Here is a 1,153,433-nt window from a genome sequence, read left to right as displayed (position 1 = left end):
GGTTGACCACAGAGATTGGTCTGCAGACAGGCCATGCATCCAACCTTTCGCAAGCAGCCAACCCTGTGCTACCCATGGCCTTCTGGTATGCTCAGCATGCAGTTGGTTTCATACATCCTGTAGGAAGAAATACATAGGGAGTACCAAATTGCCAGTACATAAAATAATAATGCAATACTTGAGAGTGATAGACAACAAGGAAAACACACACCCTGTAGCCTAAACGCTTTGGAAATTACATGAGCACAATAAAGCCAATTTAGATACTGTGTCATTGACGGAATTCCCCCAAATGTGCATGGAGGTGATAGGGAGAGAGCTTTACAAATATGTGAAAGTTGATACATACTAGAAGTAGAAGTAGATACTCCGTCACCTAATGGTTTGAACATTGACAAGGAAATGTATGTACACTTATCAAATGGAACTGAGCCACTACTGCTTTTTTATGTACAATTGTTTTTCACAATGTACAAAGTTTTCTAACTTTTTTTTCACACTTTAACTGCAATTTTCTATTCCTAGCCTTATATGGATAAGATCTTCACAGAATCAACAGATTGTAAACACAGCAATGAAAATCTACATGAAGGGACTATATCTTACAACCAGTTAAGCACTTTAGTGATTTTTTTCATGAGTACCAATATAATTTGCTCAGTAGGAGTCAAAGCGATCAGTTGGATATAGAGATTGTGCAAGTTGAATATCCCACATTGGCTTAATGTGAAAATAATCGATTGAGGATTCTATTGAGCAATAAGCAGTGTTTATGAACCATTATGTACGTAGTACAATTGATTAATCTCTCAATGCTTTTTAACTCTATTTATGTAGGTTGCGCATTCATGTGTTATTCAACATGGGTGATGTTGGTTTTTCTTGGCGTTTGTGAAATTAACTTTGTGAAAATGTATTTAAGGAAGATCTGACGCAAACTGTATTAATTCATGAGACTGTGAAAAAAACTAGAAAAATGATCAATTAGTCAATTCTGTTTAAGTTTTTGTTCTATTTTCAGTGTGGGAAAAAGCAAATGGTTTTGTATTTAAGAAAAACTCAACAAATCTTCCATTATTTTGAGATAGGCTATTGTGTAGCTGAAACGCCTGAATTTTTTGTATTTTTGAATAAATCAGAACAGGTTCTCTGGAACAGTGCTGACTCCTTCTTTGAGATGGATGGAAGAGAGGTGAATCTGTAGGTGGTTAGCAGACCTCAGCAACACTGTGCACCATCTCCGTTCTGGTTCAGTTTCAGGTATTTTTATATATTACCTAGTCGTGGTCACCAATTGGTAGTTATAGTTAGGTCTGCTCTTCAATAGGAAAATAGTTTTTTTGTGTTGCTAATAACTTTAGTATTGGTTGTTAAATCTCCATGAAGCTTTCCAAAAAGGTGCTACTTGTTAACTACTTTATGTGCAGCAAGTTTTGGGGTGATCCATCAAGTGAGGGCTGAAAAAAAAGATGGGCCCAAAACACAAAATCCCCATGCATTTTCCATAGACTTATTTAAGATGGCCGTCAGCAAAATCCGCTGAACAGAATGACACCAAATTCTGCAGGAAGTTAGATCTTGTTCTGCAGTTTGTTATTTTTGTGATTTGGTGCAAATCAATTTAGTAGTGTTTGAGAAATTAAGGGTAAAAAATAATTGTATATTTTGGCAGTTGGGCTCTCAAGAGTCTCAGAAACTCATGCAGGAGCTCCAAATTAAAAATAGAGCATTCCGATTGGCCCAAGAAGCGTTATTTCCCTTGGGCCATTTTGCTCCCAGGGGAGTCAGACTTCCCTTGTGGCCCCCATAAATACTATGGTGGATGCCCTGGGTGGGCACCAGGTAACCCACCTTTTGATTTGCCGGGCCACGTGGAATGTATCTGCCCCGATGTATCTATTACTGAAGGGTGCAACTCTTGGAAAAAACTAAGGCAAAAGTTTTTGAACTCGAACCCTAGGATAGTTGAACAGAGCAATCAAGTAGATTCTGGCCATGAAAGCATTGCACCTTTTTTGTTAGAGAGAAAATACATGTATTTTGCAAAATGTAATATGATTACCATATTACATGTTCCACCCTTTGAAATTTGTTGAGGCAATGACGATGAGTGTTTTATGTGAGGGTTCTAAGCACCTAGAAATTTACATCATTATACGTTTTTTACATCTGTAAAGAAATTGGGACTTTGAATCTGATATTGAGTTATTTTGAAATACTTTGCAGCTAAAATCCATTTAGGAAATATGACATTTGTGTGAAAGACCCTACCCCAGTGGACAAATAAAAACAATTAACAATTTAGGAAAACCTATAAAACATGTGAATGTTCATGCCATTGCACCACTTTGTTGACTACCTTTATTTTAAACCTGATACTGCAGCATGCTAATAAATAGTGATTTCTTATAGGTACAAATACCTAGCATCCTAAACCTAAGCCTGCACTGTTCCTGTGCCACAATATTGTTTTGAAATACGCTGTAAAGCCCACCAGATGTATCAAACATAGTCAGTGCATAATTTGTATTGAATAGCAACACAAGATATACAAAGAAATTCTGCAAATTGTTTACTGTTTCTCGTTTAGATGAGATGAGCAGTTGTGAATTGTAGCCAAATCATATTTGGTAGAAATCAAAAACAGCTGACATGTGTTTCATCAATAAGACTTTTTCAAGGCTAATTTGCATAAGGGAATAGAGTAGGATGATTAGCATTGAAACATATGATAGTATTCCTGAGAGCTGACTGCTGTGATGTACAGCCATGGTGTCAGTATGTGGCATCATATGGATGCTCTTTACCTTGATCATCATTAATGCAGTTTCCACTTTATATTGACTTATCGTAGAACATGATCAGCTACAACTAATAATCCTCTTATCTTACTGCTCTTTAGCCTCTAGTCGTTCTCTAAGTGCCCAGAAAGCATGCCTGGTAATAAAGCTGAAGACTGGTGGCAGAATGGCCAAGCCCCACACCCCATTATGATTCCTACTTTTTTCCATGATGGTCTATTGAGTTTTCTGCCCCACTGAATTGAGCGGCTAGGGAGTAAATGTCCCAATCTCCCTGAAAGCCAACCAGACTATCAGGATAAAAAGTGAGAAAGGGAACTTGGTAGGGAACTGGACTATCATAACATCAGATCCCACCCTTTGGGGTATTTCTGCCCCCAGGGAAGCCAGATTGGGGTGGGTGTTACCCCATTTCTGCCAGCCCATATGTCAAACTAGGCTATAAAATTCCAATTTCCTATAACTTTCTATGGGCAATGAATGCAGTATTCAGGAACTGGGAACCCTACCAAATCTGGGCATTTCTAAAACCTAGAGGCTGTGGGGGATCCAGGGAGGTTGTGTTTTGTGTGGATCTCTGTACATTTTCTTAACCAGATTTCCCTGCAAACATTAACAATATACTTAAAACACTCAATTTCCTCTGAAGATCCACTCCTAATGGCTGGCCATGTCTTGATCTCCGAACCCTATACCCTGAAGAATGGACCACCTGTTTACAGAGAACTCACTCCAGGCAGTGTTATGCCTCAGAAAATGGAGCACTTCTGATGGAGGAAATGCAAATGGCACCAAAAATCTCTGAATAGACTCAAAAGGTCTGGACCCTGCAGACAGGAGCAAGGCAAATATGATCTGAAAAAAATGGTTAGCAGATAGGAAACTAGTCAGGAGCAGAAAAAACATTGTGATGCAACCACCCCTAAATGCTCCCTACTAACATAAGGTCTGAAAGGAATGAGGAGAACCCAGGAAGTGATTCTGTCATCTTGGATTGAAAAACCTTAGCAAAGACAGCAATGATCGAATGCCAGCTTAGACTAAAATGTGCCACCAAGATGGTGCCAACCATCACAGGAGGCCGAAGAGGGCCACAGAAGCCAGAATGGTGCCTGCAGCCCCTGACAGCTGCACCCCATGCCAAGACACAATGCCCCTGAGATGGACCACTAACCCTGGGTAGGTAAGGTTTTCGCAGAACTCCTTGTCCCAAATGCTGCACTACTGAGGAGAGTAATAGATTGCTGCATAAGGGGAAAGCAGAGCTCCTAACACTCCACAGGTCATTGTTGCAACATTTCAGACTAGGGTTTGTTAAAACCCAGGGAACCATACCAATTATGGGCATTTCTGAAAACTAGTGACCGAGGAGAATCCACAGAGATTTGCTTGCATGGCTTCTACACATTTTCTTACCAAGAGTGCCCTGTGAACATTAAGGTATGAGCTAAAAATATTTTTTGCCTATATTTACATGATAGAAATCATCAGCATGTCTTTTGATTGAATGTTGTAACCATGTGCAGGTGGATCAAATGTACATCATAGGTATGGAACAAATCTTTAATCTTGTTTAGATCTGATTGGCACTATCTTATTGGATTATCCAAGGTAAGATGACTGTGCAGGATCAGAGGCAATATTGACGTCAAGAACGTATGAGGCAATATATCCCTACATATAGAATTTTGCCAACAAATAAGTGAGCATAGTCAATTAAATAAGCCTTAAGTCAAGAAATCCTGATTCCTGCAACTGAAATAACAGGATCCTTCTCTGGGATCTTACAGGCAACTATGCATTGGTAAACATCCTGCGATTATTATACCCAACCTATGAGGATTACTTCCTTTTTCTCTGCCCCCATGGAATTCAATTGTGTATTGATTATTATCTTGTTCATAAGGGCTACTACTTCACAAAACTCACTGATGTATTCTGGAAGCAGGCTTCGAGGACCACCACCTGTTTCTCCTAGATCCTGTTTTAAGAGTAATGTCACCTTCCCTACTTCGATGTGGAATGAAGGCATTCACCTATAAGCTGCCTAAGAGAAAGGAGCAGCTCCATTATCATATTCGGTCATACATTTCTTATGGGCAGCAGGCAAAGTGCATAGAGGGAGAGGATGATGCAGGAATGGAGTGCTGGCGGAGCATAGGGTCTGTACAGCCCTTTAATTTTTGAAGCTACAGACCCCCATTAACCGACTCTACAGAAGCAACTGAATCTTGCCAAAATACACCTGCATTTGTTCTTCACCATGGCAGCTAAAAAAAGCATTGAATAAACTTAACATACATGCAACCATAGGGAGAAGGTGGGAAGGCTGTTGGCCCCCCTCTGAGGACTTTCTGGTACCACTACACATAACTACTCTTAACTGGGTTCATGAGGGAGTTTTACAAGGGGGGAAAGAACCTCTTGACACACCACTTGACCCAAGCATTACAAGAGGCTGAGGTGAAAGGTACACTTGAGGGTATCCAATAAAGCTACTAAAACCCTTTTCTTTGAGGACATCATGACCCCATTGTGCCAGCTACTGCCAAGTCTCTTAACTTAATGCAGATCTAAAGATCATGGCTAAAATCCTGGTGAAGTGCCTCGATAAGGAGATCTTGCACTTTATTCAAGAATGACTAGTGGGGTTCATTCCATGCCATAGCTCCCGCATCTGCGGATGTTGTAACAACATTTATGGCTCACTATATAGACAATCTGACAGAGATCCTTAAATGAACAACTGTTTGACCAAGTGAAGGGCAGTGTTTTTTCCATGTCATGTCCCCCATAGATTTGGGTGAGGACATCAAGTTGTGCGTTTTGTATGATGTGCCCTCAGCAGCAGATATGTATGGACAATTTCTGTTGGAAGAATTCAAGATCGACCATGTGCAAATGTTTTACACCCAGAATATAAACACAGATCATGGAGGTATAGATGTTTGGATGTACAATGTCACCAAGACCCTCACAACTATGGAAAGGTTAAAGCATCAATAATTCTAACAGTTTGAAACATATTTCACAATTTCTCACAATGTGCCTTTTCCACGAACAAAATACAAACACAATACATTTTTACAGAGGAACAAGCTAACATTATGAATCAAGAAGAAAAACATCAAAGCACTCAAACATAGGCCCTCATTTTGACCCTGGTGGTCTCGCTATGAGACCGGCAAAGTCATAATGAGGGCCATAGTAATAACAGGGGCAGAGTGTCAACATTTTCATGTCAGAGACTAAGTCATTGCATTTTCAGATTAGTTCAGAAATTCATACACAATAGTAAATCACACATCTGCAACACTCTTATAGAACCTCTTATCCTCTTTCTTTGTGTAGGACCACCCTTTCAGCTTTGCTCCCAAACACATTATACACTTATGCCTACATGCATTCCATGCAAGGTAATTAGAGGAAGAAGTCGGGATATTAAGGGCTAGCTTGCTCTACTATACACTCTGTAGGGTATTCTGAACCACTGCCCACCTTTGGGTGCCACCTTGTCCTCAAAAAACTATCACAGCATGAACAAATGAATTTTTGCAAATGTGAAAAGCATAAATATGAACGTGCATTGCAAAATGATTGACATGGATAAGATCAAAAACCAGGAGAAAGAATGTATTGGTTGAAGAATTTGGGATACTTCAAACTAATAGCATATAAATAAAAGAATGTACCAAATAATTACAAAACGTTCTGATAATCATAATATGAGGTAAGCCAAAATATATGTCTAAAATATCAGTCAAGTTAAAATACATGGGGAAAAAAGACCCAATCAACAAGGACATTTAAAATTATTAGGAAATACATTTTCATAACACAACAAAAATAAAAATAACTTACTTTGTAAATTAAAGAAAAAAGTACCCTGGTTAAAAACATATCAAGCCTTCTCAGACACAATAATTTGATAGGGGAGGCAGCCAGGCCCTCTTCTTCAATAATGTCCAAGAGGACCAATGAAACAGTTGAAGTAACTTCAACAATTGCATTAGCTTCAAATAAAAGCAAACAAAATATGCATTAAAGACCATGCATGGAAGACCATAACAACCTATTTAACATTTTTTAAATAATGTAAAAAAGGCCAGAAAACTGTATAGATATAAAAAGAATCTGAATCATTCATAAAAGCAATAAATAACCTTGGCTCTATGGTTCAGGCAAGTTGACCACACAAAGGGTCATATTTATCAAAGTGTCACCCAACGCAGCAGTCAAAACGCTGCACTTCATTGCGTGGTATGAAGGGAGCAGGAGAGTTCCATATCTACAGAGATATGCCACTCTCCTCCCCGCTCTGTAGTGCTGGTGCAGAATTTTGCTGCTGTGCACCATGTACAAACCTTTGCTCCATACTGCAGGGCTATGTGTGAGAGACTATAATAGGTTTTGTACTGGAAGGTTTCCCTTCCAGTACAAAATATTCTCCTTAGATGTTTAAATATTTTCCAACCTTGTATGTGTGATGTAGAGTGCAGCACATATGCAAACCCGGAAAAGATATGAGAACTGAAACATTTCTCTTGTTAAAGCCTGCTTTCAAAATGCATTAATTTTTTATGAAAACCCTATCTCACATTTTGGGTGTTTACATTGACGTTAAGTAATGCAAAGCAGCTCTTCGTGCTACTTTGCGTTACTTTTAGGCAATTTCCAGCATGAAACATATTTTGCGCTGGAAAGTACATATTATTAAAAAGCATTTCATGCTGATTTGTCACTTTTGTGACACAAACACAGTGCAAAATGTTGGTAAGTCTGACCCCTTAGTAGGCCTAATAATTCTTTACCAATAGAATTTAAATACATCTTACGGAGATGAAAAAAAAATCAAACCTGTTTTAAGCCAGGCAAACTAAACTTACATGTTGCACATCTTGGATGTCTCAACCTCACAATATGCATTTTGGTAATTTCTAGGATTTCTTAAACACATAATCCATGTTAACTGTTCAAGGAAAGCAGATAACTCTCCCGTAAAACTAGATAATTTTGTTTCTACAGTTAGAGCTTCCCTAGATATATTCTTTCTTGCCATACATATGATACATGTGCCAGAACGTCAGTAGTGGGTGGGGAGGGGATGTTACAAAATGCCTCTTATGAGTATAAAACTACAAACATTGGTCAGATGAAATCAACCTTTGCCTTCACCGTACATGTGTGATGTGGGGTGGCTTCTATGACAGAATACTGAGGAAAACAATATTGAAATACACCATGTAATAAAAAAATCATTGACTACAAAAATATTGTGATCCTAACCTGAAAAAAAATTATGCAAACATTGACCACAAAAAAAAATGGAAAGTCTTTAATATTAAAAACTCAAATAAAGATACATGGAATAGTGTTACCAAAAATATTTAAAACTATAGTATCAACAACTTATAATTACTATTAGATAAAATAAAATGTTAATTAAAATACACTATATTAATCATTTTAAAAGAGTAATATATAAAAAAACTATAACATAATGATTTTAAAAGCTTAACACAGTATAAAATATTTCAAAATATTATTTAAAAATCTACTAAGACATATTTAAAATAAATGCATGATAAATTATGTTAAATCATTTCAATAAGATAAATACATTAATTGCTTTTATTCAAATAAACATGTTGGGCCTTGCCCTCTCTGCAGAGTACCTCCTAAACTGTTTGCCTTTTTCCTCCTATTTTTTTAATGAATTAGTTTGTGTTGACTGTAGGACTCACTGCAGTTTACAACTTCTATCCAGTGCTAAACTACTTTTGCTCTTCTCTAAAACCTGGTTACATTGGCTTATACAAATTGATATATTAAAATGTTAAATTTGCTTATAAGTTCTTAATAAAGTGTTACTACATGTACTCAGGGTCTTTAAATTAAATGCTCCTAGTGGCTTACAGCACTGATTGTGCCACCCATTTAGGTAGCCATGTCTCAGGCCTGCCATTTCAGCCTGTGTGTGCAGTTTTAAACTGCTATGTCAACCTGGCAAAGTAAACCTTTTGCCAGGCCCTAACATTTCTTTTTAATGCATATGCCACCCCTATGTTAGGCCCTGAATAGCCTCAAGGGCGGAGTGTAGTGTATATAAAAATATGTACTTTTTAAATTTGACATGTCCTGGAAGTTAAAAACTCTTAAATTTGTTTTCACTACTGCAAGGCCTATCTCTCCCAAAGGATCACATTGGAGTTGCCTTATTACATTTTATAAGTGTAATTTCCAGTGGGGAAGATGTTGGACCTGGCCCTTGTGGCAGGTTCATCCCCTGATTTTTTGCCTCCATCCTCTTTTTTTTCTGACATCTTGCTGCTATCTCTAAGACTCTGAGCACTTTATCACTGCTGATCAGTGCTAAAGTGTAGGTGCTCTCCCTTCATCTCCCCCACCAGGAACCCAGCCACCGCCAAGATACACCTGCACACCGGACTCCTCGACATCGCCAAATGGATGACAGCAAGCCACCTCAAACTTAACTCAAACAAAACAGAAATCATCATCTTCGGCCCCAACAAGACAGCATGGGATGACTCCTGGTGGCCCACCACCCTCGGACCACCGCCAACCCCCACCACCCATGCACGCAACCTTGGCATCGTTCTACACTCATCTCTCTCCATGGCCCAGCAAATCAACACCACATCGTCCTCCTGCTTCAACACCCTTTGCATGCTACGCAAGACTTTCAAATGGATTCCTTTAGAAACAAGAAAAATGGTCACCCATGCCCTCCTCAGCAGCAGACTGGACTACGGCAACGCCTTCTATGCAGGGACCACAGCCAAGCTTCAAAGAAAACTCAAGCGAATTCAAAACGCAGCCGCACGTCTCAAGCTCAACCTCCCTTGCCACGAACACATATCCACCTACCTCAGATCCCTACACTGGCTGCCCATCAGCAAAAGTATCATCTTCAAAGTCCTCGTCCACGCTCACAAAGCCCTCCACGACACTGGACCGGCCCACCTCAACGAACGAGTAAACTTCCACATACCAACTCGACAGCTCCGCTGACCTCGCCCTCGCTACAGTCCCCCGCATCCAATGCACCACCTCTGGCGGCAAATCCTTCCCCCACCTCGCAGCCAAGACCTGGAACTCCCTGCCCACCAACCTACGCAAGACCCAGGACCTCCTAACTTTCAGAAAGCACCTCATGGCTTTTTGAGCAGTAACCGGCAACCCCCCCCCAGCGCCTTGAGCCCCTAACGGGTGAGTAGTGAGCTTAAGAAATTGTTTGATTAAAGTTGGTATGATTGGCTTATACCTATTTGGCATATTTAATTTACGTGTAAGTCCCTCGTACAGTGGTATCTCTATACCCAGGGCCTGTAAATTAAATGCTACTAGCGTTTGTACAACACACACAGCACATGTGATGCACTATCCCCACCACAAAGGAAACACAACACCAAGTTATATGAAAATATACTGTATCATACACAACACAATTATTAAACCAAACACAACATGTCAATAATATCCTGCTACCCAAGCAGTTGCCAGAACTTTACAGATTAGTTACTCTGCAGAACCAGCAGTAGTCACAAATAACACACAGTTTACTTATTATTCTGCACCAGAAGCTGTAGTCAGGAAAAACATTACTACACAAATGCACTTGTCATTAGAGTGTTATGAATGTCTATACTAAGAGCAATATAAACATGTGGCAAGTCATCAAACATATCAGCATGTCATGCCCATTAGAGAAACATCAGACATCTTGAACATGTAACTCCCTTACCCTGACTAGAGTGGGTGGGTTCTGTCTGGCTTAGGTATACCCTGGCCAACCAGAAACCCCATTTCCAACAGAAGAGATGACCAGTTAATGTTTGGTATCTTTAGAATTGGAGTGAAAAGCCATATTTAGTGGTGACGTCAGTTTTTTATCACAATTTTAAAAATGCCACTTTTCAAAATTAGGCATTTTTCTTCCCTTCACCCTTTTGTTCCTACAGGCTGTCCTTGCTCACATCCTCCCAGACAGTAACACAATAGAGGATTAGGTGTGTCTGAGTGGTCTACCTGATGGCAAGATAGGGGGGCAGAGATGTACACAGCCCAACTTACACCTTAGTAGCCTGTCCTCTGCCTTCACACAAAGGGCCTAGCAACACTACATTGTCACTTCAGCCAGCTTGGAGCCATGGCAATGGAGACAGAAAATTCCATGTACATCAAGGCCAATGTCTAGAAGTTTCTCCAACCTTCTATAATCAGGGCACCAGGGAATAAAAGGACCTCAGACACCAACTTTTCAGTACAGTCATGGACGGAAAAAGATTGCTGTGCTGCTGAAAGGACTGCCAATCTGCTGGACTGCTAACCTGCTGCTGCATTGCAGTGTTGCTGCCTTTCTGCCCTGCTGCCCTGTTGCCAGGGGACAGAGAACTGGACCTGCAACTTCATCTTGAACACAGGACTACCAGAGTGACTCCAAGGGCTAGTCTGTTGGCCTTCTGATCTGAGTCTCAAGGACATAAAAGGCTCCTCAATGTCCCGCACCAGCACCTGCATCCAGCTGAAGTGAGTTCCTGACCCCCAAGTGGTGTCCCTCAGGTTCTCGACCCTTGGTGTGGCTCAGAGAGCTGACATCAAGCTTTTGGGCTCTTTGTGACCATAAACAGGCCCTTTTGTATCAAGACCACGCCACTTGCACCGAAATTCAGCATGGAGCATCACCAGCCTGTCTCATCACAGTGCAGCATTGGTTGCTTGTGGGGGCCCACTAATGTGAAGCTCCAGTCCACGGACCCTCGATGTCTGGACTGCTCTTCACACAGACAGCCTCCCATGAGATGACTCTCTTCTTGCTTCTCACAGCCCTCTTCAATGAGAATAGACCTCTTGGCACAAAAGCTGAAAAGGTAAAACTACAGAGGAACTAATTTGGGAGTTTATCAGACATGTGCTCCATTGTGGTCAGCTTGAACTTTTGACTTTGATCCAGTTGATTCTGACAAAATTGCCACAGTTGTTGCTTTATACTTTTTGGGCATTAGATATATTTACTTGAGTTAACTATATCTTGTGAATTTCAGAGGTTTTGATAATTTAAAATGGTATGTTTTAACTGACATTTTAACCAAATATAACATCCATTTAACCATTATTTCAGTGCCTTTCTAAGGCTTATTGCAATGCAAAATAAGATGTTACCACAATAACTATCTATAACAACATTTCAACCTTTGGTATTTCAGTGAGTATGTACTTTTTTATTGTAAAGTAATATTTTATTGCAATACATAATACAAATCTCTTATGGGCAGCCAACCCCACTGTGGGCATGGCCAGGCCCTACATCCAACATCTCACAGGCAAGCAACCCCATACCATGCACAGCCTTTGGGGTTGACCACAGAGATTGGTCTGCAGACAGGCCATGCATCCAACCTTTCGCAAGCAGCCAACCCTGTGCTACCCATGGCCTTCTGGTATGCTCAGCATGCAGTTGGTTTCATACATCCTGTAGGAAGAAATACATAGGGAGTACCAAATTGCCAGTACATAAAATAATAATGCAATACTTGAGAGTGATAGACAACAAGGAAAACACACACCCTGTAGCCTAAACGCTTTGGAAATTACATGAGCACAATAAAGCCAATTTAGATACTGTGTCATTGACGGAATTCCCCCAAATGTGCATGGAGGTGATAGGGAGAGAGCTTTACAAATATGTGAAAGTTGATACATACTAGAAGTAGAAGTAGATACTCAGTCACCTAATGGTTTGAACATTGACAAGGAAATGTATGTACACTTATCAAATGGAACTGAGCCACTACTGCTTTTTTATGTACAATTGTTTTTCACAATGTACAAAGTTTTCTAACTTTTTTTTCACACTTTAACTGCAATTTTCAATTCCTAGCCTTATATGGATAAGATCTTCACAGAATCAACAGATTGTAAACACAGCAATGAAAATGTACATGAAGGGACTGTATCTTACAACCAGTTAAGCACTTTAGTGATTTTTTTCATGAGTACCAATATAATTTGCTCAGTAGGAGTCAAAGCGATCAGTTGGATATAGGGATTGTGCAAGTTGAATATCCCACATTGGCTTAATGTGAAAATAATCGATTGAGGATTCTATTGGGCAATAAGCAGTGTTTATGAACCATTATGTACGTAGTACAATTGATTAATCTCTCAATGCTTTTTAACTCTATTTATGTAGGTTGCGCATTCATGTGTTATTCAACATGGGTGATGTTGGTTTTTCTTGGCGTTTGTGAAATTAACTTTGTAAAAATGTATTTAAGGAAGATCTGACGCAAACTGTATTAATTCATGAGACTGTGAAAAAAACTAGAAAAATGATCAATTAGTCAATTCTGTTTAAGTTTTTGTTCTATTTTCAGTGTGGGAAAAAGCAAATGGTTTTGTATTTAAGAAAAACTCAACAAATCTTCCATTATTTTGAGATAGGCTATTGTGTAGCTGAAACGCCTGAATTTTTTGTGTTTTTGAATAAATCAGAACAGGTTCTCTGGAAGAGTGCTGACTCCTTCTTTGAGATGGATGGAAGAGAGGTGAATCTGTAGGTGGTTAGCAGACCTCAGCAACACTGTGCACCATCTCCGTTCTGGTTCAGTTTCAGGTATTTTTATATATTACCTAGTCGTGGTCACCAATTGGTAGTTATAGTTAGGTCTGCTCTTCAATAGGAAAATATTTTTTTTGTGTTGCTAATAACTTTAGTATTGGTTCTTAAATCTCCATGAAACTATCCAAAAAGGTGCTACTTGTTAACTACTTTATGTGCAGCAAGTTTTGGGGTGATCCATCAAGTGAGGGCTGAGAAAAAAGATGGGCCCAAAACACAAAATCCCCATGCATTTTCCATAGACTTATTTAAGATGGCCGTCAGCAAAATCCGCTGAACAGAATGACACCAAATTCTGCAGGAAGCTAGATCTTGGTCTGCAGTTTGTTATTTTTGTGATTTGGTGCAAATCAATTTACTAGTGTTTGAGAAATTAAGGGTAAAAAATAATTGTATATTTTGGCAGTTGGGCTCTCAAGAGTCTCAGAAACTCATGCAGGAGCTCCAAATTAAAAATAGAGCATTCCGATTGGCCCAAGAAGCGTTATTTCCCTTGGGCCATTTTGCTCCCAGGGGAGTCAGACTTCCCTTGTGGCCCCCATAAATACTATGGTGGATGCCCTGGGTGGGCACCAGGTAACCCACCTTTTGATTTGCCGGGCCACGTGGAATGTATCTGCCCCGATGTATCTATTACTGAAGGGTGCAACTCTTGGAAAAAACTAAGGCAACAGTTTTTGAACTCGAACCCTAGGATAGTTGAACAGAGCAATCAAGTAGATTCTGGCCATGAAAGCATTGCACCTTTTTTGTTAGAGAGAAAATACATGTATTTTGCAAAATGTAATATGATTAACATATTACATGTTCCACCCTTTGAAATTTGTTGAGGCAATGACGATGAGTGTTTTATGTGAGGGTTCTAAGCACCTAGAAATTTACATCATTATACGTTTTTTACATCTGTAAAGAAATTGGGACTTTGAATCTGATATTGAGTTATTTTGAAATACTTTGCAGCTAAAATCCATTTAGGAAATATGACATTTGTGTGAAAGACCCTACCCCAGTGGACAAATAAAAACAATTAACAATTTAGGAAAACCTATAAAACATGTGAATGTTCATGCCATTGCACCACTTTGTTGACTACCTTTATTTTAAACCTGATACTGCAGCATGCTAATAAATAGTGATTTCTCATAGGTACAAATACCTAGCATCCTAAACCTAAGCCTGCACTGTTCCTGTGCCACAATATTGTTTTGAAATACGCTGAAAGGCCCACCAGATGTATCAAACATAGTCAGTGAATAATTTGTATTGAATAGCAACACAAGATATACAAAGAAATTCTGCAAATTGTTTACTGTTTCTCGTTTAGATGAGATGAGCAGTTGTGAATTGTAGCCAAATCATATTTGGTAGAAATCAAAAACAGCTGACATCTGTTTGATCAATAAGACTTTTTCAAGGCTAATTTGTTTGGATAATATATTAAAAGATGGCTGACATTTTTTGTGATGCATAAGGGAATAGAGTAGGATGATTAGCATTGAAACATATGATAGTATTCCTGAGAGCTGACTGCTGTGATGTACAGCCATGGTGTCAGTATGTGGCATCATATGGATGCTCTTTACCTTGATCATCATTAATACAGGTTCCACTTTATATTGACTTATCGTAGAACATGATCAGCTACAACTAATAATCCTCTTATCTTACTGCTCTTTAGCCTCTAGTCGTTCTCTAAGTGCCCAGAAAGCATGCCTGGTAATAAAGCTGAAGACTGGTGGCAGAATGGCCAAGCCCCACACCCCATTATGATTCCTACTTTTTTCCATGATGGTCTATTGAGTTTTCTGCCCCACTGAATTGAGCGGCTAGGGAGTAAATGTCCCAATCTCCCTGAAAGCCAACCAGACTATCAGGATAAAAAGTGAGAAAGGGAACTTGGTAGGGAACTGGACTATCATAACATCAGATCCCACCCTTTGGGGTATTTCTGCCCCCAGGGAAGCCAGATTGGGGTGGGTGTTACCCCATTTCTGCCAGCCCATATGTCAAACTAGGCTATAAAATTCCAATTTCCTATAACTTTCTATGGGCAATGAATGCAGTATTCAGGAACTGGGAACCCTACCAAATCTGGGCATTTCTAAAACCTAGAGGCTGTGGGGGATCCAGGGAGGCTGTGTTTTGTGTGGATCTCTGTACATTTTCTTAACCAGATTTCCCTGCAAACATTAACAATATACTTAAAACACTCAATTTCCTCTGAAGATCCACTCCTAATGGCTGGCCATGTCTTGATCTCCGAACCCTATACCCTGACGAATGGACCACCTGTTTACAGAGAACTCACTCCAGGCAGTGTTATGCCTCAGAAAATGGAGCACTTCTGATGAAGGAAATGCAAATGGCACCAAAAATCTCTGAATAGACTCAAAAGGTCTGGACCCTGCAGACAGGAGCAAGGCAAATATGATCTGAAAAAAATGGTTAGCAGATAGGAAACTAGTCAGGAGCAGAAAAAACATTGTGATGCAACCACCCCTAAATGCTCCCTACTAACATAAGGTCTGAAAGGAATGAGGAGAACCCAGGAAGTGATTCTGTCATCTTGGATTGAAAAACCTTAGCAAAGACAGCAATGATCGAATGCCAGCTTAGACTAAAATGTGCCACCAAGATGGTGCCCACCATCACAGGATGTCACGACTCACGTGCTGCTTGCGCCTGGAATTTGCAGATCTGGTGGCGTGAATCTTCAATGTTCGGCTTTGGCCCAAAAAGGGGCGACTCTTTCTGGTAGCCACGGTGCTGTAGGCAATGGAGACACCAAGAACAGACCGTGCCCTTCAGAAAGTAGCGCCAGAGGGAAAAACCCCTTCCAAAGGGGAAAAACCTCCAAACAGGAAAAGTCCTGGAGAAAAACAAGAACAAACAAACAGGAATCCAAAAGGAGCAAAATTCAGAAAACACAGAATGCTGAGTCCAAAACCAAAAGGCAAGGAAATCAGGAGCGAAGACACCAACTGAGCAGAAAGTGTTGCAGCGCAAGGAAAGAGGAAAAACACAGCCCTTATATACCAACAAACAGGAAGTGACCCACAGGAAGTAAAAGGACACCATCTTAGATAGGGAAACAATATATAGAACAGAATAGTAGAGGAACCATAGAGAATAGGGAACAAGGAATGCTGGGAAAGCACAGGAATCTGGGAAGGAGGAAAAGACATAAAGAAAGGCACACAACAGACTGCAAACAGAAGAAAGGACAAGGAAACGAAGAAAAACAGGTAAGAGGGTTCAGAGACCCCTGGGACAGTGAAAGGCAGAAGGAAGAACGAGGCCCCAAGCAAATCTGGGGCCTCGAAACGCGCAGGAGAGGCTGGGGGCGCGCCGCGTCTTAATAACGCGGTGCGCGGCCCGAGCCGAACGCCCGGCCGAAGTCGAGCTCTCGGCTCGCGCCGCACTGCGCGGCGCGACAGTAGGTCCCCCTCCCGAAGGCCCAGGTTTAAGAGGGAATAAACAGTGAAAGCGTTGAGTCAGGAGAGGAGCGTGAACGGAAGAGGCATCTTCCCATGAACATTCACTGAGAGGATAACCCTTCCAATGAATCAGATACTGAAGTCGTTTATGAAAAAGACGAGAGTCACAGATTTCCTGCACTTCATATTCAGGAGCATCATTCACAAGGACAGGAGGTGGACAAGGAAACTGACGTGAGTAAGGATCAGGCACATAAGGTTTAAGCTGAGAAACATGAAAAACCGGATGGATCTTCCATGTATGGGGTAAGTGAAGACGGACAGTGACAGGATTGACCAACTGGAGAATACGGAAAGGCCCATAGTAACGAGGTGTGAACTTGTTTTGAGAGAGACGTGAGGGCAAGAATTTGGAGGAGAGCCAGACTTTATCTTGCAGATGATAATTTGGATTGGTTGTACGTCTCTTGTCTGCAGCCTTCTTCATATACCTCTTGGTATGTAACAAATTAGATCGAATTAGTTTATGGAGTTGGAGAAGGCGTTTGGAGAAATAGTTAATAGCAGGTAGAGGAGAGTTGGATTGTGGAGAAGTAGGGAAAGAGGTAGGATGAAAACCATAGGAACAGAAAAAGGGAGTGACCTTGGAGGCACTATGGACTGAGTTATTGTAGGAAAATTCAGCTAAAGAGAGGTAAGTGCTCCAGTTACTTTGGGTAGAATTGCAAAAGCATCGAAGATATTGCTCTAGTCCTTGGTTCAGACGCTCAGTCTGTCCGTTGGTCTGAGGATGGAACCCTGAAGACAGGGCTCTATTCATATTCAGTGTTTTACAAAAATGCTTCCAAAATCGGGAGATGTACTGAGGTCCTCTATCAGAGATTATGGTATGTGGAAGTCCATGGAGACGGAAGACATGATCTATGAATATTTGACCTAGTTCTTGGGAAGTAGGCAGCTTTTTTAGGCCAGTGAAATGAGCCATCTTTGTGAAAGAATCCACTGTGACCATGATAACCCGGTTTCCTGCTGATGGTGGGAGCGAACACATAAAATCAGTAGAGATAGTATGCCATGGGGCCGATGGAACAGGCAAAGGTTGTAGTAATCCTGCCGGTCTGGTGTGAGGTATTTTGACTTGGGCACATATGGGACAGGCCTGAACGTATCTTTCCACATCCAGTTTCCAGGTAGGCCACCAAAAAAATCGTGAAAGTAATTCTTGTGTGGCCTTGATGCCTCTGTGACCAGCTACAGGGGAATCATGGCACATTTGTAATGCTTTCTTTTGCACCTTGTTTGTAGGGAGGAATATCAGGTCTTGGTAATAAAAATATCCTTGTCTTTTGTACAATAATGGTCTTAGTTCTTCTATGTCATGGTCCGATAGGTTGGCGTATTCTTGTTGTACTTCTTCCAGGAAAGACTGAGCCACTCCAATGATCTTACTGGGTTCTAGAAGATACTGGGATGAGGAAGGAGAACACTCTGGATATCGGTGAGACAGAGCATCAGCCAGAATGTTTTGAGATCCTGGAATATATGTAATATAAAAATCGTACTGACTGAAGAAAAAGGCCCAGCGGGCCTGACGACTATTCTGGCATACAAAATTTCTTAAACATTGTAAATTACGGTGGTCTGTCCTCACCTCAAATGGTTCCTTGGAACCCATCAGAAACTGCCTCCACTCAAGGCAGGCTGTTTTCAGAGCCAATAATTCCCTTTCAAGTACGGAATAATGTTGTTCAGCTGTGGAAAGGATATGAGACAAATAGAAAACAGGATGTTCAAGGCCATCATCCTCTTGTCGTTGGAGTAAGACAGCTCCGATGGCTCTCTCAGAAGCATCAGTTACTACTATAAATTGCTTGGTGGTATCTGGATGTCTTAAGATGGGGGCTTGGGTGAAGGCTCTCTTTAAGCTTTGAAAGGCTGCTTCAGCAGCCTCAGTCCAGACAAACCCCTTCTTTAAATTGTCCTTCTTTAAGGTGTGAGTTATGTGGCTAGTCTGACTGGCAAAGTCTAGAATGAATTGTCGATAGAAGTTTGCTAAACCTAGGAAACATTGTGTTTCTTTTATGGTAGAAGGAGAAGGCCACTCTAGGATAGCTTGTACCTTTTCTTGATCCATAGCTATGCCGGTGGGACTTAAATGATAGCCCAGATATTTGACTTCCGTTATGTCGAACTCACATTTCTCTGGTTTGCAAAATAGTTGATGATCACGAAGTCTTTGAAGAACTTGTTTCACATGGGAAGTATGGAGTTCAGGATTTCTAGAATAAATAAGAATGTCATCTAGGTAGATCACGACTGTCTGATTAAGTAGGTCTGAAAACACTGAGTCCATAAATCTCTGGAAGATTGCCGGGGCGTTAGTAAGACCAAACGGCATAACCCTATATTCAAAATGGCCAAATGGGGTCCTGAATGCTGTCTTCCATTCGTCGCCTTCTCTTATGCGTAAAAGGTGGTAGGCTCCTCGTAAATCCAATTTAGTAAAACGTTGGGCCCCTCTGATTGCTTCCAGTATGTCCCTGATGAGAGGCAAAGGATAACGATCCTTAATGGTGATTTTATTCAGACCTCGAAAATCCAGGCACGGATGAAGATCCTTAGTCTTCTTGGGCACAAAAAAGAGAGGGGCCCCAGCCGGAGACGACGATGGAACAATAAGACCACTCTGTATATTTTCGTCCAGATACTCCTTTAGAACTTCCCTTTCGGGTTCCGTGAGGGAGTACATCCTCCCAAAAGGAACAATTGTGCCGGGTTCTAATGGAATTGCACAATCATATTCTCGATGTGGAGGTAGCACAGGTTTTGACGGTTTTTGGAAAATATCCTGAAACTCCAAATAGTGGTCTGGGACCCCTTGGACCGTATTAATGGACATACCAGTGGCACCTTCAGTAGCTAAGGATCTTTTCGGAGACCAATACTTGTCGGAAGTAAAACAGTTCTCGTGACAAAATTGCGAAGACAAAGAGACTGTCCGGGTAACCCAATTTATATATGGGTTATGTCTAATGAGCCACGGAATTCCAAGAATGATGGTATGGTTAGGGGACGTAATAAGATCGAAGGAGATGTGTTCTTGATGGTTTCCCACCTGTAGACTTAACATCAGGGTAGTGGTGTCTACAGGACCAGAGGATATCAAAGATCCATCCACAGTGTGTACCTGTTCGGGTACTTCTTTTGCTTGAGTAGGAACTAGGTTAGCAGCAGCCCATGTCTTGTCCATGTATATACCACTAGCACCACAGTCTAGTAATGCCATAGTCTTTTCTTGACGACCGTCAGGAAGTTGTAACAGGACAGGAAAGATGAACAAGGCAGTTGTATTGTCATTAAAGGAGCTGATGGAAGGTATAGCTGTAGATCCCGTCCCCTCCCTTCTTACAGAGGACGGGAGGTGGCGTTTCCCGAAGGTCTGGACGGACGTACTGGACAGGTACGGAGTATGTGACCAGCAGAACCACAATACAGGCACAACCCTCTCTTGCGTCTGTCTTCTCGTTCACTAGCAGAGAGCGGACCTCGGGTAGTATCCACCTGCATGGGTTCCCCTTCGATGTCTCTAGCAGAAGTGCGAGGTTCCTCGGAACGCTGCAGGTATGCACGTGAGCTACTTGGCTGGGTAAACCCTCTACTCCTTTTCTTTTCCGATCTCCGTTCCTGAAGACGATATTCGATGGACAGTGCTTGATCCATCAGGCCACGAAGATCTTCCGCTCTGGTAGAATGCACTAGTTCATCCTTTATTTCTTCTTTGAGTCCTCTACGAAATAATGTTACCAGAGTACGTTCCACCCAAGTGGTCTCTGCCGCCAGCTGACGAAAACGGGTTATATATTGCAGGACGTCTTGGGAGCCTTGTTGGATGTCGCACAAGGCTTCTTCAGCGGAGGCTTCCAATCCAGGACGGCTAAACATTTGTTTGAAGCGACTCACAAAGGCGGAATAGTCTGACAATACAGGGTCGTCGGAGGACACCATCGGGGTTGCCCAGGCCAAGGCTGGGCCGGATAAGGCACTGATAAGGTAACCCACCTTGGTCTTGTCGTGGGAGAATTGAGTAGGTCGGAAGGCGAAATACACCGTTAAAGCATCCAAGAACTCGCGAAGCTTGGTTGGTTCACCAGAGAAACAAGGGGTAGAAGCGGAGATTGTCGGAACATCACTGGTGCGGAGGGCCAAAGCCTGTCGTAACGCAGCATTTTCATTACGCAGTTGTTGCAACTCCTGGGCTTGTTGCTGAATCGTGGTTAACAGAGATTGCTCCGGATCTGCAGCAGCCGCCACTGTATTATCCATGGTGTTTGAGGACGTCGGAATGGTTAGGCGCTGCAATCTGTCACGACTCACGTGCTGCTTGCGCCTGGAATTTGCAGATCTGGTGGTGTGAATCTTCAATGTTCGGCTTTGGCCCAAAAAGGGGCGACTCTTTCTGGTAGCCACGGTGCTGTAGGCAATGGAGACACCAAGAACAGACCGTGCCCTTCAGAAAGTAGCGCCAGAGGGAAAAACCCCTTCCAAAGGGGAAAAACCTCCAAACAGGAAAAGTCCTGGAGAAAAACAAGAACAAACAAACAGGAATCCAAAAGGAGCAAAATTCAGAAAACACAGAATGCTGAGTCCAAAACCAAAAGGCAAGGAAATCAGGAGCGAAGACACCAACTGAGCAGAAAGTGTTGCAGCGCAAGGAAAGAGGAAAAACACAGCCCTTATATACCAACAAACAGGAAGTGACCCACAGGAAGTAAAAGGACACCATCTTAGATAGGGAAACAATATATAGAACAGAATAGTAGAGGAACCATAGAGAATAGGGAACAAGGAATGCTGGGAAAGCACAGGAATCTGGGAAGGAGGAAAAGACATAAAGAAAGGCACACAACAGACTGCAAACAGAAGAAAGGACAAGGAAACGAAGAAAAACAGGTAAGAGGGTTCAGAGACCCCTGGGACAGTGAAAGGCAGAAGGAAGAACGAGGCCCCAAGCAAATCTGGGGCCTCGAAACGCGCAGGAGAGGCTGGGGGCGCGCCGCGTCTTAATAACGCGGTGCGCGGCCCGAGCCGAACGCCCGGCCGAAGTCGAGCTCTCGGCTCGCGCCGCACCGCGCGGCGCGACACAGGAGGCCGAAGAGGGCCACAGAAGCCAGCATGGTGCCTGCAGCCCCTGACAGCTGCACCCCATGCCAAGACACAATGCCCCTGAGATGGACCACTAACCCTGGGTAGGTAAGGCTTTCGCAGAACTCCTTGTCCCAAATGCTGCACTACTGAGGAGAGTAACAGATTGCTGCATAAGGGGAAAGCAGAGCTGCTAACACTCCACAGGTCATTGTTGCAACATTTCAGACTAGGTTTTGTTAACACCCAGGGAACCGTACCAATTATGGGCATTTCTGAAAACTAGTGACCGAGGAGAATCCACAGAGATTTGCTTGCATGGCTTCTACACATTTTCTTACCAAGAGTGCCCTGTGAACATTAAGGTATGAGCTAAAAATATTTTTTGCCTATATTTACATGATAGAAATCATCAGCATGTCTTTTGATTGAATGTTGTAACCATGTGCAGGTGGATCAAATGTACATCATAGGTATGGAACAAATCTTTAATCTTGTTTAGATCTGATTGGCACTATCTTATTGGATTATCCAAGGTAAGATGACTGTGCAGGATCAGAGGCAATATTGACGTCAAGAACGTATGAGGCAATATATCCCTACATATAGAATTTTGCCAACAAATAAGTGAGCATAGTCAATTAAATAAGCCTTAAGTCAAGAAAGCTCAAGTCCAGAAAATGTTTGAAACCACATAGGTTTTTCTGAATAGTTTAAGTGTCAAAATGCATGGTAAAATCAGTATAATATAACTAGCATAAGACTCCGTCAGATGCAGCAAAAAGTCTGACATAAAGTCAAGTGTCAAAGCGACATATTCTAAGTAGTAAAGAAGAGACAGACTGACAGGGGTCCACTGTTTATAGTTAGGGCAAACTAGACTTGGATCACCTCCTGTTTGTAGTCCTTATATAGCACAATACACAGGGCCATAATTACAAGAAAGTGGCATATCGCTAATGATGCACACTTTTCTTTGTGTCCCCCTTGCGTCCCTTAACGCAAGGGGGCCATACATACAATACTGCACACCATGGAGCATGTTAGGGAGAATAGCTCTATTGTAACGCTATACTGGATTAGCGTAAAAAACAAATGATGCTAATCCATTATAGTGTTAAGAGGCCCATTGAAATCAATAGGAGTCTCATTTTAACGGCTGCTTTCAGCAGGCGTAAAAAATGAAGCTAGAAGTGGCGCAATGGAATCTTGTAGATTCCAGTACGCTATTTTTAGCGACCCTCTAACATGGGGAATACCTCCTTTGCATACATCATGCATATGTTATGCATGATGTGGCGCAAAGGGTTTACAAGGTGGCACAAACCTAGTTAGATAGCGTCACATTTGCGGCAAACATTTTGCCTTGTAAATCTCGCCCAAAGTGTGTGCACGGAAGGTCAGAAATAAGGCTTAGGAGGTTTTTATAGTTTGCGTGTGATGGCTTTTAATGAATACATCTGAGTCACATATAATCATTTCATCCTTTACGTAGCGGGTAAACTAAGCGTCCCAACAAAATATTCTTTCCATCAGGTTAAGTAACCTTCTCCTTCTGTAGGTTGTTAAGCTTTGTGGTTATATCTTATTTAACAATCTCTTTTCATTTTACTTAGGTCCAGCAAGATGTTGCCACAGACTCCCCTCAAAAAAGTGGAGAACACCCATGTAAGTGTGGTATATAAAAAATCCTTATGCTTAAGCTTTGGAAAGTATGGAGGCAATCCCCTCTTACTGGTCCTCAGGTGTTCCACAATGTGCTGAAGCCCTATTTATGTTGTGTCTCATGCTCCTGTCACCAGTAAATATTTATCCCTTCTTTCTTTTTAGGTTTCCCTTGACGCTTTAGGTCAGGAAGGCCCACTTTGCCTCCCAAGTTCTCATCAACCCAACGCCTATTCCCCTAGACGTGATCTGACAGAAGGAGTACAGCACATCAGAACTCTTCCATCACCAATATCACCCTACAGAAATTCCACCTGATCATCCTCTTAGTATCTACAGCAGAGGACTAATGTAACACAGATATAAACATCATTGACAAAAGCTTTCCCATGATCCCCCATTTCCCTCAACAGTGGTCCATCGCAGTTCACTCACCCCGATAGCCACAACTCTCCAGAGTTGTAGCAGGCTGTCTGCATTCGTTGGACACAACCACCAGTCTTTGGGCCAGTCTTCTTCCCCCCTCTGTTGTAGTTTAGCAGCGATTAGATTAAGCATTAGCAGAAGACATCTTGTATTTAGTAACTATTGTGACCATTTCGCGGAATCCATTTTGTATTTATGGCAGCCATTTTCTCTGCCACATGCTGCCATGTGCTCACCATGGCTCTGTCCTTCCTTTTTGTTAACTACTCTTGAAAATCTGCCTAGTGACAAGTTATATTTAGCATCTCCCACTTCGCACATGCTCAGTAAGATCTGCAGCTGTTAGTCCTTGAAAACTGTCAGCTCCTCCTACCTGTCGACTGTGCATTTCCACATGACCTTACATGTATGCAAGTCTTGCTTCTATAATTGTACCACCTCCTTTTAGCCCCTGCGTGGGTATAAAAGGACCATGCTCTCTCAGTTCAGTGTGCTACTTCAAACATTACTGAAGGGTGCTGTTTGAACTGTAGTACCACCTCATGAGGTTAATAAACTTTGTCTTTTATTTCAGTTTCTGTGCCAACTTCTTCCTACATGGTCTGAGGACTTTGTGCAGAGAAAGGTGAACCCTTGCACTAGTAGGCCTTGCTGAGGCTTACTTCAACAAACTGGCGCCCGAACAGGGACTCATCGGTGACTCGGATGCCCAACGGATTGGTCGCGACGAAGGATTGGGATCTCGCTGCAGACGATCAATGCCTGAGTAGACCCGAGTCTTGGCAACCACGGCGTTTTCCCCTTCTTTCTGATTTGACCATCCAGGTGGCGCCGGTCCTCGACTGAGATCCTTTTTGTTCATTCGTCATGCAGTGACCATTTGGTCGATTTTAGAACTTGGCAGTTGGAACCTGGACACCCTGTGATTGGTAAGAGCCGCTTTACGGCACTTGCTGTGGGTTTTAGATGCCTTTGTTTGGTAATGTAGTTTAGCACTACTTACTGTGGCTCTCGTGTTTTGGGTGACTAGTCAATTTGTGTCCTTTGAATTGATATATAAATTGCAATTTATGTAGGCAGGTAATGAGGAGCATTTTCTCCAATTTAATTTTGATTTGAACGGCACCTTAAGTGCTACTTTGATTATAATATTGCATATTCTGCACTATTCTTTTGCATGCCTGTTTTTAGCGCACTTCGTAGGATGTGTTGCTTTTGTAATGGTACCAATTTGAGAATGGAAGAACCGCAACCGGCAGCCCCAGAGGGGACGCAAAATAGAGATATGTATGTTAAACATGGTCTTTCTTCTATAATGTACAGCACATTATGGAATAAATACACTCGTGCGGATCTTGAGTTACGTTGGCCTATGCATGGGTCATTTGATTTGCGAAAGATTTAGTATGTGGAAAAATGTATGTGTAAGCGAAAGTCTAGGCAAGATATGTTTGACTGTGTACGAATGTGGGAGAAAGAAGTGCGTGGACGAGTGAAGCGTGAGCAAGCCTTGCTTGAGAAAGAGCAGCCGAAGAATGTATAAGTGAAAGCATTGGAAATGAGAAAGAAAGAAATAAATGACTTAAAGGAGCTAGAAGAGAAAGAACGTAAATTACAGGTAACTGGCCAGTACACCGTTAGGCAACCTCTCTATCCTATCCTTAATAAACCACATGATGATTTATTGTTATTAGATCGCCCCCCACCTCCGTATGTCGTTCCTTCTGCCCCTCATGAGTTAGTTAAGGCCTCCAGTTCGGAGCAACAGAAGATGCGAGACAGTCGCTCTATGTTGCCTACTGACCGTGCGTCTGAGCTTAGATCTATTGCTCGTAAAACAATTCGTAGCGTTGTCTCTGCTTCTGAACTTTTAGACAACATGAAAGGGTGGACGGAAAAGGAGCAGCTATATTTTACTGAGGCATTTGGCTCAGAAGTTATTGAACTATATCAGAAATATTCTGATGAGTTAGAGCCCGATGAAGTAGCAGCTGATGATAAGCAAATGCATGATGGTGTTTTGTTTTCTCCCAGGTGGCTGATGCAATCAGGCGTTTGGTGAAATTATGTGTTACGGTAGTCCTCTTCCAAGAGGAGAAAAGGGCTGTGGACGTAGTTGCACGAACATCTCAGACCGGTGGGGTGCAAGCTTCCATCTTCGGAACAGATAAGACTATGATAGTTCACGCGAAACCAATGCGGGAGGCCGCGCCTTTGTATGTTCCTTCTAAAGGATTGGGTACAAGTGATGATAAAACTTCTGTTGATGCTAAGGGTTATTTTATTTATAATTGGGTGTATACTCCTTGGAACAGGGCAGATGTAATGGCACTTAAAACAGCATTACCTGACCCGTGGAAAAATCCAGCCGCCTTTTATGAGGAAGTTGAGGGAGCAATTAGTTCTTGTACTATGACTTTGGCTGACATTGATTTATTCGGATTGATATTACCGCCAGATATGTGGAGAACTGTTCGTAAAATTGATGATCGTGCAGTTTTTGGGGCGTCATGGAAAGAATTAGAACAGATGGACGGGGATAGGGAACCTGCGAAAAAGCCATATCAGTTGATTCTAGATCTTCCAAGAGCCATATTGGTTAAGTTAAAAATGATTATTCCCCCTAAAAAGATAGATTGGACTGTTTTAGCGTCTTGTAAGCAAAAGGAAGATGAATCGGTCTCTGATTTCTTTACACGCTTTGAAGAAGCATTTCATGATTTTAGCGGTCAGTTATTGTCAAATGATACGGGCAGACATTTGTTTGTCGATAAATATGTCGCAAATCTGTTACCAGGAATAGCTAGTCGTCTAAAAGCTAGTGAAAGTTCATGGACTACCTCTACTCCGGTTTCTCTTTTGACTATGGCTCAGTATTATGAACGTCAGGAATTAGAAGCAAAAGGTAGCGAGGATAAAAAGATTAAAGAATTAAAAACGAAGGTTATGTTGGCTCAAGCTTATGGTCTGCCTTTTAGAGGTAGTGATAGAGGTGGACGTGTATCTTATGGTTCTTCTTACACTCGTTCGAATTTGTCTGTTGATCAGTGTGCGTATTGTAAGAAATTTGGGCATTGGGCTGCCGATTGTCCAGCACTACGTGTTCAGCAGTGTTCACGTGGTCGGGGACAAATGAGAAATCGCTCAGGATATTCAGGACCTAGAAGAAGCACGAATGATCATGCTAGGGTTGATGTTAATGTACGAGGGCAAGATGGGTTTAACACTTTTGATAGACGGAACCAATACCAGATGTCTAACCATGTGCAGCCTGATTTCCAAGATTCTGCTTATGCATAGGATTGCTTAGGAAGGGGTAAGGAATCAGTTGAAGTTCCAGTAGATCTGAGGAGTCCCTATGTTACAGCACATGTTTTGGGTTCTACTGATCAGCTTCTGGTTGATACAGGACCTACTCGTAGCGCCTTGTCTAAACAATTGATTCCAAGGGCTCCCCTGTCTGGCTTAACCATTACATCGATAGGTTTCGATGGAACACCTTCCCCTAGCCCATTGTCACAACCACTTGCATTCCATGTTGATAAATGTATTGCTCCAAGTCCATTTTTGCTTTCTCCAAATACACAAGACAATATTGTGGGTCTTGATATGCTCAAGTATTTCAGGGCTACAATACTATGCTCTCCTGAAGGGGTGCGTGTTATTTTAAATGATAATCATCCTGTGATGGAAAGAGTTTGTCTTGTTAAAGAGGATATTGCATTAGCTTCACTCCCTAGTACTTTGTGGGCTACTTCAGATACTGATGTGGGACAAATGATTATTCCACCGGTACATATTAGTGTCAAGGAGGGAGCTGTATTGCCACGTTTGCCTCAATACAAAATTTCACAGGAGGGCGAAGAAGCACTCACACGAATTGTGCATGATCTAATTGGAGTTGGAGTTGTTGAGGAAGTTCTGTATAATGTTTGTAACACCCCGATTCTTCCTATTCTGAAAAAGGATACTGATACCAGGATTTACCAATTCATTATTGATTTACGAGAAGTCAATAAGATTGTGATACCACAATATCCTGTGGTATCTGACATCACAACACTTCTTACTTTGGTTCCCCCGACAGCAACTACGTTCTCTGTGATAGACTTGAAGAATGCTTTCTTTTCAATCCCTATTCATCCTGACAGCCGATATTTGTTTGGTTTTACTTTGAATAAACAATCATTTAGATTTTGCAGAGTTCCTCAAGGCTATACGGAGAGTCCGAGTATTTATAGTCAAGCATTAAAACAACAACTTGATTCTTTGGTTTGCCTGAAGGTGTGGCTCTCATACAATATGTCGATGATATTTTGTTGGCGGCTGATACCCCTGAGCAATGTGAAAAGTGCACTTTGTCCTTACTTTCTTTTCTTGCTTCACACCATCATAAAGTGTCACAAAAGAAATTGCAATATTGTAGACCAAAGGTAACCTATTTAGGTCACCTTTTGTCTAAGGAGGGCCGTGCACTTACATCAGATCGTATTCAAGCAATTTTAGACACACCAGTACCCTCTACTCAGAAAGATGTTCGTGCATTCCTTGGTCTTACTTCTTTTTAGGCAATGGATATTAGGGTTTTCACACATTGCCAAACCTTTGCTAGCACTTTTGACTAAAGATACTCCAATGCCCCTCCCATGGACAGATGAATGTGAGACTGCTTTCAGGCAGCTGCGACAAGCCCTTTGTTCAGCACCAGTGTTAGGTATTCCAGATTACATGAAGCCTTTTGCACTTTACGTACATGAGAAAGATGGATGTGCATTGTCAGTTTTAGTACAGACACATGGTGATAAGCAGCTTCCCTGTGCATATTTTTCAGCAGTACTTGATCCTGTCGCTCGAGCGTTGCCTGGGTGTTTTCGTTCAGTTGCCGCAACAGCTGTGTCAATACGTCAGAGTGAAGGGATCGTTTTGTCACATAAGCTGTTGGTGTTAGTACCCCATGCGGTTGATGCTCTTTTAAATCAAACAAAGACACAACATTTAACTAGCGCTCGTATAACAGGATATGAGTTGACATTGCTGGCTCCTCACATTACACTGAAGAGATATGCAACACTAAATCCAGCCACTTTGTTGCCATATCCGGTGACTCAGCCTCAGTCACAAGAAACACATGATTGTATATTCCTTACTGAAGAACAGACAAAGGGTTGTATTGATTTACAAGAAACTCCCCTTCCAGATGTAGACGGGGAACTGTGGGTTGATGGGTCTTGTTTGAAGTTGCCAGATGGTACGACCTCAGCTGCATATGCAACCACCACAATACACACGGTAGTGGAGACAGCTCGTATACCACAGAAGTCAGCTCAAGCAGCTGAACTAATAGCTTTGACACGAGCATGTGAGCTTAGTACTGACTTATGTGTGAACATTTATACAGACAGCCGCTATGCTTTTGGAGTGGCTCATGATTTTGGTTTGCTTTGGAAGAGGAGAGGTTTTCTCACATCCCACGGGATGCAGATAATGCACGGAGAATTAGTGCATAACCTCTTGACTGTATTGACATATCCAAAGAAACTAGCTATTGTGAAATGTAGTGCACACAAGAAAGTGACCGATAAGATAGGGCAAGGTAATGCTCTTGCAGATTGCGTAGCACGTGAGACTGCGATGCAGTGTAGTACTACTTCTATGTATGTAGTGAAGTCACAAGCTGAACATTGGCATAATGCTAGACAAGACGTATTAGATATACAGAAATCTGCTTCTGTGAAAGAACGTGAGCAATGGTCTGAAGAAGGAGAATTGGATGATGAGGGCTGTTGGCGGAATAAGCAGATGGATAAATGGAAATTGCCTATAGCTTTTGTACAACCTATGGTTCAGATGGCACATGCGCTGGCAAGTTTGGGAGCATCCAGAAATTTCCAGTACAGCTAAGAGAGTAGTACAGTCTTGTTTGATCTGTTTACAATACAATCCTGGAAAAGGGACACGTACTCCTGCGGGAGGGTTTGCTACACCAACTGCACCTTTTGAAGTTCTACAAATGGATTATATTCAGCTTGAACGCTGCAACAATTTAAAGTATATCTTGGTGGTGGTATGTGCCTTCAGTAAATGGATAGAGGCGTACCCCACAAAGGATAATACTACCATTACCACAGCAAAGGTGCTTTTGAAATAATTTTTCCCTAGGTTTGGTGTTTGCAGACTTTTATGGAATAATAACGGACCTCATTTTGTTGGGGAAGTTATTAAGTATGCCCTAAAGGGATTAGGGATCAAACAGAAGTTCCATGCGGTTTTCCACCCACAATCAGCAGGGTTGGTGGAAAGGTATAATGCTACCTTGAAGCTGAAGTTAGCGAAGATACAGGCTTCCACATCTTTAACTTGGCCGGATGCATTACCATTGGCATTATTGTCTATTAGGTCAGTGCCACACTCTCGACTCGGCCTTAGCCCGTATGAAGTGGTTTTCGGGAGGCCAATGAATATTTGGGGAGTTCCTAAGCCAAAATATGCATATGATGTACCTTGTGTCCTGATGAATGATTATTTGGCACAGTTAACCGACAATTTGGTTTCTATTCATCAACAGGTTTGAGAAGCACTTCCTGACAGATCTACAGGTGAAGGCCATGAACTCCGACCTGGTGACCAGGTGATGATTAAGTCCTTTGAAAGATCAAGCAGCTTGGAACCAAGGTGGCGAGGCACAGAACAGGTGCTCCTTGTGACAAGGACAGCAGTTCGAGTGACGAACCGAAAGAATTGGGTCCATAGTAATCACTGCAAGAGAGTGCTACCTACCTTGGTGGAACCTGCTGTGCTGACCGATCATCGAGAGATTTTGACTACGGAGAAAGGCCGTGATATATCACCTGACGAATCTGCAGAGGTCTTCCCGGACCATACGACTTCTGGAGTGTCGCAATATAATTTGAGACCGAGGAAAGAATCTGATTTTTTTTTTTTTTAACTGTTTGAGCTACCGCCATGGGTTAGTGAAACGGAGAGCCAATGTGGCAAGGGGGGTGGGGGGAATCAGCCATGCATTAGAGTAGTGACATCCGTCTTGGCCCGTGGTGAAGAAATCAGCGGCTGCCCAGGGATAAGAGCTCCAACAATTGTTTTTAATTCATTTCTAAAAGGGTCGATTATCACTGTTGCTAAAATGAATAACAAACTGATCATTAGTACTATGGGGTTTGTTGTTGTTTTGGTGGTTACAGCAACAATCACTTGGTTTGTTGAAAAGAAGGCTCCTGCTCGTGAGTTTTTTACTGCCACTGCTCCAGTACCAGAGGATCACTATTACTTTACACTTCCCTATCAGGAGCAGAAGCACGGTCAATCGTACTTCAATAATACTTTCATTTAGATGTTGCATCATACTCATAATGCTACAAATACTACTAACTGTTGGGTATGTGGAATGATACCTGCGCATCAAAAGAAAGGAGGAACACCTTTCATTCCTCTTCCTTTTTCACACAATGGTTCTTGTCAAGCTTGGTACACGCTTTTGTTTGCATCTGGAAAACGTACAGAGGGCGGACTTCTTTTTCGCCTTAATAAAGTATGCTACCAAGACAAAGATGGGTATCCCCAAGCCAAAAGAACTAAATGGGAATGGGAAGAGTATTTACCGGACAATGTTTCAATACCATACGTCTTCACAAATATACGAGACTCTGACAAGAAAGACAAATTTGTGATTTCTGTTACAAAAACTAAAGCAGATTTATGTATACGAAGCATTGGACGAATTCCAGTAGGGATAAGCGATTGTACCTTGATTTGAACTATTAAGGGTGTAAATAATAGTAGTTTTACAGCTTCACATAATATATATTTTGTTTGTGGTAACTATGGATATTACCAACTACCTGTTGGGTGGTCAGGTGTGTGTTATGTATCTTTTCTATTACCCCCTGTGTTTTTGGCCCCTGCATCATATCACCGAGATTTTAAACTGTTCAATGACATCGTTAAAAATAGATATAAAAGGGCAATAAGTACAAATGAGGTAGACCAAACGGATACTAGCCTGCAACAGTATGTGGATTTTAATTTAGGGTTATTCCCCTTTGTGGGTGCTGTGTTAAACAGTAGGAAAGTGAGACGATTGACTAGGGTTGTGCAAGCTGTTACCAATCAGGCAGCTCTGGCACTTAGGAATATTACTGAGGAGCTCCAAATTGCGAGGATTGTAGCGCTCCAAAATCGTATGGTACTAGATGTGATATTAGCTGACCGAGGTGGTGCATGTCGCATCATCAGTAGTAGTTGCTGTGTTTTTATTCCCGATCACTCACCTTCAGTATATGATGCAATATCTAAATTGCATAAAATTGCTGCATAAATCCCCACAGAGACTGGTACTTGGACTTTTTCTGGATGGTTTTGGGCTCTTGTTTCCGCCTGGGTCTGGAAACTACTGACTATCCTGTGTGTAATGATTGCAATATTTTTCACATGCTGTATCTGTATTCAGTGTGGTCCAATGTTCTGCTCCTTGTGTATTACTGCTTGTATGCCTACCAAAAGAAATATTACAGAAATTAAAGCACAACATATGTTAGATAAGAAAATAGCTGAAATGATGAGCATAACTATACAAGATGAATATTTAGATTATCCTAGAAAGACGAATGTCTTCAGCTAATGCTGAAAGGGTCGTCTGTTGTAGTTTAGCAGCAATTAGATTAAGCATTAGCAGAAGACATCTTGTATTTAGTAACTATTGTGAACATTTCGCGGAATCCATTTTGTATTCATGGCAGCCATTTTCTCTGCCACATGCTGCCATGTGCTCACCATGTGCTCTGTCCTACCTTTCTGTTAACTACTCTTGAAAATCTGACTAGTGACAAGTTATATTTAGCATCTCCCACTTCGCACATGCTCAGTAAGGTCTGCAGCTGTTAGTCCTTGAAAACTGTCAGCTCCTCCTACCTGTCGACTGTGCATTTCCACATGACCTTACATGTATGCAAGTCTTGCTTCTATAATTATACCACCTCCTTTTAGCCCCAGCGTGGGTATAAAAGGACCATGCTCTCTCAGTTCAGTGTGCTACTTCAAACATTACTGAAGGGTGCTGTTTGAACTGTAGTACCACCTCATGAGGTTAATAAACTTTGTCTTTTATTTCAGTTTCTGTGCCAACTTCTTCCTACATGGTCTGAGGACTTTGTGCAGAGAAAGGTGAACCCCTTGCACTAGTAGGCCTTGCTGAGGCTTACTTCAACACCTCTGCCTCCTTTCTGTTAGCATTGACATGGCTCACTTTCCACTTGCCAATTGCAGCTTGGGTGTTTCCTAGTTTGGCCCCGTCAACTGGTTTCCCAAATTGGATTTCTTACGAGATCTCTTCACATCCCTCTCAATGGTCCAGCGTCATTCCTCAGTCTTCCACGTCTCCCTCGTGGTTGTGTGTTCCAGTGTCCTCCTTCTGTGTCTCTTGCCCATCTTTTCTCCTCTTGGCTCTACCCTTTCCTCCTGTGTGCAGTAGTACTTTTTTAGTGTTTGAGGTTTTGTTTGCTTGCTTCCTGTCTCCTATCTTATTCGAACTCTGCTCTCTACTCTATTTTTAGATCTTCCTGCCTGCCTGGAGCTCCCTCCATGGAATCCTCATTTGGGTGACCAAGTGAGTGTGGGTACTGGCTCTCGACCCCCTCACACATTGAAAATCACATTGTCAGCATGAGCTGATTGTTTCATTAAAGAAACTGACAAATCAGAATACAGATTGTAAAGCTGCATCATTTAGCACCATCCCAACATCATATTCTTGAAATATATTCCCTTTTGACCTGATGTCATTGGATGTTAGTTATACTCAAAACAATGACAGACACATACTATTAATAGGCCTACAGTGGCACAGGCAGGAAGAACCTTAAATGTAGGAAAATACTTCCTCAGAGTTGTTGGAGAACAGCATGGCCATACAGAGCATTACAAAAGTGCACATTTTGTATGTGGTATGAGAGGAGAGAAATAAAACACAACTCATGGCTGTGTTAGGATTCAAGAAGGAGGTTAGGTATAGTTCGGGTCTATTTTGATCAATACAAATGAATATGAAGTGCAGTGCTTTGATTTAAATGTGAAAATTTTCTTAACGTAAGACACACATTTTATTAAACCAGAACATATCTCTCTCAACCCCCCTTTTGATTGATTAATCAATTATCAAAATGACAATCTTCATTCACAACATGTTTTATACCATCTTCTGGTTTTTGTCCCCCGATTCTTCTAAAGCATTAATCTCCTTATCAACCTAAGCCTTTATGGGGGTCATTCTGACCCTGGCGGTCACCGACCGCCAGGGCCAACGACCCCGGAAGCACCGCCAACAGGCTGGCGGTGCTTCCTGGGCCATTCTGACCGCGGCGGTAAAGCCGCGGTCAGAAAAGGGGAACCGGCGGTTTCCCGACGGTTTACCCCTGGCCTAGGGAATCCTCCATGGCGGCGCTGCTTGCAGCGCCGCCATGGGGATTCCGACCCCCTTCCCGCCATCCTGTTCCTGGCGGTTTTTACCGCCAGGAACAGGATGGCGGGAATGGGTGTCGTGGGGCCCCTGGGGGCCCCACAAAGATTTTCAGTGTCTGCTTTGCAGACACTGAAAATCGCGACGGGTGCCACTGCACCCGTCGCACCCCTGCAAATCCGCCGGCTCCATTCGGAGCCGGCTTCCTCTTTGCAGGGGCTTTCCCGCTGGGCCAGCGGGCGATCTTTTGGAGATCGCCCGCCAGCCCAGCGGGAAAGTTAGAATGACCGCCGCGGTCATTTGACCGCGGTGCGGTCTTTTGGCGGTCTCCGCCCGCCGGGCGGCGCCCGCCGCCCGCCGGGCGGCGCCCGCCGCCCGCCGGGGTCGGAATGACTCCCTATGTCTTTTGTCTCCTCTACTTCGACATCTTGTCTTTTTATTTGAAGACATTGCTGGTACCTTCTTCACAGATTGACAATTTGAATCCCTGTTAAAGCAGAGTACCCCAATACATTTCAGTAAAAGAATGAGGCCAGTTATACATAAAGAAATAATAATTAATGGGGATGCAGTTTCCTAAGAATAATATCAAATCATTCACCAACCTTTGTAAAACCCTCTTCAATGTCACCAAACTTCACACCAAGATATTCCCATAACCTACTCTTCAAGAAACATGAGATCACAAAATAGTTTTGTTCAGTTGTTAATAGATGTGTCCGATGTTTTGATTCCTTCTAATGGTATTGGCTAGAATGATATGAAAATTAGGAAGTTGTCTATTCTAGTACATTACATGGCTTCTAGTACTGCTGGAACACTAATTTGAATTAGTGAGCTTATGCAATCATTTGTCAGAGTCAACAGATCCTCGGGGTCTGCGCACGTTCCCAACACGTCCACCACTGAACAGCTGAAAGACTCAGATAGATAAATCACCGAGGCTAAGAGAGTTCAAGAGGGGAAGAGGGGATTTAGGAAGGGAACAGCTGGGAAGGAGACCTATAGTAAGAAAAAAGGTTACAATACACAATATGAAAATTATATCTCCTGAAAACAATATTAGACTATGATTTTAAGCATAGTCATTCTGAAAACGTGAATAATCTAATAATGAAGTTTTTAAATGACTAGGTTTCAAGATGGCCAGATACCTGTACTGGAATCAAGATTAATTAAATGAAAACTTTCTTATTCAAGCATTTTCTTTTACATGAGAATCAGAAACAATATTCTGACTACATTTTAAAATCTTTTAAGATTACATAATAGAAGCATACAGTATTACATTCAGAAACTCTGGCCTTTTGTGTTTTCTAGAAATGTATCAACACAGACTACACACTTTGCAGATATATATATTTATATATAATAAACACTATGGAAGAATTGTACTTCAATGCCTAGCATGACATGAGTTCAGGAAATAAATCACACACTTAGCAACTCGAATACTACCAAACAAATATCCTAGAATGGTAGCATACAATGAACAACATGAAATAGGCTCAATGAGAAAATTGCTCGTCTTACTGATTTAAATGTCACCATGCAAAAATGTCAAGAAATGGTTGCCCGTAATAATCAACAAGGTTTAAATCATCATAAAACGAATTGTATGTCTTTCCGATTCGTAAGCCTTCATGCAAATGTCAAGAAATGGTTGCGCGCCATAAATAACAAGCTTTAAAATTATCTAGAATGGAATTGCGCGTCTTGCCGATTCATAGCCTCCATGTAAATGTCAATAAATGGTAGCGCGTAATGAAACACAAGTTTTAAAGCTTCATAAAACGAATTGCTCGTCCTGCCGATTCGTAAGCGTCCATGTACAAGTTAAAAAACAATAGCGCGCAATGAAACGCAAGCTCTACACCTCTACAAAACGAATCGCGCGTCTTGCCGATTCACAAAACCTCCATGCAAGTATCACAAACACTCAAATGACTTCAAAGCAAGTTGTCAAATAAATAAACAATCAGACTCAAGAATACGAGAGTTCTGAAAATAAACGGTGTTGGGATAAACCCAACTACCGTCTTACCACCCAAGAACAAAATTCACCAATGAAGCATGAAAAGCAGAGGACTGGAAAATCAAATAGGCCACCGGGACAGGAACTCTGGAAATAGCTGCTGTTCTGCACCGGGACCTCTGAATAGTGAGCACTGGGAGTTGGGCTGGCTCTCCTTTTATAGAGTCTTGGCCCAGCCCTCAACCACGCCCAGGCATGCTGCAGGGAAGTCTCTGGAAGACCCTGGAAAGGGACCACACCCTAACACACTTTGAAAACCTGCAACAATACATTGCAAAGGAACAGTATTTGTAAGCATATTAAAAATCAGTCTTCAGGATTGAATTCTGCAATGCAAAAGGTTAAACCACAACTTATCAACAAAATGCATACATTACAGTGTTTTGAGAGTGCTGGGTTTTTGCATTCTAGTCGCCAATAGAGCGCGTAATATTCTGGTGTTGACAGCATGTGATGATTATGCAAAACTGTCTTGCATTGGATGTCATACTTGTGAGGGAAAGCTTAGTCTGTTGTGTGTTGAGGGTTCAACTGTGTTGTACCTTCATTCCTGATAATAACAAATTATTATTGACTACGTAGGCAATATCACCAATATTATTGTGATCTCATTCCCAAAATGTTTTGGTCAGTGGTTTGTTCCTGAAATTCACAATGTTCTATAATGTTGCTACAATGATAGAGAAAATGGGCCTTAAGACTATTCTTGTAGGACAAAGACAATTTTTTTGGGTTTCTAAATAAATCAGGCATAACCAAATCGTAGCATAATTTCCTTACATATGCCACCAATGAAATCTTTAGGCCTGATTTCAGACAATGAGACAAAATCAGTCTATTGAGGCTGTTTTCCCTCTTAGTTCATGCAGACAACCACAGTAGCAACAGGCGCAATCTAATGTTTTCCATGATATATAGCCTAGGCCCAACTCTTCATGACACGTGTAAGCTGAGGTACTATTGGATATAGCAAGTAACCTCCTCAAAAACCCATTCTTTAGTTTCTGCAAAGCATGGTAATCCCACACAGCCCAGAGGCCCACACCATAAATGACAAGTGAGAGACTTTTGGCTCTATAGACTGCCACCAATTCTTTGGGCGGTTTAATCTCCAGCTTGGAGGTGAAGGCAAAAATAGCCTCAATCATTTTTGTGAACTTAGCGTTCCTTGCCCTTTCAGGAGGATTCAGCTGCAGGGTTCATCAAATATAATCCCCAAAGTAGGAAAAGTTTGATACGGACGCAATCTTGGAGTTATTTACTTTGTAGGCCTTGTTCTTCAGCCTTTTGGGATTGTAAACTACAATATGAGATGCATTTTGGTTTATACTGAGATCAAAGTCAACCATAAATCTAGAACTCATGTCCGACAATCTCTGGAGCCCAACGGGGCCCTTGCAATGTGGACTTGATCATTGGTATAGAATAACATTGGGACAGAGAAAATACCTAAAGGAGGTGAATCTACAAAAAGAATGGCCATATCTTTCGTTAGAGCCATAACCAATGCTTGCACTTACCTCATTATGAAGCTGCCTGAGGAAACTAACATTATGTTTATCCACCCCCATGTTAGACATGATGTGACACAATGTAGTTCTATTTTCATGTTTAAATGAGGAATTCAGGTCCATAAATGCTAGATACAGACTACCCTGCTTGGAAGTGGAACACTTGCAGTTTAACAGATACAGATTAAGACATTGGTCAATAGCACAAAACCAGCACGACAACCAAACTCTGGCTCTGAGAGAATATGGTTCTCCTGTGCCTCTGTCTCAAGGGGCTATAATATTATGCTGCCATAATTGTAGCTATAGAGTCAGTTAAGAATATGGGTGGTAGCACTTGGGATCACATTTGCCCCCGTTCTTAAAAATGGGTACAATTGTAGCATTGAACTAGGATTGTAGAGGGGCTCAATTCACAAATGCCTTTAATGTGTTGGTCAGCAGAGGTCCACCGATAAACCCTAAAACAAGCCTGCAGGGATGCCATTGGCACTAGGTGCCTTGCCCCAAGGGCACCTGTTTAAGACCACAATCACATCTGTTTGTTCAACGTCCTTGCTTCAAAGATCCCCATCCATACTTGCAGTAAAAGGATCTGTAGTGGCAAAAGAAATGGAGTACAAATTCAACACGTATTTGCAATGCAATCGGTCTCCCTTTTATCAAAGTTAGAGCTCTTAGCATTGAAAATGGCATGTTTTTTAATGGTCCAGACTCCGTAGTTTGGGCACTTTGTAATGTTGCATGACCGATGACATGGAGGAAGTGAAATGCCTTATGATTTTAGAAAAGAATTCCATTGTCAGGTGTCTTGTGACAAAACCCAAGTACTAGAGAATAAATATGCCTTTAAGGAAGGTGCGTAGAATGGTACCATGAGTCATCGAGGACCATGTTGAGTTTAGATGTTAGGAATGCCAGTCCCACGAATTATTATTTACATCGCTGAACAATGTTTCTGGCTTAATGTGATAAGTCGTAGCAAGTGCTAATTTTATTACATTCATAAAACTAATGCTTTAGTTCTGGCTTCCCAAGCAAAGAAGGACGCCTAAAAACATCTTTGAAGACAGTCAGGGGAAATATCTGGTTTAGAATCACCCTGATTGGAAGGCAGATGGTGCCGGCAGTTTTAGATCAACCAATCCCACTGTTCCATATCTGACTATGTAACCCCACCACAGCAGGCTGCCCCCTGGTGGGTGGCTTTCTTTTGTGTGATCCCAATATGAGGGACTTATGTTCTACAGAGAGATTGTGGTCAGCTCGTGGCAGTTTCAAGTAAGATGAAAAAGGTGGGGAAAGGGTCACTAAACAGAAGGTGGCCAAAGAAGGGCAACTGGATATCCCATCCAAGAGGATGACATACATGATTAAGATGCAGCTTAGCACGTGAACTAGCTTCCTGCGCACCAGGTGCTACCTGACCAATATTTTGGTGCCTGTATTTGAGTTTTATAGTTTTACATTTAGACATGTCACAACAATGAATATATGCATAAACTAAACCAGGCCTATTGGTTTTGCCAGTCCTTATTAGCTGTAGTAGATTCATTTTAACCACATTGATGTGGTGAATAATTCAAATTGAAAATGTTTCAGAGCTGTAAATATGGGGCTGTGAATAAGTAGCTACCAGCAATTTCCCATTTCATTTCAAATAAACAGCTCAGTGACATTTGCCCTTCTAACTGCGGGCCTCTGTGTAGCTGGTGACAAATTTCCCTGATTACTCTGCCTTCCATGCTGGTGGTTGAAACACTGTTTGTATTGTACACTTCTACGCAGACAGATCTAGGTGAATGCAAATAAACACAGAGGAACTAGATGCATCTCTCGGCTCTGCTGAGATGACCGGAGGTTATCTTGTCCACGCAAGTGTACACTCTGCTGGTTTTGGTAAGCAGGGGTCAAGGAGCTCTAGAACGTGCTCCCAGTTTTGTCACCTTTTGCGCCTCAGGCAACCCCCTCCCCCCAAGTGAAAGAGCCACACCGTTGTGGCTGAGTGTGCAAGCAAGTTGTTTCTTTCCCTTTAAAAGTTCCTGCGCGTGACACTGGGATCTTAAGTGAGTTGAATTTCCGAAGCTAGCAGCAGGAGCAGCTGGAGCTGTATGAACCGGGATCGGGGAACGTTAGGATCAACTTGTGCCAGGGGTATGCAGGCCATAGATACCCCACTAATACAGCACTTATAATGGAGTTGTACTCTTTGGGGTCCGTCAACAGGTTGTACCGGAGGAGCACTCATCATAATGGTGCGGCTGCCATATGTAAACTGAAAGTGCGGTGTACCACGCTGCAACAATTAAAGGAGTTGGAATGCCTCATGCACTCCACGGAAACCTGCTGGAAGAGAGAGAAGAGGTGCAAGGACTAGAGCTGCTGACTTCGGAACTGAGGACCCAGGTTTGAGTCATGGTGTTGATTTAACATTGCTTAATCTCCCCAGTGCCTTAAAAAAAATATATATGTTTTGTGTAATGTAGCTGGTATCCACGTAAAGCTTCAGTAAAGCCTCCAAAGTTAAAACAAGTGATTAAATAAACAAGTGGGCCTTCACCCTTCCTCCCACCCACAGGGACTGCAGGCAGGCACACTCGGCTCCACAAACAGCAAATGTGACTGAGATAGCCTGATTTACAGCCTTGTTTACAGCACAGTGAAGATAAGCTGAGAACAAGAATACTCTGCAAATGAAAACTGAAGCTTCCCGGAACACAAGCAGGAAACAAAGAAAAAAAAGTCCCCTACAAAAGAGATAAACAGGACAAAGCATAATTATCCAGTAGTTGGTCGCTGCTCCCAAAGAGAAAAAGGAGGGACAAAGAGGCATGACTGACCACTAGCAAGGTAGGATTTTAAATGACACGGAAGCGAGCAAAGGAAATGGCTTTATGCCCAAAGTAAGTATACTAAAAGTATACAAGAGGTCATACGCTTAGGCTCAACCTAAAAAATGGGCATTGAGTTCTCAAAAGGGATCAGGGTTTTGATACCCGACTCAACTGAGTCCCTAAAATAGGAATGATTTACAGTCTTCCAGCAGGGGTGATTATTTCTATGAGAGCTAGCTGTAAGAAAGGACTCACAGGTGCCCAACCTAATTGTTTTCTCTCGGTTCCATTCCAGAGCTTTTTTATGCATTGCCCTGCAAACTGCTCTTAAATGATTACTAATAGATTTGAGCCTCTCAGCTTCAGGAAGAGTTCTCAAAAAGATGGTGCTACACATTTTTGATTCAGGAAAAAATTTACAAAAACATTGCAAGACAACAAAAATGTCAAAGGATGTTGCAGATATGTTACACCCTCTGGCACAGTTTGAAGAAATGTACAAATGTAACAAATTTTAACTCTGATATGTTTGCCTATTCTGACATCAAACTCTAGTAGACATTCTTCCTAAAGTTGCCTAAAATGTATCACTATGTGTTAACTTTGTGTCTGTTATGCCAGTATGTGGAGTGATTAACTCTTTACTTATATTTGTGGGAGAACCATAGCCAATTGACAAAAACGATTACAACTATTATTATCAAGACTAATAAAACTACATGTAATTTTGAGAAACATTTTTCATGTTTGCTTGGTAATTGCCATATGCATGCTATAAGTTCTAGAAATAAAATCAAACATCTAACCACTAAGGGCCACATGTAGCAAGTTCTGAATTTGCGATTCAGAAATTGCGAGTCGGTGCGACTCGCAATTTCCGAATCGCAAATTCGGATGCAGAACGGTGTCTCAGACACCGTCTGCGAGTCGCTATGGGGTCGTAAAGACCCACCTCATTAATATTAATGAGGTGAGTCGCATTTTGTGACCCCATAGCTAGTCCCTGCACTCACAGGGATGGTGGCCTGCTGAAGTCAGCAGACCTCCATGTCTGTGACTGCTTTTTCAATAAAGCAGTTTTATTTTTTATTTTGCAGCCCGTTTTCCTTAAAGGAAAACAAGTAGCAAAATAAAAAAATTACGAAACCATTTGGTTTCGGTTTTTCAGAGTAGGCAGTGGTCCATTGGACCACTGCCTGCTCTGAAAAAACCCTTTTTGGCAACATTCACAAAGGGGAAGGGGTCCCATGGGACCCCTTCCCTTTTGCGAATGGGTTACCACCAGTGTGACACTGGTGGTAACTGTGAATTGCTTTGTGACCGCATTCGCGGTCACAAAGCAATTTAGCATAGCGATGCGAGTCGCAAATAGGAAGGGGACACCCCTTCCTATTTGCGAGTCGCATTCACAATTTGCAAGTCGGTACCGACTCGCAAATTGTGAATGAGCATCGCATTCAGCATTTTGCATGGCTCAAACTGCGATTTTCGCAGTTTGCACCATGCAAAATGCATACTACATCTGGCCCTAAATCACTAAATTTAAAGGTACAAAATATAAACCTTAGTGGACTTAAACAAGCTGACATCCCCACACCTAAATATAGCCCTACAAATCTAAACATTTCATTAATTAATTACCTGTGTGACCTTTCCTTTTGAGTACAAATTCAGAACAACAATTTCTGATTATTGCCTTACGCTTCTGGAGTGGGATTTCTTCCATCTTGTCTTATCTTGTCTGATGACCCAGAAAGCTCAGGAGTTTCATGTACTTAACAGGGTGCAAGGCAATTATTCAAAGTTGATAATCTGGGAAGGAGCACTATAACTTGACTTTGCTTTGTGAGCAAAGCTATCTGGAGGTGAAGTTATTAACCTCACACAGTTTCACATGTGCAAAATAAAGTCTGCACAGCCTTACTTATTAATCATTCATGGCTGACTAGCAAAACCAGTTATTTGACATAATGTTATAGAACTGGGAAAACAAATGCTGAATATGGCTTTTGTAAAGACAATTCTCAATCAGAATACTAGAAGAAATTGAAGAATATCAGCTATGTAACATTGAAAATGCCTGTATATCAAACTACATGAAAATAAAACAATAGCATCAAAAATCATTATAAAATCATAAACAAAGAGGGTGTGAGAAAATACTGAAATCACCCTAAATGAAGAAAACATAGCTACCAGAAAAGCCATCAGAATATATGGCATTTAGAGGCTGAAAAATGTTTTTAGATGTTTTGGAGAAGAAATACTGATTGTGTTATTATTTTTATGTTTTCTTCATGCTTTTTTTTATTTTTTACTAGCTATGTTATTGTACACATTCAAATCTAAGGTGAATTTAAATGGTGAGACAAGTTCCATGCCTGCTGAAAATTCACAAAATGGAAAGATCTGCTTTTGAGGGTGATCATTTTTAGATTTTGCCTAGAAATTGCATCATGCTGAATTTCTGAAGTACTTCTGGCCTGGAAATCTTTGAACACTGCAATTAACTGGGTGTTCTTGAAGCTATGCTTTGTCTAAATACTATCTCTAAATACTTATTAGTTGTGCATTTGCTTTTTAGATTTTTTCAGTTTTTTTTTTCTCATGGTTCTGAATGTTCCATGAAGAAAACCCTTCAGTCACTTTCCCACCAATTTTGGGAATGTTCCCTGTCCATTGCAATCCTTAATATGGATTTACTACTGTCCATTACAAAACAAAGTATATTTGATTTTGGAGTTCTGTGGAGATCCACAAATAATAAACTACAAAGGAAAATGACATCAATACAATACTACTACAATACTACTACTACTGTCCTGGACGAGAGCAGATATGTCACAATATCAATGGTGGAAATGAGTTTGCCAAGAATTTATGAACAAAAACATCTCACCCTTAACCAACCCCACCAATGTGTTCTTGGAGAAATTTTGCTAAAACATAATATTACACCTTACTGGTATAATATTCTATGGGAAAAATCCTTTAATGCATGCAGATTCAGCAAAAGGATACCGTCCTAGGTGACTTTGTGTGCTCCACAAATACACATAACATATCACAACATAACATAACATAACAACATTACATAGCATTCGCTATTTCTAAATAGAAACCTTCAGCTTTCACTTTTAAGTTACAGTATTTTACATCTGAGTGTAACATTTGTACCTTTGTGAAGTGGTTACTTTACGTAATCCTTATTAAAATCCTGTCTTTGATTGTATCTTTGCCTCTGGTATCAATAGACAGCTGATGTCCATAGTAACACCCTGTCAAACTGAGACAAGAGTGTCCTATATATGTGACTCATACCTTCTTGATATTTAGTCTACTTCTCCAGGATGCTGTGTGTGTCCAAGTGGCACTACCCACTTGGCTTCCTCTGCATTTTGGAAATCAAAGGGGCGAAGACCACCAATGGAGGCACAGGCCCAATTAAAAAATATAGGACCTCATTTACAAGAATCTGACGCATCAGCTCCAATGTATTTACAGTACAGAAATCCATGGCACCCGTTTTCACAAAGACTTCAGAAATTCTGAAGCATCTGTGGTGCTAAACTGACACATTGCTTGACTGACATAAACAAAATGATGCTACTGAAGCAATGGGAGGAAGGTTGCCATAGAGAAAAGCCCTGCGTCAGTTTAATGCCTGCTTTGAGCAGGTGTTAAAATTCTGACACAGTGAAGTTGCAGAACGATGCAGTAAAATGTTGTACATTTCACTCTGCCAGTTCTGCATGGCTTTTCCCGAGGGAACGCCTACCTTGCATACATTATACCTGGCGCAGGTATAATGTGATGCAAGGCTTTACAAACTGACACATTGGGACCAATCCATAAGTGTGTAAAGGTGGAGCAGTGTAAAGCACTGCTTGTGCGACCGTTGCGTCAAAAATAAATGATGCAACAGTGGCGCAAATGCCTTGCAAATAAGGCCCATAGTCCTATAAGTAGGTGTGTCTAACTTCTGCCTTAGATTGGAAGCAAACGTAAATAACTAGACTGATGATTTTCAAAGCATTTTTGAAGAGTAATACAAGCGTACTGGGAGAAAACTTGAGCAAATAAGTCTTACTAATAGAAAATTATGAACAGATCAGACCTAATTCCAGTGCTACATTTGTGCTGGTAAATTGCAGATGGTGGACGCTGGGAATTATTTTAAGAACTAGAATTAATTTTTCTTCATCAAATTTTGACCCAGAACAAGAGAGAGAAAGGCAGAAAAGGGAGAATGAAACCGGAAGTCAAACACATCTTTACGAATCCAGTCCATGGTGTCAATTCACTCTGTTGGCATATTCTGGTTCGGTGACACATTACTGGTACAAGTGCCAAACCATGGAAAGAGCAAGTGCTAGATTTCACAGTACCTTTGTTGGCAAAGGATGGCGGAGGATAAAATCATTTTGAATTAGTCTATTTGTTTAAATATTTCCAATTCTTGCAGTATACTGAACCTTGATGGCTTTTAACTAATCAAGGATGACAGTCTACTCACAGTGGGGCATGCGGCTGCCACCTCATCATTATTCACTTTAAGGGATTCAAAAGGTTGTTGTGAAAATGGAACCTGGTTTATGGACTGTGTTGATGCGGAGAATGTTTATGTCAATTACATCCACTTCTCCTTTTTGTCTGAGTGCATCAAGAATTCGGTGAGCATAATCTGATAAATTGACAGAATCATTTGCGAAAGAGGTATCCATGCTATTTCGAGTCTTTTTCCAATATCGTCCAATATATACACGTGTATATAAATGACATAAGTAATTTAGAATAGGCGGGAAATAAATTAATTTCATATTTATTTACTTTTTCAGTTTTGCATATCTTTCTCAACAGAAGCATTTGCAAATGCTGCACATGCCATCATTTATCACTGCCAAATGTTTCTCTGGATTCAGACCAAATTAGATGTATTAGCGTTAGAATTGACCACTTATATTTCTACCCTTTCTTAACCGTACGAAACAAAACCTGATTCTATAAATTAAGTCCAGTAAACAAGAGTTTAACAACTGCATAGATTTCAAGAGGAGTAAAACATGTTTTTGCACATCCCCTGTCCATGTGTTGCAGTAATAATAGCAATTCCTCTCGTATTGTTAGCTTAACATCTTACATCTGGAGATGAAACATGTTTAATTTCAGTAAGACCTTATTCAGCTAGCAACAGACATTCTGGCTCCAACCTGGCAGCCTGCAATTTACGTGGACTGCTTTGCAGCCCCTGTAACCTAAAAAATGTGTGTACCAAAAAGATAAATAAATAATATATATATATATAAGCCTTTAGTTTGTAAAGAGAAACGTCTATTCCTCACCCCATGATAATTTATCAAGGACCTACAAACATGGCATAATTCAGACTAAATAGAGAGTGATTAATCAAGCAGATGATAGAGCGAACCGTGGTAACAATTTACCTGTGTTCGGACGCTCTTTAGGCCGATGGATCTTTTGACTAAGTGGGAACTCTCTGTACTCTTAATCGATCAATCGCATCAAATCAATAATCAATAACGTACATAAGCAATACCTTGATCAACATAACACTTAATGATTAATCCAGAATACATTTCGGCGAACCCTGACCTTTCAGTCAGGAATAACCACACCGGTTTATTGCAAAGTTAGTGAATTTATTTCCCTATATTAACAAAGCTAGCACAATATAAATGTGTCTCAACACCAAATGATAAACATAGATGAACATTAATAGCTGTCCATATCGTCGAAACAAGTGTAATCTATGTAGCATTTGAATCACAAGGCATTCGATAATAGCAATGCAAATCACTAATACGATAATCTGTAATGAACTAATCGCGTACATTTAGTCAGCATAACAAGATCTCAAATTGCATCGTGCAACATATGGAATCCTCATCTAACCTCAAATTAGCATCAGCATGTGGGACTTCATGCAAAACAATTTAGCAACATTAATTTAGAAAAAACTCCTAACTAGGGATCTTATCAAAATCAGCAGTTGGTTACCTAAAAGAAACACAATGCAATTTTACAATTTCCTTTCATATTTACCAATTACGATCAGCGTACAAGGAAGTCTTCGTCTCACAGGTACCGTTTCTCGATCAGCATGGGACGGGACAAAGGGGCAAGGGTGGACGGGGCAATCGCCTCACGGCGGCAAGTTAAGACTACTACTTCATGCAAAGGGACAAATCAAAGTTAAAGTCTCTAGGGCAAGAATCATTAAAGTCTCTTTCTCTCGACTAGAGAAAGCATCAAAGTCTCTCAAAATGGCATCGCAGCAAAGTGGGCCATAATAGCTACGAAGTCTGCAATATGACGGGATGTCCAATAATGGAGAGAGCTTTCCTCTTGTGCACCTGGGTTTTATAGGCAACAGTTTGAATCCAGTAGGGTCTCCATTGGAGGGTTCATAGGTTAGCTTCAAATTGTCCAATCAAAAACGACAGTTCTCAAGCTTTTACTTAAGCATACATTATCCTTGGAGATGGGTACGCAAATCGCAACATTGTCTCCCAATTAGCTCACTTTCAGAGCCTCCATTGTCCGCACCTGCAAGTCGACCTTGAATTAAAGAGAAAATATGCCATGCTGGCACGAAACTTTAAGATAAGCATGTGAACAGTTTCTGTGGAAAAGTACAGCTTCAGGCAGAAATACACGTTTAATAGCACATTGGAAAAATACGAGTATCTAAACCGTGAGACCAGGCCACTAGGCCAAAGCCTCCGCTAAAGTAATGCTAAGCTAACGCATTTCAAACAAGCAAATCGAAGCACACGTTTATGATTATGTCAGATTAGTGCAATTCTAATACACTACGTTATATAAAGCACGCGTATAATGTTGGCAAACTACTCTGAGGGCACATTTTGTCCCCGTACAATCTTTATTAGTTCGGTTAAAGTCACACATGATTATTTCACACTACGTTTATGCGTTAATAAATCAAAACCTTCATTTTCTGCTTCATCAATCCCTCCTCTGATGACTACTTGTCATCACACAAATTAAGCCCACAAATTTTATTCCATTAAAATTCTGTCAGTTCCCTTTTCCTTTTAGTTCCCCTAGTTTGTGCTTTGTATTCTTCTGCCATTCTTTTCATAATTTTCTCCTCCTTTCTTCTTTTAATTCTTTCCATAATCATTATTATTCCCCTTTTTATTCCCCAAATTCCAATTACACAAATTATCACTATTAAAATTCCCTCTATTATTTTTAGCAATATTCCATTCCAAATTCCCCCAATCCAATGTCCCACTGAAGCAAGTCCTTTTCCAACCTTCTCCCACACTCCTGGTTCTTTCAGTTCCTTCAAATCTGCACTTTCTTTTGTTAGATTTGCAAGCATAGTTTTAATTTTCACACTATTGTCGGGTATATAGGTACAACAGTGTCTTGCACCAAGCATTTTGCAAACACCTCCATCCTTTGCTAAAAGAATGTCTAAAGCAAGCCTATTTTGAAGAGTCATAGCTCTTTCCGCTGCAAGTTCAGCATCCATCAGGATTATAGCACCTGAAAACTTTGTCAACATGTTATCCACTATAGTAGACAACTTTCTTATTTTGATAGAATTCAGCACAACTCCCAATGAAGGAATCATGGCTCCAAATATATCACCTACCACAGCAGCTGCGGTCTCTCTTTTCTGGATACGATGGGATCCAGATGTCTTTTGAATCATCGATAGGTCATCCAGTTGATAAACCTTTGGGAACACTATACCCAAATAACATCTTCCCCACCATCCCTTTGGAAGACGATAATAGGCATTATACCCACAAATGTAATATACACCTGGAATGACAGGGTCAAGTCCGTCCATCATGAATGTCCATTTGGCCTTAAAGATAAACGTGTGTTTACACTCACTCGCCCCTACAAAAATGTTGTCATAATAAGATTCACCTCGATATATACAAAACTTCCCTACATGCCAAGCATCTAAAGCAATTTTCCCTTGTGTTTTTATTGCAGCAAAATCATAATTATCTACTGAAGTCCTCTTATGTAATTCCTTTTCTAATTTCGCCTTCATTTGAGCCCTTCTATCATCTGTGCGATCTAAAAAGCTAATTTCTACTGCAGAGAGTGAGCAGGTAAGATTTTCCCTATGAGCGTGAGCCGTTTCAAAAGGTAGCATCGGCTCGAAAAATTCCCTCATAATTTTAGCATCCCAATCTTTAGCAGTCTGGCTTAGCTGCGCTATTATAGGAACATAAGCAAAGGTAACATCATAATTTGAGTAAAAATACTGTATGTTAGTTTGACCATAAAACCTAGACATTACTATACTACATGTAATCCCGTATGTAAGAGGCATGTGGTGATATGTCACCCCTTCCTTTACTGATGTCGGTATCTGGGTACACACATAACAATCTTTCGCATCCATTGTCTCAACATATTCTGTTAGTAAGCGATAGAAAACATTATACGAAAGCTCTTTCCTTTCATGCAAGAGTCTCTCATCCAGTGCTAGCCTTTTCAATGCGGTTAGTTCAGTGACAGTAACAGGAGCAATAGTAGAAGCAGCAATAGTCTCATTCTCACCCTTTCCATGTATTCCAAGCACAATCTCGATTATTATTAGTACACATGTAACTACCAAGCCTATACACACATATTTACAATATTTCTTTCTATTGTTTTGCGTCATGATCTGTATAGAATCAGAGAGCTAGAAGCACTTATAAATGAAACTATTTAGCAATTCAGTTACAAAGCTGAGCGAGCGCAATGTTCACACCGTCTTCTTCAAGAGGCCAAGTCACTTATCGGTTAGCAGCATTTGTCTCAATTCGGCAATAACTCAGTCTTTATCGGTTTAGCAAATGTCTCATCTGGTTGTTTGTTTCACGTTAGATTGTAGCAAGCAATATCATTTATCACCCTTTCAATCAACACTGTCCATAAAACTTTTCTTTTCTATCGGTATTTCTTCCTCTTCTTCGTTCTCGATGCTTAGAGATACAAACTCGTCAGTCCAATCGTCATTGACTGCATATGCCCATTCTGTACCGGAATACCTTCTGTTCGGTATCCTTTTCCTTTTCAGTTTTGCTTCTCTTTTCGATTCTGCCTCACTGGTACTTTCCTCTTTTGTCAAGTCCTTTTCTTCACTCGAGGTTGGTACCACGACAGACACTTCTTTTCTTTTCTCTTTTACTTTTGGCCTTTCTCCGTCGTTCAAACCTTCTCCAGACCTTTGTTTAACTGGTGATATACTTAGTCTCCTCTTTGCACCATGTCCATTTGATGGACCTGCGACCTTTTCTGTAGAAGTTTGAACTTTTTCGTTCTGCTCTGCCTTGTCCCCTCCTTCAGGGGGATCGATCACGTTCTCTTTTTCTTTTTCTGTATCGTCTGTTTCTTGGAAAGCCCTCCTCTGATCAGGCTCTCCTGCTTTTTCACCTTTTTCGAGCCCTTCGTCACCGTTACTTTCGTCAGGCTCTGTATCACTTTCAGCTGCTTCAGGTTCCTTGTCACCTTCAGCTGCTTCAGGCTTTTTGCTACCCTCAGCTGCTTCAGGCTCTTTGTCACCTGCAGCTTCTTCGTCGCTGTCTGAACTTTCTCCTTGTCTTCCCCAAGTGAGTCGGACTCTTCGTTCTCCAATAATATCTCTTTTTCTCCTGCTGCTGCTTGTTCGCTTTCAGTTCGCTTTTGTTCTGTCTCAGCACTCGGCACTGTTTTATCAGGCACTGGCAATTTCAGCGCTTCAACTTCCTCATCTGTGGGACACAACACCTTCTTTGTGTGACTGGCGTGAATCCAGTTGGGAACCCCCGCACACTTCACAGCGGTAGTTGTCGTCAGGATCACTTGGAATGGGTCTTTCCAACGGGGTTCCAGACACGACTTCCTCACGTGCTTCTTTACCACGACCCAGTCACCTGCTTTCAGTGTGTGTCCTGGACCTTGGATCGGTGGCAAGGTGGTTGCTTCCACCTGGTGAGAGAAAGAGCGAACCACGTCAGCCAGACCTTTGCAGTAGTCTAACACCATATCATCTGTCATATTCAAAAGCGCGTTTGCGGGAACTGCAGGAAGTCTCATAGCCCTGCCCATGAGAATTTCGTGCGGAGACAATCCAGTCTTTCTATCAGGAGTGTTTCTCATTGACATTAGCACTAAGGGCAATGCGTCAGGCCATTTCAAATTTGTCGATGCACATATTTTCGCCATTCTCGATTTCAGCGTACCATTCATCTGCTCCACCAGTCCTGATGCTTCAGGGCGATAGCTACAGTGCAGCTTTTGCTCAATGTTCAGCGCTTCGCAAAGTAACTTTATCACCTCGTTGTTGAAGTGACTTCCCCTATCTGATTCTAAACGTGGTATCAACTCTCTCAATAATAGCTTTGCAACTGTAAGGCTGTCATTTCTACGTGTGGGGTATGCCTCAATCCAGTGACTAAAAATGCACACAATCACCAACACATATTTCAGACCTCCATGCACAGGCATCTCAATGAAGTCCATCTGCATACGACTAAAAGGACCGCTTGCCCTACCAATGTGGCTCGCGTTCACAACTGTTCCCTTTCCTGGGTTCATCTGCTGGCAAGTGACACATCGATGGCAAACTGCTTCTACAGCTTGACGAAATCTGGGGTTAAACCAATCAGTTTTGAACAATCTTATCATGGCATCTCTCCCTAGGTGAGCTTGCCCATGATAGAACCGCGCAAGCTGTGATAAGAGACTATTTGGCAAAACAAATTTTCCCTCATGTGAAACCCATAACTCGTCTTGTCTCTTTATACATTGTGATTTAATCCAGGAATCTCTTTCATCCTCCCTGACATTATTCTGTAGTGCTTTTAGTTCCTCTATTGTATCTACGACCTTCAAGGCAAATGCTTCAGCCGGTTCGAGTTCTGGCTCACTTATTGAGTTCCATTCATCTCTCAGTAATATACAGTTCACGGCACAAAATCTTGCGACTTGATCCGCATATGCATTTCCCAGAGAAACATAGTCCTGTCCTTTCGTGTGAGCACTGCACTTTACCACTGCAACTTCAGCTGGCACTTGAATGGCATGTAACAATTCCCTTATTCTTTCCCCGTTTTTCACTGGGGACCCTGAAGAAGTCAGGAAACCTCTCTGTGACCATAGTTGTCCGAAGTCATGCACAATCCCAAACCCGTATTGGCTATCAGTGTAAATGGTGACTTTCATCAATGCAGACAGTTGACATGCTCTGGTAAGGGCTACAAGTTCTGCTACTTGTGCAGAATAGACTCCTTGGAGCCATCCCGCTTCCAAGACCCCTGTTACAGTGCATACAGCGTATCCTGCTTTCAAAATCCCCATCCCGTCTCTTAGACATGATCCATCAACAAAAAGAATTTGGTCATTTTCATCAAGTTTAGTATCCTTGATGTCCGGTCGAGGTTTTGTGCAAAATTCAGTCACCTGAAGGCAGTCATGCTCGACGTCTTCAGCGTTCTCAATTTCAGCATTTTCTCCAGGAAGCAAGGTTGCTGGATTCAACGTAGTGCACCTTTTCAGCTGCACATTCGGTGAGCCCAGAATAATCGTTTCATACCTTGTGAGTCTTGCTCCGGTCATGTGTTGCGTTCGGGAGCGGGTCAAAAGTATCTCAACTGAGTGAGTGACCATGACTGTTACTGGGTGTCCCATCACTATTCCTTCACTCTGAGTGAGGCTGATACCAACTGCTGCTACGGCGCGCAAACACCCTGGGAGTGCTGCTGCGACCGGATCCAAAGTAGCTGAAAAATACGCTACTGGTCTGTTTACGCCACCATGGGCTTGAGTCAAGACAGACAAAGAACATGCATCACGTTCATGGCAAAACAGTGTGAAAGGCTTTGTGTAGTCAGGCATACCTAAAGCTGGAGCCCTACACATGCATTCTTTCAATTCAACAAAGGCATCCATCTCATCTCCTTTCAGCTCAATTTGATCCAAAGCATCCTTCTGGGTCAGTTTCAGTAAAGGCTTCGCTAGAGTCGAGAAGTTGGGAATCCACTGGCGACAGTAGCCCACCATTCCCAAGAACTTCCTCACCTCCTTTCTCGTCTTAGGCGGACTCATTTGAAGTACACTTGTAATCCTTTCCTTCATTATTCTCCGTGACCCTTTCTCTATCTGGTGACCCAAGTATTTCACTTTCTTCTGACGGAACTGCAATTTGGAAGGAGACACCTTGTGTCCGTTTCTTCCCAAATGGTTCAACAGGGCAATGGTATCGGCTGTGCAGCCACTTTCTGTCTTTGATGCAACCAGTAAGTCGTCAATGTACTGTACTAGGGTTGACTCGAATGGCAACTCTAACTCTTCCAGGTCTTTCTTTAGAATCTGATTGAATATCGACGGTGACTCAGAAAACCCTTGAGGAATTCGACACCAACTGTACACTCTGTCTAGGAATTTGAAACAAAAGAGAAATTGGCTGTCCTCATGAAGAGGCACAGAAAAGAATGCTTGTGACAAATCGATGACTGAGAACCACTCAGCATCGCAAGGGATCTGAAACATTATCACAGCTGGATTCGGTACAACAGGGCAGCATTTGACTATGATGTCATTTATTTTCCTCAAGTCCTGCACGAGTCGGACCTTTCCACTTGGCTTTATTAGTCCCATTATTGGTGAATTACATGGACTACTTAACACTTCTTTCAGTACTCCCTGCTTTACAAATTCGTCAATGAGTTGGGCAACTTTCATGAGGGTATCTTGTGGCATGTGGTATTGTGGGGTCTGGGGAAAGATCGCATTGGGCTTTACCGTCACTTTCACTGGTTCCACTCCTTTCATCAATCCCACCTCTTTCCCTGTCATGTCCCACACTTCCTTTCCGACTGTTTCTCGTAATTCTGCTGGAATATCTTCTTCAGTTATCATCGGGAAAAGACAAATCAGAGGATACTCTTCATCTACCGTTTCCATTTCATCCCCCTCTACACTGTCCTCTTCTTCCCCATCACTGCTCGTCTGGATTGTTATTCCTTCGTTCGAACACATGATCGAACATCCCAATTTGCACAATAGGTCTCTCCCTAACAGTGCTATTGGGCTTGAGTCACATATCACAAACTGATGTACCCCTTGATAGTTACCGATGCTGACTGGTACCGGATCTGTTATTGGGTTCGTCAGATGCCTGTTTGCTACTCCCACCACTTGAACTGTCCTCCCTGAGAGTGGCAAATCTGGTACTTCACTACTCTTAACAGTTGAACGTGTGGCTCCCGTGTCCACCAAGAATGAAACACGATGACCCATTACTCTTCCCTCTACGTACGGACCCTTTTGATCATCTTCTAAGGATGCTGCAAGCACACAATCTCCTTCTTCTTCTGAGCTTTCACTCTCCCATACATTGTTTATTCCACTCTCACTGTGTAATGGGAACTGTTGTATGGTGCCGTTTGTACTCATTACCTGACCCGAGACCTGTGGAGGAACCATCACTTGCTGCTGACTCATTGGTGCCAAAGGTATTTGCATTTGCTGATTAGGTACCATGGGTAACTGCTGTTGCATCGGCTGCATTTGCGTCATCTGCATACGGGGCATCTGCATCTGCTGCGGCTGCATAGGTTGTAATCCCTGCAATTGATTTACGGTCTGAAAATGTGGGTTTGGACCTCTCATTTTCGGTCCCCTCATTGTCTGAAATGCATTGACGTCATTGTTTTGCTGACCAACACCTACACCTGCACCTTCCTGCACCACCATCGGGCACTCGCGTTTCCAATGACCTACAATTCCGCACACGTGACACGGCATCACTTTCTTCATTGCCTGCACACCCGTTACAACAGTGTTCAAATCCGGACCATTATTCACAAAACCTCCTCTGCCTCTGCCTCTCGCCTGTGGCTGAAACGCCATGTTTCCCTGCAACTGCGGCTGCGGCTGCGGTACCTGCTGTTGGAACCCTTGCATCCCTTGCAAACCTTGCAGACCTTGCAAACCTGTCTGAGCTGCTTTAAGTTGCATCATCATCACCTTCTCTTTCAGCTTTTTCTGTTTCACTTCAATTTCGTCGCTACAGTATTTCGCATAAGTCAAGACCTCATCAATCGGTTTCGACTGCCAGCAAATCAAATGCGACTTTATCATCTGACTCATCTCTGGTCTCAACCCTTCCACAAATCTAAACACAAAATGAAGCATTTCCTTCGCCTCAATTGTTTCCGTGCCACTGTAATTCTTGAACGCCTTCAACAACCTCTCATAGTAACTATGAATCGATTCTTTAGCCTCTTGGGCAGTTCGATCAATCTTCTGCCAATCCACATTTTTCGCGGCAACCTTCGTCTTCAAATGCTCAATCACCTTATAGTACAAGCTCATCACCATAGGTGATGGTGCACCCGTCTCCCTGTCTCTTTCTGGTTCACTTGTCGGCCAACCTACAGCTCTTTTGCAATCCTCCCACAAATCTGCCGGAACCACGATCTCAAAGAGAGTGTTCAGGTCTTCCCAGAGACATTTTGCAAGCTTCACAAACCTATCAGTCTGTTGATACCATTCAATCGGCTTCTCTCTTAGTTTGGGAAAATCATCCGTAAATGACTGAATGTCGCTTCTGTGCCATGGCACATGTATTAATTTTCCCCCTGCTGTCTCCCTCATTGGTAACATGGTTACTGTCTCGCTGCTCTGCGCTCTTTTCTCGTTGTGCTCTGTAGCACTGTCCCTCCTCTTATCCTTCCTCTTTACCCACCTGCTTTCCCACTTGTCTAAGCACCTCCACACTTGGGCACTCTGCAACAATTCTCTAAGGTGTGCCTTCATGCCTGCTGACCTCATGTGTTCAAAATCTGTGGTCCCAAAATCCAACCTATAGCTCCTGCTCAAGTGTTTTGTCTTGCCTATGTCAATCCCGTTTCTGTCCGCTACTTCCTGCAAACTTTTATGTACCTTGTTCACTTCTTTCGTAATCTTTGGACATAGGTATCTCAGCTCTTCTTCCGTGTAGGACTCTAACCTATTCACACCCATGGTTCCTTCCACCAATTCTTGTGCTTCCATGTTCAACCTGACCCTATTCATATAGTCTTCTCCTTTCCCACTGGCTGAATTTTGTGTGGAGTTTAGACTGTTGAACCACTGTGTCAGCTGTTGCGCATTCACCCCCATCAGCGTGGCATTCACATCGACTGCCATCGATGGTTGAGGCAACTTTTCAGTATTCGATGTTAAGGGTATTATCAGTGGGGGGCTCGACCTCACCAGTGTTGACTGAGCACATATGGGACTAAACTCCATCAAGGATCCAGATCCATTTGGCTGAGCCGCTATCGGAGTTATCCCTGGAGTGCCCTCTATGCACCTCCTTTCGGTCCCATTCTGCAGCATCGATCCCTGACTGCTCATGCCTAAGTTAGGCTGACTATACAAAGGTACCGGTGGACCTACAGTAATGGGTAGTGATATCGCATCTGGGTTCTGTCCATTTCCCATGTTCTGAGGCATGTTCATCCCCATACTATGGGTCATCATTGCCGGCATGCCCATCTGACTCCCCGTCATCTGAGCATGTGCGTTTCCTCCCTGCATCTGCTTTTGAGGCATCATAAACTGAGTTGATTCAGCCTGTGTCATTGTTGGATTGTGACCATTCTGTACTCCCCTCACTGTTTGTTCTAGAACCATTCCTCCACTATTGTCACTGCTGTAGTACCCTGGCATCTGCGGTTGATAATTTTCTGTTGGTTTCATTATGGGCACATCTGGATATATTCTCCTAACCTGCGGTATCTGCGGGCTGAACAATAAACTCGGGTCCTTAGATCCCGATGACGCTCCTGAACTCTGGGTTTCACTGTTCTGTACCGATGCCGGAGGGGCAGAACTGGTACTTGGACCTTGTCCATTTTCCGCATAAGGTGGTGGACGGTCGTTCAGCAATTGCATTATCAACTCCTCATCCTCTAACTCCTCTTCTCTTCTCAACTTTTCCTCGTCCTCTCTATCCTTGGAACACCTCCTGTCTGTCTTACAGGTAGCTTTCTTACCTGTCTCCTCTTCCTCCTTAGTAATTGCGGGAAACAATTTTATTCCCTGCAATACATCTGACCTCCACACCTTCTGCGTATTATCCCACCTAGCATCCGCTAGTGTCTTTTCTACCTTCCTCATCCTTGTTTCAAACTTATTCTTCTGTTGCTGTCTAGCCATTAATTCCCAGATTGCTAGAGCCTCAAACTGTGCCGGCCTTGGAGGCACGATCATGTCGTACATCGTGAATCTCAAATTCTCTAGGATCCTTATATTGAATGTCCCATGTATCGGGAACGCTACGCTCCCATGTTTCTCTGTCAGTTTGTGCCATTGCTTTAGCCAAAGACACGGAGCTACCCCTTTTTCCTCCATTACAATGTAAGCTGGTGTGCCCTCGGGCGGCGTCTCCTCTCCTACGCTCGCTTTAATGTAAGACTCCCCCTTCATCGCACTCCTAAATGCTTTAAGGAATTTCATTTTCTCGCCTTTTATTTCACAAAGTTTATAATCAATAGGTCACTTTTTATTCCACAAAATTTGTAATCAATGGGTGACTTTAATTCCCGGAATACTCTTCACTTGCCTTTCCCTTTCCAATCGAGCCCCACGGACTGCGTCCAATCCGTGCGCGACCCTTCTCTCCAACCAACCTATCCCAGCGCGGCTCCTAGTGACGTCACACTCACACACACTGCGGCTGACAAAGCCTCGCGGCTAGTCTTCCTTCACTCAGCTCCTCCCGTAACAACTTCTTGCATGTATCGCGAGCTACCAAAAACTAAAACAGATCTGTCGGTTTACTACAGGAAGGGTAACACAATCGCTTCAGGACCTTAGGGACCTTTCACTAGCCTCGGCCGCTATTCCGTCTTTCTCAGTCCCCACATTCGCAAGCAAATCTGACCTGCAGACCTACTCTCAACTTGTCAATGATCTATTCTAGTGCACTTAGAATCTTGTCAAAGCCCGAAGTCGAAGTTTCTTTCACTCCCTAACACACGTACCGACTCGTTGACCACGCCCGATCAACCTACTAAACCGCCCAGACCACAACATGGATCAACATACTCCGGAGTCTCTTGACCTCGCAGGGCCCGTCTCAACAACAACAACCACGTGGACCTTTTTATGCACAAAGCGCCACACGCACATGAAGTTCGACGACTTCCCTACTCTCACACTCGGAGCCGCACCTCCGCTATCTCTATGAAGCTCGACGACTTCTCTACTTCTACACTCGGAGTCGCACCTCCGCTATCCTTTAAAAGAAAAAATCCTCGCAACCTTTTCACACACCCTGCGGCAATAAGCTGTGCAAGCGCAAAACCCTAACTTCACTCATACCATCACTAGTACCGCCAACGCTGTTTCCACACCTCCATTCTCTCCATTCGCAAGCTCCGAGATCCCGGGAAAGTCGCGGTGGACCTAGCCCATCATCATTCTGTCAATCTATTTTATCCAAGAAAAATCTAATTCAACTTCTCGAATGATGCCTCAAAATGCGTAACCGTTAATCCAACACCATGTACTCTAATAGTACAGGGTCCCAAAAGACGTAACCGTCCTCTGCTACCATCTACTGATAGAGCGAACCGTGGTAACAATTTACCTGTGTTCGGACGCTCTTTAGGCCGATGGATCTTTTGACTAAGTGGGAACTCTCTGTACTCTTAATCGATCAATCGCATCAAATCAATAATCAATAACGTACATAAGCAATACCTTGATCAACATAACACTTAATGATTAATCCAGAATACATTTCGGCGAACCCTGACCTTTCAGTCAGGAATAACCACACCAGTTTATTGCACAGTTAGTGAATTTATTTCCCTATATTAACAAAGCTAGCACAATATAAATGTGTCTCAACACCAAATGATAAACATAGATGAACATTAATAGCTGTCCATATCGTCGAAACAAGTGTAATCTATGTAGCATTTGAATCACAAGGCATTCGATAATAGCAATGCAAATCACTAATACGATAATCTGTAATGAACTAATCGCGTACATTTAGTCAGCATAACAAGATCTCAAATTGCATCGTGCAACATATGGAATCCTCATCTAACCTCAAATTAGCATCAGCATGTGGGACTTCATGCAAAACAATTTAGCAACATTAATTTAGAAAAAACTCCTAACTAGGGATCTTATCAAAATCAGCAGTTGGTTACCTAAAAGAAACACAATGCAATTTTACAATTTCCTTTCATATTTACCAATTACGATCAGCGTACAAGGAAGTCTTCGTCTCACAGGTACCGTTTCTCGATCAGCATGGGACGGGACAAAGGGGCAAGGGTGGACGGGGCAATCGCCTCACGGCGGCAAGTTAAGACTACTACTTCATGCAAAGGGACAAATCAAAGTTAAAGTCTCTAGGGCAAGAATCATTAAAGTCTCTTTCTCTCGACTAGAGAAAGCATCAAAGTCTCTCAAAATGGCGTCGCAGCAAAGTGGGCCATAATAGCTACGAAGTCTGCAATATGACGGGATGTCCAATAATGGAGAGAGCTTTCCTCTTGTGCACCTGGGTTTTATAGGCAACAGTTTGAATCCAGTAGGGTCTCCATTGGAGGGTTCATAGGTTAGCTTCAAATTGTCCAATCAAAAACGACAGTTCTCAAGCTTTTACTTAAGCATACATTATCCTTGGAGATGGGTACGCAAATCGCAACATTGTCTCCCAATTAGCTCACTTTCAGAGCCTCCATTGTCCGCACCTGCAAGTCGACCTTGAATTAAAGAGAAAATATGCCATGCTGGCACGAAACTTTAAGATAAGCATGTGAACAGTTTCTGTGGAAAAGTACAGCTTCAGGCAGAAATACACGTTTAATAGCACATTGGAAAAATACGAGTATCTAAACCGTGAGACCAGGCCACTAGGCCAAAGCCTCCGCTAAAGTAATGCTAAGCTAACGCATTTCAAACAAGCAAATCGAAGCACACGTTTATGATTATGTCAGATTAGTGCAATTCTAATACACTACGTTATATAAAGCACGCGTATAATGTTGGCAAACTACTCTGAGGGCACATTTTGTCCCCGTACAATCTTTATTAGTTCGGTTAAAGTCACACATGATTATTTCACACTACGTTTATGCGTTAATAAATCAAAACCTTCATTTTCTGCTTCATCACAGACAAAGACATTTTAAGGCTTTGGAAAAGTGGGCAATTGCCTAGGGTGCCAGCCTTCCAAGGGGCATCCTGGGAATGTTAACTTTCTCTCTAGCTCATCTATTTTTCCATCTCAACATTTAATGTATTATTCAATATTGTTTGGCATCCTGGGACTTGAACTTACAGAAAATGGGTAAAACCTGTTTTGGGCACGGGCTCCTAAATTATGTCTTGCCTGGGACCCCCGAAATCCTTAAGCTTACACTGACAAATGTGGGGTATTATTATACAAGAACGTTGCAGATGTTTGCCAGATAAGAAACGTTTAAGGACATCTCTTGGAGTCCTAGCGATCATAGGAAAGATTGGTTGTTAAAACAAGAGCGCACATTTACTATTGTCACGAACCAACAATTCCATTAATGTGTTGTCTCCAAAAATTCATAAGAACTGAACACCTTACCTCGGAGACCCCTGATGTTCTGTAAGGAATCAACTATGGAAACTGGGGCAGAATTTGTAGGTTTTTTCCTCTCAGCTACTAGTGAAGAAAATGTCCGCCCATCTATTAGACATCAATTTGAGTTTGATAAGAATAAAATTGATGATTAAAAAAAAACCTATGAGCTACAGACCTACAGACTGTTTGATAATTATTCCACAGTCTGCAACAATAAGAGCTATTGAAGAACTACTAAGAGTGGAAGAATGGTCCCACTACACCACTTTACAATTCAACTTAAATGTACTCATGTAAATGTACTCACAAAGCATGTCAGTTTGAGAAGGACTATTATTTACAGGACTGTTCCTGTTCCTCTTCCCTAAGCCTTGTGATATGTCCATTATTTTGAGATGAATAAAATCCACCCTGGATCAAACCTATTTGCTGCCAGGATGTATATCTGGCATAGACATATTGACGTCATCCTCATGATTTGGGACACTAGTGAAACAAAGATGGCAGATTGCTTGAACTGGCTAAACAGTGAAGATATCCATTTGAACTTCACATTCAATTTGAACAGATAAGATTATTTTTATAGCAGACCCAGAGATCTTTTGAATTTCAACAGTTATCACACCAAGAACTTACACGTAAGTCAATTTCTCAGAATCAGAAGAAAATGTTAGTTCTCAGCACAAGTTTGCGGCTGCCCTGGGGGAGTTCACTCATTGTAAAAGGTTTAACCTGGCACACCTGCTTAAAGGTCCTACGTGGCACAAACAAGGACAGTGCGCCCTATATATAAAACGGGCCCTGGTCTCCCTTTTTGGATATTAGGGTATTTCATCTGGCTTTTTGTTAATATCTGACTCTGGTATGCAAGACATATTGGAATACAGTAACACAAACAACAAACGTTTTCTGTGAGCAAAGTATGCAATGCACACATAATTATCAAAAATAGTAGGAGAATCTATATAGTAAATAGTCATCAATAGCTTAGATATATTCTGAAAATATGAAGCCCTCACCATTGGATAAAGCAAACAATTGTTGTAAACAACACTGATGGTCTTATCTGTAGTATGAAGAATCATGCTTTGCACAGTGAACTTGCAGAAACCAGAGTGAGACTTGCTGTGTCAGGGGACTCACGGATACTATTAGGGTTGGGATTCAGCTACCTGGTGCTGTTCATAGAATATGTTATCTCTGTAAACCAAGATTATGTTGAAGGTACATGGAGGAACGTTAGGCCATGTTTGCCTCCTGGGCACTTCTCTATAGATGTTGCAAAGTGAAAAAGTATTTAGAGTCTTCAGTAGAGAGTTCAATTTCCTGATATCGATGCTAGATGGATAATGAATAGATGTTCACAACAACAACAGGAGTACTTGGCTTCTTTAGGAACACCTCTCATGCACATTTCCTAAGAAAAACGAAAAACATGGCTGTACCTTTTTAACAATGGTATCCTGATGCAAGGCCATAACAAAGGTTCCCACAACCCCCATGATGGGAGGGCTCCCACATGGTTTACATTTCAGAGGGACCCCCACAGCTCTAGCTGACCACAAAGAAATAACATTTAAACATGTAACTTAACAGATGTTGTTGTTGCAGCAAAGTCATCTTAGGCAACAGATGCTTGAATTTCTAGGCCTTAGGTGGTTGAGGGGTGGGCCCCTTTCAGTGAGTGTGAAGCCCCTCCGGTATGCGGTGGAGATGAATATCTGCTGTTTTCATTCTGTGGTCCCAAGATGTCCAGCCTGGTCTGTTTAAGAGAGCAGGGAGACATGTCTCAGGATGAGGTTCACTGGACCACACACAGAAGACAAAGGGGAGGTGCAGGGAAACTTGCTTCCCAGACTTCTCTTTCACTTTATTTTAGCTTGATTTCCGTGTACCTGTTGGGCCAAAACAGAAAATGAAGTAAAGTAATTGTTTTGTGCTTTTGGAATGGACACAGATAGAAGTGAGCCTCAGTGGATTGTGGGGGTGGGAAGCATGCCCCACTCCCAAATTGCATTCTTTCTTTCTTCTGTCATATATTCCGTCAAAGCATCAGTTAATAATACTACAGAAGAGCCCACTCTTCACTTGTGTCTTATTTAGTGAGTGATAAAATGACATTGTAATATGAAGCAAAACTCTTCTTAACTGAGCCTGCTTAATGGGCCAGAGCTGAAGAGCATCTATCTTCCTAACAAGCCTATTGCCCTTTAATCGAAGCTGAGGTCCAGGGAGTACCCCATCCATATAGAAGCCCAAATTTGCTAGTGCTTTATGCTAGTTTGGCATCACTTTTGTGATGCATATCTGGCACAGTTTTAAGGTGGAATTTACTATCCAATGTAAATCAGGATCTGTGCTGAATAGTATCCCAAAGTAACAAAAACGTGTTATCTTCTGCTTTGTGTTACTTTGCATCAAGGCGGCATTCCAATGCAACCACCCAAAGGTTTTGATGCAAATCCCTATCTTTGAACATTGGTAGACAGGGATTTGCATCAAAATCTTACACATCTTTGAGGCAGGTGTAACAGTGTTATGTTATGCCTATTTGTTGATTACACTATCACCTGCAAGGGTATCTTGGTGCTAAGCCTGTGAATTGGCCTCATTCTGAGGTCTTGGGGAATCCACTTGAAGAGCCAAGTGTTGCTCTTCTTGCTGACCTCAAGTAGGGAGGAGAAGGTTCCGATGTGTAGTGGAAGGTAGTTCTATGCCTTAGGGGCCATGCATGAGAAGACTTGACCTCAGGCTCTATTTCCGTGTATGTGTGGGGTGTGTGCGAGTAGGCGTACAGCTGGACAGGGTTATCCGGACAGTTGATGGAAGGAGATACCAATCTTCAGGTGGTCCTGACCTGTGTTGTGTAGTGCTCTGAATGCGTGGGTGAAGAGTATGAACTGAGTGTAATTGTGTATTTGGACCCAGTGGAGCTCCTTAAGGTTTGGTGTCATGTAAATCCTCCATGACATTTTGAGAATGAGTCTAGCTGCTGAATTCTGGACGGTTTGTACTTGTCTGGTGAGTTATTTGGTTATGCTGGCATAGAGGGTGTTCCAGTAGTCCAGCCTGCTAGTGACGAGGGTGTAGGTAACAGATTTTCTGGTTTTATCAGGAGCCCTTTGAAGATTTTTCTTAGCATTCTCAAAGTGTGGAAGCAGGAAGCTGTGATGGTATTGACTTGTGCAAATATCTCCTTCTCATTGTAAATGATTATCTTGGGATCTTGAGGTTTATGGCGTGGGTGCTGGCAGTGGATTTGGGCCTGAGGTCAGCCGGATACCAAGTAGAGTCCCAGGTTGAGGTGCTTTTTTACAAAGATCAATACTTCTGTATTGTCGGTGATGAGTGCAAGACAGGTGGACGTCATCCAAGTGGTGACCTCAGTTATGCAGGCAATGAACTTGTTCCTTGTGTCAGGGTTTTATCTGAGGGGGACAGTATGAGTTGTGTGTCATCAGCATAAGAGAGGATGATGCTATTGTGGATGCATATGATGTTGGCTATTGGGGTCGTACGCTTGTTGAAGAGCTTGGGACTGAAGGATGAACCTTGAGTCATTCCACAGATGAGTATTTAGGTACTGCTCTGGATTAGATGTTGGTCAAACCCTATGGCAAGATTGGTTCAAGACTGTATTTCTGATTGTCTACAATTGGAAAATTCAAATAGGATTCCTTGTCTTATGTTTCTGCGAAACTCTTTTGAGAACCTAGGGCTTAGATACATGTTTGATGAACCCCATTTGTCAACTACAAACTCTAGGTGTGTTTTGAAGTCTACTTACTCCGAGCATATATCAGAGCTGAGATTTCACAGTTCCCTGAAATTGAAATCTTTTGATTCCTACTCTCGGATTGTGACTGTTCCATGCCTTGAACCCTATTTGACTTGGTTTTCAAGTTTTAGAATAATTTCTTTTTTAACACTTTTTAGACCTAATCTAATTCATTTTAAGGTAGCTTTCCCCAAACCATGTTTTTGGAAAAAGGACTTACCACTTTGTCCCTGTGACTCCAAATCAACTCAGAGTACCTTGCACTTTTTTCTTTTTTGCCCTTTATATGCTGCTCCTAGAGGGGCTTTTATTTTACCCACTTTATGTCTTCTTAGACCCATTCACTATAAGGAAGCTTTACTATATCTCCAGAGATTGTCAGATATCCAAATTTGTCACCATGTATTAGACTTTGTTACAGCCTCTTTAAGGATCAGGAAAAGGCCTACTCTTTTCTAAAAAATTTAAATGTACGTATAGTTTATCATTTTAAGCTAATATTTGTACTTTTCTGATTTTGTGATTTTAATCATGTCTAGTATATTTATTTGTCTATGTCAAGGGGTTTCAGATTGGATGCTCATGCAGTGTTTTTAGTAATGGTTTTTATGTTTTATTTTGTTATATATTATTTATAGATCGGTAAATGTGTTTTGGTTTGCACTTTTATGGCAATTGCCGAATAAAGTTATTTGACTGACTGAGTATTTAGGTATTTGGTGCTAAGGGTTCTTCCTGTGAAAAAGGAGCAGATTAACCTGACAGAAGGTCCTTGAGTCTGATGAGGTCGGGGCATTATACAATGTCAAAGGCTGCTCCGAGGTCCAGAAAAATCAGAGCCATGGTTTCTACTCTGTCCGAGATCGTGCATATGTTTTCTGTTACAGCAATGAGCAGACTGAGTGGAATCTAGGAGCTGGTGTTTAAATAGGTGGTTGGTGAGGCATCTGTTGATTAGTTTCTTTAAAACCTTTGCCTACCATGGAAGGAGGGAGATTGGCCTGCAGAGGGTGAGCTTGTTTGGGTCTGCCAAGGGTTCCTTGAGCAGGGCACTGACTGTGGCTTGTTTCCAAGCTTCCAGGAAGGTGTCTAGGTCAATCGAGGAGTTGAAGATCAGAGTGAGGGCTTCGCTGATGGGGGTAGGTCTCTTGATGAAGGCGTAGTAGGGGATGGGGTCAGACGGGTCCCTTGGGTCTCTTCCTTAGTGATGGTGGGCCACAAGTTTAGGGTCCATCATTTGTTTGAGATGCAGAGAATTGCTGGAAGGTCAAATGGGTCTAGCTGAGAGTCAAAGTCGCCATATATGGATGTGTTCTTGTGATAGAAGATGTCTTAAAGATTGTTACAGACGTCTTGAGAGGGGGTGATTGTCACAATTTTCTACTTGCCCACCACGAGGGGGCCGGATTGTGCAACTTTTTCAGTGCTCTAATAAACTTCCTGACATTAGGCATATCCTGACTTCCAGCCATTTGGATGCTATTTGGAAATTTGCATCCATTCCCAATCCATGCCGGATTTTGTGGAAACCAGTCTACTCATGCTCGGAAATCCAATACCTACAATCCCCTGATCACTGCTTCGTCTCCACTCCTGCAGGCCAAGGATGGGTGGAGGAATTTAGCACACCTGTGGCTGGCAGTTCGTAGCCTGCTCACTCCTGATGCATGTAATTACTGTGAGCTCTTTTAAGCCTCAACTCCTTTCAGTTCAGGGCTGGTCATTGTAGTTGTTTTCTGGTGGGACTGACCCTTGTTTCCTGAAGTTTCTGAGCCATAATTATTCCTTGTTCCTGTTCCAGAGCCTTAGTTATTCCTCCCTTGTTTCCTCAGCTTTTTATATTCTTATTTGTCTGAGTTTCTGAGCCCTAGTTATTCTTTGTTCCTGTTCCTGAGCCTTAGCTATTACTTATTTCTTGAAATAGCACATCCTACAGTGCTGCCTTGACTCCTGAGCCTTAGCTAATCCTTGTTCCTTGAACTATTTCTGCTTGTAGTGTTATCTTGTTTTCTTGATTCCTGAACCAGCACTTCTTGTGCTCCCTTGAAACCTCTCCTTATGTTTTTACCTTTCCCCAATCCTTACCTTTCTTCCCATTTTCCTTGTTTCAGTTCCTAGTTTGCTGTCTTCCCGCTGTCTTGCTTCTAGTTTCATTGTGTGTTTTTTACTTGCTTTCTGCTGAGTGTGCCCTTCGTTTTCCCTCTTTTCCTGTTCAGCACTCCTCTTTGCTAGCTCCTTATCTATTGTTGTTGTGTATTTAGTTCTACATCGCCTTGCATGTTTCTGTTTGATCACCAGGATCCCTGGGCTCAGGTGATAACCTAGGGGGTGTTTCTTGTACACTGTGAGTATTGTTGTTGAGTTACTTTTATGATATCACCATAGGTCTCAGCTCCACAGACCCTGCTTTTGCATGTATATCCAATATATGGGTATTAGCAGTCAGAATCTGTAACAGGAATTGTGTGTGAGGAACTTACTGAGCCTCAGTTCTACCATGTGAAGCTTCTGAGTGCTTTATCCCACAACATTTCCTTTATTGTTAATGTTGTTTCAAATATATATATATATATATATATATATATATATATATATATATATATATATAAACGTATGTATATGCTTATGCATATATATATATATATATATATATGCTGATTGATGATGGTGAATATTTTCTTGTGTTGTTGGTGCCAGTGTTGATGCGGTTTGCAAGGGCTGTGCATTTTGTTTTCTAGATTTGCTTGTGGGAGCATCTCAGGGTGGATTTGAACAAGTCTTCGCCCATGGAGTCTTAGTTCATTCTCAATCAATTAATCAATCAGTCATTTGTAAATTGAAACACTCTTATCCCTAGGGGTATCTGGGCGCTGCGTCTGTGTTGAAAACACAGTTCTTGAGTTGCTTTCTGTGACTGCTAGGGAGGGTGCTGTTCGGAGTTGGAGGGGGAGGTCATTCTAGTCTCTGGCGGCTATGAAGGAGAAAGTACAGCCCCTACAGTGGGTGCAATGGATGTGGGGGACGTGTGAGAACAAGTGAAGCAGAGCGCAGGTGTCTCAAGGGAAGATGGAAGCTCAGCCGGTGTTTGACGTAGGGCCATCCCAGTTTGTGGAGGGCTTGTAGGCATGTGCGAGTGTCTTGAACTGGCATCTTTTCAGGACAGGGAGCCAGTGAAGTTTCCTGAGGTGAGGAGTGATGTGGGTACAGTTGGGGAGGTTCAGGATGAGTCTAGCTGCCACATTCTGTATTGTCTGAGGTCTTTTGAGGAGCTGAGAGGGCATATAAGTGCAGAGCACATTGCCATAGTTGAGGCGGCTGGTGACAAGGGCTTGTGCGATGATCTTTCTGGTGTTTACTGGGATCCGTCTTAAGATCTTACAGAGCATGCAGAGGGTGTGGAAACAGGTGGGGGGGGGTGACTGCATTGACTTGTTGTTTCATTGTCAGCTGGCTATCCAAGATTATGCCGAGGTTGCAAGCATGGTCAGTCAGTGAGGGAGTGAGTCCAAGTTCTTTCGACTACCAGCTGTGGTCCCAAGTGGAGGTGTTCTTTACAAAGATCAGTACCTCGATTTTGTTGGGGTTCAATTTGAGACAGCTGTCTTTCATCAAGTCAGCTATGTTGGTCATGGCATTGGAGAAGTTAATTTTGGCTTTAGAGGGGTCTTTTGGTAAGCTAGAGGACGTGCTGGGTGTAGTCAGGTAGAAGATGATGGTGAGTCTATGGGCTGTGATGATGTACTCATGAAGATGTTGAACAGTGTGAGGCTGAGCGATGATCCTTGGGGCGCGCCACTCCAATTGTGCTCCAGTTGCTTTTCGTCCACCTGAGTTCTTTCAGCTTGTTTGAGTTTGTGCTCTTCTTTGTCTTAATTTCTCCTATTTTTTCCAACTTTGCATGTGTGCGGTAGTGGACTGCACATATTCAAAGTGGGGAAAGCCTTAAAGTATGGTCTTTGTACTGGAAGAGCTGCTTTCCAGTAAAGACGCCTATGCATTAGAAAATGTACACACACTGATGATATGGTGAAAGTGTGTGTGCATTGCTTCATGGGGGCCAAAAGTACCCCAGTGCTGCAAGGAGAGAAAAAGATAAAAGCACCATATCTTATTAAATATGCACATTGCTACTCTCATCCCTTGACACAAGGTTGCACAACAATTTGGTGCAGCATTGTCTTGCATCAAAAAATAGTAAATCAGAGGGCAGGACAGTGTAATATATAGTAAACAGTTTTTTATTTCGTTTCTTCTGCTACTGTTATTCATTTCCAAGAGAAGAGCCTTCATAAAACTTGACAAGAATAGTGACAGACAATATTTGTTAGGTGTGTCTGTTTATGTGCGCAGCCTGCATTGTCATTGGGGGGAAGGGGTCTTATGTTTCTTCAAAGCATTCAGTAAAAGTAATCACAATTTGTGCACTGACTTTTACCAAATGCAATGCTTTTTGCAAACCAACCTATGTTCAAATATGTTGGTTCACAAAATTCCATTCCTAGATGGTTGAAATTTGACCTTTTTTATTAATATGGATGTGGAAGGTATTAAATTGCAACCCACTACAAACTGCTGCCGTCATAGGCATAGTGGCCTGCTGGTGTCAGTAGACGTCCATATCTGTAATTGCTTTTAAATAAAGCAATCCTTTTTTTTAATTAAGCTGTTTTATTTAATGGAAAATGGGATGCAGAATAAAATATAAAAGTTTCAATAACCTTTTATTTAACCAGGAAGCATAGGTCAGAGGTATGACTACCTACTCCCTAAAACGTTTTTTACAACACTGACGTAGAAGACAGTTGCCCTACCTGTTTGCAAGTGGGTCACGACTGAAAAAGTGTCAAGAGCTCCAGTCCTAAACCAATGGTACATACCATTCGAAACTGCAAATTGGAATTTCTGTCCTAAATGAGGCCCTCTCGAATTGCAACTAGGTATGTAGTCACAAGCCTGTTTTGCAACCCGGTAACAAGCTGCCCAGAAGTTGAGGGTTCCCATGAGGAGACCAAGAAATTAGCCAAAATACAGCTAACGTTTGGGTTTTTGGGGAAAATGGGAAAAAGTGCTGAAGAAGAAAGCATGTGTTTTTTTTCCCTGCACATGGCATCAACAAAGGGTTTGTGGTGCTACAGTCACCATCTTCCCAGCTTTCAGGAACAGGCAGACTTGAATCAGAAAAACACATTTTTCAGCACAGTTTTGGCATTTTACTGGGTCATACCCCATTTCTACTATTTATTGTGCTTTCAGACTCCTTCCAGTTAGTGACAGAAATGGGTGTAAAACCAATGGTGGATCCTGAACAGCTATACATTTCTAAAAAGTAGACAAAATTCTAAATGCATCAAGGAGTCATTTGTGTAGATCCCTCTGGGTTTTCTTATAGAAAGTAACAGTTGAAAGAAAAAAACGATTGAAATTGAGTCGAAAAAAACAGCCATTTCTGTCTACATTTACTTCTGTAACTTTTTCCATCTATGGCAGATTTTTTAAAGCAATGTACCGTTGCATCTACTGTACCCTTCTGGATGCGGGGATATATAGGGCTTGTAGGTTCACCAAGAACCCAAAGTACCTAGAGTCAATAAATTAGCTGCACCTTGCAATGGATTTTCATTGTATACCGGGCAAACAGCAATTCATGTGGTAAAATATAAAGGGTAAAAAATAGGTATCAAGGAAAACTATGTATTTCCGAATTAGGCACAACACATGGAGTTTAGATCCAGTGGTTATTTGCACATCTCTGAATTTGGGGGTCCCCGTACAAGCATGTGAATTACAGGGCATTTCTCAAAATGACTTCTTTCTTACACACTGTCTTACATTTGGAAGGCATAAATGTAGAGAAATTATTGGCAATACACTTGTTCTTCTATTCTGTGTTCCCTGATAAAAATGGTAGTGCGCTTGGCGGGTAGGCCTAGTGCCGTGACAGGAACACCCCAAAACGCACCATGGACACATCACCTTTTTCCACGGAAAACTGACATATTTTTAGCAAAATACCTAGCTGTGGATTTTGGGCTGTGGCTCAGCAGGCACTCAGGGAAACCTAGCAAACCTACATATTTTTGGAAACTAGACACCTAGATAAATCCAGGATGGGGTGAGTTGTGGGGCTCTCATTGAGTTCTGTCACCCAGAATCATTTGCAAACCTCAAAATTGGGTTAAAAAACATTTTTTTCTCACATTTCAGTGCTGCCAATTTCTGGAAACTGAGATGAGCCACAAACTTCTTTCTACCCAGCATCTCTCCAAGTCTCCTGATACAAATGGTACCTCATTTGTCTGAGTAGACTTATGGCCCGTGACAGGAAATGCCCCAAAGCACAAAATGGACACATCAAATTTTTCCAATGAAAATGGATGTGTTATGCACAAAGTGACTAGCTATGGATTTTGGCCTCTAGCTCAGCCAGCACTTAGGGAAATCCAGGATGAGGTGACACATGGGGCTTTCACTGTGTTCTGTCACCCAGAATCCTTTGCAAACCTCAAAATGTGGATAAAAAGACTTTTTCCTCACATTTCAGTGCTGCAAAGGTCTGTAATCTGAGGGGAGCCACAAACTTCCTTCCACCCAGCATACCCCAAGTTTCCTGATAAAAAATAGTACATCACTTGTGTGGGTAGGCCTAGTATCTGCAGCAGGAAAGGGCCCAAAACACAAAATGGACACATCAAAATTATCTACTACAAAACAACCTGTTTTTGCAAGAGAGCACCTGCATTTTTAGTCCTGGGCTCGACAGCCATCTAGGGAAACCTACCAAACCTGGACATTTCTGAAAACTAGACACCGAAGGGAGTCTAGGGAGGTGTGACTTGTGTGCATCCCCCAGTGTTTCCTTACCCAGAATCCCTGCAAACCTAAAATTTAGCCACAAATTTCTGTGTGGGTCACCCTACCAGCACAAATTCCCTACCACCCAGTGTTCCCCTCTGTCTCCCGATAAAAATAATACCTCACTTGTGTAGGTGGGCCAAGTGCCTGTGACAGGGAAGGGCCAATACATGTAGAAATTGAGGGGGAACCAAAATGGGTCCAAAAGGGCAGTATTTTTTCAAATGTTTTTAGGTTGACAAGTGGGAAATTATTTTTATCGCTATAGATACAACAATGCTGGGTGGTAGGAAGTTTGTGCATTTCTGTGGATTCGGAAAGGTTCCACCACAAAAATGTAGAAAAAATGCGTGATTTTAAGCAAAGTTGGAGGTTTGCAGGGCATTATGGATAAGAAAATGGTGTGGGGTGCATGTGAAGGATACCACCCTGGACTCACCCAGATGTTTAGTTTTCATATGTGTCTAGGTCTGGTAGATTTTTCTAGGTGGCAGTGTGCAAAAGTCCAAAAAGTGCAGCAGCATACCATTCCAAGTGGGACGATACTGAGAGTTAGCCAAGCTCCCTTGGCCCACATGTAAAATCAAAACCTACAGAGTTGATAAAAGATTAATGCTGCGTCCGCATTCCGGTCGCAAAGCATTCATACGTGCCCCTGTGACACGCTCTTTGGAAAGGAAGCCTTTAACACATCCCTACCTTATACTAGCTCACAAACCCTATTTTGTAATGCAGTAATTGGTTACCAAATCGCAAAATAGGGTTGGTACATGTCAAAAGGTCATATAGCGGTCGCAAACAGACCAATTCTCCGCTTACGAATGCTAAAAAAAATTGTCCATGTGGCCCAATGAATTTTAACATACCCACTTTGTAGCTGCACTCATGAATATGCCTTGTGCCGTTATAATTGAACCGCATAGCACTTGAGCCTTTTCTAAGCGCAACAGTGCTCGGTGTTGCAGTTCATCGATTTTAAGGGTTGCAGCCTGGCATACTTTACAGAGATGTTAAATGCACACATCATATATGATATCTTCACCCTATCTCAGCATTTTACATAATACCATATTGAGTTCCGGAACAGGTCATTCTGTTTACTGTTATAAATGTGTTTGACATTTCAGGTCTCCAAAGTGCTGTTTGATAAAAAAAACTAGGACTGGTTGAAGGAGTAAGATTTATCATGCGATTTCTCTGCGGGATAGCACAGCTTTGTTTTCACTGGTTTTCTGATGTGCTGATGACCATCATGTATGTGTTTTTGTAGGGTATGGTCTGAGGCCACTTTACTGTACCTGTTGTTTCTTACATAGCTAATATTTATGCTTTTCATATTTTATGCAAATCAGGCTCATTTTCGCTTGCCGTCCCTGTTTGCGTGTGTGGTTTAGGTTGAAACTTCAGACGCTGGACAAGTTTCTTGTGAGGTACTATTTGCAGGCTGTGCTTTGTGCTGTACCTGTACTCTTTGTTCTGTTCATATGGCTTCCTTGTTCTCCTTTTTGTGCTCTGTCTGGTGCTCTGTACGCATGACTCTTTCAATGCCACACACACACACATGCCTCTGATCACAGCACTCAGGAAGAATATCGTTTATAAGCCTGGGCTGAGACTAGCCTTAATGCATAAGCACAGTGAGAACAAAACAGCGCAAGGGAAACTCAATTGAGGAATAAAAGAAGGGAGAGAAATAATGGGACAGTTAGGAATATATAGGGAACGAAAAGAAAGTGAGATGAAAGAGAAAAGGATAAAGAAATAAAATTAAAAGAAAGAAATGGAGGGAGAACCTTTTCAGGAGGAAACGTAAGCTATTTGGTAATAGCACAAAAACTGAGATGTGATAAGAAAAAGATGAAAATAATTTAAGCGGAACCACTAAATGAAATACACCAAACTGAAAAAGGGAACACTTTGCTAAGGGGAGAGGTAACGATGAAATGAAAGAAGGAACAAATATATATCTATCTATATATATATATATATTTTTTTTTAAATATATATATATTAAAGAAGGAATGTCTAAAAGAGAAAACGTGAAATCGAAAGAGAATTGGAAAAGGCAGAAAGGAATGATGGGCAGAGAAAGGGAAAAGTGAAAGAATGGTGCAGCCCGCGGAAGAGAGGATTTATAAAGGGGAGGCCAACACAAAACAGGTTGCAGACAGAGAAAGAGGAAGGTGATAATATTCGGTGCAAATCTAACGAGGAGGTAGGAGAGGCTGGCCAATGGCTTAAAAGGATTAGTATAGAGCCTTGAGGGGAAAGGGAGATGACAGTGATGGGGAACGTGTGTGTAGGATGCAAATAAAAAAGAGAGGTGAAAGTGAGCTTGAGTGAGATAGAGGGAACATTGGACCAAGTCGTACAACATGAGATAATGAGAAAGGAAGAGGTGAGAGAAACTGGAAACGAAGTGGTAGAAGAATGAAATAGGCAGTGGTAAGTGTGAAACAGAGATGAAGGTGAGAAGATTTGTGAGGCAGAAATGGAGTTGAGTTGACACTGAATGACTATGGTGAGAACATCAGTGATAAAATTAAAGGGGGTGATGAAGTGCGTAATAAAACGAAACGGTAACTACAGTAGAGATGAACAGTGGTAGAAATACAGGTTTAGGTGTAATGAAGACTGCATGGGGAAGGGCTGAGAGAATACTAGATGTGCAGGTGAGGTAAAATGAGTGAGAATGTGAGAGTGTAGTAAGGAAGTAGTGGCTCGACGCTGGGGTATTCAGAGGTTAGTGTGGGACAGAGATAGTTGTGACAGAATGCCAGCAAGTTTCTGGCTATGAGGCAAAGTGGGAGACGTACTATGATCGAGTCATAGGCGTATGGGCAAATAATCCCAGGTAGAATTGAGCTAAAAGTCGTCTTGCATGAAAATTACTGTGAGCTCATCTGTGCACTTATAGGTATGGGTTCGAAGCAACCATGAATTTTGAGGCTGGTCTCACCCCTGTTACTGACACGCCATTTAACATGTCATCAGTGATGTAATATGTGAAGTCATATGCAGTGCATAGTAGTGGCGCAAGTTATATGTTGCTCAGTAAACTATAATTGGTATATTTCATTTTTTTCTTTTTAAATTTGTTTACCTTATTTTGAATATCTAACTATAATGTCACTATAACCTTTGATTTGTTTAGTTCTTACCGTTTTGAACTAAAAATAAACACTGAAATTCAGAGTAATAAATAGCAGAGCTAATAATAACTTGTGCACCTACCATGCACTGCTTATGACCTCACATATAAGATCACTCATGACATTTTCTATGACATCATTTATGACATCAATGATGCCATCTCAAAGGACATCATTGATGACATCACTGATAACATCTCTGATTACATAATCGAATGAGTGTGCTTGTTTATTTTATAGTTTCTTAGTGGTTGGTAACTATCTCCCTGAGCCTCATTAGGCCCTGAGGACCCCATCCCCAGGGTCTTTGGGATATTAAAAGTGGAGGGGATCCCTACCCCCAGGCCCAGTTTTTATAAAAGGTAGCTGTCTGGGTGCCCACCCAGGGCACTTCCAATGCACACGTTGGGGGCTGCGTGGGAGGCCCTAGCCCCCCAGAGCCGCAGCTGGATCCCCGCAAGGTGCAGGAACTGACGTTGCGCATCAGTGCAGGCAGGGAAACAGAAAATTAGTCTGCTTCCAGCCTCCTGGAGTATATTTAAAGTTCCCGCTAGGTGGGAGTGGACATATTATAACTGTGGCTGCCTCCCTGCCGGGGCCATTACGAGTTTCCTTCTGGGTCAGTGGGCGGAAACAGCATTTTCTCTGGCTCGTAGCAGAGCAGGTGGCAATGCTGTAGTGCATAAGGTGCACTGAGCATTGCAACGGGGCTGGCAATGAGAGCTCCTGCACTGCCCATGTCAAGTGCATGGGCAGTGTAGGGGCACCCCTGGGGCACCCTGCACCCCATCTATCCCAGCCTTTTCATGACGGGGTTACCACCATGAAACCGTTGTGCTGCCCTGGCAAATTAGGGCCGCCATTTCCCCCAGACCGTTGTGTTGACAAAAATTGGCAATGCTGGTGGTTCGACTGCGGTGCTATCATTGCAGTCGTAATGTGGTGGTGTTGGACTGCCACACTGGGGGGGTACAACTGCCACCACAACCCTGGCAGTCATTAGACCATGAGGGTCTTAATGAGGGCTTTAGTGTTTGCTCCAATTTGGCAGGAGATTTGAAAATTCTTTGTATTACGACTTTGCTGATCTTCCATGAAGACCGCCAAAGCCACAGGCACCAGGAGATTGCCAGTGCTGGTGGTGTCCCGCCCACCATATTACGGGTACTGCAGGATTTCTGCCACGCTTTTGGCAGAAATCCGGCACTAGTCGTGCTGGCGGGTGGAGGTGCTCTAGTGGTTCCACCATTGGCCCGCACCACCAGTAGGACATCACCTGCCATATTATGGGCCATAATACAGCCTGGCGGTGTCCTGCTGGTGGGGCGCTGGCAGAGCGCTGCCGACGGTGGAATCGCCCCTTCCCGTTCCCTGCAGGACAACCTTCTCCCCAGAGCAGGTAAGGTGATCGTCTGACAGGGGGTGGGAAGATAGGGTTGTTGTGTGTGAATGTGTGGTGTCTGCTTGTGTGCATGAATGTGTGTATGCATGGTTGTATGCATGTCTGAATGTTGAAGTGAGTGCATGTCTGCATGTAAGTGAGTATGCGTGTGAGTATGTGTGTTTGGTTGGGTGTGAGTATGCGTACTTGAATGCATGTATGAATGTTGTTGTGAATGCGTGTATGGATGCATGTCTGAATGCGTGTATGAATCTTGTTGTGAATGCGTGTATGGATGCGTGTAACTGGATCTGTGCATGTAAGTGTAGGTGAATGGGTGTATGCATGGTGCATGTGGGTGTCTGTGTGCATGTATGCAGGGAGGGGGTGATGTGGCTGAAGAGGGGTGGGGAGGGGGGTCTTGTGCTTGCTGGGGGAATGGGGGAGCTGTCTACCAGTGACAGGGAAGAAATTACCTGTCACCGGTAGCCTTTCCGCCATGGTTTTTGTGACAGTGCTACCGCAGCAGAAACCATGGTGGAAAGCCGCCCTAATACAACCGGTGGTCTCTGACCGCAATGGCAGTATGAGTGGAGATGTGGCGGGTTGGCAGAGGCCAACCCGCCACACTCATAATGTGGCAGTCTGCATCGCCAGCCTGTTGGTGGTTGGACCATCACATTTACCCTGGCGGTCAAAAGACCACCAAAGTCACACAAAGTGGAGTTGTGTGACTTAATAAATGCCAAAATTTGTTTTGGTTGGGGCTGTGCTAGAAAGGTGAGACAACCCCAGAGCAAAATCATAGTAAACCTGGACACTAGAGTCAAATATGTATATTTATTAATTGTGTATTAAAATAATTAAGTTATGTAGACAATTAATTTTAAATAAAAGAATATACTCCCCCAGTTTCAGAAACAGCGGCTCTGACCGTTAGACCTCAACCCCTCTCTTACTTACTCTGGTATGGATGTGCTGCGACTATGGTTTCTTAAGCCCATCCATAGCCCTTCTCTTACCACTCCTTACTCCTCTCACAACCCCTCCCCTTCAGTTCATTAGCAAATATCTCCCCTTTCCAGCCACTTGCTCCCGTTCCTTTCATGTATTCTACTAAAACAGAGATGTAAATGTGTAGGGATTTTCGCAGTCAGGGTGACGATCTCTACAGAGAAGAGACTGAAGATCTTCACAGTCGAGTCAATGATCTTTGCATGTCGGTTTGTTAATAACATTTTGTAGTACATGAGTAGTATCATTGTAACACTACTAAGCGCACTGCAACATGCGGTTCGAGAATAGGCCCATATGTGTTTTCAAATTCTAAAGTTATCATATGTTTTTAAAAACATTTATCAATACATTGTAGCTCTGTCTTATGACAACTCTGATTGACCTCCAATTAAGAGAACAATTAAAAGCTTACAAAGTAATGTATGATAGAATTTGAATAATATAAAATACAAAGCTACAATACCTGTGGCTCCTAAATGAGCAGAAACATACCTTCTTGGTATCCACATTACTGAAATCTATTTGTAAAAGACACATTTGGACAGACTTTTTACTCTCTGTACAAGGAAGGAGCAGGAAGGAGAAATCTCCTTTTCTCTGGTACTAGTCAGGAACTGTAAAACTCCCCACAGGCAGTTCTCTCCTTCTGAGGGAAACATATCATTACTTGCCCTTTCATCTGTAAATTCTTTCCATTTGTTTTTTCTCTTTGATTGTACATCCCCGATAGCGTAAAGTTATGTTTGTGTACCTTTCATATTGTAACCCATTAACAAATGTGTGAAGTCCCTCAAACGTGTATTTGTGTCTCTTATCTTTTAATAAACATTTAATCGCTTCAGTGTAAAGAAACTATTCCATGCTGTAAGAAAACTGGTAGTTCTTTTATGTGATGTTGCAACAGTAAAAACAGCTTTCCCTCTACATCTCTGATATATGAGGAAACACAAAATCCATTCTCTTTGGCAGGTTGTCACCTTTTTTAGGCCCCATGGGCCGAGATGGGTTATACACAGACAACTTCTATTTATTTTGAAGCCTTATGTGTCTTTGGTTATGTTTGTGAGACATAGCTGTCTGATAGAAGTTGAAAGCACAAACCTTATTGGAAACCCTTAGCTAGAGAAACAGACAAGCAAAAATAGAGAGAAAAAGAGATACAGAGAGAAAGAGCCACTGAGAGAATGAGATAGAGAGTGACAAAGCAGATATATGGTGTCAATAGGCCTAGCGTAAGCAGACAAACATTACTGAATAAACATGCCAAGGAAGCAGTTCCACATGAAGTTGAATCTTCACTTCTTTTGTTAAGGTTAAGATGCCTCCCTTATCATTTTTCATCTAGATGGACATTCCATTGCCTAAACCTCAGCTGAATATCTTCTGATCCCCACCCCACTAAATTGAGTCAAGTGGTAGGCCTGCCTAATTAGACTCATTACAGAAGGGAACCATTTAAAAAATAAATAGAGGGACTATTAACATCTCAGCCAAACAGATGATGCTTCAGCACACATACAATGTTATAAAATATATTTTGATTGAAATGATTGAAATTAATCTTTTTTTCAAGTTGAAACCAATGTAGCTTGCTGCTGTCTTCTGCCTTGTAAAGATATTGCCTGAACCGTGTTGCCAGGCTAGCTTCTGCATTTGGACAACCTGCATCTTCCGGTGTAGTTTCCCAGAAATCCCTAAATACAGGGAATTTTAATAATCCTCCCTAGATTAATCAAAAGTATGTTATTATTATAAATCCTAATATGGGAGGTGGGGTATCATATATTCTTTTCTTCAGTGAGCCAATGATAAAATACTTAATCGTTTTAAGGGTATCATACCTTTTTTCTTCAGTGAGCCAATAATAAAATACCTCTTAGTTTTACCTAGTTTACTGGTGAGTGCATGGTTACATGCCTATCTATGTCTGTCTCTAGTTTTTTTCATCATGCCCCAACTATTAGAATAATGAAGGGATTGCGAGTAAGATGGTTGGTGAGTGAGGTTAACAACTCAACCATTTTAGTTCTTATTCTCCTCCCAGAAAAGAGGCCTACTGATGTCATGCCTTTTGTGAGGTCTGAAACTTTGGCGGCCTATTTATAAACTGCATTTTCTAGTGCATTGGTAGTGTTAACGCGTCCGTCTATGTTAATTTATACACATCAGGACTCGTTTTAGGCCGATGAATCTTTGGGCTCAGTGGTGAGACACCGTAGGACGAGATAACTGATCAATATATCAATCAATATGTCAATAACATTGTCAATAGTTAACACCAAAATATATCTTACTTTAGTCATTAATAAACCTTCGGCGCAATCATGACCTTTCAGTCACGAATAACCACACCTTAATGGAGTTTTATGAATTTTATTCCCTATTGATTACAATCTAATAGCAAAAGCATCAATCTCAAAACCAAGAAGCAAATAAACATAATCACAAAATGACAATCATAATACGCTTTCAATAATGCAAAGATCAGAAGCATAGACAATCAGATGACTATAAGCAGATCGTAGTACATAGAACCTTCTAGAGATATTAGTTCAGCATTGCACTATGTCAGTCATGTCAGTTTGTCAGTCGGGACGAATGTCTCATCTAACCTCTAATTAGCATTTGCATGTTGGGCTTCATGCAAAACAATTTTGAACACCAATTTGGAAAACATCTAACTAAGGTCTCTAATCAAAAACATACAGCAGTTGGTACCTAGAAAGAAAAGGCAAATGAATGCATTTCCATTATCAATGATTATATTTACCCTCCTCAGAATAGGACAGCGTACAGAATCAGTCTTCGTCTTCAGGACATCAGTTAGTTCACCATCAGTCTATCTAAGTTAGAGGCAAGGGACACTCTCCTCATAAGGAGGAAAGTGTAATGGGGCAGTCTATGGGCGAGGATGGTTTTTGTCTAAGTCTAAAATCACCAAATAAAGTGACAGAGTTTCTGGATGCAATCGATATCATTCCCTACCTAATGCTGCTTGTCTCTTGTGTCATGGGTTTTTAAACCTTTTTCGTAATACATTCCCCCAAAATTCTATTGGTCAGTCACTACACCCCACTATCGGTAGCCTATTAAATTATACATTAAGTAATGCATTTGTCATTTCATGATAATTCCCGAATTCCTAATTGGTCTTCATAATTGACGTTTTTCGTAGGTGGCACATCCGGGGTTACTTCATCGTCTTTGTACATATCAGGTCAAAAGTTCTCTTCTTCTCGCTTCACCGTCCTTGGAAGTGTCTATTATTGTTTCGAAGCACATATCTTTTATATGAAAGCTACTAGCATGCGGATGGGAGAGTTGGGTGATGTTGCAAACTAATAAGGGAAAAGAACAATCGCTGGGTCATGGTCTTTTGCAAGTCAGCACACTGGAGAAACAGAAAAATATGCTTTAATATGAGAGTTACACAGCTAGTTCTCGACTTACGCTAACTTAGGATATATGGTTCAAATGAATGCAGTTTTATACGTGTTAATGTGCTCAGTTAGGCAAACTATAAACGATTATTTCTTACAGTCGACATTAGTTTATACATCTGAACAATTCTCCACATTTATGAATACGCTTCAATGAATATTTTATTAATACAGCATTGTTAGACATAAGCATTTCACGTCTATAATATGTAATATTTAAACTACGCTCTCTCAGTCCCTCCTCTGATGACGCTCGTCATCACACAATCTTTTGATCTTAATTTTTCACCTTGCGCATAACACGCATTTCAACATCCTGCCCTTTATGTGAGCTTTCCCATATTTCATTGAACATTTTCTCTCTTTCACTTTCTTCATTTCTTTTTGTTCTTTTATCCTAATAAACAAATTAAAACAATTAATAGACCCATCATAATTTTTGCAAGTACCCCATTCCAAATGTTGGTAAACCAGCTTCCCACTCGGGCAATTCCTTTCCCAAATTTCTCCCAAACACCAAGTTCTTTTAGATCCTTTAGATCTGTACTATCTCAAGTAAGGTTAGTAAGCGTGCTTCTAATTCTCTTACTGTTATCTGGTACAAATGAACAGCAATGATGTTCATTAAGCATTTTGCACACACCTCCACTCTTTGCTAAAAGAATGTCTAAAGCAAGCCGGTTTTGAAGAGTCATAGCTCTTTCTGCAGCAAGTTCAGTATCCATCAGAAGTATAGCTCCTGTAAAATTTGTCAGCATGTTATCCACAATAGTAGACAACCTTTGAATTTTCATGGAATTTAAGATAACCCCTACTGATGGGATTATAGCTCCAAATATGTCACCAATGACAGCCGCCACTGATTCTCGTTTTTGTCTAGTATGTTGTAATTCAGACGTTTTAGGTATTTGTTTTAAGTCATCAATCTTATATATCTTTGGGAACACTATTCCCAAATAACATGTCCCATACCATCCCTTAGGAAGACGGTAATATGCATTTAACCCACAGATGTAATAGATTCCAGGAATCGCTGGGTCTTGTGCATTTAACATAAAGGTCCATTTACTCTGAAACAGAAACTCATGCCTACATTCACTCGTTCCCACAAACAAATTATCTTGATCAGATTTCGGTCTATATACACAAAGTCTACCTACATGCAATGCATCTATAGCTAATTTGCCTTGTGTTTTAATTGCAGTATAAGCCTAATCATTTGCATAAGTACGTTTTTCTAAGCCTTTTTCAAATTTTTCTTTCAGTGCTTTGCGTCTATCATCTGTGTGATCTAAAAAGCTTTTCTCTACAGGAGACAATAAGCAAGTCAAATTATTGCGATGTGCATAAGCAGTTCCAAATGTAAGTGTTGGCTCAAAAAATCCTCTAACTATTTTAATATCATGCTCTTTAGCTAACTTATTTAAGAACTCAATCACAGGCACAAAAGAAAACACAACATCCAAGTTTGAATAAAAGTATTGCACATGCTCTTGATCATAGAATCTTGTTAATAGCAAGCTGCAGCTAATTCCATAAGTAAGAGGGAGGCTATGATAAGTAACTCCCTCCTGCACAGATGAAGGAATATTAGTACACACATAACAGTCCTTCACATCCATAGTTTCCACATACTCATTTAATAAGCTATAGAAGATATTAGTAGAAAGTTCCCCCTTTGCATTAGTTCCCTCATGCAGATGTCTTGCATCTTGTTCAAATTTCTCCCACGGCAATAGTTTGTTAGCAGTAGTAGTAGTAGTCTTAGGTTTTGAAGTTGCATTAACAGTTTCACTCTCTCTCCATGGCATTCCTACAATCACTCCCACAATCATTATTGCACATACAACACCTATCATAAGTCCTAACCAACCACACACTTTACTTCCTTTGCTACTATAATCCATGTTTGTATAGAATCAGAATAGCAGTTCAACAATCAACTCTGAGAAGCAAACTCTTTCTGCATATTTTACAGCGTCTTCACTCACTCCAGGACCCTTTTCGTCAATTCAGGTTAGCAGCTTGTTGTAATCAGGTTTCTTTAAGTCAAATCCAGGTTTAATGTCTCTTTCCGGTAGTTTCTAAAGACCTTCTTTTTTTTTTTTTTCAGCTTTCATGATTTTCAAATTTTATCTCCGTTTTCTTGTTGTATATTGTTCAGGTACCGTAGTAGTGGCTTGGTACTTCTCGATCAAAGCAGAATGCTAAGAAATCTTGTTGCCATTCAGAGGTTGTAGCATATGCCCATTCAGGACCTGTATATCTTCTGTTTGCTATTCTCTTTCTCTTTAATTTTCGTTCACCTTGTTGTTCTCCTTCACTCAGATCATCTGCCTGTGAAGTATCGCTTTCCTCTATTATTGTCTTGTTTGCTATTTCTCTTATTCTAAGATGTGACTTGTCTGGCCAATTATCACCTCTGTGTGTTTTGTTTCGGTGTTTACCTCGTGATATGGTGTTTTCTCTTGATGGACCTGCAACTGGTTCAGAAGACTCGGATTCGTTTCGATTTGAATTCACCACTTCTCCTTCTCCAACGTCTTCAGGTTCTACACTGTATTCAGGCTCTGAATTGTATTCGTCTACTTCTGGGAGAACCTCTCCTTGTCTTAGTTCTCCTGCTGTCTCAACTGAGATAGGCACTCCGTCACTTCTCTCGAACTCACTGTCAGCTTGAGTGACAAGGCTGTTCTCAGTGCGCTCTCCTGTAGTCTCAGATCTTTCTTGACTAATCTCTGACTCTGAGACTTCTCCTCCATAAGTTGCTGTACCGGAATCTTCAAGTTCCTCTTCAACAGGACACGTTACCCTTTTTGTATGGCTGGCATGTATCCAGTTGGGAACCCCGGCACACTTCACAGCAGTAGTGGTTGTTAGTATTACTTGATATGGCCCCTTCCAACGCGGCTCAAGACACGATTTCCTCACGTGCTTCTTGACAACCACCGAATCTCCAGCTTGCAGAGAGTGTCCTGGTTCGCCGATTGGTGGTAACGTGTTAGCTTCCACCTGGTGAGAGAAAGAGCGAATCACGTCAGCCAAACTTTTGCAGTAATCCAACACCATATCATCTGTAATATTCACTAGTGCATTTGCAGGTACCGCCGGTAACCTCATTGCTCTGCCCATGAGGATTTCATTGGGGGACAGTCCCTTATTCTTATCTGGCGTGTTTCTCATAGACATCAGTACTAGAGGTAACGCATCTGGCCACTTCATGTTTATTGCTGCACACATTTTTGCTATTCTTGATTTTAAGGTACCATTCATCTGTTCAACTAATCCTGATGCTTCAGGGCGATAGCTACAATGCAACTTCTGCTCAATTTTGAGTGCGGCACACAGAAGTTTAATCACCTCATTGTCGAAGTGTCTTCCCCTATCTGATTCCATAGAAACCGGAAACCCGAACCTTGGTATTAATTCTCTGAGTAGTAGTTTTGCGACTGTAAGACTGTCATTCCTACGTGTGGGATATGCCTCAATCCAATGACTGAAAACACACACAATTACCAACACGTACTTCAATCCTCCACAAACAGGCATTTCAATGAAATCCATTTGCATTTTGTTAAATGGACCTCCAGCTCTTCCAATGTGGCTCAAAGTTACCACTGTTCCTTTTCCAGCGTTCATCTGTTGACAGATGATGCACCTGTGACAAGTAATTTCTGCGGCATGTCTGAATTTTGGATTGAACCAATCAATTTGAAAAGATCTGATCATGGCATCTCTTCCTAAATGCGCCTGCCCATGGTATAATCGGGCAAATTGTGACAGAAGACTATTTGGCAAAACCAATTTTCCTTCCTCTGAAACCCACATATCATCTGCTCTTTGTACACACTGCATTTTCAGCCAGGAACGTTTTTCTTCTTTGCTAGCATGGCTTTGTAATGTCTTTAATTCATCTAAGGTATCAACCACTCGTAATGCTAGGCTTAAGGTTGTGTCATTCTCAGGTTGTGGTAACAGTTCCCACTGCTCTTTAAATGATATACAGTTTAATGCACAGAATCTGGCAACTTGGTCTGCATAACCATTCCCCATTGACACAAAGGCCCTGATTCTGACCTTGGCGGACGGCGGAGGCCGTCCGCCAAGGTACCGCCGCCAAATGACCGCACCGCGGTCAGAAGACCTCGGCGGCCATTCAGACATTTCCTCTGGGCCGGCGGGCGCTCTCCAAAAGAGCGCCCGCCGGCCCAGAGGAAATGCCCCTGCAACGAGGACGCCGGCTCAGAATTGAGCCGGCGTAGTTGCAGGGGTGCGACAGGTGCAGTTGCACCCATCGCGTATTTCAGTGTCTGCAAGGCAGACACTGAAATACTTTGCGGGGCCCTCTTACGGGGGGCCCCTGCAGTGCCCATGCCATTGGCATGGGCACTGCAGGGGCCCCCAGGGGCCCCGCGGCACCCCCTACCGCCATCCTGTTCATGGCGGGTTTCCCGCCATGAACAGGATGGCGGTAGGGGGTGTCTGAATCCCCATGGCGGCGGAGCGCGCTCCGCCGCCATGGAGGATTCCCCCGAGCAGCGGAAAGTAGGCCGGAGACCGCCGACTTTCCGCTTCTGACCGCGGCTGAACCGCCGCGGTCAGAATGCTCGTGGGAGCACCGCCAGCCTGTTGGCGGTGCTCCCGTGGTCGGTGGCCCTGGCGGCCACCGGCCGCCAGGGTCAGAATGACCCCCAAAGTCTTGTAATCTGATGTGAGCACTGCACTTCACCACGGCAATTTCAAGAGGCAACTGAATTGCATGTAACAAATCTCTTATTTGTTCTCCATTTTTCACTGGTGAACCAGAGGATGTCATGAAACCCCTCTGAGACCAGAGTTGGCCAAAATCATGCACAATTCCAAATCCATATCTGCTGTCAGTATAGATTGTCACTTTCAAATTTACAGCAGCATGGCAGGCTTTTGTAAGAGCCATTAATTCTGCCACCTGTGCAGAAAATACTTTCTCGAGCCAAGAGGCCTCGATTATGCCAGATATGGTACATACTGCATAACCAGCTCTCAATGTTCCTGTTGAATCTCTTAGGCAGGACCCATCAACGAACATAATGCAATCGTTTTCTTTTAACTGGGTATCCTGTATGTCTGAACGAGGTTTGGTACAGAGCTCAGTCACTTCAAGACAATCATGCTCAAATTCTTCCCCATCTTTGATTTCTGTATTCTCATTGGGAAGTAGAGTTGCCGGGTTCAGCACAGTGCATCTTTTTAATGGAACATTTGGTGACCCCAAAATAATCGTCTCATATTTGGTAAGTCGTGCATTCGTCATGTGTTGCGTCTTAGTTCGTGTCAATAGAATTTCAACAGAATGTGGAACCAATACTGTCAAAGGGTATCCCATGACTATGCCTTCACATTGGAAAAGGCTTTGACCAACTGCTGCGACTGCTCGCAAACAACCCGGTAAGGCTGCTGCGACAGGGTCAAAAGTAGCTGAAAAATATGCTACAGGGCGATTTGCATCTCCGTGGACCTGTGTTAAAACAGACAAAGAACAAGCATCACGTTCATGACAGAACAACAGAAAAGGTTTCTCATAATCAGGCATTCCTAGTGCTGGAGCCCTGCACATGCACTCTTTCAGCTCTAAAAATGACTCATGCTCTCTTTTTGTCAAAGTGATTGTGTATGGTTCATCCTTGACCTCTTTCCCTGTCAATTTTGTTAAGGGCTTTGAAATGATCGAGAAGTTGGGTATCCACTGGCGACAGTAGCCTACCATTCCCAAGAACATCCTGACATCTCTCTTTGTTGTTGGGGGATTCATTTGTAGAACAGCTGTTATCCTCTCTTTTGATATTCTTCGGGACCCTTTCTCAATCACATGCCCTAAATATTTCACTGCTTTTTGACAGTATTGCAACTTCTTAGGTGACACCTTGTGTCCATTCTTTCCCAAATGATTTAACAATGCAATGGTATCATATTTACAGCTGTCTCTGGTTTTAGATGCAATCAGCAAATCATCAATGTACTGCACAAGAGTCGAATTGAAAGGCAGCACAAGTGGTTCCAAATCCTTCTTCAATATCTGATTGAAGATGGATGGTGACTCAGAAAACATCTGAGGAATTCTGCACCAACTGTACACCTTATCCAGGAATTTGAAACTGAACAAGAATTGGCTATCTTCGTGGAGAGGTATTGAAAAAAATGCCTGTGATAGGTCTACCACAGTAAACCATTCAGCATCACAAGGAACCTGGAACATTATTACCGCTGGGTTAGGTACCACAGGGCAGCATTTTATCACAATTTCGTTTATTTTTCTCAAATCCTGCACAATTTGAACCTTTCCACAGGGCTTCCTCAAACCCATAATAGGAGAGTTACACGGACTGCTCAGAACTTCTTTCAAAACTCCCTGTCTGAGAAAAACTGCAATTATCTGTGTCACTTCAATAAGGACATCCTGAGTCATATGGTATTGCGGTACTTGTGGGAACACTGCATTTGGCTTTATCTGCACCTTGACTGGCCCTACTCCCTTGATTAATCCGACCTCTTTTCCAGTCAAATCCCACACTTTCTCTGTTACAGACCCTTGTGGATCAGCAGGTAGATCGATCAAGGTAAACACTGGGAATAGAGTAATTAGAGGGTAATCTTCATTTGTCTCTCCTCCTTCTTCTATGAATTGACCCTCATCTCCTTCATCGTCACTGTTTGTCTGTACTTCTATTCCATCATTGGAACAGGTAATCGAACATTTAGTCTTACATAATAAGTCTCTCCCTAGTAAGGACACTGGGCTTGAGTCGCACACAACAAATCTATGCAGGCCTTGGAAGTTTCCAATTTCAACCTGCACTGGATCAGTAATCGGATTAGTCAGGTACTGGTTAGCCACCCCGACCACTCGTATGGTGCGTCCTGAAAGAGGTAATCTCGGTACTTCTGCACTGCGAACTGTGGAGCGTGTAGCTCCTGTGTCGACTAAAAATGAAACCTTATAGCCCATTACTTTTCCCTCTACATATGGGCCTCTCTGATCTACCTCTAAAGATGCTGCAAGCCTGCACTCTTCACTGTCTGAGCTGTCGTCTGACCAATCCCCATTCATGTCACTTTCACCTCTTAATGGGAATTGTTGTACAGTGTTGTTTTGGTTTGTTACCTGGCCTGTGACCTGCTGAGGAAGCGTCACCTGTTGCTGTCCCATCGGAGCTAGGGGTAACTGCATTTGCTGTCTAGGCACTATAGGGATCTGCTGTTGTATCGGTTGTGCTGACACTGTTTGGAAACGCGGCATTTGCATTTGCTGCATGGGTTGTACCCCTGGCATTTGCACCAAATTATTCTGAAAATTCGGGTTTTGGTGTCTCATTCTTGGACCTCGTGAACTTTGTAGTGTACCGGCATTAATGCTCTGCTGAACTGTACCATCCTGCACCATATTCGGACAATCCCGCTTCCAATGCCCCACGCCCCCGCACGCGTGACATGGTGACATCTTCTTTAATGCCTGACCGTCATTTTGAATAACAACATTATTCATGTCCGAACCACGGTTCACAAACCCTCGACCTCTACCTCTCGGCTGTGCCTGAAACACACCATTCATTTGCGGTTGTTGCTGTATCATTTGCTGAGTACCACTTCCCTGTATTCCAGCTTGTGCAGCTCTTATCTGCATCACCATCACTTTCTCCTTCAACTTCTTCTGCTTCAACTCAATCTCATCACTACAGTATTTCGCATACTGCAATACTTCATCAATCGGTTTTGCTTGCCAGCAAATCAAATGATTTTTAATCATCTGGCTGACCTCCGGTCTCAGCCCTTCGACGAACCTAAACACAAGATGGTTCATGTCCTTCGGCTCGATTGTCTCAGTACCACTGTAATGTTTGAATGCTTTCAACAATCTCTCATAATACGCATGTATTGATTCTTTAACCTCTTGAGAAGTCCGGTCGATTTTCTGCCAATCGGTCACTTTCGGCGACACCTTTTGTTTCAAAAACTCAATTACTTTATGATAGTATTTCATCACCTCTTCAGAAGGTGCTCCAGTTACCTTATCCCTTGCCGGCTCCTTTGTGGGCTAATCTACCCCTCTCTTACATTCGAGCCACAAATCTGGCGGAACAATGATTTCAAACAAAGTATTTAAGTCTTCCCAGAGACACTTTGCAAGCTTCACGAATCTATCTGGCTGTTGATGCCACTCGATCGGCTTTTCTCTTAACCTAGGATAATCATTCGTAAAGGACAAAATGTCTCCCCTAGACCAAGGCACATGCACTAAGACACCACCAGCTGTTTCCCTCATAGGTAGGATTTTCACTGTCTCTAAACTAGGTGTGGCTGTTGATTCATTAGACCCTGGGGTATCTCTTTTTCCCTTATCTCTTTTCTTTGCCCACCGGCCTTCCCATTTCTCTAGTGCTCCCCAAATTTGTGCACTTTGAAGCAACTCTTTTAAGTGTGTCTTCATGCCTGCGGATCTCATGTGTTCAAAATCTTTAGTGTCAAAATCTAATCTGTAGCTTCTTTTCAGGTGTTTCGTATTTCCGATATCGATATTGTATTTGTCTGCCAAATTCGTTAATCTCTGGTGTACTTTGCCTACCACTTTGGTAATCTTAGGGCATAAGTACCTCAATTCTGCCTCAGTGTATGATTCTAACCTATTCACTCCCATTGTTCCTTCCACCGACTCAGCAGCTTCTGTTCCTAATCGCACAAGATTCAAATATTCATCTTGTTTTTCCTTTTCAGGTTCAATTGTGGTCACTGTAGTCTTTTGTGAAGTACAAGTTTTCTCTAACCACTCATTTAACTGTTGTACTGTAAAACCTTGCAGTGAAATGTTCCCTGCATGTATCATTGGAGTGTGGGAGGTATTTGTACTCATAGTTTGGGGGGTCAAGACTCCCAACCCTGCTTGTCGCATTGTTTCAAGAGGTGCCCCTATGGGACTAAGATCCATTAAGGGTCTCGGTTGCTCGCATACCTGTCCTCCCTGGGCCATTATTTGTGGAGTTCTAATAGGCCCTCCTCTTATCACTTCATGAGTCATAACTCCCTGATCGCAGGTCTTTGTTTTCTCCTGTGCGTATAACGGTACTGGGGGACCGACAGTAATAGGTAGTGATATAGCAGCAGGTGTCTGACCTGGTCCCAAGCTTCTTGGAGCAGCAACACCATAGGTCTGTTCTAATGTACCCGGTACAGGTACTAACGGAGGTCCTGCTACAGGGCTATACCAAGGTATCAGCTGTGGCGGTTGTGACACTAGCTTTGGTGTTGATTCAATCTGTATTAGCCTTGGCTTAGTATATATCGGGTCTGGCGGCACCACCAAATTCGTAGTAGTCTCAAGCACTGGGACATCGGGGTAAATTCGTTTTATCTGCGGTGGAGGCTGCAACTGTATCGGCGAGTCTGGTGCAGTGTACACTGACACGATTCTGTATCAAGGGTGTATCGCTAGTCTGTGCCGTATCAGTAACTCTCTTTTCCTTTGTCTGGTTCCCAGGATCCAAGCTAGTACTTGGAGCATTGTCGTTCACCGCATACAGTGGCGGACGATCATGTAACAATCTATCCATAAACGCCTCATCATCTGAATCATCCTCTTCTTCCCAGGACCTTTTGTTCTCTTTGAATTTGCCTGAATCTTTGTCGGTTTTGCAAGAAACTTTCTTTCCCTGTGTCTCTTCTCCCTGTGTTATTGCCGGAAACAGCTTTAACCCATCTACTATTCCTCGTCTCCACATTTTGTTCTCACTGTCCCATCTAGCCTCTGCATAGGATTTTTCTGCCCTTGTCAGTCTTCTGTGAAACCTTTCTTGCCTATGTTTAAGAGCCATCAGGTCCCAAATCGCCAAAGCCTTGTATTGTGCCGGTCTCGGAGGTGGTTTCTGCGTACTTAACATCCACCTCAAATTTTCTAACACCTTTGGACTGAATGTCCCATGTTCTGGAAACGCTAGACACCCCTCTTTCTCTGTTAGTTTGCGCCATTGTTTCATCCATAAACAAGGTGCAACACCCTTTTCTTCCATAACTGTATAAGCTGGAGTACCCTCAGGTGGTGTAGGTTCCCCATCGGTTGCAACAATATATACGTCTCATTTCAAAGCGCTTTTGAATGCCTTAACAAAATTCATTTTGAAATTCTTTTATTTCGTATTTAATCAGAAAACGGCTTAGTTCCCAGGACACTCTTCACTTACCCTTTTCTCAACCTATTGCCTCTCACGGACGGTAACCAATCCGTGCGCGACCCCTCTCGGCATCTGACCTATCTCAGCACGGCACCACTGACGTCACACTCATACACACTGCAGCTGACAAAGTCCTGCGGTTTGTCCACACCTCACAACTCCTTACAACTCATACAAACTAATGCAAATTATTGCAAGCTCTTAAAATGACAATACAAATCTGCTGGTTTACTACAGGAAGGGTAACACATTCGCTTCAGAACTTTACAGAAATTTCACTTGAAGCCTCGGCCGCTACTCTCTCCTTCTCAGTTCCCACATACGCAAGCAGAATTTGACCTGCAAATCCTACTCTCGACTTGTCAATGACTCCTTCTAGTGCACTTTAGAACTTGTCAAATCTCCATCGAAGGTTTCACACATGCATTATAACTCAAACTCGACTTGTCAACCACACCCGATTGACCTATTAAACCGCACAAATTACAACATAACCACATTTATCATCATACTCCGGAGTCTTAGACCTCAATAGATCCGTATATAACAACCAACCACGTGGATAATTTTGAGCAATAAGCGCTGCATTTACATAAAGTACGCCGACTTCCCTACTCTCATACTGTGGAGTACGCCCACTCCTTCTAAACAACACTTATTTTGGCCTAAACACGCAAATTTTCACAACCACCTGCAAGATGCATAAGCTTAAGCAAGCGCAAAGACCCTAATCACACATACTATGGCGCCGAGAACATTCCCAACTCATTTAGGCAGGCTCCGAGATCCCGGGAAAGCCATGGCGAACCTAGCCACTCATTATCTCTCTAAATTGCATTATCACAGAAAAACAACAAATTAAACAATGAAACTCCGTCCTAGGGCCCCCAAGGGCCAAACCGTACTCTGCTACCAGAACTGTTAACGCGTCCGTCAATGTTAATTTATACACATCAGGACTCGTTTTAGGCCGATGAATCTTTGGGCTCAGTGGTGAGACACCGTAGGACGAGATAACTGATCAATATATCAATCAATATGTCAATAACATTGTCAATAGTTAACACCAAAATATATCTTACTTTAGTCATTAATAAACCTTTGGCGCAATCATGACCTTTCAGTCACGAATAACCACACCTTAATGGAGTTTTATGAATTTTATTCCCTATTGATTACAATCTAATAGCAAAAGCATCAATCTCAAAACCAAGAAGCAAATAAACATAATCACAAAATGACAATCATAATATGCTTTCAATAATGCAAAGATCACAAGCATAGACAATCAGATGACTATAAGCAGATCGTAGTACATAGAACCTTCTAGAGGTATTAGTTCAGCATTGCACTATGTCAGTCACGTCAGTTTGTCAGTCGGGACAAATGTCTCATCTAACCTGTAATTAGCATTGGCATGTTGGGCTTCATGCAAAACAATTTTGAACACCAATTTGGAAAACATCTAACTAAGGTCTCTAATCAAAAACATACAGCAGTTGGTACCTAGAAAGAAAAGGCAAATGAATGCATTTCCATTATCAATGATCATATATACCCTCCTTAGAATAGGACAGCGTACAGAATCAGTCTTCGTCTTCAGGACATCAGTTAGTTCACCATCAGTCTATCTAAGTTAGAGGCAAGGGACACTCTCCTCATAAGGAGGAAAGTGTAATGGGGCAGTCTATGGGCGAGGGTGGTTTTTGTCTAAGTCTCAAATCACCAAATAAAGTGACAGAGTTTCTGGATGCAATCGATATCATTCCCTACCTAATGCTGCTTGTCTCTTGTGTCATGGGTTTTTAAACCTTTTTCGTAATACATTCCCCCAAAATTCTATTGGTCAGTCACTACACCCCACTATCGGTAGCCTATTAAATTATACATTAAGTAATGCATTTGTCATTTCATGATAATTCCCTAATTCCTAATTGGTCTTCATAATTGACGTTTTTCGTAGGTGGCACATCCGGGGTTACTTCATCGTCTTTGTACATATCAGGTCTAGTTCTCTTTTTCTCGCTTCACCGTCCTTGGAAGTGTCTATTATTATTTCGAAGCACATATCTTTTATATGAAAGCTACTAGCATGCGGATGGGAGAGTTAGGTGATGTTGCAAACTAATAAGGGAAAAGAACAATCGCTGGGTCATGGTCTTTTGCAAGTCAGCACACTGGAGAAACAGAAAAATATGCTTTAATATGAGAGTTAAACAGCTAGTTCTCGACTTACGCTAACTTAGGATATATGGTTCCAATGAATGCAGTTTTATACGTGTTAATGTGCTCAGCTAGGCAAACTATAAACGATTATTTCTTACAGTCGACATTAGTTTATACATAAGAACAATTCTCCACATTTATGAATACGCTTCAATGAATATTTTATTAATACAGCATTGTTAGACATAAGCATTTCACGTCTATAATGTGTAATATTTAAACTACGCTCTCTCAGTAGTACCACTAAAGTTACTACAAAATGCTACAAGTGTAAATCTCCACTTCCACATCTCTTAACTTTAAAAAGAAGAGATCCACACATGCACGTCTATTACTTAGGAATACATGTGGGAGGAGCCAGATGTAGTGGCTGGGAAAGCGATATACATACTACTAAATGAGATGGGGTTAAGAAGGAGTAAGGATGGGTTTAGAGAGGGGTTTAAGGAGGAACCTCCACCCATCCACAAAAGAGTAAGCTCATGGATATTCACAAATTGCTTTTCTAAAGTTACAACAGCCACATCAGGACCAAATACAGTAGTAAATGAATCCACCTCTGAACTGGGTAAGTTCAGAACTGCACATGAACAACCCCTGGTACTGCAACACCCTCCTTAAACCCCCGGTTAGAGAGGGGTTTAAAGAGGAACTTCCACAAATCCGCAAAAGAGTAAGCTCATGGCTATTCACAACTGCATTTCTAAAGTTACGACAGCCAAATAAGGATCAAATACAGTAGTAAATTAATCCACCTCTGAACTGGGTAAGTTCAGGGCCACACATAAACAACCCCTGGTACTGCAACACCCTCCCTTAAACAAATAATGGAGTTATGGCATTAAAATAAATTCTTTCATGAAATAATGTTTCATTAATTTAAATTATTTCAAATAATTGAAAATATAAACAAATACAATTTAATGTAAAAATAGATATCCAAAAATAAATAACTCTTATTACTTAATTATATAAAAAATAACTTTTTGAATTTAGAAATGAACGTAACATTATTTTTTATTAAAATACAAAAAAAAATTTTTTAATTCATTCTTTACAAGAAATGAAAATCTTTATTTTTTATTTTACGTGGGTATTTATTTTTTATTTAAACTTTATTTTATTTTAAAAAATGATTCAACTGAATAATTAATTCATAATTAAGGGGCTATTACTATTTCATTTTTTTCTTTAGTTCTATATTTAACATGCATATATAAAATTAGCTTACATCAATATTGAACATAAAAAAATATTTTTCTGAAATGTAAATTAAGAAATAAATTGACACTCAAACAAAAAAAATATGTCTCTTTATTATGCATTAAAAGTAAAAGTAAAAGTAAAAGTGATGTATAGAATTAAATGCAGTTTCATTATGTTTAGAAAAATGTTCAAAACGTTTGATGAAATAGCTTTAACTGAAAACTTGATATGTTTTATTTTAGATATTTTTAAACATGAAATTATATTTATTATTAATTTTAACTATTTTAAATAATATAACCTCTATTTAACATAATTTTCTATTGGGTTTTATTTTAAGTACTGATCTTGTGATGCCGCAAAGACCAGCGGCGCCTCACTTACGGGTCGCAGTCAGATCGGCTGTCTGCGTCTCGGACAGCCAATTCTGCTGCAGTCCACTTTTTGGCTAAACTTTCCCTTTGGGCACTGTTTACGCTGCCCTCGCTCTTTACCCTCTTAAGTTCCTTACCTGTTCTTGCTATTTTCCTCTTCTCTTCTTTTTTCTTCCTTTTTTCTTTCCTTGCCTTAGCCATGTTTCTTCTTCCCAAGAGTCTTTGTTCCTTTCCCTGCTTGCTTTGCTCACTACCTTTCTATAATATGGCTATTTTTCCAATCACCTGAATGTGGTCTTTTCCAATCCAAGATGGTGTCTTCAATACTTCCTGCATGTCACTTCCTGCATGCCACTTCCTGTTAGTCAGTATATAGGCACAGTTGGTTTTCCGTTCCTTACGTTGCAAACACTTCCTTCGTGGTTGTACTCCTTGCTCCTGTATCCTGTGATTTTGGATTCCTCCTGTTCTTTTCCCACCTGCAGCCTGTCCCACTTCTTTTTTGTGCTTTTGTTCTCATTTTTTTCAGGAGTTTTTGATTCTGAGGTTTTTTACATATTGGGTTTTTTCCTCTGGGACTCCTTCTGGAAGTTACGGCCTGCTTGTTGTTTTATTATCAGCAGAACCGTGGCTACTGGAGAGGGTCGCCCCTACCTTGGTCAATCCAGAACAAGCAAGAAACCGAGTGGTGCCCAGAGACTGGCTGATTATAATGGTAAGAAGCATTCAAGTTGTGACAGACCGGCATGATTTTCTGTGGTTGGCCATGAGTGGTGCTGGACTTACTTCTGTTTCTTTTTTGGCAATAGTAATGAACACTTTTGTTTATTCTCTATTGAACTATACTGATAAAACATGTTGCCACAATGATTTCCTATCTGTTGATCACTGTTCAGTTTAGAAAAACAGATCATAAGAAAGAAAACAGTTCTCATTTTGATTGTTTAAAGTGCAATTGTGATTTGTGACCTGTCTTTCACTCTGGCTATTGCAGCAGGCATTGTGACTTCTCAACTCTACTATAGTACGTTGTTTCAGTTATGCAGCTATGTAATTTTCTTATTATAGGTGGATAGAGAAGTCACAACTCAAGTTGTGACTTCTCTAGTACTGAGTACTGAGGACTGAGCTATGTTATTTTCTTATTACAGGTGACAAGAGAAACGTTAGACCTGACAGCCTTAGGGTGGTCACCCTCCACTTTTTGCCTGCCTCCCTCCACTTTTTGGACACTGTTTTTGCTGGTTTTAGGACTCTGCGTACTTTAGCACTGCTAACCAGTGCTAAAGGGCATATGCTCTCTCTCTTAAAACATGGTGACATTAGATCATAACCAATTGGCTTATTTAATTTACTTATGAGTCCCTAGTAAAGTGCACTATATGTGCCCAGGGCCTGTAGATTAAATTCTACTAGTGCGCCTGCTGCACTGATTGTGCCAACCTCCTAAGTAGCCCCTTAACCATGTCTCAGGCCTACCATTGCAAGGCCTGTGTGTGCAGTTTCACTGCTAGTTCTACTTGGCATTTAAAAGTACTTGCCAAGCCTAAAATTCCCCTTTTTCTACATATGTCATCCCTAAGGTAGGCCCTAGGTAACCCATAGGGCAGGGTGCTGTGTAGACAAAAGGCAAGACATGTACCTGTGTAGTTTACATGTCCTGGTAGTGTAAAACTCCTAAATTTGTTTCACAATGCTGTGAGGCCTCCTCCTTTCATAGGCTAACATTAGGGCTACCCTCATATACTGTTTGAGTGGTTGATTCTGATCTGAAAGGGGTAACAAGGTCATATTTAGTATGGCCAGAATGGTAATACAAAATCCTGCTGACTGGTGAAGTTGGACTTAAAATTACTATATTAGGAATGCCACTTTTAGAAAGTGAGCATTTCTCTGCACTTAAATCCTCCTGTGCCTTACAATCCACGTCTGGCTAGGTTTATTTGACAGCTCCCTTATGCATTCACTCAGACAACCCCAAACACCGGATGCTCAGTCACACTTGCACTCATCTGCATACTGAATGGGTCTTCCTGGCCTGGGAGGGTGGAGGGCTGTTAGACCTGACAGCCTTAGGGTAGTCACCCCTAACTTTTTGCCTGCCTCCCTCCACTTTGTGGATACTGTTTTTGCTGGTTTTTAGACTCTGCGCACTTTACCACTGCTAACCAGTGCTAAAGTGCATATGCTCTCTCTCTGTAAACATGGTAACTTTGGATCATACCTGATTGAACTATTTAATCTACTTATAAGTCCCCAGTAAGGTGCACTCCAGGTGCCTAGGGCCTATAGATTAAATGCTACTAGTGGACCTGCAGCACGGATTGTGCCACCCACTTAAGTAGCCCCTTTTCCTTGTCTCAGGCCTACCATTGCTAGACCTGTGTGGGCAGTTTCACTGCCACCTCGACTTGGCATTTAAAAGTACCTGCCAAGCATAGAGCTCCCCTTTTTCTACATATAAGTCACCCTTAATGTGTGCCCTGGGTATCCCCTAGAGCAGGGTGCTGTGTAGGTAAAAGGCAGGACATGTACCTGTGTAGTTATATGTCCTGGTAGTGTAAAAAACCCTCAATTCGTTTTTGCACTACTGTGAGACCTGCTCCCTTCATAGGCTAACATTGGGGCTGCCCTCATACACTGTTGAAGTGGCAGCTGCTGATCTGAAAGGAGCAGGGAGGTCATATTTAGTATGGCCAGAATGGTAATACAAAATCCTACTGACTGGTGAAGTCGGATTTAATATTACTATCCTAGAAATGCCACTTTTAGAAAGTGAGCATTTCTTTGCACTTAAATCCTTCTGTGCCTTACAATCCACGTCTGGCTAGGTTTAGTTGACAGCTCCCTGTGCATTCACTCAGACACACCCCAAACACAGGGTACTCAGCCTCACTTGCATACATCTGCATTTTGAATGGGTCTTCCTGGGCTGGGAGGGTGGAGGGCCTACCCTCACACAAAGGACTGCCACACCCCCTACTGGGACCCTGGCAGACAGGGTTGAACTGAAAGGGGACCTGGTGCACTTCTTAGCCACTCTTTGAAGTCTCCCCCACTTCAAAGGCACATTTGGGTATAAAACAGGGCCTCTGCCCTACCTCATCAGACACTTGCTGGAGAAGAAACCTGAACCAGAAACTACATCCTGCCAAGAAGAACTGCCTGGCTGCTCAAAGGACTCACCTGTCTGCTTTCTACAAAGGACTGCTGTCTTGCTGTTGCCCTGCTGCCTTGCTGAACTCTTGTCTGGCTGTGAAAGTGCTCTCCAAGGGCTTGGATAGAGCTTGCCTCCTGTTCCCTGAAGTCTCAGGACCAAAAAGACTTCTTCCTTTCACTTGGACGCTCCGTGCGCCGAAAATTTCGACGCACAGCTTGTTTCGCGGCGAGAAAAACGCCGCACACCGACGCTGATCGACGCGACGCCCTCGGGACGATCGAGACTTCGACGCACAACCTCGCAAGGACAAAGCCGCCCGACTTTCCAGGAGAAATCGACGCGACGCCTACCGTGAGTGCGAAACTTTGACGCACGGCCTCGCAAGGACAACGCCGCCCGACTTCCAAGGAGAAATCGACGCGACGCCTGCCGTGAGACCAAACTTTCGACGCACGGCCTCACAAGGACAACGCCGCCCGACTTCCAAGGAGAAATCGACGCGACGCCTACCGTGAGATCGAAACTTCGACGCGCAGCCCCGCAGAATGACGCGCAGCCGGAAAACAAGCAGGAGAATCCACGCACAGACCCGGGACATCTGGTAATCCCCGCGATCCACAAAAAGAGACTGTCTGCGCGCCGGAAAACGACGCCCGACTTCCCCGCGTGGAAAAGAACGACGCAAGTCGGTGTGTGCTGAGAGGAAATCGACGCACACCCCCCTTTTTCCACGCATCTCTTCACCTGTGGCCCTCTGAGGAGATTTTCCACCAGAAACCAGGTACTTTGTGCTTGAAAGACACTTTAGTACATTCTAAAGACTTAAGACCCTTTATATCACTTTCCTGTGATAGTTCTACAATTTTCCATTGCATCTTTATTCTTTTTGACCTACAATTATCCTGATAAATATTATATATTTTTCTAAACCCTGTGTGGTGTATTTTTGTGGTGCTATATGGTGGTATTGTATGATTTATTGCACAAATACTTTACACATTGCCTTCTAAGTTAAGCCTGACTGCTCGTGCCAAGCTACCAGAGGGTGGGCACAGGATAATCTTGGATAGTGTGTGACTTACCCTGACTAGAGTGAGGGCTTTTGCTTGGACAGGGGATAACCTGACTGCCAACCAAAAACCCCATTTCTAACAAGGGCCTAACACTTACATGTCAAAGGACAGTAGCCTGCCCTCACACAAAGGACTGCCACACCCCCCTACTGGGACCCTTGCAGACAGGATGGAACTGAAAGGGGACTTTGTGCACTTCTAAGCCACTTTTGAAGTCTCCCCCACTTCAAAGGCACATTTGGGTATTTAAGCAGGGTCTCTGACCCTACCAACTCAGACACTTCTGGACAAGATACCACTGGAGAAGAAACCATGAACCAGAAACTGCAACCTGCCAAGAAGAACTGGCTGGCTTTCCAAAGGACTCACCTGACTGCTTTTCTGCAAAGGACTGCTGCCCTGCTGTTGCCCTGCTGCCTTGCTGTCCTCTGGCTCTGCTGAGAAGTTCTCTCCAAGGGCTTTGATAGAGCTTGCCTCCTGTTCTCTGAAGTCTCAGAACCAAAAAGACTTCATCTCTGCACAAGAACTGCTTGTGCGGCGAAAATCGGCGCACAGCCTGCAAGAAATGGCGCACAGCCTGCATCGCGGTGAGAAAATCACCGCACACCGAACTATGGAATGACGGAGCTCAGCTTCCTGAAGAGGAGATTGTCGCAGTGCCAGCATTGCGACCGAAAATTCAACGCACCGCCCACTGAATCGATGCAAAGCCGAACCGGAACGTCACAGCCCGACTTCCTGCGAGAAGAATCGACGCAGCAAATTTCCACGCATCGCCCACCAGATCGACGCAGCCCCTGTGACTCCATCCTGCACACCCAGGATTTCAACGCAACGTCCCCGGGGCATCCGAAAAACCCCAACCCAAAGAGGATCTCAGTCTACGCACGAGAAATCGTCGCAAAGCCTGCCCTGCGTGAAAATTCAACGACGCATCGCCTGTGTGCACCGGAAAAATCAATGCACACCTCCCTGTTTTTCACGCATCTCCCCCTCTGCGGTCCCTTGCAGAGAATTTGAATGCAAACCAGGTACTTTGTGCTTGCAAGAGACATTTGTTGCTTTTTAAAGACTAACGACTCCTTTTATCATTTTCTAATGTGAACAATCAAAGTGTACTTATCAAATCTTAATTGTTTTGACCTGCATTTAATCAGATAAATATTATATATTTTTCTAAACACTGTGTGGTGTATTTTTGTGGTGTTATACTGTGTTATTTCATGATTTATTGCACAAATACTTTACACATTGCCTTCTACGATAAGCCTGACTGCTCAGTGCCAAGCTACCAGACGGTGGGCTCAGGATAATTTGGATTGTGTGTGACTTACCCTGACTAGAGTGAGGGTCCTTGCTTGGACAGGGGTTCACCTGACTGCCAACCAAACACCCCATTTCTAACAAAGAGTCACAACTCAAGTTGTGACTTCTTCAGTAATGAGTACTGAGGAAACTAGTGATTGGTTTGTATAAGGGATTTCAGGCTTTCATGTAGCATTCTCACATACAAGAAAATTGATTACTGGCATGTTTTTAGTCTGAATAACAAAAGCATAATATGATCAAATAAAAACAATGTACACAAAGAAGCTGAGCTGAATGTCTCTAACAAACCATTATTAAGGTAAAACCAAAAACTAAAGTTTACAATCACTGCAGTGTCCTATAGACAATCAGCAGCCTCAAGAACTATTGATCAAGATTGAAAGAAATCCCCCCTGGTTTCTATGTACTTTTGCTTCATTGAAAACTTTTATTCTGTAGGTTTTCTGCTTGTTTAGGCTCTGTGTTCTTTGTGGCTTTCTAAATCAGCCCTGCATGTGCTCTAGGTTTATAAATGATGACACCTCCGTCTCTCAGAATTATGAGTCTATTCCACCTCATATTGAAATGCTGTCCGGGAGCTCAAGAGACAATCATATACTCATAACAGCTACATTGTGTATTAGCTGTACTTTGGAAGGAACCAGCAAATAATATATAATTATGGCTCAGAGAAGTGGAGCAAGTTGTCTCCTCCTGTGTGTGTTATGGCTGATAGTTTATTCTGCAGCCAATCTCGCCTAAAAGGAAAATAGTTTTACTGCGCATGATCCTTCTGTCTGTGATGCTAACTGACAGATCCTAAATTTCCCCCTGGTGGTTAGGTTTTCACTATGCATTGAGGACATATCTTGACTGGATTTTCGATAACTATTTCTAGCCATTAGTTATGATAATTTATAGTTTTTGTTTTTGTTAAGTAATTTATTTCTAAGTCATATTATGTGTGATACAGGGGACATAATATTGGTTTGTAAATATGTCAAGGGAGCAGGTGGCTTCCCCCAGAAATGGGCCTTGTATGAAGGAAGGAAAGCGATGCAGTGTTTAAGCTATGGACTGGGTACTGCTTTCAGCTGCCTGGCCTTTTCATGTCAGGGGTATAGATAGACTTTCTGGTTCATAAAATAATGATGTAACTTGCACCCACAGGTCTGCAATTTTACCTTTGGGCATATGTACAAATTCAGGCACTCAGGATAGTTTGTTGAAATAGACTTGGAAACTTGTGTCAGTTGAATGTTTACAAGGGCACTCCTTGGAACTCTGCACTATTGCTCACGAGGTTTTAACCAGTTTGTTGGCCAAATACTGCTGAGTAGGCAATTTGGATGTGGGCAAATTGCGAAAGTGGTATTACAGCTAATAGTGCATGGGCAAATATCATTGATGTGGGAATTAGTACCAGAAATGGCATTAGCATTTAACACTACGGTTCTGACCAGGACATAATTATTATGACTCACAGTGGTCCACTGGAGAGACATTTGAAGAGAAGAGAATGTTCTCAAGGCATGGACGTGGAGCCCAAAGGACAGTGTGAGAATATGTAAGAGGGGCTCAGACCAATCAGTTTAGGACTACTCAGTTAAAGAGGATTATTAACAAGACTATTAAAAGACCTTGTAGATTGGCACAACCTCTGGTACTACCAGAAGGTGCTGGACTTCCAATAAAAGTGTGGCTTGTGTTTATGGAGAGCTTTTCACTACTGAAGGTTAACCAATGTAACAATCCTATTTGGCAAGTCGGTAATAGGTTTGTGAGTCGCTATTTGGAATGGGTGTGCCAAGGGCGTCCCTTACTCATAGCAAGTCACAGGGGGAATATATGATTTATTGTGACTGTGAATGCAGTTGCAAAACAAACGCAGTTACCACCAACTTGACCCCTTCCCCTTTGTGAATGCATGCAAAAATATTTTTTCATAGCAGGCAGTGCTCCCACGGACCACTGTCGACTCTGAAAAAATGTAAAGAAAACTTTTCATTTTTTTCATTTGAAATGCATCCCATTTTCCTTGAAGGAAAATGGGATGCATTTTAAAAGAAAATGCTTTATTTAAAAAAAACAGTCACAGGCATGGTGGTCTGCTGTCCCCGGTAGGCCACCATCACTATCGGCAAATTGCATCTACCTCATGAATATTGATAAGGTAGGTCATTTGCGACCCCATTGGGAATCACAAACAGTGTTAAACACACTGTTAGACATCCAAGTTTGCAATTTCCTAATAGCAAATCGCTAACATTCGCTATCAGGAAATTGCAAACCCAAACCTACATACATCTGGCCCTTACATTCTACATACATATGGTCTGATAGTACTACATACTTATCAAAGAGAATATATTGGAGGTACAGAGGTTGAGTAGGAATGTAGAATTATTCACTCGTTGGAAGGGGAATGTAATCAGATTGAAACTGAAAAATGTGGGATTCAGGGGTGCACCTGCTTTTTGTACTGAACTACAAATCCTGCATCCTATGGGAAAATAAATATCGAGTGCCATTGATTTTAGATGGAAACAAAGTGCAGTTAAGAGTAAAGTTGTATCTAGACCATTTAATGAGGCAGTCTGAAATTTTGCCTGAGCAAGGAAAAATACCATCTTAAGGGTATGACACCCACAATATATATCTGGGATAGATAGAAAGGGCTAAAAAGTGTGAGATGTGGGAGAGGTACCTCAAAACACACATGCACTGTACCCCTGACTTTCACTGATTCCTATGTGCACCAACTTCATGGACTGCCCATCTTTTCACATATTAAAATGCAACAATTTCACAGCATTAGTAGCATATTTTGAAAAATTCAAGCTTTGTATCACAAGTTCAATGCAATATCATCAGAAGAAGCATAAGGATCAGCTATTACGTTCATGGCAATACATTTAAAACCAATAAGCACTGATACAGAATAAAGTAAATGTTGTAGAGGATAGGCTGCTGGACCTCTGACCACCTTGGGGGTGGGACCTTCGGTGTATTAGGCACTTCTGGCCTGGTTTGGGTCAAGTTATATAACACCACTGACTTTGGGCCTTTTGTCTAGCAATGCATCTCAGTTCCATTGACTTCTCTCTGCAATAATTTGTGACACTGTGTTAGTGTCCCACACATTTGTTGTGTTTCCCCCATCTCAGTTCCTTTATTTTCCCTCTTTGTCTTTTGTTGTTTCTCTGGAATTGACCAGCTGCAGTTATGGGTTTCAGATTCCTAGGCATCATGGAGAGCAATGTGTGTTTCTTTGTCATTATTAGCTCTTCGCTGATTCAGTTTAGTGTGCATGCTTATAGGTCTGGGTTATAAACTGCAATATTGCCTGCCGTTGTTGATACCTTTTGACTTACCTTACTTTTCCCACACACATATTGCTATGAGACTGAGTTGGCCATTCCTAGTTTAGCGGTAACCGGACCGTCACACCGGCGGGGGCTGTGAGACCAGACCGCCATATAATGAGTAAGGAGGTGAACCCAACGCAACACACACAACTTAGCTCCAGTACTACCACCGCTGATGAGAAGCAGCCGGCAGCAGTAGCCATCTTCAGGCTGGCAGGAACCAATGTCCCACCCACCATATTACCAGTCACCAAACCGCCAGGATATCCGGGGTGGGCCGACCGTGACGGAAATCTTGGCGGAAACAGAAAGTACAAAAGGAGATACTCACCTCCAGGTACACAGACGCGTCTGCGGCCGCATTGGCAAATGACCTGCAAGTCCACCCAGCATTGTATCTCGCCATACCCCTTCAGGGCCAGCGGCAACGATGAAGATGACAACCATAAGTACGCCTAGCACATAGTGGAGGAAATGGCAGTGATACACATCCACAGTTAACAGACACTCCCAGCACGGACAGCAAACACCCCATAATCACACAACGACAACTAGACCACAAACACTTCAATGCAGTAATGAACAGGCACGTTGTGAAACACCACATATCCACACACACAAAAAGCTCTGTCTAGAAATGATATACAATCAATATCAGTGCAGTGAACACACACATCCAAACAATGACACAGGTGACACATCACCTAAAACCAATATACAAAGGAATCCACAGAGGCAGCACCATACACACAAATGCACACAACACCCCATACAGTCCCACAAGCAAGCAGTCAGATACATTACAACATGCACCTGGCACAACCCATCTACCCAGCGCATGGAATAACACAGACACAACCCATACACAAACCTCACACACCGTTGCACACAGATGTCACACCACCATGCAGAAGGAAACCAGGGAAAGCATCTCATCTTGCCACTCAAAGCAATGTGGGCAGATGTAATAGAAAAAATACAATAAATATGAACTATATACAGAGGGTGCCAAATGGCACTTCCAACGTGCAGACCTGAACATGACACATAGGCCATCATTACAACCCTGGAGGTCGGTGATAAAGTGGTGGTAATACTGCCAACAGACTGGCCGTAACTACCGCCAAATTATGACCATGGCGGTGACAACTCAGATAGACAGCCACTTACCCACACTGACCGCCAGGGTGGAAACAACAGGCACCGCGGCAGTAGCCACCTACAGCCAGGCAGAAGTCAATGTTCCGCCCACCATATTGAGACCCTGGAAAGCATCACCTTTTCCGGGGCGGTACCAACAACATCAAAAGCCTGGTGGAAACACTGCACAGAAGGGAAAGGACTCACCTTTGGAGACACAGGCGGTCATTCTGACCGCCGCCGCCCGCCATGCGGTTACCGGCGGTCGCCGCCCGCCATGCGGTTACCGGCGTATGACCGCACCGCGGTCAAAAGACCGCGGCGGTCATTCCAACTTTCCCGCTGGGCCGGCGGGCGACCGCCAAAAGGCCGTCCGCCTGCCCAGCGGGAAAGCCCCTGCAACGAGGAAGCCGGCTCCGAATGGAGCCGGCGGAGTTGCAGGGGTTCGATGGGTGCAGTGGCACCCGTCGCGATTTTCACTGTCTGCAAAGCAGACAGTGAAAATCTTTGTGGGGCCCTGTTAGGGGGCCCCACAACACCCGTTCCCGCCATCCTGGTTCTGGCGGTGGACACCGCCAGAAACAGGCTGGCGGGAAGGTGGTCGGAATCCCCATTCCCTGGGCCAGGGGAAAACCGGCGGGAAACCGCTGGTTCCCCTTTTCTGACCGCGGCTTTATCGCCGCGGTCAGAATAGCCCAGGAAGCACCGCCAGCCTGTTGGCGGTGCTTCCGCCGCCCTCCGCCATGGCGGTCATGGACCGCCAGGGTCGGAATGACCCCCACAGTGAAGAACCACTCCGCCATGGAGCCCGAACTTCAAATATTCCCAATGATTTTCTACGTCCTGCTCCACCACTAACACCAACGACGGTAAAGGCGACCATGGTGAATACAGCCACCTAGCACACAGGGGAGGGAGGGAGGAAAAAGAGAGTGACATACACATGCAACACACACACCCCCACCCCCACCCCCTACACCATTCACACAATCAGCTGCAGTAATAAAACATATTAACCCCGTACCACTGAGGAATAATGCAAGAACAACAGGAATATGCAAAAGTCAGTGTAATAATAACAACACAGTAGAAATACGAAAATACAATGAAATGGTATACACATATGTACAGTTCAAGGGACACTGCCCAGTCCTCATTATGCGTGTGCCACAGGGCCACAGGCCATAGTCCAAGGCCCCACTTGTCACCTTCACCAACACGGAGAGAAAACTGCAGGGGCACCAGTTGGAAAATAGGCAGGCACCTCAGGGGGACGGGGAATGGGGGGGCACCTCAGCCCGCAGATGGAACAACACCAATGGTTCTGGAGGGGGCACATGACCTGTGCTTTGTCCTGGAGAGTGCAAGGCCACAGTCTCTCAACTGGGTGACTTGCCCACATGCTCTGGAGAGGGCAACATGCCCTGTGCTTGGTCCTGGGGAGTGCAAGGCCACAGTCTCTCAAGTGGGTGACTTGCCCATGCTCTGGAGGGGGCAACATGCCCTGTGCTCTGTCCTGGGGAGTGCAAGGCCAAGGTCTCTCAAGTGGGTGACTTGTCCACATGCTCTGGAGGGGGCAACATGCTCTCTGCTCGGTCCTGGGGAGTGCAAGGCCACAGCCTCTCAAGTGGGTGACTTGCCCACATGCTCTGGAGGGGGAAACATGCCTTGTGCTTGGTCCTGGGGCATGCAAGGCCACAGTCTCTCAGGTGGGTGTCTTACCCACTGGTTCTGGAGGGGGCATCATGCCCTGTGCTTCTGATTCTGGAGAGGATGGGGTTGGTTTCTGTCTTACCCACTGGTTCTGGAGGGGGCATCGTGCCCTGTGCTTTTGATCCTGGGGAGGCTGGGTTTGGTGGGTATCTTCCCCACTGGTTCTGGAGGGGGCATCATGCTCTGTGCTTCTGATCCTGGGGAGGCTAGGGTTGGTGGGTGTCTTACCCACTGGTTCTGGTGGGGGCATCGTGGTCTGTGCTATTGATCCTGGGGAGTGAAAAGTCACAGTATTTCAGTTGGGTGTCATACCCACATGATTTGCAGGGGGCAGGTCACACAGCAGCCCATGAAGGCAGGACTACATACCGTCTGTCGGCCGTGATGGCGGATCAGTGGTGGTGGTGCTGCTGCTGCTGCTGCTGGTGGTGGTGGGGGGAAGCTCCTGCCCATCCTCTGCAGCCTCAGGTGGCTGCCCACTGATGGTGGTGGTGCTGCTGCTGCTAGTGGTGGTGGGGGGAGGCTCCTGCCCATCCCCTGCAGCCTCGGACGGCTGCCCACTGGTGTTGGTGCTGCTGCTGCTGCTGCTGCTGCTGGTAGGGGGAAGCTCCTGCCTATCCCCTGCAGCCTTAGACTGCTGCCCACTGGTGGTGCTGCTGCTGGTGGTAGTGGTGGGTGGAAGCTCCTGCCCATCCCCTGCAGCATCGGATGGCAGACTACTGATTTTGGTGGTGCTGCTGCTGCTGCTGGTGGGGGGAAGCTCATGCTCATCCCCTGCAGCCTCGGACAGCTGCCCACTGGTGGTGGTGGTGCTGCTGCTGGTAGTGGTGGGGGGAGCTCCTGCCCATCCTTTGCAGCCTCGGATGGCTGCACAACCATGGTAGGTGGTGGGGGCTCCGTCTGAGTCCCTGCACCAGGCCTCTTGTCCTTCCTGCCTGCTGGTGCTGGCTCCTTGCCCTTCCTGGCAGCAGCTGGGGATGGCTCCTTGCCCTTCCTGGCAGCAGCTGGGGCTGGCTCCTTGCCATTCCTGGCAGCAGCTGGGGCTGGCTCCTTGCCCTTCCCAGCAGCAGCTGGGGCTGGCATCCTTTCCTTGAGGCTTCCTGGTGCCCTGGATCCTTTCCCACCATGGATGTGGAGACTACTGGGCCATGGACTGGGTGACTGAGGTGCTTGCCTGGGTTTTTGTCACCCAGGCCAGATGTGAAGGATGGGGGGAGGGGTAGGGAAGAGGTCAATGGTGGAGAGGAATAACTTCTTAGGGACATTGGGGTGGGAAGAGGCAGAAGGTTTGGGAGTGGAGAAAGAGAGAGTGGTTGTAGGAGGTGTCTGTCTACTGTGTTTGAGTGCAGGTGCATGGGCTGGATGCTGTTGCGAGGTGGATGGCTGTTGGGTGTCTGAGTGCTTGTGCTTGTGTACCTTGGGAGGGGGGACAGGCACAGTGGGAGAGGACACAGGGGATGTGCTCATGGCTGGTGTGGAGGTGTCTGCCATTGAGGTGTGTGTTCTGCTAGGTGTGGTGGTGATGCTGGTAGTGGATGAGGATGTATTGCACGCAGGTGTGAGTGTAGACGTAACTGGGAGGAGGTGGAGGAGGAGGAGGAGGGGGACACAGTGGAAATTGTGGATCTTGGTATGTTTCCATCTGGATGGTGTTTGTGGGATGATGTGTGGTGCTTGTGTTTGCCTGTGCCACGCTTGTGTTTTGTCCTGTGTGCATGCTCATCTGCCTGTGTGCTTGGGATACGTTGAGGTTGAGGGGAATGGGATTTGGAAGAGGACGTTGGAGGGGGGAGGGTGGAAAAAGGGACAATGGCTGCCATCAGAGAGGAGGCCAGAGCCTGGATTGATGTCTGTTGGGCCAACAAGCCAGTGTCAATGCCCTCCAGGAATGCATTAGTCTGTTGCATCTGGGCTACCAGCCCCTGGATGGCATTCACAATGGTTGACTGCCCTACAGAGATGGATCTCAGGAGGTCAATAACTTCCTCACTCAGGGCAGCAGGGCTAACTGGGGCAGGGTCTGAGGTGCCTGGGGCGAAGGAGATGCCCACCCTCCCGGGTGAACGGGCACGGGCAACTCGTTGAGGGGCTGGTGGAAGGGCGGTACTGGTACGGGGTGGTGGCTGTACCTGTAGCTGGGGTGGTCACAGAGGTGTACGCCACCACCAGGGAGCTTCCACCGGAGGAGGTATCTGTGTCCGAACTGTCCCCTCCTGTCTCTGCCGTGGTGCCCTCCATCCCACTGGTGCCCTCAGCGTCAGTGGAATCTGCCTCCATGGTGGGATGCAGCTACCTCTGTCGCCGGTGCCTCTGCTCCCCCGCCAGATGATGCTAATTCACATAAGGACAGGGTGACAAAAAGTAAGGAGGGCGAGAGACAAAGGATACACTGGGTCAATGGCTGCAGCAACACAACCGTTGGCCTACGCAGCACCCTCACACACAGGAAAGAGCCCTACGCAATATGCCATAGCACTACCAGAGAAACAGTGAGCAGCCAAGGCATAGGGAGGGGCACACAATGCCAAATGCAGCACACCTGGGCCCGACCAGTAGTGGACGCCTACGAGCTAGGTTGACATTTTTTCCCTTCTGAACCCTAGCCACCAGGGGCCCCACGCTGCAATGTCAGGCCTGGCCTAGGGGCACCCACTGACACACATCCCCCACCTGGGCACCCCCCTACCATGCGTATGTTGAAATAATTGGGCACTGTACTCACACCCTTGTGGCTGCTGTGATTCCCTCAAGAGCCCATCCAGGTCCGGATAGGCCACCGCCAGTATGCGGCCATCAGGGGGGGTCAGGGTTCGACGGACACCCGTTCCTTGTTGGGAGGCCATCTCCAGCTAGGCCTCCACCGTCTTCCGTGCCCAGCGTCTCAGGTCCTCCCACCGTTTCCGACAGTGTGTGCTCCGCCTGCTGTAGACCTCCAGGGTCTGCACGTCCTTGGCAATGGCACGCCATATGCCCTTCTTTTGATGGCTGCCGACCTGAAGAGAAATACACAGAAAATGGTACTTGTCAGACCCACCTGCCTGTTACACTTATGGCCCACCATACCCTTCAGGGAACATCCACCCACCCCTTCACATGAGGCCATCTCACACACCACTCCATGCATTCATACCACATGCATCGTGCTCACAGTGTACTCACCTGTTGGTCTGGAGGCCCATACAGCAGTCTGTACTGGGGTAGGACCCCATCCACCAGTCGCTCCAACTCCACTGAGGTGAAGGCAGGGGCCCTTTCCCCAGTCACACGAGCCATGGTAGGTTCCAGACACAGGTCACAGCAGCACATGCAGTGTAGGTCCTCTCCTATAGAAGGTCACGTAGCAAGTGAGTGATCAGATAGAAAATGGCGGTCACGTCTGTGGTGGTGCATACCGTCACCGTCGGCGTACATCACCATTGGCCACTGTACACCATAGGGCCCAATGTTAACCAATGAGGAGTTGCACAGAAGTTCCCGACCGCCTACCGCAATGGCGCTCAATGTCAGTGGAATTACCTCACTTTCACCTGTCCCTCCACACAGGACAGGTGGATGCCATTTCAGGGTGGGGGTGGCAGACCCTGGATAATAACAAGTCACAGTTCAAAATAGGACATACAGGACAAATACCACTTAACCATTACAAACTAACATCATGTGTTGTACTGTTGTGGCTCCGAAGTTCAGTTTTTTGACCGGCTCCTCACTCTTTTGTCCCTTAGACTGCAACCGCTGTGGATGAATAGGAGTTGGAGACATACCCCCATGTACAGACCCCTGATGTACTTGGCAACAATGGAGGACAGGCACATTATCCTCACCTATAGACTTGACAGAGCCACAATCACAGAGCTGTGTGTCCATCTGGAGCCTGACCTGATATCTGCTATCCACCACCCCACTGGTCCCTGATGGGCCACGTTGGTCATCCAGATCCAGGTGACCAGAGTTGCTGTCATCACTGTGGGCCTCTTCAGTTGGGGTACTGGATAGTGCTGGCACCTCTTCATCACTGACATTGGGTGGGATACTTGTGGGGATGTAAATGCAGTTTTATTGTTTCTGTCTGTGACATATTGTGCATCAGTGGGTTGCCCTCTTTGTTTGTATTTGCCCTGGCAGCTTTCACTTGTATACATTGGTGTATGGTGGGATGATTAGTTCTCTCTAGTGTGCATGCTTTAGTGATAGGTGTCCATGCAGGTCTGTGAGTGGTGTCCATGCATTGGTATGGCATGCAGGGCTTGGCATTGGGATGAGTAAGATGTGATGGTGGGGGGTCGGGGAGGTGGTGGAGTGATGGGAGTGAGGGGGAGGGTGGGGGTATGTGATGGCATGCAGGTAGGGGGGGTGATAGTAGTATAGAGCTCCTCCCATTTTGTTAGTTGTGGGGGAGGAGGTAGGGGTCCACCGCCAGTCCTCTGTACAGTGAGTTGGTGTCTTGCTGCAATGGAACGCACCTTCCCCCGTAGGTTGTTCCACCTCTTCCTGATGTTGTCCCTTGTTCTGGGGTGCTGTCCCATGGTGTTGACCCTGTCCACGTTCCTCTGCCATAGCTTCATCTTCCTAGCAATGGATATCTGCTGCACCCCTGCTCCAAATAGCTGAGGCTCTACCCGGATGATTTCCTCCACCATGACCCTTAGCTCCTCCACTGAGAATCTGGGGTGTCTTTGTGGTGCCATGGGTGTTGTGTGAGTTGTGTAGGTGAGGGTGTGTAGGGTGATGTGTTGGGGTGTGTGATGTGGGGAGCATGTGTTGTGTATAGGTGTAGGTGGTTTAGGCTCTGGTTTTGTCTGTAGTCGTGGTGTCTGTCTTGTGCCAATGGTTTGTATTCTCAAGCGGTTGTGGTTAATGTGGGTGTGTGTTTTAAAGTGGTGTGGGTGTGTGTGTGTGTGTGGTGTGTGTATGGGTGTCAGGTGTGTGTTATTTAGATTGACCAATGTAGTGTTGTTTTGTATGTGTGTGTGTATTTTGAGCACAGCTGTATGTACCATCAATGGTTTACTGCCATTGAATGTCTGCCATGGTGATTCGTGGGTCATAATGTGGTGGCCGTTGTTCTGTTGGTGTAACGGTGTGGGTTTTGATACCGCCAGTTTATCACTGACCTTTGGTGTGGCCGACTTGTGTCTGTGGCTGTATAGTGACGGATTGGTGTGTGTGTGTCATAATATGGTGAATGGATATCCGCCGCAGCGGCAGTATGTTGATGGCAGTCAGCATGGTGATAAGTGGGATTTACCGCCAATGTCATAATGTGGGCCATAGTCTACGTATCATGGCACCAACTTGACTCCTGACAGCAACTATGCCTCCACGTCATAGGGGCATCAAGTGGATATGCAGGCACCTCAGGGGTTTGAGGGTGGTTGTGCTGGGGGTGGCTTGGATTTGGAAGGGGTTTCTCTGTTTGGGCTTGGGAGGGAGGACTTTGGCTATGGGAGGGGTGGACTTTTTGCTGGGTGAAGGAGCAGGGGAAAACCCCGGAGGGGGCGCTAGAGGAATGGGAGGTGGAAGGGCATGGGAGGGGCAGGGGGACATGACAATTAGCGGTAACACAGGGTTGGACAAGACTAGGGAAGAGGTCAAGGGTGGCAAGGAAGACTGTTTTAGGTACACAGGAGAGGTCACATGAATGAAGAATGGGAGTGAAGGTAGAGGGAGTGCTCATGTGACATATTGGTGTGCTGTACGTGGATGCTGGTGCATGTAATGTGTGCATGTGTGTGATGGGTGTATGTTGGGTGGGTGAGTAGGTACCTGTGTATATCTTGGGAGGAGGGAGGTAGGGATGTAGGGAGAGGGAATGGAAGACATGTGAGTGAATGTTGGGGTGGTATGTGCAAGTGAGGTGGATATGCTGCAGGTGGCAGAGAAGGTGGTCGTGGTGAGTGCGAATGTGGTGTGTGGGGTGGGTGTCTGTGTCTGCTGTTGTGGTGATTGAGGGTATGATGGGAATGCTAGCAGGACCAGTGTGTGATGATGCAGTGTGGGACGTGTCTGTTGTTGTGTATGCAGATGTGTGTTGTGTGCATGCCTGTGGGTTCGTTTGTGGTGCTTATGTTTGTCTTTGCATACCTTGTCTATTGTAGTGGGTGTATGCTTGTCTGTAGGTGTGCCCTGGATGGGTGAATAGAGAGAGGTTGTGGATTGGGAACAGGTAGCTGGAGAGGGGGACAGAAGATTATGGGACAGTGGCTTCAATCAATGAGGAGGCCAGAGCCTGAAACAATCTCTGTAGGACTGATAAGACACCACGAATGCCTTCCAGATAGGCATTTGACTGCTGCATCTGGGATGCCAGTCCCTGGATGGCACTCACAAAGGTTGTCTGCCCCACAGAGATGGACCTCAGGAGGACAACAGCCTCCTCATTGACAGCAGCAGGCCTGACTGGGGCAGGAGTAGAGGTGCCTGTGGCGAAGGAGACGCCCACCCTCCTGGGTGAGCGGGTAAGGGCAACTGGGTGGGAAGCTACAGAGAGGGCAGTGCTGGAAGGGGGGTGGTGGACAAGGATAGTGCTGGGGTGGTCCCAGATGGGTCCGCCACCGCCAGGGAGCCACCATCGGAGGAGGAATGTGAATCAGATGTCAATCTCCCCCTTGGTGCTCCCCTAACCCTCCGTCCCACTGGTTCCCTTGGCGTTGCTGGCGCCAGCCTCCAGGGTCCCGTGGGCTGCTCCCCTTTCTCCTTCGCTAGATGATGCTAATGCATACAAAGACAGTGGTGGACAGACAAGGAGGATGGGAGCAAAAGAAAGGGAGCAAATGGTAAAAATCTACACATCCACTTCACATACAAACAATACACACATTTGCCCCTGTCGGGAAAACAAGAGTCCATATTGCAGTCATGAACAATAGAGTCCTGCAAGCCATATCCAAACTTATCACTGATCACCTCATCCCTACAGCATAGATACCTGATTAAAAACTCCTACATGCCAGTCAACTGGCTAATGGATTAATCCAACAATTGAATCCATTAACATACCCAACTACATGACCTATCTGACCTCAGAAGAACTGTGCACACAAACTAAACGACCGGTATGTGTGGATTGCATTAGGTACAGATGTCCATTGATATTACAATGATATCAATTGCAATGTAAACTAAACATACTTGTCAATACCCAAATACAGTGCCAACAAGATCACTTTGGACTACTACAGTATACGCAGAGATGGAGAATAAAGCCAGTAAAATGGCTGAACATTTGAGTAACATATGTCCAGTAGAATATGTGGGACAGTACCACCACTTATGTTCTTGCATGCTTTACATAGCTAACGAATCACACTCCAACGTGATTGGTGTGACAACCGGGACTGTACGATCCCCAAATTTCATCAGACCATGTAAATCCCAAGTCCAGTGAGGGTCATAATAGACAACCATGCAGAAGTCACCTTATAGTCTACACATACCCCCCTGTGGCTGCTGTGCTTCCCTCAAGCACCCGTCCAACTCTGGGTAGGCCACCGTCAGTATGAGAGCCATTGGGGGGGACAGGGTCTGATGGGCACCCATTCTGCGTTGGGAGGCCGTCCCCAGCTGAGCCTCTGCGGTCTTCCGGGCTCAGTGTCTCAGGTCCTCCCACCATTTCCTGCAGTAGATGCTCCACTGGCTATGGACCCCCAGGGTATGCACTTCTTTGGCTATGGCTCTCCACAACCATTTTTTCTGGTGGGCTCTGACCTGCATGGGAAACATTGAGAAAATGGAGGACATAATGTAAATGATACCAATACACCTGCAACGTTTGGCGACACACAACATACACAGCCCATGCACATTGCCAATATACCACACACATCATGTGCATGCAAAACCCCAAATCAGTCATCACATGCCAATGTGCGCACACATTCGCCATCAAACACCACCCGAAATGCGGGATAAAGGACGTTGTACTGACCTGTCGCTCTTGAGCCCCATACAGTCCCCATACAGGGTTAGGTCCCCTTCCACCAGTATATCGAGCTCCTCAGCTGTGAAGGCTGGGGCCCTATCCCCTGCAGTGCATGCCATTGTGGCTCCAAGATTCAGGACACAGCAGCACATGAAGTGGAGGTCTTCCTTGCCTGAATGCCAGGAGTCAAGTGAGCTTGGCCATACAAAATGGCCGACAGCACTGGCGCTGATCGTCATTGGTCCCAGTTTCCCATAGACGTCAATATTAACCAATGAGGAGTTGCACAGCAATTCCGACCGCCTTTCACCATGATGGCTGCCGCCGGCAGAATGGGGCCACTTCCATCTTTCTTATGCCTGCAGTGCAGGTGGATGCCATTTTAGTATGCTATGACTGTCATGGGTTCACACTGCGTCATTACCTGCATATCACCACAATATGATTCATGTAGGTTACATTTTGTGGACAATCACATATATAGTGGGTGTCAGGTTGACATCACCACACTTGTCACTACATATGTTTGTATTGACAATCTGTATGGTGGAAAACATGGAAAGTCTTCATTTATACATCACTACATGTCCTGTACATGTCCCTTGTCACAGGTATGGCATTATGTGGCATTGTCTGGGTAGGAATGGAGTGTGGAGTAGTGTGTCTTTCTGCAACATGTCAGCCAACTTACATGACAAATACTTCATGATTGCTGAATACCATACATGGTTCACAACATTATGCCCGGATTGTTGTTTGTCTCCCTGCCTAGATACTGAAAATGGAGTGATGAGGAATGCACCAGTTTACCGGCCCCTAGTAGATCTTGAAACCATGGAAGAGCATCACATCATCATGACCTATCAACTGAACTGTGTGTCCATCAGGAAATTGGTCACCCAGTTGGAGCCAGACCTCCTGCCGGCACTGAGAAATCCCCACGCCATCCCTTCAACAGTCCAGGTGTTGGCAGTCCTGCATTTTCTGGCCAGAGGCTCATTTCAGGTTACTGTGGGACCGTCTGCAGGGATGTCACAGCCCAAGTTTAGTAAGATGTTACAGGACATGCTGGATGCCCTACTCAAGCATGTGAACAGGTACATAAAGTTCCCACAACGTGCTGAATTGCCCACTGTTAAAGCAGCCTTCTACAATATATCTCATGTCCCACATGTAATAGGGGGCATTGATTGGACTCACATCACATTGGTACCTCCGAGGCTCAATGAACAGGTCTACAGAAACCAGAAGAGTAGACATTCGTTCAATGTACAAGTGGTGTGTCTTGCAGATGAGTACATCACACATGTAAAAGCAGAATTCCCTGGTTCAGTATATGATTCCTATGTCCTGAGGAACAGCAATGTCCCTGCATTGATGTTACAGCTACAGGGAGAAAGGGCCTGGCTAATAGGTATGTGTACTGCTCTCCATGTCAGACGTTTGATATCGCTCCCTACACAGTCTGCACTATGCCTAGCATTTGTACCTATCGTCATATCTCCTTTTCCACACAGGTGACTCGGATAACCCAACCTGCCCTGGCTCCTGACACCTGTTAGAAAGCCAACTACAGGAGGGAGAACAGATACAATGAGGCACATGGCCAGACAAGGCGGGTGATTGAGAAGACTTTCAGCCTCTTGAAAGATAGATTTTGTTGCCTCCATGTGTCCGGTGGTGCCCCACAATACGGACCAGGGAAAGTCTGCAATATCATTGTTGCATACTGCATGTTCCATAATCTGGCCCTCAGAAGGCATATCCCACAGTTGAAGAAGGGGGACATTGATGCTGGAGCAGTGGTTGAGGCTGGTGGCTCTGATACTGAGGAGGAGGTGGATGAGGCACATGGCAACAGGACTGACGTGATTCGTCACTACTTTAATTGATAAACAGGTATGTATGATTTGGATGTTATGTGCAGATGTACTATGTATTGTTAAAGCTAGTATGTACTCAGATTTTGCATGTATCAAGGTGTTCGGAAACTACTGCCTTCCATCTTGGTTTCTGACCCTGAAAGGTAGCTGACTTACCATGAGGGGTAGTGGAAATGCATTGCTGCTAATGACATGTGTGAAATGCTGGTGCCATAACAAAACATCCTTATGGTTGTACCAAAGGTTTTGGATCCTCAGTCTGACTGTTTGGGTAAATGTAAGGGACACTTATCAGTCTTGTCCTGCTGTGTAGGCCTATCATGCTGCATTGTCAGCTGCTGTGTGGCAACTACCTGTTCCTGACTATCTAAGGAGGTGATCGGTAGTGGATGTCACCTATGTGAAATCTTTACTTTACTACACATGTGTATGAGTGGTAATGCAGGCGCTTACATATGTAGCATCATAGCTGCTGGGGCAATTATCCTGTGTTTGTGTTCTACTGCTGTTGATGTATGGATATGGATTACATGCCTTACAACATTGAGCCTTATTCCATGTCATTTTCCCTCTTCAGGTCACATGTCTGTTTGCAAGGTGATTACGGATATGCCTGTTGGCACTCTTGCCACTGGATATTACTACAATATGGATGTACTTACACACCTGCTGTAGATTCCTACTACATCTGTCACTTTTACTTTCTTAGGAGTGCCATATGTGTATTTGATTGTTGCTTGTAAACAAAAATGCCACTTCAAACAATGAAGACACATGCACCATGGCTTGTGCTAATTGGTGTTTATTGAGTATTTCACATCACAGTCCAGAGGAGAGGGGACTTGGTTTAGGTGAAGATCAGAGTGGGTGCTCCAGGTGTATGTTTCACAGGTTCTATATCCATTAGACTTGGGATGATGGGAGCTTGGCATTCGACAGCCAACAGGTTGGCACACAAAGGTGACAGTTCAGGAGAGGGATCTCTTCCTGGTGGGGGGACTGCTCTTTGACTCGGGTCCTGCAGAATGTCTGGATGACTGGCCTCTTTTATGGGGGGTCCCTCAGCTGCTGGGGTAGGGGTGCTGGTGTCCTGTGGGTCATCCTGCTGGGCCTCCATTCTAGTAGCAGGTGCTGATGTAGAGGACAGTGGTGTTGTGTAACTACTGAATAGGGCCTGCTGTTGGGTGGAGGATGTACGCAGGATGGTGTTGAGTTATTTGAACGTCCCTAACATGGAGACTATGGTGGCACTGAGTACCTGCCTCTGCTACATCGCCTCCTGGTGGTATTCCCCCTGCAGCCTTTGGGACTCCTGCAAGGTGGTGAGTATCTGGCCCATCTCACCCTGGGATTGCTGGTAAGATCCCAGGACTCTAGAGACGGCCTCCTGGCCAGTTGTGTCCTGTTGCTGTCTCGTCCTTTGGCCCACGATTGCCCTCCCACTGGCCCTTGCCCCATGAGCCTGTGCCCCCTCCCACTGACACCAGGACCGTCATTCTCTTGGGATTGCAATGTTGACTCATGCCCCATGTACTATGGGCACACCTATGTTTGATGTGACCTTGGGACACAGGTTTGGGAAGTTGGGCTCTGCTGTGCAATGGATGCCACAGTGGAGGAGGTTGTTTCAGTTCTGGGCAGGGTGAGGCTGGTGGTGGTGGACTGAGCACTCATGCCTGATGGGCCAGGTGCGTCTACCCCATCCAGACAACCACGGGATTCCTCCTCTATTGGACCTGCTTCCAGGGCTGGAGTTTCTGACACTGGCATCCTCTGCTGTGTGGCAGTACTTGGGAGACCTGTGGAATGAGAGGTATTGGGTCACATGATGGTATTGTACAAGTGGTACACATTGTTGTATGCCATCATTGTCTGGATTTGCAGGTCAGTAATGGCATTAACAGTTATTAGACTACTGCTTGTGTTTGAATCAATAGAATGTTGCAATGGTCCTATTTTGATCAATAGTTGGTACTGGTCTTGCCACTGTCATTGCCATGTACTGATGTGCATTCCAATTTCTTTTTGGTGAAGGGGGTGACATGGCTTTACGTGCAGGTGCACAGATGTGAAGTGGATTTAGCAGTCATGCACGGGTAGGGAGTGTTGCATTGCGGTAGTTATAGTACTTGCTGCAGTGTGTGGAATCCATGCAGTAGGTGGGCCTGTGAGAGAATGGTGTTAGTAGGGAGCTGTGGCATGCAACAGTGGGTATTGGGTGCATGGTGAGTATGCTTACGTTAGGGTGGTGTGAGGGGGTGGTGGGGGTACATACTGTACAAGGGTACATGTTGGCCGGGGAGTGTAGTTGACTTACCAGTGTCCAGTCCACTAGGTATTCCCATCATCCCCTCTGGGTGTAGGATGGCCAAGACCTTCTCCTCCCACAATGATAATTTTGGGGAAGGTGGTGGGGGCCCACCACCAGTCTTCATGATGGCGATTTGGTGTCATGATGCCATGGCCCGTACCTTCTTCTGTAGGTCGTTCTACCTCTTCCTAATGTTCCCTTATGTGTTCACCCTGACAATGATCCTCTGCCATAAGTCAGTTTTCCGGGCTATGAATGTCTGCTGGACCTGTGCTCCAAACTGTTGTGGCTCCACTCTGACAATTTCGTCTACCATGATCCTCAGTTCCTCATCTGTGAATCATGTTTTTTTTTGTGGTGCCATGGTGGTTGTGTTGTGGGTAGTAGGGTGTGAGTTTGAGTGATAGGATGTGCGTGCGGTTTGCGGCGTTTGTGTGCAGTGGTGATGTGCATGTTGTGTTGCTCTTGATTTTGTGTGTTCTGTGTTCTGTGTTCAATGTGATGGTGTCTGTGATATCTAGGTGCAGTGCCATTTGTCAGTGTGCTCTTGCCTCACTATGACAGACTTTCTGGATGTGAATGATGCTGGCTATGTGTGGGGTGTGGTTTGTAGTGCTGTGGTCAGGTGTGTGTGGTGTGTGTATGTCTATCAGGTATTGGTATTGTCTAATGTGGTGCAGTGTTCTGGTGGAGGTGCCTTTTTGTCTGTGGCGGTTCGGACCCCCAATGATCGCCACCGTGCTAAGACCGCTATGCTGATTTGTGATTCGTGATTTGGAGGGCGGGATGTTGTTGGTGTGGCGGTGCTGGTGGTGCAGACGCCTCTTTCACGTCATCGTTCAGGCTGACGGTGTCCTTTTTTTGGTTGTTTTTTGCGGTGTTGTGTCGGTGACTTGTAATACTTTGGTCTTCAGACCGCCATCACTGGTGGTCTTACGCGTCCACTTACACGGTGGTCTTTACCGAAGTCAGAATGACCACCTGAGTAAATTTTCTACCTAGCTGTATCCTATATGCGAGTAGAGAGTCACCATGCCTGAACTATGATCCACACTTTAGGCCAGGTTTTACCCTCTCTGACCCTCAAAGTCCGCTATCTCTCTCTCACACAATTTCCTCTTTTCTCCTTCGTCCTTGAGAGGTGTCTGTCGAGGGAGTTGAGATTACCTGGGCTTCTATGCGAGTCCATGTCTCCCAAAGCAGTTACCTATTCTCCTACACACTCTGTTTGCTGTGGGTAATTTACAATGCTATATCTCTGTCCTTCCCTTTTTCCTCCATTTATTCCTCACTTGTTTTTTGTTAAATGCACTTCCAGTGGATGAGCTGATGTGAGCTTGCATATTCAGGTTTCTATCTAGAGTTAAGCAGGGGGATTCTGTAGTTTCAGCAGTGATCAGTGTGTCTTTGAGGGCATTTAGTGGGGTATAGTGGGGGTGAGCAGTGAGGAGCCAAGAAGAGTAGGAACTCTGTTTTCATAGTATCAGTTTGAGGTGATTATGTGCCAGCCAGGTTTATAGTCTCCCAAGAATGTAATTGAGGCTTCTGATATCATCACTGAAGGACACTTTTAGGTATAGTTGTGTGTCATCTGTGTGCATGTGATAATCTAGGTTCAAGAGTTTAAAAATCTCTGTTAGCGATTCCATGTATAGATTGAAAACTGTGCGGGGAGATACTCCTATCTTGATCGGATACATATTTGAGAATGAGGCTCCCAGTTTGATGCACTCTGAGATATTGTGGAGAAATGAGTTGAACCAAGTGAGAACATTATCTGTGACCCTGATTCTGTATTCGAGTAGCTGCAAAAGACAACCGTGAGCGATACTGTTGAACGTTGAGGATAGGTTGTGTGTTGTATCCAGGTCTGAAGCCCGACTAGGAGTCATCTCGTAGACTGAATTGTTCAAGATGTTGACATAGTTGTTTGTGGACACATATTTCCAACAATTATGTAAGGAAGGGGACACTGGATGAAGATGATTTAGATCTGTGGAATCAGTGTAATTTTTTTTCAAGAGAGGAGTCACTTGAGGGACCTTCAAGTAATCTGGGAAAAGCTTTGTGTTAGTGATGCATTCATAAATTTTGTCCAACTAAGGGAAACAAGTTGACTTAGATCCTTTATCATTGCAGTGGGTATAGCATCACTGAAATATGTTGTTGGCTTCATAGAACCAATGATCATGCAGATCTCGTCTTCATGGAGGGATTTGAATTTGTTCCACATTGCCTCAATTTATGGATTGGTGATGCTTAACAGACCTTACATATTTGTTGCGACTGAATTCTCCATATGCTCATGTTGCGCATTGATGTTTGGAAACTATGGCTTAATGTTGTTAGTAGTGATGAATGTGTCAATTTATAAATGTTCTCTTTGAAGAAGAATGCAAACGCATCACATTTCTCTGTGGAGTTGTCTGTGATGATATTGAGACTGGTGGAACTGATCTGATATTTGATAATTGCAAAAAGTTTGCATGGTAAGTTTTTAAGTGCATATAGTTGAGATCTGATAAAAGATGTCTTAGCAATCCATATGCTTTTGCTTTTTTGTAGGTGTTTTTTTTCTAGTAATTGTTGAAGGTGAGTGGTGGAAAGTTCGTTTTTCCAGAGCCTCAGTCACCTTCTTTCTTCATTAAGGCTCTGGGTGAACGAAGGCGGAGCTCCTGTTTTTTTTTGTCACTTGCGACAGAGTGAGGCTAATACCCCATTATCTCAGTCATTTTCTGATTGTAGTGATCATTCAGACCTTGCACACTCAGAAGATCATTTGAGGATGAGAGTTTGTTGTGACAGTGAGGTCAACTCTTCTATGATCATATTTCTTTTGTCTCTAGACCAGTGTTTGAATTTGTTTTCTTGACCCCTTGGTTTCTGTGTTTGCACAGTAGTGTGGAATAAAATTTGGTGATAGTCTGACCAGTCTGTAGGATTGATGACTTCTAAGTTTAGTATTGGCCCCTCTGTAATGTGTTGGCGTAGAACACGTTTGTACAAGGTTATGTGCATTAATGAAGTTCTTTAAAGTGGCATCCTGTGTGTCATCATTATTGTTCCAGTGGAGACTCAAGTCTCCTAGAAATATTGCGTTTGGGTGAAGTAGTGAGTGTACCATGATAGTTGTCCCCTGGTGGGTGGTAGAAGCTGTGAAATTTTGTAATTGATTTACCTGATGTGAGGACTTCTATCACCATGTATTCACACGTGGACAGCTCATCTACAGGGAAAGAGTTCAATTGCATTGAAAGTGTCCAGAAACGGGGGTGAATGAAATGTTAAGCTATGTTTCTGTCAGGAATTACACCCTAAGCTCATGTGACTTGACAGTTTCGGATTTGTCAGTCACATGTTTGGCTGCCAACTGCAGTTGTGTAACATGCACTTCCACATGTCATAGTTTTGTGGTATCATTTTCATAGTCCGGGATGAGAGGGATTGCATTTAGTTTCTCTGTTCCCATACTGCTTATTGAAGTTTGAACTGCATTTGGTGGTGAAAACTATGCTCAGTATGTGAGATGCTAGTGCTATTAGGTCCTCCCTTGAGAGCTGATTGAGAGATCTCCTTGGATGCTTCATGACATTGTGGAATGGTATGTTTGGCCATGGCTGGGTTGAAGAGTCAGTGTCTGAAGGGAAGTGTTTGTTGTGACTAAGAAATGGCCTTTGTAGCACTTTTCTTAAATTTATGATGAGCATGAAATATAAAATGTACATTTTTTTGTGACAGAAAAATATGAGTATCACCTCTCTTAAAAAATATACTTTAAATTATATATCAAAAGTCTAAGGGAGACGCTAACTGTTGAAACAATTGAGGAAATCAGCTTGTGGTGAACTCTAGGGTAAGGGATTGAAAGAGGTGAAGGCTCATATATATTGTGTGCAATTAGAGAAGATGCTTTTAATTCAATAAAGAACCACATACAAGCTTCCTATGTCCTGTTCACTGGTCGGAATAATTGCACATTTGGATATATTGTGCATGAGGTAGGGCCCACACCCTCATCTACATTGCCTAAACACAGTAAATGTGTTTACCATTATGTGTTTGCTTGTTCCTGAGTGCTAACAGCTAGGCAGGCAGAGTTCACATTCTGAAACATTGTGAGTGCTAATCTACTACACCAAGGGGTCTATTTATGAGACTGTGTTGTAGGCCAGCAAGTCACCTTGCTGTGCTGCCTTGTGTCAAAGGGAAAGAGGGAAGACGCAAATATTTATGATGCATTGTTCATCTATTTCCCCATCGAGGGCTTTCAGCCACCTATATAGATCTTACCAGACTTCTGTGAGTATCCCTTTGAATATTACACATACTGGTGGTTTTTTTACACACAGGTGCCTTCCTCTCCCCATAGTGTGGCTGGCAATACATGATTGAGAGTATCCCTCAGGTTAATTTTTGTTCTGATGAGACCCTGGTATTCATGAATGGGTTGAAACGCCATTGACGTTTGTAAAGACAGACCTCTGTGTTGTTCATTTCACATAGGAACTGTCCTATGTGGACATCTTGCATTGAAACATTATGGCTGTCTGAATACTGTGTACCAATATACCAATCATCTTACAATATTGGATACTTTTTCTTGCCTTTGGTTTTGTTTTGTTTCACTTGGGGTGCACCTATCACTATCTTATTACCTTTCCACTAAAAAGGTTTTTTCTTATTGCACTTATGAATAAAATTGTTTAATGTGGACTTCAAATATTGGTTGCTTTTCCTAATTATGACTCATGTTTGACAGAAAGAATACTGTCTTGATGGGAATAATTCTTGCATGATTAACTCTATGCAGAACTTTCTGCCTCAATTTATATCCAGCAAATTTTACATGAGCAGTGTTTTTTGCTATAGTATTTATATCCACGTTTGCATGAAGATTTGGGTTTCTCTTGTCCTCTACAGAGATAGGGCCAATGCAGGCACCCTTGCACCATGGTGCAAGGGTGTTGGCGTTGCATGCAGGATTGGTTTTGTGCAAGAAGGGTCATCTTACTGCACAAAACAAGATCTTCTAAATCTGGGGATGCATCAAAAAATCCTTGGGTGTTGCATGGAAACACACATGCAATGCCCATGGAATGCCTCCTTAGCATAGAATAAGGCAATGCAGTGATTTGTGCTGCCTTGCCTTACTCCATATTTATGAGGCCATTCAAAGCCACACAAAGTAACATGACGCAGCACAAAGGCCTCATAAATATGGGCCTAGGTTTAGTTTAACCATATTCCACTCCATTAATCAAGTGCCTAGGCTGTTAGAGAATGGATTATACTACCATTCCTCTTTTCTCAGAAGGAAACTTTGAACCTTAATCAACATGTAGGGGATGCTGAAATATAATGTCAGAAGCGTTAGTCTCCCAATGAGAACATACCGGAATTTGTAATGTCTCTTCATCCATAGAGATCAATGGCCAAAATTGTTTTCCTCGTTCAACAATTTTTATAGAATCTTTGCCAAAATCCAGATGCTTAAATTGTCACAGTTTCCGGCGGGTCTGATCAGGACTCTGGTTGGGACACCCCTTGGTCACAGAATATCCTAAAGAGGTAGTGTACTGGGGCAGAGGAGCAGGTAAGGCATACCGGGGAAAGGAAAGCTATGGACAGGCACACGAAACAGGAAAGTATAAGCAGAGCAACCCTTGTGTAAACAAATAGGAAACGGATGACTAATGGACAAACACACTGGGGTTGTACACAGGGTAGGGCTCAGAACATCCCACAGCAACAGGGAATGTCAATGCCTCTGTGCAGTTTGCTTTTACAGATACTCACCCCGCAAGCCCCATAGAAAGGAGGCAGCAGAAGTGATTCTGCCTCTGGACCCTTAGAGCATATACAAGGATAGTACTGACATACACTAGACAAGCTCTTGTGGGCCCAGCTGGAAACACAGTGGCAATTCCTGGAAAAACAGCAATAGCACACTGTCACTGTTAGGCACGAAAGACAACGTATAACACTAGACAAGGATGGGGGCTGGAATTGCCTTCTGGAGACCAGGAGCAAACCCCAGTACAAAGGAGGACACTTATACACTGGTGAAGACTGATAGAACACTTACCAGACACAAATACCCAAGAAGAAACTGAAACAGAAGGAACAAAGTAAGAGGCAGAGGCAAGAATTGGGACCAGACTCAGGCTGAAGGAAAGGCAGAAATAGGACTGGAAACAGGGCACAAACCTCTGGCTGGAACAAACAGAGACAGGAATGGGAAAACAGAGAGCAGGCTCTGGCTGGAACAAGCAAGGACAGGCCTGGAATACAGGCAGTAGGAATAAGCAGTAAACAGGACTGGGAAACAGAGAGCAGGTTCAGACTGTAACAAGGCAGGAACAGGACAGAGAAACAGGGAGCAGTCTCTGAAAGAAACAAACAGGTTCAAGGCTAAGAGATAGCGAGCAGACTCTGGCTGGAACAATCAGGAACAGGGCAGAGAAGTAACAGGTTCAAGCTGGAATAGAACAGGAACAAGACTGGAACACCACCCGATAAAGGGTCTGTAACACAAAGAAATGGAACTCCAAAGCAAGAGGATCGTGAAGAAATGGCTGCTTATAAGCGGTTCCAAGCTGCAGAAAACCCTAGGTGGAAGCACATGACCGGGCTGCACAGGAGAGGTCTCAGGTGTGTGTGTAGTTTCAGACACTCGCAAGTCCTGGAGGAGAGGATCCGGTGAAAAGGAGCAAATGGATTTCTCCCATAGAAAACAATGTAAACTGAATCCAGGCTTTCCTGACTACCAGTCTGTGCATTATGGGATTTGCAGTCCCAGGAACCAAATGTAATACTACAAAAGCATACCATCGCGAAAAGAGAAACAAACAGGAGTCAGCAAGGGACTATAGATAAGTGTTCAAGGTGATTCCCAGGCTTCCGACAGTCCCCTTACAGTGCCCCCTAGAAAAGGGACAACAGAGTTGTAACATACATTAAGTCATTTTCAGTATATGAAGAGGATTTATGTTTTTGCTAAGTAGCCTCACTGACAAAATTGAGCTAGAAGCCTAGGAATTATGTCAGCCCCATTCGAATTTGACATTGCTTTGAGAAGACCTGCTCCTATACTTGTGGCAATGTCTTAGTACATAGGTATTCCTGTAAGCCCAATTAAAGTTGGCTTGGCTCTCATAGTTGCGGGCTAAAATACCCACTAATTCCATGGTTGGTTACATAACATATCGGATATTTCAAATATACCCACTGTAAGAGCAGATTTATCATAAATATTCTTAAAGTTGAAAAGGATGGTGTCCCCAGATTAGCTTATGTTGGGGGTCCTAAAGCACCTTCTGAACTATCTGGTACATATTTACATGTTCAATCTAATTTTGGAATTGTATTCTTCTGCTTTCAATAGATATAGTCACTGCATCGGAAAGTGATGCATTTACAACTTTAAGCCAGTCTTGATCATTGCATTACACTAGATAGATTTCAATCCACAACAACACATTCCACATTCTTGTTGTCAATGGAAGAGTTGTACGTTTTATCTTGTGGACTAATTTGTAGAATTTTACATAGAATTATTCTTTGATGCAGTGCACAATAACATCCTAATTTCATTGTCCAATCTTTCCTTTTAAGAGGGACCAGCCAGTTAGGTCCTCCTCCATTGGTACTGGGTATAGGGTATCACAAGTGCAATCACAACCCTGGCAGGCAGACTCACAAGGGGACCGCCATCCCTGCCAGGAACATTGTTGTCAAGGGGATGACGGCGGTATTGGTTGTAGTCAGGCATCACCGCTGACTGACTGATTACAATCTTGTTCTTTACCAGCCATTTAATGGCAGTTTCCCCACCATTTAAAGGCTGGTGGAGAATAAGTTCAGGGGCCCCCCTGCCCAGCACCATCGAAAAGTGCACTGTCTGATTTGCAGACTGCGAGCATTCTGAGGGTGCTGGACAGCCCCCTCTGTGCTACGATGTGGCACTCGCCTCAATCAAGTGAGCTGAATGCTATATCGTAGCGCAGTTCTACCGGAGTGCAACATTGTAATATGCTCTGAGGGTTGCCACCGCTATGGCAGTAGCATCCTTCTGGCAAGTTACGTGGGCCCTTGGTGGGAGCGCCAAACACATAAAGAGGGGCTTAAACAGGTCCTGACTGATGCTATCCCAAGCATCACATTGTAGATGGGGGTAGTGTTACAAATTAACCTCCTGTTTGAAGCATGAGTCTCTCTTACCATTCAAACTTTACAAATGGTCTCAACTGTGTTATTTGCAATGTGAAGTGCTGGGAGCGTTCATAAAAAACACCTATTTTGTGCACTCTGGCAGCATTATGGGCTGATAACAAATACACTTCCATGTTCAATACCTGGCTTGCCTAAGAAAGTCATGCAGAATTTGTGGAAGGAGTAACCGATGCTGTTGAATATTGCAGAGAGATGGTGGTTTTAGGAATTGTCTTTGGTGTAATGTGCAAAATAAGCCATTTGCATTTTTAGCCAAATGACAAACCAGTCGAGCAACATTACAGGCATATCCAAAATGTATCAAACCTATGTGGCACTGATAGATCTGAATAAGGTACATGAGATATGATTGTGTTATATGGGAAATCTGTGCATAGTACCAGGCATGTCTAAACATTTGCAAATAATGTGTTGACTGTCCGTGATCTTCAGTGGACAACAGTATGACTTTCCTCTACTGAATCCCCTAAACTGTGGCACTTGTGAAGAGACAAATGTCCTATGCCTACAGTTCTTCACTGCCTGATGTCTGTGGACCCCCACTGAATTGCTACAGGAAGTCGGCGACCCGAACCACAAAGCAATACACAAAAATAAAGAAACAAATATGCATCAAACAAATATGTGCATTAGGAAATATTTTATTCAATTTAGGAACCAAAATGACACAAAATGTTACTTTTAAATTCCCTGAGTCTCCAACACAGAAATGGCAATCACATGCCGTTGGGTTTGAAGCTACCTTTTAAAGTTGCTCCAAAGTTAGTCCTGTTCAGGTTTTTGTTCTCTTTGTTCTTTTTCCTCAATGCTAGTTTGCCTTTGGTTCCTGTACGACATTGGGTTACTTGTTAAGGGGATGAAACCCTACTCAATCAGAAACCACAATCCTTGCCAGGGTGAAGTCACAAACAAACCCCTAATTAACCAGTGCTCAGCTCTCTGCTAGCTTGGCACTGGACAGTCAGGCTTAACTTAGAGGCAATGTGTAAAGTGTTTATGCATATTTCAAACATAAAAATAGTGAAAGCACAAGAAGAATCCATGCATTGTGATAGTGAACTGTCTTTCCACTGCAGGTGAGAACCCATCCCTGTATTGGGGACAAAACATTTGTGAAAGGGAGACCATCTGTTTTATGCAGTAGATCTATCTTTCACTATCAAAGTGGCAGTGAGTGACTGCAGCCGCCTGCAGGAAGTTGTCTGGAAGATCTATCAGATCTCCTTTCCCTATCCAATGGATGTCCTTGGAGGCAGATTGACGGTGCCACCTTTATGTGCAGCACAATAAGTTATTTTTGTATGGCCTTTGTTCCTGCCTCTATACTACAGTGAGAGATCAAAGGAAAATGATTCCCTAATTTGCACGAGGGCCACAATACTATTTACATGAGGGAAAGTCTGCTTTAGGATGTGTCAGTGCACAATTAGTGCTGGCATGATTTTTAATTCAGAATCAGATACACAAGCATCTGCTGCCTCTTCTGTAATCCCAAAGTACCTCTGAGGTGAAAAATGTGGGAGGCATGTGCCCATTTTGCCCCGAGACACTTTTGACAATGAGCCTCACTTATACATGGTAAGTTTCATGACTATGATAGGTCAAGAAGCTATTTTATTCTGAGTTTTATATTTGCACATTTTTGCAGGGGATTACCATGTTTTTCTAATTTGACAACTGGGTACAGCATTTTGGGTGCATAAATAAACCAGTGTTGTATTAATGAACAATGTATCATCCTCAAGAATGTGTTGCAATTCCTGTTGGAGAAGATCCTCCCATCTCATCATTTAACATGTTTTTGCTGAAAGTAACAGATGTTTGTCACATGATTGAGCTCCATAGACTTGTATTAGAAGAAAATTAGTATGAACTCTACTGAATTTCATGTACTTGAGCAGTAGGATCCAACTGCCTATTTTCTAAGGAGAGCTCTGGTCAGTTGAAATTACATGTTTTTAAATTATCTGTAGTGTTGTTTGATAATCTGCATTAAATGTATGTCAGACTGGAGGTATTCCTGATGTGTTTTATTTTGAACATCATGCAGAGCCTAAGAAGGGCGCCACTAGCCTAAGGATGGAAAGAAGTGTTGTGGGGGGAATTGTGTGGAAAAGGAGAAGAGTCTCTGATAACTACATGTCATGATGAAAGACAGAGAAATTGGATGGGCAAGCATTAAACCTGTCAGACTTAGCATAATCTTCCCCCAAACTTTTTGCGTTCTCATCTCCTGTGCTGCTTCATTAATTTTTATTGACCTTGGGATTCCTTGCACTTTATCAGCATTAACATTGCTAAAATGCTAGTGCTCACTCCCTAAAACATGATAAAATAGGCTTATACCTCATCGTCATATTTAATGTACTTATAAGTCCCTGGTATAGTGGTATACAATTTACCAAGGGCTGGTAAATTAAATGCTACTAATGAGTCCACAGTACCTAATATGCCACCCACTTTAAAACATGTCCAAGGCTGCTATTGCAGCATGGAGGCGGTGTTAAACTGCCAATTTAACTTGGCAAAAGAAACCCCTTGCCAGGCCTAAAACTCTTTTTTATTACATATAGATTACCCCTGAGCTATGTCATAAACAGGCCCCAGGGCAGGATGCATTGTATTTGAAAAGTTGTACATGTAGTTTTAAGTTTTACATGTCCTGGTAGTAAAAACATCCCACGTTAATTTTTTTCAACACTGTAAGGTCTAACCCTCCCATAGGTTAACATTGGGTCCCCTTGTTACATTTAATAAGTGGTAACTTTTGTTTGAGAGCAGGTACAAAGTTCATGTTTGGTGTCCAAGGAATTGTACCTTAAAATCCTATTTAATGTTAAAGTCAGATTTGAAGTCACAATTCTGAAAATTGCACTTTTAGAACATTGGCATTTTCTTGTCCAAACCATTTGGTGCCAGCAGCCTACTTCCTGGGTCACATGCCTAGGTGTAGTTGGCATTTGGTCTTTGGGTATTCACCCAAGAGAGTCACACAATAGAGGGACTGGGTGTTGGCAGGAACGGCCAGTCAAGCCAGATGGGGGCGGAGCTCTGCACATCCCCACTTACACTTCAAAGGCCATGTCTCAGCTCACACAAAAAAAACCTCACACTGGCTGATTGGCATGCAGACAGACTGGAAGCATGGCATGGAGATAGCAAGTTCCAGACACTTCTATGGGGTCAAAACCCCAGATGTTACGTCCACTTCAAAGCTGGCACCAGGTATACACAGAGGGCTCTCAGACCCACTCTTTAATGCCTGTGGCATGCTGTGTACTTAAGAGGACTTCCCTGCTGTGCCAAGATGACTTCCCTGCTACCTGGAGCCTGCCCTGTACCTTCAGAGGACTGCCATGCTGCTTGAGAATGGCTTTCTAGCTTGAACCCAAGACTGCCACAGTGACTCCAAGGGCTAGCCGGCTGGTCTTGTGATCAGAGCGGCAGGGACAGGAAAAGTTCCAACCATCATGAACCAGGACCCAGGCTCACCCTGAGTAAGTCCTAACCCTCCAAGTAGCACACCTCCAGTACTAAACCCTTGCCAGTGGTCCTAAAGATGCCCAAATAGCACAGATACAAACACTAGGACTTGAGACACTGGGACTGAGAATTGAGAGGAGACCAAGGACCTGCCCGCTTGCCAATCTGCCCAAGGGGCATTGCCGGTCAGCCTGACTTTCTGGAGGCTCCTGCAACCTTCTGCTCCACAGCAGCAAATCCTGTTCATTGGAAGAGTAACCAGCCTCATGGAGCCCATGTCATCTATACCCTGCAACAGTGTCCTGCCTGATTTTTTCAACTTCCATGAAAGGGAAATTTTCACCATGACTTTCTCCACACCCTTCCTGCTGCCTCCTCCTTGGACACATTCAGCTGCCTTTACCTTCTCAGATATTTTTCTTCACAAATTCATCCAAGTCAATTGGTAAATGGAGACCAGGCCCAATTCACTTCTTATATTCAAACTGCACTCCTTTGTAGATGGCCATACCTTTCTGGTCTCATGCAACTAGATGTCTGTGGTTGGATATCTGAGGCACTTGTTTTCACTTACTCTATTTTTCTAAATTGGTGTGGGAGTTTTCTTGTGCTGTGTTTCTACTTTATCCCTGTTTAAGTGCTGCATAAATACTTTACACATTTCCTCCAAGATAAGCCTAACTGCTTTTGTGCCAGGCTACCAGAGGTTTAAGCACAGGTTAATTTAGTGATGTTTTGTGGTTCATCCTGACAAGGATTGTGGATGTTGCTTGAGAAGGGCTCATGCCCCCCTCAACTGACAACCACATTTCTCACATTAAGAAAGAAAAAGTTGGAGTGAAAAAATTAAAGGAAAACAAAGCAGCTCATGGTCACCTCCAAATAGAAGAAGAAGAGAAACAATGGGTTCTGCCTAAGGACTGAAAAACAGAATGAAGACACAAGTGACAATTGAGCGAAGTTTGCATGTTTCAGAGAATTAACATAAATAGGAAGGAGTCATGGGTGGAATGTAGGTGAATATTAACATCTCAAAGAAGAAAGAAGGAGGAAACATGAAATGGTGAAAGATTTCTTAAAAGAAGCCAATATATTCATTGGAAAGTGTGGAGCGTACCAGATGGGGAGTTATCTGATCAGGAAGGAAATAAAAAACAGAAGATAAAAGGAGGCAAGGAAATATTCCAAAGAGAAGTACATATAAAGAGAAAGGGCCAGGGATAGAATATAGTTAAATGGAATGCTGAATAAGACCCGAGTTGAAGCTTGAGGTGGTTGGACAGGGGGTTTAGGAACAGGAATAAAAGTTGTTATTGAGAGCAGAATGATTACTAGTGGTAGATGGTGATATTGGGTCAGAGTAATTGAAGATGGAGTCTGAAGAAGATGTTGGGACCAGGAGCGGGTATGTGAAGCAGCAAATATGGGATTCTAGAGAGCAGTAGAGTTTCCAGAAGAAAAAATAAGAGGAAAAAACAGGTAAATAAAGTTAATGTATCGTCCAAATATAACAGGTTGAGAATGAGACCCCTAATACCAGATCCAATGAATTGTGCATAGCAAAGGATAGACAAATGAGTAGCAAAGATGTGGAAAAAATAGAAACAGTTCTCATGTTATGACAAACAACTGGAAATGTACATCTTAGTCCACCTGCCAGTTGGTCCTGAGAGGTACATACAGATGAACTAATGATGTCACACCCTTACACCCTTACACCTTTCATGAGAGTGCATGGATGAGGTGCATCATGGATTTTCTTCAAAGAACATTGTTGTTCCTCTAAGTGCCTGGTTGTGCTGATGAAGTCAAGCATCTAAAATGAACTGCCAATCAATAGAGCCAGAAAATATAGGTGTGACAACATCTAGGTATTGAAGGAAGTAGAATATGGGGGGGTCTTATCCCCAAACCAGTGCACACATTTGCAGAGGATGTCATGAAGGAGGTATAGCCTCAGCCAGCCAATGGAGAATCAGAGCCAGATGAAGTTTCAGATGCCACATGATGCTAGAGGTAGAACATCAATGCATTTAGGTCATTGGAATCGTGTGGGTCATTTGACCCTTCAGGTATATGGAGATAGGCTAACTGAGTCAGAGGGAGTCCTAGAGTGTGAAAATGTAACACCAGAAACATGGGGAAGCAGCAGCCAAGAATTGTCAACAGCATAGCATCCCCAGAATTCAGTGGGGTCATTCCCCGACTCCATTCACTGTATGCGTCAACAAAGTCAAATAGAGGCTCAGACTTTTACAGGGTTCTCCAATCAGTAGGTGCTGGAGGTACCATTGGAGGTCCCCAAAATAATTTCCAGGAATTGCAACATGTCTGGAAGGAGTCAAAATTTGATCAGCTTCACTACAATACAAAAGGCTCTACCTTTGAAGATTCACAAATGTTATTAAATTTGGTAATTGCCATCAGGCAAAGACTATATACTATGATCTGGAAAAGCCACAATGTGATTCAAATTCTGCATCTGTCCAGAGAAAGTGTATCTAGGCGATCTACTGCAGCCCTTGAAGGAAGCTTATTTTGAGAGATGAATGTTGATATAAAAAATACAGCTCTGTTTGAACTCAGCATTTTATAATTTAATGAGAAGCAGTTTTTTTGCTTTTTTCAAAGCATTACTTAGAACTAATTAGCAGTGTCCAGTTTTTGCATCTCCTGCAAGTTACTCAGAAAGAGTATGACAAACTTCAAACAGCGCTTCTCCCCAAAAACTTTTTGCCATGAACATCTTGAGCTGGAAACATGGCTGGGTCAAAATTGTACAACCTAGTCACATTAGAATGAATCTTTATTCCAAAAGCTCCTGCATCAGGTCATCGACTAATATGAGAGGCCAATGATGTTAGGTAGGAGGAGCAGGAAGAACTGAGTTGCTATTTAAGGGGATCTCTGTCTTGCCCTACACTTAGACTCAGACAAACACACCTCACGTCCCCATTTGTCACGTACATCAGGCACCCACTCCGAACCATTGAACAGAAACATAAGGTACCCATATCTTGTTCAAAAGAGTCAAACCCAAAACTTAAAGCATGATCACGATCAGGCCATCTCAAGGTATTTTGGCTCCATAGGCAAAGTAAATTTTTTATGCCAAACTCCCTCATTTCCTCACCCATGTCATTCAGGACCTGTCCAGGTAAACAACAGTGGACTTTGTGGCACATTTAGGTACCAAATGCATTTCCTAGGTAAATAAGTGTCCATGGGTGGCAAATGAGTCCTCCCATTTGCCTTCTAGGCATGGAAAGATGAATGTTGAAAAATTTGGTAACAGAGGAAATGAAGACTATTGCTACTTCTTTGGCCATGAAAATAGATACAAACTTTAACACAAATGTACAGAATTTTAAATGTAAAATACAGTTGGATAATTATAAGAGGGCCCTTGAGTGTAACCCCCTAAAATTAAATCTAAAAACTTTTAGAGCAGGCATTAGCCTAATGATGCAGGACTATTTTCCCGTAAACCTAGTACAATCTCATATTTGTTAAACCACAACCAATTATATTATTATTTTCTGCAAAGTAGCAGACCCCAAGCAAGAAATGCTGTGTACAGTAGGCAGCACCAAAGCTTCAACTTGCATGCATCTATGACAAGCATGTGCCCTATGCTATGTGAAAGCAGAATTTGACTGCCCTGGAGTGCCCTGAAAGAGATGTTTGTGTCACAATTTAACTAAATGTGAAATAAGTACATCCATCTTGTACGCAGTTTACACCGTTTCCCTTTGTATAAATAAGCTGTCTCCCTTCTCATAAATATAATAGTGTACTATAACAAATAAACAAGTTGTATGGCCAAGAAGTAATCAGCTTTCAATCTCCTCTATTCTTGGGCAAAGTAAATACTATAATCTAATTCAAATTCTGGACTTGTGCCAAATAAACCTGAAAGTGACTAATTCATCTATTTAATTGCATCTGACACTAAAGAGGTCAGGACAGATGATGGGCAATTTAGACATAGTACTGTGTGGGCAATTTAGACATTGTATTGTGTGTGTGTGTGTGTGTGTGTGTGTGTGTAAGCCTCTCTGCCTGTTGTGAAATGAGGGACTTCATTTACAAAAAAGGAACTGTAGAAATCGGTTATTATTTGAGATGGATAGAAGCCACACTCAAATAGTAAACACAACCTAGTCAGAGTGAATCACAAATGTCACAAAATAAACCTGTGCTTAACCTCTGGTAGCTTGCCACAGAAACACTGACGCTTAACTTACAGACTATGAGGGTCATTCTGACCCTGGCGGCCGGTGGCCGCCAGGGCCACCGACCACGGGAGCACCGCCAACAGGCTGGCGGTGCTCCAATGAGCATTCTGACCGCGGCGGTTCAGCCGCGGTCAGAAGCGGAAAGTCAGCGGTCTCCCGCTGACTTTCCGCTGCTCTTTGGAATCCTCCATGGCTGCGGAGCGCGCTCCGCAGCCATGAGGATTCTGACCCCCCCTACCGCCGTCCAGTTCATGGCGGGAAAGCCGCCATGAACAGGATGGCGGTAGGGGGGGGTCGCGGGGCCCCTGGGGGCCCCTGCCGTGCCCATGCCAATGGCATGGGCACGGCAGGGGCCCCCGTAAGAGGGCCCCGAAAAGTATTTCAGTGTCTGCCTTGCAGACACTGAAATACGCGACGGGTGCCACTGCACCCGTCGCACCTTCCCACTCCGCCGGCTCGATTACGAGCCGGCATCCTCGTGGGAAGGTCGTTTTCCCCTGGGCTGGCGGGCGGTTTTACTGGAACCGCCCGCCAGCCCAGGGGAAAACTCGTAATACCCGCCGCGGTCTTTTGACCGCGGCGCGGTAATTTGGAGGGCGGGATCCTGGCGGGCGGCCTCCGCCGCCCGCCAGGGTCATAATGAGGCCCTATGTGTGAAGTATTTGAGCAGCACACTAAGAGTGATAAAATGAAAGCACACTGTAAGAAATAACCCAAACCAATTTAGAAAAATAAAGGCCCTCATTGCAACCCAGGCAGTTGGTGTTAAAGTGGCGGTAATACAGCCAACAGGCTGGCGGTAATACCGCCAACAGGCTGGCGGTAACTACTGACAAATTATGACCATGGCGGAAAGATCTCCGATACACAGCCAATGTTCCACCCTGACCGCCAGGGCGGAAACAAGAGGCACCACGTCGGTAGCTGCCTTCAGCCAGGCAGAAATCAATGTTCCGTCCACCATATTAAGACACTGTAATCCGCCACCTTTTCCGGGATGGTACCAATGACATCAAAAGCCTGGTGGAAACTGAGCTCAGAATGGAAAGGACTCACTACTGGAGATACAGGGAACAACAACGCCGCCATGGAGCCCAAACTGCATGTCTTCCCCATGATCTTCTACGTGGTGCTCCACCAGGAACACCAACGCCGGCAAAGACGATGACTGTGAGTACAAACACCTAGCACACAAGGGAGTGAGGGAGGGAGGAAAAAGTGAGTCACACACACACGCACCCCCGCAACACCATACACACAATCAGCTGCATTACTAAAACATTTTTACCCCATACTCGGATGAATAATGCAAGGACAAAACGATTTTGAAAAACTGAATGTAATGAGAGCAACACATCAACATACCTAAGTTAGGCAAGATAATAGATATACATATGTACAGAAAAAGGGACACAGTCCAGTCCACAATGTTCTTAGGCCACATGGCCACAGGCCAAAGTCCAAGGGCACACATGTCACCTGCATCAACACGGAGAGAACACTGCAGGGGCATTAGTTGGTAAATAGGCAGGCATCTCAGTGGTTTTGGGGGTGGGGGGCCACCTCAGCCGGGAGATGGAACAAGACCACTGGTTCTGGAGGGGGCAACATGCCATGTGCTTGGTCCTAGGGAGTGCAAGGACACAGTCCCTCGAGTGGGTGACTTGCCCACTTGCTCTGGAGGGGGCAACATGCCCTGTGCTTGGTCCTGGGGAGTGCAAGGCCACAGTCTCTTGAGTGGGTGACTTGCCCACTTGCTCTGGAGGGGGCAACATGCCCTTTGCTTGGTCCTGGGGAATGCAAGACCACAGTCTCTTGAGTGGGTGACTTACCCACTGGTTCTGGAGGGGGCCTCGTGCCCTGTGCTCTTGATCCTCGGGAGTCTTGACTATGTGGGTGTCATACCCACTGGTTCTGGAGGGGGCCTTGTGCCCTGTGCTCTTGATCCTGGGGAGTATTAGCTATGTGGGTGTCTTACCCACTGGTTCTGGAGGGGGCAACATGCCCTGTGCTCTTGATCCTGGGGAGTGCAAGGTCACAGTCTCTCAGGTGGGTGTCATACCCACTGGATATGCAGGGGGCAGGCCGCACAGCAGCCCATGGAGGCAGGATTACATACCGTCTGCCCGCAGTGACAGCTGCTCACTGGAGGTGGTGGTGCTGCTGTTGCGGGGGGGGGGGCTCCTGCCCATCCCTTGCAATCTCGGACGGTTGCCCACTGGAGGTGGTAGTGCTGCTGGGGGGGGTGCTTCTGCTGATCCCCTGCAAACTCAGACAGCTGCACACCCATGGTTGGTGGTGGAGGCTCTGTCACAGTTCCTGCCCAGGGCCCCTTCCTCTTCCTGCCTGCTGGTGCAGGCTCCTTGCTCTTCCTGACAGCTGGGACAGGCTCCTTTCTCTTCTTAGCAGCTGCTGCAGGCTCCTTTGTCTTCCTGGCAGCTGGGGAAGGCTCCTTGCTCGTACTGGCAGCTGGGGTAGGCTCCTTGGTCTTTCTGGCTGCTGGGGCAGGCTCCTTTCCCTTGAGGCTGCCTTGTGCAGGCTCCTTCACCTTCAGGACATATGGCCTGGATCCTTTTCCACCACAAGTGGGTGTGGTGACGACTGGGCCTGTGGAGTGTGTGGCTGAGGTGCTTGGCTGGGTTCTTCCCACCCTGGCCATACATGCAGGAAGGGGGGCAGGGGTAGGGAAGAGGTCAATGGTGGATAGGAACAGTTTTTTAGGGACATTGGGGGGGAAGAGGGAGAAGTTGTTGGAGGTGTCTGTCTGCTGATTTTGGGTGCAGGTGCATGGGCTGGATGCTGTTGTGAGGTGGATGGCTGCTGGGTGTCTGAGTGCTTACGTTTGTGTGCCTTAGGGGGGGCAGACACAGTGGGAGAGGACACAGGGGAGGTGTGCATGGCTGTTGTGGAGGTGTCTGCCAGTGAGGTGTGTGTTCTGCTTGGTGTGGTGATGATGCAGGTAGTGGATGATGATGCAGTGCATGCAGGTGTGAGTGTAGACAGAACCGGGAGGGAGTTGGAGGAGGAGGAGGAGGAGGAGGGGGATACAGTGGAAAAAGTGGATGTTGATGTGTCTGCATCTGGATGGTGTTTGTGTGAGTGCCTGTGGGATGAAATGTGGTGCTTGTGTTTGCCTGTGCCACTCTTGTGTGTTGTCTTATGTTCATGCTCTTCTTCCTGTGTGCTTGGGATGGGTTGGGGTTGAGGGGAATGGGACTGGGAAGAGGAAGTTGGAGGGTGGAAACAGGGACAATGGCTTCCATCGGAGAGGAGGCCAGAGCCTGGATTGATCTCTGTTGGGCCGTCAAGCCAGTGTGAATGCCCTGCAGGAATGCATTAGTCTGTTGCATCTCAGCTGCCAGCCCCTGGATGGCATTCACAATAGTTGACTGCCCTAAAGAGATGGATCTCAGGAGGTCAATAGCCTCATCACGCAGGGCAGCAGGGCTTACTGGGGCAGGGCCTGAGGTGCCTGGAGTGAAGGAGATGCCCACCCTCCTCGGTGAGCGGGCACAGGCAACTCAACGAGGGGCTGCTGGAAGGGCGGTGCTGGTACTGGGGTGGCAGATGTACCTGTAGCTGGGCTGGTCACAGAGGTGTCCCACACCACCAGGGAGCTTCCATCGGAGGAGTTATCTGTGTCAGAACTGTCCCCTCCAGTCACCGCCGTTGTGCTCCCCTCGCCCTCCGTCCCACTGGTGCCCTCAGCGTCGGTGGATTCTGCCTCATGGGTCCTGCAGGATGCAGCTCCCTCCATCCTCAGTGCCTCTGCTCCTCTGCCAGATGATGCTAATGCACATAAGGACAGGGTGACAAAACAGTTAGTGGGGGAAGCGACAAAGGATACACTTGGTCAAAGGGCTGCAGCAACACCACCATTGGTGTACACAGCACCCTCACACACAGGGAACAGCCCTACGCAATATGCCATAGCACTACCAGAGAAAAGGTTAGCAGCCAAGGCATGGGGAGGGGCACACACCGCCAAATGCAGCACACCTAGGACCCACGCAGCCCTTACCAGTAGTGGATGCCTACGAGCTAGGTTGCAAAATTTTCCCTACTGAACCCTAGCCACCAGGGGACCTACGCTGCAATTTCAGGCCTGACCTAGGGGCACCCACTGACACACATCCCCCACCCGGATACCACCCTAATATACGTAATTTGCAATGATGGGCACTGTACTTACCCCATTGTGGTAGCTGTGATGCCCTCAATCACCCAATCAGCTCAGGATAGGTCACATCCAGTATGTCTGCCATCAGGGGGGGTCAGGGTTCGACGGGCACCCCTTCCTCGTTGGGAGGCCACCCCCTGCTGGGTCTCCACCGTCTTACGTGCCCAGCGTCTCAGGTCCTCCCACCGTTTCCGACAGTGGGTGGTCCACCTGCCGTACACCCCCAGGGTCTGCACGTCCTTGTTGATGGCACGCCATAGACCCTTCTTTTGATGGGCACTGACCTGCGGAGGCAACACACACAGGAAAATGGAATTAGCAAACAGTCCTGCCTGTTACACTTCTGGCCCACCATACCCCTTCACATCTCCATTTACACACACATGGCCTAGCACACAACCAATACGCTGCCCAGAGGACATCCACCCACCCCCCTTACACAAGGCCTTCACACACACCACTCCATGCATTCATGCCACATGCATCGTGCCCACAGTGTACTCACCTGTTGGTCTGGAGGCCCATACAGCCATCTGTACTGGGGTAGGACACCATCCACCAGTCTCTCCAACTCCGCAGAAGTGAAGGCAGGGGCCCTTTTACCAGTCACACAGGCCATGGTAGGTTCCAGACACAGGTCACAGGAGCACATGCAGTGTAGGTCCTCTCCTGTTGAAGATCAGGTAGGAAGTGAGGGATGAGATAGAAAAAGGCGGTCACATCCCCAGCAGTGCATACCGTCACCGCAGGCGTAGATCACCATTGGCCACTGTAACCCATAGGGCCCAATGTTAACCAATGAGGAGTTGCACAGTGGTTCCCGACCACCTCCCGCAACGGCACACAAAGTCAGCGGAATTAGCTCACTTCCACCTGCTCCTCCAAACAGGACAGGCGGACGCCATTTCATGGGGGAACAGGCCCTGGAAAATTGCTGTGTCACTGGTGAAATTAGGACATACCTACCCATTACAAGTTAACAGCATGCAAAGTTCTGTTGTTGCTCCATTGTTCAGTTTGTGACCGGCTCCTCACTCTTTTGCACCATAGATTGCTACCGCTGCAGATGAAGAGGAGATGGAGACATACCCCGTGTACAAACCTCTGGTGGACTTGGCTACAATGGAGGACAGGCACATTATCCTCACCGATAGACTTAACAGGAACACAATCACAAAGCTGTGTGGCCAATTGGATCCTGACCTGATATCTGCCATCCGTCACCCCACTGGGATCCCCCCTCTTGTGCAAGTTCTCCTAGTGCTCCATTTCCTGGCAACTGGTTCTTTCCAAGTGACAGTGGGCTTGGCAGCAGGAATGCCACAGCCAATGTTCTCCATAGTGTTAACAAGAGTGTTGTCTGCCCTGATTAAACACATGTGCAGCTACAGTGTATTTCCCCAGGTGGAAGATTTGGCCACCGTGAAGGCTGACTTCTATGCAATGGGACATATCCCCAACATAATTGGGGTGACTGATGGAACACATATTGCATTTGTCCCCCCCGTCAGAATGAACAGGTGTTTATCATTCGTAAGAATTTCCACTCTATGAATGTACAGATGGTGTGCTTGGCGGACCAGTACATCTCCCACGTCAATGCTAAGTATCCTGGGTCGGTGTATGATGCCTTTGTCCTGAGGAATAGCAGCATCCCAAATGTGATGGGCCAACTACAGAGGCACAGTGAGCGGCTAATAGGTGAGCCCTGGTTCCCACCCAGTATATGTTGATGCATGGGTATGGTTTATTTATTTATTTATTTAATTTATTTAATGCGTTTTTATATAGCGCGGACTTTACCCGAAGGTGTCAGAGCGCTTCACAATAGGCAAAGTAAAGATACAAGAGGAGAAGAATTACAAGTGAGCCTGTTACAAAAACAAGCGTTACATTACAAGAGGCAATCGTGATAATTGTGCACGTATCAAGAGCAAAAAATAAACGAGGTAGCAAACGATACGTTATGAGAGGAAAAAGTGACGTGTGCAGGTTACAAGAGCAAATAAAGTACGAATAGAGGTAAAAAAAAGTTGCAATCAATGGTAGACACTCAAAACACTAAAACAATAGTTACGTTAAATGAGGCAGTGGTGGCCGTTGTGCATGTATCAAAAGCAAACAATATATAAGAGGTAGCAAATGATACGTTGAAAAGGAAAGGTGCCGTGTGCATGTTACAAACGAGTACAAAATACAGATAGAGGTAAAATACTGCACTAAATGGCAGACACTCAAAACACAAAAACACCCTGGGAAGGCACTTCTATAGGCATGGAGAACAGAATATCCTATAATGGAAGGACTTCCTTCTGAAAACAGAGGGCTTGAATTAACTTTGGAAGTGTCTTTGAAGGAGGAGAGCTTTGAGGTCAGTTTTGAAGGCCTGGGAAGAGGTGGTGGTCCGAAGCTGAGGCGGAAGTGAGTTCCAGATTCTCACTGCGTTGCCTGAAAAGGATTGGGCCATCAATCTTTCCTTCTTGAAAATGGGAGGTTCAAGCAATAACTTTTCTGCATTACGTGATGGTCTGGAGCCCCCAGAGAGTTTCAGTTTATTCACCAGGTAGCGAGAGGAGGAGGAGTGCAAGGCTTTGTGGGTGATACATGCAGTTTTGTAGATAGATCTTGCCTCTATGGGAAGCCAACGGAGGGTGTATAAAATGGGTGTGATGTGGTCGCTTCTTTTGGCCCCATATATGAAACGAGCTGCTGAATGGAGAATAGACTTCAGGGGGGAAAGGTGGGATTTGGGAAGGCCAGTAAGAAGAGAGTTGCAGTAGTCCAATCTGGAGAGAACCAGCGCTTGGACCAGGGTTTTAAGGTCGTGCTCCGGGAAGAAGCGACGAATCCCCCAAAGAAGGCGCAGTTGGTGTCAAGCAGACTTTGCAATGGAGTTAATGTGGGAGAGTAGATTAAGTTTTTTGTCGAGAATGACAACAAGGGATTTTGCGCTCTCGACAATGATGGGCTTATTGTTCATTAGATTGATCTGATCCATCCATGTTTGCACTGGGGGATGAGAAAGGGAGGAGGAAAGGAGGAGGAATTCTGTTTTGGAGGGATTCAGGATCAGTTGATGAGTTACCATCCAGTTTTGAATGGAGTCGAGAGTAGAGCTAAGGAAGGAGAGATCGTGATTGGAGGCCACCTTAAGGTAAATCTGAGTGTCATCCGCATATAGATGATAGTGGATCCCGGATTTACTCAGCAGATTTCCCAACGGTTCTAAATAGAGATTGAACAGTGTGGGTGCAAGTATGGAGCCTTGAGGAACACCTTGACTGACTGCTACAGGAGCTGAAAGACTGTTTGCTATTTTGATCATTTGGGATCTATCAGAGAGGAAGGAGGCAAACCATTTGAGCACAGTGCCCTCCATGCCCATTCTCTGTTGAAGAGTGTTAAGGAGAGTGTTGTGATTGACAGTGTCAAAGGCTGCAGAAAGGTCAAGAAGAATTAGAAGACAAGACTCCCCTGAATCGAGTATCCGCAGCGCGTCATCAATCACTAGCAGCAGGGCTGTTTCAGTGCTGCAGTTTTGAATGAAGCCAGACTGGAAATTGTCAAGAAGATCATTTTCCTTGATATGGCGAGAGAGTTGTTTCGCTACACATTTTTCTGTGATTTTCGCAAGAAAGGGTAGGTTAGTGATGGGACGGTAGTTGTTGAGGTCGTTCGCATCAGCAGTGGGTTTTTTTAGCAGAGGGGTGACCTGCCCAGTTTTGAAGGACAAAGGAAGGGAGCCTTGACTGAGGGAGAGGTTGACCAGAGTGGTCCAGTAGGAAAGAGAATTAGTATAGAAGTCAATGGCAATGGTACTAGGGATGGGGTCAAGAGAATGGTTAGAGGGCTTTGTATCGAGGATGCATTTAAGGAGAGCATCGTCAGAGATGGGGTCAAAGTTTTGCCAAATGGTTAAGGATTTGCACTCCTTTGTGGGGGTAGGATGAATGACCTGATCTACAAGTGATTTTACCTTTTCGTCAAAGAATATAGCGAATTCCGCTGCTTTCTTTGTGGAATCTTCCAATTTGGAGGTTGGGGGAGAGCTGTTAGGGTTCTTGATGAGGTCGAATAGTTTTTTGGGTCTATTTTTGGCTGAGTCAAGGAGGGATTTGTAGTGCAACGCTTTTCCAAGGAAGATGAGATTGTGGTACTTGGATCTTGCTGAACGAAGCGTGGCCAAATTTTCAGTGGAGGGTGCTTGTCTCCATTGTTTCTCAAGGGCTCTTATGAACTTCCTTTCTTCATAGAGGGATTTGTTGAACCAAGGTGCTGAGGGAGTGGGCCTTTTCTTTTTGCTTTGGAGAGGAGCGACATTATTGATTTCGACTGCAAGGACTGTGAGGCATTGGGAGGTGAGTTCGTTGACATCTAGGTCCGGGTCTAGCCTTGGAAGTGATAGCAAGGCAGAATTACAGAGGGTACTGAGGTCAATATTTTTAGTGTCACGGAACCAGGAAGTAGCCCTCTTAGGCTGGCCCAGAGTTATAGAGTGTGATAGGTGAAGAGAGAATGGGATGAGGAGGTGGTCCGACCAGTCTACATGAATAGGGGTAGCGATAGTCAGCAAGCCTGCTTTAGAAATGACAAGGTCTAGGATTGAGCCTTTAGAGTGTGTTGTTTCTGTGCAGTGTTGGATAAGATCGTTTGCAGAGAGGAAGGTGGCCAGCAAATTCGCATTTGTGTCTTGAGGCGAGCCCCAGTGGACATTGAAGTCACCCACGAAGATCTGATTGTCACTTTGCGTGAATTGGTCGCTGATGTAGTCCGTGAGTTCCTCCATAAACGAAGGGCTGCTACCAGGCGGGTGGTAAATAGCATGGAATCTGAGAGGTGAGCGGTGGTGCAATTGAAGCTCAAGTGATAGGCATTCAAAAGTGTGGAAGGAGCTGTTAGGAAGAGCCTTAAGTTGAAGGGAGTTTCTAAAGATGACCGCAACACCTCCCCCCACTTTGTCAATTCTGTCATTTCTAAGTATAGAATAGCCTGTGGGTACAAGGAGATCAAACATAGAGTGAGAGGTATCGTTGAACCAGGTCTCTGTGAGGAAGAGCATGTCAATATTGTGCAGGTTGATGGTATCGGAGATTTCAAGTTTGTGTTTTATTGCAGATCTGCAGTTGTGGAGCAGACAGCGCAGCTCTGACGCAACTGTTTTGGTGACGGGGGCACTTGGGCTATGAGGGGTGATAGGGATATTGTGCTTATATGAGGGCGCTCGGGAGGATTTAGGTGGGCGAGTGGTTCTGACAGAGGAGATGGTCGGAATAGTGTAGATTACAGGGTTACTGGGAAGTGGAAGTGAAGGAAGGGTGGCGTTCGAGTGCTTGTGTGGATTTGCAGACGACTGGCTATGTTTAGCTATAGTGGGGTGTGGTGGTGAGGTGCATCTCGTGGAAGGGTGAGTGTTAGCCAAAGGAATTGAGGTGTGTGGAAAAGTCGAGATCGTGGAGCTTAAAACTAAAATGGTAGCTTCAAGTTGGGAGATGGCGGTGATTAGAGAGCCTAGCTTTTTTTCCAGAGAGAGTAAGGAAGAGCACGGCGTAATGGGTGGCTCGATGGAAACAGGAGGGGGTGCACTAGGCAGTGTACGGCAGGAAGAGGTGGGGTAACGGGAGGGGAGTAGGGGTATAGGGTTCAGAGGTGGGGAAAGGTTTAGGATGAGAGCAGGAGTTGGTGCACCAGGGGTGAGAGGAGAGTTGTCGTTGTTGGCGTTGCAAGAAGGATAGGAATTAAGGGCAGAACTAGGGGGCGATAGTAGAGGAGTGGGGCGGTGGGGCGATAGGAGAGGGGAGGAGTGTGAGGAGTCATAGGGATTAGGGAGGTATGAAAGGAAGGGGGGGAAGGGGGTTGGATAGGTCCTGGCAGCTAAGTGAGGTGGCTGTGATGGAGCGGGTATCGGGCAGAATGGGGGGGATTGGGAGAAAGGGAAGTTGAAGAAAGGAAGTGATTCTGCTCGGTCCGAGGGAGGGAAGGGGTTACCAGGGGAGGAAAGGGGGTAGCACAGCAGTGCTGGAGGAGAGTGGGGAGGGAGAGAGATGGAATGTATTTGCGGGGAAATCGGGGTACATAGTGAGGGGAGGAGTGGGCGGAAAAGCAGAGCGGAGGAGGGAACAAGGGGAGCGTAGGGAACATAGACAGGGGGAGAGGGCTGGAGGAGAGGTGGTCTAAGGAGGGGGGTGGCCGGAAGGGATAGGGGGGAGGAGATGAGAATGGAGTGCCGGGACGGTGCGGAATGGACGAGGAGCGTGTTAGCTAGAGGTAAGGCTGAAGTGAAGAGGGGAGGGGCAAACTGTGAGGGGGAAGAATGCGAGGGGAGGTCCGAGGGGAGAGAAGAGGGTCGACCTGTGCCTCCCCAGGGTGCAGCCTGTTGGAGAGTGGGGGGGTCAGGGGAGGAGAAAGGGAGTAATTGGTGGAGCTAGATGGAGAGTCAAGGGATAGCCCGGTCGCAGGGGAGGGGAGTAGGGAAGGGAAGAGGCGGTCAAAGAGAGAGAGCCCCCCATATCGACCATTGTAAAACTGATCGACAAAAAGGGAATCGGGGAAATATTCAATGGTGTTATGCTTGAAACGTTTTGTTGCAGCTTTAGACAGGTTAGAAGGGTAGATGATTTTGTAGCAATTAATTCCAGACTTAATTCGAGCGGTGGCCATGTTGGGAAATTGGGGAGGAGGAGGGTGGTGGGGAAAAGGGAAGGGTGTTACTAGGACGGTGGTGGTGATGAGAAGTATGAGGGCAAGAAGGGGGCACATAATCCATACGTCGGGAGAAGGAACCTGAGTTATTGTGGAGACAGGAAAGTGAGGCGATTAGGGATAGGTTGTTACTTCAGAACAGGGCTGATTCAACAAGATAGGACTGAAGGTGGAGTGGTGTAAGAGGAAAATCACTGTACTTATCATCCTGAGATATAAACCACATAAAGCACAGCATCACAATAGGTATCAGAGACATTGTATGCCCAAAATCTCAACAGTCTAATATTAGACACTTATCTCCTAAGTATCAGAAGCATTATGGGCAAAAAGCACAGGGTGGAACATAATTTCACTAGCATAACCCAAAGTATGCCAGAACCTCAAAATCATAAAACACAATTTAGAGGTAGCCAGAACAGGGTCTGAAAATCAAACTACCAGAAATACATTTCCTAGCACTACAAATACACAATGGGGCCTGGCGCCCTACAAACCACCAGGAACCCCTAGTCAGCTGGCCAACCCAAAGGGGCTCAAATGCCCTGTGTCCAGAATGTCGGGCTGCTGCCAATACAGCGAAAGACCAGCGTGTGTACTTGCGCAAACCTAAACGTTGCAACTGGCACTAAGTGCTGCACAGCTGTGAAGAAATGGTGCAAGGAGTGCATCTCACTCCTACCTCAGACAGAACTACCTCCAAATGCCCTAAGAGTCTAGAGGACTGTACTGCACGGCGTTGGCCCGTTTTACCCATTTTGCGGTGATGTGCATGTGCCAAATGTAGGTGGTTTCCCTACAGATCGTTGTAGTTTGCTCGAGTGATGGGGCAAGGTGTGGAGTTACTCTCAGAGCCCACAATCCATAGTGGGGGTCAGAAAGAAACTGGGTGGATCGCTTTTACTCTTGCTTTGGTCTTGATACCCCCCTCTTAGTGCAGAGTCTTGGAAATAGTCCCTGCTGGGATCTGGTTCGATTCAACTCCCCAGGTGATTCCCAGGACCAGGGGTGTTTCCATTATATTCCCAGAGGCTCTCACCTTAATGCTGCGTTTGTACAATCTTGTCTTCAGGTGCCCCCAGTGGTGCTCTGTCGGACCTCCGAGTAGGGGTCTCTAGAGTTAGTTTTCCAGGGGCCCCAAGTCAAGGGGCCTCGCCAGTTTTGTTCCTTGACCCCGATCAGGTCACCGGTGTTCCGCTTTCCTTCTCTCCGCAGGGTGTCAGAGGCAAGCACGGCTCACCTCAGCGGAGTGGGGCCAGCCGCTTCGGGTCCTCCCTGGGGACTCGTCTATTTTACGGGCTCCGTAGTCCCCGGGTGACGGCTCCAGCGCAGGAGGCTGGAGATGCGCCGGGGATCCAGCACCGAGCGCGGTGCAGGCAGCCCTTTCACTTCGCTCTATGCTTGCAACAAGTTTGCATGCAAAATGGCGGCCGCCATCTTGCGCCCTTCCATAGAACCGCTTTTCAATGATTCGGGGCCCGCAAAAGAAATTCTCGGGCACCGGGTCGCACGGTGAAGCGGTCGGAGGGGTCTCCGCGCCTTCCGCTCTCCATGAGCCTCCTTGACCCACACCTGTAGGGCTTCGCCTAGCTCGGGCGCAGATCAGCTACTCTTGCGGTGTCTCAAGGTGCGAGTATGTGCAGATCGCCTGTCTCCCGTGTGCCGGTGACTCCTGGCGGGCAGAGCTCGCACCCCTGGTGGAGGGCGCGCCTGGCCGGGCTCCGGGGCCGTGGGCACTAGCTGGAAGTTTTGGCTGCGGCGGTGTTGGGAAAGTTTGGAGCTGCGGGAGCCATGATGGGCCGGGGGCCGTGGACGGGCTGGGCGCTGCTAAAAGATCTTACATGTTATTCTTTATAAGCAAGAGACAACATTAGCATAACTCTTTTCCTATATTATGTTACAGACTTAGCAGTCCCATTCACACTATACGGCTGTCATCTCGTCCTTCAACGCTACCCTTCTTTTCCTCTACTCGTCCTCGGGTCAGCGCGCACTTGCCATGGTCGGAGCAAACCAGCCCCATACTGATAGAGCCGGGAGGCAGTACACCGGCAAGTGACGGGCAGGGGCAGTGCCGCAGGGGATGGGGAGGAGATAGGGTGGCGGGGAATACTAATAAAAATAAAATAAAGTTAGCTGAAGCCGTGGTCTGCCCGCCCGGGCTTCCCTGGGGCTGCACGGAGCCTCGGCTCGGGAGGGAGGGAGGGAGCCCGTGTGGGCCATATGGGATAGTGTGTGGCTAAATGTTGTCCCTCAAAATTTGCAAGTGACTCTGGTTACCCCAACCTATCACAGCTGCTGACCCCTGTGAGGAATGTCAGGACAAGGGCAGAAGAACATTATAATAAGGCACATGGGCGAACCCGAAGGATAATAGAAATGCCCTTCGGCCTCCTGAAGGCCAGGTTCCGGTGCCTCTTTTCCTATATTATGTTACAGACTTAGCAGTCCCATTCACACTATACGGCTGTCATCTCGTCCTTCAACGCTACCCTTCTTTTCCTCTACTCGTCCTCGGGTCAGCGCGCACTTGCCATGGTCGGAGCAAACCAGCCCCATACTGATAGAGCCGGGAGGCAGTACACCGGCAAGTGACGGGCAGGGGCAGTGCCGCAGGGGATGGGGAGGAGATAGGGTGGCGGGGAATATTAATAAAAATAAAATAAAGTTAGCTGAAGCCGTGGTCTGCCCGCCCGGGCTTCCCTGGGGCTGCACGGAGCCTCGGCTCGGGAGGGAGGGAGGGAGCCCGTGTGGGCCATATGGGATAGTGTGTGGCTAAATGTTGTCCCTCAAAATTTGCAAGTGACTCTGGTTACCCCAACCTATCACAGCTGCTGACCCCTGTGAGGAATGTCAGGACAAGGGCAGAAGAACATTATAATAAGGCACATGGGCGAACCCGAAGGATAATAGAAATGCCCTTCGGCCTCCTGAAGGCCAGGTTCCGGTGCCTCCATGTATCAGGTGGATCCCTGTGCTACTCACCCAAGAAGGTCTGCCAGATATGAGTGGCAGGCGGCATGTTGCACAACCTTGCCCTGAGACGCCATGTGCCTTTTCTGCAGGAGGAGGAGGCTGGAGATGCCTGTGTGGCAGCAGTGGACCCTGTGGATAGTGAGGATGAGGAGGCAGAGGATGAGGATGAGGACAACAGAACATCAGTGATCAGACAATACTTCCTATGACACACAGGTAGGACGGTGTTACTTCACATTTCAATGACATTTGTTTGAATTTCTGTGCCACTGGAATGCTGTTATTTCCCACTTCTATGCCCACTTACTGTACCCTCTTGCAAATCATTTTGCAGATTTTGGTGACCTCACACATGCTCCTGGTGTGATCACTGCAGCCAGCTACAGGTCATTAATCTATGCTCATTATCTGTACAGTAGAATTGCAATGTTTGTACCTGTTTAAATAAATACATACTTGAAAAACATGACACCAAACTTCTTTTTTTTTCCAAGGGTGTTTATCGAAGTGCTAAAATATTGAGGGGCAAGTGCAATGGGATGGGGTGATGATGGAGGAAAGTCCAGGGTATTGTTCCAGTCTGTTTGCAGCACAGGTGCATTGTCCAAGGGGACATAGGAAGGGAAGCAATGGCAGTTCAAGGTGGACAGGGTAACAGAGTGGGACACAAGGGTGACAATCAGGAGAGATTAATTTCCTGACGGGGGTCTTGGCAAGTGTCTCTGGCTTCTATCTGGATCGCAGGGAACATTTGCACGGTAGTTCTCCTTCTGCAGGGGGAGGGGTGCTGGTGGCCTGTGAGTCCTGTGGCAGGCCTATTGGCCACTAGCGGCAGTGGAGGTGGAAGGCTGTTCAGATGTCCGGCTAGTGGCAGGGACCCACTGTTGTGTGACTGCCTTCCTCATAATATTGGCCATGTCTGCCAGCACCCCTGCTATGGAGATCAGCGTGTTGTTGATGGCTTGCAAATCCTCCCTGATCACCTGGTACTGTCCCTTCTGCAGCCGCCTGTTCTCCTGCACATTGTCCAGGATCTGGCCCATCGTGTCCTGGGAATGTTGATATGCTTCCAGGATCTCTACAAGTGCCTCCTGGAGTGTCAGTTCCCTGGGCCTGTCATCCCCTGGGTGCACAGCAGTCGTCCCAGTGTCCCTGTTGGACTGTGCCTCTGTCCTCTGAACCGTGTGCCCACTGCCACTGACCCCAGGTCCCTAATTGTCTTGGGGTGAGGCGTGCCCTTGGGTCCCTGTAGAGGTTGACACACTGCTGACTGACGTGTGTTGGGGACAGAGGTATGGGTACTCTGGGTGGGTGCTGTGGAGGTGTTTCCTGATGGGGAGGCTCTGTGGTAGTGTCTGACTGGCCCTGGGTAACCGGCTGTCCAGAGGTCCCTGATGGGCCAGGTTGGTCATCCAGATCCAGAGTTGCTGTCATCACTGTGGGCCTCTTCAGTTGGGGGACTGAATATTGCTGGCACCTCCTCTCCACTGACATTGGCTGGGGTACCTGTGGGGATGTAAATGATGTGTTATGGTTTCTGTGTCTGACATAGTGTGCATCAGTGGCTTGCCCTCTTTGGTTGTATTTGCCCTGGCAGCTTTCACTTGTGTATGTTGGTATATGGTGGGATTGTTAGTTCTCTATGGTGTGCATGCTTTAGTGATGAGTGTCCATGCAGGGCTGTGAGGGGTGTCCATGCATTGTTAGAGAATGCAGGGCTTGGCATTAGGTTGAGTGAGATGTGATGGTGGGGTGTGTGGGGTGGAGTGGAGTGATGGGAGTGAGGGTGGGGGTATGTGATGGCATGCAGCTAGGGGGGGGAGTAGTAGTAGAGAGTTGACTTGCCAGAGTCCAGTCCTCCTCCGACTCCAGCCCGGCCCTCAGGATGCAAGACTGCCAAGACTTGCTCCTCCCATGCTGTTAGTTGTGGGGGAGGAGGTAGGGGTCCACCGCCAGTCCTCTGTACAGCCAGCTGGTGTCTTGCTACAATGGAACGTACCTTCCCGGTAGGTTGTTCCACCTCTTCCTGATGTCATCCCTAGTTCTTGGGTGCTGTCCCACGGCGTTGACCCTGTCCACGATTCTCCGTCACAGCTCTATCTTCCCAGCTATTGATATCTGCTGCACCTGTGCTCCAAATAGCTGTGGCTCTACCCTGATGATTTCCTCCACCACGACCCGTAGCTCCTCCTCTGTGAAGCGGGTTGTCTTTGTGGTGCCATGGGTGTTGTGTGAGGTGTGTAGGTGAGGGTGTGTTGGGTAATGTGTTGGGGTGTGTGAAGTGGAGTGTGTGAGTGGTATATAGGTGTGAGTGGTGTGTGGCTCTGGTTGTGTCTGTGGTCTTGATGTCTCTCTGGTGGAAATGGTTTGTAATGGTCAAGGGTTGTGGGTGGGTGTTTTATAGTGTTGTGGGTGTGGTGTGTGTATGAGTGTCAGATGTATATTGTTTGAATTGTCCAATGTGGTATTGTTTTGTTTGTGTGTGTCCATTTTGAGCGCAGCAGTATCTACCGCCAATGGTTTACCGCCATTGAATGTCGGCCGTGGTGATTCGTGGGTCATAATGTGATGGGCGTAGTTCTTTGGCGTAACGGTGTTGGTTTTGATACTGCCACTTTATCACTGACCTTTGGGCTTGCGGATTTGTGTATGTGGCTGAATACTGACAGATTGATGCATGTGTGTCATAATATGGTGAACGGATATCTGCGGCGGTAAGTTGGTGGCAGTCAGCGTGGCATAAGTGGGATTTACCGCCAATGTCATAATGAAGGCCAAAGTCTTTTATAATAAAATGACAGCAAAATAACAAAAAAACTCAATCAGTAGATCCTGCGATATGAATATTTAATGCTTCCAATGAAAATAGGTCCAAAACGAACAAAGCGTTGACTGCGGTCATCTGGTTGCACTGAACTGGGTCAAAGTCAAACATTCAGGCTGACCATGATGGAGCGCAGGTCAAGTGCAGTGACCAGGTTTGTCCCAATAAGGATTTTACCTTCTCTGAAGTCCACGGGAAGTTGCAACAGAGCTTTATATTGGTGGTCAATGTGAGGAGACTATTGTTGCCATTAGGAGCAGGTTGAGCGGTCACTTTTCTGTGTCAAGATTTGATTGCCCCAGGAGTTTTGCATTGGCCATTGACACTGACTGTTGGCATTGGAGCTGGTCTTGAAGCAGACTCGAAAAAACGGTTGTCGCTGAAGATTCACTTCGGCGGGTGTTGCAGTTGTTTCTCAAGCAATGCAAGGAGTCCATTTGTAGTCACATAGAGTCCAAAATTTTCTGGATTTTCACCTGGAACTCAGTACATGTGGCCTTGAGGAAGGAGGAGTACACTCTGATGCCAGACAAGGGTCCTGAAACATTAGGGGTACCACTGGGGATTTGGACTCACTCCAGCAGAGGCCACAGCAGGGTCAGGCATGTTCATTTGGTATTGCTCAGCTGAGCAATTGCAGGGAGGTCTCTGAAAACTTGTTGTGGCCCTGTAGCTCAAACAGGATGTCCGAAAACTGATTTTAATCAATTCTGGGGCCTGGCTCAGTGCAGACAGGTCCAGTGTTCCTTTTTCAGACAGCAGGACAGTCCTTCTCATGAAACATCCAGAGGTCCGGGGGTTTTCTTATGAGAGGTTCTGAAGATGCTGTTCTTGGGTGATGCCCCCTATGTATATTTTCCCAGTTTAGCTTCAAACTGTCTAGGGTAAGAAAGAACAGGCAGGCCTAGATGTGAGCTGCAGTTATTAATGTCAGGGCAGGCAGCCCTTAGAAGCCAGGAAGCGGTGAGCAAGTCCTGAGGTTACCTTTGAAGCTCAGGACGGCTGGTTATATCCCCCAAGGACATCCTGTTCAGCAGAGCAACATTTTGCCCAACATTCACAGACCTTTAGTCCCCATACCTGGAAGGAATAACATAAAATGAAAGGAGAGCAATTCACAGGCATGTGACACTGGGCACTGGCAAAAAGGCACATATGGTTTGGACAGAAAAATGCCAAGTTTCTAAAAGTGGCATATTCAGAATAGAAACTTAAAATCCAGCTTTACCGATAAAGATGATTTAAAGTTACATTTCATTTTAGTGGAAGAAGCATTTCTCTCCCTGTTACCAAACTGAAGTTATCACTTATTAGGTGTAATGAGATAACCCAGTTTTGGTCCATGGAAGAAACAACATTACAACATTGAAAAACAACTTTAGCAGTTTTTTCACTGTCAGGACATGAAAACCTGCAGTACCCATGTCCTAAATTTTAAGTACATTGCACCCTGCCTTAGTAGTGTTCAGGGTCTGTCATAGGCATGAATTTGAAGTTTTCAAAAGGTAGGTTTAGGTATAGCAAAAGGTTTGTTTTGTCAGGTTGAAATGGCAGTTTAAAGCATTTGACGATAGGCTGCGGTAGCAGGTGCAAGACGTTTCACATTGCTACATTAGTGGGTGGTACAATGAGTTCTACAGCCTACTAATAGCATTTTGTTTGCAGGCCCTGGGTACACATAGTGCCATATGCTAGTGAGTTATACGTAAATTGAATGTCCCAATTGGATGTATGCCAATTTTAAAAGGGAGAGCACAAGCACTTCACCACTGGTTAAAATAGACACCTCAAGTAATAACATCAAGCCTTGTCAGGGTAAGTCCTTAAATTCACTCAAATAACCAGAGCTCATCCCCATGATAGCGCAGAAAAGGTAGACTTAACTTAAAAGCTGTGTGAAAAGTATTTGTGCAGTACCAAAATAGTAATAAAGTCAAACAAAAGACAAGAATGATCCCAAACCAAAGTAGAAAAATAGAGTAAATTATATTGCATAAAATGACACAAAACAACACAAATCCAATATGGAGAACTGCAGTTATGCATTTGTGAAGTTTAAGGTTCAAAATAATATCAAAAAGCATTAAGCACCAACTGCAATCACCTGATTGTGCTTGACTGATACCTTGGTGCAAGTTAAAGCTGTGATGGCGCACTGGTTGGGTATAGAAACCAGGGTCAACCTGGTTGGAAGCTTTTTGGGGGGGCGTAGCCTCTGGAAGAGAAGTCAAAAATGTTCAGCAAGCGAGGAAGCAGTTGGAGGCCAAAGAGGGTTCAACATCATTGGATGGCTTCTGGGCAAGGCCTTGGTGAAACCATTGACTTATAATTGGAAAACTCAGAGCAGGAGAAATTTTAATTTTTCCATCACATAAGGATTCTCACCAGGTGGATGGATACTTTTGGCACCTTCACGTAGTGAAGATTGTAAAGTTTAGACTTCATACATTTTTGGACCTCAGATCCTTCCAGCAGTGCAAGGCTGCAGATTCTAACTGAAGAGGGAACCACAAGGCCAGATATCTTCTCCACAAGTTCCCACTGAATCCAATTTGCTGCTTCCAAGAGGACACAACCTGAATATTTGGCCCAGTAGCAACACATCTTCATCGTATTGGCTTGGTAGGTTGCTCAGGGTCCCAGCACGATGGGGAAAACACTTGAGGGTCAAGACTCACTCTTACAGATGCAGCAGCAGGGTATCACTCATGTTCAGCTGGAGCTCCTCAGTTGGGCAGCTGCAGAAAATACCTTGTGTATATTGTTGTGTCTACAGAGTGTGAACATGAGGTCAACTGTTTGACTCTTGGAATCCACCTTAGTGTCCTTGATACAGGAGAGAGCAATTCTAGTCTTCAAGGCTCTTCTCAGGTCTCAAACAGCAGGTCTACTCCTTTTCAGTTCTTTCACACAGCTAGAAAATATTCTGTGGAGGGGTCTGTGGGTGTCACAATTATGCCTCACACCAGCAAGTGGGTTGGGGTGACTCCTGGTCCATCCCTGTGCAATAGGATAAAACATGCCAGGGGCAATCCTACCCACTTTTGCTGAACTTCCCGTGTACCCTACTGTAAACAATCAAACAGTGCCCCTCTCTGTACTAATCCAAGATGGTGAAATCCTTCTCTCCGTGTTAAGAAACTGTGTGCCTACCCCACAGGTGTGGCCAAGGAAATAAGCAAACTCACCACTGTAGTTTTGCTAGACCAGGCCTGGGGCAGCTCTTCTCCCACTAGGATTGATGGCTCCCTGACTAGGGAACAAAGAAGGATCCTGCTCAGGTGTCAGCTAACAACTGCTTGTTACATGGTAAGCCTTTTTGAAATGTATCAATTTAGTGGGCACAACTCATATGGTCATCTGGCCAAAGGAATATATAATAGCACCTCCCAACACCCAAGGACTTTGTCTCATTTCTTCAGCCATAAGAGCTGTTCAGTTAAAAATATGAAGTGCTCACCACCATTTCCAACAGTAGCTTACCTGCGTGGCAGCCAAGCATTGGCCCAAAATCAACACAAAAGGGTGAGTTTTGAGTGGGTAATCTTGATCTGTCGATGTTGCTGTTTAGAGCCTTTTTTTATCGCTGGTACTAGGCCCACCCACACAAATAGGGTACCATTTTTGTTGGGAGACATTGGAGAATGTTGAGTGGCAGAACATTTTTGAGCCCTTAAAATTCTGAAACTTTCATTCACAGAAATGTGAAGAAAATATGTGTTTTTAGCCAAAGGTTGAGGTTTGCAAAGGCTTCTGTGTAAATAAAAACCTCATGAGATCCACTCGAGCCTGTGGAATGTCTGATTTGATAACTTTCCTTGAGTGACAGGTGAGCAAGAGTGCAAAATCCTTAGTTACTATGATCGTCAAACCAAAATATTTTTCTCTCAGATTTTTTTGATGTATTGGAGCATTTTGTTGAAGGTGGAAGTCCATCCATCTTTATGGGAAGAAGTGGTAGATTTGTGGATCTCCGTAGCTTTCACAGTTTTCTCTCACACACGTGTAAGGAAAATGGGTATTTTTTGCCAAAGTTTGACGTTTGCAAGGAAATCTGGAAAAGAAATGTCATGCTATTCACAAGAGTCCCTGGACTCCTCTGGGTGTTTTGGTGTCTTGGTTTCATTGGTTTGCCTGGCTGTCAGCTGAGCTAGGGCCCAAATACACAATTACCCACACTTTAAAAAAGGTTTGATTTTGCTGGTGAAATATGATGTCTCCAGATCCTGTTTTGGGAGGTGTTTTGTATCGCAGATGGTAGGTTTAGCCTCACAAGTAGGGTACTGTTTGTATAGGAAGACTTGTAGGAACAGAGAATAGCAGAACATGTGTTATTACCAATTGGATTTGTCTGCATTTGTGGCTTCCAAATATAAGCCTATGCACAAGAAAAAAGACATTTTGTAAAATCCCAAATTAATCACAATAGTATTGTTAACCCCAAATTCAACCCAAATTCAAAGGTGACCAAATTAGAACTGTTCTAAAACTCTGTAGCTTGAGTACATTTCAGAAATGCACAGGCTTTTCTTCATACTCATGTTTCATTTAATGAGTTTAATGGCTGACCCTTATTGATGGTGTTTGCCAAATGCTCAAATTGGTCCCCAGTCTTCCCCAATCGGGTCAATATCGGTTTCAAAATATCAGTAATTAAATTTCCTATGTTGGAATAAAACTCCTCCTGTGAGAGCGGAACCCTCCCTTAAGCCAAATGAATATCGTCAGAGTTCACCTCCTGGCTAGGGCTATGTGCACTTTTATGGGCAACAAGCTTTTGAGCTGTTGTTTCTTGGATTTAGTGACAGGCTTGACTCTTTTTCTTTTCCCATCCTTAGCTTTTGCGCTCACTTTCTCACTCTAATCCTGAGCCGAAGATTGGGGGCATTCGAGCAGATCTTTAGGAGAGTCATCAAGAATGACAATGGAGGGAAGTGGAACTATAGCTCGGAGTGCCTGTGTTGCCTGCCGAGCTTCTTCCTCACAACCCCCCTGTGTCATGTCTGTATCTGTATCAAGAACCAGATAGAAACAGCCTTCTCTCTGCATGTTCAATCTCTTTAGCGCTGCAGGGGACAGGGCTGCTTTCTCAATGCTCCTCCAAGCGCGATGCTGATGACAGTAGCCTTCCTGCCGCTACCCTGGATGGTCGCTGTAGTCCGCGAGGCCTCCGCTCTCTTCACTCACTTTCAGCGCATCCCGGATTGTTGGGGACTAGGCTGCTTTTACAATGCACCTCCCAGTGCGATGGTGATGTCAGCAGCCTTCCTGCGGCAACCCCGGCCGGTCCCTGTAGTCCATGGGGCCTGCGTTCTCTACACTCGCTGTCAGCCTTTCATTTATATTTTACCATATGAATTATTTTGTGGTCAGGAGACAATGAAAATCATTATAAGTTGCATCTCATTTGTTGACTCGGGCCTTCGTGTTTTTTTGGAGAATCCAAAAACTCTATATATCCCCACGACCAAAAGGGTCTATCGGATATAATAGTTTATTGCTTTTGTAAATCAATAATTAGGGCAAAACATTACAGATGAAACATTGCCACAAATGATTGTTTTTTTTGCCTTTCATTTTCAGCTTTTTTAATGTAATGATTAGCTTCCTTTGTAAAACCTTGAGGGAGCAACCACATGCTGAATTTAGAAACCTTATTCCATAACAAACAGAAAATAGGTTGAAAACAAAAAATATAGGAAACATCCACTACCTTCTTAGAAAAATGCAAAAAAGAGGAAAAATAATTTTCCAATACAACTTTATTTATTCCTAAATGGTTGAAAGATGGTAAACTGAGCATAGCAAACATTTTGTTGATGCCAGTTTTAGAAATAAAAGATACATTTTCTTGCACCACACTTTTTCCCCTATTTCTCTAAAACTCTGAAAAAATGTTGCTAAATATTGGCTATTTTCTCGTGTTCTCTCCATGCTGGAAAAAAAACACAAATTTGTTGTAGATACCATTTGTGAGAAAAGAACTATGAAGCTTTAGGCATGAACTAACCTAAACATCCATAAAAGCTCTTTGATCGGGGAGGAAAGGCGCAGAAGGCAAATATTACTATGAGGTTTTTGTATCAAAGGTGTATAAAAATGAAAAAAAAAGTCAGCAAATTGAATGGACAAGGGTCGTTGTCAAGCGTCATGCACAACAGAAAATAAAATACACTTGATTTCATAAAACAGACTTTATTCATGTCTAGTTACCATAGAAGCAAGACGGATAGGGTTTTTCATTTGCTGCATAGACAAATGTATTGTAATACAGTTTCATCCAACCTGTTTTGTTTATGAAAGTCTCCTAACTTTTTCATTGTGAAGAAAAAAGGAATGACATTTTTAAATAAGCTTCAGCTGAGCAGAAAGTGGAAGGGCTTTTTCATTGATTGGTGAATTTCTGCCTTTGGATGTGTGGATGTGTGAATGGATCAATATTAGAACATGTCAAAGGTTAGATAGATACATTCGTGATTCGTAGCAACCAGAACGGGTGCGGCGGCATCTGGGGGGAGGAAGGGGAATAAATAACAATTAAATAAAAATATAATAAAAAAACACTTACCTCCTCTGCCGTGCCACTCTTCTGTCCCTCATAGCTCCAGGCTGCAGGCACAGACTCCCAGCCTGCCCTGTGGCCAATCCTGACGCTGCTCAAAGCAGCATCAGGATTGGATGGGAGCGCCCAGCCAGGGTGCACCTAGGCAGACTGGGAGCCTGTGCATGCTCTCTCCAGCCCAGCAACCGCGTTGCTGGGCTGGAGAGAGCCTACTGTGCATGTGTGTTTGGCCAGCCTGAGACGGCCAGCCAAACACACATGTGCTCTGAGGGGAGTGCTCTGTGCACTTCCCTCCAGTGCTCGTCACCCCCAGTGACCCTCCCCTTTTCAAGAAAAGGATAATAAACACAGTTTATTATCATTTTCTTGAAAAGGTTTTGCAGGTGCCGCTGCTGGCGGGGGGAGGGGGGACAGGATGCTCCTCCACCCTAATGGAGGAGCCACCACTGGATAGATGCCTGTGCCTCGATGAACAAGTTAGTGGAAGGCTGAGTGCATAGACAAATTAGGGGTCAGAGACTGCATTGATAAAATAATGATTGGTTGAATAAGTGAGTAGGTAGATGGATGGTCCTAGGAATATATAAATATCTGAATAGAAAAATGGGTGACTGAGGGGCATATTTATACTTTTTCGCACAAAACTGCGCTAACGTAGTTTTGGGTGAAAAAGTATACCACTGGCTAGCGCCATTCCAAGATGCCGGTCGGGCGTCATGTTTATGGAATGATGGTAGCCGGTGGTAAGTCATAAAAAAGGACGATAGCTGGGTAGGGGAGGCATAGGGGGAACAGGAGGTTGTGCCTCAAATGATGATGCTAGTATGGGCAGAGGCATATAAAATGCCTCTAACCAGACTAGCGTCATCCTTTGACACACAAACCCAACGGACATGACTCCAGCCTTAGTAAAGACAGGAGCCATGCCCACCACCCCAATGACCATGCCCAGGGGACATGTGTCTCCTGGGCATGGCCATTGGCCCAGGGCCATGTAGGGGGGCCCATGTTAGGCCCCCCTATGGCACTTAAAAAAATAATAATATACTCACCTGTACTTACCTGACTTACCTGGGATGGGATCCCCCCATCCTCTGGTGTCCCTCTGGTGTGGGTGTCCCTGGGGCTAGGGGAGGGTACCTGTGGGCCCATTCCATGGTCTCTGACCATGGAAATAGGCTCACAGGTCCCCTAATGCCTGCTCTGACTCAGGCATTAAATAATTGCGTTAAGCAAGCTTAGCGCCATTATTTAAGGCCCCTACCCCCGTGCTTGATTTTAGCACAGGGGGGATAAATATGGTGCTCAGGCCATATCGTCATTGTTTGCCCGGGAAAGTCTACCTTGCATCTCATTGACGCTAGGTAGTTTCCTGCTAGCAAAAAATGGCCCATATTTATACTCTGTTTGCGCTGAATTAGCATCATTCTTTTTTACGCTAATTCAGCGCAAACTTAACTCCATATTTATATTCTGATGCTAGACCCATCTAGTGTCAAAATATTGGAGTTAACGTAATTTTGTGGATGCATGAAACATTCTTGCGTCAATGAGATGCAAGGTAGGCGTTCCCGTCCAAACAATTATTCAAAGCCCCTAGCGCCATATTTATGCACCCGGGCAAAAATGACGCACAGATAGGAAGCGGACCCAAAAAATGATGTTAACTCCGATTAGCATAAAATTTTAATGCATGTGTCAAACCAGGCGTTAAAATGATGCCCACACACCACTACTGAAGGAAAACAGCAATATTACAAACCCACCGGAGAAGATGGAAGTGCTACTGCTCCAGCTTGTGAGATGACAACAACAACAGCAATCACAACCACCACAACTTGGTCCACAAAGGCAACACAGAAGGTAGGAGAGAGCATTCAGAAACAGGACAACCCTCCATGACCTCAGAGAACAAGACATCATAAGGACATACAGACTCAACCGGTGAGCCATACCTCACCTGCTGCACCACAAACCACAGCCAGCCTGCAGACCACACACAATATACCACCTGTGACAAAGCTGCTAGCTGTCCTGCACATTCTGGCAAGTGCCTCATTTCAAACAACGAGTGCCCTGGTTGTTGGCGTGTCACAGCCATCATTCTCTGCGTTCCTGCCAAAGGTGTTAGACACAATAATCTCCCTGCCACCTGCCACATCAGCTTCCCAACACCCAGTAAAAGCAGCAGGAGATAAAACAGTGTATCTACCAATTTCATGGCTTTCCGCATGTGCTTGATGCAATTGACTGCATCCATGTCCAACTCATGCCACCTGCAGCAACAGAGCACGTACACGGGAATCGCAAGCACACGCATTCCATTAATGTGCAGGCCATAGTGCACCACCGGGGACTATTCACAAACATTGTGGCCAAGTATCCTGGCCTAGGTATCAGAAGCAATGGAAGAAGTTGGGCCTGCGTGGTACATCCATGATAATCTGTCCTGCCACTGCCATGGGGCCCAATCCCCACACAGGGTACACATGACCACACACATTGCATGGACACATCTGTGGAATGCACTTCAGTATGGATGAAAACATATGCAGCTAGGGCTGCAGGTCCACCACACAAAACCAACAACCATTGGTAAATACAATGAGTTAAATCAAACATTTGTGGTCAAAACATAATCTGGGTGCAATGCAGGCAGAGTGTGTCATACACAGTATGTACATATGTTGGCCACACACAATTCTCCATAAACTCCAAATCTAAAGACGGAGACAGTTGTCGGGTAACATTTCCCAGGTAGCATTGGTTCACACATCATCAACAATGCTTGAGCTGTGTATGTTGTTTTAAATATTATGCTCTGTATGACAACATCACACATCACATACAAAAACACAATACACAATCACAAACCAGAAATATGTAATTGTACTGACTGCCAAACATATGTGAATACACTGTTGTCACATATGCATATATATGCATGACGTTCAACTATTTGCATGCTGTTGACTCTGTAACACACACATTGGTGGAACAGACCGATCACACCCTCATCACATTGTTGCATGGACTACCACATGTGGCCATACCCAATATACCACACCGCAGCACAGTCCATATCATATGTATGTTCATTCAGGGTGCATCTAAGGACAATGGAAAATAAGCACACAATCAGGAATTGAATAAAAAAAAAAACAGTGGCACAAATGCGTCGAAAATGTCAGCAAATGCAAAGAAAATGACACATGGGCCTTTAGCATGAATTCTGCCTTCGCACTCCTCTCAATGATGATTTTCAGTGAATTCGACGCATAACAGTAATGCGTCAGTATAAACGAAGCACGTGCGTTATGCTTCTAAAAAAAACATGAACATGTCAAATACATCATATAAATATACGCATAACTGAAAATGTGACAGGAAGTGATGTGATGGGAAGGTAAATCCTGTCTGCATGCAGGGTACCGTGGGTGTAGTTCTCTTCACAGTCTGTGAATTTCTGACTGTGTGTTTGTGTTTTTGAGCTGGTGGTTGTGTCTTGGTTCCTTATTGTATCTTGTGGAGTCCCTCCAGTCGTGTTGTGTTAAATATTGTCTGCTTTTTGTCCCAGTATTTGTGATTTTGTGTGTTTCTTGTGTATATTTGTATTTGCGGCATGGGGTAAGGAGTACTGCATGCAATGCTTGTGGACAGGTTACATGCAACCAGAATGAAGTATTTCTGCGCCAATCTAGATATGGAGTTCACATGTCCAACCATGATACCAATGCAGGTCAGATGTCTGGTGAGTCAAGCACAGCCATCACAAAGTCACACATTTCAGGGGCCATGGCGATACCTGTGCCCAGGGATAGTGTCATGTATGAGATGCCAAGGCACCACCAGTCTAAAATTTTTCATGGATTGTGTCAACAAAGTTGGGCAATGCATGTATAGCACAACTTTGTCACAATCACAAACTGCCTCTAGGTGCCTTGCAGGAAAAGCTTAAGTATCTGAGTCAAATGTCTTGCAAAGCACCAGGGTGGTGTCATGTATTTATTGCACAACTCCCCCTTATACCATGTAATTCCATCTTCTATAGATTGCCCACATATGGTGGTAGCAGGGTGTGACACTACATGAGTCGCTGGCCCATTGTTAGTGTACAGATGTGTGTCTCTCACTCACCTGAGTGTCTGTGTCATCATGTGATCGTAGTGGTGTGTTTGTTGCACTGTTTTACACTAGGATAACTAGCTCACTTGTTTCAAATAGTACACACTGAAATATGTTGTCTACTAGTAGTGACTGTGATATGACACTAAGCATGGTTTACCATTATTATCTTACAGGTGGTCCTGCCCCCTACACGATCGGCGAGTTGGCGCAATGTGAGGACCCAGATGTATCCAGTAAGTGATAATGTGTGTCCTATGAAGTAATCCTGGGTTTGATGTGAGTGAGTCATGTGTGTTGCATACAATGCTAGATTTGAGAAGCTGTCCAATGATCAGACATCAAAGTAGGTTGGATGATGACAATGTGTCCCATTGAAAGGATCCTCATGCACCACCAGAGGGTCACTTCTTGTGAGGCTAGTGGTGCTCAATGGCCAGCAGTGTTTAAACAAGGTGATGACAAGCCACATGTAGGGCCATATGTGACTAAGAATGACAGAGTGCAACGCTGAGAGAATATTGGCAGTGGGGATACTCCTTTACTTTTTGTTTCATATGCTTGTGTCTCAGGGTCTTCCCTGAGTGCACAGTGAAAATTGTTTGTTGGCCTAGGGATTCCATCCTGCCTCCAAATCCCTCTCTTGACATGTTCATCACCTGTTCACAACTGAGCTGTTACATTGGCAGCAACAACACATCTACTTGTCTATGCATCTGCAATCCAGTGGACCTACCTCTCAAGGTGACTATGTATACTTCGTATTAGACATGTAGGTGTGGTAATTCAGCTGTCAGTGTTAGGGGCCTGTGTAGGAATGTTGGGCATTGTGACACGTCTGACAACAGCCTACATTTAAAATCTATCCTGCAAAACTGGCCAGTGGCAATGACAAATGAGGTTAAGTACCTCTGTTTTACACCAATGTGTTCTACTGGTACTCCCACCTGACAATATTGCACAATAACTGTTTCACAGCCATTCCTGCCGTATGTAGTGAGTGAAGCATACATGTGTTCTACATTTTTGACATACTCAGTGAATTGCTTGTGGGGGATAAGACCAGCATTGTTGGTTTCATGTAGGAACCTTGTGTGTAGATATGTGCCCCCATATTCCTGCACTCTTGTACTGACACTCTGTGACTAATGACATGGTTACACACATCACAATTCCTAAGAACAGTAGATTTGTCACAATAAACAAAGACATGCTGTTTGTGTAGGAGGTGTTTATTTACAAGTGTCGTAGTACAATATTTACAATGTCCAGGTCAGTGGCCCATTAGTTAAATTCACATAATTGTGACAAAACACAAGGCCAGGGTTGAGGGACATGTCAAGGGACATGCTTGGGTGAAGTGTCATTAAGTGAGCAGGAACATAATTAGAAAATGTGTAGGTGAGAGACAATGACAGTCCATAGCAGGCAGGTCAACAGTGTGTCTTTGAAGAGTGCACATATCCAACTGTTCTTACACTGGCATGATTTCAAGCACAGGACAAAGGAAAACACTGGCCATGTGGCATGGACTGTTGCTATTAGGAACTCTTAAGGGTGAAGATGATCTGTTCCATATCTTCATCCTCCGATGTGTGTGGTGTTTCCTCTGCCCTTGATGGTGGTGGTGGGGACATAGAGGTTGCCACACACACTTCAGTGGTTGGAGATGTGGACTCCCAATTCCTGGCAGCATATGGCATCACTGCAGCAAGGAGGAACTGCTGATTTTTTAGGATAGCAGCAACATCCCTGTGGTAGGCAGCCATGTCTGCCCTGAGGGAGGACACTTCCCGGTGCATTGAATCCAGCTTGTTCTCAATCACGCTGCTGCCACTTTAGGAGGGCAGTTGTTGTGGCCTCTCCCTCATAGCAGCAGCTATGTCCCTCAGACACTGCTGGACTCCATGCATTGGTGAGCGTGTGCCTCGTTTGGTTGCAGTCTGTTCATTGGCCGTAACGAGGCATGTGCACATACCCTCTAGGCTGGCTGCCATAGTCAGCATCCCCACCCGGACATCCTTGGCCAGCTCCCACTGGACTCCTGCCACTGTCCTCTCAAAGCTGGTTCCTGGGTCCCCGGAGTCCTCAGCTGAGGCAGTGCTGGCAGGTCGTATTATTGGGGTGTTGGGTGGGGCATCTGGGATGGCTGCTGCATTATTACTCCTCCCTGCAACTGGAGGTGGTGTCTGGAGGGATACAAGGACTTCTTGGAGGGTCTCTTGACTGATGGTTGTCAGCTGGTCATCCAGGTCATCGGGGTACTCCAGGACAGGCAGATCAGCAGGAGATTGTGTAAAATCAATCTTTCTGTATTGTGGCAGTTGATATGCAACGTAACTGACTTGCTATTGGACGCTCATTGTCATCTTGGTTCCCAAACATTGTTCCTGTACATCATGGTTACAGTCTATCAGCCCTTTGCCCCACCTGAGTGTCACATGAGGGGAAGCTCAGGTGGCGCAATTGGCTGCGTCATATCTACTAGGTGTGATGTATATCTTTTTTGTGGTTTGACACCATCTTGTCATTGTCAACCTTCCCTGTGCATCCATTTGCATGGTGGGCCTTGCAATATGTGTTGCAGTGCTCAAACTACAGCACCACACATGTCAATATGCCCCTGTCCCAGTCTTGCATGTTTCACATACACCCATGTGGTACGGAAACCTTGCACCACCCCAGGGATGGCATTGCCAGGACACTATGCTGTTGATAGCCTTTTAGAGCTCCTCATGTTAATGTATGTGTATGTGTGCTACATTGCACAGCACACATGGACATAGCATAGGTCATCTTCTGTCTGTGCAGGTAGGTGTGCCTTCCTACACACCTATGATCTCCCCCTCAATGCAGTCATACTTGCAGTATGATGCAAGAGATGCAGCATTGTGGCAGAGCAGCTATTTTTACACAGGCACAGGGGTAGACCCAGGGATGGCCAGTATGGGAATAATGTTTTGCTGTATGCATCATTATGTATGTGACAGTGCCTGTGGTAAATGAGTTAATGAATATAGCCAGTTAACGGGAGTTGAACTCAGGTCAGGGCCTCATTACAAGTGTGGCAGTCCTGACTGCCATTGTCTATATGACCACCACCAACAGTGCAGGTGGTAGTGGCAACTGTTGTCAATGGGGAATGCCCCATGGGCCAATGGCCTGGCAGGTTTCCAGCAGCTTACAGACTGGCAATGCCACCTGTCTTGTGACACCAGACCAGTATTACATTCACCGCTACACTCCAGGTCTGTTCCAGCTTTTCCACCAGCCTTTGCATGGCGGTGAAACCCTCATGCAAAGGTTAATGGTGATGTGGTGTGATGTGCCCATGGGTGCCCCTGCACTGCTCATGCACCTGGCATTGGCAGTAAAGGGGGTCCCATGCCCTGCCCCTTTGCCCTTTCCACTGCCTGATTTGCAGGGCTAAGTGCAGCGTATCCTGTCATGCCCAATGCACCCCAAGACTGCCACTGACTCTATTTGATCCATCAACAATGCTAAGTGCCCCACAGAGCTACCACGAGCAGACAGATTTTCACCCGCCATCCCAACGTATGACTCATAATGCCAGCCGCAAAGAGTACACTGCACTGGCAGTCTTACCAACACCGGACTTGCCCATGCACCATCCCCCGCCTGTCAATGTGGAATAATGTACCATTATGTTCACAGTCATACACCATGTGTTGTATATGTGTGTTTATTTCCCCATTCCTATGTGTCTCACATGGTTGTGTCAGGGTAGTTGTGAGCTCAGCCTGTAACTGCTGTGACCTACAGTTTGAGATCTGTGGTACATATTTTCTGTAGTGGCACATTTCTGTTCAGCATCATGATGTGTGCTTCCACACTACACCAGTTTAGTTTGTCTGGGTATTGGCATGTTTCCAGTGATACAGGACCAACCTGCTATTCCCCCAGTACCAACTCAAATTATTTTTCCCTACACCCAGTGGGCATCCTTACTGCATGATGGTGTGGTGGCTATCTTATGTGGATGTGTTGTCATTCTGCAGAGTGGTAGTGCCACCGGCAGATGTCTTGGTGCTGTTGGGATGGTTGCAATGAATTGTGTGCTGTGAGGTTGCAATTAATTGTGTGCTGTGTTTGGGCAATGAGGCAAGGCAGTTGCAAGGTGTTACTGCAAGGGACACCACCATGACATAACCCCAGGAATGAATGGTACTGACTGTCTACCTAGTCTCTGAAGTCTTGGTCATGTTGGTAGGTTTAATATGATTACATGCAAGGGATGTTGTGATGCCACGACCAGAGGCACAGTCATTATGCATGCCGTCCATCCCATGTGCTGCATGTGTACATATAGGTATTTAGGCCTGGCGACTGACATATGTCCAGGTTGTATATGTGTTGTGGTGCATGGCACTACCAAGACAATGGTACATGTGTAGCTTACATCAGCATGGTGCAACATGCTTCATGTGCAATGTGCCTCTATGCGTTCGTTTGACATGCATTGTGTGAGTCCGATGTGCCTCCCCCTTCTAGCACTTGACAATTTAGAATGAATGTCCCCCATGCAACTTACCCTGCATTTGTGGTGTTTCCTGGTAGTCTGTGCTGTACTGTCCTGCGATTCCACTGACCAGTTCCTCCGGAATGACCGCTGCAACCATCTCCTCCATCTCGTCCAAGTTCTCTTGTGGTGCTGGACTATCACCTCCAGTTTGCAGTGCTGCCTTCCTGTTTCTTGCCATTTTTTCCTTTGTCCTTCGCTTACAATCATGCAAGAGTTTCTTGCAATCTGTTATGGTTCTCCTCACCTCTGCCACACTGTTAATCTTGTCTACTATCTGCTGCCAGATTGCCTCTCTCCTGCCAATTGGCAATTTGAAGGTGATGATGACTTGATGTTGATGCTCTGTCAACTCTCACACCAGTATTTCATGCTCCTCTGCACTGAAACAACACTTTCTCTTTTTGTTCTCCCTCCTCTGGGTCTTTTCTGTGTCCTCCTGGCTGGTTCCTGGTTGATTGGGGTCACCCTGGGGTCTCTTCTGGCTTTCTGGCTCCATTTGGCCTCTCATTTGTACTGTTTTCTCTGTTAGCGTCTGTATTTGATGCTTATGCAGGTGAAAATGGTGCATTCTCGTTTTGTGACATGTTTACGTGTCGTAAGACGGGTTAGAGACATTTTTCCAGCATAAACGTAATTTTGCCTTATGACAAGGCACAATGGTTAACGTAATTTTGTTTTACTCTAACCTATTTTTAGCGCCACCCAGTGTCATAGTATAAATATGACGCCCGGGTGGTGTTAAAAAATGGCGCTAGTCAGCGCTAAACTTTTTGATCTAAAACTGCATTAGCGCAAATTTGCGTCAAAAAGTATAAGTCTGGGTCAATGACAAATGACAAATGATGCGAATTTGGCGCAAAGCAAGTATAAATATGGGGGCCTGTGTTTTCATGGCTGCAGAGACGTCGGACCACTCTTGCAGACTGAACCTAAGATACCAGTGATGATAGCTTTATAAAATGCCAAGAATTACCAATTATATGTCAGTGAAAGCATTATATGAAGTATGGGGCACCATTATTCCAAGTACATCCTAAATATTTGTCACTACTTAGCTTGTAAGACCTTTATGCAGGTGTGTTTAGCATTGTGCTTCTGTGGACCATGCCCATGTTTATGGACATTAGTGGGTGATTGTTAGTGTATGTGTAAATGGAGGAAGAGATTGGCCCGTATATTTATGGATGAATATGTCAATGCATTTATAGATATAATGAATGAATGAGTTAGGGCTTGAAGTGTGACTAGTTGGTATGAATGGCTACAGGATGGCAAGAGTTACAACCATTGTGCCAATGGAAGCATTATGAGGGACTGGTCACCAACATTGGTGTATGAACCATCTTAAGTGCGTGATTAATTAATGTGAAAAGAAGTGTATGGGAACTGGATGAAGGATGTATATATGAAGGAATGACTGAATAAGTGACAGCATTAATGTAAAGGTGAATGTCTATGTGAATGAACTGGGTGAGTGGGTGGGTCAATGATGACAAATTATACTATTTATGCTGTCAGAGGCCTCAGACAACCATACTGATAATGTTATAAAGATACCATGAATTACTACGATTATGCCAGTAAGCATATGTGATGAGACAGTTGTGCCAAGGGCACCTATAATGTGTCTAGAATCACCACCTATACCAGTGCAAGCATTACCCTAGAGTAGGCGTTCTTGTGCCACAATTATTTCAATATGCCCACATTATGGAATATGAGGAATCCCACTGGGGTGGACTGCACCTAAAAATGTGATAAACAAATTATATCCCTGCAGAGATTATGGCTATTATTTATCAAAAGAACCTTGTGCCTGGGACTCAAAGAAACAATGAGGATCTTTTAAAGACTAGTACCGGAGACTACTTTGATAAAAAATCCTAGCGATAAGAAGGTGGACGAAACACCCTACATGTCCCTGAGTTTCAAGGTGGGAGGAATTAATGAAGTTGTGGACTGCACACCAGTCCAAGCAAAGGGAGCAAACCTATTCCTAGACACCACAGGGTGCTCCTAGTGTCATTAGAGACAAAATGAGGAAGAAAAGACAAGCTGCATAGGAGTGCTGGAGGGTGAGCGTTGTGGCACTCCTGAAGGAAGGCCAGAAGAGGTAGTGAATGGCCAGGCTACCAGTGCTGTTTTAGCTATCCATCCCCTATGCTCAGAAGGATGTAGGCATAAAAAACACAGTAGAAACTACTATGGGCTCACAACACAGCTCTAGGACACAGCCAGCAAGGGCACAGCCTCCAACATACAAAGGGTAGGTCCTCTGGAGTAGAAAATCAGTTTTCCGGATGAGAGTTGCACTACTAGGACTAAAAAGAGGAAGCAGTTTTTTTTTCAAGAGGATGACTGGAAACCACTGACAGCTCTAGATAAGAGGATTGAATGGGAGTCAGACTTCTGGGAGTAAAAGAGTGAGAATGACTGAAAAGTTGAAGGTTAAGCCTCAAAGAGTTCTAGACGTCTGTCCTCACATCAAGGAAAGGTTAAAGGGTGGCTGAAAAATAACTAACGCCAGATTACTAGTGATGTCACTGAAAAATGGAGAGTGGGAATGAAAGTGTCTAATAAAAAAGGTAATAGAAGGATTGATACAAAATCTTAGATGGGCAACATCAAGACTTTGGAACAAATTGACCCTTTTGTTATATGCTCTCTTTTTACTGGCAAAAGGATATCCCAAACGTCAACTTCTTTTACACTATCTCAAGTGGAGAAGAAAGGTAAAATAAAACCTAAACAAATTGATACAATGGAAATGGAAAAAGCTACAGTAACAGCTAAGCAACCAAGTTTGAGGACCCGTTATGACTTTCCAGCTAGGCAAGTTTGAAGAACCATCATGGCTTTCCAGATGGGCTGAAGGGAGGAAACCAAGGTTTCCGACTGTCAGCCCAGCAGGAAAGAGGTGGCAGCGTTGTTTCCAGCTTGTAATCGAGCCAGTGGCAAGGCTGCCACCGCACAGGGCACCAGCACCCTCGTAATGTGCACTGTCTGCTGTACAGACAGTGGCCATTACAAGGGTGCTGGCAGAGGGACCCCTGCACTACCTATGCCACGGCCATGGGCAGTGTAATGTCCCCCTTGTGGCCCCCTGCATCTGTTCTCCGCCAGCCTTTTCATGGAGGTGAAACTGCCATAAAATGGCTGGTGGAGAGCCAGGTTGTAATAAGCAGGGAGGTGCTGCAGGGAGCAAGACTCTGGCTGATTGCAACCTGCCGGCAGCCCAGCGGGCTCACAATCCCACCAGAGACAGCAGTACCCGTAATGTGGCTGTCGAACCGCAACAGCAGCAATGGTCCAGACTGCCACCATGAGTCGTAATTAGGCTCATAATGTCCTCTGAAACTGACCTGTCTAAGGTGTTTACTGTCTCAGTAGTGAATAGTTTTTTTTAAAATGACGGAACCAGAAATCATTCAATTAAATAATGGTACAGAACCAGATGGAGGATCTTTTTTAACACTAACATGTTATGAAAAGGAGAAATGTGGTGAGACAGTCTTCATTCACTACGTACCTATGGGACAAAATACTCACTTTTATCCATACAACCTGGATCTGTTGCCTCTGTCAGCTCTCTTAAACAATGTTAGCAGAGTGTCATTGCAGGGATCATTCTGTCTGAATAATTCAGAAATACTCTTGAAAACAAGGTGGAAGCGCTAGGAAAAATGAACTAGATGCTAATCCTAAAATCTGCAAAGGAAGAATGAATATTTATTGATTTTTGATTTTATTTTATGTTGTGACAGAGGAACATCTGATTCAGCATGGGTATACTAGATCAAAGTACAAAAATACGTCCAGTGAACCTTTCAGTCTGGGATAATCCCCCTCTATCTAAATACCTTCTTGTTATTCTGTCTTGCCCTTTTCAACCCAGTATCTCATAATTCTGAAATTCAAACGAGCTTGTAAGTATGGACCTCAAACTTTTTCGTTGGGAATACCCCAGCTATCTTAAAGTAACTCACCTCTAACTTCACTGAATCTTAAATAATGTTCCTCCATTCATCAAAAGCTAATGAAGATTTAGCATATTTCTATCTCATCGCAATAAGTTTCTTAGCAAATGGAAGCCAGGTACAATGTGTTGTCTCTTGTGAACAATCTCTCTTTATACTGTATCCATAAAGCCACAAGAGCAGTTGTGTGATCAAGATCAATATGGATTTTACACATATGACGTTGATAAAATGTTATTAATAAATTAGTGGCATAGAAGTTAGCATATGGTGATTAATTAACCTGCATTTAAAAGCCTAACAGAGAAATAACAACATTTTTAAAATGTGCATGTTTGAATTATGGTGAACTATGTGGCCACCACTCATATTGTGCACCACATTTTAACATGAAAGTTTTGCATTCAAATTAAATGAAAGTACTAAAATGTGAGTTAACATTTAAGAATGGTTTATAAAATTGTAGATTACTAATTGAAGTATTAAAATGGATATGAATTACATGCATTTAGATTGAATTAATGGGTTTTATTAAAGTGAATTGCATGTATGTAGAAAAATAATTGCACATTTAAAATGAGCTCTAACATGTTATAAATGATGTTTGCAATGAACTACTTGATTTACATATATGAATTGTAAGGTGTGCAAAAAGTTTATTAATGTATAAATATGTATTTGGGCTTCTTAGCTTGACTAGGCCTGTAGAGATTCATTTTGCAGCAGTAATGGAAAATCACTTTTTTATTCTGTCCCCACTGACATGAATTTTTTTTCCTAGGCTGCTAATGTGATGTTGAATGTCCTATTGTGTCGAAGGCAAGAAACATGTTTTAGAATAACAATTTAACATTATGAGGGTCATTACAACATTGACGGTAAAAGCCGCTTACCGCCGTGCAGAATACCGCCAACACACCGCAGCGGCCGCGGAATTCCGCCACAGCCATTATGACCCACAGCTCGGAATCCGCCAAAATCTAGACACCCACACAAGTCCGCCACACCAAAGGTCAGTGATAAACTGGCGATAACAAAACCTCCACCGTCACACCAACAGGAATACGCCCACACTATCACGACCCACGAATCCACGCAGCGGTCTTTCAACCGCGGTATTCCATTGGCGGTACATACCGCCACGCTCAAAATACACACACATTTACAAAACACATCCACATTGGACAAATCGAAATACACACATCTGATACACATACACACACCACTCCCACACACCCAATACAATACAAAACACACACCCACATCACCCACAAACCCCTACGACAACAATTGCGACAGAAGGCCAGAGAGAGATACCACCAGAAACAACACTAGCATCCACAGGCACTCAACACCATCACTCACACAACATCCACGCACCTCACACAACACACCTCTAAATATCACCCCACACATCACAACACACCCCACCCCACACATCACCCACACCACCCCATGGCACCGCAAAGACACCCCAGGTTTTCTGAGGAGGAGCTCAGGGTCATGGTGGAGGAAATCATCCGGGTAGAGCCGCAGCTATTCGGCTCACAGGTGCAGCACACCACCATAGCTAGGAAGATGGAGCTATGGTGATAAATCGTGGACAGGGTCAACACAGTGGGACAGCACCCAAGAACTAGCGATGACATCAGGAAGAGGTGGAACGACCTACGGGGGAAGGTGCGTTCCGTGGTCTCAAGACATCAGATAGCGGTTCAGAGGACTGGCGGCAGACCCCCACCTCCTCTCCCAGAACTTACAACATGGGAGGAGCAGGTCTTGGCTATACTGCATCCTGAGGGCCTCGCAGGAGTAGCTGGAGGAATGGACTCTGGTAAGTCAAACCTTTAACTACCATATCCCCCACCCTACCTACATGCTATCACCTACCCCCACCCTCGCCCTCATCCCCATCACTCCAACTCCTCACACATGTCCCACCATCACAAACCACACATCCTAAACCCAAGCCCTGCATGCAACACCAAAGCATGGACACCCATCACCAAAGCATGGCCACTGCACATACCCATACACCCCCCTAAACCATTATCACAGAAGGTCCCACACAATAATGGAAGCACTGGGGTACATGGTCACCCACCCATTGCACACCATGGCACATACAGATGCAATAATCATGCCTTTACACCCCTGCAGGACCCCTACCCAACGTCACCGGACAGGAGGGTCCAGACATGTCCACTCCACCCACAGAAGAGGCCCACAGTGATGACAGCAGCTCTGTCCAACTGGATCTAGATGACCAGCCCGGCCCATCTGGGACCTCGGGACAGTCCGTTCCCCTCACACTGGCACAGGCAACTACAGAGCTTCCCCCCTCTGGAAACACCAGCACAGCACCCACCCAGCGGGCCTATACCTCTGTCCCCAGGACACGTCAAGCAGCAGTGTGTCCACCACTACAGGGAACCCAGGATAACCGACCACCCCAACAACACCAGGGACCTGGGGGCAGTGATAGTGGGCACACGGTTCAGGGGACAGAGGCCCAGGAAAACAGGGGAACTGGGAGGGCTGCTGTGTGACAGGGGGAGGACAGGCCCAGGGAACCCACTCTCTACGAGGCCCTCTCCAATATCATGGGAGCCTACCACCATTCCCAGGAGACGATGGCAATGGTACTGGCCAAGTTTCAGGAGACCAAGCGGCTCCAGGAGGAACAGTATTTGGGGTTCAGGGAGGAACTTAAATCCATCAATTCTACCCTGGGCACCATTGTAGGGGTGCTGAAGGAACTCGTCACCACCAGGAGGGACACTGTGGCACAACAAAGGGCCCCTGACACTAGCCTGGACGATGAACTGCCCACCCCCTCCGCCGGCGCTAGTGGGCAGGAGGCACTGCCACAGGACCACGACACCAGCACCTCACCCCTTGCAGATGGAGACTCACCCCGCAAGCGGTCCCTGAGATCCAGGACAAAGACAGAGAACAATGCCAAGACCCCGCCAAGAAATGAGACCACCCTGATTGTCATCCTTCTGTCCACTTTGTCACCCTGTCCATACTTAAACTGCCCTAGCTCCACTTCCTATGCCCCTTTGGACAATGCACCTGTGAGACTAATAGACTGGACTCTGCATTGGACATTCCTCCACCAACACCCCTGGCCATTTTACAACCCCCTCCACTATTTGACACTTAAATAAACACCCTTAAATCACAAAACAATCTGGAGTCAGTCTGTGCTTTCGAATATGTGTATTTGCAATAACTGTGGAAAAATGCTATATCCAATGTAATGTCAACATACCTATGTCACACAGCTCTAGTCCATGCGGAAACAAAGCAGCTCAGTGTCCATATACTGGGTGAAAATGACAGACAGTACAGAGGTAGAAGAATTAAATCAGATGTAGCAGGCAGTGTTGTCTTCTTACCTGTGTCTCACTGGAAGTATTGTTGGATCACCGTGTTCCTGTTGTCTATGTCCTCTTCTTCCTCTTCCTCGTCTTCACTGTCCACAGGCTCTACAGCTGCCACAACACCTCCATCTGGACCATCCTCCTGCAGAAAAGGCACCCGTCGTCGCAAAGCCAAGTTGTGAAGCAGGCCACGATGATCTGGCACACCTTCTTTGGTGAATAGAATAGGGAACCACCTGTCATATGGAGGCACCGGAACCTGGCCTTCAGGAGGCCGAAGGTCCTCTCTATAATCCTCCTAGTTCACCCATGGGCCTCATTGTAGCGTTCCTCTGCCCTTGTCCTGGGATTCTTCACTGGGGTCAGTAGCCATGACAGGTTGGGGTAACCAGAGTCACCTGCAAATGTCAAGGGACAACTGTTAGACACACACTAACTCTTAGGGACATCCCCAGAGCCAGACACCTAGTCACACTGTATTGGGTGCATGTCCTCACCTACTAGCCACACATGGTGCCTCTGGAGTTGCCCCATCAAATAAGGGGTGCTGCTATTCCGCAGAATGTAAGCGTCATGCACTGACCCAGGAACCATGACATTTACATGGGAGATGTACTAGTCGGCCTAACAATCCATCTGCACATTCATAGAATGGTAACTCTTCCGGTTTCTGTACACCTGTTCACTCCTGCATGGGGGGACCAAGGCCACATGTGTCCCATCAATGGCACCTATGATGTTGGGGATATGTCCCAGGGCATAGAAGTCACCTTTCACTGTAGGCAAATCCTCCACCCGAGGGAAAACGATGTAGCTGCGCATGTGTTTCAGCAGGGCAGACAACACTCTGGAAAACACGTTGGAGAACATAGGCTGGGACATCCCTGATGCAATGGCCACTGTTGTTTGAAAAGACCCACTTGCCAGGAAATGGAGTACTGACAGCACCTGCACTAGAGGGGGGATTCCTGTGGGATGGCGGATAGCTGCCATCAGGTCTGGCTCCAACTGGGCACACAGTTCCAGGATTGTGGTACTATCAAGTCTGTAGGTGACAATTACATGTCGCTCCTCCATTGTCGACAGGTCCACCAGTGGTCTGTACACCGGAAGATGTTGCCATCTCCTCACCTGCCCCAGCAGACGTGCTCTATGGATGAGAACAGCGATCAGAGGGTCAGCCAACACTGAGGTATGTAAACACAACTTAATAGGAAAATGTTTGAAAATCGACATATGGCTGTATTAGTGTTTAAGCAAGGCATAGAATGTGTGACGCAGTCAAAATTAATGCCATGTGGCCCCCTGAAATGGCGGCTGCCTGACCTGTAATGTGGGATAAGGGGATATGAGATAACTGCGCTGGCGTTGTACACCGTCGCGGTAGGCGGTCGAAGACTGCGGCGCAATCCTGCATTGGTTAACATTGGGCCCTATGCGTCCCAGGAGCCAATGACGATGTACGCCGGAGGTGACGGTCCGCACCGCCGCGGACGTGACTGCCATTTTCTGTCTGTTCAATCACTTGATACCTGATCTTCAACAGCAGAGGACCTACACTGCAAGTGCTGCTGTGACCTCAGTCTGGAAGAGACAATGGCTCGTGTGTCTGGGGAAAGGGCCCCTGCCTTCAGCACGGAGGAGTTGGAGAAACTAGTGGATCGGGTTCTCCCCCAGTACACGCTACTCTATGGTCCTCCAGACAAACAGGTGAGTACACTGTGAGCATGCTGTAAGGGCAATGCCTGTTTGGAGTGGTGTTGATGAAAGATGGGGGGGGAGAATGAGGCGTGCATGATACGACGGTGAGTGCATGTGCGTCATGGCAAGGGTAGGGATGCGGGCCAATGACTGTGACGGTGCGGACGGTTATATCTTCTCCTTATCCCCTGTATTATTCCTGTAGGTCAGCGCTCACCAGAAGAAGGATATTTGGCGTTCCATCACCAAGGAAGTCCGGACCCTGGGGGTCCACCACAGACAGAGCACCCACTGCCGGAAAAGATGGGAGGACATTCGCCGCTGGAGCAAGAAGACGGCGGAGGCCAAGCTGGGGATGGCCTCCCAACGTGGGAGGGGTGCCCGTCGCACCATGACCACCCTGATGTTCCGGATCCTGGCGGTGCCGAATCCAGAGTTGGATGGGCGCTTGAGGGCATCACAGCTGCCACCAGGGGGTGAGTACACTCTCATTCTGCTGATTCAGCGTGCACTGTAAGTGTCTGGGTGGGAGAGGTGGGCTGTGGGTTCCCCTATACCAGGGCGAGTTTAGTAGGCAAGGTCCCTTCTTAAGGCAGGTACTGTGGCACCCCACCCCACCTGTGTTCAGAGACTACTACACCTAGTCACTTCCATGTGTGCAGCAATCGGGCATAGGCCTTGTAACCCATGTCCCTGTGATTAATTAGGGAACTCTAAGTGCACGGCGTAGTGCAGGGGGCTTCTGTGTCTGTAGTGTCCGCCAACGGTAGCGGTATTGGATGCACTCAACATGTCTTTCTTCTGTCCCCCACCCCTCTTTTTGTGGTCTCCCTGTTCTTGCGTGCATGAGCATCATCAGGCGGAGGAGCAGTGCCACCGGAGCAGGAGGGAGCTGCATCCCACATGGCCCTGGAGGGTGGCACAACAGAGTCAGAAGCCACCAGTGGGACGGATGGTGTGGGGAGCTCCACGGCGGGGACAGGAGCTGAGACCAATGAGACTGACTCCTCCTCTGATGGGAGCTCCCTTGCGGTGGCGGGCCCCTCTGTGCCCCCCGCATCAACAGGTACAGCTGCCACCCCCCTACCAGCACCGCCCTCCCAGCAGCCCCTCAGCGTGTGCCCTGTGGCCGCTCACCCAGGAGGGTGGGCATCTCCTTCGCCCCAGGCACCTCAGCCCCTACCCCAGTCAGCCCTGCTGCCCTCAGTGAGGAGGCCATTGACCTCCTCAGGTCGCTCACTGTTGGGCAGTCTACCATTTTGAATGCCATCCAGGGTGTAGAGAGGCAGTTGCAACAGACCAATGCATACCTGGAGGGCATTCATTCTGGTCAGGCAGCCCAACAGCGAGCTTTTCAGACTCTGGCCTCAGCACTGATGGCAGCCATTCTCCCTGTCTCTAGCCTCCCCCCTCCAGCTTCCTCCACCCAGACCCAAACCCCTGTACCTTAGCCTATCCCAAGCACACCATCAGACAAGAATGCAACCACATCAACACACAAGGGAAGCTCAGGCAGACATAAGCACCACACATCCCACAGGCACTCACCCAAGCATCATACGCATGCAGACATACCAACAGCCACTGCCTCCACTGTGTCCCACTCCTCCTCGTCTCCCTCCTCCCTCCCAGTCTTGTCTCCACTCACATCTGCATGCACTACATCCTCAGCCACTACCCCATCACCAGCACACCCACCAGCACACCCCGCTCACGTGCAGTCACCACCCCCACTACCATTCACACATCCCCTGTGTCCTCTCCCAGTCTGTCTGTGAGCCCACCTCCCAAGGTACACAAACGCAGCCACACACCCATCCAACAGCCATCCACCTCATGACAGCCTCCAGCCCATGCACCTTCACCCAAAGTCAGCAAACGTACACCTCCTACAACCACTACCTTTTCCTCCACTCCCAAACCCCCTCCATCTACCCATCCCAGTGTGTCCCAAAAACTTTTCCTGTCCAACCTTGACCTCTTCCCCTCACCTCCCCCACCCCTTCAGTCTCCTAGGGCCCGCCTTTCCAGGTCCCAACCCAGCACCTCAGCCACAACATCTGCGGGAACAGTGGTGCCAGTAGTAACTGGCTTCTGGAGTGCGCCAGGCAGCAGGGCAGCCAATGTGCCAAGGAGCCAGACCATGGACAGTCCCTCACCTCAAAAGCACAAAAGGTTGGCCAGTGCCCGGCAGGAGAGAGGCAAAACATCTACCACCAAAGCCTCTCTCAGGGGTACAGTTGGGAGTGTGAAGACAGCTGCACCACCATCCAAGGTGGGGAAGGGGCACAGAAAAACAGGCAAGTCTGCGAAAACCTGCACGGCAGACAAGACCGCCACCAGCACCGCTGAACAGGACACCTCCGCCACAAGCACCGCTGCCAAGGACATCGCCGCCACTGCTGAACAGGACACCGCCGCCACAAGCACCGCTGAACAGGACACCTCCGCCACAAGCACCGCTGAATAGGACACCGCCGCCACAAGCACCGCTGCCAAGGACAGCACCGCTGAACAGGACAGCGCTGCCACAAGCACCGCTGCCAAGGACACCGCCGCCACAAGCACCGCTGAACAGGACACTGCCGCCACAAGCATGAACAGGACACTGCCGCCACAAGCACCGCTGAACAGGACACCACCGCCACAAGCACCGCAGGCCAATGAACACTGAAGCTTCCGACGCTACTGAGGCTGCCACGAGCAGGATGAATCACTCTGGGCACAAGGCCCCCTCCAGAACCAGTGGAGATTTACATCCACTACCTCTGTCCTTGGCAGGATGAAGCACTCTGGGCACAAAGCCCCCTCCAGAACCAGTGGAGTAAGGCATCCACTACCTCAGTCCTTGGCAGGATGAAGCACTCTGGGCACAAAGCCCCCTCCAGAACCAGTGGATTTAGATCTACTACCTCAGTCCTTGGCAGGATGAAGCATTCTGGGCACAAAGCCCCCTCCAGAACCAGTGGAGTAAGGCATCCACTACCTCTGTCCTTGGCAGGATGAAGCACTCTGGGCGCCAAGCCCCCTCCAGAACCAGTGGAGACTGTTATCCACTTGACAGACTGTGGCTTTGCACTCCCCAGGATGCAGCAGTGGGCAAACCACCCACTGGAGAGACTTGAGAGACTGTGGCTTTGCACTCCCCAGGATAAAGCAGTGTGCAAACCACCCACTGGAGAGACTTGAGAGACTGTGGCTTTGCACTCCCCAGGATAAAGCAGTGGGCAACCCACCCACTGGAAAGACTTGTGAGACTGTGGCTTTGCACTCCCCAGGATGCAGCAGTGGGCAACCCACCCACTGTAAAGACTTGTGAGACTGTGGCTTTGTACTCCCCAGGATGCAGCAGTGGGCAACCCACCCACTGGAAAGATTTGTGAGACTGTTGCTTTGCACTCCCCAGGATACAGCAGTGGGCATGGAGCCCCCTCGTGGATCTGGCGTTGTGTACTAATCTGGCTGAGGTGCCCCCCCTTTCCTTCCCCCTTAGGTGCCTGTTGTATTTCTATCTGATGCCCCAGCAGTGTTCTCTCCGTTTTGATCGGGTATTGAGTGTGGGCCTCGCCCATGCATTTTGGGCCCAGTGGTCCACGGACTATGATGGTGGAATACCTTGGACTTGTATTCTTGGTGTATATATTTGTTTATAGTGTAAATATATATATATTTATGTATTTTTGATTACTGTATTTGAATGGATTACAAACGTTCGACTCATTTCCTTTTGTCCTTGCATTCTTCCAGGAGGGGTTGGGGGTTGTTAATATAATGTATCAACATGTACTTGTGTGTGTGTTGTAGTGGGTGAGGGTGGAGGTGGGAGTGATGGTGTTGCATGTGTGTGACACTCTTTATTCCCTCCCCCCTCCCCTGTTTTGTAGGTGCAGTACTCACCGTGGTATTTGCCGCCGTCTTTGTGGTTCCTGGTAGAGGAGCAGGAAGATAAAGGCTGGGAGTATCTGGAGCTCGGGTTCCATGTCGTCCTGGTTCCTCGTGGGGTGTGTAGAGGTGAGCGTTTTCCCTTCCAAGTCCTGTTTCCGCCGTGTTTTTGTTCGCGGTGAATCCGCCCCGGAAAAGGTGGTGGATTGGACTGTTGTAATACAGTGGGGGTAACCTTGTCTTCCGCCTGTCTGTTGGCGGTTACCGCCGCGGTGTTTGCTTGTACCGCCGTGGCGGTCTGAGTGCTAAAGTGGCTGTCTATGTTGGTGGTTTCCGCCGCGGTCGTGATTCTATTATTTTTACCGCCAGCCTGTTGGCGGTTTTACCGCCGCTTTAACACCGACCGCCAGGGTTGTAATGACCCCCAATATGTTCTAGCTGTGGAACAAGACAGAAAGCTTGCAGTTCTCATGTGAAATACATTTTATTGTGTGTTGTGAGAAAGGATCTTAAGTAACAAATAATTAGAGAATGTAATATTTTGCATTAATGTGTGAAGTCACGAGATTGAACAATGAACTTTTGCTGAGATGTTCTGGAAAAGTAGCAGAATTGGTGGTGCCATCTCTAGCCACTGGATGCTGAAACTGACGTCCAAAGTGTGCCCACCTGAAGTACCAATCAAATGGATTGTGCATATTTTTATTAGTGAGGAATTTTGATTCTTCTCTTAGATTCCCTCCTTCCTTGAAGCTGTCCACTTCTGTATTAAGTCTGTTGTCACATTCCTATTCTTTAAGTACCAAAATTAGTGTTCTCATCTTAGTCTGACTGCCCTATTCTGTTATATGGTTCAGTACTAATAAGCCCAACTAATTCTGAATTGTTGATTCTGTCCTATGCGCAGCCCAGGTTCGGCATTGCCCTGATGTTGCTGTCAACTGATGCCAGAAGAAGGTGACCGTCCTGCCTGACGAACTGCTCTTGTCTGCTGTCCCATGAGAAGAGGTATAACTAAATGTGGTTTCTTGTTTTTCTTTAGTTAGTCACTTACACCAACATATTTCTAGTGAGTTGTCCTAGTTAGACGTTTTCCAAATTATTTATGCCTTTTTTTTCTTTTTGCTTTTGTTTGCATGTGTTAGCCCGTTCCCACACAAGCAGGCCAAATTCATGTTAGTGAGAGGAATGGCCCAGTTCTGAAATCTGAAATTGAATGTTGAACTGTATTTTTATGATTCACTGTTGTCACCATCATCTGCTTTGTAGTTTGATAATAGTGTGAATATTGTGTCTATATTATTCTTTTGGAGTGTTTAACAATATTGATGTTTAGTAATTGAAACATTTTCAGACGCTTTGGTCATCCTATGGTTTTCATGTATGCCTATAATTTAGTTTTGCGCACCATACATGTGAAATTGATTTTGGGATTCTAATAAAGCTTTGAAACTTTATTCGGTTTTGAGTTTCATTTAAAGTTAAATTGTTTTTGGTGCTTAGAATTAGTTATGGTATAATGTCATTGATCTGGGATTGAATGATTCTGCCTACTACACTCTTTGCCAAGTTCAAAGATTCAGTCGACCTCCATAGGTGAGATTCGTGATGGTCCCTCACCCGCGCTGGTGGTTGTTGAACTGGAACCTGGGAAGGAAAATCTTTTCCAGGCCCAGCACGCTCTCTCACATATCAGTTAAAAGTTCTTGAAATGTTTAATCTGGTCTCATTTAATAAGTGAACATATGTTCCTAAGTACTTATTTCGGTGCATATAAGACAATTAAGTCTAGAATTGGGGACCCAGGAGTTGATGTTCTCTGGAGTGTGGTATAACTTGAAAAAAGAAGGTACGCTATCAGTAGATAGTTAAAGCCATTTGAAAAAACATAGACTGAGGAGTTCCTCTCTTTTTTACAGAATGTTATTACTCTTTCAGGATGACATACAGTACCACATTCTTGTTTAACTTGTTGGGTGCCTTGGACGAGGTGATCTCGTCCAAGGCACCACTTTCCGGGTGCCTTGGACGAGATCACCTCGTCCTGCACCCAGGAGCCGGGGGGAGTGCTAGGGCTCCCCCCATGGGCCCCCCACCCACACCCCCCGGTCGTGGATGAAAGGGGAATCCCTTTCCCTTCCACCCCGCTCCCCCCACCACCCCCTGTGACGTCAGCGCGCGATCACGCGCTGACAATCGCAGAGGCCTCCTGCGATCGGAAGAGAAATGCAAAGCATTTCTCTTCTGATCACGTGGAGGAGGCCGGAGAGGCTTCAAAGGGAAGGAAATGAATTTCCTTCCCTTTGAAGTCTCTCTGAGCGTTTAAGCAGCCGGATTGCAAGCAATCCAGCTGCTAAAACGCCCACTAGACACCAGGGATTTATTTTTTATTTGGAAATTGGCATAAGAGAGTGAGCCCTTGGACAAGGGTCACTCCCAGGGGGGGCAGGCATTGTTTTTAAGGCCTTTTCTGCCCCCACTGGGGGCAGAAACCTCTAGGCACCAGGGATCATTTTTTTTTTTTTTAGAGGTGGGTCGCTCCCCTAGGGGGGGAATTATATGTAGGCCATTTCTGCCCACCGCTGAACACCTTGGGGGCAGATTGGCCTATTTTTATGAGACCACTAGACACCAGGGAGTTTTTTTGTTCTTCGTGAATTTCACGCAAGGGGAGCGACCCCTTAGGCAAGGGTCGTTCCCCTGGGGGGCAAATTTATTTTAGGCCATTTCTGCCCCCTGGGGGGCAGATCAGCCTATTTTGATTAGGCCAAAACACTAGGCACCAGGGACTTTTGTTGTTGTTGTTGTTTTACAGATGGTGAGCGACCCCTTAGGCAAGGGTCGCTCCCCTTGAGGGGCAAATTGTATTTAGGCCATTTCTGCCACCTTTGGGGGCAGATCAGCCGATTTTAGGTCAATCTGCCCCCTAAGAGGGCAGAAATCACTAGACACCGGGGATCTTTTTTTTTGCGCCAATGTCACGCAAGGGAAGCGACCCCGTAGGCAAGGGTCGCTCCCCAGGGGGTGGGACGGCGGGGTGCAAATTTATTATAGGGCATTTCTGCCTCCCGGGGGCAGATCGACCTATTGTTATTAGGCCGATCTGCCCCCAGGGGGGGGCAGAAACCTCTAGGCGCCAGGGCAACATTTTTTTGTGTGTTTTTTTTGTTTGTTCGTTTTTTTACAGATGGGCAGCAAATCATTAGGCAAGGGTCGCTCCCCTGGGGGCAAATTGTATTTAGACCATTTCTGCCCCCCTTGGGGGCAGATTGGCCAATTTTTGTTAGGCCAATCTGCCCCATGGGGGCAGAAACCACTTAGGCACCAGGGATTGGTGTGTGTGTCTGCGTGTGTTTTCTTTAGGGAGGCAGCCCCTTGGGTAAGGCTCTCTCCCCATGGGAGCACATTACTGTTGGCCATATCTGCCCCCCATTGGGGGCAGATGGGCCTATTTTTGGAAGGCCCATCTGCCCCAAGGGGGGGCAGAAAGCCCACAAGTTTTTTTCAAAAAATAAGAGGGTGGGGGTATGGCCATGCCCCCACCCCAAATAAATGGGCCAAAGTTGTTCTGCCCACTAGTGGGCAGATGGGGCAATTACTCCTGATCCACACCCCGGGGGGCAGAAAGTCTACTAGATGACCAGGGAATTTAAAAAAAACAAAAAAATATTGGTTTGGTGGCTACCAACCAGTTGGGCCTGGTTACGCCCCGCGTCAACTGAAGGCGGTAACAGTCTTTCAGCTCTCCCCCTGTTAGGGTTTGTACACAGCAAAGAGCATGTCCCCTCTCACTGCACTAGTGGGTTCTGTAATAGCTCCCTTTTAAACTTACTATTGAAAGCCTTTCTTGTTATCTCACCTTCCCCCCCCTCCCAGGCTTCTGTGTATGTTGTTTAATGTGCTGTTTTGTTTACACATTGGGCCTTGCTTTTACCAACGCTTCTTTAAAATACTCCTCCCTAGGCCATGTGTTAATCCAACTCATTTGTATAATAACTGAAACTCTGCACACCTTTCAAGAACATGTGCAGCATGTGAGGACCACACCCAGCTCTTCAAACCACACCCAGCTCTGCACACCTTCCAAGAACATGTGCAGCATGTGAGGACCACACCCAGCCCTTCAAACCACACCCAGCCCTGTCTATAAAAGGCATCCCCCGAGCCTCACCCAGTGCTTGTGCTCGTCTACCTCCCGCTTACCTGAGAACAGATCCCTCGGCGCTGGCACTCCTGCTCTTTACAGACTTTCATTGACTTCAATGGGCGCAGCTTCTGGCTCTTCCTTCTTCCGGTTTCCGGTTCCTCCTTGCTTCAGCCTCTCTCCTATGAGTAACCTGCAAAAGAGAAAGAAGACAAGGTTAGACTGATCAGTATCTCTTGCCAGCAACAAGTAAGTGCAAAACCTTTTATTACCTGAAAGAACTTTGACAACAATTTCTGGATTCCTGTATAGACAATTTGAAACGAAATACCTTCCACGAACATTGTGATTCAAACTCTTTGTTACAAGAATATTTTGCAGAACTTTGTGAAGCAAACATTGTTTTTTCTCATGGAACTTTTAAGAATCGAACAGTGGAAACTATTAACAGCAAGGCAAACAGTAAATCAAGGACTTGCACAAATTACATGCTGTATTTTGATGTAAAAGTACAGTATTTGTTTTATAAAAGATTCTGGAAATATGGGAAAAGTGAGTCTGCTATTGGGAATTTAGGCTTTAGTTATATTATGATGAATGTTTGATATTGGTAATTCTGATAACGGTATTTGTTTAATGTTTTAGAAGCTTTACAGTAATAGAAAACACATCCCAGAGCAGTAACACATTCCAAACCTGGAAACTAGAGACCAGGATCCAAGAGGTACTTTTAGAAGAGAATTTCTAATAAATAAAGGGATAGTCAGGAACCCATTTAGGAATAGGTTGCACTTATCTGTTCTTTGTTTATGTTTCATTAGGCACCAGTTTCTACAGAAGTCAGAAAGGGCCGCAGATTTGTGCAGCACTTCAACAGTGGAAACGCAAGAACGGTGTTGTCTCTCTTTTTTATTTTATCCACTTCCCCCCTTCCCTTGAGCTTCTGTTCTTAGTGCACTGTTTTAAAAACTAGTGTGCTGGAACAAGCAGTTTCAGGGTGGGGTCGGATTGTCTTCAACCTCCATCAGAACTGAACAAGAACTCAGGTGAGTTGGGCTTTGACACCCCCGCACTCAAAAACATCTTATCCCACAGCAAGCAAGAAGACATTTGATTATTTTGGGTTTTAGTTTGTCATTTGGGCCATGAGAACTTGGCTTACTCTCAAAATCGTCCCACTTGGAATGGTGAGGGCTGCACTTTATGGACTTTGGGACGCTGCCATGTAGAAAAATCCACAAGACCTAGACACATCTGAAAACTAAACATCTGGGTGATTCCAGGGTGGTGTGTTTCACATGCACCCCGCACCATTTTTGTACCCACAATACCCTGCAAACCTCCAACTTTGCTGGAAATCACACATTTTTCCCACGTTTTTGTGATGGAACCTTCCGGAATCTGCATTAATCCACAAAATTCCTACCACCCAGCATTGTCTCATCTATACCGATAAAAATTCTGCTGCACTTGTCAGCCTAAAAATGTTTTTTTGCAAACTGCCCATTTGGACCCCCTTTGTTTCCCCTCAATATCAACATGTTTTTGGCTCTTCCCTTTCACAAGCACTTGGCCCACCTACACAAATGAGGTATTATTTTTACCGGGAGACTGAGGGGAACATTGGGTGGTATGAAATGTGTCCCAGTGCGGTGATCCCACACAGAAATGTGGGAAAAATGTGATTTTTTAGCTAAATTTGAGGTTTGCTCAGGATTCTGGGTAACAAAACATTGGGGGATCCACGCAAGTCACACCTCACTGGACTCCCTCGGGTGTCCAGTTTTCAGAAATGTCTGGGTTTGGTAGGTTTCCCTAGAAGGCTGCTGAGCCCAGGACCAAAAACGCAGGTGCCCTCCTGCAAAAACAGCTAGCCATTTCCTTTCGTGGGTGCTAGCCCTACCCACACAAGTGAGGTACCATTTTTATCGGGAGACGTTGGGGAACGTTGGGTGGAAGGAAATTTAAGGCTCCTCTCAGATTCCAGAACTTTATGTCACCGAAATGAGAGGAAAAGGTGTTTTTTTGGTCAAATTTTGAGGTTTGCAAAGGATTCTGGGTAACAGAACCTGGTCAGAGCCCCACAAGTCACCCCATCTTGGATTCCCCTAGGTGTCTAGTTTTCGAAAATGCGCTTGTTTGCTAGGTTTCCCCAGGTGCTGACTGAGCAGGAGGCCAAAATACACAGGTAGGCACTTTGTAAAAAACACCTCTGTTTTCTGTGAAAAAATGTGATGTGTCCACGTTGTGTTTTGGGCCATTTCCTTTTGTGGGCACTAGGCCTACCCATACAAGTGAGGTACCATTTTTATCGGGAGACTTGGGGGAACGCTGGGTGGAAGGAAATTTGTGGCTCCTCTCAGATTCCAGAACTTTCTGTCACCAAAATGAGAGGGAAAAGTGTTTTTTTGGTCAAATTTTGAGGTTTGCAAAGGATTCTGGGTAACAGAACCTGGTCAGATCCCCACAAGTCACACCATCTTGGATTCCCCTAGGTGTCTGGTTTTCAAAAATGCACTGGTTTGCTGGGTTTCCCCAGGTGCCGGCTGAGCTAGAGGCCAAAATCCTCAGGTAGGCACTTTGTAAAAAACACCTCTGTTTTCTGTGAAAAAATGTGATGTGTCCACGTTGTGTTTTGGGCCATTTCCTTTCGTGGGCGCTAGGCCTACCCACACAAGTGAGGTACCATTTTTATCGGGAGACTTGGGGGAACGCTGTGTGGAAGGAAATTTGTGGCTCCTCTCAGATTCCAGAACTTTATGTCACTGAAATTAGAGGAAAAGGTGTTTTTTTGGTCACATTTTGAGGTTTGCAAAGGATTCTGGGTAACAGAACCTGGTCAGAGCCCCACAAGTCACCCCATCTTGGATTCCCCTAGGTGTCTACTTTTCAAAAATACGCTGGTTTGCTAGGTTCCCCATGTGCCGGCTGAGCTAGAGGCCAAAATCCACAGGTAGGCACTTTGTAAAAAACACCTCTGTTTTCTATGAAAAAATTTGATGTGTCCACGTTGTGTTTTGGGCCATTTCCTTTCGTTGGCACTAGGCCTACCCACACAAGTGAGATACCCTTTTTATTGGGAGACTTGGGGGAACGCTGGGTGGAAGGAAATTTGTGGCTCCTCTCAGATTCCAGAACTTTCTGTCACCTAAATGAGAGGAAAAAGTGTTTTTTTGGTCAAATTTTGAGGTATGCAAAGGATTCTGGGTAACAGAACCTGGTCAGATCCCCACAAATCACCCCATCTGGATTCCCCTTCGTGTCTAGTTTTCAAAAATGTGCTGGTTTGCAAGGTTTCCCCAGGTGCCGGCTGAACTAGAGGCCAAAATCCACAGGTAGGCACTTTGTAAAAAACACCTCTGTTTCTATGAAAATATGTGATGTGTCCACGTTGTGTTTTGGGCCATTTCCTTTCGTTGGCACTAGGCCTACCCACACAAGTGAGGTACCCTTTTTATTGGGAGACTTGGGGGAACACTGGGTGGAAGGAAATTTGTGGCTCCTCTCAGATTCCAGAACTTTCTGTCACCTAAATGAGAGGAAAAGGTGTTTTTTTGGTCAAATTTTGAGGTTTGCAAAGGATTCTGGGTAACAGAACCTGGTCAGATCCCCACAAATCACCCCATCTGGATTCCCCTTGGTGTCTAGTTTTCAAAAATGCGCTGGTTTGCAAGGTTTCCCCAGGTGACGGCTGAGCTAGAGGCCAAAATCCACAGGTAGGCACTTTGTAAAAAACACCTCTGTTTTCTGTGAAAAAATGTGATGTGTCCACGTTGTGTTGTGGACCATTTCCTTTCGTGGGCGCTAGGCCTACCCACACAAGTGAGGTACCATTTTTATCGGGAGACTTGGGGAAATGCTGGGTGGAAGGAAATTTGTGGCTCCTCTCAGATTCCAGAACTTTCTGTCACCGAAATGAGAGGAAAAAGTGTTTTTTTGGTCAAATTTTAAGGTTTGCAAAGGATTCTGGGTAACAGAACCTGGTCAGATCCCTACAAGTCACCCCATCTTGGATTTCCCTAGGTGTCTAGTTTTCACAAATGCGCTGGTTTGCTAGGTTTACGCAGGTGCCAGCTGAGCTAGAGGCCAAAATCCTCAGGTAGGCACTTTGTAAAAAACACCTCTGTTTTCTGTGAAAAAATGTGATGTGTCCACGTTGTGTTTTGGGCCATTTCCTTTTGTGGGCGCTGGGCCTACCCACAGAAGTGAGGTACCATTTTTATCGGGAGTCTTGGGGGAACGATGGGTGGAAGGAAATCTGTGGCTCCTCTCAGATTCCAGAACTTTATGTCACCGAAATGAGAGAGAAAAGGTGTTTTTTTGGTCAAATTTTGAGGTTTGCAAAGGATTCTGGGTAACATAAGCTGGTCAGAGCCCCACAAGTCACCCCATCTTAGATTCCCCTTGGTGTCTAGTTTTCAAAAATGCGCTGGTTTGCTAGGTTTCCCCAGGTGCCGGCTGAGCTACAGGCCAAAATACACAGGTAGGCACTTTGTAAAAAACACCTCTGTTTTCTGTGAAAAAATGTGATGTGTCCACGTTGTGTTTTGGGCCATTTCCTTTCGTGTGCGCTAGGCCTACCCACACAAGTGAGGTACCATTTTTATCGGGAGACTTGGGGGAACGCTGGGTGGAAGGAAATTTGTGGCTCCTCTGAGATTCCAGAACTTTCTGTCCCCAAAATGAGAGGGAAAAGTGTTTTTTTTGGTCAAATTTTGAGGTTTGCAAAGGATTCTGGGTAACAGAACCTGGTCAGATCCCCACAAGTCACCCCATCTTGGATTCCCCTAGGTGTCTAGTTTTCAAAAATGCACTGGTTTGCTAGGTTTCCCCAGGTGCCGGCTGAGCTAGAGGCCAAAATCCTCAGGTAGGCACTTTGTAAAAAACACCTCTGTTTTCTGTGAAAAAATGTGATGTGTCCACGTTCTGTTTTGGGCCATTTCCTTTCGTGGGCGCTAGGCCTACCCACACAAGTGAGGTACCATTTTTATCGGGAGACTTGGGGGAACACAGAATAGCAAAACAAGTGTTATTGCCCCTTGTCGTTCTTTCTACATTTTTTCCTTCCAAATGTAAGGCAGTGTGTAAAAAAGACGTCTATTTGAGAAATGCCCTGTAATTCACATGCTAGTGTGGGCTCCCCGGAATTCAGAGATGTGCAAATAACCACTGCTTCTCAACACCTTATCTTGTGGCCATTTTGGAAATACAAAGGTTTTCTTGATACCTATTTTTCACTTTTTATATTTCAGCAAAGGAATTGCTGTATACCCGGTATAGAATAAAAACCCATTGCAAGGTGCAGCTCATTCATTGGCTCTGGGTACCTAGAGTTCTTAATGAACCTACAAGCCCTATCCCGCAACTAGAAGCGTCCAGAAGACGTAACGGTATATTGCTTTCAAAAATCTGACTTTGCAGGAAAAAGTTACAGAGTAAAACGTGGAGAAAAATGGCTGTTTTTTTCACCTCAATTTCAATATTTTTTGATTTCAGCTGTTATTTTCTGTAGGAAACACTTGTAGGATCTACACAAATGACCCCTTGCTGAATTCAGAATTTTGTCTACTTTTCAGAAATGTTTAGCTGTCTGGGATCCAGCATTGGTTTCTCACCCATTTTGGTCACTAACTGGAAGGAGGCTGAAAGCACAAAAAATAGTAAAAATGGGGTATGTCCCAGTAAAATGTCAAAATTGTGTTGAAAAATGGGGTTTTCCAATTCAAGTCTGCCTCTTCCTGAAAGCTGGGAAGATGATGATCTTGCCACCTCAAACCCTTTGTTGATGCCATTTTCAGGGAAAAAACCACAAGCTGCCTTCTGCAGCCCTTTTTTCCCATTTTTTTGAAAAAAACAAAATTTTCACTGTATTTTGGCTAATTTCTTGGTCTCCTTCAGGGGAACCCACAAAGTCTGGGTACCTCTAGAATCACTAGGATGCTGAAAAAAAGGACGCAAATTTGGCGTGGGTAGCTTATGTGAACAAAACGTTATGAGGGCCTAGGCGCAAACTGCCCCAAATAGCCAAAAAAAGGCTTGGCACAGGAGGGGGAAAAGGCCTGGCAGCGAAGGGGTTAATCTTGTGCCACCAATCTGTTAATTGTAAGTTTTTAAAATTGTACCTTTCAAGGGTAAGATTTCCTATTGGGATATACATTATTTTCCTTTTAGTAAATTCCTCAGTGTATCATTCCTGCTCTTAGTCCATACGGAACACCCTTCCTGTAACTCTTTATTAGTTTTAGGGGGAATATAAATAGGGGTTAATTCATGTACCTAGAGAATATTCAGCAGTTTAGTCATTCTAACATATGTTTGGGTATACATTTGTAAAATTCGGAATTCTGTTTTCATAAAACAAATTTGGATGCGCACATTTAAAACAAACCCCTGCCATTGTGTTTTAATATTAGCTTGAATAGTTTATTATCTCAAACTTTCTCAAGGGAGAAAAGCATAAGCCATTCTATATACTCCAATGAAGCTGCAATAATATATTTCTCCAACTCAGGCAGGGCCCAGCCACCACTGAATATATTTTGTGACTGATCCTGCTTATCCTATTGGACCACTTTATTCTACAAAAGGTTCTATTCATCCTCTCAAAAAATCTTTTAGTTTGGACACATTGAATTGTTTGAAATAAAAAAAACATTGGGGAGGAAGGTCATCTTATTTATGTCAATTCGTCCAAATATTAAGAATGATTTATGATATTATTTTTGAATTTGAGTCATAATGTTTTTTCAATGAGATATAAGTCAATTTGTTTACTTTTACTGCCCAATTACTGACACTTCTAGATAATAGATATCATTATTCAGAATAATACAGTTAGGAGGCACAGACAAGCTTTCATTTTTGGGCCACATTTCAACAGTTCAGTTTGACAGTGATTTAATAAATAACCTGATACTGCTGAAAATTGTTAAATAATATTTTTTTGAATGTCAACTTTTTTGAGCATCCGGTGCCAGATATAGGATACCATCATCTGCATACAGTTTTATTTTACAAATGCCAGGCAAACAAATCTGTAAAGATTCATCTCTTTCACCTTTTGAGCAAATTTTGGGACCTTTTTGAGCACTGAGCACTTCTTGAGTTGGCAGTAAATTAATGTGTATAATTGCAGAAAGTGTGTGTTAGAAATCTCCCATTCTGCAGGGTTATCCCCAGACCTTTTGCCTTCCTCCTCCTCATTTTCTAACCTTGCTTTTGTAGACTTTAAATCTATGTGCACTTTACCACTGCTAACCAGTGATAAAGTGCTTGTGCTCTCTCCTTAACATGTGGTAGTATTGCCTAATCCACAATTGGCATGTTTAATTTACTTGTTAGTCTATAGTAAAGTGCACTATATGTTCCCAGGGCCTGTCAATTGAATGCTACTAGTGGGACTGCAGCAATGATAGTGCCACCAACTGCAATAATCTTTCAAACATGTCGTAGGACTGCTACTGCAGTTCCTGAGTAAGCAGGTTGTTACTGCCATTTCAAACTGGCAAGTGCACCCACTTACCAGGCCTAAACCTACCTTTTTATTTCATATGGATAACCTCTAAGATAGGCCCTAGTTAGTCCCAAGGACACTGTGCAGTGTATTTAAAACATTATCCTTGCAGTGAGAAACTGCTTAATTCGTCTTTTCCTACTGCAAGGCCTAGTTCTTCCATAGGTTAACATTGGGGTTACCTTGAAGCATCCTTTAAGTGTAACTTTCAATTGAGAAAAGAGGGAAATATATAGTTTGGTGTCTCCCAACTCACAATTTAAAATCTCAGCTTATAGTGAAGTTGGATTTTAAATTGTAAATTCTTCAAATGACACTTTTAGAAAGTTGGCATTTTCATCCCTTAACTATTCTGTACTTCTGCCAGTCTCTGAATACACGTCTGGGGTGGATGACAGCTGGGCTTTGTGCATTTCCTCCAGACAGTCACACACAATGGAAACTTATGAGTGACTTAATGGTCCTTAACTGCCCATTAACTAGCTTGGTGGGGGGGGGCGGAGTTTTGCACAGCCTCATTTACACCTGAATAGGGTTGTAAGTGGGAATAAAGCAGTATCTCTCCCCACCCAAAGGGCTGCATAATCCCTGTATGGTGTCTGGAGCCAGGGAAGGAAGGGCATGGTGATCTTCAAAGACCCTTTTGAAGTCTCCCCCCTTCAAAATCACATTTGGGTATAAGTACTGTGCCCCAAACCCTGCCAAATCAGAACTCTAATGGAACCAAGGAAGCAGGTAAATGCTGCAGCTATTTTCTATTTTCATCTGCTTTGTCCCCAGAGGAAGGGTTTCCCATTTCACAAAACAATACTATAATATGATGTGCACCTTGAATATTGACCTGAGTATGTCGAGGGGACACAATATTGAGGACAAAATACTGAAAACAAATTGACAGGTAAATCAATTTAGATTTTCTATACCTAACCGTCACATATGTGTAACTATGGGGCACATACAGCCTCAAGATATGTAAATGTAGAGTTATTAATACTAAATCTTTATTTTCGTAAATGCACTTAACTTTCCCAATCTTTTCGCTCAATATACTGTTCTCGATATTTTTGGATCACCCCAGTATTACAATATTTTGGGGGTCAAAATTCAGTAGTACAATCTATACTACCATTGATGTGTTATTTACTTTGTGCATATTGCCAATAATTGACTATTGGAGCAGCTTAAGCTTGGAATTACATGCCTGTATAATGGCCATCTTAAAAATGTGTGCAAAAAATTATACTGAGACAATTTGTTATTGTATTACCATTTCAGTGTCCAAATTGGACTTGCATTAGGTGGAGTTGAAACAAAAGTAATAGCCTGTACTTGAACCACAAACTGATCTGTATTGGCTAATGTGCTCTGCCTGTATACTCCTATTCAATGTGCATGTCTTTATCTACACTCCTCACTTCCTCTTGCCTTGAGCAAACTCAAGATCCAACTGACTTTCAAAGGGGTGATTAAGATTTTGGGGGTCATTATGACCCCAGCGGTCGGCGTTATTATGGAGGAAAGTAATGCTAACAGGTTGGAGGTACTTTCCTCCATATTATGACACTGACGGTTTGGCTGAAGCCAAACCGCCAATGTACCACACCGACCGCCACAGCAGTAATGACCGCCGGGCTGGAGACTTCAATCTCCAGCCTGGTGGCCATCACTTGCCAGCCTGCGGGATTATGACCCCGCCTACTGCCATGGTTTTCGTGGCATCCTTACTGCCACGAAAACCATGGCAGTAGACACTACCAGTGACAGGGAATCCCTTCCCTGTCACTGATAGGGGTCTTCCCAGCCCCCCTCCCCTCTCCTGGTTCCCCCCCATGCCCCCTTCCTCTCCAGACACCCCCTTCAAACACGCCCCTATTATCACACATGCACACATGCATGCACACACCCATTCCAACATACCCACATTCATCCACACATGCATACATCCATTCACACATGGGGTGGGGGTTGGGGGTGATTAGGGTTTAGGGGGGTGGGGAGTCAGGGTTTAGGTTTAAGGGGTGGGGTGGGGGCTGGGGTGGAAGCATGCTAGGTCGTGAATGCTGATTTGCTAATGCCTTTACCAGGAATGTGTTTACAACGGTAAAATCGTTGTAAACGCATTCGTGGTAAAGGCATTAGTGGTTAGAACGAGGTCGTTGTTCCGACCTCGTTGTTGAGCCACGGGTGGATTAGGCACCCGTGGTTCCGAGATATAACCACAAGGTGAGGGTGGTAGCTGTCATACTGGATATTCTTTTAGTGGTTAAATGTAAGTGAACTGTTACAAGTTCCTAACATGAGCATAGTTGGGTATCTTGTTGGCTAAACCATTAATAAACATCATCAGTAGCAAAACTAGGCTTACATCTTTTAATATAGAAACAGAAGCACCACTATTCAGTAGCCAATTTCTAAAACAATAAGTGTGAGTGCCCAAGTGTTTTCTTAGGACTCCACCGCCCACTTCCAATTCTAGCATGACCTGCTTCCACCACCAGCACGGCACACTACCACTACTGTTGCAGTCCACTTCAACTAGTAGGTTCTCCCATTTCCACTTCTGATACTGAATACTACCTACTTGGACCCAGGTTAAAGATTTTGAATCACTCACTACGTCTTTGCAAAGGTTAATATGACCCGGTGGGTGATGGTTCAGTTAGCAGCTGGTGCAGTGCCACCGGCCCCATGGTTGAAAGGGACCTCTTCACCCCATTTAACTCCTGAACTAAAGGTCAGTGGCCAAGGGAATTGCATTATGAAGCATGACACTACTGCAAACATTCTGAAAATAAAGATTTGCTGCACATCTACATTAGGAAAGTGGGTAGACATTTTTTTGGGGGTTACGGTTGATAGTCCTTTTTGTAACCTGCCTGGCAAGCTTGAGGCAAAGGCATTTAATGCAGTCACTGAAACGCAGTTGTACAGATACATCTGAGGAAAGCTGCTGTCAGAGAGAAATGGCATCAGTGACGATGCGGGTGACAGGTAACCTAGAATCACACTGCAGATAGGTTTTTGCCTAAGAAAAACGCAGGAAATGTTTCTGCTTTTTTACCTAATAGTTAACCCCTATGTGAAAAGGTGTGTCTGTGTGTGTATACTTATGTGTTTGTGTGTCTGTGTGTGTCTGGACAAGTGATTTGTGCAGTGCGATTTTCCAGTATATGTGTGTGGCTGTGTGATTGTGTCAGTTTGTGCAATTGATTGTTGCTTGTCTGTCTGTGCTTATGTCTATATGTATGGCCCTCGAACAGCAGCACCTCCTTGAAATCATAGCTTTTAGTTGTTACTATTAAGTCTGTCAGTTCTGCATCTCACATAATGTTAGGTGCTTTCATTACAAAAATGAAATGTTGTAAAACCCATATTTGACATGGAACTTTTAAATATGGCAAACTTTCATGGTCCCCTCTGAAATTTGGATCTTATCAAGACAATGGCAATCCCAAACTGCTCTGCGAAGTTTTATAAATGTTGGGAATTCTAGGATTATGCAATAAAAGACCAACCTATGCAGACATTTCTTTTTAATTCCCCATTATTGCCCCAAAAGAGATCTTGCCTCTTTAAGGAAGAACTGTGTTGGATTTCAAGAATTGGTAGCTTATATTATAAACACTTATTTTGCTTCCGTTGAAAATTTAACTGTTCAGTGTTGAGCTTTAATCACAAATGAGTATTGGATAAATTGCACTGAAAGAACTGGCAACTCACTTAGAATTAAAAAAGCATTAATAACATGTACATTCAGCAGGGATCTGAATAGATTATTGGACAAATTGCACTGAAACAACTATTAACTTGTTAGCATTGAGAAAAACATTGATGAAATGTAGACCCATTGGGGATTCGGGCCTCTATGGTTTACCAGGTAAATTTATCAAATCAGAATTAGACTATCAGACAAAAGACCTAATTTCTTTATTTAGACAGCTTATGTTCCTGGCTACATAATTTAAAAAAATGTTTTAACAGTATAATCCAGGTGCTTACTGGTTAATTGGTTTATTAGGTATTAAGACAAAAGCCTATGCTATGGTTCTTTTCGATGAATTGGAAGACCTGGTGGAGAAAAAGCACATAGTTCCTTTTAATCAAACAGGATTCAGGCCCAGGTGTAGATAACAATACTCTTATCATTGCTGGTATTTCAAGCATTTCAAAGTCAGGGGCACAACCTGTATGGATGTTACTTGATTACATGGGAGTCTTTCCTGGGTGGACTATTCTCTCCTGTTGATAAATTGACTGCCAGACACCCAGGTAAGAGGCATTGCCTCCCTCTACTTTGAGACCTGGGTGATTGTAAAGGTCGGGAATGGAAGCTGAGTCTCAATGGAGGACTAAATCAAGGCTTAGCCATGTCTAAAACCTTGGCAGTGGTCTTCAAAAGGTAAGATTATTTCCTTCGAGAAAAGGTCTAAATCAAATGTAATTTCTTCAGTATGCCGCAGACTTATTGATTTTGGATCATGTCCGATTTAGTTTACAGAGATCCTTGAATGAGTTGCACAAACAAAATTCATTGAAAACACTGGCAGGTAACAACTCAAAAACTATAACGTCCCTGTAGCCTTTGGTTTTTTTTAAAATGTAAAGTAATTTTAATTACTATACAGGGGCGGCTCCTCCGCTATGGCGGAGGAGAGTTACCCACTCACCCGCAACAGCAGCTGCAATGCATTCTGTTTTTACTGTAAAAGAGTCGGGACCATGGGTGTGACAGGGACAGAGGGGGAATGCACAGCACTTCTCCTCAGTGCGCATGTTTGTTTGGTCAGCCGTCTTGGGCGGGCCAAACGTACAGGCTCACCAGACTCTCTTCAGCCAAGCAACGCAATGCCAAGTTGGCAAGAGCAGGCAGAGGCTCCCACTCTGCCTTCGAGCACCCTGGCTGGGCGCTCCATCTGGTCCTAATGCTGCTTTCATGCTGCCAGTCGCATGAAAGCAGGTTAGGTTTGGACGCTGGCCATGTTGGGAGCCTGTGGCAATGCAAGTCCGGAGCTGAGCAGATCGGAACGGCACGGCAAAAAAGGTATGTTTTTTTATTATATTTTTTTGGTCAACCACCCCAACCGCGCCACCCTGTCCCTTTTCCTCATGCGAGCCACAACTGTTACTATATGTTAATCCAACCACTGTCGTACTGTGGGGCTTGGCCACAGGGGCCAACAAGTCTTCTAGGCTCCTCTCAGGTCACAGGTAGCAGGTGCAGTTCTCCTCTGTTCTTCTTCAGGTCAAGAAAGTGTTTTGAGTAGTGTACTGTGAGTGTCACATTAATGCCTGACACCAGCCCATGGGTGGGGTTGATTCTTGTCCCCTCTCTAAAAATTAAGTTAAAAGTTCCCGGGGTTTACGCCTACCTGCTTCTGCAGCACATCCTACGTGCCTACTCCAAACAATCCCGAAGTGCCCCTCTATGCCTAAATCCAAGATCGTGAAACCCTTCTTCACTTGTTTCCCATCTGTGTGCCCACTTCAGAAGTGTGGCCAAAGAAATTATCAACCTCTCCTTTGTTGTCACTCTAAACCAGTTCCAGGGGCAGCTCATCTTCCACTGGGATTAGATCCTGTCTGGCTGGGTGGCACAAAAGAAAGGCCCTGCTGAGGTGTCAGCTAACATTTGCCTGTAACAACGCAAGTGTCTCTGAAGTTAATTAAGTTCCTGGGCACAGCCCAGATGGTCATCCTTTTAGAAGCACACAACACCTCTCTATACCCAAGGCCTTTTTCTGATTTCTATAAGCAAGTTGACAACTCATCAAGGTAGTGATTCAGCTGCCATTTGACAGTTTGGCTCATGCAAATGAGCATCCAGTGGCTTTAGGCAGGGAAAAGGTAATGTTCTAAAAGTAACTTTTCCAAAATATGTATTACAAATCTGACTTTACCGGCGAAATGGTTTGTAATAAAGATCTAAAATCAAAAGTCCAGCAATGAGCTTTTTAGCTGCTTCCCTGTCAAAGAAAACATTATTAAATGTAATGATGCATTGCTGTGCATTGCTGTGCCTTCCGATGAAGAAGTCAACCTTGCAACAGTGAAAATAGTTTTTAGAGTCTTTTCACTATAAGAACATGTTAAATATTAAATCAATACATGTTTTATTTTTTAAATACCATGCACACATGTTCTGGGCAGCAAAGCCTACCTAAGGTAACTTATCAATATTTAAAAGGAAGTTTTAGGCCTGTCTAAAGAGGTTATTTTGATTGGTCATATTTTTAGTTTAAAGTTTAAAACTGCACAACCAGGTAAGTGTAGGACTGCAGTCATGTTTACACAGTCACTGAAGTGGGAGGCCAATGCATGCTGCAGCCCAGAGGTGACGATTAAATTACATGCACTTTATCACTGTTAGGCAGGGGTAAAAGGCACAGAGTTCTATAGCCAGAAAAGAATGGGGTTCAGCAAAAGGGCAAAAGGGAAAAGCATCCATGGTGACCATGTAGAAAGGCATAATTTCCAAAAGCAGTGATGTTGACAGGATATCAAAAAAAGGAGTTGGGTTAGACAGGGAGGTAGGTGTTAAAATGTCAGGGAAGAAGATAATTCCTATTTTATGTTATACCTTAATAAAGAGATGATTGTCAACGGATGCCAGCCCACTCAAGGGCAATCAGATAATAATGGTTGAATGTGAAGTGATGGTAGTTAAAGAGAAGAAGAACTGGGGTAATTTCTTGTTAGAAATGGGGTCTCTAGTTGGCAGTGGTTTGCACCTTGTTCAAGTAGGGACCCTCACTCTAGTCAGGGTAAGGGAGTCACACACCTAAGATAACCCCTGCTCACCCTCTTGGTAGCTTGGCACAACCAGTAAGGCTTATTTCAGAGGAAATTTGTAAAATATTTGTATACACACAGGCAGTAACACAGTGAAGACAACACAAAAGTACTCCACACAAGTTTAGAAAAATAGCCAATATTTATCTGAAAAAAACAAGACCAAAACAACAAAAATCCAACATACACAAGCAAAGCTACACATTTTCAAGGGTTAAACTTCATTATAGCGCTTAGAAACACAATAGCTCCAAGTGGGGCTATCATGACGTCATTGACAGAGTCGTTCCCAACAGTCTGATGCCACACGCACGGGAGTGCGGGCCGGTCATAGAGTCGCACGGACCCCCACATCCAGTACCTTTGAAAACAATGAAACAAAGACTTTGCATGGAGTTGGGGAGGTGAGGCATCGGTTCCTTACGGTTGCAGGGGAGGTGATGCAGCATCGGAGGCGAGCCATTGGTTCCTTGCGATTCGGCGAGGTCGATGCAGGGCCGTGCAGCATCGACTTTGCCGTGTTGCGATCACACCGTGGGGCCCCAGGTGCTGCAGCGGAGTCGGAGTTGGGGTGTCCTGAATGTTGGGGACATGGCACTCAGGACTGACGCTGTGGCAGGACTTCAGAGAAGCTGTAGCGGCATCAGGCCTGTGGCGTCAGTTGCAGTCTTTGAACTCAGCGGGCCCATGGTTTTGGTGCAGGCAGTGGGGCGGTGTGAGACAGCTGCGCCAGTTCCAAAGTTGCTCTGGAGTCGATGTACTTGGTTTATTGTCGGTTTCACCAGCTCTCACTTCCAAGGTCCCAGGAACTGGTTCTGGCACCATTTGGCAAGTCAGGACTCTCAGCAAGAAAGGCCCAGTGCTGGAAGATGAAATCTTTTGATGTCCCTAAGACTTCTTCCAGGAGGCAAGCTCAGTTCAAGCCCTTGGAGAACCTTGGAAAGCAGGATGTAGAAAGCAAAGTCCAATCCTTTCACTCCCAGGACAGACGCAGCAAGCAACAGGCCAGCACACCAAAGCAACAGGTAGGATGGCAGACCCTTTTACAGCATACAGTCCTTCTTCCTGACAGAATATCCTCAACCCATAACTGGTCTTAGAGGCCCAATACTTATACTCATGTTTGCCTTTGAAGAAGGCAAACTTCTAAGGAAAGCCTTTGTAGTGCACAACCCCCTGTCTCTCCTGCCCTGGCCACAGAGACACACTCCAGGGGGTTGGAGACTGCTTTGTGTAAGGGCAGGCACAGCCCTATTCAGGTGCAAGTGTCAGTTCCTCCCACCACTCTATCACAGGAAGACCCATAAGGAAATGCAAGGCACATCTCAGCCCCCTTTGCGTGACTGCCTATAGTGAATTCACAAACAGCCCAACTGTCATCCAGAGCCAGACGTGTATTCCACAGAGAGGCAGGGGCATAGATTGGTTAAGCAAGAAAATGCCCACTTTCTAAAAGTGACATTTTCAAACTTACAATCTAAAAACAAACTTCACCAAAAGATGTATTTTTAAATTGTGAGTTCAGAGACCCCAAACTCCAAATCTCTATCTGCTCTCCACAGCAATCTCCATGTTAACCTGTGGTATAGATAGGCCTTACAATAGTGAAACCCAAATTTAACAGTATTTCACTATCAGGACATATAAAACACACCGGTCCATGTCCTACCTTTTAACTACATTGCACCCTTCCCATGGGCTGCCTGGGGCCTACCTTAGAGGTCACTTACATGTAGTAAAAGGGAAGGTTTGGGCCTGACAACTTGGGGCACTTGCCAGGCCAAACTGGCAGTTCTAAAATGCCCACACAGACACTGCAGTGGCAGGTTTGAGATACATTTACAGGGCTGCCCATGTGGGTGGCACAATCAGTGATGCAGGCCCACTAGTAGCATTTGATTTACAGGCCCTGGCCACCTCTAATATGAGCTTACTAGTAAATCAGATATGCCAATCATGGATAAACTAATCACAAATACAATGTAGCCAGACAGCACTGGTCAGCAGTGATAAAGTGCCCAGAGTCCTAAAGCCAATATAAACAGATCAGAAACAATATGAGGAAGGAGGCGAAAGGTTTGGGGATGACCCTGCAAAAAAGCCCAAGTACACCATTTCCCAAACATGTCACAAAGATTTAAAAGGAAAAAAGGTGTCACCAAACGAAATGATGCATAGAAGTCAAAAGGAGTAAGACTGACCTTCAGTGACACCAACAGTTTAGGGAGTTAATTTTCATAGTGGAGCCCCAAGATGCAGAAACTGAAATGCCAGAAAGACAAAAAGAAAACCAATCTAGTGTGAGGCTGGTGAAGCAATGTTCAGCCAGTGGTATCCATTCTTTACAAAGGTCTATTACAATGTGAAGTATTCAATCACAAGAAAAACTGTCAAGAAGAATAAGGAGAAAAGATAAGTGGATTTGGTGGGCAGAGGTAAATATATTGGCCATGTAAATATATTGGCATAGACTGAATTCTGTAGAAGTTTATAAGAATGAATGTTGTGAGGTAATGAGTGGGGAATTTGGAAATACGTCATTCAAGTACTTTTGAAAAGAAAGGGAGTGTTGGAAAGTGGATTATTGGTAAGGGCAGGTAAGTACCTACACTTCGCAATTGGCCACTAACCTCCACTTAGGAGCAGTTAGGTCTCAATAAATTAAACCCAGCTCAACCCTTGGTAGCTTGGCAACAAGCGCCAAGGGTTCACTTAGGAGATCAGTGTGTAAAGCATTTAAAAATCACAAAACAGTAAATAAGTAAAACACAAAACACAATAGGAATCCAACACCAATGTATAACAATAGATCATATTGTTATCTTTAAAATGGCACAACAACTAGTAAAATCGGATAAGGAGAACCAGAGATGTGAATTTTTGAAGAATTCATTTTTTTTAGCGCATAGAAACAAAAAGCGCCAATCTGGTCATCTAGTAGCACCTCGACCGGGGCAAAGTTAAATTTTAAGGCTGACCGCGATGGAGCCCTGTTTGGCTACAGCAAGCGTGAGGCCTCGGTCAAAAGTTTACCTTTGGACTTAGTTTTTTTCTTGAAGATTTTCTTCAGTGGGATGAAGTTGCAAGTCCGAACCGACCTCCCTGGAGCCCTTCCTTGGATGCGCGTCACAGGAGACCTCAATGAAGATTTCTACATTTGGACTTAGATGATTTTTCGAGATGAAAATCCTTCGACCGTGTTAAACCTGAATCTTGATCCAACATCTCTGGAGCCCTCTTTGGATACAATGCGCAGGAGGTCCGGTCAACTTCCTATATTCGGACTTAGTCACTTTTTCTGAGATTTTCTTCAGCGGGACGAACCTATAAATCAGACTGGGTCGTGGTTGAGGCAAGCCAGCTATCGGGTCAGTCCCTCTATGGAGCTTTTTTCAAAACGTTACACAATCTTCTCCAAACTTCTGGATCTTCTTCCAGAAGGTCTTTTAGGAGTCCACTGCTCACCCCAAGATTCTAGAAGCTCTGAGTTGCTCCTTAAGAGTGCAGACTACAACTCCCAGAATTCACCTGGCTCACACTCCAAAATGGCCACTGGACAGTGGTCAGCTGGTCAGTTTCTTCAGGATCTGAGACAGGGGACTCTGGTTAGCAATTTTTTACCTGTAGCAAACAGGGTGTCCCTACTTGAACCAGCTGAAACCAGGCAAAGTCTTTTTTGTGGTGAAGCTAAAGTGTGCAGCTGGTGCAATCCTTCAGAGTGCAGTGTCCAGGTGTAGGCCTGGGGTCCAGCAGGGCAGTTTTTCTTTTTATGAGGTTCTTCCTTGTAGGGATCTGGTAGAGATCTGAGGTGTGAGTGCAGTTCTGCCATATTTATCCTTGCTCCTGGGTGTCCAAGGAAGGCAGGTACTTCCCCCTGTGATCACCACTTGCTGGGAAGTGTGGCAAAAATCAATCCCAGGGAGCAACATTCTTCAAAAATCCGACATGGCTAAAAGTTATTTTTGGAGGTTAAATCTGGCTGAGCCCACCCACTGGTGTGGCTAAAAATCCTAAACACACCCCTTTCCTGCCCTCTCCTAATCTATTCAAGAGGACACCTAATTATCTGTAGTTGCACGATGTGAGGGAGGTGCTGAGTTGCTCCAAATGCCCTTCCCTGCCTTTGACGACCAGTTTGGCAGCCACCCCCCTTATTTCTTCCCCATCTGCTGAGGCAGATCTCCTCCCCTGGGCACATCCTTTGTGTTCCACCCAGGCCACTTCACACCTCATCAAGTCAGCCTGGCCTGGCTGCCAGAGACTGACGAATCAGAGAAGGGCACTACAGAGATGAAGTTGGCAACTCTTTACCTGAACTAGTTATATTCAATCCAACAATTGTAAGTTCTGGGAATTATTATAACAATTAACTTGTTACCAAACTCGAGGTATCTGACACTTAAGGGGACTTTGTAAATGAAAATAAAGTCTTCCCCTTTTAGCATATGGAGGCCATTCACTACAGTGAGGGAAAAAGGGAAAACAAATTTGGCTATTTTACCTCACCAGGGCTTATAAAACTATTTTTATAAGGTCCCTGCTTATAGTTACATGGCACACAACCAAGGGGGACATAGGGTACACCTTAGGGGTGACTTGCATGTAACAAGTAAGGTAGTTTAAGACTTTGGGAGTACTTTTAATTCCAGAGTCGAATTTGCATATAACTTTAGTTTAAAAGCACCCAGCAAGGCAGGCCTGCCTTTAAAATAGCACAGGGCACCTCAGCAGTGCACTACCTATGCTGGGGTCCCCACACCTACAGGCCCTATCATATACTAGGGACTTGTAGGAAGGTTGACATTGCCAGTTATAATTAGCCTAATTTTCATATTCATTATACAGAGAGCATAGGCCCTGGAACTGGTTAGCAGTACCCAGGGCACCACCAGAGTCAGAAAGACACCAGCAAAAAGTGAAAAATGGGGGCAAAACGTTAGGGGGCCTCTGCAATCAGCCCTGTTTTCTCACACAGGGAGCTTAGAGATTGATTGGCAGCATGAATAAGAGATGTAGGTCCACAGTAAAAAAAGTGTGCTTAGATGCATGAGGGAATGTTTAAGTCTTATGCCAGACATGTGACAGTGATTTGATAGTTTCTTTCCTGAAAGTGTCAGAAGGAACTTTGTGTATTAATCCTAGGTATTATTTCCATGGGGAATGAGAGGAGGAAATGACAGAGTTGAAGCGAGTGAATGAAAGTACAGGAGTGATGTTAATTGGTGAGATGGAGCCACATCATGGAAAGGGTGGTTCTGATGGTATGTATCCCAATGAAAATTTAAAGTAGGGGTGTGTGAAATTTGAGTAAATTGCGTTTGTGTAATTACGTGGAAGTTTGGCAAAGTTGTTAAAATTATATTCAATTACATAAGATGAAAATTTGTCATTGGGCGCTATAGTTTGACTTGAAATGTGTCATTGAGTCAATTTTTGGTTTGAGGACACATTTAAACAAAATCACTGTGGACAACAGCAACTTGCGCTCTGTCATTCTTGTGCATTCATGGTATATTTATAACATGAAAAACGCGTAATTGTGTGAAATGGCACAATGGTATAATTTTAAGAATTTTGTGAAACAAGCGTAAATCAATATTACCAAACTTACAAATCATGCTGGTGTAATGTACATTTCACTCAAGCTTAACTGAATGTTGATGTCTCTGTGTCTAAGTGAGGAGATGATGATGAGCATGGGTAGGGAAACCTAGGCCCTGATTTATACTTTTTGGTGCAAAACTGCACCAACGCAGTTTTGCACCAAAACGTTTAGCACCAGTTTGCACCATTTCTGACCACAAGCCGGGCACCATATTTATGGAATGGTGCAAGCCGGTGCAAAGGGTAGGCTAGCGTAAAAAAAATGATGTTAGCCGGGTGGGGCTGGCGGTATGGAAGAAAGGGGTTTTGCACCAAAAAATAACGTTAGGGAGGTTAGAGTAAAAAAAATTAATCTAACCAGCCCAGCATCATTTTCTGACGCAAAACCATCCATACCGCATGACTCCTGTCTTAGAAAAGACAGGAGTCATGCCCACCACCCCAATGGCCACCACAGGGGACCAGGGTCCCCCGTGCATGGCCATTGCACCCAGTGCCATGTAGTGGGGCCGACTTCAGGGCCTTCAATGGCACTTTAAAAAAAAGAAAAATACTTAACTGTACTTACCTATACTTACCTGGGATGGGTCCCCCATCCTCTGCCGTCCCTCTGGTGTGGGTGGGGGTGTCCCTGGGGCCTGAGGAGGGCACCTGTGGGCTTATTCCATGGTGTTCCACCATGGAAATAGGCCCACAGTTCCCCTAACGCCTGCCCTGACCCAGGTGTTAAATAATGGTACAAAGCAAGCTTTGCACCATTATTTGACCCCTCCTCCCCCTATTTGTGAATTTAGCATGGGGGGATAAATATGGCGCTAAGGCCATAGAGTCATTTTTTTGCAAGGGAATGCCTACTTTTTATCTCATTGACTCAAAGTAGGTTTCCACGTCCAAAAAATGACTTTAACTCTATAAATTTGGTGCTTGATGGGTCTAGCACCAAAGTATAAATATAGAGTTCGTTTTGCACCGAATTTTCTTAAAACAATTACGCAAGTTTGGCGCAAAACAAGTATGAATTTGCCCCCTAATGTTCTAAGGGTGTGAGCAGGACATGTGGGAAGAGAAAAAATGGTGTTGGAAGTATGATCATTTAGCGAAGACATTATTTTTTTTTAATAGTTTTCCAGATGCCTGATAGTTTGTGCCTTATATTACTTATTTAGGAGTGAGCCCATTTCTGATTATAGAGAATCAACATATGTAGGCCACTAACTAAGGATGAAGGTGGAGATGGCACAATTGAAGCTACGGAAAGAATAATAAGAGGCCAAAGAGGTTGCTGAACTTCCCTATATTGGTAAGGAGGTAATGAGCTTGGCACTGAGACTGTTGTAAATGTGACCTAGAAATGCTATCATGAGATGCTTCCGGTTAGTTAGCGCTGGGTGTTAACTAGTGAGTGAGAGCTGAGAAATCTGCATCTTTAACCAGTAGATATTATGGTTGTGACTGCACTGTACCAAGAGTTACCGATGTGGTTGGGACGTTTTGATGACTAATTGTACTGTGTATAACAGGAAACTCTCTGACACATATCACAAAATCTTTTTTACTGGCGCTCTTTCATGTTCTTGGCTAAGGACAGTGTTAGGCAAAACCACATTTTACCACCGTATTATGAAAGCAGGTTCGGAAAGGTGGTTATTTATGACAATAATGTGCATATTTGTTACGTTGTATTCATTGCTACTGGTAAGGTGCAGTATTGTTTTTTTACTGTTATGTTTTTGTGCCACATTACTGCATTTTTTTGTAGTATGGTTGCCACCAATACCGATTGATCCAGCTCTTGAGTTATTTAAGACCCTAGATAGCTCAAAACTGTGTTAGAGACATGTCTTATAGTAGTACACCAAATGCATACTTTATGCATGTAGGACCAAAGTTCTATATATTTTACAGAACCAACTTTTTGTTAGTTGAGGCTCCCTGGCCCTACCTATGACAAATAATTTCGTTTGAAGTAACAGCTTAAGGTTAACATTGAACGTGGCTTAAGTACTGCGAGCATGGACCGAAATATCTTCCTTGCTTGTGAGGCGTTGTATCGATTGTGTTATCAACCACCAGGCAAGCAAAGAAATGAAGCGGTAATGCGAGGTGTTTTATCATATACTGAAAGGGAAGTAGAATGTCTTTACAGTCCATTCATTGCATTTTATACCTCCTAGATGTAGACTGTTATTTGTAGGTGTACAGAACAAAGCATTATCGATACAGAAACATTTTTATTGCCTCTTAATAGAGACAAACAGCTGCACTTTTGCAAATGGATTCTAAACATTAAAGTCACTCATTGATTGCAGGGCTGGTTTGACAATCTTTCTTCCACTAGAAATATGGTGCCCCAAATGTGTACATCATTTCCGTGACGGAAAACATAAAAGTATAAAAAAAAAGAAAAAAAGGAAACAAATTAGATAGAAATAAATATACTGAATGTTATTGGTAATGATGGAAAGAGAACAGGTCCCTTTGATGCTGTAAGTGCTGGCGAGCGAAAAATAGTTGGGGTAAGACAAATACCGACTGTGGTATTAACAGACGGATGCAAGTGACATGACACTTTAACTACATGTGCAGGAAAACATACAAGTGAAAAACCGAAGTGATACAGCGCACCAAATGCACAGTAGAAGTTGTAGTTTATTCGCTTCTCAAAATTACAATATTACAATTAAAAACAGACTATGTGTAAGTGCTGCACTCCTTCTTAAATAGAGTGATGATCCCTTGTGTGCGATTTGTAGAGCTGCTAGTTTCCCCACAGCATCTCCTTAGAGGCCGCAGGAACACATTTGTGGCCGCTGTAACTGAATTTTTGGTGGGAAAAGATGCTGGTGGTAATATTATTTCTTAGGCAAAAAAATATTTATAAAAACATCACTTGCAAGAACTGTGCATCCCACCAATGTCAAATTCAAATCTAGATGCAAAAAATCATCTGTTTACGTGATACAGTGAATACCACCGAAAAATTAAAACACGGCCAACACAAAACAGTTTAAGTGGTGCAGCTCTAAGTCACCAAACTTACGACGGAATCAGTGGCGTAGCTTGGTCTGTAAGATTGGGAAGGTGTGAGTGTCAGATTTTCCAATAATATGTTGAAATATATTAAACGACAAGCAGGGCCCATGGGGGGGTGAGGGGGTAACTTGAGGGACAAGTAGAAGAACACATTTGTAAGAGTACTTAGGGCCACATGTACGTAGCTTTTTCTTTGTCGCAAACGGCCCTATTTGCAGAATCGGGCCGTTTGCGACAAGAAAAAAGCATTTTAGTAATCAATTTATCGAATCACAAAATAGGTTTTGGAGTCGCAATTAGGAAGGGGCATTCCCTTCCTAATTGCAAGTTGCAGTGCGATGTAGGATTGTTTTGTGACCGTGAATGCGGTCACAAAACAATCGCAGTTAGTCCCAATTTCAAATTGGTGCTAACCCATTCGCAAACAGGATGGGGTCCCCATAGGACCACTTCCCCTTTGTGAATTGTGGCGAAAATACTTTTTTCAGAGCAGGCAGTGGTCTCACTGCCTGCTCTGAAAAAATGAAAAGAAAACTTTTAATTTTTGTTTTTGAAATGCATCCCGTTAAGGAAAATGGGCTGCATTTAAAAAAGAAAAGAAAAAAAAAAAACTGCTTTATTTAAAAGCAGTCACAGACATGGTGGTCTGCTGTCACCAGCAGGCCACCATCCCTGTGAGTGTGTCCATTCCCAATGGGGTCACAAATTGCGACCTACTTCATGAACATTAATGAGGTAGGTAATCTGCAGCCTCGTTGGGAATTGCAAACATTGTGAAGTACACTGTTGTATATGTGGTTTTACAACTTGCAAATGAGTCGCAAATTGTGAGTCGCAAATCTCGGGGTCGTAACATAATATTTGATAAATAACCAACATTTTTGAAGACTTTCAGAACAGAGAAAGGGAGAGAGCATGTCTGCGTTTTTGTCTGAGTATATGGAAAAATACCTTGTGAACTCCTACAGACACCTCACCATACCTCAAATAAAAGCTCCTGTACTCAACTATTTATCAGAAGATATACTTATTAGGGGAGTTTAACAAATCAAACCTCCCCCTGATGCTACGCCCGAACAAAATTATACCATTTTGACAAATTCAGGCTTTTTCTACAATGGAGGAAGACAGGGGACACCAGGCTCTCTATGCCCTAAATTAGGAGTGCCTTGTTGTTTTCTGATCCATGCACAAACATCTGTTTGGTCAGTTATTGCAATTACAAGTTACGTGAAGTATGCCACACCCATTAATTAGCAAGTGTTCGCACCCTCTGGCTAAATTTCAGCAGGTCAATACATAACAGGGAAAAGTGCTGGTAAATAGTGGCACATGTATAGATGGGCCCAAGTTTGCTATGATTTTGCATTAGGGTTGCATCATTTTTGTGGTGCAGCCCGACGCGAAATCCTTTTTGGCAATTACTGGGCCGAGCAAAGCCACTTTGCGTGGCTTTGCTCTCTTTTGTAAGTACAAAGTAACGCAACACAGCAAATAGTGAGATAGGTAGTCGTTACATGGGTGAAGATGGGCATTACCATGCATCCACCCTTGTAGTTTAATAGAAATCCAGATTTACAAAGACTTGTAAAGCTGGGATTCTGCCAGAATGATTCATCTAGCTGACAGAGGTGTAACGTGGAGAAAATCTTTATTTTTCATCATTACTTCCTCTTTCCATGTGTTAAGCATTCTGCAGCACACGTAGAAAGGATGGGAATATGTCTCTAAGGATTGTTTTCATGCAGGAAAGAACTTCATGCAGACACCCAGCGCTATGGTAAAAATGTGCCTGCATTAGCATTAGGCAGCACACAGTGCACCTATGAAAGGAGAGAGATGAAATCCTCCATATCTTCGCGAATATGGAGCATTTCTGCTCTCTCCCTTTCATGCAACGTACTTCACCTCGTTGCGTGAAATATTAGTAAATGTGCCCCTTGTTGTTCAGTCAAATTTTTAGATAAAAAATTGCAATATATTGCATTTATCTACACACTCTCACTGCACTTGGGCACTAATAATCAAAGCCTGAGAATGAAAATGCTAATGATTAAGAACAAAGCCACTGACAGGGCTTAATTTGAGCCAGTGGTTGCAAGTGGGCCCACTTGCACTTATTTTTGGGGACCGGCACTTATTTGTTCCTGATCAGACATTTACAGAGAAAAAGAGAGAGAATAACACACAAAGGGGAAAGAGAGAGGAAGTGAAAGAAAGAAAAACCATGACAAAGGGAGAAAGCAGGAAACTGCACTAGTGAGTCGAAGGGGAGTGGGGTGTCTGGTAGTAAATTAAAGAGGAATGAAGACTACACAGCCTTGTTATTTAGACATTTTATAGCGCTGACTGCGGGCTTCTGAGCAGAGCTTTGGGCACTTCCACTCATTCTTTTACGTATTAAGCACTGGGCACTGACTAATTGGCCAGCGTTGGAAAGTTGGCCCCACTAACACTACTTAAGTAAGGGTAAATTTGGGCTTGTACTGAAGGCCTAGATTACCAGAGGTGGTGAAAGGTAAATTTAGGCACAGTACAACGCAATCACAGATGCAATAAAGATGTGACGGCACAGCCTGTGGATACCAACCTTTTGACTTCTGTTGACCCCCACTTTATCATTACTGAAACCCGTTGACCCTTACTGAATCACTATTGGAATTTGGGGTCTCCCCTACACTGAGTCATTACTGGAAGCTGTGGACCTCAGCCTAATCATTGTCGATGATTTTAACCACAAAACAATACACAAAAAATACAGAAACAAGCATTCATCAAACACATACACAAATGATAGTACATTTTATTTAATTTCCAAACAAATATAAATAAAATACATAAAATAAATAATTTGAATAGAAATAGGGGCTTTGCTAAATTCAACTGAAGGCACACATTGTCCATACTATATTCTGTTTGATGTACCTGCACTGCTCCCACAAATCAATCTGAGAATACTAACTTAATTTTTAGCCTCCAATTTTAAATTCCTTTACATTTACTGTTTTAAAATGTTCAATTGTATATTTAACCTCTTTATTTATGTACACTTTATTAATCAGTTCATATTATTTAATTCTGTAGGCAGTCACGGACCAGCTGAGGAGGCTTTGTAGACCACCAGGTGTCCCCGGGCCAAAGTTTGGGAACCAATGATCTATAGCATCTTCATTTGTGTCTGCACACTGCCCTGGTGAATGACTAGCCTCTACATTACCAGGCCTTTAAGGAATATGAAGCCACTACATTACCAGTTCTTTAAGGATAATGAACCCAAAACACATTGAACTCTCAAATAGTTTATGTTGTTTCATGTTTGAATCATATTTCCTAGAGCTACTCTGCCATTAGTGAATTTCAACTTTTCGCTGCAAGGCTTACTTTGAAATACGTGTTCCTTGAATTGCTCATTAGACCTACATCCTGAGAAAGAGCCCAGGATTTTATTCTATACATCTGGCAGTTTCAGAAAAAAACTCAGTGAAATTTTAGCCTGCAAAAAAGGTTTGGTCTTAAGACGCTTACGTTCTGCTCAATCCAACAAAGCCAAATGAACATTCCCACATGCAATAGCCAGTATGTCTCCATGCCCAGTGCCAGTGAGCTGGTAATTGGTCTTATATGGGTGCATGGAATGTTCCCCATTCATGGTACATCCATTCAATGCACACCCAGTCGCTGTAGCTAGCTCTTGGTGATGTTTCTATCTAAAACCTATACTTGAAGTAAAACTCCATCATGTTGTCTAGGTATCTTCTTAGCTGTACCTTAATATCATGCAGTAAAAAGATGGGTCATTAGTTGAGATGGTGGCAAGCACACCTAAAGTAATAAGTCCCAAAATATTGTTAGGATAAACGCAGATTTTCATTGGCACAGATGAACATCATAAGGTCTTAGAAGCTGAAAAATCACACTTTTCCAAATTTCTGCAGCAGTTACTTTTGATCACTTATAAGGCTCCAAGGCCCTTGGGGATAGCATTTAGCAGCCAAGACTCAATGTAGCATCAACCACCAGCAAGGTCCAGTTCAGGTCCAATTGTAAGGGCAACTGGTCACTCCATGCCCCTGTAGCCTCCCAGGAGACCAGCCAACTGGCCCATGAAGTCCACCTATTGGTCGTGGGTACAAGTGTGAGCAGGTAAAGCCCTTTAGGTCTCCACAGAGGTAACAGTTAGCAAGTCCAGTCTTATTTCGTTCTTCTGTATTTATTCACCCATTTTCTTCTTGCCTGTGTCATTGACATTTTAGATCAACCCTCATGACAGCCATCCCAGTGATTAAGGGAATTTTAATATCTCACCATGGAGTGCCACAAGTGTTTGATGAGCTGGGGGTGACTCCTGGACACTCACTAACCAATGGTCAAGAAGTTGCCAAGGGCAAACCTTTTCCATTTTGCAGAACATCCTGTTTTCCTTACTGCAAACTATCTCACAGTGCGCTTATATTAGGGAAATCCAACCAGGCAGAACCCTTCTGCACCAGGAGGAGGCTGGTGGCCCAGCCATAGATGTGTCTAGGGAAATTAGGAACACCCTTTTCCTTAACCGCACCAAAGTGATTCTAGGATCATCTCCACCTCCCATTGGGGTGTAGCCAGGCTGGCTACAGTACCGTTGACCTTGGGTTCAAGGAACTGGTTTTTCCCAGGCCTCACTTTACAATTAACTATGAATGAGCAGGCTTCTTCCTGGTCCCTTCCACAGTAATGGAGTTCCTGGGCCCTCCACAACTTCCTTTCCTGAGAAAGGATGAGTCACATACCTAGGTCTTCCTGCCAAAAGGCTCAAGACACATTATCTACTCTAGGAGCAGTTTACACATCTCATGAAGTGGAAAGCACTGACCTTGCCATGGAGTTTTGTGTGTGAACATATTCGATATGTTCCTTGACCTCACCTCTATGAGGAGGACAGATTAGGGTTCAGTTTCAACCTGATGAATGCCTAGTGATCTCACGTGGCTTTAAAGAGAGGCTGTAACCTGTCAGCAAATAATCGCCACCTTCTAATTTTAAAGTTATCTGACCAATCATGAAGAAATAAATAATTCCTATAATTGATCAAGATAATTTTAATAGCATCTCCACTGATCCATCTCCACTGATCCTCCTACATATATAATATCAAGAGCTCGAATATCCATTTTGGTAGAGTCCATCCCAAATAAATTAGGATGGGAGGTCCGATGATAAAGCATGGCACAATTTCTGGGCGAAGACCCCAATAAACCTTTCAAAAGGATCATGATATATGACAACCTATTATGTTTGCCTCATCATTTGACACTAATTTGAAGAATTATTTAAACAACTCCAAATTATTTGCATTGTGCAAATACTGTTGAGGAACAAATGCATTTCGAACAAGCGTCTTACAAAATCATCCAATTTCTCGTACTCTGGGTGTTTCAGATTATTCCCTGTAAAATGAATGATAAATACTAATAATATTGTTTTCTTAATATTATTTAATAAAATGCTGTTAGAATGATAAGGCACATTGTTAATGTTTCAGTACACAAAATTATATTGTTGAATTGTTGACTAATCAAAATGACATCTGATGTTTTTTAAATTTACCATAAATGAAAATATACCAAATAAATACCTTTTTCATATACACCAATCTCAAACCAATAATTGTTGAACCCCAAAATATGTAGGAGGATATTTAGCTGCAATACTATTAATCAGTAGTTTAAATCAACAAGCACTTGGACAGTGATGAAGAAGTTATATTTTTTGTTGCAATACACCTGAGCAGCTGCTGCTGGTGGTACTAATTATTCTACACAACGCAGTAAACTATAAAACTTGTTACTGTTACTAAATGTTCTTTCCATTATATATTTGTGTAGGTGATCAGGTTTATGCTTTTCATCTACTGATGATGGCATTGGTCAACTATAAAAGTTTTGCAGAAAATAAATTACATTCTGCTTTTTGGAATATTGGAATATTTAAATCTTTAAATCCAGTTTTCTTTGTTTAGGTTATCTTAAAGAGGGCAGCAAATACACCAGAAATGGTGTACAAATTGTTTTTTGTCTAGCAACTCTTTATTACATAGGTATAGGCCCTTCCATCACTTGTGAGGACAATGATAAAGGGTACATTTCTGAAAAACATTATTTGCAAATAGATGCAGATACAATGGGGGTTAAATTAGGAGAAAATATATTAAAAATAATTCTTTAAGTGATGAAATAATATAAATCAGCCACTAAAAAGTGTTTTTAAAATTATTTATAAATTACTTGTCACCACTAATTTAACTTTGTTTATGCAATATACGGTTTACATTCACCTGAATTGATAGATTTTTATACTTTATAATTATTACTTAAGTGTAATTGCATAAATGCTACTTCTAATATTATACTAAGATTTATTTAAATAGCAGTTGTGTTGACAATTTTGTTTTGTTTTTATTATATTTTTAAATACATGTTTTCAAATTACCTAAATGTAAATAATTTAGTAGCATGTTTTTAGATTTTAGAATATTACTATTAGGTGTCCATATTTAAATTCCATCATCATTTAAAAAAAAACACTAGAATAAAAATTGTGAAACATATGATTTTTACTATATTATAAACAAAACATACCCCAAATATAATAATAATTTAAGCATTTTTAACACTTAATAATAAAAAATTCTCTATTTTTATAAATCCAAACTAAACCTATTAGGATACTTATACTAAACATTCCACTTTATAAAAATGTCACTCCTACATACCTATATATCACACCTATACCTAAATCTAAAATCACACACAAACAGCAATCTAAATATCTAAAACTGCAACAACCCTAATAAATTACATATAACAATTAACACATGCTATGACATTAGACCCATCTCTCATCAACTCATGTCTAACATCTTAACAAAGTTATTATGAAAAACACTATTCCAGCTATTGAAAAAGTAGAATCTATTCTAAAAGGGCACTCGCTTTCTCATCCCAAACAAAAACCCTGTGGATGTAAAAACAAAATAATAGGTGCATTTCAATTTGTTGGTCAATTATATGACGGACTTCTTGGCATCCTCAAGTAGGGTAGTGGAGCTGTTCCTGTGGATCTTGCTCATTTTGTTGCTCATTGACTCCTTCAAATAACTACTCAACCTTTTGAAGTCATTAGCCACTGCCTCTATCCAATTGTATGACACTTCTCTTATTGATTGATGGTTTCATTAGCTATCATTCATGTTTGCTATAAAAACTAAATTACCTGCATCCTGCTAATAATTATAACAAGATTTAAAATCAAATACTTAACATTTGTAACACTCATGCTTCCCGTTTTCAAAAACATAGATTAGCAGACTGAAATCCTTTTGTTTTTTTCAACTAATTGAGAACATTTTGTTTAGCAAATATTTTTCCACCGTGCAATGGGGTGAAGAAGTACATTGAATAAAGCAGACACATGCTTGTAGCAGAGCATGCATGATATGATAGCCTCATCAGGCCATTCATAATAGTCACTAATTATTATAAAGAATGTTACATTTCAGGTTCTAAAAGCATTTAAAACAATGATGGACTGCTAATTTAAATATATTCTTCTTATTTGTTAAACATTTCGAACATGTTTGTATACATGGACTATTGTGAAAATAGCAAAAAATTTAAGTGAATAATCCATGCATGTTTTACAGTTGTCTTCACCTATGCTGAGCTGATAAATGGATTAATCTAAAATCTAAAATCATAGTTTCATAGTTTTTCTTTTTACTAATTTATCCGTATACCTTATCTTCATGCTTGCAGAGTTCTAGCCCCGTACTGGGGCTGTCTTGGACATAAATGGTCACATCAAGACTGAAAAGTCTCCATTCCATTGCCTCCCACTATGACTTTCTGTGGCCCTTTATCACATTCTGCCATGCTTTTTGGTATTAGCTGCTTTCTTCCTTTGTCAAAGTTTTACCATCATTCTCTTCCCACTTCTCTTCTTTTTTTGTTTTTCTCTCTCTTGCTCTTGGCCAATGCCACATGAGGAAAAATAAGTGTTGTTCCCCACAAATGGGTGCCATTAGGCCCCCACCTGCAGCCATCAGCTGAAATTAGGCACTGTTTTAATTGGTGAGACAGCTGAGTATTGTGTCTGTCAAAAGTTTAATATTTAGCACAGTTCTGGCAGTGTTGTGTTTTTTGTGAATCGGAAGTTGTGATCTGACCACTTTGTTTGTTTGTTTCGAAGAAGTAGAGGCATATTGGGCCACTAGTTTAAAGTTCAGTTGCTATATACTATCCAAGATCCTAGTTCTCTAATGCTGTTGCCTTATTTAAATGGGAGTCTTTATGTTATCTCCATGATGCAGGCATTGGGCCATTTACTAAGATTTGAACTCAGCTCAGCTACCAAAGTTGCTGTACTTCAAACGAAGAGAGCAGAAAAGCGCCAGATCAACTAAGATGTAGAGCTGTTTCTCTTTCCCCCTGCTATTGCTTACTTTTGCTGCCTTGCACCACACACATACCCTTTCACCATAGTGCAAAGATGTGCATGTAACAACTGTCCTAAATTTGGTACTGGAAAGATGCACCTCCTCTGTAAAATATTATTTTACAACATTTTTCTCAGTCTGTACGTGTGCTGTATTTTACATTTTGATAAAAAAAACATCTTATCCCCTACGTTATGCCTGCATTGAGGAGCATCAACTTTTTGTGATACGCCATTCATACTTTTCTTTTTATCAGAGGGGGCTTTTAAAAAAAATCAATGTGGTTGAATAGGAAAGTCCCTTGTACATTCCTTCAACTCAAAGAAGTGCAAAACAGTACATAGCGCTGCTTGGTATTATTGTAGTGATTCTTTCCGAAGCAAAACAAATTTCTGCACTGGAAAGTCAATTCTAAAACAAAATTTTGCCCAGTTTACAACACTTTTGTTACAAAAACCCAGTTCATATTGTTAACAAATTGGGGCCACAGTGTTTTAACCTTGCATGCAGGTGCTGGTTATGTGGCAATGTGGCAATGTGCTGAAATCTGCCCCAGCAGATCATTCCTCTATGTTTGTTAACATCAGGTACCCATGTTATATAATAAACTATGGGGCATATTTATACTCCGTTTGCGCCGAATTTGCGTTGTTTTTTTCGACGCAAATTCGACGCAAAACTAACTCCATTTTTATACTTTGGCGTTAGACGCGTCTAGCGCCAAAGTTCATGGAGTTAGCGTCATTTTTTGGCGTGAACACCTTCCTTGCGTTAATGAGATGCAAGGTAGGCGTTCCCGTCTTAAAAAATGACTGCGATGCATATGCGTCGTATTTATACTCCCGGCAAAAATGACGCCCGGGAGTGGGCGGGACTAAAAAACCTGCATTTGCGCCGGATTTTAGCGCCTGGGTCAGGGCAGGCGTTAAGGGACCTGTGGGCTCAGAATGAGCCCAGAGGTGCCCTCCCAAGCCCCAGGGACACCCCCTGCCACCCTTGCCCACCCCAGGAGGACACCCAAGGATGGAGGGACCCATCCTAGGGAAGAAAAGGTAAGTTGTGGTAAGTATTTTTTTTAATTTTATTTTTGGCATAGGGGGGCCTGATTTGTGCCCCCCCTACATGCCACTATGCCCAATGACCATGCCCAGGGGACAGAAGTCCCCTGGGCATGGCCATTGGGCAAGGGGGCATGACTCCTGTCTTTGCTAAGACAGGAGTCATGTTAATGGCGTCTGGGCGCCCCAAAAAAATGGCGCAATTCGGGTTAAGACGATTTTTTTGCCTCAGCCTGACTTACCCCATTTTTGGACGCCCAAACGCCATTTTTCCCTACGCCGGCGCTGCCTGGTGTACGTGGTTTTTTTTCACTCACACCAGGCAGCGCCGGTCGGCTAACGCCATTCATTAAATACGGCGCCCGCATGGCGCTTCAGAATGGCGTTAGCCGGCGCTAATTTTTTTGGCACAAAACTGCGTTAGCGCAGTTTTGCGTCAAAAAGTATAAATATGGCCCTATATGACTATGGACAACATTGATTTACCAACCCTGTTGCCTGCACATTTCCAATGGCAAACATGTGAATTGTTGCAAAACCCTACCCTACTGTAATTGAAGGTGAAGCCTCTCAGCAGGCATTTTTGATGTAGTCGGGGAACACCACCTAGGATGTACAACAGAGCCAAGCATGCCTTAACCATGCATGCCTTTACTAGGCAGTCTTTAGCATGCATACACCATTGCTATGCTTGTCTTTCCATGCATACCTTTGCCACAACCATACATAAGAGTACATTTAAGGTACCATCAACTTGCATGCCTTTGCCACGCATACCTTTACTGCGTAAACCTTTGCCACACTTTCTCTAATAGGTAAAAATTACAATTGAGTGTATAATAATAATAAACTATATTTGCCAAAATGCATTAAAATATGCAGAAAAATATGTGCAGGAATAGAGAAAAAGCACTGCGTATATGTGTGCATCACAGCACAATGCAAAACAATTCTGAACTTCACAACAGTACACAATTAAAAAAAAAAACAATTTCTACACAAGGTCCCCAACCAAAAGGGTGGATAAAGTCTCCAGAGAAGGTAAAATATATAGAAAAATACTGACAATGTAATTATAGTTTTAGTAATGTATTTCTGTACTCAAAGCCACGGATTATAGCAATTATTTTACTGAAAATTGTAGTTAAACCTTACTAAATCCATGAAAACAGGCATCCAATGTTTTGTGATCAGTATACTGCCTTCGGAAGTGACACATGCATGGGAGGAAGCAGGAATACTATAGAGACACTATTCTAAACAATGCTATCTAGCTGTCATAGTAAGTATCAATATAAACACAAGTACACATTTTAGGAGAAATACACATTAAAGCTAAATAAAGTTAATAACAGCTTTTTTCTATTTTTTGAATTTATTAGCTATGGAATCTACCACACGTAGGAACAATGTGTAGAATGTTTTCATAACTGCATGTGAAAATAATTTTAGATGTGCTGAACTCTGCCTGGGGAACTACATATCCCAGGCTGCTCTTGGCTCCTGGAGGCAGCCATCTTTCCTGCCCAGCTGCTCATACTTGCTCCAACGATGAGAGCCACAGTGCGGGACGCGCACAGGACACGCATGGGGCGCGCCCATGCAAAGCCCAGGCCACAGGCGGGCCCGTCCATGCCCGTCAGAGCCTGAAGGAGGCTGGGCTGGGCCACCCCTCTAACATTTTCTTTTCTTTTAGGCTCCAGCTGTAGCTATTGAATTTTGGCAAAGGGCTATTGATCCAACAGGCCTTGCTGGGGCCTGTCTGTTTATTATTCTCAACAAATTGATATCGCATAAGGGTAAAAGAAAGGCGGCAAACAGCGGGTCAGGGACAGTGCAGAACAAAAAACGTAAAAACCGGAAGCGTGCAGCAGCTAATTGTGTGATGACAAGGATTGATAATTTTCTAGTCGAATGTGAAGAAATACTGAGCTCCCCTCCTGATAATGCCCCTCAAAAGGCTCAGGGTGTATGTTCTTCCATAAATTTGGGGGTTAAATGTATGTGTTTAAAGTACAAGACCTGCAGGGGTGTGCATATGAAGGGAAGGGGGGTGCAGGTCATGGTACTCACACTACACCAACGCGGGCAAATTAATCACCACTTGATGACAGTAATGTCCTGCTTCACAGTAATAATTTTAGTCCTCTAAGAGACATCCTAGACATACATGATGACCCAGTTGCTAATATTATAGCAGGCAAGACCCCCAATATGGCTGAGTTACAACATCTCTCTCATATACAAGATTTAAAGGCTGAGGTGGCTGATCTCAAATCTGTGGTATATACATTAATCTCTATGGTTAAGCAGATGACTCCATTGGCCATGATGACCCCCTTGGTTAGTGTCCATGGCCTTGTGCCCAGTTCCTGTGGTCCAGTATTTGTGTTGTCTAATTCTACCTTGCCAGCCCTAACAAGAGTTTAATCCCCATGCCTGACTCTGCTACTGCTAGTATGGTTCCTTGTGTGAAGAAAAGGCCAGCAGGTGGGAGGTTAGGGGATGTTTGCCGGGTTTCCAAATGTACATAGTGACATAGGCATAGTTAAGGAGCTAAGAAACTACTTCCAATCCTTGGGGCCTGTAGATAATGGTATCTCTAATTGCGCGAGAGGTTCTGTTTTTGATAGGCCCAAATTTAAAAACACTGTTTTGATGGCTAACATACCCAAGCTACACTCTGCTGCATCTAGAGATAGTGGAGAAGCCACCAAAAACAAGGCAATATTGGATACGTTATGTGAGAGGTTGTCGATCTGTGATCCATGAGGACATAATTAGGGCAGTCAGAAGACCAGATTCTGATACACAACATGATGTGATCAAGTTGATACTTAGGGACATGACCGAAGGTCTGGTGGCCCTAGATGCAAGAACATGTCCACCAAGGAACTCCTGTATCCAGTTTAAATACCTCAGGCTCCCTGTCCACCAGAACACTCATTCAGGGGGTAGCTTATCAGGTCTAAATGACAATGATTGACTCAGTATTTCTTCTGAGATTGCCCCAGTGCATTCATCAGTGGTTCCCACTTTGCATAATGTAGTTGGTCCTGGCATTAGTACTCTCTCTGCTCCTGCCCCTGAGTTTTGTTAGTCCCCCTTGCCAGACACTGCTAAATCAGTCAGCTAATTGCCCAGCCAATGGTGCCACAACCACATCTATGTTGCACCCGGCATCTCATAATGATGGGGTACGTTTTGTCTCCTGGAATGTGGCAGGTTTAAGTTCTACTATCTCCTCGCCAGCTTTTGACCAATTTATTGAGAATTACGATATCTGTCTTTTACAGGAAACATGGGCAGTGTACCCATTCTTTCGGTCTGGGCTTCTGAATTTCCATATTCCAGCACTTACTAGCAAGAGGGGTAGACACTCTGGTGGTCTAACCACATGGGTTCGAACAACATTAAACTGTTGTACATTACAGTTACCCATTGACTCTATTGACATATTAGGTATTCAGTTATCATGTTGGGCCATAGTCCGGAGTAATTATTATTATTAATATCTATGCAAGACGGATCAGGAGGGCTTGTCCTCCAGCACGCCCCACCTGCTGGAAGCGCTTCTTAGGCAGTGCCCCCGATATTCTAAAATCATTGTAGCAGGCGACTTCAATGTCACTTTCAAGCCTTTAGATTGGGATGATCTCGGCTCCACGTATGAGGAAGATTGGATGTGGGGTGTTCCATCCCTAGACATCCCTCCAATAAATTGGTGGTCCCAAGCAGCTGTGCAGTTAAAAGTGCTGATCATTCAAATTTGGGCTTAGAGCACTTAATGGCAGAACTAAAACAGATGCTAAGGGCTCTGATACGAATAATAAAACTAATCATACAAGCAGAATCAATTATTGCCTAGTTGATTTCAGATTATGGCCTTTGGTTGATGAGATGGCAGTTGTTGAGCGGATAGAGAGAAACCACAATCCACTCATTGTCCAGATGCTTTCCGTATGTGACCAAGGGCCAGATGCAGCAAACATTTGCGAGTCGCAAATGGCACGATTCGCTATTTGCGACCTTGCAAAATCCGAAATGAGTTGCAAAAATCCCATTTCTGAAGTGCAAATAGCGATGCAAGCCTTTACCGACTCGCAAAATTTGCGACCTGATTTTGCGACCCGCTAAGAGGAAGTCGCAAATTGCGAGTCGCAAACCATATGCAAAAGCCAGTCACAAATTGCTACTGGTCGCAAAAAGCCAATTTTGCACATCTAGATTACCACTGATTCAGAGCAGGTGGTAACCAGAGCCAAAGTATAAAAGGAGACCCAGAAGGCATCTGGGTTACTCAAAATGGCTGAACTGTACGTGATAGCATGGAGGAGGAGAGTCCAGGCCGCCCAGCAGAAGAGGAGGAGGCAGAGACAGGAGAGGATATACTGAACAGGCGGACACTATTTCAACAAACTGAGGAGGAGATTTATGAGAAATACAGACTGAGCAGTGCTGCAAATTTAGAATTAATTGAACTATTTAATCCGCAGACAGACAATGTGCGGCTGCGCCATCCCTACACATGTGCAAGTGGTATGCTCACTGCACCTCTTGGCCTCGGGTATCTCTCAGGGGGTGATTGCTGTGGCAGTTGGGGTATCCCAAAGTTCACTCTCACAATTCTTCAGATCATTCCTAGATGCCATACTCACACACATGTCCAGATATATATACCTACCAGGAATGAGGCATAAATTAACAGCACCAAGTTGGAATGCTACAGAATTGCCAACTTCCCCCATGTAATAGGGTGTGTGGACTGGACCCACATACAAATCTGCCCTCCTGCAAATCTGGAATATGTGTTCCGCAATAGGAAATGTACTCACTCTCTCAACATCCAGGTGGTATGTGATGCACATAATGTCATTACTGACATTGTAGCTACATTTCCAGGGAGTACACATGACTCATACATATTCAGGCACAGTGGGATACACCAGCGCCTAGAACGTGGGGAGTTTGGAGACGGATATCTATTAGGTATTGCTGAATGCACCCTGAAGCCTTACATACAGGTCACTGTGGAAACCATTCATGCCCTGCTAAAATTGCTTATTTTTGTCAAACAGGTGACAGTGCATATGCTCTGAGACCATGGATACTTACTCCGTACCTAACACCTGGCAATGAGAACGAGATGCGCTATAACAGTGCCCATCGGCGGACAAGAACTGTCATTGAGAGGATATTTGGCTTGTTAAAGGCAAGATTCAGGTGCCTCCACAAAAGTGGAGGTGCACTCCAGTATGCCTCAGAAACAGCATGCAAGATTGTCGACGCCTGTGCAATCCTACATAACATTGCCACCAGACGTGACCTACATCTCACCCCTGAAGACACAGACACGGAGGATGAGGAGCAGGAGCTACCACACCGACAGCCTGGGGATAGAAGCATCGCAAATCAAGGCAGACAGAGACGGAACCACATTGCAACCCAATACTTTGGCAGGTACGTGGCAACTGTCACCACACTCACTTATGTCAGACACACATAGCCCAGTTGTGCAGTGAAACAAACAAAACCTTTTTATCACTAAACTATACGGGAAAAGAATAGTGCTGTCTATCACAGTCTGTAATTGTCCAAATGTAATGAAGACACATTCATGTGCCTCATGTACAGTGTTGTCTGGTGGCTCACACCCTCCTCCTCGAGCGGCCAGCATGGCTCATCCCTTGTGGATTCCCTGACCCCTGCCGTGCACTACCACTCCGTAGCACACAGGACTCACTAGTAGACATGCTACTGATGGTTGACCCCTCCTCGCTGTCCTGAAGGGTCTCCCCTGTGCCCCTTGCAGCCTGCCTACTTTCCATAAGGTCCACCGCATGGCTGATGCGGCCAAGTCCTCACACCACGTCGCCATCAAAGTGCCCAAGTTCCACCTGTAGGCTGACTGTCCGTCTTGAGAGGCCTGTAGTATTGGTGGCAAGATGCCCAATTGATGCAGCCAGGTGGTCAAAACGTGCCGCTGTGTGGCGCTCCCTGCGCCTTGCATGTCCTCGGTCTGCCACTAGTTTAGTCACCAGTTGGCAGATGGCCTGTGTCAAATCCCCCAAATGTTCATTCATCCAGGTGAACTGACTGTTCACATCTGCCAGCCCATTGGTCATGCTGCTCTGCATCCTGTTGAGGGTTCTTGTGATTGTCCTTAATTGTCTATTTTGCAGGCGCTGACCATGGATGAGGGATGCCTCCAAGCCCGTGAAGACTGCTTCCCCTACCTCCTCCTGGGGCACCGACTGAACTCTGCACCGGCGTCTGCGCATTTGTCCAGCTGCTGGCTCTGATTGCCTCTCTGTGGGGCTGGGCCCTGGGGTTGTGTCAGCTGCCCCCATGTCCTGTGGTTGTTCCTCTATGGACCCTGGTGGTGTCCTGCTGGGCCAGCAATTTCATCAGCAGCCTCCTGCAGTGTCTCTGGCCCATACTCTCCTCCCTGCCTGGTGTCGCTGCTGGGGGTGTCTTGTGGGAGACCTGTGGGACATAGGGGATACACTGTCAGTCTCTCACACCTGTTTTATGCCTCATAATAAACATTTGCCTATATTCTGACTACTGTACTACATTGTCCATAATTCCCTATTCTAGAGGTTGCTAGACTGGAATGGAGCTAGTCTGGTGGTGCCTGCTGCTGTGTACTGGGAGAGTGTGTATACTACATTTGTGGGTGTCAAAGCATATGTCATGGTACTCACTTTTGGATGTCCCTGGCGCTGAACTGCCCAGTTCTCCCATGCCAATGACGGCCTCTGGCTCCAGGATCTGCTCAACCATGCTTTCCATGGCTGTGGGTGGTGGGACGGTGGATGGGCCTCCTCCGGTGCCCCTCATCTCCCTCAGGCACTCTGCTACCCTCTCCTTCATCCTGGAGCGCAGGTCATACCACTGTTTCCTAATTTCCTCAAGGGTGCGGTGGCTCACCCCTATGGCATTTATCTTATCCTGGATCTGCTGCCATATCATTTTCTTTTGAGTGACTGGGACACTCATAGTTGCCTTCCCAAAAAGTTCATCGTGGTGCAGGCAGCATTGTTCAGTCAGCACCTCCAGCTCTTTGTCTGAAAAGTTCACTTTCCTTTTCCTGCCAGCACTGCCTGTCTCCTTCATTGTAGCAGCAGCTCCTCTCTCCTGGGTGTGGCACAGCAGTTTGGAAAGGGTGTGGTCCTCCCTCCTCCCAGGTGTATTTGATGACTTCCTGGTTCTGATGTCATCACCAAGAGCCAGGAAGTGGGTTTTCAAACTGTTGTGCAGCACCTGCAGGCAATTTGCAAGTCAGTCGCAATTTGAGACACCCTTCTCGCAATTTGCAACCCCGCTTTTAGCGAGGTCGCAAATTGTGACCTCGCTAAAAGCGAAGGTCACAAATTGCGGTGCCACACCTATGCGACTCGCAAATTGGTGTTGCAAATATTTCTTGAATCTGATTTTGCGAGTCGGAAATAGCGATTCACTTGGAGTCGCTATTTCCGATTAGCAAATTTTTACCTACCTACATCTGGCCCCTATTGTCTGTGCCTTACACTCCCATTATACCACTAACGGACATTAGTATGACAAACGACAAAAGACATTTCAAATGCCATCAAGTAGTAGCCCAGTCTGATATTCTAAGTTCTGTTAATGCTATCTTGAGGTCTTGGCTGATACAACTCGAGGCAAACTCTACAACTAATGTACAATTGGTTGCATATCATGTTCTTTGCTTTGAAAGTATTGCGGTACATTTAATAGTAGGTGGTAACCCTGGTGGCAAAAGTCTCAAAGGGAAACATAATAAGGACATAAAGGGAAACATAAAGGGAAAAATAATAGGGACTGCCGGGCCTTAAACAAACAACTGATCAAATCTATCAAAATTAAGGATATAGCTTTTATCCACATAGCCAGAAAATCTTACAAGGCTGCCATCTGTAAAGCAACGCATATGCAGGATGAGAAATGGTGGGCTGCATTAAATGATGCTGCATCTGATAAGGATTGTGTAAGATTTCGGTCCTCGGTTGTGTGAGACCCTGATAATGGTGTGTTACGCGTAGAGACTAATGTTGCTCCATCAGAGTGGGTTAATCATTTCAATCAACTATACACTATGGATTGCTCTAGTGCGGTGTATGATCAGAAATGGACTGTTCCGAACTGGGCTGTTCCTGTCACCACTGATCAACCACTCAATTTTTCACCTCCACACTTGTTCACCCTTTCTGATGTTGTGCATTCATTAGGCACCCGTAAAGCGGGGTAGGACAGCTGGCCAAGATGGTGACCTGGCAGACTTATTTTTGACTGACATAGATGCCTGGTCTAGATGCATCCTTATTCTATCTAATGCAATAGGAGCAGGGGCTCCAATCCCTGACTGGTGAACGGGTGCTGTTGTTTAACCCATCCATAAAAAGGGTGATAGATCTCTGCCCTGTAATTATAGACCTATCAGTTTATTAGACTGTGTGCAAAAATATTCTGCCACTGCCTTCCGGGGAAGATCCAGGAATGGATATCTGACCATGACATTCTCAGCCCTCTGCAAACTGGGTTTCGTACAAAAATCTCCACTATTGACCAAGTCTTTAGATTCCTGCTCTCATACTGGAAAACTGTCTTAATTGGCAAAGGAAATCTTTATGTGACTTTCGTGGATCTAAAATCTGTGTTTGATTTAGTACATTGCACTAAGCTATGGGTGTAGGAGGCTGGCCTGGCTTATAGTGGGTACCTTGTGGTACTTACACCTTGTGCCAGGTCCAGTTATCCCTTATAAGTAGATTAGAAGTGTGTTCTAGCAGCTTAGGCTGATAGAGGTAGCTGTAGCAGAGCATCTTAGGCTGAACTAGGAGACATGCAAAGCTCCAACTATACCACTTATGTCACTTAGCACTGTTTCCTAAGAAACACAATACTCAGAGTTACTGTAGGAAGTTGGCTCTGTATGCACTATTTCAAAGTAAGGAATAGTATGCACAGAGTCCAAGGGTTCCCCTTAGAGGTAAGATAGTGGCAAAAAGAGATAATACTAATGCTCTATGTTGTGGTAGTGTGGTCGAGCAGTAGGCTTATCAAAGGAGTAGTGTTAAGCATTTGTTGTACATACACACAGGCAATAAATGAGGAACACACACTCAGAGACAAATCCAGCCAATAGGTTTTGTTATAGAAAAATATATTTTCTTAGTTTATTTTAAGAACCACAGGTTCAAATTCTACAGGTAAGTACTTTAGGAACTTTGAATCATTACATTAGCATGTATACTTTTTACATAAAACACAATAAGCTGTTTTAAAGGTGGACACAGTGCAATTTTCACAGTTCCTGGGGGAGGTAAAGTAATGTTAGTTTTAACAGGTAAGTAAGTCACTTACAGGTTTCACTTTTGGGTCCAAGGTAGCCCACCGTTGGGGGTTCAGAGCAACCCCAAAGTTATCACACCAGCAGCTCAGGGCTGGTCAGGTGCAAAGGTCAAAGAGGTGCCCAAACCACATAGGCTTCAATGGAGAGAAGGGGGTGCCCCGGTTCCGGTCTGCCAGCAGGTAAGTACCCGCGTCTTCGGAGGGCAGACCAGGGGGGTTTTGTAGGGCACCGGGGGGGACACAAGTCAGCACAAAAAGTACACCCTCAGCTGCTCGGGGGCGGCCGGGTGCAGTGTGCAAACATGCGTCGGGTTTCCAATGGTTTTCAATGGGAGATCAAGGGATCTCTTCAGCGTTGCAGGCAGGCAAGGGGGGGGCTCCTCGGGGTAGCCACCACCTGGGCAAGGGAGAGGACCTCCTGGGGGTCACTCCTGCACAGGAGTTCCGTTCCTTTAGTTGCTGGGGGCTGCGGGTGCAGGGTCTTTTCCAGCTGTCGGGAAATGGAGTTCAGGCAGTCGCGGTCAGGGGGAGCCTCGGGATTCCCTCTGCAGGCGTCGCTGTGGAGGCTCAGGGGGGACAACTTTGGTTACTCACGGACTCGCAGTCGCCAGAGGGTCCTCCCTGAGGTGTTGGTTCTCCACCAGTCGAGTCGGGGTCGCCGGGTGCAGTGTTGCAAGTCTCACGCTTCTTGCGGGGAGTTGCAGGGGTCTTTAAATCTGCTCTTTGAAACAAAGTTGCAGTTCTTTTGGAGCAGTGCCGCTGTCCTCGGGAGTTTCTTGTCTTTCTTGAAGCAGGGCAGTCCTCAGAGGATTCAGAGGTCGCTGGTCCCTTGGAAAGCGTTGCTGGAGCAGGTTTCTTTGGAAGGCATGAGACAGGCCGGTAAGTCTGGGGCCAAAGCAGTTGGTGTCTTCTGTTCTTCCTCTGCAGGGGTTTTTCAGCTCAGCAGTCTTCTTCTTCTTGTAGTTTCAGGAATCTAAATTCTTAGGTTCAGGGAAGCCCTTAAATACTAAATTTAAGGGCGTGTTTAGGTCTGGGGGGTTAGTAGCCAATGGCTACTAGCCCTGAGGGTGGCTACACCCTCTTTGTGTCTCCTCCCAAGGGGAGGGGGTCACATCCCTAATCCTATTGGGGAATCCTCCATCTGCAAGATGGAGGATTTCTAAAAGTTAGAGTCACTTCAGCTCAGGACACCTTAGGGGCTGTCCTGACTGGCCAGTGACTCCTCCTTGTTATTCTCATTATTTTCTCCGGCCTTGCCGCCAAAAGTGGGGGCCGTGGCCGGAGGGGGCGGGCAACTCCACTAGCTGGAGTGTCCTGCGGTGCTGGCACAAAGGGGTGAGCCTTTGAGGCTCACCGCCAGGTGTGACAGCTCCTGCCTGGGGGAGGTGTTAGCATCTCCACCCAGTGCATGCTTTGTTACTGGCCTCAGAGTGACAAAGGCACTCTCCCCATGGGGCCAGCAACATGTCTCGGTTGTGGCAGGCTGCTGGAACCAGTCAGCCTACACAGATAGTCGGTTAAGGTTTCAGGGGGTACCTCTAAGGTGCCCTCTGGGGTGTATTATACAATAAAATGTACACTGGCATCAGTGTGCATTTATTGTGCTGAGAAGTTTGATACCAAACTTCCCAGTTTTCAGTGTAGCCATTATGGTGCTGTGGAGTTCGTGTAAAACAGACTCCCAGACCATATACTCTTATGGCTACCCTGCACTTACAATGTCTAAGGTTTTGTTTAGACACTGTAGGGGCACAGTGCTCATGCACTTGTGCCCTCAGCTATGGTATAGTGCACCCTGCCTTAGGGCTGTAAGGCCTGCTAGAGGGGTGACTTATCTATACCTGCATAGGCAGTGAGAGGCTGGCATGGCACCCTGAGGGGAGTGCCATGTCGACTTACTCGTTTTGTTCTCACCAGCACACACAAGCTGGCAAGCAGGGTGTCTGTGCTGAGTGAGGGGTCTCCAGGGTGGCATAAGATATGCTGCAGCCCTTAGAGACCTTCCTTGGCATCAGGGCCCTTGGTACCAGGGGTACCATTTACAAGGGACTTATCTGGATGCCAGGGTGTGCCAATTGTGGATACAAAAGTACAGGTTAGGGAAAGAACACTGGTGATGGGGCCTGGTTAGCAGGCCTCAGCACACTTTCAATTCAAAACATAGCATCAGCAAAGGCAAAAAGTCAGGGGGTAACCATGCCAAGGAGGCATTTCCTTACAGTTACTAAAAATAAAGGTACTTTATTTTAGTGTCAATATGCCAAAAGTATCTCAGAGGATATACTCCCTTGGGAGGTAAGTAAAATACACAAAATATACACACAAACCAAAATCAGGTAAGTAAAACAGTTAGAAAAGTAGTGCAAACACTGTAGAACACAATAGAATGCAACAGGAGACAATAGGCCTAGGGGCAACACAAACCATATACTCCAAAAGTGGAATGCGAACCACGAATGGACCCCAGGACTAGTGTAGTGTGTAGAGGGTCGCTGGGAGTGTAAGAAAACACTAAGGGTGTCCAAGATACCCCATCCAAGACCCTGAAAAGTAGGAGTAAAGTTACCCTACTACCCCAGAAAGACAGTAAAGTCGAGAAGGGGATTCTGCAAAGGCAACAACTGACTGCAAAGAACTGAAGATGGATTCCTGGACCTGAGGACCTGTAAAGGAAGGGGACCAAGTCCAAGAGTCATGCAAGTGTCCAGTGGGGCCCACTAAACCCCGGATGAAGGTGCAAAAGGGCTGCCTCCGGGTGGAAGAAGCCGCAGATTCTACAACAACGGAAGGTGCTACGAACTTCTACTTTGGTCAGGAGATGTCCCATGGCGTGCTGGAGGACGCTGAGTTATTTCCATGTAGAAAGACCACAAACAAGCCTTGCTAGCTGCAAGAGTCACTGTTGAAGATTTTGGGTGCTGCCAGGGCCCAGGAGGGACCAGAAGGTTGCCCCTTGGAGGAGGAGACAAAGGGGGCACTCAGCAACACGCAGAGATCATGCAGAAGCAAGCAGCACCCGCGGAAGCACCTGAACAGGCATTCAGAAGATCTGAGCATGACGGTCGACTCAGCACAACAAAAGGGAGTCCCACGAAGTCGAAGTCCAACTCAGAGAGTTGGGCAATGCAGGACGGAGTGCTGGGGACCTGGGCTAGGCTGTGCATGAAGGAAGTCTTGCAAAAGTGCACAGAAGCCCTAGCAGCTGCAGTTCACGCAGTAAACAGGATTACTGTCTGGCGTGGGGAGGCAAGGACTTACCTCCACCAACTTTGGACAGAAGGGCCACTGGACTGTCAGGGACACTTGGATCCAGCTCCTGTGTTCCAGGGACCACGCTCGTCAGGATGAGAGGGGACCCAGAGGACCGGTGATGCAGAAGTTTGGTGCCTGCGTTGGCAGGGGGAAGATTCCGTCGACCCACGGGAGGTTTCTTCTTGGCTTCCAGTGCAGGGTGAAGACAGATAACCCTCAGAGCATGCACCACCAGGAAACAGTCGGGAAAGCCGGCAGGATGAGGCGCTACAATGTTGCTGGTAGTCTTCTTGCTACTTTGTTGCATTTTTGCAGGCGTCTTGGGGCAGTCAGCGGTTGATCCTTGGCAGAAGTCGAAGAGGGAAGTGCAGAGGAACTCTGGTGAGCTCTTGCATTCATCATCTGTTGAGATACCCACAGGAGAGACCCTAAATAGCCCTCAGAGGAGGATTGGCTACAGAGAAAGGTAAGCACCTATCACGAGGGGTCTCTGACGTCACCTGCTGAGGTGCCAAGATGGCAGAGGTCTGGGACACACTGGAGGAGCTCTGGGCACCTCCCCTTGGAGGTGCTGCTCAGGGGAGTGGTCACTTCCCTTTCCTTTGTCCAGTTTCGCGCCAGAGCAGGGCTGGGAGGATCCCTGAACCGGTGTAGACTAGCTTATGCAAGGAGGGCACCATCTGTGCCCTTCAAAGCATTTCCAGAGGCCTGGAGAGGCTACTCCTCTCAGGCCCTTCACACCTATTGCCAAAGGGAGAGGGTGTAACACCCTCTCTCAGAGGAAATCCTTTGTTCTGCCTTCCTGGGAATGGGCTGCCCAGGCCCCAGGGGGCAGAAACCTGTCTGAGGGTTGGCAGCAGCGGTAGCTGCAGAGAAAATCCCGGAAAGTTAGTTTGGCAGTACCGAGCTCTATGATGGAGCCCCGGGGATGCATGGAATTGTCCCCCCAACCCCATGATCCTGGACATGTTACATGGCCATGTTCGGATTTGCCATGGTGACGCTTCATATAGGTATTGACCTATATGTAGTGGACGTGTGTAATGGTGTCCCCTCACTCACAAAGCCCGGGGAAATTGCCCTGAACAATGTGGGGGCACCTTGGCTACTGCCAGGGTGCCCTCACACTAAGTAACTTTGCACCTAACCTTCACTAAGTGAAGGTTAGACATATAGGTGACTTATGAGTTACTTAAGTGTGTGTAAAATGGCTGTGAAATAACGTGGACGTTATTTCACTCTTAAGCGGCAGTGGCAGTCCTGTGTAAGAATTGTCTGAGCTTCCTATGGGTGGCAAAAGAAATGCTGCAGCCCATAGGGATCTCCTGGAACCCCAATACTCTGGGCACCTAGGTAACATATACTAGGGAATTATAAGGGTGTCCCAGTGTGCCAATCATCATTGGTAAAATTAGTCACTAGCCTGCAGAGAGAGCATAAACACTGAGGTTCTGATTAGCAGAACCTCAATGATACAGTTAGGCACCACACAGGGAACACATACAGGGCACACTTTATGAGCACTGGGGTCCTGGCTAGCAGGATCCCAGTGACACAGGCAAAAACCAACATATATACAAGAAAAATGGGGATAACATGCCAGGCAAGATGGTACTTTCCTACAGTGGGAAGTCCTTTTTGACTTGACAATGCCTCCCCACCTCCTTTCCTTACTTATACATCTCCATGAGGATACTTATGCATGCGTCAGCTGAGGGGATCAGGGGCAGCTTACTGACAAAATCCCAGTACAAAGGGGAGTATGACAGGGATGCATCCTTGCTCCAGCTTTATTTTCATTGTATATAAATGACATTGTCCCCTTTTTAGCTATGGTGGAGGCAGATGCACCATTAATAGGTGCACGAAAAGTTCCCTTATTATTGTTTGCAAACAACACTCTCTTAATCTCCAAGACCCCCAGTGATTTACAGAAACTCTTAAATCGACTGGATGAGTTCTGTCTCTCGCAGGGACTGGAGATCAATACCTCCAAAATGAAACTGATAATGTTCAACCCCCAAAAATCATACAAGGAGGCACGCCACTTGAAAAGGTGAAATCTTTTGGTTACCTTGGCTTAACAATATCTGAAAATTTGTCTTGGAAACACCATATCACCAAGGTGATGCTGAAGCAAAAACAGTACACTGGGGTTTTAGTCAAGGACTTTAGCACCTCATATGCCAAACCGATCTGCCCACATTTCAGATCTACGAGACTAAGGCTGTTAGTTCCACGTTATATGGTGTGGAGCTGTGGGGCTATGTCAAAGCTAAATAAATATCTACAGTCAAAAATACCTTTTTAAGGAAACTTGTTTCTCTACCATCAAGTACCCCCTGTTTCCTCTTTTCAAGGACCTGGGCATCAAGGGAATAGGCTCTAAAGCTCGTTTACGTCCTCTCCTGTTTTGGAGACAGCTCTGAACTACTCCGTAGCTTGCCTCATACACTGAAGCCCTCCAAGCCATAACAGAAGCTGATCGCTCTCTTAGTATCCCCTAGCTTAGATAGGTCGAGGCTTCACTGTATTCGCTTTGATGGTGCGAGCTCTGGGATTGCCCAACTACTGCCGCCTTTCCCTCAAAGCTTGATTTTAAAAATAAGTATTGGAAGATGGTATATTCTGAAGAACTGCATGTAGCAATCCATTCTAAGCTCTCTCATATTTTTATTGATCTGAATGATGCACATAGCTAAGAGGTATTTTGGGATATAATCATGACCCCCAAGGACAGGAAGCTGTACTTCCAATTCCGTGTAGGAACCCTACCATTAAGATCATTCACTAGCAGTTGGTCATGTCTCAGAAGTATGGTCTGTCCAGCTTGTAAGGCCCCTATTGAAAATGTGCCCCATGTATTTTCTGTCTGCCCCACCTATGTAATCCCTCGCAGGAAGTGACTTGCACCTGCCTGCTGGCTGCTGAGTGTCCATAGGTCTGCCACAGCTCTATGAATTCTTAAATCAGATACTGACCATGTTTTAGTTACTGCTGTCGCTAAATTTCTTGGAGCTACGTGGACCAATAGAGCAAAGATGTCATCTTCTTCATGTGGAGTTGCCTTGTATGGATCATTTTACAAAATTGTAGATTTCCTTCCCAGTAACGGACATGGATCAGCACATTTCATGGATGAATTCTTAATTAGTGTGTGTATCTCTAATACCAATGTGTGTTGGGCCAAAGAAGCTGTGCAGTGACTGTGTTGGATCTGTGGTCCAAAACTGCGAATTTGCAGTCAACTCTGTAGATCATCTAGGGAAGTGCTTCTCCTCTCAGTACTGTATTTGGTGTTGATCACTGAACAACCTAATGCATTTTGCACGGATTTATAACTTTTTAAAATCTCTTATGTACATCTTTTTATGTATATGGTGCCAGAATATTCTGTGCACAGTTTTATGTTTACGTTCTGGGCCCAGTAGTATTTATTATCAAATGTATTTTATCTTATTTTTTAATGTATATGAAATATGATGGTTTTCTTCATGTATGTTTTGTGCTTTTATGGTACTAGTTACCGAAATAACGCTTACTTGAATGAATGCATGAGTGATATTAGAAGTTACTTTGGAAATAACAAAACAAAAGATTGCAAAGCGTTGCAGATAATTTTCTCTTTTTCTTTTCACAAACAAAATGTATTCAAAGAAAGCATACAGTAACTGCATGAACCAAATATTTCTCCAACTTCAATAAGTGTACCTTGGGAAAAGTGCTGGACAGTACCTGGGGAGCAAAATTATTATTCTATCTCTGCCAAGTACTTACCTCAGAGGAGGTGCTGAACAGTGACAAGGAAGGACATTTAGGTGGTCATGATGACATTAGCGGTGACTGTTAAAGTGGCGGTAATATCGCCAATAGGCTAGCAGTAATTACTGCTAAATTAAGACCATGGCACCATCCGGCAGGGGGTTAACACCACGCACCACGGCGGCAGCCATCAACAGCCAGAGGGAAGCCAAGGTACCACCCACCACATTATGACACAGCAAACCGCTGCGATTTCCAGGCGGTAGCAACGCCATCAAAAGTCTGGGGGAAACACATCACAGAAGACCAAGGACTCACCAACAGAGACACAGAGAAGCTAAACGCCACCATGGAACCAGAACTTCAAGTCTTCCCGATGCTCTTCTACGCCATGCTCCCCTTGGAACACCAACGTCGATGAACACGACGACGGTGAGTACAGCCACCTAGCACAGAAGGGAGGGAGGGGAGAAAAGGAGAGTGACACATACACTCACAATACACACCATTCACACAGACACACTATACACACAACTAGCTGCAGACTGTAAACACACAGCATAATAATAGAAGTACTAGAGGTCGGAAGTACTGAAAAGATATTTGCAAGGCAAAAGCCACCATATGAACCAATTTTAGAACAAATAGACACAAACAATTGTCCAGAAAGGGCCAATGCTCAGTCCAAGGTCCATAAGGCCCACATGGCCACAGGGCACAGTCCAAGCCCCAACTTGATCCTGACTACGCACAAAACTGTGCAGGGGCAACATCACAAGATTGGACAGGCATCTGAGGGGGAAGAGGGGCAGGGGGGCACCTCAGCTGAAGTAGGGAACTTTCCCACTGATCCTGGAGGGGGCTCCATGCCCATTTCCCAATGCTGGGGAGTGCAAGGTCACAGTCACTGAGGTGGGGAACGTGCCCACTGATCCTGGAGGGGGCTTCATGGCCGTTTCCCAATGCTGGGGAGTGCAAGGTCACAGTCTCTGAGGTGGGGAACTTGCACACTTATCCTAGAGGGGGCTCCTTGTACAACAGTCCCTGGAGGGTGGCCTACATGCCCTCTGCTTGAGGCGAGGGCTGCTGTGTCACAGCTGTAGGTGAGGGCTGTATTGTCTCATCTGGGGGAGGTTTTACCTGGGCAGTCTCTGCTGGAGGTGAGGGCTGCTGTGTCCCCGCTGGAGGTGAGGGCTTCTTGCCTGTCATTGGTGGTTGAGTGGGAACCTTTTTTTGCATTGGTGGTTGAGTGGGAACCTTTTCTTGCATTGGTGGTTGAGTGGGAACCTTCACCCTACTGGCTGGAGGAGTGTGATCCTTCACTTTGCTGTATGGTGGAGTGGGATCCTTCCCTTTCCTGCATGGTGGAGTGGGATCCTTCCCTTTCCTGGATGGTGGAGTCACTGTCTTGCCTCCATGACTAGGAGATGCCTCCACTGTCCCCATGGACTTTTTGGCTGAGGTGTTGGGCTGGGTCATTGGGACCCTGCTCTTACGGGCAGGACAGGGGGAGGGGGAGGGAAGAGGTCAAGACGTGCAAGGAAAAGCTTCTTAGGGGCGTTGGGTCGGAAAGTGGAAGGAGGGATGGGAGTGGAGGTTGAGGGAGTGCTTTTTGGAGGAGTAGGTCTGCTGGACTTGGGTGCAGGTGCATGGGCAAAGTGCTAATGTGATCACTGTTGGGTGTCTGAGTGCCTGTGTTTGTGTCCTTTAGGAGGGGGGCAGGCAGGGTGAAAGAGGACACAGGTGACGCGTGGATGGATGTTGTGGAGGTGTCTGCTAGTGAGGTGTGTGTGCTGCTTCGTGTGGTGATACTGGTGGTGGCTGTTGAAGCAGTGCAGGCAGGTGTGAGTGTGGATGTGACTATGAGGGAGGTGGAGGAGGAGGAGGGGGAGACAGGGGAGGCAGTGGACGTGGATATGTGTGCAACTATCTGGTGTTTGTGTGAGCACTTGTGGACTGAAGTGTGGTGCTTTTGTTTGACTGTGCCACTCTTGTGTGATGTCTTGTGTGCATGCTCATTTGTATGTGTGCATTGGATGGGTTGGGCTTGAGGAGACTTGGACTGAGAAGTGGTAGTTGGAGGGGGACGGTAGAAACAGGGACTATGGCTGCCATCAGAGAGGAGGTAAACGCCTGAATTAATCTCTATTGGGCTGCCAATCCACCGTGGTAGCCTTCCAGGAATGCATTGCATTGCTGCATCTGGGATGCCAGCCCCTGGATGGCATTCACAGTGGTTGGCTGCCCTACAGAGATGGATCTCAGGAGGTCAATAGCCTCCTCACTCAGGGCAGCAGGGCTCACTGGGGCAGTGCCTGAGGTGCCTAGGGCGGAGGAGATGCCCACCCTCCTGGGTGAGCAGGCACGGTCAACTCTGTGAGGGGCTACTGGGAGGGTGGTGCTGGTACGGGGGTGGCGGCTGTACCTACTGCTTGGGTGGTCACAGAGGTGTCCACTACCACCAGGGAGCTTCCATCGGAGGAGGTATCTGAGTCTGTGTTGTCACCTCCTGTCTCCGCTGTGTTGCTCCCCTCACCCTCCATCCCACTGGTTCCCTCGCGTTGGTTGACTCTGCCTCCTGTGTCCCGTGGGATGCAGCTCCCTCTGTCGCCGGTGCCCCTGCTCCTCTGCCAGATAATGCTAATACACACATGAACAGGATGACAGAAGGAGAAAGAGGGGGAGGGATAGAAAGGGAGCACTGTGTCAATTACAGCACCAACACCACAGTTGGCATACACAGTACCGTCACACACAGGCATCAGGAATGAGCACTATGCATTGCACTGGCATTCGATTGGCTAGATGCCACAGCAAGATGAGGGCCAACCACTGCCAACTGCACCCCTCCTGGAACCCACAAAGCCCTGACTGAGATGGAATGCAACCAAGCTAGGTTACCTGCATTTGCTATACACCCATTACCGTTGAGCTGGATCACGCTGCAAACTCTGACCTGGCATTAAGACATTAAGAGGCACCCACTAACTCACACCCACCAGCCAGATCCCATGCAACCTACCAATTATTATAGTAACAACCACTATACTCACCCCCTTGTGGCTGCTGTGATGCCCTCAAGCGTCCATCCAGCTCTGGGTATGCCACCGCCAGTATGCGGGCCATCAGGGGGGGTCAGGTTCTGACAAGCACCCCTTCCTCGTTGGGAGTCCATCCCAGCTGGGCCTCTGCGGTCTTCCGTGCCCAGCGCCTCAGGTCCTCCCACCATTTCCTGCAGCGGGTGCTCCACCTGCTGTGGACCCCAAGGGTCTGCACCTCAATCGCGATGGCATGCCACAATCCCTTATTTTGATAGGCGCTGACCTGCAAAGGGAATGCAGACAGGAGGACACCATTACACATACAATCCAGCCTGTCACACATATGGCCCACAAATCCCATTTCCAACTCCATTGGCACACACATCCCCTGCGCCAACCATGTACACTACCAACAGACATCTCCCCCAAATGACACGATACCTGCACACACATCTCAATGCAACCTTCTCACATGCATCGTGCCCAAGGTGTACTCACCTGTTGGTGTGGAGGCCCATACAGCTGTCCATACTTGGATAGGACCCCATCCATCAAGTGCTCCAACTCCTCCGAAGTGAAGACAGGGGCCCTTTCCCCGGTCACACGGACCATTATAGGTTTCACACACAGGTCACAGCAGCACACGCAGTGTAGGTGTTCTCCTGTGGAAAGTCAGGAATCAAGTGAGGTTATAGACAGAAAATGGCGGTCACATCCGCGGCAGTGTACACCGTCATCGCCGCCGCTGATCCCCATTGGCCACTGTACTCCATAGAGACCCATATTAGCTAATGAAGAATTGCACAGCCATGCAAGACTGCCTTCCGCCACTATGACCAATGTCCGTGGAGTTACCTTACTTCCTCCTGTGCCTAGATACAGGACAGGCGGTTCTTCAAATTTTGATGGCCTACCATTGCGGATGAATAGGAGGAGAAGCCAAAACCCGTGTACATACCTCTTGTGGACTTGGCTACACTGGAGGACAGGCACATTATACTCACCTATAGACTGAATTGGGCCATAATCACAGAGCTGTGTGCACAATTCGAGCCTGACCTGATATCAGCTGTCCATCATCCCAGTGGGATCCCCCCTCTTGTGCAGGTTCTATCAGTGCTCCATTTCCTGGAAACTGGTTCTTTCCAAGTGACAGTGGGCTTGGCAGCAGGAATGTCACAGCCAATGTTCCTAATCATGCTGGGAAGGATATTGTCTGCCTTGGTGAAACACATGTGCAGCTACATTTCTTTCCCCCAGGTGGAAGATTTGGCCACTGTGGAGGCCGGATTCTATGCAGTATGACATATACCCAATATTATTGGGCCATTTACGGTACACATATTGAGTTTGTCCCCTCTGGCAGAATGAACAGGTGTTCAGGAATCTGAAGAGTTTCCACTCACTGAATGTGCAAATGGTGTGCCTGGCGGACCAGTACATCTCCCACATCACTGCAAAGTATCTGGGGTCAGTGCATGACGCCTTTGTTCAGAGGTATAACAGCATCACAAATCTGAAGGCCCAACTACAGAGGCACAATGTGTGGCTAATATGTGAGCTAGAGTCCCCACCCACTGTATGTCAGTGTATCCCTTCAAGTGTTATACCCATAGGATTCTATTTGGAATATGTGAGGAATGCCAGGACAGGGCCTGAGAACCGTTATAAAGATGCACCTGGGCGAACCAGGAGGATAATCAAGAGGACCTTCGGCCTCCTGAAGGCCAGGAACAGATGCCTGCATCTGACAGGTGGACCCCTGTGCCACTCACCCGAAAAGGTCTACCAGACAGTAGTGTCGTGCTGCATTTGCACAGCCTGGCCTTCAAACGACATGTGCCTTTTCTGCAGAAGGAGGGGGCTGGAGATGCCTCTGCGGCAGCAGTGGACCCTGAGGACAGTGAGGATGAGGAGGCAGAGAATGAGGATGTGGACAACAGAACATCAGTTATACTTCAATACTTCCAATGACACACAGGTGAGACAGTGCAACTGACCATTACTTTGACTATTGATGTTTTCTGTGTGGCTGTAGCATGAAGCCATTCATGTCCTTTGCATCGCAACGTACTGTCACCTATGGCTTGTCCTTCTACGGATGTTGGTGATATGACAACAGTGTCCTGATGTGTTTACTGCAGACAGCTACAGGTAATTATTTGCATGCTATCACAGTGTTCAGATAATTTGCACTAGATGTGACTGTTCCCATAAATGCACAATTTCAACACATAAAACAGTGTCACTCAAATGGTGTTCAAGGGTGTTTATTGTAGTGCAATGGAATGGGGTGATGGTAGGGGAAAGTACAGGGTATCGTTCCAGTCTGTTTGTAGCACAAATCCAGTATCCAAGGGGCCATAGGAAGGGGTGTAAAGGCAGTTCAAAGTGGACAAGGTGACAGGGTGAGACACAAGGGGGACATTTAGGAGGTTCTCATTTCCTGATGGTGGTCTTGGTCTTGGCAAGTGTCTCTGGCTTCTGTCTGGGTTGCAGGGAACGTTTGCGGGGTGGTTCACCTTCTGCAGGGGAAGGGGTGCTGGTGGCTTGTGGGTAGGGCTGTCCATGCAGGGCTTGGCACTGGGGAGAGTCATATGTGTAGGTGCAGTGTGTGGGATGGCGTGGAGTGATGGGAGTGAGGGTATGAGATGGCATGCAGTTATGGGGGTGATAAGTAGTAAATGTTGACTCACCAACGTCCAGTCCTCCGGCAATTCCAGTGAGCCCCTCAAGATGCAGTATAGCCAAGACTTGCTCCTCCCATGCTGTGAGCTGTGGGGGATGAGGTGGGGGGTCCACCGCCAGTACTCTGTATGGCGAGCTGGTGCCTTGCTGCGCTGGAACATACCTTCCCTGTAGGTCGTTCCACCTCTTCCTGATGTCATCCCTTGTTCTTGGACGCTCTCCCACGGCATTCACCCTGTCCACGATTCTCCTCTCCATCTTCCTGGCAATGGGTTTTTGCTGTACCTGTGCTCCAAACAGCTGTGGCTCTACCCTGACTATTTCCTCCACCATGACCCGCAACTCCTCATCTGTGAAATCGGGGTACCTTTGTGGGGACAGGGGTGTTGTGTGGTGTGTGTAAGTATGAGGGTGTTGGGTACTGTGGTTGGGTGTGCAACGTGGGGTGCGTGAGGGATGTATGGGTATATGTGTCTACTTGTTGCAGTGGTCTTGGTGTCAGTCTGGTGGCAATTATTTGTATTTGTTAAGGGTTGTGGGTAATGTGGGTGTATGTTTCATAGTGCTGTAGGTAGGTGGGTTTGGTGTGTGTATGAGTGTCAGATGTGTGTAATTGGTATTGGCCAATGTTGTGTAGTTTAGTATTTGGGTGGCCATTTTAAGCGCTGATGTGTACCGCCAATGGTTTACTGCCATTTAATGTCTGCTGTGGTGGTTTGTGGGTCATGATGTGGTGGGCGTTGTTCTGTTGGTGTAACAGTATGGGTGCTGATACCGACACTTTAGCACTGACCTTTGGACTGGAAGATTTGTGTATGTGGCAGTATTCTGTCGAATTGGTGTGTGTGTCTCATAATATGCAACATGGATATTCAGCACCGCTGTGGTATGTTGGTGGCTGTCAATGCGGCAGTTAGGAGGATTTACCGCCAATGCCATGATGAGGGCCTTACTCTTCTAACTCTGCCAAGTATTTACCTCTGGGAAGGTGTTGGACAGTGGCTTGAGAGGATAGATTTACTATTCTAATGCTGCCAAGCATTTACCTCAGGGGAAGAGATGGCCAGTGGCTGGGAGGGGAGAGATTTACTATTCTCACTCTGCCAAGTATGTACCTCAAAGGAAGGTGCTTGACAATGGCTGGGGAGCAGAATTACTATTCTAATTCAACTGAGTACTTACCTCAGGGAAGGTGCTTGACAGTGGATTTAGGCCCTCATTATAACATTGACAGTATATACTGCCTACTGCTGAGGCGACAGCCGGCAAAAGACTGTCGCCGCAGCTATCAGCCGTCTGCTGGATTATGAGCATAACCAGATTTCCGCCAGAAGGATGGTGAGAATCCGGCTGTGGTCATGCCAGCGGACGGCAGTAAGGTGGCGCTGCTGCCAGCAGCAGCGCCATACCAGTAGACCGCCGCAGACCATATCATGACCCATGATACAGCCTGGTGGTGTTCTGCTGGGGGATGCTGCTGCTGGCAGTAGCACCCATTCCGTCTCCTGCCGGAGGACCCCTTCACAAAAGCTAAGTCAGATGCTCCGATAGGGGAGGGGGGGTAGGGGCGTTGTGTTTGTGGGGGGGAGTATGTGTGTAAGTGCATGCATGTATGTGGGTGTGTGATGCGTGTTGTCTGTGTGTGTGTGTATGGTTGTGTGAGTGCATGTATGTTATGTTGTGTGCATGCATGTGTGCATGTATGTATGTCAGTGTGTGTGGCTGTGTGTGTGAATGGATGTATGCATGCGTGGATCAATGTGAGTATGAGCATGTGCATGCATGTATACGTTGGTGAGTGAAGGTGCGTGTATGTCAAGGGGGTCTGGAGAGGGAGGGGGGTTGGGGCAAACCTGGGGAGGGGAGAGGGGCAGGGAAGACCCCTATCAGTGACAAGGAAGTAATTCCCTGTCACTGATGGTGCCTCCCGCCATGGTTTTCGTGGCTGTAAGGTTGCCACAAAAACCATGGCGGTAGGCAGGGTCATAATCCTGCAGGTAGGCTAGTGATGACCGCCTGGCTGGAGACTGAAGTCTCCAGCCCGGCGGTCGTTACCACCATGGCGGATGGTGTGGAACATTGGCAGTTTGGCTTGAGCCAAATTGCCAATGTCGTAATATTGGGAAAAGTACCACCAGCCTTTTGGCAGTACTTTTCTCCATTTTACCGTCCGCTGGGGTCATAATGACCCCCTTAGTATGTTAAGTCCACCAAGTACTTACCTTAGGGAAAGTGATGGACAGTGCAGTGGGACAAAATTACTATTCTAACTCCACCAAGCACTTACCTCAGACAAGACGCTTGACAGTGGCTGGGTGGCAGATTTACAATTCCAAAATCATCAAGTACTTAACTCAGGAAAGGTTTCAGGAAAGTGACTGGAGGAGGTAGATTTACAATTCTAGATCTGGCAAATACTTACCTCAGGGTAGGTGCTGGACAGCGGCTGGGGTGCAAAAGTACTTACCTAGCTCTGCCAAATACTTACCTCATAGAAGGTGCTTGACAGTGGTGTGGGGTAGATTTACTATTCTAACTTTGCCAATACATACCTCCAGGAAGGGGCTTGACAGTGGCTGATAGGCAAAATTACAATTCTAACTCTGCAAAGTACTTACCTCAGGAAGTTGCTGGACAGTGGCTAGAGGGCAAAATTACTATTGGAACTCTACCAAGTACTTACCTCACGGAAGGTGCTTGACAGTGGCTGCTGGGTATATTTACTATTCTAACTTTGCCAAGTACTTACCTCAGGGAAGGTGCTTGTCAATGGCTGGGCGGCAGATTTACTATTCTAACTCCACCAAGTACTTACCTCAGGGAAGGTGCTGGACAATGGCTGTGGGGCAAAATTGCTATTCTAACTCATTCACGTTCATAGCTCAGAGAAGGTGCTTGACAGTGGCTGGGGTGCAGATTTACTATTCTAACTCCACCAAATACTTAACTCAGGGAAGGTGACAGACAATGACTGGATGGTAGATTTACTATTCTAACTTCGTCAAGCACTTACCTCTGGTAAGGTTCCTGATAGTGGCTCGGAGGAAAAATTACATTTCTAAATTCTGGGAACTTATCTCAGGAAGGTGATATAGAGTGTCTGGGGCAAAACTACTATGGTAACTCTGCCAATTACTTACTTCAAGGTAGTTGCTTGACAGTGGCTGAGAAGCAGATTTATGATTCTAACTCTGCCAAATAAGTACCACAGGGAAGTTGCTTGACAATGGCTGGGGGAGATTTAAAATTCTAACTTTACCAAGTACTTACCTCAGGGAAGGTGCTTGACAGTGTCTAGGAGGCAAAATTACTATTCTAAATCCGCTCAGTATTTCCCTCAAGAACGTGCTGGACATTGACTGGGGGTAAGTTTCAAGTTAAAGTTTATTTTTATTAGCAAGGTTAATTAAAACCATTGCAATTCAAACATACATTCTATATAAATACCTAAACATACTCATTAAGTAAACTAAAAACGCATAAAAATATGTTTTGCTTATTAGAAACTAGATCATGTCTTAGTGTTAAATTGAACGTGACTAAAACCTGCTCCACTAACTTTAACCCTGTTCTTGATCCTAAGTTCAGGATTTCCTTATTCCCGTGCTAAGTCACATTGCGTCCTAATTGTTAAAAGTAAGCTCAGGCAGTTTCCTAAAGTAAGTGACACAGGGCTATACCTATGACTAATTCTAACTAGAGTTAACTGTTTGGGAACCCTTTTATCATTGGCCGATAAACCATGTACTCTTGACTTACTGAACTTTATTCTCCATTTCTTTTTGGGCCTGTTCCATGAATTTGGTCCCTCGACAAGAAAACGGAATTGAAAGTCCGCTAAGCCAGCTGATTAACGCTGGCCTGCATGAACGTATGTTTAATGCCATGAAGTTATTTTTCAGTAATAATGTCCTAAGGTCTAGCAAAGCCAGGCACAAACAAAGAACATGTTCTAATGACTCTTGTCTATACCCACACAAGCGGCAAGACTGTGTCAGTGCTTGCTGTCTCCATAAAGGGACAATGTCTCTTGTTTCCACCATCCCAAATCGAAAAAGCATAAACTGGTGTTTCAACGACTGATTGAAGGATGCTGCTAAACATTCCTGAGCCCGTAAAGATTTGTATGATGTTATCACAGTCCGGGCATGTTGTCTTCTTGCCAGTTTTTGTTTGTCAGAAATTAGAGACTTCATCCTGGTGATGGTGTTTGCCTTCCGTTAAAACCCCGCTTTGCCCTGGCGCCGCTCCCAGGCTTCTCGCAGACCTAGCTCTTTAATACTTTTGTTTAAATGATGGCCCCCAGGTGCCTTTGTCATTGTGACACTGTTGCTTCTCGATTTCGATCCAACATAGGTTGTTGATAGTGCCGACCTCTGCTGCACGCATTCTACAGCATAATTTAGTAAAGACACATTTACTCTGATATTCATAGTTTTTCAGACCCAATTCTAAGCGTACCTGGGCTGGAGATGCTGATCGTGGTATCCGAAAAAACGATTCATAGGCCTTCGTCTGGAATTGGTTGAAAAAAACTGCTTCCTTACCCAGCATGATTTCGGCTCCATATGTAACTGTAGGGATTAGCCGTGCTGCCATGACAGAAAGCAGGTGAGTGTATGGCGGACGACTCAGTTTTTGTTTTAATACTTTAAAGCCTTAGGTCCGTGAGTGGGCTTTAGCTTGAGCAACAGCAAGCTGTGGTTTAAAAGTCAAAAGGCGATCCATGGTGAAACACAAATAATTGTATGTAGGGGCAACCTCCACCCAGGTTCCATTTAAGAACCATGAAAAAGATTTAAACCTCTTATCAACCAGGTGGACAACCTTAGTTTTGCTTAAATTCAGTTCCAGACTTTGAATTGCAATGTAAGTGTAAAATGCATCAATGCTGTGCTGTAGTCCGACTGGTGTTTAGCTAAGTAAAACTATGTCGTCTGCAAACTGTACCCATACAATTCCTTTCTTGGTCAGTACTGGCGGGTGGCTATTTATGGGTGCGAGAGCCTCAGCTATGTCTGCTAGGTATAAATCGAACAGCATGAAAGCCAGTATGCACCCTTGTTTTAATCTCTTTGCTGTTGAGATTCTATTGGTAAGATAGGCACCCTCCCTGATTTTTACTTGTGCCCAAGTACCTGTATACAAGTCCATCATTGTGTTCAGAAGGCTGTAGGGTAAGCCCCAACCTTTCAGTTTCTCCCATAAGTGGCTTCTTGACACACAATCGAAAGCAACCTTTAGGTCAATAAAACATGCAAATAACCTTTTGTTCTTAAGCCTGGCATTATTTCCCAACAGGGCCAGAGCTACCAGGTTGGTTGAGGCTCCCATACCAGCTCTGAAGCCTGTCTGGCATTTTGGGATTAGGGGGGTCATTCTGACTTTGGCGGGTGGTGGACGCCGCCCGCCAAAGTAACCCCGTCGAAAGACCGCTCCGCGGTCAAAAGACCGAGAGGGTCATTTCGACTTTCCCGCTGGGCTGGCGGGCGACCACCAAAAGGGCGCCCGCCGGCCCAGCGGGAAAGACCCTGCAACAATGAAGCCGGCTCCGAATGGAGCCGGCGGAGTTGCAGGGGTGCGACGGGTGCAGTTGCACCCTTCGCGATTTTCACTGTCTGCAAAGCAGACAGTGTAAACCTTTATGGGGCCCTGTTAGGGGGCCCCACGACACCCATTCCCGCCATCCTGTTTCTGGCGGTGTAAACCGCCAGAAACAGGCTGGCGGGAAGGGGGTCGGAATCCCCATGGCTGCGCTGCAAGCAGCGCCGCCATGGAGGATTCTCCGGGCCAGGGGAAATCCGGCGGGAATGTCACAGCCAATGTTCCTAATCATGCTGGGAAGGATATTGTCTGCCTTGGTGAAACACATGTGCAGCTACATTTCTTTCCCCCAGGTGGAAGATTTGGCCACTGTGGAGGCCGGATTCTATGCAGTATGACATATACCCAATATTATTGGGCCATTTACGGTACACATATTGAGTTTGTCCCCTCTGGCAGAATGAACAGGTGTTCAGGAATCTGAAGAGTTTCCACTCACTGAATGTGCAAATGGTGTGCCTGGCGGACCAGTACATCTCCCACATCACTGCAAAGTATCTGGGGTCAGTGCATGACGCCTTTGTTCAGAGGTATAACAGCATCACAAATCTGAAGGCCCAACTACAGAGGCACAATGTGTGGCTAATATGTGAGCTAGAGTCCCCACCCACTGTATGTCAGTGTATCCCTTCAAGTGTTATACCCATAGGATTCTATTTGGAATATGTGAGGAATGCCAGGACAGGGCCTGAGAACCGTTATAAAGATGCACCTGGGCGAACCAGGAGGATAATCAAGAGGACCTTCGGCCTCCTGAAGGCCAGGAACAGATGCCTGCATCTGACAGGTGGACCCCTGTGCCACTCACCCGAAAAGGTCTACCAGACAGTAGTGTCGTGCTGCATTTGCACAGCCTGGCCTTCAAACGACATGTGCCTTTTCTGCAGAAGGAGGGGGCTGGAGATGCCTCTGCGGCAGCAGTGGACCCTGAGGACAGTGAGGATGAGGAGGCAGAGAATGAGGATGTGGACAACAGAACATCAGTTATACTTCAATACTTCCAATGACACACAGGTGAGACAGTGCAACTGACCATTACTTTGACTATTGATGTTTTCTGTGTGGCTGTAGCATGAAGCCATTCATGTCCTTTGCATCGCAACGTACTGTCACCTATGGCTTGTCCTTCTACGGATGTTGGTGATATGACAACAGTGTCCTGATGTGTTTACTGCAGACAGCTACAGGTAATTATTTGCATGCTATCACAGTGTTCAGATAATTTGCACTAGATGTGACTGTTCCCATAAATGCACAATTTCAACACATAAAACAGTGTCACTCAAATGGTGTTCAAGGGTGTTTATTGTAGTGCAATGGAATGGGGTGATGGTAGGGGAAAGTACAGGGTATCGTTCCAGTCTGTTTGTAGCACAAATCCAGTATCCAAGGGGCCATAGGAAGGGGTGTAAAGGCAGTTCAAAGTGGACAAGGTGACAGGGTGAGACACAAGGGGGACATTTAGGAGGTTCTCATTTCCTGATGGTGGTCTTGGTCTTGGCAAGTGTCTCTGGCTTCTGTCTGGGTTGCAGGGAACGTTTGCGGGGTGGTTCACCTTCTGCAGGGGGAGGGGTGCTGGTGGCTTGTGGGTAGGGCTGTCCATGCAGGGCTTGGCACTGGGGAGAGTCATATGTGTAGGTGCAGTGTGTGGGATGGCGTGGAGTGATGGGAGTGAGGGTATGAGATGGCATGCAGTTATGGGGGTGATAAGTAGTAAATGTTGACTCACCAACGTCCAGTCCTCCGGCAATTCCAGTGAGCCCCTCAAGATGCAGTATAGCCAAGACTTGCTCCTCCCATGCTGTGAGCTGTGGGGGATGAGGTGGGGGGTCCACCGCCAGTACTCTGTATGGCGAGCTGGTGCCTTGCTGCGCTGGAACATACCTTCCCTGTAGGTCGTTCCACCTCTTCCTGATGTCATCCCTTGTTCTTGGACGCTCTCTCACGGCATTCACCCTGTCCACGATTCTCCTCTCCATCTTCCTGGCAATGGGTTTTTGCTGTACCTGTGCTCCAAACAGCTGTGGCTCTACCCTGACTATTTCCTCCACCATGACCCGCAACTCCTCATCTGTGAAATCGGGGTACCTTTGTGGGGACAGGGGTGTTGTGTGGTGTGTGTAAGTATGAGGGTGTTGGGTACTGTGGTTGGGTGTGCAACGTGGGGTGCGTGAGGGATGTATGGGTATATGTGTCTACTTGTTGCAGTGGTCTTGGTGTCAGTCTGGTGGCAATTATTTGTATTTGTTAAGGGTTGTGGGTAATGTGGGTGTATGTTTCATAGTGCTGTAGGTAGGTGGGTTTGGTGTGTGTATGAGTGTCAGATGTGTGTAATTGGTATTGGCCAATGTTGTGTAGTTTAGTATTTGGGTGGCCATTTTAAGCGCTGATGTGTACCGCCAATGGTTTACTGCCATTTAATGTCTGCTGTGGTGGTTTGTGGGTCATGATGTGGTGGGCGTTGTTCTGTTGGTGTAACAGTATGGGTGCTGATACCGACACTTTAGCACTGACCTTTGGACTGGAAGATTTGTGTATGTGGCAGTATTCTGTCGAATTGGTGTGTGTGTCTCATAATATGCAACATGGATATTCAGCACCGCTGTGGTATGTTGGTGGCTGTCAATGCGGCAGTTAGGAGGATTTACCGCCAATGCCATGATGAGGGCCTTACTCTTCTAACTCTGCCAAGTATTTACCTCTGGGAAGGTGTTGGACAGTGGCTTGAGAGGATAGATTTACTATTCTAATGCTGCCAAGCATTTACCTCAGGGGAAGAGATGGCCAGTGGCTGGGAGGGGAGAGATTTACTATTCTCACTCTGCCAAGTATGTACCTCAAAGGAAGGTGCTTGACAATGGCTGGGGAGCAGAATTACTATTCTAATTCAACTGAGTACTTACCTCAGGGAAGGTGCTTGACAGTGGATTTAGGCCCTCATTATAACATTGACAGTATATACTGCCTACTGCTGAGGCGACAGCCGGCAAAAGACTGTCGCCGCAGCTATCAGCCGTCTGCTGGATTATGAGCATAACCAGATTTCCGCCAGAAGGATGGTGAGAATCCGGCTGTGGTCATGCCAGCGGACGGCAGTAAGGTGGCGCTGCTGCCAGCAGCAGCGCCATACCAGTAGACCGCCGCAGACCATATCATGACCCATGATACAGCCTGGTGGTGTTCTGCTGGGGGATGCTGCTGCTGGCAGTAGCACCCATTCCGTCTCCTGCCGGAGGACCCCTTCACAAAAGCTAAGTCAGATGCTCCGATAGGGGAGGGGGGGTAGGGGCGTTGTGTTTGTGGGGGGGAGTATGTGTGTAAGTGCATGCATGTATGTGGGTGTGTGATGCGTGTTGTCTGTGTGTGTGTGTATGGTTGTGTGAGTGCATGTATGTTATGTTGTGTGCATGCATGTGTGCATGTATGTATGTCAGTGTGTGTGGCTGTGTGTGTGAATGGATGTATGCATGCGTGGATCAATGTGAGTATGAGCATGTGCATGCATGTATACGTTGGTGAGTGAAGGTGCGTGTATGTCAAGGGGGTCTGGAGAGGGAGGGGGGTTGGGGCAAACCTGGGGAGGGGAGAGGGGCAGGGAAGACCCCTATCAGTGACAAGGAAGTAATTCCCTGTCACTGATGGTGCCTCCCGCCATGGTTTTCGTGGCTGTAAGGTTGCCACAAAAACCATGGCGGTAGGCAGGGTCATAATCCTGCAGGTAGGCTAGTGATGACCGCCTGGCTGGAGACTGAAGTCTCCAGCCCGGCGGTCGTTACCACCATGGCGGATGGTGTGGAACATTGGCAGTTTGGCTTGAGCCAAATTGCCAATGTCGTAATATTGGGAAAAGTACCACCAGCCTTTTGGCAGTACTTTTCTCCATTTTACCGTCCGCTGGGGTCATAATGACCCCCTTAGTATGTTAAGTCCACCAAGTACTTACCTTAGGGAAAGTGATGGACAGTGCAGTGGGACAAAATTACTATTCTAACTCCACCAAGCACTTACCTCAGACAAGACGCTTGACAGTGGCTGGGTGGCAGATTTACAATTCCAAAATCATCAAGTACTTAACTCAGGAAAGGTTTCAGGAAAGTGACTGGAGGAGGTAGATTTACAATTCTAGATCTGGCAAATACTTACCTCAGGGTAGGTGCTGGACAGCGGCTGGGGTGCAAAAGTACTTACCTAGCTCTGCCAAATACTTACCTCATAGAAGGTGCTTGACAGTGGTGTGGGGTAGATTTACTATTCTAACTTTGCCAATACATACCTCCAGGAAGGGGCTTGACAGTGGCTGATAGGCAAAATTACAATTCTAACTCTGCAAAGTACTTACCTCAGGAAGTTGCTGGACAGTGGCTAGAGGGCAAAATTACTATTGGAACTCTACCAAGTACTTACCTCACGGAAGGTGCTTGACAGTGGCTGCTGGGTATATTTACTATTCTAACTTTGCCAAGTACTTACCTCAGGGAAGGTGCTTGTCAATGGCTGGGCGGCAGATTTACTATTCTAACTCCACCAAGTACTTACCTCAGGGAAGGTGCTGGACAATGGCTGTGGGGCAAAATTGCTATTCTAACTCATTCACGTTCATAGCTCAGAGAAGGTGCTTGACAGTGGCTGGGGTGCAGATTTACTATTCTAACTCCACCAAATACTTAACTCAGGGAAGGTGACAGACAATGACTGGATGGTAGATTTACTATTCTAACTTCGTCAAGCACTTACCTCTGGTAAGGTTCCTGATAGTGGCTCGGAGGAAAAATTACATTTCTAAATTCTGGGAACTTATCTCAGGAAGGTGATATAGAGTGTCTGGGGCAAAACTACTATGGTAACTCTGCCAATTACTTACTTCAAGGTAGTTGCTTGACAGTGGCTGAGAAGCAGATTTATGATTCTAACTCTGCCAAATAAGTACCACAGGGAAGTTGCTTGACAATGGCTGGGGGAGATTTAAAATTCTAACTTTACCAAGTACTTACCTCAGGGAAGGTGCTTGACAGTGTCTAGGAGGCAAAATTACTATTCTAAATCCGCTCAGTATTTCCCTCAAGAACGTGCTGGACATTGACTGGGGGTAAGTTTCAAGTTAAAGTTTATTTTTATTAGCAAGGTTAATTAAAACCATTGCAATTCAAACATACATTCTATATAAATACCTAAACATACTCATTAAGTAAACTAAAAACGCATAAAAATATGTTTTGCTTATTAGAAACTAGATCATGTCTTAGTGTTAAATTGAACGTGACTAAAACCTGCTCCACTAACTTTAACCCTGTTCTTGATCCTAAGTTCAGGATTTCCTTATTCCCGTGCTAAGTCACATTGCGTCCTAATTGTTAAAAGTAAGCTCAGGCAGTTTCCTAAAGTAAGTGACACAGGGCTATACCTATGACTAATTCTAACTAGAGTTAACTGTTTGGGAACCCTTTTATCATTGGCCGATAAACCATGTACTCTTGACTTACTGAACTTTATTCTCCATTTCTTTTTGGGCCTGTTCCATGAATTTGGTCCCTCGACAAGAAAACGGAATTGAAAGTCTGCTAAGCCAGCTGATTAACGCTGGCCTGCATGAACGTATGTTTAATGCCATGAAGTTATTTTTCAGTAATAATGTCCTAAGGTCTAGCAAAGCCAGGCACAAACAAAGAACATGTTCTAATGACTCTTGTCTATACCCACACAAGCGGCAAGACTGTGTCAGTGCTTGCTGTCTCCATAAAGGGACAATGTCTCTTGTTTCCACCATCCCAAATCGAAAAAGCATAAACTGGTGTTTCAACGACTGATTGAAGGATGCTGCTAAACATTCCTGAGCCCGTAAAGATTTGTATGATGTTATCACAGTCCGGGCATGTTGTCTTCTTGCCAGTTTTTGTTTGTCAGAAATTAGAGACTTCATCCTGGTGATGGTGTTTGCCTTCCGTTAAAACCCCGCTTTGCCCTGGCGCCGCTCCCAGGCTTCTCGCAGACCTAGCTCTTTAATACTTTTGTTTAAATGATGGCCCCCAGGTGCCTTTGTCATTGTGACACTGTTGCTTCTCGATTTCGATCCAACATAGGTTGTTGATAGTGCCGACCTCTGCTGCACGCATTCTACAGCATAATTTAGTAAAGACACATTTACTCTGATATTCATAGTTTTTCAGACCCAATTCTAAGCGTACCTGGGCTGGAGATGCTGATCGTGGTATCCGAAAAAACGATTCATAGGCCTTCGTCTGGAATTGGTTGAAAAAAACTGCTTCCTTACCCAGCATGATTTCGGCTCCATATGTAACTGTAGGGATTAGCCGTGCTGCCATGACAGAAAGCAGGTGAGTGTATGGCGGACGACTCAGTTTTTGTTTTAATACTTTAAAGCCTTAGGTCCGTGAGTGGGCTTTAGCTTGAGCAACAGCAAGCTGTGGTTTAAAAGTCAAAAGGCGATCCATGGTGAAACACAAATAATTGTATGTAGGGGCAACCTCCACCCAGGTTCCATTTAAGAACCATGAAAAAGATTTAAACCTCTTATCAACCAGGTGGACAACCTTAGTTTTGCTTAAATTCAGTTCCAGACTTTGAATTGCAATGTAAGTGTAAAATGCATCAATGCTGTGCTGTAGTCCGACTGGTGTTTAGCTAAGTAAAACTATGTCGTCTGCAAACTGTACCCATACAATTCCTTTCTTGGTCAGTACTGGCGGGTGGCTATTTATGGGTGCGAGAGCCTCAGCTATGTCTGCTAGGTATAAATCGAACAGCATGAAAGCCAGTATGCACCCTTGTTTTAATCTCTTTGCTGTTGAGATTCTATTGGTAAGATAGGCACCCTCCCTGATTTTTACTTGTGCCCAAGTACCTGTATACAAGTCCATCATTGTGTTCAGAAGGCTGTAGGGTAAGCCCCAACCTTTCAGTTTCTCCCATAAGTGGCTTCTTGACACACAATCGAAAGCAACCTTTAGGTCAATAAAACATGCAAATAACCTTTTGTTCTTAAGCCTGGCATTATTTCCCAACAGGGCCAGAGCTACCAGGTTGGTTGAGGCTCCCATACCAGCTCTGAAGCCTGTCTGGCATTTTGGGATTAGGGGGGTCATTCTGACTTTGGCGGGTGGTGGACGCCGCCCGCCAAAGTAACCCCGTCGAAAGACCGCTCCGCGGTCAAAAGACCGAGAGGGTCATTTCGACTTTCCCGCTGGGCTGGCGGGCGACCACCAAAAGGGCGCCCGCCGGCCCAGCGGGAAAGACCCTGCAACAATGAAGCCGGCTCCGAATGGAGCCGGCGGAGTTGCAGGGGTGCGACGGGTGCAGTTGCACCCTTCGCGATTTTCACTGTCTGCAAAGCAGACAGTGAAAACCTTTATGGGGCCCTGTTAGGGGGCCCCACGACACCCATTCCCGCCATCCTGTTTCTGGCGGTGTAAACCGCCAGAAACAGGCTGGCGGGAAGGGGGTCGGAATCCCCATGGCTGCGCTGCAAGCAGCGCCGCCATGGAGGATTCTCCGGGCCAGGGGAAATCCGGCGGGAAACCGCCGGATCTCCTTTTCTGACCGCGGCTTTACCGCCGCGGTCAGAATGGCCCTGGAAGCACCGCCAGCCTGTTGGCGGTGCTTCCGTGTCCCTCCAACCTGGCGGTCCATGACTGCCAGGGTTGGAATGAGGGCCTAGATGTCTTTCATAAATCCATTCCGCTAGTTGTTGCAATAGTCAGGCTGCATAGAGTTTTGCTTCCACATCTATCAGGGCTATTAGCTTGTAATTCGAGGGGGCTGCAGGATTCCCAGTTTTATATATTGGATGAATAATACTGCCCTTCCATGCATCTGGTAGCCCCATAGTGTCTTGAAGGTCGTTAAAGAGCAGCGCCAGATAGTGAGCCCAAAATGAAGGATCTCCTCTGAAAAGGGCATTTGTAATTCCGTTCTGGCCGGCTGCCCCTTCCAGTTTTAGTTTCTTAATAAGTCCTGTCAGTTTTTCGATATCTATATTTATTAAAATGTGTTTTTGTTCGTTATCAGATAGACAAGTCAATTTCCATTTTCACTCTAAAGACGAGGTTTGTCTTACTTAGGTTACCTCCCTGTGTGGCCTCCTCCTTCACATGGTGCTCTGGGAGTGAGTACATTGTTAGTACATGGGTTTCCCATGTGGCTGCGTCAATACCTGCATTCATTTGTCGATTTTTTTCCCTGATTTAGCCGATTTATCAATTCCCAGAACTTTTTGCTATTTTTCTGTTTGTTGGACATAAGAAGCTTAGTCCACAAATCCTCATGGTATCTCTGTTTTGCCGTCCAGCAATTTTTCATGTATTTGGCTCCTAAATCAGAAAGCCTGGTCTCCTGCCAGGAACAGGATGGCGGTAGGGGGTGCCGCGGGGCCCCTGGGGGCCCCGGCAGTGCCCATGCCAATGGCATGGGCACTGCAGGGGCCCCCGTAAGAGGGCCCCAAAAAGAATTTCAGTGTCTGCCTAGCAGACACTGAAATTCGCGACGGGTGCTACTGCACCCGTCGCACTCCAGCAACTCCGCCGGCTCCATTCGGAGCCGGCTTCATCGTTGCTGGGTCTTTCCCGCTGTGCTGGTGGGCGGCCTTTTGGCGGTCGCCCGCCAGCACAGCGGGAAAGCCAGAATGGCCGCCGCGGTCTTGTGACCGCAGTGCGGTCATTTGGCGGTAACCGCATGGCGGGCGGCGACCGCCGCCCGCCGCGGTTAGAATCACCGCCTTGGTTTTTCTGATTACGCAATATTTTGTTGTACCATGGCTTATCTGCTCTGCCACTCTTAACTTTGTTATTTTCCTCCATACCTGAGATTGGGAGGCATTGTTGGATGGTGAATTTGTTCATTAAAGAGTCACACAGGTGCTTCCAATCCGTCACCCGTTCTCCTAGAGGGTGCTCTTCTTTTTCCTGTTTCATAATGTTTCTTTGAGCTCTTCAGTTGTGCCTGCACAGCAATACACTTCTTCCATCACTTTCATCAGACCCGGCCCCTCCCATTTCAATTTTTTTATATCATAAGTCACAGGGGCAGAAATCATGGTATTAACGGGGGGAGCCAAATCCATTCATTCCAGACCTTAATGAGTTGTGGGAAGTGATCTCTCTCTGTGCGTTGTTGGATCCTATATGTTATGATCAGTGGCAGTGCGGTTTCGTTTAATAATGTAAAATCAATATTAGATTTTTTGGTACCACTTGAGAAGGTTACTTGTGCGGATGAAGTGTCCTCAGGGAGTGACATCAAGCACCGTAAACCTAGATTTCCAGGCCTTATATTCAGATGTGTTCCATTGGGTGGTTTTGTGTTGCCTTTTTTCAAATCTTGGTTAAAATCGCCAGACATGATGAAGATAGCATCCTTATGTTGCTTCTGCAGCATTTTTAAAATACTGATCAGTGTGTCTATATTTTTACTGTTTTGGGTTTTCTTTGGGTGAATATATACATTGATCAGTAGTAAAATTCTGTTATTGCCTAATGAAACCCGATGTTCCAGCTTTATTGGTAGCAGCCAATCGATTCCCAAGTCAATCTGTTTGATCAGCCAGTTGATTTTCGTAGAGCAGTATGTTATGAGGCCACCTTTGGGGTATCCATATCTTTGAGGTTGTTTTGCGGAGACATCCATTCCAGTGTATCCAGAGATTTGTATCGGCTCCTTACACCATGTTTCCTGAACCATGATGATTTCAAACTGCTGTAAAAAACTCAGAGCTGCCTCATCATTGACCAGGTTTTTTAGACCATGAGCATTCCAGGAGTATATGTGGATGTTTTCTGGCTGGGGGGTATAATTACTATGATAGCTCTGCCAAGTACTTACCTCAAGGAAAGTGCCTGACAGTGGCTGGGAGGCAGAATTCCTATTCTAACTCTGGCTAGTACCTTCCTCAGGGAAGATGCTTGAACTATATCTGGAGGGGCAAAATTACTATTGTAACTCCACCATGTACTTGACTCAGAGAAGGTGTTGGACAGTGACTGTGGGGCAGATTTATTATTCTAACTCCGCCAAGTACTTACCTCAGTGAAAGTGCTGGACAGTGGCTGGGGGCAAAATTAAAAAATGTATTCCTCCAAGTACTTACATCAGGGAAGGTGCTTGACAGTGGCTGGCAGATATTTTGCTATTCTAACATCACCAAGTACTTACCTCAGGGAAGGTGCTGGACAGTGGCTTGGGATCAGATTTACTTTTCTATGCCCACCAAGTATTCAGCTCACAGAAGGTGCTTGACTGTGCCTGGGGAATCAGATTTATCATTCTAACTCAGCTAGGTACTTACCTCAGGGAAGGTTGGTGACAACGGCTGGGGGGCAAAATTGCTATTTCAACTTCGTCAAGTAATTACGTAAGTGAAGGTGCTGGCCATTGGCTGGGGGCAAAATGACTATTTTAACTCTTCCAAGTACTTACCTCAGAGAAGATGCTTAAAAGTGCCTTGGGGGCAGATTTACTATTCTAACTCTGTCAAATAGACTGGGGGCAAATTTTGTCTATTAGCTCTGCTAAGTACTTAAGTCAGAGAAGGTGCTTGACAGCGGCTGGGGTCAGATAAACTATTCTAGCTCTGCCAAGTAATTACCTCCAGGAGGGAGCATGACAGTGGCTGAGGCATAAAATAACTATTTTAACTCTACCAAGTACTAACTAGAGGAAGGTGCTAGATAGTGGCTGAGAGATAGAATTACTATCAAAACTCCAAGTACTTACCTCAGGGAAGGTGCTTGACAGTGGCTATGAGGCAGATTTACTAATCTAACTCCACTAAGTACTTACCTCAGGGAAGGTGATGGGCTGTGGCTGGGTAGTGAAATTACTATTCTAACTCCACCAAGTACTTATCTCAGAGAAGATGCTTGACAGTGACTGGGGTGCAGATTTACTATTCTAACTCCACCAAGTACTTACGTCAGGAAGGGTCTTGACAGTGGCTGGGAAGCTACATTACTATTATAAGTCTGCCAAGTACTTACCTCAGGAAGGTGGTGGACAGTGACTTGGGGCAAAATTATTATTGTAACTCCAACAAGTATTTACCTCAAGGAAGGTGCTTGACAGTGGCTGGGAGGCAGATGTAGGGGCTCATTAAGAGTTTGACAGTCTGGGGACCTCTAAATTGGTGGTGGAGGATGGCCAAATTATGACACTGGCGGTGATGCAAACAGAATACAGCCAAAGCACCGCCAGTGTGGTCCGACTGCCACGGATGATTGAAGGCACCAGCAGGCCAGCGGAGATCAAGGTGGTCATTAAGAGTTTGGCGGTACGTGGAACGCCACAGTGGAGGTGGCAGTCTCACCACTGCAGTCCTGGTGATGACGACCGCCATATTATGAGCTTGGCGGTCTGGCCAACGATAAACAGCCACACTGCTGCCTGTCTCAACAGTCCTGCCAGTGCGGGTGGACAGTCGTGACCAGCGGTTGCCTTCTTCAGGCCCACCGGATTACGAGGCTGCACATGCCAGGGTTTGCACGGCAGTTGCCCCGCCACTAAAATCCTGGTGGTAACGCACCCCAGGACAGGAAAAACAAATTTCTGTCACATGCAACCACACCTCCACAACTACACACACCCATACCAACACACACTCATACGCACACACCCCAAACAGACACATCTCACTAACACTCCCCCCCATGCCAGTCATCCCACATACCTGTTAGGAAATCCACAGCAGACCACGTCATGGAGGACGTCAGGAGACATGTGAGGTAGTGGGCAGATGAAGACAGTGACGGCCACCGCACACAAGACCGTCACCGCCGGCCCCGTTCGTCATGGGCCCCAGTCCATCATAGGCAGCAATAGTACTCAATGGGTGGTTGCACGGCAGTGTGAAATGCCAATGGTTCATGGCCTTGCAGAGACCACTGTGCTGATTTGTGAAATGTAATATGGTGGGTGGAATGTTGTCAGCGTGGCAGTGTGGGTGGTGGGACCTCCTCTCTCCCGCCATTGTTTAGCCTTAAGGTGTTGGATTTGTGGCTGTTTTTTGGCAGTTTTGCGTTTGTGACTCGTAATACGTCTGTCTCATTTTCACCGCCATAGCAGTCTTTCACCGGCTGCCACCGCAGTGGTCTTACTAAAAGACGGCCAAACTCATAATGACCAGTCAAGTTTCCATTGAACTTATTATGATGTTGAACACTGTCAACATTTCCACAACCGTTGGACCACCACAGAAACTCAGGCATAAACGAACTGGATAAAAGGAGACACTCACCTCCAGGAAGCCATACATGTCCAGAGCTGCCATGGAACCACAACTAGACATCATCCTGCTGCTCCTGCTCCCTGAACAACAACGCAATCTTCACCGCCGACGATGGCAGCAACCGTAAGTATACACACTCAACTGTTACAGTTGTATATTGTGACAATTTTGTACAGTTACATAACATACTATAGGGAGAGGCCTGCAAGGGCAACACTAACATGCAACAGTACACTGACATGCACACTCACATACAACAACAGACACCCACACATACACAGCACACACACTGCTGCCAGCAAACACACATACAGCACACATCAAGAACACACAATTATGCATGACAAAACAGCACAGGCTCAGTCTCACACAATCCCACATAACATACCAACACGTCACAACAACTTCACAACAACTGCACACCATCTATTATTGAACCACTACTAATGACCTCTAAATGTATTGTGCTAGGTGACTTTAACTTTCACCTAGAGGATAAACTGGATAGTGCTTCTTGTATCTTTCTGGACATGATGACAAACTTTGCTGGGACCTTAAGGTTCTGCCAGCAACTCACTGGGCTGGGCATTCCCGGGACGGTATTTTTTCATGCCATGACAGTTTCACTCTTATGGAGAACTTAGCTCTCAACTGGTCTGTTCATCATCTGCTATCCTTCAAAGTGGCAGGGAGGGGGGAACTCACTCAAATCTCTCCTGCCGCCAAGATGGTCAGACAGTGGGGTAGAATTGGAGAGCAGATGTTTGTGAAGGTGCTGGAGAGTGGCTGGGGTCAGGAAAAGGGGCAGTATAGATCCTTGGTTGAAAGGTATGAGCATGGAATAAGAGCAGCAGTAGACTTGACGGTCCCCATGAGGAAGGCTAGACCTATGGGTAGTGGGAAAGGCTTAACTCCATAGTATACCAAGGAGCATATTAATCCCTGGGGGACAAAAGCACTGCACACACCCTCACATACTGCCCAAACAATACAGAAAGCACAAGCACCACACACACACAGATACTCACACACAACCAATGTCAGTCAGGAACAACTGAACCTTAGGAAATAAAAAGTTGGACAAAGCTATAACCAGAAAACCAACAACTGGTTGTTCTGAATACCTTTTTTTTTTAGAACAATTAGAAAAGTCCAAGGCCATTGGCCAGTCCAATATCAAAACAAACGGGTGTGCCAAAGGCACAATGTGGTTCTCCAACCTGACTCCTGATGATCAGAGGGCATTGATGGGGGGTTGGGCTTAGGTTTGGGAGGAGGTTTTGGGCTTTGTCTTGGAAGGATGGTGGTTTAGGCTTGGGGTAGGGTTGGGTCCTCTTGGGAGGGGTTGACTTCTTGGTGGAGGGAGGGGCATGGGTACAGCCAGGGGGCACAGGGGAGGGATGTGTTAGACTTGGCATCCTTGGCATGGTCTGTCCTAGCTTTTTGCCTCTGCTTCCCATGTTGTTTTTGTGTGTTGGACTCTGGTTTTGCTGTTTTGTTTGCTCTGGACACTTTACCACTGCTGACCAGTGCTAAAGTGTAAGTGTTCCCTGTGTAAATTATGTATGTAATTGGCTTTCCATGATTGGCATATTTGATTTACTAGAAAGTCTCTAGTAAAGTGCAGGAGCGGTGCCTAGGGCCTGTACATCAAATGCTACCAGTGGACCTGCAGCACTGATTGTGCCACCCACGAGTAGCTCTGTAAACATGGCTCAGACTTGCCACTGCAGTGTCTTTGTGTGCAGTTTTGAACTGCAAATTCGACCTGGCAAGTGTACCCACTTGCCAGGCCTAAAACTTCCCTTTTTCTACATGTAAGGCACCCCTAAGGTAGGCCTTAGGTAGCCCAATGGGCAGGGTGTAGTATGTATTAAAAGTGGGACATGTACTAATGTGTTTTACATGTCCTAACAGAGAGATACTGCAAAATTCGTTTTTCACTGTGCACAGCCTATCTCTCTCATAGGTTAACATGGGGGTTACCTTTAAATATTATTAAAGTGCAGATTCTCTTTGGGAGCTGATAGAAATGTGGAGTTTGGGGTCTCTGAACTCAAACACACAGGAACATCAAAGACTTCTCTCTGCCAGCACCTGGACTCTCTGCTGAGACTCCTGTCCTGCCAAGTGGTGCTCTAACCTGTCTCTTGGCCCTTGAAAGGTGAAGCTGGTGGACAAGGACAGAAATCAACACACAGACTGCCGCGTGGGGAAACTTTTGAAGCACCATCTGCAAGTTGGCTGATAAACAACGTGCTGCCGGCTTCGTGACTAAAATTGATGCTCCACCTGCATTGCGGCTGAGAGATCGATGCATTGACGCAGGAGAAACAGCATGCAACACAAGCTAGCGGTTGCTGATAATGACACAAGCCCCACGCAGCACAGTTTCCTGACACCGTGCAACCAGATTTCGAACGCAACATCGCTGGGAGTGAAAAATCAACACAAAGTCTGCCTGGACCCGAGGTGCCCATCTGGGGATTGACATATCGATCTCTTGCGGGAGAGAAAATGACACATGCTGTCCCGACCAGAGAAGCAATGACTCACGGTTGAATTTGTGAGTGAGAAATCGACGTATCTCTGGCCTTTTTTGACGCACGCTCGTCCTGTGGCTTTATTTTTTACACTAACCAGGTTCTTTCTGTAACAACAGCATTCTCACTGTTTTCTAAGGATTAAGGCCCTCATTATGACCCTGGCAGTGTGAAGACTGCCAGGGCCGCAGTGGCGGTCTCACTGCTGACGGGCCGGTGGTGAAGACCACTGCATTACGAGTGTGGCGGTTTGGCCTCTGCCAAACTGCTACATCTCCGCTGGTACCGCCAGGGTGGTAGGGCAGCTGGGCCAGAGGACAGCACCTCCGGGCCTGCTGTCCACTGAAGATCGCCACCGGTCTCATGAGTCAGCTTCCACCAGGGTTTCTTCAGCAGTAGCTCCTTCACGAGACTCTGGCGGAAAGGCTGCCAGTGACAGGAAATGTCTTTCCTGTTGTCAGCAGACAACTCCCCCAACTGCAATTACAATACCTCAGGTCCCCACTTCCATGACAGCACCCCCTCCCTCCTACTGTAATAGCACCCCCTTCCCCCGCCCTACCCACATACATGCACACACCCACACGCCCCCTACATACATGCATTCACCAACACTTACATACACGCATTCACCAACACTTATATACATTCATTCACCGACAGGCATACATACACTTATTCACCAACACACATACATACATTTATTCACCAACACGCATACACACTCATTCACTCGCACCAACATACATGCATTCACACTTACATTCACACATGCACTCACTTCAACAATCACACACGTATTCACACTTACATTCACACATGCATACACACGCAGACATACACCTACTCACACATGCACACACAACAACCCCTAACCTCCCTCCCCCCTGCCTTGTCGGACGATCAACTTACCTTCCACCTCCGGCAGTGCCCCACCATTAGGCGGGTGGAGCCCTATTGGCGTGGCAGTGACAGCAGTGGAACCGCCTCTGTGTCGCCGACCGCCAGAACAACTCCTGAAGGATTTCTGCCCAAATTGTGGATGAAATCCTTCAGTGGCTGTCTTCTGGCACCCGTGTCTTCAGCGGTCTGTGTAAAAGACCGCCGAAGTCGTAATGAGGGACTAAGACTCCTTCTCTTTAAAATTCATATCTTGACTTGTGTATGTTGGATTTTTGTTGTTCTGGTCTAGTTTGATTTAGATCAATAGTACCTATTTTTCTAAACTGGTGTGGTTTCCATTTTGTAGTGTTTTTACTTTATGACTATGTGTGTTGGTACAAATACATTGCTTCCGAAGTTAATCCTGCCTGCTTGTGTCAAGCTACCAATGGGGTGAGCAGGGGTTAACTAAAAGTAATTCTCCTTTACCCTAACTAGAGTAAGGGTCCTTGCTTGGACAGGGGTTAATCTGACTGCCAACCAAATGGAAACCGATGGAAGAGTGTAAACATGCAACTACTCTAATTCACAGAACCAAATGTTAGAAGATGAAAGAGTCTGAACACATGTCACCTACACATGTGCCAAGGGTAATGTAGGAAAGGATGATATATACCATGTGGACAAAGTCATCTAAGTCATTGTCTTCCTGAAAACAAATTATATCACTCATATAAGGGCCTAATAAGCTCAGAGCATTTACTTACACACAACCACAGGTAGTATATCTACTATTTCAAGACAATGGACACCTGCCATCTGCATGAAGGTGACATACTGTGCAATGTATCATGCAATAGTTCCATCAATAGCCAAATGACTGAGTGGCAACATCACTAAACACACATCAGACATGACACACCTTACAATTGTTTGGGAATAATCTACCATGACAGGTACACCTACCATGATGCAAGCCAAGTGCCTGACTACACATACCATACCACTCACATGTGTATGTCATCTACCACACCTCCACCACAATGGTGTCAGTGCAAGCATTAGGTTTCCATACAACAAAGACTCAGACCATATCCAAAATAGCAACAAAAAGAATATTAACAACTCTTTTCAATGTTGATTCATGATGGAACCTTTCAATGTAGACAGGATGTTGGCAAAAACAGTTAAGCTTGTAACTGTCAAGAATATGGCCTATTTATCATGCCTATAACACTATGGCTAAGGAAGTAGCTGTGTAGCCACATCCCACCTACAGAACATGAACATGGTACTAACATTCATAGCCCTGATAACAATGTATGGGATTCAATAGGAGTCTAGCAATACCTCCATGGTTACCAACATGCAGAATGTCCACTCAGATGACACATTCCGCAGGCTTATGTACATCCCCACTTACCAAGGGGTTTAATCTTGTAACATGTCTGAATGAGTCATGCAAGTATGGCATGTGAAATGTCAGATGGACATCACAGCCTCACGTGAAGCTGTCACCAATCAGAAACCTTTTGAAAAGTTGGAATGACTTTAAATCGTCCCACTCTATGTTGCACATAGACATGGATCAAGGGACACTGGAAGGGACAGAGGACAAATAAAAGGACAACTTACCAACATGACATTGGGAGTATTGACCCGTAGGTGGAAAGGAACAACCACCAGGGTATAAAAAGCTGTATAGTGCTACACATATTTGACATAGTCAGACGTGCATCAACATATGCATCTGTACACAGGGGACACCATAGGAGTGGAATATGTCCCTATACAAATTAGATTGTGCACACCTGTGTACCAATGTTGGGGACTGTCCATCAATGTGTTCCCTGGAGATCCTTGACCCTTTGCACTTCCTAAATTGTCACAGCTTTGAAATCTTCACATCATACACTAACCTATTAAAGGGAACAAAATGTGTCAAGTATATACTTACCCCCTTGTGGCTACTGTGCGGCCCTCAAACTCCCATCCAACTCTGGGTAGGCCACTGCCAATATGCGGGCTATAAGGGGGAGGGTGAAGGTCCAATGGGCAAACCGTCCTCATTGGGAGGACATCCCCAGCTAGGTCTCATTGGTCTTCCGGGCCTACCGTCTCCCACCACTTCCTACAGTGGGTGCTCTGCCAGCTGTGGACCCCCAGGGTCCACACTTTCTTGACAATGGCATGCCAAATCCCCTTTTTCCGATGGACATTGACCTGCATGGATGACACAGAGAAGAAGAGAAAGTCATGTCCACATTCACAATACAATGACAAGCAGGGTGAAAATACAAGTTAGTGTAACTAACCATCAACATCCCTTTAATGAGCATTGAACATCTGCAGCCAGGCCATGTGTGATGATGAGACAGGCATACAACATGCATATCCAGCACCAGCTGTCTCTTGAAACACGTGTCCAGACCATAAGCATATCTCTATACATGGTATATCTCTCCAATTCATTTTCACAACACATTTACTGATCATGTATTACAGTCTGAAGTTGGGTTGGGGTACATACATCACACACACTCTACTATGTCTCAGGACTTAAAATCTGTCAATACACATATGCACATGCATATTTACGCACACATTTTACCACAATCCTTCATTCCACCCCATTCCCTGGACATCATCAGACACTTAAACCTTAAAACATTGCACTTGCATTGCAATAACCTGTTTCTCTGGTGCACCATGGAGCTGTTCATACAGGGGTAGGACCTCCCCCAGAAACCTTTCAGGCTCCTGAGGGCAGAAGGGAGGGGCCCTGTCACCTGTAGGACGTAGCATGATTGCTCCCACAGGCAGAACACAGCGGCTCAGGTTGTGGCAGTCTTGCTATCAGCAGTGTTAGGAGTCAAGTGAGAGATGAAGTATGAGATGGCGGTCACGTCCGCCACGTAAAAGAGCGTCACCACCGGTGAACATCACCATTGACCCAAGACCACAAAAGACAGCAATATGTTCCAATTGCACTGTCCACCGTGATTGTCTCCACCCACCGACATACAACTTCTGCTGGTGAATTTAGGTCACTTCCTAATGTCCAGCACAGTAGATCAGGCAGCTGCCATTTTTAAGGCTCATATATGAACAGAAAACTATATTAAAGTTGTGTCACAAGCTGTGAAACATATCTACACCATTGTGTTCACTGCTGGCTTTGAGCAAACATTTTGCAATGTGCATGAATTATGTACAGGATGTCAAACTGAAGTACTGTATGAATTGTAACTGTAGTAGCATAGTCATTGGATCAATTACAATCTAACCTATGGTATATGTGTCCCATATATGTGCTACGTGCTACCAATGTTATTGTCACATTGACTGTCAGCGACATGCTTTCCCATTTCTGAAATATGATAGAGGTAAGGGGATGTGAATGCAGTAATAAGCCGTTATTTGACTAGGTATGTTCAGTGTACAAAGTTTCAAACATTTCATGTGGCATTTTAAAGCATATGTGACATAGCTATGATCATACCTATGATGTACAGAATGAGTGTTACACATACATTCTGGTTTTTTCCCACATAGTCACCCTGGCATGCGAAGAGTGAGAGAACCTTCAGTGCACCATCCACTAGCATACCTGCAGACCATGGAGATGTGCTAGGTAAGGATGAGAATGATGAGTATGATGCCGGCGACATCAGGGCAGATCTCATCAATCAATACTTCGTCTGACTTTAGGTATGTGATGTTATGTGATTAAAGTTACTCACTGGGGTACTGATGGGGATAGGAATGCTTGATAAGGGTCTTAGTATAATCATTAGACAGATCATGAGTCACTTCATAATACACAACTCTGATGTGCATGCAGAATGTGACATGGAGTAGTGTGCAGGTTTTTGATCACCATAGTCTTAATTTTCTCACAATGCACAGTCTGTCACCCTTGTATATGGGAATTGGCTGTATGATATTTTAGTTTCAATGCGGCCTATGGCTTATGTTTGTCATTAATACTTGCAGATTACTTCACAAGCTCATCCTCATTTGGAATATCTGACAGTGTCACAGGCAGGTAGAATTTGCTGACTGACAGGTGAAGTGAACATGGATTGTACCAGGTACTGTCAGGCCTGAGGTTTGTGGTGTGTGAGTTCCATGTCCAGACTGTCATGGCAGTGGGATGGTAGGGTCCTATTCCACTCAATATACCTGTATACACTGAATGTTTGTTCACTGGTGCCACGTGTGTGTTCATTTGTCTCCCAAATGTCATCCTGTGCTATCCATACCCTCAATCATTAGAATGGTTTGCATTGGTAATAAGTAACTTGTATGTAGCAGTCACTGTGTTTCCTCACTGCAGGCCACTGTGGATGTGTATCAAGACCGACATAGGTGAGTGGCATACCTACTGATACCTGACCATAGTAAGTGGAAGGTTCCATGACTGGGGGCATTTGTACCGACCTCTGTCTGTTTCATGGGGTATAGTCAATTGGGACAATATGAGATAAGGCTTTAGCTGATGATACATTGAAACAATATTTTTGACTGGTATACTGTAAGACTGACAAGTCCATAACTTCAGTAGTCTCTGGGGTGATAGTGTATCACACCTATGCTGATACACTGAAGTGAGCTGCAATACTTAACTGTGTGATCATTAGCATTCTCCAAAACTGTAGGTGGGAAATGTCCAATGATAGTGATCAGAGTTATGTCTATTATTATTAGTAAATGCAATTCTACCCAGATTAGACAGTACTTGTGAGATGGAACATTACAAAACTCTTATATTTGAGAGAAATTTCTTTGTGCAGGAGCTGTCATAGATGACAGTAAAATACGGTTGATAAGTGACTCTCATTCATGATCTGTGGATAAGTGGTATTTATTGCGGAGCGCACAGCTAAGTTAGTGAATTAGAGCAAATATAACAGGAAGGAAACTGTGAAGGGTTCTATCATGATGGTTGAAATCATCAGGGTAGCTGCTACCACAAATTAGGAACCACAAGTTCAGTGTTCTTGTACTATCGGCAAATGGGGATAGGTTTCAGAAAAGTCAACACAGTGTATCTGTGCCACACAAGGAGTACCCATCAGTAGAGGTTCACTTCGAGGCAGGGGTTTTGGTTTTGGCATCTGCTCTTCCTGGATGTTTTGGGGGATGTCCACGTTTGCAGTGTGGGTGGGGTCTTCAGCAGCAGAGGGTGTCTGAGGCATGCCCTTCCCCCTGGCAGGGCCTCCATTCCACTAGCAGCCATAGATGTAGAAGGGGCTAATTTCTCATTGCTAGTGGATGAGGCCAGCTGGTGTGTACTAAACCTACTCAGTGTGATATTCATGTCTCTCAGCACCCCTGCAATGGTAGACAAGTGTGCATTTTGGACCTGCCACTGCTGCATGATTTCCTGGTTGTTGTCCCTCTGCAGCTGCTTTAGCTCCCCCTACATGGCAGGTACCTGGCCCATCAAGACTTGGGAGATGGTGTCCTGGCCAGTTGTATCCCTAAGGGCCTCCATCCTCTGGCGCACGCCATCCCTCCCATGTACCCTACCCACACAAACCTGTGCCCCTAGGACAGTTTGCCCACTCCTCTGGTGCCATCATTGTCTGGGTTAACAACAGGAGACTCAGGTACCTGTACTGGGGGGCACAAGATGGTAGACATTGTCCTTGGATCACAGGTTTGAGGGTGAATGGTTGCCTGTGCTGTTGAAGCAACAGGGCTGGGATGAGTCAATGTGGGCAGGGTGAGGCTCACAGTTGTTGACTGACCAGGTGTCCCAGATGGGCCAGCTTCATCCTCAATCTCCACACATCCAGGGGTGTATTTCTCACTGAGTGCTTCATCCAGAGGAGCAGTGGCAGTCTTGGCTGTCCTTTCCATGGTGACATTGTGTTGGTTACTTACTTGTATGAGAAGTGGGACACACAGTTGCAGTAAGTGATGCAACAAGTGATATCAAAGTTTGACCTTAAGACATGCTAGGTGACATGCACACAAGGCCTTTACTTGATCCCCTGACATGACAATGACACCTACTTCCACATCTGGGTTAGGCCCATATGTGACATAGAGAAGTCCAATTGCATGCACCTTTCTACAGGATGTTGCAGTATCTTGGAGGTTAGATGGCTGTTCATTGATTCATATCTTGCCTGATCGATAACTTGACATTTTGAAGTGATCTCCAAGTTAGGTGTATAACATCATTGCGTCAACTGACAGCTGCACAAAGTGCTATGGTAACAGAGCTGGCCAAAAGTATAGGTGTAACCACTACTCCTGGACATCTGTATGGGTGTACTCCAGGTACATCCAGCTTCCTATATTGGTGCCCCCGCACATGAGTAAATGACATTGTCTGGATTTTGACTTCAAGGGCTGTTTAATAGGGAACACAGCTGTAGCTGTTTGTTGCCTTTTATAATACTGGGAGATGGCCATAGCATTGCTGTCATTGCCATGGGCTTTAGAATAGTGGAGGAGTCAGGTGGGTTGAATTGATTATTAGTTTCACGTGTCAGGCTATTTAACTAGTAGGACAATGTTTTGGTTTCCTTAATGGTTAGACAGTGCATACAGGTGAGTTTAGTTGACATGTGGCAGAAAAGAGTATTTGTACATTTGGACACAGGGATGGTGAGTGGGTTGGCTGTTAAGGTGGCCAAAGTTAATCACTGAGCATGTAGGACATTGCAGTATGGTGACAGTTGTCATATTGTGACTTACCCAACTCCAATCCCCCAGGTATTACTGTCAAGCCCTCAGGATGCTGGATGTCCAAGATCTTCTCCTCCCATGATGTGAATTGTGGGGGAGGAGGTGGGGGGCAACCACCAGTCTTGAGGACCGCCAGCTGGTGCCTGTCGGCCATGGAACGTACCCTCCCCCTGAGGTCGTTCCACCTCTTCCTGATGTCCTCCATTGTGCGTGGGTAGCTGCCTACAGAATTGTCCCTGTCGACTATTCTTTGCCACAGCTCCATTTTCATGGCTACAGATGTTTGCTGGACTTGTGCTTCAAATGGTTGTTTCTCATCCTGATGATTTCTTCCACCATGACCCTCAATTCATCATCTGTGAAACGGGGATGTTTTTGTGGGAACATGGTAGTGGTGGACGAGATGGTGAGGATTAATAAAATAAGTATGTGAATCAGTGGTGATGAGGTGTGGGTGCTGTGGGATGAGTGCTATGTGAAGTCTGTAGGGGGCCTATTCTATGGTTGTTAGATACTTTTTGTGCAGCCTCTATCTTGCGGTATATGGCGTTCTGGTTAAAAAGGATTGTGGGGTGTGAATGGGTGTGTTTTATAGTGCAGTGTGTAGGTGTGTCAGGTGTGTGGATGTGTGTCAGGTGTGGGGTTTTCAAACTATCTACTGTGGTGTGGTGTATTACTGTGGTGCAGCTGACCACCGCAGTTCACACCGCCATTGGTGTTCAGCCATGGAAGAACCGCTAACTTGATTTGTGGGTAGTAATGGGATCTGAGGTTTTTTGGTGGGCTGGCTGTGCTGGGGTGGGACCGCCTCTATCTCACACTCCAGACTAATGGTGATTTCAGACTTTTGGCTGTGTTTTGGCGGGCCTGGCTGTGTAACTTGTAATACGAGGATCTGTAAGGCCGCCAACATGGGGTCTTTTGTCCGCCGCCACCGCAGCAGTCTTACTGTTGGACTGGCAAACTCAAAATGAGGCCCTTAGTATTCTAAATCCACCAAGTAATTACCTAAGGAAAGGTGGGGGACATTGTCTTGTGGGTAACATTACTATTTTACTTTCTCTGAGTACTTAACTCAGGAAGATGCTGGACAGTGGTGAGGGGCAAAATTACTATTGTAAATCCACCAAATAATTATCTCAAGGAAGGTGCTTGACAGTGGCTGAGAGGCAGATTTACACCCTCAGTATGAGTTTAGCGATTCCACCACGGGACCACCAAACTTGTCGGGAGGATGTCACCGCCATGGCGGTGGCATACCCCGCCAAGCGTATTATAATGTTCCTGCCAGGATAGCCGGAGTAACATTGCAATACTCGTTCCTGACGGTCAGTCCGGCAGGAACAGTGTACAGAGATAGCACTCAGCTCCTTTAAAGGTACAGAGTGCTGTCTTGCAGCACAGAGGGGGCTGACCAGCACCCTCAGAATGTGCACTGTCTGCAAAGCGGAGAGTGGAAATTCTGAAGGTGCTGGACAGGAGGGCAACTTTACCAACTCAAATGGGTGATGGACGGAGTGTTGAACAGTGCAAACACTCTTCCCCCAGTCACAGATCTGGGTTTAATCCATCGTTCTTTTGCTCACCATGCCACCCCACTTTGAACACAGCCATATGCAAATCAGTCTTGACCCTGTTCCTCAAAGGAACAGTCCAGCCCGAACTGCCAAGCCAGATCCTCCCTAGACTGGAAACAAACATCCTGGGACCAGTTTCAGGGTATCACACTTCATCAGCCAGGCTAGCTTGAATCCAGTGGCACAGTGAGCAAGGGACCCACATCTGGGCATACCCTTCCCCCTTAGGACAACTTCATCAACTCAAAAGGATGATGGACAGAGTGTTGAACAATGCAAACACTCTCCTCCAGTCACAGATCTGGGTTTAATCCATCGTTCTTTTGCTCACCATGCCACCCCAGTTTGAACCCAGCCATATGCAAATCAGTCTTGACCCTGTTCCTCATAGGAACAGTCCAGCCCGAACTGCCAAGCCAGGTTGTTAGCCCTTTGAAGCCTGCTGCCAGGGCAGTGCACGTTCCTGGGGTTTTTGGCACCTCCACCCAGGAAGGGCTTTGTTCCACAAATCAGAGAGATGGATCTCTCCCCCAAGGTTTATAGATTGGGTGTCTAGATATGGAAGGCTGGATAGAACCAGTCAGATACCATGCCAGGGTAGTTAGCTTTTGAATGGGGTACCTGTAAGGTGACCCCGGGTACATTTAGGGATAACTCCAATACTGGAACCAGTTCCGATTGATCATTCTGAGTTGTTTGATACCAAACAACCCAGGGTTCAGAGTGGCCATTTTGTAGATGAGTAATCTATATTGATCAGTGTCCAGCACATGTATTAAAATGGCTGCTCTGTTTACTCACTATGTCCTAGGTTTGACAGGTATACAGTGGGGGCATATTGCTCATGCAGCTATGCCCTCACATATACATTGGTGCACCCTGCCTTAGGGCGCCCCGAGGGGTGTCTTATGCATAGTGTATGTAGTATATGGTGGAAAGGGCAGGGATTTCACAAATCATGTTTGAGAGAAAACAGTTTTCTCATGATTTTCCCGTAAAGGTTATGGAGAGTGCTTTGGGAACAAAAATGAGAGCATATGTTCTGTAAATTCACATTATCTTTCTCACGCATATTAGAATGAAGTCTCACATTCTCAGTAAAACATGCACTTCCAATAGAAACAGCCTGCCAGTTGATTTTCCTTGTGTTCTTCTCCAGCCTCCCAGAGTGTTCTAAAGAACAACTAGAGCACTAACAGTCTTAGTTATAACAAAAGTGTGGCACAGTTGAGGCCATCTTGATTGAACCAAACTGGTAAAACCTAAAACATTTAATTTAGGAAGGAACAAAATGAGGAGGTCCATGTTGTCATAGAAATTATGGTTAGTGCTGTAGAAAGTAAGCATATAATGGGGGTCATTCTGACCCCGGCGGGCGGCGGTTGCCGCCCGCCTGGAGGGAACCGCCATTTGGCCGCCCCGTGGTCAAAAGACCGCTGGGGCCATTCCAACTTTCCCGCTGGGCCAGCGGGCGCTACCTAAGGTAGCGCCAGCCGGCCCAGCGGGAAAGGGGCCTGCAACACTGAAGCCGGCTCCAAATGGAGCCGGTGGTGTTGCAGGTGTGTGACGGGTGCAGTTGCACCCGTCGCGTGGGCCCCTGCACTGCCCATGCCATTGGCATGGGCAGTGCAGGGGCCCCCAGGGGCCCCAGGACACCCGTTCCCGCCATCCTGTTCCTGGCGGTAAAAACCGCCAGAAACAGGGTGGCGGGAACACCATGGCGGATTTGGGCAACCAGGGGAAATCCGGCGGGAAACCGTCGGACCCGGTTTTCTGACCGCGGCTTTACCGCCGCGGTCAGAATAGCCCAGGAAGCACCGCCAGCCTGTTGGCGGTGCTTCCGTCACCCGCGGCCCTGGCGGTCTATGACCGCCAGGGTCGGAATGAGGGCCTATATCTTTTAATTGAGTTCTCAAATATCTTCCTCTTCTATTTCTTGAAAACATTCTGACATGTCACCTGAAACATGCACTTTCAACACCAGCAGCAGACTGTCAGTTAACTCCCTTATGCCAAAAGTGTGGCACATCCAACTGCCTTCTTGATGGAATTGAATTGGAACACTGAAAGCATTTTCTACTAAGGTACTGCAGTAAATGAGGAGATATGGGAGTTTCATAACAAAGAACTCTCCCAAGAAGGCCACCAGAGTAAAAATAGCCCAAATGTAGAACAAATATCACCTAAATGTAGCCGAAGTATAGCCCAATGACAGAAGTGTGCAAAACACGGAGGGCCTGATTTAGATATTGGCAGATGGGTTACTCCATCACAACGATGATGGTTATCCTATCAATTGAAATCTAAATCCCGTAGGAAATAAACATTTTGGCGGATGTAATATCAGTGACCATTGCGACGGACTATCCCATCCGCCAATATCTAAATCATGCCCTTCATTTTATTTGTTGCAGTTTTATATAGTGCAGACTTGCGCCGAAAGTACTGGATTGCTTTACATGAGCATCAGTTACATTACACAAGGACATATTCCTTTTCGGCTTTAGGAAATTATGTGATTTACCCAGAATCATAGTATGTAGAGCTGGTGCCAAAACGCGAACCTGGTTCCCCAGTTGCAAAGTCTGCAGCTCTTGCCGTAATGGCACATTCTCTCCCGAAGTGCAACATATAATCAAGTGATCAATTGGATAAAAAAAATCAACATAGCAAAGTATTTAAAAGTGCTTTGTCGCTTTTTCATAACACAGAAAATATGTCCTCATTTCGGTTTTTTAGAGCACTAACCATAATTTCTTTGGGAATAAGACCCTCATATTTTTACATTTTCTTAAGGTAATGCTTTAGGTATTACAGTTTTGATTATATCACAATGACGTCAGGTATGCTACACTTTTGTGATCAATATAGAATGTTAGCAAACAAAATGTTCATTAGAATACTCTGGGGAGGCAGATGTCAGGGGCACAGACTCGGATAATTGAGGGCAGGGTGGAGGGTGCAGAGGCAACAAGTTGACCACGTTGGGCAGGCGGGAAGGGCAGTGGCAGCACAACAGACTATGGAGGGCTTGAGAAAGGGGGGCAGGGGGGAACATACCAACCATGCACAACAGACAAAAGAGGCAGTGGCAATACAACAGATGATTGAGGGCAGAAGGGAGAGGCAGTGGCAGTACAACCATGCATGCCAATGGACCTGATTCTGGCAAGAAAATCCCTATGTTTTTAAACCCAAAAGAGCTGCCTGAAAGCTCCTTTTTTTCCAATGTAAGATAATGGGGAAAATCAATTCCTCAGGTTATTTTTCAAAATTTCCCTCTTTCCAAGTTCAAAATGTTGGCAAGTATAGTACACTGGATCACTGAGGGCAGGAGGACTGGGGTAGGGACATGCACTCAGATAACAAAGGGCAGGAGGGAGATGGGCAGGGGCACCAAACTGACCTTATAGGGCAGGCACAACTGACTTTACAGGACAGGCATCAGGGTTTGCAGCAGCATAATACATCACACAGGGCAAGCCGGGTGGCAGTGCAGCACGATAGATCATGGAAAGCAATAGGGAGGGGACAGGGCCATGAACATGGACAACAGAGTGCAGGGAGCAAAGAGGGGTAGAAAGCTGACCACATAGGGCAGGTGGGAGGGGCAGTGACAGCACAGAAGCCCATGCATGTCAAGCAGAAGGGTTTGTGGAGGCACAACGGTCATGGTGGGCAAGAGGGAGGGTGCAGGGACATGCACAAAGGACCATGGAGGACAAAGGGGATGGGTATGGGCTGGACACAGGCAAGAGAGGGCAGGGGAAGGGTCTTCACAAAAGACTATGTTGGGTAGGAAGGAGGAGCCGTTAAAGCACAAAAAAGCATAGAGGTCAGAAGGGAGTTGCAGCAAAATGGACTACAGAGGACAGGAAGGAGGGAGAGAGAGTTTGGGGCATGGAAGTCAGAGAGGCAGGGTAGAGGTGGCAAGGACATGTGGCAGCCATCTGACCATGCTAGGCAGGTGGGAAGAGCAGCCCAACAAAATAATCAGAGTAGGCAGAATGTAACTATGACTCCCACACTTGCCATGCACTGCTAATTACCCCTGATATTACATCACTCACGACATCTTCTATGACATCATTGATAACGTCAATGTAACATCCGCAGTAAAATTATTGATGAGAACATTTTGCACGGCGAGGGTGCGAGTTATAGTTACCTTAGGGCACAAGTTATAGTTACATGAAATAATACTTAATCTTCTGTGAATGTGACCTGTTTCTTCTCTGAACATCCTATTCAATAGCACCATATTGTCTCTTTGTTTTAGTGTGTGTGTTTGTTCAAGAAGCCCATGTGTGGGCCTGTACTTTTAGTTTTATTTGAAGCAATGGATTGCATCAGAAAGAAGAAGGATCTCATTCTCCATGCATTTTATGACCACAAGTGAGTCTTCCGGAGATTCCTAGATAAAGCAGATATCCTCCAGACATTTCAGTACTTATAGCATCATTAGACTTTTACTTTTTGAGTATCCTAATAATAAATGTACACTTAGGGGGTCATTCCAACCCTGGCGGTCGGTGTTAAACCTGCGGCCAAACCGCAAACAGGCTGGCGGGAAAAAAAATGGAATTCCGACCCTGGCGGAAACTGCCAACAGAGACCGCCACATTACCACACTGCCCGCCACGGCGGCACAAACAAACAGCGCGGCGGTCACCGCCAACAGACAGGCGGGAGACAATGTACCGCCGACTGTATCACAAGCTACCAATCCGCCACCTTTTCCGGGGCGGTAGCCCCGCCGATAAAAACACGGCGGAAACAGCCATTTCAAAGGGAAAACGCTCACCTCCATATACCCCACGAGGAATCAGGACAGCATGGAACCCGAACTCCACATACTCCCAGCGATAGTGTTCCTACTCCTCTACCAGGAGCACGAACGCCGGCGCAGAAGACAACGGTGAGTACTGCGCCTACGACACAGGGGAGGGGGAGAAGAACATATTACGGGTACACAAATATGCGACACACCCACCCTCACCCTCACCCACTACAACACACACATCAATGCGTAGCAACACATCAGAGTGACACCCCCCAAACCCCCCGGAATAATGCAAATACAAAAGGAAATTATTCTAAACATTGGAATATATTGTATAACTGGCTTAAAAATATATCTACACATCAAAAACTCTTATATACATAAATGTACAAGTCCGAGCATTGTAGCAGGCATTGTCCGTGGACCACTGGGCCCAAATCACATGGGCAAGGCCCACACAAGATACCTGACTCCAACGGAGAGAACACTGCAGGGGCATCAGATAGCAAAACTACAGGCACCTCAGGGGGAAGGGAAGGGGGGGCACCTCAGCCAGATGAGTGCACGATGCCAGATCCACGAGGGGTCTCCATGGCCACTGTTCAATCCTGGGGAGTGCAAAGCCACAGTCTCACAAGTCCAGACAGTGGGTGGGCTGGCCACTGTTACATCCTGGGGAATGCAAAGCCACAGTCTCTCAAGTCTCTACGGTGGGTGGGTTGCCCACTGGACCATCCTGTGGAGTGCAAAGCCACAGTCTCACAAGTCTCTACAGTGGGTGGTTTGCCCACTGGACCATCCTGGGGAGCGCAAAGCCACAGTCTCACAAGTGGATAACAGTCTCCACTGGTTCTGAAGGGGGCTTTGTGCCCAGAGTGCTTCGTGCAGCCCTGCCCGACACAGATGCGGGCCAGCCCCTGCCGCTCATGGGGCAGCGGTGCTTGAGTCGGCGGTGCCCAGTGCAGCGGTGTTTGAGATGAAGGGCCCAGTTCAGCGGTGCTTGAGACGGCGGTGCCCAGTTCAGCGGTGCTTGAGATGAAGGGCACAGTTCAGCGGTGCTTGAGACGGCGGTACCCAGTTCAGCGGTGCTTGAGATGAAGGGCCCAGTGCAGCGGTGCTTGAGATGAAGGGCCCAGTGCAGCGGTGCTTGAGATGAAGGGCCCAGTTCAGCGGTGCTTGAGACGGCAGTGCCCAGTTCAGCGGTGCTTGAGATGAAGGGCACAGTTCAGCGGTGCTTGAGACGGCGGTGCCCAGTGCAGCGGTGCTTGAGATGAAGGGCCCAGTGCAGCGGAGCTTGAGATGAAGGGCCCAGTTCAGCGGTGCTTGAGACGGCGGTGCCCAGTTCAGCGGTGCTTGAGATGAAGGGCACAGTTCAGCAGTGCTTGAAACGGCGGTGCCCAGTTCAGCGGTGCTTGAGATGAAGAGCCCAGTGCAGCGGTGCTTGAGATGAAGGGCCCAGTGCAGCGGTGCTTGAGATGAAGGGCCCAGTTCAGCGGTGCTTGAGACGGTGGTGCCCAGTTCAGCGGTGCTTGAGATGAAGGGCCCAGTGCAGCAGTGCTTGAGATGAAGGGCCCAGTTCAGCGGTGCTTGAGATGAAGGGCCCAGTGCAGCGGTGCTTGAGATGAAGGGCCCAGTGCAGCGGTGCTTGAGATGAAGGGCCCAGTTCAGCGGTGCTTGAGACGGCGGTGCCCAGTTCAGCGGTGCTTGAGACGGCGGTGCCCAGTGCAGCGGATCTGGCCATGGCGTGGAGGTCATTTGCCACCTGTCCTGTGGCTGGCGGAGCCTTCCTGCCCATCTGTCCTGTGGCTGGCGGGGCCCTCCTGGGCTGCAGTGCCGGGCCTGTTGGTGGCCTCCTGCCCACCTGTGATGGGGCTGGCGGGACCCTCCTGCCCACCTGGGATGGGGCTGGCGGGCCCTCCTGGCCAGCTGGGCTGATGGCGGTGTTGTCGGGCGTGCTGCACTTCCCAGCCTTCCCTGATCGCCTGTGTCCCTTCTCCACCTTGGGCGGTGTGCCAGCTGTCTCCACACTTCCTGCCGGAGCCATGGTAGGGGTTTTAGTCCCTGGTGTTTTCACCCTCTCGCGCCGGCCACTGCCTATCTTTGGATGTTTCTCCGGGGGTGGGCTGCCCGTGCCTTGGCTCCGTACTGAACTTGCTGCCCTGGAGAGTGGGGGACTCCACAGTCCATGGCAGACTGTCATGACAGGGCCCGGTTTTGTCATGGCTGAGGTGCTGACTGTAGTCCTATGACATGGACGGGGTGGGGGAGTTGGTGGAAGGAGGTTAAGTTTGGACAGGAAAAGCTTCTTAGGAGCAGTGGGACGGGTAGGTGTAGTGGGTATGGGAGTGGAGGAAGAGGTTGAGGTTGTAGGAGTTTGAAGTCTGGTGTCTTTGGGTGCAGGTGCTTGGGCTGGAGGCTGTTGTGAGGTGGATGGCTGTTGGGCGGGTGGCTGCCTGCGTTTGTGTATCTTGGAAGAGGGGGTCACAGACACACTGGGAGAGGACACAGGGGACGTGTAAATGGTAGTGGGGGTGGTGACTGCACGTGTGCGGGGGGTTCTGGTGTGTGTGCTGGTGATGGACGTAGTGGCTGAAGATGTTGTGCATGCAGGTGTGAGTGGAGACGTGACAGGGAGGGAGGAGGGAGACAAGGAGGAAGGGGACACAGTGGAGGCAGTGGGTGTTGGTATGTCTGTATGTGGATGTTGCTTGTGTGAATGCCTGTGTGATGTGTGGTGCTTATGTCTGCCTGAGCTTCCCTTGGGTGTTGAGGTGTGTGCAGGCTGGTCTGATGGTGTGTCAGGGATAGGCAGAGGTACAGGTGATAGGGTCTGGGTGGAGGAAGTTGGAGGGGGGAGGCTAGAGACAGGGACAATGGCTGCCATCAGTGCTGAGGCCAGAGTGTTGAACGATCGCTGTAGGGCAGCCTGACCAGAATGAATGCCCTCCAGGTATGCATCACTCTGGTGCACCTCTCTTTCGACACCCTGGATGGCATTCAAAATGGTAGACTGCCCAACAGTGAGCGTCCTCAGGAGGTCAATGACCTCCTCACTGAGGGCAGCAGGGGTGAATGGGGCAGGGCCTGAGGTGCCTGGGGCGAAGGAGATGCCCACCTTCCTGGGTGAGCGGGCAGGGGGCAAACGCTGAGGGGCTGCTGGGAGGGCGGTGCTGGTGCGGTGGGTGGCGGCTGTACCTGTTGTTGCGGGGGGCACAGATGTTGCCGCCACCCCAATGGAGCTCCCTTCAGAGGACAAGCCCATGTCGCTGATGTCTGCCCGAGTCCCCGCTGTGGAGCTCCCCTCGCCCTCCGTCCCACTGGTGAATTCGGAGTCCGTTGCATGGCCCTCCATGGCCATGTGGGATGCAGCTCCCTCGTGCTCCGATGCCACTTCTCCTCCGCCTGATGATGCAAATGCACACATGAACAGGAAGACCACAAAAAAGGGGGGGGGGAGAAAATAAAGACATGTTGAGTGCATGCATTGGCGACGCCGTTGGCAGACAGGACAGACACAGAAGCCCCCTGCACTACGCCGCGCACTTGGGGTCGACTACTCAATCCGTGGAACATGGTCTGCAAGCCTATGGATGACATCTGCACACATAGATGACACAGGGCCTTGATTAGCAGTACTTGGCACCCTACAGAGGTGGGGGGCGGGGGCACAGGGCCATGCCTTACGGAGGGGCCTAGCCTACAGAAATTGCCCTGGCCTAGGGATACCCACAGCCCTCCTCCCCCACCCAGACACCTCCACTGCGCGCTAAGTCACCAGGATGAGAGTGTACTCACCCCCTTGTGTCTGCTGTGATGTCCTCACGCGCCCATCCAAATCGGGGTAGGCCACCGCCAGGATCCGGGACTTCAGGGGGGTCAAAGTCCGACTGGCACCCCTCCCACGTTGGGAGGCCATCCCCAGCTGAGCCTCCGCCGTCTTCCTGCTCCAGCGTCGGATGTCCTCCCATCTCTTCCGGCAGTGGGTGCCCCGTCTGTGGTGGACCCCCAGGGTCTGGACGTCCTTGGCGATGGCATGCCAAATATCGATCTTCTGGTGGGCGCTGACCTATGGGAAATGTACAGGGGGGGAAAAATAGTCATCACCTTCTGCATGCTCAATGTGAGTGGCCCCCCATCCCTACCCTTGCCATGTGGCACATGCTCTCATCCGTCGTTTGATGCATGCCTCAATCGCTCCCCTCGCCACCATCTTTCATCCACCCCACACAACACAGGCATTGCCCACAAAGCATGGTCCCAGTGTACTTACCTGTTGGTCTGGAGGACCGTAGAGTAGCGCATACTGGGGGAGGACCCCATCCACAAGTTTCTCCAATTCCTGAGCAGTGAAGGCAGGGGCCCTTTCCCCAGTCGCATGAGCCATTGTCTCTTCCAGACCGAGGTCACAGCAGCACTTGCAGTGTAGGTCCTCTCCTGTCGAAGATCAGGTATCGAGTGATTAAGCTGATAAAAAATGGCGGTCACGCCCGCGGCGGTGCGTACCGCGGCGGTGCGTACCGCGACCGCCGGCACACATCGTCATTGGCTCCTGAGACCCATAGGGTTCAATGTTAACCAATGGTGCTTAGCGCCGCGGTCTTCGACCGCCTACCGCCACGGTGTGCCACGCCAGCGCATTTACCTCACATCCCATTGTCGCACTTCACAGGTCAGGCAGCCGCCATTTCAGGGGCTCCCATGGCTTTCTTTCTACTGCTTCACACATACCTAGGCCGTGCATCAACACTCATACAAGCCATTCAATGCATTGGGAATCGTGTTATGTGCAAGCTGTGGTTACGTACCTGTGGGTTGATTGACTCTGTGCTCGCTGTTGTCCTTCATAGGCACCGTCCGCTAGGACATGCGAGGAGATGGAGGAATCTTCCCGTGTACAGACCGCTGGTGGACCTGTCGACAATGGAGGAAAGGCATGTCATACTGACATACAGGCTTGACCGAGCCACTATCCATGAACTGTGTGCCCAGCTGGAGCCAGACCTGATGTCACCAATCCGCCAACCCACAGGGATCCCCCCTCTAGTGCAGGTGCTGTCAGTGCTCCATTTCTTTGAAAGTGAGTCATTTCAAACAACAGTGGCCATATCATCAGGGATGTCTCAGCCTATGTTTTCCAAGGTGTTGTCCAGAGTGTTGTCTGCCCTGCTGAAACACATGCGGAGCTACATCGTTTTCCCCGAGGTGGGGGATTTGCCTACAGTGAAGGGTGATTTCTATGCCCTTGGACATATCCCCAACATCATAGGTGCCATTGATGGGACACATGTGGCTTTGGTACCCCCCAGCAGGAGTGAACAGGTGTACAGAAACAGGAAGAGTTACCATTTGATGAATGTACAGATGGTGTGTTTGGCAGACCAGTACATCTCCCATGTTAATGCCAAGTTCCCTGGCTCAGTGCATGACGCGTACATCATGCGGAATAGCAGCATTCCTTACGTGATGGGTCAACTCCAGAGGCACCGTGTGTGGCTAATTGGTGACTCTGGTTACCCCAACCTGTCATGGCTACTGACCCCAGTGAGGAATCCCAGGACAAGGGCAGAGGAACGGTACAATAAGGCCCATGGGCGAACTAGGAGGGTGATCGAGCGGACCTTCGGCCTCCTGAAGGCCAGGTTCCGGTGCCTCCATATGACAGGTGGTTCTCTCTACTACTCACCAAAGAAGGTGTGACAGATCATCGTGGCCTGCTGTATGCTTCACAACCTGGCTTTGCGACACCAGGTGCCTTTTCTGCAGGAGGATGGTCCAGATGGTGGTATTGTAGCAGCTGTGGAGCCTGTGGAGAGTGAAGACGAGGAAGCCGAAGAGGACGACATAGACAACAGGAACACAGTAATACAGCAGTATTTTCAGTGACACACAGGTAAGAATCCACACCGGCATATTACATATACTTAACCACTACTACGTCTCTACTGTCTGTCCTTTTCCCCCAGTGTATGGTAACTGAGTTGTGACTTTCCCTTCCGATTTCAGAGATGTGGGCCCCACTGCGTGACATCTGCTTTGTTTCCCCATGGACTACAGCTGTGTGACAGTGGTATGTTGGCATCACAATGTATATATGCATTTTGGCACAGTAATGTCTAATATATTTGTACTAAATCACAGCCAGACTCCAGAATGTTTTGTGCAATAACTGTGTTTATTTCTGTGCTCTATATTGGTGGGTGGTTGCAAATCGGTGAGGGGTGATGGTGGAGGATTGTCCATGGCAGATTCCAGACTAGTATTATCACAGGTGCATTGTTCAAATGCCTGTGGAAAGTGGAGCATGGGCAGTTTAAGGATGGACAGGGTGACAATGTGGGACAGTGGGATGACAATCAGGGAGGTATCCTTTCCTGGCGGGGGTCTTGGCATCTTACTCTGTCTTCTTCCTGGATCTCAGGGCCCGCTTGCGGGGTGGTTCTCCTTCTGCAGGGGGTGGGGTGCTGGTGGCCTGTTGGTCCTGTGGCGGGGCCTCCTGTCCACTAGCGCCGGAAGAGGTGGTAGGCAGTTCTTGGTCCATGCTAGTGTCAGGGGCCCTTTGTGGTGCCACAGTATCCTGCAATGTGGTGACTACCTGATTCAGAGCCCCTACAATGGTGCCCAGGGCAGAACTGATGTTTCGTAGTTCCTCCCTGAAGCCCACATACTGTTCCTCCTGCAGAAGCTGGATCTCCTGAAACCTGTCCAGGACCGTCGCCATCGTCTCCTGAGAAGGATGGTAGGCTCCCATGATGGAGGAGAGGGCCTCGTGGAGAGTGGGTTCCCTTGGCCTGTCCGCCCCCTGTCGCACAGCAGCCCTCCCAGTTTCCCTGTTTCCCTGGGCCTCTGTCCCCTGGACCGTGTGCCCACTACCACTGCACCCAGGTCCCTGTTGTTGTTGGGGTGGTGTGTTAACCTGGGTGCCCTGTAGTGGTGGACACACCACTGATTGACGTGTCCTGGGGACAGAGGGATGGGCCCGCTGGGTGGGTGCTGTGCTGGTGTTCCCAGAGGGGTGAAGGTCTGCTGTGGCCTGTGGCTGTCTGAGGGGAACCGACTGTCCCGAGGTCCCCGATGGGTCGGGCTGGTCATCTAGATCCAGGTCGACAGAGGTGCCCTCCTCACTGTGGGCCTCTTCTGGGGGTGGAGTGGACATTTGTGGACCCTCCTGCGCGGTGACGTGGCGTTCGGGTCCTGCAGGGGTATAAAGGTATGGTTATTGCATCTGTGTGTGCCATAGCGTGCAATGGGTGGGTGCCCGTGTACCCCAGTGCTGGCATTCCTGTGTGGGGGCTTTTGTGACAGTGGTTTGGGGGGGATGGGTATGTGCAGTGGGCATGCTTTGGTGATGGGTGTCCATGGTTTGTGGTCGCATGCAGGACTTGGGGTTGGGATGGGTGGGTTGTGATGGTGAGACATTTGCAAGGAGTAGGTGTGATGGGGGTAAGGGTGGGGGTATGAGTTGGCATGCTGGTGGGGTGGGGGGGATGAAGTAGTGAAGATGAGACTTACCAGAGTCCATTCCTCCAGATACTCCTGCGAGGCCCTCAGGATGCAGGATGGCCAAGACCTGCTCCTCCCATGTTGTAAATTCTGGGGGAGGAGTTGGTGGACCGCCGCCAGTCCGCTCCACCGCGATGTTGTGCCTGGATACCATTGAACACACCTTCCCCCGTAGGTCGTTCCACCGCTTCCTGATGTCGTCCCTATTTCTTGGGTGCTGTCCCACTGCATTTACCCTGTCGACTATTCTGCTCCATAGCTCCATCTTCCTGGCAATGGTGGTGTGCTGCACCTGTGTCCCGAAGAGCTGTGGCTCTACCCGTACTATTTCCTCCACCATGACCCTGAGTTCATCCTCAGAAAACCTGGGGTGTCTTTGCGGTGCCATGGGGTGGTGTGGGTGATGTGTGGGGTGGATTGTGTGGTGCTAAGTGTGGTGATGTGTATTGGTGTGTTGTGTGAAGTGCGTGGTAATATTGGTGGGTGAAAGTAAAATGCGCGTCTGGGTGCTCGGATCTCTATTTCTCTGTGCGTGGTCCCGATTCTGGAGGAGTGGGGGTTTGAGGGTGATGTGGATGTGTGTTTTATATTTAATTGGGTGTGTGGGAGTGCTGTTTGTATGTGTATCAGGTGTGTGTATTTTGATTTGTCCAATGTGGTTGTGTTTTGTAAGTGTGTGTGTATTTTGAGCGTGGCGGTGTGTATCGCCAATAGAATACCGCGGTTGAAAGACCGCCACGTGGATTCGTGTGTCGTGATAGTGTGGGCGTATTTCTGTTGGCGTGACGGTGGAGGTTTGGTCATCGCCAGTTTCTCGCTGCCCTTTGGTGTGGCGGACTTTTGTGGATGTCTGTATTTTGGCGGTTTGCCTGTTGTGGGTCAGAATGACCGTGGCGATTTCCAGCGGCCGCGGCAGTATGTTGGCGGTCTTCTGACAGTGGTAAGCAGATTTTACCGCCAAGGTTGGAATGACCACCTTAATGTCCCTGCTCATCTAACATATCCATGGTTAATCCTTAATGTCAGTCATGGTCCCTAACTTCCTCCATGATAATATGTTCCCTGTTGTTGCCTACATGGGAGTGTATGTGACTGCTTGAGTCTCCCTCCTCCCTTGCTCCCTCTTTTGTCCCCAACCAAAAACAAAACATTCAACTTGCACATAGTCTTCCTACCAGGGAGTTCCATTTGTGGCTTATCCCACACTAGATGTTCTCCTTATTGTGCTTTATATTTGTGAGAAAGTAGCCTCTTTCTAGCCTGTTTGTCAGTGATTTATATTTTGTCACTGGGGTCCTGCTAGTCAGGTCCCCAGTGCTCATAGTTTGTGGCCTATATGTCAGTATGTTTCACTGTTTTGTCAGTATGCTTGACTATGTCACTGGAGTCCTGCTAATCAGAACTCCAGTTCTTATGCTCTCTCTGGTTCCAAGTTTGTACTTACATACGGGTAACCCAGTATTCCACTCCAAATGGGTATACTGGACCCCCCTTATAAGTCCCTAGCAAATGGTACCTAGGTACCCAGGGCATTGGGTTCCAGGAGATCCTTATAGGCTGCAGCATTTCTTTTGCCACCCATAAGGAGCTCATACAAACACTTCTTTAGGACTGCCATTGCACCCTGAGTGAAATAGTGTAAGCACTATTTCACAGCCATTTTCACTGCACCAGGTCACTTAGAAGTCACCTGTAAGTCAAGACTTCAGACCCTGAAGGCAGGGTGCAAAGTACCTGTGTATGAGGGCCCCCCTGCACTAGCAGAGGTGCCCCCACGTCATCCAGGCCACTTTTTCCAGAATTTGTGAGTGTGGGTACACCATTATAAGTGTGCACTACATATAGGTCAATACATATATGTAGCTTCACAATGGTAACCCCGAATATGGCCATGTGAGGTGTCTGGGAATTGTACCTCAAAACTGATTCCAGTATTGATTGCACAATCCCATGCAATCTGGGGGATCCACTATGGCCCCCCAGTACTGCCATACCAGTCTTCTGAGGTTTTCACTACAGCCCCAGGAGTGCCATCTCACAGACAGGCTTCTGCCCTCCTAGGACGTGAGCAGCTCAGTCCCAGGAAGGCAGAACAATGCATTTCCTTTAGGAGAGGGGTGTTACACCCTCTCCCTTTTGAAATAGGTGTTACAGGCATGAGAGGGGTATCCTCCCAGAGCCTCTGGACATGCTTTGAAGGGCACAGATGGTACCCTCCTTGCATAATCCAGTCTACACAGGTTCAGGGACACCCAGTCCCGTTTCTGGCACAAAACTGGATAAAGGAAATGGGAGTGACCACTCCCCTGTCCATCACTACCCCAGGGGTGGTGCCCAGGGCTCCTCCAGAGTGTCCCTGGGTCCTGCCATCTTGTTTTCAGGATGGTCAGGGATCTCTTGGAGAATCTGAGTGGCCAGTGCCAGCAGGTGACGTCGGAGACCACTCCTGATAGGTCCATGTCTGGTTAGGTGACCAATCCCCCTCTGAGGGCTATTTAGGGACTCTCCTGAGGGTGCTTCCTCAGATTCAGATTGCAAGACTCCAGCAGGAATCCTCTGCATCATTTACTTCATCTTCTACTGCCGGATCAACCGCTGACTGCTCCAGGAACTGTACAAAACTGCAATAAAGAAGCAAATACCATTTCTCTGACCTTGTAACTTCAGCTCCTGCCAGCAACTGCAACAGTTTCCAGGTTGTGCACGTTCCAAGGACTGCCTGTCTTCATCCTGCACCAGAAGAACCAAAGGAATCTCCCATGGATTGACAAAGTCACTTCCCTGTTTCAGCAGGTACCTCTCTGCAGTGACGACCGGTACTCTGAGTCCTCTCTCCTGACAACGAGTTTGGATCCTGGAACACAGGTGATGGACCGAAGTGACCCTGACTGTCCAAAGGTTCAGCTGTCCAAATTTGGTGGCGGTAAGATCTTGCCTCCCGTGCTGGATAGTAGCCCTTTTCACTTTGTTTTTTGCAGCTCCTAGGGTTTCTATGTGCTTTTCCAAGAATTCCTTTGTACACAGTCTAGCCCATGTCCCCTGCACTCTATCCTGTGACACTCAGCTCCCTGAGTTGTTCTCTGGCAGCATGGGATCCCTTTGTGTTGGCTGCAATGACTGCCATTTGCAACTCCTTTGTCCCCATGCTGTGGGACTCTTGTGCATGCTGCCTGGTCTTCTGAGGGGTCTCTGAGTTGCTTAGAGTCCCCTCTGTCTTCCACTTCTGGGTAGAGTCGACCTGATCCTTCCTGGTCCCAGGCAGAGTCATTTTCGGTGAAATGCGAGTTTTGCATTTACGAAGGCTTGTTGGCAGAATCCAGCAACGCAAACCGACTGAATTCATCCATCCAGTGTGGGACATCTTCTGCACCAACTAGGAACCTGCATTTATCTTCTTTGGTGCAATACTGACTTTGTCTTCTCACTGGTGGTTCTCCTTTTGCACCTTCATCTGGGTTAGCAGGGGCTCCTGTTCTCCCTGGACTCCTCAGTGCTTCTTGGATATGGTCCCCTTCTTCCACAGGTCTTCAAATCCAGGAATCCATTGTTGGTGTCTTGCAGTCTCTTCTGGTTCTTGCACTGTCTTCTACCACAACTTCTATTGTGTTTTAGGAAACTTGCTGTGTTTTACTCCTGCTTTCCTGGGCTCTGGGGTGGGGTATTTTACTTACCTTTAGTGTTTTCTTATACTCCCAGCACCCCTCTACACACTACACTTTCCTAGGTGGGAAACCAAATTTCGTATAACACTATTTTAGTATATGATTTGTGTTCCCATAGGCCTATTGCAACCTATGGTGATTTTCAATATTTACACTATTTTCTGACTGCTTACTTACCTGTTTTTGGTTACTAGTGTATATTTTGTGTATAATACTTACATCATAAGGGAGTATAGCCTCTAAGATATATTTGGCCTTGTGTCACTAAAATAAAGTACCTTTATTTTTGGTAACACTAAGTATTGTCTTTCTTGTGTGTAAGTACTGTGTGACTACAGTGATATTGCAAGAATTGTGCATGTCTCCTAGTTCAGCCTTGGCTCCTCTGTCTACAGCTACCTCTAGACAGCCTGGCTTCTAGACACTGACTAAATTTCACTAATAAGGGATAACTGGACCTTGTATAAGGTGTAGGTACCTGTGGTACCCTGTAAAAACCAGGCCAGCCTCCTACAATATTCCTTTTTAACACCAGGCCATAGAAGACACCTCCTAACTGCTACAAAGGAAAGACTGAAGGGCTCCTAACAGCTCTTAACACCTGTGGCTACACTGTAACTAGAACTGCTCCACAAGGGTCAATGTGTTTGTTTCTTGCTTCCTCCTGGAGGGTCATGAAATTACAAAGACTCCTGTCTCCACAAAAATCCATCTGACCACTGAGGACTGGAAACTTAACAAGCCATGGCCCTAGCAAGACTTGGTGACTAGAAACCTACCTCGAGGATCAAAGTGCTTCAGGAGTGACAATGACAAACCGTCCGATCAGTTGGTAAAAAGCAAGAGTTAATCATTTTTTCACCACCAGATGACTGTGCAAGGTGCAGAAGCTTGCCTATGAGGACCAAAAAATGTACTAAGTCTGAAAGCAAAACATTGAAAAGGGTGAGGTGGCAAATCTATTTCTTTCGTGAAGAGACCCTGGTGGCTATGAAGTCTAGATTTGTTCTACTCTGAGATTTTGGTACCAAAACCAAGGGCATCAGCGGGAGATCAACAATGACATACACAACTTTGGGGGACCATTGACTTTAGCAGTGGACCCTGCCCCACTGACTTCGACCTCCAAACGTAGAGTAAGCCCAAAGATAAAACCTATGACTGTGGTGATCTACTTAACATATTTGAACTCTGCTGCAACCCTGTTAACCAGAAATCATGCCTATGTCCTTGTTAACTTCAAACTGAGAATTTATATTGGCACTTAACATTTTCTTCCAGCATTTTGCATTAAAACTTGAAAAATTCCATCACAAACCACTTATATCTGATAGATGTCATAACGTTTTGCTCATTAATTTTTTTTTCTATTGTGTTATTTTTATTTTGAAATTGTATCCTGTTGTTTTGTTAGCTATGACATTGCTGGTATTGCTTACACATAGCACACATTTCTCTAGGAAACTGTCTGCCGCCTGTGCCACAGCTACAAGGGATTTAGTAGAGTTTTACTGAGTTAGTAAAGGTCCCCCATCTTCCAAATTAATCACCCACTTTCTGACATTGATTCTAATGGGAAATATTTCCAACAAACTTTTTTAATGCTCAGGAAATCTATTAGTTTTACAAAATCTTAATTGTGACCTAACCTACTAAGAAACGAATCGCTGAGTCACAAGCTTTCATTAATAATTGACATGATAGCAAAATTATGTTATTAAATTATAAATCTAATTGAACATTACACAACCGACATTATATATGTTAATATTGATCCACCCTTCATTCATAGTATCTGGCATAACCTCTCTGTTAAGACCATATTTACAAAATGGACTATATTTTCCGTTCAGAATAAAGAGGAAATGCCACTTTAAAAATAAAGGGGCAGAATTAAGAGGCCCTAGCGCCACCGGAGCGTCAGTTATGGAGTCATGCCTCCTTGTAAATATGGGCCCCTCCGATGCTGTTTTCTGCATCAGAAGGGAGTGCAATGGGTGCTACAGTGGGCGTTCCACCGCAAAATAATTGCTTTTGACGCTACCCCAGGTTTACGAGAAATCGTAAATCTACGGCAGCACCAAAAATTAACGCTACCCCAGGGGTGGCGTTAGCATGACAAAATGAGGAGGAATGCATTCATTTCTCCTCATTTTTTGCACGCATAGAAGAAGGAAAATGCCATGGATCATTGTTTATGTGCACGAAGGTGTCCCTTCTTGCACATAAACAATCATTCCAAAATGACTCTTTGGTACTTCTATGTGTGCTGCATTTTGCAGCACACATAGAAGTGCCAAATCACCATTATAGATTGTTTATGTGCAGGAAGGCACACTTTTCTGCACATAAACAATCAATCTCCTCAACGCAGACACCGATGCACTATGTGCAAATGATGTGTACGTTGGTGCAGGCAGCTTTACTCAGTGACAGCGCAGGGAGAAATGCAGGGGTGTGGCGTATACCTGTAAATACAGCACATCCCTGTGTTTCAAAAGTGGCGCAGCGCGCTGCTGCTATTTTTTACGCAGCACCAAGCTTTAGCATTAATCAGGGCCAAAATATTTCTCTAAAAATAGCCACCCTCTTTCCACCACTATAATTCAATTATGACATATACCCTATATCAGTTCTAACTCACCTGTCAGTAAATTTGTTTTCCACAAAGGGTATTGTAAGCCTTTTCCTAACACATTTTGAAAACGGGACACATCAATCTAGTAGCAGTAGACAACAACTTTGGGTATTAGACAATAATAGTCACAAATTACGGCATACTAAATCTGAGCTTTTAATATGTTGGTGCACTCTCCAGCAATAAAATACCTAAACACATGTATAGTTATAGTTAGCTCAGTACTCAATTTGTTCAGATCATTTGTATCCGATCACCAACCAGCCTCCAGTTAAAAGTTTTCCGTCTATGTCTTGTATGATTTCAGGAGGTTTTCTTCTTGGTGCATGGGATCCCCCAGGTTTGAACCAATTGTGTATCCACAAAGTTACCAGTAGCCCCAGAATCCACTAAGGCTTTCTTAAGATATTTCTTCTTCTTTACTTGTACTTCGATGTCTAACTTAAGATGCCTTGACTGTGAAGGGTCCATGGTGACACCCAAGAGCAACCCTTCTTTACATCTTGGGTGATCTAGTTTTCCTGCTCGGTTTGTACATTTGCTGCAATTTTCTTGATTGGACCTTGTTTGCTCTTTGGTTTTACTGGACACTCTTTGACGAAGTGGCCCTTGCGCCCACAGTAAAGACATTGGCGGCCATTCCAACCGCGGCGGGCGGCGGTAGCCGCCCGCCTGGCGGGAACCGCCGAATAACCGCACTGCGGTCAAAAGACCGCGGCGGCCATTCTGGCTTTCCCGCTGGGCCGGCGGGCGACCGCCAAAAGGCCGCCCGCCGGCCCAGCGGGAAAGACCCAGCAACGATGAAGCCGGCTCCGAATGGAGCCGGCGGAGTTGCTGGGGTGCGACGGGTGCAGTGGCACCCGTCGCGATTTTCAGTGTCTGCAAAGCAGACACTGAAAATCATTATGGGGCCCTGTTAGGGGGCCCCTGCACTGCCCATGCCAGTGGCATGGGCAGTGCAAGGGCCCCCAGGGGCCCCACGACATCCGTTCCCGCCATCCTGTTCCTGGCGGTAAAAACCGCCAGGAACGGGATGGCGGGATGGCGGGAAGGGGGTCGGAATCCCCATGGCGGCGCTGCAAGCAGAGCCGCCATGGAGGATTCCCTGGGCCAGGGGAAAACCGGCAGGAAACCGCTGGTTCCCCTTTTCTGACCGCGGCTTTACCGCCGCGGTCAGAATGGCCCAGGAAGCACCGCCAACCTGTTGGCGGTGCTTCCGCGGTCGTTGGCCGCCAGGGTCAGAATGACCCCCATAGTCCGTTCTTTCTACGTAGGTCTTTTTAATCTTTTGTCAAAGGCCGCTTGTTAGTTCCAATTTCCATTAGTTTGTGATTACTCTCTTTCGGAGTTCTTGATTCTCTACATTCGTGAACACGCCAGGAATATTTCTCAGTCTTTTAGTGTGTTCCTTGTCGTTCTGCAAGACAATGGTCTATTCTCAAAACAAGGTTTATCAGATCTTGACAATCTGTAGGTTGAGGATCGATCCGGGTAGGAATGTCTTTTAGCTCTTCTCTGAGTCCTTGGTAGAACACGGCTGCTTGCTTTTCTTCAGGCCAGGATGTCTCTGCTATCAGCCGAATAAAACTAGCCAAATAGGAAACTAAATCTTTATTGCCTTGTCGCAATTCTAACAGTTCTCGATCTGCTAAGAGAGTCACTGTTCTTCGATCAAATATTCTTTCAAATTCACGGACAAAGTTTCTTCAATTGTAAAGCAGGGGACTGTCTTTACGCACAAGAGGAATTGCCCAGGTGGCCGCGTCTCCAGTCAGGTAAGATAACAGGAAAGCCACCCTGGATTGGGCGTCAGGGAAAGTGTGTGGTCGACAGGTAAAGTGCAATTCTACTTGAGTCAAAAAGGATTGCATTTTCAGAGGATCACCTAAAAACCGTTCTGGAGGAGCCAGAGGAATGGCGGAGGGAACGTTGAGGGAAATGTTAGTTGGAGGATTACCTCCTGAACTTTGAGGAGGAGTACCAAGCCAACCCGCACCCAGAGGACCTCGGTCCTTCTTTTCTACTCGGTCTTGTAACTGACTCACTCTCTCAGCTAAACTAGTTGCTATGTCTTTGATTGCTACCACAGCCGATTGGAGCTGCGTGATAACTTTAACTAACTCATCCAATGTGGCCATATTGAGAACCTAGCGCAAACCAGGAGGATTAAAAATTTGTGGGCTCACTATTCTGTCAAGGAGACCAGATCCTCAGGGCTTGCGCATGTTCCCAACATGTCCACCTCTTGGCAGCTCCAAACTCCACCAGTAATATAGCACAGAGTTAAAGAATGGCCAAGTGGGGGAATTGGGTTTTGGGTTGGGAACAGCGAGGAAGGAGTCCTGTGGAAGCAAGAGTTAAACAACACAATTGCAAGATTAATCACAATGACTTTCAATACATTTTGTTTCAAATAAACACTTATACTGAAAACATGAATGGCCTAAGGCTTCACTATAACTAGGCCTCAAGAATCTAGGTACCTGGAAATCAAGAAAAGGTTATACAAGGTTTTCATATGAACATTCCAGGATTAACATATTATATTTTTTCACCATAGACGCTCTCCAAATAGTTCTTAGAGTAGTCACTGCATTGTAACAAGAATCAAAGAACACATGTTTTTTTTCTCTGCATGAATGAACTGTACTAGATTCATGAATAACACGACTACATCACTCTCTGATTAAGAAGTCCAAGACTCAAATGTTCAGGAAATATTATAGATCTTAATCAAACTTGCACTTTTAGATTTCAATGTCTAGAAATGATCGCGCACTCTGCCGATCTGTATTTCAAAGATTAAATGACTGGAATGAATCGCGCACAGTATTGTCGATTAGATTATCAAGAACCAAATGTCATGAAGTGATCGTAGACACTCTGCTGATCTGAATACCAAGATGTAAATGCCAGGACTGAAGTGCGCACACTGTTGCCGATTCGGACTTCACAATACAAATGGCATGAAATGATTCCGCGCACTGCCGGTCTGAATGTCAAGAAGTAAATGCCAGGATTGAATCGCACACAGTGTTGCCGATTTGGAATTCACAATACAAATGCCATGAAATGATCGTGCGCACTGCCGATCTGAATGCCAAGAAGTAAATGGCAGGAATATATCGGGCACACTGTTGCCGATTTGGAATTCACGATACAAATGCCATGAAATGATGGCGCGCACTGCCGATCTGAATGCCAAGAAGTAAATGCCAGGAATAAATCGCACACACTGTTGCCAATTCAGAATTCACGATACAAATGACATGAAATGATGGCGCGCACTGCCGATCTGAATGCCAAGAAGTAAATGCCAGGAATAAATCGCACACACTGTTGCCAATTCGGAATTCACGATACAACTGCCATGAAATGATCGCGCGCACTGCCGATCTGAATGGCAAGAAGTAAATGCTAGGAATGAATCGCGCACACTGTTGCCGATTCGGAATCCACAATACAAATGTCATGAAATGATCGCGCTCACTGCCAATCTGAAAATCAGGAATTAAATGCCAGGAAAACAATCGCACACGTGATATCAAGTTTAGGCCCAAAACTCGAGTGTCACTGGAAACGGAGTCGGGGCCTATCCCGACCTCCGCCTTACCGCCCTGCTGGTAGATCACCAAATAAACGGGGGCAGGCCTGGAAATGACTGGATAGGCCTCTGGGACAGGAACTCTGGAAAATGCTGCTGCTCTGCACCGGGACCTCACACACTCACATAGTGATGTAGATGAGTAGGCCTGCTATCTATGCTACACTGCAACACTGCAGCACAGTGGTATGGCAATGTATGTGACAGTCATGACTGACATGATGTTGACAGATCAGAAAACACAAATGGAGGCAAACACACATATCTAAAAGATCTCAGCACACAAGTACCACCATAATGGGCCAGCCATGGTAATGTCAATGAATTCACTACAAAAGCTAACCTAGCAGCAATATAATGGCATAGGTGTCACAAAACCTGTGAGAGTATGAATGTACCCATCAATTGTGTACTGACATACAGTACATATGTGCCAGTGATCTGACTACACAGGCAATAGTTAAAAGGACAACTTTGTCTATGCAGAGAGATAAAAATGTGAGCTAGCATATCCCCTTTACACAGCAATGTCATGATGTATGACACAAACGACACAACACATGTGCCATACAGACACATGGCATATATTATTCTTCACCAACACACGTGTCCATAACATCTGCAGCAACTAATATGCATAGGAAAATACAAGGCACATGTGTAGCTGTCCTATAAATAGGTAATTATGATAAGTAACTAGTGAGTAGACACACATGCACACTCAACTTGACAGGGGATACGTGATGTCAATGCAGTTCCAGTCCACTGTATACTCTGAGTACATAATGTCATGGTTGACACATGCCTTAGCATGTGTATGACGCATGGTCAATATAAAAATATGGTTTCATGTATGTAGACATAAATCGCCCACATACATAACTATGTACTCCACCTGCTACTCACTAGTCCTACACATATGTTAACACATAGCACACATGTGCCAACATACATGTGGACACAGACTCAGACACATATACATTTGCACAAATTATGAGTGAGTGTCTACAGCTGTGTCATGAAAACACGTATTGGTTGCACATACCAATGACAGCACAGTGATATTCATGGATAAAACATACCACATAGTATTATATCCCATGTAACGTGAAATTACATGGGTGCGTTCAAGGACTACAATGAAAAAAAAATGACGCTATTCTGATATGCGTAAAAAAATGAGGCTAATGCATCAACATCACACCGCAACGTTGTGAAAATGACGCCTGGGCCCTGAGCGGCAATTCAACGTTACCACTACTCTCAGTGCACCATGAAGAAAAATCGGCACATGACTCCCATGTGTCAAAAACAATACACGCATACGCAAAATATGTGACGCACATGCCCATGAAGTGATGTACATGGATATCCTGCCTGCAAGCATGGTACAGTAAGTATAGTTTCACTTTCACTTCACAGTCTGTTCCCCTGTGAATGCATGTGGTTGGGTTTTTGAGGTGCTGGTGGATTTGTGGTGTGTTTGGATGTCTTGTTGTGTCCCTTGTGCTGTGATCTGTTTTTTTGTTGTATAAGCTGTATGTTTACTTGTCATTTGTATTATTGGTGTACTGTTTTTTGTCATTGTATTGTGGGGAGCCTGTCTGGTAGTTTAGTTGTTGGGGTAGTTTTGGGAGTTTGGGAAAGGTTTTGGGTTTAAGTTTCCTGTCTCATATTTTCTTTTGGTTAACAATCGGTACCCTTTTGTCATGTCTGGGAAGGGTAGGATGGAGAGAATGTCTCCTGATGAACTAGGAGGGTTCATCTGGTTGGTGGCCCATTACCTGCCCCTCATGCTGCAACTGGGTGGCTGGATGATCCTGGGCTACCCCAACGAGGCAATGCAGGACACATGCATGATGAGTCCTGCATAACCATCACAGAGAGGCATATGTAAGTGCATCTAGTGCAACCATCGCGCTGCCATAGTGTCATGTGATTGACAGTAATGCGGCACTAACCTGCCTTTTACCCCACGTAGTCTGTACAAAGTGGTGCAATGGATGCATTGCACCACTTTTGCAAGGCTTGACACACATAATGGATGTGCCAGCCACATTGTATGCAAGGGGGCCATTCTGGCGCACAAGGCACCTTCATATTAGCAAAGAAAAGTCAATGAGACTGCTGCACCCCATTTGTGGCAGATTTCCTAACACCTGCTCTTTGCTGCCATTAAATATAAGCTCCCATCATGATCAATGGGCCCCTCGGTGCTTTTGCAGGACTCAGGAATATAAATAATGATGCTAATCCTGCAAAGCGCCACACTATTGTCAAACAATTTTGACCCTTCTCTCCCTAACTACCACCATGGTGCGTAGTCTATTGGACACTGCACATCTAGTGGTATCAGGAGTGCGCTAGGGTCCACACTTCAACAGACCCAGCACTAGGTGCTGCACCACTTCCATATCTATGGCGCCAAGTGCTGTGCTGCATGCACAGTACAACTTTCTAATTATGCAGCTAGGAATGGTGCCTGTGCCATTAAAAAGGCATGAAAGGGATGGAAAAATCCAGATTCCAAACACTCTGTAGGGCTGCTGAGTGAAAGTGTGAAATCTTTGCAAAGAAATGCTTGAGAAGGACCCTTATGTACTCAGCAGGAGGTTCTGTTATTTGTAGCATCTCCTGCTGAGCATCTCCTGCTGAGTGCATCATTGGCCTTCACACGTAAACATGACGTTGGCCCACACTGCCATCATGCTGTGACTTAATAATGACTACGCACACACATGGATGTGAGTAAGGGGTGCACTCCGGCCCACAAGGACAGTGTAGATACAATAGGTGCTGCAAAACTGTAGTTCTATTGGCCTCTTGGTGTAATTTTGGTAGGCCATGTTATGGAGCCTGACCATGCACTGGGTCCAGACTACTGGCTAAACCATTTGACTTGTGCATCATGTATCAGAGTCAGCATAATACACTGAACTATGTTGTTCATTTGCATTAAGTAGGATTTACACTAAGCATTGTTATACATTCATGTCTTACAGGTGGACCTGCCCCTTACACCATGGGAGAGGTGGCGAGATTTGAAGACCCCAATGCATCCAGTAAGTGCCATTTTGTGGTGCCTGTGAGCTACTCCAGGGTGTGAGTCAGTCAGAAGAGTGGAATGTAATGAGTGATGTAGTTTTCAGGACCAGTGATAAGAAATCATAGGAGGATGGATGGTGACATAATGGGGCATTTGTAAGAGGCCCAAGCACCTCCAGAGCCTCTATATTTGAGAGGGTATGGGGACGCTATGCCATGCACCATGTATACATGGTGGGTTTAGTACACATTTTTTAGCTTCACATCAACTTCTCAATACGGCCCCTTCACATGCAGTACTTTGCGTGGAAGGAGTGTGCAATGGGTGTTGCAGTGGCTGTGCCATAGCAACACCAATACCAATTAGATGGTGTCCCATACCTACACATTTCCTTACACTAGAGGCTGTAGCAAATCCTGCAAACACACCAAGGTGTGGCTTTAGCAGGCCACAACAGGCAAACATATACGTTGGTGTGCCTTCCATACTTTGCTCTTTCAATGGGTGCTGCATTTGGCAGCACACATCAAAAGTGCAGAGTCCCTTTGTAGAATTTGTTTATGTTGGAAGGTGTCCCTCCATGCACAAAGACTATCTCCCCCTCAACGCAGCCTAGCACCATGGGAAAAGGGTGGCTGGTTCGAGGAAGCAAGATTGTCGTCGGCGTTGGTGATAACACAGTGATATGCCCTCTCCTATTCTATATGGCGCATTCTGCGTTGTGAATTTGTTGGAGTGCTGTGCTGCCAATTGTCCATCAGCATGGTGCTCTGTCATATTCCCATCATGTGAGTTGTGGGGTCGTGCAATGAGATTGGCATGCATGTAGTTCTAAGGACAACATGTGCTGGCATGGAATTGTGTGTAAAAAGATTAGATATGGCTGACCACATATATTTGTGGATGTCTGCCATCATAGGTCATAGGCCAGCTGTATATGTACATAGCATGCCTGTTGTTAACAACCTTTTCACAGCACCATAGTCCGCCATGTGTGCCACACATAGCTCACACTTGATGACAAGATGGGACAGATTTTGGGTTCCCACTGCATTACTCTCTAGGGGGATTCTGTGGGAAACATACACACACCACAGATGCCACTGTATCCTCCAGAGATAATGTTCTGAACTGCAGTTATCTGTGTACACAATGTGTGGACAACTCCACTCAAGATATTTAAGCTCAAAGTCTATTAATCTCCTAACACCAGACGTCAGCAGTGTAACCAAATGGTACAGCCACCATGTAAATTGTGACCGATGGAGGTCACATTACAGATGCATGAGAAGGCAATGCTGTGTGTGTAGCTGGTGCTGTGAGGATATCTGACATACATCTGCTGATGATGTGAGACACTCCCAGATACAGTTGCAGCACACAAAGCTGAGACATGATTGCTGTGGCCTTCAGGGCATCTATACAGTCACCATGTGCATGAAATTTAACACACGTAGCACTACATGGCACAGAGTAGTGGGCTCCAGTGCTGTAATGTATTCACAACAGTGAATGTGCAGGTCAGGGTTTGCACAACCATTCTCATATCAAGGTAGCATCAGTTGTACATATGGCTACAGCATGGGAAATGCAGTTGGACCCCAGATATATAGGCTCAGAACAGGTTTTACTCCTGGACACATGAGTATAGATGTACTACAACATAGAATACCAGCTTTGTAGTTGGCAGCCCCCCTAACAATTGGCCCACTCCCAATGTTCCCTCAAATTTTTTCCCACTGTGTGCGCCAGTGTAAGATCTCTGTGCGCTGCAGCCAAGGATATGTGCGCCAAGAAATTGACAATTCACGCGAGCGTAGCGCATAACTACCAAGATCTTTGGCATTTGCCGCTCCATTGCTTTGTTTTACCACTAAAGCAAAAAAGGGATATTTGTATGAACATTGCTCCATATAATAGGCCATTAAGTTAGTATTGTGACCTGATGGCACACCCCAAGGACATGCATTGTTATGTGCCACCTACACCCCAGTTAGAGAAAACAGAAATCAGGCGGTTGAACCATTGTGAAACTTTAATGAATACTCTCGGAGTGCCTCAGGGGGCCATGCACATCAAATAAAGGATGTTGTACAATTAGTTAACATTTACAATTTGATGAACACACTACTGATGCATGCCATGAAGCCCCTGCCTAGAGACAGGATGAGAAATTTTCTTACCCAACCCACACATGGACTGTAGGAGAAGCTGCATCAAAGTTTAGACAAGTCAGGTGCCAACATTAGATGTCTGACATGTTTGTTTTTCTCGCCGGTCCTTGCCATTCTTCCAGTGCTGATAAACTCGTTCTAAGTCAACTTTCCCATTTGAGAGGTAGGCCTTTGTCCTCATGAGCATATCTAGGTGACTCTCTTCAAGTCTGTTTCTTAATTTGGACTTGATTGAGTTCATGAGGCTGAATCCTCATTCACAGTCTGCACTTGAAGCCTGGAAAGTTGCACAGACATCAATAAGCTGAGATACAACACTATACTGTGCAGCATTCCACAGGGTGAAATTAACCATGTCTTCAAAGGTCCTAAACAATCCGCTTTTTATATGTTCTGCCACCACATATTTATAATTTCGGTATTGCTGAACAACATCATCAGGGGTGTCACAATCACCCAGGACCAAGACCTTCTTATACTTTTCAACAAGTCTTTGTACATTCTCAGTCCCAAAATCAAACTGTGATTGTGTTGTTACTGCATGGAAATCAAAGCTTGTCCATTCCTTCAACTCATCTTCTGGGAACCTTCTTTCCATATGCTCACAAAGGAGTTTAATGAAAGATAACATCGGCTCACTATCATACTCTCTGTCCTCTCTGTACAAAGCCATCAGATCTCTTACTGTGTTGCTCCAAAAGACAGTATTGCCCAAGTACTGTCCCTTTATTTGGCCAGTTTTTGCTCTTGCATACTGTACAGCTTCAACAGTGGTCAAATAGCTTTTTTGAAACAACTTGCACAAAGATGCAAGTTCACCCAGAATGTCGTTCAGTGCTGCAAAGGAAATATGGTAGTTTGAGTCAGATAGTTTTTTGTAGCACTATTTAGCAATTGGGTCATTCTCCTCAACTCTTTCATGATCAAAGTATTTGAGAGCAACCTCATAATTACGCAAGAGTGCACCAACAGCAAAATGCCTTGAAAGCCACCGCACTTCATTGAGTGGCCAAAAGGAGACCGCTTCACATTCAGTGACCAAAGCAATTTCGTCCAGCTTGGACTTCTTTACAGGTGAGCGGGAGAACACAGTGTAGACAGTCCTCAGTAATGTTTCCATTTCCCTGATCATCAGCACTTTTTTCCAGGCATCATCAACTCCCAAATCCTCTCTGTGCGCAACACAGTGTTGCTCAACTAGATGGTGAATAGACTGTTTGAGGCGGGTAGCAACACCATTGTTCTTTCCCAGCATCACTGATGCACCATCTGATGTAAACATGACCATTTTCATAAGGTCCATTTTATTGTCAGAGTAGAAGTCTTTCACAGCTATAGTGATAGCCTCTGCATTGCATGTACTCAGAGTTACAATTCCCCCAAACACTGTTCTGTGCTCTGTTGATGTTACAGATCGGAATTTGAAGTAGAGGATGAGCATTTTTGTAACTGAAATATCTGTGCTCCCATCAATTATCAATGTGTGATACCGAGCACTGCGAAGTTCTGCCATGAAGTTAGAGCGTATCACGCTGTTGATGGGCTCCAAAAACTCAAAGGCATAGTTCTTGCTCCTCCAGCTGTCTGGTATCTTCACATACACAACGTGGTCATGGATGTCTTGAACAGATAACATTGACGTGTTCATTTTGACTGCTAGTAACACATTGTTGATGAGAATCTTTATCTCCTCAGGCATAGATCTATACCGTTCAACCACTTCTAGTCTGTTTGCTCTGTCACTGGCAGTTTCCGTCAGCATGGTGCGCACTCCAAAACCCAGCCTGGCAGCAGCACTTTTATTTCTTAGGGTCACCAAAGCAGATTCGTGAACTTTGCTAAATAGATGGCGTTTCAAGTAGTCCAGCTTCCATCCATCACTCCATTTCTTCCCAGTCAAAAAGTCCCCTGCAATCTTTGCTTCTGCACATACTTTGCACATCAGGCATACTTCTGTATTGTATAGAAATATCTCTCCCAGTTGTACGCGAACCTTGCTCCGTGACTTCTGTGTCTCAGTCTCCACAATTTCTTTCAGCCATTCTTCTTTGAACACAAGATAGCATTTCTTCCTTTGTGGCAAAGCACAGCTCTCTGCTGAAGTCACAGCTTTGCGCTTGAACATTTTGGTGGCAATCAGTCTGAGCCTGCTATGCTGCAAATCCTGCAAAAAACGAGGAGCATTATTTAAAGTGAGGAACATTATTTAAAGTTGGTTCTTATGCTATTGAATGCAATCTACCAGACAAGTCTGAGCTATCTCTTGGAAAATGTAGTAATTAATTACCTGGGCCTTTCTATTTGTTCTCACACCTGCCTGTAGATGTAACAAACAAAAAAAAGGGATGACGAATGTTATGTTATAATGTACTAGGTGCATCACAAGTGAAATCAACCAAATAACTACCTTGTCTTTCTGCTTCTACTCGCATATGCCTGTTCAAATTTCTGTGTAGCAGGGTCTAAGATGCCTGTAAACGAAAAAAACATGATTAAAGCACCTGATCGTTTCAATGTCTCAGATGCACCATAAGGAAAACTAGCAAATAATAACCTTCTCTTTCTGCTGCTACTCCAGTCTGCCCGTCCTCATCTATGAACAGTACTGTCTGAGGTGCCTGCAACAAAAGAAAAGATGGTTACCAGTTGGTTACAGCATGCTGTCATATTATATTATGCCAGGTGACCCAGATGGGGTACCAACCAAATAATTACCTGGTCCTTATGCTTCTACGCATGTCAGTCCATTCAAATCTATAACGTGCTTAGTCCGGCAAACCTGTAATAGAAGTAAAGGTGTGGATCATGAATGTGATTTATCTAGAGACCCTTAATCCCACCTGGAACATCTACAGAATTACCTGGGCTTGCTTGGTACTCACGCCTGCCCGTTCAAATCCAAATGTAGACCATCTGTAATTGGGAAGAAGATATTTATCATAGGTTATAGGAGTTACAAAAACATTATGCATGACTGTTCCAAAGCAATTGAATAGTTACCTGGGGTTTCAGTTTAGCTGAACTCCTGTTCCATATTATCATCCGCTTACAAACCTATGTCATGCGTTAGCCCTTCAATGGTGCAGACTTTACAGGCCTCAAGTTATCTGCTCACCCACTCGCCATGACAAATCGGATTTTATAAGCATTTTTGTGCCATTTTTTCAGGCCCCCCCCCAACCAGGAAACGCCCCATTTATATATATTATGTCTGGTGCAGACATAGGGGGTCATTACAACCCTGGCGGACGGAGTTAAAGCGGCGGTAAGACCGCCAACAGGCTGGCGGTCTGTTTTTTAGTATTATGACCATGGCGGTTACCGCCATGGTCATCCGCTGCTTCACCGTTCCGCCCGCCAGGGCGGAGACGACTGCTGGGCTGGAGACCTGGGTCTCCAGCCCGGCGGCCGTCATAATACCGCTGCCATGAAATCCATGGCGGTAAGCCCTATCAGTGCCAGGGAATTCCTTCCCTGGCACTGATAGGGATCTCCCCCACCCCCACCCGACTCCCTCCCCTACACCCCCCACCACCCCTGCCACCCCCCAAAGGTGGCAGGGCCCCCCTCCCCACCCGACCCCCAACATCACATAACTCACACACACAACACGCACGCAGGCACCACCAACACACATACACGCACACACACCAACATACATGTCTACATCCACACACTCAGTCAGACACGCACACCCATATACAGACATACATGCACACATCCATACAGACATACATGCACTCATTCCCAACACACGCAACACACCCGCAAGCATACACGCACTCACACCCCCCTCTACATACACAGACGCACACCCCCATGCACCCACACAACACACAACACCCCCCCCACCCCCTCCCCTAACGGACGATCGACTTACCTTGTCCATCGATCCTCCGGGAGGGGACGGGAGTTCGCTGGGCGGTGTTCTGTTGCCGTGGCAGTGGAGGTGGAGCAACCTCCACTTCCCCGCCGCCCGCCAGTATGGCTGTTGGCGGCTCTCCATCGTAAAAAGGACGGAGAGCAGCCAACAGTCATAATACGCAGAGCGGCAAACCGCCACTACTGGCGGTCTTCCGCACGGCGGTCCCTCTGCGGTCTTGTTAAAAGACCACCAAGGTTCTAATGACCCCCATAATGTAGTGCAAAGGGTTACAAAGTGACACAATGCATGTATTGCACCACATTGTAAATTTGGGGCAACGATTTTGGCCTCGTTCGGCCACCTTATCGTAAAACAAATATCTGAAAAAGGATAATACATACAAGGTTGTAGTTGGGATAAGCAGTCCTGGAGCATGACGGGGACATGCAGAGGGTGCAAAACTAGCTTCTCATGCACCTGATTAGCTGAAAGCTTCCAAAGCCTTCAATACAGTCAACCTCCCAGCAAACTTGCATTATCCTTCATCTTGGATCACCACCACTGTCCTATCACCCTTTCAAATACCAGTTGTCGAGCTCCCAAATAGGACAACAGGTTGAAAAATAAACAACTATTAACTGGATTACACCACACCCCATTCTTGAGCTGCAGACTATGGCTGTCAACCATTTCAACCTCAAAAGAACCACACTGATCCAAGAGCAAGTGTAGTGAATCCTGAAACTAGGATTCAATACACAAGCTCTGCCTGGCAGCTCTGCACTTGTAGATTGGGCATGCTTTGTGCAATAAGCTAAAAACAACCGGATTAGGTTTTTATGTCAGTAGCTTCTGAAATCCTGGTGGGTTTGAAATGTGCTAGGAGGTTGCGGTCGCACCATTTTGTATGTGTGTGCCTACAAAATTACAAGTGATTTACTTCCCACTTCGGATCTGTAAATAAAATATAAATAAGTAGCTTGTGCAGGAGTGGGGAAGCAACAGAGGAGCGAAGTGGGCGGAAATAAGACTGAGGGCCACAGTCAGGGAAAGCAGCATTGGGGGGGAGAATAGAGGAAACACAAAGGCTGCAGGTGGAAAAGAAACAACCATTGTAAGAAAAGAAGCTTGCGGGTGGGGAAGCAACCGGTGAGAGAGGAGTGCACAGGTGGGGAGGAGAAGCAACAAACCGACAAGAAAGGAGAAGAAAAACAGATGGCAGGGAGGAGAAGCAACGGACAAGAGAACAAAGTGGATGGGGCAGGGAAAAGCATACAAGCAAGAAAGCAATGGGGGGTATGAGAGGACAACATGGAAAGGATATGGAGAGAGACAGCAACATGTTGTGTGGGGGACAGAAATACACAAGGGACACACATGCGCTTTCATCAAGTGCTTAACTCAAAAGGAAACAATTAGAGCTTGAAAAGCAAGTAGTGGAAGCACATAAGCCAGACAATCAAAGAGATGGTGAAGAAGCTATGCTCCATGGAAAAGACAAACTATAGGGTGACAAGCAGGGCCACGAATAACAAGCAGCTAATGAGCGTGACAAGAAAGCCAACTAACGTAAGCAATGGGTGGGCTAAAAGCCCCCTGCAATAAACTTTCCAGTTCAGTTTTCCTCATGCAAAACAAGGACTACATGTGAGGTGAATACAATGTCATTTTAAGCAGAGCGTGCTATGGTTTTACCTCACGATTAACAGCCCTCAAAACCAACTAAAGGTCAAAACTGGGGTAGTTTTTTCCAGACCAGATTGGATTCTCACACTTACTAATAAAAAACATTCTTTAATGGGTTATTGTAAAAGGCAATGTGGTAGAGAGAGTTGAGATCTTTCTCAAGGAGGCAAATTATGGATATTTGTTAGAACAAGGAAAACACACAAAAGAATCATGGCATTGGTGCTAAAATCCTTAGAAGATGGCTTAGAAAGCAAACATTGGAAAAAAAAAACATTTTATTAATTTGTTTATACGCCAACCAGCTATCAAGACCTAAATGATGACCTCTTGCTGTAAAAAAGAAAGAGTGAGAGCAACTTTTATGAAAGAATGTATCCTTACTGACAGGTGAGCCTCAATTTAAAAGCCCATTTCAGAATTCTTCTAAGCAAACTACTCAGGGAAGATTTCTGGCTGAAAGCTGATGTTTTTCCATAATTACCATAGGTAGATGTACCATTGTTGCATGGACATGGGACAACAGTTCCTCTGCCATTGCCATACAAGCAGATGATGATAGAGGAAATTATACGTTTTAGACCTCCCGTCCATTGATCTGTTCCTTAACACTCATCTATACTGACCAGTAAATTGATCAGGCATCCTGAATATCTTCCATTGGATACTACAATTCTGTGTTTTTGCATCACAAGATACTAGGCTGGTCAATTTCTTTAGGAAGGATGATGGTTATCATCCAAGTTCATTTTACTCCCATCCTCTCCTAAAGTTAATTTGGCAACACACCAATGAATTCAGGTTTCAAGGTATCAACATATGAACAAATAGAACACTTTTAAACCTCTTGTACATGAGTTTGGAAAAAAATGATCCCTGTTATAAAGCTGTGTTATGGCCATTAAGGTAGCATGTGGCGGTATGGGTGTATGTCGTATGGTGATGTGGATGTGATATGGCCTGGAATGTGAACGCTGTGCTTGAGAGAAGGGTCTGGAGCTTGTGGAAGTGAACTTTACCTACTGCTGTCAAGAAGTACTCATTAATCTTCTTGTGCGGAACCATTTCCGCCTTCGTCATCTTTGCCACAGAGGTGAAGAGCGGGCAGGTGGAACCTGTGTGCGCAATGCATTTTAGTGAGATAACAGTATGGCCAATTTATGTCTTTGCAGCGGCCGTGCCTGGATTTGCGAGTGTGGTGCAGGAGTTTCTGCATCATATGTACAGTACATCTGGTGTGGAGTGGGTGAAAAGGTGGAGATATTGTTCTTCTCAACATCATAAGGCTTCAGCAGTGGCACACATTTACCTTTCAAGACCAAGACTAAAACTGAAGAAATCCTCTATTGTGTAACACATCTTTAGACGGCACTAGACATCGTATGCACATTACAGTGTGACCAGTGCTTAATTTGTAAGCGCGCCTTAAATGGAACGTTGCCTACAACGTAGACACACAATAACACCATGGGCCTGATTCTAACTTTGGAGGACGGTGTTAAACCGTCCCAAAAGTGGCGGATATACCACCTACCGTATTACGAGTTCCATAGGATATAATGGACTCGTAATACGGTAGGTGGTATATCCGCCACTTTTGGGACGGTTTAACACCGTCCTCCAAAGTTAGAATCAGGCCCCATATCTAGTTAATATGGGTAAGTACTCAACCTGCAGCCAGTTGTGGCTAAAATCACTGTCCCAATTACCAAAGAGGAGCAGAATCTCCTCAGTTTATACGACCCTCATCATTACCATACCAGACACCTTTGACAATATGTAAGAGAAGCAGGGGAGGCAGATGAGGCACACTTGATTAGAGGAAAGACACTTGTGCTCATTGCACCTAGATAGTTTGGCATATCCATGATATACTGCACATCACAGTTTAAGTATCTGCAGGGAATTTACTCCCACCCCATTCAGAAACCTTGGCAACCGTGCTACAGATGATCCCCAGAGGCCTATCAGAACGACACAAAAATAGCCCTATGAAACATCCGATAGGATGACAGATTCACACATGCTCGACAGGCTTTCCTGAGACTGGGGTTGGCTCTCTCAAAAACAAACAAAAAAAGGACGGGATTTAGCTCTGAGTGTAGATAAGTGGAAAGCAAGTCTAGACACAAGCTGCGTTCTTGATGTCCAAATATATTTGGCAAGGGGCTACCCCCAGAAACACCACAAGTTTTAGGAGACATTATTTCCCTATTGAGATGGAAGAGGGCATGCAAATTAATAACTGACCAATGACTAAAACCAGTACTCATTAATCTTCTTCTGCGGAACCATTTCCACCTTCGTCGTCTTTGCCACAGAGGTGAAGAGCGGGCAGGTGGAACCTGTGTGTGCAATCCATTTTAGTGAGATAACAGTAGCCCAAGCCCTCCTCTTAAACAACATGTCTTACTTCGCTTCTTCTCCTCCCCCAGCACTCCACGAGCCACCTTGTCCTGCCGCGAAGAGAGTGACCGTGATCTTGAGCTGTTTGTTTTTAAAGCGCAGCGCTTACGTACGGTTTCACTCTCCCCGCATTATGCAGGAAGGAATGCGCGGTGGGGGAGGGAAGGGTGAGAGCGCGCCCGAGCGCACGCCTTAAAGGGAACGTTGCCCACTCCTACACTCCATGATGGGTGCTCAGGCCTTGGACTATCACCACGGGTGTTGAGCTGATGGATTGCATGCCCAACCCCCATTCAGCTCAGGGAGACAGTAAATCCATACTTGTTGAGACATCTGATGCTCAAAGTGTAGATGAGAGTGATGTTTAGCGGTCCATTGTTAGTTCCTATCAGCTGTGGGCAATCAGTATTTCCAATGGATTGACATCATCCCACGGACATGTACAAGATACTGGTGCTGTATGGTTGGATATAGAGGCAGATGAGGTGCAATACAAAAAGGCATGTGTGTAGGACTGTATGTGTAATCAGCTGTAGCAGTGCAAGTTACAAATCAGTACATACTCCACCCAATGCTGAAACTGATGGTTGCTTGTCCTCATTTTTCAACTGCCAACATTACCAATGAGGAATGGCGTCAGTTCAACTGCAGGTCAGAAAGGTACTGCAACATCCTGGATGTGCACACAGGTTACCGCTGCATGGCACACCATTTCCGTTCGGAGATTGCATCTGGCGAATGGCGGGCATTCCCACACGGGGGACCAACTCACTCACCCAAAACAAAGGATAGAGCAGGGACATCTTCAATGCAGAGGCTCCCAGCTGCACCCACCCCATCCACCTCTTCAGCACCAGTTGCCACCCCAGTACCAGTTTTGCCACCACCAGCTGCTGGCCCATCACAATTGGAACTGGACTTACGTCGGGACTTGACCCTAATACTCCAGCGTTTAAAGAGGTTGGAGGAGGCACTGGCAGAAGACCAAAAAGTCCTCAAATACATTAAGAAGAATCTCAAGAAGTCCCACAAATGAACTAAGACTGTGATGGACCACCTCCCAGTTCCCTCACCTCCCTTTTAAAGTTGTACCATATTTTAGTTTGTGTTTTATGTAGTTAGTGGTAGGTTAGTGTAGTGTAGCCATTAGTTAGGGTAAATGTAGCTAGGGGTTGGGGGTTGGGGTTATATTCTTAGGTTTTAATTGGTGGGTTGTTGGGTGGGGGTCATGTTGGGGTTTATATGTGTTTTTATGAAAACAAATAAAAAAATCAACACAAAAATTAAAAAAAATATATATTTGTTTAGGTCTTTGGATTAGTTAGTAGATGTGTAGTTATAAAAATTGTTGTCCTACTTGTTTCTTGTTTCTTGTTTCTTAGAGGGGTGGGGGGGCAATGTTTAGAATGTGGTGTTTTATGCAGAAGTTAAGTTTAGCATTGATTAGATAGTTTAGTTGTGTGATAAGTATAGCTAGTATAGGTTAGTTTAGGATAGGGTAGGTTTTAGTTTTTTTTAGTAGATCCTTTTTATAATAAATATCAGGTTATCATTGCAAACAGTTTGTGTAATTAGTGTGAGTCTCAGGGTTCTCCTTATGTATGTACAGCCACCTTGGGTAAATGGCCTATGGAATCCATCCTGCCTACAAAAACCTCAGTTATCGTGTGTAATCCCTATTGATAACGGAGATGTCACATTAACTGCAACATCACATCTACTAGTCCATGCATCTGCTATCCAGTGTACCCACCACTCATGATGACTATCCATACTTTATATTGGACATGTATGTCTGGTACTTCAGCTATCAGTGTTGGGGTCCTGTAGTAGGAATGTTAGGAACTGTGGCACAACTGACATCAGCCACAATTGGAACTCTATCCTGCTAAACTGATTGGTGGCCATCACTAATGAGGTTAGCTACCTCTGTACCACACCAATGAGTTTTTCTGGTACTCCCAGCTGACGATATTGCCCTAGACTTTCTTTTCAGCCATACCTGCCTTATATGGTGAGGGAACCATATATGTGTCCTTCATTTGTGACGTACTCAGTGAATTGCTTGTAGGTGATAAGATCAGCATACACAATTGCCATGTTAGGAACCTTGTGTGTAGCTTGTGCCCCCACATTCCTGCACTCTTGTACTACAATTCTTTGACCAATGACATGGATTCATTCATTACAATCATTTTGCTGAGTCAATGAATTACAATAGACGTAGACATGCTAAATGTGTATAAGGTGTTTATTTACAAGTGGAAGTATTGTAGTGAGATATTTACAATGTCCTTGACAGTGACCCCATTCGTGAAATTCATACATTTGTGACACAATACAAGTCCAGGGTTGAGGGACATGTCATGGGACATGCTTCAGAGTAGTGTTGATAAGTGCAGAGGAATAATAATTGCCAAATGGTAAGTGAGAGACAATGACAGTCCATAGCAGACAGGTCCAACAGTGGGTGCGTGAAGAGTGCACATATCCTACTGTGATAACACTGGCATGATCTTTAGCACAAAATTAAGGAGAACACTGCTCATGTGGCATGGGCTGGTGGTTCTGGGTACTTTTCACAGTAAAAGCGATCTATTCCACATCTTCATCTACCGATGTGTGTTGTGTCTCCTGTGTCATTGGTAGTGGTGGTGGTGGGGAGGTAGAGGGGGCCACAAACACTTCAGTGGTTGAAGATGTGGAGTAGCATATGGCATCACTGGAGCAAAGAGGAACTGCTGATTTTTCAGTATAGCAGCCACATCCCGGTGGAAGGCAGCTGTGTCTGCTTTGAGGGAGGCCACTTCTCGCAGAATTGAGTCCAGCTTGTTCTCAATCATGCTGCTGCCAGTTTAGGAGGGCAGTTGTTGTGGCCTCTCCCTCATGGCAGCAGCTATGTCCATCAGACACTGCCGGACTCCACGCAGTGGGGAGGCACGTGAGCATTTCCTCTAGGCCGCCTGCTATGGTCTCCATCCCCACCAGCACCTGCTCCGTTTCGCTCAGAACCCACCGAGATCATCTGCGGCGTACCCCAAGGCTCATCACTCAGCCCGACACTCTTCAATGTCTACATGAGCCCCCTCGCCAACATCGTACGCAAGCACAACATCATCATCACCTCCTACGCCGATGACACGCAACTTATACTCTCCCTCACCAAGGATCCCGCCAGCGCCAAGACCAACCTACAAGAGGGTATGAAGGACGTCGCAGATTGGATGAGGCTCAGCCGCCTAAAGCTGAACTCTGAAAAAACTGAAGTCCTCATCCTCGGCAACACCCCGTCCGCCTGGGACGACTCCTGGTGGCCCACAGCCCTCGGCACCGCACCGACCCCCACAGACCACGCCTGCAACCTCGGCTTCATCTTGGACCCTCTTCTCACCATGACCAAGCAAGTCAACGCCGTGTCCTCCGCCTGCTTCCTCAACCTCCGCATGCTCCGCAAGATCTTCCGCTGGATCCCCGCCGACACCAGAAAAACTGTGACCCACGCCCTCGTCACGAGACGCCTGGACTACGGCAACACCCTCTACGCCGGGACCACAGCCAAACTCCAAAATCGCCTGCAACCCATTCAAAACGCCTCGGCCCGCCTCATCCTCGACATACCCCGCAGCAGCCACATCTCCTCACACCTGAGACACCTGCACTGGATCCCAGTCAGCAAAAGGATCACCTTCCGACTTCTCACCCACGCACACAAAGCCCTCCACGACAAGGGACCGGAATACCTCAACAGACGCCTCAGCTTCTACGTCCCCACCCGCCTCCTCCGCTCCTCTGGCCTCGCACTCGCTGCTGTCCCTCGCATCCGCCGCTCCACGGCGGGTGGGAGATCTTTCTCCTTCCTGGCGGCCAAGACCTGGAACTCCCTCCCCACCAGCCTCAGGACCACCCAGGACCACTCTGCTTTCCGGAGACTCCTAAAGACCTGGCTGTTCGAGCAGCGATAACCCCCCCTTTTTCCCCTAGCGCCTTGAGACCCGCACGGGTGAGTAGCGCGCTTTATAAATGTTAATGATTTAATGATTTAGCTCCCGCTGGACTCCTACCACTGTCCTCTGGAAGCTTGTTCCTGGGACCTCGGAGTCCTGAGCTGTGTCGTAGCTGGCAGGTTGTAATATTTGGCTGTTTGTTTGCGTCACCTGGCTGCTACATTGGTTGTCCTCCTTGCAACTGGAGATGGTGTCTGGGGGGATACCAGGACATCCTGGAGAGTCTCTTGGCTGATGGTTGTCATCTGGTCATCCAGGTCATCGGAAAACTCTAGGACAGGCAGATGAGCAGGAGAGCCATCATCCTCTGCAATGAGATGGCGTAAAATCAATCTTTCAGTGTTGTAGCAGTTGACATTTCACGTCACTGAATTGCTATTGGAGGCTCAGTGACAACGTACAGCCCAAACATTGTTCTTGTACATTATGGGTGCAATTTATCAGCCCTTTGACCCACGTGAGTGTCACATAAATGGAGGCTCAGGTGGCGCAATAGGCTGCATCATATTTACAAGGTGTGATGCATTTCCATTTGGTGGCTTCACACCATCTTGTTATTTTTGTTCCTTCCTTTGCATCCATTTGCATGGTAGGGCCTTGCAGTGGCTGTTGCAGTGGTCAAGCCACACCAGCACACATTGCAATTTGCCCCTGTCCCAGTTTTCCATGTTTTTCATACTCCAGGGTGGCACTGAAAGCTTACCCCAGGGACGGCATTACCAAGGCGCTATATTGTTGTTTACTTTGATTGCTCCTCATGCTGATGTATGTGTATGTATGCTACATTGCACAGCAAACATGGACCTAGCAGACTGCAATTTCATTTTCTGGCTGTGCTGGAAGGTGCTCCTTCATACTCAACCATGATCTCCCCTCAATGCAGCCATCCTTGCACTATGGTGGCAGTGCATTGGCAGTGCAGCTAATTTGACACTGGCACATGGGTGGACCCAGGGATGGCCAGCATGGGTATTATTTGTTGAAGTGAACATCATTTTCTACATGATAGTGCCTGATGCCAATAAAATCATGTACATAACCAGTTGACTAATGTTGAACTTAGACCAGGTCCTCGAGCTAGTTTGATGGAGATTTTGCATGTAGTGGTACTGGTGCATACATGAACCCTCATTACAAGTCTGGCTGTCCTATGACCACCAGACTGCCAGTGGCAATATGACCGCCGCCAACAGCGCAGGTGGAAGTGGCACATGTTGTCCATGAGGAATGCCCCATGTGCCAATGGGCTGCCTCTGGAAGGTTGCCGGCAGCTTATACCAGACCAGTATTACGATCAGCGCTACCCTCCAGGTATGTTCCCGCTTATCTGCCAGCCATTGCATGGCAGTCAAACCCCCAAGCAAAGGTTGGTGGTAATGTGGTGTGGTGTGACCCTGGGTGCCTCTGCACAGCCCATGCACCTGGCATTCCACTGCCTGATTTGTGGTGATGAGAGCAGCCTGTGCTGTCACACCCAATGTACCCCAAGATTGGTGCTGCCTCTGTTTCATCCATCAACAATGTAGTGGTAACTGCCCCACAGAGCTGACATGAGGAGACAGATTTCCACCCGCCATTCCAGCGTGATACTCATACTGCCAACCGTGGAGGGTACAGTGAACTAGCAGTCTAACTAACACCAGACTTGCCCATTAATCAACCCACACCCGTCAATTTGATATAGTACACCATGATGTTCACAGACATACACCATATGTTGTGTTTGTATGATTGTTTTCCCACTCCTATGTGGCTCACATGGTTGTGTCAGAATAGTTGTGGGCTCAGCCTGTATGTGTTGTGCCCTACAGATTGCAATCTGTCGTGCATTTCTTCTCCAGTGGCACAGTTCTGATCAGCATCAACATGTGTGGCTCCAGACTACACCAAGTTAGTTACATTGCGTAGTGCCTTGTTTCCTGTCATACTGGACCACCCTGCAATTCCCCCAGCAGCTGCACAGATTAATTTTCCCTGCACCCAGACAGGCATCCTTACTGCATGATGAAGAAGTGGCTGCCTTATGAGGATGTGTTGTTTATGTGGGGCGTGGTGGGGCTTCCTGCACATGTCTGAGTAATGTTAGCTAAGGTGCCATTTTAATGTGTTCTGTAAGATGCAGCACGTATATTTTTCGGCAATACGAAGGGTTTCTGCAAGAGACACTACCATGACTTAACCCCAGGAATGGTACTGACTGACTTCCTAGTCTCTGATGTCTTAGTTGTGTTGGTAGGTTTTGTTTGACTATATGTAAGGGATGTTGTGATGACACAACCAAAGGCACTGTAATTAGACATGCCATCCATCCTATGTGTTGCATTTGTACATGTTGGTATGTAGCCCTGGTGATTAACATATGTCCAGGTTGTGTATGTGTTGTGGTGCATGGCACAACCAAAGCGTGTGTACATGTGAATGGTGCATCTTGATTCATGGCCAATGTGTCCCCTGCACTCCTTTCACATGCAATGAATGTGTCCTATGTGCCCCCCCTTCTTGTATTTGTTAATTTAGCATTTATTTAGCCATGCAATTTACCCTGCATTTGCGGTGGTTCCTGGTAGTCTTCTCTGTCCTGTGATTCCAGTGACCAGTTCCTCTGGGATGACCGCTGGAACCATCTCCTCCATCTCATCCAGGTCCTCCTGTGGTGCTGGACTTCCACCTCCTGTTTGCAGTGCTGCCTTTCTGTTCCTTGCCATGTTCTCCTTAGTTTTTCACTTACAATCATGCCAGCATTTATTGCACTCTGTTACAGTTCTCCTCACCTCTGCCGCACTGTTCATTTTGTCCACTATCTGCTGCCATATTGCCTCTCTTTTGTCAATTGGCAATTTAGAGGTGACCAATAGTTGATTTTGGTGCTCCGTCACCTCTCTCACAAGAATTTCATGCACCTCCACACTAAACCAACACTTTCGCATTTTCTTCTCCTTCCCCTGGGACTTCTGTGTGTCCTCCTGGCTGGTTCTTGGTTGTATAGGGTCACCCTGGGGTGTCTCCTGGTCTGCTGGTTCCATTTCCCCTCTGCTTTGCAAACTTTCCTGCATTAGCGTCTAAACTTGACACTAATGCAGGGTTAAAATGGTGCACATCAGTTTGCAACATGTTTATGCGCTATAAGAGTTAGAGGGTTGGAGTCAATTTTGCTGGGTTAACGTCATTTTGCCTTATGACAGGGTGCAAGGGTTAACATATTTTTTTTTTACTCTAACCAGTTTTTATTGCCATCCTGTGTTATAGTATAAATATGATGCCCTTGTGGTGCTAAAAAATGGTGCAAGCAAGCGCTAAACTTTTTGACGCAAAACTGTGCTTCCGCAATTGTGTGTCAAAAGTATAAATATGCCCCCAAGTGTATCTCGGGCTCTGCTGTTCCTTGTTTTCAGTGTTGTTTGATTGTGGTGATTAGTTCTTTATGTAATAGGAACTGTCCCTTGGGAAGTCTGTATTCCTCGACCAAGGTATTAAATGGTAGGAGCTTCCAATCTCTGTATAGGTCACCCAGTGTAGAGATGTTATAATCTTTCCATCCCATCACTCTCTGAAGGGTTCGGCCTCCTGGGAGGGTTATCATCCCACAAAGTGGGAGTTCTTGGTCGTAGGGTAGAACAGTCCTAGTCCCCTGTAGACCGCGAAACCAGCACCGTCTCATTACCTGCAGGTCCAGCGAGAGTTTAGGGTGCTGTCCACTGGGAGCCAATAGGATGTGGAGTAATACCTGATATGCTGGAGTGTTTTGGGGTAGGTCCCTGTCAGGTTGTTTTTGCACATGTATCCACTAGGAGAATCACAGGAGCTGGCTGGCCAGGTAATAAAGTTCCAGGTCTAGGGCTGCTAGTCCCCCTTCTGTGGTTGGGAGCTGGAGCTAAATCAGGGCTACTTTACACCTCCCTGTACCCCAAATATGGTTGATCAGTGAAGAGTTCATTTCTTGGAGCAGCGATTGAGGTAGATATATCAAGTATCGCAGTCGAGGTAAGGCTATCATTTTGATGACCACGATGCGGCCCACTGCCAAAAGTGGGCGTGTCCTCCAGAAGGCGAAGTCCAATCTAAGTTTTCTAAATGCCCCCCAGTACATTGCCTTATCAGGTCAAGGGGATTGTGGTATACTTGCACTCCCAGGTATTTAAATGTAGATGTCATCCCAGAGGACACTCGTAGGTCATTTGGTAGAGGTGGGTGTCGGTGCAATGGAAAAATAAGGGACGTTTGCCAATTGATGTGTAGACCGGTTATTTTACCAAAGCGTTCCAGGAGTACAATCGCCCCCTGCAGCTCTTGGTTGTAGTTGTGGAGGAAGAGGACTATGTCTTTCGCATATAGTGAGATTTTATATAAGTGTCCGTGTACCTACAACCCCCTGTAGTGGTCCCCTACTCTAGCTGGCTGGGCCAGTGGCTCGACTGCTATCGCAAAGAGAAGGGGGCAACCCTGTCTTGACCCTCTCCCCACTGTGTACACCTCGGAGATTGTTCTACCTCTTCAGACCTGGCTGTGGGCATGGCTTACAGTAGCTTGGCCAGTCAATGAACCCCTGTCCTCGTTCCATTTTCTCCATGGACTGATAGAGGTAGTCCCATCTTAGGCTGTTGAAGGCCTTTTCAACATTAATTGCTACTATTGCTGCCTCTTCAGCCCCTGGAATTTGTGGTTGTAGGAGAGATATGAGCCATCTGATAATAATGGCAGTATTCCAACATTAAACAAAAGCCAGTTTGGTCCAGGTGAATCAATTTGGGCATGTTTAGGAGGAGGCATGTGTCAATAATTCTGCTTAGTATTTTAGAGACCATGTTCATCATGGGTAGTGGATGATATGATAACACATCTATGGCTGGGCAACCCAGCTTCAAAAAGGGTATAACTATGGCTTCATTTGTAGTGGGAGGGCATTGACCCATCTCCAGTGCTTCCGCGTAGAGGTTGAATGGCCTAGGGGCCAGGTCAGCTCTGTAGATGGCATAGAACTCTGCCAGGAGTCTGTCTGCTCTCACCACCTTTCCCATTGCCATCACCTTTATAGCTACTCTGATCTGTTGAAGGGAAGTGGGTCTTCCCAGGTCAGTCCTCTCCTCTCCCTGCAATCACAAAAGGTTAAATTCCTCCAAAACGTTGTGTAGGTGTGTGGAGTATGCTCAGAGGTACATATAGAGAGGTGTAGAAGTCTGCAAATCTGACATTTATATGTGTTTGGCGATATAGTTGCTCTCCATTTTCAGCAGCAAATTTCTAACAGTAGATTTAATGCACTTAAGTGTGTATTGCTGTGTTGTCTGCTGTCATTTTAAAATCATCCCTGCCTTGCAGGCTTCTTTTAATATAAAACCATGTTGAAATGTGACTTTAGAATTAAAAGTACTTCCAAAGTCTTAAAATTTTGTCCATTTTGGATTTTGTGTAAAAGTGCTTTCTGGGACAAAAACATGCCACACTTCTAAGGAAGTTGTCACCATACAGGTATGCCACTCTGTACCCAATTGGTCAGGGGTGTACCACTGCTTGCCAGCCCAGAACCAGGGATGAATGTGGGAGAGCAGTCCAGCAACTCAGATCCCAACCTTGAAACAAGAAGTAGGACTTAATTTTTCTTTTTTTCCCATTTTTTACTTAATTTTTCATTTTTCTAAATTGTTCTGATCAATTGGTGCCAAATTTTCTTTTGTTTGTTTGCGTGACTTAATACTAGGGATATCATGGAGCTTGATCTGGCTAGCCTACCCACACTCACTGTAGCTGACCTTAGGGCAATGTGCAGAAAGCCCATACCAACACTAGGAAGGCAGAGCTGGTGTCGTCTCTTAAGGCCTGGACAATGCTAGTAGAAGCAGATGGGATCCCAGACATAGAATAGGAGGGGGGACTGCCCTGTCAGCCTGCAAGAGGAGGATGATTACTGCCTCTCCACCACTTCAGTAACCAGGGCCAAGCTCCCCCTTCCTAGTGGGAAGGGGGAGTCTATAGGATACACCCAGGAGGTAGTAGAACTCTCCCTCCAAGAGAGAGAATTTGAGGCCCAGTTAGCCCACAGAGCTCAAGAGGCAGAAACTTTGGCCCTGGTCAACAAGAGGTAGGCACTTGAGGAAAGAAGAGAAGATGCCCATGAAACAGAGGTTGAGATGTCAAGGGGTTGTGAGTTTGACCCAAAGTTGCCCAAGGGAATTGTCACTAAGTATCAGGAGTGTGATGACATTGGTAAATGGCTGACAGCATTTGAGAGGGCCCTTAGAGTTTGAAGGGTTAACCCTCAATATTAGGGTTCACTTACCTGGGAACTGATCCCAGTAGTAAGGAGGGATAGGCTCCTGAACCTAGAGGGGGAAGAGGCAGAGTCTTAGTCCCACATGAAACAGTTTCTCATAAGAAAGTTTGGTCTCACTCAAGAGGAAAACAGGGTGAAGTTCAGGGGCACCCAGAAAGTTAGCAGTCAATCTTGGTTGGACTTTGTTGACATCTTAGTAAAGGCACTAGAGGGCTGGATACATGGTAGCAAGGTAAGTATCTATGAGGGGCTTTACAATATGTTCATGAAGGAGCATATGCTGAGTTATTGAACCTCGGACAAATTACACCAGTATCAAGTTGATTTTCAGTTGTCTACTTTAAGAGAACTGGGGGAGACAGCTGATAGGTGGGTGCTTACAAGAGTCAACCTATCCCAAGAAGGAGGCTAGCATTGGGCTGCCCAGTGTAGCCCCAGGAGAGGACTCCTCACATGAGGAGGCCCTCATAGCATTTTGCAGGGAGATAGTTCCAGATGCTAACCTGGTGATCCCTGAGGGTGGGAGTAGGGTCTTTCACTCCATTTGAGGTGAATTGGATCCTTATCACTGGCCTGACAGATACACGTGCCAGTTACACCATAGCGAGAGACAGGTTGGTATCCACAGCCCTGTATGTGCCCGGGGAAACAAGGAGAGTAATGGTAGCCCAAGGTGAGGTCACAACCAAACTTGTAGCCATAGTGCCCCTGGAAAGGGAGGGCACCCTTGACTGATATAAGGTGGCGGTCAGTGCTGACCTCCCCTTAAATTGTATCCTAGGCAATGACCTCTCAGAGGTTGGTCTGACCCAGGGAGCCACCTAACCCAAAGATCCTGGGGAGCCAGCCCATACAGTTAAGGAGACTGGGGTCCTACAAGAAAGAGAAAAAGAAGAGGAAAGGTAAGTCACTCTTGAAGAGAGATCCAGTGAGCCAAAGGCCAATAAGGAAGAAGACCAGAGTTGGCACAGGTAAGGCTTCACCATACCACAAGGAACTCCTTAGCAGTCATGCAGCTGTTCAGCAGCAGGGTGTCAACCCTGTACTGACAGAAAGAAAAGTGGAAGGAGAATGCCTGCTACATGAAATGGTAACACACCAGTCTAAACAGCAAGAGAGGTTCCAGGAACCCACTGTTGTCCCTGAAGCAGCTTACCCATATGTCAGTGGAGAGCTTAGGGTGTAGTTCTGGATACTGAAAGCCGTCAGTATCCTCTGCTGGGTGCCGGTCTTCATTGCAGAACTGTACTTGCCATGAGAGGCAGACCCTATAGCCAAAAGCAAGTTAGGTTACCCTCTCCCTGGTGGTCAGGATGGGGATAATCAAGTGACCCCTGTGGGTAAGCTAGATACTGCCCTAGCAAAGTTAGGGATAGAAGAGGTGGGCACCTCACTACCCAAGGCAACAAGGGATAAAGAAACCAAAAACCTGTGGTGGAGTTCCAACTTAACCCCTTCGCTGCCAGGCCTTTTCCCCCCTCAGGTGCCAAGCCTTTTATTGGTTGTTTGGGGCAGTTTGTGCTTAGGCCCTCATAACGTTTTGTCCACATAAGCTACCCACACAAAATTTGCATCCTTTTTTTCCAAGATCCTAGGGATTCTAGAGGTACCCTTACTTTGTGGGTTTCCCTGAAGGAGACCAAGAAAGTAGCCAAAATACAGCAAACATTTCATTTTTTTTCAAAAAATGGGAAAAAAGGGCTGCAGAATGCAGCTTGTGGTTTTTTTCCCTGAAAATGGCATCAACAAAGGGTTTGTAGTGCTAAAATTACCATCTTTCCAGCTTTTGGGAACGGGCAGACTTGATTCAGAAAACCCAATTTTTCAACACAATTTTGGCATTTCACTGGAACATACCCCATTTTTACTATTTTTTGTGCTTTCAGCCTCCTTCCAGTTAGAGACAGAAATAGGTGTGAAACCACAGCTGGATCCCAGAAAGCTAAACATTTCTGAAAAGTAGAGAACATTCTGAATTCAGCAAGGGGTAATTTGTGTAGATCCTACAAGGGTTTCCTACAGAAAATAACAGCTGAAATAAAATAAATATTGAAATTGAGGTAAAAAAACAGCCATTTTTCTCCACGTTTTACCCTGTAACTTTTTCCTGCAATGTCAGATTTTTTAAAGGAATATATTGTTACGTCTGCTGGACTATTCTGGTTGCGGGGACATATAGGGCATCTTGCAATGAGTTTTCATTCTATACCTGGTATACAGCAATTAATTTACTGATATATAAAGAGTGAAAAATAGTTATCAACAAAACATTTGTACTTCCAAAATGGGCACAAGATAAGGTGTTGAGAAGCAGTGGTTATTTGCACATCTCTGAATTCCAGGATGCCTTTACTAGCATGTGAATTACAGGACATTTCTCAAATAGACTTCTTTTTTTACACACTGTCATCCATTTGGAAGGAAAAAATGTAGAGAAAGACAAGGGGCAATAACACTTGTTTTGCTGTTCTGTGTTCCCCCAAGTATCCTGATAAAAATGGTGCCTCACTTGCATGGGTAGGCCTAATGCTCGCGACAGGAAACGCAACATGGACACATCAGATTTTTACATTGAAATCTGATGTGTTTTTTGCAAAGTGCCTAGCTGTAGATTTTGGCTTCTAGCTCAGCCAGCACCTAGGGAAACCTGCCAAACCTGCATTTTGGAAAACTAGACACCTAGTAAAATCCAGGATGGGGTGATTTGTGGGGCTCTCACCAGGTTCTGTTACTCAGAATCCTTTGCAAACCTCAAAATTTGGCCAAAAAACACTTTTTCTCAAATTTTGGTGACAGAAAGTTCTGAAATCTGAGAGAAGCCACAAATGTCCTTCCTCACAGTGTTCCCCCTAGTCTCCTGATAAAAATGGTACCTCACTTGTTTGCGTAGGCCTCGGGCCCGTGACAGGAAATGCCCCAAAACACAACATGGACACATCACATTTTCCCAAAGAAAACAGTGCTGTGTTTTGCCAGATGCCAAGCTGTGGATTTTGGCCTCTAGCTAAGCCAGCAATGAGGGCAACCAACCAAACCTGTGCGTTTATGAAAACTAGACACCTAGGGGAATCCAGGACGGGGTGACTCATGGGGTTTTCACCAGGTTCGGTTACCCAGAATCCTTTGCAAACCTCAGAATTTGGCTAGAAAAAAAACACTTTTTCCTCACATTTCGGTGACAGAAAGTTTTGGAATCTGAGAGAAGCCACAAAATTCCTTCCACCCAGTGTTCTCCCAAGTCTGCAGATAAAAATGGCCACTCACTTGTGTGGGTAGGCCTAGTGCCCCCAAAAGGAAATGCCCCAAAATACTATCTGGACACATCAAAATTATCAAATACAAAACTACCTGTTTTGAGGGGGGCACCTGAGTTTTTGGTCCTGGGCTCAGCAGCCATACAGTGAAACCTACAAAACCCAGACATTTCTGAAAACTAGACACCAGGGGAGTCCAGGGAGGTGTGACTTGTATGGATCTCCCATTGTTTTCAGTGTTAGCTAAAAAATCAAATTTTTCCACATTTCTGTGTGGGATCACCGCACCGGGACAAATGTCCTACCACCCAACGTTCCCCTCAGTTTCCCGGTAAAAATTATACCTCACTTTTGTAGGTGGGCCAAGTGCCTGTGACAGGGATGAGCCAACAACATGTCAAAACTGAGGGGGAACCAAAGCGGGTTCAAAAGGGCAGTTGGAAAAAAAAAATTTTAGGCTGACAAGTGGGACAGAATTTTTATCAGTATAGATGAGACAATGCTGGGTGCTAGGAATATTTTGAATTCCTGCATATTCCGGAAGGTTCCATCCCACAAATGGGGAAAAATGTGTGATTTCCATCAAAGTTGGAGGTTTGTAGGGCATTGTGGGTAAGAAAATGGTGCGGGATGCTTGTGAAGCACACCACCCTGGACTAACCCAGATGTTTAGCTTTCAGATGTGTCTAGGTCTTGTGGATTTTTCTACATGGCAGCGTCCCAAAGTCCAAATAGTGCAGCCCTCACCATTCCAAGTGGGACGATTTTGAGAGTTAGCCAAGCTCTCAAGGCCCAAATGTAAAACCAAAACCCTAAATAATCAAATGTCCTCTTGCTTGCCATGGGATAAGATGTTTTAGTGTGTGGAGGAGAGCTGAAAGACTGTTACCCCCTTCAGTTGTGGTGGGGGCATAACCTGCCCATAATGGTTGGTAGCCACCACCCCACTATTTATTTTTTAAATTCCCTGGCATCTAGTAGACTTTCTCCCCCCCCCCCAAGGAGTGTGGATCAGTGGTAATTGCCTTATCGGCCAACAACTTTGTCCCCATTTTTTATGGCCATACCCCCACCCCCTTTTTGGGGGAAAAAAATCCTCCCTGGTCTCTGGTGGGCTTTCTGCCCCCCTTGGGGGCAGATGGGCCTTCCAAAAATAGTCTATGGGGAGCGCCCTTGCCCAAGGGGTTGTCCCCCAAACAAAACACACGTACACACACACCAATCCCTGGTGCCTAAGTGGTTTCTGCCCTCCTGAGGGCAGATCAGCCTAATAGAAATAGGCCGATCTGCCCCCAAGGGGAGCAGAAATAGCCTAACATAAATTTGCCCCCCCCCAGGTGAGTGACCCTTGTTTAAGGGGTCGCTCCCCTTGCGTAAAATTGGCGCAAAAAAAAATCTCTGGGGCCAATAAGCCCCCAAGGGGGCAGAAAAGGACTAAAATAAATTAGCCCCCCCAGGGGAATGACCCTTGCCTAAGTGGCCGCTCCCCTGGTGTGAAATTGATGCAAAAAAATAAAAATCCCTGGTGTCTAGTGATTTCTGCCCCCCTTGGGAGCAGATTGGCCTAATAAAAATAGGCCAATCTGGCCCCAAGGGGAGCAGAAATGGCCTAGATACAATTTCCCCCCCAGGGGAGCGACCCTTGCCTAAGGGGTCGCTCCTCATATATAACAAAAATAAGGTAAACAAAAAAAATAGATAATATAAATAGGCTGATCTGCCCCCAAGGGGGGGCAGAAATGGCCTAAAATTATTTTTGCCCCCCGGGGAGCAACCCTTGCCTAAGGGGTCACTCCCCACATATAAAAAATAAAAATAAACAAAATAAATTATCCCTGGTGTCTAGGGGGTTTCTTCCCCCCAGGGGCAGATCTACCTAATTATACTAGGCAGATCTGCCCTAGCGCTAGTGCACCCTCCATGAGCTGGTCCCAGGGAGTAACGGTTACGTCCTTGGCTGCAAAGGGGTTAAAATGGGTCCTGTCACTGTTGTGGTGGGTCAACTGCCCAGAGGGAGTGACCTTAACAGAAGGATGTAAGGCAGTTTTCTTCACTGTCTTTCTCGCCTGACAGACCAGGTATATTCTCCCAGCGTTGGTCTGAGTATCCTGGGCATGTTAGCAGGAGGGGTTGTGAGAGAAAATTGGCTTTTTGCAGTGTCCCACCTATTTTTTGCCCCCATTTTGACTGATACTGGTGTTTTCTGTCTCTGATTGTGCCCTGGGTTTTGCTAACCAGGCCCAAGGCCAGTGCTCTGTTTAAAAGGTAATTGAAATTCCCTCCATAGGTCCGGAAAGAGCACAGCACTCTGAGGCCGATTTGAAAATAATATGGTCCTTAATCAGATCCTGATGGCAGGGCTGCTCTGTCACAAACGTGGCAGATATCTTGTCCGCTGTATCACAATTTCCATAGGATATTATGGGATTATAATAATGGGGCGGGATACCCCTGCCAGGATCTAATTCAGGTACTAAGTAGGTTTAATGGGGAGGCAAAACATTGACACATTTTGGCTTTCATCACCTTGTTCACGATGTCAACCACCATAATTACATTATTTAAATTCTATGGAGCACATTTACAAGACACTGGTGCATCAATGCTGATGCACCAGTTTTCTTGCATTGCCCCTGCCCCGCCTACCAACACCATGAGTGTGCCGTATTTACAATACCGCATGCAATGGCACACGTTAGGCCAATTGGGTGAACATTTTTGATGCTACTATCGCACTTTGCTGCACTAGCATCAAAGATTTTGACACTAGTGCAGCAAAGTGCAAGGAGGCCCATTGATTAAAATGGGTATGTCATTTTAACACCTGCTTTGAGCAGGCATTAAAAATGATGCCAAAAATGGTTCAGTGAAATCTATTAGATTTGACCATTCCAATTTTAATGGCCTCCAAATGTTGGAACGCCCCCTCTCCCACACATTATGACACAAGGGGTCGCAAAGTGGTGCAATGCATGCGTTGCGCTACTTTGTAAATATGGTGTGGCGAAAATTGCCTCCTTGAGCCACATGAGCGTGAAAAAAATTACACTAGTGTGGCAAATGGAAGTGCCAGGACCTTGTACATCTGGCCCTATGTTGAATGCAAGCACAAAACACATACAATGGACTAGCCTGGCTCATTTCTTAATGACACCATCTTAACATGTTTAAATTCATCTACAACATTTTAAATGCAAACTACTTAATATAGTAACTGTAGAAAGTTGGCTTTTTATAAAGTGGACCAAAATGAGCTACACTGTGCAAATAGTCCAAGCAATCCCCAGAGGTATCACTGAGGCCCAAATGACACCCCAAATGCTCTCTTTTTGGGTAGTGGGGTCGAGCAGTTAGGCATATCTGAGGGTAGTGTTAAGCATGTAAGGCACACACTCATGCAGTAAGTGAGACACACACTCAATAAAGAAATGAACACCAATTAATAAAAATAACACATACTTTATATAAACTTTGATACCAAGATCATTGGACTTAAATTAATACTTTTTCTGTTATTAATTTATAGAGTTCTTAAAAGTAGACACTTGACAGCACTGGAGTTTCCAGTGGTTACAGGGGAGTCCACAGAAACACTCTGCAGGTGTGGACTGGGGGTCCAGTCTGCCCCAACCACAAGTGGGCTCAGGTCTCACGAGGTGGGGAGACGTGGGGACAACCTTCGTTCTCCTCTTCTGAGACTGGGGCAGATGGGGGCATAAGTATCCCAGGGCATTAGGTTTAGCCTCCTGGTCACTCGTGGTTGCAGTCTGCAGACTCTGTTGTGAAGTCCATAGTGGATGTGCACAGGGAGGGCCCTGGCAGCACCTTCTAGAGGGCCTGGCAGCACCTTCTAGAGGGCCTGGCAGCACCTCTTCCACTCCAAGAGAGTTATTTTCTGTGATTTGCAAAGCACTGGCATCTCTCCAAGTTTCTTGGAGGCTGCAGCTGCAGGGCAGGTCAGTTTCTCTTTGAGGTTTGGGTGCAGCAGGTTGGTGCTGAGCCAGTCATGCTGTTTGGTTTCATGTCCAGCAGGCTTCTTGTCCACTTCTCCTTTTGTGGCCAGTGATGATATGAGGATATGGTATCGGGGGTTGCCTAAATACTCAATTTAAGGGGCATTAAGGAAGTGAAGGGGAGTAGCCAATGGACTACTTACCCTGGGGGTCACTACACCCCCTAGATGGCCACTGTCCAGAGTTCCTGAATTACACCACATGCAAAATTTTAAAATTTCCTAAGTTATGTCCCCTTCCAGTCTGAAAGTGTGACACACCTTCTACATAGCTAATTTTCCAGCCGGGCCAAGTGCCAGATGGGCCCTGAGGCAGGGTGATTGGCATCCTCCTCTGAGGAAGGTCAGTTCTGCATATGAAAAGCGTTAGGCTTCTTTTGAAGCACCTGCCTTGGAATGCAGGTCATCCTGTCGGGAGGGGTGGATAACACCACAGCCCGGACAGGCTTTTGCTTCTGACCTCTCGAGAGTGGAGGCTCTTCCCCTGGGAGGTCTGTTGGTAGCAGGCTGGACAGAGCTGGTCATTGAGCTCACCAGCAGTTGGTAGGTTTTTCAGGGGGCACGTCTACAGTGCCCTCTGGGTGCATGTATTAATAATTCCATCTCTGAAATCAGTGAGGTTTTATTAATATGAGGTGTTTGATACTAAGGTTCGGAGAAGCCATCGCGTAGCCGGGGAACTTGTATTGACTAGTGTCCAACACATGTATTTAAAATGGCTCCCCTGCACACTTACTATGTCTAAGAATTGACAAAGACATAGTAGGGGCATATTTGCTCATGTATATGTATATGCACTTGTAATATACTGAAGGCCTGCTGTAGGGGTGACTTACAGCTATTACAAGCAGTGTTTTAGGGGACATGGCACACAAGTGTGTGCCAATTCCTGTTTTCAATTTTGGGAGCACCTTGTCATGCAGCCTGCAATGGCAGTCTGTATAAGGTTGGTGCTGGGCTCCTCAGAGTGGCACACGTGCTGAAGCTCCAAGGGCACTCTCGAGTACCCATGCCCTAGGTGCCAGGGGTACCATTTACAAAGGAATTACAGGGGGCTGAAGGGTCTGGTCACTTAGGGATCAAGTGACCAGGTATCTTGTTTTAGGGAAGTAACACTGGCACTGGGGACCTGGTTAGCAGGATCGCAGTGTACTTCAGTTGGAGTTGCACTTCAAAACCAGGCAAAAAGTGAGAGGGCACTGGAGCCAGAACCTAGCTCCTTACAGTAAACTTTACTTATTTCAGTTCATGGGACTTGCAAAAATACATGCATGGCTTTCAAGCCCCAAAGGGCTCGCCTTCTCATTAATCATACTTCCCTTCTAAAAGGAACAGTGATTCAAAGGGTGGAACATAGCCCACATTACATAACACATTCATACGTGATGATAAATCTCCTTACAAGTGGGTACAATACACACTGGCCCTCATTACGACATTGGTGCTAAATTCAGAATACTGCCGTGGTGACGGGCGCCAACATTCTGCAGTGGAGGCGAACATCCGTCCACCAGATTATGACACACCAAACCGACAGAAACCAGCCACAACCACAACCACAAATCTGACAATCCCAACGAACGCAGTAAACTGTTGGAACTAGTATCCAAACCGTTACACCACCAAAACAACGCCCTCCAAATAATGACCCACTAATCACCACAGTGGACATTCAATGGCGGTAAACCATTGGTGGTGCACACCGCCATGGCTGAAATGGCCGCCCAAAAACAAAAAAAGGCAACATTGGGCAGAACAAAAAACCCACACCTGACACAAAAACAGCATTATAAAACACCCCCCCACATCACCCACAAACCTTTGCCAAACCCAGAGACAACTGCACACACACACACCACAACTACCCATACATTTGTCATGCACCACACACCCCACCATATTACTCAACACCGTCTGCACAACACACACCACACAACATCCATGTCCCCACAAAGGCACCCCTGTTTCACTGATGAGGACTTGCGGATGAGGGTGGAGCCACAGCTGTTTGGAGAACAGGTACAGTAGATCTCCATTGCTAGGAAGATGGAGCCATGGCAGAGGATCATGGACAGGGTTGACGTAGTGGGACAACATCCACACACAAGGGACAACATTCGGAAGAGGTGGAACTACCTACGGGGGAAGGTGCGTTCCATTACATCAAGGCACTAGCTTGCCATCAGGAGGACTGGCGGTGGACCCCTACCACCTCCCCCACAGCTGACAGCATGGGAGGAGCAAGTCTTGGCAATACTGTATCCTGAAGGTCCAACTGGAGTCACTGGAGGGCTAGACACAGGTAAGTCACCATCATTTACCTATCACGACCCCATACCTGCATGCCATCTCACCCCCTCACCCTGACTCCCATCACTCCACTTCACCCCACACAGTGCACCACCCCAATTACCACACCTAAATATCTACCCCTGCATGCCAAACACACTGTAACCTCATCCCTCCCTGGTCAGAATTCACACCCACCAGCAATGCATAGACAGCATGGAGAACTACCAATCCCACAATCCGTCATCATACACTACCAAAGGTGGAAGGACAACACCAATATTATTGGGAAAGGTAGAAAAGGCCAATATGTGAGAGACAATTACCCTAAGAAATCACTCACATCCTCACAGGTGCCCCAGCCAATGTCACTGCGAGGAGGTGCCACAGCAACCCAGTCTCCCACCAGAAGATCCCCTCAGTGATGTCAGCAACTCTGAAGGTCTTGATCTGGATGAAATCCCTGACCCATCTGGGACCACTGGTCAGTCGGCTACCACATTCCACAGCCAGACCACCACAGGGTCCCCCCTCAGACTCAAACACCACAGCAGTCAGCCAACGCCACCAAACCTCTGTCCCAAGGACACGTCAATCAGTAGTGGGCCCACCTGTACAGGGACCTGAGTCAAAACCACACAGGCAAGACAATGAAGGTCCTGGTGTCAGTGGGAGTGGGTACCCCGTTCAGGGGACACAGGTACAAGGGGCCAGGGACAGTCAGAGGACAGCTGTGTGCCAGGGGGAGGACAGTCCTAGGGAAACAACTGCCCTGGAGACACTCACAAATGTCCTGAAAGCATACAAACAATCCCAGGACAGGATGGTTCAGGTGTTAGACATCATGCAGGAGAACCAGCGGCTGCAGGGGGATCACCACCAGGAGGTCATTGCAGTCCTTGAAGACCACCATGGCCTCCATTGCAGGGGTTCTGAGTGACATGGCGAACATCACCCTCTCACTCCACTCTAGCTCGCCTGTTTTTTCTAAACAGACCCCTTTTAGACTATAGATCATGGGATATTGTTATAAGTCATCTTACACATGCTTTTATGCCTCATTTACCCCTATTTTTATGCTAAATTGGACGCAGAGTGTTTCATGTTTTTTACAGTTTGTTTCCTTTTTCCCTGCTTTCTTCAGGCTTATCATGGCCTTCATACTCCACGTGTAATCTGGACATCATTGTTCTACCTGGAGACTCACAACTTATTTGTATTGGAACTCCTTCAACTATCTTTACTTACATCCCTTACTTATCTGAAGGTATTTTACCTCTGGACATATGGTTTCTTTCCTCTTGTCTTAACTCTCTTCTCATTCAGATGGCGTTTCCACGTATTACTCTAGTTTGCACGGTTTGTCTTTTTAATTGACATTACGTTTGTGTACATTAGCGTACTGCCACTTTATGGTGTTGGGCCTTGTCTTACTTCGTATAAAAGAATCTGACCCCTTTGGTCTATTACAGATTGTACTTTTCTCTGGGAGCCTTTTTTGATCACACATGGTCATGCATCCCTCTAACTAAGTCACACTTCTCTATTATTTCTCCACATTCTCAAGAAAATAATATTTTTTGTTCGTATGATTTATCTAGTCACATTGGGCTAGATGGTTGGGTCTTTTTTCCACGTATATTTTGGGTGTGGATATTAGAGTAGCAAATGTCCCATCCTATCTATATATATATATATATATATATATGTATATATATATATTGTTTATTTATTTCACAGCCTTGACAAAGTCTAGGAGACAAAACACGTGTCAGCTGTTGGCTGTTTGGATTTGTGCCTCATGTGGTCTGTGACTGGAATAGCGATCACAATTTTCACCTATCAATAAATATCCAGTGTCATCTGTTCCTTGGACTTCGATTTATTTTTTACCACTACCTGGATCCACTATACGGATATTGACGTTTGGGTGTGCCCTGGCCTTTTTGTTTATATCATGTGGGAGTACACAGCACACAAGCGGGCCCTACCACTAGCCAGTGTACTGACCAGCCCTCAACATCTGCTGCAGCTAGTGGACAGGAGGCCCTGCCACAGGACTCACAGGCTACCAGCACCCCTCCTCCTGCAGAAGGTAAATTACCCCATAAACGTTCCCTCCGAACCAGACAGACACCACAGACAGTTGCCAAGACCACTGCCAGGAAATGAGCCACTCAAGAATGCCCCCCTTGTGTTCCACTTCTTCACTTTGGACTGCCATTGCTCCTCTTCCTATGGCCCCTTGGACACTGGACGTGTGCTACAAACAGACTGGGCCACTACACTGGAGTGTTGCCAACCATCACCCCACTCAATTGCAATTCCCATTGTTTTTGTAAAAGTCAAATAAACACACTTGAACACAACTTGAGTAACAGCGCTTTATCTGATAGAAATGTGCAATGTATTGAACTGTATTGAACTGCATTATCCTGTGCAAATGTCATTAAGGGCCATATTTATACTTTTTGACGCAAAACTGCGCTAACGCAGTTTTGCGACAAAAAAATTAGTGCCGGCTAACGCCATTCTGAAGCGCCATGCGGGCGCCGTATTTATTCAATGACGTTAGCCGGCATTAGCCGCCGGCGCTGTCTGGTGTGCGTTAAAAAAACCGACGTACACCAGGCAGCGCCGGCGTAGGGGGAAAATGGCGTATGGGCGTCCACAAATGGTGCAAGTCAGGCTGAGGCAAAAAAATCGCCACAACCCGATTTGCGCCATTTTTTTACGACGCCCATCCCCCATTGAAATGACTCCTGTCTTAGCAAAGACAGGAGTCATGTCCCCTTGCCCAATGGCCATGCCCAGGGGACTTCTGTCCCCTGGGCATGGTCATTGGGCATAGTGGCATGTAGGGGGGCACAAATCAGGCCCCCCTATGCCACAAAAAAAAAAAAAAAAAAATACTTACCTGGACTTACCTTAATGTCCCTGGGGTGGGTCCCTCCATCCTTGGGTGTCCTCCTGGGGTGGGCAAGGGTGTCAGGGGGTGTCCCTGGGGGCAGGGGAGGGCACCTCTGAGCTCATTCTGAGCCCACAGGTCCCTTAACGCCTGCCCTGACCCAGGCGCTAAAATCCGGCGCTAATGCGGGTTTTTTAGACCCGGCCACTCCCGGGCGTCATTTTTGCCCGGGAGTATAAATACGACGCATATGCATCGGAGTCATTTTTTAAGACGGGAACGCCTACCTTGCATATCATTAACGCAAGGAAGGTGTTCACGCAAAAAAATGACGCTAACTCCATGAACTTTGGCGCTAGACGCGTCTAACGCCAAAGTATAAATATGGAGTTAGTTTTGCGTCAAATTTGCGTCGAAAAAAACGACGCAAATTCGGCGCAAACGGAGTATAAATATGCCCCTAAATATGTCAATCCATCCAACAAATATGTCTCAGCAGTCTGTAGTCATGACATCAGTACACTGTTGTAACCACACCAACATCTGCAATAAGGAAAGGCATAGGTGGCAGTCAATTGTGATGCAAAGGTAGTGACTGGCACAACACTACAGCCACATAGCACTTTACTAAAATGGAGACATGTATAGATCAACAGTCTTACCTGAGTGTCATTGGAAGTACTGCTAAATGATATGTGTCCTGTTGTCCACATCCTTTTCTTCTTCCTCCTCACTGTCCTCAGTGTCCACTGTTGTTACAGGTGCTTTGTCACCCCCCTCCTCCTGCAGATAGGGGAAAGGGCGTCTGAGGGCCAAATTGTGCAGCATGCAGCAGACCACCAAAATCCTGCAGACTTTCTCAGGAGAGTAGCATAGGGATCCACCTGTCAAATGGAAGCACCTAAACCTGGCTTTCAGGAGACCGAAAGTGCGTTCCACAATCTTTCTGGTATACCCATAAGCATCATTGTACAGATTTTCAGCCCCTGTTCTCGTATTCCTAACAGGGGTCAAGAGCCAGGACAGGTTTGGGTAGCCAGAGTCTCCTAGAAGAAGTGAGGGACACACATTAGCCATGCATAATGGCATGGGGTATGACTCCACTAGGCATACACTGACATACATTGGGTGGAGACTCAAGCTCACGTATAAGCTACACTCTTTGCCTCTGAAGTCGCGCCATCACCTGCTACTATTCCTCAAGACAGAGGCATCATGCACAGATCTAGGATACTTGGCAGTGACGTGGGAGAATTACTGGTCAGCAAGGCACACCATCTGGACATTGAGAGAGTGGAAACTCTTCCTATTACTGTACACCTGTTCATTTGCCCTAGGAGGGACTAAGGCAATGTGAGACCCATCAATGGCCCCAATCACATGTGGTATGTGTCCCATTGCGTAGAATCCAGCCTTTACAGTGGGCAAATCCCAACTCAGGGGGAGTGAGATGCAGCTGCACATGTGTTTGAGCATGGAAGCCAGAACCCTTCCAACAACAATCGAAAACATTGGCTGTGACATTCCTGCTGCCAAGCCAACAGTCACCTGGAAAGAACCAGTTGCCAGGAAATGGAGCACTGACAGTACCAGCACAAGAGGGGGAATCACTGTGGTGCAACGGATAGCAGGTAGCAGATCAGGCTCCAATTGTGCACACAGCTCTGTGATTCCGGCCCTGTCCAGACGATAGGTGAGTATGATGTGCCGGTCCTCCAGTGTAGCCAAGTACACACGGGATCTGTGCACAGGTGCTTGCCTCCTCCTATTCCTCCGCAGTGGTTGGTATCCAAGTGAGCCAAAAGTAAAATGGGTGTGACTACAGGACCTATGGACACACAACCTCATAGTACACAGAGCATGTATGTATGTAGGACGCTAATATTGTCTAGGTTTGTACACACAACACCAATGACGCACATATAAATTCCAAACATGAGTACTAGAAGTAGGAAATGGCAACCGCCTATCCTGTATGCAGGGACAGGTGGAAGTGACCCCACTCCGCCGGAGATAGGAGTCATGGCAGACGGCGGTCTGCACCACTGTGCAATTCATCATTGGCTAAAATGGGGCTCTATGGAGTACAGGAACCAATGATGATCAACGCCGGCAGGGAGGGTGTTCCCCCACCGCAGACATGACCGCCATGTTCTTTCAACCACTTCACTTGAATCCTGACTTTCCACTGACGACATCTCCACTGTGTTTGCTGCTGTGACTTGTGTCTGGAACCTGTCATGGCCCATTCTACAGGGTAAAGGGCCCCAGCCTTCACATCGGAGGAGTTGGGGGGCTCACGGATGGGGTCCTACCCCTGTATGGGCAGTTGTGTAGCCCTCCAGACCAACAGGTTAGTACATCATGGGTATGCTGCATGCAACATGGCTGCATGTAGATGTATGTGTGTGCTAGCAGTATGTCATTTGGGGGGGTATGGCTGCAGGCAATGTGAATGCAGAGGTACGGGTCATGTGTGTGCTTGATTAGGGGCAAATGCAGGACCAGCACTGCCCTCCCAGTAGCCCCCCACCCAGTTTCCCATGCTCACCCAGGAGGGTGAGCATCTCCTTCACCCTAGGCACCTCAGGCCCTGCCCCAGTCAGCCCTGCTGCCTTCAGTGAGAAGGCTATTGACCTCCTGAGATCCATCTCTGTAGGGCAGTCAACCATTGTGAATGTCATCCAGGGGCTGGCATCCCAGATGCAGCAATGCAATGCCTACCTGGAGGGCATTCACAGTGGCTTGGTGGCCCTACAGAGATCGTTTCAGGCTCTGGCCTCCTCTCTGATGGCAGCTAGTGTCCCTGTTTCTTCTGTCCTCCCTCCAACTACCTCTTCACAGTCCCTGTCTCCTCTCCCCAACCCATCCCAAGCACACATTCTGACAAGCATGCACCCAAAACAACAGACAGGACTCACACTGACAAACACAGGCAGCACACTTCACTCCACAAGCACACACACACAGCCAACACACAGATGCACACACAACAGCCTCTGTCTCCACTGTCTCCCCATCCTCACAGTCACATCAGCACTCACACCTGCATGCACTGCATCAACAGTCCCAGATCCTGCCACCTGTAAAGCCTTGCCCACAGTCACCACAACAGCATACTCACAGACGTGCACCCCACACACCACATGTGCAATCACCACCACCACCATCACCACCTCATGTAGCACACCCACCTCACTTGCAGACACCACCTCAACATACATCCTGTTTGTCCTCCCCACCCTGTCTGCCTCCCCTTCCATAGACACATAAACACTCCCACTCAGACACTCACCAGCCATCCACCTCACACATGCACACTGTCCATGCACCTGTACCCAAGTCCAGCACACCTCCTACAACAACCACTCCCTCTACCTCCACTCCCATTTCCCCTCCCACACCCCTCCCCATTGGTCTTAATCAGCTTTTCCTTTCCCGCCTTGACCTCTTCCCTCCCCACCCCCGTCCTGCCCCTAAGAGAAAAGTCCCACCTCCCAGCCCAGTATTTCTAGCTCCAAGTCGACTCCTGTTCTTCCCCCAAAGAGTACTCCTGCCACTACGGTGCAAAAGAGTGGAACTACAGCCCCCAGTCCCAAGGCCACTCCTCCACCCCAAAACAGAAGGGCAATGACCCTCCCCTCCCAAACCAAAGCCTAGGTACCCCACTCCCAAGAAGAACCCCCTAACCCACCCCCCAACCCCCTGAGGTGCCTGCCTACCATCTCGATGATGCCCCTGCCCAGTGGAGTGCCAATGTTGTCAGGAGTCACATTGGGCCTTGGACGTTGCCCTGTGCCCATTTGCATAATTTGTACTGGCCAATAGCCCTGCCTGTATGTATGTTATTAATTATTTATTTTAATTTACGCTCGGTATCTGATTGGACCAGAGGTCTGTGTCCTAGCTTTCGTTGCTCCTGGGTTCTGTTGCTGTCGATTTACTGTGAAGTTAGTTCTGGGTGTATGGTGTTTGTTGTGCATGTGTGTGTCACTCTCCCCTCTCTCCCTTATGTGCTAGGCGGCTGTACTCACTGTTGTCATCTTCCTCAGCATTGGTGCTCCTGAACTGCCAACGTGTTCTACAGTATCGGGAAAACTTCCAGTTCTGGTTCCATGGCAGCCGTAGACTCCTCTATGTCTCTGGAGGTAATCTCTTTCCCAGAAATCCTGACAGTCTGCTATGTCATAATATGGTGGGTGGATCCTTGTCTTCCGCCAGCCTGTAGGTTGCTACCACCGTGGTCAGTGGTCATACCGCACTGGCGGTTGAGGTGATACATTGGCTGTCTATGGGAGGGATCACTGCCATGGTCATAAGTGGGCGGTCATTTCTTATGGAATAGATTAACATCTCTGAATGGTACAGATTGGTTTTTTTGAATGGTGAACTTGTGTCACAAAAATAAATATCTAGCAAGAAACCTTTGTACCATGTACACTGCCCATCTGCAAAAATCCCTTTCACTAACTCCTTTGCTTCAACATTGATTTTTCATCTTGACATAACAAAATACACAAAAATGGTTTATTGGGTACATGTAACTCTGTCACAAATGTGTACTACTAAATTCATGCTTGTTGAAACAGACTGGCATACATGCACATTTGTGAAAGAGAAAAGCTTCATGCCAATCTGCAACTGTTAACATGAACTGACTTGAATTTTGCAGAGAGAACGTATTTCTGAAATGTTTTTGCTAAGAAATGTTGCTATTGTACTCAAGTTCCCCTCTTTTTGGATCAGGTGCTTAATGTTGTTTGGTCATTAAACCAACACACCAGTGTGTAGTTATAAAAATCCTTTGTATCTTTATTATATTGTATGCTATGCCACCTATAGTAGGGCCAATATAATGTCTTCACAATTGTGATGGAGCATCACACTTGACCAAATCACCAGTTGTGGCCTGTTTGGTATAAAATTCCGTCATATCATAGACAAAATCCAAGTACATATTCTTACCTTAAACTGCTGAAAACAGTCATTTGATAGTGATGAGAACTGTATTGGCAACCTTTAACACAAGTCAATACACAAAACACATCATCATACACCTTGTGCCAAACGTACACCTTACAGAACTCTTCTTGTGCGTCGGATGTGTGCCAATCTTTATCTTGATGCCAGAAATTGTTGCTGTAACAAAAAGGTTGTTAACTAACAATAAGAATTAAAAAAAATACTTACCCCCTTGATTCTGCTGTTGGGCTCTCAATTGCTCATCAAGGTCATCGCAGGAATGTGGGCCATTTGGGGTGTCAGTGTGCGGTGCATGGGCTTTCCACATTAGGAGGACAACCAAGCTCGACTTCTGATGACTTGCTGGTCCAGCGTCGTAGGTCCTCTCACCTCTTGTGGCAATGGATGCAGCACTGCTTATAGACCTCTAGGGTCCACACCTTCTTGGAGATGGCCTTACATATTGCCTTTTTCTGATAGGTGCAAAAAAAGAAAGAAAAGATTTTTGTGAGGTTTTTCTTGTCTGTATGGCTGTAACACAATGTTTTTATCTATCACAAGCATTTCTATAAAGTTAGTACAGAGCGATTTCTAAAAATAAATGTTTTCAAGGAAATACTGATTTGTAGTGACCCTTTGAGTACCCTCATCACTTTTAATATCCTCGTTGTTAAAATCTAGGCCACAAACATCATCTAGTCCAGAGGCCTGAAATATTTCCTGTAGTGAGAGCTACTTCAGTACAAATCATTGTAAGCTACTGAAGGATAAACAACTTGTACATTGTTTTTACATATTCCCATGCCGAGCTTCATTGGTTTTAATGCCTAATGTGTTTAAAGCTGGATAATATTGTTAGAACCACATCCTATGACTAAGGGCAGAATCCAATGGCTGCCATGTGTGTCAGTGAGAGCATGTTTTTGTTGATGATGTATGAACAAGTGCATGTAGGAATGGGACATATTTGTATGGGTCACTGAAAGCCTGAGTCATATGCACTTGCAGCAGAAGTTATACCTTCCCACATTTGTGGCACTATTACATGTATAATACATACTGATACTCTTTACTCAGACAATGGAATAATATTAAAGTGCAAAAAAAAAAAATCAGACGAGTTAATAACTTGAAAACTTTTTTCCTATACTTTACATTTTTCTCATTTCGACATATGACTGCAATTTTAATTGATATCTATGGCACATTTTCTACCGGCCACTGGAAGTAAGCGGCATGCAGTTTGTGAACGGAAAATTCTGAATTGTGAGTATATTGAAATGAAAAGTCACCCTATTCATTCAGATACATTTTCATTTCAATTTACATACATTTAAGAATATTATTGAGCATCATTTTGTTCCAAGCCAAATTAGTGAGTTGACTACACTCTATTCACAACACTGCACTTGGAATTAAAAGGGACAATTTAGCCTGTGTCATAAAAAAAAAAACAAGTTAGTTCGAAAACCGTTTTCTATTCAAATGTATACCTGTTCCTCTCGGTTCCCATACAGCTGGCTGTACAGGGATCAGACCTTTGTTATCAGCAGTTCTAATTCTTCAACTGAGAAGTTAGAGGCCATGTTGCCTGCTTTGCTCTGCATCAGGGCTCCCAAAGGTTGATGAGAGGAGTAAAATTGGAGGAGGTGTTGTTGGCTGCAGTGTTAGGAGGCAAGTGAGCTTTTTTCATAATGCCACATACATGTACGGAATGTATGCAATTGTCAACTGAGACTGACACAGCCATTGGCTTTTGTGCATTGCTGCCACACACGTTAGCATATGGCTGTGTCCATCATGGAGTTTTACACCTACTACGTGGTCAACTTCTGTCAATGGCTGTCCGATTGTAAATAGACTGATGGCAAGGTCAAGAGGCTGCCATTTTATAATGTGAAGCAGTGTATTTTTAAATGTTTAGTGCATTATCATGACAAGAAATTGTGGCTAGTTTGTTTACATATACAAAATTCATACATTATTGTTTTTTGCTAAAATTTATAAAGCATAATGTAATGCGTAACTGTTTATAAATGCAATCACGACGTGGTTTATTTTGTACTTCCATTGACTAAATTTTAGAAAAAAAAGTGTAAATAATTAATTTTAAATCTATTAGTTACACATTGGGCCCAATTCACAAAGGTAAGCTTAGACTTTTGGTCTCCGTTTAGATCAAAAGTCTAAATTTGCAACTGTTTGCTATTCACAAAGGAAGTTAAGAGTAGTATCTTTACGTCCGCACTCGGGGTAGATCATCTGCTCTCTGGGTGGATCATCCACACTCGGGTCGGAGGAGGTAAGCCTTCATACTGACACACCTGTGTCAGGGCCTACCATCCCCCCACCCTGCTCCAGTTGAAACTCCTCACCCTACACCCAATCTCAGCCTTGATGCACATACAAAGGCAGAGCTGCAACAAACAAACCTTTTCAGACCTTTCAGCATGTCGCCGAATGTTTTTGTTGGTTTGACCCTTGCCATGTGACAGCAAGATTTGAGGAGAAGGAAAAGGAGAGTAGAGGGAATCTTCAGACAAAGGATCAACCTCTCTGCGATGTCCAGCCAAGATGTCATTGCCAGATACCATTTCCCCCCGGATATCATCTTGGAGATGGCTTGTGAGCGGGAGCAGGATCTTGACTCTGTGACCTGCTGCTCCATGGGAAAATTGTTTTTTGACTTGTGTATATCTTTGGTGCAGTTAGACGAATCTTCACAAAATGTTTCCAAAAAACTCAATGCACATTTCAGCTGCAGTGTCGAACATTTTGCGGTGATCCATCAAGCAGGTGTCAAGAAAAAGGGGGTCCCAAAACACATTTTCCTCATATTAATTTCCATGAGCATTTTGAACACGACTACTGCTTGAACCTCTGGAAAGAATTACACTTGGTCCAGAAAGTACCCCTTTTGCAGTTTGGTGTAAATCTGTTCAGTAATTTTAGAGATATTAACTGAAATACAAATTTGTATATCTAGGGGAGAAGATCCTCTGCGTATCTGAAAGTCCCCGTGCTGACATCTGATTGGCTGCCAATACTTCAGCCAAGAAATGCTGGTAGTTATCTTGGGACTCGGCTTCAGACGAGTTTCACACAAAACATTAAAAATAAAGAAAAGGGGGCAGTGTAGGAATACCCTGACCACTTAGGGTTTGTTATGGGGGTCCCACAGGGACCCCGATGGGGGTTAAAAACATTTTTTTGTAATTTGCTGTGAAATGCGGGTGAAGCCATGCATTAGTGGCAAAATTGGAAAAAAAAGTGCGGTCTCCCAGCTTGTTTATAGATGAGCCCCTGACTGGGCCAGGTCCTGGGTGCAAAATTGATTGTTTATTTTATTTAACAACAAGGTCACTAGCAAGTTGGATTGCTTTGGTACAAGCTGTGGCACTGGGAGGTGGTCCTTGCCATCTCCTCCAAACTTTGGTTCTCCCAGATCCATGGTTGCCAATAAACATGCTGGAACACTATCACCTGTACAGACAGCCCTGTAGTCACACTTCTTTTCAGACACTGCCGAGTGTTGCAAACACCCGGGGATGGGTAGCTGCTTCACTCCTACTGAGGAAGCCAGGCTAATTAATGGCACATATTTGAGTGGAGTGGTAGGAAGTCATCAGAAGCAAATATGTGTCCACTAAAAAGCATCACCACACGTGTAACACAGGCTCTCAGGGCTAGCAACCCAAACAGCCATTTTATAGCATTTCTGCAGCAGCATCTGCTTCTGAATATGCCATTTGTTAGAAATGGGGTCTTAGGTTGGCAGTCAGGTTACCCCCGTCCAAGCAAAGACCCTCACTCTAGTCAGGATAAGTCGCACACAATCCAAATTATCCTGTGCCCACCCTCTGGTAGCTTGGCACTGAGCAGTCAGGCTTAACTTAGAGTGCAATGTGTAAAATATTTGTGCAATAAATCATACAATAACACAATATAGCACTACAAAAATACACCACAGAGTTTAGAAAAATATATAATATTTATCTGGATATTTGCAGGTCAAAATGATCAAAGATGCAACAAGTAAATGTAGAGATGTCACTGAAATGTGATATAAAGGGGGTCATTCTGACCCTGGCGGTAAATACCGCCAGGGCCGGGGTCGGCGGTACCACCGCCAACAGGCTGGCGGTGCTCCGCCGGGCATTCTGACCGCGGCGGTACAGCCGCGGCCAGAAGCGGAAAGCCGGCGGTGTACCGCCGACTTTCCGCTGCCCATGGGAATCCGCAAGCTGCGCCGCCATGGGGATTCTGGCACCCCATACCGCCATCCAGTTCCTGGCGGTTCACCAGCCAGGAACAGGATGGCGGTATGGGGTGTCGTGGGGCCCCTGGGGGCCCCTGCAGTGCCCATGCCAATGGCATGGGCACTGCAGGGGCCCCCGTAAGAGGGCCCCACAAAGAATTTCAGTGTCTGCTTTGCAGACACTGAAATTCGCGACGGGTGCAACTGCACCCGTCGCACCTTCCCACTCCGCCGGCTCCATTCTGAGCCGGCTTCCTCGTGGGAAGGGTGTTTCCCGCTGGGCTGGCGGGCGGCCTTTTGGCGGTCGCCCGCCAGCCCAGTGGGAAACCCAGAATGACCGCTGCGGTCTTTTGACCGCGGTACGGTCTTCTGGCGGTTCCCGCTTGGCGGGCGGCTCCCGCCGCCCGCCAAGCTTAGAATCAGGGCCAAAGTGTCTTAAGTCTTTCTAAAACAAACAAAGTCTCTTTTAGCACAAAGTACCTGGTTTGCATGAAAAATCCCTGCAATGGGCCGCAGAGGAGGAGAAGCGTGGAAACAAAGGAGGTGTGCGTTGATTTCTCGGGCCGCACACAGTGATGCATCGTTTAGTTCCCACGCAGGGATGGCTGTGCGTCAATTTCTGGTGCTCAGTCGTGGATCCTCTTCGGGTTGTGGGGTTTTCCGACACCCCTGGGTCTGTGCATGGAATCCTGGGCTTGTGAAGCGAAGTCACAAGCGCTGCGTTGTTCCGGTTCAGCGTGCAGTGAATTTTTCACTGCAGGCAGGCTGTGCATTGTTTTTAGCAAGCTGTGCATTGAATTTTCACTGCACAAGGAGTACAGTTGCAAGAGAGAAGTCTTTTTTGTCCTGAGACTTCAGGGAACAGGAGGAAAGCTCTATCCAAGCCCTTGGAGAGTACTTTTTCACCACAGCCAGGGAGCAGCAAGGCAGCAGGACAACAGCAAGGCAGCAGTCCTTCACAGAAAGCAGTCAGGTGAGTCCTTTGGGCAGCCAGGCAGTTCTTCTTGGCAGGATGCAGGTTCTGGTTACAAGTTTCTTCTCCAGGAAGTGTCTGAGTTGTGAGGGGCAGAGGCCCTGTTTAGATACCCAAATGTGCCTTTGAAGTGGGGGAGACTTTAATGAGTGGCTTAGAAGTGCACCAGGTCCCCTTTCAGTTCAATCCTGTCTGCCAGGGTCCCAGTAGGGGGTGTGGCAGTCCTTTGTGTGAGAGCAGGCCCTCCACCCTCTCAGCCCAGGAAGACTCATTCAAAATGCAGATGTATGCAAGTGAGGCTGAGTATCCTGTGTTTGGGGTGTGTCTGAGTGACTGCACAAGGAGCTGTCAACTAAATACAGCGAAGCTGTCAACTAAATCCAGCCAGACGTGAATTGTAAGGCACAGAAAGATTTAAGTGCAGAGAAATGCTCACTTTCTAAAAGTGACATTTCTAAAATAGTAATATTAAATCCAACTTCACCAGTCAGCAGAATGTTATATCACCATTCTAGCCATACTAAACTTGACCTTCATACTCCTTTCAGATCAGCAGCTACCACTCAAACAATATTTGAGGACAGCCCCAACGTTATCCGATGAAGGGAGCAGGCCTCACAGCAGTGTAAAAACAAATTTGGGAGTTTTACACTACCAGGACATGTAAACTAAACAGGCCTAAACAGCACCCTGCCCTATGGGTTACCTAGGGCATACCTTAGGGGTGTCTTTTATGTAGAAAAAATGGAGTTTTAGGCTTGGCAAGTACTTTTAAATGCCAAGTCGAATTCGCAGTGAAACTGCACACACAGGCCTTGCAATGGCAGGCCCGAGACAAGGTTAAGGGGCTACTTAAGTAGGTGGCACAACCAGTGCTGCAGGCCCACTAGTAGCATTTAATCTACAGGCCCTGGGCACATATAGTGCACAGTACTAGGGATTTATAAGTAAATGAAATAGTCCAATTAGGTATGATCCAATGTTACCATGTTTAAAGGGAGAGAGCATATGCACTTCATCACTGGTTAGCAGTGGTAAAGTGCGCAGATTCTGAAAACCAGCAAAAACAGTTGCCAAAAAGTGGAGGAAGGCAGGCAAAAAGTTAGGGGTGACCACCCTAAGGCTGTCAGGTCTAACACCATTTCACCAGCAGAAGCCACTGTAAATCTGAAAGGGAAGGTGGGGGAATGGGGGAGGTATGGAGGCGAGAAAAAAAAAGAAAGAAACTTGCCTTAACGCCAGCTCCCGCTGTCTCCTGCAGCCGTGCTCCTGTTCCCTCGATGTGCTGTCCCAGCATTCAATGGGACACCAGAATAAGCTCACCAGCAATCCTGGCACTGCTTTCCTGCTAAACCTAGCATGAATGCAGCACCAGAATTGGTCTGAGTGGTTCGGACTGCCACTCAGACACAAGCCTGGGTTTGTGCAGTTTCTCCAGCCTGGATGTTAAACACAGCCAAGCTGGAGAAACCTAAGTGCATGTATTTGGCCGTCCTGAGACGGCCAGTCAAACACACATGTGCACTCTCTCCTCCTCCCCCCTCCTCCCTCCTGTGGCTCAATCCCAACCCTCCTTGCACTGCTGGCTTAGCCAGCAGCAGTAAAATAAAATGACTATGGCTTTATTTTTCTGCTGCTGGCTCAGCCAGGGAGGCAACGCTCCTTCCCAATAGCGAAGGAGCTGCCACTACATTTCACACCTGTTTTACCCACCTATGTCGGAGCTTATAGCATGGGTGACACAAGAAAGTAGATAGTCCTCAGAGTCAACAACTATCCGAAGTCCTGTAACAGACATGAGTTTCCGTGGCACTACACAAACATAGCCCAGATTAAATGCATTTCTTACGTGGAGCAAATGTTGTTTTGCTGGTTCTGCAATGGAGAATGGCACAAACAGATTCTTCTGCCTTGCCACCCACATCACATAGAAATGTCTGCATTATTGGGAAAAGAATTTAAAATATATGAAAAATAAATTAAATCTTGTATATTGCTTATAAACCACATTATTATATATAATATTCTGAACAGGAAAAGCAAATTCTTTTTACTGATATTTTTGACTGGGGAGAATTTTATGTAAAATGGATACATGAAATGTTGCTCCATTGCCTGTAAAGGGAAGGGGCAGACAGCAGTTTAAAAACATTTCTTTCAGTGTAAGGTTTATGTATAATAAGGCAAAGGCATCAAAAGTCAAGTTTAGAGGCCACAAGAAAGTTCATAGCTAAGCTTTTCATTATGTTGTTATACTCATGGGCACTTTTAAAGGACAGGTACATTTCAGAAGGCCCACTCTTCCTGATGCATTAAATGAATTACAAAAATAAATCAAGGCAAGTGCCACTAGTATTAGGTGCAAAGATCAGAAAAGAGTAATCAGGTTAGAAAGCTCAGTGCGTTGAGCACCTATTGTTGAGATTCTAATCCTTAACAGAGAAGTTTCAGGTTTTCATCCTCCTAAGGTTGATAAACCCAGTGTCATTCATTCAGATAATGATTAACTGTATGACTTACATAGTAACAGACCATTTCACTTCAGGATACAAGCGATTTCAATTGTGAAAATATACCAGTGTTAATATTGTTATTATTATCAATGTCACGCACACCCTAGAAGTAACTTGACCAGTCTTCCTTCTTTCTAGTGACGGGTTGGTGGATTATGTGAAACCTTTAGGAATTCCTGACCTGTTCCGGTTTTTTCGATGTTTTGCAGTGAACATTCACCCAAACCATCATCACAATGTTAGAATTATTACTCGCAATGAACTACACCTAACCGGTGGCGGGGACCTGAATTACAGGAAACATAAATTATCCACTCAGACACCCATTCACACACCCATAAAACAAAAAACAGAGATTACGGGGATGTTATAGTTAGGAATAAATAAAAAAAAAAAACTTAGAAATTCACTGAACAAGCCTAAAGTTACAGGGATGTTATAGCTAGGCTTAAACTTCACTCGTATAAAACCAATGAAATTCAGCAGCTATAGTTACCTGAGCTAATTTTAACTTATGCCCCCGCAATGCACTGCTTATGGCCTCACATATTACATCACTCATGACATGGTCAGTGACATCACTGATGACACCATTGATAGCATCACTGATGACATCGTCCACAGAACCACTCATGCACCCACTCACACCTCCATGCAACCTCTCACATACTCATTCACAGACCCATGCAACTAGTTACACACCCACTCACTAATCTATATAGCCACTCACACATCCACTCACTCTCCCATGCAGCTATTCACACAACCAATCACCCACCCATACAGCCACAACACACACTCACTCACTCATACATCTACTCACACATACTCACTCATATATACAGCCACGGACACACCCATACAACTACTCACATAGCCACTCACTCACCCATACGCCACTCAAACATGCACTCACTCACTCGTACAGCCACTCACCCATCCACTTACTTACCAATACAGTCACTGACACAGCCACTCACTCTTCCATACAGCTACCCACACAACTGCTCACTCACCCACACAGCCGCTTACGTACCCACCCACTCACTCATACACCCACTCACAAACCCACTCACTCTCCCATACAGCTACGCTCATAGGCACTCACCCACCTATACAGCCAATGGGAGAGCCACTGACTTACTCACAGAGCCATCTACACACCCAATTACTGGTACAGCTACTTACACAGCCATACCTCCACCCAAACAGCTGCCAACACACCCACTTGTTCTCCCAGTCACTCACACACCCACTTGCAAGCCTATACAGCCACCCACACACGGATACACACAGTCACTCACATAATATATGTTAGAAATTGTATTAGTCATTAGTAGTACATAAAGAATACTAATGTAACTTTTGTAGTACCTTATTATATCTGTTTAACACTCTTTTTTTTTAAACTCACGATCACTAGATGATGTCATCAGTCATGTCACTGACTATTACATGAGTGATGTAATATGTGTGGTAATACGCAGTGCATTATGATGGCATAAGCTATAGTTAGCTCAGGTAACCTTAACTGAGCTGCTGAATGTCACTGGTTTTGTATGAGTAAAATTTGAGCTGAACTATAACATTTGGTAGAAATCCTCACATTTTAAACTTACAAAATCAGAAAATCACCTGTTATAATTAGAGTTATCTCCAGTAACTATACCTCGTTCCTTAAGGGAACTATAACTCGTGTCCCTGCCAAGCACAGTTTTTCCCTCAAAAGTTTTACTGCAAATATTTAATGATATTATCAATGATGTTATCAAAGATGTCATGAGTGTCGTAATTTGTGGGGTAATTAGCAGTATATGGTGAGGGAGCGAGTTATAGTTACCGTAGGGCATGTGAACCTGCGCCCCACGTCCTGCAAAAGATGGCATTGCCCCCACATGCAGGGAGCTGCTTTAAATAGCAGTTTCCCTGCATGCACATTTGCATGCAGGGAAACAGATGAAAACTTCACTTTCTGCAAGTGAGAGCTGCTTGACAGCTCTCACTTGCAGAAAGTGAAGTGTTTGCTCTGACTTGGGGGAAGCTGCCAAAGCTCCCCCTAAGTCAGAGCAAATAGCTATGTCCTGGGAATGGGCACCTCAGAACATAGCAGGAGTCAGCCCTGGGAAGTGGTGGCCCCCTGGGCCATCTATGGCTCCTCAAGGAGGGCTTTGCGGCCCACTCCAACTTAAAATAATCTTGGGGAGGTGGTGATCCCTATGGCTGTGGGTGGGCCACATGGACCCCTGCATTGTATTTGCTTGAAGCCCCGAGGAGGTCCCTGGGGCTACGGTGTGGCCGTGCTTGTGTTTGATTGAAGCCCTAGTGAGATGGCGTACCCAGGGCTGCTGGGGGGGGCATGTAGCCCCCACATTGTATTCCTTCAAAACCCACAAGGAGATGGCAGTCCCTAGGGTTGTGGGGGGGAGCCACCCCGGCATTCATTATAAGTAACCCCAGGGAGGGGGTGGTCCCTGGGGCATCAAAATGCTCAAGAAGGGGAGGCCTATGCTCCCTCTCCTTTATTTCAAAATACCCTAGGACCTGGCCCACCCAAGGGCTTCATAAAAACAAGAGTGAGAGACCGCGTTTGTTTTTTTTTGTTTTTTTATTTGCATCAAATTCACAACATTGTCACAAATTTGGAGCAAATATATTTTTTTAAGTGCTTTTTTACCCTATAGCACAAGAGGTAAGGGGTCGGAATTACCTACCCAGCCCCTTCTCTTTTTCTGACGGTTTTTCTGTGACGTGGCCGAAGCCGAGTCCCAAGATGGCTGCCAACTCTTCTGGGTTTGAAGTGTTGGCAGCCAATCAGAGCTCTGCAGCTCTGAGCACAAGCCCTTATTATTCACAAAGTCATCGCCGCCACAGATATACAAATTTATCCATGTCTTTAATGTCTCACAAACTACTAAACAGATTTACACCAAATATGCAAAAGTGTAATCTGCATACCAAAACCTACTTTTCTGCCAAATTTGCTGCAATTCCGTCCAGCAGTTTGGTGTTGTAGTTGTGTTCAAAACTCTTACAGGGATTGACATGGGAAATGCATGTTTTTTAACTCCCCCCTTTTTCTCTCTCCCCGCTTGATGGATCACCCCAAAACTTCCCATGAGTAACAAGAATTGAAGGCACAACTTTTCCAGAAATGTTCGTTAAGATTCATCAAACAAGTCAAAAACCTTTTTTCTATGAAAACATGGTCCTAACCATAACTAGCTAGTGGCGCTATATATATATATATATATATATATATATATATATATACAACACTTCCTTAAACTGATTAAGGCAGACAGCACTCCACGAGTAAATGAACTAGAAGTTTATTGCGAAAAACAGGAACACGTTCCTGTTTTTCGCAATAAACTTCTAGTTTATTTACTCGTGGAGTGCTGTCTGCCTTAATCAGTTTAAGGAAGTGTTGGATGTTAGACGCGGTGGCGCGCGTTGAGGACTGGTACCATTGACGATCAGGTGCGGCAAAGAAATGCTGCATGAAGTGTTCGTTCATATATCTATATATATATATATATATATATATATATATATATATATATATATATTCTTTTTTTTTTAAATAACTTTGGCGCCCTTTGGCGAATCTTCATGAAATTTTCAAAACTAATAGGACACTCACTTTAGCTAGTGTCTTGAAAGTTTTGGGGTTATCTGTTGAGTGGAGGTATCAGAAAAAGAGGTTCCCAAAACTCTTTTTCCCCATTCTGTTTATTTGGGAATTTTTCGTTATTTAGACACGGCTAGAGCCCAAACTGCTGAACAGAATTACACCAAATTTGGGGAAGCTTGATCTTGGTCCGCAGATAGTGCTTTTTGTAATTTGGTGTAAATCTGTTTTGTACAAATCTTTATTCGACTATAAGCCATAAAAAGATACATCAATAAAACAGTAATAAAATATGTACATAAATATCAATAAAAAACAATAATACAATAAATCATTAGCAATCAGTTGATCAAGTTATACTTCAACAATCCTGGTTCACTTAGATTTCATTTACTTAACCTAATTTAATAATCTCTTAGAGCTAGGTCCAATATTTCAAATTTCTTCCTCATGATACAACTTTGGATCTTAAAGTTGGAAACAAAGATGGCATGTCAATAGGATTTAGGGAGCTTGTTGTTTTGCATGGATATAACTGTCTTCTATAAATTTTATCCTAGGGTATGGGATACAAGCTCTAGATCAACAATTCTAAGCTTTCCCTCTCTTGTTAACAATCACAATTGTTCGTCAATTTTCCTACTTCCAGTGTCAGCAAGAGTACTTTATGACATTTCTCTATCTCCCGTACTAGGACAGTAAAATCTTCATAGCGTCCTTTAGGATATTTTAAGCAGAGAAGAGATTAAGCAACAATATGGCCTGGCCCAAAGAAACAATAAGATCTCATTGAATTATGAGATGCAAGATACTAAAACAAATTTAATTAATTAAAATCTGTGCTCAATATTATTAGCAATTAATATACAAAATTATCTATCTTAAATACATTTTACAGCAATAAGGTCTTGAGAAAATGTACATAAACTTAATCATACACCATAGCTGCTAGGCATCTGTTTATCTTTATTATGTTGCCATGTGCTTGGCAAACCTTCTGAACTTTGATGTTTGACCTTGTGCTCACAGCCTTGGGCTGCAATCTGCTTATCGCTGCCATTTACTTTTTCCAATCACAGTTCTGAGAATTGTCGTGCTTAATCAGTAACTGCCAGAACAGGTTCGTACAGGTCGTTGCCACCTCCTGCCAGCTGCATCTGTACCTTCTCCCATCACACGTGTACCCCTGAAATATTCTGAAGGCCGCAGAGGACCTTGAATACGCCAGGGGTGGAGTTGTCCTCTGACTAAGCAGTTTTGTGTGTATATAAGATTGGGTGCCCCAGAGTGAAGGGGGAGCCTCCGTAGGATAGTCACTTGACTGTTCTGGGACTCTGTATTAGCTTGAGCTACAATCCATGTAATAAACTTCTCTATATTCCTCCAGTTGGTGACTCTGCCTGATTTGGGTACTCTCTGCAAAACGGACCCTGAGGACAAGGGTGTCCCTCCACTGCTGGGAAGGAGACCCCGGGTGGGGGTCTAATCTTTCCTGGTTCCTCAGTTGGCGCCCGAACAGGGACCCGAGTCAGGCATCCAGGGGACCGGCCCGGTGACGGAGGACTCACGATTGGACTTCCAAAGGAGGCGCCCCACACCAGATTCTGAGCTCCGTTCTCTGTCGTGGACCTGCGGATCTCCACTGTGTGTCTTGCAGCCGGCTCGACTTCTCCTGGCACTGTCTGAATTCGGGTCTCTGTTTCCTGTGAACTACTGGAGTCCCCAACTGTCGGACCATAACAGAAGTGTCGGGTAAGGACGGGAGTTGAAAGATTCCTGTCTAAAAATAGGTCTGTGAGTATTGTACGGTTTCTATCGCTCTTTGCAAAGACCGACGTCAGTGGTAAGACTGACCTCAGTTGTCATTTAAGTATATAGGAAGCAAAAGGCATATTTGCCACTCATTTGGTGTATTCAAACCACTGATGTAAGAATTATTATTTTTTTTAAATATACTGGAAGAATGCCAGCGTTCAGTTGTTTCAGGAAATTGTGTTGTTGTCTTTGCAGTAGGGAATCCCGCCTGGAGGAAACATGCCCCGCTCCTTCGGCCGGGACTCCGAATTATGATATATATGTTAAATATGGCAGAGGTCCGATTATCTGGTCTGATATATGGAGAAAAAGAACCAAAGGTAGTTCTGATTTGCAATGGCCTATTCACGGGACATTTGATAAAGATAAATTAGACTATTTACAGGAACGTTTGTTTGTGACAAAAAGTAGACCAGGGATGTTTGATTCACTACGGACTTGGCAGAAAGAAGCAGACCAAAGACGTAGGAAGGCATAGAAAGAATTACAGAGACATAAGACCAGGACGGTGACTGAAAAGGTATATGACTCTGACGTAGCTGAACATCAACAGAAAATTTTAGAACATGACCGAAGGCTTCACTTACAAACTGATAAGTGTTACCCTTCCAGGACAGTAGTGGATAAGCCACAAGAGGAAGACCCCCTTTTAAACGATATGTGAGATAAATCCCCGTTATATACTCCACCAATATATCCTACACTACATCCGCAACCTGCACCAGGTGACCGTATTGTGCCACCCTGGTTGGATCTCAGGCGAGTGCTCCCCCACCCACCACCACCCCTCCTGTCACCAGACCTATAGAGGATACACCCCGCCCGACTGTACCCACCCCTCGACTGGCCCCCATTTGGCCCACCCCTGACTCCTGTTTAGACACCACACATACCCCCGCCCCATGACCCCGCGAAAGCGCTCCCTGCGCGGACACTTGTTCTCTAATTCACAAGAGAAAGATGTCATTGAAGAAATGACACGGAGGTGGATGACTAATTGGAATGACTATGGGGTCAGGGACATTGTCCACATTATGAAACAATGGGATAGTTTAGTTCAGTTACATGCAGCCACCCTTATGTGCAACATTCTAATACAAGAATATGAGGATGATGGTTCCTCAGGTCCCGCGGGACTGGTGGACCTCTGAAAACGCGCCTCTACTGGGCTACCTTTTGGTTCTGGTCTACATGATTATGTTGTTACTCTCCTCGCATATAGGGACCGCCTGTGGATGTGTAGTCCTTCTGTAAAGGCATCCATGTTTCCCATGAGAGAGGTTCGGCCGGTTTGGCGAGAACCGGTGACGGGTGTCGCTGGCCAAGTTATTACCGCAGGGCATTTTCAACAAATGTGGGTACACACCCCATGGAAAAGATCTGAAACATATACCCTAAAAGCCGCCTTACCTGACCCCCGTAAGAACCCTGCAGGATATTATAAAGAATTGCAACAAATTCTTGAATCATGTACTATGACGTTGTCCGATATTGACATGTTAATGGCAGCAGTAGTCCCGCAGGAAGTATGGTCAAAAATACGGGGGCACGACCATGCTGAACTAGGGGGCACGTGGGACCAATTGCAAGCAGCAGAAAGAGACAGGGTTGGGGCAGCGAAACCAGACCCACTTATATTGGCTCTCCCACTGCGTATTTTGGATTTAATGAAGACCATACTTGCACCACACAGGATAAATAAGGATAAATTGGCCGCCTGTAAACAGAAAAAAGACGAGGGTGTTTCAGACTTTTATACAAGGTTTGAGGGTGTCTTTTCTGATAACAGCGGCCAAGACATGACTACTGAAGGGGGGATAAGACTCTTTGTTGACAAATTTGTGGACAATTTATTACCAGACATAAAGGGAAAATTGAAATTGTGTGAAAGTACGTGGCCAGTCTCTACTGCCACTGGAATACTGACAATGGCCCAATATTATGAGAACAGGGAGATAGAAGAACAAGAAAAGAACGAGAAAAAAATGAAGGAGTTGAAAACAAAGGTGTTATTTCAACAGGCCTACCCTCAGCCCCGTCAACAACAGTCCAGATCAAGGTCACAAGGACCTCCCAATGACAGAAGGCAGTCCCAACGCCCTCCCCGTTCTTCCCTCTCCTACAATCAGTGCGCCTATTGCAAGCAGGAGGGCCACTGGAAGAATGACTGCCCCAATAAGGACAACTCCACAGGCCGCCCCATGCCCCCTCCGCAACAGGACAACAGACCACGTGGTAGGTCTGGTCCTGCAGATAGACCCCGCCAGCAGTCCCCTTCACGGTCCCACAGTACCCCCGCCCGAATTATTTTGATGCTTCATCCCAGCGTCAATATTCTAATGACAACTATGATGCGTATGAAGGTCAGGGGTCCTCCTTTGACTAGGACAGCCTTCGACAGAGGGGGGTGGGACCAGTTTCTATTCCTGTTAGGCAGAATGGCCCTCACGTTGAGGTACAATTAGACGGTACTTCACATGATTTTTTGGTAGATACTGGAGCCACCAAAAGTTCTGTTAAACAGGAAGAGGTCCAAGGGGTCCCTCTGTCTGGCAATATTAACGTCTCTATGGGTTTTTCTGGTGTTCCAGTGGCTAACCCCGTCTCCCAGCCACTGCATGTTGCTATAGGTCCTTACACCATTAGCTCCCCTCTCATTCTTACTTCGGCCTGTAGTGAGAATTTATTGGGTTTGGACTTATTAAAGAAATTGTACGCCACCATTTATTGCTCTCCGGATGGAGTTCATGTCACTCTAGGTCCAAATATTTCCCGTCACAATTTTTGTCAAAACCACTTCCACCCGAACTTCGAGATTTGCCAGACATTTTATGGGCCACACATAAGGACGATGTTGGATGTCTGGACATACCACCGTATGTCATACGCCTGAAAGCCAATGCCAAATTACCTCGTCTTCCCCAATACAAATTATCCCAACACATTGAACAACAACTCAAAAATATTGTGACCCAGTTGATTGATTTGGGTGTCATTGAAGAAACGCGTGGTAATGATTGTAACAGTCCTGTCCTTCCTGTTCATAAAAAATTATCTGATGGCACCGCGTCTCCAGGACTCCGATTTGTTATTGATTTACGGGCGGTCAATAAGATTGTACTACCCCAGTTCCCTGTTGTTCCTGACATTACGACATTATTAACAATGATACCTGCCTCCGCTACTTGGTTCTCTGTTATCGATCTTAAGAATGCATTCTTTAGCATTCCTATTCATCCAGATAGCAGACACATCTTTGGGTTTTCACTGGGTGGTCGCAGTTTCTGGTTCTGTCGCGCTCCACAAAGCTATACTGAATGGCCTAGCATTTTTAGCCAGGCCCTCAAGGGTCAATTAGATGCCCTTGTTTTTCCTTGCTCCTCGACGCTGGTTCAATATGTGGATGACCTTTTAATAGCATCCACTTCAGAACAAAATTGTAAAACAGATACTGTAGCCTTATTGAAACATCTTCCACACCATCACCATAAGGTCTCTCTCTCCAAATTGCAATATTGTAGACAGGAGGTTATATACCTAGGACACCTCCTGTCTAAGGAGGGACGCACGTTAACGGCTGAGAGAATACAAGCTATACGAGACATACCGGTTCCAAGGACACAGAGAGAGGTTAGGGCCTTTATAGGTATTACCTACTTCTGTCGTCAATGGATTCCTAATTATTCTCTTTTGATAAAACCGTTTTTGCATCTCATCCACAAAGATTGTCCTGAAAAAATTGAATGGAATGACGATTTTCAGTTTGGTTTTGATGAATTGAAAAATACACTCTGTACAGCACCTGTACTGGGTACACCTGATTATCGTAAAGATTTTCAGTTATATGTGAGCGAGAGAAATGGATGTTCACTATCAGTGTTAACTCAAGAGCATGGTGGCAAACAACGCCCCTGTGCTTATTTTCTCGGCCCTACTGGATCCAGTGGCCCGTGCACTCCCGAGCTGTCTACGGGCAGTAGCCGCTGCAGCGTTCGCAGTGCGCCAGTCGGCCGGGATAGTCATGGATTCATCCCTCACCCTGTTGGTCCCACACACTGTTGACGCACTATTAAACAAAACAAAAACACAGCATCTTACTAATGTACGATTAACTACTTATGAACTGATACTTTTAGCTAGTCATATAACATTAAAAAGGTGCAACACACTCAATCCTGCCACTTTATTGCCAATTACTGAAAAAAACGGAAGATTGCTATGATGACATACATGACTGCATTCTCCGGACGGAGGATGAAACAAAAGGGAGAGTGGACTTACAGGACACTCCACTGAAAGACCCTGATGGCATATTATGCGTAGATGGCCCATGAATCAAGCTACCCGATGGCACTACCTCTGCAGCCTATGCAGTTACCACAGCTACCACTGTAGTTGAAACAGCTAGAATACCACATAACTCTGCTCAGGCCGCAGAATTAATAGCTCTAACACAAGCCTGTGAGTTAAGTAAAGGACTTAATGTGAATGTTTACACGGACAGTCAGTATGCATTTGGCGTAGCACACAATTTTGGTCGCTTGTGGGCAGAACGAGGATTCCTCACTTCACATGGGACACGTATTCAACATGGGACCCTTATAACTAACTTACTTTCTGCCCTGGTGTTGCCCAAAACAATGGCTATCATGAAGTGTAGTGCACACAAAAAGGTGACAGATTAAACTGGACAGGGCAACGCCCTAGCCGATCAGACAGCAAAAGATACAACGTATGCAAAGACAGGACACATGTATGTGGTAGATAGCACAGAGAAGGTTCGTCCCCATGAAATATTTGGGAACACGGTAGAGAGTGTCAGGAAGATATAGGATGAGGCAACTGAACAGGAGAGAAAGGAATGGGAAGAAGGGAAGGCCCAGTTAGATGAAAATACGCTGTGCTGGACAGATCTGTCACAGAGGGAAAGATGGATGTTACCCGATGCATTCGTTCTGCCAGTAGTGACTATGGCCCATGGTCCTGCACACGTTAGTGCAAAAAGTATCTGTGATTTGCTTGATCTGGTTTGGTCTAATAAAAATATCAGAAGAGTAGCTGACCAACTGGTCCAATCCTGCATGATTTGTTTACAACATAACATAGGGAAGGGTGCCTCAGTCCCCGCTGGGAATTTTTCACCACCAACGTATCCCTTTGAAGTACTACAAATGGATTATATTGAGATGGAAAGGTGTAACAACTTGAAATATGTCCTAGTTGTGGTCTGTATGTTTAGTAAGTGGGTAGAAGCTTACCCTACTAAAGATAATACTGCCCTTACCACCGCAAAGGTACTTCTGAAGGAGTTCTTCCCATGTTTTGGGGTCCCAAGGTGTGTCTGGTCAGATAATCGGAGTCATTTTGTAGGGTAGGTGATGAAAAGGGTGTGTGGAGGGTTGGGCCTCCGACAGAAGTTTCATGCAGCTAACCACCCCCAGTCAGCAGGACTAGTTGAAAAATATAATGGCACACTTAAATTGAAGATGTCAAAAATATGCGCAGAACGCGGTATACGTTGGCCGGACGCGTTGCCCCTGGCTTTAATGTCTGTCAGGATGACGCCTCACTCTAGATCAGGGTTGTCACCCCATGAAATAGTGATGGGTAGGCCAGCAAATGTCTGGGGGGTCCCTCGACCTCACAAGTACTCAGAACTAGAACATCCTGTTTTGATGGACTATTTAAATGAACTCACTAATTCTTTGCGTTCTATTCACCAACAGGTGCGTGAAGCACTCCCATCTGTATCCACTGATCCAGGCCACAAGATACTACCTGGAGACTGGGTCCTCACAAAGAATTTCCAGCGGAAAAAGAGTCTCAAACCTCGATGGAAAGGTCCACGACAAGTCCTCCTTGCTACTCGAACAGCAGTTAAAGTCGAGGGAGCGAAGAATTGGATACATGCATCCCACTGTAAGAAAGTACCCCTACTCGTACCCTCTGATGAAATAAAAAGTGGTGACCACCCGACGACTAAGGACAGTTTCAGCAACACTATGAGGAGTGATAAAAAACAGAACGACAGTGCGCTACAGGAGGTTCCCTCAGATTTTGGTCACACTGAACAATTGTTTCCTGACCATACCATACCACAGTCCACAAGATACGATTTCCGACCACGAAAATAAGAAAATGAACAATGAACTGATTGCTTGTCTCTTGTATTAAGTCTGACAATAGCTGCAGGGCCGTGATTTTGACTGTCGGGCCGGACCAGAGTGTGTCAATAAGACTGCTGGAATCACCCCACAGTGAAGCAACCACCAGTCATGGGCAGCACCTAGGTTGGACTGAACTGCTAGTGGGACAAGCAATAAAGAGAAATGGGTGGCAAGAGGAAAAAGAAGAAAATAAGTAATTTATAAAGACTATTAGGCCCACGTATCGCTTGTCTCACCATAACAATACTATTTTTGGTACTTCTGTCCTGCATTGGGTGGGTAATACATGATTCTGATTCAGAGGTCTCACCAACTACGCCACGGCCTTCAGAACACAGCCATGTTTCCTTACCACCCCATGAGGAAGGACGACGTAAGGAATATGAAAACAATACCTTCATATCTATGTTACATCAACATCAGCTGGCTGTAAATAGAACAAATTGTTGGATATGTGGCTGGCTACCAAGTTCTGTGCAAAAAGGGTTGCCATGTATTTCCTTCCCTTTTTCTTTTGATGGCTCCTGCAGCGCCTGGTATGAACTATCAGCCATTTGGGCTACCTCAATGGATGCTACTAATTCTGGACTATTGGTCACCCACCTATACCGGTTATGCTGGCCCACTGGAACGAGAGTTTATGGAACAACGGAAGAAAAGTCAGAATATGCTGACCGACGAAATAGGTCTACTGACATATATTTTTTATCCTTTAACACCACACCCCGGATTGACCAAAGTTTTCTTGTAACACGGGTCAAGGCTCCACTTTGCTTTCAGAAAAGTGGTAGTAGAAGTGTAGGTGCCAGTAACTGTAATGCTACAGTAATATTGAATGGAACTGATTGGCCTACCATGATACCATCACAAAATGTGGTAATAATGCCTACACCTACTTGCTGCCCACCTGGACCGGTACGTGTTACATTGCTTGGTTACTACCACCAACTTATACAGCTGGCCCTCAACACCACAGGACTCGGAGAGGGGTAATATCTGCAGAAGATACCTCAGCACAAGAAGCATTGGACTACTTTAAAGGAGTCCTTCAATTTTGGGGCCCTATGATGAACAGTAGGGATATCAGACATCTCACACGAATCGTGGAAGCAACAATAAATGAAACAGCAGGAGCTCTGAGTAACATCACTGCAGAGCTCACTCCTGACCGCCTTGTTACTCTTCAAAACAGAATGGTTCTTGACATCATCTTGGCGGACCATGGTGGAGTTTGTACTTTGATCGGATCGAGCTGCTGCTTTTATATACCGGACAATGCCCCTACAGTGTATAGAGCCATTCAAAGGTTGCATACGATAGCGTCCACAATACACCAAGACGAAGGCACATGGTCCTTGACCGACTGGTTTTGGGGCTTGATTTCCCAATGGGGCTGGAAGATACTAATATTCCTTTTTGTGCTTGCTGCTGTATTCGGCACCTGTTGTCTTTGTGTACAGTGCCTACCTGCTTTGTGCGGTTGCTGTATGGCATCCCTTGCCCCCTGGCCTGTTCGCCCTCCTCAACACACGGCTATGCTGTCCCTTGAGCAGGAGATAAAAGACCTTATGTCCATTAACATGGACACTGAATGACGTTCAAGCTTGCCTCACAATGGCAAAAGGAGGGTTTGAGAAAATGTACATAAACTTAATCATACACCATAGCTGCTAGGCATCTGTTTATCTTCATTATGTTGCCATGTGCTCGGCAAACCTTCTGAACTTTGATGTTTGACCTTGTGCTCACAGCCTTGGGCTGCAATCTGCTTATCAGTGCCATTTATTTTTTCCAATCACAGTTCTGAGAATTGTCGTGCTTAATCAGTAACTGTCAGAACAGGTTCGTACAGGTCGTTGCCACCTCCTGCCAGCTGCATCTGTACCTTCTCCCACCACACGTGTATCCCTGAAATATTCTGAAGGCTGCAGAGGACCTTGAATACGCCAGGGGTGGAGTTGTCCTCTGACTAAGCAGTTTTGTGTATATATAAGGTTGGGTGCCCCAGAGTGAAGGGGCAGCCTCCGTAGGATAGTCACTTGACTGTCCTGGGACTCTGTATTAGCTCGAGCTATAATCCATGTAATAAACTTCTCTTTATTCCCTCCAGTTGGTCACTCCGCCTGATTTGTGTACTCTCTGCTAAATGGACCCTGAGGACAAGGGTGTCCCTCCACTGCTGGGAAGGAGACCCCGGGTGGGGGTCTAGTCGTTCCTGTTTCCTCAGTCTTATCTTTAGGTTACAATAGAAATTGCATAGCCACGATATCCTAGAGACTTAGGGACCTTTGTCTCTATTATATGTGGCTCCTTATAGGAATCAGCTTATTCCAAATGCTATATAAGCAGTGATATCAGACCTCAAAATTATTGCCGCTTCCTTGTACTTCCTTATTCCTAGATTAATACAAATCGGGCTGATCCACATCCTTCTAGGCTTATTATAAGCTTTGCAAAACAATAGCACATGCTTGGTAGTTTCAATACTCCTTTGTGAGGGAGTCCCGGTCTACCCTTCCTGGGTGATTCAGTTTAGGCACATTTTTTAAATAGACATTCCTTGGAGTTCCTCAAACTACTCTCCTGTTGTTGCGTATTTATGGAGCTGTTTATGGAGCTGTTTGCACTCCTATTGAGAGGTTGATCATGTAATTTTGCCAAGTGCCTCACTTCTATCTCAGGGGCTCGGGCCTCAAGATAGCCCTCCCAAGAAATTATATATACTTCCTTGTGTGATTCACCTATCTGGGAACCAATACACTCTCATGCCCTGCTGTTACGTTCGTTGTCCCATCCTCTTTGTCCATGTGTAAGGCCGGTGGCATTACACTGTTCTGGATTTTCATTATGTTGTGCTAGGGATAGTATGGGAGTTTGAAATGTACCTAGTGGTTGCAAGGGTCTAGGTGAGTTTTTTTTATGTCTAGCTCTCCATTATTTAACATTCCCTTTGTATCCTTTGCATGTTTTCCTAGGATTTCTACCAGGCACCTTAATTCCTTAACCTCTTGTGTTTGATTACTAATGATCTCATATAAATCTGGTTTATCCCTCTTTTTATATTTCAAGCTCCTGTCCTGATCTTGATGTAGTACTATTGTTTCCTCTCTAGCCGATTGTGTTGCAGAGTCAAAATGAAGACAATCATCTATATTATTTTTCCCAGCTGCATTGTTTAGACAGTCTTTCACCAAAACGGTATACCGATTGGAACAGATTAAGCCACTCTCTCTTTGGGTACGTTCTCCCTTGTGTACTTCAGCTTTGTATTGGGGACTGGCATAGGGCCTGTGCAGATTTGACTTTCCCTCTTCCCATTGAAATAGTATCAGGATTTTGACTAGTTGATGGTCGAATGTCGCCCCCCCACCTCAGTGGCTTTTGTGTTATGTGTTCCTATCTTTTTAGTATAAAAGGACGTGATCTTTTTATTGGTGCTTCCTGTAGTTTGGACTAATTTCACAACAGGGATTCAAACTCTTCTATCAAATCGTCGATCTCTGAGATAGTACAGTTATCCCCTGCATGCCTTGTCTTTTTAGGCTCACTTGCTTTACGTTTCCCCATAATCCGAATCTTTAATTATCTTTGGCTCCTACCTATTCAACCCCTCTTGTTGTTATCTTTGCTCGTGGATGGTCTTCTGTTTATTTATTTATTCCCCTTTATTGGCTATGTCACGAGTGAAATTTAGGGTCACCTAATGGGACTTCACATAATTATACAATCAAATTACTCTTATTGATACTATATCATCTGTTTGCCCAAATACAAATATATCTCTGAATACCTTACTTAGGCAAACGAAGGGGGGGAGGCAGCCCTGCCTCCTCCGGGCTCCTCCGGGTGTGGACAGGCCTGCCGTGGACCGGGCTTTGCCAGGGCGCAGCCCTCCCACATCCTGCGTTGCGGGAATAGAGAGCACTTTTTATACAATGAAGCGTCTCCTCTCTCACAGGTGCAGTCAATGAAGATGGCAGGCAAGCAGGCAAAACAGCAGTGCACCCTGGGACTGGTAGTCCCGCCAGGAGGGCAGTGTCAACTTTGGTGTCAGGCACACTTACCCTGGGACAGACGGTCCCACCAGGGTATGGGAGTCAGCCCTCCAAATGTTTCCACAAGATCAAAAGCGTCTGTTCTGTAAATTCAGAGATATTTACGGTTAAAAAAATATAGATTTTAATGGAAATGGACTCTCTGTGTAATTCTATTCAATGCATCTGAAATCTCCTGCTCATGTGCTGTACAGTTGACCTCCACTGACGTCATAGGATCAAAAGTATTCAATTTTTTTTAAATTGGCCTCAACAAAGGCTTATTCAGTTTCAATTTGTGTCAAGGCCTCCCTTTCATAGTCCCTGGGAGGACCAGGTTGTTTCACCAGCAGATCGAAAGATATAATTGCATGGTCAGTCCAGTATAGAGGTAAAATCTCTTTCACAGCACCCAACACTTCTGTGGCAAAAATATGATCCAAGGTGTGTCCAACCTGATGGGTGGGGCCGTACTCTTGTTTTGTAGCCTTATAACTCCCCCTCTGCCCATAGGTTAAAGTTCTGCAGAATGAATACATTGGAGTGAGCAAGTGCCATATTCAAGGGAACTTCTATTAAGCTCAGAAGGTGGGAGGTTGGGGTACCTGGTGGCCTATAACATAGGACCTCCCAAGGCACTACCTTTGCTAGTTTTTAAGGTGAACCCCAAAGCCTCAACATCACCATTCCTCCTTATAGATGGCCCTTACACCACCACCCTCCTTAGTGAAACATGGTTTGTGAAAGGCTTTAAAAACCAACGGGCAGGCAATTCAAAGATCTACCACTGAGTCAGGAGTGGTTCACATCTCAATTAAAGATAGTATGTAACAGTCACTGGCTTCCAACAATAAATTTATCTCAGTGGAGGGGTTAACTAATGATCTGGCAATAATCAGGCCACATTTTAGGGTTATATACTCTGTACTATGTTTGCATGAAGGGACAAATCGACTTCATGTATCGAACCAGGACTCCATTGCGGTCAGCCTCAAATCATACCTAGCTCCCAGTCTAATGTGACTGTTGACCACTAGTGCCACATTGCACTTTTTAATACTATTTTCACCTAAATCTGTAAAAACTGATATCTCCTGTTCACCTAATTGGAATTTTGCAGTTTTTAGGTAATTCTGTTCATTTAATTTCTCTATTTTTTCTAATTCATTTTAAGATTTGTAGTACTGGTGTTTTAATTTTGTTCAGATTTTCTTTTTGACTATCTGACTTTAGGTGAATAACAATTCATGGTTCTGGACTTCTACGGAAACATTGATATATATGTAGCCCTCCTACACTGTGAGCTCTCCATCTTTTTTTCAGCTCTGACACTGTCCTTATTGCTTGGCCAACACTGTTAATCTTATCCACTTTGGACTACAAAATGGCTTTCTTCTTCCCTATTGGCAATTTGGAGTTGACAAAGAGAAGGTGTTCATCCAGCTATTAAAATGTGGTTCCTCTCCTGTCTGAAACTGCTCTTCCTCTTCCTCCACCCCTGGCCTGCTGTCTGGTGATCTTGGATGGGGTTGGGATTGTTGCCCTCCTGACTTATAGATGCTGCTGCCTCTATTTTGTGCATTTGTTGTGGTTTACTGTTCAGATTGTTTTAATGTGTTTTTTTTTTTTACACTTCCCGTGATGCATTGCGCTGCCATGTGTTGAAATAATGACTTGCAGCACTTCCAAGTGCTTTAGTAAAGGCAAATCAGTCTTGCTTCATGTAAGGGCCAGTTGCCTTATGCCACATTGCGTGATTATTTTTTTTTGATCCGTCAATGTTTTTTGCACCGCTTAGGGTCCATAGATATGGTGCATCCATGTCGCAAGGAAATGGTGCACCGAAGCGCATGCTATTTTTGACGCAACACTGCTGCAACGTAGCGTTGTGCCACTTCTCAGAAAACTGGTGAGAGAAAGCACATTATTTTGTAAAATAACCAAAACATTTTAAGTGTTTCCGAGAGTGAGAGGGAAAGAGTGTGTGTGTGTGTGTGTGTGTTTTTGTCTGTGTGTGCAAACATTCCTGGTGAATTTAGAGAGGCACCTCACAAAACCTGACTGAAACCCGCCGCATCAAACTATTTCTCTTAAGATACATTTATTAGGGGGTCTAACACCCCAAACACTCCCCCTGAAGCTACGTCCCTGATGAACATTGACCAATTTTACAAAATCCGCCTAAACCGGCCGTGGACTTTCTACTGGGGACATAGATGCGGCCATAGATGTTTATCTTTGCAAGTTTCGGAGAATGCCCGATAATGTTACTGCGAAAGCCTGTAAGGTGCAGCATTAAAGTAAAATAGGTAGCCGACAGCACAGCCTTGGATATCGGTACACTAAGCTCCAGTGGGTTGGTAGATGGAGTGCTTGTAGCACTTTTGGGCAATTAGCAAAGTCATGCATGAGTCAGCTCTTCAGAAAATGAGATTGGCGTGGGGACAAAACAAGTTGAACGACAAAAAATTACAACTTGGTACTTTTGGAAAGGATAGTGTAAAACTAGCTGTCTGGAAATAAAATGAGTTATTTCAGTAAAAAAATAAATCTGACATTATAGGACAAAAACTAGTGCAAATGACAAAATATGTTAATCTGATGCTTGAGGGATAATCCATGCAGATTTTAGAATCTTGTGATAACATTTGCATGGTTCTCTGGGGCAAGTCGTGGCTACTGCGTTTGCCATTTCATATCTATAGCGAAGGCATATTATTATCGATATACATAGTGACGGTAAAGTTTAATGTTTTGAATAGCAAAGGGTTTTAGGCTCCAGTAATATTTGTGAAACCTAATTTAGACGAACAAACAGTAGCTTGCATGCTTACAAGACAACATAGCCTTCGGCAGCTGTCGTAAAGAAGAGTGATCTCAGTATAGCATCTAAAACGTCACTTCTTTTCCAAAAGACACGTGCGCCTTGAGCAAGATGAACTATTCATTGGGCAGATAGATAATGTGTTTATTCGCTGCAGTTGCCACTAGAGAGGGCGCTTCTATATTTTCCTCGAGACATTGCATTCTAGGGCGATCTTTAGAAGTTTTCCAGGTTGACGTCACGTGCACATGTTGATGGTTAGACTTCTGACAACATACAACATCATATGCCAGAGTATCGGCTCGATCAGTTCAACAACCACTGATCAGGTAAAGGAAAAGTCAGCTCCGTCATTGATAAGAGATTCGATGATTTCTGATTCTTAATTTTTTGTAGCTACACGTTTGTAAGGATGCTGATCATTTGGAAGTTCCCTGATATCTCAGATCAAACTGGTAAGAACATGTAATTTATTAATCTAAATTTTAATCATATGTTGTTTTGAGGTAGCTGATATTGTAATGCTTCACTTCGCAAGCTATACTTAATCCCCTTCTTTTATTTATGTATGAGGTAGTTGTTACTGCTTATAACAAAGAGTTTACTTAAAATGTAAATAGGTTTGCCAACATAGCATGTGTTTTTTATTTCTTTTAGATGTGCACCATGTTGACTGCGTCTTTTTCACTGAACTGCTGACTATTAGAAGACGTGTACATTTAGTGCTGAGTTACAACTAATTTCTAAAAGGAGGAAGTTAGAAGGAAGAAAGCCATAACGAAGCGCTGAGCAAAACTAGACAGGGAATCAAAAGGTTAATGATTCAAGGGTTATAGAGAAAATGAGTTCCTGGTGCAGGGGACGGTAATGGCGACAGCTTTGCCTTTTCTGGTAACAGGTTTTGTAAGATTCGGCTGGAAATCTTACTGGTGGTGGGTACCGCCAATCAAGGGTGGTAGGGGGTCAAAGTGGTGTTAAGGGGGTTATACATTTTTTTTTTAAACTTACCTGCCTCTGATGCTCCATCCCATGCTGCTCCCGATCCTGCTGCTGATCGCTTCCTCTCTTCCCACCAGTCAGCATAGGCTACCAATCCAGTCACTGCTCTCATGCTAAAGATAGCATGAGAGCAGCACCAGGATTGGCCTGAACGGGCTGGTATGATGCTCCCTCAGGCACAGGGAGCCTGGGCCATTTCTCCAGGGTGGCTGTGCAACACAACCAGGTTGGAGAAATGTAAGTGTGCATGTCTGTTTGGCTGGCCTGAGACATCTGGCCAAACAGACATACACACTTTATAGTGCCCTCCACTTCTTCCTATCACCTGGCTCCACTCGCCCTACGTTCCAAGCTGTCAGACAGACAGCGGCGCATAAAATGATAATAATATTGTTTAATTATCATTTTATTTGTTGCTGTCTGCCTGACTGAGCAGGGAGGTGACGCTCCTCTGCTAAAACGGAGGAACCGCCCCTGAATCTTACACCTTAGGCTGGGTTGTGGGTGACACTTCACTGGAGAGGAGAGCTAGGTGGTATTTGGTGAGTCTTTTGCAACTTCAGGCAGTGTTGGATTGGCTTTTTGGGCACTCTGCCACTGCCAGATGGGCCAGCTTGAAAGGGCCAGTGTGCGGGATGTTTTTCTTGGTCTCGTCACGAGGGTCAGATTTAGCATGCTGGTGGCTCCTGGTGCGACAATCGTTTTTGGTGCCCCCCTCCATGACCCCTTCCTTGGATTCCCTCACTACCACCGGGTAAGAGTACCCCTCATCTCTCCATAGACCCTCTGCCACATACATTTCATTTGTTTTAAAGCACTGGTAAAGGCTGGTTCTACTAGTAAGAATGTATACCTACCCAAAAGAACAGTTTTTAACAACATTGATAATAGGTAAAGAAAGACTAGGGGAAAAAAACACAACTCCCTCACCTATTTTATGCAGTCTGCATGCAGCTTCCTGATGACAGTTCATAACAGTCACTGTTCTATAGCAGGGTTGGATCATTCGAACTGCTGTAACAAAAGGGTTTCTGTGACAAAAGCAGCAATCCTCTTAGCGATCCACATAAATACAGATCTGTGATCTGCACAGTATGCGTTCTTTGCAGCAGGCCTATTAATGCTCTGTGCTACTTTAAGGCGGGTTAAAACTGCCACTAAACAAAACTCCAATCTCTCTCTATCAGGAGCATCATTCACAGCAGTTATTTTGACTTGTTTGTTGCTGCCTGAAAACTAGATGCACAAGGAACTCTGCAGAAGGTGTTTTTATATTGTAAGTTATTGCTAAACACCTCACTCCTGAAGGTCAATAATTCAAGAGTTATTGGTAAAATGAGTGCCGGATGCAGTACCCCCTTTCCCAGGTCAGCACCCAGTGCAGACAAACTGGTCGCACTGCATTCAATCCGGCCCTCCTTGTGACGGCCCAGGGACCAAAAAAGAGGCCATTTCAACATCAGCAGTGAGTCACAGAGGACAAAGAAGAAAGCCTTTTTTCTACCATTTTGTAATGTACGTCCATAGATTGGGTTTTTACCAGTAATACTATCTCCAGTCACAAACTACGCAACAGTGTACATAGCCCTAAAAATACCCAAATATGCGTGATCCACAAGAAAAGCAGCCTATCCTGCCAATTTTCTGCCATGAAGGTGGTTTCCGTATTGTAGCTGACATTTTTATGAGCAATCCAGTAGAATTTGATGCTCTTTATCCAATGATGGGCATTTTCCACATGACAAAAGTTGCTTTGTGGTGTGAAGGAAGTTCTCAGTGGATGTGTCATAGACGATGCACTTTTTGAGTATGAAATCTTTGGAAGCAAAATTGATTAGTCATTATTGAGCGGGACGCATTATGGCCCCGATTTATACTTTTTTTTGCACCGCGTTTGTGTAATTTTTTTACGCAAAAATGGCTCAAACTTATAAAATATAATTGTATTTTGTATGTTTAACCTGCTTTTGCATCAAAAAATGACGCAAATGCGGCACAAATAAAGTATAAATATGGGCCTATGTTTGTTCATTACAAGGTATGCTCATCATATCTGAGGCTATAGAAACATTGTGTTGGAATGCTTTCTGGAACAAGAATGACAAATTAGGGTTTGCATATATTATCTCAGACGTGAACATGACACAGTGCACTTCCTTTAAAAAGACATAATTCAAAGCCAGGCAATGTTCAATACTGTCAGTTCAAAATCAGAAAACCAAGTTCATTGAGTTTGTCAAAGAATGTGAAGAAAAATCAGAACTTTGCAATTACTGTTAAAATGTTTCACACATGATAGCTCTAGTGAGAAACTTGGCACGTGCTGAACAGGAAGGTGATTGGGAGCTGCATGTGAAGACTGTGCAGTTACTGATTATTGTGTTTCACTAATTGGATTGCATAAACCACCTGAGATATGGGTCCTGGTATTTGGAAAGAGTTAAGAAACTAGAGGTAGAAAAACCTTACCTCTACAAAAAATTCATCCAAAGACATTTTGTGGTGAAAGACAGAGAGGGAAGGTTCAATGCTGTTGCTCCAGATATGAAACTGGAACAGACGATCCAGAGATCACAAAAAACCTCCAAGGGAATTTTTGGTCAGACACATAAAAGTGAACATGTTCTTCAATGGCGGCTAGTTTAGTATGAAGTCCTTTATATTTGCAATGTTTTCAGAGAGATTACAAATTCAAAATGAATGGACCATAGAAAAGCTGTTCCTTACCATGAACTTGTGGGAAAGAGAGGGGCATGTTTTAATAAACATATTTACAGCCTTCTTCATTTTATGCAGCAGCAAGGAAAACCCTTTGAAATTACTGAGCCTGTGCGAGTACACAACTTCGTGACTAAGAAATATGTGGATAAGAATATAAAGCAACACAAAAGGATGATGGACAGAGTGCTGAAACTTTTCAACCACTCACCCCTAGTCACAGATCTGGGTTTAATCTATCGTTCTTTTGCTCACCATGCCACCCCAGTTTGGACCCACCCATATGCAAATCAGTCGGGCTGGACTGTTCTCATGAGGAAGACGGTATATTGTTACTGGGTATAGGACACAGAAGTCAGTGGCACAGTGCTGATGTGAAATCCTGCTCCTCATTCTGTCTTTCTGGCCAAACTAATGTGTATCCTTAAGCAGGCATGCTTATGTCAGCTGACAAAAGGTTTACATAATTGTGGCTGCTGCTCACTCATAATAGTGGTGACTACTGTCCCTATGAACAGTCTGAAGTCTGTGAGGTGACTAATGGCTCACACATCACTGCTGGCTAATAGCTGTTGGGGACAGGTCTTTTCACAAGGAATCCTAAAGGGAGACTGGATATTGAAGGCATTGTTTATGCTCCCAGACCAGCTTCAACAAATAAAATGACACACGTTCACCTTAGGGTTGCCATATATTGTTAAACCCAAGCAGGTAAATCTAAAAGTCATCCAGCTCGGCAAACAAAATTTAACTGGAGTTTTCAATAATCTAATAATAATGCAAAAATTGTTGTCTTACATATAGAGCTGAAGTGTGCATAAAATACGGCTGGGCCATGTGAGGTACAAATGTCTTCCATTCAATATGCCGACCTTTTCTAATAACTGTCATACCTTTCAAGAGAACTACTCTCAACAGTAGTCTTTCTTATATTTTACTAGATTGGTTAGAACAGATGGAACACCCCAGGGTAGTAGATTCATGTAGCCATGCCAATAAATAGTTGTCAATGATTTGTCCTTGTTTTGCATCAATTTAATTCCTGCAATATCAAAATTCTTTTAGATTTCCTCTAAATCCTGTAATCTGATCTTGCATTTAATAATCCTGACGTGTTGAATTAAAGACTGATGGATAGATTCAATTTCCAAGCAAAGTCTTAACTGTGGGATTGGTAAAGGTAATTTAAAAAAATCATACAGTATTTAGTAGTAGGGCCTCATTTTCAGAAAGACAACACTGACACTCTGCCACCTATTTATGTATATAGTCTAGGGTAAATTGCTTCCGGCTTCTTATCAAAATTCACAGTTCAGAGTTATTACAAAAAGTACATTTTAAGACAGTTTTTGCCAGCTTTTAGAGTATGGCAGAAAGTTGCTGTCATGATGAAAATCACCAAATACAACTACCATGCCCCCTTTTGGGAATCTCCCTTGTTCTTTTCAGTATTTCATGACTATACTTGTTAAAGATTGGATCGAGGTGGGGTCAAAAAGGTTTGTGACATTGTCTGTTCTTTTCACACCCTTCAAGATAATTTAATTGGAAATGGGATTTTAAAAAATCTTCGGCTCAGACACATCCTGCAAACGATCAGTTCAAAATAGCTAAATGGAGCAGAAATCTTGATTATGCACTTAATGTTGCCTACCACGGAATCTGCCATTGGGAAATTATATTGTCAGCTTTCTGAACTCGAGGTGGATGATACTGATATGCAGACAATAAAGTGGGGAGGTAAATTTAACAACTGAGATAGGGCAGTCTAGACCCAGGAGTCGTTAATCATATGACATAAAGTTTTATTATCCGCCAGGTTAAAAATACAAAACTTAAAACAAAATCTTCGATCGGAATTTCACTCTGAGCAAATTGCACAGATGGGGAGGCCTCCCGAGCTCTGAGTGCCCAACGTGTGGCAACTTTGAAGCTGATGACTTACATATGTTTTTTATCTGCACCACGCTCCTGGTATATTGGACGAAGATTGTGGAGTTTTTATCTGCTATCAGTGGCACACGAGTGAGATTGACCCCTCCAAATGTTTCTATAGGATTCCCATGGTTTGCAGCAATGGTCAGTGCTAGATACTGCATAGCAAGGGAATGAGTAAACCAAGATGCCCTACTTTTTCATCAGCGGTTGGCACAATATCTTGCATGCTATCACACGGAAATGAGCCTGTTCAAGTGTAAAAGTAGAAAGGCTAGGGAGTAGAGTTTAAAAATCTGTAATCTTCTCAAAAACTGATGGATGAATACACAGGCAAACAAGCCAAATTATTTTTTCATCAAGGCCATGTAATGACAATTTGCACAGTAATGTTTCTCTATCTATGCATTTGCAGTAGATTTCAAAGCGTGTTCAAAGACAATACTAATCTGTGCTGTAAAACTCCTAATTTTAGGTGCATTTGTGGAGGACCTTGTAATAAATGACAAATACACAGTTGGCTTTGGTGTATTTACTATGCCTACTCCATGCAAAGAAAACTAAATGAAAAAAAAAACAACCCAAGCTTTATCCCTATTTGCCAGAATTCCAAAGATTGTTTGCTGCACACAACTATGGCTTCTTCTGTGACTCCCAGTGAAATAAGTGCCTTGTTTGCTGTGAGGAGCGCCTGTGTTGATGGAGAAAGAAGTGTGGAGTAAGTATTCATCATCAGATAGATATTACATTATTATTATGAAACATGCATCCCCCATCTCTTTTGATCTATGCAACAAGGTAATTAAAGCTGGTAAATTTTCAATTTTTCCACAGCCAAGTACATTAACATTTTTGTACCCAAAGGAAACAATTGGCCTCATTTATGAGGCCCTAGAGGCATACTGGGTAATTTTCTTTTGATGCTTTGGTGGCACAGTGTGCCAGCCCATATTTACAAGGCCATGCAAAGGCACTTTGCATGGCTTTTCAGGGTCTTGTAAATGTGGACCCCTTTGAAGCAAAACACTGCGTGGGAGGGGCATTCCATGGGAGTTGCTTGGGGTGTTCACACGCAACACCGATGGAACCTGAAGGAATCTAATGCATTCCCAGATTTACAAGTCTAGGAATTCATCAGATTCCTACGCCACCTCAGGGGTGGTGTAAAAACTGGTGTAACGGAGACAAATATCTTTATTTCTCCCTGTTTTTTCCTCTTCCATTCTGCAGCACACATAGAAAGAGGAAAACACCTCTTGTGATTGTTTTTGTGCAGGAAGGTGTTCCTTCCTGCACAAAAACAATCATCCCCACAGCGCAGGCCCCCGTACACCCATGATGCAAGGGTGCCTGTGTTGGTGCTAGGCAGCGGTTTGTGCACCAGCTCAGGGGGGGAGGACAGAAAATCGCTTTATCTTGTAGATACAGCATATTTCTACCCTTTCCCATTGGTGCAGGGCGGCACAGCAAGACACTTGTTGCGCCGCCCTGTGCCACGGACCTTGTAAATAAGGCCCAATGTTTGTGTTAGAGTGTTTTACCATCAGGCTGTTCAACCTGCTATAATGAAACAGTAGTTCTCTCTAGACCAACCGGGGTAAAATAAAAAAACAATGTGTTGCTAGAATGGAATTATTATTGTAAATGTTGTTTCCCTTATTAACTTAACGCAGATATCCTTTGGCAGGCAAGAGTCTTAACAGACATACGTAAAAGTGCTAATCTGTTGTACAGTGTTTCACACCCGTTGCCTCCTAGCCGTTTGTGTTATATAAATACCAAGACATACTCAAAAATGATTCAGCCTATTTCTTATGAATCCACTTTTATACACTCAAACAAAAGCTTAATTTGCTGTCTATTTAATAACTTTTTTGTATGCTGTCTGACCTGCCAACTTACACAGCTAAATAGGTTTCTACACAATTCACGCTTGTTGCAATGAACAGCCATAATAAAGCAGCCTTCATGTTTAGATGACATTGGTGGTCTAAAAGGTGTTCTTCACTAGAATCTCTATTATAGTGCCCCAGGTCATTCCTATTCGTTACTTGTTTACCCTCACCTTGACATATTTCTTCGTATTAATATCTTTTTCACCAATAAAAAAGTATTGTCCTGAGGTTGCCACTGTTACGGTTTATCTACCCCTGCAGTTGCCCAATGGAGAGTCGAGCAAAAACATTTATATGTGTATGGCTTGAAATTCCATATAGAAAATTTAATAAAAAGAAGAGAATTTTATGTTTACCCCCTAAGGACACAGAAGGTCAGCTTGTGAGCAGGGCATTGCGACAGAGTAACACTGTACACAGAGAGCTAAATCGATTTCTCATCACCCATATCCCCTGCCTACAAAGCCAGGACTATAAAAGAACATTTGATTGACCAGAGATCATTTTTATCCCAATTCACAAAAGCAGAGTGCCAGCCTCCACAACCTGTTTAAAATGGAGCTGAGGCATACCTGCACAAAATGAACGTGTTTAAATCCCTCAAAATTAAGGAAACAATATTCTGAGTTAACCTGTGAAAAGGAAGCGCTCTTCATACCAGTGTGGAGAAAGTTGGAACCTGAAATAAGGCGTGACAAATTCAACTTTTTTAAAGATTGTTGTTCAGCAAAGGTCCCTTTGGTACTCAACTTAAGCTTGGGGCATTGAGTAATGAATTAGTGGCTCCTGTTGCCATTTATTATTTTTGCATTTCTTTATTTCAAAGTGGGTGCTTTGTTGCCTGCCTCGAGCACCAATATCACTAAAACTGATATGGGGCTGTGGCCCCTGCAGCCCCACCTGGCTCTTCAGCCAGCATCCAGGCCTGGTGCTGGTGTGAGCCAGCATTTGTTTCCCAAAGTGGTGGCCCAGTGCTCACTGGGTCACTCACATGCTTTTATTTCATTAGCAGCTAAGGGGGAGCACTAAGACCCCAATGGGCACTTCTAACTCGCCTGGCAGGAGAGGCCACTTTTTAAGTTTTTGGTGGGTACCCTGATGTCCCCCAGGGCAACAACAATACAACTTTCATTGGGGAATGAGGAGGGTGCCCAGGAGCACCAGGGCCCTCTCGGCCCCAGCCGGCACCCCAGCCCACACCGATTGTCGGCTCAGTGACTTTGCTCCCTATGGTGCTGGAGCAGCATTATTAACTGCTCCCACCCTGGTGGGAGCAAAGTTTTGATCCCTGCTTGGGAGAGTGTGGGTAGAATATGCTGACACTATTCTGGGCAGGGAACTACAGTGTTCTGGGGAATGGAATTCCCAGGACCCTGTAGCTCTATAAGGCCCCGGCGGATGGGGACCTTGAGGCCTGATCAACAGCGTGAAGCCCCATTCCTCCATAAAAAAATGAGTCCCAAGGGATAGGGTCCCAGGTTCGTCTCAGAGGCCCAGGAAGGGGGCAATGTGCCCCCCTTCCCTTGTAATAAACTGCAGTCTGGGTTCCTCAAAAAGGCTTGCATTAGGGGACCAGGCATCACCTCTCCATTTAACATAAATGTTCCAACCCCTTGCCCTCCACTGGGAGATTTAAAGCAAACCCCAAATTTACCTGTGCTCACCCTCTTGCAGCTTGGCACAGAGCAGTCAGGCTTAACTTGAAGGCAATGTGTAAAGTATTTGTGCAAAAAAAGTAACACAGTGAAAACACCACACAAAATGATCCCACATCAGGTTAGAAAAATAGAGATTAATTTAATAAATAAGACATAACCAAACCAACAGAAAATGCAATCAGTAGAACTTGAGTTGTTAATTTTTAAAGAATAAACTGTAAAGAAACACTTAGAGGCAAAAAGCGCCAACTGGGGTTATCCCGTTTTGCAAGACTGGGACAAAGTCAAGAGCTTAGGCTGACCGTGATGAGGCACATGCAGGCTACAGGGACCTAGTTAGGCCCGCTGAACAAAGGTACCTTAAATCCTGGTTGCAGCATGGTGCATGGATCTGAGGCTAAGATGTGTTGCACAGCTGATGCAATGTATTGGTTCCAAGATGTGATGATGTGGTGCGTGGTCCTGTTGCTTGGACAAGGGTGATCCCATCAACAGGGCTAGCGTCCAAGTCCTATCTCGATGATGTGTTGTACAGCTGAGACGAGCCATTGGTTCCGATGATCAGGGAAGCTGCAATGTGGACCCTTAGGGTCATCATTAAGGCTGCCATTGACAAGGGATGCAGGGACCTGCTCCGGGGAAGCATTGTGTAGTGGTGGTTCTGAAGACAATGCATTGAAACCAGGATGTGGGATGTGGCGGCAATGTGAGTCTGTTGCAATGTGTCCAATCCACACAGCAGCAGTGATGCGTTAGTTCTGCTCAAGGATGTGCTGCTCAGCCAGGCAGATGCATTGGTTCTGCTCAGGGATTCACTTTTAAGCAGAAAAAGATACATCGGTTCAGCTGGGAAGCACATTAGACTCACTTACAAGGGTCCAGGACTGGGGTGGCACCAGTTTGCAAAGAAGACTCACCGATAACAGAGACCAGATGCAGAAGCAGGTTGGTTGGAAGTCTTTCATGTCCCATAGACTTCAGATCAGGAGGCTAGCCAACTAGCCCTTGGAGTCACTCAGTGTTCCGGGTTGGAGAGATGCACGTTGAGTCCTTCTCACTTCTAGGCAAGAGGGCAGCAGGCAACAGGTCAACCTAAAAATCTTAATCAGTGAGAAATACCATAATCTTAGACTGGGTGCCAATAAAATCGGCCAACTTTTTGTTTACTGATAACAACCTTTCTTAGACTGCTCGGGATAAAGAAGGTGGATAGCTGGCTATTGGGCTACCAGAGGTGAGGCACTCTTTCCTCACTTACTGCTGTGACTCTCTGACTCCTTATTATTCTTCAGCTGCTTTCTAGTCTGAATGCACTAATGGCTCTCGCAGCTTCAGCTGCCTGTGTCTTACCAGATGATTGCTCCTGCATGATGTCTCTGTGAGTGTTTTCCAAATGCTGGGGTGCAGACACAGTGATATCTTTTTTTTTTTGCTCTGCACTCTCCTTACTTTAAGAGCGTGGCAATGTTCCACAGTGGTGGTCGGTCTGCTTCTATGGCCTTATGGCTCTTATTGATCAGACTATTGGAGGACTACCATTTCAGAGCATGGCTCAGACCTCGACTGTTGGCTGTGTGAAGCTGCCTGAAGTTCAGCGAAGAGAGCCTGGAAGTTTGACTGTGTCCTCTGCTTGTAGCAGAATCAACTGTTCTTTTGCAAATTGTTTATTGTGGCTCTACAAAATTCATGAGACATTGAAGATGACCCTTTTTCAATGATTTTTTTCTGAATCTGGCATACACTTTATGCAATCTGTGCACTACTGCTGAATTTACCACACAGGCACATCAGGAATCTGCTTGAAGGCATTCTTTTGGGGTTCTAAAAATGGCAGCTCTTTAAGAGACTAGGGGGTAACAAAGAGAAGTGTAGACTAGTACGGTGGCCTTCAAGGAGGGAAGAAAGCAAAATATTTCAGCTAATTCCAGTAACAAATACATTAATGTTTATGAAAGTAGGACATGCTCTTCTTTCTACAGCCACATGATCCAAGTTGGGAAAGGAGTTATGGGTGGATTTAGGCCATCTCCTCTGGCTTACAAAAACTGTCCTCTAGAAGCAGTATTAATGGATCTGCCTGCTGTAATGTTAGTAGTATCTTCCCTCCCCACCACTGAAGTTACATAAACTGATACAGTGGACAAAGAGCTGCCAACAGACAGCCAGAAGGCAGCCCCAGTTAAAGAAGACAGTCAATGTTATCCTAAACATTGAGTGTATCCTATTCGCCTCCCAAACACTCCACAAGGAAAAGGTTTGATATCACAAGTGAGCTATTTTTTTCCTTAGTGTGTTTTACTCCTTTATGGGCTCCCTGGGACTCTGGGGGAAGCCTCAAGGCCTCCCTCGCGGACACTGCCTATTTTTTAAAATGTATTGTATGCTATCCCCTTTATGGGCTATCTTGGACTGCGAGGGGAGCCTCAAGGCCCCCCGCGGTCCCATTGCTCCAGCAAGCACATAGCTGCTTTAAGTAGCAGCTCGGTGCTTGCCAGAGCAAAGCTTTCATCTCTGTTCCCTGCACACATATTTCCATGCAAGAAACAGAGATAAAAACGCTGTTTTTTGACAGCGGGACTTGTTTGACAGGTCCTGCTGTCAAACAGCAGAGTGTTTGCTGTGACGTGGCTGCAGCTGTCAAAGCTGTAGCCATGCCACAGCAAACAGCTATTGTCTGGGGGTAGCTACCGCATGACAAAGCAGGAGCTGGCCCTGGGGGGTGGTGGTCCCCTGAGCCATCAGCCGATCCATGAACCCCCTCTAGCAAAAAAAGAGCCCTGGGGAGCTGGTGGTCCCCGGTGCTAGAGGGGTCTGAAAAGGACCCCCTTTCTATCTTTTTCCAGTTTGCCCTGGGGAGGTGGTGGTACCCAGGGCTATAGCGGAGGGGACAACGGGCCTCCCGCACTTAATTTAAATATAGCCCTCTGCAGTTGGTGGTCTGTGGCGCTGCTGGGGTCTGCGCGCCCCCCGGCATTAATGTAGATCATCGCTGCGTGGGGGTCAAGTGCCCCTGCATTAATGTTCTTTAGAGCCCGGGGAGGTGGTGGTCCCCGGGTCTATGGCTGGGGTCTGGCCTACCCCCTGTTACAAACCAACATTTACCTCAGGACTTGGCCCACCCGGGGGCTTGAAAAAAATGAAGCGCGTGAGCCGACACTTGATTAAAAAAAAAAAAAAACATAGTATTCGCTGATCTGCCGGAAATCCTGGTGAAATTTTTAAAAAAATGCTTTTTAGCCCTGGGAGGTGGGGTTTCCTTTGGACCCCTACCACCAGAGCTAAGGGTTCAGGGTGTCTATACCCTGGCCCCTTTCCTTTTTTTAGCATTTATGTCTGAACTTGGATCAAGCCGAGCCCCAACATGGCTGACAACACTTCCTTGTTGAAGTGTTGTTAGCCAATCAGATCTCAGCACAAGATTTGTAGGGGTCGCAAATCCTTTATGTAACTATACATACAAATTGGGATTTCCTTGAATTTCTCAAAAACTACTGAACAGGGCTCTTTCTGAACCAAGAGCTATCTTTTCGCCAAATTTGGCATAATTCTGTCCAGTAGTTTTGGTGCTATCACTGTTCAAAATCCCTATGAAAAAATGAATTGGGAAAATGTGTTTTGGGAGCCCCGCCTTTTTCTTGGCCCCCCCCTGGATGGATCCCCCTGAAACTTTCCAGACAGCAGCTGATGCGAGTGTGAAGGTTTTTCTAAACTTTTTGTGAATACTCATCAAGAGGCAGAAAAGCAAAACAAAAAACACTGTTTCTATGGAAACTAGGTCCTAACTATAGCTACCTACTGGAGACCGCCACTAAGTTTTTATATATGAATACAAAACAAAGTGACTGTGCAAAAGGTTCGCACCTCCTATACATAAGTATATTGTAATAAGGAAAGCAATGCCCATATGTTACATAAAGTACTGTTGAGGGTGCCAAACTGGTAAGCACCCAACCACTTCGGGTGTAATTGTGTCAGCTGATAAATCAAACAACACCTGAAAATTCAATATTGTTATACCAAGGCACACCAAAAAAGTCCATTCCTTCTTGTTGTAGCAGTCAGAATTCCAATTCAACGTATATGGTAGCAATTTTATTCATCAAAATAATTCCGAGAGGTAACAGCCATCATGAGTCCAGAGGTACCACAGCCAACACGTGTTTCGTCAACAAGACTTTTTCAAGGCTGTGGGATATACATACAAGATAAAATATATATATATCTATAATCAAATCTCACAGGCAATAAACAGGGAATCCACTTCACATAAATCACCCAGTAGAGAGACCTATAACCGGCATGCTGTAAAAAGTCTAACCAGTGTGCATTGAGAAGTAACCAAACAGTGGATATATGCAGTCAAACGTGAATTGAGTCAGAAATTGGAAATATCCAGACTGACAGAGTCCAATACCGGCTCCAATACCAGTCAGCACCTACAAATAGTGTGCAGTGACTGATCCAGCATACAGAATGTGAAACACCTCAAAAAGGAACCCTCTACAAAAAGTGTAAGGCGAAAAATAAGTGGGCGGAATATAACCTACCCCGAAACTAGGTATATCCCAATATCACCATAAATTCATATGGGGTACATCGGTTTCTGAGGGAACAAAGATCTTGAAAATAGGATGGTCAAATCCACATAAATCAATTATGTGCTATAGCCAGTAAACAAGACCATGATAAGCCTAAGTGGGCAAAGAAAAGAAACCACAATGATGGCAAGGAACGGTAATAATACAGAAAAAAGAAACATCTCATTATAATACGAGAACAAAAAATGTGTTGATAATGCAGTGCAGAGAGAAGAGAGTAAACTGCAAAGCACATATCCTAAAACATCTATCACATAGAATAATAAGCAATATTATAAGGAGTGCAATTGTTTCCTTATATGACAAGGACACAAGACATGCTCGAGATGCAGTGCAAAGAAAAGAAAGTGAACTGCAGAGTAAATGTAATAATGCCACCATCTCAAAAGATATTACAAAAAATAATATTAGTAAATAATAATCAACAATAAGGCCAGGGGGGCATATAGCTAAACAATCTCTATGTATATATATGTGACCACAAGCATACTTGAATATCATTTATGCCAAAATTATAAAACAAAATCGGAAAGTTGACCAATAATAAAACACGGACTCGCCCTCAAAGTAATAGACTAGCCAATACAGCTCAAATGAAAAAAATATATATCAATGTAGTAAAAAAAACATTAAATATAACAGTGGGGTGAGAATGCATCCTCCTAACGGGACCTCCAGAATATCAGTAACTGCCCAAAATGTATTTAAGTGGTGTTAAAAGTTTGTCAACAGATATGTGTTAATAGATAAGTGCATAGTCAAAAACTGTTGAGACTGATCCTCTTATCGTGCTCTAAAAAATATATCAGCAACAGTCCGAATTGTACATATAAGCTGTAAGACAATCGAAGGCAGACAAGTATAAAAATTGCCTTACACATCATATTCGCCTCCCAACGAACGGTCGAGAGCAGAGACGCCGGCTCAGCTGGCGAGATTAACCCATAAAACATCTAATCGTTTGGAAATAGTGACCATGATGCACAGAGTATTGCGGCTATACGGGTGCCGCCATTTTGTCCTATTTATGGAAAAAAGTAATAGTCATAGAAAGAGGACTGGAAACGCCAGGTCTAAATAGATGAACGAGGATAGATGTATAAAATTGTCAAAGTAACACTGGAGTTCAAACAAGATTTGAAGAGACCGGTGAGTTGCAAATAAATAGTAGAACGCGTAAGTGAAAGAAAACATGTAAAATGTGCACCAACATAATATCGTGAATGTGGTATCATGTAAGAAACAACCAATCACTTTGCATAGACAAAACAATAACCATTTGAAATTGAGTCAGTACAAAATCAGGCACATACAATCCATGTTACAACAGAAATTATAAATGCATTTTTAAGAGCCTACGAATATGTTGAATCACCCTTGGGCATATGACCATCATATATATATATATATATATATATATATATATATATATATATATATATATATATATATATATATATATATATACGTATATGTATATATATCCTACTGGCAGTCATTAGTAGGTAGTTATAGTTTATGTTTCCATAAGAAAAGAGTTTTCTGACTTTCCTATATCTTTGGCACCATTTGATGAATCTTCACAAAATTTTCAGAAAAAGTGTCCTCTAGGCCGAGAAAAACAGGGGGTCAAAAAGAGTGTGTTCTCCCATGTTAATTCCCATAGAGTCTTTAGACATGCCTGCATCCCAAATCGCTGTGCTGAATTAAACCAAATTTGGCAGAAATGCAGCTTATAGTCTACAATGCCCCCTTTTAGTTATTTGGTATAAATCCGCTCAGTAGTTTTTTCAGATATTAAAGGATAATCCAAATTTGTGGGCATAGCCTAAGAACAGATCTCATGGTGGGATCTGATTGGCTGTCAGCACTTCAACCAGCAAGTAATGGTGACCATCTTGTGGCCAATATACATGACAGAACCCCGTTAAAATACATTGTTATGAATGACAGGTTTTGAGGGTCACAAAAAGGAGAACTGGTGATACATTTTAATTACAATATAAATCATTTTTTGATGGTACCACACTAATATGGGGAATTGTGGTGTGTTCAAAGGCGATTGTATCCTGCTGGACTTTCATGAATCATGTTTGAGAATAAACAGTTTTCTCATGATTTTCCCATAGATGGTATGGAAGGTGCTCCAGAAGCTAAAATTAGAGTATATTTTCTGTAAATTCACACTATCTTTCTCGACCATATGAGAATGACGTGTGTGTAAAACATGAACTTCCAACAGTTGGGTGTCTTGTGTTCTACAGCAGTCTCCCAGAGTGTTCTAAAGAACAACCAGATTGCTAAGAGTCGTACTTATGGCAAAATTGTGCACACCTGAAGCCATCTTTATTGAAACACGCTGGTAAAATTAAAAATATTTAATTTAGAAAGGAACACAATGAGGGGGTTCATTTTGACATAGAAATTATGGCTAGTGATGTAGAAAGAAAAATTAGAACATGTTTTAAGTGAGCTCTCAAATATTTTATTCTTCTATTTCATTAAAACATTCTGACATGCAGACTGAAATATGCATTTTCAACACCAGCAGCAGACTGCCATTTAACTCCCTAGTGATTAGCAGCTTCTCTACAGAGTTGTAATGTGCAACTACAGTGCTAACATTCTGAATTTATGCCAGAAGTGTGACACATCTGAATGCCATCTTGATGGAATCAAAGTTGAAAACTGAAAGCATTTTGTACTGAGGGTACTGCAGTAAATTAGGAGATTATGGAGCTTCATAACAATGAAGTTTCCCAAGATGGCCACCAGAGAAAAAAGAACCCAAATGTTGCACAATGTCAGAAGTGTGCAAAACACTTAGGGGCATATTTAAGAACCCCTAGTGCCACTCCATGCCACATTAGCACCATTTGTTTACGCTAATGTGGCATTAGAAAGTCACAAACGCTGCCCCATGTTTACAAAGTGGTGCAATGCATGCATTGCTCCACTTTTTAATCCTTTGTGCTACATTGTGCCGGTGCCAGGAATAATGTATGCAAAGGGGGTGTCCCCCTGTAAGGGGGCCCAAAAAATGGTGCAAGGAAATCTAAGAGATTTCCATGTTCCATTTTTTTCTGCACTTTTAATGCCTGCTCAGAAGAGACATTAAAAGGAGGCTTCCATTGCTTACAATGGGCCTCTGGGTGCTTTGCAGGAGTAACATCAGGATTGTTGATGCTAATCCTGCAAAGCGCCAGGCTAGCATAAAAATTTCTGAGGCTAGTCCCCTAACTACAGCCATGGTGTGTCATACTTTAAATACGATGCACACATGGTGGTTTTGGGGGGTGCTAAGGGGCACAAGAAAAGTGCCCCTGCTGCACCTTGTGCAGTGCCACTTTTCTTAAATATGCCCCGAGGGCCTCATTTACGAGACCCTAGTGGAACACTGCCCCACCGGAGCGTAATTTGTGTGACATTCCAGTGCCGCAGTGTGCAAGTCCATATTTACAAGGTCACACAATGCCATCTTGCGTGGCTTTTCATGGCCTTGTAAATATGGACCCCTTTCACGCATAACACTGCGTGAAAAGGGTGTTCCATGGGTGTTACTTGGGGTGTTTCCCCGCAACACCCATAGAACCTGAAGGAATCTGATGCATTCCTAGATTTACAAGTCTGGGAATTTATCAGTTCCCAATGCCACCTCAGGGGTTGCGTAAGAGTGACACGACAGGGAGAAATATCTTTATTTCTCCCCGTTTTACCTCTTTCTATATGTGCTGCATTTTGCAGCACACATAGAAAAAGGAAAACAACTCTTGTATTTGTTTTTGTGTAGAAAGATGTCCCTTCCTGCTCAAAAGCAACCATCCCTGCAATGCAGGCATCCTTGCACCCTGGCGCAAGGGTGTCTGTGTTGGCACTTTGCAGCAATTTGTGTGTCAGTGCAAGGGGAGAGGACAGAAATGTGCTGTATCATGTAGATACAGTGCATTTCTGCCCTTTTCTGTTGGTGCAGCAAGACACCGTCCTGCACCACAAGTCTCATAAATGAGGCCCTAATTTCTTTGTGTTTTTTGTAGTTATATACAGAGCAGACTTGACCTGAAAGTACTGGAGTGCTTTACATGAGCATCAATTACATTATGCATAAACAAATTAATTTTGAGCATGGGGAGATTAAGTGATTTGCCCAGAATCAAAGGATGTCAAGCTCATGCTGAAACTCAAACCTGGTTCCCCAGTTGCAAAGTCTGAAGCTTTGGCCATTATGCCACATCCTCTCCCATAACTGAAACATATAATCAAGTGATAAACTATATTTAAAAAAAACCATAAAGTTAGCAAGTAATTTAAAAGTGCTTTGTCACTATTTGGGAACTCAGACAATATGTCTTCATTTTAGTTTTTTAGAGCACTAACCATCATTTCTATGGAAATAAGACTCTCTCATTTTCATTTTTTTTAAAGAAATGCTTTAGGTATTACAGTTTTGATTACATCAAGGTGATGTCAGATGTGTCAAACTTTTGTAATAAATATAGAATGTTAGTGATATAGTTGTTCATTAAAATACTGTGGGGAGGCAGAAGTCAGGAGCACAGACTTGGATAACTGAGGACAGCGAGGTGGGTGCAAAGGTAACAAATTGACCACCATGGACAGGCGGGAGGGGCAGTGGCATCTCAAAAGACTGTGGAGGGCAGGGCAAAAGGGGGAAGGGACAACAAACCCACCATGCAGGATAGGCAAGATATGACATACCATTGGGGGCAGAAGGAAGAGGCAGTGGCAGTACAACCATACATGCCAACAGACCCAATTCTGGCAGGAGAATACTGATGTTTAGTCAGCCCAAAAGGGCTTTATTTTATCTGACCCCTGCCTAAAATGTCCTCTTTTTAGTATACGTCAATGGGGAAAATCAATTCCTCAGGTTTGGTTTTCAAAATCTGCCTCTTAACAAGAGCAAAATGTTGGCTAGTATGGTACTTTACATCACAGAGGGCAGTAGGAATAGGGTAGGGACATGGACTTGGATAACAGAGAGCAAGAGGGAGATGGACAGGGGCCCCAATCTGGCCTTACAGTGCAGGTGTCCGGGGTTGCAGCAGCACCAAAATACCACACAGGGTAAGCGGGGCAACAGTGCAGTACAACAGACCATGGAAAGCAATAGGGAGGGGACAGGGCCATGCACATGGACATCAGAGAGCAGAGGGGAAAGAGGTAAGGACAGCCAGCTGACATACGGGACAGACCAGAGGGACAGTTGTAGCATAATGACCATGAATGGCAGGAACAAGGGAGCGGGGTGTTGTTATGGGATTAATCAATGATGATGTGCACACCAACAAGACACTTGAATACACGAAATACCATAAAGTTAGATGCCACATGTAGTTAGTTACACTTAGCCAATCAGGACAAAGCACGTGCAGTGACCATGCACCCCTCAGGCCGGACATCTGGACAAGTACTCACTGGCCCACATTGTGTCCATGCCAGTTCAAATCCACCTGCATTCCCTATCTGGAATTTTATTTACAAATCTTTGGCAACTATTTGCATTCTTCACCAAGGAAGGAATGTTTTCATGACTTTTTTGCACCTAGAGAAATGTATAAAATCCGTATCAATTCAATGTTCTATGAGAGACTCTCCTCAGACCCCGGTGCTGTAACTGATCTCCCGGCCGTAATGTTTAATTAAACAAACCGTTTCCTGTTTTGCCAGACGTCGCTTGTCTCTTGTTTTTTAAGGTAAATTCTCTTTCAAGCAACATTTTGGTGAGGCAGCCAGGAGCTGATTGGTTCTTTGGACCTTACTGGGACCAAAGGAAGGAGACCACGCCTGGATGGATTCACATTTGCGCAACAATAAAGATGAGCAGACGCCGCAAATGATTGGAAGTTTTGCTAAATCCGAGGGGTGGAGGTCCATCCTGACGCCACCGTAACAGACAACATCAGAGCCTTAGTCCTGTCATTTGGCATGTGGCAAACTAGGAAAAAGCCTAATCCATGGAAGTCACTTTCTTGATTGTTGGGAACGGTGATCTCTTGGGACACTGGGTGTAACACAGCCGGTATGATTGACCCCCTGGGTGTAATACAGGGTTTTTGCGATGCTGTCCACTTCGACTGCGAGGCGTGACACAAGTGGCGGGCGTAGGGCTCTGGGTGTTACATAGGGCCAACTCTCTGTTTTAAGAGGTTCCTCTGCTTGGACCACTGGGCATGATGCAATCAGTAAACATAGGCTCTATGTGTAATAAAGGGCCCACACCTCGATCTTATTAGGCCATCCTGGTTTTCTTAGTGCCTCTAGTTTGTTAATACTGGTAGTATTTGAAAGAAGGGAGAGGTGTGCTTTACTTGGACCACTGGGCATGGCAGAGATGGTACGCAGGACACCTGGGTGTGACATAAGAGGAATTCGGCTGTTGGGGTACTAGAACAATTGGGATCCAGGAGAGTAAGCGTAGCTCGTGTTTTGCCAAGAAGGACTATGGTCATTGAAATAAGTCCTTTCTTTCTCCACATAATTTGTTGCAATCTTTTCCCCTGGGCTGGTATGAACAGGACTATCAGGTTTCCTTAGGCCCACATAGTGGTGCTTCCTTTGGTCACAGGATAACATGCGCTCAGAGTGGGCAAAGCTAAGGTATTACAGAAAGGCTGTTCCCCTGATTTTTTGGGCCTAGTCAGCATCTCCCCTGCCAGTTGAGATTGTGTTGTTTTGATATTATGATTCTGGTAGACCAATGTGACTGTGCTTGTCTTAAGTGTTGAATGTTGTGCTTTGTCAGTGTTTAATCTTAAATGAAGATGTTGCTAGTTTGAACAAATTGTTGTTTGATGCTAAAGTAAGGCTCGCTATTTTGTCGGCAAATTTCAAGGTGTTGTGAAATAACAATTGTACTTATTTTCTAGGATTGTGATTCTTCATGCATTTGTTTGATGAATGTTTATTTTGATGGATCTGTGTATAACGTTGATCTCATTAGATCTAGGAATCCCCTCCCCCACCATATTAGATTTGGTAACCCCTTGTGCATATACATTACTCACTTCCTGCATAGATCCAGTAATACCCTTGTACATATTTCCCTGTCCCCAGAGTAAAATTTAGAAATTTTTAAAAACAGAAAAGTTAACAACTTAGAAAAGAAAACCTATTAAAAATAACAGTTGCGTACTAATTAGTAGTGTAGTAGTGTTTGCTACGCAAGGAAGACCAGAACTGAAAGGCTTACATACCAGGAGACAGGAAGTGACAAACAGGGAGAAAGAGCGAAGAATAGGAAAAAAGTAGCAGTATAATAGGAAAAAGAAAAAAGGCATGCTGGGTAAAAGAACACCAAGAAGAAGGCAACGTGGACACCAGAACAAGGAAAGAAGTAAAGTGGAAAGACAAGAAGAAGAAAAAAGGAAGAAAGAAGAGGATTCCTCCAAGGTAAGGAAGGGAAAAATATCAGGAAGGCAAGCTGGGAAAGCGGCGCGACCGGGAGCAAGAAATGTGGTTTCTGGGCTGCGCCGCGAGAGAAGACATGGAGAAACGCGGCTTAAAGAAGGGACGCCATTGTAGAGCGCGGCGTCACAGGCTGTTAGGTCTAGGCATGGCAGACGACAGGCCAACAGGCGCAACACTCCATTCATCACTCCAGTCCAGCACTAGAGCACCCCGAAGCTCAACCTCCCCGTCTGTCAGTGGCACAGATAGGGCGGACCCCAGCTGGTTCCGGGGAACAGACACGAGTAACAGGGAGTTTCCTAGCAGTCACAACTAACAATGAGGAGGGAACGGATCATGGTTTTACAGAGTCCCCCAATGAGAGAGGATGCTGCCTGGCCTGAGTACACAACAATTACAGTCTGACCCCCTTAGGAGGAAGCAGTATAAAACAACAGGGGATTCTTTGCATGCCCATTCTGGAACTTGCTGGCAGACTGGACTAGGGAAGGGACTGGGAAGGGAACCAATTTGACCGGTCGTGGCCTAGGAGAGGGCTGTTCAAGCCAGAGGGCATGGGTATGGCAGAGGACTACATCAGAAACGGGAAGGGAAATCTCAACTGGAATTTCCTCTACATGCAGCAGTGCCTTGTAAAGTGGGAAAGAAGGCAAGTTCAGTCAAGAAGGTAAGAGAGAAAGGGCAAGAAGTGGTTAGGAAGAAATCAGGTCGTTACTGCAAAATCCCTGACCTGGGAGCAGACGGACTTGGTCATGACATCTTTCACTGCAATGGTACAAAAGGCAGCAGCACCAATGGTGGTACCACCACAGAGGTTCAGAGATGACAAAGCATGTAGTAGCAGGGTTTGAGGAGGCTGTACAGGGGATTCCCAAGGCTGGGACCAGGTCACAATCCCCCTTCCTCATCCAGAACCAGACAAGTTGCGCGACCAACATGAATCAGCTCAGCGTCTGGTAGATGATGCACACTCGCCCATTCTCAAGTGCCCCGTAATGTCAGTAACTTGATGGTCTGTGGAAGAACCTACAGTGACAGTACTGGTAAATAACATACCCTCTCGATTCCTGATAGATACACGAGCTACACAATCATGCTTAAAGGAAGGGATCATGCTCTTGTCTAAAGACTCCATGGGTGACCTGGGGTTTTTGGGTGTTGACATGGGGGTCCCCTTCACAAACCCCCTGGAGTTAGACGTGGGAGGCAGCTATGTAAAAAAATGGTTGCTCTATCATCCCTAAATCCCAACTAATCTCTTAGGGAGAGACTTAATGGCCAAGTTAAACATGACCCTTAATTTCTGTGAAGATGGAACAATGACCTGTTCATCCCCTGAGGTTACCACAACATGACTTATGCCTTTAACCCACCCACACTGCACAGATCAGCTGATAAGAGCGGTGCCTGTCAACTTGATGGCCTTTATTAACAATGTCCTCACCATTGTCACTAACGTACTGGGATTGCTGGGCCATAGGCTGCAGCTTGTTTGCAAATTTGGGTTACTCCTGGAGGGTCACCTTGACACTGAACTTCAAGAGGAGGGACTGCTTTGCTTAGAGGCTGTCGAGGTGCGGACTGAGTACAGGGTTCTGCTGGCTACAGACCAGGCAGACGCCATGGAAGAATGCATCATCTTCGTCACACCTGGATTTAGTGTACATGAGATAACTGATGAATAACTGTTGAGCGAGTTTCCAGGAATCTCTGAGGTAGTCTTTTCTGAATCATTTAAGGTTAGGGTAGAGCTGCAAAGCGGGTCTCTGTTGCCCATGGCAGTGCGGACAACAGAGCAGGAGCAAGACTTGTCAGTAGTTCTACCACATTATGGACAATGTACTTAAGCTAATGCTCTGTTTGCCAATTATACTCCCCCAGACCTACTCTTAAGGTCGTGTCATTGGCTATTCCAAGACCAACGGGACCTTTCATTGCGTTACAAATTCACTTCATTGATGTCATCAATTGGTGTGCTAACTATGAGTACCTGATTGTAGTGGTCTGCAATACTCTAGGTGGATCGAAGCCAATCCTTGCATATACTGCCATGTTAAGGCAGCAGCAACGTTCTTTGTCAGAGAGATAATACCGAGGTGGGAGGTGCCAGACGTGATGCGGTCAGACAATGGAAAGCACTTTTTTAACTCTATGGTTCACCATATCGGTACCCTAATCAGAATTACTCATTATTACACATAAACTAGTCTCGGTATACCATTCCTAAAGCAACGGTGTCGCTGAGATTTTACAGAACAAAATAAGTCAACTTTGCACCAGCCTCAACAAAAAGTGTCTCTACTGCTTGCCCCTAGTCTTATTCGCATTGAGGAGCACACCCTGCAGCAATCACCACCTCACACCGCACCAGATAGTAACGGGCAGACTGATGAGGACATCCATCCCCAAAACTCATACCAAATTGAGAGTTGAGACTAGCTCTCAAACACTGGGGGACAAATTGCATGTGTATCTCTTAGAGCTAATCAAAACTGCCAAGTTCTTATCCAAAAAGATCACTAATCTGAGCGCAAAGTGCACCACCGTCAAGCTACAATTTCAGTTACCTCAACCTTCTCAAGAAGTTTATATTCTGAACTTTGTAAGAAAATGGAATTAAACCAAGTTTGGACCCTACAGAGTAGTCTTTACCATGCCTACCGCTCTCAAATTGGATGGGAGAGATGCATGGGTCCACCTTTCTGACATGCAGCTGAAACTTTCCATAGCACATTCCCCATGATCTACACCATAAACTTTCTTTTAACTGTTGAAACCATCAAACTCAAACCACCAGAGGGCTACAGACATCCCCCCGGACTCATCCCAAGATGTTATTGTTGCATTTATACATTCTCTGATTGCTAGGGATGCTACCTCATCCATGTATTTCCAAAGAACTGTCTGATCGAATGGAGTCTATTTGAAAAGTGTCACCACACTCCCATAAGGACCTCACTCACATCACCTTTAATTACACAGCACCCACATTAGAATCCCACACACACTACACAGCACTGTTTTACATAACATATGGTATCAGCACATGACTACCGTGGGCTCTAAGGGTCATGTTATCTCTGTTCACTGATACCACACTCATTGTGCGCAAATAGATTGTACTTATCCCAAGAGGTAACCCCTGAAAAAAGGGAAATGCCTTCTCCACCTGTACCTGTGTAGAATTAGGGCCCAAATACAGCCTATTAGAGTGGAGCCCATTGGGTGGAAGTAAATCTGACCCACTCTGAGACCAATCCTACAACACTGTACCTTATTACTGAACCTAGCAACATCCAAGCTGAGCTAGACAGGATGTGCAGGAAGGGAGTTATAGGGGAGGACATTGCTTGACCCCAATAAGCTGCACATGGCCAGCGGGATGTGTGCATTTCCAAAACACCATAAAGTTAGACGCAACATGTAGTTAGGTGTACTTAGACAATCAGGACACAGTACAGACAGCACACGCAGTCACCACGCTCCCATCAAGCTTGACATGTGGACACATACTCCATGTATAAAACCCACACCAATTCACTGTATTATGAGAGATAGTCCTCAGACCCAGGTGCTCTCCTGGCCGTAATGTTTAAATAAACAAACCGCTTCGTGTTTTGCCAGACACTTCTTATCTCTTGTTTTTTTTAAGGTAAATTCTCATTTGAGCAACAGGGCCAGGACAACAGAACAGACAAGGCAGGAGGAAGGGGATAGGGGCCTGCACATGGAAAACAGAGGGCAGGAGATGAGGGGACAAGAGCAGCTGGCTGACCATGGAGGGCAGGTGGGATGGGCATTGGAAGCAGAGCACACCTTGGAGGGCAACAGTGAGACTATAATGTCATACACACACACAACGGAGGTAAGGTGGGAGGGGGTCAGACAAAGCAAGCTGACCACACTGGGTAGGTGGAAGGGGCCATTGAAGCACAGATATCCATGCATGGCAAGCAGGTAGAGGTAGTGGCAGTACAACGGCCATGGTGGGCAAGAGGGAGTAAACAGGGGCATGCACAAAGGAACATGGAGGACAGAAGGGAGGGACAGGGGCTGGACACAGACAAGAGAGCAGTTGCAGCACAACAGAACATGGAGAACAGAAGGGAGTGGCAACAAAATGGACCATGGAGGTTGGGGCCAGGGGCATGGAACTCAGACAACCAGAGTGGAGTTGGCAGGGACAGGTGGCAGCCATCTGACCATACTATGTAGGTGGTAGTGGCAGCGGCAGCACAACAAACAATCAGGGGCATGTTTATAGAAAAGTGACGCATCATTCAAGATGTACCACTTTTCAAGTGGCCCATTGTGTCCCCCTAACGTCAACATGTTGGTGCTGTATTTACAATATGGCACACCATGGTTGTCGTTTCCACATTAACGTCATAATTATGGCGTTAATGTGGTGCTTTTCTGGATTAGTGCCATAAATGATGGCCCTATTGCAGCAAAGCACAGGGAGGCTCATTGCTTTCAATGGGAGCGTTATCTTAGATAGGCGTTAATAAGCATAGAGGCTAAGCAGGAGGGAAATGAGGGGGCATGGAATTGGGCAACGAAGGGCAGGAGGAGTGGGCAGGGACATCAAGCTAAATGAAGAGCAGTAGCAGCACATCGGACCAGGCAACGCAGGAGGAAGGGGGCTGATGCATGGACTTGGACAACATAAGGTAGGGAGCAGGTGGATGGGGCAGCAAGCTATCTTTTCAGGGTAGGCAGGAAGGACAGTGGCAGGACAATGGCCACACAGGACTGTAATGAGGGAGCAGGGGCATGAACTTGGACAACAATGGATGGTAAGGAGGAGCGGGGGCAGGAGCAGCAAGCTTGGGTAGCGGTAGCACAATGCTAGACCAGGCCCTGTGTCGAACCACTCCCAACTGTGCATTGCGATGTGCATCTTACTTAACGTTAAAAAAACCATAGACATTCACTTAAAAAAACAAAGGTTACATGGATGTTATAGTTAGGAAATAGAACAAAAAACCTTAAAAATTCACTAAAAAGCAAACGTTACAGGGGCGAGTTATTGTTACTTGAAATGACTCTGATTATTACAGGTGAATTTCTATAGTTTTTTGTGTGCAACATCTAAATGTAACTATAACCTCTCTGTAACCTTTGTTTTTTTATTGAAGTGTTAAAGTTTTACTGAAAAAAACAATGGCCCTCATTATGACATTGGCAGTAAATGCTGCTTACCGCCGTGCTGACGGCTGCCTACTTACCGCCGCGCTGGCCAATATCTGTTCACCATATTATGGCACACACATACCAATCCGACAGAATACAGTCACATACACAAATCTGCCAGAACAGAGGTCAGTGATAAACTGGCGGTCCCAAAACCCACACCGTTACGCCAACAGAACAACGTCCATCACAATATGACCACAACGGACATTCAACGGCAGTAAACCATTGGAGATACATACTGCCGCGCTCACAATGAACACCCACAGATAAAAAACACCACATTGGCCAATTCAAACAACACACACCTGACACCCATACACACACCGCACCCACACTACTATAAAACACGCACCCACATTACTCACAACCCTTTACCAACAACTATTGCCACCACGAGACTGAGAAGAAGAGCTCCGAGACATCTAGACACACACACCACTCACACCCATACACCCCTCACGCACTCCACATTACACTCCCCAACACATTACCCAATGCACCTTCACTAACACACATCACACAACACCCATGGCACCACAAAGGCACCCCTGTTTCACTGAGGAGGAGTTAAGGGTCATGGTGGAGGAAATTGTCAAGGTGGAGCCACAGCTCTTTGGAGCACAGGTGCAGCAGATATCAATAGCAAGGATGATGGAGCTATGGTGGAGAATCGTGGACAGGGTCAACGCTGTGGGACAGCACCCAAGAACAAACAACAACATCAGGAAGAGGTGGAATGACCTATGGGGGAAGGTAAATTCCATAGCTGCGAGACACTAGCTCACTAAACAGAGACTGGCGGTGGACCCCTACCTCCTCCACCACAACTCACAGCATGGGAGGAGCAGGTACTGGCAATACTTCATCCTGAGGGTCTGGCCGGAGTTGGAAGAGGACTGTACACTGGTAAGTCAACTTTTAACAATTATCACCCCCATACCGGAATGCCATCACACACCCACACCATCACTCCACTCCATCCCACACACTCCACCATCACATCACACTAATACCAATGCCAACCCCTGTAGGCTGTACCAATGCATGGACACCCCTCCCAGCCCTGCATGGACACTCATCACCAAAGCATGCACAGCATAGGGAAACTATCATAACCTCTATACACCAACATACACAAGCAGGGGAACAACAACCATAGAGGTAAACCACAGAAGTACAAATGTCAGACTTCTGAAGCATAATACATCATTTACATCCCCACAGATACCCCAGCCAATGTCATTGGAGAGGAGGTGCCACCACTATCCAGTCCCCCAACAGAAGAGGCCCACAGTGATGACAGTAACTCTGGACTTCAGAATCTGGATGATCTACCTGGCCCATCAAGGACCACTAGACAGTCGGTCCCCCAGGCCCAGTCACAGACCATCACAGAGCCTCCCCATCAGGATCCAACACCACAGCACCCACCCAGCATACCCACAATGTATCCCCAGGACACGTCAATCAGCAGTGTGCCCACCTGTACAGGAACCCCAGGCCACACCTCGTACACAAGACAATCAGGGACCTGGGGTCAGTGGCAGTGGGCACACCATTAAGGGGACAGAGGCACAGGCCAACAGGGACACTGGGAGGACTACTGTGCACCAGGGGGAGGACAGGTCCAGGGAACCGACTCTCCAGGACGCACTCTCTGAGATCCTGGGAGCCTACCAACCTTCTCAGGACATGATGGGCCAGATCCTGGACAACGTGCAGGAGAACAGGCGGAGGCAGAAGGGACAGTATCAGGGGATGAGGGAGGACTTGCAGGCCATCAACATCACCCTGGTCTCCATAGCAGGGGTGCTGGCAGACATGGCCAACATCATGAGGGAGGCAGTGTCACACCAGCAGACCCCTTCCACCGAGCAGTTATCTGAACAGCTCTCCACTTCCACTACCACTAGTGGCAAGGAGGCCCCGCTACAGTACCAACAGGCCACCAGCACCCCTCCCCCTGCGGAAGGTGAACCACCCGCAAACGTTCCCTGCAAACCAGACAGAAGCCAGAGACACTTGCCAAGACCACTGCCAGGAAATGAGACTCTCCTGATTGTCCGCCTTGTGTCCCACTCAGTCACCTTGTCCTCCTTGAACTGCTATTGCTCCCCTTCCTATGTCCCCATGGACAATGCACCTGTGCTACAATCAGACGTTCCTCCATCATCACCCCATTCCATTACACTTTCCCCTCTATATTTTAGCACTACAATAAACACCCTTGGATAAAACTTGACTACTAGTACTTCATGTATTGAAAATTTGTATTGATTGAAACAGCTACAACCATTGCAAATTAACTGTACATTGAATGAGCATAGAATTATTGACCTGTAGCTGACTGTTGTGATCACACCAGGAGAATGTGTCATATCACCAACATCTGCAAAATGAATACCCAGAGGTAACAGTAAGTAGGGCAAAGAAGTGAGTAATGCCAGCATGCCAATGCCACACAGAATACAATAGTCATAGAAATGTGAAGTTGCACTGTCTCACCTGTGTGTCATTGGAAGTACTGAAGTATCACAGATGTTCTGTTGTCCACATCCTCATCCTCTGCCTCCTCATCCTCACTGTCCTCAGGGTCCACTACTGCCACAGGGGCATCTCCAGTCTCCTCCTGCTGCAGAAAAGGTACATGGCGTCTGAGGGCCAGGTTGTGCAACATGCAGCATGCCATTACTGTCTGGCAGACCTTCTTGGGTGAGTAGTACAGGGATCCACCTGTCAGATGGAGGCACCTGAACCTGGCCTTCAGTCGGCCAAAGGTCCTTTTAATGATTCTTCTGGTTCACCCATGTGCCTAATTATAACGTTCTTCTGCCCTTGTCCTGGCATTTCTCACAGGGGTCAGCAGCCATGATAGGTTTGGGTAACCAGAGTCACCCGCAAATACTGAGAGACATCATTTAGCCACACACTATCCTATATGGGCAACACCATAGGCATACACCAAAATATACTGGGTTGGAGCCAGGGCTCACCTATCAGCCACACCCTGTGCCTCTGTAGTTGGGCCATCACATTTGGAATGCTGCTATTCCTCAGGACAAAGGCATCATGCACTGATCCAGGATACTTAGCAATGACGTGGGAGAGGTACTGATCTGCCAAGCTCACCATCTGCACATTCATGGAGTGGAAACTCTTACGATTCCTGAACACCTGTGCATTCTGGGGGGGTACAAATGCATTATGTGTTCCGTCAATCGCCCCAATAATATTGGGAATATGTCCCATTGCATAAAATCCAGCCTTCACAGTGGCCAAATCCTCAAACTGGGAGAAAGCAATGTAGCTACACATGTGTTTTATCAGGGCAGACAACACTCATGTTAGCATGTTTGAAAACATTGGATGTGACATTCCTGCTGTCAAGCCCACTGTCACTTGGGATGAACCAGTTGCCAGGAAATGGAGCACTGATAGAACTTGCACAAGAGAAGGGATCCCACTGGTGTGACGGATAGCAGATATCATGCCAGGCTCCAATTGGGCACACAGCTTTGTGATTGTGACCCTGTCCAGTCTATAGGTGATTATTATATTCCTGTCCACCAGTGTAGCCAAATCTACCAGGGGTCTGTACACGGGTATGTCTCCATCTCCTATTCATCCACAGTGGTAGGTATCTAAGGGACACAAGAGTGAGTAGGCTGTCACAAACTGAACAATGGAGCCACATCAGCAGTTCGCAATGTGAAAACATGTCATGGGACAGTGTAATTAGTGACGTATGTGCCTATTTATCCTATCATGCAGCAATAATCGATAGGCATGTTCACCCCCCCTGAAATGGAGACTGCCTGTCCTGTGTGTAGGAACAGGTGGAAGTCAGGTAATGCTGCTGATGTTGTGCGCCGTGGCGGTATGCGGTTGTGCAATTCCTCATTGGTTAGTATTGCGCCAATGGTGATTTACGCCGGCAGTGACAGTATGCACCGCAGAGGACGTGACTGCCATTTTATATCTGATTCCTCACTTGTTTCCTGACTGTTAGACTTTTCATCCTTGGCGTGGTCTCCCTTAATTTTTTGGCTCTGTTCCCAGGTCGTTGATGTGTGCTCGGCTCTGTTTTTGCTGTTTTTGTTAATCTGGGCACTTTACCACTGCTAACCAGTGCTAAAGTGCAAGTGCTCCTATACAAAATGTGTATGTAATTGGTTTATCCAAGATTGGCATATTTGATTTACTAGTAAGTCCCTAGTAAAGTGCAGTAGAGGTGCCCAGGGCCTGTAAACCAAATACTACTAGTGGGCCTGCAGCACTGGTTGTGCCACCCACCTAAGTAGCTCTGTAATGATGTCTCAGACCTGCCACTGCAGTGTCTATGTTTGCAGTTCTACACTGTAAATTAGACTTGGCAAGTATACCCACATGCCAGGCTTAAACCTTCCCTTTTCTTACATGTAAGACACCCCTAAGGTAGGCCCTAGGTATCCCCAAGGACAGGGTGCAGTGTATGGTTAAGGTAGGACATATAGTAATGTGTTTTATATGTCCTGAAAGTGAAATACTGCTACATTTGTTTTTCACTGTTGCAAGGCCTGTCCCTCTCATAGGTTAATATGGGGGCTACCTTTAAATAGGATTAATGTGTAGATTTCCTTTATGAGCAGATAGACATGTGGAGTTTGGGGTCTCTGAGCTCACAATTTAAAAATACATCTTTTAGTAAAGTTGATTTTAAGATTGTGGCCCTCATTCCTACTCTGGCGGGCGGCGGTCGCCTCCGCCAGGCGGGAACCGCCATATGGCCGCTCCGCGGTCGAAAGACCGCTGGGGCCATTCCGACCTTCCCGCTGGGCCGGCGGGCGCTAACATTGTTAGCGCCCGCCGGCCCAGCGGGAAGGCGGCCTGCAACACTGAAGCCGGCTCCGAATGGAGCCGGCGGTGTTGCAGGTGTGCAACGGGTGCAGTTGCACCCGTCGCGCTTTTCACTGTCTGCTAAGCAGACAGTGTAAAGCATGCTGGGGCCCTGGTAGGGGGCCCCTGCACTGCCCATGCCAGTGGCATGGGCAGTGCAGGGGCCCCCAGGGGCCCCAGGACACCCGTTCCCGCCATCCTCTTCCTGGTGGTGAAAACCGCCAGAAACAGGCTGGCGGGAAGGGGGTCGGAATCCCCATGGCGGAGCTGCTTGCAGCGCCGCCATGGAGGACTAGCCCAGCCGGGGGAAATCCGGCGGGAAACCGCCGGACCCGGTTTTCCGACCGCGGCTTTACCGCCACGGTCGGATTGGGCTTTGAAGCACCGCCAGCCTGTTGGCGGTGCTTCAGTCATCAGCGACCCTGGCGGTCATAGACCGCCAGGGTCAGAATGACCCCCTGTGTGTTTGAAAATGCCTCTTTTAGAAAGTGGGCATTTTCTTGCTTAAACCATTCTCTGCCTGTTTGTGGATTCCCTGTTTGACAGTTTGACAGCTGGGCTGGTTGCACTTCTCACTAGACAGTGACACAAAGAAAGCTGGGGTGTAGTCTGCATTTCCTGATGAGCCATATGTGCTAGGAGGGAGACTTTAGAACACTTCTGGAAAACAAGAGAAACCTCTGCCTGTAGAAGAGCTGAAGAGCTGAGGAAGAAGAGCTGCCCTTCCTGTGACTGTGCTTTGTGGAGCTATCCTGAAGTTGCTGCTTCTGCCTGTGCTAGAGGACAAAGACTGGACTTTGTGTGCCTTCATTCTTGTGAAGAACTCTCCAATGGCTTGACTTAGAGCTTGTCTCCTGTTATTGAAGTCTCAGGGACAGCAAAGACTTCTCTCTGCCAGCACCTGGAGTTTCAGCTGAGTCTCCTACACTGCCAGGTGGTGCCCATCCAGTTCCTGGGGCCCTGAAAGGAGAAGCTAGCAGGACAAGAGTGAGAAATCCACGCACTGACTGCCATGCGGGGAAAAGATCGACGCAACCCCGATCTGCGGCTGAAAAATCGGCACACCGCCGGCTTCGCGGCTGAAAATCGATGCTCGCTTGCAGCGCGACTGTAAGATTGACGCACACGGCTGGAGAAACAACGCACAGCATCACTGACGGAGGCCGGTCAGATCGCAACCCGCGCTGCATGGTTTTTGGATCATCGTGCAGCTGGATTTCCGATGCAAACATTGCTGGGCGTGTAAAAACGACACAAGGCCTGCCCGAACTCGACAGTGCGTTTCGAATCGAGGCATCGCTCTCCTGCAGGGAGAAGAAATGACACACGCCGACTCGACTGAAGGAGAAACGATGCACGGTCTCGCTCGTGAGTGATATGCACGCATCGCAAGCCCTTTTTGGCGCACACTCGCCCGTGCGGGGTTATTTTTTATGCATCCAGGTACATTTTTATGCTAACAGCGTTAGCGTTGTGTTTAAAATTACATGAAGACTATTTTGCATTTTTGTTGATAACTTGACTTGTGTATTTTGGATTTTTGTCGTTTTGGTCTTGTTTTGTTTAGATAAATATTTTCTATTTTTCTAAACCTGTGTTGTGTCATTTTGTAGTGTTTGCATTGAATTACGGTGTGTGTTGGTACAAATACTTTATACCTAGCACTCTGAAGTTAAGCCTACTGGTCCTGCCAAGCTACCAAAGGGGTGAGCGGGGGTTAGCTGCGGGTGATTCTCTTTTACCGTGACTAGAGTGTGGGTCCTTGCTTGGACCTGGGGGTAACCTGACTGCCAACCAAAGACCCCATTTCTAACACTGACCTTCCATAGGAGAGGACCTGCACTGCATGTGCTGCTGTGACCTGTGTCTGGAACCTAAAATGGCCTGTGTTACTGGGGAAAGGGCCCCAGCCTTCACCTCTGAGGAGTTGGGGTGACTGGTGGATGGGTCCTACCCCAGTATGGACTACTGTATGTGCCTCCAGACCAACAGGTGAGTACACCTTGTGCACAATGCATGTGGCATGAATGCTTGGAGTTGTGTGTGAAGGCCTCCTGTAAGGGGGGTGGGTGGATGTCCTCTTGGCGGTGTAAATGTTGTGGGCTGGGCTATATGTGCCAATGGTGATGCAAACGGGCATGGTGGGCCATTTGTGTGACAGGCTGGACTGTTTGTCTAATGGTGTTCTCCTGTCTCTATTGCCTCTGCAGGTCAGCGCCCATCAAAAGAAGGGAATATGGCGTGCCATTGCCAAGGAGGTGCGGACCCTGGGGGTCTATGGCTGGCGGAGCACCCACTGTCAGAAACGGTGGGAGGACCTGAGACGCTGGACACGGAAGACCACGGAGGCCCAGCTGGGGATGGCCTTCCAACGAGGAAGGGGTGCCCGTCAGGCCCTGACCCCCCTGATGGCCCGCATACTCGGGGTGGCCTACCCTGACCTGGATGGGCACTCGAGGGCATCACAGCAGCCACAAGGAGGTGTGTATAGTGAGTATCACTATAACTTATGGCTGGTGGGGTGGTATCTGGGTGGTGGTTGTGTGTTAATGGGTGCCCCTAAGGCCGGGCCAGACATTGCAGCATGGGTCCTCTGAAAGGTAATAGTTGCATGGCAAATACAGGAAACCTAGCTTGTTAGTAGTCACTTCTAGGCAGGGCTGCCTGGGTCCCAGGTGTGATGCAGTTGGCGGTGTGTGCTCCTCCTCATGCCTTGGTGACTAGCCATTTCACTGATTGCAATGCATAGTGCGTAAGCATGTTCCCTGTGTGTGAGGGTGCTGTGTAATGCAACAGTAGTGTTGGTGCAGTCATTGACCCAGTGTACCTTTTGTCTCTCTTCCCCCCTTTCTTGTTTTGTCATCCTGTCCTTGTATGCATTATGCATCATCTGGCGAAGGAGCAGAGGCATCAGCGACAGAGGGAGCTGCATCCCACAGGACCCTAGAGGCAGAGTCCACTGACACAGAGGGAACAAGTGGGACAGAGGGCAAGGGGGCACCACGGCGGAGACTGGATGGGACAGCACAGACTCTGATACCTCCTCTGATGGGAGCTCCCTGGTGGTGGCGGACACCTCTGTTATCAACCCAGCTGCAGGTACAGCCGCCACCCCCTGTACCAGCACCGCCCTCCCAGTAGCCCCTGAGCGAGTTGCCCGTGCCTGCTCACCCAGGAGGGTGGGCATCTCCTTTGCCCCAGGTACCTAAGGCCCTGCCCCAGTGAGCCCTGCTGCTCTGAGTTAGGAGGCTATTGACCTTCTGAGATCCATCTCTGTAGGGCAAACAACCATTGTGAATGCCATCCAGGGGCTGGCAGCCCAGATGCAGCATTCAAATGCATTCCTGGAGGGCATTCACAGTGGATTGGTGGCTCAACAGAGATCGATTCAGGCTCTGGCCTCCTCTCTGATGGCAGCCATTGTCCCTGTTTCAACCGTTCCCCCTCCAACTTCAACTTCCCAGTCCCATTCTTTTCAGCCCCAACCCATCCCAAACACACAGCGAGGCGAGCATGCACACAAGACAACACCCAAGAGTGTCACAGGCAAACACAAGCACCACACTTCATCCCACAGGCACTCACACAAACACCATTCAGTTGCAGACACGACAACATCCACTATCTCCACTGTCTCCCTCTCCTCCTCCTCCTGCTACTCCACCTCCCTCCCAGTTACGTCTACACTCACAACTACAGCAATATCTACTACCAGCATCATCACCACACCAAGCATAACACATTTCACTGGCAGACACTTCCACAACACCCATGCACTCGTCCCCTGTTTCCTCTCCCACCGTGTCTGTCCCCCCCTCCTAAAGTACACAAACCCAAGCACTCAGACACCCAACAGCCATCCACCTCACAACAGCATGCAGCCCATGAACCTGCACCCAAATCCAGCAGACAAACACCTCCAGCAACCACTCCCTCATCCTCCACCCCCATTACTCCTCCCGCCCCAACTTACCTAAAAAGCTTTTCCTTTCCACGATTGACCTCTTCACTACCCCCACCCCCCAACCCTGCACATATGAGCAGGGTAGCAAGGACCCAGCCCAGCACCTCAGCCAAACAGTCCACCAGCCCAGCGGTAGCACCACCTACTTGTGGTGGTAGGGATGCCAGACCAACAATACTGAAGGGGAAGGAGCTTGCACCAGCTGGAAATAAGGGGAAGGTGGCTGTTTGACAGCTCTCATTTGCAGAAAGCAGACTTTGTTTGCTTTTGCTTGGTGGGAACTGACTGTCAGCTCCCACCAAGCAAAAGCAAACAGCTATGTCCTGGCGTAGGGACCCTGGACATAGCAGGAGCTGTTGCTGGGGGGGTGGTAGTCCCCAGAGCAATCTGTGACTCCTCGAGGGGGGGGGTCCCCCTCCAATGACATTTGCCCCAGGGAGGTGGTGGTCCTCAGGGTTTGGGGGTCCGAAACAGACCCCCTTTACTTTTTTATTGTAGGCCTTGCGGGGTGGCAGTCTTCCCGGTTGCCGGGGGGCCATGTGCCCCCTGCATTATATATATTGAAAGCCCCGGGGAGTTGGTGGTCGCCTGAGCTGCATTGGGGGGGTGTGGCCCCTAAGATTAAATTTGATAATATCCCCAGGGAGGTGGTGGTGGTGCCTGAGATGAGGGGGGCATGCGGCCCCTGCATTGAATGGGATAATAGCCCCAGAGAGGTAGTGGTGTGCAGGGCTGTGGGGGGCACATGCCCCCCTTATTTAATTGGATAATAACCATTGGGAGGTGGCAGTCCCCAGGACTGCAGGGGCCGTGCAGCCCCCGCATTGAATTGGATCTAAGTCCCGGTGAGGCAGTGGTTCGCAGGTCTGCGGGGGGCGCATATTCTCCCCACATTCAATTTGATTTAAGCCCTGACTGCAGTGGATCTGGGTACCCCCCCATTCATGCCCCAGGGAGGTAGCAGTCCCCAGGGCTGCAGGGGTCCAGGTGGCCCACGCACACATAATTTGTTTTGCTCCAGGGAGATGGTGGACCACGGGGCAGCAGGTGGGCCAAGCACCCCCACATGAAAATAGCAGTGCCCTCAGAACTTGGCCCACCCAGGGCCTACAGTTAAACAAGCAGGAGAGCCTTCACTTTTATTGGATCCACGGATCTGCCGAGAAATGCGGAAACATTTAAAAAATGTTTTTTTTAGCTCTGGGGGGGCTAAGAGCTCAGGGTGTCCCTTTTGTTTTTTTTTACTTTTCTCTGGGACTCGACTGAAGCCGAGTCCCAACATGGCTGCCAGCTTCCTTGTTGAAGTGTTGGCAGCCAATCAGATCAGGAGTGTTCGATCAGCCTTTGCGTCCCTATGTATATAAATCTGGATTTTCTTTAATTTCTAAAAAACTACTGAACAGATTTGCACCAAATAAGAAAAAGTTCACTTTCTGGACCAAGAGCTAACATTCTACCAAATTTGGTGTAATTCCGTCCAGTGGTTCGGGCGCTATCACTGTTCAAAATCCCTATCGGAAAACGCGTTTTGGGACCCCCCTTTTTCTTGGCCCCTGCTTGGCTGATCTCCCCAAAACCTGTCAGATAGCAGTGGAAGTGAGCGTTGTATTTTCTTGGAAAGGTTTGTGACGATTCATCAAATTGGGACTATAACTACCTCGTAGCGACGGCCACTAGGGCATATATATATATATTTAAAATTCAAGCAACTCCCATATTTTTTCCAAAAAGTTTGATTCCCCGTTTTCTAGCTTTATTTGGGCATACCAGCAACCAAGGTGTGTGTAAATGGCCTTTTAAATTGCTAGCAGTTCATGGGTTTGGTCAGGACCATATATGAAATGCTTTTATTGGGCAACAATGGGTATTCAAATGTCTGAGCTCTTAAGTTTGCCTCCACCTGTGGGCTCTTATTTTTTACTGTTCAAGGGTCTTCAGCAAAACTCTACTCTAATTCATCATTTAAAGGTTTCATATTACAAGAAGGTTTTATTTGGGATATTGAGCAGTTTTATATATATATATATATATATATACATATATATATATATATATATATATACATATATATATATATATATATATATATATATATATATATATATATATATATATATGGAAATTATGGTTGATATTTTTCAAAATTGCCAAATCAATCACTACTCGCAAAAATAGGAACAACCATCATGTGCCTTTTATTTTCCCTAATTCAGCCTGCTCCACTTGGTGGCATACTGCAATTCTACATTTGGTCAACTGTGTGCTAATAAGGTATTCCCCATTTTCAAATCAGGTCAGCTATGCCATTGCTAAATATGGCTTTAAAAAAAAATATCTTTGGATAAGTGACTTAATTCACCACTGTCGGGATTCATTTAGAAAAGTTCCAGTCCTCCAAGTAATGCTTGTAAAAAAGGTTAAACCTAGTATTGGTAGACTTTACTAGCTCATTTGTCATAATCTTTCAGATGATCCGGGCCTCTGTACCAATAAGTGGTCTCTATTATTGAGTGTTCCAATAGTTATCTACTGATAGACTCCATAATTGATGGACACACCCTGGTTAACAAAAATCTTAGGTTGCTGTATTTTAAACGTATTCATTCTCAATATACTCCTAAGAAGCTCTCGACTTGGGGCCGTTTCAAAAGTATTCATTATTTAAGCAAATTCGTAAGAAGCTCTAATAATGGAAGGTTTTTTAGACTTACTGAATGGGAACCCTCACCCACTATTTTGGAATGCTACCTCATTTTGCTGATGCTCTTCATTGCAGACCTTGAGATCGTCCTTGTTGTGGACTGCAGGACACAGGTGTAGTGCATCTGGTTCCATCCTGTTTCTCCCTGGAGCAATTTTCGATTAAGATGTTTATGGAACTAAAGATAATAACTGGGGTTTAAATATTCACACTGGCAAATCTAACAGGCCTGACTTACAAAGGGACTTACGACTGGTAAAGTTACAGAATCTCTTCCTTCATGGCACAGTCTTTGCACTTGTGGTGGAATGTCCGTATTGCACACTCTACTGTGCACCGTAAGGGGATTCTGCCACAGGTGCAGAGACTCCGGAATCGTAACTTTATGAGTCATAAGTCCTTTTGTGGAACGGGCTTATAAAGTTTTGCACAATCAATCATAACTTACTGAAGCTTTATGTATTGCTAAGTAATGGATACTTTGGGAACCCCCACACATTCGTCAGTGGCAGAACATATTTATAGATTTTTGTGTACTGAAAATTGCTGTCTTGGAAAGTGGAGATAGGAGAGAATGACTGAATATTCTAGGGACCTATCTCCATCTTGCTTGGTAGGGATGCTCATTTAAAATATAGAAAGCTTTTGAAAATTGCTATTATTTTATACAATATTGGCTATGGCCTGGGGTCCATAAATGCAATGCATTTTCACTTAAAATATTACTGTAATATACAGTTACTTTATTTTTGCACTAATCTTCCCAACAAAAATACTGACACACTATGACTTAGTCTCAGAAAACACAAAAAGTCTTTATGGGAAAAACTTACTATCTCATATCACCATATTAAGCACTAAAAACTATGTATCACTAAATATGAAAATGGGAAGGGCATGATCTACTCCTCAGATATTAACCCCCATATCTTAACCGCATTGGTTCCATGAAGACACTCAAAGACTCTATCATTGCTAGGGATGTTAGCACTAATGACATGCCTACTACCCCTACTGGTTATACTACTACTACTGTAAGCCCCTTTACTACCTCATGCCCCCATTATCCTCCATAAACACCATGGCTGTGTGTGAAAAAATAATGATAATACCTGTATATATCAGAGTAATTCGCACCATAACTAGGAACAAAGCTGCTGTTATTCTGACAAAGACTGACATACTGTTGGAGGCCAAGTTGGCAGCCATCCCGATAGCCCCTACCATCACTTCACACATTCCCCCTATCAACCAACATCATGGTCCTATAGAAAAAAAACAGCACATAATCCGACTCTCCTGAGCAGGAATCCTCTACCGATATCATTATTCACATGAGAAGAGTGATTACTCACCTCACATTTCATTAGAAGCATTACCTATTCACTTGAGCACAAATATTTTATCCAGTCACCAAAATGACGTTCTCAGAATCGAACCGCTGCTCCATCCACAGCATGAGAAGATACAAAGGGCCTGATTTTGACTTTGATGGAGAGGGTTTTACTCTTAGTCATCCTAATGGAGTTCCCGCCTACCAAATTGTGAGATGCCCACCAGCTCACCCAACATCTCTAGCAGTGGCAGGAACCCCTGTCACAGAGGTTCCTATCATTGCTTAGTAATTTTGGCAGACTACTGCGTCATTATAACTAAGCTGTATGGCTGACACATTTTTTTTACTTTTCAAAACAGACATCCAAAGTCGGATTTTGTTTCGGAAAATAAAAAATCAATGCTACCCTCACCATGGGAGTTTTATCCCATGGTGAGCGGGGCACTTTGCAGTTTTCACTGCTGCTTACCGCCAGGTTTTACCTGATGGTGACAAACAGTGAAAACTGGCCCTGTGCTTGCCAACACTAAATAGGGTGGGCAGGCACATGGTCAAAACGCCGGCCCTTACTCTGTTGGAGATTTATGTCGGTGAGGAGGCGAAGTAATCTCTACTATCGACATGATGAAGATCTGCTCGATGCTAAATTTAGACTTTCTCTATACTCAGGCCTAAAATGTGCAAATCACACTCTCTCACAAGCACTTTCCTTCCAGACACTGTTCTCCCAATCTCCTGTTATGATTATACTTAACTGGAGAAACAATCTTTTGAAAAGTCAAACATTTACACTTAGCCCAACACATGCACTAGTCTCAATTCCTCCAACCATATTACTTCAATGCACCTCACACATCTATGATCACAGACTCCACCCATATTTTATCACGAAAAATACAGGAATCACCTCCTCCTAAACCTGGGGCCCATCTCCTAAACACAAAGCTGCCATTCTGTAGGTCTGTGGACTCTAATTTAACTTCCATATATGCCTTCATTCGAAACTTGGCTGCACAATGGAATCCTGATGCTGCTCATTCTCTATACCACTATCTTACCACTAGGATATAAGTTCCCTCTCCTCGATAAAACAGAAAAGTGATGGAGTGCTGTCATTTATCACAAGGAATCTCTTTAATGCAAGCTGATTAAATCAATAGTTTTCTTCTTGCACCAAAATGTTACTATGAAAATTACAAACACATGACCGAAACCACTGAGTCTTAACATCTTATACTACCCAAACCAGCAAAATGGTTTTGTTTTGGTAGTGGTATCCTTGATTCAAGCACTGATCAGCTCACATTGTGATAAGATATTCCTGTGGGAGTTAAAGCTCCACTGAAAAATAAGTCTAAATATCCTTCCTTCAAGCTTTCTTATTGGAGATCAAACTACCTCATCGTTATACCTATCCATAATAAGGGCTCCAGCTGGGAAATTATTTTCATATATAAACCAAATATAAATCTTTAACATTCTCAAATAGTACAGGTCAGATCACTGCCTCATTCTTTTCAAAATCTTCGTCTTAACATGCCATTCCTATGCTGATCTGGAGACAGAAATTGTAAAATGTAGAACCTTCAAACATATTGACAACAAACACTGGCATAGCCAAGAGGAATGGCTTATATGTGCTAACATAAAGAAACACAGGCATACAGAATTGATCTCAAACCATTTGTTCCGTGTTTCAGTGCAACATGTGTCTTTTTTCTCCTCTATCTGTAACATTGTTTTTGATTCTCCATGCATGTGTTGCTGCTTTTTTCTGTTCCTTTTCTTCTGGTACTGGTGCTAAGCAGCACCACAAGTTTGGGGAATACAAACCACGGCACAGATGTATGAGGCACAGAAAGAGGTAGGTTGCATAGAGACAGGGTGTAAGAAATTGGGTTATTGGTTGAAGGAGGTAGAGACCCCACTCAAGCAACAGACACAATCTTTGTCAGGGTGAACCACAAGACTCACTATATTAACCTGTATTTAACTCTCTGGTTGACTGGCACAAAACAGTCAGGCTTAACATAGAGGCAATGTGTAAAGCATGTATGCAGCACAGACACAGTAATGAAGTGAAAACACAACACAAAGAAAAGTCCCAAACCAATTAAAAAACTATCATAAATAATTAACATGAGAATAGAACAACAAAATCCATGTCAGTAGAAGAGGAGATATGCAATTTCATAGTAATGTCGAAGTAATAAGTAAACATGGTGCCCAAAAAAGCACCAAGCACCACTTGTGGTTACCTGTTTATGCTAGATGGGGGGAAAGTCCAGACTGACTAAGATGGAGTGGGGCTGGATACAGGGACTTGGTTAATCCTGCTGAAAAAGCTACTTTCTCAAAGACTGGCGCGAAGAGGTCCATTTGCGGTGGAGGAGCTGCGAGGAACAGTGATAGCAATGCGGATGGTCAGTACTGTAGCAAGAAGAGCAGGCCGAGTGGCACCGGATGTCATTGCTGAAGTAAAAAGAGCCAGTCAGTCACTGTGGATGGTCGTTTCTGGAGCTTCTTGTTGGTGGTCACTGCTGGCTGTCATTACTGTAGCACTGAGTGCAGATCTTGTATTGCTAGTCTTCGTTCGGAGTTGCTGTAGTTCAAAGAGCCTGGCTCACCAAAACCTTGCGCTGGCATGTGACAGAGTCACTGTGCAAATGGGTCTGTTTGCAGACAGGAAGAACCCAAAGCTCCAGGATTTTACCTTTCTTCTCAGGAGTAGCTTAACAAATGCCAGCCAGGGGTCCAGGACCTAGGTAGGCACCTCTTGAGAATCAGGAACTCACCCCAGAAGAGGCCAGTAGGGTTTAGGCAGATCCAGTTGCAGGTCCAGGCAGGTCCAGTGCAATAGGTCAGTTGGACAGTTGCAGGGAGGCCCCTGGAGCTTGTTAAGTGCCTGTAGCTCAGAGAGGAGGTCAGCCACCTGACCTTTGGAGTCACTCAAGTTAGCCTGGAATAAAAAGAGCAGAACCAGTGTTCCTTTCTCAAGAGCAAGGCAGTCCTCAACTAACGGAGCAGTCCCCTGGGAGCAGCAGAACAGCTGTCTGGTGGCAGGGCAGTCCTTCTTCTGTAATGTCCACAGGTCCAGGTGTCTACGGCAGAGTGGCTCTGAAGGTCAAGTATTTATATGTGGTGTCAGGCTTTGCGAGTGGGGAAACACCCACCCTACTATGACATCTGGTTCTCGAACATTCTTCCCTTCCCCTATCGAGGCTCAACAAAGTTTGCGGTGACAAAAGGCTAGTGTCAAGTTCCTTTGTGTGTGCTGGAGGAAAACCCCTTGAAGTGTAAGTAGGGCAGGGTACATCTCCGTCACCAATGCCCTTTTGTGCAATTGTTTGGGAGGAATACACAAAGTGCAACAGCAGACCTATTCACAGTCATGTGGGGCAGGACACTGGCGAAGGAACAAAATGGTTATGACAAGAAAATACCAACTTTCTAAAAATGGCATTTTCAGAATTGCAACTTTAAATCCAACTTAACCATTAAAGAGGATTTTAAATTACAACTAATTTGACTCAAAACATGATATCTCTAACTCCCCCCAATCCATAAACAGCACTCATTAAATGTAATAACTTTTGGTAACCCTGTGTTAGTCCATGGGAGAAATAGGCCTTATAATGGTGAAAAATAATTTTAGTAGATTTTCACTACCAGGACAAGTAAAACATAAACTTACATGTCCAACTTTTTAAATACAATACACTCTGCCCTATGAATTTTAGGGCCTGCCTTAAGAATGTTTTAAAAGTAAGGTTAGGCTGGCAAAAGGTTTTTTTGCCAGGTTGAAATGGCAGTTTAGAACTGCACTGCAGGCTGTAATGGCAGGCCTGAGACATGTTTCAAAGTGTTACTTTAGTGGTTGGCACAAGGAATGCTGCAAACCCACCAGTAGCAATTCATTTACAGGCCATGGATACATGTAGTACCATATACTAGGGAAGTAAATTACATGTGCCAATTAGGTGTAGGCCATTCTTTTCCATGTTTAAGAGCAAGCACAGACCTGTTACCTCTGGTTAGCAGTGGTAAAGTGCACAGAGCCCTAATGCTAACAAAAATGATTTCATGAGACAGGAAAGGTGAAGGCCAAAACAAGTTGTCAGTGACCCTGCAGAGAGGGCTTGGTCCAAGACAGGGCACAAATAGTTGGTGCGTGTTGGAAAATGGGTTATTGGTAAGGGCAGGTAGGTACCTACACCTAGCAACAAGCCACTAACCTCCACCTAGGTACAGTTAGGTCTCAGTAAATTAATCCCAGCTCAACCCTTGGTAGCTTGGCAACGAGCGTCAAGGCTTAACTTAGGAGACAAAGTGTAAAGCATTCAAATATCACAAAACAGTAATCAAATAAAACACAGGAAACAGTTTAAAAATCCAAAACCAATTTATAAAAATAGTTTATATTTTTATCTTTAAAATGACACAAAAACGATTAAAATCGGTTCAGGGGAACCGGAGATATGAATTTTTAAAGAATTACTATTTTTCTAGCGCTTAGAAACAAAAAGCGTCAATCGGGTCATCTGGTTGCACCAGGACCGGGGCAAAGTCAAAGTTTCAGGCCGACCGCGATGGAGCCCTGCTCGGCTACAAGTCGCGGGAGGCCTCGGTTAAAAAGTTACCTTCTGACTTAGTCTTTATTTTGAAGTTTTTCTTCACCGGGACGAACCTGCCAGTTGAATCCGACCTCCTGGAGCCCTTGTCCGGATACGCGATGTGGGTTTCCTCGGTGGTGATTTTTACCTTCGGACTTAGTCGTTTTTTCGAGATGAAAATCCTTTGACCGGGGTAAACCTGGATCTTGATCCGACGTCCATGGAGCCCTTCTCGGATACGATGGCTGGGAGGTCCCGGTCAACTTTTTACCTTCGGACTTAGTCTCTTTTTCTGATGTTTTTCTTTACCGGGACGAACCACGAAGTCAGGCCGGGTCGCGGTTGAGGCAAGCCGGCTAGAATTTCCGCGGCGGGTCGGTCCCTCTCTGGAGCTTTTTTTCAAAAATTCTCATATCTTTTCCAAACTTCTGGGGCTTCACCCAGATGTTCTTTTAAGGTTCTTTTGGGGTCCACAGCTCACCCCAAGGGTCCAGAAGTTCTGTGATGGTCCTTGGGGGGTGCGGACTTCAACTCCCAGAATGCACCTGGCGCAAACTCCTTTTTGGCCACTGGACAGTGGTCAGCTGGTCACTTTTTCAGGAGTTGGTGCAGGGGACTCTGGATAGCAATTTTTCACCTGTAGCAAACAGGGAGTCCCTCCTTGAACCAGTTGAAGCCAGGCAAAGTCCTTCTTGTGGTGAAGCCCAAGTGTGCAGCTGGTGCAGTCCTTCTGAGTGCAGGTTCCAGGTGCAGGCCAGGGGTCCAGCAGGGCAGTCCTTCTTCTCCTTTAGTTCCTTCTTCTTGAAATTTGGTGGGGATCTGAGGTGTGGGTGCAGGTCTGCCAGTTTTATCCTTGCTCCTGGGTGAAAAGCAGGGGGGCCCTGGTTCTCCAATCAGGGACAGGGTCGTCCCCCTGTGATGACCACTTCCTGGGAAGTGTGGCAAAAATCCATCCCAGAAGGCAACAGTCTCTAAAAATCCAACATGGATGAATCTGATTTTTGGAGGTTACATCTGGCTGAGCCCACCCACTGGTGTGGCTAAAAATCATAAACACACCCCTCTCCTGCCCTCTCCTAATCTAATCAAGGGGGCACCTAATTGTCTGGGGTTGCAGGATGTGGGGGTGTTGCTGGGTGCTGCAAATGTCCTTCTCTGCCTTTGAAGACCAGTTTGGCAGCCCTCCCCCTTCCTGCCTCACCATCTGCTGAGGGGAGATTCTCTCTCCCAAGCACATTCCTATGTGTGAAGCCAGGCCACTTCACACCTCATCAAGGCAGCCTGGCAGAAGCTGCTGCAGGCTGGCCAATCAGAGTACAGCAGCAAAAACAATGCAGAGCTGAAATTGGCAACTTTTTAGGTAAAGTCTAAACTTTTTACCTGAACAAGTTATATTAAATCCAACAACTGGAAGTTGTGGGATTTATTACAACAATTAATTTGATACCAAATTCTTGGTATGTAACTTTTAAGGAGACTTTAAAATTTAAAATAAAGTCTGCCCATTCTAGCCTATGAAGGCCATTTAATTCAATGAGGGAAAAACGAATTTGGCTGTTTTTACCTCACCAGGGCTTATAAATCTATTTTTATAAAGTCCCTGCTTATAGTTACATGGCACCCAGCCCTAGGGGCACATAGGGCACACCTTAGGGGTGACTTATATGTAAAAATAAGGTAGTTTAAGACTTTGGAAGTACCTTTAATTCCAAAGTCGAATTTGCATATAACTTTAATTTAAAAGCAGCCAGCAAGGCAGGCTTGCTTTTAAAATGACACTGGGCACCTCAGCAGTGCACCTAGGTGTGCACCACCTATGCTGTGGTCCCTAAACCTACATGCCCTACCATATACTAGGGACTTATAGGTAGGTTAACTTAGCCAATTATAATTAGCCTAATTTGCATATCCATTTTACACAGAGCACAGGCCCTGGGACTGGTTAGCAGTACCCAGGGCACCATCAAAGTCAGGAAAACACCAGCAAAAAGAGGAAAATGGGGGCAAAAAGTTATGGGGCCTCTGCAATCAGCCCTGTTTTCTCACACAACCCCCCCAGCCCACACGCCCAGGAGACTCAGCCCAACCCTGGGAGAGTCTTCCTGGCTTGTTAGGCGAGGAAGACAGTGAAGAAAACTGGCTGTCCCTTTGCAGGGCCTACTCTGCCTTATATCCTCCTGTCAGGGTCACTCCCTATGGGTAGTGAAGCCATCCCAACAGTAAAAGGACCCAACTCAAACTGAAACTTTCCTCTAGGGGGGTCTTCCTCCTTTCTCTCTGCCAACTTGGGTAGTGAGGTGCCCACCTCCCCTACTCCAAACTTTGCTAGGGCAACACCTAGCTTACCCAAAGAGGTCACCCAACACTTGAGCAACCCCACCATGACCAATAGGGTCAGGGGGCCTACTTTGCTATTGGCCCTGGGGTCTGCCTCCCAGGCCAAGTACATTGCTTCCAGGAAGGCTAGCACCCAGCAGAGGCTACTGACAGCTGTCAGTACCCAGAACCACACCCTAAGCTCTCCACTGACAGGTGGCTGAGCTGCTTTAGGGGCAACTTTGGGGTCCTGGCACCCCTCTTGCTGTCTAGAGTGGGGGGCTACCACCTCCTGTGGCAGACACCCTCCTTCCACTCTCCCTTCTGTCAGTGCAGGGGCAACACCTTGCATCTGGACAGCTGCCTGACTACTCAGGACTTCCTTGGGGTCAGGTGAGGCCTCACCAGTGCCAACTCTGGGCTCCCCCCTTACTGGGGCAGAAGGCCCTTGGCTCCCTGGAACTCTCTTTAAGAGTGGCCTACCCTTCCTTTTCTTCTTTCCTTTTCTTGGGGACCCCTGTCTCCTAACTGTAGGGACTGACTCCCCAGGACTTTGGGTTGGGGGGGCGCCCTGGGCGACCACCCCATCTGTGACCAGACTCACCTCTGGGAGGTCATTGCCCAGGATACAATCTAGAGGAAAGTCAGCACTGACTACCACCCTAATCCAGTCAAGGATACCATCCCTCTCTAGGGGCACTATGGCTACAGGTTTGGAGGTGACCTCCCCTGTGGCTATCCTGACTTTCTTTGTCTTTCCTGGGACATACATGTCTGGGGTCACTAACCGGTCACTCACTATAGTGTGACTGGCACAGGTGTCTCTCAGGCCAGTGGTAGGGATCCCATTCACTTGAATGTGGTGGAAGTGCCTACTCCCACCCTCAGGGATCACCAGCTTACCATCTGGTCCTGTCTCCCAGCTCAATGCTAGGAGGACTTCATCATCTGAGGAATCCTCCTCTATGGCTACAAAGGACAGCCCAGTGCTAACCACCTTCTTTGGACAGGCTGCATCTCCTCTGAAGTGACCTGTCTGCTGACAGTCAAAGCAAGCCCTACTGTCCAAGAGCTTTTTTAACCCTGGGTCTAACTGTCTCTGCTGGTCAGAGTGGGATTTACTCTCCTCCTTCTTAGGGTTCTGGGGTACAGAGGGAGTCTCTGTGGTGGGCTTACCACCTCCCTCCTTAGGTTTTTGGGGACCTGTCCCCCCCTTCTTGGAGTCTCCCCCCTGGGACTTGACAACCACCCTGGTTCTCAACCACTCATCAGCTGCCTCCCCCAGCTCTCTAGGGTTGGTCTGCTTAGAGTCCACTAGATGCTGGCGTAACCTTTCTTGGGTACAATTGGTCAAGATGTGCTCTCTCATGATCAGATTGTATAACCCCTCATAAGTATCTACTTTGTTACCAATAATCCAGCCCTCTAGTGCCTTTAGTGAAATGTCCACAAAGTCAACCCAAGACTGGGTACTGACCTTCTGGGTGTCCCTGAACTTCATTCTATATTGCTCTGGGGTCAGACCAAACTTCTTGGCTAAGCACCTCTTCATACTAGGGTATGAATCTGCCTCCTCCCCCCTTAAGGTCAGAAGCCTATCCCTCCCTGAGTTGGGGACCAACTCCCACAAAAGGGAACCCCAGTATTGAGGCCTAACCCTTCTCATTTGGAGTGCCCTCTCAAAGGCCCCCAGCCACTTATCTATGTCATCCCCCTCTACATAAGCAGGAACTACCCCCTTGGGTAATCTGGGGCAAACTCCCCCACCCATGGACACCTCAGCTTCTTTATCGCTGCCTCCATCTCTTTTCTCTTTGTATGCCCACTTTTTCTTTTCTAGGGCCAGCTTCTCTGCTTCCAAAGCTATGTATGCTAGCTGGGCCTCCAGCTCTCTTTCTCTGATGGATGGGTTCTCTCCTCCTGAAAGGACCCCCTTCCCACCACTAGCTTTGGATCTGCCCAAAGAGACTGTGTTTTTACTGAGGACCGTTCTTCCTCATCCTCACTTAGGCTCAGATGCCTTCCCTCCCCTGAGTGGTTAGAGCTTGCATCCTCCCTTCTTTCTCCCTCCTCTGGAGCTTCTTCTGACTCTACCTCTTGGGCCTCAGCCCATGCTGTCAGGGATGTGATCAGGATTTGCTTCCTGAGATCAGTGGTTGCAGGCAACCCTCTTTCAATACACAACCCCCTAAGCTGGACTACTGTCAGTGTGGGTAGGCTAGCCAGATCAAGCTCCATGGTTCCCTAGTTTTGTGTCAACAAAAACTTTTTGCAAAAATTGGAAACAAGAATTTAGAAAAATTACAAAAATTCAATAATTGAAATTAATCCAAATTAAAAATTAAAAACAATTTTTGCACTAGGACAATTTAAAGGATTTTTAATTTGTTTTACTTAAAACTGTAACGTGATATTGAACTCAAGTACAGGATCCCGTCGCTGCTTCCAATTATGTTGGAAAATGGGTTATTGGTAAGGGCAGGTAGGTACCTACACCTAGCAACAAGCCACTAACCTCCACCTAGGTACAGTTAGGTCTCAGTAAATTAATCCCAGCTCAACCCTTGGTAGCTTGGCAACGAGCGTCAAGGCTTAACTTAGGAGACAAAGTGTAAAGCATTCAAATATCACAAAACAGTAATCAAATAAAACACAGGAAACAGTTTAAAAATCCAAAACCAATTTATAAAAATAGTTTATATTTTTATCTTTAAAATGACACAAAAATGATTAAAATCGGTTCAGGGGAACCAGAGATATGAATTTTTAAAGAATTACTATTTTTCTAGCGCTTAGAAACAAAAAGCGCCAATCGGGTCATCTGGTTGCACCAGGACCGGGGCAAAGTCAAAGTTTCAGGCCGACCGCGATGGAGCCCTGCTCGGCTACAAGTCGCGGGAGGCCTCGGTTAAAAAGTTACCTTCTGACTTAGTCTTTATTTTGACGTTTTTCTTCACCGGGACGAACCTGCCAGTTGAATCCGACCTCCTGGAGCCCTTGTCCGGATACGCGATGTGGGTTTCCTCGGTGGTGATTTTTACCTTCGGACTTAGTCATTTTTTCGAGATGAAAATCCTTCGACCGGGGTAAACCTGGATCTTGATCCGACGTCCGTGGAGCCCTTCTCGGATACGATGGCTGGGAGGTCCCGGTCAACTTTTTACCTTCGGACTTAGTCTCTTTTTCTGATGTTTTTCTTTACCGGGACGAACCACGAAGTCAGGCCGGGTCGCGGTTGAGGCAAGCCGGCTAGAATTTCCGCGGCGGGTCGGTCCCTCTCTGGAGCTTTTTTTCAAAAATTCTCAAATCTTTTCCAAACTTCTGGGGCTTCACCCAGATGTTCTTTTAAGGTTCTTTTGGGGTCCACAGCTCACCCCAAGGGTCCAGAAGTTCTGTGATGGTCCTTGGGGGGTGCGGACTTCAACTCCCAGAATGCACCTGGTGCAAACTCCTTTTTGGCCACTGGACAGTGGTCAGCTGGTCACTTTTTCAGGAGTTGGTGCAGGGGACTCTGGATAGCAATTTTTCACCTGTAGCAAACAGGGAGTCCCTCCTTGAACCAGTTGAAGCCAGGCAAAGTCCTTCTTGTGGTGAAGCCCAAGTGTGCAGCTGGTGCAGTCCTTCTGAGTGCAGGTTCCAGGTGCAGGCCAGGGGTCCAGCAGGGCAGTCCTTCTTCTCCTTTAGTTCCTTCTTCTTGAAATTTGGTGGGGATCTGAGGTGTGGGTGCAGGTCTGCCAGTTTTATCCTTGCTCCTGGGTGAAAAGCAGGGGGGCCCTGGTTCTCCAATCAGGGGCAGGGTCGTCCCCCTGTGATGACCACTTCCTGGGAAGTGTGGCAAAAATCCATCCCAGAAGGCAACAGTCTCTAAAAATCCAACATGGATGAATCTGATTTTTGGAGGTTACATCTGGCTGAGCCCACCCACTGGTGTGGCTAAAAATCATAAACACACCCCTCTCCTGCCCTCTCCTAATCTAATCAAGGGGGCACCTAATTGTCTGGGGTTGTAGGATGTGGGGCTGTTGCTGGGTGCTGCAAATGTCCTTCTCTGCCTTTGAAGACCAGTTTGGCAGCCCTCCCCCTTCCTGCCTCACCATCTGCTGAGGGGAGATTCTCTCCCCCAAGCACATTCCTTTGTGTGAAGCCAGGCCACTTCACACCTCATCAAGGCAGCCTGGCAGAAGCTGCTGCAGGCTGGCCAATCAGAGTACAGCAGCAAAAACAATGCAGAGCTGAAATTGGCAACTTTTTAGGTAAAGTCTAAACTTTTTACCTGAACAAGTTATATTAAATCCCACAACTGGAAGTTGTGGGATTTATTACAACAATTAATTTGATACCAAATTCTTGGTATGTAACTTTTAAGGAGACTTTACAATTTAAAATAAAGTCTGCCCATTCTAGCCTATGAAGGCCATTTACTTCAATGAGGGAAAACCGAATTTGGCTGTTTTTACCTCACCAGGGCTTATAAATCTATTTTTATAAAGTCCCTGCTTATAGTTACATGGCACCCAGCCCTAGGGGCACATAGGGCACACCTTAGGGGTGACTTATATGTAAAAATAAGGTAGTTTAAGACTTTGGAAGTACCTTTAATTCCAAAGTCGAATTTGCATATAACTTTAATTTAAAAGCAGCCAGCAAGGCAGGCTTGCTTTTAAAATGACACTGGGCACCTCAGCAGTGCACCTAGGTGTGCACCACCTATGCTGTGGTCCCTAAAGCTACATGCCCTACCATATACTAGGGACTTATAGGTAGGTTAACTTAGCCAATTATAATTAGCCTAATTTGCATATCCATTTTACACAGAGCACAGGCCCTGGGACTGGTTAGCAGTACCCAGGGCACCATCAAAGTCAGGAAAACACCAGCAAAAAGAGGAAAATGGGGACAAAAAGTTGTGGGGCCTCTGCAATCAGCCCTGTTTTCTCACAGTGCGCATTTGTGCATACCTGTGCTTGCATGAGCTAGAACCACAAATCCAAACCCATTAACTTTGCCAATGATTGTTTTAGTGGTCCTAATCAGTTACAGCATTTTCGGTGACTCTCTTGCTTAACGTTTGCTCCTTTAATTAGACTAGCAACTTAGAAATGTCTTGTTCCTTCACTATATTCTGATATTTTGTGAGTTTCTGCACCTTCGAAACACCAATTAATGCATAGATCTATCTGTGGTTTTGGAGTATTTTGAGTATTTTTTGGAGTATGTGTGTTTTTATAGCATTAGGTTGAGATTCACTTTATTTGCAGTACTTGAGTGAAATGCTGACACCTAATCACTCATTACCTAATGTATTTATAGCCTAATAGCTTACAATATTATTATTTCATTTTACAAATTAACCTCAACTATGGGATGCCATATTCTCATCAAGAATAAACAAAAATTGGAAGCCTGTAATATGAAGAACAACAAAGTTAGTATTGGTAAATGATGATCACCGATCATCATGAGATTCAAAATTGATATATTATACCTCCCACAACAAGTTATGACAACATTTGTCAAATATAGGTTTAAAAGTAAAAGGTGATTCCTCAGTCTTTTTTGATTTTAAGAAAACTCGTACACTCAAAATATGATCCTCAGAAAAAATCCAATGCATTAGGTTATGTTTTATACATTGAATTGAGGGTTGTGATACGAGGCAGTTCCATGCGGAGATGGGCAAATGGGATATTGGTGTAATGTCATGCACCTTTGATCTCACTAAAGTTAGGCAGCACTGGTTAATATTTTAATGCCTTCCATTAGATGATGCTCTTGCTATTTTTGGATACAGATAGAGTTGAAACAAGAAGTTGTTACTCCATTCACTACATTTCAGATTGGATATCTATTTAAATAAGTATTGGCAATGACAATCAGTCTTGCTTACCCTTACAGACAAGCATGACCAATTGCCAGTTGACAATCCTTGAATCCAATAGGATTCAATGTCTTTCAAAATCATGTTGTATCTTCCATGCGTCAGCTGCAGTTTTTCTAGTGACGAATAAGTGACAATTATTGTATGCAATGCAGTCTCTGATAGAAAGTTGTGACTGTCCGTAGGGAGACCACAATTAGTGACTAACTCCAATTGGCAATTCAGTACTTTCATACGTTTCCTTGGGCTTACTAGAAGAATGTTAAACTGCATGTGCCAGACTCATATTGTCCTGAGATCAGGATTTGGATGTAACATCTAAATACAGCAAGAGATGATTGATGGAACTTCCTTCTGTTTGCAGGTGAAAAGTAATGGAAATGCACTGCAAGTGAAATTTAGGCAACTCAACTTTGAACATTTTCGAGCATGGAGGTGTAGGTGGGTTTGGCCCATAATAATGTCAACATCTACAACAAGATCTGTGAGATCTTTATGATGACTCACTCACTCCTAGTTAGGCAGTTACCTGTGCTTGGGTCCTGAGCATTAATGACAATAGCTTTCCATTGTAAGAAACCATAAGGAGAGCTATCAGAGAGATAGGGAGAAGACGAGCATCGTTATTTAGCATTCTGTTTCTGCCGTGCAGTCTCGTTTGGCTCTAGTGTGCTTCCCTTGCTGCTCAGAAACACAACATGCATTTTGAGCTGCTTACAGAAAGTATGGAAAAACATCCATTACCAATACATAGTCAAAGAATTGTTGTGTGTGCCTCCCTTTGCCGATGAGCATTGAAAAGTAAATTAAAACCTAATTCATAGATCATATTTTTAGACGATATTCAGAAATTATAATTTCTGCAACCTATTTGTGAACACCTCTATTCTAAATATAAAGGCATGTAGAAAGAGTTAAATTAGAAAATCCATGGAAAAGAAATCTATCATATGAGGCACAGATATGCTAGGCGTGCACAGCAGTGACAGGATAACAGTGAGTATGTTGCGAAAAAAGGATGCACCCAAATAGTACATACAATCTTTCACATCCTACAGTACCACAAAACTATGGGGGTCATTATTACATTGGCGGTGACCATTAAAGTGGCGGTAATACAGCCGAATTCTGACCATGGCGATACCTCCCATAGACAGCCATTGTACCATACCAACCGCCAGGGTGTTAACACCACTGATCACGGCGGTACCCATCAACATCCAGGCGGAAGACAAGGTACCGCCCACCATATTGTGACATACCAAACCACCAGGATTTCCACTGTGGTACCAACACCATCAAAAGCCCGGTGGAAATATATCACAGAGAATGAAAGGCTCACCAACAAGAACACAGAGGACTCTGCTGCCGCCATGGAACCGGAACTTCAAGTCTTCCCAATGATCTTCTACGCCATGGTCCTCCTGGAACACCAATACGGATGAAGATGACGACGGTGAGCACAGCCACCTAGCACACAAGGGAGGGAGGAAAAGGAGCGTGACACACACACGCACAACAAACACCATTCACACACACCATACACAGAACCAATGTCACACGTTAAAATGAATCAAGGACCACAATGATAATCAACAAACACAGTAATTTGATGCCAACAACCGCCATATTGTCCATTTGAATACAAATGCAGACGACAATGTCCAGAATGGCTAATGAACAGTCTAAATTACAAAAGGCCACATGTCCACAGGGCACAGTCCAAGGCCTAACTTGACTCCTGACACAATCTGGAATCCACTGTTCAGGGGCATCATGTCGGAAATGGGCAGGCACCTCAGGGGGAAGGGGTGGGCGGCACCTCAGCTGAAGTGGGGAACTTGCCCACTGGTTCTAGAGGGGGCGCCATGCCCATTTGTCTTTGGAGAGGGGTGCAAGGCCACAGACTCTGAAGTGAGGACCTTGCCCACTGGTTCTGGGGTAAACTCCTTGTACAACAGTCCCTGGAGGGTGGCCTACATGCCCTCTGCTGGAGGTGAGGGCTGCTGTGGCTGTGCTGGAGGTAGGGGCTCTTGTGCCTCAGCTGGAGGTGAGCGCTGCTGTGCCTGTGCTGGAGGTGAGGGATCCTGTGCCTCAGCTGGAGGTGAGAGCTGCTGTGCCTGTGCTGGAGGTGTGGGCTCCAATGCCTCAGCTAGAGGTGAGGGCTGCTGTGCCTGTGCTGGAGGCGGGGGCTCCTGTGCCTCAGCTGGAGATGGGAGCTCCTTGACCTCTGCTGGTGGAGTGAGCCGCTTGCCTTTCATTGGTGGCTGAGTGGGCCTCTTGCCTTTCATTGGTGGTTGAGTGGGAACCTTCCCTTTCTTTGCTGGTGGAGGGGGATCCATGTGTCCCCTCTTGTGACTGGTCCCATTGGCTTTTGACATGCCACTTGTGTCCTTGCCTCCAGGACTGGGAGTTGCCTCCACTGTCCCCGTCTCCTGTCCCTTTCTTCTCACCACCCTAGTCCTCCCTTTCTGAGCAGGATGTGTGCCCTCAGTAGGAGTGGCAGCCATCACACTCTGAGGCCTCTTTGTGCCAGCAGCTGATGATTTGATGGGAGCAGCGGCAGACTGTTTGGCTGAGGTGCTGGGCTGGGTCGTTGGGACCCTGTTCTTATGGACAGGATGGTGGGGCTAAGGGAGAGAGAAGAGGTCAAGTTGGGCAAGGAAAAACTTCTTAGGGATATTGGGGCGGGATGTGGGAGGAGGGATGGGAGTGGAGGTTGAATGAGTGGTTGTCAGAGGTTTACGTGTGCTGGACTTGGGAGCAGGTGCATGGACAGTGTGCATGTGTGAGGTGGATGGCTGTTGGGTGTCTAAGTGCGTGTGTTTGTGTCTCTTAGGAGTGGGGCAGACAGGTTGGGAGAGGACAAAGGGGACGCGTGAACGGAGGTTAAGGAGGTGTCTGCAAGTGAGGTGTGTGTGCTGCTTGATGTGGTGATGGTGGTGGTGGCTGTTGATGTAGTGCAAGCAGGTGTGAGTGCGGATGTTACTGTGAGAGAGGAGGAGGAGCAGGAGTGAGAGACAGTGGAGGAGGTGGATGTGGTGGTTTGTGCAACTGTCTGTTGTTTGTGTGAGTGCTTGTGGTCTGAAGTTTGCTGCCAGCGTTTGACTGTGCTTCTATTGTGTGATGTTTGTGTCTATGCTTGTTTGTATCTGTGCCTGAGATGGGTTGGGATTGAGGAGACTGGGAGTGGGAAGTGGTAGTTGGGGGGGACGGTAGGAACAGGGACACTGGCTGCCATCGGAGAGGAGGCCAGAGCCTGAAACAATCTCAGTAGGGCCGCCAACCCACTGTGGATGCCCTCCAGGTATGCATTGCATTGCTGCATCTCGGATGCCAGCCCCTGGATGGCATTCACAATGGGTGACTGCCCTACAGAGATCGATCTAAGGAGGTCAATATCCTCCTCACAGAAGGCAGCATGGCTCACTGGGGCCAGGCCTGAGGTGCCTGGGGCAAAGGAGATGCCCACCCTCCTGGTGAGCTGTCACGGGTAACTCAGTGGGGGACTACTGGGAGGCAGTGCTGGTACAGGGGGTGGCGGCTGTACCTGTAGCCTGTGTGGTTCCAGAGGTGTCTGCCACGACCTGGGTGCTTCCATTGGAGGAGGAATCAGTTTTGTCACCTCCTGTCTCCGCCATGGTGCTCCCCTCGCCTTCCGTCTCACTGGTCCCCTCGGCGTCGGTGGACTCTGCCTCCTTGGTCCGGTGGGATGCAGATCCCTCAGTCAGCAGTGCCCCTCCTCCTCCGCCAGATGACGCTAATGCACACATTGACAGGATGACAGAAGAAAATAGAGGGGAGAGAAAGGGAGCACTGGGACAATTACAGCAGCAACATCACAGTTGGCATACACATTACCATCACACACAGGGATCAGGATTGAGCACTATGCATCGGACTGGCATTCCATTGGCTAGGTGCCACAGCAAGATGAGAGCCAACTGCCCCCCTCCTGGGACCCACTAAGCCCTGTCTGACATTGAATGAAACCTAGCTAGGATAATAGATGTTGCTAAACACCATTTACCTTGAGCTGGATCACGCTGCAATGGCTGAGCTGGCATTAAGGGGCACGCATTAACTGAAACCCACCACCAGGATCCCATGCCACCCAACAATATTTGTTGTCATACTCACTGGACTCACCCCATTGTGGCTGCTGTGCTGCCCTCAAGTGCCCATCCATCTCTGGGTAGGCCACCGCCAGTATGCGGGCCATCAAGGGGGTCAGGTTCCGACAGGCACCCCACCCTCCCTGGGAGGCCCTCCCCAGCTGGGCCTCCGCGGTCTTCTGGGCCCCACATCTCAGGTCCTCCCACCTTTTCCTACAGTGGGTGCTCCGCCTGCTATAGACGCCTAGGGACTGCACGTCCTTGGTGATGGCACACCACAATCCCTTCTTCTGATGGGCGCTGACCTGCAGAGATAATACAGATAGGAGGACACAATTAAACATACAATCCTGCCTGTCACACATATGACCGACAAATACCATGTCCATCTCCACTAGCACACACATCACCCAGAGGCCTGAATGTACACTACCACCAGACATACCCCCAATCAAATGACAAACTGCTAGCACACACATCACCTGCAACCTTGTCAAATGCATCGTGCCCATGGTGTACTCACCCGTTGGTCTGGAGGCCCATACAGCTGTCCATACAGGGGCAGGACCCCATCCACCAGGCTTTCTAACTGCTCCAAAGTGAAGGCAGGGGGCCTTTCTCCAGTCACACGGGCCATGGCAGGATCCAGACACAGGTCACAAAAGCACACGCAGTGGAGGTGTTTTCCTGTGGAAAGTCAGGAATCAAGTGAGGTTTTAGACAGAAAATGACGGTCCCATCTGCAGCTGTGTACACCGTCACCGCCACCGGTGATCCCCATTGGACACTGTACTCCATAGAGCCCCATTTTAGCCAATGAGGAATAGCACGGCTGTGCAAGACTGCCTTCTGCCATGACGCCCAGCATCAGCAGAGTTACCTTATTTCCACCTGTCCTTACTTACTGAACACATATTGCGATTGTCCCCTGCAAAATGAACAGGTGTTCAGGAATAGGAAGAGTTTCCACTCACTCAATGTACAAATGGTGTGCCTACCAGACCAGCACATCTCCCATGTCACTGCCAAGTATCCTGGGTCGGTGCATGATGCCTTCGTCCTGAAGAATAGCAGCATCCCAAATATGATGGCACAACTACAGAGGCACAGAGTGTGGCTAATAGGTGTGCCAGGGTCCCCACCCAGAGTATGCCTTCAGTCATCCCCCAGACCATTGTGTAAGGCTAATGTTTGTCCCTCAATACTTGCAGGTGACTCTGGCTACCCAAACCTATTGTGGCTCCTGACCCCTATGAGGAATGACAGGACAGGGGCTGAGAATTGGTATAATGAGGCACATGGCCGAACCAGGCAGATCAAAGCATGTACCGTCGGCGTCCTGAAGGCCAGGTTCAGGTGCCTCCATCTGACAGGTAGATCCCTCTGCTACTCCTCTGAGAAAGTTTTCCAGATAGTTGTAGCATGCTGCATGTTGCACAACTTGGCCCTCAGACAACATGTGCCTTATCTGCAGGAGGAGGAAATTGGAAATGCCCCTGTGGCAGCGGTGGACCCTGATGACAGTGAGGATGAGGAGGCAGAGGATGAGAATCTGGACAACAGAACATCAGTTATACATCAGTATTTCCAATGACACACAGGTGAGACAGTGGAACTGACCATTCCTCTTATTATTTATGGTTGAGTGGGCCTATTATTTGTGTTTTCAGTGTGGCTGTAGCAGGATGGCATTCACTTCCTTTGCATCTCAACTGACTGTCACCTATGCCTTCTAATTTTGTAGATGTTGGTGTTATAACAACTGTGTACTGTTGTGATGACTACAGACAGCTACAGCTCATTATTTGTATTCTATCACAGAGTTCATGTCATTTGGACAAGATGTAACTGTTAACATAATTGCAAATTTTTATCACATAAAGCACTATCACTCAAGTTGTTTTCATTGTAGTGAAATTTATAGATGGAATAGTGCAATGGAATGGGGTTATGGTAGAGGTAAGTCCAGGGTATTGGGCTAGTCTGTTTGTAGCACAGGTCCAGTGTCCAATGGGCCATAGGAAGGGGAGCAAAGGCAGTTCAAACTGGACAAGGTGACACAGTGGGACACAATGGGGACATTCAGGAGGGTCTCATTTCCTGGCAGTGGTCTTGGTCTTGGCATGTGTCTCTGGCATCTGTCTGGGTCGCAGGGAACGTTTGTGGGGTGGTTCACCTTCTGCAGGGGGAGGGGTGCTGGTGGCCTGTGGGTCCTGTGGCAGGGCCTCCTGTCCACTAGCTGCAGCAGATGTGGTGGGCTGTTCAGTTGACTGGTTAGTGGAAGGGGCCTGCTGGTTTGCTGTATATTCCCTCATTATGTTGGCCTTATAAGCCAGCAGCCCTGCTATGGAGACCATGATGGTGTTGAGGGCCTGCAAATCTTTCCTGCTCTCCTGATGGTGTACCTCCTGCAGCCGCTGGTTCTCCTGCTTGATGTCAAGAATCTGGCCCATCTTGTCCTGGGATTGTTGGTAAGTCCCCAGGACATTAGTGAGTGCCTCCAAGACAGTCAGAGCCCTGAGCCTGTCTTCCCCCTGGGGCACCGCATTCCTCTCAGTGTCCCTGTCCCCCTGTGCCTGTGTCCACTGAACGGTGTGCTCACTGCCACTGACCCCAGGACCCTCATTGTCTTGCCTGTGAGGTGTGCACTGTGGGCCCTGTACAGGTGGGCACACTGCTGATTGACGTGTCTTGGGGACAGAGTTGTGGGATGTTGGGTGGGTGCTGTGGTGTTGGATACTGATGGGGGAGGCTCTGTGGTGGACTGGGAGTGGGCTGGGGTGGCCGACTGACCAGTGGTCCCTGATGGGCCAGGAAGTTCATCCAGATCCAGATGTCCAGAGTTACTTCCGTTAGGGACTGGCTAGCCATGGAACTTCCTCGCCACTGGGATTGGCTGGGGCACATGCAGGGAGGGAGAGATGTATTATGCATCATGTCTGTGACATATTCTAAATCCCTAGCTTCCCCTTTATCAGTGCTGTTGCCCTGCCACCTTTGTTTGAATATGGTGATGGATTGCGGGATTGTTAGTTCTCCATGCTGTGCATGCATAGGTGGTGGGTGTACATACAGGGCTGGGAGGGCTGTACATGCAGTGTGTATGGCATGCAGGGCATGGCATTGGGGTTAGTCATATGTTTAGGTGCACTGTGGGGGATGGTGGGGAGTGTTGGGAGTCAGGGTGAGGGGGTGAGATGGCATGCAGGTATTGGGGGTGATAGGTCATAAATGTTGACTCACCAGTGTCCAGTCTTCCAGCTACCGAAGTGAGTCCCTCAGGATGCAGTATTGCCAAGACATGCTCCTCCCATGCTTCTCCGTAGTTCGCTCCACCTCTTCCTGATGTCATCCCTTGTTCTTGGATGCTGACCCACAGCGTTCACCCGGTCTGCAATTCTCTGCAAAGCTCCATCTTCCTTGCTATGGATATTTGCTGTACCTGTGCTCCAAACAGCTGTGGCTCTACCCTGACTATTTTCTCCACCATGACCCGTAACTCCTCATCTGTGAAATGGGGGTGCCTTTGTGGGGACATAGGTGTTGAATAATATGGTAGGGTGTGGGGTGTGTGACGGATGGCTGGGTGTTAGTGGTGTGTGTAGTTGTGTCTGTGATTAGCGTGTCTGTCTATGGCTATTTTTCGCAATCATAAAGGATTGTAGGTAATATGGGTGCGTGTTTTATAGTGCTGTGGGTGGGTGGATGTGGTGGGTGGATGTGGTGTGTGCATTAGTGTCAGGTGTGTGTTTTTGGTATTGGCCAATGTTGTGTTGTATTGTTTTTGGGTGGCCATTCTGACCGCGCCGGTGTGTACCGCCAATGGTTTACGGCCGTTGAATGTCCGCCATGGTGATTTGTGGATCATAATGTGGAGAGCGTTGTTTTGTTGGTGTGACGGTGTGGGTGTTCATACCAACACTTTACCACTTACCTTTGATCTGGTGGATTTGTGTTTGCGGCAGTATTCTGTCAGTTTACTGTGTGTGTGTCATAATATGATGAACTGATGCTCGCCTCCACAACAGTATGTTAGCGACCGTCACCGTGGCGGTACACAGGATTTACCATCAATGTCATAATGAAGACCAATTTGTCTTAACTTTAAAGTATACATTGCCCTTCCTTCTTCCTCTGAAATGCAGCACAATTTTGGTTTCTGTTATGGAAAACAAGATGGCACTTTCTGCAAGAGACCTGGGTTTTTAAGCCTCAGTTATCCTTTTTGCTGTTTGGTCCAGTTATATAAGTTGTCATGATTTTTCAATATTAATTTTCTTGTGCTACAGAGGGCAAAATTGCAGAATTGTAATTCTTTTAAGACGTCCATGAAGTCATGGACTGTGCTAGAGGTCATGGATACGCAGCAGAAGCATTATTCATAGCTTCACGAGGCCATCAGCAGTATCATGATGTCCTTCTTCTTTTTAGGAGACCAAAGTCCCATGTGCTTGACTTGCAGAGGTACAGCTCATAGAACAAATGAGCAGAAGCTATAAAGCCTTCCCTGACAGTTTTATTATGTAAGGTCATTGCGGTGCCTTCCATATTCATCACAGCATATTTTACATGTACCATCCAATGAGTCATTCTGTCAAAAAGGGGAATAATAAAATATTGTTTAATTTTGAAACATATTTGCAGTAAAGTCTCTTCAAGGGCAGTGCCCCTTTCAATCAGTCTGATTAAGAAAGTCTGAGGGGCAATTTGAATTTTACTGTTAAGGGAATATCTGCATCTTAATGGTGTATATCTATAAACAGGCAATGAAAAAGTTAATATTTTGGATTTTAAATGTTTATCATCACTTCTGGGTGAAAAAAGTTCTTTGAAAATTGTGAGTGGCGTTTAAGCAAGATATACGAAGCATTTTGTAATTGCAAACCCTGGAATTTACAACATAACACAGTTTGCAACCACAAAGTTGCATTTTCAAATCTTTTTGCCATTCAGAAGTCCCTCCCTGATTCGTAAAAAAGATTTTTCGACAAAGAATCGCAATTAGGAGAGGGTCTGTTTGCGTTGAGTTGTATCAATGGCCGCCCGCCAGACTTAGAATGAGGGCCTATGTCTTCCCACATGGGAAACATTATTTTTTGAAGCAGCACAGGTTCAGGAACATAGGCTTCCTTAAACATTAATACCCAGATCTAAGAAAAGTGGTGCTTCATTACATGAAGCGCCACTTTTCTTGTGCCCCATTGCGCCCCCTAACGCCACCATGTGTGCACCGACCATGGCGCATGTCATAAATTCTGATGCTATTGTGGTACTTTGAAGGATTAGTGCCAAAAATGTTGGCACTAATCCTGCAAAGTACATAGAGGTCTATTATAAATAATGGTGTGCCTCATGTTAACGCCTGTTCTGAGCACACGTTAAACATGATGCAAAAATGGCACATTGGAACCTAATAGATTTCACTGCACCATTTTTCTGGGCCTCCTAATGGGGGAACGCCCCCCTTGCATACATTATGCCTGCTGCAGGTATAATGTGGCTCAGGGGTTTACAAAGTGGCTCAATGCGTGCATTGTACCACTTTGTAAGTATGGTGCAGTATTTTTGCCAATCGAACGACACATTAGCACCTTCTTAAATTCGGTCCTAATGGGGCTTATTTACAAGACCCTTGCACCATTGGTGGGTTACTTTTTTCCCATATAAACAGTGACACCCTGCAGCGCACGGGACTTGTAAAAAAGCCCCTAATTGTTTCCCGTTTGGGGATGTGAGCATAGGGATGGCGATCTGCTGTTCTTGTAGGTCAGCACCCCTGTGTTCCTAGTTAATCCAACAGTGACCTACATAAGATTCCATAGACGTGGCTTTCTGTGATCTGTCAAGTGACTGGGCATTTGTTAAGGCAAGCTATTAGTACAAATGACTCATCACAAACTGAGAGACATGTCACAAAAAGTTGGTGAGCAGTTTGCATCCACTGTTTACTCGGGGATAAATGTTACTGTTAAATAAATATTTACATCTATAGAAAATAAACAAGTATTGTTAGATCAACCTCTTTTCGAAAGACAAGTAAATTGCTTATTGCTTTGGTTATGCGTTATTGTAGAATGACTTTCAGTTTTAAAATGTGACTCTTACTTTAACCAATGTTACTAAACATTTCTTAACTTTTGACTTTTGCTGAAATAATAGTTAAATCCTTTGTTGAAATGGACATCGTCAGGCATTTATCTTTAACAATTTGCTGAGCCTTTGGCGTACTTAGACTCTAAAATGAGTTTGATGAAGGTGGGCCATCTTCCAAAAAATAGTGGATGTCCCGTCTGCCATATTTAGAGTGTATAAGGGCCATGCAATCTAAATAACCCGTCTTTTATTTTTTACGCTGTTCAGTACCATGCAAAGCTGGTACTGAACTTAAAGATGAAAGTATTTCAAGAGTTGTGCTTCAAAAGAGCCAGGCTCAAGGTGTAGAGGATTTGAATAAATCGGCCATCATATTTGCCATTAGATCTCAAAAGTCATATAATTCACACATCTCTGAGATACATTCTTAAACTGAGTAAATTGAGACATGTTGTCAATACCTTTGTGTATCAGGACTTTCGTTTGGTGAGATGACCTTAAAAAATTTGACATTTTGAGGCTAATTTACATGCCCCTTGTGCCGCCGGTGCGTCACTTTTTCCCATATAAAAAATGACTCACTCGTGGCACAAGGGGCTTGTAAATAAACCCCTTTGTTTCTTACTGAGTGCTGTATCATTTTCCCTATATTACTAAATCCTAAACTAGACATAGTCAGATAGTCAGTATAGATGTGTTTTAATATTATAATTTAATTCAGATGTGTTTAGGGTAGCGTAACCAAGCTGCGATCAAGGACAAGATCACAACCAGCTTACATAGACATCATTTTGGAATAAAATATGCACTTTTATTACACACATACAAGTCTTACCATTGAATTTCTTTGTGCGCTTTTCCATTTTAGAAAAATTAGCAAAAAAAAAGCTCTCTTCATGGTGTCTGTGTGTTGATAAATTACAATGTTCTTAACAATGTGCCTTAGTCCTGAGGAAGCTGTGCCTGGGATGTTCTTGTTTCTGTAACATTTTCAAGGGCTTTTGCTCGAGCTTTTTGCATAGACCATTAAAGGGCATATTTAAGAGCCCCTTGCACCATTCTAACGCCACATTAGCAAATTTCTTGTATGCTATTGTGGCGTTAGAAGGCGAAAAACGCTGTGCCATATTTACAAAGTAGGGGGGCCGAAAAAATGGCGCAAGGAAATCTAACAGATTTCCTTGCATCATTTTTTTGCCACTTTTAACACCTCCTCAGAGCAGGCATTAAAAGGGGGCATGTCATTGGATACAATGGGCCCCTACATACTTTGTAGGAGTGTCGGCAAAGTTTTGGTGCTACTCCTGCAGAGTACACCAGTAGCTTTAAAAAAAGTATGCTTTTGCCCCCTACCATTTTCTTGTGTCATTTTTTTCGCACTTTTAACACCTGCTCAGAGCAGTCATTAAAAGGGGGCATGCCATCTAATACAATGGGCCCCTGTATACTCTGCAGGAGTAGCTGCAAAATGTTGTCACTACTCCTGCAGAGTACATCAATAGCTCAAAATAATTACTCTTTTGCCCCCTACCCAGCGCCATGGTGCGCTGTATTTTAAATATGGCCCATACATGATGGTGGTAGGGGGGGGGCACTGTAGGGCGCAAGAAAAGTGGTGCTGCACTGTGTGCAGTGCCACTTTTCTTAAATATGCCCCTAAGTGTTTTTGAATGTGTTATTGTATTGGCCATTATGAAATGCAGTCATCGCCTCTTGTTTTTTATTCATATTTTGTTTCTTTTTAAGCAGAAAAGTGGGGGTTCCGAAAGGTTTCTTATTTAATTCTTCATATGAATTTGAATAGTGATTGGTGCTTTTACATGGATCTTTGTAAATTTAGCAATATTTTGTCATTTCACACTACATTGAGGGCCGCATTGATGAGAAGGTTGCATCATGTTTGCACCATGCATTGTGGAACATGCGTAACTCAAACCTCTAAGTCAGTCTTCTGAAGCCATGCAGCCACTTTGCATGGCTTTCAGTGGCTCGAAAAATCTGGAGTAACACAATGTAGTGCAAATAGCTGTGTTACATTACTCTGTCCAGGGAAGTTGTTCCATGGGCATTATGTGGGTGTTCCACAAAAATCCTATGGTTTCTGATGCATTCCCAGATTTACAAGACCTTGTAAACCTGGGAATGCGCCATAAAGACACAACGCTCCAGCAGAAGCATAGTGAGTAGAAATATCTATATTTCTCCTTGTTACTTCCTCTTCCTATATGTGCTACATTCTGCAGCACACATAGAAAGAGGAATATGCCTATCAGGATTGTTTTTGTGCAGGGAGGTGTCCCTTCCCTCACAGAAACAATTCTCATGCAAATGCAGGCCACCTTGCACCATATGCTTTAAATACGGTGCGTTCCAGCTCCTTCCCAGTGATGCAGTGCAGCAAGGCGACTTGTTGTGCTGTGTGACTTGGCCATAAATATGGCCCTGAGTGTATCTCTTTTCTGACTTTCATGAACTTTCTTTGGAGGCAGACTGAAGGTTGGTCCTCATGCTGAACTATACCTTGATTCTGGTTATGTACATGCTTTGGTGGTAGACCTCATGTTAATCCTCTTGCATTTGCAATATCTTACTCATTTTGATGCTTATTTCGATTTGACTAACTAATTACTTTTTGCCTTCGCTAATGATCTTAATTTCAAATAAATCTTTATGGTTTTAATTTTTTTCTTTTTAATAATTTACTAATTAGTCCTAGTACTTAGTCTTATGAAGACCTATTAGGTCTTATGAAGACTCAGACAGCCCTGATCCGGCTCATCAATCTTCTAATTATTCCATTAAATTATCAACATTAGTGACCTAAGACTTTCTGTTGTGTTATTACCAAGACATTCATAATGAGTTATGGTAGGAAATAGGACAGTTGGAGATGCAAACAGAAGTGATCCATTGCTTCTCCTCTTTATTCACCTGGCTACAGCCCCTATATTTCAGATGTGGACAAAAAAGTTGGTGTCAGATGAGAATAGAGTTTACTTTACAGTCTCTCTTTGAGTTGATCGAATATGTACTGGTGCTAGATTGTATTCCTCAGAATCAGGGCTTAATATACAGTACAAACAACAATGATTCAGTACGATTACCTTGGAAAATAAACTTTCCACAGATGACAAGAGAGTCTATATAGGTATCCTCCCAATTCAAATGAATGAAAAATCACAACCTTGCTAATTCAGTAGGTTTTCATAGATGATGAAATAAATATTCAAAAACCACAAGCTACAATACATATGCATAGGTGCTCCAATGTACTTATTAAGTGACTTGATGCAATGGAGAAGTGCAATGTGAGGGATTGTTACTAGACAAAAAATAAATAGAACAAAATACAATCAGTCACGGCTGGTGTATCTATTTTACATGCATATCCAAAGCTGAAGTCCTAGATCTTTTGATCTTTTGCTGAAACATACTCTCAGGCATCCAAGCAAATAAAATTAAGGAAAGAGTCAACATTCGGACCCGCCAAACAAGCAGTTTTCAAGGAAACCAGGTTTTCAATAGGACAAAATCATGGGTGCAGCCTATACACTGAAAACATCAAAATCAAGTGTGAGTGGACAAAATAGGTCTGAGTAGAAAACAAATGAATTAAAGTATTTCATAATCAAATCTCAGCTAACTGTGGTTTGCAACATATCACCACAAATGATGTGGTCAGTGTTCCTAAAGAAATTAAAGGACCCAAATGACACCAAAATCAGTCTAAAAAATATCTGTTAAGAAAGAGTGGGAATGAAAATGTCTACTCACCACTACCCAAGATAAGTATTTACGACAGATTTATCAGGGATTTGCATCACCCTTGTGCCGTACAAGTGAGATTTATCAAGCTATGCAGATTCACCTTGTGTGGCCCTACATGGCTTGAAAACATCTAGAGTTAAGCAAGGCAAAGAAAATCATTCCTGTGCATTACTCTGCCCCAGGAAAGCGTGCATGGGTGGAGAATTCTGCAGCACATGTGCAAAGAAGAAAATGCCTCTCAAAATTGTTTTTGTGCAGGAAGGTGTTCCTTCCTGCACCACAAAAACAATTCTGCCTACAACACAGGCACCGTTGTACAATTAAGTAAGGGTGCCAGCTTTCATGCTAGGCAGTCATTAGTGTGGTAGCACTAGAAAAGCACAGGAACACACCGACTAATGGTAAATACTGGGCATTACTGCCCTTTCCATTTCATGCAGTGCAGCACGCAAGGTGGCTTGCTGTGTTGCACTGTCTGAAAGAATGATAAATCTGACCCCAAATACGAATGGCAAGTGTATGTCACAAAGGTACCCTGGAACTAGACCGTGCAAAACATATTGAAACTAATTGGATATGAATATAATCTGACAGCTAGTTGGTTGAATTGCATATTTATGATATGAAGTTCTTGATTGAGCTTATGAGTTTTAATTGATTTTGTGGATTTCCTGCCAGAACAATAATGTCAAATTCTAGTATTAGGTTGTAATCTATAAAAGGGTTCTGGTATTCTGAAATACAAGAAAGCAGTTACCAGAATCCTGTGTGTATGTGATATTTCTCTACAGTTTTAAACCCTGTTTTTGTTTGGTTCAACTTTGATGGGATTCATCCATTATTGTATTTATAGCAAACAGTCTTTGATGTGAACAAGCTATTATTGACTTTTTAAAAAATTTATATTATTGAAAAGTTGGTGGAAAGCTAGTCTAAGTATATTAGGAAGTAACAAGGGGCCATGTGTATGAAGAACCACATTTGCAATTACCAAATAGCATATTTTTTCCGAAACCCTATTTGGAATTTGCAAAATGCGATGTAGCAATTAATTGCAAAATATTTTGTGATTACCAAAAAATCATAATCACAAATAGCGATTACCAAATAGCAGTTGGGCAAAACAGCAAGTCGCTATCTGGTAAGGGCAAATTGCTTTTTTTTGCATTCTTGAGCAGCATGATGACATCACAACCAGGAAGTGAGTCAGTGCATGCTGTTTCCAGAAGCCTGAGCCACAGGAGTTGGCAGACATAGTGAGGACAGCAGCAGGGAACCACTCAGGAGTGTCAGTCAGGATCCAAAGACACCATGGCCACTGAGGGGAATGCCAAGGAGACAGGAGGGAGAAAGAGGAAGCTCAAGTTCCGTGAGCAGGAACTGGAGGTGGTCACTGAAGAGTTGGTGAAGAGCCATGACAAGCTCTTCAGAAAAAACTCACTCTATGTCCCGGAGAGTGAGAAGAGAGAAATGTGGAGGTATATCCAGGCAAAAATTAGCATGGTGGGTGTTGTGCAGTGCACAATTGAGGAGGTACTATTTACATACCCTTTATAATGAAAGGGTAGCAACCAGGCTGAAGGAGACAGGGAGCACTGGCTGAGGACTATCCACCCAGACACCATCCACCCCCTTGGAGGACATGTTGGAGGCAACACTGCAGCCTGAAGCTATAGTTGGTGTCCCCAACATAGACATCTCAGCCACACCAGGTACCAGCAAAAGTAAGGACTAAATTAATTGAATCATTATATGTGAATGAAAAAGTCTCCCTCAGAGAAAAGCCAATTTATCACTCACTGCTAAAAGTAGTCCATGCCACACATTCCAGGCAACCAAACAATGGCTTATAGGAGTGTTAGTCCATACTCCAACTGTGAACCTAGAACAAAGATTGCAGCATTGTATATAACCATACAGATAGACAAGACAAATGACAATTAGAAACAAAATGTCAGGGAAACTGTTTACTACAAAATGTAACTGTGAATTGAGACATAAAAATGTACTTTGTAACTGAAATACTACTCATTGATGTTGCAGATGTTTTTGCACCAGATGCAGCAGAAATATAAGCTGGGGGTAATGAGGAACATCATCCACGGTCTGAGACCGACAACGTTGTGTCCATCACACCTGCACAACCCAGAACAGTGGAACCACTCCCTGAGTTTACTCAGGAGTCCAATGACTTGACAGAAGATGTGCAGGCACCACCTTCTGATGAGAGACACACCCACAGACGTCAGTCACTTTTGCAGTGCCAGTACACTCCTCTCAGGAGACATAGACGCAGATGGCAGACAGAGTTCTGTTTGGTGGTCTGGAGACATCAATGTTAAAGTGGCAGCATCTACAGTGTAAGCACATGAAATCAATGCACAGGCAGTTGGTGACCCTGAATCAAAATATGTGCCAGCTGAATGCAACAGTGCAGGAAGGACATAAAGCAACAGCAGACAATCTAAGGGAGATGATGAATGTCATTAAGGAACTCTGCACAATAATGCAGCAAGAACACCTCACGCACCGTAGGTGCCATAACCAATTGATGGGAAGATTGGATGGCTTCAGCAGATCTGTCAATAGTCTCACTAATGCAACTTCTTTTTTGTCACAATGAGCAGTGTGCATGCAAGTGGAAATGGCACATTGCAGAGGGGATGTTGCACAAGGATTGGTGCAGGTTACCAATGCATTGGAGAACATGCAGACAGCCCGGAATTGCTGTGAAAAGCGACCTGGGTGGGGGGATAGTGAGGAGCTCTCTAGCCTCAGTAGTGTGACTCCTCCTGTGATGGAGCATAGGCATCGCAGTTCTAGATGCCTAAACAAGACACACCAAGAGACGCCGCTGAGCCCACTGACCATTCTAGTGGAGTGCATGTACGCAAAAAGTAATGGGGACATCAATCAATCATAGGATTTATAAAGCGGCCTATGTACCCGTGAGGGTTTCAAGGCGCTGGGGGGGGGGAGCTGTTGTTACCGGTCGAAGAGCCAGGTCTTGAGGAGTCTTCTGAAGGTGAGTAGGTCTTGAGTCTGTCGCAGGGCGGTGGGGAGGGTGTTCCAGGTTTTGGCGGCGAGGTATGAGAAGGATCTGCCACCGGAGGTCTTTCTTCGGATGCGGGGGACGACGGCGAGGTTAGTGGAGCGGAGCTGATGGGTGGGGGTGTAGAAGCTGAGTCTGTTGTTTAGGTAGGCTGGTCCGGTGTCGTGGAGCGCTTTGTGAGCGTGGCTAAGAAGCTTAAAAGTGATCCTTTTGTCCACGGGGAGCCAGTGAAGGTTTCTCAGGTGGTGGGAGATGTGGCTGTGGTGGGATACGTTGAGGATCAGACGGGCGGATGCGTTTTGGATGCGTTGGAGGCATAGTAGGTCTTTTGCTGCGATGCCTGTGTAGAGTGCGTTGCCGTAGTCCAGCCTGCTGCTGATAAGGGCCTGTGTTACTCTCCTTCTTGTTTCTGTCGGGATCCACTTGTAGATTTTGCGGAGCATGCGGAGTGTGTTGTAGCAGGAGGAGGAGACTGCGTTGACCTGTTTAGACAAGGTGAGGGAGGAGTCGAGGATGAAGCCCAGGTTGCGAGCGTGGTCGGACAGTGTCGGTGGGCTTCCTAGTGCGGTGGGCCACCAGGAGTCGTCCCAGGCGGAGGGGGTGGGTCCGAGGATGAGGACCTCCGTCTTGTCCGAGTTCAGTTTCAGGCAGCTGTTTCTCATCCATTCGGCGATGGATTTCATTCCCTCGTGGAGGTTGGTTTTGGCGGTGCACGGGTCTTTGATGAGTGAGAGGATGAGCTGGGTGTCGTCGGCATAGGTGAGGATGTTGAGGTTGTGTTGTCGGGCCACTTGTGCGAGGGGGGCCATGTAGATGTTGAACAGCGTCGGGCTGAGGGATGAGCCTTGGGGGACGCCGCAGATGATGTTGGTGGCTTCGGATCGGAAGGGGGAGAGGCGGACTCTCTGGGTTCTGCCGGAGAGGAATGGGACGATCCAGTTGAGGGCCTTGTTGTTTTGTGACATTGCACTTCTTATATGATGTTACTAGTATATCATTTGCTTTAATTACAGATAGTGCTATTGGGTACCTATGTCCTATGCCCGCATATTTGACCTGAAATTAAGGCAATAAATGTGATACCTGTGGAAAAAAAGGAAAAATATGTGGTGTCTTCATTACTTACATCAAAAATAATTGTGCGTAATCTCTGCACACATTTGTCTGCCTTCTGCTGTCCTGGATCGATCTGCTGGGTGCGGGTGTGGCAATGAGTCATCATCCTCATCTGACTCAGTATCTGTGTGTTCCAGGGGAATGCCTCTTGATGTTGCGATGTTGTGCAACATAGCACATGTGGCTGCAATCTTGCAGCAGGTCTCAGGAATGTATTATAGGTCCCTGACACTTTTGTGCAGGCACCGGAAGTGACTCTTCAGCAGGCCAAAGTCATCTCAATGACACTTCGCGTCCTCCTCTGTGCCGCATTGTAACGCTGTTCACTTGATGTGGCTGGATTGAGGTATGGTGTGAGGATGAAGGACCGCACAGCATATGCACTGTCTCCTACAATGACAGAAGTGAATATTGAGTCATTTTCATCTCTAATCTGACCTGTACACTGGGCTACATTGTTCTGTGTTAAATTACCAAGTAGGTATCCTTCTCCAAACTTTCCACCAAGTAGTCTTGTGTATATTTCACTAAGCCTGAAGATATATGAGTCATGTGTGCTACCAGGGAATCTGGCCACTGAATATGGTATGATGTGTGAGGCATGGTAGAGGACTCATGTTCATGGAACTAGTATTTTTCCTATTTCTGTAGATGCCCTCATTGTCAGATGGTGGACAGATTGCGACAGGTATCTCATGAATGCAGCCAATGACATGTGGGAATTGGGCTACTTGGTAAAATGGTAATTTTGTGAGCTGCAAGTCTTGTGGGTTGTTGGGGAATTTGATCTGCTCATTGATTTTTGATAACATTGCAATCTCAAGCATGGAAGAAGTTTGAGAGAGCACTTTGGGACAAACCTCCAGGTGCTGCTATTACCCCCGATAGCTTCCTGAGGCTAAGAGGTGCAGGGAGTATAACACCTGCACATGAGTGGGTATGGCATTGGTTCTGTGTGTGTATCACTGCAGTTGCAAATCTGCTATTAGGTCTAATATAATGACAGAATTCAACCTATACTTCTCAAATATCCCTTCCTCTGTTTGGTCCAACAAAGTAATATGCAGTCTGAAAATGAGCTCCTGTCTCCTTCTCCCTCTCCTCAAACGTGCCAGGATCCTCATCCTCCTCACCATGATGCAGAGTGCAGCCATTGTTGAACAGGGCTGATGCACTCTGGTCCTCTTTGTATAGGTTGCACCTGATTGCCACCTGATTTGAGTTGGTGGTAAATTGAACATGCAAAATTCCCATTTTGTGACCATTCACAATTTACGAACGGTTCAAACACTGATATTGTGATTACCTATTTGTGAATTGCAATTTGTGATTCGTAAAATGGAGTCTCAATTTTAAGAAATCGCTATTTTTGTGGTTCCTTAAAAATGCACTGTAAATGCTTTTCATACATTCGGAAAAGGCTGTTTTGTATTCGCCAACAGTGGAATTTTGCGATTCGCACCATTTGCGAATGCAAAAAACTTTGATATGTCTGGCTGAAAATCACTAAGTGATTCTAGAATAAGGATGAAGTGGCTGGGAGCAAGTTTTGATTCTATCCAGGACTGGATACATCAACGATTTCTTGAGTTCCCTTCTAGATTGCCCAAAGATAGTCCTCCCAATAACCACCATACCATCTTACACAGAACAGTATATGTAAAAGGGGTCAAGTAGCTGCTTACAAGGGTCAGAAACAGGAGGGAAATTCCACAAAGGTGAAAAACCTCTTTGGCCATCCTGTGAATCTTGATTAAAGATGATGATTGGAACCAAAGAGGATACCAAAGCACCAGCTCCTCCTGAACAGGAGGTATTAAAAAGCCAGGCTAATGAGTAAATTCAGGTATAAAAATGAACGCAAGGGGATGAAGAATACTTTGCAAAATGAGAGAATAAACACCTTATGAGGCTTGCATATGCCCTAATTCTGGAAATCATGGCATTCATGGCTAGCAATGAAGTCCACATTTGACATATTCAACCCTGTGTTGCATTCCACAATAGTAGTACTTCCATCCTCACAGTGGACTATAGTGTCCTGCAAACATCTGATTGAACACACCCCTTTAGGTAACCACAAGCATGGTGATACCAGCGTAGCACTATCAGTACATGCAGCTAACAGCACTGAATTATATCATGAACAATGCTTCTTCCTCTTTAGCCTGTGTAAGGCATGCACTGATCTCTAAATTGCATTCCTGGTACCAATATAAAAGTATGCCTACTTCAAGAAGCTCTGTGCTTATTGTGGTCCTGTTGAAAGACATGGTGAATTAACAAAGGGACATGGACTGAACATGTATCTGACCAGTCACGTTCCCTAGAAAGATTAAAATAATCTTTCAGGTGTAATTTTTACCACCAAACTTTACAGAATCACAAATTATCTATAAACTCAAACAGCGGAACCCCTGATATATAATTGGCCGATGATAAGATGGAAGCCAATTGTTGGACCTGGCCCTTCTTGCAGGGTTATCCCAAAACCTTTTTGCCTTCTTCCTCCTATTTTTTCTGACCTGTTTTTGTTGGCTTTAGGACTTTGGGCACTTTACCTCTGCTAACCAGTGCTTGGTGATTGATATATCCATGAGTGGAAAATGTGATTTACTAGTAATTTCCTAGTATAGTGCACCATGTGTGCCCAGTGCCGAAATTAAATGCTACTAGTGGGCCTGCAGTACTGATTGTGCCACCCATGCGAGTAGCCCTGTAAACATCTCAGACCTGCCACTGCAGTGTCTATGTTGGCAGTTTTAAACTGCCATTTTGAACTGGCAAGTGCACCCACTTGCTAGGCCCAAACCTTCCCTTTTATGTAAATCACCCCTTAAATAGGCCCAAGGCAGAAACATGGGCAGGGTGCAGTGTATTTAATATATATGTAAAAGGTAGTACATATACTGGTGTGTTTTACATGTTGTGATGGTGAAATACTGCTAAATTCAGTTTTCACTATTGCAAAGCCTATCTCCCCCATAGGGTAACAATGGGATTGGCTTGAAATATCTTTTAAGTGTAATTTCCCATTGGGAGCAGATAGAGGTGTGTAGTTTGGGGCCTCTGAACTCATATTGCAAAAATGCAACTTTTGGTGAGGTTGATTTTTTTAATTGGAAGTTTGAAAATGCACTTTTAGAAAGTGGGCATTTCTTGCTTAAGGATTCTGTATCTCTTCCTGTCTGCAGAATACATGTCTGGGTCAGGATGAAAATTGGGCTGTTTGTGAATCCACTCTAGACAAAGCAGTTTCCAACCACCTGGAATGTATCTGGGGCTAGTCAGGGAAGGGCAAGGTCTTGTGTACTACAAAGACTTACCTTTGAAGTTTGCCTACTTCAAAGACAGAAATGGGTATAAGTACCTGACCTCTGACACCACAAATTTAGAACACTTCTTGACTGAGGGCATTCTGCCAGGAAGAAGAGCTGGATACTGTAGGAGGGACTGACACTCTACCTGTTGCTTTGTTGTACTGGCCTGCTGCTTGCTACTTCTGGGCTGGGAGTGAAAGTACTGCACTTTGCTTTCTACATCCTGCTTTCTAAGGTTCTCTAGGGCTTGAGTTGAGTTTGCCTTCAATTAGGAAGACTCAGGGACATCAAGGACTTCATCTGCCAGCACCTGAGCTCCTCTGCTGAGAGCCCTGTCTTGTCAAGTGGTACTAAATCCAGTTATGTGCTCTTGAAGGAGGTTTTTGGTGCTACAAGAAGAAAACCTATTGATCGACTCACAGAGCCATTCTGAACCAACATGGACCCCAGTTCACAATGCAGGCCCCAGCTTTCTCTCAAGGCGCATCAGAAGAACCACCGCCTCATGAGTTTCAGGCACAACATCATCAAAGTCCGTGATGAACTGCTCTGACTCTCACACAGCGCCTGTTTCATCGCTTCAAGATTGACGCATCGCGGCTTGACTTTAAATGCATCATCAACGCATCATCCCTGGGCACCATGTTCTTCATCAACACCACACCGCCACAAGGAACTGATGCTTTGTGCCACAAATGACGCAGTAAGAAACCAACACAACACCTTCCCTGCCTAGCATTAAGGATCTGGCACATCACTTCCCCTACAACAGTAAGGAACCAACTCATCTCCGGATCTTTCGGTGCATCACCTCCCATTCTGCCCACATTGTCTTTGTTTGTGACACATCTCAGGTACTTTACCTCAGTGAAGTGCTTCATTGATTTGAAGGAACTGCAATCACATTTAATCTTTTAAAAGTGATATCTTTACTTCTGTATCTTGGATTTTTGTTGTGTTGGTCTTGTTTTACTCAGATAAACACTGGCAATTTTTCTAAACTGGTGTGGAGTATGATTGTGGTGTTTTCACTGTGTTCCTGTGTGTGTGTATACAGATATTTTACACATTGACTCTGAGATAAGCCTGACTGCTTGAGCCAAGCTACCAAGGGGGCAAGCAGGAGTTATCTTAGCTACATGGCTCACTTGCCCTGATTAGTACAGGGGTACCTACTTGTACAGGGTGTAACCACTGCCAACTAGAGACCCCTTTCTAACACAGATGATACTGATGAAATGTCAATGGAGATAATTTATAAACAGTGAGAAAATTAGGCACCTTCATTTGAAAAGTCTAACAAATGGACCAAAAAGTTGGAGTTGAAACTTGAGTGACAAAGTATGAATGGGTAGAAAACAAGAAGATAACCAAATGTTTCCTCCGCAACCAAGAGAAGCAGAATTAGGTCTTGATTTAGCAGGATATACATTCATCTTAACCTTTGAAACAATCAAAGTTGGTCTTTCAGAAATGATTGAGGCAGTCTTTGAAGCTTGAAAATATTTGGGAAGAGGAAATAATGGACTACTGCAACTATCATCACAAGATATCTTTTTGAAGACAAAAGATCCATTATAAAGTCCATAGAGATTCAATATGAAGGTTCTGGAGGCACATAAACAGCTGTAAATATCCAAATGGATTCAACTGTCCCAATTGCTTACACATAACTTTTATTGCACTTAGTCTTGAGAGTCTTCAGACCAACCATACTGTTGCGGGTCAAGCCTTCATTGAGACAAGAAAAAAACAGGAAATCTTGTTATTTCAAACCCTGTCCATCCTTCCTGGGTGCCATAAATATGCATGAAATCTCAGCATCTTTTTGGATCTACCAAAGCTTAACGAAGGTAGATCTAGTATGAGTATTTTCAAGACTAAGATGAATGAAAATTAGGAGTAAGTCATTTGGACATTAGCTCTAAATTCTGTCATCCTCACCCCATTTATTACTAATGACAAATACCAAAGCTAACCCAGTTATTACTAACCAAGGGCTTGATTTAGATTTTGACAGATGGGTTACTCCTTCACAATGGTGACGAATGTCCCATCTGCCGAAATATGAGCCCCATAGGAAATAATGGGATTCTTATTTTGACGCACATGAAATCCATCACCTTTCTAATGGAGTTACCCATCCAGTGAAATCTAAATTAGGCCCTTAGTAACAAATAATTCATTAATTAGGCAACTCACTTAAATTAAATCACAAAATCAAACTTTTAAGAACATATTATTTTCTCAATCTCATGGGATTCAAAACACCAACACCAAAGTACCTACTATCTGCTTCAATCCCCAGAGGTCTGTCAATTTGTACAAAAGTATCCAAAGATTTCAATATATCATATCTCAGATATTAGCTAGAGATACCCCTCTAAGGTCTACACAAGATGGCTTAGCCCTCATTGATGTACAACAAACAACAAAATTGAATAAGCCAAAGCAACAATGGATCTGATCAACTTGTTGATTGACATGAATTAACTTTCTTGTCCTGCTGTACCAAAACTTACAGACAGTTGTTCTGATTGTCTAAATGAACAGTGGTTCTCCAATTGGACTAAAAGAGTTCTTATAGCTAGAAGATATAACAGGTCTTCCGCTGTCTAGGCCACCAATGAAAAACATTCAGGTAACACGACTTTCTGTACTCTATGATTGAATGAAAAGGCAGCCCAGACAGTAATGCATTAACCCTTCTGTCTACTCTCCATGCTTCCAACAGTGGAACATGAGGATAGAAGCAAGGAAGATGAAAGTTGTTCCTAGATACAAAAAGATGTAGATGCAGAGTTCAGAATCGTCTGCATATTACTCAAAACACTACTTTGCATCATCCATCTGCACAGGAAAGGTTAAATTAAAATTTCCTCCCAGGGCTTACTTAATGGTGTTAGCGGTGCATACAGACTAAAGGCACAAAAAAGGCAAGGCTGTCTGCTTCCTTCTGCCCCTGGACTTTGTTGAGTGCCAGGAACCTTGGTTCCACTACCCTGCTGTGACTCTCTGCATATTTATCTTGGCCACCTCTCCACACAATGCCGGCTCATCCCAAGAAACAACACTGATGACGTGTTTCCTGCACTTTTTTAAAGTTTTCATGCACTTACCTGCACCCAACATTTGCTGCACCCACACTGACATAACTCAACACCCAACTCTTTCACATGCACACAGTCCTACAACCACTCCCACAATTCTCTGCACTCACATGCATTCTGCTCAACAACCTTACTCACCAAAACATGCCAAGGAGATCTAGGACTTGCTGCACAACATTTCCCTGCACCTACTTTTCCTCATAGAAACCTGGCTGTACCCCAGATCAGCACCTGACATTGCCACAGCCAGCCCACCCCCAGCTAGAAGACTGCCAGGCAAGACAGACTTCTCAAGCCCAGGGGGAGAATCACCATCATCCACAAGAATGCCATCAGCTGCACAACCTCAATAGACACATCATCATTCAACATGGAACACCTGTCATTCAAGCCCCATGCCACAGTCAACTTCAATCTAAGTTGCAATCTCATTTAGAGGCCACAGGACCATGCACCAACTTCACCACTCACACTCGACAATAGCAATTACATCCTATTCAGACACCTGAACTTCCATGTGGAAGACTACTTTAGGCCCATCTCAAAAGTGCTCATCGAAGACCTTTATAGCCTGGGACTCACCCAGCAAGCAAAGGTATGTACCCATGTCACCAGACACCTCCTGGAACCAGCATTCACACCTTTGACAACATCCGAGTCAACGAGCCCACCCTAGTATCCTGGACGAACCACCCCCTCATTAAGTTCAGCATTTTGTCCCCAACCAACACAAATGCACCACTGCCAAACCAGGCTGCGGAAACTGGAACAGCTCCACTGACAAGTACTGGGACATCACTCTCAACGCTCACTTATCCATACACAGCAACAGCCCCTCCAAAGCCATCAAGAATTTCAACAACTGTATCTTCTCCTGCACTGACTCCCTTGCCCCTCAAATACCAATACTACAGAATCTGCACTCAGTACATGAGGGAACTCAGACAGATGAAACACCACTGTAAACAGAAATGGAAAATATGTCAGAACAATGCAGACAGGAACATGTTCAAATTTACCATGCGGTTAACCATCAAATGATCAAACAATCAAATGTGCTACTCTGGCAGACTGCATCAATGCCACCACCAACAAAAGTGAAGAAATCTGCAATATTGTGAAGGATTTCACCTCACCAGTGGCTGTCTCCAAGTAGTTAACCCCATTGTAGGACCTTTGCAACAGTCCCTCTCAATTCTCAGCAGCACAATCACTTCCATTTACACCAACTTCAAACCACCACTTAACCCTCCTGCCATTCCTGACCATTGTTGTAGAGAAAGTCATCAGCAGACACCTCACTCAATTCCTCAATGACCACCATCTTCTCAATGCCACTCAGTTTTCTGGTTTTAGACCCAACTACATCACTGATACTCCCCTTATCACTGCCACAGATGACATCTGCATGACTCTGTACAGAGGAGACATGGCAGCCCTCTCATGCTGGACTTCAACAAAGAATTTGACACCTCCATCATATTGGATTACAAGGACACATACTCCAATAGATTTTCTCCTCCCTGATTCAAAGGACCAAGTCAGTCAGCTTGGCACCATATACTGCACACCTCAGAAGCCCACAACCTCATATTCCAATTTTCACAAGGATCCTCCCTGAGCCCCACCATGTTCAGTGCATACATGATCCCTGTATCCAGCATCATCCACTCTCACGACATCTACGTCTTCTCCTATGTCGACAACATGAAAATCATTCTTCTCTCATGGGCAGGATAGCCAGTACCTGTGTTCGACCGTGTGTGGTTTCCTGTGACGTTTTGCCTTCAGATCTCCTGTTTAGCTGACCTTGTTTTTGCTGGCTTTTGGGCTCCGGACACTTTGCCACTGCTAACCACTGCTAAAGTGCATTTGCTCTCTGATTAAAACATGGTAACTTTGGCCAATCCACAATTGCCACACTCAGTTTAGTTATAGGTGCCTAGTGAAGTGCACTACCTGTGTCCAGCACCTGTAAATTAAATGCTACTGGTAGGACTTCAGCACTGATTGTGTCACCCACTTCAGCAGCACTTCAAACATGGCCTAGATCTGCCACTGAAGAGCCTGTGTATGCAATTTTAATCTCTGATGTTGACCTGGAAAGTTAACCCTCTTGCCTGGCCCAAACCTTATTTTTTAAAACATGTCACCCCTAAGGTAAGTTCTAGACAGACTAAGGGCAGGGTTCAGTGTACTTAAAAAGTAGGACATATACCTTTAAGTTTTACATGTCCCATTAGTGAAAAAGCTCTTAAATTAATTTTTCACTATTGCAAAGCCTACCTCTCCCATAGGATGACATCGGGATTGCCTTTTTACATTGTATGTGTAATTCACAATTAGGAATCACAATTTAATATCCCAACTTATGGTGAAGTCAGATTTTAAAGTGTAATTCTAAAAATGCTACTTTTAAGAAGTTGGCATTTTCTTACTTTAACCATCTGGTGCCTTCTGCATGTCTCTGAATACACATCTGGGGTAGGTTGCAGATAGGCTTTGTGTATTTCATCCAGAAAGTCACACAAAGGGAGCTTAGGTGTGACTGATGGGCCATCCACAGCCTGATGACTCAAAAGAACCAGCTGGGTATAAGTACTAGACCTTAGATACCACCAATTCAGTACACTTCTGGAACCATGGATACTCTGTCAGGAAGAAGGACTGCTGTGCTGCTACAAGGGCTGCCACTCTGCTGGACTGCTACTGGTCTGGATTCCTGCTCTGCTGTGCTGACCTGCTGCCAGCTCCCCTTCCTGCCTGGTATTAAGAAGGACCGGACTTGCATCTCTCCAACTCAGAACCAAAGTGACTCCAAGGGGTTGCTGGCTTGCCTCCCGTTTTCTGAAGTCTCAGAGAGACAAAAGGCTTTCAACTCACCTTCTACAGCACTTGGACTCTGCCAACTGAGAGACTTGCCCTGCCAAGTGTGTTTATCCATTCCTGGACCCGTGGAAGTGGGTATAAAGTGATGCTTTAGCAAGAATAGATGCATTGCCGCTGTTGCAAGGGACATCGCCCCCTCTTCGTAGATCAGAGCAGCATATTAAACTGACTATGTGGACAAACTCTGATGTATCGCTGGTGTTGCAAGGTCAGAACTGGTGCATCACCTTGAAACCGCTGCATCTTGGAACCACTGCATTGCCGCTGTGTGGGGAAAATCGATGCATCTCCTCAATTACGTGTGGAAAATTGACTCATCTACTCAGCTCAGGGGATCAGTTCCTGCACATTGCCTCCTCTGCTCCTCACATCTCCATTGGCACAAACAGGATTATTGTGCTTTTGTTCAGCAGACCTCATTGGGTCCCTGTAGCCGGCCTGCATTCCAATGCAGTCAGCCTGAACTCTTGCCTTTGTCCCAGTCTAGTGGGACCTTATATCCCAAGTAAAAGCTTGTTGATTCTAAGCAAAGTGTTATGGTTTATTTTATAAAAATGCATATCTCAAGTTCTACTTATTGGATTTGTGTTGTTTTGGTCTTGTTTTATTTATTACATTACGCTGTACTTTTCTAACCAGGTATGGTATCTTTTGTTCAGTATTTTCACTGTTTCACTGTTTGAAGTGTTGCACAAATAGTTATTACATTGCCTCTTAAGTTAAGCCTGGCTGCTCTGTGCCAAGCTACCAAAGGATGAGCACAGGTTAACCTAGGGTGTGTTTGTGTCTTACCCTGACTAAGATTGTGTTTCCTGCTTGGACAAGGTGCATATCTCTGCCAGCCAGAAACCTAACGTCTAACAACCTGGATCAAGTTCAGTGCCTGTATGACTGAAATCCTCCCCTAGACAAAGACCATCTGTCTGAAGCTGAACTCCAGTAAGATCAAAATTGTGCACTTCAGGTAGAGCGCTTCACCGTGGGACTGTCTGGGCTTGGACTGATACCCACCCAGACCAAGAACTTCAGGATTATCATCAACAGCAAACTCGACATGATGGCCCAAGTCACCACGCTCACTGTCTCATAGTTCCATATGCTGAAGATGCTAAGGTAGATTTTAAAATGGATCCCAATCAACACACAGAAAGCCATCACACATCTGTCACAAGCAAGCTGGACTACGAGAACACCCTCTATGTCGAGATCACCCAAAACTCACTAGAAAGCTGCAGAACATTTCGAACTTGACAGCTAGATCACTCTCAACATCCCACGTCACACTCACAGCACACCACACCTGAAGGGACTCCTCATCCACAATTTCAAGGCAACTTATAACACTGGCCCAGCATAAATTGCATCTACTTTCATAGACCTTCTAGACAACTCAGCTCATCCGGACTCCTACTTGCACACATTCCATGCATGTAGAAAATCAGGTGTAATGGTCATGTCTTCTCTTACATTGGTCCTAAAGTATCAAATGACTTGCCACTACATATCAGAGCCTCCTCCTCACTTCTTGAATACCATCAAAAGCTGAAGACCTGGCTAACATAACATAACATAACATAACATAACATAACATAACATAACATAACATAACATAACATAACATAACATAACATAATACATTGGAAGAGATAGGAATAGAGTCTGACAGGATGGAAACATCCTGTTGAGACTGTCCACTAACAAATTGTCTGCCTTTTTTTAGGGTCGAGCCTGCGTCGCATGCGCTTGCGCATGTGTTTCACTGAGTGAGACGCTTTAGGAATTAAAAAGGGCCTGGAGCCCGTCCACGTCACGTCAGTGTCTTTCATTGGCATATGGGCTTGCCTGTTAGAATCTGCTTGGTTTCATTAGTGGAAGGCAAGCATACGTCATGCCTTTTCCGGTGGATAGCCCTCCTCGAGCGCATCGACCAAGTACAGAAAACATCCGAGGCTCGCTGTTTTCCCTCGGTTCGTCAACTACTTTTTACAAAGATGGAGCAGTCCTGCAGGGCTGCTGCTCTGGCTATTCTGGTTCTAGGTTATCTCTAACACTTGAGTCGAGGCTGTTCATGCAAGTACCCGTCTGAGTGAGGACTATCAGCTGAAGCATGCACAGAGGTGGCCACAGCCTACGCGTCTTTCATTTGACCAGTCGATTGTGCATTCTTTCTGAGTCGGCCTTCACCAGAGAGGTGGCCACAGCCTACGTGTCTTTCATTTGAACAGTCGATTGTGCATTCTTTCTGAGTCGGCCTTCACCAGAGAGGTGGCCACAGCCTACGCGTCTTTCATTTGAACAGTTGATTGTGCATTCTTTCTGAGTCGGCCTTCACCAGCTTTTGCTGATAGGACCTCCCAGAAACACTCAGAACCTCTGCTTTAACGCTAAAGATGCAAATGTAAACGTTACACCTTACAATCTCCTTTCCACTGTTCCACATTACTGGCACTTTGCACACCGAAGCCCAAGGTGAGAACTCAAAGCGCTATGCCGCTCAGACAGTGTTCCTATGCGTAGGGCAGGTCGGAAGGGTGGTCAGGTCAAATGATGTGATGGGGAGGGACGCGCTGTCCCTAACTGCCTTGGTGTAGATTTTAGATAAATTGAGAGGGAATGTATGAGGTCGTAATAGCCAAAGGGGGTCATTCTGACTCCCGCCGGGCGCGGTCACCGCGCGCCCGGCGGGAGCCGCCAAAATACCGTACCGCGGTCGGAAGACCGCGGTGGGTATTTTGAGGTTCCCCTGGGCTGGCGGGCGGCCTCCAAAAGGCCGCCCGCCAGCCCAGGGGAAACCGTCCTTCCCACGATGAAGCCGGCTCGTAATCGAGCCGGCGGAGTAGGAAGGTGCGACGGGTGCTACTGCACCCGTCGCATATTTCACTGTCTGCTAAGCAGACAGTGAAATACAAGCGGGGCCCTCTTACAGGGGCCCCTGCAGTGCCCATGCCATTGGCATGGGCACTGCAGGGGCCCCCAGGGGCCCCGCGACACCCCCTACCGCCATCCTGTTCCTGGCGGGCGAACCGCCAGGAACAGGATGGCGGTAGGGGGTGTCAGAATCCCCTCGGCAGCGCAGCAAGCGCCGCCTTGGAGGATTCCAACGGGCAGTGCTAAACCGGCGGGAGACCGCCGGTTTACCCTTTCTGACCGCGGCTGAACCGCCGCGGTCAGAATGCCCTCGGGAGCACCGCCAGCCTGTTGGCGGTGCTCCCGTGGTCGGTGGCCCTGGCGGCCACCGGCCGCCAGGGTCAGATGACCCCCAAAGTGTGAGTAGTGTTTCACTTCAAAGCATCTTTTGGCCCACTCATGTGCACCCCTCCTATAAGCAGACAGGAGGCATTTCCTGTTTAAATCTGTTTAAGTAATTAGGTCCGTAATGTATCTACAGTGCAGAAACACCCTTGAATCATAAAATTGGTGCCAGAATCGGGTAGGTATCTTTATTTCCTGTGTGGTAATAATGAGTATTAATAAATGCGCGTTTTATTAGCCCAGCTTTGCTTTCGAATTACGCCGGGTGAGACCTGGTGAATCGTTTTTCGATTAAAGCGGAATTACCGTAATTGGTGCTCTGCCCCTACAAGTGCAAAATGTGTTTTATTGCGGCTCGGATGCTAAACTCACGGAGTCAGAAGGGTGAGGTTGATGTGAAAAATATCCTCACCCGGAAGAGCAACTCATCTTTTACTGGACTTTCCTCTCGGCCCTAAACCAAAGCTGTGATATCCCTTCTCCTCCCCCCCATTAGAAAGCGGCCCGGCTTTATCTCAGTCCGAACACTTGGAGGCGCACTCCACAGCTGCAGAAACCTGAGATAAAAGCCCTTTCACCGAGTGCATGACCTTGACATGCAGACAGACAGGATGCTGTGCCAAAAGCTACTGCACACATGATGTATTTCACCCATTTGCTTCTCACATCTTGGCAGTAGATTGTGATATGGAGGATACCTCTGTTACACAACCCACCAGACTAATATCCTTAACCTTCTTCACACATCCCTCCCTCAAGAAGGAGCCATTACAGATTCCTTCCGTCATTGTGGATAAATGGGATCCTGCTGCAGTGCTCTTATATATAATACCTTCAACTTTAGCAGGCCCCTCTCTAACCAAGGTAAGATTGTAAACGGGAAAATGCTGGAGCAGAAACCTTGTTAGTGAAAGGCAATAGATATGTCCCATCTGAGGCTTCTCAGGGTCCTGTGCAGGAAGGAAAGTTACTTCTAAGAAAGGGTTTCTTCCTTAAAAATGCACAAGCGTCCAAACCAGGATGTTAGTTCCATTATGTCTTGTGAAAGGTGAGGTCGGGCCACCAAAGAAAACAAAAGAATATAGCTGTCTTTTTTTCTGTTCAGGGGGATCGACTCGATGACAGCTGCCCCTTCTCATCAAAGTCTGTCCTTTGATTGTGTGTGTATACTGGGGCACGTTCGTGTGTCTATTTGGAGACCTCCTGTTTACTACGAAATAGTCTAGTCCAGAAACATCCAACATAGTTTGTGGAAGTTCTGTAACCATTAACAACACAAAAGGATGATGGACGGACTGCTGAAACATTTCCTACACTCAACCCCCCCAATCACAGCTCTTGGTTGTATCCTTCGTTCTGTTGCTCACCATCCCACCCAAGTTTGGACCCAACCATATGCAAATCAGTCTTTACCCTCTTCCCCATGAGAACAGTCGAGTCTGAACTGCCAGGCCAGCTCCTCAGTGGACCAGAATCACCCCTCCTCAGCCAGGCTAGCTTGAATCCAGTGGCACAGTGAGCAAGGGACCCACGCCTGGGCATACCCTGGCCACATAGGACGGCTTTCGCAATACAAAAGGATGATGGACATGTGTTGAAACTTTTCACTCACTCACCCCCTTGGTCACAGATCTACGTTTAATCCATTGTTCTTTTGCTCACTGTGCCACCTCAGTTTCAACTGACACTCCAACCTGCAGTGCACGACCTCCTGAGTTGTCCTCCGGCGTCGTGGGACCTTCTTTTGTGACTTCGGGTGAGCTCCGGTTCACTCTTCTTTGTAGTGCCTGTTCCAGCACTTCTGTGGGTGCTGCCTGCTTCTGTGAGGGCTCCTTGTCTTGCTGGGCGCCCCCTCTGTCTCCTTACGCAATTGGCAACATCCTGGTCCCTCCTGGGCCAGCGCAGCATCCAAAAACCCTAACCGCGACTCTTGCAGCTAGCAAGGCTTGTTGGCGGTCTTTCTGCACGGAAACACCTCTGCAAGCTTCTTCACAACGTGGGACATCCATCCTTCAAAGGGGAAGTTCCTAGTCCTCTTCGTTCTTGCAGAATCCACAGCTTCTACCATCCAGTGGCAGCTTCTTTGCACCCTCAGCTGGCATTTCTTGGGCATCTGCCCACTCACGACTTGAGTGTGACTCTTGGACTTGGTCCCCTTGTTCCACAGGTACTCTTGTCTGGAAATCCATCGTTGTTGCATTGCTGGTGTTGGTCTTCCTTGCAGAATTCCCCTATCACGACTTCTGTGCTCTTTGGGGAACTTAGGTGCACTTTACACCTACTTTTCAGGGTCTTGGGATGGGCTATTTTTCTAACCCTCACTGTTTTCTTACAGTCCCAGCGACCCTCTACAAGCTCAGATAGGTTTGGGGTCCATTCGTGGTTCGCATTCCACTTTTGGAGTATATGGTTTGTGTTGCCCCTATACCTATGTGCTCTCATTGCAATCTATTGTGACTGTACATTGCTTGCATTGCTTTCTATTGCTATTACTGCATATATTGGGTATTGTGTACATACATCTTGTGTATATGTGCTATCCTCATACTGAGGGTACTCACTGAGATACTTTTGGCATATTGTCATAAAAATAAAGTACCTTTATTTTTAGTATATCTGTGTATTGCGTTTTCTTATGATAATGTGCATATGACACTAGTGGTAAAGTAGGAGCTTCACAAGTCTCCTAGTTCAGCCTAAGTTGCTCTGCTAAGCTACCTTTTCTATCAGCCTAAGCTGCTAGACACCTCTTCTACACTAATAAGGGATAACTGGACCTGGTACAGAGTGTAAGTACCCCTTAGTACCCACTACAAGCCAGGCCAGCCTCCTACAGATGGCAGTTGGGTGTTTGAGTGCTTGCGTTTGTGTACCTTTGGAGGGGGGACAGACACATTGGAAGAGGACACAGGGGACGTGTGCATGGCTGTTGTGGTCGTGTCTGCCAGTGAGGTGTGTGTTCTTGTAGGTGTGGTGGTGATGCTGGTAGTAGATGAGGATGTAGTGCATGCAGGTGTGAGTGTAGATGCAACTGGAATGGAGGTGGAGGAAGAGAAGAAGGGGGACACAGTGGAGGCAGTGGATGTTGATATGTCTGCATCTGGATGGTGTTTGTGTGAGTGCCTGTGGGATGATGTGTGGTGCTTGTGTTGCCTGTGCCACTTTTGTGGCTTGTCCTGTGTGCATGCTCGTCTGGCTGTGTGCTTGGGATAGGTTGGGGTTGAGGGGAATGGGATTGGGAAGAGGAAGTTGAAGGGTGGAAACATGGACCATGGCTGCCATCAGAGAGGAGGCCACAGCCTGGATTGATCTCTGTTGGGCCGCCGAGCCGGTGTGAATGCCCTCCAGGAATGCATTTGTCTGTTGCATTTGGGCTGCCAGCCCCTGGATGACATTCACAATGGTTGACTGCCCTACAGAGATGGATCGCAGGACGTCAATACCCTCACTCACTCCGGGCAGCAAGGCTCACTGGGGCAGGGCCTGAGGTGCCTGGGGCAAAGGAGATGCCCACCCTCCTGGGTGAGCAGGCACGGGCAACTCGCTGAGGGGCTGCTGGGAGGGCAGTGCTGATACAGGGGTGGCGACTGTACCTCTAGCTGGGGTGGTCACAGAGGTGTCTGCCACCATCAGGAGGCTTCCATCGGAGGAGGTATTTGTGTCTGAACGGTCCCCTCCAGTCTCCGCCGTGGTGCTCCCCTCTCCCTCCTTCCCACTGGTGCCCTCACCGTCGGTGGACTCTGCCTCCTGGGTCCTGTGGGATGCAGCTCCCTCCATAGCCGGTGCCTCTGCTCCTCTGCCAGATGATGCTAATGCACATAAGGACAGGATGACAAAACAAAAAGGAGGGGAAGAGACAAAGGATACACTGGGTCAATGGGTGCACCAACACCAACGTTGCAGTAAACAGCATCCTCACACACAGGGAACAGCCCTACGCACCATGCAATGCACTACCAGTAATAATGCTAGCCACTAGGGCATGGGGAGGGGCACATACTGCCTAGTGGATCACACCTCGGTCCCACACAGCCCGGACCAGTAGTTGATGCCTACAAGCTAGGTAGCAGGATTATCACTTCTGAACCCTAGCCAACAGGGGAACTACACTGCAATGTCAGGCCTGGCCTAGGGGCAACCACTGGGACAAAGCCCCCACCCGGGTACCCCCCTACCATGCGTAAATTGTAATGATGGGAACTGTACTCACCCCCTTGTGGCTGATGTGATGCCCTCAAGTGCCCATCCAGCTCCGGATAGGACACCACCAGTATGTGAGCCATCAGGGGGGTCAGGGTTCCACGGGCACCCCTTCCTCATTGGGAGGCCATCCCCAGCTGGGCCTCCGTCGTCTTCCGTGCCCAGCGTCTCAGGTCCTCCCACCGTTTCCAACAGAGGGTGCTCCGCCTGCCGTAGACGCCCACCGTCCGCACGTCCTTGCCTTCTTTTGATGCACTCTGACCTGCAGGGAAATACACGCAGGAAAAGGCATCACTCAGACCATCCTGCCTGTTACACTTTGGCCCACATACCCCTTCACATCACCATTTGCACACACAGGGCCCAGCACACAAGCTGCACGCCGCCCAGGGGACATCCACAAACCCCCCCCCCACACGAGGCCTTCACACACACCACTCCAGGCATTCATGCATTCATGACCCATGCATTGTGCTCACAGTGTACTCACCTGTTGGTCTGGAGACCCATACAGCAGTCCGTACTGGGGTAAGACCCATCCACCAGTCGCTCCAACTCCATTGAGGTGAAGGCAAGGGCCCTTTCTCCAGTCACACGAGCCATGGTAGGTTCCAGACACAGGTCACAGCAGCACATGCAGTGTAGGTTCTCTCCTGTTGAAGGTCAGGTAGCAAGTGAGTGATCAGATAGAAAATGGCGGTCATGTCCGCGGAGGTGCATACCGTCACCGCCGGCGTACATCACCATTGGCCACTAGCCACTACCCCATAGGGCCCAATAATAACCATTGAGTAGTTGCAGAGCGGTTCCTGACCGCCTCCCACAACGGCATACAATGTAAGCGGGATTACCTCACTTCCACCTGTCCCTCCACACAGGAGAGGCAGCCGCCATTTCAGGGGGCGGGGGCAGGCCCTGGATAACAACTGTATCACAGTTCATAATTGGACATACAGGACAAATACCACTTATACATTAAAATCAACATCATGCAATGTACTGTTGTGGCTATGATGTTCAGTTTATGACCGGCTCCTTACTCTTTTGCCCCATAGATTGCTACCGCTGCAGATGAATAGGAGATGGAGACATACTCCATGTACAGACCCCTGGTGGGTTTGGCAGCAATGGAGGACAGGCACATTATCCTCACCTATGGACTTGACAGGGCACAATCACGTAGATGTGTGCCCAATTGGAGCCTGACCTAATATCTGCTATCCGCCACCCCACTGGGATCCCCCCTCTTGTGCAATTCCTGTCTGTGCTCCATTTCTTGGCAACTGGTTCTTTCCAAGTGACAGTGGGCTTGGCAGCAGGAATGTCACAGCCAATGTTCTCAATAGTGCTGACCAGCGTGTTGTCTGCCTTGATTAAACACGTGCAGTTACATTATTTGCCACCAGGTGGAGGATTTGGCCACTGTGAAAGCTGACTTCTATGCAATGGGACATATCCCAAACATCAGTGGAGCAATTGATGGAAAACATATTACATTTGTCCCCTCCCATCTCCCCGGCAAAATGAACAGGTGTTCAGAAATCGAAAGAGTTTTCACTCCATGAATGTGCAGATGGTGTGCTTGGCGGACCCGTACATCTCCCATGTCAATATTAAGTATCCTGGGTTGGTGCATTTTGCCTTTATCATGAGGAATAGCAGCATCCCAAATGTGATGTCCCAACTATAGAGGCACAGGGTGTGGCTAAAAGGTGAGCCCTGGTTCCCACCCAGTAGATGTTGGTGTATGGTGTGGGCCATATGGGATAGTGTGTGCTTAAATGTTGCCCTCGATATTTGCAGTTGACTCAGGTTACCCCAACCTACCATGGCTACTGACCCCTGTGAGGATTCCCAGGACAAGGGCAGAGGAACGTTACAATGAGGCACATGGGCAAACAAGAAGGATTATCGAACGTACCTTTGGCCTCCTGAAGGCCAGGTTTTGGTGCCTCCATCTAACAGATGGATCCCTGTGCTACTCACCCAACAAGGTCTGCCAGATATTCGTAGCATGCTGCATGTTGCACAACCTTGCCTTGAGACGCCGTGTGCCTTTTCTGCAGGAGGAGGAGAAGGCTGGAGATGGCCGTGTGGCAACAGTGGTCCCTGTGGACAGTGAGGATGAGGAGGCAGAGGATGATGATGACAAAATAACTGCAGTGATTCGACAATACTTCCAATGACACACAGGTAAGACAGTGTTACTTCACATTTTATTGTCATTTTTTGGTTTATCTTTGTCACTGGTATGCTGTTATTTCCCACTTCTATGCCCACTCGCTGTACCCTTTGGAAACTCATTTTGCAGGTGTTGGTGCCCCACTATCGCTCCTGGTGTGTTCACTGCAGCCAAATACAGGTCTTTCCTATTTGAACATTACTGTACAGTTGAATTGCAATGTTTGAACCTGGTTAAACTAATACATACATAAAACACTTGATGTACACCATACTTGTATTTATTCAAAGGGTATCTATTGAAGTGCTAAGAAGGAGAGGGGCAAGTGCATTGGGATGGGGTGATGAATGAGGAAAGTCCAGGTTACTGTTCAAGTCTATTTGTAGCACAGGTACATTGTCCAAGGGGACATAGGAAGTGGAGAAATGGCAGTTCAAGGTGGACATGGTGACAGTGTGGGACACAAGGGTGACAATCAGGACAGTCTCATTTCTTGGCGGGGTCTTGGCAATAGTCTCTGGCTTCTGCCTGGATCACAGGGAACGTTTGCGGGGAGGTTCACCTTCTGCAGGGGGAGGGGTGCTGGTGACCTGTTGGTCCAGTAGTGGGGCCTCCTGTCCACTAGCAGCAGCAGAGGTGGATGGCTGTTAAGATGTCTGGCTAGTGGCAGGGGCCCGCTGTTGTAAGACTGCCTCCCTCATAATGTTGGCCATGTCTGCCAGCACCCCTGCTATGGAGACCAGGGTGTTGTTGATGGCCTGCAAGTCCTCCCTGATCCCCTGGTACAGTCCCTCCTGCAGCCCCCTGTTCTCCTGCTCGTTGCCCAGCGTATCCTGGGAATGTTGGTGTGCTCCCAGGATCTCCGTGAGTGCTCCCTGGAGAGTCGGTTCCCTGGGTCTGTCCTCCCCATGGCCCACAGCAGTCCTCCCAGTGTCCCTGTTGTCCTGTGCCTCTGTCCCCTGAACCGTGTGCCCAATACCACTGACCTCAGGTCCCTGATTCTCTTGGGCATGAGGTGTGCCCTGGGGTCCCTGTAGTGGTGGACACACTGCTGATTGACGTGTCCTGGGATAGAGGTATGGGTACGCTGGGTGGGTGCTGGGGTGGTGTTTCATGAGGGGGGAGGCTCTGTGGCGGTGTATGACTGTGCCTGAGTAACCGACGATCCAGAGGTCCCTGATGGGCCAGGTTGGTCATCCAGATCCAGGTGACCAGAGTCTGCTGACATTGGCCCGGGTACCAGTGAGGATGTAAATGCAGTGCTACTGTTTCTGCGTGTGACATATTGTGCATCAGTGGGTTGCCCTCTTTGTATTTGCCCTCTTTGTATTTGCCCTGGCAGCTTTCACTTGTGTACGTTTGTGTATGATGGGATGTATAGTTCTCTCTAATGTGGATGCTTTGGTGATAGGTGTCCATGCAGGTCTATGAGTGGTGTCCATGCATTGGTATGGCATGCAGGGAGTGGCATTGGGATGAGTGAAATGTGATGGTGGGGTGTGTGGGAGGTGGTGGAGTGATGGGAGTGAGGTTAAGAGTGGGGGTATGTGATGGCATGCAGGTAGGTGAATGATACTAATAGAGAATTGACTTACTAGAGTCCAGTTCTCCTGCTACTCCTGCCAGGCCCATAGGATCCATGATTGCCAAGACTTGCTCCTCTAATGTTGTTAGTTGTGGGTGTGGTGATGGGGGTCCACCGCCAGTCCTCTGTACAGTCAGTTGGTGTCTTGCTGCAATGGAACGTACCTTTCCCCATAGGTTGTTCTACCTCTTCCTGATGTCATCCCTAGTTCTTGGGTGCTGTCCCTTGGCATTGACCCTGTCCACGATCCTCCACCATATCTCCATCTTCCTAGCAATGGATATCTGCTGCACCTGTGCTCCAAATAGCTGAGGCCCTACCCCGATGATTTCCTCCATCATGACCCTTAGCTCTTCCTCAGAGAATCGTGGGTGTCGTTATGGTGGCATGGGTGTTGTGTGAGTTGTGTGGGTTCGGGTGTGTAGGGTAATGTGTTGGGTTGTGTGATGTGGGGTGCGCGGGTGGTGTATAGGTGATGGTGGTGTGTGGCTCTGGTATTGTCTGTGGTTGTGGTGTCTGTCTCACGCCAATGGTTTGTAGTCGTAAAGGGTTGTGGGTAATGTGGGTGTGTGTTTTATAGTGGTGTGAGTGTGTGGGTGTGGTGTGTGTATGAGTGTCAGGTGTGTGTTGTTTTGAATTGTCCAATGTGGTGGTGTTTTGTATATGTGTGTATATTTTGAGCACGGGCGTATGTACTGCCAATGGTTTACAGCCATTGAATGTTCGTCATGGTGATTTGTGTGTCATAATGTGGTGGGTATAGTTCTGTTGGCGTAACGGTGTGGGTTTTGCTACCACCAGTTTATCACTGACCTTTGGTGCGGCGGACTTGCATCTCTGGCTGAATAGTGACGGATTGGTGTGTGTGTGTCATAATATGGTGAATGAATATCCGTGGCGGTTTGTTGGCAGCAGTCAGCATGGCGCTAAGTGGGATTTACCGCCAATGTCATCATGAGGGCCATAATGTTTGTTTTGATCAACAAGTTTCTCAAGATAGACTTCTAAAAATGTTTTAGCACCATCAAAAATGAAGTGAGTTCTCTCTAATTGAAAAAACAGTGACTCTCCATGAAAGACCAATGCCTCTGAACTGTTTAGCATTCCCAGGATGTTTTCCACACTACAAAACTGGTATCTGTTGTTGTCCCCACCACAAGAGTCCCGGAATTATGGTGAGAGAGCGTAGTTTATATAATCTATATTAACATGAAATGTTTATGAATCAATGTGTGATAATGCTGCATAGCAATTATGATGATAGTGATTTTGCTTAAACTTGCACTTAAATTGTGACCACGAAGAGTGGCCACCAAAATATACGTAGACTAATAATAATGACCAAAATGTTTATATTATGTTTAAATAAGTTTATACTAATGTTTGCGTTATTGAATATGTATTGAAATCCTCATAGGCCTTAAATTAGCATGAGCCGAAGCTTAGCTGCCCTGGTTCTCATATTAAATGCATTTTTATTTTTCAGTGTGCTGACTCACAAGGGGACATGACCCTACTTGTTCTTTTTCTTCAAACTTGGAAGATGAATGTAACCATGTTAGATCCGTTCTCATCACTTTCTCTCGTTTACAGAATAAATGTTAAAAGTAAATTGAAACAGTGTAGATTAATGTAATGTACAAGGTCAATCAAACCGGTGAAGACAATGGAACTGCTGACCAAAAGATGTGCAAAGAATTACAGAAGGATGAAATCATACCGGATGTACCACCTCTGAAGACGTCAATTACGAAGACCAATCAAAGACTTGTAAAACAATATGGGGTGAAGAGTTAGATTACCTAACGTGTTCTGTGATAGGTTAAAGATAGTGGGGTATACCAAATGTCAAATAGAATTTTGGGGGAATGTACAAAAAAAAAGGGATAAAAACCCATGTCACGGGGAGTCAGGAGGAATTAGGTAGGGAATGCTATTGATTTTATCCAGAAACTCTGTCACTCTGTTTAGTGACTTGTTGGTTTACTTAAAACCATCCTCGCCTTTAGAATTGTCCATTTTTACACTTTACCTCCTTATGAGGAAAGTGCCCTTTTGCCCCGGAGCTGAGTTCTAACTGATGGCGATTTGACTGAAGTTCTGAGGGCGAAGACTGAACCTGTGCGCTGACCTAAACTTTGGAGGGTAATTATGACAATGCGATTGTGATTTGTCTGTTTGCTTTTCCTTTCTAGGTACCAACTGCTTGCTTTTGACAGAGACCTTAGTTAGATGTTTTCCAAATTGGTGTTCTAAATTGTTTTGCATGAAGCCCAACATGCAAATTCTATTCAGTGGTGAGGACAGGTGTTCACCAAACTGACGCAAATAGACAAACGACCGAGATTATGCTTTGTTGAACTGACGCGTTACTGATACTCTGCTAAATTGATCTATATTCACGGCGTGTTATGTCCTGATGTTTGTGATTCTCGCTTTAATGAAAGCTTATCAAAGTTGCCATATCGTGACTATGCTATTATGTTTCTTGGTGTTGAGATTAACGCATTTGCTATTAGACTGAAATTAATAGGGAATAAAACTCATAAAATTCTACTAAACAAGGTGTGGTTATTCATGGCTGAAAGGTCATGGTAGCGTCTTTAATTGATTAATGACTTTGACTAAAGTAAAAGGCATTGTCGTGATAAATATTGATGACATTATTGATGTATTGATTGATATATTGATTAGCTATCTCGTCCTAAGGTGTCTCTCAACTAGGTCAAAAGATTCAATGGCCTAAAACGAGTCCTGATGTGTAATAAAATATCATAAAGGGACGCGTTACCAATGGTAACGATCCTTAGACAGATTTTCTATATTTAAAAACTGTATATAGTCTACAAATTCCTAACAGATATTGGGATCAACGCATCAAAGTCATGGGGGACTGACAATCAATAGGCAGGTAGTTCTAATAGTAATGGACAAAGATCTAGCTGAGCCCATTACTCTGTAAATACACAAGAGGCTATGTGGCCCTGATTGCTCATTGATTTTCTCTCTGGCGCTTGTGAATGTTGCAGAAGGGATGAAATCATTGTACAGACTTGCCCGGCTCTTACTCTCTGGGAAAAAAAAAACATGCCTGCATCCATTTTAATACAAAATTCAAGATGGAGTCAGTAGGAACCTTTTACTATTGACTAGAAACCCATGTAGATTTAAGTAATCCTGAACTGCCCTGAAGCCCTCTAATATCTATTTTTTGTGATGAAGCATGCAGGGACCAATCACTAAGATAAGGGAATACATTCCATTCCTGTAAGTGTAGGTAAACTGTGATTGATGCCACCATCTTTGAGAAAAATCTCGGAGGTCAACAACAAGTACCTTCTTCAATTTAACTTTCTGGGCATGAAATCTTAGAAAAATCTGATGTTATGAGGCCACTGGGACATAAAATAGATGCATATTAAATCCAAAGTGACCATGAAGCTTTTGGGTGCTTTCAAAGTAATAATCTTCTGAATGGTCCCCATATTCATTACAATTGATTCCACCCATTGATTTAAACTTTTTTAAATATATTACCATCCTGTACCCCGTCTGTCAATTTGGGTCCCAAGAAGATGATCAAGTGTACTGCCATTCCCTTTTTTTTTTTTTTTACTTTTCTTTTATTGTTAATAACACAATATGATACAAAGTCAGTGGGATCAGGGTCCCGTCAATCGAAAGTAATTGCACATCAGTGATATTAGGAAACCAAAGAAGAAGAAAAACGCATAAGGCACAAACAAGGTATCAGTCGTAATATAAAAACCTGAGGTAGAGTTCACTTCCAATATATTTTAGGCTATGTGGGGGGGTTTAAAGAGGATAAAGATATAAGGGTGAGGGGTAGGTTGTACCTGTTCAGACGAGAGGACCGGGGAGTGCCACCTTGGGAAGCGAGGGATGTCGCTGCGCGGATAATGGGTGTTGCAGCTCATGTCAACTCTGTGGTCATTTTCGGCTGGGACCCACGACTATCAGACGACATAGGAAGAAGGATCTACCATGGAGGTCTGTTTGGAGTGTTGCTGGAAGGCGACGTTCGGACTCTAGTGGGTATTTAGAAAGAGACGTGGGGATAAGGGGCGAGGGGGAGAGAGAAAGAGAGAGAGAGAGAGGAAAGAAAGAAAGAAAGAGGGAAAAAGGAAGAGAGAAGAAGAAACAGTAGGAAAAAGGAGGGGTAGAAGGGGAAGAAGAGAAAAGAAGGGGGAGAGGGGAAGAGGAGAAAAGAAGAGAAAAGAGAAGGAAGAGAAGGGGAGCTAAGGAGGGGGAGAGGGGGAAGCGTACAGAGGGAGGGGGAGGTACGGAGCGTGGGGGAGAAGGGGTAAAAGACGCATGTGGGGGAGGGGAGGGAAAGGGAAGGGAGAAGGGAACAGTGGTGGTTCCGGGTAGGGCACTATTGCCCCCTTGTAAGGAAGGGAGCCCATACCTGTAGGAATATTTGAGCTTGGTCTTGTAAGTTATAGATGATCCGTTCATGCATAGCAGTGCGGATCATGGCTGTAATCCATTCCTCTGGGCTTGGGGGGGTCTCTGACCGCCAGCGTCTGAGTATGCAAATTTTTGCAGTAGCTAACGCTGTGTGCAACAGTCTCTTGTGTGGTCTAGGGAGGTCTGGTAGGGAGGTCGTATCTTGCAGAAATATGAGGGCAGGAGGGAGTGGTGACGGAAGTGACATTACTTCAGCCAGAGTGGAGCTCACAGCATCCCAGAGTGGTCGTACTGTTGTACAGTTTATTAAGATATGTATCAGGTCACAGGATGTTTCTGGACATCGCCAGCAGTTCACATGCGGGAGGAGTCCGGTCCTATGCAGTTTCGCTGGGAACCAGTGCCATTCATGTAAGATTTTGAAGAGGCAGAATTTCAAGCGTGCTTCCCGGGTACCTCTGTCTAGTGTCTCTAGGATAGCTTCCCAATCATCTGGGTCTAGATCCTGCTGCAGCCTGGTTTGCCACCGTAGACGTAGTTTGTCCATTAGCGGTTGGGAGTAAAACCGTCAAATAATTAGATCATAGAGACCCGACATTACTCCCTTGTATTGTTCCCATTGCTGCAGGTAAGCCACTATTGGTGAGGGCAGGGATCCCCGCAGTGGAGGTGTATTTCCTCGGGAGAGACAATGCTTGAGTTGCATGTATCTCCATTCCTGGTTCGGGTGTAGGCCGAACTCCTCCTGTAACTTGGGGAAGGGTTTGAGCATATCGTTCTCCAGGACCTGTGAGAGGGTGAGGATGCCTCCTTCGTTCGCAGCCAGGAGTCGTTTTTCCACTGCTATCCACAAGGGGGGGGGGTCTGGTATATTCGATAGTGTATTGGATAGCTGAGACATTTTGAGGGCTAAAGAGTAGTGTTCCACCGATGGGAGTCCCATTCCCCCGTTTATGCGGCGGGCCAAAAGCTTGGCTGGTGATAGCCGTGGTCGCATTGTGCCCCACACGAGTGATCTAATTAGTTCATCGATGCCTCTTAGTGTGGAAAGGGGCAATTGTAAGGGCAGGAGACCTAGAATATAGGTGAAGCGGGGTACCGTTACCATTCTAACCGCTTGTACTCTGCCCCATATGGAGAGGCCTAACTGGGTCCATTTCGCAAAGTCCAGTTTCGCCCGCGTGATGAGAGGGTCAATGTTGACCGCCACCATGTGTGCCAGTCCAGGGTTAACAAGCACTCCTAGGTATTTAAGACGTTTTGGCATCCACCGGAATGGGTATCCTAGGAGTGCCGCTTTTGTGGTTACTCGCGATAGCGGAAGTGCCTCGCTTTTGTCCCAGTTAACACGGTATCCCGATAGGGCTGCGAAGTCCTCGATTACCTCTAATAGGGCCGGTATGGATCTTTCCAAGTCTGTGAGTGTTAAGAGGATATCGTCAGCGTAGAGGTATATCTTGGAGGTGCCTTCGGGTAGTGGTAGGCCGGTTATGGAGGGGGAGGACCGGATGGCTGCCGCCAAGGGCTCCCTTGCCAGAAGGAACAGGAGAGGTGAAAGGGGGCACCCTTCGGATAGGGAAAGGGTCTGAGAGGAAGCCTCCGCAGTTGACTCTGGACGCGGGTTGATCATAGAGCAGTCGTACTATGGAGATAAATTTGTTGCCTAGACCAAATCTCTCTAAGGCTGCAAATAGGTAGGGCCATTCTATGCGGTCGAAAGCTTTTTCGGCGTCTAAGGACAGAGCCAGCGCCGACTCCGGGGAGTCTCTGGCCACCCATAAGGTATGGCACAGGGTTCGTAGGTGGTTCCTAGACGTGCGGCCCGGTACAAACCCCACCTGTGTATAGTGTATTAAGGACGGGATTACTTTACGTAATCTGTTTGCCAGGACGCTTGCTAGAATTTTGATGTCCCTGTTTAGTAGAGAGATGGGTCGGTAGCTGCCGCATAATAAAGGATCTCTCCCAGGCTTCGGTATGACAGCTATTGTGGCATTATTGAATATGGCCCCTAATGTCTGTGTTTCGCAGGCTTCATTGAGGGCTTCGCATAAGATATCAATCGCCTCTGCCCCTACCCATTTATAAAATTCTGCCGGGTATCCGTCCTCTCCGGGTGATTTGTGGTACGGGAGGTCAGAGATGACTTTATCTATCTCCTGTCTGCTTATTTCCCCTTCTAATAGGCTACTGCCCTCGTCTGTTAGGGAGGGGAGGTCTAGCTTCATTAAGAAGGTGGTAGCTTGCGCTAGGTTGGTCGTGGTTTCCGGCGTGTAAAGATGTCTATAGAATTGGGCAAATTCATTTGCAATGGCCTGCGGATGGGTCAGTATGTCCCCGGAGGGAGAGCGAATGGCTGGGATGGCTAGAGCGGCTGTTCTTTGACGGAGTTGGGCTGCAAGCAGTCGTCCCGCCTTCTCACCCTGTTCATAGTGTCTCCCTTGGAGTCTCTGTAATGCGAATTCGGCCTGGGTGGTGTATAGCTCATTAAGGGCCATTTGGGCTTGCTCTAGACTTCGGCGGCCTGGAAGGGAGGGGTGTGCTGTATATTGTCTGGTTAGTCGGCGTATGTCGAGTTCCAGAGCCGCTTGTTGCTCTTTTCTGTCTTTGTTCGCTATCGCGCATCCCGTATGAGCTGTCCCCGTATCGAGGCTTTGGCTGCGGCCCACATAGTTCGACTTGAATCAACCGTACCGAGGTTGTCTTGGGCGAAAGTGGTCGCATGATCCTGTAGCTGCAACTTACCTTCGGGGATCGATATCGATGGATCGCTAATCTCCAGGGTTTTCGGCCCGGGGATACCAGGCCTAAGCGGATGGCTATAAGGACTGGGGAGTGGTCTGAAAGGCCTCCCTCCAGTATGTCGTCCTCCAAGGTGTGGGCCACAAGATTACGGGATAGGAGAAAGTAATCGATCCGTGATTGGGTACCGTGCACCGGCGAGTGAAAGGTAAATTCTCTGTCCGTTGGGTGAGTCAGCCTCCATTGGTCAACCAAACCATTATCCACTAGTATATCAGACTGGATGTCTGTCTGTCTGCATTGTTACTCATGTCTAGAGGCCCCGTCCTGTCCAATGCTGCGTCCCTTGCTAGGTTTCAGTCTCCTCCTATAACCTAATGGGATGCCTCTATCTCGGTTAGAAGTCGATTGAGATGGAGAAAGAAGAGGCGTTTGGGACCTGCTGGTGCATAGACTGATCCCACACACAGTGTTGAGTCCTCGATTTTCAGCTTGGTAAATATGTATCGGCCCTCGGGGTCTGTCCACGATTTGACGACCGTGAAAGGGAGGGTTTTGCGTAAGAGGATCGCCACCCCGCTTTTTCTTGGGACATTCTCCGTATCGGGTGAGGGTGGGGTGCAGCTAAACAGGACGGTTCCCACCCAGTCACGTTGTAGTCTATCAGATTCAAGACTGTCTAGGTGTGTCTCTTGCAATAAGGCGATGTCTGCCTGCTTAGAGTTAAGGTAGGATAGGACTTTCTTCCGTTTGATAAAGTGGGTAAGGCCATTTACGTTCCATGATATCACCCTGAGGGGAACTACCGGTGCTCCCATCTGGTTGGGCATCCTCATTTCCTGTGTCCGCCCACCCGGGGGTATGAGCTCGGGGGAGTGGGGTGGACTCTGTGAACTGAAGAGGATGTCGGGGGAAGAGGAGGGGGTGGCGGGTGCGTTGGATACGAAGAGGAGTTGAAAAGAGAATAAAAAGAAGACAGTGGGGGAAAGAAGAAATAAAAAAGAAGTTAAAGAAGGGAGACCAGGATACAAGTCCCGAAGTACACGAACTTTAACCGGCGGGTCTAAAACCTAGGCCGATTGAGCTTGGACGCCCGGCCAGCGGGCCCCGCGCCGGGGGGGGGGGCGGCGCCCATGAGGCACCCCAGACCTCCGCGTAGATGCCTCCAGTCATGTCCGGGGGGGGGTGTTTGTGACCAGAGGATGGGGGGAGGAGGGGAGGTCGCATGGGAGGTCACATGTTGGCCGCGTCCCTGTGTGGGGGGGATGGGGGAAGCGCGAGGAAAGGACAAGGGCAGGTGTTGTTGTTACTGAGGTCGCTTCCCCTTGGTTATTCTGAGGGGTTGCGGCATGTACTGTATATGCTCTGGGACTTGGCATCTGTGGTCTGTTCTGCTTTGCACCAGCGCCCATCATTATGTCACTATTGCGTTTGTTAGTAGACCGGGGTTTACAGCTCAAAACCCAGTTCAGAATCATTTTGCCCCAACCCTGCCAGGGCAAGCCAGTAGTGTGCAAGGGTATTGCGTCAGTTCCCATATTTTCCAGAGGACGTTATAGATCCTGATTCTAGATGGAAGAAGTGATATGGGATATGATAAGTGTTACCCGACATGAAGGGGAGGGACGTTGAGAAACAAAAGTAATCGTGAGCCAACAAAAACTATCACACAATCCGAACAGTCTAAGCAGTCCGAGGCGGTTAAAGCCTTCTGGGGGGGGGGCAGTTCTCCGTGGTACAATGTCTGAAGAGTATACATTAAAATAGAGTACTCATCATTTCTCTGTGTCAGGACTCTTTCGTCAAAGTTCCTATGTTTCCTGCAACGTTTCTATGACAGTCTTTGTTGTAGATATCGAGGGCTTGTAGGAAAACTGTATCCATGTTGGTTTCAGGTAGCAGGCACCTATGGTTTCAGAGGGGATCGGGACTTGTCTCTGTCTGGCAGCTGTGTGTGCATCGCCACCGCCTGTAGGACTTGGCCCCTGTCATCAAAACTTTTTGTTAATCTCTCCAGGTCTCTGCCCCTGGTTTGGGGGTCTGTAGTAGGTCTTCCGTCGGTGTCCAGAGCAATTTCCGATTGTCCCATTCCCCTAGTTTGGTTCTGTGTGTCTTGGGGGGGTTGGGTTGTTGATTCCATGGGTTGTGTCGGATCATGCAGCCCCTCTAGGAATGACTTCAGGTCCTCTGGGTCATAGAAGGTTTGTGACTCTCCGTTCTTAGTTATCCACATCCTGGCTGGCTCGAAGAGGCCGAATTTAATGTCCAGATGGCGAAGGCGAGGGCGGAGGGAGAGAAAGGCTCTTCTTCGATCTGCTGTTTCTTTGGAGAAGTCTCTTGAAAGGCGGATTTCGAGGAGACCAAGTCGGAGTGGGCCTTGCCTTCGGGACAACTGTAACAGTTAGCGGACCTGCCCGTGCCGGAGGAAGCAGGCTATGATTGGGCGAGGACGATCTTTTCCGTTTTGTCTCTTGAGACCAAGTCTATGTGCTCTTTGAAATTCCAGAGGGGGGTCAAATGTTATGTCGGCTAGTTTGGGAAGCGTGTCTCGCAGGTAAGAGAGGATATCTGTACCCTCAATGCCTTCCGGAAATCCAAGGAAGCGGACGTTGTTTCTGCGGCTTCGGTCCTCAAGGTCGGTTAACTTGCTGCGAAGGTACAAGAGTTCCTGATCTCTGTCAGTCTGTAAGACCACTTGACTTTCCACAGCCGCTACTCGATGGTCCAGTCCGGAGATTTGTGACTGGAAGCCCGCTATTTCCAAGTGCATGGATCTCGTTTCCGCTGTTAATGCTGACATGGCAGTGTCCATACCTTCCAGTTTGCTGCCTACTGCCGATATCTCCTGCAGTATACGATCCATTGATGCTCCTTGAGTGTTGTCTGACATGGTGTCATGTGAGGGGGGTGGAGAGTCTGTGGTAGCAGGATGTTTCTGTTGGCGCAGGGCTTCAGAGAAGAGTAGTTGGCGAGCAGGTTTACACAGTACTTTACCCGCCGTCTTGCCTCTGGGCATTGCAGGTTTCTCCCTGCAGGTGGGGATCCAAGGGGGTGCCTGTCCGTGTCTCAATGAGGGCGATCAGCGTGGGCTTGTGGGTGGCAGAGGAGAGAGGGTGGCGGGCGGGGCAAACGGGGGTTCTGAGTAGTTGGTGAGTTCAGGTGAGTACCTCACTAAGTGGCCTCCTGGGAGGGCTGTCGTTGGTGTATATATACAAGGGGAAGTATCTCGGTGTTGGCTCTATAGCATTCAGCGTCCCGCAGGGCTGTTCTGTGGGGAGAGGAGTTGTTTTGGAGCCGAGGTCCGATGTTTTTCCTGGCCCTCTTTGCTCTCCATGCCTCGTTAGTTCTAGCTTTGTTGGAGGCTACAGTGGCTTTTCACTTTTCCTGTTGGTGTGGTATTGCTTCTTTTGTTGTTATGTATGTGTTGTTCGTTTTCCTTTCTCTTTTTTTCTCCTCTTTTTTTTTTTTGTTTTCTTTCTTATTCCTTACTCCTTGCCCCCTCCTGTGCTTGCCCCTCTTTTTATTAGGTAGTGTTTGCTCCTTTGGCTCTTTGCCTTCTCCTCTTCCCGTCGTTTTCCTCCTCTCTCCGCTCATTGTTATATTCCTCTCTCTCTCGCCTCACTCCCGGCCCCTCTCTCACTCATCCACCACCCTCATCTCCGTACGTCTCTCATCCTCTCTGACTCACCGGCTCGGCCCTCACCTCTCCGTCCTCTCCGGGGCCTCTGTCGTTTCTCAGGGGGCCTTCTCTGGAGCAGGAAAGGCTGAGGGGTGGGGGTAGCCGTCCGTTGTGCACCGCTGGTGGTGAGGCCTCTTGTCACCGATCCCGTCATCCCCGGCAGAAAGGGGAAGGGCGGAGAGGCACTGGGAGGCGCGTCGTCAGCATTGGGCCACCTCCTGTTGTTGTTCCGGGCCGTGATGTTGGTCGGTGCCGTTCTCCCCCTCCGGCAGAGATCGATCGGGAGGGAGGGGGCAGGCGGCATCCCGGCCTGTTGCCGTCTCCGGGGGCCGCAGATGAGCCGCTGTCAAGGCGCAGGTAGGGATGGAGGGCATGCTCCCCCACCTCGGGCTTCAGCGAGGGACGCGTCTCTCCGTGTCGGGGTGATTCCTCACTCAAGGCCGCGGCTCAGAGGCCTGCCGTAGGCCTCAAGCCTGCTCCCCTCACTCCGCCCGGCGCCTCCGGAGAGGGTGCTCCCCCCGCGTCACAGATGGCTGCCGTTCGTCGTCTCCAACTCCTATGTCGGCCCCCGCTGCGTCCGGAGGTCCCTTGGAGCGCCTCCAGCGCCGCCGCCACCACCGCGTGGCCCGCCGCCGTGCGGAGCTCGGCTCTCAGGCGGCCATAATGATTCGCGGCCAGACCACCCCCCCCATTCCCTTTCTTATTTGCTGGTTCTGGTACTGCTACACTTTTGAGCTGTAGGTCTTCAAAGACTATTGTTAATGCTGTTCTCCTTCCAAGACAATGATTATCTAATTCCTGAATTAATAGGGATGGCTGAAAATTCTATGTAATAGCCTTCCCAAACCATTTGTAGAATCCATGAGTTAGAAGTAGATTTTTCTCAAATTTCCAGCATATGGTCTGTCCTTTCTCCTATCAGAAACCCTGTGCCACCCAGTAAATGCAGCACTGGACTGCTCAAATAGATACCACATAAACCCTTGGTGGTCCTAAAAGTAGCATATCATTTTTTGTGGTGCCTCAGTAGTGAGCAGTGGCACCATCTAGGCTTTGAGAGGCATTGTGTGGGCTTTGGGAAGTGCAGCAGCCACCCTCAGAAGCAGGTGCTAGTGCTGCCACAATTCTCTGAGGTGTTATATTGATGCCCCACCCCCTCTGTAAGTTTTGTTTCACTTTGAGGCACTCATTGAGCTTTTGTTTTTGCAAATAGGACATTAAGGCGGTCATTCTGAACGCGGCGGGCGGCGGTAGCCGCCCGCCATGCGGTCACCGCCATTTGGCCGCTCCGCGGTCAAAAGACCGCGGAGGCCATTCTGGCTTTCCCGCTGGGCCGGCGGGTGCCCGCCAAGGGAGCACCCTCTGGGCCAGCGGGAAAGGCCCTGCAACCCAGAAGCCGGCTCTGAATGGAGCCGGCGGTGTTGCAGGGGTGCGACGGGTGCAGTTGCACCCGTCGCGATTTTCACTGTCTGCTAAGCAGACAGTGAAAATCATGCTGGGGCCCTGTTAGGGGGCCCCTGCACTGCCCATGCCAGTGGCATGGGCAGTGCAGGGGCCCCGTGGGGCCCCACGACACCCGTTCCCGCCATCCTGTTCCTGGCGGTAAAAACCGCCAGAAACAGGGTGGTGGGAAGGGGGTCGGAATCTCCATGGCGGCGCTGCTTGCATTATACATAGTGATTTAAATGGTGCTGCAGTAATTGTATATGGCACATTTCTACTTTGTGTTACAGTCATGTCATCTTAACAATAGGACTGCATTTTGATAACAAATTCCCCCTGTATTTTGTTCAGTATATGTGTGCGTTCTATGATCTGAGGGTATTGCGCCTAATGTGGGTGGGGGCACAATGGTCTTAGAGTTCAGGGCTCACTAGGTGCCAGATTTAAAAGGCCCTAGTGCCACCGGAGTGTCACCTTTAGTGACACTCCGGTGGTGCTGTGCAGTGTACCACATTTACAAAGTGGCCCTAAACCACATTTTGTGGCTTAACTCTGCTTTGTAAATGTGAGTCCCTCTGACGCAGTTTTCTGCATCACAGGGGTGTGCAGTGGGCATTGCTGTGGGCGTGGTGTTAGCATGGCACTGCAAGGAGGAATACTTTTATTCCTCCTCATTTGTTGCTTTGTCCATGTGTGCTGCAGAAAAGAAAGAGCAAAAGGCCATGAATGGTTCTTTATGTGCAGAAAGGTGTCCCGTCCTGCACATAAAAAATCACTCAGAAATAATGATTTGGTACTTCTATGTGTGCTGCATTCCTAGTTCCATTGTGGTGGCCATTTGTAACCACACTGTTTTTCTATGCTGTCACTAGTGGTGTGGCTTAAGGCAGCTGCCTACAATAACATTAAAGTGGCACTAGCCTTCCATTTGTCTCTTAAAGTAAGGAATACAGAACAAAGATTTCTGTGTAGATTCTCAGAGCAATAATCTATTAAAGGCCTACAGCAATGCAGGGCTATCATTTTGGCTTTTAAAATTTACCTGACATTGTGCTCCATGTAGATTTAATATTCAGATTTTTGTTGCAGGGTGGTAATACAGTTTAACTGTTCAGGTAACTGAGCGAGTGGGCAGCTGAGTCTGCGATTTGGTCAAGACATCAATGGATGGGTGTAAGAAATTTGAAAATAGCTTTAGAGGGTGAGGACATCACTGAAATGGTAAGTACAGTCCTTGTCAAGGTGAACCACAAACGCCACTAAACAAACCTGGCTTAACCCTCTGGTAGCTTGGAACGAAAGCATGCCTAATTTGAGGATTAATGTGTAAATTACTTATGCAGCACTCAAACAATAATAAAGTAAAAACACAACACAGGGAAACCCCCAAACCAATTTAGTAAAATATGGTAAATGGTAATATATAAAATTGCACCAAAACAAACAAAAATCCGCTATGTAGAACCAGCGTTCTGAAGTTTTAAATTTTGAATTAAAAAAGAGAGCCAAAGTGAACAACGTGCTTACTACTATTATCTGATCATACTGGACTGGGTCAGACTGACCACAATGGCGCACATGTCGTATACAGGTATCAAGTTTGTCCCTTTGAAAGCTGGAGCTTGATGTTGATGGCAGCCATGAGGAGATCATTGTCAGCACTGACAGCAGGTCTCTATTGAAGCAACTCATTGGTAGAAGATGTGGGCAGTCATTCACAGTCACAAAGAGCCCAGATCTTCTGTATTTTCACATGCAGCCCAGTTCTTGTAGTTTGCAGAGTAGAGGAATATATTTTGACACCAGCCATGGGACCAGGAAATAGGGAGACACCTCTTAAGGGTCAGGACTCACTCCAAGAGAGGACAGGAGCTGGTTTCACAAAGGTCCATCAGGTCATCTGGGCAGTTTCAGGGAAGGCCTCTGGAAACTTGTTGTGTCTGTGTGATTTAAACAGGTCAGCCAACTGAGCCTTGGAGTCACTCATAAGTTCATAGGTTCAAAGCAAGCAGTTCCAGTCTTCCTTCTTCAGACTGCAGGGTAGTCCTTCTTCTGAATCTTCCACTGGCCTTGGAGTGTTCTGATTCTAGGGACATAGGGTACTACTTTCACACCAAGTGCTGTCCTTAGTGTGGTGGCCTCTTCCTTTGTTTACTACTAAACTGGTTCTTTTCAGTTCTTCCCCTGGGTCTGGCTCCAAACTGGCTAGGGTAACAAAGGGCAGACACGTCCAGGTGTGGGCTGTACTTGCCACTGACAAGGCAGTCAATTTTGCAAGTCAGAAATAGGGTGGGCACATCCCGCAGGCTCCGTTTTGAAGGTGAGGAAGGTCAGACTACAGCCAACCGGCCATCCTGCTGAGGAGAGGAACACCCTTCCCCAAATCCAAGGCATTTTGGCCTTTGTCTGTAAGGCGAGCACATCACACCACACAAAAGCCATTAACAGTCATGTGTCCTGGGATGTGTCGTGGGATACTGGCAAAAAGGCACATTTGGTTTAGATAGAAAAATGCAGAATTTCTAAAGGTATTTGGAAAAATGTCTTGCAGTTATTTGTCCAAAGAAAAGCAAAAACCAGGGCGACCCTGGAAGAATCAAAGCAAGAAGAAACACCGGAAACAGATAATACCTTTGACAGCATGCAGGAGTCAGTGACCACAGCAAGCTCTGCTTGCCCTGAGCACAAAATGACAAAAGGATTAATGAGTCCCCACAAGACACACGATCGAGGACAAAGGTCTGGGGTTGCACGAGTAACTACAACAGCCCATGAAAATAACTTAGAATCCAAGAGTTAGTCAGTTTATATGATTAAGGCCCTCATTACAACCCTGGTGGGCAGTGAAAAAGCGGCGGTAACACCGTCAATAGGCTGGCGGTAAAAAAAATGGAATCATGACCATGGCGGAAACAGCCAACACATACAGCCACTTTAAGACACCGACTGCCACGGCGGTAGCAACAAACACCGCAGCGGTAACCACCAATAGCCAGGCGGAAGACAATGTACCGCCTGCAGCATTACAACAGGCCTATCCGCCAGCTTTTCCGGGGTGGTACCATCGCCATCAAAAGTATGGCAGAAACAGAACACTGAAGGGAAACGACTCACCTCTCAACACTCAAGGAAGAACCATGATGCCATGGAGCCCGAGCTGCACTTTTTTCCAATGCTGGTGTACCTTCTCATACACCAGGAACACGAACGCCGGTGAATACGACCACAGTGAGTACTGCACCTAGCACACAAGGGAGGGGGGAGGAAAAAGAAAGTGACACACACACACATGCAACACACAACACCCCCATCCCCACCCAAACCCCCAACAACATACACACAAACAGATGTAACAATATTACATATGCACCCAGTAACCCTCAGGAATAATGCATGGACAAAAGGAATGGAGTAAAATGAGTGTAATAGTATAGTTTTAGATATATATGTCCTTAAACAATAAACAGTATGTACAATATATACAAAAGGAGGGACAATGGCCACTCCAAAATGTTCGTGGCCCACTGGGCCATAACACATAAGCCAAGGCCACACTTGACTCCTGCCTCAATACGGAGAGAACACTGCAGGGGCATCAGGTCGAAAAAACACAGGCACCACAGGGGGACAGGGAATATGGGGGCACCTCAGCCTAAAGATGGTACAACGCCACTGGCCTGGAGAGGGCTCCATGCCCACTGCTTGGCCCTGGGGAGTGCCAGGCCACAGTGTCTCAAGTGGGAGGTTTGCCTACTGCTTGGGCCTGGGGAGTGCAAAGCTACAGTCTCTCAAGTGGGTGGGCTGCCCACTGCTTGGTCCTGGGGAGTGCAACGCCACAGTCTCTCAAGTGGGTAGTTTCCCACTGCTTGGTCCTGGGGAGTGCAAAGCCACAGTCTCTCTAGTGGGTGGGTTGCCCACTGCTTGGTCCTGGGGAGTGCAAAGCCACAGTCTCTCAAGTGGGTGGGTTGCCCACAGTTTGGTCCTGGGGAGTGCAAAGCCACAGTCTCTCAAGTGGGTGGGTTGCCCACTGCTTGGTCCTGGGGAGTGCAAAGCCACAGTCTCTCAAGTGGATGCCTTCTTCCACTGGTGCTGGAGGGGGCCTTGTTCCCAGTGTGCTTTATCCTGGATGGGGCAAGGTCAAAGTCTCTTACCTGTGTGTCACACCGACAGGTGTTGCAGGGGCCAGGACGCACTGCAGCCCATGTAGTCACCACTACACAATACTCGCAGGCGGTGACGGCTGCTCAGTGTATGCCAGTTGCGCTGCAGGTGGTGGCGCTGTCAGTGGTGGTGGTACCCTTCAGGCCTTCACCTGCAGCCTTGGACGGCTTCCCACTGGGGCTGCTGCTGCTGGCAGTGGTGCTGCTGGCAGCGGTGCAGGTGGTGGTGCTGGCTGCGGTGCATGTGGCGGTGCTGGCCGCAGTGCAGGTGGCGGTGCTGTCAGTGGTGGTGGTCGCCTCCAGGCCTTCACCTGCAGCCTCAGACAGCTGACCACTGGGGCTGCTGCTGCTGGCAGTGGTGCTGCTGGCAGCGGTGCAGGTGGTGGTGCTGGCTGCGGTGCAGGTGGCGGTGCTGGCCGTGGTGCAGGTGGCAGTGCTGGCAGTGGTGGTGGTAGCCTCCTGGCCTTCACCTGCAGCCTCAGACAGCTAAAGTGCCATGGTTGGTGTTGTGTGCCCCTTCCTGCCCTTGGCAGATGGTGGTGCCTCCTTGCTTCTGCCAGCTGGTGTCTTTTTCTTGCCCTTGCTGGCTGGTGGTGCTTCCTTCCCCTGGTGGCTGATGTTCCCTTCTTACCCTTACTAGGTGGCGGACCCTTCTTGGCCTTGGTAGGTGGTGCTGGCACACAGGCTGGGCTTAAGGGGGCCTCCTTGGAGCCTCTCACACCTGCATTTGCTGCAGAAACAACAGTGGCCGAGGTGCTGGGCTGGGTTCTGGCCACCCTGGCCCGAAGTGAAGGATGGGGGGAGGAGGAGGGAATAGGTCTAAGTTGGTGAAGAAAAGCTTCTTAGGGACACTGGGGTGGGAACAGGGTGAAGATTTGGGTGTGGAGAAAGAGGGAGTGGTTGTAGGAGGTGTCAGTCTGCTGTGTTTCGGTGCAGGTGCTTGAGCTGGATGCTGTTGTGAGGTGGATGGCTGTTGGGTGTCTGAGCGCTTGCGTTTATGTACTTTGGGAGGAGGGGTCATAGGCACAGTGGGAGAGGACACAGGGGGCGTGTGTATGGATGTGGGGGTGGTGACTGCCAGTGGGGGGCATGTAGTCATAGCCGTGCTGGTGATGGAGGTAGTGGATGAGGATGTAGTGCATGCAGGTGTGAGTGGAGACCCTACTGGGAGGGAGGTAGCCGAGGAGGAGGAGAGAGACACAGTGGAGGCAGTGAATGTTGGTGTGTCTGCATCTGGATGGTGCTTGTATGAGTGGCAGTGAGATGAAGTGTGGTGCTTGTGTTTGCCTAAACCACTTCTGTGTGTTGATTTGGGTGATTGCTGGTCTGAAGGTGTGCTTGGGATAGGCTGGGGTTGAGGGGATTGGGACTGGGTAGAGGAAGTTGGAGAGGGAGGTTGCAGACAGCGACAATGGCTACCATAAGTGAGTTGGCCAGGGCCTGGAATGATCTCTCTTGGGCTACCACACCAGAGTGAATGCCCTCCTGGTATGCATTTGCTTTTTTCAAATGCCCTGCTAGACCCTGGATGGCATTCAGTATGGTTGACTGCCTAACAGAAAGGGATCTCAGGAGGTCAATAGCGTCCTCACTGAGGGTAGCAGGGCTGACTCGGGCAGGGCCTGAGGTGCCTGGGGCGAAGGAAATGCCCACCCTCCTGAGTGAGCGGGCACGGGAAACACGCTGAGGGGCTGCTGGGAGGGTGGTGCTGGTACAGGGGTGGTGGCTGTACCTGAATTGGGGTGGTCACAGAGGTGTCCGCCACCGCCAGGGAGCTTCCATCGGAAGGGGTGTCGCTGTCGGTACTGTCCCCTCCTGTCTCCATCGTGGTGCTCCCCTCGCCCTCCGTCTCACTGGTGCCCTCACCGTCGGTGGATTCGGCCTCAAGGGCCATGTGGGATGCAGGCCCCTCCGTCGCCGGTGCCTCTGCTCCTCCACCAGATTATGCTAGTGCACTCAAGTACAGGGTGACAAAACAAAAAGGGGGGGAGAGACAGAGGATACACTTGGTCAATGCCAGCAACAACACTACCGTTGACGTACACAACTCACACGGAACAGCACTATGCACTAAGCCATGCACTACCAGTTACAATGCTAGTCACCAGCCCATGGGGTACAATCCTAACGCCATTAACTGCACACCTGAAATCCACAGGACCTTGCCCAGTAGTAGATACCCACTAACATTATTGGGTTTTGAGTGCACCTGAGCTTGCCCATCATTGAACATACCCTGCCCTGTTCGCCCTGGCCTAGGGGCACCCACAGCCCACATCCCCCACCCATGTAATACCTTAACGTGCGCAAAGTCATGATTCAGAATCTGTACTCACCCCCTTGTGGCTGCTGTGATGCCTTCATGTGCCCATCCAACTCCTGATAGGCCACCGCCAGGATGCAGAACATCAGGGGGGTCAGGGTACGATGGGCACCCCTTCCTCGTTGGGAGGCCAGTCCCAGCTGGGCCTCCGCCATCTTCCTTGCCCAGCGGCGCAGGTCCTTCCCCCATTTGCTGCAGTGGGTGCTCCGTCTGTCAAAGACCCCCAGGGTCCGCACCTCCTTGGCGATGGCACGCCAAATACCCTTTTTCTGATGGATGTTGACCTGCAGAAAAAATAAAACAGAAAAGTTATTAGTCATACTGTAGTGATCACACAGTGGTCTGGTTCAGTTTCTTCACCTTTTATTCCAGGATAAATAGTACAGCAAACCATATAACCCCCAGCAATAGATCAAGCCTCCTCCTTCTCTCAGTTCCTCTCTCCTTCTCCACTTCTCCAGAATCCCAGCACCCCAGGATTCCACTCTCACAACATTCCAACATTCAGAGGCATGATCCTACACATCTTCCCCCTTATGAACCACATTGGTTACATTTAGTTACAACTTAATTATAATACATAACTAAAGCTAAAATAAATAAATAAAATTAAATGAGAAAATAAAAATAAGAATTAGTATATAAAACATTCCTGAACAACGACAACATTCAAAAAATTTCCTTTTTTTTCCTCCTTCCTTATCCACTTGGTATGACAGTAGAAACCGTATGTTTCCTTGATAATCTTAGTCACTACCTTCTTTTAATTATGCACAAGTTTCCTGTACTCCACTCTCTCCCGCGTTCCAACTTGACTACCGAATTCTTTACAGAAATTACTTTTTGTGGTGCATGAAATTTGCTGTCACCTTTTCTTACAATTCCTACCTTCTTGACCGCCACAAGATCCCCACATTTCACTTCAGTAAACTTAACACCTTTCCTCTTATCATAATCCACCTTGTTCTTCTTTTGGAAATACATGACCCTCACTTGCAACCTCTCCTGGTCAACACTTACCAGTTTTTTCTCACTGATCCACCAAGGAAATTCCTTAGTACCTGGCTCTCTCCCTCTAAGGGCAACAAAGGGTGACACACCAGTCACAGAATGAGTTGTTATTCTATGCGCCCACAACATTTTGATCAACTCATGTCTCCAATTCAATCCATTTGCCAAGGACAGTTAAATATTTTCCACTATAATTCTGTTCACCCTTTCTACTAGGCCATTAGCCTGAGGCCGGAATAATGCAACTTTCTCATGTTTTATCCTTAAGCCATCTAGAAACTTGGTCATGGCAGCTGAAACTAATTGTACACCATTGTCCGTGACCAAAACTTTCGGAACCCCTACCTCCAGAAATGAGTCCCTAAGGAATTCAATTACTTTGTCTGTCGTAACTTGTCCAGTGCATCTAATGCAGAACCATTTACTATAATAGTCCACTAAGACCATGACAAAGCGACTACCTTTTCCTAACCTCTCTATTGGCCCTACTGGATCAAAAGCAAGTTTCTCCCACGGTGCCTTCGGAAATTGAACTTGACCTTAAGGAGGTTCCCTCACCGCTTTTGACTTTTCGCTGTTCCTACAAGCCTGGCACTCTTCCACCACCTTCTCCACATCACTGTCCATCCCAGGCCACCAGTAGAATTGACGCAACCTCCTTTTAGTTGCACTTTTACCCAAATGTCCCTCGTGGACAATTGCTACTAATCTTCTCCTCAATTTCAATGGTGGAATTACTCTATTCCTTCTCCAAATTTTTTCTCCCTGTATACTCAGCTCATCCCTTACTACCAAAATTTTTCTCAGGTCGTCCTCCATCTCGACAGAATTATGATCAAGCACAAGCTTCCTCAACTTACTGTATTCCAAGTCATCTTTTACAGCTTCATTCCACTCTTCCTTACTTATAGCAAGTTCTCCATCAATCAGAGATGCCTCTAACTGCACGTTGCACATCTCATCATTTCCATTTCCACTTCCCTCTATAGGTAGTCGTGACAGGCAATCTGCAATTATATTTTTTTCTCCCTTCACATATTCTACCGTGAAATTAAATTCAATAACAGATAATAACCACCTGGAGATTCGGGGAGTTAAGCCACCCTCCAACCCTCAACACATTTAAAAATCTGCAACAAGGGTTTGTGGTCTGTTCTCAGTATGAAGGGTAGCCCCCACAAATAGTACCTGAAATGGTTTATACCCCAGCAGCAAGCCAATGCCTCTTTTTCTATGGCAGAATAAGTCCATTCTGCTCCTTGTAATCTGCGTGAGGCAAAGCCAACAATTCTTTCATCACCGTTCATCCTTTGAATCAGTACTGCCCCTAATCCCACGCTACTAGCATCAGTAAGAAGGATTGTTTTCTTCGTAACATCAAAGTGACCTAGAGTTGGGGCCTCTGCAATGGATACCTTAATCTGTTCAAACGCCCTCACACAATCCTCGTTCCATTCAAACATTACTCCTTTTTTTAGTAAAATCCTCATGGGTTCTACAAGTTCTGCAAAATTGCATACAAATTTCGAGCAATACTCTGCTAGCCCTAAAAATGACTTCAACTGATCCTTACTGGTAGGACACGGGGCATCTCTAATTGCCTCCACTATACTCTTCTTCGGTCTAATACCTTCACTCGAAACCTCATGTCCTAAGTAGTTCACAGACTTCTTTCTTAATTGGCACTTCTCTTTCTTAACCGTCAAGCCACAATCTTCTATCCTTTTCAATACTGCTACTAGTAACTCATTATGATGTTCATACGAAATTCCTATTACAATTATGTCATCTTGGAAGCATAGGACATTATCTAAATTTCTAAAAATGTTTTGCATTATTCGCTGGAAAACAGCAGAAGCTGATGCCAAGCCGAAAGGCATTCTGCAATATCTATATGCCCCAAGAGGTGTTACAAAAGAAGTGAGTGGTCTCGATTCAGGATGTAAATTGACCTGGTGATATGCAGCAGACATGTCTAGTACACTGAATACCTTCCCACTCATCACACTTAACATTTCATTAATATTCGGTAGAGGTTGTCTATCTACCCAAATATTCTTGTTAAGATCTCTTAGATCAATGCATAACCTAACCTTATTACCATCCTTAGGTGCAAGAACTATTGGTGCCAACAATTCGGAAGATTCGATAGGCTCTATAATTTTCTGTTGAAGAAGCTTATCTAATTCATGTCATAATGGTTCTCGCATTAAAAACGAAACTGGTCCCACCTTGTGTACTATCGGAACTGCATTGCTTTTTAAGACAATACGATGTGTGAATCCCTTCAACTTTCCAAGTCTATCAGTAAAAACCTTTGGAAACCTAAACATTAAGTTTTCAGTCCACTGTTCACTAGGAACCAAATCATCTATGTTAGCTGCTTGATCCATAACCATGACCGGAGTTGCAGCGTTTGGGTCGAGCACAATATTCAAATCTTTCTGGTGTCTCCACCCTAGAAGATCTGACCCTTCGTTTGTAATATATACCTTACCGTGAACTCCATTACCTTCAAACACAATATCCATCCATTCCATACCTATAATTTCTATCCTCCTCCCTCCATAACCAACTGCTTTTACATCAGTACTCAGTAAATTATCAATTCTTCCTTTTAGAGTAACTTCAAAAGTTTTCCTTGAAATTCATGTAAGTAGACTACCAGAATCTACCAGTACTTTCACTATCACTGAATAAGCACATGACAATGTGTTTTTTCTAATTTATAAGAGCTTTCATTCTTCCATTTCCCCATACATTTAGGTTCTACCCTCAATTGGTTGGTTTCATCAATTTCATGGATGGGTAATACAATTTCTTGCTGGTCGTTATCTAAATTATCTATAGATTTCACACTGTTAGATATTTTCCCTTTAGACCTGCAAACCTTAGCTAGATGTCCCTTCCTTCCACAGGATCTACATACTAAATTCCGTGCAGTACACTTAGGATTAGATGCAATGTGACCCAAACATCCACATCTAAAACATATAGGCGGTCATTCTGACCCTGGCGGTTGAAAACCGCCAGGGCAGAGTGCCGCGGAAGCACCGCCAACAGGCTGGCGGTGCTTCATGGGCAATTCTGACCGCGGCGGTAAAGCCGCAGTCAGAAAAGGGCAACCAGCGGTTTCCCGCCGGTTTACCCCTGCCCCAAAGAATCCTCCATGGCGCGCTGCTCGCAGCACCGCCATGGGGATTCCGACCCCCTTCCCGCCATCCTGGTCCTGGCGGTAAAAACCACCAGGAACAGGATGGCGGGAACGGGTGTCGTGGGGCCCCTGGGGGCCCCATAATGATTTTCAGTGTCTGCCTAGCAGACACTGAAAATCGTGACGGGTGCCACTGCACCCGTCGCACACCAGCAACTCCGCCGGCTCCATTCGGAGCCGGCTTCATCGTTGCTGGGGCTTTCCCGCTGGGTGGGCGGGCGGGCGGCCTTTTGGCGGTCGCCCGCCCGCCCAGCGGGAAAGTCAGAATGACCGCCGCGGTCATTTGACCGCGGTGCGGTCTTCTGGCGGTCTCCGCCCGGCGGGCGGCGCCCGCCGCCCACCGGGGTCGGAATGACCCCCATAATATTGAAATTCTTTTTCTCACTCATTTTCCTTTCCACGTTTTCAGCTGTCCATTCTTGTTTTTTCATTTTTACTTCTTTCACTTCTATTGTTGATTTCTCATCAATATCTCTTATCTGTCCACTTGACTTCTCTATTTCTTTCATCCCGGTAGCTTTATGTTCCATACTCCTTGCTACTTGTATGCTTTCCTCCAACGTAGGATCCATTGATAATAGCTTCTCTTTCACTTTCTTATTATTTGTGCAACGTACAATCTGGTCACGAATTTAGGAATCAGATAAATCACGAAAATCACATGTAACAGCTAATCCTCTTAAGGTTGCAACAAATGACATAATATCTTCATCCTGGCCTTGAACACGGGAGAAGAATTTATGATGCTCAAATACAATGTTTAATTTTGGGGTAAAATATTTCTCTAACATTAATAACGACATTTCATATACATTAGTAGGATGACCATCTCCAGTACCTAATGGTATTTCAGGAAGGTCATCATAAATTCTTCTCCCTTCTGCCCCAATATGATGAAGTAATATCGCCTGTTTCCTTCTTAAAGGGGTATACCTATCTGCAGCAATTGCCAACAAATATGTGGAAAATATATTTCTCCATCGTTTCCATGATATAGACGGTTCACCAGGTATTGGTAGGAAACATGGCGGTGAAGACATATTTTGTTCAGCCATACTGTAAGAAAGAAAAAAAAAAAAAAAAATTCAATAATATACTAAAATAAAAAATTAAAGTAATAAATTAAAGTAACAATCTAAAATAACAATCTAAAACAACAATGAAATATATGCTTGTTGGTGTAGATTTTCCTTCTGTGTTTGTGTGTAACCAACAGTCTTTCTTCTTCTTTTCTGTCTTGTAGTCCTTCTATAGTTTCTACTTTATATCTTCCAATCAACAAACGAAGTCATAACAACAAAAGATCAATGCCGAAGAGCAGAATAGTCGTAAGAGTGGAGTAGTCGTAACAGCGGACGATCCACGATGTGCCGCTTAATTCATCCTTTCGGTAAGTACATGTACACGTTAATTAACAGCGCGCGTACATACACCAAGCTGCTCGAGGTGCGCTGTTAGTTGTGCGTGTAGAATACACGCGCACCAAGCTGCACGAGACACGTTGCATGCTGTGCTCTGCTCGTGTTAAGCTGCGTCTCGTGCACCAAGCTGCACGAGACACGTTGTACGCTGTGCTCTGCTCGTGTTAAGCCGCACGAGATGCGCTGTTTGTTCGAGTTCGTTGTGCGCGGAGATTTCGAAAATAACGATTGATGATTTTGAAAGCCACCCCTTTAGATTAAAGGTTACAAAATCCTTCCAAAACACACTGGAAATTATGTGTAGAAATATTATTAGGAAAGTTCTTGTCGATCAATTATATTTGAATAATTTCAAATTTCAACGCGTAGTTGCTAAGAATAAAACTTACTTTGAGGATGAGCTTGCTGACATTCATCCTCGTCGCCAGTTTATGTAGTGATCACACGGTGGTCTGGTTCAGTTTCTTCACCTTTTATTCCAGGATAAATAGTACAGCAAACCATATAACCCCCAGCAATAGATCAAGCCTCCTCCTTCTCTCAGTTCCTCTCTCCTTTTCCACTTCTCCAGAATCCCAGCACCCCAGGATTCCAGTCTCACAACATTCCAACATTCAGAGGCATGATCCTGCACATACCTTCCGGATTGTCATACTCATGGCCCACTATATCCCCCCTATCCCCTTATGCACATACATTGACCACCAAACATGCAGCACTCTGCCCAGGACCCCTCAGACCTCCCCTACACAAGGCTTACACACAGAGCAATCCATACATTCATGCCCCACGCATCATACTCACAGTGTACTCGCCTGTTTCCCTGGAGGACCATAGAGTAAAGGGTACTGGGGTAGGACCCCATCCACCAGTCTCTCCAACTCCTCCGAAGTGAAGGCAGGGGCCCTTTCCCCAGACACTGGAGCCATAGTCGCTTCCAGCCACAGGTCACAGCAGCACTTGCAGTGTAGGTCCTCTCCTGTTGAAGGTCAGGTAGCAAGTGAGTGAACAGAGAGAAAATGGCGGTCACGTCCGCGACAGTGCGTACAGTCACCGCTAGCGTACTTCGCCATTGGCTCATGAAACCCATAGGCCCCAATGATAACCAATGCGGTGTCATCGACCGCCGACCGCAACGGCGCCCAACACCAGCGGAATTACCTAATTTACACTTGTCCCTCCTCACAGGTCAGGAAGACGCCATTTCAGGTGGGCACAGGCCATGGCACCTAACTGCGTCACAGCAGACATTGGCACATCAACTGACTTACGAGTGCACATACTGTTTCTGTAAAGCAAAAATTGTATATTAATGTGGAAATATGTTTGAATATAACCTTCTGCTCACCGTTTTTCACCCTAAAGTTCAACCTCTGAGGATGAATAGGAGATGGAGACATCCCCCGTGTACAGACCCCTGGTGGACCTGGCGACAATGGAGGACAGACACATTATCCTGACCTACAGACGTGATAGGCCCACACTCCAAGAACTGTGTGCCTAACTGGAGCCAGACCTGATATCAGCCATCTGCCACCCCACAGGTATCCCCCTTCCAGTGTATTTCCTGGCAAGTGGTTCCTTCTAAGCGACAGTGGCCATGGCATCAGGGAGTGTTGTTTGCTTTGATGAAACACATGCACAGCTACATCATATTCCCCAAGGTGGAGTATTTTGCCACAGTGAAGGCTGACTTCTATGCACTGGGACATATCCCCAACATCATTGGTGCCATTGATTGTACACATATTGCATTTGTCCCCCCGAGAAAGGAACAAGGGTTCAGAAATAGAAAAAGCTTTCACTCTCTGAATGTGCAGATGGTATGTTTGGCGGACCAGTACATCTTCCATGTCAATGCAAAGTATCCTGGCTCTGTGCATGATGCCTTTATCTTGAGGAATAGCAGCATCCCATAGGTGATGTCTCAACTCCAGAGGCACAGGGTGTGGCTAATAGGTGAGCCCATGGTCCCCACCCAGTAGATGTAGGTATATGGGTGTGGGTTTGGCCCTAAGGGTGAATGCGTGGCTAGGAGGTATCCCTTGATATTTGCAGGTGACTCTGGTTACCCCAACCTCTCATGGCTACTGACACCAGTGAGGAATGCCAGGACAAGGGCAGAGGAACATTACAATGAGGCACATGGGCGAACAAGGAGGATCATTGAGCGAACATTTGGTCTCCTGAAGGCCAGATTCTGGTGCCTCCATCTGACAGGTGGATCTGTGTACTACTCACCCAAGAAGGTGTGCCAGATCATCGTTGCATGTTGCACAACCTGGCCTTGAGACACCAGGTGCTTTTTCTGCAGGAGGATGAGTCTGGGGATAGTCGTGTGGTAGCGGTGGAGCCTGTGGACAGTGACGAAGAGGAGGCAGAGGAAGAAGATGTGGACAACAGAACTACACTAATTCAACAGTACTTCCAATGACACACAGGTAAGACACTGTAACTTCACCTTCCATTGCAGTTTTGTGTTGGACATTGAACATGGCAGTCTGAGTTCCCTATTTCTATGGCCACCCACTGTACCCTTTGGAATCTCAATTTTCAGATCTCTGTGCCCCACTCTGGCTCCTGCTGTGTTTACTGCTGTCCACTACAGGTCATACCTATGTAAATATTACAGTACATTTGAATTGCAATTTACAGTTTGTTAAACTAATACATATGTCAAACAATTGACAGACTCCATACTTTTAATAGTTCCAAGGGTGTTTATTTCAGTGCTGAACAGTAAATGGGGATGTGTAATGGGCTGGGTTGATGATGGAGGAAAGTCCAGGATAGAGTTCAGTCTATTTGTATCAGAGGTGCATTGTCCAAGGGGGCATACGAAGTGGAGCAATGGCAGTTCAAGGTGGACAGGGTGATAGAGTGGGACAGAAGGGTGACAAGTCTTATTTCCTGGTGGGGGTCTTGGCAATGTTCTCTGGCTTCTGCGTGGATCGCAGGGACCGTTTGTGGGGCGGTTCTCCTTCTGCAGAGGGTGGGGTGCTGGTGGCCTGTTGGTCCTGTGGCGGGGCCTCGTGTCACTAGCATCAGTGGAGGTGGAGGGCTGTTCCTCGGTGTGGCTAGTGTTAGGGGCCAGTTGGGCTGCCACTGCCTCCCTCATGGTGTTGCCCATGTCTTCCAGCACCCCTGCAATGGTGACCAGGGTGGTGTGGATGTTCCTCAGGTCCTCCCAGATCTCCAGGTACTGTCCCTCCTGCAGCCGCTGGGTCTCCTGCAACTTGGCCAGTATCTGGCCCATGGTCTCCTGGAAATGGTGGTATGCTCCCAGGATGTTGGTGAGTGCCTCGTGGAGAGTGGGTTACCTGGGCCTGTCCTACCCCTGTAGCACAGCAGTCCTCCCAGCTTCCCTGTTGTCCTGTGCCTCTGTCCTCTGAATCGTGTGCCCACTCCCACTGACCCCAGGTCCCTGATCATCCTGTGTTTGTGGGGTTGCCTGGGTTCCCTGTAGTGGTGGACACACTGCTGATTGACGTGTCTTGGGGACAGAAGGATGGGCCCGCTGGGTAGGTTCTGTGGTGGTATTTCCTGAGGGGGGAGGCTCTGTGGGTGGGTTGGGATTGTGCCTGGGTAACCGACTTTCCAGAGGTCCTTGATGGGCGAGGTTGGTAATTGTGATCCAGGCGTTCAGAGCTGCTGTCATCACTGGTGGGCCTCTTCTGGGGGGGACTGGATGTGGCTGGCACCTCCTCTCCACTGATGTTGAGTGGGGGTCCTGTGCGGATGTAAATGCAGTGTTATTGTTTCTGTGTGTGCCATCTTGTGCATGGGTATGTTTCCCTCTATGGTTGTTATTAGCAAGGCAGCTTTGTGTGAGTTGTGATTTGTTTGGCTAAGTGATTGTCACTAGTGTGCATGCTGTGGTGATGGGTGTCCATGCAGGTCTGTGATGGGGCTGCAGACATTGGTGTTGCATGCAGGACTTGGTATTGGGATCGGTGGGTTGTGATGGTGGGGTATGTGTGAGGTGGTGGGGCGATGGGGGTGAGGGTAGGGTTTGTTGTTTGTGATGGCATGCAGGTAGGGTGGGGGATAAAGTAGTAATGATTTGGCTTACCAGAGTCCAGTCCTCCTGCTACTCCTGCCAGGCCCTCAGGATGCATGATTGCTAAGACTCGCTCCTCCCATGTTGTTAGTTGTGGGGGAGGAGGTGGGGGTCCACCGCCAGTCCTCTGTACAGCTATCTGGTGTCTTGCAACCACGGAACATACCTTTTCCCATAGGTCGTTCCACCTCTCCCTCATGTCATCCCTTGTTCTTGGGTGCTGTCCCACGGCGCTGACCCTGTCCACGACTCTCCACCATAAGTCCATCTTCCTTGCAATAGATGTCTGCTGCACCTGTTTTCCGAATAGGTGTGGCTCTATCCGGATGATTTCCTCCACCATAACCCTTAGCTCCTCCTCTGAGAACCTGGGGTGTCTTTGTGGTGCCATGGGTGTAGTGTGAGTGGTGTTTGTGAGGGTGTGTGGGATGATGTGTTGGGGTGTATGATGTGAGGTGCCTGGATGGTGTATGGATGATGGCGTTTTGTTGTTCAGATTCAGTGGGTGCTCCTGGCTTATCTCTTTCTCACTTGCCAAAATCTTTGGGTCATAAAGGGCTGTGGGTAGTGTGGTTGTGTGTTTTATATTGGTGTGGCTGTGGTGTGTGTATGTGTGTCAGGTGTGTGTGGTTTGAATTGTCCAATGTGGTGTAGTTTTGTATGTGTGTGTATATTTTGAGCATGGCGGTCTGTACCACCAATGGTTTACTGCGGTTGAATGACCGCTGCGGTTATCCATGGGTCATGATGCTGTGGGCGTATTTCTATTGGCGTAACGGTGTGGGTTTTGGTACGGCCAGTTTATCACTGACCTTTGGGCTGGTGGACTTGTGTGTATGTCTGTATAGTGGCAGATTTCTATGTGTGGGTCATAATACTGGTAGCGGTATGCCGCTGCGGTCGCGGTATGTTGGCAGCAGTCAGCATGGCGGTAAGCGGCAGTAACCGCCAATGTTGTAATGAGGGCCTAAGTTATCTGACAAAGAATCTCCCAAGTACAAATGTGCAGGAATCTGAAGAGCCAGTCTCTGAACCAAACGCTTCCTCTTCCCGGCACAGCAGGATAAAACCATTAGCAAGACCCACTATGAGCCATAAGTCAGCACATAAGATGGTTGGTGCACAAGCCGTAACAGACCACAATATAAATGAAGAAACACACAGTAAACAAACTTACTTGCATACAGCTTTAGAGAACACTCACTCTAGAAATACCAATAAAAAGTAGCAGAGAAATGTGCATTCTTGCAAAGAGTTTAGCAATGGTGGGAAAGCAAAAAAAAATTCTCTCACCCCAAGATATGTTAAACACTGAAATTACTCTACAAGGTAGGGCTTGGGCAGGAAACACAGCCGAGCACACCTTGCAAGCACCAACACTGTTTCCACCAGAGACAAAGGGGACTAAAATCCAAGCACCAACACAGGAGAAACCAGTCGCCAAAATCCTGTTCCTACCCTTTTACACCTCAAAAGGAATGTTTGACTTACTAAACATAGGGGCAATTTTGAGACTAATAAAAGAAATATGAGAGCTCTCACATATCAACTCCTCACATCTATTGGCAATTGAATTCAAGCCACACCCTTATATAAGTAATAGAGAGGCAACAGTAACAACATGGGGTTCAACAGGAATTTCACTTCATATCCTGACACAACATGACACTTTTCAGCAAAGGGGGATCGAGCTTCAAAAGATCGATCCACCATGTTACCTGGACCCGCTGCTGCCACTGTTCCCAAAAACCACAACTAAAGAAAATTGCAAGACAAGTCTTGCAGTAGTCAGGCACACAATTTTAAAAAAGACAAGGGGTCCAGAATGATCGTTGAACACTTAGAAAGACTAACAATAGTGAAACTCCGGCACCAGATCATATCAGAAAGGAGCAATGGTACCAGCAAGATCTCCTAGCACTAACAATCCAGGAGCAGCAAAGGACCTCTTGCGGTCAAGCCAGCAACTGATCCTGATGAAAATCTCACGGGGTCAGAGCAGGGCTGTACTAACATTTGCTTATGGAACACCCATGGGCTTGAGAAAATGCTGCAAGACGAAGAAGCAATGTGACTTCACCAAACGTTTGATATCATCCTAATACAGGAAACCTGTAAATGCTCTACTCTCAAAACCGGAGAACTCTAACCTAATAAGGCAAACATGATGAGGTCCATGGATAGGGAAGATCATGACAGAGATTTAACGTTGTCCAGGAAGATCTGAAAGAGGAATAACAGCAGCATGCCAAAAGGAAAAGGCCTGGGTGACCACAATCAGCACACACTTGTCAACATTCCCAACCAGAACTGTACCACTCATGAATTCAGAAGGATTAAGCACCAAATGGGGAAAAGAAAGGCAAAGCTGGTACACCTGCGGGTTGCGTAAATTATAAACACAAATCCCAGGAGAAGTATAGCAGCAGAAGCAAAGAAAGGGAAGAAGATTGAAAAAAAACATCTTCTAAACTTGAGATTGCTGTATCACAAAGAATGCTGGACAGCAAAAAGAAAACACCAAAAAGAAATCTGGAATAAGTTATGATGGGCCAGCAAACTACCCAACAGTAAGGAGTTCTAGTAAGTGATAAACACACAGTTAATGAGAGAGGATCAACATTAGAACAAAGGCGGCCAAAATAAACATAACCCGAATCCACCGGGGTCACAAGACAACAAAGAGTTCCAGGAGGTAAAAAAAGAACTGGCAACCCAAAGTGACCTTGCAGTTATTCAGAACACATCTAAAAAAATGGGCAGCCAAATGCTTTTTTAAAGCTGGGCATCACTTTCTGGGCTCACTATCTAACTCCTCTATTCAGTAAAAAATTTCACACTAACATCATACTTGATTCCTGGAAAGGAAACATCTTTCATCCCGTCTATAAGAATGGAAGCTGAACCATGCCAAGCACTTATAGGTTAAATGAGCTTATTGGCTTTGAGGCACAGCTATATGTGTCATACCTACTGCAAGCCCCAAAAGAATGGGCAAATGTACAAAAGCTAATCCCTCAAACACAAATAGGGTTCAGGCCAGGCATGGGGATGATTACAAACTCAACAGCACTTACCATCTTCGCTAAAAAAGCAAAACAGCGCAATGTCTTGTTGACCTTAAATCGGTCTTTGGCAGGGTCCCATAAGAGCAATTAGAGCATTGTATAAAGAGACTTAGTCCCAGGTCAAACTAGGAGATGCAGTAGAGTCACAAAGGTTAGAACCACAAATGGATTGAAACAAGGCTGCGTGCTAGCCACAAGTCTCTTTAACTTATACTTAGCCGACTTAGAATGACATCGACCACAAGAGGAAAGTCATTTCTCACCTCTGGTAGCAGAGAAAATCAGATGCCTATAATAAGCCTACGAAATCATACTCTTGAGCCAAATGCCAAGAGGCCTGCAGCGCATCATGAATGCACAAAACATTTATATGGACCAGCAAGGCTTAGAGTTGAAACTAAATATAACCAGGGTAGTCCAACGAGTGGATACTAAATACAAGACTTTTGCCTGGCCAATCAAGGATAAAAAGATCAGGTTTGTAGCCACATACAAATATTTGGGCATCATAATGGAACATCAGATGACCTTTAAACACCACTTAGCTGCTATGCAAGCAAAAGCACATTCACTAATATTTGTGTTCAAATTGTTGAAAAAGAAAATTAGGGCCGATTATGAGTTGGGCAGTCTTAAAGCCAGTCCATCATGGTGGCAGGACTGAGTACTCCGCCAAGCAGTTGGCCTGCCTGCCCTTTGTATTAGGAATTTCCCACGGGGCCGATGGTTTGCTGGAGGTGGAGTCATGATGGTGGTATGTTTCGCCACTGAAAACGAGCTTGAAGCAGCAGTCAAAATGCATTAAAAAAAAGTATGTTTTTGGTCCAGAGCTCGCCCCCCACGTCCGCAGCACCAACCTGCTGTCTCCTGCCTCTGACCCCCGCCCACGCTGCTGCTAGCGTGTTCGAGACCCTCCTCCACCCGCAGGCATCCTCCTGAGCCTCATCCCTGGTGTCTAGTGAGCTCTAGTAAGCTTCACTTGACCCGTGTGCCGCTTTCCGCCGTCCAGTAAGTGTTTTCTATTTTTTCAGCGCCTTGCCTCCTTGCGCTTCTGCCCCCGTCGTGCCCCTTCTGATTGTGCCACTTTTCGCCGTCTTGTAAGTGCTTTCTATTGTTTTTTTCAAGCGCCTTACTTCCTGTGCATCTGCCCCCGTTGTGCCCCTCTGATTGCTGAGCCCCGACTGTATTTTGTGCCATTAGTGTATTTTTGTGACTGTTTTTTCAATTTGTGCCTGACTTGTTTCTGCCTTGTTTTTCTTGTTTTCGCCCCTTGTGCGCTCCCCCTTGCAGTCCTCTCCCTGCCGCTGCCTCCCTGCGGCCCCGCCCCCCTCGCGCCCCCATTCGCCGCTCCCTCCCGCCTCCCGCCTCCCAGCTGCTCCTCCCTCCCCCCTCCCTTCTTAATGGCTGGCGCTGCGCGTCGCGAGTGAGCGACCTCTGACCTGTTTTTGGTCCAGAGCTCGCCCCCCACGTCCGCAGCACCAACCTGCTGTCTCCTGCCTCTGACCCCCGCCCACGCTGCTGCTAGCGTGTTCGAGGCCCTCCTCCACATGCAGGCATCCTCCTGCGCCTCATCACTGGTGTCTAGTGGGCTCTAGTAAGCTTCACTTGACCCATGTGCCGCTTTCCGCCGTCCAGTAAGTGTTTTCTATTTTTTCAGCGCCTTGCCTCCTTGCGCTTCTGCACCCGTCGTGCCCCTTCTGATTGTGCCACTTTTCGCCGTCTTGTAAGTGCTTTCTATTGTTTTTTTCAAGCGCCTTGCTTCCTGCGCATCTGCCCCCGTTGTGCCCCTCTGATTGCTGTGCCCCGACTGTATTTTGTGCCATTAGTGTATTTTTGTGACTGTTTTTTCAATTTGTGCCCGACTTGTTTCTGCCTTGTTTTTCTTGTTTTCGCCCCTTGTGCGCTCCCCCTTGCAGTCCTCTCCCTGCTGCTGCCTCCCTGCGGCCCGCCCCCCTCGCGCCCCCATTCGCCGCTCCCTCCCGCCTCCCAGCTGCTCCTCCCTCCCCCCTCCCTTCTTAATGGCTGGTGCTGCGCGTTGCGAGTGAGCGACCTCTGACCTGTTTTTGGTCCAAAGCTCACCCCCCACGTCCGCAGCACCAACCTGCTGTCTCCTGCCTCTGACCCCCGCCCACGCTGCTGCTAGCGTGTTCGAGGCCCTCCTCCACCCGCAGGCATCCTCCTGCGCCTCATCCCTGGTGTCTAGTGGGCTCTAGTAAGCTTCACTTGACCCGTGTGCCTCTTTCCGCCGTCCAGTAAGTGTTTTCAATTTTTTCAGCGCCTTGCCTCCTTGCGCTTCTGCCCCCGTCGTGCCCCTTCTGATTGTGCCACTTTTCGCTGTCTTGTAAGTGCTTTCTATTGTTTTTTTCAAGCGCCTTGCTTCCTGCGCATCTGCCCCCGTTGTGCCCCTCTGATTGCTGTGCCCCGACTGTATTTTGTGCCATTAGTGTATTTTTGTGACTGTTTTTTCAATTTGTGCCCGACTTGTTTCTGCCTTGTTTTTCTTGTTTTCGCCCCTTGTGCGCTCCCCCTTTCAGTCCTCTCCCTGCCGCTGCCTCCCTGCGGCCCCGCCCCCCTCGCGCCCCCATTCGCCGCTCCCTCCCGCCTCCCAGCTGCTCCTCCCTCCCCCCTCTCTTCTTAATGGCTGCCGCTGCGCGTCGCGAGTGAGCGACCTCTGACCTGTTTTTGGTCCAGAGCTCGCCCCCCACGTCCGCAGCACCAACCTGCTGTCTCCTGCCTCTGACCCCCGCCCACGCTGCTGCTAGCGTGTTCGAGGCCCTCCTCCACACGCAGGCATCCTCCTGCGCCTCATCCCTGGTGTCTAGTGGGCTCTAGTAAGCTTCACTTGACCCATGTGCCGCTTTCCGCCGTCCAGTAAGTGTTTTCTATTTTTTCAGCGCCTTGCCTCCTTGCGCTTCTGCACCCGTCGTGCCCCTTCTGATTGTGCCACTTTTCGCCGTCTTGTAAGTGCTTTCTATTGTTTTTTTCAAGCGCCTTGCTTCCTGCGCATCTGCCCCCGTTGTGCCCCTCTGATTGCTGTGCCCCGACTGTATTTTGTGCCATTAGTGTATTTTTGTGACTGTTTTTTCAATTTGTGCCCGACTTGTTTCTGCCTTGTTTTTCTTGTTTTCGCCCCTTGTGCGCTCCCCCTTGCAGTCCTCTCCCTGCCGCTGCCTCCCTGCGGCCCTGCCGCCCTCGCGCCCCCATTCGCCGCTCCCTCCCGCCTCCCAGCTGCTCCTCCCTGCCCCCTCCCTTCTTAATGGCTGGCGCTGCGCGTCACGAGTGAGCGACCTCTGACCTGTTTTTGGTCCAGAGCTCGCCCCCCACGTCCGCAGCACCAACCTGCTGTCTCCAAATCTGACCCCCGCCCATGCTGCTGCTAGCGTGTTCGAGGCCCTCCACCACCCGCAGGCATCCTCCTGCGCCTCATCACTGGTGTCTAGTGGGCTCAAGTAAGCTTCACTTGACCCGTGTGCCGCTTTCCGCCGTCCAGTAAGTGTTTTCTATTTTTTCAGCGCCTTGCCTCCTTGCGCTTCTGCCCCCGTCGTGCCCCTTCTGATTGTGCTACTTTTCGCCGTCTTGTAAGTGCTTTCTATTGTTTTTTTCAAGCGCCTTGCTTCCTGCGCATCTGCCCCCGTTGTGCCCCTCTGATTGCTGTGCCCCGACTGTATTTTGTGCCATTAGTGTATTTTTGTGACTGTTTTTTCAATTTGTGCCCGACTTGTTTCTGCCTTGTTTTTCTTGTTTTCGACCCTTGTGCGCTCCCCCTTGCAGTCCTCTCCCTGCCGCTGCCTCCCTGCAGCCCCGCCCCCCTCGCGCCCCCATTCGCCGCTCCCTCTTGCCTCCCGCCTCCCGCCTCCCAGCTGCTCCTCCCTCCCCCCTCCCTTCTTAATGGCTGGTGCTGCGCGTTGCGAGTGAGCGACCTCTGACCTGTTTTTGGTCCAGAGCTCACCCCCCACGTCCGCAGCACCAACCTGCTGTCTCCTGCCTCTGACCCCCGCCCACGCTGCTGCTAGCGTGTTCGAGGCCCTCCTCCACCCGCAGGCATCCTCCTGCGCCTCATCCCTGGTGTCTAGTGGGCTCTAGTAAGCTTCACTTGACCTGTGTGCCGCTTTCCGCCGTCCAGTAAGTGTTTTCTATTTTTTCAGCACCTTGCCTCCTTGCGCTTCTGCCCCCGTCGTGCCCCTTCTGATTGTGCCACTTTTCGCTGTCTTGTAAGTGCTTTCTATTGTTTTTTTCAAGCGCCTTGCTTCCTGCGCATCTGCCCCCGTTGTGCCCCTCTGATTGCTGTGCCCCGACTGCATTTTGTGCCATTAGTGTATTTTTGTGACTGTTTTTTCAATTTGTGCCCGACTTGTTTCTGCCTTGTTTTTCTTGTTTTCGCCCCTTGTGCGCTCCCCCTTGCAGTCCTCTCCCTGCTGCTGCCTCCCTGCGGCCCCGCCCCCCTCGCGCCCCCAATCGCCGCTCCCTCCCGCCTCCCAGCTGCTCCTCCCTCCCCCTCCCTTCTTAATGGCTGGCGCTGCGCGTAGCGAGTGAGCGACCTCTGACCTGTTTTTGGTCCAGAGCTCGCCCCCCACGTCCGCAGCACCAACCTGCTGTCTCCTGCCTCTGACCCCCACCCACGCTGCTGCTAGCGTGTTCGAGGCCCTCCTCCACCCGCAGGCATCCTCCTGCGCCTCATCCCTGGTGTCTAGTGGGCTCTAGTAAGCTTCACTTGACCCATGTGCCGCTTTCCGCCGTCCAGTAAGTGTTTTCTATTTTTTCAGCGCCTTGCCTCCTTGCGCTTCTGCACCCGTCGTGCCCCTTCTGATTGTGCCACTTTTCGCCGTCTTGTAAGTGCTTTCTATTGTTTTTTTCAAGCGCCTTGCTTCCTGCGCATCTGCCCCCGTTGTGCCCCTCTGATTGCTGTGCCCCGACTGTATTTTGTGCCATTAGTGTATTTTTGTGACTGTTTTTTCAATTTGTGCCCGACTTGTTTCTGCCTTGTTTTTCTTGTTTTCGCCCCTTGTGCGCTCCCCCTTGCAGTCCTCTCCCTGCCGCTGCCTCCCTGCGGCCCTGCCGCCCTCGCGCCCCCATTCGCCGCTCCCTCCCGCCTCCCAGCTGCTCCTCCCTCCCCCCTCCCTTCTTAATGGCTGGCGCTGCGCGTCACGAGTGAGCGACCTCTGACCTGTTTTTGGTCCAGAGCTCGCCCCCCACGTCCGCAGCACCAACCTGCTGTCTCCAAATCTGACCCCCGCTCATGCTGCTTCTAGCGTGTTCGAGGCCCTCCACCACCCGCAGGCATCCTCCTGCGCCTCATCACTGGTGTCTAGTGGGCTCTAGTAAGCTTCACTTGACCCGTGTGCCGCTTTCCGCCGTCCAGTAAGTGTTTTCTATTTTTTCAGCGCCTTGCCTCCTTGCGCTTCTGCCCCCATCGTGCCCCTTCTGATTGTGCTACTTTTCGCCGTCTTGTAAGTGCTTTCTATTGTTTTTTTCAAGCGCCTTGCTTCCTGCGCATCTGCCCCCGTTGTGCCCCTCTGATTGCTGTGCCCCGACTGTATTTTGTGCCATTAGTGTATTTTTGTGACTGTTTTTTCAATTTGTGCCCGACTTGTTTCTGCCTTGTTTTTCTTGTTTTCGCCCCTTGTGCGCTCCCCCTTGCAGTCCTCTCCCTGCCGCTGCCTCCCTGCGGCCCCGCCCCCCTCGCGCCCCCATTCGCCGCTCCCTCCCGCCTCCCGCCTCCCGCCTCCCAGCTGCTCCTCCCTCCCCCCTCCCTTCTTAATGGCTGGTGCTGCGCGTTGCGAGTGAGCGACCTCTGACCTGTTTTTGGTCCAGAGCTCACCCCCCACGTCCGCAGCACCAACCTGCTGTCTCCTGCCTCTGACCCCCGCCCACGCTGCTGCTAGCGTGTTCGAGGCCCTCCTCCACCCGCAGGCATCCTCCTGCGCCTCATCCCTGGTGTCTAGTGGGCTCTAGTAAGCTTCACTTGACCTGTGTGCCGCTTTCCGCCGTCCAGTAAGTGTTTTCTATTTTTTCAGCACCTTGCCTCCTTGCGCTTCTGCCCCCGTCGTGCCCCTTCTGATTGTGCCACTTTTCGCTGTCTTGTAAGTGCTTTCTATTGTTTTTTTCAAGCGCCTTGCTTCCTGCGCATCTGCCCCCGTTGTGCCCCTCTGATTGCTGTGCCCCGACTGCATTTTGTGCCATTAGTGTATTTTTGTGACTGTTTTTTCAATTTGTGCCCGACTTGTTTCTGCCTTGTTTTTCTTGTTTTCACCCCTTGTGCGCTCCCCCTTGCAGTCCTCTCCCTGCTGCTGCCTCCCTGCGGCCCCGCCCCCCTCGCGCCCCCAATCGCCGCTCCCTCCCGCCTCCCAGCTGCTCCTCCCTCCCCCTCCCTTCTTAATGGCTGGCGCTGCGCGTAGCGAGTGAGCGACCTCTGACCTGTTTTTGGTCCAGAGCTCGCCCCCCACGTCCGCAGCACCAACCTGCTGTCTTCTGCCTCTGACCCCCACCCACGCTGCTGCTAGCGTGTTCGAGGCCCTCCTCCACCCGCAGGCATCCTCCTGCGCCTCATCCCTGGTGTCTAGTGGGCTCTAGTAAGCTTCACTTGACCCGTGTGCCGCTTTCCGCCATCCAGTAAGTGTTTTCTATTTTTTCAGCACCTTGCCTCCTTGCGCTTCTGCCCCCGTCGTGCCCCTTCTGATTGTGCCACTTTTCGCCGTCTTGTAAGTGCTTTCTATTGTTTTTTTCAAGCGCCTTGCTTCCTGCGCATCTGCCCCCGTTGTGCCCCTCTGATTGCTGTGCCCCGACTGTATTTTGTGACATTAGTGTATTTTTGTGACTGTTTTTTCAATTTGTGCCCGACTTGTTTCTGCCTTGTTTTTCTTGTTTTCGCCCCTTGTGCGCTCCCCCTTGCAGTCCTCTCCCTGCCGCTGCCTCCCTGCGGCCCCGCGCCCCCATTCGCCGCTCCCTCCCGCCTCCCAGCTGCTCCTCCCTCTCCCTCCCTTCTTAATGGCTGGCGCTGCGCGTCGCGAGTGAGCGACCTCTGACCTGTTTTTGGTCCAGAGCTCGCCCCCCACGTCCGCAGCACCAACCTGCTGTCTCCTGCCTCTGACCCCCGCCCATGCTGCTGCTAGCATGTTCGAGGCCCTCCTCCACCCGCAGGCATCCTCCTGCGCCTCATCCCTGGTGTCTAGTGGGCTCTAGTAAGCTTCACTTGACCCGTGTGCCGCTTTCCGCCGTCCAGTAAGTGTTTTCAATTTTTTCAGCGCCTTGCCTCCTTGCGCTTCTGCCCCCGTCGTGCCCCTTCTGATTGTGCCACTTTTGGCCGTCTTGTAAGTGCTTTCTATTGTTTTTTTCAAGCGCCTTGCTTCCTGCGCATCTGCCCCCGTTGTGCCCCTCTGATTGCTGTGCCCCGACTGTATTTTGTGCCATTAGTGTATTTTTGTGACTGTTTTTTCAATTTGTGCCCGACTTGTTTCTGCCTTGTTTTTCTTGTTTTCGCCCCTTGTGCGCTCCCCCTTGCAGTCCTCTCCCTGCCGCTGCCTCCCTGCGGCCCCGCCCCCCTTGCGCCCCCATTCGCCGCTCCCTCCCGCCTCCCACCTCCCAGCTGCTCCTCCCTCCCCCCTTCCTTCTTAATGGCTGGCGCTGCGTGTCCGCGCCGCTGGCGCGCCAGAGGCAAGCCCGTCTGCGCCCGTCCGCGCCTGGACCGCGCCCAGCACCACTCCCCCTGGCCCTCACGCCCCCGCGCCACATGCCTTCGCTACTCCGCCAGCGAACTCCTCGCCCTCAATACTGGCCCCTCCTCAGAGTGCTTCCTGGCCACCCCGAAGCACAGCAAAGGACCTTTTTCCTGCCGCACCTGCAACTTCACCTGCAACAAAACAACGAAACCAGCAACAACCAACACAAACCACCTGCACTGCATCCTCCTCAACACACGCTCCCCACGAAAGCACGCCATTGAACTCTGGGACCTGCTCGACACCACCGCCCCAGATGTAGCCTTCCTGACCGAAACCTGGTGGAACGACTCCTCGGCCCCCGACATCGCCATCGCCATCCCTGACAGCTACAAGATCACAAGAAGAGATCGCACCAACGGAATCGGCGGAGGAATAGCCATCGCCCACAAATCTACCCTTAAAATCCACACCCACACGGACGACACCCTCAAGACAGCCGAACACCTCCACTTCCAGATTCACACAGACCCCAACACTACCCTCAGAGGAACCCTTATATACCGCCCTCCAGGACCTAGAGCCCTCTTCAGCGACGCTGTCTCCGACCTCGCAAGCACCCACGCCCTCGCCTCTTCAGACTACATCCTCCTGGGAGACCTAAACTTCCACCTGGAGAACAAGAATGACGTCAATACAGCATCGCTGACCACCAACCTCTCCAACCTCGGACTCCGTCAGCTGGTCAACACTCCCACCCACATCACCGGCCACACCCTTGACCCACTCTTCACTTCAAGCAACCACATCTCTTTCAGCCACACCTCCGAACTCCACTGGACCGACCATTACTGCATCCATTTCTCCTTCAAGAAAAACACCGAACACCACCGCACTCCTCTACCGCCGCACCGCCGCTGGGGAAAAGTCACCGAAGATCAACTTACCAACACCCTCGCCAAAAACCCACCACCCGACCCCACCGACCCGGACTCCGCCGCCATGAACCTCCATCAATGGATCCTCGACTGCGCCAACATCCTAGCCCCGCTCAAGAAACCCACCGCCAACCAAGAAAAGAAAAAAACAGCCTGGTTCACAGACGAACTAACCACCTCCAAACACACCTGCCAGAAACTCAAGAAAAAATTGATCCTCGAGCGCACACCCGAGAACCTCGCTACCCTCAGGGAAGCCAACCGTGAACACCACCAACGGATCCGACTCGCGAAGCGCTCCCACTTCACAGAACGCCTCAACAACAACGCTCACGACTGCAAGGAACTCTTCGGCATCGTGAAGGAACTCGCCAACCCCAACGCCATTGTCAACGACATCCCTCCATCCCAGAAACTCTGCGACGATCTCTCCACCTTCTTCTACCAGAAAATTGCAGCCATCCACGACAGCTTCAACACCTCACCTCCGCCAGACCCCACCCCCAACAACTCCTCCCACGCCGACCACATCACCACCTGGACTCAATTAGACGACGCCGAATCCCTAAAGACCATGAACTCCATCCACTCAGGATCTCCCTCTGACCCCTGCCCACATCACGTGTTGAACAAAGCCGACGTCACCATCGCCCCCGCACTCCGAAAGATCATCAACCTCTCCTTCAACACCGCTACCTTCCCGGACAGCTGGAAGCACGCAGAAATCCAACCCCTCCTCAAGAAACCTAAGGCTGACCTCAACAATCTCAAAAACTTCCGACCGATCTCCCTCCTCCCTTTCCCAGCGAAAGTCATCGAGAAGATCGTCAACGCACAGCTTGCCCACTACGTAGAAGACAACTCCATCCTTGACCCCTCCCAATCTGGCTTCAGACGAAACCACAGCACAGAGACTGCACTCCTCGCCGCCACAGATGACATCAGACAAATGGACAACGGCGAAACCTCAGCCCTGATCCTCCTAGACCTATCAGCCGCCTTCGATACAGTCTGCCACCGCACCCTACTAACCCGCTTACACGAAGCCGGCATCCAAGAAAAGGCCCTCAAATGGATCTTCTCCTATCTCTCCGGCAGAACCCAGAGGGTCCGACTCTCACCTTTCCGCTCCAATGCCACCAACCTCATCTGCGGTGTACCCCAAGGCTCCTCACTAAGCCCAACGCTGTTCAACGTCTACATGGCCCCCCTCGCACAACTGGCCCGCCAGCACAACCTCAGCATCCTCACCTACGCCGACGACACCCAACTCGTCCTCTCCCGGACCAAAGATCCTCTCAGCGCCAAAGCCAACCTCCACGAGGGACTGAAATCCATCGCCGAGTGGATGAACAACAGCCGCCTGAAACTCAACTCCGACAAGACGGAAGTCCTCATCCTCGGGCGCACCCCCTCGGCCTGGAACGACTCGTGGTGGCCCATCGCCCTGGGCCCCCCACCCACCCCAGCCAGCCACGCACGAAATCTCGGCTTCATCCTCGACTCCACCCTCACCATGTCCAAACAGGTCAACACAGTCTCATCCTCCTGTTTTAACACCCTCCGAATGCTCCGCAGGATCTTCAAGTGGATTCCAACAGGAACCAGAAAGACAGTGACCCAAGCCCTCGTCAGTAGCAGACTCGACTACGGCAACGCTCTCTACACAGGCATCCCAACAAAAGACATCAAACGACTCCAACGCATCCAGAACGCATCCGCCCGCCTGATCCTCGACATACCCCGCCGATGTCACATCTCCCCTCACCTGAAGGACCTCCACTGGCTCCCCGTGGACAAGAGGATCACCTTTAAACTCCTCACCCACGCACACAAGGCTCTACACGACACCGGACCCACCTTCCTGAACACCAAACTCAACTTCTACGTTCCCTCACGTCAACTACGCTCTGCCAACCTTGCCCTCGCCATCGTCCCCCGAATCCAGCGCAAGACCTCTGCCGGCAGATCCTTCTCCTACCTCGCCGCCAAAACCTGGAACTCACTCCCGACCTCACTGCGCCAGACCCAGGACCTCCTCACCTTCAGGAGACTCCTCAAGACATGGCTCTTCGCACGATAGCAGCACCCCCCCCCAGCGCCTCGAAACCCTAATGGGTACATAGCGCGCTTTATAAATTATTGATTGATTGATTGATTGATCCTGCATGCTACGGGGTGGGGTCAGTAAACGTGAGGGTGGGGTCAATGGTGTGGCTAAAAAAAAAACAAATATTGTGTACTTTTTTTTGTTTTTCACCTTTATGTAGCTACATATAAAATATTTCACAACTTGAATGAAAAATAAATTGAAAAGTTAAGTTCATCAGTGGCAGGCACACTGTTGTGCATTATAAAACCTCTATTAGTTAATGCACTGCAGAGGTCTCTGTGTATCCAGAAAGCCAGAGAATTAAATCTTGGTTGGTGCAGTGGAGAATAGTGTCTTGGGTATTTTTAATGAAATGAGGGCCCAGCCTGTGACAGAAAGCACTGAGAAAATGTAAGTCATTATGTTAAATTTGCATTACACATCACATAGGATATACTGCTACCAAATGTGCAAAAAGGTTTCAGGTAAAATGATGGTCGCTATTTAGGCTCATTTACTGCCTTTCCGCCTACTCGCGCATGGCTGTGTCCCCACCAGGAAAAGGTTGGCGGAGAGGCAGGTCATGATTAGCCTTGCGGGATGCGTGGATGGAACCCTTCCATGGGCCTCCTCTGCCTCTCATCACTGTGGGAGCAGAAGTATCGGCAAAGGTGGCAGTCTTGCGGTCATGTATCTGCACAGATCATAATTGGGCAGTCAGACCACCAAGGAAGAGGGCAGGAGGATCGCTGAAAAAACGGTGGCAGCACACATCTTGGCGTCATCGTAATCAGGCCCTTAGTTGCCCATCCTATGGTGATCTTCTAAACATAATGGCAGCCCACTTCATTCCAACTTTGGCATATGCAAGGAGAAAGATTTGTAGGCTTCAAACAAAAGCCAATAAATCAGGGTTTTCCATCCCAAAGGCAGTGTGTCCAGCCCATGTCCATCTTAAATTTGAGTTAAAAAATCAAATACTACAATGCATGAACACTTTATCAAATTATGCTGGAGATTGCACAGCTCAGAAGAGATTCCTTAAGCAACCTATGCTGGAGTGATACTGAATACCAGCAGAGAAACAAACAAAGTCACTCTTAGGGAGTACATCTAGGACAGGTAATAAAGGTACTAGGCATCCAAAACGCCTGGTCCCTATGCATGGAAAAAGCATAATTTAGTCAAACAACCAACTCCTCCACCAGACACTTGTCTTACCTAAATGATGAGACCTTCTTCACAAAGAAATGACATTCATGGATGATAATCAACTCAAATAAAAGCCTGAGATCACATGAGTACATGACAGCTCACTTCTCTCTGGCCTTAAAATATCTGTTCATGCTATATGGCATTAGGCATATAGACACCAAAGACGTCACTTGATCCCAACCTGGAAGAATCAGATGTGAAATCGTTGTTGCCATTTATGCAGAGACAAAGAGGAGACAATAGTGCAAATTCTTTGCTATGTCTGGCAGTCATGGCCGAAAGAACAAAGCTACTAAAACCAACATTTCGTAAACTTCATGTCCGCACTTCCAGGCAAGTCATAACCACATGGCTGAGCAGCACCTGTATTCCTCTCATTTCTCACAGAACAAAATGTATAAAACCAGTTACAAGAACTCAGTGTCAGTGCCTTGAGACCCTCACTTGTGAGAAGTGTGCTTTACAAATTCCTGATTGATTGATTGATTGATTATGTTAGAGGATGGAGGTGGTCAACATGCACTGCAAAAATCAGGAAAGGAGTAGGCTGGCATACACTGTTACATACACTGTTACATTTCCTTGCACAACTTTACAATTGAAAGTAAGGTGGCAGAGCAAACAAAAGTTTCATGAAGCTGGGACAGAGCACCAAGGTCAGCAAGCACTTCAAATCAGTATAGGCATCATGCACTGTCAAACATTCGATCACACAGCACAGTCTCTTACTTACTAAAAGTAGAGGCAATAAGAACTGATGAACTCAACGGGGAATCCTCAGTCGTAAAACAAATAGGACTGTTTTTGTTATTTTATGTATAAATGTCACCTTTTTAACTAGGGAGCATTGTTATTTGTATAAAATGTTAGTACATTTGGCTAAAACAGTAAGAATTGTTATTCTTTTAAACAGTTTTTTATTAATCATGCAAATAAATCTGAAAACTAATGGTTCACTCGGGCATCAGTACCAGTAGAAAAACAAACTCTGTTCAATAATTGACGACAGATCAATAAAACATTTTGTCCCCGGTAAAGAAGAAAAAGGCTGGTAATAAATCTTGTATGATATTTTATTAATTCATTGCAAACGTATTACTTTTTTGGGTGTTTTAACGAAGATCCAGTGCTCACACTTTAGTGAAGAGGGGTGCAGAGATAGGTGATGGGGAGCAAGACAAAATGTGTATTATACATAAAAACAAATATGACTCCTTAAGGTTACTTTATGCAATATACAGAAAATAGGCCCAGGCACCGAAAAAAAGTGGCACCCATTCGCCAATTAAATAACTAAAAAAGTGGTACACATTTGCAAATCGGGACACTTTTGAACTTGAAAGGAAACAGGGCCTGATTCACAAAGGTAAACTTAGGCCAAAAGTCTAAGTTTACACCAAAAGTCTGAGTTTAGAACTAAAGGGTAAACTTTAATTGTAGAATAGTTACAATTTTGGTCTAAGTTTACCTTTGTCAATCGGCCCCAACCTCCATAGGAATTTGGTAATGTAGCAGAGACAGCATGCATTTGTGCTGACTACAGGCAATGTTTGTGAGGATATCAGGAAAATAAACAGTAAAAACACGCTCATCAGACTATAAAGCAGGCCCTCAAACAGTCAAACAAGCATTTGCAATGCAATAGGTCTTGTATTTGTGAGAGTTAGAGCTACTGGTGTGGAAAATTACAATGGTGGTCATTACAACATTGGCGGTAAAAGCCGCTTACCCCGTGCAGAAGACCGCCAACACACCGCTGCGGCTGCGGAATTCCGCCACGGCCATTATGGCCCAAAGGCCGGGATCTAGACACCCACACAAGTCCACCACACCAAAGGTCAGTGATAAACTGGTGATAAGAAATCCTCCACCGCCACGCCAACAGGAATACGCCCACACTATCACAACCCACGAATCCATGCGGCGTTCTTTCTACCGCGGTATTCCATTGGCGGTACACACCGCCGCGCTCAAAATACACACACTCTTACAAAACACATCCACATTGGACAATTCGAAATACACACACCTGATACACAAAAACACACCACTCCCACACACCCAATACAATATAAAACACACACCCACATCACCCACAAACCCCTACGACAACAATTGCGACTGAAGGCCACAGAGAGACACCACCATCTACAAACGAGCATCCACAGGCACTCACCACCATCACCCACATAACATCCATGCACCTCACACCACTAAATATCACCCCACACATCACAACACACACCACCTCACACATCACCCACACCACACCATGGCACCGCAAAGACACCCCAGGTTCTCTGAGGAGGAGCTCAGGGTCATGGTGGAGGAAATCATCCGGGTAGAGCCACAGCTATTCGGATCACAGGTGCAGCACACCTCCATAGCTAGGAAGAGGGAGCTATGGCGAAGAATCGTGGACAGAGTCAACGCAGTGGGACAACACCCAAGAACTAGGGATGACATCAGGAAGAGGTGGAATGACCTACGGGGGAAGGTGCGTTCCGTAGTCTCAAGACACCACATCACGGTACAGAGGACTGGCGGCGGACCCCCTTCTCCTCCCCCACAACAAACAACATGGGAGGAGCAGGTCTTGGCTATTCTGCATCCTGAGGGCCTCGCAGGAGTAGCTGGAGGAATGGACTCTGGTAAGTCGAATCTTTACTACTATATCCCCCACCCTACCTGCATGCCATCACATACCCCCACCCTCGCCCTCACCCCCATCACTCCTACTCCTCACACATGTCCCATTATCACAAACCACCCATCCCAAACCCAAGCCCTGCATGCAAAACCAAAGCATGGACACCCATCACCAAAGCATGGCCAATGCACATACCCATACACCCCCCTAAACCATCATCACACAAGGTCCTACACATGAATGCAAGCACTGGGGTACACGGCCATTCACCCATTGCACACCATGGCGCACACAGATGCAATAATCATCTTTTACACCCCTGCAGGACCCCTACTCAACGTCACCGGACAGGAGGGTCCAGATATGTCCACTCCACCCACAGAAGAGGCCCACAATGATGACAGCAGCTCTGTCCAACAGGATCTAGATGACCAGCCCGGCCCATCTGGGACCTCGGGACAGTCGGTTCCCCTCACACTGGCACAAGCCACTACCGGGCTTCCCCCCTCTGGAAACATCAGCACAGCACCCACCCAGCCGGCCCATACTTCTGTCCGCAGGACACGTCAAGCAGCAGTGTGTCCACCACTACAGGGAACCCAGGCTAACCCACCACCCCAACAACAACAGGGACCTGGGGGCAGTGGGCACACGGTTCAGGGGACAGAGGTCCAGGAACACAGGGGAACTGGGAGGGCTGCTGTGTGACAGGGGGAGGACAGGCCCAGGGAACCCACTCTCCACGAGGCCCTCTCCAACATCATGGGAGCCTACCACCATTCCCAGGAGACGATGGCAACGGTACTGGCCAAGTTTCAGGAGACCCAGCGGCTGCAGGAGGAACAGTATTTGGGCTTCAGGGAGGAACTCAAATCCATCAATTCCACCCTGGGCACCATTGTAGGGGTGCTGAAGGAACTCATCAACACCAGGAGGGACGCTGTGGCACAACAAGGGGCCCCTGACACTAGCCTGGACGATGAACTACCCACCACCTCCGCCAGCGCTAGTGGACAGGAGGCACCACCACAGGACCACCACACCAGCACCCCACCCCCTGCAGAGGGAGAACCACCCCGCAAACGGTCCCTGAGATCCAGGACAAAGACAGAGAATGATGCCAAGACCCCCGCCAAGAAATTAGACCACCCTGATTGTCATCCATTTGTCCCACCTTGTCACCCTGTCCATCCTTAAACTGCCCCAGCTCCACTTCCTAAGCCCCTTTGGACAATGCAGCTGTGAGACTAATAGACTGGACTCTGCCATGGACATTCCTCCACCATCACCCCTCACCATTTTGCAACCCCCTCCAATATTTAGCACTTAAATAAACACCCTTACAGCACAAAACAATCTGGAGTCTGTCTGTGATCTCCAAATAATATATTAGCAATTACAGTGCCAAAATGCTCTTTCAAATGTAATGTCAACATACCTATGTCACACAGCTCTAGTCCATGAGGAAACAAATCAGATGTCACACAGTGGGACCCACATCTGTGAAATCGTAAGGGACAGTGACAACTCAGTGACCATACACTGGGTGAAAATCACAGACAGTAGAGAGGTATTAGATTTAAATTAGATGTAGCAAGCAGGTTTGTCTTCTTACCTGTGTCTCACTGGAGGTATTGCAGGATCACTGTGTTCCTGTTGTCGATGTCCTCTTCTTCTGCTTCCTCGTCTTCACTGTCCACAGGCTCCACAGCTGCCACAAGACCTCCATCTGGACCATCCTCCTGCAGAAAAGGCACCTGTCGTCGCAAAGCCAAGTTGTGAAGCATATAGCAGGCCACGATGATCTGGCATACCTTTTTTGGTGAGTAGTATAGGGATCCACCAGTCATATGCAGGCACCGGACCTGGCCTTCAGGAGGCCGAAGGTCCGCTCTATAATCCTCCTAGTTCGCCCATGGGCCTCATTGTAGCGTTCCTCTGCCCTTGTCCTGGGATTCCTCACTGGGGTAAGTAGCCATGATAGGTTGGGGTAACCAGAGTCACCGGCAAATGGTGATGGACAACTGTTACACACACTAACTCATTGGGACATCCACAGACCCAGACAACTATTCCCACTGATCCATGTGCTCACCTAATAGCCACACCCGGTGCCTCTGGAGTTGCCCCATCACATAAGGGATGCTGCTATTCCGCAGGATGTAAGCGTCATGCACTGAGCCAGGAAAGTTTGCATTGACATGGGAGATGTACTGGTCTGCTAAACACACCATCTGCACATTTATCGAATGGTAACTCTTCCGGTTTCTGTACACCTGTTCACTCCTGCGTGGGGGGGCCAAGGCCACATGTGTCCCATCAATGACACCTAAGATGTTGGGGATATGTCCCAGGGCATAGAAATCACCTTTCACTGTAGGCAAATCCTCCACCTGAGGGAAAACGATGTAGCTCCGCATGTGTTTCAGCAGGGCAGACAACACTCTGGACAACACGTTGGAAAACATAGGCTGGGACATCCCTGATGCTATGGCCACTGTTGTTTGAAAAGACCCACTTGCTAGGAAATGGAGTACTGACAGCACCTGCACTTGAGGGAGGATTGCTGTGGGATGGCGGATAGCTGACATTAGGTCTGGCTCCAACTGGGCACACAGTTCCTTGATTGTGGCACGATCAAGCCTCTAGGTGATGATCACATGTCTTTCCTCCATTGCCGACAGGTCCACCAGCGGTCTGTACACCGGAGGATGCCGCCATCTCCTCACATGCCCCAGCGGACGGTGCCTATGGAGGAGAACAGTGAGCAGAGAGTCAACCAACTCTGAGGTACGTAAACAAAGCTTACTCTGAAAATATTCATAAAACAAATTTTGCCTTGTAATAGTGTTTAGGCAAGGCCTAGCTATGTGTGACACAGTCATAAATAAAGCCATGTGGGCCCCTGAAATGGCAGTGCCTGACCTGTTAGGTGGGACAAGGGGACATGAGGTCACTGCGCTGGCGTTGTACACCGTCGCGGCAGGCGGTCGAAGACCGCAGCACAATTCTGCATTGGTTAACATTGGACCCTATGGGTCCCAGGAGCCAATGATGATGTACGCCGGCGGTGACGGTAAGCACCACCACGGACGTGACCACCATTTTCTCTCTGTTCAATCACTCGAAACCTGATCTTCGACAGGAGAGGACCTACACTGCAAGTGCTACTGTGACCTCAGTCTGGAAGAGACAATGGCTCGTGTGTCTGGGGAAAGGGCCCCTGCCTTCAGCACGGAGGAGTTGGAGAAACTTGTGGATGGGGTCCTCCCCCAGTACACGCTACTCTACGGTCTTCTAGACAAACAGGTAAGTACACTGTGAGCATGCTGTATGGGCAATGCCTGTGTGGAGTGGGGTGGATGAAAGGTAGGGGGGGGGTGAGAATGAGGCATGCATGAAACGACGGTGAGTGCGTGTGCGTCATGGCAAGGGTAGGGATGCGGGCCAATGACTGTGACTGTGCTGTTGGTAATTACTACTCTTTTTCCCCTGTACAATTCCTGTAGGTCAGCGCCCACCAGAAGAAAGACATCTGGCGTGCCATCGCCAAGGAAGTCCGGACCCTGGGGGTCTACCACAGACGGAGCACCCACTGCCAGAAAAGATGGGAGGACATTCGCTGCTGGAGCAAGAAGACGGCGGAGGCCCAGCTGGGGATGTCCTCCCAACGTGGGAGGGGTGCCTGTCGCACCATGACCCCCCTGATGTTCAAGATCCTGGTGGTGGGGTACCCGGAGTTGGATGGGCGCTTGAGGGCATCACAGCAGCAACAAGGGGGTGAGTGCACTCTCATTCTGCTGATTCAGTGCGCATTGTAGGTGTCTGGGTGGGGGAGGTGGGCTGTGGGTTCCCTTAGGCCAGGGCAAGTTTGGTAGTTAAGTTCCCTTTTTCAGGCAGGCCCTGTGGCACCCCACCCCACCTGTGTACAGTGCCAACTACACCTAGTCAGGCTCCTGTGACATCCATGTGTGCAGAAATCGGCCATAACCGTGTAAGCCATGTCCCAGGGATTGAATAGTGGACCCCAAGTGCGCAGCGTAGTACAGGGGGCTTCTGTGTCTGTCGTGTCCTCCAACGTTAGCGGTATTGCATGCACTGAACATGTCTTTCTTCTGTCTTCCCCCCACTTTTTGTGGTCTCCCTGTTCTTGTGTGCATTAGCATCATCAGGCGGAGGAGCAGTAGCACCGGAGCAGGAGGGAGCTGCAATCCACATGGCCCTGGAAGGCGAGACTACGGACTCCGAATTCACCAGTGTGACAGAGGGCGAGGGGAGCTCCACGGCAGGGACAGGAGCTGACCCCAGCGAGACTGACTCCTCCCCTGATGGGAGCTCCCTTGCGGTGACAGCCCCATCTGTGCCCCCCACATCTACAGGTACAGCCGCCACCCCCCCCACCAGCACTGCCCTCCCAGCAGCCCCTCAGCTTTTGCCCCGTGCCCGCTCACTTAGGAGGGTGGGCATCACCTTCGCCCCAGGCACCTCTGGCCCTGCCCCAGTCACCCCTGCTGCCCTCAGTGAGGAGGCCATTGACCTCCTCAGGTCCCTCACTGTTGGGCAGTCTACCATTTAGAATGCCATCCAGGGTGTAGATAGACAGTTGCAACAAACCAATGAATACCTGGAGGGCATTCACTCTGGTGAGGCAGCCCTTCAGCTAGCTTTTCAGACTCTGGCCTCAGCACTGATGGCAGCCATTGTCCCTGTCTCTAGCCTCCCCCCTCCAATTTCCTCCACCCAGACCCACACCCCTGTACCTCAGCCTATCCCAAGCACACCATCAGACCAGCATGCACACACCTCAACACACAAGGCAAGCTCTGGGAAACAAAAGCACCACACATCTCACAGGCACTCACGCAAGCATCACACACATGCAGACACACCAACATCCACAGACTCCACTGTGTCCCCCTCCTCCTCGTCTCCCTCCTCCCTCTCTGACTCGTCTCCTCTCACACCTGCATGCACTACATCCTCAGCCACTATGTCCATCACCAGCACACACACCACCACACCCGCTCACGTGAAGTCACCACCCCCACTACCATTCACACATCCCCTGTGTCCTCTCCCAGTGTGTCTGTGAGGCCACCTCCCAAGGTACACAAACGCAGCCACACACCCACTCAACAGCCATCCACCTCACAACAGCCTCCAGCCCATGCACCTTCAACGAAAGTCAGCAAACGTACACCTCCAACAACCACTACCTCTTCCTCCACTCCCAAACCCCCTCCAGCTACCCGTCCCAGTGTTCCGAAGAAACGTTTCCCATCCAACCTTGACCTCTTTCCCTCACCTCCCCCACCCCTTCAGTCTCCTAGGGCCCGACTCTCCAGGTCCCAACCTAGCACCTCAGCCACAACAACGACGGGACCAGTGGTGCCAGTAGTCACCGGATTATGGAGTGCACCAGGCAGCAGGGCAGCCAGTGTGGCAAGGAGCCACAGCACGGACAATCCCCCACCTGTCAAGCATCAAAAGTTGGCCAGTGCCCGGCGGGAGAGGGGAAAGAAATCAGCCACCAAAGCCACTCCCAGGGGTCCAGTTGGGAGTGTGGAGACAGCTGCGACACCATCCAAGGTGGGGAAGGGGCACAGTAAAACCGGAAAGTCTGAGAAGATCTGCACAGCGGACAAGACCACCAGCAGCCCCACTGCCCAGGGGAAGACCGCCAGCAGTAGCCCCGCTGCCCAGGAGACGACCGCCAGCAGCCCCCTTGCCAAAGACAGGACCACCAGCAGCCCCACTGCCCAGGGGAAGACCGCCAGCAGCAGCCCCACTGCCCAGGGGAAGACTGCCAGCAGCAGCCCCGCTGCCCAGGAGACGACCGCCAACAGCCCCGCTGCCAAAGACAGGACCGCCAGCAGCCCCACTGTCCAGGGGAAGACCGCCACCAGCAGCCCCGCTGCCAAGGAGATGACCGCCAGCAGCCCCGCTGCCCAGGAGACAACCGCTAGCAGCCCGCTGCCAAAGACAGAACCGCCAGCAGCAGCCCGCTGCCAAAGACAGAACCGCCAGCAGCAGCCCGCTGCCCAGGAGACAACCGCCAGCAGCCACGCTGCGCAGGAGACGACCACCAGCAGCCCCACTGCCAAAGACAGGACCACCAGCAGCTGAACCGCTGCCCAGGATACCGCCAGCAGCTGAACCGCTGCCCAGGACACCGCCAGCAGCTGAACCGCTGCCCAGGACACCAACTCCAGCAGCACCGCAGGCCAGGACAAGACCGCCACCAGCTGAACCGCTGCCCAGGACACCGACTCTACTGAGTCCGCCACAGGCAGGATGAAGCACTCTGGGCACAAGGCCCCCTCCAGAACCAGTGGAGAGATACATCCTCTACCTCAGTCCTTGGCAGGATGAAGCACTCTGGGCACAATACCCCTTCCAGAACCAGTGGAGAGTTACATCCACTACCTCAGTCCTTGGAAGGATGAAGCACAGTGGGCACAATGCCCCCTCCAGAACCAGTGGAGAGTTACATCCACTACCTCAGTCCTTGGCAGGATGAAGCACTCTGGGCACAAGGCCCCCTCCAGAACCAGTGGAGGATTACATCTACTACCTCAGTCCTTGGCAGGATGAAGCACTCTGGTCACAAGGCCCCCTTCAGAACCAGAGGAGAGATACATCCGCTACCTCAGTACTTGGCAGGACGAAGCACTCTGGCACAAGGCCCCCTCCAGAACCAGTGGAGAGTTACATCCACTACCTCAGTCCTTGGCAGGATGAAGCACTCTGGGCACAAGGCCCCCTACAGAACCAGTGGAGAGATACATCCACTACCTCAGTCCTTGGCAGGATGAAGCACTCTGGGCACAAGGCCCCCTCTAGAACCAGTTGAGAGTTACATCCACTACCTCAGTCCTTGCCAGAATGAAGCACTCTGGGCACAAGGCCCCCTCCAGAAACCAGTGGAGAATGGTATCCACTTGAGAGACTGTGGCTTTGCACTAGTCAGGATGCAGCAGTGGGCAACCCACCCACTGTAGAGACTTGAGAGACTGTGGCTTGGCACTCCCCAGGATGCAGCAGTGGGCAAACCACCCACTGTAGAGACTTGAGAGACTGTGGCATTGCACTCCCCAGGATGCAGCAGTGGGCAAACCACCCACTGTAGAGACTTGAGAGACTGTAGCTTGGCACTCCCCAGGATGCAGCAGTGGGCAACCCACCCACTGTAGAGACTTGAGAGACTGTGGCTTGGCACTCCCCAGGATGCAGCAGTGGGCAACCCACCCACTGTAGAGACTTGAGAGACTGTGGCTTGGCACTCCTCAGGATGCAGCAGTGGGCAACCCACCCACTGTAGAGACTTGAGAGACTGTGGCTTGGCACACCCCAGGATGCAGCAGTGGGTAAACCACCCACTGTAGAGACTTGAGAGACTGTGGCTTTGCACTCCCCAGGATTGAACAGTGGGCAAACCACCCACTGTAGTGACTTGAGAGACTGTGGCTTTGCACTCCCCAGGATTGAACAGTGGGCATGGAGCCACCTCGTGGATCTTGCGTCGTGCACTCAACCGGCTGAGGTGCCCCCCCTTCCCTTCCCCCTGAGGTGCCTGTATTATTTCTAACTGATGCCCCTGCAGTGTTCTCTCCGTCTTGTTCGGGTATTGGGTGTGGGCCTCACCCATGCCTTTTGGGCCCAGTGATCCACGGACTATGATGGTGGAATCCCTTGGACTTGTGTTCATGGTGTATATAATTGTATATAGTATAAATGTATATATTTGTAAATATATTTGATGTATGTAATTGAATATATCACAATTATTCGACTCATTTCCGTTTGCCCTTGCATTCTTCAAGCGGGGTTTGGGGGGTGTAACTGTTATGTATCACTATGTATTGGTGTGTGTGTTGTAGTGGGTGAGGGTGGGGGTGTAGCGTGTGTGTGTCACTGTTTTTGCCCTCCCCTGTGTCGTAGGTGCAGTGTTCGTCACTGGCATTCGTGCTTCTGGTAGAGGAGCAGGAAGATAAAGGCTGGCAGAATATGGAGCTCGGGCTCCATGGCGTCCTGATTCCTCGTGGGGTGTGTAGAGGTGAGCGTTTTCCCTTCCGATTCCTGTTTCCGCCGTGTTTTTGTTTGCGGTGAATCCGCCCCAGAAAAGGTGGCGGATTGGTGGGTTGTAATAGTATGGGCGGTACATTGTGTTCCGCCTGTCTGTTGGCAGTTACTGCTGTGGTGTTTGTTTGGACCACCGTGGCGGTCGGAGTGTTAAAGTGGCTGTCTATGTTGGCGGTTTCCGCCACGGTCGGGATTCCATTTTTTTTTTACCCCCGGCCTGTTGATGGTTTTACCGCCGCTTTAACACCGACCGCCAGGGTTGTAATGACCCCCAATGTCTTTTATTTATGTGTTTTGGTTTAGAGAGTAGGGGATGTATGCTAGGTACTACAGCAACCCCCACAGGCCTGTCACTGCAGGACAGAGGAAACAACAAGGCCGCCATCTTGAGAGTTGTTGGAAAATGGGTTATTGGTAAGGGCAGGTAGTACCTACACTTAGCAATAGGCCACTAACCTCCACTTAGGTCCAGTCAGGTCTCAGTAAATTAAACTTAGCTCAACCCTTGGTAACTTGTCAACGAGCGACAAGGCTTAACCTAGGATTCAAATATCATAAAACAGTAATTAAATAAAACACAAGAAACAGTCTAAAAATCCAAAATCAATTTATAAAAATAAATAATATTTTTATCTTTAAAATGACACCAAAACAAATAAAATCGGATAAGGGGTACCGGAGATATGAATGTTTAAAGAATTAATGCTTTCTAGCGCATAGAAGCAACTAGCACTCAGAGGGTTAGAAAAGGTCACACTGGAAAGGAACAAAGTCTAGAGTTCAGGCCACCCATGAGGTAACACTGTCACACTTACTTTCAGAAGTGTTTGATTCAGGAAAGTGGTCCACAGCACCAGCCAATGGTTCAGAGGCTCTGGTGTGCCTCTTGGGGTCTTAGACTACAACTCCCACAATGCACCTCTTCAACTTATGGAGTTGCTCCAAATGTCTCCAAACTTCTGGATCTTCTTCCAGAGGTCCTTTTTGTGTCATTTAAGTGTCCACAACTTAATCCAAGGTTCCAGAAGCTGTGAGTTGCTCCTTGGGAGTTGGGACTACTATTCCCAGAATGCACCTGGTCAGAATCCTCAAATGGCCCCTGGATACTGGTCAGCTGGGCTCTGCTTGCAGGACTTGATGCAGGGGACTCTGGGCAGCTCCTTTATACCTGTAGCAAACAGGGAGTCCCTTCTTGAAGCAGCAGAAAACATGTAAAGTTGTTTTAGTGGTGAAGCCCAAGTGTGCCGCTGGTGCAGTCCTCCAGAGTGCAGTGTCCAGGTGCAGGTCAAGGGTCCAGCAGGGCAGTCGTTCTTCTCCTGTAGTTCTTCCTTGTTGGAATCTGATACGGATCTGAGGTGTGGGTGCAGGTCTGCCAGTTTTATCCCTGCTCCTGGGTGAAAAACAGGGAGGTCCTGGTTCTCCAATCATTTGCAGGGTCCTTCCCCCTGTGATGACCACTTCCTGGGAAGTGTGGCAAAAATCAATCCCAGGGAGCAACATTCCTCAAAAATCCATCATGGCTGAAAGTGATTTTTGGAGGTTACATCTGGCTGAGCCCACCCACTGGTGTGGCTAAAAATCCTAAACACACTCCTCTCCTGCCCTCTCCTAATCTAATCAAGGGGGCACCTAATTGTCTGGGTTTGAAGGATGTGAGGGTGTTGCTGGGTTGCTCCAAATGTCCTTCCCTGCCTTTGAAGACCAGTCTGGCAGCCCCCCCTTCCTGCTTCACCATCTGCTCAGAGGAGAGCTCCTCCTCCAGGCACATCTCTTTGTGTGGAGCTAGGCCACTTCACACCTCATCAAGGCAGCCTGGCCAGGCTGCCAGAGGCTAGCCAATCAGAGCACAGCAGCAAAAACACTGCAGGGCTGAAGTTGGCAACTTTTCAGGTAAAGTTTAAAACTCTTTACCTAAACAAGTTATGTTAAATCCAACAACTGGAAGTTGTGGGATTTATTATAACAATGAATTTGATACCAAACGTCTGGTACCTGTTACTTAAGGGGACTTTTAACATTAAAATAAAGTCTCCGCATTCTAGCCTATGGAGGCCATTCACTACAATGAGGGGAAAACGAATTTGGCTGTGTTACCTCACCAGGGCTTATAAAACTATTTTCATAAGGTCCCTGCTTATAGTTACATGGCACCCAGCCCTAGGGGCACATAGGGCACACCTTAGGGGTGACTTATATGGAAAAATAAGGTAGTTTACGGCTTTGGAACTACGTTTAATTCCAACATTGAATTTGCATGTAACTTTAATTTAAAATCAGCCAGCAAGACAGGCCTGCCTTTAAAATGACACTGGGCACCTCAGCAGTGCACCTATCCTAGGCTGGGGTCCTTACATACCCTACCACATACTAGGGACTTATAGGTAGGTTGACTTAGCCAATTATAATTAGCCTAATATGCATACTGAGTTTACACAGAGCACAGGCCCTGGGACTGGTTAGCAGTACCCAGGGCACCATCAGAGTCAGGAAAACACCAGCAAAAAGTGGAAAATGGGGGCAAAAAGTTAGGAGGCCTCTGCAATCAGCCCTGTTCTCTCACAGGAGTGTTTATCCCTCATTCCTACAGACTACCCTAGAGATGCAACCCTTTCTGGTGTGTTTACCTGAACCAGCAACAAAAGAGCCACAAAGAGGCACCTTCATGGCAATTATTCCTCTACATTGACAATACCAGCCTAAATTATAAGCTTATAAAAACATTAACTGTTTACAAAGAGAATAACAGAAGAGGCAACTTAACTGAACAGGAGGCTTCAAATGTGTGCAGGGTGGTGAAACAGGGCTTCAATGGTAGATGGGCTGACAGGATAGGTTCCAGATGTTAGACATCTGTGACCCTGGGTCAGTTTTTTAAATGGAAATTCAGAAGGGCTGGTACTCTGTATTCATTTAAAGAACTGCCATGGGTTAATAGTCTTATGACAGACCTCATCTCAGGACTGGATTCTGCAGATATGTGTGCCTGAATCGCCTGGGCTTTAATGGTGCCTTTTCAGTGCATATATTATTGCACTGGCTGATGGTTTTGAAGTCAGAATTATCTCTGTTGGAGTGGCTTCTCAAAATTTGAAGCCTTGGCCTTGCCATCCGGACCACTCGGAGTAGAGCTAGAAGCTTGGGTGGTGTCTATTGAGGCTCCTACAGGGCTGGTTCATTGGCATTTTTCGGGCTATGAACAGGATTCAAATGTATGTATTTTTGGGAATCCAAGGTAGGTCCAGAACCATGTCAGAGTTCCTTGATACCCACATAAGATAAAATACATAAAAATAATTTATATGGAACTTATTTACGCAGTGGTTACCTTGCAAGGCCAGCATGGATCGTTCCTGTTTGTTGTCTTATACAAAAAAATACTTCAGTAACAACAGCACATTTTGGTTCCATAAGTTACAAGCAGTGGCTGGTCCTAGTGGCCACAGTTTGTGAAATAACAGTTCTCCTGTTTAAAACATCTCCTGTCCATGGAGTCTTTGCTGCTACTGTCGAGGTTTAACTTTGAGATGTAATCCTTGGGGGTACCTATTAAAACAAGTACACATATATTCCTACAGACACAAGGAGGTGTGGTGAAGCACTGAGAGGGACACCAGTAGAAGCAGGAGTGAGAAAAGGGCCACTTGATCGGTTCAGCAAGATATTTTCTTGACATTGATTTTCCATGTACTTGGTTACCACTGCAGTCAGAAATAAGGCGTAGAGTTTAAGCTGTTTATGTTGTGTTTCCTGTCGCCAGCGTTAGGCCTACCCACACAAGTGAGGTACCATTTTTATTAGGAGACTTGGGGGAACACAGAATAGCAAAAAAGGTTTAATTGCCCCTTGTCTTTCTCTACATTTGTTCCTTCCAAATGTAAGACATTGTGTAAAAAAGAAGTCTACTTGAAAATGCCCTGTAATTTACATGCTAGTATAGGCACCCCGGAATTCAGAGATGTGCAAATAACCACTGCTTTTGAACACCTTATCTTGTGCCCATTTTGGAAATACAAATTTTTTCTTGATACCTATTTTTCACTCTTTATATTTCAACAAATTAATTGCTGTATACCCCGTATAGAATGAAAACCCATTGCAAGGTACAGCTCATTAATTGGCTCTGGGTATCTAAGGTTCTTGATGAACCTACAAGCCCTATATATCCCCGCAAACAGAGGAGTCCAGCAGACGTAACAGTATATTGCTTTCAAAAATCTGACATTGCAGAAAAAAGTTACAGAGTAAAACGTTGAGAAAAATGGATGTTTTTTCACCTCAATTTCAATATTTTGTTATTTCCGCTGTTATTTTCTGTAGGAAAGCCTTGTAGGATCTACACAAATTACCCCTTGCTGAATAGAGAATTTTATCTACTTTTCAGAAATGTTTAGCTGTTTGGGATCCAGCATTGGTTTCACACCCATTTTTGTCACTAACTGGATGGAGGCTGAAAGCACAAAAAATAGTAAAAAAGTTCCAGTAAAATGCCAAAATTGTGTTGAAAACTGGGGTTTTCTGATTCATGTCTGTCTGTTACTGAAAGCGGGGAAGCTGGTGATTGTAGCACCACAAACCCTTTGTTGATGTCATTGTCAGGGCAAAAAACGCAAGCCTTCTTCTGCAGCCCTTTGTTACCATTTTTTAAAAAGAAAATGACATTTTCGCAGTATTTTGGCTAATTTCTTGGTCTCCTTCAGGGGAACCCACAAAGTCTGGGTACCCCTAGAATTCCTAGGATGTTGGGAAAAAAGGACACAAATTTGGCGTGGGTAGCTTATCTGGACAAAAAGTTATGAGGGCCTAAGCGCAAACTGCCCCAAATAGCCAAAAAAAGGCCTGTCATCTGAGGGGAAAAGACCTGGCAGCGAAGGGGTTAACAGCAGCCACACTAAAAATATGCCCCTTTGTTTATAGGGCATGCATACCAAACTCTCTCATTTAAATCCTTGGCACGGTGAAGTGCTATGAGCTCTGAGCAGTTAAACAAGCTGAACACATAATCCGGCTATGAGCATTTATCCCTCAAGGCATGCCGTTGCTGTGCCAATTACTATGTCATCTACATTCATGGTAACGCTATGAGACACCTGGCAAAGTCATTAGTTCTCACATATGCTTTAGGGTACATAGTTGTCACAAATAAACTACTTCTCCCAGCATACGTGGGGATATAATGCTGGGTACTACGCTAGAAATTCGCAGCATGTGCTTATGATATATTTACTTTACAATCGTTCCTCAAAACTTTGTACAATCACTTTGATGAAAAATTTGCATTTTATTGAATTATTGTATCTGCAAAATCATTGTATTCCTTTTCATATGATCAATATTTTACACTTTCACTAGCAGTATCACAAACACTTCGGGCATATTTACAAGCCCCCAGCACCACCTTAGCGTAATTTATTTTTACGCTAAGGCCTCATTAACCAGTCCCCCACCCTGCACAATATTTACAAGGTGGTGCAATGCTAGCATTGCATCACCTCGTAATGCCTTCTGCCACATTTTACCTGTGGCAGGTATAATGTATGCAAGGGGGGGGCGCATTCCCCCACAGGGAGGCCCCAAAAAATGGTGCAGTGAACTTTAGAAGATTTAATTTTGCCATTCTAGCGTAATTTTTTAATGCCTGCTCAGGGCAGGCGTTAAAGTATAGTAGACTATGGGCTAGTGCTAGGGCATTAGCCTACGGGAGCCAACATTTTTTGTGCTAGTCCGGCACAGCACCACAATAGCATAAAAAAATTTGCCCTAATGTGTTGCATGTTATCGTTAGGTGGGCACACGGAGATGCAAGGAAACTGGCGCATTGGAGCCAATGCATCAGTTCCTTGTAAACATTCCCTTTTGTTTCCAACAGTTCAAAGCTCGAAATGTATTTCATTGTTAATATTGAATTATGGATGTACATATCACGAACAGAGTGCACGTGCGCAGAAACTGAGTTATGCACCTCAGTTTGTACAGGTGCAGCCATGTTTCTCATTGGGCTGTGAAATCTAAAAAGGAACCCAGCCCAGTCAGTTTGCTACAAGCTCCTTACAGCTGAAATTTTAGGCTAGAAAGGACAGTTATGAGTTCTTCCAACTGCAGACAAGTGATTAAAGTGCCTTGTTAAATGCAGTGTTGCAAGACATGTGATTGACTCCCTATTGTTGCTATTTACTGGATGCTCCATATGATTTGCAGAAAAGTACAGTCAATGGTGCACAATGTTCAGAGTTGGAGTACTGCTATTAATGTAACACGTTAGGAATGGTGGCCTGCAAGGGACAGAAGACCCCAATCCATGTGATTTCATTCCAAAATGGAAAACTTGTATTATTATTTTTTATACAGTCTGAGTTCCTTAAAGGAACAGGGGCTGTTGTTTTCAAAGAAAATGTATTTTGTTGTGGAAAACATCATTGAGAACAGGCAGTTGTCCCTTGACCACTACTTACTACCCTCAAAGCTGTTATCCTGATTCCCAAAATGAAAGGCTCCAAAGGGGGCTCCTTCCTCCGTGGGAATAAGTTAGCAACCCAAGTTGGGATTCCGTAACTAATCAATGATTTGCAACCCAAATCGTCGTTGAAAACCTCTGTATACAAAGTATTTCTTTGCAATAAGAGCATTTAACAGATTTTATAAGTGTAATAAATGATGATCACAGTAATTCATTTGGGTGACCACAAAGTAAAAACAATATAAGTAGAGTCAGCATTGGCACTTGGGGGCAGATCACTGAGCCCCTTGCACCATATATCACCACAATAGAGTAATTTTTTTACACTAATATGGTGATGTTATGGCAAAAATGGGGCACCGTATTTACAAATTTGTGCTACATTATGCCTGTGCCAGGCATAATGTATGCAAAGGGGGGCATTCACCTGTTCGGGGGAGGGTGAAAAAATGGTGCAAATCTAAAAGATTTCTTTGCGCCATTTTTTGTGGCATTTTTAATGCCTGCAAAGAGCAGGTGTTAAAGGGAGGCACACCACTATTTATGATGGAGCTCTATGTATTTTGCAGGATTAGGATCAAAAATGTTTATGCTAATCCTGCAAAGCGTCAAACTAGCATCAAAAATGTTGATGCTAGTTCCCTTCTCAGATACGGCAAATACATGGTGGCGTTAGGGGGCCCTAAGGGGCACAAGAAAAGTGGTGCTGCATTGGATGCAGCACAACTTTTTATCAATCTGCCCCTTGTTTCCTTGGTAACTTTCTAAAAGTGGCATTTTTAGATTTACAAATAAAATTGGACTTAATCAAAAGCCATGATATTAAATTGTGAGTCCAGAAACACCAAACTCCAAATTTCTACCTTTTCCCAATTGGAATTTGCACCTTGAGGCTGTTTCATGGTAAGAGCAATGTTAACCAATGGGAGAGATAGGCCTTGCAGTAGTGAAAAATAAATGTAATAGTTTTTCCCTTCCAGGACTTGTTAAACTTAAACATACATGTCCAATCTTTTAGATGCAATGTACCCTGCCCTTGGGGCTAGCTATGGCCTACCTTAGGGATGACTTACTTGTAATAAAAAGGATGATTATGGCCTGGCACATGAGTTTTGCAGTTTTGGCAGTTTAAAACTGCGCACACAGGTTCCATGCTGGCAGGACTGGGGCATTTGTAGGGGCTACTGTAGTGGGTGGCACAATTAGTGCTGCAGGCCTACCAGTACCATTTAATTTACTGGCCTGGTACATTTACTGCACTTTACTAGTGATTTACAAGTAAATTAAAAATGCCAATTGTGGATTAGTCAATATTAACATGTTTAGCGAGCAAAAATAAAGTTAGCAAAACAGGAGGTCAGACTGCAAGTCAGGGGAAACTACACCGGGGATTCCAGGTCTAACAGCTAACAAAGCATTTCAATGACCTTCAGTAGAGAATGTAATGGTTGACTGCCAGCTTGATCACTGTCTATAAGCATTTCAATTTTCAATAAACTGTGTGCAGGAGATGTTAAGCAATCTTCTGTTCCACTGACAGGGCCTTATAAAGTCTAGCTCCTGGAGTGCTTGAAAACATAGAAAACATCAGCAAGGTCATCAATATAACCTCCTGGGAGACAAAGGGTGACAATTAGAAATGAGCTTTGGGGAACACTATTTGGCTGCTGTACTTTTAGCACCACCCAGAATGTGTTTTTCATTATGTTGGTGGTGCTCCTGCCCTCTCTATGCACAACCTAAAATAATATGCAATTGTCTAATCCCTTTTATATTCTAATGGGTTGCTCCTTCATCCCACTTAATCAGTCTGCAAGGGTTTCTGGGGCAAACACCTGCTCCAAGGCTGCATTTTTTTCATTTTTACAGAAGAATGATGTCTCATGCTACAGAACAAGGTTTCTTGTAGTCCACTTTTGTTTTTCTAATTCCTCCATGGGGGCCTGCCTCAGTCAGACACTCAAGTTTCTCCACATAGGACAATGGGAGAGCCCCACAGCCCCTGCAGACCCTGCCAGCTTCTTTCATGCATCTGGCTTCTTCTACATCTGGCATGGGGGAAAGCCTGCTCACTCTTTTCACACCCATGTTCAGTTTGGAAGGGAGTCTACTGATACTGGTTGAACCTGTCCTCCCAGACACAAGCATGGTTGGTGGTGGGCAGTTCTGGGTACCGCTCCCAGAGTCCTCGCACTCCCTGAAAGAAGATGTTGCAGAAACACAGCAGTGCTAATGTTCTATAGGCCCGTGTCACTGGAGCGGTGTTAGGGACATTCCTACACACCAAACACAGTGGTGCTTATTACTTTTGTTTTGCCCCCGTTTCTTCCTGTGTCGGTACCCAGATGGATGGGGTCTCCTGGAATAACTTCACAAATAAGGGGGATACCTCATGCCACCAGGCCATATTTTCTCCTGAAGTCATAGCCTTCCTGGGAGAGTTTTAAAAGCTTAATGATTTGGACACCATGCATGTTTGCTCCCAGTCAGCCATCTCGTGCAATCAAATGACTATGATTCTGGTGTCACTTTTCCCCTAGTGGTAGTGCTAGCCACCTGGACAATTGATTTTGAGTATCTGTCTTTGAAACCATCATCAGCGTGGTCTCTCAAAGAGTATTCATGCTTCGTACACTGAGGAAACTTAATATCTATCACTCTGCATGTGCCATGAAGGCAATTATGACAGCGGGTATTGGAGGCCGCTTAGATTATGCACACTACATTTATGCTGGGGGCCACCAAAAGGCCCCTTCAGCTGCTCCAGAATTCTGCAGCGAGGTTGGCTTCTAAAATTATATATGTTTAGTGGAGCTGGGTATTTCACTGCTCTCCCCCTGATGAGAGTATGCCCCCCTGTCCCATAGCATTTCACCCAGGACCTGTCTTTTGTCAAGTGTGCAGTCTTTACCTCAGCCTTGGGTTGCCACCAACAGCACCTCACATCACCCAAGTTTAGAAACCCTCTTTGTTTGTATTCTTTAGATCCCATGGCTTCCACTTGATTCTTGACTGACATCCATGTTTTTAAGAGAAGTTGGTGGCCTACCCTGTCTAAGTGTTAAGCACCTACAGGCACCATTCATCAGAGGTTTCATGTGAACACTTTCTCTCCAGTGAACCCCAGCAGATCCACCCCTCTTCTGTGCTTCAGAGGGTGTAAGGGACAAGTGCAATTGACACCGGAGAGGTGAATTAATTGAGTACCATCTACACTCAGTTGTGGTTGCCCCAACCCCAGATTGAAGTCTTGTCTTCTTTGCTGTCCTGCAAAATCCACTTTCTCTCTCTCTCTCTCTCTCTCTCTATTTCTCCCCTGTGCAAGCGTTTTTGAGTGAGGTGAAATGTTCCAATAGTTATACACCTCTGTTCAAATCAGGGATGAAACATCATTATTCTACTCTATCTCATCTCTATTTCAAAGAATTGTGGGACATTACCAGAGACTAACCTGATGTGGCTTGTTGGAAGATCTTTTTGAGAACCCCAAACCATGCCCCTAACTACCAAATCTGCCTGGTCCCTTCCCTCCAAAACGGTAGGGGATCCCCTCATGAAATGTCCTACAGAAGTCCAACTTTCTCCCCTTTGTCCTCTTTGAGATGAACCTTCCGGAATCTGGTGCCTTATAACATGTATTTAGTATGCAGATTCTGTCTCCACCCTTTCCTTTCCCAGGAACAGACCCAATCACAGAAAATTGGCTCTATTGTGGGAAGGTCTTTGATCCTCAGATGCCCCACAGAATAATTAACTTGGGCCAGAAAGGGGGACAAAAGACAGGAATATAATTAGAAGCTGAAACAAATAAAATGACAAACCCTCAATGGCTAGAAGGAGCCCCGATATGAAAAAAGTGGCATTGACGCTGCACTCTAGACCCTTGTTTACTATAGGATTGCACCCCCTAATACCTGGGGATATCTATCTTGAAACTGTGCTTTGGTGTAGATTTTTCCCATAATATATAATAAAGTAAAACACACACCCTTTTAAATGAACCACTACAGCTGTACACTATTAATGCCCACTCCCATAATATGGCCTATATCAGGTCATTATCAATCCCTCGTTGCATGGCCCACGTTAGTTCTCGATTTTAGATTCATGATTTTAGCTTGACATTTTTTTCTAATGGTGACTTTTCACATAGTTGCCTACTTACACTTGAATGTGCTGCATACACATTTCTTCCTGGGGCGCATTTTCATCCTGTAGTCCGCACATCAAGTCCAGGGAGGAACAATCAGAACCGGATGCCTTTGTTTTTCTTTTTTGTGCTCATTAGGGGACTACCTGTTTTTGCTAGACAAACCAAAGTGCCTGTCTTCACCTCTATCTCAGTCCAATATGGGGAGAGTTTTATTATATAAACAGATTCCATGCAACACTCATTGAAAAGAGCAGTTCATGCCAGGTGATCATGGAACCACTGTAAACTGTGACTGAAATGCATCCCTGCTGACTCCGACCTCCATTCAGATGACCTGTGCACCTCGACTGGCTTTCAGAAACCTAAGACCAAGGCTTGTGGGTTAGACTGACCCAACTAATCCGGCAGAAAGGTACACCCACTATGCTTTCTTTAGTCTAATGGTATTAGGTACAGATAAGAGTGAGCTAACATTAGTAACAATTAACATAGTTGAATTGTTTATATTGTCTACCATTCTAATATGCTGATTACAATAACATCTCATCTTTCTAGTAATCACAGAATTTTATACAAGAATAGTTTCATTTCAATAAATGTTTTAAAAATAAATTTTCAGGTTTTTCTTCTGTTTACCTTTCACATGCAAGAATGGCGAAATCAAAGTGTTAAATCTGTTTCCACAGATTCTATGGGAATCAGAGTGTCACGTTTGAGGTTTCCGACAACACCAATTATCCTTGTCAGTTTAGGGGTTTGTATGTGGCACTGTGAGCTAGTTAAAAACCAACCAACCATTAATGATTAAATAGGTAGACTAAGGGCCGGATTTAGAACTCAATGGATAGATTGCTCTGTCACGACAGTGAAGGATATCCCATCCCCTGAAATCTAAATCCCACCCTATATTATGTGTACAATAACTACTGCCCTAGCAAGGGCTGTTCAGGCTAGGCAGCCACAGTTAGCTGTGCCTGCTATAAGACCAGTAACTATTTATGCTGTTATGGGTAAATTACTCACCAAAAGGGAGGAAATTCCGTTTTGGATTGCACAAAAAACAAACCAGTTTGAAGCAGTGTTCCCCCTTATGGAACCCCAAGACAAATTTTGAATTCTTACTATGGCCCTCATTTTGACAATGGTGGTATACACCACCTACCGCCGCGGCGACAGCCGCCAAAAGACCGTCGCCACGGCTACCAGCCATCCACCGTATTATAATCACAGCCGGATTTCTGCCAGAAGGATGGCGGAAATCTAGCTGTGGCCATGTCGGCGTATGGCGGTAAGGTGGCGCTGCTGCCACCAGCAGCGCCACGCCAGTAGACCGCCGCCTGCCGTATTATGACCCATAATCTGGCCTGGCGGTGTTCTGCTGGTGGATGCTGCTGGTGGCAGCAGTGCCCCGTCCCATCTCCTGCTGGAGGACCCCTGAACACAGGTAAATCAGGTCTCCAACAGGGGAGGTGGGTGGGGGGTGTTTTGTGTGTGTATTGGGGGGTATGTGTAAGATTGTTTGTGCATAGATGCCGGTGTGTGTTGTGTATTGGATACGAGTGTGCATGTATGGAGGTGTGAGTGCGTGTATGTTGTGTTTTGTGACTGCGTGTATGTTTGAAAGTGTGTGTGGGTGTGTGTGAGTGGATGTATGCATGTGTGGATGTTTGTGGGAAAAGGGTGTGTGTATGTGTGTGTGAAGGGGCATCAATGTAGAGGGGGTTGGGGGCTTTGCAGAGGCAGGGGGGTGGGGAGTTAACTTAAAAGGGAGGGGGGGGTGGGGGAGACCCCTATCAGTGACAGGGAAGGGATTGCCTGTCACTGACAGTGCCTACCACCATGGTTTTCGTGGCAGTAGGGAAGCCACGTAAACCATTGCGGTAGGGGGGGTCATAATCCCGCAGGTGGAACAGTGACAGCCGCCAGGCTGGAAACAGATATCTCTAGCCCAGCGGCTGTTACCTCCTTGGCAGTCAGAGAGGTACATTGGCAGGTTGGACTCAGCCAACCCGCCAATGTCATAATATGGCGGTAAGTACCACCAGCCTGTTTGCAGTACTTACCGCCATATTACCGCTGACCACCAGGGTCGTAATGAGGGCATATGTGTCTACTGTTTGGCATGGTTTCCCCCAGTCGAACATTGTGCTACATGGTGTAGTGTATTTGCTGCAGTATATACTATAACACACAGTACTCCATCAATTGCTGTTTGCATGAAGTGCTAAAACAAAGTCAAAATAAACATGGAGAGATGAACTTAATTGGAAATTTTGCCACAGTAACATTAAAGGGGAGGTAGCATCTTAGGCAATATGTCAACGTCTCGTGGCAGCTCTTATTGCAGATCTGGAACGCAAAATACCTAGAATTATTTCAGAGACCTATGCACTTATACAGTGTGATCATTTGGGAACAAGGCCTTGTAAGCTGCAACTTAAAACAAAATCCGACACAGATATTACCAAGAAGAAACTTCTAAAAAATGCTGGGGTAAAAATAAAAAAGATAAAACAAAAATACAGAGTGGATGTCCTCAACAGGGGTCCACTGAGAAATGTTACAAATTAGGTAACTGTGAGGCCATGAAACAGCCTGATACGTATCAGTATTCTGAGACACAGGCCCTCATTTCGACCCTGGTTGTGGGTGATAAAGTGGTGGTGATACCGCCAACAGACTGGCGGTAATTACCACCAAATTATTACCATGGAGGTGATATCTCCGATAGATAGCCAATGTACCACACCGCCAGGGCGGAAACAACAGTCACCACGCCGGTAGCCACCTACAGCCAGGCTGAAGACAAAGAACCGCCCACCATATTAAGACCCTGCAATCCACCACCTTTTCTGGGGCAGTTTCAGCACCATCAAAAGCCTGGCGGAAACAGAGGACAAAAGTCAAAGGACTCACCATTGGTGACACAGGGAAGAACCACACCACCATGGAACCCGAACTGCAAGTCTTCCCCAAGATCTTCTACGTTATGCTCCACCTGGAACACCAACGCCGGCGAAGACAACAACGGTGAGTACAGACGCCTAGCACACAAGGGAGTGAGGGAGGAAAACAAGAGTGACACACACACACACACAACACACACCCGACACACTCACACCATACACACAACCAGATGCATTACAAAAACAATTTGACCCTGAAAATCTGCAGAATAATGCAAGGACAACAGGAATTGACGAAAGTGATTGTAATCAGTCCAACAATAAAATCAACATTCTGATTTGGCCATGAAACTGATATGTACACTTGTATAAAAAAGGGACCCTGCCCAGTCCATAGTTCAAACGGCCCACATGGCTACAGAGCACAGTCCAAGGCCCCATTTCAATCCTGCACTAATCCAGATAGAACACTGCAGGGGCATCAGTTGTCTAATACGCAGGCACCTCAGGGGGAGGGGGGACACCTCAGCCGGATGCGGGAACAAGCCCACTAGTTCGGGAGGGGGCAACATGCCCATTGCTTTGTCCTAGGGAGTGCAAGGCCACTGTCTCTCAAGTGGGAGTCTTGCCCACTGGTTCTGGAGGGGGCAACATGCGGATTGCTTTGTCCTGGGGAGTGCAAGGCCACAGTCTCTCAAGTGGGTGTCTTACCCACTGGTTCTGGAGGGGGCAACATGCCCTGTGCTTTGTCCTGGGGAGTGCAAGGCCACAGTCTCTCAGGTGGGTGTCTTGCCCACTGGTTCTGGAGGGGGCAACATGCCCTGTGCTTTGTCTTGGGGAGTGCAGAGCCACAGTCTCTCAAGTAGGTGACTTTCCCACTGGCTTTGAAGGGGGCAACATGCCCTGTGCTCTGTCCTGGGGAGTGCAAGGCCACAGTCTCTCAACTGGGTGACTTGCCCACTGGTTCTGGAGGGGGCAACATGCCCTGTGCTTTGTCCTGGGGAGTGTAAGGCCACAGTCTCTCAAGTGGGTATCTTGCCCCACCCACCGCACAGTAGCCCCTGGATGCTGGACTACAGGGCGTCCGCAGTCGGTGATGGCTGCACTGTGGTGGTGGTTGGGGGAGGCTCCTGGGCAGCCCCTGCACTCTGTCATGGCTGCACTGTGGTGGTGGTTGTGGAGGCTCCTGGTCAGCCCCTGCACTCTGTGATGGCTGCACAACCACGGCTGGCAGTGGGGGCCCTGAGAAAGCTGCTGGTGGGGGCGGTGTTTGGCTGACAGCTTCCGCTGGCGTACATTGCCTCCTCTCCTACTGGTCATGTGTTGAGGAACCCTTACTCTTCCTGGCAGGGGTGGATGGGCTCTCCCTCCCTCTGCCTGCTGGTGCAGGCTCCTTCCCCTTCTTCCCAGCTGGTGCAGGCTCCTTCCCCTTCTTTCCAGCTGGTGCAGCCACCTTCCCCTTCTTTCCAGCTGGTGCAGGCTCCTTCCCCTTCAGTATTGTTGGTCTGGAATCCCTACCACCACGAGTAGGTGGTGCTACCACTGGGCCGGTGGACCATTTGGCTGAGGTGCTGGGCTGGGTCCTTGCTACCCTGCCCATACGTGCAGGACGGGGGGAGGAGTAGGGAAGAGGTCAATCGTGGAAAGGAAAAGCTTTTTAGGTACGTTGGGGGGGAAGAGGGAGGAGTAATGGGAGTGGAGGATGAGGGAGTGGTTGCTGGAGATGTATATCTGCTGGCTTTGGGTGCAGGTGCATGGGCTGTATGTTGTTGTGAGGTGGATGGCTGTTGGGTGTCTTAGTGCTTGCATTTGTGTCCTTTAGGAGGGAGGGACAGACACGGTGGGAGAGGACATAGGGGACGTGTGCATGGATGTTGCGGATGTGTCTGCCAGTGAGGTGTTTGTTTTGCTTCGTGTGGTGATGATGCTGGTAGTGGATATTGATATAGTGCATGCAGGTGTGACTGTAGATGTAACTGGGTGGGAGGTTGAGGAAGAGGAGGGGGGGAGTCAGTGGAGACAGTGGATGTTGTTGTTTCTGCAACTGAATGGTGCTTGTGTGGGATGAAGTGTGGTGCTTGTGTTTGCCTGTGCCAGTCTTGGGTGTTGTCTTGTGTGCATGCTCGTCTGGTTGTGTGCTTGGGATGGGTTGGGTTTGAGGAGAATAGGACTGGGAAGTATAAGTTGGAGGGGGACGGCTGAAACATGGTCAATGGCTGCCATCAGGGTGGAGGCCAGAGCCTGAATTGATCTCTGTTGGGCCGCCAACCCATAGTGAATGCCCTCCAGGAATGCATTGCACTGCTGCATCTGGGATTCCAGCCCCTGGACGGTATTCACAATGGTTGATTGCTCTACAGAGATGGATCTCAGGAGGTCAATAGCCTCCTCACTCAGGGCAGCAGGGCTCACTGGGGCAGGGCCTGAGGTGCCTGGGGTGAAGGAGATGCCCCCCCTCCTGGGTGAGCAGGCACGGGCAACTCGCTGAGGGGCTACTGGGAGGGCAGTGCTGGTACAGGGGTGGCAGTTGTACCTGCAGCTGGGGTGGTCACAGAGGTGTCTGCCACCACCAGGAGGCTCCCATCGGAGGAGGTATCAGAGTCTGTGCTGTCCCCTCCTGTCTCTGCCGTGGTGTTCCCCTCGCCTTCCGTCCCACTGGTGCTCAAGGCGTCGGTGGACTCTGCCTCCAGGATCCTGTGAGATGCAGCTCCCTCTGTTGCCAGTGCCTCTGCTCCTTCACCAGATGATGCTAATGCACATAAGGAAAGGATGGCTAAACAAGAAAGGGGGGGAGAGAGACAAAGGATACACAGGGTCAATGACTGCACCAACACCACTGTTGGTGTACACAGCACCCTCACACACAGGGAGCAGGCCTATGCACTATGCATTGCCTTACCAGTGAAATGGCTAGTCACCAAGGAATGAGGAGGGGCACACACCGCCAACTGCAGCACACCTGGGACCAATGCAGCTCCGCCTAGAAGTGAATACTAACAAGCTAGGTAAGCTGTATTTCACATTCAAACCCTCAGCTACCAGAGGACCTACGCTGCTATTCCTAGCCTGTCCTAGGTGCACCCAAGCACACCAACCACCACCCGGATACCACCCCACCAGCCATGAGTTTTAATGATAGCCACTGTACTCACCCCCTTGTGGCTGCTGTGATGCTCTCAAGCGCCCATCCAGCTCTGGGTAGGCCACCGCAAGTATGCAGGCCATTAAGGGGGTCAGGGTCCGACGGGCACCACTTCCTCATTGGGAGGACATCCCCAGCTGGGCCTCCGTGGTCTTCCGTGCCCAGTGTCTCAGGTCCTCCCACCATTTCAGACAGTGGGTGCTCCGCCTGCCATAGACCACCAATGTCCACACCTCCTTGGCGATGGCATGCTATATCCCCTTCTTTTGATGGGCGCTGACCTGCAGAGGCAATACAGACAGGAGAACACCATTATACAAACAGTCCTACCTGTCACACAAATGGCCCACCATTCCCTGTTTGCTTCACTATTGTCACACACATAGCCCAGCCCACAACATGTGCACTGCAGAAAGAACATCCACCCACCCCCCTTACACAAGGTCTTCACATACAACTCCATGCATTCATGCCACATGCATCATGCCCAAAGTGTACTCACCTGTTGGTCTGGAGGCCTATACAGCAGTCTGTACTGGGGTAGGACCCCATCAACCAGTCACTCCAACTCCTCAGAAGTGAAGGCTGGGGCCATTTCCCCGGTCACATGGACCATAGTAGGTTCCAGACACAGGTCACAGCAGCACATACATTGTAGGACCTCTCCTATTGTAGGTCAGGAAACAAGGGAGGAATTCAGATAGAAAATGGTGGTCACATCCGCGGCGGTTCATACCGTCACCGCTGGCGTAGATCACCATTTGCCACTGTACCCCATAGGGCCAAATATTAACAAATGAGGAATTGCATGGCGGTTCACGACCACCTACGGCTACGGCGCACAAAGTCAGCTGCATTACTCCACTTCCACCTAACCCTCCACGCAGGACAGGCGGTCGCCATTTCAGGGGAAGTGAACAGGCCTATCGATAATTGCTGCGCCACAGGATAAATAGGCACATACTTCAATAGTTACTCTGTCCCATAACATGTTTGCACATTGTGGAGTGCTGTTGTGGCTCCATTGTTCAGTTTGTGACAGCCGACTCACTCTTGTGTCCCTTAGATACCTGCCGCTGCAGATGAATGGGAAATAGAGACATACCCCCATGTGCAGACCCCTGGTGGACTTGGCTACATTGAGGACAGGCACATAATACTCACTTATAGACTGGACAGGGCCACAATCACAGAGCTCTGTGCTCAATTGGAACCAGACCTGATATCAACTATCCGTAATCCCACTGGGGTACCCCTCTTGTGCAAGTGCTATCAGTGCTCCATTTCCTGGCAACTGTTTTTTTCCAGGTGACAGTGGGCTTGGCAGCGGGAATGTCACAGCCAATGTTCTGTATTGTGCTAACAAGAGTCTTGTCTGCCCTGATAAAACACATGTGCAGCTACATTGCTTTCCCCCAGGTTGAGGATTTGGCCACTGTGAAGGCCGGGATTTATGCAATGAGACATATCCCCAATATAATTGGGGTGATTGACGGAACACATATTACATTTGTACCCACACGCCAGAATGAAAAGGTGTTTAGAAATCGTAAGAGTTTCTACTCCATGAACGTGCCGATGGTGTGCGTGGCGGACCAGTACATCTCCCACCTCAATGCTAAGTCTCCTGGGTCGGTGCATGATGCCTTTGTCCTGAGGAATGGCAGTATCCCAAATGTGATGGCCCAACTACAGAGGCACAGGGTGTGGCTAATAGGTGAGCCCTGGTTCCCACCCAGTATATATTGGTGTATGCCTATGGTGTTGGCCAAATAAGATAGTGTGTAGCTAAATGTCATCCCTCAATATTTGCAGGTGACTCTGGTTACCCAAACCTATCATGGCTGCTGACCCCTGTGAGGAATGCCAGGACAAGGGCAGAAGAACGTTATAATAGGCACATGGGTGAACTGGAAGGAGCATTGAAAGGATCTTTGGCCTCCTGAAGGCACGGTTCAGGTGCCTCCATCTGACAGGTGGACCTGTGCTACTCACCCAAGAAGGTCTGCCAGATAGTAGTGGCATGCTACATGTTGCACAACCTGGCCCTCAGACAGCATGTACCTTTTCTGCAGAAGGAGGAGACTAGAGATGCCCCTGTGGCAGCAGTGAACCCTGAGGACAGTGAGGATGAGGAGGCAGATGATGAGGATGTAGACATCAGAATAACAGTGATACGTCAGTACTTCCAATGAAACACAGGTGAAACAGTGCAACTTCACATTTCTATGACTATTGGCGTCTTCTGTGTGGCATTGGCATGCTGGCATTACTCACTTCTTTGCCCTACTTACTGTTACTTCTGGATATTCATTTTGCAGATGTTGGTGATATGACACATTGTCCTGGTGTGATCTCAACAGCCAGCTACAGGTCATTAATTCTATAATCATTCTATGTACAGTTCATTTGCAATGGTTGTAGCTGTTTCAATCAATACAAATTTGCAATACATCAATTACTAGTAGTTGAGTTTTTTTCCAAGGGTGTTTATTGTAGTGCTAAAATATAGAGGGGAAATAGCAATGGAATGGGGTGATGATGGAGGAAAGTCTAGTGTATTTTTCCAGTCTGATTGTAGCACAGGTGCATTGTCCATGAGGACAGAGGAAGGGGAGCAATGGCAGTTCAAGGTTGACAAGTGACTGAGTGGGACACAAGGGGGACAATCAGGAGAGTCTCATTTACTGGCAGTGGTCTTGGCAAGTGTCTCTGGCTTCTGTCTGGTTCGAGAGGACATTTACAGGGTGGTTCACCTTCTGCAGGGGGAGGGGTGCTGGTGGCCTGTGCATCCTGTGGCGGGCCTCCTTGCCCACTAGCGGCAGTGAAAGTGGAGGGCTGGTCAGTAGGTTGGCTAGTGGTAGGGGCCCGCTGGGGTGACACTGCCTCCCTCGTGATGTTGGCCATGTCTGCTAGCACCCCTGCTAAGGAGATCAGGGTGTTGTTGATGGCCTGCAAGTCCTCCCTGATCCCCTGATATTGTCCCTCCTGCAGCCGCCTGTTCTCCTGCACGTTGTCTAGGATCTGGCCCATCGTGTCCTGGGAAGTTGGTAGGTTCCTAGGATCTCAGAGAGTGCTTCCTGAAGAGTCTGCTTCCTGGTCCTGTCTTCCCCCTGGCACACAGCAGTCCTCTCAGTGTCCCTGTTGGCCTGTGCCTCTGTCCCCTGAACGGTGTGACCACTGCCACTGACCCCAGTTCCGTGATTGTCTTGGGGATGAGGTGTGGCCTCGGGTCCCTGTACAGGTGGGCACACTGCTGATTGATGTGTCCTGGGGACAGAGGTGTGCATACGCTTGCTGGGTGCTGTGGTATTGGATCCTGATGAGGGAGGCTCTGTGGTGGTCTGTGACTGGTCTTGGGTGACTGGCTGTCCAGTGGTCCCTGATGGGCCAGGTAGATCTTCAAGATCCTGAAGTCCAGAGTTACTGTCATCACTGTGGGCCCCTTCTGTTGCGGGACTGGATAGTGGTGGCACCTCCTCTCCAGTGACATTGGCTGGGGTACCTGTGGGGATGAAATGATGCATTGTGCTTTAGGTGTCTGACATTTGTACTTCTGTAGCTTCCTCTTCACGGTTGTTGTTCCCCTGCCAGCTTTTGCTTGTGTATGTTGGTGTATAGTGGTTATGATAGTTTCCCCATGCTGTGCATGCTTTGGTGATGAGTGTCCATGCAGGGCTGGGATGGGTGTCCATGCATTGGAACAGCAAGCAGGGCTTGGCATTGGGATTAGTGTGATGTGATGGTGGGATGTGTGGGATGGAGTGGGGTGGTGGGAGTGAGGGTGTGTGATGGCATGCAGGTATGGGGGGGTGATAGTTGTTAAAAGTTGACTTATCAGTGTCCAGTCCTCCTCCAACTCGGCGAGTCCCTCAGGATGCAGTAATGCCAAGACTTGCCCCTCCCATGCTGTGAGTTGTGGGGGAGGAGGTGGGGGTCCACCACCAGTCCTCTGTATAGTGAGCTGGTGTCTTGCTGCAATGGAACGTACCTTCCCCCTTAGGTCATTCTACCTCTTCCTGATGTCATCCTTTGTTCTTGGATGCTGTCCCACGGCGTTGACCCTGTCCATTATTCTGCACCATAGCTCCATCTTCCTTGCTATTGATATCTGCTGCTCCTGTGCTCCAAAGAGCTGTGGCTCTACCCTGACAATTTCCTCCACCATGACACTTAACTCCTCCTAAGTGAAACAGGGTGCCTTTGTGGTGCCATGGGAGTTGTGTGATGTGTGTTGGTGAGGGTGTGTTGAGTAATGTAGAGGGGTGTGTGATGTTGAGTGCGTGAGGGGTGTATGGGTGTGAGTGATGTGTGTGTCTTGTTGTCTCTGTGCTCTTCTCAGTCTTGTGGTGGCAATAGTTGTTGGTAGGGGGTTGTGGGTAATGTGGGTGGGTGTTTTATAGTCGTGTGGGTGTGATGTGTGTATGGGTGTCAGTTGTGTGTTATTTGAATTGGCCAATGTGGTGTTGTTTTGCATGTGAGTGTCCATTGTGAGCGCGGCAGTATGTACCACCAATGGTTTACCTCCATTGAATATCCGCCGTGATGATTCGTGGGTCATAATGTGATGGGCATTGTTCTGTTGGCCAACAGTGTGGGTTTTGGGATCGCCAGTTCATCACTGACCTTTGGTCTCGCAGAATTATGTATGTGGCTGTATTCTGTTGGATTGGTATGTGTGTGCCATATTAAGGATATTCGCCAACGCAGCGGTAAGTTGGCGGCCGACAGCACTGCAGTAAGCGGCATTCACCGCCAGTGTCATAATGAGAGCCCCAGTCTTCTTGTTCCTTTCAGGAATCGTTGGAGAGAAAGTTAGAGCGAACCGGACTAGTGAACACAGGCAGAAAGAATAGGTAAAAATGAAAAAGGACTCACAATGCTCTTCTGATCTCATCATCAAAATGGAATAGAAACTTTCACAGCTAAAACCCCAGTTTAAAACTAATAAAGTGTCAGGAATTTTCTGTAACTATCCCACAAATACTCAGGGCACTTCTTCTGAACAAGACATGGGTGAAAATACAGCTCAACAGCTCTGCAGAGGTCACAATAGTTCACCAGACTCTTTATGAGTTTCTGGTGGTGAGACCGACTGATGACTTCATACAAGTTGAAACTCCATATCAGCGGCTAAACCCTCCTGACAAACTTTATCATTTGGACATCCAAATTAAGGGTGACATTATAGTAATATTCTTGGAGAACTTGTCTAGTGCTTATGACATTCTATTGGCTGAGGCAGATTGGCCATCTGAGTTTTTTAGAAAAGTCCTACAGTGGGACAATATTACCATCCTTTTCTGGTCTTAGCGAGGAGGTTAAAGAACCATGGGCCATATACATACTTTTTGACTCAAAATTGCGCCGACCCAGTTTTGCGTCACAAATTTTACCACCGGCTAACGCCATTTATTTGCGCCGCTCGTGCGTCAAATTTATACTGTGACACACGGCTGCGCAAACCACTGGTTTGAGTCATTTTTTTTTACTCAAACCAATGTGTCATGTCGTAAAGAAAAACAACGTTAACGCAGCGAAAATGACTGTCAGCCGGTTTGCAACGCCGCAAACCGGATATGGAACGTTTTGTGACGCAATAGCGTCAAAAAGCCACGCAAACACTGCAAAATTTTATAGGAGGATTATGTGCCTGGGTAAAAATGACAGAGGTGGGTGAAGTAAAGGAGATACATGTAGATTCTCCTGACATTTTAGTTATAGCAATACAGCCAACCTTAGGCATCCGTGTTTTGTGTATAAACATCTACAATAGACCAGGCCCTTTCAACCAACGGTCTGCCACCATAGATCTTCTGACCTTTTTGTCGCGCCCAAGGAGCTGTTTTTTAATTCTGTTAGGAATCCAAGGACTCTTTTCTTCAATCTAGCAGTAAGTGGTTTGACAAGAGGTGCAGAGAGGCTAAAAGTACTCTGATCAAAGTGTTACGATCTAAAGATAGGGAAGACATCGCTAAGGCAAGAAGAAATAATGTCTCCATATGCAAGATGTGTAAACTCAAGCATGAGGAGACACTATTGGGTGAACTGGCAGAGGCTGCAAGGGCCCATGATTCTAAACGCTTTTGGTTTCTGGTTGCCCGCAGTGACCGAAACCAAACATTTAAGCCAGAGAGCCACATAGCCCCTGACATCTGGCTCTCTCACTTTAAGGAGCTCTATGGCTCAAAACCTGACCTTAATGCCATCAGCTGTGGAGAGACGTTGTTACTCCATTCAGCAGTGATTCCTCTTCCTCCCCTCACATTAAAAGAAACTGAGTTGGCAATCATCACTCAAAAATCAGGTAAGGCTCCTGGTCCTGACAGAATCCCCTCAGATTTGTATAAAGCAGACTTGAATAATTGGACCTTATATGTAAATAGGATCTCGATTGCTGTTTTGACTAACAGGTCCTACCCTGACTCTTGGAAGGAGGCAATTATTGTGCCAATATTCAAGAAAGGGGAGAGAGGTCTACTAGGGAACTATAGACCCATCAGCCTATTAGATAACTTACAAAAAATATTTTGTTATCAGCTATTAAGTAGGCTGAAGAAATGGATAGCGAACAATCAGGCACTAAGCCACCTCCAGGCAGGGTTCACAGATAAGGTCATCACTATTGACCAGGTTTTCCGTTTTACCACTATAAAGTGGAAGACTGTAGATGTGGACTCAGGCCATCTTTTTGTGGCATTTGTAGACCTGAAATCCGCTTTTGACCTTGTCCCACGCCACAAACTGTGGGAAGTTATGAGTAAAGCAGGGGTTCCCTGTTCCATGTTAAATATAATCAGAGATCTCTATACTGGCAATCGTGCCAGAATTCGATGGGGACCGGGAGGTGAACTGACTGCAGAGTTTCCCACAGATCGTGGCGTAAGACAGGGCTGCGTACTTGTGCCCACATTGTTTCTCTTATTTATTAACGCATGTATTCCTTACCTTTTGGATTGCTCTAGTGATGCCCCAAAAATGGGATGGCAGAAGATTCCATGTCTTTTATTTGCTGACAACACTCTGCTAATATCCCAAACAGCCATAGGCCTCTCAAACCTGCTTGTGAGGTTCATGGACTTCTGCAAAGATCACGGTCTGGAAATCAATCCACTAAAAACTAAATACATGGTGTTTGGAGACAAAAAGAATAAGATGAGAAGACCCGTTTGCTTGGAGGGTGTCACATTGGAAAGAGTGGGCACCTTTGATTATCTAGGCCTAAAACTTGAAGACTCACACAAATGGCAAGCCCACCTTCAGAAATCAACAACGTGTCTGAAACAAAGGGCGGGTGGTATTGTGAGATTTGCAGCTAGATCCCCCAGTTTTGCTTTGACTCCTGTTCTTGAAATATACAAATCTCAAGCCGGTGAGGGGGCTTTATATGGGGCTGAGTTATGAGGCCATTGCAATCTGGAGGATTTGGTAAGGGTGGAAAACTTGTTTTTAAAGATGTTGTTAAGAGTTCCTCCAAGTACCCCTTCCTTGCCAATTCGAATGGACTTAAATCTTCTCCCAATTAACCAGATTGCCGCCTTAAGGCCTCTGTTGTTTTGGATCCACTTATGGTCACTAGATGCTCTTATTCCATTCAGATGTGGGCTGATTAATTTGGTGGGCTCTAACCTTACTACTAGAATTAAGTGGTGTGCCTATGTTGAACGGTCTTTATCTCAACTTGGTTTGGGGTCTTCTTGGAAGGATCCTTCCTCTATTCCCCAAAACGCCGCTCAGATTTTGAAGGACGCATTCTGGCTTAATGTCCAAACCGTGCAATTGGCTGAATTCTCACCCTTCTCTATGACTGATAGTTTTCTTCAAATCAAATGCCATTATGAGTTTGAGTTCTACATGGATGTAGTACTCTCTCCATTCGTGCGTGCCCTTTACACTAGATTTAGAAAAGGGTCTCTTCCTCTGCGCACCCTAACTTATAAATGGTCCAACATAAACAACAGGTCCCAGTTATGTCCGATGGGCTGTGAGAATGAAGAGACTGCTACTCATGTTCTTTTTCAATGTCCTGCATATCGCAAACAGAGGGCACTCTGGATCATCCCTTTATACAAACAATTGAGCTTTAGGAACTGCTTACCTGCTTTGAGAGTACTAAAAACTGACTCATCGGCACAAATTGTGTGCCCTTTGGCAAAATTCTTTGAATCTATTTGGCATTTTAGACTTGGGATTTTAAAGAACAAAACTCAGTAGTAGGCACTAGAAGCGAGCACAGCAGAACATAGCTGTAATACATAAGTGCATGGACTCCAGCTTATTGCATTTATTATCTAGCTGAGGTTGCATATTTCCTCCATATTTTATATTCATGGGAAAAACAAATTTAGCTACTGTTTTATCCTGTCTTAAACTCCCCTGATTTTAGAGTTCGATTCCAAATTTACTTATTTTTATTGCTATTTTACTTCCTGGATTGTTTTGTACTGTACTTTTATGGTATGTTTTTACCAAAATAAAGTGATGATGATGATGAACACTGCGAAAGGTGCTAAGGAGAGCCAAAATGGATCCCAGATGCTTGGACAGACTCCAGGAAGATGACAACAGACTAGGAACCAGCCAGGAGGACCCACACAAGACCCATGAGAGGGAGAAGAAGAAAAGAAAGTGTTGCTTCAGTGCAGAGGAGCAGGAAATTCTGGTGAAAGAGGTGACGGAACACCAGCACCAACTTTTTGTCACCTCAAAGTTGCCTATCAGTAGGAGAGAGGCAATATGGCAACAAATTGTTGACAAGCTAAACAGTGAGGCAGAAGTACGGAGAACAGCCATCAAGTGCAAGAAACGCTGGCATGACTGCAAGAGCAGGACAAAGGAAAAGATGGCCAGGAACAGGAAGGCATCACTGCAGACTGTAGATGGGAGTACAGCACCTCAGGAGGCCCTAGACCACATGGAGGAGATGGTGGCAGCCGTCATCCCTGAGGAGATCGTCACAGGATTCAAGGACAGGACAGCGCAGACTACCAGGAGACAACACAGATGCAGGGTAAGTTGCATGGGGAATTAAAAAGCACAAATGTTAACTGCAAGCGGGGGTGGGAGACATACCTACTACACAATGCACGTAAGTCATAATATTCAGGGAGTGGAATGGGTAAAGGGGCACAGCACGGGGGCATGGCCCGTTCAGAGGAAACCTGGGGCACAGTACTACACTACACCAACAACCTTTGTATGGGGGTATGCTGCCATGCCAAGGATGTTGGAAAGGTAAAGCCAGTCCAGGAGGGTAGGGTACAACGTCAAACTTGCCTGCTGTCACACGTCAGCTGCTATTCTCCCTACGTGAACCAGGGCTGAATTAACAGTCTCAGGCCATATCTGCAAGTGGAATTTAGCATTCACAACAGTTGTCACTATCACCTCTGCTGTGTGTGCAAGTCAAGTAGCTTATGGCAGTAACGTCCCCATGGATCAAACACACCCAAATTAGAGGGTTCAGGATGACAACTTTATCAATCCCCCATAATCAATAAAACATTTCTAATCCTGTCAAATGTGAATGTCCATATTTGCTACAAGCATCAGCCATTGTCGTAAACATTATGAGGTACACAGCACTAATGTCATACCCATGCTGCATATGTCAGGGTCCACCCTGTGCCTGGGTCACAATAGCTCCACTGACACCATGCAACATCCCAAATGTCATACTGCTCAGACAACAGCATTGAGGGGGAGGACATATGTCACCGGCTAGTGAAATTCACCCTCACAGTCAGAAGAGGAAATGGAACCCTGCTAGGACCATCAGTGCAGTCCAATGTAGCAAACATTCCCCAACATCAACATTACACACTACCAATGCTGACATCTGTAGTGTGCCATGCAAATGCTATACATAGTATATGCTAGGTCTCAGCAACATATAGCTGGATGTGAAATATCTGAGTCTGGCTCAGTTCCAGATTGTTAAGTGTGGTGCAAGTGCCATCAGAACAACCACAGCCAGTGCAAGGCCTCACCATGAGAATGGAAGTAAACGGAGGGTTGAGTAGGACAAGAAGGTGGCAATTCACAATTTGGCCAGAACCAACACCTAAAGGATGTGATGCTGACAAGTCCCCAAACTGACCACAATACATGTGACATGCAGGACATAGGCCATGGGAGAATGCTAATATTAAAGACAGGAGTAATGAACAGAAACCAAGATCACAATGTGCAACTAATAGGAAGGCAGGCAAGTCACATTATAAGTCTCACAACACAGAAACTAATTGTACAATATCTCATTGCAGAGGACGATGGCTCTCCTGGGGATGTGCCTGTCCTGGACTACCCTGATGACATGGATGACAAGCTGACAAACATCAGCCAACAGACCCTCCAAGATGTCCTTGGTACCCTCCAGACCACACCTTCAGTTGCAAGGAGGAGCACAGAAGTAGCAGCCATCACAGAAGATCCAACCACCACCCCAATTGTACAACCTGCCTGCTCCAACCCAACTGAGGACTCTGACGACACTGGCACCAGCTTTGAGAGAACTGTAGTTGGAGTACTGCGGGAGCTGGCCAAGGAGGTGCAGGTAGGGATGGAAAATATGGCAGTCAGCCTAGAGGGGGTGTGTTCGTGCATGATGTCAACTGCAGAACAGGCAGCAGCCATGCAAGGGCGAACATCAATCTTGCATGAACTCAAAAAAAGTGTGAAGGAAATCAGCACAGCTGTAAGAGATTTGATACAACACCTCCAACAACAATCCTGTCAATGCGTGCACGAATGCAATATTGACCCCCTCAGGGCCGACCTGGCTGCCTACCACAGTGATGTTGCTGCTATTCTTAAGAACCAGCAGCTCCTCCTTGCTGCAGTACTGCCCTTAATAGCCCCAAAGTTGGTAGCTTCTGGGATGTGTGACTCCACGTCTTCAAACACTGAGGTGTTTGTTGCCCCTTCACAACCACCACCACCAAGAGCAGAGGAGACACACACATCAGAAGATGAAGACGTGGAACAGATCATCTTCACCCGTAAGAGTACCCAGTAGCACTAGTCCCTGCCACCTGGCCACTTATAACCAAAGTTCTGTGCTTTGTAACATGGCAGTCTTGCAACAGCTGCTCTCAAGTACTGTTCTCCAGCCGACTGTTTATCTTGTCACTCTGCCCTGTGATTGTCTCTCGCTAACTCATTGGCAAATCCTGTCCCTCTGAACTGTCTGACACTTCACCCCAGCATCTCCAATTACATGTTCTTTTGCACTTGTGTAGGATCACAATGGAAGGTGTCACACTAATGGACTCACAATCATGGACAATGTAAATATAGTACTACAGCACTGTAAAATAAATAGTACTTACACAACAACATTGTCTCTGTGTAATGTGACACAACCGTGATGGAGATTAGTGATGTTTACCTCATGTCAATGATTATAGAATGTCAATACAACTGCCCTGAAAGAATGTGGGCTGATAATTATGCACTGTGGTCTGGATTGTCCCATCATCTGCCCTTCCTGAGGGTTAATCCTCGGGGAAATAGAAACAATACAGTACAATGATATGTTGGACAGAATAAGTCTTCCTCAAGGGATGTCTAAGCCAAAAATTATAACCTTCAAATTTTTCTTCAAGCCAATCTTTACATAAGTGACATTTGGCCCAAACTTTTCCTAACACGTACCATACAGCAGGAATGGATGTGAATGAGTGTACGTACAAATAAGTAACCTGGCTAAACAATGTAACAAATGATAGGTGTGAGTTATGTATACCATACTACATTAGATCATACTACCACTCACCTTATAAGGCTTCACTTGAACATCAGGCTGCAGGCAGACATAACACAGTGTCCTCAATACCAAATCTGGTCCCAAAGTAGGTGAGATTGAAAACATACATCAATAATTAACAACACTTTGGGATCCATAGTAACCTTGACTAGTGGGTGCAATGGATGGCAGAATCTTAGCAAAGTAGATCTGGTGTAGCTGCCAATGTAACAGCTCAATTGGGATTTGGTTGCAGGATGGGACACACATGCAAATACTAAATAGACCCTGTTCAGCCATGGCAAGGCCCTGATCCCCAAGCATGTGACATATACTGTAAGGATTACCTAAATATTTATTTAACAGTAAAAAAGAAAGATAAAACCTGGGGAAACACCTTAACTACCTTAACCTATCTACACATTAACCACAACAGGCCCTAACTAACCTAAGCTAAACTTACTTATCACATTTAGCTAAACAATCTAAACATCAATCCCCCACCCCCCTTATAAGACAGGACACATGGAGGACAACATATACTAACCTGAACACATACTATCTTACACTAAACAAATGTATATATATATTTTTTTTATATATATATATTTGTTTATTAAAACCCCAAAACCCAAACACCATCCCCCACCCACCCACCCACACACATAATAAAAAACAGATATTAAAAGTGTCATACCCCCACCCCAACCCACTACTACTATATAAACTAACAGCCTATTCTAACCTAACACTAAGCCCCCTAAACCCACTAATTAGAAGAACCAGGAAAGAGGAGGGAGAAGTGGGAATCATGGCTGAGGGTATATTGTTCACAAGTTCGCCCTCTGCAGGGTCTTCTTTGTGGCATGCACCCTCTTATTAACTTGTGTCACCTCCGGCTGCAGCCTGTTCATTTTCCTCAACATACGTTCAATGTCACGTTACATCCGTTGGAAATCTGCAGGGTCAATGACTGCAGCAGGGGTGGTCTGGGTGCCAGTCGAAGATGTTTGTCCGGATGTCAGTGCCATGCGTGTAGGAGGAGGTGCAGGTGGTGCTGTGATAGGTGCGGGAGCAGTGGAGGTTGATGGTGCTGCAGTGGTGCCTGCTATGGTTGGTGCCACCTGGGTGGTAGCGGTGGTGCTAGTGGCTGTGGTGGACACCGAAGGGCCCTGTTGGGCAAATGCCTTCCACACTCCAGAGGCTCTTTCATGGCGATAAAGCTGTGCCATGTGGCGGAACCCAGACTCCACATCCAGAATGTGGCGATAACGCATCGCCTGGCGCTGAAACTCCTGAATCCGGATGGCATTCATGTTGGCTGCTGTTAAAAAGAAGATAAAACCAAGCATTAGGTACTTCATTGTGTGATATAGCTACTGAAGTAAATCAGACAAAACATTTAATGTACCAGAAACAGGCCATATCATCATACAGATCACAGATTGTCCCTGAGAAAGTACATGCCAACACAGCCTACACATGTCCTACCTAACAGCAAATCAATGCTCTAAAAGATGTGTTACAACTTAAAAGACCTGTGCATAATAGTTCAGCCATTTGTCATGTAAAAAATGCTGCAAATCCTCCACAAGTGACAGGCCAACTAATGACTATCTTCTGGAGACAATCAAGTGCCACAAGATCTGTGATTTGAAAATGGAATTGCCAGGATAGAATGCAGTTGCTAATCATGAGTGGATATCCTAGTTTTGGACAAGTGATTTACAGATTTACATGTCTGTGTACTAAACTTGGATAATCAGTCCTAGGTACACATTTCATAACCCTAAGCTTGTGCCTGAGGGGGAGGATGGACAAGCATCAAATACTTTCCAACATCTAGGACACCCAGGAAGCTTTGGACAGCTGTACATGGGTTTGGGCAGTCCACCACAGGTAAGGAGGATGTCCAACTACGATACACCCAAACCTTCCACATTCCCATCCACATTTATGTTTGGAAATGCAGACAATTGTCAACATCATTTAATACCACTAATACATGTTTTAGAACAAGCAGATAGATGCAAGCACACATCTGGCCATGAGCTTCATGCACACCGAGGGCATTGTACTCAAGTGCCACATACATGTAGCACAACATGTCGAGCTACATGCTGATAGGAAGTCAAACATAGTCAAACATGTTCATTAGTAAACAGGGAGGCTCAAGTCTGTGGGTAAGACTTTGGCATCCCTATTCTGTGAGATTCAGGGTCCGACTTGCTGACTAAATCAAAAATATGATCCTCTGCTAAATTTTCTTAATAAAAGTTTTATCAACAAATGCCATCCTATTCACATGGCCATGCCTAGAGGGCTGCACTACAATTCCAAAATATGACTATACGCTAATGATTGTCCAACTCAAAGATGGAAAAAAATGACAGTCCACTCAAGGAACATATCCGATCATTTACCAGTACATCATACCTTGCTATGTGTCAAACACACAGGAGTCAATCACACAACAGCTGCAAACACAACACAGAACAGAAATATCAACACTTACTGGAAATGTATGGGTCTGCAAATCGATCCTCCTCTCAGATTGTGTAGGGGGCAGGACTACCTGTAAAGCATGGAAGGGAGAATTGTGCTCAATGTCTGTGCACTGTACAACTCTTCCAAATACTGCCTTGGGCCAGGATTACACTCGGCTCCACCAGCCTGCCTTCATGCCCCTGACCCGCCGTTGCTGCAAAAGAAGTTTGAGGCCCGCAGGCACCCGCCTGCGCCTCATCCCTGGTGCCTAGTGGTAGGCGTGTCTAGTTTTTCGTGTATTTCATTTCTATATCTTGTATTTCGATTCTTATGTTTTTTGTTTTGCACACTGTTTTTGCCTTGAACTGTGCCCATTTTCTGCTCTGCTTTGTATTTGCGCTTTATAATTGTGCCCGTTATCTTTTCCGGCTCTCGCCGGTTACTCTGACCCAGCTGCAGCGTCCCCTGCGGCCCCGTCCCCCTCGCGCCCCCATTGGACACTCCCTCCCACCTCCCAGCTGCTCCTCCCTTCCACCTCCTCTTCTTAATCGTGGCCGTTGTGCAGCCGCTCTGCTGGCGCACCAGAGGTACACCACAGGCAAACCTGTCTGCGCTAGTCCATGCCTGGACCACGCCCAGTGCCCGTCCCCCTGGTCCCCGCTCCTCCGGCCCCCCCCAAGCACCACTACTCCTACATAGAGCTCCTCGCTCTCAACCCAGGCCAGCACCCCGCCTGCACCCAGGCCAACCCCAAACACACACACGGACCTTTCAAATGCCACTCATGCCATTTCTCCTGCACTCACTCCAACCCCAGCACACCAACAAGCACCACAACAACACAAATCTCCCCAATCACCTCAACTGCATCCTCCGTAACACCCGCTCTGTCCACAAGTACGCCATCGAGCTTTGGGACCTGCTCACCACAAACTCTCCTGACATCGCCTTCCTCATTGAAACATGGATGAACTCCTCATCAAAACCCGACATCGCCATTGCCATCCCAGAAGGTTACAAAATCACCCGTAAAGACCGCACCAACAAACCAGGAGGGGGTATCGCCATAATACACATAAACTCCTAGACAATGCAGAACACCTACACTTTCAGGTACACATCAACGCCAACACCACCCTAAGAGGAACCCTCTTCTACAGACCACCAGAACCCCGCCCCCCCTTCTGTGACACCATCGCCGATACTATCAGCTCCCACGCCCTCACCTCCACAGACTACATACTCCTTGGTGACCTTAACTTTCACCGGGAAAACACCCACGACTGCAACTCCACCGCCCTGCTGGACAACCTCACAAACCTCGGCCTTAAGCAACTGGTCACCTCACCCACCCACTCAGCCGGACACATGCTAGACGCCATCTTCACCTCCTGCAGCCACATCACCTTCATCCACACCACCAAACTCCACTGGACTGACCACCACTGCGTCCACTTCTCCTTCCTGAAACCCACCACCAACAACACCCAACCGCAAGTGGAACAAGATCTCCAAAGAACACCTGATCTCCAACCTTGCACAAGCTCCACCTCCCAACACTAACAACCCCAACAGTGCCGCCCTTAACCTCACACGTTGGCTAGAATCTTGCGCAGACTCCCATCCCCTTTGCAAACAAACAACAACACCCGCACCATTAAGATCGCCCCCTGGTTCACCACAGAACTTCAGTCTTCCAAATGAGAATGCCAAAATAATTGAGAAAGCCTGGTGCCAAGAACCCTCAATGAGCAACTTCTCCGCCCTCAAAACAGCCATGCGCAAACACCACCAACTCATCTGGATCACCAAATGGTCCTTCTAAAAGGAATGCATAGACAACAACACACACAACAGCAAGGAACTTTTTGCCATCGTCAAAGAACTCACCAAACCCAACTCCTGCACCATCGACCCTCCACACTCCCAAGACCTCTGCAACTCCCTCTCCAACTACTTCCACTGTAAAATCACAGACATACACGACAGCTTCACATCGTCATTACCCATCATCACCACCCATCATCACCACCACCGACACAACCAACACCACAACACCCTGCCGCACCAACCTACTGAAAACCTGGACCCCCACCAACGACGAAGAAATTGGCAAAACCATGAGCTCCATCCACTCAGGCTCCCCAACAGACCCTTGCCCCCACCACATCTTCAACAAGGCCAGCCAAATTGTCGCTCCCCAGCTTTGGGCCGTCATCAACAGTTCCTTTGACACCGCAACCTTCCCAGATATTTGGAAACAATACGAAGTCAACGCTCTTCTCAAAAAACCCAAAGCTGACCCTGAAGACCTCACAAACTACAGACCCATCTCTCTTCTCCGCTTCCCTGCAAAGGTCATGGAGAAGATAGTAAACATACAACTGTCTCGCTTCCTAGAAGACAACAACATACTCGACGTCTCCCAGTCTGGATTCCGCAAAAACCACAGCACCGAGACCGCCCTCATCGCCTGCAAAGGCGACATCAGGACCAGATTGGACAAGGGCGAGACTGTCGCCCTCATCCTCGTAGACAGCTCTGCAGCTTTTGACACTGTATGCCACCAAACCCTCCGCACACACCTTTTCGATGCCAGAATTCACCACAAAGCCCTGGACTGGCTCACCTCCTTCCTCTCTGAATGAACCCAAAGAGTTCGCCTCCCTCCTTTCCGGTCTACAGCCACCAAAATCATCTGTGGGGTCCCCCAAGGATCCTCCCTCAGCCCCACTCTCTTTAACATCTACATGGCTCCTCTCGCCAACATCCTCCACCCCCACGGCATCACCATCACTTCATACACTGATGACACCCAGCTCATCATCTCCCTCACTAGGAACCCAGCTACTGCCAAGAATAACCTGCACACCGGACTCCTCGGCATCGCCAACTGGATGACAGCAAGCCACCTCAAATTCAACTCAGACAAAACAGAGATCATCATCTTCAATCCCAACAAGACAGCATGGAACAATACTTGGTGGCACACCACCCTCAGATCACCCCCAACACCCACCACCCACGCACGCAACCTTGGCATCATACTGGACTCGTCTCTCTCCATGACTCAGCAAATCAACGCCATGTCATCCTCCTGCTTCAACACCCTTTGCATGCTACACAAGACTTTTAAATGGATTCCTTTACAAACAAGAAGAACAGTCACCCACACCCTCATAAGCAGCAGACTGGACTATGGCAATGCCCTCTATGCAGGGACCACAGCCAAGCTTCAAAGAAACTCCAACGAATCCAGAACGCAGCCGCACATCTCACCCTCAACCTCCCTCGCCACAAAGACATCTCCACCCACCTCAGATCCCTACTCTGGCTGACCATCAACAAAAGGATAATTTTCAAAATCCTTGACAACGCTCACAAAGCCCTCCACGACACTGGACCGGCCTATCTCAACGAACGAGTCAACTTCCACATACCAACTCAACAGCTCCGCTCCGCCGACCTCGCCCTCGCTACAATCCCCTGCATCCAACGCACCACCTCTGGTGGCAGATCCTTCTCCCACCTCGCCGCCAAAACCTGGAACTCACTTCCCACCAACCTACGCAAGACCCAGGACCTCCAAACCTTCAGAAAGCACCTCAAAACATGGCTTTTCGAGCAGTAACCCCCCCCCCCCAGCGCCTTGAGACCCTACCGGGTAAGTAGTGCGCTTAAGAAATTTATTTGATTGATTGAAATACAATTCATGTGTGTAACATTATATCTGAAAGTCCAGCCTCTCAGACATGATGATAGTGCAACAGACGTACCACTGCAAACATGCACAGACCCGGTCACTCCAGTGAGTGATACACATATATCTGCACACATGCAGTGGCCCTAACTATCATGTGGTGGCAAACATGCTCCATCATTTGTTTGCAGATTCATTTATAGAGTGTACTCCTCTCATCATTTGTATTAATGAGAGACATGCAAAGCCACTTTCCTGGAGCACTGCAATACCTGTCACTCAGGTACTGTGGCTTGGGCATGAAAGGACAATCATTTACTGTGTGACGCATCAGTGGGTTGATTTAAGGTCATGATTTATCATGCTTTCTATGGTCCCTTACATGTAGGGCCTATGTTGTGTCTAGGTTACAGATGCTACATTTACAGGGTATCCTGAGCCACATATGCCCCCTATGACACCATAATGGCAGGGATCCTGTGCATTATTTGATGACAGTTTGAGGCTAGCCATGGATTGACCAGTTTTCATATTTGGATACAACAAGGAGATATATGTTGACAGTGTATATTGTAGTCATCCATGACAGACTGCATGGACACAGGTTTAGTCATTGCACCTGAAATGTGTCACTCATTGCCCTGTTTACCCAATATGGGTTTAGGAAATCACAGATGAGCCACCTTCATCATCTTACATTTGCCAAGTTGGTTGATCAGTGGATATACAGCAAACTGACACTGTTATATTATAAACACATGGTTTAGCTAATGTATCACTGTGTCAATCATGATGATGTAGGTTGCAATTTCTATGTACCTTTGGAATGACAGGAGTCACAGTGTCAGTGATAGCCTACATACTGGGAGGTTAGTTATTAAACATATGCTGCACTAGGTCAGTATGGGTGTGCCAAAGTAAACTAGCAAAGTATTAGTGAACTTTATATGTATGTTGGAATTGGTCAGGGGTCCCTTGCATGACATCATGCACTTACTCCATTGTGATCATGCATTCCCCAACGTCAGGTATCCCATGATGATCACATATCTTATGAAAAGTACATGACAATAGAGTAACAAAGATGACAAATGCATTAGCTAGGGTCCAGCTATTGGGACTAAGACCAATGTAAAACATACAGGTGCAATGAACAGAGGGCCATGGATATTTGTTACTCCTCAATTTGTGTCATTTGCTTCATTGTATGTGCCATAGCTATGGAAAGTAGTACCTAACATTTAGATATGAACAAATGTGTCAGAATCCGGTTCAGACATGTTTCCGAAATAATTGAGGGACACATTGACCCTCATTACAACCCTGAGTTTGTATCGCCAATAGGCTGGCGGTACAAACTTGGGCATTACGACCGCGGCGGAAGCGCCGTAGTCGCACCGCCGGGACCGGCAATTTCCCGCCACTTTTGTCCCGCTGGTTGTAATCCCCCAGGGCAGCGCTGTTTGCTGCCCAGGGGATTACGAGTCCCCCTCCCGCCAGCCTCTCCATGGCAGTATGAACCGCCATGAAAAGGCTGGCAGAAAGGGGAGTCGCGGGGCCCCCTGCCACGGCCCCATGGAGCTTTTCACTGTCTGCATTGCAGACAGTGAAAAGCGCGACGGGTGCAACTGCACCCGTCGCACCGCCGCAACACCGCTGGCTCCATTTGAAGCCGGCTCCTGTGTTGCGGCCGAGATCCCTGCTGGGCCGGCGGGGATCTCCAAATAGACAACACAGGAGTGCGGGCGCATTGTCAGCCGCTCAGCGGTTTTAACTTGGCGGGCGGCACTTGCCGCCCGCCAATGTTGAAATGAGGGCCATTCATTCTTGAAAATATCTGGATTAAAAACATGTCTTTCCTGGTACACTCACAGACCATGCATAAAACATATGTTAGAGCCACATTTGCATCATTGATTGACATGAAGGCAGCACTAATTTACAGGCTCCAGTTGTGTTTTGTAAGTTAGTGTAGCTGTTGCATCAACAAATGACAGTAATGTGTAGGAATTATTGTATAACTCACGGCAACTGTATGCTCAACTTGCATTCCACATGTCCAAAAACATTGCCTGCAGCATATGAACAAATCTGCTACTGTCACTACAGAGCATTTAAATGTGCACATTACTCTGAATTGTACTCACCAACAGGGCCACCAATCACAATCCCCAGGTGGTCTAGCAGGTCTTGCTCCCTGGCAACCAGGTCAGCCCAACGGTGTTTTAGTTGGTGGTCGTTGGTGGTGTGTTGTGTATTCTTTTAAGATGGTACAGGACCTTTGCCCACCGGAGCCTCCTTGCCTCTGTGTGATACCCCTGTATCACCTGGCCACCTGCTTCTTTCATTAATAGGAGGAAGTGGCACACCAGCCAAATAAATCCCCCCAGCTCCTCCTCCCCCATTCTACCAAGGCATGGCCTACCCAACATGCTTGAAAAAAAAGAAGGAATTAAGGGGTACAGAGGATAATGAAGGGAAAGGAGGAGAGGGAATCGAAAAGTAAAGAACACTACAACAGTCCAACTATCCCAAAACTAACACTACCCACAACAGACTCCCAACAGTACAAAGACAAAATTAGACACCAGAAATGACAAAAATACACTTACACAGGATAACACAGACACTTAGGAAACACCAAAAGACAATATCAAGAGCACGCAGGAGACAAATTCACAATATTCACAGAGAGGCAAGTCCAAACACAGCCACACAGTCAAGAAAAATCACAGACTGCAAAGTGAAAGTGAAAGTACACCCACTGTACCAATTCTGTAAACAGGATATCCTATTACATCACTTCATGCCTCAAATGCGGTGCGTTTTTATTCTTATGCGTCATAATATTATAACACTTACAGTCTGTGCGTCATTTTTTTTTTACGCACATGCTTGGAAATTACCCCCCATCCATATTTCCAAATATTTTTCATAGTTGACCAATTTCATGGGGTACAGTGTGGGAATTACCGCTCAGGGCCAATGGATGTATCATGGCAGTGAGCGTCATTTTTCGACACGTATGCAGCATTTTTTTATGCATGTGCATCTTTTTTATGCGTATGCCTCAAAATTTCTGTCTTTTACTGGGTTTGGGTCATTTCTCAATTTTATTAGTACATTACAGGCGTGACTATACAGAGATAGGCTGTTTGCACCTACATTGTACATTCCGGTGTATGGGCACATGTGGCAGATCATACTACTGCGGACCATAATCCTCTAGTTGTCGTCCTGGATTTGCACTCTTCACTGATGCAATAGATGCCCAAACGTGTGGAATACAAATTAGTATTACCCAGTTTGAGCAGGTTGTGCGTCAATAGAGGATAGCAAGGCCACGCAACTCAGTACAGTAACTCATTGCCTGTGTGACAAAGTGTGTGAAGTGGCTCTTAGAAATTTAGTTGAACATCACAAGACGTGTTTTCTTAAATGTGCTTGTATGCATGTGTTGTCAATGTGGCCAACCATCAGATGCTATTCAGTGTGGAAATGAGAAAGGAAATGTGTTTGTCATCCATGTAGCAACAAATGCTGTGTGAACTACCCAGATTTTTGGGACATAAGCATCTCCAATGACAAACCATGCACAGGATAGATAGAAGACAGTTGATCATGGCAATGTTCCAAGACTAGGCCCTCACATGTCCTGGAATGTTGGATACCACTTCCTGGGCACTCGTTTGTATACTACCCATGAGTTAGGCATTTGAAAATGCTTTGTGGGTACGGTGTTTGAGACACCGAGTCCCAAAACCAATCCACAAATGTAATGTCACTCCACAATTTGAGTCGTATAAATGACCTGTGTTTCTCCTGTGGCAGTGGAGGACCAGCAGACCAAGCAGCATGTGTTCACATATTTCCAGTGGTTAATTGCACAAAGATGTCCAGTTCAAGTGTGTGGGTCAATGTGTAGCATGTATCATTATTGGCGTCCATGTTGTCACAGTTACGTGCAGGTCTAGTCATGAGTCTGTGGAGCCATTCCCTGCATTAACAAAGTATCCTTCACAGCAGAATTGAACGAAAGCCAAAGAGGAATAGACAACACACATGGGGATAGTCCAGCTATGGCACTGTAGACGTTTTATGAGCCTGACAACCTTGGTGTCCTCACAAAGTTAACATTTGTACACAGGGTGGCCTCTAAAATTCCCACTGCATCCGGGAACATCAATGCCTCTGTGCTGATTAATCTCACAGCTATTCACCACGCAAGCCCCATCAATATTTTTGGGGAGATGTGAATCAGTGAGTGGACCGTCAGGGTACAAACATGTGTTGACATTTCATGCACATTATCTAATGTTGTTTGTTGTGCTGGAGGCACCATACCCAATTCATGAATACAGCCATAGTACACTGTCACTATTTGTCACTCATGCATACATGAAACCCAGACAAGGGATGGGCCATGATTAGGCTATTTGAAGACAAGTTCCACCCCATGATATTTTAAGTAAACTGATTACAATATCATCATCATCAAAAATACTTTATTCAATTGAATTTAACAATCATAAAAGCGGTTATACATACGAAAAACAGTATTAAGAAACAGGTCCTGATCAGGCATTTGTGGGTCTGGTTCATAGAAGGGAATGTTCCTCCTTACACAAATGTTATGCAGGATGGCACAGGTCAAAATGATCTTGCAGACCATTGCTGGTGAGTATAGGAGGCTGTCTCCGGTGATGTCGAGGCACCTGAATCTTGACTTCAGGATGCCAAAAGTCCTCTCGACTATGGTGCGTGTCCTTCGATGTGCCTCATTATAGGCACGCTCTGATGATGTGCTTGGGTTTGCAAATGGGGTCATGATCCATGGCTAGATCTCATACCCCTGATCAGCTGAAAGAGAAAATGAGTGAGAATATTTTGATGTCGCTTGCACCATGATTATCACAGGCAGTTGTTATCTTGTGTTGCCTGTGACTCATATGTGTTTGTGGTATTGTGTGGAATCCTAGGCTTCTAGGATATACCATCAGCATTGGGTTGTTTCATTATCTGAACTGGTGTTTGGCTGATTGACCGGATGTCAGCGGTATTTTTGTAGAGTTGCAGTACATTGTGTACTCCCACGCATTATGTCATGTGAAAGAGGTGTCCATGTGTCTTAACTGGATGTGACATGATACTTCCATACACAGAATGAATTCCACAGTGGTGGTAACACAGTTGCATCTATGTGGCCTGGACATCCCATCCAATTTAACATATGCAATAGAATTTGTTAAACTGCAGTGAGGCCCTTTGATTTGGCAAGATGACAATGTACAACACATTTCCATAAGTTGTCAGCACTGACGTGTTGATAATTGACTATGCACAAATATCTCATGTGTGACAGGTTCTCTGCAGACCTATTTCTCTGCCCTTGCCGAGTCGACTCATTTTCAAACGTGTACCTATACTACTGAACTTGTTCCAGTTCGGATTGCTAACTTGGTTATTAGAGTGTCAGAAGGTCCATATGCCTGTACATCTGTTATGTGTGTGAAACTGTCTCAATCCGTATGTGTAGGAATGTGCACTTTCAATATTGTCACATCAATATGTGTTCTTAGCACAGTCCACTTGCTTATTGGTAGTGGGCAATGTCAGAGGAGGAGTGATGTGAGCAATTGGTACAGCCTCATTGATTCCCGGTCACCTTCACTGTAGTCATCATCATCATGCTATGTGTCTCATGGTGTTTGACCTGCAGCAAAACACATTGCACACACCTTACACAGTACTTATTGGTTGGAAGGGTGTTTGAGTGTTATTGATGTGATATTGACAGATTAATCTTTCAAGTTGTACTGCCAGTTAAGGCCATACCATTGTCATTGTGTTGTTTTTACATTGTTCCCTTGTGTCTGTGGAGTGGCATCTGTTGTTATTTGGAACTGTCATTTGTCCATAGGTTTGTATCCCATTGGGTGAGGATATCAAACATGACTTGCGGTTTCACAACATCAGTGTCTTCCTGGCCACGTGTCAATGTAGTGGTGTATGTGAGGTGTATCCTACAGGGTTGCTGTGCTGTGTGTATATGAGTAGGTTTCTGTACTTACCAACAAGTAGGCCATTTCCATATCGTCCATCCTGGAAGTGTTGATTGATGGTTCAGTGGCGGAAGATGAATAAATCATGTACACTCCCAGGATACTTTGCCACGATGTTGGTGATCAAACACCGGTGATCGACAATGGCCTGCATATTGATGGAGTGTGTGTGCTTTCTGTTGCGGTATAGATGTTCAGTTGCAGCAGGTGGCACAATGCGTACATGTGTGCAGTCAATGGCAGCAAGCACGTGTGGGAAGCCGTTGATTTGGTAGAAGCCCTGTTTGGTCTCCTGCTGCTTCTGCTGTGTGTTGGGTAAGCTGATGTGGCGGGTGTGAGGGAGATGATGGCATCCAATACCTTTGGTAGAAAGGCAGAGAATGATGGCTGTGAGATCCCGGCAACCAGGGCACCAGTGGTTTGAAAAGAGCCACTTGCCAACATGTGGAGGACAGCTAGCAGCTTGGATACTGGTGGAATGGTGTGGGGTGTCTGCAAGCTGGGTGCCAACTGTGGCTCTATGTTGCTGAATGGCTTGCCAGGTGAATCTGTACCTCTGGATGATGTCTTGTTGCCGGAGTCCCAGAAGGGTTGCCCTGGTGCGGAATATCCTCTCCTGCCTTCTTTATTGCCTTTGGGGTCTCTGCTGGTGTTGTGGAAGCTGCTGTTGTTGGTCCTGTGCTCTGCGTGCATGCTGGATGAAAAGCACCTCCATGTCTTCCTTTTGGAGCACTGCTGTTGCTTCTGTGTGTTTTCATTATGTACTGGTGTGTTTGCCCCATTTTAACGCCTGCCCTGACCCTGGCATTACTTTTTGACGCCAATCGGGCTGTGCGTCATTTTCCGACTCCGTCTCCCAGCCGTGTGGGATTTTTGTGCGGTAGCATAAATATGGCGAACGGGTGTTTAAGTCATTTTTTGGATGGGAACGCCTGCCTTGCATGTCATTAACGCAAGGCAGTTTCCTGCATCCAGAAAAAGATGCACATGGCGGACTTTTGGCATTCGCTGGCTCGGGCGTCATTGTATAAATATGGTGCAAAGTTTGCGCCGAATGTGCGTCAAAATTCTTTACGCACATTCGCCGCAGACAGAGTATAAATATGCCCCCATATGCCACTGATTGGGCTCTTACCCAGCAGCCCCTGCATTACACAGCAATCAAGCAGGCTGGGATAAAGACTCACCTTATCACATTAACCCTATAGGGGCCAGTCTGAAACACAACCACAGAATCCCAATAAACATGAAGTTAAATGCCCTTTAGGAAATATCAATGAGAATTGAACCTTGTATCTCTCCTATGAATAATCCTTTATTTCCTGTAGCTAAACCAGATCATTCCTGTTGCAGAGTATTAAACTATAGACACTTAAACAGTCATAACCACACTTTTGCTATACAAAATTCACATATCACAGCTTTGATGAACAACATTGTTAAAAAAATACAGAACTACATTGAATGTTTTCAATGTTTTTTTCTGTCAAAATATAGCACCAGAAAGCAGAGATTTGATTTTGTTTACCCGCTTAGGGACCCAGAAACTTTTCTGTAGGCTCCCTCAGGGGTATGAGAACAGTTGATGCAGAACAGTTCAGGTCTGTCTGCTGCCCCTCTAACATCAATTTAACAAGAAATTGACTCAGAAGCATTGTCTTATGTTGATGACATTTACCTCACAGATGATAATTTAAATACACATTTGGCCAGAATGGATCACATAGTCCTAAAAGCTGCAGTCCACAGCTATAAATTAAATTTTTCAAAATCTAAAATTGCCTATCTTAATGTCCTGTTTCTAGGATTTGAATTATCAAAGGAAGGACAAAGCATTGCACCATACTTCCTAGGTAAGTGTGCCTTTGCAACCCCCAAATATATTGAAAAAGCTAAATTCACTTTTAGGCTTTCTACACTTTGGTAGAACATGCATACCATTAAACCATTGTATGATTTAATTTGGCTGATTTCTCAGAGAAACATTGGGTGTTGTCAGAACATTGCAAACAGAAATGCTTGCATCCAAACAGTTATACACTCATGTCCATACCACTAATTTAGTTATCTGCATAATTGCACATAGTTACCCATATGTCACCTTTAATGAAGGTGAAACTGTACCGATTCATAAATCACATCTATAGCCTAATGCAGAAATGCGTTTTGTCTCCTCAGAAAAAACTGTGACTGCAGTTCAAACAGCTGTCCTAAAGGAACGTCCATTGGCTCAGGGGATGCACATAATTGCCGTCTCTCCTGTTCCAACATTAGAGGCTGTAAAAAGGTGAGCATTTCTAACTCTAAAGGTTTACATCCATGAAGGATTCAGTGGCCTACTTCCCTGAGAACACAGGAATTTCTCCAATATGAACAATAATACCCCATGTTGAATGAAATGTTGGCTCTAGAACAGTATGATTTTATATTATATACTGATGTTTCAACTCAGCTCACAGTTTGTACTATACATAAGTACTCCGTAGGTCAGTTAGGGGTCTCCTACCTGACCGCAGGATGCCATGTAGTTTTTAACCCTGTCTTGCGCATGCCAAACTAAAGGAGGTATCTGGGAATAGCACAGAGGGAGTTTTATGGACTGAAGAGACTGGTTCCCTACAGTACTAGCATAAACTTTATCTTGAGCTCTCATTCCTGAGGTGACGTTATTCTACACTTTAGGAACTGGTTGAGGCCTTTAGGTTGGTAATATCTTAACCTGACAGGACAGACAGGCCGATGATGAAGCATGCCGTGACAATGTGGGTGAGGCCTATCCATCTATAACAATAAGTACTTAGAGGTTTTAGCAAGAGGGAGGGTAACAGATAACTAGACAGTATAAGTAGCTGCGATTACTCATTCAGATATGAGAATTGATGAAGATATCATGGCCACAGTCATTGCTTTGGCTAGTGGCTTCTCTTTTCCAAAACATTTTCCAGGAAAATAATCCTATCTGCTGAGTGCCCAAAACAATTCTTTTGCCCACATTCCCAGGGTGGATAATCAAGTGATACCCAACCAGGACTGCAGGTTAGAATGAATAATAACTGCACATGAAGGACTATCTTTTTTCCATGCTGGTGTGGTGGCTACAGATTTCTTGTTACAGAAATGCTACAGGTGTCAGGGTCTTTATAAATAGACTATAAAATGTGTTCTTTGTTGTGACATCTGTCATCAAATTAAAGAGTACACTGTTGTTCGCCTGCCACAGACCCCCCTTCTAGTTTCAAATAAACCACTACAATGTGTCTATTTAGATCACTGTGGACCACTTTATACAGATGGTACATTTAAATGTATTTTATTGACTGTACGATTCATGTTCTTAGTTTCTATGGGTTTGGCCACAAGAATCAGCAAGTGTTTATTGGTGCATATGCAGTAGCAGCATTCCACTTAGAAAAGGGACTGGCTTTTGCCTCTAAAGCTTATAAAGACACTGTGGAAACCCTTGGGTGTTGCTATGCATTGTTCCTCCCCCTATCATCCTGTGGGAAATTTGATGGTAGAAAGAAAGAACTGTGACTTAAAGCAGCTCTTAACAGCCAGAGTATTAGTCTCCAGTCGTAGTTGGATCCATCATCTACATAGATTCCAGAGAGCTTAAAATAATCTCGCTAGAAGATCTTTTGGTGGTTGGACCCACTACAAAGTTCTCTTCGGGGTCTAAATACATGTTCCAGATTTAGATAACCATGGCATGGTGGTGGCTGATCCACTCTTTGGCATCCAGAGCATTTTGCTCTCCTACATGAATTACAAGACTTCCAAGATTAGTGCTCAAATGTTAACTATGAAAGTACTGCCCCTGACAAACTGAAGGAGCAACCAGTGACATCTAGATGGATTCCTAAAGTTGGGGATCTCGTTTGGGTGAAGATTACAGAAGAGAAGGAGTTGGCCTGTTTTCCTGTTGTTCAAGGTAATCAAACTGTGAATTTGCTGGTTGTAAACAGAAATAGCAAGATTCTATTGATTTGATCAAGTTAAGTCTTGTGGGCAGTTATCCACAGTAGGCCACGAGGACCTGGGTACTTCCGTATCTCCTCTCCCTACCCTGCAAGAGGTACCTCTACACACATTAAGCTGCCCTGATCTTACTACTCACGGGCAGGGGTCTTTTGATGCTGAATCTTCCAGGGTGACTGTTACTCGTGCCAGTACAGGATATGTTTCTAAAGTAGGGATACAACCTTCAACAGCTGGTTCTATTAATGTTATTGTATACTATCAACCTCCTTTGAGTAGGTATACAGCCTTCAGTGGCTGTTTCTAATAATGTGATTGTATACTATCAACCTCCATTGGAGGAACAGACTGGCTCTTCTTTGCCTCATGAGGTCCCTGATTTAGCACAGACTGACTCTGATTATTTAGCCACAATTGATGATTTTTCTTTCATTTCATCACATAGATCTGTGCATAGTGCATGAAAAAGACGTATCTGATTCCTCCATGGTCCTAACTTTGGATTTTTCTTGCACTATTTTTTCTTTTCACCTGGATTGAATATGTTACAGTATTTTTCCTGCTGTTGAATAGACAATATATCCGAGATCGTTCTTCTCCAGAACCGGTAGCTGAAGCACTTAATCCCCACCCTTCTTCACATAAGTTCTGAAGAGACTTGTCCCTTGTGAACATTACCGCATTTCCTGTCCCTGGTGGAATTGTTTGGGATAAGGTCCCATATGATGTTTTTGGTCAATAGAAACTTTGCGAGTTCCTAATGATTTTAAGATTGCTAAGGACAATTATCTTACTCAAGGTTCTATCTCCTATGAATGGGATGGTTCAACTGTTTCAAATATGTTATCAATCAGTTAATCAATCAATCAGTATTTGTGGAGCATGGCTTATCGCCCCATGGGGTATCCAGGTGCTGGGGGTGAATGCTGAGTACTGATGACCTTTTGTAGAACAGCGAGGTCTTGAGCTTCTTTCTGATGTTGGGGAGGGTGTGTATGGTTCTGAAGTGGTAGGGGAGGTCATTCCAGGCCTTGGCGATGAGATAGGAGAATGGCCTCTGCAGTGGCTTCAGTGGATGTGTTGGACATGTACGATGGCGAGGAAGGTTGATCAGAGTTCTCTGGTGGGTTGGAAGAAGGTCAGAGGGTGATTATTGTTTTTGGCTCTGATGTTGTGGAGGGCTTTGTAAGTGAGGGTCAGAACATTGAACTTGCATCTCTTATAAATGGTTAGCCAGTGGAGGCTTCTGAGGTGAGGGGTGATGCTGGTACACCAAGGGAGGTCTAGAATGAGACTGGCTGCAGAGTTCTGTATAGTTTTGAGGCAGGTGAGTGGTGACTCCAGCGTAGAGTGTGTTTCTGTAGTCTAGCCTGCTGGTAACTGTTTTACTGGCGTTGACGGAGCTCCATCTGAAAATCTTTTGTAACATGCAGAGAAGGAGGAAGCAGGAGGATGCAACCGTGTTTATCTGTTGCTTGAAGGTGAGTTTGCTTTCAATGATGATGCTGAGGTGGAAGGCATGGTCTGTCAAGGTCAGGGTTTGCCCGAGTACAGTGGGCCACCAGGTGTTGTCACAGGGAGAGGAGTTGTTTCCAAAAATAATCACTTCTGTCTTGTCTCTTTATAGCTTCAGGTAGTTGGACTTGATCTACTAAGCAATATTGGTCATGGCATTGCTGAAGTTGGCTCTCAAGGTGGTGTGGTCCTCGGAAAGTGAGACGGTAAGCATGTCATCAGCATATGAGATGATGCTGAGTCCGTGAGTGCGGACGATGTCGGCCAGTGGCATCATGTAGGTGATGAAGAGGGTGGGGGCTGAGTGCGAACCCCTGGAGAAGGCTGCAGATGATGTTCTAGTGTTCTGAGGTAAAAGGAGGTAGGTGGATTCTTTGGGTGCATTCTGTAAGGAAGGCATGGATCCACTTGAGAGCATTGCTGCAGATTCCAATATATTGGAATCTAGTGATGAAGGTGTGATGGGAGATGGTGTTGGAAGCCGATGAGAGGTTAAAGAGGATAAGGGCTACTTTCTCACCATGGTCGAGGAGGGCTTTGATGTCATGTGTTGCAGTGATCAGGGGGCTCTTGGTGCTTTGGTTAGCACAGAAACCTTTTGAGAGGCATCCAGTAGTTTTTGTGCTTCCAGGTGTTCAGAGAGCTGTCGGTTGATGGCTCTTTCCAGAACTTTGGTGGGGAAGGGTAGCAGCAAGATCAGGCAGTACTTCTTGAGTTCGCCGGGGTCAGCAGATGGTTTCTTCAGGTGAGGTTTTACCACCATGTGCTTTCAGGCATTGGGAGTGGTAGCCGTCAAGATGGAGGTGTTGAGAATGGGAGTGAGGGTGTTGCTGATCTCCCTCTATCCCAGGTTGAAGATGTAGTGGGGGCATGGGTTGTTGGGTGATCCGCAGTGGGTCAAACTAATGATGGCTGATGTTACCTGAGTCATTAGCGGCTTCCAGTCTGTAATCAGGTGGCTGGGGTGGCATCACTCAGCATCAGAAGGTGGTCAAGGTTGGTGGTTTGAGGGGCAAAGTTGCTGTAGATAGCTGCATATTTGTTCTGGAGTAATCTGCTAGCGAGTCGCAGAGAGCCTGGGAGGGTTGGATTGTATTCTTGGTCGCTGCCGGGCAGGAGAACTCTCTCACAATGCTGAAGAGCTCCTTGGAATGGTTGGTGCTCTTCTCGATGTAGTTGATCAGGGCATCCTTTTTTGCTTCCCTAAGGTGCTGATGATATTTGTTGAGGGCTTCTTTGAAGGTGGTGTGGTCTGATAGATTTTTGCTATTGTGCTATCATCTTTCCAGTTGCTTGCATTCTTTCTTCAGTGGGCAGAGTTGGGGTGTGAATCAGCTAGTCGGCTTGCTGGATCTTCTGGTGTTGGGAATTCTTGTGGGGATGATCTTGTTGCACAGTTTAGGATCCAGTCAGAGAAGTTGCTGGTGTCTTGCTCGAGGCTGCAGGTGGGGATGGGTCTCTTGGTGATGAGGGCAGTGGTTAATTGGGTCTCTGTCATTTTTCACCACCTGCGGTGTGGGAGGGTGGGAATGCAGAGGAGGGCTCAGGCAAGCTTGTTATGGTGAAGTGTATGATGTGCTGGTCAGTCCATGTTACTTCCGTGGTGTGGGAGAATTTGATCCTGTCACTGGCAGTGAAATAGGATCCAAGGTATGTCCTGTGTTGTGCATGGGGCTGGTGTCTAGTTGTTTGAGTCCAATATTACTTAAGTTGTCCAGAAGGAGGATGGTGTTGCAGTTGCTGGAGTCATCGAGGTGGAAAGTGTCTGGAGTACATGGCCAAGGGGGAGATGAACTCTGTGACATCTTGCAGAAGACGTGGTGGGGGCCCGAGGGCCTGTACGTGAAGGTTCTTGTGATTGTGGCTCAGATTTGGAAATTGAGGTGTTCCATGATGGGGGAAGTGTTGTCCTCAACAGTGGTGCATAGGAGGTTGCCCTTGTGGATGATGACTATGCCTTCTCAGTGCTTGTTGTGGGGGTCTCTGTGGATCAGTTTGTAGCTTTGAGGGATGCGCTAGTGATGTCAGGAGCTGATATGGGTTTGAGCCAGGTCTCTGTGATGAACATCAGGTCTGGGTTGAGAGTGGTTATGGTGTCCCAGATTTCTGTGGCATGTTTGCAGAGTGTTGGATCTGGCCCTTTTTGCAGGGTCATCCCTAAACGTTTTGCCTCCTTCCTCCTATTTTTTCTAACCAGCTTTTGTTGTCTTTAGGATTCCGGGCACTATGACACTGGTAACCAGTGCTAAAGTGCATATGCTCTCTTTGTAAACTGTATTGGTGATTGGTTTATCCCTGATTGGCATATTTGGTTTATTAGTAAGTCTCTAGTAAAGTGCACTAGAGGTGCCAAGGCCTGTAAGTCAAATGCTACTAGTGGGCCTGCAGCACTGATTGTGCCACCCACATGAGTAGCCCTGTAAACTTGTCTCAGACCTGCCACTACAGTGTCTGTGTGTGCAGTCTTGCACTACCAATTCGACCTGGCAAGTGTACTCACTTGCCAGGCCCAAACCTTCCCTTTTTATACATGTAAGGCACCCCTAAAGTAGGCCCTAGGTAGCCCCATGGGCAGGGTAAAGTATATGTTGAAAGTGGGACATGTGCTGGTGTGCTTTTACATGTCCCAACAGTGAAACACCGACAAATTCGGTTTTCACTGTGCAAGGCCTATCTCTCTGATAGGTTAACATGGGGTCTACCTTTCAATATTCTCAAAGTGTAGTTTTCCTTTGAGAGCAGATAGAGATCTGGAGTTTGGTGTCCCTGAACCCACAATTTAAAAATACGTTCTTGGTAAAGTTGGGTTTTAGATTGTCAGTTTGAAAATGCCATTAGAAAGTGAGTGTTTTCTTGCTTAAACCAGTCCGTGCTTCTGCTTGCTTGTGTATTCCATGTCTGGGTCAGACTGACAGCTGGGCTGTTGTGAATTTCCTCTACACAGTGACACAAAGGGAGCTGGGGTGTAGCCTGCATATTCTGATGAGCCATCTGGCCTAGAGGGAGGGAGGAGTGGTCACTTACACCTGGCTGTGCCTGCCCACACACAATGCAGTCTCCAACCCCCTCATGGGTGTCTGGGGCCAGGCCTGGGCAAGGCATGATCTTGTGAACAACAGAGACTTTCCTTTGAAGTTTTCCTACTTCAAAGGCAGAAAGGGGTATAAGTAGTGGACCCAAAACCCCAGACTTTCGATTTCTTCAAGATCTCTTCTGGAACCAAGAGGAACCTCTGCCAAGGAGAAGAGCTGAAGAGCTGAGGAAAAGTGCTGCCCATGCCTGTGACTGTGCTTTGTTGGGCTATCCTGCAGTTGCTGCTTTTGCCTGTGAAAGGGGACAAAGACTGGACTTTGTTGTGCATTCCTGCTTGAGAAGAATATCCAAAGGCTTGAACTGAGCTTGCCTTCAATTTTGAAGTCTCAGGGCCATCAAAGACTTCCTCTGCCAGCACCTGGACTCTCTGCTGAGACTCCGGCCCTGCCAAGTGGTGCCCTATCCAGTCCTTGGGCCCTTGAAAGTATAGTTGGCAGAAAAAGAGCTGAAATCATGCACAGAATGCCATGCAGGGAAATGTTTGACTCACATTTTTGCAATATGGCTGATAAACGATGTGCCACCAGCTTTACGGCTGAAATTGGTGCTCCACCTGCATTGTGGCTGGGAATTCAACACATTGCAGCTAGAGAAACAATGCAAAACCCGCTTGCGGCTATTGATAACGATGCAAAACCCATGCAGCACAGTTTTCTAACACCGTGCCACCGGATTTCTCATGCATCATCCCTGGGCATCAAAGTCATAGTGAACCTGTGCCGATCCGAAGTGCCCCGTCCTGAAATTGACACCACTCTCTTGCGAGGGAGAAAAACAAAGCATCACCGACCCGGCCAGAGAAGAAAACGACACACAGCCTCACTTGTGAGTAAGGAATTGACGCATCACTGACTTTTCTGATGCACGCTTGCCCATGCGGCTTTATTTTTTACACAAACCAGGTACTTTGTGTAAAATCTCAATGTTTCCATTGTTTTCTATGGAGTAAGACTCTTCTTCTTTTGAAAATTCATATTTTGACTTGTGTATGTTGGATTTTTGTCATTTCGGTCTTGTTTGATTTAGATTACCTATTTTTCTAAACTGATGTGGTGTTCATTTTGTAGTGTTTTCACTGTATTACTGCGTGTGTTGGTACAAATAATTTACACATTGCTTCTAAGATAAGCCTGACTGCTTGTGCCAAGCTACTAATGGGGTAAGCAGGGGTTATATAAGTGTATTTCTCCATTGCCCTGACTAGAGTGAGGGTCCCTGTTTGGACAGAGTGCAAAGTGAACGCCACCCAGAAACCCCATTTCTAATACAGAGGACCTGATATTGAGTAGTAAGCAGTGGAGTTTTTTCCTGCAATGAGTGGATGGTGGTGTGGGACTGTTGATAGCTTCAGTGTTGCAGGTGAAGTGGCATCAGTGGCAGACGAGCGGTCCTACTGTGGTCTGGGGAGACGCACTGCAGCAGTTGCTGTCTCAATTCCTGGGGGTCAGATCCCGCAGTTCATAGGCTGAGTATCTCTGGATGATAGGAGAAACAATTCCTGGCACTGGGCATGGTCCTGAAGCGGCTGCACTGTGGCCTCCATCAAGTAGGTCCTGAGGAGGGAGGGGTGCTGGGTGGTGGTGAATGGGCTGGCAGTGAAGAGGGGAAAAACAGAAGGAAACAGGAGGTTCATCAGAGGGACTGAAATAGACAAAAACAAGCAGGTAGAAGCTTATCTAAACTAGAAATCCTATACAGTCTTTGAAAATGAGAATTTGCATTTGAATTCTGCAAATTATGGTGACATTTTTGCTATCATTATTATGCACATCACTATCTACACAAAGCTAGTACTCCATGTGCTGTTTTTTTTATTTATACACAGTGGGAACACCGCGTAACACCACCTGTAGGGAGTCCCCAAAAATATTTTAAAACATTTCCTTATTTCTCTAGTCAAGTCCCCACATACTCAGTTTCATTTTATTATAGGCTTATGTCATCTCCAGCAAAGACAAATATGCTGACACAAACAAAATTGATTTATTCTGATTCCTTTATTATCCAATTGACCCTCAAGATGTTCAAATATTGGAAAGAAAACATTGATATGAAATGAGTTGGTGTACATGCCACTGGCAAGTCCAGAACACTGATACTTTATTGAGGGATTGTTCAAGCCCTCAACAAATTATATATTTGAACAAAACATTACAACAGACTGTGGACCCCACTTATGATGCCGTAGCAGCACACTGCGCCACTGGAGCGTCATTTTTTTTACGCTGTGGTGACGCAGTGTGCCAGCCCATATTTACAAGGACTCTCGAAGCCACCTTGCATAGTTATCATGGCCTTGTAAATAGGGACTCCATTCCCACATAACACTGCATGAAAAGGGCGTTCATTGGATGTTGCTTGGGGTGTTCCCACAGAACACCCATGGAACTTAAAGGAATCTGACACATTCCCAGATTTACAAGTCTGGGAATGTATCAGATTCCCATGCCACTTCGGGTGGTGAAAGAATGATGCAACAGTGTTTTTTGCCTTTCTATTTGTGCTGCATTCTGCAGCACAAATAGAAAGAGGAAAACACCTCTTGTGATTGTTTTTGTGCAGAAAGATGTCAATTCCTGCACAAAAACAATCTTCCCGGTAATGCAGACTTCCTTGTACCATGGTTCAAGGGCACCTGCATTGGTGCTAGGCAGCACTTTTCGTGCCAGTGCAGGGGAGAGGACAGAAATGTACTGTATCTTTTAGATACAGTACATTTCTGCCCTTTACCAGTGGTGCAGGGCAACACAGCAAGGCACTTGCTGCGCCGCACTGCACCACAACTTGTAAATGAAGTCCTAGGTGTCTTGCATGAGCTAATGTTAAAAATAAAAGTGCGCCTAGCATCCCTTCTTTTGCATGATTTGACAATTGGCAACAGTATATTAATAGCACTGAAGAACAGCTTCATGAAATGGTGCAGCATTGTACATACAACTCTTCACTTTCTGGTTCAGATGATTGGTTGGTGTGGCCTGCCGACACTAATGGCTGCAATTAACCCCTTCGCTGCCAGGCCTTTTCTCCATCCTGTGCCGAGCCTTTTTTTGGCTATTTGGGGCAGTTCGCGCTTAGGACCTCATAACTTTTTGTTCACATAAGCTACCCACGCCAAATTTGCGTCCTTTTTTTCCAACATCCTAGGGATTCTGGAGGTACACAGACTTTGTGGGTTCCCCAGAAGGAGGCCAAGAAATTAGCCAAAATACAGTGAAAATTTCGTTTTTTTTTTTAAAATGGGAAAAAGGGGCTGCAGAAGAAGGATTGTGTTTTTTCCCCTGAAAATAGCATCAACAAAGGGTTTGCGGTGCTAAAATCACCAGCTTCCCAGATTTCAGGAACAGGCAGACCTGAATCAGAAAACCCAATTTTTCAACACAATTTTGGCATTTTACTGGGACATACCCCATTTTTACGATTTTTTGTGCTTTCAGCCTCCTTTCAGTCAGTGACAGAAATGGGCATGAAACCAATGCTGGATCCCAGAAACCGCAACATTTCTGAAAAGTAGACAGAATTCTGAATTCAGCAAGGGGTAAGTTGTGTAGATCCTACAAGGGTTTCCTACAGAAAATAACAACTGAAAAAAAAATATTGAAATTGAGGTGAAAAAATCTGCAATTTTTCTCTTCGTTTTACTCTGTAACTTTTTCCTGCAATGTCAGATTTTTTAAAGCGATATACCGTTAAGTCTGCTGGACTCTTCTGGTTGCGGGGATATATCGGGCTTGTAGGTTCATTAAGAACTCTAGGTACCCAGAGCCAATAAATGACCTGCACACTGCAGTGGGTTTTCATTCTATACGGGGATACAGCAATTGATTTGCTGAAATATAAAGAGTAAAAAATAGCTATCAAGAAAACCTTTGTATTTCCAAAATGGGCACAAGATAAGGTGTTGAGGAGCAGTGGTTATTTGCACATCTCTGAATTCTGGGGTGTCCATACTAGCATGTGAATTACAGGGCATTTCTCAAATAGACGTCTTTTTTTACACACTCTCTTACATTTGGAAGGAAAAAATGTAGAGAAAGACAAGGGGCAATAACACTTGTTTTGCTATTCTATGTTCCCCCAAGTCTCCCGATATGATACCTCACTTGTGTGGGTAGGCCTAGAGCCCGCGACAGGATAAGCCCCAAAACACAACGTGGACACATCACATTTTCAGAAAGAAAAAAGAGCTGTTTTTTTTACAAAGTGCCTAGCTGTGGATTTTGGCCTCTAGCTCAGCCGGCACCTGTGGAAACCTAGCAAACCTGCACATTTTTGAAAACTAGACACCTAGGGGAATCCAAGATGGGGTGACTTGTGGGGCTCTGACCAGGTTCTTTTAGCCAGAATCCTTTGCAAACTTCAAAATTTGGCAAAAAAAACACTTTTTCCTGTCATTTCGGTGACAGAAAGTTCTGGAATCCGAGAGGAGCCACAAATTTCCTTCCACCCAGCGTTCCCCCAAGTTTCCCGATAAAAATGGTACCTCCCTTGTGTGGGTAGGCCTAGCGCCCGCGACAGGATATGCCCCAAAACACGACGTGCACACATCACATTTACAGAAAGAAAACAGAGCTGTTTTTTACTAAGTGCCTAGCTGAGGATTTTGGCCTCTAGCTCAGCCGGCACCTAGGGAAACCTAGCAAACCTGCGCATTTTTAAAAACTAGACACCTAGGGGAATCCAAGATGGGGTGACTTGTGGGGCTCTGACCAGGTTCTGTTCCCCAGAATCCTTTGCAAACCTCAAAATCTGGCTAGAAAAACACTTTTTCCTCTCATTTCGGTGACAGAAAGTTCTGGAACCTGAGATGAACCACAAATTTCCTTCCACCCAGTGTTCCCCCAAGTCTCCCGATAAAAAGGGTACCTCACTTGTGTGGGTAGGCCTAGCGCCCGCGACAGGATATGCCCCAAAACACGACGTGGACACATCACATTTTCAGAAAGAAAACAGAGCTGTTTTTTACTAAGTGCCTAGCTGTGGATTTTAGCCTCTAGCTCAGCCGGCACCTGGGGAAACCTAGCAAACCTGCGCATTTTTGAAAACTAGACACCTAAAGGAATCCAAGATGGGATGACTTGTGGGGCTCTGACCAGGTTCTGTTACCCAGAATCCTTTGCAAACCTCACAATTTGGCTAAAAAAACACTTTTTCCTGTCATTTCATTGACAGAAAGTTCTGGAATCTGAGAGGAGCCACAAATTTCATTCCACCCAGCGTTCCCCCAAGTCTCCCGATAAAAATGGTACCTCACTTGTGTGGATAGGCCTAGCGCCCGCGACAGGATATGCCCCAAAACACAACGTCGACACATCACATTTTTTTCGCAGAAAACAGAGCTGTTTTTTGCAAAGTGCCTACCTGTAGATTTTGGCCTCTAGCTCAGCCGGCACCTAGGGAAACATACCAAACCTGTGCATTTTTTAAAACTAGAGACCTAGGGGAATCCAAGATGGGGTGACTTGAGGGGCTCTGACCAGGTTCTGTTACCCAGAATCCTTTGCAAACCTCAAAATATGGCTAAAAAAACACATTTTCCTATCATTTCGGTGACAGAAAGTTCTGGATTCTGAGAGGAGCCACAAATGTCCTTCCACCCAGCGTTCCTCCAAGTCTCCCGATAAAAATGGTACCTCACTTGTGTGGGTAGTCCTAGCGCCCGCGACAGGATATGCCCCAAAACACAACGTGGACACATCCCATTTTTTCACAGAAAACAGAGCTGTTTTTTGCAAAGTGCCTACCTGTAGATTTTGGCCTCTAGCTCAACCGGCACCTAGGTAAACCTACCAAACCTGTGCATTTTTTAAAACTAGAGACCTAGGGGAATCCAAGATGGGGTGACTTGTGGGCCTCTGACCAGGTTCTGTTACCCAGAATCCTTTGCAAACTTCAAAATATGGCTAAAAAAACACTTTTTCCTGTCATTTCGGTGACAGAAAGTTCTGGAATCTGAGAGGCGCAACAAATTTCCTTCCACCCAGCGTTCCCCCAAGTCTCCCGATAAAAATGGTACCTTACTTGTGTGGGTAGGCCTAGCGCCCGCGACAGGATATGCCCGAAAACACAACGTGGACACATCCCATTTTTTGAAAGAAAACAGAGCTGTTTTTTGCGAAGTGCCTACCTGTAGATTTTGGCCTCTAGCTCAGCCGGCACCTAGGGAAACCAACCAAACCTGTGCATTTTTTAAAACTAGAGACCTAGGGGAATCCAAGATGGGGTGACTTGTGGGCCTCTGACCAGGTTCTGTTACCCAGAATCCTTTTCAAACCTCAGAATTTGGCTAAAAAAACACTTTTTCCTGTCATTTCGGTGACAGAAAGTTCTGGAATCTGAGAGGAGCCACAAATGTCCTTCCACCAAGCGTTCCCCCAAGTCTCCCGATAAAAATGGTACCTTACTTGTGTGGGTAGGCCTAGCGCCCGCGACAGGTTATGCCCCAAAACACAACGTGGACACATCCCATTTTTTGACAGAAAGCAGAGCTGTTTTTTGCAAAGTGCCTACCTGTAGATTTTGGCCTCTAGCTCAGCGGGCACCTAGGGAAACCTACCAAACCTGTGCATTTTTGAAAACTAGAGACCTAGGGGAATCCAAGATGGGGTGACTTGTGGGGCTTTGACCAGGTTCTGTTACCCAGAATCCTTTGCAAACCTCAAAATTTGGCTAAAAAAACAACTTTTCCTCACATTTCGGTGACAGAAAGTTCTGGAATCTGAGAGGAGCCACAAATTTCCTTCCACCCAGCGTTCCCCCAAGTCTCCCGATCAAAATGATACCTTACTTGTGTGGGTAGGCCTAGCGGCCGCGACAGGGGACGCCCCAAAACACAACGTGGACACATTCCATTTTTTGAAAGAAAACAGAGCTGTTTTTTGCAAAGTGCCTACCTGTAGATTTTGGCCTCTAGCTCAGCTGGCACCTAGGGAAACGTACCAAACCTGTGCATTTTTGAAAACTAGAGACCTAGGGGAATCCAAGATGGGGTGACTTGTGGGGCTCTGACCAGGTTCTGTTACCCAGAATCCTTTGCAAACCTCAAAATTTGGCTAAAAAAACACATTTTCCTCACATTTCGGTGACAGAAAGTTCTGGAATCTGAGAGGAGCCACAAATTTCCTTCCACCCAGCGTTCCCCTAAGTCTCCCGATAAAAATGATACCTCACTTGTGTGGGTAGTCCTAGCGCCCGCGACAGGAAATGTCCCAAAACACAAAGTGGGCACATCCCATTTTTTGACAGAAAACAGAGCTGTTTTTGGCAAAGTGCCTACCTGTAGATTTTGGCCTCTAGCTTAGCCGGCACCTAGGGAAACCTACCAAACCTGTGCATTTTTGGAAACTAGAGACCTAGGGGAATCCAAGATGGGGTGACTTGTGGGGCTCTGACCAGGTTCTGTTACCCAGAATCCTTTGCAAACCTCAAATTTTTGCTAATAAAACACATTTTCCTCACATTTTGGTGACAGAAAGTTCTGGAATCTGAGAGAAGCCACAAATTTCCTTCCACCTAGCGTTCCCCTAAGTCTCCCGATAAAAATGATACCTCACTTGTGTGGGTAGGCCTAGCGCCCGCGACAGGTAATGGCCCAAAACACAACGTGGACACATCACATTTTTTCATAGAAAACAGTGCCTACCTGTGGATTTTGGCCTCTAGCTCAGCCGGCACCTGAGAAAACCTAGCAAACCAGTGCATTTTTGAAAACTAGAAACCCAGGGGAATCCAAGATAGGGTGAATTGTGGGTCTCTGACCAGGTTCTGTTACCCAGAATCCTTTGCAAACCACAAAATTTGGCTAAAAAACACATTTTCCTCACATTTCGGTGACAGAAAGTTCTGGAATCTGAGAGGAGCCACAAATTTCCTTCCACCTAGCGTTCCCGCCAAAGTCTCCCTATAAAAATGAAACCTCACTTGTGTGGGTAGGCCTAGCGCCCGCAACAGGGAATGGCCCAAAACACAATGTGGACACATCACATTTACAGAAAGAAAACAGAGCTGTTTTTTACTAAGTGCCTAGCTGAGGATTTTGGCCTCTAGCTCAGCTGGCACCTAGGAAAACCTAGCAAACCTGCGCATTTTTAAAAACTAGACACCTAGGGGAATCCAAGATGGGGTGACTTGTGGGGCTCTGACCAGGTTCTGTTCCCCAGAATCCTTTGCAAACCTCAAAATCTGGCTAGAAAAACACTTTTTCCTCTCATTTCGGTGACAGAAAGTTCTGGAATCTGAGATGAACCACAAATTTCCTTCCACCCAGTGTTCCCCCAAGTCTCCCGATAAAAATGGTACCTCACTTGTGTGGGTAGGCCTAGTGCCCGCGACAGGATATGCCCCAAAACACGACGTGGACACATCACATTTTCAGAAAGAAAACAGAGCTGTTTTTTACTAAGTGCCTAGCTGTGGATTTTAGCCTCTAGCTCAGCCGGCACCTGGGGAAACCTAGCAAACCTGCGCATTTTTGAAAACTAGACACCTAACGGAATCCAAGATGGGATGACTTGTGGGGCTCTGACCAGGTTCTGTTACCCAGAATCCTTTGCAAACCTCACAATTTGGCTAAAAAAACACTTTTTCCTGTGATTTCATTGACAGAAAGTTCTGGAATCTGAGAGGAGCCACAAATTTCCTTCCACCCAGCGTTCCCCCAAGTCTCCCGATAAAAATGGTACCTCACTTGTGTGGATAGGCCTAGCGCCCGCGACAGGATATGCCCCAAAACACAACGTGGACACATCACATTTTTTTCGCAGAAAACAGAGCTGTTTTTTGCAAAGTGCCTACCTGTAGATTTTGGCCTCTAGCTCAGCCGGCACCTAGGGAAACATACCAAACCTGTGCATTTTTTTAAACTAGAGACCTAGGGGAATCCAAGATGGGGTGACTTGAGGGGCTCTGACCAGGTTCTGTTCCCCAGAATCCTTTGCAAACCTCAAAATCTGGCTAGAAAAACACTTTTTCCTCTCATTTCGGTGACAGAAAGTTCTGGAACCTGAGATGAACCACAAATTTCCTTCCACCCAGTGTTCCCCCAAGTCTCCCGATAAAAATGGTACCTCACTTGTGTGGGTAGGCCTAGCGGCCGCGACAGGATATGCCCCAAAACACGACGTGGACACATCACATTTTCAGAAAGAAAACAGAGCTGTTTTTTACTAAGTGCCTAGCTGTGGATTTTAGCCTCTAGCTCAGCCGGCACCTGGGGAAAGCTAGCAAACCTGCGCATTTTTGAAAACTAGACACCTAAAGGAATCCAAGATGGGATGACTTGTGGGGCTCTGACCAGGTTCTGTTACCCAGAATCCTTTGCAAACCTCACAATTTGGCTAAAAAAACACTTTTTCCTGTGATTTCATTGACAGAAAGTTCTGGAATCTGAGAGGAGCCACAAATTTCCTTCCACCCAGCGTTCCCCCAAGTCTCCCGATAAAAATGGTACCTCACTTGTGTGGATAGGCCTAGCGCCCGCGACAGGATATGCCCCAAAACACAACGTGGACACATCACATTTTTTTCGCAAAAAACAGAGCTGTTTTTTGCAAAGTGCCTACCTGTAGATTTTGGCCTCTAGCTCAGCCGGCACCTAGGGAAACATACCAAACCTGTGCATTTTTTAAAACTAGAGACCTAGGGGAATCCAAGATGGGGTGACTTGAGGGGCTCTGACCAGGTTCTGTTACCCAGAATCCTTTGCAAACCTCAAAATATGGCTAAAAAAACACATTTTCCTATCATTTCGGTGACAGAAAGTTCTGGATTCTGAGAGGAGCCACAAATGTCCTTCCACCCAGCGTTCCTCCAAGTCTCCCGATAAAAATGGTACCTCACTTGTGTGGGTAGGCCTATCGCCCGCGACAGGATATGCCCCAAAACACAACGTGGACACATCCCATTTTTTCACAGAAAACAGAGCTGTTTTTTGCAAAGTGCCTACCTGTAGATTTTGGCCTCTAGCTCAACCGGCACCTAGGTAAACCTACCAAACCTGTGCATTTTTAAAAACTAGAGACCTAGGGGAATCCAAGATGGGGTGACTTGTGGGCCTCTGACCAGGTTCTGTTACCCAGAATCCTTTGCAAACTTCAAAATATGGCTAAAAAAACACTTTTTCCTGTCATTTCGGTGACAGAAAGTTCTGGAATCTGAGAGGTGCAACAAATTTCCTTCCACCCAGCGTTCCCCCAAGTCTCCCGATAAAAATGGTACCTTACTTGTGTGGGTAGGCCTAGCGCCCGCGACAGGATATGCCCCAAAACACAACGTGGACACATCCCATTTTTTGAAAGAAAACAGAGCTGTTTTTTGCGAAGTGCCTACCTGTAGATTTTGGCCTCTAGCTCAGCCGGCACCTAGGGAAACCAACCAAACCTGTGCATTTTTTAAAACTAGAGACCTAGGGGAATCCAAGATGGGGTGACTTGTGGGCCTCTGACCAGGTTCTGTTACCCAGAATCCTTTTCAAACCTCAGAATTTGGCTAAAAAAACACTTTTTCCTGTCATTTCGGTGACAGAAAGTTCTGGAATCTGAGAGGAGCCACAAATGTCCTTCCACCCAGCGTTCCCCCAAGTCTCCCGATAAAAATGGTACCTTACTTGTGTGGGTAGGCCTAGCGCCCGCGACAGGTTATGCCCCAAAACACAACGTGGACACATCCCATTTTTTGACAGAAAGCAGAGCTGTTTTTTGCAAAGTGCCTACCTGTAGATTTTGGCCTCTAGCTCAGCGGGCACCTAGGGAAACCTACCAAACCTGTGCATTTTTGAAAACTAGAGACCTAGGGGAATCCAAGATGGGGTGACTTGTGGGGCTTTGACCAGGTTCTGTTACCCAGAATCCTTTGCAAACCTCAAAATTTGGCTAAAAAAACAACTTTTCCTCACATTTCGGTGACAGAAAGTTCTGGAATCTGAGAGGAGCCACAAATTTCCTTCCACCCAGCGTTCCCCCAAGTCTCCCGATCAAAATGATACCTTACTTGTGTGGGTAGGCCTAGCGGCCGCGACAGGAGACGCCCCAAAACACAACGTGGACACATTCCATTTTTTGAAAGAAAACAGAGCTGTTTTTTGCAAAGTGCCTACCTGTAGATTTTGGCCTCTAGCTCAGCTGGCACCTAGGGAAACGTACCAAACCTGTGCATTTTTGAAAACTAGAGACCTAGGGGAATCCAAGATGGGGTGACTTGTGGGGCTCTGACCAGGTTCTGTTACCCAGAATCCTTTGCAAACCTCAAAATTTGGCTAAAAAAACACATTTTCCTCACATTTCGGTGACAGAAAGTTCTGGAATCTGAGAGGAGCCACAAATTTCCTTCCACCCAGCGTTCCCCTAAGTCTCCCGATAAAAATGATACCTCACTTGTGTGGGTAGTCCTAGCGCCCGCGACAGGAAATGTCCCAAAACACAAAGTGGGCACATCCCATTTTTTGACAGAAAACAGAGCTGTTTTTGGCAAAGTGCCTACCTGTAGATTTTGGCCTCTAGCTTAGCCGGCACCTAGGGAAACCTACCAAACCTGTGCATTTTTGGAAACTAGAGACCTAGGGGAATCCAAGATGGGGTGACTTGTGGGGCTCTGACCAGGTTCTGTTACCCAGAATCCTTTGCAAACCTCAAATTTTTGCTAATAAAACACATTTTCCTCACATTTTGGTGACAGAAAGTTCTGGAATCTGAGAGAAGCCACAAATTTCCTTCCACCTAGCGTTCCCCTAAGTCTCCCGATAAAAATGATACCTCACTTGTGTGGGTAGGCCTAGCGCCCGCGACAGGTAATGGCCCAAAACACAACGTGGACACATCACATTTTTTCATAGAAAACAGTGCCTACCTGTGGATTTTGGCCTCTAGCTCAGCCGGCACCTGAGAAAACCTAGCAAACCAGTACATTTTTGAAAACTAGAAACCCAGGGGAATCCAAGATAGGGTGAATTGTGGGTCTCTGACCAGGTTCTGTTACCCAGAATCCTTTGCAAACCACAAAATTTGGCTAAAAAACACATTTTCCTCACATTTCGGTGACAGAAAGTTCTGGAATCTGAGAGGAGCCACAAATTTCCTTCCACCTAGCGTTCCCGCCAAAGTCTCCCTATAAAAATGAAACCTCACTTGTGTGGGTAGGCCTAGCGCCCGCAACAGGGAATGGCCCAAAACACAACGTGGACACATCACATTTACAGAAAGAAAACAGAGCTGTTTTTTACTAAGTGCCTAGCTGAGGATTTTGGCCTCTAGCTCAGCTGGCACCTAGGGAAACCTAGCAAACCTGCGCATTTTTAAAAACTAGAGACCTAGGGGAATCCAAGATGGGGTGACTTGTGGGCCTCTGACCAGGTTCTGTTACCCAGAATCCTTTGCAAACTTCAAAATATGGCTAAAAAAAACACTTTTTCCTGTCATTTCGGTGACAGAAAGTTCTGGAATCTGAGAGGTGCAACAAATTTCCTTCCACCCAGCGTTCCCCCAAGTCTCCCGATAAAAATGGTACCTTACTTGTGTGGGTAGGCCTAGCGCCCGCGACAGGATATGCCCCAAAACACAACGTGGACACATCCCATTTTTTGAAAGAAAACAGAGCTGTTTTTTGCGAAGTGCCTACCTGTAGATTTTGGCCTCTAGCTCAGCCGGCACCTAGGGAAACCAACCAAACCTGTGCATTTTTTAAAACTAGAGACCTAGGGGAATCCAAGATGGGGTGACTTGTGGGCCTCTGACCAGGTTCTGTTACCCAGAATCCTTTTCAAACCTCAGAATTTGGCTAAAAAAACACTTTTTCCTGTCATTTCGGTGACAGAAAGTTCTGGAATCTGAGAGGAGCCACAAATGTCCTTCCACCCAGCGTTCCCCCAAGTCTCCCGATAAAAATGGTACCTTACTTGTGTGGGTAGGCCTAGCGCCCGCGACAGGTTATGCCCCAAAACACAACGTGGACACATCCCATTTTTTGACAGAAAGCAGAGCTGTTTTTTGCAAAGTGCCTACCTGTAGATTTTGGCCTCTAGCTCAGCGGGCACCTAGGGAAACCTACCAAACCTGTGCATTTTTGAAAACTAGAGACCTAGGGGAATCCAAGATGGGGTGACTTGTGGGGCTTTGACCAGGTTCTGTTACCCAGAATCCTTTGCAAACCTCAAAATTTGGCTAAAAAAACAACTTTTCCTCACATTTCGGTGATAGAAAGTTCTGGAATCTGAGAGGAGCCACAAATTTCCTTCCACCCAGCGTTCCCCCAAGTCTCCCGATCAAAATGATACCTTACTTGTGTGGGTAGGCCTAGCGGCCGCGACAGGAGACGCCCCAAAACACAACGTGGACACATTCCATTTTTTGAAAGAAAACAGAGCTGTTTTTTGCAAAGTGCCTACCTGTAGATTTTGGCCTCTAGCTCAGCTGGCACCTAGGGAAACGTACCAAACCTGTGCATTTTTGAAAACTAGAGACCTAGGGGAATCCAAGATGGGGTGACTTGTGGGGCTCTGACCAGGTTCTGTTACCCAGAATCCTTTGCAAACCTCAAAATTTGGCTAAAAAAACACATTTTCCTCACATTTCGGTGACAGAAAGTTCTGGAATCTGAGAGGAGCCACAAATTTCCTTCCACCCAGCGTTCCCCTAAGTCTCCCGATAAAAATGATACCTCACTTGTGTGGGTAGTCCTAGCGCCCGCGACAGGAAATGTCCCAAAACACAAAGTGGGCACATCCCATTTTTTGACAGAAAACAGAGCTGTTTTTGGCAAAGTGCCTACCTGTAGATTTTGGCCTCTAGCTTAGCCGGCACCTAGGGAAACCTACCAAACCTGTGCATTTTTGGAAACTAGAGACCTAGGGGAATCCAAGATGGGGTGACTTGTGGGGCTCTGACCAGGTTCTGTTACCCAGAATCCTTTGCAAACCTCAAATTTTTGCTAATAAAACACATTTTCCTCACATTTTGGTGACAGAAAGTTCTGGAATCTGAGAGAAGCCACAAATTTCCTTCCACCTAGCGTTCCCCTAAGTCTCCCTATAAAAATGATACCTCACTTGTGTGGGTAGGCCTAGCGCCCGCGACAGGTAATGGCCCAAAACACAACGTGGACACATCACATTTTTTCATAGAAAACAGTGCCTACCTGTGGATTTTGGCCTCTAGCTCAGCCGGCACCTGAGAAAACCTAGCAAACCAGTACATTTTTGAAAACTAGAAACCCAGGGGAATCCAAGATAGGGTGAATTGTGGGTCTCTGACCAGGTTCTGTTACCCAGAATCCTTTGCAAACCACAAAATTTGGCTAAAAAACACATTTTCCTCACATTTCGGTGACAGAAAGTTCTGGAATCTGAGAGGAGCCACAAATTTCCTTCCACCTAGCGTTCCCGCCAAAGTCTCCCTATAAAAATGAAACCTCACTTGTGTGGGTAGGCCTAGCGCCCGCAACAGGGAATGGCCCAAAACACAACGTGGACACATCACATTTACAGAAAGAAAACAGAGCTGTTTTTTACTAAGTGCCTAGCTGAGGATTTTGGCCTCTAGCTCAGCTGGCACCTAGGGAAACCTAGCAAACCTGCGCATTTTTAAAAACTAGACACCTAGGGGAATCCAAGATGGGGTGACTTGTGGGGCTCTGACCAGGTTCTGTTCCCCAGAATCCTTTGCAAACCTCAAAATCTGGCTAGAAAAACACTTTTTCCTCTCATTTCGGTGACAGAAAGTTCTGGAACCTGAGATGAACCACAAATTTCCTTCCACCCAGTGTTCCCCCAAGTCTCCCGATAAAAATGGTACCTCACTTGTGTGGGTAGGCCTAGCGCCCGCGACAGGATATGCCCCAAAACACGACGTGGACACATCACATTTTCAGAAAGAAAACAGAGCTGTTTTTTACTAAGTGCCTAGCTGTGGATTTTAGCCTCTAGCTCAGCCGGCACCTGGGGAAACCTAGCAAACCTGCGCATTTTTGAAAACTAGACACCTAAAGGAATCCAAGATGGGATGACTTGTGGGGCTCTGACCAGGTTCTGTTACCCAGAATCCTTTGCAAACCTCACAATTTGGCTAAAAAAACACTTTTTCCTGTGATTTCATTGACAGAAAGTTCTGGAATCTGAGAGGAGCCACAAATTTCCTTCCACCCAGCGTTCCCCCAAGTCTCCCGATAAAAATGGTACCCCACTTGTGTGGATAGGCCTAGCGCCCGCGACAGGATATGCCCCAAAACACAACGTGGACACATCACATTTTTTTCGCAGAAAACAGAGCTGTTTTTTGCAAAGTGCCTACCTGTAGATTTTGGCCTCTAGCTCAGCCGGCACCTAGGGAAACATACCAAACCTGTGCATTTTTTAAAACTAGAGACCTAGGGGAATCCAAGATGGGGTGACTTGAGGGGCTCTGACCAGGTTCTGTTCCCCAGAATCCTTTGCAAACCTCAAAATCTGGCTAGAAAAACACTTTTTCCTCTCATTTCGGTGACAGAAAGTTCTGGAACCTGAGATGAACCACAAATTTCCTTCCACCCAGTGTTCCCCCAAGTCTCCCGATAAAAATGGTACCTCACTTGTGTGGGTAGGCCTAGCGCCCGCGACAGGATATGCCCCAAAACACGACGTGGACACATCACATTTTCAGAAAGAAAACAGAGCTGTTTTTTACTAAGTGCCTAGCTGTGGATTTTAGCCTCTAGCTCAGCCGGCACCTGGGGAAACCTAGCAAACCTGCGCATTTTTGAAAACTAGACACCTAAAGGAATCCAAGATGGGATGACTTGTGGGGCTCTGACCAGGTTCTGTTACCCAGAATCCTTTGCAAACCTCACAATTTGGCTAAAAAAACACTTTTTCCTGTGATTTCATTGACAGAAAGTTCTGGAATCTGAGAGGAGCCACAAATTTCCTTCCACCCAGCGTTCCCCCAAGTCTCCCGATAAAAATGGTACCTCACTTGTGTGGATAGGCCTAGCGCCCGCGACAGGATATGCCCCAAAACACAACGTGGACACATCACATTTTTTTCGCAGAAAACAGAGCTGTTTTTTGCAAAGTGCCTACCTGTAGATTTTGGCCTCTAGCTCAGCCGGCACCTAGGGAAACATACCAAACCTGTGCATTTTTTAAAACTAGAGACCTAGGGGAATCCAAGATGGGGTGACTTGAGGGGCTCTGACCAGGTTCTGTTACCCAGAATCCTTTGCAAACCTCAAAATATGGCTAAAAAAACACATTTTCCTATCATTTCGGTGACAGAAAGTTCTGGATTCTGAGAGGAGCCACAAATGTCCTTCCACCCAGCGTTCCTCCAAGTCTCCCGATAAAAATGGTACCTCACTTGTGTGGGTAGGCCTATTGCCCGCGACAGGATATGCCCCAAAACACAACGTGGACACATCCCATTTTTTCACAGAAAACAGAGCTGTTTTTTGCAAAGTGCCTACCTGTAGATTTTGGCCTCTAGCTCAACCGGCACCTAGGTAAACCTACCAAACCTGTGCATTTTTTAAAACTAGAGACCTAGGGGAATCCAAGATGGGGTGACTTGTGGGCCTCTGACCAGGTTCTGTTACCCAGAATCCTTTGCAAACTTCAAAATATGGCTAAAAAAACACTTTTTCCTGTCATTTCGGTGACAGAAAGTTCTGGAATCTGAGAGGTGCAACAAATTTCCTTCCACCCAGCGTTCCCCCAAGTCTCCCGATAAAAATGGTACCTTACTTGTGTGGGTAGGCCTAGCGCCCGCGACAGGATATGCCCCAAAACACAACGTGGACACATCCCATTTTTTGAAAGAAAACAGAGCTGTTTTTTGCGAAGTGCCTACCTGTAGATTTTGGCCTCTAGCTCAGCCGGCACCTAGGGAAACCAACCAAACCTGTGCATTTTTGAAAACTAGAGACCTAGGGGAATCCAAGATGGGGTGACTTGTGGGCCTCTGACCAGGTTCTGTTACCCAGAATCCTTTGCAAACCTCAGAATTTGGCTAAAAAAACACTTTTTCCTGTCATTTCGGTGACAGAAAGTTCTGGAATCTGAGAGGTGCAACAAATTTCCTTCCACCCAGCGTTCCCCCAAGTCTCCCGATAAAAATGGTACCTTACTTGTGTGGGTAGGCCTAGCGCCCGCGACAGGTTATGCCCCAAAACACAACGTGGACACATCCCATTTTTTGACAGAAAGCAGAGCTGTTTTTTGCAAAGTGCCTACCTGTAGATTTTGGCCTCTAGCTCAGCCGGCACCTAGGGAAACCTACCAAACCTGTGCATTTTTGGAAACTAGAGACCTAGGGGAATCCAAGATGGGGTGACTTGTGGGGCTCTGACCAGGTTCTGTTACCCAGAATCCTTTGCAAACCTCAAATTTTGGCTAATAAAACACATTTTCCTCACATTTTGGTGACAGAAAGTTCTGGAATCTGAGAGAGGCCACAAATTTCCTTCCACCTAGCGTTCCCCTAAGTCTCCCGATAAAAATGATACCTCACTTGTGTGGGTAGGCCTAGCGCCCGCGACAGGTAATGGCCCAAAACACAACGTGGACACATCACATTTTTTCATAGAAAACAGTGCCTACCTGTGGATTTTGGCCTCTAGCTCAGCCGGCACCTGAGAAAACCTAGCAAACCAGTGCATTTTTGAAAACTAGAAACCCAGGGGAATCCAAGATAGGGTGAATTGTGGGTCTCTGACCAGGTTCTGTTACCCAGAATCCTTTGCAAACCACAAAATTTGGCTAAAAAACACATTTTCCTCACATTTCGGTGACAGAAAGTTCTGGAATCTGAGAGGAGCCACGAATTTCCTTCCACCTAGCGTTCCCGCCAAAGTCTCCCTATAAAAATGAAACCTCACTTGTGTGGGTAGGCCTAGCGCCCGCAACAGGGAATGGCCCAAAACACAACGTGGACACATCACATTTTTTCATAGAAAACAGTGCCTACCTGTGGATTTTGGCCTCTAGCTCAGCCGGCCCCAGGGGGGGCAGAAATGGCCTAAAATAAATTTGCCCCCCAACCGCCCCCCACCCCACCCCGGAGCGACCCTTGCTTATGGGGTCGATCCCCCTACGTGACATTGGCGCAAAAAAAAAATCCCCGGTGCCTAGTGGTTTCTGCCCCCTTGGGGGCAGATTGACCTACAATCGGCCAATCTGCCCCCAAGGGGGGCAGAAATGGTCTAAATACAATTTGCCCCCCAGGGGAGCGACCCTTGCCTAATGGGTTACTCCCCATCTCTAAAAAAACAAACAAACAAAAAAAAACCACAAAAAACTATTTGCCCTGGCGCCTAGAGGTTTCTGCCCCCCCTGGGGGCAGATCGGCCTAATACCAATAGGCCGATCTGCCCCCAGAGGGGGCAGAAATGTCCTAAAATAAATTTGCCCCTCCAACCCCCCCGGGGAGCGACCCTTGCCTACAAGGTCGCTCCCCTTGAGTGACAGCGCAAAAAAAAAGATCCCTGGTGCCTAGTGGTTTCTGCCCCTCTTGGGGGCAGATTGACCTACAATCGGCCAATCTGCCCCCAAGGGGGGCAGAAATGGTCTAAATACAATTTGCCCCCCAGGGGAGCGACCCTTGCCTGATGGGTTACTCCCCATCTCTAAAAAAACAAACAAACAAAAAAAACACAAAAAACTATTTGCCCTGGCGCCTAGAGGTTTCTGCCCCCCCTGGGGGCAGATCGGCCTAATACCAATAGGCCTATCTGCCCCAAAATGGCCTAAAATAAATTTGCCCCTCCCGCCGGGAGCGAGCCTTGCCTACAAGGTCGCTCCCCTTGCGTGATAGCGCAAAAAAAAGATGCCTGGTGCCTAGTGGTTTCCGGCCCCCCTTGGGGGCAGATTGACCTACAATCGGCCAATCTGCCCCCAAGGGGGGCAGAAATGGTCTAAATACAATTTGCCCCCCAGGGGAGCGACCCTTGCCTGATGGGTCACTCCCCATCTCTAAAAAAACAAACAAACAAAAAAAAAAACACAAAAAAACTATTTGCCCTGGTGCCTAGAGGTTTCTGCCCCCCCTGGGGGCAGATCGGCCTAATACCAATAGGCCGATCTGCCCCCAGGGGGGGCAGAGATGGCCTAAAATAAACTTGGCCCCCCACCCCCCCCCCCGGGGAGCGACCCTTGCCTACAAGGTTGCTCCCCTTGCGTGACGGCGCATAAAAAAGATCCCTGGTGCCTAGTGGTTTCTGCCCCCCTTGGGGGCAGATTGACCTAAAATCGGCCAATCTGCCCCCAAAGCGGGCAGAAATGGCCTAAATACAATTTGCCCCTCCAGGGGAGCGACTCTTGTCCAAGGGGTCGCTCCCCATCTGTAAAACAAAAAAAAACAAAAAATCCCAGATCAGCCTAATCAAAATAGGCTGATCTACCCCCCAGGGGGGCAGAAATGGCCTAAAATAATCCCCCCCCCCCCAGGTAGCGACCCTTGCCTAAGGGGTCGCTCCCCTTGCGTGAAATTCACGCAAAAAAAAAAAACTCCCTGGTGTCTAATGGTTTCTGCCCCCCTTGGGGGAAGATTGGCCTCATCAAAATAGGCCAATCTGCCCCCACGGGGGCAGAAATGGCCTAAATATAATTTGCCCCCTAGGGGAGCGACCCTTGCCTAAGGGGTCGCTCCCCACCTAAAAAAAAAAGAAAACAGAACAAAAAGAAAAAAAAGAAAAAATGATCCCTGGTGCCTAGAGGTTTCTGCCCCCCCTGGGGGCAGATCAGCCTAATAATAGGCCGATCTGCCCCCAGGGGGTGCAGAAAAGGCCTTCCCCAAAAAATGCCCCCCCTGGGAGCGACCCTTGGCCAAGGGGTCGCTCCCTTTTGTCAGTTTCTGACACAAAAAAAATAAAAACTGGTGTCTAGTGGGGTTTCAAAAGCCGCATTGCAAGCAATCCGGCTATTGAAACCCTGGGAGAGACTTCAAAGGGAAGGAAATACATTTCCTTCCCTTTGAAGCCCCTCCGGGCCTCCCCCATGGGATTGAAAGAGAAATGCTTTGCATTTCTCTTTCAATGGGGGAGACCCTGTGACTAATCAGCATCTGACGTCACAGGGGGGGTCGGGGGTGGAAGGGGAAGGGCTTCCCCTTCCATCCCTGACTTGGGGGGGTGGGGGGAAACCCCATAGAGGGAGCACTAGCGCTCCCTCTGGGCTCTGTGACCAGGACGTAATGGTTACGTCCTGGGCACGGCAGCACTGTGCCTCAGGACGTAACCATTACGTCCTGGGCACAGAACAGGCTAAGTATTTTTACCCCTTCCAAGATGATGTTTTTAGTTTTTGTTAATTTTGGACCACTCTTCATCACAAACGATTTAGTTCTATTGATTTTAAGACAGAGGTTACCCATAAATGTATTAAAAGTATTTAATAAAATTTGGAGGCCATTTGCTGTCCTTGAGATCAGTACGGCATCATCCGCATAAAGGAGAACTGGGATTGGAGAGTTGTTGATGAGTGGCAAATCCTTCCCTCTTGCACATAAAAACTTTTCCAACCCATTTATATAGAGGAGGAAAGGGGCCAGCACACAGCCTTGTCTAACACCTTTCAGTGAAGGAAATTTGTCTGTTAAGTCACCATCCTCGGAAAACCGACTCGAACCAAGGTGCAAGCATGAAGTCTACTGAGTAAGACAATCATATCTTTGTCCACCCCCATATTTCGCATAATAGTCCACAGTTTCACTCTATCAACTGTGTCAAAAGCACAGGACAGGTCCATAAAGGCTAAATGCACACAGCCCTTTTTTGCCTTCATATATTTTTGAACTACCAGGGTCAAATTAAGGGTTTGTTCAACTGTGCCCGGCCCGGGGCGAAATCCATACTGCACCCTTGACAAGTCTCCATTGCCCAGTTCTTCAGTTTGTTTAAGATCACTCTGCCTAATATCTTAACTGAGCTGTCTAAGAGGGAGATTGGGCAATAACCTATTGGATCTGCCCTGTCCCCCTTCTTAAAAATGGGCACAATGATTGCCTCTCTCCAAGTGTCTACAAGAGGACCTATCATAACAGATCTCAAAACGTTGGTAAGCAATGGTCCCCAAAAATCTGGGAGCGCTTTATATAGGTCGGCAGGGATTTTATCTGGGCCAGGAGCTTTATCAGAGGGGCAATCTTGGATGGCCTGTAGTACATCAGCTACATCTATTGTATTACAGAAAGCTGCACCTATCGAGGCATTACTTATTGCCATAAAACTGTTCATGTCATCTTGGGAGGTATCATTCGCTGTAATAAAATTTTTTTAGAAATGGTCCACCCAGGCATTTGCTGGGATGACGGTGTCCATTATTGTTTTATCCTTATTGAAAATGGGTTATTGGTAAGGGCAGGTAAGTACCTACACTTAGCAATAGACCACTAACCTCCACTTAGGTCCATCTAGGTCTCAGTAAATTAAACCCAGCTCAACCCTTGGTAGCTTGGCAACGAGCGAAAAGGCTTAACTTAGGGGACAGAGTGTAAAGCACTCAAATATCACAAAACAGTAATTAAATAAAACACAGGAAACAGTTTAAAAATCCAAAATCAATTTATCAAAATAGGAAATATTTTTATCTTTAAAATGACACCAAAACGAATAAAATCGGATAAGGGGAACCGGAGATATGAATTTGTAAAGAATTAATGCTTTCTAGCGCATAGAAGCAACTAGCGCTCAAAGGGATAAAAAAGGTCACACTGGAAAGGAACAAAGTCCAGAGTTCAGGCCACCCAGAAGGTAACACTGTCACACTTACTTTCAGAAGTGTTTGATTCAGGAAAGTGGTCCACAGCACCAGCCAAGGGTTCAGAGGCTCTGGTGTGCCTCTTGGGCTCTGGGACTACAACTCCCACAATGCACCTCTACGACTTATGGAGTTGCTCCAAACGTCTCCAAACTTCTGGATCTTCGTCCAGAGGTCCTTTTTGTGTCCTTGAAGTGTCCACAAGTTGATCCAATGTTCCAGAAGCTCTGAGTTGCTCCTTGGGAGTTGGGACTACAATTCCCAGAATGCACCTGGTCAGAATCCTCAAATGGCCCCTGGACGCTGGTCAGCTGGGCTCTGCTTGCAGGACTTGATGGAGGGGACTCTGGGCAGCTCCTTTATACCTGTAGCAAACAGGGAGTCCCTTCTTGAAGCAGTAGAAGACAGGTAATGTCCTTTTAGTGGTGAAGCCCAAGTGTGCAGCTGGTGCAGTCCTCCAGAGTGCAGTGCCCAGGTGCAGGTCATGGGTCCAGCAGGGCAGTCCTTCTTCCCCTGTAGTTCTTCCTTGTTGGAATCTGATAGGGATCTGGTAGGGAACTGAGGTGTGGGTGCAGGTCTGTCAGTTTTATCCCTGCTCCTGGGTGAAAAACAGGGAGGTCCTGGTTCAACTGGAAGTTCTGGGATTTATTATAACAATTAATTTGATACCAAACGTCTTGTATCTGTTAATTAAGGTTTTTTTTAAAATAGTTTTGACCTCACCAGGGCTTATAAAACTATTTTTATAAGGTCCCTGCTCATAGTTACATGGCACCCAGCCCTAGGGGCACAGAGGGCACACCTTAGTGGTGACTTATATGTAAAAATAAGGTAGTTTAAGACTTTGGTACTGCTTTTAATTCCAAAGTCTATTTGCATAAAACTTTAATTTAAAAGCAGCCAGCAAGGCAGGCCTGCCTTTAAAATGAAACGGGGCACCTCAGCAGCGCTACCTAGGCTGGGGTCCCTAAACCTACATGCCCTACCATATACTAGGGACTTATAGGTAGGTTAACTTAGCCAATTATAATTAGGCTAATTTACATACTGATTTTACACAGAGCACAGGCAGAAACACCAGAAAAAAGTGGAAAATGGGGGCAAAAAGTTAGGGGGCCTCTGCAATCTGCCCTGTTCTCTCACACAAGCCCCCCCAGCCCACACGTCCAGGAGACTCAGCCCAACCCTGGGAGAGTCTTCCTGGCTTGTCAGGCAAGGAAGACAGTGAAGAGAACAGGCTGTCCCTTTGTAGGGCCTACTCTGCCTTACAACCTCCTGCCATGGTCACTCCCTCTGGGTAGTGAATCCATCCCAACACTGAAAGGACCCATCTCAAACTGAAACTGCCCTGTAGGGGGGTCTTCCTCCTCTCTCTCTGCCAACTTGCGTAGTGAGGTGCCCACCTCCCCTACTCCTAAATTTGCTAGGGCAACACCTAGCTTACCCAAAGAGGTCACCCAACACTTGAGCAACCCCACCATGAACAACAGGGTCAGGGGTCCTACTTTGCTTTTGGCCCTGGGGTCTGCCTCCCAGGCCAAGTGCAGTGCTGCCAGGAAGGCTAGCACCAAGCAGAGGCTGCTGACAGCTGTCAGTACCCAGAACCACACCCTAAGTTCTCCACTGACAGGTGGCTGAGCTGCTTTAGGGACAACTGTGGGGTCCTGGCACCCCTCTTGCTGTCTAGAGTGGGGGGCTACCACCTCCTGTGGCAGACACCCTCCTTCCACTCTCCCTTCTGTCATTGCAGGGGCAAAGCCCTGCATCTGGACAGCTGCCTGACTACTCAGGACTTCCTTGGGGTCAGGAGAGGCCTCACCAGTGCCAACTCTGGGCTCCCCCCCTACTGGGGCAGAAGGCCTTTGGCTCCCTGGAACTCTCTTTAAGAGTGGCCCACCCTTCCTTTTCTTCTTTCGTTTTCTTGGGGACCCCTGTCTCCTAACTGGAGAGACTGACTCCCCAGGACTTTGGGTTGGGGGGTGCCCTCGGCGACCACCCCATCTCAGACCAGACTCATCTCTGGAAGGTCATTGCCCAGGATACAATCTAGAGGGAGGTCAGCACTGACTACCACCCTAAAACAGCCAGGGATACCATCCCTCTCTAGCGGCACTATGGCTATAGGTTTGGAGGTGACCTCCCCTGTGGCTATCCTGACTTTCCTGGTCTCTCCTGGGACATACATGTCTGGGGTCACTAACCGGTCACTCACTATAGTGTGAATGGCACAGGTGTTTCTCAGGCCGGTGGTAGGGATCCCATTCACCTGAATGGGGTGAAAATGCCTACTCCCACCCTCAGGGATCTCCAGCTTACCATCTGGTCCTGTTTCCCAGCCCAATGCTAAGAGGACTTCATCATCTGAGGAGTCCTCCTCCATGGCTACACTGGAGAACCCAGTGCTAACCACCTTCTTTGGACAGGCTGCATCTCCTCTGAAGTGACCTGTCTGCTGACAGTCAAAGCAAGCCTCACTGTCCAAAAGCTTTTTTAACCCTGGGTCTCCCTGTCTCTGCTTGTCAGAGTGGGAGTGGGATTTACTCTTCTCCTTCTTAGGGTTCTGGGGTACAGAGGGAGACTCTGTGGTGGGCTTACCACCACCCTCCTCAGGTTTTTGGGGACCTGACCCCCCTTCTTGGAGTCTCCCCCCTGGGACTTGACAACCACCCTGGTTCTCAACCACTCATCAGCTGCCTCCCCTAGCTCTCTAGGGTTGGTCAGCTTAGAGTCCACTAGATGATGGTGTAATCTTTCTTGGATACAATTGGTCAAGATGTGCTCTCTCATGATCAGATTGTATAACCCCTCATAAGTATTGACTTTGTTACCATGAATCCAGCCCTCTACTGCCTTAAGTAAGGTGTCTACAAAGTCAACCCAAGACTGGGTACTGACCTTCTGGTTGTCCCTGAACTTCATCCTATAGTGCTCTGGGGTTAGACCAAAGCTCTTGGTTAAGCACCTCTTCATACTAGGGTATGAATCTGCCTCCTCCCCACTTAAGGTCAGAAGCCTATCCCTCCCTGAGTTGGGGACCAACTCCCATAAAAGTGAACCCCAGTATTGAGGCCTAACCCTTCTCATTTGGAGTGCCCTCTCAAAGGCCTCCAACCACTTGTCTACATCACCCCCCTCTACAGAAGCAGAAACCACCCCCTTGGGTAATCTAGGGCAAAAAAAAAACACCCATGGACACCTCAGCTTCTCTGTCTCTGCCACCACCCCTTTTCTCTTTCTTTGCCCACTTTTTCTTTTCTAGGGCCAGCTTCTCTGCCTCCAAAGCTATAAATGCTAGCTGGGCCTCTAGCTTTCTTTCCCTGAGGGACAGGTTCTCTCCTCCTGAAGGGACCCCCTTCCTCCAATTAGGTTTGGGTATGACCCTAGTGACTGTGTGTAGTGAGGACCGGTCTTCCTCATCCTCACTTAGGCTCAGATGCCCTCCCTCCCGTGAGTGGTCCCCTGCCTCTTTCTCCTCTGGAGCTTCCTCTGGGCCTACTTCTTGGGCCTCAGCCCCTGCTGTCAGGTATTTAATCAGGACATGCTTCCTGAGGTCAGTGGTTGCAGGCAACCCCCTTGCAGTACAGAAACCCCCTAAGCTGGACTACTGTCAGTGTGGGTAGGCTAGCCAAATCAATCTCCATGGTTCCCTAGTTTTGTGTCAACAAAAACTTTTTGCAAAAATTGGAAACAAGAATTTTAAAAAATCACAAAAATTCAATAATTGAAATTTATCCAAACTAAAAATTAAAAACAGTTTTTGCACTAGGAAAATTTAAAGGATTTTTAATTTGTTCTACTTAAAACTGTAATGTGATACTGAACACAAGTACAGGATCCCACCACTACGCACCAAAAATGTTGTAAAATGGGTTATTGGTAAGGGCAGGTAAGTACCTACACTTAGCAATAGGCCACTAACCTCCACTTAGTTCCAGCTAGGTCTCAGTAAATTAAACCCAGCTCAACCCTTGGTAGCTTGGCAACGAGCGACAAGGCTTAACTTAGGAGAGGGCGGAGGACCGCGGGAGCACCGCCGACAGGCCGGCGGTGCTCCAATGGGGATTCCGACCGCGGCGGTAAAGCCGCGGTCGGACCGGCACCACTGGCGGGCTCCCGCCAGTGTACCGCCGCCCCATTGAATCCTCCACGGCGGCGCAGCTTGCTGCACCGCCGCGGGGATTCCGACCCCCCCTACCGCCATCCAGATCCCGGCGGTCCGACCGCCGGGATCCGGATGGCGGTAGGGGGGGTCGCGGGGCCCCTGGGAGCCCCTGCAGTGCCCATGCCACTGGCATGGGCATTGCAGGGGCCCCCGTAAGAGGGCCCCTACATGTATTTCACTGTCTGCTGCGCAGACAGTGAAATACGCGACGGGTGCAACTGCACCCGTCGCACAGCTTCCACTCCGCCGGCTCGATTCCGAGCCGGCTTCATCGTGGAAGCCTCTTTCCCGCTGGGCTGGCGGGCGGTCTGAAGGCGACCGCCCGCCAGCCCAGCGGGAAAGTCAGAATTACCGCTGCGGTCTTTCGACCGCGGAACGGTAACCTGACGGTGGGACTTTGGCGGGCGGCCTCCGCCGCCCGCCAAGGTCAGAATGAGGGCCAGAGTGTAAAGCACTCAAATATCACAAAACAGTAATTAAATAAAACACAGGAAACAGTTTAAAAATCCAAAATCAATTTATAAAAATAGGTAATATTTCTATCTTTAAAATGACACCAAAACGAATAAAATCGGATAAGGGGAACCGGAGATATGAATTTTTTAAGAATTAATGCTTTCTAGCGCATAGAAGCAACTAGCGCTCAAAGGGTTAAAAAAGCTCACACTGGAAAGGAACAAAGTCCAGAGTTCAGGCCACCCACGAGGTAACACTGTCACACTTACTTTCAGAAGTGTTTGATTCAGGAAAGAGGTCCACAGCACCAGCCAAGGGTTCAGAGGCTCTGGTGTGCCTCTTGGGCTCTGGGACTACAACTCCCACAATGCACCTCTTCAACTTATAGAGTTGCTCCAAACATCTCCAAACTTCTAGATCTTCTTCCAGAGGTCCTTTTTGTGTCCATGAAGTGTCCATAACTTGATCCAATGTTCCAGAAGGTCTGAGTTGCTCCTTGGGAGTTGAGACTAGAATTCCCAGAATGCACATTGTCAGAATCCTCAAATGGCCCCTGGACGCTGGTCAGTTGGGCTCTGTTTGCAGGACTTGATGGAGGGGACTCTGGGCAGCTCCTTTATACCTTTATCAAACCGGGAGTCCCTTCTTGAAGCAGTAGCAGACAGGTAAAGTCCTTTTAGTGGTAAAGCCCAAGTGTGCAGCTGGTGCAGTCTTCCAGAGTGCAGTGTACAGGTGCAGGTCAGGGGTCCAGCAAGGCAGTCCTTCTTCCCCTGTAGTTCTTCCTTATTGGAATCTGATAGGGATCTGGTAGGGAACTGAGGTGTGGGTGCAGGCCTGTCAGTTTTATCCCTGCTCCTGGGTGAAAAACAGGGGGGTCCTGGTTCTCCAATCAGGGGCAGGGTCCTTCCACCTGTGATGACCAATTCCTGGGAAGTGTGGCAAAAATCAATCCCAGGGAGCAACATTCCTCAAAAATCCATCATGGCTGAAAGTGATTTTTAGAGGTTACATCTGGCTGAGCCCACCCACTGGTGTGGCTACAAATCCTAAACACACCCCTCTCCTGCCCTCTCCTATTCTAATCAAGGGGGCACCTAATTGTCTGTGTTTGCAGGATGTGGGGGTGTTGCTCAAAATGTCCTTCTCTGCCTTTGAAGACCAGTTTGACAGCCCTCCCCCTTCCTGCCTCACCATCTGCTGAGGGGAGATCTCCTCCCACAGGCACATCTCTTTGTGTGAAGCCAAACCACTTCACACCTCATCAAGGCAGCCTGGCCAGGCTGCCAGTGGCTGGCCAATCGGAGCACAGCAGCAAAAACACTGCAGGGCTGAAGTTGGCAACTTTTCAGGTAAAGTTTAAAACTCTTTACCTGAACAAGTTATATTAAATCCAACAACTGGAAGTTGGGGGATTTCTTATTACAATTAATTTGATACCAAACTTCTGGTATCTGTTACTTAAGGGGATTTTTAAAATTAAAATACATTCTCTCCATTCTAGCCTATGGAGGCCATTCACTACAATGAGGGAAAAACTAATTTGGCTGTTTTTACCTCACCAGGGCTTATAAACCTATTTTTATAAGGTCCCTGCTTATAGTTACATGGCACCCAGCCTTAGGGGCACATAGGGCACACCTTAGGGGTGACTTATATGTAAAAATAAGGTTGTTTAAGACTTTGGAACTACTTTAAATTCCAAAGTCGAATTTGCATTTAACTTTAATTTAAAAGCAGCCAGCAAGTCAGGCCTGCCTTTAAAATGAAACTGGGCACCTCAGCAGTGCACCTATGGGTGCACTACCTAGGCGGGGGTCCCTTAACCTACATGCCCTACCATATACTAGGGACTTGTAGGTAGTTTAACTTAGCCAATTATAATTAACCTAATTTACATACTGATTTTACACAGAGCACAGGCCCTGGGACTGGTTAGCAGTACCCAGGGCACCATCAGAGTCAGGAATACATCAGCAAAAAGTGGAAAATGGGGGCAAAAATTTAGGGGGCCTCTGCAATCACCCCTGTTCTCTCACACTTATCATTTAAAAAATGGGAATTAGCCACCTGCCAAAAAGCCTTTGTATCTGTTTTTTCTTGCTTCAATCAGCTCATCCCAGGTGATCTCCTTCAGTTCAGTCTTCCTAGCAGCAAGCTCGTCCTTATATGACCTTTCCGACACTTTAATAGCATATTGATTTTGAAGGAAGAGATTAGTTATTTTCTTTAGATCTTTAAGGGAAGAGGTACATGCTTGATTAAACCAACGAGGTCCTCTCTCTTTGCTGGTACTAGGACATTGCAATTTATCAGCCATATACCTTGGCAAGGAAGAAAAAGCCTTGACAATTTTATGGGGAGGCATAGCTTCCCCCAAAGCAGTCATGACCTCTACCCATTTGTTCGACATTAGATCTCTAACAAAACTGTGAATGTCAGTTTTCCCCCAGCATATAGTTAGACCTTTCTGGGCAGAGAGCTTCATGGCTGGCTGTCGTTCTGCTACTTTTAAATTCTTGTTGAAACCCAATATTGTTTCTAGAGTTAGGGGGTGATGATCACTAAAGCAAGTTAACGTCACCCTAAACTTCCCAACAAAGGGGGTAAGTTCTCTAGAATAGAGAATAAAATCAATGATGGTGTGGACATCACCTCTTATAAACATGGGAACCCCCTCTTCCACAGGTGTTGGGAATTGCAAAGAGTTGGCCACCATCACCCAACTGAGCGCATTTCCATAGGGGGAATGTTTAAAATGCTGCATGGGCCAATCATATTCATCAAGAAGCCCACAACAGTCCAAAAATTCTGATTCACAGAGATGGGCATTACAATCCCCAGCCCAAATTATTCTGAGGTCCTTCTTGCTTATATTCATTGCCCTATGTATCATAGCCTCAAGATTGTCAATCACACTGGTGTCTGACAAATCAAACACATTATTGTAGTAAATAATCAGCAGCACAGCAAATGGCTCATTTAGTTTCAGAGATAGGGCCAAATAGTATGGGGATTCATCCAAAACACCCCCTTTACCATTACTGATACAAAAGTGTCCAGGCCTCCCTTAGCCCGGCCCACAGGGGACTTGGTTGCAGGAACACCATAGGTGGTATAACCATTGATATATGGAGGCACTGTAAGCCATGTCTCTTGATAACAGATATAAAGGTTTTGGGTCACTATTTTAAGCCAATCTGGATTCTCCATTTTAGATTTTAGTCCAGCCACATTCCAGGAGATAATCCCTAGGGTTATCACATCAGATGTTTTAGTCACTCCATTAGACTGCAAATTGGACAAGTATGGTGTATTTATCTTCCAATTTTCTCCTAAGAGACACCCATTTGTTAATGGTCAGTCCAATTGCTCCAAGAATTCAAAGGCTCAAAACTATTAGATGTCAGCAGAGGGGTATCAAGAGACTTAGACACAGGGGAGTGACAAGGATTCTGTTTACCTGGGTCAGTTATACTAAGTGGATGGGCCTGGGAAGAAGTGCTTATATACTCTGTTAGACGTTGAACTCTGATAGATCCTAGAGCTTTCGTTGGAGTTAAAAAATAATGATACAGAGTATTTACTAACCATGGGTTCCTAAAGTTTATGATTATACAATCCCCTTGTGAGGACTTAACCGAAGTACCAACCCAAGGAACCCTCCTTACAGTTAGAATTTCCCTAGAAAGATCTACACTCCACCCCGAGTGCTTTCCAACCCAGTGTAAAACTTTATTTAACAATGATGTATGGGACTCAGAATGTGGTTTGCCTAATGTGGGAACATTCTCCAAGATTAGAATATATGGACCGCATGCCAGCGGAATCCTCGGGTAGGGGGTTTGAGCTCTTAAAGGCACAGAATGCAAGGCCTGTGCCATACCCTTACAATCCACCTGCTTGTCTGCCCCGCTGATATGGCATATTTGAAAGAGATTCTGCAATTACAGGACTCAGAGTCTTTAAAGCAGGATTCTGCACATGATTTGGCCTTCCTCTTTGCTCTAGTGAAATGGCTGATGAGTATACGGCTTCAATGGGATTAGACCGGGGTTTAACCCCCGATATTGGTGGATTGGCAGGCATATTCCTTACCACCAATAGAGAGTTAACTTTCTCCTCAAGAGCTACCACTTTATTCAGAACCAAGGAACAAAGCTGTCTTATGTCACTGAAATGTATCATTTGGGATAGTAAGAGGATTCTTATTTCCGAGCTGCTTCCCATTAGTCTTCTTACATGGCTTTATTTGTAGCTTCACCTTTCCACTCTCTGTTCCTACTAGGTCCTTCCCAGATAAAGTGGGTTTTGCACAGGACAAAGTTGAATCTGAAGGAGAATTTGTAGCAAGAGGAGGGGCCAAGTATCTGCTCTTTTTTTGCGGGGGACTCTCAGGCAGTGTATGGGTTATTGGCTCAATTAGGAGATCCTGGTCTAATATGACACATGGGTTCCTTAGCCTAATCACCGGGGATTTTACAGGGGGAGCCCTTTCTTCCATCTCCCCTTTTCCTGTTTTCTCTAGGGTTGTTCCCAAGCTAGCTTCTACCCTCCCTATCTCCGATTCAATAGCGCCCATCATGGAGGTAAGATAGCTAGTTATCAATTGGGGGCCAGAGGCCTCCTGGCAAGATCCCCCCTTCCCATGAACTCCTTTACGTTTCCCCATCAGGCCAACCAAATAAAAGTAAGAACTAATATAAGTTATCGGCTATTAAGATGATATCAAAACCTAATCTATCAACTAGGTAAAACAGGTGGGTGTTCGCATATTCATTGAGGGTGCAGGTGCAGTGTTTTCCTATGTTGCTACCATTGCTGCACAAAGCTTTTTCAGAGAATCCTGTACCACTTTGGAGTGATGCTTCCACTCCAGACATCATGGAGTCTTGCTCTTCTTCTGAAGCTGCACTCCTGGCACTCATGCTTTCTGATTATACACGTACTCACCAAGTTGGCTCCTTGAAACTTGAAGACGCATGAAACAAGTTAAGTTAAATTAAGCTGGCAAAGCTATCAGGAAATTCCCCTAATATGAACAAGAAGGATATGCTACACACCTGGAGTACTCTATACTTCACAATATTAAGTCAGGCATACGCTAAAGGGTTCATTTACAATCCCTGTGTGCTACCATAGCATAATTATTTTTAATGCTACAGTGGCGCAAAACAGTCACCTACCTTCTTGACATATTTACAAACTGTTGCAATGTCACCATTGCACCAGTTTGTGAACCCTTGTGCCACATTATACTCGTGCCAGGTACAATGTATGCAAGGGAGGCATTCCCCCACAAGGAGGCCCTACAAATGGTGCAGTGAAATTGACATGATTTCACTGCACCATCCTAGCTTCATTTTTAATGCCTGCCCAGAGCAGGCATTAAACCAATGCTACGCTCTTTTCAATGGGCCTCCCAAGCTCCTCTGGACTAGTGTCAACATTTTTGTCGCTAGTCCAGCAAAAGCACCACAACTGCATCAAAACGTTTGTCGCAGTTGTGCTAACGAGCACCATGGAGCACTGTATTATAAATACAGCGCTACCATGGTGCTGATAGTGGGCCAACTGACACAAGTAAACTGGCACATTGGAGCCGATACTCCAGTTCCTTGTAAATAAGGTCCTAAATGTTCAAAATGAATAAAGGCTCATAATACCCTTTGGTTTTCAATAGAGATTAAAGAACTATAACAAACTTCCAGATGCCACTGGCCGAGGAAATGCAGCTCAGATATAAAATCTGAGTGCCAGGAAATGATAGGAAACTATCATGAGGTCATTATGAATGCCAAAACTCATTAAAGGGTTATTACAATGTTACTACTTACAATAAAGGTCAAATGTAATCAAAACAGTGACTGACATTATCAGCCCTCCAAAGGACAAACAATATTGGCAGTGGTCAGCTTTAGGGCATCTTCTAAGTCTGATAACCGCTAAAAATGTGTTGTAAATGGCAGGGGATTCACAAGTACCTAGCTTTCACTTCCAAGAAGTAATTTTAGAACAAAATTCACATATCTCAATTAAAGTTAAACTTACTGACAATGATTATGGCCCAATACCTTCTTTGGTAATAGTCAGCCTTACAAATCTACTTTATTCATCTTTAGATCATTGTGGAATTCTACAGTTAAACATTGTTCTTTATACCCTCTGGAATCCTCTAGTCACCCTTTTATTTAAAGAAGGTGAAACTGGACCTAAAGGGTACATCCAACTAATGAGCATTTTCTGACTCACCAGTCATAAGTAAAAATCTTGACAAGGTTGTCCTTATCCAGCTATAAGAGCTCCCAGTGTAGGAGTACCAGCTGTAAGGTGCTGCTTAATTCGGCTTTCTCCTTGTACTTGGGGCAGAATTGCTCATCCTAAACATAGGAAAGTAATTCACACCATGCCTGATGCAGAAGGGTGGCCTTTCTGGTGCTCCTGGGTGTCTCTGCAGCATTTGCCCAGTGCACCATAATGTACTTCTGCCTCTAACGACTGCATTGAGGGATATGAGAGGACTGGTGCTATCTTTGTGTAACTCCATTCTGTCACATAGGTGCTACACAGTAAAACAGTAAAACAAGAACCATTTATAAACACTCAAAGAGATGAGAGTGTTCCCGGGTTCAATCACTCTCTCCAATGGCATGCAATCTACGTACCTGAGAAATGGGAACACTAATCAGAATAGAGCTAATGGTCAGAATCAGTGAGGAAAAGACATAATAGAAAGCTGTTAATCTCTTAACCTGGTCAGCTCTTGGATGAAAGCTATCTGGCTCCAGTTAAATTAGTTAAAGATGGACATCATGTATCTTTGTCTCAAAGCAGATTCAGTAGACTAGCAATTAGATTTACACTGCTGGATTTATTGGGCCAGTCACTCACACTTAAAAGTAAAGTGAAGGATGAAAGAGTACATTTAGAGCGAACTCAACTGTGACAGTTAACTGTGAATTTAGCATGAGGATTCATATTTATTAAGTAGTATGGACCTTTTTTCCACTTATATCTTATTTGGAAAACAATCCACTTCATACCCCAGCAATATCGAAGGAGCATAATGATAAACTCCTGGCTGGACTATGATGGAAACCCCTCTATGCAGAGATAGCCTCCTATACGATCCATGAATTATAACTAGATCAGCATGCTCAGATATGACAGGCATTAGTCAATCAGAAATATCACATGGTTTCACAAAAACCCTTAATTTATATTTGCTTAAAGAGGAAGATGTACGAAATGAGTTCCATTTTCTTTCACATAGTTATGTAAAATTTCATCAGAATTGTGCTTAATTAAGCAAAATGCAAATTCATCGTTTCATACAATATTTTATAGTGAAATTCCTCCTTGAATCAATTTTTGATGCAAGGGAGCATTTCAGGCTAAAGGTTTGTAAAGAAATGAGACACTGCAAACAATAGGTCTCGCTTTCTTTTGTTCCCAGTATTCACAGTAACTTTTTGCTAGGGAGGTTACTTTTTGAAGTAAATGATGTAATACGGAGAATTTCACATACCAAGCATACTGCATAAGTCCCAAAATTGTATGAATTAGACGGGCATAATTTAAATTATGCCAGGAGCTACCTATTATGCTTGGTACACAAAACCCTGCATAGTCCTGTATATATCTGTTCCGAACTCATACATCCACAAAATTACACATGAACAAGACGTCTGAGGCAAAAGATGGTAGGCAATAGCTTCTGTTCTTTAGGGCAACATTTCAAAACGCTCTACCAAAAGAATGAAAATAAATGCCAAATGTTTTAAATTGCATTCCACATTTAAAACATTCCTCTTCCGTTGACCCTCACACAACACTTCTCCCATGATCCAGTATGCATGGTACATGCAGTACAGCAACAAGGGACAATTTGTGTAGTGTGTGATGTATAAATGCACTTCATTCGTCTGTCTACAATGTGAATGCACAAGAGAAACAAGCATTTGCAATACAGTGGGTCTCGCGTTTACTCGAGTTAGAGCTATTGGCGTTGTAAATTCCTAACTGGACTTTTCTTGCCACATAAATTGAAAATGAAAAGTAACAGTTGAGCTGAGCCATCCGAATCAGGGCACCATCAGCAGGAATGCGAAGGAGACACAAAAGAAAAAAAAAAAGTTTGCTTGCAGTCAAACGTATCGGCAAACGTGCTGTTATCTACGTAACAGGGTCGGTGTCCAAGGTGGTAACAAAAGCTACCCCCCCTGAGGGTCAGTCGTAAAGGATTTATCTATAAATGATTTTTGAAAGGCAAGCCCATGAAAGAGTTAGTGATGGACGTGCGGTGGGCGTGGTTAAAAGCCCCCAAGACTTAACAGGTCAAATCGCTTGAGTGCTCGCCCTGAAAATACACGGCTAAGGGAATGCATAACAATATCACTTTAAAATGATGGCTTTAATTTCCTCACAGGCTGACTTCTCATTGACCACACATTCTAAACTCAGCATTTCTCCATGTTTATTTTCACAGAAAATAGTTTCGTCTCTTGGCCTGCATAGTATTTATTTCTAATTGTTTTCAGAAAGACTGAAGTTGGTCGCACTTGGATATACTTTTGCTTTAAAAAGAAATGTTTTGAAATTGGTTTCTTTTTGCAAACTAATTCTAACGGAGACATTGAATTGCAGAGAACATTTCCTTCCAGCTAATGTGCTTAAATGTCAGGGGACATGACACGCAGGTTTAGGAGTTAACGGCCGATTATTTTCTAGCAGGGTCCACTAGATGGTGCAACGTGCGCACATTTAAAGGTTTTTTTTACTTTTACCTAGTGATAGCAAACGAAAGGCAGTGCTTCTCCAGGGAGTCATACGAATGTGTATATACGAATGGTGAAGTTGGGTAACACCGTTTCTGATAAGTTTTCAGATTGCTTATGTAAAGTGCATTGAAAGAGTTAAATATCAAAAAATTACAACATTGTGAACAATGGGAAACTCTAACAAGCATTTGGAATGCAATAGTTGTGTGTTTGCTTGAGTTAGAGCACATAGAGTTGTAAATTACTGACTGGACTTTTATTGCCACACAGACTGAAAATAACAAAAGGAAGAGAGCGAGGGTGAGCTGGCCCTGGAAAAACCCCCCTCTGCTGTTGCTTTATGTTTACAGAGGGAGCTGGAGGGGAGGAGTGACTGAACAAGCACCAACATTGTTGAGGTGAAACAGGCAAATGCCAAACAAAGTCCCTTACAGAAGAGATAAACAGGACATAGGGTAATTGCATAGTACTTTGTTCTGCTCCCAAAGTGAAAAAAGGCAGGACAAAGAGGCATAACTGACCACTAGCAAACAAGGATTTTTGAAGGACACTGCAACTAACCAATGTAAACGCTGGAACTCACTCTATAGTATACTTAAAAGTATACAGCAGGCCGAAGGCTAACGCTTGACCTAAAAAAATTGCCCAATTCATTAAGCTTTAAAATTTAATAGATATGTCTTACCTCTTTTATAAATGTGAACTATTCAATTACTCAAGGACAATTAGTCCTTATTTATAAAACATGTTCTGTGAATTGTTGGGTCATAGATATGTCTTTACCTTCTAAGGAGAAGGTGTGTTTTTTTCTGGTGGATACAATGTTTTCTTAGAGTTCGAGTTTATTGAAAAGTTTGTTACAGTGTCTTTACTCCTAGAAAACCATGAGTAAATCACAACTTAGCCTATACTAAGACACACCGACTCAGAAACAGTCTTTGCGAATCAGGCCCTTTCCATATTCTGCAAAGTATTTCCTATGCAGATCCATGTTTTATCTCTTCAGTAAGAAGATATGAAGTATAATTTGTCAAAAAAGTAAAAAATGTACAGCAGAGATGGTCCAGCGAAAATGTTCCACCTCTAAGTGTTTTGTAGCTCACTGCAACAGTGGACCGGATTGCCTAAAACCTTGTTCAGATACAAATATGGACTTTATTCAGTATCTCACCTTCATCCTATCATGTTAAGATTTTTTTTCACCAACAAAAAATTTGAACAAGATAAATGTGCACTATTTTTACTTCTTTCATGAGAAAAAAGGACAAATGAGCGTTCGCCACTGTGCAAATGTGAAAAGTGAAACAAAGTGTAGGCCAAAGTCTGTTTTCCCCTTTTCCTGATGTGAATGCCGCTTTAGTACTGCAAAATTAACTTTCTACACTTTTTAACAGTGATTATTTATATCTCTAGATAGATAGATAGATAGATAGATAGATAGATAGATAGATAGATAGATAGATAGATAGATGGATAGATAGCTAGATAGATAGATAGATAGATAGATGGATGGATTGAATTTATAGGAAAAACACATCGCATATTTTTGGTCGTGTGCACCACTCTGCGTAACCACTGCAAAAATGATGTACTGGACCATATGCAATTTGTGAATAGCAAAGAAATGCTGGATGGGCCGTGTAAATTAATGTTGGACACTGATAATTACTACAAGCTAATTGAATAAGCAAAAGTTTCAGTTGCTTACAGACGGAAAAAACGTTGCCTCATTTTTTCTCTGGAGCAAAGTTTGTGTAAGCTGTCAGCGGCAGTATTTCAAAGTATCCTTTTCTTGATGAGATCACATCCTGGAGCCGTCCGAGTGCAAACAGTCTTCTTCCATATTTGAGGCAAACCTTCTACGCTCTGGTGTGATTTTGATACATTACTAAGCCACATGAAGTGCATTCTTAATTTTAAACACCGTGAGCACTCCATCACTTGCAACCATACCGGTTGACTTTTTTCAGTTTCACAACACTTGCGCTACTGACAAATGAGTCAATTGTAGATCTATAGGTCTAAATCGCCGTGACCCATTTCCTTTCCTATTATACAGATGTCAAGCCTAAATTCCTGTCACTTTCAATCCTTAAATGTTAACATCAGGTGCTGTCACATCCATAGTTCACTTTATGGAATATTTCAGGCAGCCCTCCAACCAAGGCCATCTGTTGGGTGCACACAGTATGATTTGTGAGTGCATCATTATTTCAAATGTTCCGAATAAGTGCCTGTATCCGGAACACTTATTGTTATGAACTACGAGACTGCATAATGAGAAAAACAGATTAAAAATGCTATAGTGCCTCGGCAGTGTGTTCGCGCTGATTATACGGTGAAATTCCACTTGGCAGCTATTCAAGTTACCGAGCAGCAGAGTTTATCGCCAAACATTTGGAAATATTTGCTTTTGAAGAATTTCTGAAGTGGGCTATGCTCCACTGTGACTAATAGTCATTGCTAGGCAGCAGCACATGCGGCTTTGTGGTGGTTTATGTGACGGCTTGTGAGGTGAGGTTTGAACAGAAGCTGACTAAACACCAACTCCACATAGCACCGTGTGAACCCGCCCATCCCTACGGAAGACCAACATGGGATCTACCTCATACGAATTTCGCCATTGCGCATCTCACGTACAAGAGGCTTGTGAGACACCACCATGAAACCGGATCGAGCAGAAAATGCCTCGCGAACGCACAATTTATTAGTTTCACGGTTTTGCAAAATGCGCTTACCCCAAACAAAAGGATTACGCAAGATTTTTTTTTGAGTGATTAAAAATTCAGCATATCATATACGCCAAACTTCCAAAGTCAAAGGTCAGGAGCATATTTTTCTACGGAAGCACACCCTGCATGTGTACATCAGAAGGCAACAAACAGATTTTACAGAAATAATAAATGTAGTTTAAGTAGGCCCCTTAGCAATCCAGCTCCAGGTAGGAGAAACATTGTCTAGTATAAATTGTGTGTCATAAATATTGTTTAAATATTGTTTTCCATTAACTCCAAAGAGGTGATAAATATTTTTGGGGGTCTGTACCACATTCCCTCTCCACTGGATCTACCCTTTGGGGGTCATAGATCACCCCTCTCTGTCTTAGCTTCTGACCCCTTGAGAGACGGGCACATCTGAAGGAAAGAGTAGCAACTTCACTCCTTTTCTAAATCTAACCTTATCTCAGTTCTGAGTGTTTGCAAATTTAAGACACTGTGTTAGACTTTTCATCCTTGGTGTGGTCTCCCTTAACTTTTTGCCTCTGTTCCCCAGGTTGTTGATGTGTGCTGGACTCTGATTTTACTGTTTTTGTTACTCTGGGCACTTTACCACTGCTAACCAGTGCTAAAGTGCAAGTGCTCCTGTTTAAAATGTGTACGTAATTGGTTCTCCATGATTGGCATATTTGTTTTACTGTTAAGTCCCTAGTAAAGTGCACTAGAGGTGCCCAGGGCCTGTAAATCAAATGTTACTAGTGGGCCTGCAGCACTGGTTGTGCTACCCTCACAAGTAACCCTGTAATCATGTCTCAGACCTGCCACTGCAGTGTCTGTGTGTGTATTTTTTTACACTGTAAATTCGACTTGGCAAGTGTACCCACTTGCCAGGCCTAAACCTTCCCTTTTCTTACATGTCAGACACCCCTAAGGTAGGCCCTAGGTAGCCCCAAGGGCCGGGTGCAGTGTATGGTTAAGGTAGGACATATAGTAATGTGTTTTATATGTCCTGACAGTGAAATACTGCCAACTTCGTTTTTCACTGTTGCAAGGCCTGTCTCTCTCATAGGATAATATGGGGGCTACCTTTAAATATGATTAAAGCGTAGATTCCCCTAGAGAGTAGATGGACATGTGGAGTTTGGGGTCCCTGAACTCACAATTTAAAAATACATCTTTTAGTAAAGTTGATTTTAAGATTGTGCGTTTGAAAATGCCACTTTTAGAAAGTGAGCATTTTCTTGCTTAAACCATTCTGTGACTCTGCCTTGTTTGTGGATTCCCTGTCTGGGTCAGTTTGACAGTTGGTTTGTTTTTCACCTCACACTAGACAGTGACACAAAGGGAGCTGGGGTGTAACCTGCATTTCCTGATTAGCCATCTCTGCTAGGAGGGAGGGGTGGAGTGGTCACTCTCATCTGAAAGGACTGTGCCTGCCTCTGACAATGCAGACTCCAACCCCCTGGTGTGTGTCTGAGGCCTTGCCTTGGGCAAGGCAGGATTTCACAAGTAGGTGTGAGTCCCCTTTGAAGAAAGGTGACTTCAAAGACTAAAATGGGTATAAGAAGGGCACCCAAATCTACAGACTTTAGAAACACTTCTGGAACCAAGAGGTACCTCTGCCTGGAGAAGAGCTGATAGCTGAGGAAGAAGTGCTGCCTTGCCTGTGACTGTGCTTTGTGGAGCTTTCTTGCAGTGCTGCTTCTGCCAGAGTAAGAGGGCAAAGACTGGACTTTGTGTGCCTTCCATCTTGTGAAGAAATCTCCAAGGGCTTGATTTAGAACTTGCCTCCTGTTGTTTGAAGTCTCAGGGACAGAAAAGACTTCTCTCTGCCAGCACCTGGAGTCTCTGGAGAGACTCCTGCTCTGACAAGTGGTGTCCTATCCAGCACCTGAGCCCTTGAAAGGAAAGCTGGTGGAAATCCAAGGAAATCGACTTCTGACGACTCTGGACCGACGCCGCTGCTGAATCCGGTGACACCGCCTGCACCCGACGCCGAGACCCTCGCTGGAACGTGACGCTCTTCGCAGGCCCGACGCCACTGCAGCCCCGCTGAAGTCCGTGACTCAGTGGAAGTCGCCGCACCACGTCGTGACCGACGCCGCTCGATGTGCGTGGATTCAACGTTTCGCACAGACGCCGCGATCCCGGAGTTCGCGCATCAACTTGTTTTCACTCTTCACCAAAGGTACTGTACTTGGGGTTCTACATGACTCCGTGTCCGGCGCCGCTGGTGTCGGCTTGTTGGGAACGACTCCGTCACGACGTCGTGTTAACATCTCATCGAAGCATTTTTGTTTCTAAGCGCTATTTTTGAGTTTAATCTTTAAAATTCATAACTTGACTTGTGTATGTTGGATTTTTGTCATATTGGTCTTGTTTTGTTTAGATAAATATGTCCTATCTTTCTAAACTGGTGTTGTGTCATTTTGTAGTGTTTTCATTAAGTTACTGTGTGTGTTGGTACAGATACTTTACACCTAGCACTCTGAAGTTAAGCCTACTGCTCTGCCAAGCTACCAAGGGGGTAAGCAGGGGTTAGCTGAGGGTGACTCTCTTTTACCTTGACTAGAGTGAGGGTCCTTGCTTGAATAGGGGGTAACCTGACTGTCAACCAAAGACCCCATTTCTTACATTGGTGATCAGCGGTTGGGATTTGGACTTGTATTTGTACTTGACATACAGTAATTAAGTGTACACTACTGTTTGAGTTCAGACCACTACGTGACCACATACTACTAGTCTTGTGATTTTTGTTTTTTTTCTATTTGGACTGTTTTTGCTCTGCATTCAGTTTCTTTTTTCGCTGATCCTGTGATTGACTTTTCTGGAACTTCATTTTGGAACTTGTTTTCTGCATTTGGAACTTTGCACTCTTTTTAGCCTTTCATCATGTCTCTACTTGGAGATGCATCAGTTGAAGCTGTTTTTGACCTGAAGCAATTGGATAGTTATAACAAGGCTCAGCTAAAGCAGTTTTGTAAAAATTTTGGTTGTCCCATTAAGAGCTCTTCCAAGAAGGATGAGCTGAAAAAGGCGCAGAGGGCCTGGGTGACAACCAGAAGCACTGGAGGGCACACTGAGGATGAGGAGGAGGATGAAGATGAGGAGGGAGAGCAATCAGTACATAATGGTATAGTGGGGGGACCTGTTATTCCCAGGGAAAGAGTCTCTAGGGCAAGTAGCAGTGTATCCTCCAAGGGTCTGACACCTGAAGAGTTACAGGACAGACAGGCAGAGAGGGAGTACCAATTGGAGCTGAAAATGCTCAGTCTAGAGATGGAACAGAGAAGGCTGGCCATTGAGGAAAGGAAGTTAGCAATGGCTCATGAGCTCAGTTCAAAAGAGATAGATCAGAGCAGTCAGGTCAGTAGGGATGGTGGCAGCAATCCTACAGTGCAGCCTGAGAGAAGGGTACACATCCCAAAAGACCTTGTGAGGGATTATAAGAGGGAGGATGATATCTACTTGTGGTTCAAGGGTTATGAATCAGCTCTCCACATGAACCTGGTCCCTGAAGCTAATTGGGGGGCAGCCCTGTGGAAGCATTTTGAGGAAGAGGGGAGGGACACACTGACAGCCTTAGGGGATGCTCAGAGTCTCACCTACCCTGTCATGAAGGAGGCCTTACTCACCAGGTATGGCCTCACCTCTGAGCAGTACAAGGAAAAGTTTAGATCCTACAAAAGAAAGGAATCCCAAACATGGTTGGAATGTGTTGATTATTTTTGCAGGTCACTGGATGAATGGGTGAAGGGCAGTAAGGTAATCACGTATGAGGGGCTTTACAATTTAATTGCTTGGGAGCACTTGTACAGTTTATGTTTTCCAGAGCTGTGCCAGCACCTCATTGACAGCAAGCTGACTGACCCTAGGAAGCTTGCGCAGGAAGCGGACCGCTGGGAGAGCACCAGGGTCCAAAGGAGGTATGGGGGAGACCACGCCAAGGGTGGGCAGGGTCCCTCTCTGAAGAAAGGGGTGATAAGGGAAAACAGGGGGAGTTCTCTAAAGGGCCCCAAACTGATTCCCAGGGTAAGGATTCCCAACCCCCCAGTGAAAAGAAGCCATGGTTGTCCAAAGGGAAGGCAGTGGCAGGTGGTCCCCCACGTAAGTGTTATTCATGTGACCAGGTGGGTCATGTGAGGGGGGACCCCAAATGCCCCAAAAGTACATCGGCACCCACTGGTTTACCGTCCTAGGGTTTAGCCAGTGTAGCGCTTGGGGAGGAGTTGGTTTCAGGTGGGTGGGAACCAGCAGAAATGACCCTTGTCTCACTAGGGGACAGTGAGATGGTCCAGAGAAACCTAGTGCCTGATAACACTAAGAAGTACAGGCAATGGGTGACCATCAATGGACAGAGGGTGGAGGCTCTGAGAGACACAGGAGCCAGTGTGACTACAGTGAGGAGTCACCTGGTGTCTGAAGAGCAGATTGATCCCCGGGTACTTCACCAAGTAGTTGCGGGAGACAACTCTGAGCGCCTCTGCAGAGTGGCGCAGGTTCCCTTTGAATGGGGGGGTGTCTCAGGTTCCTGGAAACTAGCTGTAAGTCCAACCATGCCTGTTGATTGTTTGCTAAGCAACGACCTGGAGGATTCCCCTTGGAAGGAGGTGGAACACAGGTCTCACTTGGAGATGTTGGGTCTGCCTGGGTGGGTATGCGTATCCACCCGGTCTCTGGCAGCCAACCAAGGTAGTCAAGAGCCCATGGAGCCTGAAACAGTGGCCCAGGGGACCGCCAAGAAGAGGAAGGGCAGGGGGCGTGGGAAACTGGCCCCAGAAGTTCCCACGGTCCGGGAGGAGGCAGAGCCTGAGGGTGATGCCCCGGAGCCTACAGGGCAACAGGTGGCGAACTGGGGGAGGTCCCTGAGCTGTCGCAGTGGCAGCAGGAAGGGGGGGCCACCAGGGAAGCATTCTGTGCAGCACAGAAGTCATGCCCTACTTTGGAGGGTTTGCGGCAGCAGGTGGCAGACCAGGCGGCTGGCAAGGAGCCAGGATCACACCTGATTTATTGGGAGGATGCCCTCCTGTATAGCGAGCCTAAGGTTCCTGAGCCTGGGTCAGCCCCTGTGCTGGTGGTACCCCAGTGCTTCAGGGCCTTCCTAATGAGGTTGGCTCATGATGTGCCTTTAGCTGGACATTTAGGGCAGGACAAGACCTTTGAGAGGCTTGTCACCCACTTTTACTGGCCCCTAATGTGCAGGCACTCAGATGCCCATTGCAGGTCTTGTCAGACTTGTCAGGCAAGTGGCAAGAGTGGGAGGAAATGTAAAGCTCCCCTCCAGCCTTTGCCTGCTGTCAGTACTCCCTTCGAACGGGTAGGAATTGACATTGTGGGGCCTCTGGATCCCAAGACAGCCATGGGCAACAGGCTTATCCTGGTCTTGGTGGACCATGCCACACGGTACCCAGAAGCCATTCCTCTAAGGACGGTCACTGTCCCCGTGGTGGGACGTGCCTTGATGGGAGTTTTTACCCGCATGGGGTTCCCCAAGGAAGTGGTATCTGATAGAGGTACAAACTTCATATCCACTTATATGAAGTCTCTGTGGAAGGTGTGTGGGGTAACCTACAAGTTCACCACACCTTACCACCCCCAAAGTAATGGTCTGGTTGAGAGATTCAACCGCACCTTGAAAGGCATGATTCAGGCCCTGTCAGAGCCCTTGAGGCGTAAGTGGGACGTCCTCTTGCCATGCCTTCTGTTCGCTTACAGGGAGGTGCCTCAAAAGGGACTTGGCTTTAGCCCCTTTGAGCTCATCTATGGCCACCCTGTGAGGGGACCGCTCAGTCTGGTGAAGGAGGCTTTGAAGAAAGCTCCTAGTAAACCACCCCAGGATGTATTTAGCTAAATGCTGGCACTAAGAAACGAGACTGCCCGCTTCAGGAGTCTCGCTCAGAAGAACTTGGAAGCAAGCCAGGAGGATATGAAACGGTGGTACGACCAGAATGCCACTCTGGTTGAGTTTCGGCCTGGACAAAAAGTGTGGGTCATGGCACCAGTGGAGCCTAGAGCTCTCCAAGATAAGTGGACTGGGCCTTTTGAGGTGGTGGAAAGAAAGAGCGAGGTCACCTATCTGGTAGACTTGCAATCACCCAGGAACCCTTTGAGGGTCCTACATGTCAACCGCCTCAAACCACACTTTGAGCGAACTGAGCTATCCATGCTCCTAGCGACAGATGACGGGGTGGAGGAGGAGAGTGAGCCTCTTCCTGACCTCCTGTCTGCAGGAGAGAAAGATGGGTCTGTGGAGGGAGTGATCCTCTCCCCCTCCCTGACTTAGAAACAGCAGAAGGACTGTCGCCACGTGTTGGGACAGTTCGCCTTGCTGTTTTCCCTGATCCCAGGAGTCACACACCTGTGCACACATGATGTGGACACTGGGGACAGTACACCTGTTAAACATAAGGTTTACAGGGTGACTGACAGGGTCAGGGCTTGCATTAAGGAGGAAGTCTCCAAAATGTTAACCCTAGGGGTTATTGAGCACTCTAGCAGTCCTTGGGCCAGCCCAGTGGTATTGGTCCCAAAGGCTGCTGCTCCTGGTGCCACTCCGGAACTTAGGTTCTGTGTGGACTACCGGGGTCTCAATGCGGTCAGCAAGACTGACGCACACCCCATCCCCCGAGCTGATGAGCTCATTGATCGGTTAGGAGCTGCCAAGTACCTCAGTACGTTTGATTTAACATCTGGGTACTGGCAGATTGCCTTAACTGAGGGGGCAAAGGAGAGGTAAGCATTCTCTACCCCAGATGGGCACTTCCACTTCAACGTGATGCCCTTTGGGATGAAGAATGCCCCTGCCACCTTTCAGAGGTTGGTCAACCAGGTGTTGGCAGGACTGGATGAGTTCAGTGCCGCCTACCTGGATGACATTGCTGTGTTTAGTTCCACATGGGAGGAACACCTGCAACACCTCTGGAGAGTGTTAGAGGCCCTGCAGAAGGCAGGCCTCACTATTAAGGCGAGCAAGTGCCAAATAGGGCAGGGTTCTGTGGTGTACTTAGGACACCAGGTGGGGAGTGGCCAGGTGGAATCCCTACAGCCTAAGATTGACACGATTCTGGCTTGGGAGCCTCCCCAGACCCAGACTGAAGTGAGAGCCTTTTTAGGTCTCACAGGATATTAGCGGAGGTTTGTTAAGGGATATGGTACCATTGTTACCCCCTTAACTGAGTTGACTTCTAAGAAGCAACCCAAGAAAGTGATCTGGACAGAGGCTTGCCAGAACGCTTTTGATGCCCTGAAGGCTGACATGTGCACAGCACCTGTGCTGAAGGCACCTGACTACTCCAATGAGTTTGTTGTGCAAACAGATGCCTCAGAGCATGGTATTGGAGCAGTACTCTCACAGCTTAATGAAGAGGGCCTAGATCAACCCGTAGCCTTCATTAGCAGGAGGTTACTACCCAGGGAACGTAGGTGGAGTGCCATAGAACGCGAAGCGTTTGCTGTGGTCTGGGCAATGAAGAAGCTAAGACCCTACTTGTTTGGGACTCACTTCCGAGTTCAGACCGACCACAGGCCCCTCAGATGGTTAATGCAGATGAGGGGTGAGAATCCAAAACTGTTGAGGTGGTCCATTTCCCTACATGGGATGGACTTTATGGTGGAACATCGTCCTGGTACAGAACATGTCAATGCTGATGGTCTATCCAGATTCTTTCGCCTTAGTGATGAGAATTCCCATGAGGTTGGGTAGTTGCTCCCCACTTTTAGCTGGGGGGGACACGTGTTAGACTTTTCATCCTTGGCGTGGTCTCCCTTAACTTTTTGCCTCTGTTCCCCAGGTTGTTGATGTGTGCTGGACTCTGATTTTACTGTTTTTGTTACTCTGGGCACTTTACCACTGCTAACCAGTGCTAAAGTGCAAGTGCTCCTGTTTAAAATGTGCACGTAATTGGTTCTCCATGATTGGCATATTTGTTTTACTGTTGAGTCCCTAGTAAAATGCACTAGAGGTGCCCAGGGCCTGTAAATCAAATGTTACTAGTGGGCCTGCAGCACTGGTTGTGCCACCCACACAAGTAACCCTGTAATCATGTCTCAGACCTGCCACTGCAGTGTCTGTGTGTGTATTTTTTACACTGTAAATTCGACTTGGCAAGTGTACCCACTTGCCAGGCCTAAACCTTCCCTTTTCTTACATGTCAGACACCCCTAAGGTAGGCCCTAGGTAGCTCCAAGGGCCAGGTGCATTGTATGGTTAAGGTAGGACATATAGGCCCTCATTCTGACCTTGGCGGGCGGCGGAGGCCGCCCGCCAAAGTCCCGCCGTCAGGTTACCGTTCCGCGGTCGAAAGACCGCGGCGGTAATTCTTACATTCCCGCTGGGCTGGGGGGCGGCCGCCTTCAGGCCGCCCGCCAGCCCAGCGGGAAAGATGCTTCCACGATGAAGCCGGCTCGGAATCGAGCCGGCGGAGTGAAAGCTGTGCGACGGGTGCAGTTGCACCCGTCGCGTATTTCACTGTCTGCGCAGCAGACAGTGAAATACATTTAGGGGCCCTCTTACGGGGGCCCCTGCAGTGCCCATGCCAGTGGCATGGGCACTGCAGGGGCCCCCAGGGGCCCCGCGACCCCCCCTACCGCCATCCGGTTCCCAGCGGGTGGACCGCCGGGAACTGGATGGCGGTAGGGGGGGTCGGAATCCCCTCGGCGGCGCAGCTAGCTGCGCCGCCTTGGAGGATTCCAATGGGCGGCGGTACACTGGCGGGTGACCGCCAGTGTTGCCGGTCCGACCGCGGCTTTACCGCCGCGGTCGGAATGCCCATTGGAGCACCGCCGGCCTGTCGGCGGTGCTCCCGCGGTCCTCCAACCCGGCGGTCATGGACCGCCAGGGTTGGAATGACCACCATAGTAATGTGTTTTATATGTCCTGACAGTGAAATACTGCCAACTTCGCTTTTCACTGTTGCAAGGCCTGCCTCTCTCATAGGATAATATGGGGGCTACCTTTAAATATGATTAAAGCGTGGATTCTCCTAGAGAGTAGATGGACATGTGGAGTTTGGGGTCCCTGAACTCACAATTTAAAAATACATCTTTTAGTAAAGTTGATTTTAAGATTGTGCGTTTGAAAATGCCACTTTTAGAAAGTGAGCATTTTCTTGCTTAAACCATTCTGTGACTGTGCCTTGTTTGTGGATTCCCTGTCTGGGTCAGTTTGACAGTTGGGTTGTTTTTCACCTCACACTAGACAGTGACACAAAGGGAGCTGGGGTGTAACCTGCATTTCCTGATTAGCCATCTCTGCTAGGAGGGAGGTGTGGAGTGGTCACTCTCATCTGAAAGGACTGTGCCTGCCTCTGACAATGCAGACTCCAACCCCCTGGTGTGTGTCTGAGGCCTTGCCTGGGCAAGGCAGGATTTCACAAGTAGGTGTGAGTCCCCTTTGAAGAAAGGTGACTTCAAAGACTAAAATGGGTATAAGAAGGGCACCCAAATCTACAGACTTTAGAAACACTTCTGGAACCAATAGGAACCTCTGCCTGGAGAAGAGCTGATAGCTGAGGAAGAAGTGCTGCCCTGCCTGTCACTGAGCTTTGTGGAGCTTTCTTGCAGTGGTGCTTCTGCCAGAGTAAGAGGGCAAAGACTGGACTTTGTGTGCCTTCCATCTTGTGAAGAAATCTCCAAGGGCTTGATTTAGAACTTGCCTCCTGTTGTTTGAAGTCTCAGGGACAGCAAAGACTTCTCTCTGCCAGCACCTGGAGTCTCTGGAGAGACTCCTGCTCTGACAAGTGGTGCCCTATCCAGTCCCTGGGCCCTTGAAAGGAAAGCTGGTGGAAATCCAAGGAAATCGACTTCAGACAACTCCGGACCGACGCTGCTGCTGAATCCGGTGACGCCGCCTACACCCGACGCCGTGACCCTCGCTGGAACGCGACGCTCTTCGCAGGCCCGATGCCGCTGCAGCCCGCTGAAGTCCGCGACTCCGTGAAAGTCGCCGCACCACGTCGTGACCGACACCGCTGGAAGTGCGTAGATTCAACGTTTCGCACAGACGCCGCGATCCCCGACTTCGCGCATCGACTTGTTTTCACTCTTCACCAAAGTTACTGTACTTGGGGGTCTACACGACTCTGTGTCTGGCGCCGCTGGTGTCGGCTTGTTGGGAACGACTCCGTTACAACGCCGTGTTAACATCTCATCGAAGCATTTTTGTTTCTAAGCGCTATTTTGTGAGTTTAATCTTTAAAAATTCATAACTTGACTTGTGTATGTTGGATTTTTGTCGTTTTGGTCTTGTTTTGTTTAGATAAATATTTCCTATCTTTCTAAACTGATGTTCTGTCATTTTGTAGTTTTTTCATTAAGTTACTGTGTGTGTTGGTACAAATACTTTACACCTAGCGCTCTGAAGTTAAGCCTACTGCTCTGCCAAGCTACCAAGGGGGTAAGCAAGGGTTAGCTGAGGGAGATTCTCTTTTACCCTGACTAGAGTGAGGGTCCTTGCTTGAACGGGGGTAACCTGACTGTCAACCAAAGACCCCATTTCTAACATACTGTAATACCTGCTACTCTGTGATTCTAAGTACCCTCAGTAGCCCATTTGGACTCTGAAAATGTTAGCTTTGCATTGTCTTGCTGCATTACGAAATGCAGATTTTTGGTGTATTAAGGTCTGTAAATCCCCTCCCTTTGCCTCTTTGCAGCATCAGTCTTCCTCTTTTTATCCTCCTCTGTACCGCTTTCAGCTGCGGCTGCCGCAAATGTCAAGAGGCGGTGGGGGGATGATGGAGATGGGGGAAACAAGAAAAAAAAATGCTTATCATTCTCGCTGCCACCTCCTGCCACCTCTCTCCTCTTCTGGTGTCCCAGCATTCACTGGGACACCACCACAGGCTCTACAGCAATCTTGGCACTGCTCTCATGCTAAACCATGCATGAGAGTAGCATCAGGATTGGTCTGTGCGGCTTGGACTGTCGCTCAGACACTGCCCTGGGGTCTTTGTAGTTTCTCCAGCCTGGCTGTTCAGCACAGCCAGGTTGGAGAAACCTAAGTGTGTATGTGTGTTTGGCAGGCCTGAGACGGCCAGCCAAACACACACGAGCACTTAGGTGCACTCTCTCCTTCTCCCCATACCCTATGCCCCCTGCCGTGGCCCAGCCCCATCCCCCTCTGCAGTGCTGGCTGAGCCAGCAGATGAAAAATAAAACAATAGTAAGCTATTGTTTTATTTTTCATCTGCTGGCTCTTAGCCACAAGGGAGAAGCTCCTTCGCCATTTCGAAGGAGCCGCCTCTGCTGCTTTTTCCTCTCTAATCCCACTCTGCCCTTTTAGCCCCATACACTTGTGGGGTTCTTCTCTCCTTTGTTAGCTCTGCTTTCCCTCTTTGCAGCTTTTGCCCCCTCTGTGTCCTGCCCCTCTCTCTGGCCTCTTGACTCTCCACTCACAGGGCCCTACTGGCCCCCTGAATCTGCCTATTAGCTGCAATAGCTGTGTACTCCTTGACCACAACCAAAGTGCTTGTTTCGAGCTATAGGTTCGCAAGTTTGGTGTGAAACAGTGCTTCTTATTTCTATATTTACAGTTGAAAAAGTCTGTGATTTTTGAGCATTTCTGCCCTACATGAAACACCATTTTTCCTCCGGCCTCACTCAATCCAGCTTCCCTCGTACATCTTGCATTCCAGACACAGCTTGTGGATTTGAGAGTGGAACAAAGCTCCACTCCACGTGCACTTATTTGCTTATTGCAAGGCAGCCACTTGGCTGGGCCTTCAGGTGAGCCTAAGAGGCTGAAAGTGAGTCACCTGACCTCACCATCAACCTTTCCAAGACCAACCTCCATGGTGCTTCAGCCCGGGCATCTAAGTCTGGGAATCAAAGTTGAGGGCAGAGAGGACAAGGGCAATTGCCTGCTTGGATCTGTTTGGGCCACATCAGGCATAGGGCCAGAAATGCTGCCCTTTTTTTCCTTTTAACATCCACCACCATCATCCACCCAGAGCCCCAAACATACAAACACACTCTCAGCAAATGCTCATTAGCAACAAACAGAAATCACAATTGAGTCTCTCAACAAACACTTTCAAACATCCACAACACTAATCTTTATACCCTTCAAACCACACTACCACATATTGGCACCTTCACTCTCACACTAAACCCACTAATCAGCACCACACCACTATCAAAATCACACATCACCAACACAACACAATGCCACATTACACATAACCTCTATCCGCTCAAACATATCCTCCCTTTTCATAGAAAAAACAGCTCTACCCTCTACTTACTCCTAAAAGACCCTGTTCGAACACCATCAAACCTAACTCAATCCTCTCTCATATCATCCGCCAACAAACACCCCTCCACATTTTACCAAAAATAACATAACCAAACCCTATCTACACTTCACTCCACCACAAATGTGAACTCTTCCTGCTTCCAAATCTACTACAAACACTCAATCCCTGTTAATTATATCTCACATACCACACACACTCTCTTCCAACACACATTACCACCCCCTTTCCCCTTCAACATCTACTCCCCACCAGTACTTCAATCTAAATCCTGCACACAAACTCACTACAATAATAACACATATTACTACTAACAAAAAAAAACCATAACACACAATTTCTTACTATATTACATCACAAAATACAGATACTCACTACTACCACACTCATTCCTGCATAACAAACACATCTAACACATTTTTAAGTTTTCAGTCATTACCAATACCAAATACAAACTCCTATGATACACAGTACTCATCCACCACCTTTCATCCATTGCATAACATAGAGTCTTAAAATATGACCCTCATGTTCCACCACTACCCCGAACATATACACCTTCCACCTTCAACATACCCAAACAATATAAATGACACACCACTCTACACAACTTCACAACTCTTTGTTTATTACACAACAAGACTAAATCACAAGAATGACTGCACAACTAACCACCTCACTTACAAGAACTGTCTCGACCACCTGCACACACAGACCCTATAAAATGCCTTCTAAGCGGGTTGGTTGAGGATAATGATATAGACAAACACTATTTTTATCATGATACATTTAACAACATACTGTCTCTAGACTGCCTACTAATAGACAAACAATCTCTTTCATAAAATAAGCACCACATCTATGATCTACTCACAGACACACAACCTGACTTACTCTTCATACTTGAATCATGGTTGGAGTGACATGGCTACAATATTGCATGAAGCTATTACTCCAGGCTATTAAACTGTCATACAAATTTGCATAGGCAAAAGAGGAGGCAGACTAGGAAACAGTGAATCTCATCAAGGTTGAGGATGTTTCCATAAAAGATTGTGAGGCCCTCATTGCCAGATGCAACCCTACATCAACTTTCGACTGTAACTTTCTCCCACTTTACAGACCCCTGTGTGGCAATGGAATATTCCCAGATACATTTCTAGACACAGTTTCAAAACTTCTGACACTACACTCCAACCTATGCAAACTTGGTGACATAGACATATGGTGCAATAACTCTAATGTGCCCTATCCCAGAGCTATAAAAAATAACCTAAACACTCTGAACCTACATCGGATTGTCCCCAAAACCACACATATCGCTGGACACAGCCAGATGTAAGTTTAGACTTAAAAAAGGAATACCTACACCCATTCATACATAAAATAAACCTAGACCCTCAAGACCCAAATGACTAGAGACCAAACTCAAATGGGCCATTCCTGGGCAAACTAATAGAAAGAGCAGCATCCACCGAGATGTTACACTTCATTGAAGAGAATTCTATACTTTCTGACTTCCAAAAAGCACTCTGTCCAGGAAGAGGCACAGAATCTGCCCAAATCAAAATCAGGAATGACTTTTATTGGAACCCGAGTCTCTGGTTGGCAGATGTATGCACCCTGTCTAAGCAGGAACCACAATCCTAGACAGGGTAAGTCACCTACACATCCTAAATTAATCTATGCTCACCCCTGGTTGCTTGGCACAAAGCCGTCAGGCTTACTCAAGAGGCATCTTGTTAAGTATTTGTGCAATACTTCAAGAGTAAAACAGTGAAAACACCACACAAAAAGATACCACACCTGGTTAGAAGAATAGAGCAAAATATAAAGAACAGAACAAGACCAAAGTGACAAAACTCCACATAGAAGAACTTGAGTTATGAATATTTAAAGAATAAACTGAAAAGTAGTGCTTAAAAGAATAAAGCATCAACCGGGGTTCTCTGGTTGCATGGGACCGGATCAAATCTGAAAGGTCAGGCTGACCGTGATGGAATGTGGGTCAGGTACAGGGATCAGCCTTAGCCAGCTGAAACAGTATCTTGGTTCAAGGTTGAATCGACAACAAGATGCAGGAGCAAAGGAGGCAATGCATTGGCATCAAGCCTTGGATGTAGGCGATGCATTGGCTTCAACCCGAGCAAAGTCGGGGATGCATGAGGAATGGAGGCGATGCACATGCTGTCGGCTGTATGATGTTTCCATTTGTTGCAGCAGCGGTGATGCGCCAGTGTTGACAGCGATGTGGTAGCCTCAATCCTTGCAGCAGCTGTGATGCGTTGGAGCTCCAGAGCTGACAATGACATAAGTGTATGGATTTTGGCAGTTGCAGCACTTTATACCCACTTCCAGGGTGCAGGATTGTATTGGTACCACTTGACAGGGCAAGACTTTGAGATGTGCTGTAGATGATGAGTGGGAAGTCTTTTGTGTCCCTGAGACTTCAGAGGAACAGGAAGCAAGCCAGCATGCCCTTGTAGTCACTCAGGTTCTGAGTTCAAGTGTTCTGGGCCCAGTCCTTCTCACCCAGGCAAGGAGGGCAGCAGGCAGCGGGTCAGCACAGCAAGAATGCAATTCTTCCAGAGCAGCAGTCCAGCTGAGTATCAGTCCTTGTTGCGGCACAACAGCCCTTCTTCCTGGCAGAGTATCCACAGGTCCAGAAGTATACTAGTTGGTAGGGTAAGAAGTCCAATACTTATATCCAGTGTTGGCTTTGAAGTGGGGAGACTTCAAAAAAGGGGTTTAGAAGGGCACAAAGCTCTTCATTCTCTGCACTGGCTACAGACTCGCTGTAGGGGGGTATGCATCCCTTTGTGTGGGGACAGGACACACCCTATTGAGGTGTAAGTGTGAGGATCTGGTGGACTCCGCTCTCCCATCCTGCCCAGGATGGCCCATCAGGATCTTGATGGCCATTTTGATTGAAAATACAAGCCCAGCTGTCACCCCACCCAAGATGTGTATTGGTAATGGACAAAAAAATGGCATTTTCAAATTGTAACAATAAATCTGACTTTACCATTGAAGAGAATTTATCATTATAATTCCATAGGTAATACATATGGCAGGTCTACCCCGTTCCAATCTGGAAATACAGTGTATTAAATATAATAAGTAATTCCTAATTTTATCCCAAAGTAAAATGAATTTGAGGGTTTTTTGCTACCAGGACATTTAACTCGTAATAGTATATGTCCTGCCCTATGGGCTACCTAGTGCCTGCATTAGGGGTGACATATGTGTTATAAAGGAGGGGTTTAAGGCTTGGCAAGGGGTTTTAAATGCCAGGTCAACATGGCAGTGTAACATTGCACTCAGGCTGCAATGGAAGGCATGGGACATATTTTAAGTGCTATTTAAGTATATGGCACAAGCAGTGCCGCAGGCTCACTTTCATAACCACTTGTAGCATTTAATTTATATACCATACGCAACTATAGTGCACTTCACTAGGGACTTATGAGCAAATTGAATATGCCAATTAGGTGCATACCAATTAAACCATGTTTTAGGGATAGAGCACATGCACTTTATCACTGGCCAGCAGTTGTAAAGGTTCCAGAGTCCTAAGGCTAACAAAAATAAATCAGTAAAAGTGTGAGGCAAGCAAGCAAAATGTTTGGGGGAAGACCACCCAGAGGCTGTCAGGTTTAACAATCTTAAAAACACAGTAGACCACAGCAGGGTCCCTGCACTACGTCTTCTGGACCTTTCAGCTGCCTTGGACACAGTTGATCATGACACTCTAATCTAAAGGTTTCACAAAGCCGGCAGAGAGAGGACTGTTCTCCTTTGGATCACATCTTACCTTCAAACCAAAACAAATGTCATCCATACTCCTCCTTTCTCATTCAAACCTTTCATCATAAAAGCAGGGGTCCTTCAAGGCTCTATCATCTCACCCATGAGTGTCAACATATACATGAATACCAATGAATTACAGTTCACCTACTATAGCTACTCAGATGATACACAAATACTTGGAAACTGAAAAGGCCAAGGACACTGGAACTCAGCAATTTTCAGTTTCCTCTGATCTTTTGATCGGTGGACGACATGGAGCCATTTCATAATGAATGCATCAAAAACTGAAATATTCACCTGTGGTGACTAGAAAAATTATGACCTACTTAGTGCCTAACCTGACCATCTGGGACCACCACTTAAATTATCCAAGGAAGTCAGAAACCTCAGAGTTACCATGCACTCCTAGCTATCAATGTATACCCAAGGGATACATTAGCAAGATCAAGCCTTACTATTATGAAAACTCGGTGATGATTCTTCCCCCCACCTAGGATTTCCACACAAGGTCAACGCTACTATCTCTCTGGTACTGTCTAAATTTAATTATGCCTATGGCTTTTACCATGGATTACCTTTATCAACTATGAAAAGAATTCAAAAAAATTCAAAACTCTGCTGCTGGTCTACTCCTACATGTAAAGCCACAAGCCCACCTCTCCCATGCCTTAAGTGTTCTACATTGGTTACTGGTTGCCGGAAGATCCACCTTCAAGCTGCTTTGTATCACCCTGAAAACAACAGGACCACTTTTCAGCTAGAAGAAAATTAACAAATACATACATCAAATGGACCTCTACTCCAGATTGGTGACCTGCCTCAAAATCCCACCATACAATAAAAAAAAAACATGGGTGGAACATCTTTCTGTGTTCAAGCAACAAAACTATGGAATTTAATATCACATCCATAAGATTTACGGATAGTCTTCTTATCTTCAGAAGAATATTCTAGAGAAATCTCTTCCCTACATGACTGCCATACTCAAATTACAAATTTACAGCAACAGTATGCACAAGATCCGAGTGTTGCAGTTATGAATGTTTGTAAACATGTATAATTTGAATATATTTATTTATTTATTTCTAAAATGCATTTCTTGATTAATGTATATATGTATCTATATATATATATTATATATGCATACTTATAAATCTTTGTTTAATAAATGTGCAGATGTATATATTACTTATGGTTAAAATATGTTGGTTTCTTATGGCTGTTTCTTATATTTATGCTTAACATGTATATAGGGGGGCATTGAATAAATGACATATAAGTATTTGACTATATGCTCATGGTTTCCTATTTATTATGATAACACAGATCAAAACTTACAAACATTATTATACAGAAAACTAAGTGTGGGTGTTAGATATTCACTACACATATTACTTACAAAATATCATAAATACATAAATTATTAATAAATTATTAAAAACAACTATTGGCAATTAAGAAATGAACAAAAAACACAAAAACAAATGGTATTATGGGTATGTATCTATACACACACACATGCATGTGTGTGTGTATGGGCATCTATATACACACATGCACATACTAGAAAAATGGAAAATAAACATATGAACAAATGTATTTAGCCTACATATAGAATAATTAAATACTATAGATTGATATATATATTATGTAATTGTATATAAATATATGTTTATAACTTTATCATTATATCAAAAACATAGAAGGTGATGAGCATTAATAAATTGGTTTATTTTCCTACACTAACAAATATTTGTCACAATGTGTAATATGATTATAGCAATTGAATCAATAAGTGTTTCACTATTGCAATATTGGGGGACCAATATAAAATACTAAAAAAAGAACATCAAAATAAAGATTAAAAATTCCCTTTATAGCAAAAACTAGAAAGCCTGAGTTTGTAAATATTTATCCATGGATATGTATATAGGACTTTATCTACAACAATTTTATATCTCATGGTATTTGCATATATGTCATGTTAAAAGCTATGTATGACACCTTTTAAGGGTAGGTCTGTATCAAAATATTTATATATTTTCTTTCCACTGCAGAGAAAGAAAATTGATTACAAATCTCCCAAACGTCCCAAACCACTACTCAATTACTCATCCTATTCCTCTTTCAAAATATCCTCTACCTCCTTTCCCTGACCTATTCCAAACCTCTTTACTACTAAGAACTCCCAAATAATCCTTTCTAAACTCTTCCTTTCTAAATCCCCCCTTTATCCTATTCATACAAATAACAGGCTCACATATTCACCACTCCCAATAACAATTTACATTTCCCTCTACTAACCCACCACTTATTCACCTTGGGTTTCAGAGAAGCTTGCTGCTTGCTGAAATGTTGTTCAGCTCCTCGTCAGGGTAGTAAGAGCTATACGGATACAGTTACAAATACAATTTAGAGCCCTATATATAACACCATAATTTAGTACCCTATCATCAGCATTTCCAACTAAAATTTGTGAAGTACCCGGACTTTTGGATGGGAATATCAGACCTCCATTTTTTTTAAACAATCTAATAAAGCTCTTATTTTTCTGTTTGGCAATTTTTAGAAATGGGGTATTTGGTTGGCAGTCAGGTTACCCCCCCCTGTCCAAGCAAGGACCCTCTCTCAAAGTACCTGGTCTGCATGTAAGTTATCCGCACGGGACCGCAGAGGAGGAGATGCATGGAAAACGGTGAAGTGTGCGTCATTTTCTCCGGGCTCACACAGACGATGCATCAATGCTTTTCCACACAGCAAGGACTTTGCGTAAATTTCCGGTGCACAGGCTTGGATCCTCTTCGGGTTGTGGGGTATTTGGACACCCCAGGGACGATGCGTAGAAATCCTGGGTGTACAGCATGAAGTCACAGGAGATGCGTTGATCAGGTGGTGGGCGATGCGGGGAAATTTCTGCTGCACAGCAGGCGCTGCGTCAATTCTTCTTACATTAAGTCGGGCTGCATCGTTCTGGCCCGGCGACACGTTGATGTGGTGGGCCGTGCATCGTAGTTCCAGTCACAATGCTGACACTGCGTCGTTCTCCACTCGGGGAGCTGGACTACGTAGTTCCAGTTCATCAATGCAGTGATTTTCTCACCGCAGGGCAGGCTTTGTGTCAATTCTGGTAGATTGTGAGTCGATTTTCACCACACAAAGAGTTCTTAGCAGAGATGAAGTGTTTTTGGCCCAGGGACTTCAGGAAAGCCCTTGGAGAGCTCTTCTCAGCAGAGCCAGAGGGCAGCAAGGCAGCAGGGCAACAGCAAGGCAGCAGTCCTTTACGGCAAAGCAGTCAGGTGAGTCCTTTGGGCAGCCAGCCATCTTCTCTTATCAGGTTGCAGGTTCTAGTTCAGAGTTCCTTTTCCAGTAGGTATCTTGTCAAGAAGTGTCTGAGTTGGTAGGGTAAGGGACCCAGTTTATATACCCAACTGTGCCTTTGAAGTGTGGGAGACCTCAAAGAGTGGCTTAGAAGTGCACAAGGTCCCCTTTCAGTACATTCCTGTCTGCCAGGATCCCAGAAGGGAGTTTGGCAGTCCATTGTGTGAGGGCAGGTCACTGTCCTTTCAAATGTAAGTGGCAGGCCCTCCATCCTTCCAGCCCAGGAAGACCAATTCAGTATGTAGATGTGTGCAGGTGTGACTGACCATCCTGTGTTTGTGGTTGTCTGGGTGAATTGCACAAGGGAGCTGTCAACTAGCCCAGCCAGCCATGGATTGGAGACAGGCTGTAAAGCACAGAAGGATTTGAGTGTAGAGCAATGCTCACTTTTTAAAGTGGCATTTCTAGAATAGCAATATTGAATCCAACTTCACCAATAAGCAGGATTTTCTATTACCATTCTGGCCATACTAAACACGACCTGGTTACCCCTTTCAGATCAGAATCTACCAGTCAAACAGTATATGAGAGTAGCCCTAATGTTAGCCTATGAAAGGAGCAGGCCTCGCAGTAGTAGAAAATGAATTTAGGAGTTTTACACTACAAGGACATATAAAACACACATGTACATGCCCTGCCTTTTACCTACATAACACCCTGCCCTATGAGTTACCTAGGGTCTACCTTAGGGGTGACATATGTAGAAAAAGGGGAGTTTTAAGGCTTGACAAGTACTTTTAAATGCCAAGTCAAAGTGGCAGTGAAACTGCACACACAGGCCTTGCAGTGGCATGCCTGAGGCATGGTTAAGGGTTACTTATGTGGGTGGCACAACCAGTGCTGCAGGCCCACTAGTAGTATTTAATTTACAGGCCATGGGCACATGTAGTTGTCACGCCACGGGCCTCCGCGGCATCTCCCGCTCGGGCCGCGGTGGGGGCTGTGGTCTGTTTTCTGGGTCTCGGGCAGTCCCGGGCCTTTTTCCGGCCACGCTGTGTTTCCTTTACCGCAGCGAGGCAGGAGGCCCAGGATTGGGCGTTAGTCCTCGCCACGTATAATGTGCGAGGTGGGAGTTGTCGGGGGTGCCCGCCCCCCCAGTCCTTTCACTTACCTGGTGCCCCATTATAGGGCCTTCTCTTTTTCCGTCTCCTTCCTGGAGGAGCCATGATTTCTCTTTCCCAGCATACCATTCTCCTTCACCTTCCCCGCATGCATCTGTTCCCCTTACTGTAGTGGTGTATTTTCCTATCTTGTTCTATAGCCCCTTTCCCAATCCAAGATCGCAGTCCTATTTCTTCCTGCATGTCACTTCCTGTCAAAAGGTATATAAGGGGATAGATGCTTCTTCTTTTTGCGTTGCAACACTTCTCCTGTGGTGGTCACGCTCCGGCTGGTCTTGTATTGGACTCCAGTTTTTGCTCTTGTTTTTCCTCGGTCTTTCCAGTGATTTTCCAGGCATCGAAGTTCTGATTCTCTTGTGTCCTCCTTTCTGTTCTAGGGAGTTCTTGTCTAAGAAGTTTTTTCCCTTCAGGGTTTTTCCTCTGGGACTCCTTCTGAAGGGCACGGACTGTGGTGGCATACTACTGTCAGCAGCACCATGGCTACCGGGAAGGGGTCGCCACTACCTCGGCCAGAGTAGGACTTGCAAAAACCAAGGCCGCACGCTATCCCCATCTGATCTTGGCGGTAAGCCAAAGGTAAAACGTGACAGATTGCAACGCCCAGAACTCCAATCATGGTCCGGGATCATGGAGAATCCCTCAGCAACTACGGAACCAACAAGCCAAACATTGCTCCTGACTATCCAACAACAAGTCCAGGAACTACAACAGTTATGAAACAAAAATGCAGCTTTACGACAAGCCTTAGTCTCTAGGACCACTGATGTTCCCACCGTCTCTGCCACTACACCTCATTTCTCTGGGGATCCTAACAAGTTGCGAGAATTCCTAGATGCCCTGACAGTTTACTTTGCATTTCAACCTTCACAATTCGTGCAAGACAAGACTAAGGTTGTGTTAGAAATGGGTTTTTTGATAGGCAGGCAGGTTACCCTCTGTCCAAGCAAGAATCCTCACTCTAGTCAGGGTAAGTCACACACAATCCAAATTATCCTGTTCCCACCCTCTGGTAGCTTGGCACTGAGCAGTCAGGCTTAACTTAGAAGGCAATGTGTAAAGTATTTGTGCAATAAATCATACAATAACACCAAATAGCACCACAAAAATACACCACACAGTGTTTAGAAAAATATATAATTTTTATCTGGATATTTGCAGGTCAAAACGATCAAAGATGCAATATGAATTAGTAAAGATATCACTGAAAAGTGACATAAAGGGGGTCATTCTGACCCTGGCGGCCGGTGGCCGCCAGGGCCACCGACCACGGGAGCACCGCCAACAGGCTGGCGGTGCTCCCACGAGCATTCTGACCGCGGCGGTTCAGCCGCGGTCAGAAGCGGAAAGTCGGCGGTCTCCCGCCGACTTCCCGCTGCTCGGGGGAAACCTCCATGGCGGCGGAGCGTGCTCCGCCGCCATGGGGATTCTGACACCCCCTACCGCCATCCTGTTCCTGGCGGGAGAGGGGGTGCCGTGGGGCCCCTGGGGGCCCCTGCAGTGCCCATGCCCATGGCATGGGCACTGCAGGGGCCCCCGTAAGAGGGCCCCACTGTGTATTTCAGTGTCTGCAATGCAGACACTGAAATACGCGACGGGTGCAAACTCTTTTGGAGAGCGTCCGCCGGCCCAGAGGAAATGTCTGAATGGCCGCCGCGGTCTTTTGACCGCGGTGCGGTCATTTGGCGGCTCCCTCCAGGCGGGCGGCTCCCGCCGCCCGCCGGGCTCAGAATGAGCCCCAAAGTGTCTTAAGTCTTTAAAAAGCAAACAAAGTCTCTTTCAAGCACAAAGTACCTGGTTTAAAGTGGAAAATCTCTGCAAAGGGCCACAGAGGAGGAGATATGTGGAAAAATGGTGTGTGTGCCGGTTTCGCCCCTTCACACACGGACTTGTGCCGTTATTTTTCACGCGGGGAAGTCGTGCGTCGTTTTCTGGCGCACTGACAGTCTCCGTCTGTGGTTCGCGGGATTACCAGATGTCACGGGGTCTGTGCGTGGAATCCTAGGTTTGCTATCTGGCTGCACGTTGTTCCTGTGGGCTGTGCGTGGAATCTTCTCCCTCACGGCAGGCGTCGCGTCAATTTCCTCTCTGAGGTTGGGCGGCGTTGTCCAGGCGAGGCAGTGCGTCGAAGTTCCGGTCGCACCGCAGGCGTCGCATCGAGCGCGTCTTTCCGGATCGGCGTGCAGTAAATTTTTCACCAACGGAGCAAGCTGTGCGTCGAATTTTTCGGCGCACAAGGCGTCCAGTTGAAAAAGAGAAGTCTTTTTGGTCCTGAGACTTCAGGGAACAAGAGGCAAGCTCTATCCAAGCCCATGGAGAGCACTTCAGCATCAAGCGAGAGTTCAGCAAGGCAGCAGGGCAACAGCAAGGCAGCAGTCCTTTGTAGAAAGCAGTCAGGTGAGTCCTTTAGGCAGCCAGGCAGTTCTTCGTGGCAGGATGCAGGTTCTGGTTCAGGTTTCTTCTCCAGCAAGTGTCTGATGTGGTAGGGCAGAGGCCCTGTTTTATACTAAAATGTGCCTTTGAAGTGGGGGAGACTTCAAAGAGTGGCTAAGAAATGCACCAGGTCCCCTTTCAGTTCAATCCTGTCTGCCAGGGTCCCAGTAGGGGGTGTGGCAGTCCTTTGTGGGAGGGCAGGCCCTCCACCCTCCCAGCCCAGGAAGACCCATTCAAAATGCAGATGTATGCAAGTGAGGCTGAGTACCCTGTGTTTGGGGTGTGTCTGAGTCAATGCACAAGGAGCTGTCAACTAAACCTAGCCAGACGTGGATTAAAAGGCACAGAAAGTTTTGAGGGCAGAGAAATTCTCACTTTCTAAAAGTGGCTTTTCTAAAATAGTAATATTAAATCCAACTTCACCAGTCAGCAGGATTTTGTATTACTATTCCAGTCATACTAAATATGACCTTCCTACTCCTTTCAGATCAGCAGCTACCACTTCAACAGTGTATGAGGGCAGCCCCAATGTTAGCCTATGAAGGGAGCAGGCCTCACAGTAGTGTAAAAACAAATTTAGGAGTTTTACACTACCAGGACATATAAACTACACAGGTACATGTCCTGCCTTTTACCCACACAGCACCCTGCTCTAGGGGTTACCTAGGGCACACATTAGGGGTGACTTATATGTAGAAAAAGGGGAGTTTTAGGCTTGGCAAGTACTTTTAAATGCCTAGTCAAAATGGCAGTGAAACTGCACACACAGGCCTTGCATTGGCAGGCCTGAGACAAGGTTAAGGGGCTACTTAAGTGGGTGGCACAACCAGTGCTGCAGGCCCACTAGTAGCATTTAATCTACCGGCCCTAGGCACATATAGTGCACTCTACTAGGGTCTTACAAGTAAATCAAATAGCCAATCATGGATAAACCAATCAACAGTACAATTTACACAAAGAGCATATACACTATAGCACTGGTTAGCAGTGGTAAAGTGCCCAGAGTTCAAAAGCCAACAACAACAGGTCAGAAAAAATAGGAGGAAGGAGGCAAAATGTTTGGGGATGACCCTGTCAAAAAGGCCAGGCCCAACAGGTTGGATATTTGATCAGTGCCCTGTCTGGTCCGGCCTTAGCCTGGGCAACTCCTCTGGTAACCTCCAATGATTCCCGTCTGTCAAATTTTTCAACCTTTGTCGCTGCCTTTATGCAGATGTTTGAGTGTCCAGGACTTGAATCCTCGGCAGAAGAAGCCCTATGCGACATCCAACAAGGAAGTCAGGACGTCTTACAATATATCACACGGTTTAGACAATTGTCAGCTTAAACCTCTTGTGTAGAACGTACCCTTGTTACCCTTTTTCGAAGAGGTCTTCAGGATGAAATTAAAGACGAATTAGTGCATTCCACTAGAGTGGAGGACCTCAAGGGTTTGATGGACTTGACTCTCTCATAGAATATCATCTTAACAAGAGTAGGATGGAGAAGAAAAAGAGACGTATACCATCACATTCAGGAACCTCACAAGCCATTCCTCATCATTCTGAGGAGACCCATTCTGAATCTAAAGGATCTATCGATGAGGAACCTATGCAAATTGATATGACCCATGGACCATTATCGACTAGGGAGAATGAAACTAGACTACGGAAAGGAATGTGTCTTTATTGTGGTGCTTCTGGTCATCTAATCCGTACCTTCCCCATTCATCCGTCAAAGCCCTTGGGAAACTCCAACTCCAGTCCTCTTTGAGGAGGGAGAGGACAGGATGTTCAGAGATACCTTCCATTTGTTCCTCCAGAGAAGAAATGGCTCTTTTCCTTTTACCTATCACCTTACAATTAGCCGATGGCCAGGAAGAAAGAGCATTAGCCTTGCTGGATTGTGGGGCCATTAGTATCTACTTAGATGAAACATGGGCTCTGGAAAGGAAAATTCCACGGACACCCAATGACATACCAGAGCAAGTCCATACGGTGGATGGTTCCCTCCTAGCTTCTGGACCTTTCATTAATACCACTCCTACCTTGTGTTTACATTTCAGGAAACATCAGGAATATGTCTCTTTCGATCTGATATCTTCACCAAATCACGTGATGATTCTGAGTATTCCATGGCTAACCCGGCACAATCCCTATATTAATTTGAAAACCAGAACCATTTCACTTTCTTCCCAATTCTGTCAACAGCACTGTTATTTATCAGGAACTTATTGGTCCCTTAAGAACATGTTATTAACACCACCTAAAGTAGGTTGTTCCATTAACCTTTTCTAAGGACTACCCAGTCACTATCTTGAACATGCAGATGTATTTCAGAAACCTGAGAAACCAGTACTACCACCACATAGAGAATATGATTGTCCCATCCCTTTGGAACCTGATCCCGTAGTCCCCTTTTGGAGAATGTATTCTCTTACCAAGCCTAAGTAAAAGATCCTCAAAGAATATCTAGATGAGAACATTCAGAGTGGTCTGATAGCCCCTTCCTCTACACACGCAGGGGATCCCCTCTTTTTCGTACTGAAGAAGACGAAGGATTTACGTCCTTGTATAGACTTTCGTGGATTAAATAAGATCACTACTAAAGACCACTATCCTCTGCCCCTCATTAAAAATACTTTAGAAGCCATCAAAGGAGCAAATAAATTCACCAAATTAGATCTTAGGTGATCCTATCATGTTTTAAGGATAAAAGAGGGTGACAAATGGAAGACAGCCTTCAGAACTCCTTTTGGCCATTATAAGTATTGGGTAATGCCCTTTGGGCTAACCAATGCTCCCTCCTTATTTCAGAGGTTTATGGATGCTATTTTTTCTGACCTTTTACACCAAACAGTGGTTATCTATTTGCATGATATTTTAATATTCTTCACTCACCCTAAACATGTAATCCAAGTAATTGAAAGGCTTAGAAAACATAATCTATTCTGCAAACCAGAAAAAAATTAATTTGATCAGACTGAAGTGAAGTACTTGGGGTATCATATCAATCAAGTAGGTATTGCTATGGACTCAGACAAGGTCCAAGCCATTTTGGATTGCCCATCCCCCTCTTCCATCAAAGAAACCCAGTGTTTTCTAGGATTGGCCAATTTCTATTGTCAATTCATAGTTGACTTCGTCCAGCAAACCAGTCATATCACGCAAACTCTTAAGAAAGAAAATCTACAGAAAGCTTTCTGTTGGACCAAAGATGCGGAAACCACAATTCAAGCATTAAAACATGCCTTCACTCAAGCTCCCATTTTATGGCATCCGGATACCTCCGAACAGTTATTGTTGTCACAGATGCCTCGGAAAAGGTGATAGGGGCCGCCTTACTGCAAAAACAAAGTGATTAGAACACCCCGTATTTTACTTTTCCTACGTACTGTCTGACTCGGAACGCAATTACTCGGTTTTAGAACGAGAACTGCTCACCTTGAAGACAGCCTGCACGGAATGGAGACAATTTCTTATGGGATCTAAAGAACCCGTTGAGGCTAGAACAGATCACCAGAATTTGCAGTGTTTAAGAAACTTCCAATGCCAAAATAGTTTTCAAGCCAGATGGGCTGTCTTCTTCAGTCAATATGACTTCTACATAACTTACACCCCTGGTTCCCAAAATATTTTGGCAGATGCCCTGTCACAACGCTATCCTGAGTGTAGTGATTCTACTATGCAAAACTTAATTGAACCTGATAGAATCATCTGATTAGTACAATCCTTTCTTGGTAAAGTCAAATCTGAGTATTCAAACCTTGATAAAATTGAAATTAATGATTAACGTCCACAATTATGTAAATATAAGGAATACTATTATCACAAGAAAGCATTGTTCCTGATGACTAGAACAGTCCAAACAGAGGCCCTACGAATGTGCCATGATTCCCCTATCGCAGGTCATCGTGGTATTAAAGCCACCCAAGACCCCCTACTTGCTCGTTTAGGTGGCCCAATCGTAAAACAGGCACTGAAAGCTATGTGACTTTTTGTCCCATCTGTCCACAAGCGAAGACACCTCGTAATAGACCAGCAGGGTTGCTCCATCCTTTACCTGTTCCACCGGCTCAGTGGCATACTGTGTCCACTGACTTCATGTGTTCTCTGCCTCCCTCAGCCGGGAATCGAGTAACAATGGTGACAATTGACTCATTTACTAAATTGGAGCATTTCACTGCATTAAAGGAACTACACACTGCAAAAGAATTAAGTCAAATGTTTATTCAGGAGATCTTTCAGCTTCATGGCCTTCCTCAAGTCATCGTCTCGGACTATGGTTCCCAATACTGTACATCTCACGCTTTTGGAAACAATTCTTTAAAACACTCAAAATAGATGTGGCTCTGTCATCTGGTTTCCATCCCCAAACAAATGGGCAGACAGAACACCTAAACCAAGGTCTTGAACAATATCTACATACTTTCTGCAATGCTATGCAAAGTAATTGGTCTATGTACTTACCACTCGCCAAATTCTTGCATAACAATTCAGTGCATAGTGCCTCAAAGGTCTCTCCATTGTATTGCTCTTATGGGTTCCATTATAAGGCCTTCCCTCTTACTGTCAGAGAATCACCTACACTCCCTGCCATCACAACATTTGTTTGACGACTACACGGTATCCAACGTGTTCTACATTATAATCTTCAAGCCACTAAGATACGGATGAAAAGGATGGCTGATAAAAAACGTTGTGATGCCCCGTCTTATCAAATCAATGATAAAGTTTGGCTTTCTTCTAAGTTCTTACCTCTCCGATTGTCCTAAAAAAGAAATTAAAACCCCGGTATTATGGACCATTTCTGATCCTTCAAAAGATCAATCCTGTTTCAGTTAGTCTTCGTTTGCCTCAGACTTGTAAAATACATCCTGTGTTTCATGTGTCTCAGCTAAAGCCCTATGTACCTGATACTTTTCGCAGACAATTCTCCTGTCTTTCTCCTCAATTGGTTGATGACGTGCCTGGATATGAGGTACAGGAGATCTGTTACTCTCGATTCTTCCGTGGATGTCTCCTGTTTCTCATCCATTGGAAGGGCTATCCTATGAGTGAATGCTCCTGGGAGGACACCTCCTCGGTTCATGCCCTTCTTCTGGTTCGTCGCTTTTTCTGTCTTTCCCCACACAAACATGGGGCCTAGGGGGGGCCTACTGCCATGCCGCGGGCCTCCGCGGCATCTCCCGGTCGGGCCCCGGTGGGGGCGGCGGTCCATTTTCCAGATCGCGGGTCCTGTTGTGGCCCTTTTTTCCGGCCACGCTCTGTTTCCTTCACCGCGGCGAGGCCAGAGGCCCAGGATTGGGCATCGTTCCTCACTGCATATAATGCACTGTGGGGGTGTTGTTGCGGGGTGCCCACGCCCCCCCAACGATCCTTTCACTTACCTGGTGCCCAATTCTGGGGCTCTCTCTTTTTCCTTCTTTTTCCTGGAGGAGCCATGATTTCTCTTTCCCAGCATACCATTCTCCTTCACCTTCCCTGCATGCATCTGTTCCCCTTACTATAATGGTGTATTTTCCTATCTTGATCTATAGCCCCTTTCCCAATCCAAGTTGGCAGTCCTATTTCTTCCTGCATGTCACTTCCTGTCAAGGGGTATACAAGGGGATAGATTCTTCTTCTCTTTGCGTTGTAACACTTCTCCTGTGGTGGTCACACTCCGGCTGGTCTTGTATTGGGCTCCTTTCTGTTCTAGGAAGTTCTTGTCTAAGAGGTTTATTCCCTTTGGTGTTTTTCTTCAGGACTCCTCTGGAGGGCACGGACTGTGGTGGCGTACTACTGTAAGCAGCACTGTGGCTACCGGAAGGGGTCAACCCTACCTCAGCCAGAGTAGGACTTGCAAGCACCAAGGCCGCATGCCATCCCCATCTGATCTGGGCGGTAAGCCAAAGGTAAAATGTGACAGTAGTGCACATTGCAAAGGACTTACAAGTAAATTAAATATCCAAAGTGGGTAGGAGCCAATGTCACCATGTTTTAGGGAGAGAGCATATGCACTTTAGCACAGATTAGCAGTGGTAAAGTGCTCAGAGTCCTAAAGCCAGAACAATTAGGTCAGAAAAAGAGAAGGAGGAAGGCAAAATGTTTGGGGGTGACCCTATAGAAAGGCCATTTCCAACAGCAGTCAATGGAATCCAAAGTTCCCATGAAATTATGATGCGGCCTATTTCAATTTGAAGATAACACATAGCTTTCCTGAAGCACCTCTGTCCTATTGTGCTTTAACCCTAGCTGCCTTGATACACATGCACTCACACACAGCTCTTATGCACCTCCATTCTGACCACAGCAATCAAAGATATTTTAGTACTTGGACCTACACACAGCTCTGGCATTATGCTTATAATAGAATCACTGGATGCAGCTCAGATTGTTCACTGAGTGATCCAACCACAATTGCATGTGTCTTCGAAGGCAAAGGTGCTTTTATATTGTATTTTTAGGGTTATGGGTCTTTGACCTTTAGGTCTGATTGATAGGCTCTAGCCACATGCAGTCTATTAAAATGTTGTGCATTGGCTCTTCCAATACAACCCTCATTACTGTGGGGCTGGACGGGAAACATCCTGAACAACTAGGTCTAAACCACTACATGCCTGAACCACTACTGCTAAACAACTAAACAGTCTCTACAACTAAGTACTGAACAACTACTGTCTAAACAACAATTGTGCCTGAATAACAATTGCCTGAACAACTAATTTTAAGGTAAGGTTTTCCTTTTGGTTTTTATGGTTTATTAGTTGTTTAGAATATATATATATATATATTAGTTGTTCAGGCAATTGTTATTCAGGCACAATAGTTGTTTAGACAGTAGTTGTTCAGTACTTAGTTGTAGAGACTTTTTAGTTGTTTAGAAGTAGTGGTTTAGGCTATAGTTGTTTAGGACCTAGTTGTTCTGTCACACATTCGGGCTGGACTATCTGTCTGCAGGGACCTCCAGATAACAGCCCAGCTAACAGGAGACAAAGCAAACATATTAATTGTAGGTGACCTTGCCTGTTGCATGTAGCTAAACCAGGCAATTATGGTGCAGGATACTTTCTGCACAAATAAAAAAAATTCATACAGCTAGACAAGCTGCCCTCACCTTGAGAAGCACGATGCAAGCCCTATTTCTCATGAGGGAAATATAATATCAATCTTCATTTGAATATTAAAAATGGTGGAGAGGCCCATTTGAACTTGGCCTCCAAATATATTCTCCAATCAAATTTGAGTTACCTATTTTAGGTTTTTAGAATTATGCTTGCCAATGCCTTCTTACTTTAATCAGTGAGGTAGTAACACCAGTGATTGTGGGACTTCACACTTTGTCTCACCATTTAATGACTCTACCTAAGGCCGCCAAAAGCTGCAAAGAATATACACACAATCGTGTACATTTGAGTGTGACTAGCCATTACATCACCCTACTCTTTTATAGAAGTGATCCACTTCATATCATCTCTCTCTTCTACTCGGGTTGTCCATCTTAATTACTGTCAGTAGATGCTTCTGAAAAGAGTTTATGGTGGACTCAGCTTACTGGTAAGTGGTTGGTAAAATTGGAGCACAGGAAAAAACTCCACAATCCTGTCCTATGCAACATTGGATTTTTACATACAAAAATGTCTAGTCAGACCATTGTGTCCTTAGGTACATACTCTTGTAAAAGAGTGAGTGTAACTTAATTCACCTGAACTTCCTCAGAGAAACTTGGGGCCACATGTACTTAGCATTTTGCATGTCGCAAATGGCGAATCGGGCCATTTGCGATGTGCAAAATGCACTTTGGGATGTACAGACCCATTTTTGCGCTTCGGTAAACTATTTACCGAATCGCAAAAAGGGTTTGCGGGTCGCAATTAGGAAGGGGTGTTCCCTTCCTAATTGCGAGTCACAGTCCCATGTATGATTGTTTTGTGACCGTGAATGCGGTCGCAAAACAATCGCAGTTAGCACCAGTTTCAAACTGGTGCTAACCCATTTGCAAATGGGAAGGGTTCCGCAGGGGACCCCTTCCCCTTTGTGAATGGCACCGAAAACATTTTTTCAGAGCAGGTAGTAGAGAAACAAAAACATTTCATTTTTTGTTTTTGAAATGCATCTAGTTTTCCTTTAAGGAAAATGGATTGCATTAAAAAAAAAAAAACTGCTTTATTTAAAAGCAGTCACAGACAAGGTGGTCTGCTGTCTCCAGCAGGCCACCATCCCTGTAAGGGCGGTAATTCCAAAGGGGGTCGCAAATTGCGACCTACCTCATGAATCTTCATGCGGTAGGTCATTTGCGAACCTCTTGAAAAACTAATTTCATACATGTGGCCCCTAGTATGTTGTTGATGGATGGCAGCATGCAGTAATTACCAACATTTCTGTACTCAACCATTCTGCTTTTACCAGCATTTCCCTAATCTGAGTATCATCAATCACTGTCTTGCATTTTTGGATTTTCTCCCTGACAGTAGAACACTCGGATGCAGGCAGTGTTATCCTGTGCTGCTATTATATCTAGAAATACAAATAACACATCATCTCCATCTAAATGCACTCAGCAACCTCTCCAAATCAAACATTACACTCAACAATCAGTTAATTGCCCAACTCTTATGGTGTGCATTGTCATCCAATGATTATCTGTGTTACTGTATACTGTTCTGGTATAGAACTATGCATGCATGCTCTCCATTGGTTGCATCTGCACAATGTAGGACATCTTGCTTTCTAAGGCATGCACCTCACAGGCTCACATCCAAAATATCGTGACCCACCATGAGTATGCCTCAGTGGTAGATGACAGGATGTTGGCCACCACAGTAATTCTCTGTGGTGAGTGTACACTTGCCAGCTGGCCTTTTCTGTTCCTTGGCCTTGTGAGACAAAAATACATGTTAGAGATCCTGCAATGACTGTTTAGAGTGAAATTATAAAAATGCAGACAGGCACATGTGTTTCTCTGAATTGCACACATGAATTAGGTAGGGATTTTTTAATATGAACACCTGTAAACTATTTGGAGAGCATGGACAAGTCTCAGAGTAAGAGACAAGTTAACTTCTACCTGTATTTGACCTAGTATTAGGTCCGGTTGGGCCAGTCCCCGGTGTGTCCCCTAGTGAAACACCGTACTCATCACAACCACCCTTTTCAATGATTTTCTACACTCACCTCGACTAAAAATTTATTATCAGAGTTGGAGTGTTTGGCAGGAAGTCACAACTCAGACCGCTGGTCCTCTATCAGTATAAGGAAAGCTTGGGCCATTGTCATACCAAGAGCTTCTTCTGTGTTCTGTGTGAGCCATTCTGCAGCTCTCCCACCATGTCACTGGCCTTAGTTAACTGAAGCGTCCCTGTCACCATCTGAGAACCTTGTCCTGTGAGGGTCTTTAAGCACTCTCTGGATTGAATGCTCTAATCTATTGTTGGTATTCTGTGATGCTCTTGTGAGAAATTCTGCTCAGTCAATTTAGACTGTTACTGATGCTCTCCATAAACAGTTATTGCAATGTCATCTTTTTTAATAGCAGATTCAATGTCTACTTTTCTTGGTGCTCCAAGCTGCTCAGTATATGAGGGCTCAATTAAAAAACATGGGGACTGGAGACAGTGCCAAATGTTTGGGGTCAAAGAATCTCTAACCATAAGACAATACTGCTCCATCACAGCACAAATGCATAAGACCTTGAACATAAACATTAGTAACAGGTGCTGCAAAGTAGCCAAATATAAGAATGGTTAGCAGTGTCAGAATAGAACGTCCACAGGCCATGTACTACAGCAGTACATGCAAGATGTGGAATGTGTAAACCAGGCCATTCTAATTCCTATAATATCTTCTTAGCAAGCTGTTAAAGAAACTGGAGAAACTATAAGGAGACAGAAATAATTATAACACTATCACAGATCGCCAGCAATTTGGCAAAACACAGTCACAGAGATAACAATGTCATATATTACATGTGGAAAAGAGATGTCATTTACAAATTGCTCCTGATAGAACTATTAGGAATTTAGGGTGCTACAATGGAACAGGCCATGAGGGAAAATTAACTAAAATACAAGACATATAAAAGAAGTTAGAAGCCCAATATATCAGGGACCTCTCACTGAGCAGGGGTCACTCTTCAGCCCCCGCTCATACGAGGTTTACCCAATAAACTTGTGGTTTGAACAATCTAGTATAGATTTCTAATTGGACATACTTCAATTATTTCACTTGCTTAGTAACTTAGAAAAAGTCATTTGTCCACATCTCCTCTTATAAAGCTCTACTTATGTCATAGTCATAGATCACATCAAGCATATTACCCTTCTGTCAGATGCTGCACTGTAGTAATGCAGCTTGTTAAGCTTGGTAGAAATGGGTTTTCGGAGGTCTACAACACCCTATGCAAAAGTATGAAATAAGTTGTAATGGATGACTGGTACAGGAGAAGAACGCCTGGTCAACAATCATTTCTGTCCTCAGTCCTGAGCAAAGATGATGGCTGAAATTGTAAGATAATTTCTACAGTTAGTGATCACTAGCATTTAATAGGTTTTGGAGCCTCTGTGCTTGATTGATTTTCACATAATGCCAGAGAATTGAGCTAAGACCCATCTTTCACTTTCATGCGATCCCTAATAGTGGCGAAAGCAGAGCAGTTCCCCAGGATAGTTTCCAAACTTGCACTTTTCATGACTTATTCTAGGTTAGCTGTTATTCATTACTATATTCCCCTATTGTGTGGCTGGCTCTAGAAATCCAGTATTCTACCAGATTTTGTCACCTTGAATCCAAACTGAGGGCAGTAGTCCACTAATAGCATTTTGAAATTAGCTGTCCTAATGGAGAATCTCTACTGAAGCTTCACTTGAAAGGAGATCAACAGAATGGCATTATATTGATTATATTAGGCGAGGGGCTGGAAGGGTTGTGCTAAGGGAGACTTAGCCACACCAGTGGGAGGACTCAGCCAGATCTAACCTCCAAGTATGAATTTTCTCCATCTTGGAGTTTTAGAGAATTTTGCTTTCTGGGATTGATTTTTGCCACACTTCACAGGAAGTGGTCACCCCAGAGGGTGGTGGCCTGCACCCCATTGTACAGCAGCACCCCCTGCTTCCCACCCCAGGGGCAAGGATAAGCGTGGGAGAGCTGCCCCACAATTCAGATCCCTACTGGAAGAAGATACTGGAGAAGAAGGACTGACCTGTTGGACCCCTGGCATGGACATGGAGAACTGCATTGACCAGCTGCACTCTTTGGGCTTCACCATGAAAAGGATTTTACCTTGCTTCTGCAACTCCTGGACTGGGCTCCCTGTAAGCTACAGATAAAAAGAAGCTGACCAGAGTCTCCTGCATCACGTCCTGCAAAAAGAGCCCAGCTGACCTGTGTCCGGTGGCCATTTCAGGATTCTGACCAGGTGCGTTCTGGGAACTGTAGTTCTGACTTCCATGGAGCAACTCAGAGCTTCAAGAACCTTGGTTCAAGTTTGTGGACACTTCAAGGACCCAAAAGGGACTCCTGGAAGAAGATCGAGAAGTTTGGAGCAACTTTGAAAAAAACTCCATAAGTGGACCGACCCAACGTCTGGAGTCAAGCTGGCTACCTTCAACCACGACTCAGACAAAATTTCAGGTTCATCCCACTGAAAGTCTGGAGCTCCAGACTTCTAGGATTTGACCGGGGCTTGTGGAAAGGCTATCCCATAATGTTGCATCAAAATCGGCTTGCTGAGGGGGACCACACGACATCGAGGAAGAGAAGCTCCAGAAAAGTTTTGAAGTGTGAAGGTAAAACTTTGACTGAGACCTCCCACTCATTGTATCAGAGCAGGGCTCCATCACGGTCAGCCTCAACTTTTTACTTTGCCCTGGTTGACTGCAACCAGATGTTCCCGGTTGGTGCTTTTGTTTCTTTAGGCGCTAGAAAGCATTTTTTCATTTAATCTTTAAATGTTCATATCTCTGGTTTCCTACATTGAATTTTTGTCATTTTGGTGACATTTTAATACATACCTTTGAATTTAAGGACTTTGGGCCTGATTTCGAGTTTGACGGATGGGAAGACATGTCCGTCGAACTTCAGACTGGAAGGTTACCGCCTTACTTGCAACCTCCCCTCCATCCCTATTATGACTTCCCTGCTGGGCTGAAGGGCAGAAACCAAAGTTTCCGTCCATCAGTCCAGTGGGAAAGTGGCGCAGCATTGTCGCCGGCTCATAATAGAGCCAGCGGCAATGCTGCCGCCTGCAGGGGGTGGGTGAAGGGAGACCCGTGGGCATGGGTAGTGCAGGGGCCTCCCTGTAGCCTCCTGTACATGTTCTCTGCCAGACTTTTCACTGCAGTAAAACTGCCATGAAAAGGTTGGCGGAGAACCAGGCATATTCAGCAGGATGGCGCTGACTTCAGCGCCTATGTGGCTGATTACGATCTGCACTACCCTCAGCCTGTCGGGAACATTGTTCCCAGCAGAGACAACAGTCGTTTGGCTCTCTGGTGGCCAAACTCTTAACTTCTCAGTCGGCCCACTGAACCAGAAGCGGACATAACCGCAACCACGAGTCTGGTAGTCTGTTAACTGCCAGACTCGTAATAAGGCTCTTTGTTTTTGTGATATCACACACGTAAGTTAAAAAACTATTGTATAAGGCTGCTGTTTGTTTGATAGGGCATGCACCAGTATTTCTTTGTACTTTTATTTGATTTAATTTCATTACGGTGGGTGGCCTGGAGTTTCAGTAGGGGCCTATCTATTTTTTGCATTTCATTTTTCACCTTTTGTAAATGAAAAATGTTGCACAGTTCAGTATCTTTTCTCCATGTTTGTTGCATTTGCAATATTCATTTATTTTATTAAGTTGCATCATCTGCCAAGGGACCATTCAGGCAGCAGGCCCAAGAATAGTCATCAGTGCATTAAAGAAATTTTTCGGGGGTATATATTTAAAAAAAATTAATTTAAGGTAGGGATGGCATTGGATTAAATGAAATATGTTGTTAATTGTTTCTATTTCATATTTTTTCTACAAAAAGTGCATACATGGGGTAATATTTGATGCCATAGAAGGATGTGTGTTTTTGTAAAATTTGTATAGCACAGTTAATTTTCGTGTTTAGCATAGCTGAATTAATGGTTAAGTTTTGTTCAGTGTCACCATGCCTCTTTTGTCTGGGCAGTGTGTTTGTTTGAGTGTGTTTGCCATAGGCCACCATTTGTCTTTGTTCTCCATGCTATATGGTTAGGGGCCATTTAGTGTAGCCGGAATGTGTTCTTTGTTCTCTATGCATCATTGCTTGTTGTTTGACCATAGGTCTGGCGGCCATTTTGTGTAGCCAACCAGTGTGCTTTTGCCATAGGCTTGCATACGTTCTTTGTTTTCCATGTCTCCTTGCTCTCTGTTTGTGTTTGACCATATGGTTGGTGACCATTTTGTGCTTTTGTTACAAGCTTGCATGTATTTTTGTTCTCCATCCCTCCTTGCTCACTATTGTTGTTTGACCACGTGGCTGGAGGCCATTTTCTGTACTCCGCTAGTGTGCTTTTGCCATAGGCTTGTTTGTATTTGTTGTTCTCTATGCCTCCTTGTTTGATGTTGTTGTTTGACCATGTGGCCGACAGATATTTTTTTACGCCAGCCAGTGTGCTTTTGCCATAGGCTTGCATGTGTTCTTTGTTTTCCATGTCTCCTTGCTCGCTGTTGTTGTTGAGCATTTGTCTGGTGGCCATTTTGTGCAGGCAACCAGTGTGCTTTTGCCGTAGGATATCAGTTTAATAATATGCTCATTGAGCATATGTATATTATGAATATGATTATGACGAACAGTGCTTTATATTACAAATTTTGTTTTGCATTTTTCATCTGCACCTCGTCTCTCTATAGGGTTCTCATACTGCCATGGTGTAAACATCAGCAATTGGTTTTTGTTTTTAATTTTTAATTTTAAGTTTGTTAATTACAATTTATTGTAAATGTGTTTTTGTAATTTTTTTATTTTAATTGTTTTTTTTATTTTTATTTAGTGCTAATTTGTGGTTTTTTTTGTGTTTTGTTTGGCATTTTGCCTCAAATCAATCAATATACCCCTGGACTGCCTTAGGAGCACAGCCACTCAACACCATTCATTTTTGTAGGGATTATTTCATTTCCCACTGGGCCACCTGTTTACCATTTAGTAGGTGCACCGCACACAGACACACCACTATCATTCATTTTGTAAGTGATTATTCCATTTTCCCCTAGACCACCTTGTCTGCTATAGGCACACATTAGCCTTGATCTTTTAAGGAATATTTCATTTACCCATCCACCTCCCTGACTTCTACAGATGTATCCTTTATGATAGACCACATAGAGGAAGGGAAGTCCAGAATTGCAAAGAAGATCTCGCTCCCGTCAGTACTCTACCGATATTTGCATCTATAAGATCTGTTTCCTCGTGGTATATTCTGACCCTTGGGTATTTGAAAGTATTGCATGCCTATGATAATGAGGTGGCAGGTAAGTGTTCACATTGAGCCGTGTTCAAGGGTGTGAGGGGGAACAAACAGGATTTCTCCCAATTCACCTTGAGGCCGGACGCCTTGACGAACCTCTGCAACAATGAGGCACGACCTCAGCGGATCTGCGAAGGTATACCAGCGCATCATCCTCGTATAGTGAGACGATGTGCCAAGCACCCACCATGTATAATTCCCAATCGGGTGCACGTGTCTGTAGGGCTTGCGCCAAGGGTTCCATCACCAGCACGAAGAGAAGAGGCAACAGGGGGGCAGCCCTGCCGCGCCCTACGCCCAATATCAAAGGAGTTTTGAGATCAGAGTGCCCGTCTTCACCCGGGCCAATGGCGCTTTATGATAAAGGGTTATCCGCTATAGAAAATTAGGCCCAAAGCCCATCTTTTTCAGTACCACTATCAAGTAAGTCCATCCCAGTGTATCAAATTATTTTTCTAAATCTAGTGATGCCACCTATGCACCTATCTCCCTCATTCACACCCAGTTCATAATAGAGAACAATCGCCGGAGGTTAAGGAAGGTGCTTCTGCCCGGAATTAATCTGTTTTGGTCGTTATGAATTAACCCAGTGAGTATGGGCGTGAGTCTGTCTGCTAACATGGGGCCTAGGATCTTGTGGTCGGAGTTGAGTAATGATAATGGCCTGTATGACCCCCATCAATAAGGGGTCTCTGCCCAGTTTAGGCAGGACCACCATGGTTGCCTCCATCATAGACGCTCGGAGGATCCCCCTAGCGTACGCTGCATTATACGTTGCCAACAGTTTAGGGGCTAAAATTGTCTGGTATGTGGCATAGAATTAAATCGGCCACCCATCTGTACCTGGTGTCTTCCCCCGTGCCATGCCTTTAATTACCTCCTCCATCTCTGATAGCTGCAGCAAAGCCTCCAGTGTTTCTCTATTTGCAGGGGACACATTAGGCAGATCTAGGGGGCCCAGAAACACCTCTATTGCGTTGTTCTCTACCTCTGTCTCTGGGGCTGTGTATAGAGTGGAATAATATTCATAGAATGCTGCATTAATATCCTCCTGTGTGTTCAGTAGTTGTCCATTCCCTCCCTGTAGCGTAGTGATTGGGGTTTGAGCATTCTCTGACCGCAAAAGCCAAGCCAGGAGTCTGCCCGGCTGGTCTCCTTCTGCATGTTTACGCGCTTGGTAGTCCCTGTAATTCAGCTGGGCTAATCTATCAAGTGCTTGCTTGTGAGCTATGTGTATACTCACTAATGGTTTGGCCGCATCGCTATCCATGGGCAGGAGCTGCTCGTAATATTGAAATTTGGCTTCCAGGTCCTGGAGCTCCCTGCAGCGCAGCCCCGAAGTTTGTTTTTATTGTGTGATCTCTGAGTACCACTTTGAAGGCGTCCCATTCTGCCCCACATCCGTTGCCATGCCCTCATTTATCTCAAAAATAGGTATTAATATGCCTTCTAAGGACATCCCTATATGTTGCATCTCGTAACGCTGTTACAGGCAGCTTCCAAGTGGGTATACTCGGAGGGGAACGGTTCCACCGTATCCATATCCATAGAGGCGAGAGGTCCGATAATACCCGTCCAAGATACTCCGCATTGGTAACTTTTAGCAATGCTTCCGAGTTGCTGTAAACAAGGTCAATCCTAGTGTGCAGTACATGCAGCCCAAGTAATATGAGTACACGCGCTCAGTAGGGTGCAGGCTACGCCACGTGTCGTGTACTTGGTTGTGTGTAGCTCATAGGCTTAGTTGTAGTGCTATTGCAATATATTGGGTGATAGATTGGGTACCCAGAACCGGTGGGCAAGATCTGTCCAGCTCTATGCACGGGGTGCTATTAAAGTCTCTGCCACAGTAACATGGTGCTATAGGGTTATGGAGTAGGGATGTAGTAAGTGTCTGTAAAAATGTATTCCTTTTACATTAGGGGCAAATAGTGAAATTAGAGAAATTGGTGCTCCATATAGCTTTCCTTCCAATACTGCGTATTGTCCTTCTGGATCTATCCTAGTGTGTAGTGCCACCAATGGTACTCCCGGAGCCACCCATATCAGTGCCCCCCTGGCATATCTGGAGTATGTGGTCCCTATTATAGTCCCTTGCCATCTTTTTTTGCATTTGTCCCAGATCTGGAGCCGTGAGATGTGTCTCTTGTAGCAAGGCCACGTGTGCTTTGTAGCAACGTAGAAACTGGTAGACCTAGTATCGTTTATTAAAGCCCGCTAGACTTACATTCCATGTTATAAAAGAGTATTGTGCCATTTAACTAAAAGTGTCTGGTGTTAATCGTGTCTTGGGTGGCCTGTAAGCGCAGGCAACCTGGGAATCCAATATTATATGTACTGCTCTCCACCCCTTACAACGGCGCCCTCCTCCCATTACGGAACCCGACTTGCACACCTTCTCAAAACCATTGGTAACCCACTCAGAAAACCTGCTAGCAAAACATAAATATAACAGTAAACTCCCCAACCCAGGCTGAGACGCCAACTGGTGGTCAGCCAATAACACTGTAATGCTGATACAAAACTTAAACATTGTTGTTCAACTATGAATACACTGAGGTGTAGTGGGGTATAGTGGCAGGGCTATCAGGTGCTAATAGCGTAGTGTCCTAAAAAAGAAAAAAAAATAGCTTTGCACAGACCGTAGAGTGGATTCGTTGACATGAATACTATATATGCTGTAATTCTTCTGAATAGTGAGCCCCTTGCAGTTCAATTGCGGCGTGCCTTATATCATGTCCTCTTCAGTTTGTGGTGTCACAAGTGGGCCGTGGCCCAAAATTACATGGATCTGTTTCTAGTCCAGAATCGGAGGGTCCTTTTCTTGCTGCTCCACTCTCACCTCGGACGGCATGGGGGAACCCGCTCATAGTTCTGTCTCGGCCACCGCCTGCGTTCTCTCTTTGATCGCTCGTTCTCTAGAAGGGGCTTCACTTGAGTGCCTGGTACTGTCAGAAGGGTTCCCCTTTTTCTTGCACCTCGTGGATCGTGGAGGTAATTTCGGTGTCACTTGATTTACGCCTCTGATTTCTAACCATGCAGAGGCCTACTCTGGTGTGGTGCAAAAGGTGATGTTGGTATCCGTTATGATCTGGAGGATCGCCGGGAATTGTAATGCGTATTTAACATTGTGCTCTCTAAGTGTGAGCTTCACCATTAGGAAAGATGTTCTCTTCTGTTGCACCTCCAAAGTGTAATTGGGATAGATGTGTACCTGTGCATTTGATATTCTCGAGGGGCCTCTGGTGTGGGCCACCTGTAGGATGTGATCTCTGTCTCTGTAATTAAAGAGTCGAACCACCACCGGACGTGGAGGAGCCCCCGGTAGAAGGGACCTGCCTATGACCCTATGGGCTCTTTCCACTGAGAAGAAGGACGAATGTTTACCTTGTAGAACTGTTTGGGATAGCCAATCTTCCATGTAGAGGTCCATGCTGGGGCCCTCTTCTTTTTCCGGCAGTCCCACCACACGTATATTCTTATGACGGGACCTCCCTTCCTGATCTTCAAGCCGTTGACGTAGGTGCTGAACCTCTTTTTTGTAAGTCTTTGATGTGAGTGGTAGCATCCACCATCGTTGGGCGCATCTCAGATATTGTGCTTTCAGTGGCTGCTACACGGTCCTTCAATTTCTTATGATCCTTTCACAGGTGGCCCATATCTATACTGAAGGCATCTATCTTGGACTCCAATGTGGACCTAATACCTTGCACTGCGTTGGGACTATCATTAAACTTTTGTGTATGCACAGTTAGTATTGTTGCCACCGAGGCATCCGGGGAATCCCCTTGTTCCCTCAGCTCCATCTTCTCCTGTAGTCCTGGACCCGCCATTCGGGCCTGTCTGATCTGTTGCGTCTTTTATTATTGCAAGTTTGCGGCACAATCCGCGCATTCACAGATCACCAGATCAAGTCATTCACACCCCAATCTACTCGCAAAGCTATGGCTTTCTGGCCTGCTCTCAGGATGTCTGCTGCGTGATGGGCCCGCTACACAAATTCCATGTACTCACCCCCCTGGACCAACCCCACTGTTCTGTTCTAGTGGGGAGTCCCCGGTAGAAATGCAGCCTGCAGGTGGAGCCATGTTCATCGTGCTTCTCAACCGTTCCTCCCGGCAGGGACAAGCTCGCCGGCACACCCAGCCTCGGTGACTGTCTCAACGCGGATGGGGGGAGGGACGGAACACAGTGTCCCCCTCCTCTCTGCCCCCGCCGGCTCAGCGCACCTCCTACTGGATAGCCTCCAGACCGAGCCCCTTGTCTGGTTCCCGGTCACTCCTCCGTCAGACTCCGTCACAGTGCAACCCCGCACCGGTGCAGGCCACCGCCTATGATCACCGGGCAAAATGTCTCTACTGCGCAGCAGTGCATCTCGGGTGAACGTTCTTCCCTGGCCTTCCCCTGCAGCCAGAGGCTGCTGTGATTCCTTTCCCAGTGGTAGATCCCCGTGCTTGGGTCCTTCAGCAGACCGACCCTAGCTCCGACGGGGCCCAACACACAGCTCCGCGCTGGCAGGCAGGCCAAGGTCCGTCCCCACTCTTGTACTGTCTTCCACAGGGGCCCCACACCACACCGGTTGCAAAGTGGTGTCCGCATGCCCGGGTCTCTTGTGCATTTCAAATATTTGATCTGGCTGTCACGTTTATTACAGGATCTTTATCAGGCCTGAAGTGGAGATGGATTTAGGCGTCCACTCCGACCGCCATCTTGGCCACGCTCTGAAGACAATGACATCTTTACGCGAAGCAGCCTTGTCCCAAATAATGCTCCATCACCACCCGACACAGTGACCTGAAAAGGGTATAAGACTCAGAGTCAAATGGAGACACCACGGCAAACAGTGACGGCCCTAAGACGCACACTGAGTCTACCACCTTCTACTTTTCTGAAGTCACCTGTGTCAGTAAAGATCAAAATCAAGGATACTAATACAGAATGTTTTAGGCAGGAGGGGCCCTATGACTTCAACCACCCAATGGTACATTTGTACAAAGAAAGCTGGCTAAAATGTTAGCAATGGACCTCCTCCCTGTTTCTTATGTGGAAGGAGTGGCAGCTATCTGCTCGCAATGGAAGTATCCAAGCCAGACCTATTTTGCCAGAGTTTCTATTCCTGTACTCCTCCATTATGTGCTGCAATTGTTTGGACAAGTTTTGCACCAAAGTGCTGTTCACATTATCCACCTGAAGACAGACATGTGGACCAGATGTCAAGCAGCTGATTACATGTGTTTCACCACTCACTGGATCTCTTTTGCTGGAGTAAGGCAACAGCTATCTACAGGTCTTGGCCCTGAAGAAAGTTTTAAGAGAGTTTAGCGCCATGCAACAGTAGCCATGTTCACCATGGAGAACTACCATACAGCTGCAAACATCTTAGACAAATTTAACAGCAAGGTGTCTGAATAGCTGTGACCCAGAGGTCGTAGAATTATATTTTTTGCCACGGACAATGCTGTTAATATAATCAAGGCCATGCAAGATTATGGCTGTTTCAGGGTACTGTGTTTGATGCATTATATCAACTTGATTGTGCAGGACACAGCCAACAACATACTTCTAAAGCCTAGAAGGAGTTGAAGATTATTCAGCATGCTATTAGAGTACCACCTAAAGCCCTCATACAGGAGGTGCCAACACATTGAAACTTGTCCTTTTACATGTTGGAATGACTGTTTGAGCATAACAAACAGATCAAAGACTATGGGGGTCATTCTGACCCCGGCGGTCTCAGACCGCCGGGGCCAGGGTCGGTGGGAGCACCGCCGACAGACCGGCGGTGCCCCGCAGGGCATTCTGACAGACAAGGAAAACCGGCGGTCTCCCGCCGGTTTTCCGCTGCCCTTGGAATCCCCATGGCGGCGCAGCTTGCTCCGCCGCCATGGGGGATTCTGACACCCCCTACCGCCATCCTGTTCCTGGCGGTTCGCCCGCCAGGAACAGGATGGCGGTAGGGGGTGCCGCAGGCCCCTGGGGGCCCCTGCAGTGCCCATGCCAATGGCATGGGCACTGCAGGGGCCCCCGTAAGAGGGCCCCACTGTGTATTTCAGTGTCTGCAATGCAGACACTGAAATACGCGACGGGTGCAAACTGCACCCGTCGCACCCCTGCAACTACGCCGGCTCAATTCTGAGCCGGCGTCCTCGTTGCAGGGGCATTTTCTCTGGGCCGGCGGGCGCTCTTTTGGAGAGCGCCCGCCGGCCCAGAGGAAATGTCTGAATGGCCGCCGCGGTCTTTTGACCGCGGTGCGGTCATTTGGCGGCTCCCTCCAGGCGGGCGGCTCCCGCCGCCCGCCGGGCTCAGAATGAGCCCCTATGTCATTCAAATAGGAGAGGATGCAATTGGCAAAGCTATGACCATGGATGCAGACAAATGGGGCCTAGTCAAATTCCTGACACAGATGCTACTCCCTTTGGAAAGTTTTTTGTGGGGTGTTAGCAAGGAAGACAGTAAGATGGACCAAGCTCTTCTGTTGTTGCATCTGTGCAAGCCCAACTATAGAAGGTGTCTGAAAAGTTTGCAGTCACAGGTGTGAACAAAAATACTGAAGGTCATGCCTTGCTTGGCAGCTTACTCCTTTGCTTGGCTTGTAATGCAAGTCTGTAAAATGGCATCATATTGTCAAAAGAGTACATCTGTGCCACACTACTTGGTCCATGGTACAAAAAGATTCTGTCAACTTTAATTCCTTTTTCTGAAGAGGATCTTTCAAAATTCAAGAGGTGGACTGTTGAGCAACCTGGAGAAAAGCGGCTGGAAATTACAGGAGTCCCACCTGCAGCAAAGTTTCTATGGTGCCACCGTCAACTTCCAGAGAGGACAGTCTTGTCTCACAGCAGCCAACACCAGCAACAAGAAAACCAGCAAAAAACACAACTACAGGAATACAAGAATTGCCCTCAACCTCTGCATTGAAATGCTTTCACATGGCACGTCTTAAGTCCAGTGCAGAGGCGAAGGCAATAAAGATCTAGCAAGTGGCAGCACCAATGACCATTGAGGGAATGTACCAGAAGTATCTGGATGACTCAAAAGAGGACTATGTGGATTAAAATCCATTGCTGTATTGGTATATGAAGATGCAACAATGGCCAGTGCTCAGCAGGCCGGCAATAAGTGTCTGGCTTGTCCTGCAGCCAGTGTGTCTGCTGAGTGTGTATTCAGTGCAGCTGGTGTACTTGTCACAGTGAGAAGCATCAGTCTCTTCCCTCAAAATGTGGACAGATTGACCATGATCAAAATGAACCAACATTTCATACCACACAATTACACCGTTCCTGAAATAACATAGAAGGATGAAGAGGATAGCTAGTCATAATCAAGTGTGTTAGCTGACCAGCTTCTGGGCAAGCTACCTGAGTTTGAGGGCAAACACTACTTCCCTGACTGAGTATTCCACCATTGTGCTTTTTAAATATTTTTTGTCAAACTTCTATCTTTGCAAAAAAAAGATTTAACTAGTGAGACATTATGTTTGTGTCTGATTTATGCTGCTCCAACATTTTTAGTCACATGTATGGCTGGATTGATGTTGGGCCACTGTGCATTGAAGAAGCCTCCACATTCCCTTCAGGACATTGGAGGTAATGTCTGCCTCCCTTGCACGTCTATCCTTTTTTTGTATCACCTAGCATGGCTGCCCCAGAAGATCATTGATTTTCAGGACAGACTGGCAATGTTAAATTCCAAGGTGTTGCTTGCATAAAACAGGAGATACAATTTTGTACTTACCACTGTACTTGGATTGGGAGAGTTAACTACTGACTATTGCACTAATGAATGATGCTATATTATTGAGTGATTGTGAGTGATGATTGATGATTTATGTGGTGGCAGACAGTGAAGGAGGGCTTTCAACTAATTAGGAAACTTGGTTTCAATGATTTCAATGTGTGTGGTTTGATGGATGATCATTTTTCCTGTAGGTGTTTGGCCCTTTCAAGCTCAGTGGCATTTATCTGCATGGTCTGCTCCTTCTTTCTAGTTTTTCAGAGATACAAATCTATTGTACAACAAAATACTCCAAATTTGTTTATCTACATTTTCCTCAACAGAATTACACTACAGTTCTATCTCACATGGGTTGGGCGTGGGATGGAGTTACTCAGAGTCAAGAGTGGGATGGAAGAACTCAGGGTGGGACCTTCTCAACAACCAGAAGAAGGAAGTTATCAACTTCAGAGGGAAACAATGATGATGATGACTCTGAGTCCTAGTACTTAGTTCTGTGGACTGGAGAGAGTTGTGTTGATTTGGGAAATGCTGCTGAGTGTGTGTGCTGCACTGCTGGCTCAAAGTGAAACTCCGCTTATGTTCTTGCTCTGCCTCTGAGTTTTCTTGATACACTCCTCATGAAGCTTCCTTCTTTCCTACTCCGTGAATCTACAATACAGTTTCTATTTTTCAATTCCCAGGCCTTTTTTCTCATGAACGAAAGGCAAAGGCCTTGGTTGGCAAATGCAAAGAGACCATCCTCATACTACTTTCCAGCCATGATGTATTGTCACCAAAACTGCTGGTATGGTATAGTGCTGTATAAATTAATAACAATACATACAACACAACATTTGGGGGATTTACAATGACCATGGCAACTTTCTCGTTTTGCTGTTTGAGCATGGGCAAGAAAAGAAAGCCTTCTCAACAAACTTTAGATAGAACTAAGATGAGTAGGAAAAAAGGAGACAGGCACAGTAAAAAAGAGGAAAAAATATTCTAAGAGGATAGAGGTAAAAGTTAGGGAAATAGTCATACCATAACAGGAGGACTTACAAGGACCAGCATATCAGCCAGCTGCCACACTGGTAGTTTCAGCCCCATCTCCCTGACCTGCCTCCAAAGCCCTTATCTTGCCCTTGAGCGCTGAGGTAATAAATAAAGAAGATAATAAAATAGATACAATTAATCTCCCAAAATAGATTTTGACAGGCAAAGGCAAATGCAGTAACATTGTACTTTTGTAAATCAGATCGCCTATTGTGCCAGTAATTAGTTGACCTATTCTTAACTTCCAAATCCTAAACTGTATTCCAGATTACCTAAACTACATGTGGATCTACAAGTGCATTGCAAAAAATGATGTTTGCTTTAGGCCTGGGCAGAGTTCACGGAGTTCTACGCTGCAGAATTCCGTGGAATAGATTTAAAACTCTGTGGAATTGCATGGAGGCGGAGCTCTGTGAGCCACAGAGTGGCCCCCTCTCCTGAATGCACCCGATCTCGGAAGCGTTATGCAGGGTCGGGTGCATTCAGGAGAGGGCATTAAGCAGTGAAAGATGCCATTTCAAGCCTCTTGTGCACCAGCCTGTCCCATGTACACTGCACACAGGGCAGGCTGGTGCACAAGAGGCCTGGGGAGGCTGGTGCACAAGAGACCTGAAATGGCAGCTTTCACTGCCAAAATGTTGGCGCTACTCCTGTAGAGTACATAGGGACTCATTATAAATAATGGTATGCCCCTATTAATACCTGCTCTGAGCAGGCATTAAAGTGCTAAATAAATGGCACAAGGAAATCTTTTAGATTTTGTTGTGCCATTTTTAAGGCCCTCCTAATGGGGGAACGCCTCCCTTGCACACATAATCACCTGGCACAGGCATAATGTGGAGCAAGGATTTACAAAGTTTAAATGCATTTCACTACTTTGTAAATATGGCACAGGGAAAAGGCCACTTTAGTGCCATCACAGCACAAAAAAAAAAAGAATCTATTGTGGCGCTAAAGTGGCGCTAGGGGCACTTAAATATGCCCTCTTGTCTTTACCTATTAGATATGTTACCCTGCATCGCACACATTTGCTTGCTCTCGGTATCATGGGTGCTATGTTTTTGTTCACTTGTTATCACCTGCCTGGCCTGCTTTGTGTAATTACACACTATTTACCACTCACTTCAGGGTGACTTTATGCCCGTGAGATGTTGTGTGAAAAACTTAGGCCCATATTTATGAAACGTTTGCGCTGCCTTTGCAACATTATTTTTGACACAAAACGGCACTAATTTAACTCCATATTTATATAGAGTCAAAATATCTGAGTTAGCATAATTTTTGGGGAACGCCAACCCACCTTGCATCGTATTGTGACAATGGTATTCAATGTTGGCGTTCCCTTCCTAAAAATGCCGATAGCCCTCTAGCGCCATAGCTACCTTCAGACACAAAAATGACAAACACTAAGGAAGCGAATCCAAAAAATTATGCTAAGGCCGATTAGCGTCAAATTTTAATGCCTCCTAGTCAGACCAGGCTTTAAAGTAATTTTGGGCATAGTTCCATAGGGCAACACAGTGCAAACACCTTGGAGTCCACCATGGTGTCACTATTTTGTGCACATAGAGGCCCACCCCAAACCCCAGCATCACCTCCACCCACACCACAGGGACACCACAAGTCGAGGAAGCCCATCCTCCATAAGTATACGTGCTTCTCTGTTGTGTGTCACTGGGGGTCTCTTACATGGGGCCCCCTGGCTGCCACTTGTTCTGTTGGGGTTGTCCTGGGGACATTGGTCCCCTGTGTTGGACATTGTGGCTGTGGTACCATCTTCTGTCTATTCTTAGACAGGCATGATTTTTTGGCTGCTTGTGCGACCGAAAAATGACGCTAGGACTGACTAGCCATCCATTATCATTAGCAAAATTTTCTATGACGCTAACCATTCCTTAGCACCATAGTGCACCATTTTTTAAATATGGCGCATGGATGGCACTAAGGGATGATGGTAGCTCACGTTAAAATTTTTTACACCCAACTGCGCTAGCGCAGTTTTACATAATTTTCATAGATATGGGCCTAAAGGTATACAATATGTGTCAAATGTATGTCAAAGGGATTGCCAACCCACATGAACTGAAATGATACCCACTAATAGCTATCTCTCCTTTTTTGTTTTTCTACAGGTTGGACCCTGTTAGAAATGGGGTCTTTGGTTGGCAGTCAATTTACACTCTGCCCAAGCAGCCACCCTCACTCTAGTCAGGGCAATGGAGATGCAGACTTAAGATAACCCCTGCTCACCCCCTTGGTAGGAGCAGCCAGGCGTATCTCAAAGGCAATGTGTAAAGTATTTATACCAACACACAGAGTAATACAGTGAAAACACTACAAAATCGACACAACACAGGTTATAATAGCCTATATTTGTCTAAATCAAACAAGACCAAAATGACAAAAATCAAACAAACACAAGCAAAGTCATGATTTTTTAAATTAAAAAGAGACTTATTCCATAGGAAATTATAATTATGTTGCTTTCACACAAACTACCTGGTTTGCATAAAAAATAAAGCCGCACAGGCGAGCGTGCAACGGAAAGATCAGCGATGCATTGATTCCTTACTCGCAAGTGAGGCGGTGTGTCAGTGTCATTTCTTCTCTAGTTGGGTAGGCGATGCGTAATTTTTTCTCCTGAAAGAGAGCGATGCGTCGAGTTCCAGACATGCACCTCGGATCTGGGCAACTTCACGTTGATTTTGATGTCCAGTGATGATGCATGAGAAATCCGGCCACACAGTGATAAGGAGCCATGGTGCATGGAGGTTGCATTGATTTCAACAGCTGCAAGCAGGTGTTGCATTGTTTCTCCAGCCACGATTTAGGTGATGCGTCAATTTCTCAGCTGCGATGCAGGTGGTGCGTCAATTTCTCAGCCACAATGCAAGTGTTGTGTCATTTTTACAACCACGTTGCAAGTGGTGCATCAAATTTTCCCCTATATGGCTTCTGCGCATGGATTTCTGCCTTGGTTCCACCAGCTTCTCCTTTCAAGGACCCAGGGACTGGAGTGGGCACGACTTGGCAGGGTATGAGTCTCAGCAGAGAGTCCAGGTGCTGGCAGAGGAATTCTTTGGTGGCCCTGAATCTTCGAAACAGGTGGCAAGCTCAATCCAAGCCCTTGGAGAAAATTCAAAAGTAGGAATATACCACAAAGTCCAGTCTTTGTCCTCTTTCAGGTAGAAGCAGCAACTGTAGGCCAACCCAGCAAAGCACAGTCACAGGCAAAGGGGCAGTACTCTTCCTACAGCTGTTCAGCTCTTTTCCTTGGCAGAGGTTTCTCTTGATTCCAGAAGTAATCTAAAAGTCTGGGGTTTGGGGACCGCTACTTACACTTGTTTCTACTGTTGAAGTAGGAAAACTTCAAAGGAAAGTTTCTGTTGTTCACAAGATCCTACCTTGCCCAGGCCTGGCCCCAGACACACATCATGGGGTTGGAGACTGTATTGTGTGAGGACAGGCACAACCCTTTCACTGGTTAGTGTCAGCTCTTTCCTCCCCACTCTAGCCCAGGAGACTCAGCAGGCTATACCCCAGCGCCTTTGTGTCACCGTCTAGAGGGAATTCACCAACAATCCAACTGTTAGTCTGACCCAGACATGGATTCCACAAGCAGGCAAAGGCAAAGAATGGTTAAGCAAGAAAATGCTCACTTTCTAAATTGGCATTTTCAAACTGACAATTTAAAAAACAACTTTACCAAAAGATGTATTTTTTAATTGTGAGTTCAGAGACCCCAAACTCCATTTCTCCATCTGCTCCCAATGGTATACTGCACCTAAAAGATATTTAAAGGCATTCCCCATGTTAACTTATGAGTGAGATAGGCCTTGCAACAGTAAAAAATTAATTTGGCAGTATTTAACTGTCAGGACATGTAAAACACTTTAGTAATTTCCTAACTTTAACATACACTGCTCCCTGCCCATGGGGCTACCAATGGTCTACCTTAGGGGTGTCTCACATATACAAAAAGGGAAGGTTTGGGCCTGATCAGTGGGTACACTTACCAGGTGGAATTGGCAGTGCAAGGCTGCACACACAGACACTGCAGTGGCAGGTCTGAGACATGTTTTCAGGACTACTAATGTGGGTGGCACAATCAGTGCTGCAGGCCCACTAGTAGCATTTGATTTGCAGGCCCCTGGCAACTCTAATTTACTATGGTCTTACTAGTAAATCAAATATGCCAATCATGGATAAACCAATCACCAATACAATTAAGAGCATATGCACTTTAGCACTGGTTAGCAGTGGGAAAGTGCCCAGAGTCCTAAAACCAAAAAAAGATGGTCAGAGGAAGGAGGCAAAAAGTTATGGGGTGACCCTGCAAACAGACCCCCTTGTCATTTACCACAACAGGTATAACCAACACTCATTGATAGGGGACAATTATTTCACACAGTAAATCCCAACTAGGTGTAGGGTAGAGAGGAACTTCCTGGTCCTGAGGAAATGCTGAAGACCCAGTCAGGCCATATGGCATGAAACAAGTTGACCCTTGAAGCTCTTTATGTCCATTAAACTTCACAACAGTATTCTTTATTTTGTTTTTATTAGTGTCAAGTGGACCACCCCATTAAAATGTATTTGGTACCCCCTTAGGAGTTTTTAATTGACCTAGCACTCTACCCTACATTCACTATACCCTCAATCACACTCATCATTGTCACAACAAATTAGAAGCTCTCCAATAAAGAGACCCTCAGTGAGGACCTTGGGCATTGCAGCGCCGGCTCAACAAGGAGCAGTCGAATAAAGAAGCATGACACCCATTTGGGTATGTGAGGGCTTTATCTTCTGTACACTTGGATCTCTGGATCTGATGGTTCAGTACCCTCTCTTGTCCTGACTGACAGCTTTACAATTTCCATAGGAACAGTATTCCTTTTTTTGGCATAGTTAAGATCAGTTAGGGGCATGGGTGGTGGAACGTTATCAGCTACTCATCCCTCTCTTTGATTAACGACCACTGCAGATATCCTACGGCCAACTCTGGCCCAGTAAACCTATGCTCATGGGCAGCCCCACATTGTGTGATTTAGTGTGCCCCTCTGCTTACAGCCCCTTGGGTATAAATCATTATCACATCTACCCATGTGACACATCCTGGTCCTCCTGTAGTAAGCCTTGTGAGTGATCTTTAGTTGGACCAACTGGAATACTGCCACATGGCCACCTCTTTAGGGAATCTACAAGATGACTTCTAGTCTTTGTTCTCCAGTCAGCCGAAGTCTATTTCCCATCTATCTCTCAATTTATCCAGTGCTGAGACAATGTTGCTAACAAGTGCATTGTAGATTTGGGAAATCACATGGTTAGTCAATGTGGCCCTAAGTACCCTAGATTTCAATGGAATCGTCTCACCACATTGTAATTGGGTTGTGGATCTCCGCATGAAATATTTCAAATGTTGGTATCTGAGGTATTTTCTCCCAGCTACCATCTTGCCATCTCACCAGAGGTCATCCACTTTAAAAAATACCCATCAGGTCCCACTTCCTGTATCCCTCCATGTCTTAGGTGTAGGCACAGAACTGCACTAGCTGTGGAGAAAACTGGGGAGGAATAAGCATGCCAGTAAGGAAAAAAGGTCTAGAAACCAAAGAGTACACAGTATGTCCATGTAATCCCTTTAGCGCCTGTGCTGCAATAGTGGAGCATAAGCCGGTCCTTCCACCCCTGGAATTGTGTGGCCTTTTTCTATATCTTGACCACCATGTCCATGGAGCCCGATAGTTTTTTGCAACCTCCCTCCATATAATGACGTACCCCTTAAGGTCCAATGCCTGCCTGTCTGCTAATAGCGAGGGTTCTTGATTCATTGAGAATGCCCAATCATTAACCATTAGCAAGTTGGTTGCCCGGTAGTAGAGCTACAGACTCTGAATCAAAGTACCTCCCTCCAGAACCTTCCTAGTTCAAGTGGGCAGTGCAATCCTGAGTTCCCGATTCCACAGCAGCAGTCTTGTCGGCTCATCCACTGGATGGAAAAAGCTTTCCAGAACCTCGAACAGGGTATTTCTGCATGGTGTACAATATTGTTTTTCGTGAGTGGGTGGAATATTTCCTTCCACTTGCGAGTTTGGCAGAATTTTGGTAACTCCACCTTACTTTTTAACGCAGTGTTTTCGACATATTCCGCCAATCGCTGCATAGTGGAATTTTTCGCCCACAAGGCCCCATAAAATGTGAGCTGGTGAGCACAAATAAGATTTGGTGCCCCCTCACGTGATTTTCTAATGTAGGCAATCATGGGCAGTCATGAGTGGTGGCATGTCAGAGGACTGCTAGACTCAATTTGTGATGCTTCAGTAGATTTTCTACTCAAGTGGCAGCAGTATCAACTTTAATATTCAAGCGCTCTTGCAGAAGGAATGGTGCCATTTGTGCTGCTTTTAAGCACTGCTTGTGCTACTGGTGCTAAATTGTAGCATGAGCTTCATATTTTGGGCCCTTTGGTGAAAAAACGTGGAATCTTGCAGAGTTTTATGTAACTCTGTGGAATTCCATGGAGTGAAACTCTGCAAGTTCCACCCACCTCTAAAATTAATTTTTCAGAGGGCTGCCCTGCACAGGGGTAACTGAGGGATTTACCACCAGTAGTCCACAGCTGTCCTATAGTTCTCAAGTATGCTATTTCCATTTTTGCTGAAGAATAGCACCTGAAAATTCATTGCATAAATACCAAGTTACGTACGGCCAATCTTTTCCTATTTCAGGGGGGCACCCCTAGTCTTCCCAAAGTCTAAAGTCGGTTAAGAGGACTTCCACCAATTTAGAACAATTGATGTGCATTCTGGTGTAGGAGCCAATGATCCACAGAATCTGTAGGACCATCAGGACAGATCGTTCCATGTCTGACAAGTAAAGCAGAATGTCATCTGCATACAGTGATATCCCCTCCTCCTAGTTGGGGTCCCAACAAAGTCCATGGATCTGTGCATCCACCACAGCCTTGCTTCCGGACTTCTGGAGACTTGATGGCCATGGCAAATAGCAAGAGGACAGTGGACAGCACTGCTGTGTGGCCCTACCTGATCTGAGTTTAGCAGAGAGTATGGTGTTGACTCCCTCTCACGCCATGGGATACCTATAGAGCAGACTCACCCATGTCAGAAATGACAGGCCAAAACCTACCTTGCACATGATCACCATTAAGTAAGGGTTTTCTAGAGAATCAAATTAATGCTTTTTCAGAACCTATGGGGAGTAGCAAGGCTGGCTTCCAAAGACAGTCCCTCCATGGCAAGCACCTGAACAGCCTCCTATGTTTTTGCCTTGTAACCCTTATAAAACATACAGCCCAATTTATCTGAGGTGATGAGAATGTCTACCACTTGTATCAAGTGATTTGCAATGACCTTTGCAAATCAATCAATCAATCAATCAATCAATTGTTACATGTAGAGCACAACTTATCACCTGTGAGTATCCAGGTGCTGGTTGCTGGGATTATTCGAAGAGTCATGTCTTGAGTCTCTTCATGAGCTCGTCAGTGAGGATGCTGTTTGGAGGTGGAGGGGGAGGGCGTTACAGGACTTGGCAGCGAGGTGGGAGAAGGAGGGTCCTCTGCTGTGGCTTCAGCAGATGCATGGAATTTGTGCCAGGACAAGAGAGGCAGAGCAAAGGTTTCTGGATGGCTGGTGGAAGTTCAGGCAGTGGTTCATGCATGCTGGTCTTGGTCATGGTGGGCATTGTAGGCCTGTATCAGTAGTTTGAATTTTCATCTTTTCTCCATGGGGAGCTAGTGGAGGTTCCTCAGGTAATGGGTGATGTGAGTCAGTTTGGGCAGGTTGAGGATCATGCTGGTGGCTGAACTTTGTACACTTACAGCCTTCTATTGAGTTAAATGGTGGTTCATGCATACAGTTCATTGCCGTAGTCCAGACGGTTGGTGATAAGGGCTTGCATGACTGTTTTCCGGGTGCTTGTGGGGAGCCATTTGAAGATTCTTTAGAGCATGCCGAGTGTGTGGAAGCAGGCCAAGGAGACTCTGTTGATCTGTTGCCTCATGATGATTTTGCTGTTCAGGATGATGCAGAGTTTGCTAGCGTGGTCTTTTGGTGTGAGGGTGGGCCCGAGTTCAGCAGGCCACTAGATGTTATTCCAAAAGGAGGTATGGTTGCCAAAGATCAGCACTTCAGTCTTGTCCTTGTTGAGCTTCAGGCAATTGTCTTTCATCCTGGCTGAGACGTTCTTCATGGAGTTGGTATTTGCTATTGTGGGGTCTGCTAAGAGCTAGAGGATGTGCTATGTGTCGTTGGTGTAGGATATGATATTGACATTGTGGGTTCCGGATGATGTTTGCTAGGTGCGTCATGTAGATGTTGAAGAGGGTGGGGTTGAGCACTGGGGACGCTGCAGATGGTGCCCCTGGGTTGCAAGGTGAAGGGGGGAGACTGATTCTCTGTGTACGGCCCGTGAGGAATGATACGGACAATCTGAGTGCATCTTCTCTGATTCGGGTCTGGTGCAGTCTCTTGATGAGTGTGCTATGAAAACTGTATTCAAGGCTATGGAGTGGTTAAGGAGGATCAAGGCAGCCGATTCTCCCCTGTGGAGATGCCATCTGTGGTGGCAATCAGGGCATTCCTGATGCTGTGGATCAGAATCCTGATTGAGAGGGGTCTAGCAGGTTGTTTCTCTCCAGCAACTTGGTCTCTACATTAAGGAGCAATATTTGCCTATAGGAGACACACTCATCCAGTACTGCTCCCTTCTTGTTACTCTGGACACTGGTGGCTTTTCTCAGGTCACGAAAAGGCTTCCCACCCTCCAAGTCACATAGTACATATTTTTGAGTAGTCCCACATTACAAAATCATACACACAAAAAATTCAGACTGCAGACAGTTCCAGCCCGGAGCCTTACCACATTTTAGCTGGGAAATAGCCTCAGAGATCTCCACTTCAATGATATCTTCATCCAGGACCATCATGACATTTTCCCATCATTGAGGAGCTGGAATATCCAGAACAAATCGGTCCAACTCGCCCTTGGCTATGACTCCCTGTTACAGATAGAGTTCACTCAAGCACGTAGGAAAGGCATGGACAATTGCTGCAGGTGTCTCTACTACTTCCTCGTTCTCACTTCACACTGGCTTGTGGCTCCTGGAGACTGCCCTTTTGTGCTTTATATTGTGCCCTCGCTTCCTGTTGGATTAGGGAGAAATAGTCAGCCCTTGTGCAGTCTATACAGTGCACCAGGGCCGGCGAGGGGTGTGCCACATATTCCGCTTCCCATTGTGTCAGTCTGGATTTCAGCTCATAGCATTGCCTCTCTTTGCCCCTCCATTTCCATGAGACATGTACAATCATCTACCCACTCATCTCTGCCATATATCCTTCCTAGAGGTCTGTCCCAGAGTCTTTCCTCCCTGTGTTCCCTTTCAAGTAATTGTTTGTAGCACTGTAACTACTTTCCTCCTGTTTCAGTCCATCAGCTCCCATGGGTCAAGTTGCTACCCTGCTCTCATTGCTGATGTGTCTCAGGGGACGGTTGTGACCACAGGCAAGTGGTCTGATATGCCCCAAGGCAACAGACATGTGTCCCCAAACTTCCCCAGTTGATGACATAGTACCAGGAGGAAATCTAGGCATGACACTGAGCAAATCTAGTTGAATTCATATGTGTATTGTGTTACACCAGGATGTTTCTCCCTCCAGATGTTTGCCATCCCCATTGGCTCCAGGAAAGTGTGCAGTTGTGCATCTGCCCTTGGCTCCCATCTGGTCACTGTCATTCTGTCCACATCTCCATGCAGGGTAAAGATAATATCCACTCCAATCATTAGGAGGGCCTCAGGGGTGCTGGCAATCCAGGTCCCCAAAATATAAAGGTCACTTTTTTGCAGGTCCAGGGGAAAGTGCCAGGATGCCACAACCAGAGTTTCCCCTTACCATCATCTACATACCACTGCCTGACTCCCTGCTGCATTTGTCCAGGAGCAGAATCACCTTACAAGTGAGTATCTCCACACCCCTTGAGCCTGAAGAGTACCTTGTGTGGATAAGCAGTTGGTACTGCCTTAACTTTAGGAACATACATTTGTTGCCCACCAGGTGTTTCTTCTTGTAACAAAATTATGTCTGGATTTTGCCTATTTGAATACTTCCAGACCACTCCCAATTTGAGCCTGTTTACAAGGCCCTTGACATTCCATGTGAACATCTTTAGAGCCCAACGTTTCTGATCATGGCATGGCATGGTGTTTGTCATTTTCCTGTTTTATGTGTGCCCACTATTTGTTAAATGTATTTACCCCATAACCATCCACCTGTTAGAGTTACCCTGTCATCAGGTAAGAACATTTTACCTTCAGACCACCTCTTCGTGATTTGCTGGACCTGTGGAGAACCCCCGAAGGACTGTCACCATGAAAAGGCTGGTGGAGAACAAGGCAGGGGCCACAGGGGTGGCCCCTGCACTGCTTTGGCTCAATGGCTAAATGAAATGATCTATTTTACAAATCATTAAGACTAAAGTACTAGCTCCAGTGACCTGTGCTTATAATGAAGGTCACCTTTTCAAATCCATCATGATGTCTCATTGTTTACAACACTTACTACTGTGATATGTGTGTAGCCTATATTTTGTGAAATACAGTTGTTTTAATATTACTTAGATGCTTTTAAGAACCTTTTACATAAACCAGTGTGAAATCTCTTACAAGATTAAACCAAGGTGACATAGGACAGTTGGTTAGGCAGGCAAATGAACAAATTAAAGGTATCAGTTTTAAAGTTGAACAGTGAAACCTTGGTATTTCATGCTTTGAATTTGGGAAATTAACACTGTTGTGATAATGAGTAATGTTAACACTTAAAAACTACTCAAACCTGTGAAGAAATGTGACTATAAACGCACACATATTGTTTTCCACAATATCAAATCACAACTAAGGATAGAAATCTTGTTTATGTGTTTACATTTTGAATGCATGAATTGCTAACTTTTTGAACAAATTGATTTATGCTTGTGAAAATTGATTCAAGTTTTTTTCTGGAATCCATTTGCTTTTAAATATAATTTTCTTCCATCAATTCTTATTTTTTGACTACCTGTTCCTTTTTGTAGCATTTTGTGTTTTGCCAAATATTTCCCAGTTGTTTTTTTAAATACATTTATTTTTTTGGCAGGTTATGAAATTCATATTTTGCAATGTGCTAAAGCTTGAACAATTATTTTCTCCTGCAACAGGTTTTTTAAAACTGATAATGAATATGACACTGCATGACTTTTCAACTTGTGCGTTATAAAAAAAAATTAGCTGTGTTTTAACTGCCACAAATCTTTCACACTGAATTGTATTGTATCTAGCATGTTGTATCTTGTTAGTGTTCTAGCAAGTCATATAAATAGAATCTGTAGTGTTCAGAAAAGGAATATTATATTTTGCAAAAAGCCAGGAGTTGCACTGATAAATTCAGAGATAAGGTGAGTTAGGAATTAAATGGTTCCTGATTTACTTGCATACCCTCGATTTAGCAAACTCCCAAGAGGTTTGTGAAGTTTAGAGAATTTTTAATTTACTCAATGGAGTGATTTAGAGATCCATTGTGTTTTTTTTTCTAATTCTATAGCTCTGACCTAGCCATGAGGCCATCATTTTTTCAGAAAATCATGAGAGGTGCACATATAGGTCATAAAAGTTTATTTTTTGTAAATATTCCTGTTGTGTATGTGTTCCACCTCAATGTTTGACATTTATTTATTTCATTTATGTTTACATTTTTTATAGCCAGAACTTCAACCAAGGGTATCGGAGCTCTTTACAAAGTTTGAACAGAGATCATTTTACAAGGAATACACAAGTAGGAATACAGGGTAATATTATACAATAAACAATGGAATAGAAGATCAGTAATTTCTAGAGGTAGCAGTGCTAGGTTTTTGAGTAGTTTCCAGAGGTAGTGATGCTTGGGTTTTTTGTTGTTTGGAGGGAGAGTACAAATTTTGACTATTTTAGGAGGGTCGATCCAGGTATTTGTTGAGAAGAAATAATTTAAGTTTTTTTCCTGAAACTAAGGAATGATTGATTGTCACGTAGATCCTGGGATAGGGCATTCAAAATTTTAGGTGCATTCCCAGAGAAAGAATGGACAAGTGATTTTTCTCTCTTAAATTTGGGAGTGTTGGAAATGGATCTATTTGCAGGGTTACTCGAAACGTCTTACCTTCCTCCTCCTCTTTTTCTTAAGTTTGAGTGTATTTAAGAAAAGAAAAAATGAAAACAGCACAACAATAAGTAATATAAGTAATGGAAATAGAACAAGAGTATTGAACATAAAATACAATGCATAAAGAAACAGTTGTTGCTAAATGGTTACAAATATAGGAAAGCAAAGATTATAAGCTGCTGGAAATTGGATAAATACATAAGGAATATGGGGAGGTAACCAAGGACAAGATAGGAAATAAGTAATATGTATCTGTAAAATATAAAAGTAAAGATTGCAAAGAACTGTAGACATTATTGAAAGAAAATAAAAAATAAAAATCATGTATATAAATAGATTTAAAACCTATACATTATCTTATTAGAACAAAAAGGGGATAAACATATGAAATTCAAGGCAGCTTTTCAACCACATCTAACATAGTAATATTGTGATAAACCAGTGTGGCGGAATTAGATAAATGCGAAGTCAGTGGAAGCCATAAGAGAACCCTCTTTATGGCTAAAGATACAGGAGAAATATATTTGGTATCTAATCTGTGAAAGAGGAAAAAGCATCCCAACATGATCTGAAAGTAACATTCTGAGTTTGATTCAAGTTTTATGTTATGAAATGAAAAGCAACAGCTAACAATAAATCTATCAGCTTGGAGCTTTGGGATGTATGATACCATTGACGTGCCAAACTACCTAGAAAAATATTGGTTATGGAAAAAGTAATATCAACTTTAAAAATCTTCTCATTTTGTGACCACACCAGTTTCCAGAATTGTTGAATTACTGAGCATTCAAATAAAATACTTTAAATCAGCACTGGGGCATGAATAGGACCAACAAGAAGAGGATGCAGATGGGGAACAGGTAGTTAAAGACAAAGTAAAGTGTTTGTGTTGTATAGCAGCGCATGTAGTTTTATGAAGTTTAAGCCATAATGTATTCCACAATGTATTAGGTCAGCATTCCATAATAACTTTTTCTTTGTCTTGGCCCTATTTTGCATTATTTGTGATGGTTTGTAAACAGCAAAGGATAATGGATTATTCTTTAATGATGAGAAAAGTGTAGTGGATGTGGGGAGGGGAGGAAGTAGATGGTAAAGTGAAAATATGTAGAGTGAGGGAAATATCTAATAGATCATATTGTTTTTTGGATGGAGGTGGCAGTGAAAATTTAGTTTGGAGATCGGAAAAGAGTAGAAGTTGATTACCTGTAAGAAGTTGCAATATCCATCTGAGGCCTTTGGTTTGCCAGGTCTTCCAATAGATAGTACAGTTTTTAATACGTAACGATTTACTGTGCCAAATGGGTTGTTGTTGATAGGTATCAACTGAGGGGTATGTGGAGGGTAGGAGAGGTATAATGAGTTTACTTGAAAGGGAAACAACAGGAAAGCATGATTGAGACATAGTTGTTGCAAAATTAAGAATTTTGTTAAAAGCAAAAGGGATCATAAGGAATTCCTCTAATTGCAGCCACAAAGGACTGAGGGGTGTAATGGAATCTCAGAAGAAAGACATCAGGCAGCTTGTTTTAGAGAGAAAGCATAATAGTATTTTATTTAAAAATCTGGGAAGTTAAGGGCACCTTTAGATTGATCCATTTTTAATAAGGACAAAGCTGTATGGGGAGATATTCCTTTCCAATTTTGAAAGGAGAGAATCATGTTTAAAAAAAAAATAGCAATCAGGGATGTGAACAGGAATCATTGCAATATTATATAAAATGGAGGAAGTAAGTATCATTTCAATAGAATCAATTCTGTCTCACCAAGAAAGAAAGAGTGGGTGCCATTGAGCAATATTATCATTAAGTGCTTTGGTAATATAACCAAATTTAAGTTTTAAAGTTTTAAAGTTTCTTTAATTGTTTGTGTAAACCATTATCCTAGGGGCCAGATTTACAAGGCCCTAGTGCCTCTTTGAACTAAACTGGTGTCATTTTTTTACACTAATGTGGCTCAGGGAGGCAATTTTCACTGCTCCATATTTACAAAGTGGGGCAATGAGATTCTTTGCGGCCCCTTGTACTACATTATGCCTGTACCAGGCACAATGTATGGAAGGGGGACGTTTTGGCATTGGTAGGCCCCAAAAAATGGCATAGTGAAATCTGCAACATTTCACTACGTAATTGTTGGCATAATTTTTTATGCCTGCTCAAAGCAGGCGTTAAACTGACAAACTCATTTTAATCAATGGGCCTCCTTGCACTTTGCTGCACTAACGTCAAAAACATTTATGCTAGTGCAGCAAAGTTCCAGAATAGTATTCGGTGGGGGAGGGGCGTTCCAAGAAAACTGGTGCATCAGCACTGATGCTACAGTTTCTTGTAAATATGCCCCTGAGTACTTGATCTTGGAGGATTGACATGCAAACCCAGTGTGTTGAAAAATTTATTTATTGCATAAAACATTTAGCAGTAATACCTCACATTTATCTGTGTTCAGTCACCAACCTGACTAATAGGAAAAGTAGTGACTTGTGGGAGAAAAGGAGGAAGATAAGTTGTAGGATTTGAACAGTATAAAAGAATATCATCAGCGTAAACTGACATCTTGATTTGGTGAGATCCAACTTGGAAGTCTGAAATGTGTATAACCTGTCTTATTTTAGTTAGAAAAGTTTCAAGTGTAATAATAAACAAAAGAGGTGATTGAGAGCAACCTTGGCGTTCCCCTCTGAACAAAGGAAAACAATCTGAAAGCATACCGACAAAAAAAGATTGCAGCTTTGGGGTCGGTCTACAGAAAGGAAATTAAAGCAATAAATTTGGGAGGAAAACAATCCATTTTAATGCCTGAAACATAAAATCCCTGCGAATCCTATTAAAAGCTCTTTCTGCGTCTAAAGCAATAGCAGCAATAGAATGATCCAATGAGGAGGCTTTACTTAGGACATTGAAAAACACTAGAGCGTTACCTGAGAACAGTCATCCTTTAACAAAACCAGATTGTTCGGGCCTATGAGAGCAGGTAAAATAGAGTCTTTACATAATGCTAAGATTTTTGCAAAAAATGTGTAAAGAAATCGGACTGTAATTCTTACACAGTGAGAGATATTTATTGTCTTTTGGAAGCAAGTAAATCATCGAATCTTGAAAAGAACCCTGAGAGGCACCGTTAGCGATGAAGGAGTTGTAATAAAAGTAAAGGGTTGGGTAGGAGCAGCTTAGCAAAGTGATTATAAAATTCAAAAGTAAAACCATGAAGCCCAGGCGCTTTCCCTCTGCGTAGTATTGAGATGGTATGAGTGATTTCTGAAAGTGAAATATCTACCTCCAGTGAATGGAAATCAATATGATGTGAGGGAGGGAGAGGAATGTACGGTTTGAAAGTAGTTTAGCAAATCTGATTGTAAAGTTTGAATTTCTGGAGAATATAGATTTTTATAAAATCCTAAAAATTAATTTCAAATATTTTTGTCTTTAAAGAGAGGAACTCCTGCATTATTTCATAATGACTCTATTCTGGTTCTATCATTCCTGATTTTTAAACAACTCACAAGACGTTTTCCCATTTTATTTTGACCCCCATAAAGACATGCACTGTTCTTTCTGTTCTAGATAAGAAGAGGCAGTGTTTGGAGTTAATCTGTTAAATGTGATTTTAGAGTCAATCAGTTGTTGTAAAGAAGTTTTCATTTTAGAATTATAATAAGAGTGTTCTAGTTTTTCAATATTATCTTGTGCTTCCATAATTCTTTTTCTTTTAGGAGACAACATTTTTAGAAAAAACTTTTGCAGCTGCATTGAAGAAATCCCAAATGATTGCAAAGGAAGTTTCATGTGTATTATTAATAACAAAATATTCAGAGACAGTCTTCAAATTCAAATTGGGGCATGCCATTACTATCTAAAATCAATGAGTTATTAAAACACCATCTACCTGTATGTGGTGAAAAGGGTATAAGGTCAAAGTCCTTGTATACTGGGTGCATGATCTGATATTAAAATTGATTCTATTTCAGATTGAGTAATGTGTTGGGCCAATAATTTACTAAGGAAAAGATGCGGGATTGTTAATGATGCGGGCTGAGATCTGGGTGACATGGCCTCTAAATATCAATTAATGATTTACGCTGGGTAACAGATCTAAATTCAGAATGCATTTGGGAATGAACAAATTTGACTGTTGTATTTCTTTTCAAAATAGGATCATGGATTTGATTGCAATATCCACCAAAAATAATGTAATCATCATCATACACAAGCAATTCATCAGAAATCGTGGTCCAAAAGCTATTATCCACAGAAACAAGGACTAACATATTAAAGATGGTTACAGGTATGTGTTGGACTTTTTTTCCTTATGCAGGGTCATCCCCAATTTTTTTGCTTCCTGCCTCCTATTTTTTCTGACCTCTTTTTGTTGGCTTTAGAACTCTGAGCACTATACCACTGCTAACCAGTGTTAAAGTGCATATGCTGTCTGTGTAAATTGCATTGTTGATTGGAGTTCCATGATTAGCAGATTTGATTTACTGGTAAGTCCCTACTACAGTGTACTAGAGGTATCCAGGGCCTGTAAATCAAATGCTACTAGTGGGCCTGCAGCACTGATTGTGCCACCCACATTAGTAGCTCTGTAAACATGGCTCAGACCTGCCACTGTAGTGTCTGTGTGTGCAGATCTTAACTGCCAATTCAACTTGACAAGTGTACCCACTTGCCAGGCCTAAACCTTCTTACATGTAAGACACGCCTAAGGTAGGCCCTAGGTAGCCCCATGGGCAGAGTGCAGTGCATGTTTAAAGTAGGACATATACTAATGTGTTTTATATGTCCTGACAGTGAACTACTGTCAAATTCGGTTTTCACTGCTGCAAGGCCTATCTCTCTCATAAGATAACATGGGGGCTACCTTTAAATATGATTAAAGTGTAGATTCCCTTTGGGAGCAGATAGACATGCGGAATTCGGGGCCTTTGAGCTCACAATTTAAAAATACATCTTTTAGTAAAGTTGATTTTAAGATTATGTGTTTGTAAATGTCACTTTTAGAAAGTGAGTATTTTCTTGCTTAAACAATTCTGTGACTCTGCCTGTTTGTGGATTCCCTGTCTGGGTCAGTTTGACAGTTGGGCTGCTTGCAACTCTCTCTAGACAGTGACACAAAGGGAGCTGGGATGTAGTCTGCATATCCAGATGAGCATCTGTGCTAGGATGGAGGGGAGGAGTGGTGACTTTCATCTGAAAGGGCCGTTCCTGCCCTCACACAATGCAGTCTCCAACCCCTGGTGTGTGTCTATGGCCTGGCTTGGGCAAGGCAGAATTTCACAAACAAGAGAGACGTTCCTTTGAAGTAAGCCTACTTTAAAGGCCAAAACGGGTATAAGAAGAGCACCCAAAACCACAGACTTTAGATCACTTACGGACATCAAGAGGAACCTGTGCCTGGAGAAGAGCTGAAGAGCAGAGACGAAGTGATGCCCCACCTGAGACTGTGTTTTGTGGAGCTATCCTGCAGTTGCTGCTTCTGCCTGTGCAAGAGGACGAAGACTAGACTTTGTGTGCCTTCCTGCTTGAGAAGAAATCTCCAATGGCTTGTCCTGAGCTTGCCTCCTGTTGTTGAAGTCTCAGGGCCATCAAATATTTCTCCTGCCAGCACCTGGACTCTCTGCTGAGACTCCTGCCCTGCCAAGTGGTCCCATATCCAGTTCCTGGGGCCTTGGAAGGTGAAGCTCGCAGACCAAGATTGAAAATCCACACACAGACCGCCGTGCAGGGAAGATATCAACGCACCTTCCGAGACGTTGCTGAAAAATGACACGCTGTTTTCGCGGCAGAAATCGATGCTCCACCGTAATCGCGGCTGGAAAATTGACGCACATAGCTGGAAGAACGACACGCAACATCCGCTGACGGAGGCTGTTAACGTCGCAAACCACATTGTGCGGTTTTGTTGATACTGTGTGTCAGGATTTTCGACTCATCCCTTGCTGGGAGCGGAAAAACAAAGCAACGCCTGCCCGGACCCGAGCGCTGCCTGGATCGATGAATCATTCTCCTGCGGGGAGGAAAAACGACACACGCCGACCCGACTGGAGAAGGAGAAACGATGCACGGTCTCGCTTGCGGGTGAGAAATTGATGCACTGCCTACCTTTTTTGACGCACACTCGTCCGTGCGTGTTATTTTGACCCTACCCAGGTACTTTTCAAAGCTAACAGTGTTTTACCTGTTTTCTCAAGGATTTAAGACTCTTTTTGGTTTTTAATTAATAACTTGACTTGTGTCTGTTGGATTTTTGCCATTTTGGTCTTGTTCTGTTTAGATAAATATTTTCTATTTTTCTAAACATGTGTTGTGTCATTTTGTGGTGCTTTTTATTGAGTTACTGTGTGGTGGTACAAATACTTTACGCCTAGCGCTCTGAAGTTAAGCCTGTCTGCTTGTGCTAAACTACCAAAGGGTTGAGCGGGGGTTAACTGAGGGTGATTCTCCTTTACCCTGACTAGAGTGAAGGTCCTTGCTTGGACAGGGGTAACCTGACTGCAAACCAAAGACCCCATTTCTAACAGTATGTTATTAATAAGAAGATTAGCAATGATCCAAATACCATCAGAGTCAGATTCGTAGTTGACAACAGTAACATTCAATCCTTTGTGGCATAAAATCAATACTCCATTCTTTTTCACAAGAGCAGTGGAAGCAAATACATTGCCAGCCCAACATCTCTGAAACTTGGCAACCTCAATGTCAGAAAAGTGTGATCCTTGCAGCAATGTAACATTGATTTTTAGTTTAACTAAATGTGAGAGCACCCTCTGCCAATTAATAGGCGTTACCTAGCCCTTTAATATTTCATGTAGTCACCTGGAATGAAATAACGGAACAATAAGGTGCACAATTAACATGCCCACTATAATAAAATGAGAAAAATAATGAATAAAATATTTGGGAGAATGAGAATTCTGCTTAATGAAAAATGGAGATAAGACAACGGAAAAAGAAAAGGCAACAGGAGGGAAGTGATGTGGAGAATAAGAATTGTGTTTATTGAGAAATAAGAGGGGGAGCGTGGTAGTAGAGCAGAAAACATGAAAATGGGGAGGACAGAGAATGAATAGAAACTGAAACATCAATGAAAATTCAACAAAACAAAAAACATAAAGACAATACAAGTCATACAAATGATGACCGAGAAAGATTCCTGCAAAACACAAAACAAGAGGAAGGAAATGGCAACAACAGCTGGACTCCACAGGACAGCGGGCAGCATTAACTTGGATAAAAACATCACATAACAGTGAGACTGTGAGGGAATTAGATCGGAAGACAGATACCTGTATAATAAAAGAAAAGATATTTGAATGTTAATGCATGTTAAAATGAAGTAAAAAATATCTTAACAATAGGGTAGAAGAGAGATTGATAATTCAGGTATAGATAGTTTTAAATATAATTCAAAAAAGGTAAACATCAGAACAAATGTAGTTCGAACAATTTTTGAAATGTCCATATCCTCTCCTCCAAGTTGTTTAAGAAATGTATTACGCACAGCAGGCTCTTTATCAGTGGTTGTCTTATCTTTTTACGTCACTTTAAACAAGCAAAGATAAATGAGGCAGAATCTAGCACTGATAGCTTTTAACTGTGGACGTATATCCAAGAATATCCAAGAATGATTTCCGGCAATCAGCAGTGAATTTAACTACATCTTAAGTGAAAAATAATCTGTGAAGAGTCCAGATGATTTGTTTTTTTTTGTTTTCACAGCGGAAAGTTCTTGTAAAAGATCTGTACATTGCAAGAAAAACAAAATAATTCCTTGTGCTTTATTAGAAAATTTGGGAACAAGTCTATGAGCTCTTTGTATGTTGAATAAAGTGGTCGTAGATATATCCAGTAGTTGTGGGAGAATTGATTGAAAATAAACCATTGGGTTAGAGCCCTCAGTGTTTTCAGTTCATATATGTGGAGGGGTTTTCTCTGATTGCAGTTTTCCGCCGCAAGGCATTCCTGTCGCTTCTCCCCGCCTTCATCAACTGGAAGTTAAATATGGCCTATTTGACCCTGGGTGTATGTGGATCACTAAAAATGGGCAGTCAAAAGACTTCCATGATCCAGAAGACCTGCACCTTTTTTTGGATGGCCTGCCGGCCCCAGCCATGAATATGACTCCCCCGACCCTATCCTCAGGGCTGGCTAAGACCTCTCCAAGTACATTACTTTCGCACTCCTCATTGAAAGGACAGCACCGCTGTGACGCCGAGGCACAACATAGAGGCTGGGCCAGGCTGGAGTGGCTGTCGAGCCCGCACAGCGACAGAGACCAGGTGCTACAGGTGGTGGAACATCTTACCTAGCAGTCAGATGGGGATAAATCACAGTCTCCACTGAAGCCTGCTCTGGCTCCCACCTGAACTCTCTGCAGATGCGTGGGTCTGGCGAGAATAGAGGACTGTGGGGGGACCGTGAGTACTATACTTCTACTCTTCTGGGAGCTGCGTATTTTGCCGCATGTACATATGTGTTCTGGGCTCAGTCGCCCAGATTCCAAGCTGATTACATGGCATAATTAAAGGCTGCGCCTGCGGTGCCACTTTATCAATGCTTCATACTCTGTTCTCTCTCCTTCCTCTCTCCCCTGCCCCTCCTCACCCCCCCACTTCTCTCAGAAGGTTCTGTGCCGAAGTCATGGTGACATCTGTTTCAATATGTGGTAATTGTTGTTTCCTATGCTGTTACCTACAGATCCCAAGTTTAATGCACCCTAAAGTTAATGAAGTAAAACTGTTTCTGTTCATGTTGTTCTTGCTACTGTGCTACCAAAGCACCAGAGACGTCCAGCCTTTACTTCCATTAGTAAGTCCTATTACAGAGAACAAACTGCTGACATGACCATCGTAAACGCAAGCACGCCTCCCCCTCTACCCCCTCCCTGACAGGCGGGAGATTTTGGGACCTACCCCCAACCTGGGTGTCCTCCGTCCTACTGACTTCTGAGGGCCCTACCACACTACGCCGTGCTTAGATTACCATCCGGTTCTTCTCTAATCTCCCCTTCCGGAACAAATTCCTCTCCTCCGCTTGCTGTTGAGTGCACCCTGCCTCCTGCCGGGCCCCTCCTAGGCGTATTGTCACCACAGGCCTGGAGCCTACAGTTCAGAGTTCTTGAGGATTTGTTCTCCAGTAAGTTCCGGCCCCTCTACCTCACTAAATGGTTTCTCTCTTTACTTCTCTCTCTACCCCACCTTCCTCCCTCCTTCCCTCTTCATCCAGCTTGATCTCCTTTCTCTCTTCTCTTTTCTTCTCCCTTTCAAATCTTGTTTTCTACTCCCTACATCCCGCTTTGCCCCACCTTCTGACAGTCAAGGTAGGTGGGCACCCAGTGCTCCCCATCCCTCCCCCCCACTGGCCTAGGATCACTTCTACCCCCCTCTCCTCCTTTCTGATCCCTCTTTGCTCCCTCTCGTCTGCTACATATCCATACCGGTGCTATGGTAGGTAGGGCTACTATCCCCTCCTGCCCGCTCCATGTTATCTCTTGGAATGTCAATGGCCTGATCCAGTATGTGAAATGGAAAAAGGTACTGTTAGAAATGGGGTCTTTGGTTGACAGTCAGGTTACCCCCTGTTCAAGCAAAGACCCTCACTCTAGTTAGGGTAAAAGAGAATCACCCTCAGCTAACCCCTGCTTACCCCCTTGGTAGCTTGGCAGAGCAGTAGGCTTAACCTCAGAGTGCTAGGAGTAAAGTATTTGTACCAACACACACAGTAACTTAATGAAAACACTACAAAATGACACAACACAGGTTTAGAAAAATAGGAAATATTTATCTAAACAAAACAAGACCAAAACGACAAAAATCCACCATACACAAGTCAAGTTATTAATTAAAAATCAAAAAGAGTCTTTAAGTAGTTTTAAAAACACACTAGCGCTGCTAGAGTGAAAATGTACCTGGTGTGCGTCAAAAATAACCCCGCACGGGCGGGTGTGCGTCGAAAATAACTCCGCACGGCGGTACTCGAGTCAAAAATCCAGCCGCACGATGAGTTGAAGGTCCCGCCGCGCAGGTTGCGATCTCCCAGCCTCCGTCAGCGATGCTGCGCGTCGTTTCTCCTGCTCCGTGCGTCGATTCTTCGGTCGCGTTTCCTGCGAGCGTCATTTCTCAGCTACGGAGCTGGCGGCGCGTCGTTTTTCAGCCGCAGATCGGATTCGCGTCGATCTTTTCCCCGCACGGCACTCTGTGCGCGGATTTTCTTGTCCTTAGGCTGCCAGCTTCTCCTTTCAGGGTCCCAGGAACTGGATGGGCACCACAGGGCAGAGTAGGAGTCTCTCCAGAGACTCCAGGTGCTGGCAGAGAGAAGTCTTTGCTGTCCCTGAGACTTCAAACAACAGGAGGCAAGCTCTAGATCAAGCCCTTGGAGATTTCTTCTCATGATGGAAGGCACACAAAGTCCAGTCTTTGCCCTCTTACTCTGGCAGAAGCAGCACTGCAGGAAAGCTCCACAAAGCACAGTCACAGGCAGGGCAGCACTTCTTCCTCAGCTAACAGCTCTTCTCCAGGCAGAGGTTCCTCTTGGTTCCAGAAGTGTTTCTAAAGTCTGTATATTTGGGTGCCCTTCTTATACCCATTTTAGTCTTTGAAGTCACCTTTCTTCAAAGGGGACTCACACCTACTTGTGAAATCCTGCCTTGCCCAGGCAAGGCCTCAGACACACACCAGGGGGTTGGAGCCGGCATTGTTAGAGGCAGGCACAGTCCTTTCAGATGAGAGTGACCACTCCACCCCTCCCTCCTAGCAGAGATGGCTAATCAGGAAATGCAGGTTACACCCCAGCTCTCTTTGTGTCACTGTCTGGTGTGAGGTGAAAAACAACCCAACTGTCAAACTGACCCAGACAGGGAATCCACAAACAAGGCAGAGTCACAGAATGGTTTAAGCAAGAAAATGCTCACTTTCTAAAAGTGGCATTTTCAAACGCACAATCTTAAAATCAACTTTACTAAAAGATGTATTTTTAAATTGTGAGTTCAGGGACCCCAAACTCCACATGTCCATCTACTCTCTAGGGGAATCTACGCTTTAATCATATTTAAAGGTAGCCCCCATATTATCCTATGAGAGAGACAGTCCTTGTAACAGTGAAAAACGAATTTAGCAGTATTTCACTGTCAGGACATATAAACCACATTACTATATGTCCTACCTTATCCATACACTGCACCCTGCCCTTGGGGCTACCTAGGGCCTACCTTAGGGGTGCCTTACATGTAAGAAAAGGGAAGGTTTAGGCCTGGCAAGTGGGTACACTTGCCAAGTCGAATTTACAGTGTAAAAATACACACACAGACACTGCAGTGGCAGGTCTGAGACATGATTACAGAGCTACTTATGTGGGTGGCACAACCAGTGCTGCAGGCCCACTAGTAGCATTTGATTTACAGGCCCTGGGCACCTCTAGTGCACTTTACTAGGGACTTTACAGTAAAACAAATATGCCAATCATGGAGGACCAATTACGTACACATTTTAAACAGGAGCGCTTGCACTTTAGCACTGGTTAGCAGTGGTAAAGTGCCCAGAGTAACAATAACAATAAAATCAGAGTCCAGCACACATCAACAACCTGGGGAACAGAGGCAAAAAGTTAAGGGAGACCACGCCAAGGATGAAAAGTCTAACACGTGTCCCCCCCAGCTAAAAGTGGGGAGCAACTACCCAACCTCATGGGAGTTCTCATCACTAAGGCGGAAGAACCTGGACGGACCATCAGCATTGGCGTGCTCTGTACCAGGACGATGTTCCACCGTAAAGTCCATCCCCTGTAGGGAAACGGACCACCTCAACAGTTTTGGATTCTCACCCCTCATCTGCATTAACCATCTGAGGGGCCTGTGGTCGGTTTGAACTCGGAAGTGAGTCCCAAACAAGTAGGGTCTTAGCTTCTTCAGTGCCCAGACCACAGCAAACGCTTTGCGTTCTATGGCACTCCACCTACGTTCCCTGGGTAGTAACCTCCTGCTAATGAAGGCTACGGGTTGATCTAGGCCCTCTTCATTAAGCTGTGAGAGTACTGCTCCAATACCATGCTCTGAGGCGTCTGTTTGCACAACAAACTCCTTGGAGTAGTCAGGTGCCTTCAGCACAGGTGCTGTGCACATGGCAGCCTTCAGGGCAGCAAAAGCTTTCTGGCAAGCCTCTGTCCAGATCACTTTCTTGGGTTGCTTCTTGGAAGTCAACTCAGTTAAGGGGGTAACAATGGTACCATATCCCTTAACAAACCTCCGGTAATATCCTGTGAGACCTAAAAAGGCTCTCACTTCAGTCTGGGTATTGGGAGGCTCCCAAGCCAGAATTGTATCAATCTTAGGCTGTAGGGGGGCCACCTGGCCACTCCCCACCTGAGGTACTGGGTTTTTCAGAACCGGTACTGATCCGGTAACCCAGCGGTCCCAGGGTACACCCAAAGACCTCGGGTACTTTCCTGATTCAGACTACAGAAACTCAGAGTCTTCTAGGTGAAGTCAAAGATCGAATTTATTGGCTGCAACCAATTGACAAGTGTCCTAGAAGTACAACAGCACGATTTGTATGTTCTCAGGAGACTGTGTTTCAATGCAAAGTCAGGTTTCCTTATATACAGTTTTTTAAGCTTCAGGCAAACATTCTTGACATTTTGGTTGGTCATTCACATGTTTTCACTACAAAGGAAAAAACAGTGTCATGATGAAACCTTATATTTCATGTCATCCAACCCATAATAAATTACCCAGCAAGGCCTAGTATTTTACATCAGATAAGTGTGGACCCCTAATAAAAACGGGCACCTCCCCCTCGTAAAGTAAGAAGAAGAAAAGAGCAGGTGCAGGTGTGAGCAAGTTAGGCAGGGTGTGTGAACGATAATAAGGGTTTTATGGCCTGGTGTGCCTTGATGCTATCTGATTCGGCCACTGGGAGAGGGACTGACCAAACAGGTTTTGCCTGAGGCAATGGTTCCAGCTTGCCCAGGTCAGAGAAAAGTCAATCAAGGTGTACGTGTCCTTGGAATCCAATCTGACTGTATTATAAGCCTATGTGAGGGCAACTTTTAAAAATGGCTGCCGTGTATAAAATGGGAGCCACAAGTGCAGGACGAAAATGGCGATTTCGAGGTGAAAACGCTGCTGGAATTGAGCGAAAATGCTCATGCTTAGTGTACTAGTCATTATCGGTCTTTTGATACTAAAATCGTACTGCTGTGGCAAAGTAATTACATGGGTCCAGAATTTTTAGAACCACAAACCCTCCTTTTGCCCTTACATAGGCAATAAACCTATTCTCATGCTAATCTGAGTCCAGGTCTATGTTTATAAGGCCATGGAGATGTTGCTGGAGCAAAATTCTAGTACTTGGTAACTCTCTCTGGACAGGTCTCCTCGAACATGAAGTAGCACAAAAAGGCCACATATGGCAGGACAAAATAAGGAATACCTCTATCTGCTGTAGGTGGCATAAGATCACACACCCAACAATTAGTGATGTTCACTACTAACTAGTGTTGATGCAGAAGCTGTACAAAAGAATTGCTTACGAATTCTGATCTTCTAACCTGCTCATGTTCAGGAAAAGGGTGAAAAGAGTGCAAAGAAACAATAGTAGGAAAAGACATAGGTTGGGAAGTGGGTGCAGAAGTCAATTGAGTAGAGAAAAACAATCCTACCCATAAATGACAACGTCATGTTTAAAAGACACTAGAAAACACGTTATTAAGAACATATAGACAACGGGAGAAAGTAGTGACCACTATGAAATAATAATTTTTCACAACCCTAACCAAAAAGCAAATCCTAAAATTATCTAGTAACATTTTTAGGGCTCCTCTGCATTTCAGTAATTTTTGTATGTTCAGGTGGAACAGTGGTGACTCTCATCAATGCTCTAAGGTGAAAAGGGGGTACTCTTTCCACAGAAAATGGACTTTATTCTGCTTTTACTAAACAGAATAGTACTTTAAAACAATGCCAGCAAAACAATCAGTCTCCTAACACCTAGTCTATACAATCACACGGAAACCTCTTGTGAAACCAACTATGCCCAGAGTCCGTTCAAAAAGCCTCTCTGGCAGGCTCCTATTGTCCATCAAATTTTCTTTTGTTGTTTTCTTTCGCATGGGCCTCTCAATTCAGGCCTCTTCGTGAGAAAATACTGCTTAGTTGGAGTGCCCTCCTGGCAAACACCCACAGCTCACTCGAAAGTCTCAATGTCTTAAAGCAATGCACCAGTGTCTCTCCTCTGTGGCAGACACTACAAACAATGTGCTCTTCATTGATCAAGGGCACAAATCATCTCTTGCAGACGCAAGCACCATTAATTGGGAAATAGCTCAAGCTCAGCAGCACTTTCAGACTCCAACACTCATTATTTAGTGTCAGAGGACGCTCAAGCTGCTCTTTCATGGGCACCACAATATAGGGCCTGATTCTAACTTTGGAGGACGGTGTTAAACCGTCCCAAAAGTGGCGGATATACCACCTACCGTATTACGAGTCCATTATATCCTATGGAACTCGTAATACGGTAGGTGGTATATCCGCCACTTTTGGGACGGTTTAACACCGTCCTCCAAAGTTAGAATCAGGCCCATAGTGCCTTTTTCCAAACTTGAAATCTCTGGTGCACTGCCCTTCTTCCGTTGGAGCAAAGAAAAGGGGGTGTGTGGCCAAAACTCAGGCCAAGGGGCTCAAGGGATTGCACACTGTCAGAGGTTACCAGCACATGACAGGTAGAGAAATGAAACCTCAAAACAGCTCTGCCATCAACAACAGGAATCCTTCTCTTTAGCTCTTTTACACTGAAACTTTGGTTTTGTGATGTCCAACGCCGTCTGATGGAGCAAGTACGATACCATGCACTGGCGATCGCTGTCCAGCTTTGCTACTTTCTGGGTGCTGAGACTGTAGGGCCAAGACGTCCGTCTTTCATCTGTAGCTGTCACTGATGGGAATTAGGCTTAAATCAATGTCCTGCAGGTTATTATGACTTGATACCCGCAGAATCTAGTGACGTAGGAAGTGTGCCACAGCTGTTAGTTTCCTTCAATTTAGTACAAAAACAGTTCATGGTTTTTAACAAGGGGACTGCAAGCAGGTGGTCTGCAATCTTCAAAGGAGTAGCCATACACCATGGGCATAAAATACAAAGACAAAGGCAGAAGGGCAAAACAGGGTCTGTAGCATCTTTAATTCAGTTCTCTCCATTATTCTCTGCCATCTATAGCTACATGAGAATTCTATCTGAATGGATTTCCTCACACAGTGGCATTGTCTAATGGGGTAAACACATATTTGCCTCAATGATTAAGTCTAGGTGTTCCTCCTTACCTTAGAACATCTCAATAGAGAAATCACATGATACCGATTATCAGGGACATGTAGAAACCTTCCTTTAAAAACTGTGCATCAGGTGCACTATGCAATACACAGGCTAATACTCAAATGTGCAAACAAAAAGACAAGAACTAGAGGGTCCTGATATTTGCATGATTAGGACACATCTGATCCCACAAAAAATTAAAGTAGCAGGAACAGAAGGGAACCGAAAACCAAATTAAAATAGACATTGAAAATTCGTCATGTTCAAAAAGGTAAACATAAGATATCTCCTATTGAGATGGAAAACTTGTCTTACTATAATATTGAGTCACTTAACCAGTCTATCGCTACCCTGACAGTCAGGCTGGAAAACATTGAAGCAGGCAAATTCTTGAAAACCAGTCTGGTCATGCCAAAGGGAATTATACATAACATGGGGGTCCCTGGTACATCACTGCAGTCTGGAAATGTGAACCTGAACAATACATCAATAATAATAAAAGGGCTGACTGGTGAAAGGAATTCGAAAAAGAGAAATGGGACTAGGACATAGCTAAAATCTCAATAACTAAGCATGATGCGACATTGGTCAGGGGAAGTAACAAAAGAAAAAATCTATAGGAAGAACAAAAAAAATTATTTGGGTGATAGTCAGGCATGTGACACAACACCGAGAGTACGGGTGATACACAAAGGCCAAAGTTACACAAATTTTAACTCTACCGTTGGCGACTACAACATATACGGTACTCCTAGCTAATGTTTCAGTTCCTTCTTCAGGAAAAAATAAAAACCTGGTTTTCTTTTAAGGAACGAAAGCCATATGCTACTTAGGAAACAGAACATCATTAACTAATGTAATATAGAAATTAGGCCACCTTGAGTCACAGATCTATAATTTCATCCTTAGGTCCAATCAAGGATACATAAATGTAGGGCTGCCTGTTCCTTTAAGGAAAGGTGCAGTAACGTGACTAACTGCAGGTGACGCACTTTGATCCTGTATATCTCTTTTTATTTTCCTTCAATACCATTATAGCCAAATAGACATTCACTGGTGAAGTGTTGTCTTTTATGTTCACAGCATGAAATATCATTATCTGTGGAATTTAGTAACCAGAACAAGTTCAACCAACTGTTGCGTAGCGATGGGCATCGTCATGACCATCCCCTCACAACACAGGGGAGCTTGTAATAGTATCAAAAGCAGCAACAAACATGCAAAAAACAAATAATAAATAATAAAAACGCACAAAACGTCAAGCCATCAGATATACTTGCTGTGTATCAAGCACAAAAAGCATAGACAAAACAATAGCATGTGTGAATAAGCGGTGACACACAACACCATGTCATGTACTTTATGCACTGTAAACCTGCAGCCCAAAACCCAATATTTGGGCCTGTTTAATTTGTCAGGTTTAAAATCCTTACCCTCCTTTTGACAGTAGATCACCAGGCAATGGAAATCTGCTGTCAAATATAACTTTACTGTTTATCTTCTAACATACAGGACCAGCAAGAACAATTCATGATAGGACCAAATACATGAAAATACATTTCCATTACTTAACTGTTACCCTCTTGTCAGTTACTTCGCAACATCAAGCCACCTTAGTTTTACCTTTCTAAAAGTAAAAATTGTTACACTGACACTCCATATTAATTTGGCACCTACAATTTCCACTGTGAAAAATAAGTCTTAATTAGCAAATCGTTCTCATTAAGGCATGTAGCCTTCAAAATTTGAGAAAAGGGCTGCATCTTATTTTCTGTCTAAGACTTAATGCAACACTTCGTTTTCTGTCAAATAAAAGCAACTAGCAGGCATCATTTTATTTTTTTAGAGCGGAGACACAAATGTATCAGTTCTGCAGAGCATTTAACATGATGTTGGGACATTCGAAGAAACCCCTTTTTTTTATATTCTCCCTTTGGAATTAAGTTCTTTAATTGTATTGATGTTCTTCTGGAGAAACCAGAAATCCCACTTTTAGAGGCCCGTAGGGTCATTCTGCATTTTACAGAGACAAGGCCCTAATTTAAAAGGTCACAAATGTCAACACGACAGCCTCCTCCATTGTTTATGGGAAAACTAAAGATAGCATCTCAGCAGCATGACTTGAGCCAGCCTCTGTAGCTCTCCTAGCTTCTGCCACTCTGAATCTGTCAAAGACAGTAGGCCTTTCTATTTTCCTTCTAACCTGAAATAATTCACTCTATTTAAAAAAAAAAAAAAATTCCTTTTTAGGCGCTAAAAAAATTATCTCTATTTCCAGATTATTAAACTACATTTACTGTGAATAATTCACAAACCTTAATAACACACATACCAGTTGTTAGAATAAATGCTTGTTGCAATCCCATGCAATGGTACATATTTCATCAACCTCGAATGAATGAACGTCTCAGTAGGCCCAGCTGAAGTTAGAACCTTCAACCTTGATATTAAAACAAGCCTTTGTACTGGCACATTGACTCATTGAATCATAAGAAGGCACAACCTGCAAATATATATCAAACCTAAATGTATGCATTTACTGAAGCCTGAGACACTTTAAAAAGTACTCTGAATGAAAGAAAATGCAGTTTAAACAGTGTTTTTGCCCAAAATCGACTTTGATATTTTAGGCATTAAAAAATCAATATCCTACAATTTTCTTGCATAATATGCATTACCAGAATGTCTATTACACATTCCATGAGTCAGCCATTGAAAATATTAACTTATACTTTATAGAAATTAGCTTGTTTGCTCCTGCGCCAAGGGAAAATTGCACATACAAATGTCATTTTAGTGGTGCAACATAACTTAAATAACATTTTAATGTTAGGAGGTCATAGTATAGGTATTAAGCTTTATAAATATTAAAAAACGATTTTGAAAGGCACTTATTTTTTAAATAATTTTTCCATAATTAATAATTTTCTTTTTGAAAAAAAATAAGAACCCAATTATTCTTTTTTTTTTTTTTGATAATTCCACATATAAAAGCAAGCTGCATCCCTTGCCTATTATTTGGGATACATTAACTCACAAGCCTAAGCGCATAAGCCTAACTTGAAATGCGTCACATTTTTGCGCCACTTTCATTTAAAAGGAAGGTTATGCAAAATTCCACCCATGTTTAACTGGGAAAGTGCTGGCTGAATTGAAAATAGATAATTTCGTTTTTTTTTGGGGGGGCCCTATTTATATCTATTGAATGTGTTTTCTAATTTATTAAGCATTTAACAGCAGTTTTGTATATGTGCACAATTGCTCATTCTATAAATTAAAGAGCAACATATAGCTATGTTAGCACATCACATGGTTCATTTCTGGATTTTTTCTAAGTTTCTACTTAATATTAATTAACCAACATTTTACTTAACAAACTGAAAACATCAAGAAGACCCACAAACACACATTGAGCTCATTTCAGATATAAACAGAAAACACTCAGGACACACAATACAGCGCGCTTTAGCCATTTTTCATAAATAGCGCTGTCGCAATTTACTTACAGAACCGTTTGCAGATCCTAGTTGTAAGTCATATTTACAAGAAAAAAAAAAAAACTTTTCTCAATTATTTCCGAGAATAGCGGACCCATACTTTATTAAACGTGATGGGGCCCACTCCGTGCTTCACATATAGTTCAAAGGTTGGAGTTCCAATCGGAGGAACCGGACATGAGTCCTCCAACCGGTAGTCCCTTTTACAACCAAGACAAAACAAATTTCCAAGTCTGCTAAGACCAGGCATCTTCGCTCACTAGTCTAGCTTCAAACTTCAAAGGAATATCGTTTACGATAGTCTCGTGAATACACGAGTCCTTCGGCTTTGGTACTTGCAAGTTCCAAATCAAAGTGATCCCAAAGGGATACCAAACCAAATGTCCAATTAAGGACCAAACCAAGTGTCCAACTAAGGACCAAACCAAGTGTCCAACTAAGGACTGGGAGACCCTCCACTTATACTTAACTGAAAATATCAATGACGTCACCAGAAGACTCGTCTTATCGTTTTGCTCTACCAAAAATCAAGGGTCCAAATCAGGGCGATAGCCAGGGCAGCAGTCCTTCATAGCCGTCGGGAAGCGGGGAACCTCGCAACAAAGACTTTCGGACCACGTCGACATGCAGGGGTCGATGAAGTGGCGGCCTTCCTCCAGAATTTTCACACAAAGCTCCCCACGGACCTCAGGCTTGGACCGGTACCGCTGGTATCGCCCCACGTTGGGCGCCAACTGAGGTACTGGGTTTTTCAGAACCGGTACTGATCCGGTAACCCAGCGGTGCCAGGGTACACCCAAAGACCTCGGGTACTTTCCTGATTCAGACTACAGAAACTCAGAGTCTTCTAGGTGAAGTCAAAGATCGAATTTATTGGCTGCAACCAATTGACAAGTGTCCTAGAAGTACAACAGCACGATTTGTATGTTCTCAGGAGACTGTGTTTCAATGCAAAGTCAGGTTTCCTTATATACAGTTTTTTAAGCTTCAGGCAAACATTCTTGACATTTGGTTGGTCATTCACATGTTTTCACTACAAAGGAAAAAACAGTGTCATGATGAAACCTTATATTTCATGTCATCAAACCCATAATAAATTACCCGGCAAGGCCTAGTATTTTACATCAGATAAGTGTGGACCCCTAATAAAAACGGGCACCTCCCCCTCGTAAAGTAAGAAGAAGAAAAGAGCAGGTGCAGGTGTGAGCAAGTTAGGCAGGGTGTGTGAGCGATAATAAGGGTTTTATGGCCTGGTGTGCCTTGATGCTATCTGATTCGGCCACTGGGAGAGGGACTGACCAAACAGGTTTGGCCTGAGGCAATGGTTCCAGCTTGCCCAAGTCAGAGAAAAGTCAATCAAGGTGTACGTGTCCTTGGAATCCAATCTGACTGTATTATAAGCCTATGTGAGGCCAACTTTTAAAAATGGCTGCCGTGTATAAAATGGGAGCCACGAGTGCAGGACGAAAATGGCGATTTCGAGGTGAAAACGCTGCTGGAATTGAGCGAAAATGCTCATGCTTAGTGTACTAGTCATTATCGGTCTTTTGATACTAAAATCGTACTGCTGTGGCAAAGTAATTACATGGGTCCAGAATTTTTAGAACCACAAACCCTCCTTTTGCCCTTACATAGGCAATAAACCTATTCTCATGCTAATCTGAGTCCAGGTCTATGTTTATAAGGCCATGGAGATGTTGCTGGAGCAAAATTCTAGTACTTGGTAACTCTCTCTGGACAGGTCTCCTCGAACATGAAGTAGCACAAAAAGGCCACATATGGCAGGACAAAATAAGGAATACCTCTATCTGCAGTAGGTGGCATAAGATCACACACCCAACAATTAGTGATGTTCACTACTAACTAGTGTTGATGCAGAAGCTGTACAAAAGAATTGCTTACGAATTCTGATCTTCTAACCTGCTCATGTTCAGGAAAAGGGTGAAAAGAGTGCAAAGAAACAATAGTAGGAAAAGACATAGGTTGGGAAGTGGGTGCAGAAGTCAATTGAGTAGAGAAAAACAATCCTACCCATAAATGACAACGTCATGTTTAAAAGACACTAGAAAACACGTTATTAAGAACATATAGACAACGGGAGAAAGTAGTGACCACTATGAAATAATAATTTTTCACAACCCTAACCAAAAAGCAAATCCTAAAATTATCTAGTAACATTTTTAGGGCTCCTCTGCATTTCAGTAATTTTTGTATGTTCAGGTGGAACAGTGGTGACTCTCATCAATGCTCTAAGGTGAAAAGGGGGTACTCTTTCCACAGAAAATGGACTTTATTCTGCTTTTACTAAACAGAATAGTACTTTAAAACAATGCCAGCAAAACAATCAGTCTCCTAACACCTAGTCTATACAATCACACGGAAACCTCTTGTGAAACCAACTATGCCCAGAGTCCGTTCAAAAAGCCTCTCTGGCAGGCTTCTATTGTCCATCAAATTTTCTTTTGTTGTTTTCTTTCGCATGGGCCTCTCAATTCAGGCCTCTTCGTGAGAAAATACTGCTTAGTTGGAGTGCCCTCCTGGCAAACACCCACAGCTCACTCGAAAGTCTCAATGTCTTAAAGCAATGCACCAGTGTCTCTCCTCTGTGGCAGACACTACAAACAATGTGCTCTTCATTGATCAAGGGCACAAATCATCTCGTGCAGACGCAAGCACCATTAATTGGGAAATAGCTCAAGCTCAGCAGCACTTTCAGACTCCAACACTCATTATTTAGTGTCAGAGGACGCTCAAGCTGCTCTTTCATGGGCACCACAATATAGTGCCTTTTTCCAAACTTGAAATCTCCGGTGCACTGCCCTTCTTCCGTTGGAGCAAAGAAAAGGGGGTGTGTGGCCAAAACTCAGGCCAAGGGGCTCAAGGGATTGCACACTGTCAGAGGTTACCAGCACATGACAGGTAGAGAAATGAAACCTCAAAACAGCTCTGCCATCAACAACAGGAATCCTTCTCTTTAGCTCTTTTACACTGAAACTTTGGTTTTGTGATGTCCAACGCCGTCTGATGGAGCAAGTACGATACCATCCACTGGCGATCGCTGTCCAGCTTTGCTACTTTCTGGGTGCTGAGACTGTAGGGCCAAGACGTCCGTCTTTCATCTGTAGCTGTCACTGATGGGAATTAGGCTTAAATCAATGTCCTGCAGGTTATTATGACTTGATACCCGCAGAATCTAGTGACGTAGGAAGTGTGCCACAGCTGTTAGTTTCCTTCAATTTAGTACAAAAACAGTTCATGGTTTTTAACAAGGGGACTGCAAGCAGGTGGTCTGCAATCTTCAAAGGAGTAGCCATACACCATGGGCATAAAATACAAAGACAAAGGCAGAAGGGCAAAACAGGGTCTGTAGCATCTTTAATTCAGTTCTCTCCATTATTCTCTGCCATCTATAGCTACATGAGAATTCTATCTGAATGGATTTCCTCACACAGTGGCATTGTCTAATGGGGTAAACACATATTTGCCTCAATGATTAAGACTAGGTGTTCCTCCTTACCTTAGAACATCTCAATAGAGAAATCACATGATACTGATTATCAGGGACATGTAGAAACCTTCCTTTAAAAACTGTGCATCAGGTGCACTATGCAATACACAGGCTAATACTCAAATGTGCAAACAAAAAGACAAGAACTAGAGGGTCCTGATATTTGCATGATTAGGACACATCTGATCCCACAAAAAATTAAAGTAGCAGGAACAGAAGGGAACCGAAAACCAAATTAAAATAGACATTGAAAATTCGTCATGTTCAAAAAGGTAAACATAAGATATCTCCTATTGAGATGGAAAACTTGTCTTACTATAATATTGAGTCACTTAACCAGTCTATCGCTACCCTGACAGTCAGGCTGGAAAACATTGAAGCAGGCAAATTCTTGAAAACCAGTCTGGTCATGCCAAAGGGAATTATACATAACATGGGGGTCCCTGGTACATCACTGCAGTCTGGAAATGTGAACCTGAACAATACATCAATAATAATAAAAGGGCTGACTGGTGAAAGGAATTCGAAAAAGAGAAATGGGACTAGGACATAGCTAAAATCTCAATAACTAAGCATGATGCGACATTGGTCAGGGGAAGTAACAAAAGAAAAAATCTATAGGAAGAACAAAAAAAATTATTTGGGTGATAGTCAGGCATGTGACACAACACCGAGAGTACGGGTGATACACAAAGGCCAAAGTTACACAAATTTTAACTCTACCGTTGGCGACTACAACATATACGGTACTCCTAGCTAATGTTTCAGTTCCTTCTTCAGGAAAAAATGAAAACCTGGTTTTCTTTTAAGGAACGAAAGCCATATGCTACTTAGGAAACAGAACATCATTAACTAATGTAATATAGAAATTAGGCCACCTTGAGTCACAGATCTATAATTTCATCCTTAGGTCCAATCAAGGATACATAAATGTAGGGCTGCCTGTTCCTTTAAGGAAAGGTGCAGTAACGTGACTAACTGCAGGTGACACACTTTGATCCTGTATATCTCTTTTTATTTTCCTTCAATACCATTATAGCCAAATAGACATTCACTGGTGAAGTGTTGTCTTTTATGTTCACAGCATGAAATATCATTATCTGTGAATTTAGTAACCAGAACAAGTTCAACCAACTGTTGCGTAGCGATGGGCATCGTCATGACCATCCCCTCACAACACAGGGGAGCTTGTAATAGTATCAAAAGCAGCAACAAACATGCAAAAAACAAATAAAAAATAATAAAAACGCACAAAACGTCAAGCCATCAGATATACTTGCTGTGTATCAAGCACAAAAAGCATAGACAAAACAATAGCATGTGTGAATAAGCGGTGACACACAACACCATGTCATGTACTTTATGCACTGTAAACCTGCAGCCCAAAACCCAATATTTGGGCCTGTTTAATTTGTCAGGTTTAAAATCCTTACCCTCCTTTTGACAGTAGATCACCAGGCAATGGAAATCTGCTGTCAAATATAACTTTACTGTTTATCTTCTAACATACAGGACCAGCAAGAACAATTCATGATAGGACCAAATACATGAAAATACATTTCCATTACTTAACTGTTACCCTCTTGTCAGTTACTTCGCAACATCAAGCCACCTTAGTTTTACCTTTCTAAAAGTAAAAATTGTTACACTGACACTCCATATTAATTTGGCACCTACAATTTCCACTGTGAAAAATAAGTCTTAATTAGCAAATCGTTCTCATTAAGGCATGTAGCCTTCAAAATTTGAGAAAAGGGCTGCATCTTATTTTCTGTCTAAGACTTAATGCAACACTTCGTTTTCTGTCAAATAAAAGCAACTAGCAGGCATCATTTTATTTTTTTAGAGCGGAGACACAAATGTATCAGTTCTGCAGAGCATTTAACATGATGTTGGGACATTCGAAGAAACCCCTTTTTTTTATATTTTCCCTTTGGAATTAAGTTCTTTAATTGTATTGATGTTCTTCTGGAGAAACCAGAAATCCCACTTTTAGAGGCCCGTAGGGTCATTCTGCATTTTACAGAGACAAGGCCCTAATTTAAAAGGTCACAAATGTCAACACGACAGCCTCCTCCATTATTTATGGGAAAACTAAAGATAGCATCTCAGCAGCATGACTTGAGCCAGCCTCTGTAGCTCTCCTAGCTTCTGCCACTCTGAATCTGTCAAAGACAGTAGGCCTTTCTATTTTCCTTCTAACCTGCAATAATTAACTCTATTTAAAAAAAAAAACAAATTCCTTTTTAGGCGCTAAAAAAATTATCTCTATTTCCAGATTATTAAACTACATTTACTGTGAATAATTCACAAACCTTAATAACACACATACCAGTTGTTAGAATAAATGCTTGTTGCAATCCCATGCAATGGTACATATTTCATCAACCTCGAATGAATGAACGTCTCAGTAGGCCCAGCTGAAGTTAGAACCTTCAACCTTGATATTAAAACAAGCCTTTGTACTGGCACATTGACTCATTGAATCATAAGAAGGCACAACCTGCAAATATATATCAAACCTAAATGTATGCATTTACTGAAGCCTGAGACACTTTAAAAAGTACTCTGAATGAAAGAAAATGCAGTTTAAACAGTGCTTTTGCCCAAAATCGACTTTGATATTTTAGGCATTAAAAAATCAATATCCTACAATTTTCTTGCATAATATGCATTACCAGAATGTCTATTACACATTCCATGAGTCAGCCATTGAAAATATTAACTTATACTTTATAGAAATGAGCTTGTTTGCTCCTGCGCCAAGGGAAAATTGCACATACAAATGTCATTTTAGTGGTGCAACATAACTTAAATTAAATTTTAATGTTAGGAGGTCATAGTATAGGTATTAAGCTTTATAAATATTAAAAAACGATTTTGAAAGGCACTTATTTTTTAAATAATTTTTCCATAATTAATAATTTTCTTTTTTTTAAAAAATAAGAACCCAATTATTCTTTTTTTTTTTTTGATAATTCCACATATAAAAGCAAGCTGCATCCCTTGCCTATTATTTGGGATACATTAACTCACAAGCCTAAGCGCATAAGCCTAACTTGAAATGCGTCACATTTTTGCGCCACTTTCATTTAAAAGGAAGGTTATGCAAAATTCCACCCATGTTTAACTGGGAAAGTGCTGGCTGAATTGAAAATAGATAATTTCGTTTTTTTTTGGGGGGGCCCTATTTATATCTATTGAATGTGTTTTCTAATTTATTAAGCATTTAACGGCAGTTTTGTATATGTGCACAATTGCTCATTCTATAAATTAAAGAGCAACATATAGCTATGTTAGCACATCACATGGTTCATTTCTGGATTTTTTCTAAGTTTCTACTTAATATTAATTAACCAACATTTTACTTAACAAACTGAAAACATCAAGAAGACCCACAAACACACATTGAGCTCATTTCAGATATAAACAGAAAACACTCAGGACACACAATACAGCGCGCTTTAGCCATTTTTCATAAATAGCGCCGTCGCAATTTACTTACAGAACCGTTTGCAGATCCTAGTTGTAAGTCATATTTACAAGAAAAAAAAAAAACTTTTCTCAATTCTTTCCGAGAATAGTGGACCCATACTTTATTAAACGTGATGGGGCCCACTCCGTGCTTCACATATAGTTCAAAGGTTGGAGTTCCAATCGGAGGAACCGGACATGAGTCCTCCAACCGGGAGTCCCTTTTACAACCAAGACAAAACAAATTTCCAAGTCTGCTAAGACCAGGCATCTTCGCTCACTAGTCTAGCTTCAAACTTCAAAGGAATATCGTTTACGATAGTCTTGTGAATACACGAGTCCTTCGGCTTTGGTACTTGCAAGTTCCAAATCAAAGTGATCCCAAAGGGATACCAAACCAAATGTCCAATTAAGGACCAAACCAAGTGTCCAACTAAGGACCAAACCAAGTGTCCAACTAAGGACTGGGAGACGCTCCACTTATACTTAACTGAAAATATCAATGGCGTCACCAGAAGACTCGTCTTATCGTTTCGCTCTACCAAAAATCAAGGGTCCAAATCAGGGCGATAGCCAGGGCAGCAGTCCTTCATAGCCGTCGGGAAGCGGGGAACCTCGCAACAAAGACTTTCGGACCACGTCGACATGCAGGGGTCGATGAAGTGGCGGCCTTCCTCCAGAATTTTCACACAAAGCTCCCCACGGACCTCAGGCTTGGACCGGTACCGCTGGTATCGCCCCACGTTGGGCGCCAACTGAGGTACTGGGTTTTTCAGAACCGGTACTGATCCGGTAACCCAGCGGTGCCAGGGTACACCCAAAGACCTCGGGTACTTTCCTGATTCAGACTACAGAAACTCAGAGTCTTCTAGGTGAAGTCAAAGATCGAATTTATTGGCTGCAACCAATTGACAAGTGTCCTAGAAGTACAACAGCACGATTTGTATGTTCTCAGGAGACTGTGTTTCAATGCAAAGTCAGGTTTCCTTATATACAGTTTTTTAAGCTTCAGGCAAACATTCTTGACATTTGGTTAGGTCATTCACATGTTTTCACTACAAAGGAAAAAAACAGTGTCATGATGAAACCTTATATTTCATGTCATCCAACCCATAATAAATTACCCGGCAAGGCCTAGTATTTTACATCAGATAAGTGTGGACCCCTAATAAAAACGGGCACCTCCCCCTCGTAAAGTAAGAAGAAGAAAAGAGCAGGTGCAGGTGTGAGCAAGTTAGGCAGGGTGTGTGAGCGATAATAAGGGTTTTATGGCCTGGTGTGCCTTGATGCTATCTGATTCGGCCACTGGGAGAGGGACTGACCAAACAGGTTTGGCCTGAGGCAATGGTTCCAGCTTGCCCAGGTCAGAGAAAAGTCAATCAAGGTGTACGTGTCCTTGGAATCAAATCTGACTGTATTATAAGCCTATGTGAGGCCAACTTTTAAAAATGGCTGCCGTGTATAAAATGGGAGCCACGAGTGCAGGACGAAAATGGCGATTTCGAGGTGAAAACGCTGCTGGAATTGAGCGAAAATGCTCATGCTTAGTGTACTAGTCATTATCGGTCTTTTGATACTAAAATCGTACTGCTGTGGCAAAGTAAATTACATGGGTCCAGAATTTTTAGAACCACACACCTGGTGTCCTAAGTACACCACAGAACCCTGCCCTATTTGGCACTTGCTCGCCTTAATAGTGAGGCCTGCCTTCTGCAGGGCCTCTAACACTCTCCAGAGGTGTTCAGGTGTTCCTCCCATGTGGAACTAAACACAGCAATGTCATCCAGGTAGGCGGCACTGAACTCATCCAGTCCTGCCAACACCTGGTTGACCAACCTCTGAAAGGTGGCAGGGGCGTTCTTCATCCCAAAGGGCATAACATTGAAGTGGAAGTGCCCATCTGGGGTAGAGAATGCTGACCTCTCCTTTGCCCCCTCAGTTAAGGCAATCTGCCAGTACCCAGATGTTAAATCAAACGTACTGAGGTACTTGGCAGCTCCTAACCGATCAATGAGCTCATCAGCTCGGGGGATGGGGTGTGCGTCAGTCTTGCTGACCGCATTGAGATCCCGGTAGTCCACACAGAACCTAAGTTCTGGAGTGGCACCAGGAGCAGCAGCCTTTGGGACCAAGACCACTGGGCTGGCCCAAGGACTGCTGGAGTGCTCAATAACCCCTAGGTTTAACATTTTGGAGACTTCCTCCTTAATGCAAGCCCTGACCCTGTCAGTCACCCTGTAAACCTTATGTTTAACAGGTGTACTGTCCCCAGTGTCCACATCATGTGTGCACAGGTGTGTGACTCCTGGGATCAGGGAAAACAGCGAGGCGAACTGTCCCAGCACGTGGCGACAGTCCCTCTGCTGTTCCTCAGTCAGGGAGGGGGAGAGGATCACTCCCTCCACAGACCTATCTTTCTCTCCTGCAGACAAGAGGTCAGGAAGAGGCTCACTCTCTTCCTCCACCCCGTCATCTGTTGCTAGGAGCATGGATAGCTCAGTTCGCTCAAAGTGTGGTTTGAGGCGGTTGACATGTAGGACCCTCAAAGGGTTCCTGGGGGATTGCAAGTCTACCAGATAGGGGACCTCGCTCTTTCTTTCCACCACCTCAAAAGGCCCAGTCCACTTATCTTGGAGAGCTCTAGGCTCCACTGGTGCCATGACCCACACTTTTTGTCCAGGCCGAAACTCAACCAGAGTGGCATTCTGGTCGTACCACCGTTTCATATCCTCCTGGCTTGCTTCAAAGTTCTTCTGAGCGAGACTCCTGAAGCGGGCAGTCTCGTTTCTTAGTGCCAGCATTTAGCTAAATACATCCTGGGGTGGTTTACTAGGAGCTTTCTCCAAAGCCTCCTTCACCAGACTGAGCGGTCCCCTCACAGGGTGGCCATAGATGAGCTCAAAGGGGCTAAAGCCAAGTCCCTTTTGAGGCACCTCCCTGTAAGCGAACAGAAGGCATGGCAAGAGAACGTCCCACTTACGCCTCAAGGGCTCTGACAGACCCTGAATCATGCCTTTCAAGGTGCGGTTGAATCTCTCAACCAGACCATTACTTTGGGGGTGGTAAGGGGTGGTGAACTTGTAGGTTACCCCACACACCTTCCACACTGACTTCATATAAGTGGATATGAAGTTTGTACCTCTATCAGATACCACCTCCTTGGGGAACCCCATGCGGGTAAAAACCCCCATCAATGCACGTCCCACCACGGGGGCAGTGACCGTCCTTAGAGGAATGGCATCTGGGTACCGCGTGGCATGGTCCACCAAGACCAGGATGAACCTGTTGCCCATGGCTGTCTTGGGATCCAGAGGCCCCACAATGTCAATTCCTACCCTTTCTAAGGGAGTACTGACTACAGGTAAAGGTTGGAGGGGAGCTTTGCATTTCCCCCCACTCTTGCCACTTGCCTGACAAGTCTGACAAGACCTACAATAAGCAGCTGACTGCTTATGCATCAAGGGCCAGTAAAAGTGGGAGACACGCCTCTTATAGGTCTTGTCCTGCCCTAGATGTCCTGCCAAAGGCACATCATGAGCCAAACCCAGTAGGAAGGCCCTGAAGCACTGGGGTACCACCAGCATACGAGCTGACCCAGGCTCAGGAACCTTAGGCTCACAATACAGGAGGCCATCCTCCCAATAAATCAGGTGAGTACCTGGCGCCTCGCCAGCCGCCTGGGCTGCAGCCTGCTGCCGCAGCCCCTCAAGAGTAGGGCACTCCTTCTGCGCTGTGCAGAATGCTTCCCTGGTGGGTCCCCCTTCCTGCTGCCACTGCGACAGCTCAGGGACCTCCCCCAGTTCAGCCACCTGCTCCCCTGTAGGTTCCGGGGCGTCACCCTCAGGCTCCGCCTCCTCCCGGACCGTGGGAACCTCGGGCCGGTTTCCCGCGCCCCCTGCCCTTCCTCTTCTTGGCGGTCCCCTGGGCCACTGTTTCAGGCTCCAGGGGCTCTTGACTACCCTGATTGGCTGCCATAGACCGGGTGGATACACAAACCCACCCAGGCAGACCCAACATCTCCAAGTGAGACCTGTGTTCCACCTCCTTCCAAGGGGAATCCTCCAGGTCGTTACCTAGCAAACAATCAACAGGCATGGTTGGACTCACAGCTACTTTCCAGGAACCTGAGACCCCCCCCCATTCAAAGGGAACCTGCGCCACTCTGCAGAGGCGCTCAGAGTTGTCTACCGCAACTACTTGGTGAAGTATCCTCACTGTAGTCACACTGGCTCCTGTGTCTCTCAGAGCCTCCACCCTCTGTCCATTGATGGTCACCCATTGCCTGTACTTCTTAGTGTTATCAGGCACTAGGTTTCTCTGGACCATCTCACTGTCCCCTAGTGAGACAAGGGTCATTTCTGCTGGTTCCCACCCACCTGAAACCAACTCCTCCCCAAGCGCTACACTGGCCAAACCCTGGGACGGTGCACCAGTGGGTGCCGGTGTACTTTTGGGGCATTTGGGGTCCCCCCTCACATGACCCACCTGGTCACATGCATAGCACTTACGTGGGGGACCACCTGCCACTGGCTTCCCTTTGGACAACCATGGCTTCTTTTCACTGGGGGGTTGGGAATCCTTACCCTGGGAATCAGTTTGGGGCCCTTTAGAGAACTCCCCCTGTTTGCCCTTACCCCCCCTTTCTTCTGAGAGGGACCCTGCCCACCCTTGGCGTGGTCTCCCCCATACCTCCTTTGGACCCTGGTGCTCTCCCAGCGGTCCGCTTCCTGTGCAAGCTTCCTGGGGTCAGTCAGCTTGCTGTCAATGAGGTGCTGGCGCAGCTCTGGAAAACATAAACTGTACAAGTGCTCCCAAGCAATTAAATTGTAAAGCCCCTCATACGTGTTTACCTTACTGCCCTTCACCCAACCATCCAGTGACCTGCAAAAAGAATCAACACATTCCAACCATGTTTGGGATTCCTTTCTCTTGTAGGATCTAAACTTCTCCTTGTACTGCTCAGGGGTGAGACCATACCTGGTAAGTAAGGCCTCCTTCATGACAGGGTAGGTGAGATCCTGAACATCCCCTAAGGCTGTCAGTGTGTCCCTCCCCTCTGCCTCAAAATGCTTCCACAGGGCTGCCCCCCAATGAGCTTCAGGGACCAGGTTCATGTGGAGAGCTGACTCATAACTCTTGAACCACAAGTAGATATCATCCTCCCTCTTCTAATCCCTCACAAGGTCTTTTGGGATGTGTACCCTTCTCTCAGGCTGCACTGTAGGATTGCTGCCACCATCTCTACTGGACTGGCTTCTATGATCTATCTCTTTCAAGCTAAGCTCATGAGCCATTTTTATCTTCTTCTCCTCAAGGGCTAGCTTTCTCTGCTCCAATTGGTACTCCCTTTCTGCCTGTCTGTCCTGTAACTCTTCAGGTGTCAGACCCTTGGAGGATACACTGCTACTTGCCCTAGAGACTCTTTCCCTGGAAATAACAGGCCCCGGCACTATACCATTATGTACTGATTGCTCTCCCTCCTCATCCTCATCCTCCTCCTCATCCTCAGTGTGCCCTCCAGTGCTTCTGGTTGTCACCCAGGCCCTCAGCGCCTTTTTCAGCTCATCCTTCTTGGAAGAGCTCTTAATGGGACAACCAAAATTTTTACAAAACTGCTTTAGTTGAGCCTTGTTATAACTATCAAATTGCTTCAGGTCAAAAACAGCTTCAACTGGTGCATCTCCAAGTAGAGACATGATAAAAGGTTAAAAGAGTGCAAAGTTCCAAATGGAGAAAAGCAAGTTCGCAAATGAAGTTCCAGAAAAGTCAATCACAGGATCAGCGAAAAAGAAAACTGAATGCAGAGCAAAAACAGTCCAAATAGAGAAAAACAAAAATCACAAGACTAGTAGTATGTGGTCACGTAGTGGTCTGAACTCAAAACAGTAGTGTACACTTAATCACTGTATGTCAAGTACAAATACAAGTCCAAATCCCAACCGCTGATCACCAATGTTAGAAATGGGGTCTTTGGTTGACAGTCAGGTTACCCCCTGTTCAAGCAAAGACCCTCACTCTAGTCAGGGTAAAAGAGAATCACCCTCAGCTAATCCCTGCTTACCCCCTTGGTAGCTTGGCAGAGCAGTAGGCTTAACCTCAGAGTGCTAGGTGTAAAGTATTTGTACCAACACACACAGTAACTTAATGAAAACACTACAAAATGACACAACACAGGTTTAGAAAAATAGGAAATATTTATGTAAACAAAACAAGACCAAAATAACAAAAATCCACCATACACAAGTCAAGTTATTAATTAAAAATCAAAAAGAGTCTTTAAGTAGTTTTAAAAACACACTAGCGCTGCTAGAGTGAAAATGTACCTGGTGTGCGTCAAAAATAACCCCGCACGGGCGGGTGTGCGTCGAAAATAACTCCACACGGCGGTACTCGAGTCAAAAATCCAGCCGCACAATGAGTTGAAGGTCCCGCCGCGCAGGTTGCGATCTCCCAGCCTCCGTCAGCGATGCTGCGCGTCGTTTCTCCTGCTCCGTGCGTCGATTCTTCGGGCGCTTTTCCTGCGAGCGTCGTTTCTCAGCTGTGGAGCTGGCGGCGCGTCGTTTTTCAGCCGCAGATCGGATTCGCGTCGATCTTTTCCCCGCACGGCGCTCTGTGCGCGGATTTTCTTTTCCTTAGGCTGCCAGCTTCTCCTTTCAGGGTCCCAAGAACTGGATGGGCACCACAGGGCAGAGTAGGAGTCTCTCCAGAGACTCCAGGTGCTGGCAGAGAGAAGTCTTTGCTGTCCCTGAGACTTCAAACAACAGGAGGCAAGCTCTAGATCAAGCCCTTGGAGATTTCTTCTCAAGATGGAAGGCACACAAAGTCCAGTCTTTGCCCTCTTACTCTGGTAGAAGCAGCACTGCAGGAAAGCTCCACAAAGCACAGTCACAGGCAGGGCAGCACTTCTTCCTCAGCTAACAGCTATTCTCCAGGCAGAGGTTCCTCTTGGTTCCAGAAGGCAAGGCCTCAGACACACACCAGGGGGTTGGAGCCGGCATTGTTAGAGGCAGGCACAGTACTTTCAGATGAGAGTGACCACTCCACCACTCCCTCCTAGCAGAGATGGCTAATCAGGAAATGCAGGTTACACCCCAGCTCCCTTTGTGTCACTGTCTGGTGTGAGGTGAAAAACAACCCAACTGTCAAACTGACCCAGACAGGGAATCCACAAACAAGGCAGAGTCACAGAATGGTTTAAGCAAGAAAATGCTCACTTTCTAAACGCACAATCTTAAAATCAACTTTACTAAAAGATGTATTTTTAAATTGTGAGTTCAGGGACCCCAAACTCCACATGTCCATCCACTCTCTAGGGGAATCTACGCTTTAATCAAATTTAAAGGTAGCCCCCATATTATCCTATGAGAGAGACAGTCCTTGTAACAGTGAAAAACGAATTTAGCAGTATTTCACTGTCAGGACATATAAACCACATTACTATATGTCCTACCTTATCCATACACTGCACCCTGCCCTTGGGGCTACCTAGGGCCTACCTTAGGGGTGCCTTACATGTAAGAAAAGGGAAGGTTTAGGCCTGGCAAGTGGGTACACTTGCCAAGTCGAATTTACAGTGTAAAAATACACACACAGACACTGCAGTGGCAGGTCTGAGACATGATTACAGAGCTACTTATGTGGGTGGCACAACTAGTGCTGCAGGCCCACTAGTAGCATTTGATTTACAGGCCCTGGGCACCTCTAGTGCACTTTACTAGGGACTTAACAGTAAAACAAATATGCCAATCATGGAGGACCAATTACGTACACATTTTAAACAGGAGCACTTGCACTTTAGCACTGGTTAGCAGTGGTAAAGAGCCCAGAGTAACAATAACAATAAAATCAGAGTCCAGCACACATCAACAACCTGGGGAACAGAGGCAAAAAGTTATGGGAGACCACGCCAAGGATGAAAAGTCTAACAGGTACTCTCCTCTTTTCAATTGAAAAAGGCAGATATGACTTCTTGATGATGTGAAATTCAGCAAACTGCGCCTGGACTGGGTTGGGAAAATGATTTTCAGCAGCTGTCTGGCACCACAGATAGCAATGAGCGGGACACTGAGGAAGTGTGGGGTGGCAATCCTGCTGCATAAAACCCTACCTGTTACCATTACTAACACATGGTTTGACCCTGATGGGACATATGTGTTTGCTAAATTGAGGATCTTGAACTATTCACTTTGTGTAGGCTTTGTCTCTGCGCCCTCAGGTTCCAAACGCCTGTTCTTCCTCCCCCTTAACTGTCTCCTTAAAGAGATTGAGGCCCCGTGCTGCCTATTATGGGGCGCCTGGGATTTTGCCCGGGATGCAGTGCTGGACAGGACCGGCCCTATTGATACCTGCAATAACCCCGGTAGAGAGATAATGATGGATCTGACCTCCAACCACGGCCTAGTGGACTTCTGGAGAATCACACACCCGGCGAATAGGGAATATACTTTCCCCTTGTCGGATCGTGGCACCCAGTCACAATTGGACTATTTCCTGGTGTCACTAAACACAGTACCACAGGTCCGGGACGCGCGGATACTGGAGTGTGCCCTTTCAGACTAATCACCGATCTTAATATACTTAGATATGAGTCTCGCTTCCCCGGGGCGCAAGCCATGGCATTTCGCTATACAGCGGTAGTTTACCTCACAGGGTAAAATACATATACAGGCACATATCTCTAACTACCTGCAGGATAACCAGGGCTCAGTCCACTCCCAGGGGTTACTGTGGGTAGCCGCAAAGGCAAGTCTCAAGGGCAAATGATGTGTGATGCAGCAATAGCCAATAGACAAAAGACAGCCCGTCAACCTAAATTGAAAAGCAATATTGCATCTGCCCAACCCTCTCTGTCCGTGGGCCGGCATCTGGAGAGAGTCCTAATGGCCCTCAATGAACTGTATACCTCCCAGGCCGAATATGCACTGCAGTGCTTACAGGGGTGAAATTATGAGCAGGGGGAAAAGGTGGGCAGACACTTAGCAGCTCAACTTCGCTAGCGGGAAGCTGCGCAGGCCATCCCTGTGATCTCTTCCTCATCCGGTGAGCTCCTTACTTGCCCGCAAGACATAGCTCAAGTGTTCAAGAAATACTACTGAGGCTTATACACACCAGAGACAGCGGCTAGCTCTACCCAACTGAAGTCCTTTCTGGAAGGGACTTACCTCCCCCATTTGTTAGACGAGGACCACGCTCTACTAGATGGGGAGATCAGTAAGATCGAAATTTCACAGGCCATATCTAATGTCCCATACCAAAAATCACCAGGGGAGGATGGTTGTCCTGTGGAATATCACTAATGGGACAGCAAAGAGACAGTTGACCTTCTATACGAAACCTTCAGAGAGACAAGCTGTGAGGGGTCATTGGGCTCTATCACCAACAGGGCAGTGATAGCGGTCCTTCCTAAACCTGGATGGGACCCCCTTCTTTATGGCAGCTATCACCCCCTATCCCTTCTGAACAGAGATGTCAAAATCTTTGCCAGTATCCTGGCGTCCCACCTACGCAAGGTCTTTCCGGCCCTAATACATCCTACGCAAGTGGGATTTGTCCCAGGATGTACCTCTGCTTCTTCTCACATGCCCTGTGGGAAGTCAGGGACCTGCCAGCAGAGGACCTACCTTGTCCTTCGATGTTGAAAAAGCGTTTGACTGTTCAACACACTACAGAAATTTGGCATGGGTGAACACTTTATAGCCCATATATAACTGTGGCAGCTTCATATCTGACCCTTTTCTGATTCGCAGAGGGACGAGGCAGGCGTGCCCACTCTCACCTCTCTTGTTTCTTCTAGAAAAAGAACCCCTAGAGGCCACCATTCTTCAATCTCCACTCCTTACCGGAATATTCGTACAGGGGGAGGAGTCCAAGCTCTTCCTATATACAGATGCTATCTTATTCACCCTGACAGACTTGGACCGCTCCAACCCGGCCTTATTAAAAAAAGGAAAAAAAACTCAAGTGTTTACCAACCCTATCCGACTAAAAGAGAGCAGTTTTTGTGTGATAAAGGAGAAAGAATAATCTTTTTATTTTAAGATATATTGACATTTAAGTTGTTGTTGTGTCAAGAAGTAATGAAGTACAGGCAAGTAATTAAGAAGCCTGTCTGCTCCAAATGACAGTGTTTGTTGAGGAATGCACTCACGGCCTCTCAAAATGGTGGGCACAACCTTGTATTATGAAGTAAACTTCCATGGGGCCCTTGTTATGAATTATGTTAGAGCGATAGAGGGCTCTGACGACTCTCCAGTCACTCCTCAGGAGACGCAACATGGTCTCCTCCACCAAGCGAGCCCTGAAGTGGTCCTAGGAGCAAAACAGCCATTTGTGCCTGCTGCAGGTCTAGAAAAGCACTGCCATCTTCAATGGCGTCCAGACCACATCCCTCCTTCTCTTTATATGACCTTGTTTTTGTTGTTTTTAGGACCCAGAGCACTTTATCACTACTGCTTTCTTCTCTATACATTGTAACATTAGCTAATACCTGTTAGGCATGTTTAATTTAATTGTAAGTCCCTTGTAAAGTAGTAAACCATATACCCAGGGCCTGTAAATTAAAGGCTGCAAGTGGGCCTGCAGCACTGATTGTGCCACCTACTTCAGTAACCCTGTAAACATGTCTAAGGCCTGCTAGTGCAAAACCAGTGTGTGCAGTTTCACTTCCACTTCAACCTGGTCAAGCCTTAATCTCCCTTTTTATTACATATAAGTCACCCCTAAGGTAGGCCCTGGGTAGCCCACAGTGCACTTTTCAGTTTTACATGTCCTGGTAGTGAAAAACTCCCAAAGTCGTTTTTCACTACTGTGAGGCCCACTCCTTTCATAGGCCATCTTTGGGAATTCCTTAACACACTTTTAAGCTGTGATTCCTAATCAGAAATGAGTAGCTGCATCATTTTTCATATCATTAGAATGGTAATGATAAAATCTCTTTACAGGTGAAGTAGGATTAAATATTACTGTTTTAGAAATTACACTTTTAGAAAGTGGGCATTTCTCTCTTCTCACTGCTCTGTGTGCCTGTCTCCAATACATGTCTGGCCTGAGCTGGGTGACAGCTACATTTAAGCAGTCCCTCCAGACAGCTACAACACAGGACACTCAACTGCATCCACATTTGTCTGCATACTGATAGGACTTCCTGGACAGGAAGGATGGGAAAGATGAGAGGGGCTCACACTTACACTTCAAAAGGTAATGGTTTGACGCCACACAAAGGGCTGATTACCCCCAAATGATAGTTTTGAGCCAAGGCTGGGATGAAAGAGGAACCTGTGCACCTCAAGAAGCTGCTTTGAAGTCACCCCACTTTAAAGGCACTTTTGGGTATAGTAATGGGGCTCTGACCCTAGCAAATCAGATCACTACTGTATTTGAGAAGAACTTAGCTGGAGTAAAGACTGATGTGCTTTTATGATTGCCACTCTCCCTGAACTGACTGTTCCAGGGAACTGCCTTTCTGCTTTACTCCAATGCTTGCTGGCTTGCCTCTTGTTCTCCTGCAATCTCAGGCACATGAAAGACTTCCTGCAACTCACTTGGTGTCATTGGACTCTACCATCTATGAGTCATACCCTTTCCTGAGCTGCCCATCTCCCATTCGGGGCCCCAGAAGTGGGTTCTGCAGCTGCTTCCTGCAAAATCTGATACATCACCGTAATTGTGTGTAAACTTTTTGACATTGGCGCAGAGGCTGCTTGACAACATCAGATCCACAGCATGTGTCGCTCACTGTCGACGCTCAATGCAATGACAATGCATTGCATTGACTTCAACAGAGCTTCACAACAACGCAGGACTCTCCCCCACCTCTTTGAGCAGCTAAAGCTTCATTCAAGGTACTTTGTTAGCAGGGCCTGTGTGATTCCTGTAGCTGTCACACCCTCTAACGGAGTCGGCCTGAACTCTGGATTTGCATCGATCCCTCGGCACCGCAAGTAACCTTTTGACTGATAGCCACTTCTAAGAACTATTTTTGCATTTAGGGAGTCATTGTCACCCTGGTGGTCCTGCCCTGCCATGCTGGCTGTGGCGGTCATACTGCGGACAGTGTGGCGGTGCAGGACTGCCAAATTATGACCACAGCAGTGAACTGGCTGCATCGCAGCCAGTTCACCGCCTGAACCACCAGGGGGGTTCACCGCCTAGCCAAAGGTTGACCACCTTCAGTCCAGCAGTCCACCTAACACCACCTGTGGTATATTGAGTATCCTTACTGCCAGGAATTCCGTGGCGGCAGCCCCTCCATGAAAGCCTTGGCAGTAAGGATACTGGTGACAGGAGTACTAATTGCCCCCCACCTCCCCGACACCATCAGGAGCCCACACACCCCCAAGCAGCTTCACCCCCACCCCCTAATCCCCATACTGACCCCCTCCCCAATCCCCGTACTGACCCCCTGCCCCGATCCACACATGCGCACACCACACATACATACATACACGCACACATCCACGCTCATTCATTCATACATACATGCACACATGGCCACAACACTCCCTCCACCCCCGCATACACGCACACATACTCCTCTCATCCCTTGCATACACGCATTCACACAAGCACACAGACACTTGCACACACACGCTACACAAACACACACAATATCACCCACCCCCTCCATTCACAAACACACATTCACACCCCCATTCATGCACACAACACTCAACATCCCCCCTCCACTGTTGGACTGTCACCTTAACTGGTGGTGATCATCGGGAGGAAACAGGGTCCATTGCAATTGATCCTACGCCAGTGCTGCGCCAACACAACACTGCCACATGGTTTACAATGTTGTAATACGGTGGGAGGTGTTCTGGTGATGTGGCGGCAGAGCAAGCTCCACTAGACCGCCGACTGCCAGTATGGCTGCTGGCAGCTACCCCACCAAATAGTGGCGGGGAGTAGCCAGCAGCCATAATATTGTGGTCTGAAGACCACCAACACTGGCGGTCATGTGGCAGGCGTGACTTCAGCGGTCTACTAGAAAGACTGCTGAAGTCATAATAAGGGCCTTAATCTTTAAAAATTAATATCTCTAGTATTACTAATTGGATGTCGCCATTTTGGTCTTGTGCAGAAAATATTCTCTATTTTTCTAAACCTATATGGAGTATTTTTGTGGTGTTTTCATTGTGTTACTGTGTGGGTGTTGCACAAATACTTTACACATTGCTGCTTAAGTTAAGCCTGCCTGTTCTGCGTGAAACTAGCAGAGCGTGACCACAGGTTAATTTAGGGTGTATATCTGACTCATCCTGACTAGGATTGTGGTTCTTACTTGAACAGGGTTCATACTTCTGCCAACTAGAGACCCAATGACAGGGAGGAATTTATAGTTGAATGTTTGAACTTCTGAGCCTCTTTCAGCCAGCTTTTGATTGCTAGCAAAGTAGTTTGGTTTCTCTGTGTAAAGAACCTTGTGGGTTGTGCAAGCTATTTTGAATGTGCTTCTTGCTTTAATTGGTAGCCAGTTGAGTTTCTTAAGTAGGGGAGTGATGTGATCAAAACGTCTCTCCCCAGAGAGAAGTCGAGCCACTGCGTTGAGCATAGACATCATAGGAATAACTTTTTATGTAGAGCACCAGTGATAGTTGCATTACTGTAGTCAAGCTTAAAAGGGACTAAGACTAAGGATTGTATTACAGTCTTTAAATCTCCAGTGGGGGGAGAAGGGTTTTATTTTTTTAGGTGTTTCAAAGTGTAGAAGGCAGTTTTTGCTGAGGCATTTATATGTTCTTCCATGCTCAAGCTTTTGTCAAGTATAATCTGTAGTGCCTTCATAGAGCTGGAGATAGATAGTTTGCAGTTTTATGCATCTAGGTTGCTAATCAAGGTATGGATAGGATGAGACTTTTCTTTTGGCTGGATGAGGAGAAGTTTGGTTTTGCTGGGGTTGAGTTTTCAGTGGTTGTTGGTCAGACAGGATTTTATCATGATGAGAGTGTTGTTCAGGTGCTGGATGTCTTTAGAGGACAACATTTTGATATAGAGTTGGGTGTCGTCTACATAGAGATGATGTACAATTCTGGCCTGTTTCAAGATGCCTGCAAGGGGTTCCATGTAGAGGTTGAAGAAGGCAGAGGACAAGACTGATTCGTGGGGGACTCCTTGTGGGACTGATACAGTTTGTGAGATGGCATTGTTTAATTTCATTAGATGAGACTGTTGATTAAGGTATGAGGCAAACCACTGTAAAACAGTTCTGTTGATGCCTGCATGCTGTGAGAGGGTGGTTAGTGTAATATTGTGGTTAACCATATCAAAAGCTGCTGAAAGGTCCCGGAGGAGGGTTAGGAGGATTAGGAGGGAAGCATCACCATCATGAAGTGATCTTTGTATGTCATTGATAATGTTCAGCATTGCAGTCTACATATTACAGCCTTTCCATAACCCAGATTTAAAGGTGTCATGGAGGCTGCATTTTTCAATGTGGTGTTTAGTTGTGGTACCACACATTTCATAATTTTGGCTAGGATAGGGAGGTTAGTTATTGGTCTACAGTTATTTAGGTCATTCGGGTTGGTGTCCAGCTTTTTGATGAGGGTGATGGCTTGGCCAAGTTTAAATGAGGCCAGCATTGAGCCAATGCATAAAGAGGAGTTAATAATTTAAGTCCTTATGGGGAGGATGTGATGTCAGAGAATTTATAGAGGAGGAAAGAGGACCAGAGAGGTGCAATGACGGTTTTATGCATGAAAGTATTTTGATGACCTCTTTTTCAGAGATATTTTCAAACTTGGTCCGGGGCGCATTCATTTTCAGTTGTACGTGATTTTTGTTGGAGTTCTGGCTAGCTGAGAAGACGCGTTTAGGAAGACAATCATTAGTCGGAGATATGGTAGTGGTGGGACCATCTTTGAAAGAAGGGCCTTCTTTGATGTGAATTGGAGAAGTGCAGCGGTCAAGAGAGAGTTTGATATTTGTTTTTTTTCTGAAAATAATTTGGCAAACACAGCGCTCAAAGGTGGCTTTGGTTGAATGTTGTGGGAATTTGGTGGTTTGCTGTTTGCTATTGTTGAAAAGATCTTTGGTAATATGAATTTGGACAAAAGTTGTTCAACCATAATATAATGCAATTGGTGTAATCACCAGAGCTCTATTTCTGTTGCACTTTACCTGTATTTATATTGAAGTGCAGCTCATTAATTATATTTAAGTTACAGCAAATGTTCCTTTGAAATTCTTCACTATAAGGCCTTTACAACAATGTCACATTTCACTAAAATCAACAAGACATAATTTCTGCGGGTTTGCCAAGATTTCAGATTTCTCCTAATTTTGCACAAACAAGTTAATTTCTAATCCTACCAAACTAAAATATGTAGTTGGTTGTTACTGAGTTTGAATATAATTATGTATCGTTTACTATAACACGCCTTTTAAAGTTATATATGGCATAGTGTTTTACTTATACATTTTCTATTTCCTAAATGGGGCCTGACCGAAATTTGGGTGGGAAAGGAACCACCACCCATATAGGTGGCCCATCCTCCTCCTCTCTGTTCACACTCGAAATTTACAGTAAGGCGAAATACACGATTTACACAGTGGCAAAAGTGATGCCTCCTTGTATACAGAAGCTATTTTTGCTGCAAAATGTTTGCTAATACATCACTTTGAATTTGGTTGCCGCGTTGGCTGCACCAGCCATATGTGGGTGGCACCTATGCTTAGAATGGGTCAATGATTTCTATTATTTTATTTATAGTTTCATGCAAGATTGTGTTGGATGAGGTAAATCATTGTTCATCTTTAGCCAATTGCATTTGTATTAAGTTAAGCCTTCATTTGCTCATAGGGTGGCAGCGCATTTACCCTGGCATAATACATTGATGGTATCACAGAATATTTTATGCCCGATGGTCTAGCACAGTAAACCATGTTCCATGGTAATGCAAGAAAAACATCCCTAGTTGAATAACCTTGTTCAGCATCACTTTGTTTTCTTAACAGAATTGTATGTTTTGAATCCTTTGAGGATGCAACAGTCATACTTTCATTTCAACTAGATACGATGCATTCATGTACTGCAAGTACTAAAAATACGTTGCTTTAAGAAATATATTCATTGAGTAAATCTAAAGATTTCATATTTTCCATGTTTGCTCTGCAAATCCTTATTTTCGATCAGATATTGTTTAGTTCAATAGTCGCGGTTGCCTTTTGAAACCTTTTGAGCTACAGACAAATTCCTCCTGGGGTATGTGCGAGAACCTGAAACAGAAAATAGTATTATTTCACAAGAAACCCATTTCCAGTCACCATTTGCAAGAGTATGAAAGCCTCTTTGTGAGAAAATGCAGAAAAATATTTTCCTGTAGCACACATTCTGCCGTTTTTATTTAGCTAGGAACTGTATCTTCTGAAGAAGAAAATCATGTTTGCTTTCCACAAAGAGTATATGCAAATTTGTAAAATATGAATTTGGACAAAAGTTGTTCAACCATTATGTAATGCAATTGGTGAAATAGACCAGAGCTCTATTTCTGTTGCACTTTACCTGTATTTATACTGTAGTGCAGCTCATTAGCCACGTTTAAATTAAAGTTACAACAAATGTTCCTTTGAAATTCTTCACTATACGGCCTTTACAACAATGTCACATTTCACTAAAATCAACAAGACATAATTTCTGCAGGTTTGCCAAGATTTCAGATTTCTCCTAATTTTGCACAAATAAGTTCATTTCTAATCCTACCAAACTAAGGTATGGGAATATGACTGATGGGGAACCTCTCACAATACATTTGTTTGTCAGTAAACATTAAACTATTCATAATGTATGAAACATGCACACTTAGGGATGAGGAGGGCTAACATTAATCTCAAAGTTGTAGCTGTATCATAGCATATTTATTAGTTCAGTACACAAATCAGGAAAAGGAAAGAACATAAAGCCATGTCCTATATTAACCAATAGTGCAATGATTCATGGTGTGAAACCAGAATCAAAAGATTGTGATAAAGTTACAAAGTTGGTAATCGTGTTACAGTGGATCCTATGGATTGTTCAAAAGAAAAATCCCAAGTAGCTCTAGAGTTTGTACTCCTTTTTTTAAAGACTATGGTCCATATTTATACTTTTCGACGCACAACTGCGCCAACGCAGTTGTGCGTCAAAAAATCTAACGCCGGCTAACGCCATTCTGAAACGCCATGCGGGCGCCGTATTTATTCAATGACGTTAGCCGGCGTTAGCCGGCGGAGCTGCCTGGTGTGCGTAAAAAAAAATGACGTACACCAGGCAGCGCCGGCGTAGGGGAATATGGAGCTTGGGCGTCAAAAAATGGGGCAAGTCAGGCTGAGGCAAAATTTTCACCTCAACCCAATTTGCGCCATTTTTTTTTACTCCCAACCCCCATTGACATGACTCCTGTCTTAGCAAAGACAGGAGTCATGCCCCCTTGCCCAATGGCCATGCCCAGGGGACTTCTGTACCCTGGGCATGGCCATTGGGCATAGTGGCATGTAAGGGGGCACAAATCAGGCCCCCCCATGCCACAAAAAAAAATAAAAAATACTTACCTGAACTTACCTTAAGTTCCCTGGGATGGGTCCCTCCATCCTTGGGCGTCCTCCTGGGGTGGGCAAGGGTGGCAGGGGGGGTCCCTGGGGGCATGGGAGGGCACCTCTGGGCTCCTTCCGAGCCCACAGGTCCCTTAACGCCTGCCCTGACCAGGCGCAAAAAAACGACGCAAAAGCTGCTGGACGTCATTTTTTTTGACCCGCCCACTCCCGGGCGTCATTTTTGCCCGGGAGTGTAAATACGGCGCACATGCCTTGGAGTCATTTTTTAGACGGGAACACCTACCTTGCATATCATTAACGCAAAGTAGGTGTCCACGCTAAAAAATGACACAAACTCCATGAACTTTGGCGATAGACGCGTCTAACGCCAGAGTATAAATATGGAGTTCGTTTTGCGTCAAATTTGCGTAAAAAAAAACGACGCAATTCCGGCGCAAACAGAGTATAAATATGCCCCTATGGCCCTTGGTGGAGGGGCTACTTCATCACAATGGTGACGGACATCCCATCAGCCGAAATCTAAATCCCATAGAATTTAATGGGATTTACGTTTGGCAAGACAGGACATCTGTCACTGTTGTGGAGGAGTAATCCGTCCACTGAGTTCTAAATCAGGCCTTCTTTCTTGTTTGTTTGCAGGTTGAAATTTAAATTTAGTGTGAGAGGTTCCATTAATTTGATTTCCATCCAGCCACCATGCTTCACTGAATTGACTTACCACTTCTTCATTGCTGTACAGAATAAAGCCAGGAATCAAAGTATTAGCACACCTGTCTAGACAGGTGAAGTAACAACTGTTTCATAACCAGCTATTAATCATCATAGTCATAATATTTACATCCATTGAGTGTCTTACGAATAGCTATCAATCTGATAAGTAGTGAACTACTTGAGTAGCCTTAGGGGTGAAGACATATGAACAAATTGTGTCTGTTTGTTATCAGGCTTACCATTAATGAAAGTCAGAGCAATACATTAGTTGTGGTACACTTTTATATTTACTAGATGAGTATAAAACAACATATTAGCTCTTTTACAAAACACTGCAGTTGTATCTCTAGAGTAATCTGTTTTGGAGAAGGGTAAAGAAGGAAAATCTTTAACATTAGCTGTGGTGACTTTTAGCAGATCTTTAAATATTAGCATGTTTTTGAAAAACAGGGTTGTTAGTTGAGGGGGTTTGAGCCTTTTTCAAGCAATAGCCACGATCTCTGTTGTAGGAAAGTACCATCTTGCCTGGCATGTTACCCCCATTTTTCACATGTATGTAAGTTTGTTTTTGACTGTCTCACTGGGATCCTGCTATGCAGGACCTCAGTGCTCATAGTTTGTGGCCTGAATGTGTGTATCTGTGTAGTGACTAACTGTGTCACTGAGGCTCTGCTAATCAGAACCTCAGTGCTTATGCTCTCGCTGCCTTTAAAATTGTCACTTTAGGCTAGTGAAAATTTTTGCTAATTCTAATTGGCACACTGGAACCCCCTTATAAATACCTAGTATATGGTACCTAGGTACCCAGGGTATTGGGGTTCCAGGAGATCCCTATGGGCTGCAGCATTTCTATTGCCACTCATAGGGAGCCCAGACAATTCTTACACAGGACTGCTACTGCAGCCTGAGTGAAATAATGTCCACGTTATTTCACAGCCATTTTACACTGTACTTAAGTAACTTATAAGTCACCTATATGTCTAACCCTCACTTAGTGAAGGTTAGGTGCAAAGCTACTAAGTGTGAGGGCACCCTGGCACTAGCCAAGGTGCCCCCACATAGTTGAGGGCAATTTGCCTGTGCAGGGACACCATTACACGCTTGCACAACATATAGGACAATACCTATATGTACCTTCACAATGGTAACTCTGAATATGGCCATGTAACATGTCTAAGATCATGGAATTGTCCCCCCATGCCAAATTTGGTATTGGGGTGCCAATCCAATGCATCCTGGGGCTCCACCATGGACTGCCAAACCAGCTCTCTGGGGTTTTCACTGCAGCTACCGCTGCTGCCAACCCACAGACAGGCTTCTGCCCACCTGGGGTCTGGGCAGCCCAGTCCCAGGAAGGCAGAACACAGAATCTCCTCTGAGAGAGGGTGTTACACCCTCTCCCTTTTGAAATAGGTGTTAAGGGCTGGGGAGGAGTAGCCTCCCCCAGCCTCTGTAAATGCTTTAAAGGGCACAGACGGTGCCCTCCTTGCATAAGCCAGTCTACACCGGTTCAGGAAACCCCCAGCCCCTCCTCTGGCGTGAAACTGGACAAAGGAAAGGGGAGTGACCACTCCCCTGTCCATCATCACCCCAGGGGTGGTGCCGAGAGCTCCTCCAGTGTGTCCCAGACTTCTGCCATCTTGAATCCAGAGGTGTGCCGGCACAATGGAGGCCTCTGGGTGGCCAGTGACAGTAGGTAATGTCAGAGACCCCTCCTGATAGGTGCTTACCTGACTAGGAGGCCAATCCTCCTCTGAGGGCTATTTAGGGACTCTCCTGGGGCTTTTCCTCAGATAACGATTTGCAAGAATTCACCAGAGTTCCTCTGCATCTCCCGCTTCAACTTCTGCCAAGGATCGACCACTGTCTGCTCCAGGACACCTACAAAACTGCAACAAAGTAGCAAGAATACTACTACCAGCGACATTGTAGCGCCAAATCCTGCCGGCTTTCTCGACTGTTTCCTGGTGGTACATGCTCTGGGGGCTGTCTGCCTTCACCCTGCACTGGAAGCCAAGAAGAAATCTCCTGTGGGTCGATGGAATCTTCCCCCTGCTCCAGCAGGCACCAAACTTCAGCATCACTGGTACTCTGGGACTTCTCTCATTCTGACGAGTGTGGCCCCTGGAACAAAGGTTGTGGACCTACGTGACCCAGACTGTCCAGTGGTCCCACTGTCCAAATTTGGAGGAGGTAAGTCCTTGCCTCCCCTCTCTGGACATTAATACTGTGTATCACATAAACTACAGCTGCTAGGGCGTCTGTGCACTTTTGCAAGGAACCTTCATGTACAGCACAGCCCAGGGTCCCAGCACTCTGTCCTGCATTTTTCAACTCACTGAGTTGAACATCGGCTTCGTGGGACCCTCTTTTGTAGTGTTGAGATGACCACTGTGCTCAGTTTTCTTGAACCCATGTTCAAGTACTTCTGCAGGTGCTGCCTCCTTGTGCATGGGCTCTCTGTATTGCTGATGGCCCCCTCTGTCTCGTCTTCCAAGTGGTGACCTCCTGGTCCTTCCTGGACCCGGGCAGCACCCTTTTTCTTCAACCGCGACCTTTGATGCAAGCAAGGCTTCTTTGTGGCCTTTCTCCAAAGAAACAACTCTGCATCCTCCAGCACTCTGTGGGACATCTTCTATGCAAAGGAGAAGTTCCTGGCATCTTCTGTTGTTGCAGAATCTTCAGCTTCTTCCACCCAGAGGCAGCCATTTTGCAGCTTCATCCGGGGTTTAGTGGGCTCCTGGCCCCCTGAACACATTTTCGTGACTCTTGGACTTGGTCACCTTCCTTTACAGGTCCTCAGGTCCAGGAATCCGTCTTCAGTGCTTTGCAGTCTGTTGTGGCCTTTGCAGAATATCCTATCACAACTTTAGCGTGTTTCTGGGGAAGTAGGGTCACTTTACTCCTACTTTTCAGGGTCTTGGGGTGGGGTATCTTGGACACCCTTAGTTTTTTCTTACACTCCCAGCGACCCTCTACAAACTACACAAGGCCAGGGGTCCCTAAGTGGTTTGTGTGTATATTTTGTGTATTTTACTTACCTCCTAAGGGAGTATATCTTCTGAGATATTTTTGGCATATTGTCACTAAAATAAAGTACCTTTATTTTTAGTAACTCTGAGTATTATGATTCTTATGAGATAGTGCTATATGATATGAGTGGTATGATAGGAGCTTTGCATGTCTCCTAGTTCAGCCTAATCTGCTCTGCTATAGCTTACTCTATCATCCTAAGCTGCTAGAACACTACTAATCTACTAATAAGGGATAACTGGACCTGGCCCAGGTGTAAGTACCATCAGGTACTCACTATAAGCCAGGCCAGCCTCCTACACCTGTCATGGTGAACCACAAAAGTAAATAAATTAACCTGTGCTTAACTCTCTGGTTGCTTATCACAAAAGCAGTCAGACGACTTACCTTAGAGGCAATGTGTAAAGTATTTATGTAGCAGACAAACAGTAATAAAGTTAAAACACAAATCAAGAAAAGTCCCACACAAATGTAGAAATATAGAGTGACATTTAATAACTTTTTGACATCAGCAGGACAGAAATCCAATTAGTCGGAGATATGCAGTTCCAAAGACTTAAGATGAATAAAGCACCTACAAGGACAAAGCAACACTTGTGGTTATCTAGTCATGTGAAACTGGGTGAATGTCACAAGTTCAGGCTGACTGCAATGGAGCATGGGTTAGATATAGAGACTAGGTTAGTCCCTTTGAAACAATTATTTTCTTGTGTTCACCATGAAGAGTCCAATTTGTGGTGAAGGAAGCCGCGCAGAGCACAGAGAGCATTGCAGATGTTCATCACCATAGTGCAAAGAGCTTGTTGGGCATTGCTGACTGCCGTTGCTGTGCAAACATCCTTTCAGGCATCACAGATGGTAATTGCTGGAGTTTTGCATTAGCGGTCACTGCAGCTGTTGATGCTGCAGAGCGAAGTGCAGACGTCGCATTAACGGTCATCATTGATGGTCTCTATAGCTCAGAGAATCGGGTTCACTGGAGCTTCACGTTGATTGTCAGTGCAACCAGCAAGATCTTGCTGCAAACAGGCCCGCTCACAGTCATGAAGAGCCCATAACTTAAGGAGTTTTCCCTTTCTTCCAGAAGAAGCTCAACTGATTCCACAACATAGATCCTGGATCTTGGAGGTACCTCTTGAAGACCAGCAAAGGCCAGCAGGGCTCAGGCAGGTCCAGTTGCATATTGATGCAGGTCCAGTCCAGTAGGTGAGCTGGGCACTTATTGGGAGGATTCTAGAGTTTGTTGGATCCCTGTACCATCAAAGCAGGAGGACAGATGACTAGCCCTTGGAGTCACTCAGGTGGCCTAGGAAGAAGGGTGTAGGTCAAGACTTCCTTCTTAGACAACAGTTCAGGCCTCAAGTGGCAGGGCGATCCTCTGGCAGCTGGGCAGCCCATCGTCCATATTATCCATAGGTCCAGGAGTATACTAAAGAGTGGATCTGAGGGTCCCATTTTTATACCTGATACCAGCTTTGAAGTGGGAGAAGCTTCTGGAGTTTTCCTCCTAAAGAAGTGTCCTGAATTTTCTGCCTCTCTTCCTTGGTTCAAGTCTGACTGCTGTGGCTAGTGTGAAGTTCTTTATCTGTGAGCTGAGGCATTATCTTTGAAGTGCAAGTAGGGCTGTGCACAGCTCAGCCCCCCATTCTGCCTTTGATGGTCAATCTTGCCTTGGATGACCCATCCTGCCAACACCCAGTCCCTCTATTGTGTGGGTGTTGAGAGGAATACACAATTGCCAACTGCCATTTACACCTAGTCATGTGACCAAGGAAATAGGCTGCTGACACCAAATGGTTAGGACAAGAAACTGCCAACTTTCTAAAGGTGGCATTTTCAGAATTATGACTTAAAATCCAACTTTACCATTACATATATTTTTAAATTACAATTCCTCAGGCACAAAACATGACATTTCACCTTGTTCCCAAAAAAGGTTAACACGTATTAAATGGACTAAGGTAACCCCAGTATTATCGCATGGGATAGATAGGTCTTGCAATAGTGAAAAATGAATTTGAACATTTTCACTACCAGGACATGCAAAACGTAAGTATGTCCAACTCTTTAAATGCAATGCACCCTGCCTATGGGCCTACTTTTAAAACTGCCCACATAGGGTGCAATGGCAGTCGGGAGGCATGGTCTAAAGGACTATTTAAGTCAGTGACACACTAAGTGCTGCAGGTCAACCAGTACCATTTAATACATATGCCCTGAGTACCTGTAGAATTAAATGTGCCAATTTGGGGTAAGCCAGGCTTACCATGTTTAAATGAGAGACCCCAAGCACTTTAGTACTGGTTAGCAGTGGTCAAGTGCACAGAGTCCTAAAGCCAACAGAAACAAATTCAACAAAACAGGAGGGGTGAAGGTGAAAAGTTTGGAGGTGACCCTGCACAGAGGGCCTGGTCCTACAATGTTGAACGTAGAATGCAGTAATGGAGAAAGATGATGTATATTACTAAGTGCCTCTTGCTGAGCGGCCACACACCCTTTTTTTAAGACACTGGGATGCTGCTGTCCAGTGCTATGTGCATGTTCTCAGGCCCTGAAGCATGGCAAAATTGTCTAATAACCAGTTAGCCTATTTAACTTTCCAGTAAATCCATAGCAAATGGCAGAACAAAATAAACCAATAGCATAGAAAGTTAAATGCCATCTGAGAACTGCAGCACCTATTATGCCTTTCACTAGGCTGATAAGGGAAACATAGGCCCAGATTTAAGAAAAGTTAGCAATACCTTTGGGCCAATTTTTTATGCAGAAGTGAAGTTAACCCATATTTAGATTTTTGTGGCTAGAGCAGTCTAGGGACAACATTCGGCAATTTGCTTAATTTATTTGGAGTGCCACCTCACCATGTGTCGTTTAATGACAATGATATGCAAGGTATGCCCCAAATTGATGCTAGCCTGCTAGCCCGCTAGCACCATATCTACAAGATGACGGAAAAACGATGCACGCATAGGACTGGGTAAAAAAAATGACGCGAATTCCAATTAGCGTCAAAATTCTAATGCATAGTCAGACCAGGCGTTAAAAAGAGGCCCAGCCACAACTACATTATGAAAACATACAGAGGAAAACTAGCAAGCAACTGGACAACACGGACCTATTACTGCTATAGGTCGGCACTGGAGAAGGCTGCAATATCTCTGCCAGAACAGGCACAAACTGTTGTGAGCCTACCTGTCAGTAGCACTCTTTGCTCAGATTTAATTTGTACATAGAATAAGAGAATGGGTCTCTGTTGCATGAACGAGGGTCAACAAGAACTATCCCACATATTGAGTATTACATACTATGGACACATGGATGCTGTGTCTGATAATAGTTGACAATGGTGTCATTGTCCTTATGAGATGAATATGGACATTGTTTATCTATTGGTCCACAGTTGATACCCGAGACACCTTGAATAAGTTAGTTTTCTAGAAAGCGTTAATATGTGACAAATTGGATATACTCTGTCCCTAAAACCCGATTCTTTAAATGTTTACATCAATGACATAGCTTTGCAGTTGCCTGTTTCTCTGCATGTCAATTTGTCATGTGCCCTACAGACAGTAGCCTAGCATGTCCTCTTTTTCATGCAGCTGCCAACATGACCCCTGAAGGACAGCGCACTTTCTCACAAAGGGCTGAGCATTATCACCACATCAGGCAGGTCCGTGGGAGAACAGAAAGATGGAGGTCACCTATGACCGGGAAAAGGGCTCAGGAAGGTGGAAGGCTTTCCCACTAGAGGGACAAGGAAGCAACATTGTGGGTTCTGCCATCCAACCAGCAGGCAGGTCTGCATACAGAGATGTAGGAGGACACCGATTCCACCGAATGTCCAGCTGCCACCTGAAGGCTCACAGGCAGGGCAACACCATGTAGAGCCACCCCACATACAGGATCTGTGCACAGAACTGGCAGATCATAAATACACACTTGCCAGGCTAGAACATAAGGTGGAACAGGCCTTAAGTATTGCAAAGGACATTCAGGCCAACCAGCAGACAAAATGTAAAGGACTTGTGATTTTGACTGTTTTCCTTCCCCCCTGTTCAAAATGTAAGATGTTATTGATTGGTGTTTTCTTAGTATAGGTAAGGTATCTTAGTGTAGGTATATTTAGGTCATAGTTGTTCTTTATTGGGCGGGTGGGGTTGGATTGGCATCTGGGTGTTGGTGGGGGGCAGATGTTGTAGGTCAATGTTCCATGAAAAAAAAAAAGAAAAAAAAAACATATTTTGAAAAAATAAAAAAACTATGGCCCTAATTATGACATTGGCGGTAAATTCCACTTACCGCCATGCCGACTGCCACCAACATACCACAGCCGTGGTGGATATCTGCTAACCATATTATGACACTGTAGACAGTCCCCACAGTATAGACACTCAGGAGAGGTAAATTTGGGTTTTTGAGGTAAGTATTTATTAGTAATTTGAAATAAGAACTGATGAAAAGTCAGTACGACGTTTAGCGCCAGTTTCTTCTCTGGAGTGGTGAATATCTTCCTTCTAATCTGTGTCCCTTTTCTTCCTTTTCTCTAGGTGGCGTACCGGATCGTCCTCGTCAGGTCCCGGATGTGACATATAAGAAAAAGGGAACACATACCGCTGGTGAGTGGAACGGACGCCTTATACCACGTCTTCTACTTATATGTTTTGCTGGGAAAAGGTTTAAGGAGGGGGGGGTTTAGGTGTGATATAGGTGCCAGTGAGGACTTCAGGGCTCGTGTATATTCCGTACTTTACCCTTTTGTGCTCTCCCGGTGCTCTCTAAAGTGCCCTTCTCTCCTCCCTCCCCTCACCCTGCCTTCCTCCCTTCCCCAGCGTTTCTCCCCTTTTATTGTGCCCCTCGGTTTGTCCAGAAGGACCGTACCTTGTAGAGCCACGACCCTCCAGGGTCGTGGCTGGCTCTGTGGAGGTCCTCTCGTCGGTCTGGGCTGGTCTCCCCTGCTTCCGGTCGGGCGCTGTTCCTCTGGGTTCGGGTTCCGCCGCTTCCAGGCCACTGGGGTCCTCCTCCGATGTCCTTGTCGCCGTCTCTCTCTTCCTCCTTCGGTTCGCCGCCGCCGCCGCCGTTCTCCTTCCTCTCTCCCTTTCCGGCTCTCCCCCTCTCGACCGGAGCTTCCGTCTTTTGGCCGCCTGGTGGCCAATCCGGAGCCTCCTCGTCACCGGAGGTTGCCGAGGCAACGTCAGGACGCTGGCCTCGTTGCGGACGCGTTTCCAGGGGAACCTGGGAACGCGGCCGTAGCGGTTCCGTTTCTGCCGGTTCCCCGCTGTTGCCCGGGGCGGCCCGGTCACACACCCTTCCCCAAGAACTGTCCTGTTCCAGGACAGTCGAAGACAGAGGAAATCGGGACAGATAATCAGCGGGGGCCTGGTGAGATCCAGGGACGTGCCGAACCTGAAAGGAGAATGGTTGCAGTTCAAGGAACCATCGCAGTATCCTGGAGTTAGAATCTTTATGCGCAGCCAGCCATGTAAGAGGAGCGTGATCCGTGAATAGTATAAACGGCCGCCCTAGGAGATAGTACTGCAAACAGTCAATGGCCCACTTGATAGCCAAGCACTCTCTCTCTATAATTGGATAGTTACGTTCCCGGGAAACCAGTTTTCTACTGATGTAGACCACCGGATGGTCAAGCCCCTCGCTATCTGGCTGAGTCAGAACCCCTCCAAGCCCAACATCCGATGCGTCAGTGTAGAGGTGAAACGGCTTCGTAAAATCTGGGCAGTGCAGGATGGGATCGGAGGTTAAGGAAACTCTCAACTGTTCAAAACTCGCGTTTTGCGTCTCCGAAAAAGGCAAAAGTCGATTGGGATATCGTTTAGTGAGTAGGTCCGTAAGAGGTGCTGCTAAGGTGGAGTAATGTGGAATGAAGCGCCGATAATAGCCCACCAATCCTAAAAAGGAGCGTAATTCCTTTTTCGTGTGTGGAAGAGGGGCATGTAAAATGGCATCCACCTTCCCATTTTGAGGTTGTAGTGTACCCTGATTAATCCGATATCCCAAATAGGAGATGTCGGTTTTACCTATCACACATTTCTTGGGATTGGCCGTCAAACCAGCAGTTTGAAGGGCTTGGAATATTCTCTGTAGGTGTATTAAGTGGTCCTCCCATGTTTCACTAAATACGACTACATCATCTAGATACGCAGCGGAGAATGCCGGATAGGGTTTTAGAATCCTATCCATCAACCTCTGAAAGGTTGCAGGGGCTCCATGAAGCCCAAAAGGCAGTACTGTAAATTGATATAACCCGGACTGGGTAGAAAAAGCTGTTTTTTCTCTATCTGGAGGAGCTAAGGGAATCTGCCAATACCCTTTAGTTAGGTCGATAGTAGACATGTATTTAGCTTTCCCTAGTTTTTCGAGAACATCGTCCACCCTAGGGATGGGATAGGTGTCGAATAGGGAGTTTGAGTTCAGTTTGCGGAAATCTATGCAAAACCTGACGCTACCATCGGGCTTCGGTACTAGGACAACCGGTGAACACCAGGGACTAGTGGACGGTTCGATGACCCCTAGGGATAACATTGTTTTGATTTCTTCTTCGATTATGTGTTTTCTAGCTTCTGGAATACGATACGGGCGTTCTCTGGTGATCTGCCCTGAGCTTGTGCGTATATTATGGTGAATTAAAAACGTCTTTCCTGGTTTCTCTGAAAAGAGTGGTTGCCATTGCTTTAAAACCTTAAGGGCTTGTTGCTTTTGCCCTTCAGGTAAAATATCGTCTACTATGGGTAGGGTACTTTCAGTATCGGGGTTGGTAGGGTAGAACTCGATATCTAAGGTCTTGTCGGGACACACAAACTGACCCATTTCTACGGAACGTTCAGGTTGTGCGGGGGTCTCCCATTTTTTTAGCAGGTTTACATGATATATTTGTGTTTTTATTGGACGGGAGGATATTTCGATAAGGTAGGTGACAGGGGAAACTGCTTTGATTACTCGATATGGGCCCTGCCATTTGGCCAGGAGTTTATGGTCGGAGGTGGGTCTCATTATTAGGACCTGGTCCTCGGGTTGTAAAACCCGTAGTTTACTTCCTTTGTCATAATAGGACTTTTGTGTTTGTTGGGCCTGTTCCAGGTTTGCGTGTACGTCGGTCCATAAGCTGTGTAGGTGGTTCCTCAATTTTTCCGCATATTCTAACAAAGGAGTCCCTGCTTCCTCAGCCTCGGCCTCCCAGGATTCTACCGCCATGTCTAAAAGGGACCGAGGTTGGCGTCCGAAGACCAACTCAAAGGGGCTATGCCCCGTGGATGCTTGCTCATGTGTCCGTATGGCGTACAACACTAGGGGTAACTTTTGATCCCAATCCTTCCCTGTCTCACTGATAGTCTTTCTCAGCAGGGTTTTAATGGTTCGATTATATCTTTCGACTAATCCGTCCGTTTGAGGATGGTAAACGGAGGTTCTGATCTGAGCTATCCCCAATGTTTTACACACTTGTTTCATTAAGGTGGACATAAAAGGGGTCCCCTGGTCCGTGAGGATTTCATGTGGAAACCCAAGACGAGAAAATACGTTAATCATAGCTTGGGCCACTGTCTTGGTTGTCATACTAGTCAGGGGAATGGCCTCTGGGTATCGTGTAGCATAATCTACAATGACTAAGATGTAGGTGTGTCCTTTTGACGAAGGAATCAAAGGTCCCACTAGATCCATCCCTATTCTTTTGAACGGGATATCGATGATGGGAAGGGGTAGGAGAGGCGCCTTCCTAGGCCGACTAGGTTCGGTTAACTGACAACGGGGACATTGGGCGCAATACCTACGTATGTGGGCGTACACTCCAGGCCAATAAAACCTTCTGAGTAAATATTCCTCGGTGTTTTCTCTCCCAAAGTGTCCTCCCCCTGGGTGATTATGAGCTAGTGTAAGAACATGTTCCCGATAGTGGGTAGGTACCAGAAGTTGGCGTTTACGTTCTCCCCGTCGGGTGGTAGTAACCCGATATAATAAGTTTTTTTGCACTATAAAGTAGGGACCCACCTCTTCTGTCTCCTCTGTTACTGCCGACCTCCAGGCATTGTTAAGGGAGGGGTCCTCTCTCTGTTGTTGGGAAAAAGTACTAGGAACTTCATGAATTTCTGCCACTATCTCTCCATAGGTGTTGTCACCTTTCGTCTTCCGATAGTCCCCTTTTCCCTGTCGTTTCTCTCTTCGTGACAACTTTCTACGATATAGCGGACACTCAATATCACTCTCTGAAAAAGGTGCCTCTCCCCACCAATCCTTAGTTTGTTTGCTATCTCTGACGTAGTCTAATAGTTCTTGGAAGTGGATGTAGTCTGTCCCAATGATGCATTCCTCGATTAACCGGGGCATTATCCCCACTGGGAGGAAGTCCTGATAGGGTCCCCACCTGATCTGGAGTACCTGTATAGGATACTGGGCCTTGTCCCCGTGTATGCAACATATAGATACCCATTGTTTCTCTTCTATATCATTATTTATCAAGTCTTTCCTAATTACTGACTGGCTGCAGCCGGAGTCAACCAGGGCATATACACTTTTCCCGTCCACTTGTATCATCATTTTAAATTTTAGGGCGCCCTTCCCAGTACATAACACCCTTCGCCTTGTCATCCCTATCTCCATGGGTTCTCCCATTTCTTGTTTCTGGGGACACATACGTGCGATGTGTCCCCATTCACCACAACTATAACATTGGGGTCCCAGGGTAGGCGGGCCTTCAGGAATCCTACGTGGTACTAGATAGTTGGGTGGACTTTTTACAAATGTCTTTGGGGACGGTAGAACTGGTTTAATGATACTTCGCGTGGGACAGTTTCTGACATCGGTGGATCGATGAAAAGCACAGGCCAGATCGATGGCCGTCTCAGTATCCACTTTTGGGTGTTGTCTTATCCAGTGTTTTGTGGATGGATGTAGACCATCGAGATATTGTTCCAGTATAATGGTTTTGATGACTTCCTCCCGACTATCTCCAATATGGCCTAACCATTTTAATGCTAGATCCTTCACACGAAAATAAAAGGTTCTAGGGTCTTCGTTGGTGCCCCATTTGGCTTTACGAAATCTCATCCTGTAATATTCTGTGTCGTGACCCACCCTTTCTAGTATACTTGTTTTTATGTCTTGATAGGGGTTGACACCACCTGGGTTAGCGGCTTGATATGCTGATTGTAAGAGACCGGTGAGCAGGGGGGCCACATATTGTCCCCATTTATCTTCTGGCCATAGGGCGGAGGAGGCTACCCGTTCAAAGTTGGTGAAAAAGGATTCCGGATCCTCTCCCTCCTGATACTTCTGTAATACGGAACTAGGTACATTCGGATGTACCTTACTAGCGGCGATAGTCTCCGTTAGTTTTTTCATCGCACTTTCATGGACTAACTGGTTGTTCGCCAGTATGGTCGCCTGGCTCTTCAGCGCAGATTGTAAGGTTTCTCGGTCTTCTTTGGCCTCTCTCTGTTGGGCCTCCCATACTAGTTGTAAGTGTCTTTGCCCTTCCGCTAGTTGCTTAACCACGGTCTCTAACGATGGACTCTCACTCATTGTGTATACTGTCTGGACTGTTTTATGGAGAGGGATTAGAAACAAGATCCCACTGCTGCCACCACTGTAGACAGTCCCCACAGTATAGACACTCAGGAGAGGTAAATTTGGGTTTTTGAGGTAAGTATTTATTAGTAATTTGAAATAAGAACTGATGAAAAGTCAGTACGACGTTTAGCGCCAGTTTCTTCTCTGGAGTGGTGAATATCTTCCTTCTAATCTGTGTCCCTTTTCTTCCTTTTCTCTAGGTGGCGTACCGGATCGTCCTCGTCAGGTCCCGGATGTGACATATAAGAAAAAGGGAACACATACCGCTGGTGAGTGGAACGGACGCCTTATACCACGTCTTCTACTTATATGTTTTGCTGGGAAAAGGTTTAAGGAGGGGGGGGTTTAGGTGTGATATAGGTGCCAGTGAGGACTTCAGGGCTCGTGTATATTCCGTACTTTACCCTTTTGTGCTCTCCCGGTGCTCTCTAAAGTGCCCTTCTCTCCTCCCTCCCCTCACCCTGCCTTCCTCCCTTCCCCAGCGTTTCTCCCCTTTTATTGTGCCCCTCGGTTTGTCCAGAAGGACCGTACCTTGTAGAGCCACGACCCTCCAGGGTCGTGGCTGGCTCTGTGGAGGTCCTCTCGTCGGTCTGGGCTGGTCTCCCCTGCTTCCGGTCGGGCGCTGTTCCTCTGGGTTCGGGTTCCGCCGCTTCCAGGCCACTGGGGTCCTCCTCCGATGTCCTTGTCGCCGTCTCTCTCTTCCTCCTTCGGTTCGCCGCCGCCGCCGCCGTTCTCCTTCCTCTCTCCCTTTCCGGCTCTCCCCCTCTCGACCGGAGCTTCCGTCTTTTGGCCGCCTGGTGGCCAATCCGGAGCCTCCTCGTCACCGGAGGTTGCCGAGGCAACGTCAGGACGCTGGCCTCGTTGCGGACGCGTTTCCAGGGGAACCTGGGAACGCGGCCGTAGCGGTTCCGTTTCTGCCGGTTCCCCGCTGTTGCCCGGGGCGGCCCGGTCACAGACACCCACCCACCAATCAGTCACTATTCAGACACACACACAAATCCACCAGCCCAAAGGTCAGTGATAAACTGGCAGTAGCAAAACCCACACTGTTAGGCCAACAGAACTAGGGCTACAACATTATGACCTATGAATCACCACTGCGGACATTCAATGGCGGTAAACCATTGTTGGTACATACCTCCGTGCTCAAAATACACACACTCAAACAAAACAACACCACATTGGACAATTCAAACTACACACACCTGACAACCATACACAAACCACACCCACACACCCACACCACTATAAAACACCCACCCACATTACCCACAACCATTTACGACTACAAACAGTTGCCACCAGAGAGAGACAGCAAGACCACTCGCACAACCAGAGCCACATACCATTATCACCTATACGCCACCCAGGCACCTTACATCACACACCCCAACACATCACCCTACACACTACACTTATGGCATCACAACGAAACCCCAGCTTCTCTGAGGAGGAGCTAAGGGTCATGGTGGAGGAAATCATCCGGGTAGAGCCACCGCTATTTGGATCACAGGTGCAGGAGATATCCATTGCTAGGAAGATGGAGCTATGGCGGAGGATCGTGGACAGGGTCAACGCCGTGGGACAGCACCCCAGAATAAGGGATGACATCAGGAAGAGGTGGAACGACCTATGGGGAAGGTACGTTCAATTGCAGCAAGACACCAGCTCGCAGTACAGAAGACTGACGGGGAACCCCAACCTACCCCCCCACAACTAACAACATGGGAGGACCAAGTCTTGGCAATCATGCATCCTGAGGGCCTGGCAGGAGTAGCAGGAGGACTGGACTCTGGTAAGACAACTCCTTACTACTTACACCCCCTACCTGCATGCCATCACATACCCTCACCCTCACTCCCATCACCCCACCACCTCCCACACACCCCACCGTTACAACCCCCTCCTCCCAATGCCAAGCACTACATGCACTACCAATTCATGGAGACCTATCACTACAGCATGCCCACTAGAGAAAATCAGCTAGCCCATCAAATAACAACTCACACAAGGCCAAGCTGCCAGGGCAATAACAACCATACAGGGCAATCCACCCATGCACAAGATGTCACACCCAGAAACAATAACACAGCATTTACAAGACCACAGGTACCCCAGCCAATGTCACCCGAGAAGAGATGCCAGCAACATCCAGTCCCCCCACAGAAGAGGCCCACAGTGATGACAGCAGCTCTGGTCACCTGGATCTAGATGACCAACCTGGCCCATCAGGGACCTCTGGACAGTCGGTTACCCAGGCACACTCTCACACCACCACAAAGCCTCCCCCTCAGGAAACACCAGCACAGCACCCACCCAGTGGGCCCATACCTCTGTCCCGAGGACATGTCAATCAGCAGTGTGTCCACCACTACAGGGACCCCAGGGCACACCACAAACCCAGGACAATCAGGGACCTGGGGTCAGTGGTGGTGGGCACACGGTTCAGGGGACAGAGGCACAGGACAACAGGGAAACTGGGAGGACTGCTGTGCAACAGGGGGAGGACAGGCCCAGGGAACCAACCCTCCAGGAGGCACTCACCGCGATCCTGGGAGCACACCAACATTCCCAGGATGCGCTGGGACAGATCCTGGACAAGTTGCAAGAGAACATGCGGCTGCAGGAGGGACAGTACCTGGGGATCATGGAGGACTTGAAGTCCATTATCCCCACCCTGGTCTCCATTGCAGGGGTGCTGGCAGACATGGCCAACAGAATGAGGGAGGCAGTGGCACACCACCGGGCCCCTGACACTAGCCTGAACACTGAACAGTCCTCTACTTCCGCTGCCGCTAGTGGAATGGAGGCCCTGCCACAGGACCAACAGGCCACCAGCACCCCTCTCCCTGCAGAAGGAGAACCACCCCGCAACCGTTCCCTGCGATCCAGGCAGAAGCCAGAGACTATTGCCAAGACCCCCGCCAGGTAATAAGACTCTCCTAATTGTCACCCTTGTGTCCCATACTGTCAACCTGTCCACCTTGAAATGCCATTGCTCCCCTTACTATGCCCCCTTGGAAAATGCACCTGTGATACAAATAGACTGGACTCTGACCTGGACTTTCCTCCATCATCACCCCAGCCCATTGCACTACCCCCTCTTCTTCAGAGCATTGCAATAAACACACTTTGAAAAAATACAAGTATGGTGTATGTAAAATGATGTCAAAATGTATTTGTTTAACAAGGTTCAAACATTGCAATTCAACTGTACAGTAATGTCTACATGGGAGAGACCTGTAGTTGGCTGCACTGAACACACCGGGAGCAATAGTGGGGCACCAACATCTGCAAAAGCGATACCAAATGGTACAGTGAGGGGAATAGAAGTAGGAATACACAGCCTGCCAGTTACAATGTCACACATCTAACTGCCAATGAAATGTGAAATAACCATGTCTCACCTGTGTGTCAGTGGAAGTATTGACGAATGACTGCACTTCTGTTGTCCTCATCCTCCTCATCTTCACCATCCACAGGGTCCACTGCTGCCACACAGACATCTCCAGCATCCTCCTCCTGCAGAAAACGCCCCTTGCGGCGCAAGGCAAGGTTGTGCAACATACAGCATGCCACGATGATCTGGCAGACCTTCCTGGGTGAGTAGTACAGGGATCCCCCAGTTAGATGGAGGCACCGAAACCTGGCCTTCAGGAGGCTGAATGTCCTTTCTATTATCCTTCTTGTTCGCCCATGTGTCTCATTGTAATGTTCCTCTGCCCTTGTCCTGGGATTCCTCACAGGGGTCAGTAGCCATGATAGGTTGGGGTAACCAGAGTCACCTGCAAATATTGAGGGACAACTGTAAGCCACACACTCACCCTTATGTCCCACAACATACCCATACACCAACATCCACTGGGTGGGTACCAGGGCTCACCTATTAGCCACACCCTGTGCCTCTGTAGTTGGGCCAACACAGATGGGATGCTGCTATTCCTCAGGATAAAGGCATAATGAAGAGACCCAGAACACTTTGCATTGACGTGGGAGATGTACTGGTCCACCAGGAACACCATCTGGACATTCATGGAGTGAAAACTTTCGATTTCTGAACACCTGTTCATTCTGCGGGGGGGGACAAATGCAATACGTGTTCCATCAACTGCCCTAATGATTTTGGGGATATGTCCCATTGCATAGAAGTCTGCTTTCACTGTGGCCAAATCCTCCAGCTGGTGGAAAACGATGTAGTTGCACATGTGTTTATTCAGGGCAGACAACACTCTGGTCAGCACTATTGAGAACATTGGCTGTGACATTCCTGCTGCCAAGCCCACTGTCACTTGAAAAGAACCAGTTGCCAGGAAATGGAGCAAAGATAGGACTTGCACAAGAGGGGGGGGTGACGGATAGCAGACATCAGGTCAGGCTCCAATTGAGCACACAGCTCAGTGATTGTGGTCCTGTCAAGTCTAAAGGTGAGGATAATGTGCCTGTCCTCCATTGTTGCCATGTCTACCAGGGGTCTGTACATAGCGGGATGTCTTCATCCCCTATTCATCCACAGCGGTTGGAATCTATGTGGCAAAAGAGTGAGCAGCTGGTCAGTATCTGTACATTGTAACCACTACAGTTAAATGTATACTGTGATTGTTACAATTATTTGGTGTTATAGGTCCAGAATGTGTAATTGTGTACTGTGACGTAGTTAGGATCCATGGCCTGCACCCCCCTGAAATGGCATCCGCCTGTCCAGTATGGAGGGACAGGTGGAAGCGACGTAATTCCGCTGACGTTGTGCTCTGTTGTGGGAGGTTGTCGAGAACAACCGTGCAACTCCTCATTGGTTATCATTGGGCTGTGCACTCACTTGCTAGCTGACCTGCAACAGGAGAGGACCTACACTGCAAGTGCTGCTGTGACCTGTGTCTGGAACAGACCATGGCTCGTGTTACTGGGGAAAGGGCCCCTGCTTTTACCTTGGCGGAGTTGGAGAGACTAGTGGATGGGGTCCTGCCCCAGTACTGACTGCTGTATGGGCCTCCAGACCAACAGATGAGTACACCGTGTGTACGATGCATGGGGCATGAATGCATGGAGTGCTGTGTGTGAAGGCCTCGTGTAGGGGGGTTGGTGGATGAGCCATGGGCAGCATGCAGCATGTATGCTGGGGCATGTCTGTGCTAATGGGGATGGGAAGGGGAATGGTGGGCCATAAGTGTAACAGGCAGAACGGGCGGGCTAACACCTTTCCCTGTGTATATTTCCCTGCAGGTCAGCGCCCATCAAAAGAAGGAATATGGTGTGCCATCGCCAAGGACGTGCAGACCCTGGGGGTCTGCAGCAGGCGGAGCACCCACTGTTTCAAACGGTGGGAGGACCTGAGATGCTGGGCACAGAAGACGGTGGAGGCCCAGCTGGGGATGGCCTCCCAACGAGGCAGTATGGACAAGCGGCCTGGTGCTGGGACTCAGCTGGAGCCTCCACCACCAACAATGGTGGTGGTGCAGCCGTCCACGGCTGCAGTGGATGGGCTGGAGACTCCCCCCACCAATATCACCGCCACCAGCACGAGCAGCACCGCCACCAGCACCACCACCAGCAGCAGCAGTCCCAGTAGGCCGCTGTCCGAGACTGCAGGGGACAGGCTGGAGCCTCCCCCCCACCACCACCAGCAGCAGTCTCAGTGGGCAGCCTTCCGAGGCTGAAGGGGATAGGCTGGAGCCTCCCCCTCCCCCACCACTACCAGCAACAGCACCACTGCCACCACTGATCAGCTGTCACCGCTGGTAGACAGTGTGTAGTCCTGCGTCTATGGGCTATTGTGTGCCCTGGCCCCTGCAAATCCTATGGGCCAGCTGAGAGACTGTGACCTTGCACTCCCCAAGATCTGCATCGCAGGGCACAATGTCCCCTCCAGAACCAGTGGAGAAGCCATCCACTCACCCCATCCTCCCCAGGAGGAAGCTCACTGGGCACTATGCCCCCTCCAGAACTAGTGGAGGAGGCATCAACTCACCCCATCCTCCCCAGGATGAAGCTCACTGGACACAATGCCCCCTCCAGAACCAGTGGAGAAAACATCCACTTGAGAGACTGCGGCCTTGCACTCCCCAGGACTGAGTAATGGGCATGTTGCCCCCTCAGGACCAGTGACGTTGTACCATCTTCTGCATGAGGTGCCCCCCGTACTCCGTCCCCCTGAGGTGCCTTGCTATTTTGGACCTGATGCCCTGGCAGTGTTCTCTCCGTGTTGTTGCAGGAGTGAGGGCCTTGGACTTTGTGATGTGACCTTGTGGCCCACGAACATTGAGGACTGGGCTGTGTCCCTTGATTTGTAAATACGTATATACTTTTTGATTTGGATGAATGTATTCCTGCTATATTTATTGTTAGACCTGACAGCCTTAGGGTGGTCACCCCTAACTTTTTGCCTGCCTCCCTCCACTTTTTGGACCCTGTTTTGCTGGTTTTTAGACACTGCGCACTTTACCACTGCTAACCAGTGCTAAAGTGCATATGCTCTCTCCCTTTAAACATGGTAACCTTGGATCACACCACATTGGACTATTTGATTTACTTGTAAGTCCCTAGTAGAGTGCACTATATGTGCCCAGGTCCTGTAGATTGAATGCTACTAGTGGGCCTGCAGCACTGGGTGTGCCACCCACTTTAGTAGCCCCTTTACCTTGTCTCAGGCCTGCCATTGCAAGGCCTGTGTGTGCAGTTTCACTGTCACCTCGACTTGGCATTTAAAAGTACTTGCCAAGCCTAAAACTCCCCTTTTTCTACATATAAGTCACCTCTAATGTGTGCCCTAAGTAACCCCTAGAGCAGGATGCTGTGTGGGTAAAAGGCAGGACATGTACCTGTGTAGTTTATATGTCCTGGAAGTGTAAAACTCCTAACTTCATTTTTACACTACTGCGAGGCCTGCTCCCTTCATAGGCTAATATTGGGGCTGCCCTCATACATTGTTGAAGTGGTAGATGCTGATCTGAAAGGAGTAGGAAGGTCATATTTAGTATGGCCAGAATGGTAATACAAAATCCTGCTAACTGGTGAAGTTGGATTTAATATTACTATTTTAGAAATGCCACTTTTAGAAAGTGAGCATTTCTCTGCACTTAAATCTTTCTGTGCCGTACAATCCACGTCTGGCTGGGTTTAGTTGACAGCTCCTTGTGCATTCACTCAGACACACCCCAAACACAGGGTACTCAGCCTCACTTGCATACATCTGCATTTTGAATGGGTCTTCCTGGGCTGGGAGGGTGGAGAGCCTGCTCTCACACAATGGACTGCCACACCCCCTACGGGGACCCTGGCAGACAGGATTGAATTGAAAGGGGACCTGGTGCACTTCTAAGCCACTCTTTGAAGTCTCCCCCACTTCAAAGGCACATTTGGGTATTAAACAGGGCCTCTGACCTACCACCTCAGACACTTCCTGGAGAGGAAACCTGAACCAGAACCTGCACCCTGACAAGAAGAACTGCCTGGCTGCCTAAAGGACTCACCTGACTGCTTTCTACAGAGGACTGCTGCCTTGCTGTTGCCCTGCTGTCTGCTGCTCTCTTGCTTTGCTGCAGAAGTGCTCTCCAAAGGCTTGGATAGAGCTTGCCTCTTGTTCCCTGAAGTCTTAGGACCAAAAAGACTTCTCTCTTGCAACTGGACTCCTTGTGCGGCGAAAAATTCAACACACAGCTTGTTCCGCGGTGAAAAATTCACCGCTCGCAGAACCGGAATGACACCGCTCAACTTTGCGAAGAAAAGATCGATGCGGCGCCTGCGGTGCAACTGGAACTTCGACGCACGGCCCACCTGGGACAACGACACCCGACTTCCAGAGGCGAAATCGACGCAGCTCCTGCCGTGAGGGAGAAATTTCCCCGCATTGCCCACCGGAACGACGCAGAGCTGGTCAACAAGCCCAGGATTCCACACACAGAGCCTGGGGCGTCTGAAAACCCCGCGACCCAAAAAGGAGACCCGTCCGCGCCCCGGAAATCTACTCAACGTCTTCCCCGCGTGGAAAATAATGATGCAAGTCCGTGTGTGAAGGGGTGAAACCGACGCACACACCATTTTCCACACATCTCCTCCTCTGCGGCCCTTTGCGGAGATTTTTCACTCAAACCAGGTACTTTGTGCTTGAAAGAGACTTTGTTTGCTTTTAAAAGACTTAAGACACTTTGGGGGTGATTCTCACCCTGGCGGGCGGTGGAGGCCGCCCGCCAGAGTTCCCCCCTCCAGAATACCGCACCGCGGTCATTAGACCGCTGCGGGTATTCTGGGTTTTACACTGGGCTGGCGGGCGACCGCCAAAAGGCCGCCCGCCAGCCCAGTGTAAAACAACCTTCCCACGAGGACGCCGGCTCCGAATGGTCGCGGAGCCGGCGTGGCACCCGTCGCAAATTTCACTGTCTGCACTGCAGACAGTGAAATTCATTGTGGGGCCCTCTTACGGGGGCCCCTGCAGTGCCCATGCCATTGGCATGGGCACTGCAGGGGCCCCCAGGGGCCCCACGACACCCCATACCACCATCCTCTTCCTGGCGGGCGACCCGCCAGGAACAGGATGGCGGTATGGGGTGTCTGAATCCCCATGGCGGCGCAGCATGGAGGATTCAGAAGGGCAGCGGAAAACCGGCGGGGCACCGCCAGCCTGTTGGCGGTGCCCCCGTCATTTTAGCCCTGGCGGTCGACGACTGCCAGGGTTAGAATGACCCCCTTTATATCACTTCCCAGTGATACCTTTACATTTTCTTATTGCATCTTTTATCGTTTTGACCTGCAATTATCCAGATAAATATTATATATTTTTCTAAACACTGTGTGGTGTGTTTTTGTGGTGCTATATTGTGTTATTGTATGATTTATTGCACAAATACTTTACACATTGCCTACTAAGTTAAGCCTGACTGCTCAGTGCCAAGCTACCAGAGGGTGGGCACAGGATAATTTGGATTGTGTGTGACTTACCCCGACTAGACTGAGGGTCCTTGCTTGGACAGGGGGTAACCTGACTGCCAACCAAAGACCCCATTTCTAACATTTATCTTATTACACTCACTTTCATCCAGTGTATTGTGTTTGGGGTGGGGGTGTTGCATGTTTCCTCCTCCCTCCCTGGTGTGCTAGGCGGCTGTACTCACCGTGGTCGTCTTTGTCATCGTTGGTGTTCGTAGTGGAGCAGCACGTAGAAGAGCATGGGGAAGACATGCAACTCGGGCTCCATGGTGGCGTGGTTGTTCCCTGAGTCTCCACAGGTGAGTAATTTCCCTTCTGTGCAGTGTTTCCACAAGGCTTTTGATGTCGTTGGTACCGCCCCGGAAAAGGTGCCGGATTGGTGTGTCATAATACAGTGGGCGGAACATTGTCTTCCGCCTGGCTGTAGGCGGTTACCTCCTTGGTGCCTATTGTTTCTGCCTTGGTGGTCGGTGTGTTAAAGTGACTGTGTATCTGAGCGGTTTCTGCCATGGTCATAATTTGGCATTAATTACCGGCGGCCTGTTGGCGGTATTACCACCACTTTATCACCGACTGCCAGGGTTGTAATGAGGGCCTATATATCTTTGTTTAACATTTGTATAGTTAGTCACTGTTTAGCTTTAGTCACTGTTGTCTTTGTCAATGGATGTGATTAAGGGGGGTGGGGGCTGATGTTCTATTGTGACATCTGATGTTTAGAATAGGTTAGGCTAAGCTAAAATATTTATAGTTATTAGGTATGATAAGTTAGGTTAGGTTAGCATAGTTTAGTTAGGTTAGTTAATAAATCTTGTTGTACCATACAGCTTCCTCCTTATCTAGTGTATTGTGTAGGTGATCGCATGTCTATTCAGTTAAATTTTGGTACAATCCATTGACCTGAGCCGCAGTACTTTGTGACACATGTGAAAAAATGTGTATTACCTGTGCTGAGCTTCCTGTCAGGTGGCCAGGAGTGTGATGTCAGCTGGTGAAGACTTATTTCTGCAAAGTATGTGTCACTCTGGTTGTAGATGGATAAACATCCTGATTAGGGCCAGCTTTAGGTGGTGCATCCGGTGTGGCTGCACCAGGTGGTGACCTGGATGGAAGCTGCTGTCCTCAGGGGGGTGCACTGTTTAGCATTAACGTACAAAACGTGTAAATAGAAAGCACCTGCTGAAAAGTTCCTTGTTTGTCCAGCCTTCAGGAATCACTTAAAATACCAAGATAACTCTTGTGATTAATGTTCTTTCTAGAGAGAGAGAGATGGGAGTTTTGTCTAGTGGCAGTTTTGAGGTGTTACAAAGTAGCACAGAGGGTTAATGTGCCTGCAGTAAAGAACAAAACTATGTTTTATGTGGATAGCTGAGTGGATTAGTAAACCCAGCCTTTACAATTGTTTTAAAACAAGTGAAATCTGTGTGAGATGGAGGATTTGGAGAAATGAGGGGCATTTTTGCAAGGTGGTAGTGAGGGAATCTGAGGAGGTGGTCCTGGGGTAGGGGGTGCCAAACAAGATTGCTGCACTGGGGGCCACCAGCACTAAAGCCGGCCCTGATCCTGACACAAGTATTATGGTGTTAACATACAATGTGGGTTGACGTTATGTGACTGAAACTGTCAATGGAATAATAGTCAATGGATTCCCCCTACATCAAGGTTTCAGGGAACAGGGTCACTCATGCTTGGCCCTCACAATCATACACATGCATTATATCATTATCACATGGATAGTGTGATGTAACCAACATTCTTGCTTCGCCCACCCACATGTGTTGTATTTGTTGTCAGGTGTCACGATATACACATGCTACAGAACACATGCCATGCTTGGAATGGCTCATGTATTACTTGGTTCTCCTCATAGTTCTCAGTCACCTTAATCATATTGCAGTCAGTATACGTGGCATTGTTTTAGACACATTTACACACATACCCCCTGAGGAGGTACTCAGTGGCATATTTGCAATGCAATGACACTACCATGTTGTAATTCATTGCGACAATGCTGTGGTGATGATTTCTTACACATATGTACAAATGGGCACTGTGCACTGTGGGTGCCACAACTCAAATTTAGAGGTGTAGCTCCCCTGCAGCAGGGTGATGCGGCAGAGAAGCAATCAATGGGTGTTGGTTAGGCCAGACCCAAACAAAAATCATGATGTTTAACACCGCATCAGTCATACCATGATATGTGTACCTGAGGCAAAGGATAATTTCCTCACACCAGCCCAAGGGTGTGGTTTTCATGACACTTTAATCAGAGAGACAATACTTGCTTTACAGATTGGCTTTTACTATGTTTGCCCAGTTTTCCTACACACATATGGAGTTTAAAGATACAATGTAGCACTTTGTTTTGCTGAAAGGCATACACTCCTGCACATACTGCAACAAATACCTGCCACACATTGCAGTATGGTGCTAGGATGTCAGCATTTGTGCTGGGCTGTACACCATACACATTAGCTACTGTAGGCACACACTTTGTGTTTGCTCTTTTTCATATGTCCTCACCCTGCACTTTGTATAATACACACCTCAGTATATTAACTTCACCTTTAGAAATGCACGCCTTCACTTCTATGTACATATACCCTGCATTGTTTCAAAATCACATGATGCTTTCTGTTCAAATACTTTTGACCTCAAACACAGATTGGCAAAGATCACATGTAATGTGCATTTATGTACATTTCAACATGTTATGTATTGATTCAGGTAATTGCACAGAAGATATACCCTATGAAATGCCCCAATCCATTAGAGGCCCAATGAAATACAAGAGGTAGTTGAACATGTAACAAAAAATATGTGGAATAGGAATGGTTTAGTCAGGAGGTGGTCACATTGCCATTAGGTAGGAGGGGGCACATTGACAGTCTATGGGTCTGATTGGTCAACAGTGGGTAAGATAAGTGGGGACGTAGATTGTTTTTGTGACGCTGGTATGATTATGAACTCAGAGCTGAAGAAAAATTGTGCATGGTCCACAGACTCTAGCTACCGGGATGTCTTACGAGGGAAAATTGTTTGTTCCACATCCTTGTCCTCTAATGTGTGCAGTGCCTCCTGTGCCAAGGATTGTGCTGGAGTTGATGTTGAGGGAGGCACACACACATCAGGGGCAGAAGAAGTGGAATTGTAGGTCCCAGTAGGTGTCATCTGTGGGCAAATGAAAGGCATCACTGCAGCAAGGAGGAACTGCTGGTTTTTCAACACAGCAGCAACGTCATGGTGGTAGGCAGCCAAGTACTCCTTGTGGATACCAGCTCCTGCTGCATGGATTGCATGACAAGCGATCATTTCCCCAACCCTGCTGGCAACCTCACTGGAAGCATTTTGGTAGGGCATTTGTTTGTGCCTCTGCCTAAGGACTCCAGGGATTTTGGCCAGGGACTGCTTCAGTCCATGCAGCTGGGGATGGGTACCTCAGATGACAGCTGAGTTGTCCCTGTTGGGACTGAGACACCTCTGTACTTCAGCTAAGCTGCCCGCCATGGTCTTCACCCCCACCTGTGCATTTTGTGCCAGCTCCTGCTTTACTCCTAGTGCTTGATTTTGGAAAACTAGGTCTGGGTTCTGGGAGTCCAGGGCTGTGTGTGAGCTGGCAGGTGGTGTATGTGCTCTGTTGGGTAAGTCATGTGGAGACCCAGCAATGCTGTGTGTCCTCCCTGCAACCAGAGATGGTGACCGGAAGGAACCCAGCATCTGATGGATGGTATCTGGATTTATGGTAGTCAGCTATTCACCAAGATCATCTTGAAAGTCCAGGAAGTTGGCCAGAAGGGATTTCTTCTGTCTCTGCAATGAGATGGAAATATGGCACTGTTGTCCTGTACTAGCTATTATATTTAGTCTGATGTAGAAATTTTACTTTTGCCTAATTTAGTTGGCGCTGAGCCACACATCAAATTCTCAATTCACAAGCCCCTGGGTGCACACGGTGCCACCAGGACATGTGTTTGGATAACCTTCTTTTGACACATGGTGCAAGTCCACACGTTTCAGTCTTGTCACCTCTCAATTAAGCAGCTTTGTTTTTGCAGCTGAATGTGTCCCTTTACTTGCTGTACATTGCATGGCATTTGGATGCCATGGGTGCTGTTTGTGGTGTACCCATGCAAGCCCCATGGAATCAGGGAGAATCAGTTGCATTGCCAGATCTGCATTTTTGGGACTGTGTCCGGTCCATATGCCAACCCGTTTGCGTTGTAGAAGTGATGCAAGTGGGGTTATTTTCAACGTGCATCCTCCATGTGATCTCTTGCTTTGTATGCATTATCCTGCACCAACCATAGTAAGATGCATCCACCTTGTGTGTATCGGTCCATAAAAGGAGGTGTCCCTTCATGCCCAAAAGGGATCATCCCCTCAACACAGACCCCCTTGTATTATGTTGCTGATGTGTTCACATAGGCACATGGCTGCAAAATTTGCAACAGGCCAAGTGGTGAGGACAGTGGAGCCCCATCAGTTGTGTTCAAGTAGCATTGGTGCCCTTTCTCAATGGTACAGGCAGACCTTTCCCAGACATTGGTGCCCCCATGAACAACATGTGTTTTCCTTGTTGCCCATTGTGAGTCATAAATGGCTAGCTGGTACACTTGACACAGTGAAGGTAGAGAATTGATGGTAGTGAGGCAGGGAGAAAAATGAAGGTGAAAATAAAAGGTGAAAACTGAACTTGGTATGGAAATATGCACAAAGAGAGGTAGAGAAAAGAGTACTGGGGCACAGAGGGACCACCAAAACGAAGCAGGATAAAAAGTGTGGGGTTTACCCTGGTGAAGGCAGTGGCAGCTGCATTTAATAATGCTCAGTGGGGTGGGGGGGTTCGCGCGGGAGGTGGAAATAATAAAGAAAACAAAAAAAAACACTTACCTGCTGCATGCTGCCTCAGTGTTCCTCGTCGCCTCGGTGCTTCACTGCTTCTTTTCTCCCCACCCAATGTAGATGCTTCTCTCATTCTGCTACCCAGCATGAGAGAAGCGCCAGGATTGGTCTGAGCGGACTTAAATGCCGCTCCACTAGGGACTGGGAGCCTGCACTGGTTCTTCACCCAGGCTGTGCAACACAGCTTGGGTGGAGAGTTCTAAGTACGCATGTTGGTTTGGCCTTCCTTGGACAGGCAGCCAAACCTACATGCACACTTAGGGAAAGATTTACAAGGTACTTGTGCCTCCTTGCTTGACCCTAGCGTAATTATTTTTATGCTAATGTGGCATTAAGGAGGGAATTTCCTTGCACCATATTTACAAAGTGGAGCAATACATTGGTTGCGCCACTTTGTAACACCTTGCACCACATTATACCTGTGCCCGGTATAATGTGTTCAATGGGGGAATTCCCACGCAGGGAGGCCGCAAAAACAGTGAAATATACAAGATTTTACTGAAACATTTTTTTCCATCATTTTTAACACCTGCTCGGGACAGACATCAAAGTGATGGGCCCATAGTAACCTATTGGCCTCCCTAGTGCTTTTCTGCACTAGCGCCATAATTTATGGTGCTAATCCAGCAAAGCACCACAATGGCATCATAAATTATGACGCTATGGCGGAAACGAGTCTCATGGTGCGCCATATTGTAAATACGGTGCAACTGGTGTCTTTAGGAGAAGCAGGGGCAGAGCCAGAAAAGTGGCGCATCCGGACTGATGAGCCACTTTCTTGTTGATCTGGCCCTCAGAGTGCACACTACTCCGTTTCCCCTTGCTGACGAGGATCGCCCTCCCTGCCTTACTAAGGGGAAGAAAAAAATAAAATGATAATACAATAGTTGTTTGATCACTTTATTATTCTGTTGCCTTTCAGGAGCAGGGAGATGCTCCTCTGCCACAGTGGAGGGGGCCACCCCTGGTGTAAGGTAAACAGAGAAAACAAATAAAAACAGGTGTTGGGCTTTGCACTGAGCCAGCGCACCCGTTCGTGGTATGTTTATGATTTTGCACCCCCGGCAACTGAAATGTGCTGTTGATTCACACCAGAGCAGTTTGAGAAAAAACTCTGCAAATCGGCCTTATAGTTCCAGAATTACTTGTTCAATGAGTGCTTGGGGATAGCTACTCTAAATTTACCTGTTATTTTATGAAAAAAACGTATTGTTTCTTCTTCGTTCTATTTGTGCTTCCAAAATAAAAGTCACGACTCTTTCAGACACAAACAGATAGGGGCATATTTATACTCCGTTTGCGCCGAATTTGCGTCGTTTTTTTCGACGCAAATTCGGCGCAAAACTAACGCCATATTTATACTTTGGCGTTAGACGCGTCTAGCGCCAAACTATGAGTAAAGAGCGTCATTTTTTTGCGTGAACGCCTTCCTTGCGTTAATGAGATGCAAGGTAGGCGTTCCCGTCTAAAAAAATGACTGCGCCGCAAATGCGTCGTATTTATACTCCCGGGCAAAAATGACGCCCGGGAGTCGGCGGGGCAAAAAACCCTGCATTTGCGCCGGATTTTAGCGCCTGGGTCAGGGCAGGCGTTAAGGGACCTGTGGGCTCAAAATGAGCCCACAGCTGCCCTCCCATGCCCCCAGGGACCCCCCCTGCCACCCTTGCCCACCCCAGGAGGACACCCAAGGCTGGAGGGACCCACCCCAGGGACATTCAGGTAAGTTCAGGTAAGTATAATTTTTTTTTTTTTTTTTTTTTTTGGCATAGGGGGGCCTGATTTGTGCCCCCCTACATGCCACAATGCCCAATGACCATGCCCAGGGGACATAAGTCCCCTGGGCATGGCCATTGGGCAAGGGGGCATGACTCCTGTCTTTACTAAGACAGGAGTCATGTAAATGGCGCCTGGGCGTCGTTAAAAATGGCGCAAATCGGGTGGAGGCGATTTTTTGCGTCAACCTGACTTGCACCATTTTTAAGACGCCCTAGCGCCATTTTTCCCAACGCTGGCGCTGCCTGGTGTATGTGGTTTTTTTCCACGCACACCAGGCAGCGCCGGTCTGCTTGCGCCGGCTAACGCCATTCAATAAATACGGCGCCCGCATGGCGCTTCAGAATGGCGTTAGCCGGCGCAAAATTTATTTACGCTAAACTGCGTTAGCGCAGTTTAGCGTCAAAAAGTATAAATACTGGCCATAGTTTCTAGTTTCCGAAAAATTAAAACGTCCACAGAAAATGGTTTACAACGTAGCTCAGCGCTCAATATGAAAAGGGAACCGACATTCCAACATAGAGCAATCTATGTATAACAGCCTCTTTTCCGAGCGCATGTATCTTTTATATTGTTCTTCATAAAAAATGCTATTGAGTCTTTCTAGCTGGAGATCAAAAAAAAAGGGAAAGCTCCTTACCCTTTCTCGCTCCCTTATCTCATAATTGCTTTGTTCTGAAAGCTTTGCTAGACTAATATAAATGCCTGTGCTATTTTATTTGCCCTTTTCAAGATCATTCTCTTTTTTCCTTCCTTTTTCCCTTTTTATTTATCTGTTTATCACTGTAGTGCATCTTTTTTATGTGCATCAGAAACGATGATTCTATAGCAGATTTTATTTCACAATATATTGCAATTTTCATACAGCAGAGAAGTAAATACAAACATCTTCCTGCAGGTCACCCTTCCAGAAAGATATTGCTTCCTTTCTCTGCTATCCTGTAGCCCATGGAATGATTCCAAAATAAACATCTAAAAGAATCATTATGCTGCATTCCAAGCTATCAAAACATATTCCAGACGATTTATTTTCGTGAAGGATCGGTAGTGGATTAACGACCGGACTCAATTGTAAAGGATGGCATAATATTGCATTTTAGCACTACTACTATTTATTTGGGTAATATAGCTTTCTGATAAGAGGGTTCTGAGCATATTTTTCAAAATAGTTCATTTGCATATTATTACTGGTTAGACTGCAACCACAATCTATTGTGTACTGTTATTAAACTGTAAATTGTATGTATATAGCACCTTGTGGGTATGAGACATAGAATATAGAACTTATGGAGTGTAGGATGTTGAGCAGTGGTTTCCAACCTGTGGTCCGGGGACCCATGGGGGGTCCATGAAACCTTCTCAGGGGCTCCGTGACTGCTTAGGAAATTCAATAATTTCTTCAGATTAGGGGGGTCATTACAACATTGGCGGTAAAAGCCACTTACCGTCGTGCAGAAGACCGCCAATACACCGCCACAGAATTCTGCCACAGCTATTATGACACACATCTTGGAATCCGACGAAATTCAGACACCCACACAAGTCCGCCACACCAAAGGTCAGTGATAAACTAGCGAAAACAAATCCTCCACTGTCACGCCAACAGAAACATGCCCATGCTATTACGACCCACGAATCCACGCAGCGGTCTATCAACCGCGGTATTCCATAGGCGGTACACACCGCCGCGCTCAAAATACACACACATCTCCAAAACACCGCCACATTGGACAATTCAAAATACACACACCTGATACACATACAAACACCACTCCCACACACCCAACACAATATAAAACACACACCCACATCACACACAAACCCCTACAGCCACAAATTAGAGACGAAGGCAACAGAGAGAGCACAGCAATAGACAACCCCACCACACAGAGGCACACGACACCATCACCCACACAACATCCACGCACAAAACACCCCACACCACTACACATCACCACATACACCACCCCACACATCACCTACACCACCCCATGGCACGCCAAGGACACCCCAGGTTTTCAGAGGAGGAGCTCAGGGTCATGGTGGAGGAAATTGTACGGGTAGAGCCACAGCTATTTGGATCACAGGTGCAGCACACCTCTATAGCTAGGAAGATGGAGCTATGGCGAAGAATCGTGGACAGGGTCAACGCAGTGGGACAGCAGCCAAGAAATCGGGAGGACAATGGGGAAGAGGTGGAACGACCTACGGGGGAAGGTGCGTTCCGTGGTCTCCAGGCACAACATCGCGGTTCAGCGGACTGGAGGCGGACCCCCACCTCCTCCCCCACAACTAACAACATGGGAGGAGCAGGTCTTGACCATTCTGCATCCTGAGGGCCTCGGAGGAGTCGGTGGAGGAATGGACACTGGTAAGTCAAATCTTAACTATCATATCCCCCACCCTACCTGCATGCTATCACACACCCCCACCATCACCCCCTCCCCTATCACTCCAACTCCTCACTAATGTACTAATAACACAAACCACACATCCCAACACCAAGCCCTGCATGACACAACAAAGCATGGACACCCATCACTAAAGCATGCCCATTGCACATACCCATAACAACCCCTAACCATCATCACACAAGCCCCCACACAGGAATGCTAGCACTAGTGTACACGCCCACCCACCCATTGCACACCATGACACACACAGATGCAATAATCATGCTTTTATACCCCTGCAGGACCACTACCTAACATCACCAGACAGGAGGGTCCAGACATCTCTACTCCACCCACAGAAGAGGCCCACAGTGATGACAGCAGCTCTGGCCAACTGGATCCAGATGACCAGCTCGGACCATCGTGGTCCTCAGGACAGTCGGTTCCCCTTGCACAGGCACAGCCCAACACTGTACTTTCTACCCTCTAGAAACACCAGTACAGCACCCACCCAACAGGCCCATACCTCCGTCCCCAGGACACGTCAATCAGCTGTGTGTCCACCACTACAGGGAACCCAGGATAATCCACCACCCCAACAACAACAGGGACCTGGGGGCAGTGGTAGTGGGCACACGGTCCAGGGGACGGAGGCCCAGGAACACAGGGGAACTGGGAGGGCTGCTGTGCAACAGGGGGCGGACAGGCCAAGGGAACCCATCCTCCACGAGGCCCTCTCCTCCATCATGGGAGCATACCACCACTCCCAGGAGACGATGGCTACGGTCCTGGCCAAGTTTCAGGAGACCCAGCGCCTGCAGGAGGAACAGTATTTGGGCTTCAGGGAGGAACTCAGAACCATCAGCTCCGCCCTGGGCACCATCGTAGGGGTGCTGAAGGGCATACAGAACACCATGAGGGACACCGTGGCACTCCAAGGGGCCCCTGACACTAGCCGGCGCTAGTGGACAGGACGCCCCGCCACAGGACCACCACACCAGCACCCCACCCCCTGCAGACAGAGAACCACCCCGCAAGCGGTCCCTGAGATCCAGGAACAGGACAGAGCACGACGCCAAGAAATGAGACCACCCTGATTGTCATCCCACTGTCCCACTTTGTAACCCTGTCCATATTGGAACTGCCCCAGCTCCACTTCCTATGCCCATATGGGCAGTGCACCTGTGAGACTAATAGACTGGACTCTGCCATGGACATTCCTCCACCATCACCCATCACCATTTTACCACCCCCTCCAATAATTAGCACTTAAATAAACACCCTTGAACCACAAAATAATCTGGAGTCAGTCTGTGATTTTGAAAATGTGTATTAGCTATGACAATGACAAAATCCGTTCTCAATAGTAATGTCAACATACCTATGTCACACATCACAAGTCCATGAAGGATGCAAGCAGATGACACACGTTGGTAACCACACCTGTGAAACCGTACTGGAAATGTACAACTCAGTTACCAAATACTGCTTGAAATTGACAGACAGGATAGAGGTAGAAGTGTGAAAGTAAATGTATTAGTAAAGAAAGTGTTCTCACATGTGTGTCACTGGAAATATTGCTGTATGACTGAGTCCCTGTTGTCAATGTCTTCTTCCTCTGCTTCCTCCTCATCACTGTCCACAGGCTCCACAGCTGCCACAACACCGTCATCTGGACCATCCTCCTGCAGAAAAGGCACCTGGCGTCGCAAAGCAAGATTGTGAAGCACAGAGCAGGCGATGATGATCTGGCACACCTTCCTTGGTGAGTAGAATAGGGAACCACCTGTCATATGGAGGCACCTGAACCTGGCCTTCAGGAGGCCGAAGGTCCGTTCGATCACCCTCCTAGTCCACCCATGGGCCTCATTGTAGCGTTCCTTTGCCCTGGGATTTCTCACTGGGGTCAATAGCCATGACAGGTTGGGGTAACCAGACTCCCCTAATAGCCACACCCGGTGCCTCTGGAGTTGACCCATCACATAAGGGATGCTGATATTCCGCAGGATGTAGGCGTCATGCACTGAGCCAGGGAACATAGCATTTACCTGCGAGATGTACTGGTCTGCCAAACATACCATCTGTACATTCATCGAATGATAACTCTTCCGGTTCCTGTACACCTGTTCACTCCTGTGGGGGGGGGGACCAGAGCTACATGGGTCCCATCAATGGCACCTATGATGTTAGCGATATGTCCCAGGGCATAGAAGTCACCTTTAACTGTAGCCAAATCCTCCACCTGAGGGAAAACAATATAGCTCCTCATGTGTTTCAGCAGGGCAGACAACACTCTGGACAACACGTTGGAAAACATAGGCTGGGACATCCCTGATGCCATGGCCACTGTTGTTTGAAATGACCCACTTGCTAGGAAATGGAGCACTGATAGCACCTGCACTTGAGGGGGGATTCCTGTTGGATGGCGGATTGGTGACATAAGGTCTGGCTCCAACTGGGTACACAGTTCCTGGATTGTGGCACGGTCAAACCTGTAGGTGATGATTAAATGTCTCTCCTCCATTGTCAACAGGTCCACCAGCGGTAGGTACACCGGAGGATTCCGCCATCTCCTCACATGTCCCAGCTGACGGTGCCTAGGAAGGACAACAGCGACCACAGAGTCAAGCAGTTCAGAGGTATGTACCCACAGCTACACAGAACACGAAACAAATTCCAAACAGTTGTCTATATGTGTGTTGAGTCCAGGCCTAGGTATGTGTGACGCAGTTGAAAATGAAGCCATGTGGGCCCCTGAAATGGCGGATGCCTGACCTCTAAACTGGGACAATGGGATGTGAGGTAACTTCGCTGGCGTTGTACACCGTCGCGGTAGGCGGTCGTAGTCCGTGGCGCAATAGTGCATTGGTTAACATTGGACCCTATGGGTCCCAGGAGCCAATGACGAAGTGCGCCGGTGGTGATGATACGCACCGCCGCGGACGTGACCGCCGCGGAGGTGACCGCCATTTTCTATCTGTTCAATCACTCGATACCTGATCTTCGACAGGAGAGGACCTAAACTGCAAGTGCTGCTGTGACCTCGGTCTGGAAGAGAAAATGGCACGTGCGTCTGGGGAAAGGGCCCCTGCCTTCACTGCACAGGAGTTGGAGAAGCTCGTGGACGGGGTCCTCCCCCAGTACACGCTACTCTACGGTCCTCCAGACCAACAGGTGAGTACATAGGGTGCAAGTTGTATGGGCTATGCCTGGGTGGAGAGGGCTGGATGTAAGAAGGAAGAAGGCAGAGTTCTGCGAGCATGAAGGAGTGTGAATGCATGCGCCACATGGCAAGGGCATGGATGTGGGCTACTCACTTCGACGGTGCAGTTGGTAATGACGTCTCTTCTTCCCCTGTACATGTCATGTAGGTCAGCGCCCATCAGAAGAAGGATATTTGGCGTGCCATCGCCAAGGACGTCCGGACCCTGGTGGTCCACCAGAGAAGGAGCACCCACTGCCGTAAATGATGGGAGGACATTCACCGCTGGAGCAAGAAGACTCCGGAGGCTCAGCTGGGGATGGCCTCCCAACGTGGGAGGGGTGCCTGTCGCACCATGACCCCCCTGATGTTCCGGATCCTGGCGATGGCCTACCCTGAGTTGGATGGGCGCATGAGGGCATCACAGCAGACACAAGGGGGTGAGTAGACTCTCATTCTGCTGACTTGTGCGCAGTGGAGGGGTCTGGGTGGGGGAGGAGGGCTGTGGGTTTCCCTAGGCCAGGGCGAGTTCCGTAGGCTAGGCCCCTCCGTAATGCAGGCCATGTGCCACTCCACCCCACCCCACCCCACCTCTGTATTGTGCCAAGTACAGGTATACACGCCCCTGTGTCATCTATGTGTGCAGATGTCCACCATAGCCATGTAGGCCATATTCCAGGGACTCCATCTGTAGAGCCCAAGAGCGCCGCGTAGTGCAGGGGGCTGCTGTGTCTGTATTGTCCGCCAACTGTAGCGGTAAGCCATGCACTCAACCTGTCTTTCTTCTGTTTCCCCACCCATTTTTGTGCTCTCCCTGTTCTTTTGTGCATCAGCATCATCAGGCGGAGGTACAGTGGCAACGGAGCACGAGGGGGCTGCATCCCACATGGCCATGGAGGTCCACACCATGGACTCAAAATACACCAGTGGGACGGAGGGCGAGGGGAGCTTCACGGCAGTCACCGGATCAGCAACCAGCGACACGGGCTCGTCCTCCGATGGGAGCTCCCCTGTGGTGGCGGCAACATCTGTGCCCCCCACTTCTACAGGTACAGCTGCCACCCCCCCTACCAGCACCGCCCTCCCAGCAGCCCCTCAGCCTTCGCCCCGTGCCCGCTCACCCAGGAGGGTGGGCATCACCTTTGCCCCAGGCACCTCTGCCCCTGCCCCTGTCACCCCTGCTGCCCTCAGTGAGGAGGCCATTGACCTCCTCAGGCCACTCACTGTTGGGCAGTCCACCATTGTGAATGCCATCCAGGGTGTAGAAAGGGAGTTGCAACACACTAATGCATTCCTGGAGTTCATTCATTCTGGTCAGCCTGCCCATCATCGAACCCTGCAATCTCTGGCCTCAACACTGATGGCAGCCATTGTCCCTGTGTCTAGCCTCCCCCCTCCAACTTCCTCCACCCAGACCCAATCCCCTGTACCTCAGCCTATCCCAAGCACACCATCAGACCAGCCTGCACACACCTCAACACACAAGGGCAGCTCAGGCAAACATAGGCACCACACATCCCACAGGCACTCACACAAGCATCACCCACATACAGACACAGCAACATCCACTGCCTCCACTGTGTCCCCCTCCTCGTCGTCTCCCTCCTCCCTCCCAGTCTCGTCTACACTCTCACCTGCATGCACTACCACTACAGCCACTAGGACTCGCACCAGAACACCCAGCACCACACCCCGCTCACCTGCACTCACCACCCCACTACCATTTACACGTCCCCTGTGTCCTCTCCCAGTGTGTCTGTGACGCCCCTCCCAAAGTACACAAACGCGGGCACACACACACCCAACATCCAACCACCTCACAACAGCCTCCAGAACATGCACCTGCACCCAAATCATCCAAAGTTACACCTCCTACAACCATCTCCTCTTCCTCCACTCCCAGACCCCCTCCAGCTACCCGTCCCAGTGTTCGTCAGAAACTTTTCCTGAGCAACGTTGACCTCTTTCCCACCACCCTCCCCCCTCCAATTCATAGGTCCCGTAGTAGCACCTCAGCCAAAAAAATTCCGGTACCAGTGGTGCCTGTTAGAGGTATGTGGAGTGCACCGGGCACCAGTGTAGCCAGTGTGACACGGAGCCAAAGCACAGCCAGTCCCCCCCCTGTGAAGCACCAGAAGTTGGACAGTGCCCGACGGGAGAGGGTGAAGACTCCTGCCGGCAAAGCCGCTCACAAGGGTCCCGGGGGGAGTGTCGAGTCAGCTGTGACTTCTCCCAAGGTGGGGAAGGGGCAGAAGAAAGCGCCAAAGTCTGGGAAGAGCAGCAAGGCGGAGAAGGCCGCCATCATCCCCGCTGCCCAGGACGCCACCGCCAGCCCCATCGTCACTGGTCAGGAGACCACCGCCAGAGTCAGTGTCCAGGAGGGCAGCACAATCGTCATTGGTCAGGAGACCACCGCCAATGTCAGTGCCCAGGAGGGCAGCACAATCGTCACTGGTCAGGGGACCACCGCCAATGTCAGTGCCCAGGAGGGCAGCACAATCGTCATTGGTCAGGAGACCACCGCCAGAGTCAGTGCCCAGGAGGGCAGCATAATCGTCACTGGTCAGGAGACCACCGCCAATGTCAGTGCCCAGGAGGGCAGCACAATCGTCACTGGTCAGGAGACCACCGCCAGAGTCAGTGGCCAGGAGGGCCCCGGCAGCCACAGCCCCGCTGGGCAATGAGGGACCGTCATGGCACACACCGCTGCACAGGTCAGAGACAGCAAAGTCAAGCACCACTGAACAGGGCAAAGACCGCCATGGCAAGCACCGCTGAACAGGGCAAGCACCACTGAACAGGTCAGAAACTGCAAAGTCAAGCACCGCTGAACAGGGCAAAGACCACCATGGCAAGCACCGCTCAACAGGGCAAGGACCGCTGAACAGGGCAAAGACCGCCAGGGCAAAGACCGCCAGGGCAAGCACCGCTGAACAGGGCAAGCACCGCGAACTCAAGCATCGCTAGCCCATGTGCGACAGGGGCAGTGACGGAACTGGGACCGTCACAGGGAGAGTGATGCACTCTGGGCACCAGTCCCCCTCCAGAACCAGTGGAGAACAGCAGCCACTACCTCAGTCCTTAACAGGATGAAGCACTCTGGGCACCAGTCCCCCTCCAGAACCAGTGGAGAACAGCATCCACTACCTCAGCCCTTAACAGGATGAAGCACTCTGGGCACCAGTCCCCCTCCAGAACCAGTGGAGAACAGCATCCACTACCTCAGTACTTAACAGGATGAAGCACTCTGGGCACCAGTCCCCCTCCAGAACCAGTTGAGACTGTTATCCACTTGAGAGTCTGTGGCTTTGCACTCCCCAGGATGGTACAGTGGGCAAACCACCTACTACAAAGACTTGTGAGACTGTGGCTTTGCACTCCCCAGGATGGTACAGTGGGCAAACCACCCACTGCAAAGACTTGTGAGACTGTGGCTTTGCACTCCCCAGGATGGTACAGTTGGCAAACCACCCACTGCAAAGACTTGTGAGACTGTGGCTTTGCACTCCCCAGGATGTTACAGTGGGCAAACCACCCACTGCAAAGACTTGTGAGACTGTGGCTTTGCACTCCCCAGGATACATCAATGGGCATGGAGCCCCGTTGTGGATCTGGCGTGGTGCTGTCATCCGGCTGAGGTGCCCCACCTTCCCTTCCCCCTGAGGTGCCTGTTGTATTTCTATCTGATGCCCATGCAGTGTTCTCTCCGTTTCTGGACAGGTATCGTGTGTGGGCCTCGCCCATGCATTTTGGGCCCAATGGTCCTCGGACATTGAATGGTGCATACCTGCACTACTAATCGTGATGTATATTTTTGGAATGTGTATATATTTCTGTATATATTAGCTTACTGTATTTTGATACATTACAATGGTTGTACTCATTTCCTTTTGTCTTTGCATTCTTCCGGGGGGGTTGTTACTGTGATGTTTGGAAATACATTGGTGTGTGTGTTGTAGTGTGCGAGGGTCAGGGTGGGGGTGTTGCGTGTTTGTGTCCGTGACTTTTGCCTCCCCCCTCCCCTATGTCGTAGGTGCAGTACTCACCGTTGTCTTCGGCGCCGGCATTGCTGATGTTCGTAGAGGAGCAGGAACACTATCGCAGGGAGTATTTGGAGTTCCGGCTCCATGGTGCCCTCCTTCCTCGTGAAGTGTGTTAAGGTGAGCGTTTTCCCATTGAAATGGCTGTTTCCACCATGTTTTTATCCACGGTGAATCTGCCCCGGAAAAGGTGGCGGATTGGCCTGTTGTAATACTGTGGCTGGTACTTTGTCTTCTACCTGTCTGTTGGCGGTGACCGCCGCACTGCTTGTCTGTACCGCTGTGGCGGTCGGAGTGTTAAAGTGGCTGTCTATGTTGGCGGTTTCCGCCACTGTCATAATTCCCTTTTTTTTTCGCCGGCCTGTTTGCGGTATTACCACTGCTTTAACACCGTCCGCCAGGGTTGTAATGACCCCCTAGGTTTCCAGCTTTCAGTATTGACTCAGTAGGGGGGTCCCTGGATTACAATAATGATTCACTGGTGGCCCTGGGTTCTAGTATTGATAAAGTGGGGGTCCACAGAAGTCAAAAGGTTGGGAACCACCGATGTAGAGGATAGAACCTTGTGGGGTTTTTAGGAGGATGGTTAGTGTCATCAGTTAGTGATGGCAAGTTAGGATGCTTGATGTTGGTGCCGCTCTGTGTGTATATTTTTCTTTTGGATAAATATATAACTAGAATCCTACCGCGAGGAAGAAGTTATGTTTTCTTCAAACACTGGCAGCGAGGATGAGATGAGCAGTACCGGCAGATGGAGGATTGTTAATAAAAGTATTCTTATTAAAAACATGATAACCGTGGTGCTCCCGTGATCCTGAGTCAGTGCCGGGGACAACACATTGACGTTAGCTATTATTAGGCTGCTGTTGTTACTACAGAGACGTTCCATTTCGTGCTAATGCCAGCTGTGTGACCTGATGGACATCTAAGGATTGGACCAGACCATTATACGGAATGGATAACCGGATGTGGTTACCGATCTAGTTCTTTTAAGGTGCCCATATTGAAAGTATTGCTAGAATCGTGACGTTATGCATATGCCAGTGGCCATTTTGTTGTACACCAAGGTTCCGGGACGTTGCCAATTCAGCAGTAGCTGTGCACTCTTGTGGCAGCAATAACAAAAATAAAAGTTTTAAGCTTGCTGTCCAGTTTGTATATGATGTGCGTCAATTCCCATTTTCGATGATCTTGTAAGTAACTTTATTTGTTGGCTATTCTTGGCTTCCAACAGGTGATTTTACTTTATCCTGATATATTGTAGAAACACCCTATGCCAATTTTGTATATTGGTGGAACAATGGGGTTTTGCATGTGTAATGTAGTCCAAAAATTCCTTACACAGTTTAATATCATCCACTGTTTTGGTGCGGAGAGCAGGCTGTATAAACCATTGGAAACTTAATTGAAGAAAGGAATGAGATAGCACTCTGATGCAATAAATAGCATTAAAATGATAAAAAGATTGAGTGGTTATGACAATAAATGGTCAATGTCATAAAGTGTAGAGTGCATAAAGCCAGAAATGAATGGCTGCATGCTAACCTCTGAAGTATACATAAAGTGGTAGATAGAATGCTTGAATTAATCCCAGCCAGTGGTAATTATTTGGGGATGCATCCCAGTCCATTTTTAATTTGCACACCATGCCACTTTAGTTTGTTATCCACTGAGCACACAAGCTGCACTTGTGTATTTATATTCATTTGTGTGTGAACCAAGTAGACATGGGCCTCCTGTTAAACCTTCTAAGTAAGATGTAGGTGTTCGGTCAAAAACCTGAGAAAATGTAACAATGTGTAGAATGCAGCACACATGGAAAGAAGAAAAAACATGGATCAATAAAGATATTTCTCTTCACTACGCATCCCCTGGTGAGGCATAGCATTTTGACGCATTCCCAGGACTACCACCATTAATGGTAAATCTGGTAATGGGCCAAAATTCATGAGTGGAAGTATGGGAACATTCACTTTCCACTCATAGAAATCCTCCTTGGGTCTGAGTAATGCCAGGCAGCAATTTTCACTGCCTTGGATGATTCCAGATTTATCAATCCATTCAGAGCCATGCATCAGAGCCCTTTCGATGAGCACCAGATTACATTATATGCGGTCAGTCTGGTTTTAAAGGCACATTGACAATAAGTGATTAGCCCAGAACAACAACGTCAGGATTTAAACCTTTTTCTGAATTTACAAAATGGTCAGTTTCAGCATTGGTGACACATGGTTGTGGTTGTACCATCATGCATTACAGGAGTGACATAATAATATAATAGACAATATATATTATGTGCCTTAATGTTACTAATGTAAAGTGGAGCATCTAAGTCATATTATTGAAGGTGCATTGACAGTAGTTGACTAGTAGTTTATTATATATATATGTATGCTCTAAGGTTTGATTTTAATATGATGAATTGTAGTACTTATGTACATTTAAATTCATATATCCTGAGTATGATATCATGATGTAACTGCATACACAACCATATTTCATTTATAATTCTTGTTTTCATTTATAATAGGGAAATGTACTTATAATCATGTAGGTCAAATGTACATTGAGTGTCTCATTAATTTAGCATAACTGAAGGCCTGAAACATTTGGGCCCTCATTACGAGTTTGGTGGTCTTTTGGCAAGACCACCTCAGTGGTGGCCGCCAAAAGATCACCAGTGTTGGCGGTATTCCACACGCTGTATTAAGAGTCCACAGTGAAGACCACCAAAAACAGCCACAAATCCAACACCGCCAGGACACTGGTGGGTGGGGAAGATGTGGTTCCAGCACCACCACGTTGACAATGTTCTGCCCACCATATTATGATCCACAAATCAGCACAGCGGTCCTTCCATGGTGGAACACCATTGGTGGCCGAACCACCACTGACAGAACACACTCCTGTCAGAACAAAACACAACATTTGACAGTTGGAAGACCCCACAAGTGACACTCATACATACACCAGACATAACCACTCACAGCACTATATAACACACCTCCACACAACCCACAAGCCTTTGCGACTAAAATCACTGATTGAGAGATGAGAGCAGTCACAATCACTAAGCTAGCACTAACACTCTAAAGGCACATATACATTTCACACTCACCACACACCACACAACTACACCACCAACACTATGCACACATAACAACTATACTCAAACACCACAACCTACCAGTACTCACAAACACCCCCACCAAGAACCCTACACTGCACCCTACACACACAACACCCACCTCCACCCACAACACAACCACCATGTCACAGCAAAAGCACCCACTCTTCAGTGACGATGAGTTGAGTGTCAAGGTAGAGCAACAACTCTTACGAGCACAGGTACTGCAAACCTCCATAGCAAGGAAAATAGAGTTATGGCAGAGAATACTCAACAGTGTCTGCTCAGCGGGCAACCATTCACACACAAGGAAGGACATCAGGAAGAGGTGGAATGACCCACAGAGGAAGGTGCATTCCCTGGCATCCAGGCACCAGCTGGTGGTACTGAAGACTGGTGGCAGGCCCCCACCTCCTCACTCAGAGTCCACGTCATGGGAGGAGAAGGTCTTGGACATCCTACATCCTGAGGGCCTGACTGGAATACCTGGTGGACTGTACTCTGGTGAGTAACTAACACTCTCCTGACACTAATTCGTCCTGTCCAGCATGCATCCTTACCATCCAAACACTCGCCAAGTCATCCCACCTTCCATGGTACCTTTCACCCAGTCTCCTAATACCCCTATCCTGCATGCCACACCACCCCTCACCCCCAATGCCCACACACCCTGCCAATTGCATGGATGGCACTGCCAAGTACAATCACTATGACTCTCACAATGCACTATCCCATCCACATCAAAACCTGCAATGTACAAATCCCAATCACACCGCTTGCATGTATGACTATTGCAATAGCTACAACAATTGGATGCTTTGACTGAGAACCACTACATGGCAATGACAGCAATGCAATGACACTACACAATTCCAAACTAGCCCAAACACAGACAAAGCACTGTCACCAATCCTAAGGGCCAATAATCCAGGCCTACCATACTGAAATGGACTAATCGTGGCCTTGAAAGTAAGAAGGTGTACACCATGCACAACAGGCCCAGACAGGCCAAACAACCTTGAACACATACCCCGCTCCCATTTGGATACCATGCAGCAATGTACAGCCATTCCCACTCAAATATACCAAGCCAGAATGCCCACCAGCAAACAGGGCAAACCTGTCATGTGAACTATCAGACAGGAACTGAACCCGCCCACCCAGCTAAAATGACCAAGCTTGATTCCCAACAACCCCAAGGAGCATGGTACACATGTCACTATTCACTATCCACAAACAGTGTTAGCTGTGCTACACCTCTCAATGCCATTGCTGGAAATCAAGTCAAGCCAGTGTATGCATCAGCCATACAAACCTCCAACATTTAACACTTTCTCTCTCCATCCACAGGTACCCTGGCCAAAGCCACCGCGTAGCAGTTACCAGAGACTGCCAGTCCTCCTCAGGATGAAGGCCCCAGAGAGGACAACGCCGCTGGATGTCTGGACACTGATGACCTACCTGGCCCATCTGGGATCCCTGGTCAGTTTATCACTCCCTGCCTCACCCTGCCCACATCAACCCCCGCACCCTGTGCCAACAACATCTCAGTCAATCCTTCGTCCCCAAACCTGTGCCCCAGGACTGTTCAATTAATCGTGTGCCCCACAGTACAGGGGCATGTGTGGACTCCTCACACCAAGACAGTGAAGGTCCTGGTGAAACTGGGAGAGGGCACACCATGCCAGGGCCACAGGCATATGGGGGCATGGGTGGGAACCTGTGGGCCAGAGGACAGCGCAGACAAGGGAGGCCTCTGACCAGGAAACCATCTCCCAAGTCCTTGGAGCATATCAACTATCCCAGGACAGTATGGGCCAGATCATTAACATGTTGGGGAAAAACTAGAGGCTGCAGAGGGAATTCGACCATGAGGTTATCTAGCAGTGGCAGGTCCACAATGCCACCATGGCCTCCATTGCAGGGGTGCTCAGGGACCTCACTACCATTATGAGTGCTTCCTCCACCCACCAGCACGCCCCTTCCACTAGCCATATCATACCTGACCCTTCTATATCTGCGGTGCTACTGGAATGGATGTCCTGCCAGGGGAACCACAGGCCTCACACACTCCTCCCTCTGTAGCTGAGGACCTACCCAACAAACATGGACAGCCATCCAGACATTTGGCAGGAGCAGATGCCAAGACCAAACCCACTGCCAGGAAGTGACCCTCTCCTGATTACTCTCCCGTGTGTGCTACTGAGACACCCTGTTGACTGTTCGATGACATTACTCCATTTTCTAAGGACCCATGGACACTGGACCTGACCTAACTACAGCTGTACCACCTACTCTGAGGATTACATCTACCATGGCCACACTCATCACCTCTTTGCCACTGTATTCACAATAAACACTATAGATCACAGTTACTCTTCTTGTGTCTTTATTTGTACACATACAAATGTTTGGTCTGCAAAATGTGATGTGGGTATGGTGTCCTAATCCAACAAGAAATGTAATGGACTGCAGAGGGAGGCATCCTCTGCAGAAGACACAGTACAACAGATATGTCCCAAGGTAGATGTAAGGGAGTCTCTAGTACAGCCACACACCATAGTATATCCAAATATACAACCTGCAAAAAGAACACGACAGAGACTACCATCAGGATTTTAGACATTGCACCACTCAAAGCACATATGCAGTTCATAGCTGTCCTGTGCAGTGTAGTTAGCCATCTAAACAGGCCACCACAGATCTGACATGAGAACAGAAGAATGTTGGACACATACCACAATACAGGCCTGTCCATAGGAGATGTAAATCTTGCAACCTGCAGAGAGTACACATAGTAGAGATTATACAATTGCAGACAGCATCTTACATGCATTCAGTCACCTCCCACCATCACCCACTTAGGGATAGGTACACATTACACCACCACTGATAAACCAAATCAGGAGGACCATTGACAGCTGGCTATGTTGAAATAGTACACATGCAAATACATACAGCATACCTGTATGTTATTGGAAGTACTGATTGATGAGCTCTGCCCTGGTGTCAGCTGCACCTTCCTCATCTGCCTCCCCATTACTTTAAACTTTTACATCACCAGCCACTGGCCCAGCTGCCTCCTCCTCATCACCTAGTAAGGGTATCTGACATCTCAGGGCCAGATTGAGGAGCATGCAGCAGGCAACTATGATCTGGCATACCTTTTGGGGACTGTAGAGGAGGCACCTCCACAGATGTGCAGGCACCTGAATCTGGCCTTCAGGAGGCCAAATATCCTTTCTGTTACATGCTTTGTCCTGCAGTGGGCCTCATTGAAACGGAGTTCCCCTTCAGTGGAAGGATACCTCAAAGGTGTTAACAGCCAGAAAAGGTTAGGATAGCCGGAGCCACTTGTGTGCAGAGGTTGGACCTGTTACAATACAGGTACAGACACATGGAATAATATGATGACAGGTGCCATAACAGGGACACACGTCCAAATGCATACATACATACCAATGAACCAAGCCCTCTCTCTATAGCCGTGCCATCATGTGGGGGACATTGCTGTTCCTCAGAATCTTAGACTCATGCACTGATCCAGGAAGCTTGGCTGTCACCAGATGTAATGGTCTGCCACACACAGCACCGGAACATTGATGGAGTGGTAGTTTTGCCGGTTCCTATACACCTGTTCATTGGCACTGGGAGGACCAAGGCTATATGGGTGCCATCTATGGCCCCTATCAAATGAGGGATGTGTCCCAAATCATAGACGTCTGCCATCACATAAGCCAAATACCCTTGTTGGGGGAACCTGGTGTAACTCTCCAAGTATTTCACGAAAGCACGCAGTACATCCTTCAACACAAAACTGAGCATGGGATGTAATACCCCTGCTGCCAAGCCCACTGTAATCTGAAAGGATCCTGTGGCATGAAAGCGTAGCACTGACAGGACTTGAACTGTGGGAGGGATGGACCAGGGATTATGAAAGGCAGGAAATAAAACTGGATACAATTGGGTACATAGATCCATGATGGCCTGACGATTCAGACAATAGGTTTGAATTATATGCCTCTCCTCCAGGGTTGCAAGGCCCACTAGCAGACTGCACACTGATTCATGTTTCAATCTCCTCTTGACAGGGTATCTAGGAAATAGAGGAAAGGATATACAATGTGATAATGACACCACACATGTTAGCAGTTCATATAGAAATAACACACACCTAACATTGTAGAAATGCAACACACTACTGACACATGCTATATTGGGCATGCCGAAGTGGCATGGATTCCACCCCTTGATGCATATTGCTTCCCCGATCTATAGTTTCTGAAATACATCAAATGTGTCATGTTCCACATGTGGTACATTGACCTGTCCTGCACTGCGCATGTATGTAGTCATGACATATACCAATACAGTGACAGGGCCAATCAGCCAACTAGTAACTGGACATGCTGGTCATTAGACAGCCAGCCATATAAGGCCACAGTGTCACGCATGTCACATGTATGTGCCAAGCCATGATGGCACAATAGAGGCCTACTCCACATACTGCTGAAAAAGGTGTGTGGCACACTTATTTTTCTGCATCAAGGCATGATATGTGCATAAAATAGTAGTCACCTGTCCTGCTGCACAGGACAGGTGAAAGCAACCGCCATGCAACTTCTCATTGGGTAACATTGCTGCCTACGGGGGACTGGGGCCAATGGCGATCAGCACCAAATGTGATGGTGCTGTACACAGTGGTCATGATCGCCATTTTCTGCCGTCTTGCTCGCTTAGATCCTGACACTCTAGCAAGCAAGACATCCCCGAGCTGAGCTGCTCGATACTGTCTCTGGGAGTCATCAGGCCACATCCAGCAGGTGATAGGGCCCCTGCCTTCACCTAAAAAGAGATGGAGAAGCTGGCAGAAGGGGTCTTACCCCTTTATGGACATCAGCTTGGGGCACAGAGGAGCAGGTAAGCCCAATGCCATAGTCATGTGTGACAGGGGTATGTGTGAGGGTGAATGCCATCTGTGTACCCGTCAGGGAGTACATGCATACAGGGAATATGGAGTTTAGGGGTGTGAACTGTGAGGTGGACATGTGTGGGCATCTGATGGGTCTGCTGTTAAGAGTGCACTGCTGTCTGTATGGTGTCAGTGTACATGACTTTCTAGTATGGTGTGTGAGGGTGGAGTTGTCATGGTGCATAGTCCAACTGGTGTAACTGCATGATGGTGGCATGGGAAGGGGTCCACGATGTGTGTTCCAGAGGTACATTTGTTGTGACAGTGCACTCAGTGGATGTGTCAGTTTGTTTAACATGGCCCATTGTAGATGCACTTAGCACTATGCTGAGTGGTGATATATGTGTTTTCTGTCAGCAGTTCTGGCTCGGTGTTGGGGTCTGACTACTGACATTGCTAAACCACACATTCATATATGACACATCTGATGTGAAGTGTTTGGGTGTTTGACTGGCATTGGCAAAATCTGAGTTGTCCTCCATATTGGCAGCACCATACTGAGTGACCAGCCATGTGTAAGGACAGGTAGGTGGTGTGTACTCAGTGAGTGGAGTTGTCTTCACTGTCGTAGACATGTTCCAGAGAACATGGACTAATCAGGTGTTGCCACTTTAGAGGTCTGCAGTGTTCTGTTGTGTCAGCTGCACATCCAATGGGTGATGGGTGGGTGAATGTGTACTTAGGCATAGTGTTGATAGTGCATCCAGGGCATGCTTTGGCAGCTCGAGAGGGCATTAGTTGGCATCATGGGGATGTGTCTAGTAGTGAAGTCCAACATCGGATTTGCTGAAGGTGTGAGGTTTGGCAGACAGGTGTGGTAGTAGTGGCATGTCATGAAATGATGTAGATAATGTGTCTTTGCAAGTGAGATTGCCTGTATTGTCATAGATGTACATGCTTAGCTGTGCCAATGAGAGGTGTATGTCCCATTTTGCTCCTATCTCTCTCTCTCCTCCCTCTTTCTCTCTCATTGTATGCATCAAGATCATCTGGAGAAAGAGCAGGGGCACAGGTGAGTGGGGACGCATCAGCCCACAGGACCCAGGAAGGTGGCACCACCGACATCGATGGACCCAGTGGGACGGAGGAGAGGGGAGTGTCACAGGGAGACGAGATCCAACACCTCATCTTAGGAATCCTCCTCTAGTGGACACTGCCTGGTTGTGGCGGACCCATCTGGGACCACCCCAGCACCTTCTTTCTCCACCACCCCCCTTATTAGCACTGCCCTCCCTCTAGCTCTCCACCCAGTTGTCTGTGCCTGCTTACCCAGGAGGGTGGGCGTCTCCTTTGCCACAGGCACCTCTACCCCTGACTCACTAAGCCCTGCTGCCCTCAGTGAGTAGGCTATTGCCCTCCTGAGGTCCAACTCTGTGGGTCAGTCACCCATTGTGAATGCCATCCAGGGACTGGCAGCTCAAATACTACAGAGCAATGCATTCCTGGAGGGCATTCACGGTGTTATGGCTGGCCTACAGAGATCCTTTCAGACTCTAGCCTTCCCTCATATGGCAGCCAGTATCCCTTTGTCTACCGTGCCCCCTCCAACTACCTCTTCCCAAAGCCAAACCCCTCTCCCCTTCCGAAGCCCACATACACACAAGCATGCATCTACCTCAACAGACAAGGGATCCACCAACAAACATAAGCACCACAAGACCCACCACCGGCATGCACATAAGCAACTACCACCTGCAGACACACCAACATCCACTGCCTGCACTGACTCCCCACCATACCCTCTCTCACAGACACTACACCAGACACACCTGCAGCCACCACACCATCATTGATGGATCCACCCACAAGACCCATCTTACCCACAGTCAGCACAAAATCAGACCCACAGGCGTCCACCTGTCTCCCTCCCCAAGTCTGTCCCTTCCACCTGTAAGTCCTTCCCCATCCCCACTGGTAGTGCCCATGCCCCTCCTGCTACCAAGAAGTCTACACCTCCGAAGCCCAAGCCCAAGGACCCCCTCCGAAGCCTAAGACAAAGCCTAAGGACCCTCTCCCGAGCCCAAATCCAAACCCTCCCCCAATCCCTGAGGTGCCTGCCTGCCACCTTGATGCCCTTACCCTGTGGAGGTCATTTTGCAGTCAGGAGTCAAGTAGGGGCACCAGTAGGTGACATTTATGCCTTGGGCACCTGTAATTCGAACTGGCCAATGACCCTGTGTACTTGTAAATAGTTCCTTATTTATTTGATTGCATTTTAATTCATCTGAGCCAACCTGATGTTGGCTTCAATGGTAACATACTTGTCCTGCCTTTCTTTCTACATGGATGTTTAGTGTTTGAGGCTTTGGTTTGTGTGTAACTTGTATGTGTGTATTGGTTGTGCTAGCTGTTGTGCCTGGCCTGTATGTGTGTGTGTGGGCCTGCCATTAATCCCACATTCATTGGTGTGTTCTCTGTGTTTGAAGAGTTTATGTTGTTTTCATGCATGTGTGGAGTCAGATTGTGTATAGTTTGTGTTGACATGTGTAGTGTTGGTGTTCTGTGCCCTTGTGTGGTTGTTGTGTGTGCATGCATGCATGTGTGTGGTGTTGGCTATGTCATATGCGTTGTGTGTGGTGTGGGCGTGGTGTGACTAATCAATTTTTGTATGGCTGTGTGATAGTGTTGATTGGTTGTGTGGTATTGTTATGTGTTGGTGTATGTATGTGTTGTGATGAGGTGTACAGTGAGAGTGGTTGGCGAAGCATATATGTAGTTGCGGTTGTGATGTCGTTGTGTGACTCAGTGGTGTTGTGTATGACTGGGCGGTGCTGTGTGTGTGGGTTGGTGTGTATATGTCATGTGTGTGTTAGACGCGGTGTGTATAGTTTGTGTGTATGTGTGTGTAGTATGTGTGTGCATGTGTGTATGTAGGTAGGTGTGTGTGGTTATGTGGTTACGTGTGCATGTGTGTCCGTCACAAGATGTCCTAGCTGTGTGTGTTGTGTGTGGGTGTGTACTAATGCCTTTCCCTCCAGTGTGTGCTAGGTGTGTGTACTTACAGATGTTGTCTTCATCGCTGGTTATGGAGTCGTTGTACGAGCAGGGGGAGTGGGAGGACTTCGAGTTCAGGTTCCATGGTGGCTCTGGGCAGCTCTGTGTTCCAGAAGGTGGGTGCTTCCTTTTATAGAGTTGATTTCTGCCAGGGTTTTGATGGCAGTGCGACCACCGCGGAAACCTTAGCGGTGTGCAGCCTCATAATATGTCTGGCGGAAACATGGTCCCCACCCGTCTGAAGGTGCCTACCTCCGTCTGCAACGGCCTGATCGCACTGGCGGTACTGGTGGTGTATAAGCTGTAAACTGTTGACAAGACCACCATGGTCATAATTTGGCGGTCTTCACCACCGGGCCATCGGTGGTATGACCGCCACCACAAACATGGCATCTGGGTACCGCCAAAGTCATAATGAGTCCCTTGGTTTCTTGTGTTTAACCTTCAAGGTGGAGTTTTGCTCATGTTGCAATATTCTTTCTTTGCAGGTGCACCTGTACAATTCTAAAGTTAATGAAGGGCATATTGTGTGTTGAGAATAGTGGGATATAAGTGGAAACTTAGGAAAGAGCAAGGAGCACTAATGAACTGAGAAGAAAAGACTCCTGTTTGTGTACCAGATACCAGGAAACACTCAAGGTCGTCCTTATGTATTATTCACCTAGTTATAAGAGGGCAAATTCCCTTCAGACTAGGAGGGGTACAGACCTCTCTACTCTTCATTCCTTTGTCTGACTTTATGCTATGCAATACCCCTCTATCAGGAACTTTTGACAGTTCCCTAGATTCCCTGAAACCTAATTTAGATTTCCCTTTAGTTTGGTTTAGGCTATTTAGATTAACTTCAATTCTCCAATGATTAGGTCAGAAGACCCGAACTAATACATTGATCATCAAATTCTGTTTCTCATTTTGTGTATTGCCTTAACTGAACTTCATAAATGCCTTATGTTTATATGACTTAACTTTATTTGATGCATTACAATTTTGTAATCAACTTTTGAACTTTATTCTCTGTCTCCAAGATTTAATGTGTGACCAAATAGGTTACATTGCTAAGTGATTTGAAAGGTCAATCTCAACTTACCTTTATCCACTCAAGCATGTGAAAAAGGTCAGTCGAAAAATAAGAAATATGGACCAAGAATGTCATCGGATGGTAGTAGATTGAGAATGGTTTAGATCTTGAAGTAATGAGAGCTAGAACCTCCTATTCTAGAATAATTAGCCTCTAGAGCACAGTCCCTAGTGTCCATGTCCAGAATTTGGAAGATCAACATAGTTGCGAAAATCCGTTAGAGAGTCTTGTCAGTGGAGAAGTGAGTATCAAAAAGGTTGTTAGGTACAGTGGTTTATATTTAGGGTGCAGTACTTTGAGGAGTTTGGATGGTGCTTTGCAAAGATGTTTGAATGTTGTGTGAATATGGTGTTTAGTAAAAAGGTTGAAGTTTTTATTGGGTCCGACGTGACCTAAGATCCGGTGATAGTATTAAAAAGTATTGAGAACACTATGGGGGTTATTCTAACTTTGGAGGAGTGTTAATCCGTCCCAAAAGTGATGGTAAAGTGACGGATATACCACCAGCCGTATTACGAGTTCCATAGGATATAATGGACTCGTAATACGGCTGGTGGTAAATCCGTCACTTTTCCGTAACTTTTGGGACGGATTAACACCTCCTCCAAAGTTAGAATAACCCCCTATATTGTAATTGTCTGTTGATTTTGTTGGTGCTTGTCGTGAGACATTGTCAAAGGCATTTACCTTTACATGAATGCGAGGTGTCATTGGTATAGTGAATCCTTATGTGCAGGGTGGATTTTTACCAATCTGAATGATAACCAGTTGAGGTTTTGTTCAAAGTGCTTGAATACTTTGACTCTTGTGTGACTGAATACTGTAAAAAAAATTGTGAAGCAGACAAATGTTTTTTATATTGTATTTTGTTATGTGTGTTTGATGCTGAGAAGAGTGCATGTGTGTAAATAGTATAGGAGGATGAACCACTGCAAGGAGCGAGATTGACGTCACAGCGTGCAGTGCTGGTATTAGTCTGTTGGTATAGTGCAGCGCTCTTATTGATTTTTTCACAAAGGGTCACGCTGCAATTGGTTGTTGGTGTTGAATGAGTAATGTATGCAAAGAGTTATTTTCTGGTCTAGAACAAAAACTCCGTCTGTGATTATTGAAATTTGATTGATAAATGAATGGTTTTATGGTCATATGAGATTTGTTTAGAAGAGATATATCTGTGTTTATCAGAGGGAGAAGAATCACCATCTGAAGGCAACCCAGGTCATCGTATGGTGATAAATGTAGGGCTCCACACTTGCATTTGGCTTGGTCAATTTTCAAGATTACAGAAGAGGAGGGTTATTGAAGTTTCCACAAAACGGTACATTTAATCTGAGAATTATTGACAACTTTAGGAGGGTATTATATGAGATGAAACCAACTCGACACCTGCATAGTATATGGGACTAAATGCTTGGGAATGTGCTGCTCCTGATAGACAGAAAGATAAGTATCAGGAAAGAGCTTGAAAAGCAGTAGCAGTGCATATTTTGCATGTGTTCAATGGGACACTGAACAAAAGAAGTGGAGAACTGACATGATAGAGGGAGTTAGAATGTATCCAGCCTTAACAAGTGAAGCATTTGAGAGAGTGAAAATAAAAAGGACAAGAAAGCAAAACATGGAAAGTGAAAGGAGACATATGGTATGAGTGAGATCAGTGAACGTGATTCTGGTGATAGTATTTTAGATGCTTTGTTGTCAGAAGGTCCACCTCTGTACAATGAGACTCAAGTGCAAAGTGGAGATAGCATGAATAAAGGTGGGAATCTTAAAGCTACTGTCCCAAAAAATTTACATTTTGTGTCAGTGGTGGGTACTTCGGTGAACGTGCATCATGCACCAATAGGAGAAGGTTTGAGAATTCATGTTCCTGCTAATTCTATTATCCTAAACACTGCTGAGGCTCTTACTGTCCCAGTTACTATTGGTCCTATGGTCTCCATGTATAAGAATGATTTCCCATGAAAGACAACTAATAATATGGCTGTCAGGTATTATAAATTCCATAAGTCAATTATTATAAGTAGCAGACCTTGTTAAACTTTCTTTTTCAGATCGCTAATCAGACAACACTAACTATAATGCACCACTCTACCATGCACTGTGTTCTTATGAATAATGATACTCCATTGTACAATACTACACTGTATGAGACTCTCCACCACTGTACTGCACTACACTACACTCAATAACAGTGAACTATAAGACATTCTCCACTCCACTGAAATAAATCTATACCAGTACACTCTACAACACTCTGCTACACTCAGTGTGACTCTATCATACCCAGGTCCATAACATTCTAATTCATGACACTCCAGGCAACAACACTCCACTGTACAACACTCTGCTCTACTGTTTCAAACAGTTAGGAGCGCACCTGCCTGACATCCCAGCAATTAATCTGCCCCATTGCATCATGGTAGATGTAGTATCTTCAAAAAACGAAGGGACTAACCCAGAAACACATGTGTCCAGAGATGCACAGTAAAGACTGTACCTACTTAAAGGTGAAATATTTAAAAATTAATGGAGTTCGTTTTTTGAAGATACTACATCTACCATGATGCAATGGGGCAGATTAATTGCTGGGATGTCAGGCAGGTGCGCTCCTAACTGTTTCTGCTCTACTGTTTGTCACAGCACTACACTGTACAACATGCCGCCCCACTCTATGATACTCCACTTCAAGATACAACACACTATTCTACTCCACTGTATAACACTTTGGCCCTCATTATAAAATTGGCAGTATATACCGCCTACTGCCGCGGCGACGGCCGCCAAAGGACTGTTGCCGCGGCTACCAGCCATCAGCCGGATTATGACCATAGCCAGATTTCTGGCAGAAGGATGGTGGAAATCCTGCAGTGGCCATGCCGGCGGTAAGGTGGCGCTGACCGTATCATGACCCATGATACGGCCTGGTGGTGTTCTGCTGGCAGACCCCAATGCTGGCAGTAGTGCCCCATCCCGTCTCCTGCCGGAGGAATCCTTCACAAAAGGTAAGTCGGGTGCTCTGACAGGGGAGCGGGCTGTTGTGTGTGTGGGTGTGTATGTGTGTGTGTATGTCTGTGCATGCGTGTATGTGGGTACGTAATGCATGTTATCTGTGTGTGCATGTATGGATGCGTGAGTGTGTGTATGTTGTGTTGTGTGCATGCGTGTGTGCATGTATGTATGTCAGTGTGTGTGGATGTGTGTGTGAATGGATTTATGCATGAGTGGAAGAATGTGGGTATGAGTGTGTATATGCATATGTACGTTGGTGAGTGAAGGTGCGTGTATGTCATGGGGGAGTCTGGAGAGGGAAGGGGGTGGGAGAAATCCATATCAGATGGTGCCTATTGCGATGGTTTTCGTGGCGGTAAGGTTGCCACAAAAACCATGGCAGTAGGTGGGGTTATAATCCTGCGAGTGGGCTAGTGACGGCCACCTGGTTGGAGACTGAAGTCTCCAGCCCGGCGGGCATTACTGCCCTGGTGGACGGTGGGGTACATAGGTGGTTTGGCTTGAGCCAAACCACCAATGTCATAATATGGGGAAAAGTACTGCCAGCCTGTTGGCAGTACTTTTCTCCATTTTACCGCTGTCCGCCGGGGTCATAATGACCCCCTTTCTGCCACTGTACGCTGTGGGCATCGGGATATTGGGGGTCCTAAACAGACCCCCATTTCAAATGTATTCTGGTTTGCCCCGGGGGGGTTGGTGGTCCCCATGGCACGTGGGGCCACAGCCCCACTCACAAATCTATATAGAAGCCCTGAGGGTGGTGGTCCTCGAAGCTTGGGGGTCCCAAAGGGACCCCTTTTTTCTTTAAAAATTTGCTCCAGGACATGGTGGTCCCCAAGGCATGGGGGCCGCGCAGACCCCCACTAAAAAAATTCAGTGTAGTTGCAGGGGGTGGTGGTCCCCAGAGGTAATCGGGGTCCCAAAAGGAACTGCCTTTTAAAAAAATATTTACCCCAGGGTGTGGTTTTCCCCTGCATATCAGTTTTTAAACGCTTTGGGGAGATGGTGATCCTGGGGGTAATGGGAGGGGGCGGTGCGCCCCTCACATATCATAACAGCCCTGGGGAGGTGGCAGTCTCCAGGGCAGCAGGGAGCACGTGCCACCCAGCATAAACAATATAAGCCAGAGGGAGAGAGCTAAGGGGTCAGAGTGTTCGTACCCTGGCCCATTTTGTATTTTTTTATATTTTTTTCTCGGACTCGGCTGACACTCCTGTTTTTAAAGTGTCATCAGCCAATCATATCTCTGCACAAGATCGGAAGGGGTTGTGAATCTTCCGCGTCCCTAGGTAGCAAATTTTTATTTTCTTAAATTTCTCAAAAACTACTGAACAGATTTACACCAAATAATAAAAAGGGCCTTTTCCTGACCAGGAGCTACCTTTCTGCCAAATTTGGTGTAATTCCATCCAGTGGTTTTTGAGCTATAGCTGTTCAATTTTTCCTATGAGAATTAAAAGCTGTAAGTCCCCCCCTTTACTTTTTATTTTAAAACAATCCCTTTACAGGCTACCTGGGACCACAGGGGACGCCTTAAAGCCTCCCTGTGGTCCCATTGCATCAGCAACCAAGTACCTACTTTGAGTAGGAGCTCTGTAGTTGCTTAAGCAAACTTTTCATGTCTGTTTCCTGCATGCAAACCTGCATGCAGGGGACAGAGCCCAGTTTTTGACAGCGAGTCCTGTTTGACAGGTCCTGCTGTCAAAAAACAGAGTATTTGCTATGACTTGGCTGTAGCTTCAAAGGTGTAGCCAAGCCACAGGAGAGGTGGTGGTCCTTGGTGCTATGGGGGAGACTGTTAGGCCTCCCCCATATATTAAAAGCATTTTTGTCCCAGGGTGGTGGTCCCCGCTCAAATTTAATTATTCACCCCCGGGATGTGGTAGTCCCCGGTTGTTGGGCGGAGGCAAGGAGTCCCCTCCTATTAAAAAGAAAAGCGTGCCCCTGCAACTTAGCCCACCCAGGGGCTTATTTAAAAACAAGCACAGGAGTGGATTCACAACCTTTTCATGAATTCACTGTAAAAATAAAAAATAATGCTTTTTAGCACAAGGGGGTCCCTTTGGCATCCAGCACTAAGGGATCAGGGTGTTCATACCCTGACCCCTTTTGTATTTTATATTCTTAGTTTCTCATCAGCTGTAGTAACAGTGTCCAGGACAGGCCTTTCTCTTCAATTGTGTTCTTTTTTCTCGTAGCTAGTGGAAATTTGTATTCTCTTTCACATTTCTTCACCAACTCTCTATCCCTTGGATTGCTCCCTTTTACCCTTTTCAAGGATTTCTAGGCCTTGGTACCTGATGCGTTAAACCACCCTTTACTTTTTAATAGATATTAACCTTGTTCTCTTGTCACAGCATTTAAATATAATTGACTAACTCTCCAAAAACTGTTAGAACTGCCTTACACTTTGATGTGTCATGCAGACAAATAGCTACTGAGTTACCTTGGATCCTTATTAAATCAGTAAACTGCCTCTCTGGATCCACACCCTCCAACTTTAAAGCAGTCCAATCTCTCCTCCCCACACTTATCGTCTGACAGAACTGTTCTGGTTTCGCACCTCCATGCTCACAGAGTCATGAACAAAGAATTATGATCACTTATTCTTGATAAAGCATTTGAAAATTATCAATGCAAGAGGTAAGGTTCTCAGATATTAAAATAAAATCAACAGTACTAATATGTCTGTTCCATATGAAAGTTGGTGGAGCAGAAGATGGTAGGTGATGGACATTGTTGATAAAAAAATAGATTTTCCCTTAAATAGAAATTAATTTTTTTCAAGGCCTCTCCTTCAGTATATGAATATTAAAATCTTCAAGCCAGATAATAAAAACCTTCGTATCTCTTATCTCAAGGAAGCCCTTCGGGTCTTTGTCAAGCCCCAGTACAATGCTGGCACTGGAGAAAGTAAAAATATTATTATAATAAGAATTATTCAATTCCTGTATAAAACTCCTGTTTTCAGTTTCTTTATGATCAATGACTTGTGATGCAGCCTGTCACCGATTACAAAGAAAAGACTTCAGGCCTCACCTGTGATACGTTTTTGCAATATAGCTCTGAACTCACAATGCCTGCTTCCAGAGCCAGAAGCTAAGGTGTTGGGCAGGTCTGGTCACTGAGAAACTGTTTAAAGCAACAAACTGTCACTGAGAGGATTACAGAAATTGTAATTGCAAACCTCCCCTATCTCTTCCATGTGCTGAGCTAATAGCAGGAGAACAAAAGGAAGAATAACCATCTAAATAAAATAGGTTACTCATGGATGTTTATTGCATACATACAAAATAGTATTTTCTCTCCATACTTGTTTCCCAACTTTCATCATTGGTACTATTCAAATTTTCATTTAAATTAAGTGCTTCCTAACCACTTTATTTGCCTTTTTCTGTTAGTCCCTTTCCTACCTGGCACTCAAGGAGGTGAGCTGTTTCTGAGTGCACACTGCATGAAAAGGATTTGAGTGTGCAAAGTCCATGGAAAATCCTTTATGCTGCAAATGTGTATTAATTATTTTCTCAGCACTCTGGCTTGCCCGATGTACCATCTCACGTGAAATGTTAGAGCAACAGAAATACCTTTAGGCAACCAACACAATTCCATTGACATATATTGGGATGCCAGTAGTGTTAAAGCTCTTTCTGCATGAAATGCAGGACAAAAATTAACAACCACATAACCATAATGAGACACTCACCTCCAGGGACACAGAGGAGTCTGCGGCCACCATAGAACCTGAACTAGAAGCCCTGCAGATGCTGTACCAAGCAATGGAAGTTCAGAAGCAGCAACACCAAAGAAGACGGTGAGTACAGCCGCCTAGCACACAAGTAAGGGAGGGGAGAGTGACACACCCACACGTACAACACACATCATACACACATACCACACACAGAGAAAAATCCGCGGATAAATCCAACAGTAACATAAACTAGAAGTAAAGAAAGCCTGGACAAATACCATTGGTCCAACCACTATATTATTATATATATAATTATATACATATCGGGCCATTGGCCAGTCCAAAAGTGTCCATGCCACTACACATGGAAAAGTGAGACGCTCAACTTGACTCCTGTCAGCCCAAGTGACACCACTGGGCATGCACATTGTTGTACAATGCAGGCACCTCAGGGGGCAGGGGTGGTGGGGGGGTTCTTGGAAGGGGGATCCTTGGATTTGGGTTTGGGAGGTGGGCCTTTGCTCTTCTGTTTAGGGGCAGAGGAGTGGGCTGTCTGTGTCCCGTAGTGGGAGCTTTTTGTGCAGGGGAGGGAACATGTGCACCACCGGGGGGCCATGAGAGGACTGGGACCTGGAGGTACTGGACTTTCCTTTTCCAGACAAGACAAGGTGGGTCAGGAGGAGGGAAGAGGTCAAGGTGGGCAAGAAAAGGTTTTTTGGTAAAGTGGAGTGTGGGAGAAGGTTTGGGAGTGGAGGTAGAGGGAGTGGTTGTAGGAGTAGTAGGTGTGCAGGACTGGGTTGCAGGTGTATGTACAGTGTGCATGTGTGAGGTGGATGACTGTTGAGTGTCTGAGTGGGAGCACTTCTGTCTTTTTGGAGGGGCAGACTGGGTAGGAGAGGACAAACAGGTCATGCATATTGTGGTGGTATCTGCAAGTGAGGTGGGTGTGCTGCATGTGGTTGTGATGGTGGTGGTAGTGACTGCGCATGTGGTGAATGGAGTGCTAGTCTGAGAGTCTGCTGTTGTGGTGACTGTGGACAAGGCTGTACAGGTGGCAGGATATGGGACTGAAGATGCCGTGCTTGCAGGTGTGAGTGCTGATGTGACTGTGAGGGCGGAGGAGGAGGGGGGGACAGTGGAGGCAGTGGGTGTTTTTGTGAGTGCACCTGGGTATTGGCTGTATGTGTGCTCATGGTGGGATCTGTGGTGCCTGTGCTTGTCTTTGCAAGTCCTGTCTGTTGTCCTGTGTGAATGCTAGTCTGATTGTGTACTTGAGATGGGTAGGGGAGAGGGCTCTGGGACTGGGAATAGGTAGTTGGAGGGGGACAGAAAAAACAGGGACACTGACTGCCATCAAAGAGGAGGTCAGAGCCTGAAACGATCTCTGTAGGGCAGCCAAGCCACTGTGAATGCCCTCCAGGTAGGCATTGCATTGCTGCATCTGGGTTGCCAGCCCCTAGATGGCATTCACTATGGTTAACTGCCCTACAGAGATGGATCTCAGGAGGTCACTAGCCTCCTCTGTGAGGGCAGCAGGGCTGACTGGGCCAGGGGCTGAGGTGTCTGGGGCAAAGGAGACGCTCACCCTCCTGGGTAAGCGGGCACAGGCAACTCGGTGGGGGAACTACTGGGGGAACGGTGCTGATACGGGGTGGCAGAAGGCGAAGTAGCTGGTGTGGTCCCAGAGGGGTCCGCCACGACCAGGAAGCTTCCATCGGAGGAGGAATCAGAGTCTCATATTGTAGAACGTGTCTCATGTGTGGTACTCCCCTCTCCCTTCAACCCACTGGTCTCCTCGGCTTCAGTGGACACTGCCTCCTGGGTCCCGTGGGCTCCAGCTCCCCCGCTCGCTGGTGCCCCTGCTCCTTCACCAGATGATGCTAGTGCACGCAAGGACAGGATGAGAAAAGTAGAGAGGTTGGGGGAGAAAGAAAGGGAGCACAGGGTCAATTACAGAAATAACAGCACATATGGCATACACATCACAATGACCCACTAGAACTAACATTGTGCAGTAATAACCACAATACCAAACCATTGCCTGGGAACAACATCAGAAATGAACGTAGACTCTACCATCTGCACACCTACTGGGAGTCACTAAGTCATGTCTGCCATGGTATACCAGCTTCTTGCTAATATCAAATGTACATACCACTCACCATTGCTAAGCAGGACTCTACAAGATTAGCTACACAGGCATATTGGGCCTTACACTGACTAGAACCTAGCGCCCAAACACCATGGCAGGCATCAGGAAAGAATGTGTGTACCCACCTCCTTGTGGGTGCTGTGCTGCCTTCAAGCACCAATCCAACTCCAGATTCACCTCTGCCAGTACGCTGGCCATTAGTGGGGTCAGGGTCGAAAGGGCACCCCTCCCTCATTGAGAGGAGGTTCCCAGCTGGGCCTTTGCAGTCTTCTGGGTCCAGCGTCCCAGGTCCTTCCATCTTTTTCTGCAGTGGGTGTTCTGCCGGATATGTACCCCCAGGATTCGCACGTCCTTGGCAATGGCATGCCACAACCCTTTCTTCTGATGGGCGCTGACCTGTATAGGGAACACAGACAGAAGGACACCATGAACTCCACACTACATTCTGTTACAGCAATGGCTTACATACTGCATAGATCCCACATTAACCTTACACATTACTCGTACCTCTGCATACACAGTGCATGCAGCACAAAGTACACTCCAAAAAGACACACTGCCTGCACACACATACCTCTACGTACAGCCATCTTGCATCCAAAGTACCCAAAAGGTGTTCACCTGTGATCTGGAGGCCCATACAACTGTCCATGCAAGGGTAGGACCCCATCCACAAGCTTCTCCAGTTCCTCAGATATGAAGGCTGGGGCCCTACCCCCTGTAGCATGGGCCATTGTGGGTTCGAGACATAGGACACAGCAGCATAGAGAGTGGAGGTGTTGATGTGGTGAGACTCAGGAATCAAGTGAAGTGGGAAACAGAAAATGGTGGTTACGTCTGAGCCGGTGAACACAGTTACCGCCGGCAGTGATTATCATTGGTCCCTGTGCTCCATAGACTTCCATGTTGACCAATGAGGAGTTGCACGGTGGTGTGGACCACCCTCCGCCATGACACCAAACGCCAGCGGAGTGAGGTCATTTCTACCTGTTTCTACATGCAGGGCAGGTGGTTGCCTTTTTCTGATGCTGGTACTCATGACGGTCAATTTAATATGCGTCATAGGTGCCAGTGGTAGACACCAAGGCAATTACAGTCCGCTACATACTTTGGTTTGGTTGTAGACTCTGGCACTCTAATTAGATGTCATACCAGTGCACTGCTTGCCGATGAGTAGTTGACAGAACAATTAAAATGGGATGCTACAATTCACAACACATGACACCGACTACATCTGTGAGACACACTGGCATTAGATGTGGTTGCTCTGTGTACTGTAATATTGTGTGTCCATCCTTCCAGTTGTCACACATTTCTGATGTTTGGTTCACTTAGGTACCAACCACTGAAGACGAGGAAGCAATCACCTGTGTACAGACCCCTAGTCGACTTGGCTACTCTGGAGGAACGCCACATCATACGTATCCTATGGACAGGGCCACAATTACTGAACTTTGTCAACAATTGGAGCCAGATCTAATTCCTGTTATTCGTAGCACTACAGCAATAACCCCTGCAGTACAGGTACTGCCAGTACTCCACTTTCTGACCAGATGACTGTGGGTTTGGCTGCAGGTATGTCACAGCCAATGTTTTCAAATGTGCTGAGAAGAGTTTTAGCTGCCTTGCTGAAAAACATGAGCAGCTATATCTCATTTCCCCGCAGTGATAATTTGCCCACTGTGATGGCTGCATTCTACACAATGGGACACATACCACATGATTGGGGCCATTGACGGGACCCATATTGCCTTGGTCCCTCACAGGACAAATGAGCAGGTCTGCAGAAATAGGAAGAGTTACCATTCAATTAATGTCCAGATGGTGTGCCTTGCTGATCAGTACATTTCAAACGTTACTGCCAGGTTTCCAGGATGTGTGCATGATGCCTTTGCATTAAGGAATAGCAGCATCCCACAGGTGATGGCACAACTACAGAGAGGGAGAGAGAGTGTGGCTCAAAGGTGAGCTTGAGGTTTCACCCAATGTATGCCACTGTATGCCACCTGGAGTTGTCCTCTGTGCTATTGTTCATGAGTAATGTGTGTCTCTCACTACTTCCAGGTGACTCCGGCTACCCAAATCTATCCTGGCTGTTGATACCTGTGGGGAATCCGAGGACAGGGCCAGAGAATTCTTACAATGAAGCACATGGCCGGACTAGAAGAGTTATCAAAAGGACGTTTGGCCTAATGAAAGCCAGGTTCAGGTGTCTCCATATTTCTGGTGGAAGCCACTGGGAAGGTCTGACAGATAGTGGTGGCCTGCAGTACGCTGCACAATTTGACCCTCAGATGCCATATGCCATTCCTCACATCTGATACAGCAGTACTTCCAATGACACTCAGCTGACACTGTACTTCTGTTTATAGATCCATTGTAATTAAGTGCTGTATGGCTGCTGTGTTGTGCCAAGCACAAATGTGTGCGTTATGTGACCTGACACTGTTCCATCTGTGGTCAGTCCTGCCAGTGGCATGGTGATAGTAATCAATCTTATTCTGCACATGCAATGTGTCAGTAGTTTAATGCATTTTCAAATACATGCCCACTGCAAACTGTGTCCTCATTCCATACACTACTTAGCATATGTTGCTGGGAATGTCATGTGACTTACAATGTGCTTACACAACCGCTCTGTGACTTCAATTTCCCTGACAGCGTGGCACAGACTAGGTGGTCCAGAGGAGAGATTGGCATACTGAAAACATGGCATTCCTAATACTGCCTCAGTTTGTTGGATGATGACTTGTGGCATGCTCTCACACTGATTATGTGTACCCCAAACTGACTGTCCATTGAATGGTTTAACACTTTACATAACATTTGCACAGGATATTGAAGGTCAAGACATTGCAGACTGTTGTAATTATATCACAAAACCTTTAATTGTGTTTAAGTGTGTTTAGTTAATTGACAAAAAGGAAGGGATAGTGCAATAGAGTGAGGTGATGTGGCCCAGTTGGCTTGTAGCACAGGTCCTGTATCCATGGGCAACATCACAAAACAAAATAAAATGATGGACAGATTGTTGAGACTTTTCAAACACTCACTCACAGTCACAGATCTGGGTTTAATTCATCGTTATTTTGCTCCCCATGTCACCCCAGTTTAGACCAAGCCATATCCAAATCAGTCTTGACCCTGTTCCCCATGGGAACAGTCCAGCCCGCACTGCTAGGCCAGGTCCTCCCTGGACAGGAAACAAGCATCCTGGGACCGGTTTCAGGGTATCACCCTTCATCGGCCAGGCTAGCTTGAATCCAGTGGCGCAGCGAGCAAGGGACCCACGTCTGGGCATACCCCTGCCACTTAGGGCGCACAGGAACAGGGTCAAGACTGATTTGTAAATGGCTGGGTCCAAACTGGGGTAGCATGGTGAGCAACAGAACGATGGATTAAACCCAGATCTGTGACTGGGGGTGAGTGTTTGCATTGTTTAGCACTCTGTCCATCATCCTTTTGTTTTGCCCTGGATCCATGGGGCCATAGGATAAGGAGCACCTGCAGTCCAAAGTAAACAAGGTGTCTCAGTGGCACACCAGGGAGACATTTAGGAAGGGCAGTGGTTTGGGTCTTGGCTACAGTCTCTGGTGTCTGTCTGGGTCACAGGGAATGTTTGCAGGGTGGTTCTTCTGCTGCAGAGGAAAGGGTGCTGGTGGCCTGTGAGTCCTGTGGCAGGTCCTCCTGTCCACTAGCTGCAGCAGATGTGGAATGTTGGTTAGTACACTGGATATTAAAAGGAGCCCGCTGGTGTGTTGTGTACTCACACTTGATGTTAGCCATGTCAGTCAGCACCCCTGCAATGGAGGCCATGTTGGCATTTAAGGCCTGCAACTGCTGCATGACCTCCTGGTGTTCCCCTTGCAGCCTCTGGTTCTCCTGCATGGTGGTAAATACCTGGCCCATCCTGTCCTGGGATTAATGGGATGCTCCCAGGACATGTGAGAGTGCCTCCTGGGCAGTCGGTTCCATGGTTTGGTCCATCCCTTGGCGCACAGCTATCCTCCCAATGGCCCTGGCCCCCTGTGTCTGTGTCCCCTGAACTGTGTACCCACTCCCATTGACACAAAGACCTTCATCGTCTTACCTGTGTGGTATCGACTTGGGTCCCTGTACAGGTGGGCACACTGTTGATTGTCGTGTCCTGGGGGCAGAGGTTTGGGGACGTTGAGTGCCTGCTGTGGTATTGGAGTCCGATGTGGGGTGTCCTGTGATGGACTGGGAGTTGGCTGTGGTGTCTGACTGACCAGTGGTCCCAGGTGGGCCAGGGAGATCATCCAGACATCCAGAGTTGCTGTCATCACTGGAGCCTTCTTCTGGTGGCGGACTAGGTTGACATGGCACATGTTGGCCGCTGACATTAGCTGGGGTACCTGTGGACATGTATACGATTTGTTACAGTCATTGTCAGTTACATATTCAGCGTTTCTGGCTTTCCCTCTGGGATGGGTGTTGTCCTTCCACCTTTGGTTTGTGTATGGTGATGGATTGTGGGATTGGTAGTGCTACATGTTGCCCATACATTATTGTTGTGTGTGCATGCTGAGCTTGGATGGGTGTGCTTGCAGTGGGTAGGGCATGCAGGGGTACACAGTTGAGGGTGGTTATGGGGGTGGTTCATTGTTTTGGATGGAGTGGGATGAAACGAGTCAGGGTGACGGGGTGACATGCCATGCAAGTATCGGTGGTGGTGGGTAGTAAAGGTGACTTACCGTATCCAGCCCTCCAGTGATTCCAGTGAGGCCTTATGGATGCATAGAAGACCTTCTCCTCCCATGTTGTCAACTGTGGGGGAGGAGGTGAGGATCCACCACCAGTCTTCATGACAGCAACGTGGTGCCTATATCCCGTTGCATTCATCTTTCTCCGTAGGTCGTTCCACCTCTTTCTTATGTCGTCCCTTGTGCATGGATAGGTTCCAACGGAGTTCACCTTGCCCAAGATCCTCCACCATTACTCCATCTTCCTGGCAATGGATTTCTTCTGGACTTGTGCACTGAACAGCTGTGGCTCTAGCCTTCCGATTTCTTCTACCATCACCTGCAACTCCTCACCAGTGAAACGGGGGTTCTATTGTACAAAGTGGCTTTGTGCGGCTTTGTAGATATGGGTCAGAACTCTGGATGCCAGAAAGTCATAAAAAGTGATGCACAAGGGTCTTAAAAATATGGCTGGGAGTATGGAAAACAATAAAGATGGTTGTCAGGGGTAAGCTGTAGAGGGCACCTACAGAGCAACAAGAACCTCAGAAGGTCTGGACCTAGAAAAGAAGTTGAAGCACACAGGCAAATTGTTCAAAAATGACAAAGAGGAGTGAATATGGTTAGGTGCAAAACGATTGTCTGAGTGTAAAGGAAAAATTGGATTTTAGCCATAGGACACCTTACTGAGAAGGAGGCGAAAACTAAAGAAAACTGATTCCTTACAGTTTGAGACTGCTTGTCAAAGGTAACTACTTAGGTAGAGTTATACATGAGTCTGTATAGTGCTGACTTCAAATAAAAGGATATTTTTATAATTTTATCAAAAATTGCTCAAAATGGACAAGATGACCCAATCAAAGGTTAATAACATTAATTGGGTTTTCGATACATGAACTCTCATTGGAAGACAGAAATCTTAGGCTCTGGGGGTTTCATTAATTTCTTGTACATAAAACATTAAAGTATTAATTGAGCCATTTGGTCCAGAAGTGCTGAAGGAAAACAAAATGACAAAGTAGTTCTTATATACCTTTTCATAGTCCTTCGTTCCTCCTGCAAACGCAGCAATTCAGACCACTGCTGGTTGGTACTGCTCTTTGACTTTCCTCTTTTGTCAAGTAAGTAATCACTGTTGAACGCCACACAACTCACTTAATTATGACACTCCATGGATTGTATTGTTTGAAATACATATTTATTCTCTTATATGGTAGAAAAATGTAAACCATATTACAACCAATCCATAGGAAAATACAAGTTTCATGCCCCACCAAGGCCCTTGACCAAGGTTCTACTACATTCGGTTACAAAATGAAAACTTTTTCTGGGTGTTTTATAATTACTAGTACATTGAAAAAATTGTTACTTCTTAATTACACCTAACTTTTAACTAGGTGGTTATGACATGTAGCATAGCTGGAAATTATAGATATGTGCTTTATCTAAGCCATTTTCTTCTTCTCAATATTCACATTAGATACTCTGAAGTATTGTTGATCTCTTCCCTTTGTGAGGCATTTTTCTATTGTCATCATGGTCCCCTTAATGACATTTAAATATTGATAAAATCCTTAGTTCACAATTACAAAACAGAACTCTATAATATGAGTCACAGGTCATCATTGAACCAGCAAGGCATGTTTCCTTAATGACCCCTTTTGGATGTGGTGTCTAAAGATGACAAATCCACTTTGTCTCCCTCTGTCATGAGAAGATCATCTGTCTCATCTTCTTATATCTGGTTTCAATCTATTTATTGCAAAGAACAGAAAACCATTAAATTTACCAGTATGTATTTCTGCAAAGTGTTCAGCTGTAGCATACTTTGGGCCCTCTTTTTGATAACTTGTAGATGTTGCACAAAACGTATCTTTAACAACCTAAATGTACTTCTCCCATATATTGGGTCTCATTTACAAAAAATAATGCACCACTTCCGTAGCACAGCAGTGAATCAAAATATTTAATGCTGTGTAATGACAGATCCTAACACCATGCTTGCGTCGTACTTACAAATCAGGGCACCATGGCGATAGGATTGTAGTAGTGTAAAAACAATTATGGTAACCTGTGCGCCACCGCACAAAAAAATGATGCTAGTGCTGCAAGAGTGACATTAGCCTGATTATCGGCACGTAATCTAACACTAGATTTTGAGCCTAAAAGCATCGGAAAAACAGCAGCAAAACACTGCTTTAAAAAAAAAAAAAACAGGAGACACTACATACGCAGAAATGGAGAAGCCAGGAGATTAGTGACTCTAGGACAACCTCAACAACCCCAGTACCAGCCAAGAGGTCCAGACAGACTTCCAGGAGAAGGGGAAGAGGAAGTGCAGGGTCAGTGAGAAGGAGAACAACATCTTGCTCACTTAGGTGACAGAGCATCAACAACAGCTCTGTGTCACCTCCATATCGCTGTTAGGGAAGAAAGAGGCAATATGGCCATAGTGGACAAATTCAACAGTGTGGCAGAGGTGAAGAGGACAGTCATTGACTTTAAGAAGCGCTGGCACATTTGCAAGTGCATGACAGATGAGATACAGGCCAGCGACAGCAAGGCAGTATTGCAGACTGGAAGTGAAGTCCTACACCCCAGGAGAAGCTGTATGAGTTGTAGGAGATGGTGGCAGCTGTCATCCCTGGAGAGTTGGTGACAGGAGTCCCAGGACACGACAGTGCAGCACATGATGACTACAACAACCACAGGGTAAGTCGCAGTGGGGGGCAATGGGGTAACTCTGCATTGTCAAATGGGGAGGCCGCCATGTCCCAGTGCTAAAATGCACAGTCTGCTGGCTAAAAGGTAGTATGCTGGTACTCTTATGATGGTTAAACAGCAAAGATATGTAATGCACACTGACCTCCCACAATTAGCACATCCCAGTCCAGAACCATCACATCACTTTCTTTATTGTGTGAAGTGCAGCATCTTTCTACGTTTACCTCACGTTGTGCCTCGTGTACGAGAAAATGACGCAGTGAAGTGTGCTGTGCTGTGTCATGTACAAAGTGCAGGGATGCGTCATATTCACTGAAAGTCAATGCATCCCTGTACTTTCCTCAGCAATGGTGCACAAACTGTTGCCTCGCTCCAATGCAGGCATCATTGCACCATGTAGCTACTTGGACTCACTTGGGCCTATGCACACTAATCTCGGATGTAAATCCTCAGGATGGAATGGCTGTGTCAGAGGACAAACAACTCATCTGAGAGGGGGGATCAGGTGTGGGTGATAGGAGACATACACACATAGGGGCATGGCAAGAGACATGTCTATCGTATCTTGCATAAAACTAAGTTACACCTAGCTTACATGGTGGGCAGGGTGGTGCACACAGGTGTCAGCTGCCAAGGAAGGGACCACAGGAACTCATCACAAATAATGAGTTGGGGGGTGGGTGATCTAAGAAATGCACAACACTTGACATTATGGTGGTCATTCTGACCCTGGCGGTCTTTGACCGCCAGGGCGGAGGACCGCGGGAGCACCGCCGACAGGCCGGCGGTGCTCCAATGGGGATTCCGACCGCGGCGGTAAAGCCGCGGTCGGACCGGCACCACTGGCGGGGTCCCGCCAGTGTACCGCGGCCCCATTGAATCCTCCGCGGCGGCGCAGCTTGCTGCACCGCCGCGGGGATTCCGACCCCCCCTACGGCCATCCAGATCCCGGCGGTCGGACCGCCGAGATCCGGATGGCGGTAGGGGGGGTCGCGGGGCCCCTGGGGGCCCCTGCAGTGCCCATGCCACTGGCATGGGCATTGCAGGGGCCCCCGTAAGAGGGCCCCTACATGTATTTCACTGTCTGCTGCGCAGACAGTGAAATACGCGACGGGTGCAACTGCACCCGTCGCACAGCTTCCACTCCGCCGGCTCGATTCCGAGCCGGCTTCATCGTGGAAGCCTCTTTCCCGCTGGGCTGGCTGGCGGTCTGAAGGCGACCGCCCGCCAGCCCAGCGGGAAAGTCAGAATTACCGCCGCGGTCTTTCGACCGCGGAACGGTAACCTGACGGCGGGACTTTGGCGGGCGGCCTCCGCCGCCCGCCAAGGTCAGAATGAGGGCCTATGTGTACAAAGTAATGATTATGTGTGGGCATGGTGGGACACTGTTACTGCTCTGCATGGTAGGTGCTGACTCCTCAAGGCAAAATTAAATTTGGTTTGAACAAGGAGTCTGTGCATACTGGGGAGGTGGGAATGGGCATATGTACTGCATGGTACCTACACAAATACACGAGCCACTGGGTCTGACTATGCCACGCTTTTGGTACACCTGGGAAGGGATGACAGAGAAAACCACATTAGGTGAATGAAGCACAACTTACATGTCATGTGTCACATGCCAGGAAAGAGTATGATGCAACAATGTCTCATGGTGCCACATGCACAATTTGAAGGATGTCAAACAGGGAGTTGACAAAGGATACCAAGAAACACCTAGCCACCCAAAGTTATAGGACCCATGGAGGAACTCATGCTGAAGTGGGTGGGCCTACTGATGTGGGAATCAGATGTAGGGACTTGCCACCAATCACAACACCACTACAATGTGGGGTGAGGCCCCAACAATTGTTGTCTATAACAAAACAACATGAAATCCCCCTGGACATGGACATGCATGCTCAACGTGTTGTAGGCATGTGAGAATGAATGTATGATTTGAGTAGGATCTCTGTGTGCCACTTACCTGTGTCCAAGGACCCAAAAGTGGATAATCTGAGAATGTCTGTACACATACAATGGTCTGGGCCTGAGTCATGTGACGTGTGACACTCTGCAGATAGAGAACTCACATTAGGATGTTTTGGGGTAGTACAAGTGAGCCAAACTGCCCATTAGACAAGGCACATCCCCTCAGAACAGGCACACACTGCCTGTGAGAACAGTCCACTTGTAATGTAAATCTTGGGAAACTGTACCCATCCCCAACAGGTGTACTGCGCATCACTGTTCAACTCAGGGCCCCGTTGTATGAGGAAATGAGGCAACATGGTGCTGCAAGCCAGCTTGCTGTGCTGCGCTGCATCATTTTGAAAGTGCTGGGATGCACTAACTGCTTCCTAGTGCCAACATAGACTCCCTTGCACCATGGTGTAGGTGTGCCGGTATTGTAGGGATGATTGCTCATGTTCTGAATGAGACACTTGAACAATCACGAATGGCGTCTTCCACTTTCTATGTGTGTGGCATAATGCAGTACACATTGAAATATGAAAAAATGGGGACAAAAGTTTCAATTCTTTCTGATGCACCACTTCAACGCTACCCTGAGGTTGGGTAGGAATCTAACACATTTCCAGATATCTAAATCTGGGAATGTGTCACATTCCTTTCGATCCAATGGCTGTTCCGGGGAAACACCCACAGCAACACTCATGTAACTCACCTTTTATACAGTGTAATGCATGAAAGGGGTACACATTTACTGGGCCATGACTAGCTAAATAAGTTGGCATGGTGTGGCCTTGTAAATTAGGGGCCTGCGCCCTGTGCCACTGAAGCATCAAATACAATGACACTCAAGTTGACCAGTGTGCTGCTAGGGCCTTGGAAATGAGGCTTAGAAAGTGCTCCCTTGGAAACCTCATTACTCATGTCAACATTTAGCAGAATAACATTCATAACATAACTGAACTGACCTTTTGGCCAGAGTCCATCACTCCCCCTGCCTGGCCACTGCTGCTGTTGCTGCTGCTGCCTGTCTCCTCTCAGAGCCTACTGGCTCTGTGTTCGAGGTGTCTCTCAGGTCTGTCCGTTTTTCTCTTTTTTCTCTCTTATGCCTTACTTTGCCTCTTTTTTGTCTCTTTCTCTCTCCTCCACTCTCCTTTTATCTCTTTTACTCTCCTTTTTTTCTCTGCTGCTGCTGTCCCCTCGGCCTCGTCCCTACCCTCATAGCGATTCCCACCCTCCCACCACCCAGCTGACCAAGCCCCCCACCCCTTTTTATGGGTGGCTGCTGTGCGGCTGTACCAATGGCACACCAAAGGCACCCCAAAAGCAAGCCTGTCTGTGCCCGTCCACGTCCGGACCACGGTGCCAAAGAATCTGGATCTCGCACCACCCCATGATACAACACCAAGAACCTCCACGCTCTGAACCCCGGAGCTACTGTCACTCTGCCTCCCCCAAGAACACATATGGACCTTTCTCCTACCACCTCCCTTGCTCCACTCATCAAAAGCCAACCACAACAACGCAAGAACCATCTTAGGATCACCTCACATGCATCCTCCTGAATGTCCGCTCCCTGCACAGACGCACTGTCGTGATTTGGCACCTGTTAGACACCACCCGCCTGGACATCACATTTTTCACAGAGACATGGACCAACACAACATTCGGCCCGGACAGTGGCATCGCCATCCCTAGAGACAACAACCTGGTATGCAAAATTGCCCTTCCAGACCTGGAGGAGGCATAGCCTTTGCCCACAAGACCGCCCTCCGAATGACGGCGAACACACAGGAATCCACCCCCATCATGGAGCACCTGCACTTCCAAGTGCACATCACCCCAAAGACCACCACCTGCGGCACTCTCATATACAGACCACCCTTACCACGACCAGCTATTGGCGACGCCATCATCAACCTCACAGCTCCCAAGCACTTTGCTGCAGCAACTACCTGCTCCTAGGATACCTCAACTTCCATTCCAATGATCATAACGACCACAACACCACAACCCTACTTGACAAACCTGAACACAATGGAACTCAAGCGACGGGTTGCTTCACCAATGCACACCACTGGACACACTCTCGACCCTATCTTTTGAGCAAACAGCAATGTCACCATCAGCACTGTGACCTTGTTGCACTGGACCGACCCCCAGTGCACCCATTTTTTCATCCCCACTCCCACAGCGCACACTTAAGCAACAAGCTCCGCCTTCCAAAGATGGAATCATGTCCCAGAGCACCAACTCACCAGCTACCTCACCAACTCCCCTCCCCCTGACACAACAGATGCCAACACTTCAGCCCGGAACCTCTGCGAGTGGATCACCAATTGCACCGACACCCAAGCCCCTCTCTCAATGACCACAGTGAAACACGCCTTCAAAAAAGCCAGTTAGTTCACTCCCACACTCCAGGAATCCAAGCGCGCATGCAGGAGGCTGGAGAAGAAGTGGAGAAACAGCAAGTCCCCACAAGACCTGGCAGCTTTCAAAACTGCTACAATATCCCACCACAACCTGATCAGGACCACCAGGAAGGAATCTCTACAAGAACAAATCAATTCAACCTCTCACAAAACCTTTCAAGGTAATCAAAGAATATGCCAAACCACAGGCCAAGACCACTAACATCCTGCCATCTCAGGAACTCTGTGACAGACTGGCTACTTTCTTCCACAGGAAGATCAAGGACATTTACAACATTTCGGACCCCATACTCTCTAGACTCACCTAATACACGCCCACCAGAACCAGCCAAACCCACTCGACTCCTGCACACCTGGGCCTCCCTCACAAAGGAGGACACCCTCTCCATCATGAGAAGCATCCACTCAGGAGCCCCGACCAACCCCCGCCCACATTGCATCTTCAACATGGCCAGCGCTGCAATTGTGCCAGAACTCTGAAAGACCATCAACTGCTCCCTCAAAGCAGCAACCTACCCGAAGACATGAAGCATGCTGAGATTCACCCAGTTTTAAAGACCTACAGCTGACCCGTCTGACCTCAAGAATTACTGCCCCATCTCACTGATACCTTTTCCAGCTAAAGTCGCTGAGAAAGCATTCAGCACTCAGCTATGCCAACACACTGAGGATAACAACATCATAGACGTCTCCTAATCAGGATTCAGAACCAACCACAGTACTGAAACCGCCCTGCTCACAGCCACAGATGACATAAGCTCCCTCCTCGACCAAGGACTGACAGCAGCCCTCATCCTCCTCGGTCTCTCAGCCACCTTTGATAAAGGATCTCACCATACACTATGCACCAGACTACATGCAGCAGGTATATGAGGCAAAGCTCTTCAATGGATTCACTCCTTCCTGTCTGACAGAACACAGAGAGTCAGTCTCCCACCTCCCCGATCAGAGCCCATCAACATCAGCTGTGGAATACCCCAGGGATCACAGCTGAAGCCCACGCTGTTCAACATATATATGATCCCTACTTGCCACCATCATCAGGAACTACAGGATGAATATCATCTTTTACGCTGATGACACCTCACTGATCATCTCTCTGACAGAGAATCCATCAACAGCCTGGAAGAACTTTAGAGACGGGATGGAAGCTGTGGCCACTTGGATGAGGGAAAGCTGCCTCAAACTGAACTCCGACAAAACCAAGATCCTTATCATGGGACCCTCACTGTCAGCCTGGGATGACTCCTGTTGGCCCTCACACTCAGCAAACGCCCTCCCCTGCAGACCACATAGGTAGCCTCGGCGCCATCCTTAAATCTTCGCTCCACCATGACCAGGCAGGGTCAACTCTGTTGCCTCCACCTGCTTCAACATCCTCTGACTGCTACGAAAGATTGTCAAATGGATTTGAACCAACTGCCGGTAAACTGTGACACACGCCCTTGTCACAAGCAGACTTAACTACACCAATGCCTTCTATGGTGGACCATCCAAGAAGAACCTGAACAAACTGCAACAGATCCAGAACGCCACTGCCAGACTCATCCTCGACATCCCCCACTGAGAACACATCACAGAACACCTGAGAAACCTCCACTTGCTCTCCATTGAGAAGAGGATCAATTTCAAGCTCCGCGTACATATCTACAGAGCCCTCCATGACAACGGACCCAACTACCTCAACAACTTCATCAACTGGTACTCCTCTTTCAGACCACTCCACTTGTTGCAACCGTGCGGACCCCGCATAAAGAAGTCCTCAGTGGGTGGAAAATCGTTTTCATGCCTGGCAGCAAAAGGACGGAGCACCTTATCACCACACCTCAGACAGTCGCCATTGATGCCTTAGTTCAGGAAGGACCTCAAGACCTGGCTCTTTAACTGAACCATGGGGTATAGCCACAGAGCCTTGAGACCCTATCGGTGAGTAGTGCGCTTTACAAGCTCTTGATTGATTTGTTGATTGATTGAAGAGCAGAAAGCCTGGAGAGCAAACATAATTGAATGAGTTAGAATGTATCCATCTATTTTTGGTGAAGATGGAAAAAGTACTAAAGTGAAGACTAAGAAAACGACAGGAAAAGCAGAGCGGACAACAGATACCGAGGATTATGCCAAATTCTAATGTGAACCAGATGGTACAGGCACCATATGTGAAACCTCCTGTGTCAAATTTTGTTTCAAATCAACCTGTGCAAATGTTCAGACCAGGTATGAAGGCAGCAGATTGGGGGTAGCTCTCTGGAATGTCTGATTGTCTACTGCAGTATGTCTTCTCAGTATGTAATTCCTTGAACGTTGGTAATATTTTGTAATAGTTATTACAATGTTTTACCTACTGGGGAAATGCAGTCCGACTTAAAATGTTTTTTGGTATCTAAAAAACCATTTAAATGTTAATTTTCAAGCTCTGTAGTAAAGCCCCACAACACACATACAAAGAGGAAATAAGGTCAAAGGAAAGTTTTTTTGCTGGAAGGTACCCCTTCCTGCACAAAAGCTATCCTGACCACAGCACAGACACCCTTGCACTATAGTGCAACGTTGCTTGTGTTGGCACTGACAGCCCAAACTTTTAAGAAATGGCACAGTTCTTCTCTCCCCAGGTGACACAAACGCAGAGCAGCACCTCTGATTGCTCCTCTGTTTTGCCCCACTTCTTTGTAATGATTCCCGTAAATGCGTAAATGTTAGCCACATTAGTTCCATAACGAAGATTGTGCACTAGAGGGCTTTGAAATTATTTTACCAACCTTGTTGTGGAATATTTTCCCTTCTTTATATGGAGGTGGAATACGAAGTCCAACATGTCATTCGTCATACTACATAGCAGAGTCAGTTCTGTCATAAAAAGAAAATGTAAGGAGTCCCTTGTCACTCAGTTATGCATCGTGAAGAGAGGCACAACTCCCTCCTGAATCAACTGCAGTATACATTTGATAGCCTTCATATTCTCTGCAACCCCTAACAGGCCATAGGCAGCTAACATGCCACATTTACTAGCTCCGGAAATTTCTACATAAAATCTAGGCATTATAAACATTAGTTTTACATTAGTGCCAGTTAATGAAAAAGACAGGCAGTACATCTTTCAAGGATGTTGTATTTAGCAGTACTTGCTGAGTAGTAAGAGCACTGTGAAAAAAGACAGATGCGTACAATAAATGTTTTATATGTTTTCATAGAGTGCCTACTGCCATAGTTGGGTTGCTTCCTAGCACTACAAATGCCAATTGTTACTGTTGCTCAGGTTAGTAGTATTCCTTGTGTATATATTTTTAAATATTAGAAGGCTGTGCCATCTCTTTTGGTTTTAGCCTTCAAGTTGTGCATGGAATCCTACAGTAGGCATATTAACCCATTGGGCTACTATATATAACTTTTAAAGCCACACCTGTCAAACAAATATCAAAAGTGGCTGTTAACAATTACAATATTCACAGAATAATTAATTAGACTATATAAACAGGCTAGGCAAATTAACTGCCACATTTTATAGTTATGCAAATATATCTCTTGTTCTTAGAAAATGTAAACCACTCTGATTGTACTTAATGTCATACTACATTTTCATGTATTCTTAATTTTACACTGCATGGTTGTGCCTGCTGATTTATCCATTAGGATAACTTTAGGGTTATGCTTACAAGAGTAGTGTAGAATGTGAAGGAATGGAATGTAAGGGGGGAGAACATTCTAGGAAGATTGCTGGGGGGGAGAACTGGAGCTGGACACTGGGAAGGAAGCTGGGAGTTATGTATGCTGTTTAAGAAGATACAACAAGAATAAAGGATCTGTAATCTGGCACCCTCTCCGTGTGATTACTACATGAATTGGCGACGGGGAACTCTGTGCAGGGGGCAAGTCATTTATAACTCCCAACCCCTGGATAAAAGAAGCTCATGGCTGAAAGAGGATTGAAGCTGAAATTAATGTGAGTTGATCGATTTCAGTTATTGAATCTACGCGTCTTTTGTGCAAAGCTTGAAATACTCTTCAGAATTTCACTCAAAATTTTGACTTTGAACTTTCTATCCCAGTGTGTGACCAAGCTGCGCATGATATTTAAATGTGCCTGTTTCTTACGTTTATTGGATTGTGCAGCTTAACCAAATACTAAAGCATTAGATATGCGCAGTAACTTAATCAACAATCGTGCGCAGTAAATTATTGATTGTGCGCACTAAATAACCGATCGTGTTGGAGTACAACAGTCGGTGCGCGTGACATTTCCTTAAAAGAAAACAATGGCACGCGCAAGTGGAAACAGTGCGACACCTCCTGCCACGATGTCGGAGCGCGTAACGTGTTTTAAAAAGAAACAACGACACGCGCGTGGGTAGAAACGACATTGTACGCTTGCGACGTGTATTAAAAAAGAAACAATGACACGCGCGGTGAGCGTGGGGTCGTCCTATGCACAGAATAATTTATTTTGTGGATGTGAATTACCTGGTGTGGCGCTCCAATTAAATAATCTGTTGAGTGCAGATGGCCGTAAAGCGGAAACGGGATCCAGTACCACTGATGGCATGAAGAGTGAAAAAGGACTATGAATAGATCCTAGCAAAGGAAATAGAAAGAGGACCGTTGCATTGATAAAGCGAAGAGTCCACACAGGACATTGCTAGGATTGTTATTTTTAATTATTATTTTAGACTGTTATTTCTGCTTATTGATTTGAATTGTTATTTTAGTCTATTAATTTAAATTGTTATTTTTATCTTTTTTTGGTAGTTTGTTGTTTTGTATTCCTTTTTGTAGGATGGCGAAACAGGATATCTCTGCACCACCGTGTTTCTTACCTACACCAGGTGAGCCAACAAAAACATGGAAAATGTGGAAAAATATTTTCACAACATACTTATTAGCCATAGCTGGTGATAAGTATAGTCCGATTAGGAAGCAAGCGATATTACTACATCACCTGGGAGCAGAAGGAAGAAGAATTTACGATGACTTACCCAAAATAGCTTTGGGCACGGGTGAGGGTCAGCTCATGAATGTTTATGAAATGTCCCTACAAATGTTAGAAAAACATTTTACCCCCAAGTTAAGTATAGTGTTTGAACGTAACTAGTTTTCTTCTCGTGTTCAGACTCAAGATGAAGATGTCATGTCCTATGTTGCCGCCCTGAGGGGTTTAGCTGTCACATGTGATTTCTGTGATTTAAGTGAATCTTTAATAAGAGATCAAATAGTACGTTGCACAAGCAACAAAAAAGTGAAGAAGAAGTTATTATCTATGGACCCAACGTTGGAAGAATCTATCCAAATTGCAAGAAGTATGGAACATACTGCTGTATGGATGAGAGAAATTGAAGTAGCCAAAAGTTGCAGGAAAGAGTCAAATAATGAGACCACTGCTGAGGTGAAGGAAGTTAGATCTAAAAAACAGGAAAGAATGCTGGAGAACACTGGAGTAAGGAGTAGTGAGAAGAAGAATACAAATATTTTATGTTTTAGATGTGGATGCCCAGGGCACATAGCTTCCAGCTCAATTTGTACCGCGCGAACTCTGACATGTAGATTGTGTGGGAAGAAAGGTCACTTAGCTAAAGTATGTAGAACCAAAGGGAAAACAGCAAATAGTAGTGTCAAATCTGTAGATGACATAAAGGATGATAATCAAAAATTGTGCTAGCGGTTGGTGAAGTTAAGGAGCTTGGTCAGCTTGCCGTAGAATCCATAATTAAGAAGAATTGGAAAAGCAAAAGTTCAAGTAAATTGGAGAAATCTCACTGCGATGTGACAATTGATTCTACAGTGGTGAAAGTATTGGCGGACTCTGATAATTTGTTTACGCTAATTTCTAGAGGAACTTCTGAAGAAACTTTGAAGAAAAAACTAGGAGAGTTGTTGGAAGCTGATGTGAAGGCAGTTGGATATGGTGGAAAAAGAATTGAAATTATGGGAATGCAGTAGATGGACATTTCATTCAAGAACAGAGGAGTTCATGGTAAGGTGTATGCTACTGCTGAGGGAACAAACCTCCTAGAATGGCCGCATCAGAAAGATTTGGACATTGTACTCGACCCTAATGCGCATGAACCAGTCATGATCGTGGAGCGGATTGCCGATGTAGAAAGTTCAGAGACAAATGGGCAATGGTGCGACAAGGTGGTGATGAAGTTTCCAAAGGTCTTCACTGACAAGTTGGGCAAACTAAAAGGATTTACTCACCAAATAATATTAAAAAACAATGCAATATCAGTAGTGCATAAGGTGAGACCGGTACCATTTTTAATGAGAGATCCGCTTCAACAAGAACTGAATAAACTACGGGAGGAAGGAATAATTGAGCCCATTGAGTCATCTGAATGGTTGGCACCCATTGTTGTAGCACCTAAGGAGGGAAACAAAATTTGTTTATGCATTGACTTGAGGGATCTTAATAGAAACATTTGGGTGGATAGACAACCTTTGCCGAACATTACACAAATGTTAAGCATGATGGGTGGAGGCAAAGTATTTAGGCGGTCATTCTGACCGCGGCGGGCGGCGGTCGCCGCCCGCCAAGCGGTTCCCGCCGAATGACCGCGGTCAAAAGACCGCAGCGGCCATTCCGGCTTTCCCGCTGGGCCGGCGGGCGACCGCCAGAAGGCCGCCCGCCGGCCCAGCGGGAAAGCCCCTTCAACAATGAAGCCAGCTCCGAATGGAGCCGGTGGAGTTGAAGGGGTGCGACGGGTGCAGTGGCACCTGTCGCGATTTTCAGTGTCTGCTTTGCAGACACTGAAAATCTTTATGGGGCCCTGTTAGGGGGCCCCACGACACCCGTTCCTGCCATCCTGTTCCTGGCGGTAATAACCGGCAGGAACAGGCTGGCGGGAAGGGGGTCGGAATCCCCATGGTGGCGCTGCAAGCAGCGCCGCCAAGGCGGATTCCCTGGGCCAGGGGTAAACCGGCGGGAAACCGCCGGTTGCCCTTTTCTGACCGCAGCTTTACCGCCGCGGTCAGAATGGCCCTGGAAGCACCGCCAGCCTGTTGGCGGTGCTTCCGCGGTCCCCGGCGGAATGACCCCCTTAGTGTACTAGATATGTCCGCAGCATATCATCAGGTCAACTTGCATCCGGAATCAAGACCTTTGACTTCTTTTGTGACGCCGATGGGAGCATATCGATATTGTAGGATGCCTTTCGGTTTGGCGTTGGCCTCAGCTGTATTTCAGAGGATAATGCAGAATATTTTTAATGGTCTGGACAATGTACTATGTTTCCAGGATGACATTATAGTAGTGGGCAAATCCTTTAGTGAGCATGATGAGTTGTTAGAGAAAGTATTGCAGGGGATTGAAAACCATGGATTGACTGTGAAGAGAGAAAAATGCCAGTTGAGGAAGGATTGTGTGAATTATTTGGGGCACGAGATATCTGCAGAAGGAATTAAACCAAAAAAAAAGGTATAGTGAAGGCAATCAGTGAAGCTCCTAGACCGGGTGATAAAGATCAGTTGATATCCTTCCTAGGGTTGGCTGAGTATTGCTCGAAATTTATACATAATTTTGCTGATCTTGTGGAACCTTTGAGGGTGATGCTGAAAAAAGGAGTGGAATTTGAATGGAAAGTTGAGAGCGAAATGACATTTGGGGAAATCAAGCGGTCGAATGCCAGGGCTCCAAAATTGGGGCATTTTGATGTTAATAAGAAAACAATTGTAATGATTGATGCTTGTAGTGTAGGTCTCGATGCTGTATTAATCCAGATGGTGGATGGTGAGGATAGGATTATTGGGTTAGCATCATGCCGACTCCAAGGAGCTGAACAATCATATTCTGCTATTGAAAAGGAGGCATTAGCTTGTTGTTGGGGCATAAACCACTTCAGATATTACTTGTGGGGTTTGCCTTTTGTGCTCCGCACAGATCATAAGCCATTGTTGCAGATTTTCAAAGCTGGTTGGGGTCTGGAAGGAAACTTGACGGCTCGTATTTCTAGGTGGTTAATAACCATCATTGATTACAATTTTGTGATGGAGTTTGTGAGGGGAAAGAGAAATGTGGTAGCTGATTGTTTGTCACGGATGCCTAATGATGGAGATGTTGATGAGATGTGTGATATGGAATGTGAAGCATTGTCAATAGATGGAGAGTTGGCACTGGGAGAAGATGAATGGGACGAGGCTGTAAGGAGTGATGTGGAATATAGTGAACTGAGGAATTTCATAATGGGACAAAATTTGGATGGGACACAAGGTAACATGAAACCATATTTGGTGGTGAGAGTTGAATTGAGTGTGCAAGAGGGGAAGATATTGAGACGGGGCAGAATTGTACCTCCCACGAAATTGAGGATAAGGTTAATAAAAATTGTTCATGAGGGCCATTTGGGTAGGAGTTTGACAAAGAGGAGGTTGCAGCAGTTTTACTGGTGGCCTGGAATGGACAGGGAAGTGGAAAAAATGGTGGAGGAGTGTCAGGCTTGTAGAAATAGTGATAAGACCAAAGTGGTCAGGCAACCGCCTTTGGGATATTTACAATTTCCTAATGCACCATGGGAAAAGTTAGCGTTGGATTTGTTGGGGCCGGTGGAGAAGTTAGGTAGAAGAAATCGTTTCCTCATGGTCTTGGTGGATTAGTACAGCAAGTGGTTTGTGATTAAAAGTGTGGAACAAATTACTACCAATAGTGTCATAGAGTTTCTTAGGGAAACATTTCTGGAGGAAGGTGTTCCTAAGGTTTTGGTCACAGATAAGGGTGTGCAGTTGGTGTCTATGGCTATGACAGAATTTCTTAGTGAATTAGAGGTGAAGCATGAAAGGGTGGCATTGTTCTGACCACAAGCTAATGGTTTAGTGGAAAGGGTGAATAGGATGGTGATGGAGAATGTACAGCTTTCACTAGCAAACGGATTGAACTGGAAGTAGGAGTTGCACAAGATGTTGTGGGCGCATAGAGTGACACCTCATTCTGTGACGGGAGTGTCGCCTTTCATTGCCCTCAAGGGAAGAGAACCAGGAACGAAAGAATCTCCTTGGTAGCTGAGTGAGAAGAAACAAGTGTGGGTGGATCAGGAGGATATGAAGGCAAGGGTCAGGTGCTTTCAGATGAGTAATAAGATGAATTATGATAAAAGGAAAAGCATGAAGTGTACGGGTGTGAGTTGTGGTGATTTGGTGGCAGTGAGAAAAGTTGGAACTGAAAGGAAGGGTGAGAGTAAGTTTTATGAACCACAAAGGGTAGTAAAGGTGAAGAACTCAGTGGTTAAATTGGAAGATGGTAGAGAGTGGAGCATAGAAAATTTGTGTAAGGTTAAGTGTGGGTAGGAATGCTTGCTTGAGTAAATTGATATGGAATAGGGTATGATGTGTCTATAGTTATTTCTGTTTTTTTGTTTTAATTATAAGTAATTTTGGTAAGTTTCCTTAGATATAATTTTTGGGTTTCATAAGGGAGGATATGTGTAGGGTTATGCTTACAAGAGTAACGTAGAATGTGAAGGAATGGAACGTAAGGGGGAGAACATTCTAGGAAGATTTCTGGGAGGAGAATTGGAGCTGGACACTGGGAAGGAAGCTGGGAGTTATGTATGCTGCTTAAGAAGATACAACAGGAATAAAGGATCTGTAATCTGGCACCCTGTCCGTATGATTACTACAATAACTATTCTTAGGAGGTATAGATTATCCATTTATTGAGCTGACAATTCATCAAGCCCCTTGGTGAAATAATGTAGTAAAAGCAGTGCTCTTCCGAGTGTAATAACTTTGGCTTACACACCTGCATTGTGTAGGGAAGAATTTTCAATAGTGTGTCAATCAGAGTGGTTTTTGTTGTTGAGATGACGAGAAGACAGCTGCAGAATACACTAAATCGTATTGATTTGTGAAATGGGAGGGGAAGGGATTTGGATGCTTCCCTATGGTGGATCGGTTCTCAGGTTTGCATCAGGACCTAACTCTTATTCCTAATATATCAGGTTCTGATGGGCTATTATGAGTCAGACCTACCAAATATAGAGTCAGCAACCATTTTTTGGGGGCAAGGCAGAGGACACAACAGTTTTCATTGTTATTTATTGTCCTAGTGAGTACAATGGGGTTACACTGGCATTTCCCACCCTGAATCATGCTGAATAAGCTGTGTCACTTTTAACACCGTCAGAATGGAATACCACACGTATGCCCTGTGGAACTAAACACCTGAGGCGGACAGCACCACATAAGTAGTGAGGATACACGCAGGAGACAAATACATTCAAGAAATAAAATGCTTGAGGCAGCCTTCTCTATCTACAGGAAAATGATCTAGAATTATATTCTACATGAGTGCCACTAGAGCCCTCCAGCAGTTCAGAAAACAAATTGAGGCAGATCTTTTGACAGAGCATTACTTATCTACCAATAGAAAGTTACTTTTGCCAGTCTCACTATAAGAACTGATCCTAAATATGCCACTGGGTAATTACAGTTAGGACCACATTTCCATAGGAAAATAATTTTTTGTTTTGCTTTTAACTGGCACTATTTAACGAATCTTCACACAACATTCCAAAGAAAGTTTCACCCACCACAGCTCTTTCCAGGAAACAGTCAGGTGGGAATTAAGACAAATAAGGTGGTCCCAAAATGTGTTTTCCCCATTCATTTTACCACAGGAATATTGGACCTGGCTTCCACAAAACCTACTGAACAGAAATTTGGCAGAAAACATGGTTTTTGGATTTGGTGTAAATCCATTCAGTAAGTGTGAAACATTAAGGTTAAAAAACTTTGTATATTTCACACTTGAGAGAGATAACATTTGATTGGCTGCCACCACTTCAACAAAGATTTGGTGGCAGGCATTTTAGGACTAGCGGACTAAGGGACCTAGGGCCAGATGTAACAAGGGGTTTTATCCATTCTGTGTCTATGGGAAAATGTGTTCGTACATATGGCCTCTGGTTCCCTGTCATGCAAAATAGTAAAAAAAAAACCATAATGGTGATAGGGGAAGGGGCATCCCCTGAGGGTCAAAAACAGCATATTTGTTAATCAGTGAATCTATGAAGGATCTGCAAATCCATGACGCTGATTTAAAAAAATGGAGAAAGAGAAAAATAAATCTTACCTAGTGGTGGTCACCACTAGTTAGCTATAGTTAGGACCATGTTTCCATAGAAAACTAGTTTTTTGACTTGCCTAAATCTTTGGCACCATTTGAAGAATCTTCTTGAAAATTTCCCAAAAAAAGTTCCCCGGTAATTCTTGTTGCACACAGAAAGTTTTGGGGTGATCTGTCAAGCGGAGGCCAAGTAAAAAGGGGGGTTCAAAAAAGTTGTGTTTCCCATGTTAATTCCCATCGGACCTTTGAGAAAGGCTACAACCAGAACCACTGGACAGAATTACACCAAATTTGGCAGAAAACTAGTTTCAGTACGCAGATTACACCTTTGCATATTTGGTGTAAATCAGTTTAGTAGTTTACAAGAAATTAAAGAAAATCTAAGATTGTATATCTGAAGTTGTGAATAATTTGTGAATATTCGCAAATTTTTGTGAATAGAAGCACTATAATTGGCTGGCCACAACCTGAACAGAAAGTTGTTTCTGCCATTTCAAGGTCTCGGTACATGGTCCCTGGGGCTGACAAATTTAATGAAAAGTGGCATAATGGGTCAGGGTGGAGGTACCCTGACCCCTGGAGTGTGATATAGGGGTGTTGAGGCTCAAATTATTGGTTTAAAATGATTTTTCTTCACCATGTGCGATATTCACGAATAATCAAGATTAGTCATGAATAAGCAAAAAGAACTTAAAAAAACAAAATTCACAGACTCGTTCATACACTTAGTCATTCACTCATACATGCACTCAGAGACTTAGGCACCCACTCATAGACCAACTCAGACACTGACACACCCTTTCACAGATCCACTTAGAAACTGACACACCCACTAACAACCCACTCAGACCCTCACTTACCGACCCACTCAGACCCTCATTCACCCACTCACAGACCCACTCAGTCACTGACACACCCAGTCACAGACCAACTCAGACATTGACACACCCACTCACAGAAGCACTCAAGCACTCAAGCACCAACTCACAGTCCCACTCAAACCCTCATCCACCCAATCACAGACCCACTCAGACACTGACGTACCCACTCACAGACCCACTCAGACACTGACACACCTACTCACAGTTCCTGTCAGACCCTCATGCACCCACTCACAGTACCACTGAAACCCTCACACACCAATTCACAGACCCACTCAGACCCTCATGTACCCACTCACAGATCCACTCAGACACTGACACACCTACTCACAGACCCACTCAGACACTGATGCACCCACTCACAGACCCACTCAGACCCTCATGCACCCATGCACGGAGCCACTCAAACCCTCATGCACCCACTTTCACATCCAGACACTCTCACACCCAAAAAAATCCTCTCACACCTATTCTTACATGAATAGAGACAAACTGTTCGGCTGTGCATGGAGTGGGGTTGAGTGGTTATGGGGGTTTGCTTAAGAACCTCGGTGCAAGCCAGGCCCTGTGGCCAATCCCCAATGCCCATGGCCAAGGGGCATGAGCTGTACTGGTTTGGGTGGTTATCAGGGGTTGGCTGCCTTGCAACCAACTCCTGCTTCACACGGCGGAAGTCAGAGAGCAGAGTGGGATTGAGTTGTAATAGGGGTTGGCCACAGGGCCTGTCCATAGGCCTGATGGCAGCCAACCGCCACCGCAATTCACGGTGGTGGTTAGCTTAACGTATAGTAATGAAAATTATTATACATTAAAAAAAAACATAGCAATTCCCTGAAAAAAACAAAGGTCACAGGGATGTTATGGTCAGGAAATAGAATTTAAAAAAAAAACATAGACATTCACTTAAATGACCAAATGCAGTGCCATACATAGTGTGTTTTTCCATCTTGATCTTTACACACCAAATTCAACAGCAAACCTGACCCTATCTTTTATGAGATGTCCAAGTATGGAAGGTGAGCCATTTCCCTAACTTCATTACCAGCTAAACAAAAATCAAGCTGGTGGCCAACAATTTGGAATCACTGAAATAAAGCCTTTGGATAGCTTAGGAAAAGACCCCACCATAGGTCAAGTCTTTTGGAGTCTTGCTTTACAAAGGACAGATCATAACTGTGTCTTCTGAAAGCCTTCATTCACTGGTCCTTATGCAAAAATTCTCACATTTCCTCAACATCATGTGCATGCACCTTGTTGGAAAATGGGTTGTTGGTAAGGGCAGGTAAGAACCTACACCTAGCAATAGGCCACTAACCTCCACTTAGGTCCAGTTAAGTCTCAGTAAATTTAACCTAGCTCAACCCTTGGTAGCTTGGCAACAAGGGACAAGGCTTAACTTAGGAGACAAAGCGTAAAGCATTCAAATATCACAAAACAGTAATTAAATAAAACACAGGAAACAGTTTAAAAATCCAAAATCAATTTATAAAAAATAGAAAATACTTTTAGCTTTAAAATGACACCAAAATGAAAAACATCAGATAAGGGGAACCAGAGATATGAATTTTTAAACAATTAATGCTTTCTAGTGCATAGAAACAAAAAGCGCCAATCTGGTCATCTGTTTGCACCTCAACCGGGGCAAAGTCAAAGTTTAAGGCCGATCGCGATGGAGCCAGGCTCGGCTAGAGCCGTCAGGAGGCCTCGGTCAAAAGTTTACCTTAGGACTTAGTAGTTTTTCCAGAGATTTTCTTCAGCGAGATGAACCTGCCAGTCCAATCCAACCTCCTGGAACTCTTCCTCGGATACGCATCGCGGGAGCCCTCAGTGGAGATTTTAACCTTCGGACTTAGTCGTATTTTCGAGGTGAAAATCCTTCAACTGGGGCAAACCTGAATCCTGATCTGATGTCCTTGGAGCCCTCTCCGGATACACTGCCTGGGAGATCCCAGTCAACTTCCTATGTTCGGACTTAGTCACTTTTGTTGGAGATTTTCTTCACCGGGACAAACCTGCAAGTCAGGCTAGGTCGCGGTTGAGGCAAGCTAGCTAGAGTTGCTGCGGTGGGTCGGTCCCTCTATGGAGCTTCTGGATCTTCTTCCAGATATTCTTTTAAGGTTCTTTTGAGGTCCACAGTTCACCCCATGGTTCCAGAAGCTCTGAGATGCTCCTTAGGGGGTGCGGACTACAACTCCCAGAATGCACCTGGCGCAAACTCCTTTTTGGCCACTGGACAGTGGTCAGCAGGTTGGTTTCTTCAGGAGTTGGTGCAGGGAACTCTTGTTAGAAAGTTTTCACCTGTAGGAAACAGGGTGTCCCTCCTTGAACCAGTTGAAGCCAGGCAAAGTCCTTCTTGTGGTGAAGCCCAAGTGTGCAGCTGGTGCAGTCCTCCAGAGTGCAGTGTTCAGGTGCAGGCCAGGGGTCCAGCAGGGCAGTTTTTCTTCTTCTGTAGTTCTTCCTTGTTAGAATCTGATAGGGATCTGAGGTGTGGGTGCAGGTCTGCCAGTTTTATCCTTGCTCCTGGGTGAAAAACAGGAGGGTCCTGGTTCTCCAACCAGGGGCAGGGTCCTTCCCCCTGTGATGACCACTTCCTGGGAAGTGTGGCAAAAATCAATCCCAGGGAGCAACGTTCCTCAAAAATCCATCATGGGTGAAAGTGATTTTTGGAGGTTACTTCTGGCTAAGCCCACCCACTGGTGTGGCTAAAAATCCTAAACGCACCCCTCTCTTGCCCTCTTCTAATCTAATCAAGGGGGTACCTAATTGTCTGGGTTTGCAGGATGTGAGGGTGTTGCTGGGTTGCTCCCAATGTCCTTCCCTGCCTTTGAAGACCATTTTGGCAGTCCTCCCCACTTCCTGCTTCACCATCTGCTGAGGGGAGATTTCCTCCCCCAGGCACATCTCTTTGTGTTGAGCCAGGCCACTTCACATCTCATCAAGGCAGCCTAGCCAGGCGGCTAGAGGCTGGCCAATCAGAGCAGAGCAGCAAAAACACTGCAGGGCTGAAGTTGGCAACATTTCAGGTAAAGTTTAAAACTCTTTACCTGAACAAGTTATATTAAATCCCACAACTGGAAGTTGTGGGATTTATTATAACAATTCATTTGATACCAAACATGTGGTATCTGTTACTTAAGGGGACTTTTAAAATTAAAATAAAGTCTCTCCATTCTAGCCTATGGAAGGCATTCACTACAATGAGGGAAAAACAAATCTGGCTGTTTTACCTCACCAGGGCTTATAAAACTATTTTTATAAGGTCCCTGCTTATAGTTACACTGCAGCCAGCCCTAGGGGCACATAGGGCACACCTTAGGGGTGACTTATATGTAAAAATAAGGTAGTTTAAGACATTGGAACTAAGTTTAATTCCAAAGTCGAATTTGCATGTAACATTTATTTACAATCAGCCAGCAAGGCAGACCTGCCTTTAAAATGACACTAGGCACCTCAGCAGTGCAACTATGGGGGCACTAGGTATGATGGGGTCCCTAAACTCCATTCCCTACCATATACTAGGGACTTATAGGAAGGTTAATTTTGCCAATTATAATTAGCCTAATTTGCATATCCACTTTACACAGAGCACTGGCCCTGGGACTGGTAAGCAGTATCAATTTCAAAAAAGGAGGGGCAGAACGGGAGCTTTGGAGACAAAACGAATATCTGGGAGCCCACCAGTAATACTTGGAGGGTTTTGAATAAATTAATGCACAAAGCAGTTTTCATAAAGGATTAGGTACGTAAATAGGTCCTGATGAATCGCATGAGATCAATTTCAACTCAATATAGCGAGAAACATGTTGACCCCTTGATTGAGTATCACAGTGATTCTGTATACTCTTTTTTGTACCCTTTTTTTACTTGAATTTCTAGTGAAAATTGTTATAATTTCGAGGGATTGTATACATCAACTTACTATATCCCTAAAACGATGTTTTTAACTATGCCAGGGGTTTAAATATCTGAATAAATAAATTTTTTACCCCTAGTAATTTTTAATCTCTTCCATACCAATCCTCTTTCTTTTTTTCATCTGACCGGCTCTACACCAACTGCCTAAAAGATCTCCGGCAAAGAGCCCCTTTGTGGGGCCCGTCAGGCATTGCAGTGACGGCCTGACGAGGAGCATAGCCCTATGATGAAGCATGTCACCGGACGGTGAGTGAGGGCTCTTGCTTCAAGCATATTGCTTCCCCCCCTTTTTTTGTCTCTGGAAACCTGTCTTTACCACTATAACCCTCGATCTCCTTTTTTCTCTGATTTTGGAACTGTGTGTAAACTTTGTGGACTGGTAAGCAGTACCCATGGAACAGCCAAGAGTCAGTAACCACCAGTACCTGTCCAAAAACTTTGGGGGTGACCAGGGCAAAAAGGAGGACTTTCCTACACACCTGTAGTCTCAGAATGTGTCGTATCTAGAATAGGCCATTGTACTATTGTTTACCTAGACTTCATTCATAGAGCTCCAAAGTATTCAAAACCTTTCTGTGTGAAACATCTAAAAATTTGACAGCATCTCCCAAAGCCAGACTCAAACTTCAGTATTCAAGAAGAGAATCATCTGCAAGGCAGTTCCCCTTATGTACAATGTCTTCAATAATTTTGAAAGCTTTCCAATTTTGCCTTCTTTCAATGGTATTTTCCAGCAATGCAACTTCTTTACCTAAGATCCCCAATCAAGTGATCCTGGCTGGAAGGCCACCTTTATCTCCTCCTATGCAATAAGCTGACTTTTATATCAAGAATATTCTGTCGCACCTTGCTTTTAGAAAGGCTTTAAGGTCCGTTTATTCAGTTCGATTTCCCCTTGTGTTCAATTGTAATGGTTAACACTTTCTGCCTTCTTCCTCCAGCTTCAAGATGTCCAGATTGGAGAATGTGCACTTTGCAATAATTAATTTAATGCAATCAAATTGAGAAGAATCACAAAATAATATTATATAGTCATCAAGACAAGCACTGTAGGGCTTCTGCCAGCTCTTCTTTTTTCACAGAGAATGAAGTAAATAATTAAAATGATTGATGTTGGACTTTTTTGCTTATGCAGGGTCATCCCCAATCTTTTTGCCTCCTGCCTCCTATTTTGTCTGACCTGTTGCTGTTGCCTTTTGAACTCTGAGCACTTTACAAATTCTAACCCGTTTTAAAGTGAATATGCTCTCTGTGTAAAATTGTCTGTAATTAGTTTAGCCATGATTGGCATATTTGATTTACTAGTAAGTCCCTAGTAAAGTGCACTAGAAGTGCCAGGGACTGTAAATCCAATGCTACTAGTGGGCCTGCAGCTCTGGTTGTGCCACCCACAGAAGTAGCTCTGTAATCATGTCTCTGACCTGCCATTGCAGTGTCTGTGTGTGCAGTTATAACTGTAAATTCGACTTGACAAGTGTACCCACTTGCCAGGCCTAAACCTTCCCTTTTCTTACATGTCAGACACCCCTCAGGAAGGCCCTAGGTAGCCCCAAGGGCAGATTGCAGTGTATGGTTAAGGTAGGACATATAGGACCTCATTAAGACTTTGGCGGGCAGCTGGGCGTCCACCCATGCAGCCGCACCCCCGCAGCGGCCATTTGGAGATCCCCGCTGGGACGGCGGGTGGAAACAAGGTTTCCACCCACCGGTCCAGCAGGGATCTTGGCCGCAACACAGGAGCCGGCTCCAAATGGATCCGGCGGTGTTGCGGCCGTGCGACGGGTGCAGTTGCACCCGTCGTGCTTTTCACTGTCTGCATAGCAGACAGTGAAAAGCTGCACGGGCCGTGTCAGTGGCATGGGCAGTGCACACTTTCTAAGCGCTGCCCAGGGGCCCCGCGACTCCCTCTACTGCCAGCCTTTTCCTGGCGGTTTAAACCGCGAGGAAAAGGTTGGCGGTAGGGGGACTCGTAATCCCCTGGGCAGCGCTTAGAAAGTGAGCATTTTCTTGCTTATCCCATTTCTGTGACTCTTCCTGCTTGTGGATTCCCTGTCTGGGTCAGTTTGACAGTTGGGCTGGTTGCACCTCACACTAGACATTGACACAAAGGGAGCTGTGGTGTAGTCTGCATTTCCTGATGAGCCATCTGTGCTAGGAGTGGTCACTTACACCTGAAAGAGCTGTGCCTGTCCTCACACAATGCAGTCTCCGACCCCCTGGTAAGTGTCTGGGGCCTGGCCTGGGCAAGGCAGGATTTCTCATTCAAAAGAGATTTTACTTTGAAGTAGGCCTACTTCAAAGGAGAAATTGGGTATAAGAAGGGCACCCAAAAACACAGACTTTAGAACACTTCTGGAAACCAAGAGGAACCTCTGCCTGGAGAAGACCTGAAGAGCTGAGGACAAAGAGCTGCCCTGCCTGTAACTGTGCTTTGTGGAGCTATCCTGCAGTTTCTGCTTCTGCCAGAGTAAGAGGGCAAAGACTGGACTTTGTGTGCCTTCCATCTTGTGAAGAAATCTCCAAGGGCTTGATTTAGAGCTTGCCTCCTATTGTTTGAAGTCTCAGGGACAGCAAAGACTTCTCTCTGCCAGCACCTGGAGTCTCTGGAGAGACTCTTGCTCTGACAAGTGGTGCCCTATCCAGTCCCTGGGTCCTTGAAAGGAAAGCTGGTGGAAATCCAAGGAAATCGACTTCGGATGACTTCGGACCAACGCTGCTGCTGAATCCGGCCCGACGCCGCTGCAGCCCTGCTGAAGTGCACGACTCTGTGTAAGTCGCCACACTACGTCGTGACCGACGCCGCTCGAAGTGTGTGGATTCAATGTTTCACACAGACACCCCGATCCCTGACTTCACGCATCACTTGTTTTCGCTCTTCACCAAAGGTACTGTACTTGGGAGTCTATGCGACTCCGTGTCCGGTGCCGCTGGTGTCGGATTGTTGGGAACAACTCCGTTACGACACCGTGTTAACACCTCATTGAAACATTTTGTGTTTCTAAGCGCTATTTTTGAGTTTAATCTTTAAAAATTCATAACTTGACTTGTGTATTTCGGAGTTTTGTCATTTTGGTCTTGTTTTGTTTAGATAAATATTTCCTATTATTCTAAACTGGTGTTGTGTCATTTTGTAGTGTTTTCATTGAGATACTGTATGTGTTGGTCCAAATACTTTTCACCTAGCACTCTGAAGTTAAGCCTACTGCTCTGCCAAGCTACCAAGGGGGTAGGCAGGGGTTAGCGGAGGGTGATTCTCTTTTACCCTGACTAGAGTGAGGGTCCTTGCTGGAACAGGGGGTAACCTGACTGTCAACCAAAGACCCCATTTCTAACAATTTACAAACAGATTCCTCCTATAATTAGTATCATGTATCAATCAATAAAATGCCTGCAACCTCACAGTGTCAGAGATACCATTGTGTCACTAACACAGCCATCTGTTACCTTTGTGACCACTCTAAACCTTGCATGTTTTTGCCCAGCAAAAATGTAGGCCATTTCTTCCAGGCATCCAAATTGTCCTCTAAAATGTCCTTCACGCTGCCATCAATTTTTGTACCTCTACTTCACAGAAGAACATTCTCAATAGTTGCAAATGTACTGAGGGGCTGTGCAACACAGCATGTGCCTCTTCACACACAGGTTAAATATTGATGTAACTATGGGCCTGTGTGTTCAACACCAAAATTGTCTTCTTGTCAGTCCTCTTCACATCAGACTCCTGCTATTTCTTCAAGGCTTTATCATCTATTTGTCATGGTAAATGATTTACAGATTCCATCTATTGATAATGCAAGACTGATTGTTGTTTGCACTATCCAGACATTATTCCATTCTCTCTTTTTCATGCATCCTCTTCTAAGAACCCTAAAGCTACCACATGATGCACAGAAAGAACATATCAATATTTTTTATAGCACATGACACAAGGGAAACAAATATAGGGCCTTATTATGAGTAGGCCAGTGTATTCTGACTTGAACAAGCACAAATTATGAGTTGGAAGTATTTCACTCATCTGATATTTATGGGATGCTGTAAATCCCTTAACCTGCTTTAAATTTTGGCATGTCAAACCTACCAAAACCTAAAAGGCAAAAAACACATGGTATTTTCAGTATCATGCAGATTTTGGTGTGTTAAACATCAAAAGCTGCATGTTATTCCCCAGAAACGTATTAATAGGTGCACACGATAAATAACATAGGACGTGGTATCATTATTTATCAGGTGAGATAAATAGCACTGATACTGGTAATAAGGGCCATAGAGTATTCATGATCATGCGCATGTTATTTTCCTCAGCATGGAGAACTTGACATGAACATTCAGATTTTCCCATTTTGAGAAAACTGCCATTCTTACTGTACAATAGTTAGCATAATGTTGATACAACTGCATCACATTTACTAATTATTCTTACCATTTGTGTGCTGTTGTGATCCTCAAATAAGTGATGGCTTCATATCAGCAAGGCGCTGTTGTTTCACTGTATCTCTTGGCAGTAATGTTTCAGTACTATAGATATTAAGCACAAAAATGTGTACTAAATGCACATCAATTTAGCCACAGTTATGACAATGTTATGGAAATGTAAACATTGATAAGTAGGTGCTCCCTTTGAACATTATTCTAAGGGAATTATTGTATTCAGACTCTTACTAATTACCTAGTTTAGCAGGGATATTGGGTTGCTCCACTTACTTTTTTAAAAAGAATACTTGCCTCACTATGTGTGTTAGATCATTCTCTAGCCGTTCTTTCTAAGGGCCTCATTATGAATTTGACAGGCCAACTGCCAAACCACGGGGAGGACGCCACCGCCATGGCGATGGTCTGCCCCTGACCGTATTATAATGTTCCTGGCGGTCATGCATTATGATGGTCCTTCCGAGCTGCCCTGCGTGAACAGTGCTATGGTATTGGCTCCTTTAACCCATTCTGTGCCATGTATGTAACAGTTATGTCCCGCGGCACAGTGCTCAGGTGCCGAGGACGTAACCATTATGTCCTCATACTGGGGCATGGGGGGAGCACTAGCCCTCCCCGTGAGCCTTGCCCCACCCCCCAGGGCAAGGATGGAAGGGGAATCATGCGCTGACGTCATTAGAGGGTGCCGGACGTGCTGGAAGCCATTTGCTCCCAGCGGGCGTTAGGCGAAACAGGTGAGTTTCTCCACCCGCTGGGGGGGAGATTCCTAACAAAGAGGCATCAGGGGGAAGGAAAGGGTTTTCCTTTCCCTCAATGTCTCTTTTAGCATTGCTGCTGCCTGATCGCGATCGGGCAGCAGGAATTCCCACTAGACACCAGGGATTGTCTTGTGGTGTATTTGTTTACCGGGGAGCGGCCCCTTAGGCAAGGGTCGCTCCCCTTTGGGGCATATTATCTATGGCCATTTATTCCCCCAAATGAGGCAGAAACCACTGGAACACAAGGGATTTTTTTTCTTTGTGTTTTTCTTTGGTGGGGGGTGGCCCCTTGGGTAAGGGTCGCCACCCAAGGGGGCCATAGAACTGCTGGCCATTTCTGCCCCCCTTAGCCTATTTTCTTTAGGCTCATCTGCCCCCAAGGGGTGCAGAAGCCACTTAGGCACCAGGAATAGTGTGCGTGTTTTGTGTTTGGGGTGTGGCCCTTTGGGCAAGGGTCGCTCCCCTTAGGGGGGATATTATTTATGGACATTTCTGCCCCCCTTGAGGCAGATCGTCCTAGTATTTGTACGCTGATCTGCCCCCAAGAGGGAAAGAGACCACTGGAATGCCAGGGATTTGTTTTTGTTGTTGTTTTATTTTCTGTGCAGGCGGACCTTTAGGCAAGGGTAGCCCCGCCAAGGGGGGCATTAACCTGTTGGCCACCTCTGCCCTCCTTTGGGGCAGATGGGCCTATTTTTGTTAGGCCCAACTGCCCCCAAGGGGGGCAGAAGCCACTTAAGCACCAGTGAAAGTGTGTGTTTTTTGTTTGGGTGGCGGCCCTATGGGCAAGGGTGGCTCCCCTTAGGGGGGTATATTATTTATGGCCGTTTCGATGAGCCTATTATTTTTATGCTGATCTGCCCCAAGGAGTGCAGAAGCCACAAGACACCAGGGATTGTTTTAGTTTTGTTTTTGTGTGTGGGGGAGGGGTGGCCGCTTGGGCAAGGGTTGCCCCCCAAAGGGTCACAGAACTAGTGGCCATTTATGCATCCCCCCCCATAGGGGCAGATCGGCCTATATTTTTGTAGGCTTATTTGCCCCCAAGGGGGGCAGAATCCACTTAGGCACCAGGGAACATTTCTAAATGCTTGGTGGCAGGGTGTTTGTCAACTGGCAAAGTATATGCATTTGTGATTATAACAGTTTATTTCTCTTTTTTGTTCAAGTTCAAAGCTTTTGCTTTCTTTGCTGTGGCTCCTTGCGGTTTTGACAGTGGTTGACCTGCGGTTTGCGTAGTTGCATATTTTAGGTAAGTAAACACAATTTACTCACAGGGAGTATTGTTACCATGCATGAATGACATGCTTGTAGGTGGTATACTAAATGCAGGATTATGTGTGAAATTGTCCTTAGATTGGTACACAATGATATTTGTGTTGTCTTATGTTTAATTTGCTTTTCTTTTTTCTTTTCAGTGTGATATTATTGGTGATTGCTGTGTGTGCAGAGTAGTTGCTGCTGAGTCTAGCTTTTTCAGGCATGTGAGTGGTATAGTTTTTGAGTACATAACTCTTTTGATAAAGCCACACTTTGTTTATTACTTATTTTAGACAGTGCTGGTTGTTGGTGCATTTGTCCTGTTACACTTCTTAGAAAGGACCATGGCTAGCCGCAGAGTGACCGCTCAGCAGGTTGTTGGCATAATTTTTTTGTCATCTTCTGACCATCATTATGAGACTGACTCTGCATCTGAGGCAGAGAAGGAAGTGAGAGATTCTGACAGTGAATTTTCTGTCCAAGAGGAATTTTCTGATGATGAAGCCACTCTCAGTGCAGATGAAGGTCCTGTTTTAGAGGAGGACACTCATGTGCCAATAGTGCAGCAGCCTGGAGTTGAAAGATTTCCCATTTGAAGACCTGAACTCTGGGTTGCCCCTAACATGGAGCAGCCAGATTTGCCTGCCTTTACTGGTCTACCGGGGTCTAGGCTCAAAACAGAAAACTTTTTGCCTGTCAATTTCTTTCAGTTGTTTATGGACGATGCATTTTCGGAAGAGATTGTTGAGCAGACTAATTTGTATGCGGAACAGTATTTGAGGTGCAACGCTACCAGACTTAGGCCACACTCTAGAACTAACCAGTGGATTCACAAAAATTTGGAAGAGATGAAAAAAGTTCTTGGGTTTGACTATTTTGATGGGGTTGTTAAGGAAGCCGTCACTGGCTTCTTATTGTCTACTAGTCCTTTGATGACAACGGCTATATTTACTGCCACCATGAGTCGTAATCGGTATTTGCTTTTTCTTCAGATGTTGCATTTTGTTGACACTGTTTAGCCTTGCCACAAGATCACCCTGTTTCTGATCATATTTTTAAGATTAGGCCTGTCCTAGATCATTTTGTAGATCGGTTTTCAAAGGTGTATGTTCCAGGCAAACAAATAGCTGTGGACGAGCCTTTATTCCTGTTCAAGGGTCGTTTGGTTTTTAGGCAATACATTCCTAGGAAGAGGGCACAGTATGCAATTAAAATGCATATGCTGTCTGAAAGTAGTACAGGATATGTGTATAATTTTGAAGTCTACACTGGTAGGGATTCCAGTATTGGCCCTCCTGGTTGTCCGCCCACTTTTGGAGTTAGTGAGAAAATTGTGTGGGAACTTGATAGACGACTCTTTAACAAAGGTCACCATTTGTACGTAGATAAATTCTACACTGGAGTGCAGTTGTTCAAGGAATTATTTAGAGTGGACACTGTTGCTTGTGGCAGAAACCGTTCTAACCGAAAAGGCTATCCAAGGGAGCTTGTCTTTTAAAAACTTGAGAGGGGACAGTGTAGTGCCTTGCGGAATGATAAGCTGCTAGCTCTGAAATTTGCAGACAGGAGGGATGTCTACATGCTAACTACCATCCACAATGAGAGTACTTTCCCTGTGACTGTTTAGGGTCAGGTTGCTGAAGTGCGCAAACCTGTGTGCATTTCGGATTACAATAAGCACATGGGAGGTGTAGATAAAGTTGATCAGAGGTTGGAACCTTTTACTACTGTTCGTACGTCTTACATTAGGTATAAGAAGTTAGCGGTTCACCTCTTCCACTTGGCAACTATTAATGCTTTTATTGTGTTCAAGGATAGTTCTCCAGAGTCAAAGATGACATTTATGAAAATTCAGGAGTCAAAGATAAAGAGCCTTGTTGTAGTGGAACAGGCAAGTGTTCCTAGAGAAGCAGTGTTGGAGGATGTGGCTAGATTGAAAGATCACTACTTTGCTGAGCACATTCCTTCACCACCAAAAAAGACTTTCCAGCTAAGAAATGTAGAGTCTGTGCTCGAAGAGGTATCTGAAGGGAGACTCGAATGTACTGCCCAGATTGTCCTTCAAAGCCTGGGCTGTGTGTGGGTGGCTGTTTCAGGAGTTACCAAACAAAGAAAAAATTCTGGGAAATACTGTGAGCATAAACTGCCTGTTTCATATATTCAGTTTATTTGTTGGCATTACTGTCATGTATTTAGTTAGAGCTTTTGTATTTGCAGTTTTGTACTTACTTATAATTAGCTAGTGGTTTCTTTGTTGATTAAAAAACAATTGATGGCGGTGTGCGTGGAGTGGCGCTTGGCTAGCGGTGTAAATAGTGACTTGCTGTTGGCCACTGCAACACACTGTTAGCCAAACTCCAGTCCACACCTTCCCAACAGCTGGTGTGATTGCTGTATCAGGCATGTGGGCATATGTAAGTGATGGGCCCTTGAGTGGCACTGTCAATGCGAGTGTTGTAAAGTGCTGAACCCGTGGCTGGCGGCGTGAATGGTCTTGTGAATGTTATGTATGAAAGGTGTGTGAATGGACTGTAAAGCGGTTGGTGCCTTCCCGTGGTTTTACAGCTCACAAGCTGTGAGTCAATGGTTCAGTTTATTGTCCTTTCAGGTATTAACAGTGCATTTCATTTTTGTGAAATCTCTTGTTAATAAAATTTGATCTACTGAACCATCACTCACCTTGTGCCAAATCCAACCAGTATGTGTGGTAAAAATGACTAAACCTACTCCGCTGTAATCAGGTGTCACAGCACACTCGTGACACGCTAGGTGTCTCGGGTGGGACCCCGATGATGAAGCATGCCACCAACTTGGTTGGTGGGTGAGGGGTCTTTTTAACATAACCTAAGTGCATTTCTTTTAACAATTTTAGTGTTTGGGACATCACAGAAGTCCGTGGAGACATCAAAATGATCCATTACAAAACTACCTGTGTTTGGGGGGGGCGCCTATGTTTTTGGTCCTGGGTGCAGCCTTCATCTAGGGAAACCTACCAAACCCAGACATTTTTTAAAACTAGACAGGCCCAAGGAGTCCTGGGAAGTATGGCTTGCGTGGATCCCCCAACATTTTCTTAATCAGACTCCTCTGCAAACCTCAAAATTTGCTTAAAAAAGCATATTTTCCTCATTTGTCTTTGAAGGATCACTGCTCCAGCACAAATTTCCTACCACCCAGCGTTCCCCTCAGTCTTCCAAGTAAACTGATACCTCACTTGTGTGGGTCCCCAAAGCAGAGTCAGCCTAAAGATGTATAAAGGAAAAATATGTGCTTATCAATCCTCAATCTGTTGCAGGCACCTGGGCCACCCACACAAGAGAGGTATAATTTTTTACTGGGAGACTAGGGGAAAGGAAATTTGTGCTCCTGTCAGATTCCAGAATTTTCTGTCACTGATATGTGAGGAAAAATGTTTTTTTGGGGGCCAAATTTGGGGGTTTGCAAAGGATTCTGGATAACAGAACCTGGTGAGAGCCCCAGAAGTCACCCCATCTTGGAATCCCATAGGTGTCTAGTTTTAAAAAATGCACAGGTTTGGTAGGATTCCCTAGGTGCCGGCTGAGCTAGAGGCCAAAATCCACAGCTAGGCACTTTGCAAAAAACAGTACTGTTTTCTTTGGGAAAATGTGATGTGTCCATGTTTTGTTTTGGGGCATTTCCAGTCGCGGGCACTAGTCCTACCCATACAAGTGAGGTATCCTTTTTAACGGGACACTTTGGAGAGCACTGGGTGGAAGGAAATTTGTGGCTCCTCTCAGATTCCATAACTGTCTGGGACCGAAATGTGAGGAAAAAGTATTTTTTTTGCCAAATTTTGAGTTGTGCAAAGGATTCTGGGTAACAGAACCTGGTGAGAGCACCACAAGTCACCCATCTTCGATTCCCCCTAGGTGTCTAGTTTAAAAATAAATGTACAGGTTTGGTCAGTTTTCCACAGCTAGGCACTTTACAAAAAACAGCTCTGTTTTCTTTGGGAAAATATGATTTGTCCGCATTGTGTTTTGGGGCATTTCCTGTCCCAGGCAGTAGGCCTACCCACACAAGTGAGGTACTATTTTTATCAGGAGACTTGGGGGAATGCTGGGTGGAAGGAAGGTTGTGGCTACTTTCAAATTCCAGAACTTTCTGTCAGTGAAATATGAGGAAAAAGTGTTTTTTTAGCCACATTTTGAGGTTTGCAAAGGATTGTGGGTAACAGAACCTGGTGAGAGCCTCACAAGCCCCCCCCATATTGGATTCCCCTAAGTATCTAGTTTTAAAAAATGCGCAGGTTTTGTAGGTTTCCCTAGTTGCCGGCTGAGCTAGAGGCCAAAATCATCAGCTAGGCACTTTGCAAAACAGCACTGTTTTCTTTGAGAAAATGTGATGTGTCCATGTTTTGTTTTGGGGCATTTCCAGTCGCGGGCACTAGTCCTACCCACACAAGTGAGGTACCCTTTTTATCGGGACACTTTGGAGAGCACTGGGTGGAAGGAAATTTGTGGCTCCTCTCAGATTCCAGAACTGTCTGGGACCGAAATGTGAGGAAAAAGTATTTTTTTTGCCAAATGTTGAGTTGTGCAAAGGATTCTGGGTAACAGAACCTGGTGAGAACACCACAAGTCACCCATCTTCGATTCCCCTAGGTGTCTAGTTTTAAAAAAAATGTACAGGTTTGGTAGGTTTTCCACAGCTAGGCACTTTGCAAAAAACAGCTCTGTTTTCTTTGGGAAAATATGATGTGTCAGCATTGTGTTTTGGGGCATTTCCTGTCCCAGGCAGTAGGCCTACCCACACAAGTGAGGTACTATTTTTATCAGGAGACTTGGGGGAATGCTAGGTAAAAGGACATTTGTGGCTTTCACATTCCCGAACTTTCTGTCACCGAAATTTGAGGAAAAAGTGTTTTTTTGGCCATCTTTCGGGTTTGCAAAAGATTGTGGGTAACAGAACCTGGTGAGAGACCCACAAGTCACCCCATCTTGAATTCCCTGGGTGTCTAGGTTTAAAAAATGCAAAGGTTTGGTAGGTTTCACTAGGTGCCGGCTGAGCTAGAGGCCAAAATCCACAGCTAGGCACTTTGCAAAAACGACAGCTCTATTTTCTTTGGGAAAGTGTGATGTGTCCACGTTGTGTTTTGGCGCATTTCCCATCACAGGGACTAGTCCTACCCTCACAAGTGAGGTACCATTTTTATCAGGAGACTTGGGGGAATGCTGGGTGGAAGGAAATTTGTGGTTCCTTTCGGATTCCAGAACTTTCTGTCACCGAAATTTGAGGAAAAAAAGCATTTTTTGGGCCAAAGTTTGAGGTTTGCAAAGGATTCTGGGTAACACAACCTGGTGAGAGCCCCACAAGTCCCCCCATCTTGGATTCCCCTAGGATTCTAATTTTCTAAAATGCATAGGTTTTGTAGGTTTCCCTAGGTGTCGGCAGAGCTAGAGTGCAAACTCCACAGCTAAGCACTTTGCAAAAGAGAGCTCTGTTTTCTTTGGGAAAATGTCATGTGTCCACTTTGTGATTTGGGGCATTTCCTGTGGCAGGCAGTAGGCCTGCTCACACAAGTGAGGCACCATTTTTATCGGGCGATTTGGGGGAATGCTGGGTGGAAGAAAATTTGTTGCTCATTTCAGATTCCAGAACTTTATGTCACAGAAATTTTAGGAGAAAGTGTTTTTTAGCCAAATTTTGAGGTTTGCAAAATATTGTGGGTAAAAGAACCTGGTGAGAGCCTCACAGCCCCCCATCTTGGATTCCCCTAGGTGTCTAGTTAAAAAAATTCACAGGCTTTGTAGGTTTCCCTAGGTGCAGGCTGAGCTAGAGGCCAAAATCCACAGCTAGGCACTTTGCAAAAAAGAGCTATGTTTTCTTTGGGAAAATGTCATGTGTCTCCTTTTTGTGATTTAGGGCATTTCCTGTTGCAGGCAGTAGGCCTACTCACACAAGTGAGGCACCATTTTTATCGAGCGATTTGGGGGAATGCTGGGTGGAAGGAAATTTGTGGCTCATTTCATATTCCAGAACCTTTTGTCACTGAAATGTGAGGAAAAAGTGTTTTTTAGCCAAATTTTGAGGTTTGCAAAATATTGTGGGTAAAAGAACCTGGTGAGAGCCTCACAAGCCCCCCCATCGTGGATTCCCCTAGGTGTCTAGTTTAAAAAATGCACAGGTTTTTGTAGGTTTCCCTAGGTGCCGGCTAAGCTAAAGGCCAAAATCCACAGCTAGGCACTTTGCAAAAACTACAGCTCTATTTTCTTTGGGAAAATGTCATGTGTCCACTTTGTGTTTTGGGGCCTTTCCCGTCACAGGGACTAGTCCTACCCTCACAAGTGAGGTACCATTTTTATCAGGAGACTTGGGGGAACGTTGGGTGGAAGGAAATATGTGGCTCCTCTCAGATTCCAGAACTTTCTGCCACCAAAATTTGAGAAAAATGTGTTTTTTTTGGGCCAAATTCTGAGGTTTGCAAAGGATTCTGGGTAACAGAACCTGGCGAGAGCCCCACAAGTCCCCCCATCTTGGATTCCCCTAGGTGTCTAGTTTTAAAAAATGCATAGGTTTTGTAGGTTTCCCTAGGTGCCGGCTGAGCTAGAGTGCAAACTCCACAGCTAAGCACTTTGCAAAAGAGAGCTCTGTTTTCTTTGGGAAAATGTCATGTGTCCACTTTGTGATTTGGGGCATTTCCTGTTGCAGGCAGTAGGCCTGCTCACACAAGTGAGGCACCATTTTTATCGGGCGATTTGGGGGAATGCTGGGTGGAAGGAAATTTGTTGCTCATTTCAGATTCCAGAGCTTTATGTCACTGAAATTTTAGAAAAAAGTGTTTTTAGCCAAATTTTGAGGTTTGCAAAATATTGTGGGTAAAAGAACATGGTGAGAGCCTCACAAGCCCTCAATCTTGGATTCCCCTAGGTGTCTAGTTAAAAAAATTAACAGGTTTTGTAGGTTTCCCTAGGTGCAGGCTGAGCTTGAGGCCAAAATCCTCAGCTAGGCACTTTGCAAAACAGCTCTGTTTTCTTTGGGAAAATGTGATGTGTCCATGTTTTGTTTTGGGGCATTTCCAGTCACGGGCACTAGTCCTACCCACACAAGTGAGGTACCATTTGTATCGGGACAGTTTGGGGAGCACTGGGTGGAAGAAGATTTGTGGCTCCTCTCAGATTCCATAACTGTCTATGACCGAAATGTAAGGAAAAAGCATTTTTTTGGCAAAATTTTGAGTTGTGCAAAGGATTCTGGTTAACAGAACCTGGTGAGAGCGCCACAAGTCACCCATCTTCGATTCCCCTAGGTGTCTAGTTTTACAAAATTTACAGGTTTGGTAGGTTTTCCTAGGAGCCGGCTGAGCTAGAGGCCAAAATCCGCAGCTAGGCACTTTGCAAAAAACATCTCTGTTTTCTTTGGGAAAATGTGATGTGTCTACATTGTGTTTTGGGGTATTTCCTGGCCCAGGTAGTAGGCCTACCCACACAAGTGAGGTACCATTTTTATCAGGAGACTTGGGGGAATGCTGGGTGGAAGGAAATGTGTGGCTACTTTCAAATTCCAGAACTTTCTGTCAGTGAAATATGAGGAAAAAGTGTTTTTTTGGGCAAAGTTTGGGGTTTGCAAAGGATTGTGGGTAACAGTACCCAGTGAGAGCCCCACAAGTCCCCCCATCGTAGATTCCCCTAGATGTCTAGTTTTAAAAAATGCATAGGTTTTGTAGATTTCTCTAGGTGCAGGCTGAGCTAGAGTGCAAACTCCACAGCTAAGCACTTTGCACAAAATAGCTCTTTTTTCTATGGGAAAATGTAATGTGTCCACTTTGTGATTTGGGGCATTTCCTGTTGCAGGCAGTAGGCCTACTCACACAAGTGCGGCACCATTTTTATCGGGCAATCTCGGGGAATGCTGGGTGGAAGGAAATTTGTGGCTCATTTCAGATTCCAGAACATTATGTCACTGAAATGTTAGGAAAAAGTGTTTTTTAGTGAATTTTTTAGGTTTGCAAAATATTTTGGGTAAAAGAACCTGGTGAGAGCCTCACAAGCCCCCCCCCCATCTTGGATTCCCCTAGGTGTCTAGTTTAAAAAATGCACAGGTTTTGTAGGTTTCCCTAGGTGCAGGCTGAGCTAGAGGCCAAAATCCACAGCTAGGCACTTTGCAAAACAGCTCTGTTTTCAGTGGGAAAATTTGATGTGTCCATGTTTTGTTTTGGGGCATTTCCAGTCGCAGGCACTAGTCCTGCCCACACAAGTGAGGTACCATTTTTATTGGGACACTTTGGGGAGCACTGGGTGGAAGGAAATTTGTGTCCCCTCTCAGATTCCATAACTGTCTGGGACCGAAATGTGAGGAAAATATTTATTTTGCCAAATTTTGAGTTGTGCAAAGGATTCTGGGTAACAGAACCTGGTGAGAGCACCACAAGTCACCCATCTTCAAATTCCCGAGGTGTCTAGTTTAAAATAAATTACAGGTTTGGTAGGTTTTCCTAGAAGCCGGCTGAGCTAGAGGCCAAAATCCACAGCTAGGCACTTTGCAAAAAACAGCTCTGTTTTCTTTGGGAAAATGTAATGTGTTCGCATTGTGTTTTGGGGCATTTCCTGTCCCGGGCAGTAGGCGTACCCCCACAAGTGAGGTACCATTTTTATCAGGAGACTTGGGGGAATGCTGGGTGGAAGGAAATTTGTGGCTCCTTTCAAATTGCAGAACTTTTTGTCAGTGAAATATGAGGATAAAGTGTTTTTTCAGCCAAATTTTATGGTTTGTAAAGGATTGTGGGTAACAGAACCTGGCGAGAGCCCCACAAGCCACCCCATCTTGGATTCCCCTGTTGTCTAGTTTTAAAAAATGCACAGGTTTGGTAGGTTTCACTACTTGCTGGCTGAGCTAGAGGCCAAAATCCACAGCTAGGCACTTAGCAAAAATACAGATCTATGGGCCAGATGTAGCAAACGTTTGCGACTCGCAAACGGGCCGATTCGCAATTTGCGACAGTGCAAAATCGGAAATGGGATGCAAAAAGCCCATTTCCGACTCGCAAAAAGCGATGGGACCCGTTTGCGAGTCGCATCCGTTGCGACCCCCTTTTGCGACCCGCAATTTGCGAGTCGCAATTTGCGAGTCGCAACCCATATGCAATTGCAACTCGCAAATTGCGACTAGTCGCAAAAAACCCAGTTTGCAAGTCGCATTTACCACTAACTCAGAGCAGGTGGTAACCATTACCAAAGTATAAAAGGAGACCCAGAAGGCATCTGGGTTACTCAAGATGGCGGACATATACCTGATAGCAGTGAGGAGGAGAGTCTACGCAGCCCAGCAGAGGAGGAGGAGGGGCCACAGACAGGAGAAGATATATAGAACAAGGCAGACCCTTTTCCAGCAAACTGAAGAGGAGATCTATGATAAATACCGCCTTAGCAGCGCTGCCATTCTAGAATTGATAGAATTACTAAAACCACATCTAGAACACAAGACTCTGCGTGGCTGCGCCATCCCTACGCATGTGCAAGTACTATGCGCACTGCACCTCTTGGCCTCAGGGAGCTATCAGGGGGTCATTGCCGTGGCAGGTGGGGTATCCCAAAGTGCAGTGTCAAGGTTCCTCAGGGCATTCCTAGATGCCTTAGTAGCGCACAGGTCTCAGTTCATATACTTACCAAGGAATGAGGCAGAAATTAACAGCACCAAGCTGGACTTTTACCGGATTGCCCACTTCCCCCATGTCATTGGATGTGTAGATGGGACACACATTCAAATATGCCCCCCGCTAATCTGGAACATATTTTCCGCAACAGAAAGTGTACCCACTCACTCAACATACAGGTTGTTTGTGATGCCCATTACGTCATCACGGACATCGTAGCTAAGTTTCCAGGCAGTACCCATGACTCATACATTTTTAGACATAGTGGGATACATCAACGCCTGGAACGTGGGGAATTTGGAGACGGATACCTCCTAGGTAGAGCCACAGACACTTGCAGACATACACACAGGTCACTGTGCACGACTATTTGGACTTACTAACAGTGTACTTTTGTGCCCAACAGGTGACAGTGCATATGCTCTAAGGCCTTGGATCATGACTCCGTTTTTAACCCCAAGTAATGAATCAGAGAGGCAATACAACAGTGCGCATAAGAGGACCAGGAACCTCATAGAGCGCACCTTTGGACTCCTGAAGGCAAGATTCCGATGCCTCCACCGCAGCGGAGGCGCCCTCCAATACACCCCCATTACCGCCTTCAAAATTGTGGTCACATGCGCCATCCTCCACAACATAGCCACCCGACGTGGGCTACCTCTCACCCCTGCAGACCCAGATCCTGATGAAGAAGAGCATGAACAACCACACCGCCATCATGGGGATAGGGGTCTAGCTAATCAAGGCAGACTGAGACGGGAACACATTGCAACGCAATATTTTGGACGGTACGTGTAAACTCCCACCATACTCACCCATTAACCAAACACTCATTTTGTTAAGTGGAAGAAAAATAACTGTTTTAATAATGTAATGAATTAACTACATACAAGATGAAATTGTCCATGGGCAGGGAATTGCCAACCACTCATGTGGCACATTAACGCCATGTGCCACATTTGTTTTTCCGGGCTGTTGACTAACTTCTCCTGCCCCTCCTGCCAGCCTGGCTGGTCCCTGCTGCGTCTATGGTGCTCTGCCTCCCACTCCTTAGCACCCTACTGTCAGTGGCAGATACACTGCTCACTGTGGAGCCCTCTTCACTATCTTGGGGTGTTTCCCCGGTGGCCCTCGACATCTCACGTGTCTCCATTAGTTCTATATTATGTGTGAGACGTCCCAGGCCCCTGGCAACTTCCCCAGCAAAATGGCCCATCTCAATTTGCTGGCCAACTGTCCTCCTCGACAGGCCTGTTGTGTTGATGGCTAGCCTGCCGATTGATGTGGCCATCCTGTCCAGTCTTAACATAATCTGGCGATCTCTGCGCCGCCCAGCCTCTGCCTGGCCCAGCAGTCCGGCCGCCAGTTCCCTGATGGCAGAGGCAATGTCCCCAGTGTTCTGGCACATCAGGTCCATCCGCCTGTTGAGGTGCCGCATGCTTGCATGGTTCTGTCTTTCAATGCGGTGCAGTACCCCACTTATCCTGCCCAATATTGTGTTCTGCAGGCGCTGACCCCGCAGCAGATGTGCCTCACTGCTGGTTGGAGGATGAATCCGGGATCCAGACGCTCTTGCCCTGCGACGCCTGCGCAGTGGTGGCTGCCCTGTCCTCGCACCTGTATCCTCCCTGGCTGTTGCTGGGGCAGCTCCTGGCGTTGTTGTTGCAGCAGGCGTTACCACTGCAGGAATGCTGCTGACTGTGCATGTGGGGGTGCTGGAGGGTCCTGGGGTGTCCTCCTGGACCTGGGTGCTTGGGGTGTAGGGGTGTCTTGCTGGCGACCTGTGGGACATGGGGAACACACTGTCAGTGTCTAGTATCTATTGCACAATTCCTAATAAACATTTGCCTATGCACTGCCTATTGGACTACATTTCCCATAATGCATCATTCTGGCTTTTTCTACCCTGAAATGGAGCTAATTTGGTTGTGCATGCACCTGTGTACATGGTGGGTGGGGTATGACATTGATAGGGGTACAGGCTTATCACATGGTACTCACCGGTTGATGTGCTGGGCTCTGAGGTGTCCAGGTCCCCAAATCCACACACTGCCTCCGGCTCAAAGGTTTCCTCAATCATGTCTTCAAGGGGTGTGGGTGGCGGCACAGATGATGGTGCCCCTCCAGTGTGCCTTTCTGCCACCCTCTCCTTGGTCCGGGAGCGGAGGTCATACCACCTCTTCCTTATGTCCTCAATTGTCCTGTGGCTCACCCCCAGGGAATTAATTTTCTCTTGCATTTCCTGCCAGATTTTCTTTTTTGTGGCCTCAGGAACAGTGAGGGCTGCTCTCCCAAAGAGCTCATCATGGTGCTGACAACATTCTTCGGTCAGCACCTCAAGCTCCCTCTCAGAGAATTTCATTTTCCTTTTTCGGGGGGTTCCCTCCATGGCTGCTGCAGCTTGCTCAGTGTGAAGACTGGCAGTTGTAAAAGGGTGTGGTCCAGCCTCCTCCCAGGTGTATTTGTTAACTTCCTGGCTGTGATGTCATCATCATGTGCCAGGAAGTGTTTCCAGAGTGTTTTGGTGTGCTTTCTGGAGTGTTCTGCTGCACCTGCAAGCAATTTTGAGGGTACTCGCAATTTGCGACACCCACTCGCTAATTGCGAGTTCGTGTTTTGCACACTCGCAAACAGCGACCTCGCAATCTGCGCACTCGCACACAGCGTTGCGAGTCCGGCTGCTAGTCGCTAAATCGGACCAGTTTATTTCCTGGCATACCAAATTGCGAGTCGCATTTTGCGAGTCGCATTGACTCGCAAAATGCGACTCGCAATTTTAATTTTTCCTACATCTGGCCCTATTTTCTTTGGGAAAATGTGGTGGGTCCACATTGTGTTTTGGGGCATTTCCTGTCACAGGCACTAGGCCTACCCACAGAATGGAGGTACCATTTTTATCAGGAGACTTGGGAGAGCACTAGGTGGAAGGAAATTTGTGGCTCCTCTCAGATTCCAGAACTTTCTTTCACCAAACTGTGAAGAAAAAGTGTTTTTTGGCCAGATTTTGGAGTTTGCAAAAGATTGTGGGTAACAGAACCTGGCGAGAGCCCCACAAGTCACCCCATCTTGGATTCCCCTGGTGTCTAGTTTTCAAAAATGCACAGGTTTGGTAGGTTTCACTAGGTGCTGGCTGAGCTAGAGGCCAAAATCCACAGCTAGGCCCTATGCGAAAATACAGCTCTGTTTTCTTTGGGAAAATGTGGTGGGTCCACGTTGTGTTTTGGGGCATTTCCTGTCACAGGCACTAGGCCTACCCACAGAAGTGTGGTACCATTTTTATCCGGAGATTTGGGAGCACACTGAATGGAAGGAAATTTGTGGCTCCTCTTAGATTCCAGAACTTTCTTTCACCGAAATGTGAAGAAAAGTGTTTTTGGCCAGATTTTGAGGTTTGCAAAGGATTTGGATAACAGAAGCTGGTGAGAGCCCCACAAGTCACCCCATATTGAATTCCCCTAGGTGTCTAGTTATAAAAAATGCACAGGTTTGGTAGGTTTCCCTACGTGACGGCTGAGCTAGAGGCCAAAATCCACAGCTAGGCACTTTGCAAAACACAGCTCTGTTTTCTTTGGGAAAAAGTGATGTGTCCACGTTGTGTTTTGGGGCATTTCCTGTCATGGGCACTAGGCCTACCCACACAAGTGAGGTACCTTTTTTATTGGGAGACTTTGGGGAATGCAGGGTGGAAGGAAATTTGTGGCTCCTTTCAAATTCCAGACCTTTCTGTCAGTGAAATATGAGGGAAAAGTTGTTTTTTTGGCCACATTTTGGGGTTTGCAAAGGATTGTGGGTAACAGAACCTGGCAAGACCCCCACAAGTTACCCCATATTGAATTCCCCTAGGTGTCTAGGTTTAAAAAATGCACAGGTTGTGATGTGTCCATGTAGTGTTTCCTGTCACAGGCATTAGGCCTACCCATGCAAGCGAGGTACCATTTTTATTGAGAGAGCTGGGGGAATACATAATAGCAGAACAAGTGTTATTGCCCCTTGTCTTTCTCTGTATTTTTTTCCTTCCAAATATAAAACAGTGTGTTAAAAAGACATCTATTTGAGAAATGCCCTGTAATTCACATGCTAATATGGGGCCCCCAGAATTCAGAGATGTGCAAATAACCACTGCTTCTCAGCACCTTATTCTGTGCCCATTTTGGAAATACAAAGGTTTTCTTGACACCTATTTTTCAATCTTTATATTTCATCAAATAAATTGCTGCATACCCGGTACACAATGAAAACCTATTGCAAGGTGCAACTCGTTTACTGGCTCTGGTCACCTAGGGTTCTTGATGAACATAGAAGCTTTATATATCCCCACAACCAGAAGTGTCCAGCAGACGTAACAGTATATGCCTTCAAAAATCTGACATTGCAGGAAAAAGTTAGAGTAAACATGAAGAAAAATGTTTTTTTTTTTTACCTCAATTTCGATATTTTTTTATTTCAGATGTTGTTTTCTGTAGGAAAACCTTGTAGGATCTACACAATGACCCCTTGGTGAATTCCAAATGTTGTCTTCTTTTAAAAAAAAAATTCCGGGATCCAGCATTGGTTTCACACCCATTCCTGTCACTAACTGGAAGAAGGCTGAAAGCACAAAAAATAGTAAAAATGGGGTATGTCCCAGTAAAGTGCCAAAATTGTGTTGAAAAATGTGGTTTTCTGATTCAAGTCTGCCTGTTCCTGGAATCTGGGAACATGGGGCCAGATGTAGGTAGATAAGGTTTTGCAACTCGCAAATTGTGAGTCGCAAAACCATATGCAGAATGGTGTCCATGACACCATCTGTGAATCGCAAGGGGGTCGTAAACACCCACCTCATAAATATTAATGAGGTGGGTCACAATTTGTGACCCCCTTGCGATTCCCTGCACTCACAGAGATGGTGGCCTGCTGGAGACAGCAGACCACCATGTCTGTGACTGCTTTTTTAATAAAGCAGTTGTTTTTTGTATTGCAGCCCGTTTTCCTTAAAGGAAAATGAGTTGCAATACAAACAAAAAAATGAAACCATTTGGTTTCATTTTTTTGGACCACTGCCAACTCTGAAAAAATATTTTTGGCGACATTCCCTTTCCCTTCCCTTTTGCGAATGAGTTAGCACCCACTTCACATGGGTGCTAACTGCGAATTGCTTTGCGACCACGTTCGCAGTCACAAAGCAATTCTGCATCGCGGTGCGAATCGCAAATAGGAAGGGAACACTCCTTCCTATTTGTGAGTCTCAGTCCCATTTTGCGTGTCGGTACCGACTCGCAAAATGGGAATGTGCATCGCGATGCCCCTTTTGCATGGCGCACACTGCGAATTTCACAGTTTGCGCCATGCAAAACGGTTCCTACATCTGGCCCCATGGTGATTTAAGCAACATAAACCCTTTGTTGATGCCATTTTCGGGGAAAAAAACACAAGCCTTCTTCTGCAGCCCTTTTTTCCCATTTGTTTTAAAAAAAAGAAAACTTTGCTGTATTTTGGCTAATTTCTGGGTCTCCTTAAGGAGAACCCACAAATTCTGGGTACCTCTTGAATCCCTAGGATGTTGGAAAAAAGGACACACGTTTGGTGTGGGTAGCTTTTGTGCACAAAAAGTTATGAGGGCATCAGCGCAAACTGCCCCCAATAGCCAAAAAAAGGCTTGGCAAAGGAGGGGAAAATGCCTGGCAGTGAAGGGGTTTAGGGAGCCGAGGCCAATACCGTAGCACCGCAGCACCATCAGAATATGCACTGTCTGTAAAGTAGGCAGCGTGCATTCTGATGGTGCTGGGCAGGGGGGCTGTGCAGTGGCCCCCTTTTAGCCCTCACCACTGGCTTTCTTCCTGCTTTTCTCTGGCAGGGGGACCACCATGGAAAGGCTGGCAGAAATTTAGGTTTTAATCATCATGGTGGCTCCGCTGTGGCTGAGTACAACTCTGGGTGCCATCAACCCATCAGAAACTACATTCCCAGGGAAGACGGCAGTCCCCTGGTGGGTTTGCCTGCCAGGGTTGTAATGTGGCGGTCCAACCATCATGCAAAGGGTGACAGTCCTTGGAGCACCAGCCTCATAATGAGGCCCTAAGTCCCAGGGTTTCCTTAACACCACATAATTGGTTCTGCTCAAGGGTAGCCAGCCTATTGCTTAGTCACATGATCACTATGTCACCATTTTGGCTGACAATGCTTGCTATTAAGATCATGACCCTGTCAAGTAACAACTTTTCACTTTTCATGATCTCATCTACTTTGTTTCTCTCCTATCACTCTTTATTCTGCATGGACCTCTTGAGCATTCCCATTGTGCATGGGTTTCATGGTGTCCCTGCACAACCTCATTCTTCTTCCCACATTTTAACCTAACCTCATGGTGGCCTAAAGCACTGCATTCTATGATTGTTTTTTTACATGGATCACATGGTGGTCTAGCATAACTCATTCCACTCCTCTCAGTCTAGAGAGTCCTCACTGTGGTGATACATAATCTCTGTGTACCAACTCTCACACGGATTAAGTTGTTCAAACAAAGTAGACTCATCATAAATAATTCAGCTTCGACAAGAGACTTTTAAACAATATTACATGGACTACTAGCAGTATGTCTGTCCTATGCCAAACATTATCTGGATTCTCAAGGAAGCATATAATGCTACTAATGTGCAGTCTAAAGTCTACACTAACCATATGCTCCCAACCCCCATCTCAGCATGGCTCAAGGCTCTCAAGTTACATTCCACAGAAAAATCATAAAATTATATTGTCTTAAATGTGATACTTTGCAGTGGAATTTTAGAAACATATCCATCACAGTCCCTGAAACAGAAAGAAGGATAATGACAAGCATGTAAAAAAGTATGTGTGTTATTGTAGGGTTTTGGTGAGTTTAGAAAAAATAAAGCAGACCCAGGTAGGTTTTTCTCTTATGATTATTTTTTATTCAGTGCTTTGTTTGTTCCTATGAAGTAGAGGCAGAAAAATAAAACAAAAATAAATTGTGGTCCAATTGATCCACCAGAGTTGATTCCCCTTCTGATTTTTCTGGATGTATTCTCTTCCCAGGTTTCACTTTCCTTTTTCCTTCTAGGTGCAGGCATTCAGAACAGGAGTCCCTTTAGAAAAACACAAAGCACAGATAGATGTACCTTGTGGTTGTTGTTTCTCACTTTCATCTTCCTACATCTCTTAAGATTTCTGTATATTTGAATTACTTTTCCTTTCCATTTCTAGCTCTTTCAGGGTTGGTTTGGTTATTTTCTTTCATATTACACTCTCTCACTTTTAATTTGATTGTCTTAGTATTCCTCTCTATCACAAGTACTGACTTTAATGCAGACGAAACAAAATAATATTGAGAACAAACAAAACCCACATTAAAGATCTCTCTTGGGTTTTTAGTAGGCTATTCATAACTTTTTTGGACTCTTGTCTACTTGCTCTGGATAAGTGTCAAACTAGTCTTCAAACAGAGAAAGGCATTTGGGATAGAAACCAGGCCTCCCCCATTTCCTGCACTCCCAGCCAGGTGGAAGCCTCTCTAATTAGATTAGGAGTGGGGCTGGAAGGGGAGTGTATGGACAAGTTAGCCATTCCTGTGGGTGGGCTTAGCCAGACCTGAACCTCCAGGATAGATTTATTCCATTTTATATTTTTAAGAAACAGTGCTTTCTGGGACACAAATGTGTCACACTTTTTTAAGAAACAGTGCTTTCTGGGACAAAAATGTGCCACACTTTTAAGGAAGTCGTTATCAGAGAGGGTGACACACTTTGACCCATTGGTCAGGGGTGTCAAAAGGTTTCACCCCAGAAACATGGAGAAAAGGCTACTGGAATAAATCAGAAGAAGAAGGACTGCCCTGTTGAATCCTCGGTCTGCACCAAGAAGGACTGAACCCTGTGGCACACTGTGGGCTTTACCACAAAGAGGACTTTGTCTTGCTTCAAAGATCCAGGAGTGGACTCCCTTTAAACAACTGGTACAAAGGAGCTACCAAGACTCCCCTGCATCAACTACTCCAAGAAGAGACCAGCTAACTAGCGTCCAGTGGACTTATAAGGATTTGAGAGTCCCAACTCTCCAAGGAGCAACTCAGAGCTTCTGGGACCTTGGCTGGTTTTGTCTACCTTTCAAGACCCCAAAGATAACTTCTAGAAGAAGGTCTAGAAGTTTGGAGCCATTTGGCGCATTTTTATTGAAAAATGCTCCTTAAGGAGACTGACCCGTCTTCGAGAGTCAAGCCGCCAACATCGAACCGCAACCCAGCTTGAATTTTAAGCTTGTTCTGTTAAAAGCTCCAGGACCTCCAGAGTTTCATCGAGGCCTTGCACTGAAGCAAGCGGCCATCATCGACCCGAAAGCCAGACTGCCGAGGCGACCCCACTCGATGTCACGGAAAAGGAGCTGACCACTGGACCGACCGCAAAAGACCCGAGGACCTCCAGGCTTCACAAATAGCCAGAGTTCTCCCTCCTGAGGGGAGGAACCAATCAAGCAACTAAAAGCAACCTGCAAGGAACCAGCACCTGAACTGGAAGTTGCAGCTGGACCCAACAAAACACCAATGACAGCCCAAAGGAGACCCACAAGTGTGCTAACTTTGGTGGCCCTGCACCCTCCCTTGGCTGAGTTGTACCAATACACCAGGTATTGACCAGTGCATGTCGGACAACTCTAAAAACAGCTCACCCAGAGGTGCAACTGGACCAGGAGGAAGCCCCAGTCGAGGGACTTCAGTGAAACCACAGATCGCCTACCAGAGCACCCACAAAGTCCTGCAAGGCCCATGGAAGAAGACTTACCATTAGCTACAAAGGGTCCCTTTGCCCACAGCATCTAAGACCTTCAAAACGCCCTGCATCTGGCTGCCCTGAGCCCTGCATTGAGGGATCTGCTATATGCCAACCCATTGTGACCTCAACAACCCAAGGGGACCCCAAGCCACCATCTTTAAATCTGCAAACCAGATCCTTTTCCAAGTGGCCCCTCCAAGTGGCCTTGTGCCTGTGCAAAAAGACATTCCAACGCTGATCCCACCGGAACCGGGAACCGCCAGAGGCTGTCCAGCTGGCACAAGGTGCCCACTGACTGCTGCAATCATCCTGCACGATTTTTAAGGCATTTTTAAAAGGGACTGCCTATTGATTCCAATGGTGCGTAATTACGAACAAAAAGACCAAGGTGGTCAATATGAGTTTGGCTGACACATTCCTGTTGCCAGTATGTGACTCCCCTACCCCAAAACAGCCACAGCCCCCCTCCCACACCCTGAACCCATAGACACCACCACCCAACCCCCCGAACCCTGTACACACCACACTCACACACACCCACACATCCACACACACACATTCACACACATACAGGCATCCATGACACGCCCCCCACACCCTGGCATATACGCACACATGCAACCCCCACCCATAAATGCACACAACATTCACTCATACAGGCACACACCACATTCAAAACATCCCCCACCCCCACTGACACGCATTCGCACATTCACACAGATACATGTACACACATACAAACACCCTCCCCTCCATTCACACACACTCACACCCCCATTCATGCACACAACACTCAACACTCCCTTCTCCCCGTCGGACGATCACCTTACCTGCTAGTGGTGGTCATCCGGGAAGGAACAGGGTCCATGGGGCCTGCCCCGCCGGCATTGCACCATCACCACAACCCTGCCTCGCTGATTACAAAGTTGTAATACGGTGGGCAGTGTTGTGATGACGTGGCGGTGCCAACTGAGCAACCTCCATTAGACTGCCGATCGCCAGTAGGGCTGCTGCTGGCATTCCGCCCAATTTATGCCAGGAGTCATAATATGGGGTCTCAAGACTGCAATCACTGGTGGGCTCCTGGCCGGCGTGACTTCAGCAACTGTTTTGAAGTCATAATGAGAGCCTAAGTATTTTTATAAATTCTGGTCTCGAGTTATTCATTTAGTGTGTGTGGTGCTTGATTGGATTTTTGGGTGCAGCAAATGCTTTAGAACATCTCCTCGATTAGCCTAACTGCTTGACCAGCTGCCTTGAAAATTGGAACATTAGGTGGTCCAATTTTCACCTCTGGAAACTAATGTGTGGTTGCCTGGACCCCCTGCACAGTGTGCCTAGATTTGCACACTACATAGATGGCCAGCCTCCTACAAGCGGAAGTTGCTGCTTTGCCTCACAGTGCATCTGGGAGGCATGCCATGGCCATTGCTGTGGGTGTTCCCACATAAAAACCATGGTTTTAGACACTGCCCCAGGTTTACAGTATAGCGTACATCTGGGGCAGCACCAAAAAGTATGCCTCCCCGGAGTATGTGAAACGTGGAGAAATGTTTAAATTTCTCCTAGTTTGTTTCCTCTTTCTACGTGTGCTGCATTCTGTAGCATACATAGAACAAAGAAATGACTCTTGTGATTGTTTTTGTGTGAGAATGTTGCCCATTGTTGAACAAAAACAATCGTTCCAACAACACAGACACTCCTGCACCATGGTGCAAAGATGCCTGCATTGGCACTGGGCTGCAGTTTCTGCGCTGGTGATGGCTGAAAGGACAGGAATGCACTGTATCTTGTATCCTCCTGTTTGGGGTAGAGCAGCGCATCTAAAAGGCTTGTGGTGCTGCCCTACGCCAAATGTTCGTAAATAAGACCTCCAGAGTTGAGGTGACAAGTTTCGTATAGATATCAATTGCTTCTAATAGAACATTCTTCTTGTCACTTCAGTTCAATATAGAAACACAGAATTAAGGGCCTGATTTAGATCTGGGCGGAGGGTATACTTCATCACAAACATGACAAATATCCTGTCCGTCATATTACCATCCCCATCTGATAGAATGGGAACTTAATATGGTCTAAATCAGGGCCTTAGTCTCTGGTTCACGAGCAAAAACAGTTCAAGTGCCAAGGTTGGAGGGGGGTCCAGAGTAAGAACATAAAAGGAGTGCTGGATGAACATTTTGGAGACGAAACTGGGATTGAGTCTAGAGTTCTGAAGAGTCAGGCCTGCTTACTACCATAAGAGTATTAGTGCTCACTAACCTGATTGGAAAGCACTTAGCCTAGTCTAGCACTTTACCTGGAACCTGAAGGCAGCAGGATGCTCGGTGCCAGAAGCTCAAGAGCAGGCTGAATCGTAACTCATCACGGAAGACAGTAGAAGTGTCACAGAAGCCAGGGCCACAGACTCATTGGAAAGCTTGGAAGACTAGAGTGATGATCGTTCTGGGTGACTCAGCAGAGTGCAGAATGATGCTTGCGTAGGACGGGACGAGGCCAAGCGCTGATGCAGGTTCAGAGGGGTAATTTATGTTGGGAAAAAAGAGTGTTCCAGATGTCCCATGTCCCAAGTGGATGTGGGGAATATTCCAATGAACTTGAGGAAGAACATGTGTTACAATCAACTTATATTAGGCCTTGCAGGTGGCAGGTGCAAACAGTAATAGGCAACAATTAACAAGTACAATGGAACACAGTGGATGATGGTACAATTCAATGGTTCACAGTGGAAGTGTAACAATCCTAAATAGACACATGATAATCAGCGGATACAAATAGACTAAACTTGGTTAGAGACAGAACAGGAGGGTTAATGGTTCAAGCTTCCAGATAGTGGAATCATGGAGTGCTCGAAATTGAAAGGTGCCACTGGGGAAGCATGACTTGAAGTACACAGGGCAGGGATACACCACAAGGGAAGGATGACATGAGCTTGGAGAGTAAAACCCACCACACATAGCGCACAAGATGTAGTTGTGACATCAGTGGAGAGCTTAGGGTGTGGTTCTGGATTCTGACAGCTGTCAGTAGCCTTTCTTGGGTGCTGGCTTTTAAGACAGCACTGTACTTGGCATGTGAGGGAGACCCCCTAGCCAAAAGCACGTTAGGCACCCTTACCCTGCAGATTTGGGTGGGGTTGCTCAAGTGTTTGGTGATTAAGACAGGTGTTGCCCTAGCAAAGTTAAGGATAGAAGAGATGAGCAACTCACTACCAGGATAACAGAGAGGAATGAAAAAGACACCCCTGGAGTGAAGTTTCACTTGAAAATGGGTCCTGCTACTGTTGATAAGGGTCAACTGCCCGGAGGGAGTGACCCTAGCAGAAGGATGTAAAGCAGAGCAGGACCTGAAAAAGTCCAGCCAGTTTTCTTCACTGTCCTCCTCACCTGACAAGCCAATAAAACTCTCCTACAGTTGGGCTGAGTCTCCTGGACGTGATGGCTGGGGGAGTGCGTGAGAAAATTGTGCTTTTTGCAGGGCTCCCCCCACTTTCTGAGCCCATTGGTCACAGATCTAAGTGATTTCTGACACTGTTTGTGCCCTGGGCTCTGTCAAACAGACCCAGAGTCAGTGTTCTGTTTAAAAGGTATATGGTAATTAGGTATAACTACATTTAGTACTGACACCTTACCTATACATCCAGGGTATATGGTAGGACATGTAGAATTAGAGGCCAGCCTCCTACAGTGACTAAAACCAAAATCAGCAAATCTGAAAGTGCCACAATCACTACAACTAAGCAGTGATTGCCAAGTCAGCAGCCCTCAACCCTTAATCTGTTGCCTGGTCACTTTGCCTACAACATTCCCAAGGACAATGACACTAAGGGCCTGATTTAGATCTTGGCTGTAATGGTTAAGCCATCACTTTACCATCTGAAAACCCATCTGCCACCATGACACTACGCCCACCCTGTTTAGATGTCAGCAGGAGCATAGGTGAAAGACCGTTGATGGTCTGCCGTACCTGTGTCGACTGCGCCAAATGCTAAACTGGCTGGTGGTGGGACACCAGCCCCTTTTATTGCAGAGCCAATCATGATGCACATTCCCACTGACACAACTGTGGTGGCTAAACATCCACACCTGAGTTGGTGGATTGTGGAGGATAAAAGGACAAAACTCAAATTTTTACACTTTTCACATTTCCTGCTGCCATGAACAAGTTCACAAAAATCCTGCCATAGCTGCTGCTCCAGGACCAAGATGGAATTCAACCTTGTTGTACAAGGAACAGATGGTAAGTCAGGGTCATACCTTTTACCCTTTGAATTGTTAGTGTACATTAGCAATAGACTTGTCCATGAATAAATATGTTTTTGGCAACAACACCATAATGATATGCAATGCTTATGTGTGTAATGTTGTACTTTATGAGACATTAGTAGCACCCACCAATCTTGTACAAACTGCCTTCATGTCACTGAACACTTCCACAAAAAGTCATAGAAATCACAAAGAGGAATGTGTCTGCACAAGTGTGTGCAATAATTCCCCAATAAAATCTAAATCATTAACTAAAACAGAATACCCAATAGGAACTACTCAGTGCCTTGATAATGTAGCAGCTCCACTGCAACATGCTACAAGTGGGTGTACAGAGAATATACCACCAATTATACCTCAAGCTGCAATCATGGCAGAGATGTATGAAGGTCATGTGTCCCGTTGGTGTGTGACTACATCACAAATATTTAATATCACCTAACTCTAACGCAATGTTCCCTGTGTAATGCATATGTGCATATCATTGGCACATCATATCAAAATAAACACACATGCATTCTCCAGTCACAATAACAGAAGCATATTTAATTTTGGGGTTAAGTGTCCAGTAACAACATAAATGCTTGCTGCAAAATAAACATGGCCATCACAAATGAATAACACTAATGCATGCAATTAGCAGAAATAACATTATCAGCTAACTTTGTAATATTAATTAAATAAGGCTAGGACAAAGGCATTCTCAAAATAAACGTTTTTATAGAAATGAAATAGTTGCCTTGTAACTAAATGAAATAAAACTATACATAAACAGTGAAGGCACGAGGCCAGTATAACCAGCGTGTGGGTGAATGCACACAACTTGTTCCTAATATCGCTGCCAGTATAAGCCTCCTCCGAAAGGGGCACCTATGAGGCAGAGAGCAGGCACCTCAATTATGTCACTGGGAAGAGGTCCTTGGGTTTGGGAGGGGTGGGTTTGGGTTTGGGAGAGGTAGGCCGGCATTTGGAAGGGGTGAGTTGGGATTTGGAAGGGGTGATTTGGGATTTAGAAGGGGTGGGTTGTAATTTGGAAGGGGTTGGTTTGGATGTGGAAGGGGTGGAGAGAAGTTTGGGATAGATTTATGTTTGGAAGGGGTGGGATGTGTAAGGGGTGGATTGGGATGTGGAAGGGGTCAAGTCCAGGGAAAAAAAGAAGGTCCTCTTTTGGAAAATGGATGGAATGGTTGACAGGCAGTTCAGGTTGGGAGATAGAGGGAGTATCTGTGTCTGTTGTGCATGCGTCTGTTGAAGGTGTGGGTACCTGAGGATCTGGCGTATGTGATGTGTGTCTTGCTTTGTGTTTATTACTGGGTGTCTGTTGCATGGGTCAGTGTGGGCATTTGTGTTCAGTATGTGTGTGTGTAAGGATGTGTCTGTTATGGAAGTGGTGTTTGTTGTTATGGTATCTGTGAGTGTGCTGGTAGTGTGTGTGGGTATTAGTATAGTTGTGGGTGTGCCGATTGCGGGTGTGCTGGTGGTGTGTGTGGGTGTTGGTCTAGTGGTGGGTGTGCTGTCTGCAGGTGTGCTGGTGGTAAGTGTGGATGTCTGTCATGGTAGGTCTGGTATCTGTTGCCGTGCTGGTGGTGGGTGGGTGTTTGTGTCATGGTGGGCATAGTTCCTGTGGGTATGTTGGGGTGGTTTTAGGATGTGTGGTGTCTCCATGTGTGTGTCTGTGTTTCTTGCTATGTCAGTATGAGGATGTGCTGCTTGTGGACATTGTAGTGGGTGTGTGTAAATGTTTGAGTATACTTGGTATAGGGCTGGTAGAGGGATTTTGGATTGGGAAGAAGTGGGAGTCTGGGCTTGAGGTTATGGTGGGTTGGAGGCTGCACTCAAAGAGGAATGACCTCTGGACGGCCAAACAGGGCACATTGAATGCCATTCAGGTAAGCCAGCATCTGGGTATTCTGGCCGTCCAGCCCCTGGATGGCATTCAATAATGTGGTCTGGCCTACAGCAATCATCCTTAAAAGATTAACAGGCTTCTGACTGAGCACAACCTGGGACACCGGGACAGGAAGAGGTGCCTAAAAGAGAGGTGACACCACCCCTTTCAGGGTGGTGTCTACAGCCTACTGGGGGACAGCAAGAAAGAGAGTGAAGATAGAAATATGGGTATCGGACAACAATGCTGGTGTAACAACTTCTCCAAGGTCCCCTACCACTAGGGACTGGTCTTCATTGAAGGCCTCCGAAGAACCTGTAGTGTCACTCGGGGCCTCTGTACCAGTTCCCTCACCCCCATGCCACTGGCTCCTTTAGTGTTCATCATGTCCACACCAGAGCCACAGTGGCCAGCTTCCTCCCTGCCAACGGGGCCACTGTCACCTTTGTTTTGTCCAGACGATGCTGAATACAGATAAACAACAGTTTGAGGGTATTTGTGCACATACAATTGGACATTAACTTTGATCACATAACATTTGCTCAAAGTCTAGAAATTCCCCATGCTAGCTCCTATATCATGTATGCCTTTGTCTCTTATACGCTTGTTGTCTCCTCTATGATGAAGGGCTTTGACAGCATGAGTAAACACATAGGCCTTGAGACAGTTCTAATCCACTGCAGTACAGAGCTAAAACATATTCATATTTCCAAAAGCGACATGTTGGGCTTAAAATTGACTCTCAAGATGGGATACCAGGACATCTATGTGATGTAACCTTCCATCTGCAAATGTCCCTTTGCATATCACATTCCTCACCATCATTGATTTCTCATCTGGACAGAACTAAGGACACCAAAATGTTTTTGGGGGACGAGTAACTTTCTCACCAGTGTGGACATATTCCTGTTTTTTCCAATCAATGCAGTTTGGCATAAGATTTTGCGTTGTATCACACATGCACTGGCCTCCATGCACATTTGCGAAGGACTAAGGCGTCATGCCAACCTGCTACTGTCCATATGAATTGACTAGAAATTTGATGAACAAACAGGTTTCAAACATGTTCCAGATAAGGAATTGTTAGACTTTTCATCCTTGCCGTGGTCTCCCTTATCTTTTTGCCTCTGTTTTCCAGGTTTTTGATGTGTGCTGGACTCTGTTTTTGCTGTTTTTGTTACTCTGGGCACTTTACCACTGCTAACCAGTGCTAAAATGCAAGTGCTCCTATACAAAATGTTTATGTAATTGGTTGATCCATGATTAGCATATTTGACTTACTAGTAAGTCCCTTGTTAAGTGCACTAGAGGTGCCCAGGGCCTGTCAATCAAATGCTACTAGTGGGCCTGCAGCACTGGTTGTGCCACCCACAAAAGTAGCTCTGTAATCATGTCTCAGACCTGCTACTGCAGTGTCTGTGTGTGCAGTTTATTTTTAACTGTAAATTCGACTTGGCAAGTGTGCCCACTTGCCAGACCTAAACCTTCTCTTTCCTTACATGTAAGGCACCCATAACGTAGGCCCTAGATAGCCCCAAGGGCAGGGTGCAGTGTTTGGTTAAGATAGGATATATAGTAATGTGTTTTATATGTCCTGATAGTGAAATACTGCTAAATTAATTTTTCACTGTTGCAAGGCCTGTCCCTCTCATAGGTTAACATGGGGGCTACCTTTAAATATGATTAAAGTGTAGATTCCCTTTGGGAGCAGATGGACATGTGGGGTTTGGGGTCTCTGAGCTCACAATTTAAAAATACATCTTTTAGTAAAGTTGATTTTAAGATTGTGTGTTTGAAAATGCCACTTTTAGAAAGTGAGCATTTTCCTACTTAAACCATGTCTGTGGATTCCCTGTCTGGGTCAGTTTGAAAGTTGGGCTGGTTGCACCTCACACTAGACAGTGACACAAAGGGAGCTGGGGTGTATTCTGAATTTCCTGATGAGCCATCTGTGCTAGGAGGGAGTGGAGGATTGGTCATTCATCCCTCAAAGGGCTGTGCCTACCCTCACACAATGCAGTCTCCAACCCCCATGTGAGTGTCTGCGACCTGGCCTGAGCAAGGCAGAATTTCACATTCAAGAGAGACTTTGCTTTGAAGAAGGTCTACTTCAAAGGAGAAATTGGGTATAAGAAGGGCACCCAAAACCACAGACTTTAGAACACTTTTGGAAACCAAGAGGAACCTATGCCTGGAGAAGAGCTGAAGAGCTGAGGAAGAAGAGCTGCCATGCCTGTGACTATGCTTTGTAGAGCTATCCTGCAGCTGCTGATTCTGCCAGAGTAAGAGGACAAAGACTGTATTTTGTGTTGCCTTCCTTCTTGTGAAGATATCCAAGTGCTTGATTAGAGTTTGCCTCCTGTTGTTTGAAGTCTCAGGGACAGCAAAGACTTTTCTCTGCCAGCACCGTGAGTCTCTGGAGAGACTCCTAATCTGCCTTGTGGTGCCCATCCAGTTCTTGGGACTCTGAAAGGAGAAGCTGGCAGCCTAGGAGGAAGGAATCCATGCAATGAGAGCCGTGCGGGGAAAAGATCGACGCAACTCCAATCTGCGGTTGAAAAATCGACGTGCCATCGGCTCCGCGGCTGAAAATCGACGCTTGTCTGCAACGCAACCGAAGAATCAATGCATGGAACTGGAGAAATGACACGCAGCATCGCTGATGGAGGCTGGTGAAATTTCAACCCGCGCTGCGTGGTTTTCGGATCATCGTGCCCCTGGATTTCCAGCGCAAGCACCGCTCGTTGTGTAAAAAGAAAGCAAGGCCTGCCCAGAACCAAGAGTGCTGACCGGATCGACGCATCGCTCTCCTGAGGAAAGAAGAAACGATATGCCCGACCCGACGAAAGGAGAAATGACGCAAGGTCTCGCTCGTGAGTGAAATCGATGCATTTTCACGCTAACAGTGTTAGTGTGTGTTTAAAATTACATGAAGACTCTTTTTGCATTTTTAGTGATAACTTGACTTGTGTAGTGTGGATTTTTGTCAGTTTGGTCTTGTTTGGTTAAGATAAATATTCTCTATTTTCCTAAACCTGTGTTGTGTCTTTTTGTAGTGTTTTCATTAAGTTACTGTGTGTGTTGGTACAAATACTTCACACCTAGCACTCTGAAGTTAAGCCTTCTGCTCGTGCCAAGCTGAGGGTGATTCTCTTTTACCCTAACTAGAGTGTGGGCCCTTGCTTAGACAGGGGGGTCACCTGACTGCCAACCAAAGACCCCATTTCTAACAGGAATGATGCCACTGTACAGATGTTTCTAGTCCTTTTGGAGCAGATGCTCATTAAAATTGTTTCATAGCACCAACTTACCAATGTCAAGTCTGATACATCAACTGCATCGTATATGCACAGTTTTCCATGTCACCAGTAACAAGGCCTACATGACCTGCTCAAATATGTGATGGAGCATCCTACCTGACCCAATCATTAAATGGGGCATATTTGGTCTAAGTGTCCTTCAAGACATAGAGAAAATACAGGTTCCCCTTTGTTCGCATGCACCCTGGTGTCTGCTCAAAACAGTACTTGGCTTGTGATGAGGATTCTAGTGGCAACTTTCAGCACAAAGCAATACAGGAGACACAGCATCAGACACTGTCTAATTAACTTACACCTCAAGAAATCCTCACGTATATTGGATGTGTGTTAGCTGTCATGCTGATGCTATACAACATTGATAGAAATTAAAAAGGTTAAACAACAGAAAGAGATACAGACAATAACTTACCCCCCTGATGCTGCTGTTGGACCCTCAACTGTCCATCAAGCTCCTGGTAGGCCTCCTCATGGATTCAGGTTATTTGGGGGATCAGGGTGCGTCGGACTCACTTGGATCATTGGGAACACTACCAGAGCTGGCCTTCTGCAAACTTGCACGTCAAGAGTCGCAGGTCCTCCTACCACTTCCGACAATCACTTATGGACTAAGGGTCCACACTTTCTTAGCAATGGCCTTTCATATTTCCCATTTTTGATGGGTGTTGATCTATTTGAATGATAATAAAGAATAAGATGAGAAGTTTTAAGTAATTTGTTTTGTCTCTTGTGCTGTGACACAATTTTGTTGCATCGCTCACATTCATTCACCAACCAGTAACTTCATCTTTTCCTACAACATTTAGAGGTTTCTATGAAATACTGATTTGCAGTGATTGTTCGAGCACCCTCAACACTTTCTATCTCCTCATGTTACCAGTTCAGGCCCAAAACATCATCTAGGCTAGGGATATCAAATATTATCCCACTCCTGATTAATCACAGTCATTGTGAGCTAATAAAGGCTAAACAACCTGTTCAATCCTTGCACTTAACCTCACTTGCAGCTACATTGGCTTCATGCCTAAATTCATGAGTCAACCCCCATGGTTACATCACATACAGTGACAAAGGGCAGTATGGAAGGGCAGCTATGTGTCAGGGAGGGCAGGGATTTGGGGGATGTAAACAAGTGTGCGTATAGGGATGGGACATAGTTGTGTGGATGATTGAGAGCCTGTGGCATTTGAACTTGCAGCACAGGAAATACGTTTCCTCACATGTGGCACCATAACGTACAAATTCATACAGATCATTCTCTTGCACAATATGGCCTGTAATCCTACTTAACAGGACAGCATCAGACATTTCCATAACTTTAAAACACCTTCTTCCACTTAACATCACTATCAATTTGTTACTCATACTACTGGTACACTGTCTACTGGTCACTAGTAGTAAAGGGCCTGCAGTTTGTCGAATGAAACTGGAATTGTGAGTTACATGGTCAGATAGTGCAGCTTCTCCTTTCAGGTGACTTTACATTTCTATGCACGGACATTTCTAACTGTGGCTAAACACTATTCTGTCCCCAGCAAAATCATACGGTTCACTCCACTCCAATCACAACACTTCACCCATATACAAAAAGAGTCAAATGAGGCTGTGGACAAAAAAGTTAGTTAGTTAATCAAACATTTCCCAGTCAGACATGTACCTCTTCCTCTGGGGGGCCTGCCACCTGCTTTGTCCTGCATCCTGGCTCTCAGAGGTCAGTAACAGCAGCACAAAATGAGAAGGTCTTGTTTGCTTCAGTGTTAGGAGGCAATTGAGTTTTTTTTTCGATACGTTCTGTGCAAGTACACGGTAGACTCAATCCGTGATGGAGACAGACACAGCCATTGGCTTTTGTGCCGAGACGTCATATACATTAGCATATGGCATTGACCATCGTGGAGAGTAGCACCTAATACACGGTTAACTTCCGCTGATAGCCATCAGATAACCAATGCCGTGATGGCAAGGTAATGCATCTGCCATTTTAGAGTATATAACTGTAGATTTTTTGATTGTTATTGCATCACTAGCACTCAAAACGGCGTCTGGTGTATTTACAAATGTCAGATACGAATGACACTGTTTTGGTAAGATATGACACATTAAAAGTGAACTATGAATGTGCTTCACATCAATAGTGCTTCAGGGGAAGTAGTACTTCCATTGACGGTATTTAGGGAAAGAAATCTTATAAGCAAATAATGCATTTCAAATGTACTTCTTGCACATAATCTAAAAAAAAAATAAACAGAGAAAAATTGACTATTGGGGTTATGCATGGTTTGTGAAACACAGCTCTTATATATTCAAGTACTTATTACCTATATATGTATGTCACCTATAAATTGTGAACTTGTTTTGTTTGAAGGAAATGTGTAACACATTACCTCTTTGACATTTCTAATTTTACTTTTCATGTACATGTTCAAAAAATTTGACAACTTGATGGTGGAAGACAGACATGACAAATGAAATGCCACACTAAAACCAACAAGTGTCTTGTAGTCTGTGTCCATATCATTTATTTCCATGAAACAACAGAAAAGAAAGGTGAGTCAAAAATGTGAAAATGAACAAAACATTTCTATCATGGTGAATGAAAGTATGGTAGTAGAACCAAAATCAGTTTGGAGTCCAATGTACAAATTACAACTTTAGAAAAGTTAAATATGACCCTAAAATAGTCCACAGAGTGAATAGTAGGCACGCACTGGAGGTAATTAGGATCTGCATCTTGGAGGTGGTGGAGGTCTTGCCAGCCTCTCCTGGTGGACTGTATGACTGTCCCCTCTGGGGAGGAAAGAATAAGTGCAGGTGCAGGGACTGGGGTGGGAGAAGCAGGTCCTCATGTGGCCGGGCCTCCCTATATCTGGCTGGCAGTGGTGTACTTGTGCCAGATGTAGAGGGAACACAGTCAGGGGTAGATGGAAAGGGAAAAACCCTGCTCACATGGTGGTAGATGTCATAAAACAACCCAGTTAGGGCGCTTGTTTTCTCATTGTAGTTGCATATTTCCAACATGGCCCATTATGTCTTGGGGCTGTTGTACTGCTCCCAAGACCTGGTCAATGGTGGTCTGGCTGACCAAGGCCCCCATGGCCTCACATGGCTGGCCCAAAGATTCCCTCCCACAACCCCTGCTCTCACTACCCTGTGCCCTTGAAGCAGTGTGCCCCATCCCACTGGGTCCTGGCATAATGGGAGGCTGTGTTGGTGTTATCGCAACAGCAGCCTGGACTGGGGGTACAGGATTGGTGTGTATCTCCTTGGTACACATGAAGTGTAGGTGTCCTCATGCTGAAATGGTGTAGCAGCTGGGGTGGGAGGTATAGGTGTGGGCCGAGTGTGATTCACTGGAGCTGTCTGGCCAGAAAGACCAGATGGACCAGCTGGCTCCTGATCATCTGGACTTGCAGGAGTGGAGTCCTCACTGAAGGCTTGATCCTGGTCTGAAGTGGAGGTGTCTTTGGTGGCACTGGCCCGGGGTAGGGCCTGAGAAGAATGCAGAGACTATAGCCTTCTTTGTAACTTTGGCGGTCTCTAACCGAGAATGCCAAAGCCACGGATGCCAGAAGACCGCCAGTGCAGGCGGTATTACGCCCACCATAATATGGTTACTGGCGTATTTCTGCCACATGCTGACAGGCAGTAGGACGCCGCCGGTCGTATTAAGACTATTAATACGGCCTGGCAGTGTCCTGGTAGTGGGACGCTGCTGGCGGTAGCAGCGCCCCTTCCCTGCCCGATGACCTCCTCGCCAGACAAGGTAAGTTGGCCATCCGACAGGGGAGGGTGGTGGTAAAGTGGGGGGTGTTGTGTGTGAGTGTGTAGTGTCTGTGTGTGTGTGCGTGTGTGAAAGCGACTGTGAGTGTTGTGGTGTAAGCAAGGTTATACATGTGTGAGTGATTGTGTGTATGAATGTTGAAGTGAGTGCGTGTCTGCATGTCATTGTGTATGCATGTGGTATGCATGTTTGGATGTATGTGTGTATGTGTGCCTGAATGCATGTGAGTATGTGTGAGTGAATGAGTGTGAATGAATGTGTGTGAGTATGTGTGAGTTAATGCGTGTATGGATGAGTGCAAGTGAATGCGTATATGGATGAGTGTTAGTGAATTGGTCTATGGAAGTGTCCGTAAATGGATGTATGCGTGGTGCCTGTGGGTGTATGTGTGCATGTATGCAGGAGGGGTGGGGGTGCTTTGACAGTACGGGGTGGGGGCACTGTGACAGTAGAGGGTGGGAGCACTATGTGTGTGGGGGTCAGGTGCTTGCTGGAGGGTGTGGGGGAGCCATCTACTGGTGACAGGGAAGGTATTCCCTGTCACCGGTAGCCCTACCGCCATGGTTTTCGTGGCAGTGCTACCGCTGCGGAATCCATGGCGGTAGGCCGGCTCATAATGCCGCCGGTGGTCTGCTGTGGACCGCCAAGACGGCAGTTCATGCCACCATGCAGTATGAGTGGAGCTATCGCAGTAAACATCACCAGCCTGTTGGCGGTAATATAACATTAACCCTGGCAGTCATAATGATTATTATCTAGTTTTCATCACATGTGTCTTTTTCTACAAATACGGCAACCTAAAAAAGTAAAAACAGACTGATAGACTGATTAGGCTTTTGTGTGATTTTCATTTTTTCACACATGCAGGCTGATTTACACAGATGTCAACTCCATTCACGGTGTTGTAAAGATGTCCTGAAATGTAAAAGTATTATTTCTGATGTGTACATTAAATGTAGCAGACATTCAACCTAACACATTGGTAGGTAGCTCAGCGTACAGGACCATTCCAAGGCTTAGCTGGCTGCAAAACATTATGAAAACAGTGGTTCAACTCAATATATATCTGTAATTGGTCATCATATGGACAGTGCAAATTAATTGTGTGTGGCTACTATGCCTATTCAACATGCCATGTCACACTGTAGGAAATCTTGGATTCAGAAGACTATGAATTATGTGAGCATTTACATTACTTCAATGCGGCTATGAGAAGGTGTCAACATGCTTGAGATACACAGCAAGTGACATTTTAATCCATAGCATAGCATGCTCAAGTTTTTGAGATGTGTGAACATGTGGAAGTAAAGGAAAGTGGAGCAAAATTACACTGCGCTATTATTTTTGCAGATCCAAAAATATCTACAAGATCTTCACTTCCACCAGGGCAGACTGCTCTCCCTGTGTGAAACGGGAATATCTCCTCCCTGACATTATGATTGTTTTCTAAACAAATCTAGAGCCAAAAAATAAAAGGATATTGTGAGAAAGTAAAATTAATAACAAACAGAGTGAGGGGAACCGAAACAAACCTGCCTCCTAGGTTGTACATTTGGCTGGCTGTCTGGTGTTCTGCAGTATAAATGGAAAGTATTGTGTCTGAAATGGATTGTTTTATAGTGTGTTTTGCAGGGGTTCACAATTGTCCAATATAAAACAGGTGTGGGCTACTAACATTGAGCAAATGGCCACAGCCATGGTACTATATTGAACTGGTCCTGCAACAAACTCCACCATGATGGGCCCGCCGCTAATACACTGCCGGCACGACTGTGTGATCTAAATAGGCTCTGCGGGATCCCACCATCAGGAGGGTGATGAAGGGCCTACTCATCAACATTGGGGTCTGCTGCGTTGGCTACAGGATGCAGCTTGGACTCCATCATGGCAGGTTTCGGCTCAGCTCCAATACATCTCAATACGGCAGGCGGAACACAGGTTCATACCTGCAACCAACGCGGCTTGTGTGTAACACTGTCAAGATCTAAATCAGGCCCTAAGTCAGCCTACCACAGAAATAGTCACCATTGCTAAAATACCATCTCACAGAGGCACAAAAGCCTCAGTGTCCATTACTTCACTACTGTTGTCAGTACCTATCTATAAAATGTTGTTGGCGTTCCCATGGCTGAGGGGGAAGTGAAAGTTGTAGAAGAGCCACTTAGAGAAATACAAGAAGGGGCTAACCTACATTGGCCCCCATCTGGTGAGGAAGAACAAATCATTCTGATGACATTCTTTCACCTGTGAGCACAACCTCAGAGTTCATACTTTGATTCAAAAATACTAATAGAATTTCAGTTGTAGAAGAAGCATGTTACATATAGCAGCAGAATTCATGAGACTCAGCACATGTCATCACTGCAGTGATCAACAAAATGGATACTCTATGTGAAACGTTTAGTTAAATGGTAAGGTTTGCAGCAGCAGCAAAATACAACAATGATACACCACAGTTAGATGTTAGGTTTTGGTATTGTATTAAATATCATTGTTAAAATATTGTTGTATATAATCTAGATGTATGTAATTTAGTTTTTTTTATTTTAATGTGATATTGTACATTTTATATGTTCTTTCTTATTTCTTTGATTAAAGTGTTCAAATGTTTTAGGAGTCGGATGTTGTTTTTGTAGAGGTATGGAATGGGTAGGTGTTTTTAATTAATCTTTTATTAATATTTATAAAGTTGAAACAAAAGACTGTGATCATTTGCAAATTGTTTTGTATTTCTTATATAATTTTGAATTCTTTTTAATGTATTGTTTAGTGTATTAATGTAATTTCATCATTCTATTTTTTGTGCTGGTATGCAGGATTTATAGAGAAAATGGTGGGGTGTTTTAAAATGTTTATAAAATATATTTGGCAGTATAATATTATTTTATTTTTATATATATTTACATTTTCTTTTAAAGTAATAATTATTTAATATTTAATCTATGTATATATATAGAGGTATTTTTACAATTTAAATTTATAAACATTTGTGAGAAATATTTAAGGAAGATTTTATATCACAAATTTCGTTTTATTGAGTTATTTTTTTAATTAAAAAATAGTTTTAAATTACAGAAGTTAAAAATGTAAAAACATAATTTTTGTTTTTATAATAAATAAATAAATAAATAAATACAAAAATGAAAGTTAATTTTAATGTTGAAGGTATTTTGAAAAACATATATATATTTACTGCAAATGTTAATGATGTTATCAAAGATGTCATGAGTGATGTTATATGTGATGGTATTTGGCAATGCAAGGTGAAGGTGTGAGTTATAGTTATTCAGGCCCTAATTATAATGTCCCTGTAACCTTTGGTTTTTTAAATGAATTGATGAGTTTTGGTAAATTCAATTTCCTAAATATAATGTCTTTGGAACAGTTTTTTTTCCAGTGAATTTCTATGGATTTTTTTAGCGTGAAGTAATTTTAATTATTAGTAGATGTATGATTGTCTGAGTGGGTCTGTGAGTGGGTGCGTAAGTCTTTGAATGGGTCTGTGAGTGGGCACTTGAGTGCCTGAGTGGGTGTGTGAGTGGGAGTGAGTCTCTGAGTGTGTGTGTGCATGACTCTCTCAGGGGATTGTGAGTGGGCGCTTGAGTCTCTGAGTGCATCTATGAGTGAATGAATTAGTGTCTGAATGAGCTTGTGAATTATTTTTTTATTTTCACAAATTTGTTGCGACGTTACACGGGGGTTGCTGATGGTTGCAACAATTTCATCAATATCTCATTGGGGGAAAAACGGTTTCTTGATATATTAGACACTTTAGGGGTCCCTCAAAGACCCCTTTATGCCAAACATAGGCTCAGGGTACCTCTATGCTGAACCCATATACCACTATTGATTTACATTTTCAGCCCTGGGGACTGTGTCCTGTTACCTTAAATAGCGGCTGCAACTTTCTGTTCAGGTTGCCGCCAGCCAATCATGGCAATTGCATTGGCACAAATATTAGTGAGTTGGCCGCAATAATAACAAGTAAGTTGTGAAAAATCCGTAGCTTTAGATACACAAATTTCTTTCCCCTGTAATATCTCAAAAACTACTAAACAAATTTACACCAAATAACAAAAAACACAATCTGCGGAGCAAAATCTATCTTTCTTCCAAATGTGGTCTAATTCCGTCCAGTGGTTCGGACTGTAGTCATGTTCAAAATGCCTATGGGTATTAACATGGGAAACACACTTTCTTGACCCCCCTTTTTCTCAGCTCCCTCTTGACAGATCACCCCAAATCTTTCCATGTGCAACGAGAATCATGGCACACGTTTTTTGGGAAATTTCATGAAGATTCATCAAACGATACCAAAGATAAAGGCGAGTCAAAAATGCTTTTCCTATGAAAACATGGTCCTAACTATAACTCCCTACTGGCGATATACACATATATATGATGTATAGACCTAGGCTAACAAGATGTGCATGATTTGTCTAAGCCTACAAAATCTGTTAATATTTATTTAGCTGTCTTTTACCTTGGCATGTATACAAGTATACCAATGCAATCTATTTTTTCGTAATGTAGTGGGCCCTGTGTTGTACCATACACTACTGTGTGAGTTCTAACCCCAGCAATGCTCTCACACCAGGCCTGGCACCACACAGCATGCAGATGGTAGCTACTACTAAGTGATTTAGCAGTACGTTTTCAAAAGGTTGTAATATCTTTCCTTTATGCCTGACTGACTGTATATATTTGATCACACATCCCTCTTGTCAACCTGCTCAATGTGCTAGACTATTGTTTCACATATTTCAATTGCTTTTTACATTTTTGCAGAATGTTGACAATGTAAGGCTATGAAGTTCAGTTATGTTAGGGCTTGTTCAAGCTAGCCTCATGTGTGTCTCAAAATGAGTATTGAAAGCAAATACCTAGCATCTTCTACTTTTAACTTGCAACAATATATTCCACTGTGTATGTCTCTCTCCCCTGTCATCTTTTGTCACTAAACAGCCACTGGCCTACATCTTATAATTTAGACAACTCTTTGTTCGCTTATTTAAAACTACACTTAACATGTCTAAAGGCTTTTCATGGTAGTGTATATGCCTGTGTATATATGTCTCTAATATACCTGCTTTGGTGCTCATGATTATGATTGAATACATCAATTGAACTTACATTTTTTGATTTTCTTTTTCTTTCAAGATGCTTGATCTAAACATTCTTTGTCATGTACAGCTACAAGGGCACAAGATGAGGGGCTGGCAACATAGGGCATCTTAAAATTACTCATCTTTGAGGCTGGAGTTGGTGGATTCACAATGTAAATATTTGTTGGAAATTGGGTTTCTGGTTGGCAGAGGTATGCATACTGTACATTCATAAGCCGCAATCCTTGCCAGGGTGAGTCAGATGCACATCATGAATTAACCTGTGCTCACCTTCTGTTACCATGGCACAGAGCAAGCAGGCTTTGTTTAGGAAGCAATGTGTAAAGTATTTGTGCAACACTTAAACTACAGTAACACAGTCAATACTCAACAAAAAGACTCCACCAGTTTAGCAAAATGAAAAATATGTTTATGGGTAAAAGAAGACCAAAACAATAAAATTCCAATAAGTAGAACTCGAGATATGAATTTTTAAAGAAGAAACTAAAATAGGGTGCTGAGAAATCAATAGCACAAAGGTTACTTGAGGTCACAATGGACAGGGGGTGAATCCAAAATTCAAGTTGACTGCGATGGAGGGCAGGCCAGCTACAATACCTATGCAGGGTTTTCTGAAAAGTACCTTGGATGTAGGGTTGCATCAACGTCGAGGAGGTGATGTGAAGGCAATGCCTCAGTTTAGATCCACGCAGTATAGGGGGTGTGTCGTTATCGAGTCGCAGAGCTGGTGAAATAATGTACTTGAGGTGCAACGTCAAACCTTTGCGATGAAGGCAATGCATCATCATTGGTGATGCAAAGGCTATGTGCCTGGGCTAGTAGTGATGCATCAGATCAGAGCCACACAATTAGTAATGCGCCATTGTCAACCTCAGTGGCAGCAAAGATATGTCAGCATTGATGGAGGATGTGTCGGTTCCGATTGGTGCAACAACATCAATACATTGATTTTTTTCAGGAAAACAGCTGCAGAGTCCCCTTTTAAGGTCCAGGACTGGAATGGTACATCCTGACAGGACAGGACTCAGGAGGTCTTTGATGGCCCTGAGACATCAGAGCAGGAAGTGAGACAACAAGCCCTTGGAGTCATTTACATTCTTTAGAGGATGTAGCAAATCCAGTCCTTCTCACTCCCGGACAAGAAGCAGCAGACAGCAGGCCAACACAGCAAAGCAGTTTAGCAGGGTGGCAGTCCCTCCAGGGAGCACAGCAGTCCTTCTTCTTGGAAGAATGTCCTCAGATGCAGAAATGTACTGACTTAGTGGAGTTTGGGGTCCAGTACTTATACTCTGTTGAGCCTTTGAAGTGGGGGAAACTTCAAAGAGAGGCCTTTGAAGTGCACAAGGTCCCTGTCCTTTTTTCCCTGGCTGCAGACACTCTACAGGGAGTTATGCAGCTCTCTGTGTGGGGACAGGCACAGCTGTATTCAGGTGTAGGAGTCAGTTCCTCTTCCCCATCTAGCCCAGGAAGACCCAGCAACCTGGTGATGGGCCATCAGGATGTACTTTACACACCCCAGCTCCCTTTGTGTCTGACTGTCTAGAGGGATGGCACAAAGCTCAGCTGTCACTCACACCAAATATGTATTTGTATGCATCATCATCAACATCATCATCATTATCTTCAACATCAATGAAGAATGCAAGAATGCAACACATTACTTTAATACTTGGGGCATATTTATAATTTTTAGTGCAGAACTGCACTAACGCAGTTTTGCATCAAAAAGTTTTGTGCCTGCTTGCACCAATCCATAAATATGGTGCCCAGCTGGCGCTTAAGAATGGTACAAGCCGGTGCAAAACGTTTTGATGCAGAACAGGCAGGGTGGTGGGTTGATCTATACACAGACCCGCTTGTATTTCAAAAGACTGTGCCCTGCTCTCCAACAAAGAACTTCACACCAGCCTATTGTGCCTGCAGACAGACTGGGAGCAGGGCAGGGAAGCAGGAAATTCCAGACAACTCTGTAAGGGAAGTCCCTAGAAGTTTCTCCCACTTCAAAGGGGACACCACGTATTAAAAAAAGAACCTCAGACCCACTCTCCTGTTCATTTAATGGACCTGCAAAGGGACTCTCAGTGGACTGCCTGCCGTTGTGGTCTGCTCTGTACCTCAGAAGACTGCTCTGCTGCACCAAGAAGGACTGCTCTGTTGCCTGAATCTCACTCTGCTCCCCAGATGACCGCCCTGCTGCTTTTTTAAATTAGTTTTTATTTGTATTTCCAAACCAATTTCATCACAACAATAATACAAACGCTGTGTCTAAATATAGAATGCAATCAATAGGGAGGAATCAATCTAGCAACTGTTAAAAAAGCAGACAGGCAAGGGTTCACAAAACCATCATACCATCAGTCATACCTGGAATTCAGATTAAAAACTAATGCACAGTGAATAAGTACAGTATGGTATAGAAATTCATATAAATCCATGATCCAGCAGAAGTGGTGGCAGCCGTCTAGTGCCCTGTGAAGAGGGAAAGGTATACATAGGCCAAGTCCTGGTGTTTAGGCTTCGGCATGGGAAATTTCCAAAAAGGTGGTCAGCGTTCCCAACTGAGGAAAGGGGGGGAGATCAAAATAAAATAGAATTCTCTCAAGGTCCCCAAAATAGTTCACTGTGGAATGGGACCCAGCCTCAATCTGACCAAAATTAAATGGGATTGCAAAAGGTTTTTGGAAATTTGGGTACTCAAAGGAAGTTCCCAAGTGCCCCAGGAGGACACAGCTCCCCACTGGCTGGCAGACCCAAGGGTTAGCCAGTTTAATGCTTGGGGAGGAGATGGCCCCAACCGGTATTGTGGGACCAGCTGCAGTTACCCTAATGTCCTTGGGTGAGAAGGAGTTGATGCCCAAAGTCCACATGCCTTCCAATACTGCGTAGTATAAGCAGTGGGTCACCACAAATGGGCATAGGGTACAAGTTCTGAGGGACATAGAAGCCATTATAACTAAGGTAATGTATTATCTGGTGTCCTTAGAGCAGATGATACCCAATACATTCCTCCAGGCTGTAGTATCAGACAGCCATGAAAGTCCCTACCCAGTGGCTCTAGCTCCCTTGACGTGTGAGGAGGTCTCAGTTTCTCTTGAGGTAGCAGTGAACCCTGCCATGCCTGTAGATTGTCTGCTAGTCACACTGTCTGGAAGAAAAAGGAGCTCAGGTCACATCTGGAAATGTTAGGGGTGCCTGAGTGAGTCTGCCTGATGACACTGTCCATGGCTGTCCAAGAGGGGAGTCAAGAAAGCCTGGAGCCTGTAAAAACGGGCAAGGTAACTGCTAAGCAAGGGTAGGGCAGGGGATGTGGGAAACCAGCCCCTGAAACTCCCATTGTACAGGTGGATGGAGTGCAGGAGAAGGCAATCCATGATGCTGCCAGGTAGGACCTTGCATCACTGGGAGAACAGCCCAAGCTTTCAAGAGAGCAAGATGATGATTGGCCAACCAGTGAGGAGTTCTGCAATACTCAGGAGGAGTGCCTAACCCTAGAAGGCTTGAGGCAATAGGCTGAGGCCTAGGCAGCTGGTGACACTTCTCGAGGTAATCTCAACCAACCAACCTGTGTTCTAGGGCTCTGGCCTTTATGTTCCACAATCCCCTGGGCTCCAGGAGGTGGTCCCTGGCACAAGCTGCACCTGGAGAGCTGCAGAGGTGTTATATAGCACACTTAATCGTCCCGCAGCACTGGTTAATCAACATGTGTTTTAGTGCTCTGGACTTCGCATTCCATAATCCCCTGGGCTCTAGGAGGTGGTCCCTGGAACAACCTGCACCTGGGGAGCTGCAGCAGTCTTATATAGCACACTTCATCATCCTACAGCACGAAACACACTTCGGCCTCACCTGGGAAAAGCCTGAGCCAAGGGCAGGCCTGTGCTATACCCGTCAGTGCCAGAAAGAGGCAGGACAGCGCTATCCCTGCTTGGTTTCTCTTGATGGATACCAGTTTGCATGGGATAAGTCAATTAGGCTGCCCCTTGCTCAATGTAGCATAGCTTAATTTTCTTTTAATTCGCTACAATACTTCTGACCCATTGAGCAATCCATTTGGTCCTAGTACTGAAGATGTGACTCTTATGTGCTGACTTCTTTGGTTATTTGTAACTACTGGTCCTGTTCTGAAAAGTTTTTAACTCATTGCAATGTCCTGGTGAATCTTGAATCAATGCTGTTTGGTGCCTTATCATTGGGAAGCATAAAGTGATGGAGTCCTTACAGGGAAATAGGGTCAAAAATCGTAAATCGGCTTCGAGCCCACGTCCGTTTAATCCATCAGACAGTTTAACCATCAAGGACATTAGCAATCTAAATTGGTGCACTGCCATGGCGGCGGTGGCTGTCCGACCGCCAATGGCTTGGCATTCATGCCATTGTATTACAATACTGTTGGGCCTCTGGAGCAAAGACCACTGTGGTTCTGCTGGCCCCGCCAGGCAGCACAGACCACTACGGTGATGAGGTAGGACAAACAGGCCGAGGGGGCCAGTGTTTCCACCTGAAACACATTATGAGGTTGCTCACAGCCAATGTGACCGTGCAGTCCAACCACCATGTCCCATCAGGCAGAAACAGATAGTACAAAGGAAGCACCTCACCTTCAGGCAGCATTACATATCCTGTGCCTCAATAGAGGCCATCACACACGTCCTTCTGCTGCTCATCGAAGGTGCACGAAATACACACTGCCGTGAACACAACCGACAGTAAGTACCCATAGCTGCCTGTGTCATGAACCTTAACAACAGATCATTACGTCGTCATCCACATGATATGGAGGGTCCCGCTACTAGCACCAAGTTCATGTGTCATTGTCTCCACAGTCGGAGTCATTCACAAAGAAGGACACTTTCACAACCATTAAATGTCCCCTTTGGACAGGTCACGTACACTGCACTGACACACAATACAAAACCACATGTCTGCATGTCTTTGGCACAGGGTCGGTTAAGTGGACAAAACATTGTGTCACGTATAAATGCAACAGCATAGGCCATACATCTAGATGAAGTAGCTGAAAGGTACAAACAGCAAAATGGACATATGCACAGTCAAATGCAAATATAGCTATCACCATTGAACACCCTCCTTGGCTGCACAAAGAAAGCTCAAGCTGCCACACATGAGATGAATCTACAATCTATATCAGGCATAAAAGTCTAACACCACACATGCTGACATTGGACAGCACAAGGTGAAATACTTACCATACCAAACATAACACAATGATAACCCAAATGCATTAACACACACATGATCATACAGTCACCATTTACCTTTCTCTTGGGGAACACCAGCGCTGCCCACAAACTCAGATACTGCAATCAACAGCAAATGGATCAGCAAGAAGGCTGAAACACACACAACTGTAGGCAGACAACACAAGTTACTCAGGAACTACATAAAGGTAGAAAAGGAATTGCAGGACAAATGTGTACCCAAAAAACACAAATTTCAGTTTATTCAAGTGAAAATGCATAATAGCAAAGGCTGTAGGCCAGTCCATTTTTTAGTCTCTGTGTCCACCCTTGACTCCTTTCACTGCCAGGGAACCTCCCTAGGAAGGAGCATCAAGTGGGCAGACAGGCACCTCAGGGATCATCCTTGGGGGGTCGAATTTGGGATGTTTGGGTTTGGACTTGGGAGGGGTGGACTGTTTCTTAGGAGGGGTGGGCTTCTTCTTGGGTGGAAGGGCATGGGTTCTTGCAGAGGGGCAGGTGTGACAGGGGAGGACTTGGATGTGGAAGGGATGTGTTAGAATGTGAGTTGGGGCCTCTTGAGTTTGGGAGGTGGTTTGGAGGGAACAGGGGAAAGGGCAAGCTCAAAAAGGAAACCTTCCTTCAGGACAAAGGGATGGTTATCAGAAGGGGTTGGGGATTTGGAGGTTGAGGGAGTGGTTGTCTGGTGTGTAGGTATAGGTGTCTTGGGTGTGTGCATGTGTGAGTTATACTTTTGTTTGTGTGGTGTCTGTTGCATGTGTAAGTGTGGGCATTTTTGTGTCTTGTGGCTTGGAGGTGGATGTGCTAGATGATGTGGGAGTGGTGTATGTGTGTGTCTGTTGGGCTGGTATCTGGGGGTATGATGGGTGTGATGGATGTGTTACTAGCTCTTGGGATGGGGCCTGTGGATATGCTGGCTGTGGTGTGTGGGTCAGTGGGAGTGTCTGGTGAAGTGGTGGCTGATGTCATGTTTGTCGCTGCATGTTGAGTGACTGCATGCTGGCGTGTCTTGTAGTGTTTGTGTTTATGAGTGCTGCTTGTGTGTGTTGGGGTCGGTGCATGCAGATGTGTCTTTGTGCTTGGGATATGTACGGGAATAGGTGATTTGGTTTGGGAAGAGGGAGGTGGAGATGGTGACTGGCTGATGTTAGTGAGGAGGCCAGAGCCTGAAAAGATCTCTGTAGGCAAGACATGGCACTATCAATGCCTTCCAGGAAAGCATTGGTCTACTGAAGTTGGCTTGACAACCCCTGGATGGCATTCACAATAGCAGTCTGACCCACGGAGATGCTCCTCTGGAGGTCAATAGCCTCCTCATTCAGGGCAGCAGGGGTATCAGGAGCTGTGGCGAAGGTGCCTGTGGCAAACAAAACACCCACCCTCTTGGGTGAGTAGGTATGGCCAAATGGGTGGGGAGCAACAGGGAAGATGGTGATAGAACTGGGGGTGGTTGACAAAGATGGTACAGGAGTAGGTCCCGATGTGTCCTCCAAAACTAGGGAGTGGGAACTGGAGGTTAAATGATGGAGATGTAGATCCGGTCTCCTTTGTGGCACTCCACTTACCGTCTGGGTCACTGAGGCCCTATGTGTCGGTGGTGTCGTGACCGAAGGTATAGTGGCCGGATGCTTCCCCACTTCATTGTGGCCTGTCTTCTTCACTTGCCTGGGATGGTGCTGCAAATACAAAGCGAGAAAGGGTCTCCACATGTTAATGAACACACTTGAACAACAGCTGTGATTAGCAAACATTACCATGACGTCAAGTAGGGCTCAGCAACAAATTACATCAAAGTGGTTCCTACATGTACCATACCATATGCATGCACGCCAACTATCAACAGGTGCCCATAGTAAAATCAGGATCTTAGACAACTACAATTGCATGGCTGAAGTTGTACAATCACAGTAATCATTGAACAAGTACGAGACCACATCACATTCAATGCTTTGCCTCATGGAGCATACCTCAGTTACCTGTTGCCATACAACAGTAGCCCACTGCCAAGTTCATTCCCACAGATCCCACATAAGCTCATGCATACATCTATATATATTTGTCACATACACAATAATACAACAATAAGAAAGGAAGCTCACAGAACATGCCATGTTGCTGACAGCGGTACAGTAGTCTGGAGAAGGTGACATGGAAATACTCATGTCACACTGGAAACATATCAACAATGCACACTTCACCAAGTGAAACTTGTCCCAATGGAGTCATGGAGGTATTACTAATGTTGCTCAGATATGCCACACATTTGGCATGCACATGTATACTGTAGACAAAAGGTGTAAATTGACAGGGAGATATGTCCCTAAAATCCACCATACAATGAATTAGCTAGCCCCAGGAAAATTACCACTAATGTTTGCCCACCCTTACAATAACACACTCTGATTGCATCAATAGCCCCCATTAGTCGTTTGTATGTTGGAGAGTCACAGAGATTTGCCCATATCGATAGAAGGCCCTCAACATGTTGCCCAGTGGGAAGTTACGTCACTGTTTAGAGTTTGGTACTATAAACCTAGATGTCTGTGGATGAATTGATGTACCCAAACACATATGATTCAAACACAACTGCAAGTCACTCCATGATGCATGCCAAGAGTCAGGTTACAAATTGCAGTTGTACACACCAAATGACATGCAAAGACAGTTGAGGGTATGTGTCAGTCAACAATCAATTGTGACACACTTTTCCCTGTGATACCGCATGACACGGAGCCCCATTGCAGATGTCCTGATTTGCAACACAGTTTGGCATGCACATATATGTAGGGAATACAGAAACCATCCCATTAACACAGGTAGGCCATGCATGAAACAGCAGTGTACACATTTTTTCAAAAGAGAAAGGAACACATGCTAACAATTTGGCACAATGAGCATGTCAATGGGCATTCCCCTCTTACCAAGGGAAAGTATTGAGCTGTTGCTGACCCCAAGAACAATATATGCTCTGTCACATGTATGATGGACATCTTCATATTACAGACAGTAGTGAGGCACCACCACTCGTGACACACTGAAGACAAGTAGTCTCGGGGTGGCAGATGCCAATATACTCATTAGAGTAGACACACTGCTGAAGATAGTGATCCATCACTTCCTTTCCTTTGGTCTGTAATGCTAAGGAGTAGTGGTCTGAGGCGCAGAATTTACACCCACAACAAGAACAAAAAACATCACTTGATTGATCAATGTACTCAGCCATGTGTTGTCCCTGGAAAGCAAATTGTTTGTGGATTGTACACAGGTGTGTCCTAGGTCCAATAGGCAAGGCACATCAGTATGCACCACATGACATATCTACGCAAACAGTCATTTATCTACTGTGTCACACAAGGCTCATCCCTATTCATCAGGGGGAGATGTCAGAATCTAACACATTAATTTGGCAAGGTGACAGACAGGAATATGCCCTGTACTTACCCCTTTGTGGCTGCTGTGCTCCCCTCAAATGACCATCAAGGTCTGGGTATGCTATAGTCAGGATGTAGGACATAAGGGGGGGGTCATGGTTTGATTTGAGCCCCGCACCCGTTTAAAGGACAGCCCCAGCTGGACCTTTGTGATTCTTAAGACACCTCTTGCAAGAGTGGGCACTGCGCCTGCTGTGAAGCTCAGGGTCCGCACCTTCCTGGCAATGGCTCTCCATATCTCCTTCTGATGGGCTTTACCTGCATGGATGGAAGGGACAAATCAAGAGATCACAATTACAAGTTTAGGTACAATTACAAGTTTGGGCATAAATGGTTGAGTCACAAATGTGTTAGAAACACCAAGCAAGAAATGTTCAGTTTGTCAACACACAAGCCAATAATTACAGGGACACGACTACATATGTTTGTATCTACCTGCAGACTAACCCACTACCCTGCTTAGGGCCTACAATGAATAAACAAGCCTACTGATATCAGGTAGCTCATGCTCCGTGTACTCTGATGCGACCACAATGAAACACTACACACATATGTGACTTCTGAAGGATAAACTCCTTAGGCCACATTCACACTCTGTGAGATTGACTCACTGCATACAGTCCCTACAGGCAACTTCCATAGTACAGACTTCACCATTACATTTCGGTGACAATGAAGGGACTGGCATGGTGGGTACAGAAAGTGTCTTCTCCGTGCATGTTTGGACCTCTGGCTTACCAAATGCAGACTCATGCCACTTCAGGGAGTGGGTTCTGTGGTATGTACCTGAACCACAGAACACTCCTTTGTACAAATGTGTTTATCCTAAAGAGATGGCATCCAACATACAGAAGTATGCATTGTACAATTTCTGCTATTTGACCGAGCTACTGAGTCATATGTCATAGCCTCCCAGAAATCAACACACTGTCTGCACTGTGGGACTGTCATTCATGGAATAAGCCTGTATTGGACAATTATGACTTATGTAAAGTGGGCAACAGAGTTGTAGGAGAAAGGGACCTGTCATGACTCAAAGACACACATTGACAATGATACAAAATGCACTTATGGACTACTTCTGGGATGTACCTCTGTATTTATTCCTAACCTAGTAAGTGGACCGAGGAATTCAGGGCAAATTGTGCCACTAGAGCATCATATTGTCCACATGACAGCATCTACAGGTATACAGGGAGTGGTCACAGTCCTACAGTTGCATAACCATAGTGACTCTCCCACAGCCTGGACTAGGTCTGGTCCTGGTCTCTGCAGGCTGAGCATACAGGACCTACATTTCACTCACATTTCCATCACTTCCATATATGACAGTACATCAGCAATTTTGCATATGGTTTGACTGGTAATCTGAGGGTAGAGAGAGTCAGGATATGACTTCCTGGCAACAGTTTGACAAGGCCAAACTTGGGTTGAAAGATCCGTGTTACTCTACCCATTGCTTAAAATGAATCATACAAGATGAATACACAGCTCATGCTGTCATTCACATACATACTGTCCAACATCTACAGCAATCATGAAGAAAGAGATGTCATTGGATGCCAGCAAAGTACCCTTGCCTAGTTTTATGCATACAATTCAAGGAGGATCTAGGAGCACAAAAAACTCACACACACAATGTGAATGAGCTAAACATATAGGGGGTCATTCTGACCCCGGCCGGCGGCAGAAGCCGCCGGCCTGGCTGGAACCGCCAGAATACCGCTGCGCGGTCAAAAGACTGCCGCGGGTATTCTGGGTTTCCCGCTGGGCTGGCGGGCGACCGCCAGAAGGCCGCCCGCCAGCCCAGCGGGGAACACCCTTCCATGAGGATGCCGGCTCCGAATGGAGCCGGCGGAGTGGAAGGGGTGCGACGGGTGCAGTTGCACCCGTCGCGATTTTCAGTGTCTGCATGGCAGACACTGAAAATCATGGTGGGGCCCTGTTACGGGGGCCCCTGCAGTGCCCATGCCACGACACCCCTTACCGCCATCCTGTTCCTGGCGGCCACGACCGCCAGGAACAGGATGGCGGTAATGGGGGTCGGAATCCCCATGGCAGCAGGAAACCGGCGGTACACCGCCGGTTTTCCGTTTCTGACCGCGGCTGTACCGCCGTGGTCAGAATGCCCATGGGAGCACCGCCAGCCTGTTGGCGGTGCTCCCGCGGTCGTTGGCCCTGGCGGATTTTACCGCCAAGGTCAGAATGACCCCCATAGTACTGATCACCAATAGCTACACAGTGTACATACCATTGATGCCGTCACATGGGCACATTCTAGCCTGTGAGGAGGAAAAGGATGGTGAATTACAGAGAAATTGTTGCACTTGAGGTACCTACCTGCTCCTCTGGTGAGCCATAGAGCTGTCCATAAAGGATAAGGACCTCATTAGCAAGCCTCTCCAGCTCCTCTGCAGAGATGGCAGAGGCCCTATCACCTGCTGGACATTGCATGATTGCTCCCAGAGGTGCACACAGCAGTTCAGGTAGAGGAGGTGTTGCTGGCAGCAGTGTCAGGAGTCAAGTGATTGAATTTGAACAACATGATGGTCATGTCCGCCATATATGCAGTCGTCACCGCTGATAGACACAGACATTGGGCCGTGACTGCAACAGGCAACAACGTTAGCCTATGGCTGTGTCTGCCGCGATTGGAATAGCCTACCATCCAGACAACTTCCACCGGCAGTAGCGGGCAGTTCCTAATGTCCAGTGGACTAGGTCAAGCATCCAATATTTTGGATCCCTGAAATACTGTATTTGGCTTTCTAAACTGTGTCTCACCTACAATATATGTGTTGTAGCATCACAAACATCCTTATTCTGTCTTGGCATGTAGTTGTTTTTTACACAACCACCAGTGTAGTGTTTTGCACGTGGCCTTTGACAGTGGTGAACGGTCCACCACTGCAGATGGTCTTTTTGGCAGTCAGACAATACAGTCACATTTCAAAGCGCAATTGTGTAGCACTTAATTGAGTTTCATCCAAATGTTTGCTGTGGACACATGTGATGACAATCAAGAGGGTCACATGTGACCCTTGTGTAGTTGTCAGCTGTGATGTGTACTGGGTGTCATGTCTATCCAGTCAGAAATGATTTGTCACATGATATTATTGGCATGCATCATGTATGTTATTGTGGGCACACTGACTAATGTTACAAATCATGTCTTGTCACACATAGGTACCCTGGGAGAGACAGGATGTGACAACCTCCTGTCTACCATCCACTGCCAGAGCTTCAGACCATGACACAACTACATATGATTCTGTTATACTGCATCTGGATAGGCAAACAATAGTGGACGTATGCCATCAGTTGGAGCTAGATCTGATGCCAGCTTTAAGTTACCTAACCTGCATACCACCATTGTACAAGTCATGTCACTATTGTACTTCCTGGCCACAGGGTCCTTCTGACATACAGTGGCCCTATCTGATGGTTTGTCCACCAGTCTGGTGTTGAAGGATTTCTTCACAGCAATGTTGAATCACATTGACAGTTATATCATGTTCCCCTGCAGTGAGGATTTAGCTAATGTTAAGGCTGGCTTTTATGGGTCTGCCTGCCTCCCACATGTGGTGGGGCCATTGATGGCACATATATTGGCTTGGTGCCACCAAAGGCCACTGACCAAGTCTACTGCAACAGGAAAAACGTCCATTCCATCAATGTGCAAGTTGTCTGTTTGGCGGATCTTTACATCTCACATGTGTATGCCCGTTATCCAGAATCATCGCATGATTCCTTCATAATGTGGAAAGGCACCATACCCCAACTGATGTCGCAACTGCAGGTGCTACAATCATGAAGTGAGGGACTCATTGGTTAAATTGTGTCCAATTCCTTAACAGGACACTCAATGTATCCGAACTGTCCTTGGTTGTTGATGCAACTGAGGAATCTAACTACGCCAGGTGATGTCTGCTTCAATGAGGCCCATGGAAGAACACAGAGGCCAGTGGAGTAGGCTTTTGGGCTCCTGAAGGCCATATTTAGGTGTCTGGACAGGACTGTTTGAGCCCTCTTCTACTCACCTGGGAAAGTGCGTCAGATCACTGTGGCAAGCTGCATGCTCCACTACATTACCATGCGGAGGAAGATCCCATACATCCCAGAGGAGGGGGAGCATGCAGTGGCATTGGGTGAGAATCCTGAAATGAGAAATGAGGATGGCAGTGGTGAAGAGGAAGGAGCTGACTTGTGAGAAGATGTCATCCACAGCCACTTCTTATGACTGTAAGTATGTCTTGTGATATTATGACTGTGACTGCGTGATGAACTGTAGTTGTTCAAAAGTTTTGAGTTGAGTGTTTTGTATACAGGTAGGGAGCTAATATTCTGCAATATTAAGCCAAAAGCTGCTTGATGAGATAGCTTTTAGCACATCTTCACCTTGATGATGTTGCTTTGTTTGTGTCAGTTTCTATGTAATCTATTTTGTTTTCCAGATGCTTGCTATGTGATTTGTGTCATATGTATGGTTTCAAGCCTGTACTCCTTGTTTTGCTCATTGTACAGGTACTTTCACCATCACATCTTCATGTGGGTGATTTCTGAGTTGTGACATTGGCAGGTATGTGATGCTGTTCTGAGATATGAAGTGGATATGGATTGTTCCAAGAAATGTAGGTCACAGAGTTTGGGTGCATGAGCCAGCGTGCACAGTGTTAGGGTAAAATGGTTAGAAGTTCCTATTGGACTTGTTTGGGCCAATTGCATCACGTTTGTCATCATGTGGTCATAAAGAATGTAATCCTAGCTTACGACCAAGTCATCTTCCTTCACATTGCCCAAACACTTTTTGTCTGACCTGTGTGTAGCTTTAGATGTGTTTCATCATTGTAGGGTACAGTGCCTGTGCCAGAACACTGACATATATTTGTGTCATACCGCCAGATGCAGGAGCACTGGATTATAATGACCCTGTGATCAGAAACTGTTGTACTCTGTCTGAATTTTGGATTATGTGATGTTGGACTACTTTGGTGCAGTATGTGATAGGGCTCAGGCAGGTGACATCAACCACTTCAATGTCGGCCCATTCTACAAGACAATGTCTGGCAAATCTCTTTCTTCCATGGTCTGGATATCTGTACCTTTCAATATGTTCATTTACTCAGCATGAGCCAATTATTTTTGCTTTCCAATAGCCCTGACAGATTGACAGCCTATGTGCTGCACACTGTAATATTTTGTTTAGTTTGAGCAGACGTGTACGTGTATGTATGTGTTTGTGTGGGAAGGTTGTAATCCTGAGCTGGACACAGTGTACATGCAACATATCACATCTTGGACAAATTGCTTAGATCATTATTGCATGGTTCACATGATCTGACATATCTACATGGCTAAATATGATATCAAAATCAGCAGACAAGGGTTCAGTGAAAAATGATTTTATTGTGCAGCTGTGACTAACAGAAAATATATGTGACATGACAACAACATTTCAATTGTGGAGGGGTCAGTCAGAGTGAATTAAATCATTGGAGAAGATGCCAAACCACTGGGGGTCCAAAGTCAAGAGTACTCCTCCCATTAGAAATGGTAGGTGGTTTGGCATCAGTCCAGAGTGAATGTGTGACACAAAAAGGAGGTCTTTAAGGAAGAGGGTTATTACTGACAGTGCTGGGTGTCTTTCCATCTGCACTTCCTGGATTCTTTGCTGCACGTTCACGCTTGTGTGTGGGGTAGATCTGCTGCTGCAGAGGAAGGGGTGTCTGGGCCTTTGTATCATCTCGCAGGGCCTCCCCTCCAGTGGCTGGCACTGATGTTGCTGGGCCTGCTGTTGATTGGCCAAAGAAAGGGGTAGGGTGGTATGTATATCCCTCAACACCCCTGCTAGGAAGGCTATATTGTTATTATGGGCCTCCATCTGTTTCCGCATATCCCTATGCAAGTCCCTTTGTAGCCGCTCGATTTCCCAGAGGCTGATCTACACCTGGCCCATCATGCTTTGGGACTCCTGATAGACCCCCAGGACGTGTCTGATGGTTTCCTGGCCAAGAGCAGCCCAAGCGGCCTCTCCTCACTGGCCCACAGCATCCCTCCCATGCACCCTACCCACACAGGCATGTGCCCTTGCCACAAGGTCACCCTTCCAACTTGTGCCTGGAGCCCCATTGTCTGAAGTCTTACGCTGCACCTCTGGATCCAAGACTGGCGGGCAGAAGATGGTAGCACTGTGCTCATGATATAGGTTGAGGACAAATGGATGTCTGGGATGTTGAGGCAACAGGGATGATAGGTGACATTGTGGGCACAGTGAGACTCACTGTTGCCGTCTCACCAGGTTGCCCAAATGTGCCAGAACCATCCTCCACATCCAGATGTCCAGGTGTGTTGTCTTCACAGAGGGATTGTTCCAGGGGTGCAGTGACAGTCTGTTCTGTGTCCTCTGTGTGCCAATCGGCAGATCAACCTGTTGATATAAAATGTACATTTTTACTGGTTGTATCATGACATCTACCTCCAAAGGTTTAGAGCTACAGTAAGCAGAGAGCTTGTACAAAGTAAAGTTGTAATTAAACCAATTGTAGCAAGTAACCATGATATTGGCTGTATTGACATGACAAGTGTGAAGTGTGCCAACTCATTTAGACTCAAGCAGCTGCTGAGATGTGCATATCAGTTGCACTTGGGAGGGAGGATGGACTACAAATAACATCTTGCCACCAGTAAATCCAACACAGTGGGGAGGCAACATATGCCTTCGACCATTTGGAGGCCTAGTTGAGTGGGATGCAGGCAGATCCAAGACTTGGTTGCATATGTGACTGGAGTCATCATGTGTACAGTGCTGGGTCAATGTGTTGTCTGCTGCCAATCCAGTGATGCATCTTGAGACCTTAGGAATACTTCTTGCATACACTGGGTAAGCTGTTCTTCCTGTACTCAATAGTTTCATCTTGGGCTAGCAAGTCACGATGAAAGTAGGTAGACAGACATGTATCTGATTTGAGCATGGTCTGTGCTTGCTCACTCCCAGGTGAGTACACTTACCTTGAGAGTTGATGAACAGATATATTGGGAAAAGTGGCATGGTGCTGGTGGTTGAAGTAACAGAAACAGGGTCTACTGGGAGTTGCAGGAATGTCACTCCCTGTACTACACACACTAGACCAATGTTATCCCCACAGGTAAGTACACTTCATTTGAGAGTTGACAAACAGGTGCTTTGGGACATATTACCACAGTGCTGGTGGTTGGAGTAACAGAAACAGAGCCTGCTGGGAGTTGCAGTCAGGTCACTACCTATACATTACACTGTAGACCAATGGCATTCCTTCCAGGTGAGTACACTTCATTTGAGAGTCAACAAACAGATGTATTGGGGCATACGGCCACTGTGCTGGTAGTTGGAGTAACAGAAACAGGGTCTGCTGGGAGTTGCAGTCAGATCACTCCCTGTACTACACACACTTGACAAATTGTATCCCCTCAGGTGAGTATACTTTCACTGGGAGTTAATACACAGGGGTATTTGGACAAGTGAACATTGGGCTGGTGTTTGGCACAAGGCCTCCTGGGAGATACAGTCAGGTCACTCTCTCTATTTCCCAACACTATACAAATGGTATCCTCCCAGGTGGGTAAACTTCATTTGAAAGTTAACAAACAGGGGTATTTGGAGAAGTGGACACTGTGGTGGTGGTTGGAGTTACAGACCCAAGGCCTCCTGGAACTTGCAGTCATATTGTATTGTATTGTAATCGTATTTATATAGCGCTTACTATCCCTGACGAGGCGTCAAAGTGCTTTTCGGTGAGTAGCACGCTACTCTGGAACCCAACAAGAATTAGTGATGGATTAGTATCGGGAAATAATAAGTACAGTTTTAGTATTATTATGAGTTAATTTGAGCCGCGGATATGAGAGTTTGTTAGTTAGATTGACTGGAGTAATGGAGGGGTGGAGGAGGAAAGAAATCCAGAAGTGTTAATTGGGAGTATATCCTTAATTTACTCAACCCAAAGGTTTAGGATGAGTAAAGGGGGATGGAGGAGGGAAGAGTATGTGGAAGGGTTAGGGAGGGCATAGTAGCAGGGTGAGATAAATGCGGGAGAATTTAGTAGGGTTGTTTGGGAAGTCACGGTAGTAGAGTGAGGTTTGGTGAGTTAGATGTGCAAGTGGAGGGGAGAGCTTAGGCAGAGTTATTTAGAAGATGAAAGAAGTAGAATGGATTTGGGATGAGTCAGAGTGGGAATGGATGATAGATTGATAGAGACATGACATAAGATGATGGGTAGATAAGTATGATAAGATGAGAGCAGGGATTCATAGATATCTAGTATAACAACCCACCCAGGAGCCATGCAATGATCCACGAACATGCCAAGCACAGAAACAGCATATATACATACATACATGCATATATATATATATATATATATATATATATATATATATATATACATACATACGAACACACATGAATACACACACATATGCACATACAATACATAATTAGAACCATGGGTAAAAATACTTAGTCAAACAGGTTTAAAGAGTGTGTGTGTATTTTATTGTTATGACATAGTAGCAATACATATTTTCTAAAGAAACTATACATAATTAGAAATATATACATAATCTGAAAAAAATATTTATCAACATAGGCATATGCAGTTCATATTTGTTTGAATATGGTGGTTATGAAGGAAAGAGCCAACTCTTGAGTAGTTTTCTGAAGACAAGAAAGTTATCTGTGGCTCTTAAAGTTGGGGGTAATGAATTCCATAGTTTGGCTGCTTGAACGGAGAAGGAAGTACCACCTATATTCTTTTTCTTGTATGGTGGTGTTCTAAGGCGGGGTGCCAATCTTGAGCGAAGGTTTCTTTGTTGGATGTATTTGGTTATTTTGTTTCTGATAAAAAGTGGTCATGTTCCATGTATAGCTTTGTGGGTGATACAAAGCAGCTTGAAAGTGCATCTTCTGGCAACGGGTAACCAGTGTAGTACCCTCAAGGCAGGGGAGATGTGGGCTTGTGGCTTTACATGTAATAGTAGCCTGGCAGTGGAATTCTGGATACGTTGTAGTTTTTTCATAACAGATAGAGATGATCCATGGTAGAGGCCATTGGCATAATCCAGTTTGGATAGTACAAGCGAAATGGTAGCTTGCACCTTGTGTGGAAATCCGAGGTAGTGGAAGATGCGTCGTAAAGTCTTCAAGGTGAAGAAGCTAGTTCGTGCTAATTTGTCCACTTGGGCATTCATAGTTAACTTGGAATCCATGGTGATTCCTAGGTTTTTAACTTCCTTGGATAATTGAGGAGGTGGTCCGAGATCGTCAGGCCAGATGCACAGATGGTCATAAATTTTTCAGTCACCACATATGAGTATTTCTGTTTTGGAGGTATTTAGTTTGAGATGGCTCCAGGTCATCCACTGATCAACGGCTCTGAGGCAACTGAATATTTGTGAGTTTTCAATGTTTTTGGGGCATTTTAATTCAAGTAGTATTTGTGTGTCATCTGCATAGTTGTAGCATGTGAGATGGAAATCATTGATCAGTTCTGGTGAAGATATCATGTAGATGTTGAAAAGCAAAGCTGAAATGATTGACCCTTGGGGGACCCCTGCTTTTGTGAGGTAGGGTTTGGATGAGAAGGGGGGGGGGCTATCGTTAGCCCACTTAGTGCAGCTAAAATTACACAAGAGTTGGATAATTGTGCTTACACTTCATTAATCAATCACAAAAATAGCAAAAAAAACAATAGTGTCATGAAAAGGTGTGTATCCCCCATCCCGCCTCCCCTCAAAGGTTTGCCTTTTAAGAGCCTTTTGCACCCGACTTCTAACAGACTCTCATGCTATCTGCTCCAGGGGCAGGAAAGGCATGATATTAGGGCCCAACATGGTGCACATGAATTGGGGGGGGGGAGTCGAGATGGGTCCACCAATAAGATGGCAATATTTCAGACAAACAAGTTTTGTTATATATGGCAAAGGTTCCTACTTAAGTGTTTGAAGATGAAGAGTCCCTCTTAAATAAATGCATACATCATATAAGATCAGTTCATGAATGCTGCTCTGTTGTTTGATGATACATCCTTTAAGCAAAACCTTTTTCTGATCCATCTGAGCCTGCAGGGTGTTTTGATTACATTAGGCTGAAGATGAAGACAACACTCTTTCTAGATGGTTTAGTTATCTTAGGTATGCGCAGGATTACACAATCTAATACACAGATCAGTTTTAAACTGAACCCCCCACTCCACTATGATCTATAAGCTACTCGGAAGGAGATACTCCCATCCAATAGCGACATGGCATCCAAAACCTCAGATACCATCTTGCCAACATCCAGACGATCTGAGTATCTCTATGGTCGACTGACTGAATTTTTGTCCCCATTCCTCTCAAAACAGTGAAAGGGATTCCCCACTTGAACGGCTGAGAACTGAGCCTAATACTTTTTTAACACCTTCAGCCCTACATGGTGTGACCGTCACCAGCAATAGCCATACTATGAATATCCTGTCATGGAATATAGCAGGGATTAGGTCCAAACTAGGCGATCTGGATTGGGGAAATTTTATTGATGATTTTGATCTTTGTCTTTAACAGGAAACTTGGTTGTGTGATCCATCTCACAGATCAGGCTATATAACATATCATGTACCTGCCATTCCTGCTCGAAGGGGCCACCCATTGGGTGGCCTCCTTATTTGAGTAAAACTGGCTCTACATATCAAGATATCTGCACAGCTCTCTATTTTGCACAATATCTTGGGTATATCTCTATCAAGGGCAGGTGTTTGAATGGTCTTTATATAGAGGGGGTCATTACAACCTTGGCCGGGTGGCCGCCAATGCGGCCACACTCACGCCCCGGGCATTATGAGATCCCCGCTGGGCAACAGGCAGAAACCTGGTTTCCGCCCGCCAGCCCATCGGGGATCTCGGCCGCAACACAGGAGCCAGCTCCAAATGGAGCCGGCGGTGTTGCGGCTGTGCGACAGGTGCAGTTGCACCCGTCGCGCTTTGCAGACAGTGAAAAGCTGCACATGGCTGTGGCAGGGGACCCCTGCACTTCCCATGCCAGTGGCATGGGCAGTGCAGGGGCCCCCAGGGTCCCCGAGACTCCCCTTTCCGCCAGCCTTTTCATGGCGGTGCAAACTGCCATGAAAAGGCTGGCGGGAGGCGGACTCGTAATCCCCTGGGCAGCGCTGCAAGCAGCACTGCCCTGGAGGATTACTCCCGCCGGGACAAAAGTGGTGGGAAACCGCCGGTCCCGGCGGTGCGACCACGCCGCTTCCACCGCGGTCGTAATCTCCAGGATTTCACCGCCAGCCTGTTGGTGGTGAAATCCGTCAAAACAACCCTGACGGTCAAAGACCGCCAGGGTTGTTATGACCCCCATAATGTTTACAATCGGGTAGCTGGAGGAGGGGGCAAGACCCAGACAATTTGTGACCACCTTCTTTTGACACCTGTGACTGTCTTATAACAGTGGTGCTTTTAACACGACATATGAAGTGATGGATCCGCGTTGTGATTCCCCTGTTAGCAAGGAGGACGAGGTTTAGGGAATCCTTATGCTTAACACCTCCCTGCTGCTTATCAGCTCATGCCATTTACCCTAGCACATGAAGGCATGTAATGCTCTCACATCTTCAGATCTGTATGGTGCCCACACTTACAATCACCCGGGTAGCACAAGTAGAATTGATTACTGTTTGCTTTCTTTGTATTTGTTGGGTAACTTAGTTGATTTTAAGATTATTATAGGGGAAGATATCAACCCCAACCCTCTTCATTGTTCTTTAAAAGATCTACTTACCTACATGATGAATGTAAAATAATAAACATAGAATAAAATGGGTCAAATTAGCTGTTAATATATGTACCAGAGTCTTTATGATTAAAGTTCTAGGGGATGCGCTAGTAGAGCTGGAAAAACTGGTTTCAATCAGGCCCAGGGTTGAACTGTGGTAGTCTAATATTGTAAAGATCAATGGGGATCTTTTTAAGAAGTTAGGGGACTATTTTGTGTGTCGAACTGTGCCTGGTCGGGCTCTATCAAAGGTTGAACGCACATGCTATGATAAAGCTTGTAAAGACAAGAAAGATGAGTTATGCCTTGATTTAGTCTATGGTGACTCCAATTTGATCCATGCAAAAAGGTAAGAATACAAGTTGATCCAAACACAAGCAGGAAAGGACTGGGATATACAGATATGGAAAACCTTTATGATGCTGCTGCCCATAATGACTGTAGAAAATTCTTGAAGGTAGTAGCTAATGGTAACCAACATCCAATTAATCTTATGGCTGATTGTCTTCCCCCTGAGGCATGGCACTCTCACTTTCTGGTACCTTATAATCACAGATCGGCCACTGATAGCTCAACTGACTCTAGTGTAGCTGATACAATCCAAAAACTAGGGAACACACATTTTGGGATCCAACTTTTTCTCGGCCCCTGCTGAATGTATATCTGCAAATCTTTCCAGAAAGGACCTGAGGTGGATGAGACTTTTAAAAAAAATGGTTTTGTAAAGATTCATCAAGCGGTACCAAAATGCTTTTCCTACAAAGACATGATCTTAACTATAATGCAACGGATTCTGTAATCCCTCTATAAATGTCATGTATGATGCACACAGTCACCAATTATAAAGAAAAATCATCAGAACGCAAGTATTATAAGTCATTACAGTTGAGTTCTAATGTTACAATGCCTGCTGCTTGATCCAGCAGCTGAGGTGAAACGCAGGTCAGGTCACAGGGCATAAATGAAGCGTAAAAAATAAATGCTGCTTTTATTTATTCTGCTCCATTTTTTAGCTTCAAATGACCAACGGAGATATCATGTTTATTTTTTGCACTCCTTAGATAGGTAGTGAAAAGCAAGAATCTTTGTGCATGTTTCTACAAATTAGAATGAGTGTGGTTTTGGTGTGTTTAATTTATACACTAGACATTTTATTTGTATTCTTCATGTTTGCAAACATGCTCTCCCTTTCATATGAAAGAGCTATGCAGCAAGGGCCAAATTTATTAGGGTTTTGCTTCGTCCATGCTCCATGAAAGGTGAAGCAGGTTGATTAAATAGTTAGAATCATATTTACCAAGTCATACAAGGCCACCTTGACTTGCTCTGTGTGGCTTGGTAAATCTAAAGTAATGCAAGGCAGAGAAGGTTGTGTTGCTCTGCCCTGGGAAGGCATTCCATGGGTGGAGTGTGGGTGTTCCCACGCATCCAGTCATGGATTTTTGCTTATTTCCAGATTTACCAAGACTGGTGTCAAAATGCTACGCCTTCCCAAGGAAGGTGCAGCAAGGTGAAATATCTTTATTTTTTCCCATTGGTCCCTCTTTCTAAGTGTGCTGCACTCTGCAGCACATACAGAAAGAGGTAAAAGACTCTGAGGATTGTTTTGTGCAGAAGGTCCCCCTTCCTGCTCAAAACCAATCCTGCCTACAATGCAGGCGCCAGTTCTCCATAATGTTAAATATGGCGCATTCCTGCCCTCTCAGTTTCACACTGCATAGCAAGGTGTCTTGCTGTGTTTCATTAAGTAAAAGAATGATAAATCTGGCATCAACATTTTAAGTGATGTGGTAATAAAGTATGGACATTTGGCCTGGAAATCCTTTATGAAAAAGATGGTGTAAAGGTTTTTTAAGAAAACAAAAGTGTGGGGCCTTGCATTGGGACAGAGGAGTGCCTCAGCATTTAATGGGTTTAATAGGTTAAAGCGTACTCACACATTACAAGTATTAATAAAGGGGGCATCTTGTAATGAAAACAACGTTTTTGTTATTTGTAATATGTAAGAAGTTTGAAGATCATAAACCGCAGAAGCTTTGTCGAAAAGAGTATTCCGGTAAGCGGAGCTTTTGCTGAAAGCCACATTTTTTCACATTTGAAATGTGAATTTATAGGAACGGAAGCAGCTTTCCTTCTCAGAATTATTGACTTCGTTACTTTTTCAGGATGATTTTGCTGGGGGCATCGACAACATTATGAGACCATAAGCAATTGTTGTTCTTCTAAAGCAACACAGAAGCACTATTTCTGAATGCCTAGTGTTTCTTCTGCTTCACTTGTCTTGTACTTTTGTACTAAGTCGATGCCAATGGCAATAATAGATGTTCTGTAGTCACAAATCTTTACAAGCATTTGCCAAATTCTATTTCTTTGCTGCAGCTGAAAGAACTTGTTTGATGTTTTGCAAGCTGTTTGCTGATCTCGGTTTCCAATCAAAAGAGCAAGCAAGTAAACTTAGAAAACATCCTTAAGCGTATGAGGCAGTATAATGATCTAACAACTCTAAAGAGCCCACAATTGCGCTGTTCAAAGTCATGGTTCTAAAAATGAACATGTAACATATATCACTGTGTAATCTTCCGGAATACCTTGTTCAAAATGAAAAATGTATATTTTATTATATTTCAGTGGAATTAGCCTCGCACACCCTTGAATCTTTCCAGGAAGAGGTGTCATAAGACCTCTAGTGGCAGATTTGAGGAAAGTGCAGCGCTGCTTTCCTTGCGCCCCTCCACCGCCCCCATGTGTGTGGCGTATTTAAGATATGGAGCACCATGGCACACAGTAGGGGGCAATAGTGTCAAAATATTTAACGCTATGGCTGTACTGTTCAGGGTTAGTGCCAACATTGTGGCGCTAACCATGAACAGTACATAGTGGTCCATTGTAAACAATGGTGTGTGCCCTTTTAACGCCTGCTCTGAGCCGATAAAAATAACACAAAGAAATCTCTTAGATTTCTTTGCACCATTATTCTGGCCCCTCTAACAGGGGAATGCCCGTTTTGCATATTTTATGCATGGTGCATGCACAATGTAGCGTAAAGGGTTGCAAAGGGGCACAATGCATGCATTGTGCCACTTTGTGAATATGACATTGGGAAAAGGCCACTTTAGTGTCAAAGGAATGATGCTAAGGCGGTGCTAAAGTGGTTCTAGGCACTCTTAAATGAGAGCCTTAGTTTGAGCACATTGCAATAATAAATATCTGTACAACTAAGATCCACAAAATAGGTGTACAATTTATATATGAACACTACAATAAAATCACAACTATGGGCCTGATTTAGAAGTCGGCAGAGGGGAATACTTTGTCACAAAGGTGACAGATATCGGGTCTGTCATATTACGATCCCATTCTAGCCTAGGAAGTTCGTGAAATGGCGGACGGGATAGCTGCGACTTTTGTAACCCAGTACTCCCTCCGCCTACTTCGAAATCAGGCCCTAAATGTCTGTTTTTGATCACACCTGTAGTACAATTAGGGCGCTGGCATGATAAGCTAGAGGCAGCATTACTAATTTCTCTTTTTATTACATGAAGCAGTATGTTTTCCTTCATGTAAGGGGATGTAGGCTCTCATTACAACCCTGGCGGTTGGTGTAAAAGTGACGGTAATACCGGCAACAGGCTGGCAGTAATTACAGGCAAATTATGACCATGGCGGAAAGATCTCCGATAGACAGCCAATGTATCACACCGACCGCCAGGGTGTAAACAATAGCCACCACCGCGGTAGCCGCCTACAGCCAAGTGTAAGTCAATGTTCCGCCCACCATATTAAGACACAGGAAACGCCCACCTTTTCCGGGGCGGTACCAACAACATCAAAAGCCTGACTGAAACTGAGCTTAGAAGGGAAAGGACTCACCATTGGAGATACAGGGAACAACCATGCCGCCATGGAGCCCAAGCTGCATGTCTTCCCAATGATCTTCTACGTGCTGCTCCACCATGAACATCAACACCGGTGAAGATGACGACGGTGAGTACAGCCACCTAGCACACAAGGAGGGAAGGAGGAAAACAAGTGTGACACATACATGCAACACTCCCCCCAACACCATACACACAATCAGCTGTATCACACAAACATTTTTTACCCCGTAACTCGGATGAATAATGCAAGGACAAATCAATTTTGAAAAAGGCAAAGTAATGAGAGCAACACATCAAGATAAATAACTTAGGGAAGATAATAGATATATACATATGTACACAAAATGGGAAACAGCCCCAATGGGGATGGGGGGCACCTCAGCTGGGAGATGGAACAACACCACTGGTTCTGAAGGGGGCTCCATGCCCTGTGCCTGGTCCTGAGGAGTGCAAGGCCACAGTCTCTTGAGTGGGTGACCTGCCTACTTGCTCTAGAGGGGGCAACATGCCCTGTCCGTGATCCTGGGAGTGCAAGGCCTCAGTCTCTGAAGTGGGTGTCTTACCCACTTGTTCTGGAGGGGGCCTCGTGCTCTGTGCTTTTGATCCTGGGTAGTCTTGGTGATGTGGGTGTCATACCCACTGGTTCTGGAGGGGGCTTTGTGCCCTGTGCTCTTGATCCTGGGTAGTCTTGGAGATGTGGGTGTCCTGCCCATCCCCTGCAACCTCAGACGGCTGCCCACTGGAGGTGGTGATGTTGCTGAGGGGGGACGGCTCCTGCCCATACCCTGCAACCCCGGACGGCTGCCCACTGGAGGTGGTGGTGCTGTTTGGGGGGCTTCTGCCCATCCCCTGCAACCTCAGACGGCTGTACAAACATAGTTGGTGGTGGGGGATCCGTAGCAGTTCCTGCCCCAGGCCCCTTGTTCTTCCTGCCACCTGCCCCAGGCCCCTTGCTCTTCCTGCCTGCTGGTGCAGACTCCTTGCTCTTCCTGGCAGCTGTGGCAGGCTCCTTTACCTTTTTAGCAGCTGCTGGAGCAGCCTCCTTGGTCTTTCTGGCAGCTGGGGAATGCTCCTTTGTCTTGAGGCTGCCTGGTGCAGGCAACTTCACCTTCAGGACATGTGGAAAGGATGACAAAACAAGAAAGGGGGAGAGAGAGACAAAGAATACACTGGGTCAGTGGCTGCACCAACACCACAGTTGGCGTACACAGCACCCTCACACATAGGGAACAGCCCTACGCAATATGCCATAGCCCTATCAGTGAAATAGTTAGCAGCCAAGCCAATGGGGAGGGGCACACACTGTCAAATGCAGCACACCTGGAACCCACCCAGCCCTGACCAGTTGTGGATGCCTACGAGCTAGGTAGCAAGATTCTCTCTTCTGAACCCTAGCCACCATGGGACCTGTGCTGCAATGTCAGGCCTGGCCTAGGGGCACCCACTGACACACAGCTTCCACCCGGAGACCACCATACCATTCATACGTTGTAATGATGGTCACTGTACTCACCCCCTTGTGGATGCTGTGATGCTCTCAACCACCCATCCAGCTCAGAATAGACCACTTCCAGTTCAGGGGGTCAGGTTTAGACGGGCACCTCTTCTTCGTTGGGGGGCCATCCTCAGCTGGGCCTCCGCCATCTTCCGAGCCCAGTGTCTCAGGTCCTCCCACCGTTTCCGACAGTGGGTGCTCTGCCTGCCGTAGACCCCCAGGGTTCCCACGTCCTTTTATGATGGCACGCCATATAACCCTATTTTGATGGGCGCTGATCTGCAGAGACAATTCACACAGGAAAATGGAATTAGTCAAACAGTCCTGCATGTTACACTTATGACCCACCATACCCCTTCACCTCACCATTTACACACACATGGTCCAGCACACAACCAATAAGCCACCCAGAGGACATCCGTCCATCCCCCTTACATGAGGCCTTCACAGACACCGCTCCATGCATTCATGCCACATGCATCGTGCCCACAGTGTACTCACCTGTTGGTCTGGAGGCCCATACAGCAGTCCATACTGGGGTAGGACCCCATCCACCAGTCTCTCCAACTCTGTGGAAGTGAAGGCTGGAGCCCTTTCCCCAGTCACACAGGCCATGGTAAGTTCCAGACACAGGTCACAGAAGCACATGCAGTGTAGGTCCTCTCCTGTTGAAGATCAGGTAGCAAGTGAGGGATTAGATAGAAAATGGCGGTCACATCCGTGGCAGTGCACACCGTCAATGCCGGCATAGATCACCATTGGCCACTGTACCCCATAGGGCCTAATGTTAACCAATGAGGAGTTACGCAGCAGTTCCCAACCGCCTCCCGCAACTGCGCACAACTTCAGCTCAATTACTTCACTTCCACCTGTCCCTCCACACAGGATAGGCGGACGCCATTTCAGGGGGGGAAGGCCCTGGATAATTGCTGCGCCAATGGTGAACTTAGGTCATACTGTACAAATCACACTGACCCATTACAAGTTAACAGCATGCAAAGTTCTGTTGTAGCCCCATTGTTCAGATTTTGACCGGCTCTTCACTCTTCTTTCCCATAGATTGCTACCTCTGCAGATGAACAGGAGATGGAGACATAGCCCTGTGTTCAGACCCCTGGTGGACTTGGCAACAATGGAGGACAGGCACATTATCTTCACCTATAGACTGGACAGTGCCACAATCACAGAGCTGTGTACCCAATTGGAGCCTGACCTGATATCTGCTATCTGTCAACCGACTGGGATCACCCCTCTTGTGCAAGTTCTATCAGTGCTCCATTTCCTGGCAACTGGTTCTTTCCAAGTGACAGTGGGCTTGGCAGAAGGAATGTCACAGCCAATGTTCTCAATAATGCTAACAAGAGTGTTGTCGGCCCTGATTAAGAACATGTGCAGCTACATTGTGTTCCCCAAGGGTGATGATTTGTCCATAGTGAAGGCCGAGTTCTATGTAATGGGACATATCCCCAACATAATTGGGGCAATTGATGGAACACATATTGCATTTGTCCCCCTCGTCATAATGACGAAACTGAAGAGTTTCCACTCTATGAATGTACAGATGGTGTGCTTGGTGGACAAGTACATCTCCCATGTCAATGCTAAGTATCCTGGGCTGGTGCATGATGCCTTTGTCCTGAGGAATAACAGCATCCCAAATGTGATGGGCCAACTACAGAGGCACAGGGTGTGGCTAATAGGTGAGCCCTGGTTCCCACCCAGTGGATGTTGGTGTATAGGTATGGTGTGGGCCATATGGGATAGTGTGTCGCTAAATGTTGTCCCTCAATATTTGCATGTGACTCTGGTTACCCCAACCTTTCATGGCTGCTGACCCCTGTGTGGAATGCCAGGACAAGGGCAGAAGAACGTAATACTGAGGCACATGGGCGAACCAGAAGGATAATTGAAAGAACGTTTGGCCTCCTGAAGGCCAAGTTCAGATGCTTGCATCTGACAAGTGGATCCCTGTGCTACTCACCCAAGAAGGTCTGACAGATAGTAGTGGCATGCTGCAAGTTGCACAACCTTGCCCTCAGATGCCATGTGCCTTTTCCGCAGGAGGAGGAGGCTGGAGTTGCCCTTGTGCCAGCAGTGGACCCTGTGGACAGTGAGGATAAGGAGGCAGAGGATGAGGATGAGGACAACAGAACATCAGTGATCAGACAATACTTCCAATGACACATAGGTAAGACAGTGTTACTTTACTTTTCTATGACATTTGTTTGAATATCTGTGGCACTGGCATGCTGTTTTTTCACACTTCTATGCCCACTTACTGTACCCTTTGCAAATTCATTTTGCAGATGTTGGTGACCTCACATATGCTCCTGGTGTGATCACTGCAGCGAGCTACAGGTCATTAATCTATGCTCATTTTCTGTACAGCTGAATTGCAATGTTTGTACCTGTTTCAATGAATACAAACTTGAAACATTTGACATACTCCATACCTCTTTCTTTTCCAAGGGTGTTTATTGAAGTGCTAAAATAGAGAGGGGCAATTACAATGGGGTGGGGTGATGATAGAGGAAAGTCCAGGGTATTGTTCCAGTCTGTTTGTAGCACAGGTGCATTGTCCAATGGGTGAGAAAGTGGGACACAAAGGGTGACAATCAGGAGAGTCTCATTTCCTGGTGAGGGTCTTGGCAAGTGTCTCTGGCTTATGGATGGATCGCAGAGAACGTTTTTGAGGTGTTTCTCCTTCTGCCGGGGGAGGGGTGCTGGTGGTCAGTGAGTCATGTGGGGGGGCCTCCTGGTCACTAACAGCAGCAGAGGTGGAGGCTAGTGGCAGGGGCCCGCTGTTGTGTGACTGCCTCCCTCATAATATTGGCCATGTCTGCCAGCACCCCTGCTATGGAGATCAGGGTGTTGTTGATGGCCTGCAAGTCCTCCCTGATCCCCTGGTGCTGTCCCTCCTGCAGCCACCTGTTCTCCTGCACATTGTCCAGGATCTGGCCCATCGTGTCCTGGGAATGTTGATATGCGCCCAGGATCTCTGCAAGTGCCTCCTGGAGAGTCGGTTTCCTGGGCCTGTCTTCCCCCGGCGCACAGCAGTCCGCCCGGTTTCCCTTTTGGCTTGTGCCTCTGTCCCCTGAACTGTGTGCCCACTGGCACTGATCCCAGGTCCCTTATTGTCTTGAGTATGAAGTGTGGCCTGGGTTCCCTGTAGAGGAGGACACACTGCTGATTGACGTGTCCTGGGGACAGAGGTATGGGTACGCTGGGTGGGTGCTGAGGTGGTGTTTCCTGATGGGGGAGGCTCTGTGGTGGTGTGTGACTGGGCCTGGGTAACCGGCTGTCCAGAGGTCCCTGATGGGCAGGTTGGACATCCAGATCCAGAAGACCAGAGTCGCTGTCATCACTGTGGGCCCCTTTTGTTGGGGCACTGGATATTGCTGGCATCTCCTCTCCGCTGACATTGGCTAGGGTGCCTGTGGGGATGTAAATTATGTGTTATGGTTTCTGTGTCTGACATATTGTGCATCCTTGACTTGCCCTCTTTGGTTGTATTTGCCCTGGCATCTTTCCCTTGTATACGTTGGTGTATGGTGGGATGACTACTTCACTATAGTGTGCATGCTTTAGTGCTGAGTGTCCATGCATGGCTGTGAGTGGTGCCAATGCATTGGTAGAGCATGCAGGGCTTGGCAATGGGATGAGTGAGATGTGATGGTGGGGTTGTGGGAAGTGGTGGAGTAATGGAAGTGAGGGTGGGGGTATGTGATGGCATGCAGGTGGGGGGTGATAATAGTGGAGAGTTGACTTACCAGAGTCCAGTCCTCCTCCTACTCCGGCCAGGCACTCAGGATGCAGGATTGCCAAGACTTTCTCCTCCCATGTTGTTGGTTGTGGGAGAGGAGGTGTGGGCCCACCACCAGTCCTCTGTACAGCAAGCTGGTGTCTTGCCACAATGGATCATACCTTCCCCCGTAGGTCGTTCCACCTCTTCCTGATGTCATTCCTACTTCTAGGTTGCTGTCCCATAGCATTGATCCTGTCCACGATTCTCCCCACATAGCTCCATCTTCCTAGCTACTGATATCTGCTGCACCTGTGCTCCAAATAGCTCTGGCTCTACCCTGATGATATCCTCCACTATGACCCTTAGCTCCTCCTCTGTGAAGCGGGGTGTCTTTGTGGTGCCATGGTTGTTGTGTGCGGTGTGTAGGTGAGGGTGTGTTGGGTAAAGTGTTGGTGTGTGTGATGTGGGGTGCGTGAGTAGTGTATAGGTGTGAGTAGTGTGTGGCTCTGGTTGTGTCAGTGGTCTTGCTGTCTCTGCTGGCAATTGTTTGTAATGGTAAAAAGTTGTAGGTACTGTGGGTGTGTGTTTTATAGTGGTATGGGTGTGGTGTATATGGGTGTCAGGTGTGTGTTGTTTGAATTGTCCAATGTGGTGTTGTTTTGTTTGTGTGTGTCGATTTTGAGCGCAGCGGTATGTACCGCCAATCGTTTACCACCGTGGAATGTCTGCCGTGGTGATTCGTCGGTCATAATGTGGTAGGCGTAGTTCTGTTGGCGTAACGGTGTGGGTTTTGATACCACCAGTTTATCACTGACCTTTGGTGTGGCAGATTTGTATCTGTGGCTGAAGAGTGACTGATTGGTGTGTGTGTGTCATAATATGGTGAACGGATATCTGCCGCAGCTGCAATAAGTTGGTGGCAGTCAGCGTGGCAGTAAGTGGGATTTACTACCAATGTCATAATGAGGGCCATAACGGCACTTAAATAGAATAACCCTGGGAAGCAAAATTATTTTTATCGCAAACTTTCAACATTCGGTGCCTTATTTAGATTGTGGTGGTGTTACCACCAATATACGTGGCCGTGGTGGACCCCAAAAAGACTATCAAATTGACGGTGTTCCTTTAGCCATATTTAGATCTATTGTGACTGAGTCAAGGACCGCCACAACAGTGTGCTATTCCTAGATGTCAGACTGGCGGGTTCCCGCCGACCCTATTTAGATGTTACATTCCTGCAAGTGGTTTTTCTGGTAGCGGATTTCTGACAGTGGGAGGCCTTCACTGGACCCCATGGACATTAGAAAATGGCACTGGCTGTCCAACAGAGGTAAGTCACACACACACTGTACCTTAGCCATATGTGTCCCCATTGCCTACACACTACATACACACATACCCATTGCCATTCCTCCACAACACAACAACCCACAAACATGCCAGAAACACGCATTGCCACACATCCATGATACAACACACACATATTGTTGACACTTCACCCACCCACAACACAACCACAACAATCAACAAAGCTACAGACTTATCAACACAAACACATGCACACACAAGCACAACTACTCGCATCATGACAACAGAAAAACAACAACACTCATCTGAATGTTACACACAGCAACACATCATACGCAACAACATGTAACCCACCTGCAAGTGGCACACATACACATCACCCATTTCAGCTCTCTCCACCTCAACTAGCCAATTGCATTGCACACACACATACATGTTCTAACTCACATACACAACTGGTAGCACAATATTACAAGTCCCCTTGCAATTTACACACATGGGCATAGTCAACAGGTGTGAATGTAATGTCACTGTGGTTCCAGCATTCATTTGGCAATGAATACTGACACCACAATGACAGCTGTGTATGTGTGTGATAAGTGTCATGTACCAGTGTGTCCCCATCCATGTCCCACACAAATGTATTCCTGACATATGCATGTCACTGATTAAACAAATTACTGTGACATGTATATTACTGCAGATGTCTCGTGCCCATGGGGTGACCACACAATGTCCACAGGCAATGTGGGTTACCTACCTGTCAGTCCGGCAATAGGGGGGGTCAGATTTGTCTGTGGGCCAGTGGCAGCAGCGACGGAGGGTGTTGTCCAGTCATGTCCAGTCAAAAACAGAAGCAGAATGGGGAAAAAAGGTAGGTTTTTACCTCCGGCCCCCCCGCCAATCCATCAACTCAGGTGTGGAAGTTGGAACGCCACAGTTGGCTTGGCGGTAAGCCACCTCCAATTCTGCTTAGCTGTCAAGGTGGCTGGAGTCTCAAATCTCAATGCCGTCATCGAGGCACCTGGAGATTCTTGTCTTGGTTTTCAGATGGAAAACTGGCAGTGGGACCATTATTGCCAAGATCTAAATCAGGCCCTTGATGTCTTACACGTCTTTACATAAATGAATTCATGTATCACAGGAAGTAGCAAAAACTGTTGTTCACACCACACTGCAATATTTCACATGGAGCATACATTGAATAACAACTATATAGGTGGACTAAGCATTTTTTAACAATGTTAGTACATTTTTATTTATGATCACTTGTAAGGCACTGTCACATGCAAAGCACAGAGAGGAAGTCTTTGTTCAAGCATACAATTTTTCATGCATTCACAATACTTTGCAATGCCAACAAATGTGTCTGTTTTTCACTTATTACTTTTTTATTTGTTCATAATTGTGCACGTTGTACTTCTGAATTTATCAGAACAGAAAGTGTAGTGTTCCTGGCACTGAATGATACTACAGAAAATAAACAATATTTTTTAGGCCATTGTTTACAGTCTTTTTTGGCATGTGTGTTGTCTTATCTAAGACCACAGGTCACAAAGTAGAGTGGAATCACAGTTACAAGGGACATACCGGAGGTAGCAGCTGTTACCTCTTGCAACCCCTTATAATACCCACTATGCTCACCACTTACAATACAAATACAGTTTAACGTTTCTACGTCAGAATAATATTATAAGACCAACTTACTGAAAGGAGACACTCACCTTCAGGAACACAGACACGTTCGGAGCCACCATTGTGACCAGAACAGCAATGGCGACGACGAAGATAACAACCGTAAGCACATCCACCTAGCATACACTGGAGGAAAAGCCATCAAAACACACACACACAACACACAGAGCCTGCGACGACCACACACACACATATCAACACACACAGCTACATACACACACGCACACACAAACCACACACACACCAAAAATACACACACCACGGCCAACACACAGATGCCAAACACACACTACCCTGCACACACATTACCTCCATTGGCTAACACACACAAACCCAACACAACCGAGCCCCACAACGGCATCACAACTGCAACTACACAAATTTGTTGGCAAGCCAATGCACTGCACACCTGCACATGACAACACATACTGACAACAACACTGAATGACAACTCACAACCAATCAACACCATCACACACCCATACAACGTACCATATGTCACACCACGCCCACACAACATGCATGACATAGCCCTCACCCACACATGGACACATACACAACAACCACACACAACACATCACACCACGAACAATAGACAATATAGGTACACACATGCATGTAACTACACAATCATATCCCACACACAATACACACCCATTACAGTGGGACTGATCGCAGGGCCTCACACACACATGCAGGCCATGCACAACAGCACGCACAACCAACACACACATGTCACACACACACAAAGGACCACAAACACAAATCTGACATGGAGAGAGAAATGTAGGACTAGTAAGGTTTGATGGATGCCAACATCTTGTTGGCGCAGATGTATTAAATATTGTAAATAATAAATAAATATAAACAGTCCAATGTTTGAGGTGCCAAAGACACATAAGGTCCCTCACTGTGCCTCAACTTGAGTCCTGGCTGCAAATTGACCTCCACAGGGAAGGGGCATCAAGGGGGCAGGCAGGCATCTCAGTTGCGAGGGGGGGCTAGAGGAGGGAGTTTGGGAGGGAGACCTTGGGTCTGGGCTTGGGAGGGGGATCCTTGGCCTTGAGGGGGTCACCTTTGTGGCAGGGGGAGGGGCATGGGCACTTCCAGGGGTTGTAGGGGAGTTGGAGGTAGAACGGCTGGACTTGGGGAGGAACACATAGTGCTCTGGGGTCTCATGGGGTGAGAGAGGGGTCGGTAACAGGGAAAATTCATACAGGAATGATTTCTTTGGCACACATGGGCAGTCATGGCAAAAGGGGTCGGAGTGGAGGGAATGGGAATGGTGGTAAGATGTGTCTTTGAGGGTGTCGTGAGTGCAGGTGCATGCGTGGAATGCATGTGTGTGCTGGGTGTCCGTTGGGTGGGTGAGTGAGGGTGGGTGTTTTAGTGTCTTCGGAGGAGTGGTGGAGGAGGTACTGGGAGATGCCATGCTGGATGGGTGACTGTCTGTTGGGGTGGTGGCTGCAGATATCGTACATGTGCTGCATGTGGGGGTGTTGGTGGTTGCGGTGAGTGCAGATGTAGTGCCGGCGTTGATGTCTGAGGGTCTAATATTGAGGTGACTGTGGGAATGATGGGACTGGTGGCTGGATCTGCAAATGATGATGTACTGGCTGCAGGAGTATCAGGTGTAGTGTCTGTGAAGGAGGGGGTTGTGGGGAAGTCTATGCAGGGAGTGGATGTTGTGGTGTCTGCAGGTAGGTTTTGTATGTGTGCATGCCGTTGGCGGGTCTTGTGGTGCATGTGTTTGTCAGTGCCAACTATGTCTGTTGAGGTGGAAGCATGTCTGTGTGAATGTGTGCTCTCGATGGGTACCGGGAGAGGGGTTAGGGATTGGAAAGAGGTCGGTGGAGGGAGGACGGAAGACAATGGGACACTGGCTACCATCAGTGAGGAAGCCAGATCTTGAAAGGATCTCTGAAGGCCAGCCAGGGCACCGTGAATGTCTTCCAGGAACATATTACTTGGTTGGACTTGAGCTGCCAGTCCCTGGATGGCATTCACAATGGTTTACTGACCCACAGAGATGGAGTTCAGGAGGCCAATAGCCTCCTCACTGAGGACAGCAGGGCTGACTGGGGCAGAGGTGCCTGCAGGGAAGGAAATGCCCACCTTCCTGGGTGAGCGGGCACAGGCAACTGTATGGGGAGCTACTGGGAGGATAGTGCCAGGAAGAGGGGTGGTGGCCAATGATGTTAATAGTGTGGTCCCAGATGGGTCCGCCACCGCCAGGGAGTGTCCACTGGAGGAAGATTCGGAAGATGAAATGTTGGATCCGTTCTTCCACTGTGGAACTCACATCGCCCTCTGTCCAACTGGGTCCCTCTGTGTCAGTGGTGCCACCTCCTGGGTCCCATGAGCTGCTGCTTCTCCACTCACCTGTGCCCCTACTCCTTTGCCAGATGACAGTGGTGCACACAATGAGAGAGAGAAAGAGAGAGAGAGAGATGGGGGCAAAATGGTTAACATACATCTCCCATTGACACAGATGAACATCTACACCTGTCACAATGCATGTCATGGCTAGACAATATAATTTGCACACACACATTACTTACATCATGTGATTACATGTCACTATTACCCACACCTGTCTGCCAACCCTCACACCTACAGCAAAACCTAAGTAGTATAGCACTACTAGACTCATCCCCATGATGCCAACCTATGCACTCCTAAGCTGGCACAACCCAATAGCCAAGCAAAGATATAAGAGTCACAGGCCATATGATGTGGCCCCAACTATCCATGTTGACATGATGGAGGCAGTCAGTCAGCAGTGCAGCAGAGGACATGCTAAGGGCTTTGTCATAGATGCCATATATACACCAGGGTGACACATCAGGGATCTTCCAGCGTAGTTACCACCACCAGTACCATCCCATAAAATTAAAGCGCACATTCCCACAAGTATTGCTCCTAGGAATACACCATCTGTGCTATCAGGCCTCATCAAATCAACATGTATCAGTATCCCAGTTTGTCTACGTACACATATCCTACAGTCAGCAGATCACCTATGTAGGGCTAGTCATTTCTCAGGCCAATACTCCTGTCCCATGAAGGTCATTCCAGTGGTGGAACTGTTATGCCAGCCCCACAATCTGTCTATACCAGAAACAGTACATTATTTACATAGTCCCATCGATGAAAGGAGGGTCACAAAGTCGCACATACATATAGCCTACACAGATGGTAGTGGACTGACACCTCAGAGCAAGTAATGCAGATGGATGGAGCTGCTGCTTCACAGTGCTTAGGGTGCTACTAACAGTCACATCCATTGTATGCCCAGAATAGAGTCACACATGTGCCTATGTCATTAGTGCATCTCCACATCACAGATATGGAGAGGTATGGAACAGAGAGATGTAGATCCACTGACAGTAAAGCATGAGGACACTTCTACATATAATACTCTGCCAGGCTGCCTGTTGCCAAATCCCAAAAGTTGATGCACATGTGGCATTAACTACAATGGCACTTTGGCAGGATTGAGGCACCCATATCCCAATTAAGGTCAGTCAAGTCCCAGGATCCAGTCAGTACCCACCCCCTTGTGGCTGCTGTGCTGCCCTCAAACATCTATCTAGGTCAGGGTAGACCACCGCCAAAATGCGGGCCATTAGGGAGGTCAGGGTTCGATGGGCACCTGCTCCCTCATTGGGAGGACATCCCCAGCTGGGTGTCCACGGTCTTTCAGGGCCCAGCGCCTCAGGTCCTCCCACTGCTTGCGACAATGGATGTTCCACCAGCTATGGACCCGCGGGGTCCGCACTTGCTTGGTGATGGAACACCAGATGCCCTTATTCTGATAGATACTGGCCTGCATGGGTGACACAGACAGGAGGAGAAAGTCATGTACACTCATGTACACTGGTGCCATACCAACAGCAGTGGACTTATTACAGCAGACCCATCAAATGCCCACACATACCCACCTCACGGTTCACATGCCTAAACCCCATGCCCCCTGCATGCATGTTTTCCCTGACTGGTACACATCCACCATTCACCATTGCACACACCCAAATAACACATGACTAAGTCATAGGGCTCACCTGTTCCTCTGGTGCCCTATACAGCTATCCATACAGGGGAAGGACCCCTTCCACCAACTTCTCCAGGTCATCTTAGGTGAAGGCAGCGGTCCTATCACCAGCAGGACATGACATTATGGCTGCTAGAGATAGTACACAGCAGCTCACATAGTTGGGGTCTTGCTTGCTAGAGTGTGAGGAGTCAAGTGAGCAAGGCAACAGAAAATGGTGGCTATGGCCACTGCGTACAGCACTGTCACCACTTGTGGTGATTGCCATTGGTCCCAGTCCCCCATAGGCAGCAATGTTATCCAATGCGAAGTTGCACGGCCGTTGGGACCGCCTACAGCCATGACGACATGTGCAGGCATACTTAGGTCACATCCACCTGTCCAGTGCTGCAAGAAAGGCGGCTGCCATTTTATGCACATATCATTCCTTCATGCAGTAAAATAGGTGCGCCATACACCTTTTTTGGCAGAATGCGCAGTAGGGCTGAGTTGTGCCATCATGGCTTGGCGCGTACATGTGACATGCATGACACAATGACCTCATGTGGCTTGTTGTCAAGAGACCAGCATGTCCAGATACTGGTAACCTGACTGGCGCTGTTACCGTTTTGATATATGGCATGACTACATACATACTCAGTGCAGGACAGGTCAGTATTCCACTCATGGTACATGACACATGTGATGTAAGTCATAAACTATTGTTCAAAGGGAGCAATGTGCATCAAGGGTGGAATCCATGCCACTTCAGCATGTCCAATATAGCATGCGTCAGTAGTGTGCAGCATGTCTATAGTGTTAGGTGTGTGCTATTTTGATATGTTCCGCTAACGTGTGGTGTGCATATCTCATTGTACAATTTCTACTCTCCATCCTAGATACCCTGTCATGAGGAGATTGAGACATGCACCAGTGTACTGTTCGCTAGTGGACCTAGAAACCCTGGAAGAGAGGCATGTAATACTGACCTATCGTCTGAATCACCAGACGATCATGGATATATGTACCCAGTTGGAGCCAGATCTATTGCCTGCCATACATAATCCCTGTGCCATCCCTTTCACAGTTCAAATTCTGTCAGTGCTACACTTCCTTGCCACTGGATCATTTCAAATTACAGTGGGCTTGGCAGCAGGGATGTCACAGCCCATGTTCAGTCTTGTATTGCAGGATGTACTGTGTGCTTTTGTGAAACGCCTGGATGGCTACATCAGGTTCCCCCAAAGAGGGGATTTGGCCTATGTGAAGGCAGATTTCTATGATTTGGTACACATCCCTCATGTGATAGAGGCTATAGATGGCACCCATATAGCCTTGGTCCCTACCATTGCCAATGAACAGGTGGATAGGAACCAGACAAACTATCACTCCATCAATGTTCAGGTGATGTGTCTGGCAGACCAGTATATCTCCCAAGTGACAGCCAAGTTTCCTGGATCTGTGCATGACTCCTACATTCTGAGGAACAGCAATGTCCCACACATGATAGAACGTCTACAGCGCTAGAGCCTCATTGGTATGTATGCATTCAGATGTGTGTCCCTGTTATGGCACCTGTCATCACAATGTTCCCTTGTGGCTGTACCTATCCTGTAACAGGTCCTATCTCTGTGTGCACAGGTGACTCTGGCTATCTCAACCTGCCCTGGCTGTTAACTCCAGTGAGGTACCCTGCCACTGAAGGGGAACTCCGTTTCAATGAGGCCCACGGCAGGATGAGGCATGTAATAGAAAGGACATTTGGCCTCTTGAAGGCCAGATTCAGGTGCCTGCATGCCTCTGGAGGTGCTCTCACCTACACCCCCCAAAAGGTATGTCAGATCATAGTTGCCTGCTGCATGATCCACAATCTAGCCCAGAGGCGTCAGATACCTTTATGATGATGAGGAGGCAGCGGGGCCAGTGGCTGGTGATGCAGACATAGAAGGTGACGAGGAGGCAGATGAGGAAGGTGCAGCTGACTCAAGGGCTGAACTCATTAATCAGTGCTTCCAGTAGCATACAGGTATGTTGTCTGTGCATTTGCCTGTCTAGTATTTAATCATACTTTGCTTTCAATGGTCCTCCTGACTTGGAATATCTGTGGTGGTGTAATGTGTTCCTATTCCTATGTGTGTGTTGTGGTAGGTGACTGACTGCATGTGAGGTGCAGAGTTGCAATGTCTCATCTCTAAAATGTCTACTCTATGCAGGTTGATGAATTCACATCTCCTATGGACAGGCCTGTATTATGCTATGTGTCCTGCATTCTCCTGTACTCATGTCATTCCAGTGACTGACTGTGCACTGTTCATTTATGTCACTCCTACCTATTACTTGAGCCATTCATTTTCAGTATCCTTAGATTACTGTTCACTGAGTGGTGTTTGGCACATGGGAGGTGCTATCTGCAGTGTTTTCTGATGTCTGTCCAGCGACTGGTGATGTAAAGGTGTAATCTGCTGTGCACTGTTTAGTTGCCTACTACAACTACATATGTGGTTTGTATAGCACCATGCATAGTATCCTGATGGTTCACTCTGTCATGGTCTTTTTGCAGTTGGGATAAGTGGATTTACACTGCTGTGTGGCGAGACTCCCTCCGCAGTCCATTTTGCTGCCTGTTGGATTGTGGCCCATACACATTGCAATTTATGGAAACATACAATTACATCTGTACACATAAAGACACATATGTAGTAGCTGTGATCCATAGTGTTTATTGTACATAGAGTGGCAAACTGGTGATGAGTGGGGTCATGGTAGATGAAATCCTGAGTGTAGGTGGAACAGCTGTAGATAGCACAGGTCCAGTGTCCATGGGCCATAGGAAAATGGAGTAATGTCACTGAACAGTCAACAGGGTGTCTCAGTGGCACACAAGGGAAAGTATTCAGGAGAGGGCCACTTCCTGGCAGTGGGTTTGGTCTTGGTATGTGCTCCAGCACGATGTCTGGGTGGACGTCAATGTTTGCAAGGGGGTTCTTCAGCTACAGAGGAAGAAGTGCCTGAGGCCTGTGCTTCCATTGGCAGGGCCATCCTTCCACTAGTTGCCGCAGAGGGTGAAGGCTCAGGTGTGATGTGGCTAGTGGAAGGGACCTGCTGGTGGCTGGAGAAAGCATGCATGGTGGTGTTGATGTCCCTGAGCACCCCTGCAATGAAGGTCATTGTGTAATTGAGGGCCTGCCACTGCTGCATGGACTCCTGGTGGTTTTTCATCTGCAGCCTCTGGTTTTCCCCCAACATGGATATGATCTGGCTCACCCTGTCCTGGGATAGTTGATATGGTCCCAGGACTTGGGCAATGGCTTCCTGGTCAGAGGCCTCCCTTGGCTGCCCATCCTCTGCCCCACAGGTACCCTCCCATGTCCCCTGCCCCCATGTGCCTGTGCCTCTGGCACGGTGTGTCCACTCCCAGTGTCAACAGATCCTTCATTGTCTTGGATCTGAGAAGTAGACTCAGGTCCCTGTACTGGGGGCACACAATATATCTAACTCCTTGGGGCACAGGTTTGGGGACAAAGGGTTGGCTGAGTTGTTGCAGCCACGGGGTGAGAGGGGGTTAATATGGGCAGGGTGAGACAGGGAGTGGTAGACTGACCAGGGTTCACAGGTGGGCCCGGTAGGTCATCACTCTTCAGACATTCAGTGGCATTGTCCTCATTGGGGCCTTCATCCTGAGGAGGGCTGCAGTCTCTGATAACCTCTCCATGGTGGCTGTGGCAGGGGTACCTATGAATGGATAGAGAGAGAGTTAAATGCTGGATATGTGTATGGTTGTCTGTTGGTCTGATGCATACAATGTCTTGACTTGATTTCCAGCAATGACATTGACCGGAACAACACAGCTAATACTTTGTGAATAGTGGATTGTGACATGTGTACCATGCTCCTTGGGGTTGTTGTGACTCAATATTGGTCACTTTAGCTGGGAGGTGTGTTATTTTCCTGTGTGATGGTTCACATGACAGGTTTGCCCTGTTAGCTGGTGTGCATTCTAGCTTGGTATATGTGAGTGGGTATGGCTGTACATTGCAGCATGGTGTCCAAATGGGAAGGGGGTATGTGTGTGTGCAAGTTTACTTGTCCTGTCAGTGCCTGTTGTGCATGGAGTGTACCTTCTTACTTTCATGGATTACTCCATATCAGGGTAGTAGGTCTGCATTAGTGGCCCTTAGGCTTGGTGACAGTGCTGTGTCTGTGTCTGTATTTGGGCACTGTTAGACCTGACAGCCTTAGGGTGGTCCCCCCAACTTCTTTTGCCTGCCTCCCTCCACTCTTTGACACTGTTTTGATGGTTTTAGGACTCTGTGCACTTTACCACTGCTAACCAGTGCTAAAGTGCATATGCTCCCTCCCTTAAAACATGGTAACATTGGCTCATATCCAATTGGCATATTAAATTTACTTGTAAATCCTTAGTAAAGGGCACTGCATTTGCACATGGCCTGTAAATTAAATACTACTAGTGGGCCTGCAGTACTGATTGTGCCACTCACATAGGTAGCCCCTTACCCATGTCTCAGGCCTGCCATTGCAAGGCCTGGTTATGCAGTTTCACTGCCTCTTCTACTTGGCATTTAAATGTACTTGCCAAGCCTTAAACTCCCCTTTTTCTACATATGTCACCCCTGAGGTAGGCCCTAGGTAACCCAGAGGGCAGAGTGGGGTGCTGTGTAGGTAAAAGGCAGGACATATAGCTGTGTGTTTTATATGTCCTGGTAGTGGAAAACTCCTACATTCATTTTCCACCGATGTGAGGCATGTTCTTTTCGGAGGCTAACATAAGGGCTACCCTTATAAACTGTTTGAGTGGTAGATTCTGATCAGAAAGGGGAAGACAGGTCATATTTAGTATGGCCAGAATGGTAATATAAAAGCCTGCCTACTGGTGGGGTTGGATTTTACATTACTATTTTAGAAATGCCACTTTTATAAAGTGAGCATTTCTCTGCACTTAAATCCTTCTGTGCCTTACAATTCACATCTGGGCTGGGCTCCCTTGTGCATTTCACCCAGCACACCACAAACACAGGATGCTCAGTCAAACCTGCACACATCTGCATACTGAATGTCTCTTCCTGGGCTGGAAGGGTGGAGTGCCTGACACTTATATTTCAAAGTACAGTTGCCTGCCCTCACACAATGGACTGCCAAACCCCCTTCTAGGACCCTGCATGCATGGTTGTACTGAAAGGTGACCGTGTGCACTTCAAAACCACTCTTTGAAGTCTCCCCCACTTCAAAGGCACTTTTGGGTATATAAACTGGGTCCCTGACCCTACCAATTTAGACACTTCTGGACACTTCAAGATACTCCTTGGGATGGACACTCTGCCCCAGAACCTGCAACCTGCCAAGAGGAGCTTCCTGGCTGACAAAAGGACTCACCTGGACTGCTTTTCTGAGAAGGACTGCTGCCTTGCTGTTTCCCTGCTGCCTTGCTGGCCTCTGGCTCTGCTGAGAAGTGTTCTCCAAGGGCTTGGATTGAGCTTCCGGCGACCCAGAACGATGCAGCCAAGCTCCCTGAGTGGAGATCGACGCACAGCCCACTGGATCAACGCATCACCGGACTGGAACTACGCAGACCAACTTCCTGCATGAGGAATCAATACAGCACCTTCCGTGCGACATAAAACTCTGATGCTTCACCCATGTGGATCGACGTAGTCCCTGTGGCTTTGCCCTGCGTGCCTAGGATTTCTCCACATCCTCCCTGAGCGTCAAAAGACCCCGCATCGCAAAAAGGATTCAAGCCTGTGCACTGGAATTCAATGCAAAGCCCTTGTCGCATGGAAAATAATCAATGCATTGTCTGTGTGCGCCTGGAAATCTGACTCACACCCTTCATTTTCCATGCATCTCCTCCTCTGCGGTCTCCATGTGTGTAATTTTGACGCAAACCAGGTACTTTGTGCTTGCAAGAGGCATTTGTTGCTTTCATGAACTTAAGACTATTCTTATTGATACCAAAGTGATATTTTCAACTAGAGATGATCAAATCTTGCTTGTTTTTACCTTAATTTAATCAGATAAATATCTTATATTTTTCTAAACCTGTGTGGTATCTTTCTGTGGTGTTTTCACTGTGTTATTGCATTATTTATTGCACAAATAATTTATTGCCTTCTAATTTAAGCCTGACTGCTCAGTTACCAAGCTACCAGAAGGATGGGCACAGGATAATTTGGATTGTGTGTGACTTACCCTGACAGAAGTGAGGATCCTTGCTTGGACAGGGTTAAACTGACTGCCAACCAAAGACCCCATTCTAACAGCCACATTTTGTATTGTGTAGTGTGACTTCATTGCTGTCATTGCCATATGGTGATACTCAGTCAAAGCATGCAGTTGTTGTAACTAGTACAATTGTCATGCATGCAAGGGATGTGATGTGACATGCACATTGCAGGTTTTAATGTGGATGGGCTAGTGTGTTGTGGGAGTCAAAGTGATTGTACTTGGCAGTGCTATCTGTGCATTTGGAAGGGAGTGTGTGAGCATTAGGGTTGGGTGTTGGTGTGACATGCAGGTGAGGGGCTTTAGGAGACTGGATGGGAGGTGTGGTGGGTGAAGGAGTGAATTAGGGAGTGTGTAGGTTGTGAGGAAGCATGCTGGACAGGATGAATTAGTGGCAGGGGAGTGTTAGTTACTCACCAGAGTCCATTGCAGTCAGGCCCTCGGAATACAGGATGCCTAAAACCATCTCCTCCCACAATGTGAACTCTTGGGGAGGAGGCGGGAGCCCATCGCCAGTCTTCAGTACCACCAGCTGGTGCCAGGACACCATGGAACGCTCCTTCCCCCATAGATCTTCCACCTCTTCCAGATGTACTCCATTGTGTGTGGATGGGTGCCCACTGACTTGACCCTGTCAACTATTCTCTGCCATAACTGCATTTTTCTGGCAATTGAGGTTTGCTTGTGTTGTACCTGTGCTCCAAAGAGTTGTGGCTCTACCCTGAGGATTTCATTGACCAAGACCCTCAACTCCTCGTCAGTGAAGCGTGGGTGCTTATGACGGGACACAGTGGTTGTGTTGTGGGTGGGGTGGGTGTTGTGTAGGTGCTTTGTGGGCTGGGGGATTTTGGTGTGAGTGTTGGTAGGTTGTGATGTTGGTGTGTAGTTGTAATGTGTCTATGGTGTAGGTGGTGCAGTTGTGTGGTGTGTGGTGAGTGTGTAGAATGCCTCTTGTTGTGTATGTGCTAGGTTTGTGTATGGGGCTTCTGTTGGAAATGGTTCTTTTTGCAGGGTCATCCCTAAATGTTTTGCCTCCTTCCTCTTACTTTTTCTGACCTTTTTTTGTTGGCTGTAGGACTCTGGGCACTTTACCACTGCTAACTAGTGCTAAAGTGCATATGCTCTCTGTGTAAATTGTATTATAGATTGGTTTATCCATGATTGGCATTTTTGATTTACTAGTAAGTCTCTAGTAAAGTGTACTAGAGGTGCCCTGGGCCTGCAAATCAAATGCTACTACTGGGCCTGCAGCACTGGTTGTGCCTACAACATTACTAGCCCTGTAAACGTGGCTCAGACCTGCCATTGCAGTGTCTGTGTGCAGTCTTGCACGGCAATTTCATTTGGCAAGTATACCCACTTGCCACGCCTATGCCTTCCCTTTTCATACATGTAAGCTACCCCTAAAGTAGGCCCTGGGTAGCCTGATGTGCAGGGTGCACTGTATGTTAAAGGTGTGACATGTACTGATGTGTGTTACATGTCCTAACAGTGAAACACTGCTAAATTCACTCTTCTCTGTTGCAAGGCCTATCTCTCTCATTTACCCTGACTAGAGTGAGGGTCCTTGCTTGGACAGGGGGTAACCTACCTGCCAACCAAAGACCCCATTTCTAACAACTACTCTCCTCTCTTGTTCTGTAGTTTTAGTCACCAAGGCTTGTGGGTTGTTTGGGGGGGTGTTATATAGTGCTGTGTGTAGCTGTGTCTGGTGTGTGTCAGGTATGGGGTCTCCGCACTGTCCAATGTGGTGTTGTGTTCTGACAGGAGTATGTTCAGTCTGCAGCAGGCCGGACTGCCAATGGTTTTCCACCATGGAAGGACCGCTGTGCTGATTTGGGGATCGCACTATATTGGGGTGGAATGTTGTCGGAGTGGTGGTGCTGGTGGTGGAATCACAGTTTTTCCGCCAGCCAGTGCCCTGGCGGTGTTGGATTTTTGGCGGTCTTTTGGCGGTCTTCACTGTGGACTCTTAATATGGCGGATGGGATACCAACACTGGTGGTCATGTGGCAGCCACAACCACGGCAGTCTTGCTAAAAGACCGCCAAACTTGTATTGAGGGCCTAAGACTAGCAATAATGGATAACTGAAAGTCAAGGATTAACATCACTCTTCCCATGATAATCTGACAATGTACACCATATACATTGTATGATACCAAACTGGTCAGCTGGACAACCAGTTTCTTGGACCATGTGCAAATTTTACTTGTCACATCATACAGTTGAAGTAGCTGATCGATTTTGTTAATTCTTCACACATTTTTGTTTTATTCAAGAATACAATTCGTCTTGTAGATCTCTGCTGATGCAAGACCCAAAACATGATTGACTTTTTGCCATCTTCAAGGAACTCACCAAATCCAAATCCTGCACCATCGACCCTCCACACTCCCAAGACCTCTGCAAATCCCTCTCCAACTACTTCCACCACAAGATTGCAGACATACACGACAGCTTCACATTATCAGCACCCACCATCACCACCACCGATACAACCAACACCACAACACCCTGCAGCACCAACCTACTGAACACCTGGACCCCCACCAACGACGAAGAAATGGGCAAAACCATGAGCTCCATCCACTCAGGCTCCCCAACAGACCCTTACCCCCACCACATCTTCAACAAGGCATGCCAAATCATCGCTCCCCAGCTCTGGGACGTCATCAACAGTTCCTTCGAGACCACAACCTTCCCGGATACTTGGAAACACGCCAAAGTTAACGCTCTTCTCAAAAAACTCAAAGCAGACCCTGAAGACCTCACAAACTACTGACCCATCTCTCTTCTCCCCTTCCCCGCAAAGGTCCTGGAGAAGATAGTGAACATACAACTGTCTTGCTTCCTAGAAGACAACAACATACTCAACGTCTCCCAGTCTTGATTCTGCAAAAACCACAGCACTGAGACCGCCCTCATCGCCTGTACAGACAACATCAGGACCAGTTTGGACAAGGGCGAAACCGTTGCCCTCATCCTCCAAGACCTCTCCACAGCTTTTGACACCATATGCCACCAAACCCTCCGCACATGCCTTCTCGATGCAAGAATTCGCCACAAAGCCCTGGACTAGCTCACCTCCTTCCTCTCTGAAAGAACCCAAAGAGTTTGCCTCCCTCCTTTCCGGTCTACAGGCACCAAGACCATCTGTGGGGTCCCACAAAGATCCTCCCTCAGCCCCACCCTTTTCAACATCTACATGGCTCCTCTCGCCAACATCCTCCGCCCCCACGGCCTCACCATCATTCCATAGGCTGATGACACCCAGCTCATCATCCCCCTCACTAAGAACTCAGCTACCGCCAAGAATAACCTACACGCCAGACTCCTCGACATCGCCAACTGGATGACAGCAAGCCATCTCAAATTGAACTCAGAAAAAACAGAGACCATCATCTTCGGTCCCAACAAGACAGCATGGAATGACTCTTGGTGGCCCACCACCCTTGGACCACCTCCAACACCCAAGCACGCAATCTTGGCATCATACTGGCCTCATCTCTCTCCATGACTCAGCAAATCAGCGCCATATCATCCTCCTGCTTCAACACCCTTCGCATGCTACGCAAGACTTTCAAATGGATTCCTTTAGAAACAAGAAGAACAGTCCCCCTTGCCCTCATAAGCAGCAGACTGGACTACGGCAATGCCCTCTATGCAGGGACCACAGCCAAGCTTCAGAGAGAACTCCAGTGAATCCAGAACACAGCCGCAAGTCTCATCCTCAACCTCCCTCACCACAAACACATCTCCGCCCACCTCAGATCCCTACACTGGCTGCCCATCAACAAAAGGATCATTTTCAAAATCCTTGTCCACGCTCACAAAGCCCTGCATGACACTGGACCGGCCTACCTCAACGAACAAATCAACTTCTACAAACCAACTCGACAGCTCCGCTCCGCTGACCTTGCCCTCGCTACAGTCCCCTGCATCCAACGCAGCACCTCCTGCGGTAGATACTTGTCCCACCTTGCCGCCAAAACCTGGAACTCCCTCCCCACCAACCTACGCAAGACCCAGGACCTCCTAACCTTCAGAAAGCACCTCAAATTATGGCCTTTCGAGCAGTAACATCTCCCAGTGCCTTGAGACCCTACTGGGTGAGTAGTGTGCTTAAGAAATGTATTTGATTGATTGATTGATCTGGAATTGCAGAGACCTCTGTGGGAATTTCACATCTAAAACTTTGTTGCAACACACCACAGTTATCAGACATTTTTACAAACAAGTTCCTGAGAGAATCCTTTGCGGTGATTTCAAATTGTACCACAAGCCACAATGTCAAGCTAGTACGTCTCAGTGAATTGCTGTATTCTTCCATAAAAATGTTCCACTTAAAAGATATAACTTTTATGAATGAGTGACTGAGCAAGATTTCACAAGATCTTTCTCTACTTTCTATTGTGGAAGGGAAACCTGCAGGATGTATACTAGAGTCTTTTACAGTATACTCTGTCAGTGTCAATCTATGTGCATAACCAGTGGAGCTCTCATACATTATGTACAGCCTAATGGTGTAACAACTTATCTTGCTTGGTGTATTGTATACAGCCTGAACATTGGTAGCCCTTTGTACAGTTTCAAAGACTCACCAGGCTCTATATTCTTTCCTGGAGTACAAATCTCAGGAGAGTTGGTAGAGAAGTGCTCCACAAAAAGATGGATTTTTAACATCCTGTTCATAGTCTAGTTGGTCTAGTAGCAGTAATGTAGAGTTATCACCGGAAATGCAGTATACACTGCAGAATCAAAACATAATGGCCCTCAGTGTGAAATTGGCGGTGAGTGATAAAGTGGTGCTAATACTGCTAACAGGCTGACAGTAATTACCACCAAATTATGACCATGGCGGTGATAACTCCCATAGACAGCCAATGTACCACACCAACCGCCAGGGCGTGAACACCACTGACCACGGTGATAGCCGTCAACAGCCAGGTGGAAGACAATGTACTGCCCACCATATCATGACCCAGGAAACTGCCATGATTTCTGTGACGGTATCAATGCCATCAAAAGCCTGGCAGAAAGACATCACAGAAGACCAACATCGGAGACACAGGGAAGAACAACGCTGCCCTGGAACCGGAACTGCAAGTCTTCCTGATGCTCAGCTACGCCATGCTCCACCTGGAACACAAATGCCGACAAAGAGAATGACGGTGAGTTAAGCCGCCTAGCACACAAGGGAGGGAGGGAGGAAAAGGAGAGTGACATACAAACACACAACACACACCAGACACACACACCATAGACACAACCAGCTGCAGATGAAAAACATTGGCACACGACACACGGCATAATAATGCAAGGACAACAAGAATGCAGTAATGAGAATGTATTGATTGTGAACAGCTACCAAAAGAACCAATTGTATGAAAAACAGATATGTATAAATGTACACAAAGGGCCAATTCCCAGTCCAAAGTACTAAGGGCCCACATGGCCACAGGGCACAGTCCAAAGCCCAACTTGAATCCTGACTTCATCCGAGTAGAACTCTGCAGGAGCATCAGTTTGCAAGTAGGCAGGCACCTCAGGAGGATGGGGGATGGGTGGTACCTCAGCTGAATACGGGAACAAGACTGCTGGTTCTGGAGGGGGCTCCATGTCCATTTCTCTGTGCTAGGGAGGACAAGGCCACAGTCTCTGGAGTGGGTGACTTTCCCCTGGTTCTGGAGGGGGCTCCATTCCCATTTTCTCTGCTGGGGAGTGCAAGGCCACAGTCTCTGGTGGGGGTAACTTTCCCACTGATTCTGGAGGGGGCTCCATGCCCATCTCTCTCTGCTGGGGAGTTCAGGGCCTCAGTCTTTGGAGTGGTTTGCTTTCCCACTGGTTCTGGAGGGGGCTCCATGCCCATTCCTCTCTGCTGGGGAGTGCAAGGTTATAGTCTCTCAGGTGGGGAACATGCCTACTGCTTCTGGAGGGGGGCCCTTGTACCACAGTCCCTGGATGGTGGCCTACATGCCCTCAACTGGTGTTGAGGGCTGCACTGTGTCATGTCGAGGTGAGGTATGCACTGTGTCAGCAGGTGAAGATGGCTCCTGGGCAGTCTCTGCTGGAGGTGAGGGCTGCACTGTCTCAACAGGTGAAGGTGCCTCCTGGCAGCCTCTGCAGGAGGAGTAGGCTGCACTTCCTCAGCTGGCGGTGAGGGCCCCATGACCACTGGTGGTGGTGGTGTCACCCTGACAGCCTCTGCTGGATGTGAGGGCTGCACTGTGTCAGCAAGTGAAGGTGCCTCCTGTGCAGCCTCTACTGGAGGTGAGGGCTGCACTGTCTCAGCAGGTGAAGGTGCCTCCTGAGCAGCCTCTGCAGGAAGCGTAGGCTGCAGTTCCTCAGCTGGCGGTGAGGGCCCCGTGATCACTGGTGGTAGTGGGGGTAGTGGTGGTGCCACCCTGACAGCCTCTGCTGGAGTCGAGGGCTTCTTCCCCTTCATGGCAGGAGGTGTGGGATCCTTAGCCTTCCTGGCAGGGGTTGAGGGCATCTTCCCCTTCATGGCAGGAGGTGCGGGCTCCTTAGCCTTCATGGCAGGAGTCGAGGGCTCCTTCCCCTTCATGGAAGGAGTTGAGGGAGTCTTCACCTTCATGGAGGTGGTGTGTGATCCTTAACCTTCCTGGCTGGTGGAGTGGGATCCTTCACTGTCTTGCCACCATGACTAGGAGGTGCCTCCACTGTCCGCGTGGACTATTTGGCTGAGGTGCTGGGCTGAATCGTTGGGACCCTGTTCTTATGGGCAGGAAGGGGGGAGTGGGAGGGAAGAGGTCAAGTTGGGCAAGGAAAAGCTTCTTCGGGACGGCGGGCGGGATGAGGGAGGAGGGATGGGAGTGGAGTTTGAGGGAGTGGTTGTTGGAGGTGTATGTCTGCTGGACTTGGGTGCAGGTGCATAGGCAGTGTGCTGATGTGAGGTGGATGGCTGTTGGGTGTATGAGTGCTTGTGTTTGTGTCCTTTAGGAGGGGGGTGGACAGACAGGGTGAGAGAGGACACAGGGGACGTGTGGATGGATGTTGTGGAGGTGTCTGCTACTGAGGAGTGTATGCTGCTTGGTGTGGTAATGCTGGTGGTGGATGTTGATGCAGTACATGCAGGTGTGAGTGTGGATGTGACTGTGAGGGAGATGGAGAAGGATGAGGAGGGGGAGACAGTGGAGGCCATGGATATGGTTGTGTTTGCAACTGTCTGGTGTTTGCGTGAGTGCTTGTGGGATGAAGTGTGGTGCCTGTGTTTGACTGTGCCACTCATGTATGTTGTCTTGTGTGCATGCTCGTCTGTATGTGTGCATCAGTTGTGTTGGAGTTGAGAAGACTGGAACTGGGAAGTGGTAGTTGGAGGGGGTATGGTAGAAACAGGGACAATGGCTGCCATCAGAGAGGAGGCCAGATCTCTGTTGGGCTGCCAGTCCACCGTGGATGCCCTACAGGAATGCATTGCACTGCTGTATCTGGGATGCCAGCCCCTGGATGGCATTCACAATGGTTGACTGCCCTACAGAGATGGATCTCAGTAGGTCAATAGCCTCCTCACTCAGAGCAGCAGGACCCACTGGGGCAGGGCCTGAGGTGCCTGGGGCGAAGGAGATGCCCACCCTCCTGGGTGAGCGGGGATGGGCAACTCGCTGAGGGGCTACAGGGAGGTCGGTGCTGGTACAGGGGTGGCGGCTGTACCTGCAGCTGGGGTGGTCACAGAGGTGTCCGCCACCACCAGGGACCTTCCATCGGAGGAGGTATCTGAGTCTGTGTTGTGACCTCCTGTCTCCGCCGTGGTGGTCCCCTCACTCTCCATCCCAATGGTACCCTCGGTATCGGTGGACTCTGCCTCCTGGTTCCTGTGGGATGTAGCTCCCTCTGTCAACGGTGCCCCTACTCCTCCGCAAAGATGATGCTAATTCACATATGAAAAGGGTGACAGAAGAAAAAAGGGGGGGAGAGAGAGAAAGGAAAGACTGGGTCAATAACTGCACCAACATCACAGTTGGCATACACAGCACCGTCACACACAGGGATTGAGCACCATGCATTGCACTGCCAGTAGTTTGGCTAGATGCTACGGCAAGATGAGGGCCACACACTGCCAACTGCACCTATCGTGTGACTCACAAAGCCCGACTGACATGGAATGCTAACAAGCTAGGTTACCTGCATTTGCCATACACCCATTAACCTTGAGCTGGATTACGCTGCAATGTCTGACCTGGAAGTAAGGGGCACCCACTAACTGACACCCACCACCCGGTTCCCATGTTACCTAAAAATTATTGTAGTAATGCCCATTGTACTCACCCCCTTGTGGCTGCTGTGATGCCCATCCAGCTCTGGGTAGGCCACCACCAGTATGGGGGCCATCAGGAGGATGAGGTTCCGACGGGCTCTCCTTCCTCGTTGGGAGGCCATCCCCAGCTGGGCCTCTGCGGTTTTCCATGCCCAGTGTCTCAGGTCCTCTCACCGTTTCCGACAGTGGGTGCTCTGCCTGCCATAGACCCCCAGGGTCCGCACTTCCTTGGCGATGGCACGCCATAATCACTTCTTTTGATGGACGCAGACCTGCAGAGGTAATACAGATAGGAGGACAACATTTCACATACAATCCAGCCTGTCACACATATGGCCCACAAATCCCATTTCCAACGCCATTGGCACACACATCGCTCGGCGCCCACCATGTACACTACCAACAGACACCCCCACAAATGACACAATGCCTGCACACATATCTCCATGCAACCTTCCCACATGCATCGTACTCACCTGTTGGTCTGGAGGCCTACACAGCAGTCCGTACTGGGGTAGGACCCCATCCACCAATCGCTCCAACTCCTCCGCAGTGAAGGCAGGGGCCCTTTTCCTGGTCACACGGGCCATGGCAGGTTCCAGATACAGCTCACTGCAGCAAACGCAATGTAGGTATTCTCCTGTTGAAGGTCAGGAAACAAGTGAGGAATCTGATGGAAAATGCCCTTAGTGCCGTCGCTGATTCCCATTGGCCACTGTACTCCATTGAGCACCATATTATCCAATGAGGAATTGCACGGCGGTGCAAGACTGCCTTCCGCCATGACACCCCTCGTCAGCAGAGTTACCTCACTTCCACCTGTGCCTACATACAGGACAGGCGGTCGCCATTTCATGGTGGCGGGCAACAAGCATATCAACTTTAACAGGGTCACAGCCTAGATTAGCACATACCTCTCCATTCCTTCTGTCCCATCACATAAATGCACTATGTGCACTGAGGTGGTCGTTCCATTGTTCAAATTGTGACAGCCTACTCACTCTTTTGTCCCTTAGATACCTACCACTGTGGATGAATAGGAGGGGGAGACAAACCCCCGTGTACAGACCCCTTGAGGGCTTGGCTACTCTGGAGGACAGACACATTATCCCCACCTATAGAATGGACAGGGCCACCATCTCAGAGCTGTGTGCCCAATTGGAGCCTGACCTGATATCTGCTATCTGTCATCCGACTGGGGTCCCCCTCTTGTGCAAGTGCTATCAGTGCTCCATTTCCTGGCAACTGGGTCTTTCCAAGTGACAGTGGGCTTGGCAGCAGGAATGTCACAACCAATATTTTCAATCGTGCTGGCATGTTTTGTCTGCCCTGGTGAAGCACATGTGCAGCTACATAGTTTTCCCCAGGTGGAAGATTTGGCCACTGGGAAGGCTGGATTCTATGCAATGGGATATATCCCCAATATTGTTGGGCGGTTGACGGTAGACATTAAGCGTTTGTCCCCCCCGCCAGAATGAACAGGAATCGTAAGAGTTTCCACTCACTGAACGTGCAAATGGTATGCCTGGCGGACCAGGACATCTCCCATGTCACTGCCAACTATACTGGGTTGGTGAATGACACCGTTGTTCTGAGGAATAGCAGCATCCCAAATGTGATGGCCCAACTACAGAAGCACAGGGTGTGGCTAATAGGTGAGCCAGGGTCCCCACCTACTGTATGTTAGTGTATGCCTTCAGGTGTCATCCCCATAGCATTGTGTGAGGTTAAAGGTTGTCCCTCAATACTTGCAGGTGACTCTGGCTACCCAAACCTATTGTGGCTGCTGACTCCAGTGAGGAATGCCAGTCCAGGGGCTGAGGAATGTTATAATGAGTCACATGGAATCATCGATAGGACCTTTGGGCGCCCCCATCTGACAGGTGGATCCCTGTGCTACTCACCCAGGAAGGTCTGCCAGAAAGTAGTGGAATGCTGCATGTTGCACAACCTAGCCCTCGGACGGCATGTACCTTTTCTACAGAAGGAGGAGACTGGAGATGCTCCTGTAGCAGCAGTGGACTCTGAGGACAGTGAGGATCAGGAGGCACGTAATGAGAATGAGGACAACCAAACATCAGTAATACGCCAATACTTCCAATGACACACAGGTGAGACAGTGCAACTGACCATTACTCTGACTATTGATTTTTGGTGTGTTGCTGTAGCATGACGGCATTAACTTCCTTTGCATCTCACCTTACTGTCATGTATGGATGGCCATTTTACAGATGTTGATGAGATAACAACTGTGTAATGATATAATGACTACAGACAGCTACATGTCATTATATTTATGATCTCACAGTGTTAAGATCATATGCACTAGATGTGACTGTTTCCATAAATGCACAGTTTCAAAATATAAATTACTAGGAGTCAAGTTGTGTTCAAGAGTGTATATTGTAGTGCTATAAAATTGAGGGAAAAGTGCAATGGAATGGGGTATTGGTGGAGGAAGGTCCAGGGTATTGTTCCAATTTTGTTTGTGGCACAGGCCCAGTGTTTAAAGGGGCCATATGAAGGGGAGCAAAGGCAGTTCAAAGTGGACAAGGTGACAGTGTGGGACACAAGGGGGACAATCAGGAGAGTCTAATTTCCTGGTGGGGGAAACATCCTTTTTTACGACTTTTTTATCACAAAAGTCGTGGTTAACAAAAGCGTAACAATGCTTTTTTTAACCACGACTTCGTATTTTTGTGCCTTAACTACGTATGTTCTGAACAACGAACATGCGTGGTTAAGGTACAAAGAAGGGAGTTGGCGAAGGTAAGTGGTGGGTTTAGGTTTTGGGGTGGGGTTGGGGGGGGTGGGGCGTTTTTGGTTTTGGGGAGGGGGTGGGGGGTCAGGGGGTTTTAGGTTTTGGGGTGGGGTTGGGGGGGTGGGGCGTTTTTAGTTTTGGGGAGGGGGTGGGGGGTTAGGGGGTTTAAGGTTTTGGGGTGGGGTTGGGGGGGTGGGGTGTTTTTGGTTTTGGGGAGGGGGTGGGGGGTTAGGGGGTTTTAGGTTTTGGGGTGGGGTTGGGGGGTGGGGCGTTTTTGGTTTTGGGGAGGGGGTGGGGGATCAGGGGTTTTTAGGTTTTGGGGTGGGGTTGGGGGGTGGGGCTTTTTTGGTTTTGGGCAGTGGGTGGGGGTCAGGGGGTTTTAGGTTTTGGGGTGGGTTTGGGGGGGTGGGGCGTTTTTGGTTTTGGGGAGTGGGTGGGGGTCAGGGGGTTTTAGGTTTTAGGGTGGGGTTGGGGGGGTGGGGCGTTTTTGGTTTTGGGGAGTGGGTGGGTGGTCAGGGGGTTTTAGTTTTTAGGGTGGGGTTGGGGGGTGGGGCGTTTTTGGTTTTGGGGAGTGGGTGGGGGGTCAGCGGGTTTTAGGTTTTGGGGTGGGATTGGGGGGTGGGGTGAGGGATGTAGGGTGAATGGTGCCTATTGCTAATGATTTTATCAGGAATGCCTTTACAACGAAATATCGTTGTTAAGGCATTCGTGGTAAAATCATTAGTAGTAAGGACGAGGTCGGTGTTCCGACCTCGTTGTTAAGGTTAGTAGTTGTTTTTAATTCGGTGTTCCGTCATATAATCTCCTGGTGGTGGTCTTGGCAAGTGTCTCTGGCTTCTGTCTCGGTCACAGGGACTGTGTGCTTGGTGGTTCACATTCTGCAAGGGGAGGGGTGCTGGTGGCCTGTGGGTCCTGTGGCGGGCCTCCTGCCCACTAGCTGCAGCAGAAGTGGAGGGCTTGTCAATAGACTGGCTAGTGGTAGGGGCCCGCTGCTGTGCTATTGTTTCCCTCATGATGTTGGCCATGTCTGCCAGCACTCCTGCTATGGAGATCAAGGTGGTGTTGATGGCCAGCAAGTCCTCCCTGATCCTCTGATACTGTTCCTCCTGCAGCAGCCTGTTCTCCTGCACGTTGTCCAGGATCTGGCCCATCTTGTCCTGGGAATGTTGGTAGGCTCCCAGGTTCTAGGTGAGTGCCTCCTGGAGAGCCGAGTCCCTGGGCCTGTCCTCCCCTTGGCGCACAGTGGTCCTCCCAGTGTCCCTGTTGCCCTGTGTCTGTGTCCCCTGAATGGAGTGCCCACTGCCACTGACCCCAGGTCCCTGATTGTCTTGGGGGCGAGGTGTGGACTGGGGTCCCTGAACAGGTAGGCACACTACTGATTGATGTGTCCTGGGGACAGAGGTGTGGAAACACTGGGTGGGTGCTGTGGTGTTGGATACTGAGGGGGGAGGCTCTGTGGTGAATAATGAGTAGACTGGGGTGACTGACTGTCCAGTGGTTCCTGAAGGGCCAGGTTGTTGGTCCAGATCTTAAGTCCATAGTTACTGTCATCACTGGGGGCATCTTCTGTTGGGGGACTGTATAGTCATGGCACCTCCTCTCTGCTGACATTGGCTGGGGCACCTGTGGGGATGTAAGTGATGTATTATGCTTCATGTCTGTGACATATTGTACATCCCTGGCTTCCCCTCTATCGTTACTGTTGCCGTGCCAACTTTGTTTGTGTATGGTGATGTATTGTGGGATTGTTAGTTTCCCTATGTGTGCATGCTTTAGTGATTGGTGTCCATGCAGGGCTGGGAGGGCTGTCCATGCACTGGTATGGCATGCAGGATTTGGCATTGGGGTTAGTCAGATATGAAGGTGCAGTGTGTGGGATGTAGTGGAGTGATGGGAGTGAGGGTGAAGGGGTGTGATGGCATGGGAGTGATACGTAGAAAGTATTGACTCATCAGTGTCCAGTCCTCCGGCTATTCCAGTGAGTCCTTCAGGATGCAGTAATGCCAAGACTTGCTCCTCCCATGCTGTGATCTGTGGGGTAGGAGGTGGGGGTCCACCGCCAGTCCTCTCTATGGCGAGCTGGTTCCTTGCTGCCATGGAACGTACCTTTCCGTGTCTTCTACCTCTTCCTGATCTCATCCCTTGTTCTTGAATGCTGTCCCATGGCATTCACCCTGTCCACAATTCTCCGCCATAGCTCCATCTTCCTGGCAATGAATATTTGTTGTACCTGTGCTCCAAACAGCTGTGGCTCTACCATGACTATTTCCTCCACCATGACCCTTAACTCCTCATCAGTGAAACGGGGGTACCTTAGTGGGGACATGGGTATTCTGTAGTGTGTGTTGGTGAGAGTGTGTTGAGTAATGTGGTGGGGTGTGTGATATAGGGTGCGTGAGGGATGTATGGGTGTATGTGGTGTGTGTGTCTAGTTGTCTTTGTCCTCTTCATGTCACTCTCCTGGCAGTAATTGTTGTTTGTAAAGGGTTGTGGGTAATGTAGGTGTGTGTTTTATAGTGCTGTGGGTATGTGTGGTATATGTATTAGTGTCAGGTGTATGATCTGGCCAATGTAGTGTTGTTTTGTATGTGGGTGTCCATTCTGAGTGCAGCAGTATGTACTACCAATGGTTTACTGCCACTGAAAATCCGCTGTGGTAATTCGTGGGTCATAATGTGGAGGGGGTTGTTCTGTTTGCGTAACGGTATGGGTGTTGGTACTGCCACTTTAGCACTGAACTTTGTGCTGGTGGATTTGTGTATGTGGCAGTATTCTGTTGGATTGGTGTGTGTGTGTCATAATATGGGGAACCGATATTCGCCACTGCAGTGGAATGTTGACAGCCGTCACTGTGGTGGAAAGTGGGATTTACCGCCATTGTCATAATGAGGGCCAATATCTGCTCTTAAAAGACAGGAGGATTTACACCTGGGAAGCCCAATCATACATGAAAAACAGTAACACTGTAATGTTGTTTGCATCATAGTCACATGATCATTGTAAGTCCTGAAGTTTTTTTCAGCTCCTCAAGTGAAGTGGGATTCCACATTTGTGCCCTAGAATGAGGCACCCGAATGCCTCCATGACCCCTGCAAATCACTGGAGGTAATTAACCATGCATCCCTAAAATAGTATAATGGCTGTAGTTAACAAAGCAAATGTGAAATAACAAAGGAAATGTGCATGGGTGCTACATCGGATAGCACCTTGCTATCAGAAGGATGCTAGTTAAGGAAAGAATCAAAATATTTCTCAAAACAATTAATAAATATTCTGGAGCACACCCAAAGTGTAACAGCAATCAATGAAGAATGCTAACATTCAATTAGAAAGTTCAATAGGTGAACTGTGAGGTCCTGTTTATTACAAACTATGATGTAGAAGTTGTCCCGATATTGTTTCCACACAAGATGCATCACAGTCTTCATGTAAGGGCACAAAAGATCTTGTATTTACAATGTGAAATATATATGTTCCAGACCTTGTCACAAGAAGATCAGCAGTATCAATTCATAGTTAGGTAACGATGTCATATGTATCAAGAGCAGTTGTGATGGATAAAAAGAAAGATAATAAAGAGCTAGTCCACATGTGTTTTGTCAATTCAAGTTTTTGAAGACTGTTTCAATATGTATACACATATCAAAACATAGGGACTGAATCCTGTGGAGGGTGGGAGTGGAAGAAGATATGAAAGAAAACAACATATGTGATATTTGGTATACATGTGCAGTCCTAGAAATGGGGGTATGGGCCTGAAGATGGTAGATGCCACCAGTAATTTAAAAAGTGAGTTATTGAAATAGTATAAAAACATACAAAAGTGCACACTAGTATCAGTTCTTAAAATGATCCATAGCTAATTTGAAAAATGTAGATTGAAGGGAACAAGCATTTTGAGATTCACACCACCAACAGTAAAATAATCAACATGTACCAAGAAGTAAAGGGCACTAGCAATCGGGACAAAATATGCTGCTTGTTATGGTGAAGAGAAAAAATGTTCAACATACAAATTTGTTTCTTGCTCAATCTAGTCCATCAAAACAAACTGGAAAAAGTCAATATTGTGGGTATGCTAGCCCATCCAAGAGCTCAATTACAGTAAGATGCTGTTGCTTGCAACATTCATACTTATTTGGGTACATTCATTACATCCAATAGCTATGTTTGCAATAACCAATGTTTGTTAAATATTTCATTTATTATAACCAATGCTTGTTGATTATCCACATCCACCTGCTCCAACTGTAACTGCTAAAACATGTGCTCTTCACAATGTGATCTGTGTTGAACATGTGCCAGAATCAGGAGGACAATTGCTCATATCCTTAACAAGCAACCAACTGCCTTTCCACCTGCTCCAACTGTAACTGCCAAAATACGTGCTCTTCACAGAGAGATCTGTATTGAACATGTGCCACATTCAGGAGGATAATTGCTCATTTCCTTAATGAGTAAACAACTGCAAAAAGGCACATGTGCACATTTGATTATTTAAGGATGCGTGTGAGTCTGAGGCCTTGCTTGGCTTCATACCTATTGCTCTGCTCACCTGTTTCCAGTCAAGTTCCTTGTCCTTCAACCTGCCTCTAGTCAAGTTCCAGTGCAAATCAAGTTCCTTGTTCTCCAGCTTGCCTTCAGTCGAGTTCCAGTGTTCCTCGTTCTCCGACCAGCTTCTAGTTGAGTTCCAGCATTTCTCGTCCTCCGGAGAGCCTCCAGTCGTGTTCTGGCAATCGTCGCCCTCCGGTTATCTTCCTGCGGAGTCCCAGCTCTCCTCTTCTGTCTTCTGCCAATGATCCCATATTTCCTGTAAAAGAGAAAATAAGAAAGGTGAAAAAACCCAGTATGGGTTCTTCTCAAATTTTCAAGCAAGTAACTTCATTTAAAGGTACAGAAAGATCATTCGCTTAAATGAAACAAAACAGAGCTCTGTCTTTTAAATAATTTATGACAATAAGAGATAAGCCCTCATTATGAACATGGCGGGAAAGACCCCACTGACTACCACCAACAGTCTGGCGGTATTGAATGCCAAATAATGAAGCACATGAAAAACAGGCAGCTTGCAAACCACTCACCGTCAGCAGAGGAGTGCCGACATCGACAGAAGAGGCCGCCCATAGGCCGACCTAAAGTCCTCCCCCGCCCAACAAATAATGAAGCACAAGACCACCGTCAGTTCCGGGGCAGGAACCACCACCATGCAAAGCCTGGCGGAAGTGAACCAAATAAAAGGAAACACACACCCGAGGCACAACAACACGCCGAAGCAGACATGGAGAGAGAGTTGGAAATCATGCCAGTCCTGCTCCTTGCCATATACGACCGTGACGGCCGATGAAGACGACGACGCTTAGTACAGCAACCTACTAATCAAGGGAAGAAAGGGCAGAATTACATGCCCATCCACTCCACCCAACCCACAATGCACCCCCTCACAACATCACAAGCCATACACACCTGAGCAAGAGGTACTTACCCAACACAAGGCCAAGACAACCTGCCCAAAGTACACACATGTGTACAACACCCCCCCCACAATGAAATGATGAACCACGTATCCAGAGTGCGCCAACACCAACACTGGGCACACAAACTTTATTACAAATGTAATATCGGAATGTCCAAATAAGGCCATTGGGCATTCCAACACAAAAAGGCTGAAGTGCCCAAGTGGCCTGAACTTGACTCCCACATGTGCGCATGGTACTCCACCATAAAGGGACATAAATGGGCCAGCCAGGCACCTCATAGAACAGGGGTAGAGGGTGGAGGGGGTGGGGACGTATGACTGGGAGGGGGGCTTGGGCCTACGTTTGGGAGGTGGAGGGAGTTTGGGTTTAGCCTTGGAAGGTGGGGGAGTGGGCTTGGACCTGGGGGTGGCAGATGGACCAGGGCCAGCACTTGGCTTCTTGCTTACTGGGGAAGGGGAACGGGAATGGGAAGGACGGGCAGGGGCGGACTTGGACGTGGAAGGAGTGGACAGGGCAAGGAGGTGGGCACGTTTAGGGACGAGACAGGGTGAGCCAGTGTGTTTGAAAAGGTCAACAAGGAACAGGAAAAGTTTTTTAGGGGCTGTCGGGGTGGACATGGAGGAAGGTGTGGGAGTGGAGGTAGAGGGAGTACCCGTAACAGGTATAGGTGTGCTTGACGTGGATGCAGGTGCCTGTACAGTATGCTGAGATCTGGTAGATGTGTGTTGGGTGGGTGTCTGGGAACGTTTGAGTGTCTTGGGACGAGCAGGGGTGGACACAGTGGGACAAAACAAGCTGCCAGTGTAAATGGATGTTGTCTGGGTGTCTGCTAGTCTGGTGAGTGTGCTATAGGTGTCACTCAATATCGTTGTGGTGAGTGCAGATGTGATGTCTGGGGTGCATGACTGGATGTCTGATATTGTGGTGACTGCAAGAATGGGGCCAGCAACAGTGACTGAGGGTGCAGTGCATGTGAGTGTGCATGTAGAGGTGACAGACAGCGAGTGGGAAGAGGTGGACACACTAGGGGAAGTGGAAGTTGTTGTGTGTGTCTTTGTATGTTGGCTGTGTGTATGCCTGTGGTGGGAAGTGTGGTGCTTATATTTCTATGTATGTTTTTTGTGTGTTGAGGTGTGTGCATGGCTGTCTGAACGTGTGCTTGGGATGGGTGAAAGGAGTAGGGTGCTGGAAGGGGTAGGGATGCTGGGAGGGGGACGGAAGGACCAGGGACACTGGCTGCCATCAAAGAGGAGGCCAGAGCCTGAAAAGATCACTGTAGGCCAGACAGTGCACCATGAATGCCTTCCAGGTATGCATTGCATTGCTGCATCTGGGATGCTAGCCCCTGGATGGCATTCACAATGGTTGTCTGCAATACAGAGACGATCCTCAGGAGGTCAATAGCCTCCTCAGTGAGGGCAGCAGGGCTGACTGGGGCAGGGGATGAGGTGCCTGGGGTGAAGGAGATGCCACACTTTTGGGTGAGCGGGCACAGCAACTGGGTGGAGAGCAACTGGGAGGGCGGTGATGGTATAGGGGGTGGCGGAAGATGTCAAAGAATGAGTGGGCCCATTAGGGTCCACCACCACCAGGGAGCTCCCATCGGAGGAGTTATCAGAGTCACTACCACTAGTGGTAGTAGCCTCCCCGTGGTTCTCCCCTCGCCCTCCAACCCACTGGTCCCCTTGGCATCGGTCGACTCTGCCTCCTTGGAACTGTGGGCCGCTGTATCCCCACTCACCTGTGCCAGTGCTCCCTCACTAGATGATGAGGCTATACACAAACAACACAAGAGTACAGGGGTGGGGAGACATGACAGGAGAGATATATGTTAACACCTGAATGGATGTACATATTTGGTTCACTCATACTCCCACCCAGCTAATACATCAACACGCAGCACCTACAGCCATAGTCATGCCTATGCCCCTGCCTAGTGGCCACAACCCTAGCATACAACCATCTCCCACATGACAGAAGGACCTGAGGAACTGCAGACCTGCCCCTAATCATCTCAGTGCCCATCAGGGCTGTATTGGTGTTAGACACCAGTCAGAGTCCCTGCCACTAGACAGCATCCATACTACAGCACCCGCAGACATCCATCAAGGAGGCATGAAATGGTCTTTGTACTCAATCCCTTGAGTCTGCTGCAGCCTTTAAGCACCCATCCAAGTCTGGATATGCCACCGCCAGAATGCGGCACATCAGTGGGGTCAGGGCCCGACGGGCGCCCCTTTCTCGTTGGGAGGGCTTCCCTGGCTGGGCCTCGTAGGTCTTCCTGGCCCAGCGCCGCAGGTCCTCCCACCGCTTCCTGCAGTGGGTGCTCTGCCAGTTGTAGACCCCCAGGGTCCGCACCTTCTGATGGGCGCTGACTGGTAGGGGACACACAGAAAAGTAGCACAGAGATCAGACAATCCCCATTTGATACTGCTGGCTATATGTCCCCTATGGGATGGGCACTTCACAACATCATTTCACCACCTCACTCACGGTACTTGCCAAACATTCAACACATGTGCAGTTACAAATCGGGCACACCTCCATGCATGTCATCCGACTATTCACCTATACCTGTGGTCGCCCATATAACTTGGCATACAGGGGTAGGACCCTTTTAAACAGGGTCTCTGCCCCTACCAACTCAGACACTTTGTGGAGAAGAAACTGGAACCAGAACCTGCATGTTAAGAGGAACTGCCTGGCTGCCCAAAGGACTCACTTGTCTGCTTTCTGTGAAGGACTGCTGTCTTGCTGTTACCCTGCTGCCTTGATGCTCTCTGGCTGTGGTGAAGAAGTGCTCTCCAAGGGCTTGGATAGAGCTTGCCTCCTGTTCCCTGAAGTCTCAGGACCAAAAAGACTTCATCTCTACTAGAAGGACTCCTTGTGCGGTGAAAGTCGACACACAGCCTGACAGAAACGATGCACAGCCTGCAGCACGGTGAAAGATTCACTGCACGGTGAACTGGAACGACAAAGCCCGACTTCGCAATGAGAAGATCGATGCAGCGCCAGCGTAGCGACCGGAAGTTTGACGCACGGCCCACCAGATCGACGCACAGCTGAGCCGGGATGACTCAGCCCGACTTCCAGTGAGGAATCAACGCAGCGTCTGCCGTGCGGTAGACAATTCGACGCAACGCCCACCGAATCAACGCAGTACCTGTGACTTCGACCTGCCAAAGCAGTAAATTCACGCATCGTCCCCGGGACATCCAAAAACTCTGCAACCCGAAGAGGATCCACGACCGAGCGCCAGAAATCGACGCATAACCATCCCCGTGTGAAAACTAAAGGATGCATCGCCGCATGCGGCCCAAGAAATCTACGCACACCCCTTTATTTCCATGCATCTCCTCCTCTGCGGTTCTTTGTGGAGATTTTGCAAGCGAACCGGGTACTTTGTGCTTGAAAGAGACTTCGGCTTTTAAAAGACTTAAGACACTTTATATCACTTTTACAGTGATATCTCAACACATACTTATTGCATTTGAATCATTTTGACCTGCATCTTACCAGATAAATATTATATATTTTTCTGAACACTGTGTTGTGTATTTTTGTGGTGCTGTATGGTGTTATTGTATGATTTATTGCACAAATACTTTACACATTGCCTTCTTCGTTAAGCCTGACTGCTCAGTGCCAAGCTACCAGTGTGGGCACAGGATACTTTGGATTGTGTGCGACTTACCCTGACTATAGTGAGGGTCCTTCCTTGGACAGGGGGTAACCTGACTGCCAAACAAAGACCCAATTTCTAACACTGTGCCCTAGGTATGATTCAGTGGTACTACATTGAAAATGGTGTGTGTGATATCTGTAAATGCGAGAATTCAGTGTAATACAGTGCAAGTCAGAGTGGAGTACAAATGTAGAAAAGATTGGAAAAACTACTGGAAATAATGGATTTATGGTCTGAGCTGAATCTCCCCCAGTGTAACAACTACAGAGAATGCCCAAAAGAAACCTACACATGAACATAAAGAAAATGAATTACTTAAATTTGCAACACAAATGTGTGGTATGCTTCAAGACACATTTGTTTGTGTAACCTCAAGTAGGTTTATTTTAGCTATACAGGACGAAAACCATCCCGACGCAGAGAGGCCTTGAGTCAGGCTCAATCTGCCCAAACGTCCAATACATTTCAAACCCCTGCATTCTATAGAATTCAGATCACACAAGCTTCTACTAGTTAACCATGTGAGCAACAAGACTCATGTGAAATCAAACACCGGGACTCTTTTCTTTCACAATATTTTAAATCACAAAGAATAAACACAGGGCCAGATGTATTAAAAAGTTTTGCACTCGCAAACGGTGCAAATCGGTAAATTCGGCCGTTTGCGAGTGCAAAACAGTGGTCTGCGATGCATGAAATGCATTCACAGACCACAAATAAGAAATCGCTAAAATTGCGATTTCTTGTGTTGCAACCTGGAAATTGCGAGTCAAAATTTTTCCAAAAATGGCATTTTGCACTTGCAAAATACCATGCTTTGTAACCAGGTGGTAACCTGGTGCAAAATTAAAAAATGCAGTTAAACTGCATTTTTAAATTAAACATGTAAAGCACACATGCCCTTTTGGCATGTGTGTACCTTACATGTTGAAAAAAAAGTTTTTGGGGTGCAGGAGAGGGGGCCTTAGGCCTCCAGCACCCTGGCCTTTTGCATTTCCAAAATTGCAATTTCTGGTTCAGAAATCGCAATTTTGGAAATGCAAAATATTCGCAGCTATGGGCCAATAGGCCCATAGCTGAGAATGGGGCCGGTATCGCAATTTGCGATTCGGTAATAGCATTTACGATTTTTAGGAAATCGCTATTACCGATTTGCAAATGTGATACATGGCCCTTTGCGAGTCGGTAATAGCGATTTCTTAAAAACCGCTATTACCGAATCGCAATGGGCCGTGATGGTACATGTGGTCCAAAATCCAATAAAAAATAAAAGTAAACAGCAGATATATAAACATACTCAAAATATAGTCTTGCGTAGTAGACTAGTTTGGTACAACAAGAAATAAGAGTAGAGACTTTACAACTAAAATATAATTAAAGTTTTTGCTGTATAAATAAGAGACTTAATAAAGCATAAATAATGCTCTTTTAGTAAAAGTAAGAGGGTTACCTGATCCTGACATGCACCCTGCACTTCCAAACATCCCTCTAAATACTGTTGTACAATCATTAAATGAACTGATTTTCTGGTCATATCTATTTTCTGAAGGGAAGTCACTTTCTCAAATAAGATCTTGAGATTGGTTAGATCTAGAACCAGCCTTAGCCACTTTGGCAATATTCCACTAGAGTCGTCCATTAACACGGAGGACTCTGACACATATTTAATCCATCTTCATTGTTTCAGAAAACCTGGCTTCCCCTTTCCTTACAAAAATGATTTTTTCTACAGACAGGGTCTCCCAGAGCAAATGGTTTAACATAAACATTTTCATTTTCATTACAAAAACATTTCTGTTTACATTGCATACTGTCAACATTGTTCCTTACAACGAAATCAAGATCCTGACAGATAAATTTTGCTTTAACCACTTAGACACATTAAAGTCAGTGATGGGGTTTCTACCCCTGACTGACTCAACTGGGGAAATACAGTATTGGTAGAAGAGCACTGCCTGCTCTTAAAAAATACTTTTCTAACATTCTCAAAGGAGAAGGGGTCCCCACAGAATCCCTTCCCTTCCCTTTTGCTAATGGATTACTACCATTTTTAAACTGTTTTGCAACCTGAATTTAGTAATGCATACCATACCAATTTGGTATTTGAAAGGGATGACCTAAACACACCATTTCCAAATATTGAATCGCAAACAAGTTAGGGAATCACATTTTGTACATTGGAAAAAGCAGATTCTGCATTTGGCCCCTATTTCTTTGTCTGTTTGTGGCCTCCAAACTGCTGTGCATACCCTGCATTTGTACTTTTTAACTATGTCACTCTAACTGTCTCAGGAGGAATCAATCTCATGACCGACCCATCTTTCAGCAAAAGCTCATCAGATACCTTACGAAAATGCTATAAGCTAGAATTAAGTTTCTACCTTTCCTGATGCTTTGAGAAACTAGACTTAAAACTTTGTCTTGAACCATAGCAATGGTCCAATCAGCTTTATAAAAAAGCAAACACTTTTCCTACCTCCATGACTGCAATCATACAATTTTCCACACTGTTGTTGTCCACTTCAGATTCACCAATCTCACATACCTGCCCCTCCTTACTCAAAGTGAAGCATGACAAGTAATCTGCTCTAGTATTTCTTCTATCCAGAATGTGTTCATCATCAAATGGAAATTGTAACACTTTCAAGGATAACCTGCATCTCCATGGTGTGTTATTCTTTATACTGGTTTCTCCAAGAAGTTAAACTAATAGTTTATGATCTTTTTGTACAGTAATCTGCATATCCCACAAATAACTTCAGAACTTTTCAATTCTTCACCAACAGGCCAAAAGCTCCTTCTCAACCACCATATAGTGTAATTCCGCATCTCAGAGTACCTTTGATGCTAATCCAATGGTTCATGTCTCCTTACCGACTTTTTGAGTTATAAACAAACTTATGCCCTGATTACTGACATTAACCATCAGATGACATTAAAAAGAAGAGTCATAACGTTTATAGTCTTGACACTTGCCAAGTTCACCCAATTTAAATGCTTCCTGATATTTCCCATCCCATAATAACTCCACACTTTTCTTCAAAAAGTTAGAACTAGGTCTAACCTTGGACGCATAGTCTCAAATAAAAAGTGAGTAAAACTCACTCAGACCAAGAAATGATTTAACTCCAAGTTTATCAGTTTTGGTGGTTCACCGAGAATAGCACTAACTAAAGCTGATTTAAGTTAAATTCATACATTGGAGATGTGATATAAGTATTCTACACTCTCTTTCAAAAATGCACATTTCCCACTTCAAAGCTACCCCCTGCTTCTAAAAGATGGTAAGAACCTTGTTCAAAACAGTATCATGTGTTTCATTGTCATAATAAAAAATCAGAAGTCATCCTGGGAAATAGCAACATTCTTTACCTTTCAGAGTAATGTAGATATTACCCGTTGAAATACTGAAGCAGCAGAAGCTAGTCCAAATGGCATCCAACAGTACTAATATTGTTCTATCAGGGAGACAAAAGTAGTCAAATGTCTAGACTCTGGTACAAACTCAATCTGGTGGTACCCCGAGGCTAAGTCAAGTTTGGTGAAAAACATGGCACCAGCAAAAGTAGTCAACATTTCAGTAATTTTTGGCAGGGGATGAGATTAACCCATATTTCCTTGTTAAGGCTGCGGAGCTCAACACATACCTGCAATACCTAAAGAGGAAAGCCATAGAGAAAATTCCACTGGCTCAACGATCCCTTTGTAGCACAAAGATGTCACCTCTGTTTCCAAATCTTCTTTAACACTGAAAGGTACTCCTCTAAGCTTTTATTTCATGTTTGTAGCACAATCTTTAATTCTGATCACATGTTCCAAACCTTTATCTTCCCCAACTCTCAGGAAAGAATACCAGGATACTGGTTTAAAATTTCTTCAACTATGCTGCTATTTCTTATGGCTAATATCTGTTCTTCAGCTCCAGGCTTTAAAATCACATCAAATACATATCAAATAAACCCTGATAAAACCAAGAGTGTAAGGACCTTTTACTACCACCTGCACTTCACCTTGAATATGCCTCCCTCTAAATTCCAAGATGTCTTCAAAATATCCTAACAATTCTATTTTGTGACTTTCATAGGTCACTGGAGATTGATGCATTCTGCAGCACATGTAGAAAGAGAAAAACTCCATTAATAATTGTTTATGTGCAGGAAGGAACACCTTCCTGCACATAAACAATCATTTCCTGCAAGGCAGGCACCCTTGCACTGTGGTGCAAGGGTACCTGCATTGGTGCTAGGCAGCTAATTCAGTGCTGCTCCGGGGGAGAACCCAGGGATGCGCTGTTTTCTTGAAAATACGGCACATCCCTGTGTTCTGGAAATGCCGTAGCTCGGCACAGCAAAATTGTTTGCAGCACCGAGCTGCACCATTTCCTAGTAAATGAGTGTGTTGCAGAAATAACATTACCCTTAGGGTCCAGACAGAAGTCGAAGTCCCTGGAACCCACAGACTCTTCATCAGCAGGCTGAAAACAGGAGATGAAAGCCAGAAAACACTGGTGGCCAGAAATATCTTAACATGAAGTCAAGGATATTGTAGAGGAGACAAGAATGGTTGTCATTTTCATGTTGGAAGTGCAGGTTCTTCCTCTGTGGGTTGGTTTGGCACTTGTTTCCACATTTGCTCCATGGTACTCCTTAAGACACAAGCAAGGTCGTGTAAAATCAGGCAGGTTTATTTTAGTCATAACAGACAAAAACCACCCGAAGTGTGCAGGCCAAAAGTCAGCCTCAATCTACTCAAACTTTCAGTACATTTCAAACACCAATATTCTATAGAATTCAAACCACGTGAGCCTTCCACTAGGCAACAATGTTAGTAACAAGACTTGTGTGGAGTGAAATAGTACACAATTACAAACTGAAATGCAATTACAATAACAATAACGATATGCCCCCAGGGATGGGAAAATGTTACATTTATAATTGCGCCTGTAGGGTTTCGGCCTCCAAGCCTGGACTTGGAGGTGAACCCGAAAGTAAAATCATCCCCCGAGAATAATGGTGGATTCGTGATTAGAGATCCTTCTGGGAGGAGTACCACTGAAAACCGTAAACTCACCTTTTTTCAGTGGCTCTCCTCTTGTGAATTAATGTATCTGGGTGGCAGCATGAAGCACCCTGGTGCCAACATCAAAAAATGGAAATGGCTGTCATATACTTTTCCGTGTCCCCGAAGAGGAAATGCAAAAATTATGCAAAAAAGCTGGTCTGTTATTGAATAAATTACATTAAAGACTAAATAGATGGCTTTTCTTAAAGATCTTTCATGACTAACCTTGCCTTACACCACTGTGCAAACTTAATTGCACGTGAGTGTCAAAGAGCATTCCAAATATATTGAAACAGAACTGAAAAAGTTCTGTTTTTCATTCTTGCTTGATTAGCAGTAAATGCATAATATTTTAATCCGGGACAAATGTTAAGCATAAGGTAAGACATAATGATTCAGCTTATCAAAAAGACAAGAAGAACACGGTTGAGAGAAGTTACAGTAGAGAATGCAATGGCCAAAAAGCACATTATAATTTTTCATGAGCCAATGCATGTCATCAGGTGATTGTTGTTGTTGTATTATTTTGTTTCCATGCTCTGTATAAGAAGTGGCATTATGATCTCATCTGTATGTTCTTGAAGCCAAGATGCCTGTTACATTTCATACACATTGAATGCATATAAAATGGTAGAAATATGTAGGGTGAATTGCAGAAATTAAAAAGGGCTAAGGTGGTGGGAACAATTAATGCGGAGCTGTATTTCAAAACGTAGATGACTAACACATGTTGGTATTCTAATATTTACAAAGGAGGTATTGAGAAGTCCACATTAACCTGAAAATAAAGATGTTCAGCTAATTGCAGTTTTATAATGTCACCCACAAGCATGTCCAGGGGCAGGCAGTTCACAAGTCAGCATTACTTCTCACAAGAGCAAACTCAGCATTTATTTTTTCAATTTAAATCAAGTGTTGCTCATCTGCCCTTGGTGATATCGCATGCCAAGCTGCAATTGGCTTCAACCTAGATCACTATAACAGGAAATGGGAGTCCCTAAAGTGGATATAAATCCAAAGCCCTCTGACAGGATGTGCCAAGGTGAACATGCACACTAGGGAAAATTATGGTAAAGGAATACACTTGTAATTTTCTGGAGAACAACAAGCACAATTAGGCAAATAAAGGCATTTGACAAGTTGTATCAGATCAGCCAGAAAATATGAGAGCCCACTAAATGCTAGGTCTGTAAATGATCCTCTTGCTCTGGCCAATAAATATGAAGCTGTCAAAGAAAACATTAGTGTATTTTTGGCAACTCCTCATAAGGATACCAGGGACATTACCAAACACTATTATTAACCCTCTTGATGGATTATAGTCTGCCTGAAGCTGGTGAAGCATTTATCAGACTAGGAGCTGAGCAGCGGCTGCTCATTCAATGTAACTGCTGTCAGAATCAGCAAATGGACCAAAATGTTGCCACTTCAAGAGGGCTTAGAGAAGATGTCTTCAACAACTGTGTCAAGGGGGCCCTCCTATCTCTGGTAGAACTACTCTATTGATCGTGGAGAAGATATGTATTTGCAAGAGGATAGGAATTTTAGTAAGGCCTGCAAACAACACAACTTTCTGAGGGTAGAGGCCAGTGATGAGCCTAATAACATAACATGAATTACTCAATTCTTCCACCAGATGCTTGATGAGTAACTATATGCTTATTCAGTGTATTTGTAAGAGAGAATATTTGGGAACCAATAGGGTTAGTCTTATCCTTATAGGCTTGTATTCATTCATAAAGTGGGCTAACATGCTGTACGTTTTCCTAATGTGGTTGTCTTTGAGTGATATAGGGATGTATCATATGTCCCATGTCATTGTGCAATACCACTATAAACGGCAATAGATTGCAAATAACATTTAATTCATGTTAACTAAGGTTTCAAAATGAATTATTTACATTAAAAAGATTGCAGAGAAAGGCTGTGTAAACAGTGCGATGTTGGCTAGGGTTATATATGTGCTTATACAACAGTGTTAATAAAAAGATGCAGGGCCTTATTTAGTTCATGGTGGTAATTGTCCCCCCGTTGGTTTGCCATCTGAAAACCTGCCTGCTGCCACAATGGTCTGTCTGCCCTATTTAGGTGCATTGGCAAAAGCCGCCCAACGGTCCTCAGTCACCATCGAGAATCTCCATCCGCACCGCCGCTGCCATAGGCTAAAGTGACTGGCAACTGGGATCTAGCCCTTTTTATCACCAAGCCAATCACAAAGTGCATTCCTGCCGATGCAACTGTGGTGGCTACAACTCCACACCTAAATTGGTGGATTGGGAAGGATAATAGGACGAAACTCACATTTTTTACACTTTTCCTATTTCCTGCCACCATGAACCCGGTCATACCAGTCCTGCTGTTGCTGCTGCTCCTGGACCAAGATGAAGATCAACCCCATTGTCGCAGGAGAAGAAGGTAAGAAACAGTCAAGGTTAATTTGGAACGAATGGTCAGTTCAGGAAAGTCCAAGGCAAAGAAGTTAGTGGATCAATATTTCCCTACATTGTCTACAATGGTAGTTACCATAGATTTATTTTGCTTGTGCTAAGTATATTTGTCCTCCTAACTTGTTATTTGAGTTAAATGTATTAAGTGGAATCATGAGTTATCACCTGTTATTCTGTTTCAGGTTCCTTCACCATGTCTTCTCCATTTGGACATTTCAAAGTTATGACATTTGCAGTGATATACTGCTATTGGAAAGTTCAAAGTGAACATGTGCTGATCCTGGGACAGACACCCACTTGGGATGGACATATCCTTTATAGGGACAGCTGGCACTGTGATTGAATTGATTCAGATAATTGGATCGGGTCTGTATTCTGTGTGTTGTTGCCATCAAGGCAATATCTGTGACTTAACCTGCTCAAACCACATGTGTATATCAAGCCATAGCATACTGTTCTTCCTGAACATTGGCTAAATCTTCAATTTGTGTTCAGTAGAGATAGCTGATGATGTGTTTCTTCATAGGTGATAGAACTTTTTTTAGTACACCACTGAATGGTGGTTGTGACATTGCATCAAATACTGCCACAGTGTCCTGTATTGGTCATCTGGCCTCAAACTGTTGTACTGTCATGATGTAGACTACTGGTGTTATTGATGTAGGATTCCTATTGTGAGGGCAGAATGCATGGCTCTAGTTGAGGTCATGCATCAATGATAATTTGCCTATTTAATTTGATCCCATGCAATATCCTATTTCTTCCATGTTGCCAAGGTCTTGGCATGCCCACCTCTAAATGGCACAGACTATGCAGGTTATGCATGGTTTGTGAAACTCAGCTCTGATTTCTTCATGGACCTGTTTCCTGCATATGTTTGTTACCAATACAGTAGGAATCTGTTTTGTTTTGTTTGAATGAACTGGGTAACACATTACCTCTTTGTTGTTTCTAATTTTGCTTTGCAAATAAATGTTCAAACGATTGGATAATATTATGCTGGAAGACAAACATGACAAATGAAATGTTAAATAAATCGTACAAGAGTCCAGTAGTTTGTGCCCATATCATTTATTTGCATGATACAAAAGAACAGAAGGGCAAATAATTTTTTTTAGAAAATAAACAAAAAAAGTGTATCATGGTGGATGAAAGTATATTAGTAGAGACATAAACAGTTTGCAGTCCAATGTTCAAAATACAGCTGTCCTCAGAAAGGTAAATGTGTCACGGAAATAGTTCACAAAGTGAATGGTAGACACGCACTGGAGGAAATTAGGATCTGTGTCTTTTCGTGGTGGTGGTCTTGTCATCCTCTTCTTTTATTCCGGATGACCTTTTCACCCAGGGAGTGGGAGGCGCACAGATGCAGGGACTGGGGTGAGAGGGCCTCCCTGTCTGCGTCTGGCAGTGGTATTCTTGGGCCAGTTGGAGAGGGAACATGGACAGGAGCAGATGGAAGGGAAAAAGACTTACTCACATGGTGGTAGATGTTGATAGAAGGTAGGAGGTGTCAGGGAGCTCCTATTTTCATTGTGGTTGTGCATTTCCAACATGAGTTCCCTCTGCACCTCCTTGATTTCCTAGAGCTCAGGTACAACTGGGACAATCACGCCATGGGACTGTTGTACTGCTCCCAAAGCTTGGTTAATGGTAGTCTGGCTGACAAAGACCCCAGTGTCCTCACATGGCTGGCCCACAGACTCCCTACCACAACCCCTACCCCCACTACCCTGTGCTCTTGAAGCAGTGTGCCCCATCCCACTGGGTCCTAGCATAACTGGAGGCTGTGTTGGTGTTGGCTCTACAACAGCCAGGACTTGGGAGCACAGGATTGGTGTACAGCTCCTCTGTACACAGGAAGTGGAGGAGTCCTCATGCTGAGATGTTTTTTCTGATGGAATAGGAGGTATAGGTGTGGGACGGGTGTGACTCATTGGAGCTGTCTGGCCAGACAGACCAGATGGGCCAGCTGGCTCCCGATTATCCAGACCTGCAGGAGTGGAGTCCTCACTGAAGGCTTGCTCCTGTTCTGGAGTGGAGGTGTCTTGGGTGGTAGACAGTGGTCCACTGGCCCGGGGGTTGGACCTGAGAAGAATGCAGAGAAGATGTTAATAATATCTAGTTTGTGCATCATATGTGTCTTTAGCTACAAATGGGGCAACCGAAAAAAAGTTAAAACAGACTGTTAAACTGATTAGGCCTTTGTGTGATTTTCATTCTTTTACATACAAAGGCTGACTTACACAGATTCCAACTCCAGTGATGACCATGTAGAGATGTCCTGAAATGCAAAAGTGTTATTTCTGAATTGTACATTATATGTAGCAGACATTCAACCCAACACAGTGGTGAGTAGATTAATGTATTGGACCATTCCAAGGCCTAGCAGGCTTCTAAACATTAGACAAACTGTGGTTCAACTGAATATTGAAACTTTCATTGGTCATCATATGGACAGTGCAAAGTACTTTTTAGTGTTGATTCTATTTCTATTCAGCATGCCACATTGCATTGTAGAAAATCTTGGATTCAAAAAACTATGAATTATGTGAGGATTTACATCACTTCAATTTCGCTATGAGAAGGAGTGAACATGCTTGAGATACACAACAAGTGATATTTTAATCCATAACATGACATGGTGACTCTCAAATGCACAGTTTTTTTTAGATGTGTGCACATATGAAAGTAAGGAAAGCTGGAGCAACATTACATTGCACTATTGTTTTGCAGATATAAAAAAGGGTATCTTGTCAGTTGTAGTCATCTGTTGAAACCATTGACAATACTTGTTCAAAATGTGAGTTGCACATATATATTTCCATGACTATAGTGGAAATGAACATACATTTACAACATGTACACACACATATGGGTCTGATGTGAATATGTGAAAATACTACTTACAAACACTATACCTTCAAGTACCAATGGATGGAGTTTTGCACCTGTTGTGGGGAGAACAGCAACATACATTGATAGAAAGCAAAGGCCTGAGGAAATGTAAGGGATCAACCAACACACAATCTGAATGAACATATTGCACATTGTAAAAAAGGTAGATACAACCATGATGCTAGTAAGTTGTATGAAACTTATTTTCTGGAGTCAAAATTAGATATATCTGTTTTGCTAAGGGTGTGGAACCATTCTAAACATCTAATTTAAGGGAAGGACTCTATTTGTGATTGTTGAGACATTGCTAAGTGCAACTTATCAGGCTCCACTCCATCAGGGATTTCAGTCAGGGCTTCAGGATGTAGGATCTGTGAGACCTTCTCCTCCCAGGGAAAGATTTGTAATGGCGGGCTGGGAGAACCACCACCTGTCCTCTGTGCCTACAAGTGATGCTTGGAGGACAGGGAACACACTCTCCCCTTCAGGTTGTTTCACCTCTTCCTAATGTACTCCTGTGTGCATAGGTTGTTTGCTACAGTATTCACTCTGTCACCTATTCTGGAGCACATTTGCATTTTCTGAGATATAGTTGTATTTTGTACTTGTGCTCCAAACAATTGTGGCTCAACTCTAATGATTTTACCCTGAATGACAGATAGCTCTCCCTCTGTGAAATGGGGATTTCTCCTCCATGCCATTGTGATTTTTTTAAACAAATCGAGTGCCCCATAAAATGAAGGCTACTGAGATAAAGTAAAATCAACAAAAGACACAGAGGGAGAGGAACACAGAAAAAAATACCTGTCTCCTGTGTTGAGACTTCGGCTGGCTGGCTGGTCTTCTGCAGTGTTATGGCAAAGGATCATTGTCTGAATTGGGATGTGTTTTATAATGTCTTTTTCAGGTGTTCAAAATTGTACGATATACAACAAGTGTGGTCTAATAGCATGCATCCAATGGCCGCAGATATAGTACATTACTTAATGGGTCCCGTGACAGACTACCGCCATCATGGCCCCACTGCTGGTATATCACCAGCATGACTGTGTGGTCTAAATAGGCTCTGCGGGATCCTGCCCTCAAGATGGTGATGGCAGGCCTACTCATCAGCTTTGGAGTCTGCTGGATCGGCTGCGGGGTGCAGCTTGCGTGACGGAGTGAACTCAATCGTGGTGGCCCTCGGCTTAGATGTAATACATCTAAATACAGCAAACGGAACACTATCAACTTGACAGTCTTTTCTGACTCACCGCCGACATGGCTTGGTGGTAACACCGTCAAAATCAAAATCAGGCCCACAGTCAGATTACTAGTACAGAATATTAACACTTTAACTTCTACAGTTCCCAGGGCAGAACTGCTGGCAGTCCTCCACCTGGTACATGTGTCTGTTTCTGGGAGGGAGCAGGAAGCACCTAGCACAATAACCCCCAGCCTGTACTCACTATGGATCAGGAGGAGTGAGCTGCTGTGCCAGCGATGGTAGCCGGTGAGCCGCATGGAAGTGGGAACCACACACGTCTCCAGCCCCGAGCAGATGCCAGGTGCAACATCTAAGGGGAAGAAGCACTTAACACTAAAACAAATTGATTCACGAACAAAGTCTTGCACAAAGCTGCTATATAAATAAAAACAAAGAAAAGTATTTGGAGGTGGAAAGATGTTCATGAGATATTCAAGTCTCTGAGCCTGAAAGTACCCCAGAATCCTCTGGGGAAGTCAGAGATTTTCATTATTGCTTCTTGTGGTGCCCTAAAAGGGGCAGGGACACCACCAAGATATTGCTGAGTGTTTTGAGGACTGACAGAGGTTCAGTAGCCCCAGAAGAGTGTCCTCAAAGTTTTTAGTTTTTTTAAATGTAACACTTAGGGCCTCATTATGAGTTTGGCAGTTTGACCACCAGATCACCATGTTGGCGGTCCTAAAAAGACTGTCATGTTGGAGGTCTTGCAGACCACCCTATTATGAGTTATACAGGCAGGACCGCCGATGGCCAACCAAAAAAGGCAGACCAAAAGTGGCAATGAGGTCTGGAAATAGGCTGTCCAACCTCCAGAGTCGACAACACAGCGACCAACCACTGACCTTATTACAAGCACAAAGTCACTGTGGCAGTCACCCATGGCGGTCAGCCAATGACTGTATGAAACATGGTTGTTCAAGGTCACCAAAGTAATACACGACAGCACATTGGATGGATTTGAAAACAACACAGCTGATACACATTGCCACAATGCACACACCTGCAAAGGGCACTACAATACACACCCCTTCACACACCACAATCCTCTGCATTTTCACTGCAAGACAAAGCAAGACAGAGCGGATTTACTACACCATAAATTAGGCACCCATTTATTTAAATATTCATACAACACCCTGCACACACTTTACTCCAATCACATCCTATTGCACTACCCCTGTTTAGTAAGTCACTTTCACTCATTTATATTTGTTTTTCTACAATGTTGCATTCAAAAAAATCCCAGTTTTTCTGAAGATCAGTTGAGAGAAATGGTGGATGAAATAATAAGAGTAGAACCACAATTGTTTGGAGCACAACTCCTCTCAGTAGAAAAATGGAAATGTGGGACAGAATATTTGACAGAGTCAATGCTGTAGGCACCACACTGCACACAAAGGAGGACATCAGGAAGAGGTGGAATAACCTCAGGGTCAAAATCTGTTTGCTGGTCTCCAGGCACCAGCTGCAGGCCAAAAAGACTGGAGGTGACCCTCCCAGTGCCCCATTACATCTCTTTCCCTCAGAGGAGAAGGTCTTCATCATCCTACATTCTGAGAGCTTGACAGTAATATCTGGGGGAGTGGAGCCTGGTAAGTCTAAACACTAAAAATGTCACCAAAATGCCATGTCATGCATGCTCATAGCTCACCTTTTGACACATGTACTGTTACTCCACTGACCCGCCCAGTGTTCACTTGTCCAATGACCCATGTTTATGAACTCTCAATTGAATTGTACTCACTTAGGGGGGAACATTTGTCAAGTTTGTGTAGTACAGAGACTGACATGACTACTATTCCCAGGAGGCAATGTTACTGTTACTCAAACCACCAGCCCAGTGTTTTTGCTTCTCGAAATACCCTTGTTTGTTAACCCTCAAGTGAAGTGTACTCCCCTGGGGCCAGGGGGGTCAACATTTGCAGAGGGTGCATTGTACAGGGACTGACATGTCTGCAACCCCCAGGAGGCCCTGTTTTGATAGCTACAAACACCAGCATGGACTTCCCTTCTCCAAATACTCCTTTTAGTGAACTACCAATTGAAGTGTTGTCACCTGGGAGGATACCATTGGGCTAACTGTTGTGAAACAGGGGGAGTGACATGACTGTAAAGTCCAATAGCCTGTGTTTCTCTAAAACCAAACATCAGCCCAGTGTATACCTGCCCATATATCCCGGTTGTCATCTCTCTAATGCCCTTCAGTCACCTGGGAGAATGAAATTTCTCAAACTTTGGGAAGTAGAGGTAGTGACCTGACTGCAAAGCCCAATAGACACTGTTCCTCCAAGTCCAAAACCGCAGCCCAGTATTTCCTTCTCAAAATACCATTGTTTGTCAACTCACAAATTAAGTCTACTTACCTGGAGGGACAACATATGGATGATGTATGTAGTAAAGGGATTGACATGAATGTAACTCCCAGGTGGCTCTGAGACTGTTACCCCAACCACCAGCACAGTGTCCTCCTCTCTAAATATCCCTGTTTGGTAACTCACAAATGAGGTTTACTCACCTGGGGGGGATGACATATGTATAGAGTGTGTAGTAGAGGTAGTGACATGACTGCAAATCCAAGGAGGCACTGGTTCCATACCCCAAACAACAGCATAGTGTTCCCTTGTCCAAATACCCCTGTTTCTCAACTCACAAATTACGTTTGCTACCCTTGGGGGATGACATTGGTCAAGTGTGTGAAGTAGATAGAATAACATGACTGTACCTCACAGGGGGCACTGTTTCCCTGACTTCAAACATCAGAACAGTGTACACGTGACCAAAGAGCCCAGTTTGGCAAATCACAATGTAAGTTTACTCAGATGTGAGGATACCATTTGTAAAGTGTGCGTAGTAGAGGGAGTGACCTGACTATTAAGGCCAGGAGGCTCTGTATCTCTCACTCCAGACACAAGCCCAGGGTCTGTATGCCCAAATAGCCATCTCAGTGAAATCCCAATAGAAGTTCACTCCCCTGGGAGGATACCCTATAAAAAATGGTGGGAAGTAGAGATAGTGACCAGAAAGCAAATCAAAGTCCTGTTTCCCTAACTCAAACAATAAAAACTGTTTCACTTGCCCAAATCCATCTAGTAGGGAACTCCCAGTGGAACTCTATACTCCTGGGAGGATGCAAATCATCAAGTGTGTGCAGTAGAAACAGTGACATGACTGTACACTCCCTGGAGGCAAATGAAAACACCACACCAAAGATCAATTGATCAAATACCCCTGCCTGCTAACTCACAATTGAGGATTACTCATCTGGGAGTGACCAGGATACAGATCATGCCCAACTCTGAGATGTGTCTGGCTACCTAGCTCCATCTTGACCTGCCAACCCAAGATGAAATTATTGAGTACAGGAAGAACAGCTTACCCATGGCACAAAACAATACTCCCAAAGGCATCAAGATACATCACTACAATGGTATTGGCAGCAGACACATTAGCACAACAGTAACCATATGATGACTCCTGTCACATATTCTACAAACTCCTGGGTCTGCCTGTGCTAGCGCGCCTTGTCCTTAGTAAGTAAAGTTACAAGGGGACGTGTATAGGTCGATGAATCTTTTGGATCGCATAGGGTATCCTAGTCAAGTATAGCGAGTAAAAGACAGTTTCAACAAATCAATCCGATCAATTTAAAACACCATGAACTAAATTAATCAGAAACCACCATCACTCATATAGAAGTGAATTTGTGTTATTCCCTGTTAGTTACAATTCTAATCATAAACCTTTATTCATCAACTTTCATAATTTCCAATCTTTATTAACAACATAAGCAATGAATTCTCAGCACTTTATTAATTTGCAACCAACATTAAACGAAGCATAGCAATTCATGAACAATCAAATAATTCAGCAATATAAGTCACTCAGTCTAAGTCACCCTAAGTCACCCTTGTCAGCCTACCTATCTTCAATTTAGCATCAGCATGTGGGGCTTCATGCGAAAACAATTTTGTCAAAATCATTAATTTGGAAAAATCTATCTAAAAGCAAAAAACATTTACACAGCGCAGTTGGTACCTAGAAAGAAAAAGCATTCATTAGTCAGTCAGGTTATAGCTACCTATCCAAGATAGATCAGCAACAAGTCAGTCTTCGTCTCCAGGTCATCAGTCATCAGGAAGGCTCAGGCTCACAGAAGCAAGCCCAAGTTTCAGCACTTCAGACAACGTCTCTTGACGTCATCAACTTTCGCCTCTCCGTTCTGATTTTTCCCTTCATGTCATGACTTTTTATTAGGGTCTCTCAGCCCATCCCACAATTTGCCCATTGGTCAAACTTATCAGGGGTTATGACTCTAACCTATAATTTTTGTTTACCACTTGTCTACGTTATTTTGAGAGTCAAGTTCCATTAACATGATTGGTCCTCTTGTCGATGAGTACATCATCCGGTTCTTCAGGTAACAAAATAATTTCTCATAGCTCTCAATCTGTAGCTCCATTATTCAAGTCCTGGGTAAGTACATTTAGCCTACTCTACACATAATTGTATCCATTTGTTCTAATCGTCTCCTGTCCGCTGGTGAGTTTGCAGATTTCCTCCAACAGAGCTCATCGTTGAACTCTGTACAGTTCAAGGTCTTTTCTCCAGTTCCAGTCTGCGGCAGCTCATCACGTCTCCATGTTCAAGCAGGCAAAGCCCTGACTAGGCCTCTGGCTAAGCTAAGAACGTATGGCATTACACAACATAGATTATATTGTTAATTATGATATATTAATACAAAACTTTTAAAAAGTCACATTATTTAGTACTGTTAACACAGATGGGGACCACTCCCCGTGGGCACATTTTGCACATTTCACATTATTTCCATTTATTAATATCGGTCTTCTCATTAGGATGTATACGTAAATCATTATCATATTCTCATATTAGAATATCTGCTGCAGCACTTGCATCACATTCGACTAGGCCTCAAAATGGGCCAAGACCTAGCAAGCCTAGCCACTGTTTAGTCTGCACTGGTGGCAGGATGACATTCCCAAGCCATCCCTTCAAGGGATAATGTTTTGCAAATCTCAGCAGCTGTTTCAGGCAAGGAGATCTGACATGCATCACAAAGGTCATGTCAATACAACAACACCATATGTACCTTTCACAATAGGAATACCTGCAAATCAAATATGTACTTGGTCTTTGTGAAATGCCACTCTAATCATTTGGAAGTAAATGTCACAATGTAACTAGTAATGTTGTATCTTTCACGTTGGGCTGCTACACACCACACAGAGGCCACTCAAAATACTGATAGATTATATCGTTAATTATGATATATTAATTCAAAACTTTTAAAAAGTCACATTATGTAGTACTGTTAACACAGATGGTGACTACTCCCTGTGGGCACATTTTGCACATTTCACGTTATTTCCATTTATTAATATTGTTCTTCTCATTAGTATGTATAAGTAAATCATTAGTATATTCTCATATTAGCATATCTGCTGCAGCAGTCCCTCCTCTGATGACTAAATATGTCATCACACCCTTCTCGTCAATCATTACAAGTTACTTTTGGTTACATTTCGATTTCTTCTATTTCTATTTTCTCTATAGATTCTTCTTCTGGGCTGTTCTTCCCTCCTTTGTTTATTCTCAGCTCTTTTTAATTGAATTTTGTGCCATAATTTGCATGCCCCCCATAATCCTAATATAATAGAAATCACAATTAATATTCCTTGAATGATTTTCCACAATATCCCACCCCAAATTTGACTGTTACCTAGTGTTGTAAATCATTTTCCCACCTTTTCCCAAACTTCTGGTTCCTTCAACTCCTTTAAATCCTTACTCGCATTAGTTAAGTAAGCAAGCAGTTCTTTTACTTCTTTCTCATTTGCAGGGATATAAGAGCAACAATGTTTCTCATTCATCATTTTGCAGACTCCTCCGTCTTTTGCCAAAATTATGTCTAAAGCAAGCCAGTTTTGAAGCATCATAGCTCTATCCACAGCTAACTCAGTGTTTAGTAACAACATAGCGCCTGTAAAGTTAGTTAACATATTATCTACTATAGTTGACAACTTTCGTATCTTGTTTGCATTCAATATAACTCCTACTGAAGGAATTACTGCTCCAAATATATCCCCTACTATTGCCGGGGCTGCTCCTCTTCTTTGTCTCATTCGGTGTAACTCAGTCATTTTCGGTATCTTTTTCAAATCATCTATTTGATAGATTTTAGGGAATACTATTCTCAAATAACATGTCCCATACCATCCCTGAGGGAGTGGGTAATAAGCATTAAGTCCACAAATGTAATAGATCCCATGAATCAAAGGGTCGGCACCATTTAACATGAATGTCCATTTACTCTGAAACAAGAACACATGCCTGCATTCACTCGTTCCCACAAATAAAGTGTCAGTGCGTGATTTTGGCCTGTATATACAAGGCTTCCCTATGTGTAATGCATCTAAAGCTAGCTTCCCTTGTGTTTTAATAGGAGTGTAAGCATAATCATTTTTGTAAGACCTCTTCTCTAATACTTTTTCTAATTTTTCTTTTAATGCATTCCTTCTATCATCAGTATGCCCTCTGAAGCTCTTTTCCATGGGAGTTAATAAGCAAGTCAAATTGTTACGATGTGCATAAGCCGTGCCAAAAGTTAATGTAGGCTCAAAGAATCCTCTAACTAATACTATATCATGCTCTTTAGCTATCTTACTTAAGTATCTAATTATAGGATCAAAAGAAAATACGAAGTCGTAATTGGAATAAAATTACTGAATATACTCTTGATTATAGATGCGTGTTAGTAACAGACTACAAGTTATACCATAAGTTAATGGTAAACTATAATATGTAACCCCTTCTTCCACAGAGGAAGGTATTTGGGTACACACAAGACAATCCTTTGCATCCATCATTTCCACATACTCACTCAATAGGCGATAAAAGATATAAGAAGACAACTCTCCCTTTGCGTTAGTGTAATCATACAAATATTGCTCATCTAATTTAAACCTCTCTATAGCTGTTAGTGTATTAGTTTCATACACAGATGTATCTCTCATTTCTTTCATCTCATGAATTGACATTCCCACAATCATTATCACAAATAATATTACACACACAATCGCTATACCTACACTTCCTGGGCCCTAGCAGCACCCAAAATCTTCAAACACAACTCTTGCAGCTAGCAAGGCTTGTTTGCAGTCTTTCTGCGTGGAAACAACTCTGCATCCTCCAGCATGCGGTGGGACATCTTCTGACCAAAGAAGAAGTTCCTGGCACCTTCCGTTGTTGCAGAATCTTCAGCTTCTTCCACCCAGAGGCAGCCCTTTTGCACCTTCATCCGGCGTTTAGTGGGCTTCTGCCCCCCCGGACACTTGCGTGACTCTTGGACTTGGTCCCCTTTCTTTGCAGGTCCTTAGGTCCAGGAATCTGTCTTCAGTGCTTTGCAGTCAGTTGTTGTCTTTGCAGAATCCCCTATCTCGACTTTACTGTCTTTCTGGGGTATTAGGGTAATTTTACTCCTACTTTTCAGGGTCTTGTGGTGTGGTATCATGGACACCCTTAGTGTTTTCTTACACTGCCAGCGACCCTCTACACACTACACTAGGCCTGGGGTCCATTCGTGGTTCGCATTCCACTTTTGGAGTATATGGTTTGTGTTGCCCCTGGGCCTTTAGTCTCCTATTGCATTCTATTGTGTTCTACAGTGTTTGCACTACTTTTCTAACTGTTTACTTACCTGATTTTAGTTTGTGTGTATATTTTGTGTATTTTACTTACCTCCTAAGGGTCTATATCCTCTGAGATACTTTTGGCATCTTGTCACTAAAATAAAGTACCTTTATTTCTAGTAACTGAGTATTGTGTTTCTTATGATATAGTGGTAAGTGACATACGTGGTATAGTAGGACCTTTGCATATCTCCTAGTTCAGCCTAAGATGCTCTGCTATAGCTACCTCTATCAGCCTAAGCTGCTAGAACACCTCTAATCTACTAATAAGGGATAACAGGACCTGGCACACGGTGTAAGTGCCACAAGGTACCCACCATAAGCCAGGCCAGCCTTCTACACATTTGGAGCTCCCAAGATACTCGTCTCATACCTTGTTAGTCGTGCCCCTGTCAAATGTTGGTTTTTTGTTCATGACAGCAGAATTTTAACTGATTGAGGTACCAATACCGTCACTGGGTATCCCATGACTACCCCTTCACCTTGGGAAAGACCAAGGTAGCTGAAAAATAGGCTACTGGGCGATAAGCTCCTCCATGGACCTGTGTCAAGACAGACAAAGAACAGACATCACGTTCATGACAAAACAATGTAAAAGGCTTTGTGTAATCAGGCATTCCCAACGTTGGAGCTCTGCACAAACTCTCTCTTAATTCAGTGAAAGCCCTCATCTGATCTTCATCCAATGTAATGGGATCTGTAACACCCTTATGAGTCAAATGTTGTAAAGGTTTGGCAATCTCAGCAAAATTCGGGATCCATTGTCTACAGTATCCTACCATTCCCAAAAACATGCGTACATCCTTCTGAGAAGTCAGTGGATTTCTCTGCAAAATCATTTTAATTCTCTCTCGAGAAATTATCCTCAACCCTTTCTCAATCTGATGACCCAAATATTTGACAGACGTCTGACAGTATTGCAGTTTTGCAGGTGAGACCTTGTGACCAAAGTCTCCCAGATGATTAAGTAAGACTATTGAATCATGTTTACACTCGTCCCTTGTCCTGGATGCGATCAATAAGTCATCAATGTACTGTACAAGAGTGGATTGGCAAGGTAATTCCAATGACTCCAAATTCTTTTTCAAAATCTGGTTAAACAAGGATGGTGACTCTGTGTACACTTGTGGAAGCCTACATCAACTGTAGACTTTATCTAGGAATTTGAAACTGAAAAGAAACTGACTATCCTCATGAAGTGGTACTGAAAAGAAAGCTTGTGACAGATCGACTACTGTGAACCACTCTGCCTCGCTAGGAATCTGAAACAGTATCACAGCTGGATTGGGCACAATCGGACAACACTTAACCACTATGTCATTCACTTTTTGCAAATCCTGCACTTTCCAACAGGTATTTTTCAATCCCATTATCAGTGAATTACATGGACTGCTCAATACTTCCTTCAAAACAACCTGCTTCAAGAAGTCCCCAATTATTTGTGCCACCTTCATCAACACATTCTGTGGCATATTGTACTGTGGAAGTGTTGGAAGCTCAACATTCGGCTTCAAAGTGATCTTAATTGGCTCCACATCTTTGATCAAACCCACTTCTTTCCCTGTCAAATCCCAAACCTTCTCCTTCACTGTTCCCTGTAAATCTGCGTGCAATTCCTTCAAAGTGAACATTGGAAAAACCTCAATCAAAGGATATTCTCCAAATGCTTCATTAAGAACCATGGCTGATGTTTGTTCTTCCTCATCATCACTGTTTGTCTGGACTTCTATTCCTGTATCAGTACAATTTATGGAACATTTAGGCCCTGATTATGACCTTGGCGGACGGCGGAGGCCGTCCGCCAAGGTACCGCCGCCAAATGACCGCACCGCGGTCAGAAGACCGCGGCGGCCATTCAGACATTTCCTCTGGGCCGGCGGGCGCTCTCCAAAAGAGCGCCCGCCGGCCCAGAGGAAATGCCCCTGCAACGAGGACGCCGGCTCAGAATTGAGCCGGCGTACTTGCAGGGGTGCGACGGGTGCAGTTGCACCCGTCGCATATTTCAGTGTCTGCTTTGCAGACACTGAAATACTTTGCGGGGCCCTCTTACGGGGGCCCCGCGGCACCCCCTACCGCCATCCTGTTCCTGGCGGGAGACCCGCCAGGAACAGGATGGAGGTAGGGGGTGTCAGAATCCCCATGGCTGCGGAGCGCGCTCCGCAGCCATGGAGGATTCTGTAGGGCAGTGGTAAACTGGCGGGAGACCGCCGGTTTACCCTTTCTGACCGCGGCTGAACCGCCGCGGTCAGAATGCCCTCGGGAGCACCGCCAGCCTGTTGGCGGTGCTCCCGTGGTCGCTGGTCAGAATGACCCCCTTAGTCTTGCATAATAAGTCTCTGCCTAACAGAGATACGGGACTTGAATCGCACATTACAAATCTATGCAGTCCTGCATAGTTCCCAATTTCAATCTGTACTGGTTCCGTAATAGGATTTGTTATTGTCTATTCTCCACTCCCACAACCTGCACTGTTTTTCCAGAAAGAGGCAAGTCTGGTACTTCAACACTCCTTACTGTGGAGCGCGTAGCTCCAGTGTCAAACAAGAATGACATTTTATGTCCCATTACCTTTCCCTTCACGAATGGCCCTCTATGATCTACCTCTAGAGATGCAGCAAGAATACAAGTTCCTTCATCCGAACTGTCGCTCATCCATTCATCGTTTATTTCATCCTCACTGTGAAATGGGAATTGGTGTACTGTATTGTTACTGTTATCTTATCTCTGACCATTGACCTGTTGAGTAAGCATAACCTGTTGCTGCTCCATCAGGGCTTGAGGTACGTGCCATTGCTGTCTAGGGAACATAGAAATCTGCTGCTGTACCTGTGCTATACGAGTAAATTGTGCTCCTGGCACCTGCATCTGTTGAACTGGTAAAAAGTTTTGACCTCGAGTTTGAACATTCAGGATTTGGCCCCTCACTCTGAGGACTCTCACTGTTTGTACTGTACTGACATCACCTTGCTGAATCATTCCTTCCTGCACCATTAATGGGCACTCCCGCTTCCAGTGTCCCACGTTTCCTCACAGGTGACATGGCAACGTTCCTTTCATCCCCTACATGTCATTCTGAACAACCACTGTATTGAGATCTGGACCACGCATCGCATCCATATCACGTCCTCTACCCCTCACTTGAGGCTGAAACGCAATAGCTCTCTGTTGCGGCGGCATCAGCGGCACTGAAGCTCCTTGCACTCCTGATTGTGCTGCCTTAATCTGCATCACCATCGCCTTTTTCTTCCACTTCTTTTGCTTTAATTCAATCTCATCACTACAATATTTTGCATACTGCAACACCTCATCAATCGGCTTTGCCTGGCAACAAATCAAATGATTTTTAATCATCTGCCCTATTTCAGGTCTCAACCCTTCAACAAATCTAAACACAAAATGCAACATGTCCTTTGGTTCGACTGCTTCCTTATCACTGTACTCCTTGAAAGTCTTTAGCAGCCTTTCATAATAGGTATGTATTGACTCTTTGGTTTCCTGTACCGTCCTGTCAATTCTCTGCCAATCAATGGGCCATATTTATACTTTTTGACGCAAAACTGCGCCGATGCAGTTTTGCATCAAAAATATTACAGCCGGCTAATGCCATTTCTTTGCACCGTGCAGGCGTCAAATTTATCCTTTGATGCACAGCGGTGCAAACCACAGGTGTAAGTCTTTTTTTTTTACGCACACCGCAGCGCCACGTCGTAAAGGAAAATTATGTTAATACGGCGGAAATGACTGTGAGCTGATTTACGACACCACAAACCGGATATACAGCATTTTTTGATGCAATAGCGTCAAAATTCCCCGCAAACACAGCCATTTCATCAGAGGAGAACCAAAATGGATTCCAGATGCCTGTACAGACCCCAGGAAGATGACAACAGACCAGGAACCAGCCAGGAGGACCCGCACAAGAACCAGGACAGGGAGAAGAAGAAAAAGAAAGTGTTGCTTCAATGCAGAGGAGCAGGAAATTCTGGTTAAAGAGGTGACGGAACACCAGCACAACTGTTTGTAACCTCAAAGTTGCCAATCAGTAGGAGAGAGGCAATATGGCAACAAATTGTTGACAAGATTAACAGTGTGGCAGAAGTACACAGAACAGTCATTGAGTGCAAGAAACACTGGCATGACTGCAAGCGCAGGACCAAGGAAAAGATGGCCAGAAACAGGAAGGCAGCACTGCAGACTGGAGGTGGGAGTCCAGCACACCAGGAGCCCCTGGACCACATGGAGGAGATGGTCACAGCCGTCATCCCTGAGTAGATCGTCACGGGGATTCAAGGACAGGACAGCGCAGACTACCAGGAAACAACGCACATGCAGCGTAAGTCGCATGGGGAATTAAATGCACTAATGTCAACTACAATCGGGGGGGATACCGACTACAAAATGCATGGAAGTCATAATATACATGGAGTGGCATGGGTAAAGGGGTACGGCATGGGGGCATGGCCTGTACAAAGAAAAGCTGGGGCACACCATAACACAACACCAACAACAGTTACATGGGGGTATGCTGCCATGCCAATGATGTAGCAAAGGTAAAGCCACACCAGGAGGGAAGAGCACAACGTCAAACTGACATCCTGTCACACATCAGCCAATATACCCCCTACATTAACTATGGCCCAATTGACAGCCTCTAGCCATACTGACAACTGGAATGTAACAGTGACAACAGTTGCCACTACCACCTCCGCTGTGTGTGCAGCTCAAGTAGCCAATGGCAGTAACGTCCCCATGGATCATACACACCTAAATTTAAGGGTTCAGGATGACAACATTAACAATCCCCTGAAACAAGACAAATGTTCCAGTCCTGTCAATTGTGAATGCCCATAGTTGCCACAAACATCAGCCAATGTCATCAACATTAGGAGCTACACAGCACTAAGGCCACACCCATGCTGCATATGTCAGGGTCCATCCTGTGCCTGGGTCACAATGCAACATCCCAAATGTCATACTGCTCAGACAACAGCATTGAGGGGGAGGACACATGTAACTGGTCACTGAAATATACCTGCACAGTCAGTGGAGGAAATAGGACACTGCTACGACTATCAGGGCAATCCAATGTACCTCACATTCCCCAACATCAGCTGTACACATTACCAATGCTGACATCCATATCGTGCCATCACAATGCTATGCATAGTATACGCTACATTTCAACAGCATATAAGTGGATGTGAAAGATCAGAGACTCGGGCAGGTCCAGATTGTTAAGTGTGCTGCTAGTGCCATCAGAGCACCCACAGCCAGTAAAAGACCTCCCCATAAGAATGGATGTAGACAGAGGGTTGAGTAGGACAAGAAGGTGGCACTGCACAAATTGGCCTAAACAAACACCTAGAGGATATGATGCTTACAAGTCAAATAACTTATCACAATACATGTGACGTGCAGGTGGGGCATAGGTCTGGGAGAATGCCCATCTGAAAGACTGGAGCAATGAACAGGAAACAAGATCACAATGTGAAAATCATCACAAGGCAGGCATGTGACATCACCAATGCCACAACACAGACACACTAATTGTACCCTAATTCATTGTAGAGGATGATGGCTCTCCTGCGGATATGCCTGTCCAGGACTACACTGATGACATGGATGACGAGCTAACAAACATCAGCCACCAGACCCTCCAATATGTCCTTGGAACCCTCCAGACCCCACCTTCAGTCACAAGGAGGAGCACAGAAAAAGCAGCCATCACAGAGGATCCACCCACTACCCCAATTGTAAGACCTGCCAGCTCTAATACAGCTGACGACTCAGATGATACAGGCACCAGCTTTGAGAGAACTGTAGTCAGAGTACAGTGGGAGCTGGCCAAGGAGGTGCGGGTGGGGATGCAAAATATGGCAGCCAGCCTTGAGGGGATGCGTTCGTGCATGACATCATCTGCAGATCAGGCAGCAGCCATGCAAGCGCTAACATCCATCCTGCAAGGACTACAACAAACTGTAAAGGAATTCACCACTGCAGAAAGGGAGTTGCCACAACACCTCACACCCCAAACCTTCCACTGCATGCACAAATGCAATCATGACCCCCTCAGGGCCGACCTGGCTGCCTACCATCGTAATGTGGCTGCTATTCTGAAGAACCATCAGATCCTCATTGCAGCAGTACTGCCCTTAAGACCCTCACAGGTAGCAGCTACCTGAATGTCTGACTCCACGTCTTCAAACACTGAGGTGTGTGTTGCCACTTCAGAACCACCACCACCCAGGACAGAGGAGGCAACACACACATCAGAAGAGGAAGACATGGAACAGATCACCTTCACACGTAAAAGTACCTGGAAGCACTAGTCCCTGCCACATGGCCACCTATTACCAAGGTCCTGAGCTTTTTTAACATGCCAGTCTTGCAACAACTGTACTCAACGACTGTTCTGCAAACCACTTTGGGGGTCATTCTAACCCTGGCGGTAAAAACCGCCAGGGCGAATGACCGCGGTAGCACCGCCAACAGGCTGGCGGTGCACCGCTGGGCATTCTGACCGCGGCGGTTCAGCCGCGGCCAGAAACGGAAAGTCGGCGGTGTACCGCCGACTTTCCGCTGCCCTTGAGAATCCTCCATCCGCCGCCATGGGGATTCTGACACCCCCTACCGCCATCCTGTTCCTGGCGGGAGAGGATGGCAGTAGGGGGTGCCGCGGGCCCCCGTAAGAGGGCCCCAAAAAGAATTTCAGTGTCTGCCTAGCAGACACTGAAATTCGCGACGGGTGCTACTGCACCCGTCGCACTCCAGCAACTCCGCCGGCTCCATTCGGAGCCGGCTTCATCGTTGCTGGGTCTTTCCCGCTGTGCTGGCTGGCGGGCGGCCTTTTGGCAGTCGCCCGCCAGCACAGCGGGAAAGCCAGAATGGCCGCCGCGGTCTTGTGACCGCGGTGCGGTCATTTGGCGGTAACCGCATGGCGGGCGGCGACCGCCGCCCGCCGCGGTTAGAATCACCGCCTTTATATCTTGCCAGCCTGCCTTCTGATTGTCTCTCACTTACTCATTGGCAAATCCTGTCCCTCTGCACTGTCTGACACATCACCCCAGCATGTCAAATGCATTTTCTATTAGCACTTGTGTAGGATCACAATGGAAGATGTCACTATAATGGACTCTCAATCATGAACAATGTACATATAGAACTACAGCACTTTTCAATAAATAGCACTTCCACAACCACTTTGTCTCTCTGTAATGTGACACATCAACCGTGCAGTACACCACTGAACTTTGCCTTCTGTCAAATTACATAGCTTGTCAACACAACTGTCCTGAAATAATGTAGTCTGCTAACTATGCTAAAAAATGCAAATAGAAATATATTGATGGAGTTCCAATAAAAGGCATGTTGTCAATCATTTTTTGTTACGCATCCGGTTCTACTCAGCCTTTGAAGGCTTATAATGGCCTTTCTCTTCCACCTGCAACTTACACATTATTGATCTACCTGGAGACTGGCAACATGCCTTTTATTGGAACTCCGTCAATATATTTCTACATGCATTTTTTTGCATATCTGAAGCCTTGACAAAGTCTAGGAGACGAAACACATGTTGGCTGTTTGCTGTTTGGATTTGCTTTATGTGGTCTTTGACTGGAACACTGACCACTCGTTTTCACCTGTCAATAAATATCCAGTGTCACCTGTTCTTTGGACTTCGACTTTTCTTGACTAACTACTTTGATCAACAATGCAGAGATTTACTTTGGGTGTGCCCTGGCCTTTTTGTTTATATTTACTTATCACATGTAACAAAATGTTCTAAACATTAACTCCCCCACCCCCCTTATGATACGGGGAACATGGAGGACAAAAGATACTAACCTAAACACATACTATCCTATACTAAACAAATATATATTTTTGGGAATTTCTTTATTTGTATATATTTTTATTTTTTTATTTTTAAACACACAAGAACCCCAACATTGCCACACACTCAAAAAGAAACAGTAGAAATAATCAGGATCCCCCATCCCCCACCCACTAACACTAACTAAACTAACAGCCTATACTAACCTAACACTAAGCCCCCTAAACCCACAAAGTATAAGAATAAGGAAAGAGGAGGGAGGGAGGAGCGGAAATAGTGTCCATCAAAATGTCTATAGGTTGGCCCTCCTGAGGGTCTGCTTAATGGACCGCACCCGCCGGTTTATATGTCGCACATCCTGCCACACGTGACTCATTTTTCACAGGACACAGTCCAATTTACGCTGCATCTCAACAAAAGCAGCTGGGTCTATAGCTGCAGCTGGGGTGGTCTGGGTACCAGCTGATGAAGTGTGGGGCCATATGGTGTCCATGTCTGTGGGCTGCCCTGCAGGTGGTGCTGTGCTAGGGCCTGGAGCACATGCTGATGTGGTTGCCACAAAGGTCCCAGCTGTTGGTGGTGCCACCTGGGTGGTAGTGGTGCTCATGCTGGTGGTGGCTGTGGTGGGCAAAGTGGGGCCACCCTTTGGGAATGCCCTCCAGGCTCCGGAGGCCCATTCGTTCCGGTATCTGTGGGCTATTCTTCGGTACCCAGACTCTACCTGAATATATGCTGGTACCTCATTGCCCGCCTTTGGAATTCCTGCACCTGGATGGGTGTCATATTTGCAGCTGTGAAGACAAATCGAAAAAATAACATTAGGAACTGCACTGTGTGAAATGGCACAAGAAGCAAATCAGACAATACATCTACTGTACTTGTAACAGCTCATATCATCATACAGATCATTGAATGTCCCTGAGGAAGTACATGGCAGGCCAGCCTACAAAGGTTCTATCACACATAGCACATCCAAACTCTACAAGATGGGTAACAACTGGCATGTTTTGGCATCAGAGTTCTGCCAGTTGTCAGCTAACAATCATGCAGCACATCCTCCGCCAATGCCAGGGGTAAAAATGTCATTGTACGGGATGGAAATCTAGGGCCCCATGATCTGCAAGTTGTAAATGGACTTGCTAGTTTAGTACTTATGTGGGAAAAATGAGTGTGTATACTAGGCTCAGACAAAAGATTCACTGATTTTCATGTCTGTGTACCAAACTTGTATCATCAGTCCTAGGTACACTATTCACAAACCCATGCCTGTGTTTAAGGGTGGAGTAACAACTAACAATTTCAAATAACATGGACACCCAGGAAACTCATGAAAGCTGGACATGTGTTTGGCTCTACACACACACCACAGGTAAAGTGTATCTACAAATAGGAGACAGCAAACCCTTGACCAATCCCAGCGCCACACATGTCTGGAAATGCAGACCTTTGTCCATATCATATACTTCCAGTAAGCCATGACATACAACAAACACAGAGATGCAAGAATACCCCTGGCCATGATTTGCATTCACACCAAGGCCATTGCACTCAAGTGCCACATACTCATAGCACTACATGTGGAGCTACATGCTGCTAGGAAGTTCAACCTACAGTTTCATAAGTACATTAGTGAATAGGGAAGAAGAAGTCTGTGGGTAAGCATTTTGCTGCCCCATTCTTGGAGAATGTGGGTCTGACAGGCTGACTAAATCTGAGATTAGGTCCAGTGCGACTCTTTCTGATACAAGTGTTATCCACATGACTCATCACAATTCACATTGCGGGGCCTACAGGAATGACCTAGAATCCCTAAATAAGACAATAGGATAAGGATTGGCCAACTCCAAAATGCTGAGAAAATGAATTCCCACTCATGGAACAAGACAAATGATGGGCCAGCGCATCACACCTTGCTATTTGTTCAACACACAGGAGTCCATCACACATCACCAGCAAACATAATACATAACAGACGTATCAACACTTACTGGAGTTGTCTGGGTCCTCGAATGAAGCCACCTCGCCCACAGTGTAGGGTGCGGGTCCACGTGTAAGGCATTTAAGGGAGAAATGTGCTCACATTTTTTTGCACTGTCCAACAATTCCAAAGACAAATACTATGTGTAAGATTACATAATTAGATAAAGCCACTCAGACATGATAATACTGCATCCGATATAGCACGGCTAACATGTACATACCATGGGTCTCCTGTGAATTTTACCCACATATCTGAACACATGCAGTGGCCCTAACTATCATGTGGTGGCAAACATGCTCCTTCATTAGTGAGCAGCCATAATAATGGAGTGTATTCGTCTCATCATGTGTACCCAAGAGAGACATCCAAAGCCACTTTCCTTGAGGAGTTCATTACCAGTCAAACAGCCATTGTGCCCATGACAAATTTATGACACACAGGTTCAATGTACAGAGGGGCAGGGACAGTTGTAAGCCCTCATGTTGTTACATTTTCTTCATTTGATGTGGCCCAGCTATGATGAGTGATACCAACCATAGAGATATGAAGCCATATGCATTCCTTTGGCCAGCTATCCTTAAACGAAAGGTGGAACAACAAACACCAAATACCAGTCTAAGATGTTAGCTGAGGGCACGTTGGACTTTTTCCCTATGTCTCCAAATCCAGATCTGACATGTATCCGAAAAGACGAATGGCCACAATAATCCCTAAGAATTTTTTAATTTCCGTGATCGCTTTCCTTTCACACTCACCAGACACACATGAGACATATGTTTGGGCCACATTGCTATCATCAATTGACGTGAGCCTGCACTCATTTTCAGCCTCATGTAGTGTTTCAAAAGTCAGTCATGCTGTTGCGTCAACAAATGTTGGTAATGATTTTGAAAATCTATACCTCACAGGCAAATGTGACCTATATCTATACATAATTGGCTCCTGATTTGTGTTGCTGTTTGACACAAAGGCGTCACCAACTTACATTAAGCCAAAGTATTCAGTAAGTTTGCAGAGCACTTGCTTCCTAACAGCTAGCAATTGTGGTCCTTAACATAGTCCATGAATGACCCTATTTGTTTCCAAAGCATTTCACACACTCAACAACATTGCCAGCAGATATTGTTAAAATCATCTGATGTCACTACAGAGCATTTAATCGTGCACATTTACATGATTTGTACTCACCAACAGGGCCACCAATCACAATTCCCAGGTTGTCCAGCAGATCTTGCTCCCTGGAGATGAGGTCAGCCCAGCGGTGCTTCAGCTGGTGGTCATTCTTTGGGGTCCGATAGACGCGTTGCAAGTGATGCAATATCTTTCCCCACCGGAGCCTCCATGCCTCGGTGTGATATCCCCGTATCACCCGCCCACCTGCCTCAATCAAAAGGGGGGGAAACGGCACACCCGCCATATGAAACCCCCATGCTCCTCCTCACCCATCTTGCCAAGACATGGCCTACCCAACATCTTAGCGGAAAAAAGGGTAATAGGGGATAAAGGAGAACAAAGGAGAATAGGGGGAAAGTAGAATAAGAAAAACGTAAACTAAACAACTAAAACAGCCCAACTATCCCCAAACTATCACTACCCACAACAGACTCCCACAAAGTATCAAAGACAATACAATAGTCGACAATTGTACACAATAAACACTCAGACAGGATACAACAACAATATTTTATTCACAAAAAGACAAGTAATGGACCACACAGGAGACAAAAGCACAATTTGACCAGACAAAACCATCAACACAGCCACACAGTCTAGAAGAATCACAGACTGCAAAGTGAAAGTGAAATTGAAAGTACACCCACTGTACATAATCTGTAAACAGGATATACTATTACATCACTTCCTGCCTAAAATGGCGGCCGGTTTTATCGTTTTTATCGTTATGCGTCAAAAAAAATTGACGCATACAGTCTGGGCATAATTTTTTTCGACGCACAGGAGTAAAAATGAACCCGCATCCATATATTTGGAAATAGTCTAACATTTAACCAATTTTCTGAGCTAGTGTGGAAGAGTCAATGGTGTTATCAGGGCATTATGCGTTGTTTTTTGGGCATAATCGTAATTTTTTGACGTGCATGCGTCAAAATTTCAGGGCATTAACTGGGTTTGGGTCATTTTTACCATTTTAATGTTATGTAACATTAGTGACACAACTGAGATAGGCTGATTGCACCCACTTTGGTCTTGACGGTGTATGTGCACATGTGAGATATCACACTGCTGCGGACCATAATCCGCTACTTCCTTAACATGATTTTCACTCTTGGCTGATGCACTAGATGGCCATATGTGTGGCCTACATATATGTATTGCACAAATTGGGCATGTTTGGAGTCAGGAGAGGATAGCAATGTGACGCACATAACTACAATACCTCAATGCCTATTGCTCAATGTGTGTGCATTGGCTACTAATGTAGTTGATGATCGAGTGTGTGTGCATCACAAGATGCATTATTGCTAATATGCTTGTATGAATGTGAAGTCAATGTGTCCAAACCTTAGATGCAAGTCAGTGTGGAAATGAGAGAGGACATGTGTTAGTCATGCATGTAGCAACATCTGTTGAGTGCACTTCCAAGTTTTTGGGTAACGTAGACACCACAAATGACAAAGCATGCATCGGATAGATGGCAGACGCTTGTTCATGTTAATGGTCCAAAAGTTGCCCATCACATGTCCTGGAAATTTGGAAACTGCTTTCTAGGCACTTGTTGGTGAACCCACCGTGAGTCAGGCACATGTACAGACTAAGTGGGTACCATGTTATTGACACAGAAAGCCAAGGTGACCCACAAATGTAATATCACCCCACAGTTGGGGTCATATGACTGAGCCACAACTCTCATGTGGCAGTGGTGGACCAGCAGGTGAAGCAGCACGTGGCCAAATATTTCCAGTGATCAATTGCAGAGAGGTGTCTGGTTCACGTGTGTGGTCCAATGTTGATCCTGTATATTTTTCGTTGTCTATGTTGTCACAGTTACGTCCAGGTCTCATCATGAGTCAGTGGAGGCTATTCATGTATCTACTGAGTATCCTTCGGAGATCAATGGAAGTAAAGTCGAAGAGGACATGAGAACCTACATGGGGATGATCCTACCCTGTCACTGCAGACATGTTAGGAGACTGTCAACAGGGCAACCTTGGTGTGCTGAGCGAGATCATATCTCAGGAGTCATGTTCCGGCAGGTGTCATTACAACATTTGTACACAGGTTGGCCTGTAAAGTTCCCACTGCATCTGGGAACATCATAGCCTCTGTGTTGATTAATCCTGCAGCTAATCAGCACGCACAGGCCATCAATATGTTGTGAGCAATGTGATTCAGCGTGTGAACTGTCAGGGTCCTAACATGTGTGGAATTTTCATGCACATTATCAGAGGTAGCTGGTTCTGCTGGAGGCACCATACCCAATCTCTGCATACGGCCCTGGTACACTGTCACACTTTGTCGTTCATGCATACATGAGTCCCAGAAAAGGGATAGGCTATAATTTTGGTATTTGGAGACAAATTTACAATTATGGCACAATAAAAAAGCAGATGATGTTATACAATGTATTTGAGTGTGCATTGACGAAGCACCTGACAAAATACCCCCTGAGGAATGTGAGGTTTGGGAAAGCAAGTGTGGTACATATGTAGCCACAAGGAACCTTTAGGGTAATGCACAGACAGGTGCCAGTCAGGCTGACAGGATGCAGGGTCAATCAGGATCCAGCAATTTCACAAGGTACATACTCAGTGGTCTGACTTACACTGGTCGGAGGGAGAACAAGACAGTTGACATGGAAGACTGTGTTTGTCCTGTGTTTTTGAAGGTGACACATAAACCAAAGGGCTGTGTTACACAGCTTATTTTTCTAGCAATGCATAACAGTGTAATAGACTAAATGGCAGCTTCTAAGCTGTTCAAAGCATCTGCAAGGGCAGTGCATGTTCAAATTGGTGGTCTGCATGGAGGTGCTCACAAGTGTGTGCTGCATCACTTTCTCACAAGTCCTGTAGGTGAGATTCTAGTTCAAATGGCCAACAGTACATTTCTCATGGGAAGCAATCTACAGCTGATAACAGGGCTCAGAAACTACAAGCCAGTGTGTTAATTAACCTGATGTCCATGCAGTCAGATGTACTATGACAATGGCATACCATACGAAAGGGTGAAGCACACTGGATTACTATTGTTAGTCTGTGTGTGTAGAGGAGGGAATATCTGGGTACACATATTACCATTCCAGGAACCTCTTCAGACAGGTGGGGTGAGACCAGGAGCATGGGTGTGTCAGGAGTTAGGACATGGGATGACATGTACATGGAATGTCATGTGCGCAATGCTTCTCATAGGTGTGGCACTTGTGCTGTCTATGTTCTGCTTATATGGAACTCTAGTCACAGATAGTCCTTGCAAAGATAGGTGCTGTACGACTTACTGCTGTCAAGGGTCTGGTCATACATTCCTGTTACCAATGCAATAGCACATCCGCTGCCTCATGTATGAGGCATATTTTTCCCTTATAGACTTATGGTGTCTTAGTTGTGTACCATATGCTGCGATGAACCATGTTGCCAACATGTATGTGTGAAATAAGTGTGGTCCTCTGCTATTGTCCTTCAAAGGTGATATGTACAGAATATATGTCATTTACAGTGTGTGTGAATGTGACTGTTGAACAATACGCATCACAATTACTTTGGAAATTTCTGTGTCCTGATCGGTATATCAGCAATGCTCGATGAGGCTACACTCTTATTCTGATAGTTAGAGATAAAGGTGAGCAAAAATGATTACCCAGACCATGATATGGTGATTATTATTGGTGTTTATTTACATATGTTGAAACAGTGGTGATGGTGAGCTGTTTTAAAAAAAAATTGTTCACAATATGTTGGCGCCTAGGCAATCCAGCAGCTGTGTTTTGTTTTTCCCACTCATGTTGCAGGCCAGCATCCTCCTCTTCCTCCTCTTCAGGCATTTGTGGCTCTGGTTCTAATAGGGGAATGTTCCTTCGTATACAAATGTTGTGCAGGATGTCACATGTTAAAATGATCTTATAGACCATTTCTGGTGAATATAGGAGGCTGCCACCAGTGATGTCGAGGCACCTGAATCTCGACTTGAGGATGCCAAAGGTCCTCTTGACTATGATGTGTGTCCTCGTTTGTGCTTCATTGTAGGCACGCTCTGCTGCAGTGCTTGGGTTTCCAAATGGTGTCATAATCCATGGCTGGATTCCATACCCCTTATCAGCTGAAAGAGAAAATGATTGGGATCATGATGACGTATCTTGCCCCATTTACATCACCTTGCATGGCAGTAGTTGTCTTGTGTTGTCTGTGGCTCTTTTGTGTTATTGTGTTGATTCCTAGGCTTGGAGGATGTACCATCTGCATTGGGTTGTTTCCTTGGCTGAACAAGTGTTTGCCTGCTGACCGGTTGTCAGCAGTATGTTTTGAGATTTGCTGTGCAGTGTGCACTCCCTAGCATTGTGTCTTGTGATGCAGGTGTCCCTGTGTCTTCACTGGACATCCCATACCTTTAGACATATGCAATGGATTAATTTAAACATCAGTGAGACGCTTACAGTTTGCAAGGTGACAATTAGCCAAACTTCTCCATACGTTGTGATCATTGACGTATTGACATTAGACTGTACACTAATTTCCGATGTGTGACACGTTCACTGCAAACCTATCAAACATGGCTTGCGCTGTCACAACCTCAGTATGTTCCTGTCCACATGTTACTGTTGTGGTGTATGTGTTACGTGTCCTAGAGGGTTGCTGTGCAGTGTGTATATAAGTAGGTTTCTGTACCTACCAACAAGTAGTCCATTGCCATATCGTCCATCCGGGAAGTGTTGATTGATGGTACAGTGATGGAAGATGAATGAGTCATGGACACTCCCAGGATACTTTGCCACAATATCGGTGATCAATCCTTGGTGATACACAATGGCCTGCACATTGATGGAATGTGTGTGCTTCCTGTTGCGGTATAGGTGTTCAGTTGCAGCAGGTGGCACAAGCCGTACATGTGTGCAGTCAATGGCACCAAGGACGTGTGGGAATCCATTAATGAGGTAAAACCCCTGTTTTGTCTCCTGCTGCTTCTGCTGTGTGTTTGGGAAGCAGATGTGGTGGGGTGTGAGTCCAATGATGGCATCCAGTACTTTGGGCAAGAAGGCAGAGAATGATGGCTGTAATATCCCGGCAACCAGGGCACAAGTAGTTTGAAAGGAGCCACTTGCCAACATGTGAAGTACAGCTAGCAGCTTGGTTTCTGGTGGGATGGTGCGGGGTTTCAGCAAGGTGGGTGCCAACTGTGGCTCTATGCTGCGCAGCTGCTGCTGAATGGCTTGCCAATTCAACCTGTACCTCTGGATGATGTCATGTTCCCTGAGGCCATGAAGGGTTGTCCTGGTGTGGAATATCCTCTCCTGCCTTCTATGTTGCCTTTGGGGTCCCTGCTAATTTTGTAGTAGCTGCTGTTGTTGTTGCTGGGCTCTGCGTCTGCGTGCACGCTGGATGAGAAGCACCTCCATGTCTTCCTTTTGCTGCTCTGCTGTTGCTTCTGTGTGTTCTGATTATATACAGGTGTGTTTGCCCCCTTTTAACGCCTGCCCTGACCCAGGCGTTAATTTTTTACGCAAATCGGGATGTGCGTCATTTTCCGACTCCACCTCCCAGCTGTGCGGGATTTTTGCCCGAAAGAATAAATACGACGCACAGGAGTTTAAGTCTTTTTCTGGGCGGGAACGCCTACCTTGCATATGATTAACGAAGGCGGTTTCCCACATCCAGAAAATGACGCACATGGCAGGTTTTTGACGTGTGCGGGCTCGGCCATCAAAGTTTAAATATGGGGCAAGGTTTGCGCCGAATGTGCGTCAAAAATTTTGACACACATTCGGCGTAGACGGAGTATAAATATGCCCCAATGTTTTTTTGAGAAATACTAGTTTTCAAAAACTCAATCACCTTGTAATAATTTTTCATTACCTCAGGTGACGGTGCGCCTGTAATCTTGTGCCTCTCAGGTTCACTTGTTGGTCAATCTACTGTTCTTTTACACTCAACCCATAAGTCAGATGGCACAACTATCTCAAACAAAGGGGCTGATTCTGACTGTGGCGGGCGGCGGAGGCCGCCCGCCACAGTCCCGCCGACAAATGACCGCACCGCGGTCAAAAGACCGCGGCGGCCATTCTCACATTTCCGCTGGGCCGGCGGGCGCTCTCCAAAAGAGCGCCCGCCGGCCCAGCGGAAATGGCCCTGCAACGAGGATGCCGGCTCCGAATGGAGCCGGCGGAGTTGCAGGGGTGCGACGGGTGCAGCTGCACCCGTCGCGTATTTCAGTGTCTGCTTTGCAGACACTGAAATACTATGCGGGGCCCTCTTACGGGGGCCCCGCGGCACCCCCTACCGCCATCCTCTTCCTGGCGGGAGACCCGCCAGGAACAGGATGGCGGTAGGGGGTGTCTGAATCCCCATGGCGGCGGAGCGCGCTCCGCCGCCATGGAGGATTCCCCCGAGCAGCGGAAAGTCGGCGGGAGACCGCCGACTTTCCGCTTCTGACCGCGGCTGAACCGCCGCGGTCAGAATGCTCGAGGGAGCACCGCCAGCCTGTTGGCGGTGCTCCCGTGGTCGGTGACCCTGGCGGTCACCGGCCGCCAGGGTCAGAATGACCCCCAAAGTGTTCAAATCGTCCCACAAACACCTGGAAAGTTTCATGAACCTCTCAGTCTGCTGGTACCATTCAACTGGCTTCTCTCTCAATTTAGGATAATCATTGGTAAAAGACTGTATGTCACTTCGATGCCAAGGGACATGAACAAACTGTCTTCCTAGAATTTCCCTCATTAGTAACATCTTGACTGCTTCTCCCTTTTCTACTCCCTCAATTTCCCCTTCTGAATCTCGTTTTCGTTTATCTTTTCTTTTCGCCCATCTGCCTTCCCACTTCTCCAATGCTCCCCAAATCTGCGCACTCTGCAGCAAATCCCTCAAATGTGCCTTCATTCATGCTGACCTCATGTGTTCAAAATCCTTTGCTTCAAAATCTAATCTGTAGCTTCGCCTCAAATGTTTCATTGACTTTAGATCAATGTCATGTTTCTCTGCTACTTCTGCTGATTTCTGGTGTATTTTCCCAACTTCTTTTGTAATCCTCGGGCACAAGTACCTCCGCTCTTCTTCGGCATAGGATTCTAACCTATTCAATCCCATGGTACCCTCAACCAATTCATTTGCCTCGATATTTAGTCCTACTCGATTCAGTTGCTCTTCCCCTTTTGAGACACCTTGCAAAGAACTCATGCTGTCCAGCCAACTATTTAACTTCTGTGCTGTCAATCTTTGTAATTAAATATTACTCGCACTAAACACTGGCATCTGTTGCACCCCTGTTCCCACAGTTTGTGGTGTCAAAAGTCCCATACTCTGATTCGCATCTGGTAATGCCACAAGAGGACTAAATCCCACAGGAGATTTAAGCTCACTCCGACAAACACTTGAAGATGATGTCATCGGTGCTGAATCTCCCACTTCCCTTTCCCTAAGTTCTGTGATATTTTAATTTGTCCCCCTGCTTCTGATTTATTCTGTGCATATAAAGGTACCGCTGGACCAACAGTAATCGGTAGCAATATTGCATCTGGAGCTGTACTACAGCCTGCGCTTCGTGTAAGTGGTACTCCCATTGCCTGATTCATAACTGGTGCAAGACCCACTGATGTCCCAGTTAACTGATTAGACCTTGGCATATTCTGTGTCTGTGCCGGTGGCAGTAACATTGGTGTCGGGTCTGTCTGAACTAGTATTAGCTGCGGATGCACCTGCTCCCTCGACACCAGAATATTAGAGAGTCTCAAGAGTTAGTACATTCTGGTAAATCGCTGCTGCAGAAGGTGTAGGCATCTGCACTTGAGCTTCTGCTCTTGTTTCTGCAACCCAGCGTACTCTGCACTACCCCTGGTATCTGTCCTCCTTCTGTTTGTACCGCACCCACGGCTACCTGGAATGTTCCAGGAGTAGCAGGAGGGGCTGTAGCAATATTCCATGGACCCCCTGCATAAGTCGTCATAGGTGGAGGTCTATCTCTCAGCAACTGGGTAATGCAATCCTCTACATCAGAATCGTCATCATCTACATAAGACTTTTTCACTTTTCTTTTTTCCCCATTCTCTTTTTCCTTGTTATCATCTCCCTTATCTGAATCGTCACCTTCCGTGATTGCAGAGAACATCTTAATCTCTTTCATGGTTGCCATTTGCCATCTCTTTTGTTCCCAATCCCACCTAGCTTCGGCTAGTGACTTCTGTATCTTCTTTATCCTTCGATTAGTTTTCAGCTCATGCTGCTGTCTGGCCACTAGCTCCCAAACTGCTAAAGCCTCGAACTGTGCTGGACTCGGTAACAGGCTTGTGTCATACAATGATAATTGCAACTGGTCTAGAACCCTTAGATTAAACGTTCCATGCTCTGGAAATGCTAAGGTTTCTTGATTCTTAGTCAATTCGCTCTATTGCTTTAACCAAAGACAAGAAGCTATACCCTTTTCTGTCATCATGAGATGTGTTGGACTATCCTCTGAGGGGGTTGGTTCCCCCACTGAAGCCTTAATGTTAGATTCACCCTTCATCGCACTCCTAACTGCTTTGAAAAACTTCACTTTTGCCTGTTTTATGCATTACAATTCAATAAATGAAATGACTTTTACTCCCAAGATTCCCTTCTCCCGTTTGCTCAACCAATTGCCTCTCACGGATGGCTGCCAATCCGGTCGCGGCTCTTCTCAGTAACCGACCTATCCCAGAACGACACACACTGACGTCACACTAACACACAGCGGCTGACAAAGTCTTGCTGCTTCGCCATCCTCAACTCAAATTCATTGAACTAATGCAATTATATTGCGAGCGTCTTCACCAAATAATAACTAAAACAAATCCACTGGTTTACTACAGGAAAGGACACAATCGATTCAGGACCTTACAGATTTTTACTAAAAGGCGCACTCTGGGACCTTAGCTATTCCTCTTTCTCAGTCCCCCACGTTCGCAAGTAAAATTCGACCCGCAAACTTTACTCTCAACTGATCTTTGGGTCTGTCCTTGTGCACATAGGACTCGCCAAATTTCAGTCAAAGCTTCTTTTATTCAGCATACATTCATTCAGACTTTGTTGACCACGCCCGATCAACCTACTAAACCAGACAGATTACAACATATACCCAAGTGTCTCCTACACTTGTCAATATACTCCGGAGTCTTAGACCACGCAGGGTCCGTACATCACCAACAACCACGTGGACAATTTTTTAGCACAAAGCGCCACACACATATGAAGTTCGATGACTTCCCTACTCGCACACCATTTAGGAGTACGCACACTCCTACTAACTCTAAACTGGAGTACGCAAACTCCCTACTATTTACCTCCCATACATCACAATTCCCCTTCGATCTGCTTAAGTTAGGCAAGCGCAATTCTACCACTCTCATACTATCTCAAATACGACAGGAACATACCCAACCTTACTCAAGGGATCCAGGATCTGGGAGAGTCATTTCTGGGCTTAAAGGAACATGATCTTTGCTACCATTGTCATTTCTGAAAAACAAAATTGATGAATCTTTTGGATCGCATAGGGTATCCAAGTCAAGTATAGCGAGTAAAAGACAGTTTCAACAAATCAATCTGATCAATTTAAAACACCATGAACTGAATTAATCAGAAACCACCATCACTCATATAGAAGTTAATTAGTTTTATTCCCTATTAGTTACAATTCTAATCATAAACCTTTATTCATCAACTTTCATAATTTCCAATCTTTATTAACAACATAAGCAATGAATTCTCAGCACTTTATTAACATGCAACCAACGTTAAACGAAGCATAGCAATTCATGAGCAATCGAATAATTCAGCAAGTCACTCAGTCTAAGTCACCCTAAGTCACCCTTGTCAGCCTACCTATCTTCTAATTAGCATCAGCATGTGGGGCTTCATGCGAATTTTTTTTTGTCAAAATCATTAATTTGGAAAAATCTATCTAAAAGAGAAAAACATTTAAACAGCGCAGTTGGTACCTAGAAAGAAAAAGCATTCATTAGTCAGTCAGGTTATAGCTACCTATCCAAGATACAATCTTTGCCTCCAGGTCATCAGTCATCAGCATGGCTTAGGCTCACAGAAGCAAGCCCAAGTTTCAGCACTTCGCACAGCGTCTCCTGATGTCATCAACTTTCGCCTGTCCATTCTGATTTTTCCCTTCATGTCATGACTTTTTATCAGGGTCTCTCAGTCCATCCGACAATTTGCCCATTGGTCAACCTTATCAGGGGTTATGACTCTAACCTATAATTTTTGTTTACCACTTGTCTACGTTATTTTGAGAGTCAAGTTCCATTAACATGATTGGTCCTCTTGTTGATGAGTACATCATCCGGTTCTTCAGGTAACAAAATTGTTTCTCCTAGCTCTCAGTCTGTAGCTCCATTGTTCAAGTCCTGGGAAAGTACATTTAGCCTACTCTACAGTTAATTGTATCAATTTGTTCTGATCGTCTCCTGTTCGCTGGTGAGTTTGCAGATTTCCTCTAGCAGAGCTCATTGTTGAACTCTGTACAGTTCAAGGTCTTTTCTCCAGTTCCAGTCTGCGGCAGCTCACAGCGTCTCCATGTTCAAGCAGGCAAGGCCCAGCGCTGACTAGGCCTCTGGCTAAGCTAAGAACATATTGCATTATACAACATAGATTATATCGTTAATTACGATATATCAATACAAAACTTTTAAAAAGTCACATTATTTAGCACTGTTAACACAGATGGTGACCACTCCCGTGGGCACTTTTGCACATTTCCCATTATTTCCATTTATTCATATTGTTCTTCTCATTAGTATGCATACGTAAATCATCAGCATATTCTCATATTAGCATATCTGCTGCAGCACCTGCATCACATTCGACTAGGCCTCAAAATGGGCCAAGACCTAGCAAGCCTAGCCACTGTTTAGCCTGTACTGGTGGCAAGATGACATTCCCAAGCCATCCCTTCAAGGGGCAATATTTTGCAAATCTCAGCAGCTGTTTCAGGCAATGAGGCCTGACATGCATCACAAAGGTCATGTCAATGCAACCAACACCATATGTACCTTTCACAAAAGGGTTACCTGCAAATCTAATATGTACTTGGTCTTTGTGAAATGCCACTCTAATCATTTGGAAGTAGATGTCACAATATAACTAGTAATGTATCTTTCACATTGAGCTGCCACAGACCACACAGAGGCCACTGAAGATACTGTTACAACACCCGTAGATGAAGCCCTCAGTGATGAAGATATTCCTGGACATCTGGACATGGAGGACGGTTCTGGCCCATCTGGGCAACCTGATCATACACCAACAGTGAGTCTCACTGTGGCCAATACATAACTTCCCTGCTGAGTGCCGACGCATAAAGGGCAACCATGCACCCCTTAACCTATGTCCCTAGCACAGTGTCAACCACCTCTTGCCCCTCAGTCACGGATCCTGAGTCACAACACAACACCTCTGACAACGATGGTCCAGGAAACAATGGGAGGGGGCACCCTGTGGCAATGGCCCAAGGCTGTGGGGGTAGGGTGCATGGGAGGGATGCTGTGGGCCAGTGGTGTGAGGCCATTGGTGCTGGTTTTGGCCAGGACATCACCAGTCATGTTTTGAGGGGTCTATCAGGAGTCCCAAGGCATGATGAGCCAAGTACTTTCTGAACTCTGGGAAATGAAGAAGCTGCAGAGGGACTTCCATCTGGAAAAACGGGAACAGTGGGAGGGTCACAATACCAACATGGCCTCCCTAACAGGGGTTCTGAGGGACATTAATACCACTTTGAGCATCGATCAACAACAACACTCCACCCCCTACTTTTGTGCATCTACACCAGGCCCTTCATTGGTGCAGGCCCTTCATCGGTACCAGTCACTGGTTCCTGGACCATCCTTATCATGGAATGGAGCTCCGGTCCGGGAAAGAACCTAGCCCAGACACCCCTGCCTTCATAGAAGCAGATCCCCCCTGCAAGTGGGGACATCCAGCAAGAAATCCAGGAAGTGCGGATGGCAAGACACCCACCACTGCCAGCACGTGACCTCTTCTGAAATGACCTACTTTGTGTGCTACATATGTACTCTGTTGACTGTTCTTTAACCACTTACCATTTCCAATGGGAGGAGTGCAATGGATTTCGGACTTCCAATGGTATGGCATCTACTCCAATTATTTCATCACCCATGACTGACTCCTTCACTTTTCTGTTCCATCATACCCCAATTTTGATTTCTGCACACATTTTTAATACATCTATCACAAAGTCATTGGCTGCGGCCTTCTGTTCTACATTTTGCTATGTAGAGATGTAAGACCATGTGAAGCAATGAGGAAGACACAAGATACTAACGCAAGGAGGTGTATGTTACAGGTAAGGCGTCCTGCTAAGGATTACTACCAACACACACCAAACATTTTTGCACTGTTCAGCACATAGGCTGTTGAAATGTCTGGACTGTCATAGCCAAGAATGGCTGACTCGTATTGAGTCAAGGTACACATACCAAGGTACAGCCCCCCACACCACCGAAAGAAGATCCTCTTCAGACATTGGGGGTCATTCTGACCCTGGCGGCCGGTGACCGCCAGGGTCACCGACCACGGGAGCACCGCCAACAGGCTGGCGGTGCTCCCTCGAGCATTCTGACCGCGGCGGTTCAGCCGCGGTCAGAAGCGGAAAGTCGGCGGTCTCCCGCCGACTTTCCGCAGCTCAGGGGAATCCTCCATGGCGGCGGAGCGCGCTCCGCCGCCATGGGGATTCAGACACCCCCTACCGCCATCCTGTTCATGGCGGGAAACCCGCCATGAACAGGATGGCGGTAGGGGGTGCTGCGGGGCCCCTGGGGGCCCCTGCAGTGCCCATGCCAATGGCATGGGCACTGCAGGGGCCCCCGTAAGAGGGCCCGCAAAGTATTTCAGTGTCTGCTATGCAGACACTGAAATACGCGACGGGTGCCACTGCACCCGTCGCACCTTCCCACTACGCCGGCTCAATTCTGAGCCGGCGTCCTCGTGGGAAGGTTGATTTGCTCTGGGCTGGCGGGTGGCCTTTTGGCGGCCGCCCGCCAGCCCAGGGCAAATCTCAGAATCACCGCAGCGGTTTTACGACCGCGGTGCGGTGTTCTGACGGGGTTACTTTGGCGGGCGGCCTCCGCCGCCCGCCAAAGTAAGAATGAGCCCCTTTGTCCTGTAGAATAGGCTAACAGAAAAGTGGATGGTGTCACCAGCTTGAGCCTTATCCCCTACCACACCAGAGTAGTCCACCATCACATAAACCAAGGTACAGACAGAGGACAGTCCTACAGTCCCTGATTACAGGCCACCTGATTACAGGCCCATCATTAACCAATGAGCATGCATCTAGTGGTATGATACAAACATATGTCAGTGTTGTGGCACAGGCACTGTGGCCCTCAATGATAAAGCAAATCTACAGCTACATGCAGATCATACAAGAAGAGTGTTTAGCCAATGTGAAGGGTGAATGCCTTGATCGCAATTGGTGACTTAAAATTTCATGCCCACATAATAAGACACATGATGCAATTTGCCCAACACAGCACACTAAACAAGTACAACATGCACTTCAGGCCTTCTACCCAAACACTGGTCAAGTGCCTTGGCACAGGTCTCATACACCATCTGTGACCTTCATTACCATTACACAAAACACACAACAAGCATCTGGTAAGGAAATGATATTGCAATGTGACTGTCACAAACAAAGCAGCATCATCAAGGTGGGGTTATGTCAAATGCTAACTCTTCACTCTTTGGCTGAATATTGCAAAATATCAGCTCCCTAGCTGTTGCCAAAACACTAAACTGCACACATTCGAAGACCTACAATGCATTGTACAGCCACAGTCATTATATCACATGATGTACTTACACTCATGAAAAGTAGCTGTGAATGAGATCTTTCTGCAAGTCAGCTCCTTCCCCTTCACAACTGTCATCTTCACTTGACATTTTATGATTCTCACCAGGTGGCACTGCAGGGCGATGTTGTGGAGCATGCAGCATGGCAAAGTGATCTGACACACTTTTCACGGTGAGTAGAGGAGAGCTTCACCAATCCTGTCCAGAACCTAGATCTGGCCTTCAGGAGCCCAAAAACCTGCTCCACTACCGCCTTGTTGTTACATGGGCCTTATTGAAGCAGCCTTTCCCTGGTGTAGTTAGATTCCTTATTGACATCAACAACAAAGTTGAGTTTGGATATGTGGAGTCTCCTGTTAAGGCATGGGACACATGTGCAACGAGTCACTTACTTCATGAGTGTAGCACCGGGCATTGGACACACACAAACAGGACAGATGTGACTTACCAACCAGACAGGCCCTCTCTGGGTACAGTTGTGACATCAGCTGGGGAATGGTGCTGTTCTGCATTATAAAGGAATCATAGGCTGAACCCGAATAACAGGCACAGATCTGTGAAATGTAGAGATCTGCCAAACAGACAACTTGCACATTGATGGAATCAAAGTTCTTTCTATCGCGGTATATTTGTTCATTGTCCCGAGGTGGGACTAAAAGCCTACATGTGTGCCATCAATGGCTCCCACCACATGTGGGATGCATGCAAAACCATAAATGTCAGCATTTGCTCAGAGGACATCTTTCAACACCAGACTGCACATAGGTTTGTTGCGTAGGTTCTCATTATTCTAATGAGACTACTGGATTTTGAGCCGCAGAATCGCCTGCGGTGTGGGAGACTGAGTCTGACCCACTACAGGTGACACCTGTCACCCCAATCCGGGGTTTATTCCGGCTAACTAGCAGTGCCTCATCTCTACCCAAGGGCAAGTATGACTGGGCTGCTGGGAGCATTACATAATTGATTTCTCAGGGAAACCGTGGTCACTCAGATCTCATCCGTTTCTCTCGGTTACATTACTCTCACATACACAATGACAAGCAGAGGCAGTATATGTCTCAATAAGGTTTTAATGAAACAACTGCATCTTAGATAGCCAAGCATGGGATGCAATAACCAGGATGATACAGCATGGCAAGATCAAAATTGTGACAAGGAGAGTAAAGCATAGAAATAACGCTACCATCTTGTCACTAGAGTCAATAGACTGAGTCCTACCTAGGCTATAACAGAGCACAGCATGTTAAGCTCTAATTCTGCCCTTCTGGTTCCCCTGGGAAGACATCATCCCCCATACCAGAGCAAAGGCCTGAAGTATGCATGAGCAGCTGTAGGGAAGCGTTCAGCAATCAGCATACAGTTGTGGTTCTCTGGCTGGAATCTCCCTCTAACGTGTAAGGGACAGGGAAGTGTTTATATAATAAAACAGCCGGTGTTCTGAGAAATTGTCCGTACGTAAGGATGTGTGTTTTTCTATGAATGTCAGAGACAAAACGTGTACCATGTTCACCGGCAACCTATATTACTGTAGCCTTGGAAGAAGCACAGAGTGAGCAAAAACAGCTAGATAGAGAGAAGTAAAACAAGACTGCAAAGGTGGCTATTTGTAAGAATAATAAAACAAAGCTGAATAAAATATATCTAGGTTAAAGTGCACAGCAGCAGGCCTAGTATGCTAAAATAACATGCAGAAGCTCTAACTAAAATGGCTACACAACAGGTTGGCACACGCCAGCTGATAGGGCAACTGTATGTTGGAAGGACCCTGTGGCTAGGAAATGCAATACTGACATGACTTGTACAATTGGTGGTATGCTGGTTGGATAACTAATAGTGGGCATCAGATGTGGCTCTAACCAATGACATAAGTCCACTATTGTTTGCCTATTCAGAAGATATATCAGGATGATGTGACGTTCTTTCATGGTCTGAAGGTCTGGCAGTGGACGGTAGACAGAAGGTTGTTGCATCCTCCCTCTCCCTGGGTATCTATGTATGACAAGGTATGATTTGTACCATTAGTCAGTGTTTACACAGCAACACAAATGATGCTTGTCAATGATATCATGTCACAAGGCATTTCTGAATGGATAGACAAGGCAACCAGTACACATCACAGCTGCATATATCACACGGTTCAAACATGGCCAGCATGGTTTTACACACATGAGGTCACAATATGTATATGGACCAGACGCAGAGATGTGCAACACAACTGCCCCTCAAAATGTGACTGGGTATTCCTACTGCCAAAGTGACCATCGGTGATAGTGGACTGTGCCACACTGTTAAATGCCATCTGTGCCCTGCAATATACTAGAATGGTGTTTGAGTAGTAGGACTGACATTACAAGACAGCATAAACATGTTTTCGAGCTCGCAAATACATTTTTGCAGATGTGATGCAGTTTCTACAGCCCACTACAGCATTTCAGTCCACCAAAATAAGTGCTGCCTGACCTACTGTACTGGACATTAGGAACCGCCCTCGACCGCTGGCAGAAGTCGCCATGGCGTTAGGCTTTTGCAACAGTGAAGAACACAGCCAAAGGCTAACGTTGTTGCCAGTGGTGATCATGGGTCAATGGCTGTGTCAGCCGGTGGTGACTGTGTACATTCCAGATCGGACCACCATGTTCTGCAGATTCACTCTCTTGACTCCTGACACGGCTGCCAGTAAGACCTCCATGACGTTAACTGCTGTGTGCTGGCTCTGGGAACAATCATTCCATGTCCAGCAGGTGATAGAGTCCCTGTTTTCTCTACAGAGGAGTTGGAGATGCTAGTGACTGACATCCTACCCCTGTATGGACAGCTCTTTGGCTCACCAGAAGAGCAGGTAAGTACCTCAAGTGGAAAATGTCCTCTGTACTTCAACATCCTTTCCCTCCTCACAGGCTAGAATGTGCCCATGGATGCCAGTGTGACTACTTATGTGCCTGTAGTTGCAGTCTGTGTGGCGTCAATGGATAGGCCAGTGTACAGGTATTGGTGGCCAGTGCCATATATTAAGTTCATTCAAAATATGTTGTGTGAGGTTTCAGGGGTACTTGATCCTCCTTGTGTTGGATGCACACAACTAGGTGAAGAGACAATACTGCCATCAGCTGACATCTCTTTCCTCATGATTATTGTAAATGTCAGTGTTAGAAATGAGGTCTTTGGTTGGCAGTCAGGTTACCCCCTGTTCAAGCAAGGACCCTCCCTCTAGTCAGGGTAAGTTACACGCAATCCAAAATATCCTGTACCCACCCTCTGGTAGCTTGGCACTGAGCAGTCAGTCTTAACTTAGAAGGCAATGTGTAAAGTATGTGTGCAATAAATGATGCAATAACACAGTGCAAACACCACAAAAATTCACCACACAGGTTTAGAAAATATAGGATATTTATCTGAGTAGATTAAGGTCATAACGATCAAGATTTGATAAATTCAAGTTGTTGTGAAGTGGCTGAGTCTGCATTTGTTCGTCCACATGTCCACAAATGGACTGGGAACACACTTTCTGTACCCACTATACCAGCCCTGTGATTATTACTCTTGTAATATTGGAGTTTGTACTCTGGCAGTTGCCTCTAGGGACTGTATGCAGTGAGTCATTTTCACAGAGTATGAATGTGTTGGTCCATTCATGCCTGAGGAGTTTACCCTTCAGAAGACACATAGGTGTGTGGTGTTTCACAGTGGCTCACATCACAGTACAGGTTGCTAGAACATCAGCTAGCTGTTGTCAGCAAGCTTGCTTAGTCATTGTAGGCCATGAGCAGGGAAGTGGATTAGTCTTCAGATGGAAATATATATGTATGCAGTCATGTCACTGTACTTATCTTCTTGTGTGTGTCAAATTTGGGAGGTATTGAAATACAGAAAAGTCCTTGTTACTGACTTGTATGTGACTCACTCATTTGTGATGAAACTTGTGATCATGATCTCTTGATTTGTCTTTTGCATCCATGCAGGCCATTGCAATCAGAAGAAGAAACTATGGAGAGCTATACCCCAGAAGGTGGGGACACTGGGAGTTCACAGTTGGAGCAGCACCCACTGTAGGAAAAGGTGGGAAGGCCTGAGATGCTGGGCCAGGAAAATCGCTGTGGTCCAGCTGGGATGTCCTCCCAACATGGTGCTCATCAGACCATGACCCCCCTAATTGTCCGCATTTTGGCAGTGACCAATCCAGAGCTTGATGGGCATTTGAAGGTATCACAGCAGCCACAAGCAGGTAAGTACAGGGCATATTCCTGCCTGTCAGATTGCCAAGTGAATGCGTTAGGTTCTAACAGCTCCCCCTGAGAATTAGGGATGAGCATGTGTCACACAGTAGATGAATGATTGTTTGTGTAGACATGTCATTTGTTGAATACTGATGTGCCCTGCCTATTGGCCCAGAGACCTAGGACACAACTGTGTGCAATCCATAAACTACTTGTTCTCCAGGGACAACATATGGCTGTGTACAGTGATCAATCAAGTACTGTTTGTTGTTGTAGTGTGTGTAATGTCTATGAAACATACCACTACTCCTCAATGTTACAGGACAAAGGTAAGTAAGTGATAGATCAGTGTCCTCAGTCATGTGTCTGGGTAAATAAGTATATTGGAATCTGTCACCCAGAGGACGGTTGTCTTCAGCGTATAATGGGTACTGGTACCTAACTGCAGTCTGTAATGTGAAGACGGCCATCACCCATGTGACAGACCCTACATTGCATTTTGAGTGCAGCTATAGATCAATACTTTCCCTTGGTAAGTGGGGAATGTCCATTGACATGTTTTATGTGCCATCACTGTTCCTAACATTCCATGTGCCTAAATGTCAGCATGTGTCCCTTTGTCTTTTGAAAACCATCTGTAAGCTGCTGTTTCATGCATGGTCTACCTGTGTTAATGGGATGATGTGAATATTCCCTCACATCTATGTGCATGGCATACTCTGTGAAGAATAGAACATTTACAATGGGGATAAAGTTCAGGTTATGCCATAGACAGTACTGCCACCATTGTTTATTGGCTAACACATTCCCTCATGCATCATAGCATGCCATTTGGCATGTAGAACTGCAGTAGCAATGAGGGACATGACAGGTAGGCCTAGAGTTATGAGCCACAATGTGTATTTCTATGCTCTTGATGTAGCATCATGTAGAAAAATGCACTGCACATGTGTAAAGGGTAAGGTTTGTGACCTGACTGTTGGCATGCATCATGGAATTGATGTGCAGTTATGTTGAAATCAAATGTGTTTGGGTACAAGCATTCATCCACAGACAGAAATCTGGGTCTGCATGACCATAATGGAGACAATGATGTAGCTTCCAACTGGGCAACATATTGAGGACCTTCAACAAATACTTGCAAATCTCTGGGCCTCTCCAACATCCAAGGGACTAATGGCTTCTACTGATGCACTCAGAGTATGTCATAGTAAGGGTGTCATAGTCGTGATTACCCTGGGGCTTGCTGATTCATTCTGTTGTGAATTTTGAGGACATCTCTCCCTGACACATTGCACATGACGTCTAGAGTGTCCATTTCCATGCTACATGCGTGGCCTATTTGAGCAACATTAGTACTACCTCCACGACTCTATTGGGACAACTATCACTTGGTGAAGTGTGTATGGTAGAACTACTTCCAGTGTGAAATTAATATTTCCATGTCACCTTCTCCAGGTTATTGTACTTTTGTCATTAGCATGGCAGAGTTTTGGAGCATCATGTCCTAATGGTGGATCATTATGTATGTGAGAAATAGATGTGTGCATCACCTTGTGTGGAATCTGTGCAGATGCAGTTGGCATTGCCCTACACTTGTATGACAATAGGTAACTAAGGTTTGCTCCAAAGTGGCAAAGCATTATGGGTGGTGAGGTCTCTTACACAACTTCAGCCATGCAATTGTAGATGCTTGAGATCCTGATTTTCCTGTGGACAAATGATGACAGTTCAGATGGCATACATGCATGTGGTGTGGCACATTCATGGGCCACTTAGGTGGTGTTTGTTGCTGGGGCCTGCTTGATATCATGGTAATGTTTGTCAGTCAGAGCTGGTATTCAAGTGTGATCATGGACATGTGATGTCCATATTTCTCTTTGTCTTTGCAGCATCAGCACCGACAAGCGAAGGAGACGGGATACAGCCGAGTAGGGAAGCATCTAGCCATGGGACCTCGGATCAAGACACCACTGACACAGAGGGGACCAGTGGCCTGGAGGGTGAGGGGAGTGCCACAGAGGGAGGCCGGAACATGCTCTTCATCATCGGATTCTGTCTCCAGTGGACACTCCCTAGTATTGGCAGACCCACTGTGGCATCCCACTGTACCATCTTTGTCTGCCATCCCCATTCCATCACCTCCCTCCCTGTTGCTCCCCAAGCAATTGGCTATGCTTGATCACCCAAGAGGGTGGGCATCTCCTTTGCCATAGGCACCTCTGTCCCAGCCCCTGTTACCCCTGCTACCCTCAGTGAGGATTCTATTGACCTCCTGAGAAGTATTTCTTTGAGTCAGTCAGCCATTGTGAATGCCATCCAGGGACTGGCAACCCAACCCCAACAAACAAATGCATTCCTGGAAGGCATTTATGGTGCAATGACTGGCCCACAGAGATTTTGTCAGCTTCTGGCCTCCACATTGATGGGAGCAGGTCACACCCTTCTTCCATTCTTCCTCTAACTCCCTTTATCCAATCCAAAACCCCCTTCCCGTATCTACCCAAAGCACAAAGACCAATCTGCACGCATCCACCTCAACACACAAGAGCAGCACACACACAAACAAGCACCACAAAACACATGGCACACAAGCAAACAATAGACACTGACAGACAAAACAACAGTCAACACTTCCCCAGACACCCCCACCACCTCCAGTGTAACACACACAACTTCAAGCATACCCACAAGCACCACCACAACAGTCAGTCACACAGCCTCCACACCCAGCATACCCACAAACCCCACATCAATAGACACTCAGATATCTACCACAACCACCATATCCGCAGACATCACCGAGACACACAGATAATCACGACTACCAGCATACTTGCAGACACCCCCAACAGGAACATACACTTCATTAACTCCTTCCCCCAGAACCTCCACCTCTTAGTCCCCCAAGACACATAAACGCACTCACTCACCCAAGCAACAAACATCAAACAAATACATGCATACCTCTCAGAAACACGAACCCACAACATCTACACGGACACAGCAGACAGCCTCTCCCTGCATCTCCAAATCCCCACCCCCTTCTGCTGACCACCCTATATCTTTATAAAAGTGTTTTTGTTTGACCTTGCTCTTTCCCCTTTACCCTATTCCCTCCACTCTGCCCCAAAGCCAAGAGGCCCCTTACACTCCCAACTCCTCTCATCCGCCTCAAAGCCCTCCGCCCTCCCACTGCAAGCACCATACCCCTCCCCAAAAGAGGAAGCCCACCCCTCCCAAAAAGCAGTCCAAGACCACCCCCCCTTAAATCTTCCCCTAAAGATGATCCCTGAGGTGCTTGACTGTCCATGTGATGCCCTTTCCTGTGGAGGTTCCCTGGCAGTTAGGAGTCAAGTGATGGCACCATTATGTCACTGTGCCACAGCATATGGTCTGGCCAATGGCTTTGGATGATAGAAAGTTGGTTTAAATAAACCCAAATAGTGGTTTATTTTTTTAGTACATTTGTCCTGCAATTCCTTTTCTACCTTTATGTTGTTACTGAGAAACGTGCGCTGTCTGCCTACAGTTGTGTGTGTTTCAGACTGCTTGCTGACCCACTTGGTATTGTTTGCAGTATCTGACATTGTGAGCGGTGCTGGTGTCCGGGAAGACAAGGTTGTATGTTGACAGTATGGATATGGAAAGGTACATGCAGTGGTGGTGTCATAGCATTGTATACTGTCCCACTGATATGAATTATGGGTTCATCTAATATGTGGCGGCTTCAGTTTTATTTACGTAGACATGGAATGTGTTCAATTGTGCTAGCTTTATTTGCATTTGAGTGCATGTGTCAATTTATCTGTCTATACATTGCAACTAGTTCATATAGGTGTATGTGCCATGCAGTTGGAGTTGTATGTGCTTTGTTGACTTACAATTCCACATTGTGCAGATAGGCATGCCATTTGGGTCTAATAATATTTGTCCCTGAGATACCTGAAGGCCAGTTCCTGTGCAAATGTTGTTTTAGCGGCGTGTGCAAAGTGATATGTGTCCCAATGCAGCCTCCTTCCCTGAGTGTTCCTGCTTGCCCCATCCATATTGTGCAGGTATTGTTTGCATAGTGAGCTATGCATATTTATCTTTCTAACTATTGTGCATCCCATTGGCCTTCTATTGTGTTGCAATGTGTGTAATGTGTGTGTCCCATGCAGGGCTGATTACTAGGTGTGGTGTTTGTTTTCCATGCCACATCCATACACATGTGTGGTGAATGTGATGACAGTTCATGGAATGCGTGCAATGTGATTGTGTAAGTTGTACTTGTAGATGTGATGTTGGTGCGTTGTTGGTGCTGTGTGAGACAATGCTGTGTACACTTCACTGTCCCTGTGCCTGAGGTGAGAAGACATGTTTTTGCGTAGTGTTGCGGTGCAGTGTGAGTGACTTGCCCAAAGGGAGCATATTGTGACTGTGCATGTGTTCTTCTGTGTGTCTGCTTCCAATGCAGGAAAAATGACAAGTATACTTGGTGCCTGTAGTGTGATCCCCATATGATGTGGCTGAAAATGCAACAATCTTCTGTTATGGTAAAAACACAGGTAGGTGTGTGTACTTATGGTGGGTTGCATCCACATCAGCCTGGAATTCTTGCACCGTCAATGATTAGCAGCAGCTTCATGATGTGTGTGATGGGCTCCATAGTGGCACTGGATGTATGAGGCTGCCTACAGGTGAGTGTCTCCCTTTATACTGTCCATTTCCACCTGCTTAGATGTGGTGGTTGGACCGCCGTGGTCGCATTGGTGGTGTGCAACCTCATAATGTATCCAGCTGAAACACTGTCTCTGCCGGCCTGTTTGTGCTGCCTCGTGACTGTGGCAGTCTGTTCTCCATAGACCAACATGACTTGTAATACGAAGGTGCATCCACCAAGCTGACAGTGGTCTGACTGCCAATGCCGCCATGGCAGTCCATGGACCACCAAACTCATAATGAAGCCCTAAGTATCCAAGGTGTTCCATTAATACACATTGGTCTTGTGCTTTTCTGTAAAGGCTTTGGAGAGGATCTCTGTTAGTCCATCTTAAGACTGTACTTGTAGCAGGTTAAACGTAAAAGAAGACAACTTTACACATTTTATTAAAATCCTAAGGTTTTATTGGCAACCAAAAAGTTAACAATCAATCATTGCATGTTTTAATGATGGTTATTCATATATTTTGAAATGCTTCATTTACAACCCTAAGTTTTATTAATGAGTCATGGCAGGCTTTAAAAACTGGCATTTAAGATGATATCATCCAAAGCGATTTTAATAGTGGTGCATTAGTTCTCTATTAATATGGTGACACCCTCAAAAGGCCAGTAGGCTTTCCCTTAGATGATTTCCCCCACTGAATTGTGTCTAGTATAGGTAGGGGGTGGTTGTAGGGTTCAGGCTCCCTAGGTTTGTGAACTCTTAGCAGGTTATCACCATAGATATTTCTATCTGCCTACTTGTACATATTTGTGCATTAGTGCATAGTATTCAGCAGTGTGTGTAATAAAGTGTCAGGGTGCGGAGGTCTGCACATGCTTATGGAGCCTTATAGTTAGGTGCTTGAGTGCTTCCCTTTGCCCCTGCACAAACATGTACCACATCTCTGCCTCCATGTACTTTCTGTGGCCATTCTGTGGTCATAGTCAAGGTCTTTCTATGCCCTTTAGCTATGATTCCTGTATCAGCATTTAACTGTTGATTCTCTTTTGTCCTAGCACTGTTGTTTCCTGGGGGACTACTTCTTAGCGCTTGACTGTGCGTCATCCAACTTGAGGACGGTGTCTCCATAAATACAATGACATCTGAGGGGTGGTGGGCTTTCTTTAGAAATTCCTAGAAGACGAGTTCCCCCAATAGCATGTCTCTGCCACCTTGATCTTGGGAGAAGAACAAAGGCTCTCCAGGACATACAGGGGGACCGGTCAGGTTCCAAGCTAAAGGAGTGGAGAGTCTCTCATTTTTAGTAGATCTGTGCATTGTTCTTTGGTACAAGAGTGAAGATTTGCTCAACTGTCATTTGATTCGGGACATTGGTACTAATCTAGGAAAGAGCGAAGGTTTGTTAATTTAAATGTAATATAAAATATTTAAGCATTCTGGATATAGAAGATTCAGAACATTGAAAGGAAAGTTCTCTAGCCTGGTTATATTGTTTTTTTCTGGAATACACAACTCTTACTGCATCACATTTATGTTCCTTCCCTTGCCTTCCCAGGAAAAGGGTAATCCCCAAGAAAGGCTATAGGACGAGGGGGTTCCATTGACAACTACCTATGATAATTTGTTTGAGTGGTTCAAACTTCAAGATCATGATAAGAAAAATATGAGGCTTTTTGAGTGATTAAGGAACCAAGGCTTCATCTTAGAAAGACTTAAGTTGTGCAGGCAAAACCCAAGACCTACTTTTAGGGTACATTAGAAAAGGAGGTGATGTAGAGAGTCAGAAGAGAGTGATATTCTCTTACAGGTGAGGAGCTGAGAATAGATAAGTAAAAGTCAAAAAGACAGAGCAGATTAAGGTGCCTGATAGCCTCTTACTGTTGTTTCAGATCCTGTTCCATGCAGTTCCCATCCCAAAAACCTTTCCCTTACCTGACCACACCAGATTTCTGTGCCAAGATAACAAGCAGAATTGGTGGTGTTTGCAGGTTAAGCAGTAAAGCATTTCACCAATTCAGAGGAGCAACAGCCTGACGTATTGTACTTTTCCATTTTGTGAGAAAAAGTAAGGAGAGGATAGTGATTTATTCAGTGTTGCTTGTTACGTAACAGTGAATGGAGGTACAAGCCCACACCACCTCACCTGAGCAGGCCTTGGACTTTGCTTCCCTGAGAGATTATATTCCTTCAAAGGGTACTTAGGTACCAGGAAAGGGAAAGTTGTAAACATTGCTTGAGAAGGATTCCCATCCTTCACAACTAATAATCCACTTTCTTATATGGGAGACAAAAGGATTCAAGCCACATAACACATTTAGTAATATGTAAGTAGCATGAAAACGTTAAAACAATATTAAGTGGGTATGGGTGCCTAGCGAGAAGTATGACCTGTCACCCTTGATCCAAAGATTAAACTATTTTAATCCTCAATAAAAACTTTATAAGGATACTTACACACTATGTAATATGTTCATTGACTATTTATGTCACTTCAAATCTCCAAGTCTTACAAAGTCGAATACAGATCAGTTAAAGAACATTTTCTTCAAGTGTCATACCTCCCAAGAATTCCATTATATTAATGGGGGTATAGTTACATCATTTTTCCATTTCAACATGAAGCCTCATCATAAACAGCAAAGGTTGTTACCCACAGGACTCTAGGAACCATTTGACTTTTGAAACAATTACTGTAAGTTCGGATTTCTATGAGGTGTGCAAGTATCTGTATATCTTATGTTGCTAGAATTTTCACTTTTTGTTGAAGGATGGAAGCTGTTCCCAATGTATCAATAGAAGGCTATTTAATGATGTGTACATAATCATCTTTAACTATGCTTCATTCGTAAAGGGTAATCCCCAAGAAAGGCTATAGGACGAGGGGGTTCCATGGACAACTACCTATGAACATTTGTTTGAGTGGTTCAAACTTCAAGATCATGATAAGAAAAATGTGAGGCTTTTTGAGTGATTAAGGAACCAAGGCTTCATCTTAGAAAGACTTGAGTTGTGGAGGCAAAACCCAAGACCTACTTTTAGGGTACATTAGAGAAGGAAGTGATGTAGAGAGTCAGAAGAGAGTGATATTCAAAATCACAGTCAGATATGACCTGTTCATCCCCTCCTTGACCAAACCTGCCAACTGCATATCATCTGGGTAGATATGAAAAACTGGACTAATATTTCATTACAAGCTAATGCTACAGTGGCTTATGTATTGTAAATAATAGAGGTGAATCAGCAGACCCCTAAGACACCATACAGTTAATCACTTTGAAGCTAGATAAATGTGATGGGTCATTTGACTCATTTGACTCTTGTTATTGATTAACAATAAGAATCAAACATTGGCTTTATCACTAAAATATAAATCCTCAGTGTGCGTGCAAGAGCAGCATGTGCTCCACTGTATCAAAAGTAGCAAATAGACATGCGAGAAATTGGATTGTTGGTTTACTGGGGTGTGAGCCCTGTTCAAGCAACAGCCACAGTCCCTTGGAGGTTGAACCACAAAAAGGTCACTAGATAAATCTGTGCTTAACCCTGGATAGCTTGGCACAAAAAAGCAGTTCAGGTTTCACTTAAAGGCAAGGTGTGAAGTATTTATGCAGCACACAAAGAGTACATTTTAATAAATAATTTGACATAAAAACTATAAAAATGTACTCAGTAGAACTGGAGTTATGAATTTGTAAATTGTTAAGTAAAAACTAGCACCTAAAACATCAAAGCACCAATCTAGTTGCTCAAGAGTGGGTCAAGAAAGAAAAACATATCGGACTGTGATGGAGCACAGTTGGGATACAAGAAGTGGATTGGGTATCGTCACCTCTTGCCTTTGTACTTAGAAGAAAGTTTCAGAAAAATGGTCTGAGAAGGTAGAGTTCAGTGGGGCATGACTTTTGGGGGGCGTGTCTGAGGAGGGAGCGTTGTCATCAGGGAGTTTTGGGTCAAAGTAGCAGTGAAAAATGTGTCTATTAGACTTAGGGGTCATTTTGACCCCGGCGGTCGGTGGTAATGTGGCAGTGGTACCGCCAACAGGCTGACGGTACATACCGCCACATTATAACATTGGCGGGTTGGATTCAGCTCCACTCCGACCACCATGGCGGTAGCAGCCATTGGACTGGAGATAACAATCTCCAGCCTGTCAGCCACTATTGTACCACCTCAGGCATTTTGACCCTGCCTACCACCACGGTTTTCATGGTGTTCAAAACACCACAAAAACCATGCTGGTAGGCCCTATCAGTGACAGGTAATTCCTTCCCTGTCACTGATTGGAGGTCCCCTCTCCCCAAATACTCCCAAATGCCCTCCACCCCTCCTCCATCCATTCTCCCACTTCCAATCCCCTGCCCCCCTGCACGCACGCATGCAGACACACACCACGCATACACACACTCACTCACACAGGCATACACACATTCATACATGCATGCATCCATTCATTCATGCACAGATCCATACCACATTCACACTGACACGCAGACACGCATGCACATATCCATTCATATACGCATTCTCACAAATGCATACACGCACGCAAACAACACTACACAAACATTCGCATTCACGCACACACACATTCATGCACCCACCCCCACACACACACACACAACACCCCCAACCCTCCTCCCCTGTCAGAAGCCCAACTTATCTGAATACAGGGAGTCTTCCATCAGGGGACGGGGCGCTGCTACCACCAGCAGAACCCGCCAGCAGCACTCACCAGCAGAACACTGCCAGGCTGTATTATTTTTCATAATACGGCTGGCGGCGGTCTACTGGCGTGGTGGTGGTAGCAGTGCCACCTTAACACTGTCTGCCAGCATGGCCACAGCTGGATTTCCGCCCTTCTTGTGGTGGGAATCCGGCTGTGGTCAAATTATGGCAGACAGATGTTAGCCGTGGCAACGGTCTTTTGGCGGCCATCGCTGCGGTGGTAGGCAGCACTTACCGCCAGTGTCTTAATGAGGGCCGCCTTAATCTCTTTTTTGGAAGCTGAAAACCTCCAGAGTGGTGAGGCAGGAACTTGTAGCTGGAAACAGTTCCAGGCACTTGGATAACGCTTTGGCACAGGACCGCTGAACGGGACTTGCTGGTGCAGAGAAGAAAATAGCAGGATTAGTAGCAAGGTCAGGCTGACCGGAGATACACCTTAGGTAGATTACCAATTGGGCTGGTCCCGGTCTCCTCTCAGTTCTCAGAGTAGTTTTTAGCAAAAAAAATTCTAAGTCCTCAGTTTTGGATTTTGGCTATCTGGGCACTTTTGGGACCACAACCATGAATCCAAGACTGGTGTGATATTACTTTGAGGTTCAGCTCTCAGTCACAGAAGAAGATCAGCAAACGAGCTCCTGGAGTCACTCTGGTATTCCTGGCTGCAGTTGAGGATGCTGGGCTCTAACAGGAGGGCTGGCCTCAGATAGTTCAAAGCAAGCTCCTAGCAGCAAAGCAGTCCTTCCAGTTATAGTAAAGCATTCTTACAGAGTGCAGAGCAACTCAAAGCAGCAGGCAGTCCTCTTATTGTCCTTCCACAGGTCCAGAAGTGAACTATGGAGAGGGTCTGAAGGTCCTACTTTTATAACTGGTGCCCTTCCTCTGTAAGGTGGAAGAAGCTTCTAGAAAGTCTCTTTGAATGCAATTTCCTGACTCCTCTGCCCTGGCTCAAAGCTGACCTTAGTGACAATGTAGAGGTGATAAGTCCTTTGTGTGAAGGCAGAGCACTGCCTATTCATTTTTAAGTGGGACTGTGCTTAGCTCTGTCTCCCATTGTGCCAGCAGATGGCACATTCAGGCACACCTAAACCCTCTATTATGTGACTGTCTGAGAGGAATACACAAAATCTGTCAAATTACACCCAGTCATGTGACACAAGACAAGCAGCAGGCACAGGCACATACCAGTAGTAAAATGCAAGTTTCTAAAAGTGGTATTTTCATAATTGTATAATTGCAGTTAACAATGCAACAACATCATTGAACAGGATTTTTCATTACAGTTGAATAAATATCAATCATGAACTGGCTATGTGGTACCAATCAAAAGTTAGCACTTACTAAATGTAATGAGGCTATCCAATGTTATACTATGGGACAGGGTGGCCTCACAGTAGTGAAATTCGAATACAGTAGTTTTTCACTACCAGGACATGTACAACTTACACATGTAGATGGCTAATCTTTTCATTACAATGCACCCTTCCATATGGAATAGCTAGGGCCTACCTTAGAGGTGACCTATATCGAATAAAAGGGGACGTTAAAGCCTGGCAAGGGGGTTATGTTGGCAAGTTGAATTGGCAGTTTAAAACTGTAGTCAGGCTGCAATGGCAGGCCTGGGGCATGTGTTAAGGTGCTACATAAGCAGGTGGCACAATCAGTGCTACAGGCTACTAGTAGCATTTATGTTACAAGCTCTTCGTGGATCGTAAGGGACTTACAAGTAAATTAAATATACCAATCAGGTGTAGGCCAATTAAACCTTACTTACAGGAGTGAGCACAAGTACTCTAGCTCTGGTTAGCTGTGGTAAAGTGCACTGAGTCTTAAGACTAACAAAAACACATTCAGAAAAATAGTGGTGGGTAAAAGGCAAAGGGGGTCATTTTGACCTCAGCGGTCTCTTTTAAAGACCGCCGAGGGACCGCCGTGCGGAAGCCCGCCAGTGCAGGCGGTTTGCCGCTCGGCCTATTATGACCGCTGGCAGCTCTCCGTCCCTTTACGGATGGAGAGGCGCCAACAGCCATACTGGCGGGAGGCGGGGAAGTGGAGGTTGCTCCACCTCCACCGCCACGCCAACAGAACACCGCCCAGAGAATCACGTCCTGTGGTTCGCCGTGGCGGTGTTCTGTTGGCGGTGTGGTGTCAGTGGGGCTGCCCCCATGGCTCCCGTCCCCTCCCGGAGGATCGACGGACCAGGTAAGTCGATCGTCCGTTAGGGGAGTGGGTTTGGGGGGTGTCGTGTGTTGTGTGCGTGCATGGGGGTGTGCTTCTGAGTATGTAGAGGGGGTGTGTGAGTGCGTGTATGCTTGTGGGGGTGATGCATGTTTGGGAATGAGTGCATGTATGTCTGTGGGTATGTCTGTATGGATGTGTGCGTGTATGTTTGAATGTGGGTGTGCGTGTCTGACTGTGTGTGTGGATGTTGGCATGTATGTCGGTGTGTGTGTTGATGGTGCCTGCATGCGTGTCGGGTGTGTGTGAGTTATGTGATGTTGGGGTCGGGGTGGGGAGGGGGGCCCTGCCACCTTTGGGGGGTGGCAGGGGTGGTGGGGCGTGTAGGGGAGGGAGTCGGTGGGGGTGAGGGGGGGGGAGACCCCTATCTGTACCAGGGAAGGAATTCCCTGGCACTGATAGTGCTTACCGCCATGGATTTCATGGCAGTTCAAACCGCTGGAAATCCACGGCGGTAAGCCGGGTCCAAATACCGCTGGCGGTATAGTGAGGGCCGCCGGGCTCGAGACCCAGGTCTCCAGCCCGGCGGGCGGAACAGAGAACCGGCGGATGACCATGGCGGTAACCACCATGGTCATAATTCCACAAGGTAAGACTGCCAGTCTGTTGGCGGTCTTACCGCCGATTCTCCGCCTTCCGCCAGGGTCGTAATGACCCCCAAAAAGTCTGGGGGTGAATGTGCAGAGAGGGCCAGATCGAAGAAACTGGAATAACATTCTCAACAGGAGGTGGGTATGCTATTGGAGGTCAAAATAACAGTGATTTCCATCACTTACCCTACACAACAGTTTAGTGCCTTGATAATTCCCTTGCTCCTCTTGTGGTCATAATACACTGAAATACCAACTCATTAATATCAATATTGTGAAACAGTCAGAGGCAACACCATCAGAGTGATACTATGACATACTTCTCAAGTTGACATTGGATGCTGCAGTTTTTTCATTTTTCAAGATCTACTTTTTGAGAAACACTGTAGGAAGATGTTAGACAGTTCATACTAAAATATTAGAACTCCGTATTTGGATAACAGAACTGTGGGAGACTCAGTCCATCCACAACGTCAGAAACTGCCAGCCCTACTCCTGGCTAGCTCACAGTGCCTTTCATTCCCCACAATCCTGCCGGGGGGAAAGGTATTTGTAGCAACCTGAACAAGACACTCTGACTCCCCAAGGAAGTAATGGAATCAGACCCTTTTATTGTATTACTCATGCATATCTAGGCAGAAACACAAGAGAGATATGGAATACGTTTTCAGTACATTTATTGAATCAATCGTAATCTTGAATAGAGAGAATGAGCTGTGACAATTAGGCAGATGAAACAAAGCAAAGTGATCAGCATAGCAAACATGCAAAGATAATGAAAAATCCAGCCATGGTAAACGAGTTCGAGAAGTTACAAAGGTTTCTCCCTAACCCTAAGACTTTACTGAGAGCATAACAAGTGTACCCTTCTTCCTGGCCCAATCAATATGATTAGCCTTAGCCCTCTACCTGAAAAAGGTGTCAGGAGTCTGCCTGCAGTGTGGATAGCAATGCTTTCGTGAAGCTGGTAGATTAGTACCAGCAGAACTGCAAGTGACTACAACAATAGTCCTAGGATGGTCACATTTGGAATGCCCCTATGTCCCTTCCGGATCAGTGCATTGTTTGTATAATAAAAGTGACACCGTGGTAGAAGCACAGACATGATGCAATGCTATGTGTATATGTTAGAAGCTGTCTCATGAAGAGGCAACGCAAGCACTAGGATAGTGTGTACTGTTCCTAGCCTTAAACAGAATGCACTGATTACATGTCCAGGATAGCTAACTAAAACAAGCAACTCAAAGATTATATTCTTAGAAGAATATCATACAAGTGAAGTGTGTAAAGTATCACAGATAAAGCTACGCAGTTAAAACTTGTAAATATGTAATATAAAATAAAGCTAAGAACTAGGGGAACCATCTTGGGTTTAAGAGGTTCTCATGACAAGGGCAATGAAAAGGCTTGAAATTGTAGCACCAAAAAGACACTTTTACAGTCTTTAAAAAAGAAAATCAGTTCTAGATAGGAGTAAAATGTAGCCGGGGCTAAAATTATACCAATGTAGAGCCTGATTTAGCATCAGAAATTATGTCGCTATTGATCCTAAAATGCACCATGGGGCGCTGTATCAATATGGTGCACACATGGTGGCTTTAGGGGGCAGCAATGGGGAGCAAAAAAAAAGTGGTGCTTAATGTGATGAATTACCACTTATCTTAAATCTGGGCCCTAATAAGATTGAGTGATACCCCTCAAGACACAGCGCCCCCCTACCCTGCATAAATGCACATGCACACAGACACCCACATGCACCATGCATGCACTCATTCACCTACACTTACATGTACACATTCACTTCAACATTCAAATACACATTCACTCACACACATCCATACTTGCATTCACCTCAGCACTCATACACGTATTTAACCACTCATACTCACACCCATCCAAACACGCATACTCACATGCAGACAAACATGCATACTCACATGCAGACAAACATGCATTCACCACAACACTCACACTCGCATACACCTACACGCATACACAATTACAGGTATACACGCACTCACTTCTACATTCAGACATGCATACAACCACTCATACACACATTCATGCACACACGCAAACACCACACACACATGCACACACACAACACCCCCCACCCACCCAACCCTCTACCCTGTTGGATGATCAACTTACCTAGTCCTGGGAGGAGGTCGTCCGGCAGGGAACAGAAAGGTGGGCTTCCACCATCAGCAGTGACCCACCAGCAGGACACCACCAGGCCGTATTATTGCACAGAATACGGCTGGAAGATTCATACTGGTGGGGCAGGGCCAGTGGAGGAACGCCACAGCACCTCCGACCGCCAGCACGACTACTGCTGGATTTCCACCCAAAATGTGCAGGAAATCCTGCAGTACTCGTAATATGGTGGTCAGAAGACCGCCAGCACTGGCAGCCTTTTGGCACCAAAGTTGTAATGATGGCCTATATGTTCTTTTCAGAAATGTACAGCTTTCCAGTTCTTTCATTGGTTTCTTACCTCTTTCCACAATAATAACAAATAGGAAATTTTGACTAACAATTAGAAAACTGCTAAAACTGTTTTACAAAAATAATTTATTTACAACTCTGACAGTTCCAGAAAGTGAGGAAGACAGCGATCTAATACAGTAAAACTTTTGGGGGTGCAATTTTTGGAAAGAAAAGACACTTTCTTGAACAGCATGTTTATCCAACTTTTAAAAGTACTACATTGTGGCCATCAGCTCTCCTCCCTCCAGGTGAACCTGAACCCTGGGAATATTTGGAATACCCCACATGAGAAAAAAGATGCACATTTTGCTTGGCTATCTTTTGAAATATCAAAAAAGCTCTTAGCATCAGGGGCCTGCATTCTTATGGGGTTACATTTACTTTGTAGGGATAGTAGTTCTTACCTTAGGGAGACTTTGTAAATGATACAAAGAACCTGGCTGCATGTGTTCGCTCGGTAAAGGTAGAAAAGTGGTCTTGTCACAGCATTTTTGATTTGTTGTATTTTGCTTATGATGATATAGAGCACACCAAATTTATAGACTATTGGTGTAGTCCAGCTTGAAAATCACAAGTGTGAGGGTAGCTTGTAGTTGTCATTTGTATCCATGATATGTAAAAATGCATAATAGTGTTTTAATTGAAAAGAAGGTAACCTTGTGACCTTGTTGGCATGTGGTATTGTGGGTAGATCTGAGTCCATGGTTACCCCAAGGTTATTCACCTCTCTTAACTTAAGTGGCGGGTCATCTTGTTCCTATGGCCATATAGGTGTAAGCTTGTGTATGCACCACTGTCTGCAGGTCATGATTTTTATCTTTCTGGTTTTGAATAGTAGCAGGTTACTCAGCATACATCATTCAGGAGTGAGGAGGAGTTCACCAAGCTTTGATTTGTAGATATTCTATGGACTACCCATTTTCAGAATGATGTGTGCATCATCTGCACAGCTGTAACACGTAAGGTTGAATGATCTGATCAATTCCGGTAAGAGTGTTAGGTAGATTTTGAATGAGAGAGCAGAGATGATATACCCCTGAGAAATGTCAGTGTGAGGAGTTGCTATGAAAGATGATAATAATATTAAGCTCTGTCTTTGCTGGAGGTAGAGTGTATGGTTGGACGCTAATCACAAAGTCACTAATAGGTCCAGAGCCAATATGGTTCTCCCATATTGATACAAAGGCTGGCTCTCTGCATCTAGCTGGTCTCAATCAAGATTGTTGATTCAACATGTTTTTTCTTGAGGAAAATGTGAGAATTGAGTTACCACCACTCTGTCCACTAAATTACCTAGAACCACACCTTTGTTAGACTGCTTGAGGTTCTTCTTCCTAAAATGTTTTTAACTTGGGCTGAAAGGATCCTAGTTCAAAGGATCTGGTCACTATACTTCTTGCTACTTATTCAAGTTTTCTGAAGCATATGTTTAAAATTTGGAGACTGGGTGCTGAGTATGAAGGTGATCCTGATTGTCTGCTTGTACCATTTATAATGTTATAGATTTATTTTACTCTGAGACTGCTGAAGGGCGTAAGAGATGACAAATTGGTGTTTTATATCTTAGCAAAGGTTCTATCATGTGTAAATGTTCTGTTGGCTATTTTGCCCTTGAGGTAGTTTTCTATCATTTTAATGTTTTTGAATCATTTCAGTGGTGATTTCATTACAGAAGGCTTGAGATGGTGCAGCCTCTGTGTTTTCGTAATATGAGTTGTGGAATTCTGTTAGTATAATGCTGAGTTCATTTGGCCATCAATAATGCAGGTGGAAAAGCATTGTCTGTTGTTGGTCCAATAGCTGCTTTGTCAGCTCTGTTATAGCAAAGCCGGATGATTTTGTCTTGTTTGAGTTTTTGGATGCTGAGTTCTATTTTACTTTTTTTAGATATTGTCATTAGTCTGTGTGGTGTTGTTGACCCTGATCTTTAGAGATATCCCATAGCCAGTACAGCAGAGAAGCAGTTGTAGAAAGTGGATACATCCTATGTTTGCTTATTTGTAGGGGATCTTTTGAGGTGGGAGTTAACTGTTAAAATGTCAAAAGGTTCCATTTCCAGCATGATGAGTTTTAAGCTAATTATAAATTGGTCACTCTGGACGACTAGGCAGTTGTCTGTTACAAGGCTTGCCACAGCTGAGCAAATAGGATGTGCAGTGTCTGACAGTGGAGTCAGTTGGACCAGAAATGATCTCTTAAAAGTCAAAGGTTTTGAGTTTGGAGGTAACGGCTATGGTTGTTGCTAATTCAGGCTTGTCAAACCACGTGCTGAGATCTCCTAGGATGAGTAGGTTGGGATGATTTAGAAACGTCATAGTTAATGCATCTAGTAAGAGGTTCTTTGTCTGTTGTTGGAAACTGGTCCTTGGATATTGACCCTTCTTATGGAAGAAGGCTAGGTCAATCTGGCCATTACAATTCCCACTGATGATGCCATGTACAGGTTCAATGACTTCATGACATGTGAGTGCAGAAACCTTGCTGAGCCACATTTTTTAGAGTAGATTCCAGTAACAGCTATCCTAGCCCAGTGGTTCTATATCAGGGTTTACCATGGTATGATAATTCCCTAAACTTATCAACAGCTTTTGCCTGCAGTGGTGTGTGATTGCATACCTGTTTGTGTAGGGTTAAAGAAGCCAAGATCCTGGCCCTTTTACTCTGTCAGGACCTAACAGGCCAAAACAGAGAACACTTTTAACCTGCTGCTCTTTATCCAGAAGCTTACACAAGGCACTCTAAGGGCTTGGGTTAAATAGGAGAAGAACTGTAGTATTCAGATGACCTGGGTCCAATGGGACCCCTACGAGTCATAGACCATGATGGCTGATACACTGTTGAATCTCAACCCTAATGCAAGATATTACATTTACCAACTCAGATTCCTTTTCTACACAGTAGCAACAGTTGTTAAACTGCTTGAATTTAAGGACATAATCCCTTTTGGCTTTCACATAAATTCACATTTCACCAGATGAAATCCCATAATTGCTTGAGTCTAGCACTAGGAAATGTCTGAACGTGATGTGGCAAATCCACTGACAACTGTTCAAGAGTTTCGTAATATGGTTATTTCCATTTCTGTGGTACTATAGAATTAACAAATGGCTTGGAACATGTGAGCAGAACATAACAACTGCGTTTGAGCAAGAAACAGATTAGAGCGGCACCCCTGCCCCCCTTAACCCTCTGCGGCAGTTGTGGACAGCCTACCTGCTGACAAGCCCAGCTTTAAACTCTGACCTCTCCAATAGAATGGGTCCACACACATGGCTATGTCTCCTTTTCTTGACTGGCTGTAGAACAGGGTGGTCAATATTGCATTAAAAATGTCCGATTTACCAACTGTTTATGGGGTGGATCAGACAGAGGGAATGGGTGGTTAAAAGGGTTTCCTTAGATGGGATCTTGCTTTTTTTTCCATTTCATGTTCACATTTCCTTTTTTTATCCCTCTTCTGCATGCCACAATTTGGATTATGCAAACCACAACATATGGCTCACATATGACCAACATGCTCCCTGGATCTTGTTTCATTTGACTATTCGCTCGCCACATAGCTACCCTATATATGCAGCTCTCCATCTGTTACTCCTAATAGCACACTCTGAATCCTTCCTTCACCAGTGATATAATTTGACTACGCTATTTCTGAGGTCCATTTTGGGTATGACCTAACAACAAAATATTTCATGATGACCTTCAAAGTCTCACTGAAAGTTTGAAAATAGCCTCACTGAACGTCAAGGGTCACCCAGTCAAACGCAAGAAAGTTGAGAACTACCTGTTTAAACTTAAGGATGATGTAATCTTATTACAAGAAACTAAAATAGGACCATAAGAAGCTGCTTCCTTTAGCAATGAATGGACAACTGAATTCATATATTCTTCTGCAGTGAACTAAACAAAGGGGCAATAACCTTGATCTCAAGTAGATCGATCCTCCAATTAATATCTTAAGCCTTTGACTGAGAAGATAGATAGATAATCACAAAATTCTGATGAAATGATACATTTATTCACATCATTAACAGTTATCGCCCAAACACTGATGGCCCCTGAATTTTGAAACTCCATGGCTTACACCTTAGAAAGCATACCTGGAGATGAACGGATCATAATGGGTGGTGATTTTCACCTCCCCCTTCATATTACCTTAGAAAGACAGCCAAATACCTTGCCCCACTTATCAAAATTCCATAAAGCCATGATATATTACTGCTGTAGATTTATTTTAAAAGATTGTTGGAGGTTTGAACCCCCGATACAAGAGACTTTGCGTTTTTTTTTCACCTGCATGACTCAGATTGGAGAATTGATTACCTTCTCATTTGGGTGCTTACATTCATCTTATTGGTCAAACTGACATTATTTCTAGGCTGATATCTAATCATTTGTGCATATGTTTGACGATTATGGGGAATAACACCAAACCCTAAAACAGAACACGACGTTTTTAATGATGAATCAATCAAAGATGACATACCTAAAATCTGGATAGAGACTATTACTATTAACTACATCAATGAAAACAAGGCTCCCAATGTGTCCACCCCCACCTTTTGGGACAGAAGCACCCTGTCAGACAAACAAGCAAAACTAAACAAAGAGCACAAAATTAACTATGCAGTTTAGAAAATAAAATTAAGATGCTTGAAGTATTCCACATATGTAATCTAGATGGCTCCACTCTTACCCTTCTAATGAACAAGACATATGAATATAATAAACTATTGAGTGAGAAGGCAGGGGTCTGGATTAAACAATTCAAAGCCCTGAAACTCTGCAGGGTGAATAAAGTGGGAAAAATGCTTGCTTCTGATCTAAAACACAAACAGAACACAAACAAATCACTGCAATCAGGGATGAATTGAATAAAATATAAATATACCCTGAAAAAAATGAGAACTATTTAAAGAATATTATGAATTGTTATGTCAGGTTGATGACTGACCTTCGGATAAAAATTGTATGGCCCACGTAGATAAATTCAACCTGCCAAAACTATCCTGAGAAGACTAACAGAACCTCAATTCTGACATCACCCCAGACGAAATACAGACAACAATTAAATAGTTCAAACTGAACAAAGCACCAGGATTGGACAGATTCACTGCACATTTTTATAAAACATTTGCATCCTCACTAATTCCTGAACTAGTAGATTTATTCAACAAATTTGCAGACTCTGGCTCTATTACAGGTACCACATGGGAAGCCACTATTAGTGGTAATTTCAAAAGAATGTAAGGATCCAACCTTGGCTAAAAACTATAGGCCAATCTCCTTATTTGATCTTATTAAAGATCTATTTATTTATTTAAGATCTATACTGAGATTGTAACCAAAAGACTGGAGCTGTATTTAAAACAAATAAGTAGTGGGTCACAAGTAGAATGTCTAACATTAATACCCACCTATTGTGTCACGTTTTTCAAAAGCTAAGACATCATCATCTGAAGCCGTTGCCATTATGCTAGATGCTGAAAGGCTTTTGATAAAGTTTCATGCTAATCAAATTCAACTCTGTAAAGGTTTTATGAAAATGATTATGGCTCACTACAGTAATCCCTGTGCTAGAACGTGGGTGAGCAGGCTTACCTCTGCCTCTTTTAAATTAGAGAAGGGGACGAGATAAGGGTGCCCACTCTCCCCCTCCCTATTTGTCCTAGCTTTACAGCAACTATTCTACAATATCCAGAATAATGGTTGTGTCTCTTTCAACAGCAGCACATTTAAGGTGGCAGCATATGCAGACGATCTCCTTATTATGACAGAAAATGCTTGTCCCTGCATAAAAGCACTTAGAGATACAGTTGACAACTAAGCTCTTGTACTGGAGTACAGCCTAGATAAATCCGAAGTCAAATGTTGGAATAATATATATTCTAAAGAGGTATTCGAGAACTCTGGACTAGCTTGACAAGCACAACATCTGAAATGCTTAGGAATAGAAGTTGGTTCTGACCTGATAGAAACCCTACAACCTAATGATGAAAGGACTCTACAGATAGTACAGGATTTACTGGATAGTTAGAACCCTAAATGTATTACCTGGTGGGGACATACAAGACAATTAAGATGATGGTAAACCCTGTAGTCAATTACCTCATCTGCATACTCACATTAACTCTCTCAGATGAATTCCATCACACATTAGATAAAATGAAAGGAAATTGAATTTGGCAAAATAAATGCCCTAGGATCTCAATTAACCTCTTCTGTGCCCAGGACGTAATGGTTACGTCCTGAGGCACAGTGCTGCTGTGCCCAGGACGTAACCATTACGTCCTGTGCACAGAGCCCAGAGGGAGCGCTCTCGCTCCCTCTGTGGGGTTCCCCCCCACCCCCCCAAGTCAGGGATGGAAGGGGAAGCCCTTCCCCTCCCACCCCCGACCCCCCCAACCCCCCCTGTGACGTCAGCGCGCGAGCGCGTGCTGATAAGTCACAGGGTCTCCCCCATCGCGCTGGAAGCAGAGCTTCCAGCGCGATTGAAAAAGAAATGCTTTTGCATTTCTTTTTCAATCCCATGGGGGAGGCCCCGAGAGGCTTCAAAGGGAAGGAAATGTATTTCCTTCCCTTTGAAGTCTCTCACAGGTTTCAAAAGCCGGATTGCTTGCAATCCGGCTTTTGAAACCCCACTAGACACCAGGGATTTTTTTTTTTTTCAGTGAAATTGGCAAAAGGGAGCGACCCCTTGGGCAAGGGTCGCTCCCAGGGGGGCATTTTTTTAGGAAGGCCTTTTCTGCCCCCCCTGGGGGCAGATTGGCCTATTATTAGGCCGATCTGCCCCCGGGGGGGGGCAGAAACCTCTAGGCACCAGGGACCTTTTTTTTTGTTTTTTTTGTGATGATTTCTTTTTTTTTTAGGTGGGGAGCGATCCCTTAGGCAAGGGTCGCTCCCCTACGGGGCAATATATATTTAGGCCATTTCTGCCCCCCTTGGGGGCAGATTGGCCTATTTTGATGAGGCCAATCTGCCCCCAAGGGGGGCAAAAACCATTAGACACCAGGGAGTTTGTTTTTGCGCGCGAATTTCACGCAACGGGAGCGACCCCTTTGGCAAGGGTCGCTCCCAGGGGGGGCATTTTTTTGGGAAGGCCTTTTCTGCACCCCCTGGGGACAGATCGGCCTATTATTAGGCCGATCTGCCCCCAGGGGGGGCAGAAACCTCTAGGCACCAGGGATCTTTTTTTTTTTTTCTTTTTGTTATGTTTTCTTTTTTTTTTAGGTGGGGAGCGACCCCTTAGGCAAGGGTCGCTCCCCTAGGGGGCAAATTATATTTAGGCCATTTCTGCCCCCCTTGGGGGCAGATTGGCCTATTTTGATGAGGCCAATCTGCCCCCAAGGGGGGCAGAAACCATTAGACACCAGGGAGTTTTTTTTTTGCGTGAATTTCACGCAAGGGGAGCGACCCCTTAGGCAAGGGTCGCTCCCTGGGGGGGGGGATTATTTTAGGCCATTTCTGCCCCCCTGGGGGGGTAGATCACTAGGCACCAGGGATTTTTTTGTTTTTCTGTTTTACAGATGGGGAGCAACCCCCTTGGACAAGGGTCGCTCCCCTGGAGGGGCAAAATGTATTTAGGCCATTTCTGCCCGCTTTGGGGGCAGATCGGCTGATTTTAGGTCAATCTGCCCCCAAGGGGGGCAGAAACCACTAGGCACCAGGGATCATTTTTTTGCGCCGTCACACAAGGGGAGCGACCTTGTAGTCAAGGGTCGCTCCCCGGGGGGGTGGGCAAATTATTTTAGGCCATCTCTGCCCCCCCTGGGGGCAGATCGCCCTATTGGTATTAGGCCGATCTACCCCCAGGGGGGGCAGAAACCTCTAGGCGCCAGGGCAAATTTTTTTTTTGTGTTTTTTTTTTGTTTGTTTGGTTTTTTTTTTTTAGAGATGGGCAGCGACCCATCAGGCAAGGGTCGCTCCCCTGGGGGGCAAATTGTATTTAGACCATTTCTGCCCCCCTTGGGGGCAGATTGGTCGATTTTAGGTCAATCTGCCCGAAGGGGGCAGAAACCACTAGGCACCGGGGATTTGTTTTATGGTGCCAATGTCACGCAAGGGGAGCGACCCCGTAGGCAAGGGTCGCTCCGGGGGGTGGGGGGGGGTGGGTGTTCGGGGGCAAATTTATTTTAGGCCATTTCTGCCCCCCCCTGGGGGCAGAAACCTCTTGTTGCCAGGGCAAATTTTTTTTAGTGTTTTTTTTTTAGTTTGTTTGTTTTTTTAGAGATGTGGAGCGACCCATCAGACAAGGGTCGCTCCCCTGGGGGGCAAACTGTGTTTAGACCATTTCTGCCCCCCTTGGGGGCAGATTGGTTGATTTTAGGTCAATCTGCCCCAAGGGGGCAGAAACCACTAGGCACCGGGATTTGTTTTTTGGCGCCAATGTCACGCAGGGGGAGCGACCCCGTAGGCAATGGTCGCTCCGGGGGGGGGGGGGTTCAGGGGGCAAATTTATTTTAGGCCATTTCTGCCCCCCCCTGGGGGCAGATCGGCCTATTATTAGGCCGATCTGCCCTCAGGGGGGGCAGAAACCTCTTGTTGCCAGAGCAAATTTTTTTTTTTGTGTTTTTTTTTGTTTGTTTGGTTTTTTTTAGAGATGGGGAGCGACCCATCAGGCAAGGGTCACTCCCCTGGGGGGCAAACTGTGTTTAGACCATTTCTGCCCCCCTTGGGGGCAGATTGGTCGATTTTAGGTCAATCTGCCCCAAGGGGGCAGAAACCACTAGGCACCGGGGATTTGTTTTTTGGCGCCAATGTCACGCAGGGGGAGCGACCCCGTAGGCATGGGTCGCTCGGGGGGGGGTGTTCGGGGGGCAAATTTATTTTAGGCCATTTCTGCCCCCCCTGGGGGCAGATCGGCCTATTATTAGGCCGATCTGCCCCCAGGGGGGGCAGAAACCTCTTGTTGCCAGGGCAATTTTTTTTTTTAGTGTTTTTTTTTTAGTTTGTTTGTTTTTCTAGAGATGGGGAGCAACCCATCAGACAAGGGTCGCTCCCCTGGGGGGCAAATTGTGTTTAGACCATTTCTGCCCCCCTTGGGGGCAGATTGGTCGATTTTAGGTCAATCTGCAACCACTAGGCACCGGGGATTCGTTTTTTTGGCGCCAATGTCACGCAGGGGGAGCGACCCAGCAGGCAAGGGTCGCTCCGAGGTGGGGGGGGGTGACGGGGGTTTGGGGGGGCAACTTTATTTTAGGCCATTTCTGCCCCCCCTGGGGGCAGATCGGCCTATTATTAGGCCGATCTGCCCCCAGGGGGGGCAGAAACCTCTAGGCGCCAGGGCAAATGTTTTTTTTTTTGTTTGTTTGTTTTTTTTAGAGATGGGGAGCGACCCATCAGACAAGGGTCGCTTCCCTGGGGGGCAAACTGTATTTAGAGCATTTCTGCCCCCTTTGGGGGCAGATTGGTCGATTTTAGGTCAATCTGCCCCCAAGGGGGCAGAAACCACTAGGCACCGGGAATTTGTTTTTTGGCGCCAATGTCACGCAGGGGTAGCGACCCCGTCGGCAAGGGTCGCACCTGGGCAGGGGGGTTTGGGGGGGGTGGGTGGTCAAATTTATTTTAGGGCATTTCCCCCCCCCCTGGGGCCGTCTGAGCTAGAGGCCAAAATCCACATGTAGGCACTTTGCAAAAAACACCTCTGTTCTCTGTGAAAAAATATGTTGTGCCCACGTTGTGTTTAGGGCCATTTCCTTTTGTGGGCGCTAGGCCTACCCACACAAGTGAGGGACCATTTTTATGGAGAGACTTAGGGGAACGCTGGGTGGAAGGAAATTTGTGGCTCCTCTCAGATTCCAGAACTTTCTGTCACCGAAATGAGAGGAAAAAGTGTTTTTTGGCCAGATTTTGATGTTTGCAAAGGATTCTGGGTAACAGAACCTGGTCCGAGCAAAGCAAATCACCCCATCTTGGATTCCCCTAGGTCTCTAGTTTTCAAAAATGCGCTGGTTTGCTAGGTTTCCCCAGGTGCCGGCTGAGCTAAAGGCCAAAATCCACACATAGGCACTGTTTTCTATGAAAAAATGTGATGTGTCCACGTTGTGTTTTGGGCCATTTCCTGTTGCGAGCGCTAGGCCTACCCACACAAGTGAGGTATCATTTTTATTGGGAGACGTGGGGGAACGCTGGGTGGAAGGAAATTTGTGGCTCCTCTCAGATTCCAGAACTTTCTGCCACAGAAATGTGAGGAACATGTGTTTTTTTAGCCAAATTTTGAGGTTTGCAAAGGATTCTGGGTAACAGAACCTGGTCCGAGCCACACAAATCACCCCATCTTGGATTCCCCTAGGTCTCTAGTTTTCAGAAATGCACAGGTTTGGTAGGTTTCCCTAGGTGGCGGCTGAGCTAGAGGCCAAAATCTACAGGTAGGCACTTTGCTAAAAACAGGTCTATTTTCTGTGATGTGTCCACGTTGCGCTTTGGGGCGTTTCCTGTCGCGGGCGCTAGGCCTACCCACACAAGTGAGGTATCATTTTTATCAGGAGACATGGGGGAACGCTGGGTGGAAGGAAATTTGTGGCTCCTCTCAGATTGTAGAACTTTCTGCCACAGAAATGTGAGGAACATGTGTTTTTTTAGCCACGTTTTGAGGTTTGCAAAGGATTCTGGGTAACAGAACCTGGTCCGAGCCACACAAGTCACCCCATCTTGGATTCCCCTAGGTCTCTAGTTTTCAGAAATGCACAGGTTTGGTAGGTTTCCCTAGGTGGCGGCTGAGCTACAGGCCAAAATCTACACGTAGGCACTTTGCAAAAAACAGCTCTGTTTTCCTTCAAAAATTTGGTTGTGTCCACGTTGCGCTTTGGGGCGTTTCCTGTCGTGGGCGCTAGGCCTACCCACACAAGTGAGGTATCATTTTTATCGGGAGACGTGGGGGAACGCTGGGTGGAAGGAAATTTGTGGCTCCTCTAGGATTCCAGAACTTTCTGCCACAGAAATGTGAGGAACATGTGTTTTTTTAGCCAAATTTTGAGGTTTGCAAAGGATTCTGGGTAACAGAACCTGGTCCCAGCCACACAAGTCACCCCATCTTGGATTCCCCTAGGTCTCTAGTTTTCAGAAATGCACAGGTTTGGTAGGTTTCCCTAGGTGGCGGCTGAGCTACAGGCCAAAATCCACAGGTAGGCACTTTGCTAAAAACAGGTCTGTTTTCTGTGATGTGTCAATGTTGCGCTTTGGGGCGTTTCCTGTTGCGGGCGCTAGGCCTACCCACACAAGTGAGGTATCATTTTTATCGGGAGACGTGGGGGAACGCTGGGTGGAAGGAAATTTGTGGCTCCTCTCAGATTCCAGAACTTTCTGCCACAGAAATGTGAGGAACATGTGTTTTTTTAGCCACATTTTGAGGTTTGCAAAGGATTCTGGGTAACAGAACCTGGTCCCAGCCACACAAGTCACCCCATCTTGGATTCCCCTAGGTCTCTAGTTTTCAGAAATGCACAGGTTTGGTAGGTTTCCCTAGGTGGCGGCTGAGCTACAGGCCAAAATCTACAGGTAGGCACTATTGCAAAAAAAACCTCTGTTTTCCTTCAAAAATTTGGTTGTGTCCACGTTGCGCTTTGGGGCGTTTCCTGTCGTGGGCGCTAGGCCTACCCACACAAGTGAGGTATCATTTTTATCGGGAGACGTGGGGGGAACGCTGGGTGGAAGGAAATTTGTGGCTCCTCTCAGATTCCAGAACTTTCTGCCACAGAAATGTAAGGAACATGTGTTTTTTTAGCCAAATTTTGAGGTTTGCAAAGGATTCTGGGTAACAGAACCTGGTCCCAGCCACACAAGTCACCCCATCTTGGATTCCCCTAGGTCTCTAGTTTTCAGAAATGCACAGGTTTGGTAGGTTTCCCTAGGTGGCGGCTGAGCTACAGGCCAAAATCCACAGGTAGGCACTTTGCTAAAAACAAGTCTATTTTCTGTGATGTGTCCACGTTGCGCTTTGGGGCGTTTCCTGTCGCGGGCGCTAGGCCTACCCACACAAGTGAGGTATCATTTTTATCGGGAGATGTGGGGAAACGCTGGGTGGAAGGAAATTTGTGGCTCCTCTCAGATTCCAGAACTTTCTGCCACAGAAATGTGAGGAACATGTGTTTTTTTAGCCACATTTTGAGGTTTGCAAAGGATTCTGGGTAACAGAACCTGGTCCCAGACACACAAGTCACCCCATCTTGGATTCCCCCAGGTCTCTAGTTTTCAGAAATGCACAGGTTTGGTAGGTTTCCCTAGGTGGCGGCAGAGCTACAGGCCAAAATCTACAGGTAGGCACTTTGCAAAAAACACCTCTGTTTTCCTTCAAAAATTTGGTTGTGTCCACGTTGCGCTTTGGGGCGTTTCCTGTCGTGGGCGCTAGGCCTACCCACACAAGTGAGGTATCATTTTTATCGGGAGACGTGGGGGAACGCTGGGTGGAAGGAAATTTGTGGCTCCTCTCAGATTCCAGAACTTTCTGCCACAGAAATGTAAGGAACATGTGTTTTTTTAGCCAAATTTTGAGGTTTGCAAAGGATTCTGGGTAACAGAACCTGGTCCGAGCCACACAAATCACCCCATCTTGGATTCCCCTAGGTCTCTAGTTTTCAGAAATGCACAGGTTTGGTAGGTTTCCCTAGGTGGCGGCTGAGCTAGAGGCCAAAATCTACAGGTAGGCACTATGCTAAAAACAGGTCTATTTTCTGTGATGTGTCCACGTTGCGCTTTGGGGCGTTTCCTGTCGCGGGCGCTAGGCCTACCCACACAAGTGAGGTATCATTTTTATCGGGAGACATGGGGGAACGCTGGGTGGAAGGAAATTTGTGGGTCCTCTCAGATTGTAGAACTTTCTGCCACAGAAATGTGAGGAACATGTGTTTTTTTAGCCACATTTTGAGGTTTGCAAAGGATTCTGGGTAACAGAACCTGGTCCCAGCCACACAAGTCACCCCATCTTGGATTCCCCTAGGTCTCTAGTTTTCAGAAATGCACAGGTTTGGTAGGTTTCCCTAGGTGGCGGCTGAGCTACAGGCCAAAATCTACAGGTAGGCACTTTGCAAAAAAACACCTCTGTTTTCCTTCAAAAATTTGGTTGTGTCCACGTTGCGCTTTGGGGCGTTTCCTGTCGTGGGCGCTAGGCCTACCCACACAAGTGAGGTATCATTTTTATCGGGAGACGTGGGGGAACGCTGGGTGGAAGGAAATTTGTGGCTCTTCTCAGATTCCAGAACTTTCTGCCACAGAAATGTAAGGAACATGTGTTTTTTTAGCCAAATTTTGAGGTTTGCAAAGGATTCTGGGTAACAGAACCTGGTCCCAGCCACACAAGTCACCCCATCTTGGATTCCCCTAGGTCTCTAGTTTTCAGAAATGCACAGGTTTGGTAGGTTTCCCTAGGTGGCGGCTGAGCTACAGGCCAAAATCCACAGGTAGGCACTTTGCTAAAAACAGGTCTATTTTCTGTGATGTGTCCACGTTGCGCTTTTGGGCGTTTTCCTGTCGCGGGCGCTAGGCCTACCCACACAAGTGAGGTATCATTTTTATCGGGAGATGTGGGGGAAAACGCTGGGTGGAAGGAAATTTGTGGCTCCTCTCAGATTCCAGAACTTTCTGCCACAGAAATGTGAGGAACATGTGTTTTTTTAGCCACATTTTGAGGTTTGCAAAGGATTCTGGGTAACAGAACCTGGTCCCAGACACACAAGTCACCCCATCTTGGATTCCCCTAGGTCTCTAGTTTTCAGAAATGCACAGGTTTGGTAGGTTTCCCTAGGTGGCGGCTGAGCTACAGGCCAAAATCTACACGTAGGCACTTTGCAAAAAACAGCTCTGTTTTCCTTCAAAAATTTGGTTGTGTCCACGTTGCGCTTTGGGGCGTTTCCTGTCGTGGGCGCTAGGCCTACCCACACAAGTGAGGTATCATTTTTATCGGGAGACGTGGGGGAACGCTGGGTGGAAGGAAATTTGTGGCTCCTCTAGGATTCCAGAACTTTCTGCCACAGAAATGTGAGGAACATGTGTTTTTTTAGCCAAATTTTGAGGTTTGCAAAGGATTCTGGGTAACAGAACCTGGTCCCAGCCACACAAGTCACCCCATCTTGGATTCCCCTAGGTCTCTAGTTTTCAGAAATGCACAGGTTTGGTAGGTTTCCCTAGGTGGCGGCTGAGCTACAGGCCAAAATCCACAGGTAGGCACTTTGCTAAAAACAGGTCTGTTTTCTGTGATGTGTCAATGTTGCGCTTTGGGGCGTTTCCTGTTGCGGGCGCTAGGCCTACCCACACAAGTGAGGTATCATTTTTATCGGGAGACGTGGGGGAACGCTGGGTGGAAGGAAATTTGTGGCTCCTCTCAGATTCCAGAACTTTCTGCCACAGAAATGTGAGGAACATGTGTTTTTTTAGCCACATTTTGAGGTTTGCAAAGGATTCTGGGTAACAGAACCTGGTCCCAGCCACACAAGTCACCCCATCTTGGATTCCCCTAGGTCTCTAGTTTTCAGAAATGCACAGGTTTGGTAGGTTTCCCTAGGTGGCGGCTGAGCTACAGGCCAAAATCTACAGGTAGGCACTATTGCAAAAAAAACCTCTGTTTTCCTTCAAAAATTTGGTTGTGTCCACGTTGCGCTTTGGGGCGTTTCCTGTCGTGGGCGCTAGGCCTACCCACACAAGTGAGGTATCATTTTTATCGGGAGACGTGGGGGAACGCTGGGTGGAAGGAAATTTGTGGCTCCTCTCAGATTCCAGAACTTTCTGCCACAGAAATGTAAGGAACATGTGTTTTTTTAGCCAAATTTTGAGGTTTGCAAAGGATTCTGGGTAACAGAACCTGGTCCCAGCCACACAAGTCACCCCATCTTGGATTCCCCTAGGTCTCTAGTTTTCAGAAATGCACAGGTTTGGTAGGTTTCCCTAGGTGGCGGCTGAGCTACAGGCCAAAATCCACAGGTAGGCACTTTGCTAAAAACAGGTCTATTTTCTGTGATGTGTCCACGTTGCGCTTTGGGGCGTTTCCTGTCGCGGGCGCTAGGCCTACCCACACAAGTGAGGTATCATTTTTATCGGGGAGATGTGGGGAAACGCTGGGTGGAAGGAAATTTGTGGCTCCTCTCAGATTCCAGAACTTTCTGCCACAGAAATGTGAGGAACATGTGTTTTTTTAGCCACATTTTGAGGTTTGCAAAGGATTCTGGGTAACAGAACCTGGTCCCAGCCACACAAGTCACCCCATCTTGGATTCCCCTAGGTCTCTAGTTTTCAGAAATGCACAGGTTTGGTAGGTTTCCCTAGGTGCGGCTGAGCTACAGGCCAAAATCCACAGGTAGGCACTTTGCTAAAAACAGGTCTATTTTCTGTGATGTGTCCACGTTGCGCTTTTGGGCGTTTCTGTCGCGGGCGCTAGGCCTACCCACACAAGTGAGGTATCATTTTTATCGGGAGATGTGGGGAAACGCTGGGTGGAAGGAAATTTGTGGCTCCTCTCAGATTCCAGAACTTTCTGCACAGAAATGTGAGGAACATGTGTTTTTTTAGCCACATTTTGAGGTTTGCAAAGGATTCTGGGTAACAGAACCTGGTCCCAGACACACAAGTCACCCCATCTTGGATTCCCCCAGGTCTCTAGTTTTCAGAAATGCACAGGTTTGGTAGGTTTCCCTAGGTGGCGGCTGAGCTACAGGCCAAAATCTACAGGTAGGGCACTTTGCAAAAAACACCTCTGTTTTCCTTCAAACATTTGGTTGTGTCCACGTTGCGCTTTGGGGCGTTTCCTGTCGTGGGCGCTAGGCCTACCCACACAAGTGAGGTATCATTTTTATCGGGAGACGTGGGGGAACGCTGGGTGGAAGGAAATTTGTGGCTCCTCTCAGATTCCAGAACTTTCTGCCACAGAAATGTGAGGAACATGTGTTTTTTTTAGCCAAATTTTGAGGTTTGCAAAGGATTCTGGGTAACAGAACCTGGTCCGAGCCACACAAATCACCCCCATCTTGGATTCCCTAGGTCTCTAGTTTCAGAAATGCACAGGTTTGGTAGGTTTCCCTAGGTGGCGGCTGAGCTAGAGGCCAAAATCTACAGGTAGGCACTTTGCTAAAAACAGGTCTAATTTTCTGTGATGTGTCCACGTTGCGCTTTGGGGCGTTTCCTGTCGCGGGCGCTAGGCCTACCCACACAAGTGAGGTATCATTTTTATCGGGAGACATGGGGGAACGCTGGGTGGAAGGAAATTTTGTGGCTCCTCTCAGATTGTAGAACTTTCTGCCACAGAAATGTGAGGAACATGTGTTTTTTTAGCCACATTTTGAGGATTGCAAAGGATTCTGGGTAACAGAAACCTGGTCCGAGCCACACAAGTCACCCCATCTTGGATTCCCCTAGGTCTCTAGTTTTCAGAAATGCACAGGTTTGGTAGGTTTCCCTAGGTGGCGGCTGAGCTACATGCCAAAATCTACAGGTAGGCACTTTGCAAAAAACTCCTCTGTTTTCCTTCAAAAATTTGGTTGTGTCCACGTTGCGCTTTGGGGCGTTTCCTGTCGTGGGCGCTAGGCCTACCCACACAAGTGAGGTATCATTTTTATGGGAGACATGGGGGAACGCTGGGTCGAAGGAAATTTGTGGCTCCTCTCGGATTCCAGAACTTTCTGCACAGAAATGTGAGGAACATGTGTTTTTTTAGCCAAATTTTGAGGTTTGCAAAGGATTCTGGGTAACAGAACCTGGTCCCAGCCACACAAGTCACCCCATCTTGGATTCCCCTAGGTCTCTAGTTTTCAGAAATGCACAGGTTTGGTAGGTTTCCCTAGGTGGCGGCTGAGCTACAGGCCAAAATCTACAGGTAGGCACTATTGCAAAAAAAACCTCTGTTTTCCTTCAAAAATTTGGTTGTGTCCACGTTGCGCTTTGGGGCCTTTCCTGTTGTGGGCGCTAGGCCTACCCACACAAGTGAGGTATCATTTTTATCGGGAGACGTGGGGGAACGCTGGGTGGAAGGAAATTTGTGGCTCCTCTCAGATTCCAGAACTTTCTGCCACAGAAATGTAAGGAACATGTGTTTTTTTTTAGCCAAATTTTGAGGTTTGCAAAGGATTCTGGGTAACAGAACCTGGTCCGAGCCACACAAATCACCCATCTTGGATTCCCCTAGGTCTCTAGTTTCAGAAATGCACAGGTTTGGTAGGTTTCCCTAGGTGGCGGCTGAGCTAGAGGCCAAAATCTACAGGTAGGCACTATGCTAAAAACAGGTCTATTTTCTGTGATGTGTCCACGTTGCGCTTTGGGGCGTTTCCTGTCGCGGGCGCTAGGCCTACCCACACAAGTGAGGTATAATTTTTATCGGGAGACATGGGGGAACGCTGGGTGGAAGGAAATTTGTGGCTCCTCTCAGATTGTAGAACTTTCTGCCACAGAAATGTGAGGAACATGTGTTTTTTTTAGCCACATTTTGAGGTTTGCAAAGGATTCTGGGTAACAGAACCTGGTCCGAGCCACACAAGTCACCCCATCTTGGATTCCCCTAGGTCTCTAGTTTTCAGAAATGCACAGGTTTGGTAGGTTTCCCTAGGTGGCGGCTGAGCTACAGGCCAAAATCTACAGGTAGGCACTTTGCAAAAAACACCTCTGTTTTCCTTCAAAAATTTGGTTGTGTCCACGTTGCGCTTTGGGGCGTTTCCTGTCGTGGGCGCTAGGCCTACCCACCACAAGTGAGGTATCATTTTTATCGGGAGACGTGGGGGAACGCTGGGTGGAAGGAAATTTGTGGCTCTTCTCAGATTCCAGAACTTTCTGCCACAGAAATGTAAGGAACATGTGTTTTTTTAGCCAAATTTTGAGGTTTGCAAAGGATTCTGGGTAACAGAACCTGGTCCCAGCCACACAAGTCACCCCATCTTGGATTCCCCTAGGTCTCTAGTTTTCAGAAATGCACAGGTTTGGTAGGTTTCCCTAGGTGGCGGCTGAGCTACAGGCCAAAATCCACAGGTAGGCACTTTGCTAAAAACAGGTCTATTTTCTGTGATGTGTCCACGTTGCGCTTTTGGGCGTTTCCTGTTGCGGGCGCTAGGCCTACCCACACAAGTGAGGTATCATTTTTATCGGGAGATGTGGGGAAACGCTGGGTGGAAGGAAATTTGTGGCTCCTCTCAGATTCCAGAACTTTCTGCCACAGAAATGTGAGGAACATGTGTTTTTTAGCCACATTTTGAGGTTTGCAAAGGATTCTGGGTAACAGAACCTGGTCCCAGACACACAAGTCACCCCATCTTGGATTCCCCCAGGTCTCTAGTTTTCAGAAATGCACAGGTTTGGTAGGTTTCCCTAGGTGGCGGCTGAGCTACAGGCCAAAATCTACAGGTAGGCACTATGCTAAAAACAGGTCTATTTTCTGTGATGTGTCCACGTTGCGCTTTGGGGCGTTTCCTGTCGCGGGCGCTAGGCCTACCCACACAAGTGAGGTATCATTTTTATCGGGAGACATGGGGAACGCTGGGTGGAAGGAAATTTGTGGCTCCTCTCAGATTGTAGAACTTTCTGCCACAGAAATGTGAGGAACATGTGTTTTTTAGCCACATTTTGAGGTTTGCAAAGGATTCTGGGTAACAGAACCTGGTCCCAGCCACACAAGTCACCCATCTTGGATTCCCCTAGGTCTCTAGTTTTCAGAAATGCACAGGTTTGGTAGGTTTCCCTAGGTGGCGGCTGAGCTACAGGCCAAAATCTACAGGTAGGCACTTTGCAAAAAACACCTCTGTTTTCCTTCAAAAATTTGGTTGTGTCCACGTTGCGCTTTGGGGCGTTTCCTGTCGTGGGCGCTAGGCCTACCCACACAAGTGAGGTATCATTTTTATCGGGAGACGTGGGGAACGCTGGGTGGAAGGAAATTTGTGGCTCTTCTCAGATTCCAGAACTTCTGCCACAGAAATGTAAGGAACATGTTTTTTTTTAGCCAAATTTTGAGGTTTGCAAAGGATTCTGGGTAACAGAACCTGGTCCCAGCCACACAAGTCACCCCATCTTGGATTCCCTAGGTCTCTAGTTTTCAGAAATGCACAGGTTTGGTAGGTTTCCCTAGGTGGCGGCTGAGCTACAGGCCAAAATCCACAGGTAGGCACTTTGCTAAAAACAGGTCTATTTTCTGTGATGTGTCCACGTTGCGCTTTTGGGCGTTTCCTGTCGCGGGCGCTAGGCCTACCCACACAAGTGAGGTATCATTTTTATCGGGAGATGTGGGGAAACGCTGGGTGGAAGGAAATTTGTGGCTCCTCTCAGATTCCAGAACTTTCTGCCACAGAAATGTGAGGAACATGTGTTTTTTTAGCCACATTTTGAGGTTTGCAAAGGATTCTGGGTAACAGAACCTGGTCCCAGACACACAAGTCACCCCATCTTGGATTCCCCCAGGTCTCTAGTTTTCAGAAATGCACAGGTTTGGTAGGTTTCCCTAGGTGGCGGCTGAGCTACAGGCCAAAATCTACAGGTAGGCACTTTGCAAAAAAACACCTCTGTTTTCCTTCAAACATTTGGTTGTGTCCACGTTGCGCTTTGGGGCGTTTCCTGTCGTGGGCGCTAGGCCTACCCACACAAGTGAGGTATCATTTTTATCGGGAGACGTGGGGGGAACGCTGGGTGGAAGGAAATTTGTGGCTCCTCTCAGATTCCAGAACTTTCTGCCACAGAAATGTAAGGAACATGTGTTTTTTTAGCCAAATTTTGAGGTTTGCAAAGGATTCTGGGTAACAGAACCTGGTCCGAGCCACACAAATCACCCCATCTTGGATTCCCCTAGGTCTCTAGTTTTCAGAAATGCACAGGTTTGGTAGGTTTCCCTAGGTGGCGGCTGAGCTAGAGGCCAAAATCTACAGGTAGGCACTTTGCTAAAAACAGGTCTATTTTCTGTGATGTGTCCACGTTGCGCTTTGGGGCGTTTCCTGTCGCGGGCGCTAGGCCTACCCACACAAGTGAGGTATCATTTTTATCGGGAGACATGGGGGAACGCTGGGTGGAAGGAAATTTGTGGCTCCTCTCAGATTGTAGAACTTTCTGCCACAGAAATGTGAGGAACATGTGTTTTTTTAGCCACATTTTGAGGATTGCAAAGGATTCTGGGTAACAGAACCTGGTCCGAGCCACACAAGTCACCCCATCTTGGATTCCCCTAGGTCTCTAGTTTTCAGAAATGCACAGGTTTGGTAGGTTTCCCTAGGTGGCGGCTGAGCTACATGCCAAAATCTACAGGTAGGCACTTTGCAAAAAACTCCTCTGTTTTCCTTCAAAAATTTGGTTGTGTCCACGTTGCGCTTTGGGGCGTTTCCTGTCGTGGGCGCTAGGCCTACCCACACAAGTGAGGTATCATTTTTATCGGGAGACATGGGGGAACGCTGGGTGGAAGGAAATTTGTGGCTCCTCTCGGATTCCAGAACTTTCTGCCACAGAAATGTGAGGAACATGTGTTTTCTTAGCCAAATTTTGAGGTTTGCAAAGGATTCTGGGTAACAGAACCTGGTCCCAGCCACACAAGTCACCCCATCTTGGATTCCCCTAGGTCTCTAGTTTTCAGAAATGCACAGGTTTGGTAGGTTTCCCTAGGTGGCGGCTGAGCTACAGGCCAAAATCTACAGGTAGGCACTATTGCAAAAAAAACCTCTGTTTTCCTTCAAAAATTTGGTTGTGTCCACGTTGCGCTTTGGGGCCTTTCCTGTCGTGGGCGCTAGGCCTACCCACACAAGTGAGGTATCATTTTTATCGGGAGACGTGGGGGAACGCTGGGTGGAAGGAAATTTGTGGCTCCTCTCAGATTCCAGAACTTTCTGCCACAGAAATGTAAGGAACATGTGTTTTTTTAGCCAAATTTTGAGGTTTGCAAAGGATTCTGGGTAACAGAACCTGGTCCGAGCCACACAAATCACCCCATCTTGGATTCCCCTAGGTCTCTAGTTTTCAGAAATGCACAGGTTTGGTAGGTTTCCCTAGGTGGCGGCTGAGCTAGAGGCCAAAATCTACAGGTAGGCACTATGCTAAAAACAGGTCTATTTTCTGTGATGTGTCCACGTTGCGCTTTGGGGCGTTTCCTGTCGCGGGCGCTAGGCCTACCCACACAAGTGAGGTATAATTTTTATCGGGAGACATGGGGGAACGCTGGGTGGAAGGAAATTTGTGGCTCCTCTCAGATTGTAGAACTTTCTGCCACAGAAATGTGAGGAACATGTGTTTTTTTAGCCACATTTTGAGGTTTGCAAAGGATTCTGGGTAACAGAACCTGGTCCGAGCCACACAAGTCACCCCATCTTGGATTCCCCTAGGTCTCTAGTTTTCAGAAATGCACAGGTTTGGTAGGTTTCCCTAGGTGGCGGCTGAGCTACAGGCCAAAATCTACAGGTAGGCACTTTGCAAAAAACACCTCTGTTTTCCTTCAAAAATTTGGTTGTGTCCACGTTGCGCTTTGGGGCGTTTCCTGTCGTGGGCGCTAGGCCTACCCACACAAGTGAGGTATCATTTTTATCGGGAGACGTGGGGGAACGCTGGGTGGAAGGAAATTTGTGGCTCTTCTCAGATTCCAGAACTTTCTGCCACAGAAATGTAAGGAACATGTGTTTTTTTAGCCAAATTTTGAGGTTTGCAAAGGATTCTGGGTAACAGAACCTGGTCCCAGCCACACAAGTCACCCCATCTTGGATTCCCCTAGGTCTCTAGTTTTCAGAAATGCACAGGTTTGGTAGGTTTCCCTAGGTGGCGGCTGAGCTACAGGCCAAAATCCACAGGTAGGCACTTTGCTAAAAACAGGTCTATTTTCTGTGATGTGTCCACGTTGCGCTTTTGGGCGTTTCCTGTTGCGGGCGCTAGGCCTACCCACACAAGTGAGGTATCATTTTTATCGGGAGATGTGGGGGAAACGCTGGGTGGAAGGAAATTTGTGGCTCCTCTCAGATTCCAGAACTTTCTGCCACAGAAATGTGAGGAACATGTGTTTTTTTAGCCACATTTTGAGGTTTGCAAAGGATTCTGGGTAACAGAACCTGGTCCCAGACACACAAGTCACCCCATCTTGGATTCCCCCAGGTCTCTAGTTTTCAGAAATGCACAGGTTTGGTAGGTTTCCCTAGGTGGCGGCTGAGCTACAGGCCAAAATCTACAGGTAGGCACTTTGCAAAAAACACCTCTGTTTTCCTTCAAACATTTGGTTGTGTCCACGTTGCGCTTTGGGGCGTTTCCTGTCGTGGGCGCTAGGCCTACCCACACAAGTGAGGTATCATTTTTATCGGGAGACGTGGGGGAACGCTGGGTGGAAGGAAATTTGTGGCTCCTCTCAGATTCCAGAACTTTCTGCCACAGAAATGTAAGGAACATGTGTTTTTTTAGCCAAATTTTGAGGTTTGCAAAGGATTCTGGGTAACAGAACCTGGTCCGAGCCACACAAATCACCCCATCTTGGATTCCCCTAGGTCTCTAGTTTTCAGAAATGCACAGGTTTGGTAGGTTTCCCTAGGTGGCGGCTGAGCTAGAGGCCAAAATCTACAGGTAGGCACTTTGCTAAAAACAGGTCTATTTTCTGTGATGTGTCCACGTTGCGCTTTGGGGCGTTTCCTGTCGCGGGCGCTAGGCCTACCCACACAAGTGAGGTATCATTTTTATCGGGAGACATGGGGGGAACGCTGGGTGGAAGGAAATTTGTGGCTCCTCTCAGATTGTAGAACTTTCTGCCACAGAAATGTGAGGAACATGTGTTTTTTTAGCCACATTTTGAGGATTGCAAAGGATTCTGGGTAACAGAACCTGGTCCGAGCCACACAAGTCACCCCATCTTGGATTCCCCTAGGTCTCTAGTTTTCAGAAATGCACAGGTTTGGTAGGTTTCCCTAGGTGGCGGCTGAGCTACATGCCAAAATCTACAGGTAGGCACTTTGCAAAAAACTCCTCTGTTTTCCTTCAAAAATTTGGTTGTGTCCACGTTGCACTTTGGGGCGTTCCTGTCGTGGGCGCTAGGCCTACCCACACAAGTGAGGTATCATTTTTATCGGGAGACATGGGGGAACGCTGGGTGGAAGGAAATTTGTGGCTCCTCTCGGATTCCAGAACTTTCTGCCACAGAAATGTGAGGAACATGTGTTTTTTTAGCCAAATTTTGAGGTTTGCAAAGGATTCTGGGTAACAGAACCTGGTCCCAGCCACACAAGTCACCCCATCTTGGATTACCCTAGGTCTCTAGTTTTCAGAAATGCACAGGTTTGGTAGGTTTCCCTAGGTGGCGGCTGAGCTACAGGCCAAAATCCACAGGTAGGCACTTTGCAAAAAACACCTCTGTTTTCCTTCAAAAATTTGGTTGTGTCCACGTTGCGCTTTGGGGCGTTTCCTGTCGTGGGCGCTAGGCCTACCCACACAAGTGAGGTATCATTTTTATCGGGAGACGTGGGGGAACGCTGGGTGGAAGGAAATTTGTGGCTCCTCTCAGATTCCAGAACTTTCTGCCACAGAAATGTAAGGAACATGTGTTTTTTTTAGCCAAATTTTGAGGTTTGCAAAGGATTCTGGGTAACAGAACCTGGTCCCAGCCACACAAGTCACCCCATCTTGGATTCCCCTAGGTCTCTAGTTTTCAGAAATGCACAGGTTTGGTAGGTTTCCCATAGGTGGCGGCTGAGCTACAGGCCAAAATCCACAGGTAGGCACTTTGCTAAAAACAGGTCTGTTTTCTGTGATGTGTCCACGTTGCGCTTTGGGGCGTTTCCTGTCGCGGGCGCTAGGCCTACCCACACAAGTGAGGTATCATTTTTATCGGGAGACATGGGGGAACGCTGGGTGGAAGGAAATTTGTGGCTCCTCTCAGATTGTAGAACTTTCTGCCACAGAAATGTGAGGAACATGTGTTTTTTTAGCCACATTTTGAGGATTGCAAAGGATTCTGGGTAACAGAACCTGGTCCGAGCCACACAAGTCACCCATCTTGGATTCCCCTAGGTCTCTAGTTTTCAGAAATGCACAGGTTTGGTAGGTTTCCCTAGGTGGCGGCTGAGCTACAGGCCAAAATCTACAGGTAGGCACTTTGCAAAAAACACCTCTGTTTTCCTTCAAAAATGTGGTTGTGTCCACGTTGCGCTTTGGGGCGTTTCCTGTCGTGGGCGCTAGGCCTACCCACACAAGTGAGGTATCATTTTTATCGGGAGACATGGGGGGAACGCTGGGTGGAAGGAAATTTGTGGCTCCTCTCGGATTCCAGAACTTTCTGCCACAGAAATGTAAGGAACATGTGTTTTTTTAGCCAAATTTTGAGGTTTGCAAAGGATTCTGGGTAACAGAACCTGGTCCCAGCCACACAAGTCACCCCATCTTGGATTCCCCTAGGTCTCTAGTTTTCAGAAATGCACAGGTTTGGTAGGTTTCCCTAGGTGGCGGCTGAGCTACAGGCCAAAATCCACAGGTAGGCACTTTGCTAAAAACAGGTCTATTTTCTGTGATGTGTCCACGTTGCGCTTTTGGGCGTTTCCTGTCGCGGGCGCTAGGCCTACCCACACAAGTGAGGTATCATTTTTATCGGGAGATGTGGGGAAACGCTGGGTGGAAGGAAATTTGTGGCTCCTCTCAGATTCCAGAACTTTCTGCCACAGAAATGTGAGGAACATGTGTTTTTTTAGCCAAATTTTGAGGTTTGCAAAGGATTCTGGGCAACTTTATTTTAGGCCATTTCTGCCCCCCCTGGGGGCAGATCGGCCTATTATTAGGCCGATCTGCCCCAGGGGGGGCAGAAACCTCTAGGCGCCAGGGCAAATGTTTTTTTTTTGTTTGTTTGTTTTTTTAGAGATGGGGAGCGACCCATCAGACAAGGGTCGCTTCCCTGGGGGGCAAACTGTATTTAGAGCATTTCTGCCCCCTTTGGGGGCAGATTGGTCGATTTAGGTCAATCTGCCCCAAGGGGGCAGAAACCACTAGGCACCGGGAATTTGTTTTTTGGCGCCAATGTCACGCAGGGGTAGCGACCCCGTCGGCAAGGGTCGCACCTGGGCAGGGGGGTTTGGGGGGGTGGGGGGGTCAAATTTATTTTAGGGCATTTCCCCCCCCCCCTGGGGCCGTCTGAGCTAGAGGCCAAATCCACATGTAGGCACTTTGCAAAAAACACCTCTGTTCTCTGTGAAAAAATATGTTGTGCCCACGTTGTGTTTAGGGCCATTTCCTTTTGTGGGCGCTAGGCCTACCCACACAAGTGAGGTACCATTTTTATGGAGAGACTTAGGGGAACGCTGGGTGGAAGGAAATTTGTGGCTCCTCTCAGATTCCAGAACTTTCTGTCACCGAAATGAGAGGAAAAAGTGTTTTTTGGCCAGATTTTGATGTTTGCAAAGGATTCTGGGTAACAGAACCTGGTCCGAGCCCCGCAAATCACCCATCTTGGATTCCCCTAGGTCTCTAGTTTTCAAAAATGCGCTGGTTTGCTAGGTTTCCCCAGGTGCCGGCTGAGCTAAAGGCCAAAATCCACACATAGGCACTGTTTTCTATGAAAAAATGTGATGTGTCCACGTTGTGTTTTGGGCCATTTCCTGTTGCGAGCGCTAGGCCTACCCACACAAGTGAGGTATCATTTTTATTGGGAGACGTGGGGGAACGCTGGGTGGAAGGAAATTTGTGGCTCCTCTCAGATTCCAGAACTTTCTGCCACAGAAATCTGAGGAACATGTGTTTTTTTAGCCAAATTTTGAGGTTTGCAAAGGATTCTGGGTAACAGAACCTGGTCCGAGCCACACAAATCACCCCATCTTGGATTCCCCTAGGTCTCTAGTTTTCAGAAATGCACAGGTTTGGTAGGTTTCCCTAGGTGGCGGCTGAGCTAGAGGCCAAAATCTACAGGTTAGGCACTTTGCTAAAAACAGGTCTATTTTCTGTGATGTGTCCACGTTGCGCTTTGGGGCGTTTCCTGTCGCGGGCGCTAGGCCTACCCACACAAGTGAGGTATCATTTTTATCAGGAGACATGGGGGAACGCTGGGTGGAAGGAAATTTGTGGCTCCTCTCAGATTGTAGAACTTTCTGCCACAGAAATGTGAGGAACATGTGTTTTTTTAGCCACGTTTTGAGGTTTGCAAAGGATTCTGGGTAACAGAACCTGGTCCGAGGTCCGAGCCACACAAGTCACCCCATCTTGGATTCCCCTAGGTCTCTAGTTTTCAGAAATGCACAGGTTTGGTAGGTTCTCCTAGGTGGCGGCTGAGCTACAGGCCAAAATCTACAGGTAGGACACTTGCAAAAAACACCTCTGTTTTCCTTCAAAAATTTGGTTGTGTCCACGTTGCGCTTTGGGGCGTTTTCCTGTCGTGGGCGCTAGGCCTACCCACACAAGTGAGGTATCATTTTTATCGGGAGACGTGGGGGAACGCTGGGTGGAAGGAAATTTGTGGCTCTCTCGGATTCCAGAACTTTCTGCCACAGAAATGTGAGGAACATGTGTTTTTTTAGCCAAATTTGAGGTTTGCAAAGGATTCTGGGTAACAGAACCTGGTCCCAGCCACACAAGTCACCCCATCTTGGATTACCCTAGGTCTCTAGTTTTCAGAAATGCACAGGTTTGGTAGGTTTCCCTAGGGTGGCGGCTGAGCTACAGGCCAAAATCTACAGGTAGGCACTTTGCAAAAAACACCTCTGTTTTCCTTCAAACATTTGGTTGTGTCCACGTTGCGCTTTGGGGCGTTTCCTGTCGTGGGCGCTAGGCCTACCCACACAAGTGAGTATCATTTTTAATCGGGAGACGTGGGGAACGCTGGGTGGAAGGAAATTTGTGGCTCCTCTCGGATTCCAGAACTTTCTGCCACAGAAATGTGAGGAACATGTGTTTTTTTAGCCAAATTTTGAGGTTGCAAAAGGATTCTGGGTAACAGAACCCTGTCCCAGCCACACAAGTCACCCCATCTTGGATTCCTCCTAGGTCTCTAGTTTTCAGAAATGCACAGGTTGGTAGGTTTCCCTAGGTGGCGGCTGAGCTACATGCCAAAATCTACAGGTAGGCACTTTGCAAAAAACTCCTCTGTTTTCCTTCAAAAATTTGGTTGTGTCCACGTTGCACTTTGGGGGCGTTTCCTGTCGTGGGCGCTAGGCCTACCCCACACAAGTGAGGTATCATTATTATCGGGAGACATGGGGGAACGCTGGGTGGAAGGAAATTTGTGGCTCCTCTCGGATTCCAGAACTTTCTGCCACAGAAATGTGAGGAACATGTGTTTTTTTAGCCAAATTTTGAGGTTTGCAAAGGATTCTGGGTAACAGAACCTGGTCCCAGCCACACAAGTCACCCCATCTTGGATTACCTAGGTCTCTAGTTTTCAGAAATGCACAGGTTTGGTAGGTTCCCTAGGTGGCGGCTGAGCTACAGGCCAAAATCCACAGGTAGGCACTTTGCAAAAAACACCTCTGTTTTCCTTCAAAATTTGGTTGTGTCCACGTTGCGCTTTGGGCGTTTCTGTCGTGGGCGCTAGGCCTACCCACACAAGTGAGGTATCATTTTTATCGGAGACGTGGGGAACGCTGGGTGGAAGGAAATTTGTGGCTCTCTCAGATTCCAGAACTTTCTGCCACAGAAATGTAAGGAACATGTGTTTTTTTAGCCAAATTTTGAGGTTTGCAAAGGATTCTGGGTAACAGAACCTGGTCCCCAGCCACACAAGTCACCCCATCTTGGATTCCCCTAGGTCTCTAGTTTTCAGAAATGCACAGGTTTGGTAGGTTCCCTAGGTGGCGGCTGAGCTACAGGCCAAAATCCACAGGTAGGCACTTTGCTAAAAACAGGTCTGTTTTCTGTGATGTGTCCACGTTGCGCTTTGGGGCGTTTCCTGTCGCGGGCGCTAGGCCTACCCCACACAAGTGAGGTATCATTTTTATCGGGAGACATGGGGGAACGCTGGGTGGAAGGAAATTTGTGGCTCCTCTCAGATTGTAGAACTTTCTGCCACAGAAATGTGAGGAACATGTGTTTTTTTAGCCACATTTTGGAGGATTGCAAAGGATTCTGGGTAACAGACCTGGTCCGAGCCACACAAGTCACCCCATCTTGGATTCCCCTAGGTCTCTAGTTTTCAGAAATGCACAGGTTTGTTAGGTTTCCCTAGGTGGCGGCTGAGCTACATGCCAAAATCTACAGGTAGGCACTTTGCAAAAAACTCCTCTGTTTTCCTTCAAAAATTTGGTTGTGTCCACGTTGCGCTTTGGGGCGTTTCCTGTCGTGGGCGCTAGGCCTACCACACAAGTGAGGTATCATTTTTATCGGGAGACATGGGGAACGCTGGGTGGAAGGAAATTTGTGGCTCCTCTCGGATTCCAGAACTTTCTGCCACAGAAATGTGAGGAACATGTGTTTTTTTAGCCAAATTTTGAGGTTTGCAAAGGATTCTGGGTAACAGAACCTGGTCCCAGCCACACAAGTCACCCACCATCTTGGATTCCCCTAGGTCTCTAGTTTTCAGAAATGCACAGGTTTGGTAGGTTTCCCTAGGTGGCGGCTGAGCTACAGGCCAAAATCTACAGGTAGGCACTATTGCAAAAAAAACCTCTGTTTTCCTTCAAAATTTGGTTGTGTCCACGTTGCGCTTTGGGGCCTTTCCTGTCGTGGGCGCTAGGCCTACCCACACAAGTGAGGTATCATTTTTATCGGGAGACGTGGGGGAACGCTGGGTGGAAGGAATTTGTGGCTCCTCTCAGATTCCAGAACTTTCTGCCACAGAAATGTAAGGAACATGTGTTTTTTTAGCCAAATTTTGAGGTTTGCAAAGGATTCTGGGTAACAGAACCTGGTCCGAGCCACACAAATCACCCCATCTTGGATTCCCCTAGGTCTCTAGTTTTCAGAAATGCACAGGTTTGGTAGGTTTCCCTAGGTGGCGGCTGAGCTAGAGGCCAAAATCTACAGGTAGGCACTATGCTAAAAACAGGTCTATTTTCTGTGATGTGTCCACGTTGCGCTTTGGGGCGTTTCCTGTCGCGGGCGCTAGGCCTACCCACACAAGTGAGGTATAATTTTTATCGGGAGACATGGGGAACGCTGGGTGGAAGGAAATTTGTGGCTCCTCTCAGATTGTAGAACTTTCTGCCACAGAAATGTGAGGAACATGTGTTTTTTTAGCCACATTTTGAGGTTTGCAAAGGATTCTGGGTAACAGAACCTGGTCCGAGCCACACAAGTCACCCCATCTTGGATTCCCCTAGGTCTCTAGTTTTCAGAAATGCACAGGTTTGGTAGGTTTCCCTAGGTGGCGGCTGAGCTACAGGCCAAAATCTACAGGTAGGCACTTTGCAAAAAACACCTCTGTTTTCCTTCAAAAATGTGGTTGTGTCCACGTTGCGCTTTGGGGCGTTTCCTGTCGTGGGCGCTAGGCCTACCCACACAAGTGAGGTATCATTTTTATCGGGAGACGTGGGGGAACGCTGGGTGGAAGGGAAATTTGTGGCTCTTCTCAGATTCCAGAACTTTCTGCCACAGAAATGTAAGGAACATGTGTTTTTTTAGCCAAATTTTGAGGTTTGCAAAGGATTCTGGGTAACAGAACCTGGTCCCAGCCACACAAGTCACCCCATCTTGGATTCCCCTAGGTCTCTAGTTTTCAGAAATGCACAGGTTTGGTAGGTTTCCCTAGGTGGCGGCTGAGCTACAGGCCCAAAATCCACAGGTAGGCACTTTGCTAAAAACAGGTCTATTTTCTGTGATGTGTCCACGTTGCGCTTTGGGCGTTTCCTGTTGCGGGCGCTAGGCCTACCCACACAAGTGAGGTATCATTTTATCGGGAGATGTGGGGAACGCTGGGTGGAAGGAAATTTGTGGCTCCTCTCAGATTCCAGAACTTTCTGCCACAGAAATGTGAGGAACATGTGTTTTTTTAGCCACATTTTGAGGTTTGCAAAGGATTCTGGGTAACAGAACCTGGTCCCAGACACACAAGTCACCCCATCTTGGATTCCCCCAGGTCTCTAGTTTTCAGAAATGCACAGGTTTGGTAGGTTTCCCTAGGTGGCCGGCTGAGCTACAGGCCAAAATCTACAGGTAGGCACTATGCTAAAAACAGGTCTATTTTCTGTGATGTGTCCACGTTGCGCTTTGGGGCGTTTCCTGTCGCGGGCGCTAGGCCTACCCACACAAGTGAGGTATCATTTTTATCGGGAGACATGGGGGAACGCTGGGTGGAAGGAAATTTGTGGCTCCTCTCAGATTGTAGAACTTTCTGCCACAGAAATGTGAGGAACATGTGTTTTTTTTAGCCACATTTTGAGGTTTGCAAAGGATTCTGGGTAACAGAACCTGGTCCCAGCCACACAAGTCACCCCATCTTGGATTCCCCCTAGGTCTCTAGTTTTCAGAAATGCACAGGTTTGGTAGGTTTCCCTAGGTGGCGGCTGAGCTACAGGCCAAAATACAGGTAGGCACTTTGCAAAAAACACCTCTGTTTTCCTTCAAAAATTTGGTTGTGTCCACGTTGCGCTTTGGGGCGTTTCCTGTCGTGGGCGCTAGGCCTACCCACACAAGTGAGGTATCATTTTTATCGGAGACGTGGGGGAACGCTGGGTGGAAGGAAATTTGTGGCTCTTCTCAGATTCCAGAACTTTCTGCCACAGAAAATGTAAGGAACATGTGTTTTTTTAGCCAAATTTGAGGTTTGCAAAGGATTCTGGGTAACAGAACCTGGTCCCAAGCCACACAAGTCACCCCATCTTGGATTCCCCTAGGTCTCTAGTTTTCAGAAATGCACAGGTTTGGTAGGTTTCCCTAGGTGGCGGCTGAGCTACAGGCCAAAATCCACAGGTAGGCACTTTGCTAAAAACAGGTCTATTTTCTGTGATGTGTCCACGTTGCGCTTTGGGCGTTTCCTGTCGCGGGCGCTAGGCCTACCCACACAAGTGAGGTATCATTTTTATCGGGAGATGTGGGAAACGCTGGGTGGAAGGAAATTTGTGGCTCCTCTCAGATTCCAGAACTTTCTGCCACAGAAATGTGAGGAACATGTGGTTTTTTAGCCACATTTTGAGGTTTGCAAAGGATTCTGGGTAACAGAACCTGGTCCCAGACACACAAGTCACCCCATCTTGGATTCCCCCAGGTCTCTAGTTTTCAGAAATGCACAGGTTTGGTAGGTTTCCCTAGGTGGCGCTGAGCTACAGGCCAAAATCTACAGGTAGGCACTTTGCAAAAAAACACCTCTGTTTTCCTTCAAACATTTGGTTGTGTCCACGTTGCGCTTTGGGGCGTTTCCTGTCGTGGGCGCTAGGGCCTACCCACACAAGTGAGGTATCATTTTTATCGGGAGACGTGGGGGAACGCTGGGTGGAAGGAAATTTGTGGCTCCTCTCAGATTCCAGAACTTTCTGCCACAGAAATGTAAGGAACATGTGTTTTTTTTAGCCAAATTTTGAGGTTTGCAAAGGATTCTGGGTAACAGAACCTGGTCCGAGCCACACAAATCACCCCATCTTGGATTCCCCTAGATCTCTAGTTTTCAGAAATGCACAGGTTTGGTAGGTTTTCCCTAGGTGGCGGCTGAGCTAGAGGCCAAAATCTACAGGTAGGCACTTTGCTAAAAACAGGTCTATTTTCTGTGATGTGTCCACGTTGCGCTTTGGGGCGTTTCCTGTCGCGGGGCGCTAGGCCTACCCACACAAGTGAGGTATCATTTTTATCGGGAGACATGGGGGGAACGCTGGGTGGAAGGAAATTTGTGGCTCCTCTCAGATTGTAGAACTTTCTGCCACAGAAATGTGAGGAACATGTGTTTTTTTTAGCCACATTTTGAGGGATTGCAAAGGATTCTGGGTAACAGAACCTGGTCCGAGCCACACAAGTCACCCCATCTTGGATTCCCCTAGGTCTCTAGTTTTCAGAAATGCACAGGTTTGGTAGGTTTCCCTAGGTGGCGGCTGAGCTACATGCCAAAATCTACAGGTAGGCACTTTGCAAAAAACTCCTCTGTTTTCTTCAAAAATTTGGTTGTGTCCACGTTGCGCTTTGGGGCGTTTCTGTCGTGGGCGCTAGGCCTACCCACACAAGTGAGGTATCATTTTTATCGGGAGACATGGGGAACGCTGGGTGGAAGGAAATTTGTGGCTCCTCTCGGATTCCAGAACTTTCTGCCACAGAAATGTGAGGAATCATGTGTTTTCTTAGCCAAATTTTGAGGTTTGCAAAGGATTCTGGGTAACAGAACCTGGTCCCAGCCACACAAGTCACCCCATCTTGGATTCCCCTAGGTCTCTAGTTTTCAGAAATGCACAGGTTTGGTAGGGTTTCCCTAGGTGGCGGCTGAGCTACAGGCCAAAATCTACAGGTAGGCACTATTGCAAAAAAAACCTCTGTTTTCCTTCAAAAATTTGGTTGTGTCCACGTTGCGCTTTGGGGCCTTTCCTGTCGTGGGCGCTAGGCCTACCACACAAGTGAGGTATCATTTTATCGGGAGACGTGGGGGAACGCTGGGTGGAAGGAAATTTGTGGCTCCTCTCAGATTCCAGAACTTTCTGCCACAGAAATGTAAGGAACATGTGTTTTTTTAGCCAAATTTTGAGGTTTGCAAAGGATTCTGGGTAACAGAACCTGGTCCGAGCCACACAAATCACCCCATCTTGGATTCCCCTAGGTCTCTAGTTTTCAGAAATGCACAGGTTTGGTAGGTTTCCCTAGGTGGCGGCTGAGCTAGAGGCCAAAATCTACAGGTAGGCACTATGCTAAAAACAGGTCTATTTTCTGTGATGTGTCCACGTTGCGCTTTGGGGCGTTTCCTGTCGCGGGCGCTAGGCCTACCCACACAAGTGAGGTATAATTTTTATCGGGAGACATGGGGGAACGCTGGGTGGAAGGAAATTTGTGGCTCCTCTCAGATTGTAGAACTTTCTGCCACAGAAATGTGAGGAACATGTGTTTTTTAGCCACATTTTGAGGTTTGCAAAGGATTCTGGGTAACAGAACCTGGTCCGAGCCACACAAGTCACCCCATCTTGGATTCCCTAGGTCTCTAGTTTTCAGAAATGCACAGGTTTGGTAGGTTTCCCTAGGTGGCGGCTGAGCTACAGGCCAAAATCTACAGGTAGGCACTTTGCAAAAAACACCTCTGTTTTCCTTCAAAATTTGGTTGTGTCCACGTTGCGCTTTGGGGCGTTTCCTGTCGTGGGCGCTAGGCTACCCACACAAGTGAGGTATCATTTTTATCGGGAGACGTGGGGGAACGCTGGGTGGAAGGAAATTTGTGGCTCTTCTCAGATTCCAGAACTTTCTGCCACAGAAATGTAAGGAACATGTGTTTTTTTAGCCAAATTTTGAGGTTTGCAAAGGATTCTGGGTAACAGAACCTGGTCCCAGCCACACAAGTCACCCCATCTTGGATTCCCCTAGGTCTCTAGTTTTCAGAAATGCACAGGTTTGGTAGGTTTCCCTAGGTGGCGGCTGAGCTACAGGCCAAAATCCACAGGTAGGCACTTTGCTAAAAACAGGTCTATTTTCTGTGATGTGTCCACGTTGCGCTTTTGGGCGTTTCCTGTTGCGGGCGCTAGGCCTACCCACACAAGTGAGGTATCATTTTTATCGGGAGATGTGGGGAAACGCTGGGTGGAAGGAAATTTGTGGCTCCTCTCAGATTCCAGAACTTTCTGCACAGAAATGTGAGGAACATGTGTTTTTTTAGCCACATTTTGAGGTTTGCAAAGGATTCTGGGTAACAGAACCTGGTCCCAGACACACAAGTCACCCCATCTTGGATTCCCCCAGGTCTCTAGTTTTCAGAAATGCACAGGTTTGGTAGGTTTCCTAGGTGGCGGCTGAGCTACAGGCCAAAATCTACAGGTAGGCACTTTGCAAAAAACACCTCTGGTTTCCTTCAAACATTTGGTTGTGTCCACGTTGCGCTTTGGGGCGTTTCCTGTCGTGGGCGCTAGGCCTACCCACACAAGTGAGGTATCATTTTTATCGGGAGACGTGGGGGAACGCTGGGTGGAAGGAAATTTGTGGCTCCTCTCAGATTCCAGAACTTTCTGCCACAGAAATGTAAGGAACATGGTGTTTTTTTAGCCAAATTTTGAGGTTTGCAAAGGATTCTGGGTAACAGAACCTGGTCCCGAGCCACACAAATCACCCCATCTTGGATTCCCCTAGGTCTCTAGTTTTCAGAAATGCACAGGTTTGGTAGGTTTCCCTAGGTGGCGGCTGAGCTAGAGGCCAAAATCTACAGGTAGGCACTTTGCTAAAAACAGGTCTATTTTCTGTGATGTGTCCACGTTGCGCTTTGGGGCGTTTCCTGTCGCGGGCGCTAGGCCTACCCACACAAGTGAGGTATCATTTTTATCGGGAGACATGGGGGGAACGCTGGGTGGAAGGAAATTTGTGGCTCCTCTCAGATTGTAGAACTTTCTGCCACAGAAATGTGAGGAACATGTGTTTTTTTAGCCACATTTTGAGGATTGCAAAGGATTCTGGGTAACAGAACCTGGTCCGAGCCACACAAGTCACCCCATCTGATTCCCTAGGTCTCTAGTTTTCAGAAATGCACAGGTTTGGTAGGTTTCCCTAGGTGGCGGCTGAGCTACATGCCAAAATCTACAGGTAGGCACTTTGCAAAAAACTCCTCTGTTTTCCTTCAAAAATTTGGTTGTGTCCACGTTGCACTTTGGGGCGTTTCCTGTCGTGGGCGCTATGGCCTACCCACACAAGTGAGGTATCATTTTATCGGGAGACATGGGGGAACGCTGGGTGGAAGGAAATTTGTGGCTCCTCTCGGATTCCAGAACTTTCTGCCACAGAAATGTGAGGAACATGTGTTTTTTTAGCCAAATTTTGAGGTTTGCAAAGGATTCTGGGTAACAGAACCTGGTCCCAGCCACACAAGTCACCCCATCTTGGATTACCCTAGGTCTCTAGTTTTCAGAAATGCACAGGTTTGGTAGGTTTCCCTAGGTGGCGGCTGAGCTACAGGCCAAAATCCACAGGTAGGCACTTTGCAAAAAACACCTCTGTTTGCCTTCAAAAATTTGGTTGTGTCCACGTTGCGCTTTGGGGCGTTTCCTGTCGTGGGCGCTAGGCCTACCCACACAAGTGAGGTATCATTTTTATCGGGAGACGTGGGGGGAACGCTGGGTGGAAGGAATTTGTGGGCTCCTCTCAGATTCCAGAACTTTCTGCCACAGAAATGTAAGGAACATGTGTTTTTTTAGCCAAATTTTGAGGTTTGCAAAGGATTCTGGGTAACAGAACCTGGTCCCAGCCACACAAGTCACCCATCTTGGATTCCCCTAGGTCTCTAGTTTTCAGAAATGCACAGGTTTGGTAGGTTTCCCTAGGTGGCGGCTGAGCTACAGGCCAAAATCCACAGGTAGGCACTTTGCTAAAAACAGGTCTGTTTTCTGTGATGTGTCCACGTTGCGCTTTGGGGCGTTTCCTGTCGCGGGCGCTAGGCCTACCCACACAAGTGAGGTATCATTTTTATCGGGAGACATGGGGGAACGCTGGGTGGAAGGAAATTTGTGGCTCCTCTCAGATTGTAGAACTTTCTGCCACAGAAATGTGAGGAACATGTGTTTTTTTAGCCACATTTTGAGGATTGCAAAGGATTCTGGGTAACAGAACCTGGTCCGAGCCACACAAGTCACCCCATCTTGGATTCCCCTAGGTCTCTAGTTTTCAGAAATGCACAGGTTTGGTAGGTTTCCCTAGGTGGCGGCTGAGCTACATGCCAAAATCTACAGGTAGGCACTTTGCAAAAAACTCCTCTGTTTTCCTTCAAAAATTTGGTTGTGTCCACGTTGCGGCTTTGGGGCGTTTCCTGTCGTGGGCGCTAGGCCTACCCACACAAGTGAGGTATCATTTTTTATCGGGAGACATGGGGGAACGCTGGGTGGAAGGAAATTTGTGGCTCCTCTCGGATTCCAGAACTTTCTGCCACAGAAATGTAAGGAACATGTGTTTTTTTAGCCAAATTTTGAGGTTTGCAAAGGATTCTGGGTAACAGAACCTGGTCCCAGCCACACAAGTCACCCCATCTTGGATTCCCCTAGGTCTCTAGTTTTCAGAAATGCACAGGTTTGGTAGGTTTCCCTAGGTGGCGGCTGAGCTACAGGCCAAAATCCACAGGTAGGCACTTTGCTAAAAACAGGTCTATTTTCTGTGATGTGTCCACGTTGCGCTTTTGGGCGTTTCCTGTCGCGGGCGCTAGGCCTACCCACACAAGTGAGGTATCATTTTTATCGGGAGATGTGGGGAAACGCTGGGTGGAAGGAAATTTGTGGCTCCTCTCAGATTCCAGAACTTTCTGCCACAGAAATGTGAGGAACATGTGTTTTTTTAGCCAAATTTTGAGGTTTGCAAAGGATTCTGGGCAACTTTATTTTAGGCCATTTCTGCCCCCCCTGGGGGCAGATCGGCCTATTATTAGGCCGATCTGCCCCCAGGGGGGGCAGAAACCTCTAGGCGCCAGGGCAAATGTTTTTTTTTTTGTTTGTTTGTTTTTTTAGAGATGGGGAGCGACCCATCAGACAAGGGTCGCTTCCCTGGGGGGCAAACTGTATTTAGAGCATTTCTGCCCCCTTTGGGGGCAGATTGGTCGATTTTAGGTCAATCTGCCCCCAAGGGGGCAGAAACCACTAGGCACCGGGAATTTGTTTTTTGGCGCCAATGTCACGCAGGGGTAGCGACCCCGTCGGCAAGGGTCGCACCTGGGCAGGGGGGTTTGGGGGGGTGGGGGGTCAAATTTATTTTAGGGCATTTCCCCCCCCCCCTGGGGCCGTCTGAGCTAGAGGCCAAAATCCACATGTAGGCACTTTGCAAAAAACACCTCTGTTCTCTGTGAAAAAATATGTTGTGCCCACGTTGTGTTTAGGGCCATTTCCTTTTGTGGGCGCTAGGCCTACCCACACAAGTGAGGTACCATTTTTATGGAGAGACTTAGGGGAACGCTGGGTGGAAGGAAATTTGTGGCTCCTCTCAGATTCCAGAACTTTCTGTCACCGAAATGAGAGGAAAAAGTGTTTTTTGGCCAGATTTTGATGTTTGCAAAGGATTCTGGGTAACAGAACCTGGTCCGAGCCCCGCAAATCACCCCATCTTGGATTCCCCTAGGTCTCTAGTTTTCAAAATGCGCTGGTTTGCTAGGTTTCCCCAGGTGCCGGCTGAGCTAAAGGCCAAAATCCACACATAGGCACTGTTTTCTATGAAAAAATGTGATGTGTCCACGTTGTGTTTTGGGCCATTTCCTGTTGCGAGCGCTAGGCCTACCCACACAAGTGAGGTATCATTTTTATTGGGAGACGTGGGGGAACGCTGGGTGGAAGGAAATTTGTGGCTCCTCTCAGATTCCAGAACTTTCTGCCACAGAAATCTGAGGAACATGTGTTTTTTTTAGCCAAATTTTGAGGTTTGCAAAGGATTCTGGGTAACAGAACCTGGTCCGAGCCACACAAATCACCCCATCTTGGATTCCCCTAGGTCTCTAGTTTTCAGAAATGCACAGGTTTGGTAGGTTTCCCTAGGTGGCGGCTGAGCTAGAGGCCAAAATCTACAGGTAGGCACTTTGCTAAAAACAGGTCTATTTTCTGTGATGTGTCCACGTTGCGCTTTGGGGCGTTTCCTGTCGCGGGCGCTAGGGCCTACCCACACAAGTGAGGTATCATTTTTATCAGGAGACATGGGGGAACGCTGGGTGGAAGGAAATTTGTGGCTCCTCTCAGATTGTAGAACTTTCTGCCACAGAAATGTGAGGAACATGTGTTTTTTTAGCCACGTTTTGAGGTTTGCAAAGGATTCTGGGTAACAGAACCTGGTCCGAGCCACACAAGTCACCCCATCTTGGATTCCCCTAGGTCTCTAGTTTTCAGAAATGCACAGGTTTGGTAGGTTTCCCTAGGTGGCGGCTGAGCTACAGGCCAAAATCTACAGGTAGGCACTTTGCAAAAAACACCTCTGTTTTCCTTCAAAAATTTGGTTGTGTCCACGTTGCGCTTTGGGGCGTTTCCTGTCGTGGGCGCTAGGCCTACCCACACAAGTGAGGTATCATTTTTATCGGGAGACGTGGGGGGAACGCTGGGTGGAAGGAAATTTGTGGCTCCTCTCGGATTCCAGAACTTTCTGCCACAGAAATGTGAGGAACATGTGTTTTTTTAGCCAAATTTTGAGGTTTGCAAAGGATTCTGGGTAACAGAACCTGGTCCCAGCCACACAAGTCACCCCATCTTGGATTACCCTAGGTCTCTAGTTTTCAGAAATGCACAGGTTTGGTAGGTTTCCCTAGGTGGCGGCTGAGCTACAGGCCAAAATCTACAGGTAGGCACTTTGCAAAAAACACCTCTGTTTTCCTTCAAACATTTGGTTGTGTCCACGTTGCGCTTTGGGGCGTTTCCTGTCGTGGGCGCTAGGCCTACCCACACAAGTGAGGTATCATTTTTATCGGGAGACGTGGGGGAACGCTGGGTGGAAGGAAATTTGTGGCTACTCTCGGATTCCAGAACTTTCTGCCACAGAAATGTGAGGAACATGTGTTTTTTTAGCCAAATTTTGAGGTTTGCAAAGGATTCTGGGTAACAGAACCTGGTCCCAGCCACACAAGTCACCCCATCTTGGATTCCCCTAGGTCTCTAGTTTTCAGAAATGCACAGGTTTGGTAGGTTTCCCTAGGTGGCGGCTGAGCTACATGCCAAAATCTACAGGTAGGCACTTTGCAAAAAACTCCTCTGTTTTCCTTCAAAAATTTGGTTGTGTCCACGTTGCACTTTGGGGCGTTTCCTGTCGTGGGCGCTAGGCCTACCCACACAAGTGAGGTATCATTTTTATCGGGAGACATGGGGGAACGCTGGGTGGAAGGAAATTTGTGGCTCCTCTCGGATTCCAGAACTTTCTGCCACAGAAATGTGAGGAACATGTGTTTTTTTAGCCAAATTTTGAGGTTTGCAAAGGATTCTGGTAACAGAACCTGGTCCCAGCCACACAAGTCACCCCATCTTGGATTACCCTAGGTCTCTAGTTTTCAGAAATGCACAGGTTTGGTAGGTTTCCCTAGGTGGCGGCTGAGCTACAGGCCAAAATCCAACAGGTAGGCACTTTGCAAAAAACACCTCTGTTTTCCTTCAAAAATTTGGTTGTGTCCACGTTGCGCTTTGGGGCGTTTCCTGTCGTGGGCGCTAGGCCTACCCACACAAGTGAGGTATCATTTTTATCGGGAGACGTGGGGGGAACGCTGGGTGGAAGGAAATTTGTGGCTCCTCTCAGATTCCAGAACTTTCTGCCACAGAAATGTAAGGAACATGTGTTTTTTTAGCCAAATTTTGAGGTTTGCAAAGGATTCTGGGTAACAGAACCTGGTCCCAGCCACACAAGTCACCCCATCTTGGATTCCCCTAGGTCTCTAGTTTTCAGAAATGCACAGGTTTGGTAGGTTTCCCTAGGTGGCGGCTGAGCTACAGGCCAAAATCCACAGGTAGGCACTTTGCTAAAAACAGGTCTGTTTTCTGTGATGTGTCCACGTTGCGCTTTGGGGCGTTTCCTGTCGCGGGCGCTAGGCCTACCCACACAAGTGAGGTATCATTTTTATCGGGAGACATGGGGGAACGCTGGGTGGAAGGAAATTTGTGGCTCCTCTCAGATTGTAGAACTTTCTGCCACAGAAATGTGAGGAACATGTGTTTTTTTAGCCACATTTTTGAGGATTGCAAAGGATTCTGGGTAACAGAACCTGGTCCGAGCCACACAAGTCACCCCATCTTGGATTCCCCTAGGTCTCTAGTTTTCAGAAATGCACAGGTTTGGTAGGTTTCCCTAGGTGGCGGCTGAGCTACATGCCAAAATCTACAGGTAGGCACTTTGCAAAAAACTCCTCTGTTTTCCTTCAAAAATTTGGTTGTGTCCACGTTGCGCTTTGGGGCGTTTCCTGTCGTGGGCGCTAGGCCTACCCACACAAGTGAGGTATCATTTTTATCGGGAGACATGGGGGAACGCTGGGTGGAAGGAAATTTGTGGCTCCTCTCGGATTCCAGAACTTTCTGCCACAGAAATGTAAGGAACATGTGTTTTTTTAGCCAAATTTTGAGGTTTGCAAAGGATTCTGGGTAACAGAACCTGGTCCCAGCCACACAAGTCACCCCATCTTGGATTCCCCTAGGTCTCTAGTTTTCAGAAATGCACAGGTTTGGTAGGTTTCCCTAGGTGGCGGCTGAGCTACAGGCCAAAATCCACAGGTAGGCACTTTGCTAAAAACAGGTCTATTTTCTGTGATGTGTCCACGTTGCGCTTTTGGGCGTTTCCTGTCGCGGGCGCTAGGCCTACCCACACAAGTGAGGTATCATTTTTATCGGGAGATGTGGGGAAACGCTGGGTGGAAGGAAATTTGTGGCTCCTCTCAGATTCCAGAACTTTCTGCCACAGAAATGTGAGGAACATGTGTTTTTTTAGCCAAATTTTGAGGTTTGCAAAGGATTCTGGGCAACTTTATTTTAGGCCATTTCTGCCCCCCCTGGGGGCAGATCGGCCTATTATTAGGCCGATCTGCCCCCAGGGGGGGCAGAAACCTCTAGGCGCCAGGGCAAATGTTTTTTTTTTTGTTTGTTTGTTTTTTTAGAGATGGGGAGCGACCCATCAGACAAGGGTCGCTTCCCTGGGGGGCAAACTGTATTTAGAGCATTTCTGCCCCCTTTGGGGGCAGATTGGTCGATTTTAGGTCAATCTGCCCCCAAGGGGGCAGAAACCACTAGGCACCGGGAATTTGTTTTTTGGCGCCAATGTCACGCAGGGGTAGCGACCCCGTCGGCAAGGGTCGCACCTGGGCAGGGGGGTTTGGGGGGGTGGGGGGTCAAATTTATTTTAGGGCATTTCCCCCCCCCCCTGGGGCCGTCTGAGCTAGAGGCCAAAATCCACATGTAGGCACTTTGCAAAAAACACCTCTGTTCTCTGTGAAAAAATATGTTGTGCCCACGTTGTGTTTAGGGCCATTTCCTTTTGTGGGCGCTAGGCCTACCCACACAAGTGAGGTACCATTTTTATGGAGAGACTTAGGGGAACGCTGGGTGGAAGGAAATTTGTGGCTCCTCTCAGATTCCAGAACTTTCTGTCACCGAAATGAGAGGAAAAAGTGTTTTTTGGCCAGATTTTGATGTTTGCAAAGGATTCTGGGTAACAGAACCTGGTCCGAGCCCCGCAAATCACCCCATCTTGGATTCCCCTAGGTCTCTAGTTTTCAAAAATGCGCTGGTTTGCTAGGTTTCCCCAGGTGCCGGCTGAGCTAAAGGCCAAAATCCACACATAGGCACTGTTTTCTATGAAAAAATGTGATGTGTCCACGTTGTGTTTTGGGCCATTTCCTGTTGCGAGCGCTAGGCCTACCCACACAAGTGAGGTATCATTTTTATTGGGAGACGTGGGGGAACGCTGGGTGGAAGGAAATTTGTGGCTCCTCTCAGATTCCAGAACTTTCTGCCACAGAAATCTGAGGAACATGTGTTTTTTTAGCCAAATTTTGAGGTTTGCAAAGGATTCTGGGTAACAGAACCTGGTCCGAGCCACACAAATCACCCCATCTTGGATTCCCCTAGGTCTCTAGTTTTCAGAAATGCACAGGTTTGGTAGGTTTCCCTAGGTGGCGGCTGAGCTAGAGGCCAAAATCTACAGGTAGGCACTTTGCTAAAAACAGGTCTATTTTCTGTGATGTGTCCACGTTGCGCTTTGGGGCGTTTCCTGTCGCGGGCGCTAGGCCTACCCACACAAGTGAGGTATCATTTTTATCAGGAGACATGGGGGAACGCTGGGTGGAAGGAAATTTGTGGCTCCTCTCAGATTGTAGAACTTTCTGCCACAGAAATGTGAGGAACATGTGTTTTTTTAGCCACGTTTTGAGGTTTGCAAAGGATTCTGGGTAACAGAACCTGGTCCGAGCCACACAAGTCACCCCATCTTGGATTCCCCTAGGTCTCTAGTTTTCAGAAATGCACAGGTTTGGTAGGTTTCCCTAGGTGGCGGCTGAGCTACAGGCCAAAATCTACAGGTAGGCACTTTGCAAAAAACACCTCTGTTTTCCTTCAAAAATTTGGTTGTGTCCACGTTGCGCTTTGGGGCGTTTCCTGTCGTGGGCGCTAGGCCTACCCACACAAGTGAGGTATCATTTTTATCGGGAGACGTGGGGGAACGCTGGGTGGAAGGAAATTTGTGGCTCCTCTAGGATTCCAGAACTTTCTGCCACAGAAATGTGAGGAACATGTGTTTTTTTAGCCAAATTTTGAGGTTTGCAAAGGATTCTGGGTAACAGAACCTGGTCCCAGCCACACAAGTCACCCCATCTTGGATTCCCCTAGGTCTCTAGTTTTCAGAAATGCACAGGTTTGGTAGGTTTCCCTAGGTGGCGGCTGAGCTACAGGCCAAAATCCACAGGTAGGCACTTTGCAAAAAACACCTCTGTTTTCCTTCAAAAATTTGGTTGTGTCCACGTTGCGCTTTGGGGCGTTTCCTGTCGTGGGCGCTAGGCCTACCCACACAAGTGAGGTATCATTTTTATCGGGAGACGTGGGGGAACGCTGGGTGGAAGGAAATTTGTGGCTCCTCTCAGATTCCAGAACTTTCTGCCACAGAAATGTAAGGAACATGTGTTTTTTTAGCCAAATTTTGAGGTTTGCAAAGGATTCTGGGTAACAGAACCTGGTCCCAGCCACACAAGTCACCCCATCTTGGATTCCCCTAGGTCTCTAGTTTTCAGAAATGCACAGGTTTGGTAGGTTTCCCTAGGTGGCGGCTGAGCTACAGGCCAAAATCCACAGGTAGGCACTTTGCTAAAAACAGGTCTGTTTTCTGTGATGTGTCCACGTTGCGCTTTGGGGCGTTTCCTGTCGCGGGCGCTAGGCCTACCCACACAAGTGAGGTATCATTTTTATCGGGAGACATGGGGGAACGCTGGGTGGAAGGAAATTTGTGGCTCCTCTCAGATTGTAGAACTTTCTGCCACAGAAATGTGAGGAACATGTGTTTTTTTAGCCACATTTTGAGGATTGCAAAGGATTCTGGGTAACAGAACCTGGTCCGAGCCACACAAGTCACCCCATCTTGGATTCCCCTAGGTCTCTAGTTTTCAGAAATGCACAGGTTTGGTAGGTTTCCCTAGGTGGCGGCTGAGCTACATGCCAAAATCTACAGGTAGGCACTTTGCAAAAAACTCCTCTGTTTTCCTTCAAAAATTTGGTTGTGTCCACGTTGCGCTTTGGGGCGTTTCCTGTCGTGGGCGCTAGGCCTACCCACACAAGTGAGGTATCATTTTTATCGGGAGACATGGGGGAACGCTGGGTGGAAGGAAATTTGTGGCTCCTCTCGGATTCCAGAACTTTCTGCCACAGAAATGTAAGGAACATGTGTTTTTTTAGCCAAATTTTGAGGTTTGCAAAGGATTCTGGGTAACAGAACCTGGTCCCAGCCACACAAGTCACCCCATCTTGGATTCCCCTAGGTCTCTAGTTTTCAGAAATGCACAGGTTTGGTAGGTTTCCCTAGGTGGCGGCTGAGCTACAGGCCAAAATCCACAGGTAGGCACTTTGCTAAAAACAGGTCTATTTTCTGTGATGTGTCCACGTTGCGCTTTTGGGCGTTTCCTGTCGCGGGCGCTAGGCCTACCCACACAAGTGAGGTATCATTTTTATCGGGAGATGTGGGGAAACGCTGGGTGGAAGGAAATTTGTGGCTCCTCTCAGATTCCAGAACTTTCTGCCACAGAAATGTGAGGAACATGTGTTTTTTTAGCCAAATTTTGAGGTTTGCAAAGGATTCTGGGCAACTTTATTTTAGGCCATTTCTGCCCCCCCTGGGGGCAGAAACCTCTAGGCGCCAGGGCAAATGTTTTTTTTTTTGTTTGTTTGTTTTTTTAGAGATGGGGAGCGACCCATCAGACAAGGGTCGCTTCCCTGGGGGGCAAACTGTATTTAGAGCATTTCTGCCCCCTTTGGGGGCAGATTGGTCGATTTTAGGTCAATCTGCCCCCAAGGGGGCAGAAACCACTAGGCACCGGGAATTTGTTTTTTGGCGCCAATGTCACGCAGGGGTAGCGACCCCGTCGGCAAGGGTCGCACCTGGGCAGGGGGGTTTGGGGGGGTGGGGGGTCAAATTTATTTTAGGGCATTTCCCCCCCCCCCTGGGGCCGTCTGAGCTAGAGGCCAAAATCCACATGTAGGCACTTTGCAAAAAACACCTCTGTTCTCTGTGAAAAAATATGTTGTGCCCACGTTGTGTTTAGGGCCATTTCCTTTTGTGGGCGCTAGGCCTACCCACACAAGTGAGGTACCATTTTTATGGAGAGACTTAGGGGAACGCTGGGTGGAAGGAAATTTGTGGCTCCTCTCAGATTCCAGAACTTTCTGTCACCGAAATGAGAGGAAAAAGTGTTTTTTGGCCAGATTTTGATGTTTGCAAAGGATTCTGGGTAACAGAACCTGGTCCGAGCCCCGCAAATCACCCCATCTTGGATTCCCCTAGGTCTCTAGTTTTCAAAAATGCGCTGGTTTGCTAGGTTTCCCCAGGTGCCGGCTGAGCTAAAGGCCAAAATCCACACATAGGCACTGTTTTCTATGAAAAAATGTGATGTGTCCACGTTGTGTTTTGGGCCATTTCCTGTTGCGAGCGCTAGGCCTACCCACACAAGTGAGGTATCATTTTTATTGGGAGACGTGGGGGAACGCTGGGTGGAAGGAAATTTGTGGCTCCTCTCAGATTCCAGAACTTTCTGCCACAGAAATCTGAGGAACATGTGTTTTTTTAGCCAAATTTTGAGGTTTGCAAAGGATTCTGGGTAACAGAACCTGGTCCGAGCCACACAAATCACCCCATCTTGGATTCCCCTAGGTCTCTAGTTTTCAGAAATGCACAGGTTTGGTAGGTTTCCCTAGGTGGCGGCTGAGCTAGAGGCCAAAATCTACAGGTAGGCACTTTGCTAAAAACAGGTCTATTTTCTGTGATGTGTCCACGTTGCGCTTTGGGGCGTTTCCTGTCGCGGGCGCTAGGCCTACCCACACAAGTGAGGTATCATTTTTATCAGGAGACATGGGGGAACGCTGGGTGGAAGGAAATTTGTGGCTCCTCTCAGATTGTAGAACTTTCTGCCACAGAAATGTGAGGAACATGTGTTTTTTTAGCCACGTTTTGAGGTTTGCAAAGGATTCTGGGTAACAGAACCTGGTCCGAGCCACACAAGTCACCCCATCTTGGATTCCCCTAGGTCTCTAGTTTTCAGAAATGCACAGGTTTGGTAGGTTTCCCTAGGTGGCGGCTGAGCTACAGGCCAAAATCTACAGGTAGGCACTTTGCAAAAAACACCTCTGTTTTCCTTCAAAAATGTGGTTGTGTCCACGTTGCGCTTTGGGGCGTTTCCTGTCGTGGGCGCTAGGCCTACCCACACAAGTGAGGTATCATTTTTATCGGGAGACGTGGGGGAACGCTGGGTGGAAGGAAATTTGTGGCTCCTGTAGGATTCCAGAACTTTCTGCCACAGAAATGTGAGGAACATGTGTTTTTTTAGCCAAATTTTGAGGTTTGCAAAGGATTCTGGGTAACAGAACCTGGTCCCAGCCACACAAGTCACCCCATCTTGGATTCCCCTAGGTCTCTAGTTTTCAGAAATGCACAGGTTTGGTAGGTTTCCCTAGGTGGCGGCTGAGCTACAGGCCAAAATCCACAGGTAGGCACTTTGCTAAAAACAGGTCTGTTTTCTGTGATGTGTCAATGTTGCGCTTTGGGGCGTTTCCTGTTGCGGGCGCTAGGCCTACCCACACAAGTGAGGTATCATTTTTATCGGGAGACGTGGGGGAACGCTGGGTGGAAGGAAATTTGTGGCTCCTCTCAGATTCCAGAACTTTCTGCCACAGAAATGTGAGGAACATGTGTTTTTTTAGCCACATTTTGAGGTTTGCAAAGGATTCTGGGTAACAGAACCTGGTCCCAGCCACACAAGTCACCCCATCTTGGATTCCCCTAGGTCTCTAGTTTTCAGAAATGCACAGGTTTGGTAGGTTTCCCTAGGTGGCGGCTGAGCTACAGGCCAAAATCTACAGGTAGGCACTATTGCAAAAAAAACCTCTGTTTTCCTTCAAAAATTTGGTTGTGTCCACGTTGCGCTTTGGGGCGTTTCCTGTCGTGGGCGCTAGGCCTACCCACACAAGTGAGGTATCATTTTTATCGGGAGACGTGGGGGAACGCTGGGTGGAAGGAAATTTGTGGCTCCTCTCAGATTCCAGAACTTTCTGCCACAGAAATGTAAGGAACATGTGTTTTTTTAGCCAAATTTTGAGGTTTGCAAAGGATTCTGGGTAACAGAACCTGGTCCCAGCCACACAAGTCACCCCATCTTGGATTCCCCTAGGTCTCTAGTTTTCAGAAATGCACAGGTTTGGTAGGTTTCCCTAGGTGGCGGCTGAGCTACAGGCCAAAATCCACAGGTAGGCACTTTGCTAAAAACAGGTCTATTTTCTGTGATGTGTCCACGTTGCGCTTTGGGGCGTTTCCTGTCGCGGGCGCTAGGCCTACCCACACAAGTGAGGTATCATTTTTATCGGGAGATGTGGGGAAACGCTGGGTGGAAGGAAATTTGTGGCTCCTCTCAGATTCCAGAACTTTCTGCCACAGAAATGTGAGGAACATGTGTTTTTTTAGCCACATTTTGAGGTTTGCAAAGGATTCTGGGTAACAGAACCTGGTCCCAGACACACAAGTCACCCCATCTTGGATTCCCCCAGGTCTCTAGTTTTCAGAAATGCACAGGTTTGGTAGGTTTCCCTAGGTGGCGGCAGAGCTACAGGCCAAAATCTACAGGTAGGCACTTTGCAAAAAACACCTCTGTTTTCCTTCAAAAATTTGGTTGTGTCCACGTTGCGCTTTGGGGCGTTTCCTGTCGTGGGCGCTAGGCCTACCCACACAAGTGAGGTATCATTTTTATCGGGAGACGTGGGGGAACGCTGGGTGGAAGGAAATTTGTGGCTCCTCTCAGATTCCAGAACTTTCTGCCACAGAAATGTAAGGAACATGTGTTTTTTTAGCCAAATGTTGAGGTTTGCAAAGGATTCTGGGTAACAGAACCTGGTCCGAGCCACACAAATCACCCCATCTTGGATTCCCCTAGGTCTCTAGTTTTCAGAAATGCACAGGTTTGGTAGGTTTCCCTAGGTGGCGGCTGAGCTAGAGGCCAAAATCTACAGGTAGGCACTATGCTAAAAACAGGTCTATTTTCTGTGATGTGTCCACGTTGCGCTTTGGGGCGTTTCCTGTCGCGGGCGCTAGGCCTACCCACACAAGTGAGGTATCATTTTTATCGGAAATGTGAGGAACATGTGTTTTTTTAGCCAAATTTTGAGGTTTGCAAAGGATTCTGGGTAACAGAACCTGGTCCCAGCCACACAAGTCACCCCATCTTGGATTACCCTAGGTCTCTAGTTTTCAGAAATGCACAGGTTTGGTAGGTTTCCCTAGGTGGCGGCTGAGCTACAGGCCAAAATCCACAGGTAGGCACTTTGCAAAAAACACCTCTGTTTTCCTTCAAAAATTTGGTTGTGTCCACGTTGCGCTTTGGGGCGTTTCCTGTCGTGGGCGCTAGGCCTACCCACACAAGTGAGGTATCATTTTTATCGGGAGACGTGGGGGAACGCTGGGTGGAAGGAAATTTGTGGCTCCTCTCAGATTCCAGAACTTTCTGCCACAGAAATGTAAGGAACATGTGTTTTTTTAGCCAAATTTTGAGGTTTGCAAAGGATTCTGGGTAACAGAACCTGGTCCCAGCCACACAAGTCACCCCATCTTGGATTCCCCTAGGTCTCTAGTTTTCAGAAATGCACAGGTTTGGTAGGTTTCCCTAGGTGGCGGCTGAGCTACAGGCCAAAATCCACAGGTAGGCACTTTGCTAAAAACAGGTCTATTTTCTGTGATGTGTCCATGTTGCGCTTTGGGGCGTTTCCTGTCGCGGGCGCTAGGCCTACCCACACAAGTGAGGTATCCTTTTTATCGGGAGATGTGTGGGAAACGCTGGGTGGAAGGAAATTTGTGGCTCCTCTCAGATTCCAGAACTTTCTGCCACAGAAATGTGAGGAACATGTGTTTTTTTAGCCACATTTTGAGGTTTGCAAAGGATTCTGGGTAACAGAACCTGGTCCCAGACACACAAGTCACCCCATCTTGGATTCCCCCAGGTCTCTAGTTTTCAGAAATGCACAGGTTTGGTAGGTTTCCCTAGGTGGCGGCTGAGCTACAGGCCAAAATCTACAGGTAGGCACTTTGCAAAAAACACCTCTGTTTTCCTTCAAAAATTTGGTTGTGTCCACGTTGCGCTTTGGGGCGTTTCCTGTCGTGGGCGCTAGGCCTACCCACACAAGTGAGGTATCATTTTTATCGGGAGACATGGGGGAATGCTGGGTGGAAGGAAATTTGTGGCTCCTCTCAGATTCCAGAACTTTCTGCCACAGAAATGTGAGGAACATGTGTTTTTTTAGCCACATTTTGAGGTTTGCAAAGGATTCTGGGTAACAGAACCTGGTCCCAGCCACACAAGTCACCCCATCTTGGATTCCCCTAGGTCTCTAGTTTTCAGAAATGCACAGGTTTGGTAGGTTTCCCTAGGTGGCGGCTGAGCTACAGGCCAAAATCCACAGGTAGGCACTTTGCTAAAAACAGGTCTGTTTTCTGTGATGTGTCCACGTTGCGCTTTGGGGCGTTTCCTGTCGCGGGCGCTAGGCCTACCCACACAAGTGAGGTATCATTTTTATCGGGAGACATGGGGGAACGCTGGGTGGAATGAAATTTGTGGCTCCTCTCAGATTCCAGAACTTTCTGCCACAGAAATGTGAGGAACATGTGTTTTTTTAGCCACATTTTGAGGTTTGCAAAGGATTCTGGGTAACAGAACCTGGTCCCAGCCACACAAGTCACCCCATCTAGGATTCCCCTAGGTCTCTAGTTTTCAGAAATGCACAGGTTTGGTAGGTTTCCCTAGGTGGCGGCTGAGCTACAGGCCAAAATCTACAGGTAGGCACTTTGCAAAAACCACCTCTGTTTTCCTTCAAAAATTTGGCTGTGTCCACGTTGCGCTTTGGGGCGTTTCCTGTCGCGGGCGCTAGGCCTACCCACACAAGTGAGGTATCATTTTTATCAGGAGACGTGGGGGAACGCTGGGTGGAAGGAAATTTGTGGCTCCTCTCAGATTCCAGAACTTTCTGCCACAGAAATGTGAGGAACATGTGTTTTTTTAGCCAAATTTTGAGGTTTGCAAAGGATTCTGGGTAACAGAACCTGGTCCGAGCCACACAAGTCACCCCATCTTGGATTCCCCTAGGTCTCTAGTTTTCAGAAATGCACAGGTTTGGTAGGTTTCCCTAGGTGGCGGCTGAGCTACAGGCCAAAATCTACAGGTAGGCACTTTGCAAAAAACACCTCTGTTTTCCTTCAAAAATTTGGCTGTGTCCACGTTGCGCTTTGGGGCGTTTCCTGTCGCGAAAGCTAGGCCTACCCACACAAGTGAGGTATCATTTTTATCGGGAGATGTGGGGGAACGCTGGGTGGAAGGAAATTTGTGGCTCCTCTCAGATTCCAGAACTTTCTGCCACAGAAATGTGAGGAACATGTGTTTTTTTAGCCAAATTTTGAGGTTTGCAAACGATTCTGGGTAACAGAACCTGGTCCCAGCCACACAAGTCACCCCATCTTGGATTCCCCTAGGTCTCTAGTTTTCAGAAATGCACAGGTTTGGTAGGTTTCCCTAGGTGGCGGCTGAGCTACAGGCCAAAATCCACAGGTAGGCACTTTGCTAAAAACAGGTCTGTTTTCTGTGATGTGTCAATGTTGCGCTTTGGGGCGTTTCCTGTTGCGGGCGCTAGGCCTACCCACACAAGTGAGGTATCATTTTTATCGGGAGACGTGGGGGAACGCTGGGTGGAAGGAAATTTGTGGCTCCTCTCAGATTCCAGAACTTTCTGCCACAGAAATGTGAGGAACATGTGTTTTTTTAGCCACATTTTGAGGTTTGCAAAGGATTCTGGGTAACAGAACCTGGTCCCAGCCACACAAGTCACCCCATCTTGGATTCCCCTAGGTCTCTAGTTTTCAGAAATGCACAGGTTTGGTAGGTTTCCCTAGGTGGCGGCTGAGCTACAGGCCAAAATCTACAGGTAGGCACTATTGCAAAAAAACCCTCTGTTTTCCTTCAAAAATTTGGTTGTGTCCACGTTGCGCTTTGGGGCCTTTCCTGTCGTGGGCGCTAGGCCTACCCACACAAGTGAGGTATCATTTTTATCGGGAGACGTGGGGGAACGCTGGGTGGAAGGAAATTTGTGGCTCCTCTCAGATTCCAGAACTTTCTGCCACAGAAATGTAAGGAACATGTGTTTTTTTAGCCAAATTTTGAGGTTTGCAAAGGATTCTGGGTAACAGAACCTGGTCCGAGCCACACAAATCACCCCATCTTGGATTCCCCTAGGTCTCTAGTTTTCAGAAATGCACAGGTTTGGTAGGTTTCCCTAGGTGGCGGCTGAGCTAGAGGCCAAAATCTACAGGTAGGCACTATGCTAAAAACAGGTCTATTTTCTGTGATGTGTCCACGTTGCGCTTTGGGGCGTTTCCTGTCGCGGGCGCTAGGCCTACCCACACAAGTGAGGTATAATTTTTATCGGGAGACATGGGGGAACGCTGGGTGGAAGGAAATTTGTGGCTCCTCTCAGATTGTAGAACTTTCTGCCACAGAAATGTGAGGAACATGTGTTTTTTTAGCCACATTTTGAGGTTTGCAAAGGATTCTGGGTAACAGAACCTGGTCCGAGCCACACAAGTCACCCCATCTTGGATTCCCCTAGGTCTCTAGTTTTCAGAAATGCACAGGTTTGGTAGGTTTCCCTAGGTGGCGGCTGAGCTACAGGCCAAAATCTACAGGTAGGCACTTTGCAAAAAACACCTCTGTTTTCCTTCAAAAATTTGGTTGTGTCCACGTTGCGCTTTGGGGCGTTTCCTGTCGTGGGCGCTAGGCCTACCCACACAAGTGAGGTATCATTTTTATCGGGAGACGTGGGGGAACGCTGGGTGGAAGGAAATTTGTGGCTCTTCTCAGATTCCAGAACTTTCTGCCACAGAAATGTAAGGAACATGTGTTTTTTTAGCCAAATTTTGAGGTTTGCAAAGGATTCTGGGTAACAGAACCTGGTCCCAGCCACACAAGTCACCCCATCTTGGATTCCCCTAGGTCTCTAGTTTTCAGAAATGCACAGGTTTGGTAGGTTTCCCTAGGTGGCGGCTGAGCTACAGGCCAAAATCCACAGGTAGGCACTTTGCTAAAAACAGGTCTATTTTCTGTGATGTGTCCACGTTGCGCTTTGGGGCGTTTCCTGTCGCGGGCGCTAGGCCTACCCACACAAGTGAGGTATCATTTTTATCGGGAGACCTGGGGGAACGCTGGGTGGAAGGAAATTTGTGGCTCCTCTCAGATTGTAGAACTTTCTGCCACAGAAATGTGAGGAACATGTGTTTTTTTAGCCACATTTTGAGGATTGCAAAGGATTCTGGGTAACAGAACCTGGTCCCAGCCACACAAGTCACCCCATCTAGGATTCCCCTAGGTCTCTAGTTTTCAGAAATGCACAGGTTTGGTAGGTTTCCCTAGGTGGCAGCTGAGCTACAGGCCAAAATCTACAGGTAGGCACTTTGCAAAAACCACCTCTGTTTTCCTTCAAAAATTTGGCTGTGTCCACGTTGCGCTTTGGGGCGTTTCCTGTCGCGGGCGCTAGGCCTACCCACACAAGTGAGGTATCATTTTTATCAGGAGACGTGGGGGAACGCTGGGTGGAAGGAAATTTGTGGCTCCTCTCAGATTCCTGAACTTTCTGCCACAGAAATGTGAGGAACATGTGTTTTTGTAGCCAAATTTTGAGGTTTGCAAAGGATTCTGGGTAACAGAACCTGGTCCCAGCCACACAAGTCACCCCATCTTGGATTCCCCCAGGTCTCTAGTTTTTAGAAATGCACAGGTTTGGTAGGTTTCCCTAGGTGGTGGCTGAGCTAAAGGCCACACAAGTCACCCCATCTTGGATTACCCTAGGTCTCTAGTTTTCAGAAATGCACAGGTTTGGTAGGTTTCCCTAGGTGGCGCCTGAGCTACAGGCCAAAATCCACAGGTAGGCACTTTGCTAAAAACAGGTCTGTTTTCTGTGATGTGTCAACGTTGCGCTTTGGGGCGTTTCCTGTCGCGGGCGCTAGGCCTACCCACACAAGTGAGGTATCATTTTTATCGGGAGACATGGGGGAACGCTGGGTGGAATGAAATTTGTGGCTCCTCTCAGATTCCAGAACTTTCTGCCACAGAAATGTGAGGAACATGTGTTTTTTTAGCCACATTTTGAGGTTTGCAAAGGATTCTGGGTAACAGAACCTGGTCCCAGCCACACAAGTCACCCCATCTAGGATTCCCCTAGGTCTCTAGTTTTCAGAAATGCACAGGTTTGGTAGGTTTCCCTAGGTGGCGGCTGAGCTACAGGCCAAAATCTACAGGTAGGCACTTTGCAAAAAACACCTCTGTTTTCCATCAAAAATTTGGTTGTGTCCACGTTGCGCTTTGGGGCGTTTCCTGTCGTGGGCGCTAGGCCTACCCACACAAGTGAGGTATCATTTTTATCGGGAGACATGGGGGAACGCTGGGTGGAAGGAAATTTGTGGCTCCTCTCGGATTCCAGAACTTTCTGCCACAGAAATGTGAGGAACATGTGTTTTTTTAGCCACATTTTGAGGTTTGCAAAGGATTCTGGGTAACAGAACCTGGTCCCAGCCACACAAGTCACCCCATCTTGGATTCCCCTAGGTCTCTAGTTTTCAGAAATGCACAGGTTTGGTAGGTTTCCCTAGGTGGCGGCTGAGCTACAGGCCAAAATCCACAGGTAGGCACTTTGCTAAAAACAGGTCTGTTTTCTGTGATGTGTCCACGTTGCGCTTTGGGGCGTTTCCTGTCGCGGGCGCTAGGCCTACCCACACAAGTGAGGTATCATTTTTATCGGGAGACATGGGGGAACGCTGGGTGGAATGAAATTTGTGGCTCCTCTCAGATTCCAGAACTTTCTGCCACAGAAATGTGAGGAACATGTGTTTTTTTAGCCACATTTTGAGGTTTGCAAAGGATTCTGGGTAACAGAACCTGGTCCCAGCCACACAAGTCACCCCATCTAGGATTCCCCTAGGTCTCTAGTTTTCAGAAATGCACAGGTTTGGTAGGTTTCCCTAGGTGGCGGCTGAGCTACAGGCCAAAATCTACAGGTAGGCACTTTGCAAAAACCACCTCTGTTTTCCTTCAAAAATTTGGCTGTGTCCACGTTGCGCTTTGGGGCGTTTCCTGTCGCGGGCGCTAGGCCTACCCACACAAGTGAGGTATCATTTTTATCAGGAGACGTGGGGGAACGCTGGGTGGAAGGAAATTTGTGGCTCCTCTCAGATTCCTGAACTTTCTGCCACAGAAATGTGAGGAACATGTGTTTTTGTAGCCAAATTTTGAGGTTTGCAAAGGATTCTGGGTAACAGAACCTGGTCCCAGCCACACAAGTCACCCCATCTTGGATTCCCCCAGGTCTCTAGTTTTTAGAAATGCACAGGTTTGGTAGGTTTCCCTAGGTGGTGGCTGAGCTACAGGCCAAAATCTACAGGTAGGCACTTTGCAAAAAACACCTCTGTTTTCCTTCAAAAATTTGGCTGTGTCCACGTTGCGCTTTGGGGCGTTTCCTGTCGCGGGCGCTAGGCCTACCCACACAAGTGAGGTATCATTTTTATCGGGAGATGTGGGGGAACGCTGGGTGGAAGGAAATTTGTGGCTCCTCTCAGATTCCAGAACTTTCTGCCACAGAAATGTGAGGAACATGTGTTTTTTTAGCCAAATTTTGAGGTTTGCAAAGGATTCTGGGTAACAGAACCTGGTCCGAGCCACACAAGTCACCCCATCTTGGGTTCCTCTAGGTCTCTAGTTTTCAGAAATGCACAGGTTTGGTAGGTTTCCCTAGGTGGCGGCTGAGCTACAGGCCAAAATCTACAGGTAGGCACTTTGCTAAAAACAGGTCTGTTTTCTGTGATGTGTCCACGTTGTGTTTTGGGGCGTATCCTGTCGCGGGCGCTAGGCCTACCCACACAAGTGAGGTATAATTTTTATCGGGAGACTTAGGGGAACATAGAATAGCAAAACAAGTGTTATTGCCCCTTGTCTTTCTCTACATTTTTCCCTTCCAAATGTAAGACAGTGTGTAAAAAAGACATCTATTTGAGAAATGCCCTGTAATTCACATGCTAGTATGGGCACCCTGGAATTCAGAGATGTGCAAATAACCACTGCTTCTCAACACCTTATCTTGTGCCCATTTTGGAAATACAAAGGTTTTCTTGATAGCTATTTTTTACTCTTTATATTTCAGCAAATGAATTGCTGTATACCTGGCATAGAATGAAAACCCACTGCAGGGTGCAGGTCATTTATTGGCTCTGGGTACCTAGAGTTCTTGATGAACCTACAAGCCCTATATATCCCCGCAACCAGAAGAGTCCAGCAGACGTAACGGTATATTGCTTTCGAAAATCTGACATTGCAGGAAAAAATTACAGAGTAAAACTTAGAGAAAAATTGATGTTTTTTTACCTCAATTTCAATATTTTTCTTTTTCAGTTGTTATTTTCTGTAGGAAACCCTTGTAGGATCTACACAAATTACCCTTTGCTGAATTCAGAATTTTGTCTACTTTTCAGAAATGTTGCGGTTTCTGGGATCCAGCATTGGTTTCATGCCCATTTCTGTCACTGACTGGAAGGAGGCTGAAAGCACAAAAAATCGTAAAAATGGGGTATGTCCCAGTAAAATGCCAAAATTGTGTTGAAAACTTGGGTTTTCTGATTCAAGTCTGCCTGTTCCTGAAAGCTGGGAAGCTGGTGATTGTATCACCGCAAACCCTTTGTTGATGCCCTTTTCAGGGAAAAAACCACAAGCCTTCTTCTGCAGCCCATTTTTCCAATTTTTTTTAAAAAAACGAAATTTTCACTGTTTTTTGGCTAATTTCTTGGCCTCCTTCTGGGGAACCCACAAAGTCTGGGTACCTCTAGAATCCCTAGGATGTTGGAAAAAAAGGACGCAAATGTGGCGTGGGTAGCTTACGTGAACAAAAAGTTCTGAGGGCCTAAGCGCGAACTGCTCCAAATAGCCAAAAAAAGGCTCGGCACAGCGGGGGGAAAAGGCCTGGCAGCGAAGGGGTTAAAAAAACTCCAGCTCCCAGTGAGGTAAATGTGGCAAACTTTATATACTATCTATCTTCATTGCTTGAGAAATAGGGCACCATATGGTTCTCTCCTCCACTAGAATATACCCCAGCCTCGATCTTGGTCGAAAAAGCAAACTGGAGGATACACATCCCATTATGCTACTATCCACTAAAAGTAAGCAGTTATTGCAATGTAAATACATATTTAAAAATAACAAACAGGCCTTACTGAAACTAGACAAGCTTTTAGACTCCCCAATAAAATCTTCTAATCTGACCTCACTCTGGAACAATCCTTTATTTAAGGTTAATAGCTATTCACTCTCTTGGAAATCATAGTCCTCTATAGGCAATCACTTTCTGAAACAACTAGATTCAAGAAATTACCAGATCATTTTCTAAGAACATAAAAACCAATATAAATTCCAAGATGTAAATTTCAACAATTTTCTTAACTTTAAGTCCTGCATATCCAAATCTGAACCTTCTTTCCAAGATCCATCCCTCCTCACACTGATCAACTTAACCAACAAATCTTGTCACTAGGTTTCTAAGTATAAACTTATACTTTTACCCCACTCTTAAACTCTGCCACATAGTGTAAATGGGACAAGACTAATTTCATTTGCCAGAAGGAATGGAATATGTCATGGAAGTTGGTCATCTCCTATAAAATTATCACGGCCATGTCACAAAGCAAACACCAGCTTCTTTACAGTACATACTGGACTCCCTCAAAATTACCCAACCTGCTTGAATTGCAAGGTGGAAATTGGAGGTTTACCACACCTTCTATTTCATTGCTGTTCTGTTACCACATTTTGGGGTAGGATGTTTGACATTCTTTTGACTCTATTTGGTTTTCACCTTAACTGAGATTTAACCTCCCTGATCAAGGGGTTTTTGAAACCTCAGGTGTGCCTGTCTAATAAGGCCGTTTTAATAGACATCCTATTAATGGCAGCATATAGATCTGTAATGACTAATTAGAAGGATACTGCAACCACTTCTCATGTAAGAAGGGCAGACAAAATCATTCTTCGCCACTCCCCCTGGAAAACACAACATAGACATTTGTGGGGTACTCTTGACACCTACTTTGCCAACAATAGACCTCCATAAGGCCCTCTGCTTGTTCTTTCATCATATCCTACCTCTAGTGTGGTATTTAAGCTCTCGTGATGTCTGGATCCATCTACACGATGCATACAGGTACCCTCTCCCATGCCTAGACATCAAGAATCCTTATCGGAAGGAACTCCCCCCATTGATGTGTGCCATTGACTTCCAAGTGCTCTCCACAGATGTTACCATTGTTCTTTAGTAAGCAATGCTCACAAGATGTATATTTCGCATTTTGCATCATATTCTCTCATACACATGGTTTTCACAACCACACTTTGCTGTCTTATTGTTCCTGTAATATTAGTCTAACCTGTGTCTCTGGTATTATTTTTTTGTGCTGATTTATGCTAAAACCCCAATGAAGATTTTGAACTAAAAAAAAAAAATATCAACAGTGTTTTTCATGTTTATTCCGGACATAGCTGCCATACAAATTAGGTCATTGCAAATATTTACTGACAATTTCCTGCTTCTAATGAAGCACCTCAATTTTTCTTCCCCATACCGATGTCACCATGAAACTTGGATTGAAATCTGCCCAGAATTATCCAAAACATGCAGAAATCTATTCGTACTCTGCTGTTTTAGAGAAATATTTACAAGGAACTGGTGGAGAAGCTTCGATGCGCCAGTTTCCTTGCGTTGCCCTGTGCACCCTTAATGACACCCTGGCAGCAATGGTTAAAAGCCTGTATAGCACCCCCGTAGCATAAAAATATGGTGCTACAGTGATGCTAAGGGGCGCAAGTGCTTGTAAAGATGCCCCTTTTTTAGATTTGGGGCTGAGGCAAAATAGAGGACATTGATGAGTATGCAAAAGTTTCCTTTAATGTATTTTATGCCTTTGACTCTTGTAGGACATACATTTCATGGCTCATAAAACTTAGAATAAATAAATAGTTGCATGTTTAGATGGGTAGTGCTTTGATTAAAGTGCATTTTAAGGGTTAACATAAAAGTAGACGTATTTCTATGAAAAGTTTGAAACTAGTTTGCTGAGCTTTTTTTTCCAATTTATATTTCAACTACAGTAAAAGAAAGAATTTAATGAGTAAGTTCTGAAACACATTATTATCATGCTTACACTAGAATGAAAGTAGCCATAGCTTCATGAACTACCCCAGAAGGAATTGCTAATTTATTACCTGACCATGCCCAGAATAAGCCATTTATTTTAATTAAGCTACATCACGATTCTTTTCATGCTTTCAGTACAAGAGCTGACTTTCTGGTACAAGTGCAATGCTGGTGCCCCTTGCTCCTTTTGGTCAGTATGCATGTAAGTGGTGTAATAAATTGGTTTACTTTTGGAGTGGGTGACTACCCACCTCAATGAATAATCACAATTGTTGTCAGGATGAACCCTCCAAACCACTACATTAATCTGAGCTCGACCCCGCCCTCCCCCAGGTATCTATGGCTTAGAGCAGACAGGCTTAATTTAGAGCAATATGTAAAGTTTTTGTGAAGTACCAAAACAGTACTAAGGTAAAAACACCAAGCAACAAAAAAATGTATTAGACAAAAAGAGTACAGTTTTATTAAGAACATGCCATCGAAATGTAAAAAAATCTGTAAGGGGAACCATACTTTTTAATGTTTGATGTTGAAATAGTACCAAAAAGCACAAAGTTACAATGATAGTCAATGGTCAATTTAAGGCCAACTGCAAGGAAGCCCTGGTCAGACAGAACAAGTAGATTTGTCCTGGTGAAAAGTATGAAAGTCCAAGTTAAAAAAAAGTCTAAGTTCTCATTCAAAATACAGACTTAGGGGGTCATTCCGACCCTGGCGGTCCATAACCGCCAGGGCGGATGGCAGCGGAAGCACCGCCAACAGGCTGGTGGTTCTTCCTGGGCGATTCTGACCGCGGCGGTAAAGCCGCGGTCAGAAAAGGGGAACCGGCGGTTTCCCGCCGGTTTTCCCCTGGCCCAGGGAATCCTCCAGCCGCCATGGGGATTCCGACCTCCTTCCCGCCACCCTGTTTCTGGCGGTTTTTACCGCCAGGAACAGGATTGCGGGAATGGGTGCCGTGGGGCCCCTGGGGGTCCCTGCACTGCCCATGCCAGTGGCATGGGCAGAGCAGGGGCCCCCTAACAGGGCCCCACAAAGATTTTCACTGTCTGCTATGCAGACAGTGAAAATCGCGACGGGTGCCACTGCACCCGTCGCACCCCTACAACTCCGCCGGCTCCATTCAGAGCCGGCTTCATTGTTGCAGGGGGTTTCCCGCTGGGCTGGCGGGCGGCCTTTTGACGGTCGCCCGCCAGCCCAGCGGGAAAGCCAGAATGGCTGCCGCGGTCTTTTGACCGCGGAGCGGTCATTCGGTGGTAACCGCATGGCGGGCGGCGACCGCCGCCCGCCGCGGTTAGAATGACCGCCTTAGTGACTTTTTTGAGTTGAAAATCCTCTCTGTGTGGGTCGAACCTGAAATGACAGCCAGTGCTTTGGAACCACCTGCTGGAGACTAGAAGCAGGTTGATTCTGCTGCAACTTTTCAATTTTTAACCAAAGAAATCATGTAAGTCCCATTGTGATTTCCTACAAGTGGTAATTATACAGCCCAAGCCTAGCCGAAGGGCTGTGGAGCACTGTGTATACAGGTTCCATGGCAGAAGGCACAGTTAATGTGTGATTGGAGAGGTAGTTGATGTCTAAGATAGAAAGTAGCTCCAAAACATGTGCCCTTCTTACTTTTTTCTGAGACCTTGTTGGTCTGAACATGGCTTTGAATTTTTTAAAAAAGTCAGGTCAGCAGCGCAACCCTAGGAACCATAAGTTAAGGATGTAAAGAGTATGCAGTATTGTGGCAGTCCTGGAACCAGAGAGCATATGTTCCTTGAGACTTGTGAGCTATTGCATACCAATGAATTGAAAAGCTTTTTCTGAATATTCCTGTTTAGGTAGCACAAAAGCACCAGCTAAAAATTCCCAACAATTGCTGTTAATTATTGCTGAAAAGTTACAAACCTTCTAAGAGCCATTTGGAGAGGGGAACAAAGTGCCTAATTTAGAGGGACGAATATCCCATCCACTGTATTATGATTTCTATAGGATATAATGGCATTCTAATATGGTGGATGGGCTATCCGTCAGACATCAGATCCAAAGTCTCCACTAAGGGCCCTATCTTTCTGTCTATGCTAGAACCCAGTCAGATCAAGCCATGGATCTCTTTCCAAAAGTGTTTGAGTTTCATGAGGAGACTAAACCTATTGCTAATTTTGTGACCTAGTGAACCTCCACACCATGTCTGATGATGTTTCATCACAGTGTCACTAATAAAGATCACAGACCTTGCAAGTTTATCTTCATTGTCATTCCATAACCGAATTGAAATATTTAAACACATTTTTGAACATTTTTTGTTAGTTTACTTATACATTTTTCCTTTTTGTAACTTGTTTTTGATCAGTGATTTGCTAATCCTTATTAATCTGCACTTCATTAAGGACAAGGCAGTAATTTGCAGATTGGTGGTAGGACAGATCCACCTTACATTGGTAGAGTACTGACCAGCCAAACTCAGAATTTACCTGCCTCCTTTGTGGTTTTGTATGGTAGAACATAAGCAAGCTCTGTCTTTGAAAACTCTAGACACAGGGTTCTGGCTACAGCAGGACTATTTAGTTACAATGGTGATCTCTCAACCTTGTGTAAGGTGGGGTGACTGTCACTGATTTTCACTTTGTGTGCCTGCACTGAAGGCTCTGCAGACTTAGACTGGGAAAAAAACAATAGCCTAACACTCAGGGCAAAAACTATCTATAAGTCAAGGTCATTGTTCTTTTGGTTTCCAGAAACAAACCTGTGTTTGACACAGACTTTGATACAAGGTGTGAAGCACATATTTGTCAGAATTAATCCTTGTTGTTATCCAAATATTTTGTTGTCCATCGTAACACCCAACTTAATAAGTGAGTAATAGATTCATAATTTACTATTAATGGACTGTTTGGTATTGACGATGTCAACTTACATTCTTCAAATTAGTATAGAAGATCCAGTACTTCAGGTTTTGTTTCTGGTTGATCCCAAATCACTGTCATTAAATATTTTCTGAGTACTCTCACCAACCCCTGTTATAGCAGTACCTAGGACCAAATATTGGAACAATACAGTGAAATGCAGCGAGTAGCAACAATGCAAATGCCCACTATGACCTCTTTCTCATGCAGATGTTTGGCCTAATGGTATTCACCTATTGGTTTTGTCAATAAGGGGCATATTTAGGATCCTCTAGCGCCTCCTTGCGCCACATTAGTGTAATTTTGTGTCTGCTAATGTGGCCCAATGAGGCCAAAATCTCATGCCATATTTACCAAGTGGTGCAATGCTTGCATTGAGCCACTTTGTAACCCTTTGCCCTACATTATGCCTGCACCGGGCATAATGTGTGCAAAGGGAACATTCCCCTGTTAGGGGGAGTGAAACAATGTTGCAAGAAAATCTAACAGATTTCCTTGTGTCATGTCTTTGGCACTTTTAATGCCTGCTCAGAGCAGGCATTAAAAGGGGGCACGCCATTGTTTACAATGGGCCCCTATGTACTCTGCAGGAGTAGTGCCAATATTTTGGCACCACTCCTGCAGAGTACATCAATAGTGTCATAAAAAATGATGCTTTTGCCCCTACCCTCAATCAATCAATCAATCAATCAATATTTGTAAAGCACGGCTACTCACCCGTGAGGGTCTCAAGGCATTGGGGGGAGGAGATGGGCCTCATCGAAGACCCACGTCTTGAGGTTCTTCCTGCATATGGTGAGTGACGGGCTTTGTCTGAGGTGCAGGGGGATGTTGTTCCAGCTCTTTGCTGCAGTGTAGGTGAAGGATAATCTTCCGGTGGTGGTTTGGCAGATGCAAGGGATGGGGGCCAGGCCCATCTGGGCGGAGAAGAAGGATCTGGTGGCGGTGTGGAAAGAGACGTGGTGGTCCTGCATTGTGCAGGGCTTGAACGTGTGGGTGAGAAGCTTGAAGGTGATTCGCTTCTCGACCGGTAGCCAGTGGAGGGTCCTCAGGTGTTGAAAGATGTGTTCACGGCGAGGGAGGCACAGAATGAGTCTGGTGACTGCTTTCTGGATGAACCTTGCGCTATGGTGCACCGTATTTTAAATATGGCACTCATGGTGGAGGTAGGGGGGCGGTAAAGAGCGCAAAAAAGGTGGCACTGCACACTTTTCTTAAAGATGCCCCCAAGTTTCCCACTGAACGTTTGTGTGAGATCTATCTTGAATCTCAGGCAGTCATGTAAGCCCAGAAACATATGTGCTAATAAGTAATGTGATTTTTGGCACCAAGGCCCATATTTATGAAATGTTTGTGCCACTTTAGCATAATTTTTTTACGCTAAAGTAGCACAGACCTAACTTTAAATTTATATTTTGACACTAGACCCGTCTAGCATAAAAATTTAGGAGTTAGTGCCATTTTCAGGGAGTGCCAATCCACCTTGCATCTCGTTGCAACAATGACATGCAAGGTAGGTGTTCCCTTCCTAATAATTACGCTAGCCCTCTAGCGCCATATTAACCTACTGATGCAAAAATGATGCATACCAAGGAAGCAGACGTAAAAAATTGTGCTAAGTCCGATTAGCATCAAAATGTAATGTCTGGCCAGACCAGGCGTTAAACGGAGGCCCACACACCACTATTCAAGGAAAAACACTGAAGGAGCATTTGAAACCTCCAAGAGAACACGAAAGTGGTACTGCCCCAGCTTGGCACACGCCGCAGACATCAGCGACGACAGCAGGTCCCTCCACCACCATTGCAACAACCCCAAACACCACCACAGCAGCCACAATGGCAGCACAGAAGACGGGAGGGGTTCTTCAGACAGCATACAACCATCCTTGGCCTCAGGATGTGGTCAGGATGTACAGACTGAACCGGGAGTCCTTTGTACACCTGCTGCATCACATTGCGCCACACATCACAGCAAGGGTGCAAACTCCCACTACGATTCCACCCCTGACCAAACTCCTCACTGTCCTCCATTTGCTGGAGTCTGTATCTTTTCAGATAACGGGTGCACAAGTGGCTGGCATGTCCCAGCCATCCTTCTCGGTCCTCCTACCTAAGGTCCTGGACACTATCATACGCCTCACACCGTACCACTTCCGCTTCCCAAACACCCAGCCTCTGCAGCAGGAGACCAAGCAATGTTTCCACCAAATTGCTGGGTTCCCGCATGTACTGGGTGCAATGGACTGCACCCATGTTCAACTGGTGCCACCTGCAGCAACGGAACAGCTATATAGAAACCGCAAGCATACATATTCAATCAATGTGCAGGCCATTGTGGACCATTGTGTGCTCTTTACCAACATCCTAGGGAAATATCCTGGCAGCGTCCATGATGCATACATATTCTGCCATTGCACTACGTGGTTCCAGGATGGCCAATATGGCATTGGTTTAGTCATAGGTAAGCCACCATACCAATCATAACACACACAACCCACCAACCATCTAGGACAAACAAGACAAGCACCACACTAAATACACATGGGCAGGGGTACATAGATGTACAGGCAACAACACATCTGCAACATGCCACGCTACACCACATTCATTGCACTTCACAAACACATGCATCCAAATGTACTTAACACAGCCACACCCTGACTGGCACACCACGGGTGGACAGGTGGAGCCATGTCCCCTTTATATACAGAATCTGCTCACAAACCACAACAAGTGTCCACAGGTTGACAACTAAATACAGATCACACACACACACTACACCAAACAAAGAATAGCCCAGGCATGTCAATGACATAGGCCATGGCCATTTAAAGAAAGTCACATATAGGCACAGTCCCACGTAAATCATGGTGTGCAAGCCTCTGGCAGAATCTAAATCAAATGCCAATGAAGTGGTGCCATAACCAACTACATATCATCTACACATACTTGACATACCTGTAGTGTGCACATACACATATATGCTGTATTGTGTCGCACACATACGAATACAAAATAACTTGCGATTAAAGACCATGGGGCAGATAAATGAGAAACAGGGTAGCACCTACTCCAGTGCCACCTCACATGCACCCCATTTGCCCCTTAGTACCACCATATCTGTTCCATATACCAGGAATGGTCCACCATAGTGCAGAGTTTGTGAAAAAAAACTGAAAACTCATGGATGTCACAGTAGGACTATAGAGGGCATACCTGACCTTACATGCACCGTACTAAGGGACCCATGTGTAAAAAATAGCTGTGCCCCCTCCTAAAGCCTGCACTGTGCATGTGTAGAAAGTGTCTGTGAGAATTCATGTACTGGAAGCTAATAGATACTACTGCACCAAATGACATCATCCTATTAAGGTGTGATATGCACACCCTTGTACACTTGATGACTGGCACAACCATCATCTGCCACAAAGGATCACTAAGTGACGTACTGCATGCATAGTGCCACACGGTAACATGGACGGCACAGTCTGGCTTTGTAGGGCAACTATGGTGTCTCAACATCTGACACCATTGTGGTGCAAGAAGGTGGTAAGTTCCATCTAACAATAGAACACTGCTTCAAATATGGACTGAACAACACATTTTTTCTAAATCATACCATCATTTTGGGATCAATATGAAAGTTCCCAGGTCCTTGAGCCACCTCCCAAAATTCTCATGTCCATGAACACAGTCCAATAAAACCATTTCACAAGAACAGGAACACATATTATACCACAAGCAAGTCTGAGTCACCTCACCAAGTACAACTAACAACTGCCATGGTATGTTCTAAACCACTATCAAGCTTTACCAACACATCTTCTCTCTTTCCTTGCAGCTGATCAAGGTTACAGCATACAGCCATGGGTTATGACTCAATTTGCCAATCCGAGAACAGTGGAAGAGTGTACCTACAAGAAGGGCACAGAAGAACACGCAATGTGGTGGAGGGGCCATTTGGGCTCCTGAAATCAAGGTTCAGGTGCCTTGCCCTGACAGGAGGAAGCCTCTTGTATGCTCCACCACTTGTATGCAAAATCATACTGGCAAGTGCAATCCTCCACAACATCTGTGTCAGTACAAATGTCCCCTGGGATGACCAGGTTGTTGTCCCTAACGAGGAGGAGGATGATGATGGAGCAGATAACTTGGGAGGAGAACAGCAGAACACTGCTGCAAGAGTTCATTCTCCACTACACATACCATTGGAATGTGACTCAAACCTCAGGGAACAGGTAAGAAACACAAAAGTTACAAGCATGGTAGCAACATTATTTGTGATGTAAGAGGGTCTACTGCCTCCATCCCACACATCAGTGACACGCAAGTCATGCGCATGTGACTCCTGAAGACCTAAATCTATGCACCAATACATATATTGTGCCGTCAAGTGGCCAAGGTGCTAATTCCTATCCCATTCCCCACAACAACACCATGCCTAATAGAATGTATGCATGGAGGGGCACACATAAGGTAGGGGCTGTCAACAAATGGATTGTAAGTAATGTTGGAACTGAACACTGTCACAACTCAGGGTGATTGCTGCTGTTCCTGCATGGCACATGTGTGACAAGGAGGGGACATCATGGGTAGCTATGGTCCTTCAGGAACTGTCCAAGGATTTTAACCAATATCAGATGCTGAGCCTGTACAGTGTATCCATGGGATTATGTCTTGACACTGCCATTGTGCACAACCCTGACACATGGTGAACTGTACCTCACGTATGGTACACACACACATAGGATGTGGAGTGTGCTATGGGTTGCCAGACAAATTAAGCAGCTATGGGTGCAGAATCACTCAAACACATGACCCATTGTCAGGATCTAAGAATTTAATGGGACAATGCACCCCCAAACAATAGCCTGGGTGGAATGTAGGCAGAGTGTGTTACACTCCCTAGGAACATAAGATGCACATTTGTCACACAAATCTGCTGTCTTGACACATGCCTACCAGAGACTGATGTACGGGTGTATGTCCTAGATAGCAACGGGTTTGCCAATATCAACATGTGTCAGCATGTTTACCTAGTATGCTCTGTATAACAACATCACACAGCACATATCAATACACACCACTCATTGTCACTCACGTGACAGAACAAGTGCATGGTAGCAACAGTAACAAATTATCCCATGCATGTTTTGTGCTCCAACATAGCAATCAGGTGTGGGATGTGCTACTATGTTCAACTTTGTTCAATAATGTCAGAGACCCAACATCAAACTGATTAGGAGTAGACCTAGCCACATATGTTGCATTTGGCTAATGAAAAGTACTGCACTGGGATGATTTTACACCTCAACATCATTCAGTCATGGTAAGAGTTACCTAGGTTATGGCATACTGGAGGAAATGCATACCCATGTTCAATGGAGCAGGTGGATGGACAGCCTAGAGATACCCACAGATACTTGCAAATGCAACACGGGAGGTCACTTGGACACAACACAAGTGCAGTGGCAGGTGTAATGTCATGTGTGTATGGCACTCATTACATTTAACAAATACCGTCAATGGGACAGTAGCCAGTAGTAGGAGATGTGTACATCTACAAATTACATGTCACATGTTGCATTCTGTCCATGTATGTCCAGACAGTGTTGCTGTTGAAGATGTGTACAAAGTACAAGCAGCGTAAAGAATGGGAGCAATGTAGGAGATAATACATACCTTACCAGTAATACAAAAAAACATGGAGAAGGAACACACATACACCAGTACTGACTGTGCAACACATCGCTGTTTACATGTCAACATTTAACATAGGTACAGAGAGGGTGGCCAGGTCAGTACATAACCCAGTCATGTTGTCCACTAGCATGCCCTGGTATTTGTCCATTGCATGCCACTTTGAAGTAGGTAGTGACAGACAACAGCATCTGTACCCTGGCACATTTCCAAAATTGAAGTCACACCAGATATACAACTCCTAAAAAAACTGCCCATGGAAACAACTAAGGACATCAAATAACGTGACGTGTCCTAAACCTGTAAGCTCCCAGACCACTGTACATGAGAGGGGAAGGCTGACAACAAGTACCACAGAGGAAAATGTGATATCCTGGTCTGTTTGATCACAATTGTGCATGTGTCTGTCTGCTGGGAAGTGTGCAATGTTCTGCTAAGTAGCAATCATGAAGAGTATAGATCCCCGCTCAATAAACCCACAGACCACTGATCTGGCCACATAAACGTATAAAATTGTCAGAGGCCAGATGCATGTACACAGTGGGCTGAGTACATTGGAGCTCCATTAACCTGTTCCTTCACATGCAACCATGTGTTTGTGTTGCCATACAAGCGCACACAGTTCTGATGATGAGTAGGAATGCAAACATGATGTGGACAAATGTGAGTGCCTAGTTGGAGGCATCACACTTATTCCACATATCTCAGCACACAGGTACCACTATAGTGGCTCAGGCATGGTAATGTGTATGGATTCTGAACAAAAGGCAACCTAGCACAAACGTAAGGGCATAGGTATCACAAGATCAGTGACTGAAAGAAATTACTTTCACACGTGTTCGGACATACAGAAACATAGATGGCACTAATGTGACTACATATGCATTTGTCAAATTATAACATGTGTCAATGAGGGAAGATAGTAATGTGAGGTTTCACATTCCATGAACACACCACTGTGATCATATGTTACAGAAATGACACTGCACATGTCTTTACATACACACAGCATATACCAACCTTCAGTAACACATGAGTACATAACATCTCCTGCAACTTAGATGCATGGGAAATCATATGTCACACATATGTCGCATAGCATCATGAAGTAAAATCCAACAACACACCACAGTGTGGACACATATGCACAGGCAAATTGCCAGGGGGTAATGTGATGTCAATACATTTCTAGTCCACTACATACTCTGAGTACAAATTGTCATGGTTGTCACATACCTTACCATGTGTTGGACACAGGCCTTCATATATATTATGTTGTTGGTATGTGTACATTTGTATCTCAAACATAAGAATGTAGCCCTCCCACAAATTCGTATTCAAAAACATATGTAGTGCATGTCTGATTGGTCTGTGCCAGTCTGCCACTTCCAGATGAGTTTCTGAACACATGGGGTGAGAGCCTTTGTGCTCTCTGTGGTCAGAAACAAAGCCTGCACTATGTGGAGGTGCTTCACACCTCCCTCCTGGAGGAACTGTGACACCTGGCTGTGAGCCTCAAATGCTCAGGCCTGCTGTTATAGTGCTCTAGGGCACTCCAGCTAGTAGAGATGCCCGTCCCCGGACAAAGCCCCACTTTTGGCAGCAAGTCCGGTGGCAAAAATTAGGAAAAACAAGGACGAGTGACCACTTCAGCTAGGACCACCCCTAAGGTGCCCAGAGCTGAAGTGACGGTCTCCTTGCAAAATCCTCCATTTTGGTTTGGAGGACAGTGACTGATAGGGCTAGGTCTGTGCTCCCCTCAACAAAGGGAGTGGACACCGGGAGTGTGTAGTCACCCTCAGGTACAGTAGCTATTGGATAATGCTCTCTGACTCCTGTAAACTCCCTAAATCCAGGATTTAAGGGCTCCCCTGAACCTAGCTTGTCAGGTTCCTGGCGACTGCAAGAAGAAGACAAGAAGAACGTAGAAAGAAAGACTGCTAAGATGGCCCGTAGCAGAGAAGACTGAAGACACCAACTGATTTGGCCCTAGCCCTACCGGCCTGTCTCTAGCTTATGAAGCCCCTGTTACAAAAAGGCGACGCATCCTGCAGGACCAGCAGCCTCTTAAGAGCCTCAAGAGGACTGCCTTCTCACCGAAGGACCACAATCTCTTGTGGACAGCGGCCCTTTCCAGATAGAAACTCCAGCAAAGGACTCCAGAAATGCCCCAGATACGCAAGTCCTGCACACTCTGCACCCAACACCCACTGCCCATGTCCAGGTGGCCCAGGTGATTTTTACCTGGTGTCCACCCTGGGTTGACCCCTCCTGGCCAACACAATGAAGCCTGCAGCCTAAATCCAGAGGACCCCCCTCAACTGCGAGAGTATCAGAAGAAGATTCCTGATGCCTAAAGTTACCCCTGCACCCACAGCCCACTGGCCTTGGGGAATCTGACCACCGTCCAGCAACGTTCAGCATGCAGCCTTTTTCCTTGTCCAGGCTGTGGTTTTCCGGAATTGACCTGCTGGACCTAACTTGCAGAATCTTTGAGACCCCTTGGGCCCTTCTATTGAAAAGCATTGGGAGCCCAATGCTGTAGTTGCACCCTGCCACCTTTGTGCTGCTGAGGGTGTGTGTTTGGTGCTGACCTGTGGCTGCCCCAGTGCTCGTCTAAACTCTCCAGGTCTGCCATCTGAAAACACAGGTATTTACCTGCAAGCAGGCCTGATTTCGAGTACCCCCGGTGTCCATAGGAACCCATTTTACATCTTGCAGCAAATTTGACCTATGCACCCAGCCAGCCCCATGTTGCCGGTGGTGGGTGTTTAGGGTTACCTTGAACCCCAACCTGGGGACATCCTAAACCCTGGAAACTGGAACTGTAAGTCTTGTACTCACCTCAAACCATACTAACTTTTCTTCCTCCTAGAACTGTCTCTGAAAATTGCACTGTTAAATTTCAAAACAGATATTTGCAATTTTCTTGAAAAACATTTAACTTGCCCAATTTAAACAATGTGATGTTGATACATATGCTTGATACTTACTTGAAATGTAGTTACCTGCAAACGTAATCTTGTCGTTCTAGTAATAAAGTAACAAAGTATATTTTTGCTGCATAAAAACAGTTGGCCTGGAGTTAGTCATTGAGTGTGTGCTTCATTTATTGCCTGTGTGTGTTCAGCAAATGCTTTGCACTGCCCTCTGCTTCCAGCTTCCTAGTAGCATCACCTGAGAAAGGAAAAGGAGTGACATTTGAAAAAGGTCCCTCATTCATCTGCATAGTATCTGTTGTATGAAGTGTTACATGCTGTGTCTGTTTGGGGCATAAATGTGGGATGAGGACCAGCACTGTCTGATATTTGTGCACATGTACATGCACAATTATACATCGCATACTTGTGTCGTGCTTGGTACCTACTCAGTACCTACATGTTGCCAAAATCTCCCACTGCCATCCGCCGGACAAGAGGTGAACTGCGGAAAACAAAGCTGGCATGGGTGCTGCTTGGGAATACTGCTTGCACATCATTGAAGCTACCACTGTTATCACAGACACCCTGCATGTTGATGGAGTGCCTGCATTGTCTGTTGCAGAAGATGTGTGCATTGTGACAAGGTGGCTGGAGAACCACATGAGTGCAATAAATTGCACCCATCACACAGAGGAATACCAAGCAGAAGTAAACTTACACTTTTGGTCTAAACTTTGACAAAAAGTGTAAGTTTACCTTTGAGAATCGGGCCCTGTTTGTTCTTCAAGTACTCTCATCATATAATTTTCAAGGTGGAACTGTAAATATGCAGTTCCACCTTGAAAATAATGTTTTGTTTTATTTAATTTTGGGGGGGACTGTCGTGGGAACCTCAAGGCCCCTACGGTCCCAGCCCTCTCCTGCCTCCCTCTGGAACCAGCAGTGCTTCCGAAAGCAGGGAGCTGCTTTAAATAGCAGTTCCCTGTTTGTGGAAGCAATGTTTTTATCTGTTTACCTACACGCATATTTGCCAAATTCGGTATTATTCTGTCTAGCAGTTCGTGCTGCAGGTGTCTAAAGAGTCTCTGGGAATTAACATGGGAAACTCATGTTTTTTTTTACCCCTCCTTTTCCTTGGCCCCTGCTTGATGGATCACCCTCAAACTTTCCATGCAGAACAAGATTTTAGAGAGCAAGTTTTTGGGTAAAATTGTGTGAAGATTCCTCAAGTGGTGCCAAAGATATAGGCAAGTAAAAAAATGCTTTTTTAGTGGAAAATAGGTCCTAACTAAAACTGCCTACTAGTGAACTAGTGATTGATAGTAAAACAGGTTGTATATATATATACATACACCATGGGCCAGATGTACCAAAGGTTTTTACCCATTCTGTGTCTATGGGAAAAAGTGTTCGTACATATGGTCCCATGGGCCATATGTACGAACGCTTTTTCCCATAGACACAGAATGGGTAAAATCCTTTAGTACATCTGGCCCCATATGCCTAAAATTCAAAGAAACGCTCACTCAGATGGAAAAGAAAACGTTTTTACTTCAAAGAATGACTCGTTTCGGTTGACTATGTGGCTTTGATCACATGACCTGTGTAATTCATTCATAGTGTCATATATACATGGTAATCATAAACATAAAAGATGGACAAAAAAAAGTATAACACCCTGTGCAAATCGCCACTATATTGGAGTGTTAAACATTACATACATTGGATCATACTGATTGGCTAGCAACTCAGCATAATATTCATACTGTAAGATTGTAAGGTATTACATTCCTTAATGCATATTATCAACAGACTAGAGACCAACTTTATGAGCTGTTATTGCACATATGTTAATCAATAATTATTGACCAAATTGGGCTCATATCTTATGTTAGAAATGGGGTCTTTGGTTGGCAGTCAGGTTAACACCAGTCCAAGTAAGGACCCTCACTCTAGTCAGGTTAAAAGAGAATCACCCTCAGCTAAGCCACGGGTGAGTGTGTGTCAAAAAGGGCTTGCGATGCGTTGATTTCACTCACGAGCAAGACCTTGCACTGCTTCTCCTTTTGTTGGGCCGGACGCGCCGTCTCTTCTCTCCGCAGGAGACTGATGCATTGATCCGGTCAGCTCTCTCAGGTCCGGGCAGGCCATGCTTGTTTTTACATGCCCATCAGTACTTGTGTCGGAAATCTGGCCGCACGATGATCCAAAAACCACGCAGCGCGGGTTGCGATCTCACTAGCCTCCGTCAGCGATGCTGTGTGTCGTTTCTCCAGCTCCGGGCGTCGATCTTTGGGTTGCAGGCGAGCTTCGATTTTCAGCCACGAAGCTGGCAGTGCGTCGATTTTTCAGCCGCAGATCTGAGTTGTGTCAATCTTTTCCCCGCATGGCATTCTGTGCGTGGATTTCTTCCTCTTAGGCTGCCAGCTTCTCTTTTCTGGATCCCAGGAACTGGATGGGCACCACTTGGCAGGGTAGGAGTCTCTCCAGAGACTCAAGGTGCTGGCAGAGTGAAGTCTTTGCAGTCCCTGAGACTTCAAACAACAGGAGGCAAGCTCTAAATTAAGCCCTTGGAGATCTTTACAAGAAGGAAGGCAACACAAAGTCCAGTCTTTGTCCTCTAGCACAGGCAGAAGCAGCAACTGCAGGATAGCTCTACAAAGCACAGCCACAGGCAGGGCGGCTCTTCTTCCTCAGCTCTTCAGCTCTTCTCCAGGCAGTGGTTCCTCTTGGTTTCCAGAAGTGTTCTAAAGTCTGTGGTTTTGGGTGCCCTTCTTATACCCAATTTCTCCTTTGAAGTAGGCCTACTTCAAAGCAAAGTCATTCTTGAATGTGAAATCCTGCCTTGCCCAGGCGAGGCCCAGATACTCACCATGGGGTTGGAGACTGCATTGTGTGAGGGCAGGCACAGCCCTTTTAGGGGTAAGTGATCACTCCTCCCCTCTCTCCTATCACAGATGACTCATCAGGAAATGCAGACTACACCCCAGCTCCCTTTGTGTCACTGTCTAGTGAGAGGTGCAACCAGCCCTATCAAACTGACCCAGACAGGGTATCCACAAACAGGCAGAGTCAAAGAAATGGTTTAAGCAAGAAAATGCTCACTTTCTAAAAGGGGCATTTTCAAACACACAATCTTAAAATCAACTTTACTAAAAGATGTATTTTTTAATTGTGAGCTCAGAGACCCCAAACTCCACATGTCTATGTGCTCCCAAAGGGAATCTACACTTTAATCATATTTAAAGGTAGCCCCCATGTTAACCTATGCGAAGAAGAAACCTTGCAACAGTGAAAAACAAATTTAGCAATATTTCACTGTTAGGACATATAAAACACATACTATGGCCCTCATTACAACATTGGCAGTAACAGCCGCCTACCGCCACGGCGACGGCCGCCAACATACTGGCACCATGGCTACCAGCCTCCCACCCGCAGTATGACCCTCGACGGGATTCCTCCAGAAGGCTGGCGGAATACCGCTGACAGTCATGGTGGCGGAAGGTGGGAAGGTGGCGCTGCTGTCAGCAGCAGCGCCACACAAGCAAAACACTGCCGACCATATCATGAGCAATGATACGGCCTGGAGGTGTTTTGCTGGTGGACACTGCTGCTGACAGCAGCACCGCATCCTGTCTCCAGCTGAAGGACCCCTTGCAAACAGGTAAGTCAGAAACTCCGACAGAAGAGGGGCTTGGGGGTGTTGGGTGCGTGTGTTTGTGTGTTGTGTGTGTGTGGGGGGGTGTCTCTTTATGACTGCGTGCATGCGGGTGTGAGTCGCCTTGAATGAGTGCGTGAATGCCTGCATGTGAGTGTATGTTGTGTGTTGTGAATGCATGTGTGTGGCAAATTATGTTGGTTTGTGTTGTGGTGTGTGGGTATGTACGTGTGCATGCGTGGGTGGATGTGGGTATGCGTGTGTGTATGTATGTATATGTGTGCGAGTGTGGAAATATGTGGGGGCAGGAGAGGGAGGGAGAGAACTCTGGAGAGGGGGATGGGGCGGGGGAGACCCCTATCAGTGCCAGGGAAGTAATTTCCTGGCACTGATAGTGCCCACAGTCATGGTTTTCGTGGCGAAAACCATGGCGGTATGCGGGGTCATAATCCTGAGGGTGAGATTGTGACAGCCGCCGGGCTGGAGACTGAAGTCTCCAGCCCAGAGGCCGTTACCACCCTGGCAGACTGAGTGGTACATTGGTGGTTTGGCTTGAGCCAAACCGCCAATGTCATAATTTGGGAAAAGGTACCGCCAGCCTGTTGGCAGTACTTTTCCCCAAATTACCCCAACCGCCAGGGTTGTAATGAGGGCCTATATGTCCTACCTTAACCAATCACTGTGCCCTGCCCTTGGGGGCTACCTAGGGCCTACCTTAGGCGTGCCTTACATGTAAGAAAAGGGAAGGTTTAGGCCTGGCAAATGGGTACACTTGCCAAGTCGAATTTACAGTTGAAACTGCACACACAGACACTGCAGTGGCAGGTCTGAGACATGATGACAGAGCTACTTATGTGGGTGGCACAACCAGTGCTGCAGGCCCACTAGTAGAATTTGATTTATAGGCCCTGGGCACCTCTAGTGGACTTTACTAGAGACTTAGTAGTAAATCAAATATGCCAGTCATGGATAAGTCAATTACATACACATTTTGTATAGGAGCACTTGCACTTTAGGACTGGTTAGCAGTGGTAAAGTGCCCAGAGTAACAAAAACAGCAAAATCAGAGTCCAGCACACATCAACAACCTGGGAAACGTAGGCGAAAAGTTAAGGGAGACCACGCTAAGGATGGAAAGTCCAACATCTTAGACATGCTGCTCGTAGTTCATTATGGCTACACCATCCTGTGCAAATCGCTGCCATATTGGAGTGGTAAACATTACATACATTGCATCATACTGGTCAGGCAAAATCTTAGTATATTAATCATATTCTGAGATATTACATTCACTCCTGCATGTTACCAACAGACTACAGACCAACTTTATAAGCTGTTATTGCACATATGTTAATAAATAATTATCAAATTTCTCAATCAAGCCCAAGTGGGACAATTGTGTACAGTGTATACATGTAGTTTACCATGCTGGACAAATATTTACACATATATTTCTCATGTCTATCTCTAAATTCATTTGATATCTCATCAGTGAAGTCACTGACCATGTCATGAGTGATGTAATATGTGAGGTCATGAGCAGTGCATTACCGGAGGACAAGTTATACTTAGCTCAGGTAATTATAACTGCTGAACTATAACATCCCTGTAACCTTGGTTTTCTCAGTGAATTTCTAAGGTGATTTTACCAACATTTCCTAATTTTAATGTCCCTCTAACCTTTGCTTTTTTGGGGGGTGAATTTCTAAGATTTCTTAATTTTATCTCCTAACTATAATGTCCATGTAACCTTTGTTTTTTCATTGAATTTCTATAATTTTCTTAATTCTATTTCATAAATGTAACTTCCCTATAGCCTTTGAGATTTTTTGTGAATTTCTATGCTTTTTACAAAGGAAAATCTTAACTATAACCTCCCTGTAACTTTTGATTTCTTTTTCTAAAAGTATTTGTTGTTGTCATGGAAAATATGGTGACTGCGTTTGTATTAATTTTTAAAAATTATATGATCATCATGTAATGATTTAACATAATGCACTCTGTATCACTTGCTTTTTAAAAACAGTAAGTAAGCTAAAGATATTGGAAAACAGTATGTAAAATCAATAAAGTTTATTTTACATACATTTTACAATATGATAGAGATTTATTGCATAACTAAGCAAGTGCTCATTTGCGATAAAATTTGGATCTTTGGTTTTTGTGTGGAACCGCACCCTGCCGTATGAATGAACTCAATGGTTTTTCCTCTGACCACCTGTTACTTTGGATTCCGATCAGCAGATTCACAGATTTATCATAAATTTCTTTTTGCATGTAATACTGTGTAAATTAAAATATAATATAACATTATATATATATTCAACACCTCACAAAAGCTTGTACTATTTATTTATATGGAATTAATGCACTTCGAAAATATGATGAATCCACAAATTTCTCACAAAATCCACAGAGACGGAAGAAAAAAATATGTATTCCATGCTATCCATTGGTTCATAAGAACCACACCCAGCATTTGAAAGAAATCACACCCAACAGTTGTTTTGTCTGTTATCTCTTGGTTAAGAAGGGTGTGTGTTGATATTTGAGATTCCAAATGGCAGAAGGTAGAGATCCTGGTATACCCACAAGCATGGAGGAACAGGATCAAGAAGTGGATGGAGGTTGTACAAAACGAAAGTGATGTGTGGTGGTGGCTCACCATCCCCACTTCTGAGGCAAAAGCTTGTGCAAGATATGTGGAGTGCACTCTGTGTGGAAAAAACCTTTGAGAAAAAGTACAGCTATGGTACTTCCACTATGTGGAAACATTTTAAAACTTGCCATGAGCGTACATATCTCCGTTACATCAGGGAGAGAGCTACTGATGCTTCTGCAGTAGGACCGTCTACTTCTTCTGGAGCTCCAGCTGTGCAAAATATATCTATTCCACCATTCTGAAACAAGCTCAAGGAGAGGGTCATCCATTGTGTCAAGTGCAAGGAATGTGTAGTTAAAAAGAATGCAGACACAAGTAGTATGATTGAAAAACAGAAGAGCCACCCCTGTTCTGTATAAAAATTACAAATTGTACTTAAACACTTCACATTCCCTTCTCCACTATTTTCAGCTTCTATACTTTATACTATAAATTACGTGCATATAGATACTCATTCTTGAACAGTGGGGGGGGGAGCAGTCACATTGACTTAAAAAACACAGTACATAGCATGTTATTTCAAATTAACATTACTATATATAATGTGCATACTTTTATTATCCCTGCTTGTCAAAACAAAGCCTATGCCAGATATGTGAAGTATACTCTGTGTCAAAAATACCTTTCTAGAGGCACAGAGAAAAGGTACAGTTATGACCCTTGCACTATGTAGAAGCATTTTAGAACGTACCATGAGTGAACATATGTCTGTTACATGACAAAGAAAGTTGCTGATCCATATGTGCTAGGTCCACCGTTTTCTTTGGATGCTCCAGCTCTGCAAAATATATCTATTTCAGCAGTTTTCAGTGAGCTCAAGCAGCTAGTGATCCATTGTAGCAAGTGCCAACAACCCATTCTACAGAAAGCAGATGTTATCAATATGCTTGAAAAAGTGAACAACCACCACAGTTAATTCATTTTACTTATGTTTTAGTTACCAAAACAAGTGTTCCCATATTAACATTAGTATGTGTGGCACTCACTACAAATATTAACTAAATTCTATTTGGTCGACTTGTCAAATTCAATAAAGTATATTGTACCTTTATAATATAATTATTATGTATGAATAACACTAGTACTGAAAAAGGTGCCTAAAGACATCCCCCTCGGTAGGCCGTATGATGTCATAAAGTACAGTAATCAATCCAACAGCAGAATAGCAACTAGTATATTCCTAGTGTTCTTTTGATTATTTTGCAGCTGTTCTTGAATCAGAAGTTTAACAGCCTTGCTTTGTATCTTTTGTAGATGTTTGTTCTAGTTGAAAGTGTCTAATCTCCATTTCCAGTTTATTATAATAAGTGGGTTTCCAATGGTAAGAACATTTGAACATTTACAATTCTTTAGAACAACATTACCCCACTTACGCTATATGATGCCTTATTTTGTCATATTAAAAAGTACCAAGCATGTACTAGTGCATTTCTCCAGTAGTAATCCTCCTTAGAACGTAGGTTGAAGAAACAGATGATAAGAATTTGGTAGCTTAGAGGGTAATCTTTGTTTAAATATAAGTTTACTATCATTGAACTCTGTCTATCCAGTTGTGTTTTTTTATATAGATGGTGTAATGTCCAGTTGTAACACTTATACCTTCATGGAAAATAATGGCTGTATAGAAATTGAAGTGTGTTCTGCTTTAAAATTTGTAATTAGAGTTTCCATTTTAGTTCCATCTGCATTGCATTGCCGGAGCATTAAGATGATATACTTGCCAGTTCTTGTTATCTTCAGAGTTGATAGCAGATCTGACTTGCATTTTCTGCAGGCATTATTCTGTGATGCATCTTTATACAATTTGTCAAAACCAACAGTTTTACAGGCTGGTAGACTTAAGTAGATAAATCGTTCTGAATCTATGTCTATTTTTTGAAGAAAAGAAACAATTTTCACAGTCATACTGCCATGAGTAACTTAGGCCCATATTTATACTTTTTTTGTGCTGCATTTGCGTTATTTATTGATGCAAAAGTGGTGCAAACTTACAAAATATAATTGTATTTTGTAAGTTTGCGCTGCTTTTGCATCAAAAAATGGCGAAAATGTGGCACAAAAAACGAATAAATATGGGCCTTAGTCCTAATAGGTCATTAATAGGTACCATCTCTTCTTCTAAGATACCAAGTACGACAATCAACAGTTCTTGTACATCTTCTTCAGTATTTTGTGTGAAATGTACAGTTCCAGTGCATACATCAACAAGGTCTCTAATATGTGAAGCAGCATATGTTCTGGTTCTATCACTAGACAAGCATTCTAATTATATAAAAAGTGCAGAGCATAATATTTTATCTTTATTCTGTTTAATTGCATAAACCAGAGCAGGTCCAGAGAATAGTGCATTGAGGGCTTCATTGGCATAGCAGTTGACTCCAGATACGTTTGAAAACAAATAACCTACAACTTCACCAACTGTGTCACTTTTGTTTTTTTTTTCAAAACTTCTTTGTTTTGTTTTTGTTTCTTGTTCTCAGGAACATCACAATGATCCTTCAAAATCTTTCGTTTTTGGTAATAATCTAGTTTTTTCATAGATTGGGCACTGTCCTAAGTAAGGTGCATACAGCTTTCTCAAAAGATTATACTGTATCACACAACTTGAATCAGAAAATACTTTATTGTCATCAAAGTCTATTAGATACAAACCAGGCATAATTCTAACCCGTGATAAAGCTACATATGACATCCTTTCTTTGAATACACCAATGTACTACCAATGTTAATAAATGCAGAGTCTACACTTAGGCCTCTTGACAGTTCAGAATTGTTACTGCATATGCTAAACAAATTGGAAACTTCTTTCTCTGAACATACAGGTCTTTTCCAAGCAAGAAGCATGCAACAAACCTTCCTATCTGTTTACACCTTCAACATAATCAAATTTATTTGCTCAAAATTGAGCCTCATTTCTATTTGGATACAAAATGGAATTTGTTATTTTGCCCTTGGCTCCATTAACTAGTCCTTCTTCAACATTTACATTTCAATGCAAAATCACCCCGCAGTTCATACAAACATGTAGAAACTTTTCTAATTGTGCAGTTTTTGAAACAGACTTTTCAGAAAAATCCAATTTGGGCTGCAGGTTTTCATTTAAGACTTTTGTTACCCCATGATGTTCCATTTTATCAACTGCTGTAAGATTTAGTATTTGTTCTTTCTCCAGCTGGGAACACCGGAATGCTTGCACTGGGGTACACAAACACCCACCCATTGCACACCATGACACACACACATGCAATAATCATGCTCTTATGCCCCTGCAGGAACACGAAGGACCGTCACCACACCAGAGGATCCAGACAACACCACTCCACCCCCAGAAGAGGCCCACAGTGACGAGAGCAGCTTTGCCCTACTGGATCCTGATGACCAGCCCGGACCATCGTGGGCCTCAGGACAGTCGGTTCCTCTTGTACAGGCACAGCCCAACACTGACCTTCCACCCTCTGGTAATACCAGCACAGCACCCACCCAGCGGGCCCAAACCTCCCTACCCAGGACAGGTCAATCAGCGATGTGTCCACCACTACAGGGCACCCAGGGTAACCCACCACCCCAACAACAACAGGGACCTGGGGGCAGTGGTAGTGGGCACACGGTCCAGGCGACGGAGGCACAGGAACACAGGGGAACTGGGAGAGCTGCTGTGCGACAGGGGGCGGACAGGCCAAGGGAACCCACTCTCCACGAGGCCCTATCCTCCATCATGGGAGCATACCACCACTCCCAGGAGATGATGGCGACGGTTCTGGACAAGTTGCAGGAGACCCTGCGCCTGCAGGACGAACTGTATTTGGGGTTCAGGGAGGAGCTCAGGACCATCAGCTCCGCCCTGGGCACCATCGTAGGGGTGCTGAAGGACATACAGATGACCGTGAGGGACACTGTGGCACTCCAAGGGGCCCCTGACACTAGCCAGGATGATGAAATGCCCACCACCTCCGCCAGCGCTAGTGGACAGGAAACCCCGCCACAGGACCACCATGCCAGCACCCCACCCCCTGCAGACAGAGAACCACCACGCAAGCGGTCCCTGAGATCCAGGAACAGGACAGAGCAAGATGGCAAGACCCCGCCAGGAAATGAGACCACCCAGATTGTCCCCCCACCGTCCCACTTTGTTCCCCTGTCCATACTTAAACTGCACCAGCTCCACTTCCTATGCCCAGATGGGCAGTGCACCTGTGAGACTAATAGACTCGACTCTGCCATGGACATTCCTCAACCATCACCCATCACCATTTTCCAACCCCCTCCCATTTCTGAGCACTTCAATAAACACACTTGAAACACAAAACAATCTGGAGTCAGTCTGTGATTCAGTAAAAATGTATTATCAATGACAGTGTCATAATGGGTGTACCATTCTAAAGCTAACATACCTATGTCACACATCACAAGCCCTTGAAGGATGCAAGCAGTTGACACGTAGGTAACCACACCTGTGAAACCGTAATGGAAGGGTACAACTCAGTTACCAAATGTTGACTCAAATTGAAAAACAGGATAGAGGTAGACGTGTGAAAGTTAATGTAATGATAAAAATGAAAATGTTCTCACCTGTGTCTCATTGGAAATATTGCTGTATGACTGACTCCCTGTTGTCGCTGTCTTCTTCATCAGCTGCATCCTCATCACTGTCCACAGGCTCCACAGCTGCTACAACACCGTCATCTGGATCATCCTCCTGCAGAAAAGGCACCTGGCGTCGCAAAGCCAAATTATGGAGCATGGAGCAGGCGATGATGATGTCGCACACCTTCCTTGGTGAGTAGAATAGGGATCCACCTGTCATATGGAGGCACCTGAACCTGGCCTTCAGGAGGCCGAAGGTGCGTTCGATCACCCTCCTAGTCCACCCATGGGCCTCATTGTAGCGTTCCTCTGCCCTGGTCCTGGGATTCCTCACTGGGGTCAAAAACCACGAAAGGTTGGGGTAACCAGAGTCCCCCAATAGCCATACACGGTGCCTCTGGAGTTGACCCATCATATCAGGGATGCTGCTATTCCGCAGGATGTAGGCGTCATGCACTGAGCCAGGGAACATACCATATACCTGCGAGATGTACTGGTCTGCCAAACAGACCATCTGGACATTCATGGAATGATAACTCTTCCTGTTCCTGTACACCTGTTCACTCCTGTGGGGGGGACCAGAGCTACATGGGTACCATCATTAGCACCTATGATGTTGGGGATATGTGCAAGGGCATAGAAGTCACCTTTCCCTGTAGGCAAATCCTCCACCTCAGGGAAAATGATGTATCTCCTTACGTGTTTCAGCAGGGCAGACAACACTCTGGACAACACTTTGGAAAACATAGGCTGGGACATCCCTGATGCCATGGCCACAGTTGTCTGAAAAGACCCACTTGCAAGGAAATGGAGCACTGACAGCACCTGCACATCAGGGGGGATTCCAGTCGGATGGCGGATTGGTGACATCAGGTCTGGCTCCAACTGGGTACATAGTTCCTAGATTGTGGCACAGTCAAACCGGTAGGTTACGATGACATGTCGCTCTTCCATTGTCAACAGGTCCACCAGCGGTCGGTACACCGGAGGATTCCGCCATCTTCTCATATGTCCCAGCAGACGGTGCCTACGAAGGACAACAGCGAAGAACCAGTCATTATTCATCCAGGTATGTACCCCCAGTCACACACAAGACTACACCACTCACAAAACCCTTCCTGTATGTGTGTTGAGTGTAGGCCTAGCTATGTGTGACACAGAAGTAAATGGAGCCATGTGGGCCCCTGAAATGGCGGCTGCCTGACCTCTAAAGTGGGACAATGGGATTGTGGGGTAACAGCGCTGGCGTCACACACCGTCGCGGTAGGCAGTTGTAGACCGCGGCGCAATGCTGCATTGGTTAACATTGGACCCTATGGGTCCCAGGAGCCAATGAACAGGTGCGCTGGCGGTGATGATGCGCACCGCCGCGGACGTCACCGCCATTTTCTATCTGTTCAATCACTAGATACCTGACCTTCGACAGGAGAGGACCTACACTGCTAGTGCTGCTGTGACCTCGGTCTGGAAGCGACGATGGCTGTTGCGTCTGGGGAAAGGGCCCCTGCCTTCACTGCACAGGAGTTGGAGAAACTGTTAGACGGGGTCCTCCCCCAGTACACGCTACTCTACGGTCCTCCAGACCAACAGGTTAGTACACAGGGAGCACGTTGGATGGGCTAGGCCTGGGTGGAGAGGGCTGGTTGGAAGAGGGAAGGGGGCAGAGTCCATAGAACATTAATGCATGGGAATGTATGGGCCACATGGCCAGAGTAGGGAGGGGGGCCACTCACAACGACGGTGCAATTGGTAATGACTGTTCCTCTTTCCTTGTGCATGTCATGTAGGTCAGCGGCCACCAGACGAGGGACATTTGGCGTGCCGTCGCCTAGGAGACCTGGACCCTGGGGGCCCACCAGAGACGGGGCACCCACTGCCGTAAGAGATGGGAGGACATTCGCCGCTGAAGCAAGAAGACGGCGAAGGCTCAGCTGGAGATAGCCTCCCAACGTGGGAGGGGTGCCCGTCGCGCCATGACCCCCCTGATGTTTCGGATCCTGGCGTTGGCCTACCCGGAGCTGGATGGGTGCTTGAGGGCATCACAGCAGACACAAGGGGGTGACTACAACCACATTCTGCGGACTTTGCGTGCAGTGGAGGTGTCTGGGTGGTGGAGGTGGGCTGTGGGTGTCCCTAGGCCAGGGCGAGTTCGGTAGGCAAGTCCCCTCCGTAATGTAGGCCATGTGGCACTCTACCCCACCTCAGCAGAGTGCCAAGTCGAGGTATAGTTGCCCCAGTGGCATCCATGTGCGCCGATGTCCACCATTGCCATATAGGCCATATCCCAGAAATTGCATGTGCAGAGGGCAGGAGCACGACGTAATGCAGGGGGCTGCTGCGTTTGTCTTGTCCGCCAACGGTAGCGATATGCCATGCACTAAAACCCTCTTTCTTCTGTCTCCCCCCCCTTTGTCTGCTCTCCCTGTCCTTTTGTACATCAGCATCAACAGGCGGAGGTAGAGTGGCACCGGAGCACGAGGGAGCTGCATCCCACATGGCCACAGAGGGCCACACCACAGACTCTGAATGCACCAGTGGGACGGAGGGCGAGGGGCGCTTCACGTCGGCCACCGGATCACCAAGCAGCGACACGGACTTGTTCGACGATGTGGGCTCCCTTGTGGTGGCGGCACCATCTGTGCCCCCCACCTCTACAGGTACTGCCACAACCTCCCCTACCAGCACCGCCCTCCCAGCAGCCCCTCAGCGTTCGCCCGTGCCCGCTCACCCAGGAGGGTGGGCATCACCTTCGCCCCAGGCACCTCAGGCCCTGCCCCAGTCACCCCTGCTGCCCTCAGTGAGGAGGCCATTGACCTTCTCAGGTCACTCACTGTTGGGCAGTCTACCATTGTGAATGCCATCCAGGGTGTAGAACGAGAGTTGCAACACGGTAATGCATTCCTGGAGGGCATTCATTCTGGTCAGGCTGTCCTTCAGCGAACCCTGCAATCTTTGGCCTCAGCACTGATGGCAGCAATTGTCCCTGTGCCTAGCCTCCCCCCTCCAACTTCCTCCACCCAGACCCAATCTCCTGTACCCCAGCCCATCCCAAGCACACCTACAGACCAGCATGCACACAAGTCAACAGAAGTAGCTCAAGCAAACATAGGCACCACACACACCACAAGCACTCACGCAAGCCTCAGCCACATACAGACACAACAACATCATCTGCCTCCTCCTCTTCTCCCTCCTCCCTCCCAGTCTCGTCTACACACACACCTGCATGCACCTCATCTACAGGCACCATGAATCGCACCAGGACACCCAGCACCACAAGCCGCTTACTTGCATTCACCACCTCCACTGCCATTTACACGTCCCCTGTGTCCTCTCCCAGTGTGTCTGTGACGCCCCCTCCCAAAGTACACAAACACCGGCAATCACTCACCCAACATCCATCCACCTCATGACAGCCTCCAGTACCTGCACCCAAAACACCTAAAGTGACACCTCCGACAACCACCTCTTCTTCCTACACTCCCAGACCCCCTCCAGCTACCCATCCCAGTGTTCGTCAGAAACTGTCCCTCTGTAAAGTGGTCCTTTTTCCCCCCACCCCCCTCTCCAATTCATCAGTCCCGTCGTAGCGCCTCAGCCAAAAAGCCTCCAATACCAGTGGTGCCTGTTCAAGGTATTTGGAGTGCACCGGCCACCAGGGCAGGCAGTAGGACCCAGAGCCAAGGCACTGGCAGCCCACCCCCTGTAAAGGTTCCAAAATTGGAGAGTGGACGACGGGACCGTGTTAAGACTCCAGGTGGGAAAACAACTGACATGGGTTCCAAGGGGATTGGAGAGTCAGCTGTGACTTCACCAAAGGTGGGGAAGGGCCAGAGGAAGTCTGCCCAGCCTGTTGTGAGTGTCACGGCGGAGAAGTGCGCCATCATTTCCGGCGGTCGAGACACAACCGCCAGCACCATCGTTACTGGTCCACAGACCACCGCCGGAGTCATTGCCCAGGAGGGCCCAGGTATCGTCACTGGTCAGGAGACCACCGCCAGAGTCACAGCCCAGGAGGGCCCCACTATCGTCACTGGTCAGGAGACCACCAACACCGCCGGAGTCAGTGCCCAGGAGGGCCCCACTATCATCACTGGTCAGGAGACCACCGCCAGAGTCACAGCCCAGGAGGGCCCCACTATCGTCACTGGTCAGGAGACCACCGCCACCGCCAGAGTCAGTGCCCAGGAGGGCCCCACTATCGTCACTGGTCAGGAGACCACCACCAGAGTCACAGCCCAGGAGGACCCCACTATCGTCACTGGTCAGGAGACCGCCTCCAGAGTCACAGCCCAGGAGGGCCCCACTATCGTCACTGTTCTGGAGACCACTGCCGGAGTCAGTGCCCTGGAGGGCCCCGACTGCCACAGCCCCGCTGGGCAATGATGAAACGTCATGCCACACACCAATGTCCAGTGTTGAAGACGTCATGCCACACAGCAATGTCCAGTGTATAGAATGTCATGCCACACACCAATGTCCTTATCAGAACCGCCATGGCAAAGCACCGCTGAACAGTCCTGAACCGCCATGGCAAAGCACCGCTGAACAGGGCAAAGACCGCCATGGCAAAGCACCGCTGAACAGTCCAGAGACCGCCATGGCAAAGCACCGCTGAACAGGGCAAAGACTGTCATGGCAAAGCACCGCTGAACAGGGCAAAGACCGCCATGGCAAAGCACCGCTGAACAGTCCAGAGCCCGCCATGGCAAAGCACCGCTGAACAGGGCAATGCACCGGGTAGGAATGAATGGCCCGCCACGCATCCTTATCCCATGTGCAGCTGGGACAGTGACAGGACACTACCTTTCACGGGGAGACTCATCCAGTCTGGGCACCAGTCCCCCCCCAGTACCAGTAGGGACCTGCATCAACTTGAGAGACTGTGGCTTAGCACTCCCCAGGATGGCACAGTGGGCAAGCCACCCACTGTAGAGACTTGAGAGACTGTGGCTTTGCACTCCCCAGGATGGCACAGTGGGCAAGCCACCCACTGTAGAGACCTGAGAGACTGTAGCTTTGCACTCCCCAGGATGGCACAGTGGGCAACCCACCCACTGTAGATACTTGAGAGACTGTGGCTTTGCACTCCCCAGGATGGCACAGTGGGCAACCCACCCACTGTAGAGACTTGAGAGACTGTGGCTTTGCACTCCCCAGATGGCACAGTGGGCAACCCACCCACTGTAGAGACTTGAGAGACTGTGGCTTTGCACTCCCCAGGATACATCAAGGGCATGGAGCCCCGTGATGGCTCTGCAGTCATCCGGCTGAGGTGCCCCCCCTTCCCTTCCCCCTGAGGTGCCTGTAGTATTTCTATCTGATGCCCCGGCAGTGTTCTCTCCGATTGTGGTCAGGTATCGTTTGTGGGCCTCGCCCATGTATTTTTGGACTGATGGTGCACGGACATTGTTATGTACATATCTGCACTACTTCTCGTATTGTATATAATTATGACTGATTTTCAAATATATATCTGTATATTTTTGTATGACATGTATGTTGCCACATTACAAGGTCTGACCGAATTTTGCATTGTCTTTTCATTCTTCCGTGGGGATTGTGGGTTGTTACTGAGATTTTTGTGAATGCATTGGTGTGTATGTTGTAAAATGCGAGGGTGGGAGTGGAGGTGCATATCGTTTTTGAATAGAAAGAGGTTATTTTTCAAAACTAGAGTAACACATTTAACAATAAACTCTATTAGCGCCTTTCAGGTCAATTGTCCTGAGGCAATTATCAATAACATTGATGGTACTCTCTTGGGGGATGTTTGTGTAGATAGCATTCCTTCCACCTTCGATATAATATGGGCCGAGTCCTTTCCGTATGATCTGAGTTCCCTTACCAAAGATTTAAAAAAACTATCAGCATATTTACTCAAGGGTTCCAATAGGGATCTAATGCATGATACTATCAGTCTCAAGGGGGGGGGTCCAACAAGTTTTTATGGATCTTCGGAAGTCCATAGAAGGCTGGAATAATGGGGTTTTTGTTTCTCAAAAACGATCCCTCATCCTTACAGATCAAACCAGATGTTACTCCCTCTTCTATGATCTTACCAACCTCTCTTTTCAGAGTTTCCATCCTCCTCATTGGGACCTTTTGATAGTGTTCCTGCACTGACAAAAGTGCCTTAACCCGTCTTTCATAATCAGAGATATCCAGGATCACAATTCCACCCCCTTTATCGGCCGGTTTTATAATAATATTAGGGTCCTTTTGAAGGGACTCAAGGGCCTCACGTTGATCCTTCTTGAGATTATCGTTTGGTTTGGGGGGTGCTTTAATATTCTCTGATGTCTATTTCTACCATATTTTCAAACAATTCTACTTCCTTCCCTACTTGAGCTAGGGAGGGAGTGAAGGAGGCTCTAGGTTTGAACCCTTTATCAAGATTGAGGGGGTCATTCCGACCCCGGCGGGCGGCGGGCGCTGCCCGCCGGGCGGAGACAGCCAAAAGACCGCACCGCGGTCAAATGACCGCGGCGGTCATTCTGACTTTCCCGCTGGGCCGGCGAGACCGCCAAAAGACCGCACCGCGGTCAAATGACCGCGGCGGTCATTCTGACTTTCCCGCTGGGCCGGCGGGCGATCTCCAAAAGATCGCCCGCCGGCCCAGCGGGAAAGCCCCTGCAAAGAGGAAGCCAGCTCCGAATGGAGCCGGCGGATTTGCAGGGGTGCGACGGGTGCAGTGGCACCCGTCGCGATTTTCAGTGTCTGCAAAGCAGACACTGAAAATCTTTGTGGGGCCCTGTTAGGGGGCCCACGACACCCGTTCCCGCCATCCTGTTCCTGGCGGTAAAAACCGCCAGGAACAGGATGGCGGGAAGGGGGTCGGAATCCCCATAGCGGTGCTGCAAGCAGCGCCGCCATGGAAGATTCCCTGGGCCAGGGGTAAACCGGCGGGAAACCGCCGGTTCCCCTTTTCTGACCGCGGCTTTACCACCGCGGTCAGAATGGCCAAGGAAGCACCGCCAGCCTGTTGGCGGTGCTTCCGCAGTAGTTGGCCGCCAGGGTCATAATGACCCCCTGAGTGTTCATGTTGTGTGTCTTTGGATTGTCAAGTGAAAAAAGAACGGAAGGTGTGCGTCCCCAAGAGGTTTTCTTATTTTCCCTTGACACCATTGCCAGTGGTTGGGACTCCCTTTGAGAGGGTGGGGATTGACATTGTTGGTCCCCTAGACCCAACGACTACCTCAGGCAACAGGTACAGTTTGATGGTTGTGGACCATGCCACCAGGTACCCTGAGGCAATACCCCTCAGAACAGACACTGCTTCTGCAGTGGCTATGGCCCTACTTGGTGTGTTCACCAGAGTGGGATTTCCAAAGAGGTTGGTGGTCTCAGATAGGGGCACAAATTTTATGTCGGCCTATCTGAAAGCAATGTGGGATGAGTGTGGTGTTACATATAAGTTCACCACCTCCTATCATCCCCAGACCAATGGTCCATTGGAGAGATTTAACAAGACTCTGAAGGGCATGATCATGAGTTTGTCTGACAAACTCAGGAGGGGATGGGAAGTTTTCGTCCTGTGCCTGCTGTTTACATACAGGGAGGCACCATAAAAGGGGTTGGATTCAGCCCCTTTGAGTTACTGTTTGGGCACCCTGTAAGATGCCCATTGAGCTTGGTGAGAGAGTCTTGGAAGAAGCATCTCAAAGAGTCCAAGCAGAATGTGCTGGATTATGTGCTGGGCCTGAGATCATGCATGGCTGAGTATATGAAGAAAGCAAGCAGACACCTGGATCCAGCCAACAGCTCAAGAAGCTCTGGCATGTCCTGAAGGGTACCATGCCTGAATATCGCCCAGGTCAGCTGGTGTGGGTTTTGGATTCTTTGGCTCCCCGGGTACTTTAGGCCAAATGGACTGAGACCTATCCAATTTTGGAAAAGAAGGGTGAGGTCACTCACCTGGTGGACCTTGATACCCCCAGGAATCCTCATAGGATCCTGCATGTAAACAGCCTGAAACACCCACCAGGACAGGGAAGACATGATCATGCTTATGGTCACTGATGAAGGGAAGGAGGAGGAGAGTGAACCTCTGCAAGACCTCCTGTCAACAAATGCACAGGATGGGTGAGTGGAGGGAGTGGTACTAGCTCCCAGGTTGACATTCTAGCAGCAAAAGGACTGTAGACACGTTTTGGAGCAGTTTGCTGGCCTGCTTGCTTTTACCCCAGGACTCATCATTTGGTGTGTCCATGATATTGACACTGGTGACAGCTTACCTGTCAAGAGTAAGCTGTACAGGCTGTCTGACCAGGCCAAGGCCAACATCAAAGCTGAGGTGTCTAAGATGTTGGATCTCATGGTAATTGAGCCCTCTGATAGTCCTTGGGCCAGTCCACTGCTACTGGTACCCAAACCCAATCCCCAAGGTGGGAAAAAGGAATTAAGATTCTGTGTAGACTATAGAGGTCTAAATGAAATCAACACGACTGATGCTCACCCCATACCTCGAGCTGATGAGCTCATTGATAGGTTGGGGGCTGCCAAGTTTCTGAGTACATTTGACCTGTCCTCAGGATACTGGCAGATTGCCTGAAGTCCAGGAGGTCAGCATCTTCCACTCCAGAGGGCCACTTTCAGTTCAAAGTGATGCCCTTTGGCCTGAGAAATGCTCCTGCCACCTTCTAACAGTTGGTGAACAGTCTTGTCTGGGTTGGAATCTTTCAGTGCAGCTTATCTGGATGATGTAGCTGTATTCAATTCCACCTAGGAGGATCACCTGGTCCACCTGAAGGGGTGCTTCAGGGCCTGCTCTAAGCAGGCCTGACTATCAAAGTAAGAAAGTTCAGTGGTGTACCTGGGCTATCTTGTTGGTGGAGGCCATATACAGCCTCTCCAGCCCAGGATCCAGACTATCATGGATTGGGAGGCTCTTAAAACCCAGACCCAGGTCAGGGCCTTTCTTGGCACGACTGGGTACTACAGGAGGTTTGTGCAAAATTATGGTCCTATAGTGGCCCCTCTGACAGAATTCACCTCAATGAAACAGCTCAAGAAAGTAATTTAGACTCCAAAGTGTCAAAAAGCCTATGGCACCCTGACACAGGCTATGGGTTAAGCACCAGTGTTACTGGCCCCTGAGTATAGCAAATAGTTTATAGTGCAAACAGATGCTTCAGAGGAAGGGATTGGGGCAGTGTTAGCACAACTTAATGAAGAGGGAGAGGATCAGCCAGTTGCTTTCTGCATCAAGTGACTACTCTCCAGAGAGAAAAGATGGAGTGCCATTGAGAGGTAGGCCTTGACTGTGGTCTAGTCCCTGAATAATTTGAGGCCATATCTGTGTGCCACTCATGTCCATGATCAAACTGACCTCAGACCCCTCAGATGGCAAATGCAAATGAGGGGAGAGAACCCAAAACTGTTAAGGTGGTCCATTTCCCTATAGGGAATGGACGTCACAGTCGAACATAGTCATGGGGTTGCCCATTCCAGCACAGATGGCCTTTTTTAGATTTTTCCACTTAGCCGATGAGGTCTACCAGGGTGTAGGCTAGTACCCATCACCTTTCATCTGTGGGGCAGTGTAGATAAGTCCTCCTTTTTGCCCTGGTCACCCCAAACCTTTTTAACAGATACTAGTGGTTACTGGCCTTTAGCTGTGCCCTGGATACTGCTTACCAGTCCCAGGTTCAGTGCTCTGTAGAAAGTGTTTATGCAAATGAGGCTAATTATAATTGGCAGTATCAACCTACCTATAAGTTCCTAGTATATGTTAGGGCATGTAGGCTTAGGGACCCCAGCATAGGTAGTGCACCAATGGGTCCACTTTTGATGTGCCCAGTGTCATGGTAAAAGCAGGCCTGCCTTGCTGGATGCTTTTAAACTAAAGTTATATGCAAATTGGACTTTGGAATTAAAAGTAGTTCCAAAGTCTTAAACAACCTTATTTTTTCATATCTTACCCCTACGGTGTGCCCTATGTGCCCCTAGGGTTGGGTGCCATGTAACTATAAGCATGACCTTATAAAATATGATTTATAAGCCCTGGTGAGGTAAAATAGCCAATTTGTTTTGCTCTCACTATTGTGAATGGATTCCATAGACTAAAATGGGGAGACTTTATTTTAATGAACAAAGTACCCATAAGTGCCATACAACTTGCGTTTGGTATAAAATTAATTGTTATAATAAATCCCGCAACTGGTATTTGTTGGATTTAATATAACTAGTTCAGGTACACATTTTTTTAAACTCTACCTGAAAGTTACCAACTTCAGCTCTGTAGCACCCTTCTCTGATTGTCCAGCCTCTGGCAGGCTGGCCTGGCTGCCTTGATGAAGTGTGAAGTGTCCTGGGCTGAACACAAAGGATGTGAGGATAAGTATGTCAGAGCTGCACTAACACCTCAGACCCCTACAAGGATCAAGACAAAGAAGAAGAAGGACTGCCCTGCTGGACTCCTGACCTGCACCCTGAAGGACTGCACCAGCTGCACGCTTGGGCTTCAACACTAATAGGACTTTGCCTGTCTTCTACTGCTTCAAGAAGGGAATCCCTGTTTGTTATAGGTACAAAGGAGCTGCCCAGAGGCCCTTACATCAAGTCATGCAAGCAGAGCCCAGCTGACCAGCGTCCAATGGCCATGTGAGGATTCTGACCAGGTGCTTTCTGGGAATTGTAGTCCCAACTCCCAGGGAGCAACTCAGAGCTTCAGAAACATTGGGTCAAGTTGTGGACACTTCAAGGACCGAAAAAGGAACTCTGGAAGAAGATTCAGAAGTTTGTAGACGTTTAGAGCAACTCCATAAATTGAAAAGGTGCATTGTGGGAGTTGTAGTCCCAGACTCCAAGAGGGAAAACCAGAGCCTCTGAACCCTTGACTGGAGCTGTGGACAACTTTCCTGAATCAAGAAACACTTCTGAAAGTAAGTGTGACAGTGTTACCTCATGGGTGGTCTGAACTCTGGACTTTGCCCCTTTCCAGTGTGACCTTTTTTAACCCTTTGAGGGCTAGTTGCTTCTATGTGTTAGAAAACATTAATCACATAAAAATTCATATCTCCGGTTCCCCTTAGCCAATTTGAATCATTTTGGTGTTATGTGAAAGATAAAAATATCATCTATTTTTATGAAGTGGTGTGGGATTTTTATTGTATTTTGTGTTTTATTCATTTACTGTTTTGTGATTTTTAAATGCTTTACACACTTGTCTCCTAAGTTAAGCCTTGTTGCTCGTTGCCCAGATACCAAGGTTTGAGTTGGGTTTAATTTATTGATTCCCAATTTGACCTAAGTGGGGTTTAGTGTCCTATTGTTCGGCCAAGGTACTTACCTGCCCTTACCAATAATCCACTTTCCACCAACTTTGCTTTGTATAAATATATATAAATATCTTCGCGGAGTTTACAGAGAGTAGGATTTGTTTTGTTTGCATAGCTTGAAAATTGTTATTGAAATAGTGACATACATTAGCAGGGTCCAAAGAGCAAGGCTCCTCTGCTGTCTTCAAATGGATATCTTTTACTTTACAGTTTGCTTCCCCTACAAATTATAGTAGATAACCCCAAGCATAATCTGCACAACTAAGCGTTACAAATGAAGTAGGAGGACCTAGGTTCCAGAGTATGCATTTCAGCTATCCATGATGACGGTACCTGTATTCATTAGTTCCACATTGACATGTCATCACATTAATTAAGTTGCACTTCAGATTTTTATCTTCACCTTCTATCTTATCAACAAGTTTCCTTGCAGATATATATTGAAGATCGCCTCCTGTTTTAAGCATATAATTCCCAGTGTACAAGTCACTCTCAAATAACAGATGAAATATGTACAGAATACACTACCAAAACCTACGGTCTTCAGAATATATTCTTCTTTACCTGTATTCAGCTGCTGGTATTTGTACAAGTCGGTCATCATAGCAGCCTCCTTCTCCTGTGGGAAATAGCAGCAGAAAACACAAGCCTGTAAACGTTTTTTACCAACTCATCCGAGTTTCTCTTGCTTTTTTCATTTGAAAGAGTTCAATAGTATCCCCAACAAATTCTTTAGAATGGAGTGGATGTGTACTGTAGTGTTCATATACTTCTTCTGACTTCTCCTTATCTACTTTTTCAGTTTGTCCACTTGACTGTAGTAGTTCATCATCAATGCAAGTCACATTTCTTATCATGTCAACATTCTTGTAAAAAATATTATTTTCTTTCGGGTATAATGTGTTTTTTTTACTTTATTCAGATCAACTAACTCCTGTCAGATTGTCTTACTTTTGCTAGGAATTCCATTCACTAGAATATTCAATGGTTAATCTACATCTTTTTCAACATCCACAGTCTCAACATTTGTTTAAACATCTAATGGTTGAGATACAACTCTTCCTTTAAGTCCTCTCTGAAGTTCTGTCGGTGGGAGCTTACCTGTCTGTGGCTCCATTCCAATAATCGCTTGAAATAGACGAACAGTGTGTACTAGAACTGATTCATACACATTTAATTGCTCAAGTTCTTCTGCAAGGGGTACCAATTCTAATTGATTATGAATTGCTCTAGCTGGCATTTTATTATCTTCTAATTTGCCATAAAGATACATACATATTGTTTGCTTTGTGCCTAAATCAAAGTGTTATTCTACAAATAGATATGCACCAAATTCCTGCCACTCGTCATTGTTATCTTCTTCAGTTTTAGAAAATGCAAGTTACATTTTTATAGTGAGTGCGGCGATAACTAATATACACATACTCTGGTTTCTGCGAAAATAGCACCATATTTATGGGAGAATGACGGAGTGCAACCCTGCCCCAAAATTGGTAGCACGGCATTCCGTAATTTTCACAATGCAGTGATGCGCCATATTTAAGTGAATATGGCAACCCTTGTGTTGTCCCTTGGCTGGTGCTATATTTAGCTGCCAGCGCCAACGCAGGCATCCTTGCACCATCATGCAAGGATGTCTGCGTTGAGGGGTGTCATTGTTTATGTGCGGGAAGGTGTACCTCCCGGCACATAAACAATCACTAAAGGCGCCTTGGCTCTTCTGTGTGTGTTGCATTTTCCAATGATTGTTTATGTGACGGAAAAGGCACCTTCCCCACATACACAATAGTTTCTTGGAATTTGATCTTTCTTTGAGTGCTGCAGAACGCAGCACACATAGAAAAAGCAAAAACCAAAAAGGAATAAAAGTATCCATCCTCGTTGTCCCTTGCTAACGCCACCACTGTGGGTGGTGTTAGATTTTGGCACTGCCTCAGGTTTACGAAATCTGGCAAATTTGACGCAGAGGCAAAATGCAATGGGTGTTGCTGTGGCACGCCCCACAGCAACACCCATTGCATGCCCCATGACGCAAATAACTGTGTCAGAGGGGCCCATATTTACAAGGAGGTGTAACGCAACAAAAAGTGCAAAGTGCAAATAAGGAGCAGAGGTTAGCGCCACTGGAGTATCACGTTAAGTGACATTCCAGTGAAGCTTATAAATATGCCCATTAGAGTATTAAACTTGCTATCTCTTTTCCAAAATTTTCAGCACTAATCTCTGTGTCCAGGTCCTCTACACCTCCAATCACTACCTCTGCATTCTCCCTATCTTTTTTAGAGCCAAAGAAACCGAACTGAATGTTGTCACAAACATTCACAACCTCTGCCACAGTACCATGAGAGCTCTATTCAAATCCCCAAAACATAAAGCTGGACTTTTTTATGAAATAAAGTTTCCTTACTAAATTTCACATTTTTGAATGATGCACAGCTAACCTTCTAAAGTGGCAAAAGGTTCTTCTACACACTTTTTTTTTTAAGACATGTAAATGAATGGCCTTGTAAATGTGTGCATTTTCTGACTTTGCATGGATCTAATTCTTAAAATATGGGGCACCACGGCACAGGGTATGGGGCAATAGCATCAGATTTTCAGATGCTAATAATGTACGGTTCAGGGTTAGTGCTAAAATTTTGGCACTAACCCTGAACAGTAAATAGGAGACCATTGAAAACAATGGCATGCCCCATTTAGCACCTGCTTTGAGCAGGTGTTAAAAATGCAGAAACAAATGAAGGAGCATGCATGCATTGTGCCACTTTGTAAATTTGGTACGGCGATACAGGCCATTTTAGTGTGAAAAAATGAGGATAATGTGTTGCAAGGAGGCGCTAGGGGCTGTTAATTCTGCCCCTATGTATCTATGCTCATCATTACACAAAAAACATTTTAAGACTTCATAAGCAGCTTTTTTTTAATGTCAACTGAATATAACAGTAAACATTCACAGTTACACTTATAATTAGGATGGTTCACTTATTTCTCTCAAACTGCTAGTGAATCAATCTCTGTAATTTCTCAATATATATATAACTCTCTATGAGTTTTACATTGCTTTTATAAGTATCTACATTAGTATAGGCATAGGCATTACACTTTTTAATACTAAGCGCAACATTTGGAATGTTTTAATAAGTAATCACTGCATTCAGTATACTTGCTTTAACATAGCTCAGGGGGTCAGTTAAGTATATTGCAATGACATAGGAATGGCCAATAAACACCTCTTTTAATTTCTACTAAATCCTTTTAGTCATTTATGTCCTGGCTTCTATAATTAATTTACATTAATTACAAACCTTCTATATATATTTCTGATGACATTTTGGTACCAAACTACTGAGAAGAATTCACCTAAAATTAATTCATTCCTTTACTAATACTTCCTAACATAAAGTCCACTTTACTACCTATACCTGATAAGTGTGCTTTTTGCGGTGTGCATGCGCTTTGTAGTATCAGTCAGAATTGTTTCTCACTGAACAATGTACAGAAAACAAACAACAAGAATGAAAATCCACTCTCACAGCAGGCAACCATGAAATGGCAACTTTTTCACTTTTGCTTTCAAGGTTAGTCAATCAGAAAACCAATCTCAATCTCCCTTTCATCTGAAAATTATGTTCTACCACTTATGACTGGCTTCTATACTTAACCCTTTCCAACACTCCTCAAAAGATAGTCCAATGTGGTAGGAGTTTTCGCCGGTTCCATTAATCCGCTGCAGAGCTCAGCACTGCCCCCCCGTATAAATCTGCAGATCCGCGTGAAATCCGAAAATGATTTTTTCCATACATTAAAAAACACCCATCCATATCAAAGGTTTTGTTTTACACAAAAGCAGATCTGAACACTAAATAATTACTGTAGATGACTATTACTTCTATATGTGCAACAATGCAGTCACCGTCTAGTCTTTTTTTTATACCTCCCCCCGTGTTCCTATAGCAGGTCACAAGTTACTAACAATTTATGACTGGAGCAAACTTACTTTTCTACCATCTTAAGGTATGGTTGAAGCTTTCACAATAAACATATCACAGGCAGTAATACAGTTTTCCAATTTTTGTAAACCCAATCCAACATTTACTTAAAATCTATATAACCTCACTACCAAATCCACCAACAAACATATCTTCAAGAGCCAATTAAGTCTATTCTTTCAGGTCCTCAGTTCTACCCTCCATTGTAACAGAATTTCGTTTCAGACCAGCCTCATTCACCTGAAGCCATTTCCTGTGTGCTTCTCCAGAGTGTGGATTGTAGGACACAGCATTGTGTTTTGGGCCAGAAAGAGTACAAAAAGAAGTGCTTTTAACAGGGACCTGGGTTTATTTAGTGTGGATATTACATGGGCTGGCCAGAGAGGGCTGCAGTGGCATCAATTACTCCCCTTGGTTGACACCATTAGGGTTGCAAACATCCAGACTTTATAATTGTGTACTGTGGTGGCAATGACGTAGTCAGAGTTTCAGAGGTTGGTTTGGAAATCCTAATGACGGATACCTTTGGAAAATAAATGGCACTTTTTCCACACACTGTCTTTGTATTTTCAAATATTTGCCAAAGACAGAAGTGGTACTGGTCAGCTCAGTTTTGCCCATAAATAGACAAATCCAGGGAAAATGTTAATAAAACTGTATCTGCATTCCTCAGGGATCCCAACATGGGCTTTATATATCACAAAAACGTAGGATTTGACATTGAGGGTATATATAGAAATTACGGATTTCACCTAATAGACAAAGGCAACAAGGTGTTCCCTGCATAACTTGAGAGACTGCATGCTCTTTCATCAGAAGCTGTCACTTACACATCATAAACACATAGGCTCTTCTCAGAGCCAATACATTAACCACACATAAATACATATTTTTTATATTCTTGTTTTTTTCATGTCATACGGATCTGCAGATCCACTAGTGAATCCCCCCAAAATAAAAAAATAAAATATTTCTAACATCCTGTACACATTTTGTTCAATGTGCCATATTATTTAAATGTATTTAGTAAAATTACTTGCACCTTAGCTCATTTACATGCATCAGTGCTCACATATTGGCCCCAGGACCCTTCTGTACTGACTGTTTGTCTGGATACTTGATTTTACAGCATCTTTCTAGCTGTGAGATGGCTGTGACAGTGTCTTTCCTGCTGTGAGAGAGAATGTGATAGTTCATGTCTCCACATGAGGGTGAGTGTCAAAATGTGTCTCTCTGGGTGTGAGACTATGGGCCAGATTTTGAGTTTAGTGGATGGAAAACTCCATCCGCTGAACTACCGATAGGATGGCCGCTGCCTACGTGGCGACCTCTCCTCTGGAGTTATTAGGAGTTTCCCACTAGGTCAGTTGGCAGAAACCTAGGTTTTCGCCCACTGGCCTAGCCGAAAACATGCTCCAGCATTGTCTCTGGCTTGTAATCAAACTGGCGGCAATGTTGTATCCTGCAGGGTGCACCAATACCCTCACACTGTTCACTGTCTGTCACCGTGGTGCTGGCCAGGGAAGCCCCTGCACACGTTCTCCACCAGCATTTTTATGGCAGTCGTACCGCCATGAAACCATTGACGGAGAAGGGCATCGTAATTCCCCAGGGCAGCGGTGCTCTGGCGGATTGGGACTGCCACTACTTCCTGACCTTCGGGATCTCTGATCCTGGCAGAGCTAGGAGTTCCCTGACTGCCCGACTGCCAGGGTTAAAATGTGGCACTTGGACCGCCACATTTTTGGCGGTCCGACTGACATTGGCAAACCTGACAGTCTAGTGCCCTCTAGGTTCTTAATGAGGCCCTATGTGTCACAATGTCTAGATTAGTGTGAGACTGAATGTGAGACTCTCTGAGTGTGGGAGGGAGTATGACAGTGTCTTCCTGCATATGAGAGTAGGTGCAATAGAGTCACTCTAAGTTTGAGAGTGAGCATGAGAGTGTTTATGTGGGTGTGACACTGAGTGTTAGAGTTTGTCTTTGGTTGTGAGTCCGTGTGTGAGAATGTCTGTCTAGGTGTGTGAGTAAGTCTCAGTCTTGGTGTGGTGTGAGAGGGAGTGTGACAGTTTCTGCCTCAGTCTGAGAGAAGGTTTAAGAGTATCTCTCTCTAAGTGTCAGAGTGAGTGAGAGAATGTCTGCATAGGTGTGAGACTGGGTATGGAGTGTCTGGGTGTAAGAGTAAGTGTGAGAGTCTTGGTGTGCGAGTGAGTGTGACAGCCTCTACCACAATGTGAGAGTGGTTATAACAGTATCTATCTCTGAGTGTGACAGTGAGTGTGAGAGTGTCTGCCTGTCTGCATCGGTTTGAGAGTGCCTCTCAGGATGTGAGAGTGAATCTGACAGTGGCTATCTTGTTGTGAGAGTGCATCTGAAATTCGCTGTATGCGTGTCAGACTGAATGTCAGAGTCAATCAATCAATCAATCACAGATATTTATAGAGCGCGCTACTTACCCGTTAGGGTTCCAAGGCGCTGAGGGGGGGGGGACTGCTACTGCTCGAAGAGCCAGGTCTTGAGGAGTCTTCTGAAGGCCAGCAGGTCTTGGGTCTGTCGGAGGTAGGTAGGGAGCGTGTTCCAGGTCTTGGCGGCGAGGTAGGTGAAGGATTGTTGGATGCGGGGGACGATGGCGAGGTCGAGGCTCGCGGAACGCAGTTGGCGGGTCGGGTGTAGAAGTTGAGTCTGTCATTGAGGTAGGAGGGGCCGGTGTTGTGGAGTGCTTTGTGTGCGTGGGTGAGGAGCTTGAAGGCGACCCTTTTGTTGACGGGGAGCCAGTGGAGTCCTTTGAGGTGAGGGGTGATGTGGCTGTGGCGGGGTGCGTTGGTGATGAGTTGGGCTGAGGTGTTTTGGATGCGTTGGAGTTGCTGTAGGTGTTTCGCTGGGATTCCTGCATAGAGTGCGTTGCCGTAGTCCAGTCTGCTGCTGACAAGGGCGTGGGTCACTGTCTTCCTGGTGTCGGTCGGGATACACTTGTAGATCCTGCGGAGGGCGCGGAGGGTGTTGTAGCAGGAGGAGGTGACGGCGTTGACTTGTCTGTCCATGGAGAGTGCGGTGTCGAGGATGAATCCCAAGTTGCGGGCGTGGTCGGTGGGCGTCGGGGGAGTTCCGAGGGTGTGTCCGTGGATGTGAGACAAAGGATAAGAACAACTCTATGGGCATGAGAATGAGTGTGAGAGAGCCTGGGTACAAGAGTAAGTGTAGGAGTCTGAGTCTGGATTTGAGAATGTGCGTTACACTGTCTATGAGAGGACAGTTCCGACCATCTGGTCCACCTTGATTTTTCGCTTTTTGACCACCTGGCTTTTGACCTTCTAATGAGAGGAAAGGCTGCTGTGGTGCAGGAAGAGTAGGAGGTCCTGGGCTGGTTACACATGATCATGTGTGCACAGATTTGAGGGCTCCGCAGAGAGGATTCCTGGTGTGCGTAGCCCAAGAACTGCGCTTAGGTGGCCTGGCCCAGAAGGAACTATGCAGAGTGGGTGGTGGGAGTAGGCCTTATGAAATGGATGTTCACATGTGAGGGATAGTCAGTGTGCTTACTGTCTTTTCACTGTAGGGACACTCCATTAAATGTAAATGGGAAAGAGTGGCCTGGGAATAACTCGGGTCCCTTATGGCCCACAGAGACCAGAGTCACACCAATATGCATTGTAACCTGTATGAAAAGAATGATGCAGTAGGTCACAAATGCATAGTTGTACAACTTATGGGTCATCCAGTAAAGTCATCTTTCTCTGACTCAGCTCAGGATTAGGGTCAATTACTGTTGTATCCAGCTGCCTGAGCAGGGCTTTGCATCAATCAGCCAGCTGTCAGCCCTTGCCAGGAAATGGCCACAGAAGCCCTAGAAGGGATGTCAGGGTGGAGAGGCTGAGTTTCAGAGCACATGTGGCCCTCCCTCCTGGAAAATTCCATTTTGAGCTATCCCTGAATAATGTGTAGGAAGGAAGGGACAGGGGCAAGGAAGTGATATGGCACATCTAGATAGGTCAGATGTACAGGCCTGCTGGACACTTCCGCCCCCACTTAAAAGGTCCTGCACAGGGGAGAGCTCTCTGTCTCTCTCTCTCTCTTGGTTGTCCTTCACTGGTGGACACTGGGACTGCAGACGGCATCATGGGCAACTGGAGGGAAGAACCCCCTGACTGCCCCCTGGGCAGGGACTTTGCCCCTGAAGGACTTCAGACCCAGCGAGGCGCACGGCAGGGCTAGGTAAGCTGGCCCCCTTACTAGTACTAATTGGGGGAAAGACTGGACTGGTGTAAAGACAGCGCGCTGCCCAGAAGAAAAGGAAGGAACGCAGAGGAAAGGCTGGTGCAGGGAGTCAGTGGCACTGGCTACCTACCACCTTGGGACCATCTGGGCCAGGAGGCCTAACAAAAGTGCTTCTGGTGACCAGGACTCGCCACCAGAAGGAAAATGATACCAAGACCATCAAAAACAGCCCACATGGGCCCAAGATGTCAGGTAGAGAAGGTCTGTAACCTTAGACCTAATTCAGAGTGAGCGGTGAAGCGTGTGGGGGCTCCGCTGCTGCTCTGATCAATCCTCTCAGGGTGAGCCAGGGCCTGCCCCCCAAAAAGAAGTAACGCTGGGGCGGCCATCGCCAGCCTGTGAAGATGTTGGTAGGGGCCCTGGACCCCATCCCAGGGCTCCACACAGAAGGTTAAGTCAGGGAGTGCTATCATGCTCCCAGTGAAAGCCAAAAGGAAAGAGGGCTCTGAACCCATCCTGGGGCCCCACCACAAAGCGAAGCCGGAGGATGCTGTTGCGTTCCCTGTGAAGACGGCCGCTAGCTGAGGAAGGGGCCAGCGGCTGAAGACAAGGCCAGGGAGCGCAGTGGTGCTCCCTGTGAAAATACCTATGGGGCCCCAGACCTCATCCTGGGCCCCCCATGTAGAATTCAAAGAAGGGGGGTGCCGTTGCACCCTCCTATAAAACCACCCTGAGGGACTCCAGAACCCATCCCAGGGCCCCTGACCGCATCCATGGACCCCATGAAGAGAAGAGTGTGGGAGCACCATCACTCTCCTCAGGAATGTGAGTAGGGGCCCCGGGCTCCATTCTGGGGCCTTGATGCAGCAGGAGAGGAGGGGGAGTGCCGTCGCACGCTCATCCCATTCGCATATGCCTCATAAGGCCTTGCGAGGCCCAACGTCTATCTGAGCTTGTTGCTCAGCTTGTGCTGGCCCCAGGGAGATGAGGCCACCACCAACCAAGCAACTAGGGACAGGGGGAGCTGCAGGAGAAGTGCAGTCTCCCCCAATGAACAGTTGGTGTCCCCACCCTAGGTTGGGTGGGACTAAAGAATTGTTACCCCCAAAGAGTTCCAATACAATATAAAGCACAAGCTGTTTGGAACTTTCGCTCTTTGCTTGGGAGACTGCTCCCTCTAGGGGGTGTAGGATGATGTTACACAATGTTAATCAGGAGTAATCTGAAAGTAATATAAGAGTAATCTAAAAGTAATCCTCATCTTGAAACTATTTCTACATGCTTCTACATGTTCCTCCTTCATGCTTATATGAGTAATGACACTGACAGCCACCTCTTATCAAAGTAGATGTACTTCATTGCAATATTTAGGTGCTCTCACTCCAGCTTACAGTCAACTATTGCATTTGGATAACAGGAAATGTTTTGCGATGTGGGTTGCTGTATTATATTTCCCTCAGGGGAGACAAGAATGATTACGCCATGTCATCCAAGAGTAATTCCATCAATTTGTGTATATTTGTAAATTGTTGCATAGCATTGAGTAGTGTGTGTGTAAGTAATGTACTTTTACTTTATAAAAAGAAAAAGCACAGACTGGACAATCATGTATTGAGTGTCATGCTTGTGTGCTCATGAATGGGGATCACTAGCCCACACTAACTCTCTTGAGTAAGCTTTGGACTGCTTTGCAACTCTACCCTATGAGAGTCAAGTGCTACAATGGGGTGATTGGTTCCCAGTGGTGGTCGTGTGCATACCCATTATTTGTGCAGGCCACACAACTAATGACCCACCTTCCAACACTGTCTCTCTGAGCGTAAGAGTGAGTGTGGGAGTGTCTGCATGGGTGTTAGAGTGGGTGTGAGGGTCTCAGTCTTGCTGTGAGAGGGAGTGTAACAGTGTCTACCTCAATGAGAGAGTGGGTGTAAGAGAATCTCGCTCTGGGTGTAAGAGTGAATGTGAGGGTATCTGCCTGCATCTCCCCTAGCCCCACCATTTACATTCAGCCAAGATTTCAGTCCTGGGGACCATTTTTTGATGAAATAAAATGGCAGCTGCAACACACCTGTGAGGTTGTGGTCAACCAATCAAATCCTCCCTCTGGCGCCTGAATCCGTGGATCGATCCGCAAACATCCGTGGAGAATCTGAGGCGCTAGATGTCTAGCTGTTTTGGCCTTAAATTACTCCAAAACTACCAAACGAATTTGCACCAAACAAAAAAAATGTGATTGGCAGAACAGAATCTAGCTTTGTTCCAAATTTCGTGTACTTTCATTCAGTGGCTCAGGCTGTAGGCATGTTTAAAGAATTGAAAATCGCCATAGACACAGAATGGAGAAAAAGTATCGAATCACCCCAAAACTTTCAAGACAGCAGCTGAACTGAACAAAGTATATGTTTTGAAAATTTCATGAAGATTCATCCAGCTGTGCCAATGTCATTGGCAAAACAAAAACTGCTCCGTCTATGAAAAAAATGGTCCTAATTATAACTACCTAGTGGAGACCGCCACTAGGTTATATATATGTATATATATGTGTGTGTGTGTGTGTATATACATATAATATATATATATATATATATATATATGTGTGTGTGTGTGTATACATATAATATATATATATATATATATAGAGATATATATATATATATATAGATATATATATATATATATATATATATAAAAGATATAAGATATAAGATATATAAGATTTTGAAGATTCGTGAAAGGGTGCCAACGTTATTGCAAAAACAAAAAATGCTCCGTGCATGGAAAAAAGTGGTCATTGCTAGTAGGTAGTTATAGCAATGACCACTTTGTTCCATGCACGGAGCATTTTTTGTTTTGACAATAACGTTGGCACCCTTTCACGAATCTTCAAAATCTTCAAAACGTATACAATACATGCTTCTTTTGATGTCTTGAACGTTTTGTGGTGATCCATCAAGCGGGTCTAAGAAAAAGGGGGGGTCCAAAAAAACTTTCTCCCCATTCTGTGTCTATGGGGATTTTGCATTCCTGAGACACAGCTACAGTCCGAACCGCTAAACAGAATTACACCAATTTAGCAGGAAGGTAGATCTTGGTTCGCAGACTGTACTTTTTGAGATTTGGTGTAAATCTGTTTAGCAGATTCTGAGTTATTTAAGGTTAAAGCATATATAGATAAATAGGGACGCAGATTGTCTGCGGATCCACCAGTGGTAGATTTGCAGATCTGGGGGAAAAGCAAGGCCCTGATTGGCTGGCCACAACCTGACAGAAAAGTTGCGGCTGCCATTTTGTTTGTTGCATCGGCTGGGGGGGTGGGAACAAAATGGTGAAAAAACGTGTATCCTCCATGTGTCTCAGACAGGCCCCCTGTGTAAATCCGCTGTGGATCAACGGATCCAGAGAAAAATTGAAAAAAAAGCATCCATTTCATCGTATCTCATGCTGCGCATGGCCAATCAACTAATGCCCTCACTATGCACTGCTATTTACCCCAGATATTAGAGCACTCATGACAACATCTATAACATCATTAAATATTTCAATGTAACATTAGCAGTCAAATTATTGAAGAAAGAACTGTGCACGCAAATGCACGAGTTATAGTTACCTTAGGCCGCGAGATATAGTTACTTGAAATAACTCTAACTGTAACTACTGTACTTCCATAGTTTTGTGCAAGTAAATTCAGAACCTATCTATAAAGTCTCTGCAATCTTTATATATATATATATGGCACTAATTGGCACGGGTGACAGTATTTATCCTCGAATCCTCAAGGCTCCTTCCCTACTGTCCTGTTAGAAACCTGCAAACTTGTGACAAAATATTGCTTAGAGTTCCCAAAGTTAATAAGAACAGGATGGGATGGAATTTATTTTCATATGTGGCCACACTATACTGGAATGCTCTCCCAACTTCTCTTTGTCAGTGCATTGATAATCTTTTCAGAGAGGTTTAGCTTTGTCCAGACACAAGGGAGCACCTAGTATAAGTCCAAACAAAACCGTTTCAGGGTTAGAGTGACATATAGGTTATGCAAAACAGAAGAAAGAATTCTGGGAAGTTCCAAGTTTAGGTGAAGAGCAGTTGCAGTAAGGCGCACCCTGCAACACCAGTGACACTTTAGGTTTGCTCACCTCAAATGTCTGTTTTTTGATGAAAGTTTTAAACATAGGATTAGCACAGTGCCATACACGTCAAGCTAGAAAGCAACAAAGTATTTTCCAATTTGTACGGCAAAATCTTTAAGATAGGATTGGCTCAGTGCTGTCCTTGTAAAGCTGTATAATTACAAAAGCCTTTTACCACTCCAGCCACAGTATTATAGCTTTGGACTGGTAAAATACCATCCAAGCCACCCTGGAATGAGCAAAAGCAAACCCTCACATGTTTTTCGATGTCATTACATCTCTTCAGAGAGGGTTAGCTTTGTCCAGACACAAGGGCACCCAGTATAAGTATAAACAAAACCCTTTCAGGGTTAGAGTAATATATCAATTTTGCAAAACACAAGGGAGAACTCTGGGCAGTTACCAAGCTTAGGTGAAGAGCAGCTCCTCTAAAGAGCACTCCACAACACCAGTGACACTCCTGGTCTGTTCACCTCAAATGTCTTGTTATCTAGCAAAGATTTTCAGCATAGGATTGGCACACAACCATACACACCGAGCTAGAAAGGTACAAAGACTTTTGCCATTTGTAGCGCAAACTCTTAAAGCATAGGATTGGCCAAGTGCCATCCTTGCCGAGCTGTAAAATTACAAAAGCCTTTCACCAATCCAGGCACAGTATTACAGCTTTGGACTGGCAAAATACCATCCAAGCCAACCTGGAATGAGCAAAAGCAACCCCTGACATGAGTTTCAGTGTCATTATATCTCTTCGGAGACATTTAGCTTTGTTCAAACACATGGTGACACCCAGTATAAGTCAAACAAAACTCTATCAGGGTTAGAGCGATGGATAAATTGTGGAAAACAGAAGAGAACTCTGGGTAGTTCCCAAGCTTAGGTGGAGAGAAGCTCCAGTAAGGAGTACCCTGCAACACCTGTGACACTCTAAATTTGCTCACCTCAAATGTCTGTTTTTCTAGTAAAGTTTTTAAGCATATGATTGGCACAGTCCCATCCACGCCAAGCTAGAAAGTGACAGAGTCTTTTGCCATTTGTACAGCAAAATCTTTAAGCATAGGATTGGCCCAATGCCGTCCTCGCCAAGCTGTAAAATGACAAAAGCCTTTCACCACTCCAGGTACAGTATTACAGCTTTGGACTGGTAAAATACCATCCAAGCCAACCTGGAATGAGCAAAGGCAACCCCTGACATGTGTTTCAATGTCATTACATCTCTTCAGAGAGGTTTTGCTTTGTCCAGAGCCAAAGGAGCACCCATTATGAGTCAAAACAAAACACTTTCAGGGTTGGAGTGCTGCATAAACTATGCAAAACAGAAGAGAGAAGTCTAGGTAGTTCCCAAGTTCAGGTGGAGAGCAGCTCCAGTAAGGAGCACCCTGCAACGCCAGCAACACTAGATTTTCTCACCTCATATGTCACTTTTTCTTAACAAAGTTTTTAAGAATTGGATTGACACAGTGCCAACCATGGCAAGCTATAAAGTGACAAAGTGTATTTTGATATATATGTATATATATATATATATATATTTATTTTAGTTCTTCACTCAGTCTCCTTCCCAACTTGTGATGAGCGGCACAGCAGGGTACTCATCAATAGACAGTGGATGGTTCAAAAGTCTAAAACAAACTATAACTTGTGCCAAAAACTAACTTTAGGCCAGCAGGAGTGACAATTTCTTAACATAAATGAGAGTAAAATGTTAAAACGTGAGCCTAACTATAACATCTCTGTAACTTTTGTTTTTTTTCAGAAGGAAAAAAAAAAAATATATATATATATATATATATATATATATGAAGAGTGAGAGAGGACATGTATATATATATATATGTATATATATATATATATATATATATATATATGAATACATATATACATATCCATATATATATATATATATATATGTATATATATATATATATATATATATATCTGTGTGTGTATGTGTGCAGTAATACTAATTTAATAAAAGCTACTTTACTTTCAAACTAAAGTTCATTAACGCACAAATTAAATTCAATTTAGATTCAATAATGAAACTTCCTCTAAGAGGCTAGAAATCCCAATGGACACAGGACTGAATAAGCAGGTTCTATCACGTTTGTGTAATACAGTTATTTCCAATGAAGAAGAAAAAGAAAAAGTTGTTCTCCTGGGACATATGTTTTTCTTAGATGCCTACGTCTAAGCGTAAGGCTAGAAAGTATCGCTGTACGCATTCATTGTAAATCTGGCCATCAGTTAATCATTTCCAGCTCAACCTTCTATGAAGCAAGATGAAGCAGGAGCCTGACAATTTAATTGCTTTGCTCTATTAGTAACGTTAACTTATTGGACAATGCCCAACAATATGCCCGCCTGTGTGTTTTTTTATTCGCTGTGCTCTTACAAGGTTCATTCGTTCATTAGTACGCAATTATAGCTTCTCTTTGCACAATCAACGGGGGCTATTCTTTTCCTCATAGCCTTGCCTTCAATTTCCCAGGACTATTGTTAATTCAACTTTTTTAGAATTCTCCCCCTTGGCTCTCACCAGGATCTCTGTTTCTGTTTGCAAGATTAGACTTGACAGAATGCCGGCTGTTAAATTAAGAGTATTCACATCTACTCTCGCTGTTAATTCTGAGTTCTTCTCATCACTTCTTTTCTGTGACGTGCAAAAACAGATTTAATTGGTTTGGGTCACAGGAATATAACTTGGCACGCATTCCCGCTTCGTTCTTTCCTTCCTCCCTAAAACATTTTCATTCAGAAATAAGCAGTTTAATAATGTGAAACATTTCTGTCTCTCTAATGGCAGTTTCGAAGCTCCAACTGGAATATGCAACTGCTGTGGAAATGATAACCCCGCAGAAGATTTTCGCACCAAAGCCATCATCGATTTCGATATTTCCTATAATTTGAAAAATGTCTTCCATCTGCTGAAACAAGGGGTCTGCAGTTTTTGAAAACAAATGAAGCACAATAATAGAAAAGGAGTGACGTCAGTACGAAGCCACCACAGTTGATCTAATGTTCCAGCAAATAAGCAGTTCCATTTTACATGTCATCAATACTATTCTTTTGTTAAGCTGTAGACGGCGCTTTAAACAATTCTGACATCGTTTACTACAAGTGCAGATACTTGTAATATGGCAGTACATTATCACATTATCTGGGGTTAATAGGAGTTAAAGAGACATATATGATATGATATGAAGGAAGTCTGGTACAACACAAGTCTGGAGTGTGAAGCAAAGGGACTCACTTACAAGCCCCTTGCGCCACTGGATCATTACTTTTTGCGACGCTCGGGTGGCGCTGTGCCCTGCTTCATATTTACAAGGCGGCATTAAGCCACTTTTCATGGCTTAACGTGGCATTGGAAATATGGGCCAACCAAATGGAGTTTTCTGCGGCAAAGGGTTGTACAAAGCGTGTTTCTGTGGGCGTACTCACGCAACACCCTTTGCCTTTTGACACAGCCCCAGATTTACAAGGAAACATAAACCTGAGGTAGCGCCAAAAAACTAACCCTTCCCCGGGGGTGGCGTTAGAGTGGCTGTTAGAAATGGGGTCTTTGCTTGGCACTCAGTTTGCATTCTGTTCAAGCAGGGACCCTCACTCTAGTCAGGGAAAGGGAGATACACAATCAAGATAGCCCCTGCTCACCTCCTTGGTAGCTTGGCACAAGCAGTCAGGCTTACCTCACAGGCAATGTGTAAAGTATTTGCACCAAAACACACAGTAATACAGTGAAAACACTACAAAATGGACACCATGCCATTTAAGAAAAATAGGCAATATTTATCTAAATCAAACAAGACCAAAATGACAAACATCCAACATACACAAGTCAAGATATGAATTTTCAAAAGAATAAGAGTCTTGATCGATAGAAAACAATAGAAATGTTGATTTTACACCAAGTACGTGGTTTGGGTAAAAAAATAAATCTGCACCGGGCATAAGAAAGTAAGTGATGCGTCGATTCCTTACTTGCAAGTGAAGCTGTGCATAGTTTCTTCTTCGGTCGGTAGGTGATGGGTCATTTTTCTCCTCTCAAGAGAGCGATGTGTCAATATCTGGATAGGACACCTTGGATCCGGGCAGGTTCACAATGACTTAGACGTCCAGCGATGATTCATGAGAAATCCTATCTCACAGTGTTAGAAAACCACGCTGAGTGAAGTTTGCGTTGTTTCTCCAGCAGCAATGTGTCGATCCACCAGCAGTGATGCAGGTGGTGCATCAAAAAATTCCATGCACATTGTTGTGTGCGTGGATTTCAGCCCTTGTTTTGCCAACTTCAGTTTTCAAGGGCCCAGGGACTGGATGGGGTACCACAGGGCAGGATTCTCAGCAGAGGTTCCAGTCGCTGGCAGAGAAAGTCTTTGATGGCCCTGAGACTTCGAAACAGGAGGAAAGCTCAGTCCAAGCCCTTGGAGATTCTTCTCAAGCAGGAATACACAATAAAGTCCAGTCTTTGTCCCCTTTCACAGGCAGAAGAAGCAACTGCAGGATAGCCCAACAAAGCACAGTCACAGGCAGGGGTAGCAATTCTCCTCATCTCTTCAGCTCTTCTCCTTGGCAGAGGTTCCTCTTGGTTCCAGAGACAAATCTTGAAGAAATGTAAAGTCTGGGGTTATGGGTCCAATAATTATACCCCTTACCACCTTTGAAGTTGCCCAACTTCAAACAAAAGTCTAAGTTGTTAACAGGATCCTGCATTGCCCAGGCCTGGCTCCAAATGCACACCAGGGGGTCGGAGACTGCATTGTGTGAGGGGAGGAACAGCCTTTTCAGGTGTAAATGACCACTCCTCCTTCCACTCTATGCACTTTAGCACTGGTTAGCAGCAGTAAAGTGCCCAGTGTCCTAAAGCCAACACAAAAAGGTCAGAAGTAAATAGGAGGAAGGAGGCAAAAGGTTTGGGGAAGAGCCTGCAAAAAGAACCAGGTCCAACAATTCCATAACGGAAATAAATACATTTATTTCTCCTTGTTTTCAGCTCTTTCTATGTGTGCTTAAATGCTGCACACATACAAGGGGCAAATCGCAGTTAATGATTGTTTTTCTGCAGGAAGATGGCCCTTCCTGCACATAACCATTTACCACCGCAACGCAGACATCCTGGCACCAAGGTGCTAGGATGGCTGAGTTGGCACTAGCACCTGGTTTTGTACTGGCGCAAGGGAAAATGCCGTATTATGGTAAATGCGGTGCATCCCTACGTTCTGGAAATGAAACAGCTTGGTGCAGCAAAATTGCATACAACACCACGCTTTGCCATTTCCTCATAAATAAGGCCCAAAACCTCTTTGTTCATTTTCTGTGTTCACAGTAGGGCATGTGGTGAAGTCAGATAGCCCGTCTGACTTGCATGACTATTCTGCTTCATCATCTTGGGGGCAGGTGGAGTGCTTGACTTTTTTTTACTCAGCATTTCCCCAGTGGGCTGGAGCCCTTGAAGGCTGTTTTTTAAAGTCCAAGGCCATTCCTCTTTCACTTATCCTAGCTTCCTAAGGTTACTTGCAACATCCACAGGGGGTGTCATGAGAGAGATAAAGATGGGGATGGGAGGAAGAGATGGATAATGTTGGAAAATGGGTAATTGGTAAGGGCAGATAAGTACCTACACTTAGCAATAGGCCACTAACCTCCGCTTAGGTCCAGTTAGGTCTCAGTAAATTAAACCCAGCTCAACTCTTGGTAGCTTGGCAACGAGCGACAAGGCTTAACTTAGGAGACAGATTGTAAAGCATTCAAATATCACAAAACAGTAATTAAGTAAAACACAGGAAACAGTTTAAAAATCCAAAACCAATTTATAAAAATAGATTATACTTTTATCTTTGAAATGACACAAAAAAATGAATAAAATCCGATAAGGGGAACCGGAGATGTGAATTTTTAAAGAATTATTGTTTTTTTAGCGCCTAGAAACAAAAAGTGCCAATTGGGTCATCTGGTTGCACCTCGACCGAGGCAAAGTCAAAGTTTAAGGCCGACCGCGATGGAGCCAGCTCGGCTACAGGCAGTGGAAGGCCTCGGTTAAAAGTTTACCTTCGCACTTAGTAATTTTTCTGAAGATTTTCTTCAGCGGGACGAACCTGCCAGTCCAATCTGACCTCCTGGAACCCTTCTCCGGATATGCGTAGCAGAAATCCTCGGTGGAGATTTTTACCTTCGGACTTAGTCGTTTTTTCGAGGTGAAAATCCTTCGACCGGGGTAAACCTGATTCTTGATCCGACATCCTTGGAGCCCTCCTCGGATACGCTGGCTGGGAGGTCCCAGTCAACATTTTACCTTCGGACATAGGCCCTCATTACAACCCTGGCGGTTCAAGACTGCCAGGGCTGTTCCAGAGGAAGCACCGCCAACAGGCTGGCGGTGCTTCACAAGGCATTACGACCGCAGCGGAAGCGCCGCGGTCGCACCGCCGGGGCAGGTGGTTTCCCCCACAATGGCCCCAGCGGTTGTAGCTGCCCAGGGGATTACGAGTCCCACTACCGACAGGGCCCCGTGCAGCATTTCACTGTCTGCTATGCAGACAGTGAAAAGCGCGATGGGTGCAAATGCACCCGTCGCACGGCCGCAACACCGCTGGCTCCATTTGGAACTAGGTTTCCGCCCGCCGACCCAGCGGGGATCTCCAAATGGCCGCGGCTGGAGTGCGGCCGCATTGGCAGCCACCCGGCGGTCCGATCTTGGCGGGCGGCGTAATGAGGGCCTTAGTCTCTTTTTTGGAGATATTCTTCACCGGGACAAACCTGCAAATCAGGCCGGGTCGCGGTTGAGGCAAGCCGTCTAGAGTTGCCGCGGCAGGTCGGTCCCTCTATGGAGCTTTTTTTCAAAAGTTCTCCAAACTTCTCCAAACTTCTGGGTCTTCTCCCAGATGTTCTTTTAAGGTTAGTTTGGGGTCCACAGCTCACCCCAAGGGTCCAGAAGCTCTGAGATGATCCTTGGGGGTGTGGACTACAACTCCCAGAATGCACCTGGTGCAAACTCCTTTTTGGCCACTGGGCAGTGGTTAGCTGGTTGATTTCTTCAGGAGTTGGTACAGGGGACTCTGGTTAACAATTTTTCACCTGTAGCAAACAGGGAGTCTCTCCTTGAACCAGTTGAAGTCAGGCAAAGTCCTTCTTGTGGTGAAGCCCAAGTGTGCAGCTGGTGCAGTCCTTCTGAGTGCAGGTTCCAGGTGCAGGCCAGGGGTCCAGCAGGGCAGTCCTTCTTCTTCTGTAGTTCTTCCTGGTAGGGATGTGGTAGGGAACTGAGGTGTGGGTGCAGGTCTGCCAGTTGTATCCTTGCTCCTGGGTGAAAAACAGGGGGGTCCTGATTCTCCAATCAGGTGCAGGGTCCTTCCCCCTGTGATGACCACCTCCTGGGAAGTGTGGCAAAAATCAATCCCAGGAGGCAACAGTCTTCAAAAATCCATCATGGCTGAAAAATATTTTTGGAGGTTACATCTGGCTAAGCCCACCCACTGGTGTGGCTAAAAATCATAAACACACCCCTCTCCTGCCATCTCCTAATCTAATCAAGGGGGAACCTAGTTGTCTGGGGTTGCAGGATGTGGGGGTGTTGCTGGGTTGCTCCAAATGTCCTTCTCTGCCTTTGAAGACCAGTTTGGCAGCCCTCCCCCTTCCTGCCTTACCATCTGCTAAGGGGAGATTCCTTCCCACAGACACATCTCTTTGTGTGAAGCCAGGCCACTTCACACCTCATCAAGGCAGCCTGGCTGCCAGAGGCTGGCCAATCAGAGCACAGCAGCAAAAACAATGCAGGGCTGAAATTGGCAACTTTTCAGGTAAAGTTTAAAACTCTTTACCTGAACAAGGTATATTAAATCCAACAACTGGAAGTTGTGGGATTTCTTATAACAATTAAATTGATACCAAAGTCTTTGTATCTGTCATTTAAGGGGACTTTTACAATTAAAATAAAGTCTCCCCATTCTAGCCTATGAAGGCCATTCACTACAATGAGGGAAAAACAAATGAGGCTGCTTTTACCTCACCAGGGCTTACAAAACTATTTTTATAAGGTCCCTGCTTATAGTTACATGGCACCCAGCCCTAGGGGCACATAGGGCACACCTTAGGGGTGACGTATATGTACAAATAAGGTAGTTTAAGACTTTGGAGCTACTTTTAATTCCAAAGTAGAATTTGCATATAACTTTAATTTAAAAGCAGCCAGCAAGGCAAGCCTGCCTTTAAAATAACACTGGGCACCTCAGCAGTGCGCCAATGGGTGCACTACCAATGCTGTTGTCCCTAAACCTACATGCCCTACCATTTACTAGGGACTTAAAGGTAGGTTGACTTAGCCAATTATAATTAGCCTAATAGGCATATTGATTTTACACAGAGCACAGGCCCAGGGACTGGTTAGCAGTACCCCGGGCACCATCAGAGTCAGGAAAACACCAGCAAAAAGTCGAAAATGGGGGCAAAAAGTTAGGGGGCCTCTGCAATCAGCCCTTTTTTCTCACAGATAAGGCAAATGACAGAGAAGGAACATGAAGAGAAAGGGAGTATTTTTTCCAGTGCTGATTTTGATTCCCTCGTCCTACCCTGGTCCTGGGTTATATATCCAAACATTTTCTCTATAAGCAACTTAGAATAGATGCTGATGGAAAACGTGCTGATCTCAGGGATAAGACAGTGAGCTGGTGTTTCTTGCTCTGGTTGACAGAATTAAGGCCCTCTAGGTGTTGAAAACCATGTAAGGTTGTGAGCAACAAACTCTTCTGGTTCAATGATGAAAGGGCTCACTGAATCACTTGACCAAGTAACTGTGAACAATTGAGGATGAAATTTCCACTGATAAGCAGGATTGATGAAAGCTATAATTATTGTGGGGAAACCTGGCATACACTTTGGATGATCTGAGGATTTGGAGGGTTCCTCTTAATTTGTGAGTTGATAGATGGTGGATGGAGGAGTGGTCACTTACACCAAAATGGGCTTTGCACACCCTCACACAATGCAGTCTCCAACCCCCTGGTGTGAGTCTGAAGCCTGGCCTAGGCAAGGCAGGATTTTGTGAACAACAGAGACTTTCCTCTGAAGTTTGCCTACTATAAGGGGAGAAAGGGGTATGTGTAGTGGACCCAAACCCCCAGATTTTCAGATTACTTCTGGAGCCAAGAAGAACCTCTGCCAAGGAGAAGAGATGAAGAGCTGGAGGAAGAGTACTGTCCCTTTGCCTGCGACTGCACTTTGCTGGGTTGGCCTGCATTTGCTGCTTTTGCCCGAAAGAGTACAAAGACTGGACTTTGTGGTATATTCCTGCTCATGAAGAATCTCCAAGGGCTTGGACTGAGCTAGCCTCATGTTTTGAAGTCTCAGGGTCATCAAAGACTTCCTGTGTCAGAACGTGGACTCCCTGTTGAGACTCCTGCCCTGCCAAGTGGTGATCTATCCAGTCCCTGGGCCCTTGAAAGGTGAAGCTGGTAGAACATAGACTAAAATCCACGCACAGGTAGCCGTGCAGGGGAAATTTCAACCCACCAACTGCAACGCGGCTGTAAAAATGACACGCCAACCACCTCATAGCTAAAATCGATGCACCACCTGCACTGCGGCTGGGTAATCGATGCATCAACTCCATTGCAGCTGGAGAAACTATGCAACATCCACTTGCGGTGCTGAAAACTATGCAAACGCCACACAGCTCGGTTTTCCATTACCATGCGGACAGATTTCTCATGTATCATCGCTGGGCGTCAAAAAACATTGTGAACCTGCATGGACCTGTGGTGTCCCGTCTGGAAAACGATGCACAGCCTCACTTGCGATTGAGAAAATGACGCATCGCTGACTTTTCCGAGGCACGTTCACCCAGGCAGCTTTATTTTTTAGACAATCCAGGTACTCGGTGTAACAACAAGGTTTATATTGTTTTCTATGGAGTAAGTCTCTTTTTATTTAAAAAATTCATATCTTGACTTGTGTATGTTGGATTTGTGTCATTTGGTCTTGTTTGATTTAGATAAATATTGCCTATTTTTCTAAACTTGTGTGATGTCCATTTTGTAGTGTTTTCACTGTATTACTGTGTGTGTTGGTACAAATACTTTAAACATTGCCTTTGAGACAAACCTGACTGCTTGTGCCAAGGTACTAAGTGAGTGAGCAGGGGATATCTAAGTGTGTAGCTCCATTGCCATGACTAGAGTGAGGGTCCCTGCTTGGACAGATTGCGAACTGACTGCCAACCAGATACTCCATTCCTAACATTGGCGATCAGCGATGAGGATTGCACTTGTATTTGTACTTGAAATACAGAGATTGGTGTACACTACTGGTTTCAGTACAGACAATTACTTGATCACATACTGCTTCTTTTTGCTTTTTCTCTTTTTGGACTTTTTCAGCTTCCATTTTTGTGATATTTTTCTTGCTTCTCTTGGGAACTCCCTGTTCTTTTTGGCACTTTTCATTTTTGAGTCAACCTTACCAACTTGTCTCAATCTTGGGATGCACAAGCTGTGGTTACAAATACTGTTTCTGGGTTGGAAAAACTGGAGGACTGTATAGGGGCTCAACTGAAGCAGTTTTGTAAGGATCTTGCCTGCCCAATCAGGTGGTCTGCCAGGAAGGAGGAGCTGCAAAAGGCAATGAGGGGCTGGGTGGCAGACAAGGAGGCTGGGGGCACACAGAGGAGGAGGATAAGGGTGAGGAGGTGCAGAGTGTTCATAATGTAGTGGATGTACCTGTTCTGCCTATGAGAAGGGTCTCCAGGGCAGGTAGGAGTGAGTCATCCATAGGTCTGACTCCTGAGGAGTTGCAGGCAAGCAGAGAGGTTGCACCAGTTGGAGTTAGAGAAACTTAAAATGGAGATGGAAGAGAGACGGTTGGCCATAGAAGAGAAAAAAGATGCTCCTGACTCATGAGCTGAGTTTAAGGGAACTGTATCAGAGGAGCCAGTCCATCAGTGATGGTGGCAGCAGTACCTCAGTGCAGTCTGAGAGGAGGGTACACATTCCCAAAGATCTGGTAAAGAATTACAAGAGGGAGGGTAAAATCTATCTGTGGTTCAAGAGTCTGCTCTCCACATGAACAGGGTCCCTGAAGCACATTGGGGAGTGGGTCTGTGGAAGCACTTTGAGGTAGAGGGGAAGAACACTCTGACATACTTAGGGGATTTTCAGAGACTCACCTATGCTATTATGAAGGACGTCCTACTCACCAGATATGGTCTTATTTCTGAGCAGTATAAGGAAAGGTTTAGATCCTATAAGAAGAAGGAATCCCAAACTTGGTTGGAGTGTGTAGACTATTTTTGCAGATTGCTGTATGATTGGGTGAAGGGCAGAGAGGTAACAACTTGTGAGTATCTTTGCAACTTAATTTCTTGGGAGCACTTGTACAGTCTTTGTTTTCTGCAGTTGCACCAGCACCTAATTGACAGCAAGCTGACTGACCCCAGAAAGTTTACTCAGGATGCGGATAGTTGGGAGAGCACCAGGGTCCAGAAGAGGTGTGGGGGAGACCATGCCAAGGGTGGGCAGGATCCCTACTGAAGAAGTGGGGGGGGTAAGGGTAAATAGGAAGAATTCTCTAAAGGTCCCCAACCTAGTTCCCACGAAAGGGATTCCCAGCTCCCATTTGAAAGGAAACCATGGATCTCTACAGGGAAACCTGCAGGGAAGGGTCCCCACAAGTGCTTTGCATGTGATCAGGTGGGTCACATGAGGGGGGTCCCAAATGTCCCTAGGGAACCCAGGCACCCACTGGTGCTCAGTCTCAAGGTTTGGCCAGTGTAGCTCTTGGGAAGGAGTTGGTTCCAGGTGGGGAGGAACCAGCTGAGATCACCCTTGTCTCACTAGAAGACAGTGAGATGGTCCAGAAGACCCTTGTGCATGAGAACACTAAAAGGTACTGGCAGTGGGTGACTATCATTGGACAGAGGGTGGAGGCTCTGAGAAACACAAGAGTCAGTGATTACTTTGAAAAGTCCCCTAGTGTCTGAGGAGCAGGTAGTTCCCCATGCACTTCATCAAGTAGTTGCGGTAGACAACTATGAGCACCTGTTCAAAGTGGCGCAGATTCCCTTTGAGTGGGGGTGGGTCTGAGGTTCCTTGAGGGTAGCTGTGAGTCCAACCATGCCTGTAGATTGTCTGCTTGGCAATGACCTGGAGGATTCCCCTAGAAAGGAGGTAGAACACATGTCTCACTTGGAGATGTTGGGTCTGTCTGGATAGGTGTGTGTGTCCACCAGGTCAATGGCAGCCCATCAGGGTGATCAGGAGACTCAGGAGCCTGAAAGAGTGGCCCCGGTGTCTGCCAGAAGAAGGAAGGGCAAGGGGTGTGGGAAACCCACTTCAGAAGTACCCATTGTCCGTGAGGATGATGAACCTGAGGGGGATGCCCCGAGCCTACAGGAGAACAGGTGGCTGAATTATGGGAGGTCCCTGGGCTGACTCTGTGGCAGCAGGAAGGGTAATCCACCAGGGAAGCATTCTGTGAGGCACAGAAAACATCCCCTAATCTGGAGGGTTTGCTGCAGCAGGCTGCAGACCAGGTATCTGGCCAAGAGTCTGTATCACTGGGAGGACAGTCTCCTGTACAGAGAGCCTAAGGTTGCTGAGCCTGGGGCAGCCTTTGTGCTGGTGGCACCCCAGTGCTTCATTTCCTTCCTACTTGGTTTGGCTCATGATGTGCCTTTAGTTGGACATTTGGGACAGGGCAAGACCTTTGAGAGGCTTGACACCCACTTTTACTGGCCCAAATGCGCAGGCACTCAGATGCGCACTGTAGGTCTTGCCAAATTTGTCAAGCAAGTGGCAAGAGTGGGGGGAAATGTAAGGCTCTCCTCCAAACCTTTCCTGTTGGAAGAGTTGGTATTGACATTGTGGGGCCTCTCAATCCTAACACAGCTATGGTCAACAGGTTTATCCTGGTCTTGGTTGACCATGCCACCCGGTACCCAGAAGCCATCCCTTTGAGGTCAATCACTGTCCCTGTGGTGGGACGTGCATTGATAGAGGTTTTTACCCACATGGAGTTCCCCAAGGAGGTGGTATCTGATAGGGGTATCAGGATGTCAGCAAGCTGATCAGCTTCCCACCCAACACTCTGCTTCCACACCCAGCCACAGTGATGGAGAAGGCCATCAACAAGCAGTTTACCAACCACCTCGACCTCCATGATCTACTGGACCACATCCAATTAGGGTTGTGTAGCAACCACAGCACAGGAACGGCACTCACGGTGGCTACAAATAACATCCACACCATACTGGACCATGAAGAAACCACAGCCCTCTTCCTAATTGACTTCTATGCTGCCCTTGATACAGTCTCCCACCACATCCTGAACAGAAGATAGAAGACTGCATGACAGAGGCATCCAAGGACCATCACTCACATGGATAAGCTCCTTATTCACAGGAAGAACACAGCAAGTCAGACTTCCACTCCGCACATCAGAGTTCAAGAATCTGATCTGTTGAGTCCCACAAGGTTCCTCTCTTAGCTGAACAATGTTCAACATCTACATGACACAGCTCATCAGCATCATCGGACCACAAGGCATTGCCATTATATTCAATGCTGATGACACGAAACTCATCCTTTCCCTGACTAACATGTCTACCATCACCAGAACCAACTTCGCCAACCGCATGATTAATGTAGCAGACTAGGTACGACCTAACTGCTTGACACTCAGCTCCAACAAAACAGAAGTGCTGATCTTCTGGAACAAGAACTCTCCTTGGGCCTCCACCTGGTGGCCATCAGAGCTCCGACCCTCATTCATACCAAACAACCACACTGGAAACTTTGGGAATCATTCAGGACGACAAGCTGCACATTACAGGACAAATCAATGCAGTGACTCCTCCTGCTCTGCAAAATGTTCAAATGGCTACCCATGAACACCATATGCATGTTACGCAAGCCCTCACCACAAACAGATTAGATTGCGGCAATGCATTCTGCACCAGGATCTCCAACCATCATCTCCACCGACTTGAGACTATCCAGAATTCTGCAGCCAGCATGATCCCTGCCCTCCTTATTGTTGGAGGTTGTCCATCTATGTAGAGTGCAAAACTAGGCAGAGATTTCCATAGGTAAAAACTAGATCACCCAATGCTCTAATCCTTATGGTAGCTTGGTCGAGCAGTTAGGCTAACCTTGCAGAAGTGCATAGCATTTGTTGTATTCACAGTATCAATCATGCAACTTACACACTCAAAGGAAAAACTTGAGACCAATTTGCAAAAATACTTAAGATTATTGTATACATTTAAAGACCAAAATTAGTTAGGTACTTTTGAATTTATGGATTTTTGTAGTTTTAATAAATGCAATCTTTCTATGCGTAATTACGCACCATAGGAATCGATAGGAAGACACCTTTAAAAATGCATATAAAATAACACTGTTGCTTTACCAAGTTTTACTTTTGCAGGTTGGATGAGGTAGTTGGTGGGCATGCTGTGCCAGCTGTAGCAGTTCCGGCGGCTCCCGGTTCTGGTGGGAGCAGCAGTGAAAAGTCTCTTGGAGCTGGTACAGGACTACTGCGGGGGAAAACTTGGAAATGGTCTGTTCTTGCAGATTTAAACGTGGTTCTTTGGGGTACCCTTGGAATGTGGAGATCACAAAGGGTGAGGGACCCTTGGGGCACAGCTGGTTGTTCATTGCAGGGCACAGGGCAGTTGGGTGCAGAGCAAATCGGTGAGCCAGAGGATGTGAGCAAATATGTCTTTTGGATCTGGAGGTAGGTCTCTTTGAAGGTCACCTAAAGGACAACAGGGGAAATCTGGTGGGAGGTCAATGGTGTTCTTTAAGTCCCTTGACTTGGGCTTCCTTCTGGTCTTTTTGCAGCTCTGGGCAATCTGTTTTTCCTGGTGTCCGATGTCAGCTGACCAGTGCCCAGTGTATTGGCACGATTCGGCCACTGGAGGGTGCAGTGCCACCACACTTAGCACACTTGCAGGGTTTGTCCTCCTGGTTGTTAGTGTATTCGTGAGCTATTGGTAGATCAGTGAAGTAACCCTAGGTAGTTGGTTTTGGATTGTTGCAGAGTGGTACCTCCACTCTGGAGGGAGTTCTTGGGTGATTGATTAAGCCTGAAGGTCCTCTGGGTTTCTTGAAGTCAGTCCAGTGTCCAACAGCTCTGCAGCAGCAATTATAGGGTCCTGGGTGCAGTAGGCAGGGTTTGGCGCTTTTCTTGTGCAGCATGTCCACAGTTCTCGCTTCTTGGTTCTTCTTTGTCTGGTCTTCTTTGTGACCTTCAAATCAGATTTCTTGGTCTAGGGATGCCCACTAAATATTGAATTCAGTGGGCATTTTAGAGGGAACCTGGTAGTGTCCAATGGGAACTTACCTTTGGGTGGCTACACCCACTATAGTGACCACTTCCTGTGGGAAGGGTCACTTCCCTAAACCTAATTGGCTATTTTCCTTCCATCTAAGATAGAGAAAAATGAAATGGAGGGTCCACCTCACATGCAATACCCAGTGGTGGTGCATGCCAGATGGAGCCACTCCCCATACCCTTTGTGTGGTTTCCTGCCGCTTGCTCCTGTCAAAAGTGGGGGTTTGCAAAGGAAGAGGCCATCTGCTGCAAGCAACAGGTCTGGGGGTTGAGTCTCAAGGTCTGTAAGCCCTTTGAAACTCACCACCAGGACAGTGCATATTCCTGAGGGAGGGGGTGTTAGTTCCTCCACCCAGGAAGGGCATTGTTTTACAAACCTGAGAGACAGGGCTCTCCCCCAAGGTTTGCATATTGGCTGTCTGGAGGTGGCAGGCTGGCTAGAACAGTCAGCAACCATGCCAGGATAGTTAGTTTTTGCAGGGGGGCACCTCAAAGGTGCATTTAGGGTTAAATCCAACACTGGTACCAGTTTGGATTTATCATGCCGAGTTGTTTAATACCAAACAACCCAGGGCTCAGAGTGGCCATCATGTAGCTGGGAAACTTGTGTTGACCAGTGTCCAGCACGTGTACTAAAATGGCTGCTCTGTTCACTCACTGTCCCAGGTTTCGCAAGAACACAGGGGGGGCATATTGCTGATGCAGCTATGCCCTCACATATAATATGGTGCACCCTGCCTTAGTGCTGTAAGGCCTGCCAGAGGGGTGCCCTACCCATAGTTAATGCAGTGTAGGTGCCATGTTGAGTTTGTGTTTGAGGTTTGCACCAGCACACTCAGCCTTCCATGGCAGTGCTGGGTGCATTTGGATGCATGGCCCTAGAGGGTGGCACAATCAGTGCTACTGCCCACAGGGGCCTACCCATAGTACCCCATGCCCTGGGTACCTAAATACCCATTTACTAGGGACTGGTAGTGGTAGTTGAGGGTGTATCCGAAGAGCTCTGACCCAGAGAACCTGGTTAGCAGGGGCCCTAGGCATTACAACTTCTAGGCTCCATCAAACATCAGTCAAAAAGTGGGGGCTAACCCAGTCAAAGAGAGACCTTTTCTCACACTCACACACACATATCTCACCACACCTTAGAGAGCTCCACTGGCTTCCCATCCCCAAATGCATTCAATTCAAACTCCTCAATGCACACATTCAAGGCACTGACAACATTGGACCAAAATACCTGAGAAACTGCCTTCACTTTCAAATACCCACCAGACCCCTTTGATTAGGCTAACTCTCACTCGCACACAGTCACTGCATACACAAAAGCAGAACAGGAAGTTGAACATTCTCCTACATCATACCTAAGACCTGGACCGACCTCCCTTAACACATCAGTGCCTCCTCCTCATTTCTTGAATTCCACAAGAAGCTGACACCCAGCACATTCTGTTGTACACCTGCACCAGTGCTTGGATACCCTCACAGGTGATTAGTTGTACTATACAAATCTACATAATAAAACAGAACACAATATAACCTAAAAATCGGAACACTGCTGCAAACTAAGAAGAATAGGCCCATAAATGGCATAGTCCTGCCACTTGAGGAAGGACAGAGGAAACCCTGATTCCTCTTGTACCTCTGAAAGCCATTCTCAGGCCTCTGTAAGCTGTCCTTCTATAATAACATGGGAAGCAGAGTGTTAAGACCATCTTGGAAGAAGGCTGGGCTGCCAACACTGGAAGACCTTGCCGATGCAAGTGATGGAAAAGGCTGTTTCCCACTGCATTTTTCAGCTTGTGCAATAATAAATGTTTTTTTTTTTTTTTTAGATTATATTTGAGTATTGCTAGCAAGTGTAACAATGTACAGTTACTAACAACCAACTGATTCCTGAGCGATGTTACAGAAGGAGAAGTCAATTACCGTTTCAGGTTAGATATCCAAGTCTCAACATTTCCTAACAGCAAACTATATTTTTTACTGCTCATTGAAGTGGTCATTATGGCGTCGGCGTTGACTATTAAAGTGGTGGTAATACGGCCAACAGACTTGCGATAATTACCACCAAATTATGACCATGGCCGTGATACCTCCCACAGACAGCCAATGTACCACACCAACCGCCAGGGCGTAAACACCATTAACCACGGCGGTAGCAATCAACAGCAACGCGGAAGTCAAGGTACCGTCCACCATATTATGATATAGCAAACCGCCAGGATTTCCGGGCAGTACCAACACCATCAAAAGCCTGGCGGAAACACTTCACCGAAAACCAAAGGCTCACCATCAGGGACACAGAGAATTCCGTGGCCACCATGGAACCGGAACTCCAAGTCATCCTGATGCTCTACCACACCATGGTCGTCCTGGAGCACCAACGCCGACGAAGACGATGACGGTGAGTACAGCCACCTAACATACAAGGGATGGAGGGAGGAAAAGGAGAGTGACACACACATACACACAACACACACTATTCACACACACACACCATACACAGAACCAGCTGCAGAGTAAAATGAAAGTCACCGGACCCACAATAATTAATTAATGCAAGGACAACAATTAAAATGTACGAACACTGTAATTTGCTGTCAACAGCCACCATAATGTAAAATGAAATGTAAATGCAGACTGGGCCAATGGCCACAGGACACAGTCCAAAGCCCACCTTGACTCCTGACATTATCCAGACTCCACTGTTCAAGGGCATCATGTTGGAAATGGGCAGGTACCTTAGGGGGAAGAGGAGTGGGGGGGACACCTCAGCTGGGTAACATGCCCACTGGTTCTGGAGTGGGCTCCTTGCCCAATTGTCTCTGGAAAAGAGTGAAAGGCCACAGTCTCTGAAGTGGGAAACACGCCCACTGGTTCTGGAGGGGTCTCCTTGCCCAATTGACTCTGGAGGGAAGTGAAAGGCCACAGTCTCAGAAGTGGGTAACATGCCCACTGGTTCTGGAGTGGGCTCCTTGCCCAACAGTCCATGGAGGGAGGCCTACATGCTCTTTGCTGGTGGAGGGGGCTCCCTGGCTGCCTCAGCTGGAGGAGAGGGCTCCTTTCCCTCTGCTGGTGTAGTGGGCTCCTTGGCGGCCTCTGATGGAGGAGAGGGTTCCTTGCCCTCTGCTGGTGGAGGTGGGTCCTTGGCTGCCTCTGCTGCAGGAGAAGGCTCCATGCCCTCTCCTGGTAGAGGGGACCCTTGCCTTTCTTTGGTGGTGGAGGGGGAAGCTTGGCTTTCTTTAGTGATGGAGGGGGATCCTTGGCTCTCTTTGGTGGTGGAGGGGGATCCATATGTCCCCTCTGGTGACGGGCTCCCTTGGCCTTTGACATGTGACTTGTGTCCTTGGCCCCAGGACTAGGAGGTGCCTCCACTGTACCTGTCATCTGTCCCTTGGGTTTCACCACCCTAGTCCTCCCTTTCTGAGGCAGAGATGTGCTCTTACTAAGAGTGGCTGCTGTCACAGTCAGGGGCCCCTTTGTGCCAGCAGCTGATTTTTTGGTGGGAGCAGTGGCAGACTGTTTGGCTGAGGTGCTGGGCTAGATCATTGGGACCCTGCTCTTAGGGGCAGCACATGGGATGGAGGGGGCGGGAAGAGGTCAAGCTGGGGAAGAAAAAGCTTCTTAGGGACATTGGGGGGATGTGGGAGGAGGGATGGGAGTGGAGGTAGAGGGATTCGTTGTAGGACACGCACGTCTGCTGGACTTGGGTGCAGGTGCATCGACAGTGTGCATGTGTGAGGTGGATGGCTGTTGGGTGTCTGAGTGGGAGCGTTTATGGCTCTTGGGGGGGCAGGCAGCAAGGGAGAGGACAAAGAGGGTGCGTGAATGGATGTTGTGGAGGTGCTGCAAGTGAGGTGTGGGTGCTGCATGATGTGGTGAGGGTGGTGGTGGCTGTTGATGCAGTGCATGAAGGTGTGAGTGCCAATTTGACTGTGAGGGAGGAGGAGGAGGAGGAGGTGGAGGAGGAGGAGAGTGAGGCAGTGGAGGCAGTGGATGTTGTTATGTGTGCAACTGTCTGTAGCATGTGTGAGTGCTTGTGGCCTGAAGTATGCTGCCTGTGTTTGTCTATGACACTCTTGTGTGAGGTTTTGTGTGCATGCTTGTCTGTATGTGTTTATGGGATGGGTTGGGGCTGAAGAGACTGGGAAGTGGTAGTTAGAGGGAGGAAGGTAGGAACAGGGACACCGGCTGCCATAAGAGAGAAAGCCAGAGCCTGAAACGATCTCTGTAGGGCCGCCAACCCACTGCGGATGCCCTCCAGGTAGACATTGCATTGCTGCATCTGGGATGCCAGCCCCTGGATGTTATTCACAATGGTTGACTGCCCTACAGAGATGGATCTCAGGACTTCAATAGCCTCCTCACTGAGGGCAGCAGGGCTGACTGGGGCAGGGCCTGAGGTGCCTAGGACGAATGAGATAGCCCTCCTCCTGGGTGAGCAGGCGCGGGCAACTCGGTAGAGGGATACTGGGAGGATGGTGCTGGTACGGGGTGGCGACTGTACCTTAGGCTGGGGTGGTTCCAGATGTGTCTGCCACCACCAAGGAGCTTCCATTGGATGAGGGTTCAGAGTCTGTGTTCTCACCTCCTGTCCCCGCAGTGGTGCTCCCCTCGCCCTCCATCCAACTGGTCCGCTTCTCATCGCTGGACTCTGCCTCCTTTGTCCTGTGTGCTGCAGATCCCTCAGTCACCGGTGTTCCATGCTCCACCGCAAGATGATGCCAATGCACACATGGACAGGATGACAGAAGAAAATAAGGGGGGAGAGAGAAAGGTAGCACTGGGTCAATTACAGCACCAACACCAGAGATGGCATACACATTAACATAAGACACAGCGATCAAGATTGGGCACTATGCACTGCACTGGCATTCCATTGGCTAGGTACCACAGCAAGATGAGAGCCAACCACCGCCATCTGCACCCCTCCTGGGACCTACTAAGCCCTTTCTGACATGGAATGCCACCAACCTCTTTAACAAGATTTTGCCATGCACCCATTTACCCTGAGCTGGACCACGCTGCAATGTCTGAGCTGGCATTAAGGGGCACCCACTAACTGAAACCCACCACCAGGATCCCATGCCACGCAACAAAGATGGTTGTTACACACACTGTACTCACCCCCTTGTGGCTACTGTGCTGCCCTCAAGCGCCCATCCAGCTCTGGGTAGGCCACTGCCAGTATGCAGGCCATCACAGGGGTCAGGTTCTGACCGGCACCCCTCTCTCGTTGGGAGGCCATCCCCGGCTGGGCCTCCGTGGTCTTCTGGGCCCAGCGTCTCAGGTCCTCCCTCCTTTTCCTGAAGTGGGTGCTCTGCCTGCTATAGACCCCCAGCTTCGGCACATGCTTGGCGATGGGAGCTGACCTTCAGCAGAAATACAGACAGGAGGACACCATTAACCATACTATCCAGCTCATCACACATATGACCCATAAATCCCATTTCCCCTCAAATGGCACACACATCACCTGGAGCCCTGCATGGCCACTACCATCAGACATACCCCCAACTAAAATACACAGTGCCAGCACACACATTTCCATGCAACCTTGTCGCATGCATCGTCCTCATGGTGTACTCACCTGTTGGTCTGGAGTCCCATACAGCTGTCCTTACAGAGGTAGGACCCCTTCCACCAGGCGCTCCAACTGCTCTGAAGCGAGGGCAGGGGCCCTTTTCCCTGTCATACGGGCCATGTTAGGTTCAAGACTCAGGTCACAGCAGCACACGCAATAGCGGTGTTATCCTGTGAAAAGTCAGGAATCAAGTGAGATCATAGACAGAAAATGGCAGTCACGTCCACGGCGGTGTACACTGTCACCACAGCCGGTGATCTTCATTGGACACTGTACTCCATAGAGCCCCATTTTAGCCAATGAGGAGCAGCAAAGCTCAATGTGCGCTGAGGTGTTGTTTCCATTGTTCAGTTTGTCAATCCCTTTTCACTCTTGTGTCCCTTAGGTACCTACCACTACGGAGGAATAGGAGGAGGAGGCAAGTCCCTGTGTACAAACCCCTTGTGGACACTGGAGGACAGGCACATAATACTCACCTATAGACTGGACAGGGCCACAATCACAGAGCTGTGTGCTCAATTGGAGCCTGATCTGATATCTGATATCCGCCATCCCACTGGGATCCCCCCTCTTGTGCAGGTTCTATCTGTGGTCCATTTCCTGGCAACTGACTCTTTCCACATGACAGTGGGCTTGGCAGCAGGAACGTCACAGCCAATGTTCTCCATAATGCTGACAAGAGTTTTGTCTGCCTTGCTCAAACAGATGTGCAGCTATATCGCTTTCCCCCAAATGGAATATTTGGCCACTGTGAAGGATGGATTCTATGCAATGGGACATATTCAAAATATAATTGGGGCCACTGACGGAACACATATAGCATTTGTCCCTCCCCAGCACAATGAACAGCTGTTCAGGAATCGGAAGAGTTTCCACTCACTCAATGTGCAAATGGTGTGCCTGGCTGACCAGTACATCTCCCACATTACTGCCAAGTACCCTGGGTCGGTGCATGACGCATTCATTTTGATGAATAGCAGCATCCCAAATGTGATGGCACAACTACAGAGGCACAGGGTGTGGCTAATAGGTGAGCCTGAGTCCCCACCCAATGCAGGTCAGTGTATGCCTTTGGGAGTCATCCCCCATACCATTGTGCAAGGCTAATGTTTGTTCCACAATTCTTGCGGGTGACTCTAGCTACCCAAACCTATTGTGGCTCTTGACCCCTGTAAGGAATTCCAGGACAGGGGATTAGAATAGGTATAATGATGCTCAAGGGTGAACCAGGAGAATAATTGAGCAGAGGTTCAGATGCCTCCACCTGAAAGGTGGATCTCTCTGCTACGTCCCTGAGAAGGTCTGCCAGATAGTTGTTGTACACTGCATGTTGCACAACCTGGCTATCAGATGACATGTGCACTATCTGCCAGAGGAGGAGGATGAAAATGCTCCTGTGACAGCAGTGGACCCTGAGGACGATGAGGAGACAGAGGATGAGGATGTGGACAACAGGACATCAGTAATTCAGTAGTACTTTCAATGACACACAGGTAAGACAGTGGAACTGACCATTCCTCTGATTATTTATCTTTTCAATGTAGCTGTAGCATGATGGCAGCCACTGCCTTACCATCTCAACTGACTGTCACCTATGCCTTCTCATTTTGCAGATGTTGGTGTGGTTAGAACTGTATACTAATGTGATGACTACAGACAGCTACAGGCCATTATTTCTATGATGGCAGTCACTGCCTTACCAACACAACTGACTGTCACCTATGCCTTCTCATTTTGCAGATGTTGGTGTAGTTACAACTGTGTACTGATGTGATGACTACAGACAGCTATTGACTATTATTTGTATGCAATCACAAAGTTCAGGATAATTGCACAAGATGAAACTGTCAATTTTATTGCACATATCCGTCACATAAAGCACTATCACTTAAGTTGTGTTCAAGGGTGTTTAGTGTAGTGAAAAAATGTAGAAGGAATAGTACAATGGAATGGGGTGATGGTAGAGGTAAGTCCAGGGTATTGGTCCAGTCTGTTTGTAGCACAGGTCCAGAGTCTAAGGGGCCAGAGGAAGGGGAGCAATGGAAGTTCAAAGTGGACAAGGTGACAGAGTGAAACACAAGGGGGACATTCAGGAGGGTCTCATTTCCTGGTGGTGGTCTTGGTCTAGGCAAGTGTCTCTGGTGTCTGTCTGGGTCACAGGGAATGGTTGTGGGGTAGTTCACCTTCTGCAGGGGGAGGGGTACTGGTGGCCACTGGGTCCTGTGGCAGGGTCACCTTTCCACTAGCTGCAGCAGATGTGGAGGGCTGTTCAGTTGACTGGCTAGTGGAAGGGGCCCACTGGTGTGCTGTCTAGTTCCTCATGATGTTGGCCATATCACCCAGCACCCCTGCTATGGAGACCATGGTGGCGTTGAGGGCCTGAAAATCTCTCCTGATCTCCTAGTGGTACTCCTCCTGCAGCCACTGTTTCTCCTGCATGATATATAAAATCTGGCTCAACTTGTCCTGGAATTGTTGGTAAGCCACCTGGACATTGATGAGTGCCTCTTGGGCAGTCAGTTCCCTAGGCCTGTCCTCCCCCGGCACACAGCTGTTCTACGAGTGTCCCTGTCCCCCTGTGCCTGTGTCCCCTGAATGGTGTGCCCATTGCCACTGACCCCAGGACCCTGATTGTCTTGGCTGTGAGGTGTGGACTGGGGTCCCTGTACAGGTGGGCACACTGCTGATTGACGTGCCCTGGGGTAGTGGTGTGGGGACGTTGGGTGGCTGCTGTGGTGTTGGATACTGAGGGGGGAGGCTCTGTGGTGGAGTGGGTGTGGGCTGGGGTAGCCGACTGACCAGTGGTCCCTGATGGGCCAGGGAATTCATCCAGATCCAGATATCCAGAGTTACTGTCATCACTGGGGGCATCTTCTGATGTGGTACTGGGTAGCTGTGGCACCTCCTTGCCACTGAGATTGACTGGGGCACCTGTGGGGATGAAAGTGGTGTATTATGCTACATGTCTGTGACATTTTCTAAATCCATATCTTCCCCTTTATTGTTTCAGTTGCCCTGCCACCTTTGTTTGTGTATGATAATGTCTTTTGGGATTGTTAGTTCTCCATGCTGTGCATGCTTTGGTGATGGGTGTACATGCAGGGCTGGGAGGGATGTTCTTGCAGTGGGTATGGAATGCAGAGCTTGGCATTCAGGTTAATCAATTGTGCTGTGCACCGTGAGGGGGAATTGAGTGAAGTGATGAGTGTCAGGGTGAGGGGTGGTGGTGGCATGCAGGTATGTGGGGGGATAGGTAGTAAATATTGACTCATCAGTGTACAGTCCTCTGGCAACTCCAGTGAGTCCCTCAGGATGCAATATTGCCATTACTTGTTCCTCCCATACTGTCAGCTGTGGGGGAGGAGGTGTGGGTCCACCACCAGCCCTCTGGATGGCGAGCTGGTGTCTTGCTGCCATGGAACGTACCTTCCCCGTAGGTCATTCCACCGCTTCCTGATATCATCCCTTGTTATTGGATGCTGTCCCATGGCATTCACCCGGTCTATGATTCTCCGCCATAGCTATATCTTTCTTGCAACAGAGATTTGTTGTACCTGTGCTCCAAACAGCTGTGGCTCTACCCTGACTATTTCCTCCACCGTGACCTGCAACTCCTCATCTGTGAAACGGGGTTGCCTTTGTGAGGACATGGGTGTTGTGTGGTGTGTGTTGTGCAGTGGGTGTGGATAATGTGTGGGGTGTAAGTGTGGGGTATGTGACGGATGGGTGGGTGTTTTTGATTTATGTAGTTGTTGCTTTGATTTGAGTGGCTCTCTCTAGGCTATTTTTCGTTTTTGTAAAAGGCTGTGGGTAATGTGGGTGTCTGTTTTATAGCGCTGCCAGTTCCCGCATCAAAGGCAGGGTGCATCCTCCCGTAATCCCATGTGGTGTAAGGAGGAAAGGAAATAGAATATTTTATGTTAAAATTAGAAGGGTATCAGGTGTAATTGATAATTTAGGAGAGTGCCTTCAGAAGTTTCAGTAATATACCCATTGTACATCACTGAAAGATGCTGTAATGTCTGATTGAGAATTCTGCTTCACCTTGATCAGGCATAGTGGAGCACTATTCTGCATGCCAGTATAGTCTTTTGCAGAGCTAGTGAAAACAGTACCTTATCTAGTGGGATTAATGTTGGTGTGGGTGGGAAACTGCTGGTATGCAGTCCCGCATGCCTCTCTTAGTCTGTCACATAAACAATATCTAGTTCTGGGTGTGTTTTGGGATTTTTAATTCTATCTAGAAAGCGAAAAAGTGCCATTTAGGTAGATGTTGCTCGATGTGGTGGGCACAAAGGCATATGCAGGCCCAAAATTTGCAAGGTAGTGGGAGGGCAGGACTGTGAGCTATTGCTATGCTTGGAGCATATGTCATGTCTAGTCCCTCCCAGAGTCCCAATCCATACCTCACTATGTCAGGCAGGGACCTGCAAGTGTGAGATATAGGGGCAGAGAGTGGTATTTCATTAAAAAGGTGCAGAATTTGCAGCCTTCCTATTTAATGCCTGAACATTCAATAGCGCTGGCTGCAGGCTTCTGAGCAGAGCTTTAGGGCACTGGCACTCTTTTTATTTTACAAATTAAGCATTGGGTATATTTATAAAACAATAGTGCCACACAAGCAACAACAAAAGTTGCTGCAAAGTATTTCACTGGGGGAGTGAGCAGCACAGAGCCTTATTTACTAAATATGGCCTACTGCTGCTTCCTTCCCCTGTGTTGACTCTCTGAAGGCTGCCATTCTCTACATCCATACATTTGCACCTAGTGCAAAGGTGTGTGCACAGTGATCATGATTGCTTCTAGTTCAGAGTTGTATGCTTAGACATTTTTTAACATTTCACGCTTTGCATGCATTCTCTTCACTACAGTATAAATGTAATGCTTGAAATGTTAGTAGAAATTAAACAATCCTCTGAACTTGAGGTACTAATGGAGAGACTATTTTTTATGCACAACCGGGTCTGACAACCAATGATTGGAATGCCCACGTACTATCAATGGAATCTCCCCTTGACAAAAATCACCTCCATATACAGTAACTCCAGCCAATAACCAGACTCTATTACTGTCGAAATTCATCTTCCTATCACAGCTGATGAATTAATCCTGATCTTGTGGCCTTATGCCACCACCATCAAAATCTCATCTACCATGATGACTATCACACAGTGGCTTCATCTGATCCTTGACCTCACCATGCCTTCTCCAAATGACTTTTACTGATCAGTGAAGCGCTAATTCTCATCACCAGTACCTCCATTGTCTCAGCCACATTCTTGGACACCTGGAAAAATACCAACTTCATTTCCCTGCTCAAGAGACCATCTGCTGAACCGGCCATGCTTTCTAACTACAGTCTCATTTTCCTCCTAACATGTCTTAAAAACGTGAATCAAATGAAGCCTCATGGACCATCTCAGCAACCACCAACTCCTTGATGCCATGCAATCCATATTCAGTCTCAACCACAGGACAGAAACATTATTCATCACCAACACAGAAGACATCCACATGATCCTTGACAGAGAAGTCATGACAGCCTTCGTTCTTCTGAACCTCTCTGCAACATTTAACATGGTCACGTATCCCATCTCACCAAGTGCCTTTACAAGACTGGCACCCAAGGACCCACTCTCTGCAGACTAGCACCTTAGTACTCGGACGTCTGCAAACCTATCTGCACAGTTCATCGCTCAGCCCCATCCTCTTCATTATTTTATGTTTGATGGACAGGACTCTGTACATCACAGTGGAAGAGGAAATCACCTCTGCTTTTCTGAGAGACATCGCCAAATTGAGTGATGAATGCCAGCCCAGCGGTTATCTTGGCACCTAGAAGGGAACCACCATCACGGTAATGTTATCAATGTTATTATGAGATTTCAAAGATGCACCAGGAACATCTTCATTGTTTAAGGGATGTAGCGTAAAGCAACAAACCTTGATCATGAAGATAATAAAGGGATAACAAACAGAGACTGTCAGTGTGAATCCCAGAGCCAAGGCATTCATAGGCTTCAGCTGAGGCACCATAGCCTATGAGGCTCACCTGTACCCCAAAATCCAGGTTTGAGTCCTCTTACAACACGCATAATTGTACCACCTCCAAATCAACACCACAAACATCTGCCACCACAAGATTCAGCACAAGCTATGGCACAAACATTACCAGTACTATCACTATCCTCCCTGGGGACATTTAAACAGTTACTCAATTTACTTCACTACTCTTTCCTCACTCTCTCAAACACCCCATTTACAATTACATTTTTCTGCATCAGTCACACATCCAGATTTTAAACCTTTATTCTCTAAACAACTTTCAAAATAAAACATTATAATACCTAACTTAAAGTTATATAAGTTGTAATGTGCTTCTTGCCATGCTATGTTTGTGGTGGCAATATGTATAAAGTGACTTTAAAATAACATCTTTATACCGATACCCTTCACCTTCATGTCAGACAGTAGCTTATTGTTACATCCACAATAGTTTTATCTAAAAATAAACAACAGAAGTGTTCTTTGAGATTTTATCTTTTATTAATTCAAAATATATTTTTCATTTTTGGGTGAAAATAATTAAACAATTCAATAGTCAGTAGTCCAAATTATAACACAATTCTCTCCTGCAGTGAAGATTATGGGCCTGATTACAATTGTGGCGGAGGGCGTTAATCCATCCCAAATGTGACAGATATACCGCCCGTCGTATTATGAGTCCATTATATCCATTTGGAACGGATTAACACCCTCCGCCAGAGTTGTAATCAGGCCCTATATGTCTGAATTCACAAGTGTAAAGATACTACTGGCAATGTTTGCGTGGTTTGTGGCGATCTCCAACAATGGGATGAAGGTACTTTATGGAAAAGAAAGAATAGGGACTTTAAGAAAGTTATTTAAAAATGATTACAAAATAAATATTATTTTGTTTCATGTATAAATAATGAAAACACCATTCCCTAACTCATATACATTCAGGATAGTCATAGTAATAAGGAACAATGCACCTGCACTTAATATTAACAGATTAATACATTTTAAAGCATTCTACCTTTTATAATTTAAATAATGTTTTCCTTAATAAAATTACCTTAAATTAAATTTTTTCCTCCTTTTTTCCCCCTTGGGGTATCATTTGTATGTTTCTCAACCTTCAATGTAAGATATGTATTAGTGTATTTGTGATTTGAATGTAAAATAAATAAATATTTGCAATATGTTACATTAAGGCCCTGATTATGAGTTTGGCGGATGGGAAGACCTATCTGCCAGACTACCGACAGGGTGGCCGTCACTGTATTGGTGACCTATCTTCCGGCCCCATTATGACTTTCTCACTGGGCTGACGGGCACAAACAAAGGTTTCCGCCAGTCAGCCCAGCGGGAAAGTGGCTGCAGCAGTGTCACTGGCTCGTAATCGAGCCAGCAGCAATGCTTTCACCCACAGGGGGCACCAGCACCCTTGTAATGCGCACTGTTTGCCAGCAAATAGTGTGCATTACGATGGTGCTGGGCAGCGGGACACCTGCCCTGCTTATGCCTCAGGCATGGGCAGTGAAAAGGCCACCCTGTAGCACCCTGCACCTGTTTTCTGCCAGCCTTTTCATTGCGGTGAAATCAACATGAAAAGGCTAGCAGAGAACCATGTTACAATCAGCAGGGCGATGCTGCATGCAACACTGCCCTGGGTGATTGCAAGTTGTACCCGCCATTAGCCCATCGGAATCACCGACCCCGGCGGTGATGGAGGAACCAGTCGGACTGCCACAGCAGTGGTGGTCAAGACCGCCACCGTGAGTCTGGAGGTCTAGTGACCCCCAGACTGGTAATTAGGCCCTAAATGTTTTTATGTATATTAAAAACCTAACATTAAGAATTGTGTATTTTCAAACCAACAATTAGTAATAAAATGTAATTAATTTAAGTAAAGTTTTATTAACAATTTAATTTTCTGTAGATCGTTTCCGAATGTGTTAGTGTTATTCTCTGCCTCCATTGATTTCCATGGGAGTGTGTTGCAGTACCAGTAGTTGGCCATGTGTAGAGGTTATCTTACTACAAGGCTGGGCCAGATTTCAATTAAGCCTGTTTTTTAAATATTACTACTGTAGCAAGTTTTAATGTGTATTTGGGAACTGCAATTGGCATACACTTAAGTGAATGTGTGCTTTGTATTAGCATGCCCCATCCCAAAACCCACCTTAATTTTCCTTTTAGCCAATGCACTTTTTAATGATCATTCCTCATTTCAATACACGCCTCCCTTGTCCTTCCCTCATTTACTTCTAAATCCTACTGTGGGAAACTGGCACCCTGTTGCAGCACCCTCCCCCACACATTTTGGATGCAACTTGGACTGGAGTGCACTGGGATCCTGCTAATCAGGTTCCCAGTGCAGTGTTCTTTCCCTAAAAATTGCAAAGGTATTGATACAATTGGCAACACTTTTAGATCCCACTGTAAGCCCCATAAATGGTACTTCGGTACCCATGGCTTTGGGGTTCTAAGGGTAGACTCCTGAGAGCAGAAGCACCAATTTTGCCACTCTCGAGGGCCATGCATCCAGAAACACCCAGCACTGCCATTGCAGTATGAATGTCCTTGTGCAATGCTGAAATACAGACTCGACATGTCACACAGCCTGTGTGCCCTGTCCCCTATACACTGCATGCCATATAGACGTCACCCCTTTGGCAGATCTTCTAGCCCTAAGGCAGGGTCCCCTATAATGTATGTGTGAGCATTGATGCATGCGCAATATGCCCCTACTGTGTCCTTGCAAAACCTGGGACATAGTAAGTGAACAGAGCAGCCATTTTAAATGCATGTTCTGGACACTGGTCGTTACGAGTTTCACAGCTACATGATGGCCATTCTGAACCCTGGTTGTTGGGTATCAAACAACTCAGAATGATAAATCCAAACTGGTACCTGTATTGGATTTATTACAAAATGTACCCTGGGGTCGCCTTAGGGATGCCCCTTGAAAAAGCTAACTGCCTTGGTATGGCTGTTGGATGGTCACAACCAGCCTGCCACCACCAGAAAAGATTCTGGAACCCTGGGCTGACAGATCCTGCTCTCCGGGTCCCAGAACAAAGCCCTTCCTGGGCAGTGATGCTATCACACCTCCCCCCAGGAATGTGCACTGCCCTGCTGGCGAGCTTCAAAGGGCTTACTGCCATTGAAACTCAACCCCAAGCCTGCTGTTAGCACCAGATGGCCATCTCCATTGCAAACCCCACTTTTGCAGGAGCAACTGTGAGAAAACACATAAAGGACAGGAGGAGTCATCAGCCACAGCTTGCACCACCCCTAATGAGTTGCATGTGAGGTGACCCCTCCATTTCATTTTCCTCCATCTTGCATGGAAGGAAAATAGCCAATCAGATATAGGGAAGTGACCTCTGCCTACCGGAAGTGGTCACTTAGTGGGTGTAGCCACCGTAGGGTAGCTGACCCATTGGTCACTACTAGAAATGCCCCTAAGCACCCACTAAATGCAGTATTTAGCAGACATCCTTAGACCAGAGAGTCAGATTCCAAAGACAAAGAGAAGACCAGCAGCAAAGAAGACCCAAGGCTAGATAAGGGAAGTCCTGTTGCACCAAACAAAGGCACAAAACTCTGCCTGCTGCACCCATGACTCAATAATCGATGCTGAGGGGTTGCTTGGACACTGGACAGACTCTACAAACCACCGGAGGTCCTCCACACTTCAAAATTTGCTGAAAATCTCCCTTCCAGAGTAAAGACATCACTCTCCTGCAACGAAAACCAAATAACCAGTGAAGTCCACTTCACTGACCGGCTGCTGATCAAGAAACCAGACACTGCAGCTGGACCAAATTGCACCTGACCAACCATGAAGACAAACGCTTAAAGTTTGTGAAATTTGGTGGCACTGCGCTCTCTAGTGGCCACACCATGCAATAGGCCCAGGTAATGGTCACCTAATGTTAGACACCCAGAAGGATTGTCCATTTCGGACTGAAAAAGAACCAGGAGGAAGCCAGAGTCAAGGGACTTCAGAAACCACCAGGACCTCCCACCACAGTGCCCCTGCTAACCTGCAAGCGACCAAGGGCACCTTTGCGCACTGCTCCGGACTCACGCATTTGTTCTGCACCTGGCCACCCTCCATCCTACACTAAAGAACCAGCTGTGCCCTAAGGGTTCTCCACCCCTTGTGACTGCGACACTCCAAGGGGACCCTCCAGACCTAGCTTTAAGTCTACCTGTGGAGTGCTTTTCCAAGTGGTCCCCCGCAGTGGCCTGGCACCAGCTCCAACAACGTTCTGTATCTGCATCCTGAAACTGGAAACCATCTGACTTCTCCAGCTGTTCCACAGGACCCACTGATGACCTTGACATACCTGAAAAAGGAGACACTGATAAACGCACTGCCTGCATTTATGTGCATTCTTAAAATATTCTTCCCATTGATTCCTATGGTGCGTAATTAGACACTGAACATTTTTCCAAACTTTAAAAATTCATAACTTGAAAAGTACTTACTTAATTTTTATGATCTTGGTCTTAAAAATGTTATAAAAATATGAAGTATTTTTTGTAAATTGGTCTCGAGTTATTCCTTTGAGTGTGTGTCTTGCTTCATTGGTACTGTTCATCCAACAAATGCTTTGCAATTCTCCAAGATTGGCCGAACTGCTTGACCACGCTACCACAAAAATTAGAGCATTAGGCGGTCTAGTTTTTACCTCTGTAAACTAATGTGTGGTTGCCCTGACCCTCTACACAGTGTGCCTGGTTTTGCACACGACATAGAGGGCCAGCCTCCTACACCTACCTTCTCTGCCACAGTGTGGGAGATCTACTTATGAAAAAATATAGGATAGTTAGAGACTATGATCTGCAGCTGTTTGGTGGCATTATGCTAGCGCAGGAATATTGTCTCAGGATGTTTGATTCCCATTTGATAAAGTATTAACGATTTTTGGAGAGAGCTCGATTTAAAGATTCAAAGTAATGATCAAAAATTTAATTAAATTATATTCTGATGTACTTGTGTATTTAAAGACACAGCTACTCACTGAGGTTCAGGATTCTTTTAAGAAATAGGGCAATTAACAGAGGCAAAGAAATAAGGCTCACAGCATTAGCAATATTGGAGGTTGATAAAGATATTTTTAAAAAGGTGAGCTTCTATTCTGAAAAAAACTGTTTATGAGCCCTAATTTTTCTTAATAAAAAGATGACAGATCAGGAAACATTGTAGAGAGCATTGATGGGTGAAGTGAGAAGACAACAAACTAAATAATTATATACACACACAAATATAAGGCACATATGACATAATATACATATACATGGGTCTCAGATATATTTTGGATTGATAATGTACCTTTGTTTTACAGTACTCAGACCAATGATTTTATGACTTAATTGAAATTACGAGGATTACACAAAACAAGCAGGAAAATATATGTAAGCTATCTGAGTGAATAGTTTAAAAATCTCCTAAACGCATTTGACCTGTTTGAGATAGAGCATGATGATTTGTTTTTTACACTGCTAACTAGGTCCAACTGCCTGTGTTCTAACCCCTAAAACATGTTTAAATGAGCTATCCTAAGATTAGCATCTTTAACCCAGCTATAGATCCCTAGTATATGATACCAGAGTGTACCCAGGGCCTTTAAGTTAAATGTCACTAGTGGACTGCAGCACATTTTGTACCCTCAAAAAAGTGACCATACAAATCATGTACCCAGGCCTTCTCCTGCAGCCTGAGTAGACAGATTTAAAACTGCCATTTCGACCTGGCAAAATAAACCTTTTGTCAAGCCTAAATCTTCCTTTTTAATACTTATAAGTCACCTCTAAATTCCACTCAACATACCTATATTGAGGGGTGCATGGTATTTAAAAGTTAGGGCATCTGTACTTATGTTTGAAAAATCATGGCAGTAAAAAAATTCCAAAGTTGTTTTTTACTGTAATAAGGTTCTCTCTCCCAGGAACATAATAACCCTCTCACAGATATATGTAGCTTACACCTGGGTGTCACACCTCTACCATATTGCTAGACAACCAGGAAACAAACCCAGTGAGTTAGATTTTGAGTGATCACAAAGTTGAGTGTGTCCATTATCATAGCAGCACTTCTGAGTGGGCACAGTAGCTTAAAGGTACACACAAAATCAACATATTGTCAGTCAAATGTAGAGGAAGGAACACCCTCCATGTGTGGACAAACAAAACTCAAACATCCACACATTAGAGGAATGTACAATCCATATCACGGGGACAACTCTAACACCATACATGCTGACATTGGACAACACAAGATGAAATATGTATCATGACAAGTAGAAAACAATGCAACAACACCCTAATTAGATTAACACACATATCCATGCAGTGTACATCTACCCTTGTCTTGAGTGACACTAGCACTGCCCACAAAGTCAAATATTGCAAACATTAGCAAATGGATCAGCAATCAGGGTGAAACACATACAACTGCAAACATACAATCAAATTATTCGGGAACAACATAAAGATAGGAAAGTAATTGCAGGACAAATGTGTACCCAACAAAAGAACTTGGGTTTGTTGAATTCAAATGCTTTAGAGCAAAGGTCATTGGCCAGTCCACATGAGTTCATGCACATTTACTGTGCCCAACCTTTACTCCAATCACTGACAGACACAAGGAGGATCTAGGACCCCAAAAACTATCATACAACACAATGTGAATAAACACAGCATATAGTACTGGTAACCAATACCTGCTCCATGTACATCCAATTAATGTCACACACACTGCAATAACTGGCACACAGGGGCACATTGTAGCCTGTGAGAAGGGAAAGGATAGTGTTGAACAGAGCCAATTCGGCCTATGAGGTTCTTAAACTGCTCCTCTGGTGAGCCATAGAGCTGACCATACACGGGAAGGACCTCTCTCTCAAGCCTCTCCTGCTCCTTTGGAGAGAAGGCAGGGACCCTTTCACCTTCTGGATGTGGCATGATTGCTCCTAGAGGTGGCAAACAGCAGCTGAAGTGGTGGAGGCGCTGCTGGCAGCAGTATCAGGAGTAAGGTGACTGATTTTGCACAACTCAGCCAACACGTATGCAAAGGACACAGTCATCGCCACCAACAGACACAGCCATTTGGCTGCAACCACCCCAGGCAACAATGCTAGCCTAGGGCTGTGTCTGCCACAGCCGGAACTGCCTACTGCATGGACAACTCCCGGTAGAGGATATGGAGATTTCCTGATGTCCAGTGGAGTAGGTCAAGCATCCTCCATTTTGGTGGCTTAAAAGACTGTGGCCCTCATTACAACATTGGCGGTAAAAGCCGCTTACCGCCGTGCAGAAGACTGCCAACACACCGCCGCGGCCGCGGAATTCTGCCACAGCTATTATGACCCACAGCACGGAACCCGCCAAAATTCAGACACCCACACAAGTCCGCCACATCAAAGGTCAGTGATAAACTGGCGAAAACAAATACTCCACCGTCACGCCAACAGAAATACGCCCACACTATCACAACCCACGAATCCATGCGGCGGTCTTTCAACCGCGGTATTCCATTGGAGGTACATACCGCCGCGCTCAAAATACACACACATATACAAAACACAGCCACATTGGACAAATCGAAATACACACACCTGATACACATACACACACCACTCCCACACACCAAATACAATATAAAACACAAACCCACATCACTCACAACCCCCTACGACCACAATTACTGAGAGAAGGCCTGAGAGAGACACCACCATCAACAATACTAGCATCCACAGGCACACAACACCATCACCCACATAACTTCTATGCACCTCACACTACACACCACTACATATCAGCACACTTATCACCCCACACATCACCTACACCACCCCATGGCACGGCAAAGACACCCCAGGTTCTCGGAGGAAGAGCTCAGGGTCATGGTGGAGGAAATCGTCCAGGTAGAGCTACAGCTATTCGGAGCACAGGTGCAGCACACCTCCATTGCAAGGAAGATGGAGCTATGGCGAAGAATAGTGGACAGGGTCAACGCAGTGGGACAGCACCCATGAAATCGGGAGGACATAAGGAAGAGGTGGAAAGACCTTCGGCGGAAGGTGCGTTCCGTAGTCTCAAGACACCACCTTGCGGTTCAGCGGACTGGCGGCGGACCCCCACCTCCTCCCCCACAACTAACAACATGGGAGGAGCAGGTCTTGGTGATTCTGCATCCTGAGGGCCTCACAGGAGTATGGACTCTGGTAAGTCAAATCTTAACTAATATATCCCCCCCCCACCTGCATGCCAGCACATAGCCCCACCCTCACCCCATCACTCTAACTCCTCACAAATGTCCCAACATCACAAACCACACATCCCAAACCCAAGCCCTGCATGCAACAACAAAGCATGGACACCCATCACTAATGCTTGCCCACTGCACATACCCATACACCTCCCTTAACCACCATCACACAAGGTCCCACACAGGAATGCAAGCACTGGGGTACACGGTCACCCACCCATTGCACACCTTGACACACACAGATGCAATAATCATGCCTTTATACTCCTGCAGGACCCCTACTCAACGTCACCGGACAGTAGGGTCCACAAATGTCTACACCACCAACAGAAGAGGCCCACAGTGATGACAGCACCTCTGTCCAACTGGATCTAGATGACCAGCCCGGCCCATTGGGGACCTCGGGACAGTCGGTTCCCCTCACACAGTCACAGGCCACCACAGACCTTCCCCCCTCAGGAAACACAGGCACAGCACCCACCCAGCGGGCCCATACCTCCGTCCCCAGGACACGTCAATCAGCAGTGTGTCCACCACTACAGGGAACCCAGGCTAACCCACCACCCAACAACAACAGGGACCTGGGGGCAGTGGCAGTGGGCACACAGTCTAGGGGACAGAGGCCCACAAACACAGGGGAACTGGGAGGGCTGCTGTGCGACAGGGGGCGGACAGGCCCAGGGAACCCACTCTCCACGAGGCCCTCTTCAACATCATGGGAGCCTACCCCCACTCCAAGGAGATGATGGGAACGGTACTGGCCAAGTTTCAGGAGACCCAGCGCCTGCAGGAGGAACAGTATGTGGGCTTCAGGGAGGAACTCAGCTCCATCAATTCCACCCTGGGCACCATCGTAGGGGGGCTGAAGGAAGTACTCAACACCAGGAGGGACACTATGGCATTACAAGGGGCCTCTGACACTAGCCTGGACGATGAACTACCCACCACCTCTGCCGGCGCTAGTAGAAAGGAGGCACCGCCACAGGACCACCACACCAGCACCCCACCCCCTGCAGAGGGAGAACCACCTTGCAAACGGTCCCTGAGATCCAGGACAAAGACAGAGAACGATGCCAAGACCCCCACCAAGAAATGAGACCACCCTGAATGTCATCCTACTGTCCCACTTTGTCACCCTGTCCATACTTAAACTGCACCAGCTCCACTTTCTATGCCCATTAGGGCAATGCACCTGTGAGACTAATAGACTGGACTCTGCCATGGACATTCCTCCGCCATCACCCCTCACCATTTTGCTACTCCCTCCAATATTGAGCACTAAAATAAACACCCTTAAATCACACAACAATCTGGAGTCATTCTGTGATTTGGGAATACTGTATTAGCAATTACTGTGGCAAAAAGGTCTTTCATTTGTAATGTCAACATACCTATGTCACACAGCTGTAGTCCATGAGGAACAAAAGCAGATGTCACACATTGGGACCCACATCTGTGAAATCGTAAGGGAAAGTGACAACTCAGTGACCATACACTGTGTGAAAACGACAGACAGTTGAGAGGTAGTAGTGTTAAAGTACATGTAGTAGGCAGATTTGTATTCTTACCTGTGTTTCACTGGAAATATTGCTGGATCACTGAGTCCCTGTTGTCCATGTCTTCTTCTTCTGCTTCCTCATCTTCACTGTCCACAGGCTCCAAAGCTGAAACAACACCACCATCTGGACCATCCTCCTGCAGAAAAGGCACCTGTCGTCGCAAAGCCAAGTTGTGAAGCATACAGCAGGTCACCATGATCTGGCACACCTTCTTTGGTGAGTAGAATAGGGAACCACCTGTCATGTGGATGCACCTGAACCTGGCCTTCAGGAGGCCGAAGGTCCGCTCGATCACCCTCCTAGTTCAACCATGGGCCTCATTGTAGCGTTCCTTTGCCCTTGTCCTGGGATTCCTCACTGGGGTCATTAGCCATGACAGGTTGGGGTAACCAGAGTCACCTGCAAATGGCGAGGGACAACTGTTAGACACACACTAACCTGTAGGGATATCCCCAGACCCAGACTACCATTCCCACTACCTTGCTTCCAGGTGCTCCCCTAATAGCCACACACACTGCCTCTGAAGTTGACCCATCATATAAGGGATGCTGCTATTCCGCAGGATGTAAGAGTCATGCACTGAGCCAGGGAACTTGGCATTCACATGGGAGATGTACTGGTCGGCCAAACATACCATCTGTATATTCATAGAATGATAACTCTTCCGGTTTCTGTACACCTGTTCACTCCTGTGGGGGGACCAAAGCCACATGTGTCCCATCAATGACACCTATGATGTTGGGGATATGTCCCAGCTCATAGAAATCACCTTTCACTGTAGGCAAATCCTCCATCTGAGGGAAAACGATGTAGCTCTGCATGTGTTTCAGCAGGGCAGACAACATTCTGGACAACACGTTGGAAAACGTAGGCTGGGACATCCCTGATGCTATGTCCACTGTTGTTTGAAATGACCCACTTGCAAGGAAATGAAGCACTGACAGCACCTGCACTTGAGGGGGGATTCCTGTGGGATGGCAGATAGCTGACATCAGGTCTGGCTCCAAATGGGTACACAGTTCCTGGATTGTGACACGGTCAAGCCTGTAGGTGATGATCGCATGTCTTTCCTCCATTGTTGACAGGTCCACCAACGGTCGGTACACCGGAGGATGCCGCCATCTCCTCACATGTCCAAGCGGACGGTGCCTATGAAGGACAACAGCGAGCACAGAGTCAAACAACTCAGACGTACGTACCCACAGCTTACACAGAACACCAATCCTAATCTAAAAATTGGCCTGTATGTGTGTTGAGTCTAGGCATAGGTATGTGTGATGCAGTTAAAAATGAAGCCATGTGGGCCCCTGAAATGGCGGCTGCCTGACCTGTAAATTGGGACAATGGGATGTCAGGTAACTGCGCTGGCGTTGTACACTGTCGCGGTAGTCGGTCGAAGACCGCGGCGCAATGCTGCATTGGTTAACATTGGACCCTATGGGTCCCAGGAGCCAATGAAGATGTACGCCGGCGTTGACAGTATGCACCGCCGCGGACGTGACCGCCATTTTCTCTCTGTTCAATCACTCAATACCAGATCTTCAACAGGAGAGGACCTACACTGCAAGTGCTGCTGTGACCTCAGTCTGGAAGAGACAATGGCTTGAGTGTTTGGGGAAAGGGCCCCTGCCTTCACATCGGAGGAGTTGGAGAAACTCATGGATGGGGTCCTCCCCCAGTACACGCTACTCTACGGTCCTCCAGACAAACAGGTAAGTACACTGGGAGCGTGCTGTATGGGCTATGCCTGTGTGGAGAGGGGTGGATGTAAGAAGGAAGGGGGGAGAATGCGGCGTGCATGAAATGATGGTGAGTGCATGTGCCACATGGCAAGGGTAGGATTGGGGGCCAATGACTGTGACGGTGCCGTCGGTAATAAGTTTCTCTTCCTCCTGTACAAATCATGAAGGTCAGCGCCCACCAGAAAAAATATATTTGGCATGCCATCGCCAAGGACGTCCGTACCCTGGGGGTCTACCACAGACGGAGCACCCACTGCCGGAAAAGATGGGAGGACATTCGCCGCTGGAGCAAGAAGACGGTGGAGGCTCAGCTGGGGATGGCCTCCGAACGTGGGAGGGGTGCCCGTCGCACCATGACCCCCTGATGTTCAGGATCCTGGCAGTGGCGTACCTGGAGTTGGATGGTCGCTTGAGGGCATCACAGCAGACACAAGGGGGTGAGTACACTCTCATCCTTCTGATTTTGCGCGCAGTGGAACGGGACTGGGTGGGGGAGGTGGGCAGTGGTTTTCCCTAGGCCAGGGCGAGTTCCGTAGGCAAGGTCCCTCCGTAAGGCAGGCCATGTGGCACCCCACCTCACCTCTGTAGAGTGCCAAGTACACCTAGTCATGCCCCTGTGTCATCCATGTGTGCAGAGGACGTCCATAGCCTAGTAGGCCATTTCCCAGGAATTGAACAGTGGAGCCCAAGAGCGCGGCGTAGTGCAGGGGGCTTCTGTGTCTGCATGCACTCAACATGTCTTTCTTCTGTCATCCCCCCCCTTTTTGTGGTCTCCCTGTTCTTGTGTGCATTAGCATCATCAGCTGGAGGAGCAGTGGCACCGGAGCACGAGGGAGCTGCATCCCACATGGCCACGGAGGGCCACACTATGGACTCAGACTTCACCAGTGGGACAGAGGGCGAGGGGAGCTCCACAGCGGGGACAGGAGCTGAGACCAGCGACACGGACTCGTCCTCTGATGGGAGCTCCCTTGTGGTGGAGGCAACATTTGTGGCCCCCCTCATCTACAGGTACAGCCGCCACCCCCCCTACCAGCACCGCCCTCCCAGCAGCCCCTCAGCCTTTGCCCCGTGCCCGCTCACCCCAGAGGGTGGGCATCACCTTCGCCCCAGGCACCTCAGGCCCTGCCCCAGTCACCCCTGCTGCCCTCAATGAGGAGGCCATTGACCTCCTCATGTCCCTCACTGTTGGGCAGTCTACCATTTTGAATGTCATCCAGGGTGTCGAAAGGCAATTGCAACAAACCAACACATTCTTGGAGGGCATTCATTCTGGTCAGGTGGCCCTTCAGCGAGCTTTTCAGACTCTGGCCTCAGCACTGATGGCAGCCATTGTCCCTGTCTCTAGCCTCCCCCCTCCAACTTCCTCCACCCAGACCCAATCCCCTGTACCCCAGCCTATCCCAAGCACACCTCTAGACCAGCATGCACACACGTCAACACACAAGGGAAGCTCAAGCAAACATAAGCACCACACATCCCACAGGCACTCACGCAAACAACACACACATGCAGACACACCAACATCCACTGACTCCACTGTGTCCCCCTCCTCCTCGTCTCCCTTCTCCCTCCCAGTCTCGTCTACACTCACACATGCATGCACTACATCTACAGCCACTACTGCCATCAGCAGCAAACCCCCACCACACCCCACTCACGTGCAGTCACCACCCCCACTACCATTCACACATCCCGTGTCCTCTCCCATTGTGGCTGTGACGCCACCTCCGAAGATACACATACGCAGGCACACACCCACCCATCAACCATCCACCTCATGACAGCCTCCAGCGCATGCACCTTCACCCAAAGTCAGCAAACGAATACCTCCTACAACCACAACCTCTTCCTTCACTCCCAAACCCCCTCCAGTTACCCGTCCCAGTGTCTCCCAAAAACTTTTCCTGTCCAACCTTGACCTCTTTCCCACACCTCCCCCACCCCGTCCGTCTCCTAGGTCCCGAACTAGCACCTCAGCCACAACATCTCCGGGACCAGTGGTGCCTGTAGTCACCGGAATCTGGAGCGCACCGGCCACCAGGGCAGCCAGTGTGGCACAGAGCCACAGCACAGACCGTCCCCCACCTGTGAAACATCAGAAGTTGGCCAGTGTCCGGCGGGAGAGCGGGAAGACTCCAGCCACCAAAGCCGCTCCCAGGGGTCCCGGTGGGAGTGTGGACTCAGCTGCGACACCTTCCAAGGTGGGGAAGGGCCACAAGAAAGCAGGAAAGTCTGGGAAGAGCAGCAGGGTGGAGGAGACTGCCATCATCCCCGCTGCCCAGGAGGCCACAGCCATCATCCCGCTGACCAGGAGACCACAGCCATCATCCCCGCTGCCCAGTAGGCCACAGCCATCATCCCCGCTGACCAGGAGGCCACAGCCATCATCCCTGCTGGGCCAGAGAGGACCGCCAGCACAAGCCCCGCTGGGCTAGAGAGAACCACCAGCACAAGCCCCGCTGGGACAGAGAGGACCGCCAGCACAAGCCCCGCTGGGCTAGAGAGGACCACCAGCACAAGCCCCGCTGGGACAGAGAGGACCGCCAGACAAGCCCTGCTGGGCTAGAGAATACCGCCAGCACAAGCCCCGCTGGGCTATAGAGGACCGTCAGCACAAGCCCCGCTGGGCTGGAGAGGACTGCCAGCACAAGCCCCGCTGGGACAGAGAGGACGGCCAGCAGCTGAGTCACTGCAAAGGAGCCTGCCGTCTCAAGCACCGCTAAACAGGGCACTGCCGTCTCAAGCACCGATAAACAGGGCACCGCCGCCTCAAGCATCGCTGAACAGGGCACCGCCATCTCAAGCACCGCTGAACAGGGCACCACCATCTCAAGCATCGCTGAACAGAGCACCATTGTCTCAAGCACCGCTGAACAGGGCACCACCGTCTTAAGCACCACTGAACAGGGCTCCGCCGCCTCAAGCAACGCTGGCCCATGAGCACCAAGGGCACTGACGCTACTGAGTCTGTCACGGGCAGAATGAAGCACTCTGGGCACCATGCCCCCTCTAGAACCAGTGGAGAGATACATCCACTACCTCTGTCCTTAGCAGGATGAAGCACTCTGGGCACCATGCCTCCTCCAGAACCAGTGGAGACTGTTATCCACTTGAGAGACTGTGGCTTTGCACTCCCCAGGATATGGCAGTGGGCAAGCCACCCACTGTAGAGACTTTTGAGACTGGCTTTGCACTCCCCAGGATTGAACAGTGGGCAACCCACCCACTGTAGAGACTTGAGAGACTGTGGATTTGCACTCCCCAGGATTGAACAGTGGGCAACCCACCCACTTGAGAGACTTGAGAGACTGTGGCTTTGCACTCCCCAGGATATGGCAGTGGGCAACCCACCCACTGTAGAGGCTTGAGAGACTGTGGCTTTGCACTCCCCAGGATTGAACAGTGGGCAATCCACCCACTGTAGAGACTTGAGAGACTGTGGCTTTGCACTCCCCAGGATATAGCAGTGGGTAACCCACCCACTGTAGAGACTTGAGAGACTGTGGCTTTGCACTCCCCAGGATTGAACAGTGGGCAACCCACCCACTGTAGAGACTTGAGAGACTGTGGCTTTGCACTCCCCAGGATATGGCAGTGTGGCCCTCTCGTGGATTTGGCGTTGTGCACTCAACCGGCTGAGGTGCCCCCCTTTCCCTCCCCCTGAGGTGCCTGTTTTATTGGTATCTGATGCCCCTGTAGTGTTCTCTCCATCATGGTCGGGGATCTTGTGTGGGCCTCGCCCATACGGTGTGGGCCCAGTGTTCCACGGACTTAATTGGAGCACTACCTGGACTACTATGCCTGGTGTATATTTTGTTAATGGTGTATATATATTTTTTTGACTACTTGATTTTAATATATTACAATGGTTCCACTAATTTCCTTTTGTCTTTGCATTCTTCCGGGGGGGTTAGAGGGTGTGACTATCATGTATTAATATGTATTAGTGTGTGTGTTGTAGTGGTTGAGGGTGGGGGTGGGGGTGTTTTGTGTGTGTGTGTCCCTGTTTTTTCCCTCCCCCCCCCTGTGTCGTAGGTGCAGTACTCACTGTGGTCTTCGCCGCCGGCGTTCATGTTTCTGGTAGAGGAGCAGGAAGTCTATCGCAGGGAGAATTTGGAGTTCCGGCTCCATGGTGTCCTAGTTCCTCGTGGGGTGTGTAGAGGTGAGCATTTTCCCTTCGGAATCCTGTTTCCGTCGTGATTTTATCCGCGGTGAATCCGCCCAAGAAAAGGTGGCGGATTGGCCTGTTGTGATACTGTGGGCGCTACTTTGTCCTCCGCCTGTCTGTTGGCGGTGTCTGCCGCGCTGTTTGTTTGTACCGCCGTGGCGGTCGGAGTGTTAAAGTGGCTGTCTTTGTTGGCGGTTTCCGCCACGGTCGTAATTGCAAAGTTTTTACCGCCGGCCTGTTGGCGGTCTTACCGTTGCTTTAACACCGACCGCCAGGGTTGTAATGAGCAGCATGGGTGGCCCTGTTATATGCATCACAAAAACATCATCAATCTGTCTTGTTGTGTAGGTCAAATACAGAATCACCAGTGTAGTGTGTTGCAGGGCACATATGGCATATGACGGCGGTGGATGGCCCACCACTGCTGACGGTATTTTTGGTGGTTGGGAAATACAGTCACATTTCGAGGAGCAATTGTGTAGCAGATAGTCGGGTGTCACCCGAACATTGTGGACACGTGTTCACAACCATGGGGTCACATCTGAGCACTGTGTAGTTGCCAGCTGTGATGTGTACTGGGTGGCATGTCTATCTAGTCAGAAATGATTTGTCACATTATGTTGTTGGCATACATCATGCATGTTGCTGTGGACACAGTGACTAATGTTCCAAATCATATCTTTTCACATATAGGAAAAAGGAGGATGCAACAACATCCTGTCTACAATCCATTGCAAGACCTTCAGACCATGGACGTTAGGGGTGACATTTAAGTCACCACTAAGGTCTGCCCTAAAAGCCCCCAGGGTTGCGTGCAGTGAAAATATAAGCAGTGACTTTAAAAAAAACATTTGATAAGCCCTGGTGAGGGAGGGAAAAACTGTCAAATTTGTTTTCCCCATTGTAGTCAATGAGAACCATAGGCTAACATGGAGAGACTTTATTTTAAAATAATCAAGTATTTTCTTAATAGAGATGAGCTAAATAGCATGTTCGGTACAAACATTAAATTTTATAATAAATCCAACAACTAGCCAATGTTGAATTTAATATAACTAACACACAGAAAGAGTTTTAGAACTCTTTCTGAAAGTTACGAAATTCAGCTCTGTATTGCCCTTTCCTGATTGGTCAGGGTCTGGCAGCCTGAGCCAGGATGCCTTGATTAGGTCTGAAGTGGCCTGGGATGAAATAAGGGAAGCATCTGGTGGGCGGAGAACTGCTACAGCAGATGGCTGAACAGGATGGGGGAAGAGGAACAAAACCGATCTTCAAAGGAGGGAAAGCCACTTGGGACAGAAACTGGACCTCCCTATTTTCTGCAGCCCCAGACAGCTACGAGCCCCCTGATTAGATTAGGAGAGGGGTTGGAAAGAAGTGTGTTAAGGGAAACCTAGCCACACCAGTCAGTGGACTCAGCCAGATCTAAACTCTAAAACTGAATGTTTGCCATCTTGGATTTTGAAGAATGCTCCTCCCTGGGATTGATTTTTGGCAGACTTCCCAGGAAGTGGTCACTCAAGAAGGTAGTGGCCTGCACTCTATTGGACAGGAGCACACTCTACTTCCCAACCTGAGGAACAAGGATAAATATGTCAGAGTTGCCTCCCAATTCAGTTCCCTGGTGGGAGAAAATACTGGAAGAAGAAGGGCAGCCATGTTGGACTGCTGGCCTGCACCTGGAACCTGCACTCAGAAGGACTGCATCAGCTGCAAACCGTAGGCGTCATCAAGAAAAGCACTATGCCTTGCTTCTGCAACTCCAAGAGTGGACTCCCTGTAAGCTACAGGTACAATGGAGCTAACCAAAGTTAAGTCCTGAAAGAATATCCAAGCTGACCAGTGTCCAGCGGCCATTTACGAATTCTGACCAGGTGCCTTCTGGGCACTTAAGTCACAACTTCCAAGAAGTAACTCAGAGCTTCTGGAATCTTGGAGTAAGTTTGTGGACACTTTGAGGACCCCAAAATTACTTCTGGAAGAAGATCAAGACGTTTGGAGAAGTTTAGAGCAACTATGGAAAAAAGCTCCATAAGTGAACCAACCCAAAGTCGAGAGTCAAGCTGGCCACAATGAGGTATGAATTACAGGTTTGTCCTGCTAAAAAAACTCCAGAGCCCCAGACTTCCAGGATTTGACAGGGGGCTTACAGAATGGTTATCTGACGAGTTTGCATAGAAATCGGCTTGCAGAGGGGGACTGTGCGATATCAGGGAAGAAACAGCTCCAGAAAACTTCTTAGGTGCGAAGGGAAAAGTTTGACCGAGGCCTCCGAGGTAGTGTATTCGAGCAGGGCTCCATAGTGGTCAGCCTCAAATTTTGACTTTGCACCGGGTTGAGTGGAACCAGATGCCCCCGGTTGGTGCTTTTGGATTGTAGGTGCTAGAAAGCATTTTTTGAATTTTATCTTTAAACATTCATATCTCCAGTTTGCTACATTGCATTTTTATCATTTTGGTGTCATTTGAAAGATACAAATAGTCTCTGTTTTTATAAATTGGTGTTGGACTTTTATTGTGTGTTATGTCTTACTTATTTATTGTTTTGTTGATATCACATGCTTTACATGCCTGTTCTCCGAAGTTAAGCCTAACTGCTTGTGGGCCAAGCTACCAAGGATTGTGCAAGGATAACTTTTATGAGACCTTACTGGACCTAGTTGGGGTTTGTAGCCTATTTCTAAGTGTAGGTACCTATCTGCCCTTATCAACAATCCACTTTCCAACATTCTCTTTCTGTCTCTGATGAGCTATGTATTCCTAAGTATTAAGTGCTTCAAATTGTACAGGTCTAGGAGAGCATTTCGTCTCACATAAAATTCACCTCAACTTTTTAATAATTCTCAGATTGAAAGTTCTATAGCATAGAAATGCTAATGCACCTTCTTTCTCAGTAATCTTATGCCATTGCTCAAGCCACAGATATGCATGAACTGGAGTACCTTTGAGTGGAGTCTTTGTTCCCTCTCTAACCTGGAAAAATGTATTGCTTTTTATCAAACTTGTTATTGCTTTAAATAACTTGATTTTTCTTTCAAATTTCAGTAATTCACAATTGACTTTTTGTTTGTAGTCAGGAACTACTCCTGTTCCCACAATCTTCTTTTTAGCGTTCACAACCAATAGCAGTACAACACTCTGTGACGTAGTCCACCAATAACAGTGCAGCTTCACACCAGCTGACCTATTCCAGCACAACACAATGTGCCATCAATCTCACTTCTTGCAGCAGATCACCCACCTTTACAAGTTCTCACACACTGTTACTCTTCACACAAATAATACTATCACTAAAGGATCGTGTAGTCAAACACTTCAAAAGCAATACGGAGATTCACTTTCTGACTATGCTTTCCCAATTATACTGTGAATGAGATGCGACCAGCAGATCTCACTCAGATTGATACAGTTCTTCTTTCTGTGCGCACTTGAGATTCACTAAAAACAACCCCCCACACTCACACCAAGAATACTACTGGTACTGTCAACAAAGTTTCATGATCAGCAACTTATACACTGCAAATAAAAATAAATTAACCAAGTGTTTGCTGAACTTGTGCATTATTCCAGGATCTTAAGCCACAATGGACTCGTTAACCATAACAACGTCTCAGCAATCAACACCACATTCACACAACAACTTCAAAGGGTCTGCAAAACACTATGTAAATATCACACTTCACTGCAATTGTAAGCCAAAGCAACGCAAAGCACAATCCTATTAATACTCACACACCTGCTGCAAAGTATTGATACTGGAACTCCTTCAGTCCTCCTAAAGAGTCATGAGGTCAGAATTTGTCTTGGTCTGAACAACTTCACAAAAGGATTTCCTAAGCCCCTATTACTATCTCCCTATCACTGTCTCACAATTACAATCTCCACCCCCCTCCACTGTAGGAGAAACTAGACCTCTCCTACTAGATTTGATGGAGCATTTTCAGTACACTCTAAACAAGGTTTACAAATCCTATGACTTTAAGAAGGGAGTAAGAGAAATTAACATAACAATTAATTGACATTTAATTTACAGTATAACCAAATTAGTCACACAGTGAAAACTCAAATTGGAAATTAGGTTAAAGTGTTTTATTACAAATTAATACTCGGGTTAATGTAAACAGTTTCCAAAAGAGGTAGTAGAGATACAGTAACACCACTGGGTGATCACACCTCTGGACAAAGTGCAATCTAAATCACAATAAATAAACTAAACACTCAATAACTGCTGTACAAAACAACAATAACAGCACCTGATGCTCAGTAAATAAGTGTTGCCCAACCTTAGTACAAACTTTAGTCATCTAAATAGCTTGCTAAGCATTGGAAATCCCTAAAAACATGGAGTCACAAACTGGCATGTACTGGACAACAAAAACATAGGGACAAAAATAAAAAAAGAATAAAGGGCAAAAAGTTGGATAGGCATCATCCAGGCAAAATGAAGCTAACTAAAGTTGACAAAAAGTAAGTAAAAGGGAAAGGTGTCAGCATCTCAGAAGCTCTGTCTAGAGTCTTCTCATGGGTCATGAAAAATCTAATTTCTGTCAGCAGGCATTTGGGAAATGTAGTGAGCAAGGCCAAAGAGGTCTGTACCTCTGAACGTCCAAGAAATATCTCCTGCTGCAATTACCTGACGCCATGTAGGTCATAAGATTTTGTTATCCAATCCCTTCAAATCATATGACAAGCATCTGCAACATCAAGACAAGTTCCCAAGACCATAATGTGAAGGTATCCATCCTTTCTCTCCTGGACAACGTTTGCAACAACTATGAATAGAGCCAGTGTTCACGTTTTCAGTCTCTCTGCGCACCGTACTCAAGGTTAATTTCCCAGACTCTCTACAAATAAATCAATGGCACATCTATTTCCAAACTAACATTTTCTGTGAACCAAATTTTAAAGAAATGACTTGTAGGAAAACAAGAAAAACAGTTTTCCCATGTTTAATAAAACTAGGACCTAGCAGGACTCACAGGCTAAATTAAAGCAAAAATAAGATGGCACACTTTGGTTCAGATAATCAGAAGATATTCAAATATTAACTGTCTATAATAATTATTTTACATTTCAAGTTGTATTAAAATATGAAACAAAATAACTTTGCTAATGCATTAAACTATTATGGTTATACCACACAAGCATTATTAGTACACAACAGTGAATGCACCTCAATTTCGACTTATTGATCATCACTTTACAATTAGCTTGCTATAAATTCATGAAATACAATATCAACTAGGTGACGCATAGATCAACATTGTGATATCAAAGGTGACAGAAAAATTTCAGCTGCACCATTGTGGAACTCATTAAATATACAAACATTTCTAAGACACAACACTTTCTGAAGAAAAACATTGATATTTCTTCTATGCCTGAAACAACCTTGTGAGAATACTTCTAAGGACCCCAGGACCTTAAGGAAGGGCACATAAAGACTTGATGTTATTAGGCAGAAGCCAACAGTAATGTCCGGTCCATGTCCAGTTGCCAAGGAGAAGCTGAGCACTTTAAGAAAAAGGCCTCTTGAATGTTGTTTGGTCCCTATAGCCACACAGGTCAGCCAACTAACCCTTGGAGTCCAATTCTTTGTTCTGTGGGGAGCAGGTCCAGTCCTTCAGGGCTCCTTTCAGGTCACCAAAATCAGGCATATCCTTTGTCAAGTCCCTAAAGAGTTCTGAGGGTGGTACTTTGGTGTGGCACATTTATGCCTGATAAAAACAAGCCGGTGGGGACAATTCGTAGGAAGTCCTTAACCAAAGGGGTAAATGTTCCTTGGGCAACCCTACTCAGTTTGGGTGACATGTGCTGCGAAATGTTAAAAATGATTAAAGTCTTTGGCCACACTAAAGTTGAGCTCTGAGGGCCAGGTTTGTGTGGGGAACCCAATGGGAAATCACTAGTGCCCTCCCACATCAAATACTAAAATCCAGTTCAAAGCTGACCCTGAACCAATAACAAGCCAGTAAACAGAACATCACGTGGAGCAAAGTAGGATCCCTCAGTGCCCAAATATGAGATACTTAATATTTTGTCTCTTACCCTGTTTGATATCTCTCAAAGCCCAAAAGTTTTAAATGTCAGGTAGTATTTGGCAGTTCTATGCGAACAGGATGCTTACAGGCCTGCCATGAACCTTTGCAGAATTCAGAGGAGTCATTTATGTTCATTATGTTTGATCTGTCAATGAAGCTGGTCTATTGTGTAACTCCTAGGAGCAGGGCTAGACATGCCTCTTATTTCACCCATCATTTACTCTGTGGTCTGGAGCCCCTGGAAGCCCATTTTTAAGACAGGGTTGTTGCTCCTGGAGGCTTTGTCACTTTCTTAGCTTCCTTGAGTTAATGGGACCAGCCACAGGGAGGCTTGAAGTGAGAGAGAAAGAGATGGATGGAGCAGGAAGATAGAGAGAAAGGGATCAGAGAGGGAGAAGAGGAGAGAAAAGGACAGAGAGAATAGATGGATAGAGAGAGAGATATTGCAGGATGGGATATTAGGAGTGGGACTGGTTTGAGCACTTTTATCAGAGACACTTTGGTTCCAGAGTCCAGGTCCTGCCTGGGAGGAACTACACTCCTCATTCACACCTCATTTGGGCCAAGTACAGGCTAAAGGGTTAATGCAAATTAGCCCCAGGAACTCCTAGACAGGGTAAATATAACTTTTGGAGAGTTACTTTTCTTAAATATTAATTAAAAATCTGATTTTACCATTGAATTGGATTCTAATTAACTACTAGAAATAGTCATTTAAATAATCTTCTTGCTAGTTCCATTCCAAACTAGCACTCTTAGTATTTTCATTGGTACTCTGGTTTTCTACAGAGGACAGCTAGGACTACCACAGTGAAAATCACTTCCTGGGGTATGTTACTATAGGGACATAGAGATATTAATTTTCCACCTGTTTCACTTTTAAATACCATGCATCCTGCCCTGGAAGCTACAATGCCCACATAGGATGACCTACAAATATTTGAAATTTATGTTTTTACCTATGAAAAGGATTATTTGGGCACATCGCACTGCAGCAGTCAAGCTACACAGGGGAGGCCTCCAGCCATGCTTGCACTGCCACTATATTGAATGGTACATTAGGTGCTACAGTTACAGCACACAATGTGTAATTTGCTTACCATAACAGGCTTATTTGAGTGGTTTGATAACCTTGAGCCAGAATAAACTATTTATTAACTGTGAGTCTTTTACTGAATATAATGGTTTTTAATATGATTTTTTCCTTTTCAACTCTCCTTGTGCATGGAGTTTGGCCGGGCACAGCAGAGCCTGTGACGAGACACTGTTCCCAGCTTGTTAGAGCTACCCAGCTATTGCTGCACACAGTGGTTGGAGAGTTTGTACAGTTTGGTTACAGGGCTGGGCGTTGAGTCCAAATCACAATGACCATGCAATCCCCACTGTGCATGGCCTGCCATGTATCCATTCTGCACTTCGCACAGCCTTCAGCCTGGCAATGTGATACACCACCACTGGCTGTGTATAGTGATGTTTGGTCGTAGGGCGTGCCTTGCCTTGCACCACATATAATTTTCTAGCTACTACCTTACCTACATAATAATTGAACAGTACCAAAGATGTTAGTGAGTGGAATTGTAATTTGCCTTCCATTCATCTTGTCCCTCACAACAGATTAGTTCAAAACCAGACATAACCAAAGTAAGAGAAACCCACTAAACATCTGCCAAATGTTGTGTGGATTCATCAAGCAGTGCAAGATTTATTGGCAGATGAACACTTTTTTCATCCCCTCTTGGAAACCTCCCCTTTTTAGTAGGCCTGCATGTAATTGTGAAAACCTAGAATAAACCAAACATACTAACTATATGCTAAATTTCATGCAGGTCCATTGAACTGTGTCAATGTTATTAGCAAAGCAGCAATGTTTTGACCCTCCATTTAACTCCCTCCTTTGGATCTGCATAAAACTTGAAATACCTGCACTGAGTGAAACTTGTTAACTGCCTACACATTTGATGTAGATTCATAAAACAGTGCTAAAGTTATAATGAATTGAAAATATTGTTGTACTCCTGTTAGAAATTAGGTTTCTGGTTGACAGAGGTTTGTACCTTGTCCAAGCTGGAACCACAATGCTAGTTAGGGTATGTCAGATATACACCATATATTAATCTGTGCTCATCCTCTTGCAGCTTGGCATAAAGCAGGCAGGCTTAACTTAGGAGGCAAGATTTAAAGTATTTGTGCAAGAATTAAAACAGTAAAACGGCATAAACACCACACAAAAATATACCTAATTTAGTGAACACAACTAGACCAAAATGACAAAAATCCAATAAGTAGAAGTTGAGATATTAATTTCTAAAGAATATCTGCAAATGCTGTGCTTAGAAGCTTAAAGTGCCTACTGGAGCTATCTGGTCATGCTACATCGGGGGTAAATTTAAAAGTTTAGGTTGACAGGAATGGAGCATGGGCCGGCTACAGGGCTCCCTGTACAGCTCCCTCTTGCCGGCCCGTGCTCCATTCCTGTCAACCTAAACTTTTAAATTTACCTTGTCCCATTAAAACAGTACCTTGCATTGATGTCAAGGATCCAGTGTGAGGCACAAAGGAGATGATGCGAAGGCAAAGCATTGGTTCTGGTCCACGCAGTCACAGATGCATCGCTGTCGAGCCATGCAGTCATGGATGCGATGTCCTTGAGGTGTGACGTCAAACCTTTTATGATGAAGGTGATCCATTGTCGTCAAGCCATGCAGCCAGCGATGTGAAGGTGATGCATTGGGCTGAGTGTGATATGCCAGTACCAAGCTGGGCAGTAGGTACTGGGGTGTCTTTGTCCCCAGTGGCAGCATTGATGCGTAGGCACTGAGAGGGGATGCAGCTGTTCTGATTGGCACACTGATGGTGGTGAATGGATTTCTGCAGGAAACAGCTGCAGTACCCACTTCCAAGGGCCCAGGACTGTATTGGCACCACTTGGCAGGGTAGATCTCACAGATGGCAGAGTCCAGAAGCTGTAGCAGAGGTGAGTGAAGTCTTTGATGTTCCTGAGACTTCAAAACAGGAGACATGCCGGCAAGCCATCGGAGTCTGTTTGGTTCTGGGGATGTAGAGATGCAGGTCCAGTCCTTCTCACTCCCAGGCAAGGAGGGCAGTAGGCAGCAGGGCAAACACAGCAAAGCAGGAGTCCAGCACAATCCAGCATATTTCCAGCAGTAGACAGTCCTTTTTCAGCAGCACAGGAGCCCTTCTTCCTGGTAGAGTGCCCCAGGTCCAGACGTGTACTGATTTTGTGGTGTTTTGAAGTCCAGTTCTTATACCCAGTGGTGTTTTTTAAGTGGGGAAGACTTCAAAGAGAGGTCTTTGAAGTGCACAATGTCCCTGTCCTTCCTGTCCTGACTCCAGACATTCTACAGGGGGTTATGCAGCACTTTATGAGGTCTCAGAACCAAACTCATTCAGGTGTAAATGTCAGCTCCTCCCTCCCATCCTGGCCATCAACATGCAGATGGCTACTCACATCACCCACAGTCCCTTTGTGTGTAGCTGTCCATAGGCAATACACAACAGCTCAGCTGTCAACCACCCAGATGTGTGCTCAGAGACACTTGGTAAAAGAAAAGATGATAGATGGAATGCTGACCAATGTCAAACATTCAACCCCCAGTCACAGTTCTGGACCCCAATTCATAATCTTTCGCTTGTCATTCCAGTTTGGACCGAGACATATGCAAGCTCAATGAGTGTCATGTAAACAAGTGTTGAGTACACTTGAGCCACACCCCTGAAATGACCAAATTGTGATGGGCACACAGTTTTGACCACACACACAGAATGTTCTATGCCACACAGCCCTCCCCCTTTTAATGAATTGTAGTCCTGAGGGAAATACGTGGGAGATCTCAGTGGCCCATCCCATCCTCTTCAACAACAATTACCCAATCAATCACAGGAATGGTCCTACAGATGACAGCCCTGGATGGTCCTCAATGTACTCTTCTGACATTCTGCCCACTTTTTCAGTTCAATGTAACATTTATAACTGCAAAGATCCACCATACTTTTCCATCTCATTGATGTTTGCCATTTGACCGTGATAGGTGCTAAGTCACTTGGCTGCCCTTGGTTCGCAAGCAGAGTTAGGAGACACACCTGTGGAGTATTCAAAGTAGCCCTATCGGTTCCTGCAGTTTTAAAGTGCAGCACTGTTCCCCAGTATGCAGTCATCACGGGGCAATTCGACACCATATGAAAATATCAGCCCCAAAGGTACAACTAGCACATTCTGCCTGTGCCTCTGGGTTCATACAGTTAGTCTTCTTAGGGGTTATATACATTCTGCGCAGATAATAAATACTGTATGATATTAAACCATGGGTTGGAGGATATTTTAGCGGTTAAGTTCAACACCCTCAACTAGTCATTATCACCAAACTGGAAGCCCATATATTCCCTCCATTTGGCTTGTAGTGCATCCAGAATTGTTTTAGATTGTGAAATATGGGACTGGTACAATACCATTATTGCTCTATTCCTGCTATCAATGGAACATAGGCTATGGGGACAATTATGCCACACTGGTACACTATCATTTATGGATGGTTGGCACAACTGCTACTGCCAGTAGAAAGTGGCATTAGAGATTCAATACTCATCCCCCAACTCTGCAAAATCAGTGGTTACTCCCTACATATAGATTCCCAGCTGTCTCAAAACCATTCTCTACTCCTGCAGACCAGCCCAATTACCATTGTGTGGTATCATTTTCAATGCCTGCAGAGGTATCACCCTTAAATATGGGATTTTGGTCCAGGTTCTTTGTAGAGCCTCCACCCACATTTAATATTGCATGCCTACCAGTATATCTTCAGGACATGTTTGCAGCTGTAGGGTAGAATACAACTGAGACTGTGCTTTTGTGTTCAGTGACGTGTTAATAATGATATCCTCCAGGTCTGATCTAAACAGTGTCCTTTAGCACACACACATTAAGGGGAAAGGGGTCGACCATGGAAGTGTGAGCACCAGAGGGTTATGATCAGAAATTGCCTAAGCCAAGTAATCTGCACAGGTCATCCTAGTACATGTCAGGGGGCAGCACATCACGCATATAGATAATGGGCACTGGAGAAATGTGAACATTTCATCAGAGAAGCGTCAAGTGCCAACCATGTGTCAATCAGTCCCCTCTGTGCTATCAAAGTAGTGAACGCCATGACAGTCATAGATAGTGAAGTCCCACATCTGTAATACTATTAAAGCCACTCTGACCACCCAAGAGTAGTGTATTCGTTCAGCCGGTTGAGGTGCTAAACCTTCCAGAAACTCCATCTGATACACATTAGGCACGTACACATTTACTAGGGAAATACCTTTACTCTGGATACTGCCACCAACCATAATGTATCTCCCTTTTCTATCTATATGCACCATCTTGGATTGAACCAAGATCCCTGATCCATAAAAGGACACTGGTGTGAAGGTAAGTCTCACATTTGGTAGACCAATTCCACCATTGTCTCTGGAGATCCTAACCAATAGAGCTAGTTCAGTGTGTTGCTTGTAACAGCACCATGTGCACACTGTGTCTCTATATATAATTGTAAGTAGTATATCTTACTCGAGGAACAGAGTCCCTTCAAATGCCTTGTTAGTAGTATCAGGAAGCCCTTATAAGCAAATGCATTGGCAATTTGGTGTGATTGCAGTGCTCACCTCCCACTTGCCCTTGCTTGTCTCATACGCTGAGCCTGTGACTAGTCCAACTCAGTAATGGAAACAAAAGATAAGTAAAACTCACATATAAAGACCCCAACTAACCACTCCCAGAACTGAATGCTGAGAACACTCTGTCCAAACTGTGGCAAAGCATGTTGGTATCGCACCACTGGAGCTGATCAGTTCTGACCCACTCCAGTTAACTCCTTTGGTAGAGGGGGAGTCCAAACTGTGGCAAAGCATGTTGGTATTGCACCACTGGAGCTGATCAGTTCTGACCCACTCCAGTTAACTCCTTTGGTAGAGGGGGAGGCCAACACCCACTAAAGGAACCCACACACCACCCAACTTCTCTCTAGACATCTTAGTAGCCCCATCAAGCACAAGTGAAGTATATAATTTTACCCTTATGAATAGCTATACAAATGAAAAGCAGCAAACAGACAGTACAATCTTAGGAAGTCATATTATCTCATCAGCTGTGCCTGGACTCATAAGCAACGCATCCCCATTCTCGTCAGAAAGTTTTGCATCGTCTACGTAGTATAGTGATTGGCAATGGTCAGTTGCAGCAGCGAGCTTGGGTGGATGAGAAGGCACTCTGGGAGCTCTTTCAAGTGTATAGAATCTAGAAAGACCCTCCACGGCCACAGTTTCCTGCAGCCATTCTTCAAAAAAGGATTTCATAGAGGACTTTTGACCTTTTCTGCAAGACACACCACACAGATATTGTTCCACCATGCACGCCCCTTCTTATCTTCTATTCTGGATCCTAATTCTTGCTCTAGGTACGTCATGTCCGTGAGGCATTGTTTGAACCATCAATATAGGATCCAATTTGTCATTCTTCCATGTGCCTTGCCAGACCTGGCGGCAGGACTGGTCATACTCTCTTCCAGTCACCTCTGATTTCTGTCCATGGCAGAGGTAGCTCACAGTTGGTTTAATAAAAGACGAGGGGGAGCATCAAATTACATCCACCCTTAGCATAAAGGTTGAGGATACTGGGCTTTGAGTAGAGTGGCTACCCAGTAATATGACCTCGCACACACAAACAACAGGGCTCGCTCTATGTGCAGAGTGATATTGACACCAGCAGTATTGCTTCCCTCTGAGACCAATATTTCAAGGTAGGCTCCAAGTGTACTTAGTCACACACCACAGTTATGTGCCTTTAGAGATGAGTAGGACCTCTGCAAAGATCCATTGTGGCCAGCTCAATGCTGTACATCCTAGAGGCTGCTGATCAAGGGCACAGTCTCTCCAGCCCCAGGAAGGTGAGACAAGCCACCACAGCCACCAAAGCTGCTTCAATAAACAGTGCACACCCTCCAGGCTGTCCAGGGGTTGGGTTTGCTCTTTTGAATAAATGGATCCTCAGGCAGCTGCATGCAGGCATCAAAAGAACCCACCATTCTCTTACAATGTGGGATACTGGGTTGTCTCCCCAGAAACGGAGCAGCCAAGGTCCCCTTCCTTCCACTAGCTACACATGGGGGGCTGCAAACTGGTTGTGATTGGACTATCCCTCACAAATCAATGTGCCCTCAAGCAGCTTCAGGCCAGGCACTGAGAGCCCCAGCTCTCTCTCACTGTGTATGACGCTGGGTCACCTCCTCAGGATCACAGTAGCCAATATCCATGTCCACTATCTATCTCTGCAAGGACAGGGCCACCAGCTATCGTTGGTTACTGTAGTAGCATTGCTGACAGTTTGCTACTCCAGTGGCAACCAACGACCTCTCTCACTGCACCACCATCTTTGTTTGAACTCACGTGACAACCCTGACTAACAGCATTCAGTAATTTTCAAGATCTGTCTCATCAGTGGCACTGCCTCAGAGAGGCCTGCAAGCCACCAATGTCATTACCCATTGTCCCTACAGCTGGATCCGAGTGGCATGGTGATACGTGATATTGAGGGGTGGCCTGATAGATCACTTGAGCTGCTCAGAAAGGCTGGTAAGGTCTTTTGTACATTGTTTGGGATGTTTGGGACCCTTACCTTGTACTGGTAAATAGAAGGAAGTCTCACCTTTCAAGTGGAGCATTATTTCTTGTAAATGCATGTGTCTCTAATTTTACTTAAAACTCTGCTTTGACCTGCTTATAGTTTATTGAGGCACACTTGTGTATATGATTGCTGGCAGTGCTTTAACCCAATTTGTAGTAAGAACACTGTACGTTGGCCCACTTTCTAACATGTAACATAGTAGTGTGCTTGCCGACTTGATTATTTAAAGGTCTATGCTTTGGCTTGTTTTATTTGAGGACAAGACGCACCATTGAAAATACAGGGAGTGCAGGTCAGCTTCCTGTCCCATTTAATTTTCTTTCTGAGCAGCATTGGTTCGCTCACATTAAGGATTAAAACAACGCACGGTCCCATTTTCCTCTGGATCTTGAGCAGTGCTGCATCTGTAGTATGTGAGAGATAGCTAGACGCAAAAGGAAACACACTAGCAAATGGCAATTACTCCTATCTGCTACTGCCTGTCCTATGACCTGTGAATTTAGGGGCATATTTACAAGCCACTAGCACTGCCAGAGCGTCACTTCTTGTGGTGCTTTTGGCGCTGTGCCCTGCACAATATTTACAATGCGGCGTTAAGGCACTTTTTGTAGCTTAACGTCACCTTGTAAATATGGGACCCCGATGCAGTTTTCTGCTGTAATAGGGCGTGAAATGCGTGTTGCTGTGGGCGTATCCACGCCACACCCATTGCTTTTGATACTGCCCCAGATATACAAGGAAACATAAATCTGAGGCAGCGCCAAAAACTAATGCAATCCCAGAGGTGATGTTAGCATGGCTCAACAAGGAGAAATACTTTTATTTCTCATCAGGTTTCCCTTTGCTACATGTGCTGCATTCTGCAGCACACATAGAAAGAGCAAAAGGCCATTAATAATTGTCTAAGTGCAGGAAGGTGCCCATTCCTGCACATGGACAATCATGAAATAATTATGATTTGCTAGTTCTATTTGTGCTGCATTCTGCAGCACACATAGGAGTGACAAATCACCATTTTTGATTGTTTATGTGCAGGAAGGTACACCTTCCTGCACATAGACAACCATCTCTACAAAGCAGGCACCATTGTACTATGGTGCAAGGGTGCCTGCTTGGCACTAGGCAGCTAAATTTAGCACCAGCACTAGAAGAAACCCAGGGGTGTGCTGCATCATCCCTGTATTTCTGAAGTGATGCAGTGTGGCGCTGCCAAATTTGGCGCAGCTCCACCCAGCACTACTTCCTTCTAAATATACCCTTTGATTTTTCAAAAGGACCTGCAAGATATGGTGAGGTCTCTCTATCCCATGCTTATAATCGCCAGAGGGACACACTCTCTCCTCCATATTTTTTTCTCCTGGTTCCTTTGAGAAATCTCTTCTCTCAGTGTTCTCAACATCTTCTGTTTCTTTGTGTCTGAAGTATGAGGAAACCGCAAACTGTTATGCTGCAGACTCCTCACCTGCTAGATTGAAATATATTCAAAATGAGGGTCTCAAGCTATTAATTTCCTATCTTTCCTCTAATATTCAGTTCCCTGTGAGAGAACATCAACCTCAGACTAGTAGTAATTGTTTCCATCAATTTCACAAAACTCTCCCAACCAAGGTTTCCATCATTTCAGCAGTAATGAACCATCTGAAGAGAGAGTGGAAGATCCCAATAGGGTCTCAGTACCAAGGTGTTAGACCTGCCATCCTTGGCATGATTTCCCCTAACTTTTTGCCTTCAGACCTCCTGTTGTGCTTGTTTTACCACTATTAACCAGTGCTAAAGTGAATCTGCTCTCTGCTTAAAACACTGTAGCATTGGCTTATCCACACTTGCCACATTTAATTTACTTATGAGTGCCTAGTAAAGTGCACTACTGGTGCCTAGGGCCTGTAAATTAAATGCTACTAGTGCACTTGCAGCACTGGTTGTTGCATGCCTGCCAATAAAGAGCATGTGTGTGAAGTTTGACTTTTACGTCAACATGGCAAGTTAACCTCCTTGCAAGGTCCAAACCTTCATTTTCAGTACATATACTTCACCCCTAAGGTAGGCCCTGGAAAGCCCAAGTGCACGGTGCAGTGTATTTAAAATGTAGGACATGCATTTTTAAGCTTTATATGTCCTAGTACTACTACTGCAAGGCCTATCCACTCCATAGAATAACACAGGGACTACCTTATTACATTTTATAAGTGTTATTTCCAATTGGAAAGGAATAGGACCCCCAGGATTGATGTCTCTGGGATGAGACTTTAAAACACAACTCATTCTGAATTTGGATTTCAAATTGTACTTCTGATAATGGCACTTTTAGAAAGTTGACATTTTCTTACTTTAGCCATGTGGTGTCCTCTGCCTGACTCTGAATGCACCTCTGAGGTGGGTGACTAAGGGCTTTGTGTATTCCCTCTAGACCACCACATACAAAAGGGAACTTAGGTATGACTGATGTGATATCCACATTTTGGCTGCATGGGTGGGAATAGTTGACAGACCTGAGTATGTTGTGTCCTGTCCCATGACAAAGGGCTGCATACCCCCTTTGTAGTTAGTCTGGAGCCTTGGTAGGAAGGACAGGGATGATGTGCACTTCAAAGGCATCTCTTTGAAGTCTCCCCAACTTCAAAGGCAAAAAAAAGTACTGGACCTCAGACACCACCTACTCAATACACTGCAGGACCTGTGGATACTTTGCCAGGAAGAAGGACTGCTGTGCTGAAGGGACTGCCACTCTGAGGAATTGCTACTCTGCTGGACTCCTGCTCTGCCGTACTGACATGCTGCCATCCTTTCCTGGGAGTGAGAAGGACTAGACCTGCATCTCTCCAACCCAGACCTCAAACTCACCTGCTATAGCACCTGTACTTCCAGCTGTGAGTCTTGCACTGCCAAATGGTGCTAATCTAGTCCTGGGCCCATGGAAGTGATAAAAAGTACTGCTTTAGTTAATATCAAAACATTAAAGCAGTTGTGCCACTTAGAACCAGCACATTGCAATCAACACGGGCACATTGCCACTGCTGTGCAGATCAAGGACATCACATCACTGATGGCATGGCACATTGCCTCCATTTCCAGCACATCTCTGACTATGCAGGGCTTGAAACTGACGCATCGCCTACATCCTGAGAATCAATGACGATGCATTGCCACCCCTGCTCCTCACACCTCCCTCGATTTTGATGCAAAGAAGGTACTTTTGCAGGGGGCCAATGCTGGTCCTTATGTCTGACCCGTGCTCCATCACGTTGGTTAACTTTCAGATTTAACCCTGTCTAGCGGGACCAGATAGCCCTGATTGACACCTTATGCTTTTAAGCACTAAATTCTAGGTCATTCCTTAAAAAATCATATCACAAGTTGGATTTTTGTTGTTTTGGACTTGTTTTGTTAATTAAATTAAGCTTTAGTTGTCTAACCAGGTATGGTATCTTTTCGTATGCTGTCTTCCCTGTTTGTCTGTCTGAAGTGTTGCATAAATACTTAACATATTGCCTGTCAAGACAAGCCTGACTGTTCTGTACCAAGCTACCAGGGGGTGAGCACAGATTATTTTAGAGTTTGTTGGTGACCTAACCCGACTAGAATTCTGGTTCCTGCTTAGACAAGGTTCATACTTCTGCCAATCAGAAACCCAATTTCTAACACCAGGTTTGCAGGTAGGTTATACGTTGTTACCAAAGCTGAAACTGGACTTTCTCAAAAATTGACAGCGAAGCCTCAAGTGGAATGTCTTACGGAAATCCTCCACTACTCACAGAGGATGTAATGTTGGCAGGTCCAGCTGACAAAAATATGAAAGGAACTTTGAAATTCTCATGTGTTGATCTCAGTCCAGCAATGAAATTGGAGGTTTATGTAGTCTATACCTCCCAACACCTTGTGTAAGATTATCAGACTACCCTGCAATACTCAGGAGGGTGAGGATTTCTTGCAAAGTCTTGGAAGAATGGCAATTGCAGCCAAATACCTCTCTGTTCTAATGATTCACAATTTAAGCACTCCCACTATTGCATTGGCTGGAGCAGTGGGTGATAGGCATAATTTATACCTTGGAGGCTGGAAACCAGATGCTATCCTGAAGAATTGTCTTCTGAGAATGTATTAGTCTGAAAACAGATTGTTTGGTGAAAGATATTTTGAAAATGATTTGAATTTAAAAAAACCCTGAGCAATTTAGTCTCAGATAGAAAAAAGATCAGAGAGGCAAAAGGACATACAACAATAATAATAATAAGAAGAAATCAGACTTTTGCCATGAAAGGTCTAAATTCCAAACTAAAGGTGCACAATCTAACACTTCCTGTCAGCAGCCAGACGGGTGGGGTGGACATAAACAGAGCTCCTGACTGTGCAGACAATCTTGGGAATTCTATAAAAGATCGATATCTGTAGTTTTAACAGAAACAGGGGGAAGTGATAACAGATACCTGGGTTCCTTAGGATGTTCCAGGAAGTTATTCTATCAAGGTACCTCCTCTATTTCCCTATCTCTATTTTAAGCACAGGGCATGACCATTCAACAGGGACATAAGGAGGACCCTTTGTGACAGCATTTCTTTGTTGATTGGGACGATAACCATCATCCCAATCCTTGCACTGGAGAGGGGGAGGGAATGTTATTCTAGAGTATTCTTAGTAAGGAGAGCTACAGGAGCAACAGTGTGATTATATACCTCAGGATTCTCAACACCTATATTCTGGAGTTGAATTTCAGAATGAATTCCCTACACCAGGTGATTCAGCTAATCTGCAAGGGAGATTTCCTGATCAAGATAGGCCTTGAGGATACATATCCACATTCCTGTCTCTCGCTTTTATCAAACGTATCTGAGATTCACCATAGACAACCAGCATTGGCAATTTCAAGTCCTACATTGTGCCCCAAGACTTCACCCCTGAATATTCTGGGCCCAGTCTTGGGGTTTCTCTAAAGGAATTATGATCCATCCTTACCTGTATGATCTATTGATTGAAGCACTAACCCAGGAGCATGCTCTGAGAGAACTAGATTACAATTCAGATGCTCTAATGCTTTGGTCCTTTATCTATTGGGGGAGGTACCATTCATCTTCATGCTGGAACCCTGAATATATAGGAGAAGTATTAAATACCACTCTCAAATTGGTCATCTTACCAGAGGCCAGGAGGGAGGAATACCATAGACATCCTGTAGAATTTTTGGAGAGGTTGTATGTTCAAGACAGTGGTTACATGTCCAAGGAGACGTGGTAATTGTGTTGTCTAAATTACCTTTAGTCTCCTTATTGTTTTAGATACTCTTTACCATCACACTTAACCTAGTTTGGACTAGTTTTATTTTCCTTTGGCTGCAGATTGGGGTATTTGTTAAGGGGGGATGGAGGGGTTACAACCCACTTCATATATTAATCACAATCATTGTCAGAGTGTGCACACAAAAAGTTACTAGATAAACCTGTTGAACCTTCTTCATTAACTAAAATATTGTGTTCTTCATCAGGATGGTTATGAAGATCTGATTCCTGTAACACATACTGTACGAGATTGGGGTATTTGTTAAGGGGGGGGTGTGAGAACCCACTTCATATATTAATCACAATCATTGTCAGTGTGTGCATACAAAAAATTACTGGATAGACCTGTTCAGCACTCTGGCAGCTTTGCACAAAACAGTCAGACTTAACGTAAAGACAATGTTTAAATTATTTAAGCAACACTCAAACAGTAATAAAGTGAAAACACAACATAAGAAAAATCCTAAGCCAGCTTAGTAAAATAGAGTAAATAGTTAATTAATGCCAGGCAGGTTTTTTTTTGTTTTGTCTGTGTTCCAGTTTATTACTGTTTGTTACTGTTTCAAGTGGTACATAAATACTTTAGGCCTCTAAGTTAAGCCTGACTGCTCCAGGGGGTTTGAGCACAGGTTGAGAACAGGTTAATTTAGGGTTTGCTTGTGACTTCCCCTTAACAGAGTATTGTGGTTGCTGCTTGAGTAAGGTTTCACTCCCCTCAATCGGTAACCCAATTTCACACAACTGTGTTGTTCAATATGGCAGCAGCAAGCATGAGTCAGCCCTCTCCATTTCTAAATGAAATTAGAGAACCAAATTTACCATGGAATGAATGGGTTAAATTATTTGAATCATACTTTATAGCCATAGGCATTGAATGATTTAGTGCTACGAGGAAGCAACGTTTTCTTTTACATGATCTTGGCATCCAAGTTCAGAACAGTTATGAAACTTTACTGAAACCCACAACCTCTTCTGAGTGTGCAGAAGGAGATGAACTAGATGTATTTAAAACTACATTTTTAAACATAGAATTTCAGTTTAGAGACAAGATAAATGTTGTATGAGAATGTCATAAATTTTTCTGCATAAATCAAGGGAAACAAGAAAGTGTAACAAATTACATTGCAAGTTGGAGAAAGTTGTCTAAATTATGCTTTTTTGTAGTTTCACAGATTCTCTGATGAGAGACCAATTAGATGTACAAATAACTCTTGAAAACAGGGGAAATTGTTAGCTAAAAACCCCACTTTGCAAGAAGCTACTGGCATTGCAAAATCCATAGACCATAATGCCCAATGCATTAAATAAATCAAATTATTGTTGGATGATGTTGCATATGATAAGACGTTACCAATGCAAAATCATTCTCAGATCAGGTGCCAAGTCCAATGTACATAAATTACACCTGGTACCACACCTGTTGAGATAGCTTCTTGAATCTGAATTGAATAAACTAATTAAATTGGGCATTATCCAGTCCACTGACTGTTCAGAGGGGTAGCTCTCATTGATCCTACCAGTAAGTCTAATGGATAGGTCTATGTTTATGTGTTGATCTATGTACTTTCAATAATGATATTTTAGCTAAAAGACATGTTTACATTGCATGAAGGAAATTCTGACCAACATGGGTGAAGCTAGTTTTAGTGTGATCATTCACTCTGTGGTTTACCATCAGGTGGAGCTACAACCTGATTCCAGAGGCCTTGTGGCCATTATGACCACCTGTAGGAGCATTTAAGTTTAAAAGAATGAGTTGGCATACACTTCTTCTGTGTTTCCGAAAATAATGTAGCTCATGCTAGAGGGTGTAGTCTATGGAAGTAATGCACAAAAACCTGACTCAAAACTACATGAAGTGCTCAAAAGATTGAAAAATGCAGGTTTCACTGCAAAACAGAAGATACGTCAACTGGGGGTCGGCTTGGTAGATTACCTTGGACATTCCAGAAAAGAATTCAGACCCAAAATAAGCTTCTTTTCTAGTTTTTGTAGAATATATGTCTAAATATGTGTAAAAATGATTTGCATAATCTTCTAAAAAAAGGGAAAACATTTGTTTGGGATGATAATTACCAAAAGGCTTTTGAAAATGTGAAACACATCATCATTTTGGGATCTTCACTAAAGATGCTAGCAATAACAGTATTGGTGCTAACATACATTTTACATCAGAGCACTCACACTTTAGCAATGGACAGCAGTGGTAAAGTGCCCAGAGTATCAAAAACAGCAAAAACAGAGTCTAGCACACATCAACAACCTGGGAAACAGAGGCAACAAGTTAGGGGAGACACACCAAAGATGCCAAGTCCAACATGTGTCCCCCTAAGCTGAATGTGGGGAGCAACTACCCATCCTCATGGGAGTTCTCATCACTAAGGCAGAAGAATCGGGACAGACCATCAGCATTGCTGTGTTCTGTATCAGGGCGGTGTTCCACAATAAAGGTCATCCACTGTAGGGAAATGGACCACCTCAACAGTTTTGGCTTCTCACTCCTCATCTGCATTAACCATCTGAGGGCCCCGTGGTTGGTCTGAACCCAGAAGTGAGTCCAAAACAAATAAGGTCTTAGCTTCTTTAGTGCCCAGACCACAGCAAAAGCTTCATGCTCAATTGCACTCCACCTAGGTTCCCTGGGAAGTAACCTCCTGCTAATGAAGGCTACAAGTTGATCTAGGCCCTCTTCATTAAGCTGTGAGAGTACTGTTCCTATATCATGCTGTGAGGTGTCTGAGTGAAAACAAACTCCTTGGTATAGTCAGGTGCCTTCGGAACAGGTGCTTTGCACATGGCAACCTTCAGGGCATGAAAAGTGGTCCGGCACGCCTCTGTCCAGATCAACTTCTTTAGTTGCTTCTTGGAAGTCAATTCATTCAAGGAGGCAACAATTGTACAATCTCCCTTGACAACCTTCTTGTAATAGCCACAGAGGCCTAAAAAGGCTTTCACCTCAGTCTGGGACTTGGGAGGCTCCCAAGCCAGAATGGTGTCAATTCTTGGCTGTAGGTGTGCCACCCGGCCACTCCCGACCTGGTGTCCCAAATACATCACTGAACCCTGCCTTGTTTGGCAATTGCTTGACTTAATAGCTAGGCCTGCCTGTTGGAGAGCCTCCAACACTCTGCAGAGGTGCTGCAAGTGTTCTTCCCAAGTGGAACTGAACGCTGCAATGTGTCCAGGTATGCTGCGCAGAAGTCATCTAGCTCAGACAACACGTGGTTGACCAAACTCTGTAATGTGGCAGGGGCATTTTATATCCCAAATGGCATCATTTTGAACTGGAAGTGTCCAACTGGGGTAGAAAATGCTGACCTCTCCTTGGCCCCCTCAGTTAAGGCAATCTACCAATAACTAGACATCAAATCAAACGTGCTGAGGTATTTCGCAGCTCCCAAACGATATATGAGCTCATCAGCTCAGGGGATGGGGTGCATGTCTGTTTTATTGACCACAATGAGACCCCGGTAGTCCACAAAGAACCAGTGTTCTGGGGTGGCACCAGGAGCAGCAACCTCTGGGACCAAGACCACAGGGCTGGCCCAAGGACTGCTGGAAAACTCAATCACCCCTAGGGATAACATCTTAGTCACCTCAACTTTGATGCTCGCCCTGACCTTTTCAGTCACCTTGTAAACTTTCTGATTAATGGGTGGACTGTCCCGAGTGTCCACATCATGTGTGCACAAGTTTGTGACCCCTGGGATCAGAGAGAACAGGGAGACAAACTGATCCAATACCTGGCAACAGTCCCTCTGTTGTTCTGAAGTCAGGGAGGCGGAGGGGTTCACTCCCTCCACAGACCCATCTTTTTCCCCAGCAGACAGGAGGTCAGGAAGAGGTTAACTCTCATCCTCCACTCCATCATCTGTTGCTTGGAGCATGGACAATTCAGTCCTCTCAAAGTGTGGTTTGAGATGGTTGACATGCAGGTCCCTTAAAGGATTCCTGGCAGTCTGCAAGCCCGCCAGGTAGGTGACTTCGCTCTTGCGCTCCACCACATCAAATGGCCCAGTCCACTTGTCCTGGAACACTCTAGGCTCCACTGGCGCCATTACCCACACTTTTTGCCCAGGCTGAAACTTGACTAGTGTGGCATTCTGGTATTACTTTTGTTTCATGTCTGCCTGGCTTGCTTCAGGTTCTTTTGTGTGAGAGCTCTGAAGCAGGCAGTCTGGTTTCTGAAAGCCAGCATGTAGCTAAGTACATCCTGGGGGGTTACTAAGGACTTTCTCCAAAGCCTCCTTGACCAGACTCAAAGGTCCCCTTGCAGGGTGGCCATATAACAGCTCAAAAGGACTAAAGTCAAGCCCTTTTTGAGGCACCTCCCTGTGAGTGAACAGAAGGCATGGCAAGAGGACATCCCACTTCCGCCTCAAGTACTCTGACTGGCTCATGATCATGCCTTTTAAGGTGTGGTTGAATCTTCAACCAGACCATTGCTTTTGAGGGTGGTAATGGATGGTGAACTTATATATTACCCCACACTCCTGCCACAGAGACTTCATTTAAGAAGATATGAAGTTGGTACCCCTTCAGATACCACTTCTTTGGGTAACCCCATTGATGCACGACCCACCATAGGGGAAGTGATTGACCTTAGAGGAATGGCTTCTGGGTACCGGGTAGCATGGTCCATCAAGACCAAAATGAACCTGTTGCCCATGGATGTCTTGGGATCCAGAGGCCCCACTATGTCAATACCAACCCTTCCAAAGGGGGTACCAACCACTGGAAAAGGTTGGAGGGGAGCCTTACATTTCCCCCCACTCTTGCCATTTGCCTGACAAGTCTGGAAAGACCTGCAATGAGAATCTGAGTGCCTGCACATTAGGGGCCAGTTAAAGTGGGTGACAAGCTGTTAAAAGGTCTTTGTCCTACACCAAATGTCCAGCTAAAGGCACATCATGAGCCAAACCCAGTAGGAAGGCTCTGAAGCACTTGGGTACCACCAGCACACGGGCTGACCCAGGCTCAGCAACCTTAGGCTCACTATACAGAAGGCCGTCCTCCCAATAAATCAGGTGAGATCCCGGCTCCTTGCCAGCTACCCGGTCGGCAGCCTGCTGCCGCAAACCCACTAGTGTAGAACATGTCCTCTCTGCCTCACAGAATGCCTCCCTGGTGGGTTCCCTTTCCTGCTGCCACTGTGACAGCTCAGGGACCTTCCCTAGCTCAGCCACCTGTTCCCCTGTGGGCTCCAGAGTGTCACCCTCAGACTCTGCCTCTTCCCGGACTGTGGGAAATTCTGGGGCCAGTTTCCCACACCCCCTGCCCGTCCTCTTTTTGGGGGTTCCCTAGGCCACTGTTTCAGGCTCCACAGGCTCCGGACCACCGTGACGGGCTGCCACACACCTGGTGAATACGCATACCCACCCAGGCAGATCCAACATCTCCAAGTGTGACCTGTGTTCCACCTCCTTTCAAGGGGAATCCTCCAGGTCATTGCCAAGCAAAAAATCCACAGGCATGGTTGGACTCATAGCTACCTTCCAGGAACCTGAGACCCCACCCCATCTAAAGGGAACCTGCACCACTCAGCACAGGTGCACTGAGTTGTCCACTGCAACTACTTTGTGAAGTACACGGGCATCTATCTGCTCTGTGTAAAGTATATGTACCAACACATGCAGTAATACAGTGAAAACACTACAAAATGACACAACATAGGTTTAGAAAAATAGGAAATATTTATCTAAACAAAACAAGACCAAAACAACAAAAATCCCACATCCCGAAGTCACGTTATGAATTTTCAAAAGAAGAAGGCCCTCATTATGAAATTGGCAGTAAGTCCTGCTTACCGCCATGCTGACTGCCACCAACATACCGCCGTCACCACGGTTTACCGCTAAACATATTATGACCCACACATAGGAATCCGTCACTATACAGATACACACACAAGTCCGCCAGACCAAAGGTCAGTGATAAACTAGCAGTAACAAAACCCTTACTGTTACGCCAAAAGAACTACGCCCACAGCAGTATGACCCATGGATCACCACGACGGACATTCAATGGTGCTAAACCACTGGCGGTACATACCGCTGCGCTCAAAATACACACAGGTATACAAAACAATACCACGTTAGACAATTCAAACTGCACACACCTAACACGCATAAACACTGCACACCCACACCACTATAAAACACACCCACACTACCCACAACCCCTTATGACTCAAAAATATTGCCAACTGAGAGAGACAGACCAACAGCACCCACAGAATCAGAGCCACAAAACACCATTACCCATACACCATCCACGTACCTTACAGCACACACCCCAACACATCACCCCACACACCCTCACACATGCTACACACACTACACCCATGGCACCACAAAGACACCCCAGGTTCTCAGAGGAGGAGCTAAGGGGCATGGTGGAGGAAATCATCCAGGTAGAGCCACAGCTATTGGGATTACAGGTGCAGCAGACATCCATTGCCTGGAAGATGGAGCTATGGCAGAGGATCGTGGACAGGGTCAATGCCGTGTGACAGCACCCAAGAACAAGGGATGACATCAGGAATAGGTGGAATGACCTACGGGGAAAAGTACGTTCAGTGGTAGCAAGACACCAGATAGCAGTACAGAGGACTGGCGGTGGACCCCCACATCCTCCCCCACAACTAACAACATGGGAGGAGCAAGTCTTGGCAGTTCTGCATCCTGAGGGCCTGGCAGGTGTAGAAGGAGGACTGGACTCTGGTAAGTCAAATCTTTACTACTTTCACCCCCCTACCTGCAGGCCATCACATACCCCCACCCTCACCCTCACTCCTATCACTCTACCACCTACCACACACCCACCATCAAAACACACCCCTCCCACAACAAAGCCCTGCATGCAACACCAATGCATGGACACTTGAGACAATCACCTAGCCCACCAAATCACCACTCACACAAGCCTAAGCTGCCAGTGCAATAACAACCATAGATGGCAACACACCCATGCACAAGATGGCACACGCAGAAACAATAACACTGCATTTACATCCCCACAGGTCCCCCACTCAACGTCACAGGAGTGGAGGTGCCAGCAACATCCAGTCCTCCCCGAAGAAGAGGCCCACAGTGATGACAGTAGTTCTGTACGCCTGGATCAGGATGACCAACCAGGCCCATCAGGGACCTCTGGACAGTCGGTTACCCAGGCACAGTCACAGACAACCACAGATCCTCCCCCCTCAGGAAACACCAGCACAGCACCCACCCGGAAGGCCCATACCACTGTCCCCAGGACACGTCTATCAGCAGTGTGTCCACTACTGCAGGGAACCCAGGCCACCCCACAAACACAGGACGATCAGGGACCTGGGGTTAGTGGCAGTGGGCACATGGTCCATGGGACAGAGACACAGGACAACAGGGAAGCTGGGAGGACTGTTGTGCGACAGGGAGAGGACAGGCCCAGGGAACTGACTCTCCACGAGGCACTCACCAACATCCTTGGAGCATACCACCATTCCCAGGAGACGATGGGCCAGATCCTGGCCAATTTGCAGGAGACCCAGCAGCTGCATGAGGGACAGTACTTGGGGATCAGGGAGGATCCGAGGGTCATCCACACCACCCTGGTCACCATTGCATGGGTGCTGGCAGACATGGCCAACACCATGAGGGAGGCAGTAGCACACCAACGGGCCCCTGACACAAACCAAACCGATGAACAGCCTTCCACCTCCGCTGACGCTATTGGACACGAGGCCCCACCACAGGAACAACAGGCCATCAGCACCCCTCCCCCTGCAGAAGGAGAACCACCCTGCAAATGGTCCCTGAGATCCAGGCAGAAGCCAGAGAATATTGCAAAGACCCTCGTCAGGAAATAAGACACTCCTGAATGTCACCCTTATGTCCCACTATGTCACCCTGTCCACCTTGAACTGATATTGCTCCACTTCCTATGCCCCCTTGGACAGTGCACTGGAACTTTACCCTGGACTCTGCTCCACCACCACCCCAGCCCATTGCAATACCCCCTCCACTTATTAGCACATAAATAAACACGCTTGTAAAAAATACAAGCATGGAGTCTGTCAATTGATAGAACTGTGTATTCGGTTAACAATCTGTAAACATTGCAATTCAACTGTACAGTAATGTATACATAGGTATGACCTGTAGCTGGCTGCAGTCAACACACCAGGAGACAGAGAGGGCACAGATATTTGAAAATAGACGTGCCAAAGGGTACAGTAAGTGGCCATAGTAGTGGGAAAATCAGCCTGCCAGTGACAATATCCAACACATAACTGTCAATGAAAGGTGAAGTTACAGTGTCTTACCTGTGTGTCACTGGAAGTATTGTCATATGATTGATGTTCTCTTCATCCTCATCCTCCTCTTCGTCACTGTCCACAGGGTCCACTGCTGCCACACGCCCATCCCCAGCCTCCTCCTGCAGAAAAGGCACCTAAGGCAAGGTTGTGCAACATTTAACATGGCACGATGATCTGGCAGACCTTCTTGGTTGAGTAGCACAGGGAATCAACTGTTAAATGGAGGCACCGAATACTGGCCTTCAGGAGGCCGAATGTCCTCTCTATAATCCTTCTTGTTTGCCCATGTGCCTCATTGTAATGTTCCTCTGCCCTTGTTCTGAGATTCCTCACTGGGGTCAGTAGCCATGAGAGTTTGGGGTAACCAGAGTCACCAGCAAATATCGAGGAATAACTGTTAGACACACACTAACCCTTAGGGCCAACCCCATACCCATACACCAACATATTCTGGTTGGGAACCATGGGCTCACCTATTAGCCACACCCAGTGCCTCTGGATTTGAGCCATCACATATGGGATGCTGCTATTCCTCAAGCTATAGGCATCATGCTCAGAGCCAGGATACTTTGCATTGACATGGGAGATGTACTGGTCCGCCAGGAACACTATCTGAACATTCATCTAGTGAAAGCTCTTATGATTTCTGAACACCTGTTCATTTCTCCAGGGGGGGGCAAAGGCAGTATATGTACCATCAATTGCCCCAATAATGTTAGGGATATGTTCCATTGCATAGAAGTCAGCTTTCACTGTGGCCGAATCCTCCACCTGGGGGAAAACAATGTAGCTGCGCATCTGTTTCATCAGGGCAGACAACACTTGTGTTAGCACAATTGAGAACAATGGCTGTGACATTCCTGCTGCCAAGCCCACTGTCACTTATAAAGAACCAGTTGCCAAGAAATGGAGCACAGATAGCACCTGCACAAGAGGGGGGATCCCAGTGGGGTGATGGATAGCAGATATCAGGTCTGGCTCCAATTGGGCACACAGCTCTTGGATTGTGGCCCTGTCAAGTCTGTAGGTGAGGATAATGGGCCTGTTCTACATTTTTGCCAAGTCCACCAGGGGTCTGTACACAGGGGATGTCTCCATCTCCTATTCACCTGCAGTGGTTGCAATCTAGGGGGCAAAACGATGAGCATCTGGTCAGCATTCCACATTTCCAAACTGTGCACTGCATTGCATGTTGTGACTGAAACAGTATGTTGTTGGATAGGCCCAAATGGTGCCTATGTGTACTTTGACACAGTTAGGTGCTATGGCCTGCCCCCCTTGAAATTGCGTCCGCCTATCCTGTGTGGATGGACAGGTGGAAATGAGGTATTGCCGCTGACGCTGTGCGCCATTTTGGGAGGCAGTCAAGTACCGCCGTGCAACTCCTCATTGGTTGTCACTGGGCCCTATGGGTTACAGTGGCCAATGTTGATATACGCGGGCGGTGACTGTAGACACTGCTGCGGACGTGACCGCCATTTTCTATCTGTTCTCTCACATGCTACCTGACCATCAACAGGAGAGGACCTACACTGCAAGTGCTGTTGTGACCTGTGTCTGGAACCGAACATGGCTCGAGTCACTGGGGAAAAGGCCCTTGCCTTCACCGCTGCGGAGTTGGAGAGACTGGTGGATGGGGTCCTACCCCTGTACCGAAAGCTGTATGGGCCTCCAGACCAACAGGTGAGTACACCGTGAGCACGATGCATTGGGCATGAATGCATGGAGTGCTGTGTGTGAGGGATATTGTGGGCCATGAGTGTAAGAGGCTGGACAGTATGGCTGATGCCTTTTTCTATGTTTATTTTTCTGTAGGTCAGCACCCATCAGAAAAAGGGTACATGGCGTGCCATCGCCTAAGACGTGTGGATCCTGGGGGTCTACGGCAGGCAAAGCACCCACTGTCGGAAATTGTGGGAGGACCTGAGACGCTGGGCACTGAAGACGGCAGAGGCCCAGATGGGGATGGCCTCCCAACGAGGAAGGGGTGTCCGTCGGACCCTGAATCCCCTGATGTTCCGCATACTGGCAGTGGCCTATCCAGAGCTGGATGGGCGCTTGAGGCCATCACAGCAGCCACAAGGGGGTGAGTACAGTTTCCAAATCTGCAAATTGTGCTTGGTGGGTGGTCTCCGGGTGGGGTATGTGGACCTGCAGGTGCCCCTAGGCCGGGCAAGACATTGCATTAGACGTCCCATGTTGGGCAGGGTTCTGATGTGAAAGTCCTCCAACCAAGCTAGTAGGCCTAGCAGGGCTTTGTGGGTCTCAGGTATGCTGCTATTGGCCTTAGGTTTGCCTGTCCTAAGGCTGGTGACTAGCATTGTGACTTGTAGTGCATTGCATAGTGAGTAGGCCTGTTCCCTGTGTTAGTGTGCTGTGTACACCAACAGTGGTGTTAGGGCAGCCATTGACCAAGTGTATCCTTTGTCTCCCCCCCTTTTTGTTTTGTCACCCTGTCCTTGTGTGCATTAGAATCATCTGGTGGAGGAGCAGAGGTAACAGTAAAAGAGGGAGCTGCATCCCACAGGACACAGGAGGCCGAATCCAGTGATGGTGAGGGCACCATTGAGACGGAGGGTGAGGGAAGCACCATGGCGGAGACAGGAGGGGACAATTCTGACAGTGATACCTCCTCCGATGGAAGCTCCATTGTGGTGTCGGACACCTCTGTGTCCACCCCAACTACAGGTACAGCCTCCACCCCCGTGGAGGGTCCCAGCAGCCCCTCAGCAAGTTTCCCGTGCCTGCTCACCAAGGCGGTGTGCATCTTCTTCACCCCAGGCACCTCGGGCCCTGCCCCAGTTAGCCCTGCTGCCCTAAGTGAGGAGGCTATTGATCTCTTGCAATCCATCTCTGTTGGGAAGTCAACCATAGTGAATGCCATTCAGGGGCTGGCAGGCCGTTTGCAACAAACAAATGTATTCCTGAAGGGCATTCATTCTGGCATGGCAGCCCAACAGAGATCAATCCAGGCTCTGGCCTCCTCCCTGATCCCAGTCATTGTCCCTATCTCTAGCTTCCCCTCACTCCAACTGCCTCTACCCAGTCCCATTCCCCTGAACCCAAACCTATCCCAAACACACATTCAGACCAGCATGCACCCAAGACAACACACAGGAGCGGCTCAGGCAAACACATGTACCACACATCATCCCAAAATCACTCACTCAAACACCATCCAGAATCAGACACACCAACATCCACTGCCTCCATTGTGTCCCCCTCCTCGTCCACCACCCTCCCAGTAGCATCTCCACCAACACCTGCATGCACTACATCCTCATCCACTACCTCTATCACACCTATCACAACACACCCCTCACTGGCAGTCACCACCCCAACATCCATGCACTCGCCCCCTGCATCCTCTCCCACTGTGTCTGTGCCCCCTCCTCCCAAAGTACACAAAGACCAAACAGACATCCACCTCACAACAGCATCCAGCCCAGCATTGCCAGCAGCAGTAGCCCCAGTGGGCAGCCCTCTGAGGCTGCAGGTGACGGGCTAGAGCCTCCCCGTACGACGGGCATTCCAGACACCAGCACCGCCACCAGCACCGCCACCAGCACCGCCACCAGCACTGCTACCAGCATCGCATCACTGCCTGCAGCAGTGCCACCAGCAGCAGCCACAGTTGGCAGCCGTCAGAGGCTGCAGGGGATGGGCTGGAGCCTCCCCCCACCATGGGCATTCCGACACCAGCACTGCCACCAGCATCACTGCCTGCAGCAGTGCCAGCAGCAGCAGCTCCAGTGGGCAGCCATCCGAGGCTGAAGGGGACAGGCTGGAGACTCCCCCCACCACTGGCATCCCCAACACCAGCCATGCCACTGCCACCACAGAGCAGCCGTCACCCCCGGCGGTCAGTGTGTAGTCCTGCCTCCATGGACTGTAGTGCATCCTGGCCCATGCAAATCCTGTGTGTGTGACACCCAGGTGAGAGTCTGTGACCTTGCACTCCCCATGTGCTGCATCACAGGGCACAAAGCCCCCTCCAGAACCAGCGGAAGAAGGCATCCACTCACCCCCTCCTTGCCAGAATGAAGCACACTGGGCACAAAGCCCCCTCCAGAACCAGTGGAGAAGCCATCCACTAGAGAGACTGGGGCCTTGCACTCTCCAGGACCAAGCAGTGGGCAGACCACCCACTTGAGAGACTGTGGCCTTGCACTACCCAGGACCAAGCAGTGGGCAGACCACCCACTTGAGAGACTGTGGCTTGGCACTCCTCAGGATATCGCACATGGCATGTTGCCCCTCCAGGACCAGTGGTGTTGTTCCATCTTCTGGCTGAGGACCCCCCATTCCCAGTCCCCCTGAGGTGCCTGTGTATTTTCATCCTGATGCCCATGCAGTGTTCTCTCCGTGATGTGGCAGGAGTCAAGTGGGGCATTGGCCTATGTGACGTGGCCCTGTGGCCCAGGGATATTGTGGACTGGGCAGTGTCCCTCCATTTGTATATATGTATATACTGTTTGGATTTTGAAGGACGTGTTTCTAGTATTATATCTTATTACACTCACTTTAATCAATTCATTTTGTCCTTGCATTACTCCTGAGGGGTACAGGGTGGATATGTATTATTCCTGCATCTGTTTGTGTGTATGGTGTTGAAGGTGGGGGTGTTGTGTGTGTGTGTGTCACTCTCTTTTTCCTTCCCCCTCCCATGTGTGCTAGGCGCAGTACTCACCATGGCCGTCTTCGCCAGTGTTGGTATTCATGGTGAAGAAGGAGATAGACAAGCATGGGGAACACCTGCAACTCGGGCTCCATTGCGGCGCGATTCTTCTTTAAGTCTCCAGGGGTGAGTCGATTCCCTTCTGTGCACTGTTTCTGCTGTACTTTTGACGTCATTGGTACTGCTGCTGTAAAGGTGTCAATTAGGCCTGTTGCAATGGTGTAGACAGTACATTGTCTTCCGTCTGGCTGTTGGTGGTTACCGCCGTGGTGCTTGTTGCTACCGCCGTGGCGGTCGGTCTGTTAAATTGTCTGTCTGTTTGAGCGGTTTCCGCCGTGGTCATAACTCCAATTTGTTTACCGCCAGCCTGTTGGCGGTATTACTGCCACTTTATCGCCGACCGCCAGGGTTGTGATGAGGACCTAAGAGTTTTAATCCTTAGAAAATAGTGAGAATGCAGTTGTTACACAAAGTACCTCGTTAGCGTCAGTAATAAGCTGCAAGGGCGATCGTGCATCGGAAAAGGTAGCGATGTGTTGATTCCTTACTTGAAGTGAGGCTGTGCGTTGTTTCCCTCTCCGGTCGGGTATGCATCATTTTCCTCTCACAAGAGAGCAATGTGTCGATTTTTGGATGGGGCACCTTGGATCTGCGCAGAATCGGGTTGATTTTGATGCCCAGCTTCGATGCGTGGAAAATCCGGTTGCACGGTATTAGAAAACAATGCTGAGTGGAGTTTGCATCGTAATTAGCCTCCATTGGCGGGTGTTGCGCGTTGTTCCCCCATCTGTGCTGCATCGATCCTCCAGCAGCAATGCAGGTGGAGTGTTGATTTCAGACACATAGCAGTTGGTGCGTCATTTATCAGCCGCGTCACAGAAGGTGCATCAAAAATTTCCCCGCAGTGCGTAGGTTTTCAAGTCATGTCAGCCAACTTCACCTTTCAAGGGCCCAGAAACTGGATAAGGCACCACTTGGCAGGGCAGGAGCCTCAGCAGAGATTTCAGGTGCTAGCAGGGGAAATCTTTGATGGCCCTGAGACTTCAACAACAAGAGGCAAGCTCAGTTCAAGCAGTTGGAGATTCTTCTCAAGCAGGAGTGCACAACGTCCAGTCTTTGTCCCCTTTCCCATACAGAAGCAGCAACTGCAGGATAGCCCAACAGAGTACAATCCCAGACAGGGGCAGCTCTTCACCTCAGCTCTTCAGCTCTTCTCCTTGGCAGAGGTTCCTCTTGATTCCAGATGTGATCTGATTTTCAGGGCTTTTGGGGGCTCTTTTTATACCCCTTTCTGCCTTTGAAGTAGGCAAACATCAAAGGAAAGTCTCTCTTGTTTGTAAGATAATGCCCTGCCCAGCCAAGGCCCCAGACACACACCAGGAGGTTGGAGATTACAATGTGTGAGGGCACACACAGCCCTTTCAGGTGTGAGTTACCACTCCTCCCCTACTTCTCAGCACAGATGGCTCATCAGGATATGCAGGCTACACCCCAGCTCCCTTTCTGTCACTGACTAGAGAAAGGTGCAAACAGCCCAACTGTCAAACTGACCCAGACAGGGAATCCACAAACAGGCAGAATCACAGAATGATTTAAGCAAGAAAATGCCTACGTTCTAAAAGTGCTATTTTCAAACACACAGTCTAAAAACCAACTTCACCAAAAGATGTATTTTTAAATTGTGAGTTCAAAGACCCCCACATGTCTATCTGCTCCCAAAGGGACCCTGAGCTTTAATAACATTTAAAGACAGTCCCCATGTTAACCTTTGAGAGAGATAGGCCTTGTAACAGTGAAAAACAAATTTGGCAGTATTTCACTATCAGGACATGTAAAACACATAAGTACATGTCCCACCCTTAACATACACTGCACCTTGCCCATGGGGCTACCTTAGGGGAGCCTTACATGTAAGAAAAGGGAATGTTTAGGCCTGGCAAATGGGTACACTGGCCAAGTCGAATTGGCAGTTGAAAACTGCACAAACAGACACTGCAGTGGCAGGTCTGAGCCATGTTTATAGGGCTACTAATGTAAGTGGTACAACCAATGCTGCAGGCCCACTAGTAGCATTTGATTTACAGGCCCTGGCACCTCTAGTGCACTGTATTAGGGACTTACTAGTAGATCAAATATGCCAATCATGTAAGGCCAAGTACACATACATTTTACATAGGAGCACTCGCACTTTAGCAGTAGATAGCAGTGGTAAAGTGCCCAGGTATAAAAAACAGCAAAATAAAGCCCAGCACACATCAACAACCTAGAAAACAGAGGCAAAAGTTAGGGGAGACCAACCCAAGGATGCAAGTCTAACATTCACCCTTGATATTACTAGTCCCATCAATCAATTAGGAGCATGTAAATTATTAATATTAATTTTGGGGAACACATTTTGCATAGGAGGTATTCCCTCCACATCAGTCACAGACATTTGAGTCTAACTCGCATCTCATGAAATGAAGACGTTTTTAACAGATCTGTCCATTAAACATGAGAAAACTGCTCTATACTGCCCTATAGCAAGTAGGTTAGTTGAAAGGGTCAACCGCATGTTAAAGGACAATATCCAGTTAGCAGTTACCGATTGCCTCAACATGGAAAAATCATAAAAAAACTCCCATGGTCGTATCCCACTCCATAAACTTAGGCCCATATTTTTGGGGCGTTTGTGCCGCCCTAGCATAATTGTTTTTACTCTAAAGCAGCGCAAAAATAACTCCATATTTATATTTTGATACCATACCCGTTTAGCGTCAAAATGTAGGAATAAGTGCCATTTTAAGGTAGCTCCAAACCACCTTCCATCTCATTGCGACAATGAGATACAAGGTAGGCGTTCCCTTCCAAAAAATTACGCTAGTCCTCTAGAGCCATATTTACCTATTGGCGCAAAAACAACAGTATCCAAGGAAGTGGACTTAAAAAATGGGGCTAAGTACACTTAGTATCAAATTTCAACACCTGGCTTCACCTTAAAAAGAGGCCCACACACCACCACTCAAGGAAAACACACAGAAGGAGCTTTGGAAACCTCCAAGAGAACATGGAAGTTCTGCTCCAGCTTGGAACACGCCACATACATCAGTGAAGACAGCAGGTTCCCCATCATTACCGCAGCAACCCCAAACACCACCACAGCAGCCACAAAGGCAGCACAGAAGGAGGAAGAGGATATTCAGACAGCGCACACCCATCCTTAGACTAAGGGAACAAGATGTGATCTGTATGTGCAGACTCAACCGGGAGTCCATTGTTCGCCTGCTGCACCATATTGCACCACAGATCACAGCAAGGGTGCCAGCTACTCCCACGAACATTCCAACTATGACCAAACTCCTCGCTATCCTCCATATATTGGCATCTGAATCATTTGAGGTAACGGATGCACAAGTGGCTGGTATCTCCCAGTCATCATTCTCGGTCCTTCTACCTAAGGTCCTGGACCCAATCCTGCACCTCACACCCCACCACATCTGCTTCCCAAAAATCCAACATCTGCAGCAGGAGACCAAGCAAGGTTTCTATCAAATTGCTGGGTTTCCGCATTTGCTGGATGCAATGTACTGCACCCATGAGCAACTGGTGCAACCTGCAGCAACCACAAGCACACACATTTTTATCAATATGCAGGCCATTGTGGACCACTGTTGGCTCTTAACCAAAATCCTTGCTAAATATCCCAGCAGCGTCTGTGATGCATACATATTTCACGATTGCACCATCAACAAGCTGTTCCAGGATGGCCAATATGGCAATGGACTACTCATAGGTAAGCCACCACACCAGCCATCTAGGACAAACAAGACAAACACCACACTAAATACACATGGGCAGGGCCACATAGATGTACAGGCAAAAATACATATGCAACATCCAACATTGCACTGCATTCACTACACTTCACAAACACATACACCCACATGTACATAACACAGCCACACCCTAACTGGCACACCACCATTTGCATACAGAAGCTGCTCACAAACCACTACAAGTGTTCACAGGCTGACAACTAAATACAGATCACGCGCTGTCAGCAAATGGATATAAAGTAATGTAGGAACAGAACACTGTCACATCTCATGGTGATTGCAGCTTTTCCTGCATGGTACATGTGTGAGAAGGGTGGGACATCATTGGTCACTATGGACCTTCCGTAACTGTCCGGGGAATGTAACCAATGTCCGATGCTGAGTCTGCACAGTGTATCCTTGGGATAATGTCCTGGCACTGCCATGCGAACAACCCTGGCACATGGTGGACTGTACCTCACCTTTGGCACACACATATATTGGCTGTGGAGTGTGCAATGGGTTTGCAGACAAAATAATCAGCTATGGGTGCAGAATCACTATCTAAACACACGACCCATTGTCAGGATCCAAGTTTTTATTGGGACAACGCACCACCAAATTGTTATCTGGGTTGAATGTAGATAGAGGGCCTGATTCTAAGCTTGGCGGGCGGCTCCGGGAACCGCCAGAAGACCGTACCGCGGTCAAAAGACCGTGGCGGTCATTCTGGGTTTCCCACTGGGCTGGCGGGCGACCGCCAAAAGGCCGCCCGCCAGCCCAGTGGGAAACACCCTTCCCACGAGGAAGCCGGCTCAGAATGGAGCCGGCGGAGTGGGAAGGAGCGACGGGTGCAGTTGCACCCGTCGCGAATTTCAGTGTCTGCAAAGCAGACACTGAAATTCTTTGTGGGGCCCTCTTACGGGGGCCCCACGACACCCCATACCGCCATCCTGTTCCTGGCGGGCGAACCGCCAGGAACAGGATGGCGGTATGGGGTGTCAGAATCCCCATGGCGGCGCAGCAAGCTGCGCCGCCATGGCGGATTCCCATGGGCAGCGGAAAGTCGGCGGTACACCGCCGGCTTTCCGCTTCTGGCCGCGGCTGTACCGCCGCGGTCAGAATGCCCGGCGGAGCACCGCCAGCCTGTTGGCGGTGCTACCGCCGACCCCGGCCCTGGCGGAATGACCCCCAGAGTGTCTTACACTCACTAAGTACATGAGGTGTTCACTGGATCGGCCACATGGTGTAGTTTGACATTGTCGATAGAGACAAAATGGTTTTCTTTGGCACCTGCCAATGGTGGTAGAATGAGAGGTCTGGTAACATGTATTCCCAAGACTGGGACTGGTGCACAATAAGAAGGACCAAATTCCTTTTTCACAGCAACCTTTTCACGTACTAGATCCCCAACTTTAGGAATCCAGCTTGTAGGTACATCCTTAATTCCTATGGAGGCAGCACTGGCAGAAGAGTTGTCATCACAGAACTGTTGTAATTCCTGTAAGAGAGTGACGTTTCAAAAGGTGTTTGTGCCGCCTCCACGCCATGACCATCAAGATCTGGAACATACATTTGAGTTCCAAACAGGCACTCTTATGAAGTACGACCCCCAGGGACATTCTAGGCAGATTGTTAAGTGCTCTCTGCACTCCATACAGGTGATTAAGCAAACTACGACCTGTACCTAAGACTCTGGCTGTTGAGGATTGCTTTAAATCACGATTTAATCGCTCCACAACACTATTTCCCTCGGGATGAAATGGAGACAAGTACTGGAATTTGACCCTCAACTAGGCCATGGTGTCCCTGAAAGCCCTTGAGGCAAAAGCAGGGCCCTGGTCCGAGTGGAAAGCCGCAACTGCATATGTACCGATAAAGACTTGCAAATCTTTACTAACAGTCCGAGCGTCAGCCAAGCGTTGTGGCCACACCCACAGAAATCTGGAACAGGAGCCAACAGTGACTAGGATATATTTGTATGCACTATCCTGTGTTAGGGGACTGCAATGGTCCAAGTACACACATTGTAACGGTTTGTTAGAAATTAGGAGTGGTGTCTGCAGTGTGCGTTTAGCAGTGGAAACTGATTTGTTGGCAGATGTCACAACAAAGGACATACTATTAGGCCTCTATGTGTAGGCCTGGCCACCAAAAATGGGCATGTAGCAATGATATTGTAGCTGCCACACCAGGGTGGGCAGATGCTGCCCCCTCATACGCTGCTTTAAACAACTCTGGTCTTATATCTTTATTGGGAATTTCACGAAACCCTACGACTGGTGTCTTAACTTCAGCATTAAGGCAGCCTCCCATTCAGCAGGAATGTTTAGCAGGGAATGCTTTTGGATAGGGCGTACCATCAGCCGTAGCTTTTACGGCAGCCTAAATGTCTGCATGCGGTTTCACTCCTGAGTGGGTGACTGCAGCAACAGTATCCATAGAAACTGCTGACTTTGCGGCTTCATCAGCCAGTGTATTCCCAGCCACATGTATTGCAATGCTCTGGTGTCCAAGTGTATGCACAACATGGACATTTGGTAGCGTTACCTTCAGATCCACTACTTTCCTCCACAGTAATCTGTGTTTAATGGTGTTGCCTTTAGAATCTCTGAACCCAATCTGGTGCCAATAATACAGGTATGCATTGAAGGACTGGACAAAATGTAACGAATCACACACAATCAGCGTATACCGTCCAGGATCCATATGTTCCAGTGCCATCACCAGAGCTTTCAGCTCTGCTAGTTGTGCTGTGCAATCCTCTAGGGATTGCATAAATGTATGTAGGAGACACAGGCCCTCATTACAAGCCTGGCGGTCTGTGACCGCCAGGCTCGCGGTTGGCGGGAGCACCGCCGACAGCCCGACGGTGCCCCGCAGGGCATTCAGACCGCGGCGCTTTGGCCGCGGTCAGTGCAGGAAAACCGGCGGTCTCCCGCCGGTTTTCCGCTGCCCGTTGGAATCCTCCAAGGCGGCGCAGCTTGCTGCGCCGCCTTGGGGATTCTGACACCCCCTACCGCCATCCTGTTCCTGGCGGTTCGCCCGCCAGGAACAGGATGGCGGTAGGGGGTGTCGCGGGGCCCCTGGGGGCCCCTGCAGTGCCCATGCCAATGGCATGGGCACTGCAGGGGCCCCGTAAGAGGGCCCCGCTTGTATTTCACTGTCTGCATAGCAGACAGTGAAATACACGACGGGTGCAGTAGCACCCGTCGCACCTTCCCACTCCGCCGGCTCGATTACGAGCCGGCTTCATCGTGGGAAGGTTGTCTTCCCCTGGGCTGGCGGGCGGCCTTTCGGCGGCCGCCCGCCAGCCCAGGGGAAAAGTCAAAATACCCGCCGCGGTCTTGCGACCGCGGTACGGTATTATGACGGCGGGACTTTGGCGGGCGGCCTCCGCCGCCCGCCAAGGTCCGAATGAGGGCCACAATTTCTTATACTCCTTGTAGCCACTTATGACTGCGCAAGCAGCGGAGTATTGGTGCTTTGTGCCAATTGTAGGTTGTGCAGAGCCATCAGTATACATGACTTCATGATATTGTTCAATAGGCAGTGTGTTTGCTGGAACTGGGTATTCTAGTTCATATTGCAAAAATTCTTGAGTATGTAATTTTGGGTAAAAAATGTAATCTAAATCAGTGGCTTTCAAAGAAGTGGCCCATTGGATCCAACGTGGATGTAATGCTTTTGCATTACGAAAGCTGTCTTTTGTGACAGCCTCTAGGGCAGGTATGGCAGAAACAACAACAATGCGTTTGCCCTGGGCTAGAGATCTTTCTTTAATGACAGCCATCGTTGTTCTGCTGCAGAGTATAAATGTGATTTGTATGCTATCGGGATGGTCTCACCCTCATTAAACGTTACATAGGTGAAACCGATGGCACCAGCAATTACTCTGATGACCAAGTGTGTTTTGTTTTCCCTTGTGTGTAGATGTTGTGCTGTAAGCATGTCTGTCTGCAAGTCTCTGAGAATGCGTGGGTGTTCGACTGCCCAAAATTTACTTGAAAAGTCAGGATGTATTAAGTCAAATAAGGGTTTTATGCGTGACGCATAATCTGGAATGTAAATTCTGCCAAAATTTAGGAAACCCAATAGAGATTTGAGTTTTTTAATTGAATTTGGTGGTTGTAATTGTGTGCACTTTTCTAAGAATTGTGGCGCTAGGCTCTTCCTTTCACTCGATAGCTCATATCCTAGATATAGGACGCTGAGAAGGCTATTTTTGTCTTTTTTAAGTAGAATTTTTAGTCAAATTCAGCAAATCCCACAACAATGCGGGCTGCCCGTCTTAAATGTTGTAGTATTTCATCATCTGTAAGATAGATATCATCTACATAGGACAATGCTTCAGGGTCAATGTTGTGTAAAATTGCAGTCACACGAGCTGCAAACAGTCCTGGACTGTTCTTGTACCCCTTAGGTAAAAGACAGATTTTTTTCAGAGAACCTAGTGCACTGAAACTTCTTAAGTCTCTACTCTCAGGCGCTATATTCTGGCAGCAGAAACTATTGGAAATGTTCAGTGTTGTTTTGTATTTTTTGCGCACAATGTTGTTCCTTGGTGCTGTGCTATGTGAATTTTGATTAGCCTATGTGCGTGTATGACTGTTTAAGTGTCTGTAGTCTAAGACTATTCTATATGAATGGTCCGGTTTAGCAACAGGGAATAGAGGATTGTTCATTGGGGAGATGCAGAGTTCAATAACGCCCTGGTACTCTAGTTGTGTGAGGATTTTTCTCACAGGTGCTTTCGCATGATGTTTTATTGGATACTGAGGTTGAGGTTCATTTTTAATAGGTATTACGTGGTAAGGGGATTCTTTATCCCATCCTACATGGTTGAGATATAACGCGGGTGCCTGCGCCAATGCCCAATCGATGGCGTAGGATTCAGCAAGTTCCTCTGGAACAAGGGGTGAGAAAGAAGGTTTAAAAACCTCTTCCCCATATGGGCAGGTACGGACAATTTCAGGTGGCCAATCTTGTTCGGCCAATAAGATATCATATATGTTTACCATGCGATCCCAAAAGATTGTATCTATTGTGCGTTCAATGTCTCCTTTTAACTTCAACGTTACTTCATACACCCCATCAGGCGTGGAGACTCGCATGTCCACAGTTTCTACTTGTAGAAAGTCATCAGTTGCTTTCACCTCCAAATGCTTTAGAAGACTCCGTCGAACTATTGTGACCTCTGTCACACTGTCTAGCACCACTAGTGTCCACTTCCTGTTCTTCAAGAGGACCCTCTTCTTGAGCGGCATGTCGTATTGCAACTGGTGCCACTTTTTTCTTTTAAAATTGTTTTTTTTTTTGTGGAGGTTTCTCTTCCTTTTTTACAGAGACCTCTGATGAGTGTTGTAATTTCTGTCTCGGTTTCATGTACTCTGTTCTTCGCTCTGCTTGCCCACCTCTCTCACTGCGTTTTTCCGATGAGTCCTGAAAGGACGAGATTGGCATGTATCAGTATATTGATATCTATCAGGTGTTTTTATATTACCTCTATTTCAGAGATTATATCTATTCTGCGGGGTCTCCATAGGCTTAGATTCTTCCTTTTCTTTTCTAGGAGCTTGCTTGGGAAAATCTTTATTAGATTTGCCCTGAAAATGTGATTTAGTTGGTCTGGCCCCTAGACTATCTCAATCAATGCTAGAATAGGTCTCTGCGATAATCTTGGGCAGCTTGCGTTCCTGATCCAGTTGAGGAACATCACGGAGCCGCATGCGCACTGCTAGTGCAACTGTTTCCCCTTTAATATTGCTTAAAATAATGGAGGATACCGTGGCAAAATTACCCATTAATTGCATCCCTATGTCCAGGGCCGCAGCAACCCTGTGTTCATCTTGAATCTGTTGTAACTCTTCCGGTAAACTGGCAAGTGTCGGCGTACTGTGCGCAGTAGTATGGAGTGCGGCAAATACTGTGCCCCGAGAATTACAGTTGTCTACGGTGGGGACCATCCCAAATGGCAAGCACATCGTCAAAATAATATGTTTATCATGATGTTCCGTATGGGGAAATACCGCATCCAGTGCATTTATTTTTTGAGCTAAACAAAATGGAGTTTCCTCTCGTTTGGCGGGTACTTTACCCATAATTGAATGTACAGTTGCCAGAATAATAACTGGTGTCACTGGCATTTGGTTGCGCTGGAGCAGCACGTGCTGGGTTTGTATTCAATGTTTGCAACACAAACTGTACTAATCATCTGTATATTGCTGTCAGTTCAGTATATAAGCAACAAACCCTTAGCTACTGCAGTAAGAGGTGTATAAGTGGCCAATAAAGGCCAGATAGGACCGTCATTACTTAGAGGACCTAACCTAACTGGTAAAATCATGTGGAGTAGGGCACCATCAAGCCAATTATTATGTTCTTGATAAGATAGATGTATTTCTAAATATGCGTACACTCTGTATTGTCTAGGTGTGTTTGCAAGTGTATAGTGATGAAATGTGTTTTTGTTCCCATCAACTGCTGGAGATCTGACCCAGGAATTAAATAGTTCCATTCTATAAGCCGCATCTGAGTCAACAACAAATGTGATTGGACCCCCCGGGCCGTTAGACCATTTGCCAATAAATGTGCAGTCAGGGGTTTTCTCATATTTACTGCAAATGCTATCTGTTGTGGATTAGCCATAATAGATGATAATTTTGTTCAGAGAAGGCGCGCCAAATGGGGATTATCCCTTTAGAGTTCAGGCTCGAACAATCGCCAGTATCAGCCAGGATTTCCTACTTAACTGAGGAGGAAATCCTCAATACCAAGGACGTCTCCGTATATAGTACTGAGGTGTTGTTGTATATAGTGAGACAGAGATACTCTGGAGGACCCGAAAATTAGAGCCTGACCAAACGGCGGCGCCATGTTGCGTAGGATCTCATTATTCTAATGAGACTACTGGATTTCGAGTGGCAGAATTGCCTGCGGTGTGGGAGACTGAGTATTACCCACTATAGGTGACCCTTGTTACTCCAATCCGGGTTCTGCTCCGGCTAACTAGCAGTGCCTCATCTCTACCCAAGGGCAGGGATGATTGGGCAGCTGAGCGCATGACATAACTGGTTTCTCAGGGAAGCCGTGGTCACTCAGGTCTCATCCGTTTCTCTCAATTACATCAGTCTCATATACACAATAAGAAACTGAGGCAGTACATATTTCAATAATGCTTTAATAAAGCGAATGCATCTTAGATCGCAAAGTGTGTACTGAAATAACCAGGACAATACAGCATGACAAGATAAAAATTGTGACAAGGAGAGTACAACATAAAAATAATGCTACCATATTGTCACTAGAGTCAACAGACTAATTCTTACCTAGGTTGTGATAGAGCACAGTGTGTTAAGCTCTAATTTTGCCCTTCAGGTTCCCCTGGGAAGACATCATCCCCCATACCTGAGCAAAGGCCTGAAGTCTGGAAAGACAGCTGTAGCGAAGCATTCGGCAATCAGCACAATGTCGTGGTTCTCTGGCTGGAATCTCCCTCTAACGTGTAAGGGACAGGGATGTGTTTTTATAATAAAACAGCTGGTGTTCTAAGAAAATGTCCCTAGGTAATGGTGTGTGTTTTCTATGAATGTCAGAGACTAAACTTATACCATGTTCACCAACAACCTATCTTGCTGTAGCCTTGAAAGGAGCACAGAGTAAGCAAGAATGTCTTGTTTGAGAACAGAGGGCTAGCCTAGGCAAAAGCAGTCAGATAGAGAGAAAATAATACAATACCGTAAAAGTGGCTACTGTAACAATAATAAAGCAAAGCCAAATAAAATACATCTAGGTTAAAAATGCACAGAGGCATGCCTCTTATGTTAAAATAACGTGCATGAGCTATAACCAAAATGGCTACACAAAAGAAGCAATGTAGGTGACAATACATACCTTACCTGTAATGAAGGAATACATGGATAAGGGACACATTTAGACCAATACTGACTTACAACACATCACTATCTACATTTCAACATTTTCCATATGTACAGAGAGAGTGGCCAGGTCAGTACATAACCCAGTCATGTTGGCCACTAGAATACCATGGTATTTACCCATTGCATGCCACCATGACAGGAAGCTGTGACAGACAACACCATCTTTACCCTGGCAATTTTCCAATATTTAAGTCACAACAGATGTACAAGCCCAAATAAGCTGCCCATTGAAACAACTAAGCACATCAAATAAAGAGACATGTTGTACATGTGCAAGCACCCGAGCTCTGTACATGAGAGGGGAAACCTGACATCAAGTACAGCAGAGGAAAATGTGATATCCTGGTCTGTATGGCCACAATTGTGCATGTGTCTGTCTGGTGGGGATTGTGCATAGTTCTCCTGAGTAGCAATCACGAAGAGTCTAGATCCCTAATTAATAAACCCACATACCACTGCTCTGGCTAAATTAATGTATGGCATTGTCAGGGGCCTGATACATGTGCACAAGGGGCTGAGTAAACTGGAGCACCATCAGTTTGTGTTGCCATACAAACTCACACAGTGGTAATGACAAGTAGGCTGGTTTCTATGCCAGACTGCAACATTGTTACACAGTGGTATTCTATTGTATGTGACAGTCATAACATACATGAGTTTGAAAAAACTGAGTGCCAAGTTGAAGGCATGCACACATATACCACATATCTCAGCACACATGTACCACTATATTGTCTCAGACATGGTAATGTGGATGGATTCTGAACAAAAGTCAACCTAGTACAAAATTAATTAAAGGCATAGGTATCACAAGATCAGTGACAGAAAGAAATTACTTTCACATGTGTTCCAATATACGGAAACATAGTTGGCACTGATGTGACTACACATGCATTTGTAAAATGCCAACATGTGTTTATGCAGGAAGATCGTAATTTGAGGTTTCACATCCCATGAATGCACCACTGTCATCATATGTTACAGAAATTACACAGCACATGTCTTTACACACACATGACATATACCAACCTACACTAAGACATGTGTATATAACATCTACTGCAAGTGATATGCATGGGGAGCCAAATGGCACATGTGTAGCAGAGCAACATAGAGTAAAATCGAACAACACACCACAGAGTTGACACACATGCACACATAAATTGCTAGGGGTTACATGATGTCAATGCAGTCCAAGTCCACTGAATACTCTGAGTACAAATTGTCATGGTTGTCACATGCCTCACCATGTGTTGGACATAGGCCGCCGTATATATTGTGTTGTAGGAATGTGTACATTTGTATCTCAGACATAATAATGTAGTCCACCCACAAATTAGTATACATACACATATATATACACATAGCACACATGGGCCAACATGTATGTGGACACAGTGTAGCTACACAGGCACATATGCACAAGGTATGAGTAATCACATGCAGCAGACTCATAAACAAACCTATAGGTTCAACATACCAATGTCACTGTAATGACATTACTGGACAGTCACGCACATGTAGCCATACCACATATACAACATTGTAGCACAGCCCATGTGACATGTTAAGTGAATCAGGGTGCACTGAAGGCCTACAATGCAAAAAATCACACAATTCCGGCATGTATAAAAAATGACGCAAACACAACTCCGCACTCTAATGTAAGTAAAATGACTCCTGGGCCCTGAGCGGCAATTACACGTTCACACGCCTCTTAACACACCATGGAGAAAAATCAACACATGACTGTCATGCGTCAATTTTGTTTCACCCAAACGCATATACCCCAAAGCTAAAAGACTCCTAGTCCCTGAACATCTATCGTACGTCCACAGGCAATTTCATGCTAATGGTGAGAAAAACGACACTTGACCGTCATGCGTCAAAAATAACAGGACACATGACTGGAAGCGTGATGCACACTCCCAGGAAGTGATGAAACAGGACATCCTGCCTGCAAACATAGTACCGTGAGTTCACTTCCACTTTCACTTCACAGTCTTTTCGTCTGTGACTGTGTGAGGGGGTGTTGAGCTGGTGCTGTAGGAATTTATAAGTATTTGAAGTGTTTATAGTGTTTATTGTGCTCTGTTCTATAGGTGTTGTGTTTTATTTGTCTTTAAATGTGTCTTTTGTATTGCAAGTGTACTGTTTTTGTCTCTGTATTGTGGGATGTTTGTCTGCGGTAGTATAGTTGTTGGGGTAGTTGGGTTAGGTGTTAGTTTGTTTTTTTTTTTTGGGTGAACTGCATTTGCAGTCCGGTATGCCTGGGAAAGAGAGGATGGCGTAGATGTTGGCCGATGCCATGAGGGATTCATCTGGGTTGTTCAGCACTACCTCCCCATGATGCTGCAACTGGGTGGCATGTCCCACAGAGGCAAGGTGTCTGTGATGGGGCAAGGTGCTCCCCCACCTCACATGGATCTTTGGGATAGGAAGGAACGACCACCAGCTCAATCATCGCTGGGCATATCTTGTGACAAGGAAGCAGGATCTGCTGGATCATCTGGGCATAGAGATTGGTGGGACAGTTGGTAAGTCTCCCATTTCCATACAAAGTCCTTTCTTTTGCATGTGTATGACAGTTGCAGATACAGGTGAGTGCTGCATGTAATGGTTGTGTATCTGGACATGTCGTAGCTACCTGTATGAGGAGGCACAGTGCCACCTTAGGCCTGAAATTCAAATGTACTAAAATGAAGCCAATGCTAAGCAAATGTACAATTTTCCCTGCACAACCATTACAAAGTATTGTGAAGCATGCTTAGTGCAACTCCGAAATGAGCAGCACCACATGAGGCCTGTGCCTTGCATCATGTATTGAAAGGGGGTCCCAAAACCTGTTTGGAAGGCAAAGGTATAAGCCACTAAGTAAAATGAGAAATCCCTTATTTCAGTTATTCATTGTTGGAAGGTGGGTCATTGATTGTGTGCCTGCACAAGTAATGGGTCCGCACACGACCACCACTGGGAACCAAACACCACAATGTAGTGCTTGACTCTCATAGGGTAGCGTTGCAGAGCAGTCCAAGGCTTTCTCAAGGAAGGTGGTGTGAGCTTGTAATCCCCATTCACGAGCACACAAGCATGGCACTCAATAAATTATTGTCCAGTCTGTGCTTTTTCTTTTGATAAAGTATAAGTACCTTTATTACACACAATACACTACTCAATATTATGCAACAATTAACAAATATACACAAATTGATGGAATTACCCTTGGATGACATTGTGTAATCTCTCCTGTCTCCCCTAAGGGAAATATAATCCAACAACCCACATGGCAAAACGATACCAGGCATCTCAATGTAACATTTATCTGTAATGTAGAGTGAAAGCACTAAAATCTAGCAAATAAGCACATCTACTGTGCAAGAGTGGTTATCAGTCTCATTATGCAAATCGGCATTGCAAGAAACATATAGGGACATGTTTATATAGTTTAAAAATTAAAGCTTACTTTTGGATTACTGTTACATTACTTCTTGATTAACCTGGTGTAACATCATACCCTTGATTACTATGATGTAATACCATCCTACACACTTAAAGGGTACAGTTCCACAAACAAAGAACAAAAGTTCTAAGAGGCTTGTGCTTGCCTATATGTAGAAACCCTTGAGCAGGTATGATTCCTTTGTCCCACCCAATTAATGTTGCATTGGGGAGAACACTGCACCTCCCCTTGCAGTTCCCCTTGGCAATGGGCACTTGGTTGGTGGTGAACCCATCTTCCTGGGGCCACCACAAGCTGAGCACATTGTTCAGGAAGACTTGGGCCTTGCAAGGTCTTATGGAACATATACACATAACAAATGAGTGGCTATCCCGCTCAGCAGGAGAGAGTCGCTTTACATTCCTTCATTAGTTTTTCTTTCTTACAGCCTTGCCCAGCATTTCCTGGTGTTCTGGTAGAGGGCAGCACGGGGAGCCCACCCCTGGCTGCCCTCATGGTTGAGGGCTGTCCAGTCCCACCTGGTCATTCCCGTCATGCTGCCTTCTTGGTGGGGGGCACCCCCGGATGCCCTCATGTTGGGGGGTGTCCGGTCCCACTCAGACACTCCCCTCTGGTGAGTGCTGTTTGGGAGCAGCTCGGGGATCCCACCCCCTGGCTGCTCCTACCAGCTCCCCACAGAGCCAGCACCTCCAGGTGCTGTCACAGGAGCAGGCCTGTCCTTTGGTGTCTGCACGCTCCCAGGCACAGATGCATGCTGCTGAGGTGGCTGCCTGAGCCACCTGGGGGAGTACGAGGGCACTACCCTACCTCCTCTGCTGCATCGGGCCCCAGGAAGGGGTCCTGGGCCCCTCCTCATTATTCCAGGGAGCACAACGGGGCTGACCACCTTCGGTCTCCTCACTGGGCCCGAGGTTGGGATCCGCGGCCCTTTTTAGCCACTTTTCATGGGGGCACGACGACGCCCCTCGACTTTCTCTTGCTGGGGGAGCCCCAGCTCCATTTTCACAGAGAGAGAGAGAGAGAGACGGCGTTCCATGGATTAGTCTTCGGTTGGTGGCACGCTTCAGCCAGCGGCCATCTTTAATGGGGATGCAGAAGCATCCTCCAACAAGTCTTCTTGGTGGGGCCCTGGGTTGGGGTCTGAGGCCACCTCTGTCGTCATCACGCTCCCCACCTTCCTTCTCAGAGGGGCCCTGGGATGGGGTTCGGGCCCTCCTAACTCCTCCTCACAGTGGTCGCAATGGCAGCCCCCGGCTTTACTTTATTTTGGGGGCACACGGCAGACCCAGACCCACCCTGCAGGCATTTATCAGAGTAGCGGCGGAGCCTCACGTGCTTTGCCGCTCGCTCAGGCATAGGTCAAAGGTCACAGACCTTCTCCTTGAGATATCTCAGGCCCCTGAGGGCTGATGTTGATGATTCTTGTGTTGTTTCACTCCTGGTGTTAAGCCCTTGCCACTAGGAGCACCATATTTAGGCCTCTTGGCCTAGAAGGGTCCCAGATTATAGAGAGCCAGACCCACTGACGACCTGCACCAGCCTTTCTTCTGGGGTCCTCCTTTTCTTCTGGGCAGCTCGCTTCCCTTGTGCTAGCCCAGCCTTTCCCCCAACTAGTCTTCAGGGAGCCTCAAGTCCTTCAGGGGCAGTGTCTCTGCTCAAGGGGGCAGTTAGGGGGTTCTTCTTTCCAGCTGTCCATGATGCCTGTTTACAGTCCCAGTGTCTGGCAGTAAAGCACAGCCAAGAGAGAGAGCTCTCCCCTGTGCAGGACCTTTGAAGTGGGGGCGGAAGTGTCCAGCAGACTTGCACCTCTGGCCAATCCAGACATGCCATATTACTTCCTTGCCCCTGTCCCCTCCTTCCTTCACAGTCTTCTGGGATAGCTTAAAATTATGTCGTCCAGGAGCTTGGGCCACATGTGCTCTGAAACTTAGCTCCTCCTTCTTAACATTCCTTTCAGGGCTTCTCTGCCCATTTCCTGGCAGTGGCTGACAGATGGCTGATTGATGCAAGGCAGCTGGATGGGGCAGTAATTGACCCTAATCCTGAGTCACAGAAAGATGGCATTCCTGGATGTAACCTACTGCATCATTATTTTCATACAGGTTATACTGTACATCGGTGTGACTCTGGTCTCCGTGGGCCCTAGGGGCGTGAGTTATGCCCTAGGCCACTCTTTCCCATTGACATTGAATGGAGTGTCCCTACAGTGACAAGACAGTAAGCATACTGATGTTTATGTGTACTGGAGTACCCTACAGTGAAAATACAGTAAGCACGCTGACTATCCCTCCTCAGTGTACACCCATCTCATTAGGCCCACTCCAGGTCACCACCTACTCTGCAGAGTTCCTTCTGCTCCAGGCTCCCTAAGCGCATTTCTTGGGCTCCCTAAGCGCATTTCTTGGGCTGCGCATGCAAGGAACCCTCTCTGCGCAGCCCTTGCATGGGTGCACACACATGTGCACACATGATCTCGTGTAACGAGCCCGGGGCTCCACCGGTCACAGGTGCAGTCCATTTTACCATGAGTTTATTGTGACAGAGTCCCTGGCTAGGAAACTCCCTCCCATTAAAAGGTCAAGAACCAGGTGGTCAAAAAGCAAAAAATCAGGATGGACCAGATGAACAGAACTGTCCTGTCACATTCATGGACTCTGGAGGGCTGCTGAGGTCAGGTATTGTGTTGGTATAAAAATGTATGAGATGGGCTCCCATGTACTCAGCAGGAGTTGTGATGATCTGTTGCAACTCCTGCTGAGTACATCATTTACTCACACATAAATAGATGCAGTTTAACCCTGCTTGCATCATACTGTGCCTTAATTATTCATTAGGCACACACATATCAGTTGGTGGGGGGTGCAGTGAGGGCCACAAGGACTGTATAGATGCAATTGGTGCTGCTCCCTTTTTGTTCTATCTGCCCCTTTGTGTCATTGTCCAAGGCCATGTATGGGAGGTTGACCATGTACTGGGTCCAGACTACTAGCACTTTCCTGTTCCAGTTCATTATGTAACAAATACACCCTATACTATGTCTATTACCACACACATGTGAAAAGTCAGTTCCACAGGCCTGCTGCTTCTCACTGAAGGTATGGGGCTGTCCTGCATCTGCTCTAACACTGGCACATTACTCAGTAACCTGCCCCAACAAATGCATCGTTGGACCACAGAGCAAGTGTTTCTGTGTTGAGGCATATTGCTATGCCCATATTCTTATCCCTCCTGGGACAAATAATGGAACACCATGGCAACAATGGCTGGCAATACACTATTGGCAATACATCCACGATTTCAATCAGTCATTGTGCAGGTAGGTACAACCATCTTCACATGTGTATACTCTCATAGCATTATTGCTCATGTGTGTGCCTTGTGATTGTACACACATTTCACTTACTTCACTGAAGGATGTATCAAGTCATTCCTCAACACCTTGGAATACCTGCACAGCCCCTGGGCAGTAGTTTGTCAGTTTGCTGTGACAATGAGGTAGATGTCTACAACATCTGAGGCAGGCTCAAATGCTATGGGTGTCATAATGGAACAGCCACTACAACAACTAGTGTATGCTCCTCAGATGCAATATACAGTGTCAAGCATTCCCACATGGTCATGGAGGTGTAGAGTTAACAGAACCTGCATGACAATGCCATGTATAAATGGTGCAATGAGAAGCACACAGGAGTTTTAGGGACGGTGATGGTTTTAGGTGCATGGGTTTACATCATCTGAGACTTTGTGTGATTCACTGATCATAGATGTTTGTGAATAGCTCTGATCTACCACTAGGATGAGTTGCTCACTCAGCCTAACAATTTAACAGTGAAAAATGTTGTCCCTTAACTGATATGTACAAATTACACTAAGCAATATTTTCCATTCATGTCTTGCAGGTGGACCTGTGTCTTACATCATAAGAGAGGTTGCCCGATTTGTCACAGAATGGCTGCAACATATTGTCCACTAGTGAATTCATTTGCCATCTAGTGTTCCAGCCATTCACAATGTGTATGTAATCTTTATCTTGGACATGTGTATATGGAAAATCACCTGTCATTGGTGGGGTCCTGCTATTTTAATGCTGGCAATTGTGGTACATCTGACAACAGGCAAATCTGGAACTGTATCCTGCAACACTTACAGGTGGCCATTACTGATAATGTTAGCTTTTCCTCTTCCACACTAATAATTTGTACTGGTATTCCCATATGGGTAAATTACTATTGATTGGGTTCAGAGCCATACATGCCAAATGTCTACTTCAAAGGATATGGGTTGAAAATAATTTAGTGTACAAAGTAAGTTGTTTGCAGCTAACTATACCATCATTCGGCTTTCTCTTGCTCGGATCCTAGCGTGAGGCTTAGTATCTGACAGTCATGCACTCATGTACTGATAGTCTATTGACATGGATTGACCCAATGCTATCTTTTAGATGAGTAGATGGATGACAGTAAACATAGAAAAGTAAAATGTGTACATTTATTTAGAGGTGAAATTGTAATTGTGATTTATATACAATAGCCATTCCCCATGAGTGAACGTTTGCTGTATGTAACACAATAGGAGTCCAGGGTTGAGGGGCATGTCATGAGACATGGTTAGGAGTAGCATGCATTAGTGAAGAGTTCATAAAATTGCCAATTCAACAGTGGTTAGGTGAATAGGGCACATTTCCTACTGTCACAACACTGGCATGATCTTACGCCCAGTATTAAGGAGAAACTATTCATTTCACACAGGCTTGTGCTACCGGGAAACTTTCCCTTTGAATGTTGTTCCTTCCGCATCTTTATCCTTTTATGTGTGTTGTGTCTCCTGTGCCATGGCTCATGCTATTTTTAGAGGTAGAGGAGGACACACACACTTCAGGGGATAGAGATGTGGAGTCAAAGGACCTAGCAGCTGCCATTTGTGGCAACACATAAGGCATCACTGCTGCAAGGAATAACTGCAGATTTTTCAATAACGCAGCAACATCACAGTGGGAGGCAGACATGTTTTCCCTTAGGAAGGCCATTTCCCACTGTATGGGCTCCAGTGTATTCTGCATGCTGCTGGCATTTTGGGACAGCATTTGTTGTAGCCTCTGCTTCATGACAGCAGCTATGTCTTCCAGAGACTCCTGGAGTCCACGTAGCAGGGACTGGTTGCCTCCGATGGCAGCTGAATTGTCCTTATTTGGACTGAGACACATCCTCACTCCCTCTAGGCTACCTGTCACAGTCTCCATCCCCAACCAAACCTGCTTTGCCAGCTCCCGCTGGACTCCTACCACTGTCATTTGAAAGCTGTTCTCTGGGTCCTCAGAGTCCAGGGCTATGTGAGTACTGGCTGGTGGACTGTGTTGGTGGCTGGGTGGTTTATGTGGAGACCCCGCAATGTTGTGCGTCCTTCCTGTGACTGGAGGTGGTGTATAGAGTGATCCTAGGACATCCTGGAGAGTCTGTTCATTGAGAATTTACAGCTGGTCATCCATGTCATCAGGAAAATCCAGGACAGGCAGGTTGGCAGGAGGTAATCCATCATCCTCTGCAATGATGTCTGCGTTGAAAGGTTTGATTGTTTATGTGTGGGAAGGTGTCTGTTCCTACACATACACAATCACTCATGGAGATCTGGGTCTTCTGTGTGTGCTGCAGAACGCAGCACATACAGTTGTGCCAAAGCATATTTATTAAATTACATTTTATTTGCAGGAATGGACACCTTCCCACAAATTGACAATCATGTCTGCAATTGTGCTCTGTCTATGCATGTTGCAGAGTGCAGCACACATAGAAAAAGAAAAAAATGAGGAGGAATAAAAGTATAACTTCTCGCTGCACCTTGCTAACACAACCCCTGGGGTGGCGTTAGATTTTGGTGCTGCCTTGGGTTTACTAACACTCGTAAATCTGAGGCAGCGTCAAAATGCAATGGATGTTGCTATCAGATATTGGTCCAGCGTCCAGGAATACAAATAGTCCAAATGCCGTTGTACACCCACAGCAACACCAATTGCACATCCCTTCTACACAAAGTGCTAGGTGTGAAGGTGTTGTATTTACAGGGTGGTGTTAAGCCTCATTGTAAATATGGCACTGGGCATTGCACCACTGGAGCATCAGGAAGAGTTATGCTCCGGTGGCACTTGAGGCTCATAAATATGCCCTATGTATTTAGGGGCATATGTAGGTGCCCCAAGTGCCACCTGGGTGTAATTTTGGTGAGGCTCAGGTGGCACAATGTCCTGCCCCGTATGTATGAGGTGGCATGAAGCCACGTTTTGTGCTTTGATGCCACATTGTACATATGGCTCCTTCACACCCAGCACTTTGCGTGGAAGGTGTGTGCAATGGGTGTTGCTGTGGGGGTACCACGACATTTGGACTATTTGCATTCCAGACACTGGGCCAATATCTGACACTAGCCATGGGGTGGGTTTAGCATGGCAAACTCTAGGAGTAATGCTTACATGTGTACTGCAATTCTTGCGTTTACTATGTGTGCTGCATTCTGCTGCACACAGAGTAAAAGAAAATCACACTTTAATTTTGTTGTTGTGCAGGATGGTTTTCCTTCCTGCACATGAACATTCTCCCCCTTATCGCAGCCATCCTTGCACTATGGTGCAAGGGTGGCTGCATTGGTGCACAAATCTGATTTCCACTTGTGCAGGGAGGTACACGGGGTGCTGTACTTTCTTATGTATCTGGTAAATCCCTGCGTTTTTCAAATGATGGTGCATGATGCTGCCTAATTTTGCACAGCAGCATGCATCATCATTTTCCGTTTGATCTAGCTCTCTAACTTGACAAATGGTGAGATTGCAGCCACGTTTTTAGCTGCACACATGATGTTCACATACATGCACAATGTTTTGTATGCATTTTATATTGTAGCCATTTCCATATGATGCATATGGCAGTGTGTGAATTGTTGTGGGTTCACCCTGTAGGGGTTGTGTTCAACAGGTTGTAAACTTTAGGGCAGATGTTTCCTCGTTTGGCATGACTCTGGGCAGCTGCAAGATGTGTGTCCTATATGCCTCCTCCTTCTGCCATTAGTGGAGTTCCAGATACCCCCCCTGCAACTTACCCTACATTTGTGGTGGTGCCTGGTAGTCTGTGCTGTCTTGCCCCATGATTCCAGGGACCCGTTCTTCTTGGATACCCGCTGCAACCAATTCTTCAGCTCATCCAGGTCCTCCAGTAGTGCAGGATTTTCACCTCCAGCCTGCAGTGCTGCCTTACGGTTCAAGGCAAGTTTCTCCTTAGTCCTGCGCATGCAATCATGCTAGTCCTTCTTGACCTCAGTGACAGTCCTCTTCATTTTAGTGAACCTGTTTATTTTGTCCACTTATGCTGCCATATTGCGTCTCTCCTACCAATTGGCAATTTGGAGGTGACGGAGCTATTGTTGGTGCTCCGTTACCTCTCTGACCTGGATGTCATGCTCCTCCTCACTAAAGCAACACTTATACTTTCTCTTTTCCTTTTCAGAAGTTCCTCCTTTTCTGGACCCTCCTGCTGGTACTCAAGTGTTTGGGTTCTACCTGGGGTGTCTCCTGGCCTAATGATTCCATCTTCTCTTGTATTTGCACTCTTTCCTGCTGTTGCATTTCATTTTGATGCTAATGCTGTGAAAATATGGCGCTAACCCTTTTGCAACATGTATACGTGCAGCCGAACGGTCTGGCACCACTTTTGCAGAATTGTCATTTTTCCTTACGGCATTGCGCAGCTGTTAGCACCTTTTTTACGCTATCCATTCCTTAACGCCATCCTACGTCATTTCATAAATATGGTGCTAGGATGGCGCTAAGGAATGTCGCTAGCTCACGCAATACAAAAGACCTTTAGTTATTTGAGTTTCACTATTCACCTTACTTAAAGGTAGGATCCTTGTGAAAAATGTTGTCATATTTGGATTGGTGGTGGAAAATGAGTGTTTGCAGATCATGAAAAGGATAGGCTTGCTAAATCCAAATATGAAATGCCAATATACTTAATGCTAGGTGCCGGTAGGGGGGGCACAAGAAAAGGTGAGCATCATAACTGATGCAACATTATAACAAGTGCGCCAAGTTGGCAAAAGGATTTTGTTTATATTTCTACACTTAGCCCACTATGGTTTTTGCTGGAACTACCTCAAAAAGGAGATTGGAGAGGGATATTCAACTGAGTGGAGTCAGGAGCAACCACTATGGGAGCTCTATATGAGGCATATGCCTTCCTACCTTTTGAGGACTTTTGTGTGAGCTATGGACTCCCCGAAGGCCATTTTCTAGGGCAGTCACAAGCACAACACACCCATACACCCACACCACACCCAAACACCCACACCACTATAAAACAAACACCCACATTACCCACAACCCTTCACCATTACAAGTGCCAAAAGAGAGATAGCAAGACCACAGACAAGACCACAGCCACAAACCACCATCACCTATACACCATCCATTCACCTTACATCACACACCCCAACTCATCACCCTACACACCTTCACCCACGCCACTCACACTACACCCATGGCACCACAACGACACCCCAGGTTCTCAGAGGAGGAGCTAAGGGTCATGGTTGGAGGAAATCATCCGGGTAGAGCCACAGTTATTCTGATCACAGATGCAGCAGACATCTATTGCAAGGAAGATGGAGCTAACACAGAGAATCATGGACACAGTCAATGGCGTGGGACAGCACCCCAGAACAAGGGATGACATCAGAAAGAGGTGGAATGACCTACGGGGAACCCCCATTTCCTCCCTCACAACTAAAAACATGGGAGGAGCAAGTCTTGGCAATCATGCATCCTGAGGGCCTGGCTGGAGTAGGAGGAGGATTGGAATCTGGTAAGTCAAATCTCTATTACTATCACCCCCCTACCTGCATGCAATCACAGACCCCCACCCTTACCCTCACTACCATCACTCCACCACCCCCCACATACCCCACCATCACGACCCACTCATCCCAATACCAAGTCCTGCATGCAACACCAATGGACACCTATCATTAAAGCATGCACAGTAGAGGGAAACAGCTAGCCCACCAAATAACAACTCACACAAGGCAAAGCTGCCAGGGCAAAACCATCCTTAGAGGGCAACACACCCATGTACATGATGTCACACGCAGAAACAATAGCAGTGCCTTTACATCCCCACAGGTCCCCCACCCAACGTCACCGTAGAGGAGATACCAGCAACATCCAGACCCCCCCCAGAAGAGGCCCACAGTGATGACAGCAGCTCTGGATTCCTGGATCTGGATGACCAACCTGGCCCATCAGGGGTCTCCAGACAGTTGGTTACCCAGGCACAATCCCATACCACCACAGAGCCTCCCCCCTCAGGAAACACCAGCACAGTACCCACACAGCGGGCTCATACCTCTGTCCCCAGGACACATTATTCAGCAGTGTCTCCACCTTTACAGGGACCCCAGGGCACCCCACAAACCCAGGACAATCAGGGGCAATGGGCGCACAGTTCAGGGGACAGAGTCACAGGACAACAGAGGAGCCGGGAGGTCTGCTGTGCGACAGGGGGAGGACAGGCCCAGGGAACCGACTCTCCAGGAGGCACTCACCAAGATCCCGGGAGCATACCACCATTCCCATGAGACGATGGGCCAGATACTGGACAACATGCAAGAGACCCAGCGGCTGCAGGAGGGGCAGTACCTGGGGATGAGGGAGGATTTAAGGACCATTGCAGGGGGGCTGGCAGACATGGTCAACACTATGAGGGAGGCAGTGGCACACCACCGGGCCACAACCACTAGCCAAACCGATGAACATCCCTCCACCTCCGTTGCCACTAGTGGACAGGAGGCCCTGCCACAGAACAACAGGCCACCAGCACCCCTCCCCCTGCAGAAGTAGAACCACCCCGCAAACGCTCCCTGCGATCCAGGCAGAAGCCAGAGACTATTGCCAAGACCCCTGCCAGGAAATAAGAATATCCTGAATGTCACCCTTGTGCCCCACCTTGTCACCCTGTCCACCTTGAACTGTCATTGCTCCCCTTCCTATGCCCCCTTGGACAATGCACCTGTGATCCACATAGACTGGACTCTATCCTGGACATTCCTCCACCATCAACCCAGCCCATTGCACATCCCCCTATACTTATTAGCACTTAAATAAACACCCATTGAAAAATATACAAGTATGGAGTATGTCAAATGATTTAACTATGTATTTGTTTAACAAGGTATAAACACTGTGATACAACTGTACAGTAATGTATACATAGGAATGATCTGTAGTCGGCTGTAGTCAACACACCAGGAGCGATAGTGGGGCACACATATCTGCAAATAGAGATGCCAAAGGGTACAGTGAGTGGCCATAGAAGTGAGAAAATCAGCCTGCCAGTGACAATGTCAAACACAAAACTGTCAATTACAAGTGAAGTTACGCTGTCTTACCTGTGAGTCATTGGAAGTATTGATGAATTATTGCACTTCTGTTGTACTCATCCTCATCCTATGTCTCCTCATCTTCACTGTCCACAGGGTCCACTCCTGCCACACGGCCATCTCCAGTCTCATCCTCCTGCAGAAAAGGCACCTGGTGATGTAAGGCAAGGTTGTGCAACACATAGCATGCCACGATGATCTGGGAGACCTTCTTTGGTGAGTAGCACAGGGAACCACCTGTGAGATGGAGGCAACGAAACCTAGCCTTCAGGAGGCTGAATGTCCTCTCTATAATTCTTCTTGTTCGCCCATGTTGCTCATTGTAACATTCCTCTGTCCGTGTGGATTCACCACAGGGGTCAGGAGCCATGAGAGGTTGGAGTAACCACAGTCACCTGCAAATATCGAGGGACAACTGTTAGCCACACACCAACCCTTAGGGCCCACACCATACCCATACACCAACATCCACTTGGTTGGAACCAGGGCTCACCTATTAGCCATACCCGGTGCCTCTGGAGTTGAGCCATAAAATATGGGATGCTGATATTCCTCAAAATAAAGTCATCATGCACAGACTCAGGCTACTTTGCATTGACAAGGGAGATGTACTGGTCCGCCAGGCACACTATCTGCACATTCATTGAGTGAAAGCTCTTTCGATTTCTGAACACCTGTTCCTGGGAGCGGTACAAATGCAATATGTGTACCATCAATTGCCCCAATAATGTTGGGGATTTGTCCCATTGCATAGAAATCAGCTATCACTGTGGCTCCACCTGGGGGGAAACAATATAGCTGTGAATGTGTTAAATCAGGGCAGACAACACTCTGGTCAGCACTATTGAGAACATTGGCTGTGAAATTCCTGCTGCCAATCCCACTGTCACTTGGAAGGAGCCAGTTGCCAGGAAATGGACCACTGATAGCACTTGCACAAGAGGGGGAATCACGGTGCGGTGATGGATAGCAGATATTAGGTCATGCTCCAATTGGGCACACAGCTCTGTGATTGTGGCCCCCTGTCCAGTCTAAAGGTGAGGATAATGTGCCTGTCCTCCATTGTTGCCAAGTCCAACAGGGATCTGTACACTGGGAGATGTCGCCATCTCCTATTCATCCGCAGTGGTTCCAATCTATCGGGCAAAAGAGTGAGCAGCTGGTCAGTATCTCACATTTCCAAACACTACACTTCATTGCATGTTGTGATTGTAACAGTATATTGTTAGATATGTCCAAATGGTGCTTATGTGTACTGTGGTGCAGTTAGGTGCATGGCCTGTCCCGGCCTGAAATTGAGTCTGCATGTCCTGTATGGAGGGACATGTGGAAATGAGGTAATTCCCCTGACGTTGTGCGCCATTGCATGAGGCGGTCGAGAACTGCCGTGCAACTCCTCATTGTTTATCATTGGGCCCTATGGATTACAGTGGCCAATGGTGATGTACGCCGGCGGTGACGGTATGCACCACCGCGTATGTGACTGCCATTTTCTATTTGTACACTCACCTGCTACCTGACCTTCAACAGGAGAGGACCTACACTGCATGTGCTTCTGTGACCTGTGTCTTGAATCGACCATTGCTCATGTCACTGGGGAAAGGGCCCCTGCCTTCACCACAACAGAGTTGGAGAGACTGGTAGATGGGGTCCTACCCCAGTACTGAATGCTGTATGGGACTCCAGATGAACAGGTTAGTACACTGTGAGCACGATGCATGGGGCATGAATGCATGGTGTGCTGTATGTGATGGCCTTATGTGAGGGGTTGGTGGAAGTGCCCTGGGCAGCGTGCTGCATGTACGTGTGGCCATGTCTGGGCATAAGGGGATGTGAAGGGCTATGGCGGGCCATGAGGGTAACAGGCAGGACGATCGGACTAATATCTGTCCCTGTGTCCATTTCCCTGCAGGTCAGTGTCCATCAGAAAAAGGGTATATAGCGTGCCATCGCCAAGGTTGTACGGACCCTGGGGGTCTACGGCAGGCAGAGCACCCACTGTCAGAAACCGTGGTAGGACCTGAGATGCCGGGAATGGAAGACGGCGGAGGCCCAGCTGGGGATGGCCACCCAACGAAGAAGGGTTGCCCGTCGAACCCTGACCCCCCTGATGGCCCGCATACTGGCGGTGGCCGATCCGGAGATGGATGCACGCTTGGGGGCATCACAGCAGCCACAAGGGGGTGAGTACAGTGCCCCAATATACTACTTGCACCTGGTGGGGTGGTATCTGGGTGGGGGATTTCTAGGGTAGTCACAAGCACACCACACCCATACACCCACACCACTATAAAACAAACACCCACATTACCCATAACCGTTTACCATTACAAGTGCCACAAGAAAGATAGCAAGACCACAGACAAGACCACAGCCACAAACCACCATCACCTATACACCATCCATTCACCTTACATCACACACCCCAACACATCACCCTACACACCTTCACCCACGCCACTCACACTACACCCATGGCACCACAACAACACCCCAGGTTCTCAGAGGAGGAGCTAAGGGTCATGGTTGGAGGAAATCATCGGGGTAGAGCCACAGCTATTCGGATCACAGATGCAGCAGACATCTATTGCAAGGAAGATGGAGCTAATACAGAGAATCATGGACACAGTCAATGCCGTGGGACAGCACCCCAGTACAAGGGATGACATCAGGAAGAGGTGGAATGACCTACGGGGAACCCCTACTTCCTCCCTCACAACTAAAAACATGGGAGGAGCAAGTCTTGGCAATCGTGCATCCTGAGGGCCTGGCTGGAGTAGGAGGAGGATTGGAATCTGGTAAGTCAAATCTCTATTACTATCCCCCCCCTACCTGCATGCAATCACAAACCCCCACCCTTACCCTCACTCCCATCACTCCACCACCTCCCACATACCCCACCATCACGACCCACTCATCCCAATACCAAGTCCTGCATGCAACACCAATGGACACCTATCATTAAAGCATGCACACTAGAGGGAAACAGCTAGCCCACCAAATAACAACTCACACAAGGCAAAGCTGCCAGGGCAAAACCATCCTTAGAGGGCAACACACCCATGTACATGATGTCACACGCAGAAA

The 1,153,433-nt window shown here is 46.1% G+C and overlaps 1 protein-coding gene across 1 annotated transcript; it reads right to left on the bottom strand.

Moving 5' to 3' along the window:
• Positions 1–410,502: 410,502 nt before the first annotated feature.
• LOC138297144 (acidic proline-rich protein PRP25-like) lies at positions 410,503–413,278 on the bottom strand. Its single transcript, XM_069236635.1, has 2 exons — positions 413,165–413,278; positions 410,503–411,156 (listed from the first exon to the last, which is right to left on the bottom strand). The coding sequence occupies exons 1-2, from the start codon at positions 413,276–413,278 to the stop codon at positions 410,503–410,505; spliced, it is 768 nt and encodes a 255-aa protein (XP_069092736.1).
• Positions 413,279–1,153,433: the final 740,155 nt, after the last annotated feature.

This window comes from Pleurodeles waltl, chromosome 5, assembly GCF_031143425.1.
Source record: "Pleurodeles waltl isolate 20211129_DDA chromosome 5, aPleWal1.hap1.20221129, whole genome shotgun sequence".
Classification (NCBI taxonomy): domain Eukaryota; kingdom Metazoa; phylum Chordata; class Amphibia; order Caudata; family Salamandridae; genus Pleurodeles; species Pleurodeles waltl.
The sequence above is the reverse complement of the archived record's forward strand: the minus strand, read 5'-3'. Positions and strand labels throughout refer to the sequence as shown.

Excerpts from the sequence above, each read along its gene's own strand:
- LOC138297144 (XM_069236635.1), bottom strand. The coding sequence starts at position 413,278 with ATGGCCCGTGTGACTGGAGAAAGGCCCCCTGCCTTCACTTTGGAGCAG. Across the intron at positions 411,157-413,164 it reads ATGGGCCTCCAGACCAACGG|CCCCACCATCCTGTCCATAA; the intron begins GTGAGTACACCA and ends TCTCTCCCTTAG.